Here is a 975165-nt window from a genome sequence, read left to right as displayed (position 1 = left end):
TTAGTAAGTGGCTCGGGATTGGAGCTAGGATTTGGTTTGCCTGCAAAAATGCTTTAGCCTCTTCTTTTTAATAAATGCCAGCATTGGAAACCTTTGTGTAGGTCCATGTTGTGAAAATGTGTGCTGGGTCTTGTTTTCTGTTGGACTCTAATATATAATGTGCAAAACACATAAATACAAAAACCAGAGAGGCCATGACAGGACATGTGGTGAGGATTCCATGGAGACATGAGATTCCTCCATGTGTGTAATATCCTGAAAGAGGGCAGGGGAAGGTCTGAGCTCCTCCCAAATTCCTTGGATGTTCTGATAGTGGCCAACCAGATGCCCACAAACAGGACCACAGCCCAAGAGTGCTCCTTCTTCCCACAGTCTCCTGCCATGACAATGGAGGGAGAACAAAGGCATTGTGATGAGTAGCCATACTGTAGGTCATCTACAACTGTGATGGCCTGGGATTCCGATTCAGAGGATGAACCAGAGGAATCCCAGCCTGCACAGGAGTCCCCGCCTCCAGGGCCGGCTGAACTGGGGCAAGGCCTAGATGCTGAAGAGCCTGCACCTGTGGCAGAGCATCAGGAGCTGGCTCCAGGTGAAGCCCTTCTGGCCCCAGAGGGGCTTGACGACTCAGTGGCCACAGGTGAGCCTCCTCCAGGGCCCAGTAACCCTTCGGCCTCTCCTGATCTGCAGAGGCTTAGAGCAGAGAGGCGAAGGGAACTGGTTGCCCCCAGGAGGAGTGCTCGCCTTAAGGCCAGAGGAGGCGGGGCTCCTGGGGGCCGGGACCGCCCCCGGCCTTAGAAGAGGATAAAAGCCCAGTCAGTCTGGCCCCAGGTTGCGGGAGCAACGTCGTTGTTGGCTTCGGACCTTCCTGTGTTCCTGATCCCTGCTCGGCCTCCTGTTCCTGACCATCTGGTGCTCCTGTTCCCTGCTTGGCCTCCTGTTCCCGACTATCCGGTGCTCCTGTTCCCTGCTCGGCCTCCTGTTCCTGTTCATCCGGTGTTCCTGTTCCCTGCTCAGCCTCCTGTTCCAGCGTTCCTGTTCCCCGCCCAGCTCTCCGCCTCGGACCTCGCCCCTCTTCGTGTGGACTCTGCTTACTCCCACGGTACCTTACCCCCGGGACCAGCACAACAACATTGTCTGGAGAACGCCCAGGATCCCCATCCCTATATTATAGAATTATAGATTTGGAGAGTTGGAAGGGACTGTGAGGGTCATTTAGTCCAGCCACCTGCAATGATGGAATCTCAGTTGAAGCATCCATGACAGATGGCCATCCAACCTCTGCTTAAAAACCTCCAAGGAAGGAGAGACCACAACCTCCTGAGATAGACTGTTCCACTGTGAAATAGCTCCTACTGTTGGAAAGTTTTTTTCTGAATGCTTAGTCGAAATCTCTTTCTTGTAACTTGAAACAAACAAAAAAAAATTCCTTCCAGTAGCACCTTAAAGACCAACTAAGTTAGTTCTTGGTATGAGCTTTCGTGTGCATGCACACTTCTTCAGATACACTGAAACAGAAGTCACCAGACCCTTCTATATAGTGAGAAGGTGGGGAGGGGTATTACTCAGAAGGGTGGTGGGAATGGGTGATTGGCAGATAGCTGTGATGAGCCTGTTGACGACTCTTAACAACTGCAATAGGTCTTACAGGAATAAGCAAGGGGTGAGAAGGTGAAAAATGGCTTTGTCATGTATAATGAGATAAGAATCCAATGTCTTTGTTCAGACCAGGTCTCTCCATGGTTTTAAGTTTGGTAATAAGTTGCAATTCAGCAGCTTCTCTTTCCAGTCTATTTCTGAAATTCCTTTGTAGTAAAACAGCTACTTTGAGATCTTGTATAGGAGGGTAGTATGAGGCGCTGTGAGTTAAACCACTGAGCCTAAGACTTGCCGATCATAAGGTTGGCAGTTCGAATCCCCGCAACGGGGTGAGCTCCCGTTGCTCGGTCCCTGCTCCTGCCAACCTAGCAGTTCAAAAGCACATCAAAATGCAAGTAGATAAATTGGTACCACTCTGGCGGGAAGGTAAATGTTATGTACTGAGTTGAATAGGATCCAAACTGCAGCAGTCTGATTGGTCCTAGAACAATAGGATTCAGAATGCAGCAGTCTGATTGGTCCTAGAACAATAGGATTCAGAATGCAGCAGTCTGATTGGTCCTAGAACAATGCAGCAGTATGATTGGTTGGCAGAAACCACCCAATCATGCTCCAGATAGCAGTGAATCCACAACCTGATTGGCTTACAGTAGAAATCCCGGAAATAGCCAATCATGTGCAGCCCATTGTGTGAATAATGTATATAAAGCAGATACTTTGAAGGGACATTCATTCATTCCTCCTCACCACTATGAGCTGAATAAAGAGCATGAAATCACTTTGCGACTCTGAGTATATTTCAGTAAATGGTATTTTTGTGCGCTGCTCTGGTTCGCCAGAAGCGGCTTAGTCATGCTGGCCACATGACCCGGAAGCTGTACGCCGGCTCCCTCGGCCAATAAAACGAGATGAGCCCCAAAAATCCCAGCGTCAGTCACGACTGGACCTAATGGTCAGCGGTCTCGTTACCCTTTTTACACAAATCAGAACCAGAAGCAGAATCATACCACCATGGACTAAAATACAATATCCACTGTAAGCCAATACCTTTACAGAATACCAAAAAATGAGCAAGCTTTTGAGTTTTGCAGAATGGTTCTTTGGACTGAATATTAAGCAAATGAGGCTGTGGGCATGTGGGGTGTGTGTGAAAATCTGGTCTAGGTTTAAAATCTGCATCGGTGTGAGTTTTAAGGTGTAAAGGAAGAAGAAGGGTCAGCTCGCTTATCATAGAATCATAGAGTTGGGAGAGACCACAAGGGCCATCGAGTCCAACCCCCTGCCAAGCAGGAAACACCATCAGAGCACTCCTGACATATGGTTGTCAAGCCTCTGCTTAAAGACCTCCAAAGAAGGAGACTCCACCACACTCCTTGGCAGCAAATTCCACTGTCAAACAGCTCTTACTGTCAGGAAGTTCTTCCTAATGTTTAGGTGGAATCTTCTTTCTTGTAGTTTGGATCCATTGCTCCGTGTCCGCTTCTCTGGAGCAGCAGAAAACAACCTTTCTCCCTCCTCTATGTGACATCCTTTTATATATATATCACCCCTTAACCTCCTCTTCTCCAGGCTAAGCATGCCCAGTTCCCTTAGCCGTTCCTCATAAGGCATCGTTTCCAGGCCTTTGACCATTTTGGTTGCCCTCCTCTGGACACGTTCCAGTTTGTCAGTGTCCTTCTTGAACTGTGGTGCCCAGAACTGGACACAGTACTCCAGGTGAGGTCTGACCAGAGCAGAATACAGTGGCACTATTACTGTATTGCTTGATACAGATGTTGCTTGGATCACAACTCTGGACTCCACCCCTGACCATTGGCCACTGGTGGGAGTTGCATCTGGGAGGTCAAAGCTTCCCAGACATGACTTGATACTGGAGATTCCAGGATTCATGCTGTGAGAAGCACAACAGCCCATTCCCCATATTTGAAAGGATCAACTACAGCCATTCCCTAGATACAGCTCTGGCCATAAATGAAACATTGTCAGGTTCCTGGTGGTCAAAGGTATGAAAGAGAAGCACTATCATATTTATGAATGGCAAACATGGAAGTTTATTGCACACAGTGGAGTAGAAATGTCGGTTTGGGTCCCTGCCGCAAAGGAAGAGGGTGGCGCCCTGGGACACAGGCCCACGTCTGACATCGGAAGCTCTCTATCATCTGTTAGTCCATCAAGCTGAGTGATCTCAGCAGGGTTCCCAGCAGGGGTCTCTCCCAGCCCTGCCTGTTTTCAAAGAAGGAATGAAGAGGGTGCTGCTCTCTCAGATGCTCCTTGTAGGTTGGGGCAGCTCTTGGTTAGGAAAATAAACAGAGGAAAGGTAGAAGAGATTGCAAAGCCCCAACCAGGCCTCCCAAAGTGCATAGCCCAGAACCGCAGACCTGTAGCATTGGAAGGGACCCCAAAGGGTCATCTTTTTTTGTTTGTTTGCTATGAGAAAGTCTTTAAACCTTTATTGTTGAACACCACAGCATTACACTTTTTTTCTTATTTAATATAAACCCGGCCACCTTGCCAAATTGTTCAAACTCCTCTAACACCTCATTTAGACTTTTTAATGTGTCTTCTATCAGTATTACCAGGTCATCGGCGAATCCGTTACTGAGGAGAAAGGGAAAAAACAAAAACATCCAGCCCCAACTAAAGGGACAAAAACAACAAATCGGCAAAGTCAAGGAGAACAAAGATGAGCAAGCGGAAAAAAACCAAATTGTAATTTTTCTTCTGTCCACAAGGGACCCAAACTCCAAAAGGTTAAGAGAGCAATCTTAAAGTCAAATTTTATTTAGGGATTTCCCAATAGTAATAAAAAATTATAATCCAAATTATAGGTGACCAGTAAATATGTAACTCAAAAGATGTAAGCAGAAAAAACCCCAATTAAAAAGAAAAAAAAGTCATTTTGTAGTTACTAAAAGACAAACAAAAGGACAAGCAATGGAGTCGGAAGCTCTTCTTCCGTTGCGCAGTTTTTTTAAAAAAAAGTGAAACTGGGAACGTTTTCTCTGTCTCTTTCCCTCACAGTTACAAAGAGGACCTTCAAAGTTCCAAAACTTAAACCCTCTGCTCCCCCTTTTAACTTGGTTTCTTCTTAAGATACTTTATATCTTCTAAAAAGTTAGTTCTTGGCAAGTCAAAAAGGGGAAAAGAAACAATAGCCGCTAGCGGCAACTCTCTTCTCTTTCTCCGGCTTTGCTTGTATAATGCGTTCAAACTGATTGCAGATCTCCGTATTTATATATTTCTCATCCGGCTCCTTCCTAATGTTGAAATCCACTTCTTTTTAAGCAATTTAGGTCCGAATTTCTTGTGATCGAGAATTAAGCGCTCCCCCTGCAAGGTCGGGGCGTCGTTTCCCGGAGGTAGCTATGGCTTCCCTTCAGCCCGCTCTCCCTCCCCGCCGCACTCTTCGCTCCTTTGGGAGTTACCTGGCGGCCGGGTGGTCTGCGTTTCGGCTTCCGCGGGAACCAGAGTGTCTGAACACCCTCCAGACACTACTTCTGGGGGCCACTGCGCCCTGTGACGCCCCTAAACCCTCCGAAAAACCCGGGATTCTCCGCTTGGAAAAATCCCCGCTTGCGATGGGGTCGCCCTCAACCGGAAGTCCCCCAAAGGGTCATCTACTCCAATCTTCGAATGGTGTGTGTTGTGTTGTTGTGTTGTGTTGTGTGTACTTGTTGTGTCCCACTGTCATGGACTGGCCACTTCCTGTTTAAGTTTGTGCTTGTAGGGGCAAACCGACTCTGCAGAGGTGGGAGACCAGTCTGGATAGCCTTGGTGAAGACGACGTTTTCACCCCCCCCAAAAGTTTTTGATTTGAGTTTCCACCGAAATGAGGCTGCATTTTAATGTTTTTATGTTGTATTTTAATCTTGTTTTTTAAGCTGTATTTCAATCAATTGTTTTTATATTTGGGGTTAGCTGCCCTGAGCCCGATCTTGGCTGGGGAGGGCGGGGTATAAATAAAATTTATTATTATTATTATTATTATTATTATTATTATTATTATTACACCACCACTACTCCATCATTTCACAGAATTTGGCTTGGTTAGTCTGGAAAAAAGGAGACTGAGAGGAGATATAAGAGCCATCTTCAAATATCTTAAGGGCTGCCACATGGAGGAGGGCTCAAGCTTGCTTTCTCCTGCTCTGGAGGGCAGGACTCGAACCCATGGCTTCATGTTACATGGAAGGAGCTTCTGACTAAACATCAGGAAAATCCTTCTGACATTAAGAGCTGTTGTATTGTGGAACTGTCCCCCTTGGGCAGTTGTGGACTCTCCTTCCATGGAGGTTTTTAAGCAGAGGTTGGATGGCCACCTGTCATGGATGCTTCAGTTGACATTCCTACATTGCAGGGGGTTGGACTAGATGACCTTGGGGGTACCTTCCAACTCTACAATGCTATGATTCTCTGATCCAGCAGACTCTTCTTATGCACTTATGTGTATGTATGAACACAGCTGGAGGTAATGGTCCTGTTACACAGTGCATCTCTTAGAGTCTTTTTAAAAAAATAAAAAATAATATTTATTACTTTTTCCAACAATTTAAACACTACAAAAAAGAAAAACAATACAACACCAACACACTAAACCAACAAAACAAAACAAACACAACTCAAAACACATCAAATAATTTCAATATCCTATCTTTCATTCACTTATTTCCGTGACCTCCTCACACCTCCCTTTTTGTATTCCACTTCTGTTAATTTTTTCAGCAATTCCTTTCCATCTTCCTCTGTTTTCAATCCTATAATTATCTTAACACATTCTAACCTTATTTTTCCTTTAATACTCTATTAATTTATTTATCCTTAATTCCTTATAACATTTCTACTAAAGCCATATAACTTCATTCCAACATTTTTCTTTTTTTATATAAAATTTTTATTGAGTTTTCACATTTTTATAGACAAACACACACACAAATACAAAACAAAACATATATAATTTCATCTCTTACTTTCTTTACCCTCTTTCATTGACTTCCCCACATCTCCCCTTCCCACATCCCAATTTCATTAATTAATTCAGCAAGTTATTTCCTCTTCTCTCTATTATATTATTATTATCTGTTCTTAATATTTAACACTTCCGGGATAGCGCGAACGGCTAATGGCGGATTCCCTCCGAGCTCCGGAGGGAATCGGCTCTGCTGAGGACGGGTCTTGCCGTGCCGGCGACACGGGGACCCTCAGAAACCGCAGGCGCGGAAGCCTGCGGACTTGGTGACTCGGTGGGCACCTTAAGCGCCCTCCCCGACCCCCGAAGAGCCTTTTTAAAGGCTACGGAGAGGACCGGAGAGTGGTGTGGTGCTGAGAGTAGATCGCTACCTCAGCGGAGCGAAGCCGCGAGCCATGGCCAGAGAGCGCTGTCTTTCTTCCTGAAATTTGGACTGAAACAAAGAACCCGTGAGTAAAATGAAATTTCGACACTAAAGTTTTACCATTGATTGGAGTACGATCGGGGGATGTGTTAAAAGGAAGTCCACACTCCCCCCCCCACAAAAAGATTTAAAGCAAGGAGAGGAGCACTAAGGTGGAAAGACTTTTGTGCTTAGACAGACAACTTGCACGAATTGGATTAAAAAGTTATTGTGCTGGAGAGGAGAGAGGAATTTTAGAAGCTTTTGTGTAATCCCCCCCCCCTTTTTGGACCCGGGAGTGCCCTGCGTGTGAGCCCGAGGAAAAAGAGCAAAAAGTTTGACAGCTGTCAAAAGAGCTGTCAAACGGGCGGTTAAAGTCTGGAACTGTGATATTTAATATCTTTTTTGGATTAAAGGTGGTACATTGAAACTGAACTGATTGGAAACAAAGTAATTTTGAACAACAAAGTAACGGATTGTTGGAAAAGAACTATTGGACTGGTAATCCCCCTGGAGGGAACAAAAGATATTGCAATGGCTGCAGAAGGAAAATTACTGGCAGAGATAGAAAGGATGTTCTTTCTCGTGGGAATCTTACAAGAGCATAGTGCGGATATGAACAAACAACTTATGACCCTGAACTTTAAATTGAGCAACTCTGCTGATGGCACAAAGTGGGTGGAAAAAAACCCGGCAGCTGAAACAGAAGAGACAGCTTTGGAAATGGGGGGAAAAGAAGAAGAAGAAGGAGAGGAAGTTCAGGTGGAAAGCATTAATCAAAAGCCTGCAGCTTCAGGAAACAAAAGAATTAAAGAAGACGACCAGTGGATTATAAATCTGCAAAAGGAAAGAAAGACAAAGGAAGAAGCCCCTGGAATATCTGAAATACTGGAATACAAAAGAACAAACAAGCATGATTGGGACTGCTTCTTTAAGTTTGAGTATGGGAGACTGGCAGATCCTTGGCAGCAATTGCTACTGACTGATTTGGAGGAAGGAAAGAACAGGGAGCTTGGGACACAACCTCTTCGAGAATTGAAGGCCAACAAGCAACAAAACCGACGGAGAGAGACTAACTGGGGCCTAAGAGCCTCGGATGTGAGAAATCCGGGCTGAAACTGTCTTTTTAGGATACTGATTTGGGAAGGGACAGAAACCGGGTCAGGGAGGGAGGGGGAGAGTAGAATAGTAAAAATTTATGATTTATGATTTTTGAATTTGGATATGTTTTTGTTTAATATAAAAAGGGAGGAATTCGTGGGAGAGAATTTAGGTCGACCTTAGAGAAAGGAGCTAATGGGTAAAAATTGGATAAGTAAAATTGAGCCTAATAAAAAGTGTTAAATATTAAGAACAGATAATAATAATATAATAGAGAGAAGAGGAAATAACTTGCATTTTTCTACCATTCATTAATTTTACAATATTTTCATAAATAATCGTTAAACTTTTTCCAGTCTTCTTCCACCGACTCTTCTCCCTGGTCTCGGATTCGTATCTCTTAGAGACTTGGGAAATGATATTCATTCTCTCTTTCTCTCTATTCACAATACATCTTTCTTCCAAAGGAACCACCACGGAGGGCAGGGACTTCAAAGAACCAGCAGGTGGTCTCCAGGATCGGTTGCTTGTTGCAGATGGAGACGGAAAACTGGGAAGTTTCCATTTCTTTCTTTTTCTTTTTTTAATATAACTTTTATTAACAAACCAATCAAATCGCATTAATTCCAAATTACAAAGCCAATTTTTTAAATTTTTGTTGGGGGTATCCATGCTTCGAGCTCAGGAAGGGATCCAAACGTCACTCTTGCTGCTGCTTTAATATTCACAGTTCTATCCAAATAATATTCACAGTTTTGTCCAATCTTCTCTTTATTGTTTTCCTCATCTTCTTGTTGTTATCATATATTCCTTTCTTTGTGACCTCTGAGGGAAGTTTCCATTTCACCCAGTGACCGCAGGGAAAGGATGCCGTGACTAATCCTGTTGCTTGTTATTATAGAAAAAATGGGGGTTATCTTTTACAGCCCAGCTCTCCATCAAGAGACTCCATGTCCCCTAAGTCCATTATTGGTCAGAGAGGAATGGACAGAGGCAGGAGGCAGCAGCAAGCAAGCAAGCAAGCAAGCAAGCAAGCAAGCAAACAAGCAAGGTGTTCAGTTTTCTTCTCCCACTGCAAGGAGGTGAGGATCCAGAAAAAAGGTGTGTAGGAGCTTCCAAAGACTTTAGAAATTGCCCAGCCCCTTAGCCAGAGACCACCCAAAAGCATCCTACAAGCATCACAGAAAGAAGCAGTCTACACAAAATATCCCCTTAAAACAGGATTTGAAGGTTTGTCCAAGATACCAGTACTTCCTTCTGCAGAGAAATATTTGGGGTCGTTAAGACTCAACATGGCTTCTGGATTGCTCTCCTGCACTCTTCCAGACATGGGGTTTATATCCTTATATGTGTGTGTGTTTACCTTGTGCACTTAGGAATGTTCACTTTATTTATGACACCTTTGAATTCTTATGACCCTATATATGGGAGATGGAATTACAAAGAATCCACTTTCTTAAGTTTCTGAAGGCTGCTTTTGCAGATACCAGCTGACACCAATCCCAGAATGCTCAGCGCCCAGGGACAGAGGAAGATGGGCAGTTACCAGCTCTCTGATCTATAAAGGGATCTGTCCATGATACAATGGGCAAAAGATGTGGGACACAATGTACAAATGATAAACTGGGAAAGGCTATGGAAAACAGATCTGAAATTTACTTTATTGGGGGGGGGGACTGTATGAAAATGATGTACTGGTGTTTTTTAACCCTGGTAAAACTAGCAAGAATGTATAGAACAAGTAACAATATATGTTAGAAATGTAAAATGGTAGAAGGTACCTTTTATCATATGTGGTGGAACTGTATGAAACTAAAAAATTCTGGGAAATGATATATAACAAAATAAAAAAAAATGTTTAAAATAACATTTACTTTAAAAAAACCTGGAAGCTTTTCTATTAGGCATTATAGGTACCCAGATTCCAAAAGACCAGAGGAAATTGTTTATGTATGCTACAATGGCCACCTGGATGTTACTAGCCCAGAGATGGAAGGACAAGACAGCCCCAACCAGAGAAGAATGGCAAATCAAATTGTGGACATGCCCAAGGATTAAGACATTCTGGGAGATGATTTATAATGAAATGAAAAAGGTACTTAAGTATACCTTCCCGAAGAAACCAGAGGCCTTTCTCCTGGGTATGGTCGGCCAACTGGTGCCAAAGAAGGATAGAACTTTTTTTATGTACGCAACAACAGCAGCAAGAATACTCATCGCAAAGTATTGGAAGACACAAGATTTACCCACCCGGGAAGAATGGCAGATGAAGTTGATGGACTATATGGAACTGGTGGAAATGACTGGCAGAATCCGAGACCAGGGAGAAGAGTCGGTGGAAGAAGACTGGAAAAAGTTTAAAGACTATTTACAGAAATACTGTAAAATCAACGAATGTTAGAAAAATGTTGGAATGAAGTTATATGGCTTTAGTAGAAATGTTATAAGGAACTAAGTACAAATAGATTATTAGTGTATTAAAGGGGAAAAAATAAGGTTATAATATGTTAAGATAATTATAGGACAGAAAACAGAGGAAGATGGAAAGGAATTGCTGAAACAATTAACTGAAGTGGAATACAAAAAGGGAGGTGTGAGGAGGTCGTTGAAACAAGTGAATGAAAGATAAGATATTGAAATTGTTTGATGTGTCTTAAATTGTTTTTGTTTTGTTTTGTTAGTTTGTTTATTTTTTATATAATTTTTATTGGTTTTCCAACACAAATTAAAAACAAAACAACACACAATACATAGACAAACAAAACATATAAACATGTATAATTTCAAACCTCTTTTTCATAAACCTTACTTCCCAGACTTCCCCTTACCTCCCCTTTTCTGCATCCCTCTTTTGAAATTTTTTCAACAACTCCTCACACCAATTGTCTAATTACTTATTTTCTTTTCTAGCTTCTTCTCATACTTAATCAATTGCAGCTATAATTCTATATTTTCCTTTCCCTTGACATTTTAGCACTCTTTAATTTTACAACAGTTCTTAAGATATACTTTAAATTTCTTCCAATCTTCTTCCACCGTCTCTTTTTCTTGGTCACGGATTCTGCTGGTCATCTCCGCAAGTCCCATATAGTCAATCACCTTGTCTGCCATTCTTCCAGCGTGGGTAGTTCTTGCGTCTTCCAATACTTTGCTAAAAGAATCCTTGCTGCTGTGGTGGCATACATAAAAAACGTCCTATCCTTCTTAGACACCACTTGGCCGACTATGCCCAGGAGAAATGCCTCTGGTTTCTTATGAAATGTACCTTCTTAATTTCATTATAAATCATTTCCCAGAAGGCCTTAATCCTCGGGCAAGTCCACCAAAGGTGGTAGAAGGTACCTTCAGTCTCATTACATTTCCAACCTTTATTATTGGGCAAATGATAAATTTTTGCAAGCTTGACTGGGGTCATGTACCACCTGTAAATCATTTTCATAATATTTTCTCTTAAGGCATTACATGCTGTAAATTTTATACCAGTGGTCCATAACTGTTCCCAGTCAGCAAACATAATGTCATGACCAATGTCTTGTGCCCACTTAATCATAGCTGATTTAACTGTCTCATCTAATGTATTCCATTTCAACAGCAGGTTATACATTCTTGACAAATTCTTAGTATTGGGTTCTGTTTTGTTAGTTTAATGTCTTAGTGTTAGTGTTATGTAGTGTCTTTGTTTTTGTATTGTACTGTATTGTTTTGTTTAACTTTTTTTTCTTTTGTAGTGTTTAAACTGTTAATAAATATTTTTTTTAAAAAAAATCAAATTAATGGACTATGCTGAAATGGCAAAAATAACTGGGAAGCTCAGGAATCAAGATGACAAGAAATTTAAAAAAAGAATGGGAAATGTTTATAATGTACAGACAAAATGATTGCAAACAGGTTAAAATATTAGCAGGATTTTAAGTACGCTGGTAGTGTAACTGATCATTTAGATAATTTAGAATGATGAAAAATTGGAGAAGTGTTGATATGCAGTTGAAAACAGAATCAAAAGAACCCATGGAGGGGATGGAGGGAAGACAGGAAATTCAGAGTAAGCTCTTTATTTTGATTTTGCACTGTTTTTCAGTTGTATATCTTTTTGTTATTTTCTTTTTCTTTTGAAAATCAAATAAAAAGATTTATTAAAAGGGGGGATCCGTCCCCTGAGAAACAGCGGTATCAACAATGGGAGTAGGAAGAGGTCCTTGAGCTATTGCAGTCCTGAGTCATTTCAGCCTTTGTAGGTCAAAACCAGCACTTTCAATTGGGTCCAATTCAAAGTTCTTTAGCTAGGAATAGATGACCCTCAGGGACCATTCCAACTTTACAATTCTAGGGTTCTCTGAATTGCTCCATTTTGACCTGGAAGTGAATTTATCTAGTATTGCTTTTCTGGACTGGGACACCAGGATTTAAATTCCCAGCCAGCCATGAAGCTCACAGGATGATCCTGGGCCAGTCACTCACTACCTTTCAGTCTAGCCTACCTCACAGGGTTGCTGCCAGGGCGAAATGAAGAGGGGGAGAACTGTGTTCCCCACCTTGAGCTTCCTGGCAGTTCGGACCCCTTGAGGGTACACCAAGAAGATGCAGACTCTACAACCCCAACAATCTGTTGACAATTGGGGGCCTTGGCACCAGGTGATTCACCCCCTTAGTAATCCTCCTGTGTGTTAATTTAGCAAAAGTTACACCTTTTTCTGTGGCATCACAATTTAGGGAGGATATTGACAAGCTGGAAGGTGTGCAAAGGAGGGTGACCAAGATGATCAAGGTTCTGGAAATGAAGCTGTATGAGGAATGGTTGAGGGAGCTGGGTAGGTTCAGCCTGGAGAAGAGGAGCCTGAGAGGAGATATGATACCCACACTCAAATATCTTATGGGTTGTCATGTGGAAGATGGAGCAAGCTAGTTTTCTCCTGCTCTGGGGTGTAGGGCCCAAATCAATGGATTCAGCTCCCATGAATGGAGATCCCAACTGAACTCTGGGAAGATCTTTTTGAAGGAAAGAGTTGTTTGACCGTGGAATGGACTCCCTCAGAAGGTGGTGGACCCTCCTTCAGTGGAGAATTTTAAGCAGAGATTGGATGGTCACCTGTCAGAGATTCTTTAGCTTGGACTAGTTGACGCTCAGGCAACCTTCCAACTCTATAATTCTAGGATTCTCTAATGATAATTGCAAACTTGCTGCATTTTGACCTGGAAAGGAGATGGGTCTAGCATGGCTTCCCTCCCACTCTCACCAGCTGCCCCGCCGAACCTCCTTCAGATATGGGCCAATTCCCAATGCCACGGGTTTGCACAGAAGCACCTGCCAGTTACTCCCAATTCAAAACAAAGTCACAGTATGGAGAGGAACTGGCAGAGCCGCCACCCCAACCCTGCACCCCTTTTCATAGAAGGCACCACCACACAGAGGTTTCCAATGCTTGCATTTATTGAAATGAAAAGCTTAAGCAAATAAGCAGGTGAATCCAATCCTAAACCCAGTTACAAAGATGCCAGCCTCACTGAGCACAGCAGGGCTTGCTCTGGAGTAAATGGGCAGAAAGGATTGGGCAGGGATGGATCCTTCCCAGAAGCGCCTTCAGCAGCAGCAGCAGCAGCTGTGAGCAAAGAGGTTTCTGCAGAGGTGCAGTCAAGGCAGCTGCATCTCCATAGAAGAAATGGGGTGGTCTTCCGTTCATCAGAGGTGATGCGTGATGGGTCTGCTGTAGAGTTAAATGAAAAAGAGAGGAAGCACCATGAATACGGGTGGGAGGGTGCTCATAACAGACCAGGGACCCCCTGAAGACCAAAGAGCTGGATGCTATCAGAGTTGGGAGTTCATGGTGGTTGTGGTGGTTTGAGTTGGTTAGAGTGTGACTTTCTGCTGAATCTTCAGAGGTTGGGAGAGTTCTCCATCCCAAACTCAAATTCCTCCTTACATGGTCTGGGGCTGATAAACCAAAATATCTGGTGGTCACCTGATGGACAAAGGCTGCCCTCTATGCTTTCAAAAACATTTTTTCACATGGGGCTTGTTCTCAAGCTCCTGTTTTCTAAGCTCCAGGTGGCTCCAAATGTCTTTGGGGAATTCTCAAGATCCAAACCAAAAACAGTCATTTGGGAGAATTTAGTGAGTGCCTCCCCTGTGGCGGTTTAGGGTCAAAGGCAGGGAGAAGAAAAAGAGCTGTAACTCTCAGGCCTTTGGGGTCGTGTCTTTTTGAGCTGCCACAGACGTATTTCCAGGCACAGGTATGGTTTTGCCTATAACTCACCTTAGCTGCGCTTGCAGCAACGCCTGTCTCCCGAACACTTCCCAATCTCTTTCTCGCCTTTGTTGCAGGTTTTTCTGCAGCTGCCCCCATTGTTCTGGCAATCCTGGGTGGGACGTTGAGCTCCGGTGAAATCTGCAGGTGAAAGTGAGGAGAAAAGTCCAGTATATCTGAAGGAGTGTCTCCACCCCCATCATTCTACCCGGACACTGAGGTCCAGCTCTGAGGGCCTTCTGGCGGTTCCCTCACTGAGAGAAGCCAAGTTACAGGGAACCAGGCGGAGGGCCTTCTTGGTAGTGGCACCCTCCCTGTGGCACACTCTCCCACCATGTGTCAAAGAGAACAACAACTACCAGACTCTTAGAAGACATCTGAAGGCAGCCCTGTTTAGGGAAGCTTTTAATGTTTGATGTATTACTGTATTTTAATATTTTTTTGGAAGCCGCACAGAGTGGCTGGTGAAGCCCAGCCAGTTGGGCGGGTATAAATAATTTATTATTATTATTATTGTTATTGTTGTTGTTGTTGTTGTAAACTAAGAGACTCAAATGCAACTACCAAGGAGAGGATCTACCTGGGAAGGCTGCTCCATCTCCCAGGACTGGCCTTTTACACCTTCCACCCTTTGTTCCTCAACAATCCCGTTAGCCAGGACATCTGGAGGGCACCAGGTTGGGGGAGGCTGGTGCAAGATGAATGCAGGAAAGGGGGCTGGGATGGAGAGTGAGGCCCTCCCCCTCCCCCATGCACCTTCAGCAGGGGGGGGCTGACCCAAGGCATTCACTGGCTTCCCTGGGGGCCGCTAGCAACCTGGGAGAGAGAAGCCCCTTTGCCCAGGAAACTGGCCCACTCTCTTCCCCACCACAAAGCTGAATCTACTGAAATGTGTTATTGCAGATTTTATAGCAACAGCTTCTTTGGATTCCATATTTTGGGATTGGGATGACAATCAGATCCCAAGAGCTTGGTTGCTGCATCAGGCCAAAGGGGACTCATCAACCTAGTCTTCACAGTGGCCAATCAGATGCCCCATTTGGGAAGTTCTCAAGGGGGACAGAGGGGCAAGAGAATTGCCCACCCATCCCTTTGGGATTCCCTGCAAGTGGGATTCAGATGCAGGTTTAAAAGGAATAAAGCGAAGAGCTGTGGAGCTCAGAGAAGAAGCATCTGAGAAGAAGGCCATACCTGGAGCCACCAGCATCAGGAGGAGGAAGGCGAGAGAGAGGAGGCAGAAGATCTTCATGGCTGGAGGTTGGTGAGAATCCTGGAGATGCCTGAAGCCAAGTGGAAGAGTAGTTGACAGTGGAAGGAGAGGTCCCTCTACTTATAGGAGGATGGAGGACTGATGAAACCTTGTGGGAAACCAAATGTGTCTTACAGCATAGATGTCACAATCTCTTTGGGGCAGAAGAAGATGAGAATTGCTTTCTGGATTTGAGTAACGCCCTTGTGCAAAACCACATATGGAAGAATGACCACAAACCAGGCTAGTGTCACTGACTGACAAAGAGAAGCAGAGAGAGTTGTTTCTGAAACTAGGGCTTTGGAGAATTAATTTCCCAGCTATGCATTGAGTTTACCATGAAGTTAATAGAGGAAAAGCACGTTCTTGGAGGAGAAGGCGATCAGGGCTGCTTCTCACATGTGTGTTTCTGGTAGCCTTCTTGTTACCATTCCCAACAATGGTTGACTCTTGCAGGCTGCTGGCCTGATCCAGCAGGGATCTCCTTATACCCTTTTTCAGAATTAAGGTTTCTTCAGATAATGCATTTGAAAAAGATCCTTCACAGCACACAGTTAAAGAATAGCGTTTGCTCCTACAGGAGATAGTGCCACCAAATTAGATGGTTTTGGAAGGTTCTTATTTGTGGGTTATCAATGGCTACTGGTATCCCACTGTATGGGTTTGGGTTCATGTGACTGGGGAACCGCCTTGGAAAATTCAAAGAAGAGTCAGTTTGGAAGGATGATTCTGTTCTGGTTCACATACTGTTGTGGAAACTGCAAATTATCTGGGCAGGCTTTTAACGGCCAGCTGAATTGAATGTCTCCCATTTCCCTGGCAAAAACACAAGGAGGGCCCCATTGAAGAATGACAGTTCTTAGAGATTCTTACAGTTTGTTTCAACTTTGTATTTCAATGTTTGATGAGTGCCAACCCCCCACCCCCGGCTTATTTGTAAATAAATTAATATCCATATGTCGTTCTTCTATTTCCCATTTTTTGGGTTTTTTTGGATGCTGAAGGTTCTTTGCTATTGCCCCCTCATCAGTGACGAGCAATTATTCTTCAACATCTACTTCATTGGACTCGTCATGTGGTTTAGATGCCTGATTATCGTCTTTCAAAGCAACTACTCCATTCCCAACTTCACAATGGAAAACATAATGATGGTGGACAACAAAAGAAATGTCCACTGTGGCAGAGAGCGAGAATGCAAGTCTCGCAGTCCTTGTTGGGATGGGGAACAAAGGGGGAAGATGGGAGATCTGGACACAGGTCACATCACAGCCTTCACCAACCTAGTGCCCTCCAGATGTTTGGGTCTTCTACTCCCATCGCCCCATGCAGGACCATGTGAGGCTGTGGCTGCTCGGAGATTTTGCATTTCTATGCCGCTTCTTTGTCTCTTGTTGGTTTACAAAAGAGAGTGTGAGCTTAGGGGAGAGAGCAAGGGGTGCTGGACCAGACAGGCCTTTGGGCTGGTCCGTTTCAGGGCTCTTCTCCTGCAAAGTCCTTCAAATCCACATCTCATACCATCATTTCCACCTGGGCTTTCTCTCCATCATCTGCAACTCAATGGCTTGTCTCCGAATTCCTGATTCCTCTCCTCTCCCTGGACAGTGGTGGAAATTGGTCTTCCAAATTTCAGTGGCGCCTGGTGCAAGGACAAAACTCAGCACCCCTCCCCACACACCTCATGTGGGAAAATACTGCCCTAACCCCATCTCTGCCCCAGGAACCACCAAATCTGATCCGGAGATTCATTCCAATCTTTAGAGCAGATTTTGTGGGTGCCTGGGGGAGTCTTCAGGAGAGAGGCAGAAATCTCTTGCCTAACAGGACAGCAGCCTTGGACACAACCCAATCATTCCAGCACCAAACTGTTCCATTGACCTTCCAAGCCCTCGATCAGACTCTATATCCATTTTTCCAAAGGAAGGGAAGGTTTTACTCTCTTTTTCCAAATTTTCTGAATGTGTGTGTTGTGCTGTTTGCATTTTACTTGTAGTGCTGAAGCAACACTTGGTTTTGATATTGTTGGCAATGGCAGGCATTGGTATAAAAATGTGTGCACTGTTGTGAATTTATGTGTCTGTGGGAGGGAGATGGGGGCTCAAAAGTGAGGGTCACACTCTCATATTATTCCGGGGGAGGAGTATTAGGGCCGGCCGTGAGCTGTTGGTCTGTGCTGTGTCCTGTCCTGTGAAACTTCCAGGGCATCTGCTCATCTTTTGCAACCTACACAGACATGGGATGTCTTCAGCATCCTTTCCCAAGAGGCTGAAGTGCAAGATGCATCAGGCAAGGTGGGGAGCCTGTGGTCTCACCGCTGAGTTCTGTTTCCTCACCATGTCTGGCTCCAAGGCAGACAAATATTGCTCCATGATCAGCGAATGTCCACAGGCAGCAAAGGTGTATGAAGTAACAGGCAGCTGCTTCCGTGAAACACAGTGGAATTGGGAATTGGCCCAGATCAGAAGGAGGTTGTGGGAGGGGGGAGAGAGAGGTGTGTGAGAACGGGGGACAGCAATGCCAGGTCAAAATGGAGCAAAATGGCATTTATCATAGAATCCTAGAGTTGAAAGGGACCCCGAGGGTCACCTAGTCCAGGCTAAAGAATCCATGACAGATGGCCATTCTATCTCTGCTTGATAACCTCCATTGAAGAAGAGTCCACCACCATATTTAAAAAGAAATAATTATTAGGTTTTACAGCAAATTTTGACACAATCACTGCTGGTAAAATAATCACAATACTGTATAAATTCCCAATTACCCTCTCCCCCACGATTTTTCCCAACTTCCCCTTCTGGTTTATAACACATTCATTTCTTCTGCTTATCATCTAATCCCTAATGTAATAAAATGAACAATTATACATTATAATTATCTTCTTACTATCTTAACCACATATTCATGTTTTCTATTTATATTTTGTTGGTTGTAAGTGTTTAGTCAAACCCTGCAAGTGATTCCATTTCCTTACATTGTTTCTTTAAATACATAGCAAAATGTTCCCAGTCTTATTTAAAAATCTCTATTGTCCTTATCTTTAAGTCAGCTTTGACATTTCAGCATATTCCATCTGTTTTTCTTGCCATTGTTCTTCTGTTGGCATTTCTTGGCTTTTCCACCACTGAGCTAATAAAGTTCTAGCCGCTGTTGTAGCATACATAAATAATTTCTTCTTGTCTTTTGGCAAATCTTGACCTGTAATGCCTTATAAAAAAGTTTCTCATCTTTCAACAAAGGTTATCTTAAACGTTCTTTTCATTTCATTACAGATCATATCCCAATAATTTTTAATTATTTTACACTTCCACCACATGTGAAAGAATGTACCTTCCTTTTCTTTACAGAGTTCACCACCTTCTGAGGGAGTCCATATCACTGTCAAACAAGTCTTACCCTCAGAAAGATCTTTCTAATGTTCAGTCAAAATCTCCATTCGTGGAATTTGAATCCATTGGTTTGGTCCCTACCTTCCGGAGCAGGGTAATAATAATAATAATAATAATAATAATAATAATAATAATAATAATAATTTTATTTATACCCCGCCCATCCCATGTCAGAAAACTGGGCTCAGGGCGGCTAGCAACAAATCTATAACACTTAATTGATGCAACAACAACAAAAAAGCATAAAATACAGTATAAAATGTGAATAACAATAAATTCAAAAAAAAATTTAGGGGGGAAATCCATCCAATAAACATTAGATGATCACCAGGGCTAGCGGCTAAATTAGTCCTATTGGGTCAGCGAGGAGACCAGGGGAGAATTAGCTGTGGGATCCCAGAGCGGGTAATCTTCATAAAAAGGAGAGGGGGAGGGAAGGAAGGAGAATAAAAGATCAGGCTAAGTTCAGATTGAAAGCCAGGTGGAATAGCTCCATCTTACAGGCCATGCTGAAGGAAGTCTGCTCTATCTTACATGAGGCAGCCCTTGAGATATTTGAAGATGGTTCTCAGATCTCATTTTATCCAAGCTAAGCATGACCTACCCCATTCCTCCATTCCACCATTCCTCACCAGGCTGGATCCTCTTGTTCGCGTTCTTCTGCACACCTTCCAGGTTGTCAACATCCTTCTTAAATGGTGGTGCCCAGAACTGTGTGGGGAAAGGTGGAAGAGACACAGGTGTTTCATTATGGGAGGTAAGGTGGATTCATAGAGGAGTTTGATGGGGACATTGGGTGGAGCTGAGTGTCGGGAGATTCAGGAGAGATAAAAGAAAGGACCTTTTCATTCAGCATATAGTTAAACTATGGAACTCACTTCAACAAGAAGCAGGGATGACCAGCCAGCTGCATGGCTTTCAAAGCAGATTGGGCAAACTCATGACTTGATCTGCCTTTCAATGGCAACTTGCCATGATGGCTTCTTCCTGCCTCTTCCTGGAAATGGCACTTAGGGCCACAGTTGTGACCAGCAGCCACCCGTATCCTACAAGGAAGGCCTTTTCAAACCCTTCTAAGGTGGCAGCTTCCACTATGTTTGAAGGAGCATAGTAAATACTTTAACAGTGTGCTGTGAAGGACCTCATTTACAAATGCATCATCTGAATAAATTTTAACTCTGCAAAGGGCATTAGGAGAACTTTGCTGGATCAGGCCAACAGCCTACAATATTCAAACATCTTGTTCTCACAGGAATAACCAGAAGCCAATGGGAACAAAATTTGGGAGCAGCAGGAACCCCCTGGCTTCTGATTCTGAGAACTGGAGTTCAGAGGCCAAGAACAGAGGGAGAATGTAGCCCTGACGGCCAGTAGCCCTGATAGCGCTCTCCTCCAAGAAATAAAATATCTGTAATCTCAAGGCATTCTTGGGAAATTCCTTCATCAAGGGCAGCATATTTGAAACAACCCAATTCCCTCTCTTTGACTGTCAGTGAGGCTACCTAGGTTTGTGGTCATTCATCCATATGTGGTTTTGCACAAGAGCATTACTCAAATCTAGACAGCAATTCTCATCTTCTTCTGCCCCACAGGGATTGTGACATCTATCCTGTAAAAGACATTTGGTTTCCCACAAGGTTTCATCAGTCCTCCAGCCACCTATAAGTAGAGGGACCTCTCCTTCCACTGTCAACTGCTTTTCCACTTGGCTTCAGGCATCTCCAGGATTCCCACCAACCTCCAGCCATGAAGATCTTCTGCCTCCTCTCTCTCGCCTTCCTCCTCCTGATGCTGGCGGCTCCAGGTATGGCCTTCTTCTCAGATGCTTCTTCTCTGAGCTCCACAGCTCTCCACTTTATTCCTTTTAAACCTGCCTCTGAATCCCATATGCAGGGAATCCCAATGGGATGGGTGGGGAATTCTCTTGAACCTCTGTCCCCCTTTAGAACTTCCCAAATGGGGCATCTGATTGGCCACTGTGAGAACAGGTTGATGGACTAGATGTGGGCCCTTTGACCTGATCCAGCAGCCAAGCTCTTGGGATCTGATTGTCATTGCAATCCTAAAATATGGAATTTGATCCTAAGAAGCTGTTGCTATAAAATCTGCAATAACACATAATAATGATGATAATGATAATAAATTTTATTTATATCCCGCCCTCCCCAGCCGAAGCCGGGCTCAGGGTGGCTAACAACAATAAAATAATACAACATTCTAAAATCATTTCATTAAAATTAATTCAACTCAAATTGATGGCAACCGTTAGGCTGAAGTTCTGTGAAGATTGCCAAAGGAGGCATGCATTCAGCTTTGTGGTGGAGAACAGAGTGGGTCAGTTTCCTGGGCAAAAGAACTTCTCTCTCCAAGATTTCCAGTGCCCCAAGGACACCAGTGATTGCCTTGGGTCAGCCCTCCATCCCAGCCCCCTTACCTGCATTCATCCTGCACCAGCCTCCCCCAACCTGGTGCCCTCCAGACATCCTGGCTAGCGGGATTGTTCAGGAACAAAGGGTGGAAGGTGTAGAAGGCCAGTCCTGGGAGGTGGAGCAGCCTTCCCAGGTAGATCCTCTCCTTGGTAGTTGCATCTCCCTCTCTTAGTTTGCTTTTCTCTTCGCTTTCCCCTGCAGATTTTACCGGAGCTCAACGTCCCACCCAGGATTGCCAGAACAATGGGGGCAGCTGCAGAAAAACCTGCAACAAAGGCGAGAAAGAGATTGGGAAGTGTTCGGGAGACAGGCGTTGCTGCAAGCGCAGCTAAGGTGAGTTGTATGCAAAACCATACCTGTGTCTGGAAATAACTCTGTGGCATCTCAAAGAGACACAAACCCAAAGGCCAGAGAGTTACAGCTCTGCTTCTTCTCCTTGTCTTCGACCCTTAACAGCACTTTCTAGATTCTCCCTAAGGCTAAATTCACTGTTTGGGGACCTTGAGAATTCCCTGATGACATTTGGAGCCAATTGACTCCATCAGCTTAGAAAACAGGAGCTGGAGAGCTGAGCCCAGTGTGGGACAAGGTTTTTGTAAGCCTGGAGGGCAGCCTTTGTCAACCAGGTGCCCACCACATGTTTTGGATTATCAGCCCCAGACTGTGTAAGGAGGCCCCCTTTCCTGCTGTCACCTTTCGGATTTGAAAATAAGGGATCAGCAGCCTTAAAAATAAGGGATCAGCAGCTTCACCTGTCTACGGGGACAGTCTACGGGATATCTAACAATCTGGGATAGCAGCGGGAAGCAGTGGGAAACAGCTGGAATAAGGGAATTTCCCACAAAAAAAGGGAAGCTTGAGAGCTATGGCAGAAGGTCACACTCAAACCAACTCTAAAGAGCTGAACTAAGGTCTGAGCCAACCACCTCCCCCATGAAATCCCAACTCTGATAGCATTAGGCTCTTTGTTCTTCCAGGGGAACCCCTGGCCTCTTTCTATACCCCCCATATTCACAGTGTTTCCTCTACAGCAGACCATCTCTGACGAAAGGAAGACCACCTGAATTCTTCTTGGAGATGTAGCTGCCTTGACTGCACATCTGTAGAAACCTCTTTGCTCACTGCTGCTGCTGAAGGCGCTTCTGGGAAGGATCCATCACAGCCCAATCCTTTCTGCCCATTTACTCCAGAGCAAGTCCTGCTGTGCTCAGTGAGGCTGGCATCTTTGTAACTGGGTTTAGGATTGGATACGCCTGCTTATTTGCTTTAGCTTTTCCTTTCAATAAATGCAAGCATTGGAAACCTCTGTGTGATGGTGCCTTGTATGAAAAGGGGTGCAGGGTTAGGGCTCTGCCAGTTCCTCTCCATGCTGTGACTTTTATTTGATTTGGGAGTAACTGGCAGGTGTTTCTGTGCAAACCAGTGGAATTGGGAATTGGCCCATATCAGAAGGAGGTTCAGGGGGGCAGGTGGTGGGAGTGGGGGAAAGCAATGCTAGACACATCCCCTTTCAGGTCAAAATGGATAAAGATTGTAATTATCATCAGAGAATCCTAGCATTATTGAGTTGGAAGGTTGCCTGAGAGTCAACTAGTCCAAGCTAAAGAATCTCTGACAGGTGGCCACCCAATCTCTGCTTAACATTCTGAAGGAGTCCATTCCATGGTCAAACAACTCTTTCCTTCAAAAAGATCTTCCTAATGTTCAGTCGGAATCTCCATTCATGGAATTTGAATCCATTGGTTTGGGCCCTACCCCCCAGAGCAGGAGAAAATTAGCTTGCTCCATCTACGCAGCAGCGGTAGTCTCAGCAGACCGGAGCAGTTGGCTCTGGCTGGCTTCAGGAGCTGCTGGGAAGTCCTCATAGGATGGTGGTGCAGGGGCTCCAAGATGCAGCTTCCGGGCTGCCTCCACCTTCCCTGACCCCAGCAACTCAGCTGCAAAGGGAGGCTTCATGCTGCCTATCGGAGCAGCCGCCCAACTCCACTTGCGTGCAAACAGGAGCGGGGCAGGGATCTCTCCCTTCCCAACTGAGGGATCCCTGCCCCCTCCTGAGTGCACACAAGTAGGAATGAGATTGGGGATGTGCCGATGGCCTCACCACCGCTGCTTTCGGCCCTCCTTCTCTGCCTTCCATGCCTGACCCACTGTGCACTGCTTCCTCACTACCACCAGCGAAGAACCAACAACTCAGGGGCTGACCAGGCTCATCGAAAAAGGGGATAGAAGCCTTGGAGGAAGGGGAAACGTGGCGGTTGAGGTTAAGGCAGCGGTGGCCTCTCTGCCACTGGTGCAGCATCAATGTCTCGAACATGTAGTATTTATTTATTTAATTTTTTTTAGTAGCAATTTCAACAGAACACAACATAATCACATTCTTTATTTATTTAAAGTGTCCCCGGATTCATTGGGGAAAAAAAATCTGGTAACCGTAATCTAGGGAACAGCTGTAGTAGATCCTTTCAAATGTGGGGAATGGGCTATTGTACTTCTCCCAGCATGAAACCTCGAATCTCCATTATCACGTCATGTCTTGGGATGCTCTGACCTTCCAGATCCAATTCCCACCAGTGGCCAATGGTCAGGGGTGGGATCCAGAGTTGTTATCCAAGCAACATCTGTATCAAGCGGTCTGACCCTTCTTCTTGCTTTGCACCTTAAGACTCACACCAAGGCAAATGTTAACCCTAGACCAGATTTTTGCCCTCCACCCACAGCCTCATTTACTTAATATCCAGCCCAAAGAAGCGTTCTGCAGAACTCAAAAGCTTGCGCATTGTTTGGTGACCTGTAGTCAGTCAAGTAAAGGTATTGACTTGTAATGGATATTGTATTTTAGTCCATGGTGGTATGATTCTGATTTGTTTACCATCCTTCATTTGTAGATTACGGGGCAGTTCACAACATAAAAAAGAGAAAAAAACACAAAATGCATCATAATAAAACAAAAACAAATCCATATCTCCCCAACCCCCCTGGGGACATCATCCAATCACAGAAAATGCCCATGCCTGTGTTGCCACCCTCTGAACATCTTGGGGAGGAGGAACACAAAGAACGGCCTCAGATGATGATTTCAGGGTCTCGGTAGGTTCACATGGGGTGAGGGGCTCCTTGAGGAATTGAGGTATGATGAAATGCAAGCAAGAAAGGAGGGGGAGGAGAGCATCAGCTGCATCAAATCTTGAGAGTTATGTGAGTGTCACCCAGATGATGGGGTAGAAGAACTCACCTGAGGGGCCTCATCTGTCCAGGGAGGACCACAAGGTTTGGCAGCTTCCAACCCACCTTTCCTTAAGAAGATACGATAGCCACCTTCAAATATCTAAAGGGCTGTCACACATTCGGGACTAAACATTCGGGAAAACTTTCTAACAGTAGGAGCTATTTGACAGTGGAACAGTCTATCTCAGGAGGTTGTGGTCTCTCCTTCCTTGGAGATTTGTAAGCAGAGGTTGGATGGCCACATGTCATGGATGCTTCAGCTGAGATTCCTGCATTGCAGGGGACCCGACTTGCTGACCCTCACAGGGATGGGGATCCTATGAGAGCCACCTTCAAATATCTAAAGGGCTTTCACACAGAAGATGAAGCAAGCTTGTTTTCTGCTACTCTGGAAGGTGGGACCCGGACCACTTTCTGACAGTAGGAGCTATTTGGACAGTGCTTCAGCTGAGATTCCTGCATTGCAGGGGACCCAACTAGATGACCCTCACAGTCTCTTCCAACTCTACAAATCCATAATTCTATAAGACAGGGATGGGGATCCTGGAGGTTCTCCAGACAATGTGGAAGATACCTATGGCTACTCATCACAATGCCTTTGTTCTCCCTCCATTGTCATGGCAGGAGACTGTGGGAAGAAGGAGCACTCTTGGGCTGTGGTCCTGTTTGTGGGCATCTGGTTGGCCACTATCAGAACAGCCAAGGAATTTGGGAGGAGCTCAGACCTTTCCCTGCCCTCTTTCAGGATATTACACACATGGAGGAATCTCATGTCTCCATGGAATCCTAACCACATATCCTTTCTCATTATCTCTGGTTTTTGTATTTATGTGTTCCGCATATCATATATTAGAGTCCAACAGAAAACAAGACCCAGCACACCTTTTCAGAACATGGACCTACACAAAGTTTTCCAATGTTTGCATTTATTAAAAAGAAGAAGCTAAAGCATTTTTGCAGGCAAACCAAATCCAAGCTCCAATTCCGAGCCGATTTACTAAGGAGTCAGGCCTCCCTGTTCACAGTGGGGCTTACTCGTGAGTAGACAGGCAGACAGGATGGCTCCCTCTTGACTCCTTCCCAGCATCGCCTTCAGCAGCATCAAGCAAAGCGGTTTCTTCCCCATCAGAGATTGGGGTGCAGTCGAGGCAGCTGCACATCAGAGGAGAGCAGGGTGGTCTTCCTTTCACCAGAGGTCTTGCACCGGAGATCTGCAGAGTTACACCCCCCCCCCCCGTGAGAAGAGTAAACACTGTTAAAACGGGTGCTGGTGCTGGTTCTGAAAACCCAGACCAGTGACTCCAACTGGGAGGCAGAAGAGCTACTGTTGTCAGAATTCAAACCGCACACAGAGGGTCTGTTTTGCAGAGGGTTGGACTAGATGACCCCTTCGTCCCTCCCAATGCTACATTTATATGATTGTAAGAGAGACCTCTGGGCTTTCATATATGCACTTGGGGGGATTTGAACGGGGCTTGGCTGACACACACACTTTTTTCCTAATGTGGTTCTTTCTCCTCCTCCTCCTCCACCTCCTCCTCTTCCTTCTTAGGAAACGCAACCCCAGGAGAAGACACATTTGAGACAATCATTGTTTGTGTGCTGGTGTGCATTTATCCCTTTCCCTCCCAGCCATTGGAATTTCTCTTCCAACTCTACGATTTTGTGATTCAATAACCACCTTCACAGGGAGATTTCACACAGGTTGCCTTTGCTATTTGAGGAGGGTCAGTGACTGAGCCCCCACCCTCTCACGCCATGAAGAGCTGTTCTTTGAGCCAAGGCAGGCTAAGGGGAGTTGTGGCTGAGGGGTCAGAGAGCTTTCATGGGGACAGCAAGGGGAGAGGAAAGGGTTTTCAACCCCCTGTGCAGACATTAATATTGTTCCCCTTAAACTGGTTGGAAAGGTTAAGAGAGGGAGGTGGAGGGGGTACAGAGCGACGAGTCTCATGCATTTGGGTTCATGAGACTAATGTTTGGTCACAGCTAAGATTGGATTTAACTCACCTTAACGGCAACACATTAGGACAGATGAACACATAAAAAGTGGCTTTGGGCACCACCTTATGCATTTCCCACCGATACGTTCACATATCGGAACAGCAACTTTGGCTCTGGTGAAATCTGGAGGAGGAAAAGGAAGGTCTTGAAGGCTCTGTCTCTACACCTTCTACACCTTCCACAACTTCTTCCACCAGGGCCCTGCTGGCTTGGACACCCGGAGGGCACCAGGATGGGGAAAGCTGGTGTAGGAAGAATGCAGGGCTGGAGCACAGAGTCAGTCCCTTCTGTTGCCTCCCTGCACCTCCAGGACAGGGTCTGAGCCAAGGTGGTAGGGAAGGCTGTGTCAGAGTCACTGGCTCCCCTGGGTAGTCACTGGCAAACTGGGGGAGAGAAGCCCCCTTGCTCAGGAAACTGGCTTTTTCTTTTACTCACCGCAAAGCTGAGTGTGATGAAGGGCATTATTACAGATTTGAACGCAACAGCTTCCGTGGATCTTATAAATGAGGTAATAAGAAGTGTTAGACTGGTGGATCTGCCCAAGGGGCCCATCGAGTCCAGCATCCTCTTCTCACAGAAGCCCCATTTGGGAAACTCTCCACGAGGACAGGGGGGCAAGATCCCACCTCTTTGGGAGTCACAGCAAGGGATGTTCAGAGGCAGGTTTAAATTGAATACAGCTGAGAGCTTTGAAGCTGCTCAGAGAAGAAGCATGTGAGAAGAAGGCATTACCTGGAGCCAGCAGCATCAAGAAGAGGACGGCCACAGAGAGGAGGCAGAAGATCTTCATGGCTGGAGGTTGGTGGGAATCCTGGAGGTACCAGAAGCCAAGTGGAAGAACAGTTGACTGGGGAAGGAGCAGTGATGCAAATTATAGGTGCCTCGAGGACTGTTGAAATCTTGTGGGTTGCCAACCGTCGTTTACAAGATGGATGTGGCAAGCCCTGAGCTTCATGAGGTTCTGAGCTTCAGCATCGGAAGATACCCCAAGAGTCATCTAGTCAAACCCCTGCAATGCAGGAATCTCTCCCTGGTGCCCATCCAACTTCAGCTTTAAAAAAATGGGCACCCAAAGGTGAGGAAAAGGCTTTTAAATTTAATTTTGGAGAAGGGGGAGAAGTATCAGTGCAGGCGTGAGCTGTTGGTCTGGGCTGTGACTGAAACATTTAGCAGGCAATTGCTGGTCTTTTGCAATCTCCACAGAGATGGGCTCCAGGAGATGTCTTCAGCATCCTTTCCCAAGAGCCTGAAGTTCAAACCCAGCAGGCAAGGTGGGGAACCTGTGGTCACAAGGCTAAGTCCCATTTCCCCACCTGGCCTTGCTTCAAGTTAACGGACAAGCGTTGCTCCATCGGATGCCCACAGGCAGCAAAGTTGGGTGAAGCAACTGCCAGATTCAGCACAGTGAACTTGGGAATTGGCCCAGATCAGAAGGTGATATCGGGGGACAGTGGGTGGGAGTGGGAAGCAGCAATACCAAAAGTATTGAGGATTCCTTGAAAATATTGTTACACAGCACCCAAATTGCTGAACATTGATAAAACCCAGGAGTTTCAGTGTTTGCCCAAAATTCAGTTTCCTTGAAGGTGAGGCACTCAATTCCTGTTTATGAAACATGCAGTCTTGTATAGGGTAGTTTTTAAAGTTTGATGTATAATGTGTTATGATGTTTTTATACACAATTTTGAGCCACCCAGGGTCCCTTCCAACTCTACAATTCCAGGATTCTATGATAAATGCCATTTTGCTCCATTTTGACCTGGCATTGCTGTCCCCAACTCTCACCAACCTCCCCCTCCCCCACCAACCTCCTTCTGATCTGGGCCAATTTCCAGTTCCACTGTGTTGCTCAGAAGCAGCTGCCTGTTACTTCACACACCTTTGCTGTCTGTGGACATTCACTGATCATGGAGCAATATTTGTCTGACTTGGAGCCAGGCATGGTGAGGAAACAGAACTCAGCTGTGTGACCACAGACTCCCCACCTTGTCTGCTGCACCTTGCACTTCAGCCTCTCAGGAAAGGATGCCGAAGCACATGCCAGTTACTCGAAAACCAAAGGAAAGTCACAGTATGGAGAGGAACTGGCAGAGCCCCCACCCCAACCCAGAGCCCCCTCCCATACAAGGCACCACCACACAGAGGTTTCCAATGCTTGCATTTATTGAAAGGAAAAACTAAAGCAAATGAGCAGGCGAACCCAATCCTAAACCCAGTTACAAAGATGCCAGCCTCACTGAGCACAGCAGGACTTGCTCTGGAGTAAACAGGCAGAAAGGCTTGGGCAGGGATAGATCCTTCCCAGAAGCGCCTTCAGCAGCAGCAGCAGTGAGGAGAGAGGTTTCTGCAGAGGTGCAGTCAAGGCAGCTGCATCTCCAGATAAGAAGCGGGGTGGTCCTCCTTTCATCATAGGTGATGCGTGATGGGTCTGCTGTAGAGTTAAATGAAAAAGAGAGAAAACACTGTGAATATGTTTGGGAGGGTGCTCAAAAGAGGCCAGGGACCCCCTGAAGACCAAAGAGCCAAATGCTATCAGAATTGGGATTTCACATGATGCAGGGGTGGGGGTCAGGTCAGATTTTCTGCTGGATGTTCAGAGGTTGGGAGAGGTCTCCATCCCAAAATCAAACGGCTCCATGCACTTTCTGCAGCTGATGGATGATGTACTCCAAAACATGTGGTGGGCACCTGGTTGACAAAGGCTGCCCTCCAGGCTTTTAAAAGCCTTGTTTCACACGCGGCTCAGTTACCCCACTTCTGTTTTGTAAGCTGCAGGAGTCAAGTGCCTCCAAATGTCGTCAGGGAATTCTCAAGGTCCCCAAACAGTGAATTTAGCCTTAGGGAGAATCTAGCAAGTGCTGTTAAGGGTCAAAGACAGGGAGAAGAAGCAGAGCTGTAACTCTCTAGCCTTTGGGTTCGTGTCTTTTTTGAGATGCCACAGACGTATTTCAGACACAGGTTTTGCCTATAACTCACCTTAGCTGCGCTTGCAGCAACGCCTGTCTCCCGAACACTTCCCAATCTCTTTCTCGCCTTTGTTGCAGGTTTTTCTGCAGCTGCCTCCATTGTTCTGGCAATCCTGGGTGGGACGTTGAGCTCCAGTGAAATCTGCAGGGGAAAGGAAAGAGAAAAGCAAACTAAGAGAGGGAGATGCAACTACCAAGGAGAGGATCTACCTGGGAAGGCTGCTCCATCTCCCAGGACTGGCCTTCTACACCTTCCACCCTTTGCTCCTCAACAGCCCTGCTGGCCAGGACATCTCGGAGGGCACCAGGTTGGGGGAGGCTGGTGCAGGATGAATGCAGGTAAGGGGCTGGGATTGAGAGTGAGACCCTAACCCTCCTACCTGCGCCTTCAGCAGGAAGTTTGAGCCAAGGTGGTAGGAAAACCTTTGTCAGAGTCACTGGCTTCCTTGGAGAGAGAGGTTCTCTTGCCCAGGAAACTGGCCCGCTCTCTTTTCCACCACAAAGCTGAATCCACTGAAATGTGTTATTGCAGATTTTATAGCAACAGCTTCTTTGGATCAGATCCCATACTTTAGGATTGGGATGGCAATCAGATCCTAAGAGCCTGGCTGCTGGAATCAAGTCCATCAACCTGGTCTCACAGTGGCCAACCAGATGCCCCATTTGGGAAGCTCTCAAGGGGGTCAGAGGGGCAAGAGAATTGCCCACCCATTCTTTTGGGATTCCCTGCAAGTGGTATTCAGATGCAGGTTTAAAAGGAATAAAGCGGGGAGCTGTGGAGCTCAGAGAAGAAGCATCTGAGAAGAAGGCCATACCTGGAGCCACCAGCATCAGGAGGAGGAAGGCGAGAGAGAGGAGGCAGAAGATCTTCATGGCTGGAGGTTGGTGGGAATCCTGGAGATGCCTAAAGCCAAGTGGAAGAGTAGTTGTCTGGGGAAGGAGAGGTCCCTCTACTTATAGGAGGATGGAGGACTGGTGAAACCTTGTGGGAAACCAAATGTGTCTTACAGCATAGATGTCACAATCCCTTTGGGGCAGAAGAAGATGAGAATTGCTCTCTGGATTTGAGTAATGCTCTTGTTCAAAACCACATAAGGAAGAATGACCACAAACAGGCTAGTGTCACTGACTGACAAAGAGAAGCAGAGAGAGTTGTTTCTGAAATTATGGCATTGGAGAATTAATTTCCTAGCTATGCATTGAGTTTACCATGAAGTTAATAGAGGAAAAGCACGTTCTTGGAGGAGAAGGCTATCAGGGCTCCCGGCTCCCAGGCAATTTTCCTTCCACTGCTTCAGTCTCTGAACTCCAGTTGCTCACAATCACAAGCGAGGGCATGGCTGTTTCTCACATGTGTGTTTTTAGTAGCCTTCTTCCCAACAATGGTTGACTCTTGTAGGCTGCTGGTCTGATCCAGCAGGGATCTCCTTATACCCTTTGCAGACTTAAGGTTTCTACAGATAATGCATTTGAAAAAGATCCTTCACAGCACACAGTTAAAGAATGGAGTTTGCTCCTACGGGAGATAGTCCCACCAAATTAGATGGTTTTGAAAGGCTCTTATTTGTGGGTTATCGATGGCTACTGGTACCCCACTGTATGGGTTTGTGTAGCCATTATGTTGAATTTCATTTCTCCCATTTCCCTGGCAAAAACACAAAGAGGACCCCACCGGCAAGCAATCAATTGAAGAATGACAGTGTGATTTCTTAGCATCCTTTTGAAGTCATGCCTTTTCTTTTCCATATATGGAGGGCAAATAGCAGGAGAAATGAAAGGCATATCTTCTCAGAGATTCTTACACCTTGCTTCAACTTTGCATTTCAATGTTTGATGAGGGCCTAAAAAGGGGCTTATTTGTAAATAAATTAATATCCATATGTCGTTCTTCTGCTTCCCATTTTTGGTTTCTTTTGGATGCTGAAGGTTCTTTGCTATTGCCACCTCACCAGTGTCAAAGCAATGATTCTCCAACATCAACTTCATTGGACTGGTCATGAGGTTTAAATGATGATAATCGTCAGAATGGAAAGTATAATGATGGTAGACAACAAAAGAAATGTCCACTGTGGCAGAGAGCGAGAACACAAGTCTTGAAGTCCTTGTTGGGGGAAGATGGGAGATCTGGACACAGGTCACATCACAGCCTTCACCAACCTAGTGCCCTCCAGATGTTTGGGTCTCCTACTCCCATCGCCCCATGCAGGACCATGTGAGGCTGTGGCTGCTCGGAGATTTTGCATTTCTATGCCGCTTCTTTGTCTCTTGTTGGTTTAGAAAAGAGAGTGTGAGCTTGGGGGAGAGAGCAAGGGGTGCTGGACCAGACAGGCCTTTGGGCTGGTCCGTTTCAGGGCACTTCTCATGCAAAGTCCTTCAGATCCACATCTCATACCATCATTTCCACCTGGGCTTTCCCTCCACCATCTGCAGCTCAATGGCTTTTATCCAGATTCACAAATTGACTCCTGATTCCTCTCCTCTCCCTGGACAGTGGTGGAAATTGGTCTTTCAAATTTCAGTGGCGCCTGGTGCAAGGACAAAACTCAGCACACCTCCCCCAGGTGGGAAAACACTCCCCTAAACCCATCTCTGCCCCAGGAACCACCAAAATCTGATCTGGAGAATCATTCCAAACTTTAGAGCAGATTTTGAGGTGCCTGGGGGGAGTCTTCAGGGGAGAGGAGGGAAATGTCCTATGCCAAGCAGAAATCTCTTTCCTGAACAGGACAGCAGCCTTGGAAACAACCCAATCATTCCAGCACCTAACTGTTCCATTGCCTTTCCAAGCCCTCAATCAGACTTCATATCCATTTTTCCAAAGGAAGGGCAGTTTTTACCCTCCTCTTCCAAATGGTCTGAATGTGTGCGTTGTGCTGTTTGCATTTTACTTGTAGTGCTGAATCAACACTTTGTTTCGATATTGTTGGCAATGGCAGGCATTGGTATGAAATTGTGTGCACTGTTGTGAATTTATGTGTCCGTGGGAGAGAGATGGGGGCTCAAAAGTGAGGGTCACACTCTCATATTATTCTGGGGGAGGAATATTAGTGCCGGACGTGAGCTGTTGGCCTGTGCTGTGTCCTGTCCTGTGAAACTTCCAGGGCATCTGCTCATCTTTTGCAACCTACACAGACATGGGATGTCTTCAGCATCCTTTCCCAAGAGATGAAGTGCAAGATGCAGCAGGCAAGGTGGGGAGCCTGTGGTCTCACCGCTGAGTTCTGTTTCCTCTCCAAGTCAGACAAATATTGCTCCATGATCAGCGAATGTCCACAGGCAGCAAAGGTGTGTGAAGTAACAGGCAACTGCTTCTTTGAAACACAGTGGAATTGGGAATTGGCCCAGATCAGAAGGAGGTTGGGGGGAGGATAGAGAGGTGGGTGAGGGTGGGGGACAGCAATGCCAGGTCGAAATGGAGCAAAATGGCGTTTATCATAGAATCTTAGAATTGTATATTTAGAAGGGACCCTGAGAGTCATCTAGTCCAAACTTAACAATCCCTGACAGGTGGACATTGAATCTCTGCTTGATAACTTCCACTGAAGATGAGTCCACCACCTTCTTTAAAATAATAATAATAATAATAATAATAATAATAATAATAATAATAATAATTAGGTTTTACGACAAATTTTGAGATACTCACTGCTGATAAAATAATCACAAAATAAATCCCCAATTACCCCCTCCCCCATGACTTTCCCCAACATCCCCTTCTGGTTTTTAACAGATTAATTTCTTCTGCTTATCATCTAATCCCTAATGTAATAAAATTAACAATTATACATTATAATTATCTTCTCAATATTTTAACCACATATTCATGTTTTCTATTTATATTTTGTTGGTTGTAAGTGTTTAGTCAAACCCTGCAAGTGAGTCCATTTCCCTACATTGTTTCTTTAAATACATCACAAAAGGTTCCCAGTCTATTAAAAAATCTCTATTGTCCTTGTCTTTCAGTCAGCTTTGACATTTCAGCATATTCCATCAGTTTCTCTTGCCATTTCTTCGCTTTTCCACCATTGAGCTAATAAAGTTCTAGCTGCTGTTGTAGCATACATAAATAATTTCTTCTTGTCTTTTGGCAAATCTTGACCTGTAATGCCTAATAAAAAACGCTTCTGGTCTTTCAACAAAGGTTATCTTAAATGTTCTTTTCATTTCATTACAGATCATATCCCAATAATTTTTAATTATTTTACACTTCCACTACATGTGAAAGAACATACCTTCCTTTTCTTTACAGAGTCCACCACTTTCTGAGGGAGTCCATTCCATAGTCAACCAACTCTTACCCTCAGAAAGATCTTCCTCATGTACGGTCAGAATCTTAATTCATTGAATTAGGATCCATTGGTTTGGGCCCTACCTTCCAGAGTAGGATAAAGCAAGTCTGCTCTATCTTTCATGAGGCATCCCTTGAGATATTTGAAGTTGGCTCTCAGATCTCATTTCATCCAAGCTAAGCATGACCTACCCCATTCCTCCATTCCACCATTCCTCATCAGGCTTCACTCCCAGACCCTGGATCCTCTTGGTCGCCCTCTTCTGCACACCTTCCAGCTTGTCAACATCCTTCATAAATGGTAGTGCCCAGAACAGGGCACAGGACTTCTAGGTGGGGTCTGACCAAGTCAGAAGAGAGCAGGACTACAACTTCATTAACACACATGAGGATTACTGATGGAAAACTGGATAGGCCCTCAAGTGTCAACAGAGTGTTGGGGTCCAGAGCCTGCAGGTTCTTGGTGTACCCTCATATGTGTGAACTGGTGGTGACTAGCAATGAGACCTTGGAGTCATAGTAAAGAGCTCCAAGAAGATGTGGGCCCCGTGGGCCCAGCTGTGAAAAAGATGGACTCCATGCAAGGGATCATTAGGAAAAGGATAGGAATGTGAACTGCCAATATCATCTTGCCATTATTCAATTCTATGGTGTGACCACATTTGGAATCCTGCGCAGTTCTGGTCACCTCACCTAAAGAAGAAGATTGTAAAGTAGGAAAAGTTTACCTCAGCCTCACATGGTCCGCCTGCATGCTGGGGGTGATGCGAATTGTAGTCCCAAACATCTGAGGCACGAGGTTGCAAAGGCTATGGTGTGGACAGGTGTGAGTTGTGATCTATGTCCAGATCTCTGGTCTTCCCCCTTTGTTCTTTGGGTTTTTTTGTTTGGCTAAGGCTTTTCTGTTACATCTTTTTTTAAAAAAAAGATATTTATTAAAGTTTTCAATATTAATACAATAAAAATCAAAAAGAAAAAATAACAAAAATACAAAAATGAAAATAATTAAAAACACACAGAGTTTCCATTACTTATTTTCCATTAACTTATTTCCCAGACCTCCTCGTACCTCCCTTTTTTGTATTCCAATTCAAATTGTTAGTTCAGCAAATCCTTATCAATAAATTTTAACATGTTTCTAAACCTTTCCCCCCATATTATCTTAAAGCATTACAGCTGGAAACCACTAAATTTCTATCCGACATCGTTCTAACATTCATTAATTTTGCAATATTTCTGTAAATAGTCTTTAAATTTCTTCCAATCTTCTTCCGCCGACTCTTCTCCCTGGTCTCGGATTCTGCCAGTCATTTCTGCCAATCCCATATAGTCCATCACCTTCATCTGCCATTCTTCCAGAGTGGGTAGATCCTGTGACTTCCAGTACTTTGCAATGAGTATTCTTGCTGTTGTTGTAGCATACATAAAGAAAGTTCTATCCTTCTTTGACACCAATTGGCCAACAATGCCCAGGAGAAAGGCCTCTGGTTTCTTCAGGAAGGTATATTTAAATACCTTTTTCATTTCGTTATAAATCATTTCCCAGAAAACCTTAATCCTTGGGCACGTCCACCAAAGGTGAAAAAATGTACCTTCATTTTCTTTGCAATTCCAACATTTATTATCGGGCAAATAATAAATTTTTGCAAGCTTTACTGGGGTCATGTACCACCTGTAAATCATTTTCATAATATTCTCTCTTAAGGCATTACATGCCGTAAACTTCATACCTGTGGTCCATAACTGTTCCCAGTCAGCAAACATAATGTTATGTCCAACATCTTGTGCCCATTTAATCATAGCAGATTTCACCGTTTCATCCTGAGTGTTCCATTTCAACAGCAAGTTATACATCTTTGACAAAATCTTAGTTTTAGGTTCTAACACCTCTGTTTCTAATTTTGATTTTTCCACCTGAAAGCCAATTTTCTTGTCCAAATTATATGCCTCCATTATCTGGTAATAATGAAGCCAATCTCGCACTTTGTTTTTTTAATTTCTCAAAACTCTGCAGTTTCAATCTATCTCCTTCTTGTTCCAAAATTTCCCAATATTTTGGCCATTTGGCCTCCATATTGAGCTTTTTCTGAGCTTTTGCTTCCATTGGTGACAACCACCTTGGGGTTTTATTTTCCAATAAATCCTTATATCTTATCCAAACATTAAACAATGCTTTCCTAACAATATGGTTTTTGAATGCTTTATGTGCTTTAACCTTATCATACCACAAATATGCATGCCATCCAAAAACATTGTTAAAACCTTCTAAGTCCAAAATGTCTGTGTTCTCAAGAAGCAGCCAGTCTTTCAACCAGCAGAATGCTGCTGATTCATAGTAAAGTTTGAAGTCTGGCATGGCAAATCCACCCCTTTCCTTTGCATCAGCTAATATCTTAAATTTTATTCTGGGCTTCTTGCCCTGCCAGACGAATCTAGAAATATCTTTCTGCCACTTCTTGAAACAGTCCATCTTGTCCACAATTTGCAATGTTTGAAACAAAAACAACATTCTAGGCAATACATTCATCTTTATAGCTGCAATTCGACCCAACAAGGAAAGCTTCAAATTTGACCAAATTTCTAAATCTTTTTTCACTTCCATCCAACATTTTTCATAATTATCTTTAAATAAGTTCCCATTTTTAGCTGTCATGTTAATCCCCAGGTATTTCACTTTCTTAACCACAGTCAAACCTGTCTCATTCTGTTACATCTTGTCAACGCATACTGTGCTGCAGTCATACATAAAAAAATAACATAGATATAAAACATAAACATATGATAGTAATAATAACATATCTATATTCTCCCAAGATAATTTAAATCCCCTGGGTCTTGAATCAAACTTCCTTTTCATTCATTCCAAGGTTTCCTAGAGAGCCAGTGTGGTGTAGTGGTTAAGAGCGGTGGACTCGCAATCTGGGGAACCGGGTTCGGTTCCCCACTCCTCCACATGCAACTGCTGGGTGACCTTGGGCCAGTCACACTTCTGTGAAGTCTCTCAGCCTCACTCACTTCACAGAGTGTTTGTTGTGGGGGAGGAAAGGAAAGGAGAATGTGAGCCGCTTTGAGACTCCTTAAAGGGAGTGAAAGGCGGGATATCAAATCCAAACTCTTCTTCTTCTTCTCCTCCCTATAGTTAAACTACGGAACTCACTTCAACAAGAGGCAGTGATGACCAGCCAGTTGCATGGCTTTCAAAGCAGATTGGGCAAACTCATGACTCGATCTGCCTTTCAATGGCAACTTGCCAGAATGGCTTCTTCCTGCCTCTTCCTGGAAATGGCACTTAGGGCCACAGCTGTGACCAGCAGCCACCCGTATCCTACAGGGAAGGCCTTTTCAAACCCTTCTAAGGTGGCAGCTTCCACTATGTTTGAAGGAGCAAAGTACCGTATTTTTCGCACCATAGGATGCACTTTTTCCCCTTCAAAAATGAAGGGGAAATGTGTGTGCGTCCTATGGGGCGAATGCAGGCTTTCGCTGAAGCCTGGAGAGTGAGAGGGGTTGGTGCGCACCCGACCCTTCACACTCTCCAGGCTTCGCACACCTCTCCGCAAGCAGCAGGAGCCCAGCGCTGGGCTTCCGCTGCTTGCGGAGAGTTGCCTGCATGCTGAAGCCTGCGCGCGCTGAGCTCAGCGCGCCCAGGCTTCGTGGACCTCTCCGCAAGCAGCGGGAGCGCTCCCTCGGCTTGCGGAGACTTGCCTGTTTGGGGGCTGGGGTCGGGGGAAGCTCAAGCTTCCCCCGCCCCAGCCCAGCGCCTGGGGGAAAAATAATTTGTTTCCCTTTATTCCCCCCCCCAAAAAAAATTGGGTGCGCCCTATGGTCCTGTGTGCCCTATGGTGCGAAAAATACGGTAAATACTTTAACAGTGTGTTGAGAAGGACCTCTTTTACAAATGCATCATCTGAATAAACTTTAACTCTGCAAAGGGCATTAGAAGAACTTTGCTGGATCAGGCCAATGGCCTACAAGATTCAAACATCTTGTTCTCACAGGAATAACCAGAAGCCAATGGGAACAAAATTTGGTAGCAGCAGCAACCCCATTGCTTCTGATTCTGAGAACTGGAGTTCAGAGGCCAAGAACAGAGGGAGAACGTAGCCATGATGGCCAATAGCCCGGATAGCACTCTCCTCCAAGAAATAAAATATCTGTAATCTCAAGGCATTCTTGGGAAATTCCTTCATCGATGGCAGCATATTTGAAACAACCCAATTCCGTCTCTTTGACTGTCAGTGAGGCTACCCAGGTTTGTGGTCATTCATCCATATGTGGTTTTGCACAAGAGCATTACTCAAATCTAGACAGCAATTCTCATCTTCTTCTGCCCCACAGGGATTGTGACATCTATGCTGTGAAAGACATTTGGCTTCCCACAAGGTTTCAACAGTCCTCCATCCTCCTATAAGTAGAGGGACCTCTCCTTCGACTGTCAACTGCTCTTCCACTTGGCTTCAGGCATCTCCAGGATTCCCACCAACCTCCAGCCATGAAGATCTTCTGCTTCCTCTCTCTCGCCTTCCTCCTCCTGATGCTGGTGGCTCCAGGTATGGCCTTCTTCTCAGATGCTTCTTCTCTGAGCTCCACAGCTCCCCGCTTTATTCCTTTTAAACCTGCCTCTGAATACAACTTGCAGGGAATCCCAAAGGGATGGGTGGGGAATTCTCTTGCCCCTCTGTCTCCATTTAGAACTTCCCAAATGGGGCATCTGGATGGCCACTGTGAGACCAGGTTGATGGACTAGATGTGGGCCCTTTGACCTCATCCAGCAGCCAGGCTCTTAGGATCTGATTGTCATTGCAATCCTAAAATATGGAATCTGATCCTAAGAAGCTGTTGCTATAAAATCTGCAATAACACATTTCAATGCATTCACCTTTGTGGTGGAGAAGAGAGTGGGCCGTTTCCTGGGCAAAAGAACGTCTCTCTCCAAGGTTTCCAGTGCCCCAAGGGCACCAGTGATTGTCTTGGGTCAGCCCTCCTTCTGAAAGTGCAGGGGGGAAGGGGAGGGTCTCACTATCTATACCAGTCCCCTTTCCTGCATTCATCCTGCACCAGCCTCCTCCAACCTGGTGCCCTCCAGGTGTTCTGGACCAACCTTCCCAGGTAGATCCTCTCCTTGGTAGTTGCATATCTCTCTCTCTCTGTCTCTGTCTCTCTCTCACACACACACAATTTGCTTTTCTCTTTGCTTTGCCCTGCAGATTTCACCGGAGCTCAACGTCCCACCCAGGATTGCCAGAACAATGGGGGCAGCTGCAGAAAAACCTGCAACAAAGGCGAGAAAGAGATTGGGAAGTGTTCGGGAGACAGGCGTTGCTGCAAGCGCAGCTAAGGTGAGTTATAGGCAAAACCATACCTGTGTTTGGAAATACGTCTGTGGCATCTCAAAGAGACATGACCCCAAAGGCCAGAGAGTTACAGATCTGCTTCTTCTCCCTGTCTTTGACCCTTAACAGCCACAATGGGGAGGCACCGGCTAGATTTGCCCGAATGCTAAATTGACTGTTTAACAGCCACAATGGGGAGGCACTTGCTAGATTCTCCCTAAGGCTAAATTCACTGTTTGGGGACCTTGAGAATTCCCTGATGACATTTGGAGCCACTTGACTCCTGCAGCTTAGAAAACAGAAGTGGGATAACTGAGCCACGTGTGAAACAAGGCTTTTAAACGCCTGGAGGGCAGCCTTTGTCAACCAGGTACCCACCACATGTTTTGGAGTACATCATCCATCAGCTGCAGAAAGTGCATGGAGCCGTTTGATTTTGGGATGGAGACCTCTCCCAACTCTGAACATCCAGCAGAAAATCTGACCTGACCCCCACCCCTGCATCATGTGAAATCCCAATTCCGATAGCATTTGGCTCTTTGGTCTTCAGGGGGTCCCTGGCCTCTTTTGAGCACCCTCCCACCCGTATTCATGGTGTTTTCTCTCTTTATCATTTAACTCTACAGCAGACCCATCACGCATCACCTCTGACAAAAGGAGGACCACCCTGCTTCTTCTCTGGAGATGCAGCTGCCTTGACTGCACCTCTGCAGAAACCTCTCTCCTCACTGCTGCTGCTGCTGAAGGCGCTTCTGGGAAGGATCCATCCCTGCCCAATCCTTTCTGCCCATTTACTCCAGAGCAAGTCCTGCTGTGCTCAGTGAGGCTGGCATCTTTGTAACTGGGATTAGGATTGGGTTTGTCTGCTCATTTGCTTAAGCTTTTCCTTTCAATAAATGCAAGCATTGGAAACCTCTGTGTGGTGGTGCCTTGTATGAAAGGGGGTTCTGGGTTGGGTTGGGGGCTCTGCCCGTTCCTCTCCATACTGTGACTTTCCTTTGGTTTTGGAGTAACTGGCATGTGCTGCAGCATCCTTTCAGGAGAGGCTGAAGTCCAAGATGCAGCAGGCAAGGTGGGGAGCCTGTGGTCTCACCGCTGAGTTCTGTTTCCTCACCATGTCTGGCTCCAAGTCAGACAAAGATTGCTCCATGATCAGCGAATGTCCACAGGCTGAAAAGGTGTGTGAAGTAACAGGCAGCTGCTTCCATGAAACACACTGGAATTGGGAATTGGCCCAGATCAGAAGGAGGTTGTGGGAGGGGGAGAGAGAGGTGTGTGAGAATGGGGGACAGCAATGCCAGGTCAAAATGGAGCAAAATGGCATTTATCATAGAATCCTAGAGTTGAAAGGGACCCCGAGGGTCATCTAGTTGTGGGGGGGGGGGGAAGCAATGCTAGACACATCCCCTTCCAAGTCAAAATGCAGTAAGATTGCAATTATCATCAGAGAATCCTAGCATTATTGAGTTGGAAGGGACCCTGAGAGTCAACTAGTCCAAGCTAAAGAATCTCTGACAGGTGGCCATCTAATCTCTGCTTAAAGTTCTCCTCTGAAGGAGAGTCCACCACCTTCTGAGGGAGTCCATTCCACTGTCAAATAACTCTTTCCTTCAAAGAGATCTTCCCAATGTTCAGATGGAATCTCCATTCATGGAATTTGAATCCATGGTTTGGGCCCTACCCCACACAGCAGGAGAAAACTAGCTTGCTCCATCTTCCATATGACAACCCATAATATATTTGAAGATGAATATCATATCTCCTTTCAGTCTCCTCTTCTCCAGGCTAAACCTACCCAGCTCTCTCAACCATTCCTCATATGGCTTCATTTCCAGAACCTTGATCATCTTGAACACCCTCCTTTGCACACCTTCCAGCTTGTCAATATCCTCTCTAAATTGTGATGCCACAGAAAAAGGTGGAACCATTGATAAATTAACACACATGAGGTTAACTAAGGGGGGTGAATAACCAGGTGCCAAGGCCCCCAATTGTCAACAGAATGTAGGGGTGCAGAATCTGCATCTTCTTGGTGTACCCTCAAGGGGTCTGAACTGCCAGGGAGCTCAAGGTGGGGCACACATTTCTCCCCCTCTTCATTTCGTCCTGGCAGCAACCCTGTGAGGTAGGCTAGACTGAAAGGTAGTAACTGGCCCAGGGTAACCCAGTGAGCTTCATGGCTGGCTGGGAATTTAAGTACTGTCTCCCATTCATAAATATGACTGTCTCTTTAATACCTTTGACCACCAGGAACCTGATAACATTTCATTTAAGGCCAGAGCTGGATCTAGGGTCGTCCCGGGGACAGTCACTAGATTTGTGAATAAGTCTCTGGGCAAATTCTATCCCCGGAATATCCCTGGATTTCATCCAATGTCCCCGGGAAACGCAGCAGCGGCAGTCTCAGCAGCCCGGAGCAGTTGGCTCTGGCTGGCTTCAGGAGCTGCTCGGAAGTCCCCATGTGATGGTGGTGCAGGGGCTCTCACCACTGCTGCTCTTTGCCCTTCTTCTCTGCCTTCCATGACTGACCAAGTGTGCACTGCTCCCCCGCCCCCCCCCCCCCCGCAGAAGAACCAACAACTCAGGGGCTGTCCAGGCTCATGGAGAAAGGAGATTGACGCCTCAGAGGAAGGGGAAATGTGGTGGTTGAGGTCAAGGCAGCGGCCACCTCTCTGCCACCGCCATTGGTGAAGCATCAATGTCCCAAACGTGTAGCATTTATTTATTTAAATATTTTTTATTAGCAATTTCAACAGAACACTTTATTTATTTATTTATTTATTTATTTATTTATTTATTTATCCCCGGATTCATTTAAAAAGAATCTGGTAACCTTAATCTAGGGAACGGCTGTAGTTGATCCTTTAAAATATGGGGAATGGGCTGTTGTACTTCTCCCAGCATGAAACCTGGAATCTCCAGTATCAAGTCATGTCTGACCTCCCAGATGTAACTCCCACCAATGGCCAATGGTCAGGGCTGGGATCCAGAGTTGTGATCCAAGCAACATCTGTATCAAGCGGTCTGACCCGTCTTCTTCTTTTACACCTTAAGACTCACACCGATGCAGATTTTAACCCTAGACCGGATTTTCGCGCTCCACCCACCACCTCATTTGCTTAATATCCAGCCCAAAGAAGCGTTCTGCAGAACCCAAAAGCTTGTGCATTGTTTGGTGACCTGTAGTCAGTCAAGTAAAGGTATTGACTTATGATGGTATTGACTTATGATGGATATTGTATTTTAGTCCATGGTGGTATGATTCTGATTCTGATTTGTTTACCATCCTTCATTTGTAGATGACGGGGCAGTTCACAACATAAAAATACAAGATAAAAAACACAAAATGCATCATAATAAAACAAAAACAAACCCCTATCTCCCCCCAAACCACCCTGGGGACATCATCCAATCATAGAAAATGCCCATTCTTGTGTTGCCACCCTCTGGACATCTTGGGGAGGAGGAACACAAAGAACGACCTCAGATGATGATTTCAGGGTCTCGGTAGGTTCACATGGGGTGAGGGGCTTGAGGTATGATGAAATGCAAGCAAGAAAGGAGGGGGAGGAGAGGATCAGCTGCATCAAATCTTGAGAGTTATGTGAGTGTCACCCAGATGATGGGGTAGAAGAACTCACCTGAGGGACCTCATCTGTCCAGGAATGATCACAAGGTTTGGGCAGCTTCCAACCCACATTTCCTTAAGAAGATATGATAGCCACCTTCAAATATTTAAAGGGCTGTCACACAGAAGATGATGAAAGCTTGTTTTCTGCTGCTCTGGAAAGTAGGGCCCGAACCAGTGTCTTCAACTTACAAGAAAGGAGTTTCCAACTAAACACTCGGAAAAACTTTCTGACAGTAGGAGCTATTTGACAGTGGAACAGTCTATCTCAGGAGGTTGGGGTCTCGCCTTCCTTGGAGGTTTTTAAGCAGAGGTTGGATAGCCATCTGTTGTGGATACTTCAGCTGAGATTCCTGCATTGCAGGGGGGTGGACTTGATGACCCTCACAGTCCCTTCCAACTGTACAAATCCATAATTCTAAAAGACAGGGATGGGGATCCTGGGGGTTCTCCAGGCAATGTTGAAGATACCTCTGGCTGCATATCACAATGCCTTTGTTCTCCCTCCATTGTCATGGCAGGAGACTGTGGGAAGGAGAAGCACTCTTGGGCTGTGGTCTTGTTTGTGGGCATCTGTTTGGCCACTATCAGAAAAGCCAAGGAATTTGGGAGGAGCTCAGACCTTCCCCAGCCCTGTTTCAAGATATTACACACATGGAGGAATCTCATGTCTCCATGGAATCCTCACCACATGTCCTGTCTTGACCTCTCTGGTTTTTGTATTTATGTGTTTTGCACATCATATATTAGAGTCCAACAGAAAACAAGACCCAGCACACATTTTCACAACATGGACCTACACAAAGTTTTCCAATGTTTGCATTTATTAAAAAGAAGAAGCTAAAGCATTTTTGCAGGCAAACCAAATCCAGGCTCCCATCCTGAGCCCACTTTCTAACGAGTCAGGCCCCACTGCCACAGAGGGGCTTACTCATGAGTAGACAGGCAGACAGGACAGCTCCCTCTTGACTGCTTCCCAGCATCGTCTTCAGCAGCATCAAGCAAAGCGGTTTCTTCCCCAGCAAAGATGGGGGTGCAGTCGAGGCAGCTGCACATCAGAGGGGAGCAGGGTGGTCTTCCTTCCACCAGAGGTCTTGCACCGGAGATCTGCAAAATTACCCACCTGTGAGAAGAGTAAACACTGTTAAAACGGGTGGTGGTGGTGGTTCTGAAAACCTGAACCAGTGACTTCAATTGGGAGGCAGAAGAGCTGACTGTTGTAGGTGCTCAAATTGCACACGGAGGGTTTGTTTCAGACCTCCGGATAAATGTGGGATGTGTTGGGGGGGGTGTCTGCATCCTGACCGCAAGCCCTCCCATCTACACCCATCATCACATGACCTTGTAGCCTGGGGCTGCTGGGAGTTGTAGTCCTCAGCTGGTAGAACGTGAGGCTCTTAATGTCAGGGTTGCCAAAGTTTGGCCTGCTTGCTTTGGGAGATATCATTTCTCAGCTCCTGGAAAGAAAGTACTGCAAGGGCAGGGGCATTCTCAAAACAATAACCTGGAACATGGAACTGAGCAGGTGGAGAGAATCTAACACACCTGCAATAGTTTTCAGGATCTGGTTGGTGAACGAAACAGTCACTCCCCAACATAAAGGCAAGTCCTGATGGGTGATACTTTGAATGCTGGCAGCATGAGATGGGATTGGGACCTTTTGATGGAGAGATTGTGTGGAAAGGGATGGACAAAAGCAGTATATGGGAGGATGATGAAAGGCTCCGGAAGGAGATTGCGGCTAAACATCACAAAGAATTTTCTGATGGTAAGAGCTGGTTGAAAGTGAAATGGTCTCCGTTAGGAGGTTGTGGACTTCCTTGGAGTTTTCAAGCACAGGTTTGATGGCCATCTGCCACGGATGCTTTAGTTGAGATTCCTGCATTACAGGGCGTTAGACTAGATGACCATTGGAGTCCCTTCCATCTTTACCATTCTATAAGTCTATGTTTTTTTTAACAGAGGAACAGGAGCAGGTACGTTGTGCAGATCCAGATGAGCCATGACAAATTTGAGCAGGACACTTAACCCTTCCCCTTCCAGCCGTTGCAGGGTGTGTGGGTTCCCTTCCAACTCTACAGTTCTGTGATACAAAAACAACCCTCACAGAGATGCTTCACGTGGGTTGCCTTTGCTATCTGAGGAAGGAGTCAGCCAAAGATGGGTTTCCTTTCCAGGCTAAGAGAAATTGCACTGGCTCCCGGTGGAGCCCAGGGTCAGGTTTAAGGTGCTGGTTTTGACCTTTAAAGGCCTATGTGGCCTAGGACCCTTATACCTACGGGACCGCCTCTCCTGGTATGCCCTGCGGAGGAGCTTAAGGTCCACAAATAACAACACTTTGGAGGTCCCGAGCCTCAAGGAGGTTAGATTGGTTTCAACTAGGGCCAGGGCCTCTTCAGCACTGGCCCCGACGTGGTGGAAAACTCTGTCCCAAGAGACCAGGGCACTGCGGGACTTAACATCTTTCCGCAGGGCCTGCAAGACAGAGCTGTTCTGCCTGGCCTTTGGTTTGGACTCGGTCTGACCCTTATGTTTCCCTCCCCTTATGGTCTTGATTTATCAGCTACTTTAAAATGAGGCTGCATTTTAAATTGCATTTTAACCTGTATTTTTTCCCTTTTCCTCCCCCCCCCCGTCTCTTTCCCCGCAATTATGTTTTTACTGTGATTTTATTGGTGTTAGCTGCCCTGAGCCCGGCTCTGGCAAGGAAGGGCGGGGTATAAATAAAAATTATTATTATTATTATTATTATTATTATTATTATTATTATTATTATTAAATTGTGACTGTGGGTGGAAACGGAGCTGTAACTTTGGGGTCGTCTCTCTTTGAGACACAGTTATAATTTGACCTAACTCACCTTAACGGCAACAAACTTTGCTTCCTGTGCATTTAGCAATTTCTGTTTTGCCTTTCCAGCACCTAAAATAATGGCAGCTCCCGCCGGCAAGGCGACATGCTTCATTGGCATTTTGGGCTCCAGTGAAATCTGGGGGAGGAAAAAGAACCATTTGAAGCCAGCTCTGAACCCCCAGAACTGACCTTCTTGTGGGATGTGAAACACAAGAGCAGTCAAGTACAACATTCCTAGAGTGAACATGTTTACACATGGGGAGGAATGTTTGTCCAGCCAGCAGGTAAACTTCCTGTTTCCTTCTGGACTGGGACAGACTTCCTCTGCATGTGACTAGAGGTGGGCGTGGCCTCACCTGTGCAGGTAACGACAAAAGCACAGGGAAGGGCAGCCATCTCTCTCTCTCTCTGACTACATGCATCGAAGAAGCAACATCTGCTTAGCCAAAAATGCTCAATTGGCTCCGGCCAAGAGAGGACAAAGAGACTGTCTCCTTATGAGATAGTTTCCAGGTGTATATTACTTTTGTAACTTAAGTCTGCCTTCTGGGTTTCATCTGTGAACAGAATGTGAGTGAGTAAACTCTTTTTATACTTTTATAGAAGACTGTGTCGTGTCTTATCTTTTATGAGGGAATAAGGGGGAAATACCTGAACAGTTATTATAGAGGCTTTACCGAGCCTGAGCAAACGCATCCGCTGCAAGTTTTAAAAGGGGAATGTTACTCTGCTAAATTGTGAACTTGTTAACACATGTTGGAAAGGCTATTATCATACAATATATCCTGTCCTGCATCCCTGAACATTCCCACACTTCTGCACCTTCAGCTCTTCTTCCCTGATAACCCTGCAGGGCAAGAAACCTGGAGGGGGCCACGTTGGGGGAGGCTGATGCAGGATGAATGCAGGGAAAGGGTCTGGGGTGGAGAGAGAGACCCTTCCCCTCCCGCCTGCACCTTCAGCAAAAGAGCTGAGCCAAGGTGGTCAGGAAGGCTGCATCAGAGAGACTGGCTACAAGAAATCCCTACCATTGCGGAGTGGCAGACGAAAATAATGGACTATGTGGAGTTAGCCAAGCTGACTGGCAGAATTCGGGATCAGGATGATCAGAGATTCCAGGAAATTTGGAATAAATTTACTATGTAATTATAAAACCTTAAAAACACTGGCAGGACTGAAATAACTGCTACAATGTAAAGACAGATAAGAGGTTGAATACTAAAATACACGATTTAGGAGAATAAGGGATACCTATTGAAGGAAAGGAGGGAAGTTGCAAGCTTGGCAGAGCTAAAAGTATATATGTGGTTTGATGTATTGTATAAGGCTGTGTTAAGAAAATAATAAAAATTTATTGGGGGGGAGAGAGAGAGACTGGTTACCTTTTGGGGACACTGGCAACCTTGGAGAGAGAAGCCCCCTTGCCCAGGTAACTGGCCCACTCCCTTCCCCACTGCAAACCTGAATGTACTGAATGTACTGAAATGTAATTTAACATCTTAAAGCAATTCCTATGGATGGTATTTCATGTTTCAAGATTAGTATTACAGTGAGATCATAGAAAGAGCCTGATTTCTGGATTGAGCCAAAGGAAACACATTGCTCTTCAAATGGCCGACCAGATGCCCTGTTTGGGAAGTTCTCAAAGAGGACAGAGGGGCAAAGGAATTTTTCACCCGTCCCTTTGGGATTCCCTGCAGGTGGGATTCACAGGCAGGTTTAAAAGAAATAAAGTAGAGAGCTATGGAGAATCTGAGAAAACGGATAAAATACCAGAATTATTAGAATGGAGAATGAAATTTCTTGAATTTGCGGAGATGGCAAAATTAACAGCATCAATTAGAGGCTACTCTAATCAAAAAATTAATAAAGAGTGGGAATGAGTTAAGGAAGGCATGAAAAAAGTCAGTGCTGGAGCTTAAAAATTAATATGCAAAAGTTTAAAAGACGCAAAGAGATTGGATAATAATATATCAAAGATGGAATAACAAATAAAGTGAATAACGCAACAATAACAAAAATAATAGTAGGCAAAGAAGATCGCACATGGGTGGAGGGAAGTGAAGGGGTTAATTGAAATTGTTAAAGATTGGTATAGGATTTAAGAGATTTAAATCTTCATAAAGATTCTATAAGGAAAGCAGAAAGCAGCAAGAAATATCAAGTAAAGTTATCGGACAGGAGATCAGTGTAAATGAAAACACGAGACTTACGGTTTTGTTACATATGATTTTTATTTTGGAGTTGTATGTTTGTTTTGGAGTTGTTTGTTGTAAAGAGTGTATATTATGTGAATAAAATAATAAAGGTGAAAAGTTAAAAAAGGGAAGATCGCCATACCTGGAGCCAGGAGCACCAAGAAGAAGACTGCAACAGAGAGGAGGCAGAAGATCTTCATGGATGGAGGTTGGTGGGAATCCTGGAGGTACCAGATACCAAGTGGAAGAGGTCCCCCTATTTATAAGTGGTTGGAGGACTGTTGAAACCTTGTGGGAAACCAAATGTCTTTTACAGGATAGATGTCGCAAGCCCTGCAGGGCAGAAGAACATGAGAAGAGCCGTCCGGATTTCAGTAATGTTCTTGTGCAAAGCCACATATCGAAGAATGACTGGCAAAGAGAGGGAATTGGGTTGTTTCAAAAATGGTGCCCTTGATGAAGGAATTTCCCAATAATGCATTGAGATTACAAATATTTTACTTCTTGGAGGAGAGGGCTATCAGGGCTACTGGCCGTCAGGGCTACATTCTCCCTCTGTTCTTGGCCTCTAAACTCCATTTCTCAGAATCAGAAGCAAGGGGGTTGCTGCTGCTACCAAATTTTGTTCCCATTGGCTTCTGGTTATTCCTGTGAGAACAAGATGTTTGAATATTGTAGGCCGTTGGCCTGATCCAGCAAAGCTCTTCTAATGCCCTTTGCAGAGTTAAAGTTTATCCAGATGATACATTTGTAAAAGAGGTCCTTCTCAACACACTGTTAAAGTATTTACTTTGCTCCTTCAAACATAGTGGTAGCTGCCACCTTAGAAGGGTTTGAAAAGGCCTTCCTTGTAGGATACGGGTGGCTGCTGATCACAACTGTGGCCCTAAGTGCCATTTCCAGGAAGTGGCAGGAAGAAGCCATCCTGGCAAGTTGCCATTGAAAGGCAGATCAAGTCATGAGTTTGCCCAATCTGCTTTGAAAGCCATGCAACTGGCTGGTCATCACTGCTTCTTGTTGAAGTGAGTTCCATAGTTTAACTATATGCTGAATGAAAGGGTCCTTTCTTTTATCTCTCCTGAATCTCCCGACACTCAGCTTCACCCGATGACTTCATGAAACTCCTCTATGAATCCACCTTACCTCCCATAATGAAACAACTGTGTTTCTTCCACCTGCCCCCACACTCAACCTGCCCCACTCATTCAGCTGCTCGACAGCCTTGGCATTACGGTGAAGAACAGAAGAAGAAGAGTTTGGATTTGATATCCCGCCTTTCACTCCCTTTAAGGAGTCTCAAAGCGGCTAACATTCTCCTTTCCCTTCCTCCCCCACAACAAACACTCTGTGAGGTGAGTGGGGCTGAGAGACTTCAAAGAAGTGTGACTGGCCCAAGGTCACCCAGCAGCTGCATGTGGAGGAGCGGAGACGCGAACCCGGTTCCCCAGATTACGAGACTACCGCTCTTAACCACTACACCACACTGGATCTCACTGGTGATCAGAGTGTCATTGCCCAACCAAGCAAAACCAGGGCAAAGGGTGTCTCTGATGTTCCCATATATATTCATGAAAATAGCATGTGAAAGTGAATTTCATCCAGGGAAATTGCCCTGCCAAAATACGCAGATCAGGCAAAATAACATACAGACATGTTATCGGGAGAAAACCACACAGAAATGCTGATGAGTTTTCTTGGGGAGTGTGTTGTTCTTAAAAGAACTCATTGCTTTCAGGACCAGTGTCACCAATTCCCACTGGCTTGTCCAAAATGTAGTGATGTCCACAAAACTGGAGGATTTTAAGAGAGGATTAGACCAGTTCCTGGAGGGGAGGGTGAGCACAGCCCAAGGGACTTCCCAGACAGCCTCCACCAGTTCCCACCCAAGAAAACAAAGAAAGGAAATGTCAAGTATGGCAGAAAGTGAGAACGGCCATCTTGAAGTCACTGTTGGGATGCGGACCAAAGGGGGAAGATGGAACAAGGACTGGATATTATCTATGGATTATATGGAAAAATATTAGAACAAGAAAATAATCATAACAGGCTGCAAAAATACTCAGCAGTATATTTTCTTGGGGATGTGAGTGGCATTGTGGTGTAAACCACTGAGACTTGGGCTTGCCAATCGGAAGGTCGGCGGTTTGAATCCCCGTGATGGGGTGAGCTCCCGTTGCTCGGTCCCTGCTCCTGCCAACCTAGCAGTTCAAAAGCACGTCAAAGTGCAAGTAGATCAATAGGTACCGCTCCGGCAGGAAGGTAAACGGCGTTTCCGTGCGCTGCTCTGGTTTCGCCAGAAATGGCTTAGCCCTGCTGGCCACATGACCCAGAAAAACTGTCTGTGGACAAACACCGGCTCCCTCGGCCAGTAAAGTGAGATGAGCGCCACAACCCCAGAGTCGTTTGTGACTGGACTTAACTGTCAGAGGTCCTTTAACTTTACTTTTATCTTTTTCTTATTAATTTATGTATAACTGAAACATAGTATGTGTTGACGATGAGATATAACAGAAAAGCCAAAAAACAAAACAAAAAACAAAGGTGGTGGACTCTTCTTCAGTGAAGGTTATCAAGCAGAGATTCAATGGCCACCTGTCAGGGATTCTTTAGCTTGGACTAGATGACTCTCAGAGTCCCTTCCAAATCTACAATTCTGGGATTCTATGATAAATGCCATTTCGCTCCATTTTGACCTGCCATTGCTGTTCCCAACTCTCACCCACCTCTCCCCCCATCCCACCTCCTTCTGATCTGGGCCAATTCCCAATTCCTCTGTGTTTCACAGCAGCAGCTGCCTGTTACTTCACACACCTTTGCTGCCTGTGGACATTCGCTGATCATGGAGCAATATTTGTCTGCCTTGGAGCCAGACATGGTGAGGAAACAGAACTCAGCGGTGAGACCACAGGCTCCCCACCTTGCCTGCTGCATCTTGCACTTCAGTCTCTCGGGAAAGGGCTGAAGACGTCCCATGTCTGTGTAGGTTGCAAAAGATGAGCAGATGCCCCATAGGTTTCACAGGACAGGACACAGCACAGACCAACAGCTCACGGCCGGCACTAATATTCCTCCCCCAGAATAATATGGGAGCGTGACCCTCACTTTTGAGCCCCCATCTCTCTCCCACGGACACATAAATTCACAACAGTACACGTAATTTCATACCAATGCCTGCCATTGCCAACAATATCAAAACAAAGTGTTGATTCAGCACTACAAGTAAGATGCAAACAGCACAACACACACATTCAGACCATTTGGAAAAAGAGGGTTTAACCTGCCCTTCCTTTGGAAAAATGGATATGGAGTCTGATTGAGGGCTTGGAAGGGCAATGGAACAGTTTGGTGCTGGAATGATTGGGCTGTTTCCAAGGCTGCTGTCCTGTTCAGGCAAGAGATTTCTGCTTGGTATAGGACATTTCCCTTCTCTCTCCTGAAGACTCCTCCCAGGCACCTCAAAATCTGCTCTAAAGATTGGAATGACTCTCCAGATCAGATTCTGGTGGTTCTTGGAGCAGACATGGTTTCCTCACCACTGCCCAGGGAGAGGAGAGGAATCAGGAGTCAATTTGTGAATTTGGAGACAAGCCATTGAGTTGTAGATGGTGGAGAGAAAGCCCAGGTGGAAATGATGGTATGAGATGTGGATCTGAAGGACTTTGCATGAGAATAATAATAATAAATAATAAATTTTATTTATATCCCGCCCTCCCCAGCCGAAGCCGGGCTCAGGGCGGCTAACAACAATCAAATAATCGAACAGTCAAATAATCACACATTCTAAAAATATTTCATTATAAAAATTAATTAAAATCAAATTGATGGCAACCAATTAAGCAAAATTCTGTGCAGGTTGCCAGAGGAGGGAATCAGGCTGCGCCCTGACCAAAGGCCTGGTGGAACAACTCTGTCTTGCAGGCCCTGCGGAAAGATGTCAGGTCCCGCAGGGCCCTAGTCTCTTGTGACAGAGCGTTCCACCAGATTGGAGCTGCAGCCAAGAAGGCCCTGGCTCTAGTTGAGGCCAGCCTAACCTCTCTGAGGCCTGGGACCTTGAGGATGTTATTGTTTGCAGACCGTAGGTTTCTCTGTGGGGCATACCAGGAGAGGCGGTCCCGTAGGTACGAGGGTCCTAGGCCGTATAGGGCTTTAAAGGTTAAAACCAGCACCTTAAACCTGATCCTGAAGAGGAGAGACCTGAAACGGACCAGCCCAAAGGCCTGTCTAGTCCAGCACCCCTTGCTCTCTCCCCCAAGCTCACACTCTCTTTTGTAAACCAAGGAGAGGCTGTTTTGACAAACAAGAGGTATAGAAATGCAAAAACTCCCACCAGCCTCACATGTGTCATGAACACTTCTGCCCAAGATATAAGAGCTCCAGAGGAGTACAGAAGCAGCCAACAAGAGAAAGGCTTGCATTCTTCCCAGAGCGCTGTGAAGGGTAGTTTATCAACTCCACCTCGCTGAGAGAATGACAAGAATGCAGTGAGTGTGCTAGGGAGAAACCAACTCTTTCAAGTGACACAGGCAATGTCAGAAGGCGGGAGGGAAAGCAGTTCCACACTGGAAGGGGAGTCAATTCATCCAAGGAACAGACGTATGGGAAAGGTCTTAGATAGAAAACAAAGTCGGAAACGGAAAGGGTTCTGGATATTCTGCCATACCCAGAATCACTCCCCAGAAGGGTCAACTGATTCATAATTCACAGATGGGCAGATAGGCTTCTGAGGCTGAGTGTTTGTATTGCAATAAATCTTCAAGCTAATTACAACTTGCGTGCTATGTTATCCTGACAACATGGTCCTGTATGGGGCAATAGTCCTGTAAGGGGAGTAGTAGCTGCAGACATCTGGAGGGCACCAGGTTGGTGAAGGCTGTGATGTGACCAGTGACCAGGTCTCCCATCTTCCCCCTTTGGTCCCCACCAAGGACTTCAAGACTTGCTTTTTCCATCTCTGCCACAATGGACATTTCTTTTGTTGTCCACCAGCATTACGCTTTCCGTTCTGAAGTTGGGAATAGAGTAGTTGCTTTGGAAGATGATAATCAGGCATCTAAACCTCATGACCAGTCCAACGAAGTTGATGTTGGAGAATCATTGCTTCATCACTGATGAGGGGACAATAGCAAAGAACCTTCAGCACCCATAATAAACAAAAAATGGGAAGTAGAAGAACGTCATATGGATATTAATTTATTTACAAATAAGCTCATGCTTTTTCTGCCCCTCATCAAACACTGAAATGCAAAGGTGAAGCAAAGTGTAAGAATCTCTGAGAAGACACGGCTTTCCCATATATCTATATATTTATTTTACAATTTAGAATATTCATTTAGACAACTTAAGATATCAGTGACTTTCCTCCTTCTCTTTCCATCGTTCATTTTGCATAACATAAATCCCAGTATATTTTATATAAATAAACCATTCAGTATTCTATTATTACATCCATCAAACCTTATTTACACTGTTGAATTTATCTTAATGTTGCACACAATTTCCTCGTGCATAGCTGGGAAATTAATTCTCCAAAGCCCTATGTCAGGGTTTCTGGGAGAGAGGAGGAGATGACAGAGGAGACGGAGAGCGAGTGGGAGGAGGGGCAGAAGGATGAGGAAGAAGATGACGGAATTCTGAGGGAATCCACGAGTCTGAGCAGCGAGTCAGAGGATTCTCAAAAGGGGGTTACCTTAATCAAGCAAAGGGGAGGAGAAGGGAGAAGCGGAGAGGAGCCCAGTGGAAGACAGAGGAAGCAAGAGACGTCTCAGCCGGAACGGAGTAAAGGGGGTGGAGTCGTCAGCCTCTCGGAGGGAGCAGGATTAGGAGAGAACAGAGAGAGGGGGTTGGAGCAGGGTGTTCAGCCGGAAAGGGTGGAGAGCAGAGCAGGGGGTGGTGTAGCGGTCGAAAGAAAGGTCAGCAGCAACGTACGCGCGCCAAGTTCAAACGTAGAGGCGCGCGGAAGTGGAGAGAGCTCAGGGGAGGAGCCCGGCCCTAAAGCCAGAAAGAGGGGGGAAGAGGCGGCAGAGGATTCAGCCTCAGGCGAGTCACGGAGAGAGGGAACCCAGGGGGGCAGGAAGACCCTGCGGAAAAGAAAGGAGAGGAAGAGGTGGTCTAGAGCCAGGCTATTAAGTTGGTGCGGAAGAGGGGAGGAGTCAGAGGGGACTTCAGCGGTCTAACGTGGCAGACGTACGGCCACAATGCTGAACTGTATGAGAAGCAGAAATCTTCAATAAACTTTTCCTGTAAATAAGCTGCAACGGAGTGAGGTCTCTTGTGAGCTGGGACCAGTCCTGGGTGGCCGTGACAGTAAGTCCCCTCACTGAAAGCAAAAATTTTTTTTTTGCGAAGCTCACGAACGGGAGCAGCCATGAGCGCTGAGGAGCAGCTGGTTGCATTGCGGAATCAGGTTACCGCTCTCACATCGGCAGTCATTGCTTCGCAGAAGAAGAATGACGACTTGGAGAAGACGTGCCAGGATTTGCAGGCAAGGTGGGAGCGCGCGGACAAGGCGGGGGCCCCAGGATCCAGAGCGGAGGGCATTGCGCTTGGACGAAGGGGGGGTGCCCTAGTTCCGCATTTTAATGGCAACTTGCAAGACTATCCCAATTTCAGAGCGGACGTTGTATATGCACTGCACTTACTCCGTCACGATTTTAAAGATGAGGAGGAGAGAGTGGGGTTCATTGTTTCGCACCTGCATGGGGAGGCCAGGGCTTGGCTACGCAATTTGTGGCGCGAAGATGGACCGGCCCGTCGCGATTCAACTGCGTTCATCAAAGCGATGGATTCTTGTTTTCAATCCTCTGTGGATGTGGACATTGCGCGCCGTCAAATGCACGGGCTGAGGCAGGGGAAAGCGACTGTGCGCCAATACCACTCTAAATTTTTTGCATTGCTCACCGCCTTAGATTGGCCAAAGGACAGTAAACCGGTCAGAGATCTTTTTTGGGAGGGATTGAGCCCCCCCATCAAGGATGAGATCGCTAGGGGGGACAGACCCCAGACCCTAGAAGACGTGGTGCAACGGGCTTTAGCTCTTGGAATTCGACATGAGGCGCGTCCGTGGCACGAGGAGGACGGGCCCCAAGCGCGTGCGCAAGCAAGGACTCTCCCTTTTGTGCACAGGGACTTCAGCCGTGCGCACCCCTCGCCAATGGGGAAGGACAGAGAGGAGCCAATGGAGATTGGTGGTGCTAGGGCTCAGAAGCCATCCCAGAGCCCTGTCCCTGGTGCAGCCAAAGCGAAGCCTCCTAGAGGAACCAGGAAGTGTTACATCTGTGACAGTGCGCACCACATGGCGAAAGAGTGCCCCCAGAGGCTCCAGAAGCACACTGCAGCGCTGGCAACTGTAACAGCAGAGGTGCAACCAGGGGAGCAGCTTCAGGGAAACGACAGTGCCTGGCTGGAAGCAGAGCTACTGGGGCTCAGCCAGGCGGATCTGTAGACAAGCCCCCAGCATCACTGCAGAGCGTGGACCCTTTGCCTCCCAAACCGGCAGTTCTGCTCACAGCAACACTCCAGTTGCCTGATGGGAGACTCCTCGAGGTTCCAATAACGATCGATTCGGGAAGCAACGCCGACTTCATGGGACTGCAGTTCGTTAAGCAGCACAACATGGCGCTCCTGCCTGCAACGACGCCTCTGAACGTGGTCACGGTGGACGGCAGGAAGTTGCTGGGGGGGCAAGTGGTGCAGCAAACCCCTCCCATGATGATGCAGATTGGCAACCATCGAGAGCTTATTAGTTTCAATGTCACCCACTTATCGGACACACCCATCGTGTTAGGCATGAGTTGGCTGGAGAGGCACAGTCCCGCGGTTGCGTGGTACCAGAGGCAGATCAACTTTTGTTCATCGTATTGTGCTCAGCATTGCTTTCAGACCGATCAGGGAGGAGAAGCTGAGCAGCCATTGCATCTGGGTATGGTGCAAACAGTGCCTCACAAGTACCAGGAATTCTTGGAGGTTTTCTGTGAGAAGGAAGCTGACAAGTTGCCGCCTCATAGGCCTTACGACTGCGCGATTGATTTAGTGCCAGGGGCGCAATTGCCTGCTGCCAAGCTGTACTCCATGTCGGAGGACGAAATGCAGGAGCTTCGGGAGTTCATAGACCATAACCTCAAGCGAGGTTTCATCCAGGAATCTAAAGCAGCGGGAGGCAGCCCTGTTTTCTTTGTGAAGAAGAAGGACACGCCCCAAAAAAGGCTTATAGTGGATTACAGGTTCATCAACAGCTTGACTAAGCCCAAAGCTTTCCCCATGCCCAAGATTGACGACCTTTTAGCGACCGTCAGGAGGGGCAAGATTTTCACCAAGCTGGACCTACGTGGAGCTTACAATCTCATCCGCATCCGGAAAGGGGATGAGTGGAAGACCGCCATGTTCACCCCTCTGGGCACATACGAATACAGAGTCATGCCTTTCGGCCTCCAAAATGGCAGCCACGTTTTTCAAGCATTTATGCACCACGTGCTAGCAGGTCTCCTCTACAAGAAGTGTGTCTGCTTTCTCGACGATATCCTGATTTTCTCGGAATCGCCGGAGGATCACGATAAGGACGTGAGGGAGGTCCTGCAGAGGCTGAAGGAACACAGGCTGTACGCCAAGTTGGAAAAGTGCCAGTTTGATGTCAGAGAGGTTGATTTCCTTGGCTACAAGTTGTCCGACGAGGGACTGGCCATGGACAGGGCTAAGGTTCAAGCGCTGTTGGACTGGAAAAGCCCTCGAAATCGGAAAGAGGTCCAGAGGTTCATCGGCTTTGCCAATTTTTACCGCAAGTTTATTAAAGGTTTTGCGAACGCGACGGCGGCGATCACTGACACCCTCAGTTCCAAGAAGAAGAAGTTCGTCTGGACCGAACAAGCGGAGCGGTCCTTCCGGACGCTTAAAGGTCTTTTCGCCTCCGAAGAGCAGCTGCTCCACGTGAATCCCGGCAGACCCATGCGGGTAGAGACCGATGCGTCAGATAGAGCGGTTGGGGCCGTTCTTTTGCAAGAGGATTCACAAGGCAACTGGCGACCGGGTGCGTTCTACTCCCGGAAGCTCAGCAAGGCGGAGCGCAATTATACCATATGGGACAGGGAGTTGTTGGCCATTCATGCAGCTTTCAAAGCGTGGCGACACTTCTTGATAGGAGCCAAGCACACGGTGCAGGTCCGCACGGATCACAAGAACTTAGAGTATTGGCGGACGGCTAAGTTGCAGACCCAGCGACACATGCGCTGGGCGGAGTTCTTTGCGGATTTCGACTTCAAAATAGAATACATCCCAGGAGACTCCAATGTTATTGCAGACGCGCTGTCCCGAAAGCCGCAATACTTGGAGGAAGCAGCTCCAATCGCAGCAAAGCACATTTTCGCACCGCAGGCGTGGACGTGCGCTACCATCGCAGTCGACCTGGACGCGGTGCGACGCGCGTTGCAAAGGGATCAGTTTGCACAGTCTAAGATGGAGGAGCTACGCGGAGGGTCGCGACACACCGATGAGTTTCAATTACAAGATGGACTTTTGACTCGTAAGGGTGCCCTTTACGTGCCCACCGACGATCTTCGAGCCAAGGTTCTGCAACAGTTGCATGACGCCCCTAGTGCAGGCCATTTCGGCAAAGAGAAGACGATGGAGTTGGTGGCTAGAGACTTTTGGTGGCCCCAGATGAGAGGAGAGGTGGCGGACTACGTCGCCAGGTGTGATATCTGCCAGAGGTCCAAACCGGTGCACCAGAAGCAGGCGGGATTGCTAGAACCGCTGGAGACACCGCAGCAACCATGGGAGAGGGTAGCGTTGGACTTTGTTACAGACCTGCCCAGCTCCAGAGGTAAGACGGCGGTGTTAGTGGTGGTGGACTTGTTCACCAAGATGGCGCACTTCATCCCTTGTGCCAAGGTGGCGACGGCAGAACAGACCGCAAAGCTCTTCATCGATCACGTCTTCAGAGTGCATGGACTTCCGCAGTCCGTCTTGTCCGACAGGGGGCGCCAGTTTGTTTCCACTTTCTGGCGAAAGCTTCTGGGCATCTTGCACGTCAAAATCAACCTGACATCGGCGAGGCATCCACAAACCAACGGTCAAGCGGAGAGGGTCAACGCGATCATGCAGCAGTACCTGCGGTGCTACGCCAACCAGCGACCTGCGGCGTGGGTGGACTATCTGCCGATGGCTGAATTCGCCTACAACAACACGAAACACGCTTCCACCGGGGTGACGCCTTTCTTCGCGAACAATGGCCGTCATCCCAGAACCTTCCCGAGATTTGCGGCACCAGGAGGGGGGGGGCCTCAAGATGCCGACCAGTTTGCAGCGGAGTTGCAAGAGGTGCACGAGGAGCTGCGGAGACATTTGGAGCTGGCAAAACAGGCGTATAAGGTGCAGGCCGATAAGCACAGGAGGGCGGGAGAGGACATCCAGGTTGGGGACTGGGTGTGGTTAGCAGCCCACGCGATGCCGGCCAGGTCATTGGCCAAGAAGAAGTTAGGACACAGGCAGCTAGGGCCATATCAAGTTGAGGCTAAGATCAATCCGGTGGCTTTTCGTCTAGCCCTTCCGGAAGGTTCCAGGGTGCACCCGGTCTTTCATAGGTCGGTGCTCACTCCCTACAAAACCCCACACAGGTTTCAAGAGTCAGGAGCACCCCCAGAGCCACGTAGGAGGGCGCCTGAGAGGGGGGAATCGCCAAGACCAGGACCTCTTAACGAGGTCACAGAGATACTGGACTCGAGATGGGGGGAGGAGGGAGTTGAATATTTTCTCGCCAGGGAGGGCACACCAGCCGCTGCTAATAGTTGGGTGCCAGGCTACGAGTTAGACGAACCCCTTTTGAAAGAAGAGTTCCATGCACTTTTCCCACATAGACCCATGCCAGCTGAGTACTTTGATGACTGGCTTTTCACACCCACATTGTCAGATAGCACGTTCAGGGGTTTCTCTTCCCCCGAGGAAAGAACACCAGAATCAAGCCCGCCCAGGGGATCGTGCTCGGGGGTGGACACGGAAACCCCTTATTGGTGGGAGGAGCAGCCAGAGGAGGAATGGCGTAAGAGGTGGCTGATAGGTCCTTGGCGGGCAGCACCGGAGGAAGTAGCGATGGAAGCAGAGACTGAGAAGCATTTGGGGGAAGAACCCGACTTCGAATACACATGCACAGAACTGCCAGCAGAGAACATTGACGTAGACGACCTGTATCCTGAGCCTACCCCCGAAGAGCCGCAGTTTCCACAACCGGTCCCCGGCGAGCGGGAGGGGGGAAGGGGGGGCTTCGAGGGGGGGATGGATGTCAGGGTTTCTGGGAGAGAGGAGGAGATGACAGAGGAGACGGAGAGCGAGTGGGAGGAGGGGCAGAAGGATGAGGAAGAAGATGACGGAATTCTGAGGGAATCCACGAGTCTGAGCAGCGAGTCAGAGGATTCTCAAAAGGGGGTTACCTTAATCAAGCAAAGGGGAGGAGAAGGGAGAAGCGGAGAGGAGCCCAGTGGAAGACAGAGGAAGCAAGAGACGTCTCAGCCGGAACGGAGTAAAGGGGGTGGAGTCGTCAGCCTCTCGGAGGGAGCAGGATTAGGAGAGAACAGAGAGAGGGGGTTGGAGCAGGGTGTTCAGCCGGAAAGGGTGGAGAGCAGAGCAGGGGGTGGTGTAGCGGTCGAAAGAAAGGTCAGCAGCAACGTACGCGCGCCAAGTTCAAACGTAGAGGCGCGCGGAAGTGGAGAGAGCTCAGGGGAGGAGCCCGGCCCTAAAGCCAGAAAGAGGGGGGAAGAGGCGGCAGAGGATTCAGCCTCAGGCGAGTCACGGAGAGAGGGAACCCAGGGGGGCAGGAAGACCCTGCGGAAAAGAAAGGAGAGGAAGAGGTGGTCTAGAGCCAGGCTATTAAGTTGGTGCGGAAGAGGGGAGGAGTCAGAGGGGACTTCAGCGGTCTAACGTGGCAGACGTACGGCCACAATGCTGAACTGTATGAGAAGCAGAAATCTTCAATAAACTTTTCCTGTAAATAAGCTGCAACGGAGTGAGGTCTCTTGTGAGCTGGGACCAGTCCTGGGTGGCCGTGACACCCTAGTTTCAGAAAGAACTGTCTCTGCTTCTCTTTCTCAGTCAGTGACACTAGCCTGGTTTGTGGTCATTCTTCCATATGTGGTTTTGCACAAAAGCATTACTCAAATCCAGACAGCAATTCTCATCTTCTTCTGCCCCACAGGGATTGTGACATCCATGCTGTAAAAGACATTTGCCTTCCCACAAGGTTTCAACAGTCCTCCATCCACCTATAAGTAGAGGGACCTCTCCTTCCACTGTCAACTGCTCTTCCACTTGGCTTCTGGTACCTCCAGGATTCCCACCAACCTCCAGCCATGAAGATCTTCTGCCTCCTCTCTCTTGCCTTCCTCCTCCTGATGTTGGTGGCTCCAGGTATGGCCTTCTTCTCAGATGCTTCTTCTCTGAGCTCCACAGCTCTCCGCTTTATTCCTTTTAAACCTGCCTCTGAATACAACTTGCAGGGAATCCCAAAGGGATGGGTGGGGAATTCTCTTGACCCTCTGAACCCCTTGAGAGCTTCCCAAATGGGGCATCTGGTTGGCCACTGTGAGACCAGGTTGATGGACTAGATAGGGCCCCTTTGGTCTAATCCAGCAGCCAGGCTCTTAGGATCTGATTGCCATTCCAATCCTAAAGTATGGAATCTGATCCAAAGTAGCTGTTGCTATAAAATCTGAAGTAACACATTTCAGCGAATTCAGCTTTGTGGTGGGGAAGAGAGTGGGCCAGTTTCCTGGGCAAGAGAACTCTCTCCAAGGTGCCTAGTGGCCCCAGGGAAGCCAGTGACTCTGACACAGGCTCAGATCTCCTGCTGAAGGTGCAGCGGGCAAGGGAAGGGTGTCAGCCGTGAGGGGGGGCGACATTGGTGCATCACCCCCTCACGTTTGCTGTGCAGGTGGCCCCTGGCTCTCACTCCCCATTCCAGTCCTAGGAGATGGAGCAGCCTTCCCAGGTAGATCCTCTCCTTGGTAATTGCATATGTCTCTCTCTCTCTCTGTGCCTCAATTTGCTTTTCTCTTTCCTTTCCCCTGCAGATTTCACCGGAGCTCAACGTCCCACCCAGGATTGCCAGAACAATGGGGGCAGCTGCAGAAAAACCTGCAACAAAGGCGAGAAAGAGATTGGGAAGTGTTCGGGAGACAGGCGTTGCTGCAAGCGCAGCTAAGGTGAGTTATAGGCAAAACCATACCTGTGCCTGGAAATAACTCTGTGGCATCTCAAAGAGACACGACCCCAAAGGCTTGAGAGTTACAGCTTCTTCTTCCCCCTGTCTTTGACCCTTAACAGCCACAAGGGGGGGCACTGGCTAGATTCGCTCGAATGCTAAATTGACTGTTTTTGGTTTGGACCTTGAGAATTCCCTGATGACACTTTGGAGCCACTTGACTACATCAGCTTATAATCAGAAGTGGGATAACTGAGCTACATGTGGAACAAGGCTTTAAAAAGCCTGGAGGGCAGCCTTTGTCAACCAGGTGCCCACCACATGTATTGGGGTACATCTCCCCTCGGCTCCAGAAAGTGCATGGAGCAGTTTGGATTTGGAATGGAGACCTCTCCCAACTTCTGAACATCATGCCGAAAATCTGAACTGAACCCCACCCCACTAACATGTGAACTCCCAGTTCCGATAGCGTTCATCTCTTTGCTCTTTCAAGGAGTTACTGGCCTGTTTTGAGCACCCCCGATATTCATGGTGTTTCCTCTCCCTTTCATTTAACTCTACAGCAGACCCATCACGCATCATCTCTGATGAAAGGAAGACCACCCCGCTTCTTCTCTGGAGATGCAGCTGCCTTGACTGCACCTCTGCAGAAACCTATTTGCTCACTGCTGCTGCTGCTGCTGAAGGCGCTTCTGGGAAGGATCCGTCACAGCCCAATCCTTTCTGCCCATTTACTCCAGAGCAAGTCCTGCTGTGCTCAGTGAGGCTGACATCTTTGTAACTAGGTTTAGGATTGGGTGTATCTGCTCATTTGCTTAAGCTTTTCCTTTCAATAAATGCAAGCATTGGAAATTTCTGTGTGGTGAGGCCTTCTATGAAAAAGGGTGCTGGGTTAGGGCTCTGCCAGTTCCTCTCCATACTGTGACTTTTATTTGATTTGGGAGTAACTGGCAGGTGTTTCTGTACAAACCAGTGGAATTGGGAATTGGCCCATATCTGAAGGAGGTTCAGTGGGGCAGTTGGTGGGAGTGGCGGAAAGCAATGCTAGACACATCCCCTTTCAGGTCAAAATGGAGAAAGATTGTAATTACCACGAGAGAATCCTAGAATTATAGAGTTGGAAGGTTGCCTGATGGTCAACTAGTCCAAGCTAAAGAATCTCTGACAGGTGGCCATCCAATCTCTGCTTAAAATTCTCCACTGAAGGAGGGTCCACCACCTTCTGGAGTCCATTCCATGGTTAAACAACTCTTTCCTTCAATAAGATCTTCCTAGTGTTAGTAGGAATTTCCATTCATGGAATTTGAATCCATTGGTTTGGGCCCTACCCCCCAGAGCAGGCGAAAACTAGCTTGCTCCATCTTTCATGTGACAGCCCTTAAGATATTTGAAGATGAATATCATATCTCTTCTCAGTCTCCTCTTCTCCAGGCTAAACCTACCCAGCTCCCTCAACCATTCCACATATGGCTTCTTTTCCAAAACCTTGATCATCTTGGTCCCCCTCCTTTGCACACCTTCCTGGCAACAACCCTATGAGGTAGGCTAGGCTGAAAGGTCACCCACGGTCACCCAGTGAGCTTCATAGCTAGATGGGAATTTAAACCCTGGTCTTCCACTCCAGGGAAGCAATGCTAAACCCATCCCCTTCCAGGTCAAAAGGGAGCAAAATTAGAGAATTCTAGAATTGTAAAGTTGGAATGGTCCCTGTGGGTCTTCTAGTCCAAGCTAAAGAACTTTGAACTGGACCCAATTGAAAGTTCTGGTTTTGACCTACAAAGGCTGAAATGACCCAGGACTGCAATAGCTCGAGGATCTCTCCCTACTCCCATTGTTGATGCTGCTGTTTCTCAGGGGACAGATCCCTTTGTAGGTCTGAGATCTGGTAACTGCCCAGCTTCCTCTGTCCCTGGGACTGAGCATTCTGGGATTGGTGTCAGCTGCCCTTTGCAAAGGCAGCCTTCAGAAACTTAAGGAAGGAGATTGTTTGGAATTCCATCTTCCATATACAGTGCCATAAGAATTCAAAGGTGTCATAAATAAAATGAACATTCCTAAGTGCACAAGGTAAACACACACACATATAAGGATATAAACCCCATGTCTGGAAGAGTGCAGGAGAGCAATCCAGAAGCCATGTTGAGTCTTAATGACCCCAAATATTTCTCTGCAGAAGGAAGTACTGGTATCTTGGAAAAATCTTCAAATCCTGTTTTAAGGGGATATTTTGTGTAGACTGCTTCTTACAGTGATGCCTGTAGGATGCTTTTGGGTGGTCTCTGGCTAAGGGGCTGGGCAATTTCTAAAGTCTTTGGAAGCTCCTACACACCATTTTTCTGGATCCTCACCTCCTTGCAGTGGGAGAAGAAAATTGAACACCTTGCTTGCTTGCTTGCTTGCTGCTGCCTCCTGCCTCTATCCATTTTTCTCTGACCGATAATGGACAAAGGGGACACAGAGTCTGGGGGTGGAGAGCTGGGCTAGAAAAGACAACCCCCCATTTTTCTATAATAACAAGCAACAGGGATATTCATTTCCCAAGAGTCTGAGAGATGCACTGTGTAACAGTACCATTACTTCCAGCTGTGTTCATACATACACATAAGTGCATAAGAAGAGTCTGCTGGATCAGAGAATCATAGCATTGTAGAGTTGGAAGGTACCCCCAAGGTCATCTAGTCCAACCCCCTGCAATGTAGGAATGTCAACTGAAGCATCCATGACAGGTGGCCATCCAACCTCTGCTTAAAAACCTCCATGGAAGGAGATTCCACAACTGCCCAAGGGGGACAGTTCCACAGTCCAACAGCTCTTAATGTCAGAAAGATTTTCCTGATGTTTAGTCAGAAGTGCCTTCTGCGTAACTTGAAGCCATGGGTTCGAGTCCTGCCCCCCAGAGCAGGCGAAAGGAAGCTTGATCCCTCCTCCATGTGACAGCACTTAAGATATTTGAAGATGGCTCTTATATCTCCTCTCAGTCTCCTTTTTTCCAGACTAACCAAGCCAAATTCTGTCAAATGACGGAGTGATGGTGGTGTAATAATAATAATAATAAATTTTATTTATACCCCTCCCTCCCCAGCCAAGACCGGGCTCAGGGCAGCTAACCCCAAATATAAAAACAATTGATTGAAATACAGCTTAAAAAACAAGATTAAAATACAACATAAAAACATTAAAATGAAGCCTCATTTCAGTGGAACCTCAAATCAAAAACTTTTCTGGGGATGAAAACGTCAAGTCTGACTGTCCACACTGGTCTCTCACCTCTGCAGAGAAGGGTTGCCCCTACAAACACAAACTTCAACAGGAAGTGGTCATAAATGACAGTGGGATGGTATACACACAACACAACACAACACAAAACACAACACACAACACAACACAACAACACAACACAACACATACTCCATTCGAAGACCACCTCCATTTCCACTCTGGTCAAAGTTTGGTCTCATCTTAGGGATTCTGCTCTGGGTTTTTTGTCGAGATCCCATCTCACCCAGGATCCTGTTCCCAAAGTGAGCAGCCAGATGCACATGATAGGAAAGTCGAGAGCAGGATCCAAGAACAAGAGCCCTCTCCCCTCCTGTCTTTGGCAGCAACTGGGATTCAGAAGCACTGCTGCCTCTGACTATCAGCCATCAATCACCCTCTCTCTCATCCTCTTTTAAAGCCATCCAAGTTGGTTGGGAGTTCCATGGATGAACCATGGGAAGTAGGACATCCCTGTCTCTGTCCTGCAATTCAGCTTCATTGGTTGTCCCCAAGTTCTGGAAGTCTGAGAAAGGGAGGAAAACTTTTTGAGATCCACTTTCATTGGCAAGGGGAAGAGGGGAGAGGAACCTCACAGAGCGTTTGAGAAAGCCACTGGGTGTAAAATCCACCTCCCTGGAAAGAGGGGGGGGAGGTTGGGGTGAACCATGAGAGGAGGGGGAAGGGCTCGGGGGCAAGCTGTGAGTGGAAGGACTGGGTGAGGCGGGGAGGGAGGGGGTTGGTCTGATATGGGTGAAGGGAGACCAGTTGGGGAGGGAGCTGGGATGGAGCCCAAATGAATTAACATATCAGAGTTGGCACCACCAGTGACTAGAAAAAGAGAGAGGAGGCAGCCCAGAGAGCAAATTTCATCATTTTTGTTATGTACTGAATTGAATAGGATCCAAAATGCAGCAGTCTGATAGGTCGTAGAACAGTAGGATCCAGAATGCAGCAGTCTGATTGCTCCGCAGGAGCCACCCAATCCAACTCTGGGTGGAAGTGAATCCGCAACCTGATTGGCCTACAGGAGAATCGCAAAATTAGCCAATCACGTGGGGCCCGTTGTGTAAATAATGTATATAAAGCAGCCATTTCAGGGGAACTTCCATTCCTCATTACTCTGTGCTGAATAAAGAGCATGAAATCCACACTCGACTCCAAGTATATTTCAGTTTTAAAACTGCAGGGGGCAGGAACACATCAACATCATCATAGCAACACAGCCTTGGTCTTTGGCACATGACCCTCAGAGATTGCAGCATTCATCCTGCAAACAACAGTTGGCATCCCACAAGGTTTCAACAGTCCTCCAGGCACCTATAAGTAGAGGGAGCTCTCCGTTCCCAGTCAATTGCACCTCCACTTGGCTTCTGGTATCTCCAGGATTCCCACCAACCTCCAGCCATGAAGATCTTCTGCCTCCTCTCTGTCGCCTTCCATCTCCTGCTGCTGGTGGTTCCAGGTATGGCCTTCTTCTCAGACGTTTCTTCTCCGAACTTCACATCTCTCAGCTTTCCTCATTTTAAACCTGCCTCCTAATGTTTAAAGGTAAAGGTAAAGGTACCCCTGCCCGTACGGGCCAGTCGTGTCCGACTCTGGGGTTGCGTGCCCATCTCGCTTAAGAGGCCGGGGCCCAGCGCTGTCCGAAGACACTTCCGGGTCACGTGGCCAGCGTGACAAGCTGCATCTGGCGAGCCAGCGCAGCACATGGAAACGCTGTTTACCTTCCCACTAGTAAGCGGTCCCTATTTATCTACTTGCACCCGGGGGTGCTTTCGAACTGCTAGGTTGGCAGGCGCTGGGACCGAGCAACGGGAGCGCACCCCACCGTGGGGATTCGAACCGCCGACCTGACGATCGGCAAGTCCTAGGCACTGAGGTTTTACCCACAGCGCCACCCGCGTCCCTCCTACTTGCAGGGAATCCATAAGGGATGAGCATTGGGTTTTCTTGCCCCTCTGTCCTCCTGGAGAGCTTCCCCAATGGGGCATCTGGTTGGCCCCTGCAAGAAGAGGGAGCAGATGGGGTCTCTTTGGCCTGATCCAGCAGCCAGTCTCTTCTTATGATCTTCTTGCCATGCTAATCCTAAAACATGGAATCTAATCCAAAGAAGCGGCTGCTTTAAAATCTTTCATATTTGCAGTGGGGCAGAGAGGGAGCCAGTGGGCAAGGGGCCATTTCTCTCCTGTGGCTCCCAGGCAAGCCAGTGGCTCTCAACCAGCCTTCCCTTCCGCCTTGGCTTAAACCAGACATGTCCAACAGGCCGATCACGATCCACCTGTAGATCACAGGGGGTGCCACTGGTTGTTTGACAGACTAAAGAAATTGCCTCCCCTCCAAAAACACTTTTTTAAAAAGCTCAACAACTTTGGTAACTGCCCCTAAAATAAGCCAAACAACTCTTACCAATGACAATGGCTAGATCACTGCCATATTTTTTTAATACTGGGAGTGGATCACAGTCGCTTGGGAGTTTGACATGCCTGGCTTAGACCATCTTCTGGAGGTGCAGGAGGGAGGGGAATGATCTCAGTCTCCAGCCCAGACCCTTTCCCTGCATTCCTCTTGCACCAGCTGTCCCCAACCTGGTGCCCCCCAGATATCCCAGGCAGTGGGGCCTTCGGGGAAGGTGTGGAAAGTGCAGAAGGCCAGGCCTTAGGAGGAGGAGGCAGAGCAAGCTTCAAAGGGTTTTTTCCCCTTCCAGATTTCACCGAAGCCCAAAATTTCGAACCGCAATGTGTCCGTAGGGGAGGGCGATGCAAGTATTTCAGCTGCGGCATCAAGGAAAGAGAAATTGGATGGTGTTCAAGAGACAAACTTTGTTGCCGTTGAGGTGAGTTATGTGGAAATGTTCATGGTGCCCAGGGCTGAAGAAAATGGGTTCCAAAACAGTTGAGGGAGCTGGGTATGTTTAGCCTGGAAAAGGAGAGGAAGAGACTTTTGTCCTCCTGATTTGGAGCGTAAGACAAAGCAAGATTCAGACTAAAGAAGGACTTTCTGAGGGTTAGAGTTGTTCAACAGAGGAATGGTCTGCCTCAGAAGGTGGTGGACTCTCCTTCCTTGGGAGCTTTTAAGCAGAGGTTGGATGGCCATTCATCAAGGATTCTTTAGTTGTGATTCGAACCTTGCCCGGGGTTGGAGTAGATGACCCTTTGGGGTTCCTTAACATGCTACAGTTCTGCGGTTCTGGGCTATGCACTTTGGGAGGCCTGGTTGGGGATTGGCAATCTCATCTACCTTTCTTCTGTTTATTTTCCTAACCAAGAGCTGCCCCAACCTACAAGGAGCATCTGAGAGAGCAGCACCCTCTTCATCCCTCCTTTTTAAAATAATAATAATAATAATAATAATAATAATAATAATAATAATAATAATATTTATTAAGAGTTTAGAGGTTACAAAAGAGAAAAAAGAAAAAGAAAAAAAGAAACAGCAGAAAAAATTAACAACATAAACATTACAATATATAAAAGGTACACATAAAAAATAGATTAAAAAATACAGGAATAACAATAAAAAATAATAAAAAATAAAACAAACATCCAATATTGGCATGATCCAATATTCCATCTCTTTGTCTTTCATTTACTTGTTTCTTCGACCTCCTCACACCTCCCTTTTTGTATTTTAGTTTAATTATTTGTTTCAACAAATTCTTCCCATCTTTCTCAATTTTTTTTATTAGATAATTTATCTTAACAGTCTAACCTGTCAGTTAACTCAGCAAATCCTTTTCATCTTTCACAGTATTCTGTCATTCAATTTACCTTAATTTATTTTAACCTTATCTTACGATAAAATACCTTTCATTCCTCCTTTTAAAACAGGCAGGGCTGGGAGAGACCCCTGCTGGGAACCCTGCTGAGATCACTCAGCTTGATGGACCAACAGATGGAAGACAGCGCCACCCCCTTCCTTTGGGGCAGGGACCCAAACTGACATTTCTACTCCACTGTGTGCAAAAAAACCTCCATGTTTGCCATTCATAAGTATGACAGTGTTTCTCTTTCATACCTTTGACCACCAGGAACCTGACAACGTTTCATTGATGGCCAGAGCTGGATCTAGGGGACAGCTGTAGGTGATCTTTCAAATATGGGGAATGGGCTGTTGTGCTCCTCACAGCATGAAACCTGTAAACTCCATTATCAAGTCATGTCTGGGGAAGCTTAGACCTTCCAGATGCAACTCCCACCAGTGGCCAATGGTCAGGGGTGGGATCCAGAGTTGTAATCCAAGCAACATCTGTATCAAGTAATCTGACCATTCTTCTTCCTTTTAAACCTAGACCAGATTTTCACACACACACACCCAAGCCACTGCCTCATTTGCTTATTATCCAGCCCAAAGAAGCATTCTGCGGAATTCAAAAGCTTGCTTATTTTTTGGTGACCCGTGGTCAGTCCAGTAAAGGTATTGGCTTACATTAAATATTGTATTTTAGTACATGGTGGTATGATTCTGGTTATTCTGATTCTGATTTGTATACCATCCTTCATTTGTAGATTACGGGGCAGTTCACAACATAAAAATACAAGATAAAAAACACAAAATGCATCATAATAAAACAAAAACAAATCCCTATCTCCCCCAAAGCACCCTGGGGACATCATCCAATCACAGAAAATGCCCGTTCTTGTGTTGCCACCCTCTGGACATCTTGGGGAGGAGGAACACAGAATGGCCTCAGATGATGATTTCAGGGTCTCGGTAGGTTCACATGGGGTGAGGGGGTCCTTGAGGAACAGAGGTATGATGGAATGGAAGTAAGAAAGGAGGGGAATGAGAGCATTAGTTGCATCAAATCTTGAGTTTTGTGAGTGTCACCCAGATGATGGGGTGGAAGAACTCACCTGAGGGGCCTCACCTGTCCAGGGATGATCACAAGGGTCAATACCGCTCATCACCTGTAACCAATAAAGTTGTGGCCATATTTAGCCCATTAACCATAAATATCTGTATCATGTGTCTTTATTTCCATTGGGGGAGGCGGGAACTCGCTATGCAACAAATCTGTTTCCAAAATTCATTAACTAATGGACAATCCCACCACATATGAATGTACGTTCCCATCACTCTGCATTTCCTCCAACAATTCTTACTTCCAGATTTTGTAATGTGATATAACCTTACCGGAGTATAATACAATTTTTGTACCAGCTTCAACCCCTGGAAACCTTTGTGTAGGTCCATGTTGTGAAAAGGTGTGCTGGGTCTTGTTTTCTGTTGGACTCTAATATATGATGTGTGAAACATATAAATACAAAAAGACAGAGAGGCCGAGACAGAACATATGATTAGGATTCCATGGAGACATGAGATTCCTCCATGTGTACAATATCCTGAAACAGGACAGGGGAAGGTCTGAGCTCCTGCCAACCTCCTTGGTTGTTCTGATAGTGGACCACCAGATGCCCACAGACAGGACCACAGCCCAAGAGCGCTCCTTCTTCCCACAGTCTCCTGCCATGACAATGGAGGGAGAACAAAGGCATTGTGATGAGTAGCCAGAGGTATCTTCCACGTTGTCTGGAGAACCCCCAGGATCCCCATCCCTGTCTTGTAGAATTATGGATTTGTACAGTTGGAAGGGACTGTGAGGGGCATCTAGTTGGCTCCCCTGCAATGCAGGAATCTCAGCTGAAGCATCCATGAGGTTTCCAATGTTCGCATTTATTGAAAGGAAAAGCTAAAGCAAACGAGCAGACAAATACCACCCTAAACTCAGTTACAAAGATGTCAGCCTCACTGAGCACAGCAGGACTTGCTCTGGAGTAAATGGGCAGGGACGGATCCTTCTCAGAATTGCCTTCAGCAGCAGCAGCAGTAGTGAGCAGAGAGGTTTCTGCAGAGGTGCAGTCAAGGCAGCTGCATCTCCAGAGAAGAAATCAGGTGGACTTCCTTTTGTCAGAGATGGTCTGCTGTAGAGGAACACTGTAAATATGGGGGGTAAAAAAGAGGCCAGGGGTTCCCCAGGAAGAACAAAGAGCCTAATGCTATCAGAGTTGGGATTTCATGGGGGAGGAGGTTGGCTCAGACCTTAGTTCAGCTCTTTAGAGTTGGTTTGAGTGTGACCTTCTGCTATAGCTGTCAAGCTTCCCTTTTTTGTGGGAAATTCCCTTATTCCAGCACTGTTTCCCGCTGCTTCCCGCTGCTATCCCAGATTGTTAGATATCCCGTAGACTTGCCCAAGAATGGAAGATTTGAGACTGGGCGATAGTTGGCCGGGTCTAAAGATGGTTTTTTAAGAAGCGGTTTAATGACTGCCTCTTTCATCAGGTCTGGGAAGGCTCTCTCACAGAGGGAAGCATTCACCACCCCGCAGAGGCCATCGCCCAGCCAGGATGGGCAAGATTCAATGAGACAGGTGGTTGGTTCCATGTGCCCAAGCAGCCTGTCCACATCCTCGGAGGTAACAGATTGGAATTGATTCCATGCAACTCGACCAGACAGGGCTCTAGCACTCTCCTGCCCTGGCCCTGCTCCCACGGTGGAGTCTACCTCCTTCCGAATCTGAACGACTTTATCTGCAATTATCCCCCAAGAGAGTTGAGACTCCTCAGGTGAGCTATTCCTCCCTATCATCTAAGTGACATTCACATAAGTCACCAGGTTTGGTTCAGGTGATGCTCCCCCCCCCCATTTCCATCCCATCATACCACCATGGGCTCAATTCCAATATCCTCTACAAGCCAATCCTTTTACTGGATGGCCCACAGTGGAGTATATATATCTGTTTAGGGCATTGTCCAAAAGGAAGTGGGTGACACCCGACCCACAGACAAGTTTATGTGTAAGACAATGACTCTGGCCGGCCACAAGAGTGTCCTTGTGAGCATCTCAAAAGAACGAGTCAGGTTGCAGGAGCCACAACTGAGTGAAGGGGTCCTTCTGACTAATGGGTGGACCTTCCCTCCACCCCCATCTCAGGACATCTGTTCAAGAAAGTGCATCAAAAAGGGCCTCCGATGATGATCTCAAGATCCAAGTTGGTACATATGGGGAGAGGTGGCATTGGAGGTAAAGAGGTCCTGAGCTAGTTTGAGAGTTTTGCTGGAAGCAGGTTGGAAGTTAGAGACACAGAGATGGGCTTGCTGTGTGCTGAATCCAAAGATGTGATTGTGAAGGAGGATATTTTTGAGTGGGAATGTTAATTCTTTGAAGCCCTGCATTTTATGCTCAGGCTCTCTCTATATGTATAGATAACAGCAGATATCCTAAAGACAGCACAGCCTCCGCTGACCTTCATTCCAAGGAAACCGAACTCTGGGCAAGCATGGAAACCGCTGGGTTTTCTCACTGCTCAGAGAGTTGGGTGCTGTGTAAAATAGTTTCAAGGAACGTGAAATGTGTTTTTTGCCCCCTTTCTCCAGCTCCATCCCTGGATCGGTTTGCATGGAAAGGGATCTCTTTGGCTTTGCTGCTCCCCATTCCCACCATTCCACACACCCCAATATCGCCTTCTGATCTGGGCTAATTCCAAATTTCACTGTGCTGAATCTGGCAGTTGCTTTAGCAAACTTTGCTGCCTGTGGAGCAATACTTGTCCGTTAACTTGAAGAAAGACCAGGTGGGGAAATGGGACTTAGCCGTGTGGCCACAGTTTCCCCCCCTTGCCTGCTGGGTTTGAACTTCAGGCTCTTGGGAAAGGATGCTGAAGACATCTCCTGGGGCCCATCTCTGTGGAGATTGCAAAAGACCAGCAACTGCCTGCTAAATGTTACAGGCACAGCCCACACCAAGAGCTCACGACTGGCACTGATACTTCTCCCCTTTCTCCAAAATTAAATATAAAAGCCTTGCCCTCACTTTGGGTGCCCAATTTTTGTAATCCCCCCATATATTTACAACAATGCACAGACGTTTAAACCAGTGTCAGACAGAACTATTGAAACAAAGCACCGAGAAAGCAACACAAATACCATAAAAGCAGCACAACACACACACACACACAAACACAAATAGACAGCAGGACAGTGCACAAAGAGTGTCCAGGAAAAGAGAAGGTCAAGGCTGCCTTTCTCTTAGAAAGATGGATCTGGAGAGCATGGAAGGGCAACAGAACAGTTTGGTGCTGGACCGATGGGGTTGAATCCAAGGCGACAGACTTCCACTTGTGGATGGGAATCCCCTGCAGACCCCCCCCCCCATTGCATCCTCAATATCTATTCTAAAGTATTGGGCAAAGTGGGATAATAGCCTGCAGATCAGCTTTGGGTGGTGCCCAGGGAGAGAAGAGAATGCAGGACAGTGAAGTTGGGGACAACCTGTTGAGTTGGAGAAGGTGGTGAGCAAGCTCAAGAGGAAATGTTTCCATAAGATTCTCAGGACTGAGCCTGAGAAGAGCCCTGCAGCTGGGTGAGGCCAAAGGCCCTTCTAGTTGGGCCCCCAAGCAGGTGTGGTGTTGGGAGATTACCTGGCTCTTGGGCATGGACTGCATGAGAACACCTCCATCAGGGCTGGACTGTTTCCCCAAAGAACGTTTTGTACCTCAGCTGCATGTACCTTCCACAATTATGCATGATTTGGAACAGTTATGCATGATTTGGTCCTTCCAAGTGTTCTCCTTCCATGAATTCCGCAAGGCAGTTCAATCAAGTAATGTGCACCAAAACGCATAAGGTGGTGTAATATGGACCCATATGGGTGAAAATAGCATGCAAGAATGGGAGGGGGATCCTTGCTGCCGGGACTGTGGCCCGATGTTGAATGGCTGCCCAGCCAGTGTAGGGGGGGTGCACCTGCCAGGAGCAACCATGGCCAGGCAGACTGCCCCCTTAGTGTGGGCAGGTGAGGAGGGAGCACAGTACGGCCCGTGAACCCTCTGTGCCCCATGCCTACCCAGCAGCGATGGCGTCTAGAGTTGGGCTAGCGGGAAGTGTTTTGTTCACCCTCTGCACCCAGTCCCACCTGCAGAGCACCCCCCCCAGGGCAAATCAAAAGATGCCATGCCACTGTGAGCAGAGAGCAAAACACAAACCAACAGATTCACTTTCCGAGTTGTTCAACGGTGGAACGGAGCCCTTCAGAAGGTGCCTCATTCTTCTTTGCAGGGAGCTTTTGAGCAGAGGTTGGATGGGGACCTGTCAGGGATGCTATAACTGTGATGGGATTGGACTTGATGAACCTATGATTCTGTGGTCACTGGCTGCTCCTTGGCACATGCCCCTCAGAGCTTGCCACATCCATCTTGCAAAGGACGGTTGGCATCCCACCAGCTTTCATCAATCCTCCAGCCACCTATAAGTTAGAGGCAGCTTTCCTTCCCCTGGCAATTGCTCTTCCACTTGGCTTCTGGTACCTCCAGGATTCCCACCAACCTCCACCCATGAAGATCTTCTGCCTCCTCTCTGTGGCCGTCCTCTTCTTGATGCTGCTGGCTCCAGGTAAGGCCTTCTTCTCACATGCTTCTTCCCTGAGAAGCTCCACAGCTCTCAGCTTAATTCTCATCCACTTGCTGTGAATCCCAAATGGGGCTTCAGGTGGACCCTGGGAGAAGAGAATGCTGGACTTGATTCGCCCCCTTTAACCAGATCCACCAGCCAAGCTCTTCTTATTACCTCATTTATATGATCCACAGATGGTCTTGTTTCAAATCTACAATAATGCGCTTCAGTACACTCAGATTTGTGGTGGGTAAAAGAACGGGCCAGTTTCCTGGGCAAGGGGGCTTCTCTCTCCCAGTTTGCCACTGGTCACCCAGAGAAGCCAGTGACTCTGACGCAGCCTTCCCAACCACCTTGGCTCAGACCATCTCCTGAAGGTGCAGGGAGGCAGCAGAATGGACTGACTCTCTGCTCCAGCCCTGCATTCTTCCTGCACCAGACTTCCCCATCCTGATGCCCTCCGGGTGTCCAAGCCAGCAGGGCCATTGTGGAAGAAGTTGTGGAAGTTGTAGGAGGTCAGTCCTGTGAGACAGAGCCTTCAAAGTCTTCTTTTTCCTCCAGATTTCACCAGAGGACAACCTCCTTGCATTCAGAGATGTCGACAGCAGAGAGGGATACTGCGAGGCAGCTGCCCGCCCCTAAGGCCATTATTTCCATGCTATCGCCTATGGTGTTGCCGTAGAGGTGAGTTCAATCAAATCTTAGTTTTCCTCAAAAATTAGTCAGTTGTGTTTCATGACCCCTAATGCATGTGGCTCATCTCTCTGTCGCCCCCCCCCACTCCACTTCTCTCTTAATCTTTACATCCACTGTGAGGGGGAACAATATTAGTGTGCACACTGGAGGGTGATAACCCTGTCCTCTCCCCTTGCTGCCCCCATCAAAGCTCTCTGACCCCTCAGCTACAACTCCCCTTAGCCAGGGATGGAATGCATCTCTTGGCTCAAAGTGGTGCTTCATGGCATGAGAGGGTGGGGGCTCAGTCACTGACCCTCCTCAAATAGCAAAGGAAACCTGTGTGAAACGTCCCTGTGAAGGTGGTTATTGAATCACAGAATTGTAGAGTTGGAAGGGAAAGAGTTCAATGCACAGCAACACAATGATCTCCTCAAATGTGTCCTCTCCTGGGGTTGCTGTTCACATAAGGAAGAAGGAAAAAAGAAGCACATTGGGAAAAAAGTGTCTGTGGAAACCAAGCCCTGCTCAAATCCCGCCAAGAGGTCTCTCTTACAGTCGTAGAATAGAAATTTAGTGTTGGGAGGGGCCAAGGGGTGATCTAGTCCAACCCTCTGCAAAACAGACCCTCTGTGTGCAATTGGAACTCTGAAATAGTTGGAGTCACTGGTTGGGGTATTCAGAGCCACCAGCAGCACCCGTTTTAACAGTGTTTCCTCTTCTCACAGGTGGGGGGTAACTCTGCAGATCTCTGGTGCAAGACCTCTGGTGAAAGGAAGACCACCCTGCTCTCCTCTGATGTGCAGCTGCCTCGACTGCACCCCCATCTCTGCTGGGGAAGAAACCGCTTTGCTTGATGCTGCTGAAGGCGATGCTGGGAAGGAGTCAAGACGAAGCCATCCTGTCTGCCTGTCTACTCACGAGTAAGCCCCACTGTGGCCAGTGTGTCCTGACTCCTTAGTAAATGGGCTCGGGATTGGAGCTTGGATTTGGTTTGCCTGCAAAAATACTTTAGCTTTTTCTTTTTAATAAATGCAAGCATTGGCAACCTTTGTGTTGGTTCATGGTGTGAAAATGTCTGCTGCGTAGAGGGGACTTTTTTGGTCAGGCTCTCAGACCCCCCCCCCTCTCTCTCTCTCTCTGCCAGTCAGTGGTGCCATCCAGGCTTTGTGGTTCTTTTCCAAACATGGCTTTGCACAAAAGGCACCCTCTACCAAAGGTAGCTGTGAGCCCTCCAAACTGAGCACGATAGCTCCCAGGGCTTTGTGATTTCTTCTCTGCGAAGCATGGGCAGCTGCAATATCTGCTGCCGAAGCATCAGCCGCAGCTTGCTGTGGAGGCCCTCGGACTTCCTCCCACAGACCCTTGGCTACCAGCCATGCCTTCAGCTTCCTACTCTAACATTGTAGGCCCCCACCTCCCCCTGGGGTCTCCCTGCCCCTCCTCCTGCCCCTTTCTCTGTGTCTCCCCTCCAACTGTCCTGCTTCCTTGGGCAGCTGCACAGAGATGGATGTCTCACAAACAGGAATTGAGCAGAGCTGAAAAAAACTAAGGGACATTCGCTGCAACATTTCTGCCATGAAAATAGGGATGTGCTATTGAATAATAATAATAATAATAATAATAATAATAATAATAATAATAATATTCACCCATCTGACTGGGTTTCCCCAGCCACTCTGTGTGGCTCAAATATATAAACAAAAACATCATAAGACATTAAACATTAAAGAACCTCCCTATACAGGACTGCCTTCCGATGGCTCAGGGGTCACATAACTCCACACCCTCCAACATTTCTCTGATGGAAACGGGGACGCCCTTAGGAAAACTGGGACATTCTGAGATCAAGTCAGATCAACTGGGTGAGCTTCTGTAAGTCCAGGACTGTCCATGGAAGATGGGGACCCTGGAGGGTTGGAGGGTAGTGAAGGAAGAAGAAGGGGGTGATGAAGGAAAAGGGGGAAGGGAGAGCCTTGTGGACAGGACCAGCCCAAGACATTTGAGCCCCTGAGGCAAACCACAAAATGGTGCTTTCCAGCCCCCACATTCCCCTACTCAGGGAAGAATGGGTGAGCTGAAATCTACATTAGAATCAAGGAGGAGGATATCAGCCTTCGAGTCACCAAGATGCATTTCTTTGAGGCTGAATCTGATGCCCCTGTGGATCCTGCCACCCGAGGTGGGCACTGCCCCTTTCCTCATGAGTGGACTGGCCCACCTGTTGATCACTGTCCTTCATGGCAGGGAAGGAAGAGAGAGGGAGGGTGGGAAGCAGAGCTGGGGGGGGGGGAGTAAAACAATGGGTGGGGACACCGTGAGGTTTTCCCCAGGCTTCTAGGCAAGGCATGCATTCCCGCCAACATTTCTCCAGTGAAAAGAGGGATGTCCTGTTCCTTCATCATCATCATGAGGTTTTTACTTATAAACCAACCTTTGGACTGGGTTTCTCCTGCCACTCTGCTCTGCCTCTGTAGTGAGAGGCCACAACACTTCTTGATGCCAGTTCCTGGGAATCCCATGTGATCCATGGCCATTGGTAGTGGTTTCCAACATATAGAAAAACACAATAAAAGAGCAAACATTTTTTGGAAAAAAACACCCCTATACAGGACCGCCTTCAGATGCCTTTTAAAGGGTGTAATATTTCTTAACTCCTTGACTCGGAGGTCGCATAACTCCATCCCCTCCAGCTTTTCTCCAATGAACATAAAGACATGCTAAGGAAAGGAGCAAAGTTCTACCCTGATTTTGGGACCTCTCCTGCTTGCTAGTGAAATGGACCCCTGATCCATATCAGCAAACGGCAGGGTGTGGACCTCTGGGGCCTGGGTCTCAGGGTCCTCATATTCTTGAGGAATCCTCGTGTGTGCTAATTGCCACCTTTCTCCAGCTCCCAATCATTGGGGATGAACAGGGTTGTAGGTGGGCTCAGCATAACACCAAGGCATCAATCCCAATATCCTCTACAAGGCAATCCTTTTACGGTGGAGTATAAATATCTTTTTAGGGCATTGCCCAAAAGGAAGTGGGTGACACCTGACCCACAGACACTTGTCTGACAAGGGTGAGATAGTGATGTCCACCCCCTCTCACATCTACCCACAGTCATCTTCATTGGTTTTGAAAGCCTCTGCAGGACTTGGAGGTAAGGTGGATTCCACATGGGGTTTTGACCTCAATGTCAAACCTCCACAGCTCCTCCTGATGTGTCCTTTGAGCCATCCAACCTCTGCCTTTCACCTTCCACATCCAAGTCATGAAAAGAGGAGGCACAGCATGTGTAGCCCAGAATAGAATCAGAAATCTGAAAGGTACAACCCAAAAGTGCTCTTGAGTGGAGCCCTGGACCTCTGCCCCCAACCCAACCCTGATGGCATCTCTCCTCTTGCTTGCAAGTGAGTTGTGGCATGCAGCTCCACATCAGAAACCTGAAGGGTTTTGACCCCTGGGGTTTGGCAGAAAGGTTATTCATATTGTGGACTGGAGTGTGTCCTGAATTCCTTCTCATTCATGGGGTCCTGTACCTATGGAGGGTTAGAATCTCAGAGAGAAGGTTGCAACCTGGTCAGACAAGGGGTTTCTTTGTAAGGCAACAACTCTGGTTGGCTAGTTGAGTGTCCTCATGAGCATCTCAAAAAAATGAGCCAGGTTTCAAGAGCAGCAAATCAGTGAGGGGGTCTTTCAGATTAATGGGTGGGCCTTTCCTCCACCCCAAACCCCCAAAAGCCTAGTGTTGCCCCTCTCCAGACCTCTGGAGGTGCACAAAAAGGGGCCTAAGAGGATGATCTCAGGATCCAGGTTGGTACATATGGGGAGAGCTGGAATTGGAGATAAAGAGGTCCTGAGCCAGTTTGAGAGCTTTGCAGGTGTTAATGCATTGGAGTCTTGCATTTTATGCTCAGGCTGTCTATATGTGTAAATACTTCCAGATATCCTAAAGACAGAACAGCCTTCACTGACTTTCATTCCAAGGAAGCCAAACTCTGGGCAAGCACAGGAACCCCTGGGTTTTCTCACCACTCAAATATTTGGCTGCTGCGTAACAATATTTTCAGGGGAACCTGAAATGTCTTATTTGCACCTTTTCTCCAGCTCCATCCCTGAATCTATTTGCATGGAAAGGGATGTCTTTGGCATTGCTGCTCCCCATTCCCAACACACACACACCCGGTATCGCCTTCTGATCTGGGCTCATTCCCAAGTTCACTGTGATGAATCTGACAGTTGTTTAACCCAACTTTGCTGCCTGTGGGCATCCGATGGAGCAACGTTTGTCCGTTTACTTGAAGCAAGACCAGGTGGGGAAATGGGACTTAGCCCTGTGACCACAGGTTCCCCACCTTGCCTGCTGGGTTTGAACTTCAGGCTCTTGGGAAAGGATGCTGAAAACATCTCCTGGGGCCCATCTCTGTGGACAGCTGAGGCCCCTCAGGTGAGCTCCTCCTCCCCATCATCTGAGTGAATCTCACATAAACCACCAGGTTTGGTTCAGGTGATGCTCTCCTCCCCCTCCTTCCCTTCTTCCATCCCATCATACCACCAAGGGCTCAATTCCAATATCCCCCGCAAGCTGTGCCATTAAGGCAACTGGAAACCAGAAGCCGTCAATTAGATTTCTATACAACCCTTCATTTGAGGACCACAGCACAATTCAAAATACAAAAACATCCATATACATACCATATTAAGAAACCAAACAATAACACCCACACATAGTGTAAAAGACAATAGATTTTTTTCATTAGTCCAAGGCTGGAATAAGAGGAATGTATTTGCCGGGCACCTAAAGAAGCAGACTGAGCCTCCAGGGGAAGAGCAATCCACAAACAGGAAGCCACCATAGAAAAGACCTTGTCCTATAGTGCAGTCCTCTGGACCTCTTGCGAAGGAGGCACATGAAGAAGGACTTCTGACGATGATCTCAGGGTCCAGGTCAGTTCATATGGGGAGAGAAAGTCCTTGAGATATTTTGGTCCTGAGCCCATGTGGAGTTTGAGAGCTGAGTTGGAAGCAGTCTGGAAGCTGGAGACACAGATTCCTGTTTCCTGTGTAGGGGATCCAAAGCTGTGAGGAACTGAGAAGGATGATTTGAGGAGTGTTAATGCTGGGAACCCGTCCATTTTATGCTCAGGCTCTCTCTATATCTTCAAAAAAATCTATATCTCCGCTCACTTTCAAGGAAGGAAACCCAACTCTGAGCAAGCACGGAAACCCCTGGGTTTTCTCACTGCTCAGAGAGTTAGGTGCTGTGTAACAATATTTTCAAGGAACCTGAAATGTGTTATTTGCCTCTTTTCTCCTGCTCCATCCCTGAATCTGTTTGCATGGAAAGGGATGTCTTTGGCATTGCTGATCCCCATTCACACACCCCAATATCGCCTTCTGATCTGGGCTAAATTTCCCTGGGCTGCATCTGGCAGTTGCTTCACCCATCTTTGCTGCCTGTGGGCATCCGATGGAGCAACGCTTGTCCGTTAACTTGAAGCAAGACCAGGTGGGGAAATGGGACTTAGCCCTGTGACCACAGGTTCCCCACCTTGCCTGCTGGGTTTGCCCTTCGGGCTCTTGGGAAAGGATGCTGAAGACATCTCATGGGGCCCATCTCTGTGGAGATTGCAAAAGACCAGCAACTGCCTTCCAAATGTTACAGGCACAGCCCAGACCAACAGCTCATGATTGGCACTGATACTTCTCCCCCATCTACAAATTCAGATATAAAAGAATTGCCCTGACCTACTAGTTTCCCCTATATATCCACAACAATGCACAGAAGCTCAAACCAGGGTAACCCAGCAATATTAAAACGAAGCATCAAGCAAGCAACACAAATACCATAAAAGCAGCACAACACACAAACACACACACTCACAAATAGACAGCAGGACAGTGCACAAAGACTGTCCAGGAAAAGACAAGATTAAGGCTGCTTTTCCCTTGGAAAGATGGATCTGGAGAGCATGGAAGAGCAACAGAATCATTTGGTGCTGGACCGATGGGGTTGTATCCAAGGCCACAGATGTCCAGTTGTGGATGGGAATCCCAGCTCTTCTCCCCTGCAGACCCCACCCATTGCATCCTCAAAATCCTTTCCAAAGTATTGGGCAATGTGGTATAATAGCCTCTAGATTAGCTTTGGGTGGTGCCCAGGGAGAGAAGAGGATGAAGGACTCAGTTTGTGAAGTTGGGGACCACCTGTTGAGTTGGAGAGGGTGGTGAGCAAGCCCAAGCAGAAATGTTTCCATAAGATTCTCAGGACTGATCCTGAGAAGAGCCCTGTACCTGGGTGAGCCCAAAGGCCCTTCTAGCTGGGCCCCCAAGCAGGTGTGGTGTTGGGAGATTACCTGGCTCTTGGGCATGGACTGCATGAGAACACCTCCATCAGGGCTGGACTATTTCCCCCAAAAATCGTTTTGTACCTCAGCTGCATGTTCTTTCCGCAACTATGGATGAATTGGAACAGAGCTGTCCTTCCAAGTGTTCTCCTTCCATGAATTCCACAAGGCAGTTCAATCAAGTAATGTCCACCAAAACACATACAGTGGCGTAATATGTATCCATATGGGTGAAAATAGCATGCAAAAAATGGGGGGGGGACTGCCTTGCAAAAAAAGGGTATATCAGGTACGATTACATAAAAATGCCTGTGTGGAATCATGGAGAACGCATGGAGTAATTTGGCAGATGCTGACATACTGCCCTCCATCATGCCTAGGCTAACAAGCAGCTGGATGAGTGGGGCAGGTTGTGTGTGGGGAAAAGGTGGAAGAGATGCAGGGGTTTCCCAATGGGAGGTAGGGTGGATTCATATAGGAGTGTAATGGAGACATGAAGGGAAGCTGAGTGTCCGGAGATTCGGGAGAGATAAAGCACTTATCTCTCCAAGCGCTTCTTCACGCAGCTTGTAGTGAAACTTTTGGAACTTCCCCGCCCAGGAGGCAGGGATGACCACCGACTAGGAGGCCTGAAATACAGACCAGGGGCTGCTGGCCATGAGGGAGATGCTTTGCCTCTGCAGTGAGAGGCCACAATGCTTCTTAATGCCAGTTGCTGGGAATCCCATGTGATCCATGGCCATTGGTAGCCTGCAAGGAGGACCTGAGTGAACACCACTCTCCCCACTTGCGATTCTGGGCCAATGACGTTCAGAGGCCTCCTGTCTCCTGCAGGGGAGGGAGATAGTAGCCATATTGGCTGGTAGCCATTAACAGCCTTCTGCCCCAAAGATTGGTTTCTCCTGCCTTATCTTTCTTTTCATCAGGAAAACTGAGGTGGGCTCCCCTTCTTCATCCACCAGAAAAGCGCCCAAACACACCCACGCCCCCTTTATATCTGCTTTTAATCCAGAAAGAAACTCTGAAGGGCTGTCACAATGAGAATCATAGAATCATAGAAGAGACCCCAAGGGCCATCGAGTCCAACCCCCTGCCAAGCAGGAAACACCATCAGAGCACTCCTGACATATGGTTGTCAAGCCTCTGCTTAAAGACCTCCAAAGAAGGAGAGTCCACCACACTCCTTGGCAGCAAATTCCACTGTCGAACAGGCAGGGGCAAGCTTGTTTTCTCCTGCTCATCATGGGGAGGGCCAGGAGGTCTGTAGCCCCGGGAACATGATTTTGAGGGGGCATGAGCCAGATGCCCCCATGCTAGGATCCCTTCCTTGCCTGCTGCTAGGCGTCTCTGCCCATTGGAGCCTGGCCTTGTTGCCAGGACCCTGGCCTCACGCTAAATGGCCGCCCAGCTAAATGGCTCCCCCCTTGGTGTGGGCAGGTGAGGAAGTAGCACAGCACGGTCCTGTGAACCCTTGGTGCCCTATGCCTTCCCAGCAGCGATGGTGTCTAGAGTTGGGCTAGTGGGAAGGGTTTTGTTCACCCTCAGAGCCCAGTTCCTGGTCCCGCCTGCAAACCGCCATCAAAAGATGCCATGCCACTGTGAGCAGAGAGCAAGACACAAACCAACAGATTCCCTTTCTGAGTTGTTCAACAGTGGAACAGAGCCCTTCAGAAGGTGCCTGATTCTCCTTTGCAGGAGGTTGGATGGGCACCTGTCAGGGATGCTATAGCTGTGATGCCGGCATTGCAGTGAGATGGACTTGATGATCCTTGGTGTCCCTTCTGTAAACCTATGATTCTGTGGTCTTTGGCTGGTCCTTGGCACATGCCCTTAAGGGCTTGCCACATCCATCCTGCAAACAACGGTTGGCATCCCACAAGATTTCATCAGTCCCCCAGCAACCTATAAGTACGGGGACCTTTCCTTCCCCAGTCAATTGCTCTTCCACTTGGCTTCTGGTACCTCCAGGATTCCCACCAACCTCCAGCCATGAAGATCTTTTGCCTCTTCTCTGTTGCCGTCCTCTTCTTGATGCTGCTGGCTCCAGGTAAGGCCTTCTTCTCACATGCTTCTTCCCTGCGCAGCTTCACAGCTCTCAGCTTTATTTGTTTTAAACTTGCCTTTGAGCACCACTGGCAGTGACTCCCAAAGAGGTGGGATCTTGCCCCTCTGTCCTCCTGGAGAGTTTCCCAAATGGGGCTTCTGGTTGGACCCTGGGAGAAGAGGATGCTGGACTAGATGGGCCCCTTTGGCCAGATCCACCAGCCAGTCTCTTCTTATTACCTCATTTCTGTGATCCACAGAGGCTCTTGCTTTCAAATCTGTAATAATGCGCTTCAGTAAACTCAGTTTTGGGATGGGTAAAAGAATGGGCCAGTTTCCTGGAAAAGTGGGCTTCTCTCTCCCAGTTTGCCAGTGGCTGCCCAGGGAAGCCGGTGACTCTGATGCAGCCTTCCCAACCACCTTGGCTCAGACCCTGTCCTGAAGGTGCAGGGAGGCAGCAGAAGGGACTGACTCTGTGCTCCAGCCCTGCATTCTTCCTGCACCAGATTTCCCCATCCTGGTGCCCTCCGGGTGTCCAAGCAAGCAGGGCCACAGTGGAATAAGTTGTGGAAGTTGTGGAAGGACAGTCCTGTGAGACAGAGCCTTCAATGTCTTCTTATTCTTCCTCCAGATTTCACCAGAGCCCAAGCTAATTGCAGGCCGAGATGTCAAAGGCGGGGAGGGATACTGCAATTTCGTAGGTGCTGGCCACCCCGAAACACACTTTTTCAGTGTGGTCGCCAATGGTGTTGCCGTAGAGGTGAGTTAAATTAAATCTTAGTTTTCCTCAAAAATTAATTGTGTTTCATGACTCCAAATGCATGTGACGCATCTCTCTGTCCCCCCCCCACTCGACTTCTCTCTTAATCTTTACATCCGCTGTGAGTTGGAACAATATTAGTGTGCAAACTGGGAGGTGACAACCCTGTCCTCTCCCTTGCTGCCCCCATGAAAGCTCTCTGACCCCTCAGCCATAACTCCCCTTAGCCTCCCTTGGCTCAAAGTACAACTCTTCATGGCATGAGGGGGTGGTGGCTCAATCACTGACCCTCCTCAAATAGCAATGGCAAAATGTGTGAATCGTCCCTGTGAAGGTGGTTATTGAATCACAGAATTGTAGAATTGGAAGGGAAAGAGTTCAGTGCACACCAACACAATGATCTCCTCAAATGTGTCCTCTCTTGGGGTTGCTGTTTGCATAAAGAAGAAGGAAAAGGAATCACATTAGAAAAAGTGTGTGTGTGGCAGCCAAGCCCCACTCAAATTCCCCCAAGTGCATACATGAAATCGTCAGAGGTCTCTCCTACTGTCATAGAATAGAATTGTAGTGTTGGCAGGGACCTAAGGGGTCATCTAGTCCAACCCTCCGCAAAACAGACCCTCTGTGTGCAATTGGAACTCTGACAATAGTTGGAGTCACTGGTTGGGGTTTTCAGAGCCACCACCACCACCCACTTTAACAGTGTCCCATCCTCTCACAGGGTGGTAACTCTGCAGATCTCTGGTGCAAGACCTCTGGTGAAAGGAAGACCACCCTGCTCTCCTCTGATGTGCAGCTGCCTCGACTGCACCCCCATCTCTGCTGGGGAAGAAACCGCTTTGCTTGATGCTGCTGAAGGCGATGCTGGGAAGGAGTCAAGAGGGAGCCATCCTGTCTGTCTGTCTACTCACGAGTAAGCCCCACTGTGGCCAGTGTGTCCTGACTCCTTAGTAAGTGGGCTCGGGATTGGAGCTTGGATTTGGTTTGCCTGCAAAAATGCTTTAGCTTTTTCTTTTTAATAAATGCAAGCATTGGAAACCTTTGTGTTGGTTCATGGTGTGAAAACCTTTGCTGGGTTGAGGGTATTTTTTTTTGGTCAGGCTCTCAGACCCTCTCTCTCTCTCTGCCAGTCAGTGGTGCCATCCAGGCTTTGTGGTTCTTTCCCAAACATGGCTTTGCACAAGGCCATTTCTCACATTGTAGGCCCCCACCTCCCCCTGGGGTCTCCCCTTACCCCTCCTCCTGCCCCTTTCTCTGTCTCTCTCCTCCAAACGGGGACATCCTTAGGAAAAGTGGGACATTCTGAGATCAAGTCAGATCAACTGGGTGAGCTTCTGTAAGTCCAGGACTGTCCCTGGAAGATGGGGACACTTGGAGGGTTGGTGGGGCGTGGAGAAAAACAAGGGGTTGATGAAGGAGAAGGGGGAATGGAGAGCCTTGTGGACAGGATCAGCCCAAGACATTTGAGCCTCTGAGGAAAACCACAAAATGGTGCTTTCAAGCCCCCACCCAGGGAAGAAGGGGTGAGTTGAAATCTACATTAGGATCAAGAGGGAGGATATCAGCAATGCCTCCAAGCCGCTAAGATGCATTTCTTTGAGGATGAAACTGATGCCCTGTGGATCCTGCCACCCGAGGTGGGCACTGCCCCTTGCCTCACGAGTGGGCTGGCCCACCTGTTGATCTCTGTCCAGCGTGGCAGGGAAGGAAGAGACAGGGAGGGTGGGAAGCTGAGCTGAGGGGAAGGAAGGCGATGAGTAGGGGGCAGCGTGGACCACACAGCAAGGTTTCCCCCAGGCTTCTAGGCAAGGCATGCATACCCCCCCCCCAACATTTCTCCAGTGAAAAGAGGGATGTCCTGTTCCATCATCATCATCATGAGGTTTTTACTTATAACCCACCCTTTGGACTGGGTTTCTCCAGCCACTCTGGGCGGCTTCCAACATATATAAAAACAGAATAAAAGAGCAAACATTTTTTGAAAAAAACACCCCTATACAGGACTGCCTTCAGGTGCCTTCCAAAGGGTGTAATATATCTTATCTCCTTGGCTCGGAGGTCGCATAACTTCATAGCCTCCAACATTTCTCCAGTGGACATGCAAGAAGAAACGAGCAACATTTCTGGGATCAAGTGAGAAACTGGGATGGTTTCTGGAAATGCAGGACTGTCCCTGGAAAATAGGAACACTTGTAGGCATGGGCATAGCCAGTGGGGGCGGGGGGGGGGGGTTCCCCCTCCCCAGATCAAGGAAAACAATAGAAATACTTAACTGACTGCCCCCCTAACAAAAGTTCTTTCCTTCCAACAAAGTCTTGACCCCACCCCTGCAAACATTAATTCTGGCTACACCCATGTTTGGGGGGGGGGATGCTGCAGAGGATCCTGCCCCCATTCTGGGACATGGTTTCCCTGCTCACACTCTGCCTTCAGAGCAGGTGTATTATTTTCACAACCTGCGAGAAACAGAAGGAATACAGGAGCCCCACACAGCCCTGGCTGAAGATGGGGGTGCCTTTAAGTAATTGATCAGGGTTGCCACCACCACTGTCCAGCCCTGCTGGTTCTGCTGAGTGTGCTGATGTGGTCCTCAGATAAAGGGCGGCATAGAAATCTAATGACAACAACAATGACTGTTCTCTGATGAGGATGGTGGAATGGCTCACCTATTACCGCAGAGGAGCCCTTCACTTTGTTGCAGCTCTTCCCACCTGCCTTATTCTTTTGAGACGCTGATGAGGACACTCCAGTGGCCAGCGAAGGTCCTAGTACTATAAAGAAAGCTGTCTAAACTCCTCTGTTAATTCCAACCCCTCCGTGGGTCCAGCCAGAAAGCGCTTGTGATCCCTCTCCTCTCCTCTTGCTTGCAAGCAACTTGGCACATCAGTAACCTGTGGGGTGTTGACACCTGGAGGCTTAGGCAAAAAGGTTGCTCATCTTGTTGTTGACCAGGGAGTTCCCTTCATTCCTTCCAATTCTCGGGGTCCTGAGGGTTAGAATCTAGACTAGGACGACTTCCGGTGGAACGCGTCTTCGGAGCGAGAGGGGATTCAGCTGAGAGCGCGAATCCTGTCCTACAAGAGGCAAAAGGGGGTGCAGAAGGGCGCAAGCACCCCAGATACATGTCCGGAGGGTGTCCGGAGGTACAGAGGCCCAGCAGAGACTGGACGCGGCTCGCTTCGCCGTCAGGTAACCTTTAAAAAAAGGCGAAGAGAACGGCGGTGCTGAGCAGCAGGTCCGGGGCAGCCATTTCCCCCCTCCCTAGTAGCGGACGGCCCGGGTCTCGCAGAAGGCTAGCGCTCCGCTTTCAAGCATATGAAACCGGGGAGTAAGCTGAGTTCGAGAGGCGCAACGTTTTCGGAATAGAGAAACCCGGTGGGGAATAGAAGTTTTACGGAGTTCAGCCTTATCCGGAATCAGCGAACACGCAGAAAACTGCAGAGCGGGAGAAAGAAGTGAGTTTCCACTAGTACCTACTTTGTTTCCCTGAAAGACCTTTCTATTAAAGTATTTGGCAACCTATTAAATATAGGGCTGTTCTAAAACAGGGGACAGAGGGCAAAGTTATTAAATTGGAACCGCCTAATGGACTGAGGGGGATGGCGGAGAGCCTCCCCCCCCCCGTGCTGCTTATAACAAAGGGAGAGCGGAAGAGAAAGCGCTGACGCCATTAGGAGGAATGAAACGCGGCAGAGACTAACCAACAAAGACTATCTACTTTAGCAGTACGGATTAACCTGGTCTATAATTTTTGGTCGTGCTTCCATCTACCAGAGGATACTTCAGCGCTGAGCTGAAATCGATTTCCTACAAATATTCAGCGACTAGGAAATAATCTCTTACCTCTGTTGTTGGACTCTTCAGACTGACTCCGAAGAGAGTCCACCTCTGGAACTGAATAGCACTAGAGAGAGCCATCTAGCGGGCAGAGTAATATATTACGACTTGGATCCCCCTCCTTTTCTCTCTTTCCCCCCTCTTTCTCTCCCCTCTTTCTCTCCCCTCCCCTCTTTCATCTTCGGCATACCACCTCTGCTCTCAATAAGTTCCTGGTCTTTCTCAATTCAAATTGCGAGGGGTTTCCGGAAAAAACAATACCCTTTAATACCCTTTAAAGAGCTTATATGAGTATCCTGCCCACCGCTTTGCATGAACTCCAGAACTTCGGGAATCTAACAACACCTTCAAAGGAGGTTTTTTGCGAAAGGAATTAAGTTGATATATGTGGACTACTTAAGGACTGCTAAGATATTGCGGGTTGGGGTCAAATAAGGGCAAAACGGGTACTGGTTGATAAGTGTCAGAAATTAAGATCCTCACTATATTGAGTATCTGGTGTCCCTATCCAAGCAAGAATGTCAAACACTGGAAAAAGAACTGAAGGGAGGACACCAGTGGATAGAAAGGGATCCAAACAAGAAGGGGATTTTAGAGCAGAGATTCTAAGAATGTTTGCGGAGATAAAACAAAGTGAGAAAAATGTAGAGCTTAAGTTAGAACAAGTAGAAAACAGAATTGGGAAAATGGATAAAAAGATAGATGAAACAGTTAATGAACTGAAGGGTCAATTAAAAGAGGTATTTAGGAGGACACAGGCAGTGGAAGAAGGTTTGAAAAAGACAAGATCAGAAATGAAAGATGTGAGACGTGAGGAAGACAAGATAAAAGCTGAGATATTGGAATTGAATAAAAGCCAAGAGGATATGAAAGATTTAATCGCTATGAATGAACTAAGACAGAGGGAAGTCAATCTTAGGCTGAGAGCCGTGCCCGAAGTACAAGGTGAAAATATAAAAGAGAAATTAATAACAGAATTAGCCCTCTGGCTGGAGATTTCAACAGAAGAAATGGAGAATGCAGTACAATCTGCATTTAGATTGAAAGCTAAATCAGCCAGAAACAAAAAATTTGTAGGAGATTGTTTAGTTACATTCAAAGAAAGGGAAATGAGAAATATAATTCTCCAAAAAAACAGAGGGAAAAGGCTAAATATCGGTGGAAATTACATAATAATCTTCAAAGACATTCCAGTCAGGTTACTAAAACGTAGGGACCCATATAAAGAACTGGTACAGACACTGAAAAGAAACAACATTGAGTTTAAATGGGAGTTTCCCGAAGGAATTTCCTTCACTTATAGGAGTAAGAGGCAAAAACTGACAAATCCAGAAGAAACCGGCAAGTTCTTAAGGAAATATAAAGAACTAAAAATACAAAACGAAGAGGATAGAGGTGAGGAGGCAGAGGGAGGGAAAGACTTAGAAGAGGAAATAGAGAGGTCAGAGGGAGAGGAAGAGGAGGAGGAGGAGGGGGCAGTGGGAAGAGTTTAAAGGGAGACAGCAGTTTCCCCTTTATCTTTTCTTTTTCTCCTCTTTTTTTTACGAAGGTAAACTACCATGGTGTTAAAAGTTTGGAGTTGGAATGTTAACGGGATGAACGATAAGGGAAAGAGGAATAAAATTGAGCATATTCTAAAGAAAGAATGTTTAGATATCATCTGTTTACAGGAAACCCACATAGCAAGAAAGCATAAAAGAGTTCTGACTAATAAAAGACTAGGGAATGAATTTGTATCGTCCGACAGAAGTAAAAAAAGGGGGGTGGTTATTTATATCAATAAAGAAATTGAAGCGCGACAAATTTTCAAAGATGAAGAAGGGAGGATAGTAGTAATTCAAATTAATTGGCAAGGAGAAAACGTAATAATAGTGGGGATATACGCACCCAATGACAACAAATCGGAGTTTTACAGGATGCTAGAAGGAAAGTTATTTGATTACGCCGACCAGAAAATTATACTATTGGGAGATATGAATGGTGTGGTGTCGTTAGAGATGGATAGGCTAAGGGTTGGAACGAGTAAAGAAGGAAAGCTACCCAAAACCTTCTTCTCATTGGTTCAAAACTGCAACTTGGTGGATATCTGGAGATTTAAATACCCCCTGGAAAGGCAATATACCTTCCACTCAGAACCCAATGACTCATCCTCAAGATTAGATCAGATATGGATTTTGGCAGAATTAGTTCCAAGATCGGTACGGGTGGGGATCCAGGCCAAAACGATCTCGGACCATAACCCAATAAAAATGGAATTGAAAGAGTTGGAAAGAAGATCTTACAGATGGAAACTGAAAGATTACTTGTTAGATGATCTAGAGATAGTAGAGAAAGCCCAAAAAAGGTTAAAGGAATATTTTGAGGATAATTTAGGTAATGATATAAAACCAAAGGTGGTGTGGGACGCAGGCAAGGCGGTGATGCGGGGTTTCTTTATCCAACAGGGTGCAATTAAGAACAAAAAAAGAGAAAAAGGGAAGAAAGAAATCCTGCAGCAAATATGGGATAACGAACAAAAACTAATTAAAAATCCCAAAAATAAGAGAATAAAAGAGAATATTAAAGTCTTACAATCCCAATTTGCGATGTTGATAAATAGGGAAATAGAATGGAAAGTTAAAAAATTAAGACAGAGAAGTTTCGAATATGCCAATAAATCAGGGAAGTTATTAGCTTGGCAACTCAAGAGAAGAAAGGAACAGAACACAATAAACAAAATTGAGGTGGATGGAGAAGAGACAAATAAGCCTAAGGAAATAAGGAAGGCCTTTTTGGACTATTACAGAGGTCTCTTTAAAAATACGGAAAGGAACAATCTGAGAAAAATAGAAAGATATTTAAAATGTAAAAACATAAAAAAGATTTCCACAGTGGAGAAAGGAAAATTGAGTGCCCTAATTGAGGTAGAAGAAATAAAAGCAACAATAAAGGATTTTTAAAAAGGGAAAGCTCCAGGCCCAGATGGGTTTACTGGTAGATATTATAAAGAGATGGAGTCAGTTCTGCTGACCCCATTACAAGAAGTAATGAACAACATCCTCAAAGAAAGAGAAATACCAGAGACATGGAAGGAGGCACTAATTACATTAATCCCCAAACAGGACTCAGATCTACAACAGATTAAAAACTACAGACCGATCTCCCTACTAAACATAGACTATAAGATCTTTGCGGGAATCCTGGCAAGGAGACTAAAAGGTATCTTGGCAGAAAGTATACACAAAGACCAAGCGGGCTTCTTGCCGGGTAGGCAGATGAAGGACAACATAAGAAATATAGTTAATATTATAGAATACTTATCCGACAGGTGTGATAAACAAGGTTTGTTGCTGTTCGTGGACGCTGAGAAAGCGTTCGATAACGTAATCTGGGACTTCCTGTTGAATCAACTGGAATATATGGAAGTGGGCACTGAATTCTATAACCAGATAAAGGCAATTTACACGGAACAAAGGGCAAGATTGATAATAAACAATGTGGAGACTACAGAAATAATAATAACAAAAGGGACAAGACAGGGCTGTCCGCTGTCCCCACTGCTATTTATAATGGTGCTAGAAGTCCTCCTAAATTCAATAAGAGAAAATAAAGGAATAAAAGGAGTAACAGTTGGGCAGAACGAATACAAAATCAAGGCATTTGCTGACGATTTGGTCGTAACAATGGAAGATCCAATAGACTCAATAAAAAAGGTACTTGAAGAATTCGACCAATTCGGAAAAGTGGCTGGTTTCAAATTAAACAAAAGGAAAACAAAAATAATAGTTAAGAATATGTGGAAGTGGAAGAACTACAAAGAGAAACGGAAATAGAGGTGACCAGAAAGGTGAAATATCTAGGAATATGGATAACGCCAAAAAATATAGACTTATTTAAAAATAACTATGAAATAGTATGGAAAGGAATTAAAAAAGATATCGAAACGTGGGGCAGGCTAAAATTGTCCTTCTGGGGCAGAATAGCCACAATCAAAATGTCCGTGCTCCCAAGAGTACTGTTTCTGTTCCAGAATATCCCTGTCATTAAAGGTACAAAGATATTTAAAAACTGGCATAGGGAGATCTCAAAATTTGTCTGGCAGGGCAAGAAACCAAGAATAAAATTTAAACTGTTGACAGATGTGAAGGAAAGGGGAGGTTTCGCCCTGCCAGACCTGAAATTGTACTACGAGGCGTCATGCCTATGCTGGGTAAAGACATGGATAAAACTGGAAGAGAGGGAAGTGTTAGACCTAGAGGGACATAACAATCGATTTGGGTGGCACGCCTACTTATGGCATAGACGGAGGAAAGGGCATAAAGATTTCGGAAATCATATTTTTAGGGGCCCATTGATTGAGGTATGGGAGAGGTACAGAGATATGCTAGAACCCAAAACACCCCACTGGCTGTCGCCATTAGAAGTCATGAGCGTTAAAAAGACTAATATGAGGGCTAACTGGGCTACCTATGAACAACTGTTAATGAAAGACGAAGGAAAGTGGAAAATGAAGCCGTACGAACAGGTTAAGGATCAAGTCTATGACTGGCTGCATTACTTCCAGACAAATGATATGTTTAGGAAAGACATCAGAGACAAAGGATATGCCGACAAAGACTCTAGATTCCAGACTGAGATACTGAATAACAATTTTAAAATTTTGTCTAAAATGTATAACCAGTTATTGGACTGGAACCTAATAGACGAGGAAGTCAAGTCGGTAATGACACATTGGGCTAGAGATCTCGGTCGGAATATTTATTTTGAAGAATGGGAAAAACTCTGGAAACAACATCTTAAGTTTACGGCTTGTGTGACACTGAAGGAGAATTTAATGAAAATGTTTTACCATTGGTATTTGACCCCTGTAAAATTAGCCAAAATGTATGGATCTCGCAATAAGTGCTGGAAGTGCAAGGAAAGGGAGGGGACCTTCTACCATATGTGGTGGGAATGCCAAAAGGTTAAAGGGTTTTGGGAGAGTGTATACAACGAAATGAAGAGAATTTTAAGATATACCTTTGCTAAAAAACCCGAGGCTTTTTTGTTGGGATTGGTAGGAAGGGAGATAAAAAGGAAAGATCACAAGCTGTTCCAGTACGCCGCAACGGCGGCAAGAGTCCTGTTGGCTCAAAATTGGAAATCAGAGGGTCTACCGACAATTGAGGAATGGAGAGCAAAACTATTAGAATATGTGGAGATGGATAAGATGACAGGGAAAATCAGATATCTAAAAGACCAGAGGTTTATTAAGGATTGGGAAAGTTTTACGAACTATCTGGAAAATTTAAGCGATGGACAGATAACACTAGTGGGCTTCAAAGGAGCTCTGTAAAAAGTAAAGAGTATTGCCTAAAGAGAAACGGAAGAACTAGAATGATTAATGGCATTACAAATTAAGAAATGCGAAATTTTGGAAGATTTGCATGGATGATTTGTGGAAAGGTTGAAGGAAGTCACATTTAAAAATCTGTGAAAATGAGAATTGAATCTTTATATTTTGTTTTTGTATTACGTAAATAAATAAAAATTATGCATTAAAAAAATAAAAATAAAATCTAGACTAGGACCTTCGCTGGCCGCTGGAGTGTCCTCATCAGCACCTCAAAAGAATAAGGCAGGTGGGAAGACCTGCAACTAAGAGGGATTCTACACACGAATACATGAGCCATTCCACCATTCTCATCCCCTGGCTGATAAGCAGGAGAACAGTGGGGGTGGGGTGGGTTGTTGTTGTTGTTATCATGTCAATTAGATTTCTAGATAATCCTTCAGCCAGCATGCTGTTGAGAGCCAGCATGGTGTAGTGGTTAAGAGGGGTGGACTCGTAATCTGGTGAACCGGGTTCGCTTCCCCGCTCCTCCACATGCACCTGCTGGGTGACCTTGGGCTAGTCACACTTCTGTGAAGTCTTTCAGCCTCACTCACCTCCCAGAGTGTTTGTTGTGGGGCAGGAAGGGAAAGGAGATTGTTAGCTGCTTTGAGGCTCATTAAGGGGAGTGAAAGGTGGGGTATCAAGTCCAAGCTGTTCTTCATCTTCTTCATCTTAGGACCACAGCTCAGTTAAGAATTCAAAAACTGCAAAATACACATCATATTAACAAACCAAACAATAACACCCCACACATGTAAAAGACCATAGATTTTTTTTTCATTAGGACAAGGCCTGGGAGAAGAGGAATTTGCCTGACAGCTAAAGGAGCAGAATGAGACTCCCGGGGAAGAATATTCCACAAACAGGGAGCCACCACAGAAAAGACCTCTTCTCACACTGCTGCCCTCCAGATCTCTTGAAAAGGGGGCACATGAAGAAGGGCTTCTGATGATGATCTCAGGGTCCAGGTCAGTTCATATGGGGAGAGGCTGTCCTTGAGATTCTGTGGTCCTGAGCCCATGAGGAGTGTGAGAGAGCTGAGTTGGAAGCAGCCTGGAAGCTGGAGGCACAGATTCCTGTTTCCTGTGTAGGTGACCCAAAGCTGTGAGGAACTGAGAGGGATGATTGGGGGGGTGTTAATGCTGTGACCCCATCCATTTTATGCTCAGGCTCTCTCTATGTGTTCAAAACAAACCCATATCTCCTAAAGACTCCAAAGTCTCCGCTCACCTTCAAATAAATCCAACTCTGGGCAACACTGAAACCCCTGGGTTTTCTCCATTCTCAGCAATTTGGGTGCAGTGTAACAATATTTTCAAGAAAATCTCACATGTCTTTTTTGCCCCTTTTCTCCAGGTCCATCTCTGAATCTGTTTGCATGGAAAGGGATCTCTGTGGCATTGCTGCTCCCCACTCCCACCCACTGTCCCCCAATATTACCTTCTGATCTGGGCTCATTCCCAAGTTCACTTGGCTGCATCTGGCAGTTGCTTCACCCAACTTTGCTGCCTGTGGGCATCCGATGGAGCAACGCTTGTCCGTTAACTTGAAGCAAGACCAGGGGGGAAAATGGGACTTAGCCCTGTGAACACAGGTTCCTCACCTTGCTTGCTGGGTTTGAACTTGGGAAAGGATGCTGAAGACATCTCCTGGGGCCCATCTCTGTGGAGATTGCAAAAGACCAGCAACTGCCTGCTAAATGTTGCAGGAACAACCCACACCAACAGCTCACGACTGGCACTGATACTTCTGCCCTTTCTCCAAAATTACATAGAAAAGCCTTGTCCTCACTTTGGGTGCCCACCTTTTGTAATTCCCCCCATATATTCACAAAAATGCACAGAATTTTAAACCAGTGTCATCTAGAACTATTGAAAGAAAGCATCCAGAAAGCAACACAAATACCATAAAAGCAGCACAACACACAAACACACACACTCACGAATAGACAGCAGGGCAGTGCACAAAGAGTGTCCAGGAAAAGAGAAGGTCAAGGCTGTTTTTCCCTTGGAAAGATGGATCTGGAGAGCATGGAAGGGCAACAGAACAGTTTGGTGCTGGACCGATGGGGTTGTATCCAAGGCCACAGATGTCCAGTTGTGGATGGGAATCCCAGCTCTTCTCCCCTGCAGACCCCACCCCATTGCATCCTCAAAATCTATTCCAAGATATTGGGCAATGTGGGACTCCAGCTTTGGGTGGTGCCCAGGGAGAGGAGAGGATGCAGAACTCAGTTTGTGAAGTTGGGGACAACCTGTTGAGTTGGAGAGGGTGGTGAGCAAGCCCAAGCAGAAATGTTTGCACAAGATATGGATCTGCAGGACTGATCCTGAGAAGAGCCCTGCAGCTGGGTGAGGCCAAAGGCCCTTCTAGCTGGGCCCCCAAGCAGGTGTGGTGTTGGGAGATTACCTGGAAGAAGAAGAAGAAGAGTTTGGATTTGATATCCCGCCTTTCACTCCCTTTAAGGAGTCTCAAAGCGGCTAACATTCTCCTTTCCCTTCCTCCCCCACAACAAACACTCTGTGAGGTGAGTGGGGCTGAGAGACTTCAGAGAAGTGTGACTGGCCCAAGGTCACCCAGCAGCTGCATGTGGAGGAGCGGGGAAGCGTACCCAGTTCACCAGATAACGAGACTACCGCTCTTAACCACTACACCACACTGGCTCTTGGGCATGGACTGCATGAGAGCACCTCCATCGGTGCTGGACTATTTCCCCAAAAAACGTTTTGTACCTCAGCTGCATGTACTTTCCGCAACTATGCATGATTTGGAGCAGAGCTGTCCTTCCAAGTGTTCTCCTTCCATGAATTCCGCAAGGCAGTTCAATCAAGTAATGTGCACCAAAACGCATAAGGTGGTGTAATATGTATCCATATGGGTGAAAATAGCATGCAAGAATGGGGGAGGGGACTGCCTTGCAAAAAAAAAAGGGTATATTAGGTACGATTACATAAAAATGCCTGTGTATTAGGGAAAAAAATCACCCCAAAATGCTGATGAGTTTGTGTTTGCAAGCAAGGTGATGTGGAATCGTGGAGAACGCATGGAGTAATTTGTCGGCTGCTGACACACTGCCCTCCATAATGCCTAGGCTAACAAGCAGCTGGATCAGTGGGGCAGGTTGTGTGTGGGGAAAAGGTGGAAGAGATGCAGGGGTTTCCCAATGGGAGTTAAAGTGGGTTCATATAGGAGTGCAATGGAGACATGACGGGAAGCTGAGTGTCCGGAGATTCGGGAGGGATAAAACCAAGGGCTTCTTCATGCAGCTTGTAGTGAAACTATGGAACTCCCTCGCCCATGAGGCAGGGATGACCACCGACTCAGATGGCTTGAAATCCAGACCAGGGGCTGCTGGCCATGAGGGAGATGCTCTGCCTCTGCAATGAGTAGACACAATGCTTCTTAATGTCAGTTGCTGGGTGTTATGTACTGAGTCGAATAGGATCCAAACTGCAGCAGTCTGATTGGTCCTAGAACAATAGGCTCCAAAAGGCAGCAGTCTGATTGGTCCTAGAACAATAGGCTCCAAAAGGCAGCAGTCTGATTGGTCCTAGAACAATGCAGCAGTATGATTGGTTAGCAGGAACCACCCAATCATGCTCCAGATAGAAGTGAATCCACAACCTGATTGGCTTACAGTAGAATTCCAGAATTAGCCAATCATGTGCAGCCCATTGTGTAAATAATGTATATAAAGCAGATACTCTGAGGGGACATTCATTCATTCCTCCTCACCACTATGAGCTGAATAAAGAGCATGAAATCACTTTGCGACTCTGAGTATATTTCACTGGCGGCGAAGGTGGGATCCCGCTGAGCTGACTGCCATACACAGCACCGCAGCACCGCCACCTGCCACACCGCTACCTCGCACCGTGTATCCAGGCTTCAGCTCCGGGACCCAAGGAACTCAGAATGGCAACCGACAGCAGCTTCTCGCCGTTCAACCCAGCATCTGGAGACTGGGAAGCGTACGCCTCCCGTTTCACCTTCCTCCTAGAAGCCAAAGGGATCACCGATGAAGAAGACACCAAGAAGAGGGCAATATTCTTCAGCGTCTGCGGAGAGGAGACGTTTGAAATCGCCCGGGCTCTCCTTGCACCTGAAGACGTCGCCACTGTTCCATACAAAACCATAATGGAACAGCTGAAGGGGCACTTTTCGCCACAGCCCTCAGTGGTGGCTCGTCGAAATGCCTTCTACGCAAAGCGGCAAGCCCCTGGGGAAACCATAACTGGGTTTGTGACCTCTCTCCGCCAAGCTGCCCGGGTCTGCAACTTCTCAGAGCTGGAGAACATGCTTCGTGACCGCCTCGTCGGTGGCCTGAAGGATGAGAAGCTGCAACGACGCCTCTACGCTAAGAAGAACCTAACTTTCCAGGTCGCTCTGGAGGAGGCCCTGGCAACGGAAGCTGCCGAGAGGTCGACGCAAGAGGCACGGCCGAGCCAGCCGTCCCAACCGAGGGTCCACCACGAAGACCTCACCAACAACTCAGGATCCGACAGGGAGGAGGTGCACCGAGTACAGCAGCGCACTCAAGCAGCCCACATACCACAGCTGCCTCGACGAGAAGGAGGGAACTGTGCAAGCTGTGGAGAAAGTCACGAAAGGAGGACCTGCCGTTTCCGCAACGCAGAGTGCAGGCAGTGCTGAAAATTGGGACACATCGCCCGGGTGTGTCGGGCTCGGCCCACCCGACACCAGGCATCAGATGACCAATCCAGGAGCCCCAGGTCCCAGGGCCCAACGCACCAAGGCAACTCAACGGAGCCCACGGACTTCCAGGTATACCAGTTGCCCCACCCCAACGTAGAGAAAATTTATGTAGAGGTACGGATAGAGGGGGCCCCATGCCGCATGGAGCTTGACACGGGTTCAACTCTATCCATAATCTCGGCAAGGACCTTAAGGAAACTGTGCCCTACTGGGGGTCCCAAACTCAGACCGGCCCCATTCACCCTCCGGGACTTCCAGAAACGTAAGGTCCCCACAATGGGGGTGGGGACCTTCAGGGTGCAATACCAAGGGCGGACGCGGCAACTGGACTTGCTTGTGGTCAAGGGCCCCTACATTAGCTTACTGGGATTGGCATGGTTTGGACCACTGGGGCTAGCCATCACCGGGGTGAACCACATGAGCTTACAAGTGGATGTGGACGCCATATGCAAGGAATTTCCGGGGGTTTTCGATGGGAAATTGGGACAGTATACGGGCCCCCCCATTGCTCTACAGCTTGACCCTGCAGTACGACCGGTCAGGCTCAAGGCCCGCCGGGTCCCGTTCGCCCTGAAACCCCGTATAGATGAGGAATTGGACCGACTCGTGGAGCAAGGAGTGCTGGAGCCGGTGCCTAATGCCCCCTGGGAAACCCCAATCGTCACACCCGTCAAGCCTAATGGTTCGGTCCGCATCTGCGCAGACTACAAATGTACCATAAACAAGGCCCTCACGGCCCATGCATACCCAGTGCCAGTGGTCAGCCATGTCCTTGCCACCCTGGCTGGGTCGAAAATTTTTGGCAAGCTGGACTTGGCCCAAGCATATCAACAGCTGCCAGTAGATGAGGCTACAGCAGAGGCACAGACGATTGTGACGCACAGAGGAGCGTTCAGGGTAAAGCGGCTGTAATTTGGGGTCAGCGTGGCACCAGGCATATTCCAGGATCTAATGGACTCTCTCCTTAAAGGGATTCCTGGTGTCACCCCCTTCTTCGATGATGTGTTGATTGCTGGGCCCACACCCGAGGAGTTTGAGGACCGCCTCCGCACCGTTCTGCACCGTTTCCAGACGGCGGGTCTCAAGGTGAAGCGGGAAAAATGTCTACTAGGAGTGCCTCAGGTGGACTTTCTGGGATTTATGGTGGATGCAGAAGGGGTCCACCCAACTGGGGACAAGGTACGGGCCATTTGTGATGCTCCAGCGCCCAAGAACAAGACTGAACTTCAGGCCTTCTTGGGACTATTGAACTTTTACCATTCCTTCCCCACAAGGCGGCGGTAGCGGAGCCCCTACACAGACTCCTGGACAAGCGGGCTCCTTGGGTGTGGGGCCAGCGCCAGGAGGCCGCATTCCAGGCAGTCAAGGACTTGTGTGATGGCCTGGGATTCCGAGTCTGAGAGCGATCCGGAGGAACCCCAGCCGGCACAGGAGTCCCCGCCTCCAGGGCCGGCTGAACCTGGGCAAGGCCTAGTTGCTGAGGAAACTCAAGAGCAGGCACCAGGTGAAATCATTCATGCCCCAGAGGTGCTGGAAGACTCAGTGGCTACAGGTGAGCCTCCTCCAGGACCCAGTAACCCTTCGGCCTCTCCTGATCTGCAGAGGCTTAGGGCAGAGAGGCGAAGGGAACTGGTGTCTCCCAGGAGGAGTGCTCGCCTTAAGGCCAAGAGAGGCGGGGCTTCTGGGGGCCGGGACCGCCCCCGGCCTTAGAAGAAGATAAAGGTCAGGCAGCCCGGTCTCAGGTTGCGGGAGCAACGTCGTTGTGAAGTATCTGCTTTACCCAGTCCTTGTTTGGCACTCCCAGTGTGCCTATTCCCCGCCTGGATTCCTGCTTCTGCCTTACCAGTGTTCCTGCTTCCCCGCCTGGATTCCTGCTTCTGCCTTACCAGTGTTCCTGCTTCCCCGCCTGGATTCCTGCTTCTGCCTTACCAGTGTTCCTGCTTCCCCACCTGGACTCCTGCTTCTGCCCTACCTCCGTTCCTGCTGACCTGCCCGGCTCCCTGTTGATCTTGGCCTACGGTAATAATACCTCATCCCCCCTGGGACCAGCACAGTTTGCTCCCGCCACACCCGCACTCCCTCTTTGTTGGGGTGCGTTCGGGAAGATTCAGAGGCCATGGCTGACCAAGCGGCTACATTGTTGGCAATAGCCCAGGAGAACCAGGCCTTGACGCACACCGTGCAGCAGCTCAGTAACGTGGTTGCGGCACTACAGCAGCATTTGGACGCCCTACCGGCTCCTGGGGCCGACGCCCCGGCTTCTGGCAAGTACCCAGTGGCCTTGCCTGAGAAGTTTGATGGGGCTCCGGCCAGCTTTCCCATGTTCCTTGCCCAGGCCAAGCTGTATATTCAGGGGCGCGCCCGGAACTTCCCCGACGACCGCACCAAGGTGCATTTTTTGATTAGTTTGTTAAAGGACCAGGCGGCCAAGTGGGCGTTGCCGCTGCTCAGGCAAGACTCCCCCTTGTTGGCAGACTACGGGGGGTTTTGTAATCTGTTGGAGGCCGCGTTCGGCAACCCTTTGAAGGGGAGTCAAGCCAACCGGGCGATTCGGCGGTTGAGACAGGGCAAGTCCAAGGTGGCCGTATACACCACAGAATTCCGGCTGCTGGCACAGGACTTGACCTGGAACGACTCTGCTCTTCGGGACCAGTATCTCGAGGGGCTTTCAGATGAGATACTGGACCAGCTGGCCACAATGGAACGCCCCACCACGCTAGACGCTCTTATTCAGCGGAGTCTACAGATAGACGATCGGCTAGAGGATCGGCGTCAGGCTCGGGGCCGCCGGCACCTCCAGTTCTCGGCCCCGGGGTCCACCAGCAGCCCCACAGGCCCAGCTGAGTCATTGGAGGAACGCATGCAGCTTGGGGCAGTGCGGCCACGCCTCTCCCCCGCAGAGAAGTCGCGGCGTCGGGAGGGGAATCTATGTCTCTATTGTGGCAGAAGCGGACACTATGCACGATCCTGTCCTGAGAAACCGCCAACCCCAGTAGCTGATGGCCCTGGCTCCCTGGGGTCCCAAACAGCACAGAATGGGACCGCACCAATCGAATTACAACACCTTATGGTTCCGGTACATCTATACCCTCCAGGAGGGCCATGGATTCTTACCCATGCCCTGGTGGATTCAGGGGCAACCCGCTCTTATATGGACGCTGCTTTTGCTGCCCAGCATCGGGTGCCACTTCGGAACAAGCCAGAACCGGTACAGGTGGAGGCAATCGACGGACGGCCACTGCGTTCGGGCGCCGTCACTCGAGAGACCCAGCCCCTGGTCCTGTGCCTCCAGCAGCACCGTGAGATGCGAACTCTGGATATTGCCTCCATGCCCCGGTTCCCCCTGGTGCTTGGGATGGACTGGCTAGAGGATCACAATGTGCAGATTGATTGGGTCAAACGGACTGTACACTTCCCAGACCCCAGTTCGTCTGCTGAGACTGAGATGCTAGCAGCTGCGCCCACTGAGGAGGCTGCTGCAACGCTGCCCGCTGAGTACCGGGACTATCACGACGTGTTCGAGGAACGGGGGGCAGACCAGCTGCCGCCGCATCGGTCCTTTGACTGCGGCATAGACCTCCAGCCCGGAGCGCCTCTACCGGTGAGTCGCTTATACTCGTTAACAGAGCCAGAGCGCGAGGCTTTGCAGGACTTCTTGCGCAAGAACCTGGAGCGAGGGTTCATTAGACCTTCTACCTCGCCCACTGCTGCGCCAGTGCTCTTTGTTAAGAAGAAATGTGGGGAGCTCCGCCTTTGCCATGATTACCGGGCCCTGAACAAGATTACCATCCCGGACCGGTACCCCTTGCCCCTTATTTCGGAGTTACTGGAGCGGGTGCAAGGGGCGCAGGTGTTCACCAAGCTAGACCTCCGGGGAGCCTACAATTTGATTCGGATCCGCGCCGGGGATGAGTGGAAGACAGCATTCGGGACCCGGTACGGACAGTTTGAATACCTGGTTATGCCCTTTGGTTTGTGCAACGCGCCTGCTGTGTTTCAACGGTACATCAACCACGTATTTCAGGACTTGCTAGACAAGTACGTGGTGGTGTACTTGGATGACATTCTGGTTTACTCTCGTGACCCGGCGTGCCACGAGGGCCATGTCCGGACCGTGCTGCAGCGCTTGCGCGAGCATCGTCTGTATGCAAAGCTCAGCAAGTGCGAGTTCCATCAGCAGTCAGTGGACTTCCTGGGTCATCGACTCTCACCAGGTGGGGTGCAGATGGATCCTGGGAAGGTGGCAGCGGTTCGAGAATGGGCGGCACCTCGGAACCGCAAGGACCTACAGCGTTTCCTGGGGTTCGCCAACTATTATCGGACCTTCATTGCGGATTATGCTCACCGCACCACCCCGTTGACCCGGCTTCTGCGCCCCAAGACGCCGTTTTCCTGGGACAAGGAGGCGGAGGAGGCATTTCAAGGGTTGAAGGCCTGTTTCCAGAGAGCGCCAATCTTGCAGCATCCGGATCCTTCTCGACCCTTTGTGGTAGAGACTGACGCCTCCAGTACGGCTCTCGGTGCCGTCTTGTCTCAGCAGCACGAACCGGAAGCGCCACTCTTACCCTGCGCCTTCTATTCCCGCCAGCTCCTTCCAGCGGAGCGTAACTATACCGTGTGGGAGCGGGAACTGCTGGCCATCAAGGTGGCCTTTGAGGTTTGGCGCCACCATCTTGAAGGAGCAAGACACCCGGTGGAGGTGAGAACCGACCACCGGAACCTGGAATACCTCCAGACCACCCGCAAGCTGAACCAAAGGCAGATCCGGTGGGCGTTGTTCTTTTCCCGGTTCCAGTTCCGGATCCGCTACATCCCTAGCTCCCAAAACCAGAAGGCGGATGCCCTGTCCCGGAAACCTGAAGACAACGCAGACACGGTTCAGCAAGCAGCACCCACCACGATCCTACCACCAGCTGCATTCCTGGCCACCCAGGAGGTTGAGCCACTGCAGGCTCGGGTGCGGGAGCAGCAACGGGTCGACGCTTGGGCCCAGGAACGACTCCGGGAACTGGCCGAAGGATCATGCCCTCAGTATCCAGGGCTGGTTTCGCATCAGGGTCTCCTGCTGCACCACGGGCGCCTGTACATCCCACCAGGGCCGCTGCGGGCTGAGGTTCTCCGGATGACCCATGACGCTCCAGCGGCGGGGCACTTTGGGCGGTATCGGACCACCCATCTGGTAAGCCGTGAGTTTTGGTGGCCCCGCTTGAAGGCTGACGTGGCTCGCTACGTCGCTGGTTGTGACGTCTGCAGGCGGGCCAAGGGGCCTACCGGGCGACCCCCCGGCCTTCTTCAGCCGTTGCCGGTTCCACCACGTCCTTGGCACACAGTTTCTCTAGACTTTGTAGTGGAGTTACCCCCGTCTCGTGGCTGCACCTGCCTTCTAGTTTTCTCTGACCACTTCACGAAGATGGTGCACTGTGCCCCCTGCCCATCCATACCCTCAGCTAAGGAAACCGCGCAGCTGTACCTTCAGCATGTCTTCCGCCTGCATGGCCTACCTGAGCGTGTAGTATCCGACCGCGGCGTTCAGTTCACGTCCCGGTTTTGGCGTGCTTTGCACCAGGCCCTCGGAACAGAGGTCTGTCTCTCATCTGCTTACCACCCACAGACTGATGGCCAGACAGAACGGGCGAACGCGGTACTGGAACAGTACCTCCGGTGTTACTGCAGCTACCAGCAGGACGACTGGGTCGACCACCTAGCATTGGCGGAGTTCGCTTATAACAACGCGGTGAATGCGTCCACCCAGCAGACCCCGTTCCAAGCCAGTTATGGCCTTCACCCACGGTTGTTTCCGGATGTGCTGCCGGCATCTGCGGTCCCTGCGGTGACAGAGTGGCTTCAGGAGCTCCAGTCCCAGCAACAGCTGTTGATGGAGCAGCTGCGCCAGGCCAAGGAGGCGTACAAGGTCCAGGCCGACCGCCACCGCCAGGTGGGGCCGGAACTTCACGTCGGTGACTTGGTATGGCTTTCCACTCGCCACCTCCACCCTTCTCGACCTTCGCGGAAGCTGGACGCCCGGTTCACCGGCCCGTTCCCTATTGTGGACCAGGTCTCGCCTGTGGCATTCCGTCTCCAGTTGCCAGCAACCCTGAAGGTTCACCCGGTATTCCACAGGTCCCTTCTGAGTCCGGTGGCCCCACCCGACGAGTTCCACCCAGACCGTCCCCGACCGCAGCCAGGTTTGGTGCAGGGAGAGCCAGAGTACGAGGTGGAACGCATTCTGGACTCCCGATACCGCAGGGGAAGGCTGCAGTATCTCATTGACTGGAAGGGGTATGGGCCAGAGGACCGCTCCTGGGAACCAGCGGTCAACGTCCACGCACCTGCCTGCATCCGGGAGTTTCATGCAGCGTACCCCAGCAAGCCGGGTCCGGGCCCTCAAGTGAGGGGGGGGCCTGGGAGGGGGGATGGTGTGATGGCCTGGGATTCCGAGTCTGAGAGCGATCCGGAGGAACCCCAGCCGGCACAGGAGTCCCCGCCTCCAGGGCCGGCTGAACCTGGGCAAGGCCTAGTTGCTGAGGAAACTCAAGAGCAGGCACCAGGTGAAATCATTCAGGCCCCAGAGGTGCTGGAAGACTCAGTGGCTACAGGTGAGCCTCCTCCAGGACCCAGTAACCCTTCGGCCTCTCCTGATCTGCAGAGGCTTAGGGCAGAGAGGCGAAGGGAACTGGTGTCTCCCAGGAGGAGTGCTCGCCTTAAGGCCAAGAGAGGCGGGGCTTCTGGGGGCCGGGACCGCCCCCGGCCTTAGAAGAAGATAAAGGTCAGGCAGCCCGGTCTCAGGTTGCGGGAGCAACGTCGTTGTGAAGTATCTGCTTTACCCAGTCCTTGTTTGGCACTCCCAGTGTGCCTATTCCCCGCCTGGATTCCTGCTTCTGCCTTACCAGTGTTCCTGCTTCCCCGCCTGGATTCCTGCTTCTGCCTTACCAGTGTTCCTGCTTCCCCGCCTGGATTCCTGCTTCTGCCTTACCAGTGTTCCTGCTTCCCCACCTGGACTCCTGCTTCTGCCCTACCTCCGTTCCTGCTGACCTGCCCGGCTCCCTGTTGATCTTGGCCTACGGTAATAATACCTCATCCCCCCTGGGACCAGCACAACTTGCTTGTCTCAAACTCGGTCTTGGCACACTTCGACGAGAGGCTGCCAGTTGTGCTAGCATGCGACGCCTCACCCTATGGCATTGGTGCTGTCCTGGGACACCAACTCCCGGATGGAAGAGAGGTACCGGTAGCATACTTTTCCCAGACACTCAACGAAACCGAGCGGAACTACTCGCAAATCGACAAGGAGGGTCTGGCAATCGTGAAGGGAGTAAAAAAATTCCATGATTTCTTGTACGGGCGGCCCTTCACCGTGGTGACTGACCACAAGCCGTTGCTTGGCTTGTTTGCCCCCGAAAAGCAGACCCCCCAAGTGCTGTCTCCTCGCGTCCTCAGGTGGTCAATTTTCCTTGCCAGCTACCAGTATGCACTGATTCACCGCCCTGGAAAGGCGATGGGCCATGCAGACGCCCTCAGCAGGCTACCACTACCGGAAACAGGCCCCGACCCAGCACCTGCACAAGAGGTTATGAGCCTGGAGCTGCTTCCCGACCGCCCCATTCAGGCACAAGAAGTTGCACACCATTCGAAGAAAGATAGGGTCATCTCCCGGGTCCTGGACTGGGTGTGGAGGGGATGGCCCAGCAGCAGCCCCGGGCCAGAATTCGCCAGCTACACAACCCGCAAACATGAACTGTCAGCCCACAAGGGGTGCCTGTTATGGGGAAGCAGGGTCGTTGTTCCCCAGCCCCTCCGCAAAAGGGTCCTCACAGCCCTACACGAGACACACCCAGGGGTAGTAAGAATGAAGGCCCTTGCCAGGAGTTACGTGTGGTGGCCGGGGATCGACGGAGAGATAGAGGCCTGGGTCAAACACTGCCAGGCCTGCCAAGAATCCCGCCCAGATCCCCCAAGGGCCCCAGTCCAGTCATGGGAGTCCACCCGAGCACCATGGTCACGCCTGCATGTGGACTTCGCTGGCCCCTTTCAGGGGAAAACATTCTTCATAGTGGTGGACTCCTACACCAAATGGCTGGAAGTCGCACTGGTACCGTCCACTTCTACGGCCGCAGCCATCCGGGTACTACGCCGGCTGTTTGCAACCCACGGGCTCCCTGACACTCTCGTCTCAGACAACGGGACTGCATTTACGTCAGGAGAATTTCAAAACTTCACAGCGCAGAACGCCATCCGCCACATCCGTTCGGCGCCATTCCACCCGGCCACCAATGGCCAAGCAGAACGCATGGTGTGGACCACCAAGGACACCCTTCGCCGCATGACGCAAGGGGATTGGGAGTACCGCCTTGCCACATTCCTTCTAGCACAGCACAGCACCCCCAGCTCAACGACTGGCCGGAGCCCCGCTGAACTACTAATGGGTCGGCGCCTTGCAATCAGATTGGACCGCCTTCACCCCGATAGAGCTCAGGATGAGGTAGTGGTGGGGGAAGGCAGGAACCCCCGGACCTTCACGGCCCAGGACCCAGTGTACGCAAAGAATTTTGGGGCAGGCCCTGCATGGGTACCTGCCACAGTCACCAGGGTCACTGGCCCCGTGTCGTACGAGGTGCTAACAGATGGGGGGCAATGCTGGCGCCGCCACTGCGACCAGATACGGCGACGATTCCCGGGAGAAAACCAGGAGGAGGAGGACAGGTCAGAGGAGTCCCAAGGGAACAGTGGGGCAGTGAGGCCCATAGAGCAGCAGGGGCAAGCAGGAGAGGCAGAATCAGTAAATACAGAGAGGACCCGTGAGGCCGAAAGGACACCGGAACCAGAACCACGACTGAGCGAGCCGGTTGCGCCAGACCAAACAGCCCCATCACAGCCAGCATCTGTGGAACACGAGCCAGAACCCGAACCCCAGACCAGGAAACACCACAGGCCGCAACGCACACGTAGGCCGCCGGCGTACCTTGAGGACTATGAATGCGACCTCCCGGGCAGGACTGGAACTTAGAGGGGAGGGGTGTTATGTACTGAGTCGAATAGGATCCAAACTGCAGCAGTCTGATTGGTCCTAGAACAATAGGCTCCAAAAGGCAGCAGTCTGATTGGTCCTAGAACAATAGGCTCCAAAAGGCAGCAGTCTGATTGGTCCTAGAACAATGCAGCAGTATGATTGGTTAGCAGGAACCACCCAATCATGCTCCAGATAGAAGTGAATCCACAACCTGATTGGCTTACAGTAGAATTCCGGAATTAGCCAATCATGTGCAGCCCATTGTGTAAATAATGTATATAAAGCAGATACTCTGAGGGGACATTCATTCATTCCTCCTCACCACTATGAGCTGAATAAAGAGCATGAAATCACTTTGCGACTCTGAGTATATTTCACTGGGAATCCCATGTTATTCATGGCCATTGGTAGCCTGCAAGGAGGATCTGAGTGAACACCGCTCTCCCCACTTGCGATTCTGGGCCAATGATGTTCAGAGGCCTCCTGTCTCCTGCAGGGGAGGGAGAAAGTAGCCATTCTGGCTGGTAGCCATGAACAGCCTTCTCCCCCAAGGACCTGTATCTCCTCCCTTATCTTTCTTTTCCTCAGGAAAACTGAGGTGGGCTCCCCTTCTTCATCCATCAGGTAAGTGCGCAAACACTCCCATGACACTTTATATCTGCTTTTAATCCAGAAAGATACCCTGATCCAGATGAAAAGAAGAGGGGTGGGGGGTGGGGAGACTGGAGAGAAAAAGAAGAGGCAAAAAAGAAAAAGAGAGGAAGAGCCTTTTGACGTGGAAGGAAGCACCATCATTCTGAAATTGCAAATGGGAATGCAATGAAGAGACAAAGGTCGAGAGCACATAATAATATTAATAGCCACACGATTGAGGGAGACTGAGCAAAGATATGAGAAGCATCTTCCAATATCTGAAGGGCTTTCACAAGGAGGAAGGGGCAAGCTTGTTTTCTCCTGCTCATCGTGGGGAGGGCCAGGTGGTCTGTAGCCCCGGGCACATGATTTTGAGGGGGCATGAGCCAGATGCCCCCATGCTAGGATCCCTGCCTTCCTACTGCTGGGCATCTCTGCCCATTGGAGCCCAGCCTGGCCTTGCTGCAGGCACCCTGGCCCCATGCTAAATGGCTGCCCAGCCAGTGTTGGGGGGGGTGCACCTGCCAGGAGCTGCCATGGCCAGGCAGGCTCCCCCTTGGTGTGGGAAGGTGAGGAGGGAGCACAGCATGGCCCTGTGAACCCTCGGTGCCGCATGCCTGCCCAGCAGCGATGGAGTCTAGAGTTGGGCTAGCGGGAAGGGTTTTGTTCACCCTCTGCCCCCAGGCCCTGGTCCCGCCTGCAGAGCGCCCCCCCCAAGAGAACTCAAAAGATGCTGTGCGACGGTGAGCAGAGAGCAAAACTCACTTTCTGAGTTGTTCAACAGTGGAACAGAGCCCTTCATAAGGTGCTGGATTCTCCTTTGCAGGGAGATTTTGAGCAGAGGTTGGATGGGCAGCTGTCAGGGATGCTATAGCTGTGATGCATGCATTGCAGGGGTTGGACTTGATGATTCTTGGTGTCTCTTCTGTGAACCAATAATAATAATAATAATAATAATAATAATAATAATAATAATAATAATAATAATTTATTATTTATACCCCGCCCATCTGACTGGGCTTCCCCAGCCACTCTGGGGGCTTCCAACAAAACACTAAAATACAATAATCTATTAAACATTAAAAGCTTCCCTAAACAGGGCTGCCTTTAGATGTCTTCTAAATGTCTAAAAGGTAGTTTTTGTTCTCTTTGACATCCGGTGGGAGGGCGTTCCACAGTGCGGGCGCCACTCACGAGAAGGCCCTCTGCCTGGTTCCCTGTAACTTGGCTTCTCGCAGCAAGGGAACCACCAGAAGGCCCTCAGCGCTGGACCTCAGTGTCTGGGCAGAATGATGTAGGTGGAGACGCTCCTTCAGGTATACTGGACCGAGGCCGTTTAGGGCTTTAACACTTTGAATTGTGCTCAGAAACGTACTGGGAGCCAATCCCAGTCACCAGTCTAGCTGCCGCATTTTGGATTAGTTGTAGTTTCTGGGTCACCTTCCGGGTCACATAGAGCGCATGACAGTAGTCCAAGCGGGAGATAACCAGAGCATGCACCACTCTGGCGAGACAGTCCACGGGCAGGTAGGGTCTCAGCCTGCATACCAGATGGAGCTGATAAACAGCTGCCCTGGACACAGAATTGACCTGCGCCTCCATGGACAGCTCTGAGTCCAGAATGACCAGGCTGCGCACCTGGTCCTTCAGGGGCAGAGTTACCCCATTCAGGACCAGGGAGTCCTCCACACCCACCCACCACCTGTCCCCCAAAACAGTACTTCTATCTTGTCAGGATCCAACCTCAATCTGTTAGGCGCCATCCATCCTCCAACCGCCTCCAGGCACTCACACAGGACCTTCACCGCCTTCATTGGTTCCGATTTGAAAGAGAGGTAGAGCTGGGTATCATCCGTATACTGATTAACATCCAGCCCAAACCCCAGGAGAAGACACATTTGAGAAGATCATTTTGTGTGCACGTTGGGGTGCATTAAACTCTTTCCTTTTCAACTCTACAATTCTGTGATTCAATAACCACCTTCACAGGGATGTTTCACACAGGTTGCTTTTGCTATTTGAGGAGGGTCCGTGACAGCAAGAAGAGCTGTTCTTTCAGCCAATGGAGGCATTCCTTCCCAGGCTAAGGGTAGTAGTGACTGAGAGGGTTGGAGACCTTTCATGGGGGCAGCAAGGGGAGAGGAAAGGGTCTTCAACCTCCTGTACACACATGAATATTGTCCCCCTCACAGTGCCTGGAACGGTTAACAGAGCGAGATCGGGTAAGGGGGAAAACAATTCAATTATGCAATTGGGGTCATGAGACAACATTGAGTAATTTTTGGGCACAGCTAAGAGCTGATATAACTCACCGTAATGGCAACAAACGTGGCGTCCTGTACAGCTACAAAGTTGCACTTGGTTTTGCCCGCACCACTGTCGGCATCTGCCCCCGAGACGTAGACATAGCAAACCACTACACCATTGACCTTGGCCTCTGGTGAAATCTGGAGGAGGTAAAAGAAGACTGTGAAGGTTCTGTCTCTCAGGACTAAACTTCTACACTTTCCACAACTTATTCCACCATGACCCTGCTGGCTTGGACACCCGGAGGGCACCAGGATGGGGAAATCTGGTGCAGGAAGAATGCAGGGCTGGAGCAGAGAGTCAGTCCCTTCTGCTGCCTCCCTGCACCTTCAGGACAGGGTCTGAGCCAAGGTGGTAGGAAAGGCTGCATCAGAGTCACTGGTTTCCCTAGGCGGCCACTGGCAGACTGGGAGAGAGGAGCCCCATTGCCCACGAAACTGGCCCATTGTCTTTCGCACCGTAAATCTGAGTTTGCTGAAGCGCATTATTGCAGATTTGGAAGCAAGAGCTTCCATGGACCATATAAATGAGGTAATAAGAAGAGTCGGACATGTGGATCTGGCCAAAGGGGGCACATCTAGTCCAGAATCCTCTTCTCACAGTGTCCAACCAGAAGCCCCATTTGGGAAACTCTCCAGGAGGACAGAGGGGCAAGATCCCACCTCTTTGGGAGTCACAGCAAGTGGTGCTCAGAGGCAGATTTAAAATGAATAAAGTAGAGAAGTATGGAGCTCAGAGAAGAAGCATCTGAGAAGAAGGCCATACCTGGAGCCAGCAGCTATGTCTTCCCTCCACTGTTGGCGTCTTTAGGCCTCAGAATCAGATGTGAGGGGTTTGAGGTTACTCCCATGTGTGTTTCCATGTGTGTTTGCCAACCGTCTTTTGCAAGATGGATGTCGGAAGCCCTGAGGGACATGTGCCAAGAACCACTCAAAGACCATAGAGTCAAAGGTTCATAGAAGGGACGCCAAGGATTATCAAGTTCAACCCCCTGCAATGCAGGCATCAAAGCGATAGCATCCCTGACAGCTGCCCATTGCATTCCCATTTGCAATTTTATAATGATTTTGCTCGCTCCCACGTCAAAAGGCTCTACCTGGTCTCACTTCAAGTAAACGGACAAATGTTCCTCCATCGGATGCCCACAGGCAGCAAAGTTGGGTGAAGCAACTGCCAGATGCAGAAGAGTGAACTTGGGAATGAGCCCAGATCAGAAGGTGATATTGGGGGACAGTGGGTGGGAGTGGGGAGCAGCAAGGCCAAAGACATCCCTTTCCATGCCAACAGATTCAGGGATGGAGCTGGGGAAAATGGGCAAATAACACAATTGAGAATTCATTGAAAATATTGTTACACTGCACCCAAATCTCTGAGTTGGGAGAAAACCCAGGGGTTTCTGTGCTTGCCTGGAGTTTGGTGTCCTTGGATTGAAGGTCAGCAGGGGCTTTGCTGCCTTTAGGATATCTGGTGTTATTTATACATATAGAGAGAGCCTGAGCAGAAAATGCAAGACTTCAGTGCATTAACACCTGCAAAACTCTCAAACTGGCTCAGGACCTCTCTACCTCCAACGCCACCTCACCCCATATGTACCAACCTGGATCCTGAGTTCATCATCTGAGGCCCTCCTTCATGTGCCTCCTCGGTGAGAGGGGCAACACTAGGCTTCTGGGGGTTGGGGGTGGAGGAAAGGCCCACCCGTTAATCTGGAAGACCCCCTCACTGATTTGCTGCTCTTGAAACCTGGCTCATTTTTTATTTTATTTTTTGAGATGCTCATGAGGACACTCAACTAACCAGCCAGAGTCGTTGCCTTACAAAAAAAAAAGCCCTGTCTGACCAGTTCAGCAACCTTCTCTCTGAGATTCTAACCCTCCATAGGTACAGGACCCCATGAATGAGAAGGAACTCAGGACACGCTCCAGTCCACAATATGAATAACCTTTCTGCCAAACCCCAGGGGTCAACACCCTTCAGGTTTCTGATGTGGAGCTGGATGCCACAACTCGCTTGCAAGCAAGAGGAGAGAGGCCATCAGGGTTGGGTTGGGGGCAGAGGTCCAGGGCTCCACTCAAGAGCACTTTTGGGTTGTACTTTCAGATCTCTTATTCTATTCTGGGCTACGCATGCTGTGCCTCCTCTTTTCATGACTTGGATGTGCAAGGTGAAAGGCAGAGGTTGGATGGCTCAAAGGACACATCAGGAGGAGCCGAGGAGCAAGACATTGAGGTCAAAACTCCACGTGGAAGAAGCCCTGCAGAGGCTTCTACCCAGATGAATGTGGGTAGGTGTGAGAGGGGGTGGACATCACTATCACACCCTTGTCAGACAGGTGTCTGTGGGTCAGGTGTCACCCACTTGCTTTTGGGCAATGCCCTAAACAGATATTTATACTCCACCGTAAAAGGATTGCCTTGTAGAGGATACTGGGATTGATCTCTTGGTGTTATGCTGATCCCACCTACAACCCTGTTCATCATCACTGATTAGGAGCTGGAGAAAGGTGGCAATTAGCACACACAAGGATTCGTTTGTGATGGTGGGGAGAGGTCCCCACCATCAGGGTAAAACTTTGCTTTTTGCATGTTCATTGGAGAAATTTTGGAGGGGATGCACTTATGCGACCTCCGAGCCAAGGAGTTAAGAAATATTACACCTTTTAGAAGGCTTTTGAAGGAAGTCCTGTATGGGGAGTTTTTTTTAAAAAAAGTTTGCTGTTTTATTATGTTTTTCTATATGTTGGATGCCGCCCAGAGTGGCTGGAGCAACTCAGTCCAAAGGGTGGGTTATAAATAAAAACCTCATGATGATGATGAAGGAACAGAACATCCCTCTTTTCACTGGAGAAATGTTGGAGGGTATGCATGTCTTGCCTAGAAGCCTGGGGGAAACCTTGCTGTGTCCCCCACCCATTGCTTTACTTCCCCCCAGCTCTGCTTCCCAACATCAACATACTGGGCCGCCCACTCATGAGGCAAGGGTCAGTGCCCACCTTGGGTGGCAGGATCCACAGGGGCATCAGATTCAGCCACCAAGAAATGCATCTTGGCGGCTTGCTGATATCTTCCTTCTTGATCCTAATGTAGATTTCAACTCACCCCTTCTTCCCTGGGTAGGGGCTGGGTGGGGGCTTGAAAGCACCATTTTGTGGTTTGCCTGAGGGGCTCAAATGTCTTGGGCTGGTCCTGTCCACAAGGCTCTAACTTCCCCCCTTCTCCTTCATGGCCCCCATCTTCTTTCTCCATGCCCCTCCAACCCTCCAAGTGTCCCCATCTTCCAGGAACAGTCCTGGACTTACAGAAGCTCTCCCAGTTGATCTGGCTTGATCTCAAATGTCCCACTTTTCCTAAGGGCCTCCCCGTTTCCATCAGAGAAATGTTGGAGGGTGTGGAGTTATGTGACCCACAGTTCAAGAAGGACACTGACAAACTGGAACGTGTCCAGAGGAGGGCAACCAAAATGGTCAAAGGCCTGGAAATGATGCCCTATGAGGAACAGCTAAGGGAGCTGGGCATGTTTAGCCTGGAGAAGAGGAGGTTAAGGGGTGATATGATAGCCATGTTCAAATATATAAAAGCATGTCACATAGAGGAGGGAGAAAGGTTGTTTTCTGCTGCTCCAGAGAAGCGGACACGGAGCAATGGATCCAAACTACAAGAAAGAAGATTCCACCTAAACATTAGGAAGAACTTCCTGACAGTAAGAGCTGTTCGACAGTGGAATTTGCTGCCAAGGAGTGTGGTGGAGTCTCCTTCTTTGGAGGTCTTTAAGCAGAGGCTTGACAACCATATGTCAGGAGTGCTCTGATGGTGTTTCCTGCTTGGCAGGGGGTTGGACTCGATGGCTCTTGTGGTCTATTCCAACTCTATGATTCTATGACCCCTGAGCCATCGGAAGGCAGTCCTATATAGGGAAGTTTTTAAATGTTCTCTGTGTTTGTGTGTGTCCTAGCTTTTTCAGATGTGCTCAATTCCTGTTTCTGAAACATCCTTCTCAGTGCAGGTGCCCAAGGAAGGGGGACAGTTGGAGGGGAGACACAAAGGAAGGGGCAGGAGGAGGACCAGGGGAGACCCCAGGGAGAGGTGGGGGCCTACAATGTGAGAAATGCCCTTGTGCAAAGCCATGTTTGGAAAAGAACCATAAAGCCTGGATGGCACCACTGACTGGCAGAGAGAGAGAGAGAGAGAGAGAGAGAGAGAGAGAGAGGTTCTGAGAACCTGACCAAAAATATCCCCTCTACCCAGCACACGTTTCCACACTATGAACCAACACAAAGGTTTCCAATGATTGCATTTATTAAAAAGAAAAAGCTAAAGCATTTTTGCAGGCAAACCAAATCCAAGCTCCAATCCCGAGCCCACTTTCTAAGGAGTCAGGCCCCACTGGCCACAGTGGGGCTTACTCATGAGTAAACAGGCAGACAGGACGGCTCCCTCTTGACTCCTTCCCAGCATCACCTTCAGCAGCATCAAGCAAAGCGGTTTCTTCCCCAGCAGAGATGGGGGTGCAGTCGAGGCAGCTGCACATCAGAGGAGAGCAGGGTGGTCTTCCTTTTACCAGAGGTCTTGCACTGGAGATCGGCAGAGTTAGTATCCTGTGAGAGAAAACACTATTAAAACGGGTGTTGGTGGCGGCTCTGAAAACCCAAACTAGTGACTCCAACTGGGAGGCAGAAGAGCTGCTGTTGTCAGAGTTCAAAATGTACACAGAGGGTCTGTGTTGCAGAGGGTTGGACTAGATGACCCTTGGTGCATCCCAATGCTACATTTCTCCTCTATGATAGTAGGAGAGACCTCTGAGCATTTCATATATGTACTTGGTTGAATTTGAGAGCGGCTTTGCTACCACGCAGACATTTTTTCTAATGTGGTTCATTTTCCTTCTTCTTTTTGCAAACAACAACCCCAGAAGAGGACACATTTGAGAAGATCATTGTTTGTGCGCTGGTGTGCATTTAACCCTTTCCCTCCCAGCCATTGGAATTTCTCTTCCAACTCTACGATTCTGTGATTCAGTAACCACCTTCACAGGGATGTTTCACACAGGTTGCCTTTTCTATTTGAGGAGGGTCAGCGACTGAGCCCCCACCCTCTCACACCAGGAAGAGCTCTTCTTTCAGCCAATGCAGGCATTCCTCCCATCCGAAGGGGAGTTGTGGCTGAGGGGTCAGAGAGCTTTCATGGGGACAGCAAGGGGAGAGGAAAGGGTCTTCAACCCCCTGTGCACACTAATATTGTTCCCCCTCACAGTGGCTGTAAAGATTAAGAGGGGGAGGGGGAGCAGAGCGATGAGTCTCATGCATGTGGGATCATGAGACCCCACTGACTAATTTTCAAGGAAAACTAAAATTTGATTTAACTCACCTCTACGGCAACACCATTGGCGACCACACCGAAAAAGTATGCTTTGGGGCCGCCAGCACCTACGAGATTGCAGTATCCCATTCTGCTGTCGACATCTCTGAATGCAATAACCTTGGGCTCTGGTGAAATCTGGAGGAAGAAAAAGAAGACTTTGAAGGCTCTGTCTCTCAGGGCTGACCTTCTAAACCTTCCATAACGTCTTCCACCATGGCCCCGCTGGCTTGGACACCTGGAGGGCACCAGGTTGGGGAAAGCTGGTGCAGGAAGAATGCAGGGCTGGAACAGAGAGCCAGTCCCTTCTGCTGCCTCCCTGCACCTTCAGGACAGAGTCTGAGCCAAGGTGGTTGGGAAGGCTGCGTCAGAGTCACTGGCTTCCCTGGGTGACCAGTGGCAATCTGGGAGAGAGAAGACCCCTTGCCCAGGAAACTGGCTCGTTCTTTTACCCACCATAAACCTGAGTGTGCTGAAGTGCATTATTAAAGATTTGGAAGGAAGAGCTTCTGTGGATCATATAAATGAGGTAATAAGAAGAGACTGGCTGGTGGATCTGGTTAAAGGGGGCCCATCGAGCCCAGCATCCCCTTCTCCCAGGGTCCACCTGAAGCCCCCTTTGGGATATTCTAAAGGAAGACAGAGGGGCAAGATCCCACCTCTTTGGGAGTCACAGCAAGTGGTGCTCAGAGGCAGATTTAAAATGAATAAAGTAGAGAAGTATGGAGCTCAGAGAAGAAGCATCTGAGAAGAAGGCCATACCTGGAGCCAGCAACATCAAGAGGAGGACGGCAACAGAGAGGAGGCAGAAGATCTTCATGGCTGGAGGTTGGTGGGAATCCTGGAGGTACCAGAAGCCAAGTGGAAGAGCAATTGCCAGGGGAAGGAAAGGTCCCCCTACTTATAGGTTGCTGGGGGACTGATGAAATCTTGTGGGATGCCAACCGTTGTTTGCAGGATGGATGTGGCAAGCTCTGAGTTTCATGTGTCAAGGACCAGCCAGAGACCACAGAATCATAGGTTCATCAAGTCCTACCCCATCACAGCTGTAGCATCGCTGACAGGTGCCCATCCAACCTCCTGCAAAGGAGAATCAGGCACCTTCTGATGGGCTCTGTTCCACCGTTGAAAAACTCAGAAAGTGAATCTGTTGGTTTGTGTTTTGCTCTCTGCTCACAGTGTCATGGCATCTTTTGATTTGGGGGGGGGGGAGGGCGCACTGCAGGCGGGACCAGGGCCAGGGGGCAGAGGGTGAACAAAACCCTTCCCGCTAGCCCACCTCTAGACCCAATCACTGCTAGGCAGGCATGGGGCACCGAGTGTTCACAGGGCCATGCTGTGCTGCCTCCTCACCTGCCTACACCAAGGGGGGAGCCTGCCTGGCCATGGCTGCTCCTGGCAGGTGACGCCCCCCCCCCCCGCCAACACTGGCCGGGCAGCTATTCAGCATGGGGCCAGGGTCCCGGCAGCAATCCTCCCCTCCCCCATTTTTGCATGCTATTTTCACCCATGTGGATACATATTACACCACTGTATGCGTTTTGGTGGACGTTACTTGATTGAACTGCCTTGCGGAATTCATGGAAGGAGAACACTTGGAAGGACAGCTCTGTTCCTAATCATCCATAGTTGCGGAAAGTACATGCAGCTGAGGTACAAAACGTTTTTTTGGATAAATAGTCCAGCCCTGATGGAGGTGCTCTCATGCAGTCCATGCCCAAGAGCCAGGTAATCTCCCAACACCTCACCTGCTTGGGGGCCCAGCTAGAAGGGCCTTTGGCCTCACCCAGCTGCAGGACTCTTCTCAGGATCAGTCCTGAGAATCTTATGGAAACATTTCCTCTTGGGCTTGCTCACCACCCTCTCCAACTCAACAGGTGGTCCCCAACTTCACAAACTGAGTCCTTCATCCTCTTCTCTCCCTGGGCACCACCCAAAGCTGATCTGGAGGCTATTATCCCACATTGCCCAATACTTTGGAAAGGATTTTGAGGATGCAATGGGTGGGGTCTGCAGGGGAGAAGAGCTGGGATTCCCATCCACAACTGGACATCTGTGGCCTTGGATACAACACCATCAGTCCAGCACCAAACTGTTCTGTTGCTCTTCCATGCTCTCCAGATCCATCTTTCCAAGGGAAAGGCAGCCTTAATCTTGTCTTTTCCTGGACAGTCTTTGTGCACTGTCCTGCTGTCTATTCGTGAGTGTGTGTGTTTTGTGTTGTGCTGCTTTTATGGTATTTGTGTTGCTTTCTGAATGCTTTGTTTCAACAGTTCTGGCTGACACTGGTTTAAAATTCTGTGCATTGTTGTAAATATATGGGGGGAATTACAAAAAATGGGCACCCAAAGGTGAGGACAAGGCTTTTCCATTTAATTTTGCAGAAAGGGGAGAAGTATCAGTGCCAGTCGTGAGCTGTTGGTCTGGGCTGTTCCTGCTACATTTGGAAGGCAGTTGCTGGTCTTTTGCAATCTCCACAGAGATGGGCCCCAGGAGATGTCTTCAGCATCCTTTCCCAAGAGCCTGAAGTTCAAACCCAGCAGGCAAGGTGGGGAACCTGTGGTCACAGGGCTAAGTCCCATTTCCCCACCTGGTCTTGCTTCAAGTTAATGGACAAGCGTTGCTCCATCGGATGCCCACAGGCAGCAAAGTTGGGTGAAGCAACTGCCAGATTCATGACAGTGAATTTGGGAATGAGCCCAGATCAGAAGGTGATATCGGGGGACAGTGCATGGGATTGGGGAGCAGCAATGCCAAAGACATCCCTTTCCATGCATCCGAACTCTTCCTTCCCTGCCACACAGGACAGAGATCAACATGCTGGAGCAACCCAGTATGAATAATATGATGATGATGATGGAACAGGACACCCCTCTTTTCATTTGAGCCACACAGAGTGGCTGGGGAAACCCAGTCAGATGGGTGAATATTATTATTATTATTATTATTATTATTATTATTATTATTATTACTACTACTACTTCTACTATTACAACTACTATTGAGTAGAATGTCCCTATTTTCATTGGAGAAAGGTTGCAGCGTATGTCCCCTAACTTTATCAGCTCTGCTCAATTCCTGTTTCTGAAACATCCTTCTCTGTGCAGCTGCCCAAGGAAGCAGGACTTTTGGAGGGGAGACACAGAGAAAGGGGCAGGAGGGGGGGCGGGGGGCCCCAGGGAGAGGTGGGGGCCTACAATGTGAGAAATGCCCTTGTGCAAAGCCATGTTTGGAAAAGAACCACAAAGCCTGGATGGCACCACTGACTGGGAGAGAGAGAGAGAGAGAGAGAGAGAGAGAGAGAGAGAGAGAGAGAGAGAGAGAGAGAGAGAGGGTCTGAGAACCTGACGAAAAAAGTCCCCTCAATCCAGAAAATGTTTTAACAACATGCTTTTCTAATGCTAGTATTTATTAAAAAGAAAAAGCTAAAGCATTTTTGCAGGCAAACCAAATCCAAGCTCCAATCCTGAGCCCATTTACTAAGGAGTCAGGGCCTCTGGCCACAGTGGGGCTTACCGTAAATTTCGCTCCATAACACGCAGATTTTTCCTCCTAGAAAGTAAGGGGAAATGTCTGTGCGTGTTATGGAGCGAATGCCTAGAGATGGCGGGGGAATCTGCTGCAGTTGTGAGCTGTCGGTGGCTCGCTTTGAAACAGCAAAGCGGGTGTAAGCGGCTCCTGTCAGCGAGCTGAGCTGGGGAGGAGGGAGAGAAGCAGAGCGGGCTTGGCTGCTTTACCCCGTCCTCTTTAAAACAACCTCTCTCCTCCCCACTGAGCTGCTAAGTAGCTGCAAAGCTTTTCAGCCAGCCTAGCCGGGAGGAGGGAGAGAAGCAGAGCGGGGTTGGCTTCTTTAAAAGAACCCCGTGCTCTCTGTCCCTGCCTGCAGTTTTTTGCTGTCCGATGTTGGATTAGCCACTATAGGGGCTGTGTGTGTGTGTGTGCTTGAGCTATCGTTCTCCTCCTCCTGCTTCCCGTTCACTCTCCCTGCGCTCTCCCTCCGACTTTAGAATTGACACTCTGTGTGTGTGTGTGAGAGAGAGAGAGAGAGAGAGAGAGGGCTCCTTCTCCTCCTCCTGCTTCCCTTTCACTCTCCCTGCGCTCTCCCTCCGACTTTAGAATTGACACTCTGTGTGTGTGTGTGTGTGTGTGTGTGTGTGTGAGAGAGAGAGAGAGAGAGAGAGAGAGAGAGAGAGGGCTCCTTCTCCTCCTCCTGCTTCCCTTTCCCTCTCCCTGCGCTCTCCCTCCGACTTTAGAATTGACACTCTGTGTGTGTGTGTGTGTGTGTGAGAGAGAGAGAGAGAGAGAGAGAGAGAGAGGGCTCCTTCTCCTCCTCCTGCTTCCCTTTCACTCTCCCTGCGCTCTCCCTCCGACTTTAGAATTGACACTCTGTGTGTGTGTGTGTGTGTGTGTGAGAGAGAGAGAGAGAGAGAGAGAGAGAGGGCTCCTTCTCCTTCTCTTGCTTCCCGTTCACTCCCTCAGCGTCCCTGCGACTTCCAGCGCCCTGCGACTTTAGGGCCAGTTCTCTCTCTCTCTCTCTCTCTCTCTCTCTCTCTCTCTCTCTCTCTCTCTCTCTCTGTGTGTGTGTTTTGACCTCACTGCGCTTGTTGGGGGAGAGTGTTGGTCATAATTTTTCTTGATTTCTCTCAGAGTGGTTACTATCATGGTTTCCTTGCCGGGGAGGAGGGAGAGACGCAGAGCCTGCTTGTTCTAATGGAGCAACGCCAGAGAGGAGCCTCTCCTGCATTATCAGCAGCATCCTTCTCCACACCCCCCACGCGTGCTCCTTGTCCCTTGAGTTCTTTTCCTTCCCTCCCCACTTAAAACGTGTTTACAAAGCACGGATCCACATGGATCCTCAGGATTTTTGCACTAGGTCACCCCAAATTCACCATCAGATCACATAGCATATCCATGGCTACAGCCTGCACCAAAAAACACCCACACCCACTGTTTCATGGGGCCGCAATGGTGCAAAAACGTGGTTACAAAGCATGGATCCACATGGATCCTCAGGATTTTTGCACTAGGTCACCCCAAATTCACCATCAGATCACATAGCATATCCATGGCTACAGCCTGCACCAAAAAACACACGCACCCACTGTTTCATGGGGCCGCAATGGTGCAAAAACGTGGTTACAAAGCATGGATCCACATGGATCCTCAGGATTTTTGCATTGGGCTACCCCAAACTCACCGTCAGATCACATGTCTGTGGCCACAGCATGAACCACAAAAATCATACATCCACTGTTTCGTTTAGAATATTTTTTTCTTGTTTTCCTCCTCTAAAAACTACGTGCGTGTTATGGTCAGGTGCGTGTTATAGAGCGAAAAATACGGTACTCATGAGTAGACAGGCAGACAGGATGGCTCCCTCTTGACTCCTTCCCAGCATCGCCTTCAGCAGCATCAAGCAAAGCGGTTTCTTCCCCAGCAGAGATGGGGGTGCAGTCGAGGCAGCTGCACATCAGAGGAGAGCAGGGTGGTCTTCCTTCACCAGAGGTCTTGCACCAGAGCTCTGCAGAGTTACCCACTCCCTGTGAGAGAAAACACTGTTAAAACGGGTGGTGGTGCTGGTTCTGAAATCCCCAACCAGTGACTCCAACTGGGAGGCAGAAGAGCTGCTGTTGTCACAGTTCCAATTGCACACAGAGGGTCTGTTTTGCAGAGGGTTGGACTAGATGACCCCTTCAGTCCCAGCCAACGCTACATTTTTATTCTATGATAGTAGGAGAGACCTCTGAGCATTTCCTGTATGGACTTGGGGAATTTGAGCGGGGCTTGGTTGCCACACACACTTTTTTCTAATTAGGTTCTTTTTCCTTCTTCTTCCTTATGTGAACAGCAACCCCAGGAGAGGAGACATTTGAGGAGATCATTGTGTTGGTGTGAATTGAACTCTTTCCCTTCCACATTTCACACAGGTTGCCTTCACTATTTGAGGAGGGTCAGTGACTGAGCCCCCACCCTCTCATACCAGGAAGAACTGTTCTTTCAGTCAAGGGATGCTAAGGGGAGTTGTGGCTGAGGGGTCAGAGAGCTTTCATGGGGACAACAAGGGGAGAGGACAGGGTTGTCACAACCCCCCGTGTGTGCACACTAATATTGTTCCCCCTCACAGTGGATGTAAAGATAAAGAGAGGGAGGTGGAGTGGGGGGGGGACAGGGGGATGAGTCACATGCATTTGGGGCATGATATACAGCTGACAAATTTTCGAAGAAAACTAAGATTTGATTTAACTCACCTTAATGGCAACACACCATGGGAGGACACCGAAATATTGGCCTTTGGGGCGGAAAGCACCTAGGAATTTGCAGTACCCCTTTCTGCCTTGCACATCTCAGAATGCAAATACCTTGGGCTCTGGTGAAATCTGGAGGAAGAAAAAGAAGACATTGAAGGCTCTGTCTCTCAGGCCTGACCTTCTACACCTTCCACAACTTCTTCTTCCACCATGGCCCTGCTGGCTTGGACACCCGGAGGCCACCAGGTTGGGGAAAGCTGGTGCAGGAAGAATGCAGGGCTGGAGCAGAGAGCCAGTCCCTTCTGCTGCCTCTCTGCACTTCCAGGACAGGGTCTGAGCCAAGGTGGTTGGGAAGGCTGCGTCAGAGTCACTGGCTTCCCTGGGCGACCACTGGCAAACTGGGAGAGAGAAGCCCCCTTGCCCAGGAAACTGGCCCCTTCTTTTACCCAACGCAAAGCTGAGTTTACTGAAGCGCATTATTGCAGATTTGAAAGGAAGAGCTTCCTTGTATCACATAAATGTGTTAATAAGAAGAGCTTGGCTGGTGGATCTGGCCAAAGGGGGCCAATCGAGTCCAGCATCCTCTTCTCCCAGGGTCCACCTGAAGCCCCTTTTCGGATATTCTCCAGGAAGACAGAGGGGCAAGATCCCACCTCTTTGGGAGTGACAGCAAGTGGCTGAGAATGAAGCTGAGAGCTGTGAAGCTACTCAGAGAAGAAGCATATGAGAAGAAGACCATACCTGGAGCCAGCAGCATCAAGAAAAGGACGGCCACAGAGAGGAGACAGAACATCTTCATGGCTGGAGGTTGGTGGGAATCCTGGAGGTACCAGAAGCCAAGTGGAAGAGCAATTGCCAGGGGTAGGAAAGCTCCCTCTACTTATAGGCGGCTGGAGGCCTGTTGAAATCTTTTGGGATGCTAACCGTTGTTTGCAGGATGGATGTGGCAAGCCCTGAGGGGCATGTGCCAAGCACCAGGCAAAGACCACAAAATCATAGGTTCACAGAAGGGACACCAAAGATCATGAAGTCCAACTCACTGCAGTGCAGGCATCACAGCTATAGCATCCCTGACAGGTCCCCATCCAACCTCTGCTTAAGTCTCCCTGCAAAGGAGAATCTGGCACCTTCTGAAGGGCTCCGTTCCACCGTTGAACAACTCAGAAAGTGAATCTGTTGGTTTGTGTCTTGCTCTCTGCTCACATTGGCATGGCATCTTTGGATTTCCCCTGGGGGGGTCGCTCTGCAGGCGGGACCAGAAACTGGGCACAGAGGGTGAACAAAACCCTTCCCGCTAGCCCAACTCTAGACCCCATCACTGCTGGGCAGGCATGGGGCACCTAGGGTTCACAAGGCTGTGCTGTGCTTGTTACGGCTAAAATGGCCGCTGTTTCTTTAATGCGCATAAAGCTGGGTGAGCATGACTCAGCAGCTTGCAGCAGGTTGTATATATATATATATATATATAGTGAGAAATGTTAGTCTGAGGCTGAGGCTGGTGTTTGGCTTGGTTGGTGCTGGTGTGTATTCTTATTCAGTCGTGTTTTGCACAAGGACTTTTAAGAATAAAACTCTGCAAGGATATTCTCGTGGACTCTTTTATGCAGTCAAGGGTCCGAGGACCAGGCTGAGGAGACAAAGGGAGGTCAGAACCCTTTCCTCCTTTTTTTCTTTTTTCTTTTTACAAACACTGACAGGTTAAGGGCCCAGTGTTTCTGAGCATGTGCAGAGTGCAAAACGACTGACAGCATCTCAGCAGGGAGCTGGTGAGTCCTGGTGGTGTATGGAGCCAGTGGTTGTGCATTGGAGCAGTTGGTGGCAAGCTGTAACTGTCTGAAGCGACGCTGGAGCGGATCTGAGGATCAGGAAAGCACTCAGCGTCAGCTACTGGAACAGTTTGAACTGCTAGAGGGCCACAGTAGGTGACTCAGAGAGCGGCTACACCAGTTGCAGAGCCAGGCGGGACCTGACGGTCAACAGAGGCAGCAGCTAGAAGCCGGTGAGTGCCAGCCAGGACTTTCCAGTTGGACTCTAAAGAGAGAGTCAGGAGAGATTGCTGGAGGCCCCACAGAAGGGGCTCAGCAAGCACCAGCAGAGATGGCAGATTTCCAGTCTTCCCAAGTTGTAAATATTGGGGGAGGCATCCCTTTTGAACTTCTCTTAGAAAGCAACTGGCTGAGTTGGTCAATTAAAATGCAGCAGTTGTTAAGGAGAGATGGACTATGGGACTGGGTTGAAACTGAGGTTTTGAGATGGGACTCTGCTGAGAAAAAACGGCTGGATGAAAGGCCCGTGCCCAAATTATGCTGTTTTTGAGCAACTCTCAGTTATTGCATGTAGCAAATGCCAGCACAGCGTTTGAGTGCTGGAATTTATTAAGGGCAATGCATGTCAGAGAAACTGCTGGAACTATAATTTCTCTGACCAGAAGGCTGTTCAGGACTGTTATGAAAGAAGGTGAGAGTTTGGCAACTCATCTTCAAACGTTGAAATCTCTGTTTCTTCAACTACAGCAGAGAGGTAAGCGTTATGATGAGACTGACCAAACCTACATTATCCTTTCAAGTTGGCCTGAAAGCTGATTGCACTGAATGAATTAAGACAAAGAGAGTCTAATCTTAGGATGAGAGGCATACCCGAAACACCGGGAGAAAATATAAAAGAGAAAATAATAGCAGAATTGGCCCCCTGGTTGGAGGTTCCAATAGAGGAGGTTGGAAAGACAGTGCAATCGGCTTTCAGACTAAAAACTAAGACATTAAAGAACAAAAAATTTCCAGGAGACTGCCTAATTGTGTTCAAGGATAGAGAAATAAGAAATAGGGTCCTTCAAAAGAACAGAGAGAAAAGGTTAGTCATTGAAGGGATGAACATAGTGATTTTTAAAGATATCCCAGTTAGACTTCTAAAACGTAGGGACCCCTATAAAGAATTGGCACAGATACTCAAAAGGAATAACATCGAGTTTAAGTGGGAGTTTCCCGAGGGCATTTCTTTCGTATATAAGAGTAAAAGACAAAAACTGACGAATCCAGAAGAAACAGATAAGTTCTTAAGGAAATATAAAGAACTGAAACCGCAAAGGGGGGAGAGTGGAGGAGAGGAGGAGGGCGCCGGAGGGGATCTGGAGGGGGGAGAGAAGAACCAGGGAGGGGAGGGGGGAGAGGAGGGAGCGACGGAAGAGGAAATTTAAAAAGAATAACAACTTCTCCTCTTCCTCTGTATAAATTAAACCAAAATGGCGTTGAAAGTGTACAGCTGGAATGTTAAGGGGATGAATGATAAAGGAAAGAGGAATAAAATTGAACATATTTTGAAGAAAGAAAGCCTAGACATTATCTGTCTCCAGGAGACTCATATAGCGAGGAAACACAAAAGAGTTCTGATTAACCATAGACTGGGAAATGAATTTGTATCCTCAGACCAGAGCAAAAAAAGGGGGGTAGTTATCTATATTAACAAACAAATCGAAGCGAAACAACTATTCAAAGACGAAGAAGGAAGGATAGTAGCAGCTCAAATCAACTGGCAGGGAGAAAAGATAATAATAGTGGGAATATATGCCCCCAACGATAACAAATCAGAGTTTTATGGGAGGCTCGAAGAAAAGTTGCTGGACTACGTAGATCAGAAAATTATATTACTAGGAGATATGAATGGTGTGGTGTCGTTAGAGCAAGATAGGCAAAGGAATACTAAGAGCAAAGAGGGGAAGTTACCTAGAACTTTTTTTTCCCTGGTACAAAACTGTAATTTAGTAGATATTTGGAGATACAAATACCCCCTGGAAAAACAATACACTTTCTTCTCAGAACCTAATGAGTCGCTATCGAGACTCGATCAGATTTGGATTTCGAAAGCATTAGTCTTAAGAACGACAAAGGTAGAGATACAGGTCAGAACAATTTCAGACCATAACCCAGTAAAAATGGAACTGAAAGGGCAAGAAAGCAGATTAAACAGATGGAAGCTCAAGGACTATCTGTTGGATGACCAAGAGATAGTAGAAAAGGCCCAAAATAGACTAAAAGAATATTTCGAAGATAACGTAGGCAAAGGCACAAAAATAAAGGTGGTCTGGGATGCTGGTAAGGCGGTAATGCGCGGCTTCTTTATTCAACAGAGTGCAATTAAGAATAAAAAAAGGGAAAAGGGGAAAAAAGAAATCGCAAAGCAATTAGAGGAGAACGAACAGAAATTAAGTCAAAATCCAAAAAACAAGAAAATAAAAGAAAACATTAAAGTATTACAATCCCAATACGCAATGTTGATAAACAGAGAGGTAGAATGGAAAGTCAAAAGATTGAGACAGAGGAATTTTGAATATGCCAATAAATCTGGGAAGCTTCTAGCGTGGCAACTGAAAAAAAGAAAGGAACAGAACACAATAAATAGGATAGTGGTGGAAGGAGAAGAGATAAACAAGCCAAAAGAAATAAGGAGAGCCTTCACGGACTTCTACGGAGGACTCTTTAAAAATACAGGAAGGAATATGACGAGAAAAATAGAGAGATACCTAAAATCCAAAAATATCAATAAAATCACCACAGCAGCAAAAGAGGAGTTGAACGCCCCAATTAAGACAGTAGAAATTAAAGCAATAATAGCAGATTTAAAAAATGGGAAAGCCCCAGGCCCAGATGGGTTCACTGGCAAATATTATAAAGAGTTGGAATCGGTCCTGTTGAACCCATTACAAGAAGTGATGAATAATATCCTTAAGGAAAGAGAAATACCAGAGACTTGGAAAGAGGCACTGATTACACTAATCCCCAAACAAGACTCTGACCCAGAACAAATCAAAAATTACAGACCGATTTCTTTGTTAAATATAGATTACAAGATCTTTTCAGGAGTCCTGGCAAGGAGACTAAAAACTATTCTGGTAGAAAGTATTCACAAAGATCAATCCGGCTTTTTGCCAGGAAGACAAATGAAAGACAATATAAGGAGTGTTATCAATATAATAGAATACCTAACAGACAGATGTGACAAAGAAGGTTTACTGTTATTTGTCGACGCCGAGAAAGCGTTTGACAATGTAAACTGGGAATTCTTGTTGAAACAATTAGAATACATGGAAGTGGGCACCGAATTTTACAATGGGATAAAAGCAATTTATACCGAACAAAGAGCAAGACTGATAATAAACAATGTGGAGTCGACGGAACTGATAGTAAGCAAAGGTACAAGACAGGGGTGCCCGCTGTCCCCACTATTATTTGTAATGATATTAGAGGTATTATTAAACTCTATTAGAGACAACAAAGAAATCAAAGGAATCAGAGTTGGCCAACACGAATACAAGACTAAGGCTTTTGCGGACGACTTGGTCGTAACAATAGAAGACCCACTCGATTCAATAAAAGGAGTTCTGACGGAGTTCGATCAATATGGGGAAGTAGCAGGCTTCAAATTGAATAAAAAGAAAACAAAAATAATAACTAAAAACATGCTAGCAGATAAAATTGAGGAACTACAAAGAGAAACAGAAATAGAAGTGACTAAGAAAGTGAAATATTTGGGCATATGGGTAACGTCAAAGAATATAGACTTATTTAAAAACAACTATGAAACAGCATGGAAAGGAGTTAAAAAGGATATAGAAACGTGGGGTAGACTCAAACTGTCATTCTGGGGGAGAATAGCCACGATTAAAATGTCGGTACTTCCAAGACTGCTATTTTATTTCCAGACCATCCCGGTGATTAAAGGCATAAAGATATTCAAAACCTGGCACAGGGAGATTTCCAAATTTATCTGGCAGGGGAGGAAACCGAGAATAAAATTTAAACTATTAACGGATTCTAAAGAAAGGGGAGGCTTTGCCCTGCCAGATTTGAAAATATACTTTGAGGCATCATGCCTGTGCTGGGTTAAAGCTTGGATAAAATTAGAAGAGGTAGAAGTGTTAGACTTGGAAGGCCATGACAATCGATTCGGGTGGCACGCTTATCTGTGGCACGGGAAGAAGAAAGTACATAAAGATTTTGGGAATCACATTTTTAGGGGCCCTCTGATGGAAGTGTGGGAAAGGTATAAAGATGTCTTAGAACCTAAAACACCACAATGGCTGTCACCACTAGAAGTCATGTCGGTTAAAAAGAGCGATAAGAGAACCAAATGGGCAACCTATGAACAACTATTAACGAAGGAGGAAGGGAAGTGGAAATTGAGGCCGTATGACCAGGTTAAGTCCCATGTGTTTGATTGGCTGCATTACCATCAGATACACGGAATGTTCAGGAAAGATGTAAAAGAGAAAGGATATGCGGATAAGAATTCTAAATTCCAAACCGAGATTTTGGAGAACAATACAAAAATTTTGTCCAAAATGTACAAAATATTACTGGAATGGAATCTAGTGGACGAGGAAGTTAAGGCAGTAATGACACATTGGGCCAGAGATCTGGGTCGTAATATTTATTTTGAAGAGTGGGAGAAACTCTGGAACCAACATATCAAATTTACGGCCTGTGTACTATTAAAGGAGAACTTAATGAAAATGTTTTATCGCTGGTATTTAACCCCTGTAAAATTAGCTAAAATGTACGGATCCGATAACAAATGCTGGAAGTGCAGAGAAAAGGAGGGGACTTTCTACCACATGTGGTGGGAATGCCAAAAGGTTAAAGGGTTTTGGGAAAGCATTTACAATGAAATGAAGAAAATGCTAAAATATACTTTTGGTAAAAGACCGGAGGCGTTCCTGCTGGGTCTGGTAGGTAGAGAGATTAAGAAGAAAGATCACAAGCTGTTTCAATATGCAACAACGGCAGCAAGGGTCCTAATAGCGAAAAACTGGAAATCAGAGGCTATACCGACACGGGAGGAATGGCGATCAAAACTTCTAGATTATGTGGAATTGGACAGGTTGACAGGAAAAATTAGATACATCAAAGATCAGAGGTTTATCAAAGATTGGGAAAGTTTTACAAGATATCTGGAAAGTCTAACAGAGGATCAGATAACTCTGGTGGGTTTTAAAGATGCTCTGTAAAAGATAAAGGGTAATGTTCAAAGGAAATGCATAAATGAGATAGTTTAATGGCATTACAAACAAAGGAATGCAGAAATAATGTTTATTATGAACAAGGACGATTTGTGGTAAGACTGAAGGAAGTCACCATTTCAAAGATAATGTAAAGAAATGTAATAATTTGCTCTTTACTTTGATTTTGTAAACAATAAAGATTATGCATGAAAAAAAAAAAGAAAGCTGGTTGCCCGTGATTAACAGCATGGAGAGTATGCGTCCCCGAGATCTGACCCTTGAGTATGTGGTTGGAAGATTGACCGAAGAAGCAGAAAGAAGGTCAGATAGACAGGTTGAACTTCAAGAGCAGAGGAGTTACAGCAAAGGGGGCCAGCAGCTGAATCTGCCAATTGAGCAATGCCAAGGTTTGGACTTGGCCATGGCAGTGAGGAGATGCTATAGATGCAACCAACCCGGGCATCTCCAACGTCAATGCAGGGCAAGACTTCCAGGAGACGACGTGGAGCAGAGACAGCAATCAACGCAAAAACGTAAGCAGAAGGGGTTCTTTTCAGGGAAGAAGAACATGCGTTCTGCTCAGTTTGTTTCTGCATTTTCTCCAGAGGAGAGGAAAATACCTCAAGGAACATGGTTGCTGGACTCTGGCTGCAGCGGGATTATCTGCAACAGTCGGGAGGACTTTAAGACCCTGGAGAAGCCAGCTGATGGAAAAGACTCAATCTATCTTGCTGATGGTCGTAGAAGCAAGATTGATGGCCAGGGAACATGTTTCCTGCAGTGCTTGAACACTACTCTACCAGAGACTCTGTTTGTCAGCAGTTTGGACTATTGTTTGCTGTCTGTAAGCTGTTTGATTAGAAGCAGGGTATAGTGTTAAGTTCACGCAAGATGGCTGTCTGATAAAGAATGGAACTCAGGTATGTGGCCATGCAAAGTTGGAAAATGGGTTATATGTAATGCAGGACAAGCCTGTTAAAGCAGCCCAGATGGTTCAGGATAATTTGCAGTTAATAAGGGGTGTGTACATGAACTGCACAGAAAACTGGGTCACACCAATTTCCGTGTGCTTTCAGAGATGCAAAAGGTGTGCAAGAACCTAAAAGTAAATAGCTGTAACTGTTTCCCAGATTGCAATGTATGTAAAATGGCCAAATCTAAGAGGAAGCCTGTGGCTTCTAAAAGTGACAGAGTATCTAAAGAGGTTTTAGAACTTGTCCATTGTGACGTGATAGGTCCATTCCCACAGAAGACTGAAGGGGGCGCCAGATATGCTTTTCTGGTAATTGATGATAAATCACGTTTCAGTTGGTTGTTTTTGTTAAAGCAGAAATCTGAGTGCTTCTCCACATTCAGAGAATGGGTTGCCCAAGCTTAAAAGCTCTTCGCTAGGCCTGTTGTGCAGCTGCAAACAGATAGGGGCGGAGAATTTCTGAACAAACAATTTGGTGCATGGTTGCGACGTAAGGGGATCACTCATCGCTTGACTAACCCTTATAGCCCTGCTGAAAATGGTCTGGGTGAAAGACGTGGGGCTGTCATACAGTCAGTAAAGGACTGCCTGCTAGTGGATGCAGGATTGGGTCACAACCATAGGCTGTGGGGCGAGGCTTTTCTGACAGTGAACTTTTTGATTAATAGAACCTGGTCTAGCTCTATAAAAGATATTCCCTATCATGTGTTCTTTGGGAAAGAACCAGAGTGGACAATGCTCTATAACTGCGGTGCTTGGGCACATGTAAATATCCCCAAAGCTCAGCACCAGAAAGGGGGCGCTAGAGCACAGAAACTGCAGTTTGTGGGATATCAGTCTTATGGCAAAGGGTGGCGTTTCAATTTACGCCCAGGACGCATGGTTCTGTCACAATGAGCAGACTTTGCTGACCAGGACAGATGGACTGCGATCCATGCCAACCCAGATTGCCTACTGCCCCTGCAAGTAAGAGAAGAGGCTTCTTCTCAGCCATTGGCAACGCAGGAGCAGGAGGAGGAGGAGGCACAGATTTCCCCAAAAGATGTGGCAATAGATAATACTTCTTCTCTAGAGGAAGATGAAGAAAAGCCAGAGATAAGGGGGGAAAAGTAGTAGTTGTGCCAAGGCGCTCCCAGCGTTCAAACAAGGGTGTAAATTGAAACGCCACGAAAAAGGAGCAATGCAGCGAGCAGCAGGTGGCTGGAAAGCCAAACAGGATGTTGATATTTGTGGCTGTACCGTGGGAATAAAGGGGCAGTCTATTCACTGTACCGAGCACCGGATGTTAGCTCAGAGTGTCATCTGACCTGTACTGGAAGTACAGGGGTGGAGCTTGTCTCTCTCTGTTGGTGTTAAGAGAGTGCAGACATGTTTCTCTGTACTGCTGCAAAAGACAGAAATAAGGTAAAGGTAAAGGTACCCCTGCCCGTACGGGCCAGTCTTGACAGACTCTGGGGTTGTGCACCCATCTCACTCAAGAGGCCAGGGGCCAGCGCTGTCCGGAGACACTTCTGGGTCACGTGGCCAGCGTGACATCGCTGCTCTGGCGAGCCAGAGCCGCACACGGAAACGCCGTTTACCTTCCCGCTGGTAAGCGGTCCCTATTTATCTACTTGCACCCGGAGGTGCTTTCGAGCTGCTAGGTTGGCAGGCGCTGGGACCGAGCAGCGGGAGCGCACCCCGCCGCAGGGATTCGAACCGCCGACCTTTCGATAGGCAAGTCCTAGGCGCTGAGGCTTTAACCCACAGCGCCACCTGCGTCCCGTGAAAGACAGAAATAAAGGCATGTAAATACATTTCTGTCTCTTTCCCCTCCCTGGGGATAGCAGGGAGGAGAGGGAAAAGTGGTGAGTTCTTCTCACGTTTGAGGAGGATCACCGATAGAGGCCTCGCCTGTATCTTTCCGGGAGTCGCAGACGGGGAGGTCAACAAGGAACTCAAGCCGGGTGCCTGGAGAGTGGCTAATTCCTCTGACAAGGCTTGATTCCAACATCTGGTAGCAATGCTGGTGGTTTTTAGATCCATGGAACTCTAAATAAGAGGTTGATGGATCGTTCTTCATCCTCTGCACCAAGGGAAAGAAGATAACGTCTGCGTGCAGCCAGAAGCTGAACAGACGGCTGGGCATCAAGACGAGGTGACTGCCAAGCAACGGAGCCCCAAGGTATGCTGAATTTCGGGCTAAAAGTGTGAACGCAGATTGATTCATTCTCTGGTTCACGGGAGCTGCATTTGGGGGGAAAACAGCTCCGAGAGAGAAGGCCTGCATACCAGGAATTCTTGTGGTTGATAAGATTTCCTGTTCAAAGAAAGGTATGCACAGTTGCTAAGCAACGACCGTCAGTAAAGTGGAAAGTTACTAAAAAAGGGGCTGGACTGTGAGGCTGGGCCTGAGAGAGGCGAAAAAACAACGGATTGTTTGGGCTACAATCTCACGAGCTCTTGGAGGGGACTTTCCATAGCAGGCAGCGTTTAGCTGACAGGTACCAAGAGCGTAAACAGCCAGCTATTGGATTTTAGCAGGCTTGAGAGTGAGAGCTGAGGCTTGGATTCAAAATGGATGCCAAGAAGGGGGGAGGCTTGCCTTATCCACCTCCCCTGACCAATGACAATTATTCATCTTGGTCTGTAAAGATGAAAGCCCTGCTACAGAATCAGAGGATTTTTGAGGTGATTGAAAACCCCATCCCTGTAGCACCAACGCGAGGTTGGAATTCACAGAATGTGAAAGCCAGGACGGCTATAATTCTGTGTGTCTCAGATGATCAATTGGTGCATATTCAGGATTTAGAATATGCGTGAGATATTTGGGAGACGCTACGAAGAACACATCAGAGAGATGCTGGTTCTTCAGCGTTGCTGCATTTTGAAAAGCTGACCAATCTGAGGCTTGCGCCTGATGGAGATGTTCAAGCGCATCTGACGGAGATGAAGTTTCTGCGCCAGCAGATGGTGGAACACAATTTCCTTCTACAGGAGGAGGTATTTTGCTTCATGGTCATAAACAGCTTAAATCGGACTTATAAAACGGTTGCCAGTCAGCTGGGTTCTCTACCTGCCGCCGATCTCTGCCGCAGAGAGAGTGTATGCCGTCGTTCTGAATGAACACGACAGACTTGCTGCACTGGAAGTGAAAGACAGGGGGAGGGAGGAACGGAGTTCTAATTCCCCCAATGATGTTGGTACTGGAGAGCATGCTGTAGCTTTGACCGTTGTCCGATGTTACAATTGTGGACAGATTGGGCATCTTCAGGGAACTGTAAGAAGCCACGTCAGCAAAAAGGAGCCAAGGGGGGCTCTGCAAAGCTTGAGGCATCAGGCAAAAGAAATACCAAGTCTCAGGGGAAACCTGCAAAGGCTTTGATGTCACTAAAAGCCACGCCAGACATTGGGAACTCTTTTGTTCTGGACAACTGGGTGTACACAGCACATGTGTTCACACAGGGGACTATTTTTGACGTTTAAGAAGCAAAGCTTCACTGTGCAGCAGGCCAACGGCCAGGAGCTGGAAGCAACCGGGATTGGGACTGTGTATCTTGAGAGTCTGAACTTGACTATAGACAATGTGTACTTGGTTCCTGAGTTGAAGTTCAATCTGCTGAGTGTTTCGCAGATTGCAAAGAAAGGACTGAAACTGTCCTATGATGCTAAAAGCTGCGAGATCTTCAAAGATGGAGAGTTGTATCTTTCTGTTAAAGAGAAAGATGGACTGTATTTGTTGACTTTTGATCAAAGTGATTACATGGAATGTAATTCATCTGAGTCTAACATGATCTCTCTTGCAGGTGTGACCAAGAAGGACACCAGGAAGGTGACCAGGGTCGACAGAGCGTTTCAGCGGGTGTATGCTGATATGATTGGTCCTCTAGCACCATCTAGAGGCAATGCAAGATATTATCTTGTGTGTGGATCATTTCTCTCATTATGTCTGGGTTTTTATGATGGAGAAACCACAGGAAACCTTAGAAAGGTTTCAGGAGTTTTGTGACAAGGTTAAAAATATGCATGATGCTAACATTGATTGTCTTTTCACAGATGAAAAGCCAGTTTTTCTTTTACAGGATTTTCAGGAGTTCCTGCAGAAGGCATAAGGCACAAGGTTGCTGTTTCAGCGGAAGCATGGAACAGGGGTGTCTGTGTACGAGTGAACAAAGAATTGCAAAAGGGGATGCATGCACAATTGCTTAGTTCACATCTCCCACATGAGTTCTGGGCGGAGTCGTTCGTGTCCTATTGTTACACGTGGTTGAGAAAGGTTTCAAAAGAGTTGGGAAGTTCTCCTTTTGAGAAACTGTTCCACAGAAAACCTTCTGTTGCCCATTTTAAGATTTTTGGGTCTCATGTGAGAACAGAAGCTCCAGGTGGAGTAAAAAATACCAGAGGCATTTTTGTGGGATATGAAAAGGGTCTCTACAGAGTAATTTTGTCTGAATCTGGTCAGGTGATTCTCACAAAATTTCTAGAGAGTGCTCCTGAACAGGAGAGAGTGATTGTACACACATTTCCCACAGAGGACAATTCAGATGATGATGATGATTTTACTGATTACAGTGGTACTGAGAGTGACGACAGCAGTAGCTCAAAGAGCTCAGTTGACACAGTCATTGAGAGGAAATCTCACATAATGGCAAGACCTTCACAGGTGGAAGACGAACCACTGTTTACCATTGGAACTGGTTCTCCAATGAGTCCGGAGACTGAACCAGTGAGCAGAGAGAATCAGCACCTTATACGTAGGTCTGAGAGAGTTACAAAGGGTGTACCACCCAAGAGGTACTCAAAAGAGTTTGCAAACTTAGCTGTTGCATGTGTTGCTGTTGTACACAACCGAGGACAGGTTGAAGCTGTGTCTAAGTCAGAGACAAAGACACAACAGAGAGTTGCTAGCCAAGGTAATGCCGATGCACTCATTCCTTGGAAGTCACACAACCAGAGAGGTAGACTGGGGAAACCAGTGGTGGGTAGTTCCCAGGGTGGAACTGAAACAACAGGGGAGTGTTATATGTATAACAACTGTTTGTTTTCTTCTCTGGATCACGCTTTGCTCGCAACACGCATTGATTCTTTTGGGGGAGGATGTTACGAAAAAGGAGCAATGCAGCGAGCAGCAGGTGGCTGGAAAGCCAAACAGGATGTTGATGTTTGTGGCTGTACCATGGGAATAAAGGGGCAGTCTATTCACTGTACTGAGCACCGGATGTTAGCTCAGATTGTCATCTGACCTGTACTGGAAGTACAGGGGTGGAGCTTGTCTCTCTCTGTTGGTGTTAAGAGAGTGCAGACATGTTTCTCTGTACTGCTGCAAAAGACAGAAATAAAGGCATGTAAATAGAGGCCTCGCCTGTATCTTGCTGGGAGTCGCAGATGGGGAGGTCAATAAGGAACTCAAACCAGGTGCCTGGAGAGTGGCCAATTCCTCTGACAAGGCTTGATTCCAACAGTACCTCCTCCGCGTTTGACCCTAGGAGGAGTGAGAGTATGCAATGTGAGTTGTGTGGAACCACAAAGTTATAATGAAGTCTTAGACTTACCCCCTGGGGAACGTGCTTTGTGGGAACAAGCCATGAAAGAAGAAATGGACTCTTTTAAACGTAACAAAGTGTTTGAGGTTATAATGCCGCCACCTGGTGGCAGAGTGGTGTCATGCAAGTGGGTTTACAAAAGAAAAAACCTTGCATCTGGGGAACCATGTTTTTGAGCCAGATTAGTAGTTCACTCAGATTAAAGGGGAGAGTTATGATGAAGTGTTTTCTCCCACTGTAAAGAGTGAAACTTTTTGTTTAATGCTTTCCATTGCTGCTAGCAGTGCACAATTTTGATGTTGATGCTGCATATCTGCATGCAAATTTAGACCATGAAGTGTTAATGAGACAACCCCCTGGGTTTGAAGAGGGCAATGGTGCAGTCTGGCATTTGAAAAAAGCTGTTTACGGTCTCAAACGAAGTGGAAGGTGTTGGAACCAGTGTTTAAATGAAGCCCTTATAAAACTTGGTTTTAAAAGGAGTGTGGCTGATCCATGCCTGTACACCAAGGGGACAGGCAACAAATATCTAATGCTCTTAGTCTTTGTTGATGATTTGCTTGTGGCAGGGAGTTCCACAGATGTGATCCAGAAGCTCACAAGTCAACTGGAAAAGAGGTTTAAGCTTAAAGCCCTAGGGCCTGTAAGTAATTACTTGGGAGTAGAAGTAAGGCTGGAAGCTGATGGAAGCTTCCTATTGAGCCAGAAAGAGAAAATTCTTCATTTGATAGAGCAGTTTGGCATGGAAAACTGCAAGCCAGTTCAGACTCCCATGACACCAGATTTCCCAAAGACAGTATGTGATAATGAATTTGATCAGCCTGAGTTGTATCACTCAAAAATAGGATCTCTGTTGTATTTAAGCCAGTGGTCAAGGCCAGACATTGCATGTGCTACAAATGTTCTGAGCCAACGTGTATCTAAACCCAGTACTGCCGATTGGTGTGCTTTGAAAAGGCTTATCAGATATCTAAAGGGGACATTAAATGTATGTTTAAAGATATCTAGTACACAAGACGAAAAACTAGAAGTATTTGTTGATGTGGACTGGGGAAGCTGTGTAGCTACTAGAAAATCTACAAGTGGAATGGTTATGATGTTTGCCAATTCCATAGTTGGATGGTGGTCAAAGAAACAAGGATTTGTTGCGACCTCATCCTGTGAGGCAGAATATGGGAGCCTGTCGCTAGCATGCAACGAAATCTTGTGGTTTATACAGATACTAAAAGATCTAGATTGTAAAGTAGATTTGCCTATCCAAGTGTATGAAGATAGTCAATCGTGCATTGCATTAGCGGGCTCGGAAATAATGAAATCTGCATCAAAACATATTGCTATCCGTCATGCGAATGTGAGAGATTGTGTACAGAATGGGGTGATCAAACTGGAGTATTGTCAATCACAAGATAATATTGCTGATTTGTTTACTAAGCCTTTGCCAGCAACATGCCATAATGAATTAATGACAAAACTGGGTTTATGTATATAATGCATGTATGTATTGTTTCTGTTGGGGTTTTTCACATTTAAGAAACAGAAGGGGTGTCACGGCTAAAATGGCCGCTGTTTCTTTAATGTGAATAAAGCTGGGTCAGCATGACTCAGCAGCTTGCAGCAGGTTGTATGTATATATATATATATATATATATATATGCAGGTTTTGGTGTCCTCGGGTGTCTTCCCGTGTAAAAGTTGGGGTGTCTAGGCGACGTTTCGACGAGGTCTCACTCGTCATCTTCAGGCTGGTGCTTTCGGCTTCTTGTTACTGGAACAGAGCAGGATCTCAGTGTTTGAGTTCCTATAAATACTGTTGAGGGGGTGTGGTGTATAGCCTCCAATGTTCTGGGCAGAGAGGAAGTTCCCAGGCTAGTGTGCCTTTTCTTCTTTTGTTCCTTAATTACTTGAGGGATATCTTGAGTGATTTCTTGAGTGATATCCTGAGTACCACTTAGGTGGGTCATTAGGTGTGGATTAGTTGCTAAAGTCTTTGTGTCTTGACCTCTTGAACTTTGTGAAGAGTTTTTCTGAGAAGATGGCTGTACTGCACTTAGTTGTGCTCTGGCTTGGCTTCGTGTATAGGGGCGAGCTGTGGTTTTGTGGCCTGTGTCAGCCAGATCTGTGTAGGGATTGCAGGGGGGTGCAGCATCCGGAGGTGCCACCATGGTTTGGCTACTGGATGGTGTCTGTAATTTATCTGTGGAGAGGGTCTGGGTTTGGGTCTGGTTTTTCCATCCAGTTTTTCCTTCCCGTGTGGCCAAATTACAAAGGTGTCGTCAACATATCTGAGCCAAAGTTTGGGTTTGTGTTCTGACTTGTCTAAAGCTCTTCCTCTCTTTTCCAACACATGAAAGAAACAGGACACGAAATTAATTTTGCAGATTCCAAATTGCTCTTTAACATGGAACATCACCACAAGAGAATAATCATGGAAGCCATCGAGATAGAGAAACACCCTCACAACATGAACAAGCGTGACGACACATCCCGCTTGCCAGACATCTGGAAATTAGCCCTCCCCACAAAAACTGACACCAGATCCAGAGGCACACAGAACGCCATCACCAATCAACCACACCAGACCCAAACCCAGACCCTCTCCACAGATAAATTACAGACACCATCCAGTAGCCAAACCATGGTGGCACCTCCGGATGCTGCACCCCCCTGCAATCCCTACACAGATCTGGCTGACACAGGCCACAAAACCACAGCTCGCCCCTATACACGAAGCCAAGCCAGAGCACAACTAAGTGCAGTACAGCCATCTTCTCAGAAAAACTCTTCACAAAGTTCAAGAGGTCAAGACACAAAGACTTTAGCAACTAATCCACACCTAATGACCCACCTAAGTGGTACTCAGGATATCACTCAAGAAATCACTCAAGATATCCCTCAAGTAATTAAGGAACAAAAGAAGAAAAGGCACACTAGCCTGGGAACTTCCTCTCTGCCCAGAACATTGGAGGCTATACACCACACCCCCTCAACAGTATTTATAGGAACTCAAACACTGAGATCCTGCTCTGTTCCAGTAACAAGAAGCCGAAAGCACCAGCCTGAAGATGACGAGTGAGACCTCGTCGAAACGTCGCCTAGACACCCCAACTTTTACACGGGAAGACACCCGAGGACACCAAAACCTGCATTCCTGTACCCGTGAAAATCTACGAAAGCAAATATATATATATATATATATATAGTGAGAAATGTTAGTCTGAGGCTGAGGCTGGTGCTTGGCTTGGTTGGTGCTGGTGTGTATAGTTATTCAGTCGTGTTTTGCACAAGGACTTTTAAGAATAAAACTCTGCAATGATATTCTCGTGGACTCTTTTATGCAGACCAGGCTGAGGAGACAAAGGGAGGTCAGAACCCTTTCCTCCTCCTCCTCCTCCTCCTCCTCCTCCTCCTCCTTCTTTTCCTTTTTACAAACACTGACAGTGCTACCTCCTCACCTTCCCACACCAAGGGGGGAGGCTGGCAGGCGCAACCCCCCCCACACTGGCTGGGGGCCATTCAGCCTGGGGCCAGGGTCCTGGCAGCAAGGCCAGGCTGGGCTCCAATGGGCAGAGATGCCCAGCAGTAGGAAGGCAGGGATCCTTGCGTGGGGGCATCTGGCTCATGCCCTCTCAAATCATGTGCCCGGGGCTACAGACCACAGAACTCCAGATCCATTTCTTGTGCCAGCATTTCTGCTTGGATTTACAAAAGCTCTCCAGTTTAATCTGACTTGATCTCGGAATGTCCATCTTTTCCTAAGGTGATCCCCATTTCCATCAGAGAAATGTTGGAGAGTGTGGAGTTATGTGACCCCAGAGCCATCGGAAGGCAGTCCTGTATAGGGTGGTTCTTTATAGTTCAATGTGTTATGATTTTGTATATATATTTGAGCCACACAGAGTGGCTGGGGAAACCCAGTCAGATGGGTGCAGTATAATATAATCATAATCATAATCATTTATTATTTATACCCCGCCCATCTGGCTGAGTTTCCCCAGCCCACTAATATTATCATTACTACTACTACTACTACTACTACTGAATAGAACATCAATATTTTCATGGCAGAAATGTTGAAGGTATGTCTCCCAGCTTTTCCAGCTCTGCTCAATTCCTGTTTGTGAAACATCCTTCTCTGTGCAGATGCCCAAGGAAGCAGGACAGTTGGAGGAGAGAGACAGAGAAAGGGGCAGGAGGGGGGGCAGGGAGACCCCAGGGAGAGGTGGGGGCCTATAATGTGAGAAATGCCCTTGTGCAAAGCCATGTTTGGAAAAGAACCACAAAACGTGGATGGCACCACTGACTGGCACACACATACACACACACACACACACACACACACACACACACACACAGAGGGTCTGAGAGGCTGACCAAAATAGTCCCCTCAACCCAGCAAACGTTTTCACAACATGAACCAACTCAAAGGTTTCCAACGCTTGCATTTATTAAAAAGAAGAAGCTAAAGTATTTTTGAAGGCAAACCAAATCCATGCTCCAATCCCGAGCCCATTTACTAAGGAGTCAGGGCCCAGTGGCCACAGTGGGCTTACTCATGAGTAGACAGGCAGACAGGACGGCTCCCTCTTGACTCCTTCCCAGCATCGCCTTCAGCAGCATCAAGCAAAGCGGTTTCTTCCCCAGCAGAGATGGGGGTGCAGTCGAGGCAGCTGCACATCAGAGGAGAGCAGGGTGGTCTTCCTTTCACCAGAGGTCTTGCACCAGAGATCTGCAGAGTTACCCGCCCCCTGAGAGAGGAGGAAACACTGTTAAAAACTTTGCTGGTGGTGGTTCTGAAAACCCAGACCAGTGAATCCAACTGGGAGGCAGAAGAGCTGCTGTTGTCAGAGTTCAAATTGCACACAGAGGGTCTGTTTTGCAGAGGGTTGGATTAGATGACCCTTTAGGTCCCTCCCAAAGCTACATTTCTATTCTATGATTGTAAGAGAGACCTCTGAGCATTTCTTGTATGCACTTGGGGAGAGTTGAGCAGGGCTTGGTTGCCACACACACTTTTTTTTCTAATGTGGTTTCTTTTCCTTCTTCTTTATGCGAACAGGAACCCCAGGAGAGGACACATTTGAGGAGATCATTGTGTCGGTGTGCACTGAACTCTTTCCCTTCCAACTCTACGATTCTGTGATTTAATAACCACCTTCACAGGGATGTTTCACACAGGTTGCCTTTGCTATTTGAGGAGGGTCAGTGACTGAGCCCCCACCCTCTCATACCAGGAAGAGCTGTTCTTTCAGCCAAGCAAGGCTAAGGGGAGTTGTGGCTGAGAGGGTCGGAGAGCTTTCATGGGGACAGTAAGGGGAGAGGACAGGGTTGTCACCCTCCAGTGTGCACACTAATATTGTTCCCCCTCACAGTGGCTATAAAGATTAAGAGAGGGAGTGGGGGGGGGGGAGAGAGAGCAATGAGTCTCGTGTATGTGGGATCAGGAGACACCACTGACTTATTTTCCAGACAAACTAAAATTTGATTTAACTCACCTCTTCGGCAACACACCACGAAACTACTACATCGAAATAGTTGCCTTAGGTGCGGCGGGCACTTAAAAAGTAGCAGTGTCCCTCTCTGCCTTCGACATCTCGGCCTGCAATTACCTTGGCCTCTTGTGAAATCTGGAGGAAGAAAAGGAAGACTGGGAAGGCTCTGTCTCTCAGGACTGACCTTCTACACCTTCCACAACTTCCTCCAAATTTCCCCTTGCCCAGGAAACAGGCCCATTCTTTTACCCACCGCAAACCTGAGTGTGCTGAAGCACATTATTGCAGATTTGAAAGCAAGAGCTTCCGTGGATCACATGAATGAGGTAATAAGAAGAGACTGGCTGGTGGATCTGGCCAAAGGGGGCCCATCGAGTCCAGCACCCTCCTCTCCCAGGGTCCACCTGAAGCCCATTTGGGATATTCTCCAGGAGGACAGAGGGGCAAGATCCCACCTCTTTGGGAGTCATAGCAAGTGGCTGAGAATGAACCTGAGAGCTGTGGGGCTGATCAGAGAAGACACATCTGAGAAGGCCATACCTGGAGCCAGCAGCATCAAGAAGAGGACGGCCACAGAGAGGAGGCAGAAGATCTTCATGGCTGGTGGGAATCCTGGAGGTACCAGAAGCCAAGTGGAAGAGCATTTGCCAGGGGAAGGAAAGCTGCCTCTACTTATAGATGGCTGGAGGACCGATGAAATCTTGCGGGATGCCAACCATCCTTTGCAAGATGGATGTGGCAAGCTCTGAGGGGCATGTGCCAAGGAGCAGCCAGTGACCACAGAATCATAGGTTCATCAAGTCCAACCCCATCACAGCTATAGCATCCCTAACAGGTCCCCATCCAACCTCTGCTTAAATCTTCCTGCAAAGGAGAATCCGACACCTTCTGAAGGGCTCCGTTCCACCGTTGAAATACTCAGAAAGTGAATCTGTTGGTTTGTGTTTTGCTCTCTGCTCACAGTGGCATGGCATCTTTTGATTTCCCCGGGGGGCGGGGGGACGCTCTGCAGGTGGGACCAGGGACTGGGAGAAGAGGGTGAACAAAACACTTCCCGCTAGCCCAACTCTAGACTCCATCGCTGCTGGGCAGGCATGGGGCACAGAGGGTTCAGGGGCCGTGCTGTGCTCCCTCCTCACCTTCCCACACTAAGAGGGGTCGCCTGGCCATGGCAGCTCCTGACAGGTGCACCCCCCAAACACTGGCTGGGCAGCCATTTAGCATGGGGCCAGAGTCCTGGAATCAAGGCTCCCCCCCCCATTCTTTCATGCTTTTTTCACCCATATGGATACATATTACACCACTTTATGTGTTTTGGTGGACATTACTTGATTGAACTGCCTTGCGGAATTCATGGAAGGAGAACACTTGGAAGGACAGCTCTGCTCCAAATCATGCATAGTTGCAGAAAGTACATGCAGCTGAGGTACAAAAACGTTTTTGGGGGAAATAGTCCAGCCCTGATGGAGGTGTTCTCATGCAGTCCATGCCCAAGAGCCAGGTAATCTCCCAACACCACACCTGCTTGGGGGCCCAGCAAGAAGGGCCTTTGGCCTCACCCAGCTGCAGGGCTCTTCTCAGGATCAGTCCTGAGAATCTTATGGAAACATTTCCGCTTGGGCTTTCTCACCACCCTCTCCAACTCAACAGGTTGTCCACAACTTCACAAGCTGAGTCTTGCATCCTCTCCTCTCCCTAGGCACCACCAAAATCTGGAGGCCATTATCCCACATTGCCCAATACCTTGGAATAGATTTTGAGGATACAATGGGGTGGGGTCTGCAGGGGACAAGAGCTGGGATTATGGACTTCCGGGTTGGCGCCTCCGGCAATGGCGGAGCTCCTCCGATCGGGAGGAACTTGCTCTGTGGAAAGCAGGGTCTGACCGCCACGGTGAAGGCGGAGACCCACTGAAATCACAAGCGGGAGAAGCCTGTGAACCTGGGATTCGGCTGGCACCTTTTGCGCCTCCCCTACTCGCGGGGAAACCCTGTTTTCGGGAACCGGAGCGACATGGGATGAGTGGCGCGGTGCTTCAAATTGACTGCTTCTTTCACGGAGTGAAGCCGCATTGCTGTTGCCGGAGAGCGCTGACTTTTTCCTGTGGACAATTGGACTTTAAACAACTACCCGTGAGTAGAACGGAAAGTTGGAATTTTAAATACCTTAACTTGGCACCAAAACGGGAAGGTCTTAAACTGGAAGCTCGCCTTCCTCTTTTGTAAATAGATTGAAGCAAAGACGTTACAAGCTAAAATCTTTGAAAGCTTTTGGCAAAGGGTTAAATTTCCACCGGTTAAAATTACAAAAAAACCCTTGGAAGCAGGAGAAGAGGGGGAAAATTTTGGACCTAGCGAGCCTGCAGGAGAGAGTGAAAAATCAAATTACCACTGCTCTGAACCTGGAAACGGGCTGCCAGAAAGAGTTCATTAAATGCGAACAGAACGTATTTGACAGCTAGCTAAATAAGAGAAAGATACTGTTTCCATTGTCCTCTTCTGCGTTTAAAAAGGAGGAAAAGTAACTGAAAATTGAAACTATCTGGGGACTTTAATATTACAGGATTTTAATATTTTTTGGGAAGCCGCCCAGAGTGGCTGGGGAAACCCAGCCAGATGGGCGGGGTATAAATAATAAAATTATTACTATTATTATTATTTCCCTCCAACTCTACAATTCTGTGATTCAATAACCACCTTCACAGGGATGCTTCACACAGGTTGCCATTGCTATTTGAGGAGGGTCAGTGACTGACCACCCACCCTCTCACACCAGGAAGAGCTGTTCTTTGAGCCAAGGGAGGCTATGCGGAGTTGTGCCTGAGGGGTCAGTGAGCTTTCATGGGGGCAGTAAGGGGAGAGGAAAGGGTTGTCACCCCCAATGTGCACACTAATATTGTTCCAACTCACAGTGGATGTAAAGATTAAGAGAGAAGTAGAGTAGGGGGGGGGGACAGAGTGATGAGTCTCATGCATTAGGGGTCATGATACACCGCTGACACATTTTCGAAGAAAACTATGATTTGATTTAACTCACCTTAACGGCAACACACCAAGAAACCACACCGAAAGCGTCGCCTTTGGGGTGGCCGGCACCTAAGAATTTGCAGTACCCCTTTCTGCAGTGAACATCTCAGAATACAAAAACGCTGGCCTCTGGTGAAATCTGGAGGAAGAAAAAGAAGACTTTGAAGGCTCTGTCTCTCAGGACTGACCTTCTACACTTTCCACAACTTCTTCCACCATGGCCCTGCTGGCTTGGACACCCAGAGGGCACCAGGTTGCGGAAATCTGGTGCAGGAAGAATGCAGGGCTGGAGCAGAGAGTCAGTCCCTTCTGCTGCCTCCCTGCACCTTCAGGACAGGGTCTGAGCCAAGGTGGTAGGGAAGGCTGCATCACAGTCACTGCCTTCCCTGGGCGGCCACTGGCCAACTGGGAGAGAGAAGCCCCCTTGCCCAGGAAACTGGCCCCTTCTTTTGTCCACTGCAAAGCTGAGTTTGCTGAAGTGCATTATTGCAGATTTGTAATGAAGAGTTTCCATGGATCACATAAATAAGGTAATAAGAAGAGACTGGCTGGTGGATCTGGCCAAAGGGGACCCTTCAAGACCAGAATCATATTATCTCAGGGCAGGGGGCCCATTGAGTGAAGCATCCTCTTCTCCCAGGGTTCACCTGAAGCCCCATTTGGGATATTCTCCAGGAGGACAGAGGGGCAAGATCCCACCTCTTTGGGAGTCACTGCATGTGGTGCTCAGAGGCAGGTTTAAATGGAATAAAGCAGAGAACTGTGAAGGTGCTCAGAGAAGAAGCATCTGAGAAGAAGGCCTTACCTGGAGCCACCAGCACCAAGAAGAGGATGGCAACAGAGAGGAGACAGAAGATCTTCATGGCTGGAGGTTGGTGGGAATCCTGGAGGTACCAGAAGCCAAGTGGAAGAGCAATTGCCAGGGGAAGGAGAGGTCCCCGTACTTATAGGTGGCTGGAGCCCTGTTGAAATCTTGTGGGATGCCAACCGTTGTTTGCAGGATGGATGTGGCAAGCTCTGAGGGGAATGTGCCAAGGAGCAGCCAAAGACCACAGAATCATAGGTTCACAGAAGGGACACCAAGAGTCACCTAATCCAACCGCTGCAATGCAGGCATCAAAGTTAGCATCCCTGAAAGGTGCACATCCAACCTCTGCAAAGGAGAATCCGGCACCTTCTGAATGGCTCCGTTCCACCGTTGAACAACTCAGAAAGTGAATCTTTTGGCTTGTGTTTTGCTCTCTGCTCACAGTGGCATGGCCCAACTCTAGACGCCATCGCTGCTGGGTAGGCATGGGGCACAGAGGTTTCACGGGCCATTCTGTACTCCCTCCTCACCTTCCCAGACCAAGGGGGGAGCCTGCCTGGCCATGGTTGCTCCTGGCAGGTGCATCCCCCAAACACTGGCTGGGCAGCCATTCAGCATGGGGCCAGAGTCCTGGCAGCAAGGCTCCCCTCCCCATTTTTGCATGCTATTTTCACGCATATGGATACATATTACACCACCTTATGCGTTTTGGTGGACATTACTTGATGGAACTGCCTTGCGGAATTTATGGAAGGAGAACACTTGGAAGGACAGCTCTGTTGCAAATCATATATAGTTGCAGAAAGTACATGCAGCTGAGGTACAAAACGTTTTTTGGGGAAATAGTCCAGCCCTGATGGAGGTGTTCTCATGCAGTCTATGCCCAAAAACCAGGTAATCTCCCAACACCACACCTGCTTGGGGGCCCAACTAGAAGGGCCTTTGGCCTCACCCAGCTGCAGGGCTCTTCTCAGGATCAGTCCTGCAGATCCATATGGAAACACTTCCGCTTGGGCTTGCTCATCACCCTCCATTTTTCCAAGGGAAAGGCAGGCATAACCTTCTCTTTTTATGGACACTCTCTTTGAGCACTGCCCTGTTTGTTTGTTTGTTTGTGTCTCTGTGTGTGTGTTGTGCTGCTTTTATGGTATTTGTGTTGCTTGCTTGTTGCTTTGTTTTAATATTGCTGGGTTACGCTGGTTTGAGCTTCTGTGCATTGTTGTGGATATATATAGGGGAAACTAGTAGGTCAGGGCAATTCTTTTATATCTGAATTTGGAGATGGGGAGAAGTATCAGTGCCAATCATGAGCTGTTTGTCTGGGCTGTGCCTGTTTTTTGCAATCTCCACAGAGATGGTCCCCAGGAGATGTCTTCAGCATCCTTTCCCATGAGCCTGAAGTTCAAACCCAGCAGTCAAAGTGGGGAACCTGTAGTCACAGGGCTAAGTCCCATTTCCCCACCTGGTCTTCTTCAAGTTAATGGACAAGCGTTGCTCCATCGGAGGCAGCAGACTTGGGTGGAGCAACTTCCAGATGCAGCACAGTAACTTGGGAATTAGCCCAGACCAGAAGGCGATATTGGGGTGTGTGGAATGGTGGGAGTGATCTTGATGGAAAAATACAGAAACAGAAAAATACAGAAACTGCCTTAAAATACAGAAACATTCTCCTGAAAACTAATCAGCATTTTTTTGTAAATTTTTCCAAATATGCAGGTATTTCCTTTGTCTACATTACTTGACTGGAGAACTGCATTGCAAAATTCAGATTAGAGCAGATTTGGAAGTTCAACTTGGTTCCGGCTTGCATTTTGTCCAGAAAGTGCAAAATTCATAGGCTTTTCTGCAATTTGAACTGACTCTATTTCTCTCTCTCTCTCTCTCTCTCTCTCTCTCTCTCTCTCTCTCTCTCTCTCACACACACACACACACACACACACTCCTGAGCAACCCCACAGAGAAGTCCAGCAACAGTCAAGAAAGAGCAACAGTTTGATTTCATAGCAACTTGGGAGTGTTCCTGCATATTCCTTTTCATATTTGAGAGATCAGGGATGTCAACTGATAGCAAAGGCAGGGAAAGAAATATTTTCTTATGCAAGATTCCTGCACTTTGTTTGAACAATGAATTTGGATGCCTGGTGAAGGCCTATATCTATATCGGCCAAAGCCAAAGGGATTTCTTGTTCAATAAAATTACATCAAGCATCATCTTCTTCTTCCTTTCTTCGGATGCCGGCCATTCCTTGCTATTATCTCCCCGTCATCCTATGGGCATAGCTGGACTTAATCTCCCATCATTCCTGGCTGCTAGCCCTTCTGGCTTGTGGGGCGGAAGGGAGCTGGGGGTCCCCATCAACATCTGGAAGGCACCACATTACCTGCCTCTGCCCTAGCCCTCTAACTCTGAGAAGGAGGGTCTCCCTCTCCACCTTACCTGGCGCTCCCAGGAGCAGGAGGAGGAAGGGGACAATAGAGAGATATTTCATATTTCATTTTGGGGAGGGGAGAGAAATATCAGTGCCTGCTGTGAGATGTTGGTCTGAGCTGTGTCCTGCCCAGTGATATTTCGGAGGCTGGTCTTTTGCAATCTCCACAGAGATGGGCCCCAGGAGATGTTTTCAGCCTCCTTTCCCAAGAGCCTGAAGTTCAAACCCAGCAGGCAAGGTGGGGAACCTGTGGTCACAAGGCTAAGTCCCATTTCCCCACCTGGTCTTGCTTCAAGTTAACGGACAAGTGTTGCTCCATCGGATGCCCACAGGCAGCCAAGTTGGGTGAAGCAACTGCCAGATGCAGCCCAGGGAAATTTGGAATGAGCCCAGATCAGAAGGCGATATTGGGGGACAGTGGGTGGGAGTGGGGAGCAGCAACGCCACAGAGATCCCTTTCCATGCAAACAGATTCAGGGATGGAGCAGAAAGGGGGCATATAACACATTTCAAGTTCCTTTGAAATATTGTTACGCAGCACTCAACTCCCTGAGTGGTGAGAAAATCCATGAGTTCCTGTGCTTGCCCAGAGTTCGGTTTCCTTGGAATGAAGATCTGTGGAGGCTGTGCTGTCTTTAGGATATCTGGTGTTATTTACACATATAGACAGCCTGAGCATAAAATGCAGGGCTTCATTGCACCCCCCCCAAAAAAAACCTCCCTCCTTCTCAGTCACAGCTTAGGATTCATCACCTGAGGCCTTTTGTCATGTGTCTCCTCAGCAAGAGTTCTGGAGAGGGGCAACACTAGGCAGCTAGGGGCTGGGGGTGGAGGGAAGGCCCACCCATTAGTCAGAAGGACCCCTTCACTCAGTTGCCGCTCTTGCAACCTGACTCGTTCTTTTGAGATGCTCATGAGGACACTCTAGTTGCCGGCCATAGTCATTGCCTTACACAAAAACTTGTCTGACCAGTTCTGACCTCCTCTCTTAGATTCTAACCCTCTGTGGGTTCAGGACCGCTGGAATGAGAAGGAACTGAAGGCAATATGAATCACCTTCAATATGAATCACCTTTTGGCCAAATCCCCCAGGTGTCAACACCCCACAGGTGGCTGATGTGGAGCAGGATGCCAACTCACTTGCAAGCAAGAGGAGAGAGGCCATCAGGGTTGGATTTGGGGCAGAGGTCCAGAGCTCCACTCCACAGAATGAGCAGGAGGCTCCCCAGATCCAGCAGAGCTGGCTGACCTCATGTTAAAGTATGTGAAGTAGAACACATCACCTGCTAAGGAAGACCTCCTGTAAGACCATAGAGGCACAAGATGCCAACTTCAGCCTGAGGATTCCTGGCGAGTTGGAATGGGAAGTGGGGAAACCTCCTATCATCTCCACCTGCCCTCATGTCCCAACGGTCCTCACCGGCTTTTATTCCTCTGCTTGCTTCTTATCTGAAGCAAGGACATGCCCCCCGCCCCTGTGCCCGCCCCTGCCCCAGCTGCACCTCCCAGTACTTACAACCCAGGACCACAGGTGAGGTCCTGTGTTTTGGGAAACACAGAAACCTTCCTTGGGGAGGCTAAAGGAGGAGGGGACAGTTCCTCAGAGAGCCAGTGTGGTGTAGTGGTTAAGAGTGGTAGTCTTGTAATCTGGGGAACCAGGTTCGCAACTCCGCTCCTCCACATGCAGCTGCTGGGTGACCTTGGGCCAGTCCCACTTCTTTGAAGTCTCTCAGCCCCACTCACCTCACAGAGTGTTTGTTGTGGGGCAGGAAGGGAAAGGAGAATGTGAGCCGCTTTGAGACTCCTTTGAGTACTGATAAAGCGGAATATCAAATCCAAATTCTTCTTCTTCTTCAGGCTTGGCATAAAAGTGGGGGCACCACTCCCTTGACTTTTTTCCTCCCCCAAGAGCACTTTTGCGTTGTACCTTTCTTAGCTCTGATTCTATTCTGGGCTAGTCATGCTGTGACTCCTCTGTTTATTACTTGTCTGGGAAGGTGAAAGGCAGAGATGGGATGGCTCAAAGGACCCTTCAGGAGGAGCTGAGAAGCAAGACATTGAGGGCAAAATGTCCAAAACAGATATTTATACTCCACTGTGGGCAATCCACTAGAAGGATTGGCCTGTAGAGAATATTGGAACTGAGCCCGTGGTGATATGATGGGATGGAAGCAGGGAGGGAGGGGGAGGAGAGCATCACCTGAACTAAACCTGGCGAATGTCACTCAGATGAAGGGAAGAAAGAGCTCACCTGAGGGGCCTCACCTGTCCAGGGTGGTAATGCATTGCAGGGGTTGGATTAGATGACTCTTGGGGTAGCTTCCAAAGCTGAAAGCTCTATAGAGTTTGGATTTGATATCCCGCTTTATCACTACCCGAAGGAGTCTCAAAGCGGCTAACATTCTTCTTTCCCTTCCTCCCCCACAACAAACACTCTGTGAGGTGAGAGGGGCTGAGAGACTTCAAAGAAGTGTGACTGGCCCAAGGTCACCCAGCAGCTGCATGTGGAGGAGCGGAGACGCGAACCCGGTCTATCGCTCTTAACCACTACACCACACTGGCTTTCTATAAGTCTATGATTCTGTGGTCTTTGCCTGGTGCTTGGCACATTCCCCTCAGGGCTTGCCACATCCATCCTGCAAACAACGGTTGGCATCCCACAAGATTTCATCAGTCCTTCAGTCACCTATAAGTAGGGCGACCTCTCCTTCCCCTGGCAAATGCTCTTCCACTTGGCTTCTGGTACCTCCAGGATTCCCACCAACCTCCAGCCATGAAGATCTTCTGCCTCCTCTCTGTGGCCGTCCTCTTCTTGATGCTGCTGGCTCCAGGTATGGCCTTCTTTTCACATGCTTCTTCTCTGAGCAGCTCCACAGCTCTCAGCTTTATTCCTTTTAAAACTGACTCTGAACACCACTTCCTGTGACTCCCAAAGAGGTGGGATCTTGCCCCTCTGTCCTCCTGGAGAGTTTCCCAAATGGGGCTTCAGGTGGACCCTGTGAGAGGAGGTTGCTGGACTAGATGGGCCCCTTTGGCAAGATCCATAGGTCAGACTCTTCTTATTACCTCATTTATGTGATCCACGGAAGCTCTTGCTTTCAAATCTGTAATAATGCACTTCAGTAAACTCAGCTTTGCAGTGGACAAAAGAAGGGGCCAGTTTCCTGGGCAAGGGGGCTTCTCTCTCCCAGTTTGCCAGTGGTCGCCCAGTGAAGCCAGTGTCTCTGACGCAGCCTTCCCTACCACCTTGGCTCAGACCCTGTCCTGGAGGTGCAGGGAGGCAGCAGAAGGGACTGACTCTCTGCTCCAGCCCTGCATTCTTCCTGCACCAGATTTCCCCAACCTGGTGCCCTCCGGGTGTCCAAGCCAGCAGGGCCATTGTGGAAGAAGTTGTGGAAGGTGTAGAAGGTCAGTCCTGAGAGACAGAGCCTTCAAAGCCTTCTTTTTCCTCCTCCAGATTTCACCAGAGCCCAACTTTCTTGCATTCAGAGATGTCGACAGCAGAGAGGGATACTGCAATTTCGTAGGTGCTGGCCGCCCCGAAGGATACTTTTTCAGTGTGGCCGCCAATGGTGTTGCAGTAGACGTGAGTTAAATCAAATCTTTGTTTTCCTCGAAATTTAGTCAGTTGTGTTTCATGACCCCAAATGCATGTGACGCATCTCTCTGTTTTCCCCCCACTCCACTTCTCTCTTAATCTTTACATCCACTGTGAGTTGGAGCAATATTAGTGTGCACACTGGGGGTTGACAACACTGTCCTCTCCCCTGGCTGCCCCTATGAAAGCTCTCTGACCCCTCATCCACAACTCCCCTTTATGCATCCATTGGCTGAAAGGACAGCTCTTCCTGGTGTGAGAGGGTGGGGGCTCAGTCACTGACCCTTCTCAAATAGCAAAGGCAACCTGTGTGAAATGCCCCTGTGAAGGTGGTTATTGAATCACAGAATTGTAGAGTTGGAAGGGAAAGAGTTAAATGCACACCAACGTGCACCAACACAATGATCTGCTCAAATGTGTCCTCTCCTGGGGTTGCTGTTCACATAAAGAAGAAGGAAAAAGAACCATATTAGGAAAAAAGTGTGTATGGCAGCCAAGCCCTGCTCAAATCCCCCCAAGTGCATATATGAAATGCCCAGACGTCTCTCTTACAATCATAGAATAGAAATGTAGCATTGGGATGCACCAAGGGATCTTCTAGTCCAACCCTCTGCAAAACAGACCCTCTGTGTGCAGTTTAAACTCTGACAACAGCAGCTCTTCTGCCTCCCAGTTGGAGTCACTAGTTTTTCAGAACCACCACCAACACCCATTTTCACAATGTTTCCTCTCACAGACAAATAACTCTGCAGATCTCCGGTGAAGGACCTCTGGTGAAAGGAAGACCACCCTGCTCTCCTCTGATGTGCAGCTGCCTCGACTGCACCCCCATCTCTGCTGGGGAAGAAACCGCTTTGCTTGATGCTGCTGAAGGCGATGCTGGGAAGGAGTCAAGAGGGAGCCGTCCTGTCTTCCTGTCTACTCATGAGTAAGCCCACTGTGGCCAGTGGGCCGTGACTCCTTAGTAAATGGGCTCGGGAATGGAGCTTGGATTTGGTTTACCTGCAAAAATGCTTTAGCTTTTTCTTTTTAATAAATGCAAGCATTGAAAACCTTTGTGTTGGTTCATGGTGTGAAAACGTCTGCTGGGTTGAGGGGATATTTTTCTCAGCCTCACTCACCTCACAGAGTGGTTTTTTTTTGTGGGGTAGGAGGGGAAAGGAGATTGTTAGCTTCTTTGAGGCTCATTAAGGGGAGTGAAAGGTGGGATATCAAGTCCAAGCTGTTCTTTATCTGAGGACCACAGCTCAGTTAGAAATTCAAAAACTGCAAAATAAATATCTTATTAACAAACCAAACAAGAACACCCCACACATGTAAAAGACCATAGATTTTTTCATTAGCACAAGGCCTGGGAGAAGAGTATTTGCCTGGCACCGAAGGGAGCAGAATGAGACTCCCAGGGAAGAGTATTCCACAAACAGGCAGCCACCACAGAAAAAACCTCTTCTTGCAGTGCCACCCTCCAGACCTCTTGAAAAGGGGGCACATGAAGAAGGGCTTCTGATGATGATCTCAGGGTCCAGGTCAGTTCATATGGGGAGGGTCCGTCCTTGAGATTCTGTGGTCCTGAGCCCATGTGGTTTGAGAGAGCTGAGTTGGAAGCAGCCTGGAAGCCGGAGACACAGATTCCTGTTTCCTGAGGAGGGGATCCGAAGCTGTGAGGAACTGAGAAGGATGATTTGGGGGATGCTATGAACCCATCAATTTTATGCTCAGGCTCTCTCTTTATGTTTAAAACAAACCCATATCTCCTAAAGACACTAAAGTCTCTGCTCACCTTCAAGGAAACCAAGCTCTGGGCAACACTGAAACTCCTGGGTTTTCCCCAGGCTCAGCAATTTGGGTGCAGTGTAAGAATATTTTCAAGGAATTCTCACATGTGTTGTTTGCCCCTTTTCTCCAGCTCCATCCCTGAATCTGTTTACATGGAAAGGGATGTCTTTGGCATTGATGCTCCCCACTCCCACCCACTGTCCCCCGATATCACCTTCTGATCTGGGCTCATTCCCAAGTTCACTGTGCTGCATCTGGCAGTTGCTTCACCCAACTTTGCTGCCTGTGGGCATCTGATGGAGCAACGCTTGTCCGTTAACTTGAAGCAAGACCAGGTGGGGAAATGGGACTTAGCCCTGTGACCACAGGTTCCCCACCTTGCCTGCTGGGTTTAAACTTCAGGCTCTTGGGAAAGGATGCTGAAGACATCTCCTGGGGCCCATCTCTGTGGAGATTGCAAAAGACCAGCAACTGCCTTCCAAATGTAGCAGGAACAGCCCAGACCAACAGCTCACGACTGGCACTGATACTTCTCCCCTATCCCCAAAATTAAATAGAAAAGCCTTGTCCTCACTTTGGGTGCCCACTTTTTGTAGTTTCCCCCATATATTCACAACAATGCACAGAATTTTAACCCTGTGTCAGCCAGAACTGTTGAAACAAAGCACCTAGAAAGCAACACAAATACCATAAAAGCAGCACAACACACAAACACACACACACAAATAGACAGCAGGGCAGTGCTCAAAGAGTGTCCATGGAAAGACAAGATTAAGGCTGCTTTTCCCTTGGAAAGATGGATCTGGAGAGCATGGAAGAGCAACAGAATCATTTGGTGCTGGACCGATGGGGTTGTATCCAAGGCCACAGATGTCCAGTTGTGGATGGGAATCCCAGCTCTTGTCCCCTGCAGACCCCACCCATTGCATCCTCAAAATCCTTTCCAAAGTATTGGGCAAGGTGGGATAATAGCCTCCAGATCAGCTTTGGGTGGTGCCCAGGGAGAGAAGAGGATGCAGGACAGTGAAGTTGGGGACAACCTGTTGAGTTGGAGAGGGTGGTGAGCAAGCCCAAGTGAAAATGTTTCCATAAGATTCTCAGGACTGAGCCTGAGAAGAGCCCTGCAGCTGGGTGAGGCCAAAGGCCCTTCTAGTTGGGCCCCCAAGCAGGTGTGGTGTTGGGAGATTACCTGGCTCTTAGGCATGGAGTGCATGAGAACACCTCCATCAGGGCTGGAATATTTCCCCAAAAAACATTTTGTACCTCAGCTGCAGGTGAGGAGGGCAGGTGAGGAGGTAGCACAGCACAGCCCTGTGAACCCTCGGTGCCCCATGCCTGCCTAGCAGTGATGGCGTCTAGAGTTGGGCAGGTGGGAAGTGTTTTGTTCACCCTCTGCCCCCAGGCCCTGGTCCCACCTGCAGAGCACCCCCCCCCCGGGGACATCAAAAGATGCCACGGCACTGTGAGCAGAGAGCAAGACACAAACCAACAGATTCACTTTCTGAATTGTTCAATGGTGGAATGGAGCCCTTCAGAAGGTGCCTGATTCTCCTTTGCAGGGAGATTTTCAGCAGAGGTTGGATAGGTACCTGTCAGGGATGCTTGATGATCCTTGGTGTCCCTTCTGTAAACCTATGATTCTGTGGTCTTTGGCTGGTCCTTGGCACGTGCCCCTCAGGGCTTGCCACATCCATCCTGCAAACAACGGTTAGCATCCCACAAGATTTCATCAGTCCTCCAGTCACCTATAAGTAGGGCGACCTCTCCTTCCCCTGGCAATTGCTCTTCCACTTGGCTTCTGGTATCTCCAGGATTCCCACCAACCTCCAGCCATGAAGATCTTCTGCCTCCTCTCTGTTGCCGTCCTCTTCTTGATGCTGCTGGCTCCAGGTATGGCCTTCTTCTCAGCTGCTTCTTCTCTATGCTCCAGAACTCTCAGCTTTATTCACTTTAAACCTGACTCTGAACACCACTTGCTCTGACTCCCAAAGAGGTGGGATCTTGCCCCTCTGTCCTCCTGGAGAGTTTCCCAAATGGGATTCAGGTGGACCCTGCGAGAAGAGGATGCTGGACTGGATGGGCCCCCTTTGGCTAGATCCACCAGTCAGTCTCTTCTTATTACCTCATTCATGTGATCCAAGGAAGCTCTTGCTTTCAAATCTGCAATAATGTACTTCAGCAAACTCAGCTTTGCAGTGGACAAAAGAACGGGCCAGTTTCCTGGGCAAGGGGGCTTCTCTCTCCCAGTTTGCCAGTGGCCTCCCAGGGAAGCCAGTGACTCTGACGCAGCCTTCCCTACCACCTTGGCCCAGACCCTGTCCTGAAGGTGCAGGGAGGCAGCAGAAGGGACTGACTCTCTGCTCCAGCCCTGCATTCTTCCTGCACCAGCTTTCCCCAACCTGGTGCCCTCCGGGTGTCCAAGCCAGCGGGGCTGTTGTGGAAGAAGTTGTGGAAGGTGTGGAAGGTGTAGAAAGTCAGGCCTGAGAGACAGAGCCTTCAATGTCTTCTTTTTCTTCCTCCAGATTTCACTAGAGCCCAAGCTAATTGCAGGCCGAGATGTCAAAGGCTGAGAGGGATACTGCGATTAAGGTGCCGTCCGTCCGAACGGCCATTATTCCTGTGTCCTCCCTGGGTGTGTTGCCGTGGAGGTGAGTTAAATCAAATCTTAGTTTTCCTCGAAAATTTGTCAGCGGTGTTTCATGACCCCAAATGCATGTGACTCATGTATCTGTTTCCCACCTACTCCACTTCTCTCTTAATCTTTACAAGCACTGTGAGGGGGAACAATATTAGTGTGCACACTGGGGGGTGACAACCCTTTCCCCTCCCCTTGCTGCCCCCATGAAAGCTCTCTGACCCCTCAGCCATAACTCCCCTTAGCCTGGAAAGGAATGCCTCCATTGGCTGAAAGGACAGCTCTTCCTGGTGTGAGAGGGTGGGGGCTCAGTCACTGACCCTCCTCAAATAGCAAAGACAACCTGTGTGAAACGTCCCTGTGAAGGTGGTTATTGAATCACAGAATTGTAGGGTTGGAAGGGAAAGAGTTCAGTGCACACCAACACAATGATCTCCTCAAATGTGTCCTCTCTTGGGGTTGCTGTTCACATAAGGAAGACGAAGGAAAAAGTACCTCATTTAAAAAAAAAGTGTGTATGGCAGCCAAGCCCTGCTCAAATTCCCCCAAGTGCATACATGAAATGCTCAGAGGTTTCTCCTACTATCATAGAATAGAAATGTAGCATTGGGAGGGACTGAAGTGGTCATCTAGTCCAACCCTCTGCAAAACAGGCCTTCTGTGTGCAGTTTGAACTCTGACAATGAGGCATCTAATCATAGCCTGCATTTTTATCAAGGCTGATATATTAATCAGAATCTGTATTTTAAAATGAGCTTAAAGATTTTCAAATGTTTCATGCCAGGAAGACCAGCTGCCTAAGAACCTTGGCAAGATGTTTATTCTTCTGGACAAGGGGCCCCTTGATTTATAGCAGAAAACAATTCTCAAAGTCGTAAAAAGGGAATTACAGGCTAAGAGCAAGGTTACACTGACTCTACAAATTAAGCTTGGTAAATAGTAAAATGAGCCATATCTTCTTCCTAAGGTTAAAAAGGCCAAGAGGAAATGGAAAAGAAAGCAACTGGCTGGAGAATGGGGTGTAAACAGAAGAAGAGGCTTTTTTCCTATTTTATTTTGAGGCTGTAAACTGTTCCTTTTTACTTTGAGAAGGTTTATTCTGTTAAAAGGCTACCTATTATAATGTATTAAATATATTAGCTTAAATGTAATTATGCAAAGGATCTAGAAAGAAAGAAATGTTAAATTCTTATTTCATAGAATCATGGTTATAGGAGACCAGAGGGGCAAATGAGCCCAGCCCCCTGCCAGACAGGAGACGCCATCGAGCACTCCTGATATATAGTTGTCAGGCCTTTGTTTAAAGACCTCCAAAAGGAGATCTTTCATTGATGATGCATGAGAATGTGAACTCAAGATCCTTGACATCTGTTAAAGATAAAAATTTAAAACTATTAACAATCTGTTTTGGAGGGCAATAGGGCAAGGAGGGCAAGAGGTGAGCTGGTAATTAAGGTTCCTTGTTGAGATAAATGTAAGATAAATGACTACTTATTTGTCATTTATAGATAGAAGAATATATAGCTTTTGTCTCCCATAAAAGGTAATATGAAATGGGTGTATCTTTTGTGATTGGTTCTAGCAAACAGCCAATGGGAATTTCAACCAGGCTGATTGGACAGAGGCAGCCAAAGGAGGAGCAAGGAGGCTGGGCTGAGGGAATATAAGTGCTGGCCATAATGGCAGGAGCCCAGGCCAGAGCTTGGTAACCATATACCACTGTGCCTCTCATTTATTTGTCTGACAAATAAATTATTATTTTAATTTCTCTATTGCTGCGTTGAATATTTCATTCCAGCTAAGCGTTAACCACAAGCAGGGTGCTACAACAACAGCAGCTCTTCTGCCTCCCAGTTGGAGTCACTGGTCTGGGTTTTCAGAGCCACCAACAGCACAGGTTATAATAGTGTTTTCTCTCACAGGATACTAACTCTGCAGATCTCTGGTGCAAGACATCTGGTGAAAGGAAGACCACCCTGCTCTCCTCTGATGTGCAGCTGCCTCGACCTCACCCCCATCTTTGCTGGGGAAGAAACCGCTTTGCTTGATGCTGCTGAAGGCGATGCTGGGAAGGAGTCAAGAGGGAGCCATCCTGTCTGCCTGTTTACTCATGAGTAAGCCCCACTGTGGCCAGAGGCCCTGACTCCTTAGTAAATGGGCTCGGGGTTGGAGCTTGGATTTGGTTTGCCTGCAAAAATGCTTTATCTTTTTCTTTTTAATAAATGCAAGCATTGGAAACCTTTGTGTTGTTTCATGTTGTAAAAACGTTTGCTGGGCTGAGGGTATTTTTTTGGTCACACTCCAATATCATTTCTCTCTCTCTCTCTCTCTGCCAGTCAGTGGTGCCATCCAGGCTTTGTGGTTCTTTTCCAAACATGGCTTTGCACAAGGGCATTTCTCACATTGTAGGCCCCCACCTCTCCCTGGGGTCTCCCTGCCCCTCCTCCTGCCCCTTTCTCTGTCTCTCTCCTCCAACTGTCCTGCTTCCTTGGGCATCTGCACAGAGAAGGGTGTTTTACAAAGAGGCATTGAGCAAAACTGGAAAAGCTAGGAGACATACCTGCAGCAATTCTGCCATGAAAATATTGATATTCTATTCAGTAGTAGTAGTAGTAGTAGTAGTAATGATAATAATAGTGGGCTGGGGAAACTCAGCCAGATGGGCGGGGTATAAATAATAAATGATTATGATTATGATTATATTATACTTCACCCATCTGACTGGGTTTCCCCAGCCACTCTGTGTGGCTCAAATATATATATATATACACAAAAACACCATAACACATTAAACTATAAAGAACCACCCTATACAGGACTGCCTTCCGATGGCTCTGGGGCCACACTCTCCAATATTTCTCTGATGGAAATGGGGATCATCTTAGGAAAAGATGGACATTCCGAGATCAAGTCAGATTAAACTGGAGAGCTTTTGTAAATCCAAGCGGAAATGCTGGCACAAGAAATGGATCTGGAGTTCTGTGGTCTGTAGCCCTAGGCACGTGATTTGAGGGGGCATGAGCCAGATGCCCCCATGCAAGGATCCTCGCCTTGCCTACTTCTGGGCATCTCTGCCCATTGGAGCCCAGCCTGGCCTTGCTACTGGGACCCTGGCCCCATGCTAAATGGCCGCCCAGGCAGTGTTGGGGGAGTGCACCTACCAGGTTGCTATCAAAGGGTTAAAAGAGTAGCAGAAACGCTCTAATCACTGAGCAGCTGGAGGTCATTAGGCTTCCAGGAACATGAGTCTGTATAAATAGTCCCCCTGTTTGTTTGTTCTTCCCCTTCTCCCTTTTGGGTGTGTGTTTTGCTGAGATGTGTGGTTCGTCGCCAGGATTGTTTTTTGGTGTTTTGTAAATAAACCTTATTTTGATTTACAAACCGCATGCTCCAGGACTCCTTTTTGGGAAGATGCTGCCTCTCCTGCCCTTCTTAGCTGCTGCGCGAAATCCTCTGCCGTGGTGAGACTTTTAAAGAAGGAAGTGCACTGGGCATTTACATTAAACTAATTAAAGTTTAATGGGACAGGTTATGGATGTTTGTACGTCAAGAAGGAGATAAGGAGAGCAGTTCAGAGTGATTTATTCAAGGACTGGAGTGAAGACAGAAGCGGTTGCCGACAACGAAAGCCTCCAAAGCAGCTTGAGTCCTGCAACGTGCCTAGAAAAGTTTTAAAGAGGCACTGCGCAGTTTGTACTCGCTGGAAGACGTCTGATTCCTCAAGGAGCCACCTCAGCAGCTGGGAGACGGTCTACAGGTGTGTGAGTATCGTTCCTAAGCCCCAGGGAGGATGGCAGAGTCCCAGGAAAGTTTTACTGTCCCGTTTACGCGACTCAATGGGAAAAATTGGCAAGATTGGAAGGCTAGAGTAAGGGTTTGGTTGCAAGCAAAAGAGTTGTGGAGCTGTACTGAAGCACCGCCTTTACAGGCAGCTGCAGACGCGTCTGCAGAAGCCAAAGCAGCAGCAGCAGCTTCACAGAAACGCGACAGGAAAGCCCAAGGTCTACTAGTTTTGGCAGTGGGACTAGAGCAAATGCCTTATGTTTCTGAGTTAAAGAACACGCATGAGGTCTGGACGGTTCTGCAGCGGTTAAATTCCAGAAACACTGCGGGGGCCAAGATCCATGCTACAAGATGTTTGTTTGATTTACGTCTCCAACCGGGAGCGTGTGTGAAAGAACATATTGCCAAAATGGTGTCTGCCTTTAATCAATTAAGACAGCTGGGCATTCCTTTTTCTATGGAGCAGCAGTCATACATATTGTTGTCTTCTCTTGATAAAAGCTATGAGACTCTAGCTCTAACTTTGGAAGCTATGCCTTCAACTGAATTAACCCTTGAATACATTTCTTCTCGGCTTGCGGATGAACAGGATAAAAGGCAAAGAGAAAGAGGTTTGTCTTTAAAGGGGAGTTATGCTGTGCCTAAGAGTGTTGATGCGGAGTTTGAGCACACAGTAAATGCTTTTGCAGCTAGACACTGTTTTCGCTGTGGTTCCCCTTCCCACCTAATCAGGAATTGTCCACGTGAACCTGGTCAAGACAGCAACAAGGCCGTTACCCCTAGTTACCAGACAAGGAGTTCCAGGGGACGTCGAAGAAGAGGAGGAGGTCGTGGCTACTCCCACAGCACACAGCACATGGCTTCAGCAATGGCGTTGATGCAAGGGCGTGGCCAAGGCAGCAATCTACGCTGGTTGATCGACAGTGGTGCATCTCACCACCTGGTGGCGCCATCTAGTGTACGTTTGCAGAATTGCAGACATTTGCAAACCCCTAAAGTTGTGACTATGGCAGATTCAACTAAACGTTCCTTAGAGACTGTAGGCACAGTGTTCTTGAATTGTTTGCAAACAGAAATTGATGCCTACGTGCTAAAGGGACTGAAGGGGTGTATTTTGTCTGTGTCAGAACTTGATAGAAATGGGTTTAAAACTGTGTTTGAAAATGGGGTTTGCACTATTTCAAAGAATAACGTATCTCTTTTGCAGGTGGAATGCAGAAATGGGTTATATTATTTTGAGACAAGTCCAGATGAAGTTGAACAGGTTCATGCTGGTTGTGTGAACACGCCTACCCATAATTCTTGTGTCCATTTATGGCACCGCCGTTTAGGGCATATTAATTTTCAGTATGTTAAAAGGCAACCTGAATTATCAGAAGGGTGCAAATTGAACAAATGTACTAAGTATTTGGATTGTACTGCATGCAAAAGTGCGAAGGTTCATAGATGCAGCTATCCCAGTTCAGATAGGAAATCTGACAAAGTATTCCAACTTGTGCATATGGACCTATGTGGCCCAATGCCTGTTGCTAGCATGGGAGGTTCGAAGTATGCACTGTGTCTCTCTGATGACAAAACAAAGGTTACATGGTTTTTTCCTCTCAAAACAAAAGCAGATACTGCAGAAACAGTTAAAAATTGGGTTCATGCGGTAGAACTTGAATTCGGTACTAGAGTACTTGCTTTTCAGACAGACAGAGGGTCAGAATTTACCGGGTCTGTGTTGCAGAATTTCTTTAAGAAAAAGGGAATTAAGCATCGTCTGTCTACACCTTATTCCCCCCAAGAAGGAGGCGTGGCCGAACGTAAAAATAGGGTTCTGCAAGAGTTGGCAAACTCTATGTTGTTTGATGCTAAACTTCCTCAGAGTTACTGGGCGGAAGCCTGGCAGGCGGCTACTCATATTCTGAACCGAGTATATAATTCGGTAATTGATACTACGCCTTATTTTGCTTTATATGGGAAGAAGCCCAAAGTTAATTACTTTCGGGTGTTTGGATCTCAAGCCTATGTACTTATCCCAAAAGCGTTAAGGAAAAAGGGAAGTCCAAGGGCTAGGAAACTCATCTTTTGCGGGTACGAACCACATGCCAAATCTTGGAGGTTTGTGGACCCAGGTGGGGATACTACAAGAGTGGTCCTCAGTAGGAGCGCTGATTTTTGTGAGCAGTCCGGATGGACTCACTTACACGCTAACCCTGACATTTTGAGAGATGATTTAGGCATTCATGCTGAGAAAGAAAGTCCAGAGAGTGATGAGCCAGAAGGGGATGGTGCACATGGTTCAGATGCAGATTCTGATCAGGCACGAGGTTCTTCTCCTAAGGTAGAAAAGCCAGAATCTAGGAGTGCTCCAACTTCGCCAGTCAGTAGGCCTAGCAGACAGCAAAAGCAAAGCAGGTCACCTGCAACACCAAGCCCAAGGGAGGTATCTAAACGGAGGTCTTTATCCCTAGGGGCGCGTCCAGACATAAAGTCTGAGACAGATTCTGACAGCCAACGGTCAGAGGGGGCACAAGAGGAGCAATTGCGCAGGTCAAAACGCGCCACGAAGGGCAAGCCGCCAGAGCGGTTTAAGGTGACAAGTGTATACGTAAATATGGCACAGTGTGAGCCAGAAAGCTATATGGAAGTACAACAGCTTCCAAGCTCAGAAGCCGTAAAGTGGCAGGAAGCAATGGAAAAAGAGATGGCTTCAATGAAGTCTCTCGGTGTGTTTACAAGTACAGAGCTTCCGAAAGGGCAACAAGCTGTAGGTTGTCGATGGGTATATCGTTTAAAGCCCACAACTACTGAAGAGTTGCAATATAAAGCCCGACTAGTTGCAAAAGGGTTTTCGCAGCGCAAAGGTGTTCACTATTTTCAAATCTATGCCCCTACTTCAAGATCGGAGTCATTAAGAATGCTTCTAGCCTCTTCAGCTAAGAAGGGAAATAAGCTGTTTCATTTTGATGTCAATGTGGCTTATTTAAATGCAGACTTACAGGAGGAAGTCTATATGACACCACCACCAGGTTTTGAAGGAGACAAGCCAAACCAGGTCTGGCGCCTACACAAATCCATTTATGGGTTGAAACAGTCCGCCCGTAATTGGAATTCCTGCTTAAACGATGCTCTAGAGAGCATGAGGTTCAGAAAGAGCGCAGCAGATGCGTGTCTTTATCTAAAAGGCTCGGGATGTGAACAAGAAGCAGTTTTGATATTTGTTGACGATTTATTATACAGTGGAAAGGATGATAAACTTGCACAACAATTTGCCACAAAGCTTGGAGAAAGGTTTCAGATAAAATCACTAGGCAATGTATCTGTTTATCTAGGAGTTAAAATTCAGCAAGATGAAAATGGTAACTATTGGCTTAGCCAAGAAGCTAAAATCCAGCAGTTGCTGGAAAGGTTTAAAATGAACAACTGTGCTGGTGTTAAAACCCCAATGGAGTTAAGTTACACAAAGGATGCTCAAACTGAGCAAAAGGCAGAGTTCTGTAATCCCGGGGTTTACCAGTCAGCGATAGGCAGTCTACTCCACATTGCACAGTGGACTCGGCCCGATATAACATATGCTGTCAACATGCTGTGTAGACAAGCTGAAAAACCATCAATGCATGCTTGGCAAGGAGTAAAAAGAGTTTTAAGGTATCTCCAAACTACCAAAAGCTTTCGCTTAAAACTATCAGCAGAGGGCAGCACACAACTTGAATGTTGGGCCGACAGCAGTTGGGCAGATGCTGGACCAGATAGAAAATCAGTGTCAGGAATGGCGATAAAATTTGGAAATGCACTAATTGGTTGGAGATCAAGAAAACAATCACTTATAGCTTTAAGTTCAACTGAATCTGAGTTCAATGCGTTATCAGATATATGTAGAGAACTGGAATTTTATAAGCAACTGGTACAAGAATTGTTTGGAGAATGTTCCCTACCTATCAGAGTGTGGGAAGACAATCAACCTTGTATTAAACTAGCTAAATCAGGTCAATTCAAGGCGCACACAAAACACTTGGATATCCGTTATCAAAATGTATGCCAAAGTGTAAAACAAGGTTTAATTGAACTAAAGTATTGTCCAAGCCAAGAAAATCTCGCAGACGGTTTTACAAAAGCTTTGAGTCCGCAATCTCATAAATGTTTCTGTTCAGGTTTAAATTTGTATTAAGGTTGGTACAGCTCAGTGTTACGAGCGAGAGGGGGTGTTGCTATCAAAGGGTTAAAAGAGTAGCAGAAACGCTCTAATCACTGAGCAGCTGGAGGTCATTAGGCTTCCAGGAACATGAGTCTGTATAAATAGTCCCCCTGTTTGTTTGTTCTTCCCCTTCTCCCTTTGGGTGTGTGTTTTGCTGAGATGTGTGGTTCGTCGCCAGGATTGTTTTTTGGTGTTTTGTAAATAAACCTTATTTTGATTTACAAACCGCATGCTCCAGGACTCCTTTTTGGGAAGATGCTGCCTCTCCTGCCCTTCTTAGCTGCTGCGCGAAATCCTCTGCCGTGGTGAGACTTTTAAAGAAGGAAGTGCACTGGGCATTTACATTAAACTAATTAAAGTTTAATGGGACAGCTATGGCCAGGCAGACTGCCCCCTTGGTGTGGGCAGGTGAGAAGGGAGCACAGCACGGCCCTGTGAACCCTCTGTGCCCCATGCCTGCCCAGCAGCGATGGAGTCTAGAGTTGGGCTAGTGGGAAGTGTTTTGTTCACCCCCTGTGCCCAGGTCCTGGTCCCACCTGCAGAGCACCCACCTGCCAGGGGAAATCAAAAGATGCCATGCCACTGTGAGCAGAGAGCAAGACCCAAACCAACAGATTCACTTTGTGAGTTGTTCAATGGTGGAACAGAGCCCTTCAGAAGGTGCCGGATTCTCCTTTGCAGGAGGTTGAATGGGCAGCTGTCAGGGATGCTATAGCTGTGATGCCAGCACTGCAGGGGGTTGGACTAGGTGATCCTTGGTGTCCCTTCTGTGAACCTATGATTCTGTGGTCTTTGGCTGGGCCTTGGCACGTGCCCCTCAGGGCTTGCTACATCCATCCTGCAAACAACGGTTGGCATCCCACAAGATTTCATCAGTCCTCCAGTCACCTATAAGTAGAGGGACCTCTCCTTCCCCTGGCAATTGCTCTTCCACTTGGCTTCTGGTACCTCCAGGATTCCCACCAACTTCCAGCCATGAAGATCTTCTGCCTCCTCTCTGTGGCCGTCCTCTTCTTGATGCTGCTGGCTCCAGGTATGGCTTCTTCTCAGATGCTTCTTCTCTGAGCAGCTTCTCAGGTCTTCTCTGTATTCAATTTAAACCTGCCTCTGAACTCACTTGCTGTAACTCCCAAAGAGGTGGGAACTTGCCCCTCTGTCTTCCTGGAGAATATCCCAAATGGGGCTTTAGGTGGACCCTGGGAGAAGAGGATGCTGGACTGGATGGGCCCCCTTTGGCCAGATCCACCAGCCAGTCTCTTCTTATTACCTGCTTTATGTGATCCACGGAAGCTCTTGTTTTCAAATCTGTAATTATGCGCTTCAGTAAACTCAGCTTTCTGATGGGTAAAAGAACGGGCCAGTTTCCTGGGCAAGGGGGCTTCTTTCTCCCAGTTTGCCAGTGGTCGCCCAGTGAAGCCAGTGTCTCTGACGCAGCCTTCCCTACCACCTTGGCTCAGACCCTGTCCTGAAGGTGCAGGGAGGCAGCAGAAGGGACTGACTCTCTGCTCCAGCCCTGCATTCTTCCTGCACCAGCTTTCCCCAACCTGGTGCCCTCCGGGTGTCCAAGCCAGTAGGGCCGTTGTGGAAGAAGTTGTGGAATGTGTAGAAGGACAGTCCTGTGAGACAGAGCCTTCAATGTCTTCTTTTTCTTCCTCCAGATTTCACCAGAGGCCAACGTTCTTGCCGTCAGAGATGTCAACAGCAGGGAGGGATACTGCAAAATGTTAGGTGCCGGCCGCCCCTAACGCTACTATTTAATTGTCCTATTCGTCCCTTGGTGTGCTGCCGTAGAGGTGAGTTAAATCAAATCTTAGTTTTCCTCGAAAATTTGTCAGCTATGTTTCATGCATGTGACTCATATCTCTGTCCTCCCCACTCCACTTCTCCCTTAATCTTTACATCCACTGTGAGCTGGAACAATATTAGTGTGCACACTGGGGGATTACAACCCTTTCCCCTCTCCTTGCCGTCCCCATGAAAGCTCTCTGACCCCTCAGGCACAAGTCCCCTTAGCCTCCCTTGGCTCAAAGAACAGCTCTTCCTGGTGTGAGAGGGTGGGGGCTCAGTCACTGACCCTCTTCAAATAGCAAAGGCAGCCTGTGTGAAACATCCCAGTGAAGGTGGTTATTGAATCACAGAATTGTAGAGTTGGAAGGGAAAGAGTTAAATGCACACCAATGCACACCAACACAATGATCTCCTCAAATGTGTCCTCTCGTGGGGTTGCTGTTCGCATAAAGAAGGAGGAAAAAGAACCACATTAGAAAAAGAGTGTGTATGGCAGCCAACCTCCGTTCAAATTCCCCCAAGTGCATACATGAAATGCGCAAAGGTCTCTCCTACTATGATAGAATAGAAATGTAGTGTTGGGAGGGACCTAAGGGGTCATCTAGTCCAACCCTCTGCAAGACAGACCCTCTGTGTGCATTTTGAACTCTGACAACAGCAGCTCTTCTGCCTCCCAGTTGGAGTCACTGGTTTGGGTTTTCTGAACCACCACCAACACCCGTTTTAATAGTGTTTTCTCTCACAGGATACTAACTCTGCAGATCTCTGGTGCAAGACCTCTGGTGAAAGGAAGACCACCCTGCTCTCCTCTGATGTGCAGCTGCCTCGACTGCACCCCCATCTCTGCTGGGGAAGAAACCGCTTTGCTTTATGCTGCTGAAGGTGATGCTGGGAAGGAGTCAAGAGGGAACCGTCCTGTCTGCCTGTTTACTCATGAGTAAGCCCCATTGTGGCCAGTGGGGCCTGACTCCCTATTAAATGGGCTCCGGGATTGGAGCTTGGATTTGGTTTGCCGAAAAAAATGCTTTAGCTTCTTCTTTTTAATAAATGCAAGCATTGGAAACCTCTGTGTTGGTTCATGGTGTGGAAACGTGTGCTGGGTAGAGGGGACTTTTTTGGTCAGGTTCTCAAACCCTTTCTCTCTCTCTCTCTCTCTCTCTCTCTCTCTCTCTCTCTCTCTCTCTCTCTCTCTCTCTCTCTCTCTCTGCCAGTCAGTGGTGCCATACAGGTTTTGTGGTTCTTTTCCAAACATGGTTTTGCACAAGGGCATTTCTCACATTGTAGGCCCCCACCTCTCCCTGGGGTCTCCCTGCCCCTCCTCCTGCCCCTTTCTCTGTCTCTCTCCTCCAACTATCCTGCTTCCTTGGGTAGCTGCACAGAGAAGGATGTTTCAGAAACAGGAATTGAGCAGAGCCGGAAAAGTTTGGGGACATACGCTGCAACATTTCTGCCATGAAAATAGGGACATTCTATTCATTATTAGTAGTAGCAGCAGCAGCAGCAGCAGCAGTAGTAGTAGTAGTAGTAATAGTAATAACACGCCACCCATCTGACTGCATTGTCCCAGCCTCTCTGTGTGGCTCAAATATATATACAAAAACATCATAACACATTAAACAATAAAGAACCATCCTATACAGGACTGCCTTCCGATGGCTCTGGGGTCACATAACTCCACACTCTCCAACATTTCTCTGATGGAAATGGGGATGTCCTTGGGAAATCAGATCAACTGGGAGAGCTTCTGTAAGTCCAGGACTGTTCCTGGAAGATGGGGACACTTGGAAGGTTGGAGGGGCCTGGAGGAAGAAGAAGGGGGTGATGAAGGAGAAGGTGGGAAGGGAGAGCCTTGTGGACAGGACCAGCCCAAGACATTTGAGCCCCTGAGGCAAACCACAAAATGGTGCTTTCCAGCCCCCACCCAGGGAAGAAGGGGTGAGCTGAAATTAGGATCAAGGGGGAGGATATCAGCCTCCGAGTCACCAAGATGCATTTCTTCGAGGATGAAACTGGTGCCCGTGTGGATCCTGCCACCCAAGAAGGGCACTGCCCGTTGCCTCATGAGTGGGCTGGCCTACCTGTTGATCTCTGTCCTTCATGGCAGGGAAGTCAGAGACAGAGAGGGTGGGAAGCTGAGCTCAGGGGAAGGAAGGCGATGAGTGGGGGGCAGCATGGACCACACAGCAAGGTTTCCCCCAGGCTTCTAGACAAGGCATGCATACCCCCCAACATTTCTTCAGTGAAAAGAGGGATGTCCTGTTCCATCATCAACGTCAACATCAGCATCATAATCATCATATTACTTATAAACCAACTGGGTTTCTCCAGCCACTCTGGGTGGTTTCCAACATATAGAAAAACACAATAAAAGAGCAAACATTTTTTGAAAAAAAAACACCCCTATACAGGACTGCCTTCAGGTGCCTTCTAAAGGGTGTGATATTTCTTATCTCCTTGGCTCAGAAGTTGCATAACCGCATCCCCTCCAACCTTTCTCTGATTAACATGCAAGAAGAAACGAGCAACATTTCTGGGATCAAGTGAGAAACTGGGATGGTTTCTGGAAATGCAGGACTGTCCCTGGAAAATAGGGACACTTGTAGGCATGGACATAGCCAGTGGGGGCGGGGGGCAGTTCCCCCACCCCAGATCAAGTAAAACAATAGAAATACTTAACTAACTGCCCCCCCGAAAAGTTCTTTCCTTCCAACAAAGTCTTGGCCCCACACCTGCAAACATTAATCCTGGCTACACCCATGTTTTGGGGGGGGGGGTCTGGGGATTCTGCAGAGGATCCTGCCCACTCTGGGACATGGTTTTCCTGCTCACACTCTGCCTTCAGAGCTGGTGTATTATCACATTTTCACAACCTGCTAGAAACAGAAGGAATACAGGAGCCCCACACAGCCCTGGTTGAAGATGGGGGTGCCTTTAAGTAATAGATCAGGGTTGCCACCACCACTGTCCAGAAGTGTCTTAGTGCACCTCAAAATGTGGTCGGCCAGCCCTGCTGGTTCTGATGAGTGTGCTGATGTGGTCTTCAGATAAAGGGCTGTACAGAAATCTAATGTATGATGACGACAACGACAACAACAACAACAACAGCAACAGCAATAGTAACTGTTCTCTTCCCTATCAGCTAGGGGATGAGGATGGTGGAATGGCTCACCTATTACTGCAGAGGAGCCCTTCACTTCATTGCAGCTCTTCCCACTTGCCTTATTCTTTTGAGACGCTGATAAGGACACTCCAGTGGCCAGCGAAGGTCCTAGTACTACAAAAAAAGCTGTCTAAACTCCTCTGTTAAATTCAACCCCTCCATGGGTGCAGCCAGAAAGCCCTTATGATCCTTCTCTACTCCTCTTGCTTGCAAGCAACTTGGCACATCAGTAACCTGTGAGGTGTTGACACCTGGAGGCTTAGGCAAAAAGGTTACTCATCTTGTTGTTGACCAGGGAGTTCCCTTCATCCCTTCCAATTCTTGGGGTCCTGAGGGTTAGGATCTAGACTAGGACCTTTGCTGGCCACTGGAGTGTCCTCATCTGCATCTCAACATTTCATCAGTCCTCCAGCCACCTATAAGTAGGGGGACCTCTCCTTCCCCTGGCAACTGCTCTTCCACTTGGCTTCTGGTACCTCCAGGATTCCCACCAACCTCCAGCCATGAAGATCTTCTGCCTCCTCTCTGTGGCCGTCCTCTTCTTGATGCTGCTGGCTCCAGGTATGGCCTTCTTCTCACATGCTTCTTCTCTGAGAAGGATCTTGCCCCGATGTTCTAGCCAGCAGGGCTATTGTGGAATAAATTGTGGAAGGTGTAGAAGGTCACCAGAGGCCAAATTCAATGGTGTACTGCCAAATGTCAAAAGCGAGGGGGAATAATAGAACGGAGGTGTACTCCACCCCGAAAGCTGCTTTTATATGTGCGGTTGCTACATGTGTTGCCGTTAAGGTGGTGTAGTAAAGTTGGTACTGTTTAGAAATCATTCCTTGGTCAAGTAAAAAGAGTGAGGCCTTGTGGGAACTCCATCAGCCACAAGGACCCTGGGAAAGAAGTTGTGTTTCTTTAAACTCCAGACTAGCTGGCTCCTTGGCGTGAAAGGTTTATTGGAATAAAGGAAGCCTTGATTTAATGAAAGGGCTAACACCTGGGTCTGAGAGTGTGAACATTCCCCCCCCCCTCCCCAATGATGCTATCTGTCCTTGAATTGCTTGGGAATGTGTATCTGGATAATTTCCACGGAAGGGAGGAAACCCTTTGATTTGAAGTTTGTATTCTAAATTGACCCAGCTGCCAAGGGGTAGATTGATTGACTAGCAAGCCGGTCATTGGTGAATTTAAAAATTAATTAAGACTTATGATTGGCTTGAGAGTTACGAGGCCAAGTGCGAATTGTGAATAAAAGATCAGGGAATTGTTTGAGAAGTTGCTCTCTGCCATTGCTCACTGCAATCTGCAAAGATGCCCGGCTGTGATGTCCCAAACTAATAGCCGTCGTTTCGTCTTTTGAAATGGAGATCTTCAAAAGCCTTCAGTTTGCGGATTCTTGAAAGGACTTCAACTATCCTATTTGTGTTAGACTTTGTGAGTATGTAAAGTTAGCTATACTATGCAACGTCTTTATTTTCTTATCTGTGACTTTCAAAAGAAGTGCCTGCTGTTTTAGCATGTTCCTTATGTTATTTTAAAATAAACTTTTAAGAAAAGAAACTGTTTTAGTTTGTGTGCTTTCCCGGGGGAATAGCTAAGTCCTAGCCTTACGCTTGGTTACGCTCTACCATAGAATTTCTGTCAGCAGGTCTGTGGAAACAGCTTGCGGAAGGGGGATAGCCAGGATAACGGGTCACAGCCTTCTCCCTGGGTTGTGATTCTGGGTCCCCTGGAATAGAGGGAGTGGTGGCAGCCCTACCGGGTCGAGTTTGTTTTGTTTTTGCAAAAAGTGATGTGCCTGCCAACCCTGCCCTGGGAGACCTGGTCTGGCCGGAGAGCAGAGACAGGTGAGGGAGGGGCAAGTGGCTTGGGTGGTAACATTACTACAGGTGGGTTAGATCAAATCTTAGCTGTGCCCTAAAAATAGTCAATGCTGTCTCTTGACCCCAAATACTTGACACTCATCGATCTGTTCCCCACCCCACCCCACCCCACCCCACCTCCCTCTCTTAACCTTTACAATCACTGTGAGTTGGAACAATATTAGCGTGTGCACAGGGGGTTGAAATTCTTTCCTCTCCCCTGGCTGCCCCCATGAAAGTTCCCTGGCCCCTCAGGCACAACTCCCCTTAGCCTCCCTTGGCTCAAAGAACAGTTCTTCCTGGTGTGAGAGGGTGGGGGCTCAGTCACTGACCCTCCTCTAACAGTAAAGGCAACCTGTGTGAAACGTCCCTGTGAAGGTGGTTATTGAATCACAAAATTGTAGAGTTGGAAGGGAGAGAGTTCATTGCACACCAATGCACACTAACAATGATCTCCTCAAATGTGTCCTCTCCTGGGGTTGCTATTTGCATAATGAAGAAGAAGGAAAAAAGAAGCACATTAGAAAAAAAAGTGTGTATGGCAGCCAAGCCCTGCTCAACTCCCCCCAAGTGCATACATGAAATGCCCAGAGGTCTTCTCTTACAATCATAGAATAGAAATGTAGTGATGGGAGGGACCTAAGGGGTCATCTAGTCCAACCCTCTGCAAGACAGACCCTCTGTGTGCATTTTGAACTCTGACAACAGCAGCTCTTCTGCCTCCCAGTTGGAGTCACTGTCTGGGGTTTTCAGTACCACCACCAACACCCGTTTTAACAGCAACAGAGAGGAGGCAGAAGATCTTCATGGCTGGAGGTTGATGGGAATCCTGGAGGTACCAGAAGCCAAGTGGAAGAGCAATTGCCAGGGGAAGGAGAGGTCCCTCTACTTATAGGTGGATGGAGGCCTGTTGAAATCTTGAGGGATGCCAACCGTCGTTTGCAGGATGGATGTTACAAGCTCTGAGGGGCATGTGCCAAGCACCAGCCAAAGACCACAAAATCATAGGTTCACAGAAGGGACACCAAGGATCATCAGATTGAACCCTTGCAGTGCAGGCATCACAGCTATAGCATCCCTGACAGGTGCCCATCCAACCTCTGCTTAAAATCTTTTTTTAAAAAAAATATAATTTTTTTATTAAGATTTTCCAAATTAAAAACAAATTAGATCCAATTCATACACTTTCTTCCATAACCGAAGCCAGGACTTCCCCTTCCCGCCCCCAATTGCGTTCCAAATCTTCCGAATAAGCAATTAAATTCAACAAGTTTTTATCCCATGACTCACTTAACATCAATAACCCAATTTTTCCAAATTCCCATCCCCTAAGATCGATTTTTTCCCTTCCACGAGTTCCCCCTTTCAAAATTTTATAAAAAAAGAAAAAAAGATATAAAGATAAAAAATAATTTTACAACCTTTGGATTCCAAATTTCCCTCCCCCCTTTCTCTGTTGTGTTCCTTCTATCCCTTCATCCTAATGTCTTCCTGAAGTTCCTACCCGCTTAATCCATATCCCTCTAGTAGTTTGCCAGTCATATTTAATTACAAATGTCCGATCTTGGAAGGAGTCTGTCTCAAAAAGGGGCCCATTTTTTCTATCCAGATTTTTATATCCAGGGGTAAGAAACTCCCATTTAATTTCCATAAGCTTGTCAAATCTGGATGTCCCAAATGTTCCCAATTCTGTCCAGTTCATGATGTTTCCATATTCTTGTCATTCTCTCTCCTCCTTCTGTTTCCCTGTTTTCCCGCAAAAATGTTCTTTTTCCATGACCTTCTTATTTTCTGCAGAGGCTTGTTGTTCAGAAGCAAAACATTATGTCATGTCCCTTTCGTTTTCCAACTAAAGAATCCATTGTTTCCTGTAGTTTGTAGCCCTCTGTAGACAAAACAATGTTCCATTTCTGCAGTTCCCAAGAGATTAAAAGTTACAACTGTTCAGGTTTCCTGAGAAAAACACATGCAATGTCGCTCAGCTCCTCTAGGTGGATCGCAGTAACTAAGTTCCCTTCCAGATCAAATCCATTAGTCCAAATAGTTTGTAAATCCTTATTTGAAACAATTTATATACAATTTAAAACAAATGTAACCGGCAAAGTCCTCAAAGCAAAGTCCCTGCTTTATTCTTCCGTTTTGACAGCCTTTGACAGCTGTCAAAACTCCCGATGCTCTTCCCCAGGTAGTTTCGCGGATCACTCCAGGGATTCCGGGGGGGGGTTGTTTTTTTTAATACAAATTCCACTTTTCTCCTCCAGCACAGTCTTATAATTTTCCCTCGCAAAGTTGCTAATTCATGAAGATAAAGATACGCTCGATCTTAGTCGTTAAGTCCTTTGTTTTGGCTCTTCTACAATTAAGGGGTAGGCTGACTTCCTTTTTTCCACCTCCCCCGTTCGCTCCAGATTTTAAAAATTTATCCCTCTTTTTTAATCCATAATCCAATTACTCACGGGTTCTTCTTTTAGGTCCAGATTTTCAATAGAAGAAGTCAGCGCTCTCCGCCGGATGGCATGCGGCTGCGCTCGGCAGGGATAGCAGAGAACTCAAAGCACCACGCTTCTCCCCGGCACCCGATCCGTAGCCTTTAAAAAGGCTCCTTCACGAGCCGGGAGGGCGCTAACGGTGCCAGCCGAGTCTCCATGTCCACGGCCTCACTCTGGCCGTGGTTTTTGAGGGTCCCCGCATCGCCAGTGCGGTAGGACCCAGCCCCTGCCGAGCAGGCTCCCTCCGGAGCTCGGAGGGAGCCCGCCATTCGGCGATGGCGCCGACCCGGAAGTCTACCTCTGCTTAAAATCTTTGTGCAGAGGAGAATCCGGCACCTTCTGAAGGGCTCCCTTCCACCGTTGAACAACTCAGAAAGTGAATCTGTTGGTTTCTGTCTTGCTCTCTGCTCACATTGGCATGGCATCTTTAGATTTCCCCTGGCAGGTGGGTGCTCTGCAGGCGGGACCAGAAACTGGGCACAGAGGGTGAACAAAACACTTCCCGCTAGCCCAACTCTAGACCCCATCGCTGCTGGGCAGGCATGGGGCACTGAGGGTTCACAGGGCCGTGCTGTGCTACCTCCTCACCTTCCCACACCAAGGGGGGAGCCTGCCTGGCCATGGCAACTCCTGGCAGGCGCAACCCCCCCCCAACACTGGCTGGGCGGCCATTCAGCATGGGGCCAGGGTGCCTGCAGCAAGGCCAGACTGGGCTCCAATGGGCAGAGACGCCCAGCAGTAGGCAAATCGAGGATCTTTGTGTGGGGGCATCTGGCTCATGCCCCCTCAAAATCATGTGCCCGGGGCTACAGACCACAGAACTCCAGATCCATTTCTTGTGCCAGCATTTCCGCCTTGATTTACAAAAGCTCTCCAGTTTAATCTGACTTGATCTCGGTGTGGGATGTAAATACAGGAGCAGTCAATGACAACATTCCTAGAGTGTACATGTTAGAACATGGGGAGGGATGTCTGTCTAGCAAGCAGGTAAATTTCCGGGGGACGGACTTCCTCCGCATGTGACCAGAAGTGGGTGTGGCCTCACCTGTGCAGGTAAATGATAAAAGCACAGGGCAGGCAGCCATCTCTCTCTCTGCCATCTTCTTTCGATGAGGAAACATCTAAGGATGCTCTCTTGGCTCCCAGCCAAGAGAGGAGATAAGGACTATCTTGCTACAAGATAGATTCTAAATGTATTTTACCTTTTTAAGCTGTGTGCCTTCTGGGATCATATTGTGAACAGAATGTGAGTAAACTCTTTTATACTTTTATACAGACTGTGTTGCGTCTTTTATTTTAAGAGAGAACAAAGGGGAAATTACCAGAGTAATTATTATAGAGGTTCTAGCGAACCTGTGCACACGTTACCGTTGCGAACTTAAAGGGGAATGTCTATAAACTCTGCTGATATTTTGGGAACTTGTTAGCACAAGTTGGATAAGGATAAAATTAGCCAATATATCCTCTCCTGCACCACTGAACATTCCCACACACGGAATGTCCCACTTTTCCTAAGATGATCCCCATTTCCATCAGAGAAATGTTGGAGAGTGTGGAGTTATGTTACCCCTGAGCCATTGGAAGGCAGTCCTGTATAGGGTGGTTCTTTATAGTTTAATGTGTTATGATGATCTTGTATATATATTTGAGCCACACAGAGTGGCTGGGGAAACCCAGTCAGATGGCTGGAGTATTTATTATTTATACCCCACCCATCTGGCTGAGTTTCCCCAGCCCACTATTATTATTCTTATTATTGCTACTACTATTGCTACTATTATTGAATAGAACATCAATATTTTCCTGGCAGAATTGCTGCAGGTATGTCTCCTAGCTTTTCCAACTCTGCTCAATTCCTGTTTCTGAAACATCCTTCTCTGTGCAGCTGCCCAAGGAAGGAGGACAGTTGGAGGGGAGACACAGAGAAAGGGGCAGGAGGAGGGGCAGGGAGACCCCTGGGAGAGGTGGGGGCCTACAATGTGAGAAATGCCCTTGTGCAAAGCCATGTTTGGAAAAGAACCACAAAGCCTGGATGGCACCACTGACTGGCAGAGAGAGAAAGGGTCTGAGAACCTCACACACACACAAAAAAAATACCCTCAACCCAGCAAACGTTTTCACACCATGAACCAACACAGAGGTTTCCAATGCTTGCATTTATTAAAAAGAAGAAGCTAAAGCATTTTTGCAGGCAAACCAAATCCAAGCTCCAATCCTGAGCCCATTTACTAAGGAGTCAGGCCCCACAGTGGGGCTTACTCGTGAGTAGACAGGCAGACAGGATGGCTCCGTCTTGACTCCTTCCCAGCATCGCCTTCAGCAGCATCAAGCAAAGCGGTTTCTTCCCCAGCAGAGATGGGGGTGCAGTCGAGGCAGCTGCACATCAGAGGAGAGCAGGGTGGTCTTCCTTTCACCAGAGGTCCTTCACCGGAGATCTGCAGAGTTACCCGCCCCCTGTGAGAGGAGGAAACACTGTTAAAAACTTTGCTGGTGGTGATTCTGAAAACCCCAACCAGTGACTCCAACTGGGAGGCAGAAGAGCTGCTGTTGTCGGAGTTCAAATTGCACACAAAGGGTCTGTGTTGCAGAGGGTTGGACTAGATGACCCCTTAGGTCCCTCCCAATGCTACATTTCTATTCTATGATTGTAGGAGAGACCTCTGAGCATTTCATGTATGCACTTTGGGGAATTTGAGTGGAGCTTGGCTGCCATACACACTTTGTTTCTAATGTGGTTCTTTTTCCTTCTTCTTCTTTATGCGAACAGCAACCCCAGGAGAGGACACATTTGAGGAGATCATTGTGTTGGTGTGAATTGGTGTGCATTTAACTCTTTCCCTTCCAACTCTACAATTCTGTGATTCAATAACCACCTTCACAGGGATGTTTCACACAGGTTGCCTTTGCTATTTGAGGAGGGTCAGTGACTGAGCCCCCACCATCTCATACCACAAAGAGGTGTTCTTTGGGCCAAGGGAGGCTAAGGGGAGTTATGGCTGAAAGGGTTGGAGACCTTTCATGGGGGCAGCAAGGGGAGAGGAAAGGGTTGTCACCCCCCAGTGTGCACACTAATATTGTTCCAACTCACAGTGGCTATAAAGATTAAGAGAGGGAGTGGGGGGGAGAGAGCGATGAGTCTCATGTATGTGGGATCAGGAGACGCCACTGACTTATTTTCCAGGAAAACTAAGATTTGATTTAACTCACCTCTACGGCAACACACCACTTGACGAGTACACCGAAATAGGAGCCTTAGGGGCGGCCGGCACCTAAAAAGTTGCAGTATCCCTCCCTGCCGTTGACATCTCGGCCTGCAGTTAAATTGGGCTCTGGTGAAATCTGGCGGAAGAAAAAGAAGACACTGAAGGCTCTGTCTCTCAGGACTGACCTACCACACCTTCTACAACTTCTTCCACAATGGCCCTGCTGGCTTGGACACCCGGAGGCCACCAGGTTGCGGAAATCTGGTGCAGAAAGAATGCAGGGCTGGAGCAGAGAGCCAGTCCCTTCTGCTGCCTCCCTGCACCTTCAGGACAGGGTCTGAGCCAAGGTGGTAGGGAAGGCTGCGTCAGAGTCACTGGCTTCCCTGGGTGGCCACTGGCAAACTGGGAGAGAGAAGCCCCCTTGCCCAGGAAACCGGCCCGTTCTTTTGCCCACCACAAAACTGAGTGTGCTGAAGTGCATTTTTACAGATTTGAAAGGAAGAGCCTCTGTGGATCACAGAAATGAGGTAATAAGAAGAGACCGGCTGGTGGATCTAGTTAAAGGGGATGAATCGAGTCCAGCACCCTCCTCTCCCAGGGTCCACCTGAAGCCCATTTGGGATATTCTCCAGTAAGACAGAGGGGCAAGATCCCACCTCTTTGGGAGTCACAGCAAGTGGCTGAGAATAAAGCTGAGAGCTGTGGAGCTACTCAGGGAAGAAGCATGTGAGAAGAAGGCCTTACCTGGAGCCAGCAGCATCAAGAGGAGGACGGCCACAGAGAGGAGGCAGAAGATCTTCATGGCTGGAGGTTGGTGGGAATCCTGGAGGTACCAGAAGCCAAGTGGAAGAGCAATTGCCAGGGGAAGGAGAGGTCCCTCTACTTATAGGTGACTGGAGGACTGATGAAATCTTGTGGGATGCCAACCATCCTTTGCAAGATGGATTTTGCAAGCTCTGAGGGGCATTTGCCAAGGAGCAGCCAAAGACCAGAGAATCATAGGTTCATCAAGTCCAACCCCATCAAAGCTGTTGCATCCCTGACAGGTCCCCATCCAACCTCTGCTTAAATCTTCCTGCAAAGGAGAATCTGACACCTTTGAAGGGCTCCATTCCACCGTTGAACAACTCAAAGTGAATCTGTTGGTTTGTGTCTTGCTCTCTGCTCACAGTGGCATGGCATCTTTTGATTTCCCCAGGGGGGTGGGTGCTCTGCAGGTGGGACCAGGGCCTGGGGGCAGAGGGTAAACAAATCACTGCTGGGCAGGTATGGGGCACCAAGGTTTCACGGGCCATGCTGTGCTCCCTCCTCACCTTCCCAGACCAAGGGGGGAGCCTGCCTGGCCATGGCTGCTCCTGGCAGGTGCCTCCCCCCAACACTGGCTGGGTGGCCATTCAGCATGGGGCCAAGGTCCCGGAAGCAAGGCTCCCCCCCCCCATTCTTGCATGCTATTTTCACCCATGTGCATACATATTACACCACTGTATGCGTTTTGGTCGACAATGCTTGATTGAACTGCCTTGCGGAATTCATGGAAGGAGAACACTTGGAAGGACAGCTCTGCTCCAAATCATGCATAGTTGCAGAAAGTACATGCAGCTGAGGTACAAAACGTTTTTTGGGGAAATAGTCCAGCCCTGATGGAGGTCTTCTCATGCAGTCTATGCCCAAGAGCCAGGTAATCTCCCAACACCACACCTGCTTGGGGGCCCAGCTAGAAGGGCCTTTGGCCTCACCCAGCTGCAGGGCTCTTCTCAGGCTCAGTCCTGAGAATCTTATGGAAACATTTCCGCTTGGGCTTGCTCACCACCCTCTCCAACTCAACATGTTGTCTCTAACTTCACCAACTGAGTCCTGCATCCTCTCCTCTCCCTAGGCACCACCAAAATCTGGAGGCTATTATGCCACATTGCCCAATACTTTGGAAAAGATTTCCAGGATACAATGGGGTGGGGTCTGCAGGGGAGGGGAGCTGGGATTCCCATCCACAACTGGACATCTGTGGCCTTGGATACAACCCCATCGGTCCAGGACCAAACTGTGCTGTTGCTCTTCCATGCTCTCCACTTCCATCTTTCTAAGGGAAAGGCAGCCTTTAGCTTCTTTTTCCATGGACACTCTTTGAGCACTGGCCTGCTGTGTTTGTGTGTTTGTGTGTGTTTGTGTGTTGTGCTGCTTATATGGTATTTATGTTGCTTTCTGGATGCTTTGTTTCAACAGTTCTGGCTGACACTGGTTTAAAATTCTGTGCATTGTTGTAAATATATGGGGGAATTACAAAAAGTGGGCACCCAAAGTGAGGACAAGTCTTTTCCATTTAATTTTGGAGAAAGGGGAGAAGTATCAGTGCCAGTCATGAGCAGTTGGTGTGGGCTGTTCCTGCAACATTTAGCAGGCAGTTGCTGGTCTTTTGCAATCTCCACAGAGATGGGCCCCAGGAGATGTCTTCAGCATCCTTTCCCAAGAGCCTGAAGTTCAAACCCAGCAGACAAGGTGGGGAACCTGTGGTCACAGGGCTAAGTCCCATTTCCCCACCTGGCCTTGCTTCAAGTTAACGGACAAGCGTTGCTCCATCGGATGCCCACAGGCAGCAAAGTTGGGTGAAGCAAGTGCCAGATTCATGACAGTGAATTTGGGAATGAGCCCAGATCAGAAGGTGATATTGGGGGGACTGGGGGTTGGATTGGGGAGCAGCAATGCCAAAGACATCCCTTTCCATGCAAACAGATTCAGGGATGGAGCTGGAGAAAAGGGGCAAAAAAGAACATTTCAGGTTCCTTGAAACTATTGTTACGCAGCAACCAAATCTCTGAGTTGGGGGGAAATCCACGCATTTCTGTGCTTGCCCAGAGTTTGGTTTCCTTGGAATGAAGGTCAGAGGAGACTGTGTTGTCGTTGGATATCTGCTGTCATTTACACATATAGACAGCCTGAGCATAAAATGCATGGCTTCAAAGCATTAACACCCCTCAAAAAAAATCCTCCTTCTAAGTCAGAACTTTGGATTTGGAACACAGCAAGCCCATCTCTGTGCCTCTAGCTTCCAACTTGCTTCCTGCAAAACTCTCAGATTGGCTCAGGACCTCTTTACCTCCAATGCCACCTCCCCCCTGTGTACAGACCTGGATCCTGAGATCATCATCTTAGACCCTTCCACAATCATGGATAAATCATAAAATTGTAGAGTGAGGAGGGACCCTGAGCGTCATCCAGTTCAAGCCCCTTCAATGCAGGAAACTCAACTAAAGCTTCAATGACAGATGGCCATCCCACCCCGGCTCCAGTGAAGGAAAGGCCACAAGCTCCTCCATAAACACATATCCAGAATCTTGAGATGTCTCCACTTCCCCTTCATGCTCTATTCTGGGGGCTGACCATTCCTCAATGTCTTTCCCCCCCCCCAATTTACTCGAGGGGCAGCTAATGTAGGGAGCGTCAGATGTTTGTGGACTGCATCTCGCATTACTCCTGGCTTGTGGCCCTTCTGGCTTGTGGGGCAAGGGGTGCTGGAGGTCCCTCTCAACACTGGGAAGTCCCCACATTGGCTCCCAGGAACAGGAGGAAGGGGACAACACAGAGATATTTCATATTTTATTTTGGGGAGGGGAGAGAAATATCAGAGCTTGCTGTGAGATGTTGGTCTGAGCTGTGTCCTGCCCAGTGATATTTAGGAGGCAGTTGCTGGTCTTTTGCAATCGCCACAGAGATGGGCCCAGGAGATGTCTTCAGCCTCCTTTCCCAAGAGCCTGAAGTGCCAACCCAGCAGGCAAGGTGGGGAACCTGTGGTCACAGGGCTAAGTCCCATTTCCCCACCTGGTCTTGTTTCAAGTTAACGGACAAGCGTTGCTCCATCGAATGCCCACAGGCAGCAAAGTTGGGTGAAGCAACTGCCAGATGCAGTACAGTGAACTTGGGAATTATCCCAGATCAGAAGGTGATATCGGGGGGACAGGGGGTGGGAGTGGGGAGCAGCAAGGTCAAAGACATCCCTTGCCATGCAAACAGATTCAGAGATGGAGCTGGAGAAATGGGGCAAATAACACATGTGAGAATTCCTTGAAAATATTGTTACACTGCACCCAAATTGCTGAGAACTGACGGAATCCTGCCGTCATAGATGGTGCTTAGCATAGCATAGAAAGAAGACACAATGAGGCAGCGAGTATTTCCATAATGGCCGGGCAGCTCCTTCCAACCTCTCTCCTCTGGCAACTTTTATTTTATCCCTTTGTCCTCCCAGCCGCATGGTCGTTTTCCAAAGTCTCCTGTTACCTCATCCGGTCAAGGCTTTTATTGCACCCTTCACCATATAAGGTAATCATTGCCCAGAGGAATGTCAGGGGGCACCCTGCAGTATTTACAAGCCTCTGCCTTGGCTTTATGACAGAGAATGTAGAAAACCCAGGAGTTTCAGTGTTGCCCAGAGTTCGATTTCTTTGAAGGTGAGCAGAGACTTTGGAGTCCTTCAGAGATATGGGATTGTTTCTAACATATAGAGAGAGCCTGAGCATAAAATGGATGGGGTCACAGCATTAAGACCCCCCAAATCATGCTCCTCAGTTCCTCACATCTTTGGATCCCCATCACAATAAACAGGAATCAGTGTCCCCAGCTTCCAGGCTGCTTCCAACTCCACTCTCACTTCCAACACCACACCTGCTTGGGGGCCAGACTAGAAGGGTCTTTGGCCTCACCCAGCTGCAGGGCTCTTCTCAGGATTAGTCTTCTCATGGAAACATTTCTGCTTGGACTTGCTCACCACCCTCTCCAACTCAACAGGTTGTCCCCAACTTCACAAACTGAGTCCTGCATCCTCTCCTCTCCCTGGGCACCACCAAAAACTGATCTGGTGCCTGATATCCCTTATTGCCCAGTACTTTAGAAAATATTTTGAGGATGCAATGGGTCTGCAGGGGAGAAGAGCTGGGATTCCCACCCACAAGTGGACGTCTGTGGCCTTGGATGCCAACCCATCGGTCCAGCACCAAACGATTCTTTTGGACTTACATGCCCTTGATCATTCTCCAGATCCATCTTTCGAAGGGAAGGCAGGCTTAAGCTTCTCTTTTCCTGGACACTCTTTGAGCACTGTCTTGCTGTCCATTCGTATGTGTATGTTTGTGTTGTGCTGCTTTTGTAGTATTTGTGTTGCTTCCTTGATCCTTCATTTTAATATTGCTAGATGACACTGGTTTAAACGTCTGTGCATTGTAGTGAATATATGGGGGTAACTACAAAAAGTGGGCACCCAAAGGTGAGGGCAAGGCTTTTATATTAAAATTTGGAGATGGGGGAGAAGTATCAGTGCCAGTCGTGAGCTGTTGGTCTGGGCTGTGCCTGTAACATTTGGAAGGCAGTTGCTGGTCTTTTGCAATCTCCACAGAGATGGGCCCAGGAGATGTCTTCAGCATCCTTTCCCAAGAGCCTGAAGTTCAAACCCAGCAGGCAAGGTGGGGAACCTGTGGTCACAAGGCTAAGTCCCATTTCCCCACCTGGCCTTGCTTCAAGTAAACGGACAAGCGTTGCTCCATCGGATGCCCACAGGCAGCAAAGTTGGGTGAAGCAACTGCCAGATGCAGCCCAGTGAACTTGGGAATGAGCCCAGATCAGAAGGTGATATCGGGGGGACAGGGGGTGGGAGTGGGGAGCAGCAATGCTAAAGATATCCCTTTCCATGTAAACAGATTCAGGGATGGAGCTGGAGAAAAGGGACAAATAACACATTTCAGGTTCCCTGAAAAAATTGTTACGCAGCAGCCAAATCTCTGAGTGGTGAGAAAACCCAGGGGTTTCTGTGCTTGCCCAGAATTCGGTTTCCTTGGATTGAAGGTCAGCAGTGACTTTGTTGCCTTTAGTATATCTGGAGGTATTTACACATATAGAGAGAGCCTGAGCATAAAATGCAAGAATTCAATGCATTAACACCTGCAAAACTCTCAAACTGGCTCAGGACCTCTCTACCTCCAAAGGCCACCTCTCCCCATACTTACCTACCTGGATCCTGAGATCATAATCTGAGGCCCTTTTTTATGCGCCTCCTCAGTGAGAGGTCTGGAGAGGGGCAACAGTAGGCTTCTGGGGGCTGGGGGTGGAGAAAAGGCCCACCCGTTAATCTGAAAGACCCCCTCACTGATTTGCTGCTCTTGCACCCTGGCACATTTTTTTGAGTTGCTCATGAGGACACTCAACTAGCCAGCCAGAGTTATTGCCTTACAAAAAAAAACCCTTGTCTGACCAGTTCAGCAACCTTCTCTCTTAGATTCTAACCTTCCGTAGGTACAGAATCCCATGAATGAGAACTCAGGACATGCTCCAATCCACAATATGAATAACCTTTCTGCCAAACCCCAGGGGTCAACACCCTTCAGGTTTCTGATGTGGAGCTGGATGCCACAACTCACTTGCAAGCAAGAGGAGAGATGCCATCAGGGTTGGATTGGGGGCAGAGGTCCAGGGCTCCACTCAAGAGCAGTTTTGGGTTGTACCTTTCAGATCTCTGATTCTATTCTGGGCTACGCATGCTGTGCCTCCTCTTTTCATGACTTGGCTGCGGAAGGTGAAAGGCAGAGGTTGGATGGCTCAAAGGACACGTCAGGAGGAGCCGCGAAGTAAGACATTGAGGTCAAAACTCCATGTGGAATCCACCGTACCTCCCAAGTCCTGCAAAGGCTTTCAAAGCCAATGCAGGATGAATGTGGGTAGATGTGAGAGGGGGTGGACATCACTATCACACCCTTGTCAGACAGGTGTCTGTGGGTCAGGTGTCACCCACTTCCTTTTATACTCCACCGTAAAAGGATTGCCTTGTAGAAGATATTGGGATGGATCCCTTGGTGTTATGCTGAGCCCACCTACAACCCTGTTCATCCCCACTTATTGGGAGCTGGAGAAAGTTGGCAATTAGCACACACGAGGATTCCTCAAGAATATGAGGACCCTGAGACCCAGGCCCCAGACGTCCATACCCTGCAGTTTGCTGATGTGGATCGGGGGGCATTTCACTAGCAAGCAGGAGAGGTCCCACCATCAGGGTAGAACTTTGCTTTTTGCGTGTTCATTGGAGAAAGGTTGGAGGGGATGCAGTTATGCAACCTCCGAGCCAAGGAGTTAAGAAATATTACACTCTTTAGAAGGCATCTGAAGGTAGTCCTGTATAGGGAGGTGTTTTTTGTAAAAAAAAGTTTGCTCTTTTTATGTTTTTCTATATGTTGGAAGCCGCCCAGAGTGGCTGGAGAAACCCAGTCCAAAGGGTGGGTTATAAGTAAAAACCTCATGATGATGATGAAGGAAGAGGACATCCCTCTTTTCACTGGAGAAATGTTGGTGGGAATGCATGCCTTGCCTAGAAGCCTGGGGAAAACCTCACAGTGTGGGCCACACTGCCCCCACCCATTGCTTTCCTCCCCCGTCTCTTCCTTCCGTGCCACGCAGGACCGAGATCAACAGGTGGCCAGCCCACTCATGAGGAAAGGGGCAGTGCCCACCTCAGGTGGCAGGAACCACAGGGGCATTGGTTTCATCCTCGAAGAAATGCATCTTGGTGGCTAGAGGCATTGCTGATATCGTTCCTCTTGATCCTAATGTAGGTTTTAACACACACCTTTTTCCCTGAGTAGGGGAATATGGGAGCTGGACAGCACCATTTTGTGGTTTGCCCCAGGGGCTCAAATGTCTTGGGCCGGGCCTTTGATAATATTCCTTGGAGTTTCATGAAGAAAAATCTACAGGGAATGGGGGTAGGCCAAGGTTTTGAAAACGGTATAGGTGCAATTTATTCAGAACAAAAAGCTGAGTTAATTGTGAATAATGTAGTTACAGAAGAGTTTAAGATTGAGAAAGGAACACGACAGGGTTGCCCAATCTCTCCATTGCTTTTTATATCGGTCCTGGAGGTTTTGCTTAATATGATTAGCAAGGACCAATTGGTTAAAGGTATACAACTCGGAGCTAAACAGTATAAATTGAAAGCTTTTGCTGATGATTTAGTTTTGACATTACAGGAGCCAGAATCCAGTACTAAAAGAATATTGCAATTAATTCAAGAATTTGGTCAGGTTGCGGGATTTAAGTTGAACAAGCTGAAAACTAAGGTGTTAGAGAAAAATTTAACAGTGATTGAGAAAGAGAGGTTTCAGAAGGAGACAGGATTAACATTGGTTAAGAAAGTGAAATACCTGGGGGTCAATATGACTGCTAAGAATGTGAATTTATTTAAAGATAATTATGAAAAATGTTGGATGGAAGTGAAAAAGGATCTAGAAATATGGTCAAAATTGAAGTTATAATTGCTGGGCCGAATTGCTGTGATAAAGATGAATGTATTGCCTAGGATGCTGTTTTTGTTTCAAACATTGCAAATTCTGGACAAGATGGACTGTTTCAAGAAATGGCAGAGAGATATTTCTAGATTTGTCTGGCAGGGCAAGAAATCTTGAATAAAATTTAAGATTTTAACTGATGCTAAAGAAAGAGGTGGATTTGCCCTGCCAGATCTTAAACTTTATTATGAATCAGCTGCATTTTGCTGGCTGAAATAATGGCTGCTTCTTGAAAACATGGACATTTTGGATCTAGAAGGTTTTAATAATGTTTTTGGGTGGCATGCATACTTGTGGTATGACAAGGTCAAAGCACATAAAGCGTTTAAAAACCATATTGTCAGGAAAGCACTGTTTAATGTCTGGATGAGATATAAGGACTTGCTTGAAAGTAAAACGCCAAGGTGGCTGTCACCAATGGAAGCAAAGGCTCTGAAAAAGCTCAATATGGAGGCAAATTGGCCGAAATATTGGGAAATTTTGGAACAAGAAGGAGATAGATTAAAACTGCAGAGCTTTGACAGACTAAAAAATAAAGTACGAGATTGGCTTCATTATTATCAAATAAGGGAGGTTTATAACTTGGACAAGAAAATTGGCTTTCAGGTGGAAAAATCAAAATTGGAAACAGAATTGTTAGATCCTAAAACTAAGAATTTGTCAAGAATGTATAACTTGCTGTTGAAATGGAATACACAAGATGAAATGGTTAAATCTGTTATGATTAAATGGGCACAAGATCATAGAATCATAGAAGAGTTGGAAGAGACCACAAGGGCCATCGAGTCCAACCCCCTGCCAAGCAGGGGACATAACATTATGATGGCTGACTGGGAAAAGTTATGGACCACAGGTATGAAGTTTACGGCATGTAATGCCTTAAGAGAGAATATAATGAAAATGATTTACAGGTGGTACTTGACACCAGTCAAGCTTGCAAAAATTTATCATTTGCCCGATAATAAATGTTGGAAATGTAAAGAGATTGAGGGCACATTCTTTCACCTTTGGTGGACATGCCCAAAGATTAAGGCCTTCTGGGAGATTTCTATAATGAAATGAAAAAGGTATTTAAATATACCTTCCAGAAGAAACCAGAGGCCTTTCTCTTGGGCATGGTCGGCCAATTGGTGCAAAAGGAGGATAGAATTTTTTTTATGTACGCCACAACAGCAGCAAGAATACTTATTGCAAAGTATTGGAAAATACAAGATCTACCCACCTGGGAAGAATGGCAGATGAAGGTGATGGACTACATGGAACTGGCTGAGATGACTGGCAGAATCCGGGACCAAGGAGAAGAGTCGGTAGAAGAAGATTGGAAAAAAATTAAAGCTTATCTTCAAAAAAACTGTAAAATTAAGGATTGTTAGAAAGATGTTGGAAAAAGAAAATTATGTGGTTTTGGCAGAAATGACATAAAGGATTAAGTAAAAATGAATTGATGAAAGAGAGAACGTAAAATTACAGTATATTAAGACAAATTATTAAGATAAAAACAAGGTTGGAAGGATTTGCTGAAATAACAATTTGAATTAGAATACAAAAATGGGAGGTGTGAGGAGGTCAAGGAAATAAGTAAAGGAAAGAAAGCTATGTAAAGGTTCGATTTGTTCTTTTTTATTTTTTATTGATTGTATTTTTTCTGTCTTTTTTATTTTTCTTTTTTCTCTTTTTTTCTTTTTGTAACCTTTAAAATTTTGAATAAATATTATTTTAAAAAAAACAAAAAACAAATGTCTTTGGCCGGTCCTGTCCACAAGGCTCTCCCGCCCCCCTTCTCCTTCATCACCCCCTTCCTCTTCCTCCACTACCCTCCAACCCTCCAAGTGTCCCCCTCTTCCAGGGACAGTCCTGGATTTACAGAAGCTGTCCAAGTTCATCTGGCTTGATCTCAGAATGTCCCACTTTTCCTAAGGGTGTCCCTGTTTCCATCAGAGAAATGTGGGAGAGTGTGGAGTTATGTGACCCCAGAGCCATTGGAAGGCAGTCCTGTATAGGGAGGTTCTTTAATGTTTAATGTGTTATGATGATTTTGTATATATATTTGAGCCACACAGAGTGGCTGGGGAAACCCAGTCAGATGGGTGAATATTATTATTATTATTATTATTATTATTATTATTATTATTACTACTACTACTACCACTACTATTGAATAGAATGTCCCTATTTTCATGGCAGAAATGTTGCAGTGTATGTCCCCAAACTTTATCAGCTCTGCTTAATTCCTGTTTCTGAAACATCCTTCCCTGTGCAGCTGCCCAAGGAAGCAGGACAGTTGGAGGGGAGAGACAGAGAAAGGGGCAGGAGGAGGGGCAGGGGAGACCCTAGAGAGAGGTGGGGGCCTACAATGTGAGAAATGCCCTTGTGCAAAGCCATGTTTGGAAAAGAACCACAAAGCCTGGATGGCACCATTGACTGGCAGAGAGAGGGGGGGGGGTCTGAGAGCCTGATAAAAAAAAAAGTCCCGTCAACCCAGTACACATTTTCACACCATGAACCAACACAAAGGTTTCCAATGCTTGCATTTATTAAAAAGAAAAAGCTAAAGCATTTTTGCAGGCAAACCAAATCCAAGCTCCAATCCCGAACCCATTTACTAAGGAGTCAGGACTCACAGGCCACAGTGGGGCTTACTCGTGAGTAAACAGGCAGACAGAACGGTTCCCTCTTGACTCCTTCCCAGCATCGCCTTCAACAGCATGAAGCAAAGCGGTTTCTTCCCCAGCAGAGATGGGGGTGCAGTCGAGGCAGCTGCACATCAGAGGAGAGCAGGGTGGTCTTCCTTTCACCAGAGGTCTTGCACCGGAGATCTGCAGAGTTACCCCCCACCTGTGAGAAGAGGAAACACTGTTAAAACGGGTGTTGGTGTTGGTTAGGAAAACCCAGACCAGTGAATCCAACTGGGAGGCAGAAGAGCTGCTGTTGTCAGAGTTCAAAATGCATACAGTGGGTCTGTTTTGCAGAGGGCTGGACTAGATGACCCCTCGGTGCTTCCGAAAGCTACATTTCTATTCTATGATTGTAAGAGAGACGTCTGGGCATTTCCTGTAGGCACTTGGGGGGAGTTGAGTGAGGCTTGGCTGCCATACACACTTTATTTCTAATATGGTTCTTTTTCCTTCTTTATGTGAACAGCAACCCCAGGAGAGGACACAGTTGAGCAGATCATTGTATTGGTGTGCAAATGAGGCATCTGATCAAGGCCTGTATTTTAAAATGAGCTTAAAGGTATATTTGCAAATGTTTGTATGTTTCATGCCAGGCAGAAACTAGCTGGCTAAGTACTTTGGCAGTTGTTTATGCTCCTGAACAGCCCCCCCCCCCCGATTTATAGCAGTAGCAGGAGACAAATTTCTCAAAGTTTTAAAGGGGAATTACAGGCTGGGAGCAAAGGTTATACTGACCCTACATATTACAGAATACAATCAAGCTGCAAAAACACTAATTAAGAGTTGGTAAATAGTAAGATTTATTGTTTAACAGAAAATAATACCATGTGCCTCCCATCAGACTCTAGCCATATTTTCCTAAGGTTTAAGGTATACTGAGAGAGTTAAAGGGCAATAAATTTTGGGAAGAGCTAATGGGAAAAGCAGCTGGCTGGGAAAGGGGGGTGTAAACTGAAGAGGCTTCTTTTGAAGCTGTTTTTTACTGAGTTGCTTTTTTACTTTGCAAAGGCCTTTTCTTCTAAAAAGCTATCTATGTTATGTATGAGATTTGTTGGCTTAATGTAATTAGGCAAAGGTTTTAGAAAGTAAGAAATGTTAGATTCTTATCTTAGATTCTTATTTCATTGATGGTGTGTGAGAATGTGAACCCAAGATCTCTGTTTAGATAGAATTTAATACCACAAGCCATTTGTTTTAGCCATTTGTTTTGGAATGCAGGGGCATCAGGGGCAAAAGGTGATCTGGTAATTAAGGTGCCTTGTCGAGGCAAATGTAAGATATATGGCTACTTGTCTGCCATTTATGGATAGAAGAAAATATAGCTCTTTGTCTACCATAAAAGGTAATAGGAAATGGGTGTATCTTTTATTATTGGTTCTAGCAAACAGCCAATAGGAATTTCTACCAGGCTGATTGGACAGAGGCAGCCAAAGGAGGAGCAAGGGGGCTGGGCTGAGGAAAGAGGCAGCCAAAGGAGGAGCAAGGGGGCTGGGCTGGCCATCAGGGCTGGAAGGGGCAGAGCTTTGGTAACCATATACCACTGTGCCTATCATTTATTTGTCTGACAAATAAATTATTATTTCAATTTCTCTATTGCTGCATTGAATATTTCATTCCAGCTAAGCGTTAACCACAAGCAGGGTGCTACACATTTAACTCTTTCCCTTCCAACTCTGCAATTCTGTGATTCAATAACCACCTCCACAGGGATGTTTCACACTGGTTGCCTTTGCTATTTGAGGAGGGTCAGTGACTGAGCCCCCACCCTCTCATACCACAAAGAGGTGTTCTTTTAGCCAAGGGAGGCTAGGGGGAGTTGTGGCTGAGAGGGTTGGAGACCTTTCATGGGGGCAGCAAGGGGAGAGGAAAGGGTTGTCACCCCCCAGTGTGCACACTAATATTGTTCCAGCTCACAGTGGATGTAAAGATTAAGAGATGGAGGGGGAGAGAGAGCGATGGGTCTCATGTATGTGGGATCAAGGAGACGCCACTGACTTATTTTCCAGGAAAACTAAGATTTGATTTAACTCACCTCTACGGCAACACACCACTTGACGAGTACACCGAAATAGGAGCCTTAGGGGCGGCCGGCACCTAAAAAGTTGCAGTATCCCTCTCTGCCGTCGACATCTTGGAAGGCAATTAGATTGGGCTCTGGTGAAATCTGGAGGAGGAAAAAGAAGACTTTGAAGGCTCTGTCTCTCAGGACTGACCTTCTACACCTTCCACAACTTCTTCCACAGTGGCCCCGCTGGCTTGGACACCCGGAGGGCACCAGGTTGGGGAAATCTAGTGCAGGAAGAATGCAGGGCTGGAGCAGAGAGCCAGACCCTTCTGCTGCGTCCCTGCACCTCCAGGACAGGGTCTGAGCCAAGGTGGTTGGGAAGGCTGCGTCAGAGTCACTGGCTTCCCTGGGCGGCCACTGGCAAACTAGGAGAAAGGAGCCCCCTTGCCCAGGAAACTGGCCCATTCTTTCGTCCATTGCAAAGCTGAGTTTACAGAAGTGCATTATTGCAGATTTGAAAGAAGAGCTTCCGTGGATCACATAAATGAGGTAATAAGAAGAGACTGGCTGGTGGATCTGGCCAAAGGGGGCCCATCCAGTACAGCTTCCTCTTCTCGCAGGGTCTACCTGAAGTCCCATTTGGGATATTCTCCAGGAGGACAGAGGGGCAAGATCCCACCTCTTTGGGAGTCACAGCAAGTGGCTGACAATAAAGCTGAGAGCTGTGGAGCTACTCAGAGAAGAAACATCTGAGAAGAATGCCATACCTGGAGCCAGCAGCATCAAGAGGAGGACGGCAACAGAGAGGAGGCAGAAGATCTTCATGGCTGGAGGTTGGTGGGAATCCTGGAGGTACCAGAAGCCAAGTGGAAGAGCAATTGCCAGGGGAAGGAGAGGTCCCTCTACTTATAGGTGACTGGAGGACTGATGAAATCTTGTGGGATGCCAACTGTTGTTTGCAAGATGGATGTGGCAAGCCCTGAGGGGCATGTGCCAAGGAGCAGCCAAAGACCACAGAATCATAGGTTCATCAAGTCCAACCCCATCACAGCTGTAGCATCCCTGACAAGAGCCCATCCAACCTCCTACAAAGGAGAATCAGGCACCTTCTGAAGGGCTCAGTTCCACCATTGAACAACTCAGAAAGTGAATCTGTTGGTTTGTGTTTTGCTCTCTGCTCACAGTGGCATGGCATCTTTTGATTTCCCCGGGGGGGGGGGGGCGCTCTGCAGGTGGGACCAGGGACTGGGAGATGAGGGTGAACAAAACACTTCCCGCTAGCCCATCTCTAGTCTCCATCACTGCTGGGCAGGCATGGGGCACCAAGGTTTCACGGTCCGTGCTGTGCTACCTCCTCACCTTCCCACATCAAGGGGAGAGCCTGCCTGGCCATGGCTGCTCCTGGCAGGTGCACCCCCGCAACACTGGCTGGGCAGCCATTCAGCATGGGGCCAGGGTCCCGGAAGCAAGGCTCCCCCCCCCATTTTTCCATGCTATTTTCACCCATGTGGATACATATTACACCACTTTATGCGTTTTGGTCGACAATGCTTGATTGAACTGCCTTGTGGAATTCATGGAAGGAGAACACTTGGAAGGACAGCTCTGTTCCAAATCATGCATAGTTGCAGAAAGTGCATGCAGCTGAGGTAAAAAACATTTTTTGGATAAATAGTCCAGCCCTGATGGAGGTGTTCTCATGCAGTCCATGCCTAAGAGCCAGGTAATCTCCCAACACCACACCGGCTTGGGGGCTCAACTAGAAGTTCCTTTGGCCTCACCCAGCTGCCGGGCTCTTCTCAGGCTCAGTCCTGAGAATCTTATGGAAACATTTCCGCTTAACGTAAAGGTAAAGGTACCCCTGCCCGTACGGGCCAGTCTTGACGGACTCTAGGGTTGTGCGCTCATCTCACTCTATAGGCCGGGAGCCAGCGCTGTCCGCAGACACTTCCATGTCACGTTGCCAGTGTGACGAAGCTGCACTGGCGAGCCAGCACAGCACACGGAAACGCCGTTTACCTTCCCGCTAGTAAGTGGTCCCTATTTATCTACTTGCACCTGGGGGTGCTTTCAAACTGCTAGGTTGGCAGGCGCTGGGACCGAGCAACAGGAGCGCACCCCGCAGCAGGGATTCTAACCGCTGACCATACGATCGGCAAGTCCTAGGCGCTGAGGTTTTACCCACAGCGCCACCCGCGTCCTTCTCCTCTCCCTAGGCACCATCAAAATTTGGAGGCTGTTATCCCACATTGCCCAATACCTTGGAATAGATTTTGAGGATGCAATGGGGTGGGGTCTGCAGGGGAGGGGAGCTGGGAATACCATCCACAACTGGACATCTGTGGCCTTGGATACAAGCCCATCAGTGCTGCACCAAACTATTCTGTTGCCCTTCCATGCACTTGAACATTCTCCAGATCCATCTTTCCAAGGGAAAGGCAGCCTTAATCTTGTCTTTTCATGGACAGTCTTTGAGCACTGCCCTGCTGTCTATTTGTGAGTGTGTGTTTGTGTGTTGTGCTGCTTTTATGGTATTTGTGTTGCTTGCTTGATGCTTCATTTTAATATTGCTGGTTTGAGCTTCTGTGAATTCTTGTGAATATATGGGGGGAACTAGAAGGTCAGGGCAATTCTTTTATATTTGAATTTGGAGATGGGGGAGAAGTATCAGTGCCAGTCATGAACTGTTGATCTGGGCTGTGCCTGTAACATTTGGAAGGCAGTTGCTGGTCTTTTACAATCTCCACAGAGATGGGCCCAGGAGATGTCTTCAGCATCCTTTCCCAAGAGCCTGAAGTTCAAACCCAGCAGGCAAGGTGGGGAACCTGTGGTCACAGGGCTAAGTCCCATTTCCCCACCTGGTCTTGCTTCAAGTTAACGGACAAGCGTTGCTCCATCGGATGCCCACAGGCAGCAAAGTTGGGTGAAGCAAGTGCCAGATGCAGAACAGTGAACTTGGGAATGAGCCCAGATCAGAAGGTGATATTGGGGGACAGTGGGTGGGAGTGGGGAGCAGCAAGGCCAAAGATATCCCTTTCCATGTAAACAGATTCAGGGATGGAGCTGGGGAAAAGGGGCAAACAACACATGTGAGGATTCCTTGAAAATATTGTTACACTGCACCCAAATTGCTGAGCATGGAGAAAACCCAGGGGTTTCAGTGTTTGCCCGGAGTTTGGTTTCCTTGAAGTTGAGTGGAGATATAGATAATTTTTTTGACCCTATAGAGAGCCTGAGCAGAAAATAGATGGGGTCACAACATTAACACCCCCCAAATCATCCTTCTCAGTTCCTCACAGCTTTGGATGCCCTGCACAGCAAACAGGAATCTGTGTCTCCAGCTTCCAGGCTGCTTCCAACTCAGCTCTCAAACTCCACGTGGGCTCAGGACCACAATATCTAAAGGATGGCCTCTCCCCATATGAACTGACCTTGACCTAGAGATCATCATCAGAAGCCCTTCTTCACATGCCTGCTTCGCAAGAGGTCAAGAGGGCTGCACTATGAAACGAGGTCTTTTCTGCTATGGCTCCCTGTTTGTGGATTGCTTTCCCCTGGGAAGCACACTGTGCTACTTTAGGTGCCCGGCAAATACATTCCTCTTCTTCCAGCCTTGGACTAATTGAAAAATGGTGTTTTACACTATGTGTGGGTGTTATTGTTTGTTTTCTTAATATGGTATGTATTTTGATGTTTTTGTATTTTAAACTGTGCTGTGGTCCTCAAATGAAGGGTTGTATAGAAATCTAATTGACGGCTTCCGGTTTCCGGTTGCCTTAATGGCACAGCTCCAACAATAGTGGAGACCATTGGTGAAGAACTAAACAAAGATGAAAGAGGGTAATTATTTTTGTAAACTCCCCCCAGGACCCGGGGGCATGAGCTTCACTCGTGGATCCTCTCCGTACCTTTCTTTTGAACCTATATGGAGGTGGAAACCAGGGATATGCTCACCTATTAGCCTGCAGGATCCCTCTTAGTTGCAGCTCTTCCCACCTGCCTTATTTTTTTGAGATGCTGATGACGACACTCCAGTGGCCAGCGAAGGTCCAAATCCTACAAAGAAACTTGTCTGACCAGCTCAGCAAACTCCTCTTTGAGATTCTAACCCTCTGTGGGATCAGGACCCCAAGAATTGGAAGAGATGAAGGGCACTCCCTGATCCACAGCAAGATGAGCAAGCTTTTTGCCTAAGCCTCCAGGTGTCAACACCTCACAGGTTGCAGATGTGGAGCAGGATGCCAACTCACTTGCAAGCAAGAGGAGAGGAGAGGGGAGCTGGCATCAGGGTTGGATTGGGGGCAGAGGTCCAGGACTTCACTTAGCAAAAAGAGGAGGAGGAACCCCAGATCCAGCAGGGCTGGCTGAACCACATTTTGAGGGGCTCACTTGCCCTTTAACCTCTGCTTGCTTCTTATCTGAAGCAACAATTGCTTCTGTGTGCAGACTTTAAAATATTTTCTCGCTGTTGACATTTTCCGGCTCTGGGTTCTGGAGCTAATGGAGGCATTTATTGCTAGTTGCCATAGTGCAATTCCCACTTCCCTTTGGTTGGCATCCTAAACTCCACGGTGAGTAACCCAGAAAAAGCATTGGCTTGCGGGGGATATTGGAATTGAGCCCTTGGTTGTATGATGGGATGGAAGTGGGGAGGGAGGGGAAGGAGAGCATCACCTGAACAAAACCTGGTGGCTTAGGTGAGTGTCACTCAGATGATGGGGAGGAGGAGCCCACCTGAGGGGTCTCACCTGTCTTGGATGAAAATGAGGCTTTGGACAGCCATCAGACCCCCTTCCTTAAGAAGACAAGGATGAGGAGCCTGGAGTTCTCCAGATAATGTTGAGGACTAACAATGGTGACTCTGTGTTTTTGTGTTTGTATGTGTGACACATCGGATAGTAGAGTCTGACCCCCAAAATCCCCCCTCCCCACATACGTTTTCACAACATGGACCTACGCAGATTTTTCCAATGTTTTCATTTATAACTCACCTTAACGGCAACATATTAGGCCATTTGAACCCAAAACACTTGGCCTCCCAAGACGTTGACATCTCCAATTATCACATTGGGCTCTGGTGAAATCTGCTTCTTCTTTCTCCACCTCCTCCCCGCTTTCTCTGCCCTGGTCAAGTCCTCCTTAGGAAACATCCCGTCCCTCTGTGTGCAACTGCCCAAGGAAGCGCGGCAGTTGGAGAGGAGATATGGGGAAAGGGGCACAAGGAGAAGCAGGGGGTGGGGTGGGCAAGAGGGGTGGGCCCACAATTTGAGAAATGCTCTTGTGCAAAGTCATTTTTGCAAAAACAACCACAAAACCAGGATGGCACCATTGACTGTCCTCAAAGAATGCATTTTCCGAAATGCATTCAGCCAGCAATAAAGATAAGGGAGGAGATACAGGTCCTTGGGGGAGAAGGCTGTCCATGGCTACCAATGGCCATGGATCACATGGGATTCCCAGGAACTGGCATTAAGAAGCATTGTGGCCTCTCCCTGCAGAGGCAGAGCATCTCCCTCATGGCCAGCAGCCCCTGGTCTGTATTTCAGGGCATCCGAGTCGGTGGTCATTCCTGCCTCCTGGGCGACGGAGTTCCATAGTTTCACTGCAAGCTGCACGAAAAATGTCCTTGGTTTTATCTCTCCTGAATCTCCCAACACTCAGCTTCCCATCATGTCTCCATTGCACTCCTATTTAAATCCACCTTACTTCCCATCAGGAAACCCCTGGATCTCCTCCACATTTTCCCCACATGCAACCTGCCCCACTGATCTCGCTGCTTGGTAGTCTTAGCATTCTGGAGGGCAGAGTGTCAGATTCTGTCAAAACACTCCCAGGGCAAAGGGTTTCTCTGGAGCCATTCACGTCAAGGGATGTTTTGCCCTGGAGTTGTGGGTGAGCTGCAGCAATTCCACTCTCATCCAGGATTCCCTGCTGACGATCTTGATGGAAAAGGCCATCAGACAAGAGCTGAAGTCAAGGTGAGCTTGAGGATCTGATCGGTGGTGGCTCCCCTTTGTTGCAAGTTCTTAGAGGGAGAGACGATGCTGTCAACAGCCATTGGAGCTCCTGCCAGAGGGAACGGGGGAACCAAACAGCTGGCGCATCACTCTTTTTTAGACCTGTTCCCCTCCAGATGTTTTGGAATACCAGATGTGGACTTGGAGGGACATTTTTTTTATAAAGTTCCCCTTAGAAAATCTGCCACCCACCCACTCCCACAGGAAATGATGTTTCAGATCTAATCATTTCAATTCTAAAATGCATGCCCTGCTTCTTCCATTCCACAAAGGATTTCCTCAAAGCATCAAAGCAACATTGGCCCAACATTAAAATACAGAGCAATCTGAAAACAGCAGCTAAAAGGGGAGAGAGGTGGGCAATTTGGTCAATTTCAATTTTGCACACAGTTTCATTTTCCCAAACTGCCTTAAAATACAGAAACATTCTCCTGAAAACTAATCAGCATTTTTTGCGAATTTTTTCCAAATATGCAGGTACTTCCTTCGCCTACATTACTTGACTGAAGAACTGCATTGCAAAATTCAAATTTGAGCAAATTTGGAAGTTCAACTTGGTTCTGGCTTGTGTTTTGTCCAGAAATTCATAGGCTGTCCTGCAACTTGAACTGACTCCATTCCCCACGCCCCACTCCTGAGCAACCCCACAGAGAACTCCAGCAACAGTCAAGAAAGAGCAACAGTTTGATTTCATAGCAACTTGGGGGTGTTCCTGCATATTCCCTTTCATATTTGAGAGATCAGGGATGTCAACTGATATCAAAGGCAGGGAAAGAAAGATTTTCTTATGCAAGATTTCTGCACTTTGTTTGAACAATGAATTTGGATGCCTGGTGACGACCAATATTTATATCGGACAAAGCCAAAGGGATTTGTTGTTCAATAAAATTACATCAAGCATCAAGTATTCTTCTTCCTTTCTTCGGATGCTAGCCATTCCTTGCTATTATCTCCCCACCATCCTATGGGCATAGCTGGACTTAATCTCCCATCATTCCTGGCTGCTAGCCCTTCTGGCTTGTGGGGCGGAAGGGAGCTGGGGGTCCCCATTAACATCTGGAAGGCACCACATAACCTACTGCTGTCATAGCCCTCTAACTCTGAGAAGGAGGGTCTCCCTCTCCACCTTACCTGGCGCTCCCAGGAGCAGGAGGAGGAAGGCAACCGAGAGACCAGGTGGAAGAGCTTCTGGGCTGCATGTCGGAGACTCCAGGGCAGAGCGGAGGTGGGGAGCTTTTCCGTGTTTCTAGGTCACTGGGGGGTTGTGACACCTTCAGGGGTCTTTGGAAATCTTGCGGGGAGAGGGGAGGATGAGCACAGCCCACAGGTCTTCCCAACACAGGGTCTCCACCAGTTTCTGCAGAAGACAGGAAGCAGAGAAATAGCCACAATAACAGAGTGCAAGGACAATAGTCTTGAAGTTCTTGTAGGGATGGGGACCAAAGTGAGAAGATGGGAGATCTGGACGCAAGGCACAACTCACACCTGGGTCAAACACAGTCTTCAGAAACCTGGTGCTCTCAGATGTTTGGGACTACAATTCCCATCGCCCCCACCCTGCAGGACCATGTGAGGCCAAAGGTGAGAGGAGATTTTGCATTCATATGCTACTTGCCTGTATAAAGATCCAGAATAGTTTACAAAAGAGCGTGAGAATATCTGTGGGGCAGTTTGGGGCAGCCACACCCAGGGGTTTCGTCATGGATAAATCCACGGGCATAGCTATGATTTTATCCAGAATCTGGAGATGTCTCCCCTTCCCCTTTTTGCTTTATTTTGGGGGGCTGACCATTCCTCAATGTTCCCTCCCCACTTCACTCGAGGGGCAGCTAATGTAGGGAGCGTCAGATGTTTGTGGACTGCATCTCTCATTACTCCTGGCTTGTGGCCCTTCTGGCTTGTGGGGCAAGGGGTGCTGGAGGTCCCCCTCAACACTGGGAAGTCCCCACATTGGCTCCCAGGAACAGGAGGAAGGGGACAACACAGAGATATTTCATATTTTATTTTGGGGAGGGGAGAGAAATATCAGAGCTTGCTGTGAGATGTTGGTCTGAGCTGTGTCCTGCCCAGTGAAATTTAGGAGGCAGTTGCTGGTCTTTTGCAATCTCCACAGAGATGGGCCCCAGGAGATGTCTTCAGCATCCTTTCCCAAGAGCCCGAAGTTCAAACCCAGCAGGCAAGGTGGGGAACCTGTGGTCACAGGGCTAAGTCCCATTTCCCCACCTGGTCTTGCTTCAAGTTAACGGACAAGCGTTGCTCCATCGGATGCCCACAGGCAGCCAAGTTGGGTGAAGCAACTGCCAGATGCAGCCCAGGGAAATTTGGAATGAGCCCAGATCAGAAGGCGATATTGGGGTGTGTGGAATGGTGGGAATGGGGAGCAGCAATGCCATAGACAATGGTCAAAGAGATCCCTTTCCATGCAAACTGATCTAGGGATGTAGCTGGAGAAAATGGGCAAATAACACATTTCAAGTTCCTTTGAAATATTGTTACACAGAACCCAACTCTCTGAGTGGTAAGAAAATCCACGAGTTCCCATTCGGTTTCCTTGGAATGAAGGTCAGCGGAGGCTGTGCTGTCTTTAGGATATCTGGTGTTATTTTCACATATAGACAGCCTGAGCATAAAATGCTGGGCTTCAAAGAATTGACACTCCCAATCAAAAAAATCCTCCTTCTCAATCACAGCTTTGGATTCAGCACACAGCAAGCCCATCTCTGTGTCTCTAACTTCCAACCTGCTTCCAGCAAAACTCTCAAACTAGCTCAGGACCTCTTTACCTCCAATGCCACCTCTCCCCATATGTACAGACCTGGATCTTGAGATCATCATCTAGGCCCTTTTTGATGCACTTTCTTGAACAGATGTCCTGAGATGGGGGTGGAGGGAAGGCCCACCCATTAGTCAGAAGGACCCCTTCACTCAGTTGTGGCTCCTGCAACCTGACTCTTTCTTTTGAGATGCTCATGAGGACACTCTAGTTGCCGGCCAGAGTCACTGCCTTACACAAAAACTTGTCTGACCAGTTCTGACCTCCTCTCTTAGATTCTAACCCTCTGTGGGTACAGGACCGCTGGAATGAGAAGGAACTGAAGGCACCCTCAATATGAATCACCTTTTGGCCAAATCCCCCAGGTGTCAACATCCCACGGGTTGCTGATGTGGAGCAGGATGCCAACTCACTTGCAAGCAAGAGGAGAGAGGACATCAGGGTTGGATTTGGGGCAGAGGTCCAGAGCTCCACTCCACAGAATGAGCAGGAGGCTCCACAGAATGAGCAGGAGGCTCCCCAGATCCAGCAGAACTGGCTGACCTCATGTTAAAGTAGAACACATTGCCTGCTAAGGAAGACCTCCTGTAAGAGCCAACAGTGTGACGCGGCAGCTAAAAAAGCTAATGCAATTCTGGGCTGCATCAATAGGAGTATAGCACCTAGATCAAGGGAAGTAATAGTGCCACTGTATTCTGCTCTGGTCAGACCTCACCTGGAGTACTGTGTCCAGTTCTGGACACCACAGTTCAAGAAGGACACTGACAAACTGGAACGTGTCCAGAGGAGGGCAACCAAAATGGTCAAAGGCCTGGAAACGATGCCTTATGAGGAACGGCTAAGGGAGCTGGGCATGTTTAGCCTGGAGAAGAGGAGGTTAAGGAGTGATATGATAGCCATGTTCAAATATATAAAAGGATGTCACATAGAGGAGGGAGAAAAGTTGTTTTCTGCTGCTCCAGAGAAGCGGACACGGAGCAATGGTTCCAAACTACAAGAAAGAAGATTCCACCTAAACATTAGGAAGAACTTCCTGACAGTAAGAGCTGTTCGACAGTGGAATTTGCTGCCAAGGAGTGTGGTGGCGTCTCCTTCTTTGGAGGTCTTTAAGCAGAGGCTTGACAACCATATGTCAGGAGTGCTCTGATGGTGTTTCCTGCTTGGCAGGGGGTGGAATCGATGGCCCTTGGGGTCTCTTCCAACTCTATGATTCTATGATTCTAAGACCATAGAGGCACAAGATGCCAACTTCAGGCTGAGGATTCCTGGGGTGTTGGAACGGGAAGTGGAGAAACCTCTAGCATCTCCACCTGCCCTCATGTCCCAACGGTCCTCACCGGCTTTTATTCCTCTGCTTGCTCCTTATCTGAAGCAAGGACTCCTTCTGAGTACAGCCTTTTAAATGTTTTGTATCTATGGGTTTTTTCTAGCTCTGGGGTTAATGGCCCTAAACATTGCTGGCTGCCATTGTGCAGTCCCAAAGGACAACTCACTTTGGGTTTCTCTTCAGGCTTGGCATGAAAGTGGGGGCACCACTCCCTTGACTTTTTTCCTCCCCCAAGAGCACATTTGGGTTGTACCTTTCTTAGCTCTGATTCTATTCTGGGCTACTCATGCTGTGACTCCTCTGTTTATTACTTGTTTGGGAAGGTGAAAGGCAGAGATTGGATGGCTCAAAGGACCCGTCAGGAGGAGCTGAGAAGCAAGACATTGAGGGCAAAGCTCCACGTGGAAGAAGTTCTGCAGATACTTTCAAAATCAATGCAGGATGAATGTGGGTTGGTGTGAGAGGGGGTGGACTTCAAAATCACACCCTTCTCAGGTGTCTGTGGGTCAGGTGTCACCCACTTCCTTTTAGGCAATGCCCTAAACAGATATTTATACTCCACTGTGTGCAATCCACTAGAAGGATTGGCTTGTAGAGAATATTGGAACTGAGCCCATGGTGATATGATGGGATGGAAGCAAGGAGGGAGGGGGAGGAGAGCATCACCTGAACTAAACCTGGCGAATGTCACTCAGATGATGGGGAGGAAGTGCTCACCTGAGGGGCCTCACCTGTCCAGGGTGGTAATGCATTGCAGGGGTTGGACTAGATGACTCTTGGGGTACCTTCCAAAGCTGAAGCTCTATAAGTCTATGATTCTGTGGTATTTGGCTGGTCCTTGGCACATGAAACTCAGAGCTTGCCACATCCATCCTGCAAACAACGGTTGGCATCCCACAAGGTTTCATCAGTCCTCCAGTCACCTATAAGTAGAGGGAGCTTTCCTTTCCCTGCCAATTGCTCTTCCACTTGGCTTCTGGTACCTCCAGGATTCCCACCATCCTCCAACCATGAAGATCTTCTGCCTCCTCTCTGTTGCCGTCCTCTTCTTGATGCTGCTGGCTCCAGGTATGGCCTTCTTCTCAGATGCTTCTTCTCTGAGCAGCCCCACAGCTCTCAGCTTCATTCCTGTTAAACCTGACTCTGAGCACCACTTGCTGTGACTCCCAAAGAGGTGGGATCTTGCTCCTCTGTCCTCATGGAGAGTTTCCCAAATGGGGCTTCTGGTTGGACACTGTGAGAAGAGGATGCTGGACTAGATGGGCCCCTTTGGCCAGATCCACCAGTCAGTCTCTTCTTATTACCTCATTTATGTGATCCACGGAAGCTCTTGCTTTCAAATCTGTAATAATGCACTTCAGCACACTCGGCTTTGCGGTGGGTAAAAGAACGGGCTGCTTTCCTTGGCGAGGGGGCTTCTCTCTCCCAGTTTGCCAGTGGCCGCCCAGGGAAGCCAGTGACTCTGACGCAGCCTTCGCTACCACCTTGGCTCAGACCCTGTCCTGGAGGTGCAGGGAGGCAGCAGAAGGGCCATTGTGGAAGAAGTTGTAGAAGGTGTAGAAGGTGAGTCCTGCAAGAGAGAGCCTTCAAAGTCTTCTTTTTCCTCCTGCAGATTTCACCAGAGCCCAAGCTCAAGCTCAATGTCCTAGTCGGAGATGCACACAGCTCGGAGGGAGATGCGTAAGACGGTGCCCTAGGCCAATTGGTAGCTGTACAGGAGGCCGAGTGTGTTGCCGTCGCGGTGAGTTAAATCAAATCTTAGCTGTTCCCCCAAAATTAGTCAATGGTGTCTCATGACCCCAAATGTCCCTGGGAAATGCAGCAGCGGCAGTCTCAGCAACCCGGAGAAGTTGGCTCTGGCTGGCTTCAGGTGCTGCTGGGAAGTCCCCATAGGATGGTGGTGCAGGGGCTCTCAGATGCAGCTTCCGAGCTGCCTCCACCTTCCCTGACCCCAGCAACTAAGCTGTGAAGGGAGGCTTCATGCTGCCTATCGGAGCAGCCGCCCAACTCCTCCTTGCGTGCAAGCAGGAGCAGGGAGGGGATCTCTCAGCTGTGTATGGAAGCTTCACGCTGCCTATCGGATCCTGCCCCCTCCTGCTTGCAGGTAGGTAGGAATGGGATTGGGGCTGCTCCTATGGGAAGGGAGGCATTGCGCTGCCCTCCTTCTCCGCCTTCCATGCCTGGCCCACCGCGCACCACTTCCCCATGACCACCACCAGCGAACAACCAACAACTCAGGGGCTGCCCAGGCTCATGGAGAAAGGAGATAGAAGCCTCGGAGTCTGGTAGATAGAAGAAGACCACTTTTATTTTATGTTTTGAAGGCTACTAGTTGATGTACTATTTCTCTTTTTTTTTCTTTGGTGGTGATGGAAATTTATTTTCTTTTTCTGTATGGTTTGTTAATGTGATTGGTAACAATACAATTTAATAAAGGGGCGGGGAGAAGACTTGGAGGAAGGGGAAATGTTGCGGTTGAGGTCCAGGTGGTGGCCACCCCTCTGCCAATGCCATCATTGCAGCATCAACGTCCCAAACGTGTAGCATTTAATTAATTAAAGTGTCCCTGGATTTATTGAAAAAAATCTGGTAACCTTACCTTAGTCTGGGGGAAAATGCCTCCATTGGCCCAAAGAACAGCTCTTCATGGCATGAGAGGGTGGGGGCTCAGTCACTGACCCTCTTCAAATAGCAAAGGAAACCTGTGTGAAACGTCCCTGTGAAGGTGGTTACTGAATCACAGAATTGTAGAGTTGGAAGGGAAAGTGTTAAATGCACAACAACACACAAACACAAGGATCTGCTCAAATGTGTCCTCTCCTGGGGTTGTTGTTTGTAAAAAGAAGAAGGAAAAAGAACCACATTAGGAAAATTATGTCTGTATGGCAGCCAAGCCCCACTCAAATTCCCCAAAGTGCATATATGAAATGCCCAGAGGTCTCTCCTACACTCATAGAATAGAAGTGTAGCATTGGGAGTCACCAAGGGGACATCTAGTCCAACCCTCTGCAAAACAGAACCTTTGAGCCTCTGAGCCAGTGTGGTGTAGTGGTGAAGAGCAGTGGACTTGTAATCTGGTGAACCGGGTTCGATTCTCCGCTCCTCCACGTGGAGCTGCTGGGTGACCTTGGGCCAGTCACACTTCTCTGAAGTCTCTCAGCCTCACTCACCTCACAGAGTGTTTGTTGTTGGGGAGGAAGGGAATGTTATCTGCTTTGAGAATCCTTAGGATACTGATAAAGCGGGATATCAAATCCAAACTACTACTACTACTACTACAACTACTCTTCTTCTTCTTCTTCTTCTTCTTCTTCTTCTTCTTCTTCTTCTTCTTCTTCTTCTTCTTCTTCTTCTTCTTCTTCTTCGTGCAATTTGAACTCTGACAACAGCAGCTCTTCTGCCTCCCAGTTGGAGTCACTGGTTGTTATGTACTGAGTTGAATAGGATCCAAAAGGCAGCAGTCTGATTGGTCCTAGAACAATAGGATTCAGAATGCAGCAATCTGATTGCTCCTAGAACAATAGGATCCAGAATGCAGCAGTCTGATTGGTCCGCAGGAGCCACCCAATCCAGCTCCAGGTGGAAGTGAATCCGCAACCTGATTGGCCTACAGGTGAATCCTGGAATTTGCCAATCACGTAGGGCCCATTGTGTAAATAATGCAGACATTCTGGGGCAACTTCCATTCCTCCTCACCACTATGAGTTGAATAAAGAACATGAAATCCACTATTGACTCCGAGTATATTTCACTGGTCTGGGTTTTCAGAACCACCACCAACACCCATATTAACAGTGTTTCATCCTCTCACAGGATACTAACTCTGCAGATCTCCGGTGCAAGACCTCTGGTGAAAGGAAGACCACCCTGCTCTCCTCTGATGTGCAGCTGCCTCGACTGCACCCCCATCTCTGCTGGGGAAGAAACCGCTTTGCTTGATGCTGCTGAAGGCGATGCTGGGAAGGAGTCAAGAGGGAGCCATCCTGTCTGCCTGTCTACTCACGAGTAAGCCCACCCCAGTGGGCCCTGACTCCTTAGTAAATGGGCTCGGGATTGGAGCTTGGATTTGGTTTGCCTGCAAAAATGCTTTAGCTTCTTCTTTTTAATAAATGCAAGCATTGGAAACCTTTGTGTTGGTTCATGGTGTGAAAACGTGTGTTGGGATGAAGGAGAAGGGGGAAGGGAGAACGTTGGGGACAGGACCGGCCCAAGACATTTGAGCCCCTGAGGGAAACCACAAAATGGTGCTTTCCAGCCCCCACCCAGCCCCTACTCAGGGAAGAAGGGTTGAGTTAAAACCTACATTAGGATCAAGGGGGGGGGTGATATCAGCAACTCCCCCAAGTCACCAAGATGCATTTCTTGGGGGCTGAATCTGATGCCCCTGTGGATCCTGCTACCCAAGATGGGCACTGCCCCTTTCCTCGTGAGTGGACTGGCCCATCTGTTGATCTCTGTCCTTCATGGCAGGGAAGGAAGAGAAGGGGGAGGAGGATGGGAAGCAGAACTGTGAAGAAGGAAGGTGATGGGTGGTGGGCAGCAAGGCGAGGTTTCCCCCAGGCTTCTAGGCAAGGCATGCAACATTTCTCCAGTGAAAAGAACATGCCCTGTTCCTCCTTTAAATATATATATATATATATTTATTGAGGTTTTGAAAAATTACAAAAATAAGGGGGGGGGGGAGAAGAACAAAAAAAAGCAGAAGAATAAAAACAATTAGAAAAAAAAGACAAATCAATCCTTCCATAACTTATCTTTCATTTGCTTGCTTCCTTGACCTCCTCACACCTCCCTTTTTTGTATTCTAGTTCAATTAGCTATTTCAGCAAATCCTTTCCATCTTTGTTTTTATCCTAATAATTTATCTTAATATAATGTAACTTTACATTCTCACCAATTAACAATCCATTTTTACTTAATCTTTTATAACATTTCTGCTAAAACCACATAACTTCTTTCCAACATCCTTCTAACATTCCTTGATTTTACAATGTTTCTGTAAATAAACTTTAAATTTTTTCCAATCTTCTTCCACCGACTCTTCTCCCTGGTCTTGGATTCTGCCAGTCATTTCCGCCAGTTCCATGTAGTCCATCACCTTCATCTGCCATTCTTCCCGGGTGGGTAAATCTTGTGTCTTCCAATACTTTGCAATAAGTATTCTTGCTGCTGTTGTAGCATACATAAAGAAGGTTCTGTCCTTTGGCACCGATTGGCCGACCATGCCCAGGAGAAAGGCCTCTGGTTTCTTCAGGAAGGTATATTTAAATACCTTTTTCATTTCATTATAGATCATCTCCCAAAAAGTCTTAATCCTTGGGCATGTCCACCAAAGGTGAAAGAATGTACCTTCAGTCTCATTACATTTCCAGCATTATTATCAGGCAAGTGATATATTTTTGCAAGCTTGACTGGTCCCATGCCCTGTTCCTTCTTCATCATCATGATGCTATTACTTATAACCAGGGGTCAGCAAACTTACCGCGCCTTGGGGCGGTGTCTCCAGCGCCAATTGCCGGCGGGCCGGAGAGCGGGGGAGCGCGTGCCCATATGCGTGTGCACACAATTTTTCTGGAAATACTTTTGCAAAAGCTAAGAAATACTTTTACAAAAGCTAATAAAGGAAGAAAAAATAAAAGGAATTGTAATTGGGAAAAAAATCCCATAAAGTCAGAGCATTTGTGGACGATTTAATAATAACAACAAAAGACCCAAAAAGAAATCATCCCAGCGGCGTTGGAATTAATTAATACATATGAAAAATTGGCGGGCCTGAAGGTAAATTATCAAAAAACTAAGCTACTAAAAATCTAAATACAGAAGAGAATAAAGAACTCCAACAGTTGACGGGTTTAGAGATCAAGAACAAGGTAAAATACTTAGGGATCTGGGTATCAACAAAGGGTATTAACCTATACGAAGATAATTATGTCAAAGTATGGAAGGAGGTAAAGAAAAATATAGAAACTTGGACAAAGCTACACCTCTCTCTATGGCGTAGAATCTCGGTGGTTAAGATGAACATACTCCCCAAAATGAGCTTTTTATTTCAAACTGTACCAATATTAGGGATGTGGGTGGCACTTTGGATTAAACCACAGATCCTAGAACTTGCCGATCAGAAGGTCGGAGGTTCAAATCCCCGCAATGGATTGAGCTCCCGTTGCTTGGTCCCTGCTCCTGCCAACCTAGCAGTTCAAAGTGCAAGTAGATAAATAGGTACCACTCCGGCAGGAAGGTAAACAGCGTTTCCGTGCACTGCTCTGGTTCGCCAGAAGTGACTTAGTCATGCTGGCCACATGACCCGGAAGCTGTATGCCGGCTCCCTCGGCCAGTAAAGCGAGACGAGTGCCACAACCCCAGAGTCGTCCACGACTGGACCTAATGGTCAGGGGTCCCTTTACCTTTACCTTTATACTGATATTGGGGGGCGGTGAAATATTTTCAAGAGTGGAAGAACGATATGGCAAAATTTATATGGGGGGGGGGGCGAGACCAAAATAACAACTGTTAATAGATAAAAAAGAGAGAGGAGGCTTCACACTCCCTGATTTAGAGTTATACCATGCAGCTGCAGGATTAGCAATGACAAACCTAGACAGCATCTTAAAAAGCAGAGACATCACCTTGCCGACAAAGGTCCGTATAGTTAAAGCTATGGTTTTCCCAGTAGTGATGTATGGAAGTGAGAGCTGGACGATAAGGAAGGCTGATCACCGAAGAATGGATGCTTTTGAATTCTGGTGCTGGAGGAGACTCTGGAGAGTTCCATGGATTGCAAGAAGAACTAACCTCTCCATTCAGAAGGAAACCAGCCCTGAGTCCTCACTGGAAGGACAGATCCTACCAGCTTGAGTTTGACCAAAGTGCGGGAGGCAGCGGAAGACAGGAGTGCCTGGCGTGCTCTGGTCCATGGGGTCACGAAGAGGCGGACATGACTAAACAACTAAACAGCAACAAAGGACCCCTGGAAGTACAGTCAAAGGCAACTATGGGGTGTGGTGCTCATCTCGCTTCCAGGCATATTTGATCTTCTTGCAGTCCATGGGACTCTCGAGAGTCTCCTCCAGCACCATAATTCAAAAGCATCCATCCTTCAGCCTTCTTTATGGTCCAGCTCTCACTTCCATACATCACTACTGGGAAAACCATAGCTTTAACTATACGGACCTTTGTTGGCAAGGTGATGTCTCTGCTTTTTAGGATGCTGTCTAGGTTTGTCATCGCTTTCCTCCCAAGGAGCAGGCGTCTTTTGATTTTGTGGCTGCTGGCACCATCTGCAGTGATCATGGAGCCCAAGAAAGTAAAATCTCTCACTGCCTCCATTTCTTCCCCTTCTGTTTCCCAGGAGGTGATGGGACCAGTGGCCATGATCTTAGTTTGTTAGATGTTGAGCTTCAGACCATATTTTGCACTCTCCTCTTTCACCCTCATTAAGAGGTTCTTTAATTCCTCCTCACTTTCTGCCATCAAGGTTGTGTCATCTGCACCACTGTATGGGATTCAACAATACAGACTAGCTGGGCTAAGTAAAACCCATTGGAAAGACCCTGCTCTGCATTCCGTTTCCCACATTTCTCAGGATACAGAACACACACCCCATTAAGTGCTAACGGCCTCCGCAAGAACCACAAAACGGCCACGAAGAGTGTTTTATTTTGTTCCTGCTGCAAAAGAAGTATGATGCCAGCCTGCCTTGCAGGAGTTGAGCCACCAGAGGTCGCATCTCTCCATACCTGTCCCTCTCCGCATGGTCCACTTCTTCCAAGAAACTTTTAAGAGACTCCCAGCAACTGGAACCTTTTTCAGAGCAACAACAACAATCCAGCCCTTGGAGCTGCTTCTGACTCTCCCCTTTCTCTGCCTGCCCCTTCCCACTCCCCTTGGCTTCCCCAGGAGTGGCGAAGGCTAGCTGGAAAGCTGCCTGGGTCCTTCACTTTGCCTGGAGAAGGGCTGGCTACAGAGTTTTGAGAGAGCCACAGCTGGCAATCTGAAGCAGAGGAACATCAGGAGAACCACCACCACCACACAAGACCCCTTGTTGCCCATGGAAGGGATGACTGCCCATGTCTAGAGGGCTCTTCCTTTCCTTCTGGACTGGAAGGAGCTAACTGGCAAGAACTCTGTATTTTGAGATTTCGCTCAACCTTCTCTAACCATCTTGCATGGTGGGGATTAGGAGGGGCTGAAGAATCCAAGGCTGTCAAGAACCCTGCCATCAGGTGAGTAACTTAACTTACACCATGGTTGTTTCAAGGGCTGAGCAGGAGACACAGTTCTCCAGCAGGGTGGGGGGGGGTGAGGACCTTTCTGCTGGCACTTGTTGTTGCTTAGTTGTTTAGTCGTGTCCGACTCTTCATGACCCCCTGGACCAGAGCACGCCAGGCACTCCTGTCTTCCACTGCCTCCCGCAGTTTGGTCAAACTCATGCTGGTAGCTTCAAGGACACTGTCCCACCATCTCGTCCTCTGTCGTCCCCTTCTCCTTGTGCCCTCCATCTTTCCCAGCATCAGGGTCTTTTCCAGGGAGTCTTCTCTTCTCATGAGGTGGCCAAAGTCTTGGAGCCTCAGCTTCAGGATCTGTCCTTCCAGTGAGCACTCAGGGCTGATTTCCTTCAGAATGGAGAGGTTTGATCTTCTTGCAGTCCATGGGACTCTCAAGAGTCTTCTCCAGCACCAGAATTCGAAAGTATCCATTCTTTGGCGATCAGCCTTCTTTGTCCAAATAAATCTCTGCCACTGACTTCTGGAATAGCCTTGGCGAACAGAGTAGTGTTTGCATCCAGTTTTGGGCACCTGAGTTTGAGAAGGAGATTGCTAAGCTAGAAGGTGTGCAGAGGAGGGCAACCAAGATGATCAAGGGTCTGGAAACCAAGCCTAATGAGGAGCGGTTGAAGGAACTAGGGATGTTTAGCCTGGGAAAGAGGCGACAGAGAGGTGATATGATATCTGAAGGGCTGCCACATGGAAGATGGAGCGAGCTTGTTTTCTCCTGCTCTGGAGGGTAGGACCTCAAACCCATGGCTTCAAGTTGCAAGAAAGGAGATTCCGACTCAACATCAGGAGAACATTCTGATGATAAGAACTGTTCAACAGTGGAACGGGCTCCATTGGAAGACGGTGGGTTCTCCTCCCTTGGAGGCTTTTAAGCAGAAGTTGGGTGGAACCTTCAGCTGAGATTCCTGCATTACATGGGGTTGGACTAGATGACCTTCGAGGTCCCTTCCAGCTCTACAGTTCTATGATTCTAACTCATTCTCACTTAACTTATCTGTGAAATGGGAGCAATGTTGATCAACTTCACGCTTACTCAAAGGGGATTTTTAATGGAAAACCCTGAGCTTGTCCCTCCAGCGTGCCAGTGTGGTGTAGTGGTTAAGAACGGTGGACTCGTAATCTGGGGAACCGGGTTCACGTCTCCACCCCTCCACATGCAGCTGCTGGGTGACCTTGGGCTAGTCACACTTCTGTGAAGTCTCTCAGCCCCACTCACCTCACAGAGTGTTTGTTGTGGGGGAGGAAGGGAAAAGGAGATTGTTAGCCACTTTGAGACTTCTTTGAGTAGTGATAAAAACGGGATATCAAATCCAAACTCTTCTCCTCCTCCTCCTCCTCCTCCTCCTCCTCCTCCTCCTTCTCCTTCTCCTTCTCCAGGCCCCCTTCATGTTTATGATCTTTCAGGGGCAAAAAGGCTTCCCCTCCTCACTTCTAAGGGGACAACCTGCAGCCCAAACTTCCTCTTGGTAAGTGAAGTGCTGTAAGAGAGAGGTGGAGATTTTGCCAACAAAAGGGTTCCTGTCGCCCCCACCCTCCCAATGCTCAATTTTGCAGAATGCTGATCTTCGCCCCCTGTGCACCGCTTGAAACGACACCTTTTCCAGGAGAAAATCCAATCCTGTGAAAATTCAGTGCAGCCTCCCATTAAATAGGGAAATATTGTCGAAGAGATACAACAGCTCAGATACCCAACAGTGGGTGGGTGATGGTCCAGAGGAAGTTGAGAGGTATCCAATATAAGTTTTGTAAGGAGAAATATATGAAATATTGCAAAATAGAGAAAGGGGAGAGATTTCAGTTATGAAATTTAAAGGTAAATTTAAAGTAAGAAAAGTGTATTAAGTGAATAGATTGGGAAAATTTCAGATGTGGTTGATGGAAGTCCAAAGTTGTATAAGATGTAAAAGTATGTTTAATTATTTGAAGATAATATGTTAAAAACTAATAAAAAAATTATTTTAAAAAAGAGAGAGGGGGGTATCCAATATATGCATTCATGGGACTTTTGATGTGACTTTCCAAGACTTTGGCCACCTCATGAGAAGAGAAGACTCCCTGGAAAGGACCCTGATGTTGGGAAAGGTGGAGGGCACAAGGAGAAGGGGACGGCAGAGGACGAGATGGTGGGACAGTGTTCTCGAAGCTACCAGCATGAGTTAGACCAAACTGTGGGAGGCAGTGATATCAAATCCAAACTCTTCTTCTTCTTCTTCAGTGGAAGACAGAAGGATCTGGCAAGCTCTGGTCCATGGGAGACAACTAAACAACTAAAGAAAACAACAAGCCGTGTTGGTCTGACGCAATTGAAACAAATAAAAACATTGACCAGTAGCACCTTAGAGACCAGCTAAGTTTGTTCTGGGTATAAGCTTTCATGTGCATGCACACGTCTTCAGATACACTGAAACAGAAGTCACCAGACCCTTTACATATGCAAAAGTTATTTTTTGTGATCTGCATACTATCCCTTGCTTTTTCCTGTAGGACTAATGGCAGTCGTTAACAGCCACAGGTTCACCATACCCACTGAGTCAATCACCCATCTCCTACTACCCTTCTGGAAGGAAAACCCACCCTCCCCTCCCACTATATATATAAGGGTCTGGTGACTTCTGTTTCAGGGTATTTGAAGAAGTGTGCATGCACACAAAAGCTTATACAGTGGTACCTCAGGTTACAGACGCTTCAGGTTACAGATGCTTCGGGTTACAGACTCCACTAACCCGAAATAGTACCTCGGGTTAAGAACTTTGCTTCGGGTAAAATTAATGAATCTTAGAATGATGTTGGATTGAAATTAAGTGGTTTCTAGCTGTAATGGTATAAAAGAATATGAAAAAATGGTTTTTTTATAAGTAAAAATTCAAGGTCATAATAATTTAAGATTAAAGATTTGGGTAGAATAAAGAGGGAAAGAAACTGCTGAGCTAAGATATTGAACTGGAATACAAAAAAGGGTATTCCTTTTTTGGTAGAATAAAGGTAGAATAAAGAGGGAAAGAAACTGCTGAGCTAATATATTGAATTGGAATACAAAAAAGGGAGGTACGGGGAGGTCCGAGAAACAAGTAAAGGAAAAATAATATGATGAGAAGACTGATTGTTTTTAACAACTTTTATTTTGTATTTTTTCTTTTTTCTTTTTCTATTTTGTAACGCAAAAATCTTAATAAAAATTATATATATATATAAAAAAAGAACTTTGCTTCAGGATGAGAACAGAAATTGCACAGCGGCGGCGCAGTGGCAGCGGGAGGCCCCATTAGCTAAAGTGGTGCTTCAGGTTAAGAACAGTTTCAGGCTAAGAATGGACCTCCAGAACGAATTAAGTTCTTAACCCGAGGTTCCACTGTACACAGAACAAACTTAGTTGGTCTCTTAGGTGCTATTGGACAATTGTTTAATTTTTTTATTTATTTGGAAATTCAAAGGGTAGCATCTAAATGTGGTGGACTTTCCTGCATCAGAGGTTTTCAAACCAAGGTCGGTTGGGATTCTTGAGCTGTGATTCCTGCATTGTGGGGGTTGGACTAGATGGCATTTGGAGTGTCCCTTCCAGTTCTACAGTTCCGTGATTTTATGATTCCTGGCTTTCCACTAAAGTTTGGAGAAATGAAAAGAAAAAAATCCACCAGTGCCCTTTTGCCCTCCCCCACTCTCTTCCCCGTTCCCCTGCCCCCCCCCCCCCCGGTGCCAGGGACAATTAACTTCTTTTTACAGATAGGTAGCCGTGTTGGTCTGTCATAGTCAAAACAAAAAAAAATTTCCTTCCAGTAGCACCTTAAAGACCAACTAAGTTAGTTCTTGGTATGAGCTTTCGTGTGCATGCACACTTCTTCAGATACACTGAAACAGAAGTCACCAGACCCTTCTATATAGTGAGAAGGTGGGGAGGGGTATTACTCAGAAGGGTTTCTCTGTCTTGTGATTCCTGATGTCAGATAAACGGACATAAATCTGACATCAGGAATCACAAGACAGAGAAACCAGTAGGAGAACACTTCAATCTCCCAGGACATTCTATACAAGATCTCAAAGTAGCTGTTTTACTACAAAGGAATTTCAGAAATAGACTGGAAAGAGAAGCTGCTGAATTGCAACTTATCACCAAACTTAAAACCATGGAGAGACCTGGTCTGAACAAAGACATTGGATTCTTATCTCATTATACATGACAAAGCCATTTTTCACCTTCTCACCCCTTGCTTTTTCCTGTAAGACCTATTGCAGTCGTTAAGAGTCGTCAACAGGCTCATCACAGCTATCTGCCAATCACCCATTCCCACCACCCTTCTGAGTAATACCCCTCCCCACCTTCTCACTATATAGAAGGGTCTGGAAACTTCTGTTTCAGTGTATCTGAAGAAGTGTGCATGCAAACGAAAGCTCATACCAAGAACTAACTTAGTTGGTCTTTAAGGTGCTACTGGAAGGAATTTTTTTTGTTTTAACTTCTTTTTGGCTGGCAAGACAGATGAAAGGAGGCTGATCAGAGGCAGGGCACACTGGGCAGGGGGGGGGCGTTTTCATCTCGGGGGCGAGAAAGCAACAGCCTCTCAAACATGAGTGTTAGCTGAAGTTGAAAGCAGCCAGGGATGAAAGGAACTTTGAGATGGGGGAGAAATAGAGAGGGGGGAGAGCAGAAGAATAAGGAGGAATAAGGGGAGGGGAGTGTGATGGCCTGGGACTCGGGCTTGGACTTGGAACTGGAGGCGTCTCGGTCTGCACCGGATCCTTTGCCTCAGGCATCACCTAAACCAAGTCTGGGGCCTGATCCTGAAGAGTCCTGGTCTGCACAGGTTCCCCTGCAACAAGCACCAGCTGGGCCGAGTCAGGGGCCTGAGCCTGCCCTGGCTCCAGATGTGGGGATTCCCTCGTTGCCTCCAGCTGGGCCATCACTTACAGATGCTCCACTACAGGTTGGGTCAGGAGAGGCTGAGGCGGCCTCTGGGTCTAGTCACCCACTGACGTCTCCCAAGCTGTAGAGACTGAGGTCTGAGAGAAGGAGAGACCTGAGTACTCACAGGAGGAGTGCTCGCCTTCGGCGAGACAGGGAGGTGAGTCGCCGGGGGATCAGGACCGGCCGCTACCCCGACAGAGATAAAAGGCTGTCGGACCCCGCCCCAGGTTGTGGGAGCAACATTGCTAGAACCTGCCTGAGACCCTGTGCCTGACCTAGCCTGGTTTCCTGCCTTGGCCCTGTTGGACTGACGCCTTGTGGAATCCTTGGATTTTGGACCAGACCTGGACTGTGATGCTTGGGTTAACCCCTGGGCCCAGCACAGGGAGGAATAAGGAAAAGCGGGACATTCTGGGATCAAATCAGAAACTAGGACAGCTTCTCTAATTCCAGGACTGTCACTGGAAAACTGGAACACTTGGAGGGTATGCAGAAAAGATGTTCTGCCACAGAGATAACCTCCCTGGTCAAGCTATCTCTCACACTGTCCTTAAGCCTATCTGCATCCAGCCACCTGCCTGGGAATCTTCAGGTGTGATTCCTGAATTGCAGGGGGTTGGACTAGATGACCCTTGGGGTACCTCCCAAATCTTCTGAGGGTCTGCCTTCTTACATCACATCACCTCCCCCCCAAAAAACCCCACCCTTTAAAAAATATATATTTTAAAATACTTTTACAGTGGTACCTCTAGATATGAACGGGATCCGTTCTGGAGCCCTGTTCACATCTAGAGGTAAACGTAACTAGCGACGGCACATCTGCTCTCGCGTGCGTCATTTTTCGTCGCTTCTGCGCATGCGTGTGATGTCATTTTGAGTGTCTGCGCATGCACAAGCGGCAAAACCCGGAAGCAACACGCTCCCTTACTTCCGGGTTGCTGAGGAGCGTAGCTCGAACACGCTCAACTTGAAGCATATTTAACCCGAGGTATAACTGTATTTTGTATTAAACAAATACAGATAAATATAAACAACCAAAATTACAAAAGAAAAATCCTTAATCGTAATAATGAAAAAAGCTAAAAAAAACCCTACAAAAATATCAAAGTACATGGCATAGAACATAAGCCATTATGGGAAAGAAAAAAGGAAAAGGAAAGGAGGAGGAGAACGAGTGAAAAAGAAAAAGAAAAAACAAAAAGACAAAAACACAAGGAGGCTCATCTATTGTACGCTTCCATCAAGGTCACAACAGATCATTGTTCTTATCAGTTCTCTCTATCTGCATTCCATAGAATCCCTCATCTTTGTCTCAGGGAACATTTCCCTATGCAGCATCATTCTAAACATAACCAGATCTTTCTTGATGAACCCTTGTCCCCTAGATAATTATTTAAACATTCCCATTCTTCTTTCACCATCTTTTTAGGCTTCTCTCTTATTGCATCTCTTATTGCATCTCTTATTGCATTGCTTCTCTCTTACTGCATCTTATTTGTGAGCTCCAAGTGCCCACACAACTTGACTACCCATCCATCTTAACACGACACTGTCAAAGTGTTGACTGTAAGCTTCCTGGGGCAAAGATCCATTCCACTGTTCTCCATTTGTTTTCCCAAAAAGTGCCTTGCTCCATCGATCACCGCACGTCTTCTGGCCTTGCAGAGAACAGGCCCGTCCCCTGAGATAGGAGAGGAGGGTCTGGGCTCTGGCCTAGTTGGGAGGAATCCAGAGCTGTTATCCATCTGGTCTGAGGCTGGGTTTGGCAGCCCTCCCTCTCTGTCAAAGCAGCTGCCCTTTTGCTAAGTTGGGGGCAGATCAGCAACCAGCCAATTCTGGCATCAGCCGAACAAGCCAAACAAACAGGCAGATCGGTCCATTCCAGTTTCTAGTTTCCTCCCGATTTCGGCAGTTTCCAGTTCACCACATGCATCAAAAAAAGTTGCTGTGGAAATTCCTTAGCATTTGTGTGCAGTTTTGACTAATACACACCTATTTGCAAGCAGTCTCTCCTAATTTGTTTGTGTGTGTTATTTTTAGCCTGCAAACTTCCCCCGATTAATGTATTTCTGTACAGTGGTACCTCGGGTTACATACGCTTCAGGTCACGTACACTTCAGGTTACAGACTCCACTACCAAAAAATAGTGTTTCAAGTTAAGAATTTTGCTTCAGGATGAGAACAGAAATCATGCTCTGGTGGAGCGGTGGCAGTGGGAGGCCCCATTAGCTAAAGCGGTGCTTCAGGTTAAGAACAGTTTCAGGTTAAGTATGCACCTCCGGAACGAATTAAGTACTTAACCCGAGGTACCACTGTATATGGTTTTGGTGGGTGTTTTGGCTTTCTGCTTGGAGAACTTCATTGCAAAATTTTGAGGAGTGCAGACTTTGAGGGAAAGCTGGTTTGTTTTCCAGTCTGCAAATTGTTTTGCCACGTTTGGATTAGGTTGATTCACTTTAAAATTTCTCTCCCCCATCCCTTTGGGACTCTGAGTGATGAGGTGAAGGTAAAAGATAAAGGACCCCTAGATGGTTAAGTCCAGTCAAAGGTGACTATGGGGTTGTGGCGCTCATCTGGCTTTCAGGCCGAGGGAGCTGGTGTTTGTCCGAAGATGGCTTTCCAGGTCTTGTGGCCAGCATGACTATACCACTTCTGGTGCAACGGGACACCATGGTGGAAGCCAGAGCACACGGAAACGCCGGCTCCCTTGGCCTGAAAGCAAGATGAGCGCCACAACCCCGTAGCCACCTGACTGGACTTAACCGGTCCTTTACCATTTTTTTATCTTAATGAAGGAATCTCAATGAAAGCATTTATGACAGATGGCCATCCAACCTCTACTTTGAAACCTCCAAGGAAGGAGAGTCCACAATTTCCTGACTGGATTCTTCCATGTGTCTCCCACAGGTGGAAAGATGGAGAACAAAGCCATGTACCTCCATACCTTTGGTGAGAGAGAGAATGGATCCGTCTTCGAGGAGCAGTTTGATGGAAAGAGCCTCTCCAAGCTGAACCTCTGCGATGACGGTAAGTGATGGGTCCAAGGCAGTAGGGACCTCCTTGCGAGATCTTCTTTGCTTTGAGGGTTCATGGAACAGGGATGGCTGAATGGGAACGGCTGTGGAAAAGAGATATCAAATTTATGGCATACTATAATTTAAGAGTGGCGCTGTGGGTTAAACGACAGAGCCTAGGACTTGCTGATCAGAAGGTCGGCGGTTCGAATCGCTGTGATGGGGTGAGCTCCCATTGCTCGGTCCCTGCTCCTGCCAACCTAGCAGTTTGAAAGCACGTCAAAGTGCAAGTAGATAAATAGGTACCACTCCGGCGGGAAGGTAAACGGCGTTTCCGTGCGCTGTTCTGGTTCTCCAGAAGCGGCTTAGTCATGCTGGCCACATAACCCAGAAGCTGTACGCCGGCTTCCTTGGCCAATAAAGCGAGATGAGTGCCGCAGCCCCAGAGTCGGTCACGATTGGACCTAATGGTCAGGGATCCCTTTACCTTTATAATTTAAGAGCGAATGTAATGAAAATGCAATACAGGTGGTACCTGACCCCGGCCAGATTGGCAAAAATGTACAAAAACTGTAGTGATGTCTGTTGGAGATGCAACAAAGGGGCATGAACCTTTCTACATATGTGATGGGAGTGCAAAGAGATAGTGGGATTCTGATAAAATATCAATAACGAACTGAAAAAGATGTTTAGATTTTCATTTGGGGAAAAACCAGAATCCTTTCTCCTAGGCATCACATCAGAGGAAATAAAAAGAACGGTCAGACCAATATTTATGTATGCAACTACGGAGGCAAGGTTGTTGATTGCCAAAATTGGAAAAGCAGCAGCGTCCCAACTAAAACCGACTGGTTATCTAAAATGATGGAATACTTCCATATTGCCGAACTAACAGGGAGGATAAGAGGAGATATGGTACAAAAAGTGAATAAGGAGTGGGCTATCTTTAAAGAATACATCAAAGTTTAAGTGGAAAAAGTAGAATTTCTGACAGCTATTGAGTGAATCCAGAAAATGATTAGGGTGAAAGGAGGGTAAAGTCAAGATAGAAGAAGAGGTTAAAGAAACAATGAAATGTGTTTAATGTAGTTGGAAAAATAAAGTATTGTAACAAGAACGGCTGGAAGTCAAGTCACTAGGTGGGTGTCTGTGTGGGGTAGGTGTGTAGGCATGTTGATATGCACAGGATAGGTAGGTATTATATAGAGTAATGTAGGTATGTTTTATATTATGAATATGAGGTAGTGTGTTGTGTACGTGTATTGTGTAAATGTATATGTATGTGTTTTATATGTTAATAAAATCTAAATAATAAAAAAGGAACAGGGGTGGCTAAGTCATAGCTGTCAAGTGTCCCTTATTTGAAGGGACAGTCCCTTATTCCAGCGCCATGTCCCGCTGCTGTCCCTTATTGATGGATGTCCCTTAAATGTCCCTTAAATGATGTCCCTCAAATTTCAAAGGAAGCAGCTCCTCTCCCTTCCTCCCTGCCGGCCAGGGAGGAGGGAGGCTCCAACTGTGTTGCTTGGCTGTGTTGCTCACCCAATAAGAAGTCTAAGAATGACTGGGGAGTGGAGCTTGCATGCCTTGTGTGTGGCTAGTTAATGCAAGCTGGGGGTTTTTTTGAATGCTGGACGCCATTTTGTTGCACGTGCTGCTGCAAACTTTGCAGTGCAAAGCCAGGCCGGGGAGCCATTTTAAGTTGAGGCTGCATAGGCCTTGTGGTGCATGTGATTCAGATTCTATTCAGTTGAACCTCTGGTTACAAAGTTGGTTGGACAGTGTTCTCGAAGCTACCAGCATGAGTTTGACCAAACTGCAGGAGGACAGGAAGACTGGAGTGCCTGGAACAGGTGAGGCTGCAGGTCCCTAATTTTGGCTGCTGGTCCCTTATTTTCAAATCTGTAAGTTGACAGCTATGGGCTAAGTAATTCAGTTTTTCCAATTCCCAATACAAACTGCCCTGATCCAAGAAAAGTGGTGCACATTCCTTCCTTGGAGGTTTTTAAGCAGATGTTGGATGGGCATCTGTCAGCGATTCTTTTAGATTCCTGCATTTCAGGGGGTTGGACTGGATGTCTCTGGGGGTCCCATCCAACTCTATGATTCTATGAAACGTGTGACTCAGAATTTGATTGTCCATCAGGTCACCCTCTTCTCCAATATTTTCTGACACACCTCTAGGCTCACAAAACATATCTCTACTTTTACATTTAAACGTCTATTGAAATGCATCTTTGTATGTGTTGTGAGGATTTATAAAAGCCTCACGCAGCACCTCCCACCAGCTTGCCCTGGCTCCCTTTTAGGATTGGTTTAACCACTAAAATAATATCTACGTTAGTGTGATTATCAAAGCAAGAGTGTTTATTCATTTAGGTGCAAAACGTTTCAACTTCTGCCTTCCTCACCTGCTCTGATTTAAAAAAATCATTTTTATTGGATCGGCTGATCATAGAATCACAGAACTGTAGAGCTGGGGGACCCTCAGAGATCCTCTAGTCCAACCCCTGCAATGCAGAGAATCTCTGACTGATGGCCATCCAACCTCTGCTTAAAAACCTCCAATGGGAGAGGGTCCACCACCTTGCGAAGGCAGAAGCTGAAATATATTTATATATAAATATATAAATAAAGCCATCAATAAAAAAAGAAAAACCCTAATGTTTGTTAATCACAGACGCTCACACTTTAAATGTGGGAACAGAACAGTCTTATCAGCCTGGAAATAGACTGATTTCCCCCATTGACTATATAGGTGTGGACAGATATATCCGAGCCCAATGTGCTCCCAAACTTGGCACATGATTTTGCCTCCTGTGGCAATGAGTTCCATAGTTCAGTCATGAAGAAGTGCTCCCTTCTGTCTCCCCCATTCATCTGCCAACCTGTTTCAGGACTGGTTCTCCTGGCATGGAAATGCCCCCCAATATCTTCCTTGGCATAGGAGGGAGCCTGCCCATGCTGGGGATAGGTAGCAAGTGGGGGTCTCTTGTCCCAGAACAGATGCCCATTCCAGCTTGCAAACTGAGTTGTGCAGCTCACCCTTATGAGATTGATTGGAAGTTAAGTGACGGTGTGTGTGTGTGTTGAAATATACTCAGAGTCGAGAGTGGATTTCCTGCTCTTTATTCAGCTCATAGTGGTGAGGAGGAATGGAAGTTCCCCCAGAATGTCTGCTTTATATACATTATTTACACAATGCACCCCACGTGATTGGCTAATTCCGGGATTCTCCTGTAGGCCAATCAGGTTGCGGATTCACTTCCACCCGGAGCTCGATTGGGTGGCTCCTGTGGACCAATCAGACTGCTGCATTCTGGATCCTATTGTTCTAGGACAAATCAGAGTGCTGCATTTTGGATCCTATTCATAACACCGGTTGGGCTGGACAACTCACTGTAAACATCAATCTTGTATGCTGTGACAGTGAGGAGTTGTTCAGGATCCCAAAACCCAGCATCTGTTAGAATCTTTCATTTTCTCATTTTTCCTGAGGTTAACTTTGATCTCTTTCCTTGTCCTTTGAATCCACTGGCCTCCCCTCCAGAACACCAGGAACCAAGTTTGCTCTATCTTCCACGGAGCAGCCCCCAGATATTTGAACATGGCCACATTTGCAGGTTGAAATCTTGCCGCGGTCCCCCACTTTCCGTACGGAAGTGGATAAGTTCCTCTGCACAGCTGCAGCCGGCCTCAGAAAGGGAGCGGCTGTTTCTGGGGTCCAGGCCAAGCCCCCTAGCACTCGCCAAGGGCCTGATATAAGTGTTAATGTCAGAGAAAAATAATGTAACTGTCCTTATTATGAAACCTCCTCTTCCATCTGTTTGGCTGGCAAGAGAGACCGAGCGCTGTAAATTGATGCTAAGAACAGGCCAGTAATTAAATGCATATTGGACCAGCGCTAGGGAGAGGCAGTGAGCACTAATCTCATGGCTTAGCCACCTCTCCAAAAATATAAATAAAAAAGGCTTTTTTTTTTTTTACAGCACTGTGTTTTCTTTGGGGACCCAGCGTTGACTTTGCCAGCCAAAGGGTGACCTCAATGTTTTATTGCTCCAGAGAGAAGCCACAACCCTCCGTAATGCGGTTATGTGAACCCGGGTGCCTTTCTCGATTTTTAACCCTTTAGAAGTAGGAAACATTTGTGTGCTGTAAAAGTGGAGACCGGTAGTTTTTCCTAAGGGGGAGGACAAAGGTTTGGGAGGAGGAGGAAACTTTCCAACGAAGGAAGATTAGCAACAAAAACTGATGGAGTATGCAGAAATGGCGAACCTTACCGGAAGATTAAGAAATCAAGGAGAGGGATGTTTTCATATAGAATGGGGAGAATTTATGGACTATCTGAAGGTTTATTGTAAACAACTTAAATCACTAATATAAAAACGTGCAGTGAGAATAACCTAATTACAACATAAAGGATGAACAGTAAATAGATATGAACTGGATATGCAATATGGAACGTTATAACATAAGTAACCGCGTTGAGTCAATCACCCATCTCCTACTACCCTCCTGAGAAAAACTCCACCCTCCCATTATATTTAAGGGTCTGCTGACTTCTGTTTCGGTGTATCTGAAGAAGTGTGCATGACCACGAAAGCTTATACCAAGAACAAACTTAGTTGGTCTCTAAGGTGCTACTGGATAATTTTTTTATAATATAAGTACAGTGGTACCTCGGGTTAAGTACTTAATTCATTCCAGAGGTCTGTTCTTAACCTGAAACTGTTCTTAACCTGAAGCACCACTTTAGCTAATGGGGCCTCCCGCTGCCGCTGTGCCGCTGGAGTACGATTTCTGTTCTCATCCTGAAGCAAAGTTCTTAACCTGAGGTACTATTTCCAGGTTAGCGGAGTCTGTAATCTGAAGCGTATGTAACCTGAAGCGTATGTAACCCGAGGTACCACTGTAACCGCAGAAAGTGGAGGAGGGGAGTCAATGACTGGATGTCTTAACTGGATGCGTCAATTTAGATTTGGGATTCAACTGTAAAATCTGAAAATGAAAAATAAAATACAGTCATACCTCGGGTTAAATGTCCTTCAGGTTGAGAACTTTCGGGTTGCGCTCCGCGGTGACCCAGAAGTAATGGGACGCGTTACTTCTGGGTTTCGCCGCTCGCGCATGCACAGCTCAAAATAACGTCATGTGCATGCATAGAAGTGGCGAGTCGCGGCCCACGCACGCACAGACGCGGGTTGCGTTCGCTTCTGGATGCGAACGGGGCTCCGGAACGGATCCTGTTCACATCCAGAGGTATCACTGTAACTTTAAAAAGAGAGAGAATAGGAGGAGACTTGGTGGAAGAATGTAAAATCACACACAGCCTGGAGAAAGGGAATGGAGAAATGTGTCACTAGAACTTGTGAACTTCTAGCACTCGAAACTGCAGGACACCATGATGATGATGATGATTCCACCTATTTTGTTCTTGACGGGGATTCAAGGCAGCTTACCACCAAATTTTTATTTCATCCCATTCATCCATGGAAGGCATTGTACACAACCCTTCCCTCGCACCTTTTTTCTTCACAACAACCCTGCAAACTAGGCAAGGCAGAGAGGTTCCCATTGGCTCAGGGTGACCAATGTCAATGTGCAGACAACGTTCAGGAGATCAAAAGAGGAAGGCGCTTCCTGATTTCTCCTGTTTTCATCGGAGGAATGTTAGCAGGGAGCTGTCTGGCGCCGATGGGAGTTGTAGTCCAACAGCCCTGGAAGGTCAGGGAAGGTTTATCTAGAGGAGCCATAAATGAGCAGAGATGGGGAAAGTCTTTGACCTCCTGGAAGACTTTGCAGAACCAGGCAAAATCCAGCAAACAGAGAGTTGAAACTGGACTGAACAGACTAGTACGCCTCTCATGGAAACTTCCCTGAGCTCTTGGGGGTGTAACAACAATGGTCTGCCTCCTAATTAAGTTCCTTGATTTACTCAGAGTGATACACACAGTAATGACTAAGAGTCACAGACTGTAGTAATGTTTCTGACCTGTCCCACTACACATATATGCCAAGAGATTAATGTGTCTTCCATCCTTTGCAAGCTGGCATGAACACCAGATAAAGTCTAAATATCCGGGATGAAGCTGGTGAGCTCAGAGTTCCTTTGTATGCTGCAAATATTCGTTCCGGGAGGTTATCTTCTGACTGTTCCTTTCTGAGCACAAACAGTTCTTCCTTATAAAAATGCATTGTTATTGTCATTCTCGTGTTCTGGGTATAAGGACAGGGGTATGGAGTCTCTTGGGGGCGGGGAGAGGAATAAAATCTGGTATACAAGATAAGATCTCACGTCTGCCCTAGATGTTTTGCTGCCTGAGGCAAAGGGCGAGATGGAATTCTCCCCCACTGGCCCGTTACATGTTTAAGAGTGGATCGGACTACTTTTTAAATCTTAATTTCCAACACCGTACCCAAGGACAGCCAATTTTGCAGTGAGTTCAGGGCAGGCCACCCGACTGGTGCACAGATATGTGTCCCAAAACAGAGGGGAATGCCTGAGGAAAGGACTTCTTCACACACTGTTGTTGTTTAATCGCTTAGTCGTGTCTGACTCTCCGTGACCCCCTGGACCAGAGCACGCCAAGCACTCCTGTCTTCCACTGCCTCCCGCAGTTTGGTCAAACTCATGCTGGTAGCTTCGAGAACACTGTCCCACCATCTCGTCCTCTGTCATCCCCTTCTCATTGCGCCCTCCATCTTTCCCAACAGCAGGGTCTTTTCCAGGGAGTCATCTCTTCTCATGAGGTGGCCAAAGTCTTGGAGCCTCAGCTTCAGGATCTGTCCTTCCAGTGAGCACTCAGGGCTGATTTCCTTCAGAATGGATCGGTTTGATCTTCTTGCAGTCCACGGGACTCTCAAGAGTCTCCTCCAGCACCATAATTCAAAAGCATTTCTTCACACACAGCATAAGTTATACTGTGGAACTCTCTCCCACCGGAGGCAATGATGGCCAACAACTTAGATGGCTTTCGATGACAATTAGGCAAATTCAAGGAGGAGAGGGCTATCGATGGCAGCTAGCAATGAGAGCTATGCTATTTCCCCACATTTGGAAGCAATTGTGCTTCTGAATTATAGTTGCCGGTAACAGCAGGAGCAGAGAGGGCTCCTGTGCTCAAATCCTGCTCGTGGGTTTGCCAGAGGCATCTGAATGCATGCAGAGGAGGGCAACCAAGAGGATCAAGGGTCTGGAAACCAAGCCTCAAGAGGAACGGTTGTATTTAGCCTGGAAAAGAGGAGACTGGTGTGCTTGGCCCAGGGTTAACCTGAGTAACACGGTCCAGGTCTGGTCCAGAATCCAAGGGTTCCATGAGGAGTCAGTCCAACAGGGCCAAGGCAGGAAACCAGGCAAGGTCAGGCACAGGATCTCAGGCAGGTTCTAGCATACAGCAATGTTGCTCCCACAACCTGGGGCGGGGTCCGACAGCCTTTTATCTTTGTCGGGGTAACAGCCGGTCCTGATCCCCCAGCGACTCACCTCCCTGTCTCACCCGGAGGCGAGCACTTCTCCTGCGAGTACTCAGGTCTCTCGTTCTCTCAGACCTCAGTCTCTGCAGCTCGGGAGACGTCGGTGGGTGACTAGACCCAGGGGCCGCCTCAGCCTCCCCTGACCCAACCGGTAGTGTAGCAGCTGTAAGTGATGGCCCAGCTGGAGGCAACGAGGTCATCCCCGCATCTGGAGCCAGGGCAGGCTCAGGCCCCTGACTCGGCCCAGCTGGTGCTTGTTGCAGGGGAACCTGTGCAGACTGGGACTCTTCAGATTCACGCCCCAGACTTGGTTCAGATGATGCCTGAGGCACAGGATCCGGTGTGGACCAAGACTCCTCCGGTTCCAAGTCCGAGCTCGAGTCCCAGGGCATCACAACTGGGAGGAGATACAAGAGCCATCTTCAAAGATCTCAAGGGCTGTCATACAAGGGATGGAGCAAGCTGGTTTTCTCCTGTTCTGGAGGGGAGGACTCGAACCAATGGCTTCAATTCACAAGAAAGGAGATTCTGACTTTCTGACAGTAAGAGCTGTTTGACAGCAAAACAGAGATTTTGGACTCTCCTTCCTTGGAGGTTCTCAAGCAGAGGTTGGATGGCCTCTAGATGACCTTTGGGCACCTTCCATCTCTACAATTCTATGATTCTTTCTGGTTGGGCACTGTGAGGACAGCATGCTGGACAAGATGGGTCACTGGCCTGATCTAGCAGGCTCTTCTTACGTTCTTGTAAGATCTCCGCGGAATCTGGGTCTGAGACAGGTGCCTCACTTTTCCTGATGTCAAATCTTGCCCTGATAAGATCGAAAGGCAAATTAATGTCTATCCGGAAAGCCTTCCCAATCATATCTAATCTCTCCATCTTTGCTTACAAGAATAATTTAGACCTAGCACCTCAAGTTTCGCAAGTCATTTTTTCTTCTAATTGTGCTTGTGAACAATTGTCTAATAGCTGAGAGGTCACTCAGTGGAGAGGAGAGCGGCCGCAATGACGCAGAAAGCGCACTGAGGATTTATGGAACACGTTTGAGCCAGACGCCAGTCCAAATAAACATCAGAGTGATTTAGAAAGCCATTCCAAATGGGTTTCTGACAGGAAGGCGGAGGCACGGAAAGGGAGAGTCTTCTCCAACCTGGTGCTCAGCAGATGTTTTGAACCACAACTCAAAAAAACAACAACCAAAAAACCTCTAGAAGACACACCAGTTAGGGAAGACTTTCATTTGGAATAGAACAGGGAAAGACTGGATGTTGTGCGCTGATTGTCTTCGGCTGACTGGCACTGATGGGAGCACATGGAAGGTGGAGCAAGCTTGTTCTCTGTTGCTCCAGAGGGTAGGACTTGAACCAATGGCTTCACTTTACAAGGAAGGAGACTCTGACCAAATATTAGGAAGAACTTCCAGACAGCAATAGCTGTTATACAGTGGAATAGTCTCCTGCAGACCTTCTTATCAGGAGGTTTTCAACTGAGTTTGGATGGCCATCTGCTGGATAGTCTTGAACTGAGATTACTGCATTGCAGGGGACTAGATGACCCTTTTATATGCCTGTTGTCTTTGTCCTTGGAGTTTTCTTGGCAGGGATACTGGAGTGGCTTGCCAGTTCCTGCTCCAGGTAGATCACATTTGGTCAAAACTCTCCACTATGACCTGTCCATCTTGGGTGGCCCTGCACGGCATAGCTCATAGCTTCTCTGAGTTATTCAAGCCCCTTCGCCACGGCAAGGCAGAGACATCACCTTGCCAATAAAGGCCCGCATAGTTAAAGCTCTGGTTTTCCCAGTAGTGATGTGTGGAAGTGAGAGATGGACCATAAAGAAGGCTGATCACCAAAGAATTGATGCTTTTGAATACTGGTGCTGGAGGAGACTCTTGGGAGTCCCATGGACTGCAAGAAGATCAAACCTCTCCATTCGGAAGAGAATCAGCCCTGAGTGCTCACTGGAAGGACAGATCCTGAAGCTAAGGCTCCAAGACTTTGGCCCCCTCATGATAAGAGAAGACTCCCTGGAAAAGACCCTGATGTTGGGAAAGATGGAGGGCACAAGGAGAAGGGGACGACAGAGGACGAGATGGACAACAGAGGACGAAGAGTCGGACACGACTAAATGACTAAACAACAACAACAACAAAAGACTAAACAACAACAACAAAAGATGACCCTTAGGATCCCTTCCAACTATATGATTATATTATTTCAGCCATTTTGATTGCCAGCTATCGCCATTCAAAAAGGAACAGCATGTTCGTTAGGAAGGAGGTTATTTTTCCTTTTGGCGTCATTAAGAGAGAGTCCCGCATAGAATCACAGAAACGTAGATTTGGAAGGGACCCTGAGCATCATCTAGTCCACCCCCTGCAATGCAGGTGTGATGGGACGATGAGCTGCTTGTGCGTAAAATGCAAGTCCCTCAGAGTTTGATCAGGTTTTCAAACCTCTGCCTGTGACGGAGCCCCTCCAGCATGGCTGCGTCAATCACTAGTAGAATCCGAAAGTGGCTGCTTTCGGAATCGTTTCCAACATAAAAGCTCTTTAACGGAAACACGTCGTCTGGCCTCTCGGCGTGACAGTTTCCGGCGAGGTGTGGGTGTCCCTATAGGAGGTCCTGAGACCTCCCCACTGTTTTCGCTGGAAGCGTCTCTGAGCCATCCCTCCGACTCACTTTCCCTTGGAGTTCTTGCTCGCCCTCTACTGGTTCCCTCTTCCGCTGCTACTCCTCTCTCAACCTCAGTGAGCCTTTGCGCCCCCGGCGCTTTAGATGGCAGTTCCCTGACATCCACCTCCCCTCCAGGCCTCCCTTCACCCCCTCCCGTCTCCTCCCCTACTGGCGGTGAGGAGGTAAAACCCCTGAAAGAACCTCCTTCGTCTTCCGACGTCACGAACACTTCCCTCCACTTGTTGCTGTTCCTACTCTCTCGGTAATCTTCGTCATCGGAGTCCACTCCCTCTTCCAACTCCGACTCCGCGAACCCTTCCATTTCCTCTTCCTCATCGGTGGTGCCGAAATACTCCCTCCTAAACCTTGCTATCGGCTGAGGTTTCCTCGGGAACCTTTGGTGGAACGTTTCTGTTAAAACCTCGTCATTGACTTCCTCTGCATTCACCCAGGTGTTTTCTGACTCCGGTTCCCCTTCCCACGCCACCAAATACTCCACCTGATTTCCCTTCCACCTGGAATCGAGGATTTCCGCTACATGGTTGCGGCGTTCCCTCTCTTCCAAGGCTGGTCCCCTGACGTACTCCCCTTCACGTCCCCCCCTGTATGGTGACAGTAACGACCTGTGGAACACTGGGTGCAATTTCATGTGGTTGGGTAATCGGAGTTTGAAAGCTACCGGGTTGACCTGCTGAATGACCTCAAAGGGTCCCAATCTTCTGGGCCTCAATTTCTTACAACCCCCTTTGAACGGCAACCCTTGGGTTGACAACCACACTTGATCCCCCACCCTTATGGTTTCACCTTCCCTTCTGTTCTTGTCTGCCTGCTTCTTATATTGTGCCTTAGCCCTTTCTAAGTTGAGCTGGAGCTGATGATGGATCGCTTCCATCTCTTCTACAAAATGTTCAGCCGCTGGGACGCTCCATCTCTCCCCTCCTTCCCCTGGAAATGCCCTGGGGTGACACCCGTAATTTGCCAAAAAGGGACTCATCCCTGTGGACACATTCTCCGCATTATTGTAGGCAAATTCTGCCAACGCCAACTTTTCGACCCAATCGTTCTCTCTGTCATTGACATAACACCTCAGATATTGTTGAAGAATGCCATTTGCTCTTTCCGCCTGCCCGTTGGTTTCAGGGTGCCGGGCAGTTGAAAAATTGACTTCCACGTGCAGCAAGCTCATGAGCTTCCTCCAGAACCTGGAAGTAAATTGTTTGCCGCGATCTGAGATCACCCTCAAGGGAGCCCCGTGCAACCTAAAGATGTGTTCTACAAACAACTTCGCTGTTTCTTCCGCTGTGACTGCATGTGAGCATGCTACAAAGTGGCACATCTTAGTTAACAGGTCTACTACTACCATGATGGCTGTTTTCCCCTTGGACTTTGGCAGATCCGTCATAAAATCTATTGATATCGCTTCCCAAGGCCGTTCTGGTGTGGGTAATGGTTCTAATAACCCTGCCGGCGCCCTTCTTTCCCCTTTGGCTCGCTGACATTGGTCACACCCTCTTACATACTCCCTTACATCTTCCCTCACCTTAGGCCACCAAAATTCCCTGGTAACCAACCACATGGTCTTGTGTTGTCCAAAATGTCCCGCCATGGGGCTATCATGCAACTGCTTGAGTACTCTCCCCCTCAATTCACCTTCGGGTATATACAGTGCCCCTTTGTAATACAATGCCCCATTTCTTTCCTCAAAACCTCCGGGGCTCTCGCCCTCCCCCCTGAGACCTCTGAGCTTATCCTGGGCATATTCATCATTTTCCGTTTCCTCTACCAGTTCTCGTTGCCCCACCAGCGCCGCCCCACACACCCAGCGGTCCTCAGGGATGACATGTCTCTCTTCGATCACCCCCTCCCCTTCCCAATACTCTGGTTTGCGTGAGAGCGCGTCCGCCCTGACGTTTTCTGGGCCTGGCACATAACAAATTTCAAAGTTGAATTTGGAGAATTCCTGTGCCCATCTCACTTGTCGTTGGTTGAGCACTCGAGCTGTTCTCCAATACTCTAAATTCTTGTGGTCGGTGCACACTTGCACCTTGTGTTGTGCCCCAATTAGTAAATGTCTCCACCTCCGGAATGCTTCGTGAATGGCAAGTAGTTCCCTGTCATACACCGTGTAATTCCTCTCGGATTTATTCAACTTCCGCGAGAAGAAGGCACACGGTCTCCACTCCGACGCACTCCTCCCCGGTTGAAGAAGGACCGCCCCTACCGCCCGGTCGGATGCATCGGTTTCCACTCTCATGGGTTTTCGTAAATCCACATGCAGAAGTTGTTCTTCCGAGGCGAAAGCCCTTTTCAGTTCTTCAAAGGCTCGATCCGCCTCTACCGTCCAAACAAATTTCTTCTTGCTGCTGAGGCAGTCGGTAATGGGCGCCGTCAAGTGGGCAAAGTTCTTGATGAACTTCCGATAAAAGTTCCCAAACCCCAAGAATCTTTGCACGTCCTTCTTGGTCTTCGGTGTCTTCCATTCCAGTACCGCTTGGACCTTGCCTGGATCCATGGCCAATCCCTTGTCTGACAAGCGGTACCCCAGGAATTCCACCTCCTTGGTATGAAACTGGCACTTCTCCAGTTTCACCCACAGCTGGTTGGCTTGCAGCCTGCCCAACACTTCTCGAACGTCCCTCACATGCTGTTCCTCATCTTCCGAATACACCAACACGTCGTCTAAAAAGGCCACACAATTCTTGTAGAGCAAAGGTCCCAGAACGTGGTTTATAAAAGCTTGAAAACACGCGGAGCCCCCTTGTAGACCGAAGGGCATAACGAGGTATTCAAAGGCTCCCAAAGGGGTAAACATGGTGGTCTTCCATTCATCTCCCTTCCTTATGCGTATCAGATTGTACGCCCCCCGCAGGTCCAGCTTTGTAAAAAATCTTTCCCTTCCTTACTCTGGTCAAAATGTCGTCAATTCGGGGCATAGGGAAAGCCAGGGGCTCCGACACTGCATTGAGGGCCCTAAAGTCACACACCAGTCTCGGTTTGTCTGTGTTCTTTTTGTCCACAAAAAACACTGGGCTGCCCCCCACCGCTCGGGACTCTCTGATGAAACCTCGCTTCAGGTTTTTGTCAATGAACTCCCTCAGCTCCTGCATCTCCCTGTCTGACATGGCGTACAGCTTGCCTACTGGGAGTTGGGCCCCAGGGAGTAGGTTGATTTGACAGTCAAAGGGTCTATGCGGTGGCAGTTTGTCTGCTTCCCTTTCGCTGAATACGTTGCTCAGATCTGCGTATTGCGGGGGCACCTTCCCTTTGTCCATTACTTCCATCCCGGCTAGGGTGACTCTGTCTCCTCCCGAAACCTTCCCCTCCTTGCAGTGTTCTAGGCAATGCGCTGACCCAAAGGAGACCACCCTCTGATGCCAGCCCACTAGCGGATCGTGTAGCGCCAGCCAGCTCATCCCCAAAATGATGGGCGCTCCTCCCAGGATGGCCACATTAAACGCTATCTGTTCGGTGTGCCTTGCCACCCTCATTATCATCGGGACAGTCTGTTGGCTAACTTCTCCCCCCAACAGCTCTCTGCCGTCAATCGTAGTCACCTGCAAGGGGTTACTTAAAGGGATGGTCTGTATCTGGTGCTCAGCTGCAAACTCCTTACTCATGAAATTACAGGAGCTGCCTGAATCCAAAAGCGCCTTGATCTTTAGTGGGTGTCCGTTTGGCAGTTCTAGTAACACCTCTATCACTAAAGCGGGTCTGGGAGGTTCCGGCATGGGCACTTTCACTGCTCTTTGGCCTGGCTGCTGTGCCCCGACGGTGGCAGCCAGGCGTTGGCTTTTACTTGCTCCTTGCCTTCCTCTTCCTTTCCCCCAACAGCTCCTGCCATCCCTTGCCATTCCTTTCTTTGTGGGCAGACTCTGGCAAAGTGCCCTGGCTGTTGGCAGAGATAACATCTCTTGGCGCTCCTTCCCTCCTTCTTCCGCCCTTCACTGGGATTTGAAACTGCGCGCGCCCGCGCTGTTCCAACTTCCATCGGCTCTGCCGGCGGGAAAGGTGGCTCTGGAATGTCTGGAATGCGGAACTCCCTCCAACGGTCTCCTTTCCCTTCCCGCTTTTCCAAAGCCCTCGCCTCCTGGCGCGCTCCTATGCACAGCGCAGATTTGGTTAACTGATCCATAGACTCCGCCCTGGGCCCCCGGGAAAGCTCATCTTTGACGGTTGAAGAAAGCCCCTCTTCGAAAAGCATTTGGATGGGCTCCGCCGATAGGTCCCACCCCAATTTATGAATCAGCATAGTAAACTCAGTCCAGTACTCACGGACAGATCTGCTTCCTTGCTGGCAAGCCATTAACTGCCTTCGCACCACCCCCTGCTCAATATCGCTGGAAAACATCAGGTCCATGGCACGAAAAAACTTCCTCGTGTCCTTTAGGATCTCATTATTCGCTGCCATCAGGGGTCTAACCCAATCTTTCGCCCCGGATTCGAGATGGCCAATCACAAAAGCCACTCGCGATTCCTCGTCGGGGAAGTCCTCAAACTGCAAGTTTAGAGCGTATTGCATCTCTGTTCTAAAGGCATGATAGTTCCTGGGATCCCCCCCGAATTTCTGCACCAATCCTGGCACCTTTCTGGCGAGCGGGGTGGTTTTCTCCTTTCCCTTTTCTGCATCCTGAGCCCTCCTCTCCTCAAGCCTCGCCGTTTGCAGCGCCAACTGGATCTCCAACGCCCTGTACCTTTCTTCCAGGCTTGGACCCCCTCCAGCTGCTCCTGCTCCTCCGGTTCCGGCTGGGTTGCTCATGATGCTTCTCCCTGCACAAGCTGGCTTTCGGTGACTTTCGGATTGCTGTGATGGGACGATGAGCTGCTTGTGCGTAAAATGCAAGTCCCTCAGAGTTTGATCAGGTTTTCAAACCTCTGCCTGTGACGGAGCCCCTCCAGCATGGCTGCGTCAATCACTAGTAGAATCCGAAAGTGGTTGCTTTCGGAATCGTTTCCAACATAAAAGCTCTTTAACGGAAACACGTCGTCTGGCCTCTCGGCGTGACAGTTTCCGGCGAGGTGTGGGTGTCCCTATAGGAGGTCCTGAGACCTCCCCACTGTTTTCGCTGGAAGCGTCTCTGAGCCATCCCTCCGACTCACTTTCCCTTGGAGTTCTTGCTCGCCCTCTACTGGTTCCCTCTTCCGCTGCTACTCCTCTCTCAACCTCAGTGAGCCTTTGCGCCCCCGGCGCTTTAGATGGCAGTTCCCTGACAGCAGGAATATGCAGCTGCCCCATAATCGGACCTGAAACCTTGACGTTATCAGCACCATACTCTAACCAACTGAGCCATCCAAGTTATCCTAAGTGCATGTAAAGCTGCTGGACCAGCCATTCCAATCAAGCATCTACAGTCGTGGTTCCATTAGCATAATGGCAAACATTTTGCTTCGTGATTTTGGGTCATTTCCATTTGATTGGTTCCCACCATTTTTTTTTTTAATATAAAATTTTTATTAAGATTTTTACATTACAAAAAGAAAAAAAAGAAAAAATACAAAATAAAAATTGTTAAAAACGATCAATCTTTTTATCACATTATTTTTCATTTACTTGTTTCTCGGACCTCCTCATACCTCCCTTTTTTGTATTCCAATTCAATTTATTAGCTCAGCAGTTTCTTTCCCTCTTTATTCTACCCAAATCTTTAATCTTAAATTATTACAATCTTGAATTTTTACTTATATAAACCCATTTTTTTCATATTCTTTTAACCCATTACAGCTAGAAACCACTTAATTTCAATCCAACATTATTCTAAGATTCATTAATTTTACAGTGTCTCTGTAAATAGTCTTTAAATTTCTTCCAGTCTTCTTCCACTGACTCTTCTCCCTGATCTCGGATCCTGCCAGTCATTTCCGCCAATTCCATGTAATCCATCACCTTCATCTGCCATTCTTCCAAAGTGGGTAGATCTTGTGTCTTCCAATATTTTGCAATAAGTATTCTTGCTGCTGTGGTGGCATACATAAAGAACGTTCTATCCTTCTTTAACACCGATTGGTCAACTATGCCCAGAAGAAAGGCCTCTGGTTTCTTCAAGAAGGTATATTTAAATGATTGGTTCCCACCATTTGGCTACCTTTGCACAAACCTACCCTTTGTAATAAGAAAGAGCCCACCCTTCTAACTAGGCATCCCAACACCGTGGAGGAAAGATGTTGGCGATAAATGAACACAGAGCGAGTCCTTTCCGAAGCAGAATGGATCGTTGCCAAACGCAACAGCCGTTGAAGCCTTGGGGTTGGTTTGTGTATTTAAAAGCGTTTGTAAACTGCTTAGTATTTTTTTTAAGCCATAAAAAATAAATAAACAGCGTCATGAAAATAAAAACACAACATAAAACCAGTAAGGCAGGGAAATAAAAACAGGAATTTGGGGAATTCAAACAAATAAAAACTGGTTTTAAGGGTCAGGGAAAGTCTGGGCTAAATGAGATGTCTTTATGAGACGTTTGAAGTCCCTGATGGATGATGCTTTGTGTATGATAGAGGGAAGGACCTTCCAGAGTCTATGGGGCAATGGCCGAAAATGACCATTTTGGGGTCCACCTGCCCAGGTGACCTAAGTGATCTTACAGGTGTGTGCAGGTGCAGGCAGTCTTTCAGGTAACGTGGTCGCAAGTTGCTCAGGACCTTGGGTGTCAACAAGGACATCTTCTTCTTTGGCAATCCCTCGTAGCCTAGTAAGATTGTCTTCCATAAACGCGGTCTTAATTATGAGTCCCTAAGTGACTGTGGAGGCCAGTTCTGGACCCACACATCCTACCACAGTGGGAACATTGGTTTCCAGACGGGAGTTGATCATGGTGAGGGTTTGCCAAGCGTGCCTTCCTCTTTGCACATTTCTCCCTTATGTCCTGAGTTCGAGTGTCTTCAAAGCGCATTCCTTCCAGTAGCACCTTAAAGACCAACTAAGTTAGTTCTTGGTATGAGCTTTCGTGTGCATGCACACTTCTTCAGAAGAAGTGTGCATGCACATGAAAGCTCATACCAAGAACTAACTTAGTTGGTCTTTAAGGTGCTACTGGAAGGAATTTTTTTATTTTGTTTTGACTATGGCAGACCAACACGGCTACCTATCTGTAATTCAAAGCCCATGGCACCTTTGGTAAAGGCTGTTATCCAACTGGAGCGCTCGCAGGCCAGTGTTTCCCAGTTGTCGGTGTTTATACTACATTTATATATATATATATATATATATATATATATATATATATATATAGGCTTGAGAGAGTCTTTGAACCTCTTTTGTCGACCACCAGCGTTACACTTTCCATTTTAAAGTTAGGAGCAGTCAGATGGGCAGGCTATTATTATTATTATTATTATTATTATTATTATTATTATTATTTTATGAGAATGGGAGAGAAACTTTCTTCATGTAATATTTTATAGCTTTCTATCATGTTGCCCCTTACTTTCCTTCATTCTAAACCAGGCATTGGCAAACTCGGCCCTCCAGATGTTTTGGGAATACAACCCCCATCATCCCTAGCTAACAGGACCAGTGGTCAAGGATGATGGGAATTGTAGTCCCAAAACACCTGGAGAGACAGGTTTGCCTATGCCTGCTCTAAACTATGAAATCCTGAACGCTCCTAAGTTTCTTCAGAGAGCAGTCACTTGGTCATTTTAGTTGCCCTGATTGTCTAACCACTGCGTCAACAAAAGGATGTTTTTCCAGCTCTCCTGGGCTGCTAAGAGGCATAGAACCAACCAGGCATGGACTTTTGTACGAAATGAGGATGATCTGGCTTGGTTTCTGCTGCTGTAAGCAAATCCTGGGCTCAGCACATGCCCAGAGGCACCCTGTTCTTTAATTCTAACTGTGGGTTGTATTCAAGGTAAAGATTCCATCAGTGCAAGCAATTCTCTCCTAACACAACAACAGAAGGCTTCCCCCCTCTCTTCTTGTTTTTCTGCACCCCCTAAATCTGTTCTGGGTCTTACCCAACCTTCTGGAACAGATTTGGTGGGTGAGGTGTGAATGGGAGGAAGAGGCGGAGAGGTCCCCTTGTGCAAGCAGAAGTCATTCTGCTCATGCAGCTATTTCGTTAAGTACTGCCCTGTACGACTTATGCACCTGAGTAAATTTGGCCGGCAAATTCTAGCCCTGTGATAGAAGTTGCACAACTTCTCCGCTTCGTTTAGTAGCAACCAAACTGCCATTCCCCAGGAGCAAACCTTAATTTCCAGCGCTTGTCATCAGCGAACATAATTTAGTTCCTAATATCCCCTAAACTATGAGGTCATTATTATTTTTTTGAGAGTTTTAATATTTACAGAGTCGGAATATGAGCTACTTGCTGCAGAAGGGGGTTGCAGGTCGCAGCTGGACTCCTCATTGGGGATAAGCAGGTTGAAGCCTCATAGAAAAGGCGCTTCTCTCATTCTGGTTGCTGGGACATCATGCCAATGGAGGAAAGAGCTGAACAGGGGTGGGCAAGGAGACCCCCTCCCCTCAGTTTGGCTCTATGGCTCAGCACAGAGGTGGCTGCAGAACAGCAGTAGGCCCAGGTGGTGTTTTGACAAACAGGCAGCAGTAACTAAGTCGGGAGAAGAACCTGAGTCCAGAGGTTGCCAAATGAGGTGAAAATTTGCCCTCTGGGAGAATCTCCCAGTTCTTGCCAGGAAGCCAGAACAGCAGCTGGAGAGGTGGGTTTGGAAATGGGCAGAGAAACAGCCCCCTCCTCTGCGCTGCCTGTGGGGTAGCAAGTCGGTCGCTGGTAGGTTTTGCAAAAGGGCTTTCCAGTGTATCAGAGAAAGCCCCTGCAAAACGACCCCCAACCTTTTCCAGTGATTGTTTAGGGATCATTTTAAAGGGGCTGTCAAAGTCTTCAGATGATTATCCCTGTGAACCAAAATGGGGAAGGTTGCTCCCTATCTAAGGGCCAGTGCAAAAAAAGTCTTTTTACATGAGGTAAAGGCAAAGGACCCCTGGACGGTAAAGTCCAGTCCAAGGCGACTATGGGGTTGCGGTGCTCATCTCGCTTTCAGGCTGAAGGAGCCGTCGTTTGTCTGCAAAAAGCTTTCTGGGTGGTGGGACAGTGTTCTCGAAGCTACCAGCATGAGTTTGACCAAACTGGGGGAGGCAGTGGAAGACAGGAGTGCCTGGCGTGCTCTGGTCCAGGGGGTCATGAAGAGTCGGACACGACTAAACGACTAAACCACAAACAACAATTTGTATGTGCTTTATATGTTAATAAAATTTAAATATATTTTTTTAAAAAAGGAATAGTCTCTGATTGCTTGGGGAGAAGCCTAGAGAAGAGAGGATTTTGGCAGCTTTTGGACCTTCAGTCTCTGCAACTGCTTCATGGGGACAAGAGCTACCGGCAATGAGTTGCTGTGCAAATTAGGCCTGACACTCCTGTGCAGACTGTGGTTTTGCTCGTAAAGAGTGAACTCCAACTCTCAGCGGTGTGGTTGCTAACACCAAGGCAGGTGGAGCAGTGCCCTGCAAAGCCCCAGTGGGCCAGCCTTCGCTAGAGCTGCATTCCCAGTGCATCTCATAGAATGTAGGATCATAGAATCATAGAATCATAGAGTTGGAAGAGACCACCAGGGCCATCGAGTCCAACCCCCTGCCAAGCAGGAAACACCATCAGAGCACTCCTGACATATGGTTGTCAAGCCTCTGCTTAAAGACCTCCAAAGAAGGAGACTCCACCACACTCCTTGGCAGAAAATTCCACTATCGAACAGCTCTTACTGTCAGGAAGTTCTTCCTAGTGTTTAGGTGGAATCTTCTTTCTTGTAGTTTGGATCCATTGCTCCGTGTCCGCTTCTCAGGAGCAGCAGAAAACAACCTTTCTCCCTCCTCTATGTGACATCCTTTTATATATTTGAACATGGCTATCATATCACCCCTTAACCTCCTCTTCTCCAGGCTAAACATGCCCAGCTCCCTTAGCCGTTCCTCATAAGGCATCGTTTGCAGGCCTTTGACCATTTTGGTTGCCCTCCTCTGGACACGTTCCAGTTTGTCAGTGTCCTTCTTGAACTGTGGTGCCCAGAACTGGACACAGTACTCCAGGTGAGGTCTGACCAGAGCAGAATACAGTGGCACTATTACTTCCCTTGATCTAGATGCTATACTCCTATTGATGCAGCCCAGAATTGCATTGGCTTTTTTAGCTGCCGCGTCACACTGTTGGCTCATGTCAAGTTTGTGGTCAACCAAGACTCCTAGATCCTTTTCACATGTACTGCTCTCAAGCCAGGTGTCACGCCAGGTAGAGCTGGAGTGTTGCCAGGTGTCAAGCCAGGTAGAGCTGGAGGGGACCCCAAAGGTCCTCTAGTCCAACCCCCTGCAAAGCAGGAGCTACAGCTAAAGGAGCCCTGTCAGGTGGCCATCTGACCTGTCTAAAAACCTTCAAGAAAAGAGGGTCCAGCATCCTGCTTTTCCTCCAAGACTGACAGACGGAAAATTGACCCGCAGGCCATTCAGAGAGCTTCGTGGCTGAGTGAGGATTCGAACCCGTGTCTCCCAAGTCCTAATCCCAGCCCTCTAGCCACTACACCAAGCTGGCAAATCCCTCTCCAGGATGAATCTGCAAAGTTTCTACATTGCAGAAAATTTCTTGCAACATCCCTCTGAGCTGCAAATGTCTGAAAATTATTATTTGCGAACCTCGTCTTTGGGGGCTTGGATGTCCTTGCAAGCCATTCCAAACTCGTCTCTCCTTTCTTTATTTTATTCCCTGGCTATTTTTAAAGTTGATGTTGCCCCAGAGTCGCATTCTAAGGCAGGTCTTGGCTCAGGAGCTCAGCATGAGATTCTTCCTTTTGGCAAATTAAATGGTGAGAAATTCCTCCGGCCAGATTTTATTTTTTTACTCTTGGGGTGTGTTTGTGTGTGTTTGTTTTGCAAGAGTTCTTGTTGAACGCTCTTCCTTGTGAGCAAATTTCTTCTTCTTTCTGCCTCAGCCTGAGGGTCTAGACCCATGGTTCCTCACACGCCTCACAGGTGGGCAATTTGATTTTTAAGGGGGGCAATTTGAATATGAGTTAGACCATGGGTAGGCAAATTAAGGCCCGGGGGCCGGATCCGGCCCAAACACCTTCTAAATCTGGCCCGCAGATGGTCTGGGAATCAGTGTGTTTTTACATGTGTCCTTTTATTTAAAATGCATCTCTGGGTTATTTGTGGGGCATAGGAATTCGTTCATTTTTATTTTTCCCCCAAATATAGTCCGGCCCCACACAAGGTCTGAGGGACAGTGGACTAGCCCCCTGCTGAAAAAGTTTGCTGACCCCTGAGTTAGGCAAAGTTAATGGCATTTTGGCTTCCTCCACGTGAATCGAAGTTCACTTTTTGAATAATAAGAATTATACAGTGGTACCTCGCAAGACGAATGCCTTGTAAGACGAAAAACTCGCAAGATGAAAGAGTTTTTCGTTTTTTGAGTTGCTTCGCAAGACGAATTTCCCTATGGGCTTGCTTCGCAAGACGAAAACGTCTTGCGAGTTTGTCTCCTTTTTCTTAAAACTGTTAATACTATGGGAATCCGTGCTTCGCAAGACGAAAAATTCGCAAGACGAAAAAACTCGCAGAACGAATTAATTTTGTCTTGTGAGGTACCACTGTATGTCACGGGGGGGGGGGGGGGCTCGCTTCAGGATTTTAGAGATGCTTAGGTGGGGCATGGCCAAAAAGAGGTTGGGAACCTCTAATATAGACCTTTCTACCCATCACCCCCAGCAAGTACAGCCAGGCCCCCCCACCTCAGCCCCAACACCCTATAGCCATGCAGTCCCAAAAAACTTCAGACTGCCAAGTTGGGGAAAGGTGAGTCGAACTACCAACTTCCAGAGCCATCTTGTGTCCTGGCTCTCCCAGGGTGAAGAACTCAAATTTGGGCTACGTTTCCTTTTCGGGGGTTGCACTAGATGAATGTTGCAGACCCTTCCCGAATCTATGTTTCTGCCTAAACTTGCAGGGGTCAGCAAACGTTTCAGCAGGGGGCCGGTCCACTGTCCCTCAGACCTTGTGGGGGGCCAGACTATATTTTGAAAAAAATAATAAACGAATTCCTATGCCCCACAAATAACCCAGAGGTGCATTTTACATAAAAGGACACATTCTGCTCATGTAAAAACACGCTGATTCCTGGACCATCCGCAGGCTGGATTTAGAAGGCGATTGGGCCGGATCCGGCCCCAGGCCTTAGTTTGCCTAAAGGTAAAGGTAAAGGTACCCCTGACCATTATGTCCAGTCGTGGCCGACTCTGGGGTTGCAGCGCTCATCTCACTTTATTGGCCAAGGGTTAGGGTTTACCTTCCCACCAGAACGGTACCTATTGATCTACTTGCACTTTGATGTGCTTTTGAACTGCTAGGTTGGCAGGAGCAGGGACCGAGCAACGGGAGCTCACCCCGTCGCGGGGATTCGAACGCTGACCTTCTGATCGGCAAGCCCTAGGCCCTGTGGTTTAGACCACAGCGCCACCCGCGTCCCATTATCTAAGTTAAAGGTAAAGGGACCCCTGAGCATTAGGTCCAGTCATGACCGACTTTCGGGTTGCGGCGCTCATCTTGCTTTATTGGCTGAGAGAGCCGGCATACAGCTTCTGGGTCATGTGGCCAGCATAACTAAGCCGCTTCTGGCGAACCAGAGCAGCGCACGGAAACGCCGTTTACCTTCCCACCAGAACGGTACCTATTTATCTACTTGCACTTTGATGTGCTTTTGAACTGCTAGGTTGGCAGGAGCAGGGACCGAGCAACGGGAACTCACCCCATCGTGGGGATTTGAACCGCCGACCTTCTGATTGGCAAGTCCTAGGCTCTATGGTTTAACCCACAGCACCACCTGCGTCCCCTTAGACCCCTGGCCTAAAGCAGGGGTCAGCAACCTTTTTCAGCCATGGACCCATCCACCGTCCCTCAGACCATGTGGGGGGCCAGATTATATTTTGAAAAGAAAAACAAAAGAACGAATTCCTATGCCCCAGAAATAACCCAGAGATGCATTTTAAATAAATGGACACCGGGGAGAGGCAGCCCGCCTCCACCTGACCAGCCCTTTCCTTGCTCTTACAGGTCCGGGGAGCAAGAAGAGGCCCTCGGGACCCTGCGGACATCTGGGATCCCTGGCTGCTCTCAAATACGCCGTGGTTGGGCTCTACCTGTTGGTCTTCCTGATCCTCGTGGGCGTTTTCATCCTCGCAGGTAAGGACCACTGGGGGGGGGAATACCCCACATCTCCCCACCACCTTTCGCAAGTAAAAACAGCGAGAAATTGCTGGTAGGAATTTAGGGAGCTGCTTTGTACTGTGAGTCTGAACACTGGTCTATCTAACCCAATAGTGCCTGCACGGACTGGCAGCAGCTACATTTATTTATTTCTTTATTGCATGGCTCTTGTGCACCAACCAGAGGGTTGGTGGTTTGAGTCCAGCCAGGGATGGATGTGGACAGGAATCCTTCATTTCAGGAAGTGGGACTAGATGAGTCTTTTTCCCCACTTTTATATTTTATTGGTTTTCACATATTACTTTACAATACAGATGTACCAAAGCCAACACCTTTTCCTCCCCTTCCCCCCATACATTTACATTTCTATTTCCTCAGTCCATCATATTATCCTTTTCTCCTTCCTCCCACTTCCCTCCGCCCCCACTCGATTTCCTCCACGTTATACAATTCACAATAATCTTTGCATTCTACAACCTTCTCAAATCATCTATATATTCTCATTATCTTTCCTTACTAATTTTTCTTCCATCCAGTACTTCACATTTTAATCTAGGCATATTAGCATATATATTTTTGAGCAATATTTTGCCATATATTCATCAAAACATTTCCACTCCTTTTTAAATTTTTGATTAGACCGGTTTCTTATTATAGCAGTTAATTTTGCCAAAACTAAATATTCATTTAGTTCACAAATCCATTCCTCCTTTGTGGGTATAGTTTGTGACTTCCACCAAGCAGCAATCACTATTCTAGCAGCTGTACTTGCATATAGAAAAAATCATTTTTTTCCCTGTGGTATCTCTTCGTCTATCAATCAAATGAACTAGATGAGTCTTAGGGTCCTTTCATTTCTACAATTTATGTGAATCTAAGTGTTATGTCCTGAGTTGAATAGGATTCAGAATGCAGCAGTCTGCTTGTTTGGAGGTTCTAGCAGGGGAGCGCAGCTATCATATACCCTTGACCGAAGAACGGTACACTCCTTCTATCTGGGATGGTCGTCCTCTTCCACCGAGCGCGCAGCTTCGGGAGGGACGCACATGGAGCGGTGAGGGAGGAAGGGGACACCCGCCTAGCCAGCCAGATCAGCCGAATAAACCCTGGTGATCAATGGGGTGACAGAATTTATTTAAGGATAACTATGAGAAATGTTGGTCAGAGATAAAAAGAGATCTGGAAACATGGTCAAGATTAAAACTTTCCTTGCTGGGCAGAATAGCTGCTATAAAGATGAATGTATTGCCGAAAATGCTATTTTTGTTTCAGTCCCTCCAGATCGTGGATAAGGTGGAATGTTTTGGAAAATGGCAGAGGGATTTATCTAAATTTGTCTGGCAGGGCAAAAAGCCCCGAATAAAGTTTAAAATACTAACAGATGCGAAAGAAAGAGGGGGGTTTGCCCTGCCGGACTTGAGGTTATATTATGAAGCTGCAGCCCTCTGCTGGTTGAAGGATTGGATTCTATTGGAGAACACCGACGTCCTTGACCTGGAGGGATTTGATAATGCTTTTGGGTGGCATGCATATTTGTGGTATGACAAGGTTAAAGTTCATAAATTGTTCAAAAACCATATTGTCAGAAGGGCAATTTTCATGGTCTGGTCAAAATATAAAGACTTATTGGAGAGTAAAACTCCGAGGTGGCTCTCACCGATGGAGGCCAAAGCACGTAAAAGACTCAATATGGAGGCCCACTGGCCTAAATATTGGGAAATAATTGAAAAAATTGGAGATAAATGGAGGTTACAGAGTATGGAAAAGTTAAAAAACAAGGTGCGAGATTGGTTGCATTATGCTCAAATCCAGGAAGTTTTTAAAGCAGACAAAAAAGTGGGTTTCCAGGAGGAAAAATCGAAACTAGAAACAGAGTTGCTTGAGCCAAAATCTAAGCTAATTTCGAGAATGTATAACTTGCTGCTTAAATGGAACACACAGGATGAGATTGTCAAATCCTCTATGATAAAGTGGGCACAGGATTTGGGGCATAACATTATGTTTGAAGACTGGGAAAGGTTATGGAACACCGGAATGAAATTCACGGCATGTACTGCCTTGAAGGAAAACATTATGAAAATGATATACCGGTGGTACATGACCCCAGTCAAGCTTGCAAAGATATATCACCTGTCCGATAATAAATGTTGGAAATGTAAGGAAGAGGAAGGGACATTTTTACACCTCTGGTGGACCTGCCCGAAAGTGAAGGCCTTCTGGGAAATGATACATAATGAATTAAAAAAGGTGCTGAGATTCACCTTACCTAAGAAACCGGAGGCCTTCCTTCTGGGCATGGTAGACCAGAGGATGGTCAAGAAAGATAGAACTTTCTTTATGTACGCTACTACAGCAGCGAGGATTCTGTTGGCAAAGCACTGGAAGACACAAAATCTACCCACATTGGAAGAATGGCAGACGCAGCTGATGGACTATATGGAACTGGCTGAAATGACTGGCAGAATTCGAGACTCGGGAGAAGAAGAAACGGAGGAAGTTTGGGAAAAATTTAAGGACTATTTGAAAAAGCATTATAAGTTGTATGAATGTTAAAAAATGCTCCTCTCCAGGAAGGTATAGCTTCAGTATCGGCAAATTTCTGAATTGATAAATAAGACACTATAAGACAGAAGTGAGGTAACGAAATATTTTTATTGTGTGGAAATTAAAAATTAATGCAATTGTATTGAAATGTTCACATCGGATAACACGATAAAATGGAAGATATATTGTTATGTATAAAACAAGTTAACAAATTGCTGAGGTTTTGGTTACACAGGGAATGCAGTGCCCGGGAGATGGGGGGAGTCCATTGGATTTATGGAAGTATGTATTTGAAAGTGGAAATTTGTTTATTAAAAACCTAATAAAATATTTATAAAAAAAAAAAACAGAATGCAGCAGTCTGATTGGTCCCAGAACAATAGAATTCAGAATGCAGCAGACTGATTGGTCCCAGAACAATAGAATTCAGAATGCAGCAGTCTGATTGGTCCCAGAACAATAGAATTCAGAATGCAGCAGTCTGAATGGTCCTAGAACAATAGAATTCAGAATGCAGCAGTCTGATTGGTCCTAGAACAATAGGACCCAGAATGCAGCAGTCTGATTGGCCCAATCCAAATCCAGGTGGAAGAGAATCCGCAACATGATTGGCCTACAGGAGAATCCCGGAATTAGCCATTCACATATGGCCCATTGTGTAAATAATGTATATAAAGCAGATATTCTGGAGGAATTTCCATTCCTCCTCACCACTATGAGCTGAATAAAGAGCATGAAATCCACTCTCGACTCTGAGAATATTTCACTAAGTGTGCACAAAGCCAGTGCTAGATCTTCCTGGATCTCTGGCTCTGCTGTTTCCCCCCTGGCCAAGATCCACCTTCTTGTGGGTTTGCAAATGCCACCTCCCGGCCTTTTGGGTGTAGCCATGGGAAGACGAGGGCATGCAGCAAACACTCGGTGAGTAATGCTTGGCCGGGGGCAGACGTGTCAAACCCAATCCTCTGCATAATGAGCCGAGTGAGGTTTAGTGGGTGGCCGCGAAGAATCCCAGGGAGACTTTGGGCTCCGTCTCTGGGTTTGTGGGTTGGGCAGAGGCCACCGGAGCACGTTCCCAGAATGTCTGCTCGGCTTATGCTGAGTGATTGCTTCTCCCCCGGGACGACAGATCATGGCACCAGAACGTCCAAAAGACTGAAGGCTGTAGGGGAGCCAAGCTGGGACTATCCACCCACACAAACCCAGGCTGTGTTTCTCTCCTGATGTCTTTCTCCAAAGGCTCTTTCTGAGAGACACAGTCGGGGGCGTCTGGGTTCGGCTTGGAGCAGCAGTGGTCAACGCATTGGCAAGTGTGACACCAAGGGGAGCCCAGATTGTATATCCAGAGTACACACCATAGCATCACAGAATTGCAGAGTTGGAAGGGACCCCCCAAAGGTCATCCATCCCAGCCCCCTGCAATGCTGGAATCTCAACTAAAAGCATCCATGACAAGTGGCCCTAGTAAACAGCCAAAAGTGAGGCTGCCAGCCCGAGTGAGCTCATCTGTTTTTGCCAGGGAGGAAAATGTGAGAGGAAAGGTGTTTCACCACAAGCTGAGGCAAGAGCAGGAAGAACATAAGAAAGTCATAGAATCCTAGAACTGGAGAGTTGGAAGGGATCCCAAAGGTCACCCAGTCCAGCCCCCTGCAGTGCAGAAATCTCAACTAAAAGCATCCATGACAAGTGGCCATCAAACCTGTGCTTAGAAACCTCCAAGTTAGGAAAGTCCAAAACCTCCTGAGTGTGATGGCCTGGGACTCAGACTCAGAATTGGAACCAGAGGAGCCTCATTCCGCACCGGATCCTCTGCCTCAGACAGCATCTGAACCTCGTCTGGGGTCTGATTCTGAACAGCCCCAGTCTGCACAGGTTCCCCTGCAACAAGCACCAGCTGGGCCGAGTCAGGGGCCTGAGCCTGCCCTGGCTCCAGATGCGGGGGTTACCTTGTTGCCTCCAACTGGGCCATCACCTACAGCTGCTCCACTACTGGTTGGGTCAGGGGAGGCTGAGGCGGCCTCTGGGTCTAGGAACCCACTGATGTCTCCCAAGCTGCAGAGACTCAGGTCTGAGAGGAGAGCCCTGAGTACTCGCAGGAGGAGTGTTCGCCTTCAGGCAAGACAGGGAGTGAGTCGCCGTGGGATCAGGACTGTTGGACCCTGCCCTAGGTTGCGGGAGTAACGTTGCTGTTTGCCAGAACCTGCCTGTGATCCTGTGTGTGACCTTGCCTGGTTTCCTGCCTCGTGTCCTGCCTTGGCCCTGTTGGACTGACTCCTCACGGAACCCTTGGATTCGGGACCGGACCTGGACCGTGTTACTCAGGTTAACCCCGGGCCCAGAACATTGAAGGAGTCCGTTCCACTGTCCAAAAGCTCTTACTGTCAGAAAGATCTTCCTGATGTTTACTTGCAATCTCCATTCTTGTAACTTGTCAAGCCATTGGCTCGGGTCCTACCCTCTGGAGCAGGAGAAAACAAGCTTGCTCCATCTTCCATGTGATAGCCCTTGAGATATTTGAAAATGGCTCTCCAATCTTCTCTCAGTCTCCTCTTTTCCAGGCTGAACATACCAAACTCCTTCAACCATTCTTCATCAGGCTTAGTTTCCAGACCCTTGAGGTCTCCCTCCTCTGCACACCTTCCAACTTGTCAACACCCTCCTTAAATTGTGGTGCCCAGAGCTGGACACAGTATTCCAGGTGTGGTCTGACCAAGGCAGAATAGAGTGGGACTATGACTTCCCTTGAACTGGACACTCGACTTCTGTTGATGCAGCGTTGAATAGCATTCACCTTTTTTGCTGCTGCATCACACTGTTGACTGGTGCTCAGTTTGTGGTCCACCCCAAGACCCCTAGATCCTTTTCGCATGCACTGCTAGTCTTATATTTGCACAGGTGGTTATTCCTGCCTGTAGAACCTATCATTTGAAAGGTGATACTGTAGTATAAAGCTGGACCATCAAGAAGGCTGATCGCCGAAGAATGGATGCTTTTGAATTCTGGCACTGGAGGAGACTCTTGAGAGTCCCATGGACTGCAAGAAGATCAAACTTCTCCATTCTGAAGGAAATCAGCCCTGAGTGCTCACTGGAAGGACAGATCCTGAAGCTGAGGCTCCAGTACTTTGGCCACCTCAGGAGAAGAGAAGACTCCCTGGAAAAGACCCTGATGTTGGGGGAGATGGAGGGCACAAGGAGAAGGGGACGACAGAGGACGATATGGTGGGACAGTGTTCTCGAAGCTACCAGCATGAGTTTGACCAAACTGGGGGAGGCAGTGGAAGACAGGAGTCCCTGGCGTGCTTTGGTCCATGGGGTCACGAAGAGGCGGACACGACTAAATGACTAAACAACAACAACAGTAGTCATCTTCAAATATCTGAAGGTGTTCCATGGAAGGCTGAGCAAGCTTGCTTGATTCTGCTGTGGAGAGCAGGACCCTAACCAATGGATTCAAGTTGCAAGGAAGGAGATTCCGGACTAAACATCAAGAAGAACTTTCTGAAGGTCAGATTTGTGTGACGTTGGAATGGACTCCTCGGAAGGTGGTGGCCTCTTCATCCTTGGAAGCTTCTAAGAACCTCCATTAGAGTCCCTTCCAACTGTCCAATTCCATGAGTCTAAGATTTCATGTGTGGCCTTGCTGTACTCCAAAGCCCCTTTTGCCACATCTGATTCCGATCAGAACAAAGAAGGCATTTCATTTCCAAGGAGGGGCTGTCATAATGTCAAATGTTTGTTAATTTTTCTCTGAATGGGCGGGGGGAAAACATGGCAATTGTTATGATGGATGGACGGATCCTGGACTCTTGTCCTTGCAGAAGGTGGTTGGGGATCATCTATGCTGACATCTGCCTTCCCACCCACGGTAGAAATCTTTCTCCCTGGGTGGAGGATGAAATTGAAATGTGCCTGGAATATAAAGCTCCACAATTCCTAGAGGAAGAACAAGGCGATGAATCACTGGCTAATTAGGCTGACCTTATTTTGGCTGGCTAGTTAAATCTGCAACATTAACAGCAGAGATCTCTTAGCAGCGACGCCTCTCGCCTCTGAGTCCATCAACTTTACTCTGGCTCTCGGGTTGCTGTGCAGGTGCCAAATCTTTTACTGCCTGCAGAGATGAATGACAGGAGGGCTCGCTGTACCAGTGATGGCTACATTTTCATTCCACCGACGGAAACAGTGATGCCTCTGAATGTCAGTTCCTGGGACAAGTGAGGACAAAGGTGTTGCTCTCAGGTCCGGCTTGCCAGCTTCTCCCATCTGGTCGGCCACTATTAGAGCAGGATGCTGCCTGAGATCTGGCCCCTTTGGCCTGATCCAGCTGCAGGAGGTGAGGTCTTCCAAACTTCCTATGGAGCCTCCAGTTTCAGAGGCAGTCTACTTGCATTCCTATGCTGTTCAAGGAATTTAGCCACTGTGAGAACAGGATGCTGGACCACATGGGCCTGATCCAGCTACAGGACTCTGTGAGGAGGGAAGGGATCTAGGAGCCTTCATATGCAAGGAGCAAATATAGGTCCTCTTTGTTCAGGAGCTGTATGGGCTCCTCCACACTTACACCTTTTCATAGAATTGTAGAGTTGGAAGGGACCTCAGGGGACATCTAGTCCAACCCCCTGCAATGCAGGAATCTTGTCCACAGCTGTTCCTAGTTGGACTCGGACCATGAACCTTCTGGTTAACAGCCAGACACACTGACCCATTTATATGCTAATAGTAACACATTGAACCTTAACTCCATAAAGATCAGGCAACCTTCCAGTCATCCGGTTTAGGGAACCACCCACTCACAGTGCCTTAGTCTTATCTGGATTGGGTTTCAGTTTGTTGGCTCTCATCCAGTCCATTACCGAGGCAAGACACTGATCCAGCACCGCCACAGCCCCACCTGCAGATGTAGAGAAATGGAGATGAGTGTCATCAGCATGCTGCTGACAACGTACTCGAAACCTTGGATGACCCCACCCAGCGGTTTCATGTCTTCTTCTTCTTCTTTGGCAATCCCTTGTAGCCGAGCAAGATTGTTTTCCATAAACACGGTTTTTACAGTGGGTCCGTAAGTGACTGTGGAGGCCAATTCTGGATCCACATGTCCTTCCACAGTGGGGACATAGGTTTCCGGGTGGGAGTTGATCATGGTGAGGGTTTGCCAAGCATGCCTTCCTCTTAGCATGTTTCTCCCTTGCGTCCTGAGTTCGAGTGTCTTCAAAGCCCATGACACCTTTGGTAAAGGCTGTTCTCCAATTGGAGCGCTCACAGGCAAGTGTTCCCAATTGCTGGTGTTTATACTACATTTTTTTAGATTTGCATTGAGACAGTCTTTAAACCTCTTTTGTTGACCACCAGCATTACGCTTTCCATTTTTAAGTTCGGAATACAGTAGTTGCTTCAGAAGACGATCATCAGGCATCCAAACAACATGACCAGTCCAACAAAGTTGATGTTGAAGAATCATTGCTTCAACATTGGTGATCTTTGCTTCTTCCAGTACACTGACATTAGTTCACCTGTCTTCCCAAGTGATGTGTAAAAATTTTTGGAGACACCATTGATGGAATCTTTCAAGGAGTTGGAGATGACAATTATAAGTGGTCCATGTTTCACAAGCATACAGTAAGGTTGGAAGTACAATAGCTTTGTAAACAAGCATTTTGGTTTCCCTGCGAGTGTCCTCAAACACTCTGCACTTCAGTCGGGAGAAAGTCACACTCTAAACAATGTAGGGGATGGGATTGAGCCCTGAGGAACCCCACATTGAAGGCTCCATCATGCCAAAGAGCAATCCCAAAGCATGACCCTCTGGAAACGACCATCCAAGTAGGACTGGAACCACCACAAAGCAGCGCAGCTCACCCTCAAGTCAGACAGTCGCTCCAGATGGATGTGACAATAAATGGTATCGAAAGCGGCTGAGAGGTCAAGGCGAATGAAGGACAGAATTCTCCTGTCTCTCTCCTGACAGAGGTCATCATTTGGGGCCACCAAGGCAGATTCTGTGCCAAAATTCCCATGATTCACCCGTAACCTTGCAAAACAGGAAGCTGAAGTTGGGTGATTTATGCTACTTGGAACCAGGCGATTTTTTAATATCCTCTGCCTGCAAGGGGCTTGAGAGCAGCTCTCAGCTGTGGCGATGGAGCACATTTAACAGCCCTTGCCTAATCCAACAACACTCCAGGCTAAAAAAACCCTCTGGCTGGGAAGGAAAGGGCAGCTGGCAAAAGTCCAAGAAACATGAAATGTCTCCCATAGTGATTCAGAGACCGATTTATTGGGACCGTGTGGTTTGACCCTCCGAAGATAACGCAGGCTGCATAGCTTAGGCCGGCTGGACTCAAAAGCACTCTTGGCAGGCAGCCAGGAGAGAGTTGCAACAGGCCGCCGACTGAAGAACGAGCCACCTGCCCCGAGGAGCTTACACATGTGATCCAGGACCATGAGAAAATATTGAGCTGGGCTGCTGAGGTTCTCCGCCGAAGGAAAACAAAACTCGGCGAGAAATCCGAAATATGCAAGTTTAATCAGTTGAAATGTGGATGCATGCATTTGGATTGCAGGCAGATAGCCAGAAAGAGATGTACGCTCCGTGAGTTCTTCGTAGGATTGTCCCAAATTTCAATTTAAATGCTACGTCCTGTATTGATACAGTTTTGGCCTGTATTTCAGGTCTTCTCTCTCTCTCTCTCTCTCTCTCTCTCTCTCTCTCTCTCTCTCTCTCTGCCAAGTTAGGGGTTCTCTCCAAATGCCTTTGTTTGAAAGGCTGTGTGAAAGGTCATATATTTAAACTCTGGGTAGCCAAGGACATAAAGGTAAAGGTAAAGGTACCCCTGCCCGTACGGGCCAGTCTTGCCAGACTCTGGGGTTGTGCGCCCATCTCACTCAAGAGGCCAGGGGCCAGCGCTGTCCGGAGACACTTCCGGGTCACGTGGCCAGCGTGACATCGCTGCTCTGGCGAGCCAGAGCCGCACATGGAAACGCCGTTTACCTTCCCGCTGGTAAGCGGTCCCTATTTATCTACTTGCACCCGGAGGTGCTTTCGAACTGCTAGGTTGGCAGGCGCTGGGACCGAGCAGCGGGAGCGCACCCCGCAGCAGGGATTCGAACTGCCGACCTTTCGATCGGCAAGTCCTAGGCGCTGAGGCTTTAACCCACAGCGCCACCTGCGTCCCAGCCAAGGACATACAGACTCACAAATTCATCTGTGTGCATCCTCTTAGCCTGCAATAGATCACAATGGATTGTTTTGAAGTCACTTAAGAAATAGATGGGGCAGGGCATTACCCCCCAACTTCTCTGCCCTGCCCTACCCTGTATTTTGCCCAGGGCTGGATTTAGTCTGGATGAGGCCCTCAGCTCCTGAAGCTAATGGGGCCCTTTATATGTCCAGCTGTTCTTTGCCAACAACAAATGGTCGCTGTTTTTTGTGTGTTGAATATATGCTATATGGTAACTGATGGACCTAATAGGTATCTAAAGCCATTTTATTTGTTTTTTTATCTTATATTTTGGAAATGTACATCCAGTTGTTGTTTTTCCTTTAATTTTTTTGGGGAGCCCCCAAGAGAGTGGGGCCCTAAGCTATAGCTTGTTTAGCTTATATGTAAATACGGCACTGATTGTTTGGCAGCTTCCAACAACATTAAAAATACATTGAAACATCAGTCATCAAAAACTTCCCTAAACAGGGCTGCCTTCAGATGTCTTCTAAAAGTCTAGTAGTTGTTCTTCTCTTTGACATCTGGTGGGAGGGCGTTCCACAGGGCAGGTGCCACTACCGAGAAGGCCCTCTGCCTGGTTCCCTGTAACTTTGCTTCTCGCAGCGAGGGAACCACCAGAAGGCCCTCGGAGCTGGACCTCAGTGTCCGGGCAGAATGATGGGGGTGGAGACGCTCCTTTAGGTATATTGAGCCAAGGCCGTTTAGGGCTTATGGGCTCTTAAAGGGTTAAAAGGTTCTTAACTTCCAGCAAGTCATAGAACCTCTGCTTGAAAACCTCCAGGGAAGCAGGTCTACAATCTCCCAAGGGAGTCTGTTCCACTGTCAAACAGCTCTTACTACTAGAAAGTTCTTCCTGATATTTAGTCGGAATCTCCTTTCTTGAAACTTGAAGCCATGGGTTCGAGTCCTACCCTCCAGAGCAGCAGAAAGCAAGCTTGTTCCATCTTCCACGTGACAGTCCTTGAGATATTTGAAGATGGCTCTCCTATCAGTCTCCTCTTTCCCAGGCTAAATATACCCAACTCCTTCAACCGTTCCTCATAAGGCTTAGTTTCCAGACCCTTGATGACCTTGGTTGCCCTCCTCACACTTTCCAGCTTGTCCACATCCTTTTAAACTGAGCTACCCAGAACCTTTCCAGGCTCATTGTCACATTTGGATCAATCCCTCCAGTCACGTTGATCCCCCTTCCTGGAATGATCTCACACAGGGAGGGAGAGAGAGAGAGCAAAAAAAAAAGTTGCTACTTTCCCCACAATGTCTAAACAGAATCATAGAATGGTAGAATTGAAAGGTACCCAAAGGTCATCCAATCCACCCCCTTGCAATGTTCATTTTGTATTTTTAGACTGTGGCACTGTGGTCTAAACCACAGAGCCTAGGACTTGCCAATCAGAAGGTTCGCGGTTCAATCCCCGCGACGGGGTGAGCTCCTGTTGCTCAGTCCCTGCTCCTGCCAACCTAGCAGTTCAAAAGCATGTCAAAGTGCAAGTAGATAACTAGTTACCACTCCGGCAGGAAGGTAAACGGCATTTCCATGTGCTGCTCTGGTTCGCCAGAAGCGGCTTAGTCATGGTGGCCACATGACCCGGAAGCTGTACGCCGGCTCCCTCAGCCAATAAAGTGAGATGAGTGCCGCAACCCCAGAGTCGTCCGCGACTGGACCTAACGATCAGAGTTCCCTTTACCTTTACCACCCTAAGATATTTGGATGAAGAGTGGTATGCAAAATCAGATGATGACGATGATGGAATCTCAGTTTTAAAAACTGCAGTGAGTTTGGCCACTGCTAAAATGCATTCCCTCTGCTCCCAAACCCAGTAAACCTTTTTTGCAAACAGACCAGATGCAACCCTTATGGCCCAGGAACTGCTCTATGGAAGACAGTAACAGATAATTCTTGCCATTTTCCTGGAGTTCGGAACGATAAAGCCCAAACCCTCTGTTACGTTCCTGCGCCTTTCATGTTTGTTTCCATTGGAACCCCTTGATATACTTTGGACGCTCCACAAAAACACGGGATACAGTTCCATTTCCTCCTCTGCTGAGAGGCCTTTAAAAGATCTCATGAAATTAAATGCAAAGTGAAACCGTACACAGAGAAAAATCTGCGGGACTGTCTCCTTACTAACAGAAATACAGCGGACGTCCTAGGGCCCCCTCTGGGGGGGGGGGAAGAGCCACGCATCAACAGAATTTTGGGGCAAACACATGTCTTGTCAGCCTGGGTTGTTGTTTTTCTACATCTGGGAGACTGAAAACATTTTGAGAGGATTAGAACACAAATCTTGGTGCACAATTCTTTCAAAACTGAATCCAACACAGGCCTGGGGGTTTGGAGAAAGGTCCCTAGTTCAGTGGCAAAGCACATCTCTGTGTGCACAACTCCCCAGATCCAGTCCGGGATGGAAGAAAAGTTCATTTGCTCCTCATTGCAAAGCAAACTGTCCCAATTTGTACCTCCCGGGTTAATGCACAGGTCAGAGTACAATTCTGTTTTGGATTTCACACATTGCAATGTAGCTCTCTCTTCTCAAAAAGAGGCACCAAAATGCAAATTTTGGAAAGAAAGAAAGAAAGTTGATATTATGAGTACAATGGGAGTCTAAGAAGCCGGCCAGATATCACAATGATCCCAATAAAGCTTTTCATAAACTGCTTCAAGAGATGGTCTTCATTGTCCAGCCTCCTTCTTGCAGCTCATTGTTTGGACACAACAATAATATTTAGTTTAGGTGCACGGCATTTTATTGGCTGTTACATAGATTCCTACATCGGGGAAGAACTGGTTGTGCTTCCCAAAACTCAATTAAGCTGAACAGGATTTGATTAATTTTTAAGCCAAACTGGGTCCCAACAGTGGATCAAACTACCCCAAAGAATGCTTTCTCAAAGAAGCCTCTCCCACCTCTTTGAAAATGCATCGTACCGCTTTATAAATGGTTTTCTGCGTGTTGTTGTTGTTTAGTCATTTAGTTGTGTCTGACACTTCATGACCCCCTGGACCAGAGCACGCCAGGCACTCCTGTCTTCCACTGCCTCCCGCAGTTTGGTCAGACTCATGTTTGTAGCTTCGAGAATGCTATCCAACCATCTCGTCCTCTGTCGTCCCCTTCTCCTTGTGCCCTCCATCTTTCCCAACATCAGGGTCTTTTCCAGGGAGTCTTATCTTCTCATGAGGTGGCCAAAGGATTGGAGCCTCAGCTTCAGGATCTGTCCTTCCAGTGAGCGCTCAGGGCTGATTTCCTTCAGAATGGAGAGGTTGGATCTTCTTGCAGTCCATGGGACTCTCCAGAGTCTCCTCCAGCACCAGAATTCAAATGCATCCATTCTTTGGCGATCAGCCTTCTTGATGGTCCAGCTCTCACTTCCGTACATCACTACTGGGAAAACCATAGCTTTAACTATATGGACCTTTGTCTGCAAGGTGATATCTCTGATTTTTGAGATGCTGTCTAGGTTTGTCATTGCTTCTCTCCCAAGAAGCAGGAGTCTTTTAATTTCGTGACTGCTGTCTGAACATTGATAGGGTTCTCCTCCATGATCTTCAACTTGTATATTCCATTCATGAATTGCTTCCCATAAAAAGCCTTAAAGTGATTTAACAACGAAAAGCATTGCAGCCATTCCAAAAAGAAGAATTATTCTAATTATAAAAACAATTTCAGATTTGAGGCAGGCATTAAAAAGACACAATCGTTTTCAACCACAGAAACATGGCAGAAATGTGTTCAGCATCTGGACTTCAGAAGCAGGCTCTGTTATATCCCCGCAGTCATGGCAGTGCTTTGATTGACATGGGCTTAAAATGCAAAACTGCACACATATAGATTTCCTTTTCTTTCTTTCTTTTTCCAAATCAAGGTTGGCAAACCTATCTTTGCTTTAACATGCCAGGAATGTTGAAGGAGTTTTAAAGCATGGAATGCCAGCAGACTGCCAGGAGAAAAGAAAGGTTAATTGTGCTGAAGTAATATCCCGTTACACACCACCCCAGTCTCCAAGCAGTGGGAGACTCCAGGGGTTCCAGACATTTACCTAGGGTTCAGTTTCCTTGGAATGAGGGTCAGTGGAGACTGAGGTGTCTTTAGGATATATGGTTTTATTTACAAGCTGAGCATAAGGCTCAGAAGTTTATCATCCCAACAGATCTGGCTTCTGCATTAGTCACAGATTTGGATCCAGCACAAAGCAAGCAGGTCTCTGTGTCTCCAGCATCCAGCTCTGCTAAAACCTAAAACTTCTTCTCCTATCTGGCAGGAGGTGAGGGGTAGAGGAATGGCCCAGTCATTAGTCTGGAGAGCCCCATCACTTCCTGGTAGATCTTACAACCTTAGCCATTCTTTTGGGATGCTGATCAGGACCTTTAAGTAGCCAGCTGAGGTCATTGTCTCACAAAGAAACTTTTCTGACCACTTCAGCAATAGAACCTTCTATAGAGACTTCACCTTGCCAGCAAAGGTCCGTATAGTTAAAGCTATGGTTTTCCCAGCAGTGATGTACGGAAGTGAGAGCTGGACCATAAAGAAGGCTGCTCACCGAAGAATGGATGCTTTTGAATTCTGGTGCTGGAGGAGACTCTTGAGAGTCCCATGGACTGCAAGAAGATCCAACCTCTCCATTCTGAAGGAAATCAGCCCTGAGTGCTCACTGGAAGGACAGATCCTGAAGCTGAGGCTCCAAGACTTTGGCCACCTCATGAGAAGACTCCCTGGAAAAGACCCTGATGCTGGGAAAGATGGAGGGCACAAGGAGAAGGGGACGACGGAGGACGAGATGGCTGGACAGTGTTCTCGAAGCTACCAGCATGAGTTTGACCAAACTGTGGGAGGCAGTGGAAGACAGGAGTGCCTGTTGTGCTTTGGTCCAGGGGGTCACGAAAAGTCGGACACAACTAAACGACTAAACAACAAAAATTAGATTCTAACTCTCACTGGGCACAGGACCCTGAGAATCAGAAGGGAACTCTGGGCATCATCCAGACTGACCCTCTCCAAACCCACAACAATACATTGCTAGACCCTCCCCTCCCCGCAAGACCATAAAGTTCAGAGCCTAAATTACCACGGAGGCTTCATTTTTAAAATCAGTTACAATGAAAAATCACCCTCTGGGGTTGGAATTCACACCCAGGACTCAGATGTGCAAGAGATTACATGCTGAGGGTTCAAAAAAGCAGAAGTTCTTCTCAGTGATATCAGAAGTCAAGATGAAAGTAGAAAGTCTACCAGGACTCATTCCTACAATGTCACTATTCTACCGGAAAGTTGACAAATCGAGGCACTGTTTTGGTGGTGCACGAAGCAAGCGCATTCATGATTCTGCGCTGAGCCAAGGCCTGCTCTGAAGAATTCCTGGCTGCATCTCCAGCGAGTAGCTGAGCCAGGCAGATCCAACACACGCTTCGATGGATAAGAAACAAAACAAAACGCCCGTTCTTGGAAAGGGAGGCCCAGGTTGGCCTGTGAATCATGCGGCCCTAGTAAACAGCCAAAAGCGAGGCTGCCAGCCCGAGTGAGCTCATCTGTTTTTGCCAGGGAGGAAAATGTGAGAGCAAAGGTGTTTGACCACAAGCTGAGGCAAGAGCAGGAAGAACATAAGAAAGTCATAGAATCCTAAAACTGGAAAGCTGGAAGGGGTCCCAAACGTCATCCAGTCCAGCCCTCTGCAATGCAGGAATCTCAGCTAAAGCATCCCTGACAGATGGCCCTCCAACCTCTGCTTAAAGGCATCCAAGGAAGCAGAGCCTATTATTATTATTATTATTATTATTATTATTATTATTATTATTATTATTATTTATTTGTACCCCACCCATCTGGGCGGCTTCCAACAAATATTAAAAATGCATAAAAATGTCACACATTAAAAAACTTCCCTAAAAAGGGCTGCCTTCAGGTGTCTTCTAAATGTCAGGTAGTTGTTTATCTCTTTGAGATCTGATAGGAGGGCGTTCCACGTGCAGGAGCCACATTCGCAACCCGAAGCGCCGTGTTTGCGCACCCACAGGCCGCGATTTGGCGCTTCTGTGCATGCACAAAGCATGATTTAGTGCTTCTGCAATGTGCGAGTGCGAAAACCCGGAAGTAACCCGTTCCAGTACTTCTGGGTTTTGGCACGTCCATAACCTGAAAACGCGTAACCCGAAGTGGCTGTAACCCAAGGTATGACTGTAACAATAGTAAATTTATACCACACCCATCTGACTGGGTTCCCCCTTCCACTCTGGGTGAATCCCAACAGAATATTAAAAACACGATAAAACATCAGACATTAAAAACTTCCCTAAACAGGGCTGCCTTCAGGTGGCTTCTAAAAGTAAGATAGTTGTTTATTTCCTTATTTCCTCAATGGGAGGTTGTTCCACAAGGTGGGCGCCACCACTGAGAAGGCCCTCTGCCTGGTTCCCTGTAACCTCACTTCTCGCATAGAGGGAACCGCCAGAAAGCCCTCAGAGATGGACCTCAGTGTCCAGGCAGAACGATGGAGGTGGAGATGCTCCTTTAGGTATACTGGGCTAAGGCCGTTTAGGGCTTTCAAGGTGAGCACCCACACTTTGAATTGTGCTCAGAAATTCTGCAGGAAAGCCTTCAGAGCCTTAGTGTAGGCTTGTTTGCGGTCCTTAGGCTTCAGCCATGGAGCGTAGGCAGCGGGATTTGCGAATCCAGCCTGTTCTGAATCTTTTCAGAATATCGCCATTGCCAGGTGTGAGGTCCAAGTGGGGAAAAAACACAGACCAAGGGCAGAAGTGATTCCTCCAGCAGACTTGGTAAGAAGGGACCAGGAGAGGTTTTAAAAAATAAACAGTCTGGTAGAACAGTATGTCCAAAACCACGAAACTTGCAAGGCGATCCCCTCCCCCTGAAACCTCCCAGGACATCAGCCTCTTTGCTGGGCTAGTCAGCCAGCAAGCCCATTTGCAAATGACCCATTCTGCATGGTATGTGTTTGTGCAAGCTGAAATATCACAAGCTCTGTGGTTGCTGCAGCCTGAAATGGACATCTGCAAGCAGTCAAGGCAGTGCTGGCCGACTGGCTGTTTTTGATACCTGGGAGCCGACTTACTCCTTTTCCTGCATCAAATCTTTAATAAAAGCAATTTTTTAAAAAAACCTACAGGTGCACACATTGTATTCCCATTGGCTCAGTCAGAAAAAGCAGGCAGCTAGGATTAAAAGTGACAGGCATGTAAACCATCCCGTGATATCTCAATGAAGGTTGGTATATAAATCTAAGAAGTAATATATTATTTATTTACAGTAGTACCTTGGTTCTCAAACTTAATCCGTTCCGGAAGTCCGTTCCAAAACCAAAGCGTTCCAAAACCAAGGCACGCCTTCCCATAGAAACTAATGCAAAACGGATTAATCCGTTCCAGACTTTTAAAAACAACCCTTGAAACAGCAATAAGACATGAATTTTACTATCTAACGAGACCATTGATCCATAAAATGAAAGCAATAAACAATGTACTGCAGTCACACAATCAATCAGTAGCTGAACTGGGTTCCACACAGTCACAAAAACAAAACGAAAAAGCCGCAAAAAGAAAAATTCAAAATAAATAGCAAAAACAGACCTCAGCGTTACACTCAAAATGGAAGTGTGGCACTCAGATTGGAAGCATAACACTCAAAACAGAGAATGTTTGGCTTCTGAAAAAAAGTTCAGAAACTGGAACACTTACTTCCAGGTTTGCAGTGTTTGGGTTCCAAGTTGTTTGAGTACCAAGGCGTTTGAGAACCAAGGTACCACTGTATTTTATAAAATTTATATATCGCTTGATTGTAAAACAAACAAACAAACCTCAAGGTGGCTTACAAAAAAAAAGAGATAAAACAATGAAATTATCCATAATAAAAATTAACAATAATTTATAACTTCCAGAAAGTTAAAATAACAGCAGACTGAAAAGAGATGAAAACTCGCATCGATTTTCTGAACATCTGGGTAGGCTTATTCAAACAAGAATGTTTTTAACAGGCTCTAGAAAGAGTACAGGGAAGGCATCAAGTGGCAGGGAGTTCCAAAGGGTAGGATATTGAGTTCTTGCAAATGCAGAACAGGTGTTATGTGACACCTGCAACTTCGGCCGATCGATAAGTCAACCACTTTAGCACCATTTGGGATCGGTTTGACCCAACGGAGCAGCAGAATGGATCCCACCTGGTTCTGATCTGGCTCCTGCCTCGGGCCAGCTTCGCCCGACCCTCTTTCCTCCAGGCTTGACAGCCACCCAGGTCTGCTTTCCATCACAGCAACATCACAGCCAGCTCTCGCTATCATGGCTTGGAGGCGGAGGGCTGGGGAAATGTTCCGCTCCATTCCATCCCTGCCAAATCTAATTGTAGTCGTGTGGAAGCAATTGAACCGGGCCGTGGATTTTATTAGAGAGCAACGGAGCAAACTGAGTGGGTGTGATTTGTTTTCCTGTTCCCTGACCCATCTCGTTTTCTCCTCAAGTTGACTTGCTGATAGAGGATTGTAATCAAACCTCATTTCACCCAGCTGCGTTGAATGTCCACAAGTTCTAATGTGAGGAGAGAGGGAGAAAAAAATCTTTCTTTTCTCCCCTTCCTCCTTGCCCTGCATAATATTAAAGACATTCCATGATTCTGCCGCATAGTAAAGGTAAAGGGACCCCTGACCATCAGGTCCAGTCACGGCTGACTCTGGGCTTGTGCGCTCATCTCGCTTTATTGGCCGAGGGAGCCAGTGTACAGCTTCCGGGTCATGTGGCCAGCAGGACTAAGCCGCTTCTGGCGAACCAGAGCAGTGCACAGAAACACCGTTTACATTCCCGCCTGAGCAGTACCTATTTATCTACTTGCACTTTGACGTGCTTTCAAACTACTACGTTGGCAGGAGCAGGGGCCGAGCAACGGGAGCTCACCCCATCGTGGGGATTTGAACCGCTGACCTTCTGATCGGCAAGTCCTAGGCTCTGTGGTTTAACCCACAGCAAGGTCCCAAATGTTTCAGCCTTTCTTGCTGGTGAGAATAACTCTGCACATGCTCTCCTTCCTTAAGCAGAAGCCCTCTGATCAAAGGAAAGCAACTCCGAGCTTTTCAGAGAAACCTTTCCACCCATCTTTTTATCCCGAATCCAGATCCCAGAGGTGCAATGATTGCCGCATGTCTGAACCAGGAAATGAACCAGCTCTGTTACTGCAAGTGGGGGTCCCATTATCAAATAGGTTCCACTAACTTGTCTGGAGCCAGAAATCTACTTTATGTGCCTCTACAAATAGACTTTATTCCCTTTTTTTGTTTTCTTTTTTTATGCTTGTCTCCTTTCTGGTCCTGTCCCAGCAAACACTCTGTCAGCTAAACCACCCAAAATTCTTCCAGCCCTGTAGCTCTGCGCCAGGAAGTGTGGAAATTGTGAAACAATTGACATGCTGTGTTTGCAGGCTCAAAGATAGAACTTCTTAATTTTTTATTTTATTTTTTAAAAAAATGCAATTGGAGAGATGTTTTTGTTTCTTCAAAAGCTCCGTCTGGCTGCCTGTGCCCTGCCTTGAGACCCGGAGAAACCTCAGAGAAACGCATCCTTGCTTTGGCCTCCTGCAGATGCGATGGCAGCACAAAGAGATGAGATGTGACTGGTGGCTGTGCAAGGACCAGCCACGTGGAGATCTTGCAGAGCGTGCAACACTTTCCCCCTTGCCCTCCCTTTCTTGCAAAGCTGGGGCTCCTTGCCCTGGAAGAGCTCAGGAAGAAACGCTGCGTGGAACTAGAAGGCGATCTCATGTTTTTAGTCAAATGTTAAGCGGGATAATGACAGGGGGATGCAAGAAGAGCCCTGCAGCTGGGTCAAGGCAGCATGGCCAAAGTGCCCTCAAGGGAAGCTCACAAGAAGGATCTGAGCACAACTGCTGCCCTCTAACAAGAGCAGAAGAAGAGCCTGGTGGATCAGGCCCATGACCCATCTACTCCAGCATCCTGTTCTCACACTGCCTGATGCTTGTGGGAAACCCACAAGTAGAATCCAAGCACAAGAACACATCTCGCCTCCTGTGGTTCCCAGTGTAATAACAACAACAACAACAACAACAATAATAATAATAATAATATTTATTTATACATACATACATACACCTCACATCTGGCTAAGTTTCCCCAGCCACTCTGGGTTGCTCCCAATAGATTAAAAACAGAATAAAACATCAGACATTAAAAACTTCTCTAAGCAGGACTGCCTTCAGATGTCTCCTAAAAGTCAGATAGTTGTTTATTTCCTTGACATCTGGTGGGAGGGCGTTCCACAGGGCTGGTGCCACTACCGAGAAGGCCCTCTGCCTGGTTCCCTGTAACTTGGCTTCTTTCAGGGAGGGAACCTCCAGAAGGCCCTCGGAGCTGGACCTCAGCGTCCGGGCAGAATGATGGGGGTGGAGACGCTCCTTCAGGTATACTGAGGCCATTTAGGGCTTTCAAGGTCAGCACCAACACTTTGAATTGTGCTTGGAAACGTACTGGGAGCCAATGTAGGTCTTTCAAGACCGGTGTTCAAAGTGTTGGTGCTGACCTTTAAAGCCCTAAACAGCCTCGGTCCAGTATACCTGAAGGAGCGTCTCCACCCCCGCTTAGGGCTTTCAAGGTCAGCACCAACACTTTGAATTGTGTCTGGAAACATACTGGGAGCCAATGTAGGTCTTTAACAGCCGGCCCCTCTTCCCGGGGAATAGTGGTTCGGAGAGGGTCAGCTCCTGCTTCTTTCAGTGCAGCTTGTGCAGGAGAATGTCTCCACCAGAGAAGGATTTTCAAATAATAAATAACCCTCCTGGTTGTGGCAACTGCCTCTCCCTGCCGAAAAATCGCACCCAGCAGCAAGAGCCAGAGCACCATGAGAAAACCGGGCCAGTTTAAGCAGCCAGAGCTGTTTTCGCTCCACGGAGAACGTAATCCCATCTCCATATCCTCTTTTCCCCAAAATCCCCCTGCGGTTCCACCTCCAATTAGCGACCAGCTCTTCAAATCCCACAGCCTAGCCTGCTTAGCGCAACCTGAAAGCTTGCCGGCTGCGCTCTGTGCTCTAATTTGTACCAAATGTGCTCCATTAATATCCTCTCCTATTCCCCCCACTATAAACAAGCAGTTGCATCACCAGGGGCTCGGGGCCAGGTGGATACTAGGAATATTCCCCCCCCCCCAATAATGACTATTTTATTATTATTTGCTTGGGTCTGGCTCTCATACTGCATTGCCCCAGCCTTGCAGAACATTTTTAACCCCCTAGAAGTGAAAAGAAAAACGGGCTTGTATTACTGCATTCCTTCTGCATTTGATTTTTTTCTTTGCTGTGCGTAGAGAGCATGGCTTAGTGGTAGGGTTTTCTGTTTTTTGTTTTGGAAGGGGTGTTAGTTGGACCGGCAAGGCCAAAGTCATGTTTACACCACAGGTCTCAACTTGCAGCCAGTTCTGGAGCCCACAAAGAACGGGGTGCTCCACCCATGTTTTTGGCCTGTGCGTATCCTTTCAACCTCCCTCCCTCCCACGTTGCTGCTCCGGTCCTGGCCAGCTGTGGAACACACAACAGGGGTTGCCTAGCAACCGCATCAGTCCCTCCCAGTAGGGGGGGGGCCCTCAGAGAAGCAGCAACCACATAGGTTGAAACCTTGACATTCGGGAGCCCCCAGCTGAATATGGCCTGTCTTCCTTTTCCTCTTTGAAATCATTTTTATTTGATTTTACAATTGCAAGTTTATCTCAGAGAGAATTGCAAAACTATATACAGTGGTACCTCTGGTTGTGAAAGGGATCCGTTCCGGAGTCCCGTTCACAACATGAGCAGAACGCAACCCGTGCCTGCGCTGGTCGCGATTCGCCACGTCTGCGCACGCGCATGAAGTCATTTTGCACGTCTGCACATGCGCGAGCGGTGAAACCCGGAAGTAACCCTTTCCAGTACTTCCGGGTCACCGCAGGACGCAACCTGAAAAAACGTATCATGAAGCAAACGCAACACGAGGTATGACTGTAAAGAGATTTCTCTGAATCTCCAGACTTCCGCCCCCCATCCCCTCCATGGGTTCTTATGTCAACATAGGGATGCGGGTTGCACTGTGGTCTAAACCACTGAGTCTCTTGGACTTGCTGATCAGAAGGTCGGCAGTTTGAATCCCCGGGGCGGGGTGAGCTCCCGTTGCTCAGTCCCTGCTCCTGCCTACCTAGCAGTTTGAAAGCACGCTGGTGCAAGCAGATAAGTAGGTACCACTGTGGTGGGAAGGTAAACGGTGTTTCCATGCACTCTGGTTTCTGTCATGGTGTCCTGTTGCACCAGAAGCGGTTTAGCCATGCTGGCCACACAACCCACAAAACTGTCTGCAGACAAACACCGGTCACCTTGGCCTAAAAGCGAGATGAGCGATGCAACGCCATAGTTGTCTTTGACTGGACTTAACCATCCAGGGGTCCTTTACCTTTACCTTTGTTACCTATGTCAACATTTACAACTGCATATCAATCCATTATCCGATTTTTTGGTCCATCTGAGTTATCCTTAGCCTTTTGCTACCTTACAAGTGAGATTAAAATCCTGATAATGTTTTCATCTGCTTACAATGGTCTTCTGAGTACATTAGAAAATGTTCCCATTCTTTTTTTTAAAGTTCTTGTCCTCTGTTGTCTTCCTTTCCCCATCTTTGTGTCCCAACACCCCTGTTTCCAATAAGGAAGCGAGTTTTCATAATGTAGCCTCGCAGACACAAACAGTCTTGTGCAAAATGTTTGCTCTTGGGACCACAACTGAAAGGATTGTGGTTCAGTTGCTGTTCTTTTCGTAAAAGGTGGCCCTCACGCAGTTTTTTGCTACCTATTTTTGAACGTCCGGTTTTTGCTTGTCCGGTGAACCGTTCAATTTCTCCTTTCCTGTTTTCATTTCTGCACTCCCGTCTTGTGTGCTCGCACCTACATTTATCCTTTGCAAGCCACTTTAGTCTAAAAATTGTTTGTGCGTGGGGCAAGGGAAGAAAGCAAGGTATAAATATGTAAACTGAAAGAGCTCATAGCCTCTGGGTGTGACCTCTCAAACTGGGCACCAGAAACAGATGTGGTCTTGTCTAGTGGGGCAGCTGTAGACATCTCATTTGCTGAGGCAGAAACCTCTTTTCTGCAATCAAGCGCTACATCGTTGTTGCTGCTGTTGTTGTTTAGTCGTTTAGTCATGTCCGCCTCTTCGTGACCCCCTGGACCAGAGCATACCAGGCACTCCTGTCTTCCACTGCCTCCCGCACTTCAGGCAAACTCAAGCTGGTAGCTTCGAGAACACTGTCCCACCATCTCGTCCTCTGTCTTCCCCTCCTCCTTGCGCCCTCCATCTTTCCCAGCATCAGGGTCTTTTCCAGGGAGTCTTCTCTTCTCATGAGGTGGCCAAAGTATTGGAGCCTCAGCTTCAGGATCTGTCCTTCCAGTGAGCACTCAGGGCTGATTTCCTTCAGAATGGAGAGGTCTGATCTTCTCGCAGTCCATGGGACTCTCAAGAGTCTCCTCCAGCACCAGAATTCAAAAGCATCAATTCTTCGGCGATCAGCCTTCTTGATGGTCCAGCTCTCACTTCCATACATCGCTACTGGGAAAACCAGAGCTTTAACTATACGGACCTTAAGCGCTACATAAATTGTATGAAATAAATAAGTAAAGTCCAAATTGCTTCCTCCTTTCCACTAACAGCCATGGGAAATTAGTGGAGAATCAGTGGCTATTAGCCATGATGACTGTGTCCTGCTTTCACAGCCAGAAGCAGTATTCCTCTAAATACCAGTTGCTAGGAGTGGGGTTGGACTAGATGACTCTTGGATCCTAACTCTACCATTCTTAAGAAGCAGCTCCTAGGATCCTTTGCAAAACCTTGTTTCCACCTCTCTCCACTTTAAACAAGTGTTTTTCGTCTCCTGCTTTTGATGGGTTGACTAAACTGTTCTCCCTTTCCCCCCGACATACTTTTAAATATTTAAAATACTCAATACTTTCTTGCCCTAGACTAAACATTCCCAGTTCCTTCTGCCTGCCCTCATATCATTTGTGCTCAGTTCTCTGAAAACATCCTTCTGGAATGAAGAGTCAATTCTGCGGCTTCTCTGAAGGCCAGGAGATGCCCCCTGGCTTATATGCTTATATCTGTCTCTGGTTTGGCACTCACTGCTTGTAAGATGAAGCCTTCCATGTTTGCAGTTCCAGATTTGAGCTGGTCTTTGAGCTGGGTCAAGAGGTTAGTAGGCTCTGGTGCCTCTGGAAAAGTTTGTAGAGGAGGAACATGTGATAGTGGTCAATAATTCTCTCCATGTCTCATTCCCCACCCCCCGATTCATTTCTACACATTTTTGCAGTGTATCCATTTATTTGTTGTTGTTGCTGTTTAGTCGTTTAGCCGTGTCCGACTCTTCGTGACCCCCTGGACCAGAGCACGCCAGGCACTCCTGTCTTCCACTGCCTCCCACTGTTTGGTCAAACTCATGCTGGTAGCTTCAAGAACACTATCCAACCATCTCGTCCTCTGTCATCCCTTCTCATTGTTCCCTCCATCTTCCCCAACATCAGGGTCTTTTCCAGGGAGTCTTCTCTTCTCATGAGGTGGGCAAAGTCTTGGAGCCTCAGCTTCAGGATCTGTCCTTCCAGTGAGCACTCAGGGCTGATTTCCTTCAGAATGGAGAGGTTTGATCTTCTTGCAGTCCATGGGACTCTCAAGAGTCTCCTCCGTAAGCAGGCTCTTATGTTCTCCTAATAAACACAATTTTGTGCAATGTTTTGATTAGGGATGGGTGATCCATCTGTTTTGGTTTTCCCCAGGTTCTCATTTTTCTTGTCCCCTCAAGCCAGCTGAGGTAGGAAAAGGCCCACCCACTTGTCTCCACGGCAACAGAGCAACCTCTTTGGATATGTCCATGGTTCTTGTCTAGCCAGCCAAAGTTATTACCTCGACAAAGCAGCTGATTTGGCAGGATTCTGCTTATGCATTCTACTCTCACAGAAACAAGATTGTGGGTTTGAAAGGGACCCAGACTCAACCCCTCCTCCGCCCCAAAATTCATAACAATATGCAATTTTGTCTAAGATGCAAAGTTCAGGAGAACTGCATTGCAAAATTCGGAGAAGTGCAAATTTCAAAGGAGAGCTGTGCTCTGCTTCTCTCATTGCATTCAAATGTGTTGATTAAGAAGGTTTGCCTCTCAAGGTGGACTGAATCTTATTCCTTCCCCTTCTCTAGACTTTGGGTTTAAAAGGGTTTGGTGTATCCCTTTTTGGGATCATCTCTTAAAATTCGCTTGCCCTTTAATCTCAGCTTCTTTGCCAGGGTCAATGATTGGCAGCTCCAGGGATCTTGCCAGCTTCCCACTCCAGGATGCCCACAAACCTCAGCTGGAGTCAATTACAGTGCAGAGAGTCCAGTCCAGGCTCCAAATTGCCAATCCAGAAAGCAAACCTGATTATTAAGCAATTAAAAGGAGGAGGCGGGCAGGACAGACAGTGCAACCTGGTCCTTTTGGCCTTCTTCAAGGATCTGGACATTTTTAAACAGCTGGGCAACAAAAACCCCAAGGAGCTTCCAGCCTTCTGTGATCTTTCCTTCACACCCCCAGAGAGTCAGAACTTGGGAAGCAAAGAGACCGTCCCCAAACTCTGCTAGAAAGTTAGGCTTGAGATGAATTCATAGATGCATGCCTCGTAAACGGTTTTATTTTAGCTGAAACCATTTCTAAACCGATGAATGTTTAGAACTCTGCAAGAGGTACTCAACAATGCAATGTGAAAACAATGAAACACTGCCATAAAAAAATCAATTTTATAGTGGGTTTTCATTGCAGTTGGCCATCCCAACTGGCATGGAGATACCAGGGGGGCGGGATATGGATTTTTGCATAAATAAATAGCAGACACTAAATGAAATGAAATAACTGACAATTGGTGTCATTCATAATCACAGATAGCCTTGTCCTCCATGAATTTGTCTCATCCTCTTTTAAAGCCGTCCAAGTTGGTCTCATTACTGCTTCCTGTGGCAGGGAGTTCCATAGTTTACCCACATGCTGCAGGAAGAAGGATTTTCTTTTATCAGTCCTGAATCTTCCAACATTTACCGTATTTTTCGCTCCATAAGACACACTTTTTCCCTCCTAAAAAGTAAGGGGAAATGTCTGTGTGTCTTATGAAGTGAATGCTGCGCGGAGGACGGACGTGTAAGAGGCTCCTGTCCTCTTTGCTGCTTTAAAGTGAGCCACGGAGGAGGGAAGGAAGGGGAACCATGGCTCCCATCCGTCCCTCCTCCGTGGCTCACTTTAAAACAGCAAAGTGGACCTGCTTTGCTGCTTTAAATAGTTTAGTACAACATTCGATTCAGAATATTTTTTTCGTGTTTTCCTCCTCTAAAAACTTATTGTTGTTTAGTCATGTCCAACTCTTCGTAACCCCATGGACCAGAGCACACCAGGCACTCCTGTCTTCCACTGCCCCCCGCAGTTTGGTCAAACTCATGCTGGTTGCTTTGAGAACACTGTCCCACCATCTCGTCCTCTGTCGTCCCCTTCTCCTTGTGCCCTCCATCTTTCCCAACATCAGGGTCTTTTCCAGGGAGTCTTCTCTTCTCGTGAGGTGGCCAAGGTATTGGAGCCTCTGCCACTGCCCCATGTACAAGGAGACATGTCCTGAGGGATCTATGGTTTCCTCTGTGCCTTGAGATGCCTCCTTCTTCTCTCCCCAGTTTCCAGGCCTCAGAGCTCTCCAGAAGACCTGAAGGCGCTAACGGGGAACGTCAACCGGTTAAACGAAAGCTTCCGGGACCTCCAGCTGAAGGTCCTGCAGCAACCATTCAAAGGCGACTTCCTGGACCACATCTGGCGCCTCCAGGACCTTCTCCAGAACCACTCCGACTCTCTCCTGCTGATGACCAGCTCCCTTCAGAAGCTGGAAGGGGCCCTCAGGAGCCTGCGGTCCCAAGCGGATCAGACAGACCGGGCGGTCTCCAGCCTACGGGAGGCTTTGAACCAGCAGAGCGACTTGGCACAGATGGAGATCTACAAGGTCTCCGTGGAGGGGAACAGCAGCCGTCTCCTCCTGAGGCACCACGAGGGCTTGCTGACGCAGCTGGCATCCCGGGTGGAGGGCTTGAGCGACCAGCTGACCATGGTGGGCGGGGAGGTGGGCAGCATGAACCGGACCCTGTCCTACGACGTGGGCATCCACCACACCCGCATCCAGGACCTGCAGGTCCTGATCAGCAACGCCAGCGAGGACGCCCGCCAGATGCGCCTCGTCCACATCGCCATGGAGCAGCAGCTCAAGCACGAGTTGGCCATCCTCAACAACGTGACCGAGGACCTGCGACTCAAGGACTGGGAGCACTCCATCGCCCTGAGGGACATCTCGGTCATACGAGGTAGGGGTGGAGCGGGAAAGGCCGCTAATCTCACAGGGGGATGCTCAACAAATTTGCAGGGAACAAAATAGAGGGTGGGGGAGGTTATTGGTTTGGTTTGCTTCTATTATGTGTTTTATGTTGGGGCATGTTCAGAGTGCCCATCGCAATGCCAGCAGAGTGTGCCAAAAGAACAAAGCAACACCAAACCATTCTAGGAAGAGTCAGTTGATTTACTGACAGTATAATACACTTTTACACACTTGTAGATGCAGTCTCCTTGCAGCATGTAAACAATGCTCTGAAGCTTGCCTCAAACACATGAACATTTATACTGTATATTGTGCTGAGTCATTCTCACAAGCTTGCTGACTCGTTCTCACATGTTTAATGAGCTGCAGGTGCAGGGCGATGCACGGCCAAATTAAATAGCACACCAGAATCAGCCCTCTCTCGTCCCATATAAATTACCGTATTTTTTGCTCTATAGGACACACTTTTTCCCCTCCAAAAATTGAGGGGAAATGTGTGTGCATCCTATGGAGCGAATGCAGGCTCCTTGGCTTCAGCAATAGCAACGCGAAGCCTCCAAAGCGCAGAGGGAGCGCTCCCTCCGCGCTCCGGAGGCTTCCCGTTGCTTTCGCTGAAGCCTCGAGAGCGAGAGGGGTCGGTGCGCAACGTCCCTTCTCGCTCTCCAGGCTTCAGGGATAGCCGCCTGAAGCCTTTGGAGCACAGCGTGAACTCGCGCTGTGCTCCAAAGGCTTCAGGTTCCTTTTGCTGAAGCCGGGAGAGCAAGAAGATTTTTTTTCTTGATTCCCCCCCCCCCTAAAAACTAGGTGCACCTTATGGTCCGGTACACCTTATGGAGCAAAAAATACGGTAACATTGTGGCGCTTCCCCAGCCACTCTGGGCGGCTTCCAACAAAATATTAAAATACCGTAATACATCAAACATTAAAAACTTCCCTGAACAGCCTTCAGATGTCTTCTAAAAGTCTGGTAGTTGTTCTCTTTGACGGCGTTCCACAGGGTGGGTGCCACTACTGAGAACGCCCTCTGCCTAGTTCCCTGTAACCTCACTTCTCGCAGGGAGGGAACCGTCAGAAGGCCCTCAGCGCTGGACCTCAGTGTCCAGGTAGAACGATGGAGGTGGAGATGCTCTTTCAGGTATACTGGACCGAGGCTATTTAGGGCTTTAAAGGTCATGTTTTCATCTTGTATTTTTATGCGGCAAACCACCCTATGGATGAAGGGTGGTATACAAATTTAACCAATAATGATAATATGTAATTGATGGTAATAGATTGGGAGGGGCAGCTAATAACTCAGGAGCTAGAATCAGGATTCCGGATGACATTAACAGATTGCAGAATTAGGCCAAAACTAACAGAATGAAATTCAGTAGGGGCAAGTGTCAGCTTCTACCCATAAGAAGAAAGAACCAGATGTACAAGTATAAGACGGTGGACACCTGACTTGTCGGTAGTACATGTGAAAAGGATCTAGAGGTCTTGGTGAACCACAAGCTGAACATGAATCAACAGGGTGATGCAGGAGCAAAAGAAAAGGCTAGCACTATTCTAGGCTGCATCAACTGAGGTCTAGGATCCAGATCAAGGGAAGTCATAGTCCCACTCTATTCTGCCTTGGTCAGGCCACATCTGGAGTCCTGTGTCCAGTTCTGGGCACCGCCATTTAAGAAGGATATTGTGCTGGTCCCAGGGGAAAGGTTACTGTTACCGTAGTCAAAGTTCAGTCCTGAGTCACTAGCCTGGAATTAGTCCACAAGGTGCAAGGCGAGGTCCGAAGCAGGGAGCCGGGCGGGGACAGGAACACTCAAAGATCAGAAGCAGGAAGCCGGGCGGGGAACAGGAACACTGGAGGAACAGGACTGGATGCTGGCCGAAACAGCTCTTCAATGACGACGTTGCTCCCGCAACCTGGGACCGGGCTGACTGGCCTTTATCTTCTCTGAGGCCAGGGGCGGTCCCAGCCCCCAGGAGACCCGCCTCCCCTAGCCTTAAGGCGAGCACTCCTCCTGGGAGAAACCAGTTCCCTTCGCCTCTCTGCCCTAAGCCTCTGCAGTTCACGAGAGGCTGAAGGGTTACTGGGCCCAGGGGGAGACTCACCTGTAGGCACTGAGTCCTCAACCACCTCTGGGGCCAGAATGGGTTCACCTGGTGCCTGCTCCTGAGGATCCGGCCCAGGTGCAGGCTCCTCGGAATCAAGGCCCTGCCCCAGTTCAGCCGGCCCTGGAGGCGGGGACTCCTGTGCCAGCTGGGATTCCTCCGGTTCACTCTCAGAATCGGAATCCCAGGCCATCACAGATATTGACAAGCTGGGAAATGTACAGGACCTGGTAAAGATGAAAGGACCTGGAAACCAAGCCTGATAAGGAATGGTTGAAGGAGCTAAAAAATTGAATTCCTACAAATGCAGAACAGGTATTATTTGGCATCTGTAACAGTCCTAGTTCCGCTGATCAAGTGGGCATATATGAGGGTAAGGTAAAAGTAAAAGCAAAGGGACCCCTGACCGTTAAGTCCTGTCGCAAACGACTCTGGGGTTGTGGCGCTCATCTTGCTTTACTGGCCGAGGGAGCCGACGTTTGTCCGCAGTTTTTCCGGGTCATGTGGCCAGCATGACTAAACCGCTTCTGGCGAAACCAGAGCAGCACACAGAAATGCCGTTTACCTTCCCGCCGGAGCAGTACCTATTTATCTACTTGCACTTTGACTTGCTTTCGAACTGCTACCGTAGGTTGGCAGGAGCTGGGACCGAGCAACGGGAGTTCACCCCATGGTGGGGATTCGAACCGCTGACCTTCCAATCAGCAAGCCCTAGGCTCAGTGGTTTAGACCACAGCACCACAAAAGGTAAAGGTCCCCTGTGCAGTTAAGTCCAGTCAGAGGTGAATACAATGGTACCTCTACTTACATGCCCCTCTTGTTAAGTATCCTTCAGGATACCCACGCGGCAAACCCGGAAGTATATTTCCGTGTTTTGACGCACGCACATGCACAGTAGGGCTCTATCATGTTGCTTGTGTGCACAGAACAGGCACCTCTGATTGTGGAAACCTCGGGATCCGACCGGAGCTCCAGAATGGATCCCGTCCGCAACCAGAGGTATCACTGTATAAAGTTGCGGTGCTCATCTCGCTTTCAGGCCGAGGGAGCCAGCGATTGTCCGCAGACAGTTTTCTGGGTCATGTGGCCAGCAGGACTAAACTGCTTCTGATGCAACGGGACACTGTGATGGAAACCAGAGCGCACAGAAATGCCGTTTACCTTCCCGCCATAGCGGTACCTATTTATCTACTTGCACTGGTGTGCTTTCAAACTGCTAGGTTGGCAGGAACTGGGACCGAGCAACGGGAGCTCACCCCGTTGTGGGGATTCGAACCACCGCCCTTCTGAGTGGCAAGCCCAAGAGGCTCAGTGGTTTAGACCACAGCGCCACCCGCTTTATATATGAGGATAAGGCGACCTCGTAGGTGATATGCATTGTGCACCATCCGCAAACCTTTAAATGATTTCTGAATGATCAGGGAGAAAGAGCGAGGTGGTCTGAGGTGTCACTTCAGGCAAAGGCTTAGTAGAGATTTTCACTGTTGGTATTTGGACCTGTCCCATAAACTCAAGCCGCAAAATCTGCCATCCCAGGCAGTCTAAGTGGGGTGGGATGGGAGCCATTGGCACCGCATTTTCCCATCTGGTGGAAACTCATGTGCTCCGTCAATCCAGGAGCTTTCCTTTTGGATGTTGTGCCCAACCCTCTGGATTTGTAATATCGGGATTGGCTTCACCACAAAGGGTTGCCGGAGATTTACTTTAGCAGATGGAGTCAGTGCACTAAATGGGAAGGCCTCTCGCTTGCATTTTGGGGTTCGTTGTGGGGACGGATGGGGGAATTGGACCAGCATCACCCAGAAGCTTGTGCACAGAGGGAATGGCTTGCGGTTCTGTGAACTGGAAGCCTTTTCCGCTTGGGACACCCTGGATCCAGCCATCTGTGAATCGCTCTGAGATCTTATGACGAAGGGCACTATCAAAAGTTCAAAGGTGTATCCCTGAAGGAGCGTCTCCACCCCCATTGTTCAGCCCGGACAATGAGGTCCAGTGCCGAGGGCCTTCTGGCGGTTCCCTCCCTGTGAGAAGTGAGGTTACAGGGAACCAGGCAGAGGGCCTTCTCAGTAGTGGCTCCCGCCCTGTGGAACACCCTCCCATCAGATGTCAAGGAAACTATCTGTCAAGGAAACTATCTGAAAACTATCTGACTTTTAGAAGACATTTGTAGGCAGCCCTGTTTAGGGAAGCTTTTAATGTCTGATGTTTTATTGTATTTTTAATATTTCTTTGGGAAGCCGCCCATAGTGGCTTCCATATTATTATTATTATTATTATTATTATTATTATTATTATTACTGCTACTACTACTACTACTACTGCTGCTGCCGCCATGGTAAATGATCGAATCTTACAAATATGGGGTGGGCATGTGCCCCCTGTAAACGAGCCAATTCCATCCATCTAAGTGGTTGAGCAGGCACTTATGGGGCAAGGCGATCTTGTGGGTAAACTGGTGCCCGGAACAAGACGTTACTGAAAATGAGCATGTGTTTATGTACACATGTACATACTACTACCGTAATTCACTGCATGATCGCCGCCACTGCATAACCATCGCACCCCATTTTTTGGAAATAAAAACAGGCATTAAAAATGTGGTGATTATGTGGTGAATTGTGGTACAATGGTGCCTCAGGTTAAGAACTTAATTCGTTCCAGAGGTCCGTTCTTAACCTGAAACTGTTCTTAACCTGAAGCACCACTTTAGCTAATGGGGCCTCCTGCTGCTGCCACGCCACCACAACGCAATTTCTGTTCTCATCCTGAAGCAAAGTTCTTAACCCGAGGTACTATTTATGGGTTAGGGGAGTCTGTAACCTGAAATGAAACCAGGGCTCATCGCCCTTCTGTCTCTCCATTTTAGGGCCACCTGGACCGAAAGGGGATCAAGGAAACGAAGGGATGGAAGGAGAGCCCGGTCCTCCTGGTTTACCTGGCCTGCAAGGTAAGGCATCATGTGACCCACCAGTGTGTGTCCTGACTTGGTGCACTGAAGGGGCAGGAGAACAGAGCTCAAGTGCAGATTGAACTCCTTCTGACTCACCTAATAATAATAATATTTTATTTATACCCCGCCTTCCCCGGTTCAGAAAACCGGGCTCAGGGCGGCTAAGAACAAATTTAAAACACTTAATTGATACCACACAAAAAACAGCATAAAATACAGTATAAAATGTGAATAGCAATAAATTCAGAATTCAAAAATCAATTTATGGGGGGAAATCCATCCAATAAACATTAGATGATCACCAGGGCTAGCTGGCTAAGTTAGTCCTACTTGGGCCAGCAAGGAGGCCAGGGAAGAATAAGTTGTGGGGTCTCAGAGCAGGTGATCTTCATAAAAGGGGAGGAAAGAGAAGGGAAATAAAAGATCAGGCTAAATTCAAATTGAAAGCAAGGCGGAATAGCTCTGTCTTACAGGCCCTGCGGAAGGAGGTTAAATCCTGCAGGGCCCTGGTCTCATGGGACAGAGCATTCCACCAGGTTGGAGCCATCACGGAGAAGGCCCTGGCCCTGGTGGAGGATAGTCTGACTTCCTTAGGGCCCGGGACCTGTAAACTATGGTTATTCATGGACCTTAAGGTCCTCTGTGGGGCATGCCAGGAGAGACGGTCCTGTAAATACGAGGTGCTTTGTTTGCCACAGCTTTGTGTATACTAAATGTCCCAATTCCAGGCATTTTCTTTGGACATCCTAGAGGAGAAGACTATCGATGACAACTAGCCTGCTCTGCCTCCACTGGATACCAGTGGCTGGAAACTCCTGGAGGCTCTTGAGCTCATATCCTGCTTGCGGTTTCCTATAGGCATTTGATTGGCCACTGTAGGAACACTTGCTGAGCCACAGACCTGATCCTGCAGGCTCTTTCAATGTCCTTGTTCAAAAGATCTCAGGTAGGAGTTGACAGGCAAGGTGATTCCGCCTGAAACTTTGGAAGGACGTTGATAGCATTGGCCTCCCAGTACGTTTCTGGGCACAATTCAAAGTGTTGGTGCTGACCTTGAAAGCCCTAAATGGCCTCAGTCCAGTATACATGAAGGAGCGTCTTCACCTCTGTCGTTCTGCCCAGACACTGAGGTCCAGCTCCGAGGGCCTTCTGGCGGTTCCCTCCCTGCGAGAAGCCAAGTTGCAGGGAACCAGGCAGAAGGCCTTCTCGGTGGTGGCACCCGCCCTGTGGAACGCCCTCCCATCAGATGTCAAAGAGAAAAACAACTACCAAACTTTTAGGAGACATCTGAAGGCAGCCCTGTTTAGGGAAGCTTTTAATGTTTAATAGGTTATTGTATTTTAGTGTTTTGTTGGAAGCCGCCCAGAGTGGCTGGGGAAACCCAGCGAGATGGGCGGGGTATAAATAATAAATTATTATTATTATAAATTGTTATGGTCTAGGTCAGCCTTTCCCAACTTGGTGCCCTGCAGATGTTTGGGGCTACAGAACCCACCGGCCAGCACATCGGAACAAGCATCAGCCATAAGTGCTCAAAAGGTTCTCTCTGAAAGGACCCTGAAGGAGAGTCTATTTTGGCTGCAAAATTCTGCTTGCGGGTTTCTGGTCAGCCGCTGTGAGTGCAGGATGCTAGATTAGATGGACAACCACTGGCCTGATCCTGCTGGACTGCCTTTACACTCTCCTGCTCTTAATGCAGGCTTCAGTTTCGCCCTAACAGGAACAGCTCTTATCCTTTCCGTCTGATCGCAGGCCAGTCGCCCTCCGTGGTTCCATTCAAACAAACAAGAAAGCTTTCTTCTTCGCTGCCTTCTCCCTTTGCTTGCGGAAGGTCTTGAGTTTACCCTGGCACTGCGTCACTAACCACTAACCAGATGGCTCCAAGGCAGGAAGCAAAGGGTTAGCCTTAGCAGTGGAGAGGCAGATCTCTCCTCTCGGCTTAAAAGACTTGTGTTGGGGCAGCTATCTCTCTGGGGGGCTCCCTCTCTGGAAGGAAACCTTGGCGCATGGAAAAGGGGGTGCATGGTCGCTCGCAAGCGCCAGTATTTTTCAGGGTCTTCTGATCTGTTTTGTGGGTTTGGAGTGAGCCGCTTAAAGTTTCAAGAAACTCCCTTCCCCCCCCCACCTCCTTCACTGAAACCGCTGTTTGTAGAAGGGAAATTCAATTAAAGCCCTGAAGGAAAACACGATTTTCTAGCTAAGTGGAAGCTTATGTTATGTGCTCTCTGAAAGCTCTTGGCTGGAGGACAGAGTGCCACCATTAACCACCTGTAATTGCCTGAGATTTCTGGCACAGCGGAGTTATGGGAGAAATGGCCTGGGATAGATTTAGATTTCCTGGGGGCACCCCATTGCCTGGGAGGGGGTGGAACAGAAGAGGATGTCTTGCTGTGGCCGCTTGCTGGGTTTTTATCTTGGGCCATGCCCTGTGTGAGGTCCAATTTTAAAGCTGGGATTGGGCTGGGGTGCCCCTGAGCTCTTGCAAAGCTTTTCCTGCATTTCCCAGTGGGTCTTCCGAAACTTACACTCTCGCAGAATTCTAGAGTTGGAAGCGAGCCTGAAGACCATCTAATCCAGCGGTTCTCAACCTGTGGGTCCCCAGATGTTGTTGGACTACAACTCCCATCAATCCTGAGCTCTGACCTTGCTAGCTAGGGGTGATGGGAGTTGTAGGCCAACAACATCTGGGGACCCACAGGTTGAGAAAGGCTGAATCCAACCCCTTGTAATGCAGAAATTTGCAGCTGTTACATATGGGGATCGAATCTGCATCCTTGGCGTATTCAACATTGCACTCTAACTAACTGAGCTAGTGGTTTGTCTAAGGGCTCAACCACAATTTCCACTTGAGCCATGCCTAGAAAATATGACTCTTTAGCAATAAATCAGAACAAACACCAATCTGTCGGAAACCCAAATCCATCCATCCTTCCTTCCTTCCTTCCTTCCTTCCTTCCTTCCTTCCTTCCTTCCTTCCTTCCTCCCTCCCTCCCTCCCTCCCTCCCTCCCTCCCTCCCTCCCTCCCCCCTCCCTCCCTCCCTCCCTCCCTCCCTCCCTCCTTCCTTCCTTCCTTCCTTCCTTCCTTTTCTGTCATGTTTGTACAGTGGTACCTCTGGATGCGAATGGGATCCGTTCCGGAGCCCTGTTCGCATCATGAGCAGAACGCACCCGGCGTCTGCGCATGCGCGGGTCACGATTCGCCGCATCTGAGCATGCGCGTGATGTCATTCTGAGTGTCTGCGCATGCACGAGCAGCGAAACCCAGAAGTAACTCGTTCTGTTACTTCTGGGTCGCCGCGGGACGCAACCTGAAAAGATTTAACCCGAAGCGACTCTAACCCGAGGTATGACTGTATTTTGAAAAAATTATAAATATTTTTAAAAAGAAAATTGTTTGCTCTGAATGAACGACCACTAAAGAGTGAGGGAGGGGTTGGGGGAGGGGTGGACAAAAGGCCACTTACTGGGTTCATGGCAGAGGCAAGATTCGAACTGAGGGCTGGGAAAGACCCCTGCCCCAAACCCTGGATATCTTCTGCCAGGCCTCGTAATGGACAGTTCTGGGGAAAACAGGTCGATGGCCGAGCTCAGTTTGAAGTATCTTCCTGTCATCCTTTCAGCATTTGTCTGGAATCTTCGCTGTTGCCATTGAGACTTTTCCTGCCACGGATGAGCAGAGCAGAGCCTGGCTTTGATTTAATTTAACTGATTTAATTATCTGTGTGTGGGCTTTGGGGTTTGTTGAATTTTGCAGTCTAGGATTTATCGTTTGTAGGACCGCTTTTATGTTTTTTAACGTTACATTTCCTAGTGCTTGCTCCTAAGATTTTTATGATTGTTATTTTTGTGGCTATTCCACTTAATTCCCGTTAGGTAGGCTTGCCTGTTGAGATTCAATGGTGCCTGCCGTGTTGCATACCAAATCTTTAAAATGAGAGGTATTTGGAGCATTTTGGGTTTTGACAATGGCCACCCAAGACCAGTTCAGGTGTAATGAGGCTGACATGAGGCAATATGACTGCTGGGTGACTGTAATGGAGATAAAAGAGCGGTCCTTATGGCTTCCATTGGCCCAAACCCAACTGCATATTCACCGGATCCTAAGGAAGGTGCAGCTCATCGGCCCATTTAAAGCAAATTTCTCCAAGGCACAGTTACTGATAAATCCAGCACTATATATCCGTGGTAAAATCCATCCACAGTCTGCTAAGGGGCCTCAACATCAGGAAGGAATCCCCCAAAATGCTGAGAGGCAGCCCGAGCTCCAAGTATCTAGGGAAAGAAGAACAAGCTCAACCAACCTCGTCTCCCTGTTTTAATTCCGGCTTGTTCTTATAACTTTTGAATTTTTTTTGCCATTTTAAAAGTGCTGGATAGATTGTTGTTGTTTAGTCGTTTAGTCGTGTCCGCCTCTTCGTGACCCCCTGGACCGGAGCACGCCAGGCCCTCCTGTCTTCCACTGCCTCCCACAGTTTGGTCAAACTCATGCTGGTAGCTTTGAGAACTCTGTCCCACCATCTCGTCCTCTGTTGTCTCCTTCTCCTTGTGCCCTCCATCTTCCCCAACATCAGGGTCTTTTCCAGGGAGTCTTCTCTTCTCATGAGGTGGCCAAAGTCTTGGAGCCTCAGCTTCAGGATCTGTCCTTCCAGTGAGCACTCAGGGCTGATTTCCTTCAGAATGGAGAGGTTAGATCTTCTTGCAGTCCATGGGACTCTCAAGAGTCTCCTCCAGCACCAGAATTCGTGGGGTCCATGGGGTCACGAATAGGCGGATATGACTAAACGACTAAACAACAAAGATCCCTCCCTCCTCACAGAGCCCTGTAGCTGGATCCGGCTATGAGGGATCACCAAAGAGAAAATAGGTCAACTACTCCTGTGCTTCCACCAGCTTCTCCTCAGCAAAAGCCACTACGTATTCCAAGCGGAGCAGACAGGAATCTAGATGAGATTAAAATTTGTACCAGGATTCACTTCGGCTCCTCGCAACTGCCTCTCGGGGGATGAATGTCTCATCTCTCCTCCTAATAGATCCTTGTGCATCTTAGCAGGCCTTGCTCCTGTCAGAAGTGATCTGCCCTAAGGAAAGGATCCTTCCCACGCTCAGGAGATTAAGAGCTGAGTGGCCTTAGCATCTTATCTCATTGACATCCACAGAGCGGGAGGCTCTCCAAGAAACTGTCATCCCCTCGCAATTTAGAGAAAGCCGACATCGATCGTACCTCTGGGCACTGAGTCCTGTAATGTTGTGTTAACGTAAAGTTGGAAAGGAGACTCTAAACTATCCAGATTCCTGGCCGGGCTCTAAATGAGCTGTTACCGCGTGAGGAAAAGGTCTCAAAGCCGCCGCAGGACCGCCTCATTGAAAACATATGCCTGGAACCCCCCAGGATCTTGGCAAATGGGATGGCAGGCTGCAGTTAGTGGGTGAGACAGTGTGGCATAGTGGTAGTTGCGCCTGGGCCTGGGAGAGACCAGGGTTCGAATCTCGCCCCTCAGCAATGACGCTCAGAGAGAGACCTTGGGCCAGGCTCTGCCTCTCAGGCTAACCTACCTGACAGGGTTGTTGTGAGGGTTAGATGAAGGGGAGGGCGATGCAAGGCACCTTGAGCTCTGTGAGGGAAAAGGCAGGATATAAATGCAATGAAGAAAGGCAATGAATGCAATAATAATAATAATTTATTTATACCCCGCCCATCTGGCTGGGTTTCCCCAGCCACTCTGGGTGGCTTCCAACAAAACACTAAAATACAATAACCTATTAAACATTAAAAGCTTCCCTAAACAGGGCTGCCTTCAGATGTCTTCTAAAAATCTGCTAGTTGTTCTTCTCTTTGACATCTGCTGGGAGGGCGTTCCACAGGGCGGGCGCCACCACCGAGAAGGCCCTCTGCCTAGTTCCCTGTAACTTGGCTTCTCGCAGCGAGGCAACTGCCAGAAGGCCCTCAGAGCTGGACATCTGTGTCCGGGCTGAATGATGGGGGTGGAGATGCTCCTTCAGGTATACTGGACCGAGGCCGTTTAGGGCTTCAAAGGTCAGCACCAACACTTTGAATTGTGCTCGGAAACGTACTGGGAGCCAATGTAGGTCTTTCAAGACCGGTGTTATATGGTCTTGGCAGCTGCTCCCAGTCACCAGTCTAGCTGCCGCATTCTGGATTAGTTGTATTTTTCGGGTCACCTTCAAAGGTAGCCCCACAGAGAAAGAAATTAGTGTGTGTGGAGTAAACACCAGAATGCAGCCTCATAACCCCAAGTTTCAACTGCCCCATTTGTATTGAGGCAGGTGGGCTCCTTCCACCTGGAGAAGGTACTTCTGTAGTAAGTGGAAACAGCAGCCAACTTCTCTCGTTATGCTGTTTTAAATGTGCATTTTATATTTGACTTCACTTAGCAATGGTGGGGTTCCCCCCCCAAAAAATATTTAAGGTTTTTTTGGTTGACTTTGTTCGTGTTAAATATGTATTCTGTAGTTGACTTCCTTTGTAATGTTTTATTTGTAATGTTTTATTTTGATATCTTTAAGAGAATATTTTAGTTTTCTCTTAATTACGTTGCTTTGACTGTATATATTTGACTTTCTTTAAATTGTTTTGTTGATGTTTTAACGTGCTATAAACCGCTTTGAGATTTTTCTTGGAAATATAAAGCGGTATAGAAATGAAACTAATTAATAATGAATTTTCCAAGTGGAAAAATTCCTACCAGGCCCCTCAACGGTGACCAACCAAGGTCCATAGCAAGGTCAAGGAACGAAAACCTTATAGGGCGGGCAGGTGGGAAAAGCAGGAACAGCTGGCAGGTGGGAAAAGAGGGAGATCCCCGGCCGCATCCTGCCTTAAATAGAGCAGGCCACACCCCCAGAGCAAGCCAATTGGCTGGCCAGGAGGTGACGTGGCCGGGGATTCCCCCAATTGTGCAGAGGTGCCGTGACGCCCCACAACACCACCTCCTCTGCAGGGCGGAAGTGGCTTTGTTTGTCTAGTCATCCCTTAAGTCATAAATTCATGCAGCGATGGGATCCTGCACATTTTCTCTGTCTGGGGCTGAAGAGAGTTGAAGTTCAGTAATATCAGGAAGGTCACAGGCTCTCCATAAGTTTTATAACCTTGGCAGAATTTGGGGTGTGGAGACAGGAGAGCCTCCAGGTTTTGGTTCCTGTTGTTCACCATTGAAACCATAGTGTTAACGGGAAAATCGGAGGGCTCCCTTGGACAAAAACAAAGACACCAACCAGGATAACTTGGAGCAAAACAGCAGCCTGTAGGCTTGGCCTTTATTGGATACTGTCGCGACAGGACTCCCACCCGCAACAAGATGAGGCAAAAGGGAAGTCCAGAACCAAAAAAGAACCCAACTTTTATTAGTTACTAATCCCCCAAACTACACCCCTAAGGCTACATCACAACTACATCACAAAAAGGAGGGGTTGAGGGAGGAGTTGTGGAAGTAACCTGAGTATCTTGTCACCTGGCTGGTTCCCTTCTCTCCCCTTCCCCATGAGTCATTTCCAGAGGACAAAAGGGAGTTGGCAGTTTCCTGCCCCCAGAGGGAAGATCTGATCATTGTCCTTTGTTCCAGTCCATGCTGAATCCACTCCCATATGCAAGTTCTTTGTGATCTTGATGGTCTTCTGTCTAGGACCATCAGGGTTGGCATAGCAACTGGGCAGGGCTCCTGTAGGTGTGCTGGGATGGTGAAGGGATTATGGCTGCCCTCTATCAAATCTTCCCCATTTTGTAGTCCTTCCTTCATGGAGTAAATAAAAGTGGAGCAGTGCAGATCCGATGTATGGTTGATTTTCTATGAATTTATAACAGAAGCATATGTTGTGTGTGTGCGTTGAGTTTCTACAAACTGAATGATTGGAGGGGAGGGTTTCCTGCGACAATAGCATGCAATTTCATGAGGAGCACACCGGATCCTGACTCTTGCGGGCCTGACTTTTCCTTCTTTTCTCTCTGAATCTAGGATTCCCTGGCGAAAGAGGACCTATGGGGCAGCGTGGGCTGAAGGGCGACCAGGGAGAGCTTGGCCCACGAGGGATGCCTGGGCCACGTGGAGTTGCAGGTACGATGCGCTGTTTCAAAGGGTCCGAATGTCTTCCTTACCTGCATTCAGAGAAATCGGCATAGCAGTGCGTGCCAACATTAGAATCTCAGAAGTGTGGAACTGGAAGGGACCCTGAGGGTCATCTAGTCCAACCCCCTCCGAAGCAGGAATCACAGCTCAAGAATCCATGGTCATCCAACCTCTGCTTAAAAACCTCCAGGAAAGGAGGTCTACAACCTCCTAAGAGAGTCTGTTCCACTGTCAAACAGCTCTTACCGTTAGAAAGTTCTTCCTGATACTTTCTTGCAAGCCAGGGGTTCGAGCACAATTCAAAGTGTTGGTGCTGACCTTTAAAGCCCTAAACAGCCTCAGTCCAGTAGACCTAAAGGAGCGTCTCCATTCCCATCGTTCTGCCCAGACACAGAGGTCCATCGCTGAGGGCCTTCTGGCAGTTCCCTCACTGCGAGAAGTGAGGCTGCAGGGAACCAGGCAGAGGGCCTTCTCGGTGTAGGCACCCGCCCTGTGGAACGTCCGCCACACCATGTGCCAAGGAGATAAACAACTACCAGACTTTTATCATAGAATCATAGAGTTGGAAGAGACCACAAGGGCCATCGAGTCCAACCCCCTGCCAAGCAGGAAACACCATCAGAGCCCTCCTGACATATGGTTGTCAAGCCTCTGCTTAAAGACCTCCAAAGAAGGAGACTCCACCACACTCCTTGGCAGCAAATTCCATTGTCGAACAGCTCTTACATCTTTAGAAGACATCTGAAGGCAGCCCTGTTTAAGGAAGCTTTTAATGTTTAATAGGTTATTGTATTTTAGTGTTCTGTTGGAAGCCTCCCAGGGTGGCTGGGGAAACCCAGCCAGATAGGCAGGGTATAAATAATAAATTATTATTATTATTAATATTACCCTCCAGAGCAGGAGAAAACAAGCTTGCTCCATCTTCCACGTGACAGCCCTTAAGCTATTTGAAGGTGACTCTCCTATCTCCTCTCAGTCTTCTCTTTCCCAGGCTAAAGGTAAAGGTAAAGGGACCCCAGACCGTTAGGTCCAGTCGTGGATGACTCTGGGGTTGCGGTGCTCATCTCACTTTACTGGCCGAGGGAGCCGGCGTACAGCTGGTCATGTGGCCAGCAGGACTAAGCCGCTACTGGAGAACTAGAGCAGCGCACGGAAACACCGTTTACCTTCCCACCGGAGTCGTACCTATTTATCTACTTGCACTTTGACGTGCTTTCGAACTGCTGGGTTGGCAGGAGCAGGGACCGAGCAACGGGAACTCTGTCGAGGAGATTCAAACCGCTGACCTTCTGATCGGCAAGCACCACCATAGCGTCACCACAGCACCACCCGCGTCCCCTTTCCCTAGCTAAATATACCCAACTCCTTCAACCATTCCTCATAAGGCTTAGTTTCTAGACCCTTGATCCTCTTGGTTGCCCTCCTCTGCACACCTTCCAGCTTGTCCACATCCTTTTAAACTGGGCTACCCAGAACCTTTTCAGGCTCATTTTCACATTTGGATTTTTGAGTGAGGGGCACGTGCCCCAGTCCCTCCAGTCACTTCAATTCCCCCTTCCAGGAATGATCTCCCACAGAGAAAGAGAAAGTGTGCACAGAAAGAGAGATGCCATTTCCCCTATGGTGTCTGGGTAGAATCATAGAATTGTAGAGTTGGAAGGGAAACCCCAAGGTCATCTAGTCCAACCCCGTGCCTTGCAGGAATCTCAGATTAAGAGGGCTGGCTAAAAGTCATCTTCCATGGAATTAATTTGACCCTTAAACAAGACAGATGGTACAAAGAGGAGGAAGTGAGAAGGAAGGCTGTTCTCCCAACTTTTAAAGGGAGAAACAGGTAACCGCCCTCACCAGGTCATAACTAAGGTGGCGTTAAAGGGGAAGACCCCCAAGGATGCCATGATGGTAGTTTGACAGCAAAAAAGCATGTTGACAAGTTGGGTTATGTTCTGAGGAAGGCCTGTGTAGGCATCATGGGTGTTCTCCATCAATTGATCTTCTTTTTTTTAAAACAATTTATTCATTTTATAACACAACTAAACAGCACAAACAGAAAAACAAACAATACAAACAAGTTCTTGTCTTATCCTTATTTTTTCTAAACATTAGGTTGGCTTCCCCAAGTCCCCCCTATCTGATTTTCATTTTACCTCCTCTTTAGCAGTTTACCTATATAATAATTTCTAACCATTTTTTTATCACGCTTGCTTTTACCATTAAAATCTTCACATTTTATCACTTACAAATAATACTGTTTTAAAATACACTGTCTTCTACTTCTAACCCTACAGCCTGTATCCACTTCCAAAGCTATTCTAAGATTTAAATATTAACATATTTTCTCAAATATTCTTTAAACTTCTTCCAATCTTCTTCCACCATCTCTTCTCTCTGGTCTCGGAGTCTCCCAGTCAGTTTGGCAAGCTCCATAGAGTCCTCCATCAATTTATCTACTCCAATTTTTATCCTCTGTCTCCAGTGGGAATGAGTTCCACAGTCTAACTCTGCTCTGTGTGAAGAAATCTGCCCCAAACCTTCCAAAATTCAGCTTCATTGAATGGCCACAAATTCTAGAGTGAACCCGCCCCTGTTAACCTCTTTGAAAATGCCTCCTCGCTTAAATTTTTGCTCCGAATTATCAGCCCTGACGAATTTTCTCATCCAAAGAAGCATTATGACTCACGACTTTTTACGTACCAAATGTTTACATGCTTTTTTGCATATGCGCCGCAGATATTGCAGGACCCTTCATTTCCTACCCCCCCCCTCCAAAGTTCGCCTAAAAAGCACACACCCCCCCGTGCCCCACAGCCCAGATTCCTGGCTCCTGTTTCCTGTTGGCTTTGAGCCCGGCATGTATGAGCTGCCTTCACGCTGCGCCTCTCGCCATTTGAGTCTCATTAGCCCCCCTTGCCCCCCCAAAGCCCCTCCTCCTCCAACCTCCCGCATTGCGGTGTTTTGATCCTTGGGCAGCTTGTCGGAATAGTTTAGCGGGACGGGAAACAGCCTTGGTCTGGGGCCTGTCTGTGAGATCTTCCCATAGATACGGGAATAAAAACTATTAGGAAGAGGGGGAGAATCACTTCTCCTTGGGTTGGTGAATTTTAGAGGGGTCCTGCCCTCTCCCTTTGTGCTTTTTCAGAAGCCTTCGCCAATTGTTCCTGTTGTTTATATCACGCTTTTCTTCCAAGGAAAGCCAAGGAGACCTACATAGTTCTCTTTCCCCTCCCCATTCTATCTTCACAACAACCTTGCGAGGTAGGATTCTGCAGAGTTGGGAAAGGCTCAGGAAAGGGCCACCCAAATTATCAATAAAATGAAGAAAGGTTGAGACTTTTTATAGAAAAGGCAAGTAAGAGGTGCCGTGATAAGAAGTTTATAAAATTATTCTTAGCCTGGGGGAAGCAAAGAGAGAACAATTATTAGCCTGCTCTCAAAACGCTAGGACTTGTGAACATCCCACAGAGGCTGAATGGTGTTAACCTGTGGAACTCACCCCCACAGGATAGCCACCAACTGCGATGGTTTGAAAAGGGGATTTGATAAATTTATGGAGAAGAATCACACAATGGTTATGCTCTGCTTCCACATTGAAAGCAGTGATGCTTCTGAACCCCAGTTGCTGGAAACCCCAGGAAAAAGTTGTCTCTTCTACATAAATCCCACTTGAGGGTTGATGGTCACTGACAACAGTTTGTTTTACTAGATGATCCAAGAGGCTCCTCATATTCAAAACTTGCTTTGAAAGAAATATCAATAGAATGCAGCCTTGTAGCACAATCCTGAGCATATTTACTTGGGAATGTGTCCTGCTGTATTCGGAAATGGGCTATAATAATAATAATAATAATAATAATAATAATAATAATAATAATTTAAAAAAATAAAAAATGCTCCCAACGACTGGAGCCTTTACTGTCCTCCTTCTTAAATCCTTGCCTAAATAGGAAGGCTGTGCCCAGTCTCCAGAAAAAGGCTTAAACTCTTAAAGAGGAATAATAATAATAATAATAATAATAATAATAATAATTATTATTATTATTATTATTATTATTATTTATTTGTCCCCCACCCATCTGGCTGGGTCAACCCAGCCACTCTGGGCGGCTTCCAACAACGATTAAAAATACATTAAAATGTCACACATTAAAAGTTTCCCTAAACAGGGCTGCCTTCAGATGTCTTCTAAAAGTCTGGTGGTGGTTGTTCTCTTTGACATCTGATGGGAGGGCGTTCCACAGGGCGGGCGCCACCACCGAGAAGGCCCTCTGCCTGGTTCCCTGTAGCTTTGCTTCTCGCAGAGAGGGAACCGCCAGAAGGCCCTCGGAGCTGGACCTCAGTGTCCAGGCTGAACGATGGGGGTGAAGACGCTCCTTCAGGTATACTGGACTGAGGCCACCAACTCTGATGTCTTTTAAATGGGATCAGAAAAAGTCATGAAGGTGAGGTACCTTCGTCAGTGCTTCTTGTTGACGAATGAACACTTGGTTGTTGTTTTTGTTGTTGTTTAGTCATTTAGTCGTGTCCCACTCTTCGTGACCCCCTGGACCAGAGCACGCCAGGCACTCCTGTCCTCCACTGCCTCCCGCAGTTGGGTCAAACTCATGCTGGTAGCTTCGAGAAGACTGTCTCACCATCTTGTCCTCTGTCGTCCCCTTCTTCTTGCGCCCTCCATCTTTCCCAACATCAGGGTCTTTTCCAGGGAGTCTTCTCTTCTCCTGAGGTGGCCAAAGTCCTGGAGCCTCAGCTTCAGGATCTGTCCTTCCAGTGAGCATTCAGGGCTGATTTCCTTCAGAATGGAGAGGTTGGATCTTCTTGCAGTCCATGGGACTCTCAAGAGCCTCCTCCAGCACCAGAATTCAAAAGCATCAATTCTTCTACGACTAGCCTTCTTTATGGTCCAGCTCTCACTTCCATACATCACCACTGGGAAAACCAGAGCTTTAACTATACAGACCTTTGTTGGCAAAGTGATGTATCTGCTTTTTAAGATGCTGTCTAGGTTTGTCATTGCTTTTCTCCCCAGAAGCAGGCGTCCAATACAAATATTAAATCCCTCTAAGATAGAGAACTCTTCACATCTCCCTAGCTAGCTACCTGTATCCACCACAGAGACTGGAGAATTGGTTTCATCAACGCATCCTGGAAAAGCGCCAGGGGAAGACATGATTCCCACCCCCCAATATTTTTCTCCTGGACATAAATTGCGGGTCTCCCATTTTGGCAAAACTGTTCACATACATAAATATAACTGGAGACACCTCTCTAGGGTGGTTTGCCAGTAGAGTTGTGCCAATCTTCAAGAAAAGTGACCCCTCAGACCCTCACAATTATAGACCTCTTAGCCCTCTGGACTTGTAGCAGCCACTGAGAGCCTTGTGCCCCATGAATTTGTCTCATCCTCTTTTAAAGCCATGAAGGTTGGTGAGCATCACTGCCTCTGTGATGCTCACGGTACTATTACCGTAGCCAAAGTTCAGTCCTGAGTCACTAGCCTGGTCCGAAACAGGGTGCCGGGCGGGGTCAGGAACACTTGAAGATTAGAAGCAGGAAGCCGGGCAGGAAACAGGAACACTGGAAGGTCCAAAACAGGGAGCCGGGCGGGAACAGGAACGCTGGAAGGTCAGAAGCAGGAAGCCGGGCGAGGAACAGGAACACTGGAAGTACAGGTCTAGGTCCGAGTAAGAGCAGGTACTCCACAATGACGTTGCTCCTGCAACCTGGGACCGGGCTGACTGGCCTTTATCTTCTCTGAGGCCAGGGGCTGTCCCGGCCCCCAGGAGACCTGCCTCTCCTGGCCTTAAGGCGAGCACTCCTCCTGGGAGAAACCAGTTCCCTCCGCCTCTCTGCCCTGAGCCTCTGCAGTTCAGGAGAGGCTGAAGGGTTACTGGGCCCAGGGGGAGACTCACCTGTAGGCACTGAGTCCTCAACCACCTCCGGAGCCAGAGTGGTTTCACCTGGTGCCTGCTCCTGAGGATCTGGCACAGGTGCAGGCTCCTCAGAATCTAGGCCCTGCCCCAGTTCAGCCGGTCCTGGAGGCAGGGAGTCCTGTGCTGGCTGGGATTCCTCCGGTTCACTCTCAGAATCGGAATCCCAGGCCATCACACCTCCTGTGGCCAGGAGTTCCATAGTTTAATTCTTGTGCTGTTTGAAGGATGTTCTGTTCTCTGTCCTGAACTTTCCAACATGCAGCTTCCCTGGATGTTCATCTTGTCCCATGGTTCCCAATCTGCCTGACGGGGGGGGGGGGGCAATTTGATATTTAGGGGCCTGGCAATTTGGAAGCTCGTTTAGGTCACGTTAATGGCCTTTTGGCTTCCTCCATGTGAATAGAAGTTTAATTTTTGACTAATAAGAATTACCATATTTTCCCATGTATAAGAAAGACTAGGGTTTTCCCGCTAAAAAACAATGTCAAAAATTAGGGGGCGTCTTATACAGTCATACCTTGGGTTAAAGTCACTTCAGGTTGAGCGTTTTCAGGTTACGCTCCATGGCAACCCAGAAGTAACAGAACGGGTTACCTACGGGTTTCGCCCCTTGCACATGTGCAGATGCTCAAAATGACATCATGTGCATGTGCAGAAGCAGCGAATCGTGACCCGCGCATGTGCAGACACGCAGACATGGGTTGCGTTCTGCTCTGGGGCTCCGGAATGGATCCCATTCGCATCCAGAGGTACACGATACATCTTTTCCCCATTTTCTTAAATCTGAGTACCCCAAAATAGGGTATTTATGAGTACCCCATGTCTTATACATGGGGGCGTCTTATAGACACAAAAATACGGTATATGTCACCGGGGGGGGGGGTCAGGATTTTAGAGATGATAGGTTACGAACCACTGATCTAGTCCAACCCCCAGCACAGGTCTCTCCTGAGTAGAAAATGCTGGTGTGCTCATAGCTTCCTCACTTAACCATCAGGCATCAGCTCCTCTGTGTAAATAATTTGGTCTGTTTTGCGGGGAGGGGATTTGTTGTCATCTCATTTTCGGTTGCCCTGCTTTCAAAATGAGAGTATTAGTGCCTTAGCTCACATCCTGTGAGTGTGAACCAGATAAGCGTTTTTGCGCCGTTCGCGGTGATCGAAAACAGCCATCGCTTGGAAAGATGAACTTTCTTTGTAAATCGACCTTGGCTAGCGCCTCCGAGCAAGTTAGAAGGAGCCCCATTCTGTCCATTCCCCATCTAATCTGTCTTGGGGGGATGGAGAAGAAGATAAAGCTTTCTGGAAACGAAAGAGCCTCGCCGAATGCCGGCCCCCCGTGCCAAGGCAAACGGAGACGGGTAACGCCAAGAAGCCAAGATAAACTTTCCTCCTAACAAGGGAATCGAGCCGCCTTGGCCACAGAGAGTTTCCCAGGCTAGAGGAGGGAGATGCTGGATGGGCAACAGAGTGGGGAGCCTTGGCAGAGATGATGGTCTCCTTGCCTAGATCAGCCTTCCCCAACCTGGTGCCCTCCAGATGTTTTGAATTCGCCACATGTTTTCTGGGCACCACAATTTAAGAAAAATGTTGGCAAGCTGGAAGGTGTGCAGAGGAGGGAGACCAAGGTGACCAGTTGTCTGGAAGCCAAGCCTTATGAGGAACGGTTGAAGGAGCTGGGGATGTTTAGCCTGAAAAAAGGAGACTGAAAGGAGATAGGAGAGCCTTCTTCAAATATCTCAAAGATGGAAGGTAGGGCAAGCTTGTTTTCTGCTGCTCTGGAGGGTAGGACTCGAACCCATGGCTTCAAGTTGCAAGAAAGGAGATTCTGACTAAACATCAGGAAGTCCTTTCTGAACAGTCTTCCACAAGCAGTGGCGGTCTCTCCTTCCTTGGAGGTTTTTAAGCAGAGGTTGGATGGCATTCTGCCATGGATTCTTGAGCTGTGATTCTAGCCTTGAAGGGGGTTGGACTAGATGACCCCTGAGGTCCCCACCAACTCTACAATTCTATGACAAACAACTGCAGGGTGCCAGGTTGTGAAAGAGCATCCTAGATGTCCATCTCAAATTTTGAAACTATTCACTTTTTCATTTCCTGGGATTTTCAATATTTATTTATTCAAAAGTGATCCAATTCATTGTACTTAAGAGTACTTTTCAAGCACTCTGGTCTGTGATAAAGATCCATCCCCTAGCAGGCTGCTTGTGCACTGGAATATGAAACAGATTGGTGGTCCCCAAAACTTCTGAGACTGCGGCGAGCATTTGGGAAACTGAGAGAACATCGTGGAATACAGTCATGATCTCAGGGGCCAGCCACGAATCCTCGCCACCTCCAGAGGGTTGAGAGAGAGCCCTGAATCCGAAGGCCTGAGGAACTTCTGGCAGTCAGTGCAGACAATATGGAGGTGGGTGGCTGAGCGTCCTATAAAAACACCTGCTTCTTGGAAGAAAAGTGATGACAAATCTAGACAGCATCTTCAAAAGCAGAGACATCACCTAGCCAACAAAGGTCCGTATCGTTAAAGCTATGGTTTCCCCAGTAGTGATGTATGGAAGTGAGAGCTGGACCATAAAGAAGGCTGATCACTGAAGAATGGATGCTTTTGAATTCTGGTGCTGGAGGAGACTCTGGAGAGTCCCATGGACTGCAAGAAGATCAAACCTCTCCATTCTGAAGGAAATCAAGCCTGAGTGCTCACTGGAAGGACAGATCCTGAAGCTGAGGCTCCAAGACTTTGCCCACCTCATGAGAAGAGAAGACTCCCTGGAAAAGACCCTGATGTTGGGAAAGATGGAGGGCACAAGGAGAAGGGGACGACAGAGGTTGAGATTGTGGGACAGTGTTCGCGAAGCTACCAGCATGAGTTTGACCAAACTGCGGGAGGCAGTGGAAGACAGGAGGGCCTGACGTGCTCTGGTCCAGGGGGTCACGAAGAGTCAGACAGGACTAAACAACTAAACAACAACAACAACAACAATATTTGTATTCCGCTTTCCCAACAATAAATGTTGAGCTCAAAACAGCACATAATAACCACACAAACATCCTGGTTCCTAGAATGCCCCATTTTTTGTGCAAGTCAGCTGGCTCTGTGAGAGCTTGGGACCAAAAAATGAATGTCCCCCTTTTGATCAGTGGGATGTTGGAGGGTATGTAATCCAACAAAATAGCTTGGAAGGCAAGTAGCAAGAAGTTTATCAGTTAGTTAGAGCGTGGTGCTGATAACGCCAAGGTTGCAGTTTCGATCCCTGTATACGACAGCTGCATATTTCTGCATTGCAAAGGGTTGCGCTAGATGATGTTCAGGGTCCCTTCCAAATCTACAATTCTGTGATTCCATGAAAACAATTAATATAATTCAATTCATAGTAACTTATACTATTGCCGGGATACTTCTGAACTGAATGTACGTTCAGTACGTTTCCGAGCACGATTCAAAGTGTTGGTGTTGACCTTTAAAACCCTAAACGGCCTCGGTCCTGTATACCTGAAGGAGCGTCTCCACCCCCATCGTTCAGCCCGGACACTGAGATCCAGCGCCGAGGGCCTTCTGGCGGTTCCCTCATTGCGAGAAGTGAGGCTACAGGGAACCAGACAGAGGGCCTTCTCGGTAGTGGCGCCCGCCCTGTGAAACGCCCTCCTATCAGATGTCAAAGAGTTAAAGAATTACCTGACATTCAGAAGACATCTTAAGGCAGCCCTGTTCAGGGAAGTTTTTAATATGTAATGCTGTACTGTTTTTAACACTGATTGGGAGCTGCCCAGAGTGGCTGGGGAAACTCAGCCAGATGGGCGGGGTATAAATAATAAATTATTATTATTATTATTATTATTATTATTATTATGAATGGAACCTTACTCCAAAACAACAAAAATGGATTTGCCACGGGCTGCCAAACGCATTCATTTTCAACACTGCGACGGGTGAAAACCTCATCAGCCACACACAAATTATAGAGGACTTCTGAGTGCAAGCAGGGATGCGTAATTTTGTGCGTGCAACTTTTCCTTCAGCACCTGCAAAACTGACTTTCTCCCTGCCAACACCCCCCCCAAAAAAAAATCCCTGCCCCTCTCCCTTCTTGGCTTGGCCTTGCGAGAGATTTTGCCGATAAGAAGTCCCACACCGTGGAAATGGATGTTGTTCTTAAAAGATGTGTTTTGAATCGGCGCATGAGCCCTTGCGCACCATCCCACCCGCCGGTGTAATGAATGCGTCCAGCTGTTCCATATATTTAATGGCTCTGGTGGGACCCTATCAGGAAATATTGTGCTGGGAATTCTGGCTTAGGGTCTGGGAGCAGAGCCAGGCCAGATGGTCTTCCTTTTTTCCTCAGGCAGAAAGGCGTACCGGTGTAAGGGGTGCCACCTACCCCTCTTAAAAACAACACACACACACGAAATATTTTCTGCACCCCCTTCCTCTTCCTGCCATCCCCAAAACAGATACCTGGAGACCATCAACATCAACATCATGACTCCACCATGATGGAGAGCCAGCGTGGTGTAGTGGTTAACAGCGGTAGTCTCGTAATCTGGTGAACCGGGTTCGCGTCTCCGCTCCTCCATATGCAGCTGCTGGGTGACCTTGGGCCAGTCACACTTTTCTGAAGTCTCTCAGCTTCACTCACCTCACAGAGTGTTTGTTGTGGGGGAGGAAGGGAAAGGAGAATGTTAGCCGCTTTGAGACTCCTTAAAAGGTAAAGGGACCCCAACCATTAGGTCCAGTCGTGACCGGCTCTGGGGTTGCGGCGCTCATCTCGCTTTATTGGCCGAGGGAGCCAATGAGATTGACTGGCAGTTTAGTGCCAAGTGGCGCACTCCAGGGCAAAACAATTGCACGAAAACACTGTTTTTTAAAAAAGTAGCTAAAGAGCTCTCCCCAAAGGAGAACAGCCTCCCCATCTCACTCTCCTTATAATTTGATTACGGCCAGAAGAAGAAGAAGAAGAAGAAGAAGAAGAAGAAGAAGAAGAAGAAGAAGAAGAAGAGTAGTTTGGACTTGATATCCCACTTTGTCACTCCCCTAAGGAGTCCCTAAGGATGCAGGTGGCACTGTGGGTTAAACCACAGAGCCTAGGATTTGCCGATCAGAAGGTCGGCGGTTCGAATCCCTGTGACGGGGTGAGCTCCCGTTGCTCGGTCCCTGCTCCTGCCAACCTAGCAGTTCAAAAGCACGTCAAAGTGCAAGTAAATAAATAGGTACCGCTCCGGCGGGAAGGTAAACGGCGTTTCCATGCGCTGCTCTGGTTCGCCAGAAGCTGCTTAGTCATGCTGGCCACATGACCCAGAAGCTGTACGCCGGCTCCCTCGGCCAATAAAGTGAGATGAGCGCCGCAACCCCAAAGTCGGCCACGACTGGACCTAATGAGTTTTTAATCAGAGTTTTTAGGGGGCTAACCAGGTTGGGATAGCTGGGATAGCAGGCTTGTTGGGTTTTGAATGTCTTGTGTAGATTTTTCAATTTCGTTGTTCTGTATGGGACAATGACAATAAAGATTATTGTATTGTATTGATCTGGAAACCAAGCCTTATGAGGAATGGTTGAAGGAGTTGGGTATGTTCAGCCTGGAAAAGAGGAGACTGAGAGGAGATAGGAGAGCCATCTTCAAATATCTCAAGGGTTGTCACAGGGAAGATTGGATAAAATTAGGAGATGTCCAGTAGGACTTTGGGATTCTATTTTGGGCCCTATACTTTTTCTCCTAGAATTTTGAGACCGCTGAAAAGACTCCTGTTTGAAAGAGACCCCAAGGGATGGATGAACCCATCTGGTCAGATCCAGTAAGATACATTTTAGGCTTTTCACATGGGATAGGCCATTCCTGACCCACCAAATCTAGCATATATGTGCAACGACTCTGTCTAAAGCGGCTCGTGAATCCCTGCCAACAACACAAACGCTCAGGCTCAGAAAACATATGCTTTTAATTGGCCGAATGGTTAAAAGGGAACAGCTTGGCTGGGAGCGAAAGAAAATTTGATCTGGCCTTGTTTATTGGGACTTGGTGGTCACCTAGCAAGTCGCTGGTTGGCAGGAGGCCATGGAGGAGGGGGCGGGGCGGGGAGGAGCCATGGGCCAAACCATCACAATGCCACTTGGGCCACCAAAATGCTGGAGAGGGAACCCTTTGACTGGATGCCAGGAAGCTGGAGAACTGGCGCCAATTTCCATGCCTTGCCTGCGCTCGATGTGGAGACACTTGGCTATGCCACCCAGAACTGGGAAACGTTCGCCAGCAGGTTAGAGAAAGGGGGTGAAGGGGTGGGTGTCCTATTTATGGGGAGGAAAGAATCCAGAGAGCGAAGGAACATCTGGAGGCAACAGCTGGAAAACGTGGAAGCTGGTCCATGAGGGTGAAGGTGGCACTGGCCCACCAGCCTCACTCTGCCCGCCATCTCACAACCAGTCCAGGAAGTGGCAGCACCTGTCAGTTTCCTGTGCCCCCCAGAGTCTCAGTGTTGCCCTTCTAGGACTGTGCTGGTCCCAGGGGGAGATTACCGTGGGGCGAGGTCCAGGACCTGAGTCGAGGGTCGGCAGATGGTCCTCCACGGGCAAAGCGGGGTCCACAGCGAGGAGCCGGGCAAGGACAGGAACTCTGGGGGAACCGGACTGGGTGCTGGCCGAAACAGCTCTTCAACGACGTTGCTCCCACAACCTGGGACCGGGCTGACTGGCCTTTATCTTCTCTGAGGCCAGGGGCGGTCCCGGCCCCCAGGAGACCCGCCTCTCCTGGCCTTAAGGCGAGCACTCCTCCTGGGAGAAACCAGTTCCCTCCACCTCTCTGCCCTGAGCCTCTGCAGCTCAGGAGAGGCTGGAGGGTTACTGGACCCAGGGGGAGACTCACCTTCCCCTGACAGGGCTGGGAGAGGCGCACCTGTAGGCACTGTGCCCTCAATCACTTCCGGAGCCAAAGTGGAATCACCTGGTGCCTGCTCCTGAGGATCCGGCACAGGTGCAGGCGCTTCAGATCCAAGGCCCTGCCGCAGCTCAGCTGGCCCTGGAGGCGGGGACTCCTGTGCAGGCTGGGATTCCTCCGGTTCAGCCTCTGAATCGGATTCCCAGGCCATCACAAGGACACAGCAGGGAGGAGGGCAGGCGAAAAACTATTAGAATTCCTGCTCCGTGATTGCAGTCATGGGATTGTTGTCTATCACATGATGGTATATGTTTTGACTCCACAGAGTGGGAAGTGACGGAGACAGGATGTTTGTGTTACTGTGTTCCGTGAAGTGGGACTATTGTCCTTTGTTCTTTTTCTCTTTGCTGTCTGATGCTAGAGAGAGAGGGAGCCATGTTGCAGTGCTCCGTGTGGGTTTATATGTAAATAAAGTAAAGGTAAAGGGACCCCTGACCGTTAGGTCCAGTCGTGGCCGACTCTGGGGTTGCAGCGCTCATCTCACTTTACTGGCCGAGGGAGCTGGCGTATAGCTTCCAGGTCATGTGGCCAGCATGACTAAGCCGCTTCTGGCAAACCAGAGCAGCGCATGGAAATGCCGTTTACCTTCCCGCCAGAGCTGTACCTATTGATCTATTGATCTACTTGCACTTTGACGTGCTTTCGAACTGCTAGGTTGGTAGGAGCAGGGACCGAGCAACAGGAACTCACCCCGTCGCGGAGATTCGAACCGCCGACCTTCTGATCGGCAAGTGGTTTAACCCACAGTGCCACCCGCGTCCCGTAAATAACGTAGATTAGCCAAAATGCTGAGTTGCTGAGGTCTGTTACGCAACTGCAAAGACTCTGCGGATCCCTAAGTGTGCCGATGTCTATTGGCATCGGTCGCTGTGATGTTCGGGCTGAAGAAAGCTTATGAAGCTCCCGAACGATTGACCAGGAGGGAGAGAACATGCCAGTCGGGCATGTGTCTCTGCCAGGGTCCTACTCGAGTGTAGGATGAGCTCCTGACAACTCTGTATAGGAAAATGAGAGACTGAGAGGACTGCAATTGACAGGTGCAGCCATCCCTGGTAGACTCTGATCGCCTCATCATAGAATTGTAGAAGGGACACCACGAGTCATCTAGTCCACCTTCCCTGACCCCAGCAACTAAGCTGTGGAGGGAGGCTTCATGCTGCCTATCAGAGCAGCCTCCCAACTCCTACTTTCATGCAAGCAGGAGCGGGGCGGGGATCTCTCAGCTGGGAAGGGAGGCTTCACACTGTCTATCAGAGCTTGAGTTTAAGCAGGAGGGGGCAGGGATCTCTCAGTTAGGCAATGGGAAGCCTCCCTTCCCAGCTGAGGGATCCCCGCCCCCTCCTGCTTGCACGGAAGTAGGAATGGGATTGGGGCTGCTCCGATGGGAAGGGAGGCATCGCGCTGCCCGAGCCTCACCACTGCTGCTGCTCTCGGCCCTCCTTCTCCGCCTTCCATGCCTGACCCACCGTGCACCGCTTCTCCCACCACCACCGAAGAACCAAAAACTTAGGGGCTTCCCAGGCTCATGGAGAAAGGAGATAGAAGCATCAGAGGAAGGGAAAACGTGGCAGTTGAGGTCAAGGTGGCGGCCACCCCTCTGCCACCGCCATCGCTGCAGCATCAATGTCCCGAACACGTAGTATTTAATTAATTAAAGTGTTCCCGGCTTCATTGAAAAAATTCTGGTAACCTGGGAAAAGATTTATAATGAATTGGAAAAAAAGTTGAAATATACATTTATTAAGAAACCAGAGGCCTTTCTTCTTGGAATAATAAGTTTGGAATTGCCCAAGAAAGATGTCAGATTCTTTTTGTACGCCACAACTGCAGCTAGAATTTTGCTGGCCAAAAACTGGAAATCACAAGAAGTACCAACAGTGGAGGAATGGGAGATGAAGATGATGGATTTTTCAGAGCTAGCCGACCTGACTGGAAGAGTCTGCAACCAGAAGGAGGAGGAGTACCAAGAGGAATGGAAGAAATTCAAAGATTATTTAGTTAAATATGATAACTTAAATAGAATTACTTGCAAGTACCAAATTGGCCTAGGATTTAAATATGTGATGTTGTAGAATACTATGGATAAAAGTTAAAATGAAAAGAAAGAAAGATGTAAATGGACTAAGTAAATTTTATGTGAAATCGGTTTTGGGAAACTGCTACAATGATTTATATGGAAACTCAGCCAGGGGGAGTCGAGGAAGTCATCTAACAATGTTAACAAAAGCAGAATTTCTATAGTTAGGATATATGTTTGTTTGTTTGCTTGTTTTTTGATGTTTTCTTTTTATGTTTGTCAATATGTTTGTTATAAAATTGGAAAACTAATAAAAAAAATTGGGGGGGGGGAGAAAAAAATCTGGTAACCTTACCATAAAGCCCACTGGGTGAGACTTTAGGCTGGTCGCTGGCTCTCAGCCTAACCTATCTCACAGGGTAGTTGTGATTATTATTATTATTATTATTATTATTATTATTATTATTATTATTATTATATAATAATGCAACTTGAGTGTTCCCAGGCACCCCTGTGAGAGCATGCGGTCTGATGCCTTTTTTCTGCTTTCAGGTGACCGAGGCCCAAAGGGAGAGAAGGGGGGAAAAGGAGACCGAGGCATAGAACCAGGTAAGACGGGGTTTTGTTTCTCCTCTCTGGGTTGCCACCTTTTGTTCCGGCCCGTGCTCCGATGCCTTTAACTGCCACGTGAGAAAAAGGCATCGCCAATGGGCAAAGCTGCACCTGGTGAATTTCTGCAGGTGTGGCTGCTGTCAAGGGCCCGAGGGCCTCTCCTGGGTTGTATTTATTAGTTTTTAAATACATAGATTTGGGTTCTATTTTTGATGCTGACGGATGCAGGAGATGCTCAGGTCTAGGGAAATGTGGTCCATTCGGGTCTTAAGGACGATAGAAGATGGAGATTTGTTGTGCAGATATACCACAAACAGATAAGCCCAAATAGATTTGGAAACAAAGACCTGGCTAACAGCATGAGTTACAGGATGCACATTCGCAACCCGCAGTGTTTGCAACCCGCAGCGGCGCTTCTGTGCATGCACAAAGTGCAATTTAGCGCTTCTGTGCATGCACAACCACCGAAACCGGGAAGCAACCTGTTCCGGTACTTCCAGGTTTCAGCAGGTGCATAGCCCGAAAAAACACAACCTGAAGCAGCTGTAACCCAAGGTATGGCTGTATCTGTTCTGATTCCTCCAGCAGCCATGTGTTCTGGCCCTATGAAAGAGGGAGGAAAAATTCTCCCTCCCCACTTTCCCATGCTACGCATAATCTTATAATATTCCATGATTTCGCCTCTTCTTCTCCTTTTCTCTGAACCAAAAAGTCCCAAACGCTGCAAACTTTGTTCGTAGCAGAGTCGCTCCATGTTCTGGATCATTTTGCTTGCCTTTTCCAACTGGACAGTAGCCTGTGAAATGGGCGCAAAATACTCCCATGCTAGATAGATAGATAGATGATAGATGATAGATAGATAGATGATAGATAGATAGATGATAGATAGATAGATGATAGATAGATGATAGATAGATAGATAGATAGATGATAGATAGATAGATAGATAGATAGATAGATAGATAGATAGATAGATAGAGATAGATGATAGATAGATGATAGATAGATGATAGATTAATAATAGATTAATAATAATAATAATAATAATAATAATAATAATAATAATAATAATAATTTATTATTTATACCCCGCCCATCTGGCTGGGCCTCCCCAGCCACTCTGGGCGGCTTCCATAAAAACCAAAAATACAGTAAAATATCACACGTTAAAAACTTCCCTGAACAGATAGATGATAGATAGAGATGATAGATGATAGATAGATTTTGGATCTTAACAGTTTTGAAGATGTCTGTTCCGCAAACAGAATGAGAAACGACCGTCTTTTTTTCCTTCTTCCTTCCTTGACCGGGGAGATTCGCAGAGCAGTGCTCTCTCTGCACTAGGGCATAAATTTCCCATTTCCCTAACAGACACATGGTCCCAATTATCCCGGCCGATGATATCTTTGTGCAGCTGCATGGGCTCGCGGGCTTGTTTTCCTAAGCAATCATGTTTATTTCTTTTCCTTATATTTTCCCCTTTTGCTCAAGGCTCGGAGAGGTAATAGGCTCAATAAAAACAAATGCACGGAAGAGGAACAAAGGCCACGGGAAACTCTGGGGTCTCGTGCAAAATGGGGGCCCGGAGGGTGGGAATGAGCATGTAAACCCCTGGGCTACAGATTGTTTTGGGGGGAGGTGCAATCCAGGCATTGCTGGAAAAAAATAAAATCCCAAGCATCACGGAGCTTCGTATTTATTTCTAAGAGTGTGGGACCCGACTGAAGGAAGGGGGCCTCTTACTGCAAACAATTAACGCCGCTAGCTGGATTGATTTAAAAAGACTTGTAATGTTAATAATTAATACCTTTTTATATTTATTTAAAATTTATGACGATTGGAATGAACGATATGTAAATTGGAAGAGGCACAAATGCTATAATATAGAAAGGGATTATGAAAACCATGAGGCGGGAAAGAGGGAAGTTGATCAGTTCATACGAGCAAAAACCAGTATATTCATATACTGAATTTGTATATATTGTATATTCATATACTGAATTTGTATATATTCATATATTCATATACTGAATTTGTATTTTGTATAACCATACAAAATACAAGGATGTATTTTAATACTATGAAATGGAAATTTAATAATTAAAAATAATAAAAGAGAGAGAGAAGGGGCCCTCTTGCGGCTGGCCTAAGTAATACTGCAGCAAATATGTTCTGAAGAAGTGTGCATGCACACGAAAGCTCATACCAAGAACTGACTTAGTTGGTCTTTAAGGTGCTACTGGAAGGAATTTTTTTTGTTTTGACTATGGCAGACCAACACGGCTACCTATCTGTAACTGTAGCAAATATGGCATTCTTGCATGCAGAGGAAGAGAAACAACAGCCGTTAAAAGAATAATAGAAAAGTAGAGTTGGGAGGGACCTCCAGTGGTCATCTAGTCCAACCCCGATCAATGCAGGAATCTCAGCTAAAGCATCCATGACAGGTGGCCATCCAACCTCCGCTTAGAAACCTCTAAGGAAGGAGAGACCACTACCTCCTGAGGGAGTTCGCTCCACTGCCATACCGCTCTTACTGTCAGAAAGTTCTTCCTGATGTTTAGTCGAGAGGATTGTAGAGTTGGAAGGGACCCCAAGGGTCATCTAGTCCAACCCCCTGCAATGCAGGAATCTCAGCTAAAGCGTCCATGACAGATGGCCACCGAACTTCTGCTTAAAAACCTCCAAGGAAGGAGAGTCCACAACCTCCCAGGGGAGTCCGTTCCACTGTCAAACAGCTCTGGTTGTCAGAAAGTTTTTCCATATATTTAGTAGGAATCTCCTTCCTTGTAACTTGAAGCCATGGGTTCAAGTCCTACCCTCCGGAGCAGGAGAAAACAAGCTTGCTCCCTCTTCCATGAGACAGCCCTTGAGATACTGGAAGATGGCTATTGTATGGCTCCTCTCAGTCTTGTATGGCTCCTCTCAGTCTCCTCTTTTCTAGGCTAAACATATCCAGCTCCTTCAACCATTCCTCATCAGGCTTTGTCTCCAGACCTCCTCTTCACACATTCCAGCTTGTCAACAACCTTCTTAAATTTTGGTGCCCTGAACTGGTCACAATATTGCAAGTGCAGGAATCTCAGCTATAGCATCCGTGGCAGAGGGCCATGAATGTCAACAAGCTTGTTATTAGAGAGGGAGAAACATTTTTTGTCACTTTCTCCATGCTGTGTCAAAACAAACAAAAAAAATTCCTTCCAGGAGCACCTTAAAGACCAACTAAGTTAGTTCTTGGTATGAGCTTTCGTGTGCATGCACACTTCTTCAGATACCAGATATCCCAGTATGTTTCCGAGCACAATTCAAAGTGTTGGTGCTGACCTTTAAAGCCCTAAACGGCCTCGGTCCTGTATACCTGAAGGAGCGTCTCCACCCCCATCGTTCAGCCCGGACCCTGAGGTCCAGCGCTGAGGGCCTTCTGGCGGTTCCCTCCTGCGAGAAGCCAAGTTACAGGGAACCAGGCAGAGGGCCTTCTCGGTAGTGGCGCCCTCCCACAAGATGTCAAAGCGATAAACAACTACCTGACATTCAGAAGACATCTTAAGGCAGCCCTGTTCAGGGAAGTTTTTAACGTGTGATATTTTATTGTAATTTTGGTTTTTATGGAAGCCGCCCAGAGTGGCTGGGGAGGCCCAGCCAGATGGGCGGGGTATAAATAATAAATTATTATTATTATTATTATTATTATTATTATTATTATTATTATTTTATAAACGTGCAGCAGTACCCCCAACCATCTGACTGGACTGCCCCACTTACCCTACACAGCTTCCAACAAGATAGAAAAAACACAGTGCTACCGTATTTTTCGCTCTATAAGACACTTTTCCCCACCTAAAAAGTAAGGGGAAATGTGTGTGCGTCTTATGGAGCAAATGCAGGAGGGAGGCTCTGCTCAGCGCTCCCTTTAAAGAGCCTCGTGGAGTGTGTGTGCAGCTCTTGGGGGCTTTTCCCCGAGGAGGGAAGGGTAGCCCTTCTCCCTCCTCGGGGAAAAGCCCCCAAGAGCCACACACACACTCCGCTTGCTCTTCAAAGGGAGCGCAGCTCTTGGGGGAGCCTTAGAGTTTCTACCTTGTGGCTTCCATCTTCTGAAAGGATGAGCCATGTACTGCTGGCTAAGAGCCAGCAGAAGATGGCAAAAGAAGATGAAAATGAGTCAAATGGCTGTGTGACCAGCCCATTTATAGGGTCTGCCAGGGTCACGCCCATCTACCTGGTCACATGCAGGGGGAGGATGCTCTGGACCAGGTGTGACTGTATTTGACTGCTTCAATGAAGGACACATCAAACACAGGTGTGTGGTCCTCCACTTCTTGCTGGACTACAACTCCCATCATCCATGCCCATTGGCCATGCTGGCTCTTGGAGCTGATAGGATCTGGCATCTCCATCCCTAAAGGTACAGCATGAAAATTCCCCTTTCTTTCCTGGAGACACTGCAGGATAACACACACACACACACACACACACACACACAAATCTAAATGAGAAGCGCAGCCCTGGTCTCCCGCCCAGTCTCCCGGCTCCAGTTAGCCTCCATATATGGGACCTCTCTATTGCGTTCAGAGCAGGTGCGGCTCTTAAACCGGCCCCAGCGATGAAGCTGCCGTTCCGGCAGGTGAAATATCCCACCAGGGAGGGATATGTCCACACCCAACAGCTGAGGAGTGCGATGACTAGCTTGGAACGCAGCCCAGCCTTCCTCGCAGCAAGCGAGCGGCACGCCTAGGGTGCCCTTTGCTTAAGGAGACAGCCACAAATGACTTCAAGATGTCTCTGGGAGCCGGTGGGAGACAGAGATTGCGTTGCCAAGAGCGACAGGCGATGATGGCTTAATGGGTGGGGTCAGGGGCCGTGGAGGATTAGAGGGACCGGCCTCATGCTTTCGTGCACAATGACACAATCGGCAAAGAGTCAAGGCCAAAGTGGGTGGGAAGAGCATCAAGGATGCAGCCTCATCCATTTGTTCGTCGCAATCCAAGTTGTTGGCCCCACTTAACCTGGAGAAGGGATGTCTTTTTGTTCCCGGTTTTGTGCTGAAAACAATTTGGTCCACTGCCCAGCAGTGGGGGGAAACTGCCTCGCTGGGAGGTGAACTAATCCTTTCCCATTTGCTACTCAGAACTTATCCTTCCATCGAGAAATGCACACGAGTTTATCCATGATGAAAGGATTGTTGTTGTTGTTTAGTCGTTCAGTCGTGTCCGCCTCTTCGTGACCCCCTGGACTAGAGCACGCCAGGCCCTCCTGTCTTCCACTGCCTCCCGCAATTTGGTCAGACTCATGCTGGTAGCTTCGAGAACACTGTCCCACCATCTCGTCCTCTGTCATCCCCTTCTCCTTGTGCCCTCCATCTTTCCCAACATCAGGGTCTTTTCCAGGGAGTCTTCTCTTCTCATGAGGTGGCCAAAGTAATGGAGAGTCAGCTTAACGATCTGTCCTTCCAGTGAGCACTCAGGGCTGATTTCCTTCAGAATGGATAGGTTTGATCTTCTTGCAGTCCATGGGACTCTCAAGAGTCTCCTCCAGCACCAGAATTCAAAAGCATCAATTCTTTGGCAATCAGCCTTCTTTATGGTCCAGCTCTCACTTCCATACATCACTAGATGTAAGGATAAGCTGTACAAATAACAGAAAGTCCCTCTTCACAGAGCGCAGGGTTAAACTATGGAACTCTCTCCCACCAGAGGCAGTGATGGCCACAAACCTAGATGACTTTAGACAGATTTATGGAGGAGAAGGCTTTCGATAGCTAATAGCCGTGATGGCTCGGCTGTGTCTCTGCAGTTTGAGGCAGCAGTGCTTCTGATTCCCAGCTGCTGGAAATCTCAGGAGGAGACAGGGCTCTGTGTTCAGATCCTGCTTGTTGTGCTGGGCCTGGGGGTAACCCAAGCAACGCGGTCCAGGTCCAGTCCTGAATCCAAGGGTTCCTTCCGTGAGGAGTCAGTCCAACAGGGCCAAGGCAGGAAACCAGGCAAGGTCAGGCACAGGGTCTCAGGAAGGTTCTAGCAATCAGCAACGTTGCTCTCACTGAGATTTCACCCCTCCCATACCCAAGAATCTCCTGATCATCTCCTGAGGTCTCTGCTGACTCTATAGAGAGGAGGAGCAATGTACTGCTCTCTACTTAATTAGTCAAGTGAGTGAGTCTCTGTGTGTGAGAGAAAGAGTCAGTCAGTGTGTCGGAGAGTGAGTGCAAGAGATAGTATTTAGAGATAAGATTGCTGCTAAGAGCAGCTGCAGGCACTCAGAGTAGCATTGATGTATGCTCAGAATATTTAGCTCTGTATATAGTTTGTATTATAGCTGTAGTTATAGAATAAAAGAAGATACTTTACAGAGCTGCTCTCCGAGTGGTTTATACTCTGCAAGACTCTGCAAAACGCTGCTGCGCAACGACTGCATTATTGAGACAGTGAATCCGGTGCTCTCAGCTCCAAGCTGTGAGTCCACAGCACTGTGACCAGTTCCTGTGGGAAAGGAGGTCTCTGGCAGTGCTACCCAGCTCGCCTAGCCCAGTCGGGGCTGTAGTGCATGAGTCCAGTTGGTACACTGGCTCAAGGGCGATGCTGACACTCACAACCTGAGGCGGGGTCTGGCAGCCTTTTATCTCTGTCGGGTAACGGCTGGTCCTGATCCCCCGGTGACTCACCTCCCTGTCTTGCCCAAAGGCGAGCACTCCTCCTGCGAGTACTCAGGTCTCTCCTTCTCTCAGACCTCAGTCTCTGCAGCTCAGGAGATGTTGGTGGGTTACTAGACCCAGAGGCTGCCTCAGCATCCCCTGACCCAACCGGTAGTGGAGCAGCTGTAAGTGATGGCCCAGCTGGAGGCAGCCTCAGGCCCCTGACTCGTCCCAGCTGGTGCTTGTTGCAGGGGAACCTGTGCAGACTGAGACGCTTCAGAGTCAGGACCCAGACTTGGTTCAGATGATGCCTGAAGCAAAGGATCCGGTGCAGACAGACTCCTCTGGTTCCGAGTCCGAGCCCAAATCCCAGGCCATCACACTTGTGGATTTCCCAGAAGTGGCAACTGGAGTTCCATAGTTAACTTTGCACTGTGTGGAGAAGTCCTCTCTTTTATCCACCCTGAACCTTCCAACATGAGCATCATTAAGTGTCCATGATTTCTGGTGTCATGAGGGGGGGGGATTTAATTTTCTAAACTTCTATCATGTTGCCTCTTACTCACCTTTTCTCTAAACTAAAAATAGTGCCATAAGCTAATTTTGCATTGTGCAAAGAAGTACTTGGAACGGTGGAATTCTGACCCTGGATGTATTTCTGTCCTGCTCAAGGGGGTGTCTGGCATTCAGTTCTCCTGTTTAGGAACTGGAAAGAGATGTTGGCATGTCTCCCCTGTGATCTGAGAGAAGGGGGAGGAACATCCCTCAGGAGAGAGTGTAGGAATGGATTTCAACAGTAGAAGAGGATATATTGTGAGATGAGCAGAGAACCATCCTTGGCAGTTTAAACTTGGAAGCTAAGGCAAGGTAGATTTAACCTTCTAGAAACGATACTTTCTGCTTTAAGACAGGCTGAGTTTTCCTGGTATTACCTCTTTTCTCCCCTTTAAAAGCAACAATCACACATACATCGTTTTGTGAAGAAGTAAAAGTAGTATTTACTTACATAAAAGCAGCAATTACAGTAGCAAAATGAAGGAAGGTTTCTAACTATTATCTAAGTTAGGTAAAGGTAAAAGGACCCCTGACCGTTAGGTCCAGTCGCGGACGACTCTGGGGTTGCAGCGCTCAACTCGCTTTACTGGCCGAGGGAGCCGGCGTACAGCTTACGGGTCATGTGGCCAGCATGACCAAGCCGCTTCTGGCAAACCAGAGCAGCGCACGGAAATGCCGTTTACCTTCCCGCAGGAGAGGTACCTATTTATGTACTTGCACTTTGACGTGCTTTCAAACTGCTAGGTTGGCAGGAGCAAGGACCGAGCAACGGGAGCTCAACCCATCACGGGGATTCGAACCGGCCACCCACGTCCCTATTATCTAAGTTACAGAAGCACAAAAACTAAGTTCAAAATGGTGTCTGAGTTTCAGAGCTCAGATGTGCACATGTAGTCAGCTTGGAGGCATGATGAAAAAAGAGAAAGATGTCCAGGCAGGTAGGAAGTATGCAACAGCTTCCTGCCAACGCAGACAAACACGAAAGCTCTGTGAACCTCATCCCCTTCATGTGCCCATCTGGCAAAGCATAAATTCTTGATTTGACAATTTTAATTCCATCTGTGATTTCTTCTTTTCCTCCCCTGCCTTACATTGCAGCCCCTGCTTCCGAGGAGGGCATTATCCGCCTGGTGAATGGCTCAGGGCCCCATGAAGGGCGGGTGGAGGTTTATCACGACCGATCGTGGGGCACCGTTTGTGACGACGGCTGGGACAAGAAAGACGGAGACGTGGTGTGCCGGATGCTGGGCTTCCGAGGCGCAGAAGAGGTTTACAGGATGGCCGTCTTTGGTCAAGGTAAAGGCAGCAACGCCACGAGCCATTGGTGGGTCGAGCATTTGCTCTGCGTGCAGAGGGTACCGGTCTCATTGTCCAGTGGCACCTCTATGTAGGAGCATGAGAAAACCATCGCTGAAACCCTGGAGAACCTTTGCCAACTACTGTGGAAAATGCTAATGTGCTGGTCCCGGGGGGGAGGTTACCGTTGGCGTGGTCAAATCCAGTCCTGGGTAACGAGTCTGGAAACAGTTCACAAAGAGCGAGGTGGGGTCCGAAGCAGGAAGCCGGGAGGGGACAGGAACTCTGGAAGTACAGGTCTGGGTCCGGGAAGAAGCAGGTATTCAACGACATTGCTCCTGCAACCTGGGACCGGGCTGACTGGCCTTTATCTTCTCTGAGGCCAGGGGCGGTCCTGGCCCCCAGGAGACCCGCCTCTCCTGGCCTTAAGGCGAGCACTCCTCCTGGGAGAAACCAGTTACAGATAGGTAGCCGTGTTGGTCTGCCATAGTCAAAACAAAAAAAATTCCTTCCAGTAGCACCTTAAAGACCAACTAAGTTAGTTCTTGGTATGAGCTTTCGTGTGCATGGAATTGAGTGTATCTGAAGAAGTGTGCATGCACACGAAAGCTCATACCAAGAACTAACTTAGTTGGTCTTTAAGGTGCTACTGGAAGGAATTTTTTTTGTTGTTTTGGGAGAAACCAGTTCCATCCGCCTCTCTGCCCTGAGCCTCTGCAGCTCAGGAGAGGCTGGAGGGTTACTGGACCCAGGGAGAGACTCACCTTCCCCTGACAGGGCTGGGAGAGGCGCACCTGTAGGCACTGTGCCCTCAATCACTTCCGGAGCCAGAGTGGAATCACCTGGTGCCTGCTCCTGAGGATCCGGCACAGGTTCAGGCGCTTCAGATCCAAGGCCCTGCCCCAGCTCAGCCGGCCCTGGAGGCGGGGACTCCTGTGCAGGCTGGGGTTCCTCCGGTTCAGCCTCTGAATCGGATTCCCAGGCCATCACAGCTAAGCTGGGTGGAACCATGGTCTGAGCTTTCCATTTTCCTCTCCCCATATGAACTGTGATGGCCTGGGATTCGGATTTAGATGCTGAAGCTGAGGAATCCCAGCCTGCACAGGATTCCCTGCCTCCAGAACCAGCTGAGCCGGGGCTGGGGCATGAACCTGAAGGGTCCTCACCTGTGCTGGGTCCTCAGGTGCAGGCACCAGCTGAGTCTGCTCTGGCTCCTGAGGTGATGGAGGACCCATTGCCTGCAGGTGCTCCACTCTCAGCCCCGTCAGAGGCAGTGGACATTGCCTCTGGGTCCGGTAACCCTCCAGCCTCTCCTGAGCTGCAGAGGCTCAGGGCAGAGAGGCAGAGGGAGCTAAGTTCCTGCAGGAGGAGTGCTCACCTCCAGGCCAGGAGAGGCGAGTCACCAGAGGATCGGGGCCACCCTATGCCTCGGGGCAGATAAAAGCCAGCTAGCCCCAGTCCCAAGTTGCAGGAGCAACTTTGTAGGTTGCCAGTTCCTGCCTGAACTCCTGACCTGCCCTGGCTCCTCGCTTGCAAGCCTGTTCCTGACTTTACCCGGCTCCCTGCCCTGCACCCAGCTTCAGCTTTGACCATGGACCGGACTTGGACCTCGCCTCTTGGGTAACCCACAGGACCAGCACATGAACCTACCTGGACCCTGAGATCATCATCTGAGACCGTTCTTCCATTAGAGGTCTGGAGCACGGCAGCACAAGAACAGGACTTTTCTGTGGTGGCCCCCCTTTTGCAGAATGCTTTCCCCTGGGTGCCTCACCTGGCGCCTTCATTAGACACCATGTGAAAACATTCCTCTTCAGCCAGGCCTTTGGCTGATGAACATCAGGCTGGAGATGGCTGGATTCGAACCTGGAGCATTCTGCGTGCAGAGCAAATGCTCTCCTACGGAGCCATTGACCTTTCACATTTCAGTCTCTCTCAGTCTCAGTCGCTCCATGCTGTGCAACACAGGGATAGCAATACCGATAGTGTCAACCTCCCATATTTTTGCAAATTTCCCCGCCTGGGAGAAATGCAGGGGATGTGTTCCAGAGTCCAGGAACTGGATAAGGAGATCCTTGGCACTTCCGAGCCTTTGATTTCGGTCTCCCATTCAACGCTCACCTCTACGTGATTGTGCAGAGAGACGCTTTTCCCTTCAGCAACTGCTTGATACCCCTTCTACTTTTTTGTTGTTTAGTCATGTCCACCTCTTCGTGACCCCCTGGATCAGAACACGCCAGGCCCTCCTGTCTTCCACTGCCTCCCGCAGTTTGGTCAAACTCATGCTGGTAGCTTCAAGAACACTGTCCCACCATCTCGTCCTCTGTCGTCCCCTTCTCCTTGCGCCCTCCATCTTTCCCAACATCAGGGTCTTTTCCAGGGAGTCTTCTCTTCTCATGAGGTGGCCAAAGTACTGGAGCCTCAGCTTCAGGATCTGTCCTTCCAGTGAGCACTCAGGGCTGATTTCCTTCAGAATGGATAGGTTTGATCTTCTTGCAGTCCATGGGACTCTCCAGAGTCTCCTCCAGCACCAGAAATCAAAAACGTCAATTCTTCGGCGATCAGCCTTCTTTATGGTCCAGCTATTATTATATTTATTATTATTGTGTGGTCAGGGGCCACCCAGGCCCTCCTGCCTGGGAAAGAGAGGCAGAGAGATGTGCAATTGACCAGAACCATTTCCAAACAAGCCCCGCTGAGTGCCAGCAGAACACCAAAGTTATGGGTCAGGAGATCCCCTGGTGTTATCCAAGCCATGGCTGCGTTGGTACCGTTCCAACATTTCTTCACCTCTTTTGATCAGGGAGGGGAGAGAGGAAGGCTGGTCTGCAAATATTTTGAAATTTGCATGACTGGTTTGTGCAAATATGTCTGGTCCACCCCGATTCTTTCCTTTGCTTCGGTCTTTTCGCACACGCGCCCTCTGGGGTTTCTGTTTCTGCTGTTTTGCCTTGCGAACATCTGCCAGAGGGTGTTCGTGTAGCAAATAAATGAAATCATAAGTAGAAGGGGTAGGCAATGAGAGATTTTACTTTCTTGGGCTCCATGATCACTGCAGATGGTGACAGCAGCCACGAAATTAAAAGACGCCTGCTTCTTGGGCGAAAAGCAATGACAAACCTAGACAGCATCTTAAAAAGTAGAGACATCACCTTGCCAACAAAGGTCCGTATAGTAAAAGCTATGGTTTTCCCAGTAGTGATGTATGGAAGTGAGAGCTGGACCACAAAGAAGGCTGATCGCCAAAGAATGGATGCTTTTGAATTTTGGTGCTGGAAGAGACTCTGGAGAGTCCCATGGACTGCAAGAAGGTCAAACCTCTCCATTCTTAAATCAGCCCTGGGTGCTCACTGGAATGACAGATCCTGAAGCTGAGGCTCCAAGACTTTGGCCACCTCAGGAGAAGAGAAGACTCCCTGGAAAAGACCCTGATGTTGGGGAAGATGGGGGGCACAAGGACAAAATCATAGAATCATAGAGTTGGAAGAGACCACAAGGGCCATCGAGTCCAACCCCCTGCCAAGCAGGAAACACCATCAGAGCACTCCTGACCTATGGTTGTCAAGCCTCTGCTTAAAGACCTCCAAAGAAGGAGACTCCACCACCCTCCTTGGCAGCAAATTCCACTGTCGAACAGCTCTTACTGTCAGGAAGTTCTTCCTAATGTTGAGGTGGAATCTTCTTTCTTGTAGTTTGGATCCATTGCTCCGTGTCCGCTTCTCTGGAGCAGCAGAAAACAACCTTTCTCCCTCCTCTATGTGACATCCTTTGATATATTTGAACATGGCTATCATATTAAGGAAAAGGGGATGACAGAGGACGAGATGGTTGGACAGTGTTCTCGAAGCTATGAACAAGAGTTTGACTAAATTGCGGGAGGCAGTGGAAGACAGGAATGCTTGGCGTGCTCTGGTCCAGGGGGTCACGAAGAGGCGGACACGACTAAACAACAAAAAAGTAGAAGGGGTATCAAGCAGTTGCTGAAGGAAAAAGCGTCTCTCTGCAGAATCCCCTAAATAGCTGTGGTCAGCCAGAGTCAGGTCTGGAGGGACAAATATAGGAAACTTCCTATATTCCTTCTCTGATGTGTCTTCTGTCTCCCTATACTTCAATCCTGCCTAAACAGGATGTTTGCCCAAAGTGTTACTGAAATACAGGCAACAGTCCAGGGATTGCGCCTAAAGCCAAAATTGTGTATAGGTTTCAATGGTGGGTGGGAATGCCAAAGTCTTTTTTTCCTGGATGCCTATCCCCCTTTCACCTAGGTTATTTATTTATTTATTTATTTATTTATTTATTTATTTATTTATTATTATTGCCAAGCACATAAAGCTGAATGAGCTCAAATTAAATGCATAAGTTGCGAGATACCTATAGCTTTCCCCGTAAGACCCAAGTCTGTGTTTCCTAGGAGACAACCCTAAAATCAACCCTATTAAATCAACCCTATTAAAAATTCAAGTCAGGTATAGAGCTGATCTGTCAGTTTCAGTTTTTCTCCCTTCCTCATTTTCCCAATCTGAAATTCAGTCCTCTACATATTTGTATCGGTTTGCAAATTACAATTTTAAACCCCCATGGAAATTTGTCAGCATCTTAGTGTGCAGTTCTCCCGATATACACATTTTGTATGTAATTTTACCTAAGATAATGCATTTCCGCATTCTGTTCTCACTAAAATGTGCATTTTTTAATTATTATTTTGGCACATTTCCCTCCCATACTTGCATTTTTTTACTTTGTGGGTGTTCAAGAGCCGCATCACAAAATTCAAAGAAATGCAAATTTTGAAGGACAGCTGCCTTTTTCATTTGCATATCATTCCAGAGAGTGACATTGAAATATGAGCCGAACCAAGTTTCTCCCTCAAAAAGGGATGCGGGTGGCGCTGTGGGTTAAACCACAGAGCCTAGGGCTTGCCGATTAGAAGGTCGGTGGTTCAAATCCCCACGATGGGGTGAGCTCCCGTTGCTCGGTCCCTGCTCCTGCCACCCTAGCAGTTCGAAAGCACGTCAAAGTTCAAGTAGATAAATAGGTACCACTCTGGCAGGAAGGTAAACGGCGTTTCCGTGCGCTGCTCTGGTTCGCCAGAAGCGGCTCAGTCATGCTGGCCACATGACCCGGAAGCTGCACTCCGGCTCCCTCGGCCAGTAAAGCGAGATGAGCGCCGCAACCCCAGAGTCGGTCACGACTGGACCTAATGGTCAGGGGTCCCTTTACCTTTACCTTACATTGAAATATGAGCCGAACCAAGTTTCTCCCTTAATATCTGTAAAAGCTTCAGATTTCATGCATGTGGTTACCAGCCCCAGCCTCTGAGAGACAGTGGGGTCCATGCCAAACAAATATACAGGCCCAGCCCAGCTGTGGTTCCAAACATTTCTCTTTGTTCCTGTGGCCTTTCCAAGGAAACATCCCTTCTCCGATGAGTTAGAAACCTCCTTCTGATCTATTAGTCCTGGCAAAGCTATGCTAGAGCTTTTCCTGGCTCAGATTTTCTTTTTTATTTTTTAATCTCCATTATCCACTTTGTGGAGGGAATCTTTAGCAGAGTCCTGGGAGCGAAATCTTCTTTATTGCTGTTGATTCACAGGCTGGAAAGGATTCCAGCGAGGGAATTTGAGAGGTTGTCATCGAAGGGGGTTGGGAGGGGGGAGAGATACGCACTTTTGGCCTGTGAATGGACCAGTCCTGCACTCAAAATCCTCCAAGGATGCTCAGGGATGCCAGCGATGGGACTGTGAATGAGCTGTTGATTTTGATCCTGCTTACTCAGCAAAATAAAGGCACTAGCCCTAACTGGCCAGAAGCCAAAGTCGTCTTGACAAGAGGGACTTTCTCAGATCCCAGCTGGTATATCAACAGGCCTCTTTCCCTAGAATTAAAACCTCATAGGGGCTATAACTTCTATTCCCCCCCTCTTTTTGCTAAGGCTTTTAAGAAAGCTTTAAAGTTCTGCTCCAAGCCATGCTGCAATCTGTAGCCTCTATATATTGTATATCAGTTTACACATGACTTGGGAAGACAGGCGAACTAATCCCAGTGTACTGGAAGAAGCAAAGATCACCAACGTCGAAGCAATGATTCTTCAACATCAACTTCGTTGGACTGGTCATGTTGTTCCATTTTTAAGTTTGGAATAGAGTAGTTCAGGGGTCAGCAAACTTTTTCAGAAGGGGGCCGGTCCACTGTCCCTCAGACCTGTAAGAGCTGTTCGACAGTGGAATTTGCTGCCAAGGAGTGTGGTGGAGTCTCCTTCTTTGGAGGTCTTTAAGCAGAGGCTTGACAACCATATGTCAGGAGTGCTCTGACGGTGTTTCCTGCTTGGCAGGGGGTTGGACTCGATGGCCCTTGGGGTCTCTTCCAACTCTATGATTCTATGATTCTATGACCTTGTGGGGGGCCGGACTATATTTTGAAGGGGGGGAAATGAACAAATTTCTATGCCCCACATTCTAAAAGTACACATTCTACTCATGTAAAAACACCAGGCAGGCCCCACAAATAACCCAGAGGTGCATTTTAAATAAAAGGACACATTCTACTCATGTAAAAACACGCTGACTTCTGGACTGTCCGTGGGCCAGATTGAGAAGGCGATTGGGTCGGATCCGGCCACCCGGCCCTTGGTTAGCCTACCCCGATCCAACCTCTGCTAAAAACCTCCAGTAAAGGAGAATCGACCTTCTGATGGAGTCCCTTCCACTGTTGAATACAGTGGTACCTCTGGATGCGAACGGGATCTGTTCGCATTCTGAGTAGAATGTAAGGCGCATCTGCGCATCTGCGCGTGAGTGGGTCACGTTTTGCCGCTCCCGCGCATGCGCGTGACGTCCTTTTGAGCATCTGCGCATGCGCGAGTGGCAAAACCCAGAAGTAATGCACTCTGTAACTTGAAAACGCTCAACCTGAAGCACATTTAACCCGAAGTATGACTGTAGCTCTTACTCTCAGAAAGTTCTTCCTGGTGTTTAGTCCGAATCTCCTTCCCTGACAGCTTTGGCTGGTGGAGGATGTTCTCACAGCGACAGTGACCAGAGGGAGGGGGATGTCTTGGGTGTGTTGGGGGCCAGGAATCCCAGCTGATGACGGTGTTCTCCAATTCTCCCCCAGGGAAAGGACGTATCTGGATGGATGACGTGGCCTGCAAGGGGACGGAAGAAAGCTTGTTCCAGTGCAGCTTTTCCAGCTGGGGGAAAACAAACTGTGGGCACGCCGAGGACGCTGGCGTGAAATGCTTGACGCAGTGAGGAGGGAAGCTGGACGTCCAAAGAGCAAACGGAATATCCTGTTGGAGAGGAACTGGTGGCACCTCAGAGAGGCTGGCCAATAATCGCAGGCGCCTTTTCTTTCTGCCAGTTCCTGGCTGCCCCTCAGAGGAATTGGGGGGTAGCGGCATCTCAGCCTTTCTGTCTCTCAGGGCTTGCTTGTAGAGTCTACTGTAATGTTTCTGTCTACCCTGTGAGCGTGCCATCCTTGCTGCCCGCCTTCTCCACCGATCTGTAGCACTATGGGGAGGAGGTGCCAGGCTCCCCCTAAATTGTATCACTCTCCTTTCCTTGTATGTATAGACCAAAGCCCTGGGGACGGGCGGCCATTTAAGGCCTCCCTTTCTCGGCGGAACCGCTGGCACTATAGGGACTTTGAATCGCTGGCCCGCAGCTCCCCGAGAAGACATGAAGACATGCCCGGTGAAGGGAGCAGCCGAGCAGCCGTGGACATAATCTGTTTGCTTAGTGAGCTGCTGCATTGCTTTCATAATGATAGAATAAAGGATATTGGTGTGATTCCGTAATTGTCTGTCTGTGTCGTGTAGCAAAGGGGTTCTGGTGAGTGTGTCCGTGCCGGATGGAGCAAGTGATGAATCAAGACACAGTGGTGTGGACCACCATTCCCCAACCTGCTCCCCTCCCATTAACCCCAGCCGGAAAAACAAGAGAGGGGAAAGACTTCAAGGTTCAAATCCCTGCATTGCAGGTGAACTAGAGGAGGTCCAGGTTATCTGAATGGCCATATTCCCACATACAAACCTTCCTGGCTTCTCAGAACTTCAGGGGAGTCCCTTCCCTTGGTCCTGCCACCCTCACAAGCACACACTGTGCGGATGCAGGACAGGGTCTTCTTGGTGATGGCCGCTCCCAAACCACCTTGGAACTCCCTGCCTAGAGAAGCCAGACTGGTGCCCTCCTTGTTATAATAATAATATTTTTATTTGCATCCCACCCTCCCTGACCAAAGCTGGGCTCAGAGCAGCTAACAACAGGTAAAAATAGCAGAGTGTACATAAAATCGCACAGTCAGTTAATTAAAATACATTCTAAAATCAATTCAGAATCAAATTCATGGCAACCATTGGGCTGGAGTTCTATGAGGATTACAGGAGGAGAGAGGGGGTCAGACTGAGTCCAAACCAAAGGCCAGGCCAGGCAGAACAGCTCCGTCTTGCAGGCCCTGCGGAAAGATGTCAAGTCCCACAGGGCCTTGTCTCTTAAGACAGATAATAATATTTTTTAATTATATGTTGTCCTTCCACCGGCAAGAGAAGACCTTCATCTTCCAACAGGCTCTGCGGGACTCACTGCTTTTAATGAAGGGGCTGGTGCCTTGCTGCTATTGTTGTATGCTTCTAATAGATCATGTGGTTGTGTGCGTTTGTGTGCATGTGTCAAGTGTGCTTCCCAGCCAAAGCAATGCACGCGGCAAATAGTAAACTCTTTATTGTCAAAGAGAACACTTACAGTCACTTCTGTATTCAGGTGGGTAGCCGTGTTGGTCTGAGGCAGTCAAAATACACTTGTTTGTCCTGGGTTGTCTGTTCAGATACGCTAAGTTCTGGGTATAAGCTTTTATGTGCATGCACACTTCTTCAGATATACTTGTATCTGAAGAAGTGTGCTTGCACATGATAGCTTATACCCAGAACAAACTTACTTGGTCTCTAAGGTGCTACTGGACAATTTTTTATTTATTCAGTCGCTTCTATAGCTCTGGATTCTCACCCACCCCAATCTTGTGCCCAGGCAGCTATTCCCAGGTCCGTGACCTATGGAACAGATACAGCAACTGGGGACCACTCTCCCCTCCACTGATTTATGTACCTCCCCCTGGCGGGCTCCGTTTGTGCAGCCAGAGACTGCGCCTGCGGGAAAACGTCCTCTGCTCCTCCCTTTTCAGTCCCCTCCTGGTTCTGGGAGGCAGTGATGCAGGAGGGTAGGGAAGCCCCTGGCTCTTCACTTGCATGGCCTGCCTCTTCCTCCTCTTCTTCCGACCCCTCCTGCACTCCACCCTCCATCTCTGAAGCTTCCCCTGTCTCCAAATCTTGCCTCCTGGCTGGTACAACTCCCCACAAATCGCTGCCCACCTCCCCTGGGTCAGACTCCAGCCCACTGCCCCCGGTGCCAGTCCCTGACATCGTGTGTGTGTGTGCAGTTGTAATTCTATTAATGATTAATTGTTTTATTTATCTCCCTTACGGTTTTAAGTCATTTTAATTTTTGTCTGTTACCTGCCTTGTGTCCTGGTCAGGGGGAAATGTGGGGATTTGCCCGTCAAAAAGAACATCCCAGCGGAAAATTCGAAAACCAGTTAAAATGTCTGGGGAAACCTGAGTATATGGCGGCCTTATCAGAAGTGTTGCTTATTTGGCAGATTTCCCTCAAAGAAGCCAAAAGCTTTACCCAAAGTTTCCTGCCAAAGCTCAACAACTTTGCCAACTTTTGTGCCCGGATCATAGCTGTCAATGCTTCCCTTTCTTTAAGGGAAATTCCCTTCTTCCGAATAGGATTCCTCGCAAGAAAAGGAAAACGTTGACAGCAATGGTCCGTATTTTCACTTCCTGAAACCTGGCAACCCTTGAAATAGCAACAACAATAAGAACAGATAACCAGGTGGGTTCCTTCCAACTTTATGATGCCACGATTCTACGAAACGAGTAAGGAGTCAGCGGCTCAAACATAAATTTTAATTCTGCACAGTGCTCCCGCTATTGGCGCTCTACAACACCAATCCTCTCTCTCTCTCCTCCCGCCCAGCCACGCTCCTGCCTTCGTTCACTTCCTTCCTTCCTCCCGTCCTCCTCCTCCTTATCGGGTGCTGCTCAGGGTCTCGGGCTCCGAGTGGGGCAGGTCGCTCTGGGTCTCGTGGTGGCTCTGGTGGTCGTGGTGGCCCCTGTGGTGGCTGTGGTGGCCCCGGTGGTCGTGGTGGCCCCGGTGGTGCTTGCTGTGGTGATGGTGCTTGTGGGTCCGGCGGCCTTTGCCTTCGGCCAGGGTAGCCACCTGGATGGCCTCCGCCACCGCCATGGCTTTGCGGGCCTGGGTGCAGTCGTACTCCGCCTCGGCAGCCTGTTGGTACGCGAGGGTGGCGATCTTGGAGACGTAGGAGAGGAGGTTGTCCTCCCTGGCCTGGGCCGCCTCCGCCGTCTCCTGGGCCTCTTCTGCCTTCCGCTTGGCCTCCAGCGTCTCCTTCTTGGCCTCCGCAGCCTCAATCTTCGCGTGAGCCACCTCTAGTTTGGCCTGGATGGTCTCAGTGAGGGCTTTTGTCGTCTCCTTCCTGGACTCGGGGTCCTTGTACCTCTGGAAGAAGAAGAGTTTGGATTTGATATCCCGCTTTATCCCTACCCGAAGGAGTCTCAAAGCGCCTAACATTCTCCTTTCCCTTCCTCCCCCCCAACAAACACTCTGAGAGGTGAGTGGGGCTGAGAGACTTCAGAGAAGTGTGACTGGCCCAAGGTCACCCAGCAGCTACATGTGGAGGAGCGGAGACACGAACCCGGTTCACCAGATTACGAGTCTACCGCTCTTAACCACCACACCACGCTGGCTCTCTTGGAAGACAAGCAGGAGAGCAAGTGGCTCAGAGGAAAGAAAGCACCGCAACCGGAACGCGGAACGCCACCCCTTTCGAAATGTGGATTTTGCAATGCGCTTCTCTAAAGAGACGCACACCAAGATGTTCGGACCGGAGGGAGGCATGCGGACTGCGAGCGAGAATGACGCACGCGGACATCTTGCATTAGGGGAAATTGCTTTGCGAAATTTGTAACATAGGGAGAAATACGCACCGGTAAGCTGCTGCGGAGGTTTGGAAAACGCTAAATGGAGATTAACCTGCTTTCTTCTATTTTTTATGTATTTATTGCATCTATATCCCGGCTTTTCCAAAAAGGAGCTCAAGGTGGCATACACAGTTATTATAATTATAATTATCAGTGCTTTTTCCTTAAAAAAATGTTTAGGGGTACTATCATTTTGATTTAAGAATAATAATCCCTAATAATCCCTAATAATCTTCATCCTTATTTCACCTTATTTCACATTTTTGCAAGGTTATTTCCCCTCATATTCCGGGCGCTTGGATCGTATTTTCATGAAGATATGCAGTTTTAGGCACACTTTACCTCAGTTAAATTGGAAGTGATCCTGTTCCCACCAACACATTTGGTTCAAGGGGGTTTAATCTTCAGCTACTCATAGTGGGATCTGGAGTCTTGAGCCACAATTGGAGGGGGTGGGGAATACCCTGATCCAAGACACTCACCAGCTGCTCCCGAACTTCATTCAGGAAGGCAATTTCGGTCAAGAGAGACCCAATTTCAGTCATAAGTTTTTCTTTAGCCCTGGAGAAAGGAGTGGAGAAAGAAGATTGACAAATCCTGTGTCCGGTTCTGGGCAGCCCACTTAAAAAAGGCTATCGATAAGCTAGAAAATGAGCAGGGGACGGTGAAGGTGCCTGGAAACCAAGATTTATGGGGAATGGTTGAGTGAGCTGGGTATATTTAGCCTGAGGAGGCGGAGAGGGGATATGAGCGCCAACTTCAAATATCTGAATATTCAAATATTCTTCAAACAGAAGATGGAGCAAGAGTGGTTTTCTGCTACTCCAGAAAGTTGGACCCAAATCAACAGATCCAAATTGCAGGAAAGGAGATTCTCACTAAAGCTCAGAGAGATCTTTCTGAGGCTAAGCCATTCAAGAGTGGGAAAGACCCTTTCTGAAGGTTTTGGTCTCTCATTCCTTGGCAGAATTCGGATGGCCATGTTTCAGGAATCCTTTCACAGGCATTCCTGCGCTGCAGGGAGCTGGACTAGGTGACTCTCAGGGTTGTTCCTTCGAACACCACAGCTCTATGATTCTCTATAAATATCGTCCATTATTCCACAAGGACCTGGCGATCCCCCGCCGGACATGCGATTGCACTGACCTCTTGCAATCTTCTGCATTGCAATCTTTTTCTGGAATAGAAAATGGGTCCATCGGTCAAAACTCGCAGCTTCCTTCCCCCTCGTCATTCAATATACACAACAGAGTTGCTATTGTTATTCTTATTATTAAAGGTAAAGGGACCCCTGACCATTAGGTCCAGTCGTGGCCGACTCTGGGGTTGCAGCGCTCATCTCGCTTTACTGGCCGAGGGAGCCGGTGTACAGCTTCCGGGTCATGTGGCCAGCAGGACTAAGCCACCTCTGGCGAACCAGAGCAGCGCACGGAAACGCCGTTTACCTTCCTGCCGGAGTGGTACCCATTTATCTACTTTGACGTGCTTTTGAACTGCTAGGTTGGCAGGAGCAGGGACCGAGGAACGGGAGCTCACCCCATCGCGGGGATTCGAACCGCTGACCTTCTGGTCGGCAAGCCCTAGGCTCTGTGGTGTAACCCACAGCGCCACCTGCGTCCCTTTTGTATATATATAGCTCACAATAAATATACTGCACTGCACTGAAGAACTTGGAACTCTGAGCATTTCTGCTAAAGCGCCGTGGAGAATTCGCGACAGGTACACCCTCGCCCTAGTGGATTGCACAAGCACGGTGTCGTGGTTAGACTGTAGGACTAGGACCCGGGAGAGAACAGGGTTCGAATCCTCTCTCAGCCATGCTCACCGGGCATGACCCTTTGACCAGTCATAGTCCTTCAGCCTAACCTACCTCACAGGGTTGTTGTGAGGATAAAATCAGGGTTGGAGAACTTATGCTCACTCCCCTGAGCTCCTTGGAAGAAGAGGAAGTATATGAATGTGATAAATAAAGTGTTTAATTGCAGACCGAAAGAGACTGTAAATATTGGTGTGTGCGCGTGTGCATTTGCTGCAATAAAATTCTATCCAAAATATTTAGAAAACAATGCTGATCAATTGTCCTGGGAATGAAAAGTAGTAACCTAGGAAGCTGCCTTTGCTTCCTTTTTTAAAAAATATGAACGCGTTTTCGTTCACATGCGAAAGCACATTCATATTTTTAAAAGGAAGCAAAGAACAACATAAAGAAGACTGGGAAAAGTTTATTTTGAATATATGGGGGAGAATTGTGCTTCAAATCGTTGGCAGCATTAAGACAAATTCAACAGTGTGAACAAGTTTTGATGGATGTAATAATGGCATACTGAACGGTTTCGTTTCTGTAAAGTATGCAGGGATTGATGTATGCAGAATGAACCATGGAAAGGAAGTCATTGACATTTTTAGGTTTAAATGAATATTTTAAATTGCAAAACAGAAAATTTAATAAAAATAAAAATTACACACACACACACACAAATGAACGTGTTTTCAATTTTTCTGTGTTTTGCCTTGCGCTGGTTTCAATGCATGTGTTATTCCTTTATTGTTGTATGCTACTTTTGCAACAACAACTAATGAGTTTCACAAATGACCCTCATTCTACTGGGTGAGGCCAGTATTGTCCACCCTGACTGGCAGCACCTCTCCAGGGTACCAGACAGGGATTCCTATCCCTGCTGCACCTGGAGATACCACTGAGGATTGGAGCTGGGAGCTTCTGCATGCCAGGCAGAGAGAGAGAGAGAGAGATCCTACCTTTGTTCTGCTGCTTCAGGAAGTGAACCTGCAAAAGAGAATCCATTCTATTAAGTCCCACGTGGTTTCACTCCCTTGGAAGGGCTCTCTTTCCTTGGAGGTTTTTAAGCAGAGGATGGAAGTCCATCTGCCAGGGATTCTCTAGTTGTGATCCCTGCACTGCAGAAGGTTGGGCTAGATGACATTTAGGGATCCCAGAGTGGTGCATGCTCTGGTTGTCTCCCGTTTGGACTACTGCAATGCTCTCTATGTGGGGCTACCTTTGAAGGTGACCCGGAAACTGCAACTAATCCAGAATGCGGCAGCTGGACTGGTGACTGGGAGCGGCCGCCGAGACCATATAATACCGGTCTTGAAAGACCTACACTGGCTCCCAGTACGTTCCTGAGCACAATTCAAAGTGTTGGTGCTGACCTTGAAAGCCCTAAACGGCCTCGGTCCAGTATACCTGAAGGAGCGTCTCCACCCCCATTGTTCTACCCGGACACTGAGGTCCAGCGCCGAGGGCCTTCTGGCGGTTCCCTCCCTGCGAGAAGCCAAGTTACAGGAAACCAGGCAGAGGGCCTTCTCGGTGGCGGCGCCCGCCCTATGGAACACCCTCCCATCAGATGTCAAGGAAATAAGCAGCTATCTTATCTTTAAAAGACATCTGAAGGCAGCCCTGTTTGGAGAAGTTTTTAATATTTAATTCTGTATTGTTTTAACACTCGATTAGGAGCCGTCCAGACTTTTAGAAGACATCTGAAGGCAGCCCTGTACGGGGAAGTTGTTAATGTCTGGTGTTTTATTGTATTTTTAATATTTTGTCATGTTTTTAATATTCTGTTGGGAGCTGCCCAGAGTGGCTGGGGAAACCCAGCCAGATGGGCGGGACATAAATAATAAATTGTTGTTGCTGTTGTTGTTAATGGATGAGAAGGCTCAGAGGCTTTGTGAGCCACAGCGGAAGACCCAAGGCAAAACACACACACACACACACACACACACACACACACACAATAGTGAACTTACAGCACTTTTCAACTGCTGGTTTTCAGCTAGCACCTTCTTCAGCTGAAAGACAACAGAGAAGAGACAAAGAGGGTCACCCAAGGCTTTCGTATTCCCACATTCATCATTTGGGTCGCTCAGGATTGCTGCGCAACTTCCTTGCATGTGAGAACCTCCACACTCTGTTTTCCCAGAGGCAGAGCATTGCGTCCCTTCCAACGCTACGATTCTCCAAGGTGTGACCGGAAAGTTCGGTGAATGGTCCCAGAAATCGGACAGTGAGAAATATTCAAACATACATGTCTTGCAAGCTTTCAAATCAGCCTTCTACTGATACAATGCACCGTTGACAACGGTTGCAGAACTGTTAGAAACTTCTGGAGAAGTCCTCTTTTCATACCGCTTTCAGTTCCCTCATCACAGCAGCTTGGACGTATGAAATGTTGGGAAATCTGTGCCCTTTCAGTGCAGAATTCAGTTTCAGACAAAGAATGAAATCTGGTGGGGCCAGATCGGGAGAATATGGAGGGTGGGTGAAATATTATTGGAGTTGAGAGTGGATTTCATGCTCTTTATTCAGCTCATAGTGGTGAGGAGGAATGGAAGTTCCTCCAGAATATCTGCTTTATATACATTATTTACACAATGGGCCCCACGTGATTGGCTAATTCCGGGATTCACCTGTAGGCCAATCAGGTTGCAGATTCACTTCCACCTGGAGTTGGATTGGGTGGCTCCTGTGGACCAGTCAGACTGCTGAATTCTGGACCCTATTGTTCTAGGACCAATCAGACTGCTGCATTCCAAATCCTATTGTTCTAGGACCAATCAGACTGCTGCATTCTGGACCCTATTGTTCTAGGACCAATCAGACTGCTGCATTATGAATCCTATTGTTCTAGGACCAATCAGACTGCTGCATTTTGGATCCTATTCAACTCAGTTCATAACAGTGGGAGACATCAGTAACCTCAGGAACGATTTCATGTGGAATATGCAATTCTTCCGCCATCGTTCAGATGAAGAAACGCCGATCCCACATCAATAACTCACGAACTCTGCTGACATTTGCCACCTTTCTGTTCCTCGGCGGTCTGCCAGACTGAGGGTCATCTTCGATGGTTTGCTGCCCTTCATAGAAACGCTTAAACCACTCATACGCTGTCTTTTGAGTGACAGCTTCATCGCCATACGCAACTGTGGGCATTTTGTGGGTTTCCGATGCCGGTTGTATGTTTGAATATTTCTCACTGTCCGATTTCTGTGACCATTCACCGAACTTCCCGGTCACAACTTTGTGATTGCACTCGAAGAACTAGTCACGATTCCTGCCTTGCATGTGGCTGGAATTCCGACTCAGGGTCCCTTTCAACTCGACAACTCTGCAATTCTGTGATTCTAGGAGGTCCCAGGCTCAGTCCTGGCCCCGGGCATCTCCAGTTAATGGGATCTATTGGACAGCACAGCTGGAAAAGGCCTGAGACCACGAGGAGCTATTGCTGGACACAGTATATCATCCTTACGACTAGTAATAATAATTCTATCTGAACTTGGCAGTTGCTTGCTATATGAAAGGTCTCCCTTATGAAAGGTTCTTTTAAAGAGAGCCAGGGTGGCATAGTGGTTAGGAAGCTGGACCAGGACCTGGGAGAGCAGGGTTCAAATCCCCACTTGGCTATGAAACTCAATGGGTGACTTTGGGGAAGCCATTTGCCTTTCAGCCTAGCCTACCTCTCAGGGTTGTTGTGGGGTGAAATGAGGAGGGGAGAGAAACATGTGCACCTAGGGACATACAGTAGATGCAATCAATCAATCAATCAATTAAATAAGTGAAAACATATTATGAGTGGGGTGGAAAACCCCAACTACACACAGTGCAATTCATAAAAATGCAAATGCAAAATAAAAATATTGGGCTAGCTGAGCCAGAGGGAGCTGGATGAGACTGCAGGATTGCACCCTAAAATTGTTACCATAAGCAAAATCGCTGCTTACCATGCTTTCCATTTTCATCGCTCTCACCCTGCAAAAGAACATTTCAGCTTTTTTTAAAAGGCCATGGGATAATCACAAACCCTGTTCCACCCACTTCCTCCTTCACCCCTTCCGAGGCTCCCATGGCTGCGATCTTTTCCCTCAGAAGCAATTCCTGGCCCATTGCTAATAATGTGACCTAACGATCGGCTGCACAGGAACAATAAAGGTATTGTTATTGTTATTGTTTTCCTGGACACATCCGGGATTTGGGGCTTGAAAATAGGCGATTGGCAAGAATGTCTGGGGAAACCCAGAAGTATGGTAAGGAGGTACGTTTTTGCTGAAATTGGTCAGAAATGCTACAGATATGTCAGGGTCTGGTCTGAAGCGGATGCCAGAGACTGGTCTGACTCTGAAGATGAAAGAATGTAGGCACAGACAGGGCAGTCTCTGACAGAGGGGAGGATTCACACACACACCCATGTTCCTAGAAGCAGAGAGACCAGCAGATTCAGAGGCTGCTCAGTCAGGAGGAAAGAGCTGGACAGTTTGAGATAGTAGCTAGGCAACCAGGAGGGAGGGAGCCTTACAGAGATTTTTCAGTCCAGCGTGGCAGGGAGGTCCCTTCCTCCCCCAGAACTCGGAGGACTGAAATGGTCCAGGAACAACGGAAGCGGAGGGACAGGTGGCCTCAGCTTCTTGCTGAGGAAGGGGAGGGGACCCAGAGTGAGCGACTGCCATCTGTGGGGAGGGTGGCCTGATGCTCCCCTCAATATGATGTTGTAAATAAAAAGGACTACAAACCTGGCAAAGGCTCATTACTTTTTATAGGAAGCTACTGGGGTGGAGGAGGAAACTCCCTTGCCTGCCGACATACCTGACAAAAACTGAGCAGTTTCTAGCTCTACACTTTTGAGTAGAGTCATACATCGGGATAAATACGCTTGCAGATAAGTATTTTCAGGTTGCGCTCCATGGCAACCCATAAGCAATGGAGTGCGTTACTTCCAGGATTTGCCGCTCGCATATGCGCAGATGGTCAAAATGACATCACATGCATGCGTGGAAGCGGCGAAACACAACCCGCACATGCGCAGACGCGCGGTCGTATCTTAAGTTCTGTTCAGGATGCAAATGGGGCTCTGGAATGGATCCCGTTCACATCCCGAGGTACCATTGTATAGGAAAAAATGGTAGGATATGTCTGTCAAAGACACATAACCACAGACCAAGTGTCTTGACCTAGAACGGCCGCACTTGACAAATGAAATCTGTCCTGTGGGTCTTCTCCACTTACCAAGAAACTCACCTCTCTGAGCTCTTTTCACTCTCGCTAAAGCTCTCATGCTCTTTGCTGATATGGTCCACCTCTAGTTTCAACCTCCTCTCCATATTCTAAGGACAACAGCAACAAAAGAGGTAGCAGACGTTAAAGAGGGTCATCTCTAGTTCAGCTCCCCCGATAAAACGGTGCTTTTCCACCCATGTTTTCCTCCATCACAGGTGACAAAGAGGAAATTGCGTCTGTTGGCAATGCAGAGTGAGGACCCTGAGTGGGGCGTGCTGCTCTCCCTCGTGGAAAAGATGCACATTGCCACAATTTCTTCAAAAGTTGTCATTGCCACAATTTCTTCCCGCTTGTCAGATGCCTTCTACAGGCCTACCTGAAAAAGCGCAACCCTCTTGGGGCAACGAACAGGACAAAAGGTACAGAAGACTAAAAACAATGCAAAATGTTGAAGAAAATGTTCCATTTAACATTTGTTAAAAAAACCAAGGCATTTTTGTTGGGGATTGTAGGGAAAGACCTGCCAAAAAAGTTGAAAAACATCTTCATGTATGCGACAACGGCCGCAAGAGTTCTGGTAGCACAAGGATGGAAGACTGAAGAAACCCCGACTAAAGAATCATGGCAAGAAAAATTGATGGACTGGCAAAACTGACACATAAGCTACGAGACAAGGATACAGTAATTGTGACTTTAAAGATGAATGGGAACCCTTTACAAAGTATCTGAAGATGCAACTAAGTGAACTGGACTCCTTGGCAGGTTTTGAATAAACATTCACAAACTTTTTATTGATAATAATCAGCTAAATAGTTTGAGGATTTATACAACTGTGTAACATGCAGAAAACAGCATTCTCAGAGAAACCAAAGACTGGAACTGAGGGAAGTCGGGGGTGGTGGGGTGGTGGGGTTGTGGGGGAGGGGGAGGGAGGAAAAATGGGGGGGGGACAAGGCTGATACGTTTTTAGATATGTCTTGTCATAATTTTGAATTAAAAAAATTTTAAAAACAAAAAAACCAATGCAAAACGTTTTAATAAAGCACAAGCACTAAGAATAATCATAAATGGACAGGATTGATTTCATCTGATAACCATTTGAGCTGCTCCACTCGGACATTTGTTACCATTGAAACATGTCGGCAATTGGCATGATTCTGCAAATGATGGCAAGTTTCACCACCGAGGCGGCCTACCTCTCCTCTTTTTTCACAAGTCTGCCACTCAGGAGAAGCCATGCACTTTAGGCATGTGCTGAATGTCCTTTCAGCGCATTGGTGTGGATTGTGGGAAAGCGAAGGCAGCAAAAGTCTGATAGAAAAATTCCCGGTGACGTATGTTCGAATATATATTCTGTCGGGGCCACAAAGGCTGAGGAAGAGGCCCTGCTTCTGCTCTACAGACCTCTTGTCAGCTCATTTGCTTGGAGGTAGCAGTCGAACTGAGCGAGGTAGGTGTCCCATGATTCAGAGGCTGGGGCAAACGGCGGTAGAGGCACGAGTGAAGCCATGGTTCCGATGCCGACATGGAGGGCGATGGATGGAACACAGTGCTCTAGCCAGAACAGTCAGCTCTAAATTGGTTCTGTTCAGTGATTTCGCTCAGTGTTTCAGCTCTGTGATTCAGCTCAGCTCAGAGGGTGGCTGTGCTCTGATGTCCATCAATCCCATCCTCGTTGCCAGTGTTAAGTTGTGGGTGAACATATCAGACAACACAGCGATTCTTCAAACAGCTCTTGTTTATTCACAGGCCAGAACAGAACTGAACTGAAGGGTTCAGCCAACCAGCTTACATAGAGCTCAACTACAAAGCAACATTAACAACTTTCTGTAATTATCCAATCACTGAACGTCACTTTCAATCCCTTATTTGCATATGTGGACCTGAGTGAAAACTATCTACAGTATCCCCCTGCTGGCCCAGGGTGAGAACTTCAGTACATAACATATTCAGTATCCGGTGACAGTGTCTTGAGACAATCTCCGCTTTTGACTTTAGCACCCAGGAGCATTGAGAAGCTACAGCGTGGAGTTTGCAAATGCGGACCCCCAACAGATGCAATGAGGATTTTGCAACTAACACCCTCAAGGAAAATTGGCTGAGCTTCATTGTTGAATAGCCGGGTAGCTCAGTTGGTTAGAGCGTGGTGCAGGTTTGGTCCCTGTCAGCTGCATGAATTCCTGCACTGCAGGGAGTTGGAATAATAATAATAATAATAATAATAATAATAATAATAATAATAAATAAATAAATAAATAAATAAATAAATAAATAAATAAATAATTTATACCCTGCTTATCTGGCTGGGCTTCACCAGCCACTCTGGGCGGCTTCCAACCAAATATTAAAATACAGTAATGCATCAAACTCTTGAGAGTCCCATGGACTGCAAGAAGATCAAACCTCTCCATTCTGAAGGAAATCAGCCCTGAGTGCTCACTGGAAGGACAGATCCTGAAGCTGAGGCTCCAAGACTTTGGCCACCTCATGAGAAGAGAAGACTCCCTGGAAAAGACCCTGATGCTGGGAAAGATGGAGGGCACAAGGAGAAGGGGACGACAGAGGACGAGATGGTGGGACAGTGTTCTCTAAGCTACCAGCATGAGTTTGACCAAACTGCAGGAGGCAGTGGAAGACAGGAGTGCCAGGTGTGCTCTGGCCCAGGGAGTCACGAAGAGTCGGACATGACTAAACAACTAAACAACAACAATGCATCAAACATTCAAAGCTTCCCTAAACACGGCTGCCTTCAGATGTCTTCTAAAAGTTTGGTAGTTGTTTGGTAGTTGACTAGATGACCCTCAGGGTCCCTTCCATGAGTTGTCCTCTCTGGGCCTGAAGAACCCCGTAACCGAGGCTTCATACACGGAACAGGGCTTTCTTCCCATATTTCTTCTGCTTTGTTTTAGAACGGTGACACGATTCACTGAGAGATCTGAATCATTCCCCACCACAGCAAGGGCCTTGCCAGTTCCTTTTTCACTTCTGACCTCTTCTCTTTCAAAAGACTATAACGGCCTCCAATCTCCTGCATATTTGGGGAAGATATATTGGTTGTAAGAAAGCAGAGATCACCTCTGTGTACTCGGCTTTGCCTTCTATAATGCCAAATAAGAACCATTATTATTCTGAAAACCCCAGTTGCTCACTGATTGCTTTCTGAGTTATGTGAAGAATAGCCTTCAAGTCCCTAACAGCAGAAAGAAACTTACATTGCATGCTCTGAGAGGAAAAAGCTAAGACTTTCCTTCTTAACTCCCAAGATGTTTGCTCTAATTCAGGGCAGGGGGAAATTGGAGATGATCAGAGAGCAATTTTTTAGCCTCGTATCTTTTCTTAACCGGAGCCTTGATTCCGGCAGATGTTATTATTACGGAGCCTGGGGTTTGTTTGGTTTCTAGGGCGACTGGTTTTCCCACCCTGAGTTCCTCCTCCTCTTCCAACATGCTGTGTAGCAAATGATAAATCCTCTTAAATAGTCTTTTAGTGTGTCCCAGAGGAGAGACGGAGAGATCTTTGTTTCCACAAACATTATGACATGCAACCTCACCGTTGGGATGATGCCTTCACATCTCAGGAGGAAGGTGTTGATTCTCCATGGAGATAACTAGCCTGGAGAAGAGGAGGTTAAGGGGTGATATGATAGCCATGTTCAAATATATAAAAGGATGTCACATAGAGGAGGGAGAAAGGTTGTTTTCTGCAGCTCCAGAGAAGCGGACACGGAGCAATGGATCCAAACTACAAGAAAGAAGATTCCACCTAATCATTAGGAAGAACTTCCTGACATTAAGAGCTGTTTGAAAGTGGAATTTGCTGCCAAGGAGTGTGGTGGAGTCTCCTTCTTTGGAGGTCTTGAAGCAGAGGCTTGACAACCATATGTCAGGAGTGCTCTGATGGTGTTTCCTGCTTGGCAGGGGGTTGGACTCGATGGCCCTTGTGGTCTCTTCCAACTCTATGATTCTATAACTTTTGTGGCTCTCCCAGTTCTGAGCTCAAGTAGGACTGGTGCAAGAGCAAAGGCTGCAAAGGGGTACCAGCTCTCGTTTTTGGACCTGGGCAATAAGTGCAGAGCTAAGCCAAAAAAACAGCACCACCAACAAGAGAACACAAGCCACTCAACCCATGAGAAACTTTCATGGGCCCATGAGAAGAGAGTATATCTTCAGTCTGTTTGGTGGAGCAATCTCCATAACTCCTAGAACAACACGTATCTTTCACAATGTCCACAATAACTGTCCCTAAGTGTCTGAGAAACTTCACTCACACCTAGAACATCTGTTCAGTATGGGGTCCATCAGAGTCTCATTGCCATGGGATAGCACCCATGCTTTCAGAAAATGTGTCCAAGGTAGACCAGGATGGTGTGGAGTCTGGTGGTGAACAAGTTATACAAGGAATGGTTGGAAGATCTGTATAACAACAACAACAACTTATTATTTGTACCCTGCCCATCTGGCTGGGTCTCCCCAGTCACTCTGGGCAGCTTCCAACAAAGATTAAAAATACATCAAAATGTCACACATTAAAAACTTCCCTAAACAGGGCTGCCTTCAGATGTCTTCTAAAAGTCAGGTAGTTGTTTTTCTCTTTGACATCTGGTGGGAGGGCGTTCCACAGTGCGGGTGCCACTACCAAGAAGGCCCTCTGCCTGGTTCCCTTTAACCTTGCTTCTCGCAGGGAGGGAACCGCCAGAAGGCCCTTGGCACTGGACCTCAGTGTCCAGGCTGAACGGTGGGGGTGGAGACGCTCCTTCAGGTATACTGGACCGAGGCTGTTTAGGGCTTTAAAGGTCAGCGCCAACACTTTGAATTGTGCCCGGAAACGTACTGGGAGCCAATGCAGGTTTTTCAAGACCAGTGTTATGTGGTCTTGGTGGCTGCTCCCAGTCACCAGTCTAGCTGCCGCATTCTGGATTAGTTGTAGTTTCCAGTGTGTGTTTAGAGAAGATTAAGTAGATTAAATCTCCTTCCTTGGAGATTTTTAAGCTGAGGTTGGACGGCCATCTGCCATGGATGCTTTAGTTGAGATTCCTGCATTTAAGGGGGCTGGACTGGATGACCCTTGGAGTCCTTTCCAACTGAACAGTTCTATGATTTTATGATTTGCCTTCCTTTGTCATTTGTCGGAGACTTCTAAAAATGTTACTTGCAGAATGCCGTCTGCAGAAGAGAGTCAGCACCGAAGGACAGACCAGTGTGAAGGAAGGCACATTTTCTCTCCCCCGCCCCCTGCACTGAGTTTTATGCATTTATTAAATAAAAGTAAAATAAATAAAATGTACAGCCTGCCTTTCAGCCCTCAAAATGGCCCCCAGGGCCGATTCCACCTGCTAAAAAATGCATATCCAAAAATTCATGCAGAACCACGGGAGACATTCCAGCGGAGGTTATGAAAGCAGCTTTCCAGGTGCCCCTCTCCCGGCCTCCCCCGCCCCTTAAACTCGCCTTGGGGCTGAATTTCATTTCATCATGCAAAAAGGGCAAGCAGATGGGCGTGTAGAAGGTGCAGGAGACGAAGCAGGGCTGGGAGCTACAGTGACGCAGGGAACGCCGCCGCCGGGAGGCCGAGGGAACGCGGGAGAAGTCCTCATAGCTCCTGTAAGGGTTCATTGGCACGGGGCATCTTCGCTTCCAGAGCAGGGTCCAGGTGGCAGTTCGTCTCCCTGGCAACCTCGCAGGGATAACTGAGGCCCCAAGGTTCCATGGATGGGGAGGGCAGGACTGGAGACCAAAGGGAGCAGTGCCATTATCTCCATTTGATTTGATTCCCAGTACGTTTCCGAGCACAATTCAAAGTGTTGGTGCTGACCTTGAAAGCCCTAAATGGCCTCGGTCCAGTATACCTGAAGGAGCGTCTCCACCCCCATCGACACGGAGGTCCAGCTCTGAGGACCTTCTGGCGGTTCCCTCATTGCGAGAAGCCAAGTTACAGGGAACCAGGCAGAGGGCCTTCTCGGTAGTGGCACCCGCCCTGTGGAAAGTCCTCCAAGCAGATGTCAAAGAGAAGAACAACTGTCAGACATTTAGAAGACATCTGAAGGCAGCCCTGTTTAAGGAAGCTTTTAATGTTTAATAGATTATTGTATTTTAATATTTTGTTGAAAGCCGCCCAGAGTGGCTGGGGAAACTCAGCCAGATTGGCGGGGTATAAATAATAAATTATTATTATTATTATTATTACTATTACTGTTACTATTATTATTATTATTATTCTCGAGTTACTATAACAAAGAGCTTCAAAAGCTCTGCAAGGCATGGAGGAGACCAAGGACCAAGAAGGTTGGGCAAATTCATGGAGGAGCAGAGAGCTATCAATGGCGACCAGCCAGGATGGTTGTGAATGAATGAATGAATGAATGAATGAATGAATGAATTTATTAATACGGTCACAGACCAGCGTCAAGGATGGTTGTGTTCTGCCTCCGCACTCAGGAGCAGCCATGCTTTTGCATACCACTTGCAGTGTCTGGAGGCAGTTGGAGGATGGATGGCGGCTAACAGATTGAGGTAGAATCCTGACAAGACAGAGCTACTGTTTTGGGGGGACAGGAGGTGGGCTGGTGTGGAGGATTCCCTGGTCCTGAATGGGGCTACTGTGCCTCTGAAGGAGCAGCTGCGCAGCCTGAGAGTCATTTTGGACTCACAGCTGTCCATGGAGGCACAGCTCTATTCTGTGTCCAGGGCAGCTGTCTCCCAGCTCCATCTGGTACACAAGATGAGACCCCACCTGCCCGCAGACTGTCTAGCCAGAGTGGTGCATGTGCTGGTTATCTCTCACTTGGACTACTGCAATGTGCTCTATGTGGGGCTACCTTTGAAGGTTATCTGGAAACTACAACTAATCCAGAATGCGGCAGCTAGACTGGTGATTGGGAGCGGCTGCCAAGACCACATAACACTGGTCTTGAAAGACCTACATTGGCTCCCAGTACGTTTCCAAGTACAATTCAAAGTGTTGGTGTTGACCTTGAAAGCCCTAAAGAGCCTCGGTCCAGTATATCTGAAGGAGCGTCTCCACCCCATCGTTCAGCCTGGACACTGAGGTCCAGCTCCGAGGGCCTTCTGGCGGTTTCCTCTCTGTGAGATGTGAGGTTACCAGGAACCAGACAGAGGGCCTTCTCGGTGGTGGCACCCGCCCTGTGGAATGCCCTCCCACCAGATGTCAAAGAGAACAACAACTACCAGACTTTTAGAAGACATCTGAAGGCAGCCCTGTTAACAGAAGCTTTTAATGTTTGATGCATTACGGTATTTTAATATTTTGTTGGAAGCTGCCCAGAGTGGCTGGGGAAACCTAGCCGGATGGGCGGGGTATAATTAAATTATTATTATTATTATTATTATTATTATTATTATTATTATTATTATTATTTCATGTTCAAATTCTGCTCACGGGTTTCCCAGAAGAGGCATCTGGTCAGCCACTGGGAGCAGTGGCGTGACATGGGAGCTGCAGCAGGGGCGATTGCCCCAGGTGCACTGGGGGGGGGGCAGGGGTGGCTCACAACACCCTCCCCAAGCCAGCCCCGTGCAGCTTTGCGAAGCCGCTCAGGGAGGACGGCATGAGACGGACCCCAGCCTCTCAATGGTAAGGCTGGGCATCGAAGTGTGCAAGGCTGTTTAGCCCCTTCTCACTTGCCCTCCACAAATGGCTCGGTGCCTTCGCACATCTCCCAGCTTGTCAACATCCTTCTTAAATTGTGGTGCCCAGAATTGGACACAGTATTCCAGGTGAGGGTCTGACCAAGGCAGGTTAGAGGTAAAGGTAAAGGGACCCCTGACCATTAGGTCCATTCGTGGCCGACTCTGGGGTTGCAGTGCTCTTCTCGCTTTACTGGCCAAGGGAGTTGGTGTACAGCTTCCAGATCATGTGGCCAGCATGACTAAGCCCCTTCTGGCGAACCAGAGGAGCGCATGGAAACGCCCTTTACCTTCCCGCTAGAGTGGTACCTATTTATCTACTTGCACTTTGACGTGCTTTCGAACTGCTAGGTTGGCAGGAGCAGGGACCGAGCAACGGGAGCTCACCCCATTGCGGGGATTCGAACCGCCTACTTTCTGATTGGCAAGTCCTAGGCTCTGTGGTTTAACCCACAGTGCCACCCACATCCCACCAAGGCAGGATAGAGGGGGACTAGGACTTCCCTTGACTTCTGCTGATGTAGAATAGCATGAACTTCTTCTTCCTTTCTCCCTCTCCTCCCTCTCATTTCCTTCTTCTCCTTTACATTTCCTTTCGGCCCATGTGTCCTGCACCCGAACACCTCCTTTTGCAAAGTCGCCAGGCACAAGCAAACTCCTGTATGGCTGGGGACTCACAAAGGCCCCTTTCTTCAGAAGCTGAATACACCTTCTCAGGCAAACATGTGTTTGCTGCATGGTCTGCATTTATCTCTCCATCCTCACGTGGAGAGGATCCTCCATCCACTGATCCCTCCTGCTCCCTTCTCCTCGCTGCTCCATCAGGGCTCAAGACGACACAGGTAGGTAGGTCCCTCCTCTCTGCTCTTTCCTGCCCACCTGGCCAACTGTGCTGGCTGCAAACGCAGATCCCAGGAACGTGGTTTTCCACAGGAGGACTGGCTTCACAGAGGGCGAGAAAGGAGGAAGACTTTGGCTGCTGCTGGAAGCCAGGTAAGCAGGTGAGTCGGGGGGGGGGGGCTTGGGGGCTCCTGTTAGTTTCTGTTTGCCAATGTGCAGTGCTTTTGAAGTCACAGGACTCTGTTTACATTCCTGGGATTCCATACTGTTGGAAATCTCAGGGGAGACGGATGTGACGTTACTGGTTTCCTGTTCCTTTGTTTGGTTCAGTTGCTCTCTGCTTTCACAGAGAGAGGATGATTTCTTTTCTGTCTGCGTAGCTTAGAAGATAAAGCTTTGCAATGTAGCCATAAATCTCATCACTTCCGCGTGCTGCTTTGATTCTCATCAAAGGCTCAGGTCGTTAATTACGTCAGAGGCGATTCCGAAGGACTCGGCCAGAGGAAGATGAGCTTTATCAGCTTGGCCGAGCGGAGATCCCGACAGGTCCATGATGGGTGCAAAGGGGACCTTGGAAAGGGACCAGGCCCTCTTGCGCTTCCGATGGCAGCATCAGGGGTGCAACAGGGTCCGAGCTGGGTCCTTGTCAGACAAGAAATGAGCAGGCTTACGGGAGAAAGAATCGTTTTATCCTACGCAGGCTTGGAACTGGGCTCCAAAAATGAAATAAAGCCCAACATTATCTTGTAACTTTAAGTAATAAAGCATTATTAAAGGAAGTCAAATATAAAACACATTATGAGGAAAACAACAACATATTGCCTTAATTAAATAAATCAATGAAATTGTTGAAGTGTGTCTCTGCCTCCATAAACTGTCCAATTTTTTTAAAGACCATTTTTTTTGTCTTTACTTTTTGAACATTATTTATTCGCTATGAAGTAAGAGGTCTATTGCTCAGAGGCAACGGATAGATGAATTGATTGATTGATTGATTGAATGTAAGTAAAGGTAAAGGACCCCTGGATGGTTAAGTCCAGCCAAAGGCGACTATGGGGTTACGGTGCTCATCTCGCTTTCAGGCCAAGGGAGCCAGCTTTCCGGGTCATGTGGCCAGCAGGACTAAACCGCTTCTGGCACAATGGGACACTATGACAGAAGCCAGAGCGCAGGGAAACGCCATTTACCTTCCCGCCACAGCGGTACCTATTTATCTACTTGTGCTGGTGTCTTTCAAACTGCTAGGTTGGCAGGAGCTGGGACAGAGCAACAGGAGCTCACTCCATTGCGGGGATTCGAACCACTGACCTTCTGATCAGCGAGCCCAAGAGGCTCAGTGGTTTAGACCACAGCGCCACCTGCGTCACACATATATATATATTGCCTGGGCTGATCTAAGTGTGGAGCCGAGTACTGGCTCCGTAGGGGATGGGAAAAGGAGAAAAGACAGAAAGAAAGGGGGTGTCTACCAGAGGTGTCTTCTGGTCCAGATCTGGCCGAGAGGCCTCCAGACTGGCCGGGAAAAAAGCCATGAAGCCGTCCCTCGTCCAAAGACTCGAGTGATGTGGCATCTGAAGGTGCGCCCGGCAACCTGTTCCAACTCTGCGTGACATCACACAGAGCGCATCATAAGGAGAGGCTGGAGGGGAAACGGCTTAGCAACCTCTGTGCAAAAGTCAGCGAGGATTTTGCAAATCCGCCTTGAGGGGGAAAGCTGCTCTTCCTTCACCCGATCCCCAAGTTTGACTTTGCAATTGCATGCGCTGCGCCTCCAGTGCTTCCAAAACATTACGATGATCGCTGCTAGAAATGAGATAGTTTTGCAGGAGCCGAGCTGCTAACACTGTTCCGCACTCGGTTCTGAAATGCATGGGGTGTGACCTTCAAGCAGCCTAACCTACCTCACAGGGTTCGAATCCCTGCGACGGGGTGAGCTCCCGTTGCTCGGTCCCTGCTCCTGCCAACCTAGCAGTTCGAAAGCACGTCAAAGTGCAAGTAGATAAATAGGTACCGCTCCGGCGGGAAGGTAAACGGCGTTTCCGTGTGCTGCTCTGGTTCGCCAGAAGCGGCTTAGTCATGCTAGCCACATGACCCAGAAGCTGTACGCCGGCTCCCTCGGCCAATAAAGCAAGATGAGCGCCGCAACCCCAGAGCCGGTCACAACTGGACCTAATGGTCAGGGGTCCCTTTAATTTTTTATTACTATTTATATTATTGTTGTTGTTATCAACAACTGCAAAGTTGGAAAGGAGACTCTACTCAGATTCCCGGCTGGGTTGAATGAATGAATTTTATTATTACGGTCACCTACTACTTCTGGCTCACTTACAATATCAGGAAAATCATAAAACACATCAGGAATACATTGAATTGAAATTGGGTATAGCAGAGACAATACAGTTAATATATATATATTAAATCTTGAACACTAAAATATAACCTAAAATTGTCATTTAAAACCTTAATCGTTTTGGTAGTACAGCTCGTTCCCTAAGTTTTATGGCAGTCGCACAGAATTTGACCACCTTTAGCGTGATCTCTAGATCCTTGTCCTCTACCAGGAATTTTAGACATTGAAGTTTGGACCCATTTGGAGATTTTTGTATAACAGGAGTGATAAAAGCCAAGCGTAGATCCCCGTAGAAACAGCAGCGTAACAAGACATGAGAGACAGTTTCTACGTCCGTCAAGCCGCAGTCGTTCCGCGTATTATGGTTTACCCTTGAATCTGCCCTGCAATCTGCCCTGCACGTTGAATCTAGTGAGGGTAAATGACCGTCTGTATTTGGGTATTTGTAATTTTGACAAATAATTTGCTGGGGTGAATCCTCTCCCATTATCTTTTATTGCTGGGTGTTTATTCAACCAGATGGGTTTTAAAGGAGCTGCTCCCACCTGAGAAAAAGCTGCCATAGAATCCTAGAATTGGATAGTTGGAAGGGACCCCCAAAGGTCATCCAGACCAACCCCCTGCAATGCTGGCATTAACTGCAGGCCGCCTCGTGGAACACATCTGCTTGGCACCTTCCAGGATCCTGGCAAATGGGATGACAGGCTGCAGTTAGCAGGCGAGGCAGTGTGGCGTGATGGTTAGAGCGCCAGACTAGGACCTGGAACATCTGGGTGCAAATCTCCCCACTCAGCAGCGAAGCTTACTGGGTAACCTTGAGCCTGTCACTGCCTCTCAGCCTAACCTACTGTATTTTTCGCTCCATAGGACACACTTTTTTTCTCCTAAAAAATAATGAGAAATGTCTGTGAGTCTTATGGAGCGAATGCCTACGGATGGCGGGCGGGGGGGATCTGCTGCAGTCGCCAGCAGAGGATCCATGGTTCCCCTTCCTTCCCTCCTCCGTCACTCACTTTGAAGCAGCCAAGCAGGAGAGGAGCCTCTTACACGAGTGTAAGCAGCTCCTGTCCAGTTTGCTCCTTTAAAGCAACTGTGCTCTCTTTCCCTCTCTCCCTCCCTGGCTCCTTCTCCACACACCCCACACATGCTCCTTGTCCCTTCAGTGTTTTTCCTTCCCTCCCCACTTAAAACGTTGAAATATACTCAGAGTCGCAAAGTGATTTCATGCTCTTTATTCAGCTCATAGTGGTGAGGAGGAATGAATGAAAGTCCCCTCAAAGTATCTGCTTTATATACATTATTTACACAATGGGCTGCACACGATTGGCTAATTCCAGAATTCTACTGTAAGCCAATCAGGTTGTGGATTCACTGCTATCTGGAGCATGATTGGGTGGTTCCTGCCAACCAATCATACTGCTGCATTGTTCTAGGACCAATCAGACTGCTGCATTCTGAATCCTATTGTTCTAGGACCAATCAGACTGCTGCCTTTTGGATCCTATTGTTCTAGGACCAATCAGACTGCTGCATTTTGGATCCTATTCAATTCAGTACATAACAAACGTGGTTACAAAGCACGGATCCACATGGATCCTCAGGATTTTTGCACTGGGTCACCCCAAATTCACCATCAGATCACATAGCATGTCCATGGCTACAGCCTGCACCCAAAAAATCATGCACCCACTGTTTTGTGGTGCAAAAACGTGGTTACAAAGCACGGATCTACATGGATTCTCAGGATTTTTGAATTGGGCTACCCCAAACTCACCGTCAGATCACATGTCTGTGGCCACAGCATGAACCAAAAAATCATACATCCACTGTTTTGTTCAGAATATTTTTTTTCTTGTTTTCCTCCTCTAAAAACTAGGTGCGTCTTTTTGCCAGGTGCGTCTTGTGGAGCGAAAAATACAGTACCTCACAGGGTTTTTGTGAGGATGAAATAGAGGAGGAAGAGAAGAACTATGGTACTCGACCTTGAGCTCCTTAGAACAGGGTTTCCTAAACTTGGGTCGCCGGCTGGTTTTGGACCACAAGCCCCATCATCTCTGACCACTGGTCCTGCCAGCTAGGGATGATGGGAGTTGTAGTCGAAAATGGCTGGGAGCCTAAGTTAGAAGGCGGGTTGCAAATTTAAGAATCAAATAATAAAAATGAGAGCAGCGGCCTGCCTCACAGGGTTGGTGGTGAGGATGGAATGGGGAGAGCCGTGCAGACTCCCTTGGGCTCCTTGTAAAGGAGCGAAGAAATCATCATCATCATCATCATAATTCTATGCGCTCTTAAAATGTGGGGTTTTTATTTATTTTTTTAAAAGATATTTATTGAAGTTTCAAAAGTTATACAAAAAAAAACAGTGATAAAAACAAAACACCAACACAAAAAATAACAAATATAAAAAACAAAAAATTTTTTTAAAAAATGTGGGGTTTTTAGAGGGGTTTATTGCGTTGCTGTTTTTATTTTATATTTTATATAAAATATTTTTAAAAATCATTTTATTTTATGTATGATTTTTTATAAAATTATTTTATTTTATGTATAATTTTTTATGAAATTGTTTTATTTTCTATCATTTTTATTAAAATGTTTTATTTTATATATTTTTTTAAAAATATTTTCTATAAAATTTTAATAAAGTTTTATTTTTTAAAAAAATATAAAATATTTTTGTGATTTTATATTTTGATTTTGTTCTGTGAACTGCCCTGAGACCTCCGGGTATAGAGCGGAGCGTTCCCGCTGCTTGCGGAGAGGTGCCTGCATGCCGAAGCCTGGGCGCGCTGAGCTCAGCGCGTCCAGGCTTCGCGGACCTCTCCGCAAGCAGCGGGAGCGCTCCCGCTGCTTGAGGAGAGCTGCCTGTTTGAGGGCTGGGGTCGGGGGAAGCTCTAGCTTCCCCCGCCCCAGCCCCGCACCTGGGGGGGAAATAATTTTTCCCCCTTTATTTCCCCCCCAAAAAACTGGGTGCGCCCTATGGTCCGGTGCGCCCTATGGTGCGAAAAATACGGTAAATGCAAATAATAATACAAATAATAATGCAATACACATTTTACCTTCCTTTAATAATAATAATAATAATGATAATAATGCCCACTTGCTGTTGAAATGGAATACACAGGATGAAACGGTGAAATCAGCCATGATTAAGTGGGCACAAGATATTGGTCATAACATTATGTTTGCTGACTGGGAACAGTTGTGGACCACCGGTATGAAATTTACGGCATGTAAAGCCCTGTAGCAGGAACCCCCCCACCCCAATCATTCTGTTTGTATAGACTACACACTCACACACACATACGCCACATTTCTGTTATAAATTCATAGAAAATCAACCATACATCGGATTTGCACTGTTCCATTTTATTTTACTCCATATGACAGGAACTAACAAAGGGGGGTGACTTGGTCCTGGTCAGCCATGATCCCTTCACTGTCTCAGCACATCCACAGGAGCCCTGCCCATGCCAACCCTGATGATCCCAGACAGAAGACAATCAAGATCACAAAGAACTTGCATATGGGAGTGGATTCAACATGGACTGAAACAAAGGACACTGATCAGATCTTCCCTCAGGGGGCAGGAAACTGCAAACTGCCCTTTGTCCTGTGGAAAGTACTCGTGGGGAGGGGGAAAGGAGGAACCAGCCAGGTGACAAGACACTCAGGTTACCACCAACTCCTCCCTCAGCCCCTCCTTTCTGTAATGTATGCATGATGTTTCTGGGGGTGGGCTTGATCTAGAGGAGGGGAATTTCAAAAGTTTTTATAAGACCTTGCACACTATTCTTCTGGGTCTTTCCTCTCTCCTGCACGTGAGGGGAGCAGCCTGTTGCAACAGTTCAATAAAGGCCAAGCCTACAGGCTGCTGTTTTGCTCCAAGTTATCCTGGTTGGTGTCTTTGTTTTGTCCAAGAGAACCCTCGAAGTTTCCGTTAACAAGCCCTAAGAGAGAATATTATGAAAATGATTTATAGGTGGTACATGACCCCAGTCAAGCTTGCAAAAATTTACCACTTACCTGATAATAAATGTTGGAAATGTAAAGAGATTGAAGGTACATTCTTTCACTTTGGTGGACGTGCCCAAAGATTAAGGCTTTCTGGGAAATGATATATAATGAATTGAAAAAGGTATTTAAATATACCTTCCTGAAGAAACCAGAGGCCTTTCTCCTGGGCATGGTCAGTCAATTGGTGCCAAAGAAGGATAGAACTTTATTTATGGACTATATGGGACTGGCAGAAATGACCGGCAGAATCTGAGACCAGGGAAGAGAGACGGCGGAAGAAGATTGTAAGAAATTTAAGGACTATCTTGGGAAATATTGCAAAATTAATGAATGTTAGAATGACGTTGGTTTAGAAATTAAGTGGTTTTCAGCTGTAATGGTTAAGTAAAAAGAAAAGAAATGTTAAAAACTAAATGAAAAATAAGGGAGAGGATTTGCTGAATTCATAATTAGAAATTGGAATACAGAAAGGGGAGGTATGAGGAAGTCGGGGAAGTAAGCTACAAGAAAATAAGGGATTGAAATTATACTTGTTTTTGTTTGTGTTTGTTTGTATTGTTGTTTTGTTTTGTTTTTATATAATTTTTGAAACTTTAATAAATATCTTTTTAAAAAATAAATAAATAAAGTGGGCTGCGCTACATTTCCCTACGAAGACGCTTCTCCCCTGCAGATATGAATTGCAAGGATCTGTCCCTTTGCCTGAACTGCGCTCAAGAAATAAGCGAAATCTGCCCCCACCTCCTTGCAGCCTGCAATGCACCCGGAAGCCGGCGCCGCGCGTCAGTCTACATTTCTAGCTCTACGTTTCAAGAAGGCCGACGCCAGCACGCACGTGACGTGGCGACGCCGCGGCGCGGTCTCCGGTTTCCTAGCGACGGCGTTGCCGTGGCGACGGAGGGCGCCGGGCCTGGTGGGGCGTCGGGATGAGCTCGGAGGGCGAAGGGGGCGGCGGCGGGGCGGAGGGGGCGGAGGAGGGCGGCGAGGGCGCGGGGGGCGGCGCGCGGGCCAAGGCCCCCAACCTCGCCTCCGAGGACCCGCAGGAGCGCATCGCCGCCCGGCGCCTCCGCATCGCCGCCCGCCTCGAGGCCAAGAGGAGGTGGGACCGGGGGGCCGGCTAGAGCACCTCTGGGGACCCCTTCCGGGGGGGGAAGGGAGGGGGAGGCATCGCGAGGGGGTCGGACTAGAGGACCTCTAGGGGATCCTTCCGAGGGGAGGCATCACGAGGGCGTCCGGCTAGAGGATCTCTGGGTGTCCCTTCCGAGGGGAGGGGGAGGCACAATGCTGGCATCGCAAGGGGGCCCCGGCTAGAGGACATCTGGGAGACCCTTCCTAGGGGAGGGAGGAGGAGAGGGGAGGCATCGCGAGGGGGGTTTGGCTAGATGCCCTTCCCCAGGGAGGGGGAGGCACAATGCTGGCATCGCGAGGGGCGTCCGGCTAGAGGACCTCTGGGTGTCCCTTCCGAGGGGAGGGGGAGGCACAATGCTGGCATCGCAAGGGGGCCCGGCTAGAGGACATCTGGGAGACCCATTCTAGGGGAGGGGGAGGGACGGGAAGGCATCGCGAGGGGGTCCGGCTAGAGGACCTCTGGGAGACCCTTCCGGGGACATGGGAAGGTTGTGACGGGGAGGGGAGGCATCACGAGGGGGTCCGGCTAGAGGATCTCTGGGTGTCCATTCCGAGGGGAGGGGGAGGCACAATGCTGGCATCGCAAGGGGGGTCCGGCTAGAGGACCTCTGGGAGACCCTTCCGAGGGGAGGGGGTAGGAGAGGGGAGGCATCCTGAGGGGGGTTTGGCTAGATGCCCTTCCCCAGGGAGGGGAAGGCACAATGCTGGCATCGCAAGGGGCGTCCGGCTAGAGGACCTCTGGGTGCCCCTTCAGGGGAGAGGAGAGGACTCGCAAGGAGGTTGGACTAGAAAACCTCTGGGTGCCCCTTCCAAGGGGAGGGGGAGGCGCAGTGCTAGCATTGCGAAAGGGGCCCGGCTAGAGGACCTCTGGGGGCCCCTTCCGAGGGGGCAGGGAAGGGGAGGCATCGCGAGGGGGTCGAACTAGAGGACCTCTGCATGTCCCTTCAGGGGAGAGGAAAGGAATGGCAAGGGGGTTGGACTAGAGGACCTCTGGGTGCCCTTCCTAGGGGAGGGGGGAGGAAAGGAGAGGCATCACGAGGGGGGTCCAGCTAGAGGACCTCTGGGTGTCCCTTCCAAAGGAGGGGGGAGGCACAATACTGGCATTGCAAGGGGGGTCCTGCTATAGGACCTCTGGGTGCTCATTCTGAGCGGGGAGGAACGGGGAGGCATTGTGAGCGGGGTCGGGCTAGAGAACCTCTGCATGTCGCAGGGGGGTTGGACTAGAGGACCTCTAGGGGACCCTTCCGAGGAGAGGGAGAAGCGCAATGCTGACATGGCGAAAGAGGTCTGGCTAAAGGACCCCTGGGTGCATCTTCCAAGGGGGGAGGGAAGGGGAGGCATCGCGAGGGGAGTCCGGCTAGAGGACCTTTAACATCTTCTTCCGAGGGGAGGCGCAATGCTGGCATCGACAAGGGCGTCCGGCTAGAACATCTCAGTGTGTACCTTCCGAAGGGGGAGGGAGGCACAACGCTGGCATCACAAAGGGGTCGAACTAGAGGACCTCAGGGTGTCTCTTCCAAGGGGGAGGGACGGGAAGGCATTGCAAGGGAGGTCAGTCTAGAGGACCTCTAAGAGGACCTTCCGAGGGGGAAGAGAGGAGGAGGTTTTGACAAGGGGGTCCGGCTAGAGGACCACTGGGTGTCCCTTCCAAAAAGGGGGAAGGCACAATGCTGGCATCGTGAGGGGGGTCCGGCTAGAGGACCTCTAGGAGCACCTTCTGAGGGAAGGGGGAGGCACAACGCTGGCATCACAAGGGGGTCGGACTAGAGGACCTCTGGGAGACCCTTCCGAGGGGAGGGCGAGGTTGTGAATCCTGATGCACCTTGGGTGATCTGGCCACCCAGCTCTGAACCTCTCCTCCCACAACCCAACCCCAGATGCAGAAATGGTCCCAGCACCCCACTTCTTAATGTTTCCCACCCACACCCTTTTGGGCTCGCCTACCTCCCACTTTCCCCCAGAGCTTCCTATCCAGAGTCACTCTGGTTTCAGGTCTGGAGATCCGCAAACATTAGTCCAGGCACAGGGTGGGTAGACCAAGGATGAACATGCCCCTTTTTGGCTCTTTTCCAGGGAGGCCCTTGGAGAAGATCCAGATGCACATAAGCTGGTGGAAGAGGAGCAGAGTCGGAGCCACAAACAGATAGAGGACAGCAGACAGGTTAGGACTCAGCCAGGGAACCAGGGCGTTTTTGTGTATGATTTCCCCATATTGCATTCAATCAGTTCACAGCACAGCGTGACAAAAAGAAACCCAACCCATCGCTATCCATATGAAAGACGATACAAAACAGTTTCAGCATAGTAAAAAAGACACAGTAAGATAACCTTGGTATCAATATACAGTGGTGACTTGGTTCTCAAACTTAGTCCATTCTGGAAGTCCGCTCCCAAACCAAAGTGTTCCAAAATCAAGGAGCGCTTTCCCATAGAAAGTAATGCAAAACAGATTAATCTGTTCCAGAGTTTTAAAAGCAACCCCTAAAACAGCAATGTACATGAATTTTACTATCTAACAAGACCATTGATCCATAAAATGAAAGCAATAAACAATGTACTGCAGTCACACAATCAATCAGGAGGGAACTGGACCTCAAGGTGGAAATTACGGTCACTTCATTCCTATTGCCAGGATACATCTGTATAGCACAGCTTCACAATTGCAGACCTTGCAGGGGTTTTTAAAAAAAATTTCCTAGAAGTGGCGCTGTGGGTTAAACCACGGAGCCTAGGACTTGCCGATCAAAAGGTCAGCGGTTCGAATCCCCGCGACGGGGTGAGCTCCCGTTGCTCGGTCTCTGCTCCTGCCAACCCAGCACTTCGAAAGCATGTCAAAGTGCAAGTAGATAAATAGGTACCACTCCGGCGGGAAGGTCAACGGCATTTCCGTGCGCTGCTCTGGTTCACTAGAAGTGGCTTAGTCCTGCTGGCCACATGACCCAGAAGCTGTACGCCGGCTCCCTTGGCCAATAAAGCGAGATGAGCACCGCAACCCCAGAGTCGGCCATGACTGGACCTAATGGTCAGGGGTCTCTTTACCTTTGTCCACATAAATCAGTCTGGTTGGTCAAAAGATCCCGCCTCAATCATTTCGTATCTGCGTTAGCTTAGAATAACCCGCTTATAATATGTTCTCTTCTGTGCTCAGAGGCTGACTAAGCTGCTGATCGATGGCACACAGCTAGTGACAAACATCCAGGTGGCAGCTGATTCTCGAGAGACGCACAGGAGAGCGGAGGAAGAGGAGCTGAACCGGCAAAGGTAAGCACTGGGCCAGAGCATCCTCTTTAACTGGGGGGTATCTGGGAAAGAGGCAGGAGAGATCAGAGCCAGCCAGTGGTTCCCTTGGGAACTCAGCGCGATCTTCACTTTGACCAAGGGGTCAGAAAAGACGTCCACTCCCAGGTTCAACATTCTGATTCAGGCTTGAGAGAACTGCAGGTTCCAGGGTGCGTAACATGAACCTTATAAATTTCTTTGCACTAAATCAGAACGTTGGCCCATACATTAATTTTTTTAACCAGTTTTATAGCCCGCCTTTCCTGCAAGGACCTCAGAATCTGTACCCATCCTTATATATATATATATATATATATATATATATATATATATATATATATATATATATGCTTTCGTAGATTTTCACGGGTACAGGAATGCAGGTTTTGGTGTCCTCGGGTGTCTTCCCGTGTAAAAGTTGGGGTGTCTAGGCGACGTTTCGACGAGGTCTCACTCGTCATCTTCAGGCTGGTGCTTTCGGCTTCTTGTTACTGGAACAGAGCAGGATCTCAGTGTTTGAGTTCCTATAAATACTGTTGAGGGGGTGTGGTGTATAGCCTCCAATGTTCTGGGCAGAGAGGAAGTTCCCAGGCTAGTGTGCCTTTTCTTCTTTTGTTCCTTAATTACTTGAGGGATATCTTGAGTGATTTCTTGAGTGATATCCTGAGTACCACTTAGGTGGGTCATTAGGTGTGGATTAGTTGCTAAAGTCTTTGTGTCTTGACCTCTTGAACTTTGTGAAGAGTTTTTCTGAGAAGATGGCTGTACTGCACTTAGTTGTGCTCTGGCTTGGCTTCGTGTATAGGGGCGAGCTGTGGTTTTGTGGCCTGTGTCAGCCAGATCTGTGTAGGGATTGCAGGGGGGTGCAGCATCCGGAGGTGCCACCATGGTTTGGCTACTGGATGGTGTCTGTAATTTATCTGTGGAGAGGGTCTGGGTTTGGGTCTGGTGTGGTTGATTGGTGATGGCGTTCTGTGTGCCTCTGGATCTGGTGTCAGTTTTTGTGGGGAGGGCTAATTTCCAGATGTCTGGCAAGCGGGATGTGTCGTCACGCTTGTTCATGTTGTGAGGGTGTTTCTCTATCTCGATGGCTTCCATGATTATTCTCTTGTGGTGATGTTCCATGTTAAAGAGCAATTTGGAATCTGCAAAATTAATTTCGTGTCCTGTTTCTTTCATGTGTTGGAAAAGAGAGGAAGTTTTTTCTTCTTTTTTGACGGCATTCTTGTGTTCTGCGATACGTGCATTTATTCGTCTGTTTGTTTGTCCAATGTACGTGGCTGGGCAGACTTTGCAGGGTATTTCATAGACCCCTTGGTTTTCCAACTGGATTTTATCCTTGGGGTTTCTGAGGATATTGGCTATTTTTTGGTTGGTGCAAAAGGCTGTTTTGATATTGTGTTTATGGAGGATTTTGCCAATTTTATCTGTAGTGCCCTTGATATAAGGAAGGAGGGCCATGCCATTGTTTTCTTCTGTGTCTTGGTTTTTGGGGGGTGTTTCTTTTTGGATTAGCTTCGTAACCCTGTTTTGCTGGTATCCATTGGCAATTAACACATTTGAGAGATTCTGTAACTCAGTTGTCAAGTGGTCTTTGTCAGCCAGGCGTTTGGTTCTGGAGATGAGAGTCTTGGCTACGGAGTTTATTTGTGCAGGGTGGTGGTGTGATTGTGCATGTAAGTAGCGGTTGGTGTGTGTTTTTTTCCGGTAGATAGTGTGTCCTAGGGAGCCATCAGGTTTTTTGTAGATTAGGACGTCAAGGAAGGGAAGTTGGTTGTTGGCTTCTATTTCCATAGTGAATTGTATTTTGGGGTGTAGGCTGTTGAGATGTGTGAGGAAGCTATCCAGTTTTTCCTTCCCGTGTGGCCAAATTACAAAGGTGTCGTCAACATATCTGAGCCAAAGTTTGGGTTTGTGTTCTGACTTGTCTAAAGCATTGGTTTCAAAGTGTTCCATGTACAGGTTTGCGATGACCGGTGAGAGGGGTGATCCCATAGGTGCTCCTTCTATCTGTTTGTATCTTTGTCCATTGTGGATGAAGTACGTGTTGGTTAGGCAGTGGTTGGTCAGGTCCAAGATGTATTCGGGGGGATTGTATTTGTTTTGAATGGCTGTCAAGGCTTCATTAATGGGCACTTGTGTGAAGAGAGATACAACATCGAAGCTCACAAGTAGGTCATTAGGATGTAGGTTTTGCTTCTTTATTGTTTCTATGAACTGGAAGGAGTTTGGAACGTGTGAAGAGATGGATTCTGCATAGGGCTGAAGTTGCTTGGCGAGAAATTTAGCGAGATTTTGTAGAGGTGAGCCTATGGAGCTGACTATTGGTCTGAGTGGTGTTCCTTCTTTGTGTATCTTGGGGAGGCCGTAGAGTTTGGGGCATCTGGATGATTTTTCTCTGGGGATGATTCTTAGCTGGATTTCTTCACTGATAGGAGAGGCTTTTATTTTGGATTTGGTGGTTTTTTCCAGATAGGTGGTGGGATCTGTTTTTATAGGTTGGTAGGTAGGATCTTGGAGTAGGTTTGATAGTTTTGCTTGGTAGTCCGATGTGTTCATCACAACAGTGGCATTACCTTTGTCTGCTGGGAGAATGATTATGTTGTTGTCTTTCCTCAGGTTGGTGAGTGCTTTCTGTTCTTCTTTGTGTAAATTGCTTCTGGGTGGTTTGCTGGAGCAGAGGATGTTGGTGACTTCAAGTCTGATTTTATTGGCTTCATCTGGGTTGATTTTGGTTAGGCTAGCTTCGACTCCGCATATGATGTTTTCCGTGGGGATGCGTCTCGGGGCGACTGCAAAGTTGAAACCTTTGGAGAGTACTTTGGTTTCAGTTGTGGTGAGGATCCTGTCTGATATGTTATGTACTGTTTGTTTCATGGGTTGTTGTGGAGGGTGGCTGGGCTTCTGGCGTTTCTCTAGTTTGTGGAGTTTGTTGGTGTGTGTGTCTGTCTTATGTGAGGTCTCCGTTTCAGCTCTCCAGATGGCTAGTTGTTTGCATTTGTCCCAGAGTGCAGGGTGGATTTTGTTACAGAGTTTGAGGTGAAGAGTGAGCAGATCTTTGTTGGTTTGGTTTAGTAGGTATCTTTTCTTGTGTAGTTCGTTTCTGATTAGGGATAGTTCAGTTCGTTTCAGGATCCTTTCGGTAGCTGGGGTTTTAGAATGGAATTTAAGTTGGAAGCATGTGGGAATTAAGTTGTTGTCTCGGCAGTTGCGTAGGAACAAGAGATCACATAAGATGGTGGCTCTTCGGACTTCTAGTTTCTCGTAGGTTCTTGTCAGCTGGAAGGTTTCCTCCCCGTAGAGGTGAGATATTTGCTTTCGTAGATTTTCACGGGTACAGGAATGCAGGTTTTGGTGTCCTCGGGTGTCTTCCCGTGTAAAGGTTGGGGTGTCTAGGCGACGTTTCGACGAGGTCTCACTCGTCATCTTCAGGCTGGTGCTTTCGGCACCATGGAAGCCATCGAGATAGAGAAACACCCTCACAACATGAACAAGCGTGACGACACATCCCGCTTGCCAGACATCTGGAAATTAGCCCTCCCCACAAAAACTGACACCAGATCCAGAGGCACACAGAACGCTATCACCAATCAACCACACCAGACCCAAACCCAGACCCTCTCCACAGATAAATTACAGACACCATCCAGTAGCCAAACCATGGTGGCACCTCCGGATGCTGCACCCCCCTGCAATCCCTACACAGATCTGGCTGACACAGGCCACAAAACCACAGCTCGCCCCTATACACGAAGCCAAGCCAGAGCACAACTAAGTGCAGTACAGCCATCTTCTCAGAAAAACTCTTCACAAAGTTCAAGAGGTCAAGACACAAAGACTTTAGCAACTAATCCACACCTAATGACCCACCTAAGTGGTACTCAGGATATCACTCAAGAAATCACTCAAGATATCCCTCAAGTAATTAAGGAACAAAAGAAGAAAAGGCACACTAGCCTGGGAACTTCCTCTCTGCCCAGAACATTGGAGGCTATACACCACACCCCCTCAACAGTATTTATAGGAACTCAAACACTGAGATCCTGCTCTGTTCCAGTAACAAGAAGCCGAAAGCACCAGCCTGAAGATGACGAGTGAGACCTCGTCGAAACGTCGCCTAGACACCCCAACTTTTACACGGGAAGACACCCGAGGACACCAAAACCTGCATTCCTGTACCCGTGAAAATCTACGAAAGCATATATATATATATACATACATACACAGTGGTACCTCAGGATGCAAACGGAATCTGTTCCGGATCCGATCCGTTACGTCCTGAATAGAACGTAAGACGTGACTGCGCATCTGCACGTGCGCAGGTCGCGTTTTGCTGCTTCCGCACATCGTGTGATGTCATTTTGACCATCTGCGCGTGTGCGAGCGGCGAAACTCGGAAGTAACACGCTCCGTTACTTCTGGATCGCCGCAGAGCGCAACCCGAAAATACTTATCCTGAAGCATATTTATCCTGAGGTATGACTCTGTGTGTGTGTGTGTGTGTGTGTGTGTAGACACAAAGACTTTAGCAACTAATCCACACCTAATGACCCACCTAAGTGGTACTCAGGATATCACTCAAGAAATCACTCAAGATATCCCTCAAGTAATTAAGGAACAAAAGAAGAAAAGGCACACTAGCCTGGGAACTTCCTCTCTGCCCAGAACATTGGAGGCTATACACCACACCCCCTCAACAGTATTTATAGGAACTCAAACACTGAGATCCTGCTCTGTTCCAGTAACAAGAAGCCGAAAGCACCAGCCTGAAGATGACGAGTGAGACCTCGTCGAAACGTCGCCTAGACACCCCAACTTTTACACGGGAAGACACCCGAGGACACCAAAACCTGCATTCCTGTACCCGTGAAAATCTACGAAAGCAAACACACAGAGTACATCTATATACACACACACACACATATACACATTTTTATTAGTTTTTTTTAACATATCATTTCCAACAATCGTATAACATAACTTCTTATCTTATACAATATTTTAGACTTCCGTCAACAGCTCTGATGATTTTCCGTTCTTTATCACTTATCCCGTATTTCTTAATTTCTCTATTACTCTTAATTATCATTAATAATTCTCCTCATAGTCTTGCAATATTTCAGATAGTCCTCCTTACAGAACTTCTTGCAGTCCTACTAGCGTAATTTGTTCATTACAATTGCTTTTCAAACAGTCCATATACTTACCCCACTCTTCTAAGAATCTCTGGTCCCGCAGGTTTCAAATCCTTCCTGTTAATTTATCCAGTTCTACATAGTCCATCAATTTCATCTGCCATTCTTCTTTCGTCGGTAGTTCTTCTTGCTTCCATTTTTGTGCCAACAGAATCTGTACCCATCCTAGCAGCAGTCCTATGACGCATGTTAGGCTGGCCTCTGCGACTGGCAGCCATGCTCCACCCCTGCTGTCTGGGAACCTCCTTAAACTGGAGGTGCTGAGAACTGAAGCCAGGAGGGGAATTTGATCGCAAGGTGTGCTCTGTGTCCTTCAGGTGCTGCCCCTCCTTGTTTTAAGTACACTGGCATCAAGGTATAATGGAGCCAAACAGTCTGAAGGGAGCTCAGAGTTCATTTTGTCCCTGCCCATTTTTCACAACCCACACTGGGTGGCCCCCCTCCCGGCCTCAGTTTAAATGCTTATAGGAAAGGACCACCCATCATTTTCCTTTTTTTTATAAGATATTTATTAACATTTCAAAGGTTATACAAAAACAATAATAAAGAAAAAAAACACAAACAGAAAAAATAACAAAAATACAAAACTAAAAACATTTTTTTAAAAAACAACACATGAAATTCCATTCACTTATTTTCTTATAACTTACTTCCCAGACCTCCTCATACCTCCCCTTTTTGTATTCCAATTCAAATTATTAATTCAGCAAATCCTCACCATTGATTTTCACTTAATTTTCAACCTTTCTTTCTTTCCCCCTCCCCCAGTTATCTTAATCATTACAGCTGAAAACCACTTAATTTCTAACCAACATCATTCTAACATTCATTAACTTTGTAATATTTCCCAAGATAGTCCTTAGATTTCTTCCAATCTTCTTCCGCCATCTCTCTTCCCTGGTCTCGGATTCTGCCAGTCATTTCTGCCAGTCCCATATAGTCTATCACCTTCATCTGCCATTCTTCCAGAGTGGGTAAATCTTGTGTCTTCCAATACTTTGCGATAAGTATTCTTGCTGCTGTTGTTGCATAAATAAAAAATGTTCTGTCCTTCTTTGGCACCAATTGGCCGACCATGCCCAGGAGAAAGGCTTCTGGTTTCTTCAGAAAGGTATACTTAAATACCTTTTTCAATTCATTATAGATCATTTCCCAGAAAGCCTTAATCCTTGGGCACGTCCACCAAAGGTGAAAGAATGTACCTTCATTTTCTTTACATTTCCAACATTTATTATCAGGCAAGTGATAGATTTTTGCAAGCTTGACTGGGGTCATGTACCACCTATATATCATTGGACCACCCATCATTTTCCAAGGGAGTCCCATCTACTGGCAAGGAGCTTGTGAAACCAGGGAGGTCTTCCTCATATGAATCAAACCCCCTTCCCTGTCATTTGGACTTGTGGCTGTGGGCCTTGAGCTTTGAAGCAGCAGAAAACAAATTTTCCCTTCGGAGGTGGAAATATGAGCAAAAATATATATATATATATATATATATATATATATATATCCCAATTTTTTTATTGATTTTCCAAAAAAATTAAACAAACAAACAAACATAAATCTCAACTGTATTTAAACCAACCTTAGTAACATTGTTAAGTGACTTCCTCAAATCCCCCTAGTTGAATTTCAGTGTATATCATTTTAACAGTTTTCCAAAACCAATTTTCTCATAAAATTAACTTAATCACTTAATATCTTTCTTTCTTTCTATTTTAACTTTAAACATATTAATCTCTAACATTACATATTTAAATCCTAAGCCTATCTGGTATTTGTAAGCTTTTCCAGTTAAATTATCTTGACATATTTAAGTAAATAGTCTTTGAATTTCATCCATTCCTCCTGGTACTCCTCCTCCTCCTGGTCGCGGACTCTTCCAGTCAGGGCGGCTAGCTTCGAAAAATCCATCATCTTCATCTGCCATTCCTCCGCTGTAGGGACTTCTTGTGCTTTCTTAGCTAACAATTCTTGCTGCAGTTGTGGCATACAAAAACAGTTTGACATCTTTCTTGGGCAATTCCAAACCTGTTATTCCAAGAAGAAAGGCCTCTGGTTTCTCAATAAATGTATATTTCAACATTATTTTTTTCAATTCATGAAATATGAGCAATTATAAACATGGGGCTGATAGAACATTGTATGGCAGCAAGCACCCTTTCCCTCTAGCTTATTCCCACTTTGGCTGAGTTTTCTGAAGGCTGGTTCTCGTTCGGAGGAGGCCCCCACTTCCGTGATTGCACTACCCTCAGTAGTTCAGATGCTCTCCCGCAGTTTGGCTGAGATTCCTTCACTGCAGGAATGAGATGCCAGTTAATTGAGAGGGGTGGGTGTTGTGCCACACCCCTTTTGGGGGAGGGGCTTGCCACTTACACTGAACTTCAAAATGTCCAAAGAGCCAATGGACTACTGGGGATCAGGCCTACAGATGCACCTGATCTTCAGGAAAGTGTCTGTTTGGAACTGCTTGGTGCTTGAGCCAAAAAGAAAGACCAAGGAGGGGAGAGGGCAGAGGTCTTGTGCCAGCAAATGACTAAGATCAGGGGTCCCCAAACTAAGGCCCGCTGGCTGGATAAGACCCAAGGGACTCGTTTATCCGGCCCGCAGCGACCCCCGCCACCCGCTCTTACTGGCGCTGCACGGCTGCCCACTTTTGGGTCGGAGGAGCACCGGAAATAGCTTGTGGGCATGCGCATGTGTTAATTTCGCATGCGCATGTGTTATTTCTGGTGCACATCCGGGGCGGAGAAGGCCCATGCACATGCACACAAGCTATTTCCAGTGCTCTTCCAACCCAGAAGTGTGCCGGAAATACCGTGTTCGCACTCGTATAGGCATGCGCTCCCCTGCCCTCTGGCCCGCCACGCAATCGGCACTGGAGACACCGGCCCGAGGTACGGTAAGCTTGCTGACCCCCGATTAAGATCATTGATCTGCTGTAACTCACAGCAGCCTGCAATAGCGTTATAGATTTTCAGCCTCAGATGAGAACTGACGAGGGCTCCGCTCAAACTCGCCTTGAAGGGAACTCTCAACATCTCATCTGGCTCTTTGCAGGGTGGAGAAGCTGGAGAATGAATCCAAGGCTAACCAAGACAAGTTTAACGAGATCACTTCCAAGTGGGGAGCTACCAAGGAAAAGATCATCCCCCAGGAGCTCTGGGAAGGGCTCAATGCGCAGCAGATGTTGTGCGCACAGCTGATCGAAGAAAAGAACAAGCTCATCAGTGAGCTGCAACAGGTGGGGTATCGCACCGGGGGGCGGGGAGGAGTGCATGGGGGCAGGTCACGGGAAGTGTGGCTGCAGCAGGGTTGCTGCAGGGGCTAACCAAAAAGTGTTTTGCCTTTAGAGAAAGGGGCAGATGCTAGCAGTCGACAAATAGGGCAAAGGATCTCATGCAAAAGAGCGTTTCAATGTATGTATCTTTCTGCTAGTGATGGGCAAACCTGCCTCGGATGGATTTGGAATTTGTAGCAATGAGAAACGTCCTTAGGAACCATATGAACTGACCCGGACCCTGAGATCATCCTCTGAGTCCCTTTCTTCGTGTGCCTCCTCCACGAGAGGACTGGAGGGTGGCAACACGAAAAGGGGCCTTTTATGCAGTGTCTCCCCATTGCTGGAATGCTCCCCCTAGGGAGAATCATCTTGCACCTTTGTTACGTATTTTTAGGTGCCAGGCAAGAACTTGCCTCTACAGTGGTACCTCTAGATATGAACGGGATCCGTTCCGGAGCCCCGTTCGCATCTAGAAGCAAACATAACTAGCGACGGCACGTCTGCACAGGCGCGTCGCTTTTCGCTGCTTTTGCGCATGCGCATGACGTCATTTTGAGCGTCTGCGCATGAGCAAGCGGTGAAACCCAGAAGTAACGCGCTCCGTTACTTCTGGGTTGCCATGGAGCGCAACTCAAACACACTCATCTCAAAGCGCATTTCACCCGAGGTATGATTGTATAACCAGGCCTTTGGCTTTTAACCATTTACAGAGAAATCTCACCTTATGTGAGGGTTGCGTTCCTGGCTATTGCTCTACCTCTCTTTTAAATCGGAACCAGTGAAGGCGGTGAAGGTCCTGTGTGAGTGCCTGGAGGCGGTTGGAGGATGGATGGCAGCTAACAGATTGAGGTTGAATCCTGACAAGACAGAAATACTGTTTTGGGGGGACAGGGGGCAGGCAGGTGTGGGGGACCTCCTGGTCCTGAATGGGGTAACTGTTCCTCTGAAGGACCAGGTGCACAGCCAGGGAGTCATTCTGGACTCACAGCTGTCCATGGGGGCGCAGGTCAATTCTGTGTCCAGGGCGGCTGTCTCCCAGCTCCACCTGGTACGCAGGCTGAGACCCTACCTGCCTGCGGACTGTCTCGCCAGAGTGGTGCATGCTCTAGTTATCTCCCGTTTGGACTAATGCAATGCACTCTACGTGGGGCTACCTTTGAAGGTGACCCAGAAACTGCAATTAATCCAGAATGCGGCAGCTAGACTGGTGACTGGAACTGGCTGCCGAGACCACAGAACACCGGTCTTGAAAGACCTACATTGGCTTCCAGTAGGTTTCCGAGCACAATTCAAAGTGTTGGTGCTGACCTTGAAAGCCCTAAACGGCCTCAGTCTAGTATCCCTGAAGGAGCGTCTCCACCCCCATCGTTCAGCCCGGACACAGATCCAGCACCGAGGGCCTTCTGGTGGTTCCCTCCCTGCGAGAAGCGAGGTTACAGGGAACCAGACAGAGGGGCTTCTCAGTAGTGGCTCCCGCCCTTCAGATGTGAAGGAAATAAGCAGCTATCTTATCTTTAAAAGATATCTGAAGGCAGCCCTGTTCAGGGAAGTTTTTAATGTGTGACATTTTAATGTATTTTTAATCTTCGTTAGAAGCTGCCCAGAGTGGCTGGGGAAACTCAGCCATATTGGCTGGGTATAAATAATAAATAATAATAATAATTGTTGTTATTATTGCTCAAGACTGCTAGAAGGGCCCTGTGTGAGTATCCCTACCTGTCTGATCCTGGGTTTGAGGAGGCCTTTCTCCACCTACCCCACATCTTGCTTAGTGGGCTCTGGGAATGGTTCCAGGGGCCTAGGACCCTGCAGTCGCTGCCCCAGAGGCCTCGTGTGACCTTCCCAGAGCCTGTTAAACATGGCTTTAAAAGCTCTCCGTGAGTCCCACCCCCTTGCTTTCCCTTTATTCCCTTTATGTAATTTCCCGCAATCTGCGTAATATTGCAGTTGTGTGCGTAAAATCAGCTTAAGAGGAGTTATCAGTCACAAACCGCTCTGTGGTCTTAGGATGAAGGGCAGTACACACATTTAGTACAGTGGTACCTCGCAAGACGAAAAGAATCTGTTCCGCGAGTCTCTTCGTCTTGCGAAGCAAGCCCGTTAGCAGCTTAGCGGATTAGCGCTATTAGCGGCTTAGCAGGTCAGCTGATAAGCGGCTTAGCGGATCAGCTGTTAAGTGGCTTAGCGGCTTAGCGGATCAGCTGTTAAGCGGCTTAGCGGATCAGCTGTTAAGCGGCTTAGCGGCTTAGCGGATCAGCTGTTAAGCGGCTTAGCGGATCAGATGTTAAGCGGCTTAGCGGATCAGCTGATAAGTGGCTTAGCGGCTTGGGAAAAAGGGGGGGAGGAAAAAAACCCCGCAGGAACTCGCAAGACATTTTCGTCTTGCAAAGCAAGCCCATAGGAAATTCGTTTTGCGAAGCACCTCCAAAACGGAAAACCCTTTCGTCTAGCGGGTTTTCCGTCTTGCGAGGCATTCGTCTTGCGGGGCACCACGGTAAATGAAATCCGCCTGCCTTCTAGTGTGAAGATGACGGGGTGGAATCCAAAAGTAAGGCATGAATCTGGCCTCCCTGCCTGTTTTTTCCCTCCAGGAGCTGAAAAGCAAAGATGACCAGTATGTGAAGGATCTCAGGAAGCAGTCAGAAGACATTAACCTGCTCCTGGAGCGGATGGAGGAGCAGATCAGAAACCTCATAAAAAACTACCGCCGAGAGCTCCTGCAGATTGAGGTACCGGTCTCTCCTCCCGTGCCCTGAAGCTTCTCACCAGCAGAAGGAGATTCTTTCTTGCTTGTCTATATGCGGCAAAGGAAAGAAAAAAGACGGTCAAACTAAGATGAAAGCAGCATTGGGCATCAGCAAGCAAATGTATTTAAATTCTGTTTATCTTTGTTTATTTTATGTATTTCATGTATCCAAGGCAGCTAGCAAACAAAAATAAAATTAGAATTAGACTGACAATATGAAATAAAACAATTTAAAAATGCAGAGCTGAGGATCCTCTTCTTGCTTTCGGCACTGCCTTTGAAAATCCCAATAATTGAACAGTTGCAGACGTTGCTCAGTAAATTCGTTTGACAAAACACAATAGCAAGAAACACATCCAAAGAGTTAGTGGCTTTGGAGTCCCAAACCTAAGCTGTTGTGATCAGACTATTAGTCTATTAGCCAGGGAGATACTGTGGTTTGGACATACCCAAGTCTCACAGGGTAGGAGAACATGGGCGGGCGGGTGTTAAATGAATGGATCTGGGGAAAGAAATCAAAATTCAGTGACTCCAAACTCCGAGAAGTAATGAAGGCGATCTGGAGTCTTCTTAGAAGGTCCCTAATTTATCCTCCTCCCCTACTTAGGAGTACTACTCATTTGCTACTTTAGGGGTGAATATGAGCTCTGCAGAATCTGTGATTTTGTCGTGATTCCTGCACTTTCAGGGGTTGGGCTAGATGAGCTTTGGGTGTCCCAGCTTTTCAGCTCTGTGATTCTGAGTCCTGGCTCTCGTGGGACTCTGCTGACTTCCCTTCCGCACATAGATTGGGGGCTGCTCAAGCCACATCTCTCTCTTTCCCCCCCTAGAAAGCCTTTGAATTAGAGCGCCGTGAACTCCTCACGAGCAACAAGAAGAAATGGGAACAGGCCATGCAGTTGCTCAACCGCCAAGAGGTAAGGAAGCAGGGGGCATGTGCCTGCAGGAAAGGCAGAGAAACAGCCCCCTCCCAGGAAGGAAAAGAAGGAAAAGTCTAAGATGGTAGTCCTGTCGGAACATCCCTGGAGGAGACACACAGCCCTTGAGACAAACCTCTCCGGGCATCTTCCTTGTGAAGTGTAGCCCGGGATGTTCATAAATCTTCAGTCCCGGTGTGCACCAGCGACACATATCCGAAGATATGTGCACACACTATATCAGCAGAGAATAGCAGAAATGATGTGGAGCTTAGGTGTGGCGTTCTAAGTAATTTATTAAGCAATATATATACGGGAAGGTACGCGGGTGGCGCTGTGGGTTAAAGCACGGAGCCTAGGGCTTACCGATCGGAAGGTCGGTGGTTTGAATCCCTGTGATGGGGTGAGCTCCCATTGCTCGGTCCCAGCTCCTGCCAACCCAGCAGTTCGAAAGCACGTCAAAGTGCAAGTAGATAAATAGGTACCGCTCTGGCGGGAAGGGAAACGGTGTTTCCATGCGTTGCTCTGGTTCACCAGAAGCGGCTTAGTCATGCTGGTCACATGACCCTGAGGCTGTACGCCGACTCCCTCGGCCAGTAAAGTGAGATGAGCGCTGCAACCCCAGAGTGGTCCGTGACTGGACCTAATGGTCAGGGGTCCCTTTACCTACATATACAGGAAGGTAAACGGCGTTTCCATGCGCTGCTCTGGTTCACCAGAAGCGGCTTAGTCATTGTAGAGCAGGAAGGTGGCCACCTGACCTGAAGGCCTTAGCTGAGATTCCTGCATTGCAGGGAGTTGGACTAGATGACCCTCATGGTCCCTTCCCGCTCTACAATTCTATGCTTCTATAATATGCTTCCTTATTTTGGTGTTTTTTTTGGTGGGGTAGAGGGCTGGTTGAGATGGATAACATGAGACCACAAACAAATCTCTCCCTTAGTTTGAGTTCCGGGTAGCTGCGACCATCTGCGTTGTGAGCATACTTTGTGACTTTAATGGTTCTAGGGGTTGCTCGTGCGTAAGTTGCCGCCACTCCCGGCTAGGTTGCCTAGTTGAACCCTTTCTGTCTGGACAGCCTCTCACCCGTGGCTGTCTCAATCGCTGGCAGAATCCGTCAGTGGGCGTTTCTTGAACTTCTTCCAGCAAAGAAGTTCTTTGACGCCAAGTCTCCTCCTACTCTCCCTGCGCGGAAGTCTTCTGCGCAGGGAGGGTGTGGGCAGCGGAGGACCCGCGCTCTCCCCGTTGGTCTCCAGCGAGGAGTCCTGGAGCCTCCTCTCCGATTCCCCCATCTGCCCCCCTTCACCACTGGTGTTACGCTGATTTCCTTCCCCGGCAGATGGGCTGCCTCTCTCCCTACTGGGACCCTCTCCGGCATCCCTCTGGAGCTTTCCCTCTGCCTCTGGCTCCAATGGCAGTTCCCTGACAGTGACCATCTATGGTGAAAAGCGGTCTATAAATATTAGAATCATAGAGCCAGAAGGGACCCTGAGAGTCATCTAGTCCAACCCCCTGAAATGCAGGAATCTCAGCTAATGCATCCATGACAAGTGGCCATCCAACCTCTCCTCACAAACCTCCAAGGAAGGAGAAATCTATCAGAAGGTGACCACAAGCTTTGCTGGGCTCAGAGATGAGCTTCAGAGTATCCGCTTAGCAAAACCAGAGGGACGCGTGCTTAAGAGCTGCCCCCTCGGAAGCCGGGAGTGTGGGGCAAAAGCCCACTGTTTCATGGGCCTTGACCCAACCTTTCAAATGCAGGGAGAAGCAGCTCCTTTGTTTTGCAGGGATATGCTTTGATGGGCTACTCAGAGGGGTTTGGGAGCTGTTTACCGATTCCGGGGCAAAGAGCTGTCTTCGTTTCCAAGCCAGCGCAGCGGAAACGGGGGCCAGTTCCCCCGCCTCTTAACTGGTACCTCCACCCCCCCCCCCCGGTCTCTCTGCCTTTTGCTCTAGCTGGATTTCATGATGGCTCGCCTGAAGAAGGTGGAGGAATATGAGCGTGAGCTGAACCAGCTTCGGGTGCAAGACGCCGAGGAGTACAACGTGATCAAGATCAAGTTGGAGCATGACGTGCAGGTACGGAGCAAGAATAGACCCCCTCGTCGGGTGCCAGTGTCATGGGGATCCTGCGAACCCATGCTCTGAGGCACAGTGGGAAGGCAGCGATGTCACTTCTGCAGCGATTCCCTCATGGATTCTCCTCATTTCATTTGGGGCATCTGCAGGAAGCTTAAATGGCAGATTTCAGGGATAATGATAATAATAATTTATTATTTATATCCTGCCCATCTGGCTGAGTTTCCCCAGCCACTCTGGGCGGCTCACAATCAAGTGTTAAAAACAATACAGCATTAAATATTAAAAACTTCCCTGAACAGGGCTGCCTTCAGATGTCTTTTAAACATAGGATAGCTGCTTATTTCCTTGACATCTGATGGAACGGTGTTCCGCAGGGTGGGTGCCACTACCGAGAAGGCCCTCTCCCTGGTTCCCTGTAACCTCACATCTCTCAGTGAGGGAACCGCCAGAAGGCCCTTGGCGCTGGATCTCAGTGTCTGGGCTGAATGATGGGGGTGGAGACGCTCCTTCAGGTATACTGGACCGAGGCTGTTTAGGGCTTTGAAGGTCAGCACCAGCACTTTGAATTGTGCTCGGAAACATACTGGGAGCAAATGCAGATCTCTCAGGACCAGCGTTATATGGTCTAGGCGACCGCTCCCAGTCCCCAGTCTAGCTGCCGCATTCTGGATTAATTGCAGTTTCCGGGTCACCTTCAAAGGTAGCCCCACATAGAGCCCATTGCAGTAGTCCAGGGAATGCTAATGTGATTGCAAAGAAGGCTGGGAGACAAAAATCACCTGGGGGCATACAATTTCGGGGTCCCTTCTTAGCTTCCCAGACCAGGACGAGGTCTGTGACGCCCCAATTGTTCCTTTTAATGCAAGGACCATTCTGGGGACGACTAAGATCCTTGTTTCAATCGCAACCTGAACGACTTCCTCTGATCCTCTGCACATAATTTCCCCTCTCCCCATTCTTGGCTTTTTACCCCTTGCTCAGTGTCAGTTGTGGTTGCTCATGAGTAACCAGGCAGGACTCTGACCTGTCTGTAACAGGTTTTATTTTGGTGCAAAACTATTTACAGTGCAGAACCATCAGTTCATGTCTGTCTCAATCGCTAGCAGAATCCGGGAGTGGTTGTTTCCAGGTCCTCCCCCAACATAAGAGCTTAGTCACCCCCAGCCTTTTCCTTCCTTCTTTGTGTTTTACACCTCTGTGCAAGGTGGGCAAGTTATGAGGTGTGCTTCCCTCCTGACCGGCTTGGCAAGGAGCGGTGCTGAGGCTCCCAGCAGCATCCTCTAACCCTTTCCCCTCCTTTACCCGGGAGGTGTTGCTTTCCCCACCCTCAGACTGACAAGGTGCGGCGCTGGGGCTCCCAGCAGCATCCTCTGGTCCCTTCCCCTCTTCCCCACTGGAGGTGTGGCTTTCCCCACTGCAGAAATAGGAACTGCTTCTCAAGATTTTTAGAGGTTCCCTGTATCCCAACTGCCCCTCTGCCTCCTGTCCCTGTTCCGATGGCAGTCCCCTGACACTCAGATCCCCCGCCTAGTCTCTTGGTTTCTGATAAGGGACATCAATGGCTGTGTCTGTTTGCTTTGGGGATGGGTGTGTGTGTTAGGGGGTGCCATCTTGATTTGCCGTGACTGTAGTCACAAGCGACCCAAAGACAAGACAGGCACCAGTTCCGTGGGTCATGTCAAGCCGCAAAGCCAGTCTCCTCTGGAGCAAGTCCACGAGGGGGATTTGCAGCATGACCTCTGCTGCAAATTCCTTCATTTCCTCCCCTCTTTGGGTGCCAGATCCTGGAGCAGCAACTCCAGCAAATGAAAGCCATCTACCAGCTGAACCAGGAGAAGCTGGAGTACAACTTCCAGGTGCTGAAGAAACGGGACGAGGAGAACACCATCATCAAATCCCAACAGAAGCGGAAGCTGAATCGGTAAAGGAGCCGGGCCACCTTCCCCTTCTTCCCTTCCCGCAGCCTGGGATTTAAGCACACCAAAATCTCTGCTGGATCGTGGCCTTAGTATGGATGCTATCCTGCCCCTTGTCCTCAGAGAAATTTCTGGGCAGTCGATGCAGGATGTGCGACGTGCCTCTGAAGCAAGAGTCAACACCATGAAATATGTGTGTGTGTGTGCATAAAACATTTTTCGCTCCATAAGACGCACCTGACCATAAGACGCACCTAGTTTTTAGAGGAGGAAAACAAGAAAAAAATATTCTGAACGAAACGGTGGATGTATGATTTTTGTGCTTCATGCTGTGGCCACAGACATGTGATCTGATGGTGAATTTGGGGTGACCCAATGCAAAAATCCTGAGGATCCATGTGGATCCATGCTTTGTAACCACGTTTTTGTGACATTGCGGCCCCGGGAAACCATGGATGCATGATTTTTTTGGTGCAGGCTATAGCCATGGACATGCTATGTGATCTGATGGTAATTTGGGGTGACCCAATGCAAAAATCCTGAGGATCCATGGGCTTTTACCTCTCCCCTCCCAGGCAGCCTCCACTAGCGTCCCTTATCTCTCTTCTGATCCCACCAATCAGCTGCTTCCTTTCAACACTCCCTTCCCGCTTGTTTGCCTTAGTGTCTTTTCCTTAGCTGGAGCAGTTTTTTGCTCCTCCTTTTCTTCTAATTTCTCTCCTTATTGCTTTAGCCTTCCTGTTTCCCCCCTTTGCAAGTTTGCTGTCTTTACCTGCCCCCTCCCAGGCAGCCTCCTTTATCTCTTGAGTCCCATATCTCTCTCCCTGATGGGCAAACGATCAGCGGCTTTGTTTCAATACCCACTTCCCTCTTTCACACACAAAAAAAGCATGATCTGCTTTTTGCCCCTGGGCAATTCGGCTCCAGGGACCACGCATTCGCTCCATAAGGTGCATAGACATTTCCCCTTACTTTTTAGGAAGAAAAAAGTGTCTCTTACGGAGCGAAAAATACGGTATACACCTTCTCTTCTGCTGTGGCCCTTACCACCCTCAGGTCTCGGTGGGTTGCTGGGTCTGCTCTTCCTTTTCGTAAGCTGAGCTACCCCTCTTCTCTCTGCCTTCAGGTTGCACGATATCCTGAACAACCTGCGCCTCAAGTTTGCCAGGCAGATCAAGCAGTACCGCGAGGAGAACATGGCTCTGACGGCTGACTACAAACGGATTGTGCAGCAGTTCAAGGACCTGCAGAGGACCATGAGGTAGGCCTGCACTGGGGCAGCAGAGCTCGTGTGCAGGCAAAGACTGTTGCCCCTTAGCTGCAACAGTCCGAACCAGGCTTCAGCGGGACCGTTCGCGAGTCAGAAGAAGGGCCGAGGCTCAAAGCAGCTTGGGCATGTTTAGCCTGGAGAAGAAGAGGTTAAGGGGTGATATGATAGCCATGTTCAAATATATAAAAGGATGTCACATAGAGGAGGGAGAAAGGTTGTTTTCTGCTGCTCCAGAGAAGCGGACACGGAGCAATGGATCCAAACCACAAGAAAGAAGATTCCACCTAAACATTAGGAAGAACTTCCTGACATTAAGAGCTGTTCGACAGTGGAATTTGCTGCCAAGGAGTGTGGTGGAGTCTCCTTCTTTGGAGTTCTTTAAGCAGAGGCTTGACAACCATAGGTCAGGAGTGCTCTGATGGTGTTTCCTGCTTGGCAGGGGGTTGGACTCGATGGCCCTTGGGGTCTCTTCCAACTCTATGATTCTATGATTCAATAACCCTGTTTTTGAGTTGTATTTCAATCAACTTGTTTTATATCTGGTGTTAGCCGCCCTGAGCCCACTCTTGGCTGGGGAGGGCGGGGTATAAATAAAATAATAATAATAATAATAATTATTATTATTATTATTATTATTGCCTCATGCTCCACCTTTCACCTTCAACGCAGGCACTTTGCCATTGTGGATGCTGAGCACTTCCTGGACGTGTGGCTGATGAACGAGGAGGAGGCCAAGGGCCTGATCCGCAAGGTCTTCAGCGCCGACCGCGTCATCCACGCCCAACAACTGGGGTTACAGTGGATCGAGCCAGACAGCTGGTTCCTGCACAATGTGGGTCCCATCGTGCACAACAAGAAGATGAAGTCAGCCAGCGAATTGGCCAGGGAGGTGATTGCGCCAGAAAGTAAGCAAGGCTGTCTCTCAACCCCACCCCACCCCCACCCCTCTGCTGCTTGGGAACATAGGCATAAAGGTAAAGGGACCCCTGACTGTTAGGTTCAGTCGTGGCCGACTCTGGGGTTGCAGCACTCATCTCGCTTTACTGGCCAAGGGAACCGGCGTACAGCTTCTGGGTCATGTGGCCAGCATGACTAAGCCACTTCTGGCGAACCAGAGCAGCGCACGGAAACGCCGTTTAGCTTCCCGCCGGAGCGGTACCTATTTATCTACTTGCACTCTGACGTGCTTTTGAACTGCTAGGTTGGCAGAAGCAGGGACAGAGCAACAGGAGCTCACTCCATCGCAGGGATTCGAACCGCTGACCTTCTGATCGGCAAGCACTAGGCTCTGTGGTTTAACCCACAGCGCCACCCGCGTCCCTTAACATAGGCACAGGAAGGTGCCTTAATCAGACCGTCAGCCCACCTGGTTCAGTGTTGTCCACACTGAGTGTCAGCAGCTGTCCAGTTTCAAGCAGGGATGCTCTCCCAGCCCCCCGGGGATCTGGAGGATGGAATCAGGGTCCTTTTGACTTGAAGGCTGAGGCTCTGCCCTAGGGCAAGACCCCTTCCCTCTTTTTCCATGTAGGTCTGTATTCTACTCCAGAGCCCTTGTGGCCAAGCCTACAGCGAGGGAATCCCCGAGTCCTCCAATAGGGGCAAGTTGTGCAGTTTGAAGCCATTGGCATCAAGGTGCTTTTGCACATACAGTGGTACCTCGGGTTACATACGCTTCAGGTTACATACACTTTAGGTTACAGACTCTGCTAACCCAGAAATAATGCTTCAGGTTAAGAACTTTGCTTCAGGATGAGAACAGAAATTGTGCTCCGGTGGCACGGCCGCAGCAGGAGGCCCCATTAGCTAAAGTGGTGCTTCAGGTTAAGAACAGCTTCAGGTTAAGAACGGACCTCTGGAACGAATTAAGTACTTAACCTGAGGTACCACTGTACTGTTCTTCTTCCATCAGTACAAGTTTTCAACAAATATTAGGATTCCTTCGGCAAGGAACGAACGGGCAGGATGGGAGGCCATTCCATGGTGATTATTTTTTCCTGGAAATAAGGGATAGAAAGTTGCTTTTTTTCAAAAACCAAAGCAGGACCTGGGATTTTGGGAAAGCTGGATTTTCCCATCATGTTATTTGTTTATTTTATTTCAAAATATACAAATAATGCATAGATAACCAATACATACATTGATAACTTCTATATGAATCAAATAATAATGACCAAATCAAATAATATCAAACTCAGTGAACAAAAACCTTACATCTCTACATATATTCAAGAAAAGGAAAAAGGAAACAGGAAAGGAAAAAGACCACTAAAATAATGACAAGAACACACACTTTCTAAAAATGAAACAGAAAAACAAAGAACACACACACACATGCAAAAATCATTAAGTTTCTTTTGTTAGATGTTCTTCAGTGATTTTCCCATCCAGTTAATCCCAAATTTGCCCTGTGGAAAACCAAATTAATTGATACGCAGGTTATGAAAATGGTGCCAGAATCTATAGATGTGCCCGGTTTTGCGCCGTTCATTTTACTGCTAAGCAGTGGGAGGGGCATGGAGTTCTGTAAGAGTGCTTAAGTCCCTCCATGTGATCAAGCCATCACTAGAAACCATCCTCTGCTAATCCCTGTTTCCTGCCTTGAGTTTGTCAGGTGCTACCCATATGTCTTCATAAAGCAGAATTGTAGAAACATAGAAGGGTACCCCCAAAGGTCATCTAGTCCAACCCCCTGCAATGCAGGAATTTCAACTAAAAAAAATGAGAGGCACAAATACAAGATTGGGCAAAAAAATGAGAGGCACAAATACAAGATTGGGCAAAAAAAATGAGAGGCACAAATACAAGATGGGTGACACCTGGCTTGAGAGCAGTACATGTGAAAAGGATCTAGGAGTCTTGGTTGACCACAAACTTGACATGAGCCAACAGTGTGACGCGGCAGCTAAAAAAGCCAATGCAATTCTGGGCTGCATCAATAGGAGTATAGCATCTAGATCAAGGGAAGTAATAGTGCCACTGTATTCTGCTCTGGTCAGACCTCACCTGGAGTACTGTGTCCAGTTCTGGGCACCACAGTTCAAGAAGGACACTGACAAGCTGGAACATGTCCAGAGGAGGGCAACCAAAATGGTCAAAGGCCTGGAAACGATGCCTTATGAGGAACGGCTAAGGGAGCTGGGCATGTTTAGCCTGGAGAAGAGGAGGTTAAGGGGTGATATGATAGCCATGTTCAAATATATAAAAGGATGTCACATAGAGGAGGGAGAAAGGTTGTTTTCTGCTGCTCCAGAGAAGCGGACACAGAGCAATGGATCCAAACTACAAGAAAGAAGATTCCACCTAAACATTAGGAAGAGCTTCCTGACAGTAAGAGCTGTTTGACAGTGGAATTTGCTGCCAAGGAGTGTGGTGGAGTCTCCTTCTTTGAAGGTCTTGAAGCAGAGGCTTGACAACCATATGTCAGGAGTGCTCTGATGGTGTTTCCTGCTTGGCAGGGGGTTGGACTCGATGGCCCTTGTGGTCTCTTCCAACTCTATGATTCTATGATTCTATGATCAATTACAGTTCACCATCCAATGTCTGCTTCAAAACCTCCAAGGAAGGAGAGTCCACAACCTCCCAGGGTAAACCGTTCCATGGCTACAGTAATTACAGTAAAGCAGTTAAGAAAATATAATAATTAGGGTAAAGTAATTAAGGCTGAGATAGTGCCTCAGCTCTTTCCAGACAGCTTGCTGTGGGGCTTAGCTGTACCTCTTTGTTGCTTAAATCATTAAGGAACGCACCTCTTTGTTGCTGAAATCAGCGTGCGGAGGGGAATCAGCAATTCTCCTGGGTGGCTGGGTTTGTGCCTCTCTTTATTTTTTATTATTTGATTTTAGAAAGTATAAATATACAACAACAAAAAAATTCGAATCGAAATATCGAGATCACTCTGAATCTCCTGACTTCCCGCCATCCCTTCCATAGGTCCTAATGATATTATTTACAACTGCATATCAATACGTATCCAATTTTTTAATCCTTCTAAACTGTCCATACTTTCCATTATTTTACAAGTGTGGTTAAAATCCTACTAATGTTTTAACCTGCTTACAGTGGTCTCGTGAGTAAATTATAAATTTCCCCCATTCCTTGCTAAAGTCCTTGTCTTCTTGATTTCTGAGCTTCCCAGTTAGTTTTGCCATTTTGGCACAGTCCATCAACTTGGCTCGCCGTTCGGTTTGCGCCTCTCTTTATCCCCGCTTCCGGGCATCACTCTTCCCTTCAGCCAGCAAGTCTCTCACGTTGGAGGGCGGCTTCCGAGATGAGAAGGAAAGCACCCCAGACGAGGACCGCCAGGGGCCTGAAGGCACAGAGCCAGAGGTCAAGGCGCTTTGGTCCATCTCCACCAAGACGGTCAAGCACATCCTGGAGCTCCTGTGCGATGAGTCGGTGAGCTGAAGCGGGGTGGGGGGCAGGCAAGCGGGGTGCCATGGTGGCTGGACTTGCCCTGCCCTGCCAGCAGGGCCTTGCAGAGCCAGACAGAGGCCTGGGCCAGGTAGATAATGTGGCCCCCGCTTTTTTTTACCCTGAAGTCTTATAAATAAGTATATAACATATTTTTTTTATAATGTATTATAATTTTAAATACATTTTACAATAAATACATTGTTCATTTTAAAATGTATTCTACAATTTTTAATAGTTCAATAATGTATTTAGAAATCTATTTAATTATAATTATAATTAAAATTTCTCCGTCTTCTTATTCTACTCTTAAAAAAGTCGTATGCTTGTGAGAAAGCCACTATTGCTCATAAGCCAATATTTCTTTAAAAAACATGGTTTCCACCCAATTTTATCCTCATTGAGCTATATATATGTACTCCTCGGGTGTAAGTAATATTCCTGGCCTAGTCAACCAAGTTTTAAACAAATGGCCACATCTTCATCAATTTTTCATCCTTTTTTTTAAAAAAAAAATAGCGATAAGAAAGCCAGCACACTTTAAGGTATGTGTGGTTTAAATTTTTGGCAAATGAGATTTCAAACAAAAACTCGCCAACTTTTAGCAGCATGAAAAACGTGGTCCGCCATCACGTTTGCGGCGCGCTGGCTGCTGGAGCCGTGGTTGCCTCCACCCACCCGGTGCCCGTTCCGCGATCCTCTGTGGAGCCGATCGCAGGTCCCCCTCCGGATGCCGGGAAGCTTTTCTCTGGCGCTGCCAGCCATGGCCCCAGGGAATCCGCCCACCACCACCTTTGCGCCTTTGCGTTTGCCCCAGTGCATCCCCTGCGATTGTGAATATGCTGACCTTCGCCTCTGAGCCGTGAGGAATCCTTTGCCCCCCTCTCTTTTGCCAGGGCTTCCTGATCGAGAGCAAACTGCGAGGTCTCCTCCAGCCCTTGGAAAAGCACGACCGGACCCTCATGAGGCTGGACTCCATCTTCACGGTAAGGTTATGGGCCCATCTGCCCATTTTGGGTTCCTTCTCTCTCTCTTTTGCAATCTGAAGTTCCACATTTTCACACATTTATTAATTTATTTTGGGGGGGGGAATCCTCTGTGGAAGTTTGTTTATTTCAGGCATAGGCAAACTCAGCCCTCCAGATGTTTTGGGACTACAACTCCCATCATCCCTGACCACTGGTCCTGCTAGCTAGGGATCATGGGAGTTGTAGTCCCGAAACATCTGGAGGGCCGAGGGCCTATGCCTGATTTATTTGTTTCACAACCTCTTCATACCGTCTAACTGCAAAAGCTGTTTACAAAAAAGATAAAACAATAAAATTAGCAATGGGAAGAACGGGGAGAAGCAGGGAGGGAGGAGGCGCCGCTGAACGCGCCTGCTGGTGCAGCCCGAACGACCAGATCCACGCCGATCCAGTCGGCGATTCCCGGACCGCCAGCAGGCCTGATCCAGAAGCCAACTGGGCCGGATCCGGCCCCCGGACCTTAGTTTGCCTACCCATGGTCTAGATCAACCTGTGGGTCCCCAGATGTTGTTGGACTACAACTCCCATCACCCCTAGCTAGCAAGGCCAGAGCTCAGGGATGATGGGAGTTGTAGTCCAACAACATCTGGGGACCCACAGGTTGAGAAAGGCTGGCCTAGATTGACATTTTAGCTTGGATAAATAAAAAATATATGATAACAATCTTTGCATTTCTCTTTTTGGAAAAAATAATAATTAAAAAACAATGAGATTTTTCCAAAAGTTGAAATAAACACAGGCAGCCACTTTTCCCACGGTGGAAGGGCCTGCCTGAGCTCTTCTACAAGCTCACCTGGGAGGAGCATCACGCGCTAATACTTGTTGGGATATTTCCGTTCCACCTTAAAAGGGAGCAGGCTTGTGAGTCACAGAGTCTGCGTATTTCCTGTTCACAGGATGTTTATGTTTGCTATTGCTTTCGTTTTCTCTCTCTGTGCCTGAACACGCTAGCAGGCGGTCATGCTTTTCTTTGTTCTGTCCAACGTCGAATAAAACTTCTAAATATGCTCTCCTGCTGTGCAACTTTTGCTGTGTGAATTCTGCTGACAGAGTGTGCACCAGCCCAAGAATGTGGCAATCCGTTTCTGAGGCTTCGTGTCGCTAATGGCTGATACTGCACGTCTACGGGGGATCGATGGATGTCCGGAGTCCGGCTGGAGGCAGTGACGGTCGATGTCTCCCTGGCAGTATCCCAACAATACTGGCATTGGTAGCTAACCGGGCTCCTGCTGAGCTTTCCCTTCCTCTCCGCAGGCTCTGTCCATCGTCAGCGAAGACGACGTGTATCACCTGGTGCAGTTCTTCAGGGGCTTCAAGGCTCAGCAGGTGGCTGCTAATCCGGTAAGGCCGGGGTGGGGCTGGAACGTGGCGATGGGTCTAGCTCAGACATAATGAAACATAATAAATCCTTAATTGTTATCCACCTCCTTTTACTTCCTTTGTCACTCGAATGCTAGCACAGAGTCAAAATTATTATTGTATTTTGGGACATAACTTCTATAACCATCCCATTTCCCCGCAAATTTTTGCTTTGAGTTACCTCTGAGTTTAGGGCCGCGGGTGGCACTGTGGGTAAAACCTCAGTGCCCAGGACTTGCTGATAGCATGGTTGGCGGTTCGAATCCCCGCGGCAGGGTGAGCTCCCGTCTTTCGGTCCCAGCTCCTGCCCACCTAGCAGTTCGAAAGCACCCTTAAGTGCAAGTAGATAAATAGGTACCGCTTTCTAGCGGGAAGGTAAATGGTGTTTCCGTTGTGCTGTGCTGGTGCCGGCTCGCCAGAGCAGCTTCGTCACGCTGGCCACGTGACCTGGAAGTGTCTCCAGACAGCGCTGGCCCCCGGCCTCTTAAGTGAAATGGGCGCACAACCCTAGAGTCGGTCACGACTGGCCCGTATGGGCAGGGGTACCTTTACCTTTACCTCTGAGTTTGGACTACATGGAACTGGCGGAGATGACTGGCAGAATCCGAGACCAAGGTGAAGAGTTGGTGGAAGAAGATTGGAGAAAATTTAAAGTTTATCTACAGAAACATTGTAAAATTCAGGAATGTTAGAAGGATGTTGGAATGAAGTAATGTGGTATTAGCAGAAATGATACAAAAGATTAGGTAAAAATTGATTTTTTTAACTGTTGAAAGACCAGAATGTAAAATTATACTATATTAGGATAAATTATTAGGATAAAAACCAAGTTGGAAAGGATTTTCTGGAATATTTAATTGAACTAGAATACAAAAAAGGGAGGTGTGAGGAGGTCAGGGAAATAAGTTAATGAAAGATAAGACATGGAAAGAGGGAAATGTTTTTAATTGCCTTTATTTTTCTGTATTTTGTATCCTTTGTTTTTTTTTCTCTTTTCTTTTTTCTTCTCATTTTTTCTTTCTCATTTTTGTAATTTTTTGAAACTTTAATAACGATTATTAAAAAAAAAAAAAAGAGTTTGCTAGTCAATTGAGCCATCTCCACCAATTCCTGTAATTTGATTTGCCAGTCTGTTATTTTTGGAGCCTCCTGATCTTTCCATCCCTTGGCCACAAGTATTTGAGCCGCTGCAGTTGCATACAAGAATACCTCTCTTAAATTTCTCTCTTCCACTTCTTCACTAAGTGGCATTTTGCGCTGCTTTCCCCCCATAAGTCTCAGCTCCACTGGGCTGCGTCAGACTCCCGGGGGGACCTGGATAAACCGCCTCCTTCTGTGTCTCCTTGCCTCGTAGGAGTTGGAAGAGTTCCTCGCGGAGCTAGACCCCAAAGAAGAACCTTCAGAGGTCGAGGCTGCGGAGGAAGAGGGCGAGAGGGAGAGGGAGGGCTCCTTGGCCCCGCCAGACGAGGACAAAGCCCCCCCAAGCACGTCCTCGATTCTCTCTGCTTTGTACATGCACCCCAACGACATCCTTAAAGCCCTTAAGGCTTTCGTGCAGGAATTCCAGGAGCCAAGGTGGGTCTGTGCGGAAGAGGAGGAAGAGGAAGAGGGCTGGTTTGGGATGCTGTGGGGAGGAAGGATATGTGGGGCTGCTCTAAGAAATAATAATAATAATAATAATAATAATAATAATAATAATAATAATAATTTATTATTATCACAGCTATCTGCCAATAGCTATTATCACAGCTATCTGCCACAGCTATCTGCCAATAGCTCATCACAGCTATCTGCCCATCACCCATTCCCACCACCCTTCTGAGTAATACCCCTCCCCACCTTCTCACTATATAGAAGGGTCTGGTAACTTCTGTTTCAGTGTATCTGAAGAAGTGTGCATGCACACGAAAGCTCATACCAAGAACTAACTTAGTTGGTCTTTAAGGTGCTACTGGAAGGAATTTTTTTTGTTTTGACTATGGCAGACCAACACGGCTACCTATCTGTAATAATAATTTATTTATACCCCGCCCATCTGGCTGGGTTTCCCCAGCCACTCTGTTGGGCGGCTTCCAACAGAATATTAAAATCCAATAATCTATTAAACATTAAAAGCTTCCCTAAGCAGGGCTGCCTTCAGATGTCTTCTAAAAGTCTGGTAGTTATTTTTCTCTTTGACATCTGGTGGGAGGGTGTTCCACAGGGCGGGTGCCACTACCGAGAAGGCCCTCTGCCTGGTTCCCTGTAACTTGGTTTCTCGCAGCGAGGCAACCGCCAGAAGGCCCTTGGCACTGGACCTCAGGGTCTGGGCAGAATGATGAAGGTGGAGACGCTCCTTCAGGTATACTGGACTGAGGCCATTTAGGGCTTTGAAGGTCAGCACCAACACTTTGAATTGTGCTCGGAAACATACTGGGAGCCAATGAAGGTCTTTCTGACTGGTGTTATGTGGTTTCGGCGGCTGCTCCCAGTCCCCAGTCTAGCTGCCACATTCTGGATTAGTTGTAGTTTCCGGGTCACCTTCAAAGGTAGCCCCACATAGAGTGCATTGCAGTAGTCCAAGCGGGAGATAACTAGAACATGCACCACTATGGCAAGACAGTCTGCGGCCAGGTATGGTCTCATCCTGCCTACCAGATGGAGCTGGGAGACAGCTGCCCTGGACACAGAATTGACCTGTGCCTCCATGGACAGCTGTGAGTCCAGAATGACTCCCTGGCTGCGCAGCTGCTCCTTCAGGGGACTCACCCCATTGCGGGGATTCGAACCGCCGACCTTCTGATCGGCAAGTCCTAGGCTCTGTGGTTTAACCCACAGCGCCACCCACGTCCCTAGTAACTTGTAGAGTCTGCCGTAAATAATAAACACCTCTAAGTAACCAAGTTACTAGTAGCAGCATCTTGTTCCTGCTTTGTCCATCCTGACTGAAACTGATTGCTTTCTGGAGCTCTGTGTATGCTCTGCTAAGGTCTGGCTAACGTCCTGCAACAGGTCAAAGTTACGAAACACCAATAGCCTGTTCATGGGGCTCAGCCTTTTTCCTCCTGTGGGTGGTTGCTTTAGATGGAGGGGGTGGCACAAATTATTATTATTATTAGAATTAGAATTTATATACCGCCTGGCTCACACAACAGAATGAAAATATGTAACCACAAAATATATAATAAAAATAACAGCCCAGTAACTCACACCCCCAAATCCACATTTTAAAAGTAGGCGTGGTATTTGAGTGGGCCGCAAGTGTTGTGGGTGGTTGGAAGGAGCATGTCTGGTTCCGGCTCCCGCTTCCCGGCCATTGACTCTCTCTCCTTCCCACCTCCAGGGAGAAATACCCCCTGGTGAAGAAAGCGCGCGAAGAACGGGACGACTCTAAGGACTCGGAGTATTGGGACGCTCTGGCCCACGCCATCCCAGACGGGAATCTGAAGCTGTGGGATGCCCTGGTCTCTGGCTTGCACAAATACCAGTAAGGCAGGGCTGGGGGTGGGTAGGTCCTATTAAGTCCCTGCACGTCTCCCCAGGGAAGGGGGTCGTTGAGGTGGGGGCCATTGGAGAGAAGGAGAAGGTGGAGCACATTTGAGCGAGGTGCCCTGCCCTGCCCTGTGGAGGTCCTTTCCCTGCTGCCAGGAGTGCTCCTCGCCTCGGGTGACCCCTGGTGGTGAGAACGGGCCTCTTCCTTGCCTGGATTTCGTGGTAACAGTTTCCCCTCTCCCTCCCCCACCTGCGCAGCCATATCCTGGACCAGAGGGCAAAGCTGATCTCTGAGACGGACGGGTTGCGCCAGCAGAACGCAGAGCTCAGGATGCTGCTACGGCAGTATCTCCAGTCCCCGGTGAGCAACGGGCTGCGGGACCGAGGGGAGGAGGGCATTTTGGGGGCGAAGGGTCTGCTCTGGCAGGAGAGGCGCTGCTGCTGCTGTGGGTGGAACTCAGTTCCACAAGGTTCCTTCTCCACCTGGGGTGTGTGTCTGAAGATGTGTGCATGCACACGAAAGCTCATACCAAGAACAAACTTAGTTGGTCTCTAAGGTGCTACTGGAATAAATTTTTTTATTTTATTTTGACTACGGCAGACCAACACGGCTACCTACCTGTAAATCGAATAAAAAAGAGAGAATCATAGAATTGTTGAGATGGAAAGGACCCCAAGGGTCATCTATTCCATCACCCTGCAATGCAGGAATTTTAACTTTTAAGCATCACCCACTCTGAGAAGGGTTGAGCTGGGCAGGAGTGGGTGCTATGGATGGTCTTCGCTTCCCTTTCCGCAGGTGAATGCCGAGCTGCTGATCCCTCCGACCCACTTGCTGCACCTGCAGATGAACACCTGACGTCCTGGCGCTTTTGCTGCCCCAGCATCTTCTTCAGAGGCATCCCAGCAAGCCTTGCTTAACTCCTCAAAAGAGTGTCAGCTGGGGAAAGCAGGCTTGGCCTGTTGTTCCCTCAGCTGCCCTTGAGCTCTGGTTTGGGTTACACCTTGGTGAGTAGTCCCTGGCGAAGTACAAGCCACCCGGCTGTTCCCCAGCAACTGGGGCATCCCTGAGAAGGCTTGCAAACACTTTTGACATGTGTTGGGATCAGGACCTTTGAGTGTCCTGAAAAATCCCCACCTGATGTGTTTCAGAACCAGCAAAACTCACCACTGTTCCTCCCAAAAAGTTAATTCTTGGGTTTGTTACCCCTTGGGAGAAGATGTTACTCAGAACGCAGAGGTTTCTAAGTGTTATTAGGGAGAGGAGGCAAATAAATGGTTAATTGTTGTGGCTGTTCTGTTTCTCTCGTCTTATATTTGCTGCTGTTGCTTGAGGAGAGCGGGGTGGGATCCGTTTCTGTTTTTAAACTGTTCAGTGTGCTTAAAGGTGGACCTCCAGTTCCTCTTGAGACAAGAGGAGGTTGGAACCAAGAGCCAAAATAATTTGATGAATGGGGCCTGTAGGACCCTGGGAGATCACAGACAAAATAAGCGGGGTCAGAGGTCAGAGAGGGCACCTGTGAGGCCAAGTACAGTGGTACCTTGGGTTACAGACGCTTCAGGTTACAGACTCCGCTAACCCAGAAATAGTACCTCGGGTTAGGAACTTTGCTTCAGGATGAGAACAGAAATCATGCTCCGGCGGTGTGGCAGCAGTGGGAGGCCCCATTAGTTAAAGTGGTGCTTCAGGTTAAGAACAGTTTCAGGTTAAGAATGGACCTGCGGAATGAATTAAGTTATTAACCCGTGGTACCACTGTAATTGGAGGTTCCTTGTTTTGCCCGGAGGGTTACTTGTGGCAAGTGCCACCCAAACCAGGTGCCCTCGAGGGTATAAATGGGACCAGATTATGGAGATGGTGGCAAACTGCAAGAGAGGCCCAGCAATGAAGACAGGGGGGTGTGGGCAGGACAGATGTGGGTGCACAGAGGCCAAGTGGTAGGCGAACGTTGAGGCACTAAAAATCCTGGATGCATGAGCAGATCTTCAAGAGTCTTAACCTGACAATTCTCTTAAAGGTTCCCTGTTCCTAGGATGCTCAGTGTGGTGAAATCACCAGCTGCTGCCAGGTGGTTAGCGGGTAGGCTGAGGTCTCAGGACCCAGGGAACTAGGCATCATGAAGGGAAAGGGGAACCCTGATCTAGACCTCCTGTTTCTCCTGTAGCTCCATTCCATAGTACTTTTGGGGTTCTCTGAAACACCAGGCACTCACTGGCTAGGTTTATATAAGCCACTAGTTTGTAGGTATTTTCTGTCGGAGGCTCCGTTCGACTGAGCTGTCTTTAATGCAGACTGAGGCTGTTTACCAGCAGCTCTCATCAATCTTCTTGACACGCACAGAAGATAAGCTGCATTCCGGTCTGGCGCCCATAACCAAAAATGTGGGAGGTTCCGTTTGACCGAGCTGAAATAGCTCTCCTCCTCTGCGTTCTTCGGAATCCATCAGGCTCCCCTCCTCCGATGGTGATTAAGGACCTAAGCCTTTGATGAGGCTTCAGGCTCGTTCCCCCATTACGCAGAGTATCCAAGCAGCAAAAGGAGAGAAAAATATGTGCTACATCGCTACGTTTATTTCTAACTACCCAGGACAGAAAAGAATATGCATCTGCTCTCTGTGAGAGTCAGTGAACAACTGGACAAAGAAACAGGAAACCAGTAACATCAACATCTGTCTCGCATGAGAATTCCAACAGTCTGGAATGTAAACAGAGTCTTGTGATTCCAAAAACTGCACAGTGGCATAACAGAAACCCAACATTTTCCTTCCTTCCTTCGTCACTCCACAAAAAGCAATCCAGACTCTGTTCCTTTCTGGTGATCTGTTTTTATTAAAGAACTTACAGATTTATCTCCTGATCCGTACAGCAAATCCCAAAGACCCCGTATTAACAGTGCACAGAGAACACCCACCCGCAAAAGAACCCTCCCCGCAACAGTAGAGAAACAGAATCAATCCTTTACACACACCTCAGGAAATCAGGACGAGAAAGACAGTGTGAAACACACAAGCCACCAGGTGTGCCAGAGCTGCAGGAGGGAGAGAGGGGCAGAAGGGCAGCATTTCCCTGTGCTGGTTTCTCTAGGGCTGCCTTCGCTGACCCAACGCCCTCCGGATGCTCTGAACTACAACTCCCATCAGCCCTGCTCAGCACTAGGCTGGCAAAGGCCACTCTAGAGACAAGTTGTGCTAGAGCTGGCCCACCTGCCACCTCCATCTGACCCCCTTCCCAACACATTGGGGTCCCTTGTGTCTCTCCCTCTCACTCCACGCCACTGCACGAGCCCCATGGCTGCTACGGTTCCCTTGTGACAGCCTGGTGCGCTAGCCTTGCCCACACGTTAGCCGTTATCTGTACCTAGTGGGTGCTAAGGGTTGATGGCTCGCCCAAAAATTGCCCACGGCTGCCCGGCGGCTGCTTTTTGGTGATGCGGGATTTGGAGTCAGTGATGTGCTTTGAGGATCTTCAGACCACCCTCCCAGCTTGCCTCTCGAGTGTGGAGAGAGAGAGGAGCAGGAAGGGCAGCCTAAGAGTCACGTGGAAGAGGGACCGATAGGATCCTGCAAGAGAGGCGATGCCTCAATATAGCGGAGTGTTGCGTCAAGCCGGTGGGCCCAACACTTTGCGTGACTGCTGTGCTTTTTAAGTCTGCGCTCCCTGCAGACTTTGAAGAAGATGGATTAGAGACCGGGCCAGGATAGGTGTCTGGTAAGCCCTTCAAAAACCTATGGGTCTCATGGAGGTGCCCAAACATGCTGGGCGACAGTGATGCTGTACTGGCCACGTGTCACCCGGTCCACCCACCCCTTTGGTCTTTCTAGCTTTGCCTGTCTCAATCAGTGGATTTGCTTTAAGAAGCAAGCTGCATCCTTAAACCTCATCGCCCTACTTGAAGGGTTTCAACAACAATCCCTTGTTTCAAAGGGACGTGCCTTCTCCGTATACCATCTCAACCCTGAAGAATGTGCTGCATATCCCTTATGTCAGAATAAAAACTGCTTACTGGAACCCTCCACCGACCAATATTTCAGTTACTAGGGATTGGGGTGTCTTGATCTGGGAAGAGGTTGTCCCTTACCTTCCCGTTGAGTCACCAGCCACGAAAGGCTGCTTTGGACTCGGTCATCAGAAACGTTTGTCGAGCCTGTTTCCTTCTCCCTGCCCCAACCAGGGTTCAAGTGGCTAGGGATCTTGGCTGAAGATCATAGCCAGCCCATCAAAGGGCTGAGGGACTAGAAAATCTGGAGACTGGAGTCTCTCTCCCATCTCCACATGTTATTGCTCTGTGCTCACACACGTGTCTGTGTGTGTCCAAGCACCATCCCTGTCAAGCTTACGGGATATTCTTGAAGAGCCCAGGACCGAGCGAGAGCTGTCTGCGCTTATCATCCAATGAATAATGGTCATATTTATCTAGTATTTTTCGAGCTTATCTTGGTGAAATCTGCATGAGAGCCCAGTACGAGGGGTCAGTATTGTCATCCTCAAACTGCAGAGGGGGCCGGCAAAGCGGACTGCCTAAATTGGGAACTCACAGCTTGGGGATTGGTGGATTTGCAGCGCAGTCTTTTATATGTTGCAATCCTCAGCCCACTGATCGGCGAGCAAACCCCAGAGAGCTCAGTGGAACTTGCTTCTGAGCAGATACACATGTACCATTGCACTGTCGGCTGCTACACTTGCTCCCACCTGGGGGAGATACCCCCATATTCTCTCAGCACCTGCAGCTGATGGACTAATCTCCTGATTTGTGCTCACCCTCGGAAAATGTGGGTAGGCATTGCTCCAGCACAGCGAATGCCTTAATGCTCCCTACCGGGCTGGGAACCAGCAGGAAGCTGTGCCCATCTGTTGTGGGCCAGGGGTTAGCCTCAATAAAGAAAAGGACAGCATCGGGCGCCAACCAGGGGCGCCAAAATCTCAGTGGATCACGTCACACCTAGCGCAAGGAGAAGGCTCTGGCATTCCCAGAGCCTCGTGCGGAGTTTTGCTGCAGAGGTAAAAACAACAGAAAAGGAGGGAGAGACAGGCGAACATGTCAAATCCACACAGAGCAGAGACTGGGTAGTTCCACCACCTCATGGGTTCATTTGTGGAGGATGCTCCATTTGAGGCAAGACGGGTGCGAGAGAGGAATCCTTAGACTGCGAGGCTCTCCACCTCCAAAGCCTTAGGCTGGAGAGGCCGAGAAGAATTGCTGAGGATATAGCGCTCATGTCTGGGGGTTTTAAAGAAGACTCCTTTCTCCCCCTTCCCCAACACCGCGGAGCAAATTCCGAGCTCCTGCTGCCCCCATCCCACCCACATATTTCCCAAGAGGAAACACAAGGAAGTCACAAAAAAGAAACACAAACAAGAGCCGGCGATGACCAAGAACGGCAGGCTCAGAAAGTGGGGGGCCCAGGGTGTAGGCGGCTTCCTCCTCATGCTCCGAGGAGCTTTTTGACCATGTAGCCGGGCATGGAGTAGAGGAAAAGGGCCACCATGATGATCAGCAGCAGGGCCAAGACGATCTTGATGATGAGCCACTTGTAGCGGGTGCAGATGAGATACCGTATGGACTTGAGCGGGTTCAGGAACCAGATGAAGGATGTATCCGGACGACTGTGAGGAGAGAGAGGGTGGGGGGCAGAAAATGTCCAGGGCTGGAGTCAGACGCACGTCAGCACAAAACACGCAGGGCTTCATTGACAGTGAAGCTCATTCTTTGTTCAAGGAAACGGCAGGCAACTCAGCAACGCTCCCCTAAGGAGCAGCTTCCAGGACTGAAGGTCCTTGCCTTCCACCCTCTCTAAGTCTCCACCTCTGCCAGATGTTCCCAAACTGCATCTGCGCACCTCTGGCCTCATTATTCTGCTCATTCAGGGAGGAGGGGAGTTTGTCGCAGCCAGAGAGAGAGAGACTCCCTAGATTCTCCAGCAGTCTCTTGGGCCCCACCCCCTCCTCTGCTTCAGCCTCAGAGTCTGAACTGCTCCTGTCGCTGACTCTCCCTGCTCACTAAACCCTGTTGCCACATCAGCATCCAGTCCCTCCTCCCAATCTCCCCCCTCTGAGCTGGCTCTGAGCCTTCCTCTGGGGATTCCCTTTGGGGATTTCCCAGCTGGCACCTCCCACCGCTCCTCTGCCCAGCCAGTCCCTGACACACGCTTAGCAAGGGCGACAGTTTCCTCGGGGCAGTGGGGAGATGGCTTCCTCAGGTCAAACCTCAGACCCTGCCACCGCACAAGACTTGGCCACCTTCCTACTTGCATTGCTGGCCCGATGACACCAGCAACTTAAGCAGGGGCTGGACGGCAGCAACATTTCAGGAAGCAAATGCAAGGACCCGCCAGGCCCTTGACAACTCTCATCTCACTGGTGGGTCACCATACACAGCTGTCAACAATTGGGGCCCCAGCTGTTTGCATCTGCCTCGGGAACACCAGCAAACCCTCCCTCCCTTGCAAGGCCTGGCAACCCAGGCGAGGTCGTCAGGGATTCTGGGATGCAGTTCTTGGGAAGGAGCGTGCGGGTCAAGTGGTTTGGGTGGGCAGAGATGGCTGCCCTCTGGCACACCAGCTGCTCTCTGGCTGATCATCCCTGCTCATTATTTCCTAGGATACTTTGCTGAAACCGCAGCTCAGCCACAGGGCCAACGTTCAAGCACAGTCATGTTGGACAAGGTAGGGCGTCTCCGAGTACATCAGCCCCTCAGACACCTGGGGTTAAGGAGCAAGGAGTCTAACCTGGGAAACCAGGTGTCTTCTCTCCTGTCCCTCCTCCTCTCCCACCTTCTAAAGGTTTTTTGAGGGGGACTCTCTTACTTCTGGGACACGCGTGGTGCTGTGGGTTAAACCACAGAGACTAGGACTTTCCCGATCAGAAGGTCGGTGGTTCAAATCCCCACAACAGGGTGAGCTCCCGTTGCTCAGTCCCAGCTCCTGCCAACCTAGCAGTTCGAAAGCACGTCAACGTGCAAGTAGATAAATAGGTACCACTCCAGCAGGAAGGTGAACAGTGTTTCCGTGCGCTCCTCTGGTTCGCCAGAAGCGGCTTAGTCATGCTGGCCACATGACCCGGAAGCTGTACGCCGGCTCCCTCGGCCAGTAAAGCGAGATGAGCGCCACAACCCCAGAGTCGGCTACGACTGGACCTAATGGTCAGGGGTCCCTTTACCTTTACCTCCTGCGTCTCTTATCCGTCCCTCCCCACCCTGCCCATGTTTCCCGAAGCGGCCCCCGGGGTGGGCGTTGGGTGGAAAAAAGGAAGGTACCCTGAGGAAAGAGGGGCAGACCCTTTCAGGCCCCGAGCAGCTTCTTGACCATGTAGCCGGGCATGGAGTACAAGAAGAGTCCGACCATAAGGAGCAAGAGAACGAGGAGGAGGATTTTCAGCAGAAGCCAGCGGTACGTGTGCCAGATAAAGTAGCGGATGGACTTGAGAGGGTTCAGGAACCAAATAAAGCTGGTATCTGGGCGGCTGGGGCAGGAGGGCGAGGTGGGGCGAGGAGGAGGAGAGAGACCGAGGACACAGGGGAGAGAGAGACAGGGAGAGATGAACGGAGTCAATGAAGGAGGGAAAGAACAGGAAAGGCACATCAACGGGGTAGTGTGTCCCACCCAAGACGGCCGGCGGCCACTGCTGTTCCCTGGGCGGCTGTGCAGCCCTCGGACCTCCCCTGTTATGCCTCCATCCATGTGGGTGTCTGCTTGGGGACCTCCGCTCCCACCACCCCTCTTCCTCCCCTCTCGCCACTCACTTGGGTTTCTCCAATGGGTCGGGCTCGTTACGAGCCAGCCCGGCCGGACTTTTCTCGGCTTCCTCGGCCGTCAGAAGGTGAAGCTCGGCCTCCACTTTTCCCTGTTGGGGGGGAAGGAGGTTAGAGGTGAGTTTCGAACCCACGGACATCCAGTGAAGCTGAATGCTGGAAGACTCAGGACGGATAAAAGAAAGGACTTCATCACATAACACAATAGCTGAACCATGGAACTCCTTCCTGCAGGAGGCAGTGATGGCCACCATCTTGGATGGCTTTAGAAGATTAGACAGATTCATAGAGGAGAGGGCTATCAATGGCTAATAGCCAGGATGACTATGATCTATGATTAAAGTCCAAAACAGCCTCGGTCCTGTATACCTGAAGGAGCGTCTCCACCCCCATCGTTCTGCCCAGACACTGAGGTCCAGCGCCGTGGGCCTTCTGGCGGTTCCCTCATTGTGAGAAGTGAGGTTACAGGGAACCAGGCAGAGGGCCTTCTTGGTGGTGGCACCTGCCTTGTGGTACACCCTCCGATCAGATGTCAAGGAAATAAGCAGCTATCTTATCTTTAAAAGACATCTGAAGGCAGCCCTGTTTAGGGAAGTTTTTAATATTTAATGCTCTATTGTTTTTAACACTTGATTGGGAGCCGCCCAGAGCGGCTGGGGAAATTCAGCCAGATGGGCGGGGTATAAATTATTATTATCGCCATCATCATCATCATCTGCCTCCATAGTTGGAAGTATCAGTGTTTCTGAATCCCAGCTGCTGGAAACTGCAGGAGGGGAGAGTTGCTCTTGTGACAGGGGTCCTTGTGGATTTCCCTTGGGGGGGCATCTAGTTGGCCACTGTGAGAAGAGGAAGCTAGACTATGTGAGCCATTGGCCTGATCTTACAGCCTCTTCTTACGTTCTGATCACTGCAGGATTTGCCATAGAGGCAGAAGGTGCCATGGAAGCCTGTGCTTTTAATGGGCATCAATCAAGGCAGGCAGGCAGATGTGAACAAGGTGCTTCAGCTCATGAAGGTCCTGTGTGAGTGCCTGGAGGCAGTTGGAGGATGGTGGCTAACAGATTGAGGTTGAATCCTGACAAGACAGGAGTACTGTTTTGGGGGCACAGGAGGTTGGCAGGTGTGGGGGACTCCCTGATCCTGAATGGGGTAACTATGACCCTGAAGGACCAGCTGCGCAGCCTGGGAGTCATTTTGGACTCACAGCTGTCCATGGAGGTCAATTCTGTGTCCAGGGCAGCTGTCTCCCAGCTCCATCTGGTACGCAGGCTGAGACCCTACCTGCCCACAGACTGTCTCACCAGAGTAGTGCATGCTCTGGTTATCTCCCTCTTAGACAACTGCCATGCGCTCTACAGGGGGCTACCTTTGAAGGTGACCCGGAAACTACAACTAATCCAGAATGTGGCAGCTAGACTGGTGACTGGGAGCGGCCACCAAGACCATATAACACCGGTCCTGAGAGATCTGCATTGGCTCCCAGTATGTTTCCGAGCACAATTCAAAGTGTTGGTGCTGACCTTTAAAGCCCTAAACGGCCTCGGTCCAGTATACTTGAAGGAGTGTCTGTACCCCCATTGTTCAGCCCGGACACTGAGGTCCAACGCCAAGGGCCTTCTGGTGGTTCCCTCACTGTGAGAAGCCAAGTTACAGGGAACCAGGCAGAGGGCCTTCTCGGTGGTGGCACCCGCCCTGTGGAACGCCCTCCCATCAGATGTCAAAGAGAACAACTACCAGACATTTAGAAGACATCTGAAGGCAGCCCTGTTCAGGGAAGCTTTTAATGTTTAATAGACTACTGTATTTTAATACTGTGTTGGAAGCCGCCCAGAGTGGCTGGGGAAACCCAGCCAGACGGGCGGGGTATAAATTATTATTAGTATTATATGTACAGGAACCAAAGAGGATGGCATGATGTTGGGGAAAGTCCTGGCAGCCCTCGCTCCACCTCTGCACATCACACCCAGAGTCAGAAGAAACCAATGGTCAGTGCAGAACCATAGACCACCAACCCATGTCTGATGAAGCCCTCTCCATCACTGGAGATTTTAAAACAGTGGTTGGATGGCCATGCTAGCGATAACTTAGCAACGTTGGTTGGGTTGGGTTGGACGAGAGGACCCTTGAGGTCCCCTTCGAACTACAATACTATGATTCTAAGCCATCCATCTCCTCTGTCCACCCCATATCCGGGTTTCTCGCTGACTCTTGACCTGCTGCTCCACCCCCTTTTCTTGGGCTCCTTCAGGTCTGGGGGGGGGTGCCTTTCCCACCCGACCCGACCCGGCCTCCCCTCTAAGCCAAGATGGCAGCCCTCTCCCCGCAGCCCCATTACCGTCATCTCCATTTCGTCGTTCTCGTCTCGTGCCAAGAAGGGCCACCAGCCCTTCACCCTCTTCTGTTTGAAGATAGAGACCATGGGCACCTCAATCTCCCCCGTCCCCAGCTCCATGCTGCACTGCTTGGCGGTCTTAGCGCCACGTGGGAAGCGGTTCAGGTCAAGCTCAATGCCTCCTGGGAAAGGAAGAATATTATTATTATTATTATTATTATTATTATTATTATTATTATTATTATTATTATTATTATTATTATTTTATACCATCAGGACTTGATCTAAATTGAAATTTAAACATTAACTGTTATCTTCACTTTGAACCCGTTCCCCATTCATCTATAAATCAACACTTTATATTGGTTCATCAGTAACATAAAAGGGAAATTCATACTCAGGCTAAGCAGAAACACAAGGGCTACCGGTTAATTATTCTATCCCGTTTCCCCCTTGTTTTTGTTTAGGTTTAAACCAGTTCACAAGCCAAGAACTTTTACATTGACCACTAATAATGAACCATATTTTGTAGATATCACTGCAAATTTATTATGCTATTTTCTTTTCTTTGTCTTTTTCTTATTAGAAAATTTTATTTACAAACAAACACATATACACAAAACAAAATTCATATTACCCTACCACATTAGACATTAAAACACCCTTATGATTTCTCTCCACCGTCCCTCACCCTCCTATATATTATAATATAATATTTCACATTGCAATTTTAATCTAAATTTATATTTCTTCACTCTTTTAACCTACTATTTTTTATTTGTTTATTTTTTAACCAGTTTTGCAAACATTAATCCAAACATCTCAACATGTTAGTTTTTGAGCAGTTGGACTTGGACATATCATCTTCAAACCATTTCCACTTTATTTTTATTTTCTGGTTTGATTGGTACCTTATTCCTGCAGTTAATATTGCCAATTCTATAAACTCAATTAGTTTATTTATCCGGTCATCCTTTGTGGGTATATGTTTCCTTTTCCAGTTCTGAGCAAGGAGTAGCCTCTCTGCGACTGTCGCGTATAAGAATAATATTTTCCTATCTTGTGGTATTTCTTTACCTATTATACTCGTTGAGCTATATTCTTGTGCACAAATGTAGTGATTAAAGGCAAGGTCTATTTTGTGTGTGTACCATTTATTGTTCCCATGATCAGCGTTGATAAAACCCAATAAAAAGCTATTAAGATAAATAAATAAAGCAATGCAGATAAAATTTAAGAAAATTGCTCCCTATCCCCCATGCTGTAAAGGTAAAAGGTAAAGGGACCCCTGACCATTAGGTCCAGTCGTGGCCGACTCTGGGGTTGCGGCGCTCATCTCGCTTTACTGGCCGAGGGAGCCGGCGTACAGCTTCCAGGTCATGTGGCCAGCAGGACTAAGCCGCTTCTGGTGAACCAGAGCAGCGCACAGAAATGCCATTTACCTTCCCACCGGAGTGGTGCTGTAATGGCTTTAGGGGTTGCTTGTGCGTAAGTTACCGCCTCTCTGGGCTAGGTTGCCTGGTTAAACCATTTCTCGCTGGACAGCCATCCACTCCGTGGCTGTTCAGTCGCTGGCAGAATCCGTCAGTGGGCGTTTCTTGAACCTCTTCCAGCAAAGAAGCTCTTTGACGCCAAGTCTACGCCTACTTTCCCTGCGCAGAAGTCTTCTGCGCAGGGTGGTGTGGGCAGCGGAGGACCTATGCTCTCCTCGCTGGTTTCCTGCGAAGAGTCCTGGAGCCTCCTCTCTGCTTCCCCCATCGGCCCCCCTTTATCCCTGGTGTAGCGCTGATTTTCTTCCCCAGCCGGAGACCTGCCTCTCTCCCTACTTGGCCTCTCTCCAGCATCGCTGTGGCGCCTCGCCTCCTCCGCTACTTGCGATGGCAGTTCCCTGACAGGTACCTTTTTATCTACTTGCACTTTGATGTGTTTTTGAACTGCTAGGTTGGCAGGAGCAGGGACCGAGCGACGGGAGCTCACCCTGTCGTGGGGATTCGAACCGCCGACCTTCTGATCAGCAAGTCCTAGGCTCTGTGGTTTAACCCACAGCGCCACCCGCATCCCTATCCCCCATGCTGACCCTGGGGCAAATACCCTCCCGGCCTCCGTCACTGACCGAGGAAGTCATCGGCGGAAAAGTGGTCGGCATCCCACACTTGTAGCGTGAGTCGGGCCGGAATCTTGTACTCGGTCTCGTCCCAGGAGAACATGGACTCTTTCTTCGAGATAACAATCTTCTCCTCAGCTGCAAGGTAGTCGAAAGGAAAGATGTAGCGCCAGTTGAAGTTCCCCTCGCCAGTCAGCGAGTGGTAGTGGACGTCCGTGTCTTGCTTGTCTTCTTGCTGACCCTTCAGCCACCTGCACGGGGGAAAGAGAGGGGACGGGTGGCGGTCAGCCGGGAGGGGATTTCGAAGGACGGGGATTTCAAACAACAGTTGTGCTCATGCGGGACCAGGAAAAGTCGGTGCTGGAGGGGCGGCGGCAGACTGGAGGGGGGCTTGCTAGCAAAGGGGCGTCATAAGGGGGTGCAGAGTGTTGCTACATTGGAGAGACTGTGCCGGTACCCCCATGGTCCGTTTGATGCCTTCCTGTGTTTTGGATATTCTGTTGGGCTGGGGCATTGCAGACCTTAGGTTAGCCTTCCATCTTAGGTCCCCAGGCGTTGTTGGACTACATCTCCCATCATCCCTAGCCAGCATGACCTGTGGTCAGGGATGATGGGAGTTATAGTCCAACAACATCTGGGGACCCACAGGTTGAGAACCGCTGGGGTACAGGGAACCAGGCAGAGGGCCTTCTTGGTGGTAGCGCCTGCCCTGTGGAATGCCCTGCCACCAGATCCCTAGCTAGCAGGACCTGTGGTCAGGGATGATGGGAGTTGTAGTCCTTCAGCTCGGACACTAAGGTCCAGCGCCGAGGGCCTTCCGGTGGTTCCCTCCCTGCAAGAAGTGAGGCTACAGCAGTGTTTCTAAACCTGTGGGTCCCCAGATGTTGTTGGACTACAACTCCCATCATTCCTAGCCAGCATGACCAGTGGTCAGGGATGATGGGAGTTGTAGTCCAACAACATCTGGGGACCCACAGGTTGAGAACTGCTGGGCTACAGGGAACCAGGCAAAGGGCCTTCCTGGTGGTAGAGCCTGCCCTGTGGAATGCCCTCCCTTCAGATGTCAAGGAAATAAACAACTATCTGACTTTTAGAAGACATCTGAAGGCAGCCCTGTTTAGGGAAGTTTTTAATGACTGATGTTTTAATGTGTTTTTCATCTTTTGTTGGAAGCCGCCCAGAGTGGCTGAGGAAACCCAGCCAAATGGGCGCCATATAAATAAGATTATTATCCCTGCCTGGGACCCCTACATGGAGGAGATGCTGTTTTAAGTACAGTAGGATCACGCCTTGTGCAGGGGGGTATGCTCTGGGGATGGTGCATATACACAAAAATGTGCATACCCAGTGGCGTAGCGTGAGGAGTGCGGGGGGGGGCGGCCGCACCAGGCGCAACATCTGGGGGTTAGGGGGCGCAAATCCACAGGTTAGGGGGCGCGAATTACTTGCCTTGTCCCGGGTGCTGACAACCCACGCTACGCCACTGTGTATACCCAAGTCACCCCCTTGAGTCTGCCCCTGCACAGGTATCCCATCTTCTGAACAAGGCAGAGGGCTTTTAATTTCTCTGCCTTTCTTATTATGCTCTGGGGTGCTCTCACAGGACAGTCTGTGAGTTTTTTATTTTCTTCCTTTATCGGCTCCCTGGAGTCTGAAACCAGTATCTGTTCGGTGGGATTTGAAGATCAGATGTGATTTCTGAAGCCCACATTCAGAATTCGATTTGCAGACATTCTTCCAATCCAATACAAAAGAAAAAGGACCCAACAATAAATTCTCAGAAGTTGAAAACCTTGGCTCCAAAGCGTTGGCTTTTGCACAACCGCCAAATGTGTGAAAGTTTTTGGGGGGATTGTTTCATTTCATTCTAACTTGCTGTTTGCCACCTTCAGCGTTTTAAAGGAAAAGGGCATGATAGAACCGTTTTAGGTCATAAATAAAAAAAAACCTGGGTCAGAATCCAGAAATTATTCTGTAACCCGAGGAGCGGACTTTCCCATGAATTCTGTTTTTGTGTAGCTGAATATGCACCGCTCCTCTGTACGCATCTCACATGAAAGGCAAATGTCCCCAAATTGGCAGTCACTAACCCAGGGGAGGGGCACTGGAATTAACTAAGGGGCATCAGGGGGGCGTGGAGGTCTAAATGCTTATCAGACTTTGAAAAGCTGGTCTCAACTTCATCCATTTTGAATTAATTAAATGGTTTCAATCAGCTTTTGAATAAATGGTCCACTGATGGTCCCTATTTTGATTATTGTATTCTCTGACTTAGTGGGTCATGCAAACTGCTATTCTGAATAATGCTTTCTTTAGGGGAAAGGGCACTGGGGATGAGTTTAGGGAACCAAGGGAGAGGGCCCCTCCAAAAGTTTGGGAACCACTGGCCTAAAATGTACCCCCCTCCGATGCATGCAAGAGGGAACAAAGCAAGCTGTCCCCACAGCTAAAAACATCACCATATCTGCAAAAAACAACAAAAAAAACCTTCCCAGCTGCGCCCTTGCAAAAAGGAGACAGCCAAGTACACACACACACAAGGCGTTGGCACGCCTGGAACAAGAGCATGCAAAAAGGCAGCAGGACAGCAGCATTCCTCATTCAGAGAAGGGAGAAGGAAACCCCTTGACACTCATTCCCTTACCTGCTCGGATGCTCGTATTTTCTCAGGCCCCTTATGGGTGACCACCCAGCCCTGCTCCCAGGCAAATGCATAGCTCAGGCTGGGTGGATCGGCAGGGCTGCATCAGATCTGGGGCAGGGTGAAGGTAGCCCCTCTGGGGCGCTAGCTCTTGGGGTGTGAAGCTGGCTTAACAACCTGCCCTCCTGTGGTCAGGTCTCTGCAAAGTGACCTGTCTCTTAGATCTACATTGGCTCCCGAGACGTTTCCGAGGACAATTCAACGTGTTGGTGCTGACCTTTAAAGCCCTAAACAGCCTCGGCCCAGTAGACCTGAAGGAGCGTCTCCACCCCCATCATTCTGCCCGGACACTAAGGTCCAGCTCCGAGGGCCTTCTGGCAGTTCACTCCCTGCGAGAAGTGAGGTTACAGGGAACCAAGCAGAGGGCCTTCTTGGTAGTGGCACCTGCCCTGTGGAACGCCCTCCCATCAGATGTCAAACACATGCACACCTTCTGAAGGCAGCCCTGTATTGGGAAATTTTTAATGTCTGATATTTTGCTGTGCTCTGTTATGTTGGAAGCTGCCTAGAGCGGCCGGGGCATCCCAGTCAGATGGGCAGGGTACAAGAAATTATTATTATTATTATTATTATTATTATTATTATTATTAACCCCTGGAACCAGTTTCCCCTAAGGCTCTGCCGATGGATTGCCATAAGCTATGGATTTGCAGCGCATCCCACAGCGGGCGAGCAAAGGATTTGCGGGGAGTCTCCCATGCATTCCCCCCACCCTGAACAGCCCTACGCCCCCCAGGAGGGGTCGTGCATGGAGCCTTGGTCAATTACCCCCTGACATAGATGTCTGACATCTTCTCTCCCGTCATGAAAGCATCGTCCTCCAGGACCACCTCATCGGTGTTCCAAATAATAACCCGCAGCTCATACCTAGCTATGGCGCAGAGCGGACAGCGGCACAACAACAACAACAACACAGAGAGGACAGAAAAGGGGGAGAAAAGAGGCAGAACAGGAGAAGCAAAGTGTCGGTTAGCTGATGCCCACGTGGAGGAGATGCGCCGCCCGAGAAAGGGTCGCCCGTCCTCTGCGGGGAGAGCTGCAGAGCGGGGCAGAACCGAAACCAAAACGAGAAGCTCACGCACACAGAGAGAGTAGCCGGCTTTGGGTTTCCCACGTACGTACCCCCGGACAAAAATGTCACTGGATTTCTCGCCAGTAAAGTAATCATCGTCCTCCAGGACTACCTCATCTGTGTTCCACACTATCACTCTAAGCTCGTATCTGGCGGGGAGGAAGGGAGAACAAGGGGTGAGCCAGTGGGGAAGGAGGGTTGAGGTGGATCACGTGGGCACGGACACCCCCTAAGAACTGTGCTTCCTCTCCTAAGGCTCTCCAAGGAAGGTATGAGCAGAGGAAAGGAGACCACCGCGTCCTTCCTCTTGACTTTCCTCCATGGTTGTTACAGGGGCGGAGGAAGCAGGGTGCGGTGGGTGCGGGCCACCCTGGGCGTCACCACTGAGGGGGGTGACAAAATGCCGGGTGGCACTCACCGCAAGGACTGCAGTGCACCTGAGCCACATGTCTCTCCTGGGCTTCGGTACGCACAGGCTCCCCGCTGCCCAAATGGTCCGCCAGCTGCCTCCCCCCAGCTGTAGAAATTGCACAAAACAAATGAATACCTATAATCCTAGGTATTATAAGAATTGCAATGTTGGGAATCTGAATAGGTGCAGCTACACACACAGAGTCAATTAAGGTTTGGCAGACAGCCAAAAGCTCATGTGAAGGAGTAAGTCTGCCTGGTGATACAGAGGCATGGAGACAGCTCCCTGATTGGTCAAGCTCTCTCAAGGGAGTGATAATTATTGCCCTGCTAACTGTTAGTTCAGTCGTTCAGTGTGTCAGTGTAGGAGTTGTGAGTCGTGTATGAGAGAGGAAGCTAAAGATCCGTGTTCTGTTCCTGTAAATAGTCCACTGTATATACCGCACTTTCCCCCCTCCAAAAATGAAGGGGAACTGTGTGTGCGTCCTATGGGGCGAATGCAGGCTTCAGGAAGCTATCTGCAAGCCTTGGGAGCCCGCGGGAGTTCCATCCGGGCTCCCACAGCTTGCGGAGAGCTGCCTGCATCTCGAAGCCTGGGGTGCGCTGAGCAGTCACGCCCCAGGCTTCAGGTAGCTCCGCGCAGGCCGCAGGAGCCCTCCCACAGCTTGTGGAGAGCAGCCTGTTCTGGGGGCTGGGGTCGGGGGAAGCTCGGGCTTCCCCCTGTTATTCTAAAGCAGCAATGCGGCAGCAAGCAAAGGCTATAGCAGCCAAGTCTGCTGCTTGTGGCTGGAAAGCCAAACAGGAAGTTTGTGACTGTTGCCATGGGAACAAAGGGGCAGTCCAATCTGTACTGAGCACCGGATGTTAGCTCAGTGGGTTTGTCATATGACCTGTGCTGGAAGTGCATGGGTGGAGTTTATTCTAACTGCTGATGAGTGCAGACATGTATTCTCTGTACTGAAGTAAAAGACAGGAATAAAAGATGTAGATAGATTTCTGTCTGCTTCTTTCCCCTCCCTGGGGACCCAAGAGGGGAGAGAGGAGCAGTTGGTGTGTTTTCCTCACAGCCTGAGGAAAATCGCCGGAACGGACCTCGCGTATGTTTTATCCTGCCGGGAGTCGCCGGAGGGAGGTCTAAGGAATTCAGCCGGTGCCTGAACAGATAGGCACATACCTCTGAGACGGGCCAGAATTCCAACAGTGGTAGCAGAGGATGGTTGCTGTTTTCATCGACCTCTGAGTCAAGAAGTGGCCTCCATGGACGCCTGAGGTGAGAAGGCTGATTCTCTGCAGCCAGAAGCTGACCAGAAGAATCTGAAAGCCAAGCAACGGAGCCCAGGTATGAGATTTTCGGGCTTAGAAGAGTGAAAGCAGATTGAGTTATTCTCTGCTTCACGGGGAGCAGCGTTTGGGTAAAACAGCTCCAGTCAAAAGAGAAACCGCATTCCAAACATTCCTGTGGTTTTTCCTGTCCAAGGAAAAGGAATGCTGTTGCTTAGCAACGAAGGCCATGCCTCAGAGAGGAGAAGTGAAAGTTAAAATGGAATGTTTTGACTACACAGTCTGAAGAGCTCTTGGAAAATTCCAACGCAGCCAGCGTTGAGAGCTGCCAGGTGGCACAGAGTGTAAACAAGCCAGCTATTGGATTTTAGAGGCTTGTGTTTGAGAGTCAATGCAAGGACTCAAGATGGATGCAAAGAAGGGAGCTTTGCCTTCTCCGCCCCTTTTGACCAGTGACAATTATGCATCTTGGTCTATCAAGATGAAGGCCCTGCTGCAGAATCAGAGACTGTTTGGGGTGATTGAAAACCCCATTCCAGCAGCACCAACGCGTGCTTGGGAGTCACAGGATGTAAAGGCCAGAACTGCTATAATTCTGTGCGTGTCAGATTCGCAGTTGATCCACATACAAGATTTACTGCACGCGAAAGATGTTTGGGACACGCTGAGAAGGACACATCAGAGAGATGCAGGTTCTTCAGCGCTGCTGTATTTTGAGAAGCTGACCAACCTGAGGCTTGCGCCTGATGGAGATGTTCAAGCGCACCTGACGGAAATGAAATTTCTGCGTCAACAGATGGTGGAACGCAATTTCCGTCTGCAGGAGGAAGTGTTTTGCTTCATGGTGATCAACAGCCTGAATCGGACTTACAAAACAGTTGCCAGTCAGCTGGGGTCTCTCCCAGCAGCGGATTTGACTTCGGAGAGGGTCTTTGCCGTCGTGTTGAATGAACATGACAGACTTGCCGCCCTGGAAGTGAAGGACAGGGGGAGCCAGGAACGGAGTTCTAACACCCCCACTGCTGTTGCTACTGGAGGAAACGCTGTAGCTTTGAACCTTGTCCGATGCTACAATTGTGACCAGACTGGGCATCTTCAGCGGAACTGCAAGAAGCCACGTAAGAACAGAGGAGCTAAGGCGAGCTCCGCAAAGTCTGAGGCGTCAGACAAAGGTCACACCAAGCCAAAGGCAAAGACTGCAAAAGCTTTGATGTCGCTAAAAGCCACACCAGAGGTGGGAAACTTCTTTATCCTAGACACCGAATGCACGCAGCATATGTGTCGACACAGAGGACTATTTTCTACGTTTGAGAAACAAAGCTTCGCTGTGCAACTAGCCAACGGTCAAAAGCTGGAAGCGACCGGAATTGGGACTGTGTATCTTAAAAGTCTGAACTTGACTATAAGCAATGTTTACTTGGTTCCAGATTTGAAGTTTAATCTGCTCAGTGTTTCGCAGATTGCCAAGAAGGGACTAAAACTGTCCTATGATGATCAGAACTGCGAGATCTACAAAGATGGAGAGTTGTATCTTTCTGCCAAAGAGAAAGATGGACTGTATTTGTTGACTTTTGATCAAAGTGATTACATGAAATGTAATTCTTGTGATTCTAACATGATTTCTTTTACAGGTGTAGCCAAGAAGAACACCAAGCAGGTCACCTCAAGGGTCGACAAGGCATTTCAGCGGGTGTATGCTGATGTGATTGGTCCTCTAGCACCATCTAGAGGCAATGCAAAGTATTACCTAATATGTGTTGATTCTTTTACAGGTTTTGTCTGGATTTATCTTTTGGAGAGACCGAAAGAAGCCTTAGAAAGGTTTAAAGAGTTTTGTGACAAGGTTAAAAATATGCATGATGCTGACATAGATTGTCTTTGCACAGATGAGAAGCCAATTTTTCTTTTACAGGTTTTCCAGAGGTTCCTGAAGAAGAAAGGGATAAGACACAAAATGGCTAGTTCCGAAGAAGCTTGGAACAAATGTGTCTGTAGTAGGGTGAACAAAGAATTGCAAAAGGGAATGCATGCGCAATTGCTTAGTTCACATCTGCCACATGAGTACTGGGCTGAGTCACTAATGTCATATTGTTACACGTGGTTGAGAAAGTTTTCAAAAGAGTTGGGAAGTTCTCCTTTTGAGAAACTGTTCCACAGAAAACCTTCTGTTGCCCATTTCAAGGTTTTTGGGTCTCATGTGAGAACAGAAGCTCCAGGTGGAGTAAAGAATGCCAGAGGCATTTTTGTGGGTTATGAAAAGGGTCTCTACAGAGTAATTTTGTCTGAATCTGGAAAGGTGATTCTCACAAAATTTCTAGAGAGTGCTCCTGAACAGGAGAGAGTGATTGTTCACACATTTCCCACAGATGATGATGATGAGTTTGATCTTATTGAGTTCAGTAGTACTGATGATGACAGCGATAGCTCAGACAGCTCAGCTGTCACAGTCATTGAGAGGAAATCTCAGATAATGACTAGATCCTCAGAAGAGGAGGATGAACCACTGATTAAGCTTAGTACTGGTTCTCCAGAGAGTTCACAGGCTGAACCAGAAAGCAAGGGAGAGCAGCACCTCTTACGTAGGTCTGAGAGAGCAACAAAGAGTGTACCACCCAAGAGGAATTCACAAGAGTTTGCTAACTTAGCTGTTGCTGTTGTAAACGACCAAGGTCAGATTGAAGCTGTGTCTGAGTCAGAGACAAAGGCACAACAGAGAGTTGCTAACCAAGGTAATGCAGATGCACTCATTCCTTGGAAGTCACACAACCAGAGAGGTACATTGGTAAAACCAGTGGCGGGTAGTTCCAAGGGTGGAACTGAAACAACAGGGGAATGTTATAAGTATAACAACTGTTTGTTTTCTTCTCTGGATGACGCTTTGCTCGCTGCACGCATTGATACTTTAGGGGGAGTATGTTATTCTAAAGCAGCAATGCGGCAGCAAGCAAAGGCTATAGCAGCCAAGTCTGCTGCTTGTGGCTGGAAAGCCAAACAGGAAGTTTGTGACTGTTGCCATGGGAACAAAGGGGCAGTCCAATCTGTACTGAGCACCGGATGTTAGCTCAGTGGGTTTGTCATATGACCTGTGCTGGAAGTGCATGGGTGGAGTTTATTCTAACTGCTGATGAGTGCAGACATGTATTCTCTGTACTGAAGTAAAAGACAGGAATAAAAGATGTAGATAGATTTCTGTCTGCTTCTTTCCCCTCCCTGGGGACCCAAGAGGGGAGAGAGGAGCAGTTGGTGTGTTTTCCTCACAGCCTGAGGAAAATCGCCGGAACGGACCTCGCGTATGTTTTATCCTGCCGGGAGTCGCCGGAGGGAGGTCTAAGGAATTCAGCCGGTGCCTGAACAGATAGGCACATACCTCTGAGACGGGCCAGAATTCCAACACCCCCACCCCAGCCCCGCACCTGGGGGGGAAATATTTTTTTTTCTTTATCCCCCCCCAAAAAAACTAGGTGCACCCTATGGGCTGGTGCGCCCTGTGGGGCAAAAAATACGGTAGTAAACACCTAACTACAAGTTCCTGGTTCCTGCTTTGTCCATCCTGTCTGCAGCCAAGTTGCCACTTGCTTTCGTGAACTCTGCGTTTACTCTGCGAGGTCTGGCTAAGGTCCTGCAACTAGCCAGAAAGTTGTGAAACACCAAATAGGTTTTACCAATATATAATCCTACCTCTTTCCTGATGTTGGGAAAGATGGAGGGCACAAGGAGAAGGGGATGACAGAGGACGAGATGGTGGGACAGTGTTCTCGAAGCCGCCAGCATGAATTTAACCAAACTGCGGGAGGCAGTGGAAGACAGGAGTCCCTGGCGTGCTCTGGTCCAGGGGGTCACGAAGAGTTGGACCTGACTAAACGACTAAATGACTAAACAACAACAATCCTACCTCGACCTAGGTAAATCAAAGCTCTTCTAAGTCGAGCTAAGATTATAATACGTCACAATTTTTGGGGTTCTACCCTCATTTGAATTTTGTTCATTTAAAGTTTATGATTTTTCTGTTTCCTTCTGAGGAAACTGAATTGTTCAGTGAAACAAGGTTTGTAGCCGGCATCCCATTAAGGCATTGTTCTATTTTAGGTTTTTCTAAAAAAAATTCCTCAAGCTTTTTGATTTCTATTATTTAGTTGATTTCCACAATATAATATTTCTAGTCGATTACCATATTTTTTGTTCTATAAGACTCACTTTTCCCTCCAAAAAAGTAAGGGGAAATGTGTGTGCATCTTATGGAGTGAATGCAGGCTGCGCAGCTATCCCAAAAGCCAGAATAGAAAGAGGGATTGCTGCTTTTGCTGTGCAGCGATCCTTCTTGTTCTTCTGGCTTCTGAGATTCAGAATATTTTTTTTCGTATTTTCTTCCTCCAAAAACTAGGTGCATCTTATAGAGCGAAAAATACGGCACTTGTCGTTTCAGGGATTTTCACAGTATTTCATTTGTTTTGTGCAATTCCTCAGTTCTGTGGCTGTCTTTTTTCTGTTGGTTTCCCCCCAGCTGTAAGGCAGCTAAGTGGGAGGAGGCAGGCAGACTCTGGAAGTCCCATGTTGCACCCCACACCTATGGGCTTCCATGCACCTGAGTGGCTTCCTCCGCCGCTGGGTTGTTTCAGGCATTTTTGGCTGGAAGGGGAGGGAAAATTCCCTGCATTGCAGGGGGTGGACTGGATGACCCTTGGGTCCCTTCCAGTTCTACAGTTCTCTGATTTCTCTCCCCTCTGGAAACTCATCAAAACTCAGCTCCACAGAAATGAGAGCATGCTCTTCGAATTTGAATCGGCTTTGGGCAACCAGGGGCAGGACAAGAAGCAACTTGGTCAACGGACTTTTATGGTCAAATAGCATGGTGACATCCACCCGAGCTATAAATCAAATCCAGTCCATTAGGAAGCTGCCGTAAACGGAGCCAGACCACTGGATTTTGTGTCTGTTGTACACCACTTAGATGTTTTCTGCATATAAGTACTTTCACAAATAAAATGAATTCCACCCTCCAACCCCAAACCCTCAAAAGTGCTGAACTCCTTAGGTGTCTCTCACATGAGATGTTCAGATGAAGGCCCATCTAACTTTTCGGACTTTTAACCATCCACACAACCAAATATAAACACGACCTACACTAGTAGCCAAAATTGTGGAAACCCTTTGGAGAAAGTGTATTTCCGAGGTCTGATGGCTCCTGACATCACTTTCTTTGGGGCGTAACGCCATAAAATTATATATCAGTGGGAAGGTAATCTAATGAAGAATGTAATGCAACAAAGTTGGTTCAATTATCTGTATTCTATCAAAGGTTATAGCCAAATAACCAGAAAAAGGAGTGTTTAGAGAGCCAATCAGATGTCGTTTTGGCAATGATGGATCATAACACCACATTTTTGGGGAATAATACCATAAAATTATATATCAATGGAAAGGTAATTTATATTGCCTCTTCTTTCTTTTATTGTCTCATTCATTCTCTCCCTTACTCTCAGTCTCTTTGCCCTGTTAAACTATCCATCCCTTGATTCACCCACTCATCCTTCCTCCTCCTGAAAGATTTCATGGATGCCGGGATCTCCTCTGGGTCCTCTTCACTAGGGCTGGGCGATATATTGATATCTCATCCAAAACCAGTTTGAAGGCCATTATACCGGTTTCATAATTTTTGACCTGGCGATATCTCATGAATCGTGATCTCGTGTGCTATGCAAAAATCACCATGAACTGTGAAGCCAGCCCACACAGCTCCATCCTTATTCCAGACATTGTGATCTATTGGTATATCACCATGTTTAACTGGTGATACATCGCAGTGCTGAAACCTGATCTTGCCCAGCCCTGCCCCTGATCCAACCCCGACCCAGAGCAAAACATTACTTCTTTGGCTTCCTTGGCGAGATGTCAATGGCAGGTCCTGGTGCCGGCATGTCCATGGGGAACATGTCCACCCACAACTCCAGTCGTCCCTGCAATGGTGGAGAGAGCCAGTTAGTGGCACCTAAATACTGCTTCTTGGGAGAAAAGCAATGACAAACCTAGACAGCATCTTAAAAAGCAGAGACATCACCTTGCCAACAAAGGTCCGTATAGTTAAAGCTATGGTTTTCCCAGTAGTGATGTATGGAAGTGAGAGCTGGACCATAAAGAAGGCTGATCGCCGAAGAATGGATGCTTTTGAATTCTGGTGCTGGAGGAGACTCTTGAGAGTCCCATGAACTGCAAGAAGATCAAACCTCTCCTTTCTGAAGGAAATCAGCCCTGAGTGCTCACTGGAAGGACAGATCCTGAAGCTGAGGCTCCAGGACTTTGGCCACCTCATGAGAAGAGAAGACTCCCTGGAAAAGACCCTGATGTTGGGAAAGATGGAGGGCACAAGGAGAAGGGGACGACAGAGGATGAGATGGTGGGACAGTGTTCTCAAAGCGACAAGCATGAGTTTGACCAAAATGTGGGAGGCAGTGGAAGACAGGAGGGCCTGGCGTGCTCTGGTCCAGGGGGTCACGAAGAGTCGGACACAACTAAATAACTAAACAACAACAACAAATCCCCCCCAAGTCCCAAATCGCTGGGCCCCACTCAGATCCAATCTGTTTGGGGATGCATAGTGCATGTCATCCAACCTTTTCTCCTGTTGGAGCAGACCCAGGGTGCAGTCGTCCCCTTTCCAAACATAGAGGAGAAGAAGAAGGAGAAGAAGAAGGAGGAGGAGGAGGAGGAGGAGGAGGAGGAGGAGGAGGAGGAGGAGGAGGAGAAGGAGAAGGAGAAGGAGAAGGAGAAGGAGAAGGAGAAGCCCGCCCTCTCCAGCCAAGACCGGGCTCAGGGCGGCTAACACCAGGTATAAAAACAATTGATTATTCCTGACAATCAAAGGAAAGTGTTCCTTTATGCAACGGCAGCTGCCAGGATGCTTATAGCCAAAAATTGGAAAGGGAGAAAAATCCCATCAATGAAAGAATGGCAAATTAGATTTTGTGAATATATAAATCTGGCAAGACTCACAGCATTCATAAGAGGACAATCAGACCAGAAATTATTAAAAGAATGTGGATGTGCTAAAGAGTATATGAAAAAAGCATTGTTCTGGAGTAAGCATATCAGTGTGTAATGAACGATGTTTTGCAGGGTTAAAGAAAAAGAAAAATGGTGTAAAAAGTATAAAGATAGAAGTAATCTACATTAGACACAACAATTTAGAAAGAGTAAAATTTTTGAGGTCTTAGAACAAAGGAAGGAAGTGGTCTAAACGGAATGGTTTTGTTTGTTTGGTTTAGGTTTGTCTAGTTTTTTCCTTTTTTTATTATTTTCCTCAGGTATAGACAGAAAGAATGTTGTTTATGCTAACAGTTATAAAAATGTGTTCTTTTTCTATTTTTTCTTTCTTCTTTTTCTTTCTTTTTACTATCTCTTGTATATGTAAGATGTGTGAGATGTGGATGTCAACAATAAATAAAAATATTTTTTAAAGAAAAAGATCAAGATAAAAACCACAATATATATATAATCAAAATAGAAGCAACAACCCAATAACACGCCCGCCCCCCTTGGAATCAGTGGCATTAGAGACATACAAATACAGTAGTACCTTGGGTTAAGTACTTAATTCGTTCCGGAGGTCCGTTCTTAACCTGAAACTGTTCTTAACCTGAAGCACCACTTTAGCTAATGGGGCCTCCTGCTGCCGCCATGCCGCCGAAGCACGATTTCTGTTCTCATCCTGAAGCAAAGTTCTTAACCTGAAGCACTATTTCTGGCTTAGTGGAGTGTGTAACCTGAAGTGTATGTAACCTGAGGTACCACTGTATGCTATATGGTAATTTATGGACCTAATAGGCGTGTTCTGGTCCATGGGCTCATGAAGAGTCGGACACAACTGAACGACTAAACAACAACAATAGGTATCTAAAGCTATTTGCACATGTTGCCCTGAAACCAGTCCATGCAAAATGTCGGCACCCTATACAGTGGTACCTCGGGTTAAGTACTTAATTTGTTCCGGAGGTCCGTTCTCAACCTGAAACTGTTCTTAACCGGAAGCACCACTTTAGCTAATGGGGCCTCCTGCTGCCGCCGCACCACTGGAGCACAATTTCTGTTCTCATCCTGAAGCAAAGTTCTTAACCCGAGGTACTATATCTGGGTTAGCGGAGTCTGTAACCTGAAGCATATGTAACCTGAGGTACCACTGTACATGGTTGGGGCACGGGTCCTCCACACCAGCAAGTGCGCAGCCTAGAGTGGCGCCACGTACCTGCTCAATGCCTGGCTTGTCCGGGTTCAGCAGGGGCCGTGTCTCCACGTGCTCAGGCACCAGTTTGCAGCCCACACGCGGGATCTCCTCCCAGTGGTGCAAGACAGTCAGCGCTAGATGCTCGTCCGTCTGTTTCTTCTGGCCTGCGGGTGCAGAGAGCGCAGAGGCAATGAGGCAGAAAGAGAAAAGTGCCGCAGGTCGAAAGAGGAGCAGAAACATTTGCTGCTGTTTGCGGCACCCTTGTGGAACAAACAAGAGGGCTCGCCCCATCAGCCTGGGTTTGCTGTGGTCTAAACCACAGAGCCTAGGACTTGCCGATCAGAAGGTCAGCCGTTCGAATCCCCGTGACGGGGTGAGCTCCCGTTGCTCGGTCCCAGCTCCTGCCAACCTAGCAGTTCGAAAGCACGTCAAAGTGCAAGTAGATAAATAGGTACCACTCCAGCGGGAAGGTAAACAGTGTTTCTGTGTGCTGCTCTGGTTCACCAGAAGCGGCTTAGTCATGCTGGCCACATGATCCGGAAGCTGTACGCCGGCTCCCTCGGCCAGTAAAGCGAGATGAGCACTGCAACCCCAGAGTCGTCTGCGACTGGACCTAATGGTCAGGGGTCCCTTTACCTTTACCTTAAGATGCTACTAAGATGCAGGTGGCGCTGTGGTCTAAACCGCAGAGTCTAGGGCCTGCCGATCAGAAGATCAGCAGTTCGAATCCCCGCAACGGGGTGAGCTCCCGCTGTTCAGTCCCTGCTCCTGCTAACCTAGCAGTTTAAAAGCACGTCAAAGTGCAAGTAGATAAATAGGTACCGCGCTGGCGGGAAGGTAAACGGCATTTCTGTGCGCTGCTCTGGTTCTCCAGAAGTGGCTTAGTCATGCTGGCCACATGACCCGGAAGCTGTACGCTGGCTCCCTCGGCCAATAAAGCGAGATGAGCCCTGCAACTCCAATGTCTGCCATTGATGATCATTGGGGTCCCTTCCTATTCTACAGTTCTATGATTCTAATTGGGGATGCCAGTGGTTTTCTCGGCAGAGCTTCAGCGGAACATTGTGGTCAAAGCAAACTCAAATTGAGCCAAATTCCTTGTTGAGGTTATAGAATTGCAGGGTCTTCTAGTGCAACCCCCCTTCAACACAGTTGGACCTTTTGCATCGTCCGTTGACCTGCTTATTTTGCTTCTACTTCTCCCCTGGAAAGGTAATAAGCTAAACTGGACTCCCAAAGCCTGCCCCAACACTCACAATACTACATGGCCTTCCCTTTTGCTTCCAATATTTATTGAGTGAATGCAGACATGTGCTCACTTTCTGAAGGGCTTGGGGCTTGCATTTAAAATGAAACATAACAGGTTCTCGGGATACTGAATTCTGTGCACGGTGCTCAAATGCAGGACTTAGGCTATGTGATTATAGCACACTCTGGAAGTTTAAAGATCCGTCTAGCATCATCTTAGGGACAGATGAATCTATCCCTTACAGTTTTTCCTCACTACTTATTTTCCCAATCTTCAGTTCTCCACATTTCCAGTATGAGATTTCCCCTGAAAAATCCACCTGCATTTTAGTGCAAATTTCACCCAATACACACATGTATGCAGTTTTTTTTTATTTTTGCAATGCAATCTCTTCTAAAATAATGCATTTTCAGAAGAATGTGCATTTCTATGGACACTTTGCCACAGTATGTGCCTTTCTGTACAAACTCCTTGGCTAGACGTCGTCATTGCAAAACGGCGATGATTGCATTGCAAAATTCGGAGGGCTGCACTGCAGAATTCTGCAAAATTTGAAGTCCAGCTGTGTTTCCAGTCTTGTATTGTGCAAATTGGGATGTGGGTGGCGCTGTGGGTTAAATCACAGAGCCTAGGACTTGCCGATCAGAAGGTTGGTGGTTCGAATCCCCGCAACGGGGTGAGCTCCCGTTGCTCGGTCCCTGCTCCTGCCAACCTAGCAGTTCAAAAGCACTTCAAAGTGCAAGTAGATAAATAGGTACCGCTCCAGCGGGAAGGTCAACAGCGTTTCCGTGCGCTGCTCTGGTTCACCAGAAGCGGCTTAGTCATACTGGCCACATGACCCGGAAGCTGTACGCTGGCTCCCTTGGCCAATAAAGTGAGATGAGCACCGCAACCCCAGAGTCAGTCACGACTGGACCTAATGGTCAGGGGTCCCTTTACCTTTGCCTTTATGTAATCCGCTGAGCAAGGGATTCAAATCACAAGAAAAGAGATCCTCCCCCCCTTTTTTATTATTAAATTAATAAATCATACATAATTATTCTGCAAAATTTGAAGGCCGCCTGTGTTTCTAGTCTTGTACTGAGCAAATCAGGCAGGTCCGCCTTTCGTTGTGAGCTAAACGGAAATCCTCTCCCTGTCCCCATCTCTCACCATCCTGTACATTCTGACTTCAAAGCAACTGACTTGGGCTGATTCGCTTCCAACGTACCGTTTTCGTCTTCCACTTCTGTGGGTCCCGTGAAGACCCGGTTGGTCACCTTCACTCTGCCGCCAGGGCCATAATGGGGCCCGTCCAGCTTCCCCTCTTTGCATAACTTGGACAAGATCTGGGTGGGCTTCTGAGGGTCTCTCCACATATTGTAACCATGGCTGTGGACAAAAGTAGACTCTCGTCAGTTCAAGGTAGGACTTCAGGGAGCCCAGTCCCTGCAGCCCACTCCTCATGGACCCTCCCAGCTCTATACAGTGGTACTTCAGGTTAAGAACTTAATTTGTTCTGGAGGTCGTTCTTAACCTGAAACTGTTCTTAACCTGAAGCACCACTTTAGCTAATGGGGCCTCCTGCTGCCACTGCACAATTTCTGTTCTCATCCTAAAGCAAAGTTCTTAACACGAGGTACTATTTCTGGGTTAGCGGAGTCTGTAACCTGAAGTGTCTGTAACCCGAGGTACCACTGTAGTTGTTTCTCTTTGACATCTGGTGGGAGGACATTCCACAGGGTGGGTGCTACCACTGAGAAGGCCCTCTGTCTGGTTCCCTGTAGCCTCACTTCTCGCAATGAGGGAACCGCCAGAAGGCCCTCGGCGCTGGATCTCAGTGTCCGGGCTGAACGATGGGGGTGGAGACACTCCTTCAGATATACAGGACCGAGGCTGTTTAGGGCTTTCAAGGTCAGCACCAACACTTTGAATTGTGCTCAAAAACGCACTGGGAGCCAATGTAGGTCTTTCAAGACCGGTGTTATATGGTCTTGGCGGCCGCTCCCAGTCACCAGTTTAGCTCTTAGCATGTTTCTCCCTTGCGTCCTGAGTTCGAGTGTCTTCAAAGCCCAGGACCCTTTTGGTAAAGGCTGCTCTCCAACTGGAGCGCTCGCAAGCCTGTGGAGGCAGAGCTGATCCATAGGGGCTAGTAGTGATCAATAGCCTCTCCTCCATGAATTTGCCTAATTCTGTTTAAAAGCCTGTGGCAGGGAGTTTCATAGTTTAACTGCATGAAGAAGGGCTTTTTAAAAAATCTGTCCTGACTCTTCCGACACTCTTTATCAGATGTTATGAGATCTAGTCTTCAGAGAGGAGAAGAAAAACTTTACATTCTACCCTCCTTTTCCATGCCGCGCATAATTTTAGAAGGCTTGCTCACTTTTCTCTAAACGGAAAGGTCCAGAATGCTGCAACCATTCCTCCTAAAGGAGCTACTCCAACCTCTGGGTAAGTCGGATTGACCTTTTCTGAATCTTTCCCAACTTGGCAATATCCTTTTCGAGGTGAGGCGACCAGCACACAGTACAGCGGTACCTCGGGTTACATACACTTCAGGTTACAGACTCCGCTAACCCAGAAATAGTGTTTCAGGTTAAGAACTTTGCTTTAGGATGAGAACAGAAATCATGCTCCGGCGGCGTGGCAGCAGCAGGAGGCCCCATTAGCTAAAGTGGTGCTTCAGGTTAAGAACAGTTTCAGGTTAAGTACGGACCTCCAGAACGAATTAAGTACTTAACCCGAGGTACCACTGCATATGGGTAAGACTTAATAGGAAGTGTTGCTGAGTTCACAGAATCAAAGCGTTGTGGAAGGGAGCACGAGGGGCCTCTAGTCCCTGCAATGCGAGAATCTTTTGCCCAACACGGGGCTTATACCCTCAAGCTTGAAATTTGGGGTGTGGAACTGCAATGCCATGTGAGTGAGATGAATAAACACCCAGCAATAAAAGATAACAGGATAGGATTTACCCCAGCAAATTATTTGTCAAAATTACAAATACCCAAATACAGACGGACATTTACCCTCACAAGATTCAACGTGCTGCCTTATTGGAGGGCAGATTCGAGGGTAAACCATAATACGCGGAACGATTCTGCCCCTGCGGCTTGATGGAGGAAGAAACTGTCTCTCATGTCTTGTTACGCTGCCGTTTCTACAGGGATCTACGCTCGGCATTTATCACTCCTGTTATACAAAAATCTCCAAATGGGTCCGAACTTCAATGTCTAAAACTCCTGGTAAAGGACAAGGATCTAGAGATCACGCTCAGGGTGGACAAATTCTGTGTGACTGCCATAAAACTTAGGGAACAAGCTGTACTACCAGAATGATTAGGGTTTTCAATGATAATTTTAGGTTATATTTTAATGATCAAGATTTGTCAGGGAACTGCCATCGGAGCCAGAGGTGGAGGGAAGGCTCCAGAGGGATGCCGGAGAGGGTCCCAGTAGGGAGAGAGGCAGCCCATCTGCTGGGGAAGGAAATCAGCGTAACACCAGTGGAGAAGGGGACATTTTGAGGTAACACAGCAGGTGAACCCTGTGGCATTCAAGCTCAGGTTGCCCGACAGCATGAAGATACATGCGATGTTTCATAGGTCCCTACTCTCACCGTACAGGGAGGGGCGGGAATTTCCGGGGTGGGAGGGAGAAGTCACCACCCACAAGTGGGTAGAGGAGAGGGAACACCACAACCAAGCCACGGAAATACTCGATTCAAGGTGGCGAGGGCGCAAGGTGGAGTACTTGGTAGCTTGGGAGGGAGAACCCGAGTCAGAAAACACGTGGGTTCCCGCTGAGGCGGTCAATGAAGGGTATCTGGTGGAAGAGTTCCACAGCCTGTTCCCAGATAAACCAAAACCACTAGCGAGATTCTGGGAGGAGGAATTTGGAACCACAGACGACGAAGAGGACTTTGTGGGTTTTCCTGCCTCCGAAGAGGAGGGAGGGGAGGTGTCCGAGGGAGAAGAATCAGACTGGGAGGCCCACCCCATGGGAAAAGATAGGAGTGGGTGGGAAGCGGGTTTTGAATCCTCAGAGGAGGACGACAGCTCCTTCAGGGGATTCCCCGCATCATCGGCTGAGGAAAGGGACGAGGTTGGATGAGAAGGTCGGGCCAGGGGTGGAGGGGGTCCTGGGGGGGGGGGAGGTGGATGTCAGGGAACTGCCATCGGAGCTAGAGGTGGAAGGAAGGCTCCAGAGGGATGCCGGAGAGGGTCCCAGTAGGGAGAGAGGCAGCCCATCTGCTGGGGAAGGAAATCAGCGTAACACCAGTGGAGAAGGGGGGCAGATGGGGGAATCGGAGAGGAGGCTCCAGGACTCTTCACCGGAGACCAGCGGGGAGAGCACAGGTCCTCCGCTGCCCACACCCTCCCTGCGCAGAAGACTCCCGCGCAGGGAGAGTAGGAGGAGACTTGGCATCAAATAACTTCTTTGCTGGAAGAAGTTCAAGAAACACCCACTGACGGATTCTGCCAGTGACTGAGACAGCCACGAAGTGAAGGGCTGTCCAGACAGAAAGGGTTCAACCAGGCAACCTAGCCAGGAGTGGCGGCAACTTACGCATGAGCAACCCCTAGAACTATTACAAGATTTAATGTATTTTTTAAAATGCCGCTATATCTGTATTGTCTCTGTTATACCCAATTGCAATTCAATGTATCCCTGTTGTGTTTTATGATTTTCCTGATAATGTAAGTGAGCTGGAACTGGTCTGTGACCGTAATAATAAAATTCTGAATTAAGAGTCCAGTGCTCTACTTGCATGCGGTTTCTTTGAATGAAGAGTTGACTTCTCTGGCAAACTCTGCTTCTTGCAGGGACTCCCTCAGAGCTACAAAATTCAGCTGCAAGGATCCGGGATGCTTACATGGAGTAGTTCTGTGTGATCCCACAGGTCGCCCTGTGCTTGCTGTAGTATCGGTTCTCCAGGTCGATCTTGGTCTCGCCAATCAGATCATCGGATCCCACCAGATCCCAGTCGTAAATAGCCACTGTCAACATGGACTCCATGGGAAAAGTGGCCTCGATGTCAAACGACCTGGAGGGGAAGATACAACCATCTGGAATCGTGGGGGAAATTGGAAAGGAATGGGAAGTGGCAAGTGAGGAGAAGGACAGCCCTCAGGGATGGAGAAACTTTTTCAAAGCAATCGTTACTGGGATAAGTGGAATTATTAGACGGGTGCAAAAATAACTAGCCGGGTGGTCCCAGCTTGGGTCAGAGTCGACCGAAGGGAGCCTTTTCTTAACCTTGGGTCCCTAGATGTCAGAATAATAATAATAATAATAATAATAATAATAATAATAATAATAATAATATATTTATATCCCGCCCATCTGGTTGGATTTCCCCAGCCACTCTGGGCGGCTCCCAACAGAATATTAAAAACACTATAAAACATCAAACATTATAAACTATATAAACATCAAACATGTTTAGGGAAGTTTTTAATATTTAATGCTGTATTGTTTTTAACACTCGATTGGAAGCTGCCCAGAGTGGCTGGGGAAACTCAGCCAGATGGGCGGGGTATAAATAATAAATTATTATTATTATTATTATTATTATTATTATTATTATTATTATTATTAACTTCCCTAAACAGGACTGACTTCAGATGTCTTCTAAAAGTCAGATATTTGTTTATTTCCTTGACATCTGTTGGGAAGGCGTTCCACAGGACAGGTGCCACCACCAAGAAGGCCTTCTGCCTGGTTCCCTGTAACCTCACTTCTCGCAATGAGAGAACCGCCAGAAGGCCCTCGGACCTGGACCTCAGTGTGCGGGCTAACGACAACTCCCAGCATCCCTGACCACAGATCCTGCTAGCTAGGGATGATGGGAGATGTAGTGCCTGGGGACCCGAGATTGAGGAAGGCTAACCTAAGGTGTGCAACGCCTGGTTTGGAAAACCCCAGTTCTCCACCCCCATTAATGCATCCCAGTACTAATGGAATTTTGCTGCCTCACAGGTGCCTGCAAATGTCTCTGAGGCTGCCTCCTGGCAGGTCTGGTGTCCGTCTGAGCTAATAATAATAATAATAATAATAATAATAATAATAATAATAACAACAACAATTTATAATTTATACCCCGCCCATCTGGCTAGGTTTCCCCAGCCACTCTGTGTGGCTTCCAATAGAATATTAAAATACAAAACCTATTAAACATTAAAAACTTCCCTAAATAGGGCTGCCTTCAGATGTCTTCTAAAAGTCAGATAGTTGTTTATTTCTTTGACATCTGGTGGGAGGGCTTTCCACAGGGCAGGTGCCACCACCGAGAAGGCCCTCTACCTGGTTCCCTGTAACTTGGCTTCTCGCAAGGAGGGAACCGCCAGAAGGTCCTTGGCGCTGGACCTCAGTGTCCGGGCAGAACGATGGAAGTGGAGATGCTCCTTCAGGTCTACAAGGCCAAGGCACAGTCAGAGAATTGTAGAGCTGGAAGAGCCCTCAGTGGTCATCTAGCCTAACCCCCCTGCTGCGCAGGAATTTCAGCTGAAGAATCCTTGACTCACGGCCATCCAAACTCTCTTTACAAACCTTCAATGAAGGAAAGCCCCACCACCACCAGAGAGAATCTGTTGCACCCTTGAATGGATCCTACCCCCAGAAAGTCTTTCCTGATATTTTCTCAGGATCTCCTTCTTTGTCCTTGAAATACATTTTGAGGGGTCCTCGCCTCTAGAGCAGCAGAAAGCAATCTTGCTCCACCTTCTGGCGAAAGGACTGCCACGTGGAAGATGGGACAAGCTTGTTGTCTGCTGCCCTGGAGGCAAAAGAAAACCCAACCAAGGCAGCACTGTGCAAAACGGCAGCCTGACTCAGCGCGGGGTCCCCTTACTTTCCAAAAATGGGGTTCAGCTGTTTGGAGATATAGTTCTCCTTGTCCTTGATGTCCGTCTTCCCCAACTTGATGACAACGTACGGGTCAGCTTTGCCGTTGATGTCGGCGGGATGCAGATCGGTGGCCTGGAAGAGAAGTCAAGGCTCATTGCAGGATGAAACCCTAAAGTCCCATATTAACAAAAAGGGGTCCCTTCTCTCCAGCTCGCCTGCTATCTATCTTTGAAGAGGCTTGTGATGGCCTGGGACTCGGGCTCGGACTCAGAACCAGAGGAGACTCGGTCCGCACCAGATCCTGTGCCTCAGGCATCATCTGGACCAAGTCTGGGGACTGATCCTGAAGAGTCTCAGTCTGCACAGGTTCCCCTGCAACAAGCACCAGCTGGGCCGAGTCAGGGGCCTGAGCCTGCCCTGGCTCCAGATGCGGGGATGACCTCGTTGCCTCCAGCTGGGCCATCACTTATAGCTGCTCCACTACCGGTTGGGTCAGGGGAGACTGAGGCGGCCTCTGGGTCTAGTAACCCACCGACGTCTCCAGAGCTGCAAAGAGTAAGGTCTGAGAAAAGGAGAGACCTGAGTACTCGCAGGAGGACTGCTCGTCTTCGGGCGAGGCAGGGAGGTGAGTCGCCGGGGGATCAGGACCGGCCGTTACCCCGACAGAGATAAAAGGCTGTCGGACCCTGCCCCAGGTTGCAGGAGCAACATTACTAGAACCTGCCTGAGACCCTGTGCCTGACCTTGCCTGGTTTCCTGCCTTGTACCTGTCGGACTAACTTCTCGTGGAACCTTTGGACTCTGGACCGGTCCTGGACCGCGTTTCACGGGTTACCCCTGGGCCCAGCACAAGGCTGACCTTAAGGTACCTACAGGGCCAGATTGAGGTTTGATGAGGCCCTCGGCTCCTGAAGATAATGGGGCCCTTTCTATGTCCAGCTGTCCTTTGCCAACAACAAATTGTCACTTTTTTGTGTTGAATAAATGCTCTATGGTCATTTATGGGCCTCATAGGTATCTGAAGCCATTTGCACACGTTGCCGTGCACCCAGTCCATGCAGAATTGAGGCACCCTATATATAGAAATGAGCAAACCAGTGATATTTGAGGGAGCAGGCAGGGCCTATGACTTGCATCATAGGAGCCTACACAACACAAAACACTGTTGTTGTATGTATCTCACTGTTGCTGTATGTATCTCACTGTATATAAGTTGTACAAGTGACAATAAAGTATTTCAATTTCAATTTCTCCTTTTCTCTAGACTAAAAAGTCCCAAACACCACAACCTTTCTTCATACAGGAGCCACTCCATCCCCTTGATCATTTGGGCGGCTCTTTTCTGAACTTTTCCCAGACCTATAATCTCCTTTTTGAGGCAAGGCAACCAGAACCTGGCTGAGGGCAGCTCAATGGAATCAAATGCTTGGAGCTGGAAGGGCTGTAAGAAGAAAGAGAAAACCACGTGTGTCCGTTTGCTTACCCTGACCACATAGACCCGAACCAGCACATTGATGGGGTCGTTGCTTGGGATGCCCTGGAACATGCCAAAATTTGGGTCGTACCCCGCCTCTTTGGTGATGTCATCAGGGAGTGGCACTTTGTAGACGCACATGGAGCCCTGCAAGAAAAAGCGGGAGGATGAGGAGGTGTTTTAATCTGGTTAAAAGGGAATGCAGGCCTGGGCAAAGCAATAATAATAATAATAATAAAATAATAATAATAATATTTTAGTTATACCGCGCCCATCTGGCTGGGTTTCCCCAGCCACTCTGGGTGGCTCCCAACAGAATTAAAAGCACAATAAACCATCAAACATTAAAAACAAAAGCAAAAAGGGAGCATGACCGAATCACAGGCTCAGAGATTGTGAGGGCCTCGCAAGGGTCATCTAGTCCAACCCCTTCTGCAGTGCAGGAATTGCAGCTAAAGAATCCCTGTGGCATGTGGCCTCTTTAAAAAACAAAAACCTCTCCCTCTTGTGTTTTGGTGCACCAGAATAATGGCACCAGGAATAACAGACCCCCAGCTCCACGTGGAAAATGCAGGTTTGAAATCAGAAAATTGGAAATTTCTAAGCTTCCAGATTTGTCAGCTTGTTTAAGATAGCTCTATGTATTTTCATTCATTCATTCATTCAGACAAAGTAATAATCATAAACAAATAAGAATAAACAGGTGTACCCCACCACTGAGACCATTCCATTGCAACTATCAACCCAAATTTTCAACACCTCTTACAATGGTTGGACCCCTTTCCGTTTTAACAGTACAAATTCTACAAACACCCTCCATATCTCCTCAAAATCATTTCTCCTGCATATTCCCCGTCTTACCTTAACGGCACATGTTAATTTATCATTAATAGCTATATCCCACACCTCTTTATACCATTCTTCCATTTTATATTCCCCTTGCCCCTTCCACTTCCCAGCTACAATAATTCATGCAGCTGTCAATAAATTTGTAAGCAGCAGAAAGTCAATAGATTTGATGGCAGGATTTAAATAAACATTCACATTATCAGTACTAGAAAATGTTTAGAAGATAGTGAAATATGATGGTGTATTTACTTTTATTTTTATATTTTTAGGCTTGATGTTATGTTATTAATAACTTTTTCTGTTAGGAGATAGCAAAGTGGGTGAAAAGAGAGACAAACCAGAAGCGGAAGTTGGGGGAAGCCCTGGAGGGGGGGGGAGGGAGGAATATATAATAAATGTTAAGAATTTGAGATGTATGTAATGAATGAAAAAGAAAAATGAATATTTTTTTTAATAAATAAATTTGTGAGCAAGTCCTTCACAGCCTGCGAACATTCTACCCCACCGTAAATTGATAATAATGCAACTTCTGGATTTTCAGTCACCTTTAACCCCGTGATTTCTGTTATCTCAATAATAATAATAATAATAATTTATTTGTACCCCGCCCATTTGGCTGGGTTTCCCCACCCACTCTGGGCTGCTTCCACAGAGACCAAAAATACACTAAAATGTCACACATTAAAAACTTCCCTGAACAGGGCTGCCTTAAACACCCTTTGCCAGAAAAATTGTACATAGTGACACCTCCACCACATGTGAACATAATTCCGTTTTCTGGCATCCGTATTTTCAAATCCTATCCAATGTGAGAGCTGGACCATAAAGAAGGCTGATCACCGAAGAATTGATGCTTTTGAATTCTGGTGCTGGAGGAGACTCTTGAGAGTCCCATGGACTGCAAGGAGATCAAACCTCTCCATTCTGAAGGAAATCAGCCCTGAGGGCTCACTGGAAGGACAGATCCTGAAGCTGAGGCTCCAAGACTTTGGCCACCTCATGAGAAGAGAAGACTCCCTGGGAAAGACCCTGATGCTGGGAAAGATGGAGGGCACAAGGAGAAGGAGACGACAGAGGACGAGATGGTTGAACATTGTTCTCGAAGCTACAAACATGAGTCTGACCAAACTGCGGGAGGCAGTGGAAGACAGGAGTGCCTGGCATGCTCTGGTCCAGGGGGTCACGAAGAGTCGGACACGACTAAACGACTAAACAACAACAAATCCAATGTGAGAGGAGGGAGGGAGGACCACACCCATTTCTAGAAGTATAGAGGCATCACATCTCTGAAAAGCGGGCCATAAACTGTTCTGACTCTGCTGTGGGGGGGGGGTTACAGATGCTAGCCCCCCCACTCACTTTGAACCTGCCCACGATGCGATCCTCATCGGCTGCGTGGTCATCGTCATCGCCAATCTTCCCCCGAAAGAGGTTGAAAGTGTGCAGCCAGTCCTCAAAGTAGTCAAATTCCGTCTCCAGCTCTTTGGGGAACACCTGGAGAGGAGGTGACAATGAACCCGGGAAAGCAACAGCGAAGCATGCAAAGTAGAAATAATAATAATAATTGCTCTTCGTTGTATTTCTCCATTTCATAACCTCTTGATGGCAAAAGAAGCCCCCAAAACTCAAAGCAGTTTACAAAAATGATAAAATCAAGCAAAATTTTAGAGCAATAGAGCAATGTTTCCAAACATACCAATATTTAAGATTCAGGTAGGAAGCCGTGTTGGTTTGACGCAGTTGAGATATATATATATCTATATATATCTATATCTATATCTATCTATCTATCTATCTATCTATCTATCTATATATATATATATATGCTTTCGTAGATTTTCACGGGTACAGGAATGCAGGTTTTGGTGTCCTCGGGTGTCTTCCCGTGTAAAAGTTGGGGTGTCTAGGCGACGTTTCGACGAGGTCTCACTCGTCATCTTCAGGCTGGTGCTTTCGGCTTCTTGTTACTGGAACAGAGCAGGATCTCAGTGTTTGAGTTCCTATAAATACTGTTGAGGGGGTGTGGTGTATAGCCTCCAATGTTCTGGGCAGAGAGGAAGTTCCCAGGCTAGTGTGCCTTTTCTTCTTTTGTTCCTTAATTACTTGAGGGATATCTTGAGTGATTTCTTGAGTGATATCCTGAGTACCACTTAGGTGGGTCATTAGGTGTGGATTAGTTGCTAAAGTCTTTGTGTCTTGACCTCTTGAACTTTGTGAAGAGTTTTTCTGAGAAGATGGCTGTACTGCACTTAGTTGTGCTCTGGCTTGGCTTCGTGTATAGGGGCGAGCTGTGGTTTTGTGGCCTGTGTCAGCCAGATCTGTGTAGGGATTGCAGGGGGGTGCAGCATCCGGAGGTGCCACCATGGTTTGGCTACTGGATGGTGTCTGTAATTTATCTGTGGAGAGGGACTGGGTTTGGGTCTGGTGTGGTTGATTGGTGATGGCGTTCTGTGTGCCTCTGGATCTGGTGTCAGTTTTTGTGGGGAGGGCTAATTTCCAGATGTCTGGCAAGCGGGATGTGTCGTCACGCTTGTTCATGTTGTGAGGGTGTTTCTCTATCTCGATGGCTTCCATGATTATTCTCTTGTGGTGATGTTCCATGTTAAAGAGCAATTTGGAATCTGCAAAATTAATTTCGTGTCCTGTTTCTTTCATGTGTTGGAAAAGAGAGGAAGTTTTTTCTTCTTTTTTGACGGCATTCTTGTGTTCTGCGATACGTGCATTTATTCGTCTGTTTGTTTGTCCAATGTACGTGGCTGGGCAGACTTTGCAGGGTATTTCATAGACCCCTTGGTTTTCCAACTGGATTTTATCCTTGGGGTTTCGTCAAAAAAGAAGAAAAAACTTCCTCTCTTTTCCAACACATGAAAGAAACAGGACACGAAATTAATTTTGCAGATTCCAAATTGCTCTTTAACATGGAACATCACCACAAGAGAATAATCATGGAAGCCATCGAGATAGAGAAACACCCTCACAACATGAACAAGCGTGACGACACATCCCGCTTGCCAGACATCTGGAAATTAGCCCTCCCCACAAAAACTGACACCAGATCCAGAGGCACACAGAACGCCATCACCAATCAACCACACCAGACCCAAACCCAGACCCTCTCCACAGATAAATTACAGACACCATCCAGTAGCCAAACCATGGTGGCACCTCCGGATGCTGCACCCCCCTGCAATCCCTACACAGATCTGGCTGACACAGGCCACAAAACCACAGCTCGCCCCTATACACGAAGCCAAGCCAGAGCACAACTAAGTGCAGTACAGCCATCTTCTCAGAAAAACTCTTCACAAAGTTCAAGAGGTCAAGACACAAAGACTTTAGCAACTAATCCACACCTAATGACCCACCTAAGTGGTACTCAGGATATCACTCAAGAAATCACTCAAGATATCCCTCAAGTAATTAAGGAACAAAAGAAGAAAAGGCACACTAGCCTGGGAACTTCCTCTCTGCCCAGAACATTGGAGGCTATACACCACACCCCCTCAACAGTATTTATAGGAACTCAAACACTGAGATCCTGCTCTGTTCCAGTAACAAGAAGCCGAAAGCACCAGCCTGAAGATGACGAGTGAGACCTCGTCGAAACGTCGCCTAGACACCCCAACTTTTACACGGGAAGACACCCGAGGACACCAAAACCTGCATATATATATATATATATATATGCAGGTTTTGGTGTCCGAAGACACCCGAGGACACCAAAACCTGCATTCCTGTACCCGTGAAAATCTACGAAAGCAAATATATATATATATATATATATATATATATATATATATATATATATATAGTCCAGGAGCACCTTAGAGACCAACTAAGTTTGTTCTTAGTATAAGCTTTCATGTGCATGCACATTTCTTCAGATACCAAGAAGCAACTATATATATATCACACAGAGGATCCATGGTTCCCCTTCATTCCCTCCTCTGTGGCTCGCTTTGAAGCAGCAAAGCGGGAGAGTAAGCGGCTCCTGTCCGGTTGGCAGCTTTAAAGCGAGTGTGCTCTCTTTCCATCCCTCCTCCCCGCTCAGCTCGCTGAAAAGCAGCAAAGCTTCTCCACACACCCCTCTCGTGCTCCTTGTCCCTTCAGTGTTTTTCCTTCCCTCCCCACTTAAAATGTGGTTACAAAGCATGGACCCACATGGATCCTCAGGATTTTTGCATTGCGTCACCCAAGTTCACCATCAGATCACATAACATGTCCATGGCTACAGCCTGCACCAAAAAAATCACGCACCCACTGTTTTGTAGGGCCGCAATGGCGCAAAAATGTGGTTACAAAGCACGGATCCACATGGATCCTCAGGATTTTTGCATTGGGTCACCCCAAACTCACCATCAGATCACGTAGCATGTCCATGGCTACAGCCTGCACCAAAAAAATCATGCACCCACAGTTTCATGGGGCCGCAATGGCACAAAAACGCGATTACAAACCACGGATCCACATGGATCCTCAGGATTTTTGCATTGGGCTAGCCCAAACTCACCGTCAAATCACATGCCTGTGGCCGCAGCATGAACCACAAAAATCATACAGCCACTGTTTCGACAGAATATTTTTTTTCTTGTTTTCCTCCTCTAAAAACTAGGTGCGTCTTATGGTCAGGTGCATCTTATGGAGCGAAAAATACGGTAATTAGGTTAGGATTACCATACGCCCGGAATTTCCCGGGTATAACCCTCATAAACAGCATCTCGATGGAAATTGCTGAGATGTCCAGGAAAATGTGGACGTATGGCAGCCCATTTCGGCAGTGTACAGGTGAAACTCGAAAAATTAGAATATCGTGGAAAAGTTCATTTATTTCAGTAATTCAACTTAAAAGGTGAAACTAATATACGAGATAGACTCATATATATATAATCATCACAATTATAACAAATAAAGGATTGACATATCTCGCTTTGCATGTCATGTATTAGTTTCACCTTTTAAGCTGAATTACTGAATTCTCCAGGATATTCTAATTTTTCGAGTTTCACCTGTAGATTTTCATTTAAAAAGTAGCTTAAAAAAAAACCTCAACAACGTTTTTGTCCAGATCTTCACTTTTGAAATATGGCAACCCTAAATTAGGTTATAGAATACACCTGCAAAGGAAAAAAATAAAAGCCCCAGTCTGGAGGGGCCCTCAGGATGCAGAGCTAAACCCCCCATAAACCCACGCTTCTGATGCAGCTGGGATCTGGCACAGCTCACCTTAAGCTCATCGATCTTCTGCTTGTTCTTCTTCTCGGGACCCTCGGACGTCGGCGGCTGCCCCTGTTGCTGCTTCTTCTTCTTGTCCTCCTTGGGGGCCTTGACTTTCTCTTTGGTCTTCCCTTGGCCTTTGGAGCCTTTCATGGGAGAGTCATCGAGTCTGATTTCTGAGCCCCCCAAGGGAACCAGTGGCAGGTGGCGTATGGGGAGGGCAGGTGCAGCAAAGGCGGGAGACGAGAAACAGAAGAAGCAGCCGTGATGTGCATGAAAGCTGACAGGCAGCCCCTATCAAACCAATTTTTGCCGTTCCTAAAAGGGTCCCTTCCTACTGAGGCTTGGGGGAGACCAAGTGTCTCAGGTACCATGCTCGAAAGGGCTGCACAGGTGAGGAACAGTGGATCCTAGATCAGGATCCTAGAAAAAAAACGCACCAAAAATTCTGGCCAATATACCGTATTTTTTGCTCTATAAGACTCACTTTTCCCCTCCTAAAAAGTAAGGGGAAATGTGTGTGCGTCTTATGGAGCGAATGCAGGCTGCGCAGCTATCCCAGAAACCAGAACAGCAAGAGGGATTGCTGCGTTCACTGTGCAGCGATCCCTCTTGCTGTTCTGGCTTCTGAGATTCAGAGTACTTTTTTTCTTGTTTTCCTCCTCCAAAAACTAGGTGCGTCTTATGGTCTGGTGCGTCTTATAGAGTGAAAAGTACGGTAAGTTTCAAATGTGGGAGTGGTCGCTACTTGCAAATCCAACGTACAGAAAAGCCCAATATACACGTTGATCTACCCCCATTTAGGTGAGGAATCATATGATTATATGCTGCTTTAGAGTTTTTTATTCGATCCAACACATGTAATTATTAATATTCGTTATTTCCAGTCATTTTCTCTGAGAAACATAGAAAATAACAGGATATATTTATACAAATTCTTCAAACTTACACAACCCCTTAAAAATTAGGTACGGAACCAAATGTTGCGTAATACTGTTTTATAATTTATGAGAATTGAGAATTTGAATGTATTTTCATGTAATGTTTGATACTTCCAGCTGATGAAGGTGAATATCTCGAAACAGTCCTGGTTTCTGATCCATAATTGACTTCTGACTTCTGCTCAATGATTGAAACTAAGATCTTCATGTCAAATCTGACTATGGACTAACATGAACTTATCTCTACTCATAAACTCTTACCTTTAATACTGTAACGAATTATTGTGTTATACATATCCTTATGAGTTTGAGTTTGTAATCCTTGTCAGAATACATACTTTTGAATGGATTAGTTTTTGTTGATTTGCAAGTAGGGACCACTCCCACTTTTGAAACTTATACTGGCCAGAGTTCTTGGTGTGCTTTTTTCTTGGTAATAACAAGAACTCCAACTTATTTAACATCCCATCAGGATCCTGACACTTCCCGGGGGCAGCGGGACAGTATAGATTTGGAACAGCGGTTTGCAGAGGGGCATAGTTAGAAGACAAAAGTTGGGAAGAACTGGGTGGTGAACAGCTAGGAGAAGCAGAACCAGGAGAGAGAGAGTTAGCAGACTCCGGTTCGCCGGAAAGTGTCCAGCCGATCAGTCCAAGGTCACGGAGATTAGATAAGGTAGCTGCACAGAAGGCGCAGTGGTTGCGAGATCAGGTTGCAAGATGAGGAAGAGACTCAGGAGGAAAGTGGGGGTAAACCTTAATTGGGAGCACCTGCACTCTGAGAATGGACAATTTGCTCTTCCCCTGTGATCATTAAAATCTCTTTCAATGGTAAGAGACTATTTTTGCTTTGTTCTGCTCATCTGCAGCAAAAGAGAGGGACGAAACTGCTTCCCCAAAGCCGGACAGAATGCTTCGATTCATTGGGAGGGAGGTGTTCGTGGTTTCTCTTGGAAGTTTGGGTGCAACTCAGCTTGCAGAAAAAGGGTCTGCACGGGGTCTAAGCAGAGTATGGGACCCCCCCCAAATCCCCAAAACTATCCCTGTACCTTTAACCTCTTTGCTGACCCCTCTCTCTCTCCTTCGAGGTTTAGAGGGGTACACATTGGGTTGCGTTCCCTTTACAACTTTCTTCTCTTCCTGAAACTTTCTTGGGGCCTCAAGGCAGGAGGAGGGAACTTTCTGATTCTGTATCAGACAGTGTCAGATCACAGAAGTGCCCCCCCCCCAGCCTTCCCCAAGACATCTGACATGCTCAGCTCCAAAGTCCAATTCTGCCAGCTTTCATCGCCTCTTTGCCAGTGATGGGTTGATGACAGAAAAACTGAGGGAGGTGGGGGGACCATGCAGAGAGGGAGACAGAAAGTGCCCAAACCTTTGCTTTTGGGCAGTTGGCAAAGAGAGAGCGAGGAAGGAATGGAAGGAGGCGCAAACACTCTGCAGATGGTGCCATGGAAGGGGCCTGCACTGAACTCTTTTCATATGCATTGAAATAAAATAAAATGTGATGGCATAACAGTTTACTCGAAGGTGGAAATGGAGAATTCATTTTCAACAGTTCTCAATGTTTCTACATTTCAGGTATACTTGCATTTTCTTTCAGCTCTAGGAGAGGAGCTCGTTTTTGGGGGGACAGATTTGGAGAGGGCAAATCTCTGTGTTTCATAATTTTGGAACATTTACATCTTGTGTATTGTTTTGTGAACTGCCCTGAGAAAGCCTCTCCCGACATCGGGGGGGGGGGTTGCGGGCTCACGCCCACCTTCACCCGCGCGATCTAGGGAATCATTGGGCCGCGTCATTGCCTGGGCCAGCCAATCGGCTGGCTGCAGGGGCGGGGCTTGGGATAATTTAAGGTCAGAGCGGCCCGAGAACACCCCTTTTCTCCTTCGATCCAGCTGCAGTTTCCCACCCACCCGCCTTCTAGGTTTTCCCTTGGACTTTGCTATGGACCTCGGTTGGTCTCTGCAAGGGGCCTGGTAGGAGTTTTTCCACTTGGCTAATTGGCATTGATTTTAAAGCCATTTGGTTTTTTCGCCTACCTCGTAGCAAAACGTCACGACACCTTTGGTTTCGGCGGTTAGGCATTGGTAGGGGTATTATTATGCTGATGAGATGGGGGGAGGAGCGTCATCACCTCCCCCAAATGCTGAGGGGTAGTCTGATAAAGGATTCCGGGGGGGGGGGGCGTTGCCTCATCCAAAACCTATGGAGGCTAGGGCCTAAAGCGCGCTCCTGAGCCGTGACCCCTCGGGGAGCACCTAGGGATGTGCATCTCAGGGGCTCCCCCTGTTGGAGTTAACCCCTCCTGGTCTTGTGCCGGATAGTCTGATAGGACCAATGCCTAAAGCCAATACCGCTCTTACCTGTAATCAATAAAGTTGTGGCCATTTTTTGCCCATTAACCTTAAATTCTGGTGTCCTGTGTCTTTATTTCTATCCAACTGGGGGGGGGGGCGGGAATCACCATGCAACTTGTGACGAAGGGCAGCTAATAATAATAATAATAACAACAACAACAACAATAATGCACCGCTTGATGGGAAAAAAGAACCCGAACAAATCTCAAAGCAGTTAAACCCTAGTCTCCTCCTCGCTTACTGGTCCTCTGCTAAACCGGAAGCAGTTTGCAGATATTTTGCATGGAGTGAAAGCTAAACTCCTTTCAGGAGAGCCCTGGTTTTAACAGCTTCATGGCTGATCAAGCAGCCCAGAGGTGAAGGGCTGCCCGTTCCTGGAGCTGCAGTGAGAAGGAAGGCTTGACCTGTTAATTTCTGCCTGCTCTCCAGCTGTGGAAGGTGCAGGCTCTGTCAGCGAGTGGGGCTTTCCTTGTAGTTTGAATTCCCCAAACATTACAGGTTGTTTGGGGGGGGGGGTTAACTCTCCTATCTAATCCACCTTTTGTTTCTTTGAACTCCAGATTTCCAAAAAATTACCCTCAGACATATCCATCTCATCCTTCTCCTCCGCTTCGGCCGCAGCTGCCTCCTGCTGTCGAAGCAGCTAGAAAAAGGAAATAAAGGAAGGTCACACAACAATGGAGGTGTTATAGGAATTCTAAGGTCATATAGATATAAAATAAATGTTCATAAATGTACAAGGCAAACGCATACATAAGTATATAAACCACGTGTCTGAAATAGTACAGGAGAACAGTCCTAAAGCCATTTTGACTCTTTCAGTGACCTCAAATATTCCTCTGCAGCTTGGATGGAAATGGGAAAAGCCTCACCCGTTGTCTCTGTGCTCACAAATCCTGCCTTAAGGGCACATTTGGGTATGAACAGGGTGAGCCTGTGACCTGGACCCAGGTATTAAGTATTTATCATCACAAAAGAATGCCGCTATCACAGCTAAGGCAGCCCTTCCATATGATAGAATACACCATGGGTAGGTAAATTAAGGCCCGGGGGCCGGATCTGGCCCAATCGCCTTCTCAATCCGGCCTGCGGACGATCCAGAAATCAACGTGTTTTTACATGAGTAGAATGTGTCCTTTTATTTAAAATGCATCTCTGGGTTACCTGTGGGGCATAAGAACTTGTTCCTTTTTTTCATTTTCCAAAATATACTCCAGCCCCCCACAAGGTCTGAGGGACAGTGGACTGGCCCCCTGCTGAAAAAGTTTGCTGAACCCTGGAATACACAGCCTGGAAGGGCATTGAATTATAGAACTGGAGAATTGGAAGGGACTCCAAAGGCCATCTAGTCCAACCCCTTGCAATGCATGCTGGGATGAAGTTGTTCCAGCAGCATTCATTTGACAGAAGCCCCGGAGGAATTTGGTGGCACGTGAGCAAGCCGGCCTAACAATACGGGAAGAGCCAAGTATATCTCGTACGGAATTAGAATTAGCTTTGTTTTGCAGAATGGGAGAACGGCTCTTGTGTTGAAGGAATGGGTTTCTGTGCAGTCAGTCTGAAACGGGACCCAAAATCCCCATTTTCCTTCTCCAAGGGAGCATTTCTAAAATGAATTAACTTGAGCACTTGAGTTAATGTATAAACAGAAAGCCAGCCGTATAAACAAGTGCTCAAAGCCCTCTCCTTTATCAGCCCGTGACAGCAATGGATGGCCTTGCCAGTTCCGAGTGGAACAGGGATGGCACATCTGGGTCTTATCTTACATCCTGACCACAAAGACGCACAGACCTTGTCAGGTCTGACAAGAGACCTGGAAACGGCGCCAGGAGTTCTCTTAGAGTTGGTGACCTTCTTCTTTCCCCAAGATAAGAGTATAGGAACAGGAACAACCTTTTATGGTCAAGAGTATCAGAACAGGAACATCTGTTTATAGTCATGGATGTCTACTTACGTGTATAAGTGGACGTGATTGGATTCCTGGGTAAGGGGGAAGAGGGTGCCTGGAGGATAAATATACTGCATGAAATTTCTCATTTCTTTGGACTTGCTGTGGACTGACCACTCAAGTGCCTTCTGCTTTCTGGAGAGCAGAATAAACTCTTTCTCAGAATCAACCTCAGTGTCATTTGACTTCCTTTCTCCCTCCCGGGAGCAATGCAGACCCCACCAGTCGGCAAAGTCTAAGAAGGCTACAGTGTGGCTTCCTGCTCCATATTTTGCACCAGCTTCTTTTGATCACCACCTGCCAACCACTCACCTCCTTCATCGTCTCGATGGAGGCAAAATACTTGGACCACCAGTCCAGCATGCTCTCGTCAGGCTCATCGTCCTCCTCCTCCTCTGCACCCCCTTTCTTCTTCTTTTTCTTCTTCTTCTCCTTCTCTTCTTCCGACTGCAAAATAATGGGGAAGAGGAGGGTGACATAGGTTCTGGTTTTCGAACGTTTTTCGGAAGCCGAACGTCCAACATGGCTTCTGCGGCTTCTGATTGAGTGCAGGAAGCTCCTGCAGCCAATCGGAAGCCGTGTCTTGGTTTTTGAACGGTTTTGGGAGTCAAATGGACTCCCAGAATGGATTAAGTTTGGCAACCAAGGTACCACTGTATAAGAAATCTGCTTTAAAAGGGTGAAACTGGATATGATGGAAGCTTCAAAACACAATTGTATGTAATCATGATGATAAGCATTGAAGTTGGGTGGGCGGGAAGTCCTTAGTATTGCAGAACAGGATCATAACCGTTGAGTGATAAAGCGTAACTTTGAATCTTGAAATAAAACAAAACATTAAAAATGAGAACAGATTGCTGGACTATTTGGGCCATTGGCCTGATCCAGCAGGATTTTCTCATGCCCGTCGTGGGATCATAGTGCTTTAAATGTGTGGCATGACACTCGGTTTATTTATTTATTTATTTTTAAAGATATTTATTAAAGTTTTATTCTTATTAAAGTTTTATTCTTGTCCATGTCAATTTGGCTTCAGAGAAGAAAGTTCCCTCTCTACCCAAGGGGTTCTTAGTTCTCCAAATATCAATTAAGTCCATGTTGTCAGTCATGTCAAAAACAGTTTTTGGCAGTCTGCCATCTTTAGTGACTACCTGTCTTTGTGACTTATCTATATTTGTGGACACCACTCCATTCATATCTCCCATCATAATGATGTTATACTCCATAGAGTCCAACTATATATTCTTATCCCAGTCGTGGGATCATAGTGCTTTAAATGTGTGGCATGACGCTCGGTTTAATTCAGCCCTCGGTGCCTGGGGAGAAAGGCCTTGGATTGACAGCTAGCAAAAGCATGCGCAAGAGCTCTGTCGTCACTATAATGATCTCTGGCAAGCAAGCAGCTGGATAAGCAGCAACAACTCCCCGTCAGTTTTATATAGTTTATTTACAAGGATAAACACATCCAGAGCATGGCCTTCTTGCCTGCTCTCATTAGGAGAAGTTGCTCAGTCTGACTCATTGTCCCTCCCCAAACAGGAAGAACGCCAAAATCCCACCTTTCCACTCCTTTCCTTCTGTTTCTCTCTGAGCCTCTCCAATCTCCTTGTTTGGGGACCGCATGACTGGCCTATCTCCAGGGGCATAGCTAGCTGCTCCAGAACCCAGAGCAGCAGGGGCGGAGTGATCCGTGCATGGGGGCAGGGAGATCCACGCATGGGGGTGGCACGGCAATTTGCCCATAGGGGTAGCACGGTGATGTGATGTGACGGGGGGGCTGCGTCAATCCGTCCAGAGGGGTCCTGCAGCGATCCACCCAGGGGGGTGCCGCGGCAAGCTGCCCACAGAATCCACCTGGCGGACGCAAGCCCCAAGCTTCCGTTTCAGGCAGTGCAGGGCCCTGAGCCACCGCATCACTCCCAGGAGAGATGCATGGCTTGGGAATGCTGTAAGCCAGTGCCGTCCCCCGTGGTATGCTATTTTGGCACCCCTTCAGGGATGACACCTGGGGAGGCCCTCCCCCATCGCCTCCACCTTTCTCCGTCACTGCCTGTCTCTTCCCCAAAAGACACAGCCTCCGACCCTAGCTTATCAGCTGGTTGCCTGGCAACGCTTGGACCAACTTCCAACTCTTCCTCTCCTTGGGAGCTAGCAGCTTGTTCCCTGGGAAGGAGGGGGGCCGGACTGTCCTCTCTAAATTCAGACAGCTCCCATCTACAGAGTCAGGCCCTTGCTTGCTCAGCTCAGTTTCTGAGGCTGACTCTTTCGCTGCGCTCGGGGTGGGGGTGGGGACACACGTTCCTGACAGTCACCACAGAAGCAGTCACTTACCACATCCACTTTCACGACCGCATCAGAGTTCTGCCTCCGGGGGAAGGAGAGGAAAAGGGAGAAAAAGAAGCACAATTACAAAGAGGAAGGCAGGCCTGCAGTTTGCATACATGCCAACATTTCCCAGATAAAAAATAAGGAAATTCGTCACTCTTCCCCGCAACTGATGTTCCTTGATCTTCCATTCCCCCCCACCCAGAGCATTTCGCAACAGAAGGCAGGTCAGTGCCACCACCACTTCCCCAACGGGACACAGCAAAGATGTCCTCTCTTGTCCTGAGAAAACCCCTTAATACCGGTTTTATTTTATTTTGTGCTCTGTTAAATTTACAAGGAGAAAAGCACTGTTGGAAATTTCCATTCCACCTTTAGTTGCAGACATGGAACTGTTACGTGTCACATGTCTGTTTACATACCAGCACAGTTTGCTGGGAACTTCCGCTGTGTATAGCTTTTGCTTTTGACTCTCTCTCTGAGGAGACGAAAAGAGAGACAACATGTTTCTTTTGTCCTGATTTATGCTTCATAAATCCGTAGCTTGTTAGTATGTTTCCACAAGCCTCATGCCTCTTCTGTTTGCACAGTATGCTCTGCTGGTGTGCTCAGGCTTTGAAGTCTGAGATGTCGCACCAGAGGTTGGGGATTCATCACAGCTGGAAGGGCATGATCCAGCTGGGGGCTAGCCAGCTGGCTTCTCGACCCCCGAAGGATGCCGACAAGTACACACCAATAAATATATTTTAGAAAACTTACCGCTTCCAGCTTGACCATGGTTTCCATCTTCTTGATGGGGGCCTCGGGCTCCATGTTAACCACGATTTCCCCTGTGGGGTGAGAGATGGGTCCACCATTGGCCAGGGCTGCATAGGCACTCATGAGCTTAGCTGGGCAGAGGACAGAGAAAGAGAACCAAGCACAGAAAAAGAGGGAAAGGGAGAGAAGAAGAAGAAGAAGAAGAAGAAGAAGAAGAAGAAGAAGAAGAAGAAGAAGAAGAAGAGAATTGTTTTAGGACAGAGGTGGCCAGAAGGCAGAGATTCTGGAGAATTCCAACGGAAACAGAAACAGTGTTTGCTTATTTGCCCTGTGTCCGGAATGGAAATCAATCCCGTGGATAGTGTTTCTGTTTATTCCACTGTGCAGTGATTGGAGTCACAAGACTCTGTTTACATTCCTGAGATTCCAGACTGTTGGAAGTCTCATGGAAGACAGGAGATGGATGTGATGTTACCGGTTTCCTGTTCCTTTGTTTTCCAGTTGCTCTCTGCTTTCACAGAGAGAGCACGTATATTTCTTTACTGTCTGCGTAACTAGAAATAAAACTCTTTGCAAGGTAGCTCATATTTTCTCGTCCTTCCCTGCTGCTGGATACTCTGTGTAATGAGGGAACGTGCTTGGAGCCTTATCAGAGGCTCAGGTCATTAATCATCATTGGAGGTGATTCCAAAGGACTCAACCGGAGGATGAGCTTTTCCAGCTCGTAGCGGAGGCTCCGACAGAGAGTTGGTGGTTGTTTTAGTCTGTGAATGGTACCTGTTTCCCTGCAAGGTGGCCTTGCCCCAAATATGCCCTCCTGACACCTTCCATCTTACAGGTACCACATAATACCCATTCCACATCTTTGGAACTCCCTGCCTTTGACATCAAGTACCTTCCCTGTACTCTTTTCAGAGCCTGATAAAAACATTTTTTATTAAAAAAAATTTTGATTTTTCAGATTAAAATTTTGCAGGCACATATCCAGCATACAGCATAGAAACAAGATTCCAAAGAATCTCCTGGACTTTTCTCCTCCCCTTTGTGGGTCCTTTGGTTAATCATTTCCTCCTGCATCTTTTAGGATAACCCAAATCTTCTACCTCTCCATTGTGTCCAAAATACACCATTAAACTACAAGCGTTTTTCCAATCCTACAAACGATTTTAACTGTTTGCAATGGTTTTTAAGATAAATTAAACTACAAGAGTTTTTCCAATCCTACTAACGATTTTAACTGTTTGCAATGGTTTTAAAGATAAATTACAAATTTTTCCCATTCCTTATTAAATTTTTGGTCTTCCTGATTTCTGATTCATTTTAGCCATTTTTGTATAATCCATCAACTTGGCCTGCCATGATTCTCTGGTAGGGACATTATCTTGCTTCCATCTCTGGACCAGTGGCATCCGTGAGTAACATTCACGGAAAAACATTTCTGTTTAGACAAGCCTACTCAGACTTCGATAAAGCTGATGTGTTTTTAGTTTACTGCTTTTAAAAAAACAATCTTTTAATTCTTTTTACTAATTCTTTTTATTGCTTTGTAAATCACTTTGAGTGTTATATAAATTTTATGCAAAATGAATAAATAAATTACATCCTCCCCTCCCCCATTCAAATTGTGTTCCCTTTGCAACGAAACGAACATTTTGGAAATAATCATGGCATGAATTACGCGGAATCCCCAATTTATGCAGATAGTTATGTGAATTATATCAACGAGTGGACAGCGAGACGAATAACATAGCACTTGGCAAAAAACGAACTGTTATGGTTCAGAAAGAGCCCTGATTGTGACCAAGACAGGGCAGAGATAGCTGCCTTCTTCTTACATCCCTCCCAGAAGGTGTGATAAAAGGAAGAAAAAAATGAATGGAAAAGTGGAGAAGAAAATACTGGAGAGAGAACACCTCCAAGCTTCAGAGAGAAAGCTTGCAGGGATGAGAATAAGCACACAAATAGGTTGAATGCACAAGAACCTTTGTGTTACGGATGTTCCCAGGCTCAGCTATAATCCCAGCACTTTGTATTTCACAGAACCGTAGAATTGAAATAGAACCATAGACTAGGGTTGGAAGGGACCCTGAGGGTCATCTAGTCCAACCCCTTGAGATGCAGGCATCTCAGCTGAAGCATTCATGGCAGGTAGCCATCCAACCTCGGCTTTAAAATCTCCAAGAAAGGAGTGCCCACCACCTTCCGAGGGAGACCGTTCCACTGTCGAACGGCTATTGCCACCCTGAACATTCCCACATTTATTTCAGATGTGGGGTTGTGCGGAGAAGCAAAGAAAGAAACAGTGATTTGCTTAAGCGATTTCCTAGGTGCTTTGGGATTTGAACCAGGACCTCTGCTGCTCATGGAGCTCAGTTTCTTAATTACAGAGGAGGCTCATTAAATAGCATTCTGCCCCACACCCTCCTGTCTAGCAAACCAAGACCCTAAACTGGATCCGTTCCGGAGCTCCGTTCACAACCTGAGCAGAACGCAACCTGCATCTGCACGTCTGCGCATGCGTGGGTCACGATTTGCCGCTTCTGCGCATGCATGTGACATCACTTTGAGCATCTGCGCATGCGTGAGCGGTGAAATCCAGAAGTAACCCTTTCCGGTACTTCCGGGGCACCGCAGTACGCAGTATGAAAATGCTCAACCTGAACGCAACACGAGGTATGACTGTACAGTGGTACCTCGGGATGTGAACGAGATCCGTTCCAGAGCCCCGTTCGCATCCCGAACGGAACGCAAGACGCGACGGTGCGTCTGCATGTGAGCGGGTCACGTTTTACCGCTTCCACGCATGCGCGTGATGTCATTTTGAGTGTCTGCATGCGTGAGCGGTGAAACCCGGAAGTAACGCGCTCCGTTACTTCCAGGTTGCCGCGGAGCGCAACTCGAACGCGCTCAACCCGAAGTGCATTCAACTCGAGGTATGACTGTACTGGTCGTCCCCTGTTCCACGTTACACACTTAGTTCACACCAAAAGTGCCCCATCTTCTGGACCCCATAACATCACCCTCCCTCCCTCCCTCTACCTGGGACTACCTGCTGTGCTCCAATGTTGGGCTTTCTTATCCGGAGGCCTATAGATGAATTTCCTCAGGGAGTTCACAGCATGGCTTCCCACGAGAGTGTAACGCCCGAAAGCACGGCAATCCACAACGCGGATGTTCAGCGGGGGGTGAAGAAGCTCATTCTCAGGCAGATCCTGCAGAGGACCAGATGCAAAGGTAGGATTTAAAAGAGATCTTATGGCGGTTGTGGGAGGGCTGAGGGGAGGAATCAACAGATCTCTGTTGTCTTCAGGGTCATCTTAGCCACCCCCTCCTTGTTCCAATGCCTTCATTGGTCCCAAATCTAGAAAGATGAGATCTGATTGGATGAGCTTACTGCCGCTCTGGGCAAATGTTTTATTTTATTTTATTTTAAAAAATATTAGATTTTCCACAATAATAACAAAAACCACAAGGCAGAATAACACACAAAAACAGAAAAAAGAAAAGGAAAAAAGGAAAAGGAAAAAGAAAAATACATCAATGAACGAACGATAACCCTCTTTCACAGAGAGACGGTGTATTTTTCTTTGCTGTCTGCGTAGCGGGAAATAAAACTCTTTAGCCACGTAGCCATAAATCTCATCCCTTCCATGTGCTGCTTTGATTCTCTGCTGCATGGGAATGTGCCTGAGGCCTCATCAAAGGCTCAGGTCGTTAATTATCGTTGGGGGCGATTCTGGAGGAAGATGAGTTTTATCAGCTTGGCTGAGCGGAGATCCCAACAGGCGCATGCATGCGCTGTACGTAACAACGCCACATATGTGCTGTGCATAGCGGTTTGCCGCCAGGGCTGCTCGAGCGCCATACGGACAGCGGTGGGATCCCTCTGTCACCGCTACAGCCACATGTAGAGGATCCTCCATTCGCGGTTGCAGACGTGAGCAGAGGATCCCAGTACTGACCGTACGGCACTGGAGCAGTGCCGCTGGCAAACCACTATGTACAGTGCATGTGCGTCATCGCTACGTATGCCATATATGTCGTACGTAGCGATGCCACACATGCGCCCTGTGTAGTGATGCCCCACCCCAGGTGTCACATGATGTTTTCATTCACCCCTGCTTGTGGGCTTCTAAGGATTGGCTCCTGATTGGCCACTGTGGGCTGGATGGACCTTTGGTGCGATCCAAAAGCCAGGAGGGGAGAGGGCTCCTGTGTTCAAATCCTGCTTGCTGGTTTCCCACATGCCTCTAGTTGGCCACTGTGAGAACAGAATGCTGGGCTAGAGGGGCCTTTGGCCTGATCCAGCAACCTCTTCTCATGTCCTTATGCACCCATCTCTGCAGGGAGAAGATACTCACCACTTCAAACCATTTGACCAAGGTGCTGAAATTGGGGTTTTTCTTGTAATTCTGGATGAGGGACGACTGGACTCCCCTCCCGGCACATTCGATGTCCACTCGAGGCCGATCCACCTGCGCCAAGTTCACGCGCTTCAGGTCTCTCAGTCCCCAGAACAAGATCTAGAATTATGAAAAGATAAAGGTAAAGGACCCCTGACAAGTTAAGTCCTGTCAAAGGCGACTCTGGGGTTGTGGTGCTCATCTCGCTTTGCAGGCGTTTTCCGCAGACAGTTTTTCCGGGTCATGTGGCCAGCAGGACTAAGCCACTTCTGGCGCAACAGAACACCGCAACGTTGTTTACCTTCCCGCTGGAGTGGTACCTATTTATCTACTTGCCCTTTTGGGTGTGCTTTCTAACTGCTAGGTTGGCAGGAGCTGGGACCGAGCAACGGGAGCTCACCCCATCATGGGGATTCGAATTGCCGACCTTCTGATCAGCAAGCCCAAGAGGCTCAGTGGTTTAGACCGCAGCACCACCCTCGTCTAGAATTATAAAATTGTAGATCACAGAAGAATTGATGCTTTTCCACATTGGTGCTGGAGGAGACTCTTGAGAGTCCCATGGACTGCTAGAAGATCAAACCTCTCCATTCTGAAGGAAATCAGCCCTGAGTGCTCACTGCAAGGACAGATCCTGAAGCTGAGGCTCCAAGACTTTGGCCACCTCATGAGAAGAGAAGACTCCCTGGAAAAGACCCTGATGATGGGAAATATGGAGGGCACAAGGAGAAGGGGACGACAGAGGACGAGATGATTGGACAGTGTTCTCGAAGCTACCAGCATGAGTCTGACCAAACTGCGGGAGGCAGTGGAAGACAGGAGCGCCTGGCGTGCTCTGGTCCAGGGGGTCACAAAGAGTCGGACATGACTAAATGACTAAACAACAACAACAAAGAATTGTGGAGTCGGACGAAGGGACTGGTCAGGGACTGGACTGAAGAGGAGCACTGGGGATCGCCCTCTCCTTCTCCTCAGCTTCCCTTGGAGGAGGAGGAGGAGTGATGGTGATCGCCCCCCCTCCATCAGTTTCAAGACAAGAGGGAGACAGGATTGAATTACAGTAGAACTCAGAGCTGGAAGAGAAGGAAGGGGAGAGCTGATAGCAGAGACTTCCTTAGAAAGCAGAGAAGAGCCACCATCCCCAAGAACTCATCACTCGATTAGAGTTCAAGAGCAATGGGCTCAACGGCATTTGACTACTGGGGCCCCCCTAGAGACCCCCCCCATGCCTGATAGGACTCTGAGGACCATCTAGTCCAGGCATGGCCAAACGCAGACCTCCAAATATTTTGGGACTACAATTCCCATCACCCCGGACCACTGGTCCTGTTAGCTAGGGATGATGGGAGTTGTAGTCCCAGAACATCTGGAGGCCAAGTTTGGCCATGCCTGATCTAGTCCAGCCCCCTGCAATGCTGGAATATGCAGCTGTTCCGTACAGGGATCGAAACTGCAACCTTGGCGTTACCAGCACACGCTCTAACCAACTGAGCTCTCCACCCCCATTGTTCTGCCTGGACGCTGAGGTCCAGCGCTGAGGGCCTTCTGGTGGTTCCCTCCCTGCGAGAAGCAAAGTTACAGGGAACCAGGCAGAGGGCCTTCTCGGTGGTGGCACCTGCCCTGTGGAACGCCCTCCCATCAGATGTCAAAGAGATAAACAACTACCTGGAGGGCAGCCCTGTTCAGGGAAGTTTTTAATGTGTGGCATTGTAATGTACTTTTAATCTTTGTTGGAAGCTGCCCAGAGTGGCTGGGGAGACCCAGCCAGATGGGCGGGGTACAAATAATAAATTATTATTCCAGTTACAGATAGGTAGCCGTGTTGGTCTGCCATAGTCAAAACAAAACAAAATTCCTTCCAGTAGCACCTTAAAGACCAACTAAGTTAGTTCTTGGTATGAGCTTTCGTGTGCATGCACACTTCTTCAGATACACAGAAGAAGTGTGCATGCACACGAAAGCTCATACCAAGAACTAACTTAGTTGGTCTTTAAGGTGCTACTGGAAGGATTTTTTTTTGTTTTAAATTAATTATTATTAATTATGAATTATTATTATTATTATTACTTGGAAGCACCAGTCCACCCACCCGCCATTCAGGAAGCACAGCACCGAGGTTTTAAGCTTACCTCCACTCTGTATTTGCTCAACACAGGGCGGATTCCCAAAGGCACAGGCAGGATGGGGCCCCGATCCATGTCCGTGGGGCCGTCAATGGGAGGCAGCTCTGACTTCCCGGCTGGGCCAATCTGCAAGAGAGAAGGACGGCAGGTAGAATCTGTTCCTTCAGCAATCTCTCTCCCTCACACACAAACACACATTTGCCAACCACCATGATGCTTTCGTTCACCCTGGGAAGGTTAACCCATCCCGTTCATGCATTGCTAAGTTGGGGAGTTTAGAATCCCTGCTTTGAATAAGGTAAGCCCAAAGTCACGGTTTTGAATAGAGTAGGTCAACTCTTCATCCTATACTGCGTGACTTGGAAAATTTGGGTCCAGTGTTTTGCCCGAGTCTTTGAAACGAAGACTGGTACTCAAGGAATCATGTAGGGTAGGGGGTTGCCAACTTTTTTTGGGGGGGTGCTGAGGGCTCATTTGGAATGAATGTTGAGAATGTGCCATGGGTGCCAGTTACAAGATGGCTGCCATGGGGTGTGTGGCAATGCCAGTGCTTTTTGTTTTCAAAAAATAATGTTTAGGGGTACTCTCATTTTGACTCAAGAAAAATCACCATTTGATAGTTCACATCGGGAAAAAGAAATACATTAAATGGACAAAAGTACAAAGATTCAAAAAAATGTTTAGGGGTATGTGTACCCCTGTATCTCCCCAGAAAAAAAGCGCTGGGCATTGCACAACGTGGCTGCTGTGGGGAAGCGGAATGATGGATTCCATGTTCGGATGGCTGAGACTACAATTCCCATCATCCCTGACCACTGGTCCTGTTAGCTAGGGATGATGGGAGTTGTAGTCCAAAAACAGCTGGAGACCCAAGTTTGGGAAACCCTGATCTAGTGCATTCCCCGGGGATATTTCCTGAGTCATTTCACAGGTGCCAATGGATAGAATGGCAGCAGCCTGGTACAAACAGGTACCACTCAGGTGAGCCCTGATTCAGGGAGAAGGACTCCGAGCTGAAATGGAAGCCACTTTCCCCAACGTTGTTTCTTTCTGATATTTGAGCAGAAACTACCAACATGGTGCTTTGTGCAGTGCCCAAAAGTCTAATCAACATTAATTCTGTGATCCAGGTGGAAATTTCACGTTGGAAACTGTACATCTCTGAATCACTATTACAACCATGCAGGTTTCTAATAGCTCCAAGAGGCAGGCAGAAAGACTTTGAGCATGCTGGTGATTTCTGAGAGGTGCCAACATTTTGGGGAAGAAAGGGTGATTGGTGGGCTGAGTTGACATTTTCTTCCAGAGGATGTGCAGAACAGCCCCTTTGGAGGTTACCCGCATGCCCAAGGCCCCGTTCCGCGATTTGTGAGCGAGTTACAGATGGAAAAAGTCGAGGGAGGGAGAGCGGGCGGGACAGTTGGGTTGTGAGACAAGCAGAACTTGACCTAGTTTGGTTCATGCAGACAAGAGGAAAAGAGCAAGATAATGCAAAGGGCAAAATAAGAATAACAAAAATCAAATCAGGATAGCCTGTAATACAAGGCAAGGCCCCCAGCTAAGAGGAATGAGAGCATCACAAAGGGCTTTTCTTTCGGCTGCAGCAATCTGAGAAGCACCTTGATCTGCGGCACGCACGGATCATGGACCGCCAGCAAGGCCCGCCTGATCTCTTCATCGTCGTAAGGAAGCTGAGAAGATGGAGGCAGGGCAGAAAGAGAGACAGACAGACAGAAGGACGGACAGGACAGGACGAATCCACAGATGTAAAGAAAAGAAAACAAAGTCCACTCTTAAATGGGCAAACAGTGCAGCAGATGGAGAAGACATAGTCCGCTTTCAAAGAGTGAGATGGAAGAAGGAGTTGTGTCTTTGGCAGGTGGGATCCTTGGAGATTCCTCCATCCACACAACTTACAGTAGACCTGAAATCTGTGCGCCATTTATTTATGTGATCGCAGCCTTCTGTGCTTCATCAATCAATCAATCAATCAATAGATAGAAAGAGGGCTAGAGAACAGGGGAAACCCATCGAAAGGGGCTGCACCATATCTTATGAGAACTTCCAGGACTCAGAAAGCAAAACAGAGGGCTTAAGAAGCTCTTTCTGCACTAGGTTTTCCTGTGGTTGAAAGAGCTTTTAAAGAGCTTTTTACTTACTAATCTCTGGGAAGATCATTTCAGGATCCTGGGATACTCCTGCAAGAACTTGCAGAGCCATCGTGAGATCTTGAGAGATCTCGGACAGCCCTGCAAGATCTTGCAGAAGCATCTCAGGGCCTTAGCATGAGTGTCCCAGAGGCCAGTAACATACCTTCCAATTGCCCCATTTTAAGCAGGACTGCCCTGCTTTCTTTAGAGGCACTCTGGGCTCTGCTTCTGTCCCGATTTCTTGGGGCCTGAGGATGGGCCCCCCGGAAGCAGCTCCCACAGTGGCAACAGCATTGAGAAACAGGCATGAGAGTTAAAGCCCTTCTTCCTGCTTCTCAAAGCCGGGCAAAGGCATACCATGTGAGCCTGTGTCCCAATTTGGGCAGGTGAGAATTGTGGCGATCACACAGGGTCCCCTTATGTTTCACCATCTATTGATCCCTGTGCCACCACTTGATTTCTCGCTGTCACCACCCAGGCCCTACCTGGTGCAATACTGAGTCCAGTCAGAGTTAAATTGGAACATAAACTGATGTTTATTTATTACAGTTTAACAAGTGTGTGGTTTCATAAATGGTATCTGTCAATTACAATCATGGGGTGCCTATCCAGACCTATAACTTCCGCTACCTGCTCTCACTCACTAAACCACCTCTCAGATATTTACTTGTCTTCCTAGCCCCAACTGTTCCTGACTCAGCTTATTTCTCTACACTAACTGAACCTACCCACAGACTCTATCCCAATTTACTCCCACTCCAACCAACCACCCAACTCCCAACAAACTCCTCCCAGAGCTGATTTTATAGTCCCTCTGACTCCACCCCCCTGGGTTCTGATTGGGTAACTTGCTTAACTAATTCACCTCCAGCACGCTCATATGTTACCGTCACAGGAATGGCTTTGAGCAGATGAGAATGGTTGCAGGGGCACAATTCGGGGGATCTTCCTGGCTTTGCCTTTGTGCACAGACCCCCCAAAACATAACCCCAGTGTACCATATTTTTCACTTTCCCCCTCTAAAAATTAAGGGGAAATGTGTGTGTCCTATAGAGCAGTGTTTTTCAACCACTGTTCCGTGGCACACTAGTGTGCCGCGAGATGTTGCCTGGTGTGCCGTGGGAAAAATTGAAAAATTCGAAAGATTTTTTTTAAAAAAAAATGTCAAATTTTCGCCCACTAGGCGGGCGCCGGACTGTGTCCACCCTATTTTCCATCCGTCCTGGGTGGGGATCAGATCGGATGGGATCGGATGAGAGTGGACAGGCGGTCCGCTCTCATCCGATTCCCCATAGAGAGCAGCGGGGCTCTGAAATCTCCCTCTCCGCACACAGTGCGGAGACGGAGCTGTCATCCGCTGGCTCAGCAGGGATCAGCAGATCGATCCCCGCTGAGCAGAGAACGGTCCGCAACATTTTTGTTTGCCATTAAAGAAAAAAATATTAAACATTTTCTAATGGTGGTGTGCCTCGTGATTTTTTTCATGAAACAAGTGTCCCTTTGCCCAAAAAAGGTTGAAAAACACTGCTATAGAGCAAATGCAGGCTGTGCGGCTAAGCCCAAAGCCAGAACAGGGAGACGGAGTGCTGCGCAGCGCTCCGTCTCGCTGTTCCAGCTTGGGGTTAGCTGCACAAAGCCTCCGCAGGGCAGTGGGGTGAAGGCGCCCCGCTGCCCTGCGGAGGCTTCAAAGGCTGTCCCCGAAGCCAGAACAGCAAGATGGAGTGCTGTGCAAGGCTCCGTCTCGCTGTTCTAGCTTGGGGATGGCTGCGCAAAGCCTCTGCAGGGCAGTGGGGTGAAGGCAATTCCCCCCCCCCCCCCGTTCTCCTCCTCCTATGGTCCGGTGCATCCTATGGTCCAGTGCGTCCTATAGAGCAAAAAATACGGTAAGTTTCAGGCCTACAGTACTAGCTGCCTGGGAACTATAACGGAAAAGTTCATTAGGTTTTGGCCCAGTTCTCCAACCTGTGAAAGTCATTCCAGAACCTGATTCTATCTTCTGTTGATGCAGAATTCGCCTTTTTTGCTGCTGCATCACGCTGTGGACTCATGTTAAGCTTGTGGTCCACTAAGACTCCTAAACCCTTTTCACATGTCCTGCTGGCAAGCCAGGTGGCCCCACCCCCAATTCTTATATTTGTGCATCTGGGTCTTCCCTACCTGTACTCATTGTACACATATGACTGCATGTCATCTGACCCATCCACACTAATTATTAACTTTGCAGGTGATACTACCATAACGGGCATAATTGCAGGCGGAGATGAATCAGTGTACGGGGGGTTCAAAAAGTATCTACATGGTGCTTAGAGAATAACTTGCACCTAAAAATTAGCAAGACAAAGGAGATGGTGTTGGACTACCGGAGGAAGACGGGAACCTACCCCGTTGTATATCGGGGGGAGGGCTGTGTGGAGAGAGTCGTCTCCTTTAAATTCCTGGCAGTTTACCTTAGTGAGGACCTCACTTGGAAAATCAACACAACTCAGGTGGTCAGAATGGCCCAACAGAGACTCCATTTCCTCAGGGTCTTGCGAAAGAATAATGTTAAACAACAATTGATGAACTCCTTCTACTGGTCCACAATAGAAAGTGTCCTTTCATATTGTATCACAGTGTGATATGTTGGCTTGACAGTCATGGACAGAAAGTCTCTACAGAGGGTGGTGATATCATGGGCTGTCCCTTGAGTCCGTTAGATGACATCGCAAGGGATCGTTGCCTTAGGAGAGTGAGAAAAATTCTCAGGGATGACTCACACACCGGCCATCACCTCTTTAATCTTCTACCCTCGGACAGGAGATATAGAAGTATAATCAGCCGTACCGACAGGCTAAAAAATAGCTTCTATCCATGGGCTGTTAGGCTGCTGAACGGAAAATAACATAGCACAACTGACTTGCGAGGTGGTGTGTTGTTCGATAAGCACACAGAGTGCAATGAGATTGAGTGTTTGGGGGGGGGGAGGCTCATTTAATTTCATTGTACACAGGTTGTACATTGACAAAAAAGGTGCTGTTGTTGTTGTTATCCTGTCTAAGTGTAGAACCTCACATTTGCCAAAATTCATTCAGCCCAGTCCTCCAAGCCCTGAAGGCCACCTCAAAACCTGGTTCTATTCTGAGGCATCAGCTACCCCTCTTAGTCTCATTCAGGGACCTCAGGCTCAGCCAGGTTTGACCCACTTGCCCCCCCCCCCATGCATGCGTCCTGGAGACACCATTACCTGGAGAAGTTCAAAGGCAGCCAGCAGGTCCCCGGCGGTGGAGTTGCCCCGGTAGATCTGATAGTACTCTAGCTGGGGTGGGAAGCGGGGTGGACAGTACTCCTCATCCGACATCTTCACCACGGGCTTGGCAAATGTTCGGCCCATGAAGTCAGCCTTTCCCTGGAAGGAGATGGAGAAGGTGGAGAGCTCCGTTGGTCAAGCATGAGACCTTTAATCTCAGGGTTGTGGCTTCCATCCATTCCAAACAAGATCTCAACTAGTCTGCTCTGAATATCTAGCTTGATTCTTGGTCCTCAAAGCAGCATGGTGGACCACAGACCAAAAATGGTGGGGCAGGGAAGGTGTGACAGGAGACGTCGCTATGGGGAGCTCCAGAGGTCCAGACTCAAAACACGTGAGCAGTGCTGGATGCGAGATCTCTCCCACCAGGGACTGGGTAGAGGAGGAATGGTGGAGACCATCTCCCCAGCCTGACCCTTCCAGAGAAGAAGACAGTTCAGAATAACAACTGGGGTTTGAGGGAGGCCACAGCTCAGAGGAAGATGAGGGGGAAAGTTGGGAAATAATGGGAGAGGAGGAGAAGGCAGAGTCGGAGTAGCTGGCTAACACTAGAAAGCATTCCAGACCCACCATCTCCCAGAACTCGGCGAGTCTTGAAAGTAGGAGAGCAAAGAGCCTGAAAACAGATAATCGTCAAGGGAGTGGTGCTGTTGGCGAATGAGGAAGTGGGGGAGAAGGGGGATGGAGATTTACTTGGGACAACACCATTATTTGAAAAGGCTGCATTTCCAAGCCTCTCTCTGTAAATATTGAATAAACAAGCAAGTGGTAAGGACTTTTCCTTGTCTTATACGTACCTGGCAACCTGGGTCGGTTCCTCTTCTGCCTGACACAATGCAGGCAAAGAAGTCTGCTTCCCCACTATGCTATGATTCCCCCCACTTCCCTTCCCGGCCCCTCTGTAATGGCCTGGGATTTGGACTCGGAGGCTGAACCTGAGGGATCCCAGCCTGCACAGGATTCCCCGCCTCCAGAACCAGCTGAGCCGGGGCTAAGGCATGAGCCTGAAGGGTCCTCACCTGTGCTGGATCCTCAGGTGCAGGCATCAGCTGAGTCTGCTCTGGCTCCTGAGGTGATGGAGGACCCATTGCCTGCAGGTGCTCCAGTCTCAGCCCCGTCAGAGGAAGCGGAGGTTGCCTCTGGGTCCGGTAACCCTCCAGCCTCTCCTGAGCTGCAGAGGCTCAGGGCAGAGAGGCGGAGGGAACTAAGTTCCCGCAGAAGGAGTGCTCGCCTCTAGGCCTGGACAGGCGAGTCACCAGAGAATCGGGGCGTCCTATGCCTCGGGGCAGATAAAAGCCGGCCAGCCCCAGTCCCAAGTTGTGGGAGCAACATTATTGGTAGCCAGTTCCTGCTTGAACCCTGTCCTGCTTTCCTGCTTGACCCGCCCTGGCTTCCTGCTTGCAAGCCTGTTCCTGACTTCACCCGACTCCCTGCCCTCCACCCAGCTTCAGCTGCTACGGACTGCCTCCATGTTACACCTCTGACCACGGACCGGACTTGGACCTCACCTCTCGGGTAACCCACGGGACCAGCATACACTCTTACCACAGTGTCCTGGTCATAGATCTCGATGACAATGATGGGAGGGTCGTCCCGCATCTCATGGACTTCCCCATATAGCTCCACGTTGTCAAACACCAGCAGCTGGTCCCATGTGGGGCAAAGTGTCTCCTGGAGGACCTGAGAAGAGGAAGAGGAGGAGGAGGAAGGACTCAAGGTGTGCATGAACCTCTTCCTTCAAACCCCATATCCCATTTCTTTCAGTTCCCCCCGAAATTCTGCAGAGCTTTTGCCTACAGCAGGAACTGCTGCTATATTCCTTCTGGAATTTTGCATGTGAGGCAACCGCTATCTTTGTCTTTGTTTGGTGGGTGTCAGAGATGGGGCCTTTTCTACAGGGGCATCTAAATTCTGAAGCCACCTCCACTTCATATTGAAGCACCTTTTTTAAAAAAAAAATCATTTTTATACAGGAAGGCCTTTTGCAAAATTGGCAGGCAAAAAGTTGCTAAATGTGTGTATTAGGAGAAAATCACAATAAAATGGATTTTGAGAATAAGTTTTCTTTTTTAAAAAACAAGACAGATGCAGAATTGCAGAAAACGGAAGACTGGAATCTACACTTTAGAACTCCCTGCCAATTGATATCGGGCAGTTGCCTGCTAAAGCCATTATCGTTTAAACAAGCCCAATCGGGTGTTTTAATCCATTTTTGGTCTTTTGTTATTTTAACTTTTCGGAAGTCTTAAATTACTGTTGTTTTCTTGTTGATAATTTTCTTGTTTGATTTTTTTTCCCCAAACCTGTTTGAGGTTTGTTTTGTTTTACAACCAAACAGGGTATTAATTTTATTAAATGGATAATAACAAGGTGGAACTGGGAGGAAACCATACTGGCAGGTTTGGCCACACTCAACAGGAGCCACGAGCAATTTGGGCTGCAGGGAACATCACCTCCACTTTTAACAAGCAAGAAATTCAGACAATGGCCACTTATCTCTGAATCTTCTCCTCTTACCTCCGTGCACTGACTCTGCGTGATGAAAAAGACCCGGGCAAAGGGATCCGAGAGGCCACTGCTGTCGGCAGCGAAGAGACTTCTGGCTTGGTACATGTGGACACGAAGCTGGAAGACCTGCTTCACTGCATGGGAGAAAGGAAAGGAAAGAGAGGGAGGTGACTCCGTGTGGATTTGGGGCAGCGACAGAGGACCACAAGTTTAGCTGACACCGTAAACGGAATGTACAAAATTCACACTTTGCAAACGAATGCATGAACCAATCAGCAGCACTTCTTCGAAATTTGCAGTTCTGCGAAATTTGGGGTGCAGTTCTCCAGCCAGAGATTGCACAGGAGGATGTGTATATTGGCAAAAATAATGTATTAAAAATGCATTGTGTTAGGGGGAAGTGTGTTTGGAGGGAGTGGAATACATTGTAATGGGGGACATTGCGGGGGGTGCATTGTGTTAGGAGGACATTGTGTTTTGGGGGGGAATGCTTTCACTAGTCAAAAGTATGTGCAAAAAATGTGCATAAATATACAGTCATACCTCGGGTTGAAGTTGCTTTGGGTTGAGCATTTTTGGGTTGCACTCCACAGTGACCCAGAAGTAAACGAATGCGTTACTTCCGGGTTTGGCCGCTCGCGCATGTGCAGATGCTCAAAATGACATCACGTGCATGTGCAGAAGTGGTGAATTGTGATCCTCGCATGCAATTTCAGTTCAGGATGTGAACGGGGCTCTGGAACGGATCCTGTTTGCATCCAGAGGTACCACTGTAAATCCTTTTTTAAAATAAATTGCAGGCGTTTGCAGAAAGCCACTTCTGAGCTAGGGAGGAGGTGGGGTTGCGGGCTTCACGCCCCTCCCCCCACATGTGGGGGCTGGCTTACAGCCCCCACGATACTAGGGGAATCCTCGGATGCGTCATCCCCCTGACCAGCCAATCGGCTGGCCTGGGAGGCAGGGCCAGCCCTATTTGGGGCCAGCGCGGCCAAGGATCTCCCTCTTTCCGTGCCTCAGGTGGTCAGGTTTTCCCTCCCCTCCCACCCGTTAGGCTAGGCTCTCTGACGTTGCTATGGACTTCTGTTGGTCGCCGTCAAGGAGCCTGGTAGGAATTGTTTCCAACTGGCAGATTAGCTCCAGCCACTTGGTTTTCGCCTACCTCGTAGCAAACCGTCACAACTCCCCGGTACTGGCGGTTAGGCATTGGTAGGGGTATTATTATGCAGATGAAGGGGGGAGGAAGCTCCATCACCTTCCCCCAAAACAAAGGGTAGTCCGGTAAAGGATTCCGGGGGGCGTGGCCTTGTCCTAAGCCTATGGAGGTGTGGGCCCACTGCACGCACCTGAGCAGTGACCCCGGAGGAGCTCCTAGTTGATGTGCATCACTGGGACTCCCCCTACTGGTGGTTAACCCTCACCGGTCTTCATGCAATCGGGCTGAAGCCGGTTAGTTGATAGGACCAATGCCTAAGCCAATACCGCTCAATTCCTGCAATTAATAAAGATGTGGCCTAATTTGACCCATTAACTCAAATTCTTGTGTCTCGTGTCTTTCTTTCTGAGGGGGGAGGGGGGAACTCGCCACGCAAATGGGATGATCTGAAGAATGGGAAAATGAGAAAGAGAGAGACGCTGAAATTGTTGGATTCATGCACCCCAAGGAGTGATACACATTGGGCATTTGGCTGAGTGTAGCCATTGGGTATCTTTTAAGGTGAACCTTTCAGTACAAAAGACTGAGCCTGGGCAAAATCTAACACAGTCAGGAAGACAGTGCCTCTGTGTGTGCTCCGGGTGCCTTAAAGAAGACCTTCCCTGCCACACCTGGGATTTCAGGTAGGGCACAAAGGTGAGCCTGTGGGGTCCCCGGCCACTCTAGAAGCAAGGAAGGGGTTCTCTTACTGTTGTACAGGAGGCTGATGGGGGGGAAGGAAGGGATGTTCTGGCCCTTGGGAAGTTTCTTCTCCTCAAAGCCGCAGGGCAGGCCGCCGAGGAAGTCCTTGCGCTGTTTGTTGAGCCCCAGCCACAAATAGATCTCCATCTTGGCTTGCACCGTCCAGCCGGCTGGCCCAAAACCTTTTTTCCCCGGTAACTGAGTGAAGAAAGGCCAAGAAAGAGAGAGAAAGAGAGAGAGAGAGAGAGAGAGAGAGAGAGAGAGAGAGAGAGAGAGCGCATTACACACCCATCACTTTTCTCTGAGCACCGGAAGTCCCCTTTCTTTCTTATTTTGGTTATTTTGCAATTTAATCTTCATTGATTTTTAATATTGAATCCATTCGCCGCAAAAAGAACCAAAGAAAAGTTGTGGCCATATTTAGCCCATTAACCTTAATAATTGTGTCTCGTGTCATTATTTCTTGCCACGCAATGGCTGAAGGCCGGGCAGCCTCTGCCACTCTGAAATGATGACGGAGCAGACAAGAGGACTTTGGCACCTGAGATGCTTCTTATCCGCCCACCTCTTTTCTAAATTGCACCTCTCATGCCCTCCCCTCTCTCAGCCTCCCCTCATCAACTGCGTCCCAAGGAGGGGGTTAAAAAGCAGCCGTCACGTCACCCTCAGGAAGACGGTCTTCACTTTGGCGCAGTCCTTCCCCGTTTCCTCGTCCACGATGGAGTAGAGGATGTCCTTGGAGGGGATGCGGGCGTAGGCGATGCGCTTGTTGTTGCTCATCATCCAGATGAAGACATCCGGGATGCTGTGTTGGGGCTGGGAAGGGAGGAGAGGGAGCAGAGAGAAGGCTCAAGAGCTGAGTAGCACTGGAGCTAGCCTCTCCATCCATCGCAGCCAAGTACACCCAGGGGCAGGCCCAGATAGAGGGGGGGCATATGGGCCACTTGGCCCGGGCCTCCGATTCCAAAGGGGGCCTCGGTCAGCATATTCACAACCGCAGGGGATGCACTGGGGCGAACACGGAGACGCAAAGGCGGTGGTGGGCGGATTCCCTGGGGCCATGGCTGGCAGCGCCAGAGAAAAGCTTCCCGGCATCCGGAGCGGGACCTGCGATCGGCTCCACAGAGGATCGCAGAACGGGCGCCGGGTGGGTGGAGGCGACCAAGGCTCCAGCAGCCAGTGCGCTGCAAACGTGATGGCGGACCACATTTTTCATGCTGTTAAAAGTTGGTGAGTTTTTGTTTGAAATCTTGTTTGCCAAAAATTAAAACCACACATACCTTAAAGGTACGTGTGTTGGCTTTCTTACCACTAATTTTTTTTGAAAAGGATGAAAAGTTGATGAAGATGTGGCCATTTGTTTAAAATCTTGTTGAGTGGGCCAAGAATATTACTTACACCCGAGGAGTACATATAGCTCAATGAGGATAAAATTGGGTGGAAACCATGATTTTTAAAGAAATATTGGCTTATGAGCAATAGTGGCTTTCTCACAAGCATACATCTTTTTTAAGAGTAGAATAAGAAGACGGAGAAGTTTTAATCATAATTATATTATAATTAAAACAAAAAAATTCCTTCCAGTAGCACCTTAAAGACCAACTAAGTTAGTTCTTGGTATGAGCTTTCGTGTGCATGCACACGAAAGCTCATACCAAGAACTAATTTAGTTGGTCTTTAAGATGCTACTGGAAGGAATTTTTTTGTTTTGACTATGGCAGACCAACACGGCTACCTATCTGTAACTATATTATAATTAATAGTCAAATTTGTCTACTTAAAAATAGATTTTACCCAGGGTAAAAAGGGGGGGCGCACATTATCTACCTGGCCTGGTCCTCTGCCTGGCTCTGCAAGGCCCAGCCCAGGGGCAGCAAGTGACCTCACCCAGGAGCCCAGGAAATAACAGCTGGGGAAGCCACTCCCCATTTTCAAGCACCAGCTCTCACTTCCTGTTCTAAGGGTTTTCCCCAGTCTCTCTCGAACTTGGTTCTCCTGGTCTCTGGCTCTGCCTGATTCTTCTTGCTGCCTTTGGACTCCTCTGCCTGCCTGTGACCTCAGCTCCTCTTGAACTCAGCTCCTGGCCCCCCAAATACTTGCCCCCCTAGCGTAACAGCCTTCCTGCTTCAAGAGGCAATTTCCCCACAATTCCCTGTGCTCCTGCCTTCAGGGCTGGATCTGCCACCTGGATCCAGTGCAGACTTCATAGAACCTAATAATAATAATAATAATAATAATAATAATAATAATAATAATAATTTATTATTTATACCCCGCCCATCTGGCTGCGTTTCCCCAGCCACTCTGGACGGCTTCCAACAAAGTATTAAAATACAGTGTTCTGTTAAACATTAAAAGCTTCCCTAAACAGGGCTGCCTTCAGATGTCTTCTAAATGTCAGGTAGTTGTTTATCTCTTTGACATCTGATGGGAGGGCATTCCACAGGGCAGGTGCCACCACCGAGAAGGCCCTCTGCCTGGTTCCCTGTAACTTGGCTTCTCGCAGGGAGGGAACCGCCAGAAGGCCCTTGGCACTGGACCTCAGTGTCTGGGCAGCACGATGGGAGTGGAGACGCTCCTTCAGGTCTACTGAACTGAGGCCATTTAGGGCTTTCAAGGTCAGCACCAACACTTTGAATGTGCTCGGAAACGTACACAGATTAGGAAGGAGATCAAAGGGTCATTCAATCCAGCCCTCTGTGTTTCCCGGTTCCTGCATGTTTGGCTGCTCAAAGCCCAGTGCTGAGATATTTAATCAAGGCTCAAGTTACATATGGATGAACCTGGTCGCCTCACCTCATCTGCCAGGAACCGCAGCTTTTGCAAGAAGTTCTGTGCCTGCTTCAGCTTGTCTCTGATGGTGGTTTTCTTGACCTGGGATCTCATGGTCTTGGCCTGCTGGCCCATTGTCTCCTGCATGGTGTTTGATGCAAGGAGAGAGAGAGAGAGAGAGAGAGAGAGAGAGAGAGAGAGAGACGTCATGGGGATGAAAGAGGAGCTAGCATTGGACTGCAAAAATGACATGAATTTAGGAAATGGAAGGGGGTGAGACTCAACCTCCCTGTCTACTTTGGCGGTGAGAGAGGTTGGGGTTGGCCTGGGGTGTGGCTGTCCATTTGTGGTTGGCTGTGGTGGTCTTTGTTTTCATGTGTGAGTGGGGTGGGTGGGTGTTTTGGATCAGGTTAGCCATATTGATTTGTATGCTGTTGGTGGATTTTTGTCATTATCTTGTTGGGCTGTGTATGTGATAAAGGGGAGCCATACTGAGGTGAAGGCGTCTTCTTCTATTTGTCCCCGTGTCAGTTTCAGTTTATTGGTTAATTTTTCTAGAAAGGCTGTTTCCCATACTATTTGGCACCATTGGTCCATGCTTACTCCTGACAGGTCTCTCCAGTGTTTGGTTATGATGTTTCTGGCTGCTGAAAGTAGGTGGGTTATGAGTTCTTTGTGGTGTAAATGGGCATTACAGTGTTACCTCAGGTTAAGTACTTAATTCGTTCCAGAGGTCCATACTTAACCTGAAACTGTTCTTAACCTGAAGCACCACTTTAGCTAATGGGGCCTCCTGCTGCCGCTGCGCTGCGGGAACACGATTTCTGTTCTCATCCTGAAGCAAAGTTCTTAACCTGAAGCACTATTTCTGGGTTAGCGGAGTCTGTAACCTGCAGTGTATGTAACCTGAAGCGTATGTAACCTGAGGTACCACTGTATTGTCTTGGAAGATGTTTAGTAGGGCCAATTCTGGGGTGATTTCTAATACTTGCTTGGTTATTTTACTTATTTCTCCTATGGTTGTTGTCCAAAGGAACACAAGTGAACAGCAGAGAACCTGCACAAGAAACGCTGACACCAAACCCTACATATAGTAAGTAAAATAGAAACATCGCCACCCGACCCCACCCCCACCCATCTTCCCCCCCACCTCTCTCCCCCTTTTCTTCCTAATAGCGCAACAAATGAAACTGATTTGTAAAAATGTTACATGGAGGGGAAAAATACGAGAGAGAGACATTGCAAACTTTTGTAAATCAAGAAAATCTTTAATAAAATAATAATAATAAAAAAAACATCCTTGTCTACTAAACTGGGGTCACTGCAAGTTCTGCTGATGTCTGTTGTTACAGTGGTGCCTCGCAAGACGAAATTAATTCGTTCCGCAAGTTTTTTCTTCTTGCGAGTTTTTCGTCTTGCGAAGCATGGTTTCCCATAGGAATGCATTGAAAATCAATCAATACGTTCCTATGGAGACCGTCCGGGGACAGAGGGGAAGCGCCGCGCGCCTTCCCCTCTGTCCCCGGACCTGTTTTAAAGCAAGGGGCAGCAGGGAGAAGATTGCTTCTCCCCGTTGCCTGCCCCGCAATCTCTGGGGACAGAGGGGAAGGCGCGTGCGCCTTCCCCTCTGTCCCCGGACCTGTTTTAAAGCAAGGAAAGGGGCAGCGGGGAGAATCGCTTCTCCCCGTTGCTGCCCCTTGGTTCAAAAGGGGTCCGGGGAGCGAGGGGAAGGCGCGTGCGCCGTCCCCTCTTTTGAAGCAAGGGGCGGAGGGGAGAAGAGTGCGCGCCTTCCCCTCTGTCCCCGGAGATTGCGGGGCTGGCAACGGGGAGAAGCGATCTTCTCCCCGCCGCCCCTTGCTTCAAAAGAGGTCCGGGGACAGCGGGGAAGACGCGCTGCGCTTCCCCGCTATCCCCAGAGCTTGCGGGGCAAGCTTCGTTTTGCGAAGCAAGCCCATAGGGAAATGCGTCTTGCGAAGCGGCTAAGAAAACGAAAAACTCCTTTGTCTAGCGAGTTTTTCGTCTTCCGAGGCATTCGTCTTGCGGGGTACCACTGTATCTTACTTTATAAAATGTGATTGTTCAAACAGGTAGTCTTGGAGAAAGGGATGTTGGCAAACACCAATTAGAATGAGAATGGAAGCAGTGGGATTTCTGACATTTGCTGGCTCATCCAATGTCCAGAAATCAATCAAGCCAGCAAACTCAACGGTACTTCTTGTTCATGTTTTTGAGCCTACAAATGACCCACAATCGATTGCATTCCCTTCCCCACAATTGCACCCTATTTCCTTGGCACTCCATAGCTCAGACACAATTTTGTAATTTTGTAATTCAGATAGTCGTTATAAACCCGCCTTCTTTTCTACAATTGCTACTGCAATTGCTGCTTCGATACCCACTTTGGTAAGTAAAGACTACTTTTACTTTTTTACGAAACAGTGTGTGATTGTTATTTTTAAGGGGGAGAAAATGGGTAATACCAGGAGAATCCAGTCTGCCTCTAGAGCATCCTGGATTATTGTTTGTAGAAGCTAAGATATATCTTGTCTCAGCTTCCAAGTTTAAGCTGCAAAGGATGATACGCCGCTGATCTCACAAGCATGAGCGAGGAAGGATAATAACTGGTGTCTAAATGCATTCCCACAATGGGTAACAGCTATAGTGTCAGGAATAGGCTAGGATTAGTTCAATTTTAGAGCCACAATGCTCTGGTTTATTTTGTATTCTGTTTTGACCCTCTGCTTGCTTTTCCTCCACTTTTTATTTTTAATAACATTTCATAATTTGACCATTGACGTGTGTGTGTGAATTTTAGAATCCTCCACGTCACTTGGAATTCATGCTACTGGAAGTTTAGGATGAGGGTTGTAAGAGACCACCACCTCTACCTTTACACTCTGAGTAACTCATAAGCAGAGTGTCCCTACGCCCTTTTAAAATGTGGTTTTGGGGCTTCCGGGTTAGCGCGTCTGGCTAATGGCGGATTCCCTCCGAGCTCCGGAGGGAATCGGCTCAGCAGGGGATCGGGTCTTACCGTGCCGGCGACACGGGGACCCTCATAAACCACGCACACGGAGTGCGTGGACATGGTGACTCGGCGGGCACCGTAAGCGCCCCCCGACCCGTGAAAGAGCCTTTTTAAAGGCTAAGGATCGGGTGCCAGGGAGTGGCGTGGTGCTGTGAGTCTTCTGCTACCCCTGCCGGGCGAAGCCGCATGCCATTCTTCAGTCAGCGCTGACTTCTTCCTGTTAAATTTGGACTTAAAAGCAAGAGCAACAACCCGTGAGTAACTTGAAAATTGGATTACAAATTTTTTGGTTTGGATTTGGCACGAACGGGGGAGACGAAAAAAAAGGAAGTCCGCCTCCTCCATATTGTTAACAGTGCAAGCAAGGATTTGTCAACTAAAATTGCGGGAAAAATTTGTGTGATTGGATAAAAGATATAAACCTCACGGATTTAAAAGAACTAAGTTAAGGTGCTGGAGGACAAGAGAGTATTTTGTTTGAAGTAAAATACCACCCTACTCAAGCCCGGGAGCAATCTGAGTTAAGAGCCTGCCGAGATATAGATATTTTTGACAGCTGTCAAATTTGCTGTCAAAGTTGAAAGGACTGAAATTGAAACTCTAATTGATTAAATCGCTACAAAATATCACAAATAAGGAAAGATTGATACAAACAAATCTGACTTTGGGATCGGAGAAGGAAAGATTACTAAGTAACCAGAATCCCTCTAGAGGGGACTTTCGGACATTGCAAGAATGGAACTAAAACAAGGAATACAGGAAATACGTGCTGACTTGAAAGAGCTGATCCTTTTCGTGGGAAAATTGTTACAGAAGAATGAGAAAGGCCATGTTTTGTCTACGAGCCCATCAGACCCGAAAATATCTGAAAATACATTAACTGACTTGGAAAGGGACTCGTTGCTCAAAACACAGGCAGCTGGACAAGGAAAAGAACTCAAGACTGAGGAGGAAAAAACACCTGCCAAACAAAAGGATTCAAAAGAAGTGAAGGCTGAGACACTGCATAAGAGAGAAAGACCTGTTAAAAAGAAATTCAAACTGACCAAGGTGAAAACAGGATTATTTGGGACATATAGATTCATGAAACAGCGTTGGAATACTGGGTATAAGCGAACAGGTCCAACTGAAAGAATCACTGCCAGCACTGAGAAAATAAGTCACCGATCCTGGGAGTTAAGCATGAGAGATTTTCAAAGAAATCAGCTGAAAGGAACTGTGAGAGACTTGCGCGCCTCGGACGTGAGATCGCCAGGCTAAAAAGATGGACTAAATGTACTTTGGTTAAGGATTGAAACCGGGGGGAGAAGGGTGGGAATTAACAGTCCGAAGGGGATCTTTTCTCTTCTCTTTTTTTCTTTTTTTCTTTTTAATTCTTATAGAACAAAGACTAGTATTATAAGAATGGGGAATCCGGGGGAGGGAAATGGTGGCAAATTTAGGAAAGGTATTTTCTTTCTTTTTTTAGATCCATGTTTATATTTCTGTCTATTCTTTCATTTCTATATAGAGGATTAAGGGATATATGTTAATGAAACGTCAAAAGCATAATAAAGTATAATTTTACAACTAAAATGTCAAAGCACAAACAAAGTATAGATTTTATAACTAAAATGAATTTAATTAAATTAGGGATAAGTAACTTTAACAAAATAAGGTACAGGATGTTCAGGGGAAAAACTTGCTAGAATAAATAAATTGGAGCTGGGAAACAATAGGAGGAGACGTGGGGAAGTCCTGAAAAGAAGCTATTGAAAATAAGTGTGAAGAGGAGAATCTTTTTTCTTTTTTCTTTTTTCTTTCTGCTGGTGTACTGCATGTTTATTTGATATATTTGACGTAACCTTTTTGGAAAACCAATAAAGATTATTTAAAAAAAAATATAAAAAAAATAAAATGTGGTTTTGGGCGGGGTATTGGGTTGTTGTTTTTATTTTGATTACATATTTTGTGGTTTTATATTTTGTTCTGCGAACTGCACTGAGACTTCCGGGTACAGGGGGTATATAAATTCAGTAAATAATAACAACAATATTTTAAATATATATATTTAACAATATATATATTGTCCAGTTGCACCTTAGAGACCAACTAAGTTTGTTCTTGGTATAAGCTTTGTGCATGCACACTTCAGATATTTTAGGACTTTTAGGTGGGGGCGTCCACCAGGGAAATGATCCAGCTGCTTTGATCTTGGACTAGGATATAGGAGGGTGGTGGCAGCAAATACCAGAGAATCGTGCCCACTGGCAACACTGCAGGGCTGTTGTGTCTGGGGAAATCGATCTCTGGGCTAGACCGAAGGAGCCGTAGCTCAGACAGCTTTACGATCCGCATCAATCACTTACAGCGGGTCCGGCACGCTTCCTCCAGAACTGCGCAACAACTCCCAAGGAGCCCTGCTGTCTTCTCTCAGTCACGGCTTTTTAGCAGAGTAGAAACACGCAGCGTGTAAAGCAGCCTTACTTCTCCAAGCAAGCATACATAGACAGGTGTGCCTATATACTGTTGGAATTCTGCTACCCGGTCATCGGTATGTGCCTATCTGATCAGGCACCGGCTGAATTCCTTAGACCTCCCTCCGGCGTCTCCCGGCAGGATAAACAACACGAGGTCCGTTCCGGCGATTTTCCTCAGGCTGTGAGGAAAACACACCAACTGCTTCTCCTCCTCTCCTCCTCCCTGCATATCCCCAGGGAGGGGAATCAGACACAGACAGTAACGTATCTACATGTCCTTTTATTTGTGTCTTTTAGCAGTCATCCAGTAAACATGTCTGCTCTCTTCAACATACAGAGAGAAACTCCACCCATGTACATCCTGTACAGGTCATATGACATACCCACTGAGCTAACATCCGGTGCTCAGTACAGAATGGACTGCCCCTTTGTTCCCATGGCAACAGTCACAAACTTCCTGTTTGGCTTTCCAGCCACAAGCAGCAGACGGTGCTGCCTTTGCTTGCTGCAGCTTTGGTGCTTTAGAATAACATCCTCCCCCTAAAGTATCAATGCGTGCTGCGAGCAAAGCGTCATCCAGAGAAGAAAACAAACAGTTGTTATACTTATAACATTCCCCTGTTGTTTCAGTTCCACCCTTGGAACTACCCGCCACTGGTTTTACCAATGTACCTCTCTGGTTGTGTGACTTCCAAGGAATGAGTGCTTCTGCATTACCTTGGTTAACAACTCTCTGTTGTGCCTTTGTCTCTGACTCAGACACAGCTTCAATCTGACCTTGGTCATTTACAACAGCAACAGTTAGGTAAGCAAACTCTTGTGAATACCTCTTGGGTGGTACACCCTTCGTTGCTCTCTCAGACCTACGTAAGAGGTGCTGCTCTTCTTTGCTTTCCGGTTCAGCCTCTGAACTCTCTGGAGAACCAGTACTAAGCTTAATCAGTGGTTCATCCTCCTCTTCTGAGGGTCTAGTCATTATGTGAGATTTCCTCTCAATGACTGTGACAACTGAGCTGTCTGAGCTATCGCTGTCATCATCAGTACTACTGAACTCAATAAAATCAACATCATCATCATCATCATCAGAATCATCTTCATCTGTGGGAATTGTGTGAACAATCACTCTCTCCTGTTCAGGAGCACTCTCTAGAAATTTTGTGAGAATCACCTTTCCAGATTCAGACAAAATTACTCTGTAGAGACCCTTTTCATAACCCACAAAAATGCCTCTGGCATTCTTTGCTCCACCTGGAGTTTCTGTTCTCACATGAGACCCAAAAACCTTGAAATGGGCAACAGAAGGTTTTCTGTGGAACAGTTTCTCAAAAGGAGAACATCCCAACTCTTTTGAAAACTTTCTCAACCACGTGTAACAATATGACATTAGCGATTCAGCCCAGTACTCATGTGGCAGATGTGAACTAAGTAATTGCGCATGCATTCCCTTTTGCAATTCTTTGTTCACCCTAACACAAACACATCTATTCCAAGCTTCTTCGGAAGCTGCAAGTTTGTGTTTTATCCCTTTCTTCTTCAGGAACCTCTGGAACTCCTGTAAAAGAAAAATTGGCTTCTCATCTGTGCAAAGACAATCTATGTCAGCATCATGCATATTTTTAACCTTGTCACAAAACTCTTTAAACCTTTCTAAGGCTTCTTTCGGTCTCTCCAAAAGATAAAGCCAGACAAAACCTGTAAAAGAATCAACACATATTAGGTAATACTTTGCATTGCCTCTAGATGGTTCTAAAGGACCAATCACATCAGCATACACCCGCTGAAATGCTCTTTTGCCCCTCGAGGTGACCTGCTTGGCGTTCTTCTCAGCTACACCTGCAAAAGAAATCATGTTAGAATCACAAGAATTACATTTCATGTAATCACTTTGATCAAAAGTCAACAAATACAGTCCATCTTTCTCTTTGGCAGAAAGATACAGCTCTCCATCTTTGTAGATCTCGCAGTGTTGATCATCATAGGACAGTTTCAGTCCCTTCTTGGCAATCTGCGAAGCGCTGAGCAGATTGTACTTCAATTCTGGAACCAAATAAACATTGTTTATAGTCAAGTTCAGACTTTTAAGATACACAGTCCCAATTCCGGTCGCTTCCAGCTCTTGACCGTTGGCTTGTTGTACAGTGAAGCTTTGCTTCTTAAACGTAGAAAATAGTCCTCTGTGTCCCGTCATGTGAACTGTGGCTCCAGTATCCAAAACAAAGAAATTTCCCGCTTCTGGTGTGGCTTTTAGCGACATCAAAGCCTTTGCAGTCTTTGCCTTTGTCTTGGTGTGACCTTTGTCTGACGCGTCAGACTTTGTGGAGCTCGACTTGGCTCCTTTCTTCCGACGTGGCTTCGTACAGTTCCGCTGTAGATGCCCAGTCTGGTCACAATTGTAGCATCGGACAACGTTCATAGCTACAGCATCTCCTTCAGTAGCTTGAGCTGTGGGGGTGTTAGAACTCCGTTCTTCCCTCCCTCTGTCCTTGACGTCTAGGGCGGCAAGTCTGTCATGTTCACAAAGAACCACGGCAAAGACCCTCTCCGACGTTAGTTCCGCTGCTGGGAGAGACCCCAGCTGACTGGCAACCGTTTTGTAAGTCCGATTCAGGCTGTTGATCACCATGAAGCAAAACACTTCCTCCTGCAGACGGAAATTGCGTTCCACCATCTGTTGACGCAGAAATTTCATTTCCGTCAGGTGCGCTTGAACATCTCCATCAGGCGCAAGCCTCAGGTTGGTCAGCTTCTCAAAATACAGCAACGCTGAAGAACCTGCATCTCTCTGATGTGTCCTTCTTAGCGTGTTCCAAACATCTCTCGCGTGCTCTAAGCCTTGTATGTGGATCAATTGCGAATCTGACACGCACAGAATTATAGCAGTTCTGGCCTTCACATCCTGTGACTCCCAAGCACGCGTTGGCGCTGCAGGAATGGGGTTCTCAATGACGTCAAACAGTCTCTGATTCTGCAGCAGGGCCTTCATCTTAATAGACCAAGATGCATAATTGTCACTGGTCAAAAGGGGCGGAGAAGGCAAAGCTCCCCCCTTCTTGGCATCCATTGTGAGTCCTTGCATTGACTCTTTAAAACACAAGCCTCTAAAATCCAATAGCTGGCTTGTTTACACTCTGTGCACCTGGCAGCTCTCAACGCTGGCTGCGTTGGAAATTTCCAGGAGCTCCTCAGCCTTTGTAGTCATAACATTCTATTGTTGCTTTCACTTCTCCTCTCTGAGGATTAGCCTTCACTGAAAGGCGTCGCTTAGCAACAGTACATTCCAATCCCTTGGAGAATAAACCACAGGAATGTCTGGAATGCGGTTTCACTTTTAACCGGAGCCGTTTCCCATACGCTGCTCCCTCGAAGCAGAAAATAACTCAATCTGCTTTCACTCTTCTAAGCCCGAAAATCACATACCTGGGCTCCGTGGCTTTTGCTTCCAGCTTGCTCTGGTCAGCTTCTGGCTGCAGAGATTCAGCTTTCTCAGGTCAGGCATCCATGGAAGCCACCTCTTGATGCAGAGGGCGATGAAAACAGGAACCATCAGCTCTGGTACCAATGTTGGAATTCTGCTACCCGGTCATCGGTATGTGCCTATCTGATCAGGCACCGGCTGAATTCCTTAGACCTCCCTCCGGCGTCTCCCGGCAGGATAAACAACACGAGGTCCGTTCCGGCGATTTTCCTCAGGCTGTGAGGAAAACACACCAACTGCTTCTCCTCCTCTCCTCCTCCCTGCATATCCCCAGGGAGGGGAATCAGACACAGACAGTAACGTATCTACATGTCCTTTTATTTGTGTCTTTTAGCAGTCATCCAGTAAACATGTCTGCTCTCTTCAACATACAGAGAGAAACTCCACCCATGTACATCCTGTACAGGTCATATGACATACCCACTGAGCTAACATCCGGTGCTCAGTACAGAATGGACTGCCCCTTTGTTCCCATGGCAACAGTCACAAACTTCCTGTTTGGCTTTCCAGCCACAAGCAGCAGACGGTGCTGCCTTTGCTTGCTGCAGCTTTGGTGCTTTAGAATAACATATACAGCTCTTTATTAAAACATTACAGCATCAAAGGTCCGTCACAGCAGGCAGCCATTGCTGCAAACATGTCTCCCTCTCAGATACACAGAGGGAAGTGAAAGTACAGGGAAAAACTCCTCCTTCTTAGCTTCTGAAAGCTTCTGTCTCCGCCCAGCTTCTGTAAGCTGACGTTAGCAGGTGACACACACCAGGGGAATTTAACCAGATAAATTCTGAACCATCACACCCCCCCTTGTGTCCCTGCGTGATACCTGTGCAACATCTTCAGTAACACCTTGTGAGATCGATCCCTTCCCCAAAGCCTTGTGCCCTCCCTTGGCAAATCTGTTTGGCATTTGTGGAACCACCTCACAACTCCCAGAATCGCACTGTGCGAAACTTACCCACGCACCTGTGGCCTGATACCTCTCTGGTGGGATACCTTTCGTTGTGCGACTGGACCTCCTAGGCACAAACTCAGGTGTTTCCCCTGACTCACTTTGATCGGCAGGTGTATCCGCTGCATCATGGACTCCACCCTCTGACTTAAAGCGTCTTCGAATCCTCTCCATTACACTCACAGGAGAACTAGGCTGACTCTTGGGCAGTCTCATAACAGCTTGTGGAGATGCCACTTCCTGCTCTTGACCCTGGTCAGTGACCTGGTCGTCATCAGCAGCCTCAGCCTCTTCTTCCTCTGCCTCATCAGAACTGTCTTCTGGGTCAGAGAGACAATCTGAGAGAACATCACGCCTGACAGGAGTCTTTGACTTTACACCCTCCTCTAAGAACTCAGCGTGTTTACTGATCAGCACCTTACTCTGATCACCTGACGGGTAAGCAAAACGCCATGCACGGGCATCTGGCTCATACCCACAGAAGATCATTTTCTGGACTTTGGCTCCATCTGGCCCTTGCAAAGCCTTAGGCAAAGCGACAAGCGCAGGAGTCCCAAAAGTCCGCAGAAAGTGAACCTGGGGTTTGCGGCCATTTAACAAAGAAAACGGTGTGTCACCTACCAGTGAGTTATAGACACGATTCCAGGTGAATGACACAGCCCTAGTAGCCTCCACCCAAAACTCAGGAGGCAACCTGGCTTCTTTCAGCATCACCTGTGCAGCCTTAACCAGAGCCTCACTCCTCAGCTCTGCCCCCCCCCCTTGCTGGGGTGAATTAACTGTGTGGCGTATCCCTCTCTTCTGCAAGAACTTCTGCAACGCAGAACCAGTGTACTCAGCATTTCTGTCACTGATGATCTCTTGGACCCTGGTGGAGAACCTCTGTTCCACCCCCTCAATCCAGCTCTTGATCAGCTGTGCTGCATCCTCCCTGGATTTGAGACCATGAGCCCAGGAACTCTGCGAAAAATTATCCAAAAAGGTTAGGAGAAACCTGGCCCCCCCTAGACTTGGTTCCTTGACAGGACCGGCCAAATCTATGTGTACCAACTCAAAAGGTTTAGTGGCCACACGCTCCACCTTTGGGTAACTGCACCCTCTCACCTTTGCCTGCTTGCAAGTGTCACAATCAATGGCACTTCCACAATTTTGAATCCTACACCCCGTGGCAACCTCGGGCAGAGTCTGCAAGTCCTCTACCGACCCATGAATTGTTCTCTGATGCCATACGCATGCACATGTAACATTATGAGCGGGAATTGTAGCACGTTGGTTGGGAACTGTAGCACGCAACGCTTGTGCTTTCTCAACCTTCCCCTCACCTCCAAGAGACGTTTTAAGAATGAAAAGATCATTCTGTCCCTTCCGCACTTTGGCCAGTAACCTCCCCTCTTTGGAGATTGTGCAGACATCATTTTCAAAACAAACTTTGAACCCCTTACTTAACAAATAAGGCACAGATAGCAAACAGTGATGAACGTCCGGAACAACACAAAAATCCACCGTCTCCTGTAAAACAGAAAGATAGGTATTAGCAAATTTATCAATCTTTGATCTCTGTCCATTTGCGAACTTGATAGTTTGCCCTTTCGGAACTGCTGTGCAATTCCACCTCTCGACTGCAGGGGTCTCTGGAACCATGTTGCGGTTAGCTGCAGAGTCTATAACAAAGCTGACGGAATTTTCCACTTGGCCGTCTTCAAACACTGCCATACTCGAAGAAACTTGATAAGACTCTTCTCCCTGCTGTTTACTACGACCACCTGGCTCAGTTCCACGCCTGCCTGTCTTCCCAGGCCTGTTGCCATGGAAACCTCCCTGATTCCCATGGGAAAAGTCCTTCACAACATCCTGCATCGGCTCTCTGCTCCGGTGGGGGCAACTGCCACGCCGACGTTGAGCTCCAGTGGAAAAACACTGCCCGGGGCTCCTCCCAGCTGGCCTGGCCTTCCTCCTTCTGGAACGGCTTCTCCCACCAGCGTGGCCCCCCCTGAAGCTCCTCTCTGCTTCAGCACAAAGCGAAAGTTGTTTAAACTTGCCTTTGGAACTCTTCGCCCCCCCGATCTGCTCACTAGCGCTCCTAGAGGCTAAGACATCGGGAACAGGGCCTGCCAGTCCAGCGTCTCCAGGACTCAGTCCATCACACAGACGTGTAGAAGCATTGCAACAGCTCCCCAACACTGTCTCAGCCCCCATTGGGCTTTCTGGGCATCCTTCAGCCCCCCCAGGGCTTCCTCCAGGGCTTTGGCCTTTCGCTGACGCCTCACACAAGCCCTTCAGCAAATTCCAGGCAGCCCACGCTGTCGTTACGCCCTCCAAATGAGGCCTCAGTGATGCATCAACGCATGCTTTGAGCATCTCTAGCTCTTGCAGCCTCTGGCTATCTTCAGCCAACACAGCCCCACAGCTTGCATCTCCTGCTCCAGTTGCTGGCCGGCCAAGGGGTGATGATTTTGGCTCCCATTGACTTGCTTCCCAGAGCCCTTCAACCAAGAACCATCCCCTTATTTGTCTGGACCACGTTGCCCAACTCTTTAGAGTGAGCTTTTCCAGCGGTATATTCTGGCTTTCAGCCATCTTCTCCCGTTCTCCCAAGGTGCCCCAAGCTGTACTTACTCCGTACCAGCTTCCTCCGGCCTTCCCTTCCGTGGAGAAACGATTTCTAGCTGCGTCTCAGCTTCCAGCTATTTCTCAGCTTTTTTAGCTCAGTCTCTGCAGCCACCATTGCCTCTCCGAAAGCAGGCAATCAATCATTCTTGCTCTCCAGCACCCACGCTGACTTCAAAGCGTTCCTGGAGCTCACACCGACTGCTTTACGAGCGTTGTCTGACCCCATAACCTCTGGGGAAATCGATCTCTGGGCTAGACCGAAGGAGCCGTAGCTCAGACAGCTTTACGATCCGCATCAATCACTTACAGCGGGTCCGGCACGCTTCCTCCAGAGCTGCGCAACAACTCCCAAGGAGCCCTGCTGTCTTCTCTCAGTCACGGCTTTTTAGCAGAGTAGAAACACGCAGCGTGTAAAGCAGCCTTACTTCTCCAAGCAAGCATACATAGACAGGTGTGCCTATATACAGCTCTTTATTAAAACATTACAGCATCAAAGGTCCGTCACTGCAGGCAGCCATTGCTGCAAACATGTCTCCCTCTCAGATACACAGAGGGAAGTGAAAGTACAGGGAAAAACTCCTCCTTCTTAGCTTCTGAAAGCTTCTGTCTCCGCCCAGCTTCTGTAAGCTGACGTTAGCAGGTGACACACACCAGGGGAATTTAACCAGATAAATTCTGAACCATCACATTGTGTTGCAATCAGGTTAGGAAAAGAGTGTGGAAAAGGCTATCTTGGGCACCTCCGCCTTCATAGCGGGCACCATGCCCATTGAACCCCCTGCCCATTCCCTTTTCCTTTTTTTCCCCCAGCTGGGGGCTCCCAACCTGGAGAGACACTCACCAGTTCCCGCATGCAGGATTTCAGCCTCTCCCGGTCCAGCCGCGTCCGGGAGGAATGGTTCTGGTCCTTGTTGGAGAGGGTCACAAATCGCCTGTTGGGACAGGTCAAGGGGTGGGGCAGAGAAGAGAGACTTAAGCTGGTGCCAACAAGAAAGGGGACCAAAGATAGTCTTGGAGGGTGTGTGTGTGTGCCCAGACTTGAGGAGACAGTTTGGCAGTGGGCTGAATCTCATGGCCCTTCCCTTGCAACTTCCTGATATTTTGAGGGTCCTTCTCCCCCCAGTTGTGGCTGACTCACAGGCATGCACTGCTCAGCTCCTCCAGGACCCCGCGGAGGCGCCGTTCTGGGTGGGGCTTCTCAGTCTTCATCATCTCATGAACGTCATTCAAGCCTTCTTCCTGGAAGGTCAGAAACAACCGTCAATGTAGCAGGGCTACCAGGCAGGGCAGAGCTCAGGAAGACAGCGAACTAATGCCAGTGTAGTGGAAGAAGCAAAGATCACCAGTGTTGAAGCAATGATTCTTCAACATCAGCTTTGTTGGACTGGTCATGTTGCGCGGATGCCTGATGATCGTCTTCCAAAGCAACTACTCTATTCTGAACTTTAAAATGGTAAGTGTAATGCTGGTGGTCAACAAAAGATGTTTAAAGACTCTCTCAAAGCAAATTTTAAAAAATGTAGTGTAAAGGTAAAGCGACCCCTGACCATTAGGTCCAGTCGGGGCCGACTCTGGGGTTGTGGCGCTCATCTCGCTTTATTGGCCGAGGGAGCTGGCGTACAGCTTCCGGGTCATGTGGCCAGCATGACTAAGCCACTTCTGGCGAACCAGAGCAGCGCACAGAAACACCGTTTACCTTCCCGCTGGAGTGGTTCTTATTTATCTACTTGCACTTTGATGTGCTTTCAAACTGCTAGGTTGGCAGGAGCAGGGACCAAACAACGGGAGCTCACCCCGTCACGGGGATTTGAACCGCTGACCTTCTGATTGGCAATTCCTAGGCGCTGTGGTTTAACCCACAGCGCCACCCGCGTCCCTCAAAAATGTAGTATAAACACCAACAGTTGGGAAACACTGGCCTGTGAGTGCTCCAATTGGAGAACAGCCTTTACCAAAGGTGTCATGGGCTTTGAAGATGCTCAAACTCAGGACACAAGGGAGAAACGTGCTAAGAGGAAGGCACGCTTGGCAAACCCTCACCATGATCAACTCCCACCTGGAAACCTATGTCCCCACTGTGGAAGGACGTGTGGATCCAGAATTGGCCTCCACAGTCACTTACGGACTCACTGTTAAGACCGTGTTCATGGAAGACGATCTTACTTGGCTACGAGGGATCGCCAAAGAAGAAGAAGGTAGAATTGCAGAGTTGGAAGGGGCTGAGGGTCATCTAGCAACTGGAGCCATGGGTCACCCCGGTGTTTCCCTCCCCACCCCACACCTCCCCCAGACCCTCTAGGGTGCCCACCAGCTTGTCTGCAATCTTGTCCATGATGTTGGAGTTGTACAGACGCCTTCGCTGATCCTGCCACCAGCTCTTTATGTAGATGCAAGGCTTCTTCTCAAAATACGGCAGGTGGAAGTAGTTCCTGGAAGCAGGGGGAGGAAGGAGCAGGTAAACCTCAGGAGCTGGAAGGGGCTGCGGTGGGGCAGCAACTGTTCAGAACTTACGGAACTCCCTGACACAAGATGCGGAGATGGTTGCTGGCTTAGCTGGCTTTCGGAGAAGTTATCACAGGCTGTTAGCCATGATACGTTCTGAAGGAAGCTGCTAAGTTCAGAGATAGCACACTGCCAAATGGTCTCTGCCGCCATCTAACCCTCCCTGTAGACTTCTTACAAATATTTGGCTAGCCATGGTTAGATGGGACATTGTATGGGTGATCTATCCAGAAGATAAATTGTATTTCGAAGAGTTAGTGATCTGACCTGGTTACCTTTCCTGCTTCCTCCCTGTCTCTTGTTAAGTTCTTGGATGGCTGAGAACAGCCTGTAATGCCTTAATCAGCTGGGAGGAAGTGATATTGCTGGGGACCTTCTTTGAGAAATAATTAATAATAATAATAATAATAATAATAATAATAATAATAATAATAATTTATTTATACCCCGCCCATCTGGCTGGGTTTCCCCAGCCACTCTGGGCAGCTTCCAACAGGACACTAAAATACAATAACCGGTTAAACATTAAAAGCTTCCCTAAACAGGGCTGCCTTCAGATGTCTTCTAAAACTCTGGCACGGGTGCCACCACCAAGAAGGCCCTCTGCCTGGTTCCCTGTAACCTCATTTCTCACAGTTAGGGAACCGCCAGAAAGCCCTCAGCGCTGGACCTCAGTGTCCGGGCAGAACGATGGAGGTGGAGCTGCTCCTTCAGGTATACTGGACCGAGGCCGTTGAGGGCTTTAAAGATCAGCACCAACACATTGAATTGTGCTCGGAAATGTACTGGGAGCCAGTGTAGGTCTTTCAAGACCGGTATTATATGGTCTTGGTGGCCACTCCCAGTCACCAGTCTAGCTGCCTCATTCTGGATTAGTTGCCATTTCCGGGTCACCTTCAAAGGTAGCCCCACGTAGAGTGCATGGCAGTAGTTCAAGCAGGAGATAACTAGAACATGCACCACTCTGGCGAGACAGTCCACGGGCAGGTAGGGTCTCAGCCTGTGTACCAAATAGAGCTGCCCTGGACACAGAATTGACCTGCGCCTCAATGGACAGCTATGAGTCCAAAATGACAACCAGGCTGCGCACCTGGTCCTTCAGGGGCACAGTTACCCCATTTATGGATCAATGGTCTCGTTAGATAGTAAAATTCATGTTAAATCACTGTTTTAAGGGTTGTTTTTAAAAGTCTGGAACAGATTAATCCATTTTGCATTACTTTCTATGGGAAAGCGTGCCTTGGTTTTGGAACACTTTGGTTTTGGAACGGATTTCCGGAACGGATTAAGTATGAGAACCAAGGTACCACTGTAATGAATGATCGGCACGTAGCCACTCGGGCAAGCTATACAGTCCTAAGGACATAAGGAGGCAAGAAGAAATTCTGGGACCTCTCTCCACCACCCTTTCCAACAACAAGGTTTTTCACGTCAACCGGACTGGCCAAAGTTTCGCTTGCCTGTCGGTGATCAAAGGCCTCAAAGGTGGAGAAGAGGAGATGGAGACAAACTCCCCGTCGTCTGTGCTTTCCTCGTCACTCTCGTTCTCCAGCAGCTGAGACTCTTCCTCGTTTCCATCTCCTCCACTATCTTTCTTCTTCTTGATCATGGGCTTGGACATCCCGTCGATTTCATTGCCATAATTGCCTGGGGAAAACGGAAGGGATAGAAACTTGACATGAAACTTGACATGAGCCAACAGTGTGACGCGGCAGCTAAAAAAGCCAATGCAATTCTGGGCTGCATCAATAGGAGTATAGCATCTAGATCTAGGGAAGTAGTAGTGCCACTGTATTCTGCTCTGGTCAGACCTCACCTGGAGTACTGTGTCCAGTTCTGGGCACCACAGTTCAAGAAGGACACTGACAAACCGGAACGTGTCCAGAGGAGGGCAACCAAAATGGTCAAACGATGCCTTATGAGGAACGGCAAAGGGAGCTGGGCATGTTTAGCCTGGAGAAGAGGAGGTCAAGGGGTGATATGATAGCCATGTTCAAATATATAAAAGGATGTCACATAGAGGAGGGAGAAAGGTTGTTTTCTGCTGCTCCAGAGAAGCGGACACAGAGCAATGGATCCAAACTACAAGAAAGAAGATTCCACCTAAACATTAGGAGGAACTTCCTGAAAGTAAGAGCTGTTTGGCAGTGGAATTTGTTGCCAAGGAGTGTGGTGGAGTCTCCTTCTTTGGAGGTCTTTAAGCAGAGGCTTGACAACCATATGTCAGGCGTGCTCTGATGGTGTTTCCTGCTTGGCAGGGGGTTGGACTCGATGGCCCTTGTGGTCTCTTCCAACTCTATGATTTTATGATTCTATCTATCTATCTATCATCTATCTATCTATCTATCTATCTATCTATCTATCTATCTATCTATCTATCTATCATCTATCTATCTATCATCTATCTATCAATCATCTATCTATCATCTATCTATCTATCTTATGGTGGGATGCAAAAAAATAATCAGAACATTTTTTAAAATGCAGAACAAATGGGCTGTGCTAGTTATGAACCCCCTAAGTTGGCGTCACCTTCAAAGTTTTGCAATCGTTTTGCAGCACAAACCCTGCATTTTGCTGCACGTCCGAGACGGAGTAATTGATACATCAAACCCGGGTTCCTAGGCATCACCCCAAAATCCTGCACCGTCCGATTCACTCCAAACCTGTGCCAATGTTTTGCAGAGCAAACCGATGTTTTGCAGTGCCCCCAAAACTAAGCAATTATCAAACTGGGGTTCTTGGATACCACACCCCCCCAAATCCAACATTGCCTGATTTGCTCCAAACATGTGCCAAAGTTTTGCAAATGCTTTGCAACCGAGAACTAGGGTTTCCATACAGCCGGAATTTCCCAGACGTAGTTGGTATTTACCCCTCGCAACCTTTGTCTCTGGATCTACACTTTTTGAACTATGCAACCTTAGGATCTTGTGATACACGGTTCAGGAATATTCTGAGTCAAGGGCGGCACGTCATGCCGGTGTTCAACAAAAGAGGTTTAAAGACTAAAGGCAAATTTAAGAAAATGTAGCACAAACACCGACAACTGGGAAACACTGGCCTGGGAGTGCTCCAGTTGGAGAACAGCCTTTCCCAAAGGTGTCCTGGGCTTTGAAGACACTCAAACTCAGGACGCAAGGGAGAAACGTGCTAAGAGGAAGGCACGCTTGGCAAACCCTCACTGTGATTAACTCCCACCTGGAAACCTATGTCCCCACTGCGGAAGGACCTGTGGATCCAGAATTGGCCTCCACAGTCACTTACGGACTCACTGTTAAGACCGTGTTTATGGAAGACGATCTTACTTGGCTACGAGGGATCGCCAAAGAAGAAGAAGAAGCCTCAGATTTGATTTCTGATACCACTTTGTGGGAGTGACGCTCCACCGGTGCTGAGGCACACCTCGCACCTGGCATGCCACAGCATGCCAAGGAGCCTTCACCCACGCTCCATGGACTTGTGGCCTCTTGGCTAGCAAACAGGGTTTTCCCCCTGACCGTTCGTCCTCTCACAGATTTGGTTACTAGACTTAATGCTTGGCTGGAGCGTGACCGGGGACGCAGATGTAATCAAGTACTGGGGAAAACATTTTAGGGAAACGCCTGCTGGCACGTGTATTTGACAACACCGGAAATGTGCTTAGATGGAGTTACGTCATGTTCAGAGTGGTTTCACTACTGTATCCAATTGTTGACTTCTGCTAATAAAAGGAGCCTCTGCACAGCTAGTCGGCAGCTTGCTTGGAGCATGCTTGCCAGCTTGCTCACAAACAGCTCACCTGCATTCAACCTCCCATTGTCCTCCGTTATTCCTACACACTTGGTCCTCAGAAAGCCCATGCTCTTCTTCCAGTGCCACATTTTGCACATGGTTCCTGTAATGTCTCATTCTCACATTGCATAATGTTGCAGGTTGCCTTTAATTGCTCAATTGATGTATGAGTATGGGAACTATTTAAATGTCTCTTCCCTCTCTGCTCTACTGCTCTTGTTTTCCTTATGCTTGCTCTTGACTCTGACTATGGAAGAAGACCGATGTGAGAGTTGCCTTGTTGTTTTGTTATTTGCTTTCTAAATAAAACCCTTGATGTTACTATTCCAACCACAGTTGCTTCTGCTGCATTCTGCTGTAAAGGACTGAGTTTATGTGCTGCAAACGGGAGTTACCGTATTTTCCGCTCTATAAGACGCATCAGACCATAAGACGCACCTAGTTTTTGGAGGAGGAAAACAAGAAGAAAAATGTTCTGAATCTCAGAAGTCAGAACAGCAAGAGGGATCGCTGTGCAGTGAAAGCAGCAATTCCTCTTGCTCTTCTGGCTTCTGGGATAGCTGCGCAGCCTGCATCTGCTCCATAAGACGCATACACATTTCCCCTTACTTTTTAGGAGGGAAAAAGTGAGTCTTATAGAGCAAAAAATGCTCACAGTTCTGTGCGCACAGCACCCCAGAAGGCTAATGCCCCTCCTTGGTGGGGCTGCTCACCCCATCCCTTAATGAAGCCATACCAACCTATGGTGACCTCAAAGTTGATGGGCTTGTCTCCATTCTTCCTGTCAATCATGGTGGCCTCCAGGAAGGATCCAAAGAGAAAGAACTCGTCCATCTTGCCCGTGCAGTTCTGTGGGGTGGGAGAAGGACATAAGAAGAACTTAGGAAGTTGGAGATTTGGGGTAGAATGAATTTATCGTTCTGGGGAAGAATATCAGGGATTCAAATGATTGTCTTGCTAAGAATGTTATTTTTATTCCAATCGATCCTGGTGATAGGCGGTACTCGGTGCTTTAAAGAATGGCAAAAAAATATATTTCCAGATTCATCTGGCAGGGGAAGAAAACAAGGATAAAATATAAATTGCTATCAGATGTTAAAGAGAGACGGGGTTTCGCCCTGCCAGACTTAAAACTATATTATGAGGCATCCTGTATTTGCTGGATCCGGGATTGGATAATATTGAGAAATGGGGATATTTTAGATTTAGGAGGACATGATAACAGATTTGGGTGGCATGCATCTTTATGGTATGAAAAAGCAAAGGTACATGAAGGTTTTCAGAATCATTTTTTAGGGTATGGGAAAAATATAAAAAATTATTAGAACAAAAGGACATAAGAAGAACTTGCTGCATCCGGCTAGAGGGAACCCTGACTGATGAAGCAGTCAAGGCAAGTTCGGCAGATGTGTGAGGAGAGGGTATAGAATCATAGAACTATAGAGTTGGAAGGGACCCCGGAAGCCATCTAGTCCAGCCCCTTGGAATGCAAGAAGTAAGTAAGGCCCATTTATTTAACTAAAACAACTGAGAGAAATAAGGGCTGCCTCTAGGGTTCAAATCCTGCAATAACACACAAGTCAGGAACTAAATCCTAGGGGGAAGGAAGTCTATAGAGAAGCTAGTGTTCCCTGCTACCCTTGTGGGGGAGCTTAAGGAACCACAGTATAAACAAGAACTAGCAAGGAATAGATGATAATAACGTTAATTTTATTATTTATACCCTGCCCATCTGGCTGGGTTGGGCCAGGATCAGAGACTTACGTCGGCAACTGCCGTGGCCATCTCGACTTGGACTTCGGTGGAGCTGGTGAGCTCTGGGTTGCTGGTATCCAAGATTTCCACGGCCAAGCTGAGCAGGAGGCGGGCACGGAAGGAGACCCCTTCGCCCAGGCCTTCGTTCAAGTCCTGGTGCTCGTCCATCAGGGTGTAGTTGCGCGTGGAGCCGTACATGTTCACCCAGGCAGGGCCAAACGTGGGCAGGAAGCCTGGTCAAGAACAGCAGAGCAAAGGGAAGAAGGTCAGTGTTGATGTAGCACATTGTTAACCTGTGGAACTCGCTCCAGCAGGAGGCAATAGCAGACAAATAATAATAATAATAATAATAATAATAATAATAATAATAATAATAATAATAATAATTTTATTATTTATACCCCGCCCATCTGGCTGGGCTTCCCCAGCCACTCTGGGCGGCTTCCAAAAAAATCTTAAAATACAGTAATACATCAAACATTAAAAGCTTCCCTAAACAGGGCTCCCTTCAGATGTCTTCTAAAAGTCTGGTAGTTGTTGTTCTCTTTGACATCTGGTGGGAGGGCATTCCACAGGGCAGGTGCCACTACCGAGAAGGCCCTCTGCCTGGTTTCCTGTAACTTGGCTTCTCGCAGCGAGGGAACTGCCAGAAGGCCCTTGGCGCTGGACCTCAGTGTCCGGGTAAAACAATGGGGGTGGAGACGCTCCTTCAGATATACTGGACCGAGGCTGTTGAGGGCTTTAAAGGTCAGCACCAACACTTTGAATTGTGCCCAGAAACTGGGAGTCAATGTAGGTCATTCAAGACTGGTGATATATGGTCTTGGTGGTCGCTCCCAGTCACCAGTCTGGTTGCCACATTCTGGATTAGTTGTAGTTTCCGGGTCACCTTCAAAGGTAGCCCCACGTAGAGCGCATTGCAGTAGTCCAAGCGGGAGATAACCAGAGCATGCACCACTCTGGGAAGACAGTCCGTGGGCAGATAGGGTCTCAGCCTGCATACCAGATGGAGCTGGTAAACGGCTGCCCTGGACACGGATTTGACCTGTGTCTGCATGGACAGCTGTGAGTGCAAAATGACTCCCAGGCTGCGCACCTGGTCCTTCAGGGGCACAGTTACCCCATTTAGGACCAGGGAATTGGATGACGTTAAAAGAAAATTAGACCAACCTAATATTAAGTCTATCCCGGATATGCTGTGCTGGTTTTTGTTTTTGCTTTTTTGCAAAACAATGGCACTCGGTTCGTGCTTCACCTCACCTTTGTCTCCTTCGTTGGAGATCTTCCTGAGGTCGATAAAATGGGTCCCAATGGCCACGTCGTTGACCTTGTCAGAATCACGGATCTGGACCTTGATCCGCTTGCACAGTGGGGGGAACATTTCCGTGAAGACAATCTGCTCGTTCCACGTGGGCTCATAGCTGCTTTTCTGGACCGAGGTTTTCCCCTGAGAAAGACATAAGGAGATAAGGACACCAGAAGAACCTCAACGGGCCAAAACCTGAAGGTTCGTCTAGCCCAGCATCCTGTCTCCAAGAGTGGAGAGGCAGATGTTCCCAGGAAGCCTACAGACAACCATGTTCTCCCACTGTAGTTTGCCAGCAACTAGCATTCAAAGGTATGCTGGTCCTGGTGCTGGAGGCTCCATATAGCCCTCAGGAACTGCATCCCTTGATAGGGATCTTCCGGGAATGATCTAATAGAAGCCAGTGGCCATCTAAGGCTGATCAAAGGTCCCAGGCCATATTGGTAAAACCTATTGGTGTTTCGCAACTTTCTGACTAGTTGCAGGACCTTAGCCAGACCAAGAAGAATACACGCAGAATCCACGGAAGCAATTGGCAACTTGGCTGCAGACAGGATAGATGAAGCAGGAACCAGGAACTTGTAGTTAGGTGTTTATTACATACAGTGGATTATTTTACAGGAACAGAACACGGATCTTTAGCTAGCTCTCTCTGACACAACTCACAACTCCTTCACTGACACAGAACTCTGAACTCCAAACTCTGAACTAACACATTCCAGCTAGTAGACCATTAATTATCACTCCCTTGAGACAGCTTGACCAATCAGGGAGCTGTCTCCATGCCTCTGTATCACCAGGCAGACTTACTCCTTCACATGAGCTTTTGGCTGTCTGCCAAAACTTAATTGACTCTGTGTGAGTAGCTGCACATACACAGTTTCCCAACAGGCCACAACCAGATTGAGCCACGCAGCAGGAGATTACAATTTCACAGAATAATAGATTTGTAGAGTTAGATATTAGCCCCAAGCGCCATCTCGTCCAAACCCCTGCAATTCAGGAATCAAAGCTGAAGAATCCGTGGCAGGTGGCCGTCCAACCTCTGCTTAAAAACCTCCAAGGAAGGTGAATATACTCGGAGTCGAGAGTGGATTTCATGCTCTTTATTCCGCTCATAGTGGTGAGGAGGAATGGAAGTTCCCCCAGAATGTCTGCTTTATAAACATCATTTACACAATGGGCCCCACATGATTGGCTAATTCCGGGATTCACCTATAGGCCAATCAGGCTGCAGATTCACTTCCACCTGGAGCTGGATCGGGTGGCTCCTGTGGACCAATCAGACTGCTGCATTCTGGGTCCTATTGTTCCAGGACCAATCAGACTGCTGCCTTTTGGATCCTATTCAACTTAGTACATAACATAAGGAGAGTCCACCATCTGCCAAAGGAGACTGTTCCACTGTTTAGTGGGAATCTCTCTTTTAATTTGAAGATGGCCATCCTATCTTATCTCAGTGTCCTCTTTTCCAGGCTAAACATACCCAGTTCCTTCAACCGTTCCTCATAAGGCTTGGTTTTCAGACCCTTGATCCTCTTGGTCTCCCTCCTTTGCACACCTTCCAACTTATCAACATCCTTCTTAAATTGTGGTGCCCAGAATTGGACACAGTATTCCAGGTGGGGGTCTGACCAACAGGAAATAGCATGGGACTATTCCTTCCTTTAAAAGAATAGTCCTTTAAAGGAATAGACGCAGGTGGCGCTGTGGGTTAAACCACAGAGCCCAGGACTTGCCAATCAGAAGTTCGGCTGTTCAAATCCCCATGACAGGGTGAGCTCCCGTTGCTCCATCCCAGCTCCTGCCAACCTAGCAGTTCGAAAGCACGTCAAAGTGCAAGTAGATAAATAGGTACCACTCTGGCAGGAAGGTAAATGGTGTTTCCGTGCGCTGCTCTGGTTCACCAGAAGCGGCTTAGTCATGCTGGCCACATGACCCGGAAGCTGTACGCCGGCTCCCTCGGCCAACAAAGTGAGATGAGCGCCGCAACCCGAGAGTCAGCCACGAATGGACCTAATGGTCAGGGGTCACTTTCCCTTTACCTATTCCTTCCTTTGATCTGGACATTAAACTTCTGTTGATGCAGCCTAGAATAGCATTCACCTTTTTTGCTGCTGCATCACCCTGTTGACTCCTGTTAAGCTTGTGGTCCACCAAGACCCCTCGATCCTTTTCACGTTTGTGTGTGTGTGTGTAGGGGGCACACAGGGAGGTGTCAATGGCACATAATTTCCCCATTGGATGTCTTAATTAACTCTCTGAAAGGGAATAATGGACTATTTATTTTCCATCTGCACATTGCTGGAAGTAGATAGTCTCACATATTCAAATATTCAAACTAGAGGGGATCCCAAGAGGTCATCTAGTCCAACCCCCTGCAAAGCAGGAATCACAACTAAAGCATCCTGGCAAATGGTCTGAAAGCAGATTCTGGGGCTAAACTATCAGGCCTTCACCAACTTGCAAGTATTTGAGGTGACAACTCCTGTTAGGTCCCACCAGATTGGCCATTGTATAATATTATATTATATTATATTATATTATATTATATTATATTATATTATGTTATGTTATGTTATGTTATGTTATGTTATGTTATGTTATGTTATGTTATGTTATGTTATGTTATGTTATGTTATGTTATGTTATATTATATATTATATATTATATATTATATATTATATATTATATATTATATTATTATATATTATTGCATTGCATTGCATTAATATAATTTTATTTAATTAATAGAAGAAAACACTGCAACATGATAACGGACAACCGGTAATACTCCGTTGTAACATCCTGGTGGTTTGAAATTTGACAAGCAAAGTTATTTTTCTTAGCACCTTTTTTTCTATTTATTGAATGGCCGTTGCAGTCTAACTGATTAGAGCGATGGTCCAAAGGATGCACATCATTAAACAAAAGCCAGCTGTCTCTCTGCAAGCGAGGGGGACTCTCAGGTGGGCCGAGTCCCGGGACTCTCTTAACATGCCCATGTACCTTTTGTCCTGCAAAGAGGACCTGGACGTAGGGGTCCACCAGGTCCTTGTTCTCCCCAATGAGGGCCTTCTTGACGTTGGCCATGATGCTGGTGTTCATGCGAGGGAGACCTTCTGCCCGGTAGATCTTGATGTAGAAGCGCGCCCACTGCCTCTCCGGAGGGACGCCATCGGGAAGGAGCAGGTTCCTGCAAGACACAGTCAAGACCGTTTGGGAAACGATATACAATGAGTTGAAGAAAATGTTCCATCTAACATTTGTTAATAAACCTGAAGCACTCTTGCCACCGTTGTTGCGTACATGAAAATGTTCTTCAATTTCCTTGGCAGGTTTTTTCCTACAATCCCTAACAAAAGTGCTTCAGGCTTTTTTACAAATGTTAATTGGAACATTTTCTTCAACTCGTTGTGTATCATTTCCCAATTTTTAAAAATCCTACTACAGTCCCACCACATATGGTGAAAAGTCCCTTCTTTTTCCTTACATTTCCAGCATATATTTGAAGCAGTTTTATACATTGTTCCTATCTGCACTGGTGTTATATACCATCTATACATCGTTTTCATGTAATTTTCTTTCAGCAAAGAACAATCTGTAAAAGAGTGGTGTAGTGGTTAAGAGGGGTGGACTCGAAATCTGGTGAACTGGGTTTGCTTCCCCGCTCCTCCACACGCAGCTGCTGGGTGACCTTGGGCCAGTCACACTTCTCTGAAGTCTCTCAGCCCCACTCACCTCACAGAGTGTTTGTTGTGGGGAAGGAAGGGAAAGAAGATGGAGACCCCACTTTAAGGCAGGCGTCAGCAACCTAAGGCCCATGGGCCAGAAACGGCCCACGGGGATCGTTTAACGAGCTGCCCCCGAACCGAGTCCCCATGCGCTGCATTAAACCGGCACAGTGCGACACACGGACTCACTTCTGTAGCCAAAAATTGCATTTCTGTTGCGTCTCCGCTGGAATGAACTGGCCAATTTGAGGTAAACCTTGCCAACCCCTGACTTAAGGGGAGTGAAAGGTGGGATATCAAGTCCAAACTCTTCTTCTTCTTCTCTCTCTCTCTCCTCCCCCCTTTCCCCCTCCCTCTGCTCTTCTCTCCTTCCTCGCCCTCTCCCCTCCTGACCCCTCAATGTCGTCCTCGTCCGTCTCATTGGCCTTGTGGGGCGTCTTGATGTTGTCCCCTTTGCCCACCACCGCGATGTCCACCTTCACATAACCCTTCAGCCCCGCGGTGATGTCCTCCGGGTCCGAGAGGAGCGCCCACTTGTGGTAGAACTGGTGCTCTGCAAGGAGAAGACAAGGAGCCACCATGAGACCCTGCGAGGTGGGCTGGGGAGAGGGCAGGATCACCCACAAGTTGAGCATCTCGGCAGAGCCTGGCACCTTCGTTCCCCCAGGTGGACTGGTGCAGGAACGGCGGCTTCATTAGGCTCCCATTGTTGCATGGGAAACAGTCCTTGGGACTTTCCACATTGGATCCCGGGATGCCAGGGGGAACACCAGCCCGCAATGGTGCCCACCAAAGAGGATGGGCAGACTTCTGTGAAACCCATTATCAGTGAGGACCATGTCACTCTGCAAAGCGTGTGGCTGGACCACAAAAGTGGCAAGAACCAGTTTAGGAGGAGCCTAGTGACTAAATGTTAGAGTGAAAAACTGTGGGAGCAGTCAAGTACAACATTCTTTGTTTTCCTAGAGTGGATATGAGAGAGAATGTTTGGTCCAGCCAGTCGAAACTTCCTGTTCCTCTTGGCTGGAGCATCCTTCCTTTTGCATGTGATAGAAGGTGGGTGTGACTTTACCTGCCCAGGTAATAAAAGGATGGGTCACGCAGCACACCTCTCTCTCTTTGACTCCCTTCTTCGTTGGACCAGCTTCTAGCTAGGACTGCTCTGTCAGCTCTTAGCTAGCAGAAGCACTGGGACTTCCCCCCCATATGGAGTAGATCTACATGTACATACAGTCATACCCCAGATTACAGACATTTCAGGTTGTGTTTTTTTGGGTTATGGACCGCCAAAACCCAGAAGTACCAGAACGGGTTACTTCCGGGTTTCAGTGGTCACACATGTGCAGAAGCACTTCATCGCCCTTTGCTCATGCACAGAAGCACGTATCACAACCCGTGTGTGCAGAGACGCGCTGCTGCAGGTTGCGGATGCTGCGGGTTGTGAGCGTGCATCCTGCATGGATCACGTTCGCAACCCGAGCATCCACTGTATTTGTAACTAAGTCTGCCTTCAGGGTTCCAACCGTGAACTGATGTAAGTAAACTTCTTTTATTGACTTTGAATAGGATAGTGACATCTTTATTCTTTTAAGAGGCATTTAAGGGAACTTACCAGGACCATACAATTCAATCTGAGACAGACTGAATTGTATACTAGTGAGAGGCTCACACGAGCCTGCAACCAGCTATCTGCTGTGCATGTAAAAAGGGGGATGTAACTCTGCTAAGTAAAGGAACTTGCTAGTGCAAGTTTAGAAGGATATTAATAAACAATATATCCTCTCCTGCCACCCTGAACATTCCCACAAAAAGAATGTCAGATAGTGCAGCGAGGGCTCCATGCACAGAAAAAAAAATGGTTTGAGTAAGTGTTTCCCAGGACTGTGGTTGGATGAAGAGATGGTGAGGTGCGGAGGTGGCAGAGGGTGGTTGACTAGAGAAATGAACAGCTAAAATGACGCCCTGCATTCTTGCATTACAGAGGATCAGACTAGGAAACCCTCAGGGTCCCTTGTAGCTCTATGATTCTATGAATAAAATTTGGCTAACTGGAAATTTGGTGCCAGCCTCCGTATTGAACCGCCAAGGAGAAGTTTCTCTCACAGCTACTGCCGCCGTCCTGACAGCACGAGAACAGCCTTCCACACCAGAAAAAACTCTTTCCACCTACCTGGCTGGGTGTAAACGGTTCCGACGTCCATTTTGAAGGAGCCGACTAAGGTTCCACTGCGCAGGAGGTTTTTGGAATGAATCACCTTCAGGATAAAGGGGGAGGGAGAGTCAGAGGAGAGGTTTAGCAAGGATCCTACCTTGTGCTTCACAGCAGACATTTCTGAGGAATACGATAAATGGGCACCTACTGAACCCTAAATGCTATAGAAATGTTAGATAGTTTGTCTGTATTAACTGATAGGATGGATGTAAATGAAGGAATTCACTTCGGTTAGCAAGGTGGCCCGTTAGTTTTCTAAACGGTGGGTATTACCGTATTTTTTGCTCCACAAGACGCACCTTTTTCCTCCTAAAAAGTAAGGGGAAATATCTGTGCGTCTTATGGAGTGAATGTGTGGTCAATCACTGGCTCCCTTTCCAGCCCCTTGCCCAGGCCTCCATTTTTTTATGTTCTGCAGACAGAGGCTGTTTGTTTCCCCAGCGACATGTGACTGGCTGATTAGATTATCTGTCTGGGAACTGCAGAAAGGGCTCCCTTTCCTTTCCTAAAGAAGCTGCAGAACTGTGAGTTGAACCCCATAAAAACAGGATTTTTTCCCCTTTGCAAAGTAAGCTCAACAACTTTGAGCTAATCCTCAAAAAAGGGGGCTTTCTCCTTTTGCAAAAGAAGCTGCACCACTGTGAGCTGATCCTCAAAAAAAAACAGAGCTTTCCCCATTTTCGTCTATTAAAAACTAGGTGTGTCTTATGGAGCGAAAAATACAGTAAATTACCCACTGAGGAAAGTCAAATCCCACAAGCCATCCATACCCAGTGCAGTACCATATTGGCCTGAATATAAGCCGCACCCCAATATGGGCTGCACCTTTAAAATTGGAGGGGGGGAGAGAAAAGAGAGAGAACCCCCCCCCGAATATAAGCCGCTCCCTTCCTCGCTGCTCCTGGCTGCATCCTGGGTGCAATGGGAGGAGCTGTGCTATGTTGCCGGCAGCCTTTCCCCTTCCTCGCTCTCTCCCTTCCCAGCCTTGGGGGAGAGTGGGGGGGGGCTGTGCAGTGGGCGGGCTTCGCTTTGCCATGCTCCTAGAGCTGTTTGCCCAGCGCTCCTGGCTGCATACCATAAGGTTATGAATATAAGCCGCACTTTAACTTTTCATGGTTGGCATTTGGGGAAAAGGTGGGACTTATATTCAGGCCAATACGGTATATCTTACATGCAGGTTTGGTGCCAAAGATTACATGTACACCCGAAAATTGCATACAGTGGTACCTCAGGTTACATATGCTTCAGGTTACATACGCTTCAGGTTACAGACTCTGCTAACCCAGAAATAGTGCTTCAGGTTAAGAAATTTGCTTCAGGATGAGAACAGAAATTGTGCTCCAGCGGCACAGCGGCAGCAGGAGGCCCCATTAGCTAAAGTGGTGCTTCAGGTTAAGAACAGTTTCAGGTTAAGAACGGACCTCCAGAACGAATTAAGTACTTAACCCGAGGTACCACTGTATGTCCAAACCTTAGTGCAGCGGTTCTCAACCTGTGGGTCCCCAGAAGTTGTTGGACTACAACTCCCATCATCCCTGAGCACTAGCTAGGGACGATGGGAGTTGTAATCCAACAACATCTGGGGACCCACAGGTTGAGAACTGCTGCCTTAGTGGGTGAGGCAGAGAGAGAGAAAATTCCCCATACTCCCAGCAAGCAATTCTGGGAGCTTAAAAACTCTTTTTGTGCCAGGTAACCTAAGCAGATGGGACGCGGGTGGCGCTGTGGGTTAAACCACAGAGCCTAGGACTTGCCGATCAGAAGGTTGGCGGTTCGAATCCCTGTGACGGGGTGAGTTCCCGTTGCTCGGTCCTTGCTCCTGAGAACCCAGCAGTTCCAAGCACGTCAAAGTGCAAGTAGATAAATAGGTACCACTCCGGCGGGAAGGTAAACGGCGTTTCCGTGCGCTGCTCTGGTTCGCCAGAAGCGGCTTAGTCATGCTGGCCACATGACCTGGAAGCTGTACGCCGGCTTCCTCGGCCAGTAAAGCGAGATGAGCACTGCAACCCCAGAGTCATCTGCGACTGGACCTAATGGTCAGGGGTCCCTTTACCTTTACCTAACCTAAGCAGACCTGGTGCGGAAAGATGTTTTAAGCTCTCTGCCTTGCTTGCTGGGCAAAGCCTGCTCAGCTTTTGCATTCTGAGAGGCTAAGGATGCTTGCAGAAGATCCAGCAGGAACCCAGATGGTCCCATGAAATCTCATACACAGAGTCAGTGTACAGCCCTTTGAGATTCACAGTTCTCTGAATTTTGCAACAGCAGTACTCGACCAAAACCATGTAGAACAGAAATGCACACATTGGAGAGAAGCACGCATGATGCAATATCAGTGGAATAAACATACAGGAATGCCATGCTGCAGAGGAAATTGCTTGCAAAAATATGTGTGTTAGATAAAACGGTGTGTTTGAACCCATTTCTTGGGGCATAGATCTCTAGCCTCATGTGCCCTAGACTTGATTCACACGCTGGTTTGGAGCATCAGGTATTTCTCTTAAATGGCACCCAATTTCTTCATGTGCATCTGTTTCCAGCTCTCCATGTTGCCTTCTCCTAAGCTGTTCATCTCAAAACTGGCCAGTTTACAAGAATTCTCCAATGGAGACAGAGGAACAGGCAGAGAGTCTTGCTCACCGATATCTTGACGATTTTGTCGAACATGACATCTGGGGGAACGTGGAAGTCGAAGACAAAATACTGGGAGCAGGGAGGAAGGAGAGAGAAAAGGGGTGTGAAGGATTAGCCATGGTAAGAAAGAACATGATTAAAAAAACAAAACCCAATGTATATCATTCTAGAAAGCCACTTCCGACGTAGAAGGAGGTGGGGTTGCGGGCTTCACCCTTCCACCATGCGCGTGGGGGCTGGCTCTCAGCCTCCGCGCGATTGAGGGAATCCCGATCGCATCATCCCCTGGCCAGCCAATCGGCTGGCCTGGGGGGCGTGGCATGCTCCATTTAATGCAGGGGCAGCCTGGGATCTCCCTCTTTGTAGTCGCCATTGAGGGGCCTGGTAGGAATTTTCCCACTTGGCAATTTGGCACCAGCCACTTGGTTTTTCGCCTACCTCGTAGCAAATCGTCACAACTTCCTTGGTATTGGCGGTTAGGCATTGGTATTGGTATTTTTATGTAGATGGGAGGGAGGAGGAAGTGCCATCACCTGCCCCACATATTGAAGGGTAGTCCGATAAAGGATTCCAGGGGGCGTGGTCCTGTCTGAAGCCTGGGGAGGTGAGTGCCTAAGGCACGCCCCCTAGTGGTGACCCCGGGGGAGTTCCTAGTTGATGTGCATCAAAAGGACTCCCCCTACTGGTGGTTAACCCTTCCCGGTCTTCAAGCGGATGGGCTGAAGCCAGATATAGTTGGTTAGGACCAATGCCTAAGCCAATACCGCTCATCACCTGTAACCAATAAAGTTGTGGCCATATTTAGCCCATTAACCTTAAATATCTGCGCCATGTGTCTTTATTTCCACTGGGGGGAGGTGGGAACTCGCCACACAACAGCCTTTCTCAACCTTGGGTCCCCAGATGTTGTTGGACCACAACTCCCATCATTCCTAGCCAGCATGACCAGTGGCCAGGGATGATGGGAGCTGTAGTTCTAGCACATCTGGGGACCCAAGGCTGAGAAAGGCTGTTCTAGAATCTCGATGTTCCACGGCCAAGGCAGAAATAATGGTGAAAGTCTACAATTCCCTCAAAATATGAAGGGGGGGATTCTTGAATTTTGAAAAAGTGGTGGGTTTCTTAAATCATTTTTTTCTTAGCAAGACATTCAAATATCAGCATTCCAGGATAAGAACACTCTTTGGGTCCTTTGCTGCATTGCTGCACTGAAACATTCCTTTTGCAGAGTTTTTAACTGAAATTAAAATTGTTATTACGCACAGGAGGGATGGATCAGTCCCGCCCAGCCCAGCCTCTTGCAGAGGAGACACAGGGCTTATCCACACAGCCCCAGGCAGAGACCTCACCTCATTGTAGTAGGGGCAGTTGGTCGATTCTTTCATGGACGTGTATTTCTTCTCGTCCCCCACCTCCACGCAGACCACAGGATCCATGTTGAGCCCCACCAGCTGCCGCGCCTCAATGACCGTGACGCTGACCTGGTGGGAGAAGGAAGAGGTGGTTAGCCGTGACCTGGGCCACTCAGAGTTGGGCGCCATCTTCCTTTATTCCCTCTCCTCGCTCTTGTCCCTAAGGGGAGATGTGGGGCATTATTGCAGCCAAACCAGCAATTCGTGTATTGCCAGATGGGCTCGCGAAGGGGCTGAGGCTCAGAGAGCTTTCCCGACAAATTTGCTAGAGAGAACTCTGTGACATCATTTCCTTTGTCTGCTTTGGCAGGAAGCTGTAACACTACATACTTCCTTCCTGCCTGGTCAGCCTCTTCTTTCTTCATTATGTTTCCAAGCTGACCACACAGGCATGTCTGAGCTCTGCAGTTCAGACACCATTTTTGAACGAAGATGAAGAAGAAGACGAAATAAAAATTTGTAATAATATGTGTACTCTGCCCATCTGGCTGGGTTGCCCCAGCCACTCTATTTTACACACACACACACACACACACACACACACACATATATATATATATATATATATATATATATATATATACACACATACACACACATAATAAAACACTGCACAATAAAAAGCTTCCCTATACAGCGCTGCCTATTTTTTACTTTTAGAACTTAGTTATAAACCTGCCTTCATTTAGCTACTGTAATTGCTGCTTCAAGACCCAAATTATGTAAGTAAATACTACTTTTACTTCTTCACCAAACAATATGTGTGTGTCAAAATTAAAAAAAAAAGTCAGTAGCACCTTAGAGACCAAGTATTTGTTTGTTCTGGGTATAAGCTTTTGTGTGCATGCACACTTCTTCAGATACGTACGTGTGTGTGTGTGTGTGTGTGTGTGTTGTTAAGCCAGAGGGTACACCAGGGATGGTTCGCCATGAAAGGTAGATGGTAAACAGCTTACCTGGTAGTCCATAGGCCTCCCAGCACTGGGCTCCATTTTAATATCTGGCTTGGATCTGGAAAAGGGAATAATCACAGTGAGAAAAGTGCTCAGCACAGTTCACAAACACTATCTCAGTAAGCTGCACAAGAGCCCGAGAAGGTAGGTCAGCACTATGTTTGCCAGATGAAAGTCGAGGGTGAAAAGCTTTCCCCTCGACATCAGAATTCCATATATGAATTGTGCCCTGCTTAGCAGGTTCTGGAAAAGAGAAGATCTTTTGCCCCTAGTGTTGCACATCATACTTCTCCTGGAGCAAGCTTGTTTTCTCCTGCTCTGGAGGGTAGGACTCGAACCCATGGCTTCAAGTTACAAGAAAGGAGATTCCCACTAAACATTAGGAAGAGCATTATTATTATTATTATTAATATTAATATTAATATTTAACATAATTATTACAAAATACAAGCAAAATACATACAAATACATATATACATATATTTTTCAGATAAGCACACATATATAAAAAAGAACAAAAAAGGAAAAAAGGAAGAAAAGAAAAAATAAGAAGAAAAACTGGAGGAAGAAAAATAGGAAAAATTTCTTCCAAATTTATTCTACAAATATCTCAATAATAAAATTTCATTGATTGACTTCCATCGCTTACGCTGTACTCCCTATATACATTTTAAGCAAACTTGTGTCTGTTATTCCGTATTTTCCCCATACAATCTCATACAAATATTCTAATCAATAAGTTTTCTAAGTCTTTCATAAATCTATTCTAAACACAACCAAGACCTTACATTTAATCCTTGTCTACATAAATAACCATTTAAACATTTCCATTGTTTCTGGATCCTTTGAGGAAGAACTTTCTGACGTTAAGAGCTGTTCGACCGTGAAACAGACTGCCACAAGAGGTGGTGGACTCTCCTTCCTTGGGGGTTTTTAAGCAAAGGTTGGATGACCATCTGCCATGGATGCTTTAGCTGAGATTCCTGCAATGCAGGAGTTTGGACTAGATGCCTCTGGGGGTCCCTTCCAACACTACAATTCTATGATACCTAACTTGGATCCATCCATGTTAATAAGCCTAATCTGAGTAAAGGACAATTGACGACAAGCTTTGGACGCTATCCCTCAGCTTGCCTTGCAAGCCTGCTCACCTCTTGTTGGATACATTGGTGGTGACAGCTGTGACCGATGCCAGGGAGATGGTGTCTGGGTCCAGCCCACCTCCCAGCCGCATCGCCTTCCGGTCCAGGTCTTCGGCTTCCAGGACCGCCGGTTCATCTGCCATGGAGAGAGACGCAAATTCATAATTAAACCTCTTAATCTGAGCTATCAGTGGCTCCTCCTGGGATCTGTGAAGTATAAAAGGCAGGGAGACATGGACTTCTCTGCCATTCCATTCATCCAATAGCTGTTTCTGGGAGGCTGCATCCATAGATGCAAAGAATTCAAGGGATATTTGGTTAAGTATGGTTGTTTAATTGCACGCTGGAATGCCTGTATGTATATTGCTGAAAGGGTTTAACACTGAAAACTTCTGTTGTGGTGTACTAAAGCTAGAAAGAGCTGGGTGAATAATTAACTGTTGATGTTCCCTGTTCTTTCACATGGGTGTTTAACCTTAGATCATATGATTAAGGTATTCAGTTGCAAATCTCCGTTTTGAAGGGAGTTGACTTTGGGTCTTTTGTTCCCAGGATAAATGAGAGAAAGGTGTGCTAATGATTGTCTTCCAGAAGAAACAGCCTCAGGCTAATGAAATGCAGGCTAATGGATTCTGTGTAAGAGGAGAGAGAGAGAGAGACCTTTGATTCTTCACTGGATTTAACTGTCCAGGGTGTTTTTTTTACCTTTACCTTACCGTACCTGTTTAGAGTTATATTATATTTCTAAGAAGAAGATGCTGAGCTTTGATAACCAAATATCTTATGGAACTGTTTGGTTGTACAGTGGTGCCTCGCAAGACGAAAAGAATCCGTTCCGCGACTCTCTTCGTCTAGCGGTTTTTTCGTCTTGCGAAGCAAGCCCATTGACAGCTTAGCGGATTAGCGCTATTAGCGGTCTAGCGGCTTTTAGTGATCAGCTGTTAAGTGGCTTATCAGCGGATCAGCTGTTAAGCAGCTTAGCGGCTTAGGAAAAGGGGGGGAGGGGAAAAAAACCGAAGGAACTCGCAAGATTTTTCCGTCTTGCGAAGCAACCCCATAGGGAAATTCATTTTGCGAAGCGCCTCCAAAACGGAAAACCCTTTCGTCTAGCGGGTTTTCCGTCTTGCGAGGCATTCGTCTTGTGGGGCACCACTGTATCATTGATTGTTTTTATACCTGTTTTGGAGACGTTCTTGTTAGTAAAGCTTGAATCATATTTATGGGTCTGGACAATATTTTCATTCCACAAGGAGTCAGTTTTTATGCATCCAATTTCTTCAAGCTGCCTCGGTCCTGTATACCTGAAGGAGCGTCTCCACCCCCATCGTTCAGCCCGGACACTGAGATCCAGTGCCGAGGGCCTTCTGGCGGTTCCGTCATTGCGAGAAGTGAGGCTACAGGGAACCAGACAGAGGGCCTTCTCGGTAGTGGCGCCCGCCCTGTGGAACGCCCTCCCATCAGATGTCAAAGAGATAAAGAATTACCTGACATTCAGAAAACATCTTAAGGCAGCCCTGTTCAGGGAAGTTTTTAATATGTAATGCTGTACTGTTTTCAACACTGATTGGGAGCCGCCCAGAGTGGCTGGGGAAACTCAGCCAGATGGGCGGGGTATAAATAATAAATTATTATTATTATTATTACTATATTAATATCGGCAATATACTTTTCTCCTCGAACTGGACCTGGACGCCCCCAGACATGCACTGCAAAAGGTCTCAGCGGTCACAATTCCTTGCTGCCCAGAAGACCAGGAGGTGAGGGTACAAAGAGTTACCTTGCTTCCTGTGGTGGTCATCTTTTTGACCACGTGCTTTGCCCAGCTTCATGGCTGAAAAGACGCCTTTCCCAGCTCTGTAAGAAGAGTAGGCAGAGTGTCAGTGTCGTTGCCCCATTTTACAGTGGGAACCCCCAAATACATACATACATACACAACAGGTCTTTGCCCCTAGGAACTTACAATCTGAACTTTGACAGTGGGGAGAGCCAAACAGAGGGAAGAAAGAGTAAGGAAAATGAGAGAGAGAATATAGGGAGATTTATTTATTTATTTATTTGAGCACTTATAAACTGCCAACTCATCTATCATCTATCTCAGTGTTTTTCAACCTTTTTTGGGCAAAGGCACACTTGTTTCATGAAAAAAATCACGAGGCACACCACCATTAGAAAATGTTAAAAAAATTAACTCTGTGCCTATATTGACTATATATAAAGTAATTCTCTTGAATAGGAATCAAATAAACAAAAAAGAAAGTATTTTATAATTACTTTATTATGAAATAGTAAGTAAACAGAAATATGAAAAATTATAAAATACTTTATTTTAAAATCTTTCGAATTTTTCAATTTTTCCCACGGCACACCAGGCAACATCTTGTGGCACACTAGTGTGCCGCAGAACAGTGGTTGAAAAACACTGATCTATCTATCTATCTATCTATCTATCTATCTATCATCTATCTATCTCTATCTATCTATCTATCATCTATCTATCTCTATCTATCTATCTATCTATCTATCTATCATCTATCTATATCTATCTATCATCTATCTATATCTATCTATCTATCTATCTATCTATCTATCTATCTATCTATCTATCATCTATCTATCTATCATCTATCTATCTATCATCTATCTATCTATCATCTATCTATCTATCTATCATCTATCTATCTATCTATCTATCTATCTATCTATCTATCTATCATCTATCTATCATCTATCTATCTATCTATCTATCTATATCTATCTATCTATCTATATCTATCTATCTATCTATCTATCTATCTATCTATCTATCTATCTATCTATATCTATCATCTATCTATCTATCTATCACCATCATCATCATTATTATCTATATATCATCTATCTATCTATCTATCTATCTATCTATCTATCATCTATCTCTATCATCTATCATCTATCTATCTATCTATCTATCATCTATCTATCTATCTATCTATCTATCTATCATCTATCTATCTATCATCTATCTATCTATATCTATCTATCTATCTATCAATCAATCATCTATCTATCTATCTATCTATCTACCTACCTATCATCTATCTATCTATCATCTATCTATCTATCTCATGGTGGGATGCAATAAAATAATCAGAACATTTTTAAAAATGAAGAACAAACGAGCTGTGCTAGTTATGAACCCCCTAAGTTGGGGTCACCTTCAAAGTTTTGCAATCAGTTTGCAGCACAAACCCTGCATTTTGCTGCATGTCCGAGACGGAGTAATTGATACATCAAACCTGGGGTCCTAGGCATCACCCCAAAATCCTGCACCGTCCGATTCACTCCAAACCTGTGCCAAAGTTTTGCAGAGCAAACCCATGTTTTGCAGTGCCCCCAAAACTAAGCAATTATCAAACTGGGGTTTCTGGATATCACACCCCCCAAATCCAACATTGCCTGATTTGCTCCAAACATGTGCCAAAGTTTTGCAAATGCTTTGCAACTGAATTGCAGGGCAAACCCCGAGTTTGGAAGCGCCCCTCAAAAATGTCTGGCTGACCTAACCAGCATGGGGCAATACTAATCGCCCCCAATCCAACACTGTCCAGTTTACTCCAAACCTGTGGCCAAGTGCTGCTGCAGTTTGGATGGCCAGATCAGCCGCACCATTTTGGAGGCTCTGGAAAACATTGCAAAATGGTGGAACAGGATCCCAGAATTTGGGGCTTGTTGTTAACACAGCTGAACAAATGACCAGTGCTGAACCCAGTGACCTCTCTCTATATATAAAAAAGCACTTGGTCAAACATACTTTCCCAGCAGAAGGCAAAATAGCAAAAGTGAAGGTGCCCGCTATATTGAATGCCTTCGTTTGTGCAGATACTAAACAAATCTGAGGGCTTCTCCAGTTGATCATAGTGAGCTGGACAGTGGATAAGGGACAAGATGCTTAGACTGTCTTTGGGGATGAAGGCTGGGGAGAGTTGAATGTGAAAATGATGAAAGGATTTGACAGTTGTGTTTATCTGAGTGGCATGGCAAGATATGGAGCGGAGGTTCCCTAAAGATGTTGGGCTTCCTGCATGAATTACTTTCCTGTAATGATTTCACAGGTCAGCCATGTCCACACCCAGAGTTTCAGATCCAATGTAATTACTCAAATTCCCGTTGGTATATGACTCTTGGCCTTTGGACATTTATTTCAACTCCTGCTTCATCATCCTCTTGTAAGATACTGTATTTTTTGCTCTATAAGACTCACTTTTTCCCTCCTAAAAAGTAAGGGGAAATGTGTGTGCGTCTTATGGAGCGAATGGAGGCTGAGCAGCTATCCCAGAAGCCAGAATAGCAAGAGGGATTGCTGCTTTCACTGCGCAGCGATCCCTCTTGCTGTTCTGGCTTCTGAGATTCAGAGTATTTTTTCCTTGTTTTCCTCCTCCAAAAACTAGGTGCATTTTGTGGTCTGGTGCGTCTTATAGAGTGAAAAATACAGTATATCCTGGAGTCTCAGCCCTTAGCTCAGGCTTCTGCAAACATGGGGGCCTGCAGATGTTTCAGATTATACTACAACTCCCACCTGCCTGCTGGTGGGAGTTGTAGTTTGAAACACCTGGAGGCCAACTGGTTGGAGAAGCCTGCCTTAGAGAATGGTGCTGTGGCTTGGGTGCGGGGTCAAATCAGATGATGCCTTGAGTCCAATCGTTGGAGTCCTGTACTCACTGAGCATTGGAATTTTAAGGAGGACCTCATTTCTGGATAGCTCAGTTGCTTAGAGTGTGGTGCTGATAACGCCAAGGTTGCAGGTTCGATCCTTGTATGGGACAGATGAATATTCCTGCATTGCAGGGGGTTGGACTAGAAATCAGGGTTCAGCAAACCTTTTCAGCAGGGGGCTGGTCCACTGTCCCTCAGAACTTGTAGGGGGCCGGACTATATTTTGATAGGGGGAAAAGAACAAATTCCTATGTCCCACAAATAACCCAGAGATGCATTTTAAATAAAAGGACACATTCGACTCATGTAAAAACACGCTGATTCCCAGTTCATCCGCGGGCTGGATTTAGAAAGCGATTGGGTCAGATCCGGCCCCCGGACCTTAGTTTGCCTACCCATGGACTAGATGCTCCTCAGGGTCCTCTACAATACAGTGGTACCTCTGGATGCGATCAGGATCCGTTCTGGAGCCCCGTTCACATCCACAGCAGAACGCACCCTGCGTCTGCGCATGTGCGTGACGACATTTTGAGCGTCTGTGCGAGCGTCGAAACCCGGAAGTAACACATTCCATTACTTTCAGGTCACCGTGGAGTGCAACCTGAAAACGCTCAAACTGGAGCGACTTTAACCCAAGGTATGATTGCTGAACATGTCAAACACGTTTCTTTGTAAGACAAGACCCTCAGAAGCCCTGTAAGTGCCCACATCAGCTCCCAAAAGAACAAGCTAAGTTGCAGGAATGCCAGACTCATGGTTGGTTAATAATAATAATAATAATAATAATAATAATAATAATAATAATAGTAATAATTCTACCCTGCCCATCTGGCTGGGTTTCCCCAGCCACTCTGGGCGGCTTTCAATAGAACATTAAAAACAGACTAAAACTTCAAACATTCAAAAAAGAAGAGCCAGAGTTTTGGGGTGTGAGCTAAATGCTGGAATCTGGAGACACAGAGACCTCCTTGCTCTGTGCTGGATTCAAAGCTGTGGCTAATGGAGAAGCCAGATCTTCTGGGGTGTCAATTCTGTGAGCCCCTCCATCCTATGCTCAGGTTGCACATGTGTGTGAATAAAACCATATACAGTGGTACCTTGGTTCTCAAACACCTTGGGACTTAAACGCTTTGGTTCCCAAACGCCGAAAACCCGGAAGTAAGCGTTCCTGTTTTCAAATGTTTTTCAGAAGCCGAACCCCTGATGCGGTTGTCGGCTATTTTTTCCGGGGCGCCTGCACCAATCAGAAGCTGCGCCTTGGTTTCCGAACTTTTCAAAAGTCAAACGGACTTCTGGAACGGATTTTGGCGCTTTTGATATTAATTTTGCATTTTCTAAGGGGAAGGGGAAGAGATGATTTTGTGCAGCCCGGCCCCTATACTCTGGATTTCTTTTTACATAAATAAATAAATGTCCGGAATCTGAAACACGAGACCTGCTTACAGGCACCCGGCTGACGCATAATGAAAAGCTAATTAACGGATGAATAATTAACATTCCTTTTAAATCAGAGAAGTGGGGTGGGGGATCATTTGCCAGGATGGGGGGGGAGAGGGAGGAGAGAGGGAGGGTGTCATGAAATAAGGACTCTAGGGTGATGGGTCTGGTTATTCCAGAGACAAATGGAGAAGAGGGGGAGTTTTGGAAGGTCCCAAACGGTCCAGGCTAAATTCCAGATTTGCTCCCGTGGAAGGGCCATAGAGCATCTCCCTTGTATAGTTCCCTCTTCCTATAAGCCAGGATGGAGAGGATAGCCATTGTGGTTAGTGGCCACAGATAGCCCACAAGGGCAAAAAAGGCGGATGATCACAAGCGGTATGTTACAACGGCTGTGCAGGCGGATGAAGGCTGTAGCAGATAAGAATCTACCCGCCTTCGTGATACTCATGCCACCGAGATAGCACCTCACTGCAAAGACTGTGCGTTGGTCAGTATGCACGGTTCTCCACACATGAAACAAATTCACCCACAGGCGCCTTCTGAAAACCCATCCCTCCTCCATGAAAGGTCCCCTGACAGTTAAGTCCAGCCGCGAACCACTCTGGGGTTGCAGCGCTCATCTCGCTTTACTGGCCGAGGGAGCCAGCGTTTGTCCACAGACAGTTTTCCCGGGTCATGTGGCCAGCAGAACTAAGCCACTTCTGGTGAAACCAGAGCAGTGCATGGAAACACTGTTTACCTTCCTGCCGGAGTGGTACCTATTTATCTACTTGCACTTTGACGTGCTTTCGAACTGCTAGGTTGGCAGGAGCAGGGACCGAGCAATGGGAGCTCACTCCGTCGTGGGGATTTGAACCGCCGACCTCCTGATCAGCAAGCCCTAGGTTCAGTGGTTTAACCCACAGCGCCACCCGCGTCCCCATGAATTTGTCTATCCCTCTTTAAAAATCCATCGCTGCTTGCACATCACTTCTTTCCCTGACATCAGTGGGTAGGGATACTGGGCACCAGAGGCAGCTGTTGAATGCATTCAGTGTGTGGTATAGTCACCCGAGAAGACTGTACCATGCTTTCTCATGAACAGCTGAGTCCTCTGTTCACATACACACACACAAGCACAAACACTCAAGGTCAACACTCCAGCAAATACACGACGCCTCCAGCGATGGACACCTTTCCCCTAGGTTTGAGTTCTGGTTTTCTGGGTCAAGAACAGCGATTTGCTGGTATTAAAAGCACTCCCAAGAAACTAGTCCTCTTTAACACGTTCCTCTTGCATGCCATCTGTTTCTGATGTCCAGACGCTGAATAATAAAAAATGCAATACTTCTGCCCTCCCACCCAGACGCCCTAATCTTGCCCATGACTCTGTTATGGGGTGGCACCTTGCATTCATTACCTGCCCTCCCCAACAAAAGCTTCCAGAGGTAAACAAACCAATCACCTACCTGTGTCCCAGGTAAGACAGACTCTACCTGTGTCTCGCGACTACCATCCCAGCAGAGGACAGGGGGCTTGGGATGGGGGTGAGAGAGAGAGCAGAGCAGCTCGCCTCACGGTGGGGGAACCCGTCGTCCACTCCCACCCTTTCCCCGGCCCCTCGAGCGGCCTCAAACCCAGGCCCCGCTGCCCCCCATTTTCCTCCGGCCAGCGGAGCAGAGTGGCGCTGATGTTCAGCTAGCGGCTCTGCCGGTGAACTGACACCGTCGCCTTCGTGAATATTGGATGAGAACATCCGAGACAGAACAGGACGCTCGGAGCGGCCGCCATACGAGGTGCCACTGGAGAGGTTGATTGGGGTGCCCACTCTAGATGCTGCCCCAAAGGTAGCTTCAGTGATTTGGTCCCTTGGCTAGGCCTTGGGCTCTCTTCCCTTACCGCTAGCCCTCTGGGCTCATGTTTTCTGGGGTGCAGGGGAAAGAAAGGACCTCTGAGCGCCTCTTTCTCCTGCAATTCCAGATGGACTCGGCCAGGATCCGATTACAGCCTGCAGATGAATTATTCAGACTTTATCTGCCTTTATAATAGCGGAGAAGGTGTGCAGCAGAGACGAGAGGATGAACGCCGAAAAGGCGTACAGTCAAGGGGACAAGGAGTTGGCTCAGAGACCTGCGGCTGGGTACGCTCTCGGCGCTTGGGAAAGAGCCCATAGCTCAGAAGGACCCAGTCTGCTCCAGTGGGAAGAGACTTGTTGGCCGGAGAAGCAGCGAGTCCAAGGCAGCGTGGCAAAAGTTTATGAAATTAAGCACGGCACTCAGATGATAGGTACAGGGAAGATGGTCTCTCTCTCTCTCTCTGGTAACGCTAGAACCCATGATCATTGAAGGAAGCCAAATGTTGGCAGAACCGAGAAAGATTTTAGAAAAGGGCTCTTTCACGCAGCACAGAGTCGAACTGCGGAACTCACTGCCACAGGGGTGGCCAGCAACTTGAATGGCTTTAAAAGAGGATTAGGCAGATCTGTGGAGGAAAAGAGGGCTCTCAATGACTATGTTCTGCTTCCACAGCTGGAGACAGTTAATTCTGGAAACCCCCAGAAGGGGAGAAAGCTCTTGTGTTTGGTTCCTGCTTGCTGGTTTTGTATTATGGACAGAGCATAGCCATCCTGGCTATTAGTAGTAGTAGTAGTAGTAATAATAATAATAATAATAATAATAATAATAATAATAATAATAATTTATTTGTACCCCGCCCATCTGGCTAGGTTTCCCAGCCACTCTGGGAGGCTTCCAACAAAGATTAAAAATACATCAAAATGTCACATTATTAAAAACTTCCCTGAACAGGGCTGCCTTCAGATGTCTTCGATAAGTCAGATAGTTGTTTATTTCCTTGACATTCCTTGATGGGAGGGTGTTCCACAGGGCGGGCGCCACCACCAAGAAGGCCCTCTGGCTGGTTCTCTGTAACTTGGCTTCTCGCAGGGAGGGAACCGTCAGAAGGCCCTTGGCGCTGGATCTCAGTGTCCAGGCAGAACGATGGGGGTGGAAACGCTCCTTCAGGTCTACTGGGCCTCTACTGGGCCGAGGCCATTTAGGGCTTTCAAGGTCAACACCAACACTTTGAATTGTGCTCGGAAATGTACTGGGAGCCAATAAATAGCCCTCTCTTCCTCCATGAATTTGTTCAATCCACTTTCAAAGCCATCTAGACTGTGAGCTGACTCCTGTGGCAGTGAGTTCCATAGGTCAACTTTGCACTGTGTGATGAAGTCCTTTGAAGTATATTTCCGAGCACAATTCAAAGTGTTGTTGCTGACCTTAAAACTCGAAACAGCCTCGGTCCAATACAAATAATAAATTATTATTATTATTAATCCTGAATCTTCCAAATTTCCAGCTTTACTGGATATAGCATTGGGAGAGAGAGAGAGAGAAAAGCTTAATTTTATAAACTCCTGTCTTCTGCGTCTTTCTCGCTTTTTCTCTAAACTAAAAAGTCCCAAATGCTGCAACCTTCCTTCATAGGGGAGAAAGTTTCTGTCGGAAAGTCGTCTACTTCCGAAGGAAAAAGGCATCGAGGGGACAGAGAGAGAACCGTTAGATAGGAAGAGAAACAGCAGCGATCGCAGCACCTACTTGTTTGATTTGTCTTTTCCTTTGCTGAGATGGGTGGATGGCCGTGCAGGAAATGCCAAATTAAACACAAGGAAAATGTGAGGGATTGTGCATAAGTACTAAGAAAATCAACCAAATACACACAATCTTTTCTATTACTTAAAAGAACAAGAAACCCTGCTCTGTGTCCAATGAGATCAAAGGACATACATAGTTCCACACACAAAAATATCCATTTTATCCCCATAACACCCCTGTAAGGAAGGCAAGTTGAGTGGTGATTTGAACCCAGGTCTTCCCAAGGAACATATCCAGGCATGGCAAGGGGTAGCTGGGGGAGACTGCCCCGTCCTCTGCCAACCTTTGCCAGTTGCTGGCTTTTCTCAACAACCCATAATATTTTCCGGTGAGGGTTTTCTTCGCACTCGTCATCCTGAAAAGGATATCCCCAGGTTATTCAGAAAACACAGCAAACTGTAGCACTGCAAACCAGGGACTAGAAACTTGAGTCAGGAGCTGAAAGGGGCAAGTTGCAATACCTGAACAAATGACGGTGTTTTTTCTCTTTCCCCTTCACCTTATCTCTGAAAGGACACAAGCCACGTGGTTCAAAAAAAACAAAATTACAAGAACAGAAAGGTTTGCCCAGACACCTGGATTTCCGAAAGTGAACTGTACAATGTACGCACCCCCCCAAAAAAAACCACGCCTTGCCCCAGTTGGAAAACCACAGCAAACCCACACACAGCTTGGAAGTAGAACAGCCAGTAGCGAGATCACACAGGGAGAGGCTTGGAGAGACTTTCAGCAACTTTTTAGTGACAAAGGAAGTTGAAACATTCGGATTTCACAGCAAAATCTGGCAGCACCAGCCCTTTGGAACTCCCTGCCTAATGATATCAGGCAAGAACCTTCACTGGACTCCATTTGGCACCTGCTGAAAACATTCCGGTGCAGGAAAGCTTACCCAGACGTCTAGAATGTTGATGTGACTTTTAATCTACCGTATTTTTCGCTCTATAGGACGCACCGGACCATAGGAGGGGGAGAACAGGGGAAAAAAATTTATCCCCCTCTCTGCTCAGTGCCCCTTCAGCGAAGCGGCAGGAGAAACGGAGCCCCTTCCATTTCTCCTCCCGCTTGGCTGAAGGGGCGCTGTGCAGCTCTCCCTCTCTGCTGAAGCCAGGAGAGTCTTGCTCTCCCGGCTTCAGCAAAAGGAGCCCAAAACCTTTGGAGCACAGTGCGAGGTCCTGCTGCGCTCCAAAGGCTTCAGGTGGCGATCCCTGAAGCCTGGAGAGCGAGAGGGGTCAGTGCGCACCAACCCCTCTCGCTCTCCAGGCTTCAGCAAAATGAACGCGAAGCCTCCGGAGTGCAGAGGGAGTGCTCCCTCTGCGCTTCGGAGGCTTCGCGTTGCTATTGCTGAAGCCAAGGAGCCTGCATTCACTCCATAGGATGCACACACATTTCCCCTTAATTTTTGGAGGGGAAAAAGTGCGTCCTATAGAGCGAAAAATATGGTATTTTTATTTTTACTTTTCAAAGGCCTTGAATCATTGCTGTCATTTTTTCCTATAGTCTTGTCCCTTACTTTTGTAAACGGCTTCGAGTTTTGTGTTGCTTTCCCATTCGAGCGCTGTATAAATTTTATGGAATAATGAAATCAAATACATGAATTACACAAATTAACAATCTTGGCACAGCTTCGCTCATTTTGCCCAATTTATTCTCCATTCTGATCTAGACGGAGCAAGGTTCTCACCTTCTCCTCCTTGTCTATCACATATTTGCGATGAGCCGCTGAGCATGGCAGGGCAACTCTCCCTTTGCGTCAGCCACCGGGAGCTGAGGAGGAGGGCAGGGGTTTGCCCCCATAAGTGCCCTGGGGGTTTTGGGAGTCCCGTGAAGCTCTGATTGAGGTCAGAAGCTACCCCCCAATCATTCTCCCATCAGGACAGCAGGGAGCACAAATGCTGGCTATCTACCCAAGCCAGCCCTAAACATCCAGGGTCCCTAGTCATTAAAATCTCTCCCTAATTGTTTAACCCATGGGTGGGCAACCTAAGGCCCGGGGGCCAGATCCGGCCCAATCGCCTTCTAAATCCAGCCCCCAGATGGTCCGGGAATCAGTGTGTTTTTACACAAGTAGAATGTGTCTTTTAATTTTAAATGCATCTCTGGGTTATTTGTGGGGCCTGTCTGTTGTTTTTACATCAGTAGAATGTGCCCTTTTATTTTAAATGCATCTCTGGGTTATTTGTGGGGCCTGTCTGGTGTTTTTACACGAGTTGAATGTGTGCTTTTATTTAAAATGCATCTCTGGGTTATTTGTGGGGCATAGGAATTAGTGCATTTTTCTCCCCAAAATATAGTCCGGCCCCCCCAAGGTCTGAGGGACAGTGAACCGGCCCCCTGCTGAAAAAGTTTGCTGACCCCTGGGAACTTTAACCATTTACATCAGTGCATAGCTGTCAACTTTCCCCTTTTCTTGCGAGGAATCCTATTCGGAATAAGGGAATTTCCCTTTTAAAAAGGGAAATGTTGACAGCTCTGCATCAGTGTTTCCCAAATGACAGTGGTAGTGCCCCCCAGGGGGTGGTGAGATTACCTGTGGGATGCTAAGGCACTGGAGGTGCCTATCAGGCTTGGAAAAACTGGTGCCCCTGGATCAAGGCCATTTCAGTCTGTTGAGCATGAAACTTTTAATCTCAGGGCTGTGGATTCAAGCTCCACACTGGGTGAAATATTCCTGCATTGCAGGGGGCTGGGCTAGAGTCCAGGGGTCAGCAGGGGGCCGGTACACTGTCCCTTAGACCTTTTTTTGGGGGGGTGAACGAATTCCTATGCCCCACAAATAACCCAGAGATGCATTTTAAATAAAAGCACACATTCTGCTCATGTAAAAACACCAGGCAGGCCCCACAAATAAACCAGAGATGCATTCTAAATAAAAGGACACATTCTGCTCACGTAAAAACACGCTTATTCCCGGACCGGCCGCGAGCCGGATTGAGTAGGTGATTGGGCCAGAGCCTACCCCCCGGGCCTTAGTTTGTCTACCCATGGACTAGACGGCTCTCTTGGTCCCTTCCAACTCTACCATTCTATGATTTTGTCAAATTAATTAGACAAACCTGTTTAACCCTGTGATCCACACGACGGTCACCTCCAGACTGGATTATTGTAACTCGCTCTACGTGGGGCTGCCCTTGAGACTGACCCAGAAACTCCAGCGGGTGCAGAATGCCGCGGCGAGACTCCTTATGGGGTCTTCGCTGCGAGATCACATTCACCCGGTGCTATACCAGCTGCACTGGCTCCCGGTGGAGTACAGGGTCAGGTTCAAGGTGCTGGTTTTATCCTTTAAAGCCCTATACGACCTAGGACCCTCGTACCTATGGGACCGCCTTTCCTGGTATGCCCCACAGAGAAATTTACGGTCTGCAAACAAAAAACATCCTAAAGATCCCAGGCCAAAGAGAGGTTAGGCTGGCCTCAACTAGAGCCAGGGCTTTCTCGGCCGCGACTCCAATCTGGTGGAACGCTCTGTCTCATGAGACCAGGGCCCTGCGGGATTTGACATCTTTCCGCAGGGCCTGCAAGACAGAGCTGTTCCACCAGGCCTTTGGTCAGGGCGCAGCCTGACTCCCTCCTTTGGCAATCTTCACAGAATTTTAGCCTAATGGTTGCCATTAATTTGGTTTTAATTTGATTTTAATTAATTTTATAATGAATGTTTTTAGAATGTTGGACTATTTTGATTGTTGTTAGCCGCCCTGAGCCCAGCTTCGGCTGGGGAGGGCGGGATATAAATAAAATTTATTATTATTATTATTATTATTATTATTATTATTATTATTATTATGGGGTGAATGTGCAATTCATCGCTACTGTTTCAAATTGTGCTGTGCTCCTATCTTCCTTGGTGGGGGTGCAAGCTGCTCTTCTGAATGATGCTTTTTACAGGTTGGGGGGGCACTGAGTACGCTTTCATGGGACTAAGGGGCTGGTGTCCCCCCAGAAGGTTTGGGGGCCACTGGCGTACCTCAAGTGCAGAGCTGGTATCTAGAGCGCACACATGTGTGTATGGACATGCACACACACACACACACATGCACACAAGGCAGACACGCAATGTCCAGTGCTGAAGATAGAGAGGGAAGAAGTCACCCCCAATGAAGATTGGCAAAACAAACCAATGAACTATGCGAGACGTAATACACAATTTGAAACCCAAGAAAGAAAAGGACATTGTTGTTTTTAAAAAGGGGGGAAATGTTTAAGGCATATATCGTAAGCTTTGTGAATATCTTTCTACATCAGTCGAAGTTCTAAAGGTCACTTGTAACAACATGATTAAGATTTTAAAACTGGATTCTTAAGGATATAAGACTCCATAAAGGTAAAGGGACCCCTGACCGTTATGTCTAGTCGCGGACGATTCTAGGGTTGCGTTGCTCATCTCGCTTTATTGGCCGAGGGAGCCGGCGTACAGCTTCCGGATCATGTGGCCAGCATGACTAAGCCGCTTCTGGCGAACCAGAGCAGCGCACGGAAACGCCGTTTACCTTCCCGCCTGAGCGGTACCTATTTATCTGCTTGCACTTTGATGTGCTTTTGAACTGCTAGGTGGGCAGGAGCAGGGACCGAGCAACGGGAGCTCACCCCGTCGCGGGGATTCAAACCGCCGACCTTCTGATCAGCAAGTCCTAGGCTCTGTGGTTTAACCCACAGCGCCACCCTATAAGACTCCATAGACGTGCATGAATAAGTATAAAATAATGGAACCAGGAGGGGGAGTGGAGGGAATTCAATTAAGATGTATGAGTTAAATTTTGGATTATGATGTTCTCTCTTTTTTGGTTCATTTTTTGTTATTATAAAATTAATAAATAGGAAGGAAGGAAGGAAGGAAGGAAGGAAGGAAGGAAGGAAGGAAGGAAGGAAGGAAGGAAGGAAGGAAGGAAGGAAGGGGAACTGCAGCCCAGAAGACATGCATGTACCTGGGGTCTCCATGCTCATCGCTGTTGCAGAAGAGCAAAAGCAGTTGGCAATTAAATCATGGGAGCCGAAGGCAGAGAAGCTCATTTCCTTCCTGCTCAGAAAAACCACTTAGCCTGACACATGCAAGGGCCGTTTTCCGCATTGCAGGGGGTTGGACTAGAGGACCTTTAGGGGTCCCTCCCAACTACCATTCTATTATTCTCTGACCTGGGAAGGTAGACTGTCCACCTTTTGAGGTTTTTAAGCAGAGGTCGGGTGGCCCTCTGTTGGGGATTCGTGAGCTGTGGTCTCTGCATTGCAGAGGGCTGGACTAGATGGCCTTTGGGGATCCCTCGCAACTTACAGTGCTAGGATTCGAAGGAACCCCTTGACTCCAAATCGGTCACTCCTCAAACAACTGCAGCTTAGCGGTGCTTGCATGGTCAGTAACACAAACAAAGCGAACCACTACACACACACACCACGCACCCCAAAACAGGAAAAGGGATGCTATCTGAGCCCTTCACCACTTGGAAGAGGTAGAGAAACAGCTGGGCTTGGTGGATCGGGTCCATTAAGGCCTTAAAATCTCAGCCACCCATGGTCCAGGAGCCACTGTTTTTTGGGGGGGTTGTCAACTGCTCCTGGACCTCAAGCGCCCCTGGAACCTGGGGGTTGGACTAGATGACCCTTGGCTCCCTTTCAACTCTACAATTCTGTGCTATATATTGCCATACAGTGGTACCTTGGTTTGCAAAAGTCTTGGATTACAACCATGTCAAATCCAGAAGTCTATGTCCCTTTTTTGGGATTACAACCCATTGGGGGGGGGAGCCCCATTGGCAAAAGTGTGCCTTGGGTTAAAACCTGCTTTGGTTTACAACTGGACCTCCGGAACCGATTATGTTACGGAAATTACGGGGGCGCACATCTTTAAAGTTAAATGTTACAAATATTGTGCCTGAATGTATCCTTTCAACTTGACAGCTCAGGGAAGTTACCTAGCTTTAAAAATAATATAAAATCATCTCCTTTCCCAGTTTCCTCCATTCCAAGGCTATTTTCCCCTTGAAAAAGGATTCCAGGAAGTTTCCAGAGGTGATAATTGCTATGCTTATTGTTAGCCAAGGGAAGCCAAATCTCATCACCTGACTCGCCTAAGGCTCCAGACATGCAAAGGAACTTCCATTGTACTTTTGGGTGGTGGGTACTTAAGATATATTTGTCTATGCTAATCTTATACCTGGGTCTTGCCCTGCCATGTCTGCTTATGCTAATCTTGTACCAAGGACTTGTCTGGACAGGTTTGCCAAGGTTACACTAGTGTAACCCCTGTAAAGGTAAAGGGTAAAGGTAAAGGGTCCAGTCCATTAAGACCATTAGGTCCAGTCGCAGACGACTCTGGGGTTGCAGCGCTCATCTCACTTTATTGGCCGAGGGAGCCGACATACAGCTTCCAGGTCATGTGGCCAGCAGGACTAAGCCGCTTCTGGCGAAACCAGAGCAGTGCACGGAAACGCCGTTTACCTTCCCGCTGGAGTGGTACCTATTTATCTACTTGCACTTTGCTGTGCTTTCGAACTGCTAGGTTGGCAGGAGCAGGGACCGAGCAACAGGAGCTCACCCCGTTGTGGGGATTTGAACCGCCGACCTTCTGATCGGCAAGCCCTAGGCTCTGTGGTTTAACTCACAGTGCCACCCGCGTCCCAAGCCCTGTCTACCCCTCCCCTTTTGTGATATGTCAGTGATGTAGCAATGATGCTGTACGAACTGTATTCTGGGATATGGTGGGAAACTTTTAAAAGTCCTTGTCACCCCATCCTTGGGGTTCAAAATTCCTCTTTGAACCTGTTGCGCAATAAACTTTGGTCTACAACTATTTGCTCCGCTTGGTGGCTGGACTCCTTCCTTTATTCCGCAGGGACCCTCGGGCTCTGCCTGACCAGCTGGGGGGCTGAGCAGCCGAGCAGCTAGATTTTTCCATAACAGTTGTAAACCAAGGTATATTTTGAGTCTCTTCTTGTTAGCCCTCCCCTGTTCGTGGTCCGCTTGTGGTTTACTCTGCCGCACGATCTGTGCATGCTCAGAGAGTCTCGGTTGGGCTTTTGTGAGTCTCGGGGACTGGACCCCAGATTTCGGAACCAGTCCTGGGGCTCTGTCTTGGCACGGAGAAAATGCTTTTTTGGGGGGGGGGGAGCCTAGGAGGGGCCTTGGCTCCCAACTGCAAGGAAAGAGGTTACACCAGAGTTTCGCGCCGAGTGTAACTACCTGGCCACGGATTGGTACCCATCACGGCTCTTACTCCCGAATCCTGATGGTCTGCTGGATTAGGGCACAGGAGAGCAGAAAGAAGACATCAGATTTAGGATTTAGCAGTCATTCCTGCATTGCAGGGGGCTGGACTAGATGGCCCCTGGAGAGCCCTTCCAACTCAACAATGCTATGATTCTATGACTGAGGGGGGATGGGGAATGGTTTTGCTCAACCCAGGAATGCAGGAAGCTTCCTTAAACCAAGTCTGAACATCTAGATCAGCATTTAAAGCCCTAAACAGCCTCAGACCTGTCTACCTGTAGGAGCGTCTCCACCCCCATTGTTCTGCCCAGACGCTGAGGTCCAGCGCCGAGGGCCTTCTGGTGGTTCCCTCACTGCGAGAAGCCAAGTTACAGGGAACCAGGCAGAGGGCCTTCTTGGTGGTGGCACCTGCCCTGTGGAATGCCCTCCAATCAGATGTCAAGGAAATAATCCACTATCTGACTTTTAGAAGACATCTGAAGGCAGGCCTGTTTAGGGAAGTTTTTAATGTTTGATGCTGTACTGTTTTTAATACTTGATTGGGAGTCGCCCAGAGTGGCTGGGGAAATTCAGCCTGATGGGCAGGGTATAAATAAATTATTATTATTATTATTATTATTATTATTATTATTATTATTATTATTTCCAACACAGACTGGCAGCGGGAGCTGTCTAGGGTTTCAGACAGGGGGCAGTGCCAGCCCCACCTGGGATGGAACCTATGACATTCTGCATGCCAGGCAGCTGCTCTGCTGCTGACCAATAGCCGTTCCCTTCCTGCCATTCCCCCATTCATTTCTAGCTACTTTTCTGGTTGCGGGGAGGGGGGTTAGATATAAGCTTCCTCTAGCTGCAGTTCCTGCATTGCAGGGGGTGGACAAGAGGACCTCAGGATTCCTCCCAACTCTACAACTGTATGAGTCTACCTTTTCCTCTGCTGGGAGAAAAGCAGTTTCAGAAGGGCAGTTTAAGGAGATGTAGGGCGGGAGGGATACGGGTTATGCATCTCCCCCCCCCCCCCGCCATCATCCCTTTGATGAAACTGGCAGCCACTCCTGGCTGCTTTTCAGAGTTTATTATTTTTTAAAAAAATAATAATAATCAATCAATTGATTTATTAATTGCAAACCTTCCAGTCACAGAGCAGCTTCATGCCGTAAAACAAAGAAACAAGTACAGATTTTTTTGGGGGGGAGGGAACACACATTGCAGTAAACAAACATCAGAAACATTGCCGTAATTAAGTGGAACGCAGCCATCTATAAGTCAGAAGACAGGCGGCAATAAAAACAGAAGATTAAAAGCCTCTCAGAAAAAGAAACATTTTGCAATTGCAGGGCTGGGGAGGAGGGAGCCGTGCGTGTGCATCTTATATGGCTCCGCTAAAGGGCATCTTGGGGCAAAACTGTTGGCATGCAGAGGGCAGGTCCCACTGTGAAGACCGTCACCTCTGCTCCGATTTAAATCAGCGACCCGGGCTTCCAATCCAGGGTACACTATCAGCAGATTGAACTGCGCATACAGAATAGGTGTGAGGCTTGTGGAAGCATACTACAACTACAGATTTATTAATCATAAATCAGGACAAAGAAACATGTCATCTCCCTCGTCATCAGAGAGAGAATAGCTAAAAGCAAAAGCTGTATACAACGGAAGTTCCCAGCAAACTGTGCTGGAATGTAAACAGACATGTGACAAGCAACAATTCCACACATCTGCTCCTTAAGGTGGAATGGAAATGTCAACAAAAACGGCCTGCGAGATCTCCTGACATCACTCTGGGATCTGAAACCTCCCATTGTGTATGCAAGGCTGGATTGCTGCAAGGAGCCCTAGGTGGGGTTTCCCTTGCACTTGACCTGGAGGCTGCAGCGAGTGCAGAATGCTGCAGTATGATTGCTGACGGGAGCGAGGCCTTGTCAGCATAGGACCCCTGTGCTCAGAGACCTGCACAGGTTGCAGATTTGCTACCGGGAAAGGTTGAAGGTGTATATAAAAGCCACCAACAACTTGGGACCAGTTTAGTTGCAGAATTGCATGAAGCCATATGCTCCCACTCGGCTGGATCGATCTGAAGAAGTGGCCCAGTTACAAATGCCACATAATACCCATTCTGCGTTCATAAGAGCTCAATCTCTCAGTGAAGCCACATTTACACTTTGGAACTCCCTGCCTATTGATCTCAGGCAGGCGCCTTCACTGGGCATTTTTTGGTGGCTTCTAAAACACCTTTTTGTTCAAGCAAATCCTGTCCAGATTTTTTAGAAAGTGACGCATGATTTACTGTGGTTTTAGTCTGTTGTTATTTTAACCCTTTGGAAGAATTAAACTGTTATTCATTCTCCTGATTGATGGATTTAGTGTTTCATCTTTTTGTGTAAACCGCTTTGAGGTTTTTGGTTTAGTTTTGCTTTTGCAATCGAGTGGTGTATTTTATGGAATTAAGTGAAATATGGAATCAGCACCATGGAGAGCGCCTGGAAGGCAAGGGAGATGTGAGGCCAGTGGTGTGCTTGGCATGAGATGAGCATGGAAGCAGATGCGTCACTGCCAGGCCAAAGAAAAGGAGCGGATCAATAATTCACTGGGGCCAGATTGTGTTCTGCTCCAGAGCTCCATCCCACCCATGAATTTTTAAAAGTAAACAGGGATCGGGTTATATTTCCCAGGGCCGACTTTCTCCCTTCTCCAGGAACACAAAAGACCAGGCCTGTGACTTGCTTAGAGGATAAAAGCTCAGAGGCAACAGAGCCTCACTAGCTTGAAAGCTGGGTCTAAAAATATTTAAATGTTTCCACGATGTGGGCACTGCTGGCTTGGGAGCCCTATAACGAGTGGGGCACAGACCCCTAGGGAAAGCTCTCTCCAGGAGGGCTGTTCAACGTTATTTTAATTATTATTTTCTCCGTGGGCCTCAAGGTGGTGTGTGCTTGCCTCTCCCCCTCACTTCATCTGCACAACAACCCTATGAGGTGGGTTAGGATGAGGGCCCAAGGTCGCCCAGTGAGCTTAATGGTGGAGTGCGGATTAGAAGACTGGTCTCTCACAAGCCCCAGTCAGATGCTCTAACCGCTGCAACATGCTGGCTTACTGGAAGTATGCATAGGGGAAAGGCAGTGGAGGCGGGGGTCTTTGTGCATTAAGGTAAAAATAGCTTTTTAGAGCCAAAAGGTTTTCAGGATAAAATGTAAAAAATAAATCCCCAAATTTGAGAGTGTCAGTTTGGGGGCTGGGAGATATGAGTTCTATTGAGCTCAGTGGGAGTTACCTCTGAGTAGACATGCACAGGATTGTACTGTTGGTGGAACTTAGTTCCCAATGAAATCAATGGGATAACTTAGTCACGACTGAGTCCTCTTGATTTCAATGGGAACTAAATCCAGCCAGCTTAGTGCAGATGAACCGCAATGCCTTTGCATTTGAACATCATTTGTGTAAAACAATTGAAAATTACTTCCTCGGAGAGGTAGAACGCTGTAAAATCTCCCAGTGCAAATGAAAAATTGCTGTACGGATGAACGAGGAAATATTGTGAATAATTAAATCCCAACCCTCTGGCTCATGCATCACTGCACACCATATTTACCCTTCAAAGTCATCTCCGTCTTCGCCCAGACTGGTCCGTTTACATGACAAATGGAGAAGCAGAGTTAAAACAAATTGCTTGTGTTGTTTAATGGAGATATTACTTTAACATTTAGAGCTACATGCAAACATCACGGAATTTCACACAAGCATGCAGCAGAGACAAACTAATATATGAGAATACAGGTGATATAAACAGTACAGCACGATTAAGAACCCTTCACTGTCCAAAGGCCGGTTGGAATAAAACCGATTATGCCCGCTGGCGGGTGGTACAAGATGGTGGCAGGGGGTGGAGGCCGGGCACCCACAGGTGCCGGAGCAAAAAAATTGTGGGTGCCCAGGCCCATAAGCACCCCTGGAGATGGCACTAGTGGGCTAGGCAAAGGTTAGGCATGTTTTCCCACCTACTGCTTTTCAGCTATGAACCTCTCCCTCCTTCTCCTCCTGCCCCCCCCCCAGCTTTGCGGCTGCTTGGTGCCAAACTGGATCCATCTCCAAATGTCCAGTTCACTCCTCGGAAGCAGAAGAAACCACGCAAAATCTGAACAGCAAAAACGGGTCCTGATCAAAAATGGCATTTCCTCGTTCCACATTGTATTCAGAGCCAGCAGTACAAGACTGAACGCAGTAGCGGAAGGCAGTAGGAAATAATATAATATAATATGCAGACCACCCCCAACCAGTAAACAGCTAGACCCCTGGGGTGTCAATAAACAGAACCCCAGTTTCTAGGTCCATAAATAGCAACACTCTAGAGGTCCCGGGCCCTAAGGAAGTCAAATTAGCCTCCACCAGGGCCAGGGCCTTTTCAACACTGGCCCCAACTTGGTGGAACGCTCTGTCTCATGAGACCAGGGCCCTGCGGGATCTGATTTCTTTCCGCAAGGCCTGCAAGACAGAGCTGTTCCGCCTGGCCTTTGGCTTGGAATCAACTTGATCCCCTTCCCCTCTTTCCTTTTTCCTTTCTCCTTCTGTGATGGAACTCCTATTTGGGGACTTCCCTGCCTTTTCTGGCCCACATAGGACCAGACTGGATAGTTGGCCTTGGTGAAGACTTGACGTTTTCATCCCCAAAAAAGTTTTTGAGTTTCTGCTGAAATGAGGCTGCATCTTAATGTTGTATTTTAATCTTGTTTTTAAGTCGTATTTTAATCAATTTTATATCTGGTGTTAGCCGCCCTGAAACCCAGTCTTGGCTGGGGAGGGTGGGGTATAAATAAAATTTATTATTATTACTATTAGGAGGATGCTTTGAGTGTTGGCTTCGCTGTGTGTAAAGGGGCTGGCTTTGGTCATCTGCAATTATATGGCACCCTGTGCAAGCCCAAAAATTGGCAGCCTCAAATGGATCTTCTCAATTGTGGTCTTCTCAATTTTGAACCTTCTCAGCTCAGTGCCCTGCGCGGGACAAACCACCAACTCTACCCTAAATCTGGCATTCTCTGTGTGTGCATATAAATATAGAGTTGTAAAGGTCTTTCCTCCTCTCCTCCTCCATGAATTCGTTTGATCCTCTTTTAAAGCCGTCCATCACTGCCTCCTGTGGCAGGGAGTTCCCCAGGTTAACAATGTCCTGTGTGAAGAAGGACTTTCTTTTATCTATCCTGAATCTCCCTGCAGATGTTTACATTCTGGTTCTTTCAGCACAGCACTTTTCCAGAATGGCTTTGGACAGCTGAATTGTGATGAGCTTTTTTACAAAATAAAATAAAATAAAATAAACCCACCCAAAATACGAGGGAGACGAACCAAACAGACAAGGCTGGGATGCAAAAGCGGCTGATCTGCTGGGGCCTTGGCAGAGCCATTCATGGTTTATTTCCATCCAAGGGAAGGTTTGTTTTCTCCTCCCGGTGGGAACGGAAATTAGCTGACTAATGAGACATCTTTCCTAACTATGTCAAAACGCAGTCAGCAAATGCTTCAGTAATGAAACCTGCAGGAGCTGCCAAATCTCACCGGAATCGTCAGTGGATTTTTCTCTCCTTTCTTGCAGAATGGACAGCGCTGTCAATATTAACCCAGGTAGGCAGGAAGAATAAGGGAAAAGGGGAAAGTAGTGATGTATGGAAACTGGACCATAAAGAAGGCTGATCGCCGAAGAATGGATACTTTTGAATTATGGTGCTGGAGGAGACTCTTGAGAGTCCCATGGACTGCAAGAAGATCAAACCTCTCCATTCTGAAGGAAATCAGCCCTGAGTGCTCACTGGAAGGACAGATCCTGAAGCTGAGGCTCCAATACTTTGGCCACCTCATGAGAAGAGAAGACTCCCTGGAAAAGCCCCTGATGTTGGGAAAGATGGAGGGCACAAGGAGAAGGGGACGGCAGAGGACGAGATGGTGGGACCAGTGGCGTAGCGTGGGTTGTCAGCACCCGGGGCAAGGCAAGTAATTTGCGCCCCCTAACCCGCACGCCTGGCACCCCCCCGCCTCTACAGTGGGTGGCGACCCGGTGGCTCGGATCGGATTCACACAGCCAGCACTGCAGTGAGAGAGAGTGAGTGAGCCAGGTAGGGGCAGAGAGCTGCGAGTGTTGCGCCCGGTGCGGCCAGCCCCCCCCTGCACCCCCACGCTACGCCACTGGGTGGGACAGTGTTCTCAAAGCTACCAGCATGAGTTTGACCAAACTGGGGGAGGCCATGGAAGACAGGAGTGCCTGGCACGCTCTGGTCCAGGGGGTCATGAAGAGTCGGACCCGAGTAAACGACTAAACAACAACAACAACAGAGCAAGCTTGCTTTGAGCTGCCCTGGACGGGAAGACCAAAACCAATGGATTCAATTCAATCCAATTCAAAGTGTTGTTGCTGACCTTTAAAGCCCTAAACGGCCTCGACACAGTAGACCTGAAGGAGCATCTCCACCCTCATCCATAGCTGTCAACTTTTTCCTTTTCTTGCGAGGAATCCTATTCGGAATATGGGAATTTCCCTTAAAAAAGGGGAAAAGTTGACAGCTATGCCCCCATCGTTCAGCCCAGACACTGAGGTCCAGCTCTGAGGGCCTTCTGGCGGTTCCCTCCCTGCGAGAAGCAAAGTTACAGGGAACCAGGCAGAGGGCCTTCTCGGTGGTGGCACCTGCCCTGTGGAACATGACAAGGGAGATGATTCTGACTAAACATCAGGAAGAACTTTCTGACAGTAAGAGCTGTTCAACGGTGGACCGGTATCCCTCAAGAGCTTGTGGACGCTCCTTCCTTGGAGGTTTTTAAGCAAAGGTTGGGTGGTTGTCTGTTAGAGATGTAATAGCTGTGATTATTCCTGCCCAGGCACACTCACCCACCCCAATAAAAAATAAAGTGCAGAGAAAAAAGAGTCAGGGAACTCCACAGAGTATGTTTCCTGAGCCTGAGAACATATTCTGTGTGTTTTCCGTTCCCTGGTGGGGCTGATATGCTTTTAACAGAATGTGCAGCCCAGCAGAAACGAGTGCCAGTTTTGAAATCTAGTCTCTCGTGAAGCTGCTGATAGATGCTGTCCATTGCTGGAAGGAAGCAGAGATGCTCAGTGCCAAATTTTTCAGGCAGAAGTGCCACAGGTTCGGTTCCTGCTATCTCCTGTTTTTTAAGAAAGATCCCAAGACCACAGATGTAGAAATGTCCTCCTTCCCAGAGACATTGGAGAGCGACAGCTTCAGACTACAGATAGGTAGCCACATATACCCGGACAACACCATTACTGGCCCCAACAACATCACACATACCATCTCGGGACTATTTAATTGCTCATCGTCTAACATTGTGTATGCCATCAAATGCCAACAGTGTCCTTCAGCTCTCTATATTGGACAAACAGGCCAAACCTTACGCCAAAGAATAAACAGTCATAAATCTGACATCAGAAATCACAAGACAGAGAAACCAGTAGGAGAACACTTCAATCTCCCAGGACATTCTATACAAGATCTCAAAGTAGCTGTTTTACTACAAAGGAATTTCAGAAATAGACTGGAAAGAGAAGCTGCTGAATTGCAACTTATCACCAAACTTAAAACCATGGAGAGACCTGGTCTGAACAAAGACATTGGATTCTTATCTCATTATACATGACAAAGCCATTTTTCACCTTCTCACCCCTTGCTTTTTCCTGTAAGACCTATTGCAGTTGTTAAGAGTCGTCAACAGGCTCATCACAGCTATCTGCCAATCACCCATTCCCACCACCCTTCTGAGTAATACCCCTCCCCACCTTCTCACTATATAGAAGGGTCTGGAAACTTCTGTTTCAGTGTATCTGAAGAAGTGTGCATGCACACGAAAGCTCATACCAAGAACTAACCTACTGGAAGGAATTTTTTTTTTGTTTTTTGAGCTTCAGACTGTTACACTATTCTGGTCTATTTGCCTCAGCAAACAGAAAGCAGCGGTTTCAAATGTGTTCATTATGTCAGAGAGAGAGAGAAAGAAGAGGCAAGGCTAAGTATTATCAACCTGTGAAGTTAGGAAAAGAAAAACCTGTGGATTTTCCATCTCCCCCCCCCCCTCTGGCTCTTTAAAGCTCAGCTGTCAGCACACATTGAACATGAAGGGCAGTTGAGGAAGGATCCGAGCCCTTGGGTACCAGGTTGCTATGGCAGCAGCTGCAATAATTAATGCCACCCACTTTTCTAGCAGCACAGAAATATTCCCATGCTTGGCTTCAGAGGTACGGGGTGGACAAAGTTGCTGAAAGGTTGCCAGGAGGAAATCCACCAGCTGGGTGCAAGCCCTGCGAGTCAACATGAGCCAGCAGTGTGATGCTGCGGCTGAAAAAGCGAATACAATTCTAGGCTGCATCAACCAACATCTAGTGCCCGGGTCAAAGGAAGTCATAATCCTATTCTGCCTTGGTCAGACCCCACCTGGTCTGGGGGTTGGATGAGGGGTCTCTTTGGGTCCCTTCCAGTTTTATAATTCTGCGTTAAAACCCTTCAAGTTCTCAAAGACTTAATGACAAGGAACTTTAGACGGGAATTAACAAGATCATCCTAAAGTTTGATTGAGGACTATGAATTGCAGGTACAGCCAACTGCATAGCAGGGAGACCCTCCTATTTCGGCAAAGAAAAAGTGCTCCATAGTCTAACTATACATTTCCCTCATATCTTAATCTGTTTCATCTGTTCCTATAGATCCGATGATGGGATCTAGTCCACAAAAACGACATTAAGAGATGGAACGGCTCTTAATTGCTTTTGTGTCACACGCAAGTTGCCTCTGCCCCAATTCCTTCTCAACATGCAGACAACCCCTGTGTGAAGGGGTTGGGGTTATTGTTTTGTTTTCATTATTTACTTATGTTTATATATTGTATTTTATTCTGAGAACCGCCCTGAGATCTTATGGCGAAGGGCAGCATATAAATTTATTTATTTTTTAAGAGAACAATGATAAAAGTATACTAAGGTCAAAGAAAACAATAAATTGAAAAGACCACTGCCAAAAAGTAACAGCCCATAATAAGAATAGTTTTAGACCGTGTTTTGCCAACCTGGTACCAAGCAAATGTTTTAGATTAAAAATCCCAGCAGCCCCTGCATTCTACAGCCATCCTGTCTGGGACTTGTGAGAACTGAAGTCCGAAACATCTGGAGAGTCCTAGATTGGCCAAGAGATATTACTTTCTTGGGCTCCATAATCACTGCAGATGGTGACAGCAGCCACGAAATTAAAAGACGCCTGCTTCTTGGGAGAAAAGCGATGACAAACCTAGAAAGCATCTTAAAAAGCAGAGACATCATCTTGCTGACAAAGGTCCATATAGTTAAAGCTCTGGTTTTCCCAGTAGTGATGTATGGAAGTGAGAGCTGGACCATCAAGAAGGCTGATTGCCGAAGAATTGATGCTTTTGAATTATGGTGCAGTCTGGACTGCAAGAAGATCAAACCGATCCATTCTGAAGGAAATCAGCCCTGAGTGCTCACTGGAAGGACAGATCCTGAAGCTGAGGCTCCAATACTTTGGCCACCTCATGAGAAGAGAAGACTCCCTAGAAAAGACCCTGATGTTGGGAAAGATGGAGGGCACAAGGAGAAGGGGACGATGGAGGATGAGATGGTGGGACAGCATTCTACCGGCATGAGTTTGACTAAACTGCGGGAGGCAGTGGAAGACAGGAGTGCCTGGCGTGCTCTGGTCCATGGGTCACGAAGAGTCGGACACAACTAAACGACTAAACAACAAGATTTGCCAAGGCTGGCAATGTTCAATGGCAAAGGTTTTCCTTTGCTTGTTCTGCAAAGGCTCTTCATCCCCTCCCTCTGTGAACATAAGAACATAGGAAGTGCTTTGCTGGATCAAGCCAAGGGCCCATCCAGCATCCTGTGCTGTTGGCCAGCCAGATGCCTGTGAGAAAAGACACAAGCAGGATACATGTACAGGAACCCTCTCCCCTCCTGCAAATTCCAGTAATGGGGATTGAGAAGCATCGCTGCCTCCAGTTGTGAAGGCAGAGCAAAGCCATCGTGGCTGCTAGCCACTGGTAGTCCTCCTCCTCCACCCTCTTTTAAAGCCATCCCAGTGGGTGGCCATCACTGCCTCCTGTGGCAGGGAGTTCCACAGTTTAACCATGCACTGTTGAAAAAGTATTTTCTTTTCTCTGTCCTGAAAAACCGCTTCCGCTCTTGAAAGAGGTGGGGTTGTGAGCTTCACGGCCCAGCCCCGTGTGATTGGAGGGATTTCCGGACGCGTCATCCCCTGGCCAGCCAATCGGCTGGCTCTGGGGGCATGGCCTGCCCTATTTAAGGCAGGACGCGGGCGGGGATCTCCCTCTTTCCCCGCCTGCCAGCTGTTCCTGCTTTTCCCACCCTCCCGCCCTATAAGGTTTTCGTTCCTTGCCCTTGCTATGGACCTTGGTTGGTTGCCATTGAGGGGCCTGGTAGGAATTTTCCCACTTGGCAAATTGGCACCAGCCACTTGGTTTCCGCCTACCTCATAGCAAATCGTCACAACTTTCTGGGTATTGGGGGTTAGGCATTGGTATTGTTCTGTAGTTGGAAGAGGGGAGGTAGTGCCATCACCTGCCCCACATATTGAAGGGCAGTCCGGTAAAGGATTCCAGGGGGCGTGGCCCTGTCCGAAGCCTATGGAGGTGAGGGCCTAAGGCATGCCCCCGAGCGGTGACCCCGGGGGAGTTCTTAGTTGATGTGCATCAGCAGAACTCCCCCTACTGGTGGTTAACTCTTCCCAGACTTCAAGCAGATGAGCTGAAGTCGGATATAGTCAGTTAGGACCAATGCCTAAGCCAATACCGCTCATCACCTGTAACCAATAAAGTTGTGGCCTTATTTAGCTCATTAACCTTAATAATTGTGTCATGTGTCTTTATTTCCACTGGAGGGGGGGGGGAGGAACTCGCCACGCAACTTCCAGTGTTCATTGGATGTCCGCAAGTTCTAGCCTTACGACCGAGATGAACTTCCTTTTATTCATCTTCTACACAGATGGAGGATCCTCGTTGGCCCACAAAGCAACCCCATCACAGTTTGTCCTGCCCCATCCCAATTCTTCCCCTCATCTACAGAACTACAACCCAGGATGCAAAGACTCACTCACATGCCTTGATATCACACACCCCACGGCACTCCACGCCCTTGGACAAGTTTGCACACATCAGAGAAATTGGCACCAGGTGAGATCTCCCTGCCACCGTCCCACATTCTCATGTGCCATGCAGGGGAAGAGAGGTGGCGCAATGCAGCATCTCCTGCCTCATGGCTGCCCTGCATCCTTCATCTTTGCATGAGCATCTATGAGGACCAGGGACGATGGTGGCGATTCTCCGCCTTCCCTGCAAGGACAGCTGTTGCCCACTCAGCTTCTGCTCAACTCCACCACAGCAATCCAGAGAGGAGACCCAAGTTTCTCTGGGTTCCTTGTACCTGGCGTTGAGAGAGCCCTGGCTGATGGTGTCCCCCTCGCCCAGAAGCTCGTCGTCACTGTGGTAATACATCTCGTCCTCTTCTTGCCTGTGTGGATGGGTGGCAACAACAGGAATGGGATTACCCACGTTTTACCTGACTCTTTGAGCACCGGAAGGCAGCAGGGATTGGCGACGGCATTAGAGGTTACCGCCCACACACTTCCACTGAGCTTTTCTGCTTGTGTGGTGGCACCTCGGTAAAACCATTTCTTACGGTTTGTAGCAGAGTTTTCCCCAGAGGCAGCGGACAAGAACAAGGAGTCATACTCAAATTCACAGTCAAGATCTTCTTTATTGCTTGACTGGTTGCACAAACATTTCTGTTCCTATTACAGTGGTACCTCTGGTTGTGAACGGGATCCATTCTGGAGGCCCGTTCGCAACCTGAAAAGAACGCAACCTGCGTCTGCGCACGTGTGGGTTGCGATTTGCCACTTCTGCGCATGCACGAGGTGTCATTTTGTGCATCTGCACATGCGCGAGCGGCGAAACCCGGAAGTAACCCGTTCCGTTACTCCTGGGTTGCCGCGGGACGCAACCTGAAAATGCGCAACCTGAAGCAAACGTAACATGAGGTATGACTGTATATACAAGCTATTTACATTCCTTCTTTATCTCTCCAGTACGGTATAATCTCAGTCCAGTAATTAACAATCCTGAAACAGCAAAATTCAAAGTTGGCAGCATACATTGTCTTACTTCCAACCTTGTTGTCAGCGTGCGTGCTGACAGCGTGTGTGCGCGCGCTTTCCTTGTGTGGAAATTTCAGCCTTCCTCCCTTTATTTGCACCTCCAGCTGTCACCAACCAAGCCTAGAGTGCCACTCTTACTCAAGAAAATTCTGGAACCCACTTTAAAGTTTCCAGGAACTTTTATCTGCTTCTTAAAGAATGTTTTCCTGGCAGATGGGGACAAGAGTGGCAACCCTACCAGAACCAGGCTGCGATTCCTGCATTGTCTTCTGGATCCTGAAGGAAACAACTGGCGGGTGACAGTCACGTTTGTGAATATCCACCTTGAGTCGTGCTCTCCTTCCTTGCCATGCATGAAGCATAGCTGTCAACTTACAGATTTGAAAATAAGGGACCAGCAGCCTCGAAAATAAGGGATCAGCAGCCAAAATAAGGGATTTTCCAGGCACAGGTATGTTCAACTTCTGAGCCCCTCTGAGCCAAAGGCAGAAAGCCCAGCCAGCAGCCAAATGAAGCCTCATCAATAAGGGACAGCAGTGGGACATGGCGCTGGGATAAGGGACTGTCCCGCCAAATAAGGGACGGTTGGCAGCTATGGCATGAAGCAGCCCTCAGCTCAGAACGACACATTGTGAAGCGATCAAAGAGTTCCTGATCCACCATTGGCCTTGAGATATGTGCTGTGGTTGTGAAGGATCTGTGCAGGAGAAATCCAATGGGCGTAGATCCTTTCTCCACCCATTGGTTCTATATACCCAGATAGTTTTTTACCCGCCAAACTTTGAGACCAGAACTACGTCTAGGTGGCACTGGTGGGTTAGCACTGGCTGTAGCCATATTTGCAGGTGAGAACCTGAGGACATGGGGGAAATTAAGCAAGCCCTCAATATGTCACTTGCAACGTCTCCTCTGAATATGCCCTTCCATTCATGTTGCCTTGGTGAAGATTGCATTACGTAAAGGTAAAGGGACCCCTGACCATTAGGTCCAGTCGTGACCGACTCTGGGGTTGCTGCGCTCATCTCACTTTATTGGCCAAGGGAGCCGGCGTACACCTTCCAAGTCATGTGGCCAGCATGACTAAGCCACTTCTGGCGAACCAGAGCAGCGCATGGAAACGCTGTTTACCTTCCCGCCGGAGAGGTACCTATTGATCTACTTGCACTTTGACGTGCTTTCGAACTCCTAGGTTGGCAGGAGCAGGGACCAAGCAATGGGAGCTCACCCCGTCACGGGGATTCGAACCGCCGACCTTCTGATCGGCAAGTCCTAGGCTCTGTGGTTTAACCCACAGCGCCACCCGCGTCCCTCAAGATGGCTTTAGGATCTGCCAAAGTAGCTGATATATCCTGATCTCTCCTCACTCCTCAGTCACCTGTGTTATTGTTGTACTCAAGTTACCCACCAGAGGGCATGACATGCAAAACCAACTTGCTGGTTCAGCAGCCTCTGCGATTATTCCTGGAGTTGTACAAAACCTTCAAACCTTCAAAGCGTCAATTGAGGAGCAAGGTGCATAATTCTTCTCTAAGCACTTTGATTGGGGAAAATGATGCTCTCTTCCCTAAGCCATGCACCAGATCACCTCAGCTTGGGAGTTCGCAGAGTTTTATCACCCACGTTGCTCCTGACATATTTTATTTCCCGAGTTACCTGCATCGCTCCACTGTTCTACCAGGCAATGTCACGCCACAGAGATGCAACGTAGCAACCGACCCCAAGGGTCATCCAGTCCAACCCTCTGCAAGGCAGGCATCGCGGCTAAAGAATCCCTGAGTGGTGAATCTGTTCCGCTGTTGAACAGCTCTAACCGTCGGGAACTGAAGAGGTGACATGCGACCGCCTCTCCTGGTCTGCCCCACAGAGGACCTTAAGGTCCATGAATAACCATAATTTAGAGGTCCCGGGCCCTAAGGAAGTCAGACTATCCTCCACCAGGGCCAGGGCCTTCTCAGTGATGGCTCCGACCTGGTGGAATGCTCTGTCCCAGGAGACCAGGACCCTGCAGGATTTAACCTCCTTCCACCTGGCCTTTAATTTGAATTCAGGCTGATCTTTTATTTCCCTTTTCTTCCCTCTCCCTCCCCTTTTATGAAGATTACCCGCTCTGAAACTCCACAGCTAATTCTCTCCTGGCCTTCTCGCTGGCCAAAGTAGGACCAATTCAGCTAGCTAGCCCTGGGGATTATCTAATTGATTTTTGATTTTTATTGTTATTCATATTTTTATACTGTATTTTATGCTGCTTTTATAATTGTTTTACATTTGTTGTTAGCTGCCCTGAGCCCGGTTTTTTAACCGGAAAGGGTGGGGTATAAATATAATAATAATAATAATAATAATAATAATAATAATAATAATAATAATTTATTAAAGAGCTGAAGGGTTGTCTCATGGAAAATGGAGCAAGTTTGTTTCCTGCTGCTCCAGAGGGGAGGACCTGAACCAATGAATTCAATTGACAAGTCAGGAGATTCTGGCAAAATATTAGGAAATATTAGGAAGAACTTTCTGACAGAAGGAGCTGTTTGACAGTGGAACAAACTTCCTCAGAAGGTGGCGGGCTCTCCTTGTCTGGTGTTTTTAAGCAGAGGTTGGATGGTCAGGGATGTTTTATCTGTGATTTGCCAGATGACCTTTGGGGGTCCCTTCCTGTGGGATGTATCTTCACTGTAGCAGTCAAATACAAGGAGTCCAGGAGTGGACACGCAGGGGAATGCTGCTCCAACCAAGAGGATTTCCTGTCACACCTGGTCTGGAGCATCCTCCCCCTGCTTGTGACCAGGTAGATCAGTGTGACCCTGGAAGACCCTATAAAAGGGCCAGTCACACAGCCATCTTCCTCTTTTGGCTCATTTCCATCTTTTGCTCTTTTGCCATCTTCTGCTTCCTCTTAGCCACCAGCACATGGCTCATCCTTTCAAAAGGTGGAATCCACAAGGTAGAAACTCCAAGGCCTGGCTCAAACGTCTCTTCTCTACAGATGTACCTGTAACCACAAGCTAAAGCTTGCCTTCAGGGCAATACTGTGAACTGAATGCAAGAAAACTTTATCATTACTTTTAAAGAAGACTGTCGCAAATTAAGAATGGGTAAATATGAAGAAATCTGGGAGGAATATTTAAGCGATAAGGTGGACAGCAGTGGGAAGTAGGGGGAGGAGAGGTGGGGAAATATTGTTAAAAAGGTGTAGTCATAGGTATATCAGTACAGTGGTACCTCAGGTTAAGTACTTAATTCGTTCTGGAGGTCCATTCTTAACCTGAAACTGTTCTTAACCTGAAGCACCACTTTAGCTAATGGGGCCTCTTGCTGCTGCTGCACCGCCAGAGCACGATTTCTGTTCTCATCCTGAAGCAAAGTTCTTAACCCGAGGTACTATTTCTGGGTTAGCGGAGTCTGTAACCTGAAGCGTATGTAACCTGAAGCATGTATGTATGTAACCTGAGGTACCACTGTATTCAAATCTGAATTGGCAAATTGTCTTATTAGTTTTATTATGGTTTTTGTTGTATGTGTGTTTTGAAAAAATGATTAAATTAACAGAAGAAGAAGAAGAAGAAGAAGAAGAAGAAGAAGAAGAAGAAGAAGAAGAAGAAGAAGAAGAAGAAGAAGAAGAAGAAGAAGAAGAAGAAGAAGAAGAAGAAGAAGAAGAAGACTGTTGTGTCATTATTGTTTTGAAGAGGGAACTAAAGGGTAAATTTTCCAAGAACAACCCAATCTGGAGAAGCCAGACTGGATTGCTCAACTCAAATGATTCTAACGAATCCATCATCTGGCTTCCTGCGATGTACAAGGGGATGTGTTCTGCTACTAGCTCACTAGCGTGAGTGTGGAAGGATAATATTTAATCAATATATCCTCTCCCACTATCCTCAACATCCCCACACTTCCAACTCTGCAGTACTCCACTTTGCCTTACTGAACCCAGGGTTTTGCTTTGCCTGCCTTTGCTCTGCTAGAGTCTGAACTCTGGTGTGAGCCTGCTCCTTGCCCCAGAACCCCTCGACCGTCCAGAACAGAACTGTAGCTGAGAGCAACCTGGGCTGGTAGACGCTGAATAGAGAGCTTCTCCCCATCCGGAATGGGAGCAATTAAACAGCGCATCTGACCTCTGAAATAGGGGCCATCAAAACATGCTCAGGCTGGTGCATGATGCCCATTAAAGCGGCTGCTGGCAACAAGAATTGTTAACGTATTGATCTGGTAAGTTGATCTACAGTTCCAATTAGATGTTTCAGCCCAGTTTTGTACAGCAAATTGGCTGGTTACGGCGTCTTTGCCTCCGTGAGGGTCATCTCTCTGTGGCCTGAAAGAAAGAACACCCTGATTTCTTTCTTTATTAGTCTGGTCTCCCTTGCACTGGACCATGGCAGGATTCCCTCCTCCTCTGGAGTAGAATACGGGGCTGACACTTCCAGCAAAATTATGAGAAGGAAGAAAACAGAGCAGGCAGGCAGGCAGGCAGGACGCTGCTGCCAGGAATGGATGAAAAAGAAACGACTGTGGTTAACCTGGCAAGTTCTGCAGAAGTAGAAATGAGTGGTGAAAAGAAAGGAGGAATCTCAAATGCAGATTTTGTCAGATTAGTTTTCTGGCAAACTGGGCTGGTGTGAGAAAGGTCCCCCCGTGCCCTACGCATAGGAGCAATTTGGAAAGCACCACGCACGACTTTAGCTGCATGCATGCGGGGCTCTCGGAATTGAACCCCCGTGAAAAATGTGCTCGTACTGTACAGTGGACGTTCGGGTTGCGAACGTGATCTGTGTGGGAAGCATGTTCACAACCCGCAGTGTCTGCAACCAGCAGCGCCGCGTCCACACATGCGCAGGTTGCAATTCGGTGCTTCTGCGCATGCGCAAGCGCCGAAACTTGGAAGTAACCCGTTCCGGTACGTCTGGGTTCAGCACAGTGTACAACCTGAAATCACACAATCGGAAGCTTCTGTAACCCAAGGTATGACTGTGCTGAATAAAATCTGGTGTGAGCCTCTGTCCTGGAACCTGCAAGGGGAATTTACTCTTGAGCAATATGGGCGTTTTTTCCACCTCTACAGTTGATTCTATGATTCCTTCCTTCCTTCCTTCCTTCCTTCCTTCCTTCCTTCCTTCCTTCCTTCCTTCCTTCCTTCCTTCCTTCCTTTTTCTTTCTTTCTCACAAGAGGTCCTACTTGTTGACGGTGAAGCCAAACACCCAGCCCCAGGCATTTCGGTTGTTACGGAAATGTATCCTTTCGACTTGACAGCTCAGGGGAGACACCTGGCTTTATATATTCATAGAAAATCCATACTTTAACCGACTCTCCTCATTCCAACGCCAGTGTAACCCTTAAAGAAAGGTGAATTTGGGCTCCCTCCATGAACCAAGAAGCAAGACGTCCCGTAGGCAGCAGGAACAGGGCATCCCGCCATAATTCCCCAAGCGTGAGAGCACAGACACGGCCCCCCACCCAGGGAGTGACCAGGGGGGCAACACTGGACATCCGCAGAGGCAGTTGTGCAAGTCAGGTGTTCTGAAAGCCCATCTCCAGACGAGTCCTGAGGGCAAGGAGATGTCAAGAGTTTTATTGTTTTTTGGGTGATGGGGACTTAAGAGGTGTTGGGAAAGGCGTCTGATAAAAGGACCTAATGTTGAACTTGTGTAACCCTTGTATGCCCCTCCCCATTTGTGACATGCCAGTGATGTAGTGGTGATGTTGTTACGATATAGAAGCAATGCAGCTGCAAACTGCTAGCTTGAAAAGTAAACATGATGGGAATGTTGGGACTGCCGTGGGAAACAGAGGGACAGTCATTTCACAGTGCGAAGCACCGGAATTAGCTCAGAGTGTAATATGAGCTCTTCCGTTTGTTCCTGTCCAGGAAGTACAGGAAGTGTTTGCTACTACACTGCTGGAGTTTGAAGAGAGCAGTCATGTTTTTTGTAATGCTGCAAAGACAGAAATAAAGGCATGTAAATACGTTTCTGTCTATCTCTTTCCCCTGCCAGGGGGCAGGAAAGAGGGGGGGTGTTCTTCTCACGTTTGAGAAGAATCGCCTATCGAGACCTCGCCTGGAACTTGCTGGGGAATGCAGCCAGGGAGGTCAACAGGGAATCATGCCGGGTGCCTGGGAGAGTTGCCAGTTTCTCCTGAGAAGGGCTTGAACTTCCCGACAGATGTATCAGTGATGCTGCTCAAAGTGTATTTTAGGGAAAAGAGGGAAGTTTTAAAAGAGGACGTCACCCCATGCTTGGGGTTCCTACTCCTGTGGGGACCAGTTGCATAACAATAAAGATCGTGGTCTACTGACTGCTCTTTTGCTCCAAATTAAAGGTAAAGGGAAAGCGTAATGCTGGTGGTCAACAAAAGAGGTTTAAAGACTCTCTCAAAGCAAATTTTAAAAAATGTAGCATAAAGGTAAAGGGACCCCTGGCCGTTAGGTCCAGTCGTGGCCGACTCTGGGTTTGCGGCACTCATCTCACTTTATTGGCCGAGGGAACCGGCGTACAGCTTCCGGGTCATGTGGCCAGCATGACTAAGCTGCTTCTGGCGAACCAGAGCAGCGCACGGAAACGCTGTTTACCTTCCCACTGGAGCAGGACCTATTTATCTACTTGCACTTTGACGTGCTTCCAAACTGCTAGGTGGGCAGGAGCTGGGACCAAGCAACGGGAGCTCCCCCCGTCGCGGGGATTCAAACCGTCAACCTTCTGATTGGCAAGTCCTAGGCTCTGTGGTTTAACCCACAGTGCCACCCATGTCCCAAATTACTTGGCTGGAACTTCCTTCTTTAACTGACCACATGGACCCGCAGGGGACTTGCACCCCGACGAGCAGGTCTGTTGAGTAGTCTCTAAGAATTTTTTTCCTTAACAGGGTCCCTGCCTTGCGAGTTGCATTTCAGAAGGTGTGTCTCCTTACCTCCGGAGAGCCCTCTCTGCCGCGCTGGTCTTGCTGGGAGACTGCCGCTGTGGGGGCAGCAGGACATCCATCTCGTGGGGGTCTCCCTCCGAGGGCGCGTTGGGACTCTCTAAGAACTCGTTGTCATTCCAAGCCCCGACGGTGCCATCCATGGCCTGGTACTTGATCTCGAGGGATATGCTGGTCTGCAACAGAGGAACCAACAACACACTTACTCATGGGTAGGCAAACTATGGCCAGGGGGCTGGATCTGGCCCAATCGCCTTCTAAATCCGGCCCACAGATGGTCCAGGAATCAGCTTGTTTTTACATGAGTAGAATATGTGCTTTTATTTAAAATGCATCTCTGGGTTATTTGTGGGGCATAGGAATTTGTTCATTTTTTTCTCTTCTCCTTTCTGTAGCTCAGTGACAGGGCAGTGGGGTGCCAAGCTGGCCCCTTCCAGCAAAGGACAGGAAGGGACTTTCAGGAGGAGACATTCCTCAGGCGAGGAACTGGGTGCCTCTTACAGTAGCCGACAGCACAAGATATGGGGCATAAGAACATAGGGAGAGACTACAGTCATACCAGGGACGCAGGTGGCGCTCTGGGTTAAACCACTGAGCCTAGCACTTGCCGATCAGAAGGTCGGCGGTTCGAATCCCCACAACGAGGTGAGCTCCCGTTGCTCAGTCCCTGCTCCTGCCAACCTAGCAGTTCGAAAGCACATCAAAGTGCAAGTAGATAAATAGGTACCACTCCGGCGGGAAGGTAAACGGCATTTCCGTGCATTGCTCTGGTTCGCCAGAAGCGGCTTAGTCATGCTGGCCACATGACCTGGAAGCTGTACGCCGGCTCCCTTGGCCAGTAAAGCGAGATGAGCGCCGCAACCCCAGAGTCGGCCACAACTGGATCTAATGGTCAGGGGTCCCTTTACCTTTACGTTACAGTCATACCTCCGGTTAAAGATGCTTCAGGTTGCGTTTTTTTCGGATTACAGATGCGCCGAAACCTGGAAGTACCAGAACGGGTTACTTCCAGGTTTTGGCAGTCGCGCGTGCGCAGAAGCACTAAGTCACACTTTGCACATGCGCAGAAGCCCCGAATCACAATCCATGCATGTGCAGATGCAGCGCTGCGGGTTGCGAATGTGCGTCCCGCACGGGTCATGTTCGCAACCCGAGCGTCCACTATATGGCCAATGGCCCATCAAGTCCAGCATTCTGTTCTCTCAGTGGCCAACCAGGTGCCCATTATGGGAAGAAGCCTACAAACATGTAATGAGGTTGAGGGTATATTTTATCATATGTGGTGGACTTGTAAAAGGGTAAAAGAGTATTGGGAAATAATATATAATGAATTGAAAAAGATGTTTAAAAGCTAACTTTCAAAAAACAACAACAGAAGCCTTTTTGTTGGGGAAATTCCCAGGTGTCAAATATGTATGCTACAACTGCGGCCTGTATTCTGTTAGCCCAAAAATGGAAAACAAGCGAGGTCCCAACCAAAGAAGAATCGCAACTTAAATTGATGGAATTTGCGCCGCTTGCAGATTTAACATGAGAGAACAAGACGAATGCATGTCTAAAGAAGACTGGAAAATGTTTACTGGATATAAGGGGGGAAATTGTGTTTATTTATAAACACTGGTAGCAGTAAGATAAATTCAACAGTGTAGATGGATTACTGAATGGTTTAGTTCATGAAAAATATGCAGGGATGTGGGATATGCAAAATGAACCACGGAAAGAGGAGAAGGGAAGTCGTTGATTTAAGGTTGTTTAAATGAATGGGGACATGGGTGGCGCTGTGGGTTAAACCACAGAGCCCAGGACTTGCTGATCAGAAGGTCGGCGGTTCAAATCCCCACGACGGGGTGAGCTCCTGTTGCTCAGTCCCTGCTCCTGCCAACCTAGCATTTCGAACGCACCTCAAACTGCAAGTAGATAAATAGGCACCGCTCTGGCGGGGAGGTAAACGGCGTTACTGTGCGCTGCTTGGGTTCGGCAGAAGCGGCTTAGTCCTGCTGGCCACATGACCCGGAAGCTGTACGCCGGCTCCCTCGGCCAATAAAGCGAGATGAGTGCCGCAACCCCAGAGAGGTCTGCGATTAGACCTAATGGTCAGGGATCCCTTTACCTTTACCTTTAAATCAATATTTTGAAATGTAAATTAGAATATAATATTATATATATATATGACCTGAGATGCCGAGCAGGGGGCAAACAGAAGTTTTGGGTGGGGGCTACAGGTCTCACCCCCTTTTGGGGGGTTATATTGGGGTCTTGTGGACAAGCACCATTCAATTTATCTGCTCAGCAAAGCATCTCTTCCCGTCCCCCAACCACAGGTAATGAAACCTTGATTTCTCTGGCGAGCTTAGATGCAGCTCACCTGAGCATTGCCACAAATTGGAAACCAGAAAAACCAAGAGGATTGTGCCTGACGCGCTTTTCCCTTCTTTTGTGTGGTTGCCACGGTTACTGCATCGCAGGCATTTCTGTACAGCTGTACAGAAATAAATAAAAAATACCCCACACATCTGAATCTGGTCATTTGCTAAAAGTCCCAGTTGCTCGAATGAGAGAGCCGGTGTCATGGTAGTAAAGAGCTGGGCCAGGACTGGGAGAGATCAGGGTTCAAATCCCTCAATCAGCCTTGCCTCTCCACCTAAATACCTCACAGGGTTGTTGTGGGCGTTGAATGAGGAGGGGGTGAACCGTGGTCGCCACCTTGAACTTGAATGGCGGGATATAAATGCAATGAGTGACTGAGTGATGGGAACCGCAAGGTGCGTCACTTGAACCAAGTCGCTAGTCCTCAATGTGATGCAGAAAAAAAAGCTTGTGTGGCAAGGGACCCAGGGGCCGCAAGGCTATTCCAGCAGCTCAGCAAGACCCACACAGCAATTGTGTGTGTGTGTGTTTCTTCAAAAGGAACTAAAGGTCCATTTGCACAACAGAAACTTTGTACATGGCAAAGTGACATTTCCCCACAAAGCTGGTGTAAATCCTGTGGTCATCTGCAATCTCCACATTATCATGTCTTAAACTGCAGGAAACTTGTAAGTGTGGCTAAGACTTGACAGCTTTCTAAGGCTCTTGGCATTCATATTTTTTACCAAGATGCTAGTCCACATTATAAATGCTTTTTAATGACATTATTTTGAGGCATCTAATCATAGCCTGCATTTTTATCAAGGCTTATATTTTGATCAGGATCTGTATTTTAAAATGAGCTTAAAGATTTTCAAATGTTTTATGCCAGGCAGAAGACCAGCTGCCTAAGTACTTTGGCATGATGTTTATCCTCCTGGACAAGGGGGCCCCCTGATTTATAGCAGAAAACAATTCTCAAAGTCGTAAAAAGGGAATTACAGGCTGAGAGCAAGGTTACACTGACCCTACATATTAAGAGTTGGTAAATAGTAAAATGAGCCATATCTTCCTAAGGTTAAAGGCCAAGAGCAAATGGAAAAGAAAGCAACTGGCTGGACAAGGGGAGTGTAAACAGAAGAAGAGGCTTTTTTCCTATTTTATTTTGAGGCTGTAAACTGTTCCTTCCTTTTTACTTTGAGAAGGTTTATTCTTCTAAAAAGCTATCTATGATAAATGTATGAAATATATTAGCTTAAATGTAATTATGCAAAGGATTTAGAAAGAAAGAAATGTTAAATTCTTATTTCATAGAGTCATATAGCTGTAGGAGACCAGAGGGGCAAACGAGCCCAGCCCCCTGCCAGACAGGAGACGCCATCGAGCACTCCTGACATATGGTTGTCAGGCCTTTGTTTAAAGACCTCCAAAAGAAGGAGATCTTTCAATGATAAACTCAAGATCTCTGACATCTGTTTAAGATAAAAATTTAAAACTATTAACCATTTGTTTTGGAGGGCAATAGGGCAAGGAGGGCAAGAGGTGAGCTGGTAATTAAGGTTTCTTGTTGAGACAAATGTAAGATAAATGACTACTTATTTGTCATTTATAGATAGAAGAATATATAGCTTTTATTTCCCATAAAAGGCAATAGGAAATGGGTGTATCTTTTGTGATTGGTTCTAGCAAACAGCCAATGGGAATTTCAACCAGGCTGATTGGACAGAGGCAGCCAAAGGAGGAGCAAGGAGGCTGGGCTGAGGGAATATAAGTGCTGGCCATAATGGCAGGAGCCCAGGCCAGAGCTTGGTAACCATATACCACTGTGCCTCTCATTTATTTGTCTGACAAATAAATTATTATTTTAATTTCTCTATTGCTGCGTTGAATATTTCATTCCAGCTAAGCGTTAACCACAAGCAGAAGGTGCTACATTTTCATTTCAAATGGGGACAGAGTGCCTTGTTTCTGCATATGGACACCAGACAGGCACTTTCGCTGTACTCTGACACCTGCTAAAAACATCTTTGTGTAGGCAAGCCAACCCAGACATGCAGAATGTTAACCTCTCCTTTAGCTTATTGCTGATTTTAATCATTTCTGAATGTCTTCAACAGCTGCTTTTAACTGTTTCCCCTGACCTTTTTATTATTTTAGCAAACCACTTTGCAACTTGTTTTTCCCACCCTTACACTCAAGTGTATCAATTCTTTGAAATGAAAAAAAATGATTCATTCTGGAAAATGAATAACTGTGGTCTCACTGTGAGATAAGTTGGGGGGGGCAGATAAACACTTATCCGTTCACCTTGAAAACTCCCAGGGATTTGCAAGCATTGGTTTGGAGTGCTCAGAAAACCTCAAGGGGCTTTGAAAGCGCTCTCAGGAAACCCTTGAAAAGCAAAACCCCCATTGTTTTCCACACACATCCTGAAAGCAACAGACGGTCTTGTAAGAGGCAGAAGGAAACAGCCTGCAGGCCTGAAAAGGGCTGGGAGGGAAGGAGGTAAGTGTCAACCCATAACTGTAAAGTGAGAGGGCGAGAGAATCATAGAAACATAGCACTGTACAACTGGAAGGGAACTCCATCTAGTCTGTAATGGTTATAGGGGTTGCTTGTGTGTAAGTTGCCGCCACTCCTGGCTAGGTTGCCTGGTTAAACCTTTTCTGTCTGGACAGCCCTTCACTTCGTGGCTGTCTCAGTCGCTGGCAGAATCCGTCAGTGGGCGTTTCTTGAACCTCTTCCAGCAAAGAAGTTCTTTGACGCCAAGTCTCTTCCTACTCTCCCTGCGCGGAAGTCTTCTGCACAGGGAGGGTGTGGGCAGCGGAGGACCCATGCTCTCCCCGCTGGTCTCCGGTGAGGAGTCCTGGAGCCCCCAAGCCGATTCCCCCATCTGCCCCCCTTTATCCCTGGTGTTACGCTGATTTCCTTCCCCAGCCGATGAGCTGCCTCTCTCCCTGCTGGGCCCTTCTCCAGCATCGCTTGGGAGCCTTGCCTCCGCCTCTAGCTCCGATGGCAGTTCCCTGACATAGTCCAACCCCCGAAATGCAGGAAACGCAGGAAAAGAATCCCCGGCAGGTGGACACCCAACCTCTGCTGAAAATCCTCCAAGGAAGGAGAATGTACCACCTTTCAAGGAAGTTTTACTGTAATAATAATAATAATAATAATAATAATAATAATAATAATAATAATAATAATAATATATTACTTATATTCCACCTAACTGGCTGGGTTTCCCCAGCCACTCTGGGCGGCTTCCAACAAGAGATTAAAAATACATTCAAACATCAGTCATTAAAAGCTTCCCTAAAGAGGGCTGCCTTCAGATGTCTTCTAAACATCAGATACAGTGGATGCTTGGGTTGTGAACGTGATCCGTGTGGGATGCACGTTTGCAACCCGCAGTGGTGCATTTGCACATGCGCGGGTTGTGATTCGGTGCTTCTGCTCATATACTTCTGGGTTTCAGCAGGTCCGTAACCAAACAAAAAACAAAAAACAAAAAAACACAATCTGAAGCGTCTGTAACCCGAGGTATGACTGTAGTTGTTTATTTCTTTGACATCTGATGGGAGGGCGTTCCACAGGGCGGGCGCCACCACTGAGAAGGCCTTCTGTCAGAAAGTTCTTCCTAATGTTTAGTCAAAATTTCATTCCTTGGAATTTGAATCCATTGGTTCGGCTACTATATTTGTGCAGCTGGGGCAACCCAGTCAGATGGGTGGGGTACAATTATTATTAATAATCATCGTCGTCATCATTATCTAAGTGCAGAACCCCACATTTGTCCTTGTTGAAATTCAATGGGGTCTTCTGAGAGTGTCTCCAGTGGTGGGTTTGAGATTCGCCATTGTCCCCCCACCCAAGGTAAAGGTAAAGGGACCCCTGACCATTAGGTCCAGTCGAGGCCGACTCTGGGGTTGCGGCGCTCATCTCGCTTTACTGGCCGAGGGAGCCAGCGTACAGCTTCCGGGTCATGTGGCCAGCAGGACTAAACTGCTTCTGGGGAACCAGAGCAGCGCACGGAAACGCCATTTACCTTCCCGCCAGAGTGGTACCTATTTATCTACTTGCACTTTGACATGCTTTTGAACTGCTAGGTTGGCAGGAGCAGGGACCGAGCAATGGGAGCTCACCCCGTCGCAGGGATTCGAACCGCCGACCTTCTGATGGGCAAGTCCTAGGCTTTGTGGTTTAACCCACAGTGCCACCCGCCCCCCCCCCACCCACCCAAAGCACCTTCAATTTTCGGACACATCCTGAGGATCCCAGATCACTTCATGCATCATTTGACCACATTTACCCGGATGGAAGCGTTGTTATCATCGATCAAGGTATCCGTCACCTCCAGCTGCCCTTCCTCCACCACCTTCTGCAAGACCATCTGGAACGTTCCGATGAGCCTAGGAAGCAAGAAGGAAAGGCTGTGAGGATCCTCAGGGTGATGTGGGACTCAAACACCCCACACATTCCCCTTCTGATGGGGTGGGCCGGACAGACCTCAGTGCTGGTTATTTTGCAGATTAGTTGCGCTGCAGAAGGCGTGCTGGGGAGACCACACATTCAAGAAACGCAAAATTCCTTTTGCTAGGTTTTAATAAGTAGTGATGTATGGAAGTGAGAGCTGGACCATCAAGAAGGCTGATTGCCAAAAAATTGATGCTTTTGAATTCTGGTGCTGGAGGTGACTCTTGAGAGTCCCATGGACTGCAAGAAGATCAAACCTCTCCATTCTGAAGGAAATCAGCCCTGAGTGCTCACTGGAAGGACAGATCCTGAAGCTGAGGCTCCAAGACTTTGGCCCCCTCATGAGAAGAGAAGACTCCCTGGAAAAGACCCTGATGTTGGGAAAGATGAAGGACACAAGGAGAAGGGGACGACAGAGGGTGAGATGGTTGGATAGTGTTCTCAAAGCTACAAACGTGAGTCTCACCAAACTGTGGGAGGCAGTGGAAGACAGGAGTGCATGGAATGCTCTGGTCCAGGGGGTCACGAAGAGTCGGACACGACTAAACAACAAGAACAACAGGTTTTAATAACAAAAACAAAAACTCCTTTTACACTAAATTTGTTGTTGTTGTTTAGTTGTTTAGCCGTGTCCACCAACAGCTTTGCAGGTCATGTAGCCAGCAGGACTAAACCACTACTGGTGCACGGAGGATCATGGCAAGTGCCAGAGCGCATGGAAATGCCGTTTATCTTCCCACCAGAGTGGTACCTATTTATCTACTTGCACTTTGATGTGCTTTCGAACTGCTATGTTGGCAGGAGCAGGGACTGAGCAACAGGAGCTCACCCTGTCGTGGGGATTTGAACCGCCAACCTTCTGATCAGCAAGTCCAAGAGGCTCAGTATTTTAGACTACAGTGCCACCCACATCCCTGTGTTGGAATCTACTGTGGATCAATACTGAGTAGGATTCAAGGACACTGGACCTCCAGCATGGAGAGCCTGAGATTTGGAGCCCTGCGATTCCCAGGCAGGTGTGTACACCATACTCTCTTCCCCTCAGGTCCATGAGGCTGAAAAAGAGCACCCAGGAGCCTTCAAAGAGCTGTTCCCCACTGCAAATTAGAAAATCAATGGCATTTGGATTAGATGAACCTAAATTTACACAGTCGGGCAAGAGACAACACCTCTGGGCAACCTCAGTCTTTGGCTGCAATGAGGGAGAAGCAATACCTACTTTACCAGTAGAGATGTTCTAGTTAGATATAAGCAGTGGTTCAACATGTCTGCAAAGAGAATATGAGGACATAAGGTGCTGGATCAGGCCCAAAGGATCCCATCTAGTCCAGCATCCTGCTCTTACACTGGCCACCCCAGACGCCCAGCCTCAATGGCCTTCAATTGCAAATGGGTCATTGAGGTTTCTCCTTCTTCTTCCTCTTCTTCTTCTTCATCATCTTCTTCTTCAGCATCATCATCATCATCTTCTTCTTCTTCTTTAACATCTTCTTCTTCTTCAGCATCATCTTCTTCTTCAACATCATCATCTTATTCTTCTTCCTCTTCTTCTTCTTCATCATCTTCTTCTTCTTCTTCTTCAACATCATCATCTTATTCTTCTTCCTCCTCCTCTTCTTCTTCTTCCTCTTCTTCTTCTTCTTCCTCTTCTTCATCACCATCGTCTTCTTCAACATCATCATCATCTTCCTCCTCCTCTTCTTCTTCTTCTTCATTGATTACTAGTAGCCCAGTAAGATTATTTTCCATAAACACGGTTTTAACAATGAGTCCGTAAGTGACTGTGGAGGTCAGTTCTGGATCCACACATCCTTCCACAGTGGGAACATTGTGTTGGAATATCTTCCCTTCGGCTGTGGCCCTACACCATTGTCAAATAGGTTGGAGTTCCTGTTATTAAATATACCAAGGAAAAAGCACACCAAGAACTCAGGCCAATGTAAGCTTCAGTAGTGGGAGTGGTCCCCACTCGCAAATCAATAGTCAATAGTAACAAAAACTAATCCATTCAAAAGTATGTATTCTGACAAGAATTACAAACTGAAGTAGAGATGACAAACTCTAACAGAGATTACAAACTCAATGTCATAAAGATACGTATAACACAATAATTCATTACAAAGATTTTCTCTTTTTCACTCGACAATAATCTTGATTCTTATAATTTATCAGTTTGCAGACGGAGACTCAGTTTCAATCACTGAGCAGAAGTCAGAAGTCAATTATGGATCAGAAACCAGGACAGGGCCCTGTTTCGAGGTATTCACCTTCATCAGCTGAAAGTATCAAATATTACATGAAAATACATCTAGATTCTAAATTATCATAAATTATAAAACAATCATAAATTATAAAACAGTATTATATACCATTTGGTTCCTTACCTAATTTTTAAAGGGTTTAGTTTTGGTTGCTATTGACGCCTGCTTTTTGGGAGAAAAGCAATGACAAACCTAGACAGCATCTTAAAAAGCAGAGACATCACCTTGCCAAGAAAGGTCCGTATAGTTAAAGCTCTGGTTTTCCCAGTAGTGATGTATGGAAGTGAGAGCTGGACCACAAAGAAGGCTGATCGCCGAAGAATGGATGCTTTTGAATTATGGTGCTGGAGGAGACTCTTGAGAGTCCCATGGACTGCAAGAAGATCCAACCTCTCAATTCTGAAGGAAATCAGCCCTGAGTGCTCCCTGGAAGGACAGATCCTGAAGCTGAGGCTCCAAGACTTTGGCCACCTCATGAGAAGAGAAGACTCCCTGGAAAAGACCCTGATGTTGGGAAAGATGGAGGGCACAAGGAGAAGAGGACGACAGAGGACGAGATGGTGGGACAGTGTTCTCGAAGCTACCAGCATGAGTTTGACCAAACTGTGGGAGGCAGTGGAAGACAGGAGTGCTTGGCGTGCTCTGGTCCAGGGGGTCACGAAGAGTCAGACACGACTAAACAACAACAACAACTATTGACTATCGACTTGTGAGTAGGGACCACTCCCACTATTGAAAATTTACATTGGCCCACATAGTTGTCAGCAATATCAAGGAAGGATACCTGCCATTTTCATGTCCATTCTCTCTGTACTGGTTCCTGCCTCATGCTAAATCATCTTTTTTTTTCTAACTTAATGGAACTTCAGATGTTTTCCTTCCTCCCATAAATATCTGATCCTTTTTAAAATTTAAAAGCATGCAGTTCGCCTTCGCTCCAAATTATCCCCTCTGCGCAGTGCAATCTCTCTGGGTTTCTTAGACATGGTTTTCCTTCCGACAGGAAAAAGAAAGCTAAAGGGGCGAGTGCATATTAATGTTTTAAGAACAACACTGAAGAGCCTGCGTTTTCCTGCTCCTAGTTAAATGTAGGGCAGAAAGGCAGCCCTGAGAGGGGAGTCTTTGAAAAAGCAATGGCAGTAAGGAGCAATGGGTGGAAGTACTGCTTTGGGGGGGACAGGATGTGGGCTGGTGTGGAGGATTCCCTGGTCCTGAATGGGGTAACTTTGCCCCTGAAGGACCAAGTGCGCAGCCTGGGAGTCATTTTGGACTCACAGCTGTCCCTGGAGGCGCAGGTCAATTCCATCTGGTACGCAGGCTGAGACCCTATCTGCCCCGCAGACTGTCTCACCAGAGTGGTGCATGCTCTGGTTATCTCCCACTTGGACTACTGCAATGCGCTCTGTGTGGGGCTACCTTTGAAGGTGACCCGGAAACTGCAATTAATCCAGAATGCAGCAGCTAGACTGGTGACTAGGAGCGGCTGCCAAGACCATATAACACCGGTCCTGAAAGACCTACATTGGCTCCCAGTATGTTTCCGAGCACAATTCAAAGTGTTGGTGCTGACCTTTAAAGCCCTAAACGGCCTCGGTCCAGTATACCTGAAGAAGCATCTCCACCCCAGACACCGGGGTCCAGCTCCAAGGGCCTTCTGGTGGTTTCCTCCCTTCAAGAAGTGAACCTACAAGGAACCAGGCAGAGGGCCTTCTCAGTGGTGGCGCCCACCCTGTGGAATGCCCTTCCTTCAGATGTCAAGAAAATAAACAACTGACTTTTAGAAGACATCTGAAGGCAGCCCTGTCTAGGGAAGTTTTTAATGTTTTATTGTGCTTTTAATTCTGTTGGGAGCTGCCCAGAGTGACTGGGGAAACCCAGCCAGATGGGCGGGGTATAAATAAATAAATTATTATTATTATTATTATTATTATTATTATTATTATTATTATTATTATTGAATTGCAGCTGGAAATTCAGCATTGCACCCGTCAATTTCGAAAGGCCCCTTCAGAAGACCAGGAGAGACAAGGAGAGAGAATAGAAGCAGCGGCTGCTGGATCAGGCCAGTGGTCCATCAAGTCCAGTTCTCACAAATGCAAAGCCAATGTCTCTTCAGAGAAACCCAGAAGCAGGATTAAAGCACAAGAGCTGGTGGTTTCAGAAGGTGTTTGGGCAGACGATGAACAGTTAAGGTGACATATATTTGCCAACAACAACAACAACAACAATAATAATAAATCATTATTTATACCCTGCCCATCTGGCTGGGTTTCCCCAGCCACTCTGGGCGGCTTTCAACAGAATATTAGAATACAATAGTCAATTAAACATTAAAAGCTTCCCTAAACAGGGCTGCCTTCAGATGTCTTCTAAAAGTCTGGTAGTAGTTCTTCTCTTTGACATCTGGTGGGAGGGCGTTCCACAGGGCGGGCGCCACCACCGAGAAGGCCCTCTGCCTGGTTCCCTGTAACTTGGCTTCTCACAGTGAAGGAACCACCAGAAGGCCCTTGGAGCTGGACCTCAGTGTCCAGGCAGAAAAATTGGGGTTGTGTTTGTTGTTGTTTAGTTGTGTCCAACTCTTCGTGGCCCCATGGACCAGAGCACGCCAGGCACTCCTGTCTTCCACTGCCTCCCGCAGTTCGGTCAAACTCATGTTTGTAGCTTCGAGAACACTGTCCCACCATCTCGTCCTCTGTCATCCCTTTTTCCTTGTGCCCTCCGTCTTTCCCAGCATCAGGGTCTTTTCCAGGGAGTCTTCTCTTCTCATGGCCAAAGTCTTGGAGCCTCAGCTTCAGGATCTGTCCTTCCAGTTAGCACTCAGGGCTGATTTCCTTCAGAATGGAGAGGTCTGATCTTCTTGCAGTCCACGGGACTCTCAAGAGTCTCCTCCAGCACCAGAATTCAAAAGCATCCATTCTTCGGCGATCAGCCTTCTTGATGGTCCAGCTCTCACACCCATACATCACTACTGGGAAAACCAGAGCTTTAACTATACCGCAGACTCTTTAGATGCAGTCCTGCATTCCTGAATAAACTCCAGTTCGCTGGACAAGTAACATTTGTTGTTCTTGCTGATGGCGCAAGTGGTGCCAACAATTCAAACACAAAGCACTAGGCAGCCAGAGGCCCTCCTGGTTTTCCCCTTGCCTGAATCTCTGCCTCCTTGCCAGCAAAGGTTAGGAAAGATTTACAGTTCCATTTTGCTGGGAATGCTGGCGGCATTTGAAGTCTCGCTCCTGAACCAAGGGGGCGAGTGAATGTACGGCTTTCATTAACCTCACTTTCCAGCTAAGGGAGCGTCTGAGAACAGGGAGCTCTCCGTCATTAAATGCTGTTTGTGGTTAACAAGCAAAACAATCACAGGTCTGGCTCGGGAAAGGGGGAAATCAATGCTTGAAGGCGTAATAGCGTTAAAGAGTGAGGCAGGTCAGAGCACCCATCCTTCCTGCTTGGAAATAAATTAAAACATGCAGAAATTGCATTTCCACAACTGCTAATCTGAGCCACGACAGAGCGCCTTTTTGAACCTTGTTTTAAACGGTCTTTTCAAAATTAGATCTCCAAGCTGCCTGGTGGAACTTTTAAAAAAAAATTAAATACCTTTCTTTGCAACCATCTCCAAGTGATTCTGTTATTCCTGTACTTCCCAATTAATTTGGAGTCTACAAAGAAAATGGCAATCTTCATTAGCCGCGGGCGTTTTTCACGCATTCTCGTTTCTATTTGGCATTTCACACTTTTTTTTTTATTTGCTTTTGCAGTGCGAAAAACATATTCCTTCTGGCAGGATTGCTGGGCAAGATTCATAGATGCCCACAAAAAAAATGGACTTGAGGAGGATAATGAGGCACATAAATGCTGCAGAATGAGGCACATAAATGCTGCAGAATGTCCTCGGTTCTGGGAGAACTTCCTGTCAAGCGATTCTTAAAAGGTAGAGTCTGAAGAGGCCTCCTGAGATTTTCTGTAGCAACCCTGTAATGCTGTTCAGTCTGGCACATGGGAGCAGAGGTACGTGGGGTGAATTTCTTCAGGCAGCAGCAGCTGAAAAGCCACTCAGGTGGTGATTTTTGTGGACCTCCCAGGAATCCAAATGGCCGTGCAGGTAGAGCACTGAGTCATCCCCCAGGGAAATCCGGTCTTTATTATTTGTCTTCTATCGCAGTGTTATGATTTTATTTTTATTTTTGTTTAGGGAAACAGGTGGAATTTGATTGAGTTTCCATTTAAAGATGAACCGACCTAGTTTGGACGTCCCAAAAGTGAATTGCAAACTCCAGAGCAAGAAATATCACGCTTCTGCCAATTTTGCAATGCAGTACCTGTGTCACATAACGCATGCACTAGTGAAAAGTGTGCAAGAAAAATTGACCGGCAAGCGAAGATGACAGAATATATGGAATTTGCAAAAATGACTGGGAGAACAAGAGGAAGCTCAAACCAGAAAGTGAGTAAAGATTGGGCAATATTTAAAGGACATCTTCAAAAGTACTGTGACAATGCAAATCTCCTGACAGATTTAGACTGAATCTCGAATAACAAGGAAATTATAAAAGCAAAAATTTCTCTTGATATGTGTAATGGTTGTGAGGGGTTACTTGTGCGTAAATTGCCTTCAGTTTAGTTAGTTTGCTTGCCCAACCATGCTTAGGGTCAGAGCTCGCCCTCCGTGACCTGTTAGTCACTTGCAGAATCCGAGAGTGGGCGTCTCTTGAACCTCTTCCAGCATAAAAGCTGTTTGACCCCGAGTCTCCTCCTATGTTCTCTGCACGGAACGCGTCTGCGCAAGTAAGGGGAAGGCAGGGGCGTCCCAGCGCTCTCTCCACTATCGTCGGGGGAAGGGTCTTGGAGCCCTGTCACCAATTCCTCCATCTCCCTCTCTTCTCTATGGGTGTTACGCTGAAATCCTTCCCCCCTGCTAGTCCCCTCTCCGGCATCGCTTGGTAGCCCTGCCTCCGTTTCTTGCTCTGATGGCAGTTCCCTGACAATATGTAACGGGGGTGGGGGGGGCGGGACAAAAACAAGGAACTGTGTATAGACCAACAATGCGTAAAATGTACAATGAGGTGAATCAGAAGTCAAAAGCATGTGTGATGTTAAATGATATGTTGCTAGTTAATGTCTAGTTGTTATGTGGGTATGGTGATGGTTTCTTCGTGTTTTTTATGTTTTATGTAAATTGTTTTGCAATAAAGGAAATTTAAAAACTTAAAAGAAAAGTGTGCATGAAAGCAACTCGTACCAAGTGCAAATTGTTAGGACAGCTACAACTGTTCCTGGGCTGGTATTGCTTGGCCACAGTAGTTCAGGGGTTGGTTAATTCAAGACTGCATAATTGCAACTTGCCCTATGTGGGGTTTCCCTTGAGCTTGATCTGGAAGCTACGTTTAGTGCAGATTGCTGCCAGGAGCAAGAGTGCATCAGCTAATAACATCTGGGCTCAGAGATCTGCACTGGCCGCCAATTCGCTAGGTTGACATGTTACTATTAAGCAACTTGGGACCAGTTTACCTACAAGATATTCTGACCCAATACATGCCCACTTGACTGCTCCAATCTGCAGAGCCAGCGCTGCCACATAATACTCATTCCACATTTGCAAAAAAGGGTGGTGATCTTTGGAACTCCCTGCCTATTGAGATCAGAAAGGCACTTTCCCTGCACTCTTTCCTGCATTTGTTGTAGTTGTTTCGTCGTTTGTCGTGTCCGACTCTTCATGACCCCCTGGACCAGAGCACACCAGGCACTCCTGTCTTCCACTGCCTCCCGCAGATTGGTCAAACTCATGCTGGTAGCTTCGAGAACACTGCCCCACCATCTCATCCTCTGTCGTCCCCTTCTCCTTGTGCCCTCCATCTTTCCCAATATCAGGGTCTTTTCCAGGGAGTCTTCTCTTCTCATGAGGAGGCCAAAGTCTTGGAACCTCAGCTTCAGGATCTGTCCTTCCAGTGAGCACTCAGGACTGATTTCCTTCAGAATGGAGAGGTTTGATCTTCTTTCAGCCCATGGGACTCTCAAGAGTCTCCTCCAGCACCAGAATTCAAAAGCATCCATTCTTCAACGATCCAATCTTCTCTAAAGGTATGTTCTTCTGGCTCTCTTAGTCTATATGTTAAGTCGGCAAGTTGTGCATATTCTGTCAACTTAATTTGCCAATCCTCTTTAGTTGGGACCTCGCTCACTTTCCATTTTGTGGCTAACAAACCCAGGCTGCAGCTGTTGCATACATCAATAACCTTTTCTGACACCTGTGAATTTCAGTCTGGGTTATCCCCAACAAAAAGGACTGTAGTTTCTTTGGAAAAGTAATTTTTAAACCTTTTTTTCAATTCATTATGAATCATTTCCCAATTCCCTTTTACCTTTTTACATGTCCACCACATGTGGAGCAATGTTCCCTCTGCTTCTTCACACTTCCAACACTTATCTGATTCTGTCATATAAATCTTAGCCAACCTACTCAGAGATAAGTACCATCTACAGCATCCTATTCTTACAGTGGAGAGAAACCTGCCTATTTTTAGATCAGTCCTGACACAGCAGGAAAGCTCTGTTGGTAGAGCACGAGACCCTCAGAGTCGTGGGTTCGAGTTCCTCAATGGGCAAAAGATTCCTGCATTGCAGGGGGTTGGACTAGATGACTCTGGGGGTCCCTTCCAACTCTACACTTCTATGATTTGTCCATCCTTGACGGCCTCTTCTGTTTCCTTCGTCTAGTCCTGGTCTGAGTACTTTCATCCATTATTCAGCTTATGAATTATATTCATGAGCTGCCTCACAAAATCATCTCTCTAGGTGTCATAAAAAGAGAATAACAGCACAGCAATGAAAATATTCTAAGATAAAAGAGGACAATAAATATAAAAGACAAGAGGCATAAAAACCTCAAAATATAGTTTTAGACCATACTGTGCCAACCAGGGCTGGATTTAGGTTTGATGAGGCCCTAAGGTAATGGGGTCCTTTATATGTCCAGCTGTCCTTTGTCAACAACAAATTGTCGCTGTTGTGTTGAATATATGCTATTTGGTAATTTATGTGCTTAATAGGTCCATACACAACACAAAACACTGTTACTGTATGTAGGTTTTATTTTGTTTTTTATCTTAGATTCTGGAAATGTACATCCAGCGTTTCTTTTCCTTTAATTTTTTTGGGGGGGCCCAAGAGAGTGGGGCCCTAAGCTATAGCTTGTTTAGCTTATACGTAAATCCGGCACTGGATATAGGACATAATATAGATCTGAATCTCTGGGGGGAACTTTGGAAGAGCGATCGGAAGTTCACAGAATGTTACTCCTTGAAAGAGAACTGAAAATGATTTACAGGTCGTATCTTAACTCCGAGTAGACTTGCTAAAATGTATAAGACTGAATCAGATAAGTGCTGAAGATGCAATGAGACTGAGGGTACGTTCCATCATATGTGGTGGACCTGTCAAAGGGTAAAAGAATATTGGGAAATAATTTATAATGAATTGAAAAAAAATGTTTAAAAGTACTTTTCCAAAACAACAACAACCCAGAGTCCTTTTTGTTGGGGATAATTCGGATGGAAATTCCCAGGTATCAAAAAAAGTTATTTATGTATGCCACTACTGCAGCCTGTGTTTCGTTAGCCCCCAAATGGAAAACTCAACTAAAGAAAAATGGCAGCCTAAACTGATGGAATATGCGCAGCTCGCAGACTTAACTTATAGAAAAAGAGAACAAGAAGAATGCACATTTAAAGAAGACTGGAAATTTTTTATTGAATATAAGGGTGAAAATAGTGTGCATTTGAAAACATTTGCAACTTTAAGATAAATTCAACCACGTAAAATAAGTTTTGATGGATGTAAAAATGGAATACTGAATGTTTTAAGGTAAAGGTAAAGGGACCCCTGACCGTTAGGTCCAGTTGTGGCCGACTCTGGGGTTGCAGCACTCATCTCGCTTTACTGGCCGAGGGAGCCGGCGTACAGCTTCCGGGTCATGTGGCCAGCATGACTAAGCCGCTTCTGGCAAACCAGAGCAGTGCACGGAAATGCCGTTTACCTTCCCGCCGGAGCGGTACCTATTTATCTACTTGCACTTTGAGGTGCTTTTGAACTGCTAGGTTGGCAGGAGCAGGGACCGAGCAAAGGGAACTCACCCGGTCACGGGGATTCGAACCGCCGACCTTCTGATTGGCAAGCCCTTGGCTTTGTGGTTTAACCCACAGCGCCACCCGCATCCCACTGAATGTTTTAGTTTATGATTTAAAGACTATCTACAGAAACATTGTAAAATTAAGGAATGTTAGAAGGATGCTGGAATGAAGTTATGTGGTTTTAGCTGTAATGTTATAAAGGATTAAGTAAAAATGGATTGTCAACAGGTCAGAATGTAAAGTTACAATATATTAAGATAAATTAGTAAGAAAAAAACAAAAATGGAAAGGATTTGCTGAAATAACTAATTGAACTAGAATACAAAAATGGGAGGTGTGAGGAGGTCAAGGAAATAAGCAAATGAAAGATAAGACATGGAAAGATGGACTTGTTCTTAACTGTTTTTATTTTTTTGTATTATGTATTTTTTGTTTTTCTTTTCTTTATTTCTGTAATTTTTTGAAACTTCAATAAATATTATTTTTTAAAAAAAGAATGTTTTAGTTTATGTAAAATATGCATGGATCTATGGCATGCAAACTGAACCATGGAAACAGAAGGATGGAAGTCATTGATATTTTAAGGTTGTTTAAATGAATATTCTAAAATGTAAAATAGAAAAACAATAAAAATTCCACAAAAAAAGAAGCTTTGCGGCAATCTCGCCCCTTTTCCTTTAGGCAGGGAAATTTCTTCACTCCACGGTTGCTCAGCTGTTTTCCTGCTGCTCAGCAACTGAGCAAAAAATAAGGTTGCCCTCGGAATAGGAGGCCTGGTGGCCGGCTGCCGTGGGGCAGAGAGGGGACTCAGATCATATTGCAAGTTAATTAGCCACCAGGCGATCAGCGGCAAATGACTTTCCACCACAAAGCCATGCAAAAAGAACATTGGCGCATGAATGATTCAGATGGGGATCGTGTGTCACCCCTTTATCTGAAGAGCATCCTTGTAAGCCAATCGCCTTTATCAAGCATCTGTGTGTGTCACTCATGGACCGTAATAAAACACACACAGGGACACCGGCTCGCTCAACGCCTCTAGCCTGCAAGACTTCGGCCCCATTGCAGGAGACATTTTGGACACGTTGTAAGGAAAGTGTGTTCTCCTTCACGGAGAGCACATGTTGCGGTGGGGGCCTCCAGGACACTCCAAAGTTGGGGGCGGGCTAATTGACCGTTGGCCACTGATGCGATTGGGGCTTCCCTTGTTGTTGGGAAGAAGTTAATGTTGCCATTTCTTGATTGACAGCCAGAAATGCTAAAAACTCCTTGCACGAGGCTAGGGCTTCCTCTTTTCGCCCGTGCATCGGATTGCCCGTCCCTCCCTCCCTAGAATAGGGTTGTTCGCTTTGACCTTGCTATGCCTGTCATGGGGTCGTCTGCTTTGCAGCGGGGGCCCGGTAGGAATTTTGTCCATCTGGCTGATTGGCTGGGGCCATTTGTTTTTTGCCTACTGCGTAGCAAATCGTCACAACTTGTAATGTTCGCTGTTAGGCATTGGTTTATGGTATGGTTGGTTGAGGGGCATGGATTGGCTGTGCCTGCCCCTCTAATGCTGCTGCTGCAAGCGATTCCGTTAAAGGGATTGGGGGCTAACTATTGCTTGTCCACTCTGTCAAGGGGGCTCGGGCCATAGCAATGAGCTCCTGGCTGCATTTGGGGAGGGCTGAGGGCAGGTTCCCTGCTCCGACGCTACCCCCAAGTGTATTCCCCTATTCTGACTTTCGCATCGTGCGGAATGTCAGTCTGTCCCCCATGGTGGGGGCAGATAGTCGCAACCAATGCCTAAGCAACCACTCACAAATTTGTATTTTAATAAAGTTGTGGCCAAAATTATGCCAAAAATCTTAAACAAAAATTCTGTGTGATGTGTGAGTTATTGGGGTGGCCCTGGGGACCTTGACATGCAAATAAAAGCACCTGAAGGCTGGGGATCTTGACATCACCAGGGATTTCTGCAAGGGACGCCAGGTTTTGAGAAATTCTCGCACGCCCTCTCCAAGTAAAAGGAGACCCTTTTGGTGCATCCTTTATGCTTGGGGAGGGAAGCAGTTTCTCAGATGTTTGGATGGCCACCTGCCATGGATGCTTTATTTTTATTATTATTATTTTTTCAAACACCCTCCATTGTTTTTTCGTAACAACAAACAAGACCAGCGCTCCCACATTCAAAAAATTGTATGTCTTCTTATTTACCCTGCGCATTATTGCGCCCGGACTTCCTTCCATCCCTTCAACGGTTTTCATATCTCAAATCTTTTCTTACACTTTCTTATTTACACTCCATCCACATCGCAAGATTTACATTAATCCTGCTACAGTTTTTAAATTCTTACAATTACTCAACGAATTTACTCCAATCCTTTTCGAACTTTGCTTCTTTTTGGTTCCGAATCCTATAAGTCAATTTCGCCAATTCTATGTATTCAAACATTTTTGTCTGCCACTCCATTAAAGTTGGGATTTTTTGGGATTTCCATTTCGGAGCCACTAAGATTCTAGCGGCGGCCGTTGCATACATGAATAGTTTGATTACAAACTGCCAGGGATGCTTTAGCTGAGATTCCTGCATTGCAGGGGGTTCGACTAGATGACCCTCGGGGTCCCTTCCAACTCTACCATTCTACGATTCTATTTCTTAATGTGGGTCTACTAGCTAAAGTCCCCTTCGAAGGAGGAAAAATTTGCAAGGTGGAATCAAAGATACGTTGAATTGTGGAGTTGGAAAAAGAAAACAGAGGTTGCAGAAGCATGGCAGAGCATGAGACTCTTAATCTCTATGCGGCTTCGCTCCGTGGAAGAAGCAGTCAATTTGAAGCACCGCGCCGCTCACCCCACGTCGCTCCGGATCCCCGAAACCGGGTTTCCCCACGAGTAGGGGAGGCGCAAAAGGTGCCAGCCGAATCCCACGTTCACAGGCTTCACCCGCCTGTGATTTTTAGTGGGTCTCCGCCTTCACCGTGGCGGCCAGACCCAGATTTCCACGAGGCAAATTCCTCCCGATCAGAGGAATTCCGCCATTACCGGAGGCGCCAACCCGGAAGTCCCTCAGGGTCGTGGGTTTGAGCCCCACATGGGGTGAAAGATTCCTGCGTTGCAGAGGGTTGGGCCAGATGCCCTTTGGTGGTCCATTCCAAATCTCCAAGTCTGTGATTTTATTATGAAACATTAGGAAGAACCTTATGGCGGTAAGAGCTGATTGAGAGTTGAGAGACGACCTAACCTGGGGAGAGAACAGCAAAGACCTGGTGAAGAAAGCACAGCAGAGGTTATATTTTCTGAGAATCCTCCAGAAAAACAATCTCTCAAAGGACCTGTTGATGGCATTTTACCATTGTACTGTGGAGAGTGTATTCACTTATGGTCTCTGTGTGTGGTTTGGGAGCTGCACGGCCAGGGAAAAAACAGTGCTGTCCAGGGTTGTCAAGACTGTGGAGAGAATAATTGGGTGCACTCTTCCCACCTTGGATGAAATCTACGCTTCCAGGTGCCATAAGAAAGCTGCAGAGATAGCGCAGGATAGTGCGCACCCCGGAAATGATCTCTTTCAGCTTCTGCCTTCTGGAAGAAGGTCCAGGGTTATAAAGACTAGGACTAGCCGCCTGAGAAACAGTTTCTACGCAAATGCAATTCTGGTTCTAAACGCAGCATAAAGAGTCTCTATAGTATAGTGTATTTTAAAATGGGGTTTCAGAGTTTTTAGGGGGTTTTGAATGTTTTATGTAGTTTCTCAGTTTCATTGTTCTGCATGGGACAATGACAATAAAGATATTGTATATCATTGTATATCAACCACCTTCCGTTGGGCCTGTAAGACAGAGCTATTCCACCTGGCCTTTAATTTGAATTCAGCCTGAACTTTTATTTCACTTCTCTTCCATCCCCCTCTCCTTTTTTGAAGATTACCCACTCTGAGACCCCACAGCTGATTCTCTCCTGGCCTCCTCCCTGGCCCAAGTAGGACCAATTCAGCCAGCTAGCCCTGGGGATTATCTAATTGATTTTTTATTTTTTATTTTTATTGTTATTCATGTTTTTATACTGTATTTTATGCTGCTTCTATAATTGTTTTAAAGTGTTTTAAATTTGTTGTTAGCTGCCCTGAGCCCAGTTTTTGAACGAGGAAGGGCGGTGTATAAATAAAAATTTGTTTTTATTCTTCTTTTTATTATTATTATTTCAAACTCTGACATGTATAAAATTCCAAACCTCAAAAGCAACTGTGCCTTAAGGCTGCCAGTGAGTGAGATGTTTGAACCTGGGACCTCTTCCCTCTTATCCCAGGTCTAAAGGGAAGCTCCAGGGCTCAGTGGCCAGCAGTAGAATCATAGAACTGTATTGCTGGAAGGGACCCCAAGGGTCATCTAGTCCAACCCGCTGTAATGCAGGAGGAATGCCTGACAGATGGCCATCCAACCTTTCTTCAAAACCCACCAGTGAAGGAGAACCCACCACTATCAGACGGAGTCTGTTCCACTGTCAAACAACTCTTACCGCCAAAAAGTTACTCTATGAAAAACTAATACAAATTATTTACAAAAAAAGAGAAAAAAATCCTAATGTTTAGCCAGTAATTCCTTTCTGGTCATTGGAAAGCATTGATTCATGTCCTCTCCTCTGCAGCAGCAAAAAAACAAGCTTTCTCCAGCTTCCATGGGACAGCCCTTCAGATATTTGAAGATGGCCATCATGTCAACTCTCAGGATTCTCCAAGGTTTTTTGTGTGTGTTTGTGCAATATTGGATTTACTCTGCATTGGCCAAATTGTTGGGTTTTGTCATTTTTTCAATTTACTGACACATTCCGCATGTCGTCCATTTGTCATTCCAATGCTCTGCAGGTTGATGCTTCAAATGTTTGCTGTAATCTGCTTTGGGCACAGCTTGCTGTGGAAAAGCCGCATGTAAGTGAACCACTCTGATCAAAACCTTCCATCCCCTTAATCCTTGTTATGTACTGAGCTTGGGTCCTAGAGCAATAGGCAGGTAGGATCCTAGAAGGCAGAAATTTGATTGGCCCACAAGAACCGCCCAATCCAGCTCCAGGAGGAAGTGAATCAGCAACCTGATTGGCCTGCAGGAGCAGCCCAATCAGGCTCCAGGAGGGGAGTTGAATCAGCCAATCATGTGGGACCCATTGTGTAAATAATGTACCATATTTTTTGCTCCATAAGACGCACCTGACCATAAGATGCACCTAGTTTTTAGAGGAAAACAAGAAAAAAAATATTCTGAACGAAACAGTGGATGTATGGTTTTTGTGGTTCATGCTGTGGCCACAGACATGATATGTGATTTGATGGTGAGTTTGGGGTAGCCCAATGCAAAAATCCAGAGGATCCATGCTTTGTAACCACGTTTTTGCGCCATTGAGGCCCCACGCAACAGTGGGAGCGTGATTTTTTTGGTGCAGGCTATAGCCATGGACATGCTATGTGATCTGATGGTGAATTTGGGGTAACCCAATGCAAAAATTCTGAGGATCCATGTGGATTCATGCTTTGTAACCACGTTTTTGCACCATTTTGCACCATGTTTTTGCTCCACGAAACAGTGGATGCCAGAGGTTTTTTGGGGAAAACTCACTCACTGTGGACCATGAGCTAAAATAAAGAGCATGAAATCAACACTCAACTCCAAGTATATTTCAGTACCCTTTCGGAAGTGAACCCATTCCTCCCAGTCCTGAACTCAGGCTGCATATATGTGCAAAGAAAGCGATGTATCTTGAAGATACCGCAGCCTCCGGTGACCTCCCTTCCAAGGACCCTGGACCCCGGGAAAGCAGAGGCACTCCTGGAAATTCTCGCCCCTCGGAGATCGGGGTTGCACATGACAATGTTGTTATTGTTGTTTAGTCGTTTAGTCGTGTCCGACTCTTCATGACCCCATGGACCAAAGCACGCCAGGCCCTCCTGTCTTCCACTGCCTCCCGCAGTTTGGTCAAAGTCATGCTGGTAGCTTCGAGAACACTGTCCCACCATCTCGTCCTCCATCGCCCCCTTCTCCTTGTGCCCTCCATCTTTCCCAGCATCAGGGTCTTTTCCAGGGAGTCTTCTCTTCTCATGAGGGGGCCAAAGTACTGGAGCCTCAGCTTCAGGATCTGTCCTTCCAGTGAGCACTCAGGGCTGATTTCCTTCAGAATGGAGTGGTTCGATCTTCCTGCAGTCCATGGGACTCTCAAGAGTCTCCTCCAGCACCAGAATTCAAAAGCATCCATTCTTCGGCAATCAGCCTTCTTTACAGTCCATCTCTCACTTCCCTACATCACTACTGGGAAAACCATTGCCTTGACTATACGGACCTTTGTTGGCAAAGTGATATCTCTGCTTTTTAAGATCACTGCCTTGCCGTGGCGAAGGGGCTTGAATAACTCAGAGAAGCTATGAGCTATGCCGTGCAGGGCCACCCAAGATGGACAGGTCGTAGTGGAGAGTTTTGACCAAACGTGATCCACCTGGAGCAGGAACCGGCAAGCCACTCCAGTATCCCTGGCAAGAAAACTCCATGGACAAAGACGACAATGTTACAAGTTTCTAAAAATCCCCAGTGCCGTGAGGAACTAGGGGGACATTGACCCTCACAAATGCATATTTCCTTGTTCTCCCCTGGCCTTCCTTGGCTAAAAGGCCTTGGACAGAATAAGAGGTCATGGCAAAACGAAGCTATTGAGTTACCCAGTGGAGGTAACTGAATCAGCCAGGGCCAAAAGTCAGAGGGGGAAATGGGAGGTAGAGTGACAATAGGATCAAATGCTTCAGATGCAACGGGGGAAGGCGACTGCAGCTGAGAGATCTGAACAGACGGAGGGCTGCATCATGCCCTCCAACATTTCTCAGTTGAAAACAGGGGCATTCTCTCTCTCCCCTCTAAAATAAAAAAATTAAGGTCTTATATATATAATAAATGTTCATAAATGTACCAAGCAAACATGTACATACTGTATTTTTCGCCCCATAGGACGCACCGGCCCATAGGACGCACCAAGTTTTTTTGGGGGGAAATAAAGGGGGGGAATTATTTCTCCCCCCCAGGCGCTTGTGGGGCCAGCAGCGGAGAGAAGCGCTCTTCTCCCTGCCGCCCGCCTGCAGATCAGGTCCGGGGACAGCGGGAAGATGTGCTGCGCCTCCCAGCTGTCCCCGGAGCTTGCGGGGCTGGTGACGGGGAGAAGCATACGTCTCCCCACCGTCAGCCTCCAAACCACATCGGGAGACAGCGGGATGGTGGCATTCCGCCTCCCCGCTGTCCCCCGACCTTGTGGGGCTGGCGCTGCAGCTCTCCTGAAGCCTGGAGAGCGAGAGGGGTCGGTGCGCACCGACCCCTCTCGCTCTCCAGGCTTCAGCAAAAGCCTGCATTCGCCCCATAGGACGCACACACATTTCCCCTTCATTTGGGGGGGGGGGAGTGTGTCCTATAGGGCGAAAAATACGGTAAATATCTAAACCACATGTCTGAAGCAGCACAGGAAAACAGCCCTGGAACCATTTTGACTCGCAAACTGACCAAATGTTTTCTCTGCAAAGTCACAGGAAATTGGAAACGCATCCCCATTGTCTTTTCCTTCACAAATCCTGTCTTAAGGGTATGTCTGTGTATGAATAGGGTGAGCCTGTGACCTGGCTCAGGAACTGAGTATTTGTCATTACAAAAGACTGGCCAGGCTCCCCAGGCAATCCAATCAAGTGAGCATTAACAGGTAACCTGCCAGACAGGAGGTAAACAATGCACTCAGATTTTTAGGCCTCCCCTTTCTGTGATGTAGGTATGATGTTTCTGGGGGTGGTCTTGGACTCCAAGGCAGGCAATTTAAAATGTCTATATAAGGGCGGACACACCTTGGTTCTGGGTCCTCCTCCTTTCCTGCGTGTGAGGGGAGCACCCTGTTGCAACAGATCAATAAAGATCAGGCTTACTAGCTGCTTTGCTTCTCAATATTCTCTGGTTGGCCTCTGTCATTTTCTCCGACCAATGGAGAACCTACAAAGGACTCTATAAGGGTTCTTGTGTCCCCCATAAGGGAATAAGGGCAGATTTTCGTTTATTACACCTCCAACGAACCCTCCTTAGCCCACCCCCCATTTTTTTTCTTCCCCACCTGAGCATTTCCTATCAGAAGGAGGACAAGTGCCAACACCCCAACACCAAGGAGACCCAGCACACACACATCCTCCACCATCCTGAGAAAACCACTTAATCCCCATTTTATTTTATTTTATAAAATGAAAAACACAGAAAATAAAAAGGTGCAAAATGAGGCATTGAGGCACAAAGCATTTTTTTAAAAAAAATCAAGACTCCTTGGGCTCCCCTCTGCTTCCATTTTCTTCCCACCTGGAGTGGGCCTGACCATTGCCTGCTTTCAGGGCTGGCGCTTCATGTGAGGTCAGGCTGTCCCAGATTTCTATTTCTATTTGTTTTTTAAAAAGAAGAAGAAGAAGAGTTTGGATTTGATATCCCGCTTTATCACTACCCGAAGGCGTCTCAAAGCGGCTCACATTCTCCTTTCCCTTCCTCCCCCACAACAAACACTCTGTGAGGTGAGTGAGGCTGAGAGACTTCAGAGAAGTGGGACTGGCCCAAGGGCACCCAGCAGCTGCAGGTGGAGGAGCGGAGAGACGAACCCGGTTCCCCAGATTACGAGTCCATTGCTCTTAACCACTACATCACGCTGGCTCTCACCCACACAATTGCTCAACAGATGTGCAGACTTTCCTCATCTGCTGTGGGGGCACCTTTCTTCCACCCAATGAAACTTGGGAAGGAATTTCACTCTCGGCGCAGGCTCAGATTGCTGTAATTTGTGACTTGGGTGAAAAAATGCTATTTTCATCTCCTTGGTAAACAAATGTATCAGGCATAGTCCTGCGTGGAAGGCGATTGCCTTCCTACCACGTAGGGTTTCTGTGACAAATGGTTTGTGTGTGCTATTGCGCTGCCTTTGGAAATTCTCTAATTTGCTGGGCTCTCCCCCAAACCAGAGGGGGAGAGATGAATGCTAGTATTTGTCAGGCACTAGAGAACGAAACCAAGAGAGAAGGCATTGATTTTCTGCTTATGGTACCAAACCAGTCTTTGGTTTGAAGGAGGGGTCTGTAGGTAGTTCAAGGTGGGATACCAGCCCTGTGGGATGTGATACATAACTAGCAGTCAAATACAACATTCCATGTTTTCCTAGAGTGGACATGCAGGGGGATGTTTGGTCCAGCCGGTCGAAAACTTCCTGTTTCTTCCTGGCCTGGAGCGCCCTTCCTCTTGCATGTGATTAGAGGTGAGCGTGACCTTACCTGTCCAGGTAACAAAAGCACAAGGCATGCAGCACTCTCTCTCTGTCTTTTTGACTTCCTCTCGTCGTTGGAGCAGCTTTTTAGCTAGAGATGCCCTGTTGGCTTTCAGCCAACAGATGACAAAAAGACTCTCTCCATATGGGATAGACTCACAATCTGAGATAGACTGAATTGTATAATAGTTAGAGGCTCACACGAGCCTGCAGCCAGCTATCTGCTGTGCATGTAAAAAGGGGGATATAAACTCTGCTAAGTAAAGGAACTTGCTAACGCAAGTTAGGAAATATATTAATAAACAATATATCCTCTCCTGCCACCCTGAGTATTCCCACACAATCTAGTCCAGCATCTGGTCCTCACAGTGGCCAACCAGATGCGTGTGGAAGACCAGCAAGCAGGATTTGAGCATCTCATCTCCAGCAGTTTCCAGCATCTGGCATTCAGAAGGATTGCTGTCTCCATCTATGGATGCAGAGCATAGTCATCCTGGCTATTAGTCATCTACAGCCCTCTCCTCCTCCTCCTCCTCCATTAATTTGTCTAATCCTTGAAAGACGTTGAGAAGTAGCTGCACACATTGCAGGGGCTCTCTTAAGGAAGCCCCAGAGTTGGAGGAACAAAACTCACCCCAGACATGCAGAACGCCACTGACCTGTTGGAGAAGACTTTGCTGTAGTTGAAGACCTGGACCTCCAGCATCTCGTTGACGTCGATGCTGCTTGCAACGGGCCATCGGAAGGTCTGCAGGAAGAGAGGGGAGATGTGAGGGGGTGTGGGATGTGATCCATGAGAGGCAGTCAACTACAACATTCCTTGTTTTCCTAGAGTGGACACGCAAGGGGATGTTTGGTCCAACCAGTCAAAACTTCCTGTTCTTCCTGGGCTGGAGCATCCTTCCTTTTGCATGTGATAGAAGGTGGGCGTGGCCTTACCTGTCCAGGTAACAAAAGGACAAGTCACGCAGCACACCTCTCTCTCTTTGAATTCCTTCTTCGTTGGACCAACTTTTATCTAGGACTGCTCTGCTAGCTCTCAGATAGCAGAAGCACTGGGATGATTCCCCTATATGGGGCATATCCACATGTACATATTTGTTACTAAGTCTGCCTTCAGGAATCCAACTGTGAACTGATGTAAGTAAACTTCTTTTACTGACTTTGAATAGGATTGTGGCATCTTTATTCTTTTAAGAGGGATTTAAAGGAACTTACCAGGAACGTACAATTCAGTCTGAGACAGACTGAATTGTATAATAGTGAGAGGCTCACACGAGCCTGCAACCAGCTATCTGCTGTGCATGTAAAAAGGGGAATGTAACTCTGCTAAGTAAAGGAACTTGCTTGTGCAAGTTAGGAAGGATATTAATAAAGAATATATCCTCTCCTGCCACCCTGAATATTCCCACAAGGATGTCCTGCTTTGGCCACAGAACTTACAGATGGAAAAGAAGAGCTCTTCAACCGTGGATTTGAAATTCACCATGTGCTGTATTTTGAAAGAAACAATTCTGGAGAGCTGCACAGGGCTGGGTGGGCAGAGGTTTGACTTGGTGTAAGGCAGCTCCTTATCTTCCTCCGATGGTTTTTTGGTTTTACACACAGCTCCTCCAGAGGAAGGACTGAACCAATGGACTATTATTATTATTATTGTTATTATTAATCAAATTTATATACCGCTCTTCATCCAAAGATCTCAGGGTGGTTTGCAAGATAAAAATACAGGATAAAAATGACAATACAGTAAAGGAGATTCCAGCTAAACCTTAGGAATAACTTTTTGACATTAATCGAAATACTTTATTGTCACTTGTACAACTTGTATACAGTGAGGTTACACCAGCACCCCACACTCAGCTCTCTTAGTCTTAATTCCCCTCGTTTACTGACGCACCAAACCCGAAAGTCAGTTGCCCTGTTGTTATCTTTTCATTCAGCAGCCTAACAGCCCACGGATAGAAGCTGTTCTTTACCCTGTTGGTGCGACTAATCCTGCTTCTATAGCTTCTGCCTGAGGGCAGGAGATCAAGAAAGTGCCGGCCAGGGTGTTAATCATCCCTGAGACTTTTCCTCACTTTCCTGAGGCAACGTTCTTCCGCTATGTCATCCAGCGGATTCACGGGACAACCCATAATATCTTATGCTGTATTCACCACCCTCTGTGGGCACTTCCTATCAGATGATGTCAAACCAGCGTACCACACCGTGATGCAGTAGGAAAGGACACTTTCTCTTGTGGACCAGTAGAGGGAGATCATCAAATGTTGATTGGCATCGTTCTTCCGCAATACTCTGAGGAGATGGAGTCTCTGTTGGGCTTTCTTAACCACCTGGGTTGTATTTATTTTCCAAGTAAGGTCTTCACTGAGATAAACTCCATAGCTGTTTGGCTCTGGAATGGACTCCCTCAGAAGGGGGTGGACTCTCCTTCCTTGGAGGTTTTCAAGTAGAGGTTGGGTGGACACCTGTCATGGATTCTTTAGCTGTGATTCCTGCATTGCAGGGGGTTGGACTAGATGACCCCAGGGACCCTTCCAAATGAATTCTATGATTCTATGCAGTGCTTTGGGGGAGGGAATGCAGGGGTACGCATACCCCTAAAAATTAAGAAGAAGAAGAAGAAGAAGAACCTGTCGTCAACAGGTTTACCATACCCATTGAGTCAATCACCCATCTCCTACTACCCTCCTGAGAAAAAGCCCACCCCACCCTCCCACTATATATAAGGGTCTGGTGACTTCTCTTTCAGTGTATCTGAAGAAGTGTGCATGCACACAAAAGCTTATACGAAGAACAAACTAAGTTGGTCTCTAAGGTGCTACAGGACAATTTTTTTAATATATTTCGACTGCGTCAGACCAACACAGCTACCTACTTGAACCCTAAACATTTTGTGAATCTTTGTACTTTTGTCCGTTTACTGTGCAGTGGTACCTCGGGTTAAGTACTTAATTCGTTCCGGAGGTCCGTTCTTAACCTGAAACTGTTCTTGACCTGAAGCACCACTTTAGCTAATGGGGCCTCCTGCTGCCGCCACGCCACCAGAGCACAATTTCTGTTCTCATCCTGAAGCAAAGTTCTTAACCTGAAGCACTATTTCTGGGTTAGCGGAGTCTGTAACCTGAAGCGTATGTAACCCGAGGTACCACTGTATTTATTTTTCCCGATTTGAACTATAAAATGGTGATTTTCTTGAGTCAAAATAAGAGTACAGTGGATGCTCAGGTTGCGAACATGATCCGTGTGGGAGGCACGTTCGCAACCCGCAGCGTTCGCAACCTGCAGCACAGCGTCTGCGCACGCTCGGGTTGCGATTCGGCGCTTCTGCACATGCACAAAGTGCAATTTAGCGCTTCTGCGCATGTGCAAGGGCCAGAAGTAACCCATTCTGGTACTTCCGGATTTCGGTGCATCCGTAACCCGAAAACACGCAACCTGAAGCATCTGTAACCCAAGGTATGACTGTGCCCCTAGACATTTTTTGAGGGAAAAAAGCACTGATTCTATGAACCCACACTGTCTGCCCCCTGCCCTCCTCGTCCTCCTCTGCTGCCCGTCTTTTGCCCTTAATTTCTGTGGCCTCTTTGTTCACGCCGCTGGTATTTGCTTGCAAGTCCAGGCGTGCGCCCCGCTGGGCGAAAGAATTGCGCAAGGAAGGTTAAGAGACCGTTCCAATATCCGAGCGCCGTAACGCACGCTCTCCTCCCGTGGGGAACAGCGCAGCAAAACGCTGTTGCTGAACTGCAAGCAATAGATTGGCTGGGAAGGGAGGAAAAGCTTTGTGCATATTCAGTGGAAATGGAAAACTCTCAGGGGCGGGTCAAATGCTAAGGATTCTCCTTCGTTCAAAACGCTATGGGCAAGACAACGATTGAATTCCAGGATGAAAAATGAAGGGCTTCTTTTTAAAAAAATCGTTCCCATGTTTTATACATTGACATCAACCGCGAATCCTTTATTACAGAGTTTCACAAGCAAAGGAGAGGTCCATAAGAATATGATGAAATTTTATAAAACGGTGTGAATAAAGGCCCCCGTAGTCTCTCCTAATTCTAGAATTTGTGGACCTCCAATGAAGCTCAATATTGGAAGATTCAGATCAAAGAAAAGAAATGCATAGGGTGTTTTTGGAGCAGGAACTCGGGGGAACTGAGTTCCCATACCTTCTTTAAAATTAAATATTTTTTCCAGTGGGGCTGGAACAGACTTAGACCCAACACCTGAGCCAAAAATCCACCTACAGTGGTACCTCAGGTTAAGAACTTAATTCGTTATGGAGGTCTGTTCTTAACCTGAAACTGTTCTTAACCTGAGGTACCACTTTAGCTAATGGGGTGTGATGGCCTGGGACATGGACTCAGACTCGGAACCAGAGAAGTCTCAGTCCACACCGGATCCTTTGCCTCAGGCATCATCTGAGCCAAGTCTGGGGCCTGATCCTGAAGAGTCCCAGTCTGCACAGGTTCCCCTGCAACAAACACCAGCTGGGCCGAGTCAGGGGCCTGAGCCTGCCCTGGCTCCAGATGTGGGGATGACCTCGTTGCCTTCAGCTGGGCCATCACTTACAGCTGCTCCACTACCAGTTGGGTCAGGAGAGGCTGAGGCGGCCTCTGGGTCTAGTAACCTACCGGCGCCTCCCAAGCTGCAGAGACTGAGGTCTGAGAGAAGGAGAATCATAGAATCATAGAGTTGGGAGAGACCACAAGGGCCATCGAGTCCAACCCCCTGCCAAGCAGGAAACACCATCAGAGCACTCCTGACCTATGGTTGTCAAGCCTCTGCTTAAAGACCTCCAAAGAAGGAGACTCCACCACACTCCTTGGCAGCAAATTCCACTGTCAAACAGCTCTTACTGTCAGGAAGTTCTTCCTAATGTTTAGGTGGAATCTTCTTTCTTGTAGTTTGGATCCATTGCTCCGTGTCCGCTTCTCTGGAGCAGCAGAAAACAACCTCTCTCCCTCCTCTATGTGACATCCTTTTATATATTTGAACATGGCTATCATATCACCCCTTAACCTCCTCTTCTCCAGGCTAAACAGAGACCTGAATACTTGTAAGAGGAGTGCTTGCCTGGGGGCGAGACAGGGAGGTGAGTCGCTGGGGGATCAGGACTGGCTGTTACCCCGACAGAGATAACTGCCTGAGATCCTGTACCTGACCTTGCCTGGTTTGCTGCCTCATGTCTTGCCTTGGCCCTGTCGGACTGACTCTTCGCGTAACCCTTGGATTTGGGACCGCACCTGGACCGTGTTACTTGGGTTACCCCCGGGCCCAGCACATGGGGCCTCCTGCTGCCGCCGCATGATTTCTGTTCTCATCCTGAAGCAAAGTTCTTAACCCAAGGTACTATTTCTGGGTTAGCGGAGTCTGTAACCTGAATTGTCTGTAACCCGAGGTACCACTGTATATCTGTAATCAATAAAGTTGTGGCCATTTCTGATCCAGATCATTGTCTACTTGAGCTTATTTATCACGTCTTACATTTAGCCACTGCTCGGGGGGGGCAGCACTGCAATAATCTGGGGGGAACTGAGCCCACAATAAACAATAAACTTCGTGGTCCGTTCCCCCACCTTTTTTCCAGAAAAAAAGCACTGCCTGGAAGTTACCAGAACAGAAGTTGGGGTGTCTCTGCCCAAATGGGGTACAGCTGGGCCACCAGGTGGAAAAGAAGATAGAGGAAGAGACATGAATATTGCTCATATTTGATGCTTTTTGGTTTATAACATTAGCAGTTCAGGGCAGCCTGACATCAACCGGGGGAAAGCTTTAAATAGCTGGAGTCGCTGAATTCCTTGGGTGCCACCGCCAGCCAACCGAGGCCAATTTTATTTTAAAAACCACACGTTCAAAGAGGAGTAGAGATAGCAGATTGGAAAGAAATCAACCTTCTCTGAACCCAAATTGAAAGCAGCAACAGACTTTGTCTCTGCAGCATTATTTTTAAGCATGTATTGGCACTGTAGCAAAGCGGCGTGGCTCACTGAGTGCGAAGCGAACAGCTTGGGTACTGTAGCACAGATCAGAACACTGGCAGCAAAAGCTTGCGAATACTAGAGGCACACATTGCCGGCTGCTTAGCAGGGCTGGATGACAACTCCTGATGAGAAAATGTTCCCGGGATAAAGTGGTTTTTGTGTGTAATCTGCACAAGAAAACAAGCGTCAACATTGCTCACTGAAAGCATCACTGGGAAAAGCAGCCTGTATAAAGTATGCAGATATGAAGAGTAGTTGCTTTGGAGCAACTACTCGATTCTGAACTTAAAAATGGAAAGCGTAATGTTGAATCATAGAATCATAGAGTTGGAAGAGACCACAAGGGCCATCGAGTCCAACCCCCTGCCAAGTAGGAAACACCATCAGAGCACTCCTGACATATGGTTGTCAAGCCTCTGCTTAAAGACCTCCGAAGAAGGAGACTCCACCACACTCCTTGGCAGCAAATTCCACTGTTGAACAGCTCTTACTGTCAGGAAGTTCTTCCTAATGTTTAGGTGGAATCTTCTTTCTTATAATTTGGAACCATTGCTCCGTGTCCGCTTCTCTGGAGCAGCAGAAAACAACCTTTCTCCCTCCTCTATGTGACCTCCTTTTATATATTTGAACATGGCTATCATATCACCCCTTAACCTCCTCTTCTCCAGGCTAAACATGCCCAGCTCCCTTAGCCGTTACTCATAAGGCATCGTTTCCAGGCCTTTGACCATTTTGGTTGCCCTCCTCTGGACACGTTCCAGTTTGTCAGTGTCCTTCTTGAACTGTGGTGCCCAGAACTGGACACAGTACTCCAGGTGAGGTCTGACCAGAGCAGAATACAGTGGCACTATTACTTCCCTTGATCTAGATGCTATACTCCTATTGATGTAGCCCAGAATTGCATTGGCTTTTTGGTAGTCAACAAAAGAGGTTTAAAGACTGTCTCAAGGCAAATCTAAAAAAAAAAAAAAATAGTATATACACCAACAACTGGGCAACTGGGAAACACTGGCCTGTAAGTGCTCCAACTGGAGAACAGTCTTTATCAAAGGTGTCATGGGCTTTGAAGACACGCAAACTCAGGACGCAGGGGAGAAATGTTCTAAGAGGAAGGCAGGATTGGCAAATCCACACCGTGATCAGCTCCAGCCCAGAAACCAATGTCCCCACTGTGGAAGGATGTATGGGTCCAGAACTGGCCTCTGCAGCCACTTACGGACTCATTGTTAAGACTGTGTTCATGGAAGATGATCTTACTTGGCTACGAAGGACCACCAAAGAAGAAGAAGAAGGTATCTGAAGAAGTGTGCATGCACACGAAAGCTTATACCCAGACAACCTTAGTTGGTCTCTAAGGTGAATCCCAAAATGGAATTAAGATTGCTGGAAGAAATATCAACAACCTCAGATATGCAGATGACACAACCTTGATGGCAAAAAGTGAGGAGGAATTAAAAAACCTTTTAATGAGGGTGAAAGAGGAGAGTGCAAAATATGGTCTGAAGCTCAACATCAAAAAAACTAAGAGCATGACCACTGGTCCCATCACCTCCTGGCAAATAGAAGGGGATGAAATGGAGGCAGTGAGAGATTTTACTTTCTTGGGCTCCATGATCACTGCAGATTGTGACAGCAGCTGCAAAATTAAAAGACGCCTGCTTTTTGGGAGAAAAGCAATGACAAACCTAGACAGCATCTTAAAAGGCAGAGACATCACCTTGCCAACAAGTGGACTATATAGTCCATATAGTCAAAGCTATGGTTTTCCCAGTAGTGATGTATGGAAGTGAGAGCTGGACCACAAAGAAGGCTGATCGCCGAAGAATGGATGCTTTTGAATTCTGGTGCTGGAGGAGACTCTTGAGAGTCGCATGGACTGCAAGAAGATCCAACCGATCCATTCTGAAGGAAATCAGCCCTGAGTGCTCACTGGAAGGACAGATCCTGAAGCTGAGGCTCCAAGACTTTGGCCACCTCAGGAGAAGAGAAGACTCCCTGGAAAAGACCCTGATGTTGGGAAAGATGGAGGGCACAAGGAGAAGGGGACGACAGAGGACGAGATGGTGGGACAGTGTTCTTGAAGCTACCAACATGAGTTTGACCAAACTGCGGGAGGCAGTGGAAGACAGGAGTGCCTGGCGTGCTGTGGTCCAGGGGGTCACGAAGAGTTGGACATGACTAAACGACTAAACAACAACAACAGAATGTGTGCTTTTATTTAAAATGCATCTCTGGGTTATTTGTGGAGCCTGCCTGGCATTTTTACATGAGTAGACTGTGTGCTTTTATTTAAAATGCATCTCTGGGTTATTTGTGGGGCACAGGAATTTGTTCCTTTTTTCCCTTTAAAATATAGTCCGGCCCCCCAAAGGTCTGAGGGACAGTGGACTGGCCCCCTGCTGAAAATGTTTGCTGACCCCTGTTTTAGTCCAACACTCTAACCACTACACCACACTGTCTTAGCATATTAGAGAAAAATATGAGTGTAATTTCATTCTTGTTCTGATTAACTCATTGGTTCTGATTAACATCCTCTCATTCCGGCATCTTGTGCCCTCCTGAACTTTGTAAGACCCGGCCGTCAAAACCTCCCATCTAACAAACTTGACCTTACAGCATTTCATTGATTGTTGCCTATTATCTCACACAGGCTGTTAAGGGGAAGCATGAAATGTGAGTTTTGCTCTCCTTTGAGCTTCGCTCGTGCTAGTTAACCTCTCTCTGTGTTGCAGCTAATTAGCTGCTTTTGCTCAATGTTTGCAAAACAGGGGTGAGCAAAACAAAATTTTGCCTACTCACACTTCTCCATCTCAGTCTTTCTCGTAAGGAGCGAGGGAGGGGAGAAAACAAAAACCACGGCTTTGATAAAAACATAGCATAAGAACTTAAGACCAGTCTGCCAGCGACCTATCTGGTCCATCATCCTCTTCTCACAGTGGCCAATCAGCTGCCTGAGGGAAAGCAGCAAGGCATGGTTTCGAACACAAGACCCCTCTCCTGGGGTTTCCAGCCACTGGGATTCAGAAGAATTGTGGAGGCAGAGCATGTGGGAATGTTCAGGGTGGCAGGAGAGGATATATTCTTTATTAATATCCCTCCTAACTTGCACTAGCAAGTCCCTTTACTTAGCAGAGTTTACATTCCTCTTTTAACACGAATAGCAGATAGCTGGTTGCAGGCTCGTGTGAGCCTCTCATTATTATACAATTCAGCCTGGCTCAGATTGAATTGTGTGTTCCTGGTAAGTTCCCTTTTAACCCCTCTTAAAAGAATAAAGGCGCCACAACCATATTCAAAGTCAATAAAAGAAGTTTACTCACATCAGTTCACAGTTGGATCCCTGAAGGCAGACTTAGTTACAAATATGTACATGTAGATCTACCCCATATGGAGAAATAATCCCAGTGCTGCTGCTAGCTGAGAGCTAGCACACCAGTCCTAGTTAAAAGCTGGTCCAACGAAGAAGGAAGTCAAAAAGAGAGAGGTGTGCTGTGTGTCTCATCGTTTTGTTACCTGGACAGGTAAGGTCACGCCCACATTCTATCACAGGCAAAAGGAAGCATGTTCCAGCCAGGAGGAACAGGAAGTTTTGACTGGCTGAACCAAACATCCCCCTGCATGTCCACTCTAGGAAAACAAGGAATGTTGTACTTGACTGCTCCCAGTGGATTACATCCCACAGAGCATAGCTGCCCTGGCTAGTAGCTGTTTATAACCTTTGCCTCCTCCATTAATTTGTAGCCATCACTCCTTCATGGAGTTCCACAGTTTAACTCTCCACTGCAGGAAGAACCTTTCTGTCCTGAATTTTCCAACAGTTGGCTTCCATAGGATGTCCATGGGTATTCATGCCAGGCATAATTCTATAAATTTCTATCATGTTGTCTGCTACTCGCCTTTTCTCTGAATTGGGTAAACGGTAAAGAGACCCCTGACCGACTCTGGGGTTGCGGCGCTCATCTCGCTTTACTGGCCGAGGGAGCCGGCGTACAGCTTCCAGGTCATGTGGCCAGCATGACTAACCCACTTCTGGCGAACCAGAGCAGCGCACGGAAACGCAGTTTACCTTTCCGCTGGAGCGGTACTAATTTATCTACTTGCACTTTGACGTGCTTTCGAACTGCTAGGTTGGCAGGAGCAGGGACCGAGCAATGGGAGCTCACCCCGTCACAGGGATTCAAACCACCAACCTTCTGATCAGCAAGTCCTAGGCTCTGTGGTTTATCCCACAGTGCCACCCGTGTCCCCTTTTCTCTGAATTGCAAAGTACCAGAAGCTGCCAATTTCCTTCATATGGGAGTCGCATCACCCCTTGACTGTTCCTGAACCTTTTTCTCAACATTTTCTCAGCTATTTGAGATAAGGCTACCCAAACTGTACACCGTATTCCAAACACAGCAGCGCTATAGATTTGTACAGCAGAATTATTGGCAGAAAAGCAAATTAGCTAGCAAAAACAGTAGCGGAGGTAATACTCTTATGGTTCTGAAGTGAATGAAGATCTGGGGAAATAAATTCTTGTTTGTGGAAATGTTTTGAGTTTTTTAAAAACGCATGACATGAAATTTAAACAAACATAAGCTGGAGCTTAAATAGTTTGTTGCTAAGAGACTGGGGTTCAGAAACCCTATTGATGTGAGGTTTTCCTGCAGTCAGTTTGCAGGCTTACGTGCCGTCCTCTTCAACGATCAAATACCCCGTGGGAATTTCGTTCATCCTCCCAGTCTCTGCTCTCGGCAGGAACCGAATCTCTCTTCTCAATGCGTTTGCTGAGCTTGCAAGTTGCTTGTTGTGAAGGAGAAAGTGGAGCAAGACTTTCGGAGCTGAGATTGGCTTAGCTCCAGGGCTCTCCCCCTTTTGCTGCTTTCCTGTAATCGCACTCAAGGAAGAGAAGTTGAATCTGTCATCGCCTGGAGTGTGGACAGCAAGGCGCAAAAGGATCCAAACTCCTGGGAGGATGGGAGATGTGTGTGTGTGTCCCCTGCAGCACAACTCAGATGAAAACAACCAGTGTGGTGTAATGGCTGAAGTCCTGGTTTATCACCCGGGAGACCTGGGTTTGAATCCCCACTTGGTCATGAAACTCACTGGGTGTGACCTGGGGGCCTACCTCACAGGGTTGTTGTGGGGTGAAATGGGGAGGAGGAGGAGGAGACCCATGTATGTTACCTTGAGGTTCTCGGGGGGGGAAAGGTGATGCATAAAGGTAACAAAATGAGTAAGTAAATAAAGCAAAAAAGTCATTCCCTTCTCAAGTACTCCTGCCAGATTGAATGTATCTTCTTCTTTTCTTTGGCAATGCCTCATAGCCGAGTAAGATTGTCTTCCATAAACAGGGTTTTAATAATAATAATAATTACTTATTATTTATACCCCGCCCATCTTGCTGGGCTTCCCCAGCCACTCTGGGCGGCTTCCAACAAAATATTACAATACCGTAATGCATCAAACATTAAAACCTTCTTGAAACAGGGCTGCCTTCAGATGTCTTCTAAAAGTCTGGTAGTTGTTTTTCTCTTTGATATCTGGTGGGAGGGTGTTCCACAGGGCAGGCGCCACCACCGAGAAGGCCCTCTGCCTGGTTCCCTGTAGCTTTGCTTCTCGCAGTGAGGGAACCTCCAGAAGGCCCTTGGCGGCGGACCTCAGTGTCTGGGGGTGGAGATGCTCCTTCAGATATGAATCCGTAAATGACTGTGGAGGCCAATTCTGGACCCACACATCCTTCCACAGTGGGGACATTGGTTTCCGGGTGGGAGTTGATCACGGTGAGGGTTTGCCAAGCATGCCTTCCTCTTAGCACATTTCTCCCTTGCATCCTGAGTTTGAGTGTCTTCAAAGCCCATGACACCTTTGGTGAAGGCTGTTCTCCAATTGGAGCGCTCATAGGCAAGTGCTTCCCAATTGTTGGTGTTTATACTACATTTTTAAAAAATTGCCTTGAGAGAGTTTAAATCTCTTTTGTTAACCACCAGCATTATGCTTTCCATTTTTAACTTCGGAATAGAGTAATTGCTTTGGAAGACGATCATCAGGCATCCTTGAATCTTTCAAGGAGTTGGAGATGGCGTTTATAAGTTGTTATTATTATTGAATGTATAAAATGAAGATAATAGCCTTAAATATTGAACAGAATAATGCAGGATCCCAATTTTGCAACAGAAAGCAGGAGAGACGCTATGATGGAGAGGAGAGTAGAACCTCAGGGAGACCAGGGTTCAAATCCCCACTCTGCCACGAAGCTCAACAGGTGAACTTGGGAAAGTGCTTCTTGATGACAACACAAAAGTGAGAGTGGTGAAAGTGCCAGACCGGGCACACCTCTTGTTGTCATTCCCATGGTATATATGTGATGCATGTATATGATTCATGGGAAAACCAGGTCTTACTGTACTTAGAACCCTAGAATTGTAGCATTGGGAGGGACCCCCAAAGCTCATCTAGTCCAAGCCCTGGTGATACAGGAGTTGGCATTTCAAAAGCAGGGAATCTGGAGTCAGGAGCTGACTGTCAAGAGTGTGTACAGGAGCCAGGCCCTGTGACAATAGGTCTTCACAGTTTGTTCTGGAGAGGCAAGGTGCAGCCGCACAGGTGAGGCCGATTGGTAACTCACAGCACCTGGTGGCAAGAGCCAGGAAGGGATATAAGGTCAGCATTTCCCTTCGGCTCTTTGCCACAGCAAGTCGTTTCCTGCCTTGCTGCATTTGGCTTCTTGCTTCCAGATCCTTGGACCTGGGCTTCTTGGCTCCTTGCTTCTTGACCCTCAGACCCTGGACTTTGTGACTCCTTTCTTCTCGACCCTCGGACTCTTGCTTTCATGACTCCTTGCTTCTCGACCTCGGACCCTTGACTTCATGACTCCTTGCTTCCTGATCCTCGGACCCCTCACTTCATGACTCCTTGCTTCTTGACCCTCGGACCCTGGACGTTGTGACTCCTTGCTCCTTGACCGTTGAACTCTTGACTTCATGACTCCTTGCTTCTCTACCCTCTGACCCTGGACTTTGTGACTCCTTGCTTCTCGACCCTCAGACCCTCGGACCCTCGACTTCGTGACTCCTTGCTTCTCGACTCTCAGGCCCTTGACTTCGTGACTCCCTGCTTCCTGACCCTTGGACCCCTGGCTTCTGGACTCTCATTCCTGCTCCCACCCCGCCATCTTGCCCCCAGTCTCCACGTCCTCAGCCGGGACTTCGACTGCCCGTAAACCGGTCCATGACACTGACACAGCCAGAAGAACTCATTCATCATAAGCTAAGGAGGAGGAGATGTAGACTTCAGAAGTGGCAGAAACTCCACTCCAGTTATCCCAAGAGACCAGGCCAGCTTTCAGAGGTAATTACATCTTTTCCAAAGCCATTTATGAGTTCTTCATGAATTATTAGGATGATGCAATGCTGTTCACAACCCACTGATTGTGAAACAGCTACGTTTTTGGCTGGGAAATATCCATCCATTTCGGAAATGACAGGAATGTTGGCCAGCGATCCTTCAGCATAACACTTCTCTGATCGGATGGGGCCAGAATCTGAAACCCTGGACAGAGATAATGGAACACGTGCAGGTTGGTGGAGTCATAGAATGAGAGGACTGTAGAGATTGAAGGGACCCCACAGGGTCATCTAGTCCAACCCCCTGCAATGCAGGAATCTTAGCTAAAGCATCCAAGACCCAACCGCTGCTAAGAAACCTACCATGACATTAAAACTCATGGCCATCCATGTACGGTAGAAGATTCAGGACAGATTTTTTTTTAAGTCCTTCACATAGTATGTAGTTAAACTATGGAACTCTCTGCCACAGGAGGCAGGGATGGAAGGCTTTGAAAAGAGGATTGGGCAAATTCATTGAGGAGGGGACCAGGCCCTGCTTCCATAGTTGGAGGTAGCAATGCTCCACAGGAGGGGAGAGGACTCCTCTGGTCAGATCCTGCATGCATGGTCCCCAATGGGGCATCTGCTTGGACTAGCTGAGCCATTGGCCTGATCCAGTCGGCTCTTTATGCTCTTATGATAAGGTACCAGTTGGGTTGGGCTGGCATATGTCTGCCAGGCGTTTCATTCTCTCTCGTGCTGCAGAATATGTGACTACTAGATCACATGCTCTGTGTGTTGATATTCCATTCTTTGGAAGTGTGGGAATGGAAGGAACTGTACGCCACTTCCGTCTTCTTTGTTCCTTGTTCTGCTGTTGTGCTCTCTGAGGAGAAGAGACATGCCATGACTGCTCTGTTCTTTATTTTGATCCTGTAAATAAATCACTAGGGACACGGGTGGCGCTGTGGGTTAAACCACAGAGCCTAGGGTTTGCCGATCAGAAGGTCAGCGGTTCAAATCCCTGCAACGGGGTGAGCTCCTGTTGCTCGGTCCCTGCTCCTGCCCACCTAGCAGTTCGAAAGCACGTCAAAGTGCAAGTAGATTAAATAGGTACCGCTCCGGCAGGAAGGTAAACGGCGTTTCCGTGCGTTGCTCTGGTTCGCCAGAAGCGGCTTAGTCCTGCTGGCCATATGACCCGGAAGCTGTACTGACTCCCTCGGCCAGTAAAGCGAGATGAGCGCCGCAACCCCAGAGCCGGCCACAACTGGACCTAATGGTCAGAGGTCCCTTTACCTTTAAATAAATCACTAAACTCAGATGCTACATATACTCAGTCTCGGCTTCTGCTAAGCTCTGCTGCTTGCTTGAACATCCAGAGGGGTGAATGCTCTGCTCTGCTGTGCTATGCGTTCCAGATCGGTGCCAGGAGAAGGCCATCTGCCACCCAAAAGCACCAACGATGTCTTCACCTGCCTTCTGCATTTAGGGATGGGACAGACTTTGGAGCGAGCTCCCACCTACCAGTTTACTCTTATTATTCTGGAACTGTTAACTGCTGCAAAGGCCCCGAAGTCTCCGGTGTTGTGGCTGGCACAGAAGGCTGGCATGGTGCCCTCCTGTCCAAGCCAAAGCACAACACAGAAAAGCAGTTGGCATATCCCGTGGAAACCACTCCTGCCTCCCAAAAGAGAGGTGCAGACTTTACTCTCTGGAAATCAGAATTGTGTTTTGTTTTGTGTTGGGTTTGTTCAGGTCAGACTTTTCAATGTGGGTTGTCAGCCCTTGCTAGTGGAAGCCTGTTGCCAGAAACTGCAGGAGAGGAGAGAGGCTTTTGTGCACGAATCCTGCTTGCAACTTTTCCATAATGTGGTAACAGGATGCTGGACTAGGAGGGCTGCTGGCCTGATCCAGCAGGGGATTATGTTCTTACCTCGCAATTGCCAGCTTGAGCAAAAGCTAATAAATGCTAAGGATTCCTTGCCAACAAAGGTACGTATAGTTAAAGCTATGGCTTTCCCTGTAGTGATGTACAGAAGTGAGAGCTGGACCGTAAAGAAGGCTGATCGCCAAAGAATTGACGCTTTTGAATTCTGGTGCTGGAGGAGACTCTTGAGAGTCCCATGGACTGCAAGAAGATCAAACCTCTCCATTCTGAAGGAAATGAGCCCTGAGTGCTCACTGGAAGGACAGATCCTGAAGCTGAGGCTCCAAGACTTTGACCACCTCGTGAGAAGAGAAGACTCCCTGGAAAAGACCCTGATGCTGGGAAAGATGGAGGGTGCAAGGAGAAGGGAACGATGGAGGACGAGATGGTGGGGACGGTGTTCTTGAAGCTACCAGCATGAGTTTGACCAAACTGCAGGAGGCAGTGGAAGACAGGAGTGCCTGGCGTGCTCTGGTCCATGGAGTCATGAAGAGTCGGACATGACTAAACGACTAAACAACAACAACACTAAGGGTGCCCAAACAGTGAAGTCTAGCAGCTGAAAAACACAGCCCAAAGCACCTTTACTGGGAAGGACGATAAAGACCCACCAATTCCATGTGATGAGAGCTGCAGTCACTGCCTGACTTTTCAAAATAAACACGGTCCCTGGGGAAATTATTTTTTTTATTGCAGCCAATTAAAAACAGCCATTAGGATCTTCTTCCTGGGGAGAAGCATGCTCCATTAGCATTGTGTTAATAAAGCAGACTTCGTGTAGCTCACGTTTTTGCTGCCGCGTTCAGAGGCAAGAGTCGAAGTGTTATGCGGCGAGGTGCAGCGCAAAGAACGTTTTGGCCTGGAGAAAGCAGCGGCTTGAGTTTTCTGAAACGGAAATTTCTCCCCAAAGCAAATGAGGCTGATTTGCAGAGGACAATCTGAACATTTTCTGGTGCCTTAAGACCTGGCAAGGGGAAGCTGAAGAAGTTTCCATCAACCTGGATGCCTTTATAGGAGGATGAGACACATTCTGTTGATGGCTATTGATGTCTTCTTGCCAGGATGGCTGTGTTCTGCTTGCATAGCCGGAGGCAACAATTCTTCTGAATGCCAGTTACTGGAAACTGCAGGAAGACAGAGAGCTCCTGTGCTCGGATCCTACTTGTGGGTTTCCCATAATGAGCATCTAGTTGGCCACTTTGAGAACTGTTGGAATGTTCAGGGTGGCAGGAGAGGATATATTGTTTATTAATATATTCCCTAGCTTGCGTTAGCAAGTTCCTTTACTTAGCAGAGTTACATTCCCCTTTTTGCACGCACAGCAGATAGCTGGTTGCAGGCTCGTGTAAGCCTCTCTCTATTACACAATTCAGTCTGTCTCAGATTGAATTGTATCGTTCCTGGTAAGTTCCCTTGAATCCCTCATAATAGAATAAAGACGTCACAATCTTATTCAAAGTCAATAAAAGAAGTTTAGTCACATCAGTTCACAGCTGGATTCCTGAAGGCAGACTTAGTTCCCATATGGGGGAATAATCCCAGTGCTTCTGCTAGCTGAGAGCTAGCAGAACAGTCCTAGCTAGAAGCTGGTTCAACGAAGAAGGGAGTCAAAAAGACAGAGGTGTGTTGCGTGACTCGTCATTTTGTTACCTGGACTGGTTAGTTCACACCCACCTTCTATCACATGCAAAAGGAAGGATGCTCCAGCCCAGGAGGAACAGGAAGTTTTAACTGGCTGGACCAAACATCCCCTTGCCTGTCCACTCTAGGAAAATAAGGAATGTTGTACTTGACTGCTCCCAGTGGATTACATCCCACAAGAAAAGGATGCTGGACAAGATGGATCACTGGCTTGATCCAGCAAGCTCTTTTTCTGTTTTTAGTTTGATATGAGGATTGGTGCTCTTACTTCCCAGGTTTCTACATTCTGGTTGAATGTTTTGGGTACGAAGAAACAAGGGGAGGCAACAGCAAATGGCAGACATTCTTATTTTTGGCCATCCTGAGCCATGCCCTACAGGTCCCTCATTCTTAACAGAGTGGAGAGGGCCCTCCAAAAGTTGCCAGGTTGCAACCCATTGGATGGAGGGAAGTCTCCAGCACGGGTCTCCTTGCCTTTGATGTGCTGGGCTGTACTAGAGTCATAGAATTGTAGGGTTGGAAGGGACCCAAGGGTCATCTAGTCCAACCCCCTGCCCAGCAGGAATAACCCCCTGAAATCCTCCCATCACAGGCTTGACTGCTTTTTGCTTTTCCATAAGGAGGGAGAGGAGACTTAAATTGGCCTCCTGAATGAATGCGAGGCAGCTGCTTCTGTTCATCTGTTCATCCATCTGGGCTTTGGCGGCCTGCTGGTTGCCGGGCAACCCAGAATTGACTTTTGGGAGGCTCTTTTTGGCGTTTGAGAAAACCCAGAAGTCTGTCAAAACTTTGCCGACGGCCTCTCCAAGGCATTCTAGTTTGGAAGGGGGAATCACTCTGCTTGGGCTTGGTAAGAACGGACCCTCCCTCTCCAAACGTGAAATTACGGTGCATATCTTTTGCCATTTCACCACCGCCCAATGAGCAAAAGGTAAAGGTAAAGGGACCCCTGACCATTAGGTCCAGTCGTGGCCGACTCTGGGGTTACGACGCTCATCTCGCTTTACTGGCCGAGGGAGCCAGTGTCCAGCTTCCGGGTCATGTGGCCAGCATGACTAAGCCGCTTCTGGAGAACCAGAGCAGCGCACGGAAACGCCATTTACCTTCCTGCCGGAGCGGTGCCTATTTATCTACTTGCACTTTGACGTGCTTTCGAACTGCTAGGTTGGCAGGAGCAGGGACCGAGCAACAGGAGCTCACCCCATTGCGGGGATTCGAACCGCCGACCTTCTGATCGGCAAGTCCTAGGCTCTGTGGTTTAACCCATAGCGCCTCCCACTTCCCATCCAATGAGCAAAGGAATCCCTTAATGAAGCAGGACTCGCCGACCACATTTTGAAACAGGCTTTTATCTATTTTGTTTTGTCAATTTTGCTCCAGAGAATAAACCAGGTTTTCTGTAACTGTAATTCCATTTCAGCAAACTCCTTTCCTATTGCATGAACTCTGTGTGGTCTCAGATCATCCTAAACACTCTGACACTGAGAGCTTGAACATCAATCTACCAAATGACGCTTCAGAGAAACCTGGGGAATTTTTGGAGGCTGATAAGCAGCAGGAATGGGGGGACGGGATTCTGTTTTCTTTGAGTAACTCAGTTGGGAACAGGAGGATAGCTAGCTTGGGGCAGCTGGGATGAGACCATGTCATTCTGCAATTGGCCCAGCAGAAGGACCCCTTAGGGCACTGGTGCCAATTAAGATGAGCATGCAAGATAAACGAGAATGTGAAAGTGATCAAACACATCGTTACAAAAGTCCAATTAAGATGGGGCTTTGGAACAAAGGCAACTTCGATGCTACAGCTGAGCTCCGATAAATGATAAGGTCATGTGTTTTCCTTTCTGCTTTCATCTGGGTTGTAAGGGATTTTCTGCAAGCCTCACTCAAAGAAAATGACCTGTGGGCAGTTCAGACTTCCTGGTGGGGTTTTCCCAGCAAGAACCCAGCCGAAACTTTCTTAATTCTCCATTAGTCAAACTTGTAACAAAAAAAAATTAGGGGTGACTCACCCTGAGAACTGGAGGTAGTTTCAGTTTCTTATTTTTCCAGTCTTTCAGTGCTCCCCATTTCTACATCAGTCTGTGATTTTTTTAAGAAGTGCTCATCAAAATCCACCCATATTTGTGTGTGCATTTCACTTCGCAAATACTTTTTTGTGTGGGAAATATATGCCTTTTTGCAATGAGATTTCCCCTAACATAATGCATTTTTGTGCATTGCTTTCACCAACACAAATATTTCCTGCTCATGTTCTCTCTAACATGCACTTTAGGGGGCACACCTGCTTTGCTCGAGGAAACTGTGTTGCAGATGAAAAAAATTAAGGCCATATATATGGCCTTAATTTTTTTCATCTGCAACACAGTTATATTATATTATATACAGTATATAATAAATGTTCATGGATGTGCCAGGCAAACATGTACATAAATGTATGGGCCACATGTCTGAGGCAGCAAAGGAAAACAGCCCTGGAGCCATTTTGGCTCCCAAACTGACCAAATGTTTTCTCTGCAAGGTCAAAGGAAAATGGGAAAGCCTCCCCATTGTCTTGTCATTCACAAAACCGGTCTTAAGGGTATATCTGTGTATGAATAGGGTGAGCCTGTGACCTGGCTCAGGAACTAAGTATTTGTCACTACAGGACTGGCCAGACTTAACAGGGTATCCAATCAAGTGAGCATTAATAGGTAACCTGCCAGATGGGAGATAAACAATGCACTCAGATTTCTGTTGTAGACCGCCTTTTCTGTGATGTAGGTATGATGTGTCTGGGGCTTTGTCTTGAGCTACACCCCTTCTGTGATGTATTTATGTTTGTGGGGTGGTCTTGGACTCCAGGGTGGGCAATTTAAAATGTCTATATAAAGGCAGCCACACCTTGGTTTGGGGTCCTCCTCCTCCTCCTGCATGTGAAGGGGGAACCCTGTTGCAACAGTTCAATAAAGATCAGGCTTACTAGCTGCTTTGCTTCACAATATTCTCTGGCTGGCCTCTGTTATTTTCTCCGACCGATGGAGAACCTGTAAAGGACTCTGTAAGGGCTCTTGTGTCCCCCATAAGGGAATAAGGGCAGATTTTCATTTATTACACAGAAAATTCAGGAAAGCACAGATTTTCAAAGGGCAGCTGTTGAATTCTAGTTTGCACACGTCGGTTTGGGGAGTGCAAATAAGGGAATGAATTTCTGCCCCCTCGTTGCCAGTTCCAAACCTCAAAGTGGCATTGAGGCAAGGAGCAACCCCCTCGCCGCCTCCAACACTGACACCTCTGCATACAACTGACTGGCTCTGAAGGTTGCAAGCGAAAAGGAGCTTTTTGCAGCAGAGGAGAATTCGGATCTGCTGCAAAGTGGCAGGAGGAGGAGGGGAGAGAGAGAGAGAGAAAAGAGGTGGAAGAAGGGAAAACCAGGGGGACCCGTCTCCTGCAACCTGAGTGTTTTTAAGAACTTGGCAAGCAGCTCTGTGAGGGAGGCCGTTATGTAAGGTTTGCAGCACCGGAGGTTTATGTAACAAGAGGAGGAAAATCAGCTTTGCAGACGCAAAACTCGGCAGAGAAACTTTGGGAGCAACAGCAGAGGAATTAGCCACTATCTCACAGGTGTGTCCGGGTCAGTGGTGTAGCGTGGGTTGTCAGCACCCGGGGCAAGGCAAGTAATTTGCGCCCCCTGACCCGTGGATTTGCGCCCCCTAACCCTAACCCCCAGATGTTGCGCCCGGTGCGGCCGACCCCCCCTGCACCCCCCACGCTACGCCACTGGTCAGGGTCAGGGATGGGAGTCTGCTTTGAGTTGGCTGTTGCCAAAGGAAGGCTCACTCCAGCCTCTGTGTGTGTGTGTGTGTGTGTGTGTGTGTGTGTGTGTGTGTGTGAGTGAAGGATTTTTTTAAAAAAAAGAAGTTTCCTTTGGAGCATGCGCAGAGTGCCCATTACTCATCCCCTCCATGGAACCCCAACCGGCCCACACAGACGTGGCATGAAAAAGGGCAGAAGTACAATTCCCTAGAGGGACATGGGTGGCGCTTTGGGTTAAACCACAGAGCCTAGGACTTGCCAATCAGAAGGTAGGCAGTTCAAATCCCCGTGACGGGGTGAGCTCCCGTTGCTCAGTCCCTGTTCCTGCCAACCTAGCAGTTCGAAAGCACGTCAAGTGCAAGTAGATAAATAGGTACCACTCCGGTGGGAAGATAAATGGCATTTCCGTGTATTGCTCTGGTTCGCCAGAAGTAGCTTAGTCATGCTGGTCACATAATCCGGAAGCTGTACGCCGGCTCCCTCGGCCAATAAAGCGAGATGAGCGCCGCAACCCCAGATTCGGCCACGACTGGACCTAATGGTCAGGGGTCCCTTTACCTTTACAATTCCCTAGCTATTTGAGATGGTAAGAAGGGCCTGCAGAATCAGGCCAGCGGCCCACCAAGTCCAGCGTCCTGTTCTCACAGTGGCCAACCAGATGCCCTAATGCAGCGGTTCTCAACCTGTGGGTCCCCACATGTTGTTGGACTACAACTCCCATCATCCCTGAGCTCTTGCCTTGCTAGCTAGGGGTGATGGGAGTTGTAGTCCAACAACATCTGGGGACCCACAGGTTGAGAAAGGCTGCCCTAATGCGAAACCCCTTCGGAAAGGCTGTCACGAATGCTTTACCTGAGATTCCTGCATTGCAGGGGGTTGGACTAGATGACCCTCAGGGTCCCTTCCTACTCTACAAATGATTCTGCGACCTGAGCACCAGAGCCCTCTTCCCTCCTGCAGTTTCCAGCAAATGAGATTCAGACGCGTTGCTGCCTCCGACGGTGGAGCCACAGCAAAGCCAGCCCTCCATCTAATTGTCCAATCCTCATTTAAAACCATCCAAGTTGTTGGCCATCACTGCCTCCTGTGGCAGGGAGTTCCAAAGGTTAACTACACACTGCATGGGAAAGTCCTTTCTTTTCCCTGCTCTGGATCTTCAAGCATTTAGCTTCCCAAGATGCCCGCGAGTGAGAGAGAGAGAGAGAGAGAGAAAAAGCCTTCCTCCATCCTCTTTCTCCATGCAAGGCATCATTTTAGAAACCTCTTTTTTTGCAAACTTTTCTACCCAGCTGCTTTGGCTCTGTTGCCTCTTTAGAAACCAGCAGCTGCTTCAAATATTCAGTACATTTTCCTCTCTAGCTTTCAAAACCTGTAAAAAAGGGAGGTTTCAAAAATCTGTCTGACACATCATTTCTACATCCGAAGGATGCACACAGATATTTTCTCAGCCCACAGAACATCTGGGCAATCATCCTGCCTGAAAAGTGTTGTGTTGCTTCCTGATATTTCATACTTTCTCCCTTCCACACATAAACAAAGGATGCAAGGATAGGACTGGGAAATGGGAATATCTTTGCAGGGACTCTTCTGAGCACATTACCTGTGATACACCTGCCAGGTGAAACATCATAGAATCATAGAATTGTAGGGTTGGAAGGGACCAGAACGGTCATCTAGTTCAATTCAGGTTTGTCCTTATTTCTTCCTAGATGACCCATTGGATCCCTTCCCATTCTAAGATTCTCTGAAATTTGTGCCAAGGGCAAAGGCAGGCATCGTATAACTCAACATTGTTTTTAAAACTGTACACTCTAGCCTTCCAACAACAAAGTGGATGGTGCAAGTCAAACGATCCATTCCAGAAAAGAAAAAGCACTGATATTTGCACACACTATAAAATAGAAATTTTTTAAAAATGCAGAATTGCAAAGAAGAAAACAACTCCCTAGAGATCTCTGTCCCTCTCACCTTCAACCCTACCAAGACACACTAAGAATGTTTTTAAAGTCCCATTAAAATAAAGGTTGAGTGTTCTCCCCTGGCAAGATGATTCCAAAGTCTTGGTGCCACCACGCCAAAGGCCCTGTCCTGCTCCTATTTGCCACCAGCCTCGCTTTGGATGGTAAGAGTCAGGCAACCATCTCACTTGATGGACAGGAGTGGGTGGTTCCTTCGCCATCCTAATTCCAAACGGTTTAGGGTGTTCCAAACCAGCACTTTAAACCATGCCCAACATCCCTTCGTCCAGTGGTTCCCAAATATTTTGGAGCTGCCAGTGGCTTGGTTCCTGTACCCTATAAAAAGCATTATTCAGAATAGCAGTTTGCACAACCCACTAAGGAAGAGAACCACATCATAAAATCCAAAACAGTAACAATTAATTGCATGATGATGATCCTATCCAATCAGAACTATCTAGTTTAATTAACTCCGCAAAACGGATTAATTGGTCCAGCGATACCAGCTTTTCAAAGTCAGAGAAGTCATTCACACCTCCATCAGCCCCCTGCCACTCCATTGTCTCTTAGCACACACCCCCCCCCATTGCCCTCTAGAAAGCTGTACCACCCATTGTGGGAACTTTAGTCTGAGGCAGGGGTGTTCCCAAACACTCCTTGTGCAGATTTTAAAAACTCTCCTTCCTTACCTCATCAAATGGAGCTTCATCCTCGCAGTTCTCGATCACTCGGGTGTAGAAGGAAAGGCCTGCAGGAGCCAAGGAGAAAAACAGACATTTAGCTTTTGCAGAACAGCACAGAACCCAGAAGAAACGTGTTGATTGTAGCACTCATTTCGCTTTATTGGCAGAGGGAGCCGGTGTACAGCTTCCGGGTCATGTGGCCAGCATGGCTAAGCCGCTTCTGGCGAACCAAAACAGTGCATGGAAACGCCGTTTACCTTCCCACCAGAACAGTACCTATTTATCTGCTTGCACTTTGATGTGCTTTCGAACTGCTAGGTTGGCAGGAGCTGGGACCGAGCAATGGGAGCAAGTCATAGGCTCTGTGGTTTAACCCACAGTGCCACCTGCATCCCTTAGCGCCTTAGAGACCAACTAAGTCTGGACCATAAAGAAGGCTGATCACTGAAGAATGGATGCTTTTGAATTCTGGTGCTGGAGGAGACTCTTGAGAGTCCCATGGACTGCAAGAAGATCAAACCATTCTGAAGGAAATCTGCCCTGAGTGCTCACTGGAAGGACAGATCCTGAAGCTGAGGCTCCAAGACTTTGGCCCCCTCATGAGAAGAGAAGTGTCTCTGGAAAAGACCCTGAGGTTGCGAAAGATGGAGGGCACAAGGAGAAGGGGACAACAGAGGACGAGATGGTGGGACAGTGTTCTCGAAGCTACCAACATGAGTTTGACCAAACTGCGGGAGGCAGTGGAAGACAGGAGTGCCTGGCATGCTCTGGTCCAGGGGGTCACAAAGAGTTGGACACAACTAAACAACCAAACAACAACAACAAGACGAGCTGGTCTGATGCAATCAAAACAATTTAAAAATTGTCCAGTAGCACCTTAGAGACCCACTAATTTGTTCGGGGTATAAGCTTTCGTGTGCATGCACACTTCTTCAGATACAGTGGTACCTCGGGTTCTTAACCTGAAACTGTTCTTAACCTGAAGCACCACTTTAGCTAATGGGGCCTCCCGCTGCCGCTGCACCGCCGCCATGCGATTTCTGGTCTCATCCTGAAGCAAAGTTCTTAACCCGAGGTACTATTTCTGGGTTAGCGGAGTCTGTAACCTGAAGTGTATGTAACCTGAGGCATCTGTAACCCAAGGTACCACTGTACACTGAAACAGAATTCACCAGACCCTTATATATAGTGGGAGGGTGGGGAGGGGTTTTTCTCAGGAGGGTAGTAGGAGATGGGTGATTGACTCAGTGGGCATGGTAAACCTGTTGACGACTGTTAACGACTGCAATTAGTCCTACAGGAAAAAGCCTGGGATAGTATGCAGATGACCAAAAATAGCTTTAGCATGTGCAATGAGACAAGAATCCAATATCTCTATTCAGACCAGGTTTCTCCATAGTTTTCAGTTTAGTCAAACATGTTCGGACTCTCTCTCCAACTTGTTGCTTTTTCTCTGGCCCAAGTCACTGTCAAACTCAACTCTGGCTTTGTCTATTGAGAAAGGGGGTCCTATCCATTCGCTGTCTCACACCTGAATGGCCCATCACCCAAGCGATCATCTCTCCAAGAAGCCAGACCGGCTTATATTTTAACACTTGCTGCATCCAGGGGTTAGAAGAGTCTGGCATGCAGCTTAAAACCTAAACTCTTACACACACAAATATATATATAACAAAAATAAATAAATATACAAGAAAGCATATCACCAAGCTTATCCCCTGGAACATTGGTGCAGGTAAGCCCTTAAAAGAGCATTGTTACATATTTATAAATGTCCTCTCTTTTTATTTTTATTAATGTATTAATCTGGCCTGATTGTGACTCATCTATGCAGATAACAAACAGAGAGTGAGGCAATTGTCAAAAGTCTGTGTTGTCTCTGGCATCCATAGAGATATATCTATTTCTAGCAAATAGATGTGTGTACTGTATTTTGAGCCATAGTTCATGGAATCATATCCTACCCAACTGCACAGAAACCTTTGTGGTTTTGCTTTAGCCTCTATCAGTCTCAGACTGAACATAACCTTTTCTGAAATTGCAATAGGCCAAATAGATTGTGTCCTAGCGCGAAACATTTGATATTGCTTTACATGTATTAACAATGGAATAACATGACATTTTTGAACGAAAGCAGTGTGCTCTTGTGGCGTTTGTTGTGATTTAAGTTGTCTGTTGACGCAGGTGGCGCTGTGGGTTAAACCACAGAGCCTAGGACTTGCCGATCAGAAGGTCGGCGGTTCGAATCCCCACGACGGGGTGAGCTCCCGTTGCTCAGTCCCTGCTCCTGCCCACCTAGCAGTTTGAAAGCACATCAAAGTGCAAGTAGATAAATAGGTACCGCTCCAGCAGGAAGGTAAACAGCATTTCCATGCGCTGCTCTGGTTCGCCAGAAGCGGCTTAGTCATGCTGGCCACATGACCCGGAAGCTGTACGCCGGCTCCCTTGGCCAGTAAAGCGAGATGAGCACCGCAACCCCAGAGTCAGTCACAACTGGACCTAATGGTCAGGGGTCCCTTTACCTTTACCTTTAAGTTGTCTGTTGTTGCTTTCATTTTCTGTATACCACTTAGAGATTTATATATATTAAGTGGAATAGAAATATTGTGAATCAATAAATCCCTGTACGGAAATCCCATAAAAACATTTTTTGCATTACATCTCATCCTTGAACAATTTTATTCTGTGAAACGCCCTGAGACCTCTGGGTATAAAGGTAAAGGTAAAGGTACCCCTGCCCGTACGGGCCAGTCTTGACAGACTCTGGGGTTGTGCGCCCATCTCACTTAAGAGGCCGGGGGCCAGCGCTGTCCGAAGACACTTCCGGGTCACGTGGCCAGCGTGACATCGCTGCTCTGGCGAGCCAGAGCCGCACACGGAAACGCCGTTTACCTTCCCGCTAGAAAGCGGTCCCTATTTATCTACTTGCACCCGGAGGTGCTTTCGAACTGCTAGGTTGGCAGGCGCTGGGACCGAGCAGCGGGAGCGCACCCCGCCGCAGGGATTCGAACCACCGACCTTTCGATCAGCAAGTCCTAGGCGCTGAGGCTTTAACCCACAGCGCCACCTGCGTCCCTCTGGGTATAGCGCAGTATATAAATTCAATAAATAATAAATAATAATAATAATTTGATCAGACTCGTTTGCTATGAATACATCAAAGCCTGGGACCCAGAGAGACGGATGAGTCCCATCGAGGTAGCCGGCTGACGAATCAAACCCATCAGACACGCTAAGGAGAGAAGCCGTTAATCCTGGGCATGGATATAAATCTGCATTCGCTTTTTATTGCTCCGTCGCAGAGACTCCTCTTTGAATGCAACTTTTATGACATGGCAGGGGATGAGAAACGTTATTAAAATGTTAAGACCATCTACCGCCAAATCGAAATCAACCCTCTTCTCAAAGGCTTTGGAGGTTATTAAATGTGTCTGCCTCCAGCTGGAGAATCCTGTTTGCAGTTTCTGCTTTTAATATTGCTGTGAGCTGCCCCCGATTTGCATCGGGAATGGCGGAGACTTAGAAGGTTCTTCCTGTCGGTGAGGGAATGTTCAGGGTGGCAGGAGAGGATATATTGTTTATTAATATCTTTCCTAACTTGCGTTAGCAAGTTCCTTTACTTAGCAGAGTTACATTCCCCTTTTTGCACACACAGCAGATAGCTGGTTGCAGGCTCGTGTGAGCTTCTCACTATTACACAATTCAGTCTGTCTCAGATTTAATTGTATGTTCCTGGTAAGTTCCCTTTTAACCCTTCTTAAAAGAATAAAGACACGACAATCTTATTCGAAGTCAATAAAAGAAGTTTACTCACATCAGTTCACAGTTGGAATCCTGAAGGCAGACTTAGTTACAAATATGTACATGTGGATCTACCCCATATGGGGGGATAATCCCAGTGCTTCTGCTAGCTGAGAGCTAGCAGAGCAGTCCTAGCTAGAAGCTGGTCCAACGAAGGAGGGAGTCAAAAAGAGGGAGGGTGCTGTGCGACTCGTTCTTTTGTTACCTGGATAGGTAAGGTCACGGCCACCTTCTAACACAGGCAAAAGGAAGGATGCTCCAGCCAGGAGGAACAGGAAGTTTCGACTGGCTGGACCAAACATCCCCTTGCATGTCCACTCTAGGAAAACAAGGAATGTTGTATTTGACTGCTCTGTGTTTCACACCCCACAGTGCAGAGGAAGGTGACTAAAATGATCAAGGGTCTGGAAGCCAAGCCTTATGAGGAACAGTTGAAGGAGCTGGGGATGTTTAGCCCGGAAAAGAGGAGACTGAGACGAGACTGGAGAGCTATCTTCAAATATCTCAAGGGCTGTCACATGGAAGATGGAAGAAGATTGTTTTCTCCTGCTCTGGAGGGTAGGACTCGAACCCATGGCTTCAAGTTACAAGGAAGGAGCTTCTGACTAAACATACATAGAAACTTTCTGACAGCAAGAGCTGTTGGATAGTGGATCGGTCTCCCTCGGGAGGTTGTGGACTGTCCTTCCTTGGAGGTTTTTAAGCAGAGGTCGGATGACCACCCGTCATGTTTGATCTAGTTGAGAACCTGCATGGCAAGGGGTTGGACTGGATGACCTTTGGGGGTCCCTTCATGCTATGATTCTCTCATTCTGTGATTCTATGATTAATTGGGGTAAGTACCCCAATTGGCAGGCAATGAAAAATAGAGAGAAGCTGCATGCGCTTTCAGTGATAGGGGCCAAGAGCAGAAGTCATGGCAATGAAGATAAATAATAATAATAATAATAATAATAATAATAATAATAATAATAATAATAATAATAATTTATTATTTATACCCCGCCCATCTGGCTGGGTTTCCCCAGACACTCTGGGCGCCTTCCAACAAAGTATTAAAATACAATGGTCTGTTAAACATTAAAAGCTTCCCTGAACAGGGCTGCCTTCAGATGTCTTCTAAAAGTCTGGTAGTTGTTGTTCTCTTTGACATCTGGTGGGAGGGCGTTCCACAGGGCGGGTGCCACCACCGAGAAGGCCCTCTGCCTGGTTCCCTGTAACTTGGCTTCTCGCAGCGAGGGAACCGCCAGAAGGCCCTCGGCGCTGGACCTCAGTGTCCGGGCAGAATGATGGGAGTGGAGATACTCCTTCAGGTACACTGGACCAAGGCTTTAAAGGTCAGCACCAACACTTTGAATTGTGCTCAGAAACAGACTTCCTGTCATTTAGCATTAGCAAGTACATCTTCAGCTCATCGTGATTTCTCCAGATGCAGTTCTGGCGCATTACAACCAGCCGGCGAAAGAATTCAAAAGCTACTTAGCGCTGATATGATGAATTGCCCCAGGAAAACAGCTGATATCACTGGGATTTGCCGCCCATGGACTATTTGGTAGAGTGGGATCTCTGCCCTCAGTCCCCGCAGGATCAGACTGAAGGAGCAGCTCATTTCACATCCTGGTGCAGCTAACCAGAAGACGCTAAGAAGCCCAGAAACAAAACCTGGAGGCAAGAGCGCTCTTCCATCCTTGCTCCCCAGCAATGGATAGTTCGGAAACATGCCACATGGCCATGGCTCAGTTGCAGAGTGCCAGATTCACATGGAGAAGGTTCCTGGTTCAGGTCCCAGTGTGGGAATGTTGTGGACAGTAGGGGAGGATATATAAAATAAATATTATCCTTCCTCACTCACACTAGAAAGTTAGAAGCAAAGCACATTCCCTGTATATGGCAGGAAGCTAGTTGGTAGATTCGTTTGAATCTCTCTTTTTAAAAAAAAAATAAAAAAAATTATTAAAGTTTCAAACATTTTATAAAAACAAAACTAAACAATACAATACAAACAAACAAACAAAAATAGAAACAAGTATAATTTCAGTCCCTTATTTTCTTATAACTTACTTCCCCGACTTCCTCATACCTCCCCTTTCTGTATTCCAATTTCTAATTTATTAATTCAGCAAATCCTTTCCCTTATTTTTCATTTAATTTTTAGTCTCTCTTTTCTTTTTTTACTTATCCATTACAGCTGGAAACCACATATTTTCTAAACCAACGTCATTCTAACATTCATTAATTTTACAATATTTCTTATCTCTGCCAATCCCATATAATCTATCACCTTCATCTGCCATTCTTCAAAGGTGGGTAGATCTTGTGTCTTCCAATACTTTGCGATGAGTATTCTTGCTGCTGTTGTGGCATACATACAGAATGTTCTATCCTTCTTTGGCACCAATTGGCCGACAATACCCAAGAGAAAGGCCTCTGGTTTCTTCAGAAAGGTATATTTAAATACCTTTTTCAGTTCATTATATATCATTTCCCAGAACGCCTTAATCTTTGGGCACGTCCACCAAAGGTGAAAGAATGTACCTTCATTTTCTTTACATTTCCAACGTTTGTTGTCAGGCAAGTGATAAATTTTTGCAAGCTTGACTGGGGTCATGTACCACCTATAAATCATGATTCGTTTGAATCTCTTGAGTTAAACAATCCAGTCTGGCTTGTCCAGATTGGGTTGTTCCTGGAAAATTTCCCCTTTAGTTCCCTCTTAAAAACAATAATGACACAACAGTCTTCTTTTCTTAAAATTTCGACTCATGACATGCAAAGCGAGATCTGCTTCTACTTCTCAAAGGCCCAATCTTGCTCGATTTGCAATCCTTGTTTTGCCGATTTCTTTGAATATTCTAATATTCTGAGATTGTTAAATTGGGGTTTTCATCAGCTGTACGCCATGATCATCGCAATGATAACAAATCAAGGCTTGACATATCTCGCTTTGCATGTCACGAGTCTATCTCATATATTAGTTTCACCTTCTAAGTTGGATTACGGAAAGAAATGAACTTTTCCACGATAATTCTAATTTTTCGAATTTCACCTGTAGAACAAATCAAGGCTTTGATATATCTCGCTTTGCATATCATGAGTCGATCTCATATATTAGGTTCACCTTTGAAGCTGAATTAGTGAAAGAAAGGAACTTTCCCACGATATTCTAATTTTTTGAGTTTCACCTGTATACCGTACATGTGGAACTACCCCATATGGGTGTTAGTCCCAAGTGACTGCAGACAGGCAGTTGCTGCCACTCACTCGTCGAAAGCAGGATGGAGAGGAGAGAAAGAGAAGGTGTGCTCCCTGCCTTGCCCTTTTGTTACCTGGGCAGGTAAGGCCACGCCCACCTCTAGTCACATGCAGAGGAAGTTTGTCCCAACCCAGAAGAAAAGAGGAAGTTTTCTACTGACTGGTACAAAGCATTCCTTGCATGTCCCCTCTAGGAATGTTGTAAAGGTAAAGGGACCCCTGACCGTTAGGTCCAGTCATGGCTGACTCTGGGGTTGCGGCGCTCATCTCGCTTTAAATGCCGTTTACCTTCCCACTGGAGTGGTACCTATTTATCTACTTGCACTTTGACGTGCTTTCAAACTGCTAGGTTGGCAGGAGCAGAGACCGAGCAATGGGAGCTCAACCCATCGCAGGGATTCGAACTGCCAACCTTCTGATTGGCAAGCCCTAGGCTCTGTGGTCCAACAGTCATGTTACACTTGACTGCTATAATAATGATGATGATAATAATGATGATGATAATAATAATAATAATAATAATAATAATAATAATAATAATAATACAACATTTTATTTATACCCTGCCCTCCTCCCCAGCCAAGACCAGGCTCAGGGCTGCTAACACCAGGTATAAAAACAATTGATTAAAATACAACTTAAAAACAAGACTAAAGTACAACATTAAGATGCCGCTTCCTTTCAGTAGAAACTCAAATCAAAAACTTTTGGGGGATGAAAACGTCAAATCTTCACCAAGGCCAACTATCCAGACTGGTCCTACGTGGGCCAGAAAAAAAGCCAGGGAAGTCCACAAATAGGTGTTCCATCACAGAAGGAGAAAGGAAAAAGGAAAGAGGGGAAGGGGATCAAGTTGATTCCAAGCCAAAGGCTAGGCGGAACAACTCTGTCTTACAGGCCCTGCGGAAAGAAATCTAATTCTATGATTCTCCCTCTGGCAGACCCCCCAAATAGTGACCCAGTAGGTCAGGGAAGCAACCCATGGCAGGTGGTGCCAAGTCAATAGATTTGGGTTGTGTAAAGCTGTGGTGTAGCCTCCAGGTGCTGCCTTCTGGCCCCTGCATCCCTCCCATGTGGCCCCTCGCAGCCTTCGCAGAAAACACGTGCAGGGCGGGTGTTTTAAACTCTGCAGGGATGTGACACCCTCAAGGAGACAGTCCCCAATTCCCAGACTTGCTCGTGACGCACAGACGTCTGTGAACAAATCCCAGAGAAACTGTGAAGCAAGTGAGAGGACCTATAAATAGGTGGATCTCGTGGGGAATGAAGGATATTGAGCAGAGTCAGGATTGGCTGAGCCGGAGAGAGTGAAAGAAGAGCCAGGAAATGGGTGGGAGACAGAAGCATAGAAATGCAGGGTTGGCAAGGACACCAAGGGCCATCTAGTCCAACCCAGAGGTTGGACAAACACAGCTGGGTCTGGGTTCAACACACGCATGGTCAAGGAGTTTTCCTCACCAAGGGCCCTGCAAGGTAGGCCAGCAGTATTGTGACGCCCGCCCTGTGGAACGCCCTCCCATCAGATGTCAAAGAAATAAACAACTACCTGACATTTAGAAGACATCTGAAGGCAGCCCTGTTCAGGGAAGTTTTTAATGACTGATGTTTTAATGTATTTTTAATCTCTTATTGGAAGCCGCCCAGAGTGGCTGGGGAAACCCAGCTAGATGGGTGGGGTATATATATATATATTTATTATTATTATTATTATTATTATTATTATTATTATTATTATTATTATTATTATTATCTCCTTGCTCAGGGGTCTCATAACTTCTTACCCTCCAATGAAAATAGCGGTGTCCCATACCCTCCAACATTTCTCCAGTGAAAATAGGGACGTCCTAAGGAAAAACGGTTGGGACGCGGGTGGTGCTGTGGGTGAAACCACAGAGCCTAGGACTTGCCGATCAGAAGGTCGGCGGTTCAAATCCCTGCGACGGGGTGAGCTCCCGTTGCCCAGTCCCAGCTCCTGCCAACCTAGCAGTTCGAAAGCACGTCAAAGTGCAAGTAGATAAATAGGTACCCCTCCGGCGGGAAGGTAAACGGCGTTTCCATGCGCTGCTCTGGCTCGCCAGAAGGGGCTTAGTCATGCTGGCCACATGACCCGGAAGCTGTACGCCGGCTCCCTCGGCCAATAAAGCGAGATGAGTGCCGCAACCCCAGAGTCGGCTATGACTGGACCTAATGGTTAGGCGTCCCTTTACCTTTACCTTTAAGGAAAAGTGGAACATTCAAATCAGAAAGCGGGATGGCTTCTGAAATCCGGCACTGTCCCTGGGAAACAGGGGCACTCGGAGGGTCTCTGAAACAGCCAGAACGTGAAACGACATGAGCGTGAAAAAGGCTGAAGGCAGGTTGATCTTGTGGCATGCAGCTTTGCCCAGTGTTACTGTGGCTGCTCTTGAAGCTTCATCAGCAAGTGGAGATGTGAAGCTTGTAGGCGACAGAGATGAAGAGCACACTTTGAACCCAGCTCCTTTGCTCAAAGGCTGCTCTCTCCTCTGCTGAAGGCTCCCTGTTACAACACAGAAACCAACAGGGCTGATCTGTGGTTCCCAGACTTTTCCCTCTGGGCCACCCTCACAGAATAAAAATTCACTTTTTACCGATAAGAAGTCCAATGGAAAGCAAAAAAGAAACAACTCCTTGATTTATAACCCAATGATTTGGGTTATAATACCATCACATGACATACGGAAAGTATAAGACAGGAATCATTCCCGAAGTACAATTATAAATCAGCCTTTTGCATATATACCATTAGTATATATACAAATTCAGTGAGAGGGATGAGCTTGCAGTATCACATTTAAACATGCATAGTACAGTGGTCTCTTGGTTCTTAAAATGCCTTGGTATTCAAACAACTTAGAACCCAAACACTGCAAACCCAGAAGTAAGTGTTCCAGTTTGCGAACTTTTTTTGGAAGCCTAATGTGCTCTATTTTGAGTGTTATGCTTCTGATCTGAGTGCCACACTTCTTCTATTTTGAGTGTTACACTGAGGTATGTCTGTTTTTGTATTTATTTTGCATTTTTGTTTTTGCGGCTCTTTTAGTTTTGTTTTTGTGACTATGTGGAACCCAGTTCAGCTACCGATTGATTGATTGTGCAACTGTAGTACATTGTTTATTGCTTTCATTTTATGGATCAATGGGCTCGTTAGATCTTGAAATTCATGTTCAATCGCTGTTTTAGGGGTTGTTTTTAAAAGTCTGGAACGGATGAATCCATTTTGCATTGCTTCCTATGGGAAAGCGCGCCTTGGTTTTGGAATGGACTTCTGGAACAGGTGAAGTTTGAGAACAAAGGTAGAATAGCAGCAATGATGTCCAACAACAAGAAGTTCAACAACTCCGCCCCCTCCCCTAAAAAAAGCTCAACAACTGCCAGTAGATCACTGCCAGTGTTTTTATACTGGGAGTAGATCATAGTCTCTTGGGAGTTGGACGTGCCTGTAGTATAGTATCAAAATTAATCCACTCCACCACCAAGAATAGGAATAGAGATCTTCTCCACAAGAAGCTCTTGCCCCCTGGAAGTGGGGAACACCCTAGAGAGTCCTTGCGGTTCACGAGGTGACCCAGGGAGGGTCTCCTCACAAGCAGGAGGGACAGCAGGGCTTTGCTGAGGTTGCTCAGACTCAGCGCCAAACAGCTGGTGTGCGGAATAGATGCTCAGCTAGGCATCTTGCAGCCTGCGGTTCAAGGTGTAGCAGGAAACCCCCCCAATCATTCAGTTTGTACAAACTTCACACACACACACACACACACACACACACACACACACACAACATACGCTACGCTTCTGTTATAAATTCATAGAAAATCAACCGTACTCCGGATTTGCACTGTTCCACTTTTATTTTACTCCATGAAGGAAGGACTACAAAATGGGGAAGGTTTGATACAAGTCAGCCATAATCCCTTCACCATCCCAGCACATCCACAGGAGCCCTGCCCAGTTGCTATGCCAACCCTGATGGTCCTAGACAGAAGACCATCAAGATCACAAAGAAAGAACTTGCATATAGGAGTGGATTCAGCATGGACTGGAACAAAGGACAATGATCAGCTCTTCCCTCTGGGGGCAGGAAACTGCCAACTCCCCTCTGTCACCTGGAAAGAACTTATGGGGAGGGGGAAAGGGGGAACCAGCCAGGTGACAGGACACTCAGGTTACCACCACAACTCCTCCCTCAACCCCTCCTTTCTGTGATGTATGCATGATGTTTCTGGGGGTGGGCTTGATCTACAGGAGGGGAATTTCAAAAGTTTTTATAAGACCTTGCACACCATTTTTCTGTGCCCTTTCTCTCTCCTGCAAGTGAGGGGAGCACCCTGTTGCAACAGATCAATAAAGGCCAAGCCTACAGGCTGCTGTTTTGCTCCGAGGTTATCCTGGTTGGTGTCTTTGTTTTTGTCCAAGGGAGCCCTCAGATTTTTCCGTTAACATAGGGAAACAGTGCAAGGCGTCTCAACGCTTCCTCTGTCAGCAGCAAACAAAATCTGTAGCTCCAGGCAAGCAGGTACCTCTCTGTGTGTTTTTTTGCAGGTGGATTTCACAGTAAGGCGCTCAGCTCAGCTGGCCTGCAGGCTTCACTTCTCGGCTGAAAACCTTGGCAGGGAGCCGCTTGAGCAAGGGTTGGTTGTAAATTCAGCGGGTTGTGTCTTTCCGTCCATCCCCTGGCCATCCAGCTAGCTAGATTGCGTATGGACACAGCTGCAGCAGAGAGCCCCCCCTCCCTTCCAACCTGCCTCCCCTTTCCATGAATTATTCTTGAACCATTCAATGATTTGGGTTGAATTGTTATTAAGATGTTCAGTAAATTCTCTGTAGTCGCAGACCATCCCCCGACTCAAACTAGTTCATGAAGAAAATCCCCAAACTCAGTTCCATGGGTGACTCTGGGTCATATCTATGCAGTAGCTTAGCTTAAAGTTTTAAGAATCTATATGCTTATCGCATATAGGACCATAAAGAAGGCTGATCACCGAAGAATGGATGCTTTTCAATTCTGGTGCTGGAGGAGACTCTTGAGAGTCCCATGGACTGCAAGAAGATCCAACCTCTCCATTCTGAAGGAAATCAGCCCTGAGTGCTCACGGGAAGGACAGATCCTGAAGCTGAGGCTCCAAGACTTTGGCCACCTCATGAGAAGAGAAGACTCCCTGGAAAAGACCCTGATGTTGGGAAAGATGGAGGGCACAAGGAGAAGGGGACGACAGAGGACGAGATGGTGGGACAGTGTTCTCGAAGCTACCAGCATGAGTTGGACCCAACTGCGGGAGGCAGTGGAAGACAAGAGTGCCTGGCGTGCTCTGATCCATGGGGTATAAATAAATTATTATTATTATTATTAGAGCAAGCTTGTTTTCTCATGCTCTGGAGGGTAGGACTCGAACCAATGACTCGAACAAAGGGGTTCAAGTTAGACGAAAGTAGATTCCAACTAAACATAAAGAAGAACTTTCTGACCGTAGGAGTTGTTTGGCAGTGGAATGGTCTCCCTCAAGAGTCTGTGGACTCTCCTTCCTTGGAGGTTTTCAAGCCGAGGTTGGAGGGCCACCTGCCAGGATCTCTTCCACTAAGATTCCTGCATTGCAGGGGGGTTGACAAGATGACCCCTGAGATCCCTTCCAGTTCTACAACCCTATGATTGAGAGCAGTACATGTGAAAAGGATCTAGGAGTCTTGGTTGACCACCAACTTGACATGAGCCAACAGTGTGATGCGGCAGCTAAAAAAGCCAATGCAATTCTGGGCTGCATCAATAGGAGTATAGCATCTAGATCAGGGGAAGTAATAGTGCCACTGTATTCTGCTCTGGTCAGACCTCACCTGGAGTACTGTGTCCAGTTCTGGGCTCCACAGTTCAAGAAGGACACTGACAAACTGGAACGTGTCCAGAGGAGGGCAACCCAAATGGTCAAAGGCCTGGAAACGATGCCTTATGAGGAACGGCTAAGGGAGCTGGGCATGTTTAGCCTGGAGAAGAGGAGGTTAAGGGGTGATATGATAGCCATGTTCAAATATATAAAAGGATGTCACATAGAGGAGGGAGAAAGGTTGTTTTCTGCTGCTCCAGAGAAGCGGACACGGAGCAATGGATCCAAACTACAAGAAAGAAGATTCCACCTAAACATTAGGAAGAACTTCCTGACAGTAAGAGCTGTTTGACAGTGGAATTTGCTGCCAAGGAGTGTGGTGGAGTCTCCTTCTTTGGAGGTCTTTAAGCAGAGGCTTGACAACCATATGTCAGGAGTGCTCTGATGGTGTTTCCTGCTTGGCAGGGGGTTGGACTCGATGGCCCTTGTGGTCTCTTCCAACTCTAGGATTCTATGATTGTATTATTCTGTCGACCCAAGAGAAGGGTTTCCTGCTCAGAGCCACTAAATTTACAGCCGCTGCACAGAGACTGAAGCGCCAGTGAAAGTCACATAAATTGAATTTCACTCTTATCTCTGCAGCTTTCTTGTACGACGTTATTTAACTTCTTCTGAAATTACTCCGCTGTCTCCTTTTAATCAGAGTTCTTTAACAGCCCTGCTGGTTATACGTGATTTCATTTTATTATGTGCAAAACAGAGGCACGCAGGGAGAGAGCTCCTAGATTTTTCACTATTTCCGGGTCGGATTCAGTCACATGCCAGGATGCAGAACTAAAGGGCTTTTGGAACACTTGCAAAGCAGACTTGCTGGTCTTTTTTTTAATATAAGGGTTGTGATGTGGAGATGAAGTGGTCAGTGTGGGGCTTGAATCAGTGTTATTTAAGGTCCCCTCACTTCCTCCCAAAGGAGCCCAGGACAGGAAATAAAAAAAGGAAATGTAACTTTAAAAATAAAATTTTTAAAAGCATTAAGAACAGGGGTCCTCAAACTTCTTAAGCAGGGCACCAGTTCACTCTCCCTCAAGCACTGTTGGGGGCCAGACTATAGTTTGGGGGAAAAAATATGAACGAATTCCTATGCACACTGCGCATATTTCCCCCCCTTTTATTTATTTTTGGGGGCCTAAATCCCACACTGTTGTCTTTGTCCATGGAGTTTTGACAAACCTAGACAGCATCTTAAAAAGCAGAGACATCACCTTGCTGACAAAGGTCCCTATAGTTAAAGCCATGGTTTTCCCAGTAGTGATGTATGGAAGTGAGAGCTGGACCATAAAGAAGGCTGATCGCCGAAGAATGGATGCTTTTGAATTCTGCTGTTGGAGGAGACTCTTGAGAGTCCCATGAACTGCAAGAAGATAAAACCTCTCCATTCTGAAGGAAATTAGCCCTGAGTGCTCACTAGAAGGACAGATTCTGAAGGTGAGGCTCCAAGACTTTGGCCACCTCAGGAGAAGAAAAGACTCCCTGGAAAAGACCCTGATGTTGGGGAAGATGGAGGGCGCAAGGAGAAGGGGATGACAGAGGACGAGATGGTGGGACAGTGTTCTCGAAGCGACCAGCATGAGTTTGACCAAACTGCGGGAGGCAGTGGAAGACAGGAGTGCCTGGCGTTCTCTGGTCCAGGGGGTCGCAAAGAGTCAGACACGACTAAACGACTAAACAACAATAAAATCCATTGAAGTTGAAAAGTGTCCCTGGATTCATTGAAAAAAATCTGGTAACCATAGCTGGAGTGAAAATGCACTTAGAATATGCCTCTCTTCTACTTTCTATCCCCTGTTCAGAGTTACAAGTGGCGCATTCTGGGCTGCAGCCCTAGGCACGTTTCCCCAGAGGAGTGGTTGGTTGATTGATTGATTGATTGATTGATTGATTGATTGATTGATTGATTTGGTACCCTGTAATCCCTTCATGAGAGGGACGCAGGTGGCGCTGTGGGTTAAAGCCACAGCGCCTAGGACTTGCCGATCGAAAGGTCGCCGGTTCGAATCCCTGCGGCGGGGTGCGCTCCCGCTGCTCGGTCCCAGCGCCTGCCAACCTAGCAGTTCGAAAGCACCTCCGGGTGCAAGTAGATAAATAGGGACCGCTTACCAGCGGGAAGGTAAACGGCGTTTCCATGTGCGGCTCTGGCTCGCCAGAGCAGCGATGTCACGCTGGCCACGTGACCCGGAAGTGTCTCCGGACAACGCTGGCCCCTGGCCTCTTAAGTGAGATGGGCGCACAACCCCAGAGTCTGTCAAGACTGGCCCGTACGGGCAGGGGTACCTTTACCTTTACCTTTAATCCTTTCATGGCTCATGCACAGTCAGAGCAAAACAGTCCCTAACCCACAGGCTATCAAGTCACCTCTCAGACTTCTCTTCTCCAGGCTAACCATATCCAACTCCCTGAAACCTGGGAATGCAGAAAGCTGTCTTGCACAAAGCCAGACCAGGGCGCTCATCTAGGTCAATCCCGCCTGTTCTGACTGACAGGGTTTCAAGCTGGGCTCTCTTGCAGCCCTACTTGCAGATCATGGGGACTGAACCTGAAATGGGTGTGCAAATCTACTTTCTGTGTGCCCTGCAAGCCCTTGGGCACGCAAGAGGTAGGCTTGTGTAGTGGTTAGAGAGCTACCAGGTAACTGGGGATTTTAGCCCTTCCCATTCCCTTAATGGGACGCGGGTGGCGCTGTGGGTTAAACTACAGAGCCTTGGACTTGCCGATCAGAAGGTCGGCGGTTTGAATCCCCGTGGCGGGGTGAGCTCCCGTTCCTCGGTCCCTGCTCCTGCCAACCTAGCAGTTCGAAAGCACGTCAAAGTGCAAGTAGATAAATAGGTACCACTCCGGCGGGAAGGTAAATGGCGTTTCCATGCACTGCTCTGGTTCGCCAGAAGCGGCTTAGTCATGCTGGCCACGTGACCCAGAAGCTGTACACCAGCTCCCTCAGCCAGTAAAGTGAGATGAGCGCCACAACACCAGAGTCATCCGCAACTGGACCTAATGGTCAGGGGTCCCTTTACCTTTACGACATTCCTAGAGTGGACATGGAAGGGGAAACCAGTGTTCTGAGAGGCAAGCCTTGCCCACTTCTCTTGCTGGGTTTTGAGAGGTGGGAATTACTTTCAAATTTCTTCCTATGCTGCAAAACAGCACACCAGCTCAATGTATTTGGTGCTGATGGGGGTGTGAAAGCTGATATTGGAGCTCAGCATGAGCTGCTAAGTGCCAGGTCCGAATCTCACGCCACCAGCTGCAAAGTCTGTCTCGCTTGCCCTCAGTACCATCCCCACAGTATGAGGTTGCTGTTAATAATAATAATAATAATAATAATAATAATAATAATAATAATACCCTTCCCATCGGGCTCGGTTTCCCCAGCCACTCTTGGTGGCTTCCAACAAAAGATTAAAAACACAATCAAACATTAAAAGCTTTCCTAAACAGGGCTGCCTTCAGATGTGATCTAAACGTCAGATAGCTGTTTTTTCCCTTGACATCTGATGGGAGGGCATTCCACAGGGAGGACGTCACAAGACTGCTGGCCTACCTCACAGGTGAGGATTGCCGATGCAATGGCTGCAGAATTAAAAGCTCAAATTATCGCTCCATGCAGTGGATCCCTGGAGCATCCTGCTAGAGTATGCGATGTGTTTGGAACATGTGTGCATGCCGTCGGATGCACTAGCTGCGTGATGAAATCTACACACATTCATGCACAAAGGTTGTGTTAGAGGAGATGTCACAAGAAAGGGGCAGAGCGGAGGCTGTGCCTGCAGAGAGTCCGAGGTTCTGTGTATTGCACCTCCCCAGGTACGGCTGGACTCTGAACTTTGGGCTGGAGTTGGAAGAAAGGGACAAGGTGCCTTTTCCTCCTAGTTCTCTTAGAGTCTAGATTTAAGCACTGGGGAGCAGGCATGCCTCATAAAAGCAGAAAAGCAAAGAATAATAGACTCTCAGAACTGGAAGGGACCCTGAAGGACATCTAGCCCAACCCCCTACAATCTCTGGGATCTCAACTAAAGCATCCAAGACAGATGACCATCCAACCTCTGCCGAAAAACCTCCAGGGAAGGGGAGTCCACAAGCTCCCAAGGGAGTCCGTTCCACTGTCTTACAGCTCTTACTGTCAGAAAGTCCCCCACCCCCGTATGTTTAGTCGGAATCTCCTTCCTTGTAACATGAAGCCATGAGTTCGAGTCCTACCCCCAGAGCAGGAGAAAGCAAGCTTGCTCCATCTTCCATGCGATAGCCCTTGAGATATTTGAAGATGGCTCTCCTATCTCCACTCAGTCTCCTCTTTTCCAGGCTAAATATACCCAGCTCCTTCAACTGCATCTCACAGGGCTTATTTTCCAGACCCTTGATCACCTTGTTTGCCCTCCGCTGCACAACTTCCAGCTTGTCAACATCCTTCTTAAATTGTGTCTCACCAGCCTGGGCTCTGCTATTTATTTGTTTGCTTACTTAAAACATTTTTAAGGCCCTACCCATACACCAATTAAGATAGCATCGAAAACAACAGTAAAACCCCCACAAAAATACAAAAAGCAGCACCACGATCAACACAAAACACTGGTTTTATTGCATTGATCTCCCACAACTGATCTCCTCTCCAAAGAGTCCTCGGTTCACCCCTCTCCTCAGTTAATCTGTACAACGACCCTGCAAGCTAGGGTAAGAAGCTGTGACTGTCATCCTGTGAGCTTCAAGACTGAGTGGGGATTTGAACCCAGGTCTCCCAGGTCCTAGTCCAGCGCTCTAACCACTACACCATGCTGATTCTTCGCTGGGTCCAAGAGGCCAGCTGGAACAAACGGCATTGCTTAATGACTGCAGAAATGAGGGAGGAGGTGATGGGAGGAGTTCCACTAGGACTGGAGAGACTGTAGGGAAAAGGCCGGATTCTGGAGGCTAATAGGGACAAGGGGCGTAAGCTCAGTGGTTGGAGCAGCAGCTCTGAATGCACAAAGATTCAGTCCTCAGTGGCATGTCTGGTTAGGACAGGGGTCAGCAAACTTTTTCAGCAGAGGGCCGGTTCACTGTCCCTCAGACCTTGTGTGGGGCGGGACTATATTTGCGGGTAGGGGGAATGAACAAATTCCTATGCCCCACAAATAACCCAGAGATGCATTTTAAATAAAAGGACACCTTCTACTCATGTAAAAACACACTGATTCCCAGACCGTCCGTGGGCCGGATTGGGAAGACAATTGGGCCGGATCCGGCCCCCGGGCCTTAGTTTGCCTACCCATGGGTTAGGGCTTGGAAAAGATCCCAACTTGAAACCTTGGAGACTTTCACTGCTGCCAGGCTGTGCAGAAAAGGAGACAGAGCGAAGGTCTGACTCAGTATCAAATCGCTTCCTTCCTCTGTTCCTTGCTTGCTGCTTTTTTCGGGAAAGCAGTTTCGGCAGAACAATGTGAAGCCAGGCAGAGGGGCAGGGCACCCTTGTGCCGTCTTCTCCCGCACCCCAGTTGTGGTACAGGATGCAACCCTGAACAGCCTGCTCCGCAAGGACCGAGCTGGCTCTTTCAGCAACTGCGACTTCCTCCATATGGGAATAGCCAGTGTAGTGGTGAGGGTGTCGGACTAGGACCGGGAGGAGAACTGGGTTCGAATCCCCACTTGGCTCATAGAGCTTGCTGAGGATCACCTTGGGCTGGCCAGTCACTCTCAGCCTAACCTACCTCACAGGGATGTTGTGGAGATTAAACGAGGAATGCAATCCACCTCAAGCTCCACGGAGGAAAAGGTGCGGCAGCAACAGAATGAATGCGTAATAAATAAGAGCTTTTGCAAAGGGTCTCGCAAGAATCTGAAACAAGTCTTCCCTCCTCCATCTGTCTCAATTTATATAAGCCACTGGGGCAACATGACTACCATGTGATAGCTCAGTCGGTAGAGGATGAGACTTAGGGTCAGGGGTTCAAACCCCAATTTGGGCAAACAAATTCCTGCTTCACAGGGGGTTGGAATAGATGGCTCTGGGGGTCCCTCCCAACTGTGCAATTCTATGATTCTTTGGGAGGATGTGGCCACACAGCCAAGACTAACTGGAGCCACCAGAATCCTCCCCTTTTAAAAAAAGAAAATCAACTCCAGCCAAGTTTGGCATGCGCAAAATGATGGCGGGTGCCCCCCAGTTTCTCAGGTTGGAGCTGCCCAGGTGGCAGGCAGGTGAGAGAGTCTCCCCTCTCACCTGGGCCCTGCCCTTGTGCCTGCAGCCCAAAAGCGACTCCCCTGCAAAGAACTTTTTGCTGCCATCCGAGGACCCCCGACCCTGTGCCCGCAGCCCAGCGCCCCCTACATACCAGCCCCGCTCCCCACATGCGGACATACCTCTGAAAGCGACTTTGGCAATCCTGTCTCCTTTGCCCCGCAGGTCAGTGACCGTCTTCAGGTGCACGACCAAAGCCATGTTGCCGGTGGAGATGCTGAACCAGCCCAGTAGCTACGACAGACTGGCAGGGTTGGACAGTGGCGGCGGCGGTGGTCTTGATCCTAGGGGCTCAGAGCTCTGCCATCCTCTGCTGGTCTCTGCCGGGCCAGTCAGGGCGCATCTCCTCCGCCGTCGGCGTCTCCTCCCTCCCTGGACCAGGAGGAGAGGCGACCCGGAGCCATGTGACGGTTCAGCTGCCTCGCAAAGCGCTGCAAGCCGCTCGCTTGCCTCAATTATTCAGGAGCTTGTCGCAGAAAAGTACCGCTTGGCTTTCTCTCTCTCTCTGGGCACAACCCTCCGGCTGGTATCCTGGCTCACCGGCAAAGCTCTCCTCTGCCCTGGGACCCCCCGCCGCCACCCCCTCCTCCCTCCTCCCTCCTTCGCTACGGCAGCAGCAGCAGCAGCCGCGCTCCTTCGCAGCCTCTCCAGCTGCGCGCAACTTGGCGGATGGCTCAGGGATAACGGAGGAGCATCTTCTCCACGTTGCCTTCATCCAGCGGCGGCTGGAGCTACAGCTGTCTGCGGTTAACCGCTTAGCTGCTGCGCCCTAGGAAGAAGGGGGGAGAGGGGGGGTTGTCTGGTCCAGCTGCTGCTTCTGATGCTCTGGAGATTTGGGGAATGGGGGGCATATATTACAGGCCAGCTCCTTCAGGCTGCAGCACACACTGGCGCGTCGGAGGGAGGAGGGTCCCCAAATTCTGAGGCTGAGCCTTGTTTGTCGTATTGGGGTCCCCCCTCAAAGCACAGGGGATTCGCCGCTGCCGACTTCATTTCTGTAGGCGCCTGGGTCGGTGGGGGTGACTTGCTCTTATGGAGCCCTGCGGAATGATCAGGTCCACCCTGGTTTCGCAGCAATGCTTCGATGGATCCCCCAAGCAGGGCTTGAGTTAATTATATATTTCCTTGCATTTAAATCCCACCTTTCGCCCAAGGAGCTCAAGGCGGTATACATGCCCCCCCTCCTCCTCATTTAATCCTCACAACACCCCTGCGAGGTAGGCTGGGCTGAGAGGCAGTGACTTACACCCGCGCCTTTGATTTATTTGATTTGATTGACATCCTATGCCCTTTTCAAATGTGGGGTTTTTTTTGGGGGGGGGTTATTGAGGGGGTTTTTTAAAAAAATGATTATGTATTTTGTGGTTTTATATTTCGGATTGTTTTGTGAACTGCTCAGAGACCTCTGGGTATAGGGCGGTATATACAGTGGTACCTCGGGTTAAGTACTTAATTCGTTCCAGAGGTCCGTACTTAACCTGAAACTGTTCTTAACCTGAAGCACCACTTTACCTAATGGGGCCTCCTGCTGCTGCCGCGCCACCGGAGCACGATTTCTGTTCTCATCCTGAAGCAACGTTCTTAACCTGAAGCACTATTTCTGGGTTAGCGGAGTCTGTAACCTGAAGCATATGTAACCTGAGGTACCACTGTAAATTCAACAACAACAACAACGCCCCCCCACACAAGGTCACCCAGTGAGAGCTTCGTGGCTAAACGAGATTGCAACCCTGCTCTCTCCCAGGTCATAGTCTAAACACTACACTACACTGATGTGTTCCAATAGCTTCGTAGATGAACCTCCACCTGCAGGAACAGTCTACCCTTGAGAGCTGGCAGCTCGGAACCAGTATCAGAGAGGGGAGGCTACTGTCCTCCTGCCCTGGTTGGGGGATTCCCGGAGGTGATCATTGTTGCCTGTTATTTCCATAGCCATTTTCAATACGTAATCAGAGTTTTCTATTCGTTTTCTCCTTCGCCTTTGCAGCCACCCTGCAGTGTAAGTTGGGCAGAGGGATGGGGACCACAGGCCATTTCTATAGGACTAAACTGTCCAAATTCCCTTTTAACACCATCCACGGAAGTGGCCATCATATTCTTATGTTTTTAACTTGGTAGTTTGAGTCATCTAAATTGGTTGTATGTTATAGGCTGGTGTGCATTAATGCTTCTCCCAGAGACATAGAACCGTAGAACTGTAAAGTCATCTAGTCCAGCCCTGCAATGAAGGAATCGCTGGTAAAGATTCCTGTCCAAAATTGTTGTTGTTGTTGTTTATACCCCGCCCATCTGGCTGGGTTTTCCCAGCCACTCTGGGCAGCTCCCAGCAGCATATTAAAAGCACAATAAAACATCAAACATTAAAATATTCCCTAAACAGGGCTGCCTTCAGATGTCTTCTAAAAGTCACATAGTTGCTTATTTCCTTGACATCTGGTGGGAAGGCGTTCCACAGGGCGGGTGCCACCACTGAGAAGGCCCTCTGCCTGGTTCCCTGTAACCCCACTTCTCGCAATGAGGGAACCGCTAGAAGGCCCTCGGAGCTGGACCTCAGTGTCAGGCAAAACGATGGAGGTGGAGATGCTCCTTCAGGTCTACTGAGCCGAGGCCGTTTAGAGCTTTCCGCTTAATTAGATGACCTTTTGAGTTTGTGCAGGTAGCAAACAAATTTTAGAGGTGCCCCCACACTTTTCATGCACCTCGTTGCAGAGGATGACTCAATGCGCCTCCGCTCCAGTGAGCACCTTTTGGAGCTAGCCCCAAATGCTTCTTCATTTTAATGAGGCCGTTTTTCAGCTCGTGGGCCTGGCGACAGATAGGCGAAGGAGCAAGCAGCCTTGGACGGCCAGGAGAACCGTCTCCCTGCTGGGCTGGAGAGGCTATGAGGTGAGGTAGAGCAGCTGGCAGCGACTGAGAATTATAAGAAAAAATTCCTCTCTCTCTCTTCCGAAGGCGTTTCAGATGCACTGCAAATACTATCGATTAGCAGGTCTACTGCTTGGGAGAATTTGGGAGGTTGAGTAATCCAGACTGGTTAGAGGATGATGTGGATTAATGCTTCTGTCAGGCACATCGCTGAGTGATTCCTGGTGCTCAATCAAAGCTCCATGTGGTCCAGTCAGGTCTGGCATCCAAACAGGCTCAGCATCTTGCTTCTCACATAGGATGGCTAGAAGCTTCTCCCCCTCACCTCCAAAACATAAAAGCTTATTTCCAGTAATAATAATTTAGGTATAATAATAATAATAATAATAATAATAATAATAATAATTTATTATTTATACCCCACCCATCTGGCTGAGTCTCCCCAGCCACTCTGGGCGGCTTCCAATCAAGTGTTAAAAACAATACAGCATTAAATATTCAAAACTTCCCTAAACAGGGCTGCCTTCAGATGTCTTTTAAAGATAAGATAGCTGCTTATTTCCTTCACATCTGAAGGGAGGGCGTTCCACAGGGCGGGAGCCACTACTGAGAAGGCCCTCTGCCTGGTTCCCTGCAACATCACAATGAGGGAACCACTAGAAGGCCCTCGGTGCTGGATCTCAGTCATTCGGGACTCACAGCTGTCCATGGAGACGCAGGTCAATTCTGTGTCCAGGGGAGCTGTCTACCAGCTCCATCTGGTACGCAGGATGAGACCCTACCTGCCCATGGATTGTCTTGCCAGAGTGGTGCATGTTCTGGTTATCTCTGGGCGCCTTCCAACAAAGTATTAAAATACAGTGGTCTGTTAAACATTAAAAGCTTCCCTGAACAGGACTGCCTTCAGATGTCTTCTAAAAGTCTGGTAGTTGTTGTTCTCTTTTTTTAAAAAAAAAATATTTATTACTTTTAAACCTTACAAAAGAAAGAAAATACAATACAATACAATACATAAACAATACACAACACAAGATTAACATATTAGACTAAACAAAACAAAGCAAAAACAATTTAAAAACATACATCATACCATTTCAATGCCCTATCTTTCATTCCCTAATTTCATCGACCTCCTCTCACCTCCCTTTTTGTATTCCACTTCTGTTAATTGTTTCAATTCCTTTCCATCTTTCTCTATTTTCTGTCATATAATTTTCTTAACTTATTTTAACCTTATTTTCCATTAATACTATAATACTTATTTGTGCTTAACTCCTTATAACATTTCTACTAAAGCCATATAATTTCATTCCAACATTTTTCTAACACTCATTAATTTTACAGTATTTCTATAAATAAACTTTAAACTTTTTCCAATCTTCTTCCACCGTCTCTTCTCCCTGGTCTCGGATTCTGCCAGTCCTTTCCGTCAATTCCATATAGTCCATCAACCTGGTGATCTTCTGCCCGAGGCTCTTAACTCTTTTCCAAGTCCCTTCTGCAAGTCTTCTTCATATTTATACATGTACTTTACTTTGTCTTCTGCTGGTCTTGTTCTTAATTTCCTTCCTTTGATGCTGAAGAGTAGATCTCGGGGAAGCTCCGACTTAGCAATGTTTTTATTCCTTCTCGACAGGTCAGCCAAATCTCCGTAGTTAAAACTAAAGTCCAAAAGATATTTCAGGACGTGTTTCAAAATCCCTCCAAATCTGAAGGTCCCCACAACTCCAATCTCCTCCTGACCCAAGTCCAGGTCCCAAAGGTCAGTACATCCCTGCATGGGAGGATCTATCCAACTTTCCTTCTCCAGTCCAAGCAGGGCTCCGATCCTCAAAATCTACAAATTTACAAAAGGGGAAGGCAGACTTCCTGTTTGAAACCTCCCCGTTTCGGTGCCAAATTAAGACGTTTAAAAATCCAATTTTCCGTTCTATTCACGGGTAGTTGTTTTAAGATCAAATTGTCCACAGGAAAAAGTCAGCGCTCTCCGGCAAGAACAAAGCAGCTTCACTCCGTGAAAGAAGCAGTCAATTTGAAGCACCGCGCCACTCACCCCACGTCGCTCCGGATCCCCGAAACCGGGTTTCCCCACGAGTAGGGGAGGTGCAAAAGGTGCCAGCCGAATCCCACGTTCACAGGCTTCTCCCGCCTGTGATTTTTAGTGGGTCCCCGCCTTCGCCGTGGCGGCCAGACCCTGATTTCCACAAAGCAAATTCCTCCCGATCAGAGGAATTCCGCCATTGCTGGAGGTGCCAACCCGGAAGTCACCTGGTAGTTGTTGTTCTCTTTGACATCTGATGCAAGGGCGTTCCACAGGGCAGGTGCCACCACCGAGAAGGCCCTCTGCATGGTTCCCTGTAGCTTTGCTTCTTGCAGGGAGGGAACCGCCAGAAGGCCCTCAGAGCTGGACCTCAGTGTCTGGGCTGAATGATGGGGGTGGAGACGCTCCTTCAGGTATACTGGGCCGAGCTCGTTTAGGGCTTTAAAGGTCAGCACCAACACTTTGAATTGTGCTCGGAAACATACTGGGAGCCAATGTAGGTCTTTCAGGACCGGTGTTATATGGTCTCAGTGGCCACTCCCAGTCACCAGTCCAGCTGCCGCATTCTGGATTAGTTGCAGTTTCTGGGTCACCTTCAAAGGTAGCCCCACGTAGAGCACATTGCAGTAGTCCAAGTGAGAGATAACCAGCACATGCACCACTCTGGCAAGACAGTCCGCGGGCAGGTAGGGTCTCATCCTGTGTACCAGATGGAGCTGGTAAACAGCTGCCCTGGACACAGAATTAACCTGCCCGTCCATGGACAGCTGTGAGTCCAGAATGACTCCCAGGCTGTGCTCCTGGTCCTTCAGGGGCACAGTTACCCATTCAGGGGTACAGCTTTCTGTACAAAATTTGGAACTGAATCAGGACTCCGTAAGCATCCTTTCCATTCCTGATGCAAAAAAAGCGCTATATGATTTGAAACTCAAAAATCCAAAGGGAATATTCCAAAGAAATGGGTTTCGGAAGGCTCTCAAGCTGCAACTGTTTTTAGCATGTGTGAACAATGAGCTCCGGGGGGGGGGTTCCCCCACGCTCGCTCGCTCGCTTCCCCCCTGATAATTTAGCAGCTTAGGGTGGGTGAGCGTGTGGGAAGGGTGTTGCATTCTCATTCAGTGTCAGAAATCACCTCCCACCTCTGCTCAGGCAGGCTGCTGAATGCCTGCGATTTGCAAAACACGGCTGTGTGCACGAGAGAGTTGTGAAAGGAGAAGCATTGCAATACTCTTCACGACGGGTTATCTGGAGAAAACATCCCTCTCACTTGGCACTTGAGCACCAGTCGTTCTCCTAATATCTCCTCCTAACAGTGACCAGCAGGTATCTTTCTGCAGCGACTCCGGCAAAGACGGCGACGGAGAATGTTTTCTCAATTCGTAGCTGACTAGAAATTAGCACCTGCCTCGATAAGAGCAAACTGTGTTCGGTTTCCATTAGGATCCCACTGCCAGCCTGGACACCTCGGAGAGCAAAAGCTGGGCAGTAATTTCACAGTCTAAATAAGAATACACAGAGAAGGGTTAAGCCTTTCTAAACACCAGGAAGGCTGGAGCTTCCTGAAAAATTGCATTGTACTGTAATGAGCATCCCAATCTTACAGTGGGTGAGAATTTTCAGGCATTGCAGCCTTATAACTGTTGTTTGGTTTCCTTTTGAGGGAGGCAGCTGGAGGCTCGTTGCATTTTCTAATATTTAAGAACATAAGGCAAGCTTGCTGGATCAGGCTAATGGCCCATCTGCAGGATGTAACAATAAGAAGTTTACTCACATCCAGTTCACAGTTGGATCCCTGAAGGCAGGCTTTAGCTTACAGTTATAGAAGAGCAGTAAGGATGCAGGTGGCGCTGTGGGTTAAACCACAGAGCCTAGGGTTTGCCGATCAGAAGGTTGACGGTTCGAATTCCCGCGACGGGGTGAGCTCCCGTTGCTCGGTCCCTGCTCCTGCCAACCTAGCAGTTCGAAAGCACGTCAAAGTGCAAGTAGATAAATAGGTACCACTCCGGTGGGAAGGTAAATGGCGTTTCTGTGCGCTGCTCTGGTTCGCCAGAAGCGGCTTAGTCATGCTGGCCACATGACCCGGAAGCTGTACGCCGGCTCCCTCGGCCAATAAAGCGAGATGAGCGCCGCAACCCCAGAGTCGGCCACAACTGGACCTAATGGCCAGGGGTCCCTTTACCTTTACATTAGGTGAAAACCAAGTAGCTGGTACCAGTTTGCCAAGTGGAAAAACATCCTACCAGGCCCCTCAATGGTGACCAACCAAGGTCCATAGCAAGGTCAAGGAACGAAAACCTTACAGGGTGGGAAACAGGAACAGCTGGTAGGCAGCAAAAGAGGGAGATCCCCGGCCGCATCCTGCTTTAAATAAGGCAGGCCACACCCCCAGAGCCAGCTGATTGGCTGGCCAGGAGGTGATGCAGCTGGGAATCCCCCCAATCGTGTGGGGGCTGGAGCCGTGAAGCCCGCAATTCGCCCTTCTCCGAAGGGCGGAGGTGGCTTTTGGGAACCTCTGACACAAAGCCTTTTGGAGGCAGTGACACTTCTGAATCCCAATTGCTGGAAACCAAAGGAGGGAAGAGTTGGTCCTGAGTTCAAACCCTGCTTGCTGGTATCCCAGAGGTTGGCCACTGTGAGAACAGGATGCTGGACTTGATGGGTCATCGGCCGGATCCAGCAGGGATCTTCTCAGCTTCTTATATTGGCTGGTTTGACTTTTCTGATATGATGCTATTCCCCCCCCCCCCTTTTATTAATCTGGATGCTCTTTGAAGTGTTACATAACATGACTGTATTGTGTGATGCATCATAGCTGCTAAGTGGGAAGGGTTTCTTTTGTTGCAGAGGTGCTGTTGCTGCTCAACCTTAAAATGAAAAAGGAAAAAGCCACTCCAACTCACTGGTCCTACTCCAGTGTTGCAATGGAGTGCCCTGGTCTCCCTCATTCTGAGGAATCTGAGGAGAGAGAAAGTGCAAGAACGGATCTGTTTACGCCGCTCGGAAAGTTAATGCAAACTAGGTCACTGCAGGACACCAAACGCTTTTCCAGGACCTCTGGTGTAACCAGGTAGTGCTTTGGGAGGTTTTGTTACAAGAAGGTAGATTCCACAGCTGATGTAGACATTTAACCTTTTCTCTGGTAGCTGTGTGCCCAGCACTGTGCCCCTGAGTTGGGGTGCAGGGAAGGGGGCCCCTCATTCCAGCATAGAAAGCTGCCATATGCATAATAATAATATTATAATTTATTATACCCCACCCAACTGGCTGGGTTTCCCCAGCCGCTCTGGGCGGATTCCAACAGGAGATTAAAAATACATTAAAACATAGGCAGAGCTGAATCTCCTCCGGCTCGCAGTGGATCCCCCACAAGGCTCTGGCATGGGTCTTCCCCAGCCTAGCTACATTATTATTATTATTATTATTATTATTATTATTATTATTATTATTATTATTAATTTATACCCCGCCCTTCTGGCTGGGCTTCCCCAGCCACTCTGGGAGGCTTCCAACAAAACACTAAAATACAATAACCTATTAAACATTAAAAGCTTCCCTAAACAGGGCTGCCTTTAGATGTCTTTTAGGTAGTTATTTTTCTCTTTGACATCTGGTGGGAGGGCGTTCCACAGGGCGGGAGCCACCACCGAGAAGGCCCTCTGCCTGGTTCCCTGTAACTTGGCTTCTTGCAGTGAGGGAACCACCAGAAGGCCCTCAAAGGAGGACTTCAGTGTCCGGACTGAGCGATGGGGGTGGAGACGCTCCTTCAGGTATACTGGACAGAGGCCATTTAGGGCTTTAAAGGTCAGCACCAACACTTTGAATTGTGCTCGGAAACGTACTGGGAGCCAGTGCAGGTCTTTCAAGACCGGTGTTATGTGGTCTCAGCAGCCGCTCCCAGTCACCAGTCTGGCTGCCACATTCTGGATTAATTGCAGTTTCCGGGTCACCTTCAAAGGTAGCCCCACGTAGAGTGCATTGCAGTAGTCCAAGCGGGAGATTACCAGAGCATGCGCCACTCTGGTGAGGCAGTCCGCAGGCAGATAGGGTCTCATCCTGCGTACCAGATGGAGCTGTTAAACAGCTGCCCTGGACACAGAATTGACCTGCGCCTCCATGGACAGCTGGGAGTCCAGAATGACCCCCAGGCTGCGCACCTGTTCCTTCAGGGGCACAGTTGCCCCATTCAGGACCAGGGAGTCCTCCACATCTGCCCGCCCCCTGTCCCCCAAAAACAATACTTCTGTCTTGTCAGAGATAATGAGATCCCTTTTCACTGGAGATTGAGCCATGGACCTTCTGCTTGGAGGAAACACCCAACCCTATGTGAGCTCCGCCAGGTTGCACACTCCTCCATCTCTGAGCTTGGTTGCAGAATGCAACTGAGCAGCACTGCAGAATGAACATGTTGTGGTTCAGACTGAGTCACTGGCACCAACTATAGGGGACCTGGGAGCCCGGGAGCCCACAAAAAAAATCTGTATAAGGCAGATTTCTCAGCAGCAGAGAAATCTGCCTTATACAGAATTTTTGTTGTGAACAATCTTCAAGGGCAGCCCCTGGAAGAAGGCCTTACAGTTGCCTAGCCTTGTGCTTCACTGCAGATGGTGACAGCAGTCACGAAATGAAAAGACGCCTGCTTCTTGGGAGGAAAGCAATGACAAACCTAGACAGCATCTTAAAAAGCAGAGACATCACCTTACCAACAAAGGTCTGTATAGTAAAAGCTATGGTTTTCCCAGTCATGATGTATGGAAGTGAGAGCTGGACCATAAAGAAGGCTGATCGCCGAAGAATTGATGCTTTTGAATTCTGGTCTGGAGGAGACTCTTGAGAGTCCCATGGACTGCAAGAAGATCAAACCTCTCCATTCTGAAGGAAATCAGCCCTGAGTGCTCACTGGAAGGACAGATCCTGAAGCTGAGGCTCCAAGACTTTGGCCACCTCATGAGAAGAGAAGACTCCCTGGAAAAGACCCTGATGTTGGGAAAGATGGAGGGCCCAAGGAGAAGGGGACGACAGAGGGTGAGATGGAGGGACAGTGTTCTCAAAGCTGCGAACATGAATTTGACCAAACTGGGGGTGGCAGTAGAAGACAGGAGTGCCTGGCCTGCTCTGGTCCAGGGGATCACGAAGAGTCGGACACGACTAAACAACAACAACAAAGCCTTTTGCTTTGGTGCCGAATGTATCCCAATCTGCAAGGGAATCCCAGGTGGGCTGGCGGCCGGGGGAAACACAGCAGCCAGCCCATTTATCATGGTTTCCAAACCATGATGTGCTCAGTGGCAGAGTAAACCGGGATAATGAAGAGGAATAGGGTGAGTGGCAAGGAAATGGGTCTGTCAGCATCCTCATCTGCCTCGTTGAGTCCCGAAGGAGTCCCAAAATGCTCATCACGTCCGACGCCAAAGACTTAATGAGACGCGAAGGAGAGCCTTTTGAGAGCTGTTGTTCTCCTCCTGATTATTATCTCTTTTAATGCAGCGAGTGTCTGCCTGGGGAAGAAAGCATCAGTGGAATACAGGATTTTAAAAAACCCCATTATTTATTTCTGCGTGATCGAGGCTGAATTGGGGTGGGGGGGAAGAGGGGAGCTGTTTGCAGAGGCACCCAAAGCAATTGCAGAAGAGCAACGTCACCTCTCACTCGCCCACAAATTGTCTCCAGTGAAGCTCAGCTACTCTTTCGATCGCCCGCTTTTCTTCTCAAAACAAAGGCTCCCAATTACCTTTACGACTCCCACCTCACATTAGCACATTTGTGCTGGGGAACAGAAGCTCCCGGAGGTTTTGCACCTGTTTCGATTGTCGGTAGAGCATTGTCGGCGTCGACTTATTCGTTAAGTGATGCTGTGGGTTTGTGGGGAGGGGGGTCAGTTTGGATGGTGCCCCGAGCTCCCTTCTGCTTCTTGGGGTCCTGAACCCAAAGAGGGTTGGGATGTAACAGAGGACGGCGACAAAGATTGATGGCAAAAATTAGGAACCAGGAGGAGTCGTCGCTGGTGGAAGAGTCAAATCCATTTGAAGGATTCTCCACCCCCATCGTTCTGCCTGGACACTGAGGTCCAGCTCCGAGGGCCTTCTGGCAGTTCCCTCCCTGCGAGAAGCAAAGTTACAGGGAACCAGGCAGAGGGCCTTCTCGGTGGTGGCGCCCGCCCTGTGGAACGCCCTCCTATCAGATGTCAAGGAAATAAACAAATACCTGACTTTTAGAAGACATCTGAAGGCAGCCCTGTTTAGGGAAGTTTTTAATGTGTGACATTTTAATGTAATTTTAATCTCTGTTGGAAGCTGCCCAGAGTGGCTGGCGGGAGGTACAAATAAATTATTATTATTATTATTATTATTATTATTATTATTATTATTATTCTATTTGAAGATATGCTGGGTCCAAAGCTTCCAGAAGCAAGATCTGCTGAGGTTTCGATGCTGGAAGCCCCTCCATCCTATGCTCAGGTTGTAAATAAAACCCTATATCCTACAGTTATGGTGCTGGAGGAGACTCTTGAGAGTCCCAGGGACTGCAAGAAGATCAAACCTCTCCATTCTGAAGGAAATCAGTTTTGTAAGCAGAAATATACGGCATGTTACAAAGTAGAAAAAGATAGAGATATTGGTTATGAGTTTTGAAATGTAATAGGGAAGATAAGAAAGGCATACTAAGAGATTAGATTGGAAAAATTTTAGATAGGGCTGTTGAAAGTCAAAAAAATTGAATAAGATGTAAAAGTATGTATCACCTCCTGGCAAATAGAAGGTGAAGAAATGGAGGCAGTGAGAGATTTTACTTTCTTGGGCTCCATGATCACTGCAGATGGTGACAGCAGCCACGAAATTAAAAGACGCCTGCTTCTTGGGAGAAAAGCAATGACAAACCTAGACAGCATCTTAAAAAATAGAGACATCACCTTGCCAACAAAGATCCGTATAGTTAAAGCTATGGTTTTCCCAGTAGTGATGTAGGGAAGTGAGAGCTGGACCATAAATAAGGCTGATCATCGAAGAATGGATGCTTTTGAATTCTGGTGCTGGAGGTGACTCTTGAGAGTCCCATGGACTGCAAGAAGATCCAACCGATCCATTCTGAAGGAAATCAGCCCTGAGTGCTCACTGGAAGGACAGATTGTGAAGCTGAGGCTCCAAGACTTTGGCCACCTCCTTGGAGGGCGCAAGGAGAAGGGGACAGCAGAGGATGAGATGGGGGGACAGTGTTCTCGAAGCTACCAGCATGAGTTTGACCAAACTGCGGGAGGCAGTGGAAGACAGGAGGGCCTGGCGTGCTCTGGTCCAGGGGGTCACGAAGAGATGGACACAACTAAATGACTAAACAACATCAATAAAAGTCTGTATTTTAAAAAACTTATATATATATTCCTTTTTTAACTAGGCCTTTAGTTGATCTTATTGACATCCAACACCCTTTTAGAATGTAGTCCTTTGGTGTGTGTGTTTTTATTGGGTTATTGTTTTTGGTTTGATCTTACACGTTTTTGGTTTGATTTTTTATGTTGTGTTCTTGTTTGTGAACCGCCCTGAGACCTCTGGGTATAGGGTGGTGGAGGAATTGAATCAATCAATCAATCAATCATAATTATTCCAAGGAAACTAAACTTGGGAAAAGGCCTGGAACCCCTGGGGTCTCCCATCGCACAGAAATTGGGGTGGTATAGAACCGTACCTAGAGGGATGGAAAAACCTTCTGGATAGGGCAGCTAAAGAAAGAAAGAAAGAAAGAAAGAAAGAAAGAAAGAAAGAAAGAAAGAAAGAAAGAAGTGTGTGTGTGTGTGTGTGTGTGTGTGTGTGTGTGTGTGTGTGTAAAGCTGCTTCTAGCCTCTTATCTTGCTTGGTCACGGAACATATTGGATTGCGCACCATGCAATATTTATTGACGAAAGATGCTCTGCTGCTTTCTTCCAGATCAACGACGACGAGTTCTTGAAAAACGGCCCAAGATCCAGGATAGGGAGATGAGCCTTTTCTGTTATTTTTTAAAAGGCACATGCACCGCGATAAGCAACTTGGAAAGAAGGCTTCAGGGCCACTAGATGAATTAATACTGCTGCACAAACACAGACACACCCAGAGGCGTAGGCATAGGTGGTACCCGGTGCGGAAAATTTCTTGTCACCCCCCCTCCCCACATTGATTTTTATTTTTTATTTTTTTGCCTGCAAAAATGGTTTTATGATTTTCTTACAAAGGAATGTGGATTCTGAGCCTCTGGTAACAAGTAGGCGGCTATGGACAGATACTTAAATCTACAGGACGGATTGTGTTTCGGCTTGTGTTATTTTATTTATATTGTTTATTTATTTAATAAAATCTATTTTTAAAAACCTGCAAAGTGGTTTACCAAAATAAAAACAAAGAAACACCCCAGCAGTAAAATCAAGAAAAATTAACAATCCTACTTTAAAACATACAAAAGCTAAAATATTAAGATCAAAATTAGGTATGCTTGCCCAAAAACAGTCTAGCAAAGGCACGGGCTTTGCTGAAATTTCAGCCTTCACGACATAGGAAAACGGCCAAGGAAACAGCAGTTTTTGTGGAGGAGGGTCAAGATATTAACTGATATGCATAAAATTTCATGTGTAGCTATATAATCCCTAGTGTAGTAAGGTAAGACCTTTGGAACAGGCATTTTTTTTTTAAAAAAAAAGTTTTTAATGGACTGCCCTAAAAAGCTGAGACATCACCTTGCCAACAAAAGTCCATATAGTTAAAGCTCTGGTTTTCCCAGATGTATGGAAGTGAGAGCTGGACCATCAAGAAGGCTGATCGCCGAAGAATGGATGCTTTTGAATTCTGGGGCTGGAGGAGACTCCTGAGAGTCCCATGGACTGCAAGAAGATCCAACCTCTCCATTCTGAAGGAAATCAGCCCTGAGTGCTCACTGGAAGGACCGGGTCTTTTCCAGGGAATCTTCTCTTCTCCTGAGGTGGCCAAAGTCTTGGAGCCTCAGCTTCAGGATCTGTCCTTCCAGTGAGCACTCAAAAATTCAAAAGCATCCGTTCTTCGGCGATCAGCCTTCTTTATGGTCCAGCTCTCACTTCCATACATCACTACAGTGGTACCTCTGTTTATGTACTTAATTCGTTCCAGAGGTCTGTTCTTAACCTGAAACTGTTCTTAACCTGAAGCACCACTTTAGCAAATGGGGCCACCGCCATGCGATTTCTGTTCTCATCCTGAAGCAAAGTTCTTAACCCGAGGTACTATTTCTGGGTTAGAGGAGTCTGTAACCTGAAGCGTATGTAACCCGAGGTACCACTGTACTGGGAAAAACATTGTTGTTGTTTAGTCTTTTAGTCGTGTCCGACTCTTCGTGACCCCCTGGACCAGAGCACGCCAGGCACTCCTGTCTTCCACCCCTTGCTCCATAGTGGGTCCAAAGCTGTGACTATTGAAGTCCGTTTGACTTCCAAAATGTTTGAAAACCAAGGCACGGCTTCTGATTGGTGCAGGCACCCCAGAAACAATAGTCGACAGCCCCATCGGATGTTCGGCTTCCGAAAAATATCCCAAAACCGCAACACTTCTGGGTTTTCGGTGTTTCAGAACCAAGGCGTTTGAGAACCAAGTTACCACTGTATAGCTGTGATATATTGCTGAGAAGGGCAGGAGAAGAGAAGAGGAAAGGAAGTCTTCAGCCCCCAATTATATCTAGGTCTCATCCAGAAAGTATAACCGGAGATTTTTGGGCAAATTTTAAAAACCCACCTGGAAATTTTACCCCTGGAAAAGAGGATGTGTCCTGGAAAAAGAGGACAGACGGCAACCCTGAATAAGTAACGAGAAAGGCAAGGAGGACTGATGGGTATGAAACTCCTTGCAAAAAAATCGTATAGATTTATCACTCTGGGAAATCAACTCCCCAAAGTGAGTGATTATATTATTGATATTATCTTTGCTGCCTCTCCCCAAAATATTTTAATCTGAAGGCATCCATGTTTAGGGAAGCTTTTTTGGAAGCCACCCAGAGTAGCTGGGGTACAAATAATAAATTATTATTATTATTATTATTATTAAATGATCAGACAGGTCCACCGGCTCTGTCCCATATCCGCCTTCCAACAGCCGTATCGCCATCATTTTCCGTCAATGTCAATTTTACTCAGTCTTTGTGGAATCGTGTACTATAGAATCGTAGAACTATAAAAGGGACCCCAAGGGTCATCTAGTCCAACCCCCTGAAATGCAGGAATTTTCAGAGCAGTTTGTAATGATTTTCACGAATGTCGACACAAAGAGATCATCTCGGTTCCTAAGTTATAAAAAAAAATCTTTATTTTTGTTCAGAAACTGGTCTGCACATTATTTTTTACCCATTTCCCCTTAAAGCGTGAGCCCAAATGTGATTTCAAAGGATCCAGGAAAACATATATTTTGGATAGAATCCCTCTTTGGATATTTCTTTGAAACATGATAGTGGCCCTCTCTTTATATCATATACTATATAACTTCTCAGTTCTCTGTATTGAAACCTTTGCAGGATTGGACCCCTTCCCGTCATGGTTTTGCAACGACAGTTATTTGCAATTGCTTTCTTTATTGTTTATCCTATTTGGCCTGCAGTCTTAAAATCTCTGTTAAAAATTGCTTTTTAGAAATGCATTCGAATATATCTTAGGGGTTAATAACATCTGTCAGCTGTTCCACACATCTAGGATTCCATCTACACAAGGGTTACATTTTGAACAAAATAAAATAAAAATCCATTGTCCTTTCTTTTTTTACTGTGCCATGGAATAATTGCTAGCGGGATTTTAACACAGCTCTCTCATATATACCGGTGAGAAATTCAGCCATTGGGTTATTACTTCTACATGTGTAGCTTTATGATGATATGTTATGTTCAGAAATTTTTTTTCCATTGTACCTTTTCCCCAAGGTTGCCATGGGAACAGGAGCATTTTTTTTTTTATGCATTCCACATAAAGTTTGCAAGTAGTTTTTGCCTGTTCAATAATACCCAAGAGAGTCCAATTTGGGGCCGTTTTTAAAACAGTTATTTCCTTAAATTTAATTTAATTTAATTTAAACAGCTCTTCTGTGTTTGATGACAACCAGATTCCTCGATATTCATCGGCTTAACTGTCCAATTCATTCCGCTTGCTTTCATCAAATTTGCTCTAATTTATTCCCATAATTTTGGGGTTCCTCTTGTATGCAGAGACTTCGCCAAACTCCTCTATTAAGCACTTTTTAAGGGAGTAGTTAATGAAAGCATTTCATCACCATGATAGAAAACCGCCCCAAAACCCAGACATTTTGCCAATTTCCCCGTAAAAAAAATCCCACCAGGTGCAAATCCTGTCATTAAAATTAATTAAAATTAAAATCAAAATTAATTAATTAAAATCAAAATTAAAATCTCCTTTGACGTCTTATCTCAAGACTCGAATCCAAGACCCTGAGATGGAGGATCATGCTCTGAGTGCTCTATTTTAATTATTATTATTTTTAAATACTTTTAATTGCTTTTCCCATGTATACATCCTCTAACAATATTTCTCTAACAATTTTCTATATTTTCCACCTCCTCCCCTGGACTTCCCCTACTTTAATTATTATTATTTTTAAAAATCTATGCTGGCTGCACCTTTCGTTGCAATTAAAGTATTGTTTTTCAAATTTTTATTTTACACTCGTTATTGATAGCAATCGTTCGAAATACAGTACCTGGTTATGCTTTATTAAGAATATGCAAAATATGTTGGTTTTTTTTTAAAAAAAATAATATTTATTATTTTTAAAGCTTACAAGAAAAAAAGAGAAGAAAAAAGACGAGAAGAAAAAACAAAAGAGGGGAAAAAACAATACAAAACGCAACCTTAACACATTAAACTAAACAAAAAGGAATGTGCAAAATAAATCAACAAACTAACAAACAAATGTTTGTTAGTTTGGCCTCTGTATGGCAAATATGCTTTGGCCTCTGAATGGCAAATATGTCAATAAAGTAAAAATAGAAAATTAAGAAATGCAATAGATAACTGTTGTTGCTTTTGGCAGCCTTGCTACAAATATATAAATGAAATGAAGTAATTTTGAAATGCAACAAATAGTTGGTGCTATTGGCATCCTTTATTGCAAATGTAGAAATAAAATTTTAAAAATGCAATAACTATTATTTGCTGTGGGCATCTGTATACTTTATTGCGAATGAAGAAATGCCAATAATAATAATAATAATATTGATTTGATTTAATGTGTTTCTGTGCTGCTTTTCATTCAAGTGAATCCCAAATTGGCTTACAAACAATAAATAACAACGTGAGGAACTATAATAGTATATCACACATACAGCAATAATAATAAATAATAATAATAATAATAATAATAATAATAATAATTTGATTTATTGTATTTCTGTGCTGCTTTTCACTCAAGCGAATCCCAAATTGGCTTACAAACAATAACTAACAACGTGAGGAACTATAATAGTATATCACTAATAAATAATAATAATAATAATAATAATAATAATAATAATAATTTGATTTATTGTATTTCTGTGCTGCTTTTCATTCAAGTGAAACCCAAATTGGCTTACAAACAATAAATAACAACGTGATAAACTATAATAGTATATCACACATATAATAATAATAATAATAATAATTCAAATTGTGAAACCAGCAGCTGTGATTCCTGAGCCCCTTTCTCTCCTTTCTGCGCCTGCGCGGCTCCTCGGCCTCCCGCCCCTCCCTCCCCGTTGCCATGGCGACGGGTTTGTGACCGCCGCGGCCTACGGCCCTCCCTGAAGCCTCGGCCTCGCCTGGGCGCCTCGCCTGCCTCCCCGCTTCCCTTCCCGGCCGACGAAGGAGCAGAGCGGCCATGGCTTCGCGCAGCGCCGGGACCCTCCTGACCCAGTACAACGCGGCCTACGTGCCGCCGGGGCTCATGCCCGGGTGGGTCGCTGGGCGGGGGGCGCCTTTTGGGGACCGGGGGGGCGAGGAGAATTTTTTTTGTGGGGGTAGATATAGAGAAAGAAAACGCTGGTTAATGGCTTGCTTCTTCGGGGAAAGAAAAGGAAAAAGGGTTTGGCGCCCACGTTGCGGTTGGGGTTGGGCTGGATGACCTCTGGGGGTCCCGCCCAGCTCTGAGGTCCCTTAGTGTGGCAGCACGGGAGCTTTGGAACTCCCTGCCACTTGATATCAGGCAGGCACCTTCGCTGCTCTTCAGCACATCCTTGTTTAGTCCACATTGCAGTTGGGGTTGGGCTGAGGAACTTTGGAACTCCCTGCCACTTGATATCAGGCAGGCACCTTCGCTGCGCTTAGGTACATCCTTGTTTAGTCCGCATTGCAGTCGGGGTTGGGCTGGATGACCCCTGGGGGTCCCGCCCAGCCTTGTGGTTCCTTAGTGTGGCAGCACAGGAACCTTGGAACTCCCTGCCACTTGATATCAGGCAGGCACCTTCGCTGCTCTTCAGCACATCCTTGTTTAGTCCACATTGCAGTTGGGGTTGGGCTGAGGAACGTTGGAACTCCCTGCCACTTGATATCAGGCAGGCACCTTCGCTGCGCTTAGGTACATCCTTGTTTAGTCCGCATTGCAGTCGGGGTTGGGCTGGATGACCCCTGGGGGTCCCGCCCAGCCTTGTGGTTCCTTAGTGTGGCAGCACAGGAACCTTGGAACTCCCTGCCACTTGATATCAGGCAGGCACCTTGGCTGTACTTCAGCACATCCTTGTTTAGTCCACATTGCAGTTGGGGTTGGGCTGAGGGACTTTGGAACTCCCTGCCACTTGATATCAGGCAGGCACCTTCGCTGGATGACCTCTGGGGGTCCCGCCCAGCCTTGTGGTTCCTTAGTGTGGCAGCACAGGAACCTTGGAACTCCCTGCCATTTATTATCAGGCAGGCTTCAGCACAATCTTGTTTTGTCCGCATTGCAGTCGGGGTTGGGCTGGATGACCCCTGGGCGTCCCGCCCAGCTCGGAGGTCCCTTAGTGTGGCAGCATAGGAACTTTGGAACTCCCTGCCACTTGATATCAGGAAGGCACCTTTGCTGCGCTTCAGCACATCCTTGCTAATCCGCATTGCAGGCAGGGGCTGAGATGGATGACCTCTGGGGGTCCCGCCCAGCTCTCAGGTCCCTTAGTGCAGCAGCACAGGAACCTTGGAACTCCCTGCCACTTGATATCAGGCAGGCACCTTGGCTGCACTTCAGCACATCCTTGTTTAGTCCACATTGCAGTTGGGGTTGGGCTGAGGAACTTTGGAACTCCCTGCCACTTGATATCAGGCAGGCACCTTCCCTGCGCTTCAGAACATCCGTGTTTAGTCCGCATTGCAGTCGGGGTTGGGCTGGATGAGCTCTGGGGTTCCCGCCCAGCCTTGTGGTTCTTTAGTGTGGCAGCACAGGAACCTTGGAACTCCCTGCCATTTATTATCAGGCAGGCTTCAGCACAATCTTGTTTTGTCCGCATTGCAGTCGGGGTTGGGCTGGATGACCCCTGGGCATCCCGCCCAGCTCTGAGGTCCCTTAGTGAGGCAGCACAGGAACTTTGGAACTCCCTGCCACTTGATATCAGGCAGGCACTTTCGCTGCGCTTAGGTACATCCTTGTTTAGTCCGCATTGCAGTTGGGGTTGAGCTGAGGAACTTTGGAACTCCCTGCCACTTGATATCAGGCAGGCACCTTCGCTGCGCTTCAGAACATCCGTGTTTAGTCCGCATTGAAGTCGGGGTTGGGCTGGATGACCTCTGGGGGTCCCGCCCAGCTCTGAGGTCCCTTAGTGTGGCAGCACAGGAGCTTTGGAACTCCCTGCCACTTGATATTAGGCAGGCACCTTCGCTTCTCTTCATCACATCCTTGTTTAGTCTACATTGCAGTTGGGGTTGGGCTGAGGGACTTTGGAACTCCCTGCCACTTGATATCAGGCAGGCACCTTCGCTGCGCTTCAGAACATCCGTGTTTAGTCCGCATTGAAGTCGGGGTTGGGCTGGATGACCTCTGGGGGTCCCGCCCAGCTCTGAGGTCCCTTAGTGTGGCAGCACAGGGGCTTTGAAACTCCCTGCCACTTGATATCAGGCAGGCACCTTCGCTGCTCTTCAGCACACCCTTGTTTAGTCCACATTGCAGTTGGGGTTGGGCTGAGGAACGTTGGAACTCCCTGCCACTTGATATTAGGCGGGCACCTTGGCTGCGCTTCAGCACATCCTTGCTAATCCACATTGCAGGCAGGGGCTGAGATGGATGACCTCTGGGGGTCCCGTCCAGCTCTCAGGTCCCTTAGTGTAGCAGCACAGGAACCTTGGAACTCCCTGCCACTTGATATCAGGCAGGCACCTTGGCTGCACTTCAGCGCATCCTTGTTTAGTCCGCATTGCAGTCCGGGTTGGGCTGGATGACCTCTGGGGGTCCCGCCCAGCTCTGAGGTTCCTTAGTGTGGCAGCACAGGAACTTTGCAACTCCCTGCCACTTGATATCAGGCAGGTTTCAGCACATCCTTGTTTAGTCCGCATTGCAGCCGGGACTAGATGGCCCTTGGGGGTCCCTTCCAACTCTACCATTTTATGATTTTATGATTCAAGACTTTGGGCACCAGCTTGGCTGCTGGCAGGGCATTTCTTCAGCTGGACCTCACTGGAACCTCTCAGGTGGGTGCCATTGCCATTCTATGAGAACGAAGTTCATGGCGAGATCCGGCACTTCGTTTTTCTACAAAAATAGCACCGGCTGCAGGAGTTGCTGGAAGGAAGCATACAAGGCGCAACTCCAGATTTGTGCAGGGTTCACTCCTTAGCCTTTTCTTCTCCCAAATATTATTATTATTATTATTATTATTATTATTATTATTATTATTACTTATTATTTGTACCCCGCCCATCTGGCTGGGTTTCCCCAGCCACTCTGGGCAGCTTCCAACCAAGATGAAAGATACACTAAAATGTCACATATTAAAAACTTCCCTAAAAGATTCCCTAAAAGATTTAGGGTCAGAGTTTCCTTCTCTTATATGGGCCCCCTTCCCAGGTTCACTGTTGCGTTTGCAAAGGAAGGATTGGACCCTGATTAATAAGAATACACAGAGAGACTTGAACCAGCAAGGCTCTGGGAAGGGTGCATATAATCGTCTCTCTCTGTGCTTGTCCGAGTCCGCGGCCCCCTGGCCCAGGCCGTTTTATTCACACAAAAAAACCTTTTACAGAGTGTTCAAAGGAACCAATCAGATTTCTTCTGAGCAATTCCACAAACCCATGTGGGGAGAAAGTTAACCTATAAACACCATGCATACTTTTGGGGTAAATAAGTTGAGAACTACAAAGAAGAGTATCTGGCAACCCCGGAGGTAATAAACAAGCAATGCATATGATAAGGAGGATCTACCCAGATCTACCCACCCGGGAAGAATGGCAGATGAAGTGATGGGCTATATGGAACTGGCTGAGATGACTGGCAGAATCCGAGACCAAGGAGAAGATCGGCGGAAGAAGAGTGGAAGAAATATTGTAAAATTAAGGAATGTTAGAAAGATGTTGGAATTAAACTATGTGGTTTTAGCAGAAAAGATATAAAGGGTTAAGTAAAGAGAAATTGATAACAGGTGAAAATGTAAAGTTACAAGATATTAAGATAAAATATTAAGATAAAAGCAAAAAGGGTAAGGATTTGCTGAAACAACTATTGAACTAGAATACAAAAAAGGGAGGTGAGAGGACGTAAATGAAAGATAAGAGATGGAAAGACTGATTTGTTTTTAACTGTTTATATTTTTCTGTATTTTGTATTTTTTGTCCTTTTTCTTATTTTTTTCTTTTCTTTTTCCTATTTTTGTAATTTCTTTGAAATTTTAATAAATATTATAAAAAAAAAGATAAGGAAGATGGCCAGGAGGACAGTGACCGTTATCGCCTTAATGTGAGATCTGCTTCTTGGCCCTAAGATTAAGATCCTGCATCAAATAAACTTGCCCACTGTCTTTGATGACCCAGGACGCCTGCCTGTCTAAGTGTGTACGTGATTCGTGAAGAGCAGGGAGAAATGGGCAGGAGAGGCCAAAGGGCATCAAAAGGGCATGAATGTAGAATCTTATGGGATTCAATCAGAAATTATCGTCATTATATCAAACTCAGTCAACACAATGCTTTCATCGTGGACACGATGGCTTGATGTATATTTTATAATTCCTCATGGTATTTTTTTTTTTTTAATTTTTATTAAAGTTTCAACAAATTTTATCACAACAAAACAACACATTAACAGACAATAAACAATATAAAACATAAAAAACAAAACATATATAAATTCAGATCTTAATTTCATGTAGCTTACTTTCCTGACTTCCTCACACCTCCCCTTTCTGTATTCCAATTTCTAGTTTATTTTCAGCAAATCCTTCCTCTATTTTGACTAATTTTGATATTGCTTAATTTCTTTTAAATTAACCATTACTGCTACTAACCACTTATCTTCTAATCCCCCATCATTAATTAATTTTGCTATATTTCTTTACTTGTTACTCATAAAGCATCTTTGCATATTTCTTTCAACTATGTCACTAATGCCGCACTATCTCTATATCCTGCATCACTTTAACATTCAAATAGTTTACAAGGTTTTTGCAGATAGTCCTTAAATTTCTTCCAATCCTCTTCTGTTTGTTCTTTATAATTCTTTATAATTCCTCATGGTAATCCCATCTGACCCCTACAGTTCACGAGCCCCACCTGCCCCTCATTTCCCCCTCCAGCACATGCAGAATCAATAACATACATATTTTCAAAAAACCCAGTATCTTTCGAGGAGTTCAGCCATTTGGAATATCGGCAACAGCCCCTTCTGGGTGCACAGCCGTTCTTGGTTTGCCCCTCGTTGCCTCTTCCTTAGGGAGAAAGATCCTTTCCACAAGTATAGAAATTGCCTGTTACAGCATTGATCTGATTGCCGCACTGGAAGCGGCGCTTTCTTTCAATTCTGAATCATTACTTGCGGCGATGATTGCAAAGCGCTGCGCTTATTGGGACAGCTGGGAAAGTGATTTCTCAAAAAAAGATGATGGCAATTGTTTGGGCTCTTCTTCCCCAGTTTCGCTGACCTTCCACCTTTCCCCTCCACCTCCAGGTATCGCGGCCATGTCCCCAACGTGGCCTTTTCCTTTGGAGATACCTATGGCAACACCACCATGAAGTACTTCCAAGATTTCCGAAGTGCCGCCATGGAAACCTGCGGCGGCCCCTACAGCAAAGGGGGCCAGTTCCCCACCCTCTTCTCTCCTGACCCCGGCCTGGTGATTGGGGCGAGGGCCAGGGGGTGGGACCGCTGGCTGCACACCCCCAACTACACTCGCTTCAATTTGGACATCAACCGCACAGCGGAACTGAAGGAGTTCTACAAGGTAAGGCAGGAGGTCTGGACTCTGTCACCCATGTAGCCATTGAACCCGCACCGGAATCTATGAGGATCACAGAAGGAGGGGGTCAGACTGTGCCTTGGCCAAAGGCCTGGTGGAACAGCTCTGTCTTGCAGGCCCTGCGGAAAGATGTCAGGTCCCGCAGGGCCCTAGTCTCTTGTGACAGAGCGTTCCAGCAGATCGGGGCCACGGCCGAAAAAGCCCTGGCTCTGGTTGAGGCCAGACTGACCTCCCTGTGGCCCGGGATCTCCCAGATGTTTTTGTTTGTAGACCGTAAGGTCCTTCGTGGGACATACCAGGAGAGGCGGTCCCGTAGGTACGAGGGTCCTAGGCCATATAGGGCTTTAAAGGTTAAAACCAGCACCTTAAACCTGACCCTGTACTCCACCGGGAGCTAGTGCAGCTGGTATAGCACCGGGTGAATGTGATCTCGCAGCGAGGACCCCGTAAGGAGTCTTGCTGCAGCATTCTGCACCCGCTGGAGTTTCTGGGTCAGTCTCAAGGGCAGCCCCACGTAGAGCGAGTTACAATAATCCAGTCTGGAGGTGACCGTCGCATGGATCACAGTGGCTAGGTCAGGGCGAGAGAGGTAAGGAGCCAGCTGCTTAGCTTGGCGGAGATGAAAAAATGCCGCCTTTGTTTTAGCTGCAATCTGCGCCTCCCTGGAAAGGGAGGTGTCGAAGACTACACCCAAACTCTTAACGGACGGTGCTGGCACTAATTGCGCCCCCGCAAGAGATAGTAGTTGCTCCCCCAATCCCATATCGTCCTGACCCAGCCAAAGGACCTCTGTCTTCGAAGGATTTAACTTCAACCGGCTCCCACGTAACCATCCAGCCACGGCTTCCAAACATCTGATCAGTGTGTCTGGGGCCGAGTCAGGATGGCCATCCATCATCAGATAGAGTTGGGTGTCATCAGCATACTGATGGCAGCCCAACCCAAAACATATCCCCATGGAACCCCTGATAAGCTTCCGAGAGATTTCTCCCCAGGGTCCCCTGCAAACTCACTTTGCAAACGGCGTGACCAGCTGATCCACTCAGATCACTTAAGAACGGAAGAAGAGCCCTGCTGGATCAGGACCCACGCAGGCCAGCATCCTCTCCGCCATTGGCCCCCCCTGGAGGCCAACATGCCACCCTCCCTGACTATGGGCTCATCCATGCTTTCCTTTTGCCCTGCACTTTCTAGGCACATGTCTGCGCTTTAAAGATCTGTCTCCAAGCGCTTGTTTGTGTGTCTTTTTGCCCCGGCACCCTCCCAACAAAAACCCGTTCTTTAACGCTGCACCGAAACAAGCGGCAATTCGGAATTTTCTGCAGGTTGCTGTTTGCTCCGATTCAGCAGCGAAGAGTGGGTTTTCATGGGGAAAACACGGGCATTTCTTTATTTTTCTTTTAAAAAGTGCTTTAAAGCACACACCTGTGGCTAGAGAAACGCAACCCAGAAAGAAGTCCCGCTGAGCCCTCTCTCTTGCGTGTCGCTCCTTGTCGCTTCATGTTTGCAAAGGAATCAACAGCAACAGAAGGGCTGCGTCTTGTCTGTGGAGCGAGCGCGAGGGCGTGTGGGTGGTCCTGGTGGATTTGTGGAAAGTCTGCTGGTGGATCGTGCCGCCTCCTGGAATCCAGGAGCCAGACACCCCTCCCTCCCTCCCTGCCTCCCGTGCCAAGCTCAGCTGCGTTATCTCTGTCTCTCGAACCTGCAGCAGAGTCTCTTTCTCCTTTCCCCAGCATTAAGCAAGTCCACAGCAGTTACGCAAGCTATAAATAATCAAGAGTGGGTAGCCAGAATTAAGGAGCTGAGAACAGACACTATTTATTCAGATCCTCCTTTTATTTGTCGGAGCTGGTCTGGATAGGTGGGTGGGGAAGTGGATCCAGCCAGGCTGGGCCAGAACCTTATTTCCATACAGTCCCATAATCCAAGTTCCTGCATAGCCAAGTTTTGGGCTAGAAAACCCCTGAGTCTCCTTCCTACTCTATAATTCTGAGTTTGATAGGTGGGCGGCCTGCCTGTCAGTCACCTCATGTCACAACGACCTCATTGCACAGTTTGGGAGTGGTGGTCTCTCCTCCTGCTCAGCATCTGGGATGAACAATTAAATGGGGCCTTGGAAAGCTGTGATTTTGACTAGAGCAGGTAGGTAGAGCTGTGATCTCCCGGAGACTGAGTGACATTGCCAGACAAGAGGACATAGCCCAAGTAAAACCAGGGATGTTCCTAGGGGACCAGATTTATCGGACCATACCAGCCCCCTACCTTGCAGAAATCCACTATGTGGAATACCGCAGACTTCTTACAGCGGCTAGATTAAATGTCCTTGACTCTGCGATATTGTGGGGAAGGTACAGGGGAGTACCATACGCCCAGAGAACCTGTCACTGTGCCATGGGTGTGGCTGAGTCCACCAAACACATTCTCTTGACTTGCCCTTCTTATGCAGAGCTTAGACAAAATTTTATAGATCCACTCCAATGTCAATTTAGCTTCTTACCCGGAGAAAACCAGGTTTTACACTTGCTGAATAATGTCACTAGAGCTAGACCTTCCTTGGTGGCCAAATTTCTTTTTTTAGCTTTTAAGCGTCGCAAGACTATAATTGACTGTATTGATATGGGGCTATCTGTTTAGCCCATTTTAGTGTTGGCTAAGCTCTAAAATCTTCCTGGATGTTTTAACTGTGTATTGACAAATGTACTTTTTTCTGACTGACGGTCGAATAAAAGGTTGATGAAGATGACTAGAGCAGGTAGGGGTGCTTTCCTTGCAGGCTGTATCTCCTTCTCCCAATCACCCAGTGCCAGATTTACGTATAAGCTAAACAAGCTATAGCTTAGGGCCCCACTTTCTTGCCCCCCCAAAAAAAAAGTTAAAGGGAAAAAACACCTAGATGTACATTTCCAAAATATAAGATAAGTTCAACAATTACTTTGATAAAATACATATGTTGTTATGTGCAAGTGGCTTTAGATAACTATTAGGTCCATAACTTAGCATATAGCATACAGTGATAACTCTGGATGCGAACGGGATCCATTCCGGAGCCCCGTTCGCATCCAGAAGCGAATGCAACCCGCATCTGTGCATGTGCGGGTCGCGATTTGCTGCTTCCGCGCGTGACGTCATTTTGACCGTCTGCGCATGTGCGAGCGGCGAAACCCAGAAGTAACGCTCTCCGTTACTTCCGGGTCGCTGCAGCATGCAACCCAAAAATACTTATCCCAAAGCTACTTCAACCCGAGGTATGACTGTATATTCAACACAAAAAACAGATATGCGTTTTTTCATATCTACCCATTTGTAGCCGAGACCTGCTTTTCAAGGGTGCCCCCTCGCCTTTTCCCTTAACGCCCCCCCTTTTTTGCAGAATTACAGGTGGTGAACATCGAAAATACCCATGTCCGCTTTACCTTTCTGATGTGCAGAGTATCCCAGTGTACTGTTAGGAGTTTGAAGGGGGAAAGCAGGCTGTATGCTGAGCCAGGCCAGCTTCCTAATGAGGTGATTGCCTGGGTGATGGGCCATTAAGAGGAACAAAGGAAAGAGGCTCTGTGCGAGACAGCAAATGGGTGGCCACTTGCGGTTAGTTAGAAGGACAAAGCCAGGGTTCAGAGTTGCAGTGGTGAGGGGGAAACAGCAAGTTGGAGAGAGTGTCCAGTATATCTGAAGGAGCGTCTCCACCCCCATCATTCTACCCAGACACTGAGGTCCAGCGCCTAGGGCCTTCTGGTGGTTCCCTTGTTGCGAGAAGCCAAGTTACAGGGAACCAGGCAGAGGGCCTTCTCGGTGGTGGCACCTGCCCTGTGGAACGCCCCCCCATCAGATATCAAAGAGATAAACAACTACCAGACTTTTAGAAGACATCTGAAGGCAGCCCTGTTTCGGGAAGTTTTCAATGTTTCATGTATTACAGTATTTTAATATTTTGTTGGAAGCAGCCCAGAGTGACTGTGGAAGCCTAGCCAGATGGGTGGGGTATAAATAAATAAATTATTATTATTATAGTGTCAGAGCAACTTTTGAATCCAAGGCCTCAGCTATGAGAGAGACAAGACACTTTTGGGGTGTTAATGGTGTGAGCCCCTCCATCGTAGGCTCAGGTTGTTGTTGTTGTTTAGTCGTTTAGTCGTGTCCGCCTCTTCGTGACCCCCTGGACCAGAGCACGCCAGGCCCTCCTGTCTTCCACTGCCTCCCGCAGTTTGGTCAAACTCAGGCTGGTACTTCGAGAACACTGTCCCACCATCTCGTCCTCTGCCGTCCCCTTCTCCTTGTGCCCTCCATCTTTCCCAACATCAGGGTCTTTTCCAGGGAGTCTTCTCTTCTCGTGAGGTGGCCAAAGTCTTGGAGCCTCAGCTTCAGGATCTGTCCTTCCAGTGAGCACTCAGGGCTGATTTCCTTCAGAATGGAGAGGTTTGATCTTCTTGCAGTCCATGGGACTCTCAAGAGTCTCCTCAGGTTGTAGTTATGTGCAAATAAACCATAGATCCTAAAGGCACCAAAGTCTCCGCTAAGCCTCATTCCAAAAGGAATCACAAACCCCTGGAATCTCACGCCGCTCGGAGCCTTGGGTGGCATGCAACTGCACGTTCCCTATTCTGCTTCAGTCGCTCACCTGCTTCACATTCCCCTCCCTTGTGCGCACAAATCCATTTACGCCATCCACCTGAAATGCAGTGCTGCTTCCTTCTCTCACACACTCCCTAACAGCTCCATCAGTGCCAGGAGGTTTTTTCACAACTTCAAAGCCACCAGAATGCCCACTAACACATCAGCAGCTGAAACAATAGCTGAACAGGACTCAATTCTGTCTGCTGAATCCAAATTCTCACAGCCGATTGCAGAGGAAACTTCAAAAGACCACAGAGGGTGTTTCCAGCAGCCTTTCCCCCTTTCGTAGAGTAAATCAGAAAACATCTGGTTGTTCCTTTAATTTTTAGTGCATCTGCATCCTCTTGTGTTTTAACGGACTATCTCATTTGTCCGTGACGCGGCAGATTATGCAAAGCTGGCTTTGCCTGCGGGAAACGATGGGGGAGTAGGAAGGAAGCAAACCTTGCTGTCTAGTTGATGCACACCTAGCCTAAAAAGAGGACCACCTGTCTGCTGGCCGACAGACCACCCGGTGCCACCCGTGTCCTGACTGACCACAGGCACATCGCTCAGTGCACCCATCACAGCCCACCGGTCTTGGATCTGGCTGCCTGGAATAAGCAAAGAAGGATAGTTTCCACTGAAATGAGGCTGCATTGTAATGTTTTAATGTTGTATTTTAATCTGAATTTTTAAGCTGCATTTCAATCAATTTTTCTTATATTTGGTGTTAGCCGCCCTGAGCCGAGTCTTGGCTGGGGAGGGCGGGGTATAAATAACATTTTATTATTACAGTGGGGCCTCGCAAGACGAAAAGAATCCGTTCCGCGAGTCTCTTCGTCTTGCGGTTTTTTCGTCTTGCGAAGCAAGCCCATTAGCGGATTAGCGCTATTAGCGGCTTAGCGGCTTAGCGGATCAGCTGATAAGCGGCTTAGCGGATCAGCTGTTAAGCGGCTTAGCGGATCAGCTGTTAAGCGGCTTAGCAGATCAGCTGATAAGCGGCTTAGCGGCTTGGGGGAAAGGGCGGGAGGGGGGGGAAACCGCAGGAACTCGCAAGACATTTTCATCTTGCGAAACAAGCCCATAGGAAATTCCTTTTGCGAAGCACCTCCAAAACGGAAAACCCTTTCGTCTAGCGGGTTTTCCGTCTTGCGAGGCATTCGTCTTGCGGGGCACCACTGTATTGTTATTGTTGTTATTATCCTGGTTGCAGCGTAATTCAGTCTCTCGCCCGTGGTCTGACCCTTATAACCTGTTGGTGTTTCACCTGCAGCTTGCTCAGATGCATCGCGACCATTACATGGACAAGACCGGGACGGTGCACCGCGTTCCATATTTCGTGATCCCCGTGAAGGAGAAGGACAAGTACCCTCACCCTCTCGACCTGTGAGTCTAGTGGGCAAGAATCAGGGTGGCTTGGGGAGGCCTCTGTTTACCACCATATGCTCATATAAGGGAACCCTTTTGCATAGCTCAGGTGGTTTCCTTTGGAAAAAAGGGTGTTCTATGTTCACATACGACCTAACTTCCACTGAAACAAACTGGGGTTTCTCAGAAGACGTAAACGGCGTCATGGAATTCTACTCAGTAGCGATCCAGAACAGAACTCTGGTGCATAGTTAGCAGAGCCAAAACTTAATAACGTTGCAGGATTCCCAAAAAATAGACCAGAGGCCATTGTATTTCATCCAGCAGAGCTTTGCTGCTACTGAAGGCAAGTGAGCATAATGGTCACAAATCCAATACATTCAGGATTGGCACTGTCCATAAGAAATCTGGTTGCAGCAGACTTAAACTTGCAATAACTTATAATAAGTCTAAACTATAACGCTAAGCATACTGTGTACAGAACACCACATCAGAAGGGGGAGAGAGAGAGAGAGAGAGAGAGAGAGAGAGAGAGAGAGAGACAGACAGACAGACAGACAGACAGACAGACCCAGGCTCCTTCTGGCCTCACTATAGTGGTACCTCTGGTTGAGAACAGGATCCATTCCAGAGGCCCGTTCTCAACATGAAAAGAGCGCAACCCGCAGCGGCGCATCTGTGCATGCGCAAGTTGTGATTCGCCGCTTCTGCTCATGCAAGTGACGAAACCCGAACGTAACCCTTTTCTATGTGAGCGGCGAAACCCGGATGTAACCCTTTTCAGTCACCGCGGGACATAACCTGAAAGAACGTAACATGAAGCGGACATAACCAAAGGTATGACTGTATTATAGTCAGCATGACCTTGGCTGAAGAGATAGCAGGACCAGTTTAATGCAGCCGTACTCATCTTCTCGGAAGAAATAACCCAAACGTCAGGAACCTTCTTCTTGTTTCTTTCACACAGAGAAGCTTCCAGAACCCTCTTGAATCAATTAGAATAGGAAAGATCTCTACACATCAGATCCGTACTTTCTGCACTAAGAAATGCAAACCGACAGATCAACAGAAGACCTTCAGGGCTGGCCCAGAACCCTGTAGTCTTACTGAACCTCTTTCACAAAAGGATCCTTCCGGCTGAGATCAGCTGGAAGCAGGCACTCCTTACCCCCTCCCCGGCACTGCTTAATACACCTGCAAATGTCTGGTTCGAATCCTGCCACCTCTCATGGAAGGAAACTCATTGAGAGGCTTTCAAGTGTGGGGAGGAAGTGACGGGGGTCCCTATTTTCATTTTGGAAGCGGGGTGTTTTGTTCCATTTCATTCTTTGCTGTTGTCCTTGTTTGGAATGTAATTTTGCTCTTTGTTTCGCCATAGGTCTTGATCCCTCTTAGCTCTTTTCAAAATGCAAAACGTCCTACGGCCCTCCCGCCCACCCTGAATTCTTCCCTCTGATCTCCAGGAAGACTCTCCCCTTCTCTCCACATCTACTGTCCTCCCTCGAGGTTGCTGCTTAACCCTGGTCTGGATCTCTCCAATGGAGAAATGGCGGCTTTCCATCAGTGGTGGATGAAGCAACCCGGGGCTTCCCGGAGATGTTTACGCTTGGAAACCATGGCGGGGGGCAATCTGTGTGCCTGTGTGAGTGTGTGTAAGAGAGAGAGGCAGATTAATTAGGAGAAGAGACGGCTGATAAAAAAAAAATAGTGTGTAAAGATTTGCATAGGGGCAGGGCGGATAGGAGTGCAGCCTGGAACACAGTCTGTCTGGAGAGAGCTAGCAGGAAATCACACCGTTCAAGTGGGAGTTAGCTCTTTATTAGCAAGGACATGATCTGACTTGGCTGAGTGACAGGCCTAATGAGCATAGTAGCTCCTCCCTGGTAGGTCTTTCCCCATGGATCAGTTGCCAAGACTGAAAGTCCCTGTCCTCTCCAGGGTTTCCCCCAAGCAATCGGAGACTGTGCCTGTGTGAAGCTGACTTCTCCACCCTCTTCATACCGCTTCTGGTTCTGGGAGAGAAGCGGGAAGGGGAGCTTGTCTCAGCAGGAGGGGGAGACCCCCGCGACTCTTCAACAGCCTGACTCATCTCTGCTTCTCGGCCTCCCTCTTCTGCTTCATGTTCTGCCTCTGATTCCAGACTTCTGTCTGCCACAGACTCTCCCAGCTCACTACGCCCTGTTGCCTCTCCAGCTTCCAACGCCGCCTCTTCCAGCCTTCTCTTCCTTCTCCCTCTAACCACCCATCATTTCCCAGGTAATTCCTCCAACTGTTCCTCTGCATCCAACCAATCCATGACAGAATCATAGAATTGTAGAGTTAGAAGGGACCTCCAGAGGCCGTCTAGTTCAACCCCCTGCAGTGCAGGATTCGCAACCAAAGCATCTGTATGAAGCTACGTTACTGGGCCATCATCTCAGCTACATCTCCTCCGACAGGCAGCAGTCCTCCAGGGTCTCGGTCAGGGCAAAATCTCTCCTAAGCCCTCTGGGGCCTTCTGCATGTACAGCAGGTGTTCTGTCCCTGAGCTGAGATCTTTTCCCTCTGCATATTGTGCCACGTATTCAAGCGTCATGATCCGGGCTCACCGACCTAGAATAACTCCATCCTCTTGGTTCTGTGCACACAATCATTGAAGCAGAATGGGATTTCCCCTTTCGCCAAAGCAGTGAACTGAAACGGAGAAATCCCGCCTCTCGCCCTGTGCTTAAAAGGTGTTAATGGACGGCGCTGTAGGTTAAGCCACAGAGCCTAGGGCTTGCCGATCAGAAGGTCGGCGGTTCGAATCCCCGCGACGGGGTGAGCTCCCGTTGCTCGGTCCCTGCTCCTGCCCACCTAGCAGTTCGAAAGCACGTCAGAGTGCAAGTAGATAAATAGGTACCACTCCGGCGGGAAAGTAAACGGCGTTTTCATGCACTGCTCTGGTTCGCAAGAAGCAGCTTAGTCAGGCTGGCCACATGACCCGGAAGCTGTACACCGGCTCCCTCGGCCAATAATGCGAGATGAGCGCTGCAACCCCAGAGTCGGTCATGACTGGACCTAATGGTCAGGGGTCCCTTTACCTTTAACTCACCTTACTTGATCTTAAGTAGGTGGCCTTTTAGATTAAAACGGGCCAGCTCATGGGTTCTAGCTCAGCTCTCTCAACATACAATGCTGGCTTTCAGACACTTTTATTTTATTCACACACAAACACACATTCAAATGCCCCCACATTTAATCCCTTGAGCTCAGAAGGTGTTGGATCTGTAGTTCTGGCGCTTGTCCAGGGTCCGTGTTTCCTTTGGAATGAGGAACAGCAGAGACTGTAGGATATATAGTTATCTCCCGCTTGGACTACTGCAATGCGCTCTACGTCGGGCTACCTTTGAAGGTGACTCGGAAACTACAACTAATCCAGAATGCGGCAGCTAGACTGATGACACCGGTCCCGAAAGACTGGTGAATAAAGCTCACCAGCCTTTGCCATATAACACCGGTCCCGAAAGGCCTACATTGGCTCCCAGTACGTTTCCGAGCACAATTCAAAGTGTTGGTGCTGACCTTGAAAGCCCTAAATGGCCTCGGTCCGTTTAGAAGGAGGAGAAGGCTGGAAGAGGAGGTGTTGGAGCGTCTCCACCCCCATCGTTCAGCCCAGACACTGAGGTCCAGTGCCGAGGGTCTTCTGGTGGTTCCCTCCCTGCGAGAAGCAAAGCTACATGGAACCAGGCAGAGGGCCTTCTCGGTGGTGGCACCCGCCCTGTGGAACGCCCTCCCATCAGATGTCAAAGAGATAAACAACTACCTGACATTTAGAAGACATCTGAAGGCAGCCCTGTTCAGGGAAGCTTTTAACATGCGGCATTTTAATGTATTTTTAATCTTTGTTGGAAGCTGCCCAGAGTGGCTGGGGAGACCCTACGAGCCTACGATGGAAGGGCCCCAGTCTTGCTTCTCCCATGGACACAGCCTTGGGTTCCAGCAGAAATCAAGCACGACTCTGTCTCTCTTGGTTTGCAGCCTCCTGCTTTGCTTCTCGCTCACATCACTTCAGACCCTCTGCTCTCAACTCTGGCTTGGTCTTTCCAGTGGCTTCACCCATTTGCCATCTCGCATAGAGCTCCTTCCTTTGTTCCACTTGACACCCCATCATCTCACTGGAAAGCTAGCTTGACTTATTCCAGGAATCAGAAGGGAGTCTAGACTTTCAGCCTAACCCGCTGCTCCATAAACTCATAACACTGTGGTTCTGGGAGTCCCACACTTTCTCATCTTGCTTCTGTTTGCAGCAGAGAACAGGGTCTTCTCTCCCCACACACAATCAACTTTGTTTTGAGATGCCTCTAGGCTGCCCCTAGAAAATGTAGTTCGGCTCTCAGCTGTGTGTTGTGCTCGAATGCATCGTTTGAAGGCAGCATTTACGGTTTTTATTGCAATTGTATCTTTGTAATTCATTGTGAATGTAATCTGATTAAAATTATGGTGTGGTTTTGTTGTACTCACTGGGAGTGGGCGGGCGAACAGTTGTAGGAGAACAGCCGTAGGGGGTGTGCAAGTCTTTTGAGTAAGCAAGTAAATATCCCCTGGTCGATATGAAGAAATGTCCCACTGTCTATTTGATGAGGCTTCTTGCTCTCAGGACACTCTCCTCATTTGTATTTGTCGTGCATTCCTCTCTGAGACGATAGTCTGTTTCCTGAACCCTCATGCATGTCATTTTCATTCATAACCTGAAGCTGATTCATGTAAGTCTAAAGGAATTACAAAAGCCTGTTTAAAAATCCATTCCCCCTTCTGCTCCTGGCTTATCTCCTTGCACTGCTTTGAATAAAGCTCACCAGCGGCCTGAAAAGACGAGGTGGGGAGCGATCCTGCGCAAACGGCAAAACAAGCAGTGAAAACCTCTGGCCCTGGCGCTTACCGTGAGCCTACGGCGTTCTCCATGTGCTAAATGCTCTGTGAAAGTGGCCTTTGTCCTCCAAGATGCTGTGCACTTCTTCACTCAGCACATAGCGGAACAGTGGAACTCTCTGCCACAGGAGACAGTGATGGTCACTGTTATGTACTGAGTTGAATAGGATCCAAAATGCAGCAGTCTGATTGGTCCTAGAACAATAGGACCCAGAATGCAGCAGTCTGATTGGCCCACAGGAGCCACCCAATCCAGCTCCAGGTGGAAGTGAATCCGCAACCTGATTGGCCTACAAGGTGAATCCCGGAATTAGCCAATCATGTGGGGCCCATTGTGTAAATAATGTATATAAAGCAGACATTCTGGGGGAACTTCCATTCCTCCTTACCACTATGAGCTGAATAAAGAGCAGGAAATCCACTCTCGACTCCGAGTACAGTATATTTCAGCCACCAACTTAGATGGCTTTAGAAGAGCTTTAGGCAAATCCATGGAGGAAGAGAGGGCTACCAAGGGCTACTACTTTTGATGGCTCTGCTCTGCCTCCACAGTTGCAGATAGCAATGCTTCTGAATCAATAATAATAATAATAATAATAATAATAATAATAATAATAATAATGTCAGGGGCTCAGGAGCAGAGGCACAGGAAAGGGAGGAAATGGAGAGCGAGGGGGAGGATTCCGAAGGAAACGTAAGCGATGACAGTGGTCCGAGGTCTCTGAGTCTTTCCAGCGAATCGGAAGATTCACAGAAAGGGGCTCCCATGGTCAGAGCAAGGGGGGTGCCTAGGGGGACACCCCAGGAAGAAGGGGTCAGAGGGGACTCAGAGAGCAGCAGTTGGAAATCAGGACCAGCTTCCCCACCAGAGCGCAGTGGGGGGGGGGGAGTCCCAAGTATCGGGATCAGGCTGCTCACCACCAGCGGGAGGAGATGAGTCAGGATTGACCACGCCTCCATCGGAGAGCGCGGAAACGGTCAAGAGGAAGGTTGGAGGCTGGGCGCGCGCGCCAAGTTCAAATGTACAGGCGAGCGGAACAGCAGGTAGCCCAGATAGGGAGCCAGGTCTTAAAGCCCGCCGGAAGGAGGGACAGGAGTCAGGGGGGTCAGCGTCAGAAGAGTCCAGAAAGGAGGAGACCCCGGGGGGCAGAAGGACCCAGAGGAGAAAAGAGCGACGGAAGAGGTGGAGTAAGGCTAGAGTCTTAAACTGGTGTACAGGGGGTGGAGACTCAGACGGAGCTTCGCCGATCTAGCTTCTAGACGTAGAGCTGCACGCTGCAGCTTGTAAATGGAAACTGAACTTTTGTACATTACTACCGGCTAGCGTCGGTCCTCTGTGAGCTGGGACCTGGAGGCAGCTCTGACAAATAATAATAATAATAATAATAATAATAATAATAATAATAATAATAATAATAATAAATAATTTATACCTTCCCTCCCCAGCCAAGACTGGGCTCAGGGCGGCTAAAACCAGATATAAAAACAATTAATTGAAATACAACTTAAAAAACAAGATTAAAATACAACATTAAAATGCAGCCTCATTTCAGCAGAAACTCAAAAACTTTTTTGGGGGATGATAACGTCAAGTCTTCACCAAGGCCAACTATCCAGACTGGTCCTACATGGGCCAGAAAAAACCCAGGGAAGTCCCCAAGTAGGCGTTCCAGCACAGAAGGAGAAAGGAAAAAAGAAAGCGATCGCTACATGCCCCTGGCGCTATGTCCTATCACCGGCACAGCATTGCAAGGTTGTTTTCCCTGCATCAGTGTCGGAGGGTGGGAAGGAGGGAGGTTCAGCGAACTGTCTGGTTATCAGTTTTATTCCATAAAATGGTGCCCTCCCCCCAAAAAACTCTGCTCACTCTCCCCTCCCAAAAAAGCTCAACAGCTGTCAGCAATGACAATGGGTAAATCACTGTCAGTTTTATTATACTGGGAGCAGATTGCAGTCGCTAGAGAGTTGGACGTCCCTGATCTCGCCCAGCCCCTTGCAATGCAATACTATGCAGCTGTCGCACACAGGGATCGAACCTGCAACCTTTATCTGCACCACACTCTATCCAGCTGAGCTCTCCAGGTGCCACTTGTCAGAATGCAAGTGACTGTGCCAAGTGCACTTGGCGTCAAGTGTCAGGGAGGCCTGCTGACTTGAAGTCCCCCTTCTTCAGCAAATAAAGGCAAGCAGCCGAGGCCTCTGAGTCAGGTGCACTTATGGAAGATGGAGTGGGTGCTTCTCATCGCTGTCGGTGCTGCGATGTGCAGCAGGTCAGCTCTGAGTGTTCCAGGACCTGCCCTTGGCAAACACCTGCGCCATTCACTGACCAGTGCATGGCTTTCTGTACTTTGTGCTCTTGACGCCAAAGCCTTTGGCCTGGCAGATGGCAGGCAGGGGTCTCTCTCGGCCTTGGAAAGACAAACTGGGAAGGCTTCGTAGCCCAGGGCTTGTGGGTTGCCAGGGATGTTGGGATGTGTCCGGGGACTCCAGCCACCGGCCGGCAGTCGGGCGAACTCCGGTTCCCGGTACAGCATCACTCAGCGACACAAGCCTCAGAGATGTTTAGAGAACTGGCACACGCTAATCAGCAGAGTGAGTAACTTCTCACAACGGAAGTGGCCCGTAAAGAAGGCTGATCGCCGAAGAATGGATGCTTTTGAATTCTGGTGCTGAAGGAGTCTCTTGAGAGTCCCATGGACTGCAAGAAGATCCAACCTCTCCATTCTGAAGGAAATCAGGCCTGAGTGCTCACTGGAAGGACAGATCCTGAAGCTGAGGCTCCAAGACTTTGGCCACCTCATGAGAAGAGAAGGCTCCCTGGAAAAGACCCTGATTTTGGGAAAGATGGAGGGCGCAAGGAGAAGGGGATGACAGAGGACGAGATGGTGGGACAGTGTTCTCGAGGCTAGCAGCATGAGTTTGACCAAACTGCAGGAGGCAGTGGAAGACAGGAGTGCCTGGCGTGCTCTGGTCCATGGGGTCACGAAGAGGTGGACACGACTAAACGACTAAACAACAACAAAAACAACAAATTTGATAAATCATTAAATAATAATAGGAACTCTTATTTCGTATCATGTATTTTTGTGTTTTCTGTATCGTAATTTTATGTCGCGAACGGCCCTGGGATCTACGGGTCTTTGGCGGTATGCAGATTTGATAAATCATTAAATAATAATAGCAACTTTATTTTCTGGCACCACTCCTGTGGCAGCTGCTGGGGGAAACTGAGCAGGGTTCGCTTGTCTCGCTGCTCTGTTGCCACGTTTATGCCACACAGCTGTTGAAGGTATAACAAAACCCTCCCAGACAAAAGCACTGGCAATCCTGAACGGAATGACTATGCCGAAACAGCAGACTGGCATGACGAGAGCACGATGTGCCAGTGGCACAAACATTCCTGCTTGTAAACCTCCCCCTGCTCCCAAAAAATAAAGCCTATTTTATGTGCCTGTCTGGGAGAGCTAAATGGCGCATTCGGTATTGCCAGTCAGCCTGCCGTTGCAAAGCGACCTCTCTGGGGCAGGCTGGCATTACTCATGAATGATTGGCTCTCAGAAGCATTTTCTAGGGCACGTTGCTCTGCCAGAGAACATAGGTTACCCTTGTGGATTTGTGCTGGCAGGAAACGAGCTGTGTATTTTCAGGTCTCCGTAATCCGGAGAGGGCAGCGTTTCTCGGGCTTCCGCAGCCGATAGACGTAGCCGTCGTTTTGCCTGCTGTCTCGGGGTGAGGAGATGTGTTCCTCTCGAATGGCAGGTGAGCAAAAGAGGGGAGGGAACTTCAGCCCTGTAGCTGGATGAGGCCAATGGGGGCCCACCTAGCCCAACATCCTCTTCTCACTCCTGCCAATCAGATGCCTCTGGGAAACACACAAACAGATTGCGAACACAAGAGCGGACCTTTTCCCTCTCAGGGTTTCCAGTAATGGGGTTTCAGAAGCACTGCTGACTCCAACTTTGGAGACAAAGCAGAGCCATCTTGGTTTGTTGTTGTTGTTGTCTAGTCATTTAGTCATGTCCGATTCTTCGTGACCCCCTGGACCAGAGCATGCCAGGCACTCCTGTCTTCCACTGCCTCCCACAGTTTGGTCAAACTCATGTTCGCAGCTTTGAGAACACTGTCCCACCATCTCATCCTCTGTCAACCCCTTCTCCTTGTGCCCTCCATCTTCCCCAACATCAGGGTCTTTTCCAGGGAGTCTTCTCTTCTCCTGAGGTGGCCAAAGTACTGGAGCCTCAGCTTCAGGATCTGTCCTTCTAGTGAGCACACAGGGCTGATTTCCTTCAGAATGGAGAGGTTTGATCTTCTTGCAGTCCATGGGACTCTCAAGAGTCTCCTCCAGCACCACAGTTTAAAAGCACCCATTCTTCGGCGATCAGCCTTCTTTATGGTTCAGCTCTCACTTCCATACATCACTACTGGGAAAACCACCTCATGAGAAGAGAAGACTCCCTGGAAAAGACCCTGATATTGGGGAAGATGGAGGGCACAAGGAGAAGGGGGCGACAGAGGACGAGATGGTGGGACAGTGTTCTCGAAGCTACCAGCCTGAGTTTGGCCAAACTGGGGGAGGCAGTGGAAGACAGGAGTGCCTGGCGTGCTCTGGTCCAGGGGGTCACGAAGAGTCAGACACGACTAAACAACTAAACAGGGAAGTGAGTTCCTTTGGAGTTTATTTGTGTGAGTCTTCCAGTGCTGGCTTTGACCAAAACGCTTCTCCCTGTGGCCACTGCTATGAGAATGACTTCTGGATGCGACCTGCCGATTCGCACTCTGAACCGTCTTGTGCTTCGTGACTGCCCTCTGGTGGTGCAGCGTGGCAGTTCCACCACACTTCATCCTCGAGGTTTTCTGGAAAAAATAGGAGCTGATGGACACCAGATGGGCAGAAAGCATTTATTAGTGCGCAGTTATGTGTGCCTAGTGACCAGCCTCTGGAGGGGGGCAGCATTGATGCTCCAGCGTGGCTTTGCTTCATCCACCGATTGGTGACGCACAGATCCTGCATATATCACAGAGAATGGCACATGGGTTGAGAGTAGGTAGCAATATTATTTTAAAATTAGGGTGGTGGTTTTGGATTCTGTGCCCCACCCTTGTGTCCGCTATTGTTGAAGGGTGAGCTGTAGATAGTTTTAATTAATTACTGAACCCTTTAAACAGGGCCCATCCATCCAGGCTCCCTTCCTCGTTCACGTTGCCTTAGGATCGTAATTTGCTTTATACTGGGTCCGACTGTTGGTCCGTGAAGCTGAATATTGTCTACACTGACTGGCAGCTGCGGTTGCCATTTGCCTGTCTTGAAAAACCATGGAGGGAGCCCTGAAGTCAAACGGCTGGCGGATACTCCCGCCTGCAGTCGCTGCCCACCAGATGGGGCTCATTCACCTGGGAAAAGCGGCCCATGTAGGAGCAGGAAAACTCTGATCCTAAAGCTCTGGGAAAGAGGATCCTGCCCTCTTTCCCCCTCAGCCCGTCCTCCATTCGCACTGTTAACAGAGAAATCTGAGGGCTCCTTGGAAAAAAAACAAGGACACCAGCCAGGAATACCAGAGCAAAACAGCAGTCAGTAGGCTTGGTCTTGATTGAAGACTGTCGCGACAGGACTCCCACCTGCCACCAGGTGGAACAAGATGGAGGCCCCAAACAAAAGAGCCCCCAAACTTTTATTAGCTGCTAATCCCCATGTTACACCCCCCCCCAAACTACATCACTCATCCATCATGAAAGGGGAGGTCTGGTGGCCGTAATCTGAGCATCCTGGACCCTGCCCCATGGTTCCCCTTGCCCTCCACCAAACACCCATCAAGTGTAACAAAAGAAATATTTACATTTCCCTGTTTCACAGCCAAGTTCATCCCACCCTTTTGTCTTCATCTGGGTTTGTTATTTCTGGAATGGCTACCTGTCTGGCACTCAGGTATCAGGATGCCAGGGATTATCACTCAGGCAGAGGGGCTGCTGAGTAGCTGAGTGTCTATAGGAATTTCTGAAGTTTTCCCAGGGATCCAGTACACAGAGACATTTATCAGTGAATTCTTACATTTGGTATCGTGCAGCAGAGGCCCTTTGAATAGATAGGAAGAAACTGTGATGAAGTGTTTTGTGGGGACAAATCACAAAAGCAATTGTGCTGGTTTTGGTAGTGGGCTGCATGTGCATGACATCTGCTGGAGGGGCAAACCCCCCCAACCTATACATAAATTCCTGCAGCAGTGCATGATCATTAGAATGGAAGACGTACCGTATTTTTCACTCTATAAGATGCACCAGGCCACAAGACGCACCTAGTTTTTGGAGGAGGAAAACAAGGAAAAATTCTGAATCTCAGAAGCCAGAACGGCAAGAGGGATCACTGCGCAGTGAAAGCAGCAATCCCTCTTGCTGTTCTGGCTTCTGGGATAGCTGCGCCGCGTGCATTTGCTCCATAAGACGCACACACATTTCCCCTTGCTTTTTAGGAGGGGAAAGGTGAGTCTTATAGAGCAAAAAATACGGTAGTTTGCGTTGTGAGGCTGCTTGTTCCCTGATCATTCTTTTGGTGAGCGACTCATTCCTTTTCTCCCTAAAGAAAGCTCAACATTTTAGACCTGCGCTGTAAAAAAAAGGTCAACAACTATGACCTGATCACTGCCAGTTTCTTCTTCTGTGAGTAGATCACAGTCTCTTGGGAGTTGGGTGTCCCTGCCCTACAGAAATCTGGAGCGGAGTCCCTAAGGCTGTTGGATGGTGCCTTGTACGCCTCCTTCCGGCAATTCCTGCAGCCAAGCTGGTGGCAAATGTCTTGTCCTGCTTTCCTTTGGAGCACATCAGCCAGGCCGAGGGGAAGGGGGTGTCTTGCCATCTGGGCAGCTCAGGCCCTCCATGCACGCTGCCCAGGCTTGCGCCCCGGGGAAGTCACTTGGGTGCTGCTACTGCAGCAAAAACAACATGGGAGACAGCAGCTGCAAGTTATTATTTTTTTTTACAAGATATTTATTAAAATTTTTAGAGGTACAAAAAGAGAAAACAAAAAACATCATTTTAAAAAAAATAAGATAAAATACAAAAAAGAAGAAAGAAAAAGAAAAAAGAAAGAACAGAGAATTAAAATCCATTAAGCAAAAAGAAAAAACAAGGAAAAATACAACAAATCTTCCCATTACTTATCTTTCATTAGCTTATTTCCCCGACCTCCTCACACCTCCCTTTTTTGTATTCTAGGTCAATTATCCATTTCAGCAAATCCTTTCCCTCTTTTCAAATTTTTGTCCTGTAATTTATCTTGATATTAATATAACTTTACTTTCCCTCCTTTCACCAATTAGCAGTCTGTTTTTTCCTAAATCTTTGTAACATTTCTGCTAAAATCACATAAATTCATTCCAACATCATTCTAACATTCATTAATTTTGCAATGTTTCTGAAAATAGTTTTTAAATTTCTTCCAATCTTCCTCCACCGACTCTTCTCCCTGGTCTCGGATTCTGCCAGTCATTTCCGCCAGTTCCATATAGTCCATCACCTTCATCTGCCATTCTTCCCGGGTGGGTAGATCTTGTGTCTTCCAATACTTTGCAATAAGTATTCTTGCTGCTGTTGTAGCATACATAAAGAAAGTTCTCAGCAGCTGCAAGTTAACGTTCTCTGCACCCACAGCAGGTGCTGTGATTCTATAGCAGTTTAACTCCTGGGATTGCACTCTGTTGTCTCTCGAGACAGATGGACGGGGTATAAATAATAATTTTTTTATTATTAACAAAAGATCCCAGCTACGCTCTGCAACTTCTCCACTGGCCAGGTTCCACAGAGGGTCTGTCTGCAGGGAATATCTTAACTTGTGTCCTTGCACTCTCCTTTCTCCCGCCCCCAGAGGCAAATGCTGACCCTTTTTCTCCACTCTTTTTCTCTAAAAACGAAAAAAAGCCTTCTCTGAGCCAGAATCATTCATGCACAAAGCAGGTTCTGAAAAGCAATTTTCAGGAAAGCAAAACAGATCAGAAAGGCAGCCCCAAAGAGTTGTGGCTGTAGGTTTGGATCTATAAGACAAGAAATTGGAATTAACGGGGCCTGCCTGGACCCCTTTGATTCCATCTGGAAGACACGGTCAGAGTTGGGAAGAGGCAAGACGTGCGGATCGATAGCAGATGAGCGAAGTAAAGGAAAAGGTAGAAGGTGTTTGTTTTTCTCTGGCTGGTGAAATGTGAGCTGATCTTGGGAAATTCGGCTTGTCTGTTTTGTTTATTGGATTTAGTTTGTATTTTGCTTCTTGTTTGGCAAACAGGAAAGAGGGAGAAATTCGGCCCAGTTCACATTTTAACGTGATCCTACCTGTTCCATTCTTTCCAGAACAAGACATGCCCCCAAGATACAGCCATCCTTTGACATTTGCACCCTCCCAATTTTGCAGGGCAGTTCTCCAGCCAAATTAAACAACAACAACAACAACAATAATAATAATTTATTTTTCATACCCCACCCATCTGGCTGGGTTTCCCCAGCCACTCTGGGCGGCTTCCAACAAAACACTAAAATTCAATAACCTATTAAACATTTAAAGATTCTCTAAACAGGGCTGCCTTCAGATGTCTTCTAAAAGTCTGATAGTTGTTCTTCTCTTTGACATCTGGTGGGAGGGCATTCCACAGGGCGGGCGCCACCACCTAGAAGGCCCTCTGCCTGGTTCCCTGCAACTTGGCTTCTCACAGCGAGGGAACCGCCAGAAGGCCCTTGGAGCTGGAACTCGGTGTCTGGGCAGAATGATGGAGGTGGAGACGCTCCTTCAGGTATACTGGACTGAGGCCATTTTAGGCTTTAAAGGTCAGCACCAACACTTTGAATTGTGCTCAGAAACGTACTGGGAGCCAATTTAGGTCTTTCAGGACCGGTGTTATGTGGTCTCGGTGGCCGCTCCCAGTCACCAGTCCAGCTGCCACATTCTGGATTAGTTGTAGTTTCCGGGTCACCTTCAAAGGTCGCCCCACGCAGAGCGCATTGCAGTAGTCCAAGCGGGAGATAACCAGAGCATGCACAGAAGCATATTCGGGAACGTTCCCCCCCCCCATAAAGATGTGTATATATTCGCAAAAATAACATACAATAATGCATTTTATTTGGAGAGATCACTTGCACATTGTGCAAAATTACTCCGAAAGACTTGCATGTAAGGAGAAATGCAAGCTTAAATGATGGCAGATGCTTGTGAATACTTTTAAAGATAATCGCAAACTGTGGTGGCAGTGTGAAGAGGTGAATTTAAGCCAGAATGAGAAACCAAAATGGAAGTTGGCAAACTTACCCATCTGCAGCTTGAGCCCATTAGCCTGATAACCCATTTTGAATCCAGTTGCACATTGTGTGGTCCCCAGCCTTAATTTTAAGTGCCCTGAAGTTTAGGGAGCTCCAACTGGGGTCTTTCTTTTTTTCTTTCTTTTCTTTTTTTCAGAGCATACAAGATTTATTTCAGGTATTTACGTCCTGCTTTTCAATTTGAGAACGAGAACTTCCGTGGCATGTTTTGTTTTCTCCCTATGGAAACTGTTCTTTATTAGTATTTCTTTGAACTCAGGGCAGCTTTAGGCAATCCTTCCTCAATAAACCTTTTCCAAGTTATGAATCGAAACACTATGAAAAAGTTTGATTTCTGCAGACTCTGATAATCTCTAGCAAAGAGGCATCCTAAACTACTACCGTATTAAAAAGGGCACGCTGTCAATAGAAAGGTTGATTTATTTACTTTGTTAGAAAAATCACAGTTTTCTTATGGGGATGTTGACCGTTTTCCCCGCCCCACCCCAATTGTGTGTGTGTGTTTGTGTATGTGTGTTGGTCTTTCTTAACATGAGTGATATAGGTAAAATCCAAGGCTGGAATGAATATTCCACCATAACCTCCAGGGGCACAGATGAAGTTCTTATCTGGGATTCCTATTGTTATAAGAAAAAACTGCTCATTTTTCCTTTATGGGATATCCAAGAGCCCACATAGAGTCCTTTTTTAGGTTCCCTATCGGAAGGAGAAAACAACAGAGGCCAACCAGCAGGGGCGTCTTATCCATAGAGGCTAGTGGCGCAGGGCGCCAGGGCGCCAAGTTCTGGAGGGCACTAGGAAAGAGGCAGAGGCTGGATGCTGCACCTTCCGGCATCAGCTCGCCGCCCTCGCCCACCTCCACCATGCTGCGCCGAAGCAGCGTAGCACCCAGAGCCTCCGTCTGCCGTGGCCACCGCGGCACAAAGCGGCCAGCTGAGCCGGGAGGCGCCGTGTCCAGTCTCTGTCTCTTTCCCACCGGAGGAGCCACCCTCCAGCCGCTGCCCGCCTCCTGCAGCCCCACCAGCAGCACTGTCCTCCCTAAAAAAACTCTGGGAAACCGGAGGGTGTGTGTGTGTGCCAGAGGGAGCTTTGCACCATGGCGCTGGATATGCTTAAGATGGCCCTGCCAACCAGAGTATGTTGTTGTTGTTGTTTAGTCGTTTAGCCGTGCCCGACTCTTCGTGACCCCCTGGACCAGAGCACGCCAGGCACTCCTGTCTTCCACTGCCTCCCGCAGTTTGGTCAAACTCACGCTGGTAGCTTTGAGAACACTGTCCCACCATCTCGTCCTCTGCCATCCCCTTCTCCTTGTGCCCTCCATCTTTCCCAGCATCAGGGTCTTTTCCAGGGAGTCTTCTCTTCTCATGAGGTGGCCAAAGTCTTGGAGCCTCAGCTTCAGGATCTGTCCTTCCAGTGAGCACTCAGGGCTGATTTCCTTCAGAATGGAGAGGTTTGATCTTCTTGCAGTCCATGGGACTCTCAAGAGTCTCCTCCAGCACCAGAATTCAAAAGCATCAATTCTTCGGCAATCAGCCTTCTTTATGGTCCAGCTCTCACTTCCATACATCACTACTGGGAAAACCATAGCTTTTACTATACGGCCCTTTGTTGGCAAGGAGATGTCTCTGCTTTTTAAGATGCTGTCTAGCTTTGTCACTGCTTTTCTCCCAAGAACCAGAGTATATTGAGAAACAAAGCAGCTAGTAAGCCTGATCTTTATTAAACTGTTGCAACAGGGTCCTCACTCACCACACACAGGAGGGAGGAGGAACCCAGAACAATGGTGCGCAAGCCCTTATATAGACTATTGAAATTGCCTCCCCTGAAGCTCAAGACTGCCCCCCAAAACATCATACATACATCACAGAAGGAGGTGTTCCCCAGCAGAAATTTGAGTGTGTTGCTTCTCTTCTGTCTGCCAGGATACCTGATAATGCCTTATCTGATTGCCTTTTCTTGCCTGGCCATTCCTTGGAGATGGTCAATACTTCCTGAATCTCTATTTGAGGTTCAGAAGACATCTGAAGCAGCCCTACTTAGGGAAGTTTTTAATGTCTGATGTTTTAATGTGTTTTTAATATTCTGTGGGAAGCTGCCCAGAGTGGCTGGGGAAACCCAGCCAGATCGGCGGGGAATAAATAATAAATGAATTATTATTATTATTATTATTATTATTACTATTACTCTTATATCTCTTACGCACATTGATGGTGTGAACAAATACTTGCCAGACTGTATTTACAGGGAGGCATAAGCCCCTACAGTCCAAAGACAATTGGAAAGCTCTCCCCATTTCCTTTCTCCTTGCAGAGAAACATTTGTGGTCACTTTGGGAGAGTCAAAATGGCTTCAGGATTGTTCTCCTGTACTGTTCCAGACACGTGGCTTATATACTTATGTATGTGTTTGCCTCGAACATTTCTGAACATTCATTTTATATACGTAAGACCTTAGAATTCCTATAACAGCATCATCAGACTTGATTATTGTAACTCGCTCTACGTGGGGCTGCCCTTGAGACTGACCCAGAAACTCCAGCGGGTGCAGAATGCCGCGGCGAGACTCCTTACGGGGTCCTCGCTGCAATATCACATTCACCCAGTGCTATACCAGCTGCACTGGCTCCCGATGGGGTACAGGATCAGGTTCAAGGTGCTTGTTTTAACCTTTAAAGCCCTACACGGCCTAGGACCCTCGTACCTACGGGACCGCCTCTCCTGGAATGTCCCATGGAGGACCTTACAGTCTTCAAATAAAAACATCTTGGAGGTCCCAGGCCACAGGGAGGTTAGGCTGGCCTCAACCAGAGCCAGGGCTTTTTCAGCTGTGGCCCCGACTTGGTGGAACGCTCTGTCACAAGAGACCAGGGCCCTGCGGGACTTGACATCTTTCTGCAGGTCCTGCAAGACAGAGCTGTTCCACCAGGCCTTTGGCCAAGGCACAGCCTGACCCCCTCCTTCTGTAATCCTCATCAAACGTTAGCCCAATGGTTGCCATTAATTTAATTTTGAATTGATTTTAGAATGAATTGATTTTAGAATGCTGTGTTACTTTTATTGTTGTTAGGCGCTCTGAGCCTGGCCTCGGCTGGGGAGGGCGGGATATAAATAAATTATTATTATTATTATTATTATTATTATTATTATTATTATTATTATCATCCCTTCTGTGTTCAACTCTCAACCATCAGCCATGTAATCCATCTCTCCCATTGTGTGCTTGTTCTCCCCCTGACCTCCAGCCCACCGCTGAGCGCCAAAACTTTGTGGCACCTCCATCGTGTGTCTCCGGAGAACCTGCGGACATACCAGACTTTCCCCTCAGGGAAGAGGGTGACCTCACAAGAGAGAGAAGTCCGAGACAGCTATTTCGAATACAGGGCCTGAGCAGAGACTGCCACAGCGCCATTGTCAGCTTTTGTCGGGACGGACGTCAGAGTTGGGCAACGGGAGATCATAAGAGCTGGGTTTTCTCTTCCTGTCCTGCCATATCATGTTGCCCCAGGAAGACCTGGGGAAAGTTGCATTCCATAAAAAATGAACTTCTGGGGCATAGCCCAGTGATTAAATTCCCCCACCCACCATCCCTCAGACACACTATGCAAGCCTCCATTTTTGTACGGTCTGCTGTGTTGTTTGCATCGCACACAATCCCAGACACGGCAAATAGTTGAACGGCGGGATTGACTAGCAGAAGATGCCAGACCCTCCAGGTGCCCCTGTTTTCCAGGGACAGCCCTGGAATTACAGAAGCCGTCCCGGTTTCTGATTTGATCCCAGAAAACCTCACTTTCGCTTAAAGGTAAAGGGACCCCTGACCATTAGGTCCAGTCGCAGCCGACTCTGGGGTTGCGGCTCTCATCTCGCTTTACTGGCCGAGGGAGCCGGCATACAGCTTCCGGGTCATGTGGCCAGCAGGACTAAACCGCTTCTGGCGAAACAGAGCAGTGCACGTAAACGCCGTTTACCTTCCCGCCAGAGTGGTACCTATTTATCTACTTGCACTTTGACATGCTTTCGAACTGCTAGGTTGGCAGGAGCAGGGACCGAGCAAAGTGAGCTCACCCCATTGCGGGGATTCGAAATGCTGACCTTCTGATTGGCAAGTCCTAGGCTCTGTGGTTTAACCCCACAGCACCACCCGCGTCACTTTTGCTTAGGACGTCCCTATTTTCATCAGAGAAAAACATTGGTGGGTGTGAGATGAGACTATGGACCACCGACTTGGATGCCATTAAAAGGGAATTAGACTGATTCCTGGAGGAATTGGCCAGAGGCTATCGGTGGCCTCTGGTCACAAGGGCTATATGAAGATCAGTTTCTGGGAAACAAAAGCGGGAGTGCGCTCCTGTGAGCATGTCTTGTGTGTGACAACCAGAGGCGTTTGCTCGGCCACCATGGGGAAGAGGATGCTGGACCAGATGGGCCTTTGGTCTGATCCAGCTGCAGGGTTCTTCTGATCTTAGAATGGTAGAGTTGGATGGGACCCCCAAAGGTCCTCTAGTCTGAGAGCCCCCCAGAAAAACAATCTCTCATTGTTTCTCATTGTACTGTTGAGGATGTATTAACTTATGGTCTGTGTGTGTGGTTTGGGAGCTGCATGGCCAGGGAAAAAAACAATGCTGTCCAGGGTTGTAAAGACTGCGGAGAGAATAATCGGGTGCACTCTTCCCACCTTGGATCAGATCTATGCTTCCAGGTGCCACAAGAAAGCGGCAGAGATAGCGCAGGATAGTGCGCACCCCGGAAACGATCTCTTTCAGCTTCTGCCTTCTGGAAGAAGGTCCAGGGTTATAAAGACTAGGACTAGCCGCCTGAGAAAGAGTTTCTACCCAAATGAGATTTTGGTTTTAAACGCAGTGTAAGGAAGTCTATGTGGGAGTATATTGTATTTAATTATGGGGTGTCAGAGTTTTTAGGGGGCTAACCAGGCTGGGATACCTGGGATGGCAGGCTTGTTGGTTTTTAAATGTCTGATCCAGACTTTTTCAATTTCGTTGTTCTGTGTGGGACAATGACAATAAAGATTACCATATCGCAGTTCAACCCCCTGCGCTGCAAGAAGCACAGTTAAAGAATCCCCAACAGATGGCAACCTCCATCAAAGGACAGTCCGCTCCCGAGGGTGTCCGTTCCCCTTATGCACCAATCAGCAAAACACCACCTCATCTCCACTTTCCAGAATGGGCACTATCCAGTCCACATAAGTGCCTGGCAGGCAGGGGCACTGAGCTTGCAAAGATTTAGCTGAGTTGCCTGCCTGCAACCCTGCGCACTCTGAATCCTCGTGGAGATAGGTAATCTTGTGCGAATGGCTGAACTGCCTTCCTTCTGGGTTAATGAGATCACCAGTCGATAATAACTTAACGCTAGGCGTTCCGCCTGCTGTAAAAGTTATCGTAAGAGAGGGCTCATCCACACTTCCTTTTTGCCTCACACTTTGAGTTTTCTGCAATTGGCTGTTTGCTCCAATTTGGCGGGAAAGTCCTGGGGGAAATCCCTGGGGCCAAAAAAAAATTAAGCGTTTGGACACGATGCTTTAAAGCACAGACCTATGGCTAGATTCATTGCACAAAAGGAAGTCTGGGTGAGGCCTTTCCTGGATATTGCAGCCAAGCAGGTTTCTGTGCAGCCCAAAGAACCAAGATGGTGGGGGAATGAGAGGGGGCCAATCTTATTATAGGGTTAGGGTTACTATAGGGTTAGAGTTGCAGTGCCTTACTGGAAAAACCAGCTAATAAGCTGAGAGTCTTTGGGAGCTAAAGGAAAAGGGATTATTTCATACTTGTTTGGCCTGATTTTATTTCTTTTGTAAGTAAAGGACTTTGCTCGGCCCATAATCAAATATGGCTGATATAGCGAATCCCCAGGAGCATCCTCTGGGAAAAACTCACCCGCTGGGGCATTGACAGAAGGCTTCTCTGGCTAATAATCAAACTCCATGAGAACTCAGCGGCCAGAGTGAGATTCACCCTGGAGGGTGATCTCACGAATTCAATTCCCATTAACAGAGGTGTTCGACAGGGTTGTATATTGGCTCCACTCCTGTTCAATTTGTTCATAAGTGACATGAGGACTCCCCTGATAGAGGCCCAAGAAAGGATTCATGCACCCCGCCTAGCACTTTATCGCTGCCCCTTGTTACTATATGCGGATGACGCAGTCATTCTTTCTTTTTCTAGAGTAGGTCTCAGGAGGGCCCTAAAAATTTTTGGATCATACTGTCACGCAAATTCCCTTACAATTAATTATGGAAAATCTAAGATCCTGATTTTCTCAAAGAGCCGGAAACTCCATAATTGGAGAATTGATGGGAGAATCATCGAACAAGTCTATAGATTCCAATATTTGGGAGTCTGGTTACAACATAACCTCAGATGGAAGGCCCATGTAGCCTATGTTACAAATAGAGCCAAATCTATCTCCTTGGCGATCTTGCGATTCTTCTTCACTGATGGGGCCCTTCATATCCCATCGGCGTTGAAAGTCTTCAAGGCCAAGGTGATCCCGACAATTGCTTATGCCATCTCAATTTGGGGGACTTTTGCCAACCTATCTCACCTGGAGGTCATTCAAAATCAGTTTTTAAGAGGGATATTGAAACTGCCCAACTGTGTAAGTAATACAGCGTTACGCATGGAACTTAATATTGTATCCCTGGAAAGTGCTCTGTGGAAGCACATTCTTTGTCACTGGTTATCTCTATGGCACAATCTCCCAAACTTGTACTTGATACAATGTATGTGGAGAGATGATTTCCAGAGCCCATGGGTAAAAAATTTACAGCTGAAAATAACGGCAATGGGAATCTCCCCATCCAAATTACTAGAGCAGGACATAGTTCCAGCTAAAAGAACAGTAACCTGTAAGCTAGAGGAGATGGACTTGCAGCAGAAAATGATCTTGGGCAATGGTACCTGCTCACCTCTAAATCTTGGTTTATTACCCCTCTTAAGGCTCCCAAACTATTTGAATTCTTTAACTTCCTCAGCTCATAGATATGCCTTTGTAAAGGCAAGATTCAACACCTTCCCATCGAACGTGCTGAGAAATAGATTCTCCAATGGACAGATATCGCTCTTATGTGATTGTAATTGTGGGGCACCGGAATCATTGCATCACATAATTCTTGATTGTGCTTTTCACTTATCGGCCAGGAGCAAGTTTCTTGCTCAATATCTTAAGGGAATTGCCGATGATACGACTGAAGCCAAACTGAGATATCTATTAAATGATGATGACCCCCTAAGATCACTCATGGTTGCCAGATTCTTGGTCAGCGTCCTATCCCTAAAGAAGAGAAATGGACTCCTGTGTGGCTCGGATAATCCCTTTAAACCATGATCTATGTTTAGGATGTAATTAGGTGATATCACCATTGATGTCTTCTATTAATTTATGAGCAGAGGGCGATGTTTATGCTACAAATTTGTTGTAATGTATGATGTTGGTCTTTTGTTTTTGTTTTGCTTTGGTTCTTGTCTGTTTTTTTGTAAGTTTTGGCGGTTTTAAAATTGGAGGTTCAAGTACATTATGGTGGTGTGACGGGCCAATGGCCGTAATAAAGATCAATCAATCAATCAATTTCATACTTGTTTGGCCTGATTTTATTTCTTTTGTAAGTAAAGGACTTTGCTCGGCCCATAATCAAATATGGCTGATATAGCGAATCAGGGCATTGGAATATGTTAATTCTTTTCCCTTGGTATAATAGGGTCCATGTTTTGTCACCTTGTCTTGTTTAACCATTACGTCCATGCAAAAATAGCTCCTGTCGCTACCTTCCTCGCATTCACATGCCTGCGGTTTATTTATTGGGGTTTTGTTATATGTCTGCATTTCTTCGACAGTGATCTGTAATTGTACATGGACTCGGTATATTGCCATCAGATCCCTTTTGGGAACACTGTATTTTGCAGAATTTTGTATCTTTTTTTAAAAAAAAAAGTAATAAAAATTATTTAAAAGGAAAACAGAACTGGAATAGGGGTCGGGGAGCATAACCAGGAACGCTTGATCTGCAAAACAGATCTCGCTGTGCAGAGAATTAAGGGTGCAAATGGGTGTGGAGGAATTCCCACCCTCTGGGATTTCACAAGAAAAATCACCGCCCTGCCCTGCCTTGCATTTTGCCAGAACTAAGGTGGCAACCCTGCCATTCCCCCCTCCCTTTTGTAAGCAGGAGCCAGTGTATTTGGCACCCGCTTCCCCAGTGGCCCACTCTGAACTGAAAACGCAGCCACTTTCCAAGACTGCCATGGGGAGGAAAAGATGGAGATATGAGAAACTGGGGGATGTGAAACACACGAGCAGTCAAGTACAACATTCCTAGAGTGTGTTAATGGAAAAATCTGAGGGCTCCCTTGGACAAAAACAAAGACACCAACCAGGATAACTTGGAGCAAAACAGCAGCCTGTAGGCTTGGCCCTTATTGATATGTTGCAACAGGGTGCTCCCCTCACCTGCAGGAGAGAGGAGGGACCCAGAAAAATGGTGTGCAAGGCCTTATGAAGACTTTTGAAATTGCCACCCTGTAGATCAAGCCCACCCCCAGAAACATCATGCATACATCACACAAAGGAGGGGTTGAGGGAGGAGTTGTGGTGGTAACCTGAGTGTCCTGTCACCTGGCTGGTTCCCCCTTTCCCCCTCCCCATGAGTACTTTCCAGGTGACAGAGGGGAGTTTGCAGTTTCCTGCCCCCAGAGGGAAGAGCTGATTATTGTCCTTTGTTCCAGTCCGTGCTGAATCCACTCCCATATGCAAGTTCCTTGTGATCTTGATGGTCTTCTGTCTGGGACCATCAGGGTTGGCATAGCAACTGGGCAGGGCTCCTGTGGATGTGCTGGTATGCTCAAGGGATTATGGCTGCCCTGTAGCAAACCTTCCCCATTTTGTAGTCCTTCCTTCATGGAGTAAAATAAAAGTGGAACAGTGCAAATCCGATGTATGGTTGATTTTGTATAAATTTATAACAGAAGCGTAGCGTATGTAGTGTGTGAGTGTGAGTGTGTGTGAAGTTTGTACAAACTGAATGATTGGGGTGGGGGGTTCCTGCTACAAGTGAACATGTTTACACATGGAGAGGAATATTTGTTCAGCCAGCAGGTAAACTTCCTGTTTCCTTCTGGGCTGGGACAGACTTCCTCTGCATGTGACTAGAGGTGGGCGTGGCCTCACCTGCACAGGTAACGACAAAAGCACAGGGCAGGGCAGCCATCTCTCTCTCTCTGACTACATGCATCAAAGAAGCAACATCTGCTTAGCCAAAGATGCTTCCAGCCAAGAGAGGACAAAGGGACTGTCTCCTTATGAGATAGTTTCCAAGTGTATGTTACTTTTCTAGGCTAAGTCTGCCTTTTGGGATCCGATTGTGAACAGAATGTGAGTGAGTAAACTCTTTTTATACTTTTATAGAAACTGTGTCGTGTCTTATCTTTTACGAGGGAATAAGTGGGAAATACCAAAACAGTTATTATAGAGGCTTTAGTGAGCCTGAGAAAACACATCCGCTGCGAGTTTAAAAAGGGGAATATTACTCTGCTAAATTGTGAACTTTTTAACAAAAGTTGGAAAGGCTATAATCAAGCAATATATCCTCTCCTGCATCCCTGAACATGAACCCACAGAAACTCCATGATCTTTGCCTTTCCTCAACAGTCAAATTTTATTCTCCTGCAAAATATACAGACAGGTCTGTTGCCTGGGTTCCTTCCCTACAAAAATATCTGTGATGGAAGCGTTCCTCTGGAAGAGTTGGTTTTGTGCATCTTGGCTTGTGTGCCGTCTGCCATCTTGCCGCCGCTTCCTTAGAAGTAGAGACTAAAAGAGCTGCGGGGGAAGGGTGCGCAATAAATCTATTATATCCTTATAATAGGCAAGGAATAGTGGGGATGGGCTTAATAGCTCTGTCCCCTGGCAATTGTCACCGCCACCCTCAAGTTAGGGGGTGACTGTCATGGAAAGCTTGCCCTACTCAGTTTTTAAAAGTTTGGGGTGGGGACTAAGGTACGGGAGGGGGATTTCGGAGCTGGGCCCGTGGGGAAGAGGGTTGGATGGCTCGGGTGAGTTTTTGACAGGGCTCTTACTGTAGGAAGTCTGGAGACTTGGTCATGGCATGTTCGAACTCCACCAGGGAGAGCATCTTGTCATTATCCAAGTCGGCCTCCTCCAGGACCTGCATGGAACGGAAATGTCTGCCTTGAAGACCACTAGCCCCTTCCTCACACAGGTGTCCCGGCCAACAGGAATGCCCTGTGTGAGAGACCTACACCCCAAACCATCTGGCTGTGAACATGAGATCAGCATCTCCTGTTTGCTAGCCAAAGGATGGAGCAAGCCAGCTGTCCCCAACCTGGTGCCCTCCAATTTTTTTTAAAAAATGTAAGATCTCAGAGCCTGGGTGAGTTCATAGGAGAATATATATAGCCTCACAGTTTTGAGATTGGAACATCCCTCCCAACACTGCCCTCGAAGCACATAGAAATCATGCGCCGAGGACCACACCTAAAGTTCTCCCAGTTGGCCTCCTTCATCTTGTTCTGCACCTCCATCTTCTTAATCAGCAACTCAAGGACCACCTGCATCTTCTTGGTCAGAAATGGACTACAACTCCCAACAGTCCCTGGGGCCATGGTGTTGGGTGCAATAGTGACTGGCGCTGGTGGAGGAGAAGACAAGGAGCCCAGCTGACTCAGACTGATGGGAGTTGTGGTACCAAACATCTGGAGGGTACCAGGTTGAGGAAGGATGAAACAAGCTTGCTCTGCTCTAGCACTGGACTAGGAATTGGTGTCCTCCATCCCCCCTTGGCCTGCTTTGGCCATTGCGGGACATCACAACATGGCCAACGTCTTGTCCCGAGGTCTCTGGAGATCCCATAAAAGGAAGGGCATGCTGGGAAGTGGGGCAAGACGCACATGGTTGGCCAGAGACGCGATCTCTTCCTCGCTGAGGTTGTTCCTGTTGATCGATCTGCGGATGACGTTCTGGAGGTCTTCCTTGTCAACAAAGCCGTCGTCATTGAAATCTGCTCAAGGGAAGCGTTGCAAAATGTGCGGGTGGAATGGGTCACAACGTAGGAACATCGGAAGAGCATGCAGGATCAGGCCAATGGCCCACCTAGTCCAGCACCCTGTATTCACAGTGGCCGACCAGATGCCCATTATGGGAAACCCACAAGCAGGATTTGCACCCAAAGCCAACCATCACCCCTCCTGTGGTTTCCAGCATTCAGAAGCATGGCTACCCCTGGCCGTGCAGGCAAACAGGTGCCTATTAGGATTGGTTTTCAAAATAGTGATGTATCACCAGCTAAACATTGCAATGTACTGATACATCGCGATGTCTGACATAAGGATGGAGGCAGGTAGAGGCATGGGCTGGCTTCACGGTTTTCCCTGCATTGTAATTTTTGCACATACACAAATCTTGATTAAAGGAATAATCCGGGAGCCATTTTTTCGCCTTTCTGATCTTAAATGCATCAATCAAGCGCTGGTTTCACAAATCATGATGTTAGGGCTGGGCAATATATTGTCCCAAACTGGGTTGAGTCCATATTGTGATATTGGTTTCATAATTGTCGACCTGGAGAATCAACATGTGCAAATGGCTTGAGATACCTGTTAGGTCCATAAATTACCATATAGCATATTTCTAGTTACAGGTAGGTAGCCGTGTTGGTCTGCCGTAGTCGGAACAAAATAAAAAAAAAATCCTTCCAGTAGCACCTTAGAGACCAACTAAGTTTGTCATTGGTATCTGAAAAAGTGTGCATGCACACGAAAGCTCATACCGATAACAAACTTAGTTGGTCTCTAAGGTGCTACTGGAAGGAATTTTCATATAGCATATATTCAATACACAAAAACAGCGACAATTTGTTGTTGACAAAGGACAGCTGGAAATATAAAGGGCCCCATTACCTTCAGGAGGTTAGGGCCTCATCAAAACTAAATCCGACCCTGACCCCACCCAAAAGGCGATGACCGCATTCCTCGGACCCGGTTGCCACAAGGAGAATTCGGGGGAAAACACCCTACCGTATATCAGAAAAGCATACTCCATCTTAATGCTCTGGCACGCTCGGTCACTGAAGACGGACGCCATCCCAAGGATGTCCTCAAAGCTGAAGTAGCCATCGGTGGAGAAGACCTTGCAGATCCGGTCCCGGAATGGATTCACCTGTGTGGACAGATGAAGAGGGATTGGCATAAACTGAAACCCACATCCCAAGGGCAAGGGAGCAGCTGGTGAAGGAGGCAGTGGTCCTTCTTGAGAAGTTCAGACCTCAACTATGTGGAAATGGCAAAACTGATTGTTAAAAGAAGAGGACATTGTGATGGATTGTTTAAGGAAGAATGGTGACCATTGATGGACTAGGTAAAAGGTAAAGGACCCCTGGTCGGTTAACTCCAGTCAAAGGCGACTATGGGGTTGCGGCGCTCATCTCGTTTTCAGGCTGAGGGAGCCAGCTAATGTCCGCAGACAGCTTTTCTGGGTCATGTGGCCAGCAGGACACTTCTAGTTCACCGGGACACTGTGATGGAAACCAGAGCACACGGAAACGCCGTTTACCTTCCCACCACAGCAGTACCTATTTATCTACTCACACTGGTGTGCTTTTGAGCTGCTAGGTTGGCAGGATCTGGGACAGAGCAACGGGAGCTCACGCCACTGCACGAATTCGAACCACTGACCTTCTGATCGGCAAGCCCAAGAGGCTCAGTGGTTTAGACCACAAAGTTAAAAGGTAAAGGTAAAGGATGCCTGGATGGTTAGGTCCAGTCAAAGGTGACTATGGGGGTGCGGCGCTCATCTCACTTTTAGGCCGAGGGAGCCAGCATTTGTCCACAGTCAGTTTTCCAGGTCATGTGGCCAGCAGGACTAAACCACTTCTGGTGCAACGGGACACCGTGACAAAAACCAGAGCACATGGAAATCTCGTTTACCTTCCTGCCAGAGCAGTACCTATTTATCTACTTGCACTTTGTGCTTTCAAACTGCTCGGTTGGCAGGAGCTGGGACCGAGCAATGGGAGCTCACCACCATCACAGGGATTTGAACCCCTGACCTTTGGATCAGTGAACCCAAGAGGCTCAGTGGTTAGACCACAGCGCCACCGGCATCCCACCACCTATCAAACTATTATTCATACATGAAGTCATAGGCAGGATTTGAAATATAAGCAACGGTTATTGAAAGAATTGACAATATCGGGGCTTAGATAATAAATACATATTTATTCTAAAAGAGAGTCTCATGCTCTATCAAGTGAGCTAAAGCAAGCATGTGGGGTTTTGTTTTGTTGAGATTTGCAAGCTGCTAGCAGATCCCTGTTGAAATCTGAAGCAGCGTCTTCATTAATTAGTTAATTGATTAACTGAACGAAGGCCTCTGACTTCCCCTCCCCCATCCCAAGCAGTACCCCTCTTCTACCACCGGGAGGCAGTAGGGAGCTTCTTCTCCCTGCCTCCTTTTGTCCAAAGGAGATTAAATTTCCACTCTGGGTAATATGATAATCTCCAAATGCAGACTTATCGCTCGCAGTCTATGAAATGCCCTTTTGAAACCAGCGCTCGATTGATGCATTTAAGATCGGAAAGGCGAATAAATGGCTCTTGGATAATTCCTTTAAGCCACAGAAGAGTCTGACGATAACCCTTGCCTGGTGCTGGGAGCAAAGTGAGGGTGTCTGCAACCCACGTCAGCCCCACCAACCTCCACCACCGCTGCCCCCTCCTTCAGCTGCCCCAGATGCTTGCTATAGGGCAAGAGCATGTCTGTGGGTGCTCCCCCCAGCTCCCAGAGGGGTGTCCCTTCACACTGACATTTGGGACTGAAACTCCCAGATTTCATAATGGAACCTGTGGACCTCATAGACCCTGGTATCCTCTTCACATGTACCTGGCTTGACAGCAGCACATGTGAAAAGGATCCAGGGGTCTTAGGTCCAGATCCGAGGGCCTTCTGGCGGTTCCCTCCCTGCAAGAAGTCAAGTTACAGGGAACCAGGCAGAGGGCCTTCTCGGTGGTGGTGCCCACCTTGTGGAATGCCCTCCCAACAGATGTCAAGGAAATAAAGAACTATATGACATTTAGAAGACATCTGAAGGCAGCCTTGTTTAGGGAAGCTTTTAATGTTTAATAGACTATTGTATTTTAATATTCTGTTGAAAGCCGCCCAGAGTGGCTGGGGAAACCCAGCCAGATGGACGGGGTATAAATAATAAATTATTGTTATTGTTATTGTTATTATTTGCCAGAGGCATATCAAGGTCAGGTGGTACCCTGTGTGAAAAACTGCAAATTTTGAGAACGTTGGCCAGAGTTGTTTTTAGGGAGGGTTCTCTGTGAAACAGATACGCCCTATGCCCACTGATCGCAAAAATCCACTGAGAGGTGCCAGGATGATTGCCAGGAATATTTGCGCAATCAGTGGGTGGATTTTCACCACGACGATTGTGCCAATCATGGAAATCCACCTGCTGGAGGTGCGAGCATCATCACACTGATCCGCCTGGGGGGGGGGAATTTCACCCCCCCCATGCATGACACCTGGGGCAGACCGCACCCCCTTGAGATGCCCCTGGTCTTAGCAGACCACAAGCTTAACATGAGCCCACAGTGTGATGCATTAGCAAAAGAAGAAGGAGCAAATACTATTCTAGGCTGCAGCAACAGAAGTCCAGGGTCCAGATTTAAGGAAGTCATAAAGGTAAAGGTAAAGGGACCCCTTCCATTAGGTCCAGTCGTGGCCGACTCTGGGGTTGCAGCGCTCATCTCGTTTTATTAGCCGAGGGAGCCAGCATGCAGCTTCCAGGTCATGTGGCCAGCATGACTAAGCCGCTTCTGGCGAACGAGAGCAGCGCACGCAAACGCCGTTTACCTTCCCGCCAGAGCAGTACCTATTTATCTACTTGCACTTTGACATGCTTTCAAACTTCTAGGTGGGCAGGAGCAGGGACCGAGCAACGGGAGCTCACCCCATCGTGGGGATTCGAACCACCGACCTTCTGATCGGCAAACCCTAGGCTCTGTGGATTAACCCACAGCGCCACCCGCGTCCCAAAGGAAGATAATAGACCTGCTCTGTTCTGCCTTGGTGAGTCCACATCTGAAATACTGAAATACCAGTTCTGGGCACCACAATTTAAGAAGGATGTTGACAAGCTGGAAGGTGTGCAGAGGAAGGCGACCGAGAGGATCAAGGGTCTGGAAATCAAGCCTCTCTAAAATAGATCCCACCTCGTAGCCCAGAACAGTCAGGAGCGGCAAAAGAGAGAGGGAGAAAAATATATCCATTGTTCCTCCTGAAAGGAAAATAAGTGCTTTCAAAAGAGTCGTGGACAGTGTGTTGTGCGTGCATTACTTTCGCTGGAAAGGATGGCTGTGCTGTTAGCAAAAAGAGAGGCATTTATTTTTGGGAGGAAGCAAAGCGTCAGAGGCTCAGTAGAGAATGGAAAGCCACTCAGCCCAACCCACCAATTTAGCCAAGGTGCTGAGCATAAGCGCAGAAGAGGCTGCTGGATGAGTTCAGCATCCTGTGCTCACAGGTGACAGCTGTCTTTCTGTGGGGAAACTGAGAAGCAGGAAATCGAACACCAGAGCAAATCTCCCCTCCTGTGGTTTCCACAACTGGGATTCATACGCACTGCTGCCTCTAGACCAGTGTTTTTCAACCTTTTTTGGGCAAAGGCACACTTGTTTCATGAAAAAAATATCACGAGGCACACCACCATTAGAAAATGTTTAAAAAAATAACTCTGTGCCTATATTGACTATATATAAAGTAATTCTCTTGAATAGGAATCAAATAAACACAAAGAAAGTATTTTATAATTACTTTATTATGAAATAGTAAGTAAACAGAAATATGAAAAATTATAAAATACTTTATTTTTAAATCTTTCGAATTTTTCAATTTTTCCCACGGCACACCAGGCAACATCCCGCGGGACACTAGTGTGCCGCGGAACAGTGGTTGAAAAACACTGCTCTTGACCACAGAGGCAGAACAGAGACGTCCCAGCTAGGAGCCATTGAGAGTCCTCTTGTTCTCCTCCAAGAATTCATCTTTTCTTTTCTTTTTTGCCTTTGTTGCTTCTTCTTTTAAAAAAATATATATATTAGGAATTTCAACATAACAACTTATCAAAAATACATAATCCTCATCCCCCCCATTTTCCCCCTCTCCCCCTAAAAAAGAAAAAAAAGAAGAGTTCTGCAAACTTCTGTCATGTCGCCTCTTTGAAATGCCTCTTTCTCAGGCGCACCACAAGAACTGGCATGGCCTTTGCCAGTCTGGGCCCCCTCCAGAAATTTGGGGCGACTCTGTGTTGCCTGGGGCAGGCGGGAGTTGTGGTCCCACGATGCTGGTCGAAGCCCCTGGAAGCCAACTGAGATGGCAACATGTTTCCTGAAGATGGCAGCCCTCCATCAGCAAAGAGGTTTCCTCCAGCACATCTCACATCGCCCAGAGAAAACCAGCTCCAACACAGTGGTCCCTCGGTTCTCAAACGCCTTGGAATAATAATAATAATAATAATAATAATAATAATAATAATAATAATAATAAATTTTATCTATATCCTGCCCTCCCCGGCCAGAACCGGGCTCAGGGCAGCTAACCTCAAAGTATATAATACATTAAAAGATAAAATCAAACAATCGATTGAAATACAGCCTAAAATCAGATGGCAACCCACAAATTATAACTATAGGGGTTGGGGTTGGAAGTAAGTGTTCTGGTTTGTGAACCTTTTTCGGGAGCCGAACATGCTCTGTTTTGAGTGTTACGCTGAGGTCTGTCTGTTTTTGCTATTTATTTTGCATTTTTGTTTTCACAGCTTTATTTGTTTTGTTTTTGTGACTGTGTGGAACCCAGTTCAGCTACTGACTGATTGTGTGACTGCAGTACATTGTTTATTGCTTTCATTTTATGGATCAATGGTCTCGTCAGATAGTAAAATCCATGTTAAATCACTGTTTTAGGGATTGCTTTTAAAAGTCTGGAACGGATTAATCCGTTTTGCATTACTTTCTATGGGAAAGCGCGCCTTGGTTTTGGAACGCTTTGGTTTTGGAATGGACTAAGTTTGAGAACCAAGGAACCACTGTGCAGCTGAAAAAGAAAACTCCTTTATGCCCCAAGATCAGTCCTCAATGTTGTTATGACAATTTTCTGCTTACTGGGGGTGTTTTCACCCCTCCCACCAGCAATTTGTTATTTTGAAAAGAGTACTGAAAGCAAATATCAAGAGGACATTTTGTCTCCGTTGCTGTAAATGGAAATAGTTTTGTCTCTGGAGCCAAGACTGGACATTGGCCCCCTGGGCAGAGGGAAGCAAAAGTTACATCTGAGGTAACCAAAAAGCTGTCCTTGATTTGAGATTCTGGGTTCAACCTCTGACAACATCTCTGGGTTGGGCTTGGAGACATTCCCTGCTTGAAAGCCTGATGTGCTACTGCCAGTCAGTGTAGACAAAACAAAACTGAATGTAATGGTGATCTGACTCAGTACAGTCATACCTCTTGCTACGTTCGGTTCAGGTTACATCTTTTCAGGTTGCGTTCCGCACAACCCGTAAGTATTGGAAAGGGTTACTTCCGGGTTTCGCCGCTCGCGCATGCGCAGAAGCGCGAAATGACATCACACGCATGCGCAGAAGTGGCGAATCGCAACCCGCGCGTGCGCAGATGCGCCGCTGCGGGTTGCGCTCTGTTCATGTTGCGAACGGGGCTCCGGAACAGTTCTATGATAAGGTTGCTGCCTGTTCCTTATTGATGTCTAGCTACTTATCGTAGACAAATTCATGGAGGAGGAGGAGGAGGAGGAGGAGGAGGAGGAGGAGGAGGAGGAGATGGATGGCGCCTGGCCAAGATGGCTCTGCTCTGCCTCCTTGGTCAGAAGCAGCGATGCTCCTGAATATAACAGTTCCTGGAAAGAAGAAGGAGGGGGGAGATGCTCTTGTGCTTGGGTCCTGCTTGAGGTCTTAGATATATGGTGATATTTATTGCTTTTAAAGCTTACAAGAAAAAAAGAGAAGAAAAAAGACAAGAAAAAAAAGAGAGAGGGGAAAAAACAATACAATACAATATATAAACAATACAAAACACAACCTTAACACATTAAACTAAACAAAACAAAACTAAACAACAGCAGTTTAAAAACATACATCATACCATTTCATTACTCTATCTTTCATTCCCTTGTTTCATCGACCTCCTCTCACCTCCCTTTTTGTATTCCACTTCTGTTAATTGTTTCAGCAATTCCTTTCCATCTATTTTTTGTCATATAAATATCTTAACATATTTTTAACCTTATTTTCCATTAATGCTAAAATACTTATTTATGCTTAACTCCTTATGACATTTCTACTAAAGCCATAGAATTTCATTCCAACATTTTTCTAACACTCTTTAATTTTACAGTATTGCTATATATAAACTTTAAACTTTTCCAATCTTCTTCCACCATCTTTTCTCCCTGGTCTCGGATTCTGCCAGTCATTTCCGTCAATTCCATATAGTTCATCAACCTGGAGATCTTCTGTCTGAGGCTCTTAACTCTGTTCAGGGAAGTTTTTAACGTGTCATATTTTACTGTATTTTTGGTTTTTATGGAAGCCGCTCAGAGTGGCTGGGGAGGCCCAGCCAGATGGGCGGGGTATAAATAATAAATTATTATTGTTATTATTTATTATTATTATTATTATTATTATTATTATTATTATTATTATTATTCCAAGTCCCTTCTGAAGGTCTTCTTCATATTCTTTGATGCTGAAGAGCAGATCTCGGGGAGACTCCGACCTAATAATACTTTTATTCCTTCTCGACAGGAAAGCCAACTTTCCATAGTTAAAACTAAAGTCCATATAATATTTCAGGACAAGTTTCAAAGTTCCTCCGAATCCAAAGGCCCCCACAACTCCAATCATTTCCTGACCCAAATCCAGGACCCGAAGATCAATAAATCCCTGCATGAAAGGGTCTATCCAACTATCCTTCTCCAGTCCAAGCAGGGCTCTGATCCTCAAGATCTGACTTTTTCTATGTTCAATCATAAAAGGCCTCAACATATAGTCTTCAATTTGCCTCTGTAAGGCTGGGGCTCCCACTTGTATTACTTTAGGTTCAACAACAACAACTTTCTCCTTCGTCTTCTCCCCAATTTGTCCTGTCGAAGCAGATTTCTGTGTCAAATCCTGAATTATTTCCTTATTGATGTTCACTTTTTGTCCCAAATTAATCACTTTTTGTCCCAAGTTATCAATTTTAGTAGTCATAACATCCGTCTTCTTGTGGAGCTGTTCCAGCGAATAGCTTATCTTACATAATGCAGTCACTAAGGCTTCTTCTGTCGACATTCTTAAATGGTCCAAGGTCAATCCCTGATTCTCACAGTTTCTTATCTTGCAGCTGGAGATTCCCCAGCTCCACTCCTGTAACAGTTTCAAAAGCTCCCTCTAGAGGGAAACAGTCTCCACTTGTATCAATCCTTTCAAGCACAATTCAAGCAATAAAGTTAGTTTCAATTTTCAGTTACTTTTCCTCCTTTTTAAACGCAGAAGAGGACAATGGAAACAATATATTTCTCTTATTTATCTAGCTGTCAACATACGTTCTATTCACAGTCAATGAACTCTCCCAAGACGTCAAACTTTCTGGCAGCCCGTTTCCAGGTTCAGAGCGGTGGTAATTTGATTTCTCACTCTCTCCTGCAGGCTCACTAGGCCCACTTTCCCCCCTCTTCTCCTGCTTCCAAGGGGGGTTTGATGATTTTAACCGATGGAAATTTAATCCTTTACAAAAGGCTTTCCAAGACTTTAGCTTGTAGCGTCTTTGCTTCAATCTATTTCAATCTATTTACAAAAGAGGAAGGCGGACTTCCTGTTTGAAACCTTCCCGTTTTGGTGCCAAATTAAGATATTTAAAGATCCAATTTTCCGTTCTACTCACGGGTAGTTGTTTAAAGTCCAATTGTCCACAGGAAAAAGTCAGCGCTCTCCGGCAACAGCAATGCGGCTTCACTCTGTGAAAGAAGAATTCAATTTGAAGCACCGCGCCGCCCACCCCACCGGGTTTCCCCGTGAGTAGGGGAGGTGCAAAAGGTGCCAGCTGAATCCCACATCCACAGGCTTCACCCGCCTGTGGTTTTTAGTGGGTCTCCGCCTTCGCCGTGGTGGCCAGACCCGGATTTCCACGGAGCGGATTCCTCCCGATCAGAGGAATTCCGCCATTGATGGAGGCGCTAACCCGGAAGTCCCCCGATAGATGGTAATGTTCATAAGCGTACCAACCAAGCACGTACATAGATCAGCACAGGAAGACCAACCTGGAACCATTTTGATTCCTAAACTGAGTAAATGTTTTCTCTGCAAGGTCAAAGGAAAATGGAAAAGCCTCCCCATTGTCTTTTCCTTCACAAATCCTGTCTTAAGGGCACATTTAAGATATGAATAGGGTGTGAGCCTGTGACCTGGCCAGGAACTAAGTATTTATCATTACAAAAGACTGGCCAGGCTCCCCAGGCAATCCAATCAAGTGACCATTAAACAGGTAACCTGTGAGATAAACAAGTCACTCAGATTTCTGCTGCAGATCGCCTTTTCTGTCATGTAGGTGTGATGTTTCTGGGGGTGGTCTTGATCTACAGGGTGGCAATTTCAAAAGTCCATATAAGACCTTGCGCGCCATTGTTCTGGGTTCCTCCTCCTTTCCTGCGTCTGGTGAGGGAGCCCCCTGTTGCAACAGCTCAATAAAGATCAGGCTTACTAGCTGCTTTGCTTCTCAATATTCTCTGGTTGGCCTCTGTTATTTTCTCCTACCAATAAGGGTACCTACGTGAGGACTCTATATGGCCTCCTGGATACCCCATAAGGGAAAAAAGGGCAGATTTTGTTTACAACACTGGTTTCCCATAATGAGCATCTGGTTTGGCCACAGTGAGAACAGGACGTTAGATAAGATGGACCATTGGCCCAATCCAACAGTCTCCTTCTTTCGTTCTTCTTTTTAGATGAAAAAAAACCCTTCTCTGTTTTGGTACAGGCTCCCACTCCACTGCTGAAAAGCAGGAGGTTATTATTAGTAGTAGTGATGTATGGAAGTGAGAGCTGGACCATCAAGAAGGCTGATCGCCGAAGAATTGATGCTTTTGAATTATGGTGCTGGAGGAGACTCTTGAGAGTCCCATGGACTGCAAGAAGATCCAACCGATTCATTCTTGAGGAAATCAGCCCTGAGTGCTCACTGGAAGGTCAGATCCTGAAGCTGAGGCTCCAAGACTTTGTTTTGTTTTTTTGTTTTTTTTTTATAATGATATTTATTAAGTTTTACAAACAAAACGAAGCTACAGAGTAAAGAAAGAAAAAATAAGGGTAACAAAAAGGTACAAAAATACAAAGAAAAAAATACAAAATACATGAAAAATAAAAAAACAATTAAAAAGAAATCAATCTTTTCATGTCTTATATTTTGTTTACTTGTTTCCTGACCTCCTCACACCTCCCATTTTTGTATTCCAGTTCACATGGTTGATTCAGCAAATCCTTTCCCTCTTTGTTTTTATCTTAATTCTATATCTTAACATATTATAGCTTCGTATTTTCATCTGATTATCAATCCATTTTTCATACTCTTTTTAACCTTGTTGCTAAAGCCAATTCGTTTCAATCCAACATCATTTTAACATTCATTAATTTTACAATATTTCTGCAAATAGTCTTTAAATTTCTTCCAATCTTCTTCCACCAACTCTTCTCCCTGGTCTCGGATTCTGCTAGTCATTTCCGCCAGTTCCATATAGTCCATCACCTTCATCTGCCATTCTTCCAAGGTGGGTAGATGAGGCTCCAAGACTTTGGCCACCTCATGAGAAGAGAAGACTCCCTGGAAAAGACCCTGATGCTGGGAAAGATGGAGGGCACAAGGAGAAGAGGATGACAGAGGACGAGATGGTGGGACAGTGTTCTCGAAGCTACCAGCATGAGTTTGACCAAACTGCGGGAGGCAGTGGAAGACAGGAGTGCCTGGCGTGCTCTGGTCTGTGGGGTCACAAAGAGTTGGACACAACTCAATGACTAAACAACAACAACTATCATCATCATCATCATGCCTGTTACCTGCCAGACCACAGAGCCCCGTCCTTTTAAAGGCTAGTTTAGGCAACTCTGGGGAGGGAGGGAATTTTCTCCCCGTCGGGCAGAAAAAAGGAGCATCTCACTTCAGAGCCAATGCATTTTCCCACCTCAGCAGGAAATCAAGCAAAATGGGATGAAGTTCAAAGCAAAATAACCTTTACGATTTATTTATTTTTAAAGGAAAGTGCCTCAACCCCAAAATGCTGAAAAATAGCCTCATGCAATTCTAGCAAAAGCACATCCCCCCCCCACCCTGGGGAGTAACTGTATGTTCCCTGACAGCTTAAATAGCTTCGGCACAGAGAGATCTGCAGAAAGCATCCAAGGGGAGAGGCAGAGAATGGAGGAGACCTTCCCTGGTTGTGCCGCAACCACGCACATTTCCCTCCCCGCTTTCGTTGGAGGGCTGAAGGGCAGAAGAACCTCCTGGAAGAGACACCAGGGATCACATCTATTGTTAATTTTGTGGGGTGGTGGGGAGGGTCATTCTGGATGATGCCCTGAGATCCCTTCCAATTCCGTGAGTCCTGCACCCAGTAAGGGTCAAAACCTAAGAGAGGAGGCTACTGAACTGGTCAGGTGAGTTTCTTCACAAGACAGTGACCTTAGCTGGCCACTCAAATGTCCTCATCGGCATCCCAAAAGGAAGGAACCAGGTTGCAAGAGCTACAACTAAAGGCTGGGGTCCTCCAGGTCAGGCATAGGCAAAGTCTGTTAGGATATTTCCGTTCCACCTGAAGAAGGGAGCAGGTTGTTGTGTCACAGCCTGCGTATTTCCTGTTCACAGGAAGTTTATGTTTTGTACATTGCTTTCGTTCTCTCTCTGTGCCTGAACACGCAAGCAGGCAGTCATGTTTTTTCTTTGTTCTGATCAACGCTGAATAAAGTTGTAAATAATGCTCTCCTGAGTGTACCTTTCGTTGTACGAACTCTGCTGATAGAGCGTGCACGAGCTCTGGAATGTGGCAAGCTATTTCTTGAGGCTCGTGTCGCTAATTGACTGATACTGTATCTACAGGAGATCGATGGATCATCCGGAATCGACGTGGGGGTCATGATGGCCTTTGTCTCCCTGGCAGTATCCCAACAAAGTCAGCCCTCCAGATGTTTTTGGGACTACAACTCCCATGACCCCTAGCTAGCAGGACCAGTGGTCAGCGATGATGGGAGTTTTAGTTACTTCCGGGTTTCGCCGCTCACACATGAGCAGAAGCACAAAATGACGTCACGCGCATGCGCAGAACCGGCGAATTGCAACCCGTGCATGCGCAGACGCGCCATTGCGGGTTGCGTTCTTTTCATGTTGCAAACCAGCCTCCGGAACGGATCCCGTTTGCAACCAGAGGTACCACTGTACTGGTTTGTGTTTTCATCTGTTTTTAGTTTATCAGTGATTTTAACTGTTTTTGAACATTTTAAATGTTTTTAAAATTGCTTCCCCTTCCTTCCCCCCCCTTTTTTTTTTGAAACTGCTTTAAGGTTTTGTCTTGTCTTTACCATGAAGAAGGGTTTTACAATCAGGATAGTGTGACCTATTGGCTAGTCAAAACAAAAAAATTCCTTCCAGTAGCACCTTAAAGACCAACTAAGTTAGTTCATGGTATGAGCTTTCGTGTGCATGCACACTTCTTCAGATACACTGAAACAGAAGTTTCCAGACCCTTCTATATAGTGAGAAGGTGGGGAGGGGTATTACTCAGAAGGGTGGTGGGAATGGGTATGGCAGACCAACACGGGAATGGCAGACCAACACGGCTACCTATCTGTAACTGGAACTATTGGCTAGTGTCAGACTAGGACCCTGGAGAGAGCAGGGATAACTTATGCATGGCAACTTGTACGGTGTTGGAAGCCACCCAGAGTGGCTGGGGCAACCCAGCCAAGATGGGTGGGGTATAAATAATGAAATTATTATTATTATTATTGTTGTTGTTGTTGTCGGCGTTGTTATGAACAAGCAGGTGAGATGTAAATGCAGCAAATAGACATTCCGACGAAAGAAGAATGGCAGATAAAATAAATGGACTATGCAGAATGGGATAAAATGACAGGAAGGATTCGAAACCTACGGGACCAGAGATTTACAGAAGATTGGAAGAAGTACGTGAACTATCTGAAGAGCAATTGTAACCAACAAATTATGCTAGTCGGACTACAAGAAGTTTTGTAAGGAGAAATATATGAAACGTTACAACATAGACAAAGAATAGAGATACTAGTTATGAGTTTTAAATGTAATAGGGAAAGTAAGAAATGTATACTAAGAGATTAGATTGGAAAATTTTCAGACAGGACTGATGGAAGTCAAAAAATTGTATCAGATGTAAACGTATGTTTAATTACTGTCGAAAATGATATGTTAAAAAATTAATAAAAATGTATATATATGAAAAGTAAATGCAGCAAATGAATAAATAACATGTTACACAAAAAATAAATAACTTGCCTAACTTTTGCGCACTTAAAAAACGATAGTGGTGCTTTCATTCCGGCCAGACCAGGTTTCTTGAGCAGGGCTGGCAGGCGCGTTTACGTTTTACAGAAACAGAACAAAATAGAACCGGTAAGGCTGCCACCACTCCCTCTGTTCCCGGGAACCCAGAGCCACAACCCAGGGAGAAGGCTGTGCCCTGTTATTGCTGGTTATCCCCACTCCACAAGTTGTATCTACAGACTTGCAGACAGAAATTCTACGGTAGAGCGCAACCAAGCGTAAGGCTAGGAATTAGCTTTTCCCCCCGGAAAGGCACACAAACCAAACAGTTTCTTCTTTAAAATTTATTTTAAAAGAACATAAGAAAACATGCTAAAATAGCTGCCACTTCTTTAGTAAGTTACAAGCAAGAAAATAAGAACATTGTGAAATCTAACTGACTTACATACTCACGACTAAGTCACAGATAGAATAGTTAAAGTCCTTTCAATGTTCCGCATTCAGAGGCTTTCGCAATTCTCCATCACAAAAGACGAAAGGACGGCTACTTAGTTGGAACATCAGCAGCCGGGCGATTTGCGGATTTATCCACAATTTGCACGTAGCGTCGGAACCCCCGAAACCAATCATAACTCCTGATTATTTTTAAATTCTCCAATGACCGGCTTGCGGGCTAATCAATCTAACTTCTGGCAGCTGGACCCATTAAGAACTCAGAACCTAAATCAAAGGAGCTTCCTCCCTTTCCGTGGAGCTTATGCAGATGCACATTCCCAGGCAATCAAGGCCAGATAACATCACTGAGGGAATGCACATAACTTCGGACCCAGGTGTCAAAGCTTTCATTAAATCAGGGGTTTCCTTTCCCATAATAAACCTCTCACACCCTGGAAGCCTGTTAGTCTGAGGTTAAAGGGACAAAACTTATTTCCCATGGTCCTTGTGGCTTGTTGGTTACCCACAAGGCCTCACTCTCGTTGCTTGACCAAGGAACAGCTTCTAAACAAACACTAACTTTACTACAAGATCTCTGCAACATCTGGAACCCGGAATCTGTAAGGAGCTTTTTTAAAAAGAAGAAGAAGAAGAAGAAGAAAACCCAGCTGACTTTCAACAGTTTTTAAATCTCCAGCCCAGTGTTGCTAAGTGACTTGCAATTGAGATGGAAATCCTCACCCTACTAGAGAGACAGGCGATGGTTCAGATTCAACTCCTGATGAGAAAAAGAGAAGAAGCTATTTGCCAGAGCACGGGCTGCATCCCAAAAAGCTGTCGCAGAAGCTCTCTCGGCCCATTTGATCAATGCAAAGTTCTGCATTTGGTATTCCGGGGAAATGGCTTTTTGCCTGCGGGGGAAATTCTTCATTTAAGTACAGAGGCGGGGAGGTGGGCTAAAATGGCTACAGAAGGGACCTTGAAATAAGGAGAGTTTGTGTTTTTCAGTTGGGGGGGGTGAGGGGACAGACAAGAGGGGCTCTCTAGGGAGCTGCTGAATAAAATAATTTGGAGGTGAGGAATGTTCCTCCTTCATTTTTTTAAAAAAGGAACAGGTTTTAAGGGAAGTTTTGGAAAACTACACTTGGGGGAGAGAGTTCAGGGGAGATAACGATAATTCAATAAATGCAAAGTTGTTAGACCATAGCAGTCTCAAGGAATGGGGGCAATGAGTTGCTCAGAAAATAATAATAATAATAATAATAATAATAATAATAATAATAATAATAATAATTTATTTATACCCCGCCATCTGGCTGGAACCAGAAAAGACCCTGAGGTTGGGAAAGATGGAGGGCACAAGGAGAAGGGGACAACAGAGGACGAGATGGTGGGACAGTGTCCTCAAAGCTACGAACATGAGTTTGACCAAACTGCAGGAGGCAGTGGAAGAAAGGAGGGCCTGCCGTTCTCTGGTCCAGGGGGTCACGAAGAGGCGGACACGACTAAATGACTAAACAACAACAACAACATTAATAAAAGCCAGGCAGTTATTTAGATGACTCCTGCTCCTTCTTCCTTCTCCAAAGGCTTCAGCCGGCTGACACTCCATACGCAGATTGAGGATTTAAATTTATACCTGCCCTGTAACAAACACACCCTCTAATTTTCAGAGCAGGCACTGTTTGGCCCATTACCGTGCCAGGATTCGGCAGCGAAAAAAGCAGGCTCATTAAGATGCGGCTGTTTCCCTCTCTGAAAACATTGCAAAGCGTCTTCCTTGCTTTTGTACTGAACCTCCCTTCCTAATTAGGCTGCGTCGCAGAAGCCGGCTATTTCCAGTGTCGCCTTCTGACACTCGCAAGCCATGTCAACAAACACAAATAGGCTTTGGGCTTCTTGTTGGTTTTTTTAATAAATAGAATCGTAGAATGGCAGAGTTGGGAGAGACCCAAAATGTTCATCTAGTCTAACCTCCTGCATTGCAGGAATCTCAGCTAAAGAATCTCCAATGGATAGTCAGTCAACCTCTGTTTAACAACCTTCTGTGACGGAACCTAGGACTTGCTGAGCAGAAGGTCAGCGGTTCGAATCCCCATGATGGGGTGAGTGCCTATTGCTCAGTCCCTGCTCCTGCCAACCTAGCAGTTCAAAAGCACATCAAAGTGCAAGTAGATAAATAGGGACCACTCCGGTGGGAAGGTAAACGGCGTTTCCGTGCACTGCTCTGGTTCGCCAGAAGCGGCTCAGTCCTGCTGGACACATGACCCGGAAGCTCCCTTGGCCAGTAAAGCGAGATGAGCGCCGCAACCCCAGAGTCGGTCACAACTGGACCTAATGGTCAGGGGTCCCTTTACCTTTACCTATGACGGAGAGTCTGAGGACGTCTGTTCTGCTGTCAAACAGCTCTTGCCCTCAGAATGTTCTTCCTGATGTTTAGTTGGAATAATAATAATAATAATTTATTATTTATATCCCGCCCATCTGGGATATATTCCATCCACTTTTGTGCTTGGTTCCAGCTCACAGATTTGCACAGGCATATGTTTGGTGCTGGAAGAGACTCTTGAGAGTCCCATGGACTGCAAGAAGATCAAACCGATCCTTTCTAAAGGATATCAGCCCTGAGTGCTCACTGGAAGGACAGATCCTGAAGCTGAGGTTCCAATACTTTGGCCACCTCGTGAGAAGACTCCCTGGAAAAGACCCTGATGTTGGGAAAGATGGAGGGCACAAGGAGAAGGGGACGACAGAGGAGGAGATGGTGGGACAGTGTCCTTGAAGCTACCAGCATGAGTTTGACCAAACTGCGGGAGGCAGTGGAAGACAGGAGTGCCTGGCGTGCTCTGGTCCAGGGGGTCACGAAGAGTCGGACACGACTAAACGACTAAACAACAACAAGTAAATAGTATACAATTTAGTTTATTCAGCTGTCAGTTATCCAATGCTTTCTCCTACTGCACAGAAATGTGGACCCATCTGAGGTCATTGTATAATAATAATAATAATAATAATAATAATAATAATAATAATAATAATTTTATTATTTGTACCCCGCCCATCTGGCTGGGTCTCCCCAGCCACCCTGGGTGGCTTCCAGCAAAGATTAAAAATACATTAAAAAGAGATGTCATATCATTGTAGAGACATTGTAGAGATGTCATATCATAGAAAGGGACCCTGAGGGCTATGTTGTTGTTGTTTAGTCGTTTAGTCGTGTCCGCCTCTTCATGACCCCCTGGACCAGAGCACGCCAGGCCCTCCTGCCTTCCACTGCCTCCCGCAGTTGGGTCAGACTCATGTTCGTAGCTTTGAGAACAGTGTCCCACCATCTCGTCCTCTGTCATCCCCTTCTCCTTCTGCCCTCCATCTCTCCCAACATCAGGGCTTTTCCAGGGAGTCTTCTCTTCTCCTGAGGTGGCCAAAGTATTGGAGCCTCAGCTTCAGGATCTGTCCTTCCAGTGAGCACTCAGGGCTGATTTCCTTCAGAATGGAGAGGTTGGATCTTCTTGCAGTCCATGGGACTCTCAAGAGTCTCCTCCAGCACCATAAGCTTGAGGGCTAACCTCTTCTTTATAACATCCAAGGAAGAAGAGTCCACCACTGAGGCCTGATCCTGCAAGCTCTTCTCAAGTTCTTATGTCACAGGATGCTGGGCTAGAGATCTGCCATGGACCTGATCCAGCAGGCACTCATGTCCTTCTCTCTCCCTCTGTGCTGCCAGAAACCTCCAGAAGCCACAAGGCAAAGGCAGTGGTAAGCGGCACAGTTAAATTTGCCAGCTCCTCAAGAGCTCCCTGGGATTATCTGCGCATCTGAGCGAACGCAGCAGCACTCTCCTGATAGTGCAGCGCAGGGATCCCGACAAGGCTGTCGGTTGCCAAATGGCACCATGTCGAACATCGCTTGCCGGATCTCTCACGGAGCTCTTTGCAAGGCAGCCCTCGAGAAGAGGGAATTAATCATCCCGGCCATGTTCAGCATCCCTGCGTGCCATCATTTCTCTCCCTGACAGCCACGTCTCTTAGCGGTGGCCAAAAACATCCCAGTGATCCTTATTTAGAAATTCAGCAGCGAGCACTGGGTTGGAAAGCAGCGAGGCTTCTGAACTGTGCAACAAAAGCAAACTCTCTTTTGTGTCGGTTGCTTTGCAAATACAAGGTGACATTCCTCTCTCTCTCTCTCTGCAAAAGCAGAACAATTGCAGCCCTCTCTCTCCCCTCTGCCCTGCCTCCAAATTAAGGCGCTATTTCTGCCAGCAATGTTTTCGGGTGCTACAGATGCTTAGCGAATGTCTCACACCCCCATGATGACCTCAGATGGACCCACACTTCTGTGCTATCAGAGGCAGCATCAAATATCTCTAGGCAGCATCAACAATACGGCAGTCACACACTATTCTGCCTTGGTCAAACCCCACCTGGAGTCCTGTGTCCACCACAATTTAAGAAGGATATTGGCAAGGTGTGCAGAGGAGGGCAGCTAGGGTGACCAGGGGTCTAGAAACCAAGCCTGGTGAGGAACAGTTGAAGGAGCTGGGGATGTTTAGCCTGGGATAGAGGAGACTGAGAGAAGATAATGAGAGCCATCTTCAAATATCTGCCCCGTGGAAGAGGGGACAAGCTTGTTTTCTCCTGCTCTGAAGAGTAGGATCCAAAACAGTGGCTTCAAGCTACAATAAAAGTAAAGGGATCCCTGACCATTAGGTCCAGTCGTGGCCGATTCTGGGGTTGCGGCGCTCATCTCGCTTTATTGGCCAAGGGAGCCGGCGTACAGCTTCCAGGTCATGTGACCAGCATGACTAAGCCACTTCTGGCGAACCAGAGCAGCGCACAGAAACGCCGTTTACCTTCCTGCCAGAGCGGTACCTATTTATCTACTTGCACTGGTGTGCTTTCGAACTGCTAGGTTGGCAGGAGCAGGGACCGAGCAACCGGAGCTCACCCCGTCGTGGGGATTCGAACCGCCGACCTTCTGCTCGGCAAGTCCTAGGCTCTGTGGTTTAGACCACAGCGCCACCCGCGTCCCTAAGTTACAATAAAAGTGATCCCAAATAACACCAGGAAGAAATTTCTGATGGCAAGAGCTGTTCAACAGTGGAACGAACTCCCTTTGGACTCTGGTGGTGGACTCTCCTTCCTTGGAAGTATTTGAGACAGGGGTCAGCAAACTTTTTCAGCAGGGGGCCGGTCCACCGTCCTGCAGACCATGTGGTGGGCTGGATTATATTTTGAAGGGGAAAAAGAACCAATTCCTATGCCCCACAAATAACCCAGAGATGCATTTTAAATAAAAGCACACAGTCTACTCATGTAAAAACATGCTGATTCCCAGACCGTCCACAGGCCGGATTTAGAAGGCGATTGGACCGGATCCGGCCCACAGGCCTTAGGTTGCCTACCCCTGATTGCAGGCCCATCTCTCATGGCTGCTTTAGCTGCGATTCCTGCAGTGCAGAGGGTTGGACTAGATGACCCTTGGGGTCCCTTCCCAGTGGCCACCCAGATGCCTCAATGGGAAACTGGCAAGCAGGACTCAAACACAAGAGCAACTCTCACCTCCTGAAGTTTCCAGCAATTTTCAGAAGCATCACTGCATCTATGAATCTGTCTAATCCTCTTTTGTTCTAACATTCTTGGTTCTTAAGTGCCATCAAGACATAGCAATGGTGTTTCTGGAGTTCTGTGTGTCTGTTTGTGTGTGCATGGGGCGGCGGCTTTAAATTGTCCCTTTGCACCAACGATCCTAAATATCCTAAATATCACCACAGCCCTGTGATATTTTCAGAGGAGTGGGGTCGCATTTCCCAGTTGCGAGGAGTCCGCTTCAACAAATGCCGATCGCCTCCTCCTGCGTCCTCCTATGCAAATAGCGTTAATTAAATGTGCAAAAAAATGTAAACATGCTCGCTGTAATCCAAATTGACAGTGTGGCTAAATGTATTTATTTCCCGGGTTTTAATTAAACCCCGCAGTGCCTGAATCTTTAAACATGACTTGCATGGGCTCTGGTGAAACAGGCCTGAGTTGTGGATCAGGAGGCACAATTAGCACTCGCTGCCTTTGTGGCCGTCTCAGCTATTGTCTTGCAGGGGGGAGTCTTGCCTTAAATGCAAAGATGTTATTTTGCCGACAAAGGTCCGTATAGTCAAAGGTATGGTTTTCCCAGTAGTGATGTATGAAAGTGAGAGCTGGACCATAAAGAAGGCTGATCACCGAAGAATGGATGCTTTTGAATTCTGGTGCTGGAGGAGACTCTTGAGAGTCCCATGGACTGCAAGAAGATCAAACCTCTCCATTCTGAAGGAAATCAGCCCTGAGTGCTCACTGGAAGGACAGATCCTGAAGCTGAGGCTCCAAGACTTTGGCCACCTCATGAGAAGAGAAGACTCCCTGGAAAAGACCCTGATGTTGGGAAAGATGGAGGGCACAAGGAGAAGGGGACGACAGAGGATGAGATGATTGGACTGTGTTCTCAAAGCTACCAGCATGAGTTTGACCAAACTGCGGGAGGCAGTGGAAGACAGGAGGGCCAGGCATGCTCTGGTCCAGGGGGTCACAAAGAGGCGGACACAACTAAACGACTAAACAACAACAACATTATTTTTGGGGGGGAGAGTGTTGCATCCTAGCAGAGGTTCACCTGCATTTCCTGAGGCTGCAGAAAAGTTTCTGGAGACTTTGCTTTCCTTCCTGGCTTGTCATGTTGAACCAAATCCCTTGCCTAGGATGTCATAGAATCATAGAATCATAGAGTTGGAAGAGACCCTAAGGGCCATCGAGTCCAACCCCCTGCCAAGCAGGAAACCCCATCAGAGCACTCCTGACATATGGTTGTCAAGCCTCTGCTTAAAGACCTCCAAAGGAGACTCTGTGATGGTTCAGAATTTATCTGGTTAAATTCCCCTGGTGTGTGTCACCTGCTAACGTCAGCTTACAGAAGCTGGGCGGAGACAGAAGCTTTCAGAAGCTAAGAAGGAGGAGTTTTTCCCTGTACTTTCACTTCTTCCCTCTGTGTATCTGTGAGGGAGACATGGCTGAAAGAAGCCCTGGACTTTGTTTGCTGTAATGTTTTAATAAAGAGCTGTAAATAGACGGAGCTGTCTATGTGTGCTTACAAGAAGCAAGACTGCTTTACACGCTGTGTTCAACTCTGCTAAGCCGTGACCTGAAGGGAGCAACAGTGGCGCAGCTGTGAAGAAGTGTGCCGGACCCGTTATAAACCGCTGTAGGTGATTGATGCGGATCGTAAAGCTGTCTGAGCTACGGCTCCTTCGGTCTAGCCCAGAGATCGATTTCCCCAGAGGTTATGGGGTCAGCCAACGCTCGTAAAGCAGTCGGTGTGAGCTCCAGGAATGTCTTTGAAGTCAGCGTGGGTGCTGGAGAGCAAGAATGATTGATTGCCTGCTTTCGGAGAGGCAATGGTGGCTGCAGAGGCTGAGCTAAAAAGCAGCTAAAAAGCTGAGAAATAGCTGGAAGCTGAGACGCAGCTAGAAATCGTTTTTCCACGGAAGCAAGAGCCAAGAGAGACGGCTGCTTCGGACGCCCAGCTGGTACTGAGTTCTGAGTAAGTACAGCTTGAGGGGCCCCACGGGAAAACGGGAGGAAAATGGCTGCTGCTCAGGCACAGGGCGGCCATGAGAGCTTCAATATTCCCTTCGAAAGGCTCAATGGCTCCAATTGGGAAGACTGGAATAAGCGCATGTACTATTGGCTGGAGGGAAAGCAACTGTGGGAATGCACGCAGGCTGATCCAGTCGTGGCCGGGCCTAATGCAACAGCCGCAGACGTGGAGAGAGCCACTGCAGCGGCAAAGAAAGACAAGAAGGCCATGTCCCATGTAGTGATGGCGCTTGAGGCGTCGCAGCTCCCTCATATAGACGGCTTACGTACCTGTCATCAGATATGGTCTGCTCTGACTAGAATACATCAGAGGACCACAGCTGGGGCTAAGATTCATGTGATACGTTCTCTGTTTGAGAAGAAGCTGTCGCCAGGGGAGCCGATAAGGGATCACATTGCCCAGGTGCTGACTATTTTCAGTAAGCTGCGTCAGCTCAATGTGCCCTTCCCTGATGAACTTAAGGCTTATACACTTTTAAGTTCTTTGGACAGGAGTTATGAGAACTTGGTTCTAACGATGGAAACGATGCCTCCGCAGGATCTTACGATTGATTATATTAGCGGACGCTTGATTGACGAAGAATCAAAGCGGCAGAGGGCGGTGAAAGAGGGCAGGGCTGGCACAGGGAGCTCTGGGTGTAAGGGCGGAGCCAGGCCAGCTGAATGCACTGTCCAGGCTTTTTCCGTTCGTCGTTGTTACATTTGTAATTCAACAGAGCATTTACGTCGTAATTGCCCCCACCGGAGCAGAGAGCCAAGGCAGGATGTTTGCAAAGATTTTTCCCATGGGAATCAGGGAGGTTTCCATGGCAACAGGCCTGGGAAGACAGGCAGGCGTGGAGCTGAGCCAGGTGGTCGTGGTAAACAACAGGAAGAGTCTTATCAAGTTTCTGCGAATATGGCAGTGTTTGAAGACGGCGGAGTGGAAAATTTCCAGCTCAGCCTTGTAATTGACTCTGCTGCTAACCGCAACATGGTTCCAGAGACCCCTGCAGGCGGGATGTGGAATTGCACAGCAGTTCCGAAAGGACAAACTATCAAGTTCGCAAATGGACAGAGATCAAAGATTGATAAATTTGCTAATACCTATCTTTCTGTTTTACAGGAGACGGTGGATTTTTGTGTTGTTCCAGAGATTCAGCACTGTTTGCTATCTGTGCCTTATTTGTTGAATAAGGGGTTCAAAGTTTGTTTTGAAAATGATGTCTGCACAATCTCCAAAGAGGGGAGGTTACTGGCCAAAGTGCGGAAGGGACAGAATGACCTTTTCATTCTTAAGACGTCTCTTGGGGGTGAGGGGAAGGTTGAGAAAGCACAAGCGTTGCGTGCTACAGTTCCCAACCAACGTGCTACAATTCCCGCTCATAATGTTACATGTGCATGCGTATGGCATCAGAGAACAATTCATGGGTCGGTAGAGGACTTGCAGACTCTGCCCGAGGTCGCCACGGGGTGTAGGATTCAAAATTGTGGAAGTGCCATTGATTGTGACACTTGCAAGCAGGCGAAGGTGAGAGGGTGCAGTTACCCAAAGGTGGAACGTGTGGCCACTAAACCTTTTGAGTTGGTACACATAGATTTGGCCGGTCCTGTCAAGGAACCAAGTCTGGGAGGGGCCAGGTTTCTCCTAACTTTTTTGGATAATTTCTCGCAGAGTTCCTGGGCTCATGGTCTCAAATCCAGGGAGGATGCAGCACAGCTGATCAAGAGCTGGATTGAGGGAGTGGAACAGAGGTTCTCCACCAGGGTCCAAGAGATCATCAGTGACAGAAATGCTGAGTACACTGGTTCTGCGTTGCAGAAGTTCTTGCAGAAGAGAGGGATACGCCACACAGTTAATTCACCCCAGCAAGGGGGGGGGGCAGAGCTGAGGAGTGAGGCTGTGGTTAAGGCTGCACAGGTGATGCTGAAAGAAGCCAGGTTGCCTCCTGAGTTTTGGGTGGAGGCTACTAGGGCTGTGTCATTCACCTGGAATCGTGTCTATAACTCACTGGTAGGTGACACACCGTTCTCTTTGTTAAATGGCCGCAAACCCCAGGTTCACTTTCTGCGGACTTTTGGGACTCCTGCGCTTGTCGCTTTGCCTAAGGCTTTGCAAGGGCCAGATGGAGCCAAAGTTCAGAAAATGATCTTCTGTGGGTATGAGCCAGATGCCCGTGCATGGCGTTTTGCTTACCCATCAGGTGATCAGAGTAAGGTGCTGATCAGTAAACACGCTGAGTTCTTAGAGGAGGGTGTAAAGTCAAAGACTCCTGTCAGGCGTGATGTTCTCTCAGATTGTCTCTCTGACCCAGAAGACAGTTCTGATGAGGCAGAGGAAGAAGGGGCTGAGGCTGCTGATGACGACCAGGTCACTGACCAGGGTCAAGATCAGGATGTGGAATCTCCACAAGCTGTTAAGGGACTGCCCAAGAGTGCGCCTAGTTCTCCTGTGAGTGTAATGGAGAGGATTTGAAGACGCTTTAAGTCAGAGGGTGAGTTCCATGATGCAGAGGATAAACCTGCTGATCAAAGTGAGTCAGAGGAAACACCTGAGTTTGTGCCTAGGAGGTCCAGTCGCACAACGAAAGGTATCCCACCAGAAAGGTACCAGGCCACAGGTGCGTGGGTAAGTTTCGCACAGTGCGATTCTGAGAGCTGTGAGATGGTTCCACAAATGCCAAACAGGTTTGCCAAGGGAGGGCACAAGGCATTGGGGAAGGGATCGATCTCACAAGGTGTTACTGAAGATGTTACACAGGTATCACGCAGGGACACAAGGGGGGGGTGTGATGGTTCAGAATTTATCTGGTTAAATTCCCCTGGTGTGTGTCACCTGCTAACGTCAGCTTACAGAAGCTGGGCGGAGACAGAAGCTTTCAGAAGCTAAGAAGGAGGAGTTTTTCCCTGTACTTTCACTTCTTCCCTCTGTGTATCTGTGAGGGAGACATGGCTGAAAGAAGCCCTGGACTTTGTTTGCTGTAATGTTTTAATAAAGAGCTGTAAATAGACGGAGCTGTCTATGTGTGCTTACAAGAAGCAAGACTGCTTTACACGCTGTGTTCAACTCTGCTAAGCCGTGACCTGAAGGGAGCAACAGTGGCGCAGCTGTGAAGAAGTGTGCCGGACCCGTTATAAACCGCTGTAGGTGATTGATGCGGATCGTAAAGCTGTCCCCGGTCGCGGCCCCATCGATAAGGCAAGATCGATAGATATCCCCAGAGACTCCACCACACTCCTTGGCAGCAAATTCCACTGTCAAACAGCTCTTACTGTCAGGAAGTTCTTCCTAATTTTTAGGTGGAATCTTCTTTCTTGTAGTTTGGATCCATTGCTCCGTGTCCGCTTCTCTGGAGCAGCAGAAAACAACCTTTCTCCCTCCTCTATGTGACATGGCTATCATATCATATGTCCTTTTTGGGCTAGAACCCCATGGGACTGGGACAGAACAACCATCTACTGCATTGCAAGGGGTGGACTAGAAACTTCAGCTGGTGCAAAATTCAGCAGCTAGATTGCTCAGCGGAGCAAGACAGTTTGAGCGTATGACACAGATCCTGGTCCAGCTGCACTGGCTACCGATTAGTTTCCAGGTCCAATTCAAAATGATGGTTTTGACCTATAAAGCCTTAAATGACTCAGAACCCCAATACCTCAAGGACCACCTCTTGCCATATGAATCTACCCAGACCCTGAGATCATCCTCTGAGGTCCTCCTTCGCGTGCCTCCTCCTCAAGAGGTCTGGAGGGTGGCAACACGAGAGCAGGGCCTTCTCTACAGTGGCTCCCCGGAATCCTCTCCCCAGGGAAGTTCACCTGGCACCTTCATTATACACCTTTAGGCGCCAGGCAAAAACGTTCCTTTTTAACCAGGCCTTTGTTTGACCGATCAACATCTTATACCCTTGGATTATTTTCATTTTTGATGTTATATATTGTGATTTTTATTGTACCTCTGGGTATAGGGTGGTAAATAAATTCAATAAATATAATAAATAATAATAAAGACTTTTTGGGTCCCTTCCAACAGTTTTATGATTCTATTCCAGGGGTCGGCAAACTTTGGTCCCCGGGCCGGATCAGGCCCACCTGGGTCCTAAATCTGGCCCACACCGTGAAGCTGCAACTAGCCGCAAAGCCAAGACAATGGCGGCAGAAGGAAGAGGCCAAGTGGCAGCGGCTCTGCTAATCAAACGCCACTGAGGTAAACCAGTCGCAGTGTTTGAATGGCAGAGCCGCCGCCACTTGGTATCTTCCTCCCATCGCTGTCACCGACTGTCTGGCCAGAGTGGTGCATGCTCTGGATATCTCCCACTTGGACTACTGCCATGCGCTCTACGTGGGGCTACCTTTGAAGGTGACCCAGAAACTGCAACTAATCCAGAATGCGGCAGCTAGACTGGTAACTGGGAGCAGCCTCCGAGACCACATCACACCAGTCCTGAAAGACCTACAAAGGCTCCCAGGACGTTTCTGAGCACAATTCAAAGTGTTGGTGCTAACCTTGAAAGCCCCAAAAAGCCTTTGCCCAGTATCCCTGAAGGAGCGTCTCCACCCCCATCATTCAGCCCGGACCCTGAGGTCCAGTGCCAAGGGCCTTCTGGCGATTCCCTCACTGCAAGAAGCCAAGTTACATGGAACCAGGCAGAGGGCCTTCTCAGTGGTGGCGCCTACCCTGTGGAACGCTCTCCCACCAGATGTCAAGGAAATACAGTGAAAGCAAAGTTCTCAACCCGAGGTACTATTTCTGGGTTAGCGGAGTCTGCAACCTGAAGCATATGTAACCCAAGGTACCACTGTAAACAACTACCTGACTTTTAGAAGATATCTGAATGCAGCCCTGTTTGGGGAAGTTTTTTATGTTTGATGTTTTATTGTGCTTTTTATATTCTGTTGGGAGCCGCCCAGAGTGGTGTGGAAACCCAGCCAGATGTACAGGGTATTATTATTATTATTACAGATAGGTAGCCGTGTTGGTCTGCCATAGTCAAAACAAAACAAAATTCCTTCCAGTAGCACCTTAAAGACCAACTAAGTTAGTTCTTGGTATGAGCTTTCGTGTGCATGGAATTGAGTGTATCTGAAGAAGTGTGCATGCACACGAAAGCTCATACCAAGAACTAACTTAGTTGGTCTTTAAGGTGCTACTGGAAGGAATTATTATTATTATTATTATTGTCAGAGCTGCCCAAGGTCCCAGCTCACAGAGGACCAACGCCAGTTCTTGTTATATACAAAAGTCTTTATTAAGGTTCAGTTTCGATTCCAAAGCCGCGACACGCAGCTCTACGTCTCAACCCTAGACCGCTGAAGTTCCGTCTGAATCTCCTCCCCCCAGACACCAGTTCAAGACCCTAGCCTTGCTCCACCTCCTCCTTTGCTCCTTTCTCCTCTGGGTCCTTCTGCCCGCTGGGGTGTTGCCCTTTCTGGACTCTTCTGATGCTGATGCTGAAGAGTCCCCGGATTCTTCCCCCTGCCTCCGGCGTGCTTTAGGACCTGGCTCCCAATCCGCGCTCCCGGCTGTCCCGCGCGCCTGTGCATTTGAACTTGGCGCGCGCGCCCAGCCGGCAACCTTCCTCCTGACCGTTACACGGCTCCTGTCACTGCTTCCCCCTTCGGGGGGGCTAGCTGGATCTGACTTCCCCTCTATTCCCTCACTCAGCGATAGGGGCGTGGTCAGCCCTGACTCATCTTCTCTTTCCCCTGGAGGGGAAGCCGGTCCTGACACATGGGACTCTTCCCCCCTGCTACGCTCTGATGGGGAAACTGGTCCCGATCTCCAGCTGCTGCTTTGGGAGTCACCGCTGGCCCCTTGCTTCTGGTGCGTCCCTCCCGGGACCCCCCTTGCTCTGGCTATCGGTGCCCCCTTCTGGGAATCTTCCGAATCACTGGACAGGCTCATGGAATCTCTTGCCCCACTGTCATCCTCACCTACGCTGCCCTCGGATTGTTCCCCTTCGCTCTCCGCTTCCTCTTTCCCCTGTGCCTCTGCTCCTGAACCCCTGACAATTATTATTATTATTATTATTATTATTATTATTATTATTATTATTACCTGCAACGATCAGTTTTGAAAAATCTGCATTTAAATCTGCACAGTGGTGTAGCGTGGGAGGTGCATGGGGGGGCCAGCGGCACCGGGCGCAACATCTGGGGGTTAGGGTTAGGGGGCGCAAATCCACGGGTTAGGGGGCGCAAATTACTTGCCTTGCCCCGGGTGCTGACAAGCCATGCTACGCCACTGAATCTGCATTCTGAAAGCTTTTTTAAAAATGTTATTTTTCTGACACGTTTCTAGGTATATTTTCCCTTTCAGAGCTTATTTTGATATGCTTAAACGTTCGAGGAGTGCATTGCCACATACAGAGAATCTACAAGGAGGTCAGTTTGTAGCAGGGCAGGCAAATGCCAGGTCCCAGTTCAGAGGATGGGCAAATGAATGGAAAGGTTTGCTTAGCAGACCTGCCCCATCCCCAGATTGCCTTCCGGGGCTGCTCTGTGCACCGAGGAGAAAGTAATGAAGTGAGAGTTTGTTAAGAAGAAGGCACAGGCTCCTTCTTATTTGTGCAGTCACCCCAGGATGGCTGGGAGCTTCAAGTTAATTAAAAGTGTTGGATTTTTGAAGGAAGTTGGGGTTTGCACATGAGCGCTCGGGGTGGGAGGCAGCAAGTGAAAAGAAGCCCTTGCAACGAATGCAAACATAATGTCTGGGAACTAATAATAATAATTTGTTATTTGTACCCCGCCCATCTGGCTGGGTTTCCCCAGCCAATCTGGGTGGCTTCCAACAAAGATTAAAAATACATTAAAATGTCACACATTAAAAACTTCCCTGACCAGGGCTGCCGTCAGATGTCTTCTAAATGTCAGGTAATTGTTTATTTCCTTGACATCTGATTTGATATCCCGCTTTATCACTACCCTAAGGCGTCTCAAAGCGGCTAACATTCTCCTTTCCCTTCCTCCCCCACAACAAAACAAAAAAAAATTTTTCCTTCCAGTAGCACCTTAAAGACCAACTAAGTTAGTTCTTGGTATGAGCTTTCGTGTGCATGCACACTTTAAGTTTTATCACCAAACTTAAAACCATGGAGACACCTGGTCTGAACAAAGACCTTGGATTCTTATCTCATTATACATGACAAAGCCATTTTTCACCTTCTCACCCCTTGCTTTTTCCTGTAAGACCTATTGCAGTCGTTAAGAGTCGTCAACAGGCTCATCACAGCTATCTGCCAATCACCCATTCCCACCACCCTTCTGAGTAATACCCCTCCCCACCTTCTCACTATATAGAAGGGTCTGGAAACTTCTGTTTCAGTGTATCTGAAGAAGTGTGCATGCACACGAAAGCTCATACCAAGAACATACCAAGGTGCTACTGGAAGGAAAAAAAATTTTTTGTTTTGACTATGGCAGACCAACACGGCTACCTATCCCCCACAACAAACACTCTGTGAGGTGAGTGGGGCTGAGAGACTTCAGAGAAGTGTGACTGGCCCAAGGTCACCCAGCAGCTGCATGTGGAGGAGCAGGGAAGCAAACCCGGTTCACCAGATTACGGGTCCACCGTTCTTAACCACTACACCACGCTGGGCAGGTCACCCTCTCATCACACTGATAGGCTTACCTTCAGCTGGGGCCAGGTGGAGACCTGATCTGAGGTGAGTTTCTCCTGTCTATAATCCTTTCCTTGAGGGCAGTCACTGCAGAAAGCATCATAGATTCTGAAAGCGAAGGAAAAGGGCAGGCTGTTGGCTGGTCTGGGCTTGCACCATCAAGGCTCCTTAAGAAAATACAGTGGTACCTTGGTTCTCAAACAACTTGGAACCCAAACACTACAAACCCAGAAGTACGTGTTCCGGTTTGTGAGCTTTTTTCAGAAGCTGAATGTGCTCCATTTTTAGCGTTACACTTCTAATTTGAATGCTACACTTTGGCTTTGATTGTTATTTGATATTTATTTTGCGTTTTTGTTTTTGCAGCTCTTTTTCTTTTGTTTTTGTGACTGTGTGGAACCCAGTTCTGCTACTGATTGATTGATTGATGGTGTGACTGCAGTACATTGTTTATTGCCTTCATTTTATGGATCAATGGTCTCGTTAGATTGTAAAATTCATGTTGCGTTGCTTTTTGAGGGGTTGTTTTTAAATGGAAAGGATTAATCCATTGTGCCTTACTTTCTGTGGGAAAGCACGCCTTGGTTTTGGAACACTTGGTTTTTAACGGACTTCCGGAAAGGATTAAGTTTGAGAACCAAGGTACCACTGTACCATAATAGCTTAAGAAGGGCCTGTTGGGTCAGGCCAGTCGCCCATCTAATATAGCATCCTGTTCTCACAGTGGCCCAACCAGATGCCTTTGGGAACCCCACTTTTTAGGAGGACTCAAATAACACTTGTAATGTAACAAGGACTTTGGATATAATGGACAATCAAATAATTGGAGTGACATATAAAAAAGGACAAGTACAGAACCCATGGAGTGGTGGAGGAAAGTCAAAAGATTCAAGAGAATCTTGTGTGTCTGTTTTTATTTGTGATTTGGAATGTAAACATTAATTTGTAAAACCAAATAAAAAATTATATTTTTAAAAAAGCTCTGCAAGGAGAATAAGGGTCGCCGGTGGCGCTGTGGGTTAAACCACAGAGCCTAGGACTTGCCAATCAGAAGGTCGGTGGTTCGAATCCCCACAATGGGGTGAGCTCCTGTTGCTCGGTCCCTGCTCCTGCCAACCTAGCAGTTCGAAAACACGTCAAAGTGCAAGTAGATAAATAGGTACCGCTCCGGCGCGAAGGTAAACGGCGTTTCCGTGCGCTGCTCTGCTTCGCCAGAAGTGGCTTAGTCATGCTGGCCACATGATCCAGAAGCTGTACGCCGGCTCCCTCAGCCAATAAAGCGAGATGAGCACCACAACCTCAGAATCGTTTGCGACTGGACTTAACTGTCAGGGGTCCTTTACCTTTTTAACAACTCTCAGTACCCTTAACAAACTACAATTCTTGGGATTCTTTGGGGAAAGTCATCACTGTTTAAATGTATGGGGTGAACGGGGTCTCAAGATGCCTGTACATAAGTAGCAGGACCGGAGAGCAGCTAGGAGCCAAAATAGCGATGCACCTACCGTAGGATCTCCCCCTTGGTAAGAAATGTCAGCACCTGCAGGAGAGATAATGCAACAAGATGAACCGTATATTGGACTTTTTATTAGGAATTGTACCGTAGGTGCAGAAATACTGAAGGAGCAGAAAATACTGTTTATGTCTTTACATGAGCACCCAGCTTATGTTATAAAATACACATTGCAAGAACATAAGAAGGTAACAAGAGAACATCCCTCAATAGGAAACCCAAAAGCAGGAATCGAGCATAAGAGCACCCTACCCTTCAGTGATTTCTAGCTACAGGTATTTAGAAGTGTTGGCTGTTTGCAGTTTAGTAGCGCTGCAGAGAGCTTGCTGGGGAGACCATGCATTAAAAAGGGACTTAAAAAAAAAAGCTGCTGCTTCTTCTTCTTCTTCCTCCTCCTCCTCCTCCTCCTCCTCCTCTTCAGCAATCACTCATAGCCCAGTAAGATTGTCTTCCATAATAATAATAATAAAATAATAAAATTTTATTTATACAGTATCCCGCCCTCCCCAGCCGAAGCCAGGCTCAGAGCGGCTAACAACAATAAAAGTAACACAGCATTCTACTATCAATTCTTTTTAAAATCAATTCAAAATCAAATTAATGGCAACCATTGGGCTAGACTTCTGTGTGGATCACCAAAGGAGGGGGTCAGGCTGTGCCTTGGCCAAAGGCCAGGCGGAACAGCTCTGTCTTACAGGCCCTGTGGAAAGATGTCAAGTCCCGCAGGGCCCTAGTCTCTTGCGACAGAGCGTTCCACCAGATCGGGGCCACAGCCGAAAAAGCCCTGGCTCTGGTTGAGGCCAGCCTAACCTCCCTGTGGCCCAGGACCTCCAAGATGTTTTTGTTTGAAGACCGTAAGGTCCTCCGTGGGACATACCAGGAGAGGCGGACCCGTAGGTACGGGGGTCCTAGGCTGGTTTTAACAATGAGGGTTGTGTACAGCTATTAACCAAATGAAATACTGTACAACAAAGCCAGTGGACCTGATGGGATACCTGTTGAAGTCTTCAGAGTGGGTGGGATTTCAAAGCATTGCTGCCTCCAGCCGTGGATCCAGGGCTTAGGCATCGTGGCTAGTAGTCATCTCCACCCCCGTCGTTCTGCCTGGACACTAAGGTCCAGCTCCGAGGGCCTTCTGGCAGTTCCCTCACTGAGAGTAGCAAAGCTACAGGGAACCAGGCAAAGGGCCTTCTCGGTGGTGGCACCCGCCCTGTGGAATGCCCTCCCATCAGATGTAAAGGAAATAAACCACTGTCTGACTTTTAGAAGACATCTGAAGGTATAGGGAAGTTTTTAATGTTTGTTGGTTAATTGTGTTTTTAGTATTCTGTTGGGACGCGGGTGGCGCTGTGGGTTAAACCACTGAGCCTAGGACTTGCCGATCAGAAGGTCGGTGGTTTGAATCCCTGTGACGGGGTGAGCTCCCGTTGCTCGGTCCCTGCTCCTGCCAACCTAGCAGTTCAAAAGCACATCAAAGTGCAAGTAGATAAACAGGTACCGCTTCGGCGGGAAAGTAAACGGCGTTTCCGTGCGCTGCTCTGGTTCGCCATAAGCGGCTTAGTCCTGCTGGCCACATGACCCGGAAGCTGTACGCCGGCTCCCTTGGCCAGTAAAGCGAGATGAGCGCCACAACTCCAGAGTTGGTCACAACTGGTCCTAATGGTCAGGGGTCCCTTTACCTTTACCTAATAGTCTGTTGGGAGCTGTCCAGGGTGGCTGGGGAAACCCAGCCAGATGGGAGTGGTATAAATATTCTTAGTATCATTTGTATTAGTGTTAGTATTATTACCATATAGGTTGGTGGTCATCCCTGCCTCCAGTGGCAGTGAGTTCCATCGTTTAACTCCACATGCCATGAATAAGTCCTTCCTTTTACAGTCGTACCTTGGAAGTCAAACGGAATCCGCTCTGGAAGCCCGTTCGACTCCCAATACGTTCGGAAACCAAAGCGAAGCTTCTGATTGGCTGTAGGAATCTCCTGCAGCCAATCAGAAGCCCCGTTGGGCATTCAGGTTCCAAAGAACGTTCGCAAACCGGAACAGACATTTCCGGGTTTGCAGCGTTCGGGAGCCAAGGTACAACTGTATCTGTCCTGAATCTTTCAACATTCAGCTTCATTGAGTGTCTACAAGTTCCAAGTGTTATGGGAGAATTTTTTATCTATCCACTCCCTCCATGCCATGCCTAATTTTATGAACTTCTATCATGTCACCTTCTTACTCGCCTTTCCTCTAAAGTCTCAAATGCTGCAAACTTTCTTCATTCGAGAATGATGAATATCTAGCGTTAAAAAAAATTCCCAGTGGTTGCAGAGCTGACATAAAATGCAATGTTTAAAACTCCAGAATTGAGTCATGGCCTGCATCAACCAAAATGACAATAACTGCATTACCCTGCTGTGGATTTTGGAATAGTTTTAAATTTGGATCAAGATGGCTTACCTTTGCTTTTAATATTTTTAAAGCTGCTATGTCCTGGTGGGTTGTTGTTTTTTTCCAGTGTTAAAGAATGAAGAAAGAAATACTAGACAGTGCTTTCTTTCCAACGCTGAGTGATAGCTTTGGTTTATTGGACAGTACATCAATTCACACTTCCTTGAATATCTCAGAAGGGAGCCTACATTGAAGTTTTCACAGCCTGCAAGCTTAATTACATGCAGGCAATGAATTAACCAATTAAGGCAGCTGACTAATCAGCTAAGGTGATTAATGGGTGGAAACTACCTCATTCCCCACCCCCAAGACAAATGTGAGACTAATTTAGGAGCTTTGGTGAGATCAATACTCCCATACATTTTTCAGGGGAGTTAAAATAGAATCATTGAACTGTGGAGGAACCCATGGGATCATCTAGTCCAACCTGCTGCAAATGCAGGAATCTCAACTAAAGCACCCACAATACTTTTGAGACCTGTAGATATTGTTTGGAGGGACTTGAAGGGTCTCTATTTAAGAGTGAGCGAAAAGTCAGGTGGCGCAAGGTAGCGCACACAAGGTAGCGCACGAGGTGTCAAGGAAAGCAAGAAAACACCCATGTTGCTGTTGCCATGGGGACCGCAGTCAGCTGTCCCCATAAATCAGACATTTATGGACCACCACCATAGCTGTCAACCGTCCCTTATTTGGCGGGAAAGTCCCTTATCCCAGCGCTTTGTCCAGCTGCTGTCCCTTATTGATGACGTCCCTTAAATTTCCCGGGTTTCAAAGGAAGCAGCTCCTCTCCCTCCCTCCCTGCCGGCCAGGGAGGAGGGAGGCTCCAACTGTGTTCCTTGGCTGCGTTGCTCACCCAGTAAGGAGTCTAAGAACGACTGGGGGGTGGAGCTTGCATGCATTGTGCCAATCAAATCGGCCACGTTGCCTGGGGACTTGCCTTTGCTCAGCGCTTCCCAGTGGAGAGGTGACGGTGGTTTCCCTTTGCCAGGTTGCTGCGCTGTGGTAACCACCGCTTGAGGCTTCGTTTGGCTGCTGCCTGGGCTTTCTGTCTTTGGCTCGGAGGGGCCTTAGAAGTCGAACATACCTGTGCCTGGAAAATCCCTTATTTTGGCTGCTGATCCCTTATTTTCGAGGCTGCTGGTCCCTTATTTTCAAATCTGCAAGTTGACAGCTATGACCACCACTAACTCCCATCCGATCACAATCTCTAACCACTATGCCACACCACTGATGGGAGTGGTGGTCCAAAATGCCTGGAGGACACCAGCTTGGGGAAGTTTGCTCAAAGGCCTGGATGCGACCCACATTCACAGACAGGACCTATCCTGCCTGTTTCAGCCATCTTCATCCCAGGCCACTGGGGTTTCCCAGCAGCCAGACATAGGGTGCAATTCTTCACTTTTGGCCAGGTTCATGGCTGGCATAAGCAGTGCGGCATAGCGGTTAGAGACCAGGGTGCAAGTCCCCATTCAACCAGGAAGCTCATGGGGCCAGTCGCTGCCTCTCTTGTCCTCACAGGGTCGTTGTGAGGATAAACTGGAGAGGAAGAGAGCCATGTATATAAATATGGTAGTGGACCAAATATAACAACACAGACCACAGGGGTGTTATTTTGCTTCACGGACGACACCAAATATCTGTCTGGGACAAGTGACGATAATGAATAATAATTTTTTTTATTTATACCCCGCCCTTCCCAGTTCAAAAACTGGGCAAAGGGCAGCTAACAACAAATTTAAAACACTTAATTATAAAATACAGTATAAAAACATGAATAACAATAAAATTCCAAATTCAAAAATCAATTAGATAATCCCCAGGGCTAGCTGGCTGAATTGATCCTACTTGGGGCAGTGAGGAGGCCAGGGGAGAATGGGTTGTGGGGTCTCAGAGTGGGTGATCTTCATAAAAAGGCGAGGGGAAGGGAAGGGATATAAAAGATCAGGCTGAATTCAAATTAAAGGCCAGGCAGAATAACTCTCTCTTACAGGCCTGACGGAAGGAGGTTAAATCCTGAAGGGCCCTGGTCTCATGGGACAGAGCATTCCACCAGGTTGGAGCCATCACTGAGAAGGCCCTGGCCCTGGTGGAGGATGGTCTGACTTCCTTAGGGCCCAGGACCTCTAAACTATGATTATTCGTGGACCTTAAGGTCCTCTGCGGGGCAGACCAGGAGAGGTGGTCCTGTAAATATGAGGAACCTATCAACTATGGTTATTCATGGACCTTAAGGTCCTCTGCGGGGCAGACCAGAAGAGGCGATCCGTATAGTTAAAGCTATGGTTTCCCCAGTAGTGATGTATGGAAGTGAGAGCTGAACCATAAAGAAGGCTGATCACCGAAGAATGGATGCTTTTGAATTATGGTGCTGGAGGAGACTCTTGAGAGTCCCATGGACTGCAAGAAGATCAAACCTCTCCATTCGGAAGGAAATCAGCCCTGAGTGCTCACTGGAAGGACAGATCGTGAAGCTGAGGCTCCAAGACTTTGGCCACCTCATGAGAAGAGAAGACTCCCTGAAAAGACCCTGATGTTGGGAAAGATGGAGGGCACAAGGAGAAGGGGACGACAGAGGACGAGATGGTGGGACAGTGTTCTTGAAGCTACCAATATGAGTTTGACCAAACTGCGGGAGGCAGTGGAAGACAGGAGTGCCTGGCGTGCTCTGGTCCAGGGGGTCCTGAAGTGGAAGACACGACTAAACGACTAAACAACAACAACAACAAAGGTCCTGTGAGGGGCATACCAGGAGAGGCGGTCCCTTAAATATGAGGGACCTCTCAACTATGGTTATTCATGGACCTTAAGGTCCTCTGCGGGGCAGACCAGGAGAGGCGGTCCCGTAAATACGAGGGCCCTAAGCCACCAACAGGAGGGTTTGGGGATCGTCTGTCCCTCTGCTCACCTGATATTCTTCCAGGTCCTTTTTCTTCATGGAGTGACTTAAACACTGACCCATTCTCCTGCCCAGAATGTCAACCCCGGGGAGACGAATGGAATGAGAGACCCGGTAACCATTGGTGACAGAATGTGCGCCATGGATCCAGGCCTGCTTCTGTCATAGGTGCCAATTGACTCTTCCCATAAAATGGGCGTAGGGACACCCCCTTGGCTTCAGAGAGCTGGAGGCTTGTGGGATTTCTCGTCTGCTTTCATTGTAATGATCCGCATGCTTTCATAAAATGTGTGTTTGTTTAAATTTAAAATTATGATCAACAGCTATGTTTTTTAGCTGTTTCTGTTTTAGATGTAAGCCACTTTGCGTCTTTGATGAAGGGAAAAGGTAGGATTATTAATATTATTATTATCAGTGGGGTTTTTTCAGGGGGTACTCAAAGGTACGCGATACTGGCACGTCTTTTGTTTTGTTGTTAATAAGTGTTGCACGTACTGTAACAACTTCATGGTGAGTACCGGCACCTATTTTCCTAGAAAAAAACTATTATTATTATTATTATTATTATTATTATTATTATTATTATTATTATTATTATCTACTTGATTATTATCTACCAGACTTGATTATTGTAGCTCACTCTATGTGGGGCTGCTGTTGAGACTGACCCAGAAACTCCAGCGGGTGCAGAATGCCGCGGCGAGACTCCTTACGGGGTCCTCACCACGAGATCACATTCACCCGGTGCTATACCAGCTGCACTGGTTCCCTGTGGAGTACAGGATCAGGTTTAAGGTGCTGGTTTTAACCTTTAAAGCCCTAGACGGCCTTGGACCCTTGCACCTACGGGACCACCTCTCCTGGTATGACCCATGGAAGACCTTAAGGTCCACAAATGACAACATTTTGGAGGTCCCAGGTCACAAGGTGGTTAGCTTGGTCTCAACTAGGGCCAGGGCTTTTTCGGCCGTGGCCCCAATCCGGTGGAACACTCTGTCCCTAGAGACCAGGGCCCTGCGGGACCTGACATCTTTCCGCAGGGCCTGCCTGACGGAGCTGTTCCACCAGGCCTTTGGCCAAGGCACAGCCTGACCCCCTCCTTCGGTAATCCTCATAGAACTCTAGTCCAGTGGTTGCCATGAATTTGACTCTGAATGGATTTTAGAATGAATTGATTTTAGAATGCATTTCAATTAATTGATTGTGATTTTATGTAAACTGTGTTACTTTTACTGTTATTAGCTACTCTGAGCCCGACTTCGGCTGGGGAGGGCGGGATATAAATTATTATTATTATTAGTAGTAGTAGTAGTATTACTACTACTACTACTGCTACTACTATTGGAGGGGGATGCCAGCCGGTGGCAGAGGACAGAGTGACTCCAGGAGACATAGGTGTAAAAACACCAAACGGAAAAACGAAGACTTTATTACTAAACAAATAAACACAAGCTCTGGTGGATGTTATTCCTGCAGGCGAGGCAACAAAACTCAGCTTTTTTCCTTTATAGCAACGGTCACCTGCAGCCAATTAATCCCAGAAACTTCTTAAAGGTATACACACATGTTTCTGTGCCGAATGTCCTCTAACACCCCCTCTCATTCAAACAGAAACAATAGTATTTTAAACAGAAAAGAACATATTTACATATCACACACTGCAACTCCCAACTTTGTTACCAGTCGTGTATGTTTTTCAAGGGTTAACGCTTTTGTAAATACATCCGCCACATTTTGTGTACTTTCACAATACTTCAGCATTATCTGGTTCTGTTTTACATTTTCAGCTACATTTTGGTATTTAATTTCTAAATGCTTTGATTTGTTTCTAAACAGGTCAGATCCAGACAAGGTTATTACGGCTTGATTATCTTCCATAACTTGAATAGGATAATTACACTCTACGTCTATATCCTTGAGGATCTGAACATAAAATTTTACTTCATTACATAATTCCGACAATGCACAGTATTCGGCTTCAGTTGATGATGTGGCCACTATAGTTTGTTTTTTGGATTTCCATCCTACTAAAGAATCTCCAAATTGAAATACCATTCCAGAAATTGATTTTTTATCAGGCAGGTTGGCCCAATCGCTGTCCACGTAACACTGCAATTTTGTGGACCCTGAAGATGGTAATTTTAAACAATAATCAAGTGTTTGCTTTAGATACCGGAAAATACGTTTTAAACCTTTCCAGGCATTTTCTGTAGGACAGCTTACTAGTCTGCTTAGTATTCCAATTGCATAACTCAAATCTGGTCTGCTCCACAATGAAATGTATAATAAACTTCCAATTATTGAATGGTACATTTCAGGATTTACAGGTTCTGTGCATTTTTCTTCATTTTTGAAAAAACCTATTTCCATTGGGGTTTTCATTCCCTTGCAGTTTTGCATATTGTTTCTTTCAAGTAACTCCACTATTTTGTCTTTTTGACTCAACAAAAAACTTCCATCGTTTGTTCTTTGAATTTCTAAACCGAGATAATTTTTTACTGGCCCCAAATCTCTTACTTTAAATTCCTTTCTTAGTTGTTCTGCAAATTTTTTCACTTGCTTGTCACCTTTTGTAGAGTAAAGCAAATCATCAACATAACACAAACACAATTCTTGTTTATCACCCTTTCCTTTAGTGTATAAGCAGTTATCAGCTAAGCTTCTTTTAAAACCAAGATTTTTTAAAGCATTATCAAGACATTCGTTCCAATTTCTAGCTGACTGTTTGAGCCCATAAATTGCTTTGTTCAGCCTATATACAGAATTCTGTTCTCCTGCCTCAAAACCTGGCGCTTGATTCATAAAAATTTCTTCTTGCAGATTTGCGTTAAGATAAGCTGTTTCAATATCAAAATGGTTTACCTTAAACCCACGTTGTGCTGCAAGAGCTAACAATAAGCGTACACTTTCACTCCTTGCAGTAGGAGAAAAGGTTTCATCAAAGCTTTCACCTTTTCTTTGAGTAAAGCCTTGTGCTACCAGTCTGGCTTTGTACTTAACATCACCACCTGCCAAGTGTTTTATTTTATACACCCATCTACAGCCCACTGCCTTTTTTCCTTCTGGCAATGGCTCAATGGTAAAGACATCGTGTTCTGCTAAAGATTTCATTTCTGCTTTCATTGCATTTTTCCACCTTACTATTTCCTGGTGTGGTAACTTTAAAACTTCCTCATAATCACGAGGTTCCTTTTTCACATCAACAGTTTTAGCTTCTTGTATAGTAAACCTTTCTGGAGGTACCCCCTTATTGCTTCTTTGTGACCTTCTAACTTGAACACTCTCCCCCTCTGAACTATCTTCCCCTTCTGATTCATCCTGCTCAGGAGAAATTGGTTCAGCTTTAGGAGATTGTGTACTGGGATCCTCATCCCCTGAATCCTCATCACTGTCACTTTCAGAACTTTCTTTAATTTGTGGCTTATCTTCCTCAGATTTCACAAATTTATCTGTATTATCAGAATATAACATAACTTCTGAATTTCCATGTAAACGAACCCAACCATCTTGCTCACAAAACTCTGCATGTCTTGATATTACAACTCTGCCACGCCCTAGTGCAAAACGATACCCCTTTGACCAAGTTTGATAGCCAACAAACCTAAGTTTCTTTGCCTTGGGCTCACCTTTCCTTCTCTGTCCTTTTGGGATGTGAACCCAAGCCCAGCAACCAAAAGTTTTAACATGGTCCAAAAAGGGTTTTTTTCCATAAAGCAAAAAATGAGGGGTGTTGTTTATGGTAGAATGAAACAATCTGTTCTGTATGTAGTTAGCACACAGAATTCCTTCTCCCCAATACTTCCTGGATAGGCCAGAATCACATAGCATTGAATCTAACATTGTTTGTAAAGATCTTATCTTGCGTTCTGCAACTGAATTTTCTTCAGGTGAAAAAGGACACGATTTACGGTGACAAATACCACGCTTTTTCAACCAAACTTGGAGGGCTTCAGACATGAACTCGCCTCCACGGTCACTTTGTAACTGGGTAACTTTGTAAGGAAACTGCCTTTCTATATAGTTGATCCAATTCTTAATCAGTTGACCAGTTTCACTTTTGTGTTTTAACAAATATACCCAAGTATACCGGCTATAATCATCCACAAGAACCAAAAAAAAACTTTGCTCCTCCTTCAGACTCTGCAAATGGCCCACAAAGGTCTGAATGTACTAAAGCAAATGGCCTCTTGCTAATTCTAGTACTTTCAGGGTAAGACCCTCGCTTACTTTTAGACTCCTTGCAGGTATTGCAGTCTAGAAAAACTGAACATTTTTTCATTTTAATTCCCTTGCTTAATTCTGGCATTTTTGCAATACTGCGGAAATTGGCATGCCCCAAACGACGATGCCACAGATGCTGGCACTCATCATGCAAGGCTCTATTACAGGCTTTAACACATGCCCCAGACTCACTTACTAGCTGGTCTTTCAAAACAAACAAACCATTTTGTAGCGACGCTGTAACCACTTTTCCAGCTTTCTCTATTCTACAGCCTGAACCAGAAAAGGTTACTTTAAATCCCTGCTTAACAAGACTTGTAACTGAAAGCAAATTATTTTCTAAGCTTGGTACACATAAAACATTGGTAAACTTGGTACTTAAACAGTTGATATTCACACTACCCTTTCCAGCTGACTCATGCGCTGTTCCATCAGCTAGTACTACATTTACAGATTTACAAGGCTGCTTTTCTACAAGGGTTTGTGCAGACTTGACAAAAATGTTTGTTGCTGCTGAGTCTAAAATCCAGTCTTGTCCAACGTCGTGACTGGTGCCTCGAACTGCTGCAGAAACATACTGGATTCGATTCTTCCTGTTTCCTCGCTTCCCAGCAAACGCAGGCCGCCCTTGTCTTGTATTTTCTCCCACAGACACAGTGCACTGTCGTACTAAATGCTTGGTTGACCCACAACGATAGCATCTTCTAACTGTGAACGCTGCTTCCTCTCTGTGGTCTACAACCTCTTTAGGATGCCGCTCCTCATCAGTTGCATATCTTTTACTGGACTGCCTCCCATTTCTGGAGTTACGGTGAGGGGTTGTGGCCTTCCTCTCATGGCGTCTTTCCTCCTCATCAAGCAAACGGCCAGTTAAGAAATGCATTGTTAATTGGCTTTCTGGGATTGCTTCCAGAGTCATCACTAAATTGTCCCATGACTCAGGAAGTGAAGACAGCACAATATAAACTTTTCTCTGTTCAGAAAAATGTTCCCCAAGTTCATTTAACTGTGAAAATAAATCACGCATTCTTAGAAGATGTGTTGAAACACATTCACCCTCACTTAGTCTGGCTCGGTACAGAGCTCTCATTAGAGTAATTTTGCTGCCAGCAGTGTCTCTAATATGTATTGCTCTCAGTGCTTGCCAAATCTCACTTGCTGTTTCAAGGTCTCGCACATGAGATAACTGAGACTTCTCTAAACTCAGAATTAAATTGGCATAGGCTTTGTCCTCCAGCCTTTGGTCTGCTTCATCTACTTCTTCATCCTCCTCTTTTACAGGAGGGTTAACAATTGCAGTCCAACATTGTTCTTTCTTTAAAAACGCCTGCATCTGTAAACTCCATGACATATAATTGGACTCTCCCAGTTTCTCTACTGGAAAATAGGAAGCTCCCCCTTGAGCTCCAGCTCCAAGTCCAGCCATGGCACCACCCAGCCTTCAGCTTTCCACTCAGTTCTTACTCACACGTGGCTTGAAGAAATGTTCGGCTCCTGGTCCCAAACAGACACTCCCTGCTGATGCCTTCACACAGCCAGCTGCTTGAGAAACGCTGAGTTGCTTCCAGTCTCTGGGTTCTTTTCACGCTCTGTCTCTGCCCACTCAAGACTGGGGACTGGGCCCATAACCTATTGGAGGGGGATGCCAGCCGGTGGCAGAGGACAGAGTGACTCCAGGAGACATAGGTGTAAAAACACCAAACGGAAAAACGAAGACTTTATTACTAAACAAATAAACACAAGCTCTGGTGGATGTTATTCCTGCAGGCGAGGCAACAAAACTCAGCTTTTTTCCTTTATAGCAACGGTCACCTGCAGCCAATTAATCCCAGAAACTTCTTAAAGGTATACACACATGTTTCTGTGCCGAATGTCCTCTAACAACTACTACTACTATAACCCTGAGGGGCAATTGGAAAAGGGTGTGGTTGCTCCATGGAGGGCAGGTTAGCGTAAAGAGGGGGGAGGAAAAGGCAACTATGGCCATCCTGGTTTCTCTCATTTTCTCAATCTTAAATTCTCCACATTCCCACATTAGTCTGTGATTGATTGATTGATTGATTGATTGACTGATTTTAAAAATCGAGTGTCCTGATCTGGGCACTGCAGTTTAAGGAAGATATGGACAAGCTGGAATGTGTGCAGATGAGGACAGCCAAGATGATTCAAGGTCTGGAAACCAAGCCTGATGAGGAATGGTTGAAGGAGCTGGGTATATTTAGCCTGGAAAACTGGAAAAGAGATATGAGAGCCGCCTTCAAATATCCAAAGGGCTGTTGCATGGAAGATGGAGGAAGCTTGTTTTCTGCTTCCCCGGACAGTAGGATTTGTTTTGTTTTTTTAATAGATATTTATTGGAGTTTTTAGAAAAGAAATCCAATACAATAAAAATAAACAGTGTTGCTTTGTTTTTACAAAATTTCATAACATCCTTAGACTTCCTCACGTCTCCCGCTCCCACTTGCATCATTAATAAATTTTTGTCAAGCAAATTATCATCTTATTTCCAAGTTTATAACCACTTATTTAAATACAATAAAAAGATTCTCCTACAAATTTTGTTTCTCTTAATCTCTCTTATCATCAAATTCTGATCTATTTTAGTGATGGCCAATTATTTGTAACCAAGCATCCTTCTTAACATTCCACTAAATCACAATGTTTTTGTAGATAAATCTTAAATTTCTTCCAATCTTCTTCAATCCTTTCTTCTCCCAGGTCTCGGATTCTGCCAGTCATCTCCGCCAATTGCATATAGTCCATCAGTTGCATCTGCCATTCTTCCAGTGTGGGTAGATCTTGAGTTTTCCAGTTCTTAGCGAGTAGTATCCTTGCTGCTGTTGTTGCATACATGAAAAATGTTCTATCTTTCTTTAACACCTTCTGGTCGACAATGCCCAGAAGAAAGGCCTCTGGTTTCTTGGTGAAGGTATACTTAAGTACCTTTTTCAGCTCATTATATATCATTTCCCAGAAGGCCTTCACTTTAGGGCAGGTCCACCAGACGTGAAAGAATGTTCCTTCATTTTCTTTACATTTCCAACATTTATTATCAGACAAATGGTATATTTTGGCAAGTTTAACTGGGGTCATGTACCATCTGTATATCATTTTCATTACATTTTCTTTCAAAGCATTACATGCAGTAAAGCTCAACCCAGTGGTCCACAACCTTTCCCAGTCCTCAAACATAATGTTATGCCCAATGTCCTGTGCCCATTTTATCATAGCCGACTTAACCATTTCGTCTTGTGTATTCCATTTCAGCAGCAAGTTATACATTCTTGAAAGTACCTTAGTCTTAGGTTCTAACAATTCTGTTTCCAACTTCGATTTCTCCACCTGGAACCCTAACTTCTTGTCACTTTTAAAAATTTCTTTAATCTGAGCGTAGTGTAACCAGTCTCGCACTTTATCCTTCATTTTCTCCATACTCTGCAATTTCCAATTATCTCCGTCTTTTTCTAACAGTTCCCAGTATTTTGGCCAGTAGGCTTCCATATTGGGTCTTTTCCAGGCCTTAGCTTCCAAAGGTGAGAGCCACCTTGGAGTTTTATTTTCCAGTAAGTCTTTATATTTTGTCCAGACATTAAACACTGCTTTTCTGACAATATGGTTCTTAAAAGCCTTATTGATCTTAGCCTTATCATACCACAGGTATGCATGCCAACCAAAGGCATTGTTATAACCTTCCAGATCTAACACATCAGTGTCTTCGAGAAGTAGCCAATCTTTTAGCCAGCAGAAAGCTGCTGCTTCATAGTACAACCTTAAGTCTGGCAGGGCAAAGCCCCCTCTGACAGTAGGATTTGAACCTTGGCTTTCGGTTACAAGGCAGGAGATTCTGACTAAACATCAGGAATACCTTTCTGGTGGTAAGAGCTGTATGACAGTGGTATGGACAACCTCAGAAGGTGATGGACTCTCTTTCATTGGAGGTGTTTAAGCAGCAGCTTAGTGGCCACCTGTCAGGGTCTCTTTAGCTGTGATACCTGCATTGCAGAGGGTTGGACTAGATGAACCTTGAGGTCCCGTCCATCGCTACAATTCTATGATTCTAACTAAATGGTTTATATTTTAAATAGAATAAATGAACAGCCCATCTTCCAGTTCTACATGCTGGCAACCAGTTGATAGGGAAGATGTTTGATTCAGTTTGCATTCAAAGATGAAATTTGTGCTTTCCAAACCAAAACACAGCCATCCACTGGGTTTCCCATTCATCTGAATTTTGCAATGCAGTTCAACCTGAGGAGATTTCACCCCTCCCATATCCAAGAATCTGCTGGTGTTCTCTGCTGATTCTCCAGAGAGGAGGGGGCGGTTTCTGCTCTCTACTTATTCCGTTCCAGCCTCACATCAAAGAGAGAGAGAGAGCCTGAGTGTTAGAGAGAGACTGTGTGTGATCTCTGAAAAGATAAGGTTGCTGCTAAGAGCAGCTGCAGACACTCAGTGCAGTTCAGCATTTTTCGTTTAGACCTCATTTAGCTCTGTATATAGTTGTGTATTATAGTTGTAGATAGAATAAAGAAGTTATTCTACAGAGCAGCTCTCCGAGTCGTTTATGCTCTGCTGTACTCTGCTATACTCTGCTGTGCGATGACTGTCTTCTTGTGGAAGTGAATCCGGTGCTTACAAGTCTAAGCTGTGAGTCCACAGCACTTTGACCTGTTTCCTGTGCAGAAGGTGGTCTCTGGAAGTGCTACCCAGCTCGCCTAGCCCAATCGGGGCTGAAGTGGATGAGTCCAGTTCGTGGCACTGGCTCAAGTGGCGATCCTGATGCAACCAACGTCTACAAATATGCATACATTAGGAGGCTGCGTTCATAAAAAAAACCCCCACAATTATATGAATGAAATCAGCTTATATAGACGCATAATTAGATTAGGGGCCATGTCTGTGGGGAGCCAGCAATCAGGATTCGAACTCAAGAGCAACTCTCTCCCCTCCTTGCTTTCCAGCAATTGGTATTCAGAAGTGTTGCTGCCTCGAACTATATTATGGGATAGCTCAACTCAAATGTGTTATGTAATGTACAGAGAAATGTCATTGCATGTGAATATGTTCAGAGTGCTCAAAATGTTGCTGACATATTTACAAAACCGTTGTCGTTTGTGAAAAACAAGCAAATGTGTGAATGCTTCGGTTTGCAGAACAAAGTGGGGTAAAATACTTTGTATGTGCTCAGAAGTTAATTGCACTGTGTGTGAGCTGTGGGGGTGTTGGGAATCTGAATACGTGCAGCTACCCACACAAAGTCAATTAGGGTTCGGCAGACAGCCAAGGCAATGTGAAGGAGTAAGTTTGCCTAGTGATAACAGAGGCATGGAGACAGCTCCCTGATTGGTCAAGCTCTCTCATGGGAATAATGATTAATGGCCTACTAACCTGAAGGTGTTGGTTTCAGTAGTACGAGTTTCAGTTCAGGTGTAGGAGTTGTGAGTTATGCATGAGAGAGCTAGTTAAAGATCTGTGTTCTGTTCTGTTCCGGTAAATAGTCCACTGTATATAGTCCACTGTATAAAAAGCAGAGCCATCACCTTGCCAACAAAGGTCCGTATAGTTCAAGCTATGGTTTTCCCCGTAGTGATGTATGGAAGTGAGAGCTGGACCATAAAGAAGGCTGACCGCCGAAGAATTGATGCTTTTGAATTCTGGTGCTGGAGGAGACTCTTGAGAGTCCCATGGACTGCAAGAAGATCAAACCTCTCCATTCTGAAGGAAACCAGCCCTGAGTGCTCACTGGAAGGTCAGATCCTGAAGCTGAGGCTCCAAGACTTTGGCCACCTCAGGAGAAGAGAAGACTCCCTGGAAAAGACCCTGATGCTGGGAAAGATGGAGGGCACAAGGAGAAGGGGACGACAGAGGAGGAGATGGTGAGACAGTGTTTCTCGAAGCTACAAACATGAGTCTGACCAAACTGCTGGAGGCAGTGAAAGACAGGAGTGCCTGGCGTGCTCTGGTCTGTGGGGTCACGAAGAGTCGGACACGACTAAATGACTAAACAAACAACAAATTCCTGATTCCTGCTTTGTCCATCCTGTCTGCAGCCAAGCTGCCACTTGCTTTCGTGAACTCTGCGTTTACTCTGCGAGGTCTGGCTAAGGTCCTGCAACTAGCCAGAAAGCAAAACACCAATAGGTTATGCCAATACATGTGACTCTTAATCTGAGGGTTGCGAGTTCAAGACCCGCATTGGACAAAAGATTCCTGCATTGCATTGGGTCAGACTAGATGGCCCTCCCAACTCTACAATTCTATGAAACTGTGGAGGGCATTGCTTAGCTATCATGCCCCCCTCCTTTCTCTAAACCTCTTTCAAGGCCATCTGGGTTGGTGCCCATCGTGCCCACGAGGATCCCAAAATCAAGACACAGAAGGAACCGCGGTCCTTTGCTCCTTGTCCTTCCAGCGTCTTCAAAATCTTAGCTTGACACTGAAAATGCACCACGAGGTTTTGTATGTAGCAACTGCCTCTTATGCCGAGGGGAGGGAGGGGCAGATTTGAGGAGCCTGTTCCCCCAGAGCCGCACCACACTTTAAATCCAATGCCTTGCGGAATATCCGCTACCCTTGGAAGCTGGCGTCAGCCAATTTCGCAAGCGTGCATTTGATCCAAAGGCATGAAAAACCGGCTCGAAAAGGGCTTAACGAAGAAAGCAACGGCAATGCCCCATGCTGGGTGCACGTCATTGCTTTCAAGTGAAGTTTCATCTGGTAGCAGAAGCCGTGGATGGAAGTCAGTTCCAGGGTGGGGAGGGGAATGGAGAGAGAATTTGGATTGAAAGAAGGAAGCTTGCTGTGCAGAGAAAATCCAGGACCACAGTTCAAAGTTTTTCCATCACTAAAACATAAACAAACAAATATAATGTTACACACCTCCCCAATTTTGAGGTGGTGAGAGAATCCAGGGATTTCTGTGCTAACCCATGGTTCTGTTTCAATAATAATAATAATAATAATAATAATAATAATAATAATAATAATAATAATAATAATAATAATTTATTATTTATACCCCGCCCATCTGGCTGAGTATCCCCAGCCATTCTGGGCGGCTCCCAATCAAGTGTTAAAAACAGTACAGCGTTAAATATTAAATATTAAAAATTTCCCTGAACAGGGCTGCCTTCAGATGTCTTCTAAATGTCAGGTAGTTGTTTATCTCTTTGACATCTGATGGGAGGGTGTTCCACAGGGCGGGCACCACTACCGAGAAGGCCATAATAATAATAATAATAATAATAATAATAATAATAATAATAATAATATACAGGTTAAAATGCAATTTAAAATGCAGCCTCATTTTATAAGTAGCCCATAGATCAAGACCATAAGGGGAGGGAAACATAAGAGTCAGACTGAGTCCAGACCAAAGGCCAGGCAGAACAGCTCCGTCTTGCAGGTCCTGTGGAAAGATGTCAAGTCCTTGGAGATCAACAGAGATTGTGGTGTTTGGGCTGGGGAGGGCGGGGTATAAATAAAATTATTATTATTATTATTATTATTATTATTATTATTATTATTATTATTATTATTATTATTATTATTTAAACAGCAACTGTACCAAAAGGCATTACAGTGGTACCTCAGGTTACAGACACTTCAGGTTACAGACTCCACTAACCCAGAAATAGTACCTCAGGTTAAGAACTTTGCTTCAGGATGAGAACAGAAATCGGGCTCCGGCAGCGCGGCGGCAGCAGGAGGCCCCATAAAGTGGTGCTTCAGGTTAAGAACAGTTTCAGGTTAAGAACGGACCTCCGGAACAAATTAAGTACTTAACCCTTATTGTTGAAATAAGACATTGCGGGGGGATTTTTGTCTCGCTCAGGGTGCCCTATTACCAAAATCTGCCCTACTTCCAATTTTTCCTTTGCACCCACAGCCTTAGCTGCGGAGAGTTTATCACCCAATTTGGAGATTTGTGAAACTGGAAAGCTTGCATATTTCTACACCAACCCAGGTTGGCGCCTTGTTCTGCCAATATCTCCATGTAGGAAGAAAACTGAGAGTAAGGCAGACTCATTCCTCACGGCACTTGCAGACTCATTCCTCACGACCCCATCCACATTTTCGCGGGGCTGGCGCCAGCCCCGTGGGATTTTGGATTTCTCATTAGTATGCACCTTTCCCAGCGTCGGCCAATCGGCGGGCTGAAGGGGCGGGCCTACCTAAGGGCACTTAAGGTCAGGGCAGCCCTGGCTCGCCCCTTTTCCTTCTTCGCAGCAGCTGCGGTTTCCCACCCTCCCTCTCTTGGGGTTATAATCTGAACTTTTGCTATGGGCTTCGGCTGGTCGCCGCAAGGGGCCTGGTAGGAGTTTTTCCATTTGGCTAATTGGCTGAATTTCGAAGCCACTTGGTTTTTTCGCCTACCTCATAGCAAAACGTCACAGCACCCTTGGTTTTGGCAGTTAGGCATTGGCAGGGGTATTGTTGTGCAAATGAGATCGGGGGGAGGAGCGCCATCACCTCCCCCAATTCTTGATGGGTAGTTCGTTAAAGGACTCCGGGGGGCGTCGCCTCGTCCGAAACCTACGGAGGCTAGGGCCTAAAGTGCGCCCCCGAGCGGTAACCCCTTGGGGAGCGCCTAGGGATGTGCATCTCAGGGGCTACCCCTGTTGGTGCTTAACCCTTCCCAGTTAGACCGGATAGTCTGTTAGGGCCAATACCGCTCTTACCTGTAATCAATAAAGTTGTGGCCATTTTCGCCCATTAACCTTAATATTGGTGTCCGGTGTCTTTATTTACTACATCTGGGGATGGGCCAAGAATTGCCACGCAAATGTCTTTGCCTTGCAAAATGGGCTCCTCTTTTTTTTTACAAAAAACCACAAACCCACCAAACTCTCCTCCTGCTTCTCTGTGTTTGTAGGGAAAAAAGATCTTCAGTCCCTTTTTAAAAACCAGGCCTGGTCTGGGTGGTCTTTTGAGGCCTGGCCTGTCGCTTTCCAGCTGAGTAGACATATGGTCTTCATAGATAATTCAAAGTTTAACCACATTAGAGAGTCTAAAAATAAACTCTCCTGGAAGTGTGGGCCTTTGTCGTCGTCCTCAGAGAGGACCACATGGCCGTGCCAGCCATGCCAGCTGGAAGACCCAAGGCGGGCGCTCCCGTTCGGACTTCTGCTCGCCCGCAGGGCGGTTTGTTAAACGAATTGTTATGGAAATTACAGGGGGGGGCACATCTTTAAAGTTAAATATTACAAATATTATGCCGGAATGTATCCTTTCAACTTGACAGCTTAGGGAAGTTACCTAGCTTTAAAAATAATATAAAATCATCTCCTTTCCCAGTTTCCTCCATTCCAAAGCTATTTTCCCCTTCAAAAAGGACTTCGGGAAGTTCCCAGAGGTGACAATTGCTGGGCTCATTTTTAGCCAAGGGAAGCCAAATCTCATCACCTGACTCGCCTCAGGCTCCAGACATGCAAAGGAACTTCTATTGTACTTTTGGGTGGTGGGTACTTAAGACATATTTGTCTATGCTAATCTTATACCTGGGTCTTGCCCTGCCATGTCTGCTTATGCTAATCTTGTGCCAAGGACTTGTCTGGACAGGTTTGCCAAGGTTAACCCCACCCCTTTTGTGAAATGTCAGTGTCGGAAATCAAGCCTTTATCAGGAGAAACTGGCAACTCTCCCAGGCACCCGGCATGATTCCCTGTTGACCTCCCTGGCTGCATTCCCCAGCAAGTTCCAGGTGAGGTCTGGATAGGCGATTCTTCTCAAACGTGAGAAGAAACCCCCCCCCCTCTTTCCTGCCCCCTGGTAGGGGAAAGAGATAGACAGAAACGTATTGACATGCCTTTATTTCTGTCTTTGCAGCATTACAAAAAACATGACTGCTCTCTTCAAACTCCAGCAGTCTAGTGACAAACACTTCCTGCACTTCCTGGACAGGAATAAATGGAAGAGCTCATATTACACTCTGAGCTAATTCCGGTGCTTCGCACTGTGAATTGACTGTCCCTCTGTTTCCCACAGACAGTCCCAACATTCCCATTATGTTTTGCTTTCAAGCTAGCAGTTTGCAGCTGCATTGCTTCTATATCGTAACAGTCAGTGATGTAGCAATGATGCTGTACGAACTATATTCTGGGATATGGTGGGAAACTTTTAAAAGTCCTTCTCACGCCATCCTTGGGGTTCAAAATTCCTCTTTGAACCGGTTGCAAAATAAACTTTGGTCTACAGCTATTTGCTCCAGTTGGGGGCTGGACTCCTTCCCTTATTCTGCAGGGACCCGCGGGTTCTGCCCAACCAGCTGGGTGACTGACCAGCCTCACACCTAGAGATTTCCATAACAGAATGAAGAACTAGCTGACCTTGGGAGTAGATTGCTGTGTCTTAAAGGCCCCGATTTGCTCAGGCTGTGGTCTTAGAAGCACAGAGTTGTAGATGGCAAGGGACCCCGAGGGTCATCCAGTCCAACCCCCCTGCAGTGCAGGAATAGAACCATAACCACTGCCCCCTTCCTGAAAATGAGGAGGTCTGGCTCTGGTCAGTGCTTGGATGAGTCGTTTTCTAGAAGCCACGTGGACAAGGCCTTGGGTTCCATGATGGAAGAAAGAGGAGGCAAATGGATGGGAGAAAGAGAGAGAGAGAGAGAGAGAGAGAGAGAGAGAGAGAGAGAGAGAGAGAGGGGGGGAGGGAGGGAGGGAGGGAGGGAGGGAGGGAGGGAGGGAGGGAGGGAGAGAGAGAGAGAGAGAGAGAGAGAGAGAGAGAGAGAGAACGAAAGAAAGAAAAGAAAGAAAGAAAGAAAGAAAGAAAGAAAGAAAGAAAGAAAGAGGGAGAAAGGAAGGAAGGAAGGAAGGAAGGAAGGAAGGAAGGAAGGAAGGAAGGAAGGAAGGAAGGAAGGAAGGAAGGAAGGAAGGGAGGGAGGGAGGGAGGGAGGGAGGGAGGGAGGGAGGGAGAGAGAGAGAGAGAGAGAGAGAGAGAGAGAGAGAGAGAGAGATGGATTACAGCGAGCTTGTTGTTGTTGCTTAGTCCACCTCTTTGTGACCCCCTGGACCAGAGCACGCCAGGCACTCCTGTCCTCCACTGCCTCCCGCAGTTTGCTCAAACTCATGCTGGTAGCTTCGAGAACACTGTCCCACCATCCCGTCCTCTCTCGTCCCCTTCTCCTTGTGCCCTCCATCTTTCCCAACATCAGGGTTTTTTCCAGGGAGTCTTCTCTTCTCATGAGGTGGCCAAAGTCTTGGAGCCTCAGCTTCAGGATCTGTCCTTCCAGTGAGCACTCAGGGCTGATTTCCTTCAGAATGGAGAGGTTGGATCTTCTTGCAGTCCAAGAGTCTCCTCCAGCACCAAAATTCAAAAGCATCCATTCTTCGGCGATCAGCCTTCTTTATGGTCCAGCTCTCACTTCCATACATCACGACTGGGAAAACCAGAGCTTTTACTATACGGACCTTAGAGGGGGAAACTGCACCTTGGAAGCCAAATTTACTGCTTGGGGCAGTAAAGGCAAGTGATGGACAGGAATGCTGTGGCCTTCCAGATGTTGTTGGGCTCCAGATGTTGTTGGGCTCCAACTCTCACCAGCCCCAGCTAGCATGATCAATGGTCACAGATTGTGAGAGCCACACCTGCTGGGCCACTGGTTTAAACCAATCCAAGTCCCTGGAGGGCTAGTATGGTGCAGTGGTTTTGGTGTCTGGCTATGACCTGGACAACCAGGAGTTCAAATCCCCACTCAGCCATGAAACCCACTGGATGACCTTATGACCAGTCACTCACTCTCAGCCTACCCTGCCCCACAGGGTTGTTGTGAGAATAAAATGGGCAGGAGGAGAACTATGTGGACCCCTTCGCTGGAGGAAAGGTGGGATGGAAATGCAATCCACCCATCCATCAATTGAGTCCAAGTTCAGCATGATGCTTAGAACGTCAGCCTACTGGGACCCAGAAGAGACCAAAGTTCGAATCTCTGCTCAGTCGTGCGACTCACCGGGTGACTATGAAGCCGCTCATTGCCTCTCTCAGCCTAATATACCTTGCAAGGTTGCTGTTGTGAGGATAACATAGAGGGGGGGATAGATGATAGATAGATAGATAGATAGATAGATAGATAGATAGATAGATGATAGATAGATAGATAGATAGATAGATAGATAGATATAGATAGATATAGATGATAGACAGATAGATGATAGATAGATAGATAGATAGATAGATAGATAGATAGATAGATAGATGATAGATAGATGGATGATAGATAGATGGATGATAGATAGATAGATAGATAGATAGATAGATAGATAGATAGAGATATACAGTGGTACCTTGGGTTAAGTACTTAACTCTTTCTGGAGGTCCATTCTTAATCTGAAACTGTTCTTAACTTGAAGCACCACTTTAGCTAATGGGGCCTTCTGCTGCTGCCGCGCCGCCGGAGCACAATTTCTGTTCGCATCCTGAAGCAAAGTTCTTAACCTGAGGTACTATTTCTGGGTTAGCGGAGTCTGTAACCTGAAACATCAGTAACCCAAGGTACCACTGTAGATGATAGAGATAGATAGATGTAGATGATAGAGATGATAGATGATAGATAGATAGATTAGATAGATTAGATAGATAGATAGATAGATAGATAGATAGATAGATAGATAGATAGATAGATAGATAGATGATAGATAGATAGATGATAGATAGATAGATAGATGATAGATAGATAGATAGATGATAGATAGATAGATAGATAGATAGATAGATAGATAGATAGATAGATAGATAGATAGATAGATATGAGAGAGAGAGAGAGAGAGAGAGAGAGAGAGAGAGAGAGAGAGAGAGAGAGAGAGAGAGAGAGAGAGAGAGAGAGATATGGATGTCAAGGAAATAAACAACTATCTGACTTTTAGAAGACATCTGAAGGCAACCCTTCATGTTTGATGGTTTACCATGTTTTTAATATTTTGTTGGCAGCTGCCCAGAGTGGCTGTGGGTGGGGTCATTATTATTATTATTATTATTATTATTATTATTATTATTAGGACCAGTCCTCCTATTATGCAAAGTGAGATGACCCCCACCTCAGGCTGAAAATTTGGAGGTACAGTCATACCTCGGGTTGAAGTTGCTTCAGATTGAGCGCTTTCTGGTTGCGCTCTGCGGCGACCCAGAAGTAACAGAACGCGTTACTTCCGGGTTTCACCGCTCGCGCATGCGCAGACGGTCAAAATGATGTCACACGCATGTGCGGAAGTGGCAAATCGCGACCTGCGCATGTGCAGATGCGCAGTCACGGGTTGCGTTCGCTTCAGGATGCGGGGCTCTGGAACGGATCCCGTTCACATCCTGAGATACCACTGTACCATTAACAATTAATTCAAGATTCTCTGTTGTTTAATCTCTGTCGGCAGGCCAGTATTGGGATCCTCCACCTCAGGCACAGATATATCTTATGCCACCTCTGCATTTACACTTCTATGCGTTGCTCACCAAAACCCATGGATTGCTCCCCCTCATTTTGCATGCATGCTGCTCCTGTCAGGTGAGAGAGCCCCCCCCCCCGATCTTCCCGCCCTCGCTTAGGATACTGCAGAGGTGCCACCACCGGAGGCTGCGCTTGCAACTTGGCTGCCTCGGTAATTGAATTAAGCTTCTTAATAAAGCTACTTGCTATTTCCCTAATTCCTCTCCAGACACTCTAATGCTATTACCCCAAACAGAGCGCCATTTAAACTGCTTAGTTTTGATTGCTTTGCAAGCGCAGCCTGCAGGGTGAAGGCGCCACACGCCCAGTCTGAAATCCAGGAGAACCACGGAGGCACAGAACTGGAGGGTGGGAAGGGGTCAGTCATCTAGTCCAACCCCCTGCAATCTCAGGGATCTCAGCTGAAGCACCCAAGACAGATGGCCATCCAACCTCTGCTTAAAAACCTCCAAGGAAGGAGAGTCCAATACTTTCTGAGGTTGTCCACTCCACTGTCAGAAAGTTCTTCCTGATGTTTCAGACTAAAGTTACCTTCCTGGTAACTTGAAGCCATGGGTTCAGGTCCTACCCACCAGAGCAGGAGAAAACAAGCTTGCACCTTCTTCCATGGGATAGCCCTTGAGATATTCGAAGGTGGCTTCCATATTTAGCCACTGTGATCCATGTGGCGGTCACCTCCAGACTTGATTATTGTAACTCGCTCTACGTGGGGCTGCACTTGAGACTGACCCAGAAACTCCAGCGGGTGCAGAATGTCGCAGCGAGGCTCCTTACAGGGTCCTTGCCATGGGATCGCATTCATCCAGTGCTTTACCAACTGCACTGGCTTCCAGTGGAGTACAGGATCAGGTTTAAGGTGCTGGCTTTAACCTTTAAAGCCCTATACGGCAATGGACCCTCGTACCTATGGGACCGCCTCTCCTGGAATGTCCCACAGAGGACCTTATGGTCTTCAAACAAAAACATCTTGGAGATCCTGGGCCACAGGGAGGTTAGGCTGGCCTCAACCAGAGCCAGGGCTTTTTCGGCCATGGCCCCGATCTGGTGGAACCCTCTGTCACAAGAAACTAGGGCCCTGAGGGACTTGACATCTTTCTGTGATGTATGTAAGATGTTTCTGGGGGTGGTCTTGATCTACAGGGTGGCAATTTCAAAAGTCCATATAAGACCTTGCGCGCCATTGTTCTGGGTTCCTCCTCCTTTCCTGCATGTGAGGGGAGCACCCTGTTGCAACAGATCAGTAAAGATCAGGCTTACTAGCTGCTTTGCTTCTCAATATTCTCTGGTTGGCCTCTGTTATTTTCTCCTACCAATAGGGAACCCACATAAGGACTCTATATGGACACTTGGATACCCCATAAGGGGAAAAGGGCAGATTTTGTTTACAACAAACTTTTTTGGGCCACTTTCCCAGTGCCCCCTGCCCTGTGCTATAAAAAGCATTATTTGGAATTACAGTTTACACAACCCACTAAGAATCATAGAATTATAGAGCTGGAACGGAGCCCCAGGGTCATCTACTCCAACCTCCTGCAGGAATTATTTATGTATATATTACATTATAGACCACCTTTATCTTCCAAGGCGCTCCAGGTGGCCTCCATGGTACTCCTACCCCCCCCCATTCCATCCCCACAACAACCTTGTGAGGTAGGTTAGGCTGAGAGATGGCAACTGGCCCGAGGTCACCCAGTGAGTTTCATGGCGGATTCGAACCTTGGTCTCCCAAGTCATAGTGCAGCACTCTAACCTTTAGGCCAGACGATAACACAACAAAAGTCAAAGCAGGGGCAATTAATTGCGCATTTATTCTAAATCAAAATATTTGGTTTAATTATGTGATCAAAGCCGATGGACTAGATCCCATGACACCAGCCTTTCAGAGTCTGGAGGTCATTTACACCTCCAGCGCTTGAGGCACCTGATAACGGAGCAATCTATCTCCAAGGCAGGGCCTACGTGCTTCTTCTTACTAGCAAGAGATGATCTTGAGGACCTTCTGAAATGTAAATGAAAGGGAAAGCAGAAGAATATTAGTAGTCATCTGTCTGGACCCGTCAAGCAAAAAGCGTAATAATAGTCTAGCAGAGTTTTGTAAAGGCCAGTGGTTAATAAACAGAAACTGTACCCTAGACACATTGAGAATGGAGCATTGGAGCATTTGTGAACATGTTGTTAAAAAGCATAGGCTCCAACAGTGATCTCACTTTCGAAACCCGTCCATTGGGAGAATTGCCTGATTATTCCTCCTCTCTGCTTCCTGTTTCTTCACTTGCCATGGGATCCATAAAAGGCCCTCTCCTCTTCTTCCGAGGGAGAGGGGAGAAATTAGTTCACTTTGCACTTCCTGAACTCAAGCACAGCTTCCTTCCAAATCCACACTTGGGCGAATTTTAAAATGAGGTTTTTCGACCCCAAATTGTACATCAGAATGCTTTATCAGTGACCGCAGTGTACAAAAATGCACTGCAGAAGAGGAGACTGAGAGATGAGGAGATGGTCATCTTCCAATATAATAATAATAATAATAATAATAATAATAATAATAATAATAATAATAATAATTTTATTATTTATACCCTGCCCATCTGGCTGGGCTTCCCCAGCCACTCTGGGCAGCTTCCAAAAAAATATTAAAATACTGTAATGCATCATACATTAAAAGCTTCCCTTAACAGGGCTGCCTTCAGAAGTCTTCTCAAAGTCTGGTAGTTATTGTTCTCTTTGACATCTGGTGGGAGGGCATTCCACAGGGCAGGTGCCACTACCGAGAAGGCCCTCTGCCTGGTTCCCTGTAACTTGGCTTCTTGCAGTGAGGGAAACGCCAGAAGGCCCTTGGCACTGGACCTCAGGGTCCGGGTAGAACGATGGGGGCGGAGACGTTCCTTCAGGTATACTGGACCGAGGCTGTTTAAGCCGTTTCTCAAGGGCTGTTACATGGAAGCGACCAGAAAGAAGAGGATATACAAGAGGATTGGCAGAAATTTAAAGAATATTTAGCTAAATATTGCGATATAAGATAAATAGAAAATTCTTGGAAGTAATAAATAGGCTTAGGGATAGAATAAAAATACGTGGTGGTAAATATTAAGGATTAGAATACTAATAAAGGAGAAGAGGTTAGTTAATGAAAGGAATCAACATAATTAGAAATATGAATTTGGAGAACTGAGGGGATTCGAGGAAGTCAGTTATCAATGTAATGAGAATTAGGTATTTGAAGAAATAATTTTTCTTTGTGTTTATTTTTATTGTAGTGTAGTGTGTTTTTCTTGTGTGCTTTGTTATGTCATTTTGTGATAAATGTGGAGAATCAATTAAATAAATGGGGGGAAAGTGCATATGCAAGTCATACCTCGGCTTACGAACATTGTGACTTGTGCGTTTTTGGGTTGCAGACTGCAGAAGTACTGGAACAGGTTACTTCCGGGTTTTGGTGCTTGCGCATGCGCAGAGGCACAAAATGACATTACGCGCATGCGCAGAAGCGCCAAATTGCATCATGTGCGTGCGCAGATGCGGTGCTTCAGGCTGCAAATGGTGCAGGTTGCAAACGAGCCTCCCACATGGATCACGTTCACAACCCGAGGTATGACTGTATCAGGAAAAATGTGCGCAGAAATGTTTGTGAATTTTCACGAACATTTTCAGGAGGGTGCTTGCAACGGATGTGGAAATGGGGTGAACTGAATTATACAATGGGGAAAATGAGAGATGGGGAGAAACTGAAATTGACAGATACCCCCATTCCAACCCATCCATCTAGACCCACGGGGCTTAGCACTGCTCCATTTGCCAAAAAAAATGTTTTCCCCCTCAAAGACAACAGGGAACTGTCCAGCAAAAGCAGCTCCTGAAGAAGCAGAGAGTTTGGCACTTCTGCTGCCGATTCTTGCTGGTTTCCTCCTAGCAATGTGATTCTCTAGAGCAACGATTCTCAACCTGTGGGTCCCCAGATGTTGTTGGACTACAAAAAGGATCTAGGAGTCTTGGTTGACCACAAACTTGACATGAGCCAACAGTGTGACGCGGCAGCTAAAAAAGCCAATGCAATTCTGGGCTGCATCAATAGGAGTATAGCATCTAGATCAAGGGAAGTAATAGTGCCACTGTATTCTGCTCTGGTCAGACCTCACCTGGAGTACTGTGACCAGTTCTGGGCACCACAGTTCAAGAAGGACACTGACAAACTGGAACGTGTCCAGAGGAGGGCAACCAAAATGGTCAAAGGCCTGGAAACGATGCCTTATGAGGAACGGCTAAGGGAGCTGGGCATGTTTAGCCTGGAGAAGAGGAGGTTAAGGGGTGATATGATAGCCATGTTCAAATATATAAAAGGATGTCACCTAGAGGAGGGAGAAAGGTTGTTTTCTGCTGCTCCAGAGAAGCGGACATGGAGCAGTGGATCCAAACTACAAGAAAGAAGATTCCACCTAAACATTAGGAAGAACTTCCTGACAGTAAGAGCTGTTGGACAGTGGAATTTGCTGGCAAGGAGTGTGGTGGAGTCTCCTTCTTTGGAGGTCTTGAAGCAGAGGCTTGACAACCATATGTCAGGAGTGCTCTGATGGTGTTTCCTGCTTGGCAGGGAGTTGGACTCGATGGCCCTTGTGGTCTCTTCCAACTCTATGATTCTATGAACTCCCATCACTCCTAGAAGGCCAGAGCTCAGGGATGATGGGAGTTGTAGTCCAACAACATCTGGGGACCCACAGGTTGAGAACCGCTGATCTAGAGCATGGGTAGGCAACCTAAGGACCGGGGGCCAGATGCGGCCCTATAGCCTTCTCGATCCAGCCGGTGTATGGTCCGGGAATCAGCGTGTTTTTACATGTGTAGAATGTGTCCTTCTATTTAAAATGCATCTCTGGATGATTAGTGGGGCATAGGAATTTGTTCATTCTTTCTTCAAAATATAGTTCGGCCCTCCACATGGTCTGAGGGATGGTGGACCGGCCCCCGGCTGAAAGAGGTTGCTGACCTCTGCTCTTGAGCAACCGGGACATGTGGGGAAGAATTTCCTTCCTCCTGGTGGCCAGGTCCATTGCTGTATGGTACAGGTATTGTAAAGGTAAAGGTAAAGGGACCCCTGACCATTAGGTCCAGTCGCGGACGACTCTGGGGTTGCAGCGCTCATCTCGCTTTACTGGCCAAGGGAGCCGGCATACAGCTTCTGGGTCATGTGGCCAGCATGACTAAGCCACTTCTGGCGAACCAGAGCAGCGCACGGAAACGCCGTTTACCTTCCCGCCACAGAGATACCTATTTATCTACTTGCACTTTGAGGTGCTATCAAACTGCTAGGTTGGCAGGAGCTGGGACTGAGGAACGGGAGCTCACCCCGTCGCAGGGATTCGAACCTCCGACCGTCTGATCAGCAAGCCCTAGGCTCTGTGGTTTAACCCACAGGTTAAACCTGTGAGGAGGTGATAGCTATCTTCAAATATCACAAGGGCTGTCCCGTGGAAGATGGCGCAAGCTTGTTTTCTCCTGTTCCAGAGGGTAGTACCTGAACCAATGGATTCATGCAGCAAGAGATTCCGACTAAACATCAGGAACAGTTTTCTGGTGGTGAGAGCTCTTCTAAAGTGCTGTGCTTGTCATCAGCTCCCAAGCCAGCCCTCCGCTGACCTCCCAAGATCTCTGTTTCTCCTGATTCAGCGAGAGCCTCTCTGACGCAGATGGCACTGTGACGTGGCACAACCGACAGCAGCTTCTCCCCGAGCCCCAGAAACACAAATCTCCTTGAACTGAGAGAGACATCCAGGCCTGGAAGCCAGCTCAGAAGTTTGCTGAAAACAGTTAGTGACCCGAAGCATGGCGAGTTGAACAGAGCGTTAAAATAGAAGAGGCTGCCACATAGACTGACTGCTAATTGGGCTCAAGAAAAAGGTTTCAGGGGGGAAATGTGCCCACATTTCCCTGGGCAGTTTGAGAATGGGGGGGGGGATAGAGGCTGCTGCACCCCCAGGAAGGATCTGGGTCACAGCTGTGAGGAATCTGACCCCTGAGCAAAGTGCATCTCTGATTCTGATGCTGCTGGTCCAGCCATCACTCTTTGCAGGCGCCCAGGACAGAAGCATGAGTGTGAACCTGTGGGATGTGAAACACAAGAGCAGTCAAGTACAACATCCCTAGAGTGGACATAAAAGGGGGTGTCTGGACCAGCCAGTCAGAACTTCCTGTTTCTCCTAGGCTGAGACAGACTTCCTCTGCATGTGACTAGAGGTAGGCGTGACCTCACCTGCCGAGGTAACAAAAGAGCAGGACTGGTCAGCCATCTCTCTCTCTCTCTCTGACTATATTCGTCGAAGAAGCAACATCTGCTTAGCCTAAGATGTGATGCTCTATAGCCAAGAGAGGACAAAGGGACTGTCTCCTTATGGGATAGTTTCCAAGTGTATACAGTGGTACCTCGGGTTACAGACGCTTCAGGTTACAAACTCCGCTAACCCAGGGTTAAGAACTTTGCTTCAGGAAGAGAACAGAAATCATGCAGCGGCAGTGTGGCAGCAGTGGGAGGTGCCATTAGCTAAAGTAGTACCTCAGGTTAAGAACAGTTTTAGGTTAAGAACGGACCTCCAGAACGAATTAAGTTCGTAACCCGAGGTACCACTGTATTATTTTTGTAATTTAAGTCTGCTTTCTGGGATCCAATTGTGAACAGAATGTGAGTGAGTAAACTCTTTTTATACTTTTATAGAAGACTGTGTCGTGTCTATCTTTTTATGAGGGACTAAATGGGGAATTGCCAATGAAACGTATTTTAGAGGCTTTAGCGAGCCTGAGCAAACGCATCTGCTGTGCAAGTTTAAAAAGGGGAATGTTACTCTGCTAAATTGTAGAACTTGATAACACAAGTTGGAAAGGATATAATCAAACAAGATATCCTCTCCTGCATCCCTGAACATTCCCACAGAACCAGCATTGAAATGGCACCGGGTGAAAGCTAGATAAAGGTTTGGAATCTGATCCCAGTGTCAGAATTCACTCATGGAACTGTTAAGTATAGTAATTGTAATTGTAAATGTTTGCGTGCATTACCATGTGTTTGAATTTGATTGAATTCTAAGCAGTTCTCTAGTAGTTCTCATGTGACTGGCTAATGTTGGTCACACAGGAGCTATCTAGTGAAGGAGAGACTCTATTTTATGTGAAGCAAGATGACTGTGTTCTAGAATCCACTGTGAACACTGCTAAGTTGAATAGAGTGTTGCAGTGCTTCTTCTTGGCTTGAAAGAAAGAGAACAAAGCCGTAGGAGAAGGCGAAAGTGGAAATCTCTCCTAGGCATAGCCTACGTAATTGAGATATGGGAGATTGCTAAGCTCTGGAAAGAGAGGAAAATAGAGTTGTTTGGAAGCTGGAAGAAAGGACTGTAGGCCCATGCTTGGACAACCATGTGACTGTAAATATTACATTTCAATTCATCTGTAACTAAGTTTTTGCAAGGTTTTGAAGGTTGGACATTGGTTTAATTTCCAAAGAAGAGTATCAGTCAGATATATAGATATGATTTGAGCTTCTTAGCTGCCATATCGCTGCTCTTACTTCAACAATAACAAAGGAGGTAAGAGTGAAATACAGAGTGCCCCTGAGCATGTGTAGAACACGGGGTGTTCGGTTATTTAATTTAGGATACTGGGGAATCAGCAGACATATATTCCATGCCAAACCTGTACAAAACCAAGAGAAGCTTCAGGACAGAGAATAGAAAGTTCATCTTCACAAAGCACATATTTAAACTATGGAACTCAATGGCAGAAATGACATTTTCTTGGTGTGCTTTGCACATGGTGTATCTTCAACGGGCTTCCAACTTGCCTTAAGTCCCTGGGAAAGGCCAGGGCTGTAAACAGAGGCTCCTTCTCTCTCCCAGTCACACCCCTTCAAGCATCATATTGGCCTCCTGGTGGTCAATTCCTGGCTCCTCCAGAGTCCCACTCCAGCCCTCCAAACTTGGGTGGCTTTTTCTGGCATGCTGCAGAGCAACAGAACAGCCTGAAACGGCATGCTTCGTTCCGTGGGAAAAGTCCACCGGCAAGAAGCAAGAACAGACCCTTCTCATTAGCAGATCTTCGTGTCTGACAAAAGGAAAAACAAACAGTTTCCAAACTCATTGGGGACGCCTCGGAGCTGTGGCAGAAGCGGGGCCCATAGGTTACTTTCTGGCTTTGTGGCAACTCGGAAGGCCGGCAGGCTCCTTGTTCCATTCTCAGGACCCCGCTGCCCCCCTGCCGCCTCCGCAGCCCACCTCTCAGCCCCTCAGGACGCCCTCTGTCCCAGGCACATTCCTGACAAGCAGCTGTTCCCAGTTTCTCTGTCAAGGGACTATGAGGAGTTATGACCCCACCACCCCAGCTGTGGAACACGTTCCAAAACAAGCACCGTACCCATTGGTGGTAACGCACACCCAGTCTCAGGCCTCTGGGAAGGCTAGCATCAGATGCAGTTGACGCTCTGAATGAATGGATCCCAAAGCAGGCAGTCTTCCTCCTCTTCCTCCTCCTCCTCCTCCTCCTTTAAACTTCTTCTTCTACTTCTTCGTCTTCTGTGATCCCTCATAGCCGAGTAAGATTGTCTTCCATAAACATGGTTTTAACAGTGAGTCCATAAGTGACTGTGGAGGCCAATTCTGGACCCACACGTCCTTCCACAGTGGGGACATAGGTTTCCTGCAGGAGTTCATCATGGTGTGGATTTGCCAAGTGTGCCTTCCTCTTAGCACGCAAAGGTGTCCTGGGCTTTGAAGACACTCGAACTCAGGACGCAAGGGAGAAACATGCTAAGAGGAAGGCACGCTTGGCAAACCCTCACTGTGATCAACTCCCGCCTGGAAACCTATGTCCCCACTGTGGAAAGACGTGTGGATCCAAAATTGGCCCCCACAGAGACGGCGGAAGAAGATTGGAAGAAATTTAAGGACTATCTTAGGAAACATTGCAAAATTATTGAATGTTAAAACGATGTTGGTTTAGAAATTAAGTGGTTTCCAGCTGTAATGATTAAGTAAAAAGAAAAGAAAGGTTGAAAATGTAATGAAAATTAAGGGAGAGGATTTGCTGAATTAAATAATTAGAAATTGGAATACAGAAAGGGGAGGTATGAGGAGGTCGGGGAAGTAAGTTATAAGAAAATAAGGGATTGAAATTATACTTGTTTTTGTTTGTGTTTTGTCTGTATTATTGTTTTTTCTTTTATATAACTTTTGAAACTTTAATAAATATCTTTAAAAAAAAAATTGGCCCCCACAGTCACTTACGGACTCATTGTTTAATAATAATAATAATAATAATAATAATAATATATTATTTATACCCTGCACATCTGGCTGGGCCCGGCCTCCAACACAATATTAAAATACTGTAATGCCTCAAACATTTAAAGCTTCCTGAAACAGGGCTTCCTTCAGATGTCATCTAAATGTCTGGTAGTAGTTGTTCTCTCTGACATCTGGTGGGAGGGAGTTCCACAGGGAGGGTGCCACCACCGAGAAGGCCCTCTGCCTGGTTCCCTGTAACCTCACTTCTCGCAATGAGGGAACCGCCAGAAGGCCCTCGGAGCTGGACCTCTGTGTCCGGGTAGAACTATGGGGGTGGAGACTCTGGGTCATCTAGTCCAACCCCCTGCAATGTAGGAATCTCAGCTAAAGCATTCGTGACAGATGGCCATCTAACCTCTATTTAACCACCCAGTCTCGGTTTTAAAAAACCCTGATAAAGGAGAGCCCACCGTCTCCCGAGGGTATCTGTTTCACTCTTACCAACAAAAAGTTATTCCTAATGTTTAATCAGAATAACTCTTCTTATCGTTTGAATCCGTTGGTTCGGGTCCCCTCCTCTGCAGCAGCGGAAAACAAGCTTTCTCCATCATCCACGGAACAGCCATTTAGATATTTGAAGATGGCTCGCATATACCTTCTCTGTCTCTTCTTCTTCAGATCTCCATGCGCGTCTGGAGCATGGAAAAATGTCCTAGTTCTGCAGATGGAGAGAAGGCGAAAGTGATGTAATTCCTCACCCCAATGGAAGAGAAAGATATGAGGATGGACACCAGGACAGAGATATCCCATCTCATTCTCATGTGGAATGTGGGCAAAACAATTTCCTTAAAAGCTGGGATTCCTTTAAAAATATATAAAGCATTCAAACAGCATAATTTGACCATTGGATTCCAATTTTGATGTTGAAATTTTGAAAGCAAAATGTGACATAGGAACTGGAGATGTTCCCCTGTTCACATAATTTGATTTAATGACTGGTTTGCAGAACGGTGAGCCTGGTTTTCAAATAAAGAAGTAAATAAATAAAAACTTAAAATCGAATTCAGATTAAAATACAGAACTGAAACTACGACTGAAAATAGACAAGTAATAAACACAATAAAGCACAAAAGAAACATTACCTTTCAAGTACCTGGGACACGATGGAACAATGCAGAGCAAAGGCACAGAGGAAGACAAGAAAACGTTGGAAGGAAGGTCATCCAAAATTCATCTGGGGCTGTTGAAGAAAAGGCCCTGCTAGTTTGGGAAAATAAATCTGGACTCCACAACCATTTGAATCTGCTGCATCAGCTGGCCTTAAATGTCGAGGCAATTCACAATAATATTTGGGAATGGACTAAATTCAACTGAATAATTGAATATAATTAATAGTATGAAACTGACTGGGAGATATTGCAAGATTTGCAAAGCAGCGATTGGATACTGTGAAACGCTAGCTGTTACTTCACATCTTTGAAGTGTGTAATTTTTTCATACATTCACTTAGAAAAATGTATGGACCATTTCTTTCATAAAAATCTCTATGTGGGGTACACAAAAAGGGAATTATGAACAAAACATGGATAAAATCAGCAACACTTGAAAAGCAAAAATTTGCAAAGCAATTATATCAAGAAAGCTGTTAGTAGACATCTGGGATTATAAATTTTTTTGCATTACATATATGGCATTTCCTACCCCCTCTCTGATACAGGATATTGCCTTTTCTTTTCACATTTGCTTATATGCTAAAGCTTTGCAGTAGAGAAACCTATCTGCTGCTGCATGTCTGTTGGCAAGATCCTGCACAGTGTTGCTTGCTACCGGGAGGAAGCATTGCATGTCAAACGTTGACGTTGAATATCAAATATTGGCCAAATATCCAGCCATTTGGAAAATTGGAACAAGTCTGCCCCTGCAGCTTGATGGAGGTAGAAACTGTCTCTCATGTCTTGTTACACTGCCGTTTCTACGGGGATCTACACTCGGCATTTATCACTCCTGTTATACAAAAATCTCCAAATGGGTCCGAACTTCAATGTCTAAAACTCCTGGTAGAGGACAAGGATCTAGAGATCACGCTCAGGGTGGCCAAATTCTGTGCGACTGCCATAAAACTTAGGGAACACGCTGTACTACCAAAATGATTAAGGTTTTAAATGACAATTTTAGGTTTTATTTTATTGATCAAGATTTAATATATATTGTTAACTGCCTCTATATCTGTATTGTCTCTGTTATACCCAATTGCAATTCAATGTATTCCTGTGGTGTTTTATGATTTTCCTGATATTGTAAGTGAGCCGGAACTGGTCTGTGACCGTAATAATAAAATTCAATTCAACCAATTTCAGCGTACAGGACTCTGCTATCCTACTCAGAGAAGTGGGTCTGTTTCCCAGCACACCTGAGCTTCAGCAATAACCCACAAAGGCAGCACATCTCAGATGTCTAGAAAGGGAGAGTGGTTCAAAGAACGGAGGGAGACAGCCGATCTTGAATTCAGACTTTATTTTGTTTCTAAAATGAAAGTAAAAGAGCAGTACAAATATGCTTTGGCATGAGAAAAAGAGAAGATTTGTCCAGGAGCATTTTATTCCACCCCCCCACCCCCAACTCTTTATTTTTCTATGGGTGAAAAAAACCCCAGCTAAGAATAAAATTCTCCCCAATTGCTCGGAAGCAAATTTCCCCCTGCAATACCCTTGCAAAGAGATCACGTCTACATCGATATGGTGTGTACATAGCATCATTTATAATAAATAGCTCTTCTTTAAAATCCCATATCTAACATTATATACAACGTTGTCAAGTATTAGAAATTGGGGAGGGTTAGGGTTAATTCTTCTTCGCCTGTGAAAAAATAGCAAAATGCGGGGTCACCTTTGCAACTTTGCAAGCCGAAACACCGGCTTGATCCATTTCCCCCGTGACCTTTGAATTCTGCCCCCAACCCCCAAAATACCCCAATAGTCCAAGTGGGCTGGCCCATAAAATGAATAGGAAGAGGAAGGGAATATTGCCGCAGGGCTCAGTCCTAGTCTTGAGCATCTCCCCAGCCTGATTCCCAGCATCTTGCTGCATCGGTCATGGAGCTGCAGCATAGAATGATAGGACTGCAGAGTTGGAAGGGACCCCTGAAGGTCATCCAAACCAACCCCAATTTGCAATGCATCTCGTGCTTAGGTTAGTTAGGCTGAGATTTCTTTCCCCCCTGACTTGAGCCACCGCCTTTGGTGCGCAGCGTTAGCCGGGAAAGGAAAGCGGAGCGGCTCTTTGGCAAAGCAGAGGCATAGCAATGGGCAGGAGCAGCGTGCCAGTACCAGCGCAGGAGGCTACGAGTTCGAGTTCCGGCCAGGGACACGTCCGGAGGCTTCACCTTTTTGCGTTTGGCAGACTTCATTCTTTCACAGCAGAGTCTTGCAACAGAGTAGAAGGCCAGCTTTTTGCGTTTTGAATTTCTGGATTTATTTTGCAACAAAGCATTTCTCTTTGATCGGTGTTTTGGGATCAGCTTGCCCATCAGAGCAATGGGGCAGTGCACCTGTGAAGAAACAGCGGGCACCTCCCTTTGGCTTGCTTAGTGGCCTTGGCCCTCCCAGTTGCATGTCAGCCAGGGATTCTTTCGCTGAGGTCCCTGCATTGCAAGGGTTAGACTGGATGATCCTTGAGGGTCCCTCCCAACATTACGATTCAATGATTCTGTCTACCCTCTTCCCCCCCCCCCAGTTGCACCATAAACCACTCACCCAGTCTCAATGATTTCTCCCAGCTGGTTGTGAGAGAATCACTGCAGCTCTTAAGCTGTAGGAATCATAGAACTGTTGAGTTGGGGGTGGGGCTACCAAGGGTCATCTAGCCTGACCCCTTTGCCATGCAGGAATCTCAGCTAATGCACACTTCCTTGTTCACACGTACATTTCCTCCACTCTTTCCAGGCATGGCTCACTCTTTATGTGGGACGTGAAACACAAGAGCAGTCAAGTACAACATTCCTAGAGTGAACATGTTTACACGTGGGGAGGAATGTTTGTCCAGCCAGCAAGTAAACTTCCTGTTTCCTTCTGGGCTGGACAGACTTCCTCTGCGTGTGACTAGAGGTGGGTGTGGCCTCACCTGTGCAGGTAACGACAAAAGCACAGGGCAGGGCAGCCATCTCTCTCTCTTTGACTACAAAAAAAATTCCTTCCAGTAGCACCTTAAAGACCAACTAAGTTAGTTCTTGGTATGAGCTTTCGTGTGCATGCACACTTCTTCAGATACACTGAAACAGAAGTCACCAGACCCTTCTATATAGTGAGAAGGTGGGGAGGGGTATTACTCAGAAGGGTGGTGGGAATGGGTGATGGGCAGATAGCTGTGATGATTGAACACTTCAATCTCCCAGGACATTCTATACAAGATCTCAAAGTAGCTGTTTTACTACAAAGGAATTTCAGAAATAGACTGGAAAGAGAAGCTGCTGAATTGCAACTTATCACCAAACTTAAAACCATGGAGAAACCTGGCCTGAACAAAGACATTGGATTCTTATCTCATTATACATGACAAAGCCACTTTTCCCCTTCTCACCCCTGGCTTTTTCCTGTAAGACCTATTGCAGTAGTTAAGAGTCGTCAACAGGCTCATCACAGCTATCTGCCCATCACCCATTCCCACCACCCTTCTGAGTAATACCCCTCCCCACCTTCTCACTATATAGAAGGGTCTGGAAACTTCTGTTTCAGTGTATCTGAAGAAGTGTGCATGCACACGAAAGCTCATACCAAGAACTAACTTAGTTGGTCTTTAAGGTGCTACTGGAAGGAATTTTTTTTGTTTTGACTATGGCAGACCAACACGGCTACCTATCTTTGACTACATGCATCGAAGAAGCAACATCTGCTTAGCCAAAGATGCTTCCAGCCAAGAGAGGACAAAGGGACTGTGTCCTTATGAGATAGTTTCCAGGTGTATATTACTTTTGTAACTTAAGTCTGCCTTCTGGGATTCATCTGTGAACAGAATGTGAGTGAGTAAACTCTTTTAATACTTTTATAGAAGACTGTGTCGTGTCTTATCTTTTATGAGGGAATAAGGGGGAAATACCAGAACAGCTATTATAGAGGCTTTACCGAGCCTGAGCAAACGCATCCGCTGCAAGTTTAAAAAGGGGAATGTTACTCTGCTAAATTGTGAACTTGTTAACACAAGTTGGAAAGGCTATAATCAGACAATATATCCTCTCCTGCATCTCTGAACATTCCCACACTTTAAACCTCAATGTCCGAGCACTGCCCTCCCCCCCCCCCCGGAAACTCGATCTCTAAAGCTGAATCGGAGCAAACAGCAATGCGCAGGAAACCTGAATTGACGTTTGCTCTGATAATGCTCTCAAGAGTGGTTTTTCGTGGGGGGGGGCAGATGGAGCTTTAAAGCACAGAGCTGTGTCAGGAAAGAGCTGGGTGAAAGGTGCGTGTGGCCAAGCCCCCTGAGACAGCTTTCAAATGCCACTCTCATTCATTGCCTCTGGGTGTTGCGGCTGATTATTATCATTTTTCTGGTTTCTATCTTTATTCCCCCACCAGCAGTGAAGCCCTGCGGAATTCCCCTGCAGTCGAGGAATTCAGCAAAAGTCCCTGATTTCGAAGCAGGACAGGGAAATAACTCTAAAAACACTTTTTTTTCCCTTAGACTTTAGCTGCCCAGCTAATTCGTTGCAGCAGAATCACTTCTGATAGCTCAAGGAAAACAGACTGTGAACCCAGATCCGTTGATGGGGCAGGGGGATATAACCCTGCAAGTTGCTTCCGTCTCGGAATAATTAGGAGGCTCTGAGTTTAAGACTGGGGGTGACTAGGGACTCTTGATCTGCCTTGGTTTCGTCTGGCGCCAAGTGAGGAAACTGCGCTCATTTCCTTGGATGTGCAAAGGCGGGTGGAATATAGGGTTTCCCCGGAAACAAGCAGTGGATCAAGAATAAGGAGCTTGAATGGAAATAATTTGGGGTTTGCTGCACCCACATTATCATGTGTGTGTGTGTGTGTCCTGCTGTCTGAACATGGACAACCTCCAACTACCGCAAAATGACCCTGGCATGGGTCATTTATGTTGCACGTATCTCAATGTTAAGTCCTGTTGAGCTCAATCGGACTTAGGAGCATAGAGTTGCAGAGTTGCAAGGGACACCCAAAGCTCACCTAGTCGAACCCGTGCGACGCAGGGATCGGGGCTTGTAAATTGAGACTCATTTCTCCCTGCGCAGCTCAGGTGTGTGTGACTAATTGCCTCTAGGGTATGGGATGTGATAGATAAGGAGCAGTCAAGTACAACATTCCTCGTTTTCCTAGAGTGGACATGCAGGGGGATGTTTGGTCCAGCCAGTTGAATACTGGTACAGCCACATGTATATATTTGTAACTAAGTCTGCCTTCAGGGATCCAACTGTGAACAGAATGTGAGTAAACTACTTTACACAAGATTGTGGCGTTTTTATTCTTTTAAGAGGGATATAAGGGAACTTACCAGGAACCTAATAGTGAGATGCTCACACGAGCCTGCAACCAGCTACCCGCTGTGCGTTTGGAAAGGGGAAAGTGAAGCTCAGCTAAGTTATAGAACTTGCTAGCACAAGTTAGGAAGGATATTAATAAACAATATATCCTCTCCTGCCTCCCTGAACATTTCCACGAAGTGAACCATAGTGATCAACACACATTTGAGGTTCACATACTATATTGCAGGGTTACTGGTATAACCATAAAATTGGTTGCAAGGGACCCTCAAAGGTCATCCAGCCCAACCTCTTGAGATGCAGGAATCGCAGCAAACTGATGGTATTCAGGATGATTTTATAATACGACTTTTCTCGTGCTGTTTAGCCTATTTGTTAAGCTGTTTCGTTAACAGTGCTTTATCGAAGGAGGTTGTTTTACCGATGATTTGTTAATTATTTTACATGATTTATGTTGTGATTGCGGTGTTTTGCTATGGCATTATTTATTGTACGTAAGCCGCTTTGTGACTCGGGTGAGTTAAAAGCGGTATACAAATTTAAAAATGAAATGAAATGGGTGAAAGTAAATCAGGGGAGCCTTGCTGGAACAGAACAAAAAACTCATCTTGCCTCCTGCAGACAAACAGATATTCCCAGGCATCAATCAGGGATTTTCCAAGGGGATGGGGGCAAAGGAAAACATAGAAAGAGAGAGAGCAAGTTAACAGTCCCCAAAAAATTGGAAAAGCACCTGTACGTTGTGCCTCCTATCTCAGGTTCTACAAAGGCTAGAAACTTATTCTTGAATTTTTGAATGAAAAATGGGGATCCGGAGATTATGGTTCATATGGAGGGGGTGGGAACTGCCCTCTTTGTCACCCTGGGGGCACCCATATTTTCAGGGTCTCATGAAGAGGGGTATTCCTGAGGGATTACCCCTCAACCTCGGCCCTCCAGATGGTTTGGGACTACAACTCCCATGATCCCTAGCTAGCAGGACCACTGGTCAGGGATGATGGGAATTGTAGTCTCAAAACATCTGGAGGGCCGAGGTTGAGGCAGCCTGGATTAGAACCGCAGAATTGTTGAATTGTGGAGCTGGAAGAGACTTCCATGGGAGTTGTTCACACAACACGTAGATTCAAAGTCACCCAGGTACGTGTTGCCGGGTGCATGCAGTTCTCTGTTGTGAAATGTTGCCTTAAAAAGGCAAGGAATTAATGAGGAATGCTGGGAAGAACACAGATAGGTGAAAATGCTATATGACTACAGCTCCCATAATCCCCAGCGGCTGGCCGGGAGTGATCAGAACTCTAGACCGGCATTATCAGGAGAGCAGCGTGTTGGTTCAAAGGCCAGGGACACAGGAGGGGTGCAAGACCTCCCTGCCATGTTTCAGTTTCATTAAATGCCATCTTTGAGGTCCTGAGCCAGGGCTTCATTGTGTTCCCAATGCTGAATCTGAATTGCGAAAAAAGGGCATCTGAGCATGTGCAGAGCGCCTGCCCAGAACTCGTCCCTGGAACCCTGGACAGCCACTGCTAGGCAGCATAAGGGCTCCTGTGCTGGGCTGAACCCTGGCATGTCTTGGTACCAGAATCCTGACTTCCTGGGATCCTGCAACCCAGACTTTGCTCCTCTTGGATCAGGGTTTCCAGGGACAATTGATCCTCCGCTTGAGAAACTGTGGCTCATTTAAGCCAGCCGGCAGATATTGCTTTCTCGCCTCCCTTCTTACTCCCAGGTAATGAAATGCGTGAGGGAAGATCTCATTCGCTCAGTGCCTCCCCTCCCCTCCCCTCCCCCTCCCCGTTAAGCCACTATTGCTTAACGATGCAGGATGGGCATGATTGACAGCGGCGAGAGCAATATGCTCGCTTAATGCTTCCTGGCCTAATTCTGCCTCCTAAGAGGCCTGTACAGCTTTGCCAAAATGGACGGATCAGAAAAGGGGTTTTTATCGAGCGGGGCCGTGAATTGCACACATGCACACACGCATGCAGAAAGATGCATTTCTCCTTCCGAAAAGAGCCCAGGGATCGTTTCTCCTCCATCGACCCATCCACCTTCCCCCTCCACGCTTTGCCGCTCTGGAACCAGCCACAGGGCACAGGGCGGCATCCCAGAGGGTTCGTCTGCAAGCCAGCCGGCCTCGACTTCCTCCTTTGCCTACGTGACGCTTCGCGGGTTGCCTCTGCCGCCGCGGCCGGGGTCACATGGGCAGAAATATAAAAAGCTTTCGCCTAAGACCGTCTTAGCCTAATTTGCTCGCTGGTGCGTGAGTCTGTTTTACTTGGGAAGCAGAGCTGGACTGTGATTCTCTCTCACTCTCCCTCCCTCTCTCTCTCTCTCTCCTCTGTGTACTTTCCTCCCAATTCCCTCCGCTGCACGACACACAGAGTGCTCTGCACACCGATGTTCAGCAAATGTGCAGAAGGAGAAGCAACGGATGCTCGGGAGGAAGTTTAATGCTCTTAGGTCCAGAGCAGGCCACGGACGGAGGGCGAGGTCAGTGGAACTTGCCCCAGGAAGGGAGAGAATGGGGACAGGGGTTCTCCACCATCACTCAGAAAGAACAGCGGCCTCTAAGGCCAGCCCCAATCATTGTGCTGCCCAAAGGGAGTGGCAAGATGGCGTCCGCTCCCAGACTGACCTAGGACGTTGGAGACGGAAGAGAAGTGCTAGGACCCCTCCTCCTCCTTTGCAATCCCTCGCCCACTGCCACAACTTCCACCATCTGAAACAACGGCAGTGGTACCTTGGTTCTCAAACGGAATCCGTTCCAAAAGTCCGTTCGACTTCCAAAATGTCCAACAACCAAGGCGCGGCTTCTGATTGGCTGCAGGAACTTCCTGCACTCAACTGGAAGCAGCGTTGAAGGTTCAGCATCCGAAAAACGTTCACAAACTGGAACATTCATGTCTGGGTTTGTGGCGTTCGGGAGCCAAAACGGACGAGTACCAAGGCGTTTGACAACCAAGGTACGACTGTAATATAAGGTGCGGGACACATCCTGCGCAACTGTCCTGTTTTAAGTGGGACATTCTGAATCTACAGAAGTAGCTTCTGATCCCAACCTCTAAAATAGATGTCCTATTTTAGCTCCAGTGCTCTAGCCGCCCCAGAGTGTTGGGCCAAAAGCCACACTTTTGGCGTCCCACACTGTGGCAGCGCAAGTCTGTTGGCTCACACCAGAGGCTGACATCAACTCTACAGTTCTATGATTCTAAGAACCAGAGGCCACTCCAGGAAGCCCCATCTCTGTGTCGCTTTTAAAATTCTGATCCAGTAAGGCAGGTAAATAGTATCACAAACTGGTGTGGAATCATGGAGAACTGAACTGGAAAAGATGAGGAAACCAAAATGGGCAGATCGGATGCTTCTCTGATCATGTGTTTCAGCTCTTGGGGAGAGTTGGCAGAGGGAGGGGGCCACTGGTCTGGCTGACCCCACACCATTCTAGCATGCCCCCAGCGGCTTTGCAGGTTCGTTCCAAGGCCCTTGGCCAACATCAATGGCGGAGAGGTGGCTGGTTTTCCAACAGGAGCAACAGGCTGGTGGGGTCAATGGACTTCTCACTGGGTCATTTTTGCCTGCTAAATACCACTCTTTTGTATGGCTACTGCATTTTTGCAGGAAAACAGCCGTTCCTAGAAAAGTGGGAATCTCTTGGCTGCAGGGGTGATGGGTCAGAGCTTGCCCCCACAAATCAGGACATTAATGGCATGATCCTGCGCTGTGCCTAAAGAAAAGAGCAATGCAACCGCGATCCAAAACAGAGACGGATTTGAGAGGAAGCTGTGGGGGCTGAGGACAAAAAGAGGGAGGGGTGGGTCAAGACTGGGGAGATATGGGGCACAGCTCTGAGCCCCATGGAGCAGGACGTGGGTGTTTCACGGGCTTCATGTACTCTTGCATATAAGGTCTTGTATAAAGCTGCAAGGAGGGGCGAGTTCATCCGCGTTGCGGAAAGCACACAAGCCCAGAGGTGCGCGACCCAGGAGCTGCTTTGCACGGCCTTGTCCCCTGGAGTGGAGATCGCCCCGAAGGAACAGGACGCAGCACATCAGTGGTCGCCTTTGGCCACCCAAGCGCCGACACGCACCATTCATAACTGAAGACATTTGTACACTTAGGGTCAGAGTTCCCTTCCCCGTTTCCAATGCACAAATCCCTCCACACAGGGAGAAAGGAGCTAACTCACCCCTAAAATGAAGGGAATGAAATGAATGGCGTGGGGTGACCCAGAACTTAATTTCCCCCCATTTATTGGCCAGGGGTGAGGAGAGATGCTATGTCCTTCCATCAGTCTACACAGAGGTATAAATCACACTCAGCCAGGAAATCCGCCGCCACCACCCCACTTTATCCCATACCCCACTCCCATGGGGTCGGGCGATCCCAATTTTCAAGTTTCACGTTTTTGCGGAGCTGCTGCAACTGGGAGCATTCAGAAGTGTGGCTGGCAGGACTCCCTTCCAGGGAAGAATGGGCTCGAAGCAGCTGACCCCTCTGGAGCAGCTTGACCTCCATATCTCACCCCCCCTTTCTGCAGCTGAGCCCCCTCCGAGCTCCCCATGACTCGGTTTCCCCGTGACCCAGGGAGCCAACCCATCTCTTGCTTTGTCCTCCTAGGCTGACACCCACGATGCCCAGCCCAGCTGCTGACTCTTCCCTTCCCTTTAGATTGTCACCTGTATGAATTTTCGGTTACGGTGGGTATCGTTCCTTCCCTTCCTGGGGTCTCTGCCTGCCTATCTCCCCACCCACCCCCACCGATCTCCTCCTCCCCTTCCTCTACCATTTAGGACCCGGAGAGAGGGTCTTGCCAGCCTTCAGACCGAGCTGCGCCGCTTCATGAGTCCCTGGAAGGCGGAGAGGCTGTGCAGGCCTGTAGAGACAGAACTGATGGCCGATCGCTGGGCGTTGCAGAAGCACCGGTTGGGCGGCGTCTCGGGGTACCGCCCCGGAGACGAGTGGCTCTGTTCCATGCAGGTGTCCGAGGTGGAGAGGTCCCTGGGGATGATCATGGGAATGGAGTACTGCAGCTTCTCCCGGCTCTTGTACCAGAGGCAGGAGCACATGGACTGGAAGTGCAAGACCTCGGCATAGACGTTCCGGAGGCCCCCACGCCCCCCGGCCCCGCCGCCCACCCCCACACCCCCCAGTGCGGCGGCCGTGGAGGACGCCGTGGTGTCCGTGGTGTGGACGCTGCTGGCTTGGCCGTTGCGGCTGAGCAGCGCCCGGTGCTCGGCGTCCCTCTTCTCGTCCTCGGCGTTCATGGTCATGAAGCGCAGCACCACCAGGTTGAGGAAGGCGCCGATCACGGTCAGGCCGGTGAGGATGTAGATGAAGCTGAAGGCCACGTACTGGGGCTGAGTCTGCAGGGCCTGCTCCTTCTGCAGGGCCACATAGTCTCCGAAGCCGATGGTGGTGAGCGTGATGAAGCAGTAGTAGTAGGCCTGGAAGAAGGTCCAGTTTTCGTAGTAGGAGAAGGCGGCGGCCCCGATGCAGAGGGTGCTGATACAGGAGAAGAAGCCGATGGTCACCATGTTGGCCATCGAGACCTCCGGCCGCCTCATCCCAAGGCACTTCTTGATGCGGTGCAGGAGGTACCTCACCAGCGTGTTAATCCTCTCCCCGAGGCTCTGGAACATGACCAGGGTGAGCGGAATCCCCAGCAGGGCGTAGAACATGCAGAAGACCTTCCCGCCATCGGTGCTCGGGGCCGCGTGGCCGTACCCTGCGGAACAAAGACACAAAGCAGAGGCAAGCCCGGTCAGTAGCGCCTCGCGGGTTACGGGGACCGGTTGCTGGTGGGGAGGAAGGTGGAGAGATGGGCCTCCAACCTCCTCGTCTGGGCTCGGCATGCAGGCATGCTGGGAGTTGCCTCCTCCTCCTCATCCAAAATGGCAGCCGAAGAGAAGGGAGGGGAGTCGGGATGGGCGCCGCTCTGGCCTGCAAACTCGGTGGTGGTGTGTCTGGGCCACGGTCCTCCTCTTCCGGTCCATGTGCTCCTGCTTCTGGTACAAGAGCCCGGAGAAGCCACAAGGCTCCATCGCCATGATGATGTTGTTGCCGCCAATGCCGCCACCCCAATCCCTTCAGCCTGGGCACGCAGCAGAGCCACACCACCAAGTCTGCAGGCAGGAGCAGCGCCCACCTCGAGCAAAGCGAGGGGGCAAAGGGGAGAATGGGGGGGGTCAGGACACGGGGGGGTTGACCTTGCTGTAGGACTCACCGTATGGGGCATGGAGGGCTGTGTGGGGAGGAGAAAGGGATGCGCAAACGGAAACTTGGAAGGGTGGAGGGGGGAATCGGAGGGGAACAAAGTCACGGAGTGTGGTGTGGCTATGCAAAGTGCCCGAGGTATGCTTCCCCCGCAGAATCACATATTTAGTTATTTATTGTTAAGTACAGTCATACCTCACGTTGCGTCTGCTTCAGGTTGCGTTTTTTCGGGTGGTGGACCGCCGAAACACGTAAGTACCAGAACGGGTTACTTCCGGGTTTCGGCAGTCGCGCATGCGCAGAAGCGCCGAATTGCATCCCGTGTGTGTTGCGAACGTTTCGGGTTGCGAACGTGCGTCCTGCACAGATCGTGTTCGCAACCCGAGAATCCACTGTACTCTTCACCTTAAAGTCCAACTGTCAGGGAGCTGACAAGGAGAGCAGGTCGTTCACAGATCAGGGAAAGACAGGGAACCACCAGCTAACTTACAATTAATTCATGTGTTTTTTCCATTAAGGAAGCAGAACGGAGACTTCTCAGGGTTGATCCTGTCTAGATGAAGTGGTTGCCCGGACTGGCTTGTAACGCCGCCTCTGCCCCCTCCTCTCCTTATCCCTCTGAGTCGGGCACTTCACTCTGTCTACGCAACTCCCAAGGGACCCTCTCTGTGTCTGCCTGGCTCTCCGCTCTGCAACATGCATCAGACACCTTGTTCTGGGAGTGGAGGGGGCTTGCCGGCTCTCAGAAGAGAAGCTGTCAGGGTGTCTTTGTGGTGGAGCCTGTTTCCTCCTCTTTCGCCTTCTCCAAGATTATTATTATTATTATTATTATTATTATTATTATTATTATTATTATTTATTATTATTATTATTATTATTATTTGTACCCCGCCCATCTGGCTGGGTTTCCCCAGCCACTCTGGGCGGCTTCCAACAAAGATGAAAGATACACTAAAATGTCACATATTAAAAACTTCCCTGAACAGGGCTGCCTTCAGATGTCTTCTGAATGTCAGGTAGATGTTTATCGCTTTGACATCTGATGGGAGGGCGTTCCACAGGGCGGGCGCCACTACCGAGAAGGCCCTCTGCCTGGTTCCCTGTAACCTCACTTCTCACAATGAGGGAACCGCCAGAAGGCCCTCGGAGCTGGACCTCATTGTCCGGGCAGAACGATGGGGGTGGAGACGCTCCTTCAGATATACTGGATCCCAGCCTCCAGCACTTCTCAGCTCTTCCCCTCCTCTGGGGTGTGGGCCTAAACCGCTATTGCCACCGCTAGGATCCAGAATCCAAATTATCTCCCTCTGTGCTTTCCCTGGGTTTCGTTCTTCCACCATTCCTCTTCATCCAGCCAGTGCCTGGCACTAGGGCAGATTACAGTATTTAATAATAATAATAATAATTTATTATTTGTACCCTGCCCATCTGGCTGGGTTTCTCCAGCCACTCTGGGCTGCTTCCAACAAAGATTAAAAATACATTGAAATGTCACACATTAAAAACATCCCTGAGCAGGGCTGCCTTCAGATGTCTTCTAAATGTCAGGTAGTTGTTTATCTCTTTGACATTACAAAACAACATTAAAAATAAACAACAGCAACAACAACAACAACAACAATGTATCCCGCCCATCTGGGCGACTCCCAACAGAATTAAAAGCACAATAAAACATTAAACATTAAAAACTTCCCTAAACAGATGTCTTCTAAAAGTCAGATAGTTGTTTATTTCCTTGACATCTGATGGGAGGTGTTCCAGACAACCCCGTTAAGGTTACCAGACAACCCCGTTTCCCCGGATTTACTAATCAGTCCCCTGACAAAATCCATCTATTTAGTAGGAAGTTGAAAAGCATCCCCGGATTCATTGGAAAAAATCTGGTAACTTTAACCTTGGCGCTGGACCTCAGTATCCTAGCTGAACAATTGGGATGGAGATGCTCCTTCGGGTATACTAGGCCATGGCCATTTAGGGCTTTCAAGGTCAGCACCAACACTTTGAATTGTGCCCAGAAACATACTGGGAGCCAATGAATGTCTTTCAAGACTGGTGTTATGTGGTCTCGGCGGTCGCTCCAAGTCACCAGTCTAGCTGCCGCATTCTGGATTAATTGTAGTTTCCGGGTCACCTTCAAAGGTAGCCCCACGTAGAGCGCATGGCAGTAGTCCAAGCAGGAGATAACCAGAGCATGCACCACTCTGGCAAGACAGTCTGCGGGGAGGGAAGGTCTCATCCTGCGTACCAGATGGAGCTGGTAAACAGCTGTCCTGGACACAGAATGGACCTGTGCCTCCAGGGACAGCCGTGAGTCCAAAATGACTCCCAGGCTGCGCACCTGGTCCTTCAGGCGCACAATTACCCCATTCAGGACCGGGGAGTCCTCCACACCAGCTGGCCCCCTGTCCCCCCAAAAATAGTACTTCTGTCTTGTCAGGATTCAACCTCAATCTGTTGGTCGCCATCCATCCTCCAACCGCCTTTCAACAGCTGAAACAACTTTCGACCCTAAAGACAAGGTGGGTTCTAAGAACATACTACTCCAGTGTCAAGAGCAAAGAGGTGTTTCTTCCACAACCTTTAGAAGCCATGCAACGAAGGTGCCATAGCTTAGGGGCCACCACTGAGAAGACCATGTCCTGCTGGACCAGAACCACCCCTGAGCCTCTGAGGATGGAAGAACTACAAAGAGAGCCCCCTCTGCTGATTTCAGCACCCACTGCAGGGAAGGAGGCAAACCTCTTGATATTTCTCCTTCTGGTTCTCCCTCACAAAGCGTGGTTGATTTGCCAGCTGGGATGTACGGAACTGGAAAGCAAAAACTCTCGTTCCAGTTTCGGACAAAGGCTTTAAAGGTCAGGTTTTCCAGGGGGCTTGCATGACAGGCTACTGCCATTGGGCATGGGGGCACAGTTTCTGCCCCCCCCCTTCAATTTGGAAGACTGCTTGATGCTTGCACCCAAACAGAAATTTCAGGCAGTCGAATCTAGGAGTGGAGGAGAAATCCAATGCAGAACATGTTTAAAACCAGCTCTACCCAGTCCACACTTTCCAAGGCGATATGCAGATTGAGATTCAGACGTCCTTCAAAATTCGCACATAGCCGAATTTTGCAATGCAGTGCTCCAACCAAGCAATAAATGCAAATATTACGGAAGCATGTGCATAAGAATGACGATATTAGTGCAAATAACGTACCCAAAAAAGAGGGGAAATGGCTTGCAGAAAATGATAAGGCTGCATATAAATCTGTGTTTATCAGGACAGATTTGTACTCAAATCCTGACAAATTTTCATTGGTAATCACAAATCGCCACCAGATGCAGAGGACTGTGTTTAAGACTGGGGGAAAATGAGAAAGTGAGAGATCATGAATTGACAGGTCCTTCCATCCCTAGTTAAATCGGATACAAGAAATGACAATATCCATAAATCTCAGCAGCCATGGTTGTTACTGGGCGGGAGAAGCCAGGCCTTCGAGACAAAGTAGACAGCTAGGTTGCTCCCCATTGCTGGCCCTTTGCAGTCCCAGATTTATGTGGGGGCCCCCAAAAAATCTAAAGGGGAAAAAACTGGATGTATATTTCCAAAATATAAGATGAAAAAACAAATGAAATAAAACCCACATAGAGCAACAGTGTTTTGTGTTGTGTAGGCTCCTATGATGTAAGTAATGGGCTCCTCCTGCTAGCCTGTCCCTAAAATATCCCTGGTTTGCTCCTTTCTATATATAGGGTCCCCACATTCTGCATGGACTGGTTGCATGGCAACATGGGCAAATGGCTTGAGATACCTATGAGGTCCACAAATGACCATAGAGCATATACAAAACAGAGACAATTTGTTGTTGGCAAAGGACAGCTGGACATAGAAAGGGCCCCATTCCCTTCAGGAGCTGAGGGCCACATCCAACCTCAATCCAGCCCTGGCCTTTTGTAATGGGGAAGAGAGTCCCATGGACTGCAAGAAGATCAAACCTATCCATTCTTCAGGAAATCAGCCCTGAGTGCTCACTGGAAGGACAGATCCTGAAGCTGAGGCTCCAAGACTTTGGCCACCTCATGAGAAGAGAAGACTCCCTGGAAAAGACCCTGATGCTGGGAAAGATGGAGGGCACAAGGAGAAGGGGACGACAGAGGACGATAGGGTGGGACAGTGTTCTCAAAGCTACAAACATGAGTTTGACCAAACTGCGGGAGGCAGTGGAAGACAGGAGTGCCTGGCGTGCTCTGGTCCAGGAGGTCACAAAGAGGCGGACACGACTAAACGACTAAACAACAACAACAACAACTCAATTTACATTACTGCCTGCACACATAGCAGGCAGTGTGCATTAAGCAAGAGAGGTGAATATATAGGCTACTATGGAATTCAAATAGGGACACAGGTGGCACTGTGGTCTAAACCACAGAGCCTAGGACTTGCTGATCAGAAGGTTGGCAGTTCGAATCCCCGCGACGGGGTGAGCTCCCATTGCTCGGTCCCTGCTCCTTCCAACCTAGCAGTTCGAAAGCATGTCAAAGTGCAAGTAGATCAATAGGTACCGCACGAGCGGGAAGGTAAACGACGTTTCCGTGCGCTGCTCTGGTTCGCCAGAAGCGGCTTAGTCATGCTGGCCACATGACCCGGAAGCTGTACGCCGGCTCCCTCAGCCAATAAAGTGAGATGAGCACCGCAACCCAAGAGTCGGTCACGACTGGACCTAATGGTCAGGGTTCCCTTTACCTTTATGGAATTCAAATAAAGAGATCGGACAAATTTATGGAAGACAGTAAGGCCGTCCATGAGTATGAAGGACAAAAGAGAAACAGCATGTAAATTTGCACGTCACCCAGCTTGCACTTCTCAGAAGTAAGCTGCATTCAATTCAATTGGACCTCCTGGTGGCCAGGTCAGGATGTAGACTTGTAGGAGCTAATAATCATAAAATCACAGAGTTGGAAGGGACCCCAAGGGTCATCTAGTCCAACCCCCTGTGATGCAGGAATCTCAACTAAAGCATCTATGACAGATGGCCATCCAACCTCTGCTTAAAACCCTCCAAGGAAGGAGAGTCCACCCACTTTTGAGAGAGTCTGTTCCATAATCAAACAGCTCCTATTGTGAGAAAGTTCTTCCTACTGTTTAGTAGGAATCTCCTTTTTTGTCCCTTGAAGCCATGGGTTCAAGTCTTACCCTCTGGAGCAGGAGGAAGCAAGCTTGCTCCATCTTGAATGTATCATTTCATCATCATCATCAACATCATCATCATCATCATTATTACCACCATCATCTTTATTATTATTTATATTTTCGCAACTTCATTCAAGACAGGTAAGAGAAGGATCCCTCAATTGGGCACACACTTCATTCCATTAAAAAAGAAAAAAAATCATTTGAATTTCATGATGTTTGAGGAAGCTCCCCAATAACTCTGCCGCTGGCTTCGGCAGGCAGGGAAGTCGGCGAAAGATGTTTCTCAATTTAATTTGCACGGAAGCGGTGGTTGATCTATGGGCTACTTTTAAAATGAGGCTGCATTTTAAATTGCATTTTAACCTGTATTTTAAATTGGGTTTTTTCCCTATTATGTTTTTACTGAAATTTTATTGGTGTTAGCCACCCTGAGCCTGGCTCTGGCTGGGGAGGGCGGGGTATAAATAAAATACTATATTTATTATTATTATTATTATAATAAATATAATAATAATAATAAGCCCCCCCCCCCCGAGTCTTAGTGCTCCACGACTCTCTATCTGCCGCCATGGACATCTCCAGCCAGCTCTCATTTTTTGAAGCACAACATTGTGTCTTCTCATTGTGGAGCTTTCCATTCTGACATTTCAATTTCAAAGTTGGATGGATTTATATGATGGGCACTCCTATTTTAAGATTTACATAATGGGTGGGTTTTTTTTTTTACACTGCTTAGAAGGCATTAAGCAGCATGTAAATTAAATAGTTACAACTCATGGAAGAAAATGGGCCAAGGAGGGCGACCAAGACTGATCAAGGAAGCCAAGCCTTATGAGGACGCTTGAGGGAGCTGGAGAATAATTGGTTTAATTTGCACTGACGTGGAAGTGCCTATGTACGATGAAAAGGCCATAACTTGAAGGCTTTCCACAGGGCTATATAAAAAGCAAGAAGAGCTCTCTCTTTTTGGAGGTTGAAAATTAACTGTCATGGATGCTTTAGCTGAGATTCCTGCATTGCAAGGGGTTGGGCTAGATGACCCATGGGGTCCCTTCCAATTCAATAATAATAATAATAATAATAATAATAATTCATTTGTACCCCCGCCCATCTGGCTGGGTTTCCCCAGCCACTCTGAAGCTACCAGCATGAGTTTGACCCAACTGTGGGAGGCAGTGGAAGACAGGAGTGCCTGGCGTGCTCTGGTCCAGGGGGTCACAAAGAGGCGGACAGGACTAAACGACTAAACAACATGATCCCACTATCTGGGGAACAAGAGACTGTGGCCAGAACTCTGGCCAGGTCTGTGCTGGTCCACCCTGCTGCTCCCTGTTCCCTGGCCAGTCCAAGGCCCCTGTGTACCTTTCCCCGAGACTCGTACCGGGCAATTCTTCAAGTAGAGGACTATCTCTTGTAAAAGTGGGACACTTCCCACCTCTATTCCCTGGGCACGTGTGCGAAAAACAAGCCGGCGGGTGCCATTTTGATAAATAATGCATAAACGGCGCAGAATTCAAGTTTTCTTGGCAGAGACTCTTGACATATTTATGCACGGAGTCCTGAATTATGCATGGCGTGGAGAAAGTGGAGGAAGAAAAGTGTTTCTCCGTCTCTCATCACGTTAGAACTTTTGGGCATCCAGGGAAGCTGAGCGTTGGAAGGTTAGAGGCAGGCAAAAGGGGTTTTCTTCTTCTGTGCAGCGCATGGAGTTCAACTGTGGAACTCCCCGCCACAAGAGGGAGTGATGGTCGCGAACTGGGGTGGGTTAAAAGAGGGCTGGACAAACCCCCCGTTTTTCAGCTGGACCTCGCCGGAACTAAGTTCTGGCACCTCTCAGATGGGTACCATTGCCATTCCAAGAGAACCAGGGAGAAGTTCATTGTGATGATGATGATGATGATGATGATGATGATGATGAATCTATGCCCCACCTTTTCAGCTGACAGGGCATCAAGGTAGCTTACAGATAAAGTAAGAACAGCCTGCATCCTCACCACACTCTGAGAATTGTTACTCTGGCATCTCTGTCAGGAAAGGAGTAACCAAATGTTACCTCGATGAGCACATGCTGGGAAGGAGTTTTGTGGGCCATTGTGTGGGATGTGAAACACAAGGGCAGTCAAGTACAACCTTCCTAGAGTGAACATGTTTACACATGAGGAGGAATGTTTGTCCAGCCAGCAGGTCAACTACCTGTTTCCTTCTGGGCTGGGACAGACTTCCTCTGCATGTGACTAGAGGTGGGTGTGGCCTCACCTGTGCAGGTAACAACATGAGCACAGGGCAGGCAGCCATCTCTCTCTCTCTTTGACTACTTTCGTCGAAGAAGCAACATCTGCTTAGCCAAAAATGCTCTCTTGGCTCCGGCCAAGAGAGGACAAAGAGACTGTCTCCTTATGAGATAGTTTCCAGGTGTATATTACTTTTGTAACTTAAGTCTGCCTTCTGGGATTCATCTGTGAACAGAATGTGAGTGAGTAAACTCTTTTTATACTTTTTATAGTTTTATAGAAGACTGTGTTGTGTCTTATCTTTTATGAGGGAATGAGGGGAAAACACCAGAACAGTTATTATAGAGGCTTTAGCGAGCCTGAGCAAACGCATCCGCTGCAAGTTTTAAAAGGGGGATGTTACTCTGCTAAATTGTGAACTTGTTAACACAAGTTGGAAAGGCTATAATCAGACAATATATCCTCTCCTGCATCCCTGAACATTCCCACACATTGGCATTTGGGCATCACTTGTCAGATTATGCCAAGTGAAATTGTTTGTTCCCTTCTCTAATTTGGACAAGCAGACCTCTTCACAAAGACAAAAATGGGCTCCAAAACAGAGGTCTTCCTAAGACAAGTGAAAGTTAAGAGGCCCCCCACTGTCAGCATTGCCCTCGTCATCTGTGACCATAGAATTACCCATGATCCTCCTCTTGGCAGTCATCTTCGCTGGTCCTCCCAAAATGCAACTGGTTCCCATTTGAGGGCTCCAAAGAGGCTTGCTGAGCCCCCAAAGGTGTTGGCCTGTCTACTGACCCTCTTGGAGCTTCCTGAGTGGATGATGGGAAATTTCCTCGTTGACTGATCTCCACAGCAGTGAAAATGAAAACTGGGCAGTGAAATCAGCTTTCAACTTGCCCTGGAGTTGCAAGGCATAATTACAGATGGTTCTAAAGCCTTAAGAGGATAATATGACGAGAGAGAGAGAGAGAGAGAGAGAGAGAGAGAGAGAGAGAGAGAGAGAGAGAGAGATGTGGTGATGATGGTGGCAGCAGCAGGAACATCAGTGGCTCAGCAGGGTAGTGTTGTGAACAAAAATCTGCCCATTTTCCCTTATGGGGTATCCAAGAGCCCATATAGAGTCCTCACGTAGGTTCCCTGTTGGCAGGAGAAAATAACAGATGCCAACCAGAGAATATTGAGAAGCAAAGCAGCTAATAAGCCTGATCTTTATTGATCTGTTGCAACAGGGTGCTTCCCTCACACGCAGGAAAGGAGGAGGAACCCAGAACAATGGCCCACAAGGCCTTATATGGACTTTTGAAATTGCCACCCTGTAGATCAAGACCACCCCTAGAAACACCATACCTACATCACAGAAAAGGCGGTCTAAAACAGAAATTTGAATGTTGTTTTTCTTGTTTGCTAGGTTATCTGTTTGCCTTTCCTGATAGTCTGTCACCCATTAAAATGCTAATTACGGTACTCAATTCCTGAGGCCATGGGAAGGCTCTCTGACCCCCCTCCCTCCTTGCAGGGAAAACATTTGGTCATTTTGGGAATCAAAATGGTTCCAGCTCGGTCTTCCTGAGCTGATCTATGTATGTGCTTGGCTGGTACACTTATGAACATTTAACATATATCTAAGACCTCAAAATTCCTATCACAATATCATGACAAAGATAAAAAGGCGTTCTTTGTGGTTTGCAGGGTAACAAAGATTAGGGGGTTACTTCTGGGCTTTCATGATTTCTGAGTGAATTTCAAGCAAATTCCAGGTTGCAGAATCAAAATGGATTTGAAGGTCTCGTGCAACAAACTTGTCTCTCCAAAAGATTATACTTTCCATCATAAAGGGAGCAGAAAATGGCTAAGGGAGCTGGGCATGTTTAGCCTGGAGAAGAGGAGGTTAAGGGGTGATATGATAGCCATGTTCAAATATATAAAAGGATGTCACATAGAGGAGGGAGAAAGGTTGTTTTCTGCTGCTCCAGAGAAGCGGACATGGAGCAATGGATCCAAACTACAAGAAAGAAGATTCCACCTAAACATTAGGAAGAACTTCCTGACAGTAAGAGCTGTTCGACAGTGGAATTTGCTGCCAAGGAGTGTGGTGGAGTCTCCTTCTTTGGAGGTCTTTAAGCAGAGGCTTGACAACCATATGTCAGGAGTGCTCTGATGGTCTTTCCTGCTTGGCAGGGGGTTGGCCCCCGGTGGCCCTTGTGGTCTCTTCCAACTCTAGGATTCTATGATTCTATGAAAAGATTATTTGTGTCTGCAACGACAGCAGCGCGGATACTACTGGCCCAGAGATGGAAAGAAATCCAGAGACCAGAGACAAATGGTTGATGAAGATGATGACGAAATGGCAAAATGGCGAAATGGACTGGAAAATCAGGAACCAGGAAGAGAAGAACTTTAAGAGGGAATGGGGGGAGATTATAATGTATTTAAGAGAACACTGTAAACAACTAAAAACTTGGGCAGGATTTGAGTAACGCTTCTAATGTACTAAAAAACATGGTAAAAATGGATTATTTAAGAAAAATAAGAGAAGCAGCTGGAAAAAGATTGATAGTGGTAATCGTGGAAGGGAATCAAAAGATTCAGACAATCCTTAATGTCGATGTTGATGTTTAATGTTTGAATGTAAATCTGCTAGGTAAAACGTAATAAAAAAAATTTGACCCCCAAAAAAGACTTTCTTCCACAAAGAGCTAGGAGGGGAAGTTCACTGGAAAGTTTGGAATAATTTTGTGCCATAATGTTGTCTAATCCAGCTATTGTTCTAGAAAAAGAGGTGGCCGAACTCACCATGAACACCTCCCTCGTTCTCTTCGAATGGCAATGGCGCCCATCTGAGAGGTGTCAGAACTGATTTCTGGCAAGTTCCAGCTGGGGGGAAAGCCCTGGTCTGACCCCCCTGCAAACAAACCAGGATGAACGCATTGCAGAGGGTTGGTTTAGATGACCCTTAGGTTCCCTCTAGCTCTACAGTGCTATGAAAATTCAATAAACCAGTCATCAGGAAGCTACCTAAGAGGACCTCAAGAGGGAGCCTGTGCCAGCCTCAGGCTAGATTCGTTTTCTTCGAAGAGCCCCAAGGAAAAACATTTCTGCTGCTTAACTTTCCCTTTCCCTGAATCACAGCAACTCAGTCCCCTAATTATTTCTTCCTGATAATACAATCATTGACACTGACACCAAGTGGGATGATCTAGAATCAATTTGCCATAGGTTCTCCATTGTGGGCGAGTCAAGAGTTGTGCAAACCCTACGCCTGACGGTTCTGCTGAACAGACCGGGATTATTTTGCTGGGCCTTGAAATTCCTACAGATGTTTTGCCCGAGCAAAAGGCAGCCCATTTAATCATCGGCACCACCGTCTGTCTTACCCCATCCCCCTCCCCTCCACAAATCAAGAGATTTCAATAATTGCTCTCATTTGCAGCTGATCTGACTGCTGAGATACATGCCTGAATTGCCTCTCGCTTAAATTACCACCATGCACTCTTCATTGCTTTCTGGAGTGAGCTTTGCTTACTACATTACACCGGTCCTGCATCAATTGCATTGGCTTTCTGTTTCTTTCCTGGTGTGCCTTCAATGCGCCGGCAAGCAAAATACAAATTCTCCCCCAGCTGAGTTAACATGGCCTCCAATTGGGAGAGAAGTGAGTACAGTTGTACCTCTGGTTGCGAATGGGATCCGTTCCGGAGGCCCGTTCGCAACATGAGCAGAACACAACCCATCTCTGCGCGTCTGTGGGTCGTGATTTGCCGCTTCTGCGCATGACATCATTTTACACGCAAGCGGCAAAACCTGGAAGTAACCCTTTCTGGTACTTCCGGGTCGCCGTGGGACACAACCTGAAAATGTTCAACCTGAAGCAAACATAACATGAAGCATGACTGTATGCATAGTGCGTTTGCACTCCCCAGGGACACTGTCCCTATTTTCGTCACACCTGGGCACACCGCGTCCTTGTGGGAATGGCTGTCCTATGCACTTTGGGGAAGGACTCTCTAGCTCAGGGGTAGACCTTCTGCCCTGCATGAAAAGGTCCCAGGTTAAACATCTGATGGAATCTCCAGGGCAGGTTGAGGGAGACGCCTGTCTGACCAGCTACACAAACATAAGATGGGGAACATCAGGCTTACCAGTGGTACATGTGAAAAGGATCTATGGGTCTTGGTGGACCTCAAGCTTAACATGACTCAATCAACTTTGTTGGACTGGTCATATTGTGCGGATGCCTGATGATTGTCTTCCAAAGCAGCTACTCTATTCTAAACTTAAAAATGGAAAGCGGAATGCTGGTGGTCAACAAAAGAGGTTTAAACACCTTCTCAAATCTTAAAAAATGTAGTATAAACACCAACAACTGGGAAACACTGGCCAGTGAGCGCTCCAGTTGGAGAACAGCCTTTACCAAAGGTGTACTGGGCTTTGAAGATGCTCAAACTCAGGACGAAAGAGAGAAGCGTGCTAAGAGGAAGGCACACTTGGCAAATCCACAGCATGAACAACTCCCACCCGTAAACCTGTGTCGCCACTGTGGAAGGACGTGTGGATCCAGAATTGGCCTCCACAGTCACTTATGGACTCACTGTTAAGACCGTGTTCATGGAAGACAATCTTACTCGACTACAAGTGAAGAAGAAGAAGAAGAAGAAGAAGAAGAAGAAGAAGAAGAAGAAGAAGAAGAAGAAGAAGAAGAAGAAGAAGAAGAAGAAGAAGAAGAAATGGGTGCTCTTCTAGGCTGCATCCACAGAAGTCTAGTGTCCAGATCAAGGGAAGTCATAGTCCCACTCGATTCTGCCTTAGTCAGACCACACCTGGAATTCTGTGTCCAGTTCTGGGCACCATAACTTAAGAGGCATGTTAACAAAAAAAGGAAACGGGAAATGCAACACTAAGAGGAGATATGGTAGCCAAGTATCTCAAGGGCTGTTACATGGAAGATGGAGCAAGCAAGCAAGAGATTACTACCAAACATTAGGAAGACAGTAAGAGCTGTTAGCCAGTGGAATAGACTTCCTTGGAAAGTGGTGGACTCTCCTTTGTGGAGGCTTTTAAGCAGAGGTTGGATGGTCACCAGTTTGGGATTCTTTAGCTGGGATTCCTGCCTTGGACTAGATGACTTGGCTTGGGGTCCCTTCCAATTCTACAACTCCAAGATGCTATGATAAGGACACTGGTGACCTCTAACCTCTACAATTCCCAGTGCTGAGAACCACATACCATTGGTACATTTTAGAAAGGGAGTTTCAGAGCTAAACAGTCCTAGCTGTTGCAATCTACAAGGGCGAACTATATGGTCATGATGCACCAGAAATCCTGAATGTGGGTCCCCCCAAAAAATAACCCTGTGTGCCCTCCATGTGAGGAGGCTCTTCTCCCAGTAAAGCTATGTCTCTAGGTTTCAAAATAGCCATGGGGCTGGAGATGCCCCACAAGCTCTTTGCTGACCTGGCCGATTCCATTAGACACAGATGCAGATAATCCCCCAGGAAATATAAGGAATAAGCCCTTTTAACATAATTTAACATGTGGTTTGGGACAGGCCAGATGGAGATTAATTGAAATCCTGCTTCAGGCATGAACCCTGCTCTCTGGGAGAGGGCTTTTCGGCCATTCCCAGCCATGCACCCCCAAATGACATAGGGGGGTTCCTAGTTTTCCTGTTCCCCTTCCTAAAAGCTCAGCAGGTCTCAATTTGGTGGCTGGTGAGGAGGTGGAGTCCTCTGTGTGAGAGCGCCATGGAGGACGCTGCAATAGAAGGGGAAGAAATGGAGGCAGTGAGAGATTTTACTTTCTTGGGCTCCATGATCACTGCAGCTGGTGACAGCAGTCACAAAATTGAAAGACACCTGCTTCTTGGGAGAAAAGCAATGACAAACCTAGACAGCATCTTAAAAAGCAGAGACATCACCTTGCCAACAAAGGTCCGTAAAGTAAAAGCTCTGGTTTTCCCAGTAATGATGTATGGAAATGAGAGCTGGACGTCGGCTCCCTTGGCCAATAAAGCGAGATGAGCACTGCAACCCTAGAGTCGGTCACGACTGGACCTAATGGTCAGGCGTCCCTTTACCTTTAAGGAAAAGGTCTGTATAGTTAAAGCCATGGTTTTCCCAGTAGTGATGTCTGGAAGTGAGAGCTGAACCATAAAGAAGGCTGATCGCCAAAGAATTGATGCTTTTGAATTCTGGTGCTGGAGGAGACTCTTGAGAGTCCCATGGACTGCAAGAAGATCCAACCTCTCCATTCTGAAGGAAATCAGCCCTGAGTGCTCACTGGAAGGACAGATCGTGAAGCTGAGGCACCAAGACTTTGGCCATGAGAAGAGAAGACTCCCTGGAAAAGACCCTGATGTTGGGAAAGATGGAGGGCCCAAGGAGAAGGGGACGACAGAAGATGAGATGGTTGGACAGTGTTCTCGAAGCTACCCGCATGAGTTTGACCAAACTGTGGGAGGCAGTGGAAGACAGGAGGGCCTGGCGTGTTCTGGTCCAGGGGGTCACGAAGAGGCGGACACGACTAATGACTGAACAACAACAAGGACATAGGGTGAGCCCCCCAGCGGGATCAGGCCATTGCCCATCTAGACCAGCTCCTCGTTCTCCCAGGGGCCAATTAGATGCCTGAATCCAAAAAGCAACACTCTGCCGGCCTGCGATTCCCAGGAACTGTGAGCCAGACTCTTAGAATCATAACCTTGGAAAGGGCCCAGGGGATAATCTAGTCCAGGAATGCAGGACTAGGCAGCTGTCCCATATGGAGATTTGAACCTGCAACCTTAGTAGTAACAGCACCATGCTCCAACCAATGGAGCTACCCAGGCTGGCCAGCATGACTGCCTCCGATCATAGGGAAAATCTTTCTGACAGTAAGAGCTGTCGTGCTGGAATTTCAGCTAAAGTACCCATGGCGTCCAAACTCTGCCTAAATACCTCCAAGGAAAGAGAGTCCATCGCCTTCTGGAAGAGTCCGTTCCACTGCTGAGCAGCTCCTGCTGTCAGAAAGTTTCCCCCTGTGTTTAGTCGGAATCTCCTTCTCGTCACTTAAAGTCATGGGTTCGAGTCCTACCCTCCAGAGCAGGAGAAAGCAAGCTTGCCCCACCTTCCATGTAGTAACCAAACAATGAAACCCCTGTGTTGCAAACAATTATCAGTAATATCCAAGGCAACACAATGACCCAGTACAACAATGCAATATCAATATAAACTTTTTATATAATCTATACGGAACATAGAACAGGATGAAATATGCATTCTCTGCAAACCCAATAAACAGAAACCTTATAAATCTCTGAAATGTGCACTCTTGATGGATTCTTTTGAAAATGTAGAACCAAATAAACATAAGTCTTATAAGTCTCTGAAAGTCTTTGTAGACTATGCAAGTCTCTGAAAGAAGCAAAGGGTCAGATTCTTATCTGGTGAAGACAAGCCGTAAAGCTTTGTTTTATGACGTCCAACACTGCCAAAGTGGTCCACAAACAGACGTAGTGAACAGTGATTCCGGATATACCCACTTTTTCATAGAATTCTTCTTCAGCACAGCAAAGGATATAGAAATGCTTCACAAACCCATTTATATGGTGAATGGAATTGTATAACAACAATAGCTATGGAGCAGTGGCCATTACAGTTATGTAACTGCTCCATAGCTATTGTTGTTATACAATTCCATTCACCATATAGATGGGTTTGTGAAGCATTTCTGTATCCACTTTCCATGTGACAGCCCTTCGGAGATTTGAAGATGCTCTCACCTAACAGGTGGACACCCAACCTCTGCTTAAAAACCTCCAACAAAGGAGAATCTGCCACTTTCCAAGGAAGTCTGCTAACAGCTCTTACCATCTTCCTAATGTGTTAGGATATTTCCATAATGTTGGGTCAGAATCTCTTGCTTGCTCATTCCACCTTCCATGTAAGAGCCCTTGAGATATTTGGCTATCGTATCCCATGGACTGCAAGAAGATCAAACCTCTCCATCCTTAAGGAAATCAGCCCTGAGTGCTCACTGGAAGGACAGATCCTGAAGCTGAGGCACCAAGACTTTGGCCACCTCATGAGAAGAGAAGATTCCCTGGAAAAGACCCTGATGCTGGGAAAGATGGAGGGCACAAGGAGAAGGGGACGACAGAGGACGAGATGGTGGGACAGTGTTCTCGAAGCTGCCAGCATGAGTCTGACCAAACTGCAGGAGGCAGTGGAAGACAGGAGGGCCTGGCGTGCTCTGGTCCAGGGGGCCACAAAGAGGCGGACACGACTCAACGACTAAACAACAACAACAAGAATTGCATTAGCTTTTTTTGCTGCTGCATCACCCTGTTGATTCGTGTTAAGCCTATAGTTAAATCATTGGAGGTTAAGTCTTCCTGGGCTGCTCATCATCCTCCCTGGACCATGCAAGGCAGGCAGGCGGAGGCATCAGACATAGGAAAACACCTTATACCCAATCAGAGCCTTCGTCCATCTCGCCCAGTATTGTCCACTCTGAAATCTCTGGGATTTCAGGCAGGGATCTCTCCCAGCCTTACCTGGAAAGGTCGGGATTTGAACCTAGGACCTTCTGAGAGCAAGGCAGCTGCTCTACCTGTTGAGCTACGACCTGTTCCCAATCAATGTCCAGCCCGTATCTCCTGCCATAATCCACCAGAGTGATATTTATGTTAGTTTGTGGCCAAAACCTTCCAGTAACAAATTGCAAGCATTAGGTTTCATTCTGCAAATTTTCTTCTGTCTCAGGGCCATTGCCAGGCAAAATCTATTCTTAATCTTCAGATTAAGGATATCGATGCACAGAACCCAGCTCATGAAACCTCCTCTCTGCTGCATTTTGGTCTTTGCCTATTGATTAGTCTAAGAGTTGTGCCAATTATTTAGACAGCTTGACTCTTTCCAAATATTGGCTGCCCTTTTGTAGGGTCAGATTTAATTGCTTTCCTGGAGGGGGTTTGGAGTATTCCCCAGAGTGGATGGCAATGTCTCTGCGATGGCAGAAACGACCAAAAATTTAACATGTGCTTTCTTTAAATGAGATTTTATATGGTGATGAGCAAAACTCCTGCAGTATCAAAATATCCAGCGACGGGTTGAGTGGCACTTGGCTTAGTTATTTAAAATAATGGATGATAGAGTTGTAAGGGGCCCTGTCGGAAGGGACCCCGAGGGTCATCCAGTCCACCCCCCTCTGAGGCAGGAATCTCAGCTAAAGCATTCACGGCAGATGGCCACCCAACCTCTGCTTAGAAACCTCCAAGGAGGTCAGTCCCAATGTCGAACAGCTCATACCGTGCCAGAAAGTTATTCCGTATGTTTAGTCGGAATCTCCTGTCTTGTAACCTGAAGCCATGGGTTCGAGTCCTACCCTCCAGAGCAGGCGTAAACAAGCTTGCACCATCCTTGAGATATTTGAAGTTGGCTCTCATTTCTCCTCTCAGTCTCCTCTTTTCCGAGCAAAACATACCCAACTCCTTCAACCATTCCTGGTTGGCAGCTCTCCCCACACTGCATGCCATTTCCACAGTGTCCTCTTTCTGCTGATGGTCTCCTCTCAGCCTTGTTCCCAATGTTCAACTTCCTCCCACTCCAGTTCCTGATGTAGAACTTCACTCACCCCTTTTCCCTGGGCTGGGGCCACCCATTTGTGCTTCTGATCCCAAATGGGGTAACTGTGCCCCTGAAGGACCAGCTGCACAGCCTGGGAGTCATTTTGGACTCACAGCTGTCCATGGAGGTCAATTCTGTGTCCAGGGCAGCTGTCTACCAGCTCCATCTGGTACGCAGGCTGAGACCCTACCTGCCCACAGACTGTCTCACCAGAGTGGTGCATGCTCCGGTTATCTCCCTCTTAGACAACTGCCATGCGCTCTACAGGGGGCTACCTTTGAAGGTGACCCAGAATCTACAACTAATCCAGAATGCGGCAGCTAGACTGGTGACTGGGAGCAGCTGCCGAGACCACATAACACCGGTCTTGAAAGACCTAGAATGGCTCCCAGTACATTTCCAAGCACAATTCAAAGTGTTGGTGCTGACCTTTAAAGCCCTAAACGGCCTCAAAGGCCCAGTAGACGTGAAGGAGCATCTCTACCCCCATCGTTCTGCGCGGACACTGAGGTCCAGCTCTGAGGGCCTTCTGGCGGTTCCCTCGCTACGAAAAGCCAACTTACAGAGAACCAGGCAGAGGGCCTTCTTGGTGGTGGCGTCCGCCCTGTGGAACACCCTCCCACCAGATGTCAAGGAAATAAACAACTATTTTACTTTTAAAAGACAACTGAAGGCAGCCCTGTTTAGGGAAGTTTAAATGTCTGATGCTGTATTGTTTTTAACATTCAGTTGAAAGCCGCCCAGAGTGGCTGGGGAAACCCAGCCAGGTGGGCGGGGTATAAATAATAAATTATTATTATTATTATTATTATTATTATTATTATTATTATTATCCGGTGGCAAAATGTCCTGGGCTGGCTAGCCCGTTGCTTCAATCGGCAAAACTTGTCCTGTTCCACACAACACCTGTTCTGCATTTGCAAGAACTCAATATTTTCACGTGGCAGGACCTGCCCTTTGGAACTCCCTGCCTCTTGAGGTTGCATTCTTTTTGGCTCCTTCCAAAAGCATCCTTGTTTAGACCAGCTTACCCAGATGTTTAGAAAACTGATACGAGCTTCAGCCTGCAGAAAAGCTTAAACCATTGTCATTATTTATTTTTTCTTATTGGCAGTTTTGTCTCCTTTCGTAAACTGCTTCAAGGCTGCTTTTTCACAACCAAGCGCTGCAAACACTTTTTGTTGTTGTTTTTATTTAGTCGTTTTGTCGTGTCTGACACTTTGTGACCCCCTGGACCAGAGCACGGCAGGCACTCCTGTCTTCCACTGCCTCCCACAGTCTGGTCAAACTCATGCTGGTGGCTTCGAGAACACTGTCCAACCATCTTGTCCTCTGTCGTCCCCTTCTCCTTGCGTTTCCCAACATCAGGATCTTTTCCAGGGAGTCTTCTCTTCTCAAGAGGTGGCCAAAGTATTGGAGCCTCAGCTTCAGGATCTGTCCTTCCAGTGAGCACTCAGGGCTGATTTCCTTCAGAATGGAGAGGTTTGATCTTCTTGCAGTCCATGGGACTCTCCAGAGTCTCCTCCAGCACCAGAATTCAAAAGCATCCATTCTTTGGCGATCAGCCTTCTTGGTGGTCCAGCTCTCACTACCACACATCACTAGCACTTTTACAAAGTAAAACACTTTTACAAAGTAAAAAAAAAGGGAAAAATAAAGAGAATAGGAAGTGTTCCTGGGCATGCGCAAAGCACAAAAGGCCTGGCTTCCTTCTGCAGGGACCTTGCTGCCCTAGAGGTCAGTCCAGCCCCCAAAGGCTGCATTCCATGCTCTCTTCCTGTCCTCGCTTGACCTGCGCAGAGGACGGCACATGTTTTTAGAAGTTGCCGGGGAGAGAAAATGCTTCCTGCTGGATTGCATCTCCTTGCGGATGCAAGTATGAGGCCTGCCAGGGGTGTTCTGGGCATGGGGCACAGACTTTCCTCCTCCCCAATTTATCAGGACACCCCCCTCTCCTGCAGGCTGCCTGTCCTCACAGTGCCTTCAGGGAGGGAGAGACCCATCGCATCCGCTTAAGCGCAAGAGCACAGAGACAGCTCATCTCACCAGGCAGGGATGCAGAGGAGGCTATAAAAAGCACGAAAGGGAGTCTGGGTCGTGCGTTGCTCATCTCCCCGGTCTGACTCAGCACCCTTTAGCCCGCCGCAAAAGAAAAAAGAAAAATTCCAAAGCCAGCGAGCGTCAGCCCCAAATGTCCCCCCCGGGCGAAACCCCAAAGCCGTCTCAGGCCAAAGGTTTTGAGCAAAGGACTTTGGCCCCAGAGCTTTAAATGCAGCCCTGGAAACAGAGAAGCATTAATAGAAAGCCTGCCTCTGGGCATGTACGGAGTGCCTTAGCCTGGCCTTTGGCTTGGAGTCAATTTGATTCCGTCCCCCTCTTTCTTTTTCCTCCTGTAATGAGGCTGCATTTTAATGTTTTAATGTTGTGTTTTAATCTTGTTTTTAAGTTGTATTCATTCAACTTGTTTTTCTTATTGCTTGTTAGCCGCCCTGAGCCCGGCCTTGGCTGGGGAGGGTGGGATATAAATAAAATTTATTATAATTATTATTATTAGCCGCAGTGAGCAAATCAGGGAACATGCAGAGGGCCGAACTGAATGCTTCTTGTCTCTGACAGTTTGTGCACCTAATTGACACACTGCAAGATGGTTTTTGATAAACGTTAGGCAGCCCCGTCCTCTATGTACTGTGACGTGCACAGATTGGGCTGCAGGAAACTGCTATATTCAATTTTTTAAAATCATTTTTATTGATTTTCCAATTAAAAAAACATCCAATTAAATATCCAACCATAATACTTCAATTAAAAAAATAAAATAAAAACGATCAAATTATAGTCCAAATTGTATTTATTTATTTATATTTAAATATATATAATATATAATAAATAAAATTATATATAATATAATAAAATAAATGAATTTAAATAAAAGAAAACTGCTATATTCAACAATGCTTTACTCAGAGTTGACCCACTCCAAGTAACAGACCTAACGTAGTCTACTCTGTGGGAAACCACCCTGGGTTTTGGAAAGTTGTTGGTTTGCTAGGCATTTGGGCACCTCTTAAGACACTGTAAAAGGATGCAGGTGGTGCTGTGGGTTAAACCACAGAGCCTAGGACTTGCCGATCAGAAGGTCGGCGGTTCAAATCCCCGCAACAGGGTGAGCTCCCCTTGATCGGTCCCCGCTCCTGCCAACCTAGCAGTTCGAAAGAACCTCAAAGTGCAAGTAGATAAATAGGTACCACTCCGGCAGGAAGGTAAACGGCGTTCTGTGCGCTGCTCTGGTTCACCTGCTGGCCACATGACCCAGAAGCTGTACGCCGGCTCCCTTGGCCACAGTGGCGTAGCGTGGGGGTGCAGGGGGGCCAGGCTGCACCGGGCACAACATCTGGGGGTTAGGGTTAGGGGGCGCAAATCCACGGGTCAGGGGGTGCAAATTACTTGCCTTTCCCCGGGTGCTGACAACCCACACTACGCCACTGCTCGGCCAATAAAGCGAGATGAGCGCCGCAACCCCAGAGTCAGCCATGACTGGACCTAACGGTCAGAGGTCCCTTTACCTTTACCTTAAGACACTGTAACTGAATCTTGAAGGATTGTAGAGAATTCTAGATTTGGATGGAACCCCAAGGTCATATAGCCCAACCCCTTCCAACACAAGAATCGCAGATAAAAAATCCCCGACAAGGGGCCATCCCACCTTTTCTTTAAAAACCTACAACATAGGAAAGTACAACATCTTCTGAGGTAGTCTATGGAACTCGCTCCCACAGGGCCATTGGCCGGACCGTGCAGGCTCCTCTTCCATCTGCATGTCCTTATGTATTCTAAAATATAAGTCATGGGCCCCACCTGCTCGCTGCTCCCTAAGATATCCCTGGTTTGCTCCTTTCTATATATAGGATGCCAACATCCTGCAGGGACTAGTTGCAGGGCAACATGTGCAAACGGCTTGAGATACCTATGAGGTCCATAAATTATCATATAGCGTCCAGTCATACCTCATGTTACATTTGCTTCATGTTACGTTCTTTCAGGTTACGTCCCATGGCAACCCGAAAGTACCGGAAAGGGTTACTTCCGGGTTTCGCCACTCACGCATGTGCAGAAGCACAAAATGACGTCACGTGCATGTGCAGAAGCGGCAAACTGCAACCCTCGCGTGTGCAGACGCACCACTGCAGGTTGCGCTCTTTTCATGTTGCTAACGGGCCTCCGGAATGGATCCCATTTGCAACCAGAGATACCACTGTATATTCAACACAAAAAAAAGCAACAAGTGAGAGCTGGACCATAAAGGAGGCTGATCGCCAAAGAATTGATGCTTTTGAATTCTGGTGCTGGAGGAGACTCTTGAGAGTCCCATGGACTGCAAGAAGATCAAACCTCTCCATTCTTAAGGAAATCAGCCCTGAGTGCTCACTGGAAGGACAGATCCTGAAGCTGAGGCTCCAAGACTTTGGCCACCTCAGGAGAAGAGAAGACTCCCTGGAAAAGACCCTGATGCTGGGAAAGATGGAGGGCACAAGGAGAAGGGACGACAGAGGACGAGATGGTGGGACAGTGTTCTTGAAGCTACCAGCATGAGTTTGACCAAACTGCGGGAGGCCGTGGAAGACAGGAGGGCCTGGCGTGCTCTGATCCAGGGGGTCACCAAGAGGCAGACACGACTAAACGACTAAACAACAACAACAAAGGACTGCTGGACGTATAAAGGGCCCCAGTACCTTCAGAAGCTGAGGGCCTCATCAGACCTAAATCTGGCCCTGCCTGACATGTTGGGGTCTTTTCTCCTAATGGGAAGAACGCAACAGTTCTCTGGAGATGCCCCTTATCTCCAAACTCTCCTGGGAAGAGGAACGAGCGACTGAGTACATGTTGTGGGAACGTTGATCTGACATCTGATCTCAGAGTCTCCTCCAGGATTATCCTTCTCTTCTTCCCTAATCCCTCTCAGTTTAATAGACTTTTGAGATGGCTTGGAGGAGAGGAGCAGGTTGCTGCTGAGATTTTCACCACCCCCCCTGCTACCCCCACCAGCTCCCATCCCGAAAGATCTCTGCCCCGGGGGTCTGCCAGCTCCTCACCCCAACTATCTCCAACAAACAGGTGATGGGGTGGGTGGAGACGAGCAAATCCATCCATTTCGCTTGATCTCACTTCCCCTGTTTTAAGTTCATAGGAGGCAGTGTGGTGCAGTGGTTAGAGCACTGGCCTATGACCTGGGAGAAACAAAGGTTCAATAATAATAATAATTTATTATTTATACCTCGCCCATTTCGCCTGATCTCACTTCCCCTGTTTTGAGTTCAGCTCTGCCTATTTCATATGCTGCATAGGAGGCAGTGTGGTGCAGTGGTTAGAGTGCTGGCCTATGACCAGGGAGAGACAGGGTTTCAATAATAATAATAATTTATTATTTATACCTCACCCATCTGGCTGGGTTTCCCCAGCCACTCTAGGCGGCTCCCAACTGAATATGAAAACACAATACAGCATTAATCATTAAGAACTTCCCTAAACAGGAATAATAATAATAATTCAAATCCCCAATGGGCCATGAAGCTCACGGGATGTGTCTTTGGGGGCCAGTCACTACCTCTCAGCCTCACCTCTCTCACAAGGTGGTTCTGGGGACTAAATGAGAAGGGAGATAATCTTGCGCAACACCTCAATTGAGCTCCTTAGAGAAAAAGGTGGGACTATAAATGCAATAAATAAACAAACATTTTGACATCAAACTGATTTTTTAAAAAAATGAAAATTCACCAGCCATTTAGTGCGAACTTCTCCTAATAAGCAGATCATTTTCACAAAGCAGTTTCCCCTCATGTGGTCCATCTTTAGCTGTTATTTTCATTGATACTTGCATTTATTGCACACTTTGCCTTAGTCTGTGCCTTATCGTACACATCGCTTGGGTGGAAAACTACATTGCAAAATTCAGAGAAGTGCAAATTTCAAAGAATGCCTGAGTTTCGGTTTTCAGGTTGTTTCAGAAAGTGTAAATTAGGCAGGTTCACCCTTGAAATATTCTCGGAGTAAAGAGTGGATTTCATTCTCTTTATTCAGCTCATAGTAGTGAGGAATGGAAGTTCCCCCAGAATGTCTGCTTTATATATATTATTTACACAATGGGCTACACGTGATTGGCTAATTCCGGGATTCTCCTGTAGGCCAATCAGGTTGCAGATTCACTTCCACCTGGAGCTGGATTGGGTGGCTCCTGCAGACCAATCAGACTGCTGCATTCTGGATCCTATTGTTCTAGGACCAATCAGACTGTTAAATCCCCGACTCTGGGGTTGCGGTGCTCATCTCGCTTTACTGGCTGAGGGAGCCGGCGTACAGCTTCCGGATCATGTGGCCAGCATGGTCATTCTGGCGAACCAGAGCAGCACACGGAAACACCGTTTACCTTCCTGCTGGAGCGGTACCTATTTTACTACTTGCACTTTCACGCACTTTCGAACTGCTAGGTTGGCAGGAGCAGGGACCGAGCAACGGGAACTCACCCCGTTGCAGGGATTGGAACTGCCGACCTTCTGATCGGCAAGTCCTAGGCTCTGTGGTTTAACCCACAGCACCACAGATGCAGTAAATTTAATCTTAAAGATGGAATGCATGGACAGAGGGAAGCAGGTCTATGGGTTCCAAAGTACTCTGTATTTTGATGTTTGAAATGGTTTTGTTTTGTATGTATATATTTTTTGAAAACTTAATCTCATATATATATATATATATATATATATATATATATATATATATGCTTTCGTAGATTTTCACGGGTACAGGAATGCAGGTTTTGGTGTCCTCGGGTGTCTTCCCGTGTAAAAGTTGGGGTCGAAACGTCGCCTAGACACCCCAACTTTTACACGGGAAGACACCCGAGGACACCAAAACCTGCATATATATATATATATATACACACACACACACACACACACACACACACAAACATAGTGGTACCTCGGGTTACATACGCTTCAGGTTACATACACTTCAGGTTACATACACTTCAGGTTACATACACTTCAGGTTACAGACTCCGCTAACCCAGAAATAGTGCTTCAGGTTAAGAACTTTGCTTCAGGATGAGAACAGAAATCGTGCTCTGGCGGCACGGCAGCAGCAGGAGGCCCCATTAGCTAAAGTGGTACCTCAGGTTAAGAACAGTTTCAGGTTAAGTACGGACCTCCGGAATGAATTAAGTACTTAACCCGAGATACCACTGTATATGGAAACATTTAGTGTAAGAGAAGTCACGCAGACATCGTCTAGACGCGAGTGGTCTAAAAAGCAGAAGTCAAATGGTTTGAGATGGGCCTGCGGTCGAGAAAAGCCACAGAAAGCCTGTCTGCCTGATTTAAATCTGCATGGAAAAGGTCACGGAGAACAGCGAGATCATTATCAGGAATATCACAATGCCCTTATCCCAATTTACGGTGCAACCGCGTTTGGGATAATGTGTGCAGTTCTGGCTGCCTCACCTGGAAAAGAATATTGTTGAGTTGGGGAGAGCCGCCCCCCCCAAATAAATTGATTAAGGGGATGGAGAGACACACCTGTGAAGGCAGCCTAGAGATAAAGTGAGGCACAATAAGAGTTTATAAAATTATGCCTGGCTTGGGGAGAGTGGATAGAGGAAAGTTTCCCTTCCTCTCTCATAACACTAGAACTCATGAAGCATGATGTACAGGGCCTTTTTGGCCATGGCCCCGATCCTGTGGAACGCTCTGTCACAAGAGACTAGGGCCCTGCGGGACTTGACATCTTTCCGCAGGGCCTGCAAGACGGAGCTGTTCCACCTGGCCTTTGGCCAAGGCACAGTCTGACCCCCTCTCTGTAATCCTCACAGAACTCTAGCCCAATGGTTGCCATTAATTTGATTCTGAACTGATTTCAGAATGTATTTCAATTAATTGACTGATTTTATGTAAACTGTGCTATTTTTACTGTTGTTAGCCGCTCTGAGCCCGGCTTCAGCTGGGGAGGGTCGGATATGAATAAAAATTATTTTACTTTCTTGGGCTCCATGGTCACTGCAGATGGTGACAGCAGTCATGAAATTAAAAGATGCCTGCTTCTTGGGAAAGAAGCAATGACAAACCTAGACAGCATCTCAAAAGGAAGAGATGTCACCTTGCCAACAAAGGTCTGTATAGTTAAAGCTATGGTTTTCCTAATAATGATGTATGGAAGTGAGAGCTGAACCATAAAGAAGGCTGATCACCGAAGAATGGATGTTTTTGAATTCTGGTGCTGGAGGAGACTCTTGAGAGTCCCAGGGACTGCAAGAAGATCAAACCTCTCCATTCTGAAGGAAATCAGCCCTGAGTGCTCACTGGAAGGACAGATCCTGTAGCTGAGGCTCCAAGACTTTGGCCACCTCATGAGAAGAGAAGACTCCCTGGAAAAGACCCTGATGTTGGGAAAGATGGAGAGCACAAGGAGAAGGGGACGACAGAGGACGAGATGGTGGGACAGTGTTCTCGAAGCTACCAGCATGAGTTTGACCAAACTGTGGGAGGCAGTGGAAGACAGGAGGGCCTGGCGTGCTCTGGTCCAGGGGGTCACGAAGAGTCGGACACAACTAAATGACTAAACAGCAAATTATTATTATTACCAACTTGGGACCAGTTTTCCTACCCCAAACAGAGTACATTGTAGTCGTCCAATCTGGAAGCAGTCGACAAACACACACACACCAAGGTTGTGTGAATCCTCTCCATCTACTGGGATGGATGTTCTGGATGAAGAAAGCTTTTGTTCCCTGCCAGAGCAACAACAAGATTTCGGTGGCCAAGTGACCTTCTGCCGGACATTCGCGGAGCATTTGGGAGCTAGCAGATGACAGCCCAATTGGCACGGACGCCATCGGAGAGGAAGGACGCCTTGCCAAGGGGAGGCCGCTGCTGCCAACTATGCCTGCCACTACCATCCCAGCTGTTGCCACCGAAGACAAAAGTATCCCCCAGGGGATGGAGATTTATGAAATAAGCCCTCGAGGGCACAATGAGGTCGAATCTCAGCTGCCCTGCTTTTTAAAAGAACAAGTGCTTAACCCTCATCATTTGGGAGGGACGCAGGAGAGCTTTCGCACTCAAGGCCGAGAAATCTGGTGGTGGGATTCCAGGGATCAGGATGCGACCGTGGGAGGCGCTGGGTTTCGGTCTCCTTTGTGCTACATGCCCATTTCCCACAAGCATCTAGTGCAGGGCTGTTATGTACTGAGTTGAATAGGATCCAAAATGCAGCAGTCTGATTGGTCCTAGAACAATAGGACCCAGATTTCAGCAGTCTGATTGGTCCTAGAACAATAGGGTCCAGAATGCAGCAGTCTGATTGGTCCTAGAACAATAGGACCCAGATTTCAGCAGTCTGATTGGTCCTAGAACAATAGGATCCAGAATGCAGCAGTCTGATTGGTCCTAGAACAATAGGATCCAGAATGCAGCAGCCTGATTGGTCCTAGAACAATAGGATTCAGAATGCAGCAGTCTGATTGGTCCACAGGAGCCACCCAATCCAGCTCCAGGTGGAAGTGAATCCGTGACCTGATTGGCCTACAGAAGAATCCCGGAATTAGCCAATCACGTGGAGCCCATTGTGTAAAGAATGTATATAAAGGAGACATTCTGGGGGAATTTCCATTCCTCCTCACCACTACGAGCTGAATAAAGAGCATGAAATCCACTCTCAACTCCGAGTATATTTCAAGGGGTCAGCAAACTTTTTCAGCAGGGGGCCGGTCCACTGTCCCTCAGACCTTGTGTGGGGCTGGACTATAATTTGGAGGGGAAAAAATGAATGAATTCCTATGCCCCATAAATAACCCAGAGATGCATTTTACGTAAAAGCACACATTCTACTCATGTAAAAACACCAGGCAGGCCCCACAAATAATCCAGAGATGCATTTTAAATAAAAGGACACATTCTACTCATGTAAAAACACGCTGATTCCCGGACCATCCGTGGGCCAGATTTAGAAGGCGATTGAGCCGGATCCGGCCCCTGGGCCTTAGTTTGCCTACTCATGATCTAGTGGAAGAAGCCAGTGCAAGGAACGTTCTGACAGCCTGTCTGCATCAGAAGATGCAGTTCTGTGCAGTGGTTATTGCTGATGTTGGAGGGGGAAGAGGCAGGTTCACACCAGAACAGAGGAATGTACGATGCAGCGGCAAACCTGACGCAATTCTAGGCCGCGCCAACAGAAGGATAGCGTCTAGATCAAGGGAAGGAATGGAAAGGCTTTTTTCTGCCTGCCGGGGGTCCTATGTCCAGTTCTGGGCGCCACAGTTAAAGAAGGATATTGACAAGCTGGAAGGGGTGCAGAGGAGGGCGACCAAGATGATCAAGGGTCTGGCAACCAAGCCTGATGAGGAACAGTTGAAGGAGCTGGATATGTTTAGCCTGGAAAAGAGGAGACTGGGAGGAGATATGAGCGGTGCTTTTTTTCTTTTAAAAAAATGTTTAGGGGTACTCTCATTTTGACTCAAGAAAATCACCGGGAAAGGAAAGGAAGCCGCCATTGGAGGTGGTAACAACGAAACTGACCAATCACCGTGCTAGATTCCAATTCCTACTTCACACATTAAACGCCCGCTTCTATCTGAGACTCAGGAAACACCGTGACAGGAATTGAAGCCGCCATCGGGAGTAGCCACGGAATGGACGGTTCACCGTACTAGAGAAGATTCACAAAATGTTTAGGGGTATGCATACCCCCTGCGTTCCCCCCAGAAAAAGAAGCACTGGATATGAGCGTCACCTTAAAATACCTTAAGGGCTGTCCCATGGAAGAAGGAGCAAGCTTGTAGGACTTGAACCCATGACTTCAAGTTGCAACAAAGGAGATTCCCTTGAGGTCCCTTCCAACTCCATAATTCTATTGTTATATGATTCTCATACCAGGCCAGAGCATTATTCAGTCCTTCTAGCTCAATATGGCCTGCACTGAGTAGGAGCAGCTTTCCAGATTTCTAGTCAGGGCACCAGCCCCAGCCGTATTTGGAGTATCCGGGGACTGGATCTGGGACATTCTGGTGGATCTAGTGGAGTATCGGGTCAGGTTTAAGGTGCTGGTTTTGACCTTTAAAGCCCTTTGTGGCTTAGGACCACCTCTCCTGGTCTGCTCTGCAGAGGACCTTAAGGTCCATGAATAACCATAGTTGAGAGGTTCCTCATATTTACGGGACCGCCTCTCCTGGTCTGCCTTGCAGAGGACCTTAAGGTCCATGTATAACCATAGTTGAGAGGTTCCTCATATTTACAGGACCGCCTCTCCTGGTCTGTCCTGCAGAGGACCTTAAGGTCCATGAATAATCATAGTTTAGAGGTCCTGGGCCCTAAGGAGGTCAGATTACCCTCCACCAGGGCCAGGGCCTTCTCAGTGATGGGTCCCACCTGGTGGAATGCTCTGTCCCATGACACCAGGGCCCTGCAGGATTGAACCTCCTTCTGCAGGGCCTGTAAGACAGAGCTATTCCACCTGGCCTTTAATTTGAATTCAGCCTGATCTTTTATTTCCCTTCTCTTCTCTCCCCCTCCCCTTTTCATGAAGATCACCCACTCTGGGATCCCACAGCTAATTCTCCCCTGGTCTCCTCGCTGGCCCAAATAAGACTAATTTTGCCAGCTAGCCCTGGTGATCATCTAATGTTTATTGGATGGATTTCCCCCCATATTGATTTTTGAATCCTGAATTTATTGTTATTGACGTTTTATACTGTATTTTATGCTGTTTTTTGTTGCATCAATTAAGTGTTTTAAATTTGTTGTTAGCCGCCCTGAGCCCGGTTTTCTGAACCGGGAAGGGCGGGGTATAAATAAAAAATTATTGTTATTTATTATTATTCTGCATGCCAAGCAGGTGCTCTGCCAGGCTGCTGAGCCCTTCCCCCACCCCAACCGAACCCCAACGCACACGCAACGAGCTTGGAAATGTCATTGTGTCCCACCCTAAGCTACCTTCTAGTGTTGCTCTGAGGGTAAAAAGGACGGAGGGAACAGTTTGTGCCACCCGTGAGCTCCTTGTTGCAAAGGTGGGATAAAAAGGCACTCTAAATAAAGAGACGGGGATGGCAGGTGTTTCTGGGAAGTCAGCAAGCAGGGCATGGTGCCAACATCCACTTTGTTTACATGCAGAAAGATGCAGGCTGATATTTACAGGCTCTGTGCAGAGTCCATGAAGCAAGCACTGTTAGATATCCACGAATACGATCATTCCTTTTCCCTGCTTTACCATCACGCGGTCACGAAATTAAAAGATGCCTGCTTCTTGGGAGAAAAGCAACGACAAACCTAGACAGCATCTTAAAAAGCAGAGACATCACCTTGCCAACAAAGGTCCGTATAGTTAAAGCTATGGTTTTCCCAGTAGTGATGTATGGAAGTGAGAGCTGGACCATCAAGAAGGCTGATTGCCAAAGAATGGATGCTTTTGAATTCTGGTGCTGGAGGAGACTCTTGAGAGACCCATGGACTGCAAGAAGATCCAACCTCTCCATTCTGAAGGAAACCAGCCCTGAGTGCTCACTGGAAGGACAGATCGTGAAGCTGAGGCTCCAAGACTTTGGCCACCTCATGAGAAGAGAAGACTCCCTGGAAAAGACCCTGATGTTGGGAAAGATGGAGCGCGCAAGGAGAAGGGGACGACAGAGGACGAGATGGTGGGACAGTGTTCTTGAAGCTACGAATATGAGTTTGACCAAACTGTGGGAGGCAGCGGAAGACAGGAGTGCCTGGCGTGCTCTGGTCCACGTCGTCACAAAGAGTCGGACACGAATAAACAACTAAACAAACCATCATGCAAGTCTATACTTCATACTTTCTGGGTGTCCCATGAGCATGTTATAAAGAACTTGTGTTCTGTGTTATAAATCGAGCACTTCTAAGAGTTGCTTCTTTTTGTTTCCCAAAGTATAAAGAAAATTCAGCGAGGTGTGAGCAAGCTTTTATTCTGTAAAGGTGGCCCGGAGTGAAAAAGTTTGAGAACCAGGCTTAAAACCCGTCGTCAGCAGCTGGACAGCAGAATGAGCAGTGGTACAAGTCACTTTGGCGATATGCATTTCTATTTAAATTGCAGCGACAATTTCTCAGATTGCATCTAGTTGTATAAGTGAGCATAGGCGCATATTTATGCAATTATGTGCCCACCTTGTTTCGGGGGAGGGAGGGATGCATTGGCTCTTTGGGGGCAATGGATTAAGTGTCTCCCCATCTCTGCTGAGCACAGGCCTGCAGCAAACTTTTTTCTAGAGACAAGGAGGTGAAGTCTGCCCTGTGATTGATCTCAATGGGTGGAGGAACTTCACGAAGCCTGGGTACCACATCCACCCCCAGCGCATGAAGACAAAACATTGCCTCTTCCTAATCATCCCCTTCTTCGGGTTACAGTGACTCCTTTTCTGTGCAGGATAGATATGAAGTCAAAAGACAGAAGAAAGGTCCCTCGCCGGGGCATCTTTTCCCAGGAGAGTAAATCAACAAGAGCTTGATCTTTCCCTGGCAGATGGATGACCGTGACTCGGTTCAGAGACAGCGTCTTCCTTTCATCTCGGAATCTCACCGAGCTCTGGACGACAACATCCAGCCAAAGAAAGGATGTTGTTTGAATTAGAGAGACAGAAAGCTGGCAGGCGAGGCTCTTTTACCCCCGGAGAATAAACTCCGACGAGATGTTAATGGGAATCTCAGCACAAGAGTTTGGGGATTTGGTTCAGAGAGGTTCGGCACAGAGCAGGCTTCCTCAACCTCGGCCCTCCAGATGTTTTTGGCCTACAACAGCTGTCCATGGAGGCGCAGGTCAATTCTGTGTCCAGGGCAGCTGTTTATCAGCTCTATACGGTACGCAGAATGAGACCCTCCCTGCCCACAGACTGTCTCGCCAGAATGGTGCATGCTCTAGTTATCTCCCGCTTGGACTACTGCAATGAGCTCTATGTGGGGCTACCTTTGAAGGTGACCCAGAAACTGCAACTAATCCAGAATGCGGCAGGTAGACTGGTGACTGGGAGTGGCTGCCGAGACCACATAACACCAGTCCTGAGAGATCTACATTGGCTCCCAGTACGTTTCCAAGCACAATTTAAAGTGTTGGGGCTGAACTTTAAAGCCCTAAACAGCCTCGCCCCTGTATACCTGAAGGAGCGTCTCCACCCCTGTCATCCAGCCTGGACACTGAGATCCAGGGCCGAGGGGCTTCTGCCGGTTCCCTCATTGTGAGAAGTGAGGTTACAGCGAACCAGACAGAGGGCCTCCTCGGTGGTGGCGCCCGCCCTGTGGAATGCCCTCCCACCAGATGTGAAGGAAATAAGCAGCTGTCCTATTTTTAAAAGACATCTGAAGGCAGCCCTGTTTAGGGAAGTTTTTAATATTTAATGCTGTATTGTTTTTAATACTCGATTGGGAGCCGCCCAGAGTGGCTGGGGAAACTCAGCCAGATGGGAAGGGTATAAATAAATTGTTGTTGTTGAGCTGGAAAAGGGGAAGAGAGGTGATCAGGAAGGCGGAGCGCTGCTGCTCCAAGGACAGGCTAAAACTTTGGGACTTTTCCGTTCAGAAAACAAAAGTTAGGAGGAGTGTTAGAGGCTTGTGAAATTATGCACGGAGAGGAGAAAGTGACGGGGGACGAGGACGCAAAAGGGCAAGGCTGTTGGCAGGCATCCCTCCCTTCCTGGCAACTGAGCCAGAGCGAGGGCAAAGCCATTGTGCCTTTGACACGTTTGGCCAGCACATTGCCTCATTTACTAGAACTCTTCTCTTCCCATTCTCTGAAATGCCGGGAGTCATTATCATGTGCTGTGATCTCAGACATCCAAGATCTACCCCACCTCCCAAAAAAATATTGTGCCCCTGCTTTGGCATGATGAAATAGCTTCGCAAAAGTCTCTTTTTTTGCTCCTCGTTTTCTTACTGTGCTTTAGCAAACTAAGAGGGATGAGTTCTGCTGCCCGGTGGATTGCAGCAATCTGCCTGGTGCTTGCTAGGCCAGCTGACCTTACATTGCTGACATTCCTATTATTTTATTTTCTCCCGGTTCTCGTCCCCAGCTGTCACCCTTCGTTAGCATTTTCTCCAAAGAGCTGTTTACCCTCAAAGTGGCACCGAAACCTCACAACTCCAGGGGAGAAAATAGAGCATATGCTATTAATAAGGAAACAGGCTCACATGCTAAAGTCTCGGCTGAGAAGGATCCGGCAACGGAAGAGGAGTCAGCGGAGGCCGAAGAGGAGACCCCCAACCCAGCTCCTCTTCCTTGCTTGGCCAGATATGACTTGGCCTTGGCTGGGTGTTAAGCATCACACCGTGGGTGGGCTTCTGGATGCAGATATCAACCCAGCTGCTGAAACAGCTGGATTTGTCTTGGGTGAACAGGGCAGCGACTCTGGCCGGCACAGCCAAAGGGCATCCACGAGGTGGCCTGCCGGGAATCATAGAACTGTAGTGCTGGAAGGGATGCCAGAGGTCATCTAGGCCAACCCTCTGTAGTCCAACAATAGAACACGATAAAATTGTACATGGCATGGAGAAAGCAGGTGGAGAAACCATAGTATACCTGAAGGAGCGTCTCCACCCCCATTGTTCTGCCCGGACGCTGAGGTCCAGCGCCGAGGGCCTTCTGGTGGTTCCCTCATTGCGAGAAGCAAAGCTACAGGGAACCAGGCAGAGGGCCTTCTTGGTAGTGGCGCCCACACTGTGGAATGCCCTCCCACCAGATGTCAAAGAGATAAACAACTACCTGACATTCAGAAGACATCTGAAGGCAGGCGTGTTCAGGGAAGTTTTTAATGCGTGACATTTTAGTGTATTTTTGGTCTTTGTTGGAAGCCGCCCAGAGTGGCTGGGGAAACCCAGCCAGATGGGCAGGGTACAAATAATAAATTAGTAGTAGTAGTAGTAGTAGTAGTAGTAGTAGTAGTAGCTTGAGGATGATGTAGTGGCTGTTAAAGGGACCCCTGACCATTAGGTCCAGTCGCTGACAACTCTGAGGTTAAAACAAAAAAAATTCCTTCCAGTAGCACCTTAAAGACCAACTAAGTTAGTTCTTGGTATGAGCTTTCGTGTGCATGCACACTTCTTCAGATACACTGAAACAGAAGTTTCCAGACCCTTCTATATAGTGAGAAGGTGGGGAGGGGTATTACTCAGAAGGGTGGTGGGAATGGGTGATGGGCAGATAGCTGTGATGAGCCTGTTGACGACTCTTAACGACTGCAATAGGTCTTACAGGAAAAGCAAGGGGTGAGAAGGTGAAAAATGGCTTTGTTATGTATAATGAGATAAGAATCCAAGGTCTTTGTTCAGGCCAGGTGTCTCCATGGTTTTAAGTTTGGTGATAAGTTGCAATTCAGCAGCTTCTCTTTCCAGTCTATTTCTGAAATTCCTTTGTAGTAAAACAGCTACTTTGAGATCTTGTATAGAATGTCCTGGGAGATTGAAGTGTTCTCCTACTGGTTCTCCTATTACAGTCGTTAAGAGTCGTCAACAGGCTCATCACAGCTATCTGCCAATCACCCATTCCCACCACCCTTCTGAGTAATACCCCTCCCCACCTTCTCACTATATAGAAGGGTCTGGAAACTTCTGTTTCAGTGTATCTGAAGAAGTGTGCATGCACACGAAAGCTCATACCAAGAACTAACTTAGTTGGTCTTTAAGGTGCTACTGGAAGGAATTTTCTTTGTTTTGACTATGGCAGACCAACACGGCTACCTATCTGTAACTGGAACTCTGAGGTTGCGGCACTCATCTCGCTTTACTGGCCGAGGGAGCCGGCGTACAGCTTCTGGGTCATGTGCCCAGCATGACTAAGCCGCTTCTGGCGAACAAGAGCAGCGCACGGAAACACCATTTACCTTCCCACCGGAGCGGTGCCTATTTATCTACTTGCACTTTGAGGTGCTTTCGATCTGCTAGGTTGGCAGAAGCAGGGACCGAGCAATGGGAGCTCACCCCGTCGCGGGAATTCGAACCGCCGACCTTCTGATCAGCAAGTCCTAGGCTCTGTGGTTTAACCCACAGCGCCACCCGCGTCCCAATAATAATAATAATTATAGTGGGTAGCTTGAGGATTATGTAGTGGCTGTGGGGAAAGGCAAATTCTCCGGGATGTAACATAAGCAGTCAAGTACAATTCCTGTTTGCCCAGAGTAGATACGCAGGGGAATGTTGCTCCAGCCAGGAGGACTTCCTGTCACGCCTGGTCTGGAGCTTCCTCACCCTACGTGTGACCAGGTAGATGAGCATGAGCCTGGTGGACCCCATAAAAGGGCTGGTCACACAGCCATCTTCCTCTCTCATTCCTTCTTCTATCTTGATGGTTTTGCTGTCTGCTGGCCCTCAGCCTGCAGCACATGGGCTCAATCCCCACATGGAATAAACTCACATTCTCTTCTGTAACTACAAGCTAAAGCCTGCCTTCAGGGATCATACTGTGAAATGAATGTGAGTAAACTTCTTGTTACTTTTAAGAGAAGACTAAAAGGGGAATTTGCCAGGAACAAATCCAATCTGAACAAAGCCAGACTGGATTGCTTAACTCAAGAGATTCAAATGAATCTACCAACTAGCTTATAAGGGACGTGGGTGGCGCTGTGGGTTAAACCACAGAGCCTAGGGCTTGCCGATCAGAAGGTCAGCGGTTCGAATCCCCGCGACGGGGTGAGCTCCCGTTGCTCGGTCCCTGCTCCTGCCAACCTAGCAGTTTGAAAGCATGTCAGAGTGCAAGTAGATAAATAGGTACCACTCCAGCGGGAAGGTAAACGGCATTTCCGTGCGCTGCTCTGGTTTGCCAGAAGCGGCTTAGTCATGGTGGCCACATGACCTGGAAGCTGTACGCCGGCTCCCTTGGCCAGTAAAGCAAGATGAGCGCTGCAACCCCAGAGGCGGCCATGACTGGACCTAATGGTCAGGGGTCTCTTTACCTTTACCAACTAGCTGCCTGCAATATATATACAGGGGAATGTGCTCTGCTACCAGCTCACCAGCATGAGTGAGGAAGGATAATATTCAATCAATATATCCTGTCCTACTATCCACAACATCCTCACAAATTCCATGCTAGGGATCATCAGGAAAAGGAAGGAAACTAAAACTGTCAGTATCACAACGCCATTATATAAATCTATACAAATTATACAAATCTATGGCAGGACCGCATTTTGAATACTGTGTGCTGTTCTGGTAGCCTCACCTGGGAGAGGGTATTGCCAAGTTGGGAAAGATTCAGAAAAGGTCCATCAGACTTATCCAGAGGTTGGAGTAGCTCCTTTAGGAGGAAAGGTCGCAGCGTTCCGGACCTTTCCGTTTAGAAAAAAGGTGAGCAAGCCTTCTAAAATAATGCGCGGCATGGAAAGGGAGGGTAGAATGAACAGTTTTTCTTCTCCTTTCCTAAGACTAGATCTCATAACATCTGATAAAGAATGTCAGAAGATTCAGGACAGATTTTTAAAAAGCCCTTCTTCATGCAGTTAAACTATGGAACTCCTTGCCACAGGAGGCTGGCATGGCCACCCACTTAGATGGTCTTTAAACCGGATTAGGCAAATTCATGGAGGAGAGGCTATTGATCACTACTAGCTCCTATAGATCAGCTCTGCCTCCACAGTTGAAGGCAGAAATGCTTCCGAATACCAGTTGTTGGAAACCACAGGAGGGGAGATGGTTGGCTCTGGGTGCAAATCCTACTTGTGGGTTTCCCATAATGGGCATCTGGTTGGCCACTGTGAGAACAGGATGCTGGACGAGAACAGGGCCCCCTGGCCTGATCCAGCACACTCTTCTTATGTTCTTCGGCTTAGGTTTTCCTCCAGAAAACCAGAAAACTCAGAGCAGACATCAATCTGGAGAAAACCCAATTGACATCGTTTGCAAATGGTCAAAGGCCTGGAAACGATGCCTTATGAGGAATGGCTAAGGGAGCTGGGCATGTTTAGCCTGGAGAAGAGGAGGTTAAGGGGTGATATGATAGCCATGTTCAAATATATAAAAGGATGTCACATAGAGGAGGGAGAAAGGTTGTTTTCTGCTGCTCCAGAGAAGCGGACACGGAGCAATGGATCCAAACTACAAGAAAGAAGATTCCACCTAAACATTAGGAAGAACTTCCTGACAGTAAGAGCTGTTTGACAGTGGAATTTGCTGCCAAGGAGTGTGGTGGAGTCTCCTTCTTTGGAGGTCTTTAAGCAGAGGCTTGACAACCATATGTCAGGAGTGCTCTGATGGTGTTTCCTGCTTGGCAGGGGGTTGGACTCGATGGCCCTTGTGGTCTCTTCCAACTCTATGATTCTATGATTCTATGACAAAATGTAGCTCAGTTGGTTAGAGTGTCGTGCAGGGCCAGAATGAGGCTGGATGAGGCCCTCAGCTCCTGAAGGTTATGGGGCGCTTTATATGTCCAGCTGTCAACAACAAATTGTCACTGTTTTTTGTGTTGAATGTTAAATTGCTGGAATTTAAAAGTCTGGAACGGATTAATCTGTTTTACATTACTTTCTATGGGAAAGCGCGCCTTGGTTCTGGAATGCTTTGGTTTTGGAACAGACTTCCGGAACGGATTAAGTTTGAGAAACAAAGTACCACTGTATATAGAAATGAGCAAACCAGTGATATTTTAGGGAGCAGGCTAGCAGGCGGGACCCATGACTAACATCATGGGAGCCTACACAACACAAAACACTCTTGCTGTATGTAGGTTTTATTTCATTTGTTTTTATCTTATATTTTGGAAATGTACATCCAGGTTTTTTTCCCTTTAAATTTTTTTTGGGGCCCGCAGAGAGTGGGGCCCTAAGCTAGAGCTTGTTTAGCTTATACTTAAATCCGGCACTGGTGTCGTGCTGATAATGCCAAGGTTGCAAGTTCGATCTCCTAATGTGACAGCTGCATATTCCTTCATTGCACAGGGTTGGACTAAATAATAATGAATAATTATTATTATTATTATTATTATTATTATTATTATTATTATTATTATTATCTTATACCCCTGCCCATCTGTCTGGGCCTCCCCAGCCACTCTGGGCGGCTTCCAACAGAACATTACAAACACAATAAAACATCAAACGTTAAAAACTTCCCTGGTCCATAGTTCTGCTTGACTGGGGTTACTATAGATTAGTGTTTGTTCCAATTCAGCGGTAAACAGTAGGGAAAAGCAGCAGGGCAAAAGGAAATCATAAATGGTAGAATTGTAGAGTTGGAAGGGACAGCCAAGGGTCATCTAGCCCAACCGCCTGAGATGCAGGAATCGCAGCATATTCTGTGCCTCTGCATCCAGCTCTGCATTGCTTCCCTTCCAACTCTACAATTCTACGACATTTGCACCGATTTGGTGGTAAAATCAGGTTTCCACAGGGGGAAGTGGTGAGAGGCTAGATGAGCCCTGAGTGTTTGGATGAGGGTCATTTATGAATTATTTGGGGCACCTCGGCAGCTGGGGCCAGCGGCGTAGCGTGGGTTGTCAGCACCCGGGGCAAGGCAAGTAAGTAGCGCCCCCTAACCCCTAACCTGCCGCCGCTGCCAGCTTCTTCTTGCTGCTGCCTGGTCTGGTCTGGTGTGGTTCTCTCCCGCGCTCAGCGCTGCACTGGGTGGCCACTGCACTGTCCCTTCCCCAGATAGTCCCTGCTCTCTCTCCGCACCGCACACCTGGCACCCACCCCCTCCACAGTGGGCAGCGACCCGGCGGCTCGGATCGGATTCGCACAGCCAGCACTGCAGTGAGAGAGAGTGAGTGAGCCAGGTCGGGGCAGAGAGCTGCGAATGCGAGCGCCCCCCCCCAGATGTTGCGCCCAGTGCGGCCAGCCCCCCCTGCACCCCCCACGCTATGCCACTGGCTGGGGCCAATTGCCAGAAAGGAGGGTCTGTGGACCCCAACAACGAATTGGAAATGGGAAGGGCTGGGGACTTTTGCCACACAGGGGAGGGAGCAGCAGGCAGCCTGGTAATCCAGGCAGTGGAACACCTGATTCCTGACTAATCCCTCATTTCCCTGAGAGGTGGGGGCAGGGAGCCAAGGCCTCTGACAGGAGAGATTTAGGACGCTCGGCCCTAGAGACCAGCTGTTCTCTGCCTGGGCATTTGGAAAGTCAGATGCAAAGGGACAACATTGTGTGTTTGTGTGTGTGCTTTGCTCCTGGCCGTAGATCTGCAACTTGGCCGTATATCTGCAACGTTTCTGAGCACAATTCAAAGGGTTTGTGCTGACCTTGAAAGCCCTAAACGGCCTCGGTCCTGTATACCTGAAGGAGTGGCTCCACCCCCATCGTTCTGCCCGGACACTGAGGTCCAGCTCCGAGGGCCTTCTGGTGGTTCCCTCACTACGAGAAGCCAAGTTACAGGGAACCAGGCAGAGGGCCTTCTCGGTGGTGGCACCTGCCCTGTGGAACGCCCTCCCAGCAGATATCAAAGGCATAAACATTCAGAAGACATCTGAAGGCAGCCCTGTTTAGGGAAGCTTTTAACGTTTGATGCATTACTGTATTTTAATATTGTGTTGGAAGCTGCCCAGAGCGTGGTATAAATAATAATATATTATTATTATTATTATTAATAATAATAATAATAATAATAATAATAATAATAACCTGTCCCAGACTTGGTTTGGAAGGGCGAGGTCTCCAAAGAGAGAATGCTTGGGACACATGAAGTCTGCACGCACTCAGAGAACTCTTTCCCACAGCAAGGCTTCGCGTGTTCCAGCGCTGAGCCCAAGCTAAGGGTGGCCAACTAGGCGTCACCAAAAAGAGAAGGCAAAAGAGGAGCCAGAGTTTTACCAAGTTTGCAGAAGCTGGTTTTAGTGCGTTAAGGAGAGAGTGCTGGATCAGGCCAATGGTCCATCTTGGTCCAGCATCCTGTTGGAGGGTATCGAGTTACCTGAACCCCAAGCTAAGGAAATAAGTAGATACAACCTTTAGAAGACATCTGATGGCAGCCCTGGAGAGGGAAGTTTTTTGTTTTTTAAAATGTTTAGTGTTTTATTCTGTTTTTATATATGTTGGAAGCTGCTCAGGGTGGCTAGAGCAACCTAGTCAGATGGGTAGGGTGTAAATAATAGAACTATTATTATTATTATTATTATTATTATTATTATTAGGCATATGACAGGGCTGGTGGGTCACAGAGCTTTCCTGTAAAATCTGCTAGAGAGAACTCTGTGAGATCACTTCCTTTGCCTGCCTTGGCAAGTGTTCCGGTTTTTGAACGATTTTCAGAAGCCCAACGTCTGGCATGGCTTCCACAGCTTCTGATTGGCTGCAGGAGCTTCCTGCAGCCAATCAGAAGCTGCATTTTGGTTTCCGAACATTATGGAAGCCGAATAGACTTCCGGAATGGATTCTGTTCGACTTCCAAGGCCCAACTGTACTCCCTTCTGCCTCCTCTTTCTTTTACCTGCTTCCAGGCTGACCACACATGCAAGTCTGAACCATCCTGAACCTAGATTTATTATTGTTATTGTTGAATAGAAACCCTCCTATTTTTATTGGAGAAATGTTGGAGACTATGCTGTGGTTTCCAGCAATTGGTTCCAGAAGCATCACTGCCTCTGAGAGATCAGAGCCATCAAATGAGCTTCATTCTCCTACATGAATTTCCCTAACCATCTTTTAAAACCATCCCAGTTGGCAGCCATTGCTGCTTCCTGTGGAAGGGAGTTCCACAGGTTAACTCTGCACTGGGCAAATAAGAAGTCTCATCTGTCCTGTATAATGAGATGAAAAAGATGTTGAAATATACATTTTTTTAAAAACCAGAAGCATTTTTACTTGGTATTATAGGTCAGGACATTAATAGGCAAGATGTTAAATTGTTCTTATATGCAACAACTGCAGCAAGAGCATTGTTAGCTCAGAAATGGAAACAAGAAGAAATTCCGATGAAAGAAGAATGGCAGACGAAATTAATGGACTACGCAGAATTAAACAAAATGACAGGAAGGATTCGAAACCTGTGGGAACAGAGATTTACAGAAGATTGGAAGAAGTATATGAATTATTTGAAGAGCAACTGTAATCAACAAATTATGCTAGTAGGACTACAAGAAGTTTTGTAAGGAGAAAATTACAAAGTAGAAAAAGATAGAGATATTGGTTATGAGTTTGAAATGTAATAGGGAAGATAAGAAATGCATACTAAGAGATTAGATTGGAAAATTTCCAGACAGGATTGATGGAAGTAAAAAAAAAATGAATAAGATGTAAAAGTATGTTTAATTACTGTTGAAAATGATATGTTAAAAAACATATATACAGTGGTACCTCAGGTTAAGTACTTAATTCATTCCGGAGGTCTGTTCTTAACCTGAAACTGTTCTTAACCTGAAGCACCACTTTAGCTAATGGGGCCTCCTGCTGCTGCCACGCTGCCGGAGCATGATTTCTGTCCTGAAGCAAAGTTCTTAACCTGAAGCACTATTTCTGGGTTAGCAGAGTCTGTATGTACCCGAGGTACCACTGTATATAATGGGACGCGGGTGGCACTGTGGGTTAAACCACAGAGCCTAGGGCTTGCTGATCAGAAGGTCAGTGGTTCGAAACCCCGTGACGGGGTGAGCTCCCATTGCTCAGTCCCTGCTCCTGCCAACCTAGCAGTTCAAAAGCATGTCAAAGTGCAAGTAGATCAATAGGTACCGCTCTGGCAGGAAGGTAAACAGCATTTCCATGTGCTGCTCTGGTTCGCCAGAAGCGCCTTAGTCCTGCTGTCCACATGATCCAGAAGCTGCACACCGGCTCCCTTGGCCAGTAAAGCGAGACGAGTGCTGCCACCCCAGAGTCGGCCACGACTGGACCTAATGGTCAGGGGTCCCTTTACCTTTATATATACAGTATATAAAAGAAGTCTCATCTGTCCTGACCCTGCCCACATTTGGCTTTTTCTCAGCATGTCCGCGAGATCCGGCATTGCAAGAAAGGGAGAAACGGCCGGCTGTATCCCAGGAAGGTCCAGCCAGCATGCAGACGTGTCAGGTCAAATTTGTCATCCTTGCCTGCCTCCCCCCCACTATCTCTGGTGCTGCTGCTCAGCTGGGAGGGACCTCAGCCCTCCATCGGAGCTGATGGTGTCATGGAAAATGCTGCAGCCAGCCAAAGGGAGTGTTTGTGCCGACAGAATCAGGCAATTTCTCTGCTTTTTTCTGCTTTCTCCTTGGCGCCTGGCCAGGCGCAGCCAAGTCCTTCCAGCAGAGGATCAAGGCAGAAGGAGAGAGAGAGAGAGCTCCGTCTTCTTCCCTCCCCTTCCCCACACCCAGGCCTGGAGGAAGAAATGCTTCCCCCCCCCCCTCCAGTGACCACAACCTCCCTCCCCAGAAGCAGCTTGCTTTTGCCAGCCAGAGGGAAGGAGGGTTTCAGAGGAAGGAGCAGGAAAAGAAAAAGATGTAGCCACGCTCTGCTTCCATGGCCGCAGGCAGGTTCTGAACCTCCAAGATGCTCTAAACTGCAGGAGGGGGAAAAGAGATCCTGCTTGCGGGTTTCTGGGTGGCTACTGCAAGAAGTGGATGCTCAACTAGATGGTTGTTGTTTAGTCGTTTAGTCGTGTCCGCCTCTTTGTGACCCCCTGGACCAGAGCACGCCAGGCACTTCTGTCTTCCACTGCCTCCCGCAGTTTGGTCAAACTCATGCTGGTAGCTTCAAGAACACTGTCCCACCATCTCGTCCTCTGTCGTCCCCTTCTCCTTGTGCCCTCCATCTTTCCCAGCATCAGGGTCTTTTCCAGGGAGTCTTCTCTTCTCAGGAGGTGGCCAAAGTACTGGAGTCTCAGCTTCAGGATCTGTCCTTCTCAGGGCTGATTTCCTTCAGAATGGAGAGGTTGGATCTTTTTGCAGTCCATGGGACTCTCAAGAGTCTCCTCCGGCACCAGAATTGAAAAGCATCAATTCTTTGGTGATCAGCCTTCTTTATGGTCCAGCTCTCACTTCCATACATCACTACTGGGAAAACCATGGCTTTAACTATACAGCTCAACTAGATAATAATAATAATAATAATAATAATAATAATAATAATAATAATAATAACAAAAAAAGAATGCAATGAAGGTGCCTACTTGACCTCAAGAGGCAGGGAGTTCCAAAGGGCAGGTGCTGCCGCATGAAAAGTTAGAGTTCTTGCAAATGCAGAACGGGTGTTTTGTGAAACAGGGCAAGTTTTGCCGATTGAAGCAGAAGGCTAGCCAGTCCAGGACATTTTGGCACCTAATAATAATAATAATAATAATAATAATAATAATAATTTATTTATACCCTGCACACTCTGGGCGGCTTCCAACAAAACACTAAAATACAACAACCTATCAATCACCTTGCTAACAAAGGTGCATATAGTTAAAGCTCTGGTTTTCCCAGTAGTGATGTATGGAAGTGAGAGGTGGACCATAAAGAAGGCTGATCGCCGAAGAATTGATGATTTTGAATTCTGGTGCTGGAGGAGACTCTTGAGAGTCCCATGGACTGCAAGAAGATCAAATCTATCCATTCTGAAGGAAATCAGCCCTGAGTGCCCGGACCCTGAGGTCCAGCGCCAAGGGCCTTCTGGCGGTTCCCTCACTCCGAGAAGCCAAGTTTCAGGGAACCAGGCAGAGGGCCTTCTCAGTGGTGGCACCTGCCCTGTGGAACGCCCTCCCACCAGATGTCAAAGAGAAAAATAACTACCAAACTTTTAGAAGACATCTGAAGGCAGCCCTGTTTAGGGAAGCTTTTAATGTTTAATAGGTTATTGTATTTTAGTGTTTTGTTGGAAGCTGCCCAGAGTGGCTGGAGATGCCCAGCCAGATTGGCGGGGTATAAATAATAAATTATTAGCAGTAGTAGTAGTAGTAGTAGTAGTAGTAGTAGTAGTATCATCATCATCATCATCACACAGTTAAACTATGGAACTCCTTCCCACAGGACACAGTGAAGGCCACCAAAGTGGGTGGCTTTTCGAGGGCTGGAGAAATTCGTGGAGGAGGAGAGAGCTATCGGTGGCTAGTTCTAGTCAGCTCTGCCTTCACAGCTGGTGGCTTCTGAATCCCAGTTCGTTGCTGGAAGCCGCAGGAGAACAGAATTGTTCTTGGGTTCTTGCAAGAGGGGTTTCCTGACTTTCGGGTTTGGTGGGTGTGCGTCAGTAAACGAGGGGAATTAAGACTAAGAGAGCTGAGTGGGGGTGTGCTTGTGTAATCTCACTGTATACAAGTTGTACAAGTGACAAGGAAGTATTTCAATTTTCAATTTCAATTTCTCAGGTGCCTGCCAGCTTTCAGAACTGCAAAAAGCTGAGAATATGCAGAGTAGCCTCTTTTTCTGTAGAAAAAAAAATAGCACTGGATTCAAGGCATTCCCTGGCCTGATTCTCCCCCCACAATATTAAAAGCCAACTCCTTTTGCAACTTATTCAGAATGAGCTTGCCTAGAATGTTATTCCTGTTTCAGATATTACAAATTGTGGACAAATTTAATTGTTTCAAGAAGTGGCAGAAAGACATATCTAAATTTGTCTGGCAGGGCAAAGAGCCCAGAATAAAGTTTAAGATACTTACTGATTCAAAAGAAAGAGGGGGTTTTGCCCTGCCAGACCTAAGACTGTACTATGAATCGGCAGCTTTCTGCTGGTTGAAAGACTGGCTACTACTTGAAAATGCAGACATTCTGGATTTGGAAGGTTTCAACAATATGTTTGGTTGGCATGCATATATCTGGTATGACAAGGTCAAAGTGTACAAGGGTTTCAAAAACCATATTGTCAGGAAAGCACTATATAATGTTTGGACTCGGTATAAGGATTTGTTGGAAAATAAAACTCCCAGGTGGCTATCACCAATGGAAGCTAAGGAGGTGAAGAAACTTAATATGAGAACTAATTGGCCAAAATATTCTGAGATCTTAGAATTTGAAAGTGGTGAATTTAAACTACAGAGCTTTGAGAAAATAAAGTCCAAGGTACGAGATTGGCTCCATTATTTTCAAATAATGGAGGTCTTTAAACAAGACAGGAAAATTGGATTCCAGGTGGAAAAATCGAAATTAGAAACTGAATTGTTAGAACCCAATACTAAGAATTTATCAAGGATGTATAACTTGCTGTTGAAGTGGAATACAACTGATGAGACAGTTAAATCAGCCATGATTAGATGGGCACAGGACTTAGGTCATGATATTATGTTTGCTGACTGGGAACAGTTGTGGACCACAGGTATTAAATTCACGGCTTGTAATGCCTTAAGAGAAAACATTATGAAAATGATTTACAGGTGGTACATGACCCCAGTCAAGCTTGCGAAGATTTATCACTTGCCCAATAATAAATGCTGGAAATGTAATGAGACCGAAGGTACCTTCTTCCACCTCTGGTGGACCTGCCCAAAGATTAAGGCCTTCTGGGAATTGATTTATAATGAAATTAAGAAAGTACTTAAATGTACTTTTCACAAGAAACCAGAGGCATTTCTTTTGGGTATGGTCGGCCAACTGGTGCCAAGGAGGGATAAGATCTTTTTTATGTACGCCACAACGGCAGCAAGGATTCTTCTAGCAAAGTATGGGAAGACAGAAGAGCTACCCACGCTGGAAGAATGGCAGGCAAAAGTGATTGACTTTATGGGACTGGCAGAAATGACCGGCAGAATCCGCGACCAAGAGAATGAGACTGTGGAGGAAGATTGGAAGAAATTTAAAGTATATCTTAAAAATTGCTATAAACTTGAGGACTGTTAAAGTGTTAAGGGAAAGGAAGATGTAGAATTACAGCTATATTTATTTTTCTTGATTTAAAATGAAATTGAAATGAGAATAAATTAAATTTTAATTGGTTAAAAGGGTTGCTGAAAAAACTGTAAAACTAGGATGCAAAAAGGGGAAGGTATGGGGAAGTCCGAGAAAAGAAGCTTACGAAAATGAGGTTAAGAAAGCAAAAATTTATGTATTTGTTCGTGTTTGTTGTTGGGTGTATTGTCTGGTGTTGTTTTGTTGCTAAAATTGGAAAATCAATAAAAATTTATTATAAAAAAAACAGAATGAGCTTCTGAGCACATCCTCAACGAAACTTGTGCCTTGCATTGTGTTATTTTAACTGAAACATTTTCTTTTTCATGCTGTTCTCCATTGCTTTTTTCCCCCCATTTAAGCCACACCATTTGATTCCCTCCCTCCTTTGGTTCCATTAGGTTATTTCTGCATTGAAGGGGGTTGGACTAGATGTCCTTTGGGTACCTTCCAACTCTTCAATTCCATGATCCTATGATTCTATATCGCAGCTGTTGTTATCACGCTATACTTGGGGGTTTTTTTAAAGCTTTTTTAAAAAAGGGGGTTATTTATAAATAATAATAATAAATCAGCAGAGGCTTGTTTTAGAGCAAAGTTCCATCCTGTGTCAGCAACACCGCTATAGATGTTACGAGGGATTAAAAAAAGAAAGCAGTCACAGCAAATGCTCTTAAAATAAACTGCTCCTTTGCAACCTGGGTGAGCGGCAGCTTCCATTCTGCACCTTTCCCGGTCGTGCGGAGGAGGCGGTGCCACTAGGCGCCGCTGTCTTTCGATGCTGACAGAGCATCTTTGCACTCGGGAAACCTTGGATTTTCTTGATATAGAGCAATGGTAGAGCACAGTTTGGCACTCTGCCTTGCTGGAAAGATTATCACACAAATTAAAAGTGTCTCTGGGACAACCCCCCCCCCCAAAAAAGATAGTTTATATGCAATCTGGTGCGATTTTATTGTATATACAAATAGCGAAGCACCTGTCAGGGACGTACCTCTCATGGACTGTCTGGCTGGGTGCAGAAAAGTGGGGGGAGACACCAGCTGGGGAACCCCAAAGGGAACCCCCAGGGGAAGAAGACTCAGAGCGAGAGAATTATGGGTGACAAACCAATGAAAGTTCAGATAATAATAAGACTTTATTATTTATACTCCCCCACCCAATCTGGCTGGGTTTCCCAGCCACTCTGGGCAGCTCCCAGCAGAATGTTAAAAGCACGGCGAAACATCAGTCATTAAAATATTCCCTAAAGAGGGCTGCCTTCAGATGTCTTCTAAAAGTCTGATAGTGGTTTATTTCCTTGACATCTGGTGGGAGGGCGTTCCACAGGGCGGGTGCCACTACCGAGAAGGCCCTCTGCCTGGTTCCCTGTAACTTGGCCTCTCGCAGTGAGGGAACCGCCAGAAGGCCCTCGGAGCTGGACCTCAGTTTCCGGGCAGAACGATGAGGGTGGAGACGCTCCTAAAATGTCACATATTGAAAACTTCCCTGAACAGGGCTGCCTTCAGATGTCTTCTGAATGTCAGGTAGTTGTTTATCGCTTTGACATCTGATGGGAGGGCATTCCACAGGGTGGGCGCCACCACCGAAAAGGCCCTCTGCCTGGTTCCCTGTAACTTGGCCTCTCGCAGTGAGGGAACCACCAGAAGGCCCTCAGAGCTGGACCTCAGTGTCCGGCAGAGTGATGGGGGTGGAGACGCTCATTCAGGTATACTGGGCCGAGGACATTTAGGGCTTTGAAGGTCAGCACCAACACTTTGAATTGTGCTCGGAAACATACTGGGAGCCAATGCAAGTCTTTCAGGACCGGTGTTATATGGTCTCAGCGGCCACTCCCAGTCCCCAGTCTGGCTGTCGCATTCTGGATTAGTTGCAGTTTCCGGTTCACCTTGAAAGGTAGTCCATCAATATTTTGAAATTCAATATTAAAAAGCAACTTGGGGCGGAGGGAATTCTGCTTGCCTCTTAACCAGAACCTGCCTGACCAGTGCATTCTCAAGCAAACCAAATATATGCATCGGGTCAGAGCTATCCTTCAAAATTTGCACTTTTCCAGATTTTGCAAGGCGGTTCTCTAACCAAAAAAGAAAACGTACATACTGTTGGATAGTGCGCAGAGGGGAAAACTCTGTGAGGTTTCCTACAACTGAGCGGTATGTGAATTTTGTGCAATAAATAAGTAGATCAGGCTCTAACCACTGCACCGCATTGCTGCCTCTGCCTCTGAGCCTCCCCTCCTCCCTAGCACCGCTTGAGTCTCCCCACACACAATACTTTCCCACTTGCCCTGACCAAATTTCATTGTGTCGCTCCAGAGGCCCCTTTTGCCAAGGTCAGGGGAAGTCCTCTAATCCTCTCCTCTCGAGGGTATCATCCTACTTTGACGTCCTGCTGTGCAGCCTGCGAAAATCCTGCTCCATGCCCAGAATTACAGGCATGTGTGTGTGTGTGATTTAGCAAAGCCAAGGCCAGATCTCAATATTAATAACCTACTTGGATGTTGGACCAGCTTTGCTAAATGTCTGAGAGGCCAGATGATGTGTCAGGCAAGGCACAATTGCTGTCCTTGTACCCCCATCGCAAACCTGCTTGGGGTCTTTGCTCTCCCGCTCTACCACCCTCTGCCAGCCAAGGGTCTCCTGCTGCATCAGAATCTCTGCCCTTTCCCCCTGTTGCCTGTTTGGATCATGCTCACCCCGACCCATACATACATACAAGAAGCCACTTCATTAAGAACATTAGACGAGCCTGCAGGACCAGGGCAGCAGACCATATAGTCTAGCATCCTAGCCTCATAGAGGTTAACCCAATGCAAAGGTAAAAGACATGGGTGGCACTGTGGGTTAAACCACTGAGCCTCTGGGGCTTGCCAATCGGAAGGTTGCCAGTTTGAATCCCGGTGATGGGGTGAGCTCCCATTGATCTGTCCCAGCTCCTGCCAACCTAGCAGTTCGAAAGCACACCAGTGCAAGTAGATAAATAGGTACCGCTGTGGCGGGAAGGTAAACGGCATTTTGTGCACTCTGGCTTCCATCACAGTGTCCCGTTACACCAGAAGCAGTTTAGTCCTGCTGGCCACACAACCCAGAAAGCTGTCTGTGGACAAACGCTGGCTCCCTCGGTCTGAAAGCAAGATGAGCCCCGCAACCCCATACAGTGGTACCTCTGGCTGCAAACAGGATCCGTTCTGGAGGCCCATTCGCAACCTGAAAAGAACGCAACCTGTGTCTGCGCATCTGCACATGTGCGGGTCACAATTCACTGCTTCTGCACATGCATGTTAATGTCATTTTGTGCATCTGTGCATGCATGAGCGGCGAAACACAGAAGTAACCTGTTCCGTTACTTCCAGGTCGCCGCGGGACGTAACCTGAAAACATGCAACCTGAAGCAAACATAACATGAGGTATGACAGTAGTCACCTTCCGAGGGGGGAGGGGCAAAGCACAGCCCTCCCTCAAACACTTTAGCTTTTCTCCAAAGGAAAAGTCCAAGAACTCGGAGGAGCTGCAGGAACACGACCCTCGGAAGTTGTGTACCTGCCCCCTGATCTGCCTGAAAAGGGTTATTTGATGTTCTTTAATGCACTCCAACATACGAGGATCTTCTGAAAAGCAGTAGAGGAAGAAAATCGCTTGTGTATTGTTCAAAACCTGCCAATTTTGTCCAGGGAAAGCCATCTTCGAAGAGGAGGCGAAGCGAGCGGGGCATGAATCGGCACATCGGTCATAAAACCGACCTGGGAGAAGCAAGGCACGCCCGTGTTAATTAAATCAAAGGCCAGGTGGGTCTTCTTTCTATTGGTTTTGTCACCTGGGGTTTCATGAGCGTTGCTCTTGAGATGATGGTGCTTGTAAATTCAAGAATGAAACAGCCTTGGCTTATCTCTGCATCTCTCTCTCTCTCTCTCTCTCTCTCTCGGGTTCGGTTTCCAGGGACCAGGATGACACATTGATGGCCCCGTCCTCCTGATGCCATCTCACAGAGCAGGACAAAAGAGCAGTAAACACACCATGTGCAGCACCTGTTGAGTTGACATCTCAAGGCCAGGCCAGTACAGGCTTCCACGTGGGGCCTTTCCACGTGTGGGGCGGGCGGAAAGGAAAAGCCCCCACCCTGCGCCCTAGGATAAGGGAGGGTTTCATTTCTGTTCTCATTTAAAGGCCAGCCTCCCAAGTTCACATTGTTCTAAAACGACACGTGGAACGGAACGCAGAGCCACTCTTCAGAAATTTGCAATGCCGTTCTCCAGCCAAGCAGTGCGCGTCAAAATGCTTTAATAACTCATGCACATAGTTGCATATATTAGTGGGGCGGGGGAGTAAAGGGACCCCTGACCATTAGGTCCAGTCGTGGCTGACTCTGGGGTTGCTGCGCTCATCTGGCTTTATTGGCCGAGGGAGCCAGCGTACAGCTTCCGGGTCATGTGACCAGCATGACTAAGCCGCTTCTGGCGAACCAGAGCAGCGCACAGAAACACCATTTACCTTCCCGCCAGAGTGGTACCTATTTATCTACTTGCACTTTGACGTGCTTTTGAACTGCTAGGTTGGCAGGAGCAGGGACCGAGCAACGGGAGCTCACCCCGTCGTGGGGATTCGAACTGCTGACCTTCTGAACAGCAAGTCTTAGGCTCTGTGGTTTAACCCACAGCGCCAACCACGTCCCTATATTAGTGAAACTACCATGCAAAAAAGTGCATCACGTTGGGGAAATCTGTGTTGCAGAAAGTTCATTTTGGACAAAATTTCACTTGGAAATGCATGCAGTCAGAGAAATTCGCACCAAAAGGCTGGCCAATGTTCATGAGGACTTAAAAAAAAGATCCTCAGCTGATTCAGAAATGTTGGGAACGGAAGTTAAGATTCAAAAAATGAGAAACTGAGAGGTTCACTCATCCCTACAGACAAGAAGACAGCCCTCTTACTAATATATACTACATGTGCTCAGAGATCTGCATTAGCAAGTGATTTTCTACCAAGCAGGTTTAGATTTAGCAATGCTTATCACTGAGCATCTTGCAAGAGCGGCATCTGAGAGAACAAGGACTTTGGGTGTAGCAAATCATGTTAATCTGGATGAAAAGGAGTGGGAACCTCGTAAGGAGCTCTGATTTAAGTCGGGCAGGATGGGCTTGCAGGTATCATTTGCAAAACGGTTTGGCTCCACCGTCAGCTAATTAAAACAAGGACCTGAAGTGCCTAGGTATACTCCGCTGTAAGCTGATTAAAATGAGAACATGGACCAGGCGGCGCTTTTAATTGGCTTGCAAACAAACTGCCTTGCCTGGCGCAGTGTTTTCCTGTGATCTGAAAAGCAGCTCATTGCTAGGAGATAATTGACTCTAATTGCCACGGACCTTGTTCAAGAAACAAGATTGAAAGGAAACGCAAGGAACAAGAGAAGAGGCGCAGAAACGGAAGGGAAGGGAGTCAGCAAAGAGTGCAATGTCTCCATTGAGATTGGCACATGCCACCTTCGCCATCCTGCAGCCAATTTTCAGTGGGTGGTGCCTGATTCCAGGACCACAAAGACCTTAAGCGTTTCTGAGCAGAAGGAAATAAGTGGCTTGCCTTTGCGTCCTTCAAAAGTTGTGCCAGAAGAAATGTAAAGAAAAGGAAGGAACCTTTTATCATATGTGGTGGACCTGTCCCAAGGGGAAAGACTTCTGGGAAAAGATTTATAATGAATTGAAAAAAAATGTTGAAATATACATTTATAAAGAAACCAGAGGCCTTTCTTCTTGGAATAACAGGTTTGGAATTGCCCAAGAAAGATGTTAAATTATTTTTGTATGCCACAACTGCTGCCCGTATTTTGTTAGCTAAAAAAGTGGAAAACCCAAGAATTACCAACAAAAGAAGAATGGCAGATGAAGATGATGGATTTTTCGGAGCTAGCCGACCTGACAGGAAGAGTCCGCGACCAGAAGGAGGAGGAGTATCAGGAAGAATGGAATAAATTTAATGATTATTTAGTTAAATTTGTTAAGTTAAACTAACTGGAAATAGCTTGCAGATACTTAATGGGCTTAGGATTTTATTTATGTTAAGTGATGAATTAATATGTTTAATTCTATAAGGTGAAGATTTAAGGATGTTAATGTTTAAGTTAAATTTCATAAAAATTGGGATTTGGAAAACCATTAAAAGGACATGCAATGAAATTCAACCAAGGGGAAGCGAGGAAGTCACTTAACAAAGTTAATAACTGTAATTTTTAATAAGGCTATGATTTATGATTGTTTTGTTTGTTTGTCTTGTTTGTTTGTTTGTTTGTTTGTTTGTTTGTTTGTTTGTAATATTGTGAAAACCAATAACATTTTTGGAAGAAAAGAAAAAACAAAAGTTGTGCCAGAAGAGTCGCCAAGTCCCTGCTCATTCACAAAGTTGTGGGTTTGGTTGCGGTTTAATTTCAAGAACACAAGCATTGCAGGGGGTGGGACTGCGTCACCCTCCAAGTCTTCGATTCTATGATTCTAAACTCCTTTCAGGAAGGGGCTGCAACCAAGCAGCCTATAAATGTTATGAAACAGACATGCAACAATTTGACCGCAGAGAAATCCTTAATCCTCGTATAATAAATCCCACAGACCGTGGAGTGAAATTTGCACTTGCAAATCGAGGGTGAGGTGACCACAGCGTGCCACAGAACAGCATGAAGTGTTCTTGCACTCAGGCAAAGCTTTTCACAGGGGGGCCTTAATCAAGAGCCAGCCACTCCCAGCTCAAAGGCCTCCGGTTAATCGTAGAATTCCCGTCTGGCTGCCAAGTGCAGGAGCGAGCTGGAAGAAATAATCTCTCTCCCCCACTTTCTTTCTCTAGCAGTTAAGTGAGACTGAAATTTCATGCCTCAGATCCAACAGCTGAACGCTCTCTAAGAAACAGGCATGCCAAAGATTGCCAGCTTCCCAGTTAACCATCCTTTTTCTGTTGCGCTGTGCCGCTCTGCACCCCATTGCAGCTGAGCCAATTCGGCTGCTCTGATCTTTGCTCAGGAACCTGCAGAAAGCTGTCCTAGGTCCCACGTCCCTGCGGGACTGCCTCTCCTGGTATGCCCCGCGGAGGACCTTAAGGTCCACAAATGACAACACTTTGGAGGTCGCAAGGTGGTTAGATTGGTCTCAAATAGGGCCAGGGCCTTTTCAGTACTGGCCCCGACTTGGTGGAACGCTCTGTCCCAAGAGACTAGGGCCCTGCGGGACTTGACATCTTTCTGCAGGGCCTGCAAGACAGAGATGTTCCGCCCGGCCTTTAGTTTGGACTCAGTCTGACCCTTATGTTGCCCTCCCCTTGTGGTTTTAGTCTATGGGCTTCTTTTAAAACGAGGCTGCATTTTAAATTGCATTTTAACCTGTATTTTAAATTGGTGGGGGTTATTCCTATTATGTTTTTATTGTAATTTGACTGGTGTTAGCCACCCTGAGCTGGGGAGGGTGGAGTATAAATAAAAAATATTAGTAGTAATAATATTAGTATTAGTAGTAGTTGTTGTAGTAGTAGTAGTAGCATGTACTGGATAAAAGTAGATTCAGGTAAGTAGCTGTGTTGGTCTGCTGCAGTCGAAATAAAAAAAAAATGTCCAGTAGCACCTTTTGTTGTTGTTGTTTAGTCGTTTAGTCGTGTCCAACTCTTCATGACCTCATGGACCTTCATGGATCACTGCCTTGCCGTGGTGAAGGGGCTTGAATAACTCAGAGAAGCTATGAGCTATGCCGTGCAGGGCCACCCAAGATGGACAGGTCATAGTGGAGAGTTTTGACCAAACATGATCCACCTGGAGCAGGAACCAGCAAGCCACTCCAGTATCCCTGCCAAGAAAACTCCATGGACAAAGGCAACAGTAGCACCTTAGAGACCAACTAAGTTTATTCTGGGTATAAGCTTTCGTGTGCATGCATAAAATCTGAAGAAGAAGGTTTCTGAAGAAGTGTGCATGCACACGAGAGCTTATACCCAGAACAAACTTAGTTGGCCTCTAAGGTTCTACTGGACATTATTATTATGATTATTATTTGGATAAAAACAGTCCCCCAGGCACCAGCAGCGAGCTGAAGATCCCGGAAGTTCGTGCCGTAACAAAATAGTTAGGTTGTCAGGTGCCGCAGAACACTTCACCATATTTGATACGACAGGCTGATTCTGGAAGACAGGGAGCTCAAAACAGGCCAAGGGTGCAACACCTTCCTTGCAAGGAAGTGTTAAAGTAGTCATTTGCAAAGTGGGTGGTAGCCCCATCTGGGGGTGGCAGGATTGCCTGGGGGTTTTGAGGAAATCTGCAGTTAGCAGAGAAATGGTTGTTGCAGAGAGATAAAAACTATGCTATGAATAAGGTAAATGTTATGTACTGAGTTGAATAGGATCCAAAAGGCAGCAGTCTGATTGGTCCTAGAACAATAGGATCCAAAAGGCAGCAGTCTGATTGGTCCTAGAACAATAGGATCCAAAAGGCAGCAGTCTGATTGGTCCTAGAACAATAGGATCCAAAAGGCAGCAGTCTGATTGGTCCTAGAACAATAGGATCCAAAAGGCAGCAGTCTGATTGGTCCTAGAACAATAGGATCCAAAAGGCAGCAGTCTGATTGGTCCTAGAACAATAGGATCCAAAAGGCAGCAGTCTGATTGGTCCTAGAACCATAGGATCCAAAAGGCAGCAGTCTGATTGGTCTGCAGGAGCCACCCAATCCAGCTCCAGGTGGAAGTGAATCCGCAACCTGATTGGCCTACAGGAGAATCCCGGAATTAGCCAATCACGTGGGGCCCATTGTGTAAATAATGTATATAAAGCAGATATTGTGGGGGAACTTTCATTCCTCACTACTATGAGCTGAATAAAGAGCATGAAATCCACTCTCGACTCCGAGTATAATTCAGTAAAGGTAAAGGAAAACTGGACGGTTAAGTCCAGTCAAAGGCGACTATGGGGTTGCGAGGGAGCTGGCATTTGTCCACAGACAGCTTTCCAGGTCACATGGCCAGCAGGACTAAACCGCTTCTGGCGCAGCAGGACACCGTGACGGAAACCAGAGCACACAGAAACGCCGTTTACCCTCCAGCCGCAGTGGTACCTATTGATCTACTTGTAGTTTGACGTGCTTTTGAACTGCTAGGTTGGCAGGAGCTGGGACAGAGCAATGGGAGCTCACCCCGTCGCGGGGATTCAAACTGCCAACCTTCCAATAGGCAAGCCCAAGAGGCTCAGTGGTTTAGACCACAGCACCACCCAGACTGTGATTCCACAGAAGCACAATGGAGCAATCAATAATAAGTCCCAGAATGCAGTCAAATCCAGATAAAGTCATCCTTTGCTAGGCATGAGTTTGTCTTTTGACGTAAAGCCACTTCCGACATAAGAAGGAGGTGGTGTTGCGGGCTCATGCCCCCAACACGCACACGGGAGCTGGCTTCAACCCCCGCGCGAACAGGGGAATCCTCGGGGCTGCGTCATTCCCCGAGCCACCCTATCGGCCGGCTCTGGGGGCGTGGCTTGCCTCATTTAAGGCAAGCGCAGCCCCGGGATTTCCCTCTTTGGGTCTGCTCAGCTGGTAAGGTTTTCCCACCCACCCACCCTTTAAGGTTCCCCTTTCGACCTTGCTATGGACCTTGGTCTGCCCATGTGTGGGTCACGATTTGGAGCTTCTGCGCATGTGCAAAGCACGATTTAGCACTTCTGCGCATTTGCAAGGGCCAAACCCCAGAAGTAACCCTTTCCGGTACTTCCAGGTTCGGCACAGTGTGCAACCCGAAATCGCACAACCAAAGCGCCTGTAACCCGAGGTATGACTGTATTTGAAGGGCTATCACATGGAGGGTACAGCAAGCTGGTTTTCTGCTGCTCCAGAGTAGAAGACACAAACCAACTGATTCAAATGAGATTCCGACAAAACATCAGGAAGGACTTTCTGACAGCAAGAGCTGTTCAGCAGTGGAACAGTCTCCTTGGAGCTTTTTCAGCAGAGCTTGGATGCCAGCCTGTCAGGGATTCTTTAGTTGTGATTCCTGCATCGCAGCGGGTTGGACTAGATGACCTTTGGAGTTCCCTTCCAACTCTACAATTCTGCTTCTATTATCTCTCCTCAGTTCAGAGGCCCAGCCCTCACCATCCACCCACCCACCTCCGAAACACCTCCCTTGCCACAAGGAGTTAGTAAGCCCATTGGTTTCTAAGCACATTTTCCTTTCAGTGTGTTTAGCAAACATTAATCATCATATCCCTCCAGGGAGGTCAATTGGCAAATATTTTCTCTCTCGTGTGCAGATAATTAATCAAATAAAAATATGACAGGGTGTTTCAAAGGACCTTAGCAACTGCTCCAGCCTTCAATTTTCTGGGCAAACAAAATGAGGGGGGGTGGGGAAGGATCCACAGAATTTAGCAAAAGGTCACACATTTAAGGATATATGTATTCCGCTTCTGACGACTTCTTTAAAAAACAGAAATGAATATTGTCATTAAAAAAGATCAGAGTTAGCCAAGGAAAACCAAAGCCACGGAACAGGCCACCACTAATGAATGGCTTTGATTTGATTAAAGCCTTTTTACTGGATTAAATAACCATAGAACTATAGTCTTCAAAGGAACCCTTTTAAAATTAGAGGCAGGATGTCCTATTCCTAATAAACCCAAGTAGTTTCCATGCCAACTATTATTTCTGGACACTGTTTGAGAGACGGCGTGGCATAGCGGTTGACAGCATGAGCTATAAGCTGGGAAACTGCCGGGTTCAAATCTTGCTCAGGTGTGAAAACATGCCATGTAGCACAGGGGCGTTATCCAGACTCAAACCATTTGTCCCTTTCAATGTAGGAACATAAGAAGAGGCTGCTGGATCAAGGCCATGTCCCATTTAGTCCAGCATCCTGGTCTCACAGGGGCCAACCAGTTGGGGAAACCCGAAAACGAGATCTGAGCACATGAACCCTCTCCCCTCCTGGGGTTTCCAGCAACGGGGACTCAGAGATTTTTCCACCTCTGGCAGGCGAGGCAGAGCAGAGCAATCCTGGCCATTAGTCATCCATAGCCCTCTCCTCTTCCATGAATTTGTCCGATCCTCATTCAAAGTCATCTAGATTGGTGGCCGTCACTGTGCTCCAACGACAGAAAGGTAAAGGTAAAGGGATCCCTGACCATTAGGTCCAGTCATGGCCGACTCTGGGGTTGCGGCACTCATCTCGCTTTATTGGCCGAGGGAGCCAGCATACAGCTTCCGGGTCATGTGGCCAGCATGACTAAGCCGCTTCTGGTGAACCAGAGCAGAACACGGAAACGCCATTTACCTTCCCGCTGGAGTGGTACCTATTTATCTACTTGCACTTTGACATGCTTTCGAGCTGCTAGGTGGGCAAGAGCAGGGACCGAGCAATGGGAGCTCACCCCGTCGCGGGGATTTGAACCGCCAACCTTCTGATCGGCAATCCCTAGGCTCTGTGGTTTAACCCACAGCGCCACCTGCGTCCCTTCCAACGACAGAGGAAGTCAAAAAAAGACAGGGGGCTGCGTGCCTTGTCCTTTTTGTTACCTGGACAGGTAAGGTCACGCCCACCTCTAGTCACATGCAAAGGAAGGATGTCCCAATCCAGGAGGAAACAGGAAGTTCTGACTGGCTGGACCAAACAGCCCCTTGCATGTCCACTCTAGGAAAACAAGGAATGTTGTACTTGACTGCTGCTTATGTATTACATCCCACACCAGGGTCATCTAAAGAGAACCCTGACAGGTGGCAAACCAATCTCTGGTTTAAAAACCCCAAGGAAAGAGAGTCCACCACATTCTACACTTGTCCATTCCACTGTCAAACGACTCTTACCATTAGAAGGATCTTCCTAAGGTTAAGTCAGAATCTCCTTTCTTGTCATTTGGATGGGTTCAGGTGGTCCTCCTTTCGAGGCAGCAGAAAACATGCTTATTCCATTTTATTTATTTATTTATTTATTTATTTATTTATTTATTTATACCCCGCCCATCTGGCTGAGTTTCTCCAGCCACTCTGGGCGGCTCCCAATCGAGTGTTAAAAACAGTACAGCATTAAATGTTTAAAACTCCCCTGAACAGGGCTGCCTTCAGATGTCTTTTAAAGATAGGATAGCTGCTTATTTCCTTCACATCTGAAGGGAGGGCGTTCCACAGGTCGGGTGCCACTACTGAGAAGGTTCTCTGTCTGGTTCCCTGTAACCTCACTTCTCACAATGAGGGAACTACCAGAAGACCCTCAGCGCTGGACCTCCGTGTCCGGGCTGAACGATGGGGGAGGAGACGCTCCTTCAGGTATACAGGACCGAGGCTGTTTAGGGCTTTAAAGGTCAGCACCAACACTTTGAATTGTGCTCAGAAATGTGCTGGGAGCCAATGCAGATCTCTCAGGACCGGTGTTATGTGGTCCCAGCAGCCACTCCCAGTCACCAGTCTAGCTGCCGCGTTCTGGTATTAGTTGTAGTTTCTGGTTCACCTTCAAAGGTAGCCCCAAGTAGTCCAAGCGGGAGATAACTAGAGCATGCACCACTCTGGTGAGACAGTCTGCAGGCAGGTAGGGTCTCAGCCTGCGTACCAGTTGGAGATGATAAACAGCTGCCCTGGACACAGAATTGACCTGCGCCTCCATGGATAGCTGTGAGTCCAGAATGACTCCCAGGCTGCGCACCTGGTCCTTCAGAGGCACAGTTACCCCATTCAGGACCAGGGAATCCCCCACACCTGCCCGCCTCCTGTCCCCCCAAAAACAGTACTTCTGTCTTGTCAGGATTCAACCTCAATCTGTTAGCCGCCATCCAACCTCCAAACTCCTCCAGGCACTCACACAGGACCTTCACTGCCTTCACTGGTTCCATGGGACAGCCCTTCAGATATTTGAAGATGGGTGTCTTGTCGCCTCCCAGTCTCGACTCTTTCCCAGGCTAACCATCCCCGACACCTTCGACCGTTCCTCACAAGGCTTGGTTTCCAGACCCTCATCATCCTGGCTGCACACCTTCCCACGATGCACTAGTTCAGGATCCCTTCCTGCAATCTGTATGAGGAGGGAAAAACTTGGGGGGAGAGCGGCAGCAGCAGTCTTCTGGGGGGGGGTGCCGGGGGGCAGGTGCAGACCACGCTCCTTTGACACCGGGCCTGCTCCCCCTCACTCGATTTGCCAGCTCCTCTCTCCCCGCCGGGACCTGCACCATGAATGATTCATTGGCCGAGTCAGCGCCTCGCCATATCCAGACGCCGGCAGTCACTCCAGCGCGAAAGTCATTTGATAAATATTTAATTGAACCCATCAATCCGGCAGCCGAGGCAGCAGCCCCAGGTGCAAAAAATATTCGCTTTGCCTATAGGACTCTGCCAGGAGGGGCGAGGTGGCACAGGGGGCTCCAGGGGGCAAGGTTGGGGGGAGAGACGCAGATCTCTCCTGTACAAGATGATGCCAGGTGCCCTCTGGCTTTGCTACCCTGTTTTGGGGATAGAATCCTAGAATTGTAGAATTGGGAGGGACCCCCAAAGGCCATCTAGTCCAACCCACTGCAATGCAGGAATCTCAGGTAAAGCATCCACGGCAGTTTGGTGTGCTTAAAAAATCTGTGTTTGATAGCTTCCAAGGAAGGAGAGTCCAAATACCAGAAGGGTTCCTATCATGAGTCATAAGAACATCAGAGGGACCCAATGACCTCTCCGAAAATCTCAAAACCAGGAGAGGTTCGTATGGGGGAATGTGCTCTTTCAGAATGCTTGGCTGCAAGTCATTTAAAGGGCATAATCAATGGTCACTCTCAGACCCTGCAAGTGTCCCAGGACAGGGCCGTTTTTGGTGGCTGTGATCTCACACGATTTCATGCCGAGATCTCGCCCTGAAATAGCTGCTTTGATTAAGGCTGTGTTAAAGCTATGGTTTTCCCAGTAGTGATGTATGGAAATGAGAGCTGGACCATAAAGAAGGCTGATCGCCGAAGAATGGATGCTTTTCAATTCTGGTGCTGAAGGAGACTCTTGAGAGTCCCATGGACTGCAAGAAGATCCAACCGATCCATTCTGAAGGAAATCAGCCCTGAGTGCTCACTGGAAGGACAAATCCTGAAGCCAAGGCTCCAAGACTTTGGCCACCTCATGAGAAGAGAAGACTCCCTGGAAAAGACCCTGATGTTGGGAAAGATGGAGGGCACAAGGAGAAGGGGACGACAGAGGACAGATGGTGGGACAGTGTTCTCAAAACTGCTAACATGAGTTTGATCAAACTGCGGGAGGCAGTGGAAGACAGGAGGGCCTGGCGTGCTCTGGTCCAGGGGGTCACGAAGAGGCGGACACGACTAAACGACTAAACAACAACAACAACAACAATCAAGGCTGTGATCTCTTGCGGTGCTCCAAAGCGTGTCATGGGTATGGGCAGGCCAGCAACAGCCTGATCTGTTCTCTGGGTGAAGCTTGCCCACCTAAGAGTCACCCACTTACGTCTCGCACCAACCGGGCCATTGGTCCACCCAATGTGTTGATGTTTTGAGACTTGGAAGGGAACCCAAAGGTCAACTAGTCCAGCCCCCCTTGCGATGCAGGAATCGCAGCTAAAGAAGTCTCAAAACATCAGCTCAGTTGCTTAGAGCCTGGTGTTGATAACACCAATGTTGCAGGTTTGATCCCCGTATAGGACAGCTGCCTGGCAGGGGGTTGGACTAGGAGTGGCCAACTCCCAAGAGACTGTGATCTACTCACAGAGTTAAAAACTGACAGTGATCTTTTTTTAGGAATGAGGAAGGCCTGCTTTTTAGGGGAGTCAAAGTTATTGAGCTCCTTGGGGAGAACCAGTGATCTACCTTACCTTTCTCGCCCTGATCTGGCCACAGTGATCCATGCAACCTCCAGGCTTGATTATTGCAACTCGCTCTACGTGGGGCTGCCCTTGAAGCTGACCCAGAAACTGCAGTGGGTGCAGAATGCCACAGCGAGGCTCCTTACGGGGTCCTTGCCGTGGGATCGCATTCATCCAGTGCTTTACCAGCTGCACTGGCTTCCGGTGGAGTCCAGGGTCAGGTTTAAGGTGCTGGTTTTGACCTTTAAAGCCCCAGGACCCACGTACCTACGGGACCGCCTCTCCTGGTATGCCCTGCAGAGGACCTTAAGGTCCACAAATGACAACACTTTGGAGGTCCCAAGTTGCAAGGTCCCAAGTTGCAAGATTGGTCTCAACTAGGGCCAGGGTCTTTTCAGTACTGGCCCCGACTTGGTGGAACGCTCTGTCACAAGAGACCAGGGCCCTGCGGGACTTGACATCTTTCTGCAGGGCCTGCAAGACAAAGCTGTTCCGCCTGGCCTTTGGTTTGGACTCAGTCTGACCCTTATGTTTCCCTCCCCTTATGGTTTTGATCTGTGGGCTACTTTTAAAATGAGGCTACATTTTAAAGTGCATTTTAACCTGTATTTTAAATTGGTTCCCCCCCCCCCATTGTGTTTTTACTGTGATTTTATTGGTGTTAGCTGCCCTGAGCCCGGCTCTGGCCGGGGAGGGCGAGGTATTAATAAAAATTATTATTATTATTATTATTATTATTATTATTATTATTATTATTACCACAATTCATGATCTACCTATTGAACGTGCCTCAACCAGATCCTCAAGGTCTCCTCCTACAATTCTATGGGGCTGGGGGTTGTGCAAAGTATTCGCTTTCCCAGCTTAGTTATTCTACCTCATCCTCTTGGGGTTGAGAATCGTTGCCCCAGCTCTATGCCCTTCAAAGTTGTGCAGCAGACAGAAATTCAACAGGTTCAGCTCTCTCTCTCTCTCTCTCTACCTCCTTGCTGTAGAGATAAAGAGTTTGATTTCTGCAGCAGCCCTGCCAGACAGAAAGGTGGAAACCCTTTCCCCCTAACACAGGCGGAAGATAGCCGGGGAGTTATGAGGGTGGGGCAGTGCAGGGGGGGGGGAGAACAGGCAGGAATCTGACTGCAGCTGTTCCGCTTGGCAGTTGGGGAGAAGGTCACCCAGCAGATAATTTTTCCGTTTGGGCAGGGAGAGAGGGAGAGAGGGGGAACGTGACACACGCGAACATTGTTCTTGGATCCCTTCAAACCCTCCCCGCTGCGCTTCTCCCATCCAGCCTCGAGACGATTTTGCTCATCGTTAATTAATGTATCCCTAAACATAGCCATTAAAATAATATCGGAGCAACATGGTCCATTTCCTTTTGTGCATTGCAGACCCAGAGTTTTCTTTCTGTGTATAAATCATAAATGCATATATATATATATATATATATATTTGCTTTCGTAGATTTTCACGGGTACAGGAATGCAGGTTTTGGTGTCCTCGGGTGTCTTCCCGTGTAAAAGTTGGGGTGTCTAGGCGACGTTTCGACGAGGTCTCACTCGTCATCTTCAGGCTGGTGCTTTCGGCTTCTTGTTACTGGAACAGAGCAGGATCTCAGTGTTTGAGTTCCTATAAATACTGTTGAGGGGGTGTGGTGTATAGCCTCCAATGTTCTGGGCAGAGAGGAAGTTCCCAGGCTAGTGTGCCTTTTCTTCTTTTGTTCCTTAATTACTTGAGGGATATCTTGAGTGATTTCTTGAGTGATATCCTGAGTACCACTTAGGTGGGTCATTAGGTGTGGATTAGTTGCTAAAGTCTTTGTGTCTTGACCTCTTGAACTTTGTGAAGAGTTTTTCTGAGAAGATGGCTGTACTGCACTTAGTTGTGCTCTGGCTTGGCTTCGTGTATAGGGGCGAGCTGTGGTTTTGTGGCCTGTGTCAGCCAGATCTGTGTAGGGATTGCAGGGGGGTGCAGCATCCGGAGGTGCCACCATGGTTTGGCTACTGGATGGTGTCTGTAATTTATCTGTGGAGAGGGTCTGGGTTTGGGTCTGGTGTGGTTGATTGGTGATGGCGTTCTGTGTGCCTCTGGATCTGGTGTCAGTTTTTGTGGGGAGGGCTAATTTCCAGATGTCTGGCAAGCGGGATGTGTCGTCACGCTTGTTCATGTTGTGAGGGTGTTTCTCTATCTCGATGGCTTCCATGATTATTCTCTTGTGGTGATGTTCCATGTTAAAGAGCAATTTGGAATCTGCAAAATTAATTTCGTGTCCTGTTTCTTTCATGTGTTGGAAAAGAGAGGAAGTTTTTTCTTCTTTTTTGACGGCATTCTTGTGTTCTGCGATACGTGCATTTATTCGTCTGTTTGTTTGTCCAATGTACGTGGCTGGGCAGACTTTGCAGGGTATTTCATAGACCCCTTGGTTTTCCAACTGGATTTTATCCAGATTTTAGCCCTCCCCACAAAAACTGACACCAGATCCAGAGGCACACAGAACGCCATCACCAATCAACCACACCAGACCCAAACCCAGACCCTCTCCACAGATAAATTACAGACACCATCCAGTAGCCAAACCATGGTGGCACCTCCGGATGCTGCACCCCCCTGCAATCCCTACACAGATCTGGCTGACACAGGCCACAAAACCACAGCTCGCCCCTATACACGAAGCCAAGCCAGAGCACAACTAAGTGCAGTACAGCCATCTTCTCAGAAAAACTCTTCACAAAGTTCAAGAGGTCAAGACACAAAGACTTTAGCAACTAATCCACACCTAATGACCCACCTAAGTGGTACTCAGGATATCACTCAAGAAATCACTCAAGATATCCCTCAAGTAATTAAGGAACAAAAGAAGAAAAGGCACACTAGCCTGGGAACTTCCTCTCTGCCCAGAACATTGGAGGCTATACACCACACCCCCTCAACAGTATTTATAGGAACTCAAACACTGAGATCCTGCTCTGTTCCAGTAACAAGAAGCCGAAAGCACCAGCCTGAAGATGACGAGTGAGACCTCGTCGAAACGTCGCCTAGACACCCCAACTTTTACACGGGAAGACACCCGAGGACACCAAAACCTGCATTCCTGTACCCGTGAAAATCTACGAAAGCAAATATCTCACCTCTACGGGGAGGAAACCTTCCAGCTGACAAGAACCTACGAGAAACTAGAAGTCCGAAGAGCCACCATCTTATGTGATCTCTTGTTCCTACGCAACTGCCGAGACAACAACTTAATTCCCACGTGCTTCCAACTTAAATTCCATTCTAAAACCCCAGCTACCGAAAGGATCCTGAAACGAACTGAACTATCCCTAATCAGAAACGAACTACACAAGAAAAGATACCTACTAAACCAAACCAACAAAGATCTGCTCACTCTTCACCTCAAACTCTGTAACAAAATCCACCCTGCACTCTGGGACAAATGCAAACAACTAGCCGTCTGGAGAGCTGAAACGGAGACCTCACATAAGACAGACACACACACCAACAAACTCCACAAACTAGAGAAACGCCAGAAGCCCAGCCACCCTCCACAACAACCCATGAAACAAACAGTACATAACATATCAGACAGGATCCTCACCACAACTGAAACCAAAGTACTCTCCAAAGGTTTCAACTTTGCAGTCGCCCCGAGACGCATCCCCACGGAAAACATCATATGCGGAGTCGAAGCTAGCCTAACCAAAATCAACCCAGATGAAGCCAATAAAATCAGACTTGAAGTCACCAACATCCTCTGCTCCAGCAAACCACCCAGAAGCAATTTACACAAAGAAGAACAGAAAGCACTCACCAACCTGAGGAAAGACAACAACATAATCATTCTCCCAGCAGACAAAGGTAATGCCACTGTGGTGATGAACACATCGGACTACCAAGCAAAACTATCAAATCTACTCCAAGATCCTACCTACCAACCTATAAAAACAGATCCCACCACCTATCTGGAAAAAACCACCAAATCCAAAATAAAAGCCTCTCCTATCAGTGAAGAAATCCAGCTAAGAATCATCCCCAGAGAAAAATCATCCAGATGCCCCAAACTCTACGGCCTCCCCAAGATACACAAAGAAGGAACACCACTCAGACCAATAGTCAGCTCCATAGGCTCACCTCTACAAAATCTCGCTAAATTTCTCGCCAAGCAACTTCAGCCCTATGCAGAATCCATCTCTTCACACGTTCCAAACTCCCTCCAGTTCATAGAAACAATAAAGAAGCAAAACCTACATCCTAATGACCTACTTGTGAGCTTCGATGTTGTATCTCTCTTCACACAAGTGCCCATTAATGAAGCCTTGACAGCCATTCAAAACAAATACAATCCCCCCGAATACATCTTGGACCTGACCAACCACTGCCTAACCAACACGTACTTCATCCACAATGGACAAAGATACAAACAGATAGAAGGAGCACCTATGGGATCACCCCTCTCACCGGTCATCGCAAACCTGTACATGGAACACTTTGAAACCAATGCTTTAGACAAGTCAGAACACAAACCCAAACTTTGGCTCAGATATGTTGACGACACCTTTGTAATTTGGCCACACGGGAAGGAAAAACTGGATAGCTTCCTCACACATCTCAACAGCCTACACCCCAAAATACAATTCACTATGGAAATAGAAGCCAACAACCAACTTCCCTTCCTTGACGTCCTAATCTACAAAAAACCTGATGGCTCCCTAGGACACACTATCTACCGGAAAAAAACACACACCAACCGCTACTTACATGCACAATCACACCACCACCCTGCACAAATAAACTCCGTAGCCAAGACTCTCATCTCCAGAACCAAACGCCTGGCTGACAAAGACCACTTGACAACTGAGTTACAGAATCTCTCAAATGTGTTAATTGCCAATGGATACCAGCAAAACAGGGTTACGAAGCTAATCCAAAAAGAAACACCCCCCAAAAACCAAGACACAGAAGAAAACAATGGCATGGCCCTCCTTCCTTATATGAAGGGCACTACAGATAAAATTAGCAAAATCCTCCATAAACACAATATCAAAACAGCCTTTTGCACCAACCAAAAAATAGCCAATATCCTCAGAAACCCCAAGGATAAAATCCAGTTGGAAAACCAAGGGGTCTATGAAATACCCTGCAAAGTCTGCCCAGCCACGTACATTGGACAAACAAACAGACGAATAAATGCACGTATCGCAGAACACAAGAATGCCGTCAAAAAAGAAGAAAAAACTTCCTCTCTTTTCCAACACATGAAAGAAACAGGACACGAAATTAATTTTGCAGATTCCAAATTGCTCTTTAACATGGAACATCACCACAAGAGAATAATCATGGAAGCCATCGAGATAGAGAAACACCCTCACAACATGAACAAGCGTGACGACACATCCCGCTTGCCAGACATCTGGAAATTAGCCCTCCCCACAAAAACTGACACCAGATCCAGAGGCACACAGAACGCCATCACCAATCAACCACACCAGACCCAAACCCAGACCCTCTCCACAGATAAATTACAGACACCATCCAGTAGCCAAACCATGGTGGCACCTCCGGATGCTGCACCCCCCTGCAATCCCTACACAGATCTGGCTGACACAGGCCACAAAACCACAGCTCGCCCCTATACACGAAGCCAAGCCAGAGCACAACTAAGTGCAGTACAGCCATCTTCTCAGAAAAACTCTTCACAAAGTTCAAGAGGTCAAGACACAAAGACTTTAGCAACTAATCCACACCTAATGACCCACCTAAGTGGTACTCAGGATATCACTCAAGAAATCACTCAAGATATCCCTCAAGTAATTAAGGAACAAAAGAAGAAAAGGCACACTAGCCTGGGAACTTCCTCTCTGCCCAGAACATTGGAGGCTATACACCACACCCCCTCAACAGTATTTATAGGAACTCAAACACTGAGATCCTGCTCTGTTCCAGTAACAAGAAGCCGAAAGCACCAGCCTGAAGATGACGAGTGAGACCTCGTCGAAACGTCGCCTAGACACCCCAACTTTTACACGGGAAGACACCCGAGGACACCAAAACCTGCATATATATATATATATATATATACACACACACACATACTGGTTAAGAGAACTTTTGTTCTGCAAGCATAGATCCACATTCCTGGCAGCTGCTGGGAATCCTTCCAAGGCCCTTTTTAGCATGCCAGGGAGCAGCTCCTTCCATTGCACATGTGAGTTGGTCGGCTCAGCAAATCTAGGAAGAGAGCAGGCCTTGGATCTTTCAAGAGCCAGTGTGGTGTGGGATACTCAGAGTGCCAGACTAGGACATGGGAGACCAGGGTTCAAATCCCCCCCCCCCCCTTGGCCACCCTGAAGCTCACCAGGCCTGCCTCACAAGGTCGTCGTGAGCATGAAATGGCAAGGAGGAAAAGCTGCACTCCTTGGAGGATGGCAGGCAGGGTGCAAATGGCCACAAATCATCAAAATGAATAGAAGTGCAGAACTGAAGGGATCGCCAAAGGTCATCTAGTCCAACCCCTGCGGTGCCTGAATCGGAGCTACAGTCCCTGGAAACAGCTATCCCACACATGAGACTTGAAGGGCCTAACCCATAAGGGAGGCATTCAAAAGACGGCGGTCAAAATCAGCAAGTCGCATGGGGGGTGGTATCAGGGTCGTCTCAGTGGTGGCTCCTTTTCTGTGGGATGCACAAATTTACACTGTTTTTGGTTTTTTTAAAAAAGAATTTTGTTACCTCTACTGCTTTTTAATTTGGAATCTTATGTTGTTTCATTATAGCAGTGGTAGTATTTTAAACCTGTTTTTCGAGTAACTGTCCTGAGTATATTAAGTGGAGGTCAGGGTGCAAAATACTCTTCAGGCACATCCAACAGGTAGATCGTGATCTACCGATAGATCACTGGATGTCTCTGGTAGATCTCTAGCTCCCCCCAAAGAAGCTCAAAAACTTTGGCTCCCCTAAAAAAAGGTCATGATTTTAGCCCTGCTTTCCTCCTCCCTAAAATAAACCTCAACAACTTTGACCCGAACCCCAAAAAAGGGGGTAGATCACTGCAATCTCTTGGGAGTTGGCCACCCCTGCTCTAAATGAATTAGCAGTATCTCACCTGAGCTATGAACTCATCTGGTGGGAGTCAGGCTTCCCCAACTACCTGACCTGATGGATCAGTTATCTGTCGCTGCAGGTTTATTAAGGAAAGCCAGCATTGCAGACCTTCCTAGTGTCCCTGTTTTCCAAGGACGTCCCTGATTTAGAGAAGCCATCCTGGTTTCTGATTCGATCCCGGAATGTCTTGCTTTTCCTTGTTGTTGTTTAGTCGTTTAGTCATGTCCAACTCTTCATGACCCCCTGGACCAGAGCACGCCAGGCACTCCTGTCTTCCACTGCCTCCTGCAGTTTGGTCAAACTCATGCTGGTAGCTTTGAGAACACTGTCCCACCATATCATCCTCCATCGCCCCCTTCTCCTTGTGCCCTCCATCTTTCCCAACATCAGGGTCTTTTCCATGGAGTCTTCTCTTCTCCTGAGGTGGCCAAAGTCTTGGAGCCTCAGATTCAGGATCTGTCCTTCCAGTGAGCACTCAGGGCTGATTTCCTTCCGAATGGAGAGGTTGGATCTTCTTGCAGTCCATGGGACTCTCAAGAGTCTCCTCCAGCACCAGAATTCAAAAGCATCAATTCTTTGGCGATCAGCCTTCTTTATGGTTCAGCTCTCACTTCCAGACATCACTACTGGGAAAACCATGGCTTTAACTATACAGACCTTTTCCTTAAAGGTAAAGGGACCCCTGACCATTAGGTCCAGTCGTGACCGACTCTAGGGTTGCAGTGCTCATCTCGCTTTATTGGCCAAGGGAGCCGACGTACAGCTTCCGGGTCATGTGGCCAGCATGACTAAGCCGCTTCTGGTGAACCAGAGCAGCACACGGAAACGCCGTTTACCTTCCCGCCGGAGCAGTACCTATTTATCTACTTGCACTTTGACATGCTTTCGAACTGCTAGGTTGGCAGGAGCTGGGACCGAGCAACGGGAGCTCACCCTGTCATGGGGATTTGAACAGCCGAACTTTTGATCGGCAAGTCCTAGGCTCTGTGGTTTAACCCACAGCGCCACCCATGTTCCACAACCTTTTCCTTAGGACATCCCTATTTTCATTTGAGAAATGTTGGAGTTATCCAACCCCTGAGCTGTTCTGAAGGCAATTCTGTATAGGGGAGGGCTTTTTTAAAAATGTTTAATGTTTTATTATTATTTTTAATATGTTGGAAGCCTCCCAGAGTGGCTGGGGCAACCCAGTAAGACATGTGCGGGGTATAAATAATAAAAAATAGCATTATGGAATGGGACATCCCTATTTCTATCAGAGAAATGTTGGAGGGTATGGGATTGTGCAGCGGCTGCAGCGTCGAACTAAGACCTCGGAGACCAGGGTTCGAATCTGCACCCAGCCGTGAAGCTCATGGGGTGACCCTGGTCCAGTCGGCCGAGCCTACCTCCCAGGGTTGTTCTGGTGGGGATTAAATGAAGAGGGGAAGAAGTATGGCAGAGCTTAGCCATCATGGCTAGTAACTCTTCTGTTCACACAGCGGCCGGATGCATCTTCTGGGAAATCTGCAAGCAACAGCAACCCTTGCCCACACACACACATACACACACACACACACACACACCCTGGCTGTTCGGCTTGGAATCAACTTGATCCCCTCCCCATTTTTCCTTTTTCCTTTCTCCTTCTGTGATGGAACTCCTATTTGGGGACTTCCCTGGCTTTTTCTGGCCCATGTAGGACATGTCTGGATAGTTAGCCTTGGTGAAGACTTGACGTTTTCATACCCAAAAAGTTTTTTATTTGAGGCTGCATTTCAATGTTTTCATGTTGTATTTTAATCTTGTTTTTAAGTTGTAGTTCAGTCAATTTGCTTTTATATCGGGTGTTAGCCGCCCTGGGCCCGGTCTTGGCTGGGGAGGGCAGGGTATAAATAAATATATTTGGGGGGGTATAATTTTAATTAAAGATTTAAACAAAACATATTATCCAAAAGATGTCATCCTTAATTTTTCCCCCATTTCCCCTCAGTTTCAGTCTTTGCTTTCTTTGTGAATGCTGTTCTCTGCATGTTACAAAGTTGTATAAATCCTTAAATTGTTTAACTGATTATTGTCAATAAAAAGTTTGTGAGTGTTTATTCAAAGCCTGCCAAGAAGTCCAGTTCACTTTGTTGCCTTTGCAAAGGGTTCCCATTCATCTTTAAAGTCACAGGTATCCTTGTCCCGTAGCTTGTGTGTCAATAATTTTTATTATTCACAGCAACTGGGATTCAGAACTGTGCTGGCACCGCCAATATCACGAGGGTGGGCTGCTAGATTCCCTTCCCGCCAGGACCCAGCCTTTTCCTCTCCTTAGGAATCGGCCGCACCCAGCCAATGCCGCTGGTGAAAAGAGGCTTCCCATGTACGGCCCATCTGGCCGCATCCAGAGCCCTAGATGGCTGTCCACTCAGCCTCTCTGCTGGGTTCAGTTCAAGCCGAGGTCCACATTGACGTCAGTGGCATTAGCGGCCGCACTCCGGCGAGAAAATCTTCTTAGCCCCGGGCAGCAGGCAGGGAAACGTGCCACACCTGCTGTGGCAAGAGAGGGACGAGGGCGGGCAGGTATCGTCCTCATACACCCCAAACTTACTGCCGCCATGGGTCCAGGAAGGCCGGAGGGAAGGGGGAAGCAGGAGAGACGTCCAGCAAAGGCTCCGCTGAAACTAAAATCCTCATTGTAAATAAGAGATTTCTCTCTCTCATCAGGAGAGAGGGGCTTCCCCATGCAACTCAGAAAAGGGCAGAATTTACAGCGGCAATTCTCTCATTGGCCTCTCGTCAGGATAATAATAATAATAATTTTTAATTATACCCCACCCTTCCCGGTTTAAAAACCGGGCTCAGGGCGGATAACGGCAAATATAAAACATGGATTAAAATGCGACTTAAAAACAGCATAAAATGCAGCATCAATATCAATAAAGTTGAAAAATTCAGGGGTCATTTTTTTCGGGGGCGAACCAAGTCAATGGACATCAAATGATTACCAGGGCTAACTGGTCATGTTGGTCCTACTAGGGCCAGCAAGGAGACCAGGGAAGAGTTTAAATGTGGGGTCCCAGAAAGGGTTTCTTCATAGAAGAGGGAAGGGGAAAGGGAATGGAGGATCAGGTTAATTCAAATTGAACGCCAGGTGGAATAACTCTGTCTTACAGGCCCTGCGGAAGGAAGTTAAATCGTGCAGGGCTCTGGTCTCATGGGACAGATCATTCCACCAGGTCGGAGCCATCACTGAAAAGGCCCTGGCCCTGGGGGAGGATAATCTGACTTCCTTAGGACCCGGGACCCTTAAACTATTACTATTCATGGACCTTACGGTCCTCTGCAGGACATACCAGGAGAGGTGGTCCTGTAAATATGAAGGCCATAAGCCACAAAGGGCTTTAAAGGTCAAAACCAGCACCTTAAACCTGACCCTATGCAGTCATACCTCTTGTTACGTTTGCTTCAGGTTGCGCATTTTTAGGTTGCATCCTACCGCAACCCAGAAGTACCAGAAGGGGTTACTTCCGGGTTTCGCCGCTCGCACATGCGCAGATGCGCAAAATGATGTCACGTGCATGCGCAGAAGCGGCAAATCGCAACCCGTGCAGACGCGCAGGCACGGGTTGCATTCCTTTCATGTTGCAAATGGGGCTCCGGAACGGATCCCGTTCACAACCAGAGGTACCACTGTACTCCACCGGGAGCCAGTGCAACTGGTAAAGCACTGGGTGAATATGTTCCCATGGCAGGGACCCTGTGAGGAGCCTCACTGCAGCATTTTGCACCCGCTGGAGTTCCTGGGTCAGCTTCAAGGGCAGCCCCACATAGAGCGAATTACAGTAGTCAAGCCTGGAGATGACCATCGCATGGATCACTGTGGCCAGGTCGGGGCGGGAAAGGTAAGGGACCAACTGCTTGATGCGGCGAAGTTGGAAAAATGTCGCCTTGGCTGTTGCTGTAACTTGCGCCTCCATGGAAAGGGAGGCGTCAAGGATTACACCCAAACTCTTAATGGCACTAACTGAGCCCCCACAAGAGATGGGAGTTAGCCCCCCAACCCCATGTCATCCCAACCCAGCCAGAGGACCTCTGTCTTTGAAGGATTTAATTTCAGTCGGCTCTCACGAAGCCATCCAGCCACAGCTTCCAAGCATCTGGTCAGTGTGTTCGGGGCCGAGTCGGTGTGGCCGTCCATCAGCAGATAGAGCTGAGTGCCATCAGCATATTGGTGACAGCCCAGCCCAAAGCTCCGGACAATCTGTGCAAGTGGGCACAGAAAGATGCTGTCAGCATCAACATTGCTTCCTCTCCTCGACGGAAAGAAGCACCCGAAATGTGGCAAGGTGGGTATTTGTCATTTAAGAGCAGAGAGATGGATTGACTGATTGTGTATTGATCAGCTTTTTATATCATCTTTAGATGTTGGGTTGCTGGGGAAGTTTGTAGACTCAGAACGAAACAGCAATTAAGCATTACTGTGGACACTCAGGTTGCAAACATGATCCGTGCGGGAGGCACGTTCGCAACCTGCAGTGTTCACAACCCATGACCCACACGTCTGCACATGCGTAGGTCATGATTTGGTGCTTCTGCACATGCGCAAGTGCTGAGACCCGGAAGTAACCCATTCTGGTACTTCCGGGTTCAGCACAGTGTGCAACCCAAAATCGCACAACCCAAAGCGTCAAACCCGAGGTATGACTGTATGTTACATGTCACCCCACTCTCCAGGGGGTGAGAGATCTCTGGGGTTCCAGGGTTCAGTTGGGTTCAGTTTCCTTGGAATTAAGATCAGCAGAAGATATAGTGTCTTTAGGGAAATGGTTTTAACTACCCATATATACAAGCTAAGCCTAGGATAGAGAGGCTCACAGCATTGACAGCCCAACCAATCTTTCTTCTCCATTAGTCATGACTTCGAATCCAGCACAGAGCAAGCAGGTCTCTGTGTCTCCAGCTTCCAGTTCATCTCACAACCACTCTGGCAAATGTCCTCCTACCTGGCAGCTAGGTGAGCGGGTGGAGGAAAGGCCCACCCATAACCCAGGATTGCCCCAGGACTTAGTTGCAGCTCTTGCAAGCTGGCTCATTCTTTGGAGACGTTGATGAGGACACCCCAGCGACCAGCTAAGGTCGTTGTCTTACAAAGAAACTTGTCTGATTCATTGAGCAATATTTATTAGATGCTAAACTTCCCTGGGTACAGGACCCCCAAGAATTGGAACGGTTACTCAGGGCATCATCCAGGCTGACGCCTCCAAACCCACAACTTCACAATAAATCTCCAACAGTCCTTGCAACAGAGACATCATCACACAACAATCAAAAGAGCCAGAAGTTCGAAACACATCAGATGGTAAACACTTGGCAGAAGAAGGAGGCATTAAAAGACGTTAAAATTCATGGCCTAGGACCCTCATACCTACGGGACTGCCTCTTCTGGTATGCCCCATGGAGGACCTTAAGGTCCATAAATAGCAGCACCCTAGAGGTCCCGGGCCCTAAGGAACTTAGATTAGTTTCAGCCAGAGCCAGGGCCTTTTCAGCACTGGCCCCATCCTGGTAGAACACTCTGTCTCATGAGACCAGGGCCCTGCGGGATCTGATTTCTTTCCGCAGGGCCTGTAAGACAGAGTTGTTCCACCTGGCCTTTGGCTTGGAGTCAATTTGATTCCCTCCCCATCTTTCCTTTTTCCTTTCTCCTCCTGTGATGAGGCTGCATTTTAATGTTTTAATGTTGTATTTTAATCTTGTTTTAAAGTTGTATTCATTCAGCTTCTTTTTATTATTGCTTGGTAGCCACCCTGAGCCTGGCCTTGGCTGGGGAGGGCGGGGTATAAATAAAAATTATTATTATTATTATTATTATTATTATTAGTGCCAGATGAATATTCCCATGTGGAGAGAATTCCACAGGAAGCATCTTTCAGCATCTGGGTTTCAAAAACATTGTGCCACTCCGAGTTCCCTGCTGGACGAAACGTTGGGTGTCAGTGCCCTTGATTCCTTTACAGCCACTTTTGTCCAAATAGATACACTTCATCATCGTTGTTTTATTCCTGGAGCAGTTCCTAAAACACCTACAAAGTATAGAATCGCAGAATAGTAGAGTTGAACTGGCGGCTAACAGACTGAGGTTGAATCCTGACAAGACAGAAGTACTGTTTTGGGGGACAGGGGGCAGGCAGCTGTGGGGGACTCCCTGATCCTGAATGGGGTAACTGTGTCCCTGAAGGACCAGGTGCGCAGTCTGGGAGTCATTCTGGACTCACAGCTGTCCATGGAGGTGCAGGTTAATTTGGTGTCCAGGGCGGCTGTCTACCAGCTCCATCTGGTACGCAGGATGAGACCCTATCTGCCTGCAGACTGCCTCGCCAGAGTGGTGCATGGTCTCACTTGGACTACTGCAATGCACCCTATGTGGGGCTATCTATGAAGGTGACCTGGAAACTGCAACTAATCCAGAATGTGGCAGGTGGACTGATGACTGTGAGCAGGCCGCCAAGACTACATAACACCGGTCAGAAAGACTTACATTGGCTCCCAGTATGTTTCTGAGTACAATTCAAAGTGTTGGTGCTGGCCTTTAAAGCCCTAAATGGCCTCTGTCCAGAATACCTGAAGGAGTGTCTCCACCCCCATCGTTCTGCCCGGACACTGAGGGCCTTCAGCTCCAAGGGCCTTCTGGTGGTTCCCACATTGTGAGAAGCAAAGCTACAGGGAACCATACAGAGGGCCTTCTCAGTGGTGGCGCCCGCCCTGTGGAACGACCTCCCACCAGATGTCAAAGAGAAAAACAACTACCAGACTTTTAGGAGACACCTGAAGGCAGACCTGTTTAGGGAAGCTTTTAATGTTTAATAGGTTATTGTATTTTAATATTCTGTTGGAAGCCGCCCAGAATGTCTGGGAAATCCGAGCCAGATGGGCGGGGTATAAATAATATGTTGTTGTTGTTGTTGTTGTTGTTATGAAAGGGACCCCAAGGGTCCTCTAGTCCAACCCGCTGTAATGCAGGAACCTGAGCGAAAGCATCCATGACAGATTGGCCACCCAACCTCTGCTTAAAAACCTCCAATGACTTTTGATCAAATGAAAGGGTGAGGGGGGAACCGCATGGATGCACTAAGACCTTCACTTTGCCGGGGGCTGGACTAGATGACCCATGGCGCCCCTCCCAACTCTGCAATTCGGTTCATATCCACACCATCCATGCCACAAAACCCATGGCTACTTTTCAGACTACGCGAGAGGTCCCATCAGCCCCACCCTTGCCGGCTGCCAGCTTCCAAATCCCTTAACGGCCCTGGGGATCATGACAGCTTCTAATCCTCCCCTGTAACTCAGCAAAAGAGGGCAGGATTTGGGGGCCGGCTAAAGCCCCAGGATCCGGCCTCTGAAGGGCGGCAGCAGCTGCCTGCCTGGCACACCAACTGGGCTAACAGCACCACATGGATGTCCATGTTTGAGCTGCGGCTGGGGCTAAAATTAAGCCAAGCTGTGTGCCACTTGGCAAGGCTCTCTGCAGCTGTGAGCGAAGGGCACCCCTCGCCTCTCTCCTGCCTGTGCCCCCAAGGACCTCAAGTCTCAAAAGAGGCGCCAAGGCTCACCAACAGCTGACAATAGCACTCTCAGTCTCTCTGAACTGGCAGCTGCCCTCTGAGTAGCGGTTGCCATTTTGGGCCACTCTCCCCTCCTGCGGCTTCCAGGAAGTGGAATTCAGAAGCATGGCTGCCTCTAAATGTGAAAGCAGAACCATCATGGCTAGTGGAGACAGCTAGCACTCTCCTCTGCCATGAATTTGACTCCTCGCCTTGCCACAGAATCAGAGAACCTTAGAGTTGGAAGGGACCCCCAAAGGTCATCCACCTAGCAGTTTGAAAGCACGTCAAAGTGCAAGTAGATAAATAGGTACCACTCCGGCAGGAAGGTAAACGGCGTTTCCGTGAGCTGCTCTGGTTCGCCAGAAGCGGCTTAGTCATGCTGGCCACATGACAGGAGGGAGAAAGGTTGTTTTCTGCTGCTCCAGAGAAGCGGACACGGAGCAATGGATCCAAACTACAAGAAAGAAGATTCCACCTAAACATGAGGAAGAACTTCCTGACAGTAAGAGCTGTTCGACAGTGGAATTTGCTGCCAAGGAGTGTGGTGGAGTCTCCTTCTTTGGAGGTCTTTAAGCAGAGGCTTGACAACCATATGTCAGGAGTGCTCTGATGGTGTTTCCTGCTTGGCAGGGGGTTGGACTCGATGGCCCTTGGGGTCTCTTCCAATTCTATGATTCTATGACCCAGAAGCTGTACGCCGGCTCCCTCAGCCAGTAAAGCAAGATGAGCACCGCAACCCCAGAATCGGTCACGACTGGACCTAATGGTCAGGGGTCCCTTTACCTTTATTCTGCATTGACCAAACTGCGGGAGGCAGTGGAAGACAGCAGTGCCTGGTGTGCTCTGGTCCATGTGGTTACGAAGAGACAGACACGACTAAACGACTAAACAACAACGATTCCTCATGAAGTTGTTACACTTTTAACCAGTGCTTTTCTTCCAGGGGAAAAAAGGCAACGGTTACTGCATATCCTTGAGTACCCCCAGAATAAGAGCACTGCTAAAAAAGCACAGGCGTCTACACACACAGGAAAATAGGTCTTGGTCCAAGTGCCCTGTTCTGTGACTTTGCAAACTGCAGGACCAAATGAGTCTTGGGTGTTTATGATTAAATGGTCCTGGGTCTCCCCAGGGTGACCAAGAGGCTTCAAGAAGCTCCTACATCAAGAGTCCACAAAGAACAAGGTCAGCCAGGGTGACCGCTCACTTGGACGAAGCAAAGGGAGCACAGCTGAATTCCTTGGAGGTTTTTAGGACGTTATTAAAGCGATGCTTCCCTCCACATCGTGGAGAAGGGCATGTGTCCATCTGGACATCTTGGCCTGGGGGCTCTTCTCTATCTGAAGTTTTCTGGTGAACATCTGGAGAACCTGCCAGGCTGATTTGTGGAGCCCTTCCTCTCCTCTCGGGGTCTGTCCCAGGGAACAGGATAGCTGGGCAGAAATATTTCACGTTGTCCTTGGGCCAGAGGATGGGTAGCTTGGCTGACTCGGCAGAACAGCTCAAGAACCAGACTGCTGGCTCTCCTCAGGGTCTCATCCTGGCATTGCTCACACATATAAGCAGTTCGAGGCCTCTATCCTGGGTTGCATCTCGACTAGAAGGGCTCAGCCATGCTCTGTATCTTTTTACATAACTTTGATGGAGGTGTTGGGGGAGGGCTCATCAAATTCCCAGATGACACCCAACTGGGACAGGTAGTTAATATTGCAGAAGACAGAATTGGGATTCAAGGTGACCTTAACAGATTGGAGCCCAAACTACCAAAGTGAATTTCAATGGGGACAAATGTAAGTTTCCACACTTAGACATGAAGAACCAGCTGTACAAATGTAAGATGGGGAACACCTGGCTTACAAGGGAAAAAACAATGCAGTCCAGGGTTGTAAAGACTGTGGAGAGGATAACTGGGTGCCCTCTTCCCACCTTGGATCAAATCTATGCTTCCATAAGAAAGCTGCAGAGATAGCACAGGATAGTGCGTACCCCGGAAATGATCTCTTTCAGCTTCTGCCTTCTGGAAGAAGGTCCAGGGTTATAAAGACCAGGACTAGCCGCCTGAGAAACAGTTTCTACCCAAATACGATTTTGGTTTTAAAGGCAGTGTAAGGTAGTCTCTATGGAAGTATATTGTATTTTAAAATGGGCTTTCGGAATTTTTAGGGGGCTAACCAGGTTGGGACAGCTGGGATAGCAGGCTTGTTGGGTGTCGAATGTCTTATGTAGATCTTTTTCAATTGCATTCCAGTAGCACCTTAAAGACCAACTAAGTTAGTTCTTGGTATGAGCTTTTGTGTGCATGCACACTTCTTCAGATGGCAGACCAACACGGCTACCTATCTGTAACTTCAATTGCATTGTTCTGTATGGGACAATGACAATAAAGATTATTGTATCCTATTGTATCGTACATGTGAAGGGGTCTCCGTGGACCACAATCTTAACATGAGTCCACAGTGTGGCACAGAAGCAAAAAAAAAAAGAGCACATGCTATTCTAGGCTGCATCAATATGATAAAGGTCTGGAAACCAAGCCTTATGAAGAAGAAGAGTTTGGATTTGATATCCCGCTTTATCACTACCTGAAGGAGTCTCAAAGTGGCTAACATTCTCCTTTCCCTTCCTCCCCCACAACAAACACTCTGTGAGGTGAGTTGGGCTGAGAGATTTCAGAGAAGTGTGACTAGCCCAAGGTCACCCAGCAGCTGCAGGTGGAGGAGTGGGGAAGCGAACCCGGTTCCCCAGATTACAAGTCTACCGCTTTTAACCACTACACCACACTGGCTCTCTTATGAGGAATGTTGAGGATGTTTAGCCTGGATAAAAGGCGACTGAGAAGAGATGTGATAGCCTTCTTCAAAAGGGCTGTCACGTGGAAGATGAAGCAAGCTTGTTTTCTCCTGCTCTGGAGGGCAGGACCCGAACCCGTAGCTTCAAGTTACAAGGAAGGAGATTCCAACTAAACATCAAGAAGAACTTTCTGACAGTAAGGGTCGTTTGACAGACTCCCTCAGGAGGCTGTGGACTCTCCTTCCTTGGAGGTTTTTAAGCAGAAGTTCGGTGGCCATCTGTCAAGGACGCTTTAGCTGTGATTCCTGCATTTCAGGGGGTCGGACTAGATGACCCTTGGGGTCCCTTCCAACCCTACAATTCTATGATTCTATGCCCAGGCTTAAGTCTGCCTCTGTTGTGTGGCTCAGCTTTTACTGGCGGGTGGCAGAACTTGTCCTTGTGTTGTCGAAGGAGCATTTTAGGAATTTTGTTTTGCACACTGTTTGCAACTTGATTGTTGAATTGATTTCATCTGCTTATATTTTGTCTTGCTGCTATGTCACTCTGACATTTTATTATTATGACTTTGTGTAAAACAACTGACAAATGTAAACCGGCATCACTGCTGGAAGGTTCCAAAATTGCTTAGGCAAATTCGGGAAGCAAGAGGCGAATTCTGTTACCCCACGACTTTGGGACCTATGGGGCAAGGTAACTATGAGCAATTCCATGCAGCAGCAAAAAAACAAAACACCCTTTTTCTCCTGCCCTGGAGGGTAGGACTCGAACCCATGGCTTCAATCTACAAGGAATGAGATTCTGACTAAACATCAGGAAGAACTTTCTGAGGGTGATAACTGTTTGACAGGGAACGGTCTATGATTCTATGACAAAGTTGAAAGAAGGGCTGTGCAAACTGAATCAGCCAAAAAGCAGACAGGATGATAGATTTTCCATGGAAATCCCCTGCTCAGAACTTACACGGAAATGAAATTAAGCCTGCGGGGTCTACGACATAGGCTTTACTCATGCCCTGTTTTTAGGATTTCTGCGGCAGAGGAGGGAAACTGAAAGCCCACAAGCACACACTTCAAAACCACCAAAATTTTCGGCATGGGTAAGTAACGCTGAGTGTACATGTGCTGATTCCTCAATGCTGACATTGCAAAGCTCACGGAGGTATATGCCCTTAAATTAGAAAGTACATGTGATGGAAACCGACATGGCCAGAAATAGGAGTTCAAAAAAAGGAATGAACTTGCTTTCCTCCACTACAGAAACATGACAGACTCTCCCTGTTTCTCTGTTGAAAGATATTTTGGGGGCAGAAGAGGGTGCCTATTAACTTATTGCAACACTCTCTGCTTTGCCAGCTTCCGCTGCCTGTGAATCGGGGCCTCCACCAACCAGGCATGCTATGAATTATGTTGTCAGGAAAGGATGTGTCCTTGCACTGAAACAGTTGGAAAAGAATCCCACTAATTATTTTTCTCAATGTCTCAGTTGGTCATGGAGGCCTTGGCTGGTCCTTTCTGGTGAGGAGGAGGAAGAGGAGAAGAAGAGAGTGGGATGTGAAACACAAGAGCAGTCAAGTACAACCTTCCTAGAGTGAACATGTTTACACATGGGGAGGAATGTTTGTCCAGCCAGCAGGTCAACTTCCTGTTTCCTTCTGGGCTGGGACAGACTTCCTCTGCATGTGACTAGAGGTGGGTGTGGCCTCACCTGTGCAGGTAATGACAAAAGCACAGGGCAGGGCAGCCATCTCTCTCTCTTTTGACTACATGCATCGAAGAAGCAACATCTGCTTAACCAAAGATGCTCTCTTGGCTTCCAGAAAAAAGAGGACAAAGGGACTGTCTATGAGATGGTTTCCAGGTGTACATTACTTTTGTAACTTAAGTCTGCCTTCTGGGATCCAATTGTGAACAGAGTGTGAGTCAGTAAACTCTTTTTATACTTTTATAGAAGACTGTGTCGTGTCTTATCTTTTATGAGGGTATAAGGGGGAAATACCAGAACAGTGGGACATGGGTGGCGCTGTGGGTTAAACCACAGAGCTTAGGACTTGCTGATCAGAAGGTTGGTGGTTCGAATCCCTATGACGAGGTGAGCTCCCATTGCTCGGTCCCTGCTCCTGTCAACCTAGCAGTTCGAAAGCACATTAAAGTGCTGGTCAAATTTGAAGCTTTCCTTGTCTGGTCGAATTGCAGCTATCAAAATGAATGTATTGCCTAGAATGTTATTCTTGTTCCAAACATTGCAAATTGTTGATAAGATGGAGTGTTTCAAGGGATGGCAGCGAGATATCTCTAAATTTATCTGGCAGGGCAAAAAACCCAGAATAAAATTTAAGATTTTAACTGATGCAAAGGAAAGGGGGGATTTGCCCTGCCAGACTTAAAACTTTACTATGAATCAGCAGCTTTTTGCTGGTTGAAAGATTGGCTGCTTCTTGAGAACACGGACACTTTAGATCTGGAAGGTTTTAATAATGTCTTTGGGTGGCATGCATATCTGTGGTATGACAAGGTCAAGGTTTATAAAGGCTTTAAAAACCATATTGTCGGGAAAGCATTGTATAATGTTTGGACTAGATATAAAGATCTACTGGAGAATAAAACTCCAAGGTGGCTCTCACCATTGGAGGCAAAAGCAGTGAAAAAGCTTAATATGGAATCCATCTGACTGAAATATTGGGAAATTTTAGAACAGGAGGGAAATAAACTGAAATTGCAGAGTTTTGAAAAATTAAAAGACAAAGTGCGAGACTGGCTTCATTACTATCAAATATTGGAAGTGTATAAGATGGACAGGAAAATTGGCTTCCAGGTGGAGAAATCCAAATTGGAAACAGAGTTGTTAGAATCCAAAACTAAGAACTTGTCAAAAATGTATAACTTGTTGCTGAAATGGAACACGCAGGATGAAACGGTTAAATCAGCTATGATTAAGTGGGCGCAAGATATTGGACATAACATTATGTTTGCTGACTGGGAAAGGTTGTGGACCACCGGTATGAAATTCACGGCGTGTAACGCCTTGAGAGAAAATATTATGAAAATGATTTATAGGTGGTCCATGTGTCCAGTTAAGCTTGCAAAAATTTACCACTTAACAGATAATAAATGTTGGAAGTGTAAAGAAAATGAAGGCACATTCTTTCACCTCTGGTGGACGTGCCCAAGGATTAAGGCTTTCTGGGAAATGATATATAATGAAATGAAAAAGGTATTTAAATATACCTTCTTGAAGAAACCAGAGGCCTTTCTCCTGGGTATGGTTAGCCATGTGGTGTTAAAGAAGGACAGAACTTTGTTTATGTATGCCACAACAGCAGCAAGGATTCTTATCACAAAGTATTGGAAGACACCAGATATACCCACCTTGGAAGAATGGCAGATGAAAATGACAGATTACATGGGACTGGCAGAGATGACGGGCAGAATCCGAGACCAGGAGAAGGAGACAGTGGAAGAAGATTGGAAGAAATTTAAAGACTATCTTAATAAACATTACAAAATTAATGAAGGCTAGAATACAGTTACAGATAGGTAGCCGTGTTGGTCTGCCATAGTCAAAACAAAAAAAATTCCTTCCAGTAGCACCTTAAAGACCAACTAAGTCAGTTCTTGGTATGAGCTTTCGTGTGCATGCACACTTCTTCAGATACACAGAAGGCTAGAATGACATGGTTTTAAAAATGATGTGGTTTTCAGAGACATTGATTAGGAAAAGGAATGGAATTAGTAAAAAAAAATTGGGAAATAAGAGAATGAATTTGCTGATTGGATAATGAAATTAGAATACAGAACGGGGAGGTATGAGGAAGTCGGGGGAAATAGGCTGAGAAAATAAGATTTGAAATTATACATGTTGTTTTATGTTTGTGTATGTTTTTATTGTTGTTGTTTGTATCTATGTGTTGTTATTGAAAACTTTAATAAATATCATTTTAAAAAAAAACGAAAGCACATCAAAGTACAAGTAGATAAATAGGTACCACTCCGGCAGGAAGGTAAACGGCGTTTTCGTGCTCTGCTCTGGTTTCGCCAGAAGCGGCTTAGTCATGCTGGCCACATGACCTGGAAGCTGTACGCTGGCTCCCTTGGCCAGTAAAGCGAGATGAGCGCCGCAACCCCAGAGTCGGCCACTACTGGACCTAATGGTCAGGGGTCCCTTTACCTTTACCTTTAACAAAACAGTTATTATAGAGGCTTTGGCGAGCCTGAGCAAACGCATCCGCTGCAAGTTTAAAAAGGGGGATGTTACTCTGTTAAATTGTGAACTTGTTAACACAAGTTGGAAAGGCTATAATCAGACAATATATCCTCTCCCACATCCCTGAACATTCCCACAAAGAGGACATTCCATGCCCATTGAACCCCTGAGCTGGACTCCAGCCAGTCTGCCAAGCGGCAGGGGAAGGGTAGTGTTGTGCCCCAGCTCTGTCGGAAGGGAGAGGGTATCAGGAAGTGCTTCTGTCCTCTGGCTCAGATGATGGAACAGCCCGTCCACCTGCCAGCTGTCTGTGCCAACCCGTCACTCCGCCTGAGTCTTAATACCTGCTGTTCTGGGAGCCCCCGTGGTGATCTCATTCCTGCGTATTTATTTAAGCGAGGCAGCTCCCATAAAAACTTACGACCGGCCAATTAAAAATACCTTCTGAAACAGCAGTGGTAAAAGCAGTCAGCGTAAATGCCCGGGAAGAACAGCTACTGAGACAGCAAGCCGTGGCAACGTCCCACTCTGTTCTGCCTTCGTCAGTCCACGGGTGAAGTCCTGTGTCCTGTTCTAGGCACCCGAAATGTAAGAAGGGTATTGAAAAGATGGAAAATGTGCAGAAGAGGGATGGCCAAGCATCTGGGAACCAAGCCCTGCGAGGAACAGTTGAAGGAGCTGAGAACGTTTAGCTTGGAAAAGAGGAGGGTGAAAGATCGCCCATACTTATCCTAGTGGACACTTCCACCACTGAATCGCAGCAAATTTCAACTGGGTTTTTCTAAGATTGACATTTGCTACAATTCAGTGGTAAAGTAGTAAAACTCACTCTACGTGGGGCTGCCCCTGAGACTCCCAGACAACTCCCATCTCTTGCGGGGGCGCAATTAGTGCCAGCACCATCCATTAAGAGCTTGGGTGTAATCTTCAACACCTCCCATTCCATGGAGGCGCAGATTGCAGCTATAACAAAGGCGGCATTTTTCCATCTCCGCCAAGCTAAGCAGTTGGCTCCTTACCTCTCTCGCCCTGACCTAGCCACTGTGATCCACACGACGGTCACCTCCAGACTGGATTATTGTAACTCACTCTACGTGGGGCTGCCCTTGAGACTGACCCAGAAACTCCAGCGGGTGCAGAATGCCGCGGCGAGACTCCTTACGGGGTCCTCACTGCGAGATCACATTCCCCCGGTGCTATACCAGCTGCACTAGCTCCCGGTGGAGTCCAGGGTCAGGTTCAAGGTGGTGGTTTTGACCTGTAAAGCCCTATGTGGCCTAGGACCCTCATACCTACGGGACCGCCTCTCCTGGTATGTCCCACGGAGGACCTTATGGTCTTCAAACAAAAACACCTTGGAGGTCCCAGGCCACAGGGACCAGAGCCAGGGCTTTTTCGGCTGTGGCTCCGATCCGGTGGAATGCTCTGTCACAAGAGACTAGGCCCTATGGGACTTGACATCTTTCCGCAGGGCCTGCAAGACGGAGCTGTTCCACCAGGCCTTTGACCCCTTCTCTCTGTAATCTTCATAGAACTCCAGCCCAATGGTTGCCATGAATTTGACTCTGAATTGATTTTAGAATGTATTTCAATTAATTGACTGTGATTTTATGTAAACTGTGCTATTTTTACTGTTGTTATGAGCCCGGCTTCGGCTGGGGAGGGCGGGATATAAATAAAATTTTATTATTATTATTAAAGCATGGGTTTTCCTGGGGAAAGCGATGGGACAAGCAAAAAACAAACAAAACCCCTCTCACACCAAGGAGAACCTAAAAAGAACCTTCTGGACCAGGCCAGCAGCCCCTCTAGTCCAGCATCCTAGTGGTTGACCAGATACCCAATATGGGAACCCTGCAATCAGGATTCGAACACAAGGCCCCTCTTCCCTCCTGTGGTTTCCAGCAACTGGGATTCAGAAGCTTCGCTGCCTCCAACTTTCTCATGGTACCTCTCCATCCCACCCCGAAGCTCACCGTCAATGCTCCATACGAGCTGACTGTTAGAAGGTAAGGTAAAGGTAAAGGTACCCCTGCCCGTACGGCCCAGTCTTGCCAGACTCTAGGGTTGTGCGCTCATCTCACTCTAGAGGCCGGGAGCCAGCGCTGTCCGCAGACACTTCCGGGTCACGTGGCCAGCGTGACAAGCTGCATCTGCGAGCCAGCGCAGCACACGGAACGCCGTTTACCTTCCCGCTGGTAAGCGGTCCCTATTTATCTAATTGCACCCGAAGGTGCTTTCGAACTGCTAGGTTGGCAGGCACTGGGACCGAGCGACGGGAGCGCACCCCGCAGCGGGGATTCGAACCGCTGACCATGCGATCGGCAAGTCCTAGGCGCTGTGGTTTTACCCACAGCGCCACCCGCATCCCTCTTGTTAGAAGGTACAGGACCGATAAAAGAATGTTCTTTTCCATGCAGCACTTGTGGAACTCACTGCCACAAGAGGCAGGGATGGCCACTAACCTGGATGGCTTTAAAAGAGGATTAGGCAAATCCATGGAGGAGGAGAGGGCTCTTGATGGCTACTAGCAAGGTTGTCTCTCTGCTACAGCTCCACTTCTGCTTCTGAAACTCCAGAAAGGGAGGGTGCCTTGCGTTCGAATCCTGATTGTGGATTTGCTGGACTAGATGGACCAGGAGCCTGATCCAGCCTCAGGGCTGTTCTTATGTCCTTACGTTAAGTCAAAGTTTCAAAGGAAGGGGTTCTCAGTGGGATATTGTTTCCCCTCTCGGGCAAGAACAGAGAAAAGCTTGCGGAACAGATGCTGGCACTGAAAGGCAGAAATGCAACGTTGGCAATGGAGATCGTAACTGGCAAGGCAGCGGCAGACTGCGGAGAAGCCCTTGCCAGCTTGGGCTGAAAGCAGGTTGGAGGCTGGCAGAGAGGGAGAGGTTCTCAGGCTGGCACAGAAGAAAATGCCAGCTGCCTGCCCCGTACAATGACACAGCTGCCTCGATTCTCCATGCAGAGTGTTTGTCCTCTCTGCTAAAAGGAGGAGAAACGTTTCCTTTAAAATGTTGTTGGTCCAAGCACTGAAATTCTGCAAAGGAGGCGAACCTCATGACCTTTATAAATTGCAGTGGTGAAGCACATTGCATCACATAGAATCATAAAGAGCTGGAAGGGACCCATTGGTCATCTATCCCAACTCCCTGCAATACAGGAGTCACCATGTTTAATAATAATAATAATAATTTATTATTTATACCCAGCCTATCTGGCTGTGTTTCCCCAGCCATTCTGGGCGGCTTCCAACAAAATATGAAAAATACAATAAAATATCAGACATTAAAAACTTCCTTAAAGAGGGCTGCCTTCAGATGTCTCCTAAAAGTCATATAGCTGTTTGTTTCCTTGACATCTGATGGGAGGGCATTCCACAGGGCAGGCACCACCACCAAGAAGGCCCTCTGCCTGGTTTTATCATGTTTTTAATATTCTGTTGGGAGCCACCCAGAGTGGCTGGGGAAACCCAGCTAGATGGGCAGGGTATAAATAAATTATTATCATCATCATACTGACTACGATACGAAAACTTCAAAATGCTCCATAAAGGGATCTCAAGACCATGAGGTCTAGAAATATGGCTACGATGCCAGATCTTTGAGAGCACACCGTGAACAGAAACTACTCTCATCCAATCCAGATTCAGTGTGGGAAGCACACCTGTGATCAATGCGCTTCATTGGCAGGCTGCGTTGCAATGCCGGGTGGCCGGCCGTGTTCCTCAAAGGAGCCGACACAGAGGTGTTGTTCGAAGCGCATCTTCAAATGGAGATTTCCTCGAGGGTTGGAGAATTAGATCAGGAAATGGTTGGGGAGATAAGCACAGCCTCATGAGTGGAGCCAAGAGCCGGCCGCCGAGTCAAGGCCGGAGCAGGGATTCCGGAGATAGCGTACATTCTGTGCGGTTGGGAGGAGGGTGGCGTTTCATGCGCCGCAGCGGCCTGGGTGCTTTCAGAGCCACCGTGGCGTGGGAGCATCACAGAGGAAATAAACCAGAGGGCGAGGAGGCCTTTCCCCTAATTCTCCAACCACTCTACAGTCTGAGAATCACACTGCAGTCGGATGCCAGTTGCTGGAAAGCACACAAGGATAGAGCACTCTTGCGCACAAATGCTGCTTGCGGGTTTCCCACAGGGCTGACTTTAGGTTGGATGAGGCCCTAAGCCACTGAAGGGAACGGGGCCCTTTCTATGTCCAGCTGTCCTTTGCCAACAACAAATTTCACTGTTTTTTGTGCTGAATATATACTATATGGTCATTTATGGACCTAATAGGTCTCTAAGGCCATTTGCAGGGACGCGGGTGGCACTGTGGGTTAAGCCACAGAGCCAAGGACTTGCCAATCAGAAGGTCGGCAGTTTGAATCCCCACAAAGGGGTGAGATCCCGTCGCTCAGTCCCTGCTCCTGCCAACCTAGCAGTTCAAAAGCACATCAAAGTGCAAGTAGATTAATAGGTACCGCTCTGGCGGGAAGGTAAACGGCTTTTCCATGTGCTGCTCTGGCTTGCCAGAAGTGGCTTAGCCATGCTGGCCACATGACCAGGAAGCTGTATGCATATTTCATTGTTAACTGACTTCCTTGGATCCCTCCTATCTGAATTTCATTGTATCACCTTATAACAGCTCTCCAATATAATTTTTCTACTAAAATTAATGCCGTCGATTAACTATCTTCTTTTCTTTTCTTAATATACTAAATCCAAAAAAGAAAGATAAATTGGGTTTTACAAGAAATATGTGTTTAATTTTTTTTGTTGTTTTTCTTGTTTTAGCAATGTAATGTGTTTGCTTTTGTGTGTTGTTTTCTTTTCTATGTTATAATTGTGGAAAACTTAATAAAAAAATTGGGGGGGAAATGCATATTAGGAGAAATTCTCCGTAAGGTGCTGAAGAATTTTCACGAGGACTTCTAAAAAGAAGAAGAAGAATTTGTAAACTCGTATGGAGAACTGAACTTTAGAGCGAAAAAAAATGAGAAACTGAGATCAACCGAAACTGACAGATTCTCCCAGCCCTCACGGCCCTTTTGTCCTTGTGGACCATGAATCAGCCCCTGGACGGAATCACCTCAGGTTCTCCCTTGTAAAAACTAAGCTCTGGACTTGACTCTCCAGCCTCCCCTCCCCGAAGCGGCTGCCTTGTTGCTTGACCTTTCCCTCCCCTCCCCCCATCCTAATTCCACCTAATCTCTCTCTCTTCACATTTGGTTCCAAATCCAGCCTCCCTCAGCTTCCCTGGATTAACCAACTTGAACAATTTGCATGCAAAGCTTGGGGAGCACCGGCCAAAGGGACTCGAAGCAGCCCCAAGCGAAGAAAGATGCTTTTGCACCCGGCTCTGCATTGAGCGCAGTATTGCACGCACTGGCTGGCAGAGGCTCTCCGAGGGTTTCCCCCATTCTGCTTACTCCCCAGCCCTACCTGGATGTGCCCCAGACCAGACCTGCACTTTGAATGAGCTGCCACCTTTCCCGTCACATCCACACAGGAATTCACGCAACCCATTCCTATCTTTCCAATTGCTGGCAAGTACTGTCATACCTGTATAAGTACAGTTAAAGCTCTGGTTTTCCCAGTAGTGATGTATGGAAGTGAGAGTTGGACCATCAAGAAGGCTGATCGCCGAAGAATGGATGCTTTTGAATTATGGTGCTGGAGGAGACTCTTGAGAGCCCCATGGACTGCAAGAAGATCAGACCTCTCCATTCTGAAGGAAATCAGCCCTGAGTGCTGACTGGAAGGACAGATCCTGAAGCTGAGGCTCCAAGACTTGGGCCACCTCATGAGAAGAGAAGACTCCCTGGAAAAGACCCTGATGTTGGGAAAGATGGAGGGCGCAAGGAGAAGGGGACGATGGAGGATGAGATGGTGAGACAGTGTTCTCAAAGCTACAAACATGAGTTTGACCAAACTGCGGGAGGGCGACTAAATGACTAACTGGACACGACTAAACTGGACACGACTAAATGACTAAAAAACAACAACAACAATCAAGGCTGTGATCTCTTGCGGTGCTCCAAAGCGTGTCATGGGTATGGGCAGGCCAGCAACAGCCTGATCTGTTCTCTGGGTGAAGCTTGCCCACCGAAGAATCACCCACTTACGTCTCGCATCAACCGGGCCACTGGTCCACCCAGCTCGATACTGCCTGATTTTTAGCATCTCCAAAGAGGAATAACAGACTCATGAGAAGAGAAGACTCCCTGGAAAAGACCCTGATGTTGGGGGAAATGGAGGGCACAAGGAGAAGGGGACGACAGAGGACGAGATGGTGGGACGGTGTTCTCGGAGCTGCCAGCATGAGTTTGACCAAACTGCGGGAGGCTGTGGAAGACAGCAGTGCCTGGCATGCTCTGGCCCAGGGGGTCACAAAGAGGCAGACACAACTAAACGACTAAACAACAACAACAGTCATACCTTGGGCTACAGCCGCTTCAGGTTGCGTTTTTTGGGGTTATGGACCACCAAAACCCGGAAGTACGACAACGGGTTACTTCCGGGTTTCGGCGGTCGCACATGCACAGAAGCGTTAATTGCACTTTGTGCATGCACGCCGAATCGCAACCCGTGCATGTACAGACGCACAGAAACGGGTGGCTAATGCTGCAGGTTGCAAATGTGCATCGCACACGGATCACATTCACAACCTGAGCGTCCAGTGTAGAAGGCTTGTTATGGGGCAGTCTCAGCAAGACAAGGTGGCTGATGGGAAACTCCCCATGGGGGTCACCTTCATAATGCTGTCTGTCCTAAGAGATGGGCGGATGATGATGATGATGATGATTACTACCTTGCCCATCAGGCTGGGTTTCCTCAGCCACTCTGGGCGGCTCCCAACAGAATATTAAAAACACGATGAAACATCAAACATCAAATGGAAGTGAGAGCTGGACCACAAAGAAGGCTGATCGCTGAAGAATGGATGCTTTTGAATTCTGGTGCTGGAGGAGACTCTGGAGAGTCCCATGGACTGCAAGAAGATCAAACCTCTCCATTCTGAAGGAAACCAGCCCTGAGTGCTCACTGGAAGGACAGATCGTGAAGCTGAGGCTCCAATACATTGGCCACCTCATGAGAAGAGAAAACTCCCTGGAAAATACCCTGATGTTGGGAAAGATGGAGGGCGCAAGGAGAAGGGGATGACAGAGGATGAGATGGTGGGACAGTGTTCTTCAAGCTACCAGCATGAGTTTGACCAAACTGGGAGGCAGTGGAAGACAAGAGTGCCTGGCGTACTCTGGTCCAGGGGGTCACGAAGAGGCGGACACGACTAAATGACTAAACAACAAAACATCAAACATTAAAAACTTCCCTAAACAGGGCTGCCTTCAGGTGTCTTCTAAAAGTCAGATAGTTCTTTATTACCTTGACATCTGATGGGAGGGCGTTCCACAGGGCAGGCGCCACCACCATGAAAGCCCTCTGCCTGGTTCCCTGTAACCTCACTTCTCACAGGGAGGGAACCGCCAGAAGAGTCTCGGAGCTGGACCTCAGGATCCAGGCTGTAGGATTTATACCCCGCCCATCTGGCTGGGTTTCCCCAGCCACTCCGGCCGGCTTCCAACCAAAGAGTAAAAATACATTAAATATTAAATAGAGTGCCTCTGGACCTGGAGGCTCCATAAGAAGAACGTGCTGGATCAGGCCAGTGGCCCACCTAGTCCGGCCTCCTGTTCTCACAGTGGCCAACCCAATGCCCATTATGGGAAACCCACAAGTAGAATTGAAGCACAAGAATGATCTCTCCTCCAGAAACTGGTCTAAACTAAAATAGAAAAGCCCCAAACAGGGTACGCTTTTTTCTTAGGGGACTTCACTCCAGCCCTCTTGAACATTTCGGTTGTCCTTCTCTGCACTGGGATATTGCAGATGACGATTTAGATTTAGTTCCCAACAGTCTATAAACTAAACGCAAGGGAATTTACAGTCTGGGTAAATATACACACACTTGAATTAAACTCAAGACGATATTGTTAACTCCCATAAACAATCTAAAAACTACCGTATTTTTTGCTCTATAAGACTCACTTTTTCCCTCCTAAAAAGTAAGGGGAAATGTGTGTGCGTCTTATGGAGCGAATGCAGGCTGCGCAGCTATCCCAGAAGCCAGAACTGCAAGAGGGATTGCTGCTTTCACTGTGCAGCGATCCCTCTTGCTGTTCTGGCTTCCGGGATTCAGAATATTTTTTTTCTTGTTTTCCTTCTCCAAAAACTAGGTGCGTCTTGTGGTCTGGTGCGTCTTATAGAGCGAAAAATACAGTAGAAAGGTCTTTAAGGCGACAAGATGAAGGAATGGAGCCAAACTTGGCAGAAGAGTTTGCGAGCTGTATCTCTCAAATATCACATTGTTCCACTGATATGAGAGGCATCCTCTGGAGTTATTAGAGCAATTCGTTTGGAAGTGGGAGCTGGCTTCAAACTTAATCTGTTTGTTATATCTCCACCCCACCCTTCCACCCTGAGCACAGTTTTTCACCTCCCCCTTTCACCCCCCCACAACAACAACTCTGTGAGGTAGGCAAGGCAGAGAGACAGTGGATGGTTCAAGGTCAGCCGGCGAGCTTCACAGCTGAGTGGGAATTTGAACCCTGGTCTCTCCCATGTCTTACTCCAACACGCTCTCTAACCATTACATCAAACCGGCACTTAATAAAACTTCATTCCTTTTTCTACTATTATTTTCTCATGGGTTTCTATGAGATTTGACCCGTTGATATCACACACACACAGAGGAAGGAAACCATGGAAGAAGACAGAAAATATCGATCCAGTAGACAGACAGTAGGATTAGAAGCTCAAAGTCCTGGATTCAAATCCTGTCACAGCAACAGACTACTTAAATTTGCTGCCAATGTGCTTCCTGTGACCATTACAGGCTGTTTCATGTGTACGGGTGTTTGAATTAATTCCTCTAATTATATTTATGTATTGAAAAGTGATGTGAGCTGCTTGGAGAATTTTGCGTAACGTGCAAACAAAATACATTACGGTTCAAGTTTCTTGTATTAATTCACAAAGCCCTGGGACAACTTAGGTCCAGGGTACTTCAGGGACCACCTGAATTCTCCTATCCCCACTCAGTCATTGAGGTCATCTGCAAGAGCATCACTGGTCATCCCCCAAGTTGCTGGGGCTCAAAGCTAAGCCTTTGGTGCCATTGGCCCTGTCCTCTGGAACTCTCTGCCACTGGAAATTCACCAGACGCCTTCTGTGTCGACTTTTAAAAGCCTGCTGAAAACTTTTGTATTCTGCCAGGCCTCTGACCACATTGGTCCACAACTGTTGTTTGAGGTCTATTTTTAACTTTTATATGGATGCCATTGTGTGGCTTTTATGTTTTCATTTCTGTAAACTACTTCGGTTTATTTTTATGTTGCAGCAGTATACAACTATTCTTATAAATAAATAAATAAATAAATAAATAAATAATGCAACTATCAAGACTAAATGATAATAATCAAGGTTGAACAAGACAATGTCACTCAAAGGCAATTTAGGCTATAATTCCAGCACAACCATGCAGTGGGGGGAAACTTGACCTCTTGGTCACAGAAGGGTCACCCCAAAGGTCATCTAGTCCCATCCCCTGCAGTTCAGGAATCACAGCTAAAGCATCCCTAACAGATGGCCACCCGACCTTGGTTTGAAAACCTCCAACAAAGAGAGTCGACCTGGTACTGGCACATTTGCCATCACTAAAGCCACTGGGATCTTAGCAAAGGTTGCAATTTTCCCACAGCCATTGTGCGCCAAAACTGCAATAGGAATTGAGTCTTGGGCTGAGTTTTCCAACCGATCCAATCCCTTGTAACCTCTGGAATTGGCCTCTGCTTTCCATGGAGCTGGACTTGGCAACTAGTGCAGCCTAATAATAATAATAATAATAATAATAATAATAATAATAATAATAATAATAATGTATACCCCGCCCATCTGGCTGGGTTTCCCCAGTCACCCTAGATGGCTCCCAACAGTATATTAGGTAAAGGGACCCCTGACCATCAGGTCCAGTCGTGGCCGACTCTGGGGTTGTGGCGCTCATCTCGCTTTATTGGCCAAGGGAGCCGGCGTACAGCTTCCGGGTCATATGGCCAGCAGAACTAAGCCGCTTCTGGCGAACCAGAGCAGCGCACGGAAACACCGTTTACCTTCCCACCAGAGTGGTGCCTATTTATCTACATGCACTTTGACATGCTTTCGAACTGCTAGGTTGGCAGGAGCAGTGACTGAGCAACAGGAGCTCACCCCGTCTCGGGGATTTGAACCGCCGACCTTCTGATCAGCAAGTCCTAGGCTCTGTGGTTTAACCCACAGCGCCACCCGCGTCCCTTAACAGTATATTAAAAACACGATAAAACATTAAACATTAAAAACTTCCTCAGCCATCTCAAGGGATCCTGCGCAGCCTCTTTTGCAACAAGTGCCCTGGTTCTTTCTTGCCAGAGTCAGGAAACTACAAAAGTCAGAGAGGCCTTTTCCCTAACGGACAGTGGCATAGCGTGGGTTGTCAGCACCCGGGGCAAGGCAAGTAATTTGCGCCCCCTAACCCGTGGATTTTAGTAGGGGCAGAGAGCTGCGAGTGCGAGCGCGGCCCCCCAGATGTTGAGCCCGGTGCGGCCGGCCCCCCCTGCACCCCCCACGCTACGCCACTGCTAACGGAGTCCAGCTGCTGTTTACATTCTGTAGCAAGCAACAGGTCCAGCCCCCCCCCAGTGCCCTGGGATGTGAAAAGGCCATTGTCAGAGGGTTTAGGGCATGGGTAGGCAAACTAAGGCCCAGGGGCTGGATCCGGCCCAATCGCCTTCTCAATCTGGCCCATGGACGGTCCAGGAATCAGCACGTTTTTACATGAGTAGAATGTGCCCTTTTATTTAAAATGCATCTCTGGGTTATTTGTGGGGCATAGGAATTCGTTCATTTCCCCCCCCAAAAAAATATAGTCTGGCCCCCCCCACAAGGTCTGAGGGACAGTGGACCGGCCCTCTGCTGCAAAAGTTTTCTGACCCCTGGTTTAGGGACTCTTTCTGTTCTTGTGACTTAGAATTATAGGATTGTGGAGTTGGAAGGGACCTCCAAAGGGCATCTTGTCCAACCCCCTGCAATGCAGGAATCTCAGCTAAAGCATCCATGATAGAGGGCCATCTGCTTAGAAACCTCAAAGGAAAGAGAGTCCACCACCTTCTGAAAAGTCCCCTGTCGAACAACTCTGACCATCAGAAAGTTCTTCCTGACTTAGTTGAAGTCTCCTGGAAACGATGCCTTATGAGGAACGGCTAAGGGAGCTGGGCATGTTTAGCCTGGAGAAGAGGAGGTTGAGGGGTGATATGATAGCCATGTTCAAATATATAAAAGGATGTCACATAGAGGAGGGAGAAAGGTTGTTTTCTGCTGCTCCAGAGAAGCGGACACGGAGCAATGGATCCAAACTACAAGAAAGAAGATTCCACCTAAACATTAGGAAGAACTTCCTGACAGTAAGAGCTGTTCGACAGTGGAATTTGCTGCCAAGGAGTGTGGTGGAGTCTCTTTCTTTGGAGGTCTTGAAGCAGAGGCTTGACAACCATATGTCAGGAGTGCTCTGATGGTGTTTCCTGCTTGGCAGGGGGTTGGACTCGATGGCCCTTGTGGTCTCTTCCAATTCTATGATTCTATGATTCTATGATTCTATGATTCTATGATTCCTTTCTTGCAGTTTGAAGTCATTGGTTTGAGTCCTAACCCTCTGGAGCAGCAGAAAACAAGCTTGCTCCATCTTCAGATATTTGGCTAACGAGTTTATGGAGTGCTGTCCCCAGGGAAGCTCAACTGGTCCTTTCATTACATATCTTTAGGTGCCAGGCAAAAACATCCCTCTTCTCCCAGGCCTCTAACAATCTACGTCCTTTGGAACTGGGGTTTATTGCTTTTGTTTGTTATTATGCTATATATTTTTCCGTTATTATGTTATAAACTACACTGTGATCTTTGGATGAAGGGTGGTATAGAAATTTAATAAAGAATAAATATTTCGGAGAAGATAAAAAGCTGTCCTTTTCTGGGACACCTGCACTGAGCAACCGATTTCGGTTGTGCTGCTGCTACAGATTCAATTGCATTTATTTCTTTGTTTTATTAATACTCTTTTTGGGCATAAGTATTGCCAACCAGCAACAGCAGTCAGTGTCCTCTCTCAAAAGGGTGTTCTGAACAGGAACAAGAAGGAAAAGCCGTAGAAAGATTTTTTAAAATGTGAAATAATCCAGCACAGAGGGAAAGCACCAAAAAAATCGAAACCAGGAAGAGAGGGTGTGCGCCATATTTCAAGCAGACTCTGCAGGGAAGCGCTTTTAAGAGCTCGGGATTTGAGAAACAATTTGGAAGCGTTGCAACAGGCTTCAAGGCTGTCTGGCCTCTGGGGGTCTTTGGCCAGAATTCCAGAGCAGCGGCATAAATCAGGAATTAATCTGATTGCAAGCAAGAGTTAGGAGCTTAAACTGATCTCTTCCTCTGCGCGTCAAACTGCGCCCAATTGCATTCGTTTGTCCTTAAAAATGCTCTATTTGTAGCTGGCTTAATACGCCGTAAACAGAGGCACATAATTTCTCCTTTTAAAAAGCGTCAAAGGAAAGCCTTCTGTCCCCATTAAGAAGAGAAATGTCGGAAGGGTCAAAGCGAAAGCCTGTCCAGTTTACTCAACAGGCAATATGATTCTGTCTTCACTCCAAAGTTCAATGTGACTTACTCCTAAGTAAAAGTGCGCAGAACTGAAGATGAACTACAACATGCACAGCTAAAGATTTAGACTTTGCAATACAGCTGACCTTTCTCACTTTATTGTATGGAGGCAAGAGAAAATATTGAGGTGCAATTAATACATTTCTGCCTACAGAAGGGTCCTTTTCTCATTTCCCCCATAGAATATCTAATATTGTGCAAATGAACTTTGGGATAATCCAGGGGTTTCTTGCCCACCCACCTCAGATCACATGACTTAGCCCATTGGGGGGGGGCACTTTGAGTACGATGAGGAAACAACAAGTAAACTTCAAGGACGCTAGAGCTTTGGGGCCAAAAAGGCCTGGGATTTAATTTCTCTGCCTTCTGACACGGGTTCCCTTCTGCCCACCTCAACTCTCCATCTGTAAAATGGGAACAAGCCCTGGAACGCCAAGCACGCAAAACGGGTAAGGGGAAAAACATTGCTACGCATTTGGATTATTATTGAAAGCTTGGCAGGTCAGGATCCCACGATTATGCGAAGTGAGTCCCACTGGGCTCTATGGCGTTTACTCCTTCGTTAGTGTGCTCACGACTGCAGACTGAGCTGAAAGATGCTCTTAAAGAATCTGAGGCTCTTGCCTGGCGCAGAGGATCTTCCGAAGCTTAGTGGAAACGAGGGTGGCAAAGAAGATCCCCTATAGGACTTCTCTGGGCAAGGGAACCCCCCCTTCTATTTTCAACGCTGCCCACTCGAAGGAATCCTGCGCATTGCAGACACGGCGAGACCTCCCCCCCCCCACGCCTTGGCTTCCTGTGCGTTTTGATTCACATGTTTGGAAACTGGCAAAATGACAGGCTGGGTGTTCCCCATAAACAACCCACGAGCCCTGAATCCACGAGCTCACCTCCTTCTTCTGGGAACAGCGGAGGAGCAAAAGAGATCCTTTTTTGTTTTACTCGAGAGAAGCATGAAGAAAAACAAGCTTCCTGAACCTCGGTCGCTTCCTGCACAGGAGGGTAGTTGGGGGGGGGGGCAACCTTCCTCTTGCTAAGCCCACGCACCCACCCCCAAAAAACACCCCTCTTGAGGGCAGGTAGATAAAATCAGCTCACGCCTTTTACGACAGATTAATAAATCGCCTGCATCACTCGCAGCGTCGGCTCTCTCTCCCTACAGGGATTAGGAAGCGGTCACGCACAGATGGCAAGGGGGAGGGGTCCGAAAAGTGCTTCCTAACTCTTGCAGGCCGCGATCCGGCGCGCCTACTCGAGAGTAGACCCCGCGGAATGCAGCTGGGCTTGCTTCTGAGGGACCAGGCGTGGGATTGCACAGTGAATGCATCTGGTAAGAACCTCGGCCGCTGCCTTATGACAGTCGGAGAGACCACTGGTTCATCCCACACAATATTGTCGACACGGGCTGGCAGCAGCTGCCCAGGGTTTCAGCCAAGGATTTCTCTCGCTTCTGCCTGGAGATGCCACCGCGGACTGAACCTTCTACAAGCAAAGCAGCTGTTCTGCCTCTGAGCTACTACCTTCCTCATTCCGTGCAAAAGACATCTTTATGGCCCAGCCTATGCATTTTTACTCAGAAGTAAGCCTGATAACTCTTCCTAGTACATTTATATATACCTATCCGCAGCCCAATAACGCACCCTACTGCATGTTTACTCAGAAGTAACTTCCACTGTGCCCAACAGCATTGACTCTTTGGTAAGCATGCTTCGGAAGACAGTGGGGTCAATAATGCGAGAAATTCCTAAGCACCCTAAGCAGCCCCCCATCCCATAATCGGCAGCCGCCGCCCTCCCCCACCCCACCCCCAACTCAGCAAAAGATCATTCGGCCACAGCTTCTACCCAGACACACCAACGACCCTCCACGAGAAATTCCGGAGATCCCAGTCGCGCCTCCAAACCCAACCAGTAATCTGGTTTGGTGGTCTTAAATGGGGAGGGGGGAGAGACGAGAGAGGAGGGGTCTGCTTTCCAGGGAAGACCCTTTGTCTTCATTGTTCCTCCGCGCTTTAGCATGCATTTCACGCTCCCTGCCTCCAGACCTCTCCGCGCCACTTTTTCCATAGAAGCCTACTGAGGTGGGGGGGGGTCATTCTAAAAACAACCAGTCCCCCACTTTTCCAGAAACAGGTTTGCTTTAGGTCTGGGAGGCTGTTGCTGTTTTTTTAAGGGAGATTTTTCTTCCGGGCGCCGCTGAGAACGTGCCATCTCCTGCGCACACACCACCCGGAGACTACTTTCGGGGCGGGGGGGGGGGGGGACAACAGAAGAAGGCGAAGGAGGAAAAAACGAGTGGACGGGGATCGGGGCGTGAGCCGAGTTCTGAGCTTGGATAATGATGGAGAGAGAGAAAGCGATTATATAGCTGGAAGAGGGGCTTTGTGTGTCTATTGGAGAGTAAAGTAATAAGGGAGGGAACCCCCCCCCCCAAAGAAAACCACTCAGAGCTCAGCGAAAGGTTTCCGAAGCCCCTTCTTAAGTTGCCCAACTCCTCTCCAAACCGGCGTCTCCCTCTCCAAAGTGGGAAAGCGGTTCTGCAACGCAGCAGGCGCGTTTGGGGAGGCAGGTCCGGCCCCAAAGGGGAAACTGAGGACAAACTATACAGGTGGAATGTGGCGGCGGCGGGGTGGGGGGAGACAGGCACGCACGCACACTTTCTGGGGACAGTCCCACCCACCCCCTCCGGGGCTTCGTGCAACCTCAGGCGGCGCCCCGGGGCGCAGACGGCGGCGACGACGGGCGCGCGGCGAGGCCGCCTTACCGATGGTGGTGATGACGGTGATGGCGAAGTAGAAGGATCCGGCGAACTTCCACTGGACGCCGGCCTTGTGGGGCTTGAGCTTGAGGACCACCCCCTCCAGCTCGCAGTAGTTGGCCTCGCTCAGGTTGTACTTGCTCTTGAGTTCCAGCTGCTTCTCCTCCAGCGCCGTCCGGTCGGCCGTCTCCGCCTCGGACTCCAGCGCGTCGAAGACGGCGGCGCCCACCAGCAGGTAGGTGAAGGTGCAGATGATCAGCGCCAGCGTCCGCACGTTCTGCCGCTTCATGGTCCCGCCGGGCTGGGGCTGCCGGACGCCGGGGAGCCGCGAGCGGAGGGCGCTTCTGCTGCTGCTGCTGCTACAGCCGATGGAGACGAGGATGGAGAGGAGACGCAAGAAGCGGCCGTTGCCTGGCTCATGGCTGCTGCTCCGGCGCCGGGCTGCTGCCTCCTGCCTCCTGCCGCCGCCGCTGCTGAGGCTCCCGCGGCAGCTGGGCTGGCCAAGGCGACGGCTGCTCCGGGAAGGCGGGCGGGCGGGCGGGCGGGCAGCACCCGCCGCCCAGGCTCCCCGGGGGGAGGGAGAGCGCGCCGGAGGGCGGAGGGAGGGAGCCGCGGAGCTGTTCCTTCAGCACCACCTCCAGGAGAGCCCGGGCCACGCCGCCTGGGCGGGAGGCCTTGGAGGGGAGAGGGGAGGGGTGCGGTGGGGAGGGGAGGGGTAAGGAGAGAGGAACCCCCCCCCCCCAGGGAGAAGACCCCCGGGCCCGCACCAGCGTGGATCCCAGGGGTGTTGTTTCCTTGCCCCGCGCGCTTTGCTAGCTCGGGAGGGTTGGAAGAGTGGTCCTGTCCAAGGCTCCGCGGGGCAGGGACCTCCGGGAAAGGGTCCTTGAGAGACAGCCGTCCGACCACCTGTGTTTACAAACCTCCGGGGAATTATAGAATTATGGGGTGGTAGCGTTGGAAGGGATCCCAAGGGTCTACTAGTGCAGCGAAAGGATCCTGGAGAGGCGGCCGCACAAACTCTGTTTTAAAAGCCTCTGTGTTGCAGAATCATGCAATTGTACAGGTGGAGGGAATCCCAAGGGTCATCTAGTCCAACCCCCTGCAATGCAGAGATAACAGCGAAAGGAACCACCATAGATGGCCACCCAAGCTCTGTTTTAAAATCCCAATGAATGAAGGGGCCCCAAGAGTCCAGCCCCCTGCAATGCAGGGATCTTAGATTAGGGTTACCAGACGTCTCCGGTTCCCGGGGACAGTCCCCGGAATTGCAAATCTGTCCCCAGACAAATTCTGTCCCTGGAATGTCCCCCGATTTCCAAATCTGTCCCCGGGAAGTGTGACGCGGCAGCTAAAAAAGCCAATGCAATTCTGGGCTGCATCAATAGGAGTATAGCATCTAGATCAAGGGAAGTAATAGTGCCACTGTATTCTGCTCTGGTCAGACCTCACCTGGAGTACTGTGTCCAGTTCTGGGCACCGCAGTTCAAGAAGGACACTGACAAACTGGAACGTGTCCAGAGGAGGGCAACCAAAATGGTCAAAGGCCTGGAAACGATGCCTTATGAGGAACGGCTAAGGGAGCTGGGCATGTTTAGCCTGGAGAAGAGGAGGTTAAGGGGTGATATGATAGCCATGTTCAAATACAGTATATAAAAGGATGTCACATAGAGGAGGGAGAAAGGTTGTTTTCTGCTGCTCCAGAGAAGCGGACACGGAGCAATGGATCCAAACTACAAGAAAGAAGATTCCACCTAAACATTAGGAAGAACTTCCTGACAGTAAGAGCTGTTTGACAGTGGAATTTGCTGCCAAGGAGTGTGGTGGAGTCTCTTTCTTTGGAGGTCTTTAAGCAGAGGCATGACAACCATATGTCAGGAGTGCTCTGATGGTGTTTCGTACTTGGCAGGGGGTTGGACTCGATGGCCCTTGTGGTCTCTTCCAACTCTATGATTCTATGATATGAAATGTGGCAGTGGCAGCGGCAGCCTCACCAGCCCAGAGCCAGCCTGGTAGTGCAGTTGGCTCTGGCTGGCTTCAGGAGTTGCTCGCTGCCTGCCATTTCCCCCCATATGATGTGTCCCCATATGATGGGGAAGTCCCCATATGATGTGTCTTGTGCGCATATTATGTGTCTTGCCCCCTTCCCCCTTTGTTTTGACTGATCGGGGGAGGCTCGGGAGTTGCGGGCAGGCGGCCGTTGCCCAGTTTTTTAAAAACTCTGCGCATTTATGTTTCACAGGGTGCGAAAGAAGGGCTCTACACCTTTATACAACATGCCTGTGCGCTTGGGCCCAGGGTCTTTTGCCTCACCATCCCCACCACTGACTTCCTGTTGCTACTCAGCTTAAAAAATTTAAAAAAGTGTCCCTGGATTCATCGAAAAAAATCTGGTAACCATATCTTAGATAAAGAATTCCTGACAGATGGCCAGTCAAGGAAGGAGAGTCTGCCACCTTCTGAGGTCATAGACTCACAGAATTGTAGGGGCTGCTAGGGACCCCCCCCCCCAAAGTGCCATCGAGCCCAGTCCCTTGCAATTCAGGAACCACAGCTAAAGTGTTACAGTTAAGCTACAGAACTTCCTCCCACAGCAGGCATTGAAGGCCCCCAATCTAGATGGCTTTGGAAGAGGATTGGACAAATTCATGGAGAGGGCTTTCAGTGACTACTAGGCATCATGACCTCCACAATCAGAGGGAACAATGCTTCTGAATACCAGTGGCTAGGAGCGGAGAGGGATCTTGTTTCCCGCAAGTATTTTAAGATTCACCTTCTGTTGTTGTTGTTATTGTTTTGCAATTGTGCTTCAGCTATGTCTTTTACAAGATAAACCAGATCGCCTTGTGAAGGGGCGTTGGCTGGCCAATGCAAGAACAGGACGCTGGACTAGATGAGCCATTGGCCTGATCCAGCAGAGCTCTTCTCATGTTCTTATTTATTAATCCCCTGAATTTGCCCAGTCCTCTTTTAAAGCCATCCAGGTTGGTGGCTGTCCCTGGATCTTGTGGGAGTGAGTTCCATAGACTAACTCTGCACTGCATGGAAAAAGTCTTCCTTTCCCCTGTCCTGAATCTTCCACCATTCCACTTCGGTGGATGCCCACGAAGGCTTCTAGTGCCACGAGAGAGGGAAATAATCTTTCCTGTTACAGGTATTACCGTATTTTTTGTCTATAAGACACACTTTTTCCCTCCTAAAAAGTAAGGGGAAATGAGTGTGCATCTTTTGGAGCGAATGCAGGCTGCACAGCTATCCCAGAAGCCAGAACAGCAAGAGGGATTGCTGCTTTCACCGCGCAGCGATCCCTCTTGCTGTTCTGGCTTCTGAGATTCAGAATATTTTTTTTCTTGTTTTCCTCCTCCAGAAACTAGGTGCGTCTTGTGGTCTGGTGCGTCTTATAGAGCAAAAAATATGGTAGATTAAAGGGCCCAGACGGAAACGATTACCGCTGTGAATAGGTCACTCCGCTCTTTTCTTGTACACGTTTGGGAAGTGCTTAGAAATGTCACGAGCAAAGTGCTCCCTTTATATCTCGTGGCCTTTTAGGACCACAGTTTACAAACGAAGTTTTCTTCTGTGCTTGTATGCGAGTGTCTATCTGACAGCTGGGAGCAGGACTTCCTTCGTTTGGTGAAAAGAGGATTCCAGAAGCCATGCTATATCTGTTAGTCTTGGAGGTGCCACCAGACTCTTTACAATTTTCCTGCCCTCATTTGCACAACCTCTCTATAAAGACTGAAATTAGCATTCCACTAAAAGGGGGCTAAGGGACGCGGGTGGCACAGAGCCTAGGACTTGCCGATCAGAAGGTTGGTGATTTGAATCCCCGTGATGGGGTGAGCTCCCGTTGCTCGGTCCCTGCTCCTGCCAACCTAGCAGTTCAAAAGCACATCAAATGCAAGTAGATAAATAGGTACCACTCCGGCGGGAAGGTAAACGGCGTTTCTGTGCGCTGCTCTGGTTCGCCAGAAGCGGCTTAGTCCTGCTGGCCACCTGACCCGGAAGCTGGACGCCGGCTCCCTCGTCCAATAAAGCGAGATGAGCGCCACAACCCCAGAGTCACCAGCGACTGGACCTAATGGTCAGGGGTCCCTTTACCTTTACCTAAAATGGGAGTATGATATCCCATAGTGATGATGGAAGGATTCAGCAGACTTTTCAAACTCCTTCTCCTTTCATTCCAAATATTTATCCTCCCTCTGCCAACTCTATCAGGGTTCCCTTGCTTCTTTTCGATTCTTTAGGACAGTTTCACACAGAGTAGACCTGTTGAAATTAATGGATCTAACTTAGCCGTGTCTGTTGATTTCCATGGGTCTACTTGGAGTAAAACCTCATTTTATATTTAGTTATAACCTGCCTTTTCCCACCGGGCCAAGATTCAAGGCATCTCACCCAAATTAAAACAATACTAACAAAAATACAAGACACAAAGAACATATGAAAGATAATCATTTTAAAAGTAATTAAACTAAAACCATGTAAAAAATAAAAGCACCCAAATCTATACAGGTAATAAAAACAGTACAGCACTGTTAAAAGCCACTTTCTTTAACATATATATATATATATATATATATATATATATATATATATATATATATATAAACTGGCCGAGGGAGCCGACATACAGCTTCCCGGTCATGTGGCCAGCAGGACTAAGCCACTTCTGGCGAACCAGGGCAGCGCACGGAAACACCATTTACCTTCCCGCCAGAGCGGGAAGGCCTGTCAGAATAAAACAGTGGCAGATTACCATCCTTACTTTTTTTTGGGGGGGGAAGGTGCACAACTCCCAGCAAAGGGATTTTAAAAGTGAAAATGTGTGCAAACAAATCAATGAGGACACATTGCTGCCTGAATTGGCGTCCCCTTGCCAGCTAGTGTTCTGAACTAGAACTCCCACCAGTCCCAATCATTATGGCCACATGGTGGTGCTTGTGGGAATTATAGTCCAAAACATCTGGTGCGCACCCAGTTGGCGAAGGCCCACCTCCATGTTCCCCTTCCCCTCTCCCTCCAGAGCTGAGTTGCCTGCAGCCCACCCACAGCAAGACCCCTTCTCTGGAAAGATGCTTCCAGCCTCCCCCCTACCCCCAACACAAGGACAAAAGCGAGGAAGACAATATTACGCCACACTGATGCCTGTCAGGCTCCAGGAGAGTCCTCTGAGGAATAAGAAAGGTTTGGTGTACTTATAAATAATTGGTCGCGCTTGGCTCCTGTGGGATGCTTCCATGCACAGAGAGACAACACAATTTGATCACAGGTGCCACTGGAGGAATACGGCAGGTTTGCAAGGCTCTGTTGCCTAATATCATTTGAGCGCTCTGCTCCTCAGCTTCCTTGAATTCTGCATGAGACAAGGACAGGAATCTAGGTCTTCTGCTTGTTTGTTTTCTAAGGCAGGGGTCTATCACCCAACAGAGGGTGGCAAACACAGTGTCCTCTGGACACCTTAAAATAAAATGCTCAAGTGAGTTCTGTGGGATGTAACATCACTGAAACAGTCAAATGCAACATGTCCTGTTTGCCCAGAGTGGACACGCAGGGGAATGTTGCCCCAGCCAGGAGGACTTCCTGTCACACCTGGTCTGGAGCTTCCTCTCCCTGTGTGTGACCAGGGTGTGACCCTGGCAGACCCTATAAAGGGGCTAGTCACGCAGCCATCTTCCTCTTGTGTCTCTTGATCCCATCTCTTCTTGATGCCTTTTGCTGTCTGCTGGGTCTCAGCCAGCAGCACATGGGCTCATCCCTCACAGAAGATGAAGCCACACTTTTCTCTGAAACTGCAACTACAAGCTCAAGCCTGTAGGCCTCAAGGACCATACTGTGAACTGAATGTAAGTAAACCGAATCATTACTTTTTGAAAAAGAGTGTTGTGTCGGTATTGTTTTTAAGAGGGAATTAAAGGGGGTTTAGGGTGGCGCTGTGGGTTAAACCACTGAGCCTCTTGGGCTCGGCGGTTTGAATCCCCGTGACGGGGTGAGCTCCTGTTGCTCGGTCCCAGCTCCTGCCAACCTAGCAGTTCGAAAGCATGTCAAAGTGCAAGTAGATAAATAGGTACCACTCTGGTGGGAAGGTAAACGGCGTTTCCGTGCGCTGCTCTGGTTCGCCAGAAGCGGCTTAGCCATGCTGGCCACATGACCCAGAAGCTGTACGCCAGCTCCCTCAGCCAGTAAAGCGAGATGAGTGCCGCAACCCCAGAGTCGGCCACGACTGGACCTAATGGTCAGGGGCCCCTTTACCTTTTAAAGGGGGTTTACCAGGAACAACCCAATCTGGACAAGCCAGACTGGATTGCTTAACTCAAATGATTCTAACAAATCTATCAACTAACTTCCTGCAATGTGCAAGAGAATGTGCTCTGGTTCTGCTGCTTCTTTGGTGATCCCTCGTAGCTGAGTAAGATTGTCTTCCATAAACACGGTTTTAACAATGAGTCCATAAGTGACTGTGGAGGCCAATTCTGGATCCACACGTCATTCCACAGTGGGGACATAGGCTTCTGGGCGGGAGTTGAACACGGTGAGGGTTTGCCAAGTGTGCCTTCCTCTTAGCACATTTCTCCCTTGCGTCCTGAGTTTGAAGAAGAAGAAGAGTTTGGATTTGATATCCCGCTTTATCACTACCCGAAGGAGTCTCAAGGCGGCTAACATTCTCCTTTCCCTTCCTCCCCCACAACAAACCCTCTGTGAGGTGAGTGGGGCTGAGAGACTTCAAAGAAGTGTGACTGGCCCAAGGTCACCCAGCAGCTGCATGTGGAAGAGCAGAGACGCGAACCCGGTTCACCAGATTACGAGTCTATTGCTCTTAACCACTACACCACACTGGCTCGAGTGTCTTCAAAGCCCATGACACCCTTGGTGAACGCTGTTCTCCAACATCCACACCACCCCCAGTGGGGGGGCAGGTGAAGCAGGGGAGGGGAACCTTGGGTCCAGTGTCATAGACTGGTTGAACAGAGGAATGGTGGGATGGTGATGAGCGATCAGAGGGAGCAGACTGGGAAGAAAAAGTGTCGGAGGCTGAAGGGGAAACAGGGCTTGGTGAGCTGGGAGAGTTTGTGGCAGAGAGAAGTCAAGAACTAGAAGCTGAAGCAGAGGAAGAGGGAGGCCAAGAGGCAGAGGTGAGCCAGGCTGGTGAAGCCTGCTGCACCAGGCTCCCTTCTTCCTGTGACACCCAGAACCAGAAGAGGCATGAAATGGGAGGAGCAAAGGCAGGCTGCACACAGGCTCAGACTCTGATTGCTTGGAAGATGCCCTGGGAAGGAGGAGACCTAGATGGCTGTGGGGAGGCAGGGAGTTTTAATCTCTGCAACTGGCTTCGTGGAGTAAGACCTACAAGGCAACAAGTGTTGGAAATCAAGCCTTTATCAAGAGAAACTGGCAACAATCCCAGGCAGCCAGCTTGTTTCCCTGTTGACCTCCCTGGCTGCATTCCCCAGCAAGATCCAGGGTAGGTCGCGATAGGTGATTCTTCTCAAACGTGAGAAGAACACACCCCCTCTTTCTTGCCCCCCCCCCGGCAGGGGAAAGAGATAGACAGAAACGTATTTACATGCCTTTATTTCTGTCTTTGCAGCATTACAAAAAACATGACTGCTCTCTTCAAACTCCAGCAGTGTAGTGACAAACACTTCCTGCACTTCCTGGACAGGAATAAACGGAAGAGCTCATATTACACTCTGAGCTAATTCCGGTGCTTCGCACTGTGAATTGACTGTCCCTCTGTTTCCCATGGATAGTCCCAACATTCCCATCATGTTTACTTTTCAAGCTAGCAGTTTGCAGCAGCATTGCTTCTATATCGTAACAACAAGCTGCTGTGCTCATGAGGCCTGAAACTCTGTCCAGTCTGTGAAGATCATGTTCTGCTAATAAAGAGTTAACTCCAGTGTTGAACTGTGTGATTTACTGGCTGGCTGGCTCCTTGACACCCAGGGGCCATATGTAGCCCTCCAGTGCTCTCTCTATGGCTATCCAAACTCTCTTCAGGCCACGCCCCCTCGCCGGCCCTGCTTCACAACCCATGTTACCTGTCTGGAATGTATCCTTGAGTTCTAACTGTGGGAATGTTCAGGGATGCACGAGAGGATATATTGTTCAATTATAGCCTTTCCAACTTGTGTTAAAAAATTCCACAATATCACCAGAGTAACATTCCCCTTTATTTTAAGTTTGCAATGGCTGCATTTGCTCAGGCTTGCTAAAGCCTCCTGGTAATTTCCCCTTATTCCCTCATAAAATACAAGAGACGACACAGTCTTTTACAAAAGTATAAAAAGAGTTTACTCACATTCTGTTCACAATCAGATCCCAGAAGGCAGACTTAAGCTTAATGAAGAAATATACACCTGGAAACTATCCCATAAGGAGACAGTCCCTTTGTCCTCTCTTGGCTGGGAGCCAAGAGGGCATCTTTCACTCAGTAGATGTTGTTTCTTCGATTCATGTGGTGAAAGAGAGAGGGATGGCTGCCCTGCCCTGTGCTTTCATCATTACCTGCACAGGTGAGGCCACACCCACCTCTAGTCACATGCAGAGGAAGTCTGTCCCAGCCCAGAAGGAAACAGGAAGTTGACCTGCTGGCTGGACAAACATTCCTCCCCATGTGTAAACATGTTCACTCTAGGAATGTTGTACTTGACTGCTCTTGTGTTTCACATCCCACACTAACCACGACCCTTGCTTGTCTGAGTGGAGGATAGAGATTAGCTTACCACTGGCTATACTCATGGAGTACAGTGGTACCTCGGGTTACAGACGCTTCAGGTTACAGACTCCACTAACCCAAAAATAGTCATCAGGTTAAGAACTTTGCTTCAGGATGAGAACCGAAATCGTGCTCCAGTGGCGCGGCGGCAGCAGGAGGCCCCATTAGCTAAAGTGGTGCTTCAGGTTAAGGACAGTTTCAGGTCAAGAACGGACCTCCAGAACGAATTAAGTACTTAACCCGAGGTGCCACTGTATAGCCATTGGCGTGAGGAGAGAAGTAAGGGAACCTTCCAGTGAGTCCAGTGAGCAAGTGAACCAAAGAGCAAGTTACAGATAGGTAGCCGTGTTGGTCTGCCATAGTCAAAACAAAAAAAAATTCCTTCCAGTAGCACCTTAAAGACCAACTAAGTTAGTTCTTGGTATGAGCTTTCGTGTGCATGCACACTTCTTCAGATACACAGATACATACAAAGAGCAAGATGCAGGAAAATAAAGGGGAGATTCAGGACCATGGACAGCGCATGGGATGCTGCTGCAGGTAATCTTGAGGGTTGAGATAGTCTTGAGTGTTGCTTCAGCACTGGTCAGGCGCTCCCCACCACCACAAGGGCTGAAAGACCATCACACCCTAAGTTTTAAGTCAGATTCTCCTTTTGTGCAATGCGAATTCGTTGGTTTGGGTGCTTCATTCTGGAAACAAAACAAGCTTGCTCCATCCTCCACGTGGCCTTTAGATATTTGATATTCTGATCCATTTCCTCCTTAATATTGATTTTAGGAGTAAACCCTAACCTTTAGTGTTAAATCACAAGGCCAGCCAATTGCCTCTCAAACAGCTGATGATGCTTTCTCCTCCCCCCCCCCTTTGCAAACACCATAAAGTCAGGCACAGCTGTGCTGCCCAACAGAGTCAAAAGAAGCTGGGGTTTTATTCGCTAATTAAAAATCTCCTAGCAGCCAAGTCTCTGCTGTCTGCAGGCAGATCAGATGTCTGCAGAGTTACCAAAACCGAGACGGTTCTCTTGGTTCCCAAAGCCCATCAGCATGGAAAGTTCCATGGCCAGGTGCTCAGAGAACCATCTCACACCCCTGTCCTACTTTCGCTTGATCTGTATTTTGGTAATAATAATAATAATTTATTATTTATAACCCACCCATCTGGCTGGGTTTCCCCAGCCACTCTGGGCAGCTTCCAACACAGTAATGCATCAAACATTAAAAGCTTCCCTAAACAGGGCTGCCTTTAGATGTCTTCTAAAAGTCTGGTAGTTGTTCTTCTCTTTGACATCTGGTGGGAGGGCATTCCACAGGGCGGGCACCACCACCGAGAAGGTCCTCTGCCTTGTTCCCTGTAACTTGGCTTCTCGCAGCGAGGGAACCGCCAGAAGGCCCTCGGAGCTGGACCTCAGTGTCTGGGCAGAACGATGGGGGTGGAGACGCTCCTTCAGGTATACCAGTGTTATATGGTCTCGGCGGCTGCTCCCAGTCAGCAGTCTAGCTGCCGCATTCTGGATTAGTTGTAGTTTCCGGGTCACCTTCAAAGGTAGCCCCACATAGAGCACATTGCAGTAGTCCAAGCAGGAGATAACCAGAGCATGCACCACTCTGGCGAGATAGTCTGCGGGCAGGGAGGGTCTCATCCTGTGTACCAGATGGAGCTGGTAGACAGCCGCCCTGGACACAGAATTGACCTGCGCCTCCATGGACAGCTGTGAGTCCAGAATGACTCCCAGGCTGCGCACCTGGTCCTTCAGGGGCACAGTTACCCCATTCAGGACCAGGGAGTCCTCCACACCTGCCCGCCTCCTGTCCCCCCAAAACAGTACTTCTGTCTTGTCAGGATTCAACCTGTTATCCATCATCCATCCTCCAACCACCTCCAGACACTCCAGACACTGGCTGCATTGTGTGCAGATTAATTCCCCTAGGATTTTCTCATTGTCCCGTGGCTGGAGATGCTGAGAGCTGAACTTCCACCTTCTGCTTGTTCTTCCACTGAGCTCTGTTCCCTCCCCACTTTGGCTTTCCAGGGCCAAGGAGTCGTGTTTGCAGAGACACTGAAATACTTCTAGTACTTCTAGTACACTGAAATACTTCTAGTACGTTTCCGAGCACGATTCAAAGTGTTGGTGCTGACCTTTAAAGCCCTAAACGGCCTCGGTCCTGTATACCTGAAGGAGCGTCTCCACCCCCATCGTTCAGCCCGGACACTGAGGTCCAGCTCCGAGGGCCTTCTGGCGGTTCCCTCATTGCGAGAAGTGAGGCTACAGGGAACCAGACAGAGGGCCTTCTCGGTAGTGGCGCCCGCCCTGTGAAACGCCCTCCCATCAGATGTCAAAGAGATAAAAAATTACCTGACATTCAGAAGACATCTTAAGGCAGCCCTGTTCAGGGAAGTTTTTAATATGTAATGCTGTACTGTTTTTAACATGGATTGGGAGCCGCCCAGAGTGGCTGGGGAAACTCAGCCAGATGGGTGGGGTATAAATAATAAATTATTATTATTATTATTATTATTATTATTATTATTATTATTATTATGAAAAACCTGGGGAACATTACTCTTCTGTGTGCCTGTTTTCAGCCATTACTTCGCCAGACTGCTGCTGCTGAGGCACCATCTAGTTGTCAGCGTGCTCCCAGCCAATCAGGAACCAGTGCTTATGTGGCCAATCGTGTGCTGATGTCATGGGCAGAGTGTGAGCCAAACTTCCTGGACTGGTCCCACTGGGAAGCCGAGTCAGCCAGCAAAGGGAGGGCAACTCTCCATTGGCCTCTGTAAAACAACAGCATCTCCCAGCATGTTCTCCTCTGCAAGCTTCTCAGAAAAGATGAACAGGGAAGAAGACCTTGCCCAGGAAGATTTCCTAGGAGATGGGACTCTGGGGAGGCTAGGAGATTTTGCACGCTCTCTGAGCCATGCAAGGCATCTGTTGCTGCCTCCGAAACCGGACCTTGATTTGGAACATAGTTAAAAGCAGCAAAATGGAGATTTGATTAAGGGAACATCTGGCGCCTGTTTGTTTAAATGCTCAAAAGTCATTTATCACACTGAAGCTCGCTGTGGCTCTTCTCCAGGGGAGTTGAGACATTGGGACAACGGACAAGTGAGCAGGAGCGTTGCTCTGCCATTGCCTGCCGCTCATGATTCGTTATCTCCGTCCAAAACAGACGAAGGCCTCTCATTTCCCGGCAGTGGTCCTTAGCAGCTATGCCATCGCACAGCTGCTCCCAGTCATGTCAATGGGGCTAGTGCGAGAGAAATGGCCAGAGGGCCAAGCCCTTGCATAGTTAATAAGGGTAAAGGGACCCCTGACTGTTAGGTCCAGTCGCGGACAACTCTGGGGTTGTGGCACTCATCTCGCTTTATTGGCTGAGGGAGCCGGCGTACAGCTTCCAGGTCATGTGGCCAGCATAACTAAGCCGCTTCTGGCGAACCAGAGCAGCACACGGAAACACCATTTACCTTCCCGCCAGAGGAGTACCTATTTATCTACTTGCACTTTGACATGCTTTCGAACTGCTAGGTTGGCAGGAGCTGGGACCGAGCAACGGGAGCTCACCCCGTCGCGGGGATTCGAACCACCGACCCTCTGATCGGCAAGCTCTAGGATCTGTGGTTTAACCCACAGTGTCACCCGTGCCCCCTGCTTGCATAGTTAACCTACCCCTATATTCAGAACTTTGGGCCGCCATTTTTTCCGATTTTAGATTGAGAGTCACTTAAAATAAAATTTTAAAACCCCCTAAGGGCATCTTCCATCCTAGCACTGCAGCAGCTACCATTCTGCCTTGGCCAGATCTCCACCTGCAGTTGTGGGCACCACAGTTTGAGAGGATCAAAAGTCTGGAAACCAAGCCAGATGAGGAACAGTTGAAGGAGCTGAATATGTTTAGCCTGGAGAAGAGGAGAGACGGAAAGGTGATGTGATGGCCATTTTCAAATACAGGCAACTCCCCACCTATAAACGCTCTCTCCACATCAAAAATACTGTATCCAAAAATATCCACAACTGGAATGGAAGCTCTGGGGCTGGCAGGAGGTGTTTTAAATATCCCACAGTGCTGATAGGGAAGGGTGGGGTATGTCAGGTGGGGGGCAGTGACTGGCCCAAAGTCATACCCAATGAGCTTCATGGCCAAGCAGAGATTTGAACCCTGATCTCTCCCAGTTCCTAGTCCAACATTATAACCACTACACCACACTGGTGTAATGGGAGCAATTAAAGACAAACTACAGTAGTACCTTGGTTCCCAAATGCCTTGGTACTCAAACAACTTGGAACCCAAACACTGCACACTCAGAAGTAAGTGTTCCAGTTTGCAAACTTTTTTTGGAAACCGAACATGCTCCGTTTGGAGTGTTATGCTTCCGATTTGAGTGTCACACCTACACTTTGAATGTTACACAGATGTCTGTCTGTTTTTGCTATTTATTTTGCGTTTTTGTTTTTGCGGCTCTTTTTCGTTTTGTTTTTGTGACTGTGTGGAACCCAGTTCAGCTACTGACTGATTGATGATGTGACTGCAGTACATTGTTTATTGCTTTCATTTTATGGATCAATGTTCCCGTTAGTAAAATTCATGTTAAATTGCTGATTTAGGGGTTACTTCTTAAAGTCTGGAACGGATTAATCCATTTTGCATTACTTTCTATAGGAAAGCATGCCTTGGTTTTGGAACACTTTGGTTTTGGAACGGACTTCCGGAACAGATGAAGTTTGAGAACCAAGGTACCACTGTAGTTTAAAACAACCATTAAAATACAGCAGAAGGATGATCTGTAGCAAGGATGCCTTAGGCTGATTCACCTGCTATGACCCTTCCTGGAGAGGAATGACCAAGTGATTCATGCCTTAGTCACATCGAGATCGGACCACTGTCATGTGCTTCATGAACTCGCATAAGCATGCCTTGGGAAACTGCAACCAGCTCAGAAGACAACTGGAAGTCGGGGAGAGCTCAGCCAATGCAGGTTGTTTGAGTTGCAAGTCAGGGGAAAGGGCTGCTCTTGTACTCTGGCCCTGTTTGCAGCCTTCCCGCTGAGACATCTGGCTGGCCGCTGTAAGAACACAATGGACTGTCCCCCAACTGGACAGGATTCAAGCACAAGAGCAAAGTCCCTTCCTACATGTGGGAATGTTCAAGGATGCAGGAGAGGATATATTGTTCGATTATAGCCTTTCCAACTTGTGTTAACAAGTTCACAATTTTAGCAATTTTAACATTCCCCTTTTTAAATTCACAGCGGATGCGTTTGCTCAGGCTTGCTAAAGCCTCTATAATAACTGTTCTGGTATTTCCCCCTTATTCCCTCATAAAATATAAGACACGACACAGTCTTCTATAAAAGTATAAAAAGAGTTTACTCACTCACATTCTGTTCACAATCGGATCCCAGAAGGCAGACTTAGCTTAGAAAAGTTATATACACCTGGAAACTATCTCATAAGGAGACAGTCCCTTTGGCTAAGCAGATGTTGCTTCTTTGATAAAAGTAGTCAGAGAGAGAGAGAGATGGCTGCCCTGCCCTGTGCTTTTGTTGTTACCTGCACAGGTGAGGCCACACCCACCTCTACTCACATGCAGAGGAAGTCTGTCCCAGCCCAGAAGGAAACAGGAAGTTGACCTGCTGGCTGGACAAACATTCCTCCCCATGTGTAAACATGTTCACTCCAGGAATGTTGTACTTGACTGCTCTTGTGTTTCGCATTCCACACTATACGTAGTTTCCAGTAGCTGGGGTTCAGAAGAATTGCTGTCTCCAACCATGGAAGCAGAAAAAGGTAAAGGCCCCCTGAATGGTTAAGTCCAGTCAAAGGTGACTATGGGGTTGCGGCGCTCATCTCACTTTCAGGCCGAGGGAGCGTTTGTCTGCAGACAGATGCCTGATTATTGTCTTCCAAAGCAACTACTCTATTCCGGACTTAAAAATGGAAAATGTAATGCTGGTGGTCAACAAAAGAGGTTTAAAGACTGTCTCAAGGCAAATCTAAAAAAATAAGGTAGTATAAAAACCAACAAATGGGAAACACTTGCCTGTGAGCGCTGCAGTTGGAGAACAGCCTTTACCAAAGGTGTCATGGGCTTTGAATTACAGGTAAGTAGCCGTGTTGGTCTGCCGTAGTCGAAACAAAATAATAATAAAAATTCCTTCCAGTAGCACGTTAGAGACCAACTAAGTTTGTTATTGGTATGAGCTTTCGTGTGCAAGCACACTTCTTCAGATACACTGAGACACTCAGATTCAGGACACAAGGGAGAAACGGGCTAAGAGGAAAGCATGCTTGGCAAATACACACTGTGGTCAACTCCGGCCCAGAAACTGATGTCCCCACTGTGGAAGGACATGTGGATCCAGAATTGGCCTCCACAGCCACTTATGGACTCACTGTTAAAACCATGTTTATGGAAGACAATCTTACTCAGCTACGATTGATCGCCAAAGACGTGTGCATGCACACGAAAGCTCATACCAATAACAAACTTAGTTGTTGTCTAAGGTGCTACTGGAAGGAATTTGTTAATTTTGTTTCAGCCAAGAAAGAAGACAGACAGCTTTCCAGATCATGTGGCCAGCAGGACTAAACCGCTTTTGTTGCAATGGGACACTGTGACGGAAACCAGAGTGCACGGAAATGCCATTTACCTTCCTGCCACAGCAGTACCTATTTATCTACTTGCACTGGTGTGCTTTCGAACTGCTAGGCTGGCAGGAGCTGGGACAGAGCAACAGGAGCTCACCCTGGATTCGAACCCCCAAACTTCTGATCGGCAAGCGCAAGAGGCTCAGTGGTTTAGACTACAGCACACCTGCTAGCCATTGTGGCTAGCAGTCCTTGGTAGCCTTTTCGTCCTCCATGACTTCACCTAATCATCTTTGAAAGCTGCCAATCTAGTTCTCCCTGCAGCCTTGAAACCTGACCAGAGGCAACTCACAGGTGCAGAGAACAGCTGCATTCTCCGGACTGATGCTGCCTGTGCCATTTGCAGGATTGCAGCTGCTAAAATGCAGCCCTTTCTCGGGCCGAACTTTGTCAACTATTTCGCAGCAAAGAGCAACATGTGCTCGTCCATCGCCAAATGTCACGCAGCTGCAAGCAAGTCTGCTTCCATGCATCTCGGTCCAAAAGAGCAGAGTGTACTGTGATCTGGGTGGCTTCGTCTTGTGGCTCCACAGGCGCCCAAATTCTGCACCCTGGCAAACAGCATCCCATCAGATGTCAAGGAAACAAACAACTATTTTACTTTTAGAAGACATCTGAAGACAGCCCTGCACAGGGAAGTTTTTTTTAAAAAGTTTGAGGTTTTATTGTGTTTTTAATATTTTGTTGGGAGCTGCCCAGAGTGGCTGGGGAAACCCAGTCAAATGGCCAGCATATAAATAAAACCATTATTATTAGTATTATTATTAGCCACATTCCATTATCCCAGTTGTCCCATGGAGTTTTCTTGGCAGGGATACTGGAGTGGCTTGCCGGTTCCTCCTCCAGGTGGATCACGTTTGGTCAAAACTCTCCACTATGACCTGTTCATCTTGGGTGGCCCTGCACGGCATAGCTCATAGCTTCTCTGAGTTATTCAAGCCCCTTCACCATGGCAAAGCAGTGATCCATGAAGGGGAGATTTTACTTTCTTGGGCTCCATGATCACTGCAGATGGTGACAGCAGCCACAAAATTAAAAGACGCCTGCTTCTTGGGAGAAAAGCAATGACAAACCTAGACAGCATCTTAAAAAGCAGAAACATCACATTGCTGACAAAGGTCCATATAGTTAAAGCTATGGTTTTCCCTGTAGTGATGTATGGAAGTGAGAACTGGACCATAAAGAAGGCTGATCGCCGAAGAATGGATGCTTTTGAATTCTGGTGCTCGAGGAGACTCTTGAGAGTCCCATGGACTGCAAGAAGATCAAATGTATCCATTCTGAAGGAAATCAGCCCTGAGTGCTCACTGGAAGGACAGATCCTGAGAAGAGAAGTCTCCCTGGGAAAGACCCTGATGTTGGGAAAGATGGAGGGCACAAGGAGAAGGGGACGACAGAGGGCAAGATGGTTGGACAGTGTTCTCGAAGCTACAAACATGAGTCTGACCAAACTGTGGGAGGCAGTGGAAGACAGGAGTGCCTGGCGTGCTCCGGTCCAGGGGGTCACGAAGAGGCGGACACGACTAAACGACTAAACAACAACAATCAAGGCTGTGATCTCTTGCGGTGCTCCAAAGCGTGTCATGGGTATGAGTAAATGACTAAACAACAACAACAACAAGTAATAAGAACAAAGAGAACCTTCTGGATCAGGGCAACGACCCACCTAGTCCAGCATCCTCTGCTCACAGCGACCAAGCAGACACCCCAGTGGAAAACCCACAAGCAGGATTCGAACACAGGAGCAATTCTCCCCTGCTGTGGTTTCCAGCAATGAGCATTCAGAAGCACCACTGCCTCCAACTGTGGAGGCAGAACATAGCCATTTGGGGCTAGGAGTCATTGATGGCTCTCTCCTCTTCCATGAATTTCTCCATCCTCTTGATCGCTGGGGTGGCAGTGAGGCCTCGTAGCCGCTGCTCCCCTCGGAGGGGCAGGGCTCGAATTTGGCTCCCGTGCTCTTCGCAGCCCCGCCACCTGTCAGGCGTCTAAATATAGGCACCCGGCTGGCAAATTATTGTGTTTTATTGGCAGGCTAGGGCCTGCCCTGCTCAGATTTCCTCTGGAAAACGGGGATGCAAACAGGCTGAGAATTGTCTGTCCCGTGCCAGCGTCCTGGCCACAAGAGAAGCAGCTGGCTGCCGGAGGGAGGGGGGCCAGAGAGAAAGCAAAAAATAGCTGCCCCCACCACGCAGGGGGCTGAGGGCTTTCAGCATCCTGGCCAGCTCCCAAAATTTCCATGGAACAAGCCCAGGCTGGTTCCAGGCATGGAAGGGAGACCGCAGCACCTGTCGTGGGAAGAGAGCTTTTGTCCCCGAGGCTGCTGCCAAAGAATTGTGCGGAAGGGTTTTCTTTTCCATGGGTAGGGGGGCTGTGAGCTCCTGGAAGCAGGTTTGTCATCGTCAAGGCCAGCCTGGGGGTGTTTTTTGGGGGGTGGGGAACTGACTGGGTGCAAAAAAGTCTAACCAGCACCTTCCTAGCTCTCTCTCTCTCTCTATTTTATATACACTCTGTATACAGTGGTACCTCGGGTTACAGATGTTTCAGGTTACAGACGCTTCATATTACAGACTCCGCTGACCCAGAAATAGTACCTCAGGTTAAGAACTTTGCTTCAGGATGAGAACAGAAATCGCGGCCCCATTAGCTAAAGTACTACTTCAGGTTAAGAACAGTTTCAAGTTAAGAACAGACCTCCGGAACGAATTAAGTTCTTAACCCGAAGTACCACTGTATATATCCACACACACACACACATCTAGATAGACAAGATCCATTTATAGCAGACCCTCCAAGTGCCCCTATTTTCCAGAGAAATCCCTGATTTAGAGAAGCCGTCCCGGTTTCTGAATTGATCCCAGAATGTCTCACTTTTCCTTTGTTGTTGTTTAGTCGTTTAGTCGTGTCCGCCTCTTCAATGCGCTCTACGTGGGGCTACCTTTGAAGGTGACCTGGAAACTACAACTAATCCAGAATGCAGCAGCTAGACTGGTGACTGGGAGCGGCCGCTGAGACCATATAACACCAGTCCTGAAAGACCTGCATTGGCTCCCAGTACGTTTCCGAGCACAGTTTAGGTGCTGATTTTTAAAGCCTTAAATGGCCTCAGTCCAGTATACCTGAAGGAGCATCTCCACCCCCATTGTTCAGCCCGGACACCTGGGTCCAGCTCCGAGGGCCTTCTGGCGGTTCCCTCCCTGCGAGAAGCTAAGTTACAGGGAACCAGGCAGAGGGCCTTCTCAGTGGATCCAGAAGCAAGGAGTCATGAGGTCAGGGGTCTGAGGATCAGGAAGCAAGGCAGGGAACGTGTTGCTGTGGCAAAGAGCCGAAGGGAAATCCTGACCTTATATCCCTTCCCAGCTCTTGCCACCAGCTGCTGTGAGTTAGCAATCGGCCTCACCTGTGAGGCCGTGCTTTGCCTCTTCAGAACAAACTTCTGAAGGCCCCAGTCCTGCAAAGTCCTATTAGTCACAGGGCCTGGCTCCTGCACGCACTCCTGACACTGACTCAACATTGGGGAGAACTTCCTGACACTAAGAGCAGTTCAATGGTGGAATGGCCAACCTTGGAAAATGGCGGACTCTCCTTGCTTGGAGGTTTCTAAACAGAGGTTGGACGGCCACCTATCAGAATGCCAGTGTGTTTTTCAAGTTCATTGCTGGTTTTGATTTTCTTCTTAACGTTTCGAATGCTTTTACTAAATGGGATTATTGTTTTATTATTTTTGAAAGTGGCTTCGAGGGTGTGGGTGTGTTTTAACAATCAAGTGGTATATAAAATGTATTAAATAAATCAATACGCAGTTCTGGTGTGGTTCCTTCATTGCAAGGGGTCCCTTGCACTTGGGGTCCAATCCAGCTCAACAGTTCTGTTTTTCCTTCCTCAGTGACATGTTTATGGAGAAGGGGCAGGGCTCTAGTCAAATGTTCCTTGGGGGTGTCTCCCCCACCCTGAACAATAGAATGATAGCGTTGGAACGGATGGAGTTTGTCTGACACCCAGCCATTATTTTGACCTACCAGTGTCAAGACACGGCTGTTCAAAGGGAGTGCTCTCCTGCTGATCATGCATGGTTTCTGCTACTTGTCGACTTGCAGTTTATGGGAAGAATAATCTCCTGATGATCACCAGGAGATTATTCTTCCCATAAACTGCAAGTCGACAAGTAGCCAAAAAACACATTTTTGGTTGTGTGCTTTTTGACGTGCTTTATTTATTGTTTATGACTTTTGTTATGTTGATAATTATTTAAATCTTGTTACAGGTAGGTAGCTGTGTTGGTCTGCCATAGTCAAAGCAAAATTTAAAAATTCCTTCCAGTAGCACCTTAAGGACTCCTGACCATTAGGTCCAGTCATGACCAACTCTGGGGTTGCGGTGCTCATCTTGCTTTATTGGCCGAGAGAGCCGGCTTACAGCTTCCGGGTCATGTGGCCAGCATGACTAAGCCGCTTCTGGCGAACCAGAGCAGAGCACGGAAACGCCGTTTACCTTCCCGCCAGAGTGGTACCTATTTATCTACTTGCACTTTGACGTGCTTTCAAACTGCTAGGTGGGCAGGAGCAGGGATCGAGCAACGGGAGCTCACCCCGTCGCGGGGATTCGAACTGCTGACCTTCTGATCGGCAAGCCCTAGGCTCTGTGGTGTAACCCACAGCGCCACCCATGTCCCGATTAGCACCCTAGAGACCAGCTAAGTTTGTTATTGGTATGAGCTTTTGTGTGCATGTACACTTACACAAAAGCTCATACCAATAACAAACTTATGTAAATCTTGCCATGTTGTAAGCCACATTGAGCATTGTTTTAACTAAGGAAAGGCGGCATAGAAATAAAATTATGATGATGATTTCAATCCTGTTTCACATCATGCCGTTTCCGGAACAGGAGCAAACTTTGCGCAGATCTTTGGCTCCGATTGTTTTCCTAACGGCGCAGCAGGATAAGCTCCCCTCTTGCGCTCGTGAGAAGCATTTGATGTTTGTTCCCGCAACTGGGACTGAGCGGCTGTGGTTGTACGTGTGTCGCGCTTTGCTGTGCTACAGGGAGCCGCTGCTGAATTCTGTGCTCTGCGCAGGCGAAACTCATTCAGCTGGCTGGCTGGCTGCCTCCTTCTGCGCTTTCTTCCTTGTTTCCCACAGGTCCAACCATATGCGCAAGCAAGCTTTAGTCAATCTGCACGGTGCCTGATGATCTGCCTTGTAATTACCTGTCTAAAGCAGTCCAGCGTTATGAGATGTTTGCCTGCGCAGGAACATTCTTCTCTTTCCTCTCATTTGCAGGGTTTTTTCCGTACCTAGGACAGTTTGCAGAGGCAGGTCTACCTGTTTGCAAGCGTACAGATACAGCTGGGAGTGCCCTTTGCCGTTGCAGTACAGAACGCTTGCTCTGATACCGTCCATGCAAAATCAGCTGCTCCTAGGCATTTTAGAACCTGTTATCATGTGCAAAGCTCGATATTCATTATGAAAAGGGAGGTAATGGGTCAGACTGCACATTTTGCGGTTACAGAGCAGGAAATGGTTATTGCATGAGCCTGTGTTTTGTTTTGTTTTGTTTTGTTTTGCTTTTCAGTGGTTTATTCTGCAACAAGCCATTGATGCAATGATAGGGGGGAAGAGAATCATAGAATTGTAGAGTTGGGAGGGACCCTGAGGATCATCTAGTCCAACCCCCTGCAATTATTATTATTATTATTATTATTATTATTATTATTATTATTACCCCACCCACCTGGCTGGGTTTTTAATGAAAGGGCTGACGCTATTTATTGTAATTACTGGTATGTTCTTAATTAGATAGATAGATGATAGATGATAGATAGATAGATAGATAGATAGATAGTTCTAATTCTATTAATGTTTAGTAGTTTTTAAATGGTTGTTACCTTTCAGTGGTTTTAGCTGTTCTGATCTGATCTGTAAGGTGCCTTGTGTCCCTGTCAGGGGAAAAAGCGAGGTATAAAATATATATATAATCATCATCCTGGATCGCTCAGTTCGTTGGAGCGTAGTGCTGATAACGTCAAGGTTGCAGGTTCAATCCCTGTATGGGACAGCTGCATATTTCTGCATCTTGAAAGGCCTACATTGGCTCCAGGTACATTTCCGAGCACAATTCAAAGTGTTGGTGCTGACCTTGAAAGCCCTAAATGGCCTCAGTCCAGTATATCTGAAGGAGCATCTCCACCCCCATTCTGCAGCCCAGACAAGCGAAGTTACAGGGACCCAGGCAGAGGGCCTTCTCAGTGGTGGCACCCGCCCTGTGGAACGCCCTCCCATCAGATGTCAAAGAAATAAACAACTACAGTGGTACCTCGGGTTACATACGCCTCAGGTTACAGACGCCTCAGGTTACAGACTCTGCTAACCCAGAAATAGTAGCTCGGGTTAAGAACTTTGCTGCAGGATGAGAACAGAAATCATGCTCCGGCGGCATGGCAGCAGCAGGAGGCCCCATTAGCTAAAGTGGTACCTCAGGTTAAGAACAGTTTCAGGTTAAGAACGGACCTCCAGAACGAATTAAGTTCTTAACCCGAGGTACCACTGTATCTTATTTTGAGAAGACATCTGAAAGCAGCCCTGTTTAGGGAAGTTTTTAATGTTTGATTTTTGTGTGTGTGTTTTTACTACAGTCATACCTCGGGTTGAATGCGCTTCGGGTTGAGCGCGTTCCAGTTGTGCTCTGCGGCAACCCGGAAGTAATGGAGCGTGTTACTTCCGGGATTCGCCGCGCGCGCATGCGCAGATGCTCAAAATGACGTCACGCGCATGCTCAGAAGTGACAAAAAGCAACGCACGCATACGCAGATGTGCCGTCACTGGTTACGTTTGCTTCTAGATGTGAACAGGGCTGTGGAACGGATCCCGTTCGTATCTAGAGATACCACTGTATTCTGTTGGGAGCCGCCCAGAGTGGCTGGGGAAACCCAGCCAGTGGGAGGATATAAATAAGTTGTTGTTGTTGTTACTGGTTTGAGTCCTACCTTCAAGAGCAGGAGAAAACAAGCATGCTCCTTCTTCCATCATTGTCAAGCCATGGGATTCCAACTCCCACCATCTCTGACCATTAGCTATGCTGTTTGGGGCAGCCCTTGGGATGCTTGTGTGGGAATGTTCACGGATGCAGGAGAGGATATATTATCTGATTATATCCTTATCCAACTTGTGTTAACAAGTTCCCAATATCAGCAGAGTAATACATTCCCCTTTATATTAAGTTTGCAACGGCAGCGTTTGCTCAGGCTCGCCAAAACCTCTATAATAACTATCCTGGTAATTTCTGTTCACAATCAGATCCCAGAAGGCAGACTTAAGCTTAATGAAGAAATATACATTTGGAATCTATCTTATAAGAAGACAGTCCCTTTGTCCTCTCTTGGCTGGGAGCCAAGAGGGCATCTTTGGCTGAGTAGATCTTGCTTCTTCGATGCATGTAGTCAAAGACAAAACAAAAAAAATTACTTCCAGTAGCACCTTAAAGACCAACTAAGTGGTATGAGCTTTCGTGTGCATGCACACTTCTTCAGATATCTGTAACTGTGGTCAAAGAGAGAGAGATGGATGCCCTGCCCCGTGCTTTTGTCATTACCTGCACAGGTGAGGCCACACCCACCTCTAGTCACATGCAGAGGAAGTCTGTCCCAGCCCAGAAGGAAACAGGAAGTTTACCTGCTGGCTGGACAAACATTCCTCCCCATGTGTAAACATGTTCACTCTAGGAATGTGGTACCTGACTGCTCTTGTGTTTCACATCCCACACCTTGGAGATGGCTCTCATATCTCCTCTCAGTCTCCTCTTTTCCAGGCTCAACATCCCCAGGTCCTTCAACTGTTCCTCATCAGGCTTGGCTTCTAGACCCCTGATCATCTTGGTCACTTTTCTCTGTCAATATCTCCTTCATTTGAGGTTTTTTCTGTTTTTGTGTTTTACTTTTATTTTTTATTGGTTTTCACATACACATTACAATACAGATGTACCAAAGCCCAACACCATTTCCTCCCCTCCCCCCCGTACATTTACATTTCTATTTCCTCAGTCCATCATATTATCCTTTTCTCCTTCCTCCCACTTCCCTCCGCCCCCACTCGATTTCCTCCACATTATACAATTTACAATAATCTTTGCATTCTACAACCTTCTCAAATCATCTATATATTCTCATTATCTTTCCTTACTAGATTTTCTTCCATCCAGTACTTCACATTTTAATCTAGGCATATTAGCATATATATTTTTGAGCAATATTTTGCCATATATTCATCAAAACATTTCCAGTCCTTTTTTTAATTTTTGATTTGACTGGTTTCTTATTATAGCAGTTAATTTTGCCAAGATTAAATATTCATTTAGTTCACAAATCCATTCCTCCTTTGTGGGTATAGTTTGTGACTTCCACCTAGCAGCTATCACTATTCTAGCAGCTGTACTCGCATATAGAAAAATTCTCCCCCCCCCCCGTGGTATCTCTTCGTCTATCAATCCAAGGAGATATGTCTCTGGTTTCTTTGTTATTGATATTTTCAACATCGTCTTTAGTTCTTCGTGTACTACTATCCAAAATTTCTTAATTTCCTCCTTCATTTGAGGTTTTTAAACAGGGACTAGCATCTTAAAAAGCAGAGACATCACCTTGCCGACAAAGGTCCAAGCTATGGTTTTCCCAGTAGTGATGTATGGAAGTGAGAGCTGGACCATAAAGAAGGCTGATCGCCGAAGAATGGATGCTTTTGAATTCTGGTGCTGGAGGTGACTCTTGAGAGTCCCATGGACTGCAAGAAGATCCAACCTCTCCATTCTGAATGAAATCAGCCCAGAGTGCTCACTGGAAGGACAGATCCTGAAGCTGAGGCTCCAAGACTTTGGCCACCTCATGAGAAGAGAAGACTCTCTGGAAAAGACCCTGATGTTGGGAAAGATGGAGGGCACAAGGAGAAGGGGACGACAGAGGATGAGATGGTGGGACAGTGTTCTTGAAGCTACCAGCATGAGTTTGACCAAACTGCAGGAGGCAGTGGAAGACAGGAGTGCTTGGCGTGCTCTGGTCCAGGGGGTCACGAAGAGGCGGACACGACTAAACAACTAAACAACAACAACAACAAAACAGGGACTGGGTGGCCCCTGCCAGGGATTCTCCAGCTGCGGTTCCTGCGTTGCAGGGGGCTGGACTAGATGGCCCTTAGGGGTCCCTTTCAGTTCTGCAATTCCACAATTCCCTGTCTGGAATGGCATCTGCCATCAGGTCAGGGTAGCCCTGGACCCACAGTCCTGACTGATTTGCCTGGCACAGAGTATCATTAACCCTTCTCATATCTATTTTTAGATCTCTAGCTGATGTACCCTAAGCTCTTAAAAGACGATTTCACCCAACATAGTCTGATTTAAATAGGGTTATTCATAATAACTGGGGGCAACTCTCCAGCTTCTGCAGTCTTGCAGGGACAGGCTGAGGCAAGAGAGGGGCTTTTGCATCGCACGCTGACCTTAAATGCTATAAATGCACACACACTGTGCCCTTGGGGGCAAGCTATTTATATGATCTGCCACGATCACAGTTGATTTCCATTAACATACCAGAGAATGTGTCTTGAAGGCATCAGCTCTCTCTCATCCCGACCCAACTGGCTGAATGTTGTCATTTCAGTCTCTGAAAAGAAGCTGGGCTTTCGTAATAGTTACAAAAATAGGCTGCTCGTCTTGCTCAAGTGGCGGGGAGTTCCTAGGGTGTACGTATTTCTTTGACAGGGTCTGCTTCCAGACAGCACACAAAACATGTGGTTCCTTCACAATTACCTGTTCAGGTTCCTAATAATAATAATAATAATAATTTATTATTTATACCCCGCCCATCTGGCTGAGTCTCCCCAGCCACACTGGGCAGCTTCTAATCAAGTGTTAAAACAATACAGCATTAAATCAAGTGTTAAAACAATACAGCATTAAATATTAAAAACCTCCCTAAACAGAATGTCTTTTAAAGATAAGATAGCTGCTTATTTCCTTCACATCTGAAGGGAGGGCGTTTCACAGGGCAGGCGGCACTACCGAGAAGGCCCTCTGCCTGGTTCCCTGTAACTTGGCTTCTCACAATGAGGGAACCGCCAGAAGGCCCTCGGCGCTGGACCTCAGTGTCCGGGCAGAACCATGGGGGTAGAGATGCTCCTTCAGGTATACTGGATTGAGGCCATTTAGGGTTTTAAAGGTCAACACCAACACTTTGAATTGTGCTCGGAAACGTACTGGGAGCCAATGGTGTTATGTGGTCCCGGCAGCCGCTCCCAGTCACCAGCCTAGCTGCCCCATTATGGATTAGTTGTAGTTTCCGGGTCACCTTCAAAGGTAGCCCCACGTAGAGCGCATTGCAGTAGTCCAAGCGGGAGATAACCAGAGCATGCACCACTCTGGCCAGACAGTCTTCGGGCAGGAAGGGTCTCAGCCTGTGTACCAGATGGAGCTGGTAGACAGCCGCCCTGACACAGAATTGACCTGCGCCTCCATGGAGAATTTTAGTCCAAAATGACTCCCAGACTGCGCACCTGGTCCTTCAGGGGCACAGTTACCCCATTCAGGACCAGGGAGTCCTCCATACTCACCAGTCCCCTGTCCCATAAAAAAAGTACTTCTGTCTTGTCAGGATTCAACCTCAATTTGTTGGCCACCATCCATCCTCCAACTGGAATGCAATGAAAAGCAGGCCTGGCTTGATGCATCTGCAGGCAGACGAAGCTGGTAGACAGCTGCCCTGGACACAGAATTAACCTGTGCGTCCATGGACAGCTGTAAGTCCAGAATGACTCCCAGGCTGCGCACCTGGTCCTTCAGGGGCACAGTTACCCCATTCACAAGGTGTGAAAGAAGGGGTTTGCACCATGCCTGGCAGAGAAACCGTGCACCTTGCACCCCTCCTGGGCAACGGCCACCTGCCTGCGACTCCCAAGCCTCCCCCAATCTGTCAAAACAAAGGGGGAAGGGGGCAGGAGATCTGTTCTGCCAGACGTCCCCGGTTCCCCTTCAGCACTGGCGGTGGCAGCGAGCAGCTCCTGAAGCCAGCCAGAGCCAATTGCGCTACCAGGCTGGCTCTGGGCTGCTGAGGCTGCCGCTGCCACGTTTCTCTGGGGCAGATTTGCAAATCTGGGGACATTCCGGGGATGGAATTTGTCCGGGGAGAGATTTGCAAATCCGGGGACTGTCCGCGGGAACCAGGGACATCTGGTAACCCTAGATTAATGTGATTCCTGCATTCTTTTAGCTGAGATTCATAGAATCATAGAACGGTAGAGTTGGAAGGGACCATGAGGGTCATCTTGTTCCTCCCCCCCCCCCTCAATGCAGGAACTTTTTTGCCCAAGGTGGGGCTCAAAGCACAACCCTAAAATTGAGAATCTTCAACATCAACTTCGTTGGACTGGTCATGTTGTGTGGATCCCTGATGATCGTCTTCCAAAGCAACTCCTCTATTCCGAACTTAAAAATGGAAAGCGTAATGCTGGTGATCAACAAAAGAGGTTCAAAGACTCTCTCAAGGCAAATCTATATAAAAAAAATTAAAATGTAGTATAAACATCAACAACTGAGAAACACTGGCCTGCGAGCGCTCCAGTTGGAGAACAGCCTTTACCAAAGGTGTCATGGGCTTTGAAGACGCTCAAACTCAGGACGCAAGGGAGAAATGTGCTGAGAGGAAGGCACACTTGGCAAATCCACACCGTGATTAACTCCCGCCTGGAAATCAACGTCCCCACTGTGGAAGGACGTGTGGGTCCAGAATTGGCCTCCACAGTCACTTATGGATTCATTGTTAAAACCATGTTTATGGAAGACGGTCTTACTTGGCTACGAGGGATTGCCAAAGAAGAAGGTGCAGCAGAGCTCTTGTTACGACCTTATGTGTTCACAGCAGTGACCTGGCTGTGGGCCCTGCTCCCCCCTCCCGATGCGCAGCCAGTGTACATCGTCTGAAGCTCTGGAAAAAAGGCGAAGAGCTGGACTTTCCCTGCTTTCCAGATGGCCTAATGCAATCACAGCTCAACCCCCGCTGCTCCCGAGATGCTGGAGCCCTCTCTGTGTGGCGGTCAGACACACTCTGGCCTCTGCTCTGCTTGGTGGAATCTGATTTCATCTATTAAATCTGGGAAGCAAAACCGGAGGGACACACTTTGCAACCTGCTCTTCAGATGTTCGTTCCGGAGGCAAAGGTCCAGTTTGTCTCAGGCCACAGGCCTGTGAGCAACAAAAAACAAAGACTCTGGTTACAGCAGGGCTGTTTGGAGCCAAAGCACCTTGCTGCCTGCCAAGTTATTTTGGCATCTCATAGAATCATAGAACAACAACAACTATTATTATTATTATTATTATTTATATATTTATTTATTTATACCCCGCCCATCTGACTGGGCTTCCCCAGCCAATCTGGGCGGCTCCCAACACAGCATTAAAACAGTAGTCTGTTATTCATTAAAAGCTTCCCTAAACAGGGCTGCCTCCATATGTCTTCTAAAAGTCTGGTAGTTGTTCTCTTTGACATCCGGTGGGAGGGCGTTCCACAGGGAGGGTGCCACTACCAAGAAGGCCCTCTGCCTGGTTCCCTGTAACTTGACTTCTCGCAGTGAGGGAACCACCAGAAGGCCCTCGGCGCTGGACCTCAGTGTCCGGGCAGAACAATGGGGGTGGAGACACTCCTTCAAGTATACTGGACCGAGGCCGTTTAGGGCTTTAAAGGTCAGCACCAACACTTTGAATTGTGCTGGGAAACGTACTGGGAGCCAATGTAGGTCTTTCAAGACCGGTGTTATGTGGTCTCGGCGGCCGCTCCCAGTCACCAGTCTAGCTCTTAGCATGTTTCTCCCTTTCGAGTGTCTTCAAAGCCCAGGACACCTTTGGTAAAGGCTGCTCTCCAACTGGAGCGCTCGCAGGCCAGTGTTTCCCAGTTGTCAGTGTTTATAGCATGCACAATCTCACTCACAAACGCTCTCGAGATCCTAAGCTCCATCTTGCACCATCCTTTTCCCCAGCCGAGCTGCAGCTACCGTTCAAGGTTGTTGTGACAGGTAGAAGCTTTGACCAAGATCTACCATGCATGCCACACAGAGGCAACCCCACACTTCTGCTGCAAGCTCCCAGCAGCCTAGAGTCTTTGCCAATTTGCCTTGGCTGGCTAGCTTGTCAGAAGCCGGCGTTCCAATTCCCTGGTGACGTTGTCCTCCCGGTGACATCACCCTTCTCGAAGCTGGGAAGGCTAACGTCGGAGCGCTATTTTAAGGAGAATGACTCCATTGCCCCTAAAAGAACATGCACACATTCCTGTCAAAATACAGGGTGGGGATGGTTCCAGTATTATTTTAAAAAAACAAAACAGCATGGAAAGAGATCTTCTGTATCAAATCAAAATTCGTTCTGGTTCACTGTTAATTTCCAGCGATGGGTAGCCAGATATCTCTGGGAGCTCACGGGTGCAGGAGGCCCTTAGGAACATGAGAAGATCTCTGTAGCTATATGGCCATTGGTAGGGCTGCCGTAAGTCCAGATTTTACCAGGGATTACTGTTAAATTGTGGGTGAACATATCAGACGACACAGCGATTCTTGTTTATTCACAGGCCAGAACAGAACTGAACTGAAGGGTTCAGCCAGCCTGCTTATATGGAGCTCAACTACAAAGCAACAGTAACAACTTTCTGTAACTATCCAATCACTGAACGTCACTTCCAATCCCTTATTTGCATATGTGGACCTGAGCGAAAACTATCTACAGTATCCCCCTGCTGGCCCAGGGTAAGTACATAACAATTACCATGATTTTGAAGGCAGAATTGATGTCCAGGGGAATTTCCAAAAGGCAGCGCTTTGTCCTGGATCTTAGGCAAGTCAATTGAAAAATCGCCAAAAAAAAAAAGGCGTTTATGTAAAAAAAACAACTCAACAACTTTCAGGGTGTCGTCCTGGTTTTTATTTTTTGAAATATGGCAACTGTACCACTGGGCCATCTCAGCCAGCACCCTGTTCTCACGGTGGCCAACCAGAAGCCCATTATGGGAAGCCCACAAAGGAATCAAGGACAAGAAAAACACTCTCCCCTCCTGTGGTTTCCAGGAACTGCCTCCAACTGTGGTGGCAATGCATAGCCCTCAAGAGCCCTCTCCTCTGTAGGGATGATCGTGGAGTGGGGAGTGGGGTCCGGAGGGAGCTCACTCCCCACCAGCAGGCAGCCACAGTCTGCCTGCCTGCACACGTGACCTTGGGGTGTGGGGCACCCCCCCCCCAGACAAGCCACAGCTATCTGAACATCGTTCCCTCTATCTAACCTTCTGCGGTGTCCTGTCTGTAACCTTTGTCCCCAAGACCTTTTGTCTCCTTCGTCATACAGTGGTGCCCCGCAAGACGAATGCCTCGCAAGACGAAAAACTCGCTAGACGAAAGGGTTTTCCGTTTTTCGATGCGCTTCGCAAGACGAATTTCCCTATGGGCTTGCTTCGCAAGACGAAAACATCTTGCGAGCCTTGCAATTTTTTTTCGCTTCCCCCGCCCCTTTTTCTAAGCCGCTAATAGCCTTTTAGCCGCTAAGCCTTTAATAGCCGCTAAGCCGCTAATAGCGCTAATCCGCTAAGCCGCTAATAGGGTTGCTTTGCAAGACAAAAAATCCGCTAGACGATGAGACTCGCGGAACAGATTATTTTCGTCTTGCGAGGCACCACTGTACACTGTGCAAGGGGGAAATGACGTGGTGGAAACAGGTGCCAAAATAACTTTGTACCACCCCACGATCTCAGGACCGGAAGATGTGAAAAGGTCACAGCCCAAAATGGATCTGCCTGGTTTGCATATTTGTCTCAATAAAAGGAGGCTCCACAGGACTGGCCAGCAGCTTGCATGCAGCCCACCTGTGCGCAGCTCACCTGCATTATCAACTCCTTCCTCATGTCCTTCACTTCACTCCTCCTCCATGAATTTCTCTCCTCCTCTTTTAAAGACATCCAAGTTGATGGAAGGCACCAGTTTGGAGGAGCTTTTGCTAGAAGACACCTTCCTTTCCTCCCTCCCTCCACCTTTAAGGCTCCAGGCACATCACAAATACCCACAGCCCTGTCTTTTGAAAAAATGATAATCCTTCATTGCTGCCAGCTTAATCCCAGCCACTCAGGATTAGTCCCAACTCCTTTTAAAGTCTGGTCCCACTTCCTAAACATGTCCCTCTTCAAGATGAGAGAAATCTCTTTGCGGAAAGAGTTCTGGTGTGATTTGAGAAAAGGTCTCTGGATTCCACATGCTCTAATGCGCAGCAACATCTCTCAAAAGTTGTTCCGTTTTTGCTCTTCGGTCTAAAAGGCCACATTCCGGTTTCTGATTTGAGCCCAGAATGTTTTCCTTTTTCCTCCCTTCCATGTCTTGGAGAAAAATTAAAAATGGCCTTTGTATGTGGGTGCAAAAACAGAGTCCTGTTTATACCAAAAATAAAACACCTGCAACAAATGAAGGAAATGGTGAAACCCTTCCTATAATTTTGAAGGAAAATGTTAAACAATCGACTTTAATTTCTTTAAATGCAATGCAGCAGCAGCCTGCAATTTTTTAAAGAAATGCATGGTGTTTATTCCTTTATTGTAAATTGAGTCTTACTCTGCAAGCCTTTACATATCCACTTAGAAGTAAGTCCCACTGTATTCAATGCAGCTTGTTCCCAGGTAACTGGGTAAAGACTGTGTAGCCTTACACTGCAACCCTAAGTCCCACTGAGTTCAATAGGATTTACTCTCTGGTATGTTCCTGATGTGTAGGGATGTGGGTGGCGCTGCGGTATAAACCACAGAGCCTAGGGCTCTGGTTATCTCTCTGGTTATCTCCCTCTTGGACTACTGCAATGCGCTCTACGTGGGGCTACCTTTGAAGGTGACCTGGAAACTACAACTAATCCAGAATGCGGCAGCTAGACTGGGGACTGGGAGCAGCTGCCAGGACCACATAACACCAGTCTTGAAAGACCTACATTGGCTCCCAGTACGTTTCTGAGCACAAAGTGTTGGCGCTGACCTTTAAAGCCCTAAACGGCCTCAGTCCTGTATACCTGAAGGAGCGTCTCCACCCCGGACACCGGGGTCCAACTCCAAGGACCTTCTGGCAGTTCCATCACTGCGAGAAGCCAAGTTACAGGGAACCAGGCAGAGGGCCTTCTCGGTGGTGGCGCCCGCTCTGTGCAACGCCCTCCCTTCAGATGTGAAGGAAATAAGACATCTGAAGGCAGCCCTGTTTAGGGAAGCTTTTAATATTTAATGCTGTAATGTTTTTAACATTCGATTGGAAGCTGCCCAGAGTGGATGGGGAAACTCAGCCAGATGGGCGAGGTATAAATAAATTATTATTATTATTATTATTATTATTATTATTATTATTATTATTATTCCACAAGCAGAGGAGCCCCTTTCAGAGACCGGGAGCATTATTTCCCCTCCAACAGCAGAGGCTGGAAACCCCTTTCTTAAACTAAGCTAAATAGAGCAGCCCCAGACAGCAACCGATCTCTCTCTCCTAATGAGCCCAGAAGGCGAGGATGGGGCCCTCTCCTTCCACAGACAGCTGGCAGCATCACCCCATCAATTACCCCGGGCACCAGGAGGTGGGAGGCAATTTGTCCAGGGAAAAGCAGAAAAAGCCCTTCTTCCCCTCCTCCCCTGCTAATGAGCGAGACTAATGAGGTGACGAAGCACCCATCCATCTCGCTATCTGGAACCGAAAGGCTTTGCCAGCTCTCTGGCACTCCCCAAGACAGGACTGTTTATTATTCCCGGGATTTAAAAAAAACAAAAAAAAGCAGCACAGCAGCAAAAACTGAAAATTCTGCCCTGAGCCAAGGCTTGCAAATATGTTGTTGTTGTTTAGTCGTTTAGTCGTGTCCATCTCTTCGTGACCCCCTGGACCAGAGCACGCCAGGCCCTCCTGTCTTCCACTGCCTCCCGCAGTTTGGTCAAACTCATGCTGGTAGCTTCAAGGACACTGTCCCACCATCTCGTCCTCTGTCGTCCCCTTCTCCTTGTGCCCTCCATCTTTCCCAACATCAGGGTCTTTTCCAGGGAGTCTTCTCTTCTCATGAGGTGGCCAAAGTCTTGGAGCCTCAGCTTCAGGATCTGTCCTTCCAGTGAGCACTCAGGGCTGATTTCCTTCAGAATGGAGAGGTTGGATCTTCTTGCAGTCCATGGGACTCTCAAGAGTCTCCTCCAGCACCAGAATTCAAAAGCATCCATTCTTCAGAAATCAGCCTTCTTTATGGTCCAGCTCTCACTTCCATACATCACTACTTGGAAAACCATAGCTTGAACTATACGGACCTTTGTTGGCAAGGTGATGTCTCTGCTTTTTAAGTTGCTGTCTAGGTTTGTCATTGCTTTTCTCCCAAGAAGCAGGCGTCTTTTAATTTCGTGACTGCTGTCACCATCTGCATTGATCATGGAGCCCATTAGCTGTGCAGTGATAAGAGGCAACATGGGTTAAGATCCACACTCGGCCATGAAGTTCACTGGGTGACCTTGGGCCACTCACACTCAGCGTAAACTTCCTCGTAGGGTTGTTGTTATTGCAAGGATAAAATGGGGAGGAGGAGAAGTACATATGCCGCCTGGAGCTCCTTGGGAGAAAGGCAGGATAAAAGGTAAAGGGACCCCTGACCATTAGGTCCAGTTGCAGACAACTCTGGGGTTGCGGCGCTCATCTCGCTTTATTGGCCAAGGGAGCCGGTGTACAGCTTCCGGGTCATGTGGCCAGCATGACTGACAAACCAGAGCAGCACACGGAAACGCTGTTTACTTTCCCGCTGGAGTGGTACCTATTTATCTACTTGCACTTTGATGTGCTTTCGAACTGCTAGGTTGGCAGGAGCAGGGACTGAGCAATGGGAGCTCAGCCCGTCGCGGGGATTTGAACCGCCGAACTTCTGATCGGAAATCCTAGGCTCTGTGGTGATAGAAATGCAATAAATAAGAATTGTAAAATTATTCATGGCATGAGGACTTGCAACATGGCTTGCACTCTTACCTGGAAGTTCATTTTTTTACAGTAGATGCACACCTAGGAGTCCACGTTGTCATTTATCTCGCTGGTGGTGCATGGTGGCTTTTCCGATCACAGGAATTCTGGCTCCTAGCTTGGCACAAGCAATGCCTGCGATTCCTGCATTACACGGGGTTGGAATGGATGACGCTGTGGGGTCCCTTCCAACTCGACATGCCCGTGATTCGATGCTCTCTTGGCAGAACAGTACAGTGGCCCCTTGGTTCTCAAATGCCTTTGTACTCAAACAACTTGGAACCCAAACACTGCAAACCCAGAAGTAAGTGTTCCGGTTTGCCAACTTTTTTTGGAAGTCGAACATGCTCCGTTTTGAGTGCCACGCTTCCGTTTTGAGTGTTACGCTGAGGTCTGTCTGTTTTTACTATTTATTTTGTGTTTTTGTTCTTGTGGCTCTTTTTCGTTTCATTTTTGTGACTGTGTGGAACCCAGTTCAACTACCAATTTATTGATGCTGTGACTGCAGTACATTGTTTATTGCTTTCGTATTATCAATCTATGGTCTTGTTAAATAGTAAAACTCAAGTTAAATTGCTGTTTTAGGGGTTGTCTTTTAAAAGTCTGGAAGGGATTAATCTGTTTTGCATTATTTCTATAATAATAATAAATAATAATAAATTTTTATTTATACCCCACCCTTCCCAGTTCAAAAACCAGGCTCAGGGGGGCTAACAACAAATTTAAAACACTTTAAAACACTTAATTATAAAAGCAGCATAAAATAAAGTATAAAAACATAAATAACAATAAAAATAAAAAATCAGTTAGATAATCCCCAGGGCTAGCTGGCTGAATTGGTCCTACTTGGGCCAGCGAGGGAACCAGGGGAGAATTAGCTGTGGGATCCCAGAGCAGGGAATCTTCATAAAAGGGGAAGGAAGGGGAATAAAAGATCAGGCTACGTAAGTTTAAATTGAAAACCAGGCGGAATACCTCTGTCTTACAGGCCCTGCGGAAGGAGGTTAAATCCTGCAGGGCCCTGGTCTCATGGGACAGAGCATTCCACCAGGTCGGAGCCATCACTGAGAAGGCCCTGGCCCTGGTGGAGGATAGTCTGACTTCCTTAGGGCCTGGGACCTAAGGAAACTCACCTTGGTTTTGGAACCCTTTGGAACGGACTTCCGGAACGGATTAAGTTTGAGAACCAAGGTACTACTATAATGCAATTGGAAGTCTAGGCCGTACCCAGGAGGAGAGGCAGACCCCTCCGTGAAGTGTCTTTAAAAACCCAATAACACCAGCTCTCCGGCTGCCATCTGTTGTAGCTGCAATACCAAATAAACTTGTTCTTTTTCCGGATGGAAAAGTCACAGCTGCCTGGACACAACGGCTGTCAACCTGCAGGACCTTTCGGGGAACGGAGTCTGCGAAAAACCCTGATTTTCTGCCTCTGCAGAGTTGAAAGTGTTGCCCAGTCGGTGCTACACAAATTCAAAGGTTGCTGCAAAAAAATTCCGAATTCATTTTTGACAGAGCTTATAAATATCACCGAGGAAACTATTCATCCTCATCCGAAATTAATGTGGCTGAGTGTTTTCGATGACACCAACATAGATAGACCGTCAAAAGAATCGGTCTTACATATGGCTGCAATCGTTTGCAGCAAGCAAAATAGCTGCTCTATAAAGGATGAAAGATGTTTGCCATGAAGGGGTTGAATAATCGTGAGACTGGAGAAGCCACGATAAATTGCATTTTCAGCTGAATTCGGCGGGGCGGGGGGGGGGAGGCACTTGAAGCATCCGTTGTACCGAGCCGTTTCAATTGCTTTGATTTGATTTGCTCATTGCAAACAGCCGAAAGTCTGTAAATGTTGATAATAAACCCAATTTGCAATGGGGGGTTGAATAATTTCAATTGCAACCGTATGATCTTGGCAGCACAAACAGTAATCACCACTCAATGGGGAAAAGCCCATACACTTACACACCGGATACTTGGTAGTGCTCGCTCTGGAATAGAGCTATTATGGAGACAATCATGAATCCTCTGAGGTTTCGACAGGGGCTAGAACCTGCAGGCATGTTTAATTCGATTTGGTGTTCCTTTATTGCATGTACAGCAAAAAGCATCATTTTCAAGGCAACCAGGGCACAAGCCTGACAAATCTGAAACAGTACAATCTGATAAAGCCTTTGCTATTTTAACCCCTGTGCAAGTGGACTCATTCTACATGCCTATCTTATAGTTCTGTTTTCCCCCTTTTAATTTTTGTCTGGTGTTGTTCTCTCTGTTTCATATGCATCATAACATGAAAGAACAGTGAAAATCCGGACAGAAAAGTTGTTGAGTTTGTTTGTTTGGCCTTGCTGAGCCTTTTCCCCCCTCCAAAATCACCATTTCTGAGCTTTTTTTTAAATGGAAAATTGGCAAACAACATCCAGATTTCCCTGTACTATTTTTTAAAAAAACCAACTTCCACCAGAATCCCAGTTTCTGGAAACCACAGGTGGGGCGGTGACTGGCTCTGTGTTCGAATCCTACTTGCTGGTTTGCCATTGGGGCCTCTGGTCGGCCCCTAGATGGACCACTGGCCAGATCCAGCAGCCTCTTCTTCCTTTCTTACATCTCAGCAGCCTTTGCCATCCTTTTCCACCGCAGGGGAGAGAACAACTGTGCATTTGGGTGTTCCTCAGGAAATTGAAGTTGATGGACGCGTCTCCCGGAACCGGGGAAGTTGGTGATCTGAAGGCTGATCCCGTCCTTGCGTCAACTGCAATTTTTCAGCTCCGTGTCAAAACGTTGCCTTTTAAAGCCTCTCTCTCCTTCCCCTGCTGTGCTCACCACCCCCCCAACACACACACACAAAACGAAGAGAATAGGCTGCCTCCCTTTTAAACAAAAAGAAGAGACAGCTTTCCAAAATAGGTGTCATGGAAAATCTCCAGGTATCTGCTCATCTCGGCTGCGTGCATAAGCTATTCCGAACCTGGCAAATTCAATTACTCGGGCAAGGGCTGTTTCCTGAGCTGGGAGTTGTTGGGGGGGGGGGGAGTTGGAGAGATAAAAAGGAATTGGATGTTCCATTAACGAACAAGCGGCGGCCACATGTGCTGATTAATTGCGACAGGACGGCGGAACCGCCTCCCGGGATCATAAACAGCCCGGGACATCAAGGCCGTGACAGAGCTTTTAACTCTAATTCACCAGGACAGGCAGGTGTGCAACAGGAGTCCTGTTTGCCATCACCCAGGAATCTGTAGGGAACGGTTTCCCCTTCAGAAAAACAAGCAGGCCCTGGATGGAACAGATGTTGGTAATCAGGGGTTTGGGGTGGGGAGGAAGAGCGGAGAGATCAGAAACATTTGCCCCCCCCCCAGCTTTTCATCGCATTTCCTCTGTGGCTCTGCTGCGGCGTAATCTCATTGCATGCCCAAGGGTGTGGTAAAGGTAAAGGGACCCCTAACCATTAGGTCCAGTCGTGGCTGACTCTGGAGTTGTGGCGCTCATCTCGCTTTATTGGCTGAGGGAGCCGGCGTACAGCTTCCGGGTCATGTGGCCAGCATGACTAAGCCGCTTCTGGCGAACCAGAGCAGCGCACAGAACGCCGTTTACCTTCCCGCCGGAGTGGTACCTATTTATCTACTTGCACTTTGAGGTTCTTTCGAACTGCTAGGTTGGCAGGAGCAGGGACCGAGCAACGGGAGCTCACCCTGTCGCGGGGATTTGAACCGCCAACCTTCTGATCGGCAAGTCCAAGGCTCTGTGGTTTAACCCACAGCGCCACCCGCGTCCCTTTATATACACAGGGGTGTGGTAGGCAGCAATAAAAAGATAAAAAGGGAGGTGTGCCCATTGTTCCTGGGATGAGGAGATATGGAAAGCCAGCCGAGACTCCGCATTGTGTGATAGTTGGACTAGAGATTCGCGTTTTGATCCATGCTGATCAGAAGGTAGGCGGTTTGAATCCTCGCAGCGGGGTGAGCTCCCGTTGCTCTGTCCCAGCTCCTGCCAACCTAGAAGTTCGAAAGCACGCCAGCGCAAGTAGATAAATAGGTACCACTGTGGCGGCAAGATAAACGGTGTTTCTATGCGCTCTGGTTTCCATCACGGTGTCCCGTTGCACCAGAAGTGGTTAAGTCATGCTGGCCACATGACCCGGAAAGCTGTCTGTGGACAAACGCCGGCTCCCTCGCCCTGGTCGGCCACTGTGAGAACAGGAAGCAGAATGAGGTGAGCCTTTGGCCTGATCCAGCCAGGCTCATCTTATGTTCTAGTAAAGGGGTCAGCAATCTTTTTCAGCAGAGGGCTGGCCCATTGTACCTCTGACCTTGTGGGGGGCCGGACTATATTTTTGGAAGAAGAAAAAAGAACGAAATCCTATGCCCCACAAATAACCCAGAGATGCATTTTAAATAAAAGGACACATTCTACTCATGTAAAAACACGCTGATTCTCGGACCATCTGTGGGCTGGATTTAGAAGGCGATTCGGCCAGATCCAGCCCCAGGCCTTAGTTTGCCTACCCATCAGAGCTGTCAACTTTCCCCTTTTTTTAAGGGAAATTCCCTTATTCCGAATAGGATTCCTCGCAAGAAAAGGGAAAAGTTGACGGCTATGCTACCCATGTTCTAGTATGAAGCAAAGCACTATGCAAGGCTGCTCCTCAGCATGCAAAAGAAGATGCGCCTTGCAAAACCTGGATTTACTGCGAATGTTAAGTAGAGCGCTCTCTCTGTGTCTGTCTCTCTGCACTTGAATGTTGCTAAACCTTGGCTGCTCACCAGATTGAAGGTCCTGCAAGCGGACTCTCTAATTTCATAAGACGTTTTCTTTTCTAACATGGCAATACGAAACCTCTGAACAGATTTCCTTTCAAGATACAGATATTTAAAAGAGCAGCCTCGGCTTGCCTGAATCTGAGCCTGGTGTGGGACCACAGACGGAGGGCAGGCTAAATAAAGACGCAAGGTAAAGGTAAAGGGACCCCTGACCATTAGGTCCAGTTGTAGCCGACTCTGGGGTTGCAGCGCTCATCTCGCTTTATTGGCCGAGGGAGCCAGCGTACAGCTTCCGGGTCATGTGGCCAGCAGGATTAAGCTGCCTCTGGCAAACCAGAACAGCGCACAGACTCGGCGTTTACCTTCCCGCCGGAACGGTACCTATTTATCTACTTGCACTTTGAGGTGCTTTCGAACTGCTAGGTTGGGAGGAGCAGGGACCGAGCAACGGGAGCTCACCCCGTCATTGCGGGGATTCGAACCGCCGACCTTCTGATCGGCAAGCCCTGGGCTCTGTGGTTTAACCCACAGCGCCTAAAGATGTAGTAAATAAATAAATAAATGGAGGCCATCATCAAGGCCTCCCCACAAAAAAGAAAAGAAAATAGGTGTAGCATCCTGCGCACGTTTACCGAGATGTAAACCCCACTATGAACATTGGGCTTACTCCCAAGAAATTTACATCCCCTGGAATTTCACAAATGGGCAAGGAGCTGGAGTGGCTGACAAGCTGGTCGAAAGTACAGGAGGACAACCCTTAGAACATAAGAAAAGTTCTGCTGGCTCCAGTCTAGAATCCTGTTCTCACAGTGGCCAACACAACAATTTTGGGAAACCTGCAAGCAGAATTCAGGCTGGAAGCTGGAGACACAGAGACCTGTTTGCTCTGTGCTGGCTCCAAAGCTGCGGATAATAGAGAAGCAAGACCTCCTGGGGTGTCAATGCTGTGAGCCCTTCCATCTTATGCGCAGTTTGCACACATGTGCAGATAAAACCATACATCCCAAAGACACCGCGGTCTCTGCTGACGTTCATTCCAAGGAAACCAAACCTGGATAACCTAGAATCTCTCGTTGCTGAGAGATTGGGGTAATAGATGCTTTCTTTAGCGAGGAGGAGGCAGTGGCACTCTGCACGCGTGTAACGACACTCTTTTCTAAATTAGGTTCTGCACAAGTCCTATTGTAATGAAAATTGGAAAGTTAAAAATTGCAGCCCCACTAAGTTGAAATGTCGCCAACCGCCACTAACAGTGACGTACTGGCAAATATGAACGTAAAAAGGGGCTGCTGGATCAGGCCAATGGCCCGTATAGGCCAGCATCCTGTTCTCACCGTGACCAAACAGAAACCAGCAATCAGGATTCGAACAGCTATCCAGAAGCATCGCTGCCTCTGACTGTGGAGGCAGAGTGCGGCCATTGTGGCAAGTAGCCAGAGATAACGCTCCCCTCCTCCATGAATTTGTCTCCTCCTCTTTTAAAGCCATCTGAGTTGGCGGCCCTCACCGCCTCCTGTGGCAAGGAGTTTCGCAGTTTAGCCACGTGCTGCACTAATAAGTGCTTTTAATTTATCTCTCCTAAATCCGGGTGGGAATGGCTGCTGAAAACATCCACAGGGCACCAGGATGGGAAAGGCCGGCACCTCGTCCGTCAGACTGACCAGCAGGCAGCGCACGACACATTGAAATAAAAAATTAAGGTCTTATGTATATAATAAAGGTTCATAAATGTACCAAGCAAACGCGTACATAAATATATAAACCACATGTCTGAAGCAGCACAGGAAAACAGCCCTGGAACCATTTTTGATTCCCAAACTGACCAAATGATTTCTCTGCAAGGTTAAGGAAAATGGAAAAGCCTCCCCATTGTCTTTTCCTTCACTAATCCTGGCCTATGGGTATGTCTGTGAATGAATAAGGTGAGCCTGTGACCTGGCTCAGGAATAAAGTATGTATGATTACAAAAGACTGGCCAGGCTCCCCAGGGTATCCAATCAAGTGACCATTAACAGGTAACCTGCCAGACAGGAGGTAAACAAAGCACTCAGATTTCTGGAAAACAAAGCACTCACCCCTTTCTGTGATGTAGGTATGATGTTTCTGGGGGTGGTCTTGGACTCCAGGGTGGGCAATTTAAAACGTCTATATAAGGGTGGGCACACCTTTGTTCTAGGTCCTCCTCCTTTCCTGCGTGTGAGGGGAGCACCCTGTTGCAACAGTTCAATAAAGGTCAGGCTTACAAGCTGCTTTGCTTCTCAATATACTCTGCTTGGCCTCTGTTATTTTCTCCTACCAATAGGGAACCTGAAAAGGACTCTACAAGGGCTCTTGTGTCCCCCATAAGGGAATAAGGGCAGATTTTCGTTTATTACACACCATTCTCCTTATCCCTCGCTGGGCATGTTTTAGTCCAGCCAAACTTTTGCAGAGCTCGAGGGCAAAGAAGCACACAGCACCTCCTTCTCCCCTCTTGGTGTGACTCTCTCTCTCTCCCTCTCTTCTCTCCCCCCCCCCCCCAGCCCCCGGATGTATCCTGCTGGCTGGGCCTGGAGCTGATCTTATCATCTTGTTATTTTCCACTGGTTATAAATCTCCGGCCTGCTTGTGTTTGTCTTTGCATCTCGGATGAGGGATTATGAAAAATGAATACATTCTCCGTGTCACCAAAGAAGGAGAAAGTGATGGAGCTTGAAGGAGCTGTGAGAGAAGGCCGGGAGGCGGAGGACTGCCGACTGGAGGGGGCACGAGGCGAACTCCGGGCAGGTCCAGCTGCAACTCACCCCCTTGTACCTAATTATTATAGGAAGACAGTAAGGAGGGGGTCTTTCGTAGGAGCACCAGCTCCCAGCGGCTGCAAAGGGTCAGGAATTCTGCTTAAGTTTTTGTATGCATTGGTCTGGATGCTTAGTCTCTGATGGAGGTCATATAACCATGCAATCGTAATAATAATAATAATAATGTTTAGTCATGTCCAACTCTTCGTGACCCCCTAGACCAGAGCACGCCAGGCCCTCCTGTCTTCCACTGCCTCCCGCAGTTTGGTCAAACTCATGCTGGTAGCTTGGAGAACACTGTCCAACCATCTCGTCCTCTGTCGTCCCCTTCTCCTTGTGCCCTCCATCTTTCCCAACATCAGGGTCTTTCCCAGGGAGTCTTCTCTTCTCATGAGGTGGCCAAAGGACTGGAGCCTCGGCTTCAGGATCTGTCCTTCCAGTGAGCACTCAGGGCTGATTTCCTTCCAAATGGAGAGGTTGGATCTTCTTGCAGTCCATGGGACTCTCCAGAGTCTCCTCCGGCACCAGAATTCAAAAGCATCAATTCTTCGGCGATCAGCCTTCTTTATGCTCCAGCTCACTTCTATACATCACTACTGGGAAAACCAGAGCTTGAACTATACGGACCTTTGTTGGCAAGGTGATAATAATTTATTATTTATACTCCGACCATCTGGTTGGCTTTCCCCAGCCACTCTGGGCAGAACATTAAAACAGAACATTAAAAACAATAAAACATCAAACATTAAAAACGTCCCTAAACGGGGCTGCCTTCAGATGTCTTCTAAAAGTCGGATGGGTAAAGGTAAAGGTACCCTTGCCCGTACGGGCCAGTCTTGCCGGACTCTAGGGCTGTGCGCTCATCTCACTGAAGAGGCCGGGAGCCAACGCTGTCCGCAGACACTTTCGGGTCACGTGGCCAGCCTGACAAGCTGCATCTGGTGAGCCAGCGCAGCACACGGAACGCCGTTTACCTTCCCGTTGGTAAGTGGTCCCTATTTATCTACTTGCACCCGGGGGTGCTTTCGAACTGCTAGGTTGGCAGGCGCTGGGACCGAACGACGGGAGCGCACCCCGCCGTGGGGATTCAAACTGCTGACCTTTCGATCGGCAAGTCCTAGGCACTGAGGCTTTTACCCACAGCGCCACCCACGTCCCTAAAAGTCAGATAGTTGAGTTGTTTATTTCCTTTACATCAGATAAGAGGGCGTTCCACAGGGCTGCCTTCAGATGTCTTTTAAAGATAAGATAGCTGCTTATTTCCTTCACATCTGAAGGGAGGGCGTTCCACAGGGCTGGCACCACTACCAAGAAGGCCCTCTGCCTGGTTCCCTGTAAGCTCACTTCTTGCAGGGAGGGAACCACAAGAAGGCCCTCGGAGCTGGATTTCTGTGTCCGGCCTGAACTGTGGGGGTGGAGTTGGAAGGGACCCCCAGGAGTTAATAAAACCATGGAATTGCAGAGTTGAAAGGGACCCCTGAAGGTCATCTGGCCCAACCCCCTGCGAGGCAGGAATCTCAGCTAAAGAATCCCTGACAAATGTCCATCCAACCTCTGCTTAAAAACCTCCAAGGAAGGAGAGCCCAGCCGAGGGAGACTGTTCCATTGCCAAACAGTTCTTGCTGTCAGAAAGTTCTTCCTGATGTTTGGTCAAAATCTCCTTTCTTGCTACTTGAAGCCATTGCTTCAGATTCTACTCTCTCAATCAGCAAAAAAACAAGTTTGCTCCATCTTCCATGTCACAACCCATCAGGTATTTTACTCGTATTTTCTTTAAACCATAAGGTCCCTACTCTCTACAACAACAACAACAACAATAATAATAAATTTTATTTATACCCCGCCCAGAGCCGGGCTCAGGGCGGCTAACAGCAATAAAATCACAGTAAAAACATAATAGGGGGGAAAGGGGGGGGAGAAAAGGGGGGGAAATTAAAATACAGGTTAAAATGCAATTTAAAATGCAGCCTCATTTTAAAGTAGCTGATAAAGCAAAACCATAAGGAGAGGGAAACATAAGGGTCAGCCCAAGTCCAAACCTTGCATTTTGTAAGTACTTAAATTCATCTAGCAAGCGCTGGAATGAGAAAGGCTCCATTTTATAGGAACCTGGGAAGCTGCCTTCTTCTGAGTAATTGATCCAACCAGCTCAATAATGTCTACACAGGTCAGCAGCTGCTCTCCAGAGTTTCAAGCCAGAGACATTCTCTTAGGATATGGATCATCTCCAAGGTGTCCAGAGGAGGAGAACCAAGACGATCTGGAAACCAAGCCTTATGAGGAACGGTTGAAGGAGCTGGGTAGGTTTAGCCTGAAGAGGAAGAGATGGAGAGGAGATGGGATAGCCATCTTCAAATATCTGAAGGTCCATCACATGCAAGATGGGAGCAAGCTTGTCTTTGCTGCTCTGGAGGGTAGGACTTGAACCCATGGCTTCAAGTTAGAAGAAAGGAGATGTCCACTAAATATTAGGAAGAACTTTCTGATAGTATGACCTGTTTGACAGCGGAACAGACGTTCTCGGAAGATAGACTCTCCTCAGTTGGATTTTTTAAAGCAGAGATTGAACCGTCATCTGCCAGAGATTCTTCAGCTGCCATTCCTACATTGTAGGGGGTTGGACTAGAGGATCTTCAGGGGTCCCTTCCAACTGTACAATTCTACGTTATGTGATTCATTCCTACCTGGAAATACAATGGATTGAACTAGACACCTCCTTCAATCATACAAAGTGGATGTTCTGACCCTTAACTCTGCCCCCTTTCCCTCTTTCCCCTGTTTTCTCACTCTTTATAGCATCTGCGCCTGGGATGCACACCAGAGTGTGCATACAAGATTCCTGGCATTGTGTCAATGGCTGAAGAAGAAGAATTTGGATTTGATATCCCGCTTTCTCACTCCCCTTCAGGAGTCTCAAAGCGGCTCACATTCTCCTTTCCCTTCCTCCCCCACAACAAACACTCTGTGAGGTGAGTGGGGCTGAGAGACTTCAGAGAAGTGTGACTGGCCCAAGGTCACCCAGCAGCTGCATGTGGAGGAGCGGAGACGCAAACCCGGTTCCCCAGATTACGAGTCCACCGCTCTGAACCACTACACCACGCTGGCTCTCTTATGATGATGGTCACTGTGGCGTTTGTCCTCCTAGGTGTGTGACATCATACTGGGTTCATAAGGAAAGGGTTAACTAATTGTAAAATGACTAACCTATAGGAACCCAAGGGGAGGAGTTAGAGGTAGAGTTGTTAAGAAGTCATTCTGGAGTTAGAGAAGAGACAGGGAGAGGATAAGGCTGTGGGCTGGGCTAGTCTGATGTGAGAGAGGGAGAGAATCTGTTAAGAGGAGTCAAGCAGTTGAGATAATCAGTCAGAAGGTATTAGGAAGGTATAGGCCACTAAAGAAACTAAAGTTAAGAAACTGACAAGAATATTATCTGAGAAACCATAAACTTGTTAACACTTATAAAATAAACTTGTTTATTTGGTTCAATTTTAACAACTGTCTGGACTCAGTGTGTTGGTGGCAGCGGGGAAGCGGGCACAGTGGTGGCACAGGGATCAATAGACCATCAAACATCCGGGGACCCTGTGTGATTGCCACAGTCACCATTCGGGACATGTCCAGCTTCCATACATTATCATCTCCATTTTACACCTCACTTGGGAAGACAGGCGAACTAATGCCAGTGTACTGGAAGAAGCAAAGATCCCCAGTGTCAAAGCAATGATTCTTGAGCATCAACTTCATTGGACTGGTCATGTTGTGCAGATGGCTGATTGCCGTCTTCCAAAGCAACTACTCTATTCCAAACTTAAAAATGGTAAGCTGGTGGTCAAAAAAAAGAGGTTCAAAGACTCTCTCAAGGCCAATCTAAAAAAAATGTAGTATAAAGGTAAAGGGACCCCTGACCATTAGGTCCAGTCGTGGCTGACTCTGGGGTTGCGGCGCTCATCTCGCTTTATTGGCTGAGGGAGCCGGCGTACAGCTTCCGGGTCATGTGGCCAGCATGACTAAGCCGCTTCTGGCAAACCAGAGCAGCACACGGAAACACCATTTACCTTCCCGCCGGAGTGGTACCTATTTATCTACTTGCACTTTGACGTGCTTTCAAACTGCTAGGTGGGCAGGAGCAGGGATCGTGCAACGGGAGCTCATCCCGTCGCGGGGATTCGAACTGCTGACCTTCTGATCGGCAAGCCCTAGGCTCTGGAGCGCCACCCGCAACACCAATAATTAGCCTGCAAAGGCTCCAGTTGGAGAACAGCCTTTACCAAAGGGGTCATGGGCTTTGAAGATGATCGAACTCAGGACACAAGGGAGAAACGTGCTAAGAGGAAGGCATGCTTGGCAAACCCTCACCGTGATCAACGCCCGCCCAGAAGCCTATGTCCCCACTGTGGAAGGACGTCTGGGTCCAGAATTAGCCTCCACAGTCACTTACAGACTCATTGTTTATGGAAGTACGGGTACGAGTGATCGCCAAAGAAGAAAGGCATCTCTCACCTGCCAAAGTCAAAACAAAGCTTTTTTTTTAAAAAAAAAGCACCTTAAAGACCAACTAAGTTTGTTATTGGTATAAGATTTTGTGTGCATGCACACTTCTTCAGAGTCAAAGTCAAGGTTCTTTATCTGCAGTGCATAGCATGAGAGGTCTCAGTTCATTCAAACCGCTTTCCCTGCTAAAAACAAAACTGTAGCCACAATTTCTTTTTAAAACACATGCAACTGAAAACATACTGGGGTTCTGGAGTCCCTGCCCTGCAAGGATAGGAAGACGAGGCCATTTTAGAGGGGATTGTGATAAAAGCTTGTAAAATCAGGAGAGTGGATATTATTTTCCCCTCCTATAATTTGAGGGTCACCCCATAAAATCAACGGGCAGCAATATTTTTGCATGATGGATGGTATCAAATAAATACTTTCTTCATAAGATGTATTGGTTGCCTAATACAAAAAGAGCCTCAAACACTTTCAAAGGCATTCAAAACAGGGGCTGGCGTTCACCCAGGGCTGTAGCCCAGTGCTATGGCCAGAAACTCCAACGGGTGCAGAACACCGCGGCGAGACTCCTTACAGGGTCCTCATCGCGGGATCACATTCACCCAGTGCTTTACCAACTGCACTGGCTCCTAGTGGAGTACAGGGTCAGGTTTAAGGTGCTGGTTTTGACCTTTAAAGCCCTATACGGCCTAGGACCCTCATACCTATGGGACTGCCTCTCTTGGTATGCCCCGCAGAGGACCTTAACAAATGACATTTTGGAGGTCCCAGGTCGCAAGGTGGTTAGATTGGTCTCAACTTGGGCCAGGGCCTTTTCAGCACTGGCCCCGACTTGGTGGAATGCTCTGTCCCAAGAGACCAGGGCCCTGCGGGACTTGACATCTTTCCGCAGGGCCTGCAAGACGGAGCTGTTCCTCCTGGACTTTGGGTTTGGACTCAGTCTGACCCTTATGTTTCCCTCCCCGTATGGTTTTGATCTATGGGCTACTTTTAAAATGAGGCTGCATTTTAAATTGCATTTTAACCTGTATTTTAAATTGGGGTGATTGTTTTTCCTATTTTGATTTTACTGTTATTTTACTGGTGTTAGCTGCCCTGAGCCCGGCTGTAGCCAGGAAGGGCAGGGTATAAATAAAAATTATTATTATTATTATTATTATTATTATTATTATTATTATCCTGGCACCTTTAAACGTTGCGGCTGCCGACTTAAGTAAGAGCATAACAAACATGAGAAGAGCTTGCCGGATCAGGCCAGTGGCCCATATAGTCCCACATACTGGTCTCACAGTGACCAGCCATGGTGGGAAACCCTTAAGCAGGATTCGAACACAAGAGCAACACTCTCCCCTCCTGTGGTTTCTAGAAATTCAGGAACATTGCTGCCTCTAGCTGTTGAGGCAGAGCAGAGTCATCTTGGCTAATGGCCATCGATAGCCCTTCCCCTTCTCTGTGATTTTGTCTAATCCTCCTTTAAAGCCATCAAGGTTGGCAGCCATCACTGTGGCAGGAAGTTCCACAGTTGAACTCTGCCCTGTGCAAATCACCTTTTTATCCATCCTGAATCTCCCAACTCTCAGCTTCATCCAATATCCCTGAGTTCTGGTCATCCGCTTTCTCCAATTTTATAAACTTTTGTCCTATTCCTTCTTACTCGCCTCTTCGCTAAACTAAAAAAATCCCAAATGCTGCAGCCATTCCTCACAGGTGAGTCGCCCCATCCCCTTAAGCATCTGGTGTGTGCGATTTTCAATTTTATTTATTTCTTAGCCGTACAGCATCACAGCCCAGAAAAACAAAAGTACTAAGATACCCTCCAAAGTGATAATGAAGTATTAACTTATACAAAAATTCCCTTTTCAAACAATACAGATTTATTGATTTGTTTATTTATTTATTTTTAAAAAAATGTTTGCCCATTTCTCAACCTTTTCCAACCTTGCGATATCCTTTAAGGGATAAGGAAACGGCAACTGCACACATTTTGGACTCACAGCTGTCCATAGAGGTGCAGGTTAATTCTGTGTCCAGGGCAGCTGTCTCCCAGCTCCATCTGGTACGCAGGCTGAGACCCTCCCTGCCCTTGTCATGCCAGAGTGGTGCATGCTCTGGTTATCTCCTGCTTGGACTACTGCAATGCGGTTTACGTGGGGCTACCTTTGAAGGTGACCCGGAAACTACAACTAATCCAAAATGCGGCACCTAGACTGGAGACTGGGAGCGGCCGCCGGGACCACATAACACCGGTCTTGAAAGACCTACATTGGCTCCCAGTACGTTTCCGAGCACAATTCAAAGTGTTGGTGCTGACCTTCAAAGCCCTAAACGGCCTCGGTCCAGAATACCTTAAGGAGCGTCTCCACCCCCATCGTTCTGCCCAGACACTGAGGTCCAGCACGGAGGGCCTTCTGGCAGTTCCCTCACTGCAAGAAGCTAAGTTACAGGGAACCAGGCAGAGGGCCTTCTTGGTAGTGGCACCCGCCCTGTGGAACACCCTCCCACCAGATGTCAAAGAGAAAAACAACTACCAGACTTTTAGAAGGCATCTGAAGGCAGCCCTGTTTAGGGAAGCTTTTAATGTATAACAGACTACTGTATTTTAATTCTTTGTTGGAAGCCACCCAGAGTGGCTGGGGAGACCCAACCAGATGGGCGGGGTATAAATAATAAATTCTATTCTATTCTATTCTATTCTATTCTATTCTATTCTATTCCATTCCATTCCATTCTATTCTACCGTATTCATGCTTCCCGTCCTTAATGCAGATGTTTCACTCACAAGCGAGGTTTCTCTTGTCTTTGGTGCAGCAGAAGGGGTTAACTGGGACGACCCCCCCTCCAGGTCCAGCGCCCAAGTCTCACTCGCTCCCCTAGCCGCTGATAGAAGGCAGGTTTGAAAATAGCCTTGGCAAAGGCCTTTTAGTGTTTTTCCATCTTTTCCCCCTCTTCTCCCGGCCTCCCACAGGTCACGGCCCAGAGAGAGAGGCTGACGCGGGATGGAAAAACCATTTATCTCCAGGCTGAGCCCTAGAGCGGGTTGTGGCGAAGGGGGGTGGCAGCTGGGAGGAGGGGGGGTGAAGTGTAAGACAGCAGCAGCCGCCCAGCTGGCTTCAGCCTTGGCTGGAAACCTCCGACCCAGGTGCAAAAGCAGCCGGTCCGTCGTGCGATGCATCCCTGGGGGACCTCTCCATCACCATCGCTCCAGGGTGGGAGGGTGGTCCTTTGGCTGCCGGCCTGGAACTCAGTGAGGAGGCCGGCAGCTTACTCTCTGGAAAGAGGGGTGGGCAGAGGATGGCTCTGGTGGGAGGCCCTCTATGTGTGGGGCACCGTCAGTCTCAGATGGCCGCTACTACAACAAGGTACTGTTTCTAAGCACAATTCAAAGTGTTGGTGCTGACCTTTAAAGCCCTAGACGGCCTCGGTCCAGTATACTTGAAGGAGCGTCTCCATCTCCATCATTCAGCCCAGACACCAATGTCCAGCTTTGAGGGCCTTCTGGCGGTGCCCTCGCTGCGAGAAGCCAAGTTACAGGGAACCAGGCAGAGGGCCTTCTTGGTGGTGGCGCCCGCCCTGTGGAACGCCCTCCCACCAGATGTCAAAGAGAACAACAACTACCAGACTTTTAGAAGAGATCTGAAGGCAGCCCTGTTTAGGGAAGCTTTTAATGTTTAATAGGTTATTGTATTTTAGTGTTTTGTTGGAAGCCGCCCAGAGTGGCTGGGCAGCCAGATGGACGGGATATAAATAAATTATTATTATTATTATTATTATTATTATTATTATTATTATTATTATTGAAAAATTATGGGGTGAGAGACTACTCAACAGCCCAGCTCGTCGGGGTGCAAGTCCCCTGTGGGTCCATGCGGTCAGTAAAAGAAGGAAGTTCCAGCCAAGTAATTTGGAGCAATACAACGGTCAGTAGACCATTATCTTTATTGTTAGGCAACAGGTCCCCACAGGAGTAAGAACCCCAAGCATGTGGTTATGTCCTCTTTTAAAACTTTTTAAAACAGAATACACTTTGAGCAGCATCACTGAGACATCATCACTGAGCTCAGGGCTTGCCGATCAGAAGGTCGGCGGTTCGAATCCCCGCAACGCAGTTCGAAAGCATGTCAAAGTGTTTTCGGGGTCGTGTGGCCAGCAGGACTAAACTGCTTCTGAAGCAACGGGGCACCATGACAGAAACCAGAGCACATGGAAACACCATTTACTTTCCTGCCACAGTGGTACCTATCTATCTACTCACACTGGTGTGCTTTCAAACTGCTAGGTTGGCAGGAGCTGGGACAGAGCAATGGGAGCTCACCCTGTTGCACAGATTCGAACCACTGACCTTCCATTTAGCAAGCCCAAGAGGCTCAGTGGTTTAGACCACAGAGTCACCTGCGTCATAGTGTGGCATCACCTACACGTTGGAACTCCCTGCCTATTGAGTGTACCGTCACTGGAGTAAACAGCCATGCACTGTAGAAGAAAAGGAGCCTCTTGCAAATTCGCAAGAACAGAAGAGACCTGCAGCTGGATCGGGCCAAAGGGGGTCCATCTGACCTTGACAGATGACCCTCCAACCTCTGCTTGAAAACCTCCAAGGAAACAGATTCTACCACCTTCCACTGTCAAAAAGCTCTTACTGTCAGAAGGTTTTTCCTGATGTTCAGTCACAATTTCCTTTCTTGTAACTTGAAGCCAATGGTTTGGAGCACGAGAAAACAAGCATGCTCCCTCCTCCATGTGAAGCCCTTGAGATATTTGAAGGTATTAAAGAACCTCTTAATGAGGGTGAAAGAGGAGAGCGCAAAATATGGTCTGAAGCTCAACATAAAAAAAAACGAAGATCATGGCCATTGGGGCCATCACCTCCTGGCAAATAGAAGGGGAAGAAATGGAGGCAGTGAGAGATTTTACTATCTTGGGCTCCATGATCACTGCAGATGGTGACAGCAGTCACCAAATTAAAAGACACCTGCTTCTTGGGAGAAAGGTGATGGCAAACCTGGACAGCATCTTAAAAAGCAGAGACATCACCTTGCCGACAAAGGTCCGAATAGTTAAAGCTCTGATTTTCCCAGTAGTGATGTATGGAAGTGAGAGCCGGACCATAAAGAAGGCTGATCGCTGAAGAATGGATGCTTTTGAATTCTGGTGCTGAAGGAGACTCTTGAGAGTCCCATGGACTGCAAGAAGATCAAACCTCTCCATTCTGAAGGAAATCAGCCCTGAGTGCTCACTGGAAGGACAGATCCTGAAGCTGAGGCTCCAGGACTTTGGCCACCTCATGAGAAGAGAAGACTCCCTGGAAAAGACGCTGATGTTGGGAAAGATGGAGGGCGCAAGGAGAAGGGGACAACGGAGGATGAGATGGTGGGACAGTGTTCTGGAAGCTACCAGCATGAGTTTGACCAAACTGCAGGAGGCAGTGGAAGACAGGAGTGCCTGGCCTGCTCTGCTCCAGGGGGTCACCAAGAGTCGGGCAAGACTAAATGATAAAACAACAACAAAAAATCATATCGCCTCTCAGTCTCCTCTTTTCCAGGCTAAACATACCCAGTTACTTCAACCGTTCCTCATAAGGCTTAGTTTCCTTTTTTTAAAAAAATATAATTTTTATTAACCAACCAATCAAATCAAATCACATCACATAAATTCCGAATTACAAAGCCGAATTTTAAATTTTTGTTAAGGGGACCCATATTTCAAGTTTCAAAGGGGGATTCCGATCATCTTCTTGCTACTGCGTTCATATCCAAATCAGTCCAGATAAAGTTCATAATTCTATCCAGTCTTTTCTTGCTGTTTCCACATCTCATCTTGTTCGTACATTTTTTCTTTTTCCTTTATGCTCTCTTCTGATAATCTCCTTAAGCAGATAAACACCAATTATATCCTGTGTGGATTTTTCCGTTTGACCAATCCTCATATCGTGATGGTTTCCATATTATCATCCAGACCCTTGATCATCTTGGTCGCCCTCCTCTGCAGACCTTCCAGCTTGTCAGCATCCTTCTTAAACTGTGGTGTCCAGAATTGGACACAGTATTCCAGGTGGAATACTTCTGACCAAGGCAGAATAGAGCGGGACTATGGCTTCCCTGGCGGACGCAGGTGGCGCTGTGGGTTAAACCACTGAGCCTAGGGCTTACCGATCAGAAGGTCAGCAGTTCAAACCCCTACGACGGGGTGAGCTCCCGCTGCTCAGTCCCTGCTCCTGCCAACCTAGCAGTTCGAAAGCATGTCCAAGTGCAAGTAGATAAATAGGTACCACTCCGGCGGGAAGGTAAACGGCGTTTCCGTGCGCTGCTCTGGTTTGCCAGAAGCGGATTAGTCCTGCTGGCCAAATGACCCGGAAGCTGTACGCCGGCTCCCTTGGCCAGTAAAACGAGATGAGTGCCACAACCCCAGAGACGTCTGCGATTGGACCTAACGGTGAGTGGTCCCTTTACCTTTATGTCTTCCCTTGAACCGGACACTAGACATCTTTTCTTTCTTTTCTGCCTTATCAGCCACTTTTCTTTTTTGCACTGCTTTCGAGGGACCCAAACTGAGAAGTGGCACAGAGGGTGGCAAAGAATCGGTTTTTCCAGGGAATTTTGCACTCGCCTGTGTTCTCAGTCTGCAAGGCAGCTCACAGCGGTGCTGCAACCGCCCCCCCTGCTGGTCCAGCGCATCAGCGCAGCCTTGGTTGGCTGCACATTGAGAGTGCATCTAATTGCTTCACCTGAACCAGCTCAGGGGTGGTGCAAGTTGCGTGCACCTGGACATGATGACATTGACAGGAATCCACAACCCACGTTTCAGTGCTGAAGCGAGTGCAACAAGAATTGCAAGGGCTGCCATGACTCTAGGAACGCCTTGCCCTTGTGCAACTTCAAAAAAGATTTTATTGCGGTTTATTTATTCCACCTTTCCTCCAGGGAGTTTGAGGTGGCCGACACGACTTTCCTCCTCCCCAGTTTATCTCTCAACAACCCTGTGAGGTAGCTTAGCCTGGGAGGCTGAGGCCAGTCCCAACCAGTGAGCTTCACGGCTGAGTGGGGAATTGAACCCAGATCTCCCAGGTCATAGTCCAACACTCTAACCCAGGCAAAGGCAAACTCGGCCCTCCAGATGATTTGGGACTACAATTCCCATCATCCCTGATCACTGGTCCTGTTAGCTAGGGATCATGGGAGTTGTAGTCCCAAAACATCTGGAGGCCCGAGTTTGCCCATGCCTGCTCTAACCACTGCACCACACTGCCTCCCAAGGAGTTTCTCTTTCATTTCACCTACCTGATTTGTTGCCATCAAGTCTCTTTAATAAGGAAGACCGCACCTTGGCAAAGGCCAGTAGAAGCTTAATGGAAAATGCATTTGCTTTATTAAATATTTTTCAGTCATAGGGTAGGATTGGCTTCCCACCATCACAAGAACACAAGAAGTGCCCTGCCGGATCAGGCCAGCGGCTCATCGAGTCCAGAATCCTGTTCTCACAGTGGCCAACCAGCAGTGGCGTAGCGTGGGGGGTGCGGGGGGGCCGGCCGCACCGGCCGCAACATCTGGGGGGGCGCTCGCCGCCTCCGGAGTCGCCAAAGAGCCTCGGGCGTAGGACGAGCTGTGCGCGCGTCCAGGCTGAAGGCGTCCGGCAGGCAGCAGCTCTCAGTGGTCGCTGCGGTCCCCGCGCGTCAGGGCCGCGGAGGGCGCACCAGGCAGCCCCTACTCACAGCCCCGCCGCTGCTGCCGCCGCCATGGCTACCTTACCGTAAATACCCCAGCCCAGACAGCAGCAAGAAGAAGCTGGCAGCGGCGGCAGGTTAGGGGTTAGGGGGCGCAAATTACTTGCCTTGCCCCGGGTGCTGACAACCCACGCTACGCCGCTGCCAACCAGATGCCCATTATAGGAAACCCACAAGCAGGATTCGAACACAAGAGCGACAGTTGTGTCCAGCAATGAGCATTCAGAAGTATCGCTTTCTTGATAACAGTGGAGGCAGAACGCAGCCATCCTGGCTAGTTGCCATCAACAGCCTGTCATGAAAATTCAACTCAGTGTTGATCCAGAGCAGATTCCAACGTATAGTTAGCAGAACAGGAACTTAAACACATTGCAGGATTCCCCAAAAATAGACGAGAGGCCATTGTATTTCATCCAGCAGAGCTTTACTGCTATGGAAGGCAAGTGAGAATAATGGTCAAAAATCCAATACAATGGTACCTCGGGTTAAGAACTTAATTCGTTCTGGAGGTCCGTTCTTAACCTGAAACTGTTCTTAACCTGAAGCACCACTTAGCTAATAGGTCCTCCTGCTCCTGCTGCGCCGCCACAGGTCGATTTCTGTTCTCACCCTGAGGTAAAGTTCTTAACCCAAGGTACTATTTTTGTGTTAGCAGAGTCCGTAACCTGAACCATCTGTAACCTGAAGCATCTGTAACCCGAGGTACCACTGTACAGTCATACCTCATGTTACGTCCGCTTCATGTTGTTCTTTCAGGTTACGTCTCGCGGCAACCCGGAAGTACCGGAAAGGGTTACTTCCGGGTTTCGCCGCTCGCACATGCGCAGAAGTGCAAAATGATGTCATGCGCAGAAGTGGCGAATCGCAACCTGTGTGTGCACAGACGCGCCACTGTGGGTTGCGCTCTTTTCATGTTGCGAAGGGGCCTCCGGAACAGATCCTGTTCGCAACCAGAGGTACCACTGTACATTCAGGGTCGGCACAGTCCATAAGAAATGCGGTTGCAGCAGACTTAAACTTACAATAACTTACAATAAGTCTAAACCTTAACGCTAAGTATACTATGTACAGAACACCACATCAGAAGGGGGGGGGGGAGAGAGAGAGAGAGTGAAACCCGGGCTCCTTCTGGCCCTAATTTTATAGTCAGCATGACCTTGACAGAAGAGAAAGCAGGACCAGTTGAAGGCAGCTGTACTCATCTTCTCGGAAGGAATAACCCAAACAACAGGAACCTTCTGCTTGTTTCTTTCACACAGAAAAGCTTCCAGAACCCTCTTGAATCAATTGGAATAGGAAAGATCTCTACACATCAGATCCATACTTTCTGCACTAAGAAATGCAAACTGACACAGCCCTCTCTTTCTCCATGAATTTGTCTAATCCTCTTTTAAAGCCATCCAAGTGGCAGGGAGTTCCACAGTTTCAACTCTGCACTGCATGAAGATATCCTTTTGCTTGTTCTTTCTGATAGTCTGATCTTCCCCCAAGTCATGCGACTTTATCTATCAAATGATATTATAGTCTGTCTTTAGTTCCTCCCCCCCACACAACCCTGATACCTTACTGCTTGATTACTTCTCTAGCGGTGGTTCCCTGATTGCTTCACTTAGGGCTTATCATGCGATTGCCTCACATAGGGCTTAAAAACCTCCAGCAAAGGAGAGCCCGCTATCGCCAGAGGAAATCTGTTCCGCTATCAAACAGCTCTTACCATCAGAAAGTTCTTAATGTTTAATCAAATCTCCTTTCTTGTAACTTGAATCAATTGGTTCAGGTGCTCACCTCCAGAGCAAGAGAAAACAAGCTTGCTCCATCCTCCATGTGACAGCCCTTGAGATATTTAGATACGGCTCTTATATCTCCTCTCAGTCTCCTCTTTTCCGGGCTAAACATACCCAGCTCCTTCAACCGTTCCTCATACGGCTTAGTTTCCAGACCCTTGATCCTCTTGGTCGCCCTCATCTGCACACTTTCTTGACTTGTGGTGCCCAGAATTGGACTCCAGGTGTGGTCTGACCAAGGCAGAATGTTGTTGTTGTTTAGTCGTTTAGTCGTGTCCGCCTCTTCATGACGCGAACCCGGTTCAACCGCTCTTAACCGCTACACCACACTAGCTCTCTGAATTATTTGTTGTTGTTGTTTAGTCGTTTAGTCATGTCCGCCTCTTCGTGGACCAGAGCACGCCAGGCCCTCCTGTCTTCCACTGCCTCCCGCAGTTTGCTCAAACTCATGCTGGTAGCTTCGAGAACACTGTCCCACCATCTCGTCCTCTGTCGTCCCCTTCTCCTTGTGCCCTCCATCTTTCCCAGCATCAGGGTCTTTTCCAGGGAGTCTTTTCTTCTCATGAGGTGGCCAAAGTCGGAGTCTCAGCTTCAGGATCTGTCCTTCCCATGAGCACTCAGGGCTGATTTCCTTCAGAATGGAGAGGTTTGATCTTCTTGCAGTCCATGGGACTCTCAAGAGTCTCCTCCAGCACCAGAATTCAAAAGCATCCATTCTTTGGTGATCAGCCTTCTTTATGGTCCAGCTCTCACTTCCATACATCTCTACTGGGAAAACCATAGCTTTTACTATACGGACCTTTGATGGCAAGGTGATGTCTCTGCTTTTTAAGATGCTGTCTAGGTTTGTCTTCATTACTTCATTTGATCTGGATACTATACTTCTGTTGATACAGCCTAGAATAAAGGTAAAGGACCCCTGACGGTTAAATCCAGGCGCGAATGACTCTGGGGTTGCGGCACTCATCTCACTTTATTGGCTGAGGGAGCCAGTGTTTGTCCGCAGTTTATCGGGTCATGTAGCCAGCATGACTAAGCCGCTTCTGGTGAACCAGAGCAGCACATGGAAACGCTGTTGACCTTCCTGCCGGAGCGGTACCTATTTAACTTCTTGCACTTCATGCTTTTGAACTGCTAGGTTGGCAGAAGCAGGGACTGAGCAACGGGAGCTCACCCCGTCAAGGGGATTCGAACTGCTGACCTTCTGGTTTAGACCACAGCGCCACCCGCTGCATACAAATATATGAAGGGCAGCATACAAATATTATTATTATTATTATTATTATTATTATACCTGTTGTCTTTGTCCATGGAGTTTTCTTGGCAGGGATACTGGAGTGGCTTGCCGGTTCCTCCTCCAGGTGGATCACGTTTGGTCAAAACTCTCCACTATGACCTGTCCATCTTGGGTGCCCTGCACAGCATAGCTCATAGCTTCTCTGAGTTATTCAAGCCCCTTCGCCATGGCAAGGCAGCGATCCATGAAGGGGATCACTTGCCAACAAAGGTCCGTATAGTAAAAGCTATGGCTTTCCCTGTAGTGATGTATAGAAGTGAGAGCTGGACCATAAAGAAGGTTGATCGCCGAAGAATGGATGCTTTTGAATTCTGGTGCTGGAGGAGACTCTTGAGAGTCCCATGGACTGCGAGATCAAACCTCTCCATTCTGAGGGAAATCAGCCCTGAGTGCTCACTGGAAGGACAGATCCTGAAGCTGAGGCTCCAGTACTTTGGCCACCTCATGTGAAGAGAAGACTCCCTGGAAAAGACCCTGATGTTGGGAAAGATGGAGGGCACAAGGAGAAGGGGACGACGGAGGACAAGGTGGTGGGACAGTGTTCTCGAAGCTACCAGCATGAGTTTGACCAAACTGCGGGAGGCAGTGGAAGACAGGAGTGCCTGGCGTGCTCTGGTCCAGGGGGTCACAAAGAGGTGGACACGACTAAACGACTAAACAACAACAATTATTATTATTTTGAATCCCAATTCTGTCTTCTGTGGCATTAGCTACCTCGAGGCGATCACATGGGGCGAAAAACAAGGCTATCTGCACCCCCACCCATAGCTACAGCACTGACCACTGTCCACCTGTTTCATTGAATGCTTGAAGCTCAAAGCATCACTCGGACCAAACAACACAGACTCCCATTGTCTTCAGAGTCAGACGGATAATAATAATAGTAGTAATAATAATAACAGTAACAATTTATTATTTATACCCCTCCCATCTGGCTGGGTTTCCCCAGCCACATTGGGCGGCTCCCAAGAGAATATTAATATGATTATTATTATTATTATTATTATTATTATTATTATTATTATTAATAATAAAGCGATCAAACATTAAAAACTTCCCTAAACAGGGCTGCCTTCAGAAGTCTTCTAAACGTCAGCTGGCAACCAAAGCTTACCATTCTAGAAAAGTACACATTGCTACATTTAAAATACATCAGGAGATAAACGAAGTCCATTATTAACTAAAAGCACTCATCCTGCGATAACGTTAACAGGACATCGCCCGCCCGCCCCCCTCCCGCACCTCTGGGACCCGACCAAAAATATTCATTTAAAGTGATTTTTTATTTCTTTTTGCATTAATAGAATAGCAGGAAGAGAGACACCGTTTGCATCCTGCAAAAATAGGAATTGCAAAAAATAAATAAATCAGAATTTGCAAGTGTGTGCAGGGGGGTGGGAGCTTGGAGGAGTGACCCCCTCCCTTTTGCACGGTGATTGGCACCAGGGGGGCGGTCCCCAGATTTGGGAGCCTCCCCCCGCCCTCCCCCAGCCCCCCCGTCAGCTGACTGGCTGCGGTCATGTGACCTGCCTAGGAGGAAACGCGCCCGGGCTGTGGCTGAGCCGAGCAGCTGCTTTGGTGCCGGAGCTGCAAAGCGGATCCGGGGGAGTTGAATTTCATTTTATTTCTGGAAGAAGGCTCTGCTGCGGAGCGAGGATGGCCTGGACCAAGTACCAGCTCTTCCTGGCCGGGCTGATGCTGGTCACCGGCTCCATCAACACCCTCTCGGCCAAGTAAGTCCGGGTCCTCCCCTCCATTGCCTTCTCCTCCTCCTGGGGTGTTCCAGATGGCCTTTGGGGGTCCCTTCCAAGTCGGGGGATGCTGGGGCGAGAGGTCCAAGCGGGCGGGATTTGGGGAAGGAGGAGGTGGGGGGGGGTCTTGATGCAGTTTTTTGTTGAATTTGCATTTTATTATTACTGTACAGTGCTACCTGGGGTTACATACGCTTCAGGTTACATACGTTTCAGGTTACAGGCTCCGCTAACCCAGAAATAGTACCTCGGGTTAAGAACTTTGCTTCAGGATGAGAACAGAAATTGTGGTGCGGCGGTGCGGCGGCAGCAGGAGGCCCCATTAGCTAAAGTGGTGCTTCAGGTTAAGAACAGTTTCAGTTAAGAACGGCCCTCCGGAACGAATTAAGTACTTAACCCGCGGTACCACTGTATTAATAATAATAATAATAATAATAATTTATTATTTATACCCCGCCCATCTGGTTTCCCCAGCCACTCTGGGCGGCTTCCAACAAAACACTAAAATGCAATAACCTATTAAACATTAAAAGCTTCCCTAAACAGGGCTGCCTTCAGATGTCTTCAAAAAGTTTGGTAGTTATTTTTCTCTTTGACATCTGGTGGGATGTCACCACCACAGGGCGGGCGCCACCACCAAGAAGGCCCTCTGCCTGGTTCCCTGTAACTTGGCTTCTTGCAGTGAGGGAACTGCCAGAAGGCCCTCGGAGCTGGACACAGGTGACCGGGGTGGAGAAGCTCCTTCAGGTATACTGGGCCGAGGCCGTTTATTTGTTAACATTCTTATGTTACATCGATAAACGTCCTATTACATTACAGGACTTACTATAAGATGTATACAAAAGTTATATACACCTAGAAAGAAAATGAAATAAAAAGAAAGAGGAAAGAGGAAAAAACAAAAACAATTTCCCCTCCCCAAAATCATATACATACCAACACACTAGACTTCCTGTCTTTCCCGTTGTATATTCCTTTTTTATAATAATTTATAATAATAATAATTTATTATTTATACCCCGCCCATCTGGCTGTGTCCCCCCAGCCACTTCCAACAAAACACTAAAATACAGTAACCTATTAAATATTAAAAGTTTCCCTAAACAGGGCTGCCTTTAGATATCTTCTAAAGTGTGCTCTTACCATTGTATATTTCTTTACATATTATCTAATACGTTCCTATATCAATATGTGCTCTTAGTCTTGTTTCTCAACTCAGTCTCACTCCAACGTCAATCGAACGCTAGCATAGATAGCAAACCTTTACTGTATTTTTGAACATATGTTTCATATCTATCCCACTTTTCGATAAATTTTTGTTTTGAGTTGCCCCTCAGGGTATTTGTTAACTGCGCCATTTCAGCAAATTCTTGTAGCTTGTAATGCCAGTCCGTTATTGTCAGGGCTCCTTGTTCCTTCCACCCTTTTGCCCCCAAAGTCAGAGCTGCGGCCGTTGCGTATAAGAACACCTAAGAGGTGAGAATTTGTCCGTGAATTTGTCCAATCCGCTTTTGAAGCCATCCAAGTTGATGGTCCTCACTGCCTCCTGTGGCAGGGAGTTCCACAGTTTAACTACGCACTGCTGTATGAAATCTAAAGGCAGCCATCTGAGCAGCAGCAGCAGCAACAGCATCATTGTCTTTTTAGCTAAGCCAGCAGAATGTGGACCTCTCCTGACGGTGCATCTTTCGCTCGCTTACTCAGCTCCCGATTTTGCAAGAAGCAGCCCCCAGGAACACAAAGATTAGTCATTGCTTTGGTCTGGAGGGAGGGGCAAGAAACCCAGAACGCCACAGGTTTCGAAACCCCTGCAGCCCTACGAACGCCGACTCCGTGTTCACAAGCACTAGGGGTGAAGAGGCAAAGTCCAGAGACCACTCCCAGTGCCGGATTTACATATAAGCTAAACAAGCCCTAGCTTAGGGCCCCACTCTCTTAGGGGCCCCCAAAAAAATTAAAGGGGAAAAACTGGATGTACATTTCCAAAATTTGTTGTTGTTTAGTCGTTTAGTTGTGTCCGACTCTTCATGACCCCATGGACTAAGTTTGTTATTGGTATCTGAAGAAGTGTACATGCACACGAAAGCTCATACCAATAACAAACTTAGCTGGTCTCTAAGGTGTTGTTGTTGTTGTTGAGTCGTTTAGTTGTGTCCATCTCTTCGTGACCCCCTGGACCAGAGCACGCCAGGCACTCCTGTCTTCCACTGCCTCCCACAGTTTGGTCAAACTCATGGTGGTCGCTTCGAGAACACTGTCCCACCATCTTGTCCTCCGTTGTCCCCTTCTCCTTGCGCCCTCCATCTTTCCCAACATCAGGGTCTTTTCCAGGGAGTCTTCTCTTCTCATGAGGTGGCCAAAGTCTTGGAGCCTCAGCTTCAAGATCTGTCTTTCCAGTGAGCACTCAGGGCTGATTTCCTTCCAAATGGAGAGGTTTGATCTTCTTGCAGTCCATGGGACTCTCAAGAGTCTCCTCCAGCACCTGAATTCAAAAGCATCCATTCTTTGGCGATCAGCCTTCTTTATGGTCCAGCTCTCACTTCCATACATCACTACCGGGAAAACCATAGCTTGAACTATACGGACCTTTGTTGGCAAGGTGATGTCTCTGCTTTTTAAGATGCTGTCTAGGTTTGCCATCGCCTTTCTCCCAAGAAGCAGGCGTCTTTTAATTTCATGGCTGCTGTCACCATCTGCAGTGATCATGGAGCACAAGAAAGTATCTCATATTCCACAATATAAGATAAAAAACAAATGAAATAAAACCTACATACAGCAACAGTGTTTTGTGTATGTGGACCTGTTAGGTCCATAAATTACCATATAGCATATACAGTAGACCAGGGGTCTGCAAGGTTTACCTCGCCTGAGCTGGTTCACTCCAGCGGACATCCCTCCATGGACCGGATTGTGTGCGCACATGAGCGCCCGCGCCTGCAATTTCCAGCATCTGCGCAGACAGGATTTTAGGTGCTGCACTGCGCTGGTTTAGCACAGCGCATGGGGACTCGCTGAGCGGTCGGCTCAGTTCAGGGGTGGCTCGGGGGCTGGTTAAACGACTCCTGTGGGCCGCTTTGTGGATTTAAGCTCAGGATTTAACCTCCTTCCGTCGGGCCTGTAAGACAGAGCTATTCCGCCTGGCCTTTAATTTGAATTCAGCCTGATCTTTTATTTCCCATCTCTTCACCCCTCCCCCCTTTTTATAAAGACTACCTGCTCTGAGACCCCACAGCTAATTCTCCCCTGACCTCCTTACTGGCCCAAGTAGGACCAATTCAGCCAGCTAGCCCTGGGGATTATCTAATTGATTTTTGAATTTTATTGTTATTCATGTTTTTGTACTGTATTTTATGCTGCTTTTACAATTAAGTGTTTTAAAGTGTTATAAATTTGTTGTTAGCCGCCCTGAGCCCGGTTTTTGAACTGGGAAGGCCGGGGTATAAATAAAAATGTATTATTATTATTATTATTATTATTATTATTGTGGCCCATGAGTCTTAGGTTGCCAACCCCTGAAGTAGATCCTCGGCTTACGTTACCCTCAGGTAACGTAAACTTTGGGTTGCGAAAGCAGCAAACCCGGAAGTATTTTTCCGAGTTATGCCACTCACGCATGCGCAGAAGCGCTCTAAGCACCACGCACATGCACAGAAGCGTTTTTCCGTGCCGCGCATGTGCGCAGAAGCGGCGCCTCCAGTTGCAGAACTTTGGGATACCGCCGGATCTCCATAACGGATGCCGTCCACAACTGGAGGTACGACTGTGTTCAACACAAAAAAACAGCGACCATTTGTTGTTGGCAAAGGACAGCTGGACATATAAAGGGGCCCATTCCCTTCAGGAGCTGAGGGCCTCATCCAGCCTAAATCCAGCCTTGCACCCTCCCCAAACCAGCCTTCAGCAAGCTAGTTACCCACCAATTGTTTTGGACGGCAGTGACTCCGTCGAGGAAGAATGCAGAATCATAGAACTGTTGGAAGGGACCCGAGGGTCATCCAGCCCAACCCCGTACAATGCCGGAATCTCGAATTCAGCATCCGTGAGCCGTGTTCTTACGGCTGAGGAGCTGCTGTAAGCTTTCCCTGAGAGACGTCTCGAACAGCCTTGTGACGTGGAGCATCTCCTTGCCTTTCATTTCTGGCACAGATGAGTGGCAGGTCGGACATCCGATCTGCGGCAGACTCTGCCCTCTTTGTTATATCCAGGTCTCCGGTTCCAGGAACCTGGCAGGCGCTTGGCGTGACGTCAGCCGACAGATGCCCCTGCCTTCGCTCCTCGGCTGGGGGGCAAGTCCAGGCACGGAACGAGGAGCCAGCACAGAAACAATTCCTTTCCAGGACACAGGAAGGTGCTTCGTAGGCAAAGGCAAAGCAATGGCCTACGTAACCATCGGCTTGGGATTCTTCACTTGCGATTTCTGCTTTGCAGCGGGTTGGAGTAAATGACCCCTGGGAACCCGTCCCGCTGGGTTCCATACCTGGGAGGCCTCCAGGTAGCCTGCTGCTGTTAGGAACCAGCCTTCCCTAACCTGGTGCCCTCCAAACGTTTTGGACTTGTCTGCTCAGTTTCCTTGCTGAAACACTTCCATGTTTTCTGTTTTGGACAGACCTGGTATACCGCTTGATTTTTAAGAAGGTGAGAACAAACTGACCTAAAAAAATAAAATTCAAAAGGCAGCATTTAAAAATATGCATTCTAAAATATTATAGCAAGGATTATGAGGTTTGTAAGGTACTGAAATCTGTGAGACCCCAGATTCCACTTTTGGGGGCGGGTCTCGGCCCATTATACCTGAAGGAGCGTCTCCACCCCCATCGTTCTGCCCGGACACTGAGATCCAGCACTGAGGGCCTTCTGGCGGTTCCCTCCCTGCAAGAAGCAAGGCTACAGGGAACCAGGCAGAGGGCCTTCTCGGTGGTGGCACCCACCCTGTGGAACGCCCTCCCACCAGATGTCAAAGAGAAAAACAACTACAGTTGACGCTCGGTTTGTGAACGTGATCCATGCAAGATGCATGTTCGCAACCCGCAGTGTTCGTACCCCGAGTCTGCGCACACACAGGTTGCGATTTGGCACTTTCACGCAAAGCGCGATTTAGCGCTTCTGTGCATGCGCGACCGCCGGAACCCAGAAGTAACCCGTTCTGGTACTTCCAGGTTTCGGCAGTCCACAACTTGAAGCAGCTGTAACCCGAGGTGTGACTGTACCAGACTTTTAAAAGACATCTGAAGGTAGCCCTGTTTAGGGAAGCTTTTAATGTTTGATGTTTTATCATGTTTTTAATATTCTGCTGGGAGCTGCCGAAAGTGGCTGGGGAAACCCAGCCTGGTGGGAGAGGTATAAATAGTAAATGATGATGATGATGATGGAGGCCCAAGGAGGTGCATGTGGGGGGTTCTAACCAATGCCCCTCTTTTCCAGGTGGGCAGACAGGCTGAGTGCGCGAGGATGCAACGCCACGAGCGAAGAGCACACCTTCCAACATCCCTTCCTCCAGGTACGGCCAGATGGACTCTGCCTGCTTCCACATGACGTAGAGGCTTCCATCCTCCTTTGATTGCGTATCTGCCCATTTTGGCCCTGGGGTGCTGCCCCCAAATGGCCAGGTTGCTGGCAGGGGCTCCCTTCAGATCCCATAAAACCTGTTTTGAATCAGCTGTGCTGGCCGCCGGTTTCTTTCTATGCACAATTCAGGGGGCTCACGTCAGTGTTCAAAGCCCTAAATGACATAGCTGTCAACTTTTCCCTTTTCTTGCGAGGAATCCTATTCGGAATAAAGGAATTTCACATTTAAAAAGGAAAAAGTTGGCAGCTATGTAAATGGATCAGGCCCCACATACCTGAAAGTCTCCTCCCCGACAGACCCTCTCGGGTGCCGAGATCAGCAGAGGGATCCTCTTGGTCAGGGGTCGGCAACGTGCGGCCCATGGGCCGGATGCGGCCCACGAAGACCATTTTACTGGCCCACAAGCCGCCCCTGAACCAAGCCACCTGCTCGGCGAGTCCCCAGCACGCTGCCCTAAACTGGCGCAGTGTGGCGCAGGGACTCACCGAGTAACACCGGAAATTGCATCTGCGCATGTCCAGACACCGAAAATTGCTTCTGTGCAGGCGCGATTATCGGCGTCTGGGCATGCGCAGAAGCAATTTCCAGCACCGCAGACATGTGCAGATGCAATTTCCGGCGTCATGTTGCGGCAGTCTGGCCCACGGACAATCTGCCATGGCCGGGAAACCTTGCTAACCCCTGCTCTTGGTCATGGGTAGGCAAACTAAGGTCTGGGGGCTGGATCCTGCCCATTCGCCTTCTCAATCCAGCCCATAGATGGTCCGGGAATCAGCATGTTTTTACATGAGTAGAATGTGTGCTTTTATTTAAAATGCATCTCTGGGTTATTTGTGGGGCATAGGAATTTGTTCACCTCCCCCCCCCAAAAAAGACAGTGGTACCTCTGGATATGAACGGGATCCATTCCGGACCCCTGTTCACATCCTGAACTAAACGTAAGACGTGACTGCACGTGCGCGGGTCACGTTTCACCACTTCCGTGCATGCGCATGACATCATTTTGAGCATCTGCGCATGCGCAAACGGCGAAACCCAAAAGTAACGGGCTCCGTTACTTCTGGGTCACCGTGGAGCGCAACCCGAAAATATTCATCCCGAAGCTACTTCAACCTGAGGTATGACTGTATAGTCCGGCCCCCCACAAGGTCTGAGGGACAGTGGACCGGCCCCCTGCTGAAAAAGTTTGCCAAGCCCTGTCCTAGAAGCACAGAGCTACAGAGTTTGGAAGCGACCCCCTGGACTGCGGAAATCATGTTGCTTTTCTGCTACTGGTCATGATCCAGAAAGCTCACAGACCCCCTTTCTTGCCTCCTAGGCCGTGGGCATGTTCCTGGGCGAGTTCTCCTGCCTGGCTGTCTTCTACCTCCTGCTCTGCCATGACCGGCGGAGGCCAGAGCCCACCATGGACCCCCCTCAATCCTACAACCCTCTCCTTTTCCTGGCTCCAGCCCTGTGCGACATGACAGGGACTAGCCTCATGTATGTGGGTAAGTGTTGCTTCGGGGTTGCTTTCACCTCTGCAAAAACTTGGGGGTGTGGAGAACCCTGCTGGGAACCTCCCTCTCTCACAAACTCATATTTTTTGAGGAAGGAAGGAGCAGAAATGCTTGCAATACATCTCTTAATATTTGGAGTATTTACAGAAGTAGTGTTTTGGGGGGACAGGGGGCGGGTGGGTGTGGGGGACTCCCTGGTCCTGAATGGGGTAACTGTGCCCCTGAAGGACCAGGTGCGCAGCCTGGGAGTCATTCTGGACTCACAGCTGTCCCTGGAGACGCAGGTCAATTCTGTGTCCAGGGCAGCTGTTTACCAGCTCCATCTGGTACGCAGGCTGAGACCCTACCTGCCAGTGGACTGTCTTGCCAGAGTGGTGCATGCTCTGGTTATCTCCCGCTTGGACTACTACAATGCGCTCTACATGGGGCTACCTTTGAAGATGACCCAGAAACTACAACTAATCCAGAATGCGGCAGCTAGACTGGTGACTGGGAGCAGCTGCCGAGACCACATAACACTGGTCTTGAAAGAACTATACTGGCTCCCAGTACGTTTCCGAGCACAATTCAAAGTGTTGGTGCTGACCTTGAAAGCCCTAAACGGCCTCAGTCCTGTATACCTGAAGGAGCGTCTCCACCTCCATCGTTCTGCCTGGACACTGAGGTCCAGCTCTGAGGGCCTTCTGGCGGTTCCCTCATTGCAAGAAGTGAGGTTACAGGGAACCAGACAGAGGGCCTTCTTGGTAGTGGCGCCCGCCCTGTGTAACACCCTCCCCCCAGATGTGAAGGAAATAGCAGCTATCTTATCTTTAAAAGACATCTGAAGGCAGCCCTGCTTAGGGAGGTTTTTAATATTTAATGCTGTATTGTTTCTAACCTTTGATTGAAAGCCACCCAGAGTGGCTGGGGAGACTCAGCCAGATGGGCGGGGTATAAATAATAAATAATAAATTATTATTATTATTATTATTATTATTATTATTATTATTATTACTATTATTATTATTATTATTATTATTATTATTATTATTACTACTGCAATTTCCTATGCCTGGACTGGATAAGGAAGCATAAAACCAGCCTGTCCTGACACTGTTCTTTCCTTGCTAAGCAAACACAAGTTCTGCAGATCTTTAAATTTAAAAGGGGGCCAGTAAAAATTAACGGTCTTTTTTTTGGGGGGACACAGATGTTGCTGCACCAGTTTAAAAACTAGGGGTCAGCGCAGTTTTCCCAGTAGTTTTAGAGTGGGTTTTTTACTCAGGAGAAGTCTTCTGTCTGTTTCCCACTGCTTCCCCACCTGGCCCCCTTCTATTTCCCCTCCCCTCTCATCCTTTTATATATTTCTATTAATTTTTATATAAAAAGATGAGGGGAGGGGAAATTTCAAATTTATTTACTTTGGTACCTTGGTTCTCAAAAGCAATCCGTTTCGGAAGTCTGTTCCAAAACCAAAGTGTTGCAAAACCAAGGCATGCTTTCCCATAGAAAGTAATGCAATAGGAATTAATCTGTTCCAGACTTAAAAACAACCCCTATTGAACAGCAGTTTAACATGAATAATTCATCAAACATTAAAAGCTTCCCTGAACAGGGTTGCCTTCAAATGTCTTCTAAAAGTCAGATAGTTGTTTTTCTCTTTGACATCTCGTGGGAGGGCATTCCACAGGGCGGGTGCCACCACCGAAAAGGCCCTTTGCCTGGTTCCCTGTAACTTGGCTTCTCGCAGGAGGGAACCACCAGAAGGCCCTCGGAGCTGGACCTCAGTGTCCGGGCTGAATGATGGAGGTAGAGATGCTCCTTCAGGTCTACTGGGCTGAGGCCGTTTAGGGCTTTAAAGGTCAGCACCAACTGAGCTTTGAATTGTGCTCGGAAACGTACTGGGAACCAATGTAAGTCTTTCAGGACCGGTGTTATAAGGTCTCGGCGGCTGCTCCCAGTCACCAGTCCAGCTGCCGCATTCTGGATTAGTTGTAGTATCTGGGTCACCTTCAAAGGTAGCCCCACATAGAGCGCATTGCAGTAGTCCAAGCGGGAGATAACCAGAGCATGCACCACTCTGGCGAGACAGTCTGCGGGCAGGGAGGGTCTCATCCTGCGTACCATATAGAGCTGATAAACAGCTGCCCTGGACATAGAATTGACCTGCGCCTCCATGGAGAGCTGTGAGTCTAAAATGACTCCCAGGCTGCGCACCTGGTCCTTCAGGGGCACAGTTACCCCATTCAGGACCAGGGAGTCCTCCACCCCCGCCCACCCCCCGTCCCCCAAAAACAGTACTTCTGTCTTGTCAGGATTCAATCTCAATCTGTTAGCTGCCATCCATCCTCCAAAACAATCCAGAGCAAACTCTTCCCATGTGTGTGTCTGGTACTAAATATCCTTGAATTATTTCTTATTTCCTCCTCCGCCCCTCTTCCCCCCCCCCCCCCGTCCAGCTCTGAACATGACCAGCGCGTCCAGCTTCCAGATGCTGCGAGGGGCTGTGATCATCTTCACTGGCCTTCTCTCGGTGGCCTTCCTTGGACAGAAGCTGGTGCTTAGCCAGTGGCTGGGCATCCTCATCACCATTGTGGGGCTGGTGGTGGTCGGCTTGGCAGACCTGATGAGCAACGGAGACCACGAACACAAGCTCAGCGAGGTCATCACAGGTACGGCAGGGCGGGGAGAGCCAAAGGGGGGTCCCCAATACCAGGAGGACCGCTCTGGTGGCCTCCTGCAGCGCTCCTTTCCTTCGGGGTCCTTGCTTCTCTCTCCCACTCCTAATTCTGTCGTTCTCAAATTGGTGGGTACAAACAGAACTTCACATCTTATACAATATTTTTTGGACTTCTATCAACACCTCTGATTATTTTCCGTTCTCATCGCTTATTATGCATTTCTTAATTTCTTATTACCTTATCTTTAACTAATAATTCTCTTTTTTGCAATATTTCAAATAATTCCCTTTACAAAACTTATTGCACACCGACTAGTGTAAATCTGTCCATCACAATTACTTTTCAAATGGTCTGTAAATTTACTCCTGTCTTCCGGTGAATCTCTGGTCCCGCAGGTTTTGAATCCAGGGTCAAATAAATTCTTCTCCTCTACAGTTGGGGGCTACCTTGGCTATGTAATTTGTTCTCATTTTCCTAGTTAAAGAAATTGGACTTCTTGTTGAAAATATACTGAAAAGGATATACCAAAAGTTTTACTATTTAAAAGTTTTAAATAGTAAATTTAAACACAACGTGTAAGTGCGACAGTTTTAAGATAATAGTAAATTTACTATTTTAAGATAATAGTAAATTTAAATACAACGTTTAAGTGCAGAAATAATGTAGTTTCAAATATGCAGTGATATAGTATAAAGGTCTCAATGGCAGTCAAAAAGAGTCCATATTATCTGATTTTATACAATATGGGCTCTTTTTGACTGCCATTGAGACTTGTATAAAACAATTGTGGTGTACTGGTATTTTATGTACCTTTATACTATATAACTGCATATTTGAAACTACATTATTTCTGCACTTAAACATTGTATTTAAATTTACTATTATCTTAAAACTGTCGCACTTACACGTTGTGTTTAAATTTACTATTAGTTTAAAACTGTTATTCTTAGCAGAATATACACGTTTTTCTTTTCAACTCTCGAGTAGGAATTATTCCTTATATTGAAACTTTTGGCCAGAGCTCTTGGTATATCCTTCTCATTTTCTTAGTGGCAGTTGCAAAGAGTGCTACATACCAGGTCACCTACTTATCTGTGTCTGCAAGGGTTAGGGGGCACCAGACCCTTTCAGGACTGCCCAGACTCCCCTTTTCTCTCCTGCAGGGGACCTTCTGATCATCATGGCCCAAGTGATTGTCGCCATTCAAATGGTGCTGGAACAGAAGTTTGTCTACAAGCACAACGTCCACCCCTTGCAGGCTGTGGGCACGGAAGGTGAGCAAGCAAACAGGTGCTGGGGGAGCGGATCGGGGGCTTTGTCTTTTATTTCTAAGACTTCTCTCCCTTCTCCATCGTTCTGCCCGGACACTGAGGTCCAGCTCTGAGGGCCTTCTGGTGGTTCCCTCTCTGCGAGAAGCCAAGTTATAGGGAACCAGGCAGAGGGCCTTCTCGGTGGTGGCACCCGCCCTGTGGAACGCCCTCCCACCAGATGTCAAAGAGAAAAATAACTACCAGTCACACAGTCAATCATTCGGTAGCTGAACTGGGGTCTACACAGTAACAAAAACAAAACAAATAGAGCCGCAAAAACAAATACGCAAAATAAATAGCAAAAACAGACAGACCTCAGAGTAACAGTCAAAACGGAAGTGTGGCAGTCAAGTAGGAAGCGTAACTCTCAAAAGGGAGCACATTCAGCTTCCGAAAAAAGTTGGCAAACAGGAACACTTCCAGTGGATGCTCGGGTTGCAAACGTGATCCATGCAGGATGCATGTTCGCAACCCGCAGCAGCGCTTTTGCGCACGCACGGGTTGCAATTCGGCACTTCTGCGCAATTTAGCGTTTCTGCGCATGCGCAATCCCTGGAAGTAACCCGTTCCGGTACTTCCGGGTTTTGGCAGGTCCGTAACCCGAGGTATGACTGTACTTCCGGGTTTGCAGTGTTTGGGTTCCAAGTTGTTTGAGTACCAAGGTGTTTGAGAAGCAAGGTACCACTGTTCTGGCTATGTGCAGCTCATTCAATAGCCCCCCTCTTCCAATGCCTCACTTTCTCAAAACTACGTCCAACATCAAAGAAGGTCCCCAGCCCTATCACTTCCTCCCAACTAACTGATTAGGACATTAAAGGCTGTTCTCATGCCATCAAAGAACTTACCGTATTTTTCGTTTATAAGGCGCAATTTTTCCCTCCTAAAAAGTAAGGGGAAATGTGTGTGCGTCTTATGGAGCGAATGCAGGCTGCCCAGCTATCCCAGAAGCCAGAACAGCAAGAGGGATCACTGCTTTCACTGCGCAGCAATCCCTCTGGCTGTTCTGGCTTCTGGGATTCAGAATATTTTTTTTCTTGTTTTCCTCCTCCAAAAACTAGGCTCGTCTTATCGTCTGGTGCATCTTATAGAGCGAAAAATACGATAACAAGAGACAGGGAGGGGGAAGGAATAGAAGCAGGAAGGATAACCGTGTCAGATCACTAACTCCTCGAAATACAATTTATCTTCCGGATAGATCGCCCATACAGTGGGAGGGTCATTGTTTCAGTCTGCACCTCTCGTTCAGTTAGTTAATGGAAAGCCATGGCCCACGTCCCCCTTTCTGAGCACCTCTCTCTCCTCCCTGCTCAGGGTTTTTCGGCTTCCTCATCCTCTCCCTCCTGCTGGTCCCCATGTACTTCATCCCAGCGGGCAGTTTCGGGAGCGGACCGCGCCGCGTCCTGGAGGACGCCCTGGACGCCTTCTGCCAGATCGGCCGGGCGCCGCTCATCGCCGTGGCTCTGCTGGGCAACATCAGCAGCATCGCCTTCTTCAACTTTGCCGGCATCAGCGTCACCAAGGAGATCAGCGCCACCACCAGGATGGTGCTGGACAGCCTGCGCACCGTGGTCATTTGGGCCGTCAGCCTGGCTGTGGGCTGGGAGGTCTTCCATGCCCTCCAGATCCTCGGGTTCTTCATCCTCCTGCTGGGCGCCGCCATCTACAACGGCCTCCACCAGCCCCTGCTGGCACGGCTGCCCTGGCGGAGGGCGGTGGATGCAGATGCAGATAGGGAGGGCCTCTTGGCCGCGGATGGAGCCTCCATCAACGGGGACAGCTGACCGCCAAGCAGCACCCTTGCCCACTCCAGAGCTTGGCCAGACCTCTGCTGGGCGGGCTGGCCAGCTTCTCAGGCTGGAGCACGAGACTGGTTTGGGGGTCTGCGTTGCCGTGAAATCTCGAGACGTTGCTCTGCCGCCTGGCTCCTTGAGCAGCTGCCAAGGAGATGCCCTCTGCTTTTTGCTTGACCACATCTCTCATCGTCCCTGGCCATGATGGGAGCGGGAGACCCAACGAGAGCTTGACATTGCCTGCTTTAAGCAATTGGTTGAGGGTTTCCTGTCGCTGGTAGGCCCTCAGAAACCGGCCTGTGAGACATCTCTGGGCAGCTCGACTCCCAGACTGAATGCTTTGTGGGGACCCCTAACGCCTTCCGGGACTTCGTCCTTTCCCTCAACTTCCTTCACCCAAAGGTGATAAGGGAGGTTTCCTAACAATCTTTTCCAGGAAGCAATTCCCTCTTTCCGCCCCTTCTGCTAAACAAAATATTTCTATTTGCTCTCATCCCTGCCCAAAAGGATGCCCAGAGTGGTACAGATGCCCAGAGTCCAGAACTATTTCCCAGAATCCCCTCTGATGCGGCAACAAAGTCTAACCTCCCCCAGGCTGGCCGCCTCCAAGGTCTTTCGGGCAGCAGCACCTTCTGGGCTGCGGCAGGTGGAAGTTGTCGCCCCGAACATCTCGAAAGGGGCTCCCAGGCGGATGAAGTCTGCTCTAACTTGGCAGTTCGATGATGTTTTTCCCCACTGGGTCTTTTCCAAATCTCCCTAAGAAAAGCAAATGAGCATCTTTTTCTTAGGCTTCCCCTGTTTCTATCACACTTGGGGTTCTGCAGGAGGCGATGCCGCAGATCGGGCCCCTTGAGGCTAGAGTTCGAATCAGTGGCATGGGAATCACTTCACAACCCTCACACCAGGGCGCAGTTGTGGGTGACCTGAGAGTCCTTTGCCCTGTGGCACGGCGGGTCTCTGGGCCTTGCCTATCAGGTCAGCTTTGGGCTGCCAAAATTACTGGGGGAACCCATTGATAAGGGGCTCCTTCCCCGATGGATCACGTAGCTGCGATTGGGAGCTGTGGGGAAGGGAACACCCCAGGAATGCCCCCACGTATGACGCTGCTGCTGCCTTGTCCACTTTTGGGGGTGTTTACAACAGTGTCTCTGCTTCCTAAGGCTGGAGCTGAGTGATGGGGATTGAAGGAATCTTCGATGCTCCCTTAGCATACTCAAGAGGAGGCAGCACCCCGGTTCCTTCATCCCTCATGTGACGGATTATTCCCCCTCGTTCCAAGCATTTGGAGGGGGTCCAGAGAGCTCAGTCCTCAACCCTCTCCTGATTCTGTTCGGAGCCTGCGGAATGTGTTGCCCCCCAGCTATCGCGAGTCCTGGGACCTCTTAATTTCTCACTGCTAGCAAGGTGAAGGCGAGAGCTAAAGTCTTGCTCAGTTGTAAGGGACTTAAGAGGGCTTTTCTGGTACCATTTTGGGGTCCGGTCGTATGGAGAGCACCCCTCTCTCTAGCATCCAAGCCACGAACACAGCTGGTCTAAGCTGCGCAGCCAGGATCCCTCTCCTCGACAAAGTTCTCAGATGCTGAGCAGACCCACTTCGGTGCTATGGGCGATGAGAGGGCGGGATGGGCTTGTCTCTGCCTTGGGACTATGAACAAGAATGCATTTATTCACCAATAAAAACTGTCTGATCTTAAGGCCGTTTCTAAAAAAACAAGACTGGCTGAACCTTTTTTTAAATGTGGGCTTTTGACGGCATGTATGAGCCCAGAGCTCTCTTTTTTGGGGTTGGGACAAGGGGGGGTAGCAAGATAAGGAGAGCTGGGATTCGGGTGGCCTGGAGAGTGTTGCAGGAATTTATGTATAGGTTGGGGGGGTTGCCCCTCCAGCAGATGTCATGCACATGCAGCCCACTATCAAAATCAGCACACTCACTTTTGTGACTTTTGTGATTTGTCCCAACAAAACACTTCATCACAGTTTCTTCCTATCTATTCAAAGGGCCTCTGCTGCACGATACCAAATGTAAGAATTCACTTATAGATGTATCTATGTACTGGCTCACTGGGAAAACTTCAGAAATTCATCTAGACCTGTGAGCTCAGCTCCTCAGCAGCCCCTCTGCCTGAGGGATAATCCTTGACCTCCTGATACCTGAGTGCCAGACAGGTAGCCATGCCAGAAATCACAAACCCAGATGAAGACAAAAGGGTGGGATGAACTTGGCTGGGAAACAGGGAAATGTAAATCTCTCTTTTGTTACACTTGATGGGTGTTTGGTGGAGGGCAAGGGGAACCATGGGGCAGGGTCCAGGATGCTCAGATTCCTGCCATCAGACCTCCCCTTTTCATGATGTAACCGTGATGTATGAGTGATATAGTTTGGGGGGGTTAACATGGGGATTAAAAAGGTAAAGGTACCCCTGCCCATACGGGCCAGTCGTGTCCGACTCTAGGGTTGCGTGCTCATCTCACTTAAGAGGCCGTGAGCCGGCGCTGTCCGAAGACACTTCCGGGTCACGTGGCCAGCGTGACAAAGCTGCTCTGGCGAGCCAGCACCAGAGCAGCGCACGGAAACACCGTTTACCTTCCTGCTATAAAGCGGTCCCTATTTATCTACTTGCACTTAAGAGTGCTTTCGAACTACTAGGTGGGCAGGAGCTGGGTCCGAATGACAGGAGCTCGCCCCGCCGCGGGGATTCGAACCGCCGACCATACGATCGGCAAGTCCTAGGCACTGAAGTTTTACCCACAGCGCCACCCGCGTCCCTAACATGGGGATTAGGTAAAGGTAAAGGGGCCCCTGACCATTAGGTCCAGTCATGGCCGACTCTGGGGTTGCGGCGCTCATCTCACTTTACTGGCCAAGGGAGCTGGACAAATTCATGGAGGGGGAGAGGACTATGGACGGCCATGCTCTGCTGTCTTCAGTCAGAGGCAGCAATGCTACCAATTCCTGTATCCCGATTCTGACTCCCTCCCACGGCACAAAGTTAAACTCTGGAATTCTCTGCCACTTGAGGCAGCGATCCCCAACACACTGGCTGGCCACTGTGAGAACAGGAAGCTGGACTGGCCTGATCCAGCAGGCTCTTCTTAGGAGCATTAAGCTACCAGGTCCGTTTGGAATAAAAATGCCTTTTCCCGGCGGCGGGGGGCAGATTACCTGGGCCCATGGTGTGATGGGGGGGCGCACATTATCCACCTGGCCCGGGATCTCTGCCTGGCTCTTCAAGGTCCTGCTCCCAGGCACCAGAATTTATCCAAAGCGCAAAGCCAGCAAAGGAAGGGGAATGATGGATCTATGGGGCGAGTGACCTCTAGGGGGCGGCGAAAGAGACCAGCTGCGGCGGATCTTCCTCCGCGGGACTTTCGCTTTCCTTTTCCGCGGTGCGCGCAGCCGTGCGCGCTCAAGGCCGTGGTGTTGGGTGGAGAGCGGCGTGTGCTTCCACCCGGGGGGTCCCAGCACCCCAAATCCCGGAGGGAGAGCCGCTACGCGGGGGTCCCAGCCTGGGAGAAGCCGGCTTCCAATTCCCCCTGCAGCGCGTTCCGCAGGTTAACTCCTCGGACCTTGGGCGGCCAGAGGAGAGATCCAGCCCGGAGGGCGCGGCTCTTTCCGAGGATCGGGGCCCTGGGCGCTGCGGAGCAGACAGGGTCGAGGATCGACTGAGCGCCGGATCCAACCCCACCGAGTTATGTCCGGGAGGTGGGAAGACCAGAGCAAGGCAGAGAAGCTCCGCCGACAGGCATCCCATAGCCCGGTGAGATGGAGGGAGGCGAGAGATGGGCGAGGCACTCTGCACATGCTCGGCGGCGGCATCAGGAGAGACGCCTCTCCTCCCGTGCAGAGAGCCCCACCCCATGCAGAAATTGGGGGGGGGCAAAAGCTTCCTTTGCTGCTGATGGGACCCCCGGGGGGGGCGTTCCTGAACCAAAGCAAAGTCCTCGCCCCCTTCTTGGGAAGTGAAAGCGGCTAGGAAGAAAGAGAAAGTGAAAGGGAGCCGCTCGCTTAGCACCGGGTGTGGGTGTGTCTCAGGTAAAGGGGAACACCTCACTCACCTTGCAGGGCTGTCTTGGACATAAAATGGGGAGAACCATTTTGGCCCCAGCATCACACGTCTTGATTGGGACGCGGGTGGCGCTGTGGGTTAAACCACAGAGCCTAGGACTTGTCAATCAGAAGGTTGGCAGTTCGAATCTCCGAGATGTGGTGAGCTCCCATTGTTTGGATGGAAATAGGGAAAACCTCGCCATTGTCCCTGTGCTCACAAATCCTGCCTTAAGAGCACATTTGGGTATGTGGGACATGGGTGGCGCTGTGGACTTGCCTAGGACTTGCTGATCAGAAGGTCGGCGGTTTGAATCCCTGCAACCAGGTGAGCTCCCGTTGTTCAGTCCCAGCTCCTGCCAACCTAGCAGTTCGAAAGCACACAGTGCAAGTAGATAAGTAGGTACCGCGTAAACGGCGTTTCCGTGCGCTGCTCTGGTTTGCCATGCTGGCCACATGACCCGGAAGCTGTACGCCGGCTCCCTCGGCCAGTAAAGCGAGATGAGCGCCGCAACCCCAGAGTCAGCCATGACTGGACCTAATGGTCAGGGGTCCCTTTACCTTTACCTATCACACACCTTGAAACCCAGGCCAAAATGGGATGGTTACAGAAGATACATTCAGAAATACAATAATAGTTTTGACTCCGTGCTAGCATTCGAGTGGTAAAAGAACTAAAAGGAGGCGGACAACAAGTGAGGATTTATTATGTCTTCAGAATGCATTGGAAAATTTGTATAGAAAGGTTTATTGTTTTGCGCACATTCGATTGTAAGATAAAATATATGCAAAGGGACTCGACAGGAAGTCAAAGTTGAAGAAAAGATTTTGGAAGATGAAAGGGGGGAAAATACTTACTTTTATTATTATCATTTTGGGTGTGTGGGTGTCTGCACATATGTGTGTTTTTGTATGGGATGTTTGGGAGGAAATAAGACAGTAAATAACAAACGAAATATTGATGTATGTAATTTTTATTTCTTAATTATATTTAGTGGTAATATGGTTGCATTGTTTTTTGTAACATAAAACCATTCAATAAAAATGATTTTAAAAAATAAAATAAAACCTAGGCCCAAATCTAGGGGGGTGCCAGGAATTATAGTTTTGCAAGCTCCCTCCCGGCGTCTCACGCTATAACTCCCATCAGCCCTGGACAGCATGGCCAGTGCTCATGGGTGATGAAGTTCAGCGATGCCTGTTTGTGCTGTTTTTAAGGGGCACTCTCTGTGTTCGCAGCGCTGGGAGCAAGGTGAGGCAGAGAGCAGAGGTGGTTCACCGTCAAAGCAAACATTGAGTCGGGCAGAAAAAGGCTCTCTGGACTCAGAGCTGCAGGCAAGTAACAGAGTCATCTTCTTAAGCTGCTGATGGGAGGTTCATTAATTCTTTTCCAATATTGTGCTTTTATATCATTGCAATTTGCTGTGGGAACCTCGTGCTGAAGGGCAGGTGAGAAACCAATAAGATAGCAATGGTGATTATATTAATCATCAAAGATGGAGGGGTTGTTACTGGCATCAGTCTCTGTCTTGAGAGACAATGGAGTGTGCCTCCGGGGGTGAAGACAAAGCACTGTGTTCGCAGCGCCGAAGTGACCACCCTGGGGTGCAAGCCTCCATCAAGCTCCTGGGCTTCCCAGTTGGCAAGACTTCTTGGGGTTCTTGGCCTCGCTGTGTGTTGCGTTCGAAAGGCAAAGGAAGGATTGGATCCTGATTAATAAAATACACACAAAGTTTGGCCAGCAAGACTCTGGGAGGAAGTGCCAATAATAATCTGCCACACCCTGGCCCAGGTCCCTTTTATTAACAAAAGCCCTTGTCAGAACCAATCAGATTTCCTCTGAGCATTTCAAAAAAATCACCATGTGGGGACAAAGTTAAAACTACAAAGAGCTAATTTGAGCATGCATACATTTTGGGTGGTGCTGTGGGTTAAACCACAGAGCCTAGGACTTGCCAATCAGAAGGTCGGCGGTTCGAATCCCCGCGACGGGGTGAGCTCCTGTTGCTCGGTCCCTGCTCCTGCCACCTTACAGTTCGAAAGCACGTCAAAGTACAAGTAGATAAATAGGTACCGCTCCGGCGGGAAGGTAAACAGCGTTTCCGTGCGCTGCTCTGGTGTCATGCTGGACGCCGGCTCCCTCGGCCAGTAAAGCGAGATGAGCGCCGCAAACCCAGAGTCGGCCACGACTGGACCTAACAGTCAGGGGTCCCTTTACCTTTACATTTTGGGTAAATAAAACAGGAATCAAGGAGGAATGCATTTAGCAAACCCCAGAGGTCATAAGCAGGCAGCAAGCAGGAAAGGAAGGACAGGCAAGGAAAGATAGTATTTACCATCTCCTTGTGAACTCTCTTCCTGGCCCTTGTTGTTTGGGCATTTAGTCATGTCCAACTCTTCCAATTCCACTGAGAGCCAGTGTGGTGTAGTGGTTAAGAGCGATAGACTCATAATCTGGGGAACAATGTGAGAAGCTTTGCTGCTATTACTGGTCATTATTGCTATTATTATTCTGCTGTTGCATGTCGGGGAAACGAAGCCCAGGGCAGGAAGGCAGCTTCATCTGGTACGCAGGATGAGACCCTCCCTGCCCACAGACTGTCTCGCCAGAATGGTGCATGCTCAGGTTATCTCTCGCTTGGACTACTGCCATACGCTCTATGTGGGGCTACCTTTGAAAGTGACCTGGAAACTACAACTAATCCATAATGCGGCAGCTAGACTGGGGACTGGGACAAGCCACTGAGACCACATAACACCGGTCAGAAAGACCTACATTGGCTCCCAGTACGTTTCCGAGCACAATTCAAAGTGTTGGTGCTGACCTTGAAAGCCCTAAATGGCCTCGGTCCATTATACCTGAAGGAGTGTCTCCACCCCCATCGTTCTATCCAGACACTGAGGTCCAGCGCCGAGGGCCTTCTGGCGGTTCTCTTCGACTCTTCCAAGGCAGCGTTCCCAGTGCGTGGCTATTGTCTCCTTAGTGAGGCTGGTCTTCTCTCTTGCTTGCTTTATGTTCGTTCTGCTTTTATGAGGCTTCTTCCCGTCTCTACAGCCTTCGAAATCGAACAGCCGCTATTCTTCACCAATGGGAGGAACCTCAAGCCAGACGAAAACCAACCCTCCACAGTCAGAGATGCAGGCAAGTCCTAAAATCAACGCCAGGAAACCCCGGGGCTGGTTTTAACTTCCAGGCACCCCCTCAGTGGGGGTCTTTGGGCTGCTTCGCTGTCGTGGATGCTTGAGTTGAGATTCCTGCCTTTTAGGGGTTGGACTAGATGACCCGAGGGTCCCATCCAAGGCTACAATTCTATTATTCCTCATGTCACTTGCCTCCTTGGAATCGCAGGATTGCAAAGTTGGAAGGGACCTCAAAGGGGCATCTAGTCCAGCCCCACTGCAACGCAGGAATGTCATCATCATCATCATTTTTTCTTTGTATGCCGCCTTTCCAGAGTTAAAACAATGCTCAAGGCGGCTTACCAAATGAAAAGATTTACATAATTGCAAACAAAGCAAAGAAGTCATAAAAATAAAACACTTTAAAAACTACATAGCCAAACTGAACAATTTCCACCTAAAAATAAAGATACAAAAAGTCAATATCAGTAAAAACAGCAAAAACTCCCAACAAAATGTGAGCAGCTTTGCTGCTATTACTGGTCATTGTTACTATTATTATTCTGCTGTTACATGTGGGGGAAACGGAGTCCAGGGCAGGAAGGCAGCTCTGTCTGGTACGCAGGATGAGACCCTCCCTGCCCACAGACTGTCTCGCCAGAGTGGTGCATGCTCTGGTTATCTCCCGCTTGGACTACTGCAATGCGCTCTACGTGGGGCTACCTTTGAAGTTGACCCGGAAACTACAACTAATCCAGAACTCGGCAGCTAGACTGGTGACTGGGAGCGGCTGCCGGGACCACATGACACCGGTCCTGAAAGACCTTCATTGGCTTCCAGGACGTTTCTGGGCACAATTCAAAGTGTTGGTGTTGACCTTTAAAGCCCTAAACATCCTTGGTCCTGTATACCTGAAGGAGCGTCTCCACCCCCATGGTCCAGCCCGGACACTGAGGTCCAGCTCCGAGGGTCTTCTAGTGGTTCCTTTGCTGCGAGAAACCAAGTTACAGGGAACCAGGCAGGGGGCCTTCTCGGTGGTGGTGCCCGCCCTGTGGAATGCCCTCCCACCAGATGTCAAAGAGAACAACAACTACCAGACTTTTAGAAGACATCTGAAGGCAGCCCTGTTTAGGGAAGCTTTTTAATGTTTGATGCATTACTGTATTTTAATATTTTGTTGAAAGCTGCCCAGAGCGGCTGGGGAAGCCCGGCCAGATGGGTGGGGTATAAATAAATTATTATTAATTATTATTATTATTATTATTATTATTATTACCCGATGCAATAGTATAGTACAACCTGGCGCTCTCCCGGCGTCTCACGCTATAACTCCCATCAGCCCTGGACAGCATGGCCAATGCTCATGGGTGATGAAGTTCAGCGATGCCTGTTTGTGCTGTTTTTAAGGGGCACCGGGAGCGAGGTGAGGCAGAGAGCAGAAGTGGTTCACTGTCAAAGCGAACATCGAGTCGGGCAGAAAAAGACTCTCTGGACTCAGAGCCGCAGGCAAGTAACAGAGTCATCTTCTTAAGCTACTGATGGGAAGTTCATTAATTTTTTCCAATATTGTGCTTTTATATCATTGCAATTTGCCGTGGGAACCTCGTGCTGAGGGGCAGGTGAGAAACCAATAAGATAGCAGTGGTGATTATATTAATCATCAAAGATGGAGGGGTTGTGCCTGGCATCCGTCTCTGTCTTGAGAGACAATGGAGTGTTCCTCCCGGGGTGAAGTCAAAGCCCTGTTTTTGCAGCGCTGAAGTGACCACCCTGGGGTGCAAGCCTGCATCAAGGTCCTGGGCTTCCCAGGTAGAAAGACTTCTTGGGGTTCTTGGCCTCACTGAGGGGTTTCAAAGGAAAGCACAGCAAGACATTTGACACCTGCTTGGCTGCAGGAGTGCCAGAAAGAGGCATACAAGGTGCCAGCCAACCATCTTAGGAGGCTCCCACAGCCCCAGGGGGTCGAGAGTAATAAGATCTGGAGCTCAGCAAACAGGGATGAGACTCTTAAAAGCAGCATGAACCTGTTTGGGCTCACCTGTCCGGAGTTTTGGTTGGGCTGCCATCAGTATGCTGATGACACCCAACTCTATCTGTTGATGGACGGCCATCCTGACTCGGCCCCAGACACACTGATCAGATGTTTGGAAGCTGTGGCTGGATGGTTATGTGGGAGCCGGCTGAAGTTAAATCCTTCGAAGACAGAGGTCCTTTGGCTGAGGCAGGACAATATGGGATGGGGGGGCAACTCCCATCTCTTGCGGGGGCGCAATTAGTGCCAGCACCGTTCGTTAAGAGTTTGGGTGTAGTCTTCGACACCTCCCTTTCCATGGAGGCGCAGATTGCAGTTACAAAGGCGGCATTTTTTCATCTCCGCCAAGCTAAGCAGTTGGCTCCTTACCTCTCTCGCCCTGACCTAGCCACCGTGATCCATGCAACGGTCACCTCCAAACTGCATTATTGTAACTCGCTCTACGTGGGGCTGCCCTTGAGACTGACCCAGAAACTCCAGCAGGTGCAGAATGTCGCAGTGAGACTCCTTACGGGGTCCTTGCCGCAGGATCACATTCACCCGGTGCTATACCAGCTGCACTGGCTCCCGGTGGAGTACAGGATCAGGTTTAAGGTGCTGGTTTGAACCTTTAAAGCCCTAGACGGCCTTGGACCCTCGTACCTATGGGACGGCCTCTCTTGGTATGTCCCACGGAGGACCTTACAGTCTTCAAACAAAAACATCTTGGAAGTCCCGGGCCACAGGGAGGTTAGGCTGGCCTCAACCAGAGCCAGGGCTTTTTCGGCCGTGGCCCCGAACCGGTGGAATATTCTGTCCCAAGAGACTAGGGCCCTGCGGGACTTGACATCTTTCCGCAGGGCCTGCAAGACGGAGCTGTTCCACCAGGCCTTTGGCCAAGGCACAGCCTGACCCCCCCTTCTGTAATCCTCATAGAACTCTAGCCCAATGGTTGCCATTAATTTGATTTTGAACTGATTTTAGAACAAATTGATTTTAGAATGCTGTGTCACTTTTATTGTTGTTAGCGGCTCTGAGCCCGGCTTCCGCTGGGGAGAGTGGGATATAAATAAACAAAAAGTTGTGTTGTTGTTGTTATCATCTCTGTTCACAGGACCAGGTTCAAGACACAGCAGAGAGTGGAAGTTGCTCCACGGCAAACGGAGCATCGAGTCAGACAGAGGCGGTCTCTCTGGAGTCACAGCTGCAGGCAAGTAACTGAGAGCCATCATAGTCTTGTAGCGTTGGAAGAGACCCTGAGGGGCCTCTAGTCCAACCCTCTGCGGTACAGGAAGAATAGCCCGATGACATTCAAAACAAGAAAAGTTAACTGCATCTTTTTCTTCTTTTTCAAAACCCAATTAAAACTCTTTCATTTAATTAATTGGTCATAAACAATAAAAGCCCCCCAACAGCCCAAGTGTTTAGCAACCTCAGCTTTGTGCAGTTGGAGTCAGTCCCACCTCCAAGACTCCTCTTACAAGGCCTGTTATGTAGCTCAAGGAGTTTCCCACAAGGCTCTGGGCTCACCCCACTTCACTGCTTAGATTGCCTTGACAGCCTGTGACCTCCCCTCTTTTGCAGACTTTGAGGGGTTCCTTGCACCCCTTGGCCTCCCAATTCCTCCAGGCCCAGGAAGTGGTTGTCCGAATCGCTGCCCAGCTGTTGGCCAACGATCAGCCCCTGAGAAGCAGCCTGCCAGCCGCAAAGCCCAACCTGCTGGAAGCCATCCAGCGGCTCCGTCAGCAGCTGAGCGAGCAAGAGGAGCTCGTTTTCCAGCTAAAGGACAGAAATCGGCAGCTTCAGAGCAGCCAGGTAGAGCAAACGGCCCGCAGGCTGGAAGTGAACCGGCAGCTGCAGGAGCAGAAAGAGGAAGTGTCCCGTCTGCTGAAGGAGAAGCAACAAGTCCAGGAGAAGTTGGAGGACCAGGAAAAACTGGTGTCCGAGCTACTAGGAAAGAATGGGGAGCTTCAGCAGGAGCTGGAGGAGAAGGACATTCGAGTGTCACACCTGGTGCAAGAGAACAACTGGCTCCGTCAAGAGAATGCGAGACTCCAGAGGAGCCCCGGACCCCAGAGATGGACTTCTTCCTCCTGGCCCAGTTCAGCTCCCCCACTCAAAGGTAAGCACAGCCCAAATTCAGCCATTTTGAGGGTGAGTGTCTGGAGGCGGTTGGAGGATGGATGGCGACCGACAGATTGAGGTTGAATCCTGACAAGACAGAGGTACTGTTTTGGGTGGATGGGGTAGGCAGGTGTGGAGGACTCCCTGGTCCTGAATGGGGCAACTGTGCCCCTGAAGGACCAGCTGCGCGGCCTGGGAGACATTTTGGACTCACAGCTGTCCATGGAGGCGCAGGTCAATTCTGTGTCCAGGGCAGCAGTCTACCAGCTACGCAGGATGAGACCCTCCCTGTCTGTGGACTATCTGGCCAGAGTGGTACATGCTCTGGTTATCTCCTGCTTGGACTACACGCAATGTGTGGGGCTACCTTTGAAGGTGACCCGGAAACTACAACTAATCCAGAATGCGGCAGCTTGACTGGTGACTGGGAGCGGCTGCCGAGACCACATAACACCGGTCCTGAAAGACCTGCATTGGCTCCCAGTGGGTTTCTGAGCACAATTCAGAGTGTTGGTGCTGACCTTTAAAGCCCTGAACGGCCTTGACCCAGTAGACCTGAAGGAGCGACTCCACCCCCATTGTTCTGCCCGGACACTGAGGTCCAGCGATGAGGGCCTTCTGGTGGTTCCCTCCCTGCGAGAAGCCAAGTTACAGGGAACCAGGCAGAGGGCCTTCTCGGTGGTGGCGCCCACCCAGTGGAATACCCTCCCATCAGATGACCAAGAAAATAAACAACTATTTGACTTTTAGAAGACATATGAAAGCAGCCCTGTTTAGGGAAGTTTTTAATGTCTGATGTTTTCTCGTGCTTTTAATATTCTGTTGGGAGCCACTCAGAGTGGCAGGGAAAACCCAGCCAGATATTATTATTATTATTATTATTATTATTATTATTATTATTATTATGCCGGGAAGATGATTTGACTACAACTCCCATCGGCTACCCTCAGCTTGTATGGTCATACCTCGGGTTACAGCCGCTTCAGGTTGCATTTTTTCGGGTTACGCACTCGCCGAAACCCGGAAGTACCAGAACAGGTTACTTCCGGGTTTGGGCGGTCGCGCATGCACAGAAGCACTAAACCGTGCTTTGCGCATGTGCAGAAGTGCCAAATCACAACCCACACATGCGCAGGCGTGCTGCTGCGGGTTGCGAACGCTGCGGGTTGCGAACGTGCATCCCTCACGGATCACGTTTGCAACCCGAGCGTCCACTGTAAATCAATAAACAAAAATAATACTGTAGCCAAGTAGGGGTGGGATTCCAGCCATGAACTGAAAGGGGTCTCTCTCTCTCTCTCTCCCCATTCCCTTCTTCCCTTCCTCCTCTCCCCAGCCTTCCCCGTGCAGGTCTGGACCACTGGGCAGACGGGAGGCTGCGAGAAGGACATTGTCAACGACGTCTCCAAGATCCTGGTGGGCTTCGGCATCTCCCTCCAGCAGGAGGGTTATGAAGAGCAGTCTGACCACTTCCTCCTCCTCTTCTGCCCTGTCTCCTCGCGCGTGGGCAGCGACACACTCTGTGCCCTGGCGGCGCTGAACAGTGAGTAGCTCTTCCTGGGCAAGCAGGTCTGCGCTCTGCCCCACGCGGACAAACAGTTCGCATTCACAAGCGAGCTTTGCAAGCATCCCAGTAAGGGCATCTGGTTGGCCACTGGGGAAACGGGATGCTAGACCAGGTGAGCATCCTCTGGCCTGATCCAGGCAACAGGCTCATGTCATGGGCTTTAAAAAGGTACAGGGTACCTCTGGATGCGAATGGGACCCGTTCAGAGGCCCGTTTGCATCCAGAAGCGAACACAATCTGCGGGTCACGATTCGCCGCTTCTGCGTATGCACGTGACATCATTTTGACCGTCTGCGCATGCACGAGCAGCGAAACCCGGAAGTAACACACTCCACAACCCGAAAAAACGCAACCTGAAGCGGCTGTAACCCGAGGTATGGCTGTACAAATTGACTCCAGTCTTTAGAAAATACTCCATCTTCCTGGTTTCTTAATGCAGTCATACCTCAGGTTAAGTATTTTCAGGTTTCACGCTGTGGCGACCCAGAAGTAACAGAGGGTGTTACTTCCAGGTTTCACCACTCGCGCATGCACAGATGCTCAAAATGACGTCATGCGCAGAAGCAGCAAATCATGACCCGCGGACGCGGGTTGCGTTCATTTCTGGATGCGAACGGGGCTCCGGAACGGATCCCGTTTGCATCCAGAGGTACCACTGTAATAATAATAATAAATATAACATAATGATAATGATAATTTTTCTGCTCCATTTCCCCCCACCCCAGGAATACGAAAGGCCGTCCTGGTCGTCCTTCACCACAAGCCGAAGGGCAGCACCCAAGAGATCTTGGACACCCAGCGGCAGGTCCAGCACGAAGCCCTGGTGCGCACGGTGCATGCCTGCTACAGCATCCAGGACGGGTTCTACCCCTGCGAGATGAACGAGGCCGCCGTGGCGTCCGTGGCAAAGGCCATCCAGGAGCAGAGGAGGAGCTGAGCCACAGATCCGGCGCTCCGAATTCTGTAGGGTGTTTGACTGCGGTGGGCATGCAAAATTGAGTTTTCCGGGAATGAGGGTGCTCACTGCAGTGCACATTTTTCGCACTGGCCTGGCCTGGCTTGCTACCTCCAGGCTGCCTCCACTCGCCCTGGGATGTCATGGTAACGGGTGCAGAGCTCTCGGAAGAAGGTGTCTTGTCAGTGTCAGAGCCTTGGGTCCATCTAACTCTACACTGTCTACACTGGCTGGCAGGGTTCTCTCCCCCCCCCTTACCTGGAGATGCCAGTGGAGCGTTTACCTTGGACCTTCTACAGGCCAAGCAGGTGTCCTAGCACTGGCTGCCTTCAGCTGGGGAGAGTGCCACCTTCAAGTTTCCAAAACCCACCGGCCCACTTCCAGCCGTGATGGTACCTGGAGGGAGCTAAAAGCCAGCCTTTTTGCAGGAACTCTGCATTACAAAATCACGGCTGGAACAGCTCTTGAATCTGGTTCCTCCAGGAAAGAAGTGCAAAGTTTTAAAGTTTGAAATCAGGGGTTTTTTTAGAATTGCAATTGGGGTTCAAGTGCCAACGGTGGTGTGGTTGAGAAATTTGGGTCACTTGTGTTCCCTGCCAGACATCCAAAATCTGCAGCCCGGTTGCAAATGTCTGACCATGTGCGTATGTGCTTTTCACACATGGAGCACATGCAACTGTGTGAAGGTTGTCACGGTTGCTAAACGTGCTGCTGCATTGATGATGGCGACTTGAGCACCCTCTCTAGGCTTCTGCTTGTATGTGTTTGCATGGCTGGATTTGCATTGGTGACGGGGGTCTTTCGGCTTTCTAAGCCTCTGAGAGGAAGGCGTAAAATTTGAGCTACACTTCAGGGGTGGTGTTGGAGACAGAGAAGGCAAATTTGGGTCTGCTCATGCACATGTATCAGCAACTGTTGTGTCCCCAGTGTGAAATATGGAAATAAAGCTAATAATTTGGGCTACTAAGCCACCGACTGCATTTTTGTTCCCTACAAAATCCAGCCTGTGAACAACCCTTTTTATCACAGACCTGAGAGATGGGCCTATGGGTGCTGCAAATTTGTATTGTCAGCGATGCGTCCTAAAATAATTTTCAGAACTGCGAGTGACTTTTCAGCCTGAGGAAGAGCAAATAGAGTCCGGGGTTACGGACACGCCATACATTTAAAGCATATTTTCCCGGGAAATGTGCTTTATAGTTACGGCATGTTTGCAGGCAGAGACCGTGAAATCTTATTTAGTGAACCTTGTTGTTTGTCTCTATACAGTGGTACCTTCCTTCTCAAACAACTTGGTACTCAAACAACTTGGAACCCAAACACTGCAAACCTGGAAGTAAGTGTTCCAGTTTGCGAACTTTTTTTGGAAGCCGAATGTGCTCCATTTTGAGTGCCACACTTCCATTTTGAGTGTTACGCCGAGGTCTGTTTTTGCTATTTATTTTGCATTTTTGTTTTTTCTTATTTTTTTGTGACTGTGTGGAACCCAGTTCAGCTACTGACTGATTGATTGTGTGACTGCAGTGCATTGTTTATTGCTTTCATTTCATGGATCAATGGTCTTGTTGGATAGTAAAATTCATGTTCAATGTCTGCTTTAGGGGTTGTTTTTAAAAGTCTGGAATGGATTAATCCGTTTTGCATTCCTTTCTATGGGAAAGCACACCTTGGTTTTGGAACGGAATTTCTGGAACGGATTAAGTTTGAGAACCAAGGTACCACTGTACAGTGGTGCCTCACAAGACGAAAAGAATCCATTCCGCGATTCTCTTCGTCTAGCGGTTTTTTCGTCTTGCGAAGCAAGCCCATTGACAGCTTAGCGGATTAGCGCTACAGCGGTCTAGCAGCTTCTAGCGATCAGCTGTTAAGCGGCTTATCAGCGGATCAGCTGTTAAGCGGCTTAGCGGCTTAGGGAAAGGGGGGAAAGCGGGGGAAAACCGCAGGGACTCGCAAGATTTTTTCGTCTTGCGATGCAACCCCATAGGGAAATTCGTTTTGCGAAGCGCCTCCAAAACGGAAAACCCTTTCGTCTAGCGGGTTTTCCGTCTTGCAAGGCGTTCGTCTTGCGGGGCACCACTGTATATTAAAAGTGTGTTAAGGGCCAAGCTACAACGGCAGGCACATTTTGCAAGGGGATAATACACATGCACATTAAGTACACAAGCGCCAAGGCCCCAACTCGCATGCCTGCAGTTACTGCTTAATGACTGAAACAGACAGAGGTTCATAGAACTGTAGACTTGGAAGGGACCCTCAGCGGTCATCTATCCCAACCCTCTGCAATGCAAAAATCGCAGCTAATGAACCCCGGCAGTCGGCCACCAGACCTCTGTTTAAAAAGCTCCAGGGAAGTAGCGTCCACTTTCAGAGGGAGTCCAACGGCTCTTAAGTCTCAGAAAGTTGTTCCTAAGGTTTCTCCTCTACAAAACCAAACCAAGAGGAAATACACACAGCACCAATGCGTTCCAGAGCGTTGGGCCTAATATAATCTTTTATTTCGGGTTCGGATCGGCAAAGACCCAGCAGCAAAACCAGGGCAGGCGGTACAGTGTAAACTACTAAGACAGACGGACAGCGCTTGGCGGGCGAAGGTCCTCTGAGGTCCTAAGAGAGCATTGGCAGCAGGAACGGCAGAAGGCTATGGCTTCTCTCTCTCTCCCTTGTCGTGGCCTGAGATCCGGGGGGGGGGCAGGGGGGGAGGCAAAGCTATTCCCTGTTGGAATGGGGGGGGGGATAGAAGGGGGAAAGAGAAAGTTACTTGTTGCGGAAGAACTACCGTATTTTTCGCTCCATAAGACGCACCGTTTTCCTCCTAAACAGTAAGGGGAAACGTCTGTGCATCTTATAGAACAGATTTGTGGTTGATCGCTGGCTCCCTTTCTGCATAGCTGTCAACTTACAGATTTGAAAATAAGGGACCAGCAACCTCGAAAATAAGGGATCAGCAGCCAAAATAAGGGATTTTGGCTTAGCTTATACAGAAATCCGGCACTAATGGAACCATGCTGCTTTGGCTACGACTGACTGTGTTTTGCAGGGGTTTGGACTAGATGATCCTAAGGGTCTACAACTCCGACCAAAGAAGAGGGGCAGACAAAACTGATGAACGACGTCGAGATGGCAAAGCTTACAGGCAGAATTAGAAACCAGGAAGAGGACCTCTTTCATAAAGAATGGGGAAAGTTTATAATTTAGTTGAAAAGCTATTGTAAAGAGTTACATACATTGGTAGGATTGACAGGAAACTTGTAGTAAAAATTTGAACTATGGATGGACAAAGGATTTATAAAAATAGAGTTATGAAAGGAATGCAGAGGGGGAAATCACTATGTTAAGACGCTGAACTGGTTGGAGGGGATGCTAAGCTGCACATCGGGGCTGCCGTCGTCCTGGTGCAAGGAGTTCCATCAGCCCTTCCCCGCCCGAGAGAGAGGGAGGGAGGGACAGAGACTCTCGCCCACGCTGCCCACGAGCCTGGCATGAGGCGGTTGTGGCTCCGCCACGGCTGCTGAAGCACCGCCCTTCTGCGTCCCTCCCCTTCCCCTCCTCTTCCTCCTCCCTCAGGCCACCTCCTCAGCTGCTGCCGCCTCCGACTTCCCCTGGCAGCGTGGCGGAAGTGTTGCAAGAGGGGCTGACTGCCCGACCGCTGCCACCTGTCTCCTCACAATGCGCCCCTGAGGAGGAAAAGGGAGAGATGGAGACGCAGCAGCTTGTGCGCGCTCTCTCTCTCTCTCAAGGCGGAGGACCCGGATCCGCTGCTTCCCTCCAAAGCCGGGCGAGCGTGAAACCCGGGAAATTAAGGAACATCATCAATAAGGGACAGCAGCGGGACATGGTGCTAGGATAAGGGAGTTTCCCGCCAAATAAGGGATGGTTGACAGCTATGCCTTTCTGGCCCTGCTCCCTTGCCCAGGCCTCCATTTTTGAATGTTCTGCAGACAGAGGCTGTTTGTTTCCCCAGCGACATGGGACTGGCTGATTTTAGATTATCTGTCTGGAAACTGCAGAAAGGGCTCCCTTTCCTAAAGAAGCTGCAGAACTGTGAGTTGAACCCTATAAAAACAGGATTTTTTCCCTTTGCAAAATAACTCAACAACTTTGAGCTGATCCTCAAAAAACGGGGCTTTCCCCCTTTCCTCCTCTAAAAACTAGGTGCGTCTTATGGTCGGGTGTGTCTTATGGAGCGAAAAATACGGTGAATAGCCAGATACAGTGGCCAAATACCCCATGGAAGCTAGGAATCCAGGTAGACTGCCCCTGGCCTTGGAAGCTCCATAAGAAGAGCCCATGGAACCCAGTTCGTTTCTGAGAGGGGGGCACACCATTTGGAGCCCCCAATTTGAGGCATGGCCTCTTGGGGGAGCCTGCGCCATCTGCCTAGGCTAAAGCTCAAGGGCTCAGTCCCCCCCCCCCGAAAGTTAAGTAGCCCTGTGTCTGGGCTGGACCCCTTTGGACTGGGTACGGATGGGGGGTGTCACGTGATGGAACGCGCCAGTGAGCAAACTCCGATCCTATGCGAGACCCCCTCCCGCGGTCCTGAATGGTAGAGCCCAAAGAGCCACTATGGAAGCGCTTCAAATAGTCACGGCTGGCCCCAAAGAACCCTGGGAACTGTAGTTTTCTCAGGGCGTGCAGAGCTATTTAGGAGGGCAGAGCTACAATTTCTAGAGTTCGCCGTGGAGAAGGAAGGATGGTTAAGCCATAAATCGCTCTGAGAATTGTAGCTCTGTGGGGGAAATAAGGATATCCAAACAATGCTCAGTGCCCTTAAACTACAGTTCCCAGAATTATTTCTGGGAAGCTATTACTGTTTAAAATGGTATCTAGTTGGTCTGTTGTTTGGTCTACCGTTATTTTAACTTTTCAAAAGTCTGAAATTTCTGTCAATAATTTTTTAATCTTTTTTTTAAAAACCACTTTGCGGTCTTTTTCTCATTTTAAATCAAGCAGTTTTTATAAACTAAATAGTGCTTTAAAGATATGGTGTGAATGTGGCCAAAAGAGTGCTTTAGCAATCAATCATTCACAGGGAACTCTGGGAATTGTACCTGTAGGGGGATAAGAATAATGAATCACGAGATGGGAGGGACACCCCAGGGTCATCTAGTCTAACCCCCTGCAAGAAAGGAATCTCAGCTAAAAGCATCCATCCCTGGTGGCCATCCAACCCCTGCTTAAAAAATGGGACCAGATCTACTCCACAATGCACTCTCTCCAGCTATTTCTGGACTACAATTCCCATCATCCCCTGCTAGCTCAGGTTTGGGAAACCCTGGTCTACACGGATTGGCAGCCATGGCTGTCTGGGGTTTCAGGCACAGAATCTCCCCCCAGCCCTACCTGGAAGTGCCACCGCATTTCGAACCCAGAACCTTTCCCCTGCAAGGCTGATGGCTCTAGCCACTGAGCCACAGCACCTTCTGGACACTTACACTTCGTTGGCCTTGAACTGGCGGATGGCCTGCTTGGTCACCAGGTCCATGAATCGGGGGTCTTTCACTTCCAGGTCCCCCGGCACCAACAGGGTCAGCGGCTCAGAGTCAAAGAGCTGGACGGTCACCTGTGTGTCCGACGGCTGGGCTGGGTCCTCAGGGTCAGAAGTTTTGGTCGCCACCTTGAAGAAGAGGGGGGAAAGCAGATCAATGGCTCTTAGCACATGCAAGCGATTCAGAAGGCAGTTCTTGCTGAACACTGGATTCTCCCAGCTGTGACCGGTGTTGCGTTCTGAAGGCAAAGGAAGGACTGGACCCCAATTAATACAATAGACAAGAGGCTTGACCAGCAAGACCCTGGGAGAAAGTGCCCATCCCACTCTCTGGCCCAGGTCGTTCTTATTAACGAAAGAACTTTTACACAGCGTTTGTAAGAACTAATCAGATTTCCCCTGAGCATTTCAGAAAATCCCCACGTGGGGACAAAGTCCGATCAGAGAAAGCTTCTTAACTACAAAGAACTATTTCCTATTTTGAGCATGCATACATGTTTAGGCTAAATAAAACAGGAACCCAGGAGGAATGCATTTAGCAAACCCCAGAGGTCATAAATAGGCAGTAAAAAGAAAGACAGGCATTTTACCACCTATATGTAAACTCTGTTTCCTGGCCCAAAAATCTACCTAAAGATTAACAAAAGCCACAACTTTTGGGTTGTGGAATGGGTTACAGGTCAAATCTGTGTCCAGGGCAGCTGTTTACCAGCTCCATCTGGTACGTAGGCTGAGACCCTATCTGCCTGCGGACTGTCTCGCCAGAGTGGTGCATGCTCTGGTTGTCTCCCGCTTGGACTACTGCAATGCACTCAGGTGGGGCTACCTTTGAAGGTGACTCGGAAACTACAACTAATCCAGAATGCGGCAGCTAGACTGGGGACTGGGAGCGGCCGCCGAGACCATATATCACCGGTCCTGAAAGACCTACATTGGCTCCCAATACGTTTCCGAGCACAATTCAAAGTGTTGGTGCTGACCTTCAAAGCCCTAAACGGCCTCGGTCCAGTATATCTGAAGGAGCGTCTCCACCCCCATCGTTCTGCCCGGACACTGAGGTCCAGCTCCGAGGGCCTTCTGCCGGTTCCCTTCCTGCGAGAGGCCAAGTTACAGGGAACCAGGCAGAGGGCCTCCTCGGTAGTGGCGCCCGCCCTGTGTAACGCCCTCCCACCATATGTCAAAGCGATGAACAACTACCTGACATTCAGAAGCCATCTTAAGGCTGCCATGTTCAGGGAAGTTTTTAACGTGTGATATTTTACTGTATTTTTGGTTTTATGGAAGCCGCCCAGAGTGGCTGTGGAGGCCCAGCCAGATGGGCGGGGTATAAATAATAAATTATTATTATTATTATTATTATTATTATTATTATTATTATTATTATTATTATTATTACTTCCATGTTTCGGCAGTCGCGCATGTGCAGAAGCGCTTAATCCTGCTTTGCGTATGCACAGAAGCGCTGAATCACAACCCATGTGTGCGCAGACGCTGTGGGTTGCGTACGTGCATCCTGCATGGATCATATCCGCAACCCGAGCGTCCACTGTAAATTACAACAACAACAAACAACCACGACTAACAACAACAACAAAAAACAACCACGGCTAAGCAAGGTTTTTGTGTTTGGACATAATGCCAAACCACTGTTAAACCATGATCCGTAAGGCAACAAACCATGGTTTGCTGGTAGAAAACAAACCATGGTCAGTGTGCTTGGCTGCATCCACACATGCAAACAAACCATAGTTAGGCTGAGCAAAACATGGCAGAGCATTATGGGCGGACTAGGCACAGGGCAAGGAGATACCCACCATGGTGACCTGCAGAAGTTTGTCGCTATTCCGCGTGACGTTAGCCAGGCGGGACACCCAGCCAAACTGCTGGTTGAGCTGGTCCAGGAGACTCGTGGTGTTGAGCATCTCCTCCTGGAAAGCCTTGAGGATTTCGTCGTATCGCCGGGTGAAGCGCTCCGCCAGTCGAAGGGCGTCCTCAAAACGCTCTCTCAGCAGGGTCTGCTCCGGGTCTGTCTGGGAACAATCTGGAGGAGGTTTGGAGGCAGGGCAGCAAAGGTTGAGGGAATCAGAGAATCATAAAATTGTAGAGCACAGAATCTTTGATCAAAGATCATTCTGGAAAGCGATCGATCCAGAGCAAAACACCCTCATCTTTCCCCCCCATATAATTTTTACTGATATTTTAAAATTACAGTCAGACCTCGGGTTACAGACGCTTTAGGTTGCGTGTTTTCGGGTTACAGACGCGCCAAAACCTGGAAGTACCGGAACGGGTTACTTCTGGGTTTCAGCACTCGCGCATGCACAGAAACACTGAATCGCAACCCGCGCTTGCGCAGACGCGACACTGCAGGTTGCGAACGCTGCGGGTTGCGAACGTGCCTTACACACGGATCACGTTCACAACCCGAGCGTCCACTGTATAAGAAAAGGAAAAATTTACAGAAAGAATAGGAGAGAGAGGAAATATGCCAGGAAAAGAAGTATTATGCAGCCTCATTATGCACGGAACAGGAGTACAGCAGAATATGGTTGAGAATATTCCAAATCTTTGGAAAAGAAAAACACCCCGGTAATTACCAATACATTGGCTGGATCAAACAAAAACGTTCATCTTAATTCCCTTGCCGTCTTATCATGTGTACATCGTATGAGCAGAGGGACAAGCAGAATAAAATATGATAAAATAAAAGAGCATGGGTTTATTGTGTCTTATTGATTGTATTTTCATGAAACCCATATTTTAGCGGGAACGACCATTTGTCCTTATGCCTCCTTATTTGTAAAGGATATGAAATCAAGCCATACCGCAATAAATGTGTCTTTTTTTACTAGACACCCCCACACCCAGTGAAAGAAATAAGGAATTTTCAATGAAATATTATTTTCAAAAGCAATTGATCCAGTGCAAAATTCAGGCTCTGTAAGAAAAGTGCTTCATTGACTATGCAAAAGCCTTTGACTGTGTGGACCACAGCAAACTATGGCAAGTTCTTAAAGAAATGGGAGTGCCAGATCACCTCATCTGTCTCCTGAGAAATCTCGTATGTGGGACAAGAAGCTACAGTTAGAACTGGATATGGAAGAACTGATTGGTTCAAAACTGGGAAAGGAGTACGACAAGGCTGTATATTGTCTAACTTATATGCAGAATTCATAATGCGAAAGGCTGCGCTGGATGAATCGCAAGCCGGAATTAAGATTGCCAGAAGAAATATCAACAACCTCAGATATGCAGATGACGCAACTTTGATGGCAGACAGTGAGGAGGAATTAAAGAACCTTTTAATGAGGGTGAAAGAGGAGAGCGCAAAATATGGTCTGAAGCTCAACATCAAAAAACGAAGATCATGGCCACTGGTCCCATCACCTCCTGGCAAATAGAAGGGGAAGAAATGGAGGTAGTGAGAGATTTTACTTTCTTGGGCTCAATGATCACTGCAGATGGTGACAGCAGTCACAAAATTAAACGACACCTGCTTCTTGGGAGAAAAGTGATGACAAACCTAGACAGCATCTTAAAAAGCAGAGACATCACCTTGCCAACAAAAATCTGTATAGTTAAAGCTATGGTTTTCCCAGTAGTGATGAATAGAAGTGAGAGCTGGACCATAAAGAAGGCTGAAGAATTGATGCTTTTGAATTCTGGTGCTGGAGGAGACTCTTGAGAGTCCCAGGGACTGCAAGAAGATCAATCCTCTCCATTCTGAAGGAAATCAGCCCTGAGTGCTCACTGGAAGGACAGATCCTGAAGCTGAGGCTCCAAGACTTTGGCCACCTCAGGAGAAGAGAGGACTCCTTGGAAAAGACTCTGATGTTGGGAAAGACGGAGGGCACAAGGAGAAGGGGACAACAGAGGACGAGATGGTGGGACAGTGTTCTGGAAGCTACCAGCATGAATTTGACCAAACTGCGGGAGGCAGTGGAAGACAGGAGTGCCTGGCATGCTCTGGTCCAGGGGGTCATGAAGAGGCAGACACAACTAAACAACAACAAGGAAATGGACAGTGGTGGGGTGGGGGGGCTCCAACCCAAAAAGAGAACACTGCTCCTCCAAAGGGAAGTTGTTTTCATGAATCAAGAGGCAGCCTTGACCAACTCACCGACGTCCAAGATGGCCTGGCATTTCTCACACTTCTCCTTCATCCTCAGGCAGCCGGCAGAATTGCGGCGGATCTCGCGGCACACCAGGCGATCGTCCGCAGGACTGGGGGCTCCTGACAAAGAAGGAGAGAGACGGTGACTCTAATGGCGGGGGCTTCTAGTCCCTCCCTGATGCACCTGAGACACAAACTGGCATCTTCCATTAAAGCCAAGGGGAACTGCAAGTATCCTAATGCTTTCCTCCCCCCCCCCCATTCTAATGGGAAAAGGGGGCTGCTGGGTGCTCAGCACCAGGGCAGCTGCCAGGCAAGCAGAAGGGCCCAGGTTCAATCCCCACTGGAGCTGGGCGTATCTCCTGCCTGAAACCAGGTATAACTGCTACCAGGCTGTGCAGGCAATCAGTGGCGTAGCGTGGGGGGTGCAGGGGGGGCCAGCCGCACCGGGCGCAACATCTGGGGGTTAGGGTTAGGGGGCGCAAATCCACGGGTTAGGGGGCGCAAATCCATGGGTTAGGGGGCACAAATTACTTGCCTTGCCCCGGGTGCTGATAACCCACGCTACACCACTGCAGGCAATATTGAGCTACATGGACCCCATTGACCTTACTCATTGCATAAAGGCATCACGATACTGGCAGTTTCATTACCAGTTCCTTTCCGCTGGATTCCTAGCATGGTCTTTGCCAACCTCCTCATCAAACCATCCACTCCAACCTCAAGGTCTCGTTCCTGGTTCATCAGTTCAGACCCCATGAGTGCATGTGTGAAATTAAGATTTTTTTCCCCCTCCCACATGCATCAATTTGCATTTGTCAACATCTAATAGCATTACTGTTTTGCCACCCATTCACTCCTTTTGCAGCTCTTGGCAACCCTTTTTGGTTCTAACCACCTCTAGATAATTTGCAAAATGTCAAAAAGCACAGGTCCCAATTCTGATCCGGGCTGGGGACGACACATTCTTCTTCACTCCATTATCCCCAACAAAAAGGACTTTGGGTTTTTTTTGGGGGGGGGTGCTTTTTCCAATTCATTATGGATCATTTCCCAATACTCTCTTACCCTTTTACAAGTCCACCACATATGAAAGAACATTCCCTCTGCCTCTTTGCATCTCCAGCACCTATCTGATTCAGTCTTATACATTTAAGCAAGCCTAGTAAAGGTAAAGGGACCCCGGACCATTAGGTCCAGTCGTGACCGACTCTGGGGTTGCAGCACTCATCTCGCTTTATTGGCCAAGGGAGCCGGCGTACAGCTTCCGGGTCATGTGGCCAGCATGTCTAAGCCGCTACTGGCAAACCAGAACAGCGCACGGAAACGCCGTTTACCTTCCCGCTGGAGTGGTACCTATTTATCTACTTGCACTTTGATGTGCTTTTGAACTGCTAGGTTGGCAGGAGCAGGGACTGAGCAACGGGAGCTCACCCCGTGGCGGGGATTCAAACCGCCGACCTTCTGATCAGCAAGTCCTAGGCTCTGTGGTTTAACCCACAGTGCCACCCACATTGCCTACTCGGAGTTAAATACCATCTGTAAATCATTTTCAAGTAGTTCTCCTTCAAAAAATAACATGCTATAAACTTCAAATCGCTTCTCCAAAGTTTTTCCTAGAGGTTAAATTAACAATTACACCCAGTACATTTCCAAGCACAATTCAAAGTGTTGGTGCTGACCTTGAAAGCCCTAAACGGCCTCAGTCCTGTATACCTGAAGGAGCGTCTCCACCTCCATCATTCTGCCCAGACACTGAGGTCCAGCTCCGAGGCCCTTCTGGCGGTTCCCTCCCTGTGAGAAGCCAAGTTACAGGGAACCAGGCAGAGGGCCTTCTCGGTGGTGGCACCTGCCCTGTGGAATGTTCTCCCATCAGATGTCAAAGAGAAGAACAACTACCAGACTTTTAGAAGACATCTGAAGGCTTTAGGGAAGCTTTTAATGTTTAACAGACCATTGTATTTTAATACTTTGGAAGCCGCCCAGGGTAGCTGGGGAAACCCAGTCAGGTGGGCGGGGTATAAATAAATTATTATTGTTATTGTTATTGTTATTGTTGTTGTTGTTGTTGTTGTTAAAATCTATATTATGTCCTATATTGATTGCCCAGCAGGCAGGCAATTCTGGACTGGTGTCGGAGGCCAGACCTGCTCACCTGCCCACCATCTCCACTCACCTGTCGGGAACCTCCCCAGGGAAAGCCCCGGCCGTCCCTCTGGCCACTGGCCGTAGGGCCCCTTCTGCACCCCGTCCATGAGCTGCTGGGTCATCTGGTGGAGCGACTGGAAGAGCTGGTGGAAGTCCTGGTGGGGTCGGTACTGGCCTGGGAAGGAGGGGAAGGGGGACACATTCCGGGCCAGGCGGGACCCCGGCAGGCGGATGCTGCGGATGGGACCCCAGAACATGTCCCGGAAGCCGCTGAAGGGCGACTGGAAGAAGGGGGCCAGGTGGCCGTAGGCCTGGGTGCTCTCTTGGAAGAGGTCGTCCACGCCGCCCTCGACCAGGCTGTAGCGTTCCTCAAGGTCGTCCAGTCGCTGCCCTTGGTCCTCGTCCGCGTCCTTCAGGGAGTCGATGCGCTCCCCGTTGACCCAGATCGTGAAGGGCGAGGAGTGGTTGAGGAAGTCCTCCAGCTGGAGCAGAGAAAAGCCCTGAGCATCCTTTCAGCTTCTACACCTATAAAGCCTTAAACGGCTCAGGACCGCCTCTGAAGGGTGGCAACACGAGAGCAGGGCCTTTTCCGCAGTGGCTCCCTATCTGTGGAATGCTCTCCACAGGGACGTTCGCCTGGCACTTTCATTATACACCTTTAAAGGTAAAGGTAAAGGAATCCCTGACCATTAGGTCCAGTTGCAAACGACTCTGGGGTTGCGGCGCTCATCTCGCTTTATTGGCCGAGGGAGCCGGCGTACAGCTTCACTCAGTGTGCTAAGAGCGAGAGAAAAAAACCTTTCTCGATCCCCTTTCTCCACACTGTGCATAATTTCATGAACTTCTGGCATGACACCTCGTACTCGCCTTTTCTCTAAATTAAAATGTTAGTGTAGGTTTCTGCACGCAGAAGAAAAGGGAAGAGAAAGGGCTGATTTTGGTGTGCTGTTTAATTTGGCCATGCCTCATCCTGCACCTGCAGCTAGTTAAGCATCTGAGAATGAGTCAGCAAGCATGTGAGAACGAGTCAGCAAAATATACAGTATAAATGCTGATGTGGTTGCAGCAAGCTTCAGAACATCATCTATATGCTGCAAGGATCTACAACTGTGTGAAACTGCATTATACTGTCAGCAAAGCAAGTGACTCTTCCTAGAACGGTTTGGTGTTGCCGTGTTCTTTCAGAACACTCTGCTGGCATTGCGATGGGCACTCTGCACATGCCCCAGCATAAAAAGTCCCCAATGTTGCAGCCTTTCCAGATAATGGATGGATGGCGGCTAACAGATTGAGACTCCCTGGTCCTGAATGGGGTAACTGTGTCCCTGAAGGACCAGGTGCGCAGCCTGGGAGTCATTTTGGGCTCACAGCTGTCCATGGAGGTGCAGGTCAATTCTGTGTCCAGGGCAGCTGTCTCCCAGCTCCATCTGGTACACAGGATGAGACCCTTCCTGCCCGAAGACTGTCTTGCCAGAGTGGTGCATGCTCTGGTTATCTCCCGCTTGGACTACTGCAATGCGCTCTACATGGGGCTACCTTTGAAGGTGACCCGGAAACTACAACTAATCCATAATGCGGCAGCTAGACTGGTGACTGGGAGCGGCCGCTGAGACCATATAACACAGGTCTTGAAAGACCTGCATTGGCTCCCAGCACGTTTCCAGGCATAATTCAAAGGGTTGGTGCCAACCTTTAAAGCTCTAAACGGCCTCGGTCCAGTATATCTGAAGGAGCGTCTCCACCTCCATCGTTCAGCCCGGACACTGAGGTCCAGCTCCGAGGGTTTTCTGGCATTTCCCTCCCTGCAAGAAGCAAAGCTACAGGGAACCAAGCAGAGGGCCTTCTTGGTGGTGGCACCCACCCTGTGGAACGCCCTCCCATCAGATGTCAAAGAGAGCAACAACTACCAGACTTTTAGAAGACATCTGAAGGCAGTCCTGTTTAGGGAAGCTTCTAATGTTTAATATCCTGTTGGAAGCTGCCCAGAGTGGCTGGGGAAACCCAGCCAGATGGGCGGGGTATAAATATTATTATTATTATTATTATTATTATTATTAGGGAGCTGCTCCATCCCCGTGAGATCATTCTGGGTGCCCTTTTCCGAACCTTTTCCAACTCTTCGATATTCTTTGGGGGCGAGGTGACCAGAACCTCCAGCCCTAGGCTGCTTCTCCCCTTCAAAACCCAAAACAGTTTGCAGAGTCCGGGTACCATAAGGACTTTCTTCCATATGCCCACTCCTGGGGACCCCGTTCATCCCCTGAGGTCCTGATCCCTGGCCCCTGGCGCAACAAGTGAGGACGAGGGACAGAGCCTTCTCTGGCTGTCTTGCCATGCCCGCCCCTGAGTGCCCTGCCTGGCCCCATCCAGATATTTATCTTTCCGTATCAGATGTTGCCCCGGTTCTCCAGGCGGGTTCTTGGGGTACCCAGATCACATGCTCACCTGCCTGCCGACCAGACCGGCCCCGCTGTGGCACGTCCGGGTGTAGAACCTCATGCAGGTCTGCTTCAAGCAGGGCTTGCATTCTTCCCAGAGGGCCAACATGGTCTCGTTGCAGACCTCCTTCTCGCTCAGCTGTTTCTCAGTCTCCTGGGCAAGGAGGAGAGCTTCCTACAATAATAATTAATAATTAATAATTAATAATTAATAATTAATAATTAATAATTAATAATTAATAATTAATAATTAATAATTATAACATTTATTTATATTCCGCCCTCCCCAGCCGAAGCCGGGCTCAGGGCGGCTAACAACAATAAAACAGTACAAAAGTACAACACAACACAACACTCTAAAATCATTCATTATAAAATTAATTCAAAAGCCAAACGGGGCCGTTAAGTTCTTTGCAAGAGGGCAAGACAAGTAATAAATGTTGGAAATGTATTGTTTTTTAAAAAATAATAATTAAAAAATAAATTAACACAACAAGACAAAAGATATCAAAAAGTAATAATACACAACACACAAAAACCAACATTCGAAAACTAAAAACAAACAAACAAACAAATCCATATCTTACAACTTTATAATATTATAAACACTAAAACAACAACAAGACATTGACTTCCACCCATCCCACAGCACCTCCTTTATCTCTCATTATCTCTCATATCTCTCATCTCTCCTAACATCTAGATATAAATCCTTCTTAACTTAATAATTTTCATTAAGTTTCTTACAGATGTAACACATATCACAACAAAAGGAAAAACAGGAAAAAAACAAAAAGGAAAAAGACAAGATCACAAATATAAACAAAAAAGAGAGTAAAAACAAGGTACCGGTAAATACCTCAACAACGTACACAACACAAATTACCGTAATTAATTATTTAGACTTCTCATAAACATATTTTGGGCTTCCTCTGAGCCCTCCCATCTGAATTTCCTTGAAATTAAAACGCAGCAGTTTTCTGATATCATTTTTTTAAAAAAAACCACAATATTCCAATTAAAATAAAATTTCTTAACTTTCCTTAAAGTTCTAAATCTTATTTATTTAATTAACTCTTAATTTAATCCTAGGCCTATTTTGGTACTTTCAAGTAATTTCTAATTTTTAATATCACAGTATTTATTCAACTCTTCTTGGTATTCCTCTTCTTTTTGGTCGCGGATTCTTCCAGTAAGATCAGCCAGTTCCATATATTCCATCATTTTTATCTGCCATTTTTCCACAGTTGGTAGTTCTTGTGTTTTTCTTCCTTGGCTATTAAAATTCGAGCAGCAGTTATGGCATACATAAATAACTTTATATCTTTCTAGGGCAGTTCAGAACCTATTATTCCAAGGAGAAAGGCCTCTGGGTTTTTTTATAAATGTATATTTCATCATTTTTTAAAAAAATTCATTATAAATCTTTTCCTAGAAGTCTCTCAACTTGGAACATGTCCACCACATGTGATAAAAGGTACCTTCCTTTTCTTTACATTGGAAATGTATTGTTGGAGTGGCACACAAAGGATGAACAAGTTAAATCTGTGATGATAGATTGGGCAAGAGATGTCGGACATAACATAATGTTTGAAGATTGGGAAAGGTTGTGGAGGAAAGGGGTCAAGTTCACTGCATGTACGGCATTAAAGGAAAATGTTATGAAAATGATGTATAGATGGTACTTAACCTATGTAAAACTAGGAAAGATTTACCACTAAAGCGATAATCTATGTTGAAAATGTAAAGAAAAAGAAGGTACCTTTTAAATAGTAATAGTAATAATAATAATAATAATAATAATAATAATAATAATAATAATAATAATAATAATAATATTTATACCCCACCCATCTGGGCGGCTTCCAAAAAAATATTAAAATACTGTAATAAATCAAACATTAAAAGCTTCCCTATGTGGTGGACGTGTCCCAAGGTGAAAGACTTCTGGGAAAAGATTTATAATGAATTGGGGCAAAAAAGTTGAAATACACATTTATTAAGAAACCAGAAGCCTTTCTACTTGGAATAATAGGTTTGGAACTGCCCAAGAAAGATGTCAGATTGTTTTTGAACACCACAACTGCAGCTAGAATTTTGCTGGCCCAAAACTGGAAATCACAAGAAGTACCAACAGTGGAGAAATAGGAGGTGAAGATGATGGATTTTTTTGGAGCTAGCAGACCTGACCGGAAAAGTCTGCGACCAGAAGGAGGAGGAGTACAAGAGGAATGGAAAAAATTTAAGGATTATTTAGTTAAATATGTTAAGATAATTTAAATAGAACTACTTGCGAGTAACAGATTGGCCTAGGATTTAAATATGTGAAATTGTATAATACTACGGATAGAAGTCAAAATGAAAGGAAAGAAAGATGTTAATTGAACAAGTCAATTTTATATGAAAATAGTGTTGGAAATTTCTACAATGAGTTACATGGAAACTCAGCTAGGGGGATTTGAAGAAGTCACCCAACAATGGTAACAAAAGTGGAATTTTTACAGTTAGGATAAATGTTTGTTTGTTTGTTTTTCGATATTGTAATGTTTTTATTGTTTGTTGTTATGTTTGTTATAAATTTGGAAATTCAATTTAAAAAGTTGGGGGGAAAATAAAGGTCAAAACCAGCACCTTTGGGGTCGAAGTCAAGCTGTTGCAAGGTTGCAGCAATTTGACCTCACCCCAAAGGCTCTGCTGGTCAGCTTTCAGTTGCATCTTTTGCAAGAGGTGGACATTTTGGGGAAAGTTGTGCAGACAGACCTCCTTCTGCTTCTTGGTGTCCTCCAGGGCGTTCAAGATATCCCGGTGGTCCCTGCTGGTCTGGTCCATGAGGACCTTCATCTGCCGGACGCCGTTGATGGCATTCTCCAGCTCCGAGTCGACCAACTTGCTTCCCGTTTCAGACATCTCTGCGGGAAGAAAACTCGCACACTTCAGAAAACGGCCGTCAGAGGGAGAGAGAAATAGCTTCCCGTTCTGTGGGGTCGTCTCACATAAGAACGTCTATCTATCAGACTTCTGCTTGAGGCTCCACGGAAGATGACCAACAATACTATTTCTCCAGCTTCCACAAGGTAATTAGAGGCTGAGATGGGAGTAATCAGCCTCCCAAAATCTTCCCAGAGGAAGGGAAGATGCAGACTCATCCATGGATGCCCAATAAACCACCCCCAAATTCGTAAAGAAGGGGGGGCACTGGATGGAAAGCCCCCGAGGGAGTTCGGATCTCCTGGATGCTGTCCCCGTGAGCGCACCAAGTTCCATTTCTTAAGATGAAAAATTGGATTTAAGTTTTCGACATGCTTTAAGTGAGGAGGGGAAAATTAATCTGCCAGTTAAGCCAGCCACTGAGGTGCCAAGGGTGACGGAGAGGAAGAAAGAATAACATCTAAGAATAACATCTACCGTATTTTTCGCCCTATAGGACGCACCGGCCCATAGGATGCACTTAATAAAGAAAATAAAAATATATATATATTTCCCCCCCGAGCCCCAAAGAGCAAAGAAGCCATAACAGCGAGCAGGATGGATCCCGCTCGCTGTCCTGGCTTCATTTTTAGCCTCTGGGCTGGGGGTCCAGGAGCGAAGGCGAGGTTGCGCAACCTCACCATCGCTCCCGGACCTTGTGGGGCTGGGGGCAGGGGTAGCCCGAGCTTCCCCCGTCCCCAGCCCCCAGAACGGGTCCGGGAGCTTGCTTGCATCACTGGGAGCTGGGGGCGAGGGAAGCCGGAGATTCCTCCGTCCCCAGAACGGGTCCGGGAGCGATGGAAAGGTTGTGCAACCTCGCCATCGCTCCCGGAGCTTGCTTGCAGGGCTGGGGGCGGGGAAACCCCGAGCTTCCCCCGTCCCCAGAACAGGCTGTTGCCTGCAAGCCTTGCGTGCCCGGGGGGAACTCCCCCCGGAGCGCAAGGCTTGCAGACACCTGCGCGAAGCACGGGGCATCCTCCAGAGGGCGCCCTGTTCTTCGGGCTGCAGGCTGCCGCCCACAAGCCTTGCAAGCCTGCTGGAACTCCCGCCGGGCTCGCAAGGCTTGCGGAGAGCTTCCTGAAGCCTGGAGGGCGAGAGGGGTTGGTTCAGCGAAAGCCTGCATTCGCCCCATAGGACGCACACAGATTTCCCCTTCATTTTTGAAGGGGAAAAAGTGCGTCCTATAGGGCGAAAAATACGGTAAGTCGGTATGTTGGAATGGAATGGAAAGGGGGGGGTAAAGCTTTTTTTTTACTATGATTTATTACAATACCTGACAAACCCCTCCACCTCCACCCCCCGAAGAACCGTTTACATTATTTACAGCAAGTGAGATGGGAAAATATAAACTGAGTGAAAATAACAATACTATATAACTAAAGCTTCTGTTTTTTGAAATGCTTGGAAGAAGATAAAAGACCATCCAAATATTGATATCAGAAAGAAGCAGGATCTCTTTAGCTGCTGAAGAGACTCCAAAAAAACTTTGGAAAGACCGAGTTGCAGAGATAAATAGTCATAGGGGGAGGTGAGCTCCTAATTTGTTATTATATCTGCACTTCAAGTCCAGTTTGGCAAATCTCCCTTGGAAAGGCTAATGTTTGATGCAACCGGTCTGGGAAAATTAATGAGCAAACGCCTAGAATTGATTTCATCGGAACTGAGAGAAGATGACGTCAGCGAAATGACTTTTGGATTGATTCGGCATAAACGCCAGTATGTGAGGAGTTACTGCAAAATTCACACAGAAGCACATCATTGCTTACTTCAACTCGCCTGTGGAAACAACTCAGAAGCCATGGAATATTTAATGTGATTTGATTGGATTGTTAAAATGGAAAATTTAATAAAAAATATTTTAAAAAAAGAATGTCTATCTATTTATTTCTCTGTTGCATTTGTATCCGACCTTTTTCTCCACGGAGTTTAGGGTTGCGTAAACGGTTCTCTTCATTCAATCCCGACAACAGCCCTGTAAGGCTGAGAGGGCAAGGTCACACCCAGTGAATGGGGGATTCGAACCCTGGTCTCCCCCAGCTCCTGACCATCACGCCATACTGGCTTTCAGAAGAAGAGCCTTGCTGGATCGGGAACGCGGTCCGTCCAGTCCAGCATCCTGTTCTCACAGTGGCCACCCCAATGCCCTTTTGGTAATCCTGCAAGCAGGATTCGAACACAAGACCCCTCTCCCCTCCTGCTATTCAGAAGCACTGCTGCCTCTGGCCATTGAGGCAAAGCATAGCTTTTGTGGCTAGTAGCTATCAATGACCCTCTCTCCCATGAGTTTGTCTCATCCTCTTTTAAAGCCCTGTTTAAACTTTCCAAAAGTTTTACGTTATTGTTCATTTTTCTTGTTTTTATTTTGACTTGTTTTGTCATTTTTTAATATCGGGTCAGGTTTAACGTGCTGGTTTTGACCTTTAAAGCCCTTTGTGGCCTAGGACCCTCGTATCTACGGGACCACCTCTCCTGGTCTGCCCCGCGGAGGACCCTAAGGTCCATGAATAATCATAGTTGTTTGAATAATCTCCAGCTGTTTTTGGACTACAATTCCCATCATCCCTTGCCACTGGTCTTGCTAGTCAGGGATGATGGGAGTTGTAGTTCCAAAACAGCTGGAGGCACAAGGTTGGGAAACACTGGTTTAGAGGTCCTGGGCCCTAAGGAAGTCAGACTATCCTCCACCAGGGCCTTCTCAGTGATGGCTCCGACCTGGTGGAATGCTCTGTCCAATGAGACCAGGGCTCTTCAGGATTTAACTTCCTTCCGTCGGGCCTGTAAGACAGAGCTATTCCGCCTGGCCTTTAATTTGATTTCAGCCTGATCTTTTATTTCCCTTCCCTTCCCTCCCCCTCCCCTTTTTATGAAGATCACCCACTCTGAGACCCCACAGCTAATTCTCCCCTGGCCTCCTCCCTGGCCCAAGTAGGACCAATTCAGCCAGCTAGCTCTGGAGATTATCTAATGCTTATTTCCCCTAAATTGATTTTTGAATTTTATTTTTATTCATGTTTTTATATTGTATTTTATGCTGCTTTTATAATTAAGTGTTTTTAAATTTGTTGTTAGCAGCCCTAAGCCTGGTTTTCTGAACCCGGAAGGGCGGAGTAGAAATAAAAAATTATTATTATTATTATTATTATTATTATTACTACTACTACTACTATGTTATATTTACAGAATCAATGTAAAGAAATGGACTCCCGCGCGGGGTTTGATGAAACACTTGCAATCAACAAAACAAATGCAGAAATTATTATTATTAGTCTCATTGTTAATTTTCTTGTTTTATCCTTGTTTGTAATTTTTTCTTTTTTTACAATCAAGCAGCTCATTCATGCAATTTATAAACATACCATGCATCCCAGAACTTGGGAGAAGCAGGGAATAGCCACTGACTGGTGAGTTATTCCTGCCTTTTCCTGCCCTTCTTTTTGCATCCTGTCTGGGTTTTTTCAAGTGGCAACAATCATTCCCAAATCATCTACACACACACAGAAACCGCAGCCTCCGCCCTGAACCCTTGACCGCAAGCCTGGCAGTTTGGCAACCCTAGCAAAACACTGTGACCTCGCCAGGCAAAAATGATTTCCCCCACGAGCCCCTGAGTCACAGTTCTGGGAAATGACTTCATGGTGCAGGTGTCGAAATTATGCCCTTGGAGCCTAAAAATTGTCAAGAGCATTTCTTTTCATCCTATTTTTTCTTATTCTGTGGCTGGCAATACAGACTCTGGGCATCTATTATGGATGCCACAGGACAGGTCTGATCAAGCCGCAGTTCCAACACATCCTCTCTCCCTGCCCGCTATCCTTGCCCAAAAATAAAAAGTGCAAAGTTTTGTTTTTTTAGCAAACCTGATTGATTTGTGACTCAAATGCATAAGCGTTTTCCAGTCCAGGGCTCCTTCGACTGCAATGGAGTGAGAAGCAATTCCAGCACAGTCATACCTATTGTTACGTTTGCTTCATGTTACGTTTTTTCAGGTTGCGTCCCGCATGCGCAGACACACAAAATGACGTCATGCGCAGAAGCGGTGAATCGTGACCCGTGCATGTGCAGACGCGCAGACGCGGGTTGCTTTCCTTTCATGTTGCGAACGGGCCTCCGGAACAGATCCCGTTCGCAAGCAGAGGTACCACTGTGCATTAATAATAATAATAATAATAATAATAATAATAATAATAATAATAATAATTTATTATTTATACCCCACACATCTGGCTGGGTTTCTCCAGCCACTCTGGGTGGTTTCCAACAAAGTATTCAAATACAGTAGTCTGTTAAACAGGGACACGGGTTAAACCACAGAGCCTAGGGCTTGCCGATCAGAAGGTCGGCAGTTCGAATCCCCGCAAAGGGGTGAGCTCCTGTTGCTTGGTCCCTGCTCCTGCCCACCTAGCAGTTTGAAAGCATGTCAAAGTGCAAGTAGATAAATAGGTACCGCTTTGGCGGGAAGGTAAATGGAGTTTCTGTGCGCTGCTCTGGTTTGCCGGAAGCGGCTTAGTCATGCTGGCCACATGACCCGGAAGCTGTACGCCGGCTCCCTCGGCCAATAAAGCAAGATGAGCGCCGCAACCCCAGAATCGGCCACAACTGGATCTAATGGTCAGGGGTCCCTTTACCTTCTACCTTAGTCGGTTAAACATTAAAAGCTTCCCTAAAAAGGGCTGCTTTCAGATGTCTTCTAAATGTCAGGTAGTTGTTTATCTCTTTGACATCTGTTGGGAGGGCGTTCCACAGGGTGGGCGCCACCACTGAGAAGGCCCTCTGCTTGGTTCCCTGTAACTTGGCTTCTCACAGGGAAGGAACCGCCAGAAGGCTCATGGCGCTGGACCTCAGTATCCAGGCTGAACGATCGGGGTGGAGACGCTCCTTCAGGTATACTGGACTGAGGCCATTTAGGGCTTTCAAGGTCAGCACCAACACTTTGAATTGTGCTCGGAAACATACTGGAAGCCAATGTAGGTCTTTCAGGACTGGTGTTATGTGGTCTCAGCAGCCACTCCCAGTCACCAGTCTAGCTGCCACATTCTGGATTAGTTGTAGTTTCCGAGTCACCTTCAAAGGTAGCCCCACGTAGAGCGCATTGCAGTAGTCCAAGCGGGAGATAACCAGAGCATGCGGGCAGGAAGGGTCTCATCCTGCATACCAGATGGAGCTGATAAACAGCTGCCCTGGACACAGAACTGATCTGTGGCTCCACGGACAGCTGTGAGTCCAGAATGACTCTCAGGCTGCGCACCTGGTCCTTCATTTAAGAAGAATGCAGACATATAGAAGTGCCAGCCTCTCCACCGTTGCTTACTTACGTTTCAGCTCTTCGGGAGGAACAAGGCAGTGTCCGCCATCCCAGAAAAAGAGGAGCCCCAGCAGAGGGAGCCATCCAGAAAGCGTCATCTTCTTCGCAGAAACAAAACCAGGTTCCTGAAAAGATAAGGAAGTAGTCAGGAAGACAGGAGGGCCATATCAGACAGCGGGAAGGGTTCAGGTACTGAACTGTTCATGTACAGTCACACCTCATGTTATGTTCTTTCAGGTTATGTCCCGCCGCGACCCGGAAGTACCGGAAAGGGTTACTTCCGGGTTTCGTCACTCGCACAGAAGTGCAAAATGACGTCACGTGCATGCGCAGAAGCGTCGAAGCGCAAGCCGCGCATGCGCAGACGTACCGCTGCGGGTTGCACTCTTTCCCCCCCCCAAGAATATTTATTAAGGTTTTCAATAATAATAATACAATAAAAATCAAAAAGTAAAAAAACAAAAATAATAACAAAAATACAAAAATAAAAATAATTAAAAAAAAACACATAAAGTTTCCATTACCTTATTTCCCAGACCTCCTCATACCTCCCTTTTTTGTATTCCAATTCAAATTATTAGTTCAGCAAATCCTAATTAATAAATTTTAACCTATTTCTGAATCTTTTTTTCCCCCATATTCTCTTAAAGCATTACAGCTGGAAACCACTGAATTTCCATCCGACATCATTCTAACATTAATTAATTTTGCAATATTTCTGTAAATAGTCTTTAAATTTCTTCTTGCACTCTTTTCATGTTGCGAATGTGCCTCCAGAACGGATCCCGTTCGCAACCAGAGGTACCACTGTATGCTACAACTGCGGCTAGGATATTGCTAGCACAAAGATGCAAAAGTATTGAAACTGAAGGAGAATGGCAAGGAAAGCAGGTGGAATACGCTGAAATGGCAAAACTAACGGAAAGACTTTGAGAGAAAGACAACTGAGATTTCAAGAAGGACAGGGAAACAATTCTGTTCTATTTACAGAATCAATTTTTAAAAATGGACTCACTCAGCATATTTATCTATATTTTCCATTTTGTCTTTATATGCAGATACGGTTCAAGCCTTGAAATAAAATTATTTGTCAGCATAACTTTTGGGGAAATTATTTATATACTTACGTATGTATAAGACTTCAATTATCCCCAGGGTAAAAAAGGGGGGGGCACATTATCTATCTGGCCTGGGCCTCTGCCAAAAAAGCACAAGGAAGCTATGGAAAGCAGTGGAACTCCTTGCTACTGGAAACCAACCCTGTGCCCTCTCAGTCACTGAATTACTGAAATTGTGACTGTTGGCTGTTGTTGTTGTTTAAAAAAGTTTATTACCAAAAGTTTATTAGCATTCTGTTTCCATGTTTGATCTTGCATTTGGATTTTGCAGTGGCTGCATTTCACTGTATAAGCCACTTTTAATTGAATACTTGAAAGGTGAGTTTGATGTCAAAAACTGAACAGCTGATTTTGGGGATGAGAACACAAGGAGAGCCTGCCCATGACCCATCTAGCCCAGCATCCTGTTCTCACAGCAGCCAACCAGATGCCCCAAAGGGAAACCTGCAAGCGGGATTCGAACTCAGGAGCAACTCTCCCCTCCTACAGTTTCCAGCAACTGGGATCCAGAAGCATTGCTGCCTCTGACTTTGGAGGCAGAGCAGAACCATCCCGCCTAGGAGCCATTGACAGCCATCTGCTCCTCAATGAATTGCTCCAATCTTCTTTCAAAGCCATCCAAGTTGGTGGCCGTCACTGTGGCAGGGAGTTCCACAGTTTAACTCTGCACTGTGTGGAGAAGTCCTTCCTTTTATATAATAATAATAATAATAATAATAATAATAATAATAATAATAATAATAATAATTCGGCTGGGCTTCCCCAGGCACTCTGGGCGGCTTCCAACACAATATTTAAATAAAGTAATGAATCAAACATTAAAAGCTTCCCTAAACAGAGCTGCCTTCAGATGTCTTCTAAAAGTCTGGTAGTTGTTTTTCTCTTTGACATCTGGTGGGAGGGCATTCCACAGGGCGGGTGCCACCACTGAGAAGGCCCTCTGCCTGGTTCCCTGTAACTTGGCTTTTTGCAGGGAGGGAAGCGCCAAGAGGCCCTCGGAGCTGGACCTCCGTGTCGATGGGGGTGGAGACGCTCCTTCAGGTATACTGGGCCAAGGCTGTTTAGGGCTTTGAAGGTCAGCATCAACACTTTGAATTGTGCTCGGAAAAGTACTGGGAGCCAATGTAGGTCTTTCAAGACCAGTGTTATGTGGTCCCGGCGGCCGCTCCCAGTCACCAGTCTGGCTGCCGCATTCTGGATTAGTTGCAGTTTCCGGGTCACCTTCAAAGGTAGCCCCACGTAGAGTGCATTGCAGTAGTCCAAGCGGGAGATAACTAAAGCATGCACCACTCTGGCGAGACAGAACTGGTAGACAGCTGCCCTGGACACAGAACTGACCTGTGCCTCCATGGACAGCTAAGAGTCCAGAATGACTCCCAGGCTGCACACCTGGTCCTTCAGGGACACAGTTCCCCATTCAGGACCAGGGAGTCCCCCACACCTGCCCGCCTCCTGTCCCCCAAAACAGTACTTCTGTCTTGTCAGGATTCAACCTCAATCTGTTAGCCGCCATCCATCCTCCAACCGCCTCCAGGCACTCACACAGGACACTCACTTTCTCTGTCCTGAACGTTCCAACATTCAGCTTCATCGCATGTCCACAAGTACCAGTGTGAGGAGGGAGAAAAACTTTCCTCTGCCCCCTTTTTCATCTTTAATTATTACATTTGCATACCGCCCTTCATCTGCAGATCTCAGGACGGTTCAAAACATTTAAGAAAAACCCACAAAATTAAGTATTAAAAGCAAGAACAACAACAAACCAATTTTAGAGATTGCCTTAATTGCAGAGGCTGCCGTCACGCTCTCTGAACAGCTGGCGCTCTGGCCGTGCGCAGTCTGTGCCTTATCTAGTCCAGCCATTGAAAAACAAACAGGGAACTTGGCCGCAGAGGAGATGACGGCTGAAAAACGCTCCACCTGCGGCTCTTGGAAGTGGCTGGAGTTTTGCATCGTTCTCCCCGTCCCCCTGCCGCCCTAGAGACCTGCTGCAAGACCCCGCAAACAGAAGCCAGCCAAGAGCCACAAAACAGGGGTGGACATGCTCTGAGTACAGAGTGTCTGAAGGGAGAAACACACAGAGAAGTTTCTTGGCCGGCCGCCCTCGTCTCCATGGCCTGGAGCTTCTGGAATCCAGGGGGGGTGCGGAAATGGGGGCTTCATTGTGCCAAGGTCCCGCTTTCTGGAAACTCCCTCCCTTGTGCCCGTTGGGAGGAAGAGTTGCGTAACAGATGGCACTGCCATCCAAGGCAAGCGGAGAGGGCAGGCGGCTCTCACGGAGGAATAGAACGAGGGAGGAGATTGGCAAGCTGGCTGCGTGTGCCCTCTGAATCAGCAGGCATAATGGGGGGAGGAAAGGAACAGGCTGAGTCTCCCTCCCTCAGAGATTTTGTTCCTGTGCCTTCAGCAAGCCTGGCAGATGGATCCCCACCGGGAGAGGAAAGGGGGAGAGGAGTGCTGGGAAACGTTCGGGAAAAAGCCAACCCAAACCACCGAGGGTTTGAGCAAAAAAATCCCCGATGGTGGCAGGCTGGAGGGGGGCTGGCAAAGAGAGAATAGACAGGGGGGAACCTCAGCAGACTTTGGTAATCTTTGGCAACACGGTGCCCTGAGCGAAGCCAACATTTGGAGCCCCCAACTCGATCTTCTCAATTGTGGATCTTCTTGATTTTGAACCCCCTTGGCTAGGTGTCGGTACAGTGGTGCCGCTTCTGTGCATGCGCATGATGTCATTTTGACCGTCTGTGCATGCGCGAGCGGCAAAACCCAAAAGTAATGTGCTCCGTTACTTCCGGGGCGCCACAGCGCGCAACCCGAAAATACTTATCCCAAAGCTACTTCAACCCAAGCTATGACTGTACAGTCGTACCTCGGGTTAAGTACTTAATTCATTCTGGAGGTCCATTCTTAACCTGAAACTGTTCTTAACCTGAAGCACCACTTTAGCTAATGGGGCCTCCTGCTGCCGCCGTGCCACCGGTGCACAATTTCTGTTCTTATCCTGAAGCACTATTTCTGGGTTAGTGGAGTCTGTAACCTGAAGCGTATGTAACCCAAGGTACCACTGTACAGGAAAACCACAACCACCACCCAAAATCCAATGCTGCTCTTGCTCCGAACACTAGAACTCGCATTCACCGAATGAAGCTGAATGTTGGAAGATTCGGGACAGACAGTGCCGGATTTGTATAAAAGCAAAACAAGCTATAGCTTCAGGCCCCACTCTCTTGGAGGCCCCCCCCCAAATATAAAGTATACCTGAAGGAGCATCTCCACCTCCATCGTTCTGCCCGGACACTGAGGTCCAGCGCCGAGGGCCTTCTGGTGGTTCTCTCGCTGCGAGAAGTCAAGTTACAGGGAACCAGGCATAGGGCCTTCTCGGTGGTGGCACCCGCCCTGTGGAACGCCCTCCCACCAGATGTCAAAGAGAAGAACAACTACCAGACTTTTAGGAGACACCTGAAGGCAGCCCTGTTTAGGGAAGCTTTTAATGTTTAATAGGTTATTGTATTTTAGTGCTTTGTTGGAAGCCGCCCAGAGTGGCTGGGGAAACCCAGCCAGAAGGGGGGGGGTATAAATAATAAATTATTATTATAAAGGAAAAAACCTGGATGTACATTTCCAAAATACAACATAAAAAACAAGTAAAATACAGCAACAGTGTTTTGTGTTGTGTAGTCATGGGCCCCGCCTGCTAGCCTGCTCCCTAAAATATGACATATAAAAGGCCCCATTACCTTCAGTAGCTTAAAGGTAAAGGGACCCCTGACCATTAGGTCCAGTTGTGGCCGATTCTGGGGTTGCGGCGCTCATCTCGCTTTACTGGCCGAGGGAGCCAGCATACAGCTTCCGGGTCATGTGGCCAGCATGACTAAGCCGCTTCTGGCGAACCAGAGCAGCGCACGGAAACGCCGTTTACCTTCCCGCTGGAGCGGTACCCATTTAACCCACAGTGCCACCCGCGTCAGTGGCGTAGCGTGGGTTGTCAGCACCCGGGGCAAGGCAAGTAATTTGTGTCCCCTAACCTGTGGATTTGCGCCCCCTAACCCGTGGATTTGCGCCCCCTAACCCCCAGATGTTGCCCCCGGTGCGGCCGGCACCCCCCTGCACCCCCCACGCTACGCCACTGACCCGCGTCCCTCTTCAGTAGCTTAGGGCCTCATCCAACCTCAATCCGGCCCTGGGGAACTCGCAGCAGCAGGAGACCAACTGCCCATCATGGGGCAGGGAGTAAAATGCACATTCAAAAGGAACCATTTTATCCTTGAGTGCCAGGGGGCTGCCCCAAACAGGAGTGACGCCCGGGGCAGCAAGAGGCTGTGTGCTTTGGATTCTTGCAACAAGTAGCCAGTGTATCCCAAGCCACCCTTGGCCTCCCCAGAGCTCGATGGCGTGGGAAGGGAGCAGAAGAGGCATCATGTTGCTCAGACCCACAGCTCAATGGCAAAGCAGCTGCTCAGGGATGCAAGAGGTCCCTGTCTCAGGCCCTGGCACCGACACCTGGGAACGTGTAGCCGGCAAAGAGCATCTCTCTCCCACCCTCCTCTCCTTCCACCTGCTCAGCAGCAGAGCAGGTGCTTGGCATGTAGAAGGCCCCGGGTTCAAACCCCCCCCCCCCCAGCATCTCAAGTTAAAGGGATCGGGTAGCAGCAGGGGATGGGAAAGACGTGGCCGGTTCTGCCCAGGAGGCCTGCCAACAATTCTGGGCTCAATGGACCAGGGTCAATGCATTACCTCTTTTCAGCGACAAACACAGTTTTCTCTCTAGACAAGCAACGACAAAGGGAACCCTGCAAAAACTCAGCACATCCACACCATATACCGTGTTTGAAGACATAAGGAGAAACTGCTGGATCAGGGCCATTGCAGAAATTTATGTATAGGAAGGGGGGGCTGCCCCTCCAGCAAATATCATGCACATGCAGCCCACTACCAAAACCAGCACAATCACTTTTGTGATTTGTCCCCACAAAACACTTCATCACAGTTTCTTCCTATCTATTCAAAGGGCCTCTGCTGCACAATACCAAATGTAAGAATCCACTGATCAATGTATCTCTGTACTGGCTCACAGGAAAAACTTCAGAAATTCATATAGACCTGTGAGCTCAGCTCCTCAGCAGCCCCTCTGCCTGAGGGATAATTCCTGGCATCCTGATACCTGAGTGCCAGACAGGTAGCCATTCCAGAAATAACAAACCCAGATGAAGACAAAAGGGTGGGATGAACTTGGCTGGGAAACAGGGAAATGTAAAGATCTCTTTTGTTCCACTTGATGGGTGTTTGGTGGAGGGCAGGGAGAACTATGGGGCAGGGTCCAGGATGCTCAGATTACTGCCACCAGACCTCCCCTTTCATGATGTATGAGTGATGTATTAGTGATGTAGTTTGGGGGGGTGTAACATGGGGATTAAAAGGTAAAGGGACCCCTGACCTTTAGGTCCAATTGCTGACGTCTCTGGGGTTGCGGCGCTCATCTCGCTTTACTGGCCAAGGGAGCCGGTGTACAGCTTCCGGGTCATGTGGCCAGCATGACTAAGCCGCTTCTGGCAAACCAGAGCAGCGCACGGAAACACCGTTTACCTTCCCACCAGAGCGGTGCCTATTTATCTACTTGCACTTTGACATGCTTTCGAACTGCTAGGTTGGCAGGAGCAGGGACCGAGCAACGGGAGCTCACTCTGTCGCGGGGATTCGAACCGCCGACCTTCTGATCGGCAATTCCTAGGCTCTATGGTTTAACCCACAGTGCCACCCGCGTCCCATAACATGGGGATGAGCAGCTAATAAAAGTTGGGTTCTCTTTTGTTCGGGGCTTCCATCTTGTTCCACCTGGTGGCAGGTGGGAGTCCTGTCGTGACCGTCTTCAATCAAGACCAAACCTACTGGCTGCTGTTTTGCTCTGGTATTCCTGGCTGGTGTCCTTGTCCAAGGGAACCCTCAGATTTCTCCATTAACAGGGAAAGGGTAGCTCATCTAGTCCAGCATTCTGTTCTCACTGTGGCAAACCAGATGCCCTAAGGTAAACCCTGCAAGCAGGATTCGAACACAAGAGCAACTCTCCCCTGCTGTGGTTTCCAGTGAAATAAATATTGTCTTGCTCCCTTTAAAAGCTTCCCAGCCTCGTAGGGAGGACAGGACTCTCAGAGAGAGCACTTTTGTGGAGGCTCTGCACCGGTCGGGAAATATAGTACAGTACAGGAAGTGGGTGCACAACCTTTCAGAAGACATTCAGAAGCCTCGCTGCTTCTGACTGTGGAGGCAAAGAAGAGCCGTAATGGCTAGTAGGCCTGGACAGCCCTCTTCTAATAAATAATATAATAAATTTTATTTACACCCCGTCATCCCTGGCCAGAGCTGGGCTCAGGGCAGCTAACAACAGTAAAAATTACAGTAATGACATAGAGGGGAGGGCAATTTAAAATACAGGTTAAAATGCAATTTAAAATGCAGCCTCATTTTAAAAGTAGCCCATAAATCAAAACCATAAGGGGAGGGAAACATAAGGGTCAGACTGAGTCCAACCAAAGGCCAGGCAGAACAACTCTGTCTTGCAGGCCCTGCGGAAAGATGTCAAGTCCTGCAGGGCCCTGGTCTCTTGTGACAGAGCGTTTCACCAAGTCGGGGCCAGTACTGAAAAGGCCCTGGCCCTAGTAGAGACCAGTCTAACCACCTTGCGACTTGGGACCTCCAAAATATTGTCATCTGTGGACCTTAAGGTCTTCCGCGGGGCGTACCTCTATGAATGTGTCTCGCCCTCTTTTAAAGCATCATTCAGAATTGGTTGGAGCTTTTTAGGCAAAATGGCAGTGGAAGGAAACTGGTCCAGCAAGTGAGATCTCAGCACCTGCTTTGTCTCTGTCTTTATTCTCCGGGACCAACGAGGCATCAAAACGAGGGAAAGAGAGGGAAGCTGAAGGGCAGAGAAAGGGGGCTGTGAATGCCAGCAAAGTTGGACGGCTGCCCTTCTGCCCAGGCTGCAAAACAAAAGAAGCAGGGAAACAGCTCTGGGACAAAGTAAATTCCTCCCAGAGATAAGGCGCCAGACAGGGAAGAGGAGGAGGAGGGAATTGTTCCTGCACTTGCAAACAAAAAATAAAAACAGAGAAAAGAGAGAGAGAACTCTTTTGATTCAAGCCCTGAGCCCTTCACTGTGCAAACAGACCATAATGATCTTCCATGCCCTTCAAACACACACAGCTGCCCACACCACCTCTCCAATTCCAGGGCCTGAATGAAAAACACGGAACGGTGTCAGCTGCGTTTCACAGTGGCCGGCATTTCACGCGCGGAAGCCAACCACACAAATCTGCCGGGATCATGTTCCACAAACTGGCTGCGCATCGCTGGCCCTCTCTCAAACCAGATTGCATCTCAAATGCTCTCTGCGCTGTTCTTCCCATGCTCCTGTGTTGATTTCTAGTGGCCCTGGCAAATAATAATAATAATAATTTATTATTTATACCCCGCCCATCTGGCTGGGCTTCCCTAGCTACTCTGGGTGGCTTCCAACAAAATATTAAAATACAGTAATGCATCAAACATTAAAAGCTTCCCTAAACAGGGCTGCCTTCAGATGTCTTCTAAAAGTCTGGTAGTTGTTGTTCTCTTAGTGGGAGAACACTAAGTGGGAGGGCGTTCCACAGGGAGGGAGCCACCACCGAGAAGGCCCTCTGCCTGGTTCCCTGTAGCTTTGCTTCTCTCAGTGAGGGAACTACCAGTAAGCCCTCGGCACTGGACCTCAAATAAAGTCTTATTTTCCAAATGATGGACTGACTGTGATTGATTCTCAGTTAAATATCTGGCTAGTTCAGGTGACAACCTTGAGCTAGGCTAAGAACTTTGAGTAATTAAAAAAGAAAAGTCACTTTTCCCAGGGACAATCCTAATTACTTTTTCTTAATGGTGACACAGACCATTCATAACGTAGGGATATTCTTCACAACTGTGAGGGTTGGGGCAAGCGAAGACGAGCGGCGAAAATGAGCTCCAGCGTTTTGCACTGCTCCTGCTCAGGCTGCGCGGAAAAGGCATTTTGGTTCCTGAAATTCATTCCGATTATGCAGATCAAATAAAACTGCTAGAATGCCACGGGACGTTGCATTAGTGTGTGAAAACAGCCTGGATTCAATGATCCCCAGATGGTGGAGACGTCAGGCACCAATCCTGGCTCCCGGGCCAGGTTGGTTCACTTGGTTGGTTCACTTCACTTGGTTGCAAGTGGTTGATAGCCAGACATTCCGCTTTGGTGACTATAACCTTGGTTTAAGGAGCATTTTGGCACCTAGCTTATACTTTAGTTTCTAACATCTAGTCCAACCCCCTGCAAGGCTGGAATCTCAGCAAAAGCATCCCTGACAGAGAGCCATCCAACCTTCGCTTAAAAACCTCCACCACCTTCCGAGGGAGTCTGTTCCACTGTCAAATGCCTCTTACATGATGCCAGCTCTGCGATGCGAACGAGTCCTTTTACCCCAATAACAGGCACGATCTTTGTATTAAAAGGTAAAGGGACCCCTGACCATTAGGTCCAGTCGTGGACGACTCCGGGGTTGCGGCGCTCATCTCGTTTTATTGGCCAAGGGAGCCAGCGTACAGCTTCCGGGTCATGTGGCCAGCATGACTAAGCCTCTTCTGGTGAACCAGAGCAGTGCACGGAAATGCCGTTTACCTTCCCGCCGGAGTGGTACCTATTTATCTACTTGCACTTTGACGTGCTTTCGAATTGCTAGGTTGGCAGGAGCAGGGACCGAGCAACGGGAGCTCACCCCATCGTGGGGATTCGAACCGCCGACCTTCTGATTGGCAAATCCTAGGCTCTGTGGTTTAACCCACAGCGCCACCCGCATCCCTCAAATCTTTGTATTCTTTGATAGCAATAAGCCATCCGCTGCGGCACTCTGAATACAGCAAGCGTTCCCTGTTTGCAGACATGACCGGCTCTTTTGCAGGGGAGAGAGGAGCAAATTTGGCCAGCCTTTATGAATACTCTTCCAGGAATCTTTTGAGATCTGGGTTAAAAAAACCCAAGCAAGTTTCTAGCTCTCATTAACGCAGAAGAATACGTTGCCTGCAAACTTGGGAGAACAGATGAAGGCCAAAAGCCTTTCAAGGCAAGATCCAGTGTCAAAATGAATGGGGCACCAATTCACGGGGGGGTGCAAGAGAGATATGATCACTATTGTCATCCCTCTAGATGACAATTTGACACTCTTCCCTGCTGCTCTTTGAGCACCAGAGCGCAGCTATCCGGTGCAATCGCATTTCAGAGCAGGAACAAAGCCCGTCATGAGAGATCAAACGGATCCTTGCCCCGGGTCTTGCACTTAAGGAACAAGCTGCCCCAAATGCCTAAAAATCTGCAACAATTTTCCAGGCACAAGAGGGGGAGAGAGGGAGAGAAGGAAGAGAAGTATCAAACGCTGCCACAAAAAACTGCAATTGCAGAAAAATAAAACGACACGGCTGGTGGGTTGCTATTCGGCTGCAAAAGGCCCGTTTTAGAGCTCACCAGAACCTAAGAAGAGCCCTTTCTGGGAGATGATATATAATGAAATGTAAAAAAAAAAATTAAAATAACTTTTGTTAAAAAAACAAAAAACCCAGAAGCTTTTCTATTAGGAATTATAGGTACAGACGTCCCAAAGGAGAGCAGAAACGACTTTTTATGTACGCGACAACAGCCGCACAGATGCTACTAGCCCAGGGATGGGAAGAAGAAAGAGTTCCCTATGAGGGAGGAATGCGAAGCTGAGCTGATGGAGACTGTGCAGAGATGGCAAAGTTGACCGGAAAGCGAAGGAACCAAGAGGATGAAAACTTTTAAAAAGAATGGAGGAAATTTATAATCTGTTTGAGAGACGGTTGCAAGAAGATGAAAACAGCAGGGTTTTAATCTCACTTGGATTGCTATAATTTTATGTTTGTAAAATCAAATAAAAATGATTTCATTAAAAAAAAAGAACCGAAGGAGAGCCTGCTGGATCAGGTCACCCTTTTTTCAAACCATCCAAGCTGCATGTGGCAGGGAGTTCCATAGTTTCTGCACTGAGTGAATCTGTCCTGAATCTTCTAACCTTTAGCTTCATTAAAGGTAAAGGGACCCCTGACCATTAGGTCCAGTCGTGGCCGACTCTGGGGTTGCGGCGCTCATCTCACTTTATTGGCCGAGGGAGCCGGCGTACAGCTTCCGGGTCATGTGGCCGGCATGACTAAGCCACTTCTGGCAAACCAGAGCAGTGCACAGAAACTCTGTTTACCTTCCCGCTGGAGCGGTACCTATTTATCTACTTGCACTTTGAGGTGCTTTCGAACTGCTAGGTTGGCAGGAGCAGGGACCGAGCAACGGGAGCTCACCCTGTCGCGGGGATTCAAACCGCCGACCTTCTGATCGGCAAGCCCTAGGCTCTGTGGTTGAACCCACAGCGCCACCAGCGTCCACAAATTCTAGAGTTATTAGAGAGTTATGAGTCATCCTCTATCCACTACCTCCAGGCCAGGCATAATTTTTTATCCTCTTCCTCATAGCTGAAAGCTGTTCGACAGTGATACAGACTCCCTCGGAAGGCGACGCACTCTCCATCGCAGAATCAGAGAGTTGGAGGGGACCTCAAAGGTCATACAGACCAACCCCCTGCAAGGCAGGAATCTCAACTGTAGCATCCATGAGGTGGGAGACTTTCAAGCAAAGGTTGGGTGGCCATCTGTCAAGGACGCTTTAGTTGCGATTCCTGCATTGCGGGGGGTTGAGCTGAATGACCTTTGGGGTTCCCTCCCTCCTCCAGAGTTCTGTTTCTGCTCGTCTTTTCTCTGAACTAAAAAGCCCCAAAGGCTGCAACCTTTCTTCATGGAGTCGTTCCATCCCTTCAATTTTGCGTGCAGTTTTCTAAACTTCTCCGACCTCTACGATATCCTTTTTGAGCTGGATGAAGGCTGCAACTTGGGCGAGGAAAGAGGGCGCTGGAAGGGATTGGGGTACCCTCCCTCTTGCAATTTGGGGTGGTGCCGGGCCCCCACCCTCAAGCTCCACCCCACCCTCCCCTTCCTCGGTTTCCCCCATGGCAGCATCTAGACTGGCCAAGACCTGCCCACTTCCTCCCTCTGCCAAAGCCCCAGATAGGAATTCAGAGGCATGTTTTGAACAGTCATGAGGTCTAGAAACCTTGCCAGGCGAAAGCCCGCCGCTGATGCGTCAACAACTCTCTGCCCGAGTGCCATTCCGGGGTCAGCAAAGCATTGTTTCCCAAAGGCAGCCACGGAGCCAGAAACTGCATCAGGGACACGAAAGGAACACGGTGTACCTGGTCTGCTTAATCTGACCCAACTCAGCTGCGGTGACAAAGCCTTGCCCATCCTCAAGGCCGCGGGCAGATTCTGCATGGCAACAAGGGTGGGGCTCAGGGCACAGGATCTGCACCGACGGCCCCCCTTGCAGCCTCCCACATCTCCAGGGAGGGCAGCTGAAGGGTCCCTTGTCTGAATTCCCAAGAGAGATGCTGCCAGTCAGTGCAGGGAGAGGTGGGAAAACGGTTTGACACGGGATAAGGAAGCTCCCAACTCCGTTCAGTATAAGGAAGTGAAACACTCTTAATTGAAGGGGGGAAGCACAAGGCCTGGGTTCTCACCACTATACGGCACTTCCCTCCAGCGTATCCCCTAAAGACTGCATTCAGGAGCCAGGTTCCCAACCACTAGGCGACACAGCCTGCCCTCCTTCCCATCAATGTGCCACTCTACGGCAACCCGCACGCTCCGTCTCGGGGGCGCACTCAGCCCATCCTCTCCCCCACACCCCACGCCGAGCGCGTGCGCGCGCACAGACACACACAGCCCTCCCGCAACGCAAGACGTCCCAGCCCGAGTTCTCCCGCAAAGACCCGCTCCTTTCCCACCATCCCCAAAAAGGCCGTTTTCTAACCGCGTCCTTGAGGGAAAGCGTTCACACGTGACGCGTGTGCCCGCGCAGGTCAGACTGGGGCTTTTCCCGCATCTACCTACACAGCAGATGTACGGCGGTCGCTTCTTGAATCCACCACCCCCTCCCCGCCCCACTTGCCCTACTCCGAAGCAGCTGCGCCCTGCAGAGCTCTCCTCTCCGGCTCCGCGCACGTGTGGATGCGCTGCTACGCAAAGGAAAGGGGGAAAGGAAAGGATCCTGCCTTTGCAAATATTAAGCATCATCGCCTCCCCTTTTGCGCGCGCGCTTCCCAGCCCTTTGCAAACCCTGCCCGGCCTGCGCAGATATCCGCAGCCGCTGTATGCAGGCGGGGGGCGCAAAATCCAGCTGACTTTGCGCGTTGCCTCCACTTTTCCTGCAAAAGCGCCGCAGCTGCATCACCTCTCGAGTCTCTCTCGGCTTGTCCTCCTCGCCCGGTCGATCCGTGGCGCAGTGGCCGCTCTGCGCTTTTATAGGCGGGCGCCTCCCCCCCTTCTCCCCCCCCCCAGCTGCTCTGAGCTCATCGCAGACAGAAATCAACCTCCAGCCCCCCCCCCCCCGCCCTGGATGGAGCCTGGGAAAGCCAGGGCGCAGCTCCCCGACCTGCCGCCAGGGGTAGCTCCCGCTCCATCGCCGACGGGGCGCCCCCAAACCGGTTCTGCTTCCCCCAGACTCCCGCTATTTGGGTCCATTCGTTAAAAGGGAGCCAGAGCGACCCCGCCTAGGCCTCCTCACCGTCCCCCATCACCGCAAAGCCCCTTTCTCCAAAGCCTTCTTCATGCACATGAAGAAGAGGAGTTTGGATTTGATATCCCGCTTTATCACTACCCGAAGGAGTCTCAAAGCGGCTCACAATCTCCTTTCCCTTCCTGCCCCACAACAAACACTCTGTGAGGTAAGTGGGGCTGAGAGACCTCAGAGAAGTGTGACTGGCCCAAGGTCACCCAGCAGCTGCAGGTGGAGGAGCGGAGATGCGAACCCGGTTCTCCAGATTACAAGACTTCCGCTCTTAACCACTACACCACACTGGCTCTATGAATAATTTGTTGTTGTTGTTTAGTCATGTCCGCCTCTTCGTGACCCCCTGGACCAGAGCACGCCAGGCCCTCCTGTCTTCCACTGCCTCCCGCAGTTTGGTCAAACTCATGTTTGTAGCTTCAAGAACACTGTCCAACCATCTCGTCCTCTGTCGTCCCCTTCTCCTTGTGCCCTCAATCTTTCCCAACATCAGAGTCTTTTCCAAGGAGTCTTCTCTTCTCATGAGGTGGCCAAAGTCTTGGAGCCTCAGCTTCAGGATCTGTCCTTCCACTGAGCACTCAGGGCTGATTTCCTTCAGAATGGAGAGGTTGGATCTTCTTGCAGTCCATGGGACTCTCAAGAGTCTCTTCCAGCATCAGAATTCAAAAGCATCCATTCTTTGGCGATCAGCCTTCTTTAGATATTTGAAGATGGCTACCATATTTCCTCTCAGTCTCCTCTTTTCCAGGCAAAACGGAACCGCCTCGCCTGGTCTGCCTCTCAGAGGACCTTAAGGTCCATGAATAATCATAGTTTAGAGGTCCCGGGCCCTAAGGAAGTCAGACTATCCTCCACCAGGGCCAGGGCCTTCTCAGTGATGGCTCTGACCTGGTGGAATGCTCTGTCCCATGAGACCAGGGCCCTGCAGGATTTAACTTCCTTCCGCAGGGTCTGTAAGATAGAGCTCTTCCGCCGGGCTTTCAGTTTGAACTTAGCCTGATCTTTTATTCCCCTTCCTTCCCTCCTCCTCCCATTTTATGAAGATCACCCGCTCTAGGATCCCACAGCTAATTCTCCCCTGGTCTCCTCACTGACCCAAACAGGACTAATTTTGCCAGCTAGCCCTGGTGATCATCTAATGTTTATTGGATGGATTTCCCCCCTAAATTGATTTTTGAATCCTGAATTTATTGTTATTCACATTTTATATTGTATTTTATGCTGCTTTTTGTTGCATCAATTAAGTGTTTTAAATTTGTTGTTAGCCACCCTGAGCCCAGTTTTCGGAACCCGGAAGGTTGGGGTATAAATAAAAAATTATTATTATTTATTATTAAATGTACCCAGCTCCTTCAACCATTCCTCATCAGGCTTGGCTTCTAGACCCTTGATCATCTTAGTTGCACTCTTTGGGTTTGGTCTGCCAACCAGCTGCAAATCCACCTACCGGTTGCCTCATCCAGCTCACATTTTGCCTACTTCTCCACAAGAATATCATGCGGGACTTTGTCAAAATCAATTTCAATAGGAGTTTTGCAACCATGTTTTTCTTCCAAGGAGCTCAGAGAGGTCTCGGACATGGTTCTCCCCATTTCACCCTCACACCAACCCTGTGAGGTGGGTTAGGCTAAGAGACGAGGACGGGCACAAAATCACCCAGTGAGCTTCATGGCTGAGCGGGAATTTGAACCCGGGTAAACTGCTCCCAAGTTGTTAAGGGCTTTATATATCATTAGTAGTAGTTGTGGTTGTTGTTGAGTCATTTAGTCATGTCCAACTCTTTGTGACCCCCTGGACCACAGCACGTCAGGCACTCCTGTCTTCCACTGCCTCCCGCAGTTTGGTTAAATTCATGCTGGCAGCTTTGAGAACACTGTCCCACCATCTCGTCCTCTGTCGTCCCTTTTTCCTTGTGCCCTCCATCTTTCCCAACATCAGGGTCTTTTCCAGGGAGGCTTCTCTTCTCCTGAGGTGGCCAAAGTCTTGGAGCCTCAGCTTCAGGATCTGTCCTTCCAGGGAGCACTCAGGGCTGATTTCCTTCAGAATGGAGAGGTTTGATCTTGCAGTCCATGGGACTCTCAAGAGTCTCCTCCAACACCAGAATTCAAAAGCATCAATTCTTTGGTGATCAGCCTTTTTTATGGTCCAGCTCTCACTTCCATACATCACTACTAGGAAAATCATAGCTTTAACTATATGGACCTTTGTTGGCAAGGTGATGTCTCTGCTTTTTAAGATGCTGTCTAGGTTTGTCATTGCTTTTCTCCCAAGAAGCCAGCGTCTCTTATTTTCGTGACTGCTGTCACCATCTGCAGTGATCATGGAGCCCAAGAAAGTAAAATCTCTCACATACCATTAGTAACCCTAATCATAATGATAATAATACCATCTCCACAAGAACCTGTGATAACCCAAAGAATCGGGTTGTGGGTGAGAGTCTGGGTCAGTTCATAGGGACAGCAGCGGTTGTGGCTGCAGCAGTCGGGCAGCTGTGAGGATGCTGATGTCCGCACGTCCAGTGGTGGAAGTGAAACTGGGGCAGAGGGCTAAAAATAAAAGAAATCTTTGCTCAGCTGTGGCAACTGATCTCTTGCCAAATCACAAGATCTGTCTGGCTTTGGGGTTTGTCATATCTGAGAGACGGGAGTTCTGCAGAAGGGAACACACATATACACCTTAGAAACCTCCCTGGATAAGATTCTATAGTGGGGATAGACCCCAATGTGGGGATGTTTAGGGTGGCAGGAGAGGATATATGGTTTATTAATATGTTTCCTAACTTGCGTTAGCAAGTTCCTTTACTTAGCAGAGTATTCCTGTGATGGCCTGGGATTCGGACTGGGATGCTGAACCTGAGGGATCCCAGCCTGCACAGGATTCCCCGCCTCCAGAACCAGCTGAGCCGGGGCTGGGGCATGAGCCTGAAGGGTCCTCACCTGTGCTGGGTCCTCAGGTGCAGGCATCAGCTGAGTCTGCTCTGGCTCCTGAGGGGATGGAGGACCCATTGCCTGCAGGTCCTCCACTCTCAGCCCTGTAAGAGGAAGCTGAGGTTGCCTCTGGGTCCGGTAACCCTCCAGCCTCACCTGAGCTGCAGAGGCTCAGGGCAGAGAGGCGGAGGGAACTAAGTTCCTGCAGGAGGAGTGCTCGCCTCCAGGCCAGGAGAGGCGAGTCACCAGAGGATCGGGGCCGCCCTATGCCTCGGGGGAGATAAAAGCCGGCCAGCCCCAGTCCCAAGTTGTGGGAGTAACATTGTTGGTTGCCAGTTCCTGCCTGAACCCTGTCCTGCTTTCCTGCCTGAGCTCCTGACCCACCCTGGCTCCCTGCCTGTCCCTGACTTCACCCAACTCCCTGCCCTGCACCCAGCTTCAGCTACTACAGACTGCCTCCATGTTGCACCTTTGACCACGGACCAGACTTGAACCTTGCCTCTCAGGTAACCCACGGGACCAGCACAATTCCCCTTTTACATGCACAGCAGATAGCTGGTTGCAGGCTCGTGTGAGTCTCTCGCTGTTATACAATTCAGTCTGTCTCAGATTGAATTGTATAGTTCCTGGTAAGTTTGCTTGAATCCCTCTTAAAAGAATAAAGACACGACAATCTTATTCGAAGTCAATAAAATAAGTTTACTCACATCAGTTCACAGTTGGATCCCTGAAGGCAGACTTAGTTACAAGTATGTACATGTGGATCTACCCCATATGGGGGAATAATCCCAGTGCTGCTGCTAGCTGAGAGCTAGCAGACCAGTCCTAGTTAAAAGCTGGTCAAATGAAGAAGGAAGTGAAAAAGAGAGAGAGTGCTGTGTGACTCGTCCTTTTGTTACCTGGACAGGTAAGGTCACGCCCACTTCTAGTCACATGCAAGGAAGGATGCTCCAGCCCAGGAGGAACAGGAAGTTTCAACTGGCTGGACCAAACATCCCCTTGCATGTCCACTCTAGGAAAACAAGGAATGTTGTACTTGACTGCTCCCAGTGGATTACATCCCACACCCAAAGGGCCATCTCATTCAACCCCTTGCAATGCGTTGCTCTTCTTAGATGCAAAGTGGGGCATCACCAAAGACTGCCCTCTGGAGCCAGGGGCAGCTATTATTGTTGTGGGCATCCGTCTCTCTCGGCAGACAGTGGAGGAGTGTGCCTTTACAGGTAAAAGCAAACCGGTGGAGAGTTTCTGCGCCTGCTGTAGCTGTAGAGGCGGATACAGGAGAGACATGTTTCGTTGTAGGCGGGGCAGATGAGGTGTCCAGTTTCACTACTGCAGATGCACCAGGGTTTCTTCTTTCACCACCCCTTCTCTCTCGTGTGTGTGTCTCAGGAAGCAAATCCAAAAGAGTGTAGCCGTAGGTGGGTCATTCGCACTACGGCGCACAAATAACTACAAAATCCAACACGGCGCATGAAATTCATTGAGTGCGACTCACTCCAATGGTGGCAAGATGAGCCCTTCCTTCTCAGATGCAGGAAATGCTGGTGTGGTCAGAGAGCGGAGCTTTTGGCCTAGCTGGGGCCACTCACAGAATTGTAGATTTGTAGGGCTGGAAGGGACCTCAACGGTCATCTAGTCCAACCCCCTGAAATGCACAAGATGTGTTCAGCAGCTGACAAGGTGGCTGAGTTTCTGAGCGGCTGTGTGGCTGCTGAATTCAGTAATCCCTGAAAGGGGGCAGGACCACAGAGGCTGGGGTTGTGGGGAGAGGAGGAAAAGACTGAGCAAGGTTTAGGTGGGGGGGGGGCTTGAAAATGAGTCTCCATTCCCTGATGGGTCTCCCTTCTGTCAGCAGAGGGCAGCAGCCCCAAGCGCTCAAGCCCTCTGCAGGAACGAGGGTCTCTTATTAGCCTGTTGCAAGAAAGATCACCAGGAGAGCACTGCAGCCACTGGGTCAGTCAAGGTAAAGGGACCCCTGACCATTAGGTCCAGTCGTGGCCGACTCTGGGGTTGCGGCGCTCATCTCGCTTTACTGGCCGAGGGAGCCGGCGTACAGCTTCCGGGTCATGTGGCCAGCATGACTAAGCCGCTTCTGGCGAACCAGAGCAGCGCACGGAAACGCCGTTTACCTTCCCGCCGGAGCGGTACCTATTAATCTACTTGCACTTTGACGTGCTTTTGAACTGCTAGGTTGGCAGGAGCAGGGACCGAACAATGGGAGCTCACCCTGTCGTGGGGATTCGAATCGCCTACCTTCTGATCGGCAAGCCCTAGGCTCTGTGGTTCGGTTCAACCCGCAGTACCACCTGTGTCCCTCATATGACTTGTTTACAGTGAGATTAAACGAGCCCCCCCTCCCCCCACAACCTCTCTGTCCTTGTTACACTCTGGGTGCTGTCCTACAACCACCAACCCCAAACGTCAGCTGCAATGTTGCTGTCTTCCATTCAGCAGCCTCACGACCCATGGGTAGAAACTGTTCTTTAACCTGTAGGTGTGACTTATCATGCTTCTATATTTCCTGCCTGAGGGCAGGAGATTTAAAAGGTGCTGGCCAGGGTGTGAGTCATCCCTGAGAATGTTCCTCGCTCTTCTGAGGCAACGGTCTCCTGCGATGACATCTAGTGGACTCAGGGGACAGCCCATAATATCATGTGCTGTCTTCACCACCTTCTGTAGGGACTTTCTGTCCATGGCTGTCAAACCAGAGTACCACACTGTAATACTTTCTATCATGGACCGATAGAAAGAAATCATCAGTTGCTGTCTAACATTTTATATATATATATCAGATGTCTTCTAAAAGTCTGGTAGTTGTTTTTCTCTTTGACATCTGGTGGGAGGGTGTTCCACAGGGCGGGTGCCGCTACCGAGAAGGCCCTCTGCCTGGTTCCCTGTAACTTGGCTTCTTGCAGTGAGGGAACCGCCAGAAGGCCCTTGGAGCTGGACCTCAGTGTCCGGGCAGAGCGATGGAGGTGGAGATGCTCCTTCAGGTCTTCTGGGCTGAGGCTGTTTAGGGCTTTAAAGGTCAGCACAACACTTTGAATTGTGCTCAGAAACGTACTGGGAGCCAATGTAGGTCCTTCAGGACCGGTGTTATATGGTCTCAGCGGCTGCTCCCAGCCCCCAGGCTAGCTGCCGCATTCTGGATTAGTTGTAGTTTCCGGGTCACCTTCCAAGGTAGCCCCACATAGAGCGCATTGCAGTAGTCCAAGCGGGAGATAACCAGAGCATGCACCACTCTGGTGAGACAGTCTGTATTGCATGTTCTTTCTTCCCAGAAGTCCTAGGTCAGAGGTCAGCAACCTAAGGCCCATGGCCCAGAAGCGGACCGAGCCACCCACTTGGTGAGTCCCTGTGCACTGCACTAAAGCGGCGCAGCACAGCACGGGGACTCTCTGGAAATCACTTGTGCGCATACCCAGACGCTGAAAATCACTACTACACAGGCGGCTGGGCATGTGCAGAAGCGATTTCCAGAGCCACGGACATGCACAGGTGCTATTTCTGGCATCACGCTGCACCAGTCTGGCCCACGGAGGATCTCTGTGGGAATGATCCGGCCCATGTCCGGTAAGCCTTGCCGATCCTTGTCATGGGTGCTACCTGAAATCTGCATGGTCCCACAAAGAGCCTCATTCGAATGCCTCCTCCCATCTTCCATTTTTTTCCTGCCCCCACCATCCCAGTGAAGAGTAATGGAGAACTTGAATGCTTGGACACTATTTTGGGATGTTTTGCTTGGCCTAGTAAAGACCAGTTATTGATTTTGAGATTTTCCTTATGGACCAGCAAGGCTATCTTTGCTTTGTATGTGTGTGTGTGTGTTCCTTAGAAACCGAAGTTTGTGAAAACAACTTGTAAGGCACAAATCCAGGAAGGACTTCTACAAACTCAGCCCCACCGAAGGTCCCTAAGGCTTGAAGTGATGATGGCTGCAGTTTTTAAAAATACGAACATGTTCTCAATGTGTTCCAGAACGTTAGAGCTGGCACCTCTACAAGATTTTAATTCCTTCTTTAAATAAAAGAAATGGGCGTTTGGCCACCAGCTCTAGAATTCCCCATTTCAAGAGATAAATGTAAAACTGTGATAAATACACATTTCTATTTATGTATAAATAGAATCACAAATAAATGCTCACTGGAAGGACAGATCGTGAAGCTGAGGCTCCAGGACTTTGGCCACCTCATGAGAAGAGAAGACTCCCTGGAAAAGACCCTGATGTTGGGAAAGATGGAGGGCAGAAGGAGAAGGGGACGACAGAGGACGAGATGGTGGGACAGTGTTCTCGAAGCTACAGACATGAGTTTGACCAAACTGCGGGAGGCAGTGGAAGACAGGAGTGCCTGGTGTGCTCTGGTCCAGGGGGTCACAAAGAGTCAGACACAACTAAACGACCAAACGACAACAACATTTATGTATAGGGTCTGTAATGCATCTGTGAGAGATTTTACTTTCTTGGGCTCCATGATCACTGCAGATGGTGACAGCAGCCACAAAATTAAAAGACGCCTGCTTCTTGGGAGAAAAGTGATGACAAACCTAGACAGCAGAGACATCACCTTGCCAACAAAGGTCCGTATAGTAAAAGCTCTGGTTTTCCCAGTAGTGATGTATGGAAGTGAGAGCTGGACCATAAAGAAGGCTGATCCCCAAAGAATGGATGCTTTTGAATTCTGGTGCTGGAGGAGACTCTGGAGAGTCCCATGGACTGCAAGAAGATGCAACCTCTCCATTCTGAAGGAAATCAGCCCTGAGTGCTCACTGGAAGGACAGATCCAAGACTTTGACCACCTCATGAGAAGAGTAGACTCACTGGAAAAGACCCTGATGTTGGGAAAGATGGAGGGCACAAGGAGAAGGGGACAACAGAGGACGAGATGGTGGGACAGTGTTCTCAAAGCTACCAGCATGAGTTTGACCAAACTGCGGGAGGCAGTAGAAGACAGGAGGGCCTGGCGTGCTCTGGTCCAGGGGGTCACGAAGAGTCAGACACGACTAAAGGACTAAACAACAACAAGTCTTGAATCCCAGTTGCTGGAAGCCACAGGAGGTGAGATACTCTTGAGTATTGCTCTTGAGTTCAAATCTTGCCTGCAGTTTTTCCACATGCTTCTGGTTGGCTCCTATGAAGACAGGACGCTGAACTAGGTAGGCCATTGGCTTAACCCAACAGGCTATTCTTAGGCCCCTCCAGAAAGGGCATGCTTGGGGGGTGGGGAGACCCCGGGTCCCCCCCATCTTCCCCCCCCCACACACACACACACACTGCCTGCCTCCTGCTTGCCTCTTTCTCTCCCCCTCCTCTCCCCCCTTCCCCGGTGAAGAGAACATTTGTTAGCAATTAGGGCTGGAGGGAGGGGACCCAGCGCATATTTCGGCAAAGCTCCAAGGCCGCCTCGCCTCCCTTTCCTCCCCCACCCCCACCCCCTGCTGGATTTGGGGGCAGCGGCCATGGGAGGGAAGGCTCCAGCCAGCCGGAGAGGCGGCTGGCATATAGAGGAGCCACTCGCCCTGTTTTGAAAGCGCGAGGAAGTTTGTCTGGGCAATGGACCAGGGGGAGCACGCAGGAGAGCAGAGAGTGCCGTGCGCCCTGGAGGCAGCAGAGATGCGGCTCTTTGCGCGCTGACTGAAGGCCACTCTCTGGGGCGAGGGGAGCCAGGCAGGGGGTGGATGTTTAGCCAGGAGGAGGAAGGAGAACCCAGCCACCTTCATGGGGCACTGAAGGGGTGAGTCTCGCCGCCACCTCCCTCGGCGCACCGAGGGCCAGGTGAAAAAAATGGCCCACTTTTAGCAGCGCTGGATGGAAGAGAGGACCCCCTTCTCCAGGCTGCTGTGGAGCGGGGTGCGGGGAAAGGATGTCCACTCCACGCTCCGGAGCCGCGATGCTCTCTTCCCCGAGCCGCGTCCGGTGTCTCTGGGATGCGCTGCTGGGATGTGGCGCGACCCTCTGAGCTCCATCCTCGAGGACCAGAGACGTCTGGCAAGCTGCGCCTCTTCACCTGCAAGGCCTACCAAAGTCGAACCTCCCTCGCTCGCTTGCTTATTTCGGTAGAAGCGGCTCGGACTGGGTCGTGGGGGTCGCAGTCCTCCTCCGGGTGAGGATCATGAAAGGTGAGTCGGAGGCAGCGAGGCTGCTGTGTTCCACCGAGCTCTTTGTCGCTCCCACTACAAGACAAAACGGTAGCGACCCTTCTGGAAATGGAAGAAAGGTCTCCCTTTAGTGATCTGAGGTTTGTTTAGAATTGATGCAGCTCTTCAGAGCCACAGTTATGATCTGTCACCTGCCCTGAGGTTCGCACTGGAGAATGTCCCAGTGGACATTAACGAATCTGGGCAAAGGCATAGTAGATCTGTTTGGATTTTCTGCTTTGCGCATCCAATTGACTTGGGCTGGCCCAGACTGAACGCAGAGCACCCGCTGTGAGAGGAGTCCTGGGTACACTTCTGAGCCTGAAATCTTGTGACTGACTCTACAGACATGATGTTAGCCACAGTCAACAGCTTGTAGTGTCCAGGTCAAAGGAAGGAATAGTCCCACTGTGTCCAGTTCTGGGCACCACAATTTAAAGAGGATATTGACAAGCTGGAAGGTGTGCAGAGGAGGGCAACAGAGATTCTTGGTTCTGAAAACCAAGCCTTACGAGTAATGGTTGGGGGAGTTCGGGATGCTTTAGCTGAGATTCCTGCATTGCAGGGGGGTTAAGCTAGATGACCCCTGGGGTCCCTTCCAACTCCACATTTCTATCATTCATAGCCATCCTGTCATTTCTTACGAAGGGCTGTGTTTCGATGTATTTCCCCCCCTCCCCCCAAAAAACCCCAGCTTCGATCCAAACTAGGGCAAAAGAAAACCCCAGCTGCGTTTTAAACTGGTGATGTGCCCACAGCCTAAATCTCCAGGGCGCTTAATTCAAAATGAGCGTCCCCTTTGCAAATGCCGGAGACCCCGAGATGTTCGTGTGAGAGAGGCAATGCAGAGGGCGAGGAAGGCAGTCAGGAATTGCTACCATGGGTCTGAGGAAACTCAAGAGGCGGGGGTGGGGTGGGGGGAGTGGGCGGGAGAGGCGGGGCCGGTGGGGTTACGCAGAGGGCTCACAGCTCTGGCTACAACAGCGGCTCATTGCTCGCCTTCCGGTCCTCAGGACACCCACCCACCCCCCTCACATTTCCCCAACCCCCTTTTTGTCTGACTTCAGAGATCAAAAGTACAGCTCAGATTTCAGAGTGCAAATTACCAGAAAAACAGAGGGAGGGGACGGGACGGGACTGATTCCCGTCCGTGCGCAAGACGCGCAAGACGCATCATATGCTGATAGTCATAATTGCGGGCTTGAAACTTGACCCCGCAAATGTCACTGTGTTCCTGGTGCAGGAAATTGCAGAAGCGCCGTTTGAATCTGCTCTTGGCCCAGGCAGCTTCTCGGTCCTGAACACCCCCTGAGGTTTCCTTTTTCCCTCTCTCTCATCCTGCAAGCGCCACCCTCTGGGATTGCTGTGGGCCGGTTCTGCCGCCGTGCAGTCACAGAATTGTAGAGTTGGAAGGGACCTCCAAAGGTCATGCAGTCCAACCCCTACAGTACAGGAATCACAGCTGAAGAATGCCTTAATCAGAGGTTTTTAATCAGAGGTTGGATGGCCATCTGTCATGGATGCTTCAGCTGAGATTCCTGCATTGCCGAAGGTTGGACTAGATGCCCCTTAGGTGTCCCTTCCAACTCTACAATCACAACCTGACTTGTGGGAAAATAGCAGTGCTAACCCCACATAAAGGTAAAGGGACCCCTGACCATTAGGTCCAGTCATGACCGACTCTGGGGTTGTGGCGCTCATCTCGCTTTACTGGCCGAGGGAGCATGCAGCTTCCAGGTCATGTGGCCAGCAGGACTAAGCCGCTTCTGGCAAACCAGAGCAGCGCATGGAAATGCCGTTTACCTTTCCGCCGGAGCAGGACCTATTTATCTACTTGCACTTTGACATGCTTTTGAACTGCTAGGTTGGCAGGAGCAGGGACTGAGCAATGGGAGCTCACCCCATTGCGGGGATTCGAACCGCTGACCTTCTGATCGGCAAGTCCTAGGCTCTGTGGTTTAACCCACAGCACCACCCGCATCCCCCCTAACCCCACATACCTGGGAGTAAACTTACTGATTTCAATAGGACTTCTGAGTAGAACAGACATGGTTAGAAGTGCACTGTTAAAGTAAAGGTAAAGGGACCCCTGACCATTAGGTCCAGTCGTGGCCGACTCTGGGGTTGCGGCGCTCATCTCGCTTTACTGGCCGAGGGAGCTGGCATACAGCTTCCGGGTCATGTGGCCAGCATCACTAAGCCGCTTCTGGCGAACCAGAGCAGTGCACGGAAATGCCGTTTACCTTCCCCCCGGAGAGATACCTATTTATCTACTTGCACTTTGACGTGCTTTCGAACTGCTAGATTGGCAGGAGCTGGGACCAAGCAACTGATTTAAATAGAACTTCTGAGTAGAGCAGAAGTTCACTGTTAGAGATGTATTTATTGTTGCGTTTTGTGGCCTATGTAGGCATGCATTCTGTCTCTCTCTCTCTCTCTCTCTCTCTCTCTCTCTCTCTCTCTCTCTCTGTGTGTGTGTGTGTCTTACATAGACAAAGACGCCGTGACCTAGTGTTTAGACATGAATGCGGTGCAGAACTAGGGCATCATCAGATAGCATGGATGGGGCAGTCAGTGGGAATTCCTAGTCATTAGGAAGACAATGGACTCAATTGACTGGGAAAGTCTCATGACAACCCAAGAAAAGCGCTGTTGGATTAGGCCACTGCCCAGCATGGTCTTCTCACAGCGACCAACCTGATGCCTCCATGGGAAGGAGGGTCAGAGCCTAAGAGCCCCTCTCCCCTTTCCGGAAACTGGGATTCAGAAGATTAACCATGGATGGCCTCTGTTCTAAACAAAACTTGCCCTTATTCCCTTATGGGGGACACAAGTGCCCATACAGAGTCCTTACGTAGGTTCCCTGTTGGTAGGAGAAAATAACAGAATATTGAGAAGCAAAGCAGCTAGTAAGCCTAATCTTTATTGATCTGTTGCAACAGGGTGCTCCCCTCTCACGCAGGAAAGGAGGAGGAACCCAGAACCAAGGTGTGCCTGCCCTTATATAGACATTTTAAATTGCCACCCTGTAGATCAAGACCACCCCCAGATACATCATACCTACATCACAGAAAAGGCTGTCTACAGCAGAAATCTGAGTGCGTTGTTTATCTCGTCTGACAGGTTACCTGTTAATGCTCACTTGATTGGATACCCTGCGGAGCCTGGCTAGTCTTTTGTAATGATAAATACTTAGTTCCTGAGCCAGGTCACAGGCTCACCCTATTGATACACAGACAGACATACCCTTAAGACAGGATTTGTGAAGGAAAAGACAACAGGGAGGCTTTTCCACTTTCTTTTGACCTTGCAAAGAAAACATTTGGTCAGTCTGAGGAATCAAAAATGGTTTCAGGTCGGTCTTCCTGTGCTGATCTATGTACGTGCTTGGTTGGTACATTATATATCCTAAGACCTTAGAATTCTTATCACAATTTATATCCTCCTCCACAAATCTGTCTAATCCTCTTTCAAAGCCATCTACGTTGGCCGCCATCACTGCCTCCTGTGGCAGGGAGTTCCATAGCTTAACAATGTGCAGCGTGAAGATGAAGTTTCTTTTATCTTTCCCAAATCTTCCAGCATTCAGCTTCATTGAATGCCTGCAAAGTTTCTCCTTTTTGCAAATGAATGGGAGCTGGGCGACCAGACCTTACCCAGAGTCATTCTTCCAGATCTGTGGATTTCAGCCCCCTGCCCTAAACCAGCTGATATGCAGAACAATCCCTGTTTCTTTGGTTTAAAAGCTGCTCCTGTCCAAACAAAGATTCGGAGCTCTCTTCCTCTTGCACGCACTGCAGGCTTCATTTTTGGCTAACAGAACCCCCTCATTACCAGATCCCCAACCCGGAGTTTACAATAAATAAATAAATTAAAGGCCTGCATCTCGCAAACCCACCAATCCTGGGAGTTCAAGCTAGCAATCATCTCAATCCCAAATGGAGGGCCTGGCCATTCCTTGCTCTCCTTCAAAGGCCTCCTGGAGTTCACCCTGATTTTTGTGGACCCCTTCCATGCTATAATCACTCAGAAGAGAGACAATCTGCAATCATGAGTATTGGTCTGGACTTTGATGAGCATTTGTGTGGATCCCAGACTGGGTCTGGAGCTTATTAATTTGATGATGATGATGATAACTTTGGGCAAATAAAGGGGTATGTGACAGAGGTTTAGAAAACTATGCACAGGCATGGGGAAAGTTGGCAGAGAAACATTTTCCTCTTCTCAGCTCCTAAAACAAGACCCCCGTGAGGATCATCCAGCCAAGCAGGCAGATTCACTTGGACAAAAATTTGTTCCTGGGGGGGGGGGTCTCTCTTCCAACACGGCAGCTCTATGATTCACACGGCGCTTTGGAATTCAACACCACAAATTCCTGTGGTGTCTACTAATTTTTATGGCTTCAAAGTGAGATTAGACAAATTGAATAAGGCTATCAGTTTCTATGCCTCCAGGCAGAGAATCAGCTTGGCTCTTTCCTGAAACAACTCATTTGGTGGAAGGAATAGAATTGTAATTGTAATTGTAATTGTAATTATTATTATTATTATTATTATTAATAATAATAATAATAATAATACCCCGCCCTCCCCAGCCAAGACTGGACTCAGGGCTGCTAACACCCGATATAAAAACAAATTGATTCAAATACAACTTAAAAACAAGATTAAAATACAACATTAAAACATTAACATACAGCCTCATTTCAATGGAAGCTCAAATCAAAAACTTTTTGGGGGATGAAAACGTCAAGTCTTCACCAAGGCCAGCTATCCAGACAGTCCCCAAATAGGAGTTCCATCACAGGAGGAGAAAGGGAAAAAGAAGAGGGGGAGGGAATCAAATTGCAGCGTTGGCAGGGATCCCCAGAGGTCATCTAGTCCAACCGCAGGAATCACGGTGAAAGAATCCCCAACAGATGTCTATCCAGCCTCTGCTTAAAAACCTCCAAAGAACGATAGTCCATCACCTTAGGAGGGAGTCCGTTCCTTTGTCGAAAAGCTCTTACTGCAAAAAGTTCTTTGTCGTGGGCAAGCAAGCTTTTGAGCTGCACAGGTCTCTTCATGGGGCACAATGGGAAACACCACTAGATCACAGGTACTCCTTCGGCAGATCCTTTCCACAGGGTGCAGCATACGCCTCTGACTTTCGACCCCAAATCTCCAGGGTGCCCCTCAGCGCTAAGATTTTCACCTGGTAGCCCTCGGTCCTTCAGATGGCAAATATTTGCTTGTCTTCGCCACAGGAGGATAAATACTGGTGCCAGGTCTCCTGCTCTGGAAAACAGCCTGCACCTGGCCAGACCGCTTCTCCCCTCCCCTTGTTGATGTAAGGGAAGATGGGGGTTTCATAAGCTGTTGACCCAAGGAAGCCCGTCAGATGTTGAAAGGTTCTTCGCAAAACCGTTTACTGGATTGATTCTGTCCCACATCAAAGGCTGGGCACTCAAGCCCACAGTAACCATGAGAATGCCACGGGGGCACAAGGCCTGGGGGAACACGGCGCCCGCCCTCTGGGCATCCACCTGGGTGAAGCTAAGACAGGGTCTCCCGTCTCTCTCAGGTGCATGGGGCCACAAGGAGAAGCATCACCTGGCCATCTGGGGCATCTTTCTGCAGGGCCTGCAAGACAGAGCTGTTCCGCCTGGCCTTTGGGTTTTTTTTTTAAAGATATTTACTGAAGTTTTAAAAAGTTATATAAAAGAAAAAACAATAATACAAACAAAACACAAACAAAAACAAGTATAATTTCAATCCCTTATTTTCTTATAACTTGCTTCCCCGACCTCCTCATACCTCCCCTTTCTGTATTCCAATTTCTAATTATTTAGTTCAGCAAATTCTCTCCCTTAATTTTCATTTAATTTTTGGCCTTTCTTTTCTTTTTACTTATCCATTACAGCTGGAAACCACATAATTTCTAAACCAACATCCTTCTAACATTCATTAATTTTGCAATGTTTCCTAAGATAGTCCTTAAATTTCTTCCATTCTTCTTCCGCTGTCTCTCTCCCCGGTCTCGGATTCTGCCAGTCATTTCTGCCAGTCCCATGTAGTCTATCACCTTCATCTGCCATTCTTCCAAGGTGGGTAGATCTTGTGTCTTCCAATACTTTGCGATGAGTATTCTTGCTGCTGTTGTAGCATACATAAAGAATGTTCTATCCTTCTTTGGCACCAATTGGCCAACCATGCCCAGGAGAAAGGCCTCTGGTTTCTTCAGGAAGGTATATTTAAATACCTTTTTCATTTCATTATATATCATTTCCCAGAAAGCCTTAATCTTTGGGCATGTCCACCAAAGGTGAAAGAATGTACCTTCAATCTCTTTACATTTCCAGCATTTATTATCAGGCAAGTGGTAAATTTTTGCAAGCTTGACTAGGGTCATGTACCACCTATAAATCATTTTCATAATATTTTCTTTTAAGGCATTACATGCCGTAAATTTCATACCGGTGGTCCACAACTGTTCCCAGTCAGCAAACATAATGTTATGACCAATATCTTGTGCCCACTTGGTTTGGACTCAGTCTGACTCTTATGTTTCCCTCCCCTTATGGTCTTGATTTATCGGCTACTTTTAAAATGAGGCTGCATTTTAAATTGCATTTTAACCTGTATTTTAAATTGGTGTTTGTTTGTTTTTCTCCCCCCCCCCATTATGTTTTTACTGTGATTTTATTGGCGATAGCCGCCCTGAGCCCGTCTCTGGCCGGGGAGGGTGGGGTATAAAGTGAATTTACGGTATTTATATTATTATTATTATTATTATTATTATTATTATTATTATTGGGACGCAGGTGGCGTTGTGGGTTAAACCACAGAGCCTAAAACTTGCTGATCAGACGGTCGGCAGTTTGAATCCCCGCAACGGGGTGAGCTCCCGTTGCTCGGTCCCTGCTCCTGCCGACCTAGCAGTTCAAAAGCACGTCAAAGTGCAAGTAGATAAATAGGTACCGCGCTGGCGGGAAGGTAAACGGCATTTCCGTGCGCTGCTCTGGTTCACCAGAAGCGGCTTAGTCCTGCTGGCCACATGACCCAGAATCTGTATGCCAGCTCCCTCGGCCAGTAAAGCGAGATGAGCGCCGCAACCTCAGAGTCGGCCACGACTGGACCTAATGGTCAGGGGTCCCTTTACCTATTATCATCATCATCATCATCATCTGCCAGGGCCCAGTATTGATGCCTGCCCCCAACCTCATAAGATCCCGCTGGATCAGGCCAAACGCCCATCTAGTCCAGCATCTCTTCTCAGCATAGCCAACCAGATGCTCCAATGGGGAACTCAGCCTGTTATGTACTGAAGTTCTCACCCTGGGCCAGCAGGGGGATACTGTAGATAGTTCAGGTCCAAATATGCAAATAAGGGATTGAAAGTGACGTTCAGTGATTGGATAGTTACAGAAAGTTGTTACAGTTGCATTGTAGTGGAGCCCTATATAAGTAGGCTGGCTGAACCCTTCAGTTCAGTTCTGTTCTGGCCTGTGAATAAACAAGAGCTGTTTGAAGAATCGCTGTGTCGTCTGGTATGTTCACCCACAACTTAACACAGCCAGCAGGATCCGAGCATATCAGCATCACTCTCCCCTCCTGGGGTTTCCAGCAACTGGTATTCAGAAGTCTTTTTGCTTCCGACTGTGGAGGACAGGGCACAGCTCTCCTGGATAGTAGCCATCAATATCCCTTCCCTCCTCCATGAAATTGACCAGTCCTCTTTTAAAGCCGTCTAGGTTGGTGGTCCTCACTGCCTCCTGTGGAAAGGAGTTCCATAGTTTAATAATAATAATAATAATAATAATAATAATAATAATAATAATAATAATTTATTTTTAAAAAACATCATTTTATTAAGTTTTCCATTTTAAAAATCCAATCCAATCACACTGAATGTTCCAAATTATACAAATACATATCAAATAGTCCAAATATTCTACCTAAATTATATATTTTTTGTTGGGACTTCCCATGTTTCAGGTTCGGAGGGGCTCTGATCATCTCATATCTCTACTGCCTTGAATAGTCTTTCCAATAGCTCCTTTAAATCTTCCTGTTGTTAGCCTTCCTTCTTTCATGGCCTCTGAGTTGTTTCCACAAGCGAGTTGAAATAAGCAATGATAATAATAATAATAATTTATTATTTATATCCCACACATCTGGCTGGGTTTCCCCAGCCACTCTGGGCGGCTTCCAACAGAACACTAAAAACAGAATAAAACTTCAAACATTAAAGACTTCCCTACACAGGGCTGCCTTCAAAGTCCAGTAGTTGTTTATTTCCTTGACATCTGAAGGGTGGGCGCCACCACCGAGAAGGCCTTCTGCCTGGTTCCCTGTAACTTTGCTTCTCACAGAGAGGGAACCGCAAGAAGGCCCTCAGCACTGGACCTCAGGGTCCGGGCAGAACGATGGGGGTGGAGATGCTGCTTCAGGTTTAATTCTGTGCTGCGTGAAGAAATCCTTTTATCTCTCCTGAAAATCCCAACATTCAATTTCACTGGATTCCAACTTCACCATTCTATGATTCTTTGAGTCTCTTGGTTTGTCCTTTTATTTTTATTTTCTGGCTCAGAAACGTCCACTAGTCTTGCACTGCTGACAGAGCAAGTCAAACCATCTCTTTTTTATTTTTTAACCCTAGCAGGCACTTGGAGGAATGGGTCTGAATTTGTGACCAGTGATGATTTGTTTTCCCCCTAAAATTGAGACATTGGTTTGCTGCTAATGGCTTCCATCAGTCTCCAGCAACCAGGCGCCGTTCAGAATCTTTGAACTACAACTCCCTGGGAACATCTGTTTTGCACCCAGGTTTATGTAGGTATTTATTGCACAAAATTTATACACCACTTAAAAACAGCTCTGTAACTCATTCAAAATATAGAATCACCAATCAACTAAAAACAGATTTTTAGAAGTCCACTTTCTTTCTTTCTTTCTTTCTTTCTTTCTTTCTTTCTTTCTTTCTTTCTTTCTTTCTTTCTTTTTCTTTTATTAAAGTTCTAACATTATAACATCAGACATTGTCATATTACATCACAAAACTTATTATACTGTAATTTTCAACCTGTATGTATACTTTATATATATAAAGAAAAAAGAAAAAGAAAACAAAAAATAATAAGCTATTCAAAACTTTCTCCGAAATCATATATATACCAACACTTTGGACTTCCTGTCTATCCTGTTGTATATTCCTTTGTTTACAAATGAATGTACTCATTGTATATTTCTTTACATTTTATCTAAAACATTCCTATATCAATATGTACCCTTGGTCTTCTTTCTCAACTCGGTCTCTCTCCAACATCAATCAAATGCTTGCATAGATAGCAAACCTTTACTGTATTTTTGAAGATATATCTTATTTCTATCCCACTTTTCCATACATTTTTGTTTTGAGTTGCCTCTCAGGCTATTTGTCAGCTGTGCCATTTCAGCAAATTCTTGTAGCTTGTTATGTCAATCCGTTGTTGTCGGGACTTCTTTTTTTTTAAAAAAAAGATATTTATTAAGTTTTCACAGATTATATAATAACAAAACAATAAAACAAACAATACACACCAAAAAAAGTATAATTTCAATCCCTTATTTTCTTAAACTTACTTCCCCGACCTCCTCATACCTCCCCTTTCTGTATCCCAATTTCTAATTATTAGTTCAGCAAATCCTCTCCCTTAATTTTCAGTTAATTTCTAACCTTTATTTTCTTTTTACATAACCCTTTCAGCTGAAAACCACTTAATTTCTAAACCAGCGTCATGCTAGCATTCATTAATTTTGCAATGCTTCCTAAGATAGTCCTTAAATTTCTTCCAATCTTCTTCCGCCGTCTCTCTTCCCTGGTCTCGGATTCTGCCAGTCATTTCCGCCAGTTCCATGTAGTCCATCACCTTCATCTGCCATTCTTCCTGGGTGGGTAGATCTTGTGTCTTCCAGTGCTTTGCGATGAGAATTCTTGCTGCTGTTGTAGCATACATAAAGAATGTATGCCATCCCTTTGCCACCAAAGTCCAAGGCATTTCCTGCCTTGAAGGAGGTTTTTTTATATGCTATGGCTGCAGCCCTAGAAGTCCACATTCTACATGTCTGAAGAGGCTTGCCTGAACAAAAATGTTTTTAGCAGGTGCTTGAAAAGAGCACAGGGAGAGCGTTTGCCTGGCATCAAGTGGCAGGGAGTTCCAAATTGATTCACTCCCCGCTGGCATCTGCAGGTAGGGCTTGCCTGAGACCCTGGAGAGCCGCTGCCAGCCAGTGTATACAAGACTGACTTAACATAAAGCCGTTTCCACTATTCCTGTACAAACTGGGACCGATCAGATTTGCAGTTCGAAGCATCTGGGAAGCACCAGGTTGGGGGAGACTGGCTCATGTTGCTTTCAAATATAGGGCGTGAGTTGCATTTCTGATTTGGCTTTGAGGTGTTTCATTGTGTTTTTATGGTCCTATCGACAGCCACCCTCGGCTTTATGGAGCCATGAGGCAGGATCAAGAGGGAAAGGAAAAAATCAAAAGCAGACATTGCTGAAATAAACTGTGCCCCGAGTGCCTTTGGAAAGGAAACCTTCCCCCTCATCCATACAAGGCCAGATCATTGCTCCATCCAGAATCATAGAAGTGTAAAGCTGCAAGGGACCCCCAAAGGTCATCCAGTCCAACCCCCTGCAAGGCAGGAATCTCGGCTAGAGCATCCATGACAGATGGCCCTCCAACCTCTGCTTAAAAACCTCCAAGGAAGGAGAATTCACAAGGGAGTCTGTGCTACTGTTGAGCAGCTCTTACTGTCAGAGAGATTTTTCATGTGTTGAGTCGTAAACTCCTTTCTCGTCACTTGAAGCCATGGGTTCGAGTCCTGCCCTGCAGAGCAGGAGAAAATCTTTATTATTTTTTTATTATTTATTGAATTTATATAGCACCCAGTACCTGGAGGTCCCTCTTCCATGTGACAGCTCTTGAGATGTTAGAAGATGGCTCTCCTATCTCCTCTCAGTCTCCTCTTTTTCCTTCTAAACATACCCAACACCTAATGATGGGAGACTGCTATAATGTCAGCTGCATTTTCCAATTTAATTTTTTATTTAGTCTTCAGACCAGCAGCGGCTAGTTTATCAAATGTTAGCTATCCTTGTCTTCCCCACCCCCCAGAAGAAGAACTTTACTTTTTTCTTTTTTCTTTCTGCAAATTCTTGTACGCTGTGATGGCTTTGGTGATTTCTTCCTTGTAACAACCCACAAAATTAGGAGAGGGATCTCTCCACGCTCCCATCAAAGCAGCTAAACCCCAACACGTAAACCAACTTCATCACCAGGGAAACATTTGGTAATTACACATTTCATTTCCTTTTAAAACTTTTTTAGAATAATAATTATATAATAATAATTTATTATTTATACCCCACCTGTCTGGCTGAGTTTCCCCAGCCACTCTGGGTGGCTTCCAATCAAGTGTTAAAAACAATACAGCATTAAATAGAAGATGTAATTAACTGCAAAACACACAAACAAAGCAATGCAGATTCAGAGTGTGTGTGTGTGTGTGTGTGTGTGTGTGTGTTTTACAGGAAGTTGTAAAAAGAGGTTTAAATGGGTATTTCTGAACTAGTAATCAGTTTCGACGGCTGCAGCATATGGCACTGTCTTACCTTAATTCTCCCTAAATTCTGCTTTTGACTAGGCATGAAAAACTAAATTCGCAAATACAATGCAAACAAACAAACAAACATACCTGTCAGGGAACTGACATCTAAAGCGCCGCAGGTGCAAAGGCTCCCTGAGGTTGAGAGAGCAGTAGCAGCGGAAGAGGGAACCAGTAGAGGGCGAGCAAGAACTCCAAGGGAAAGTGAGTCGGAGGGATGGCTCAGAGACGCTTCAAGCGAAACCAGTGGGGAGGTCTCAGGACCTCCTATAGGGACACCCACACCTCGACGGAAACTGTCACGCCGAGAGGCCAGACGACGTGTTTCCGTTAAGGAGCTTTTATGTTGGAAACGTTTCCGAAAGCAGCCACTTTCGGATTCTACTAGTGATTGACGCAGCCATGCTGGAGGGGCTCCGTCACAGGCAGAGGTTTGAAAACCTGATCAAACTCTGAGGGACTTGCATTTTACGCACAAGCAGCTCATCGTCCCATCACAGCAATCCGAAAGTCACCGAAAGCCAGCTTGTGCAGAGAGAAGCATCATGAGCAACCCAGCCGGAACCGGGGGTGCAGGAGCAGCTGGAGGGGGTCCAAGCCTGGAAGAAAGGTACAGAGCGTTGGAGATCCAGTTGGCGCTGCAAACGGCGAGGCTTGAGGAGAGGAGGGCTCAGGATGCAGAAAAGGGAAAGGAGAAAACCACCCCGCTCGCCAGAAAGGTACCAGGATTGGTGCAGAAATTCGGGGGAGATCCCAGGAACTATCATGCCTTTAGAACAGAGATGCAATACGCTCTAAACTTGCAGTTTGATGACTTCCCCGACGAGGAATCGCGAGTGGCGTATGTGATTGGCCATCTCGAATCCGGGGCGAAAGATTGGGTTAGACCCCTGATGGCAGCGAATAATGAGATCTTAAAGGACACGAGGAAGTTTTTTCGTGCCATGGACCTGATGTTTTCCAGCGATATTGAGCAGGGGGTGGTGCGAAGGCAGTTAATGGCTTGCCAGCAAGGAAGCAGATCTGTCCGTGAGTACTGGACTGAATTTACTATGCTGATTCATAAATTGGGGTGGGACCTATCGGCGGAGCCCATCCAAATGCTTTTCGAAGAGGGGCTTTCTTCAACCGTCAAAGATGAGCTTTCCCGGGGGCCCAGGGCGGAGTCTATGGACCAATTAACCAAATCTGCGCTGGCCATAGGAGCGCGCCAGGAGGCGAGGGCTTTGGAAAGGCGGGAAGGGAAAGGAGACCGTTGGAGGGAGTTCCGCATTCCAGACATTCCAGAGCCATCTTTCCCGCCGGCAGAGCCGATGGAAGTTGGAACAGCGCGGGCGCGCGCAGTTTCAAATCCCAGTGAAGGGCGGAAGAAGGAGGGAAAGAGCGCCAAGAGATGTTATCTCTGCCAACAGCCAGGGCACTTTGCCAGAGTCTGCCCACAAAGAAAGGAATGGCAAGGGATGGCAGGAGCTGTTGGGGGAAAGGAAGAGGAAAGCAAGGAGCAAGTAAAAGCCAACGCCTGGCTGCCACCGTCGGGGCACAGCAGCCAGGCCAAAGAGCAATGAAAGTGCCCATGCCAGAACCTCCCAGACCTGCTTTAGTGATAGAGGTGTTACTAGAACTGCCAAACGGACACCCACTAAAGGTCAAGGCGCTTTTGGATTCAGGCAGCTCCTGTAATTTCATGAGTAAGGAGTTTGCAGCTGAGCACCAGATACAGACCATCCCTTTAAGTAACCCCTTGCAGGTGACTACGATTGACGGCAGAGAGCTGTTGGGGGGAGAAGTTAGCCAACAGACTGTCCCGATGATAATGAGAGTGGCAAGGCACACCGAACAGATAGCGTTTAATGTGGCCATCCTGGGAGGAGCGCCCATCATTTTGGGGATGAGCTGGCTGGCGCTACACGATCCGCTAGTGGGCTGGCATCAGAGGGTGGTCTCCTTTGGGTCAGCGCATTGCCTAGAACACTGCAAGGAGGGGAAGGTCTCGGGAGGAGACAGAGTCACCCTAGCGGGGATGGAAGTGATGGGCAAAGGGAAGGTGCCCCCGCAATACGCAGATCTGAGCAACGTATTCAGCGAAAGGGAAGCAGACAAACTGCCACCGCATAGACCCTTTGACTGTCAAATCAACCTACTCCCAGGGGCCCAACTCCCAGTAGGCAAGCTGTACGCCATGTCAGACAGGGAGATGCAGGAGCTGAGGGAGTTCATTGACAAAAACTTGAAGCGAGGTTTCATCAGAGAGTCCCGAGCGGTGGGGGGCAGCCCAGTGTTCTTTGTGGACAAAAAGAACACAGACAAACCGAGACTGGTGTGTGACTTCAGGGCCCTCAATGCAGTGTCGGAGCCCCTGGCTTTCCCTATGCCCCGAATTGACGACATTTTGACCAGAGTAAGGAAGGGAAAGATTTTTACAAAACTGGACCTGCGGGGGGCGTACAATCTGATACGCATAAGGAAGGGAGATGAATGGAAGACCACCATGTTTACCCCTTTGGGAGCCTTTGAATACCTCGTTATGCCCTTCGGTCTACAAGGGGGCTCCGCCTGTTTTCAAGCTTTTATTAACCACGTTCTGGGACCTTTGCTCTACAAGAACTGTGTGGCCTTTTTAGACGACGTGTTGGTGTATTCGGAAGATGAGGAACAGCATGTGAGGGACGTTCGAGAAGTGTTGGGCAGGCTGCAAGCCAACCAGCTGTGGGTGAAACTGGAGAAGTGCCAGTTTCATACCAAGGAGGTGGAATTCCTGGGGTACCGCTTGTCAGACAAGGGATTGGCCATGGATCCAGGCAAGGTTCAAGCGGTACTGGAATGGAAGACACCGAAGACCAAGAAGGACGTGCAAAGATTCTTGGGGTTTGGGAACTTTTATCGGAAGTTCATCAAGAACTTTGCCCACTTGACGGCGCCCATCACCGACTGCCTCAGCAGCAAGAAGAAATTTGTTTGGACGGTGGAGGCGGATCGAGCCTTTGAAGAACTGAAAAGGGCTTTCGCCTCGGAAGAACAACTTCTGCATGTGGATTTACAAAAACCCATGAGAGTGGAAACAGATGCATCCGACCGGGCTATAGGGGCGGTCCTTCTTCAACCGGGGAGGAGTGCGTCGGAGTGGAGACCGTGTGCATTCTTCTCGCGGAAACTGAATAAGTCCGAGAGGAATTACACGGTGTATGACAGGGAACTACTTGCCATTCACGAAGCATTCCGGAGGTGGAGACATTTATTAATTGGGGCACAACACAAGGTGCAAGTGTGCACCGACCACAAAAATTTAGAGTATTGGAGAACAGCTCGAGTGCTCAACCAACGACAAGTGAGATGGGCACAGGAATTCTCCAAATTTAACTTTGAGATTTGTTATGTGCCAGGCCCAGAAAACGTCAGGGCGGATGCGCTCTCACGCAAACCAGAATATTGGGAAGGGGAGGAGGTGATCGAAGAGAGACATGTCATCCCGGAGGACCGCTGGGTGTGTGGGGCGGCGCTGGTGGGGCAACGGGAACTGGTGGAGGAAACGGAAAATGATGAATATGCCCAGGGTAAGCTCAGAGGTCTCAGGGGGGAGGGCGAGAGCCCCGGAGGTTTTGAGGAAAGAAATGGGGCATTGTATTACAAAGGGGCACTGTATATACCCGAAGGTGAATTGAGGGGGAGAGTACTCAAGCAGTTGCATGATAGCCCCACGGCGGGACATTTTGGGCAACACAAAACCATGTGGTTGGTTACCAGGGAATTTTGGTGGCCTAAGGTGAGGGAAGATGTAAGGGAGTATGTAAGAGGGTGTGACCAATGTCAGCGAGCCAAAGGGGAAAGAAGGGCGCCGGCAGGGTTATTAGAACCTTTACCCACACCAGAACGGCCTTGGGAAGCGATATCAATAGATTTTATGACGGATCTGCCAAGGTCCAAGGGGAAAACAGCCATCATGGTAGTAGTAGACCTGTTAACTAAGATGTGCCATTTTGTAGCATGCTCACATGCAGTCACAGCGGAAGAAACGGCGAAGTTGTTTGTGGAACATATCTTTAGGTTGCACGGGGCTCCCTCGAGGGTGATCTCAGATCGAGGCAAACAATTTACTTCCAGGTTCTGGAGGAAGCTCATGAGCTTGCTACACGTGGAAGTTAATTTTTCAACTGCCCGGCACCCTGAAACCAACGGGCAGGCGGAAAGGGCAAATGGCATTCTTCAACAATATCTTAGGTGTTATGTCAATGACAGAGAGAACGATTGGGTCGAAAAGTTGGCGTTGGCAGAATTTGCCTACAATAATGCGGAGAATGTGTCCACAGGGATGAGTCCCTTTTTGGCTAATTACGGGTGTCACCCCAGGGCATTTCCAGGGGAAGGAGGGGAGAGATGGAGCGTTCCAGCGGCTGAACATTTTGTAGAAGAGATGGAAGCCATCCATCAGCAGCTCCAGCTCAACTTAGAAAGGGCCAAGGCACAATATAAGAAGCAGGCAGACAAGAACAGAAGGGAAGGTGAAACCATAAGGGTGGGGGATCAAGTGTGGTTGTCAACCCAAGGGTTGCCGTTCAAAGGGGGTTGTAAGAAACTGAGGCCCAGAAGATTGGGACCCTTTGAGGTGATTCAGCAGGTCAACCCGGTAGCTTTCAAACTCCGATTACCCAACCACATGAAATTGCACCCAGTGTTCCACAGGTCGTTACTGTCACCATACAGGGGGGGACGTGAAGGGGAGCACGTCAGGGGACCAGCCTTGGAAGAGAGGGAACGCCGCAACCATGTAGCGGAAATCCTCGATTCCAGGTGGAAGGGTAATCAGGTGGAGTATTTGGTGGCGTGGGAAGGGGAACCGGAGTCAGAAAACACCTGGGTAAGTGCAGAGGAAGTCAATGACGAGGTTTTAACAGAAACGTTCCACCAAAGGTTCCCGAGGAAACCTCAGCCTATAGCAAGGTTTAGGAGGGAGTATTTCGGCACCACCGATGAGGAAGAGGAAATGGAAGGGTTCGCGGAGTCGGAGTTGGAAGATGGAGTGGACTCTGATGACGAAGAGTACCTAGAGAGTAGGAACAGCAACAAGTGGAAGGAAGTGTTCGCGACGTCGGAAGATGAGGGAGGTTCTTTCAGGGGTTTTACCTCCTCACCGCCAGTAGGAGAGGAGACGGGAGGGGGTGAAGGGGGCCCTGGAGGGGAGGTGGATGTCAGGGAACTGACATCTAAAGCGCCGCAGGTGCAAAGGCTCCCTGAGGTTGAGAGAGCAGTAGCAGCGGAAGAGGGAACCAGTAGAGGGCGAGCAAGAACTCCAAGGGAAAGTGAGTCGGAGGGATGGCTCAGAGACGCTTCAAGCGAAACCAGTGGGGAGGTCTCAGGACCTCCTATAGGGACACCCACACCTCGACGGAAACTGTCACGCCGAGAGGCCAGACGACGTGTTTCCGTTAAGGAGCTTTTATGTTGGAAACGTTTCCGAAAGCAGCCACTTTCGGATTCTACTAGTGATTGACGCAGCCATGCTGGAGGGGCTCCGTCACAGGCAGAGGTTTGAAAACCTGATCAAACTCTGAGGGACTTGCATTTTACGCACAAGCAGCTCATCGTCCCATCACAATACCCAATCCCCTCCCCAACTGTTCCTCACACACATGGGTGTCAACTCCTAGGGGCTGAAGTCCGTTCGCCCTCCCCCCCAAAAATATTTCAGGTGTCCGGGGCCCCCAAGACTGATGGACATTGCCGTTCAAATGGTGCGTGTGTCCCGTGTCATGTCCTTGATTATGTGGGGTGGGGTTTGCCTGGGCCCCCCAATATTGTATTCAAGTTGGCACCCCTGCTCACCCACAATACTATGTGCCCCTACCTAGCAGCCAGGTGGCATTAGCACGAAGGAACCCTCACTTAGTTGCACCTCTCGCATCCTGGCTCCTTTTGCGATGTTGATGAGGACACTCAAGGGGCCAGCGAAGGCCCTTGTTGTGTAACTAAACCTGTCTGACTAACACAGGAATTGGAAGGGGGGACACAGGGCATCATCTAGACTGACCCCCTAGCCCTGCCCACAACAGTGTGTATGTTTGTAAACCATAAGCCTAGCTGCTTTGGGTGAGGAACCCGCTCTGAGGGCTCTTGAAATCTTTCGTCTGTCTTCTTCATCCCTCGATGGCCGACGTCTCTGCCAGCTCTTATTCTCCTTGTCAGAGTGCCCGGCTTGCGGCTGGCAAAGAAATCCCTGGTGCGCCCTCATCTCTTAAATGAACCACAGCGTCCAAGAAACACAGAGTGGGGGTGTGTGAGCTTTTTGCTCTTTTCCCCAAAGCATCCCGGTTGTACTTGGCCATCTAGCGCTTTCGAAAAAGGCTGGAAGCCTCAAGGGAAGTGGGTCAGAAGGAAGTTCCTGACCAAAAATTCAGAGTAGGTTGATTGGCATCTGTCTGTCTCAGGAGACAACGAAGGAGTGCACATTCTGGAGTGAAGTCAAACCGTTGGAAGGTTGCAGGACCTGCTGTGGCTGTAGAGAACGATACAGGAGAGGCATGTTCATGTATGGCGGGGATGTGATAAAATTAAGAAATTTTGGGAAAATATACATGATCACCGAAGAATGGATGCTTTTGAATTCTGGTGTTGGAGGAGGCTCTGGAGAGTCCCATGGACTACAAGAAGATCAAACCTCTCCATTCTGAAGGAAATCAGCCCTGAGTGCTCACTGGAAGGACAGATCCTGAAGCTGAGGCTCCAAGACTTTGGCCGCCTCATGAGAAGAGAAGACTCCCTGGAAAAGACCCTGATGCTGGGAAAGATGGAGGGCACAAGGAGAAGGGGACGACAGAGGACGAGATGGGGGGACAGTGTTCATAGAATCATAGAGTTGGAAGAGACCACAATGGCCATCGAGTCCAACCCCCTGCCAAGCAGGAAACACCATCAGAGCACTCCTGACATATGGTTGTCAAGCCTCTGCTTAAAGACCTCCAAAGAAGGAGACTCCACCACACTCCTTGGCAGCAAATTCCACTGTCAAACAGCTCTTACTGTCAGGAAGGTCTTCCTAATGTTTAGGTGGAATCTTCTTTCTTGTAGTTTGGATCCATTGCTCCATGTTCTCAAAGCTACCAGCATGAGTCTGACCAAACTGCGGGAGGCTGTGGAAGACAGGAGTGCCTGGCATGCTCTGGTCCAGGGGGTCAAGAAGAGGCGGACACGACTAAAGGACTAAACAACAAGCTAGTGGGGTAGGCTCCAGGCACTTTAATGCCATGTGCACAAACTCTCACTTCATAGGGCATCCGGCAAATCTTCAGCTATGGCCAAGGGCACAGAGTGCAGACGCAGAGCTGGAAAGGATTTTCTCTGTTTGACAATTTCAGTGCTGGTTGCAAAGTGAGGGCAAGAGGTTGTTTGGCATGCCAAGGGGACAGATGGTTTGTTTAAAAAGGTTTAACACCCCTTTTGTTCCATGGAAGCAGCTGATCCCAGCACTTTGTCCTTCTTATTTTTTAACAAAACAATGTTTTCATTTTGTATTCCAGAGGAAGACCTCATTGGAGAAGACGACGAGATGCCATCCTTCAGATACAGGCCAAATGGTAAGAGCAGCTGGGCAGAGAGTGTGTTAGAGCCCAAAAAGAAGTGTGTGTGTGTGTGTGTGTGTGTGTGTGTGTGTGTGTGTGTGTGTACGCTCGCATGCTTGCAAGCGGTGATGCTAAGAGAAGGAACATACATAAAAGTGTTGGGCATTTGAAACATGCCACAGAGAGTGTGCAGTGTAGACCACGCAGATGGAAACACTGAAGAGATGCAAAAATATATTTGCATGGTTTAATAACAAAACTCCTCTAACATACATCTTACATAGTGTCTATAATCATCACCCATCCACCCACCAGGAGAGAGTAAGGTATATATCATTCACAATTACTGACACAGCTAATTACAGTGACTTATCAGCACCTGCTACACTGCTAAACAGCTGTGAAAATTAGGTCAGGATATGCACTCCTACTTTTAAAGTTCCTGTGGAACAATAATGAACCCTAACATTTAAACAAGATATTCAACAAAATGTGGCAGCGGCGGCAGCAACGTAATATGAACTAGGACTCCTCACACAGCTTTAATAATAATAAATTATAAAAAACTTTATAAAAAACCCACTCTCCTTGGCCAGGGCAGCTAACACCAATAAAATCACAGGAAAAACATAACAGGAAAAAACCATTTTAAAATGCAGGTTAAAATGCAATTTAAAATGCAGCCTCATTTTAAAAGTAGCCCATAGATCAAAACCTTAAGGGGAGGGAAACGTAAGGGTCAGACTGAGTCCAAACCAAAGGCCAGGCGGAACAGCTCTGTCTTGCAGGCCCTGTGGAAAACTGTTAAGTCCCGCAGGGCCCTGGTCTCTTGTGACAAAGCGTTGCAGCAAGTCGGGGCCAGTACTGAAAAGGCCCTGGCCCTAGTTGAGACCAGTCTAACCACCTTGTGACTTGGGACCTCCAAAATGTTGTTATTTGTGGTCCTTAAGGTCCTCCGCGGGGCATACCAGAGTCCCTCCAGACATCCTTTTTACTGAACATTAATGATTATTTGTGCTCGTGATGCTATCGGAGCAATCAATTGAATGTGATAAAAAATTATCAAGGGGACAGAGTGATTCCCTTGCGAAGGGAGGCTGCAGCATTTAGGACTTTTTAGTCTGGCAAAATGGCAAGCAAGAGAAGGCATTGTAGAAGCTTATAAAATAATGCAATGCGCAGAATTCTTTGAGGGAAAGAATGCGCTTTAAAGTTATGGTGTGCCCACATCCCGGCATGCACTAAAGAAGGGAACCTGAGCATGGACAGCTACTGAGCAGAAAGTCGGCTGTGATAATTAACTGTCATGAATGCTTTAGCTGAGATTCCTGCATTGCTGGGGTTGGACTAGATGCCCCTCAGGGGTCCCTTCCACTTCTATGATTCTATGATGCCAGCAAGCTTTCTGGATCATCTGGGGTGGGGATGGAGTTTTCAGGCCAGGGGAGAAACCTCTAGACAAATGTAAACTCCAGCATTTCTGATTAAGACATTTAAACTTGACACTGATACACAAACACCTCAGCTAGACACACAATAGTCTCCCATTGAGTGTCCCAAAATCCAACTATTCTGGACAACAGCCATACGAGAAATATGTAAAATAACTAAGCAAGTATTAGAAATCACCCCAGAATTGGCCCTGCTAAACATCTTCCAAGACAATACAGTGGTGCCCCGCAAGACGAATGCCTCGCAAGACGAAAACCCACTAGACGAAAGGGTTTTCCGTTTTTCAATGCGCTTCGCAAGACGAATTTCCCTATGGGCTTGCTTTGCAAGATGAAAACGTCTTGCGAGTCTTGCGATTTTTTTCGCTTTCCCCCCTTTTTCTAAGCCGCTAATAGCCTTTTAGCCGCTAAGCCACTGAGCCGCTAATAGCCGCTAAGCCGCTAATAGGGTTGCTTCGCAAGACGAAAAAACCGCTAGACGAAGAGACTCGCGGAACGGATTATTTTTGTCTTGCGAGGCACCACTGTAATGCCCATTTGCACCACAAAGAACTCATAACCCACCTACTTTCAGCAGCCAGAAACATCATAACCAGACACTGGAGAGACCTGTCAGGAGTAAGCATGGACCAAATAGTATGGGAAACAGCCCTACTAGAAAAATTAACCAATAAACTGAAATTGATACGGGGACAAATAGAAGAAGACGCCTTCACCCCTGTATGGCTCCCTTTTATCACATACACAGCCTGACAAGACAATGACAAAAATCCACCAACGGCATACAAATCAATATGGCTAACCTGATCCAAAACACCCACCCACCGCACTCACACATGAAAACAAAGACCTCCACAGCCAACCACAAATGGACAGCCACACCCTAGGCCAACCCCAACCTCTCTCGCTCCCAAAGGAACACAAGCAAATAGCAGAGAACCTGCACAAGCAACACTGAGACAAAACCCCACATATATTAAGTAAAATAGAAACATATTCCTAATGTCTCAACAAATGAAACTGATCTGTAAAAAATGTTACTTGAAAAGAGAGAGAGAGAGAGATTGCACATACTTTTGTAAACCAAGAAAATCTTTAATAAAAATACATTTAAAAACAACAATAGTCTCCCATCCTTGCTTTATGTTCCCTCTCCAATCCAGGCCGGATGAGGACCAACTGCAGTCAGTGCGAGAAGACCTTGACCCTGCAGACGTCCGTGAAAGTCCTGTATGTCTTTGTCGTCTTGCTCATTGTGGCTGTGGTGGTGCTGGCAGCTCTGGGTGAGTAGGAAACACACATCCCTCCTGTCTCTCAGGTTCAGGATACAGAAACAGAAATCATCAAGGGGGTGGAGTTGCTCTACTCTGCAGCAAGGTTGCAGAACCCTGGGACTTTTTAGTTTAGAGAGAAGATCAGGAAGAGGCAACGTGGTGGTTTATAAAATTATTCATTGCATGGAGAAAGCAGACGGAGAATCGTTTTCCTCTCTCAAAAAGCTAGAACCGGTGAAGATCCAATGAAGGTGAATGCTGGAAGATTTGGGACAAGGGAAGGGTTTCTTCGCAAAGTGCATAGTTGTGGGAATGTTCAGGGATGCAGGAGAGAATATATTGTTTGATTTCCAACTTGTGTTAACAAGTTCACAATTTAGCAGAGTAACATTCCCCTTTTTAAACTTGCACAGCAGATGCGTTTGCTCAGGATCGCTAAAGCCTCTAAAATAAGTTTCCTTGGTAATTCCCCCTTTAGTCCCTCATAAAAAAGATAGACACGACACAGTCTTCTATAAAAGTATAAAAAGAGTTTACTCACTCACATTCTGTTCACAGATGGATCCCAGAAGGCAAACTTAAGTTACAAAAGTAATATACACCTGGAAACTATCCCATAAGGAGACAGTCCCTTTGTCCTCTCTTGACTGGAAGCCAAGAGAGCATCTTAGGCTAAGCAGATGTTGCTTCTTCGACAAACATAGTCAGAGAGAGAGATGGATGACCAGTCCTGCTTTTTTGTTACCTGGGCAGGTGAGGTCACACCCACCTCTAGTCATATGCAGAGGAGGTCTGTCCCAGACAGGAGAAACAGGAAGTTCCGACTGGCTGGTCCAGACATCCCCTTTTTATGTCCACTCTAGGGATGTTGTACTTGTCTGCTCTGTGTTTCACATCCCACAGTAGTTAAGCTGTAGAACTCTCTGCCACAGAAAGCAGTGATGGTCACCAACTTGTATGGCTTTAAGAGAGATCCAGGCCCTTTTGGAAGATCCATTTCAGTCAGGGTTTAGGCCTGGTTTTGGCACATTAATTGCTTTGGTCACCCTGTATGATGACCTCTGTCAAGAGAGAGACAAGGGAAACATGTCCCTGTTAATTCTTCTCAACCTCTTTCGATACCATAGAATCATAGAATCATAGAGTTGGAAGAGACCACAAGGGCCATCGAGTCCAACCCCCTGCCAAGCAGGAAACCCCATCAGAGCACTCCTGACATATGGTTGTCAAGCCTCTGCTTCAAGACCTCCAAAGAAGGAGACTCCACCACACTCCTTGGCAGCAAATTCCACTGTCAACCAGCTCTTACTGTCAGGAAGTTCCTCCTAATGTTTAGGTGGAATCTTCTTTCTTGTAGTTTGGATCCATTGCTCCGTGTCCGCTTCTCTGGAGCAGCAGAAAACAACCTTTTTCCCTCCTCTATGTGACATCCTTTTATTACTGCCGACCATGGCATCCTTCTGGAACGACTCTCCGAACTAGGGTTTGGTGGCACCGCTTTGCGGTGGTTCCAGTCCTACTTGGATGGTCGTTGCAGAGGTTGCTCACCAGAGCAAGACGGTCTGAGCATATTACACCAATCCTGGTCCGACTGCGCTGGCTATGAATTAGTTTCCGGGCTCAATGCAAAGTGCTGGTTTTGACCTATAAAGCCTTAAACAGATCAGGACCACAATGTTGGCATACAACCAAGGATCAGGGGGCAATTGGCAGGCCCCCAGCTGGCTCCAGCCCACCAGCTGTCAAGAAATCGGGAGTCACGAAGTCAAGGGTCCGAGGGTCAAGAAGCAAGGAGTCACGAGGTCAAGGGTCCGAGGGTCAGGAAGCAAGGAGTCACAAATTCAAGGGTCTGAGGGTCAAGAAGCAAGGAGTCACGAGGTCAAGGGTCAGGAAGCAAGGAGTCACAAATTCAAGGGTCCGAGGATCAGGAAGCAAGGAGTCACAAGGTCAGGGTCCAAGGGTCAAGAAGCAAGGAGTCATGAAGTCATGGGTCTGAGGGTCAGGAAGCAAGGAGTCACGAAGTCAAGGGTCCGAGAGTGAAGAAGCAAGGAGCCAAATGCAGCAAGGCAGGAAACATGTTGCTGTGGCAAAGAGCCGAAAGGAAATGCTGACCTTATATCCCTTCCCGGCTCTTGCCACCAGGTGCTGTGAGTTACCAATCGGCCTCACCTGTGCAGCCGCACCTTGCCTCCTCAGAACAAACTTAGGAAGGCCCCAATCCTGCAAAGTCCTATTAGTCACAGGGCCCAGCTCCTGCACACACTCCTGACGCACCTCTCTTTCCATCCCAGGCCTCTCTGCCTGGGCGTCTTTCGCTGCATCCAACCTCCTGGACCAGGAAAGGAGGCCCTTCTCTCATCTCTGGGTCTCGGCCGAGACCACCCACTGCCTCTTGGCATGGCTGGCGCACCAGGTGGCCTGGGCTGAGAGCCCTTCCTTGGTCTGAGGCAGCAACGTCCCTGCTTCCCCCAGGTGGCCTTCCCTGCCTGTTGTTTTGGGCAGAGAGAAGCTGCCCTCTCTCTCGAGATCACGTGCCCCAAAGCTGAACTGAACTTGTGGGCCTGGCACACAGCTGAGAGGAGCCTGAGGTTTGGGTCCTGTCCCAGCCCACAGCAGAGCCACGAATTCTGCAGCGCCGGCAGCTGCCTGGGTGGCGAAGGAGCTCTGCGTTCATATATTCATTGGCCTGATCCTCTCCTTACGGTCTTGCAAGAGAATCACAAATCACGCCTAAGGTAGCAGATGCCCGATGCAGATTGTGCAGGCTGATTCAAGAGTCCTCCATTTGCAACTTTCGCTCAGAATGCAGAATTTCGGGTTTGCTTGGTGCAAAATTTCAGGGGTTGTTTGTTGTAGCCCAAGACCACTTTGTTCCAAGGAGTCCTGCCCTTGAGCCAGTTTAGCGGCAAGAACATTCAAGGATCTCAGATGGAGACGCAGTTGTCTATAGAAGTGGGGGCTTCGGCTGGCAACCAAAGTTGCCTAGAGGACAGGCAATGGATGGGCAGAGAAGGCAAGAGCCGGGTTACAAACTGTCAGAGCTGCCTCTAGGTCCCAGCTCACAGAGGACCAACGCTAGTCAGTAATAATGTACAAAAGTCTTTATTGAAGTTCAGTTTCCATTTCCAAGCCGCAGCGTGCAGCTCTACGTCTTAGAACCTAGATCGGCGAAGCTCCGTCTGAGTCTCCACCCCCTGTACACCAGTTTAAGACTCCAGCCTTACTCCACCTCTTCCGTTGCTCTTTCCTCCTCTGGGTCCTTCTGCCCCCCGGGGTCTCCTCCTTTCTGGACTCTTCTGACGCTGACCCCCCTGACTCTTGTCCCTCCTTTCGGCGGGCTTTAGGACCTGGCTCCCTATCCGGGCTACCTGCTGTGCCGCTCGCCTGTACATTTGAACTTGGCGCGCGCGCCCAGCCTCCAACTTTCCTCTTGACCGTTTCCGCGCTCTCCGATGGAGGCGTGGTCAATCCTGACTCATCTCCTCCCGCTGGTGGTGAGCAGCCTGATCCCGATACCTGGGACTCCTCCCCCCCACTGCGCTCTGGTGGGGAAGCTGGTCCTGATTTCCAACTGCTGCTCTCTGAGTCCCCTCTGGCCCCTTCTTCCTGGGGTGTCCCCCTAGGCACCCCCCTTGCTCTGACCATGGGCGCCCCCTTCTGTGAATCTTCCGATTCGCTGGAAAGACTCAGGGACCTCGGACCACTGTCATCGCTTATGCTCCCTTCGGATTCCTCCCCCTCGCTTTCCATTTCCTCCCTCTCCTGTGCCTCTGCTCCTGAGCCCCTGACACAAACGCTTCAGGTTGCGTTTTTTCAGGTTGTGGACCACCAAAACCCAGAAGTACCAGAACGGGTTACTTTTGGGGTTTTGGCGGTCGCACATGCGCAGAAGAGCTAAATCACGCTTTGCGCATGCACAGAAGCACTGAATCGCAACCCGCACGTGCACAGACACGGCGCTGCGGGTTGCGAACGTGCATCCTGCATGGATCATGTTCGCAACTCAAGCGTCCGCTGTACAGTTGTACCTTGGATCCCGAACACTTGGTACTCGGACGTTTTGGCTCCCGAGCGCCGCAATGTTCCTGTTTGCGAATGTTCTTGGGAACCCGAATGTCCAACGGAGCTTCCGATTGGCTGCAGGAGCTTCCTTGCAGCCAATCAGAAACCGCGCCTTGGTTTCCGAACATTTTGGAAGTCGAATGGATTCCGTTCGACTTCCAAGGTACGACTGTATAAGGATCGGTTGCAGGGCTCAGTTGGCCTGCGTTCTAAAGAAGGCAAGATTTCAGCATTGAGTGGAAAGGAGGAAGGCTGTCAGTTTTCTGTGTATGGCTCAGAGCTACACAATGGGTAAAGCTTGGTTATTTATTTATTTTCATTATGTTTTCACATTGCTTGACTGTTAAAAAAAAAAAAAAACACCTCCAAGCAGTTTCCCCCAAAAATGGTAAACACAATAAAATTATCAATAGCGATCAAGAAGCTGCAGTTGGTGCAGAATGCTGCAATATGATTGCTGACCAGAGTGAGGCCTTGCCAGCATACAACACCTGGGATCAGAGATCTGCACTGGTTGCCAATTTTCTACCAGACCAAGATAAAGATGTTGCTAATAGTATAATAAAACCCTTAACAACTTGGGACCAGTTTACCTAAGATCATAATCCTCTTTCTGCATTTGGTAAAAAAAGCTCCCTCTTTTAGTATGGCTTTAGTATAGCAGCGTCTACACTTCGGAACTCCCTGCCTATTGATATAAGGCCTTCGGTGCACAATTTTCAACGGCTGCTAAAAACATTTTTGTTTAGACCCAGGTGTTTAAAAAGTTGCTGCGAGTTCTTTTCTTAGCATATTGTTCATTCCACTTTTTGAAAGCCTTAAAAAAAAACAACCCTCAAATGTTGGATGAATTTTATGAAATAAATAAAGCACCAATACTTTTCTAAGCACCATACAGAGATTGAAACCAGCATGTTCACAATCAGAGAATCACAGCACAAAATGTACATGACATGGGGAGGGAAGAGGAAAGCAAAGCCAATCCTTGAAATTAGTAACTGGAAAGGGAAGTTTGAAAGGAAACCAGATCTGGGTCAGGAGTATTTTTAGAAATAAAGAATCCATTTCTGAAAAATGCCGGAAACTTTGGGAACTATGTTGATAGGCTGCACTGTAAGCATTTTCAACATTGCAAGGTTGGTAAACGAAGCTGAGATTCTGCCTAAAATCTGGTTTGACATAAAAAGAAGATTGAAATCCTACACACACACACACACACACTCTGCATCAACCAAGCAGCGTCACCATTTTTCCACCTCATTTTCCCCAGGAAAGGAAACCTCAAGGGTACAATACAAAGTGAAAAGCGAGGATCAGATAACCAGCTGGCCGGGAGGAACCGGTGGGATACGGTGGACTGCAAGTGAGAAACATGAGTCAGGAAAAGCGGGCGATTGCCAGGAGAAGGGGATGTTTCTTGGAGATGCATTAGCCAAAAGAACGTGAAACAGTTCCGCTCTGCTTAGTCCTTGGCTGCAGCTGGGATCTCCACCCTGGAAGGAGGAGGCGGACAAATTTCAGAGGGTAAAACACAGCAAAACGAGGGGCAGGAGAGCAGGGTGTTCTGCTTGCAGAAAGAAAAAGAGATTGCCCATGTTGTTGTTGTTGTTTAGTTGTGTCCGCCTCTTCGTGACCCCCTGGACCAGAGCACACCAGGCCCTCCTGTCTTCCACTGCCTCCCGCAGTTGGGTCAAACTCATGCTGGCAGCTTCAAGAACACTGTCCCACCATCTCGTCCTCCGTTGTCCCCTTCTCCTTGTGCCCTCCATCTTCCCCAACATCAGGGTCTTTTCCAGGGAGCCTTCTCTTCTCATGAGGTGGCCAAAGTCTTGGAGCCTCAGCTTCAGGATCTGTCCTTCCAGTGAGCACTCAGGGCTGATTTCCTTCAGAATGGATAGATTTGATCTTCTTGCAGTCCATGGGACTCTCAAGAGTCTCCTCCAGCACCATAATTCAAAAGCATCCATTCTTCGGCGATCAGCCTTCTTTATGGTCCAGCTCTCACTTCCATACATCACTACTGGGAAAACCATAGCTTTAACTATACGGACCTTTGTTGGCAAGGTGATGTCTCTGCTTTTTAAGATTCTGTCTAAGATTCTGTTTGTCATTTCTCCCAAGAAGCAACCCACCCCAGAATTCACAGCAATCAAGGTGAGCTTTTGTGTTCAAAGCCAGGTAGCCCCAGGGATAATGTGCTCGCTTTTTGTGTCATCCTTGCAGTCTTCAAGAAGGTGGATTCTATAGCTGACGATGTTAACTCGGCCCAGACGTACTACGAGAAGAAAATCGGGTCGGTCCAGGAGAACCTCCAAGAGCTGGGTAAGTTAGAGGTTTTTCAAGAAAGGTTAGGTGTCCACCTGCCAGGGTTTCCTTGCCTGTGATCCCTGCATTGCAGAGGGTAGGGCTCGATGACCTTTGGGGTCCCCCTCTGATTCTGTGATTCAACTAGCTCAGTATTGATTACAGCAGTTCCCTGTGCTGGACCCAGGGATTAACCCGAGCAATGCAATCCAGGTCTGGTCCCGAATCCAGGCATTCCACAAGGAGTCAGTTCAACAGGGTCAAGGCAGGAAACCAGGCTAGGTCAGGCACAGGGTCTCAGGCAGGTTCTAGCAAACAGCAATGTTGCTCTCACAACCTAGGGCAGGGTCCGACAGCCTTTTATCTCTGTCGGGGTAACAGCCGATCCTGATCCCCCGGCAACTCACCTCCCTGCCTCGCCCGAAGGAGAGCACTCCTCCTGCGAGTACTCAGCTCTCTCCTTCTCTCAGACCTCAGTGTCTGCAGCTCGGGAGACGTTGGTGGGTTACTAGACCCAGAGGCTGCCTCAGCCTCCCCTGACCCAACTGGTAGTGGAGCAGCTGTAAGTGATGGCCCAGCTGGAGGCAACGAGGTCATCCCCGCATCTGGAGCCAGGGCAGGCTCAGGCCCCTGACTCAGCCCAGCTGGTGTTTGTTGCAGGGGAACTGTGCAGACTGGGACTCTTAAGGATCAGGCCCCAGACTAGGTTCAGATGATGCCTAAGGCAAAGGATCGGTGCAGACTGAGACTCCTCTGGTTCCGAGCCCAAGTCCCAGCCCATCACACTCCCCAGACTGAGGTTGCTCCAAGCCCTGCCTGAACATAACAGGGATTCAAACCATGACCTTCTGCATGCCAAGCAGGTGTCCTGCCTTTGAACTACGGACTCAGGTAAACCACAGCCAACCTCAGCCTCCTCCGCCAAATCTAGAAAAGGCTGCAGCCTCAATGTCACCTCCCAGTTGGCTCTCAGGGCAGAGCAGGGAGACTTCCCCCACCTCCACCTGTCTCTAACTCAGCTCCTTTAACAGGCGATGTTGGAAGGGACATCTCCTCTGAGTTATCCATCTGTAGGTACAGGCATGATTAAAATTGCCAGGCTGAACAGGGGGTTGGACTGAACAGGGGGTTGGACTAGATGGCCTTCGGGGGTCCCTTCCAACTGGACAATTCCACGGTTTTGCGCACAGCTAGCTTTCCATGCTGGTATCTGCTGCTGGGATGAGCAGATTCCACCCTGGTGACAATAATAATAATAATAATAATAATAATAATAATAATAATAATTTATTTATTTATTTATACCCCGCCCATCTGGATGGGCTTCCCCAGCCACTCTGGGCAGCTTCCAACAAAATATGAAAATACCGTAATGCACCAAACATTAAAAGCTTCCCTAAACAGGGCTGCCTTCAGATGTCTTCTAAAAGTCAGATACAGTGGTACCTCGGGATGTGAACGGGTTCTGTTCCGGAGCTGCGTTCACATCCCGAATGGAACGCAAGACGCAACGGCATGTCTGCGCATGCGCGGGTCACGTTTCGCTGCTTCCGCACATGCGCATGATGTCATTTTGAGAGTCTGCGCGAGCAGCGAAACCCAGAAGTAACCCACTCCGTTACTTCTGGGTTGCGGCAGAGCGCAACTCGAACGCGCTCAACCCAAAGCACATTCAACTCAAGGTATGACTGTAGTTGTTTATCTCCTTGACATCTGGTGGGAGGGCGTTCCACAGGGCGGGCACCACCACCGAGAAGGCCCTCTGTCTGGTTTCCTGTAGCTTTGCTTCTCTCAATGAGGGAACTGCCAGAAGGCCCTCGGCACTGGACCTCAGCGTCCGGGCAGAACGATGGGGGAGGAGACGCTCCTTCAGAAATACTGGGCCGAGGCCATTTAGGGCTTTAAAGGTCAGCACCAACACTTTGAATTATGTTCGGAAACGTACTATAAATGTAAGCTTCTGTCAGGTGCTCAGGAACAGTTCTGTGCTCGGAGGTCTCTGCTTAGCAGGTCTTGCAAGATCTCGGTCACAGAGGAAATGGATGAGTAAGACTTTGAAACAAGAAGAAGCAACATCTGCTTAATTGCTGAGCAACATGTCTTGTGAGGGAGCGAGAAAGTTTGCTGTCAGTCAGCAAACTGACGGCTGGATTTTGCAAGCATCTGCAAGCGATTGGGACGTCTCTGACTCACTCTCAGGAACCTGAGAAGCCAGTCTAGCAGCCCCCTCCTAAGCCAAGTTCTCAAGGGTCCAGAGGCTCCCACACTTTCTGCGGGGGTGTCACTGTCCTCATGCTTCCAGCTCACCCTCAGTGTTATCCCTCCTACCCTATAAAAAGGATTATCCAGAACAGCGGTTTGAACAACCCACTTGAGAAGATAATAACGCAATGGAATTCTAAACAGTAGCAACTAATTGCATGGTTTTTCTTTTTCAAAATCCAGTTAAAACTATTTAGTTTAATGAATTCCACGAAACAGATGAACTTGATCTAGTGAAACCAGCTTTTCAAAGTCTGATAGTCGTTCATACCTCCAGTCCTGCTCAGCCCAGGGAATTTTGGGGCATTGATGCCCCAACTGCAGAGGCAAAGCAAAGCCATCCTGGCTAAGAGCCACTGAAGGCCCCCTCCTTCTCCAGTACTGGGTCCAATGCATAGCTGTCAACTTACAGTTTTGAAAATAAGGGACCAGCAGCCTTGAAAATAAGGGACCAGCAGCCAAAATAAGGGGCCTGCAGCCTCACCTGTTCCAGGCACTCCAGTCTTCCTGTCCTCCTGCAGTCTGGTCAAACTCATGCTGGTAACTTCGAGAACACTGTCCAACCAACTTTGTAACCAGAGGTTCAACTGAATAGAATCTGAATCACATGCACCACAAGGCCTATGCAGCCTCAACTTAAGATGGCTCCCCGGCCTGGCTTTGCACTGCAAAGTTTGCAGCAGCACGTGCAACAAAATGGTGTCCAACATTCAAAAAACCCCTCAGCTTGCATTAACTAGCCACACACAAGGCATGCAAGCTCCACCCCCCAGTCGTTCTTAGACTTCTTATTGGGTGAGCAACACAGCCAAGCAACACAGTTGGAGCCTCCCTCCTCCCTGGCCGGCAGGGAGGGAGGGAGAGGAGCTGCTTCCTTTGAAATTTGAGTGACATCATTTAAGGGACATCCATCAATAAGGGACAGCAGCGGGACATGGAGCTGGAATAAGGGACTGTCCCTTCAAATAAGGGACACTTGACAGCTATGGTCCAATGCTCTTTCAAAGCCATTTAGGTTTGTGGCCATCACTGCCTGCTGTGGCAGGGAATTCCACAGTTTGCACTGCATGAAGAAGGACTTAATTTTCTCTGTCCTGAATCCAGCTGCAATGGATGTCTGTGATTGCTAGTCTTAAGAGAGAGAGAGAGAGAGAGAGAGAGAGAGAGAGACTTTTCTCTATCTACCTTGTCCATGCCAGGCATACATTTATAAACTTTCTCCTACTTGGGGACTTCCCTGGCTTTTTTCCGGCCCACGTAGGACCAGTCTGGATAGTTGGCCTTGGTGAAGATTTGATGTTTTCATCCCCAAAAAGTTTTTGATTTGAGTTTCTACTGAAACGAGGCTGCATTTTAATGTTGTATTTTAATCTTGTTTTTAAGTTGTACCTTAATCAATTGTTTTATATCTGGTGTTAGCCTCCATGAGCCCGGTCTTGGCTGGGAAGGGCGGGGTATAAATAAAATAAAATTACAATACAATACAATACAATACAATACAATACAATACTTCTGTCATATACAAGAAAGCCCCAATGCTGCATCCTTTGTTCATAGGGATCAATCTCCTTACCCTTTTCTGTGCTTTTCCCAGCTGTTCAATACCCTTTTTGAGCTGAGGCGACCAGAACGGTGCACAGTAACTGGGCAGATTTGCAGAGTTTTATTTCCGTAGTGCGTTCTGCCGTTTAGCTATGGGGCCTGGTCAAGGCCTGGTCAACTGCTGGGTATGTGCTAGAAGCTGTTTAACCAACCTGCTTTCTTTCTGCACCCCACCCTCCAATCCAGATCAGAAATCCCTGGGCAACTGCTCCTTCTGCCACGATGCAGGCCAGCTGGGACAGGAGATCAGCAGACTGCAGGAGGAGCTGGAGGGCATTCAGAAGAAGCTCTTGGCGCAGGATGTGTTGCTCGACCGAGCTGGCCAGACGCACCAGCAGCTCTCGTCCGCCAGCAACAAGATCAACGACGAGGTGGACGGGTGCTTCTCCGCCATCCAGCGGGTCAACCAGAGCCTGGCGCTCTTCCTGGCACAGGTGAGGGGCTGGCAGGGGGCCACTTCCGAGCTGGGCAGCTCGCTGAAGGAGCTGTCGCAAGAGCGCTTCGACATGGAGGCTGCCGTGCAACAGATGAACTTCACCGTCGGCCAGACCTCCGACTGGGTGCACATCCTCCAGAGGAAGATGAACGAGGAAACCTTGACGCTGCAGAAGATCGTGTCCGACTGGCAGAACTACACCCGCCTGCTGGGGGGCTTGAGGACCACCTCCTCCAAAACGGGGGAGCTGGTCAAGGGCATCCAGACCAGCCTGGGCATCACCTCGCAGAGGATCGGGCAGAACTCGGAGGGCATGCACGACCTGGTTCTGCAAGTCATGAGCCTGCAGTTGCAGCTGGACAATGTCTCCTCCTTCCTGGACGACCACGAGGAGAACATGCATGACCTCCAGTACCATGCCCGCTACACGCAGAACCGGACGGCCGAGCGCTTTGAGACGCTCGAAGGACGCATGACCTCCCACGAGATCGAAATCAGCACCATCTTCACCAACATCAACGCCACCGACAGCCACGTCCACAGCATGCTCAAATACCTGGACGACGTCCGGCTCTCCTGCACGCTGGGCTTCCATGCGCACGCCGAGGAGCTGTACTACCTGAACAGGTCGGTCAGCCTCATGCTCAGCACCACCGACCTCCTGCGCGAGCGCTTCAGCCTTCTCAGCGCCCGCCTGGACTTTGATATCCGCAACCTCTCCATGGTCATGGAAGAGATGAAGGCGGTGGACACCCGTCACGGGCAGATCCTCCGAAACGTCACTGTCTTGCGAGGTGAGAAGCGGCGATGGGGAGGCAAGCGGGAGACACAGGGTTGTTTTTATCATTACTTGTTAAATTCATTAGCCACCCTTTTTGTGAGGGCGACTCAAAGCGACTTACGAAAAATAAAGCTGTAATAGATGCATGCATTAAAACCGGGAGACAGGATATACCATATTTTTCGCTCCATAAGACATGGGTGGCGTTGTGGGTTAAACCACAGAGCCTAGGACTTGCCAATCAGAAGGTCAGCGGTTCGAATCCCCACGATGGGGTGAGCTCCCGTAGCTCAGTCCCTGTTCCTGCCAACCTCGCAGTTCGAAAGCACATCAAAGTGCAAGTAGATAAATAGGTACCGCTCCGGCGGGAAGGTAAACGGCGTTTTCGTGCGCTGCTCTGGTTCGCCAGAAGTGGCTTAGTCATGCTGGCCATATGACCCGGAAGCTGTACGCCGGCTCCCTCGGCCAATAAAGCAAGATGAGCGCCGCAACCCCAGAGTCGGCCGCGAGTGGACCTAATGGTCAGGGGTCCCTTTACCTTTTTAAGATGCACCTGACTATAAGACGCACCTAGTTTTTAGAGGGGGAATGCAAGGGAAAAAATATTCTTTAAAGGGAGCGCTTAGCAGAGCCTGTATGCATCCCAGGCTCTGCTCAGCGCTCCCTTTCACGAGCCGCGTGGAGCGTGTGTGCGCCGCTTGCAGGCTTTTCCCGAGGAGGGAGAAGGGACTGATGGGCTGCCCTTCTCCCTCCTTGGGGAAAAGCCCCCAAGAGCTGCACACACATCCAGCAGGATGAGGGCTCCTCCAAGAGCCACGCTCCCTTTAAAGAGCACACGGAGCGTGTGTGCGGCTTTTTCAAGGGAGCACTGAGCAGAGCCTCCCGCCTGCATTCGCTCCATAAGATGCACACACATTTCCCCTTACTTTTTAGGAGGGGGAAAGTGTGTCTTATAGAGTGAAAAATACGGTGCATTAAAGGATCTCACCCACTCTAAAATGCCATAGACAGTTAAAAGCCTAGTTGAAATTGTTATTACTATGATTATAATTACAGTGGAACCTTGGTTCTCAAACGCCTTGGTACTGAAACATTTCAGCTCCCGAATGCCGAAAACCTGGAAGTAAGTAAGTGTTCCGGTTTTCAAATGTTTTTCGGAAGCCGAACGTCCATGTCAGCTATTGTTTCCGGGGCGCCTGCACCAATCTGAAGCTGCGCCTTGGTTTTTGAACGGACTTCTGGAACAGATTGCGTCCGAGAAGCAAGGTACCACTGTATTTATATCCCAGTTTCTTCCCCGTCTGGGACTCAAGGAGACTTACACAGATGAAGGAATGTTTTTGCAAAGTGCTTGAAAATATGCAATGAAGGGGCCAGGCAAGCTTCTCTGGGGAAAGCTTTCCACAAATGGGGGGCCACCACAGAAAAGACCCCTTCTCATATTGCTGCAGGTGCCTTCTGTGCTAACCACTAATCACCTGCAGAGAACTTTTCATTTCCTCCAGGCCTATTCAGACAATTAAATGTACATCCTTCCACTATGGTTAAATGAGGTCTGTTTTTAACTTTGTGTGTTTGTTCTGGCATGCTTTAGGTTTCTATTGCTGGAAGCCACTTTGACCTATTTTTCATGCCACTGGGGTATACAAATATTTTAATTAATGAATGAAACAATGAAAGACATCTTCCCTGCTCCCATGGCCAGTGCAAGGGCTCTGTGCCCTTCCCACGCCAGGGGGTCTCGTGACCCCACGTGACCCAGTTCAGACTCAGGGAGGCCTAGATCCTGACCTGCACACTGTAGATTTATAGGGACCACTCTAGCCACCCAGCCACCCATGGAACAGAGTGGTAAGGGCTGCTTTCAATGCATGGCTTTGGATTTTTGCAGCCTCTCCTGAATTTCCAGAGCAGGTTTACTTGGGTTGCAAAACCCAAATAAATAGATGAGTCACGGGCTTGGGCGACAACCTCTAATATTTCGTAAGCTTGTTTTTGCCAATTTGCAGAGCTGTCTTTCCCATCAGCTGCTGGCCAGTCGAAACAAGCTTCATTCAGGGACTAATCAAAGTGGGTGTCCATATAAGAAAAGAACGTAAGAAAATCTGCTGGACTCCGAAGCATTGCTGCCTCTGACTGTGATAGCCATCAATAGCCCTGTCCTCCTCCATGGATTTGTCTAATCCTCTTTTGAAGCCATCCAAGTTGGTGGCCATCCCTGCCTCCTGTGGCAGGGAGTTCCATGGGTTAACTGAGCTGCATGAAGTCTTTTCTTCAATCTGTCCTGAGAAACAAAATCCTTCACTTTCTCCATGGCATGCTTAATTTTGTAAACTTCTATTATGTCACGTCTTCCTTGCTATTTCTCTAAGCTAAAAAGTCCCAAACCTTTCTTCAGGAGGGAGTCACTCCAGCCCCTCAATCATTTCTGTTGCCTTATTCCAGATTCACTAATCAGGATAGCTATAAAAACTCTCAGTGTCTGGGCCGAACGATGGAGGTGGAGATGCTCCTTCAGGAGTAGATCACACCAGGCATAAATTTCTAACTTTCTATCATGTCGCCTCCTGCTTGCTTTCCCTATAAACTAAAAAGCCTCCAAACTCTTCAAAAGCACACCAGCACAAATAGATAAATAGGTACCAATGTGGCGGGAAGGTAAACAGCATTTCTGTGCGCTCTAATTTCTGTCACGGTGTTCCATTGATCTAGAAGCGGTTTACTCCTGCTGGCCACACGACCCGGAAAGCTGTCCGTGGACAAACGCCGGCTCCCTTGGCCTGAAAGTGAGATGAGCGCCACAACCCCATAGTCACCTTTGACTGGACTTAACCATTGAGGGTTCCTTTAAAGGTAAAGGTAAAGGGACCACTGACCATCAGGTCCAATCGTGGCCGCCTCTGGGGTTGCGGCGCTCATCTCACTTTATTGGCCGAGGGAGCCGACGTGCAGCTTCCGGGTCATGTGGCCAGCATGACTAAGCCGCTTCTGGCAAACCAGAGTAGCGCATGGAAATGCCATTTACCTTCCCGCCAGAGCGGTATCAATTTATCTACTTGCACTTTTGACGTGCTTTTGAACTGCTAGGTTGGCAGGAGCAGTGACCGAGCAATGGGAGCTCACCCCGTTGCGGGGATTTGAACCGCTGACCTTCTGATCGGCAAGTCCTAGGCTCTGTGGTTTAACCCACAGTGCCACCTGCATCCCAACCAGGGGTCCTTTACCTTTACATTATCTAACCCCTTGAAAAGGCTGCCAGGCCATGAGCGACCTAGGCATCAAGTGTGCCAGAGGCAAGTCACAATGCCAGCCTTCCTTCATCTGTTCGCACATGAACACGGCGTTTGGGCGCTGCAGCGTTCAGGACGTGGTCCCCACAGCTGGTTCCCATTTGACACGCACTGCAACATGCATCATAAAAACACACAGGCCGTTGATTGGAAGCAGCTGAGTGTCAGCGCTCTGGCTGTGGCTCCGGCCTCCCGGGGTGGAAGGAAGGAGGGTCTGCCTTTTAGGAAGATGCTTCACTCATTGCAGCAGGGAGTGAAAGTCTGTGCCGTGTGGGGGGACCCTGCTGCAATGCAAGGATCTGCTCAGACCCCCCCAAGGTGCGCTGCTGCTGCTGCTATGGCTGCTGTCTCAGCGCATTGGACTTTTTGCACACCGCCGAAATTCCAGACCTGGGTCCGTGCATAGTTAAACTGTGGAACTGCCTCCATAGTCAGAAACAGCAAAACTTCTGAAGCTCAGTTGCTGGAAATCACAGGAGGGAAGAGGGGAGGCGGTGAAGGTCCTGTGTGAGTGTCTGGAGGTGGTTGGAGGGTGGATGGCGGCTAACAGATTGAGGTTGAATCCTGACAAGACAGGAGTACTGTTTTGGGGGATGGGGGGCAGGTGTGGAGGACTCCCTGGTCCTGAATGGGGTAACTGTGCCCCTGAAGGACCAGGTGCACAGCCTGGGAGTCATTCTGGACTCACAGCTGTCCATGGAGGTGCAGGTCAGTTCTGGGTCCAGGGCAGCTGTCTACCAGCTCCATCTGGTACACAGGATGAGACCCTCTCTGCCAGCCGACTGTCTCGCCAGAGTGGTGCATGCTCTAGTTCTCTCCCGCTTGGACTACTGCAATGCGCTCTACGTGGGGCTACCTCTGAAGGTGGCCCAGAATCTAAAACTAATCCAGAGTGCGGCAGCTAGACTGGTGACTGGGAGCGCCGCCGAGACCATATAACACCGGTCCAGTACACCCGAAGGAGCATCTCCACCCTGGACACCAGGGTCCAGCTCCAAGGGCCTTCTGCCGGTTCCCTCCCTGTGAGAAGTGAGGTTACAGGGAACCAGGCAGAGGGCCTTCTCGGTGGTGGCGCCCACCCTGTGGAATGCCCTCCCATCAGGTGTCAAGGAAATAAACAACTATCTGACTTTTAGAAGACATCTGAAGGCAGCCCTTTTTAGGGAAGTTTTTCATGTTTTATCTTTTATCATGTTTTTAATGTCCTGTTGGGAGCTGCCCAGAGTGGCAGGGGAAACCCAGCCAGATGGGCAGGGTATAAATAAGTTGTTGTTGTTAATGGGTGGGCCATTTCTTCAGCCCCCTCACCCAGCTGCAAGGTGCGAGAACATGAGCCAGAGTTTTGGGGTGTGAGCTGAGCCGGAATCAGGCTGGGAGGTGGAGACACAGAGACCTGCTTGCTCTGTGCTGAGTCCAAAGCTCTTGCCCAACAAAACCACATCCCCCATAGACTGGAATTCTTTGCGATGAGGAAGGTGATGGCCAATCTCCTGATACCCTGAGGGTGGGAGGAAGGGAAGTGTTGGTCTCCTAGGGTGGGAGGCTGGGAGAAGAAAGGAAATCTCCCAGGTGAGAGCTGGGAGGGGCTACTACCTTTACAGAGAAACATAGAATCTTAGAGTCGAAGGGCATCCAAGACTCATCTAGACCAACCCCCTTCGAGGAAGGAATCTCCACTAAACTAACTTGTGGGAAGTAGAGAACTAGCTTTAAGAGAGGACGACATGTTCTGTTTGTACTTTCCGGAGCTGTTCTTGTTTTTTTTTTACATTCGTCTCATCCAGTATTATGGGGGGGGGGACCTTTGATAAAAATCTTAATAGGCAAGGTAACTGTGGGAATAACCAGTGCCTCTTTTTTTGGAAAAAGGTGCCACCCTTTTAACATTTGGGGAAAATGTGATGGTACTGCGTACAACCTTGAGTACCCCCAGAAAAAAGCACTGTAATGCTGCACCTAATCCAGAATGCGGCAGCTAGACTGGTGACTGGCTGCCGAGACCACATTACACCAGTCTTGAAAGACCTACATTGGCTCTCAGGACTTTTCCGGGCACAATTCAAAGTGTTGGTGCTGACCTTGAAAGCCCTAAAGGGCCTTGGCTCAGTAGATTTGAAGGAGCGTCTCCACCCCCATCATTCTACCTGGACACTGAGGTCCAGCGCCAAGGGCCTTCTGGCAGTTCCCTCACTGAGAGAAGCCAAGTTACAGGGAACCAGGCAGAGGGCCTTCTCGGTAGTGGCGCCCTCCCTGTGGAACGTCCTCCCATCAGATGTCAAAGAGATAAACAACTACCTGACATTTAGATGACATCTGAAGGCAGCCCTCTTTAGGGAAGTTTTGAATGTGTGCAGTGGCGTAGCGTGGGTTGTCAGCACCCGGGGCAAGGCAAGTAATTTGCGCCCCCTAACCCGTGGATTTGCTCCCCCTAACCCCCAGATGTTGCGCCCGGTATGACCGGCCCCCCCTGCACCCCCCACGCTACGCCACTGAATGTGTGACATTTTAATGTATTCTTAATCTTTGTTGGAAGCTGCCCAGAGTGGCTGGGGAAACCTAGCCAGATGGGCGGGGTACAACTAATAAATTATTATTATGATGTTCAAATCCAGCTTGCAGGTTTCCCATAGATATCTGACTGGCTTCTGTGAGAACCGGATGCTGAGTTAGACCGACCATTGGCGTCCTAGAATTGATGCAGTCGACAAAGTCTGATACTGGTCTGAATCTCCCTAGCTGCTTGGAAGTTGGCAATAGTCAGTGATGACAGCACTCTGCATATGCTCAGAGTCCCCCTTTATTTCTCCCGCACACCTTTCAGGACAAGAGTTCCTGATTTTGGAGCCAAGCCTTGGATCAAACAAAGCCCTAGATTTGGGGTGCCAAGCCGGGACCTTCATCGCCCCGCCCATCTCCCTTAAATTTTGAGCCTCTTAGGATCTTCCCGGTTGCCGCAGCTTCAGCAAAGTCTCCCCCACTTCCCTGGCCCAGCTGCTCCGAGTGCTGTTTATCCTTCCTGCTGCTGAGCTCTGTTATTTTAAATTTTTTTTATTGCTATGGAAATAGAGTGCAATGCACAGCGAGCTGGCGCAAGCCAGAACCACCCCTGGGTACCGCCTCAGACTGGCCAGTTATGTGCGTGGCCTGGCAGGATGGTCTGAGTCAATACAGGATTGCGTCCCAAGCCGGCGGAGCTGTGAGCTTGCAAAGGCCAGCTGGGGCGGCCGAACCTCCTGGAGGTTTTCTTTGGCTTTCTCTGGGTGGGAGGGGAGCGCTCGAGGCTGCTGTTGATCTCTCTGCTTGCAGATCCCAGCACATTGAGTTCCCAGACCCTCCCCGCCAGGTAGCCAGATCTAAGCAGTCCCAGGCTGGATCCTCCCCTCTTCACCCTCAGGTTGGCAAGGAGAACATCACACAGTTGCCCGTGACATGTTGCAGAAAGACACCGGCCCAGAGGCGCCTCCGGGCAGTCTCTGGGAGACCTGTTTGTTTGCAAATGTCCCGGGCTCAGCTTCCAAATCCTAGAGGCCCAGCAAAAGAGCCAAGAATATCAGCAAGACTGCTTTGCTTCTGTCGACCCTGTTAACGGAGAAATCTGAGGGCTCCCTTGGACAAAAAAGCAAGGACCCCAGCCAGGAAGACCAAAGGAGTAGGCTTGGTCTTGATTGAAGACGGTCACTACAGGACTCCCACCTGCTCCAAGGTGAAACAGGATGGAAGCCCCAAAGAAAAGAGAACCCAAACTTTTATTAGCCGCTAATCTCCATGTTACACCCCCCCCCCAACTACATCACTAATACATCATGGGTACATCATGAAAGGGGAGGTCTGGTGGCAGGAATCTGAGCATCCTGGACCCTGCCCCATGGTTCCCCTTGCCCTCCACCAAACACCCATCAAGTGTCACAAAAGAGATATTTACGTTTCCCTGTTTGGCAGCCAAGTTCATCCCACCCTTTTGTCTTCATCTGAGTTTGTTATTTCTGGAATGGCTACCTGTCTGGCACTCAGGTATCAGGAGGCCAGGGATTATCCCTCAGGCAGAGGGGCTGCTGAGGAGCTGAGCTCATATGTCTAGACGAATTTCTGAAGTTTTCCCAGTGAGCCAGTACATAGGAACATTTATCAGTGAATTGTTGCATTTGGTATCGTGCAGCAGAGGCCCTTTGAATAGATAGGAAGAAACTGTGATGAAGTGTTTTGTGGGGACAAATCACAAAAGTCACAAAAGTGATTGCGCTGGTTTTGGTAGTGGGCTGCATGTGCATGATATCTGCTGGAGGGGCAACCCCCCCCAAAAAACCCTATACATAAATTCCTGCAACAGCCCTGATCCAGCAGTTTCTCCTTATGTCTTCAAACATGGTATAATGTGTGGATGGACAGCTGTGAGTCCAAAATGACTCTCAGGCTGTGCACCTGGTCCTTCAGGGGCACAGTTACCCCATTCAGGACCAGGGAGTCCTCCACACCTGCCCGCCCCCTGTCTCCCAAAACAGTACAGTGGTACCTCTGGATGCAAACGGGATCTGTTCTGGAGCCCCGTTTGCATTCTGAAGCCAAAGCAACTCGCATCTGCGCGTGCGCGGGTCGTGATTCGCCGCTTCCACACACTCCTGTGACGTCACTTTGAGCTGCGAAACCTGGAAGTAACGCGCTCCGTTACTTCCGGGTCGCCGCAGAGTGCAACCCGAAAACACCCAACATGAAGCTACTTCAACCCGAGGTCTGACTGTACATCTGTCTTGTCAGAATTCAACCTCAATCTGTTGGCCGCCATCCATCCTTAGTTGTTGCTCTTACAACTCAGATCATTATTTTGGGATGCCGATGAGGATATTCAAGTGGTCATTTTTCTTACACAGAAACCTGTACGGTTCAGCAATCTCTTCTATAGGATCCCAAGCCTCACTGGGCACAGGAGGCCAATAATTGGAAAGGGGACCCAGGGCATCATCCAGACTGACCCCCATCACAATCTCATAGTGGTACACTGCCCTAGATGTTGTTGCATTGTTTACTGTCGCTGACCCCATGTTTCCCTCTCTTCCTATCCAGGTGTCCCTGGCCCACCCGGCCCTCGAGGATACAGAGGCGACGTTGGCGTCAAAGGGCCGACTGGGAGCAGAGGAGCGAAAGGCGACACCGGGAGCCTGGGGCCACCAGGGCCCCCCGGAGCCCAGGGCCCCCCAGGCAACCCGGGCCCTGCAGGCGAGAGAGGCCTCGTGGGCGTGAAAGGCCTCCCTGGCATCAAAGGGGCCAAGGGGAGCTTCGGACAAGGGGGCGCCAAAGGGCAAGCGGGCCCCAAGGGCGATGTGGGGGCCCCAGGACCTGGGGGACCACCGGGACCAGCTGGACCTCCTGGGCTGCAGGGGAAGCCGGGAATCCCAGGGAAAATGGGGCCGCCGGGCCCAATCGGGCCGACCGGGCCAAAAGGGGACCCTGGGATCCAGGGGCGGCCGGGGTTACCAGGGCCCCCGGGGCCCCCGGGAATGTGAGTGGTTCCTTTGGCCCCCATACAAAAGGTGTGGGGGTAGAAGTGTTGGAGGTGGACAGGCGGACAGACTCTTTTCAACTGCCCCCCACATCCAGTGCAGCCCCACTCCCCAGCTCCTCATTTATTCTGCACAGTTCGGGGCACTGTTTGCAGCAGCTTCGGGGGAACTGGAGAACCATCCAAGGCGAAGAGTTGCAGCTGCTAAACCCTCCCGCCTCGTGTCGAGCACCTTCTTTGCCTGCCCCCCAGCCCAGGACCACTGAGATCGAACCGCTAAACAGATCCCCAGATCCCTGGCTATTTGCCCTTCCAAAGACTCCTTTGGAAGTGAGCCAGTGTGGAGTAGTGGTTAAGAGCGATAGACTCGTAATCTGGGGAACCGGGTTCGTGTCTCCGCTCCTCCACATGCACCTGCTGGGTGACCTTGGGCCAGTCACACTTCTCTGAAGTCTCTCAGCCCCACTCACCTCACAGAGTGTTTGTTGTGGGGCAGGAAGGGAAAGGAGATTGTTAGCCGCTTTGAGACTCCTTCGGGTAGTGATAAAGTGGGATATCAAATCCAAACTAGTACTCCTCCTCCTCCTCCTCCTCCTCCTCCTCCTCCTCCTCCTCCTCCTCCTCCTCTTCTTCTTCTTCTTCTTCTTCTTCCTCTTCTTCTGTCAACCTACGCGTGAGCCAGGGAAAGATGGGAGGGTGTTTTCCATTGCAGTGGAAGAGCAAAATTTGTGCATGTGTGTGTGCTGGGCCTGGGGTTTAACCTGAGCAATGCAATCCGGGTCCAGTCCCGAATCCAGGGATTTCACAAGGAGTCAGTCTGACAGGGTCAAGGCAGGAAACCCGGCAAGGTCAGGTAAAGGATCTCAGCCAGGTTCCAGCAAGCAGCAATGTTGCTCCTGCAACCTGGGGCAAGGTCCGACAGCATTTTATCTCGGACGCGGTAACGGACGGTCCTGATCCCCCGGCGACTCACCTCCCTGTCACGCCCAAAGGCAAGCACTCCTCCTGTGAGTACTCAGGTCTCTCCTTCTCTCAGATCTTAGTCTCTGCAGCTCGGGAGACGTCAGTGGGTGACTAGACCCAGGGGCCGCCTCAGCCTCCCCTGACCCAACTGGTAGTGGAGCAGCTGTAAGCGATGGCCCAGCTGGAGGCAACGAGGGAATCCCCGCATCTGGAGCCAGGGCAGGATCAGGCCCCTGACTTGGCCCAGCTGGTGCTTGTTGCAGGGGAACCTGTGCAGACTGGGGCTCTTCAGGATCAGGCCCCAGACTAGGTTCAGATGATGCCTGAGGCAAGGGATCCGGTGCAGACTGAGACTCCTCCAGTTCCAAGTCCAAGCCCGAGTCCCAGGCCATCACAATGTGTAGATTTGGGTGTGCACATATGTGCGTGTGAAAGGTTGCCACCTTTTCCCCTTGCCCTGCTCCTGCGCCTTTTAGCAGCAGCCCAACACATAAAAATGCATCGTTAAACTATGGAACTCCCTTCCACTGGAGATGGCCACCAACTTGGATGGCTGCACAGTCAGAGGCAGCCATGCTTCTGAACACCAGTTGCTGGAAGTCGCAGGAGAGGAGAGGGCTCTCATGCTCAGATCCTGCTAACAGCCTTCCCATTAAGGTATCTAGTTGGCCCCTTTGAGAACAGGATTCTGGACTGACCTGACCCAGCAGGCTCTTCTTAGCTGGAGATACTCTTCCTCCCTCCTGCTCCCATGGGTGGAAAAGCCTTAGCTGCTACATTTCCGGATGCGGGTTGTTGCAGAAAGCAGAAGAGCAGGGCAGGCGGCACAGATGTTCAGCGCTCCCGGTAGAACGTCTGCAGGCTGTTTACCACCATTCCGGTTTCTCCCACAGCAGCAGAAATGGAGAGATGGTTAGGACAGGCCATAGTTCATTGGTAGAGCCCAGGCTT

General features: G+C 47.8%; 11 protein-coding genes and 12 long non-coding RNA genes across 40 annotated transcripts; 13 read left to right on the top strand and 10 right to left on the bottom strand.

Annotated features, from left to right (window-relative positions):
* Nucleotides 1-13479: 13479 nt before the first annotated feature.
* Nucleotides 13480-15658, bottom strand: LOC309366217. Its single transcript, XR_014166583.1, has 3 exons — nucleotides 15503-15658; nucleotides 14321-14452; nucleotides 13480-13771 (listed from the first exon to the last, which is right to left on the bottom strand). It is a non-coding gene; the product is annotated as an uncharacterized lncRNA (long non-coding RNA).
* A 13235-nt stretch (nucleotides 15659-28893) lies between these two features.
* LOC309366724 lies at nucleotides 28894-30558 on the bottom strand. Its single transcript, XR_014166859.1, has 3 exons — nucleotides 30380-30558; nucleotides 29575-29706; nucleotides 28894-29029 (listed from the first exon to the last, which is right to left on the bottom strand). It is a non-coding gene; the product is annotated as an uncharacterized lncRNA (long non-coding RNA).
* A 7655-nt stretch (nucleotides 30559-38213) lies between these two features.
* Nucleotides 38214-40097, top strand: LOC309366002. Its single transcript, XR_014166379.1, has 3 exons — nucleotides 38214-38402; nucleotides 39060-39191; nucleotides 39812-40097. It is a non-coding gene; the product is annotated as an uncharacterized lncRNA (long non-coding RNA).
* Nucleotides 40098-43881: 3784 nt separating this feature from the next.
* On the bottom strand, nucleotides 43882-115681 carry LOC309366034. 2 transcript variants are annotated; one of them, XR_014166424.1, is made up of 3 exons: nucleotides 115471-115681; nucleotides 114718-114846; nucleotides 43882-43936 (listed from the first exon to the last, which is right to left on the bottom strand). It is a non-coding gene; the product is annotated as an uncharacterized lncRNA (long non-coding RNA). The 2 variants fall into 2 exon arrangements; XR_014166425.1 differs by lacking the exon at nucleotides 43882-43936 and adding an exon at nucleotides 113632-113948.
* Nucleotides 60093-61896, top strand: LOC309365991. Its single transcript, XR_014166366.1, has 3 exons — nucleotides 60093-60251; nucleotides 60914-61045; nucleotides 61608-61896. It is a non-coding gene; the product is annotated as an uncharacterized lncRNA (long non-coding RNA).
* Nucleotides 74256-75411, top strand: LOC309366575. The gene is made up of 2 exons (XR_014166799.1): nucleotides 74256-74372; nucleotides 75092-75411. It is a non-coding gene; the product is annotated as an uncharacterized lncRNA (long non-coding RNA).
* Nucleotides 82520-201903, top strand: LOC309365984. 2 transcript variants are annotated; one of them, XR_014166352.1, is made up of 3 exons: nucleotides 82520-82745; nucleotides 83373-83501; nucleotides 201588-201903. It is a non-coding gene; the product is annotated as an uncharacterized lncRNA (long non-coding RNA). The 2 variants fall into 2 exon arrangements; XR_014166353.1 differs by lacking the exon at nucleotides 201588-201903 and adding an exon at nucleotides 84223-84539 and having other exon boundaries at nucleotides 82524-82745.
* On the top strand, nucleotides 148935-150847 carry LOC309366049. The gene is made up of 3 exons (XR_014166442.1): nucleotides 148935-149028; nucleotides 149655-149783; nucleotides 150532-150847. It is a non-coding gene; the product is annotated as an uncharacterized lncRNA (long non-coding RNA).
* On the top strand, nucleotides 153368-156334 carry LOC309366040. Its single transcript, XR_014166432.1, has 3 exons — nucleotides 153368-153461; nucleotides 154094-154219; nucleotides 156129-156334. It is a non-coding gene; the product is annotated as an uncharacterized lncRNA (long non-coding RNA).
* Nucleotides 163109-164896, top strand: LOC309366070. The gene is made up of 3 exons (XR_014166465.1): nucleotides 163109-163202; nucleotides 163828-163962; nucleotides 164703-164896. It is a non-coding gene; the product is annotated as an uncharacterized lncRNA (long non-coding RNA).
* LOC309366021 lies at nucleotides 173598-175497 on the bottom strand. Its single transcript, XR_014166409.1, has 3 exons — nucleotides 175404-175497; nucleotides 174664-174795; nucleotides 173598-173910 (listed from the first exon to the last, which is right to left on the bottom strand). It is a non-coding gene; the product is annotated as an uncharacterized lncRNA (long non-coding RNA).
* Nucleotides 185640-188561, bottom strand: LOC309365993. Its single transcript, XR_014166368.1, has 3 exons — nucleotides 188425-188561; nucleotides 187685-187816; nucleotides 185640-185812 (listed from the first exon to the last, which is right to left on the bottom strand). It is a non-coding gene; the product is annotated as an uncharacterized lncRNA (long non-coding RNA).
* Nucleotides 201904-205559: 3656 nt separating the features above from the next.
* SCARA5 (scavenger receptor class A member 5) lies at nucleotides 205560-309194 on the top strand. Its single transcript, XM_081904170.1, has 9 exons — nucleotides 205560-205996; nucleotides 213858-213977; nucleotides 237159-237287; nucleotides 263774-264448; nucleotides 269423-269503; nucleotides 277477-277575; nucleotides 293009-293065; nucleotides 301347-301544; nucleotides 308658-309194. The coding sequence occupies exons 2-9, from the start codon at nucleotides 213866-213868 to the stop codon at nucleotides 308792-308794; spliced, it is 1488 nt and encodes a 495-aa protein (XP_081760296.1). The 5' UTR covers nucleotides 205560-205996; nucleotides 213858-213865; the 3' UTR covers nucleotides 308795-309194.
* Nucleotides 309195-311483: 2289 nt separating this feature from the next.
* On the bottom strand, nucleotides 311484-329710 carry LOC309365835 (uncharacterized protein). 2 transcript variants are annotated; one of them, XM_081904349.1, is made up of 8 exons: nucleotides 329562-329710; nucleotides 319631-319716; nucleotides 318340-318367; nucleotides 316366-316407; nucleotides 315355-315382; nucleotides 313744-313774; nucleotides 313080-313158; nucleotides 311484-312115 (listed from the first exon to the last, which is right to left on the bottom strand). In XM_081904349.1, the coding sequence occupies exons 1-8, from the start codon at nucleotides 329703-329705 to the stop codon at nucleotides 311627-311629; spliced, it is 927 nt and encodes a 308-aa protein (XP_081760475.1). In that variant the 5' UTR covers nucleotides 329706-329710; the 3' UTR covers nucleotides 311484-311626. The 2 variants fall into 2 exon arrangements, with proteins under 2 accessions (XP_081760475.1, XP_081760474.1); XM_081904348.1 differs by lacking the exon at nucleotides 329562-329710 and adding an exon at nucleotides 325057-325281.
* Nucleotides 329711-335370: 5660 nt separating this feature from the next.
* DRC1 (dynein regulatory complex subunit 1) lies at nucleotides 335371-367836 on the top strand. Its single transcript, XM_081903953.1, has 17 exons — nucleotides 335371-335558; nucleotides 337661-337748; nucleotides 338736-338848; nucleotides 347122-347305; nucleotides 349936-350073; nucleotides 350921-351007; nucleotides 352964-353086; nucleotides 354871-355010; nucleotides 356132-356266; nucleotides 356945-357180; nucleotides 360507-360670; nucleotides 361582-361671; nucleotides 362968-363054; nucleotides 364427-364647; nucleotides 366395-366538; nucleotides 366802-366904; nucleotides 367343-367836. The coding sequence occupies exons 1-17, from the start codon at nucleotides 335386-335388 to the stop codon at nucleotides 367400-367402; spliced, it is 2286 nt and encodes a 761-aa protein (XP_081760079.1). The 5' UTR covers nucleotides 335371-335385; the 3' UTR covers nucleotides 367403-367836.
* A 2734-nt stretch (nucleotides 367837-370570) lies between these two features.
* Nucleotides 370571-575005, bottom strand: OTOF (otoferlin). Of its 15 annotated transcripts, none has more exons than XM_081903604.1 (48): nucleotides 574530-575005; nucleotides 555265-555323; nucleotides 532624-532712; nucleotides 512135-512234; nucleotides 505474-505658; nucleotides 471207-471283; nucleotides 469439-469565; nucleotides 468291-468345; nucleotides 467272-467403; nucleotides 465929-465991; nucleotides 463250-463334; nucleotides 461473-461632; nucleotides 460355-460541; nucleotides 457300-457486; nucleotides 456049-456272; nucleotides 455025-455133; nucleotides 451971-452157; nucleotides 450317-450437; nucleotides 449147-449247; nucleotides 448850-448940; nucleotides 435512-435628; nucleotides 433379-433531; nucleotides 432724-432913; nucleotides 430831-430955; nucleotides 429859-429993; nucleotides 428251-428412; nucleotides 424497-424568; nucleotides 422884-423003; nucleotides 420713-420874; nucleotides 419401-419563; nucleotides 416352-416482; nucleotides 415599-415628; nucleotides 413580-413714; nucleotides 411896-411962; nucleotides 408029-408165; nucleotides 404165-404299; nucleotides 401966-402103; nucleotides 400487-400614; nucleotides 398510-398680; nucleotides 394869-395029; nucleotides 392431-392573; nucleotides 390060-390148; nucleotides 382553-382651; nucleotides 378739-378980; nucleotides 376629-376807; nucleotides 374282-374382; nucleotides 373796-374001; nucleotides 372040-372147 (listed from the first exon to the last, which is right to left on the bottom strand). In XM_081903604.1, exons 1-47 carry the CDS (start codon nucleotides 574606-574608, stop codon nucleotides 373821-373823), a joined length of 6084 nt encoding a protein of 2027 aa, XP_081759730.1. In that variant the 5' UTR covers nucleotides 574609-575005; the 3' UTR covers nucleotides 372040-372147; nucleotides 373796-373820. The 15 variants fall into 15 exon arrangements, with proteins under 15 accessions (XP_081759719.1, XP_081759727.1, XP_081759729.1 ...); XM_081903600.1 differs by having other exon boundaries at nucleotides 408029-408195; nucleotides 574530-575004; XM_081903602.1 differs by having other exon boundaries at nucleotides 372043-372147; nucleotides 373817-374001; nucleotides 408029-408195; nucleotides 574530-575004.
* Nucleotides 575006-592069: 17064 nt separating this feature from the next.
* On the top strand, nucleotides 592070-621413 carry CIMIP2C (ciliary microtubule inner protein 2C). Its single transcript, XM_081904482.1, has 4 exons — nucleotides 592070-592229; nucleotides 597391-597664; nucleotides 603546-603658; nucleotides 621063-621413. The coding sequence occupies exons 1-4, from the start codon at nucleotides 592156-592158 to the stop codon at nucleotides 621205-621207; spliced, it is 606 nt and encodes a 201-aa protein (XP_081760608.1). The 5' UTR covers nucleotides 592070-592155; the 3' UTR covers nucleotides 621208-621413.
* A 6202-nt stretch (nucleotides 621414-627615) lies between these two features.
* CIB4 (calcium and integrin binding family member 4) lies at nucleotides 627616-664996 on the bottom strand. The gene is made up of 6 exons (XM_081904513.1): nucleotides 664910-664996; nucleotides 659565-659599; nucleotides 658071-658167; nucleotides 629865-630006; nucleotides 628740-628849; nucleotides 627616-627997 (listed from the first exon to the last, which is right to left on the bottom strand). The coding sequence occupies exons 1-6, from the start codon at nucleotides 664961-664963 to the stop codon at nucleotides 627905-627907; spliced, it is 531 nt and encodes a 176-aa protein (XP_081760639.1). The 5' UTR covers nucleotides 664964-664996; the 3' UTR covers nucleotides 627616-627904.
* A 38122-nt stretch (nucleotides 664997-703118) lies between these two features.
* Nucleotides 703119-801711, bottom strand: KCNK3 (potassium two pore domain channel subfamily K member 3). Its single transcript, XM_081904405.1, has 2 exons — nucleotides 801205-801711; nucleotides 703119-704040 (listed from the first exon to the last, which is right to left on the bottom strand). Exons 1-2 carry the CDS (start codon nucleotides 801485-801487, stop codon nucleotides 703133-703135), a joined length of 1191 nt encoding a protein of 396 aa, XP_081760531.1. The 5' UTR covers nucleotides 801488-801711; the 3' UTR covers nucleotides 703119-703132.
* Nucleotides 801712-858922: 57211 nt separating this feature from the next.
* SLC35F6 (solute carrier family 35 member F6) lies at nucleotides 858923-873676 on the top strand. The gene is made up of 6 exons (XM_081904292.1): nucleotides 858923-859139; nucleotides 864579-864654; nucleotides 866042-866213; nucleotides 868661-868873; nucleotides 870046-870156; nucleotides 871504-873676. The coding sequence occupies exons 1-6, from the start codon at nucleotides 859063-859065 to the stop codon at nucleotides 871971-871973; spliced, it is 1119 nt and encodes a 372-aa protein (XP_081760418.1). The 5' UTR covers nucleotides 858923-859062; the 3' UTR covers nucleotides 871974-873676.
* A 1737-nt stretch (nucleotides 873677-875413) lies between these two features.
* On the top strand, nucleotides 875414-886764 carry LOC309365772 (uncharacterized protein). Its single transcript, XM_081904232.1, has 7 exons — nucleotides 875414-875740; nucleotides 879083-879169; nucleotides 880555-880653; nucleotides 882273-882368; nucleotides 882743-883280; nucleotides 884619-884825; nucleotides 885575-886764. The coding sequence occupies exons 1-7, from the start codon at nucleotides 875675-875677 to the stop codon at nucleotides 885784-885786; spliced, it is 1305 nt and encodes a 434-aa protein (XP_081760358.1). The 5' UTR covers nucleotides 875414-875674; the 3' UTR covers nucleotides 885787-886764.
* Nucleotides 886765-888277: 1513 nt separating this feature from the next.
* On the bottom strand, nucleotides 888278-921832 carry CLU (clusterin). The gene is made up of 9 exons (XM_081904196.1): nucleotides 921714-921832; nucleotides 908269-908383; nucleotides 902750-902898; nucleotides 899997-900164; nucleotides 897580-898033; nucleotides 895410-895523; nucleotides 893104-893330; nucleotides 891237-891418; nucleotides 888278-888517 (listed from the first exon to the last, which is right to left on the bottom strand). The coding sequence occupies exons 2-9, from the start codon at nucleotides 908354-908356 to the stop codon at nucleotides 888511-888513; spliced, it is 1389 nt and encodes a 462-aa protein (XP_081760322.1). The 5' UTR covers nucleotides 908357-908383; nucleotides 921714-921832; the 3' UTR covers nucleotides 888278-888510.
* Nucleotides 921833-930420: 8588 nt separating this feature from the next.
* On the top strand, nucleotides 930421-973330 carry SCARA3 (scavenger receptor class A member 3). Its single transcript, XM_081904079.1, has 6 exons — nucleotides 930421-931096; nucleotides 950254-950310; nucleotides 952910-953029; nucleotides 959306-959404; nucleotides 963437-964480; nucleotides 972816-973330. Exons 1-6 carry the CDS (start codon nucleotides 931090-931092, stop codon nucleotides 973253-973255), a joined length of 1767 nt encoding a protein of 588 aa, XP_081760205.1. The 5' UTR covers nucleotides 930421-931089; the 3' UTR covers nucleotides 973256-973330.
* Nucleotides 973331-975165: the final 1835 nt, after the last annotated feature.

The sequence above is a fragment of the Podarcis melisellensis genome (genome assembly GCF_964234715.1).
Source record: "Podarcis melisellensis genome assembly, chromosome: 3".
In the NCBI taxonomy this organism is placed as follows: Eukaryota; Metazoa; Chordata; class Lepidosauria; order Squamata; family Lacertidae; genus Podarcis; species Podarcis melisellensis.
The sequence above is the reverse complement of the archived record's forward strand: the minus strand, read 5'-3'. Positions and strand labels throughout refer to the sequence as shown.

Bases quoted from the DNA above. Each gene is read 5' to 3' on its own strand.
- SCARA5 (XM_081904170.1), top strand. From the start codon at position 213,866: ATGGAGAACAAAGCCATGTACCTCCATACCTTTGGTGAGAGAGAGAAT. The intron at 264,449-269,422 runs GTAGGGGTGGAG...TCTCCATTTTAG, and splicing joins GGACATCTCGGTCATACGAG to GGCCACCTGGACCGAAAGGG. The intron at 301,545-308,657 runs GTAAAGGCAGCA...ATTCTCCCCCAG, and splicing joins GATGGCCGTCTTTGGTCAAG to GGAAAGGACGTATCTGGATG.
- KCNK3 (XM_081904405.1), bottom strand. From the start codon at position 801,487: ATGAAGCGGCAGAACGTGCGGACGCTGGCGCTGATCATCTGCACCTTC. The intron at 704,041-801,204 runs GTAAGGCGGCCT...TTTGTTCCGCAG, and splicing joins CACCGTCATCACCACCATCG to GGTACGGCCACGCGGCCCCG.
- SCARA3 (XM_081904079.1), top strand. The intron at 953,030-959,305 runs GTGAGTAGGAAA...TCATCCTTGCAG, and splicing joins GGTGGTGCTGGCAGCTCTGG to TCTTCAAGAAGGTGGATTCT. The intron at 959,405-963,436 runs GTAAGTTAGAGG...CCTCCAATCCAG, and splicing joins GGAGAACCTCCAAGAGCTGG to ATCAGAAATCCCTGGGCAAC.
- DRC1 (XM_081903953.1), top strand. From the start codon at position 335,386: ATGAGCTCGGAGGGCGAAGGGGGCGGCGGCGGGGCGGAGGGGGCGGAG. The intron at 338,849-347,121 runs GTAAGCACTGGG...GGCTCTTTGCAG, and splicing joins GAGGAGCTGAACCGGCAAAG to GGTGGAGAAGCTGGAGAATG. The intron at 366,539-366,801 runs GTAAGGCAGGGC...CCACCTGCGCAG, and splicing joins TCTGGCTTGCACAAATACCA to CCATATCCTGGACCAGAGGG.
- LOC309365835 (XM_081904348.1), bottom strand. From the start codon at position 325,221: ATGAACCCTTACAGGAGCTATGAGGACTTCTCCCGCGTTCCCTCGGCC. The intron at 315,383-316,365 runs GTAAGTTCACTA...TCTCTTTTGCAG, and splicing joins ACCAGCAGTTGAAAAGTGCT to GTTCACTTCCTGAAGCAGCA. The intron at 312,116-313,079 runs GTGAGTGTCTTG...TTCTTCTTCCAG, and splicing joins ATGAAGTTCGGGAGCAGCTG to AGGTACAAGGACCCCGAGTC.
- CIB4 (XM_081904513.1), bottom strand. From the start codon at position 664,963: ATGGGTCAGTGTTTAAGTCACTCCATGAAGAAAAAGGACCTGGAAGAA. The intron at 628,850-629,864 runs GTAGGGTGTTTT...TCCCTTGAGCAG, and splicing joins GTATGCTTTTCTGATATACG to ATTTCAATGACGACGGCTTT. The intron at 627,998-628,739 runs GTGCGTCTTGCC...CGTTCCATGCAG, and splicing joins TCGCGTCTCTGGCCAACCAT to GTCCTGGAGGAGGCCGACTT.
- OTOF (XM_081903593.1), bottom strand. From the start codon at position 574,608: ATGGCTTTGGTCGTGCACCTGAAGACGGTCACTGACCTGCGGGGCAAA. The intron at 532,713-555,264 runs GTAAGGAAGGAG...CTCTTCCTGCAG, and splicing joins ATGAAGCTCCATTTGATGAG to ACCTTCCGATGGCCCGTTGC. The intron at 469,566-471,206 runs GTAACTCTTTGT...TCTCCATGGCAG, and splicing joins TGACCACCACAGGAAGCAAG to ATGAACCGGCGGTCCTGGAA.
- CIMIP2C (XM_081904482.1), top strand. From the start codon at position 592,156: ATGGCTTCGCGCAGCGCCGGGACCCTCCTGACCCAGTACAACGCGGCC. The intron at 592,230-597,390 runs GTGGGTCGCTGG...CTCCACCTCCAG, and splicing joins CCGCCGGGGCTCATGCCCGG to GTATCGCGGCCATGTCCCCA. The intron at 603,659-621,062 runs GTGAGTCTAGTG...CCTGACCTCCAG, and splicing joins TACCCTCACCCTCTCGACCT to CCCACCGCTGAGCGCCAAAA.
- LOC309365772 (XM_081904232.1), top strand. From the start codon at position 875,675: ATGTCCGGGAGGTGGGAAGACCAGAGCAAGGCAGAGAAGCTCCGCCGA. The intron at 879,170-880,554 runs GCAAGTCCTAAA...GCTGTTTTTAAG, and splicing joins CTCCACAGTCAGAGATGCAG to GGGCACCGGGAGCGAGGTGA. The intron at 880,654-882,272 runs GCAAGTAACAGA...CTCTGTTCACAG, and splicing joins CTCTGGACTCAGAGCCGCAG to GACCAGGTTCAAGACACAGC.
- SLC35F6 (XM_081904292.1), top strand. From the start codon at position 859,063: ATGGCCTGGACCAAGTACCAGCTCTTCCTGGCCGGGCTGATGCTGGTC. The intron at 859,140-864,578 runs GTAAGTCCGGGT...CCTCTTTTCCAG, and splicing joins ATCAACACCCTCTCGGCCAA to GTGGGCAGACAGGCTGAGTG. The intron at 866,214-868,660 runs GTAAGTGTTGCT...CCCCCCGTCCAG, and splicing joins GACTAGCCTCATGTATGTGG to CTCTGAACATGACCAGCGCG.
- CLU (XM_081904196.1), bottom strand. From the start codon at position 908,356: ATGACGCTTTCTGGATGGCTCCCTCTGCTGGGGCTCCTCTTTTTCTGG. The intron at 893,331-895,409 runs GTGAGTTGGTCA...AACCTCCTCCAG, and splicing joins CCAGGCCATCTTGGACGTCG to ATTGTTCCCAGACAGACCCG. The intron at 891,419-893,103 runs GTGGGTATCTCC...CTCTTCTTCAAG, and splicing joins AACTTCTGCAGGTCACCATG to GTGGCGACCAAAACTTCTGA.